General features: G+C 41.1%; 19 protein-coding genes, 1 long non-coding RNA gene and 1 other non-coding gene across 40 annotated transcripts; 10 read left to right on the top strand and 11 right to left on the bottom strand.

Moving 5' to 3' along the window:
- The first annotated feature begins 1,669 nt into the window (after window positions 1–1,669).
- Window positions 1,670–10,314, top strand: LOC140223705 (uncharacterized). 2 transcript variants are annotated; one of them, XM_019058343.2, is made up of 5 exons: window positions 1,670–2,020; window positions 2,848–3,207; window positions 4,614–4,995; window positions 6,008–6,356; window positions 8,012–10,314. In XM_019058343.2, exons 2-5 carry the CDS (start codon window positions 2,996–2,998, stop codon window positions 8,317–8,319), a joined length of 1,251 nt encoding a protein of 416 aa, XP_018913888.2. In that variant the 5' UTR covers window positions 1,670–2,020; window positions 2,848–2,995; the 3' UTR covers window positions 8,320–10,314. The 2 variants fall into 2 exon arrangements, with proteins under 2 accessions (XP_018913888.2, XP_018913889.2); XM_019058344.2 differs by having other exon boundaries at window positions 1,670–1,937.
- Window positions 10,315–10,865: 551 nt separating this feature from the next.
- On the top strand, window positions 10,866–23,437 carry LOC109041856 (uncharacterized). 2 transcript variants are annotated; one of them, XM_019058346.2, is made up of 5 exons: window positions 10,866–11,169; window positions 17,852–18,124; window positions 18,909–19,290; window positions 20,946–21,294; window positions 23,186–23,437. In XM_019058346.2, the coding sequence occupies exons 2-5, from the start codon at window positions 17,913–17,915 to the stop codon at window positions 23,425–23,427; spliced, it is 1,185 nt and encodes a 394-aa protein (XP_018913891.2). In that variant the 5' UTR covers window positions 10,866–11,169; window positions 17,852–17,912; the 3' UTR covers window positions 23,428–23,437. The 2 variants fall into 2 exon arrangements, with proteins under 2 accessions (XP_018913891.2, XP_018913890.2); XM_019058345.2 differs by having other exon boundaries at window positions 10,872–11,169; window positions 17,777–18,124.
- A 761-nt stretch (window positions 23,438–24,198) lies between these two features.
- Window positions 24,199–34,850, bottom strand: LOC109041854 (nucleolar protein 9). Its single transcript, XM_019058339.2, has 6 exons — window positions 34,368–34,850; window positions 33,476–33,705; window positions 31,219–32,034; window positions 29,246–29,431; window positions 25,667–25,810; window positions 24,199–25,169 (listed from the first exon to the last, which is right to left on the bottom strand). Exons 1-6 carry the CDS (start codon window positions 34,543–34,545, stop codon window positions 24,912–24,914), a joined length of 1,812 nt encoding a protein of 603 aa, XP_018913884.2. The 5' UTR covers window positions 34,546–34,850; the 3' UTR covers window positions 24,199–24,911.
- A 1,422-nt stretch (window positions 34,851–36,272) lies between these two features.
- On the bottom strand, window positions 36,273–52,292 carry LOC109041855 (mothers against decapentaplegic homolog 4). Of its 3 annotated transcripts, none has more exons than XM_019058341.2 (13): window positions 52,015–52,292; window positions 51,290–51,420; window positions 50,166–50,270; window positions 48,896–49,070; window positions 47,853–48,044; window positions 46,155–46,283; window positions 44,751–44,840; window positions 44,056–44,238; window positions 43,281–43,518; window positions 42,314–42,482; window positions 41,189–41,327; window positions 39,169–39,299; window positions 36,273–38,362 (listed from the first exon to the last, which is right to left on the bottom strand). In XM_019058341.2, exons 1-13 carry the CDS (start codon window positions 52,034–52,036, stop codon window positions 38,282–38,284), a joined length of 1,785 nt encoding a protein of 594 aa, XP_018913886.1. In that variant the 5' UTR covers window positions 52,037–52,292; the 3' UTR covers window positions 36,273–38,281. The 3 variants fall into 3 exon arrangements, with proteins under 3 accessions (XP_018913886.1, XP_018913885.1, XP_018913887.1); XM_019058340.2 differs by having other exon boundaries at window positions 46,155–46,295; XM_019058342.2 differs by lacking the exon at window positions 46,155–46,283.
- A 38,226-nt stretch (window positions 52,293–90,518) lies between these two features.
- On the top strand, window positions 90,519–119,970 carry LOC109041874 (uncharacterized). The gene is made up of 2 exons (XM_019058375.2): window positions 90,519–90,851; window positions 112,150–119,970. The coding sequence occupies exon 2, from the start codon at window positions 112,150–112,152 to the stop codon at window positions 115,024–115,026; it is 2,877 nt and encodes a 958-aa protein (XP_018913920.2). The 5' UTR covers window positions 90,519–90,851; the 3' UTR covers window positions 115,027–119,970.
- Window positions 119,971–141,123: 21,153 nt separating this feature from the next.
- Window positions 141,124–164,291, bottom strand: LOC109041878 (uncharacterized). Its single transcript, XM_019058381.2, is given in 10 exon segments — window positions 141,124–143,400; window positions 149,577–149,686; window positions 150,228–150,334; window positions 151,555–151,701; window positions 152,605–152,736; window positions 154,666–155,088; window positions 155,842–156,345; window positions 156,348–159,165; window positions 159,168–160,308; window positions 162,776–164,291. Coding segments are annotated over 9 exon segments (5,526 nt in total). The 5' UTR covers window positions 160,278–160,308; window positions 162,776–164,291; the 3' UTR covers window positions 141,124–143,225.
- Window positions 164,292–191,759: 27,468 nt separating this feature from the next.
- Window positions 191,760–204,055, top strand: Mys45A (SDA1 domain containing protein Mys45A). The gene is made up of 10 exons (XM_019058376.2): window positions 191,760–191,943; window positions 193,622–193,825; window positions 195,117–195,455; window positions 197,024–197,432; window positions 198,074–198,384; window positions 199,025–199,159; window positions 200,290–200,690; window positions 201,224–201,308; window positions 202,107–202,262; window positions 203,752–204,055. The coding sequence occupies exons 1-10, from the start codon at window positions 191,875–191,877 to the stop codon at window positions 203,794–203,796; spliced, it is 2,154 nt and encodes a 717-aa protein (XP_018913921.2). The 5' UTR covers window positions 191,760–191,874; the 3' UTR covers window positions 203,797–204,055.
- A 35,915-nt stretch (window positions 204,056–239,970) lies between these two features.
- On the top strand, window positions 239,971–256,497 carry LOC109041816 (uncharacterized). Its single transcript, XM_019058246.2, has 6 exons — window positions 239,971–240,208; window positions 250,606–250,748; window positions 251,318–251,461; window positions 252,027–252,145; window positions 252,955–253,164; window positions 254,741–256,497. Exons 1-6 carry the CDS (start codon window positions 240,170–240,172, stop codon window positions 255,112–255,114), a joined length of 1,029 nt encoding a protein of 342 aa, XP_018913791.1. The 5' UTR covers window positions 239,971–240,169; the 3' UTR covers window positions 255,115–256,497.
- Window positions 256,498–259,474: 2,977 nt separating this feature from the next.
- On the bottom strand, window positions 259,475–280,690 carry LOC109042823 (uncharacterized). Of its 4 annotated transcripts, XM_072296174.1 has the most exons (7): window positions 280,462–280,689; window positions 279,255–279,555; window positions 263,534–263,763; window positions 261,814–262,030; window positions 261,137–261,401; window positions 260,488–260,713; window positions 259,476–260,038 (listed from the first exon to the last, which is right to left on the bottom strand). In XM_072296174.1, exons 2-7 carry the CDS (start codon window positions 279,528–279,530, stop codon window positions 259,708–259,710), a joined length of 1,545 nt encoding a protein of 514 aa, XP_072152275.1. In that variant the 5' UTR covers window positions 279,531–279,555; window positions 280,462–280,689; the 3' UTR covers window positions 259,476–259,707. The 4 variants fall into 4 exon arrangements, with proteins under 4 accessions (XP_072152277.1, XP_072152275.1, XP_072152276.1 ...); XM_072296176.1 differs by lacking the exon at window positions 261,814–262,030 and having other exon boundaries at window positions 259,475–260,038; window positions 261,137–261,342; XM_019058372.2 differs by lacking the exons at window positions 259,476–260,038; window positions 260,488–260,713; window positions 261,137–261,401; window positions 261,814–262,030; window positions 263,534–263,763 and adding an exon at window positions 272,345–273,454 and having other exon boundaries at window positions 280,462–280,690.
- Window positions 264,456–265,923, bottom strand: LOC140223867 (uncharacterized). Its single transcript, XM_072296177.1, has one exon. It carries the CDS (start codon window positions 265,906–265,908, stop codon window positions 264,862–264,864), a length of 1,047 nt encoding a protein of 348 aa, XP_072152278.1. The 5' UTR covers window positions 265,909–265,923; the 3' UTR covers window positions 264,456–264,861.
- Window positions 280,691–285,464: 4,774 nt separating the features above from the next.
- LOC109041879 (glycosaminoglycan xylosylkinase) lies at window positions 285,465–294,065 on the top strand. Its single transcript, XM_019058382.2, has 8 exons — window positions 285,465–285,697; window positions 286,824–287,033; window positions 287,536–287,708; window positions 289,212–289,411; window positions 289,859–290,030; window positions 291,136–291,324; window positions 292,116–292,175; window positions 293,147–294,065. The coding sequence occupies exons 1-8, from the start codon at window positions 285,566–285,568 to the stop codon at window positions 293,352–293,354; spliced, it is 1,344 nt and encodes a 447-aa protein (XP_018913927.2). The 5' UTR covers window positions 285,465–285,565; the 3' UTR covers window positions 293,355–294,065.
- Window positions 294,066–296,556: 2,491 nt separating this feature from the next.
- exd (PBX homeobox extradenticle) lies at window positions 296,557–539,862 on the top strand. 2 transcript variants are annotated; one of them, XM_019058322.2, is made up of 9 exons: window positions 296,557–297,204; window positions 300,800–300,873; window positions 489,186–489,436; window positions 502,021–502,211; window positions 509,821–509,956; window positions 511,999–512,095; window positions 519,825–519,973; window positions 520,493–520,540; window positions 531,156–539,862. In XM_019058322.2, the coding sequence occupies exons 1-9, from the start codon at window positions 297,008–297,010 to the stop codon at window positions 531,306–531,308; spliced, it is 1,296 nt and encodes a 431-aa protein (XP_018913867.1). In that variant the 5' UTR covers window positions 296,557–297,007; the 3' UTR covers window positions 531,309–539,862. The 2 variants fall into 2 exon arrangements, with proteins under 2 accessions (XP_018913867.1, XP_018913868.1); XM_019058323.2 differs by lacking the exon at window positions 531,156–539,862 and adding an exon at window positions 524,302–527,782 and having other exon boundaries at window positions 296,562–297,204.
- A 5,077-nt stretch (window positions 539,863–544,939) lies between these two features.
- On the top strand, window positions 544,940–599,469 carry LOC109041838 (ATP-dependent helicase brm). 7 transcript variants are annotated; one of them, XM_019058287.2, is made up of 17 exons: window positions 544,940–545,140; window positions 546,878–547,176; window positions 572,253–572,408; window positions 574,358–575,705; window positions 576,324–576,659; window positions 577,074–577,408; window positions 577,857–578,099; window positions 579,076–579,242; window positions 579,834–580,022; window positions 580,939–581,269; window positions 582,111–582,341; window positions 582,548–582,841; window positions 583,878–584,110; window positions 591,827–591,953; window positions 592,644–592,806; window positions 593,595–593,768; window positions 594,142–599,469. In XM_019058287.2, the coding sequence occupies exons 2-17, from the start codon at window positions 546,907–546,909 to the stop codon at window positions 594,144–594,146; spliced, it is 4,602 nt and encodes a 1,533-aa protein (XP_018913832.2). In that variant the 5' UTR covers window positions 544,940–545,140; window positions 546,878–546,906; the 3' UTR covers window positions 594,147–599,469. The 7 variants fall into 7 exon arrangements, with proteins under 7 accessions (XP_018913832.2, XP_018913834.2, XP_018913835.2 ...); XM_019058289.2 differs by having other exon boundaries at window positions 593,598–593,768; XM_019058290.2 differs by lacking the exons at window positions 544,940–545,140; window positions 546,878–547,176 and adding an exon at window positions 570,414–570,563.
- On the bottom strand, window positions 549,409–558,466 carry LOC109041842 (inositol monophosphatase 1). 2 transcript variants are annotated; one of them, XM_019058298.2, is made up of 7 exons: window positions 558,225–558,466; window positions 555,354–555,389; window positions 552,998–553,131; window positions 552,209–552,459; window positions 551,371–551,476; window positions 550,592–550,743; window positions 549,409–550,047 (listed from the first exon to the last, which is right to left on the bottom strand). In XM_019058298.2, the coding sequence occupies exons 1-7, from the start codon at window positions 558,291–558,293 to the stop codon at window positions 549,956–549,958; spliced, it is 840 nt and encodes a 279-aa protein (XP_018913843.1). In that variant the 5' UTR covers window positions 558,294–558,466; the 3' UTR covers window positions 549,409–549,955. The 2 variants fall into 2 exon arrangements, with proteins under 2 accessions (XP_018913843.1, XP_018913844.1); XM_019058299.2 differs by lacking the exon at window positions 555,354–555,389 and having other exon boundaries at window positions 558,225–558,464.
- Window positions 599,470–599,600: 131 nt separating the features above from the next.
- iav (transient receptor potential cation channel subfamily V iav) lies at window positions 599,601–617,775 on the top strand. 2 transcript variants are annotated; one of them, XM_019058293.2, is made up of 18 exons: window positions 599,601–601,871; window positions 602,749–603,108; window positions 604,045–604,267; window positions 604,712–604,807; window positions 605,460–605,677; window positions 606,469–606,694; window positions 607,028–607,143; window positions 607,832–608,065; window positions 609,163–609,314; window positions 610,616–610,832; window positions 611,692–611,853; window positions 612,288–612,476; window positions 613,112–613,227; window positions 614,179–614,333; window positions 614,695–614,855; window positions 615,339–615,435; window positions 615,974–616,277; window positions 616,753–617,775. In XM_019058293.2, the coding sequence occupies exons 2-18, from the start codon at window positions 602,827–602,829 to the stop codon at window positions 616,916–616,918; spliced, it is 3,114 nt and encodes a 1,037-aa protein (XP_018913838.2). In that variant the 5' UTR covers window positions 599,601–601,871; window positions 602,749–602,826; the 3' UTR covers window positions 616,919–617,775. The 2 variants fall into 2 exon arrangements, with proteins under 2 accessions (XP_018913838.2, XP_072152282.1); XM_072296181.1 differs by lacking the exon at window positions 599,601–601,871 and having other exon boundaries at window positions 602,364–603,108.
- Window positions 617,776–617,927: 152 nt separating this feature from the next.
- On the bottom strand, window positions 617,928–632,775 carry Scm (Polycomb protein Scm). Of its 2 annotated transcripts, none has more exons than XM_019058295.2 (9): window positions 632,580–632,775; window positions 632,172–632,220; window positions 631,062–631,192; window positions 628,962–629,112; window positions 628,001–628,176; window positions 626,786–627,020; window positions 625,222–625,962; window positions 623,626–623,777; window positions 617,928–622,143 (listed from the first exon to the last, which is right to left on the bottom strand). In XM_019058295.2, exons 2-9 carry the CDS (start codon window positions 632,176–632,178, stop codon window positions 622,015–622,017), a joined length of 1,722 nt encoding a protein of 573 aa, XP_018913840.1. In that variant the 5' UTR covers window positions 632,179–632,220; window positions 632,580–632,775; the 3' UTR covers window positions 617,928–622,014. The 2 variants fall into 2 exon arrangements, with proteins under 2 accessions (XP_018913840.1, XP_018913839.1); XM_019058294.2 differs by having other exon boundaries at window positions 632,465–632,775.
- A 9,024-nt stretch (window positions 632,776–641,799) lies between these two features.
- Window positions 641,800–949,002, bottom strand: Eip74EF (Ecdysone-induced protein E74). Of its 3 annotated transcripts, XM_019058352.2 has the most exons (13): window positions 947,971–949,002; window positions 873,408–873,471; window positions 869,520–869,666; window positions 866,652–866,861; window positions 864,725–864,865; window positions 863,071–863,200; window positions 860,437–860,556; window positions 680,357–680,506; window positions 661,817–661,951; window positions 660,107–660,229; window positions 649,008–649,301; window positions 648,309–648,501; window positions 641,800–647,834 (listed from the first exon to the last, which is right to left on the bottom strand). In XM_019058352.2, exons 3-13 carry the CDS (start codon window positions 869,595–869,597, stop codon window positions 647,726–647,728), a joined length of 1,683 nt encoding a protein of 560 aa, XP_018913897.2. In that variant the 5' UTR covers window positions 869,598–869,666; window positions 873,408–873,471; window positions 947,971–949,002; the 3' UTR covers window positions 641,800–647,725. The 3 variants fall into 3 exon arrangements, with proteins under 3 accessions (XP_018913897.2, XP_018913898.2, XP_072152284.1); XM_019058353.2 differs by lacking the exon at window positions 866,652–866,861; XM_072296183.1 differs by lacking the exons at window positions 860,437–860,556; window positions 863,071–863,200; window positions 864,725–864,865; ... (2 more) ...; window positions 873,408–873,471; window positions 947,971–949,002 and adding an exon at window positions 727,302–728,204.
- On the bottom strand, window positions 835,039–835,110 carry TRNAW-CCA (transfer RNA tryptophan (anticodon CCA)). The gene has a single exon. It is a non-coding gene; the product is annotated as a tRNA-Trp (tRNA).
- Lsm11 (U6 snRNA-associated Sm-like protein LSm11) lies at window positions 873,688–923,454 on the top strand. Its single transcript, XM_019058354.2, has 5 exons — window positions 873,688–873,956; window positions 874,734–874,827; window positions 899,658–899,773; window positions 903,529–903,670; window positions 923,038–923,454. The coding sequence occupies exons 1-5, from the start codon at window positions 873,783–873,785 to the stop codon at window positions 923,208–923,210; spliced, it is 699 nt and encodes a 232-aa protein (XP_018913899.1). The 5' UTR covers window positions 873,688–873,782; the 3' UTR covers window positions 923,211–923,454.
- A 104,100-nt stretch (window positions 949,003–1,053,102) lies between the features above and the next one.
- On the bottom strand, window positions 1,053,103–1,057,791 carry LOC140223868 (uncharacterized). Its single transcript, XR_011899158.1, has 2 exons — window positions 1,055,602–1,057,791; window positions 1,053,103–1,054,984 (listed from the first exon to the last, which is right to left on the bottom strand). It is a non-coding gene; the product is annotated as an uncharacterized lncRNA (long non-coding RNA).
- Window positions 1,057,792–1,081,740: 23,949 nt separating this feature from the next.
- On the bottom strand, window positions 1,081,741–1,092,599 carry LOC109041820 (uncharacterized). Its single transcript, XM_072296186.1, has one exon. The coding sequence runs from the start codon at window positions 1,085,395–1,085,397 to the stop codon at window positions 1,083,373–1,083,375; it is 2,025 nt and encodes a 674-aa protein (XP_072152287.1). The 5' UTR covers window positions 1,085,398–1,092,599; the 3' UTR covers window positions 1,081,741–1,083,372.
- Between the last annotated feature and the right edge of the window lie 60,834 nt (window positions 1,092,600–1,153,433).

A 1,153,433-nucleotide genomic window follows, 5' to 3' on the forward strand; every position in this document is an offset into this window, starting at 1 on the left:
ATACGTGGTTTGGGAGTTTCACCGTCGGTCAGAGGCGTGTTTTGCGATAAATCGATTGATCTGCTATTTGAACCTATGGAAAAGGATCGATAAACAGGGTGTTCGCAACGAACACCTTATAATAATCGATTCTTTACCATAGCCTCAAATGGGGAAACATCGATAATCGATCTTTCACGCCACGCCACTGCCGTCGGTGTGTATTAACAGCTACGATTTTCATCAGCGGCGAATTCGCGCTGGTAAAGTATTTAAAATATTTTTGCGATTAAGCTGATCGTGGGTACTCTCTGTTTTGAACTCGTCCGATTAGAGCGAACGGTAAAAGTCCGGAATTAAAATTTCGGTTCAAGTTTGAAGGTCTGCGACCGCCTGTGAGTTCAGATTTTTTAATCACGCTTGCATTTCATTCGAACGAGCCAGGATGCATTGCATTAGTTTCTAATGTTCTGTGTCTTTATTTTAGAGATTTAATGAAGGATTATTAACGACGGCGTCGTCGTGCGCGAGCTGAGGGGTTGGAAATCGCCAGGACACGCAGCAAAACTTAATATCAGGCCGTTGGTCACAAAGCCTTTAAAAGCGTCGCGTTGTTCCTCAGTGAAAATTACATTTGACGCACTGTTTCATTAATATCAAACTTTATGCTCACCGAATGATTTTAATTTTGTACATATTACATGATAGCAGGGCCAGATTACTGTCATACTAAGGAAGAACGCCGTATGAACCTTCAGCCGCTGCCAAATTTCTTTTGATACACTGAAAAAAAATTCTCGGCGTTTTTACCAAGGTCCGTTGGTAGGTCCTTTACCATCTCACTTTTTTTTACCAATTTTTGGTAATTTTACCAAGACAGACTGGTAAGCTTACCTAAAAACCGGTACTTTTACTGTTTTTTTCAGGTAAGAATACCACTTTTATTGGTAATCAATTCCCGGTAACTTTGCCATTTCATCTCGATAATTCTACCGCACAGTCGATAAAAAATATTGGCGTTTTTACCGGGGTCCAGTAAAATTACCGAGAAATTTCAATAATTTTACCGAGATTTCTTGGTAAAATTACTAATCCCATAAATGGTAATTTTACCAAGAAAAAACTGGGATCAAATAGAACCCTGAATTCTTGGTAATTTTACCCTTTTCTTAGTAAATACACCGAGATTTTTTTTCAGTGTAAAACATGAATTTCGGAGAAAATTTATGAATATGTTTCTTCCAATTTTTCGAATATTTATTCGATAGGATCTAAATTATTTGAAAATTTCAAGAGAAAAATATGCATTTCGAGGCAACTCTCGAATGTTCATACGGCGTTATTCCTTAGCACGGCAGTAAGGTTCGGCAACGACCCTGGGCCAAAAGGGCATTTTACTTCCAAAGGACTCTCTCACTCGACTCAACTCAAGGGTCTAAAAAAATGGCTGCTGGCCAAGGTCTTGATTGATTTAGTCACCGAGTTATGCATTCTGTCACTAAGATTTGGCACGCATGAGTGAAACTCAGGGGTACAAGTTCAATTCTAATCGCCCATGCTAAAAAAGAACACTACTATTCGCATTGACTGATATTTAGACAATGTGATTGTATCAGGCTATTTTGCAACGTCTCTAATTGTTCCAATGTTTTTTGAGTGGGTAGTGGTAGCTACACACATTCCCGAGCAATTATAACTAAGTTGCAGTAATGAGTTTGACGCCCAATCGACGCGAATTATCGAAAGAAAGAAAATCGTGTTTTGGATACTTTACATCAAATTAACGATAGTGGTTAAGAACGGGCACCCGTTATCGACACCTTAAACTTATTTCATCGGTTGATTACTTATTTTATGAATTGTATCGATCTCGGAGTGTTTAAAATGTGCATCAGCAAACACAATAATACACGTTTAAAAAGTGGAATAATGCTTTAAATTCAAGATGCAGTACCAAGGTAAATTTTCCTCGGGTCAAGAAACTGTGAGGAACATTTCGCTACCTTAAAACTTTTTTGATGAGAAACTTTAACATTTTTATGTAAGTAACTCATTAAAAATTGTGCAACTTTGTTAAGTTTTGAAAATAATTGTGAAAGTAGTTTTGCAAGTTTATTTTTTATATATGTCCCCATAGATTTCTTAATGAAAAGGTAGCCACACGGAAAATTACGGAGAGATATTAAGTTAGGCGTAATTATGAAAAGTTCGGTTGTGTTACAGTATTCTTGCATTATGTATCCTTTTGTAAAAGTTTTTTTTTTCTTCCTCCTCAGGGAACTAAGGACAAAATAATTTAAAGGACAATTATTTGAGAGTGTTATCCATTAAAAGTTTAGGAAAGTTGAAGTGCATCTTTCATCAAAAATAATTAAATATTGGTAAAGTGTTGTTAAACTAACTGCTCACTCATGAGCTCACTTTTTCTTACTTATTTCAATAAGTCATTCCGGATTGTACAAGATGGGGCAAAACGCACATGGGACCTCCACCTACATTCTTGACACATTACACCGATTCAAATGCCTGTGCATTACTGCCGTGCTAGGGAAAAACGCCGTATGGGCCTTTAGGTCTTGCCAAATTTCCTTCAATAAATCACGAATTTTGGGAGAAATTTGTAAACTTTTTCCTCCAATTTTTCAGATAACTTTTTTCGGAATCTCACCTAAATTTCCTGAAAATTCCAAAGAAAACTATCCATAGCTTTCTTCCAAAATGAACATTTTATCGAGGGAAATTTTGCAACTTTCGAACTTACATACGGCGTTTTTCCTTAGCACGGCAATATATTTATCATAATTTTTGACATTCATAAAAACACCTCAGAAATTGCTACGATCCTGAATTTTGTTAATTTTTCAATAGGCAGTCATAGTTTCCATGGGAGGGATCGAATATTGACATGATGGAAAAAAAGTTCGTGAATATTTCACAAACCGTGACGTGACAAACTCATTGAAATGACGAGGAAACTTTTAAGGATCCGACGGGTTTCTGCATTGCCCTCCAAGACATGAGTGTGATCGAATGGTTGACGTCCAAAATTCTTCCGGAGGCCGTAAAAGCCGGATCATTTGGCATCGACGTGAGGAGTTTCATCAGCTTTGAAGTCAGTGACCAGAGAGCCATCGATCAGATGTGCTCCGATGTCATTTTTGGTGATGTCGTTTTGGAAACAACCAAAAACAAGCAACTCAAGATCAAAGTCGTCATCAAAACACGCAGGTAAGTTAGGAGGCTTCGAGTAATTTTTACCGAATTCATTTGATTTTATTATTGTAATTAGTTGTATGATATTTTTTAACAAAAATGGATCAGGAGAGGAACAAGTTTTCGATGTTTACCTTGTACTTATTGACCTTGTTGTGCTTTCTGAAAGCAGTCCATGAGGCACATTAATTTTTGTCAGAATGACGGTGATTTATTACGGAGAACTATTTTAACTCTCCAGAGATCAAATTGCATATCCGACGAGATGAAGGAACTCAGTGTGAATCTGATAAACTGCCGCTTGGGGATTCTTCTGCATGAACTTTCTTTTAATCGGTTGTGCAGTTCAAAAGGTATGACAACTTAAGTGCTTTTAACTTTAATTTCCAACTCCTCCACCCTAGTCTCTTGGGTTGACAAGAAATCGGCCCCGTTTTTGGATGTCTTAGGCCAACATATATTACCACCTTCCGTTATTAGCATATGGATTTGAACGCCTTATTTTTTCGATAGTCCTTTGAAACTAGCCGCTCCCAAAAACGATGTAAAAAATAACTGATCACTTTAAGGAATGCTGGACAGTTGAAAAAATTAGAGACAGCGTGTGTTCAAGAAAATATATTGCAACTACGTAGAGACCAATCTCATACGACGTCAAGAGATAAAAAGCTTTCAGTGAGTCTCGTAATAGTTATACAGCTTAAGCATGTTGTTGAAGGCGCTGCGCTGTGCGCGCCGGTAATTCCTCATCGAGCAACTATTTTAACTCTCCGGAGATCAAATTGCATATCCGACAAAATGAAGGAACTCAGTGTGAATCTGACAAACTGCCGCTCGGAGATTTTTTGAGGGCGCCGCGCTACGCCCTGCCGATGAAACGCTGTTCAGTGGCGATTTTGCAATTTGGCAAAAATGTTTTTTTCTCTCTTTGAATCTATTAAAAATATCGATTTTAGATAAGACAAGCTGCCTCGGCAAGAATCGATAGTTTATCATACATTTAAATTGAGAACAAACATTGTTGCCAACTTGCAAAAGATCCCAGTGCCGTTTATGGAAGTTCGATTTGACTTTAAGTGACTGATTGAGGCATTATATGGAAAAAGGGCTCTTATGCTAAAACCATGTTTTGAGAAAAACGCATTTGGAGTTTTTCAAAACGACACAATCCATAGGGAAATTGGTATTTTGCTACCAATTTTGTTTGTAATCGTGACAAGTATCCTCAAAAAGAGAGAAAAGTAAAACTTTAGAAATTTCTATGAATGACAGTTCCGCAATAGAATAAATGTGAGTCTGAAGGTCCATTGGTTAGAAAGAAGATAATCAGACTAGAGTTGAATTTTAATGCTATGCAGATGAGCTGAATTAGTGTCAAAGGTGTGATCCGATACTTAGGTGAATATTTTCTCATTTTTCAGGCGATCACTGGACACTTTGCTAGAGACCAGCAAGATGTTTCACAATGAGGTGTTGTTCTACACAAAAATACTGCCTTTGTTTAAAAAATATGATCGGGACAACTTCCTGTCGACGAATATTTGCGAATACGTGTATGGTCGCGCTACCAATGATCATAAGTTAGCAGAGGATGTGATCATACTTAAACATTTGGCTCAAAAGTGCTTCAAGCTGTCGGAGGATCGATTATACCTGGACCAGAGACATGTTGAGTTGGCATTGGACAGGATTGGCAGGTATCACGGGATATCACTGCTATGCCAAGCGAGCGATCCCCAGGCGTTTGATGAGGTCGCATCTGAAATCCAGTACATTCCTTTCTCTGAAGACGTAGGCAAAGAGGTACTCTGAATTTGATCATTTGCGTCTTTATACATACATTCAACCTGCCTACTATTGAAAGTTCAACACAGCCCGATAACACATTGAAATACGATAGATTGCATGGCTAAGATAGGGTTGTGTCATGTCTATTCTCGTATTGACATAGTTTCAAGAATCGGCCCGCTACTTAAAAGAAGAAAAAAAGATGAGAATCTAAAATGGGGATGAGATTGTGCGTGCTAGAGTATTCACGACAATTATGTCCAAATCATCACTGAAATAAAAAGTCAAAGGTCCCTAGAAACATCCAAATGCCCAAACAAAATAAGGATGTCAAACGCATCATAAATACTCAATGTCTCAACTATGGGGTCATGAGATACCCCAGTGAGTAATCGTGGCTATTTATCAGCAAAAAAATTGCAGTGGATGTTAAAAAAGCATTAACAAAAGGGCAAATAAAAAAAACAGCCACGAAAGGCTCTAGTGAGAAAGTCCATGACAGCGAAGCAGTGGCGATTTTACAAGTTAGCAGCACTACTTTTTCTTTATTTAAATCCATGCAAAGTATCGAATTAGGCGAGAAAAACTGCCTTACCTCGATTATTTTACATAAATTTAAATTGAGAAAAAACAGTATTGCCAATTTTCATGAATCGCCACTACTAAGATGCCAGAAAATCCTTCCCTGGTGCTATCAAATGTTTACTCCTAAATGGACCGCGTTAAACAGAAAGGAACCAAGCCACATCAGCTATTGCCTTTAACAGGGAGATTTCATTTTTTACGAGAGAACGTCCGCGCAGATTCCCTTGAAAATTTTAAGGAATTTGCTTTGTATTGTGGAGAAAATTCACTGAAATTTGCACAAAAATCCGCACAACCATTTTCATGTAAAACATTAAATTGCCCGATTAAATTTTCCAGTAGCTGATGTGGCTTGGTTCCTTTCTGTTTGACGCGGTCCAAATTTAGTCTTGCTTAATTAATCCATGATGAGAATCCTAAAAATGTCTGTAAAAATTTCCAGTTCGGAGTCTCGGCCTTTCTCCGCGGACTCGAGCCTTTGAAGGCGGATGAAAAATATCGTGATAGATTAGCGGGTTTGATCGCGAACTGTGAGGGAGGCCTCCAGTTAATGGCAAGGTATACAACGGACCACTCAGGGCCTCTTTCGGTCATAGCCCACGGGGACCTCACCCGAAATAACATGATGTTCAAATACGGCCCCGACGGGGAGCCAATCGAAGTGGCCTTCTTCGACTTCGGCACGATCAATTATTGCTCGCCGGCGATTGATGTAAGCACTCTCCTGTCTTGCAACGTGTCTGCCGAGATGAGGCGAGATCATTGGGATCATTTTCTCCAGACTTACCATGGTAAACGTCCTTATCGTTGCTTTTAAACATCTACACTGGAAAAAAACACATTGGATCTAGAGTCCAGACTCTTGGAAACATTGAAAAGAGAAAGGACTCTTGATTCAATCAGATTTAAGCTTAAATCAAGAACCAAGCCTCTTAATTTGATTCCCTTTTGATTTAAGCATAAATCTGATTAAATTAAGAGTTCTTTTTCTTGTCGATGTTTTCAAGGGTCTGGACTCTAGATCCAATGTGTTTTTTCTCCAGTCTACCTTTATCATAACAAATTTGACCGCGTTTAGCAGGAAGGAACCAAGCCACATCAGCTATTGCCAAATTCAGTTAGGGAATTTAATTTTTTACGTGAAAACGGTAGCGCGGATTTTTGTGCAAACTTCAGGGAATTTTCTGCATAGTACGAAGCAAATTTTTCAAAATTTTCAAAGGAATTCGCACTAACATTTTCTTGTTGAAATGCCCAGTTAAAGTTGGCAATAGCAGATAGGGCTTGGTTCCTTTCAGCTAAACGCGGTCCAATTATCAAGATCATTTTTGTTGTGTGTCAGTTTGGCGCAATGCGTGAAGTATTCATGCAGTCTTGTAGGCGCTACGCGTTTCACGCCGACCGACCGCTGCTGAACGCACTGTGTTTGACGCAATGCGTGAAGTATTCATGCAGTCTTGTAGGCACTGTGAGTTTCACGCCAACCGCTGCTGACCTCACTGTGTTTGACGCAATGCGTGAAGTATGCATGCAGTCTTGTAGGCGCTAATATGTGTTACATGCTGACCGGCGCGCAGAGGGATTCTCCTTATCATCTCAAGTCCTCGTCATCATTTCTCTCTGCGGCGCACCGTTCCAGGCTAAATTGCGTGTTTGGTTTCTCTCTTAGCTCAACTAATTAAAGGTGCTGTCTCTTGTACCACCGACAGACAACAAAATTAGAAATTACTATACTCTCAGGAGATGAAAGATTTTGTCGCCTTTTCTAGTTTGTAATTTTTTTTCTTGATCCGATTTTTTCATACCTACATGTAAAAATATCGCAAAAGTTGCCGCCTTCTAAATTTGCCGCCATGGGCCGCGCACCCCCTAAATCCGGCCTTGCTAAACTAAATTTAGGTAATAAACGTGGTGATGTGGTGTGTTCAGATCGAAATTGCGCCGAGGACGTCTCAAACTCTAAAAGTTTCCCAAGAAAGCCCCTGGATTCGAATAAAATGAATTAAAATTTATCGTGACGGCAGGATAACTCTTTCAATTCTGAAGAGATTGGGTACTGCTAGCTTGTTTTTTTTTTTTGTTTTTTTTTATTTGTTCGTTTTTTTTTTTTTTAATTGTGCTCGGAAGTACAGATTTAGTAGAATTTTCCATTTTCTCGGGGAAAGTTTAATGCCAAAGTTTCGAGAATGTTCAGGATATCGATTTGTTTCCCTTCCTCAAAGATAGTAGTCCTCAGTGGCGTGGCGTGCTTTGCGATATATCGATGGATCTGCCATTTAAACCTATGGAAAAATATCGATATACAGGGTGTTCGCAACGAACACCTTAATAATCGATTCTTCACCGTACTTTCAAATGGGGAAATATCGATAATCGATCATTCACGCCACGCCACTGGTAGTCCTAAGAATGAAAAAAATTTAATTACCCAATCATTGCTCCGTAGGTGCTGTGACATGCTTGATGGCTGGCCACCCGCGGACCCCCTCGTTCGAGACGGTCGTCCTGGATTTGCGGAGGAACGGTGTTTACGGTTACCATCAATGCGCCCTCTTCGCCCCGACGATGTTCAACTTAATAGAGGGCACCCTGGACCTGACGCCCCCCGAATGGGAACACCTGGACGAGGCCCAGCTGAAGAAGGAGATGCTGGCCCGCACGGCGAATTTCAAAGACCTAGCGGCCCACCCCAAAGCCGTCCAATTAATGGCCGGAGTCGCAAGGCATATGCTCGATAAAGAGTATATTTTTTAAGGTCAGCATTGCTAAAACTCGTCAATCAGCACTCAGGAAGAACTGCAGCAGGACCGATCCGCCGAAAATTCAGATCTCAATGTCAGCCCTATTTTGCGGAGCTGATGAGTTATTTCCCCGCTCTCAACATTCTCAATGTAAGTACCATCGCAGCCTCCTGGCTTTTTTTACGACAATACCGCTATTTGACGGTGGGGGCTCGCGTGTTGCCTATACTGAAATTGAAGGCGAACTGACATGGCGTGAATGTAAAATGTATCCTCGTTTGCTAGAAAGCTATTCTTTGTATGTATTCCGGGTACGGGGCAAGCATGCGATTTCACGATGATACCACAATTCCACTTCAATCTTATTCCTTCTATCTCTGATTTTCTTTTTTCCGTCTCATTTCTGCTTTCTTTTTTCTTTATCTCTTCTTTATCTCCTTCCTCTCTGTTCTCTCTCCTCTCTTTCTTTTTCTCTTCAGCCTCCTCCGCTTCTTCTTAGTTCTCTCTGTTTTCTTTAGCTTTTCTAGTAAAGTGAGGGCCGCGAAAATCTGGTTGCTCGTTAGGGTGGAGCATTTTTTGGCTTTTTTTTTAATTTTGAAAATGGACATAGCACAGTAGTTGCGAAATGGTCTAAAAGTAACGCCCGGATTTTCCTGGATTTTTTCGTCAACGTTTAGGCCTCCCGGATTGACGTTGACGTCAAAATTAGCGGAAAATCCGGGCTTTTTATCAAGCGCTGCAGTAAGCGCGCTGAAATTCAAAACGCCTTCAATTTTTTGAACGCAATATGGACATCCGTTGAGGTTGTATAGTTGTATCAAGGCGCCGTTGTCAGCGCGTCCTAGTGTCCTTGTTACAGACGAATAACATCAGTGCGAAAAAAGCCAAAATGCCTTCAGTTTTCTACATTCCGATGACCAAATTGAGAGATCACGTATCTCCGTTTGCGACGTTGCAGATTACTTGTCAAAATCTATTTTTTCTTCGAATAGGTAACCAGTCAACGTAAAATGTTTCTCCGTGATTTTTCATCTCTGTTAGCAGAGTATCTGGCATACAAATTATGCAGTAACGTTGAACTGCTTACCATCGAATTAATAAAAATGGAGCGGAAATTTTGAAACATCGCAATGTAGATACGTGATACTGTACTCCGATCGTCGATATGTGTTACGAACGTCCGTAAAGCTTGATTAGGCATCCAGGCGATATCCTGTCACCAACGCGTCCGTTAATCAAGCGCTCCAGTCAGCGCGCTGAAATTCAAAACGCCTTCAATTTTTTGAACGCAAAATGGACATCCTTCGAGGTGGTATATACTCGTGAACCTAATTCAGCTTGAATGATATAACTTAACCTCATGATGAAGTGATTCCAACTCGTAATTAAAACATTCGAATCTTATGGATTTTTTTTTATTTAGAAAAGGTAAAAAAATATTATTTTGGTCCAAATAGGAAGGAATCAGTTCAAATCCTCTTGGATATTGAATGGCTTAGATAAAATTTCCAAATATCGGCCCCGTGTTTGTGATGCCGTAAACGATCAAATCGAAAATATAACAATAATATTAAAAAAAAAAAAAAATTACATGCAGATATACGATGTCTAAAATGCGAACCACGTATCTCCACTGTGGCACATCAAAATCTCAGCTCCTATTTTATGTTTTCGAAGAGAAACAAGTCAACAACTGTACATCTTGAGATTACCGCGGAGCATTCTGCAATGGAGAGGAAGTATCAAAGAGGTTTTCAAGAACTTACGTCAACTAGTTCTCCAAATGAAAAAATAAATTATGACAGGAAGTTTGCGAAGTTGCAAACGGAGGTGCGTGGATTCGCACTTTGGCCATCGAATAGACGCTATTAGTGGCACGTCACAAAAAAGCGATATATATCGATTTATTCGCATTGGTAGCACTAAAAGAGCTTACGCAAATGTTATTGTTTCGATCCAATTCGATATAATGGAGAATCCCTTGATGACGTCGCCACTAATAGCGTCTAGAAAGATACACACTGAAAAAAATATGGTAGATTTTACCATACTTTGACTCAGTGATACGAGTATGGTAATAAACACCAGACTCCATAATAGCGTGCACCATATTATGATAAGTAACACCAAATTTCTGGTGAATACTACCATAATTTTGGTTATTTTCACTAAATACCATCACTGTGTAAAAAAACCAAGTAGACTTACAGTAGATGTTCCCATACTTTTTTTTTCAGTGTAATATAAACACGAGGGCTGACGGTGAGTTTCGCCAGACGACGGAGAGTTGGGGGAAGTCTACGACGCACGGCGCAACATAGGCGTGACGCATCCTTTTTCCAACTCTGTCTGGGAGCGTACTCTCGCTCTCATGTTGTTGTGTTTAGGTCGTTGCCACGATGCTATACGACGCGACACTCTTGGTGATGGGGAATCCGCGAGAAGTGAGTGACCCCCTTATCTCAAGGCCGTCCGCATTGGCGTTGCCACGAGCGGGGCTTTGTTCTGGATTTCTCCATACAAACTACAGCGTCGAAGTCGTTTGAAATTACATCTGACAACCCTGCACTCGGTTCGCCAATGTTGCCGGTATAAAGTATGAGTACTCGGCATCTGCTCTCTTCGAAAAACGAGGGGAATTGATCTCAATCAGTGATTCAGTGCCTGCGCGACATTCGGCCGTGGCCGAACTAAATTATTCGCGAACCGTTCGCGATGAAATTTGCAGGTCTAGCAGTGCGTTAACATTTCTTACGAATTGTTCTGGATATTTGTGGTGTTCGGTCAAAATAGTGCTCGTTGTGCGCCACTGCTTTTCCCGCGAACATTCCGAACAACATGGTCGACCCGCAGCAAAGCATGGGTATGCCTCAACCACCGGTGACTTCGTCCTATGAATAATTCGAGTGCGATGTGTGTGGTTCTATTCGCGATCCATTAACAACTACTGGACACTTTTTTTTAGTTCGTGTTTTCTTTTGGCAGCATTTGAAAACAGATTTATGAAAAAGTGATTTTATGTTTGAGTAATGATGTGGGTCACTTGCGACGGAGAAAAAACGATGTTGATGTCTTGATAAGCAAAACTTCAAATGCGGTTTTAATATTACTTGAGTACCTAGAAATCATAAGTTATTGGCCGACTGATTTATGTGTGTATTACGCAAGTTAAAGGCTCAATTAGAAGATAGTGGTACAAAGTAAGTAAAAGGTAAAAAAATAAAGTTGAGAGAAGAACGAGTAGACCCTAGTAAAAATAAAATGCCCTTAGTGCGTTCGGAGTGCACTCCGAGTGCACTCCGAACGCACTAAGTGTGTAGTGTGAGAGTGGGTGCGCTTCGAGTGCACTCGGGGTGCACTCGAGGTGCGTCCTAGGTGCGTCCGTGGTGCCTCTGGAGTGTGTCCGAATCCACCGACGGGTCGAGGATACCTTTCCATTGTATCCGCGCCGGGTTTTTACCTGGCGGCGTGACCCTTGATGATCTACTGGTGGCGAATAATTTGCGAACCAATTTTTTTAATATTTGAAAATTGTCCGTTTATTTCGACGGATTCGGATTCAGCTTGCAATCCTGATGAAAAATATGTATACTTTTGAGTAGATATATTGGTAAGTTCGCGATCCAGAAATAAAAAAAATGCAATGAGAAGCATTTTAGAAGCGCGGAAGAAATTCGCGAGTTTTGTAATTCAATAACTTATAGTTATACTTACTTTTAACTATACATATTTTTCATCAGGATTGCAAGCTGAATCTGAATCCGTCGAAATAAAAGGAAAATTTACAAACGTTAAAAAAATTGGTCCGCAAATTTTGGGCTCCCAATAGACTTGAGGACCGTTGACAGGTAAAGACCCGGCATCGACACAATGAGGAGAATGCCACGGTGAGCCAGGCCTGGATCCAGGAGCTCCTCGCCGAGATTTAGACGTTGATTCTATGTTTGCCCAAAAATGTTCTAATTTTTACGGCGTCTAATTTGACTGCCCAGACTTATACATGTATTTTCGGCTTCGAATGAAATGTAATGGCTCTCTTGTTAAAACTTTTAAATTTCACGCCGAACTCAATGATCGCATCGATAATTACCGAATGCGACTCTTTAGTGAAGCATTTGCGTTGTTTTCGTTTGACGTGGGAACTTTCCCGCTTATCAAGTCACCACAGCATTGATTTTACGATAGAAATGTGCAACATGAGAATCCTCAACATTTTCCGTTTTTTTACGTTACTGTTATTATTTAGTGAAAATCGGTTCAATTGATCGAATCTACTGAAGAAAAAGTTAAATCAATTTCATAACTTATCCAAAAGATGCACCTGTTGGCCGATGGTGCGCTTTATGAAGCACTTAACACGTTAGCCATATATTTTGCATGGGGTGGGGTGATTTCCAAATAATAACGCAGAATTATGTTTCTTTGGAGAAATTTTCCTTCAAGGAGGAGGGGAGTGCAGACTGCAGACCCTCTGGACCAGGCCTCTTTCACGTCACGTCACTAAGCAAAAAAAAATAAAAATGACCCAATCCGAGGGAAGTTTCCTTCGTTGAGAGTACTCTCTCTTCTATTCTCCTCTTATTACGATTGTGCTCACTGCCTCCTCGACGAATGTTGATGAGCTAGGCTAAAATTTTTTCGGATCAACCTCTCACAGCCAATTTTTCGATTTTCAAGGGTAGCACAAGCGGGAACGGTTCTTGTAGACACCCGTGCGGTAATTTAAAAAAAATGGTGAAAATATTATTTTGTGCTACTGGGTAGTGCCTTTGGATTTTACGCTGTCCGAGGAGCGGCGCTGCGCTTTGGACAGGAACGGTGCCCGACCCGCCTTTGTTTATGTAACCATGAGTCGAGCGACCGGCGACGACGTGACGGGGCTGCTGGTGCGAAGGCGCGTCGCGGATCGCGGAGAGGGTTGGGCCAAACACGGCGGCTTTCTCAGTCTCACAGTGTTCGGTTTCGAGGTCCAGGGGAAAACCCTCGCGGCGACGACGCGGCAAGCGCAAGCCGCCTGCCTGAGAAAATCCAACCCTCTGGTCAGTGGCCGGCGACGGCGGCAATTCTACCCTTGACTTGGCGGCTCTGCGGCGGCAGGTCTACCTTTGGTTCGGACCTGAGGCCGCAGCCCTTCTCGGCTCGCCCAGTGTTGAAAAGACCGGAAAAACGGGCGTTTTTGACTCGGGCGAAATTTTGCTCTGCGAGTGAGAAGGCCCATATTCGCACGATGGAATGGGACGTTTTGGCTCACGACAGTTTCAGCGAAGATAGCAGAGTCGAGATAAAAATTCAAACTTATTCGAGCTCATATCGCTTCTTGGTTGAAAAACAATGGTCGGTAGAAGCTTTTAAATTTTATTAAGGAATTTAAGTTATAAAATATAATACCATGAATTTCGAACTTATTGAGAGCAACAGGGGGAACTCTATGATCGTGTATTAAGAAAGGGAGGGCCCTCAAGTCTGGTCTAACATAGCGTTGCGTCGTAGACATATGTAAAGCAACGATTTCCGCCAACTCAGGAAAAATAATCTCGACATTACAGAGCAAAGCACAGCACGAAGAAAACAGCATAAAAGGGCGCGAGCCGCAAAGGGTCGTTTTTTTAGCACCACGCTTCAAAAAAGGGTTGGGAATGGCAACAGCCGTGAGCAAGCTTGAGATAAGGCTGGAAACAAATCAAAGGCGTCTTGAGAGGTTTTCCGATTTAAAGCTACCAAGGAAGGCAACTAGGTATTTAATTTACGGATATATAATTAACTAGATAGTTGTAATTTTTTTAATCCTTCGCACTGTCACGTCGACTTTAGCAATGTTACAGAAAAAGGAAAGCTGGCCACAGAAAGGGAGGAGGAGACCAAATGTCAATTTCGTTGTTTTTAGAAACATTTTAGTGTAAAAATTAAAATTTACACAGCTTAAAAGTTTAGAAAAGTGTTGGAGTTTTTGGTATGACATACATCTTGGCTTCTGTAGTAAAAAATGCCGCGACTCTAGCCGAATGCACCGAAAGTATAGTAAGTTTTTCCAGATGTTTGAATATCTTTACCATTCAGTATCACTGTATGAAAAATCAAGTAGACTCATGATAGAATTGACCGTACTTCTGGTAAAATTTGCCGTAATTTTTTTTTGTACCTCGAAAGGAACGGTCCAAAATCTTGTGAAAAACAGTGTTTCATTATTTTTTAGCAGAAAACTGATCATAATACTGTCTTTGAATTCTTGGGTAGTGTTTTTGAATGAGAGGAGAAAATTTGCAGAAACTGTCAAATAAATTTAGTTGGTCCCTTTTCCCATATAAAATGAAACGCGAGAAGAGATTTACAAAGTCGCGGTTGGAGGTACGTAATTTTTTAACTTAAACCATCGGAATAATTCTTCTCACTAAATCTTGCTCTCAATTTTTCGGATAGCCTCTTTTATTAAAACAGGAAGTTAACAGTAAAAATCAATACACCAAATTCCTGTTCTTTTCATAATATAGGGCACAATTTGGCACTCAACGGTCAATCATCAACATTCTCATACTTGCATAGGTTGGAGTAATCATCAATCGCCCCTTGCGGAAATCGGATGGCTATGTTTGATCAGTTTTGCCATCATTCAGAAAATATGCATGAGGAAGAGAGGATGCCAAATTACTCCATTTTATTGGCAAGTAACAGTCATGCGCAGGAATGGTGACTGGAACTCGAAAGAAAAAGGCAACGACGTTCAGTTTGGAAATGAGCGAAAGTGAAGGGTTGAGTCCCGTCAGCACGGCTGATTGAAAGAAAGAGCAAGTGAATATTTCGCGTCTCCTAGCGGTCCGTGACACCCTCTCACGGCCAAGATTCTATTGTCAGCCCCCGCGCCCTACACCTACATCCATCTCACTTCAACTAACTGTCTCTCCTATACTTACATCTGCAAGAAACATTTGGCAAAATACTGTGCTCTCAAAAATGGATTAATTGAATCATTTTACGGTTTTTCCTTAATTTTAAATAAGTGTTTAAGTACGCCTGCGTGCGTTTTTTTTTTTATTATTTTCTTTGGTATTTGAGTTTTTCAACAATTTGTCCCTTTGATGGATATCTCAAAAACATAAAGGTTTACCGCCCTCATAAGTATAAGATACTTACGATCTATAAACATTATGACCTCCCTCTCTTCCCCGGCCCATTTCAATGAGACAGTTTGCAGTTTGCAGTTTCTCTAGAATGTTGTAAAGTCCTCAAAACCAGTTGAGGCTCTTGTTTCCTTTATCCATTGATATCAAAATCGAGATCAAAAACTTAGTCGATAGACGCATTTTTATGGAGGCATTATAATTTTACATGGGCTTGCATATTGTAATTAGTATCAGAAATTGCATTTTATGGGGTACACTTTCCCATGAAGCAACATTTTTCTAGATCAGTAAGAAATTTCATTTTTTAAAAGAGAAACCACTCTGCAATATCACGAAGAAAAAAGCTCCGAGTGGCTCAATTTTTTTTTCAAAATAAACGACGAAAATTTACAATTTGAGCCCTGAGCGTGGCTTATAAAAACTGTAAATATTCTCTTTTTCTTGTACCTAATATTATACATCAGACTGTCATCACTTACTGGAAAAAAAACACATTGGATCTAGAGTCCAGACTCTTAAAAACATTGACAAGAAAAAGTACTCTTGATTCCATCAGATTTAAGCTTAAATCAAGAACCAAGCCTCTTAATTTGAGCGGATTTCCATTTGATTTAAGCTTAAATCTGATTGAATCAAGAGTCCTTTTTGTTTTCAAGAGTCTGGACTCTAGATCCCATGTGTTTTTTTTTTTTTTTTTTTTTTTTTTTTTTTTTCCAGTGAGCTCCAGTGTTTGATGGAAAATACTGTGGGGTGTCTTTTAGTTGCAAAATATTCGCCATTCTTTAGTCTCGGATGTCACAGCAATGAAGACCCCTCATTTTACTTTTTCCTATTAAATTATATTTTTAAATTTTTTTTTCAATCATTTTGTATTTGCACACACACGCACACAAATTACAATCACGCAAGTGTGCAATTCATGAAGCATTTCTGTACTTTGCCGCACCTACTTTTCCAATGTCTCGTGCAAGTTCTTGCACCACTGATGCAGGTAAATTGGGATCGGAAAACTCGGTCTAATGCAAACATTCCCCTTCTAGGCTCCTGTGGCACGGCTCATACGTATTTGGGAGTATTTGGGAGAAGAAAAATTGACTCACCGACGACCGCGACTGAGTGCGTCAGACACCGACACTGGAAAACATCCCTTTTCCCGCAGCGCCGTTCGGTTCGGTCACTGTGATAGCAGGAGCCAAGGAGCCTATACTGTCGCGCCAAGGAAAAACGCCGTATGAACCTTCAGGCGTCTCAAACTTTCCGTCGGTGAATCATAAATTCTCGGGAAAATTGTTGAATATTTATCTTCCGATTTTTTCTATAATTTTCTTCGCAATTTCACCTACAGTTTTTGAAACTTTCAAGAAAGGATATTCATTGCGTTCCTCAAAATTTAACATTACATCGAAGGAAATTGTTAACACTAGAATATTCATTCGGCGCGAAATATGAATGTTTTAACAAGAGAGCCATTACATTTCATTCGAAGCCGAAAATACATGTATAAGTCTGGGCAGTCAAATTAGACGCCGTAAAAATTAGAACATTTTTGGGCAAACATAGAATCAACGTCTAAATCTCGGCGAGGAGCTCCTGGATCCAGGCCTGGCTCACCGTGGCATTCTCCTCATTGTGTCGATGCCGGGTCTTTACCTGTCAACGGGTCCTCAAGTCTATTGGGAGCCCAAAATTTGCGGACCAATTTTTTTAACGTTTGTAAATTTTCCTTTTATTTCGACGGATTCAGATTCAGCTTGCAATCCTGATGAAAAATATGTATAGTTAAAAGTAAGTATAACTATAAGTTATTGAATTACAAAACTCGCGAATTTCTTCCGCGCTTCTAAAATGCTTCTCATTGCATTTTTTTTATTTCTGGATCGCGAACTTACCAATATATCTACTCAAAAGTATACATATTTTTCATCAGGATTGCAAGCTGAATCCGAATCCGTCGAAATAAACGGACAATTTTCAAATATTAAAAAAATTGGTTCGCAAATTATTCGCCACCAGTAGATCATCAAGGGTCACGCCGCCAGGTAAAAACCCGGCGCGGATACAATGGAAAGGTATCCTCGACCCGTCGGTGGATTCGGACACACTCCAGAGGCACCACGGACGCACCTAGGACGCACCTCGAGTGCACCCCGAGTGCACTCGAAGCGCACCCACTCTCACACTACACACTTAGTGCGTTCGGAGTGCACTCGGAGTGCACTCCGAACGCACTAAGGGCATTTTATTTTTACTAGGGGAGAGCGTCGCTAAATTCGGGTAGGTGTGATTCAAATTCTGTGTTATTTCCTCGGCTGTTGGGGAATTTCACATCCTATCTTTGGTGATGTAAAACAGAAACCGAGAAAAACATTTGACGAAATGTTCCAATCTTGAACTAAGTAAACCGTGCGGACTGTCTTGATACTTTAGGATTGTGCTGAAGTTTTGGCGGGTTTTCGGAATTGAAAAACATACGTACACGAATACTGAAATGAGTGTGCTGGAGTGGTTAACGTCGAAAATTCTACCGGAGGCGGTAAAAACTGGGTCTTTAGGATCGAATGGTATGAAGTTCGTCAGTTTTGAAGTCAGCGACGAAAAAGGCATCGATCACGTGTTATCAGACGTGATTTTTGGTGACATAGTACTAGAATCTGCTGAAAGCAGGCGCTTCAATGTTCCAGTCGTCGTTAAAACACGCAGGTACACATAGAAAAGATTATTAAACTCCATTCACGTTAGCACATAATCGACTTTTCGATTCTTCAGCAACTGAAAATTGGACGTCCATTTCATAATTTTTTTCAGTTAAACTCTTCCAAAGTACAAAAATATGTCCTCGCCGAAATATCCTTTGGCGTGTGCTCAGGAAAAAACGATTTCGGTTTGAGCCCCTTCATGTCCACGTAATACTCTACGCGATACTCCGCAGTCAGTTTAGTTGCGTAGGGTGCCCAACCTGAAGACCTGAACCCATCCCAGGACATATTCAACCATCAGAATAATTTCTCGGCCCCAGTGTAGCGATACGAAACTAAAGGCCCGCTGCAGTCTGACCCCGAAATAATATTAGCATTATCGCCTCTCGCCTATCGATCACTTCGTTTGTGACTCTGAACTTGCTATGGTTGCATAATTTTTTTGTTTCTTCATTCTCGCTTTTGATTGAAAACTTTATTTTTCATTTTTCCATCAATCATATCGATAGCCAAAGTGCAAAAACACGTATCTCCGTTTGCGATGTTGCATACTTCCTATCCTACTTTATTTTTCCTTCGGCAAACTCGTCAACGTAATTTCTTGAAAACTTCTTTGACTTTTTCCTCTACCAGCAGAATATTCTTATAAATTTCAGGCCATAAAATTGGCTTGCCTCCTTCGAAAAACTAAAACAGGGACGGAAATTTTGAGACATCGCGATGGAGATACGTGGTTTCGCACTTTCGCCATCAATATCTATTTAATTTACTCGTGTCATACATTTTAGGCAGTCTATGGATCAATATATGGACGGCAGCAGCCTGTTTCACAACGAGTTATTATTCTACACGGAAATCCTCCCTCTGTTACGGAAATACGACCGAGACAATCTCCTTTCGGCGAGTTTCTGCGAGTTTGTGTACGGCCAGGCGACCAATGATCAAAAGTCGACGGAGGATGTAATCATCCTGAAACATTTGGGACAAAAGGATTTCAGGTTGTCCGAGGACCGACTGTACCTGGACAGGAAACATGTTGAACTCGTCTTGGACAGAATTGGAAAGTTTCACGCGCTGTCGCTACTGTGCCAAGCGGACGATCCGAGAGCATTTGAAGACATCGCGTCCAAAGTAAAAAACATCGTTTATACGGATGAATGTGATAAGCAGGTATTTAGTTGAATTTCACATAAAATACATTAGAATAGCTGTGCAAAGAAACACCGCACAGTGGATCGAGTCAATAAGAGAGGTCGGACATGAAATTTTGACTAAAACTAAAAATTTTGATGCTTATTTCGTCACATTTTAAAATTCAAAGGGAGCTTGTATCTGTAGAAGAAACTTTAACGAGGAAACCGATGGCGCTACTTTTAGAACCTCAAAATTGTATATAAACGAAGTTACATGCCTTTAATGTTTCCAAATTTTGTCCGACACCTCTTGTTGACTCGATCCACCGTGCGCCGGCCATTCAAGGCAATTCATGAACGGTGTGTTCCCGTTCGCCAAAGCTGTGAACTCCAATGTGGCATTTTTATAACACGGTGGCTTATAGAAAAATATTTTTCTCGTGACTTTTGGAAATGGTGAACAACGTCATAATAAATTTATGATGACGTTGTATGACATTTTTTAATTAAAAAATGTGTATAACTTCTGGGCCGCGAGTTCGAATTATTGTGGACAATAAAAGGCGCGCCCGCTCGCACCACATGAACACAGCGCCTTCAACATCGCAGAAATACTTCAAACGCTACACCGTTACACTCACGTTCTGATGTGCACATTGCCTATATTGCGCCTGCTGCAGAGTACACACGTCCGGTGTCCACTTACTATCTAGAGATCGAGCATATTCTGATCCTACTTTTGAGACAAATGGACGTATTTCTGTCAACCGGAACTAAGCGCCAATTTGAGTTCATTTTGAGGAATTTAGAATCTCGGATAGCGCGTTCTGTCAAACGGAACTAAGCGCCATGGAAAAGCATTGCGAGTATAGGAGCGAATGAGCCCGACGCCTGGTTCCGCCGCCAATCTAAGCCCCCCTCTACCTTCCCACCCCGATGGCGCTTAGTCCCGTTTGGCAGAAATACGTCCAAATTATGGATACAGGTATACAGTAGCTAGTTGAAAGATAGCAATTGGCAAAGCCTTAAAAACGACCCAAAAAGGTTAACATTTGGAAGATTAGTGATATGTTTTCAGGTGATAAGTGCATGTGTCAGAAATTCCCTAACTTTTTCCGGTCATCGTAAATTCCTTGGTTTTCCAGACCGCCGACAAACTTGTCAGTCTACCTAAAATTGAAGCATTGGGTGCAGAAAGGGCATATCTTGGTGGCGGTGTCTCAGAATCTCCACTGACGCGAAGTTTCATCCACTATAATTAGAGCAAATATACAGAACTCTTTGTAACTTTTCCTGAATTTTCTTAATGATTTTGCAATGCTGGAACCGAAACATTTCAGAAAATTCACTCGATAGTTTCCTCTCTAAAGTATATAGTAACAGTGGATATTCCAAACCACCGCAATAAAGAAATGTTGTTTCTGCACCCAACGCCTCAATTTCATTTCCATCGATTCTAACATGCGAGACCACACTGAAAAAAAAGTTACGGACAATGTAGACATACGTCAGCGTTCCGGGCTCAGAGGCCGAAAGTTCCGGGTGCTGGAGCCGTAGCTTTGGCTTCTCAGGGTGCTCCGTCCGGAACTTTCGGCCTCTGAGCCCGGAACGCGGAAGTGTATGTCTATATAGCCCGTAAGTACGGCTTCCACGACCGGAGTTTTTTTTCAATGCAGAAACTTCTTTTTCCAGTTCTGGGCGACAGCTTTTCTCCGAGGGGTGGAAGCTTTAGAGGTGGAGCCTGAGTACCAAGATAGACTGACAGACCTGATTGGTCATTGTAAAGAAGGGCGCGATCAAATGGAAAAATACTCGAGCGACCGCTCGGGGCCATTGACGGTCATAGCTCACGGTGATTTCACCCGAAACAACATGATGTTCAAATACGGACCCGACGGGGCACCAATCGAAGTGGCCTTCTTCGACTTCGGCACGATCAAGTACTGCTCGCCGGCGATCGATACGAGCTCATTCTTATTCTGCAATGTCTCCACCGAGATGAGGAGGGATCATTGGGAACATTTTATCCGAACTTATCACGGTAAGCTCCACTAAATTCCTCCCCAAGTAGCGCGCGGGTTTGCAATGAATGGCGATTACATGGTGAAGTACTTGCCCTGGTAAAAATTGGCAGTAGAATCTGTGTTCCAAAATACCATAGACCTACGGCCGGCTGTAAGATTTCCAATAGCTTCTACAGCCGGCTACACAATTTCTTATAGCCTTTTATAGCCGATGGCGATTAAGCAACTCACAGCCAGGCGATAAAGTGTATGCTAATGCTAAGTGTAGTCACGAATTACGGATGCTAGGACTTAGTGAGTTTTTGGACCACTGCTCTCTTTTTGGGCCGTAGTATCTTGATTTATTTTGCGAGGAAAGCTCCGTACTTTTGATGGATGCCTGTCATTCCTAATATATTAGAGCGCCTTCAGTTTCGTATGATACTGTGCAATACCTATGGTGTGAAATAGTTGCTTCAAGCGCCGTGGCACGCTGCGGTGCGGCAGGCGGGCAGCCAGCGCGAAACGCGCATTGGCGCCTACAAACCTAACAGGGATACTTCACGCGTTGCGCAATGCGTGAAGTATCCCTGTTAGGTTTGTAGGCGCCAGTGCGTCGCCGCTCCGCTTTGTGTTAGGCTCTAATATTTAATCTGGCGGAGCCAGCGTTATTCAACTCATGATTTTGAAATGTTTGCACATCCTGTATGGATTATTCTCGTTTTAATTGATGAAAAAAAATATGTATTAAAGGAAAATATAACGTGTGTTTTGTAAATATTAAGGTGTATCCGTATCAAACTTAATGATTTCCAAAGCACACGAATTTCTACACAATTTCTTATGGCCTTTTATAATCGATGGCGAAAAAGCAACAGCCAGGCGCTAAAGCGTAAAGCCCGGCTGCATAATTTTTTATCGCTTCATATAGCCCGGCCGTATGATTTTCTCCGCATTCTACATCCAGCTATATGATTTTCTGTAGCCTTCTTTAGCCGGCTATAAGAATCCTTATGGTATTTTGAAACGCAGCTCTTGTCGCCAATTTTTACCAGGGTGCTATTGGATCGGTGTATTGTGTATGTTGCCTATTTGCTAATTGAAGGGGATCTTCTTTTTGAAATTTATTGCAATAAAATTTAAATAAGTTGCAATTCTTTTGCAATGCTAATTGCCTGCTTTTCTCGTACATGTTGCAGTAGATTAGGCTTAATTCAGTGATACTATGACAAGTAAGTTAAAATGCGACCGAGGAGAGATAAATGATTATTTGAGATGATTTCCGTCAAACTTGCAACACACATCCCATCCAGACATGCATAAGAGCCGCTTTCATAGCGCTCTGCAACACCTAGCCACCAAAGTCCCTTATCCTCCACTAGCCTTTTGGGGAGGTTGCACGACCTATTTCTTGCAAAACCGCCTGTCGCCATTCTTTTACTGGGCATCCCATTCGTCTTCTCTGAGAACCCTTTCAAGCATTCTCTTTATCAGCCTTTCTACTTATATCCCATCCATTCTTTCAAAACGTTCAAAACTCACACTTTAGAAATAGAATACTTCTGTAACCTAAACAAATCAGACTTCTCAAAAATAACCAATCTCATTTGACTGAAGAGTTGTCAAACTTGCGGTTGACATTCCACTGGACGCCAGAGTATTATTACCTAATGCATTTCCGGATTAGAAATTTCTTGAGGGAGGATTTTCGAAAGGGTTCTTCAATGGGTGGAAATTCCGATCTTCAACAGTGATTTTGCTTGGAGGACATTCTAAATTTTTGAAGGCTCAGATGCTAACCAGCTTTTGATTAGCCATGAGTATGTCATTAGTGATAGGTGTCAAGTACCTATGACACTAAAATTGGACTATAGTTTGCAATTCGGAACTGGAAAACTGATTCCAGCTGATAACATATGTGTGTTGTAGATGCTGTACTTCAAATGATGGCTAAGCGGCCCCATGCACCCTCGTTCGAAACGGTTAACCAGGACTTGCGGAGGAGTGGGATCTCCGGCTATCATCAATGCTCGCTATATGTGCCGATGATGGTACATAAAATAAAAGGCATTCCCCAACCATATGAGGCCAACTCGACAGTTCACGTGGAGGCAATAAAACATATGCAAGAAGTTATTAAACATATGCTTGATAGAGATTACATATTTTGAAATCATGGAATGCCTAACTTTTTTTTCTCCCTTTCCCGTTTTTGAGATATTCAAATTTTTCAAAAATAATTTCCAACTGCTAAATGAGCAGAGAAACTGTGCTTACGCATTGTGATATGAAGTTTTATCCGTTCAGTTCGTGAATATTTGGTAACGTGGACAGATCTAGCTGGGCTCCATTTTGCGATGACCCTAATAACACTGACTATTAGAAAACTTTTGAAACTCATAGAAAAAAGTCATTTTTAAAGACTTAATTAAGTAAATCTCATAAAAAGTTCGATTTATTTTAAAGAGACAACCAAAATTGATAAGGATTTCCTAAGACAAACATTTGGACAGTTCTTTTTTTAAAGAATTTCAAACTTTTTTTTTTTTTGGTCAGTGGCAGGAGCTTCTATTTCTAACTTGACCATAGAGGCACCTAGATCTGCACAGAGAAACTAATAGTGCATGCGTGGTTCCTAAAATGAACTAGAAATGGTGGGTCACAGAGGACAACTGGGGGAAAGGGGGAGGTGTTAGAATCCTGAACCGTTGTACCAGAAACACTGTAGAAACAGTTGCATTTGAGTAATTCTATGAATGGGCTCTTTACATTGACTGTCCCTTCTCTCATAACAAGCAAAACCACGTATATCGGAGCCAGTTACAAATACGAAGGTAAAACTTGAGTATTTAAATGTTTAGGAGATGGATAAACAAGGACCGAAAGTACAGTACAGCTCACCAAATGTGACGATGAATGATGTAGAAAAAGTAGAACCAAGCTTTCAATTTAACATTTTTTTATAAATATTTTTGCAATTTATTTTGCATAAATCATTTTTTTTAATTACATTGAATGTGCTGAAACTTTACAACCACAGCTGTCCATAGTTACTTAACTGACACTACGAAGGTATCCCACAAGATAACAAATATCATTGCAATCACGAGTTAATTTGGTCAGTGACTCTTTATTTACCTAAGGTTAATTCAATTTGAATCAAACTTGGATTTGGGACTGTGAGATACAAATAGTGAACGAATGCGAAGCAACATTTTCGAAAACAGTTACTTCTTGAGCCTTAGTGGGTTGTTTTGACTCAAGAATGTAATGTTCAATAGAGAATGACAAATGCACTCCATCTCAAAAGTTTGACTATGTATATTTATTACATAAGCAACTGGCTTAAATGTTTCCAAAATTAACCATACTTGAGGTGTTTGCAGGAAAACGCACAAACATGCAGTATTTTTGAAAATTGAGTTAGGAGTGTTTTTAGCATTCGAGGGAAAGGTCTGTCAGTATTCTAGAGGATTTTGCTAAAAAGTCAATTAGACATAGAGAAACAGCCAACAGAAAAAGTGCACACCCCGAAAACGTGGTTTCCTTTCGAAGGAAATAAAATAAGTGCACTCTTGCAGGGACGTACCCGTAAGACGAGCTGAAAGATAATCACAAATAGATCATAACCTAATGAAAGGCCTCAGAGACAGAATCAGAGGATGTCTTCAAAAAGTTTCTTTTTCTTTGAATCCCTACTTTGAGCTTGAATCCACGCCTCTCGATTTTTTCGGAAAGTCTGCAAACTGACCTTACTTGAGATTATGCTTCCAAATTCTGTTGATTCTAAAACTGACGCATTCAAGATGAGCTCTTCCATTAAACTAATTTTTTGCTTAGTGTCCACAACCTCCCAAAGGGCTTCGAACACCCAGGAACCATACTTAGATGAGGAAAGCGCTGCATAAGAATCCTGGAAAAAGCAAAAGTACATTTTTTAAAGGGACTTTAAGGTAAAAAAATTATTTAAAAAAAAAAAAAAAAAAAAAAAAAAAAAAAAAAAAGGCGTTGTGCATTTCGCTCTCAAGTAAAAATATGAGCTGAAACAAGATCGGAGACAATAATCTTAGTGAATAACTCCTCAAAATTAATAATCAGACCTGACAGTCACCCTTGTCTTTTCTCTTTTGATACCAATCATTGTGTATTGAAAGTAAAAACCACTGATGCTTGGTTCTATTATCTTGTAATACGCTCTAACATCTGAATAAAAGAGAATCCCTGTAGAATAGTGTGGAATAACAATGGCTTTGTTTAAATTCAATGTTTCAAAATCTCCGCTCGTAGTTAACTTGTTTGAAGAAGGACAAGTCAACTTTACAGCTTGGGTTTCATACAAAATATTCTACTAGCAGAGGGGAAAATTAAAGGAAGTCTTCGGATAACATATAATATTTCCCTTGTACTCACTTTTAGTATTTTGAATAGTCTTTCGCGACTTTTAGCTCCCACAGTTGGACTACGTAGAAAAGCTTCAGCGATATGACAGCCCTTGCTATCACAGAACAATGCCAGTAAATCCTTTTGAGTCATTGACAGCATGCTATTGATGATCTGGAACATTTTGGAGTACTCAGATTGAAACTTCAATGAGCAAACTTGATTCTTGACATGGATAAGTCGAAGAATGAAGGTTGTTTCCTTGTGTTCCTCTGGTCACACCTGGACCAAGTTCAGCAGAATAGAACTAAACAACAACGAGTTGGAACCAAGGAGAGGACCCTTAAAATTATATTTTTCCAGAGGAATAGATGCTTGAAATTAAGTTCAATCATATTAATTTTACATTCAAATTACTTTTCCATGAATTTGAATTAATGACAGGAATGGGCATGTGAATTGAGCTCAAAGCTACTCTCAAAGCAATTTTTTTTTTCCAACAGTATTACCTAAGTACTTGAGTTTTTTTCCCCTTCTTAGTTTAGTCCAACTGTGACTGAATTTTGATGATTGAGTATAAATATGACCAAAATTTGTCAATTATATCATATCTGCGACCCAATTTAGACATCTAGCTGTAGTGATTCAATTCAATTTAGTAATTTTTTTGGGGTAACTTCCTTACATTTTTTAAGTTCGTCGTAATATTATATCTGACTCTATAAATCTTTCCTCATTCTCCATCTGTACTTTAAATACGTTCTCAAAGCTCAAAAGTGATACCGCTTTCAACATGATGCTGTTGACAACGTTCAAAACTGAAGTTATCATTTGAAAATGTCAACTTGAACTTTCCCTTTTTATATTTTGGGTAGAGACCCGATCTTTTCTAGATTCGAAATGCCCCGAATTCTCCCAGAAAACTGCCAGATTCTTGCTTTAAATTTACTGCATGCCTCAAATTCTAGCTACGAATCCTAAAATTTTTGCTGAAAATCAAAACTTCTCCCTAAAAATCGCAAAATTCTCGTTGTAAGCTGCCAAATTCTTGTTTGATGCTTACCGCATTTTCTTATTTTTCTCTCATTTAAAACAAAATTATGAAAAATTGACGGATTTTATATACAGCTTCAAAAATTGAGGACCATGCCGGAAGAAGGGCGTATCTCGAGATACGCCCTTTTTTCAACATTCTGCTTTTCTGATTCTACGTCGAATAGTGAGAGTATCCTCCAAGTTTGAGAAAAATCTGTCGATTTGTTACGTGAATAATTGACCTGTAAAGTACACCGAAGATACGCCCTTCTTCCGGCCAACGAACTTTCTCCTCTTATTTACACATTTTGCCTTCCGTGATATGGATTTTTACCTGTTTTCTGGTGAAAGAAGTGTCACTTCCATTTTGTTCTCATTAGAAGGAATAGTTTTAGCCGAATAGAATGATTATTTATTCATTTTTATTTACTGTACATCACAGAACGTGAAATGTGAGAGTTACGATTTATTGCACATATTACATTAGTAATGTTAATGCAGTCCGAAGCTTTAAGTTTCGGAGTTGTTCGGAGTTGCAAGTTTATAAACAAATTCTCGTGACTCTATGTATGTTTGATGTAAGATACACAAGTACGCGATAGTGAAATCTCCCAAATGGCTGCTGTGATGACGCGCCGCAGCGTGGAACTTCCTACATATATCAGCCACCTTACTCGCAGGCGCGAACGTATACTTCTCGAGAATATTACGAAAAATATTGCAGAAACTTTGCAACATCGGACAGATCTTAAGTTTTTTAATCAATAAAAGTGGAAATCTGTCGCATGAACAACTACAGAATATTCAACATGGGTTTTTTTATTGAAAATGATTACCCGACGAAGCGCTTGGGGGGTTGGAGTGGGAAGCGGTCAAGGGGCGTACCTTATCTGAGAGTTAATTAAATTTGGCAACATTATAAGATCAATGAAGCTTAACAGACAAGAGCTTACAGAATTTTCATCAGATACTCTTGAAAAATGACAAGAAAAGTTCTCTATAGGGGCATTTTTTTTTTTTTTTTGAATGATTAAATCGACGCATTTTCCATCCTCATAAAATTGGAGCATTCGGTGATGAAGGTTTGGCCATTGAAAAGTTCATTTTTACGGACAATGTATCAAATTATTAAGCAACACTCGGTTCAAACATATAAGGAATTCCACAGTTTAAAATGACAACCAAAGAAAAGACAATAATTTTAAGAAGAAACCGCTATACCAATAAGGTTCATTTCTGGACGATTGGCAACACAGCATATCCCATACCGTTGGAAGGGGGGGGGGGCAAGATGTAATTGATATTAGACAAACAGAATCCAATGGGTGCAATTCGTAACCAATTGAATGTTCGACCACCTTTGGAGACCCTCCAGACTCAATAAGGAGCAACAGCGGATTATAACAGTTTTCCGACGACAATAACAATGCACTTTTCTCATGTACGTGCAACCGGAAAAGTTCAGTTTTTTCCGCTAATAAACCTCCGATTTTAAAAAACTATAGCTCGTTAGAAAGCTGAAGAAATTCTGCAGAAACCGTTTTCTTTGATTTCCTTTAAATTAATTTTGTCACGAGATACAAAAGAAGGAAATCAACTTAGTAGTGAATTTAGTGTCTTCAGCAATCACAAGTGCGCCCAGAAAAAGCTGGGTTTCTCTGCAACCAGTGACCCGATCTTTAAAAACTTTGGCTCGTTAGAATACTGAAATGTATTAGCAGAAAGTCATTTCCCCGATTTTCTTCTTTTTCATTACTTTATGAGTTATCGAAGAAAAACGATCCTCTTTTTTATCGTACATACAAGGATTCCGAAAGAAGGGCGTATCTCTGGCTTACTTTGTCCAATGATTACAGAGGGCAAATTATTTATTTCTTTTAAACTTTTAATGGATTTCAAAGCTGTAGGATCTAGTTTAAGAGAATTGACTTTGGTTTAACCAACTGCTGCATTTCATTTTTCGGGACACCATTTCAAATCTTCAAATGCGTTTTTCTAACGACGCTGAACCTTGTACATACGCCCTTCTTCCGGCATGGTCCTCAATTGTTCTCAAATAAATAAAAATCAAACAGACGGATCTTCAGATCACGAAGTAAGCTTTTCTCCTTAAAGAAAAAAAATGTAAAATTGCAAACTTGTTGAGAAACTTTACACGAACAACAAATACATTTCGATATGAAATATGTCGGAATACACAACTTTGTGGTGAATCCTGCCAAATTTGCATCCTACTTTGTGCCAACTGCCGAAATTCTTGAAATTCGCACTGAATTTCGAAATTCTCGATTACATATACAAAATCAGTGGAACTCTGTGGTGCCTTTGGGCTCCATCCTGGTGCTTAAAACCAGTTTTTTTTTTTTTAATTTATGCGAATCGTGCGAAAGAATTCTTGGAGCCTCTAATTTTGGGGCCCCTAAAAAAACTTTCTTCCTTGAGATGATCAGATACCCACTTCTGCATTTTATCTTATTTTTCCAATTGTTAGCCAAGAGGAGGTTGGACTGTTTCCTTCCATATGAGGTTTAATTTGAGCTAACCTTACGTCTAGATTTAAAAACGATTCATTACCTGCGCCGGCTTATTAAAGGCAAGCATAGCCTGAAGAATAAGACAACCATGCATGTTTGTAATGAGGGGTTTATCCTCTTCTTTTTCCTCTTGATAAACTTCATACGTCTTCAAGCTGACTAGTAGCGGCACAAACAACATCTGTCGGTCCTTTGGGTCATAGCAATTCAAAATCTTCTGCAAGTTCTGAAAAATCAATTCAAGTTTGAGAAAAGTTCATTGAAACTTGCCATTAGCTGGAAGCCTTGATGATAACTTTACTGTGCATACTCCTTCTGGAAGACATAAAGATATCGATGGCCTAAGTGCGACACCACCAAATCTCCATTTGCAATATTGCAGACTTCCTATGATACTTCATTTTTTCCGTGAAAAACTAGTCAACATAATTTCCTGAAAAATTCCTTGATTTTTCTTTGCTAGCAGAATATTCTATGGTAATTTTAAACCAAATAATTGACTCATTCCATTTCGAAAAAATAAAATAGGAAAGGAAATTTTGAAACACCGCGATGGAGATACATTGTTTTGCACTTTGGCCATTGATATGATGTGACCGAGAGAATTTTTATATGAGTTGTTTCAAGGTATTTATTCTTTGTTTCAGTGAGTCTTTTAGCATTGTGTTACAATAAAAAGTGAAATTAAAGGCGTTTTTTCGAAAAATTTGAACCCATTATAAACTTAAAATCATGTGTTTTTATTGACACTCTGTTTGTTTCATGTACATTTTAGTTTAGAAATCAAGTGTGTATTGCAAGCAGAAGCTTGATTTTTGCAATAGCTCTTTTCCCACGTAATGTTAGGTATTATTAGCAATTTTTAACGTAGACAATGGTGGCTCATTCAAAAACAAAGTACCAGCCGTGCTCGTCAAAACAATGATGAGACATTTCTTATTTCTTCAACTGAGCCAAATACACAAGCACCATTACACAGAAAAAAGAAATTATATTAATTCCTTATAGAGAACTTATCACCTTTTTAATAGGTCTGTGTAGATAGGATAGTCTGTCAAATGACCATAGTCGAGGCAGATAAGTGTAAAATTACATACTTATTTTAATGTTAGAGACAAGGATTTTGACACTATGACATAGCAATTGATGCTTTTTGACAGCGGTGTAGCAAAACTGTAATAGGGAAAATTTACTCTAAATGAGTTTTTTCCCCTTTGAAATGAGTATCCCTATTTTACAGAAACAAGCACAGATACTTATGAAATGATGTCAAAATGTTTGTTTCTAATATGAAAGGAGCTTTATACCTAACTCTTGTTCATTATTTCAAAGTGGCATTAAGTTTTTGGACTGACAGTGGGACGTGTCCCATTTTGATTTCTATTACAGTATCTATGGTTAAAAGTTTCTTAATACTAGCTGTTGGACTCTTTTTTCGCTGCGGGCCTCCAATCTCTAGGACCCATCTGTTTTGGCCCTCAGAGGTTTGAAAAAAAAAATTTTCTAAAAAGTTGGCAAAGAGGGCCACTTGCTGAGGTGGCAAAAGGATACCTCTACCGTCCCGGAGATGCGGCAAAGCCAAGGTTAAAAAAGTGGTCCTCTGGTTGAGAGGTCTGCAATTCTATTCCCGGCGTTTTCATATAATAATTATTCATCCCTGTGATTTCTTCTCATTTTTAGTTTGTTTATCCCAACTGCAGTGAAAACAAAGAAAGTAGCTTACACAGATATGAGGAAGTAAGAGAAAATTGAAACTTAACAAACAAAGGAACAAAAAAAATTACGCCTGAATGTTGAGGTTTGAACTCCAAACCCCTCGACCGCGGTAAAATATTCTAAGCCACCATGTGTAATATTTTGACCTCCTGGGGTCCATTTGCGAAATAAGCATTACAGGGATCCCACAGTATTTTATGAAGAAACTTTGGGCTTTATGCTGCTCAAAATCTAGGTCAGACACTTGTTTATCTCCCCTTACAAGCTAAGAATTATATGTAAGGTTCAACACAGTACCTGTAAAATTTGTCCTTGTTTGACAGTTAACCTTTGTCCTGTTTGACACAAAGATAAGATTACTCCAGAATGGCCGATTTGAAAAATTGAGGCTAAATGAGGTTCCAACTCAGTGAAAATTGACTCGAATTCTGCAGATTCTTGACAGCTATGGAGCAACTTCTGAATGATAAAATTTGTCTTTTTATTCATAGCTAGGGCTGATATCCTATTCATGCAAAATTTTGCAAACATTTGAGTATACAACTTGTGAGGAGCGACAGTGATCATCACTTCAAATAAATGAACTGCAGGCTCATATTCAAACACTGAAGGAATCTCAACAAAGCTCATTTTTTTTTCACTTTCAAATTCTTTCGTGTCATTGGCAAATAATAATTCATTCGTGCTTGACTTCATATAGCTATCCACCAAAGCATTGAGGATACTTTTAAGGGTTGATTTGCTTGCAGACTTATGTAGAGCCAAGAGAAGTATTTGCAGTAATCCAGATGTCAGTTCTTCAAACGGTAAATCTCCCAGTTGAGGCCACATCATCAAGCGTTTGGCAAAATCTTTCAGAATCATTTTATGCTCTACATTGAGGATTGATTCTGATTTCTGATTTGTTGCTTGGCAAGAGGCTTTCAAAGAGCGAGCATCCACTCCGCCGACTAGACTAATGAAAACAGTTCTAAGAACGTGGTTAGCAAACTTATCCCAGACAAAATCCTCCAGATTATTCAACATGAATTTGCTTATTTTCGACACCAAGTTTTGGAAATATTCGTCCCATATTTGCATGTCTGGTTCTTCCTTATCATTTGCATTCTGCACCTGTGACAAAACATGCGATCAAGAGTATGAATAAACTACTTTCACAGAGTAAAATAATTATGGAAGTGAAAAAAAATCTTTCATCAGTAAGAATCTATGGTGTCCCAAAAATCTTGTCACTGGCTCTTGTGCAAGTGAACATATAGAGTCAGCAAAATGTGGGTGGCGCAAGCTTGAAGATAATTTCATTACCTTTTCATCACAATTTTGTTGAGTTCATTTGGTCAAAAATTCACCGAGTTTGCTAATTTTTGGACAACATGTTTGCATTTCGGTGAATTTGGACGTGTTTGCATAGTCCCTGGGAGATTTTCAACTTGATTTTATGGAGGAAGAAAAAAGAAGTAAAAATTTAAGTTTGGATAGGTTGTATAATTAATTGATTTTGCACAGTTCTTATGATTTCTGATCAAAGTTATTTTTTTTTATCTGATGATCCTTTCCTTTATTTTCCCTAAATATTTACATTTTTATGCATAATTCAAGGTGTTGTTTTCACTTGATGTGGACTGTCTTTTAACAATCTTCCTTTGTCTGAGAATATAAAATTTGTTGGGTGGCATTAATTCCATCTTGCACTGAGTAAAAATTTTCTCCTTTCAAATTTCTTAATAGCTCTGGAAAGAGCCAATAACTACAGAGAACCAAGTTTCGCTGCAGGTAACACCTTGCTTTGCCATGATCCTTCGAGAAACGTTCAAAATAAACAGAAACTCATGATCTTGATGCAATATTCAAGATGGTATGAATTCTGGTCGTTTCTCACTGATGTCTTTTAAAAGTTAGTGACACTGTACGATAAAATTGGCTGTCAACATTCTTATTTGACGGAACTTAATGTCAGTCAGCTTTGGTTTTCTTCTGTTTAAAAAAAAGGTGTAAAATTTTCCAAAGGGTTATGCAAACACGCCGCGTAAAAAATCAGTGTCTCTCTGTGAATTTTTGACCAAAGAGCTCGACAAAGACTCAGTAGAAAAGCTAATGAAATGATCTTTAAGCTCTTTCAATTTGCATTCAGCTGCTTTCATTTATTTGCTCATACAAGAGTCAGTGACAAGACTTTGGGACACCTTTTATAGTAATAAGTCAGTGATGTTTTATAATAGAATGGCTCTACCATACAGTGCAGTCATTAGAGACGAAAAGTGGGTTATCTTCAAAAATGCTGGAGAGGGCTTCTTGTGTGTCCATGAGGAATTACTATTAGTGCTGATTGTTTTTAAATAGATGTAATCTTCTGATATTGTTGGACGTAGTATGCTTAATAAACTGATTCATTTAAAAACTCTTTTCATCCTCTAACCCCTCATCGGGTTAAAATTTTTTGAATATTTTATAAAATTTACTGTGAGAATTAGGTTCTGCAAAACCATAGAATCCTGGAAGTACGCTTCCCTGAACTTTGGCTTTCTTGTACATTAAAAGAGAGCTTAAAAGTTACCAATTTACTCCGGCTAGAGGCTGTTCTAAGGAGTGCCTCGAGGACGTGACTTGCAAATTCATCACAGCAAATGGGTCTGAGACTTTCCATAAAGGCTTCTGCAAAGGTCTTAAGGTTTTCAGGTGCAGCATCTGGTAAAAGAGCCTCAATGAGTCTTGATCCAATTTGATTCTTGGAGTATTCAATTTCATGGTCTTTGATTTCTTCCAAAAAATTGTTCACAAAAGCGCCTAGAGAAAAAAAAGTCAATCTTAATTTGACAGATTACCTTGAGCCTGGTCCGAGGGGTTGGACATTAGGACTTATTAAATATCCGTGGAACGCATGGAACGCGCCGGTAGCAGTTCAGGCTGGTTCAACCAGCCTGAACCAACCTCAACCTACCTCGGAAGAGAGGTTCAAGCATTCCACTGGAACACATGGAACGCGCCAGTGGAACGGGATAAAAAAGTGATGCGTTCCGTTGCGATCCACTGTGGTTCGGATAAAAAAAAGCCCAATTTCATCATGGCCAGTATTTTTGTTACAGGCGTTGCACTATGGCTAGATAATAAATCATAAAAGCTTGAAAATGTGAAAAAAAAAGGCAATGTTAAGAACATATGGTTGAGAAGGGTGTCAGCGCTGTGAGTACAAAAAATTTGGCCAAGAAGTTTAATTACATAGTTTTGAAACTACCTATGAGAGAAAGAGAGGTATTGCAGACATCATAATAACAAAAATCTCCAAATAAAAACCATTCTTCTTGATATTGTTATATTCAGGAACAGTTACAAAGTTCTGAACAAGCTCCTTAAGTAATCAACACTAATGCACACGAATGCACTGCATTGTACATTACATGCGTAAAACTCGGTAGTACACAATAAGCACTTACAATAGCTGTACTTACTTTTATCATCCTCTGAATCAAATCCTTTTTTCTGAGCCTCGTACATGCGTAGAAAATATAAATATGTCTCCTCTTCAATGTGATTTCCTCGACCAACAGAGCCCTTGCGATGATACTTCTTCATTTTTGACACAAAACTTCCATGCTTTTTCTTTCGCTTCACTCCTTTCCCGGACATTGTATAGGACAGAGATTAAAATGGATTGAGAAATTAAATAAGAATGCGGGCTCTTCGGAGATAGATGTAGTTTTATGGAATCTAGAAACTGGCAACAAGAAAAAATGTTACATCTTCACTTGAATGCTTGATGTGCTTTCTCAGAGGCTTATTTTAAAATTTCATATTCTCACAAATATATACTTAATGTGTTCCACACCTTCATCACATCACAAAAGTATAACATTCATATATAATTCACTGAATTCACATTATAAAACCAAAGTATACAACATGCTTACAACGTGCAGCAGTCCATAAGCATTATTGAAGGTTATGTTTATGTTATTATTGAGCCTCTGCCATCGCTGTGACGTCACATGGATTGGCGCGCTGTTCAAATTAAAGAACATTTAATTTTAATGAAAAACACAGTATTACGTATGAGCCCGTCTTGGATTACAGTTATTTTCTACATAGAAAACTGTTGAACGTCATCTTCTTAAAATTTCAGTGATTTTTCTCCTCTTTACAAAGCATATCGACGGTGAAACTACCAAACCACGTATCTCGTTTGCGGTGTTTAAAAATCTACGCTCGCATTTTATTTTTTTGAAGTCGACCAAATCAATATCATTCCTTGAAATTTTCACAGAATTTTCTCCGCACGAGGAGGAAAAATCACAGAAATTTTCAAGACTAGACGTTAAGTAGTTTTTCATTTAAAAAATAAAGTATGACAAGAAGTCTGCGACGTCGCAAACCGAGATACGTGGTTTGGTAGTTTCACCGTCGATATGCTGAGGAAACTTTGAGCCAGGATATTGGTTTGGTCTCCTTCCTTTTAAAAAATAAAATAGGTGAGAGCAAAGATTTCAAAACATCGCATACGCAACTCCCATTTTTGCAGTTTCACCGTTGATGATGGTTTCCCTAGTCACTGGGAATGAAGGTGGGCCTGGAATGGATAAAATTAGAAAAACCAAAATAACATACGCCCTCACACTTTTCGAAAGCGTTAAAATGAAGTAAATGTACCAGTTTTCAAGTCGGAACAAATAGGGGCAAAAAAAGGGATTTTTTTCTATCTTTTTAAAAATAAATAAATAAATCAAACGCTGCTTTGTGGCGTATCCCCTACTTTTTGATGCGGCATAGAATAATAGCTATTATTCTATGGATACGGTGGGACAGCCCTATATTTCAACAAGTAGCATTGGTTACATCGGGGTTGCAAAGCTCTAGTTCCGCCTACTTTTTTTTCTCTCTTTTTTTTTTTTAAAAAAAAAAGGTACAAAACCTACATCCTCAAAAAATCCATAGCTAAAATCAACTTCAATTTTTATCATTTTCATACAAAAAGATGGATCTCTGACTTACTATCATGATCACTTGACATACAAAGAGCGGCAGAAATCAACATGTTAATTCTAGCAATAACCATACTGATGTAGATGGTAGATTTTCTGTTAAATCCTAGAAGTCAGTCAAAAATTTTAGATTCCACCCTAGATTTGGCCAAGGATAATTTTTTTAATTTTCATTGTGCAGTACTCTTGGAGATACATCTTTGTATTAATTCTCACTAGCAAGAACTGGTTATTTTCGAAAAAAGTCTGTGCTGAAAAGTTGCCAGCTGTTACAGCCAAAGCTTTCATGTCAGATTTAAAATGCACACTGAGGAGCAATCAAAAATAGTTAAATGGAATAAATAACAGGGATCTGTTGGTAAGAAACTAAAAAACAGGTAAATGGATAACTACTTTATTAAGTACAAAGTACATACAAAATTCCATAAAAAATATTGAGTTTAATAGTCAAAGATGTCTTTAAAACTATTCAAAAATTTTGAGACATCAATGTAGCTTGAGTCAGATTTTTTGAGCTTTGTTCAAGAGCGAGCCTCAAGAGAGGAGTATAACCTCTAAAGGACGATTTTAAAAGGCAACTGCAACTACACAATCCAATACAAATCAACTCATCAAAACATCATTTGAAGGTACAACTGTGCTTGGTTAAAAACTTAAAAATAATATAAAAAAGTAGGTACTTTCAGCAAGGGTACAAAATATGTTTTGTTGTCGCGACTAACTTTCAAGAGGTATGAAAAATTGCACTCTCATTAAAAATTAGATTTCCCAGTAAAATTCCAAGAAACGAATTTCTATTGTGTCCATCAGTGTAGTGTTTGGCAAACAATGCGAATAGAAAATAGATAACTCCGGATGTGGTTGAGGCAATTTAGTGGAAATATTTTCAGCGGTCAGAAAAGTTCTTTTGAAGAATTACAGACAACAATGAACTTCTCTGGTCTGAGTAGGAATTTCCACGCTCTAAAAAAGCCTCTGATGACTAAACGTTGCCTTTATGAAAATAACTCTACCAAAAATAATTTTTTGCAAGAAACATTCTTCGACAAAAAGTAAGACAGGATCTATCAAAAATTACACTTGCTGACATAAACATTTCTTAAAATATTCATTTGACAGGTACAGAATAATTTGTATAATTTGGCAAGAAATAATTTACAGCAAAGATTCAATTAAAACTAGGAACAATGCCCATTTTATGGCCACTGCTATTTTGAACTTGCTGAGACAAACATGCTTAAGAATAAAATATTGGAAACGTATCATTATTAAAAAATGAAAAATGAAGATCAAAAAGGTCATTGTCTGTTGGTAAAAGTAAGTCAAACCACAAAAAAAGATTTAACATAGTTTTAAAACTGAACCTGAGACTGAGAAAAGTTTTAGAGGCTACATTGAATTTACTTCATTGTTACTTACTAGGTTGGTAAGTTCCTCTCAGTGATTCGTTAAAATCTTGGAGCAATAGCTTGCAATGTCAATTAAAGATAGGTACAAGAGTGACACTTTGAGATGCTCAATATTTCAAAATACTTCACCACTCACTCTCACTTAAAGCTAACTTTGACTACGCTACTTGAAATCTTGCTTGATTCCCCTCCAACCTGCTTTTTCAACTATTTTCATATAATTTTAACAATCTTAATATCATAGTACGGACATTGCACTGATTAGAAAATGGTGAAACACACAATTTTAAAAATAGCAAAAGCACAGCTAAAAGAAAATTTCATTATGAAATGAAAATTAAAAAAATTAAAAATTAGAAAAAAGAAAAAACTTGTATAAAGACTGAAAGATGGATAAAATAACGAAACAAGAAATTTCAGATACTAATCATGAGGGCCGTAGTATTCTGCCTTGTAGGAAATTTAGAAAGAATCATGAGATATTTCTAGATTTTGTGCAGATAAAAAAAAAAAAAAAAAAAAAAAACCAAGAAAGGTCAGGAATCTAAATCTTATAGCATAAAGAATAAAATTTACTAGCTTACTTTGTCACTTGAAAATAATACCAAAGCTGGGATTCTGGGATAGAAATTGAAGTAAAAACAAGTCTGTCAGATGTGTTTTCGCTACATACATCTGCACCAAGTTTCTAAACTTAGATTAAATTCTAACTATGAGATGACTCAACTTTTGTCATTATGAGAGTTTGAATATACTAAAACAACCTGAGAAAAAACTTCTTCAAAAGTTACAACAATCAGGAAAACAGAAATAGTCCGAACTGGGTGAATTAACAGGAAAACTACCCACTTCACCGCGACATTAAAGCACAACAATAAACACATTCATCAGACAAGAGACAAAAATGTACACTTAAGTTGACAGGATGAGAATTTGGCCGAGAAAGCTGAATCAAATTTTCAGATAGACAAAAACATATTACTCGCTGGCACGAGGTCCATCAATTGGCATTGTGTGAAGCACCTCATCAAGTAATTGCAATGCCCGGTGCAAGTGAACCTGTGAATAAAAAAGATATTGAATAAAACAAACATTTAATACCTTAAAGGCGTCAGAGACATTTAAAGTAAAGACTTTAATTACCTAAAAAAAAGTTTAATAAGAAGATGATGTGTCAATAAAAAAACTTTAGTAAATCAATAAAAATCTTTGTAAGTGAGAGGTGAGTAATATTACTTGAAAGTATAAAACTATTTGATATCCTTTCTTTCAATATTTAATTATTGTTTTTACAGTTGAATGTAAGCCAACTTTTTATAATTTTAGTATAACTCTTTAAGGAGTCAGCTTTCAGCCTCCATCTTAAATCATTCAGTCTTAAAGTCTTAAATCATTTGGGCAAAATCGTACCCTTTGATGACAGTGTTGTGAATTTAACATCTATGTTGTTGCGCATTTTTAAAGAGGTATTTTTATAAGGTTTTGATACTGACAAAGGTCCTCTCTTAAATGCTGCTGACAATTATCTCTTCTACTACAGTTCCTCCATTAAAATTGTCTGGTACAGACTTACATAGGTCCCTTGGAAATTATGACACTTAAGTTTGTCTTTCTTTCTTCATTTTTCTTTCGATCATCTTTCAAATGCCAATAAAATACATACTGCACACCATTTCTTTTCCTTGTTCCATTCACTGTTCACTTTAAATCATTTTCTTGAATATTGTGCCAGCTTATAACAATCTGCCTAGAGTTTTCTGGTCGATACAAACTGCCTGATAATTTATACATGGCTCATGACTGACATGTATTCTTATCTTTTGAACTATCTACGATATCTTGAAAAGGCAATATATAAAACAAACCTCAATCCAACATGGAGTCTCTTTGATGCTCTGCCGTGGGTAATCAGGGCCCCATCCTTTAACAAAACTTAAACGTAAAATACACAAGCGTCTCAGATCATCAACACCGATGCCAGCAGCTGCACTTAAACCTGCAACAAGATAGACATGCTTAGTTAAAATCTAAAAAAATAATGATACTGGAAACAACAAATTTTAATGCTGGAACAGTTGTTAAGAGTTTGAGCCTCCTAAAATAGGATTACTTCAAAGAGAAAACAAGAACTAAAACTTGAACGACTGGATGTGTAATACATAGTATCCTTTACTTAGAACAGCTGAAGAAAAATGGACGTGTTGAAACTTCAAAAATTGATTGGCAGGAACTTCCTGCGGAGATAAATTAGTTAAATTCCATTCTTTTTTATCTGAAATAAGGCCTTATCTCTAAGACGTTTTCATGGGATTTTTCTCGAGTGCAAATTGCAGGAATGAAACTTCTGGGATTTTCCCCAGTTACCATCTCCTTGGGGCCTGCGACAAGTTTGTGCGGGGAGGTAAATTAGTAAAACTAAAGTGTGTAACCGAGATTAAAGTGAGAGTTGAACATGATTAATAATGAAACAAATTATTCAAGAGATAGAAACATGAACGATCGAGTGAACAACATTATCACACAATTTGCTTTCACTCCTTCTTCATCTCTCGGTTGGTCTTAGATCTCCACAAAGAGTGCAAGGACCATCATGGAATTCATATTGACTAACTCAATATTTTCCCAAACTTCACAAACGCTCACACAAACAAAATCTCACTGCAAATGAGATTCTTCCCTGGAACGAATTCCACGAACACGAAACGTTCCAGAGAGCCTGAGGGATTCTTTTATAAGACTTCTTTAAATAGTTTTCAGTGCCAGGGAAGGGGTATTGAAACTAAAGATCATTAGTTCATACAGGCTCTAGCGCTGCTTTTCCTTGCCTAACCCTCCTGGCGCAGTATGACTAGGTGTCGGACGTCTGCTCAAAACCGGACTTTTCTGAATTTTTTTATTAGGTTTTCAGAGCGCATTGGAAAAGACAAAAAAAAGCCAGAATGAATTCAACCAAAGAGCTTGTAAAATAAATTTCGGCCCGAGTAGAGGCGGCAGCTTGGGAATTTTTCCTTGTTAGGGTTGCGTAAGCCTCCGACTTAAGGGAAAAAAAATTTGAATAAATAAATTTTTTTCAGATTTATTTCAGACTTCTCCTGTTATTTCCTGGAAGATTAAGGGGGAGGACTTTAGGCTAGTCTAACATAGCTTAGAGAGGTTGGAAAGAGGGTTATCTTAGGGGTACTTTACAAGGGAGGGGGGGGGGTCAAAAAGTTAATAAAAATGTCATGTGTAGTGCGTGAACAGTCCCTGAGTATTGAAATAATTTTCAGAGAGAGGATTTCTCAGAGCGTCTAGTTTCTTTTTCATTTTAGGAAATTCTGATTTTTCCAGATTTTTTACTGCTAAATCCTGTTTCCATAATTTTTCCAAATCCTGATTTTTTGCGAAGAAAAATAAACAGACGGATGGCGAATAATTAACGGAAAATAAGCGGACAGCCAACTTTTTTAAAATCCTGAGATTTTCCTCAAATCCTGATGAAATCGGGATTAAATCCTGATTGACCTCAAATCCTGATAGAATCTGGAAAATCCTGATGTGAATCTGGATCCACCCTGTTCCTATTCAACTAACACGCTTCAAGAAAAATTTCTATCCGTGCATACCGGTGGCGAGTCTTTACAGTTGGCAACACCGTACTTCCTCAATTTCAGGTGAGGCAAGCTGCCTCACCTCCACTAAAATTTATATTTTTAATGGATTTAAATGGATAAAAAAACAGTGATGCCAACGTGCAAAATCGCTACTCATGCAGAAACTTAGTGCATAGATCTTTAGTGCAAGCTCAATTAGAACATCTTTATTGGATGGCAGAGGCAGCAATATTTCTACTATTTTGATGGGAGTAGGGCATTAAAAAAACAAAAGAGAAAGATGAGTGCTTACTAATTGCTGGCGCTATGCCTCCCACACTATGGGGTCCAGGAATATGACCGGCCACTGCCGCTGCTTGAGCAGCAGCTGCAGCTTGAGCAGTTGCAGCCTGTTGCTGCATTTGTTTGAAGCATTGTCGCAAATCGAATACCTGAAACAGAAGTTACATTCCATGAAAAATTAGGTCAGATGCATAGTGTGTAATGCGTTCATTTCTTGTGATGTACACATGTTCAATCTATAGTGATCAGTTCATTTTTTATGAAGATCATGCAAATATGTACTTTAAAGTAGAATCCCTTTATACTGGGAGTCAAGACAATGTGAATCCATTTCTGATTGGTACCCGTATTTTAGGCCTCCACAGTATCACGAACGGGAATAAAGATTACCTTTTCGCCGATTGCAACGATTATAATCTAGAATGGAACAAACCGAATGAGAGAAGGAACGGAGAAAGGAATTTGAGAATGAGCCGATTAAAGATTACAAAAAACTATCAATTTGTGTAATCTTTATTCCCCTTTGTGACTCCATGAGGGGGGGTTGTCTTGACTCTCAGTGTAGAGGGACTCTACTTTAACACTTTTTTTACTTAAAAAAAAAGTGAACAGTGAAACTAAGTTGTTAAAGTATAGCTACATCGATTTTTCGGCTTACAAACAGTTTCGTGTAAAAGTCAACCTGCCTTTAACCTGAATTGCGAATTTTTAAAAATTAAAAACTGGTCTGAGAGGAGCTTGGTATTAGACAACCCATACCAAGCTTTTTTCTTGGTTATTTCGGACGAAGTCTGCGACTGCAGAAACTAATGAGGAATCTACTCCAAGGAATCAGGATTTCACCATCCCAACCCCCCCCCCCTCCCCTCCTTTAGAGGATATTAGGGGTTTCTGTCTTTGAAAATGGAGGTTTCCATCACGATTTTGAAAGCAGGTTACAAAATTAACATAAAACGCCTGAGAGAGTATCTTTTAGCAGAGAGCCAAAGACTAAATCTGAAGAAAGAGCAAATGAGAGGACACATCTTGGCACATAATTATAAAGCTGCTCTTAGCACAAAGAAAAAGGCTAAACACTGTGATGATAAGAGGATGAACACTTTTAATTAGTTGCCATCTCTCCTTATATCGATACCTTGATGTGAGCAGAGGGGTAGATTTTATGGACGGCATCACCAGGAGCCCTGCCTGCTTCCCGGTCTAAATAATATGACTGAACAAACACAGAGTGGTCACTTAAACATTTGAGCCAGACATCCCCTTCGCCGCGAATTTCAAGTTCAACTCCTTTTCCGATGTGTAACCTGTAAAAATTCCAATATTATGCATCACTTGTCATTGAGGAAATTCGAGATTCATGAAAATTTGTTTGCAAAATGGAGAAGAGGAGGAAACTGAAATTAAACTTTAAAAATTTACAAAAGAAGTTTCAAATTGTGAGAGGATGAATTTACCTTTCACTTTGATTCCACAAATAAAGTAGCCAATTCCATGAATAAGTTGGTTGAGAATTTTATTAAAAATTTAAAAATACCTTGCAATGTATTCTCTCTGCAAAATGCTGAATGAGAGACACAATTCAATGTATCCGCTGTGATAGTATGGGTACTCATCATTTTATACAACAGTTTGAAGCTCCAATATTTCTGCTTCTCCCTCAATTCTGAATAGAAAATTACTAGACGTTCTTGTGCGAAATTTCCATTACATTTTTGAGACGGAGGGAAAAAATAAATAATAAAAAAAAAATCAAGCAACATTGACGGTTAGTCATCCTTCAACAAAGTAAAACAGGTATTACAAAGACTCAGCAACCACAGAAACTGAAATATATGGTTTTGAAGTTTAGAGGATCAATGTAGAATTAGAGGATAACGATGCACCAATAGAGGAGAATCATAACTTTAAAATGATTTGGTGTGACTGAAATCTTAATGTCTGATTGATAAAAAATTTTACCAATCAAAGACCTGATAGTCATGTAAGTTAAGCCAAGCAGTTTTAAGGCTTGCTTTAATAAAAAGTCGGTTGAGAGTTGTATGCAAATTTTGTTGAGTCCATTTGATAAAAGTTGTTATTCGTTCAAAGCTTGAAACTCTTACCTTGCTTTTTCACTTTGTTCAGTTCGATGTACATTGCTGAGCGCTCCGAGGCAAAATCGATTACTACTTGACGGATCAACATAGCCATCGATAGTTACATTTGGGCATGAGGAAGGAACCTTGAACATTTCCCCTACTTGAGCGTCTAACTCAAAATATGCAACTGAACACCAGTATTCAGGAGCAGGTTGACTAGATAAAAGACCACCAGCACTAACAGCAATATCTGAGTGAGCCCCTGAAAGAATTTAAGTCAGTGATTTGCGTGAAGAAAAAAAAAATCTTAGATAAGTCTAAGAGAAATGAAGCAGCTTAGAAGTTCCAATAGAGATGGAGACTGTATAAATAACACTCATTTATCCTTCTTTTTTAATGTGAGACCACCATATGAGTTTTATACATGCAGCATTGAACAAATGGCTTGTTCATAAAACTGAACGGAAAAAAATTTGGTTTCAGAAGAAGTGATCAAAATCTTAGGCATGTCTTAACTTTTTTCCTCGTTATTTACATACCTAAATCCATAAATGAAAGTATTTTTTCTCCATTTCACACTAATTTTAGGTAAGAAGTCCGTTTTTTGGAGGATTCTGTTTTTCGATAAGTACAGTTTTTCCATATTATTTTTCTCAACCTTAGCACTAAAAAGTACTCAGTGAAACAGTTCAGGCCACATTTTATAGTGATTTTTTTTCCTTGTTACTTTCCAAATTTATGAACACTGTCCTCGGATATTACTTTCCAGTGACCATTATTAAAGACAAATTTGACTTACAAAATGAAGGTTGTACTGAGGCGCTATATGTGAGAGTACTTGAGCCACTCCAGGTTCCCTGTGGAGTGTTGTGTTGTGTTTTAGATTGCTGCAAGTCTGCGTTTTTCTCTGGCAGATGATTTGGACCACTGTTACTTGCTGCTATGCCATTTGTAAGGCCTGGAGCTGGTGGCTGAGTCCTCACTGGAAAAAAAAGTTCTTTAGGGTGGATTTTTGGTGCGACAAAACCGACAACATTTTTTAGGCCTTAACTCGCAATTTTTCTTCAGAAATGATATGTTGCTTGCCACAATTTTGGAATTTTGGATTGAGGCCCTTTGAGGCACAGGTTAAATTTGTTTTTTCTTCTGGGAGGCTTATTTAGAGACTACAAAGAAACTTTTCAGGGGTAGAAAAACTTCAATTTCGCAAAACTCAAGAATAAGATACACCCTAACGCGCTGGTCAAAAAATACCTTTTTTGTGGTTGTTGTAAGGTCCACTTTTTAATGTCCTCCGTTACTTCTTAAACGCAGTCTTGAAATGATCGTCACTCCAGATCAAATTCTGTGAACAAGCTGATTCTCAATTCCTAACTCAAGCTGATGTGATAGAGGGTGGCTCATTTTTTGAGGTTTCAGGAGTTTCGAGAATAAAATGTAGAATGCAAAGCATTAAGTGGTTTGATATAAGTATGAAAGATAAGACAGACTTACAATCTACTTCGGATCCAAAGTAAGATGTAGAGGACTGCGGCTGAGGAGAAACATGCGCAGATTTCGATTGTGTGCTTGAAGAACTAGATCCTGAAAAATGAGATTTGTGGTTAATTTGATGACAATCTATCGATATAAGGCTCCAACAAAATACACAAATTATGAGACTGACAACATTTTGGCTTACAAAAACTTAAAAAGGAAAAATAGTTGCATCAGACAAACTGTTTTAATCATCGGCAGTTCTCAAAACAATTTCTCGACTCGGCAGAAAATTTTGTATTTTTATATTAATTTTATTAGTTGTTTTTCTCGTTGACCAAAACAATCCATCCTTCGAGTTAAAAATGAAATGAGTACTCTACATGCAAAAACATAAACAAGCTAAAGGAAAAAGAATTTGGTACTTTACAGCATAATTTATTTTCCCTGTTGTCTGATTAGCAAAATTTATTACAGCACACCATAGCAAAAATAAAGATCAGGAAGTTGATCCTTTACTTGCTGAAGAACATACATAATTGCTAGCTAAGAGTCGACGGAGTAAGAGGTTTGAGCTTGCCATACCGGGCATTTCGAGAGGAAGAAGGAGGGTCAAGCCAAGTCTTGGGTGTGTAGGCCTTCTTTGGAAAAAAAAAATAATTTTCTTCGGTAAATAGAATTTTTTTTGACCTAGATCCAGTATCTGATTGAACACACTTTGGAGTAACATCAGATAACTTTGATTACATAATTTAACTAATGTTATGTTCCATTCGATAGATGCTCTTACCATTGACCCACATTGTTACCATAAAAAAATTTATCAGTTCCAACAGTGATTGTTGAAAAAATTACTTTGGTTTCGTAAATTGTTCAATTTCAGTTTTCAAAATAATCTAAGCTCAAAAATGAAAAGTGATTTCATTTTACCTCTTGTAGCGATCTGAGTCCAGCCGGATAAAATGAAAGGATCAGCTTAACCATACAACATTAGGAAGTATTTATGATGAAACTTTCCATCAGGGAGAAAATGCATAGGAAAAGCCTTGCATTCTTTTACGGGAGTTTAGAGAAGCAAAAACACCTTCGCAACAACATAGTTGAAGTTAAATTTTCTTAAACTTTGGTTGAAGCTCTCGCATGTTATGATTTCTTTTCATTCTTTTAAAAAACTGAGGCATTTACATTCAGTTATTGACTACAATGGGGATTCACTTACGCAAACATTATAAAATTTAACCTGCTTTTACTCAATTGTTTGATCGTTGTTCCCTATGCCGAAAAAAAATGGTAGCCCAACATTCATGGGTCATTCAAAGTCTTCAGTTTTTTTTGTGTCATTGTGCGTGAAAGAAGGAGTACATCACAATGCTTACTAGAGAGAGTACTAGAGCTTACTAAGAAGTACATCACAATGCTTACTATGAACATGATGAGAAACAGGAGAAGGTAGCCATGTTGTGCGCTGACAAAGATCCATTGAAACAGGATTGGATGGTACTGGTAATGCCGAATTTGGCATAGGGGTAGGCACTTTCGCAGGAGGCTCCGCTAAAATTGGGCCTAAACATTCATTACTTCTACAATCTCATGCAAACAGCATAACACACGGAGGCATATACGAAATGAAAAAGAAAAAGTTGCAACAAGACTACAGTCACATAAAAATAATCATAATTTAATCTCATCTTTCAGAGTTGCTTTTCTTTTTCACGATAACTACAGAAAATGAATGATGGTAAGCTTTAAAGGTATTTGAATGCAATGATGAAAAATAAAAGTGATAATAGTTAATGGTAAATGGTATAAGTATGTATGAAAAATGATAATTATTGACATTATTTCTTTCCTATTGTTTGCCTCACCGTTTAAGTTCCCCAAAATCTGAAAAGGTCAGGCAGTACTAACATCTGTGATAGTGTAACGATAAATATAGGCTCAGACAAAATTTAGCTCATCATTAGAGTTCCTTAAAACATCCTCCTATTTCAGCAATTATACTTTGCTTGAAGAAGCAAACATTTTTTTTCTTATTTTTCAGTTACCTGAAGCATCAAAATGATGATTTTAAATTTTCTTCGAACTCAATCCATAAATTGAAAGAGATAATTTCATGAATGTTACCGTACAAATATATGTACCTAGCAATGATTGAGTATTGAAAAATTTCTAGATCTTTCAGAAAGAGGGGCAAAATAACGAAAACCTTCAGAAAAGCAAAAAGCAAATAATAAACGAGCAGATAAGAAGCGAATTTACGACTCGAGGATGTTTATGACATTATTTATAATGACTAACAGAGTTTTGGAAATGATATGTTCACTCTGACCCTCCAGGATTAGAGGCTATTTTTCAAAAAGGAAAAAATGAAGAAATCAGAGCTAATTTGTACAGACTAACTCAAATTGGTGACAAAGCATCCAAGTGACAAATCTATTTAGCCGATGGCAAGCGTTACTGAGAAAACTGTTGACGGAGTGTCAAATTGTATAAATCAGATGTTGAACACGAGCTATATGAATTCATGAAGACAACCTTTGAGATCGAAGTAACTTGAGTCACTGGTTTGACTTTTTCTTAAGGTCAGGAACCGGTGAGAATCTTCAGAAATCTTGTTCAGTGACCGAAGCAATAGGGCAAAAATTATGATTTGCACTGTTGCCAAGATTGTCAGAGCTGATCAGCATTTATCCCTGTCATTCCAAATGATACATTTTTGCTTTCTCCTATTCCTTTCAAGTAAAAAGCTAAAAAGCCTAGAGGGTCAAATTGAACTGATGTCACTTTCAAAATTCAGTAAAAATCCGTTAATATTTGACCTGCAGAGCTTCACTGGATCCTGTTTTGCAAGAAAGGACCAAAACTTTAAATACATATGAACTGAAATTTGATAGCTCTCAAAAACAGAAATTATCATTAGTCTTTGAACACCCTCTGTAGAAACAAAGATTCTTGCTTTCTCTCCTAAAAATTCAGTTGACTTTCCTAACACATACCACTTTATTGGATAGTCTGTCTCATGCTGCCATCTAAATTGAATCTAGAACTTACAAAATACAAATCTAATCTACAATCAAACTTTAGGCAGCAAAAACTAAAATAAATGCGAAACCTTGTTACCTGGTGGGAGCTGAACTTGTTGCGTGTATGAGGCAGAAGTTGTTGGATGGTGTTTAATTGTGGGAGTATCAGCATCGATATCCATTGAGTTTGATGCAACAGCAACTGTGGCAGGAGGAGTGCTTGAACCTGCACTGTATTCATCTTTAAGTCTCCCTGCATTGCTGCCGTAAAGACTTAACCCTGCTATATCTGATGGAATGAAAACAAAGTTACATTCAATGAAAAATAATGTAGAGAAATAATGGAACACCAATTGTGAAAACATTTAAAGTGCACGTCTCGTAACGATCTAAAATCAGTTGAAGGGGTACAACAAATTCCAGAACATCAACAAATTTCTTGCGATCAAGCAGTTTTGCCTCGCCCGAAGCCTCATTTGATAGGCAGAGTAGGGTCCAACTTTAAAAAAAAACAAGCTTGCTTTTTTTAAATGATGAGCAAAAAAACAATTTACACTTTTGCTCACGTTTAAAAATTGCCTTTTGGCTCTCTATTTACTTTACACTTTCCGCAATCTACCAATCACAAAATTGGGCATTTATTACTTTCTGCTCAGTTAGTTAGAAATTAAGACATGCAGAAAATGTACATTTATAACTTTCAAGACTGAGGTAATCATGGAGTAGATGTGGGTGAAAAAAAGTTCCATAATCTGAGCAATTCGGTATAAGAATTTAGGATTTCATTAAACCAAGGATTGTCAGAGCAGAAGTTTATTTGAGATGCATCAGTAATTCTTAGGAGTGTAAACATTATTAAAATCATGTCACTACGCATAGTAATAAAGAAAACGAAAAAGATCGATTAGGATGAAAAAAGAGGAAGTTATATATATGTATATGTATATTATAAAAGAAAATTGTGAAAGGAATATGATCAAATGGTAAGGAGGAATACATTGAGAAAGACACTCAACACCCCATAATTAGCATTAACCGTTCTAATAATAACGAAGATAGATCTTTGTTCCTCTCTCACGTAAATCCCGCCTTGAAAGGAAAACAGAGGACATTAAATAATTAAATAATAAGCTGTCTTACCAATGCTTGGAGAGACAACGCGTTCATAATGGTAAGGATTGACGCAAACCGAATCACATTTCAGATCAAAGGCGTACTGACAAAATTTTAGGTGCTTTAATTCATTTTTGTGGAGATCTGGCCATCTCCATATCCGAGCATAAATCACGTGAGGAAAGCCTTTCCTCCCAGCCACCTGGAATTACAGATAAGTGTTACTGCATCATTTGAATTTGATCGATAAGATCGCATTCAATTTTCATTAAAAGGGATTTGGGTTTTAGTGATTCTTTAAAAAAAAATCTAACGAAGTTGACTAAATGAAATTATTGGTTGACTAATAAATCATTTTAGCCACTTAAAAATCACTCTTATTCGGTGACCAAACTGCTTCAAAAGACAATTCAAACTAATTACTTATAGTTTAAAAAATTTTAAGTACAAGATGGTTTGCTCGTTTTCTTTTTTGCTCACCTCAATTAGAAGGTTACTCTCCTGTATTTCCCTCAATCCAAAACCGTTTAAATTTTCATAGCCCTCTTACAAATTACAACACAAGCACTTCAGGTTTTCATTTAAAACTATTTCTGTGCAAAGATGAAGTACTTGTGGCTGTTACTGGTCCAATTATTGAGGGGTGCCTGAGGCAGGTGTATTTACCTTCACACCATGATCGGAACTCGTGCCCTCTCCTAAGATCTAACTAATTGCACTTTAGGCTGTTCAGCTCTAGGTTAAGATAGCCATGGCGTGCACCATGACCCAGGTTAGGAATGGAAGATCATGCAAAACAACCCCACACTTACAATCTTTTTTCATACCGCTTGGGACTATATTCAAATTGAATGTACTTTTAAAGGAATAAAAGATTTGAAAACTAATGATTCAAGAAGAAAGTGACCGATCAAATCAAGATTCAACTTTAATGAAAAAGGGGGTTAAACCTATTTCGGAGAATTTGGCTCCAACATTGGGTTAGATCCAGGTAATTCGGCTCTTTACATAAACAAATTGGCACACACTCTATCAGAATTTAATTTAAGTTATAGTCAAAATTATTTCTGTCAGATAGCGCCAGATGCCTTCCTTCATATTGATCTCCACCTCAACGCAATCGCATAAAAGACACAGCGAGATCTGAACCTGAGAAAACTCAGGAGTAGGCTTTGAAAGTCGGCGAGCCGAGCCCAAGTATAATCGGGTGTAGAGTCGAACAGGTTAAAAAAATTGAAATGCCAGAATCTCGGAGAGAGAAAAATTGAAATTAAATATTTAATTTTTTTTTGAGTACCTGGAGCCTTCCATCGAGAGTCCTTTGAATGGTAACGCACTTGCTCGGGTGCAGCCCACTAGTAGTGATGGCAGTGATGAGATTATCCAGTTCATCCCGTTTTTCCTAGTAAGAGATAGAGAATGCAAAATTAACGACAAATGCTTTATGCACAGTACAAATGAAACTTGACACAATGTCCTGCACACAAACCTATCATTCTTAAAAGCAGTGGGATAAAGGAAGTATTAAAGGCGAAACACCCTCACTATCAAGCGGTCTGCTCATGCTTTTTTTTTAAATTTGAATTTATTTGCCGAAACTTGTCAGAGCAACACTAGGAAAAGAGTGCCAAACCGGTTTCACATCTCCCCCTGATTGTACCAACAAATCAACGTTGAAACTCCCAAACCACGTTTCTCAGTTTGCGACATTGCAGAATTCCAGTCGCACTTTATTTTTTTAATGTAAAACTATTCAACGTCAATTTTTTGACACTTCTATGAAACTTCTACGATATTTTTTTCTGTGCGAGGGAAATGCAGTGAAAGCTGCAAGGATTGATATGGATTTGTTCCACTTGAAAGAAATAAAATGGGAGCGAAGATTTTTAAACATTGCAAACGAGATACAAGGTTTGGGAGTTCCACCAACAAAATGTTCTGTCTTTGCACTCATGGTAACTCATAATTAACCCATTAGCCTCATTTGACGAGTATAATTGTCAGCGTGCGCGTGGGACATATATCAATTGACGAGTTAATTCAAAGCATCTATCGGCGTTGCTATGCGATTTTTTTGGCAGTGTTTTTTTCACTTTTCCGATGATGGCATCTCAAGCGTCGGAACGCCGAAAATGGCGCGAATTAACTAGTCAGCTGAGATAATGTCCTAGGCGCCCGCTGACAAGTAAACTGGTCATGTGAGGCAAATGGGTTAAAGAGGCAACAATCAAAGATATCCCTGCTACCAGCATTCAGAAGTAAGTCCGCTTCGGAAAAAAGCCTTTGGCAATAATTCTCTCAGCCTTGAATTTAGTTGATCTTGATATTAGGTGCTATGATGAAGACTATGCCTTGCTACAGCTGACTTGTGGAAGAGAATAACACTTCAACAATAGAACGAACAATAGAAATGAGACGAACCTTCAGTTTCTTCACCAAACTTTCTATAGCTCGTTTTGCAAAACTTTCTGTCTCCCATCCATTGCGGTGACACATCAAACTGTGAACAATACTGAGGCAGGCATCTGCAGATGTTGGTGCGCCGCTAAGAACTGAAAGAAAAATTAAAATTACTGTGCTATTATCAAAATGAAAGGCAGTAAATCGGAAGGGATCTTTCACAACGACCATAGATAAATACAATTGTTGGATACATTGTGTGAATGTGGGCTGTTACAGCTTAATATGTAAATAAAAAAGTAAAGTTTGGAATAAGTTTCGTTGCAACCTAGCTGGACTGACAGAACAGACCATGCACTGAGCTGCCGTAATATTGAAACAATAAAAGTGTAAAAGTTAGGTTCCAGCATGATTCATTCCCTAAACTACTGCAAAAATTCACACTGCCTGGATCGATTCATAAATTGGGGAACGCAAGATCTCCATATGAAGATAAGAATTGAGTACCCTATCCAATTAAAATTGATGTAATAATTGCATAGAGATGAACTCAATTTTCTGATGAAGGAGCTTTGGTTGAGAGGATGATCGATAGAACTCACTCTCCGTTTATCCGGAAAGTTATGGTGCAGGGTGAGTGATGTAAAACTGTGACTCTTCAAACCAATCAGGTTAAAGGAAAATGTGCCGAAACATTAAAAAAATAGTTAAACTTAAGATTACACAAAGATAATAAACACACAAACCTGAAAAACCATCTTTATTCATGATGGCACATTTCAAAATATAAACAAAGTCGTTAAGTTACCCGAGCGTACATTCACACGAATGAGATGCTACTCTATTGCTAGAAACTTCAAAAAAAAATTGACGATTGAGTAAAATATCGAGGAAAATGCGATCCGGGGCTTTATTTATCACTGGAGAGAGGAACAGATGCAAAACTAAAACGAGATTTTGGAAGCCAGGCAATCGGGCAAATTTAGAATTCTGATATAGGAGGCCATCTTGCATGTTTACAAATTGATATTCAGTGTTACCAACCGAGAGCGCGCTTGCGTAGATGCGCTATTAGAAACATGGCTTTTGCATTTGACGCTATTTCCCACATAGGTACTGAACATAATATTTTCTCTCTAATATTTATTGATTACAGATGTGTGTCGCAAAAACGCCTTATTTCTTCGGTATATAAACAAATCATACTTGACCCCACTTTGTTGCACTTTGTAGACATCCAGTAGATGGGGGAAGGGAAGACGAGAGTGGAAGAGGGGGGAGGGGAGAGCGGGGAAGGGATGCAAAATTTCATGATACTTTACAAAATAAAAGTTAAAAAATTTCATAATTACACAAATTTCAAGGAATTATTTGAAACTTCTGAGATGGGCTCAGTGTGCCATTAAATGGACTGCGTTTTGCAATTTGGCACAATAAATTCTGGCCCGGTTTAAAAACAACGTATGTGCCATTAGTTCCCCTATGCACATAAGTGTTTTTTTCAGATGAGCCAGAATTATGCGCCGGAGTTGGGATAGTTGCGCGCTTGATTTCTGCTTTAAACGATGCGAGCATAATAGCGTCTATGCATGTATAAACGTCAATAATTTGAGACAGGTGAAAATCTAAGATTTTTCCCACCAAACCAATTACCTATTTTGAGTCCGAATGGTTGCGCACCTTTTTTCTGCATTTAACGATGCATAAGGCTTCATAAACGACATAATATGATATAGGCGGAAAAATAAGATTTTCCTTCAGTTCCGTTATCGGAATAATCGTTTTGCATAGTTCATATTATTTTGTTTCCATTTCTAACCACTTGTTTAATTATAATCCTCCTGTAAAAACCACCCATTTGCTAAATACAATTCTAGCTGAAGCGCACTTAAGCGCATTCATGACTGCAAAAATGCTAACGGAAATCGAAAAGGCCAGCGCGCATGAAGGCTATTTCAATTGTAATCTTCCGTCGCATTTCTAAGGCGCAATGATACAACTATTTGAACTTCTCCGGAATGTGTGAGATATCACGCCGCATTTGAAGGCGTTTTCAAATCAGCCAAGTTCCGATACCCGGATTATCGTTTTGCATAGTTCATATTCTTTTGTTTTCATTTCTAACCACTTGTTTATTTATAATCCTCCTATAAAAATTACCCATTTGCTATATACAATTCTAGGTGGAGCGCACTTCAGCTATGCATTCACCACTGCAAAACTGTCAAAGGAAATCGACAAGCCCAGCGTGTATGAAGGCAGGCCCGGCACAAGGCGGGGATACTGGGCACCTGGTGCCGGGTCCCGGGCCCTGGAGGGGGCCCGTGTTACCCGTGAAAACCCACTACGAATTCACAATCAACCCTTGTTTCGCAGGAAAAGTTAAAAATTTATCCTAAAAATTACGTAAAAGGTGAATCGATTTTTAGAAACACGCTGGGGCACTGTAGAATTCTTCTTAAATTTTCAAAGAAATATACTTCTTGGAAAATTTCTATCTATTTTCAAGATTTTCAGTACAGAGGGATATTTTTAGTAACTGCGTTTCATTTTCTTCCGTCGTCAGATGCTAAGAGTCTCCAGTCCGGGCATCCTCGACTTCAATGGCTCATGGCTCATCTCCCTTGCCATAGAGAAACGAAGGGGGAGTCCAGGGGGCCTGGCCCTCTTAAAACTGAAAATAGTATCATGAAGTAGTAGTAGTTCCTGCGTATTTGCGTTTATTGCGTTTCCTGCGTATTTGCGTTTATTGCGTTTCCTGCGTATTTGCGTTTTTTGCGTTTCCTGCGTATTTGCGTTTATTGCGTTTCCTGCGTATTTGCGTTTATTGCGTTTCCTGCGTATTTGCGTTTATTGCGTTTCCTGCGTATTTGCGTTTATTGCGTTTCCTGCGTATTTGCGTTTATTGCGTTTCCTGCGTATTTGCGTTTATTGCGTTTCCTGCGTATTTGCGTTTATTGCGTTTCCTGCGTATTTGCGTTTATTGCGTTTCCTGCGTATTTGCGTTTATTGCGTTTCCTGCGTATTTGCGTTTATTGCGTTTCCTGCGTATTTGCGTTTATTGCGTTTCCTGCGTATTTGCGTTTATTGCGTTTCCTGCGTATTTGCGTTTATTGCGTTTCCTGCGTATTTGCGTTTATTGCGTTTCCTGCGTATTTGCGTTTTTTGCGTTTCCTGCGTATTTGCGTTTATTGCGTTTCCTGCGTATTTGCGTTTATTGCGTTTCCTGCGTATTTGCGTTTAGTGCGTTTGGTGAGCATTTTTATACCGATAAATTTTACATTTTTTTTTTTTTTTTAACAAACGTGCTCTCTGCATAGATTTATGGTTTTAAATTGACCCTGTCAATCAGAATTTCTTGATTTTTCAGTATCATGTTTTTGGTGCTAAGACGTCGGTTCATCGAAAAAAAAAAGTGGGAAAAGGATGAATGATTTTAGCACAAAAACAAAGGAGAGATCGGAAAATTTTCGATAATATAGCTTGTAGATTCAAAAAATTTGTGTACTGTCCTTGATACCTATGTGCGTTTATTCGTGGCGAATCATGATTTTCATGCAACTTTTCCGCAATAAATTATTTCAATAAACCCAGATCACGAAGAACAATAGAAAATGTCTTTACTTGAAGTGGCAAACAATATGTTTCATGCTCTGCAAAATTGTAGTGAAAAATCAACTGATTCTGTAGCTGTACAGAAATTTTCACGATTTTTATTTTCAAAATCTTGAAACAATGTATGACACTGACACAGAGAAATTCATGTGAATACAACACCTGTATTTGCGAAGAAAAACAACCCCCCCCCCCCCAAAAAAAAAAAAAAATAAAAATTTTCCAGGTGTTTTGAATGCAACAATTCGCAAGTATTTTGTGCTGAAAGTAGAGAAAAAAAACATAATTATTCCGCAGAAATTGATGGAAAAATTCTTTTAGAAGCTTCAAAATGCGTCCGATTAGTCGTATAAATTCTAAAATTTCTTGGGGGATGCCCCTCGGACCCCCCCCCCCCCCCCGTGCTTGGGGCCCGGACCTTAAAACATGTACCAGGGCCCGAGATGGGATGTGGCGGGCCTGACCATGACCGTGGTTGAATTGGCATTTTTTCATTGTAAAATCTACATTGAAACATATCTGTCACTTTTTTCAAACTACAAAATTGTTAAATGAGCAATTCCACCTTTTCCGTGTAGATACAAGATGTTTTAGTTACAGAGCTAGTAGCTATAACTTGGGGAGAACAAAGCACTAAGAATGAAATTGTGAATAACAGGTAAAGCTTTTACTTTTAAAACTGAAAGTTCCGAGTTTTTTCAATTCAAACAGATTTTTTCTTCTTTTTATTCGTGTGATTTCCTGCGAATTTCTGCGAACCCACACGATCTCCCCCCCCCCCCCCTCCTTCCCCTCGTCCCATTTACCACCGATTCCTTCCGAATTCGTTTCCGATTCTACTGTGCTGCAGCGGCGAAGTTTAGCGCACAACAGCTTGTTTTTCGCGAGTTCAATCCGATGCTGTGCGACGAAATTTCGAAAAATCGCCAAGCAGAGAAATCAGGATTTTTTTTCTTTGGGGGAGGGGGGCAATTTTAGGGGCCAAGTTGGTGCTAAGCCTTCATTTTTTTGGCGCATTTGGCGCCTTGACACCTGTCCCTGGTAAAAATGGCAAGTGCTCAGATCAGTAGCACTTGCCTTTGGAACAGACCTAAGCACTGATGTCAGTGCTGCCGGGCGCTGATCTGCTACCTCAGTGTTAGGTCTGTTCCAAAGGCAAGTGCCTCTGATGTAAGTGGCACTGACCTAAGTGTCTCAGACGTAAGCGGAGTGGAAACTCCCAGAAATACTGTACAGGCAAAAATTTCGTTAATTACCGATCTGCCAGGTACGTTAAGTCACTATTTGACGATCAGGGAGGGCTGCTGTGAGTTTTCAATCCCAAGCAAGTATCACAATCTTCAGGGGACATCGCTCGTTCCCATGCGGTCTCCAATCTAAGTACTAACTACGCCCGACGTAACTTAACTTCGGTGATCGTCCTAGCGATTGAACCACTACACTACCTGCGCGTGTACGTGTTAGGGGCGTAATTTTACCATTTCAGGGCCCCCATTGGGGTAATTTTGCCAGCAAATGATGATTTTGTCTTTGAATGTGAATCCGATACTTAATTTTTCTATTATTCTTTTTTAATCAATCAACATGTAAATGAAGTTTTGTAAGTTACGTTTCTTTGAAAAAAAAATGGATCGCACTAAAATTCAAAATTAAAGCTAATGATGCAAAAAAAATAATGAAAGTTGAAATTATACAAAAAATATAAATTAGCAGATACAAAAATTGAAAGTAAAGGAGTAAAAAAGTTAGAAAAGAATTGAAAATAAAGTAGGAAAATTTTAAAAAAAATTGAGACTGAAACATTTTAAAAACAGTTAAAACTGAAAAAAATTAAAACCAAATTTAAAACTATTTTTTTTTATAAAAAAATAATAATGCTTAAATAAATATATCTAAATACATATTTTAGCGGTGATAATATTTTTATCGATCTCATTTTTTGTTGTGTTTTAATTATTTAAGTGCCATCTTAAACGAAGAGGGTAAAACAAATTATTCAAGAGTGTGGCTACTTAAACTAGTTTTCCTTCCCTCTTAGAAAATCCCACCTTCTACAAAATATGCCTCTCTGAAAGATAAAGTTTGTGGTCCCCGTGTCCCGAGGAAATATTCCCCCACGAAAATGAAATAGGGTGGGGGAAGGGGGAGCCATCTCTACTTTTTGGGAGTGAGTGCGGTTCGATTAAGATTGATGTCAGAGACTTACCCTCTGAACCAAGTCCTGACCTCAGTCCCGCTTACCTCAGAGACATCTCTGCACTTAGGTAAGTCTTTCTCCCGACGTCAGTGCCTCTTACCTCAGTGCTGACTTCTTGGGTAAGTGCTTTAACACTTACGTCAGAGAAAACTGAACTGACCTCAGAGCAAATTGCACTGACCTCAGTGGAAAATTCACTGACCTAACACTTGCCATTTTTACCAGGGGTGAGTTTCGAACACTGACCACAGCTGTGAACAAATTGAGTGAACGTGGCCGAAATGCGGCGAGCAACTATATCACTGCTCTCAAGCCACTCAGATTGCCTATCGAGATATTGAAGGCGAACTTGCACAAACGAGTGGCAGACGACGTGAGTGCTGGCTGTCAGTTGTTCTGGCGTGCTTTAGGAGCCAAAACCGTACTTCGACCTAAGGCCTTTGAGTAGGATATACCCTGACACTTTATGTCAATTTTCTTTGGATTCTTGTTAAGAATATTCGCATGACCATTTGACCTTAGTGCGAAATCGCCAATCTCCGTTTGCGACGTTGTAAACACACTGTCAAACCTAGCATTTTCTTCGGAAAACCTGTCAACGTAATGTCCAAAAAAACTTCATTGATTTTTCGTTTCCGCCAGAGGAATATTCTGTAAAAGTTTCAAGCTAGGTATAAATATGCTTTGTTGCTCTTCGGAGAAAGCAGAAGTGGAAATTTTGGAACATCGCTACGGAGATACGTGGTTTCGCAATTTTTCCATCGATATACTCATTCAATTTTTAAGGGAGGGTGATGAACTTATAGGCGACATCCGATGTAGTTATTAGTTATAGGCTGATTCTGGTTAATGGCTAATGCCGTCTCATGAATGGATGTATTTATGCTAAAAGGAACTAAGTGCATAGGATTTGCATGTAACATAGTTCCTTTTAGCATAAATACGTCCAAATGTGTGTCAGAAGAAAGCAAACATTTTAAAAATGGCTTTCACGACGCATCCACTCTACCGTTGATGCCACACATTTACAATCAAAGGAAAAGTGAGGATGTGTTACGTATATACCAACGCAACGGCATACTCATGCTGCGATTTAATGGCATCGTCTACGATGTAACGATGACGCGTCGCAAAAAGGAAAAAGAGAGAAAATGACAGGAAGTGACGGTCAGCTAAAACATCATATCGATGGCTAAAGTTGGTGGCAGGCGCGTGGTAGTTTGATTCTTGGGCGCGGAAATGTCGGTCCACTCAGAGGGGTTAAAAGTTTGAAAATTTAACCCATCTAAAATGTAATTTTAAGCTATTTTTGCTGGTTAATGCCATCAGATTATGGCACAAAAATCGCAACATTATCGTATCGCTAGGAATTCGACACTACTACTACCTTCTTTCTTTCTTCCTTTCTTTCTTTATTCTTCGTTTCTTTCTGCAAATTGGGGTGAGGGGGGGGGGGGGCGTGCGCTCCGACGTCCCCAGTGGCGTGCGGTCCGGATAAGCAAGGCAAGCACTGCTTGCCCAAAGATTTCTAAAGAAAGAAGAAAATTACACCTATTAAATGTTTTACATTTTAGCAAATATAATTTATAAAATGCGTTCAGTAAGTAAATTGCATTAAAAACAGAAAGAGAGGGAGACAGAAATACGTATAGAGCCACCAAAGTAGGAAAGCAGAAGAGCGGATGGAGGTGGCGCAGCGCGCTGCGCGGCCTGAACACGGGCCAACTCATGCGCTGGAGAATCGCTTGCGACCAGCTGAGCGGAGCGCCACTGCTCGGCGGCGGAATCAAGGCAGGCGGGGCGCGCGGTACGTTCCGAGTCCGAGCCCTTCGCTGCGCGATCGCAGCTCGCTTCTCTTGGCCATCTCTTGGCACGTCGTCACCGCAGCGCGCTGCTTCTGCCTCCGATGCGCTATCTTGTTCCCTCTTTCCGTCGCGGTTGTAATTGCTCCTCCGGAGCAAATGCCATTATATTCTATAAAAGTTCGCTCACTTGGATCTAATTGGTGATGAATTAAACAATTCTCAATCATGTTTTAATGCAGAAAGCCTTTTTTTGGGGGAAATTTAAGTAACTCAAAAAATTCTAAATGCTGTAGAATAAAGACTATAATACCTCAAATAAGTGGCAAAATTAGGAGTTATGAGTAAGGAGCCGTCCTCCAATGCTCAATAACATTCGAAACAAGTTGAGTAAACGAAATCATAAATAAGAGAGAAAAAAATAAAAATACAGTTTTTCAAGACGTTACGTTCCATCAGATTTCATCCGAAAAATAGAGCAAATAGAGTAAAATTTTGAGAATTTTCTAGGGAGGCTAGGGGGAGGGGGAAGGGAAAGAGGCTACGTTAACAACCCCCCCCCCCCCCCCCGGATGGCGAACGCTAGAGCTTGCCTTGTCACTGAACCCACCGCACGCCACTGGACGTCCCCCTGGACCCGCCTATGGTTTAATGAAGAAAGCTATCAATTAAAGCAAAAATGCAGCTCGGAGTATGATCCCTGTGCCACAGAAATGGCCATGTCTCAAACATAGTTTCATTGATTGCGCAATGGATTCTAGGATTGAATTGAGTTATAGGGCTCCGTCACGAGGGAATTATGACGTACCGCTGTTACTTCCGAAGGATTCTTCGGTTGGGCGCGACAATCATCGATTACGTGGGTCGTAAAAATTCGTGTAGATATTTTGATGTCAAAGACGAGGCTTTCGGTTTGCAAAACACCCAGGTCTGAATGACTTGATTGTTGCACTTGCGTAGTTGCAAATTCTTAATGCAATGTTAATGCCCATTCCTCATTCCTCGCTTTGCTAAACAGGATTTGATCAAATATAATGATTTTAAAACCAGATGGAGACACGGATAGTACCAATAAACAACGTATTTTGCTCCGACAAGAATTCACGATTTCCTTTGATCTACAAAATTGGAATGGGAAAATAACACTTTTTAATGATATATTCGTAACGTTAAAATTATTACTATATTCATTATTCTGTTTTCTTTTTATTAAGCCAAAATTAATTTTACGCGAATCAAGTTTCAGAATCGCTGCATCGCTTATACATCGACCGAGTTGCTGAATCGTTGCAATTAAGATACTCATTTACCCTTTAATTGTGGCAAAAACCGAGCAGGGACCGTCAAAAGAAATAACGCGTGGTCCTAGTTTTGCGGCGATTTTAGCGTCGCGCAAGCCAAGGAAGGGAGCTCAGTCGAGTGTCGAGCCATCTTCACAATGTGATGCGCCTTCATTCCAGTTAGCGGCATTGTGCCGATACCCGTGGTCGAGTAGTTATCGCTAATAACTCTCGCATTGAGTTTAGTGAATTGCGAGAAGTATTCATGCTGTCTTGTAGGCGCTAATGTGCGCCTGACGCCGACCGCACTGTTAGGCGCCATGCGTAAAGTATTCCTGCAGTCTTGCAGGCGCTGATATGAGTTTGACATCGACCGCACCGTGTTCGGCGCGAGTATTCGAACTCGCGTTAGGATAATCACGGCATCGAACAATGGGGCTTCAAAGGCCCATGTTGTGTTTCAGCGCCGTATGAGCAGTCCAACGTTGCCTCGTTTCTCCCGATAAAACATTTTTTTCTAAGAAAAGTTATACAAGTTTTCTGTGTTCACTTTTTTAGATTGAATGAACCATTAAACAAGTTAAGAATTTAAGCACTCTAATACACGGTTCTTCAACAGAATTTCATGCAGAACACGATTTGCGCAACGAAAACTGCTGAAATCAACTTGTAGCTAAAGCTATTTACGTTTGTATTGTCCATTGGTTACGGGAACTGAATTCAAAGTGTGTGCAGCTTGAGCTTAGCGTCAAGATTGATGTTGCCATATTTTCATATATTACCAAGACTGTCATGGTGACATTTGGCGTGCAATTTAACCCTTGTAAATTAGTCTTTCTTCCATGAGCGGAAAGGTTGAATTTATCCATAAAAGACGTTATTACCACGGTAAAGAGTTAATATAGGGAGAGGATATTCTCGTTTTTTATTACAAAAATTTTGGGTTTTCAATTTTTACCATCGAATAACCATTTCTGCGATCAAAAATTGCTATGTCAGCAAGAAAAAATCTTCGCAGAATAAAAATTAATCGCGGTACCAAAGTAAAGAGCGTGCAATTATACTTATGAATCACCTTCGAAGTGGGAATTTTAATTTTTTTTCAGATATATTAATGATAAATGCACTCGTTGGACCAGCTTTCTACCGAGGTCAGGAACAATTAATTTTGCTTGCCCTCGATTAAAACACGCTACAACAACGGTTCTCATGCTTAAATTTTCTGTGAATATCTTGAAATACATTCGGGAAAATCGCTGAAAATTTTAATGAGAAATAATGCTTTGTTTGAAAAAAAAAAAAAAAAAAAAAAAAAAAAAAAGACACGAGTTTAGGTATGCAACACCGCAATCGGGGATACATAGGTTTTTTTTGTGTCAAGCCGTGTATTTGACATCATTCAGGGAAGGCGTTGGTGAGATAACTATTCGACTACGGGTGATGCCCAAATTGCCGCTAGCTGAAATTGAAGGCGCATCACACCGCGACAATGACACGACCAAGCTGCGGAGGCTGACGCGGCGCAGAGGGGATAGAGTCAATCAGAGAGGTCGAATATAAACTTTTTTACTAAAACTGCGAATTTTGATGTTGACTTCGTCACATTCTAAATTTTAAGGGGAATTTCTGGAAGAAAATTTCACTAGGAATAGCCAATTAAACCACTTTTAGAATCTCAAAATTTTGTATAAACGAAGTTATGAGCGTTTAAAGTTTCAAAATCGTGTCCGACTTCTCCTATTGACTCGATCCACTGTGTGGTGCTGAAATCGCCGCAAAACTAGGAACAAGCGTCACAATTTTCGACTCACGTTTTCTTCCCGTTCTTATCATAATTTTACAAAAAAAAAATATGTATGTTAATTACAACGATTCAGAATCTCGGACCTGGTTTGATTTTTGTATTTAAAAAAAAACAAAAAACCTGGTTCCTGAAGCCCAGCAATTTTGGAACCCAGCGCCGGTTCCGGTTTTACCTAACCCATGGTCTGGGTTCCACTTCCGGTCCCATTTTCACTTTTTTTTCCCCCCACACTTCAAGTATCCCACAAGGGATAATCCTGCGCTTTACCATCCCTAGAGCCCCATCCCCCTCCGTCCCTAATCAAGCCAGCCGCAGGTAACCGTTGCTTGAGACCAAACTCGGGTCACCTGACCGGGAATCGAACCCGAAACCTCCCGATCATAGAGCAGGCGCTACAACCACTACACCACAGGAGGCCGACGACAAAACTTGAATATTCCAGGCTCCAAGGTTCTGGGTTCTGGTTTCCTACTGACACAAGGTAAGTTTTTATTTATCTAACTATTCATTAATTTTTTGGGGCTATGCGGCAACGCACCACGAATCGTGGGCAGGTTCGGGAATCGAGAGGAGAAACCTTATCAGCAACGCTACCTCTCTTCGGTGATAAAACATAAAAACAGTAAAACACAGACTCTCACATCCAAACAAATCGTAGGCAAACATATTACGGTAATAAATATTTGTTCGATGACACTCGAGAGACAGTCCGACGCGACGGTGACGCGGTCTGAATGGGCCAGGCGCTGATGAATACATGGTTGCCTTTTTTTTGCATTTATAGCGGAGTGCAGCATGACCAAAAAGTGCAGAAACTTATTCTGCCGTGCTAAGGAAAAACACCGTATGAGCATTTAGGCGTTGCCAAATCTCCTTTAATAAATCACGAATTTTCGAGAAAATTTGTAAAAGTTTTTCCTCCAATTTTTTAGATAAGTTTGTTCGCAATTTCACCTAAATTTTTTAAAAATTACAAGGAAAAATATCCAAAGCTTCCTTCAAAAATGAACATTTCATCAAAGGAAATTTGGCAACTCTTGATCGGCAACTCTCAAATCAGTGCGATTTTTCCCTAGTTTTTCCAAAGAGCTGATTTAATTAGGAGGCATCTTCATGGTGTGTAAAATTTAAAAAAAAATATTTTTTGAACCTTCATTTTTCTTGACGCGGTGATTAGTTTTCTACGATACCAGCCATTGCAAATCAACGTCTGTCCTGATAATAATTGGACTTAATTTTGCAATTAAGAACTAAACCCGGGTTTTCCATATCAGCACCTACTTGCGCAGGAAAACGTATGGCACATACATTGTCTTTAATTCGTAATTTTCGTGGCAATGCGCAAAAAATTGTAGTTCTTCATTGCAAATTAGTTCAATTGGACAGAAACGCGTAGAATGTTCTTACCGATATCATAAGACTTTCACTCGGGGCAGTGAAGATTCAACCGGGCTACATTTTGTAATTCGAAACTACAATTTCTGGATTAGTTTAGAAACAAAGTATGTACCATTAGTTTCCTTATGCGCATAGGTAAGTGTTCTTACCAATGAGCCGGTAATCGTAATTCCGAATTGCAAAATGTAGTTTAACTGACATCAGCAGAGAACCAACTATGATTCTTACATGTAAATTGTAATAATTGTGGAGTTAGGTACAAAAACGGCCCCTATAGTATCGCGGTTCCGCAAAACAGAGAATCATCATTTTATTATGGTGCCAGTTTGGTACATTATCAGGTACAGCATTGGGTGAGGTCAAAAAAAAGTTAGCCACACATCCTCAAGTTCAAGTGTGCACGATTGAAATAAAGAAAGTTATTATTGGAAATGAGAAATGACAGAAATACAGTAGGTGTATCCGGGTCATTTCCGCATAGAACGACTGATTTGAGAGGTACATTTTTGCATGTGTTTAAATCCCTGGTGCTTAGGCCGTTTTTGTATAGAATCACTTTTGACCTATGTGGGATGCAAATAAGAATTTCTAAAAAGGGAAGAAAAAACTGATACCTACAGAAGAATACTTTTTTTTTTTTTTTTTTTTTTTTTTTTTTTTTTTTTTTAAGAAAAAGAGAACAATTAGAAAAAAGTTAGGAAAAATTAGAAAAAAATTGAAAATTTTTTCACATAACATAATGACATTATGTATTATCCGAAAAGTCGTTCTCCGCCACAACGGCCCGAGTGGGGTCGGGCCGTTTTTGCACCTAACTCCTCAATTTTTAGCAGAGAGTTTAGAAGGCGCATTTTCGCGCGGACTTTCGACGATAAAGGTTGAGTCCCCTCAGAGCAAAACTATTCGATTGAGGTTAATTCTCTTTTGATGGGAAAGCAATAAGTTCACGTGGGTCTCGCGGGAGGCTGAGCCCTGGAGAAGTCGACAGCTCGTTGGTAGCGCCGAAGACTCAAGAGACGCCTACTCGCTGCTCCCGCGAGGAGAAAACGCCTAAAAGCCAAGTATAGCCGTAGAAAGTATTCAAATAGCCATTATCCCTCATCTGCCCAAGTGTGTGAATGCGCCTCTCTTCAAATATTGTTCGAATGTTCGGATGTTCGATTTGTTTGAAGTTTGATTGCCGTCGTGTTCCGAGTCTTCCTGCCTCTCGCCGCCCTGTTGTCGCGCCTCCCGCAATCCACTCTCCTCTCCGCGGACACCACTCAGGAGCTTTCTACGGGTTGGCAAACGAGTCACGCAGATTCTACTACGTTGACGGCGCGGCAAACAGTGGAAAAATTTTATATCCGACCAATCTGATTGAGGTCGGACACGAAATTTTTGACTAAAATTGCAAATTTTGATGTTTGTTTCGTCATATTTTAAATTTTATGGGGAGGTTCGAGAAGAAAATTACACGAGAGAACCAATGGAACTACTTTTAGAACCTCTAAATTTTGTATATTTCGCAAGCAAATAGTGAAACAGGCATTTCGTCAAATGCCTAGGCATATAGTCAAATATTCTGACTTACAAAAACATTTCAGATTCTTCTCCTAATTACAGGTAGAAAAATTCATCGCGCTTGAAAGAATGAATTCTGTGCAACAATGTGCATCATACAAAAATATTTTGAACGATTTTTAGCTCCTGAACGAACACCTATCTTGAAATCCGCAGCATGTCACAAAATACAACATTTTTAAAATTTTAAAATAAAAATACATTTAAAGCATTTGTAGAGGAAGAAAGAAGAAGAATTCATAGATCTGTTGAGTTATATCTCCCAAAATATTGAAAATTCGTGAATTCTTCGCCATAGTTTACAATATTTCGTAATCCGTCAAAATTTGATTACTTGCCTAGGCATTTGATGAAATGCCTCATTTGACTAATTGCCGGCGACATATATGAGGACTCATCTGTAACAATAGCGGATGTGAAAAATTACCTTTGCGAAACACATTCAAAAAACTGTTTTGGCATCGGGAAAATGTTGAGAAAATACTTGAGATGTGATCCTCGAGATCTGTACATTATGCCAGAGCCAAACATATCAAATTTTTGTGTGAAAAAAAAAAACAGTTTTTTAAGCGTGTTTCGAAAAGGTAATTTTTCACATCCGCTATTGTTACAGATAAGTCCTCATATACGGAGTTATAAGCGTTCAAAGTTTCCAATTAATCCGACCCTTCTTTGACTCGATCCACTGTGCGGCACTGCGAGACGCGCAAGTGCGGCAACCGGGCGGCTAACGACGTCGACGCCACGCGACGGCGACGTACGGACGACGCGAAAGGCCCAAGACGGCGGAAGTAATCGGGCGAATTTTTATTTCGTCATCTCGAGAGCCTCCCGACCTGGGGCAATGTTCTGCGTGCACGCATTATGCCATCACCTAGCCCCTTTTGGACGTATTTATGCGAAAAGGAGATATGTGGAAGTGGAAAGATGGGGTGTGCTCGTTAGTGGTCGGGCCATAAGAATGAATGGGGAATAATTGTGCGCCAGTGACGTCAGCGGCAATGAGTGCGCACTCTAACGACGGGGAGATGGTCGTCGGGGCGCTTTAACTCGTGAGCCCTGTGCACAAGGCTCTCTTGCCATGCCCGCGGCTCATGAGTTAGCATATTTTGCCGTTTAGCTCCTTTTGATTTAATAGAAAATCCCGCTTCTCAATTTTCTCAAAAGGAGCTATATCCACTGACCACATTGTTTCTTATGACCCAACTAACGAGCACACCCCATCTTTCCACTTGCACATATCTCCTTTTAGCATAAATACGTCCATTTCGTCATCTCGAGAGCCTCCCGACCTGGGGCAATGTTCTGCGTGCACGCATTATGCCATCACCTAGCCCCTTTTTTCCTCCGTCCCAAATAGGGCCACTCCTTACGCAGATGTAACAATGCCAGGACTTAGCCGTTGAGTCCATTGCACCGAGTGGACTCGGGGTGTTGGGAGAGGAATTATCCTGTGAATAGGCCTCATTCCACGGTAGGTTCGGTGCGCCCGAGTAGGAAGACTGGTGAAATTCTTAATTGATGAAACTGTGTTCAGCGCACTGCTGAAAACTTACGATCATTAATCAACGGTGGTGTCATCTTTGCTGATGATCGGGTGGTTGTTGCGCAGAATGAGGAGGTGGAGGATGTCAATTATATGATAAATGAATAAATTAAGAGATGTCAGTGGTGCTCAGTGGAAATGTCCACTACATCACTCTCACTGAAAATATATTTCAATCAGATAATCTTTAATTTCGGAACCGAGCCGAAAATGTATTCAAACCGGAGTCTTTTTTTTTATCTCTTAAACGGTGAGCGTAATCTAGAGATCCGGAGTTGAGATCCGGAGTCTGTATTCCTCTGACAATGAGTCTAATCGGTTTTTCACAGTGCGTTATTGAACAACCCACGCGGGTTTCCGATATCTTCTCTGTCACATTGCTTTAATTTTTTGATCATATGAAAATAAAAAAACAAATTAATAGCACTGCCTAAGCTGAGAAGTAGACTAGCAGTTACATTGTGTCGGAGACTTAGACGCTCGCATAAGACTGTAAGCGCTAATTGTAAATTGCTGGCGCGCGTCCGGGGTGAAAGTGAAAGTCTAAAAGTTGATGCAAAAACCTCACTTCCTTCCAACTTGAGCTGCGATTCTAGATCACCCAGCAAATATATGCCATCCATTATAAATTGGGTTCATTCTTGAGAAATTAGGTGCATATGTTATGGTGATCTAGGGTTAAACGGCCAGACTGCAGGAGCGACGTCCATGGGTCAAAATAAGTCTTTTTTGTTGTAGAAAAGTTTTTTTTTTCCAAAAGTGCCCCCCGTCAGCGCTACAAATTCTCTCCCCCCCCCCCAATATCGGAAAGTAAATCCTTTTTCCTGAATGTTGGCAACGGTTGTTCACCAAATCTCATGAAAATATGTACTCCCAGCCTGTACTTTTATGCCCTAAATTCATAAATGATCAAAAAAATCGACATTTCAATTTCAAGAGGGGGTTTGGGGGTGTTTTGGCTCCTGCAGTCTGGCCGTTTAACCCTGGATCACCCTGTATGTACAAACGAACGGATTCTACCTGGTATTTTTGGGAGGAAATCACGCACTACGGAGGACAAGATTTGGATTTTCCCTAGAACCAGGTTTAATCTCCTGGTGCATAAACAGTGGCCATGCATTTGGATTTTTACTATTTTTATTGAAAGGGGTCTTCATAGGTAGCCTATATTGTCATAGGTGGATCTAAGGGGAGCCTAGGGGGCGTGCGCCCCCCCTTTGCCCGAAAAAGGGAGGAAGGAAAAAGGAATAGATAAGAAAGACACGGAGGAAAGAAGAAGAAAAAAGCTTATATTTAGTAGTTATTCGTGACGAAATTGCCTCAAAATGCACATTGGATGTTTTAAAATTTTAAAAAATGTCGGAGGATAGCCTCCTTCCGCCCCCCCTCCCCCGTTCGCAGTGACTGGATCTGCCTTTGTATGTTGCACATGCCTTTTATGAAAAAGTTCTTCAGGTCTGACGGCAAAGAGCTTTTATTCGCAAAATAGATGGACTAAGTTCTGTTGCGATTATGGGCGATTTACTCAGACACGGTTTTCAAAGTTTGAATAAACGAAACAGATTCGAATTATCATTATTTTCCTCTATGATGACGCAACCAAGACCCGATTCCCTCTCCTCCACTATCGCTCTCTCCTCGACATGTTTTCCTTGTACATATTCCCATCTAATTTTCTAGTTCCGACCTCTTTGCCTAAAGGCTTAATTGTTCGGGAATTGAATGTTTTATTGTTGCTCGGCGCTATGCCTCAGACGTGAAATGTACGGAGGAGTAATTTCGGATCTCGTAACAAACGATTAACTTTTCATCGCCCGTGGATTGAGATGAGAGAGCGGCAGGCGCCGGGAGACCGGCCCGTCTCCTGGTCCATCCTCCAGAAGGCGGTCGCGCGGTGCGGCCAGAAGGATAGATAAAAAAGTTGTTACTTTTGACATTGTTTCGAGGCTCACGTCAGCGTCCTTGAGGGGGCGTGGCCGTCCCTGCTTTGCCCCCCATCCCCCCGAACCTAGATCCGGAACGTAAGAGCGTCTTACGCCGGTTCCCACTTTTTGGAATAACCGAGTCAGGCTGCTTCTATAATTATCCCTCCCCCCTCCCCCCCCCCCGCCGAGCGCGGAATCATCTTCTCATTTTCATGCTTCAGAACAGGAATTCCTTCCTCAACTTATTTACGACTTTCCCTGAGAAAAGATGAGCTCGATCCTTGTCAAGGTCAAGATGCCACATCGCTCAGGAAATGAAGAAATGCGTATGTTTATCGAGTCATTATGAATTCACTTGCACATCGGAACTCGTGCATCGACTTGCAAAAGTGCACCTCGACAATAAGTAAACACGACGATCCTAGCTGAGAGTTTTGCTTAAGAGCTAAGATGGGCCAAAATGCCCGATGTGAAAGTCAAGATACGTAATCAGAGGCGTTACTCAAAGCATTCCTTCTATACGAATATATGTGTATAAATGAGAAAAAAACATTAAGAAGTGGCCCGGATACTGTATGTAACAAGGTGGAGAAATGATGCTGGGTCCACACCATTTTGCGGGGTAATTAAAGCCCTGAAGCTCGAAAAATTATAACTTCGGTATAACTTTTCCTATAAATAACTATGAATATAACTTCTTAGTATAATTTTTGGAACTTCTTGGCTTTGATTTCCCCGCGAAATGGTGCGGACCCAGCACCATTTTCCCACCTTGTTACACATATATAAATATATACTCAATCATAATGTTCCTTTTTAACCTAAATTTTACCTACTTCAATGTGTAATCTTTTTTGTGTATGATTTTAGTCCTTTAAATGAATTTTGAACTTTTTCGCTGTGAAATCCTCATTAATATTACAAAGGTCTAAGTTTACCAAAGATCGGACTTACCTCAGTGAAAAATGGAAATTGAAAAACAAAAAAAGGGGGTGAAAAAAATCATACATAGAGTGATCTGGCACCACCCCACGAGGCACCCACATAAACGGTTATAATTTAAATATCACACCCGTTGACAGGTCCGTTCAGAGAATTAAAGGACCTTCTCAAATATGCCTCGAATGCGGGGGGTCTAATGAAGGAATCCTGATGTCTATATGTTTGGGCGAAAGCGCGGCAGGCAAGAGGTCCTGGAATGAGAGAAAATCACGAAAAACTGAAGTTTTTAAAGCCAAGCGACAAAACGAGTACTACGCCCGTGGATCTGTGAAATGTACTTGATTAATCATAGTTCTTTTTCTGTGTTGTCCATTGATTTTTTGGCCAGTGCTGCCATTTCCCGGAACTAATTCCTAATTTCGGAACCATTGCAATTTCTCGGAATCCGCGAAATTTTCGGAATATCAAGGTTCTTTCGAAATTTCCCCGGAATTTCAGGGTTTTCCGTCAGTTTGGCCGATTATTCGATCAAATTTGATGATTTTTGCTCCCATTTGACGCTTCTCAGAACTAAATCCGGTCGTATCTCGGAATTTTTTCCCGGAACTTTTGACGATATCGGATTTTTTCTCGGGACCTTTTACGATATCGGAATTTTTCTCGGAAATTTTGGAGATCGGTATCAGTTCCGAGAACCCCGGAATCTTTGGCAAAATAAAATGGCAGTACTGTTTTTTGCTTTAATAGCGGGGATAAAATCTAGTCAAGACAACTGCTGTCTCCAATTCACGAGCGGTCCTGACCAATCAGAACCGCGAGGGAATGCCGAGTGAGGCTGGCTCGATATTCAGCAGTGCGCGAACGGGTTCGGTCCTCGATTTTGACATCCTTATATTGTGTACCTTCATCTTTTACCGTCATTTTTCTCAGTGTTCATATCTTTATAGAACAGGGATAGGTAGCTGTGTCGCTGTAAAAGCAAGGGTGCAGTCAGGGCCGGATTAAGGGAGTGGCCACATGGGCCGTGGCCCATGGCGGCAAAATTATGGGGCGGCAAATTTTGCAATTTTTTTAAATGCAGGTACAAAAGAATCGGATTCAGAAAAAAATTACAAACAAGAAAAGGTGACAAAATCTCTCATTTCCTGAGAGTTCATTAATTTCTAATTGTATCGTATTTCGGTGATACAAAAGACTGCGCACCTTTAATTAGTTGAGTTAAGAGAGAAACCAAACACGTATAATTTGGCCTGGAGCGGCGCGGCGCAAAAGGAAATGATGACGAGGACTTGAGATGAAAAGGAGAAGCCCTCGACGCGGCGGTCGGCATGTAACACATATTAGCGCCTACGAGACTGCATGAATACTTCACGCATTGCGTCAAATGCAGTACGGTCAACAGCGGTCGGCGCGGCGTGAACCGCACAGTGCCTACAAGACTACATGAATACTTCACGCATTGCGCCAAACATAGTGTGGTCAGCGTGGCATGGCGGCGGAAGTTAAAATTATTAAACCACATTTATGTTTGTTCTTTCTTAATTTTTTAGTTCATTTCTTACAAATGAAAGGCCTTGTCCCCACAAAGATAGGTTTACGGAACTGAACTTCCGCGCGAAGTTCCGTGAACTTTTGCTGGTAGTGTTGACCGGGCTTACGCAAAAACTGTGTCCTTGTCCAACACGAGTGAACGCGTCTTATGCACCCTTCTTCCTCTGGCACGTTCACTTGATGGTTTTTATTGATGTTTCAAAATGAATGAGAAGAGGGCGGCAAAATACAGGCGGCCCCTGGGCGGCAAGTAGGTAAATCCGGCCATGGGTGCAGTCGTATAATTCTATTAGAATCTTTCACAGTTTCAAGTGAATATTACATCTTCTCAAAGAAAATAAGAAAAAATGTATCCTTTACATTTCTTTTTTTTCTTCGTCTTTTATTATTTATTTTTCATTGGATTAAACTCTAGGGGACTTTGGATAGAGACGGAAAATATGCCGAATGGCATTCCAATCATGGGTAAAGGACACAAAATCCCAGAGAAGTTCGCTCAATCTTTTGTTGATCGCCAGGGGATCATAGCCTGGCGCCGCGCCGATACTTTACACACTAATTTTCGCCTCTCAATAGAATCTCAACAGCACCTAGCAATAAAATGCACGTACCATCCTTAGTTCTTTCGACGCTGTTTGTCACAGTATCATTGAAAGTGCTTCCAATTTATTCCAGCTCTTAATTCAACAGTTTCCCACAATTTTTAGAATCTTAAGGGGGGGAATCTTAGGGGGAGGGTCCGTCAAGCGTTACGTAATTATTAAGGAAGGGGCTAGGCTTGCGTTACGAGGCATTACAAGGAGGGAGAGGGAGAGTTAAAAATGCCGTAAAAGAGTGTTACTTAATTTATGAACAGTATTGAACACCTCCCCAAGTTGAACGTGACGTCACCCTCTGGCCGAAGTATCACACAAGCGCCATGCGACGTTTCAAAATTTCCGCCGCCATTTCACGTTTATTCAGAGAAATCGTTCGACGAAGCTGTCCGAAAATGTCACTGAATTTGTTTGTACTGCTGATAAAATTCAACGAAATTTTCAAACAGATTCAACCGACAATTTCTCTGTGAAAACATAAAATGGCGGCGGAAATTTTGAAACGTCGCATGTCGCTTGTGATACTTTAGCTCTCAGAAAGTGACGATAAAGCCTCCCTCTGAAAAACATTGAGCAAGAGTGGGAATTGGATGTTTTTATGCTAAAAGGAACTATGTGCATAGGATTTGCGTGAGACATAGTTCCTTTCAGCATAGATACGTCCAATTGGACTGCATTTTGCAATTTGGACTTATAAAATCTGGCTCATTTGAAGAAACATTTATGTGCATAGGGAAACTAATGGCACATACGTTGTTTTTAATCCGGGCCGGAATTCATAGTTCCTAATTGCAAAATGTAGTCCAATTGTGAAACACCGCAATAGGGATACGTGGTTTCTACGTTAAGCATATGAATATTCTGCCTTTCTTGGCCTCCGCTTTTCGATTCGTTCGACTTGGAAAACGAAAGTGAGGTTACATATGTTGAGTGTGGAGTCGGCACTCCCTACGAATGTGTGGTGTGACCTGCTTGTGCATAAAACGCCACTAATCACCACGGCGGAACAATAACCTCGCAGCTGCCTCTTTTCCGCACAGCACTGCGTCAATTACCTGTCATTTAGCAGAATGGAACTTTCTGCTATTGATTCCCTGCATGGATGCTTTCGTTTTGCCGGACGTCAGCAGGGCTCCCTCATATGCATATTCCCGTGCATCGGCGCTTATAAAATTAGACGCATTCAGCGCAATATACATATCGATTTATCAGCCGCTGGTTTCATTTCGCAACGATCTCACTATTACTTTTGCATGAGCGCATTGGCGGATCCCGCAAATTGGCAACATTGTTTTTCTCCATTTGAACCTATGGAAATGTATCGATTCTTGGAGGGGCCAAGTGCTCTGACAAGAATCGATTGTTCGACATAGATTCAAACGGAGGGAATCCGTTGTTGCTAAATTGCTTGATCCGCCTATGCGTGAGCAAGGAGAGATTAGAAACCCGATTTCCAAATTATTACACTGGAAAGCTATTTTCTGTTAAGAATGGATCTTATTCCTGGTAAAGTCGGTCAGCATATATAAAGAATTTTTTCGAGTGATGTAGCCGCGGATTTTTCTATATGATATCAGCATGAAATTCGGTTTGGTGCTGGGTATCATACTGATATCGAGCTGGTTTTCTTAGTCTACTTGTTATTATACTGATATTATGTCAGGCCGGCATAGTACTATACTGGTTCGGAATGATATCATGCCGACCGACTCTTTCAGCAAACAGTTCGTAAGTATAATACCGATCATAGGTCGCGCAATAATTCCTGGAGATTTTTTGTATTTTGGAGGGTTTAAGCAGGTTACTTTGACCGCAAAAGAAAGTGCCCTTTAAAACAGAAGTTTAATTCCCGAAAGAACGCCGTGACTAACTGATTTTTCGAAGCTTAGATGAGGTGGATCATACTCCCAGCTGAGCGTGGTTTGAATGAGCTTATTTTTCAATGAACTTGCCTGACGTGATTAAATAAGAGTGTCACTGGTGCCGGAGTCGTAACTCGTGAAATGAGAGTGAAAATAGAGGCCCTGTTTATTGCCTCTTCCGATCCGTTGATCTCACTTTATGTATTCCCTCGCACCCGATTTTTTTCATTCCGACTTCTTGTTCTGTCAGCTGGAATATTTCATTCAAGCTACTTGGTCGCGCATCGCGCACCCTTTCATTTTCTTTCTTTCTTTCTTTTTCTCTTTTAGTGTTTTAGAGGGAATAATTCGCCTTCAATCGTCCTATTTTTTCATGCATTTCCAGTACTTTAGCGGATCAGCGATGAAGATTTTGCAAGTTGGTACTATTGTTTTTCCTCCATTTAAATCAATTGAAAATATCGATTTTGGGCTCACTAAGAATCGATTGTTTTACACGTATTTAAATGGAGGACAAACAGTGTTGCCAACTTTCAGGAATCGCCACTGGATATCAGTACGTGTGCCGGTGAAAATTAGGGCGTAATTTAATTTGAGGTATTTCAAGGTATTAGGAGGAAACCGCACATTGGCTCAATGCCTTCCGATGTAAATCGCAATTTGTGTACTATGTAGCTTAGAATTTGTGGTAGGGTCACTGAATTAATGTGAGGAACAGAACTATGTGCATTAAAACATGAGCCCTGAGACCCATAAGAATATGTGTGTAACAGGGCTCACGTCATAATGCACATAGTTTCGTTTGATAGAAATACGTCCATTTAGCGGAGACTTTAACGCAAAAGAAGGAAAATCAGCGCATGGCAGAAACGGAAACACCTATCCTGCCGTGCTAAGGAAGAACGCCGTGTGAACATTCGAGAGTTGCCATATTTCTCTTGATAAAACATGTATTTTTGACAACATTCATGCATATTTTTCCTTGAAGTTTTCAAATATTTTAGATTAAATTGCGTACAAAATTGTCTGAAAATTCTGGAAAATTATACTTGCAAATTTCCCAGTAAATTCGGTTTCAGGGGACGGAGTAATACAAGCACGAAAGAAGCATGGCGGCTCAACACTCAACTTCCTTGAAAAGACCTCAAAGTCATCAATGATGTGAAGAGACAATGAGTTTACGACCAGACAACGGTTGCGGTAAACCACCAATGATTCGTAAATGACAACGCTTTAATGTTCACATAAAAATCGACAGAATCGATACAGCTCTCTTTTGACTACGTATTACAATACTGAAGACAAGCTCATTCGTACACACAGTGGCAAAGCTCAGTATTAAATAAAGAGTCAGATTAGTAACAAGGGTAGCCTTCAAGAGTTTCGCACGTCATGGAGAGTTAAAAGGGATAAGGTAAAGGAGGTAGCTAAGCCACAAGCAGCGGTTTCCTTTTTGTATGGGGTTGTCGGTGAGGGGGAGGTATCGGTTTTTTTTGTCCGTGCCTTTACCGCGGCATGAGTGTATTTTTCGAATATTTCACAGAGTAAGTATTTCATCATTCAGTTGCGGGTCTATCTTTAGTTTCACGTAAAATATTGATTTTCACTCGCTGTTTTGCATGATCATGACCCCCGATTTTGCTAAATTTCAATAGGAAACCAGCATTTGTAGACCTCCATCCACCATCAAGAAGGAAAAACTAAAAAATGTGGCCCAAACTGTACGTAACAAGTTGATAAAGTAGTGCTGGGTCTATCTTACTCTCCGGGGAAAGCAATATTTGGCTATAAAGTTCAACGATTTCAATTCTCTGATGAGTACCAGCACAAGACTGAGGGGAGAGTGTTCAGCTCAGGTAGATGCCTTGTCTTGTCTCAGTCTTGAGCTAATACCCATTAGAGCTCAACATTTTTGCCTCTAATTGATATATAGGAACTTTTTGGCCTTGCTTGCTTTCCCCGCAAAATAGTACTGTGGACCCGCACTACTATAGGTAGGTACCATTGTTATGTCAGTTCAAAATGCTCACTTTGGAGAGATTTTTTTGTGTAAAAATAAAGTCACTTGAAAACTTTTTTCTTTGAATAGATAAAAAAGTTTTATCAAAAATAAATTTTTTTTTTTAAAAAAAAACTGAAGATAATTCTGTCAGATTTCATCGAAATGTCTGTAACCGTTAATTCAGATAAGGTCACCACCGATGCTACTTGAGAGCTAGCACAAAAATGGAGTTGCACCCTGCTCTACGAGTTGCAGTGCTGCCATATCCCGGAATTAATGCCAAATTTCGAAACCATTGCAATTTCTCGGAATCCTCGGCATTACCGGAATATCCAACTACTTTCGAAATTTCCCTGGAATTTCAGGGTTTTTCGTCAGTTTGACCGATTATCGAATTTGATGATTTTTGCTCCCATTTGACGATCTTCAGAACTGAATCCGGTCGTAATTCGGAATTTTTTCTCGGGACTTTTTACGATATCGGAATTTTTCTCGGAACTTTCGGAAATCGGTATTAATTCCGAGAGCCCCGGAATCTTCGGCAAAATAAAATGGCAGCACTGCAGGCTGATTATTGAAATTAATAGACAAAGCTATAGACATAGTAGACATAGGGAGTACGGAGCGATCCTATTGACTGAAGTGAGTGGTTCCTATGGACTAAGGGGGAAAATGATGGTCTAACTAATTGGTAACTAAACGGTCTCTCGTGAGTTGCCGTTAGTTAGTCTATTACTTAGCTCCTTTGTCCATTGCAACCTCCCACATCCACCAATAGGATCGCTTTATTTTCAGCGTGTCTTCTTTGTCTATAGCTTGTCTATTAATTTCAATAATCGGCCCGCTGGTAAAACAAGGATTTTTATTTTAATTTTCAGCCCCGAGGGGGAATCACGCTGACACTGGGGAAGTCGAGGAGCTAGCAGGTCGATTTTTGAATCGTTATCGAATGAGTCTGATCGATAACCCCCTATCTTCACAATGATATACATCGATGAAGGTCATTCGATAACGATCGAACAATCGACCCGCAGGTTGTTTTTCCCGATCAAAGGAGTCGGGTCTTATTAGAAATTAGTCGGAAGACAAACGTATTGCGCAAGCTGGACTCCTCCGGATGAACCATCTCTGATATCCCCGGCTTCGGCCGACTTTCACTTTCCGAACCTGAAATCCCCCCTCCCCCCTTCGGCTCCGGTCTGGCTCTTGTCAAACAACCTCCTTCTTCAATTTCAGATCGCCCGCGCCCAATGACCGACAGCGGACAGCCCTGCCTTGTTCTCTGAAATTCGGCTCGGCCGCGCACTTTTGTCCTGTGCATATGATAAAGTTATTGATATAATTTGATGTATCCGAGACGCCATCAGCCGTGCCGAGGAAAAACGTCCTATGGACCTTCAGGCGTTGCCAAATTTTCTTTTATAAAATGCAAATTTCCTGGTAAAGTCATGAATATTTTCCTCCCAATTTTTCAGATAATTTAGCACCCAACTTTACCTAAATATTCTGAAAATATGATGGAAAAGTATCCATAACTTTCCTAAAAAATAAACATTTTATCAAAGGAAATTTGGCAACTCTCGAATGTTCTTACGGTGTTCTTCCTCAGCACGGCGACCATGCTCACCGACCGAATGGACTCACGTAAACGCGTGCAGTTGGACACTTGCATGCACCGCTCTTGATCTTGTGAACCTGGTTCCCATCGCACAGGTGTACAGAGCTAACCAGAGTTGCGGTTTTCACGGAAAATAAAATCTTGAAATTTAAGTGAAACGTTTCATGGAATTTCGGAAAAACATTAAAGATGTTGAAAAATATTTTTAAGTGCAAAATCAAATGAAAGGGAAATGGTTTTTACTTTTTGGTGTTTTTAGTGCGTGTTTCATATCCAGCCCCTGAAAATATGTTTCATGATATTTGTCATATTTTTCACAACTTTGTGAAATTCCCTGTGTGATTTTCAGATATTAAATGCATAGTAATTTAGAACATATCGATGGTGTAGGTCGGCAATCACATACCTCAGTTTGCGACGTCGCAGACTTTCTGTCATATACTTTATTTTTTAAACGGAAAACTACTCAACGGCAATCTTTTAAAACTGTCGCGATTTTTCTTCTCTGTGCGTAGAAAATTCTGCAAAAACTTCAAGGAATGATGTCAATTTGCTCTCCTAAAAAAATAACACACCGGAGGAGATTTTCAGAACCGCAAACGAGATATGTGATTGCGGACTTACGCCGCGCCGTCGATATTGCCCTGGGTGCAGAATTTCCCGTTCATTTTTATCAGACTTGAGGAGCTTGATATAATGCTACTTTTACCAAGTGTGCGTTGAGTTAAGTGCTGCAATCACACTTGCATCGGTCGGAGCACTTGCACTACCGGTTTTGATGCTCCTCTCGTGCGGTTTGAAGCAATTGAAGCTTACGTTCAGTCAAACTTCCTTGAGTAACCAAATCGCAGCCTGGTGACAAAATCCACCCTCTCTTTGAATAGACACCGCAGAGGTTGATTTTCTTCTAAACGTTCAGTCATTGTTTCGTATACTTAATGGGTCAGTTGTGCTGGTCACAGAATCGTGTTTTGATGCTTGATTCTTGAAGTTCAGGTAAAAATAATAAGATCTGTCCGAACAGCAAATCTTCTCTACGTTCAGTATTGACCGAGATATAGCTCTTTGAAAAGTCGGGTTTTTGACGTCATCCACCGCGGTAGTGACACCCTTGGTTTCTTCCACCTTGCTTTCATAAGTCAGTGTGATGTACATTTTACACTGGTTACTCAACGTAAGACTCGAATGAAAGCAAGGTGGAAGAAACCAATGGTGTCACCACCGCGGTGGATGATGTAATTTTTTTTTTTTGAGAGCTTGCGCACTCTAGGTATAGTTCATTGGCCTTAGTCGTGTAGACAAACAGCCACCGCTAAATGATGGGAAGATTACAACAACAGTAGAAACAGAAGTACAAAGGAGGAAACGAAGGAAGAAACGAAGAGAAACATCCATGCCACTCCACGGTGACAAGATCTGAGACCATCAAATCTTGCCACCGAGGCCGGGATTCGAACCCGGGACATCTAGGTCTGTGATCAGTTGCGCTAACCACTGGACCAACCGATGTCGGCGATGTAATTTTTCAAGGTGTGATATCTCGACTAATATTGAACGTAGAAAGTTGCTGTTTGGACAAATCTCATTATTTTTAGCTGATGTACAAGAATCAAGCATTGAAACACAATTCTAGCACCAGTGCAGCTGACGCATTTGACAAGTAACTCCTTCCAGTGCTCCCATTCCATGTCCGTCAAAAGTTCCGAGATTCTCCTTAGATTTTTTCGAAGGTTCCGGAAAGAGCCGGAAAATGCAAAAGATCCGGAAAATGAAAAATATCCGGGACATTTTGGGAATTTCAAAAGTTCCGGGAAAAATTGGACGTATTTCTATCAAACGAAACTATGTGTAATGAGACAAGAGCCCTGAGACCCATAAGAATATGTGCATAACAGGGCTCACGTCATAATGCAAATAGTTCCGTTTGATAGAAAATACGTCCAATTCAGGAAAACTCAAAAGTTCCGAAATTCGCTCCGGAAACGGGGGCACTGACTCTTCCATTCAGTGATTAAATTTATAACTTGTCTGCTCGTCCATCAGGTACATTAAATTATATCCGCGGGCTGATTTTTCTCTTTTTTAAGCACATCTCCGTCTTGTGCGTGGCAGATAAAGTGCGTGGTCGATGAAGTGCGTTTAGCGTGACAGGCGTAAGTAGCGGGGTCACTGGAATTAAAAATCGGAGGGCATCTCTCTCACACGGAATGGATGGATTTGAAGAGGCGCCTCTGAAATATTCCGCGCTTGCGATGAAAAGTAAAGGTGAAATTATTCACGGATTCACGGAAGCAGCATCATTCATCAGCTCGTGGCATTAATCAAACTCCCATGCTCCCGCCAATGATTTCACCTTCACTCGCGGACTCGCGCGCCTTCGTAGATTTTGTGGATTTCTTCTTGATTAAACTCTGGACCTATGTCCTTTAAATTGATTCCCTTCACTAACTAGATTTTAAGATGGAGATGCCATTCTTTACGCCCATTTTGAATCTTCGCCTCTGGCAATTTATCAGCTTACATTCAATATTTGAGTTTGGCCGTACAAAATCTGCTCCAATAGAGAGGTATAAAACGTCATGCCTTGAAGATTTTAAATGAACTCTCGTGATTGAAAAGGAAGCCCTCCCAAAAATAGATGAATGAAACCAGGGTAAAATTATCACAAATTTGCAAGGGACGTAAGTTAGACGATTAAAAAAAGTTGTTGTTGTTGCACACCAGGGTCAGTGCGGACCCCTTATTTAAAATTTGAAATTCCAGATTAAAAAACAAGGTTCCAAGTTAACCAATCATTAAAGTAAAATTTCATTAACACCTGGGCATACGATTCAGGTAGCTAAGTACAGGACAAACATCAAATTGTAATTTTTCAGTCGTCCAGAGGGTTAAGGTCAGTCAAATTATACGGAAATAATTTTCGGTACCAAGGGAACTTTCCGAGTTTACAATTATTGGATATTTTCAGACCAGCGAGCTGATTATTGAAATTGTATAGACAAAGCGATAGACAAAGAAGACATAGGAGTATAGAGCGATCCTATTGGTTGTAAGCGGGTGGCTCTTATAGACTAAGAGGAGTAAATGGCGGGCTAAACTGTCGGGTCTCTCGTGGGTTGCCCTTATTTAGTCTATTACCTACGTCCTTTGCCCATTGCAACCACCGCTTTAACCAATGGGATCCCTACATATCTCTTTTGTCTTCCTTGTCTACAGCTTTGTCTATACATTTCAATAATCGGCCGCAGAAGAGAATGAATCATGGAGGTGAAAGTGCGTGGTGTGGGAGGAAATGTGCGATTCCGTGGTCGTAATCGGATCCTCTAAAAATTCTGGGAGCAACCTCGCAAATTTTCAGAACTATTCGAAAGCGAATCTGTAGACTGAGACGGAGACTGTTCGTTAATCGATCTACGTGACTGTGTTTCCAAGTGACGAGCATAAGATCACGGTAACGCGTGCAGTTGTTTCAAGTTCTCGTGGTCTCGTTCTGAAGCTGCGCTGCCATAGATGCAGAGACTGGCGTGCTGCCGTGCTAAGGAAGAACGTCGTATGAAACACCGTGCGTTGCCAAATTTCTTTTGGTAGCATACAAATTTTCGGGAAAATTCGTGAAGATTTGCCATCCAATTTCTCAAGGAATTTTCTTCTCGGTGTGATCTGAAGTATCAAAGAATTTCAGGTAGAAATATTCATTATTTGCCTTAAAAATTAATCTTTTAATAGGAGAAATTTGGCAACTCTCGGATGTTCATACGGCGTTTTCCCTTAGCACGGCAGAGTGGCTCGTTGGATGTGCAGAGAAGCCCGCCCTCAACACCAACGATTCACGCTCTGGATTATGTGCGCGGAAAGGGTCATCGGCGGATCCAGACTTTTTGAACAAGGGGTGTTCGGTGGTTCGGCAATCTATCGATGTCTTACCCTTCGTGAATGAAGTGAAAAGATTGAAGAATGGTCGTGGGTATGAAGAACTTCCCGAATTCTTCTCGGAAAAAAATATTTAATCGGAAGAAACGAAGCAACGTTAGAATGCTCATACATACGGCGCGGCGTCGAACACAGGGCGGCCGGCGTTAAACGTGTACCAGCGCCTGCAAGACTCTAGGAATACTTCACGCATTGCGCCAAACCAGTGGTTTGGCGCAAGCTCATTTGAGCGCCTACAAGACTGCATGAATACTTCTCGCATTGCGCTAAACGCACTGCCATCGGTCAGTTAGCGTGAGACGCATATTAGCGCCTACAAGACTGAAGGAATGCTGTGGGACTGCGTGTCATCATGCTTGACTTTCTGATCCAGTTTTTACCATAATTAAAAGGAAAACGCGTACCCTCATTGTAACGATTCAGAAACTCGGATGATATTTAATTTTTTTGGTTAGATTAAAAGAAAATAGAACGAACGAAAATATCGCATCTAAATTTTCGACACTTTTATTTGAGATCATTTAGACGGTAGAAATGACGCAAAGACATTTATGTTCTTCCCCAGCGAGGAACATCATACTACCGTCTTCGCAACATCTACTACCTTTTACCAGGCTGTAAATTTCTGGTCTTTATATTATGATGTCTTGTTTGGATATTTGCGAGCGAATTGACGAACGTAACTCGACCGGTCAAAAAGCTACTTTAATTGTGTTGCATAATGATGCAATTAGTCCATTTTTGGTTTATGATGCTGTCTGAGTAAATGTTGCCATACTGGGTGTCAATTTTCACGTAATTCGACATGAAACAGTCGGAATTCACCATTTGATCTCGTTTTGAAAATCTAACGGCGGGTACCGAAGGTACGAACTAATTGGAAAGAGACCAGAGAGAACAATCTCTTTTATTGAAGCAGCAGAATAATTTCCTGACCGGAAAAGGCTTGAAACCGGGGTGGATGAGCGTTGTCTGGTCTAGATCCTCGATAATGAGCGACAGATGTGGGTATCATTTAGAGAATAAAGAAAGCAGTGACGGTAAGCCTGCGTCGGAGGTAAATCTACGGTCAGTATCGGTTTGATGGCATGAGGAAGTATAGATTACACATACGTATCGATTTGGTCTCCATCAAAAATTGGAGGTGGGAGTGAAGTTAGAGTACCTTAATAGGGAAAGTATGGACACTGAGGGATCCATTTCTGATTGACTCATCAGCCATCTTAGGCCGAGGACTTGCTGCCCAGGACCTAAGCCCATGTGAATGCCAGTTTTAAGCGAGCGTCTTGAATGGATTGTAGATTTGGTTGTATTCGCTTGTGTCATCGTAATCTTCAATGGCGTGGCGTGAATTGCGATATATCGATTGTTATGCCATTTAAACCTATGCTAAAGAATCGATTATTAAGGTGTTCGCTGCGAACACTCTGTTTATCGATCCTTTTCCATAGGTTTAAATGGCATAACAATCGATATATCGCAAAGCACGCCACGCCACTAGTAATATTTATTTAAAGTACACGATTAGACGCATTTAGCCGCAACATCATCAATTTCCTCACTGTCGGTATTTTGAGGATTTGAATGATCAGCATTTTTTTTAAAAAAAAATTCAAAATTCTTGCAAACAATTTGTGACAAAATTTTCTTTATAAGAATTAACTCTACTTCATTTTCTTCTTGCGATTTTTTGAACTTCTGTCCTCTTTCTTACGAACAGCTTGGAATCGAGGAGTTCATTCGAACATCTTGACCTCTTCAAGCCATTCTTTCTCTAATAGGAGGGATGTTGGAGATTTTTATCCCGTCTATATCAGACGTTACTACATTTCTGATTCTGAACAACCAATGAGAGAGCAACTTCCGATTTTAGGTTAGAAAACAACGTTGCTTTTTTGAATAGCATAAAACGACTTGCTTTTGGCACGTTGCAGTTGTTGCACAACAATGTTGCTTCAGGGGCTCCCAAATTTTCCTCGCGAAAATAAGCCCCGCCCCCTGAACACAGAACAACTTCGAACGAAATGCGATTGTTGCTTGTTTTCACAACATGTTGCGAGTGTTGCCTCCGACCATACTTTCTGGTTCTCCCTTTCGCCGAGTGGGAGAATATCCCTGAGCGATTATACAACATTTTACTACTGCATTCGCACTTTTGCACTTTAGCACCTGAGCGGGAAGCGTGGGCGAGGTCCAGCGAATTCTTGTTCCGGTCGAGTGGAGCTTTCGGAGCTTTCGGTCGAGGGTATGCGTGCCACGCCACTGCACGGGCTCGAGGCGGGGGTCAAAAGCGTGGGGGAGGGGGGGGGGGGGCAGCGAGCCAGAGCCGGTAGATCCTCGAAGAACTTGAAATCGAAACCGAAAAGTGAAGTGTGCGCCGAGACCCGGTCTAGACTTGGAGCTCCTCTCGCTGGTACCGGAATCCGCGGCTCATCATCCTCCATATCCCGCGCCGCACAGTGGATTCGTACGCTTTTCAATTGAAGAATTTTCAGGTGTCTGAAGTTTGATGAATTTCGTGTTTAAGTTGGAACTACTGAGGGAACTGAAAACGAGGATACGCTTAATTCATGAATTGAGACATTATTGCACTGGAAAAAAAAAACACATTGGATCTAGAGTCCAGACTCTTGAAAACATTGACAAGAAAAAATACTATTGATTCAATCGGAATTTTGCTTGAATTAAAACAAAATCCGCTTAAATTAAGAGACTTGGTTCTTGATTTAAGCTAGATTCTGATTAAATCAAGAGTACTTTTTCTTGTCGATGTTTTTAAGAGTCTGGACTCTAGGTCCAATGTGTTTTTTCCCCAGTGTGGAGAAGATATGACAAAATGATCTAATCTGCTGAAATTTATGTGTTTAAATGGGCAATTCCGCCAGATGACGTCACTAAGCGGTGCATTTTCTCACTTTTAAATCTACTTTTATACTACTTCCAGTATCAGAAATTTGTTTTAAAAAATACTGTGAAATCAGATCTTTAAGCACTTTCAGATAAAACAATAAAAAAAATTGCATGCAAAGTCTCCATTATCTTACTGTGTTCGACATACAATCTTCATAAGGAACTATGCAGACGTTGCTTCACTCTCCCTTTTCTTCAAGTTCCTTTCATCGATTTTTTTGCCTGAGAAAAATGCCTCTTTCCTACTCCTGCGTTTGAGTCTCCAATTATAACTCGTTATGATTTAACATTCATTGAGAGGTTCATAGCAGGTTTCTTATGTCACATAATTGTTTTTAACAGTTATGTATCTTCTAAACTATAAGCTCTCAAGCCTTCTAAATGTTCATTTCTTGTGACGCTTAGTTCAAGCGTTCTACCGCGCCGATTTTCATGATTATCGCGGCTGGCGCGACCAGAATCTTTCGGTATGTGCTCGAGTACATCGGCGGCGGCGGCGGCTGGACCTTAACTTTTCGGATGGGCGATCCAAAAATTTCAGAGATCCATATGTATTCAAATTTGGATTCCACGCTCGAGATTTTTTCTCCATAAATGATTTTATATCGTAGAAGATATGACATTTCTCAGTCATGCCATTTTATCTGCGTCAAAAAGGGATTAGAAGTCTAATCTAAAACCAGATCAGGAAGGGGCGAGGGTAATGTCCGACAAGCTTTGATTTGCCAGAGGCTGTACACCGGTTCTGATACTAAGTTTATTCTCTATTATGCGTTCACTGCGATGTTCCAATCGTAACATTTGAGGAGGTGACAAGAAGGAAAAAGACGACCAATGCAATAGCAGGATAAGACCGGAGTGACCAGAGTGAAGCCAGGGGAAATCTGCGGCAAGTTTTGAGTTGCTAAAGGGCGTATTAACGGTGACCGGCGTCGGACCATGCTGGCAATCGATAGAGGGATCACGTAACACCGTCTGTGACTCTGACTCTCCTCAGTGGAAATCGTGCGCATTCGTATGACCACCTTGTAATTTGAATTCAAGAGCCAACGATCAAGGTTAGGGCCGCACCGGCCGCAAAGATGGTGAGCATTTGAGCAGGAAACATAAAACACCCATTAAATAAATTACATCGGGGTGTTTTCATTGAGTCAAAGGGATTCGAAGCTTCATGTTTTTAATGGAAAGCTTTCTCTACATCTCATCCTCCCCATCTTCATCACCCCTATCCAGAGACAAGAGACCCTCCACTCGTATCTCGGCTGTTGTGGAAGCTTTTACTTTCGGGACTTCAGCATTAAACTGTTGACTTACCTACATGGTTGATGTTTAACAACGTGTTGGCAGTTTCCTTTCGCAAACAAGCCAAAGTTTGGGAAACTTGTTTGGCTCATGACGTCACCCGAAGCTCATCATCCACCATGTAGGTATAGGTCAACAGTCGAAAAAAGAGTGATGACTGTTGCTCCCCTATAATTGTCCATGAGGAAGTGTTGAATCCCCGAAAGTAAAAACTTCCGCCTGTCGCCATGAAGCTAGTGGAGGGTCTCTTGTCTCTGCTCCTATCGCCTATCCCCCCCCCCTTGCCAAGGGGAGCATGGTCAATGGTTATGTTGTTGAGCATGATATGTGGACCGAGTTTAGCAGAAAGGAGCCAAGTCATACCAGCTATTGGCAAATTCAACTCGGAAATTTTGTTTTTACAAGAGAACGTGTGTGCACAGATTCCTTTGAAAATTTAAAGGAATTTGCTTCGTAGTATGCAGAAAATTCACTGAAATTTGAGCACAAATCCGCACAAACGTTTTCATGTAAAAAATTAAAGCGCCCAAATAAAGTTTGCAGTAACTGGTGTGGTTTGGTTCCTTTCTGCTTGGTCCATTTGAAACACTTTGTCAATTGTTATTCCTACGTTCGTTATTCCTTCTCAGAGATTTTCCTGCTTTTGTCATCGCCAATATCGGGCACAGTAAAGAAGTTTATAAAACATTGCTACGAGTTTCTTTCAGCTGCTGTTGTTATTTAATTGTTGATTGGTAAAATCTGGTTTTTCAGCCATTTGGTCCCCATTGGAGGGTCCTAGTAGTGTGCGTGCAGTTTTTTTTTTTTTCTTTTTCTTCCAGTAGAAGCATAGAATTATCTATTGAGGTGATATTTTAATTTTAAAATTGAAGACCGGTAGAAAAAAGTCAGGTGATGGTGGCCGTCTGATTGTGCTGAAACTAGAGTAAATTGTTTCAGGATTAGATTCCAAAATACCCACTTCAAATCGGTGTTTTGGTGAGGAGTGTCACGAACGTGCTGACAGTAATAAGATGGTCTCTCGACCTAAACCACAGAAGATCGTATTCTATCGTGGCTCGATGTATCGTTTGGTTCAGAAGAATAGAACATTATCTCCAACAAAACTTTTAAAATATAAGTTGGAAAACCCGAAAATGAGAAAATTCCTAACAATTTCACTTTTCATTGCCATATTTTACTCATAAGAATAAAAAATCAATCACAAAATTAAAAAAATCACAAAATACCCGCACTTTTCCCCAAGTTTCAGCACATTTTATAAAACTGCTTTAAAACGCCCAATTACAGTGTTAAAACTTTAATGTTTGCATTTGAAGTAATTTTGAAGTAATCCCTAATTACACCACAGAGCACAGAATAGACCGTATTCGATAGTGGTTCGATGTATCTTTTGGTTCAAAACAATAGAACGTAACCTCTAACAAAAATTTAAGGATATCAAAATAATGGAAAAGCTAAAAAAGAGAAAATTCCTAACAATGACACTTTTCATTGCCATTTGATACCCATAAGAATAAAAAAATCGATCAATCACAAAAAACCCGTTTCCTCCGATTGCTATACTAACTTTTGAGGCTATGTTTATATGTTGAACCAATCGATATCGATACGATCTCACCTGTTTGATGTATCGAACACGATCTGTGTAAGATATGAAGATGGGGAAAAAGATAGAGACCACAAGAATCGTACGCCCATCTTGCTCGATCGACGTTTGATGTATTTCTCACCGTCGAGTGTACCCTTTAATTTTCCTTGTTGACGCCACGGAGAAACGGAAGAAAATTAGCCCCCTCCTTTTTCCCACATCATGCAACTGTCAGGAGAGGTCGCCGGGTCATCCGCGTTCCTCCCACCCCAGCGTAAATTGCTCTTCGGACGCACAGTAGAGAAAAACCGGGGTCGTGGCCGCTAAAACGGGCCAAAATGGGTCACTAAACCTTGTGTTTTTTGTTTAATATTCCACTGAAAAAAAAAAAAATCCGGCCGTGGAGGCCCTATTTACGGGCTATGTAGACGTATCGTCCGCGTTCCGGGCTCAGAGGCGGGACGTTCCAGGCGTAGCACGCGTATCAATCGAAGCCACGGCTCTAGTACCCGGAACTTTCGGTCTCTCAGCTCGGAACAGACGGTATGTCCATGTCGCAGGCAATAAGCAATCGCCGGCAATTTGCAAGCAGTTCACATCTTGTTTCAATAACTCGCAATGATGCGCATTGACATAACAAAAGTTTTGAGGATTATCGTCTTCAAAGCATTATGGAGCGCCTTCATTTTTTGTGATACTCTACGCTTTTTCACTAAGTTAGTTTAGTTGCCTATCCGAACGCAACCCATCTAATGTCACGGAGTTCACAGCACGCTCCTCTGAGAGTGGCTATTTCTACTATGTTTTTACGGCAAGAAAAGTGCTTATTCACATTATAGACAACATTATCAGCACTCTAATCTTATTATTTTGTTTTTGAATTTTATGATTTTCTACATTTACTTACCGCTGGCTTGCAAATTGCCTGCCATTGTTAATTGCCTGCGACATCTAAATAGCTCGTAACTTTTTTCTTAGTGTAATATTCTGATGGTGTCAGGTGAATAAATTGCGCGCGGTGATTTATTGCGTATGTTCGGAGTCAAAATCCCGGACAAGACCGTTTTTAAAAAGTCCAAAAAGTCCAAGAAATGTCAAACGCGCCTCGATGGCGGGAAAATGATGGAGGTGATGTACTACGCCGTGAAATGGCTATCTCCTCTCATTTTCCACTGACGTTTGTTAAAATAAAACGTATTTCAATGTAGAATTGTTACCTTGTTCACTACAGATAACAGGAATGAGAGTCAATGAAGATGTACTTTCAACTTTTCTATCGTTTACATATACGAGGATAAGAAACAGAGGCGTGGCATGAGTTGCGATATATCGATTGTTATGCTGTTTAAACCTACGGTAAAGAATCGATTATCAGGGTGTTCGTTGCGAACACTCTATTTATCGATGCCTTTTCCAAATGGCATAACAATCGATAAATCGCAAAGCACGCCACGCCACTGATAAGGAATGTATCTGAGTATCTGACGGAAGACCTGGAATCTCGTGCTCTCCTAGGATTGTTGTCCGAAAAAATTATTTTTTTAATTAAAGAAAAGTTATTTTATTGAAATGAATGTTTTTCTGATTAAAAGATTTTTCTATTGATTCAAATATTAATCCGTCATAATTTTAGATGCAATTTTGCCATTGATGACAATTTTTTAAATTTCTTTGGATTAAAAAAGACCTTCATTAACATTAAAAAGAAAAAAAAATTGTTTCTTAGTGGTTCTTTTTTCTCGCACCGAACAAAAAATTGTTTTGGCCGAAATAAAGTCCTTTCGATCAAAAACCATAAAAAGAAGGGGAAAAAATAAAAAAAAATAAAAAAAGAAGGTTTCGAACCATTCTTTCTGGTGAAAAATGGCTTAAAATTTCTAACTTGTTGTTTGAGGACGAATTGCCGATTCTCGCTGTTTGAAATATGATCACGTATGCGTGAAAACATGGCACGGCCTTGGGAATCACCTTGACCATTCGTAACGTCCTTGAAGGCAGCTTTTGTGGTATGGCGACCCACTGCGCGACGCGGGATCACAGCGCAAGTTGGACCTAACACTTTCTTCGGCGCGGCGGTTGGCATCGCGTCGCGGATGCGCACAGTGGAACCAGTCTATGGGAGAGGTTGGACAAAATTTGAAAACTTTTAAAGCTTCTAACACCTTTATTACAAAACTTTGAAGTCTTGAGGCTACCTTCAGGCCGATATTGAAATTTTGTGTTTGTCAGGCGGATATAGATGACATAGGTTAAATGGCGTAGCGTGATAGGTCGGCTATGCTTCACCGCTGATTTTTCGTGCCTGTGTCTCGTAGAATAGACGACATGTTGTCGGAAACGCGAAAGGTACCTATGTGGGCTGATTGTTGACATTGATAGACAAAGCGATAGACAAAGAAGGCATAGTGGGTATGGAGCGATCCTATCGGTTGAAATGATCGGTTCCAATTGACAAAGGGAGAAAATTATGGACTAACCATAGAGTCTCTCGTGAGTTGCCGTTGGTTAGTCTATTACCCACAGCTTTTGTCCATTGCAACCACCAATAGAATTCCTCCATATCCCTTTTGTCATCTTGTCTATAGCTTTGCCTATTAATTTCAACAATCAGCCCGCTGGCACGGGTGGTATAGGACACCCTGTATAGTAATTACTGTAACATTTGCTTTTCTTCGAGTCCCCACGGTAACTTACATTTGAATGACACACAAAAACCTACAATTTTGCAAAATTCTTTATCAGACGGTAGGTATGAAATCAATAATATATTCTTATGAGCTAGGGGACGACGTCCCCTGACCGTTTCGCGGTCCAACCCCCTGAGGCGCAACGCGTCTCAGACGTTACGCATATGGCGTTACTCTTATGATCTCATTTATCGTAGTATGATACATGTTTCCGTTTCTGTGATGCATGCGCTTATTTTCCTACCTTTGCGTTAAAGTCTCCGTTGAAAATTAACGGATTTATGATTGCCACGAATCTATCGCTTCCACCAATAGGATTACTCCATATCCTTTTCGACTTCTTTGTCTCTAGCTTTGCCTATCAAGTTCAACAATCAGCCCGCTGGTAAAATTCGCCATAATTTGTCTCCAATGATGCAGTTTTAGTAATATAAATCCAAACTGAAAAAAAAAATCTCGGTGTATTTACTAAGAAAAGGGTAAAATTACCAAGAATTCAGGGTTCTATTTGATCCCAGTTTTTTTTGGTAAAATTACCATTTCTGGAATTGGTAATTTTACCGAGAAATCTTGGTAAAATTATTGAGCTTTCTCGGTAATTTTACTGGACCTTGGTAAAAACGCCAATATTTTTTATCGACTATGGTAGAATTACCGAGATAAAATGGCAAAGTTACCAGGAATTGATTACCAATAAAAGTGGTATTCTTACCTGAAAAAAACAGTAAAAATACCGGTTTTTAGGTAAGCTTACCAGTCTGTCTTGGTAAAATTACCAATAATTGATAAAAAAAGTGAGATGGTAAAAGTACCAACGGACCTCGGTAAAAACGCCGAGAACTTTTTTTCAGTGCAAGTTCGACCTCTTTCGTGCCATTGTGCGACGGCTAGCGGCGACGGCGCTGCTGTGTCCACGGCGAGGGCCAGGACCACGAACCCACTTCGGGTCGGGTCGGCTCGCATCGGGGATCGGGCGTCGCGACGAGGATCGGGCGTCGCGACGCCGCATGGGGCGGCGCGGGAGGGGGCCGAGCTTCTGGGAGGAATTCGGTCCCTCCACCTCTGCCGCAACCCGGCGCCCCGGCCACATGACCATGATCAGACAGAAATCATCTTCACTAAGTTCACTTACCTTCTCTTTCTACAGACCATTACGTGACCGGGAGTCACGAGCAACGGTCCTCGCGGTTCAGTTCGATTTTGTCAGGAGTCGCGCAACCACTTTCTTCGCCGCGACGCCCTCCGTGGCGCAACCGGGTCCCTCGGCCTTTTTCACTTTTCCGACGATGTAATTTCTGGATTCGCTGTGTTCGTGTACATTCGCTCCGTCCTTTCGTTTCTCGCTCTTTTTTTATTTTTTTATCGGAAAAAACAAATTAAAGAATAAATTGTGAACCTTGTGTGTGTACCTGTTTTTGCCATCCTAAAGGAATCAAAGGAGTGTTGACCGAATTCGATCAAGGTTTGTGCGTTGAGTTTTTTTTTATTTCCGTCTTGCTTTTATCGACTATAAATGAAAAAGGGGAAAAAATCGGACCCTTACATAGGCATTGCTACGCAATGTGGGAAGGGGGGCTGTCCGAAGACATTTTTAAAATTTATCTCTATATGCATGCATTTTGGGGCTTTTGTAACGCAAATTTTCCATTCATTTCTGCACATAAATTACGCTAATTTAAGCCCAAAATACCTTCAAATCGATGAATTCAACAGATTTTCTGTTTGTTTTTCCATCCAGAATTTCTGGGGCCAGATGATACTATTTTCTTTTCTTTGCGGGCGTACTCGAGGGGGGGGGGGGGCAGGTCCCTGGACCCCCCCCCCCCCCTCGAGTACGCCCGCATGGACCTTTACAGTAAAAAATGAAAAAAGAAAAAGGAGTATAGACTTTCGGACAAATTACAGTCTTTTATATTTTCAAAATTCTTCACGTTAAGTCTTGTGTGTTTAATAAATGCAGCATCAGCTCGTGTAATACCGGCATTTATAGACACATTATCCTAGATATTATGTAATAAATTGGTGCCTTTAAAAGTCTGAAACCAAATGATGGACAGATGCATATCAGGACGTCCGTAAAGCATTGAAAAACTAACCATAACATTTATATATACGTCTTCCCTTAATCACTTAAAAAAGGAGAGAAATGAAGAGGGGAGGGATAAAAAAAAGAGAGAAAAAAGCGTTTTTTTTAACTTCAGCTTTTCCAACCAACTGCAAAATATATCTCTCAAAAATTTCATTTTAACGATACGTGAGACACCTTTATTCACCAAAAAAAGTATGGCCTTTTTTACTAGAGGTATGGAAATACGATCATGAATCTTCTTGATTTTCAACACCGTAATACTGTAGGGTAAAAATAACCAGGCATCTGATATCATTTACCATGTTTTTGGCGAGGACGATCAGAGTTATAGTATTTGCTACCATTGAGTCTGTTGGTGATAACCATACTCACATCACTGTCGCTGAAACCATATTTTTTTTTAGTGTTCAATGCCGCCCATGTGCACCTATTGGGCTCGCTTTAGTTCCATAAGATTACTTTTGGTGTAGATAGTCTCTGTTTATATAACGGGGAAAACACAAATTTTTGTGTCATACTTAAACTTGCAATGGTCAGTCTGCCACTATGGTTTAAGTATTTTGAAAACTTATCATTCAAAACGCTTTTTATTTAGAAAAAATCACTACTGAAGAATTTCAGAACTGTCCATTATCAGAAACAATAAATTGTAGTTGTGGTTCTGTATGGAATTTCATTTCTGCTTCGATTCGACTGATCCAAAAATCGAATCTGCATATTACAAGTTGTCACATACTGATATTTGATACGTTACGTGAATGATTATGAAATAGAGATAATAGAACATTCCTCACTTTCTCCTTCCCTCCATTAGAACTTTAAACAAAGCCCAAATACTAAAAAGATGCGCTTCATTCCGATGAGCTGATCAAAAGTTAATCACTCTGTGTTGACACAATTAAATTCCACTTACACGCTTAGGCGCAGCGAAGGAATGAACACGTACACATTCCATGTCATAATCCATCGAGGCATTTGATCCGGTTTTCTAAGCAACGATGATTCAAAAAAGTTTTTTATGACACCTCGACCATGCCCCATGCGTGGCGCGGTGAGAAAGTGAGGAAGCTAGGTGAAGAGGTAAACGAGATCTGAATGATAAAACACGATTCATGTTCATTCAATTTGATTGGAACCAGGAGATCATACAACCCATAGTTCTCATCCTTCGAAGACTCCTTCCGTTCATCGTAACCCGCAGTTATAATGATGAAAAATTTAGAGAGAGTAGAGATGTTGATTTACATCATTAGGAATTTTTTACTTATTATTTTGAAAGAAACAAATCCAATCGGATGGCTTTCGATACAAGTGTGATATTTCTTTTTGTCAGATGGGGGGGGGGGGTGTGAAGTTTTACAAAATAAATCTCTCTGATTCTTTTTTAACCTTTCACAATATTTCTGATCTGGAGGCGGGTCCAAGGAGTATTCTCCTCCGACTTTGGAACCCTGTCAAAATTTCACGTTTGAATCTTGAATTTTTTCAAAAATGGTTTAAGTATACCGCCATATTTTTTTCTATTAAAATTGCTAACAAGGCCCGATAAATTTACTCAAAAAGTCCTATATCAACCGGCCCGATAGAGAATAATATCGATTATCGATATTGCTCCTTTTGCAGCTATGGTAAAGAATCGATTATTTAGGCGTTCGTTGCGAATACTCTGCTTATCGATCCTTTTCCATAGGTTTAAATGGCAGATCTATCAAAATATCGCAAAGCACGCCACGCCACTGAACAAAATCAATTTAGCTCAAATTTGTAATTGAAAACCACCTCATAGAGTCGGCTAATGGCTTTTGAGTTTGGTCTCACGAAAACCCTCTTTTTCCTTGATTGGACGGTACATGTAAACTTTTCGATTGCAAATACTGGTAGGAGTATGAATGGATCAATTTTAAAAGTAGTATGACTTTTAAACAAAAGTTGCGCAGGCCTATAAGTAATTGAACAATTTAAAGTGTATGCGGGGATCGCACTGTTATTAAAGTAGCCTTCAAAACTTTTGATCATGATGAAATTTTGGGATTATGATAAAACGATCTTGAACTATTATATATCTTCCAACAAACATCACAAAAATATGCATAGCCAATACAATGGTATGTTTTAAAAGTAAGAAAAAACTGTGGTACAAAGACGTAACGTAATGTCCTTTTAGATTTTATCGATTCTTAAAAAAAAAAGTAACCATAAAATGTTACGCTGACACAAAATCAATCATATTTTTCTAATTTTATGATTTTTTTCCATTTTGCACAACTTTTTTCGATCGCATTCGAACGATGAAATCGTAGCGATCATCTGGCGGAAAAAATAATAATAAGAATGAACAATTCATAGTTTCGAAATGTTTTGATGCTAATACGCAGTGATTTATACAGTAATCAATAAAGTCACTCTCGATGACAACCGTGATTTTTGTCTCGGTGCAGATTCGATCGTCGCTCATCGGCGATCGAAAAAGAGCGAAAGGAAAAAATAAGAAAGCTCTAAAGAGGCTCGTAATTCAGTTCACCAGATTTTGCGTTGAAATTCTCACTCACCGCTTTATACAAGTGAGAGAAGTCGTAATTTATAGGCACGAAGTGGCAGCGTGGCGCGCGACATACCTACGTAAAATATGAAATCCAGTTGCGGATTTTTTGGTGGTCGCATCCTTATACGCGGGCCGTTTGAGGTGGTCGGGACCAGGGGCTCACTTCTTCGGAAGCAGCCTTTTCGTGGCTCCTCAGGCCAGAGGGCTTATCCGGATTTGCTCATGAGCCTCAGAGAGCACTGATTTATACGTAAAACAGGGCTCACGTAGCAATTGAGATACCCCCTTACGTCAGAGAGGCGACGCTATACCCACATAAACAAACCGCCAACATGGTGACACGCTGCCACTTGGTTCCGGAACTCTCCGGCATCTGCATCCGGCACAGTAACCCCAAAAAATGAGAATTTCGTCCATTTTCCATCTTGAAATTTTTCGAGTCGCGTTGAGGCAGGGTTTTTGCAGTGCTGCCATTTCCCGGGATTAATTCCGAATTTCGGAACTTTTCCCGCAATTTTTGGATTCTCTGTCAGTTTGACCGATTTTTTTTACTTATTATCAAATTTGATCAACAATATATCATAAAATTTGACGATCTTTGGAGCTAAATCCGGGCATATTTCGGGAGCTCCTCCGGAGCTTTTGGAAAAAAACGGAATTTTTCTCCGAACTTTGTTAAATCGGATTTGATTCCGGGAACCCCGAAATCTTTGGTTTAATAAATTGGCAGCACTGGGTTTTTGCCTAGAGCAGGGGCATGCAAGTTTGTTGATCATTTTTGTGAGGAAGCACTTACTGCGGGCTGATTCTTGAAATTGATAGACCAAACTATAGACAAAGAAAAGGAAAGGTATATGGATGGATCCTATTGGTGGAAGCGGGTGGTTGCAATGGACAAAGAAGGTAGGTACTATAGACCAACTCAGGGCAACCCAAGAGAGACCCTATAATTAGTCCTTTATTTACCCCCTAGTTCATAAGAACCACCCATTTCAACCAATAGGATCGCATATACTGCCTATGTCTTATTTGTCTATTGTTTTGCCTACTAATGTCAACAATCAGCCCGCAGGATTGAATGATTTGTAAAGTTACCCTCGACTTCTCATATAGAAGAGGACTCGTCGTCTCCTTTGCAAGAGAACGTAATTACAATGTTGCCAAATTTCCCCATGCAAATTGCATTTTTACCGGGCGATTATTGGACTTTCCGAATGGAAAGTTTCAATCTTTTACTTCCGATCTCATGCAACGATCAGGAAAAATTTGGACAAAAATTGCACATCTGTATTCATGTAAAAAAATGAATTTTTGAGTCAACTTTCCAATATTGGAATGGAATCGCGTACCTTCGTCTGGTATTTGACGAACCATGCCAAGGTGTTTCCTGGTGAGTTTAACGAACGGTTAGAAAAATAAACGACAGAAAGGTGATAGAATAGATTGCGTTTAGCGTCTTCGGGATTCGTCCTCTAGAGACACTGAAATTGGGAGGGCATTCCTTTTGAGATATTAGTGTCGTTTAATTTTTATTGGGGGTGTTTGAACGATTTTTTTTTTTTTTTTTTTTTTTTTTTTTTTTTTTAGTCTTCTCTATCAAATTTGCAATAAAAGTGCGAAACGCCACAAACCAAAAATTCGTGCAGTAACACTTATTCACGTATCATCCATTTATAATATTCTCTCTCAACACTTCATTAGCTGTGTTTACGGATAAGTGACGTCGAATTGGACGTATTTCTGTCAAACGGAACTATGTGCATTATGACGTGAGCATCATACGGCGTTCTTCCTTAGCACGGCAGGATAGGTGTTTCCGTTTCTGTCATGCGCTTATTTTCCTACTTTTGCGTTAAGGTCTCCGTTAAATGGACGTATTTCTATCAAACGAAACTATGTGCATTATGACGTGAGCCCTGTCACGCATATATTCTTATGGGTCTCAGGGCTTATGTCTTAATGCACATAGTTCCGCCACCATGGTCGTTCAAGTACATTTCAAAAATGTGTTTATTTTTTTGTTTCTTAATAGCACTTTGTCCTCTATTTGGAGAACCATAGGCAACATGTATTTATTAATTCTATTCTCAGAAATCCTCACATTTTAAGATTATACCGGTTAAGCGCTCATTATTTCACCTCTTCGAAAATTTTGTCATTATACTAGATGAAAGTATTGACCTCGCGGAGGAAGACGCTCGATAGCGGCCTTGACTCATTTAATGTTTTATTGCCCCTGACAGCACGAGTTTGGCCCAGTGTGCTCTCCAACACTAAACTATTCAAACGAGTTTTTTTCTTCTTTTTTCACTCCCAGCTTTCTGCACACGTATTCACACAAATAAAATCCCGAAACACTGAGAGTAAGGTGTTAACTTTACAATCAATTATTCATTCATTTATTCATCAAGTACTCTTCGCTTTCGCAAAACGTGAGGCTTTCATTACCAATTCGCAGTGATTTTATTCTCAATTACAGTTTGCGAGTCTTTCCTTTGATTTGTGCCTGAAATTTTAAAAGTTACAACTTATTTGCTTGAAAAATACTTGCTAACTTGCAAATGGACGTATTTATGCTAAAGGGAACTATGTGCATAGGGTTTGCATGAGACATACTTCCTTTTGGTAAAAATACGTTCAAATGATGCTCCCCAGGAAAATGGATTCTGTACAACCTATTTTTGAGGACACATGGAAAACAGGGAATGATGGTTGAGACATTTTTTGCAAGCTCTTTTGGTTTAATATCATTCACTCATGATGCGCCGCGCAATTTTTTTCGAAATTTCCAAGCTTACGGAAAAAATGAAACAAAAAACAAGCTTTGTTACCTACTCCTTATTTCTCAACACTTTATACATTCTCTTCCATTGTATACTTCTCATATGACCAGTCATGGAAATCATGTTTTATCTGCAACTATGATTTTTACTACAGTAGTACTAAATTACGTACAAGGTAAAATCGCATGAATAAAAGTCTGTCCCCCGCCCCTCCTAAATAAATGAAGTGCCAACAAAAGGTCAAAATCTAAAATCTACAACCATCGTCAATTTCCGATAATATCATCGAAAAACAAGTGAAGTTGATTTAACATTCTGGATGTAAAAAAAAAGTGTGCGAGAACTTATAAAATGCTGACTTACCCGTTACAGCAGTTGTTTTAGCAAAGCCAAGATGTAATACTAACTTCTGTGGCGGTTAATTCAGCATTTTATAATTTCTTGCGCACTTTTTTAACATCCAGAATGTTAAATCAACTTCACTTTTTTTTTCGGTGTGCATTAAATTGGACGAAAAAAAAGACTAATATAGATAAACCGGTGCATTTAAACCGTCGATCGTAACTGCCTTGGGATACGCCTAATTAATGACTTCGCTTTTGAAATGAGTCTTTCCGATTCTTCGTTTAATCACTCTTTTTCCATCACAATTTCATCATTGTGGTCAATTTACAAAAACAATCACTCAAAAGACTTTTTTCATTGAATTTTTCTCTCAATACAAAGTATGAATACCTAGCTGGAAGCAAGCGGTAACTGCTACACACACCGAACCATGGCCAACAAGAAGGACGAGGGGGATGCTTAGCGGGGAATTTCGCGTCGTTCGTTCTTGAGCACCATTCATCGATGATTGTTTTGCGTCGGAGGAGGCACTGTGGGGCGCACACCAAAATAATACAAAACAACGACATAATTGATAAATGTCTAATTCAATCTCAAACCGGCGGTTGAGCGAAGACAATTCGGACCCCCATTAGTGGCGAAGCCAAAACAAATTGATGAGATTATGGGACGTGGATATCACAGCTTGATCACCCTTGACATATCCGTACGACTTCACGCCTAGACGAGACAAGTAATCTGAACCCAATTCAAGGTGCATTTTTATATGAGATCGTCTATTACCAATACTCAATGCTCTCGGGATGAAGTATGCTGATCTACAAGTTGACTAGCCTTGAGGTCTCCACAGGCTACCCAAAGACTCAAAAGAGCTTCACTTGATCAGCGGACCGATTATTGAAACTGATAGATAAAGCGATAGACAAAGACGACAAAAGGGATTTGGAGGGATCCTATTGGTGGAAACGGGTTGTTGCAATGGACAAAGGAGGTAGGTAATCGACTAAGTAACGGCAACCCACGAGAAACCCGACAGTTAGTCTATCATTTTCCCCCTTAGTCGATGAGAACCACCCATTTCAACCAATAGAATTGCTTTATACCCCCTATGTCATCTTTGTCTATCGCTTTGTCTATCAGTTTCAATAATCGCCCCGCTGTTTTTTTGCATGATACACGGTACTTGATGCAATGCTGCCGTGCTAAGGAAGAACGCCGTATGAACATTCGAGAGTCGCCGAATTTCCCTCGATGAAACGTGTAGTTTTGACGCAATTTAAGCATATTTTTCCTCGAAATTTTCAGATATTATGGATTAAATTGCGTAAAAAATTGTCTGGAAATTTTGGGGGGAAATGTTTACAATTTTCCTAGTAAATTCGGTTTTTATCGAAGGAAATTCGGCAACGTCTGAAGGCTCATACGGCGTTTTTCCTTAGCACGGCAGGATATAATCCTTACACTTTCAAGGAATGGAACAGCTTTTAATAAAAATCGAATTAAATAACATATCAACGGTGTAAGTCGGCCATCACATAAATCGGCTTGCGACGTTACAGACTTTCCGTCATACTTTATTTTTTAAACGGAAAACTACTCCACGGCAATTCTTTAAAACTGCCGTGATTTTTCTTCTCTGTGCGAAGAAAATTCTGCAGAATTTTCAAGGAAAGATGTCAATTTGTTCTCCTTTAAAAAAAATAACATAGAGGCGGAGATTTTCAGACATCAATTTGGTTTAATAATGTTAACTTCCTCTCGCAGCGCCGCGCCGTGCTGACCGCACTATGTTTGGCGCAATGCTTGAAGTATTTCTACAGTCTTGTAGGCGCTATGCGTTTCACGCCAACCGCTGTTGACCGCATTATGTTTGACGCAATGCGTGAAGTATTCATGCAGTTTTGTAGGCGCTAATATGTGTTACATGCCGATCGCCGCGCCGAGGGCTTCTCCTTTTCATCTCAAGTCTACGTCATCATTTCTCTCTAAGTCGCGCCGTTCTGGGCCAAATTGCGTGTTTGGTTTCTCTCTTAACTCGACTAATTAAAGGTGCTGTCCCTTGTATTACCGAAAGACGACAAAATTAGAAATTACTGTACTTTCAGGAAATGAAAGATTTTGTCGCCTTTTCTTGTTTGTAATTTTTTTTTTCATACCACTTTTAAAAAAAATGGCAAAATTTGCCATTCATTTTGCATTTTCATGGGCCGTGGCCCATGTGGCCACCTCCTAAATCCGGCCCTGCGGTCTGCGACGTCGCAAGCCGAGTTATGTGATTGCCGACTTACACCGTCGATATTCTTTTCGGAGATTCTCAAATGTAGCAATGGAGAATTTCCACACACAAATTATATTGCTTCATCTTATAGTGCTTAATGAGCTGAGTTTGCAGTCTTATTTCTCATAATGTTTCACTGAAATGGGAAATTGGAGGAAAATAGATTTAAAAGTAAGAATAAGTATGCCACCTTGTGACATGACGTCATCTGGCGGTAATTTTCACCTAAACACATGTATTTCAGCAGATTGGTTCATTTTTCATATATCCTCCAATAATTGTTACTTTAGAAACCAAGAATATATCATCGTGCTGAAGTTTCCTAGAAATTTAATTTTAAACCTGAAACCAAATCTCAGACGCTTGCATACCTGCAAACTTTCCATTCAGTAGATTTTTGAGATTTGATCAATTCGTCAGATATATTCTCTTTGAAATTCGTTGTTGAGGTAAACTGTTTGACATCCTTTATAAGCAAAACCATCCAATCCGATGCTACAATCAACTGCATCATGAATAACGCTACGATTGAAAAATGAATTTGGACATTTTGAGCGTACAATTTTATTCTAAAATCAAAAGATCGAACCCCAACGACTAAGCCACATAATGAGTCGACAGGCACGTAGAGAGTGCCTATGGGTCAGCAGCAATGAAAGTCCATAAGACGACAATAAATTACTTGGCGCGCCGACCGTTTACCGACCGTTGCTCTAGAGGTAGGTCAAGTTTAATAATTGAAGATCCTCTTTTTGGAGGGAGGAGTCAGACCGTTCTCTCGGGCTCCTTTCATTCATTCATGATTCGAAATTATCTGTTGGCACGGAATTTTTACTTCAACGCACCAGTAAATCAAAATCTTGTTAACTATTTGCTCTGGCTGCGTTGTCGAGGTAACTATTTGAGATCCTTTAAAAGCGAGACCATCCGATCCGATGCTTAACAAACGGCGATTTTCGACTGTGTTTGAATAACTCGATGACTTGTGGCATGACGTGACGTGCTGTGCGATGTATCGATTGATGTGCCATTTGGACAGCATTTTACAAAAAGGAACCAAGAGCATTGCAATGTTGCTAAGATTGTGCAACTTCTCTTGTCTTGGAAGAAAAACCGTGTCAACTATGAACATTTTCTATTTCACACGATTGAAACTATAAATTTAAGACCAAAATTACCATGAAAATTTCATATTTTTTCATGATTACAGTAATTTTATTGCAAAGGGTGAAGTCGCACAATCTTAGCAACATGGCAATGCTTCTGGTTCCTTTTTGCAAAATGAAATTTGGCAAAAAGTTTGCAAAACTACATTTTGCAATTTGGAACTATAAATTCTAGCCCGGTCTAAAAACAACTTATGTGCCATTAGTTTCCCTATGCACATAAGTGTTTTTCCAGAAGAGTCAGAATCATAGTTCCAAATTGCAAAATGCAGTCCAAATACGAGAGGAAAATAAATAAAGTTTACAGGGTGACAACAGAGGTCCCATCAAGATTTTACAATGAGATCGAGTCCGAAAAGTTTGAATATAAAAAAGAACAAAATCACGAAGCTTACATTACGACTTGGATGCTGAAGGTCCAGAGGTCAGAACGTGAACATGGGTGCCGCAATGCGTTCGTCGTGTCCACTCAAACGCTTTCGTCCAAGTTCGTGGCAGTGTCACGCTTGATTTAGTGTTGATCAGTGTCAAGAGCGTTCAAAGGCCAATTTGTATACGGCCGGAGCTTTACTGATTTAGTACATGCAGCAAGCGCGTGAAAAGTAATCCTGTAAAACAAAGTATGTAAAAATTCAATGTTTAGAAAACAGATCTTTGGTCGAATGAAATGTTATAAATAAGCTTTGATTTTGTTTTAAAGTTTTTAGTCCAACAGTGGTAAAAAAAAAACCGCTTGGACCAATGCCGTGGTGCATTGACTTAAGAGTGCAGTTTCTCGTCGCCGGATTTAAGGGTCTTGAACTCTTGTTTCAAGCGGATTTTGCATTGATTCAATTCAAAATCCGCTTGAAACAAGAGTCCAGATTCTTTAATCCGGCGACAAGAAACTGCACTCTTGAACCAAGAGGTTTTTTTTACCAGTGAAAACATTTTAATAGGGAATGAAATAAATCAAATAAATGATGTTATGGGCAGAATCTGAGTTCAGTCCAATTTTGTAAATTTATCGTATCGAAATCGTGGTAAATTTATCAGAGTTCACATATAAATAAAACAGATAAACATATAAATTGGACATAATTCGTAGATCAGTCCTAAGTTTCGTCGGGGCTGATCGCGGGGACATGTCCTTTTGCGATATTGCAGACTTCCTGTCATACGTTATTTTTGCTTTGGAAAGGTATCGTTGTAATTCTCTGAAAACTTCCTTGCTTTATTTTCTACGATAGCAGGATATTCTACATAAATTTCAAGCTTTAAAGTTGCTTGTTCCCTCTCGAAAAAATCAAATGAGAGCGGAGAGGGAAAACTGCCGCACTAAAAGAAGAACGCCTTACGAAAATTCGAGAGTTGCCAAATTTCACCGGATAAACCATGTATTTTTGAGGACTGTCATGAATATTTTCCTTTGAAATGTTCAGGCATTTTAATAGATTAAACTGCGAACAAAATTGTCTGAAAAATTGGAAGAATAATAATTACAACTCTTTGAATAATTTCGAATTTTATCGTCGGAGAGACTTTGGCAACGCCAGAAGGTCCATATGACGTTTCTCCTTAGGCAGAAAATACCACAATGCGGTTACGTGGTCTCGCACTTCAGCCATCTATGATTTGGACTACATTTTGCAATTCGGAACTATAAATTCTAGCCTGGTTTAAAAACAACGTATGTGCCATTAGTTTCCCCATGTACATAAGTGTTTTTCCAGAGGAGCCAGAATTTATAGTTCCAAATTCCAAAATGCAGTCCATATGTAACGCTAAATTTCGGCTTTTCTGACTCCTCCCCATCCCTCTTCGTAACGCTTTCATGACGTAGGTCCTTATCCTGTAACATGTACAGACAGAAAGACGTAACGCTCTCTTCCACCGTTAGAACGTTACGTATTTCATGAACGGACCCTTCTACGCAAATCTATAGCAGGGCAAAACCAGTGAATATAAATTCGTTTGCACACTGTTAAACAATAGTACGAATGTCTGCATGAGCTTCGACAATTCCGCGTACAGTGATGCCAGGTCGGTGTAAAAAATTTTGGAGCATCCTTCCACGAGCGCTTAGGATACATTCTTTGCGGGGACATTCGACTAACAAAGATATTATCATGATACCGCCTGCTCCTCTTTCTCGTTGTTCTGTCCCGTTGGTTTCCCGCCGCTGTGTTACAGCACCGCGTGAAGATTAACACTGGTACGTAACAATGTATCAAACACATTCCGCGAGACCGTGGGTAATACTCAGGGTTACCAGGTGGTGCGAGAATCACATACTTAAAACGAGAGCAATTTATGTATAGATATCACATTTGAGGAAATAAAATGTTTACGTGAAACATGATTTTATGTAAAATCCTAACTTAGTTTTGAAGTTGTACATGTGCATGTAAATGGTAGTATTCTGTGCTCAAACTTGCCCCCCCCCCCTCCGTGGTTTTTCCTAAAAACAGCTAAAGTAACGAATTATTCGATATATCGACGGTGAAACTACCAAACCACGTATCTCGGTTTGCGACGTCGCAGACTTCCTGTCATACTTTATTTTTTAAATGAAAAACTACTTAACGTCTAGTCTTGAAAATTTCTGTGATTTTTCCTCTTTGTGCGGAGAAAATTCTATGAAAATTTCAAAGAATGATATTGATTTGGTCGACTTAAAAAAAATAAAATGCGAGCGTAGATTTTTAAACACCGCAAACGAGATACGTGGTTTGGTAGTTTCACCGTCGATATGTACTGTAAAACTTTGAGCAATGTAGGTTAACTCGTTTTGAGCGTTCATCACGTGGTACCGCTACCTGATAGAAAGAAACACCGACAGATTTTGGATAAATCAAAACACATTCCGAGAAAAACTGCGTAGCATCTCACGCGCAGCCCCATTTTCCTCGTAAGATGTAAATACTTGGTTTTTTCACACTTCCGTGTTGTAATAATCTAATTTCCCGGGTATATCCGGGTTCCGGAGTTGCGCGGATCTCCGAATATACGAACCGCGGCAAATCCACGGCCGGCGCAAGTCCGGCGAGAGAGAAATGAGATGCGTCACCAGAGCCACATTGGCAGACGCCTGTCCGCTACTTTCTTGTCAAATGTATTCACGGTCAGCACAGACGGGTACACCGCGAGGCGGAGCAAAACGCGAAGAAGAAGCGCCGCGCCGCGCCGGTGGCACAAGCAGACACATCGCGTCCAGACAAAGTTCTTTGTACCGCGGTGCACGCCCCGATGTTAACATACCGAAGAAGCAAGATTGTGCTTGCAAATCCGTCCTTTCCAACAGCCGTAAACAATTTCCTTTTTGCACCGAAAAAAAAGTGAAGTTGATGTAACATTCTAGATGTAAAAAAAAGTGTGCGAGAACTCACAGAATGCTGAACTACCCGCTACGGCAGTTAGTTTTACATTTTGACAATGCTAAAGTAACTGCCGTGGCAGTTAATTCAGCATTTTGATAGTTCTCGTACGCTTTTTTTACATCCAGAATGTTAAATCAACTTCACTTTTTTTTCAGTGTGGCATTGACGGATGAGTTGTTACGGCATGGCAGTTCACCCCTGTAACGAATGAGCACATGGGCGGATCCGGACACTTCGATCGAGGGGGTGAAAGGAGGGGGGGGGGGGGGGTCCGGGGAGCTTTCTCCAGGATTTTTTCGAGAATTTTAAGAATCTAATTTGCAGTTCGAGTCAATTCGTCATGAATGATTAGACGTATTGGTGCTAAAAAGAACTATGTGTATAGGACTTGCGTGTGACATAGTTCCTTTCAGCATAAACACGTCCAATTAAAAAATCGCTTCTTTTTTCGGGCGAACGGGGGGGAGGGGGGCACACCCCCTGGATTCGTCTGTGTGTAAGGGTTAACTAGTTTCATTAGAATCTTGAAATGCCTTTGTATATAATTACTGGTCGAGGGGACGAAATCCATGGTTTTACCATATGGGCGCACTAAACGCACACCTAGGTTCTAGGGGCTTGCACCAAAACTTTCCCCTTCCCTCTCAATATAAACTTTTTTAATTTTTTCTCGACTGTGGTATTTTTTCATAAATGTCTAATTGAGCTTATAGGAGGACCTCTGCCCTGCTTTTTCTTCGCATTGTGAGCCAAAATTTGTCCCAAATTGCGTTAAAACAAAATTTTTCGAAGGAGACCTCTCGGTGCCGAAAGGGAGGTGCACTCTAGGAGGGCAAACGCCACAGACTGCGCCTGAGAGCTAAAAAATGCTAACTCAGGCCCTGGGTCTTCGCACAGTTTTTTTGCTTCCTTCTTTTTTTGTCAGAAATTCTGTTGATATAATTGAAATTTTGCGCGAATCATGTAATTTTTGAGAAACGAGTTATTCTGAGAGTAATAGAATATATGCATAGATTCTACGCATTTTTTGCAACTTTTGATATCAAAGAGAAAAGAAGAGTAAAAAACAAGTTTTCCTCTTTTCGCGACCGACAGTTTATTTCCCTTGGTGTATTTTGGGTAAAATGGGTATAATATTAATTGAAATCAATGTGTAAATTGAAAAGTCAACTACAAAGTCTACTGTGGGTAGTTGACTTTTCGGCACTGCGTTTAAAGTTTAGACGGCAGGACCTAATGGGTATCCAGTTAAAATTATTATTATATCTACGTCCAATTTTAACATGTTTGAGGGGTACTAATTAAGAAGGAGGAGGCAATTTGGCACCAATGTCACATCTCCAAGCAGAGTTGCCAAATGAAATAGGTCGAAATTACCTGGATGACGCAGTGAATTTTCCCACGGTCTCCGCGCACCACAGTTTCTTGATGAAGGCGCGTTGTGTTGTGGCACTGGAAATGAAGATTATTTGAGCGAAGATACAGTGAGAAAAGAAGACTTATCGCAGCGGAAATGCAGTATTAGATGTGCGGGGTGTGTCCGCTGTCCACAAAGAGATACTTAGATGGTCATTTTAGTCGAGTTCCCCTGCAGAAAGTTGCATATCACCGTTGAGAGTCGGGCAAAATGTATCTCTACTTGTAACTTTGCACTGTTACAGATTTTGTGTTGCAAATGTCTCAAAGGAAATGTAATGAGCATCAATTCCTAAAACGTTTACCAATTTTTCTTCTTCTAGAATCTGTGTTCCAAAATACCATAGACCTACAGCCGGCTGTAAGATTTCCAATAGCTTCTATAGCCGGCAACACAATTTCTTATAGCCTTCTATAGCCGATGGCGATTAAGCAACAACCTGGAGATAAAGTGTATGCTAAACGTTACTAATAACGGAGGCTAGGACTTAGTGAGTTTTTGGACTACCGTTCTCTTTTTGGGCCGTAGTATCTTGATTTATTTTGCGAGGAAAGCTCCGTACTTTTGAAGGATGCCTGCCATTCCTAATAGGTTGGAGCGCCTTCAATTTCGTATGATACTGTGTAATACCTCTGGTGTGAAATAGTTGCTTCAAGCGCCGTGGTACGCTGCGGCGCGGCGCGGCGGGCGGGCAGCCAGCGCGTAACGCGGATTGGCGCCTACAAACCTAACAGGGATACTTCACGCATTGCGCAATGCGTGAAGTATCCCTGTTAGGTTTGTAGGCGCCAGTGCGCCGCCGCTCCGCTTTGTGTTAGGCTCTAATATTTAATCTCGTGGAGTCAGCGTTTTTCAACTCATGACTTTAAAACGTTTGCACACTCTTAATGGATTATTCTCATTTTCATTGATGAAAAAAAATATAAAGTAAAGGAAAATATAATGTGCGTTTTGTAAATATTAATGTGATTCCGTACATACTTAATAAGGATTTACAAAGCACACGAATTTCTACACAATTTCTTATAGCATTTTATAGCCGATGGCGAAAAAGCAACAGCCAGGCGATAAAGTGTAAAGCCCGGCGATAGGAACTATAGCCCGGCTGTATAATTTTTTATCGCTTCGTGTAGCCCAGCCGTATGATTTTTTCCACTTTCTACAGCCAGCTATATGATTTTCTATCGCCTTCTTCAGTTGGCTATAAGAACTCCTATGGTATTTTGAAACGCAGCTCCTACCGCCAATTTTTACTAGGGGGCCTTTCCTAGTTCGACGTATTTACTAAAAAATGGAAGCAATATCTTACAGTTTACATATGTATATACGCTGACATTTTAACTCTGATATCCGCAAGAATTTTACAAGATTTTACACGAAGGTATAGTTTAACATCTATGAAAACTTGCAATTCACTTAGTTCAGGGCTGAAGTTTACGAAGTTGTGGTTTTTATAATTAGACGTGGCTCCCACACAGGTTGGACTCAGGCCTTTGTCTCCACGGAACGTTTCATGGGATTAGTCCTAGGGATAAACCTCACCAGCGAAGTTGGGAAAAATATTGAGTTAGTCAATGCTAATCACAGTGCCAACTAAGAATCATTGTAAAGTCCCAGGAATGACTTAAAAAGAAGGAGAAGAAATTTTGTTGTGTCATATGATCAAAGTAGAGCTCTCAAAAAGGCTGGGGTCACGTGACCCCACGTGACGCCATTTTGAGAGCCCTACTTTGATCGTCTGAAACGGGCTTACCGGGAAAAAAGCCCAGAAGTTTCATTCTCGCGATTCGAACTTGGGCATAATTCCGTGAAACGTCCAGTGGAGACAAGGCGCCATGCAGTCATCCTTCGCGTTCAGATAAATGATGCTTCATGGGTCGCTTTGACGTGCAAACACAGATTATGGATTAAAAACCACCAGCTGTTATCGATAACTTTCTACAAAAGTCCTCGAGCGGGTTCAGAGTGTCCGCATGCAATACATTTCACGAGGAAAACAACCTCGCACATGAAAGTGATGGAGGCTTACCTACTTATATCGTGAACACAATTAATTGGATTGTATTTTGCAAAAAGGAACCACAAGCATTCCAGTGTCGCTAGGATTTTGCAACTTTTTTTACTGTGCAAATAGGAACTGATCATCTAAAAAACTTTTTTCTTCACGCTCTATAAATTATGAATTCGAGACAAACATCAGTTGGTAAATTTAATTTTTGTCATGATTTCTGTAATTTTTTGCAAAGAATTTAAGTTGTTCAATCCTAGCAACATTGGAATGCTGTTGGTTCCTTTTTGCAAAATGCAATCCAATTCATCTTGCCTTTTAGTCAATTTTGACACTTTCACAAATTGTGGACCCAAGAGCCATAATGCTTTCCCAAAATGTAGTGTATTTATTTTTGTTTGCAAATTTTGGTTTCGGGTTTGCACTTCAGGTTTTGCGCTGGAAAATGACCTCATCCTCAAACAATTTTTCTTATTCTTAGAGAATATTTTATCTTTGAAAAAATGCAGTAAAATTGGAAAAAGATGACATTACCCGACCTAACTCAATTTTGATCTTGCTCCTTACATTATGCTTATTGATAGCTGAAGTCGATGAATACCCATTCCGATTGCACGAGTACCCATCTCCACTCCTGTTTATAATTTTTTTTAACGGAAAGAGGCAACCCTCTTTCTTGAAAATTTCTGTGATTTCAGTCCGTTCGCTCAAAAATATTTGCTGCAGAGAATTTCAAGGAGATACATTTATTTTCTATAAAACAATTGAAACTTAATCAGAGATTTTAAAACGTGCCAATGGAAATGCTTTCTTTTCGACTTTAGCCATCAATAGCCCTTCTCATTATTATATAAATCTTTAGCGATCCTTAAAAATGACATGACTTAGTTGTACATGACGTCTAACGAGAGGCCCTTGAGATTTTGGAATAAATGTATATATAACGCTGAGTAAAATGCAGCCATTGACTACATATGTCTTAAAAATTTTCATATTGCCTCGACTAGCCCTATGTTCCATCTCATGACGTAGATGGTTGGCATTCGAAAAAATCAGCATGAACACGAATTTTACAGGCGTTATCCATTGTGAAAGCCCAAGTCGGAATGCCAGCGGCCATTTATCACTTAATGTAGACTAAATACTTTGCGTGCTCAAAACACACCTACCAACAGACACCCATCTGCTCATCAAATCAAAAGAAAGTTGAATTCCTCAAAAATAACGATTTTTAACTTGGATACGGCAACGTTGCGCTAAAGTGTGACTCAAGTTAACGTCACTCGGCTCACAGAGGAGAATCAATGACGTCAGACTGAGCGGAAATATTTGAAAAGCGATGCATGTTCGTCGGGAATTCCGACAATTACCCGCACAAAGCAGCTACCACGCGCGGCACCTTGCATTATTTGTATGTGGGCCACGTCAGGCAGACTGTTTTTGTTTTAATGTTTTTAAATAAGCACTACTATTATGTAAATGTGCGGGCATCTGCAACGAATCGCCGCCTAGTAAGACAATCATTTTCTCAGGAACGGTCTGGTTACAGACTCGCTCCGATCCAGCATACAAATTCATTAACTGGGCGTGCTTAAATCAAAAGGAACTATGTCCATTCTGACTTGAGCCCCGGGATCCATAATGACACTTGCCGGACAGGGCTCATGTCACAGTGGGTGTAGTTCCTTTCGATTCGAATGCGTCAAACTATAGGGCTAGGTGTGCAACGGAAAGGGAAAAGGGAGCATAGTGAAAGTTGAGTGAGGTTACCCTCGTGTGCGAGAACTATTCATTTTTCGCAAAAATCTGGACACTTCGATACATTTTAGATTTTAGCCATTATGAAGAGTGATTTTTTTGAAATAGGTATAAAAGCAGATTTCAAGGTTTTCGGAAACAATTTTTGGAATGAATGTGGGACACAATTTTGTAGTGTTGCCATGTCTGAGAGGACCATCAGCAGAATGGGCTGAGACTTATCTGATTTTGAATTGCATTATTATGTTTTATCCCCAGTAAAAATTGGCAGTAGGATCTGTATTCCATAATACTATATAGACCTACAGCCGGCTGTAAACTTTCCTACAGCTTCCCTGGTAAAAATTGGCAGTAGAATCTGTGTTCCAAAATACTATAGACCTACAGCCAGCTGTAAGATTTTCAATAGCTTCTATAGCCGGCTGCACAATTTCTTATAGCCTTCTATAGCCGATGGCGATTAAGCAACAGCCAGGCGATAAAAAGTATGCTAAATGTTACTAATTACGGATACTAGGACTTAGTGAGTTTTTGGATTACCGCTCTATTTTTGGCCGCAGTATCTTGATTTATTTTGCGCGGAAAGCTCCGTACTTTAGAAGGATGCCTGCCATTCCTAATATGTTGGAGCGCCTTCAATTTCGTATGATACTGTGCAATACCTCTGGTGTGAAATAGTTGCTTCAAGCGCCGTGGCACGCTGCAGCGCGGCGGGCGGGCAGCCTGCGCGGAAAGCGCATTAGCGCCTACAAACCTAACAGGGATACTTCACGCATTGCGCAATGCGTGAAGTATCCCTGTTAGGTTTGTAGGCGCTAGTGCGCGCTTATCGCTGGCAGCACGCCGCTCCGCTCTGGGTTAGGCTCCAATATATCTAATCTCGCGGAGTCAGCGTTTTCAACTCATAATTTTGAAATGTTTGCACATCCTGTATGGATTATTCTCATTTTAATTGATGAAAAATATGTATTAAAGGAAAATATAATGTGTGTTTTGTAAATATTATGGTGGTTCCGTATCAAACTAATGATTTCCAAAGCACACGAATTTCTACACGATTTCTTATAGCCTTTTATAGCCGATGACGATAAAGTGTAAAGCCCAGCGATAGGAACTGTAGCCCGGCTGTATACTTTTTTATCGCTTCGTATAGCCCGGCTATATGATTTGCTCCGCTTTCTACAGCCAGCTATGTGATTTTCTATTGCCTTCTTTAGCCGGCTGTAAGAATTCCTATGGTATTTTGAAACGCAGCTCCTATCGCCAATTTTTACCAGTGTTCTTTAGCCGGCTATACAATTTCTTATAGCCTAATATAGACCGATAAAACATAGCCGGGCGATAAACTGCATGCACAGCCCGGTGATAGGAAATATAGCCCGGCATATGATTTGCTTCGTTTTCTACAGCCAGCTATATGATTTTCTATCGCCCTCTATAACCGGTTATTAGAATCCCTGTGGTATTTTGAAACGCAGCTCCTATTGCCAATTTTTACTAGGGATTATATCTCAATTTCTAACTCGGTACTGAATCAAAATTGTTTCTGTCAAAGCTGAAAAAAGGAAATCAATTAATACCTTCAAGAGGGAGTAATGAAAATTGATTAAAACTGGTCTGCCAGAGTCAAAAATTTCATTTTGGCTATAAAACTAGTATCTAACGCCCTAATATTTTTAAAACCAGCATTTAAAGTTTTACCTCGTCAAGAGGTGATAAAACTGGGACTCTGGGAGGTCAGCTAATGGCCTAGCCTAAACCACTAATCCCCAAAGGTTTATTTTCGGGTATTTCTTCGAATGATAGAGGAGGGTGGAAGGTGGACCCGCGACCTTGGAGAGCAAAATTTTCGGTAGCCCATATGTTATGCAAGATGAGGCGCCTTAAAACTGCTCTCTTGATTTTAACGAGCACGTCTCAGGAAACAATAGACCATTATTTTAATATTTGAGATTGTTCGCATGAGGGTGAATGAAGACATAACACGGCGAGCTCTGTGGATTGGAACGTGACGGTATTTTATACGCGAATCGAACCATCCTGTGTTGCCGCTTAGTGCTGCTGGACCTGGTTGAATAATAAACTGATTTAGTGACGACGACATTCTCGCGACGTCCGATTAATTCATGTATGGATGTTCATTGGTTCCAAAGTAAACAATAAAACGTGACATCCAGTCGTAAATTCAATGTTAAGTATCTATTGTGTCAGTTCATCAAGATTTTGCTATTAATAAATAATAAATCGATTAATATTCGGATCTCCGGGAATGCGAACAATTTCTACTAGGACTCCCATAGGCGTACCTAGGTCATTTTGCTAGGAGATACACCGCCCCCCACTACCGGGGGCTCTGAGAGATCGTCACCTTCCAGGCAAAGTATCACAAGCGCCATGCGACGTTTACAAATTTCCGCCGCCATTTTATTTCTTTACTGAGAAATTGTTGGTTGAATCTGTTTGGAAATTTCACTAAATTTTATCGGCAGCACAAAGAAAATTCAGTGAAATTTTCGGACAGCTTCGTTGAACAATTTCTCTGTAAAAAAATAAAATGGCGGCGGAAATTTTTAAACGTCCCATGGCGCTTGTGATACTTTGCCTGGAAGGTGACGAGATACTGAATATCCCTCAGTCCAGAGAAGAGTCCGGTGCCCCCCCCCCCCCCCACACCAATTTTTTTGCGTTCAATGTCGACTTGGTATAGTTTATTACAACCTCGAGAAAAAAATAAAAATGATTATTCTTCATTGAAAATCAAAGTTTTTAATATACAGATCAAACATAATCCAATGTTGAATTCAATTGTCGACGGAAAGTTTATCTCTGCCCATAGCATGATAAAACTAGTTCATTTACATTAAACGTATAGCCTCGCCGCAGCATGTCAACTTGGGTACGAGATGATGAGCTTTCTTTTTAATGCACTATGTGCGTATTTCAATATAGTATTATATTGATGGTCGTTGCACCCCTACAGTTGTTAGTTAAAACATTGACTTTACTTTGTTGCAGATGAGGCCTTGCCTGGGCGCAAGTGCCCTGCTCCTGCTGTGTACATACCTTGTCGGCACGGATGGCGTGTGCAACCACGGTTCGGACCCACTTCCACCCAAAGACACGGCCGGTAATTACTCCTCTAACGAATCTACCCTCTCTTTGCAGCAAGACACAGTCTCCGCCGGCGACAGTTCGCGGGCATTTGCCGACGCCGTCAGCTTCACGAATCCCCAACTGGAGCAAAACAACGACCTAGAGCTGAGACAGGTTGCCGACCTAGCCACCGCAGCTGACAGCAGCCCTTATCTCACTCCACCGGCAGCTGGAGCGCCCTCGGAGTCTTACGGGCCCCCATCGGGTTCGTCCGGCCCTCCGTCGCAATCATACCTGCCCCCGTCAGACTCTTACGGACCACCGTCTGGTGGACCGGACTCCCATGATCATTCTTCCGGGCCTCATGGTGGCCCAGGAAGCTCCGGTCCTAGTGGACCTCCCTCAGACTCCTATGGCCCTCCTTCAGACTCCTACGGTCCTCCCTCTGATGGACCGCCCTCTGGCTCTTACTTCGGCCCACCGCCTCCTCCATCCTTTGGCTCTTCGTCCTTCGGCCCACCTCCGAAGTCATCTCACGGCCCACCCAAGTTTTTTGGTCCCCCACCTAAGTCTTCTTACGGACCACCTAAATCGTCGTATGGACCACCCCCTAAGCCATCTTATGGACCACCACCAAGGCCAGAATATGGACCACCAAAGCCAGAGTATGGGCCACCAAAGCCAGAGTACGGGCCACCAAAGCCAGAGTACGGGCCACCAAAGCCAGAGTACGGACCACCAAAGCCAGAGTATGGGCCCCCCAAGCCAGAATATGGACCGCCAAAGCCTGAATACGGACCTCCCAAACCTGAGTATGGACCTCCCCCAAAGCCGGAGTATGGGCCTCCTCCGAAACCATTTTTTGGTTCACCACCTAAGCCACACTTTGGACCACCCAAACCATCGTATGGACCACCAAAACCTCAATACGGCCCTCCGCCAAAACCATCTTACGGCCCACCAAAGCCAGAGTATGGACCGCCACCTAAGCCCTCATACGGTCCACCTCCTAAACCATCTTATGGTCCACCTCCTAAGCCATCTTATGGTCCACCGCCTAAGCCATCTTATGGTCCACCACCAAAGCCATCATATGGACCCCCTCCCAAGCCCTCATATGGGCCACCAAAACCTGAATACGGTCCACCACCAAAACCTGAATATGGTCCACCTCCAAGGCCAGAATATGGTCCTCCTCCCAAGCCAGAATATGGTCCGCCGAAGCCAGAATATGGACCCCCGCCAAAACCAGAATACGGGCCTCCCCCAAAACCAGAGTATGGACCACCGAAACCATCCTTTAGTTCTCCTCCTAAGCCATCCTACGGGCCTCCACCAAAACCGTCATATGGGCCACCAAAACCTGAATATGGCCCTCCACCGAAACCGGAATATGGTCCGCCACCAAAACCAGAGTACGGCCCCCCAAAGCCATCCTTTGTAGCTCCTCCAAAACCATCGTACGGAGCACCCCACGGCAGCGGACCTCCAACACCACCACACATTACCTACGATGGCTGGCGACCAATGCCCGGCTCAGCAAGGCCTCAAGCTCAAGATGGATATCACGGTATTGGCGGGCCCATAAACGTTCCAAGCAATAGCTATCTACCTCAACCGGCCTCTGATCTTCCTTCTCCTCATTCTGGGCCCGGCCATGACTTGGCACCCCCTTCAGCTGGTCAACATCCTAGTGATAGCTACGGCGTGCCACCCTCGGGGCAACACCCCAGTGATAGCTATGGCGCCCCACCTGCTGGTCAACATCCCAGTGACAGCTATGGAGCTCCACCCATTGGTCAACAACCGAGTGACAGCTATGGCGTTCCTCCGTCAGGCGGCTCTGGATCAAACTGTTGCGGCGCACCTCCCAACAATTACGCCCCCCAGGGCGATCATGGTCCTCCGGAACAACATCCTGGCGGCATCTCATACGGCGTGCCCTCCGGTAAACAAGTCGAGGGCCCCCACCATCTTCAGCCCAAGGTCCCGGTGAAGTTCCGCGAACCTGTGCCATCAGGTCTCATCGAGGCACAAGCTGGAAAGCAGACCTTCCACGGTCAGTCCTACATCCCACCCGCCGTACCCGAGCTCCCAACTGGCGGTCCCTCAGGTCAATACGGTGCTCCGTCAGGCGGTCAGCACGGTGGTCACCAAGAGCAACATCCCATCCCTCAAGACGTCTTGCAGGGCTTAACGCAACACGGAAGCCAGATAGACATCCAGCCTTCGATCCAAGTCGGGCTCGACTCTTCGGACAACTACCCAGCGGCTCCGAGTGGCGCCTACGGTCCTCCCGGGGGAGACCCTCACGGGTCCCAATACGCAGCATCTCAAGACGCGCTATCTTTCGCGGCACCGGGTCACTTCGGGAGCGGTAACAACTACGTGCCCCGAAACACGGATAACGTCCTCCAGTCCGGGGACTACGACCAGACCAACGCAGCAGACGCAGGTCAGAGTCCACAACCGATACAGTATTCCACGATAAAGCTCGACCAGATGAGCAACGGCGTGGACGGGAATGTCGGATTCTTCCAGCAGAATCCTTTCGCCTACAACGCAGGCAACCAGATGTACCAGGTGCAAGGCCTCGGTGCTGCAGCGCAGGACCAGGTGCTGTCGAGCAGTCTGCTCCAAGACATTCTCAACGCGATCGAGCACCAACAGCTGGCGCCGAGCGAGGCGGCCGCCGCAGGATCCGAAGCCAAGCACAAGTGGGTGGACCTCACCAACTACCAGAGCTCCGCGGCGACAGAGTCAACGCCTAGTTTAAGTACCACTGTCACTGCACAATAATAAGACTGACCAAATTGTCTGCTCTTGAGCCGAGGACTTGTCATACTGTCTGCCTAATCTTCCGGGGGCAACGAGTTTGAACGCCATGAGAGGCGCTCTGTGCTAACGTCCTTTCCCACGGCGAGAGTCCTCCGGTGCCGATTTCTCAGGTTGGCAACACTATTTTTCCTCCATTTATATACCCATCATACATATCGATTTACGTGATGCATGCTGCGCTGCTTTACCAATAATCGATTTTTTACATACATCTGAATGGAGGAAAAACAGTTTGCCAACTTTTAAGGATCGCCACTGAACTACAGCTCACAATTTTCAGCATGGAAAATATGCAACTATTTAACAAATGATTCATGCCTGCTACTGCGTTCCTCTGTACCTTGCTGTTCCAGTTGAAGGACATTGGAATGCAAATGAAGATGAAGTATATCCTTTTGCCCTATCAATTGTATGGGTGACGCAATAAACAACGCTGTGCTGTGTGTGGTGCATACGGACTAAATGTTACAAAAAGGAATCGGGTCACATTTTTGAAAACAGGAAGTTACATATACATATAGTTTCGAACCTACCCAACCGTATATTTTCTCCTGTGAAAAATTCTAATTCGAGAAAAATTTTTTCGCATATGAGAATAGGAACTCCATTTCTAACATTGGGTTTCCTGGAGGAATAAAACTTCAAGCTTCTTTTTCTCAGTTCGAGCTTCATATATAGTTGCCAGATAGTACTGAAAAGTCAGTGCTTTCCCCCATTTACACCCATGGAAAATATCCACACCTAATTGCACAATCTGGCAACTTTGACTCCATATAGCTTGGTTCATTTCTGCGCCTAAAATATACAGCGGAACATCGTATCATGCACCAACTTTGGAACAACTGGATTAATTAACTTTGGCCTGGGAATAATTCTCAATGGTATTAATACGATTCTGTCGGAAATTCAAAAGTCTGTGGAGTGTTTTTCCGAAGCAGGGAATACATAATTCCAATTATTTGATGGATCAATCATAGTTTCTCCTAAGGTCAGACAGTATTACATGTTTTGGTGTCGAACTAAAGCAAGGCAACTTGTAGAATTAAGTTTGTTGTTATTTATAAGTTGAATAGATTTAGGAACTTATAGCCTAAGTTGTAACATAAATTTGGCGAGTTACCTTACCTTATAAGAATTGAAAGTGTAAAGTCACACTTGCCATTTATAACTAGCGAATGTCATCGCAAATATCAGACTCACCGTCTTGTTACATGTTCTGCTCTATTAGAGTCATAGCTCAAAGGGGAGAAATATGCAGATTTTTAAGGTAAAATCGCCGCAAGCATTCCGCTCAATGAGCACGTGATTTCCGGTGGGAAAAAGTACTTCATATGTAAATATTTGTTATTTTATTTATTGGGAACGTGCTACCAACGCTCTTCCGGTATACTAAACTTGGGTTCCGTTTAGATAGGCGAAAGTCGCGTTTGGATGGAGTTCTGTTACTTAAATAAGCAGTAATAGTTTTTGCCCTAACTTTTTTTCCCCATGTGTGACCCGTTAACAGCCACATTTTTCAAAAGCAACCATTTACGGGTAAAGGGACCTCAAGGCATGGAGGCGAACTTTCAAGGGAGTTTCTTGTGTGAAGTTGGATCGAGGAAGGAAATAACTCTTCCTTGCTCGCAACTCAAATTCACGTTGTGCCGCAAAATTTGGGTCAGTAACCTATTTTATTGGGGTACGGCACTACCACAATTAATTAGAATTGTCTGTATCATCCAATAACCCTGTGTCCTTTTTTTTTGTCAATGCCAAAGTATGAGTCTCCAGCATTCTTTTCATATTTTGTCAATTAAGGCGCATCAAGTCGCCTTTTAACTCCGCACAATTCGAGCCCCATATATTGATAATTGAAAGTTTAAGTATAGTCTTGTTTCAAACTTGTGTTATTCCAACTAAAAACTTCAGACCGCCGTAATTTCATTTGTTTTGATTTGTTCGTGCGTGCTTCGTACCAGAATTTTTGTAAAACTTTCGATGCGCACCGAACCGTCTATAATTTTGAGTTTTTAAGGACTGAGGCCCTTCTACTTGCAGATGGTTACTTAAGCAGATTCCATCCGCGTTATGAATCCGTCCTTACGCGACACACGTAAAATAATAAGCGTCCAGCCCACCTACAAACTAGGGGCCTCAAAGAGGCTCATCGATGGAACTGTTGACTGTTGCCTTTTAAAGATCGTCGGGCCGACGATCTTTGAGGGTAACCGATGTGTTCGGGATACATCACAGATCAGATCTTGAAATTTTCAAGGCATTCCGTGCAGAAATGGCTGAGAAATAGAAGAATTAGTGCCAGTTTGAGAGTCCCAGTTTGTACGTGGGCTGGACGCTATAGAATTCAGCCTATTATAGCCTAAAAATAGCCTATATAATTTGCCGAGTACCTACTTTCTTATTGTTCCAATTTTAAAAGACATGACTGGAAGAATTTTAATATATTTCTTGTCCAATTCTAGGAAGCTCCTGCTTAAGATTATCGAGAAAGGCAAGCACCTAAACTTTTTTATTCCTCTTCAGATTTTAATGATCCATTTCACTATTAGTATCTAGTCACAGCATACTAAAAATCAGATTTGGCACTGCAACCTTTTATTTTATTATTCTCATATTTTTGCAACATGTAGTAATTCAGATAAATTATTTTGCCTAATAGTATAAGGAAGTAGTCTTTTTATAATTGTTGTTTTTTTAAGAGAGGGGGGAGGGGGGGTATTGTCGATAAATAGCTTTAGAATATTTCTCCTGATCAGTATGGGCGGTATCTAATTTGCGATTCGGATTTACGCATCTGTCTTGGGGTTTTTTTTTTCCTCACTAGAAAGCCTCATTAGCCATTTAAGGAAAGATTAATTGCTTTGCGAAAGTATTCTACATGATCCAATGCAACAGTAGAGTGGAGGACCTTACGCTACCTTCTCATCTGAGACGAAATACACAGCATTTTTTAGATGTCGGCAGTTTTAAGAATTCCATTCGCTGACGGCGAGTTCGTTGGTTTGGTGCGTGAGAACACTTACACCCATGTCTTTAGAGAGAACGAGGTGTCGAAAGTGTACCGACTGTGATGGGAAGGGGGAGGGGGATTTCAAAATGTGATATCAGCGGAGAGATCACCTTAAAATCAGGGAAAAATTCCTACGAAATAGTTTCGGTCGCGAACTGCGTTCTTTCATGAAATAAATGTTATGCCTGTATAAGACCGACGTCTATTTTGCCTGTTTCAAACTATTCAACGGGTTAAAACTTTGTTTGATATGTTAATGGAAATCTCTTGATATGCGGGCACGGTTTTAGCGATAGGCAAAGTCGCTTATAACCTGAAATTATTAGTATTATCTCTAAAAAAAAAGATTTTATTCATGTTTCGAGTTTTCACGTGCTTCTACACTACCGCTAAAGAAAAGTTTTAGTTAAAAAAGTTTAAACACTTCATTTTTTTAATTCTTCAAAAAAATTCGGATTTTGAAAGAAAAAAAAATGTAACAGGACTTTATGAGACCAGCAAACCTAATGGTCGTAAAAAGAGAAAAACATTGAGTTCCACCGCTGCGTCGTGATTATTTTTCGCTCAAATTATTAAAAAACTCTTCCTTGCCTACCTCTTCCTTTAGAGGCATTCGCAGTAGCACAAAATCTATGTTCCGAGCTTTTCCGTGAAGCCTATAAAACATTTCCAACGAACGGTGAATTTTTTGTCTACGAGCTTGAAGTAAAGCATGAGTAGATGATCTGCTGAGTGACAGACTGTCAGGTTTTTTGCTTTTGCAGGAAAGAAAGCTTGTAAAACAAAAAAAAAAACGTGGAATAAACCTTGTAAGAAATTCACGGAGTGAATCGTAAGGCGATAAAATCAGTATCGACTCGTTCGGGTGCTTTCACTGACTATAACATGTTTTTTTCTCGACTTTTACAGGAGGCGGCACCCATAAAACAATTTAGAGACCTGGAAGTGAGTGTAAAAAAATGAAGATAGTAGTTTTATTTGAATCCGCTGAAATAATAAGATTGACGAGACTAGATCCTTAAAGAATTTATTACACATAAAAAAAGCCGTCGAACTCGTTAACTCATCGCAGAATTTATTAGTTGTTTATTCATAATCACATAGACTGGTGACGTCGTCAGCTTTAAAGCAATCATCTTACCATATTACATATTTTGCAGCTGTAATCGATATTTAGCAATCATGAATGCAATCCCAAGACGGATGCGCCAATCTAAGTAAAACCTACCGAACAGTGGCGTGGCGTGAATTGCGATGTATCGATTGTTATGCCATTTAAACCTATGGTAAAGAATCGATTATTAAGGTGCTCTCTGCAAACACCCTGTTTATCGATCCTGTTCCATAGGTTTAAATGGCATAACAATCGATACATCGCAATTCACGCCAGGCCACTGCTACCGAACCCCGTCAAAAGTATAGGCTTCTCCACTTTCATATTTTGTCATTTCCAATATTTGACTTGGCTATACTTGAGGTTACAAGTTGAAGATAAAAAGCGTTAATCTTCTTATTCTGTTCCGGAATTTTTTCGAGGATTCAATTTTCTCAAATCAAGTTACGATTACTTCGATTAAAAGTGTGTTGTGTGAAGTGTTCCAGTATAACGTTGAATAAAACTTTGTTACGAATCTGAAGTTTGCCTTCTTCATTGATCCCGCCTCGTCCGAATCAGGGATTTCCTTAAAGGTGTTCTTTGGGAATAGGTGTGCATTTGAAATAGAATTTACACCATGATATGTGCTTGCGGTCAATGTATAAGTGTATAAAATACATATCGATGGCTAAAATCGTCGACTCTCTGACATAAAGGCGTGTCTAAATTTCCACGAGAGCCCTGTCTTACGTATAAATCCACGCTTTCCAGGGCTCATACCAGTGGCGTGGAGTGAATTGCGATATATCGATTGTTATGCCATTTAAACATATGGAAAAGGATCGATAAATAGGGTGTTCGCAGCGAACACCTTAATAATCGATTCTTTACCATAGGTTTTAATTGCATAACAATCGATATATCGCAATTCACGCCACGCCACTGGCTCATACGGGAATCGAGATACGCCCTTACGTCAGAGGAGCGACAAACCGTGGCACCACGTACCTCTATTGTTGGGTTTTCTCCAAATTTCCGCTCTTATTTTATTTTTTAGAAAAGGAACAAACCGCCTTTAAAGCTTAAAATCCACGCAGAATACTCTGCTGTCATGGAAGATAAATCAAGGAAGTTTTCAGAGAATTACATCGATAGCTTTCGAAAGAAAAATAAAGTTTTACAGGAGGTCTGCAATGTCGCAAAAGGAGATATCGACGGTGAAACTACCAAACCACGTATCTCGTTTGCGGTGTTTAAAAATCTACGCTCACATTTTATTTTTTTGAAGTCGACCAAATCAATATCATTCCTTGAAATTTTTACAGAATTTTCTCCGCACGAAGAGGAAAAATCACAGAAACTTTCAAGACTGGACGTTAAGTAGTTTTTCATTTAAAAAATAAAGTATGACGGGAAGTCTGCGACGTCGCAAACCGAGATACGTGGTTTGGTAGTTTCACCGTCGATATGTGGTTTCACTCGTCGGCTATCGATATTCTTCATCAGTATAATACATCCATGTTTCATATACATAAGAATTTATTTCATACACACACAAAATATGTGTGAACATTGGGTGAAATCTAATTTTCCACTTTTACATAGTATCTTTAACCCTCTTCCTTCTACTGAATTTTGTGTATGTGTTATTTTTCCGCACAAGGGCACGAAAATTATTCTACATTTTGACCCAATACAAATATATGTTGTACATAGAAGTGGTATGTCATATGATATTTTACTAGTATAATATTCATTTTTATGATACATTTCGATTGAGCTGATTCTTTTGTTTTGGTACGTGCAAAGAGCATGTTCCCTCAGCGATGAAATACTACTAGTTTAGTGACTGCCACCTTTGCACCTGCACGGTAGACCCACTTAAATATTCTTGAAGGAGAAAGTTGTGACGTAAACCTCAAATTTAAATTTGACTCTTCCTCACTCTATACGTCTCTTTTGATCGAATCTCAACCATTCATCTCACCAAAAACTTCGACGTGGTTCGCCTCGTTGGTTTTAAGCACTTTTTCCCATGAAAATCCGAATGTTGATATATGGTTTGACGTTTTATGATTTAAGATCGTCTAAAACGAGAGGAAGTATAGTTTATTTTCATTTCAGAGCCGCTCTTACATTTAATACTTGGAACACAAGGGTTATTGATTGAATTATTCTTCCAAGATTTTGTGATAAATTATTATCTTGTTGAAATTGTTCTATTAATGCTATAAAGCCCCCCCCCCCCCCAAAAAAAAAAAAAAAAAAAAAAAAAAAAAAAAAAAAAAACATGATTTCATTTCCTCGTAATATGACGGTAAAACTGCAAAAATATTCTTCTCGGTTGCGGTGTTTCAAAATCTGGGCCCGGTTGAGAAGGTGATACCGTAACTTGGAATTTTCAAGAAAAGATTTTCATAAAGAGTTGAAGAAAAATCATCGAAGTGTTAAAGAAATATCGTTTAGAAGTTTTGTAGAAAATAAAGTATGACAAGATTTCGATTAATTTCAAAAAGTATAAATTTTAGCAATATCTATTTTTGATTTTCGCTTTTGACAAAGTAAAATGGGAGCGGGGAGTTTGAAACATTGCACCATCGCGTTTTTTTCAGTTTCATCTTCAATTTGAAAAATGTACTTCTTACAAAAAAAAAAAAAAAAAAAAAAAAAAAAAAAAAAAATCCACGATCTCCACGAAACCACGTATCTCTGTGTGCAACATCAGAGACTTCAAGTCATACTTTTTTTGCATTGGAAAACTAGTCAACTTAATTCCTTGAAAACTTCCTTGATTTTTCTTCTTAATCACCAGAATATTCCGTATAAATGTCGAGGTACACGGTTGTCTTGTTTCTCTTCGAAAAAATAAAATGGAATTTTGAAACACCGTGACGAAAATGCGTGGTCTTGCTCTGTAGCCATGGATGTACTTACAAAAAACATGTGACGTGACATCTCCTGAATATATAGTTAGATTATACAATCTTCGTGTAGAGTGCGGGCCATTCACAAAAAACAGCGTGCACTTTACATCCTAATTCATTCATCAAAGCTGATGATTGTATAGTATACATACCTGTTACATATTATGGATGTATTTATACTGAAAGGAACTATGTACATAGGGATTGCATGGAACGTAGTTCCTTTTAGCATAAATACGTTCTCATAAGGTACACGAGGAGCTGCCGCTGCCGACATGCCCGTCCGGTGTATCAGAAGAGATGTTAAAAGATTTACTCCACTTTTGTCTCGGCTTTTGTATGATTAAGTCTGTCGCGTTAATTCGATGTTCCTTTAAACAAACGCTGAAAAATGAAATAAGGCAAGGAGATATAACGGGTGCCATTAGTGCGTGGAGACAGCATGTTTGCTGGTGGTTGAGGTAGAGGGATTTTTGAACTTTTAATGAACAAAATGCGATCTAATAAAGTTTTTGAACTTCGAACATGCACATGAAAAATTCATTTTTTGAACAGAATATTGACAAATTTTGGCAAGTGAGAAACGATTGCGTTTTGATTTTGATACATTTCAAGGTAGGTACAAATCTACTATATAAAATGTTCCGAACTAGTAAGCTTTTCTCCTTCGTATTTTGGTTTTTTTACAGAGGGACATCATTTTAATCATTTGCAAGTGTCTATTTTCAAAATACTGCGGTCGAATTTTACTCGAGATTCTCGAAAATCGTCCTTTTCATGGTGTTTCGTTAAGGATCTACTGAAGCTTCCCTAACTCACAATGTAAACCAAAAGGAGCTACCTATGGAGGGAAGCTGTTTAAGGGACGGATATGAATACAGCCCTTAGAAATGACGGCGCTGGCCGACAGCGGTGCTGAAAATATTGTCGCTCCTCTGACGTATGTACGTAACTCGATTTCCGTTTGAGCCCCAGAAATCATAGAGTTATACGGAGAACAGGGTTCACGTGAAAATTTGGATGCGCCCTTACGTCAGAGGAGCGACGATTTGTGAAGTCGCGCAGCACCACGGAGCACCACTGCGGAAGAGACTCCTACCGGACGGGGAACTTGAACGCGCGGCTAGAAAGAAGAGCGTAGACTTCACGCCGCCGCACAGTGGATCAAATCAATGGGAGAGTTCGGACATGGAATTTTTTCTTATAACTGGAAATTTTGACGTTTATTCTGTCAAATTCTAACTTTTAAGGGGTGTCGGTAGTAGGAAATTCCACGAGGAAACCAATGAAACCACTTTTAGAACCTCAAAGTTTCGTATAAACGGAATTTTGAGCTTATAAAGTTTCCAAATTTTTTCCGACTTCTCCTATTGACTCGATCCTTTGTGCGGCGCCGTAGAACTGGGGCTGGAATACCGGACCGGGAACTAAGAGCGCGAGATGCCGCAACGATTAACACAGTGCAGCCGCGAAAAGTTCTGCGGTCACGCCACCGCACGGCACCGTCTCTCGAAAGTCTGCGCACTTTTATCGCCGCCGCTTGTCGCCGAAAAAATGTAGGACGCCGCGCTTCATCATTCCTTTTTCAATAGCAATCGAGCGTTGACCCTCTCCACTGAAAATTCCGTTATTGATGAATGAATCGACAGTTACCGTCGAAAAAAGTCTCTTCATCGCAAAGTTTCAAAATCTCCAGTCGTGTTTAATTTTTTTTTTTTTTTTTTTTTTTTTTTAAATAGACAATCAACCATAATTTGTTTAGACATTCTATATAAGTATTATTGATGATAAGTAAACAAAAGTGCTCATAAAATTGTTTTTAAAAAAGGGAAAGAAAAAAATCCTCGGTTAATTTTTATGTCAAGAACAAAATTCAGTGGAGACTCACAACGTCGCAATTCCAGTTGTGAGTTCCTTGACTCTGCAATCATCGATCTATTAGTTAAAAAAATAAAAAAAAAAAAAAAAAAAAAACTTTAGTTAATTTACGAGAGTCTTATGTTTCTTCCATTTTTTCATTTCGCATCATAATTTTTTATCAACGTTTTGTTCATATTTACGTGATCTTTATTTTTTCTTCGTATCCTCGTTATCATCGGTCCGCTTGAATTTTTCTCCTCAACTTTTCCGTCCTTTATCTTAAATTTTTTTCTTACCATCTTCGTCGTGGTATCCTCTCTACACTTGTTTTTTTACTTTGATCATTATTTTCATGCTTTCTTGACTCATGCCAAAAGACCATCGCAATTCACAGGTGATATTTAGGGCACTTGAATTTTGTTTACATCCTCGCCAGCAACTAGGAATCGCTAAAATCTTTGTCCTCTTTTAAGAATTTGGGAGAGAGCCGATATTTCTGATCGACTTTTCTTCTAAAAAGTGATGATCTGCATGTAAAAATACTCAGCAACGCCGCTACTGCTTTCCTTATCATGGCGCGCGTGCCGGCAAAAAATTGTCGAAGGTAGGTGAGCCTCTCCGAAAAAAGTGATGTGGGTCTTGGCAAAAACTGCACACTTTTCACCGAGCGACCACAAACAATCCAGCGGCGAATCCGGCTTTCCGAATCCAAGTAAAAGTTCGTTGGGTGTCTAATCGCCGACGAATTTGCCAGAGTCGCGCAAAAAATTGGCGAGGAACCACGCGCGGAGACCATAAAAAAAATCCGTGAATGAGCGAGGCCCCGCCCACTTTGAACTTGGGCGCTCTCTCCAGCAGCGCGCAACGTGTGTCAGTATTTCGATGACATTGATTTCTTTTGTTTGGCACGCATTCGTCGGTGGCACCGGTATCTTTGAAGTCGGCGCTGAATCTATTTGCATGCGCTCTTAACGGCCCGCTCAACGCTATCATCGATCACTGTCATCCTAAGTCAAAACCGCGTATCCTCGATAGAAATCCCCTATGCAGATCCGTCGATTTTGCCCGCTGTGGTAGATCACTTGCTGCCGCTTTTTCGTCCGCATTCTGACGATCTTATCTTTGCAGTTGCCAAATTAGTTCCGTCAGCAAATTATCGGCGTTCTGCGGGCTGACTGTTGGAATTGGTGGACAAAGCTATAGACGAAGAGGACAAAAGGGATATGGAGGGATGCTATCGGTGGAAATGGGTGGTTGTGATGGACAAAGAAGGTAGGTAGTAGACTAACTAACGGCAACCCACGAGAAACCCTACAGTTAGTCGAGCATTTTCTCTCTTATTCTGTAGGAACCAACCATTTCAACCGATAGAGGAGCTCCATACTCCCTATGTCTTCTTTGTCGATACCATTGTCTATCAATTCCAATAATCGCCCCGCTGACAGAACACCAAAGGCAGACTTTAAACAGAAGATTCCCCGGTTTATTCCAGATTATAATCTTTGCAATTGGTAAAAATGTAATCTTTATTCCCGTTTGTGACACTGTGGAGGCCTAAAATACGGGAACAAATCAGAAATGGATTCACATTGTCATAACGCTCAGTATAAAGGGACTCTAAGTACTCCAACCGTAGAAGCTCCTAGCTCAAACCGTTCGGAAAATACGAGACTCGTGGTCCACTTGGCACTCAAGCGAGTGGGCATGAAGCGTCAATTTAGACTCTGTCTTGTAGTTTCGTCGACAGCTCTCCGCGGGGCGCATGATTAAGCGGTAATGGTCGATAATCGGCGCGCGAAAAGTTTCGGGAGTCGGATCTGCGCTCCACGTGGACAAAGACCCGGCGAGGCAGAGCCACGCTGGATCCATCTAATGGGAAAAACAAACAGGCCGGTTTTATGACGGTCAAGTCCACCGACTCATGCTCGGCTCTCCACACGATGAAAGTTGTATCGGAGTCATGTTCGCGACCGCGGCTCGGCTCGCAAGGGTCAGAGGTAAGTGCTCAATAAGGCCGTGACACTCACTTTCTGGTGCTAAGCTTTGTTTATCGTCTATCGAGCCGTGATTGGACGTCCACTCGACGGCATTTTCCCACGGCGACAGATTGAAAGTCTTATGACGCAGGTGGCTCCATATAGACTCCGTTGTGGCCGATTTTTTGTCACAAAAAAATCATGTTGAAAAATGGATTGCATTTTACAAACAGGAACCAAGAGCATTCCAGCGTCGCTACACTGAAAAAAAATCTCGGTGTTTTTACTAAGAAAAAGGGAAAATTACCAAGAATTCAGGGTTCTATTTGATCCCAGTTTTTTCTTGGTAAAATTACCATTTATGGAATTGGTAATTTTACCGAGAAATCTCGGTAAAATTATTGAACTTTCTCTGTAATTTTACTGGACCTTGGTAAAAACGCCAATATTTTTTATCGACTGTGGTAGAATTACCGAGATAAAATGGCAAAGTTACCGGGAATTGATTACCAATAAAAGTGGTATTCTTACCTGAAAAAAACAGTAAAAATACCGGTTTTTAGGTGAGCTTGCCAGTCTGTCTTGGTAAAATTACCAATATTTGGTAAAAAAAAGTGAGATGGTAAAGGTACCAACGGACCGTGGTAAAAACGCCGAGAATTTTTTTTCAGTGTGCATTTTGCAAAAAGGAACCAAGAGCATAACAGCGTCGCTAAGATTGGGCAACTTTTTTTTACCCTCCAAATATAAACTGATAACATAAACAAGTTTTATCTTTACTCCCAATAAACTAGAAATTCAATACGAAAATTACCTTAGTAAATTCAATATCTTGCATGATTCCAGCACTTGTCTTCAACGAATGTAAATTGCACAATCCTTGCTCTTGGTTCCTTTTTGCAAAATGCGATCCAAATGTGTAAGATGAACGTATTGGACCGCATTTAGCATGAAGAAACCAGCGCGATTACAGTGTTATTAAAATGTTGCTTTTCCATAAGTACCTTGAAAATCTCCCAGGATAGCAAATAGCTTTTGCTCCCCCAAAAAATTGTTTAATTTAAAGAAAAACAATTGTGTAAAACCTAATAAGATGGTACATATTTTTTGTAGTTTTAAAAGAGAAAAAGAAGTCGCACGATTTTGAAAACACTGTAATTGCGCTGGTTCCTTTTTGCTAAACGCGATCAAATTAAGAGTCCGTGGTTAATGGATTCTACTTATGGGATGCGTGATATTTCCAAAGTATAAAATTCTCAGTGCAAATTAAAATCATTATTTCCACGTATATTTTTTCGAATTTTTGTAATTTATTCATACGTAGCACCCAAAATTTCCTGTCATAAATATTTGAATTCTATGAGAAGAATCTCTTCATTTTTCAGTTTGTTTTAAGTTTTTAGGCCCCTTGCCTTGAACTCCATGAACGAAGGATTGTCCTTTGCATTACTTATTCAGATATATTTTAAATTTATGGTCGACTAACATTTTTCATTTTTTAAAATAAACAATAATGTTAATCTCCGTGAATTTCCGGGAAATGAAATTATATTCCTCACTGAAAAAAATGGTATGCTGTTTTAGCACCTAGGATTTCAAAAATGTGTCTGGTGATCCTAAGATGCTGCCTTGATTGCCCATGCAATTGAATTTGCATTCGCAGAATGTAAAGTTAACTGCGGGGGCAATAAAGGCAGCATCCTGGGATCACCAGACGCATTATTGACTTCCTAGATGCTAAAACAACATATTATTTTTTCCAGTGACCTCACGTTAAAATTACGTCCTTAATTCGATTGATTCATCCTTCTGTTCAAATGTTGAAACGCGGATTTTACCTGTAGGCAGACGTTGGTTTTTGAAACCTCGACCGGAAGGCTAGTCACTTATTACCATTGAGGAAGGGTCAATTTCATAAATCGAATATGCAAAATGATATCAAGAGTGAAAGGAACATATTGGAAGAAAGTTCCGAGTCGAGTCGCTTTTCCTTGTTCCCTCCACATGAGCAGGTCTTATTTTAAGAAAGATTCAGCAGTCATAAGAATGGAAGAGGACTGTGAACGAGAGGCTGTTCATGAGATTTTGACTGCGAATTTATGATCTTGCCTCGGGCAGTGGGAACTCGTTTCAGCTGACGAGCTCGTGATTAACTTAAAGGTATTTACCAGCTTGGATGATCCGCGTCAAATAAAATAAATTGGAGATTTTACCCTAAACGTCTGGCTAAAAACTGAAAATATTTTTAGAATTTAATATTGGTGCGTTTACAGATTGATCTTGCGGCAAGTTAATAGAACTTTGAATGCGCCAGTGAAAATGAGTAAAAATAATAGGTCAGTAATAATAATTGGCTTCTATATTTAGTCGTCAACATGGATTTCAATTAGGCGCCAGTCATGAGCAGCTCTTGTCTCTTTTATGAAACAATGGAAAAGCTGTCCCGCACTGGTTTAAAACTACGCAGATTATAGAAAGTTTTGGTTCTGAGCAAAGATAGCTATAGGCTATTGAAGTTCGAGCGTTTTATCTAGCCAATACTTTTTTTCACTTATGTCGTAAAAAATAAGAAATAAATCATCATAGATGACCCCTCTCCCTCAATATGGGTTAATTAAATTGAATGTAACACGTTGCCTTTGTTATGAAAAAAAGGAGAAGAAAAGCTCATGCATGGTTGGTATTTCATTTAAATGTCGTGATCGTCTATATTTCCCCATTTGAAACTGCGGTGAAGGGTCGATTATTAAGGTATCCGTTGCAAACGCCCGGTATATCGATCCTTTTCCATAGGTGTAAATGGCAGATCAGTCGATATATCGCAAAACACACCACGCTACTGGTGCCGAATGGTGTCTTAATTTATTTTCTGCCGAAGGCTCATCGCTGGTGCGAAACTTTCGGCAATCTCAGCTCTGATGGAAGGAACTCAACCCAGATAACATGCTGCCGTGCTAAGGAAAAACGCCGTATGAATATTTGAGAGTTGCCAAATTTCCTTCGATAAAACGTTCATTTTTAAGAAAAGTAATGCATATTTTTCTTTGAGTTTTTCAGGACCTTTCGGTGAAATTGCGAACAAAATTGTGTGAAAAATTGGGAGGAAAATAGTCATGAGTTTACCAGGAAATTCCCGTTTTTTCAAAGGAATTTGGCAACGCCTGAAGGTACATACGGCGTTCTTCCTGAGCACGGCAGCACGAGGATTAAGCTGAAATTCAAATCAGTCAAAAGCCGAGGAGCAGACTTCATCCACTTTGTTCAAGAAGCGTATGATAAACGACCGAACCACAGGAAGAAATTACCCAGAACCGGTGGCGACTGGCTCATCATTCTTACTTTTTCGGATAATCTATCAAGAGTAAATAACGAGAAAAGGCCCGAGGGGGGGGGGGGGGGGGAGGGGGGAGGCTCGGGAGCCGGCACACGAATTGCACGAGTGGCTAAATTACAAATAGGAAACGATTACCCGATGACTATTTTAGTCGATCTCTCATCATTCCGCGGGCATAATGATACACCCGTCATGGTGAAACAATAAAAGTTTAGCCGATGCAGAGAAGGCATCGCATCGGATGAAGTGAAATCGGAGTCGGGGCGGCGTGAGGGGGGCGGGGGATGGGGGAAGGGGCTAGTGGATGCTGGTGGTAAATGGTCAAATGGCAAAATGCAAAGATTCCACACGGAAGATATCCGCGGCGAGGAGAAAGTGGAGGTCGTAACCTTCACGAATACATTTACTTATTACAGAATAGGCTTATGCTGTCTGCGTCTGGATCCGACCCGACTGCGCGGCGGCCACCGCCACGGGACCCGAGGAAATAAAGCTCCGCCAAGTTTAGTTCGCCCCTCGTGCCCTCTCCGCAAGCCACCGCCGCACAGTGGATCCAGTCAATGGGAAAGGTCGGACAAAATTTGAAAACTTTAAGCGCTTATAACTCCGTTTATACAAAACTTTGAGGTTCTTAAAGTGGTTCCATTGGTTTCCTTGTAAAATTTGCTCCTTGTAGCACCCCTTGAACTTTAAAATGTGACGAAATAAACATCAAAATTTTTAGTTTTAGTCAGGGAAAGGTCGGACAAAATTTGGAAACTTTAAGCGCTTATAACTCCGTTAATACAAAACTTTGAGGTTCTTAAAGTGGCTCCATTGGTTTTCTTGTAAAATTTGCTCCTTGTAGCACCCCTTGAACTTTAAAATGTGACGAAATAAACATCAAAATTTGTAGTTTTAGTCAAAAATGTCATGTCCGATCTCTCTAATTGACTCGATCCACTGTGCGCCGCAAAGTGGCGACAATAAGTTCAATTCTAGAGATCGGTGGCAGATTTTTTAGAAAATTATAAAAAATTCTACGGGAGTGCTACCGTTCAAAGGAAAAACGCCGTACCTCCATCATAGATTTTTTCATTTTTTCCCTGAAAAAATTTTTTATTGCGGGAAAAACCGACAAGTAATCATCCTACAGAATTCTTGAATACCTTGAGACCTCAAACTAGGAAAATGCAGCGGAATGGATGTCGGTTTTTTTTTCGTAAGAGGACAGAATGTGTGGGAGGAAAATGCAAAATCTTGGATGGAGTTCCGATGCTTTTGCTGTGGACGGCAGACTGGCCCCCCGAACCCCCCTCATACTAAGATGCGCCCCCTAAACCCTCTTAAAGATCCCCAAAAATGGGGGCCCGCCGGCTTGTCCAGCCCTGGAGTCCAAGGAAGGATGTGGGGCATAGGTAGATCAAAGGGAGGGGGCGTGGGAGACGGACCCCGTTCACCTTTTTGTCACATTTTTTTTAAAAAAAATTATGATTTTCTAAAGACCTGAAACCTAGTTCTGAAAATGTTTAAATATTGTACGGTTAATTGGTACGTCACTAATTAAAATAAAATAAGAAAAAAAGGAGGGAAAAAACTTTCTCTCTGGCGATAACTTTAAATTCCAAGACTTTGGCCGGAGCGTCCACTGTGCAGTCTCCTCTTTCTAAAATTCTTTCTCCGTGCATCATGAGCATCCGTCGCGTCGCTGCTGGACCTCGACGTCGTGGCTCGGCTGCGGCGGCGGGCGCTATGTCCACTTCCTCCCCCGGGCCATTTTCTTTCTCTTTCCCTTTGTGACGTCACATTTTACTTTTACATCAAGGAATTCGGAAGGTCACAGCGGCCGGGCAAAGGCGCAGCGGCCCCTCCGACTCCGAGGGCCAATGTCAGTGACAGGTGTCTCGCCGGCCCGGCGTCCATTCGCCACGCACGCGTAACGTCGCGTCGTCGCACACTGGATCGAGTCTATGGGAGAGGTCGGACAAAATTTGGAAACTTCAAACGCTTATAACTCCGTTTATACAAAACTTTGAGGCTCTATAAGTGGTCCCACTGGTTTCCTCGTGAAATTTTCTTCCAGAGGCACCCCTTACAATTTAAAATATGGCAGGATAAACATAAAAAATTGCAGTTTAAGTCAAAAATTTCGTGTCCGACCTCTCTGATTGACTCGATCCACTGTGCGTCGTCGCGTGCAACGTAACGTCGTCTCAACTTGCAGCGTAACCTCTACGTGCATCTCTTAAACATCAAATGAGAGCCTCGTAAATCGGTTCATCATCATACCCGCTTAACATCAGTTTAAGACCAAATAGATCGCGTTAAGCAAAAAGGAACCAATGCGATTACAGTGTTTTCAAAATCGTGCAACGTCTTCTTTTCTTTTAAAAATACCTAATGTACGTACGGTAATCAAATTAACACAATTAACTTTCTTTAAAATTGACAATTTTTTGGTTGGGAAGAAAATACTATTTGCTACTCTGGGAGATTTTTTGATACTTATGAAGAAGCAACATTTTTACAACACTGTAATCACGCTGGTTCCTTTTTGCTAAATGCGATCCAAATACTCCTGTCCAAAATCCACATTTTTTGTTTAAAATTGCTGTTACGCAAAAAGAGAAAACAATGCAAACCAAGTAAATAGATGGAAATGGGATCAACAATTTTCAAAACCCTTTAAATCGTTTAAAATTGCAGCCACACAATTAAGTTAATTAAGGATAATACTCCTGTCCAAAATCCACATTCTTTTTAAATTTACCCTTTTTACGAAAAAAATGCAAACCTAGTAAATAAATGGAAAAGGGATCACAACTTTTCAAAACCTTTTAGAAAATTGCAGCCACACAATTAAGTTAATTAAGGATAACTGGATCGCATTTAGCGAAAAGGAACCAGCGTGATTACGGTGTTTTTAAAATCGTGCAAATTCTTTTTTCTTTAAAAAATACGTAATGTATGTACGGTAGTAAAATTTACACAATTATTTTCCTTTCAAATTGACAATTTTTTGGTGGGATGCGAAAACTATTTGCTATTGTGGGAGATTTTTTAGATAATTATCAAAAAGCAACATTTAACAACAATGTAATTGCGCTGGTTCCTTTTTGCTGAATGCGATCCAACTATCTTAGAGTGATAATTCGCACCTAAAAATGGTACGAAAAATTGCCACCTCGCGTCGATTTTTGAAAACAAACTCTTCGACAGTCGTTAGCGTTACTCTGCCCTTCTACCCTGTGACGTTCTGTACACCTGTAACGCAAACTCAGATCCTCCCTATCCTAGAGAAATCTTTTTATGGACGGCCAGCCCCTTCCCTTGAGATTATAAATAAAAATTGAGATTATGAAAATATATTTCAGAAAATTAATTCATTTTGCCCTTAATTAATTAAAATGAGAATACTGTAGTATGGACTAAATCTTGTTCTTGGAAATAAGAGAGCATTAAGTGTTGCATTTTAAAGGAGAAATGAAATTTTCGGCAAATCAAACTTCAGTCATTTGCCAAACATAAATGATATTTGAAATGGGTAATGTGACTTATGGCAGTAGATTTCCCCATAGATTTTGTTTTTCTCAAAAGGAGGTAGTTCAAATTGACTGATTTGACGTAAACTTTAAACGCTAACATCTCATCAGTGCAGTGAGTATGTTTTAGATATCCTCAGCTTGCTCAACGAGTTTTGCGTGAAACTTTGATGCAGATTGCAGGAACAAGTGTTGTGACATTTTAACTCTTGCTCAGACTGGTGGCTCATTGATTAAGTGCGTAATATTCTCCTCGTGAGCATGTTTCAGTTTCCAGCAACTTTGTACATTTATACATCCTAGCAGCAGACTTTCCACATTTTATTGCATCAGCTTAGCATGTATCGGCGGTAAAATTACGAAAAGATTTCTGCCAAATATACAGTTATGAAATTTCCGCTTAGGCTTAATTATCGTGTAAAAAAAATCAGTATAGTACTTACGAAAATTAAAGATGGAATGAGTTCATTGTTACTTTATCAGGTGTCAATGTTTAAAAAGAAAAAGAAAATAAATTATATTAGAAAAAAATTGGAAAAAATTAAAGTAAATATTAAGGTAGAAAAGATTGAAAATAAAAGAAATTACATTAGAAAAAATTAAAATGAAAAGAAAGTAAATTTAAAAAAATTAAAATATAAAGAAATTAAATAAAAAAATAACAATAAATTAAATTGTTAAAAAATTAAAATAAAAATAAATTAAATTTAAAGAAATTAAAATAAAAATAAATTGAATTAGAACATTAAAGAGACTATTTTTGAAAGAATGAAGAAGAATTACGCGAAATTCGTGCGATGACGATGATAGGCGTGACAGGAAATCAGCAACATAGGTAAATTGAATGTCAGTGGCTACTATATTCCTGATTACATGTAATGATCCCCAGGAAATCTAGCAGCCAGTGCTGAACTTCTGACAGTGCCTACCACGCAGCTGATAAGCGTGTCCAGATGCTGAATCATCACTGACGAGATCTATTACAGGTTATTAGATTTTTTGGACATCATAAGCAATCACAAATCAGGTAACCTTTAATATTTTATTTTGTGCCATCCTATTTTACCCATATTTCGTATTCAGTGTTCGCGAGTAATACAGGGTGATCCAGGGTTAAATAGCCAGACTGCAGGAGCTTGTTCTACGGATCAAAATAAGACTTTTTTGTTGGATAAAGTTGTTGTTTTCCAATAGTGCCCCCAGTGGGAGCTACGGCTCCCCAAAAGTTCGGAAAGTAAATCGTTTTTTCTGAATTTTGGCAGCGGTTGTGAAAAAAATCTCATGAAAATGTGCACCCCCCCCCCCGTACTTTTATGCCCTGAACCCATAAATGATCTAAAAAAATCGAAATCTCAATTTAAAGAGGGGTTTTTTGGTTTTTTCGGCTCCTGCTGTCCGGCCGGTTAACCCTGAATGACCCTGTATAGGATGATACAATTTATTCGTGCCTTGCAGATCGAGGTATCTATGTGATTTTATAGTTTTATCATTGATACGCACATCAGCCACTCAGTGCCCAGAAACTCATTCAGAGGCCACCTGGAGTATTTTCGGCAAATTCCGGGCGAGACCGAGTGCTCTATAGCTTCATGACATAATCAATCCCAAATTATCAACAATCACCGCACTAGTGATTTATTGTCCCAAAACAACAAACCGAAAACAAATCATCATAAATTATAAACATAGTTTGAGAGCTACCCTCTCCCTAATGGCTTGGACCGCATAGGTAAGTAAGTTGTTTGGTCCCGGAACTACTTAGTAGCACGGGAAACACAATGCACGGAGCTACGACAACTACAATCATCAATCATCCACACATCAGCATCGCGTCAGTGGTAACTGTTTTGGGCGCTCCGACGACGTGTTGCGTTATGATTTTGACCAATCAGTCGCTGATTACCGTTAAGACCTCAGCTGATCGCTCTTTTTCGCATTGAATGAGTCGCATGTTTGTACTGCGCAACAAAGCGTAGTTTAAATGTAAATTCACATGAATAGCTTGAATATTGAACTAACGCTATCTTGAACCTCAAATTTCTACTCATCGAATTCTGTACGACTAGGTATTTCTCTGCTAATTTCCTCTTTTTTTTCATGAGACTCGACGGTATTATTTTTAAAAGTTCCTGATTTTATGTTTCACCGATAGAACCACGAGACAATAACTTCGATTTGTTTTGATGACTAAGAAATTAAAGATAAACTCGAGATTGTGGAATGTTTTGATCGCATTCGGCGTTTTTAAATGTAAAAAATTTAATCATGTTCAATACCAGAGCTGGACTGAATAAAATTCTTAAGCCATCAAATGATGGGCGACTTCAGGGAAGAAAAAACTAAATCAGTAACACCATAGCCAAAATTTTGAAAAACCTGTCAGCTCTTTAAAGGAAAAGCACGCAAAAATGTGTTTACTGAAAAGTTTTTACTTTACACCTCGTGTAAAAGTATAAGGAGTCTAACTGTTTGAACTCTCCAACTTTCCGTCAAAACGGTGAAATGCTAGCAAAATCGAAATGTACTAGTTTATTTTGGAATCTATGGTCTAATCATATTACCTTATTGAAATATTGAGCATATAGCTTAGAGAGTTTCGGGGGACTTGCCCCCTCAAAAGGCTGTTGGTCTCCTCTCCCATAGAAAAATTGTAATCGTACGTGTAGTTTCTCAGTCTCAGTAGACCCTCATGAAGTGTAAATTGGCCTTTAGCAGACTTAGCCCCCCTTCTCCCCCGCAAACTTTTCTGGCAACGCTTATGATTGCAATTAGGGTACGAAATTTGAAATTTGCTTACAACATTTACCTGGGTGCACCCTAATCAATTTGATATTTATGCGAAGCCACTGGAAAAAAATATCGCTTGAATCTAGTATCCAGACTCTCAAAAACATTGAAAAGAAAAAATAATCTTGATTCAATCGGATTTTTGCTTGATTCGAGAACCAAGCCTCTTAATTTAAGAGGATTTCTTTTTGATTCAAGCAAAAATCCGATTTAATCGAGAGTATTTTTTCTTGTCATTGTTTTCAAGAGTCTGGACTCTACGTCCGAGTGGCTTTTTTTTCCAGTGAGGAATATTTAGATAAATGTATTACCTTATGTCACCCACCGATCAAGTATTAATTTGTATCGCATCCATCTTGACGTTAGAGCACACTACAAGAGCCAGTTGTGGACAAGATTAACAAGACAAGAGATGGAAATAAATAAAATATCGATCGATAATATATTCGCCTCCGCCTTCTTTTCCCTATCGGTGGTTGAAGTATGGCCCCAGGTCCGTAACGAGATCAGAGGCACGCGCCAGAAAAACGCAGAAGTGAATACTAATTTGAGAGGCAGTCCTGCTGCGGGGATATGATTACCGTGATTGGAGATAATCACTGCCCTCTGCTTAACATGCATTATTACATTATCCTGATCGGAACAAGATGCTGGGGAATTAGCATCCTAGCTCCGGGGATCAACAGTCTTTCACCCTCTGATTCGGTGCGATAGCAATTTTCTGACACAATTGCAAGCTACTCTTACCGCAAATGTGTCGGCATTTCGCACGGTATAAGGTGAGGAATTGAATGGCGTTTTTCGAAAGTTGCCCAAATTCATTTTTGCCGGTTACGAAAAAAGCATGTAACGGCGGAAATCGTTCATCGAAACTTTCGGGCAGTGGTAAAGCGTAAATGATTGATTAATCGATCATTTCCCGCCCATTTGAAGCTATGATAAAAAATTGATTATTACGATGTTCGTTGAGAGCGCATCCAGTTTATCGATCCTTTTCCATGGGTTTAAATGACAGATTTATAGATATATCGCAAAGCACGCCACGCTAATGCTTTCGGGGTATATCTGTCAACCACCAATAAGAAACAAACGTGCGATTTTACTTGTGAAAATACACTGAAAAAAAAAGAATCTTAAATTTGCCACCGAGAAGTATTTTTTTCTTAAATCAAGACTTTTGCTGCTCAATGTAAACTACTTTTTCACTTAACCCAAGCCTTATTTTCCTTATATCAAGACAAATTCAGCTTCAATCAAGATAAATAAAATTCTTGGCGGCAAATTCAAGAATCATCATGCTTGAGCGAAGCTCCTTTTTTTTTCAGTGTATAACATGTGATGTAAAACTTCTCGGTTTGATGTTTCAAGTTGCCGACGGTGGCAGTTTTCAAAGAAGGAAATTCGAATAGGTATTAAGCAGATTTCAATGGCTACAAGCTGAAAACTTTTATTCAAACCATTAAAACCACTTTTCTCCTAGGCAAATGGCACGAAACGCAAAATACGCATTGTGGGTGTGTGGTTAATTTTCCTTACCTTTCGTTGAAGTCTCCGAAGTTGATGATTTTGTCCCTTCAGTTCGGCTCCGCACAGCATGCGCTAATGGTCATTCATCAATCGGACTGCATTTTGTGATAAGGAACTTCTGTTTCTGGCTCATTTTTGAAACAACATCTGAACCATTAGTTTCCCTGTACACTTAGGTGCTTTATGGGATGAGACAGAATCGTATTTCCTTACTGCCAATGTAGTCCAATTGGCTTTCAGTTAATTTTCTGTAATCCTCGGGTTTCAATTTTTTCTCCTCGCGAGATGTTCAGCCAAATGAAAATAAATTATTTACCTCCGCAAAACTAAAGCAACACATTATTTTACCGCCAAAAATAATTGACTAATTCTTCTGGACCTTGAACTCAACTAGGAGCTAGCAATATCAGTACATCTTGAAATAAAAACTGTTATGATCATGAGTTGCTTCTATTAAAAAGTTGCTACTTATTTGATGGCCCCTAAAGACTCTTCTGGACGTTTACTATGGCTAAAGCGAGACCTTACATTGGTGCTTTAACTGCTCTTATAGATGCGGTCCCATAAAATCTGTATATAATCTACTAATATGCCTGTCCCAAACAAACGAAGTATTTAAGAAGAAACCCATCGTAAATCCGTTCCCCCATAATTTAGCATTTTTAATTGGTATAAAATGTCATGTTTCACAGGAAGAAATGAAGAAAAGCTACATGACCATTTACGAGCAAGCACATGCAATATACTGCCGTGCTAAGGAAGAACGCCGTATGAGCCTCCAGGCGTTGCCAAATTTCCTCTGATAAAATACGAAATTATCCTGGGAATTGTAAATATTTCTCTTCCGATTTTCAGATTATTTCGTTCGCAATTCAATCTAAAATATCTGAAAATTTCAAGGAAAAAGTATGCTTAAATTTCGTCAAAAATACATGTTTTATCCGGGAAAATTTGGCTTGGAACTTGATATCCGGAGCCCATTTATGAAAATTGGCAAAAAATTGCTACCTACACTAGTCATCTTAATTTGATGAACCATCTTCTTTTATTTAATATTTAAATCAGGAGTTTCCCTCTGACCGCTATGCTGCCGTGGTAAGGAGGAATGCCGTATGAACATTCGAAAGTTGCCACTTTTCCTATACGACAAAATGTTAATTTTTAAGGAAAATGGTGAATGTTTTTCCTTGAAATTTTCAGACACTTCAGATCATATTACGAACAAAATTATCTGAGAAATTGGCAGAAAAATATTAAAAAACTTTCCCGAAAATTAGTGATTTGTCAGAGGAAATTTGGCAACGCCTGAAGGTTCATACGGCGTTCTTCCTTAGCACGGCAGTATGTAGCCCAACCCCAAAGAGGGCTATCCAGGTTTTAGAGAACCACTTCTCGGCAATGAAAGCTTCTTGCCATGATTCGCAAATCCGAGGACAGGATTTTGATATTGTCATCCACTGGTAACCATAACGCGATTGAAATCGTGATAAATTTTCTCGTATACGGAATATTAGTTTGAGTTTTTCCTTATTTCCTTCTGGAAAATCCCCTGAGTAGATGGAATAATTATCGAGGCTGCCCTTCTCGCTTGTAATTACAGTGATTCAATTGTGCACGTAAAGTAAGTTTTGACAATTTTTCACGGGCGTCAATGCGAGGATTAATTTACCAACTGAGTGAACTTTTGAACCTAAGTTCATGAATAAACCATTCGGGTTTGTTGGCCTGATGCTCTCGCGCAAGGTTGCTACCGATCAGCTTTCGGTGATTTATTTCATCGGGAAACACCATAAATAACATAGAAGGTCACGATTTAAAAAAATAAAATACCCGTATTGAACAATCTAAATTTTGCTCATCTTTTCATGTCCATTTATTTTATGAAAAATCGCAACTGGTTGCGATTTTTCCCTCCTGGGAGTGGTGCTTCGAAGACCTTGGTATGTTCCATTCATGGACCGGGCTGTCCGGCTGTGTACAAAATTCATGGATAGAAGTTCATGTCTTCAAGGCGCCTGAGTTTCCACGGAACGCAACGTGCGCGGCATCTTACTTTCTCTCATTGTGAATATCTACCTCTCAGCACGGATCGTACAGTATGATCCGCCAGATGCAGGAGCGTGTTCCATGGGTCAAAATAAGACTTTTTTTTCTTATTTGGAATTGTTTTCCAACAGTACATTTTAAGAGGGCTACAGTCCCCCAAAGATCTGGGAAATGAATACTTACGAGGGGCGTTCAATAAGTAAGTATCCCCCCTCTCTAAAATCCATTAGAATGGACCACTTTTAAAAAACTTGAGCTCAAAATCTTCCTTAAGATATTTTGAGTTCAACAAAACAAACCGCAACAAAATCGGACTGTGTGCAGCCGAACGCGAGCCGTTTGAACGCGCCAAGGTGCTCAACGCTCCCGCCGAATCCGCGGGGATTTGAAGTTTGCTACAGGAGAAGGGCTTCTCTGCCTAAGCCTCAGTCGTTCATCACTGACGAAAAATCAAAGAAATTTTTGTAGAATAAGGGGTTTACCTCACATCTCCACATAACCATCTCGATCCAAGCAGGTCTGATACTGAGACGAAGAGAACAGCTTCTGGATGCCACGCGCGTGGAAGTCTTTCAGCTGACCGGGGATGAAAGAGTGGACGGGTTGTTTGACCTCTTCCACTGATTCAAAATTAACTCCTCCAAGTTCAGATTTCAGGAACGGGAATAAATGGTGGTCTGGTTTGCCATTTATTATCGTATCTGAAAACTGAACTCGGAGGAGTTAATGTTGAATCAGTGGAAGGGGTCAAATAACCCGTCCACTCTTTCATCCCGGTCAGCTGAAAGACTTCCACGCGCGTGGCATCCAGAAGCTGTTCTCTTGGTCTCAGTATCAGACCTGCTTGGATCGAGATGGTTATGTAGAGAAGTGAGGTAAACCCCTTATTCTACAAAAATTTCTTTGATTTTTCGTCAGTGATGAACGACTGAGGCTTAGGCAGAGAAGCCCTTCTCCTGTAGCAAACTTCAAATCCCCGCGGATTCGGCGGGAGTGTTGAGCACCTTGGCGCGTTCAAACGGCTCGCGTTCGGCCGCACATAGTCCGATTTTGTTGCGGTTTGTTTTGTTGAACTCAAAATATCCTAAGGAAGATTTTGAGCTCAAGTTTTTTTAAAATTGGTCCATTCTAATGGATTTTAGAGAGGGGGGATACTTACTTATTGAACGCCCCTCGTATGTTTGCATTTTGGCAATGGTAACGCACCGAACCTACTGAAAATTCCTAAGCACCCTAACTTAATTCATTGGTAGCATTGGAAAAATCAAAATCTCGGTTAAAATTGGGGGTTTGGGGGCCGCAAAACACCACAGTTTGACGCCAAAAACTAAGTCATTCGACTTTTTAGGTCTAAGACCCCTCTCGGACGGAACCTTCCAAAACCCCATCTTTTAATTGAGACTTCGATTTTTCGAATGCCACCAATAAATTGGGCGTATCGCATGACGTGCTCACCTAATTTTTATGAAATTCGGGGCAAACACTGTTGCCAAAATGCTCGAAAACAATTTATTTCCCAGAACTTTTGGGGGTTGTAGCGGGAAACGGTAGCCCCTCTAAGAAGCACTTTTGAAAGAAATCTCGCTGGAATAAGACTTATTTTGACCCACAGAACACGCTCTTGCAGTCTGGCGGTTTAATCAGGGGCAATTTTGCAAATTGGCATCATTGTTTTTCTTCCATTTAAATCCATTAAAAATATCGATTTTAGGCGAGTTAAGCTGTCTCAAAAAGAATATATTGTTTTGCATACATTTGAATGAAAGAAAATCAGTGTTTCCAAATTTTAAGAAACGCCACTGAGTTTAACCTTGTCCGGTAAAGAGACAGCTTAACAAGGCTGCTCTCCAATGTCCGTCTCGATGTTAAGAATTACCGTCGAGCTAGGAGGAAACTTATTAGGACACGGGAGAACATTTTGGCATCACTTGATAATACAACAACTGCAAGTGGATACATCAAAAACACTTATATGAATTAGTTTTCCTTATTCCGTTTTATTTCATATCATGAGTCAGTATAAAATTAAAAATTGGTCTGATTTTCATAAATAAAAATTAATAGTTTAGTTAACAAAGAACAACAAATCAATTACCTACTTAAAAAGTGTTACTTTTCCGCTATCTTGAATAACATTATGGACGGCACTAGAGAAAATAGCATTATTTACAAGTTTTTGTTTATTTCTTTTACCTCATGTAAATACCACGTATGTATATAAATAACTCTATACAAGCTGAGTTTTATAGTATATAATACTATGACTCCTCTCACATCACGTGGCTGCCTACAATAACGCTTCCTACGGTTGACCATCAAATAAAGAATACTTCTTTTTGGAGGTAAACACGATTCGATAGTTGATCCGCCAATAAATTTTTTAACACTTTTGATTATATTTTTAAACCTCCTTCGAGGCAATTTCAATTTTACGACACTTTGCAAAATTTCAGAGGAATTAATATTTCAAAAACAGAAAGCACTACAGAAAATTACTAGCTGTCCTAAAGATACATTTCCCTTGATTCTTCCTTTTTCTCTATCAAATACGATTAAATTTTAGAGAAAAGTGTATCATTAGGCATATAACCAAGAAAGATGGTAATTTTACGGACTTTATTTTTCAGTGCGATAGCATCGTTCCCGTGGACCCAGCACGTGTCAGCTTTCGATCCGTGGCGTTCTATTTCAGGCAAAATTCAATTCTTTATTTCGAATAACTCTATAATATTTTCACCAAAATTCTTAATCTGAAAAATATCATAGTGACGAAAAACTATTGGCTGATTAAAAAATCGTAAGCCACTGTATGGCAATAGCCAAAGCAACCGTGACTGCTACCATACTGCGGAAATATTACCACAGCTCGGGAGGAATTTTAATTTGTAGAGATCGCAAAGCAGACATATTGCCATTTGGACTATGTTATGAGGAGCTACAATTTTCGGTTCATCCATAAAAACACTTGTATGTAATTATAGTATAGGCAAACTAATGTTACATACCAAAGCGATATGGTTGTTTCTAAACTGGACCAGAAATTGAAGTTCTCAATTTCAAAATGTATACTCCATTCTTTATAGCTGCGGTTGGTCCAGTTCCTCGACATTTAAGTCTCTCATTCAACAAGCTAATAATTTTTACAATTCTTTGATTGCTTTCGGTGTGGCCCAAGATATTTTTCACATGCAAATGAACTACGGTCTTATCTCGTTATAACATTTTCGAAGGGGATTCAGAGCTGGGTCATTGTTTCCGGTAGAACGTTATTTCGAGAAACGCTCCAACGAAAAACGATTCAATCATGTTCTCCCTCAATTGATGATCAACCTAGAGAGAAATTGTTAAAGTAAAGGCTCATGAGCTATTTGGATTTGAAATATTCAGGATATGTGCCCAAATATTGCTGCAAGTTTCGTCGATTTCAGCTTCTAAATTTTGTCTACTAGCTCTGGGTCTTGGCTTACCGACACCTGAACAGACATTCAGCTTTTTTATCGTATTCTTCGAAGATGAAGGGTCCATTGCGTGTTGAAGAATACATTTAGATGGCTGAATTTGCAAAGGAGCCAAAAATTAAATGATACCTTCAAACGCTGTTTCTGCATCCAATAAATACTTGACAAAAAAATTGCACCTCAAGGAAGGAGCTGATTACTGCCGACCTAAGGAAGAACGCCGTATGAACATTCGAGAGTTGCCAAATTTCCTCTGATAAAATATGCATTTTTGGAGAAAGTTATGAATGTTTTTCCTTGAAATTTTCAGATATTTAGATTAAATTACGTACAAAATTGTCCAGAACGTTGGATGAAAAATATTTAAAACTTTCCCGATAAATTCGTAATTTCTCAAAGGAAACTTGGCAACGGCTGGAGGCTCATACGTCGTTCTTCCTTAGCACGGCAGATTAATAAACCACATGAATAAGGTCCCTAAGCTGGAGTCCTCTTTTTGAGTGTAGAATCGATCCTGAACCATCCAACAAGAATCCTGGCACATTCTGAATATGAAATCCGATAGCAGTGAATTAAAATAAGATTGACTATTTTGAGCATAATACAGGCGCAAATCTCTAATTAAGCAAAACTGAACTGACGTTGTTTCATATGACGAGAGCAGTGTGTCCTGGTCAAGTCTCGTTCGCTTTGGGTTGGAACTCGCGGTTTCTTCTCGGGAGTTATCGCCCAGCCGGTCACCGACAACTTCGACTCCACGTCTTCGTCTTTCTTCGGTGTCCACGGTGCGTTCAACCTTAAAACAATGCAACGAAACTATAATAGAAAATAATTAAAAAGTTGCACAAAGCACATAAACGTTAAGGTTGGCAACTGGAAAAATGACATTAGATTCAGACGCGAGACCCTCTACCAGTGTGCAAGGAGCAAACACACGAACAAACAAACAAACAAACAAACACAACAAACAAACAAACAAACAAACATATTCAACTTCTCCTGAAACCTTTCGGCACAGGGCCGGATTTACTTACTTACCACCCATGGGCCGCCTGTATCTTGCCACCCCCTTCTCATTCGTTTTGAAACATCAATCAAAAACCATCAAGTGAACGTGCCGGAGGGGGAGGGGTGCATAAGACGCGTTTACTCGTGTTGGACACATTTTTTGCGAAAGCCTGTCAACACTGACAGCAAAAATTCGGCCTCCTGTGGTGTGGTGGTTGTATGATCGGGAGGTTCTGGGTTCGATTCTCGGCAAGGTGACTCGAGCATGATGGTCTCAAACAACGGTTACCTGGAGCTGGCTTGAGGAATGGAGGGGGGTGGGGCTCTAGGGGTGGTAAAGCGCAGGATTATCCCTCGTGGGATACTTGAAGTGAAAAAAGGGGGAAAAGAAAGAAAAAGTTCACGGAATTTGGCGCGAAAGTTAAGTTCTGTTAACCTATCTCTGTGTGGACAAGGCCTTCCATTTATATGAAATGAATGTAAATATTATGAAAGAACGAACATTAATGTGTGTGGTTTAATAATTTTAACTTCCGCTGCCGCGCCGCCGCCGCACTGACCGCATTGTGTTTGGCGAAACGCGTGAAGTATTCCTAAAGTCTTGTATGCGCTATGCGTTTCATGCCGACCGCTGCTGCACGCACTGTGTTTGACGTAATGCGTGAAGTATTCATGCAGTCTTGTAGGCGCTAATATGTGTTACATGCCGACCGCCACGCCGCGCCGAGGGTTTCTCCTTTTCATCTCAAGTTCTCGTCATCATCGGCATGTATCTGCGCCGCGCCGTTCCAGGCCAAATTCCGTGTTCGATTTCTCTCTTGGTCTTAACTCGACTAATTAAAGGTGCTGTCTATTCCATTACAAAAAGACGACAAAATTAGTGATATACTCTCAGGAATTGAGAGATTTTGTCAACTTTTCTCGTTTGTAATTTGATTTTTCTGAATCCGATTTTTCTTTACACTTACATTTAAGAAATTGCAAAATTTGCCGCCATGGTTCGCCGCCCATGTGGCCACCCCCTAAATCCGGCCCTGTATTCGGCATGCTAAAATCTCAGTGAGACCAATGATTAAATTTGATTGTTTCTTGTTTCATGATAAAAACAAATTTTTAAAGACTAAGACAGTCTGTAAATGACTATGTAAATTTGTTCCATTGTGAGTTTACAAAAAAAGAAACAAACAGACCAAAGTAACTAACTGGCGAAGAATTTCGAATTTAATGTAGGAAATAGCTGAGCAAGTTCGACTAATAATCATGAAATTACAACAATATCACTATTTCTTTTCGCCAACGAAATAGCTATTGCGAGGAATCATTGTCTCGATCATTCATTTGCCAGGATTACGCGTTTATTTAATACAAGACAATTCCTTTTCCTTACATTAAGACAGTGCCGCTATCTTGATAAAATTAATACTTTATGTCATCAGACTTGTTATATGTGAACGTTTAAAATCGCGACAAAAAGTAAAACTTTTTTTTCAGTGCCAGGGTACCTCACTTCCAAACAAGATTGTTCATCTCGTTGTGTATGAATTAGGTAGTGGAATATTGTTTATGCGTTTTAAGTAGTATATTTTGCCTATCCTGCGGTTTGAAGGAGGTTTCTTTCAGCTCTAAATCCCCATGGTTTTGCGATCAAGTTGCTGCTAGCGTGCGTGTAATAGCTTTGTACTTTATGGAAGTCAATTACAGCCCCCCCCCCCCCCCCATTTTTACACTTTTCGATTTCTCTTACACATGCTTAATGAATTGGTGACTTTGGAAAAATTTCAGGTTTCACTAGTTATTTTTTTCTTTTTTCAAATCAAAGTTCTATCATTGACCTCGATTCGCAGTTTAAATGCAGTCCAGGCGCGTTGGTAGCTAAAAATGAGGCTACCTGGAATTTCGGGTACACAGCTATTTTTTTGGCTTACTTTACGTTTTTTGGGTCGCTGAATCCAAATCTGAAGTTTCCTACCGCATATCTGGTGAGCATTTCCCGCCATTTTGAAAAAATGGCCTAAAAAGGCCTTTTTGTTGAGGTTTTTTTTATATAGCGGCTACGCCTGAGAAAAAGTCCTAGATTTAGTTAATGTTTTGAATAGCTGACATGATTTGGAATAAAATGATGTATACATATGCTAGGTTTGCTTGAAAATTGAGGAAGATACAGCGTCGTGAACATCGCGCCCATTCACGTTTTCGCGGTGCACCTGTCAACGCACGATCCGGCTCGCCGCGGTCAGCCAAGTTCCGAAGCGTTCCAAAGTTCCGAGATCCGAGGTTCCTCAATTTTTGAGCAAACCTAGAATATTTATAAACCATTTTATTTCCAAATCATGTCAGCTATTCAAAACATTAACTAAATCTAGGACTTTTTCTCATGCGTAGCCGCTATATCAAAAAACCGCAAAAAAAGGCCTTTTAGGCCATTTTTTCAAAATGGCGGAAAATGCTCACCAGGTACGCGGTAGGAAACTTCAGATTCGGATTCAGCGACCCAAAAAACATAAAGTAAGCCAAAAAAATCGACGTTTACCCAAAATTCCAGGTAGACTTACCAGGCGCCTGGATTATGGGCAAAATGAGAGACGACGTTTCTCCATTTGCGACGTTGCATGACTTCCTTAGAAAGTTTATTTTTCTTTCGAGAAGCTGGTCAACCTTAAAGTTAAATTCTCCATGATTTCTCGTATTCGATAGCAGAAGATTTGGTTCAAAATTTAAAGTCGTAAATTTGGATTGTTTCTCATGGAAGGGATGAATTAAGAACGGAAATTTTGAAACACCGCAATGGAGATACGTGGTTTCGCACTTCAGTCGGACCGATACGGACATCCAACAAGCTTAAATAGTTGCATCAAGTCCCCGTCACCGCCGACCAACGCGTTTGTCGATCGAATCAACTACAGGTATTATGCGTAGGAAGTCAAAACGCCTTCAATTTTTTGAACGCAATACGGACATCCGTCGAGGTTGTATAGTTGTATCAAGGCGCCGTAGCAAGCGCGTCCCATTGTTTATCGTTACAGACGAATATAAGTTGAGAGAGGCCAGTCATAATGCCTTCAATTTTATACATACATATTTTTGGGCAAAATGAGAGACGACGTTTCTCCATTTGCGACGTTGCAGACTTCCTTAGAAAGTTTATTTTTCTTTCGAGAAGCTGGTCAACCTTAAAGTTAAATTCTCCATGATTTCTCGTATTCGATAGCAGAAGATTTGGTTCAAAATTTAAAGTCGTAAATTTGGATTGTTTCTCATGGAAGAGATGAATTAAGAACGGAAATTTTGAAACACCGCAATGGAGATACGTGGTTTCGCACTTCAGTCGGACCGATACGGACATCCAACAAGCTTAAATAGTTGCATCAAGTCCCCGTCACCGCCGACCAACGCGTTTGTCGATCGAATCAACTACAGGTATTATGCGTAGGAAGTCAAAACGCCTTCAATTTTTTGAACGCAATACGGACATCCGTCGAGGTTGTATAGTTGTATCAAGGCGCCGTAGCAAGCGCGTCCCATTGTTTATCGTTACAGACGAATATAAGTTGAGAGAAGCCAGTCATAATGCCTTCAATTTTTGTTGTTCCTCTATCCTGTATATTCTAACTGAAGTGTCATTGCTTTTTTTCAAAGAGTAATCATTTTTCTGAGAAAGTTAAATACGCACTGTAAAAAAATTTTGGAGTGAAATTCCGTGCCGGAGTCTGTGTAGCGCCCAAAAACCCCGAGTGGTATGAAAGGGAAGCGGAAACTATTCTCCTTACTGAGTGACTCAGGTACACTATTACAGTGTTGAATCTACTCTTTTTGCGGTGTGTAATACGCTTTTATGGTGTTAATATTATTTCGCATTAATATCACGCGGGGTTTGCCAGCCCTACATATATGTAGATAAGTCCTAATGCAGTGGTTTTCTTTCAGCCATATTTTAGTGTGTATTTTTTTGAGCAGTTGATAATGGTTTGAGTCGCCAGCCGAAACGTCCAGCGGTTATTTTTGTAATTTTAGCATTCCCCCCCCCCACTATTTTATTATTTTTCTTGTTATATATAGACTTCGGCACCGAATTTCACTCCTCAATTTTTAACGGTATACAACGAACCAACTCCTTGAAGGTAGTTTTCCTTCCTCCCTTACCTCTTGTAAGTAAATATAGCGGACAACATAAAAAATTAAAAGCCCATTGGGCAGCAGTTTTTCAGAGTTCATTTCTGAGCTTCCGTTTTCATCTTCTCAGTTCAGAATCATAATTGGCTCGGAATGATTGCCCGGTCACCTATACGTTTGTAAGCGTTTACAGGGGTAATGTGGTGGCGCACTGGCAGAAATAGAGCAAGTATTCCTCAGCGGCGAGGCGTTAATGATCGATTATCGATATCTCCCCATTTGAAGCTGTGGTAAAGGATCGATTATTGAAGTGTTCGTTGCAAACACCCCCTGTATCGATCCTTTTCCATAGGTTTAATTGGCGGATCAATCGATACATCGCAAAGCACGCCACGCCACTGGTATTCCTGGTTCAAGGTAGGACGGCCTCCTGGAACACGTGCAGTGCAATGCGGTGTGTAATTGAAATGTTTGCTGGAATCTTTGACAGGGTTGCCGAGTTACACACTGTTAAAAACGAAAGTATGAAATTCGGTACTGGAGTCTAAATAGCGCCAAAATACTCCGAGTGATATGAATTTGAAGTGAAATTCACTCCGCAAAAGGAGCAGACTCTGCTTTGTAATAATGTAAGTCACTCCGTGAGGAGCATAGACTCCGCTCCGTACTCTTATCACTCGGGGTTTTGGACGACATATAGGCTCCGGCACAGAATTTCACCCCCAAAATTTTTAACAGTACAGACAATTTCACCCCTCCATATCTCGTTTGCAACAATAATGCAGCTTATCTTAAGTAGCGTCTAAATTTAAAAAAAAAAAAAAAAAAAAAAAAAATGGGGAGTCACTATGGCTTCTTACAATCTTTCTGTGAAACAGTATTTTTGTCTTTATACATAGGAACTACATTAATTCCAATTTCCACATGACCCCCAGAAAGCATAGAGTCGTATGGGGAGCAGGGCTCTCATGGGAATCGAAATTCGTCCTTATGACACAGGAGCGACGAAATTAGGTATTCGTGCAGAACTTGTTATTTTTTGCTAATATATGAGCTTAAATCATCAAAACGTGATTCTGTAACCAGCGCAACTGGGGACACCTATTCGAATTAGTAAAATTTTCGGAGGGGTTTTTCAGGTGCCAGCACCGGTGGAAAAAAATATCTGCAGCCTGATCTGGCGTCACTGAGGGAGGAGGGATATTGAGAGGGATTTTGGCGCCACTCCAGGACGAAGAGAGACAAGGAGCCGCGCTCGAATAGCGACCGTTCTTCAAGATCATAACCGCTCCGTTTGAAAAATCGAGAGTAATTAAGTTATAAATGCTTTGATCCAGCCACGCAGGGTTTCAAAGGCGGTGGGCCTCGTGTTCTGCGTCGCACAGTGGACCGAGTCAATTAGAGCGGTCGGACGTGAAATTTTTGACTAAATTTGCAAATTTTGATGTTTATTTCGTCACATTTCAATTTTGAATGAGTGCTTCTCAAAGAAAATTTCACGAGAAAACCGATGGAACCACTTTTAGAACCTCAAAAGTTTGTATAAACGGATTTATCAGCTTTTAAAGTTTCCACGTCTTGTCCAACCTCTCCAATTGAATTGATCCGCTGTGCGTCGGGTCATTCATGTGAGCACGACAGGAACCCAGAGGCGGGGCCAGGTGGGCAATGATTTTCTTGTTAAAGTTAAAAAAAGGAATTGAAACAGGAATTCAGTCAACGATCTAGAGGAAGTAAATTTTAAGTAGTTGGGGGTCGTATCCTTTTAAATATAATTTCATCTGAGTTTGTATAAAATGAACAGCTTGAGAGATAGCTTTTTTTATGTTTTAAAATAAGATAATAAAAACTTACCCGCCTGGGTTTTGAAACATGGCATTCTTTTCAATTATTTCCTGGACAGCTGGCCAGAGAAGTGCGAGTTGCTCTGCCGATGGTGTGGTTTGCTCTTTGTGTTTCCAACCCTGCACAAGACAGTCTATTTTTCAGTTAACCACTTGTTGAATCTCCTCTTTACTCATTTCTTTTTCGAAAATGGCTGAATCAAACTGTGATCCACACTTTCAGAAGCACTGTCACAAAAATGAATCAAAGTTCGTAGGAACCTTAAACTACTTGTGTGTCAGAAAAATTAGTAAATACATGGACTGTTACTCTTTCTTTCTATTTTCTTTGCCAAGCCGGAACAATAAAATGAAGAGATAAAGTTAGGTATGTGATGTTACAGATCTATTCGAATTGAAACTTTAAAGGTAATGTTGTAAAGTCAACAGATATTGTAAACAAAGCAACAGTAATTTTGATGAATATACTTGCCTTTACTCTTAACTTAATGGAAAAGTTTGTGGTTACAGACAACCTCTATTAACTACACATTTTTCAAGCATCAACATGAGTGATCGAATTTCAAAATATGCATATCCCTTTCTGCTTTATTCAGTCATTTTAGACGTGTTCTCCTCGTATCTAATCATCAGATTGGACTGCGAAGAATTGGCAACTTACTTTTTTATGCATTTGATGATGGTGATGGTGATGATGATGATGGGCATCTAAGTCCGGAAGACATTGGAAAGTTTCATCCCGGTGTTTCTCTATACTCCTATCTCGTTCTGAAATAAAAAACCGTAATTGTTGGATTTAAAAGCACAAAAAGTAAACGGCAACATCGTGAAGTAAAAACTTGTGACCGGGCAATTCAAAGTTCCCGTAACAAATGTACAATAAAAACGTTAATATCTGAGCTAGAAGTTGATTTCAGTAGTTTTCGTTGCGCGAATCATGTTATGAGTGAAATTCTGTTGAAGAATCAAGTATCAGAGGGCCTAAATTCGTAACTTGTTTAATGGTCCATTTAATCTAAAAAAGCGAACATAGAAAACTTTCCTAACTTTTCTCAGAAAACATATTTTACCGGGAGGCAACGTTGGACTGCGCATGCGGCGTCGAAACACAACATGGGCCTTTTAAGCCCCATTGTTCCATGCCGTGATTAGCCTAACGCGAGTTCAAATGATCGCGCCGAACACGGTGCGGTCGGTGTTAAACTCATATTGGCGCCTGCAAGACTGTAGGAATACTTCGCGCATTGCGCCAAGCAGTGCGGTCGGCTTCAAACGCATATTAGCGCCTACAAGACTGCATGAATACTGCTCGCATTGCAACAAATGCAATGCGAGCATTATTTGCGATAACTATTCGACTACTGGTATAGGCACACTGCCGCTAACTGAATTGATGGCGCATCACACTGTGAAGACGACTCGACACTCAACCGCGCTCCCTTCCTTGGCTTGCGCGACGCTAAAAAATCGCCGCACAACTAGGACCACGCGTCATTTCTTTTGACGGTCCCTGCCCGGTTTTTACCATAATGAAAGTGTAAATAAGTATCATAATTGCAACGCTTCGGCACCGTTCAAACAATGCAGCGATTCTGAAACTTGATTCGCGTAAAATTAATTTTGGTTTATAAAAGAAAACAGAACGAACGAAAATATCGCGTCAAAATTTTTTGTGATTTTATTTCAAATCATGCCGGAGATTTTTCGAAAACTTCTATAAAAAAAACTGTGTATAGCTTTTTTTAAAAAATAAAATTGACTAAAAATAAATTATGAGTAGAGATATCAAACGGCGTTCTACCTTAACGCGACAGTTTATGTCTCGATACGGTTTCTAACTATTCATGTTTTTTTTTTTTTTTTTTTTTTTTTTTTTATTTTTTTTTTTAACGAAAATGTTGCAAATTATTTTGATTAACCACTCTCGCTCGTGAAGTTTATGTAAACACTGTGCATAATTGGGTACCTTCGAGTTAAATCCAACTTACTTCCTTTGCTGTTCACCGTCAAGGTCCACTGCTGACTGGACGAGCCGACCGATTTTTGCCTATCCTGGGAATGACTGAAAGCTAATTTCATTTCGACGTCTGTATTCGCCTCTTGATTGCCAGCAACTGTCACAGTCCAACTATTTGCTGAAACGTAACAATTAAACATCGTATTTGAGTACTGGAGCTGAGAGCCTATCGAGTTAAATAATTTATGTATCCATATTGCATTGGAGGTAACGTGACTTGATTGTTTGGTGTTGCTTAAAAGTTTCATACGTGTGCGATATCTTATATAGTCCTCGTTAGAATCTGGCATGCGCGCAGTTCTTCACAGTTACTTTCTAGTGATGAAATTTCTTCGGAAACATTGTATTACAATACCTCTCTTCAACTGTATGAAGGAATAATTAAAAAGAGACTTTAAAATCCACGTTTCTCTCCGTGCGGTAAATCCGCTCTTAGCGGAAACTTTTTTATAGAAGTAATAGTTACCGCCCTCCCCCACCCACAAATCCCCACAAGACGACGTAATGTTCCCCCTCTTTTGGCAAAGGCCACTTTTTCTGATCATTTAAAATTTTGTAGGTGTGTGTTTATCTTTTCATTGTTCTTTTACATCATACTCATCAGAGCAGTGCCCTGAGAATATCATAAAAATTGTTGCTGGTTTTAATCGAGAGGAAATAAAAAAGTGTAGAGAGATAAAAATTCTGAGACGCCGCAATTGAAGTATGTGTTCTTTACACGTGATCCAAAGACGATACAATTTTTACCATTCCACCATTGAGGGCGGCATTGGAGTAAAAATGACTACCTCATTTCATTGTTAAAGTCTACATTATCGAATATTTCTCTGCGTTCAAATAAAATGAGAAAATTGAATTTTAATCAATGAGCGAATTACGGCGAAGTTTAGTTACGTTCAGTTAGGAATGAGGTCCGGCCTATTTTTCTTAATTTTACGGTCAGTTTGGAATCAGGATTTACTTATAATATTTGATATGGAAGACAAAATACAAACTCGAATCTAAAGCCTTAATGACTTACCACTAGAGCTAGAGCTCAAATCTGCTCTATGTCGATGGTTACTCCACCTTTTATCGGCGAGGAATTTAGGACTTTCTGAGCCACAGCTGGAGGAGGTTATCGATTGCTCAGAACACGCCAGCTCTCCGGAACCTAAAAATAATGATTTACTTATTACTCCATTAAAAATTTGATGAAATAAAAATTGCTTCGAAGCATGCTACAAGAATACAACTTACAAATCTGTACTACATAATTTATTCGCTCCAAAGGACTTCTCTCGACGGGAGACGATTGTGCTGGGGTGTAGTTTGTTCCGTCTCTCTTTCTGCCGATTAATTTTCTGTGAGCTATCACCGAGAAAATGCCAAGCAACTTAAATCAGTAAGTATTGGGTGGTGTTTGGAAATAACTGTCCCTGTAGGTCAGTCGACCAGAGTGTCACGCTCCTCTGTGACACTGACAGAACAATTTCGAATAATAGTCATGAGCAAAATGAGACGTCATACAGGATTAAATCAATGGCTGTATGCCGTAGTGTACGGCTTCAGGCGGCCAACTTGGTAGTCAATCTCTATTTTCCTCGAGGAAAACTGACTGGGTATATTCTTGTTTTCCTTTTATAGCTGTTTACAAAGCGTACATGCATAAATGTACAGTAATAATATATTGTAGTATTGTTTTTCTTTTTCAATTTATAGAGGCAAAAATGTGACTGGTTTGACTCGTGGATCAGGTTTTTCGATAGAATGAACTAAATTATTAATTTGTAAATACCTTACTTGATTTTGAACTGCCCACAAATTCAATCTGATGATCTTTCGTTCATTTGAATCAAATGCACAATGAAATCAGAGTCTTTGAATTCAAATAATCGGTTCATTTATTCATTTTTAATTTGTTTTCGTTTTATTTCGAAGAATAGATTAGTATCCTGTGGATGGTATACTGATAATGAAACTTGCAAACACGTGTCGCAAAATATCCGTTAGCTTTAAGTCCAATGCAAGAAAACCGATGGTTTTTATTTGAAAAGAAAGTTATCTCACTTTACTTTTCTAGGAATTGCGCGTAAAAATGTCGATTGAGCTCCTTTCAAAATAAAAAAATGAAGTGAATCCGGAAAATGAGACTCGTATTTTTTTCAGTTTCACCATCTGGAGATGCTCGTTTATTCTTCAAGAGCCATCCATAAATTACGCTACATTTCCAAATGGAATTTCAGATCCTCCTCTTCCCTTATCATGCACCATGATGAGGGACTGAATCTTTCCTACAAATTTATGACACTTTCCTTCATACACCTTATCTCCTCTTAAATTTTTTGACCGAAAATATATATAGTTTGTGTATAAAAACCATGATAAGTCCAAATTTAAAGAAAATTTCTATTTTGGCACCGGCAAGCATTATCCGCTACAATAGAATCCCGAAAGTAAGAAATGTGTCTGGTAAATATAGACACTGGCTTGACTCCCTCTGTGCCTAGTTGAATTTACATCCTGGGATTGTAAACTTAGCTGTCGGAGCAGCCAAACCAGCACGTAGATCCACCCAACTTATTCTTGACATTCCCGATGATAATGCTGCACATTATTGTTTTTGGTAATGACTTCTGTGAGACGTCACGCAATGATCTCAAATCACGCACTCGTTACGCTTGTACACGGAGAAAAAACCTCGTGCGTGGGACCCGAAGTTTAGGTCATATGGATCTCTGAAGTTTTCAGATTGAGCATCTGAACACTTAAAGTCTAGCTGTCGAGGTTCGGATCACACACCTGAAACTTCAGTTCTTACATCTGAAGTACTTCGGTTTTCACATCCGAAAAACTTCGGTTCTCGCATCTGAAGTACTTCAGATGTAAGAACTGAAGTTTCAGATGTCAGACCTGAACTTCGGCAGCTAGACCTTAAGTGTTCAGATGCTCAATCCGAAAACTTCAGAGATCCATATGACCTAAACTTCGGGTCCCACGCACGAAGTTTTTTTTCTCCGTATAGACGCAGCTCATCCCCCCCCCCTCCACCTCCAAAAGTTCGTAGCGTAAAGAATGAACGACTCTTTACGGGATGACTTACGACTCATGATGGATTTTGGCGAGGTGGGAGGCGATAGATCGGCATCGTACCTCGCGTCGGCGGCACTGGGCGCACCGCTGCGAGACCTGCGAGGCTTTCGACCGTTGAGAGCGAGTGAGGGTAACGTCTGTGGATCCACTCGCTGGGGCTGCAAGGGGCTCCGGGAGGCCGCCGAGGACGGCGTCGAATGCGGAGGGCTCGAGATCTCCGGCAGGCTGATCTCGTCCGGCGGCGAGTGATGGTTCCGCCCGGCGGGAGGACCCAGGCCCACCCCCGGGAACTTGACGTTGCCTCGCAAGGACTCGGGGGCCGCGTGGATGTGCACCGTGTATTGTCCCAGCTCATCCTCGGGGGATCGACCGGAGTTTTGAGTTTGCTGGTCCACGAGGTCTGCGGGAGATGCGTTCGGGGTCCGCACGAACACTGGAAAGAAATTCCGTACAATTAACGCGGGAAAAAACTTTGTGCGAAGGACTCGAAGTTGAGGTCTTATGTATGTTTGAGGTTTTCGAATCACCCAACCAAAAACTTGAGGTCCAGCTGCCTAAGTTCGGGTCAAACATCTGAAGTACTCCGGGGTGTACACCGAAGTACTTCAGATGTGTATACCGGTGTATACCGAAGTACTGCAGATGTGTGATCTGAACCCTCGGGTAAATACCGGAGTACCTCAGATGTTTGACCCGAACTTCGGCATGTGGACCTCAACTTTTCGGATGCGCGATCTAAAAACTTCGAAGATCTGCATGACCTCAACTTCAGGTCCCATGCAGGAAGTTTTTTTTCTCCGTGAGTTACTATGAATGGTAATCGCATGCACAATTTCATGCATAATCAAAGTAATAATAAAATGGTAAGCCGAAGATGCGTATTTTTCATTTTTTATTTTTAAACAAGTGTTACCATCTGTGAAGTTAAGTAAATATCGTAAGTCTGAAATAATCAACGTGCAGCCTCTAACATAAACCGAGAAGTATGACGTTGTCATCCTCTTCTTCCCGATTTTTAGGAGAAAGTCTGAGCTTTTTCTCCAAAAGTTGAGGTGATCATGTGATTAATCAATGGTTATTTTGCTTCCATTGAGAATATCATTTATTTTATGCATAAAATACATTTGCTAGTCAAGGATCTCTGACGCAGGAGTAGGAGTTGAAGTTTATTTAGGTACTCACTCACCTTCCTCATGCATCCCGTTCTCGGCGGTAACTTCCTGACTATCCCCGCGCAAGAGATAGAAGTTGATCCACCCTCTCGACAGTGTCAAAAGCTCTTCCTGTTCGTCTGCCTCGAGGGCTGCGCGTCCTTTGTACTTGTCCAGGTCCCTCTTGGCGTCTCCACTCTTGATCTCTCCGTTGACGCGCTCGAAGCGACCCACCATCATACTCGTCCGTTTCCCGATGATCTGCCCGGTGCGCCGCGATACACCCACATTCAAATTCCCCGCTCTTTTAACGTGTTCCGTATTGAGCGTGTGTTCGCTCACGCTCACGGGTCCATGATACGTGTTCCTCCGTCGTTCCATGCTCCGCTCGTAAATGAGCGGCTCCGTCATGACGACGTTGCCGACCGTGTGACGTCGCGACTCGCTCAGAAACGCGTCCTGCGTCAACCGGCAATCCGTCGCTGATCGGCAGATCTTGACGTCGTGAATGTTCCTGGCCTCACTCTTAGTTCCATTCCTCAGATCATTCCCATTCCTAGCCTCACTGCCGTTTCCGTTCCTGGGATCATCCCCATTCTTAACCTCAATCCGGTCCCGCTTCTGAGGTCGTTCCCATTCTTGGCCTCACTCCCGTATCTGCCTTCGCTTCTGGCTCTGAAATCAGTTCCAGAATGACCGTCGTTTCCGACTCTCGTATCGTTCCCGTTTCGGGCATCATTTCTGTTCCTGGGTTTTCTGATATCGTCCCCGTGTCTGAGGTTATTCTTATTCCTGATGTAGTTCAGGTTTAAGTACTCGGAGCTTTCGCGAGGTGTTGCTTCCGCGGAGTCTTCGGTCGACTCTAACGATCCGCTACTTTTCTCCTCCGGGATGGCTTCGAATTTTTGCCGAAATTTAGACCCCAACAGATTACTCGATCGTTTTTGGGAACCCTTCGATGGTAACCGTGAGTTGGATTTGGGAGGTTGGAGTTTTGTCGGGGGCTGGGGATTTCGCGACGGTTCCAACTGTCGCGGACGGCGATGTTCTGCGAAACTAGCTTGCTTGAAATTACTGGAATGATTCAGCAGACTACCGTAACTGTCCCCGTGGGTTTCGGGTTCTACAGTTTTCGACACTTTGTCAAAATTAACTTGCGTTCCCTGATTACAGCGCAGTTTCGTGTCCTGAATCTCTTTTCGCAGACTCTCGTTGATCTTTTGTAGCTTTTCCAGCGTTTCCTCTGACTTTTGAAGCGCGGTTAGCTTCTCCTTGCCACCTGATTCGTTTCCTTTACCGGGAGCTCTATCGCTTTTTTGGCAGTCATAAGTCAGGTCCGTTAGAGTGGCCGAATCCTTCACACCGTCTGTTGTTTGCGCAGAGGTAGAAATCTTTTTAACATTCGACTTGCTGTAATATGTTTGCGTCTCCTCCACAAAAACCATGTGCCCGTTCTCCTGTTCCTTCAATCCTGCGAGTAGAATTTGACAAATCCTTTCGTCTATGTCAGCATCTTGCTTCGCGAGCTTTGAATTGCTTTGGCATACGTTTTGAGCTTTCGTCCGAATGTCCGCGCCATTCGTCACGGTCCGATCGTTCGTATCCCCAGTTTTCTTCATGGTTGTAACGTCCTGCGAGTAGTAGATGCTAGTCTGTGTGTTGCTTGAGCAGAATCCAATCATTATTCGATCATAGTTTTGAACCTTATCCTCCTTTTCCTTAGTACTTTCTTTTTTGTCGGCCACGATTTCAGACGTCTGCACACTTGCACTCACAGTTGCCTTGTTATTGGTTTCTGGCGCGGCCTGCTCAGCAGGGGCACTATTCATAGGTGATGTTTGCGTATGCTTTTGCTTGCCCCTATGCTTACTGCACAACCTGTGGGAGCCTCTTCTACAATAAACCTTCCGACTTGAGTGCTTCCGACGACAAAGGTATCTAATCTGCTTTTCCTTCATGATGAGTCTATTTCGTATGGATTCGGGCATGGTGGTAACAGCAATGTTGGTCTGCTCTCCGGAGAGAGTGACGAAATACGCGTAGCATTTACGCATACGTCGTTTGTGTTTGCATTCGGCGTGTATCTCAGCCACCTCTCCGCGGACAAGCCTGTTATCGTAACGAGTGAACTCGCTGGGGCGACGTTCCGGGACCGGGGAGAGGCGATCTTCCAAACTATCGGCGAAGCTCAGATCACTATCACTCGAATACTCGCTCGAGGTGTTGACGAGCATGGACACTGAGCGTGGCGCAGCACAGTAGCGCGGAACTAAAAATTCGTCCAATCCTTCGTAGTAAGTAGTCGTGGAGATGGAGCTAATCGGCACCTCTCTAAGTTCCAGCTCGTCAACCATATCACTGATCTCGGCCAGTTTTGCGTCTCTCTTCTCGCGTCGACTCTTCCGCCGCTCCGGTCCCCGGGTTTTGGCACTCTTTGAGAATTCGTCGTCGACTCCATCGTCGGCGGGAAATTGCGTGGACATGTCGACTTTCCTACTCGAAAGCTCTCTCTCCGAATCTTGACTGGATCTTTTCAACACCAGCTCGACATCATCGCTTGTCTTCCGGGTCGCATCCGTGTTAACATGATCCGTGCCGCAGAATGTAGGAACTTGATCGGCAGGCGCGTCTAAACTGGTATCTGATTCTCCTACCGTTTCATGAATTATCAACGTTGACTTGTCTATCTTTTCTTTTTCGCCGTCTGATTCCTCTTCGTTTTTCATGTTGCCAGGGCACAACGATTTCCTCCTATCTCTCGGGAATTGATTCGTTCTCGAGTCCTTCTCCAGTCCAACAATGCTGTCGTTTCCGTTTTCATCAACCTGCGTTTTATGGATGTCTGTCGTAGGAGTTACCTCGAACGTCTCTCCTCGGTGTCCATTCACCACAAGCGACTCGGTATCATTCGCTATTCTGACTCTTTGAGATTTTTTAACTTTTTTGATTTCCTCCGAGGAGTCGCTATGACCCGAATCGAGAAAATGAACACTGTAATTATGCATTTCTTTCTTGGAAATATAACCCTTCTCTAGGGGCTCGATCAGGGTTGTCTCCGAGTTGATGACGGTGGGGAACGGCCCGTCGCTCGTCTCGATCGCCGTTTCCTCGATCTGGGTGCTTCCCGTCGTGTTCAGGTCCTCTTGCTCCGGCACGATAGGGGTGAGGAGTATGCACTCCGAGGACAGGACGATCGGAAGAGGCGAGGTCGTTTTCAGTCTTTGGTTCTCGGGTGTGAGCGACGTGACGCTGAGAGTCGAGTCTTGGGTCGATCGAGAGAGATCGCTCACGGTCTGGTCCAGAGTCCCCGAGCTCGAGGTTAACCCGGAGGAGGTCTTCATCTCGATCGTGGTGTCGGGACTCGTGCAACAGCAGGAGTAAGTGTGCGGTGCGTCGCTGAAATCCTGACTACAGCATTTCGGACAGCTGCCGTGGCAACTATCGCACTCCCGAGTCGTGCTCCCGGGGTGTTTTCCGTGCTGCTGATGTTGTCATGATCGATTATTAGGATGTTTTGCGTCCCTGAGCTCTTGCCGTTTTCTAAATTTAAAATGTCCCCGTTACTCAGCCCTGAGTCAGCGTCTGCAGGCATCCTGGCCGGGATGTCATCCATGGCGCTGGAAAGTCTCGCCGTCGCGGATTTCGGTCTCTTCACGTCGCTGCTGGTCTGACTCCTCTGCGAACCCTCGGAGTGCGGTCTTTTCGACCCCATGAACATGTTCAAGGTACACTGCATGTGCGGGCAGTACGTGTCTAGCATCTTCAATATCCGGTCCTCGAACATTTTGTTCGTCGTCCGCTCAGTGGTGGTCTCGACTTCGGAGTCGGGATTCTCTAATCTGTTCTCGCCTTGGGTTGACTCCAAGCGGCTCAACTCGGACTCGATATTCGGCTCGTCCGGAAACCGAAAAGAGTCTCCATCTCGACTGACGTCACTTTCGAAATCCGAGGACCTTTCGATGATCTTTCCTATGTCGAACTGGATCTTGTTCTCCGGGCTACTGCCGGACTGGAAGAGTGGTTTATTGGGTGCCCGACAGATGTCGCTGGTCTTGCGCAGGGTCTCGCCGCCTTTCGAGACTGAAACGATGGAGACCGGGAGTGAGGTCTTGCGCCAGGTCTGCTTGCATTTGGAACAGACTATGTTGTACTTGCAGCTGTAGGAATGTCGTCTCTCGGAGGAGCGGTTGCATCGGCTGCAGCGCATCATCATCTTCTCCGAGATGGTGCCGAGCCGAGTGGATTTTTTGGGGAGCGGGAGGGTGGTGGCGCTGTCTGGTGTGAACACGCTGAAGTCCGTTTGGCAGCCTTGGTCTTTGGTCCCGGGGATACCGAACTCGGTCGGTGATTGAACGGAGCGCTGTCGTTTCAGCGAGTACTTTCGCATCACAGTCTCTGGCATTGAGTAGCGTCTAAATGGAAGCCCCATGTTTGATATTCGGGTTGATTTCGGCTTGTTTTGAGTGCCCATCACGAGGCTAGCGCCGTCCATATATTGGATGCTGCAAACAAGAGAGAAAAGGAAACAATTCGTCAATTCCAAGTTTCATGTTTGTACTAAATAATTGGACTACATTTTGCAATTTGGAACTATAAATTCTAGTCCGGTTTAAAAACTGCGTATGTGCCATTAGTTTCCCTATGCACATAAGTGTTTTTCCACGGGAGCCAGAATTTATAGTTCCAAATTGCAAAATGAAGTCCAATTTTAGATGACAATTCAAAGACGTCAACGTGGCCGCTTATTATGAAGGTAGTGTTAGTTAGATATTTGGACTGCATTTCGCAATTTGGAACTATACATTCTGGCTCAACTTGAAAAACACTTATATGCACAGGGAAACTCATGGCACATCGACGGTGAAACTACCAAACCACGTATCTCGTTTGCGGTGTTTAAAAATTTACGCTCACATTTTATTTTTTGAAGTTGACCAAATCAATATCATTCCTTGAAATTTTCACAGAATTTTCTCTGCGCGAAGAGGAAAAATCACAGAAATTTTCAAGACTGGACGTCAAGTAGTTTTCCATTTAAAAAATAAAGTATGGCAGGAAGTCTGCGACGTCGCAAACCGAGATACGTGGTTTGGTAGTTTCACCGTCGACATGCGTCGTTTCTAAGCCGGGCTAGAATTTATAATTCCAAATTGCAAAATGTAGTCCATTTGAGAAATTTCCGTACACTCCAATTTTATTGAAAGGGCATAGATGGCTAAAACACAAAATTTGTGATAGACAAATTTTCCACCCCCCCCCCCCCCCCAACGAAGATCAGCCTCCTGCAGAAAATATCTCATTAGCCTCTATGCGAGACAGTCCACAGAAGCTCCAAGCAAATATTCCTTTAAAACCGCGTAAAGAAAACGCCCGTTTTTAACTGTATGTAAGAGAGCCAGGAAAATCTTAATGTACGGTTGGTCGTATGAGCAAAATCACGTAAAGTTAATTTCCTGATGATGTCACTTAACAGCTTCATGCAATAATTCCTTCATTTGTACAATTAAATGTACCTGACATATCGATGGCCAAAGTGCAAAACCGCGTATCTTAATTGCGGTGTTTAAAAATGTCAGCCCCTATTTTATTTGTTCGAGGAAAGACAAGCTAACTTCATAGCTTGGAGTTATTACAGAATCGTCCACTAGCAGAGGAGAAAAATCAAGGAATTACGATGATTGGTTCTCCAATGAAACAATGAAGTACGACAGGAAATCTGCGGTGTCGCTAAAAGATGTACGTGGTCTCGCACTTTAGCCATCGATATTGTACACTTGCGTTGTTTGTCATTAATAAAATCAACGAGAACATGACACGGGTAAAAAAAATATTTAGAGACGGACCCAGAATCAAGGCTACAATAATTGTGGTCTTCGGCGATAAATTTTCTGCGCGCTTAAAAAATACTCGCAGTTGTTGAACACAAGCATAGTCTACATACTTGGCATGAAAATTATGGATTTTGATGCATTATGAAAATGCTATAAATCACATAAAATAGCAGGCATTTTCAACCAGTAATGCGAAAAAGAACACGTATAGTTCATTTTCCGCGCGAGAGAAGTGACCGAGCATTTAAATTTACCGGCGTGCGACCATTTCAACGTTGCAGTGGGTGTGAGGTATCATCCAGATTTGAAGGCAAATCGAACGAACACAACTTTATTATTTCAACAGAATACTAGATCATTATATTGCGATTCAACCTAATTGAAAATGCATTGTTTCTATAATTTTTCCCCATTTTACTTTTGCACAAAAAAATATTAAGTTGTGGGTATAAAGTCTCGGAGTGCACGCTTAATTGACGGAGGTCCTCAAAAATGCTGACAAATATCAAATATTGACCAAATTTAACTTTCGTGAAAATTTTTTGAGCATCGGAAAGTTAAATGGATCCCACAAAATCATTTTCTAAATGGGATTGCAACGACGTTTCTACCATGACAGTGATAAACTCCAGAAAAAAAAATTCTATCATGCAGATATATATGAAGTCCTAGCTACGATTGTAGGCTCATTCCTTGTATTACCCAATTTGGCGTTTAATTTAAATAATGGTGGAAATAGATCATTTCACTAATGGTTTCATGCGAGACGCCATGATTCACTCGGTATGTTCTACAGTCAGATTATATTCAAATTAACACCATATCCATATTTCATACAGTTTGGGGGCTTTCTTCTCCACAGTGTGTAAATAATATGACTACTTCTTATGTGCAACGAGACGGAGGGCTTTAGAAAATGATGATGGATTTGAATTTCGTCCATATTTTATTTTATATAAATTACTTTGATTGAAAAATAAAAAATGTTTAATAATATTGACTCAACGTGGCTTTCAACGTCGGAAAGTGTCTCAAATGCGATAGCGACGAGTATTCAATTTTATGTCCTCATTTAAGCTCAAAGTTTGGAATTTCGCCCATAGCCGCTTTCCTGGTTAGTTCTAGTGCAGAAAATTACCATAAAACAGGAAAAGCTCTCCACGAGAGACACGTTATACTGCGCCCTAAAAAAACGCTAATAGGCAACCGCCGCACACAAGTATATACCGTCAAGATATTATGCAAAAAAAAGGAAGAAATCAAGTCGTCCGGATTTTCAGAGGTTCGCACGCAACTGGCTCGTTTTACCCCGGCGACGGTTAAAAACACGCCACTCGATGTTGCCAAATTTCCACAGAGATATTACCTCTCCTATTCACGTTAATGCCAAATCCCTTAATTTTCTCGTCAGTTAAGACACGTCGCGCCTTCAATAGATGCCGACAGCTGGAAAAATGGGAATTTCTATCTTGCGTTGTCGTATCCGCCAGAATGATTTTTAAACTCAACCATGCAACAGCCGATATCCAAGGTCCATTGCAGTTCTGCCTACCCTTCTACGAGCGGTCCCTAGTAGCGCACAACACGCACGCCGCAGTGAACTTTGGAAGTAGGTCAAGAAAGTTCGATGTAAGGGTTCCTAATTTCACCCTTTCTTCCTGATTTGTCTGACAAGTTCCTTATTGCTGTGGTCAGTTCAATCCACGAGCATCATAGTAAAGTAAACATAAACCTGGATTCGCGCACTCGGGGGTGAAGTTTGGCTACGAGGAACATTAAGTTCAGTTGCTGCTGATAAAAATTAATATTGAATAGCGTTGGACGTTATGATAAAAGAGTACTACATTGGTTGACCTGAATTAACAATCAAATCTCTGATATTAGGTCAGTGAAACTTCTGATGTAATATGGACCGCTTTAAGCAGAAAAGAATCAAGCCACATCAGCTATTGCCAAATTTAATTGAGCAATTTAATTTTTTACATAAAAACGGTTGGGCAAATTTTTGTGCAAATCTCAGTGAATTTTATGCATAGTAAGAAGCAAATTCCTAAAATTGACAAAGAATTTCGCTTAGACGTTCTCATGTAAAAAAAAAATAAATTCCCCAGTTTTTGGCGATAACTAATGTGGCTTGGTTCCTTTCTGCTAAACGCAGTCCATATAACTTTGGAAAGGATTTTTTAACTCAACCCTACAAATTATCTCCGGCATATCTATCGAATCGCAGTGATTTGCTGTCATTTTGTAGGGTCAGAAAACTCTCCCTTTCCCCAATAAATTTTTTTAGCCGCAAATAAACGTCCCTCGTGAAAAAGTTTTTAAACGCTGCCACCTCACTTAAAAAAGTTTCTAAGAACCAAAGTTCATTTTTTGACTGTAGCTGTTTTGACCTCTATTCGACATTAGAGGCATTAAGTAATCCGTCATGTAATTTAAGCCTCATTTATGAAACTTATAGATCCTAAAACAAAACATACGCGGGTGCGGTTTGTTAAAATTATTTACCGTAGAAAAGCGGCCAAAAATGGCCTCGATGCATAGACCGGAAGGTCGGTGTTAATTTGGTATCTCATTTGGAAATGGGCGATTTTTTTAAAATCGACATAACTTTTCATCCTGATTCCGGAAACCAAGGTCTGCAAGACCGAAGCTGGGGCGTCCAGCCGAAGGTGGGCTTCGAAGGTGGCAAAAATAAAAAAAATATCTCATCATCCAGCTCATTCCATGCAAAATCTTGCATGGACTAGTACTCGACCAACCCGATTTTTATTAAATTTTAATCATTTGTTTTTTTTATCTAATAGGAGCACACAAGTTGTGTGGTACAACCCAGGGCCGGATTTACCTACTCCGCCCATGGCCGCCTGTATTTTGCCGCCCCCTTCTCATTCGTCTTGAAACATCAATAAAAACCATCAAATGAACTTGTCAGCGGGGGAGGGGTGCGTAAGACGCGTTTACTCGTGTTGAACACATTTTTTGGGAAAGCCCTGTCAACACTACTAGCAAAGTTCACGGAACTTTGCGCAAAGTTAAGTTTCGTAAACCTATCTCTGTGTGGACAAGGCCTTCCCTTCATAAGAAATGAACGAAAAAATTATGAAAGAACAAACATAAATGTGGATTAATGATTTTAACTTCCGCCGCCGCGCCACGCAGACCGCACCGTGTTTGGCGCAATGCGTGAAGTATTCCGACAGTCTTGTAGGCGCTATCCGTTTCACGCCGACCGCTGCTGAACGCACTGTGTTTGATGCAATGCAGTGAAGTATTCGTGCAGTTTTGTAGGCGCTAATATATGTTACATGCCGATCGCCGCACCGAGGGCTTCTCCTTTTCATCTCAAGTCCTCGTCATCATTTCTCTCTAAGTAGCGCCGTTCCAGGCCAAATTGTGTGTTTGGTTTCTCTCTTAACTCGATTAATTAAAGGTGCTGTCTCTTGTATCACTGAAAGACGACAAAATTAGAAATTACTATACTCTCAGGAAATGAGAGCTTTGGTCGCCTTTCCTCGTTTGTATTTTTTTTTTTTCTTTCTGAATCCGATTTTTTTTTTCATACCACTTTTGAAAAAATGGCAAAATTTGCTGCCGTGGGCCGCGAAGTGCAAAGTTTTCTTTCCAGTGCAGTATAGCCACATTTGGAGGTTAAAACCATAGATATTATTGCGAATGTGACAACAGAATTGTCTTTATCCAAAAGAAAAAACTTTATCCAGCAGAAACGTCTTATTTTGACCCATTGAACACGCTCCTGCAGTCTGGTCGTTCAACTTTAGATCACCCTGTATGCCCCGTAACTTTTTTTTTCAGTGCAGTCTGCAGTATAGCCACGTTTGGAGGTGGAAACTGCAATAATATTATTGCGAATTTGACAACAGAATTGTCTATACTCACAAGAGCCGCAAAGCGGCCGGATCGCGGCACTCATAAATTAGGCTGCGCTGACCAGCGGAAGGCGGCCGCGGCATTGGACCTGCCAAGTTCCGCCACGGCACAGGAACAGTCCTGGAAAACTCCATTCGGACGTATTTCTGCCAAACGGAACTGTGTGCATTAAGACATGAGCCCTGAGACCCATAGGAATATATGCATAGCAGGGCTCACGTCATAATGCACATAGATCCGTTCGGCAGAAATACGACCATTTCCCAGACACGCGAGGTCCGAAAAGAATTAAACGCAGATCGATGAGGGCGAAACCGCAAGGGAAAACTGGGAGGAGGAAACGGAACCTCCTGACCCTTTCCCCGACCGTGCGCCGTCAATCCGACCAATTAAGCGCTAATTAATTGCACTTCGCGGAAAGCTCGCGCGAAATCGCTAACGCCAATTTTTGCACTTGCTGCACGTTGCCCGATCGCGTCGGAACTTTCACCGGATTTTCGTTATTTTATACCGAAGACATAAAGACGGGCGCTGGAAGAAGAAAATGAAGCCACCTCTCCTATTGGTTAGAGGACTGAGAAAAACTAACTTTATCTGAGATTCCTGTAAGATTATTCCTCATTGCCAAGCCAAAATAGGTTTATTATAAAAGTCACCATCCTCAGACACCGAGTCCGAAAATAATTAACGCAGATCGATGAGGCGAAACCGCAAGGAAAACTGGAGAGGAAACGAACCTCTGACTTTGACGTGCGCGTCAATCGACAATTAAGCGCTAATTAATTGACTTCGCGAAAGCTCCGCAATCCAAGCCAATTTTGATTCTCACGTCCCATCGCTCAACTTTCAGATTTTCGTTATTTTATACCGGTGCTGGAAGAAGAAAATGAAGCCACCTCTCCTATTGGTTAGAGGACTGAGAAAAAATAACTGTATCTGAGATTCCTGTAAGATTATTCCTCATTGCCAAGCCGGAATAGGTTTATTATAAAAAGTCACCATCCCAACTTTATTTATTTCTTCATTTTAGGCAAATAAAACTAGATTGGAAGGAGAAATGTGGAAAAATTAAGAGGACAAGTTCAAATCAAATTTCGTTTCCCGCGCATGGATTCACAGCAACTTCAATCTGCATCTCTCAAATGTAAAAATAAAAAAATAAAAAAATACGAAACACTCGTAATTCAATAAAATGACGAAAATTTCTTTCTTTGCAGTGACTAACTCGATAACTAACACTTTCGCCCATAATTTTATTGATCAACCTAATTTTCCCCCTTTCAATTCTCTCTTCTGATTGCATTGTTTGCATTTACTAATACTTGATTTTGTGGAGTCGCCAATTCTAGGGAAAAGGATGATGAGAGGATTATGGAGAAATGGTTTTGTGGTAGAGTTTTTTACAGCGAAAAAATGTTTGGCAAATCATGACGCAATCTGGCGGTTAGGGCATGTTCTTTATTTATGAACCGTAGGTATCCTATCTGTGACTCGTTTCCTTCGCAGAACGCTAAAACGCGAGAAACTCTTCGACCCCATTTGACCCTCGCCTCCATACAACCCCTGGGTAGTTGGTATACGAGCCAAATCGGAATTAAAATAAGTTTATTTGTCTATCACAGTTGTGTGAAAATGCCTATGATTTTTACGATAAGGAACTAATTTTTCTGGCACATCCTTGAGAGCGTCAATCTGCACGGGAGAACTGACGGCACATACATTGTTTTTAAAATTAGCTGAAATTAACAGTTTGCAAAATGGAGTACACTTTTGGCTCATTAGAAACAGAATAATATAGGTATGCCGACTGTTTTCGCAATCTCCATGCGGAAAGTTACTATTATGGATAAGCTAGAAAAGTGGTTCTACTCCAGGTAAAATTGCTTATTCTCAGTCCAAGTAAACATTGGTTTTTTTGGCAAGCGGGAAATTTAGGCTCACGAACACAAAAATTGCTTGCTTCGCTCGTGGGTGTTAAATATATACACTTTCAATTCATCCACTCTGTTTTGCGGCAATTTTGATGGGGAAGCAAGGGTTACAGTGATTGATTTCTTTTCTTGCCCTATCCAGCGGTCTATTAGGTTTGGCTTCGAAAACTTTATGGGTCCAACCTAGTATTTTGTCAGAATTGTTATGATTCATTTTCCTGACGTTTGGCGGGCCATCGCGTAGGGCCAAACCTCCATAACCAATCATACTTAACGGACGCTAGGGTTCCCAATCTGGACTGGAGACGTGAAACCTGACTACTAGTCGAAACGTGATTGGTATTGGATCCCAAAAACAGGACTGGAAACTCTCCCTGGGGCGCGCCAGATTTGGGGGGACTCCGTGTTCCCCCTCATAATCTAGACGCAAGCGAGCAGATTCCACCTCCTTATAAACCAAAAAAAAAAAAAATTCCTGACGTCGCGTATTCTCAGGGAGAGGGGGAGGAGGGTCCAGGATTAGATGAAAAGAAAAGAGCCCACAGAGGGAATGTTCTCACAGTAATAAGTAATACTTATTACATTAACGTATTTGTTCAACCTATTTAAAGCAACCTAAGGTGCTGTATTTGGCATCATGGTCTGTTGCATGAGACGGGATCAGTCGACGCTCGTAGTTGAAACAGTACGAATTATTCCATAATTGCAGTCCACTTCATTTGAATTTTGACTACAAAATACCCCCTTTTCCTGTGTGATTGATTCGGCTGCGATAAAACGTACGATCCATGTAATACCTTCGTGGATTTTTCGACAAATGAAATCTCGATATTTTGGGAGACTGGATCCTGGTTCAAGTGAGACGCAATGCACGTAGGAGAGGGATGAAAAGTTTAAGACTGTATGACGGTTTGTAACTGTTTTCTGTATGTTACCGTCCACATCTTATACACATTTACTTTTCTTTTTGCGTGCACTACTTGCGTAATTCCTCACAAGTCCCCTTCCATGCTGTGTAGATACCAACATCGAATCTGCGGGCATACTTTGCGGCATCATTAGGAAGGCAATGTCAAGGTAAAGGAAATCTGTGGCAAGAACCAATCGTTGGCCTTCTGGAGAAATTGAAAATGCCAAATGGCTACCTATTTGCCAGATGAACATTCTGCAATCATATCTTTTACTGTAGATCTGTTCGCGTGTGAAATGAGTTATTATCCCCGAGACTTGGGCATAATTACACGCTAGCTCAGCTAGTTGACCTACTCCGAAAAGAGGTCCGTGGTGTTGGGGTAACGACAATTTCCAAGCCCCTGAGGAAGTCAGGAGGAAGTTAATAGGACCAAATTTAGTATGTAAGAATCTGGATATGGAGAGCGAGGTTAAGAACTCGGTCGCTCCAGAAAATCATGCGAGTAAGTAATTTTAGTAATTTTAGTAAGTAATTTGAAGCGCATTTCCTACCCCTACGTTCGTGCTATGTATCCTACGATCTAGAACTAACGCCGGCATCAAATTGACTATCAATGAAAACAGTTGTAAATCATAATGTTCACTTAATTTTTTTAAATTTGATTTAGTTTAATTATAAATTTAATACTGAAGGATTGTAAATTTCATTCACTACTTACATTTTACACGATCACAGCATAACATGATACTGGAAAGATCATTTTAACTTCGCTGACTTCGATTATTTCATGCGGGTCGAGCGTTGAGACTTCCGTGTATTTCGCCCATCTCATAGGTTGGGCAAATTCCTCCGCGCCATTTCTGAAACAAGCAAGCAAATGCTTTTTCATGATTCGTCAACCGGCTAGCCTGCACTGAAAAAACGAGATTAGGGCTGGGCCCTAGAATTGCTTCACCTCCACCGCCACAGGGGCAGGCCCTGCGCGGGTAAGGCCCAGCCCTACCTGGACAGGGTCTAGTCCAGTACCACATGTACAAATAAGAGGTCCCGTGTGCAGCTTCGTGGGTAAAATTGTTGTGATATGTCATTTTCTTCTTTAGGATGTCTAGAATCAGAATTTCGATGGTGTCAAGTTCAAAAATTGAACCGACGCCCAGAATTCAAGATGGCGTCCAAGATGGCCGCCGCCATGGTGAAAGTTTTAAATTTTGCGGATAGCGTCGAGTCAGATGTCGATTCCTATGTAAAATGACACGAGGAATCCGAATATCACATTTAAAAACACCCCCGACCCAAAGGAGGGCTCCAAATCCAAGATGGCGGCCAAAAATACCACTCAGGGGTACTAATTTGCCTATACGGGTCCAAGTGCATAGTGATGTATCAATTATTAGGTTTTCGGGGTCGTAGAGTCCGAAAATGAGGTCCATTTTTCGCTGCGGCCCTCCAGAGACCCTAAAATCAAATATGGCGCCCAAAATGGCCACCGGTTTTACGGCTGAAACACCAATTTAGCGCAGCTATGATAAGCAATACGTTCAAAATTTAGTTTTGTGGGGCAAGGAGTTCGAATAGGAGATCAAATGTTTATTCCTACAAAAAATTAAGCCTCCGAATCGAAAATGGCTACCGACATGGTTGCCAGTTAGAGGCGCAGGCCGGTAAATGACTATTGATATTAAGGGGATTTGCCAAAGGAGCTAGGGGTTTCGATAAGGGCCGTTTTTTCGGCCCATACCCTGAAATTCTTCAATTTTACGATTTTTTTGCTTCTTGGGAGTCTAAATTTTACGGAATGTGTCATGCTTTTGTCATTTTCGGCCTATTTAGGGGTCTAATGCTGGCCTAAACATGAGTCTGAAGGCTAATTTTTGCGGAAAATTCGGGTTTCTTGGCATTCGACGCGCTGCGCCCGCTGTTTCATAACGATCAAATATCATCGGAGGAGCAAATTTTCCTTCAAGTATGTTCATTAAGGGTGTAAGATATAGTCACTCTGGCCAACTTTCGTCGATGGCAACCCTTGCGCTCATAGTTAAAACGAACTTTTTAGAATTTTCTTGTTTTTCATCATTATTATTAAAATGGCATAAAAAAGGGCTACTCATCTTGAACCAGAAATAGATTCCTTGGCGGAAATTGTACGTAGCCCTCCAAAAAACTTTATGGAATTAAAAGCCCCCCCTCCTCCAAAGAAAAAGCCGGTGTTGCCATATTTTGTTGCCTAAAATCACAGAAAACTATTTGTGATTATTTCAGTATTTGGAGGCTGTTCTTCGTCGAGCTCATTCAGCAAAGTTCAAAACCCTTGATTTTTCATACGTAACGATCACATGACTAGTGAATATGCACATGCATTTATCTATTATTTTTTTGTTCATTGCATGTATTTATCTAAAGAGACTCCCATCGCGGCGCGGCATTGCCACATATCATCGGTAAAAATCGAGAAAATTATTCCGAGTTGGCCCAAGATTTGAGCCATTATTTCGCATTATGCGCATTAGATAAATACGTAGGACTCAAATTACTGTATTCAGGGATGCAAATAGATCATATTTTTTCCAGGTAAAGTTTTTTTTATGATCTTGGGCTTGTAGGCGACCCATTATCTTACGAATTTTTGACGTGATATTTACGCACGAAGATACAACTTTGAAACATTGACCGTGATCTGGGATCCGAATAAAAAGTAAGCCATGTGTCAGAATCACGAGTTCTCAATGCTGATTTTTTACCCACCCTGACAAGCCCTGCCCTCCGTCACTTTTATTGCCTGCGATCGATCAGAATTCTACTTCCCAAAAATAATTGGAAACTCTGGTTTTCCTGGTTCACTCCTGCCTAGCCTCCTTACCGCTTCCGGGTGTCATCCAATGTATAAACGAGCACAATTTTCTCCTTCTATGGTAATCGCTTCTTACCGGGAATTCGAAAAAAAAGAGGAGATCAGGAGGAATACAACGAAACTATCATAATAACGCCTTGAATACAACTATTCGTACTCTGGGGGTGTGCGGGCTGCATACATTCAATAATTAAGGCGCTACGGGTATCTAATGCACTGACGCGACGATGCGACACAGCAATCTTGTAGTAGTTGCTGTAGAGATTGTATGTTCCAAAGGTCTTTCGTCCTCGTTACTCCTCCGTTTCACATTCCTTGCGCAACAGAAACAGAAAATTTCACCGTCGAATCGTAAAGGCACGTTCCTTTTTATTGCTTCTCCGACAAAATAGTCGAAACATTCCCATTATTTTATACATCGACGGGAAATTACGCAAAACATGGATATCGATCACGACGTTTTAGGATCTCTAGTAAGTGCCCTGTTTCCGGCCGCCATTATATATGTAGGTAGCTCCCCGTCCCAAGGATGTTCCAAGCCCTGTGAGGATTTCTTTGCTCAAATAAAAAAGTTGAATACAAAGACAAAATTTTGTGGATAGCATGCTCATTCAATAAAAGACAAATTCCGAGAATTTTGAGATCAGCCAGGTCAATATCTAGAAATAACGCAGACAAGACATGAAAATCATTAACAGATCCCGGGGGTGCGTAGGAGGGACTTATATTTGGACGTATTTCTGTCAAACGGAACTATGTGCATTATGACGTGAGCCCTGTTATGCATATATTCTGATGGGTCTCAGGGCTCATGTCTGAATGCATATAGTTCCGTTTGGTAGAAATACGTCCATTTGATAACTGGACTACATTTTGCAATTTTGAAATGTAAATTGTAGCCCGGTTTAAAAATAACGTATGTGCCATTAGTATCCCTATGCACATAAGTGTTTTTCCAGAAGAGCCAGAATTTATAGTTCCGAATTGCAAAATGCAGTCCAATTATCCATGACGAAATTGAATCCAACTACATATTAGATGCTTCAAAATTCGACAATTTTAAGGGGAGGCCCTTTGGACCCCCCTCCCCCCCCCACCCGCCTGGTGTGGATCCACCTACGATGTAAATTTAAAAAGTCATCGCGTTTGTAGTAATGATAGATTGCAGGGGCTTTTAAGAGCCGCCGATATCCCGAGGGAGGCGGCTTTTGGCTTCGGCAAGTCGATAATTTCTCATATTTGGTCGGTTCCACCCGAAAGTTCCAGTGGTGTGGCGTGAATTGCGATGTATCGATTGATATGTAATTTAAACCTACGGTAAAGAATCGATTATTAAGGTGTTCGCTGCGAGCACCCTGTTTATCGATCCTTTCCCATAAGTTTAAATGGCAGATCATTCGATACATCGCAAAGCACGCCACGCCGCTGGTGGCGTGGAAGGATAATCGGAGCGAATAAATAGTGCAACGAGCGTTGTGCGTGAGCCGCGCTACGCACGTGTCGGCCCGGGAAGTAGGTCTCACGAGAAACCTAATTAAATCGTCGGCCAACAATGGTGAAGCTCGCGCCGAGAGGTGTCACTTTTGAAATATTTCCAACCTCAGAATCGATTGACCTTGCCCGATGGGGGGCAAGTGCGATGCACATTTCACACGTGTCATCGTAAAATCAGAACTCATCGGTGTCATTCCTATACTGAGGGTGCTCTCGCATTGATGGGAGAGTATGGCCACTGAGTCTTGTTTAGACCCTTCAGAACCCCCCCCCCCCCAAAGGCGGCAATTTTTCGGGTGAGAAGGGGTTGTTTCCAACCCTTGACGTTTATCACCTGCTGCACGGCTTCGCCTGTTGGCAGTTTTGTTATTGTAAAGGTTTAGGTTTAATTTGTTAGGTTTTAGAACTTTATAAATACGTCTACTCAAGTGACCTGCGTAAAGTTCGCAGCAATGCAAGTAAATAAACCCTCGTGGATCATATTTGATAGTGGTTCGATGTATCGTTTGGTTCAAAAACAATAGACCAATAGTGAAATAGTTGCTTCAGACGCCGTGGCACGCTGCGGCGCGGCGGGCGGGCAGAGAGCGCAAAACGCGCATTGGCGCCTACAAACCTAACAGGGATACTTCACGCATTGCGCAATGCGTGAAGTATCCCTGTTAGGTTTGTAGGCGCCAGTGCGTCGCCGCTCCGCTTTGTGTTAGGCTCTAATATTCAATCTCAGGGAGTCAGCGTTTTTCAACTCATGATTTTGAAAAGTTTGCACACTCTGTATGGATTATTCTCATTTTAATTGATGAAAAAAAAATACGTTTTAAAGGAAAATATAATGTGTGTTTTGTAAATATTAAGGTAGCTCCGTATCAAACTTAATGATTTCTAAAAGCACACGAATTTCTACACAATTTCTTATAGCCTTTTATAGCCAATGGCGATAAAGTATAAAGCCCGGCGATAGGAACTACAGCCCGACTGTATACTTTTTTATAGCTTAGTATAGCCCGCCTATATGATTTGCTCCGCTTTCTACAGCCAGCTATATGATTTTCAATAGCCTTCCTTAGTCGGCTATAAGAACTCCTATGGTATTTTGAAACGCAGCTCGTATCGCCAATTTTTACCAGGGAAGGCACCCAGAGCGCTTATCAAAAATACCGAGTATAAATCTATAAAAAGAGGTGATGGAACCAGGCCTCAGTAAGCTTCAAGGCTACAATAGGCAAGGAACTTGGATATAATTCATACGGAGAAAGAAATTTGCGGGGGCGGGGAAATGAGCCGATGAAAGTATTATGTAGACTGGACCCCACTAGGAAATGAAGCGGTCCTGAAAGCTATTATTCGGGGATATTTTGGAACTGAGATTCTTTACCGATTAATCTGTCCCGGGTAATCTGAAATCGTATTTTCTAGCCAGAACATAAATCCATAACAAGAGGTGACAGAACTGGGTCTTAGAGTCATATGGGCATAGTTTTCCCCGTCATAAGGCAAGAAAAGTAATTACCCCATGATCTCTGACAATAACATTAAATAAGAAAATTAAAAAAACACAAAAGAATGGAGAATTTGCATGCTTTTTATTGCTTCATCTGAAAGTGCTTAAAGAGCTAATTTCACAGTATTTTTTATAATTTTCTTCTGATATGGGAAATAGTATAAAAATAGATTCAAAAGTGAGAAAATGCACCGCCTAGTGACGTCATCTGGCGGCATTTCCCAGCATTTAAACACACGTATTTCAGCAGATTAGATTATTTTGTCATATCTTCTCCAATAATTGTTCAATTCATGAACCAAGGGTACCCTCGTGTTCAGTTCACTCAGCAGTTTCCACTTTAACACGAAATTCATTACATTTCAGACACCTACAAATTCTCTATTGTGTAGTCGAAAAATAGAATCTCGAATCATGCTATTCATGAGGTTAAAACACGTGAATTAACTTGAAAACAGAGTTATTGTATATCAAAGCGACTTAATTCTCAACATTTTAGAGCGACCTCTCGCAGATTCGCATTTAGTTCAGCTCCTTAAGAGTCTCTTTCTCTGAGTCCATCCCCTAAAAAATTCTAAGTTCTTGAAGTGTTCCAGTTTCAAAGCGAGCGTCATTATTCAAATGTCATAAAGTCAACGAACCATCTTCGTTCCTATACTCGACGGCTCATCAAAAACGGCCGCTGCAACTAGGGACACCCTTTCACCTGATTTACTCGTGAATAAAAGTAAACTACGTTCACTGTCCATGACTGGAGGAGGTGGGTTGCAGGGCTGATAACAGGGATGAGGGAGGGGGTGTAGAGTTTGGAATGGTTTCGCGCACGAATTCAACGGCACACTATTTTGCATTCTTGCCAGTGGTGCCGTCATCGACCAAAAGCTAAGAGATTTCTTCGAGTCTTAGTATCCTACATCCAACAGAATATTTGTAAGAGGTTTTTTCTGATTAAGTTCACAAAACCGCAGCTGATGGAGTCTGGAGCCGATTCAATCAAGTCTTTTGCACTATGTTGAGTAAAGGAGTATGGTTTCGCAGTCCAACTCTGCCAATGGCATTAATTTTATCTCCTAGGGTTTTTGCACGGTTATTTTGTATCATTGAAGATATTTCTTGCACGGATGCAATATTTCCTGCCAGAAAAGAAGTTAGGAGGGAGTGAAAACTTTAAACATATCTAAAGGTGAACAAGACAAAAGCACCGATCTAAGTAGTTCTTGAACAAGAGAAACTCAAATATGGTGAGGGTCCACGTTATAAGACAAAATAATGCATTTTCGGCGAGAAAAATTCTCAAGTCAAGAGATGAAGAAACTTGAAGCCTACTTCCAATAAATTTCCCTTTTTCACTGGGTGCGTGGGATTTTTTTGTCTATTGCATGCAGTGAAAATGGAAAAAGTTTTCTGAAATAAGCTCTATCTAAGTGAAAATTTTGGAAAAATCGAGTTTTTTGTAGCCTCGATATGCTCGGAAAGGTATCTACAAGTGTAAAGAATTGGACTGATTTAACACCGCACCCAGGATACAAGGTTTCCAATTTGTAAAATACGCTGAAGGCAATGAAGCTTACGCAAGGATTTTACCTGATTCCTCGTATCGGTGAAAATTTAGTTACGGTTCTTTGGCCCTTAACTACAGAATTTTCCTCCTATCTTCCCGATAATCTCCCTCACCATTACAAGACTCCGAAACATCGACAATTGCAGAAAGAAGACCGTCTATGTGCGAAAAAGTTGCCAAAAATCGGAAAGATTTATCATACACTTTGAACTAAAAAAGATCTCCTTCTAACGGTATTTTGAGACGAAACTGCGACGCGGTCGTGAGCATAGATCTAAAAGAATTATCGTCAAGACGCGATGAAGCATGGGCTTCCTATATTCTCTCAAACGGGGAGTTAAATTATTTTTACTCTTTTCAGGTATAATTATAGCTACCGTAAAGATTTCCGCTTCGCACACCAAAGGAATAGGTGAATTCTTGTTATGAACTTTCATTCGCCTCGTAAACTTGTCAGATGTCACAAAAATTCTATATTTTACGTCGCAAAGGTATGTCTCATTGTGTGATAATATCGATCGAGACAACATAATATGCCATGTTCAAAATTTACCTCCTAGCTGACACTCAACCAATTTGAAATAAAGCCCGATAGTATTTTCAGATTGCTCCTCATTATTTTTTAAAGTCGTACTCATGTCGTTGACCTCACAGTTGTCCTCCTGAATTTTCACGATTCTTGCATGGATTCATAGATGCCAACGGATTTTTGCAGATTTTTTGACGTTTTTGTGGGCACTTAATCCAGTGCGATTCAACTGCGGTCGCATGATAATAGGCTCAGTTAGTGTCATTAGAGACTCTCTGTGAGGAATGTCACGATTCACTCTTCAAGTTAACGTTGGTATGAAATTAATAATGATACCTATCATATTTATGTTTGTGTATAGGAAATTTAAAATTTTCAAAACACTGCGTGTTCAAAAGTGTACATCATTCAAAAAAATTACCCGGGAAAATCTCTGAAATATTTATCCCGCTTAACCATTTTTCATGCTTAATTGTGGTGTGTATTATTATTTAATTTGATTCCATTGCGGACAGACATCTGTTGCAAAGTGCCTAATTCCTCCCCTCTACGCATCACATTTTTGGCCAATTTATTACACCAGTTCTGAGTTTACGCACGAAATCTGAGTGTTTATCGCGTAACATGCTAACAAGCGTATTTGGGCGCAAACTTGCATGTATGTGTTCAATTAACATAACCGACTACAGTACGCACTAAATAGCGAATATAGTCACCGTTCCTTGTAATCAATCACACTTCCGGTCAGTTTTGAGCGTAAAGGGAAAGAATTTCCAAAAATGTTAGAGTACCTACCTCAGCTAATTCTCCCAATTTTTGGCGTCCCCCCCCCTCCCGTTCTTGGGGTCAGACCTGGGAAATCTTTAACGTCGAATGACTATGATTCCCTCTTCCTCTGGCCTTGGATGGTTTTGTTGGGCTCCACTTCTGGTGAAGCCCTTTTCTCGCTCAATGCTTCTTATCTCATCCTATTCTCTTATCTTTTTCACATTTAATTAACTACTTCTTCCTCTTTCTCTCCGGGTTTTTCGCCGATGGTATGCTAATGCCGTTCCGGCGTCCTTTCCCCCCTTTCTTCCTTCAATGTCTACGTCTCAATTTAACTTCATTATTGTTCTTTCATTATTCTGTAACTTTTTTCCTGTATTAACTTATCACAGTTATTTCGATTTGTATTGTATTAATTATTTTAAATAATAAAGGACAACTTCAAAAAGCAAAAAAAAAAATCCACCTCAGCCTCTCGCCTCGTCGCGATTAAGCACGTTGCAAAATGCACGGGGAAAATGTGTGTTCTCAAGTCGAATTTTCTCAACGACAAAATACGAGGCTAAGTGCAGGAATGGCGCGAGAATGCGCATACAAAAATTTGACTGCGCGGGGGAATAAGAATAGGGGTGAGAGACTCGGATCAGATGTGACATACCTGGAGCGGGTTCTCGGCGGTGGAAAGTAACGGGGACGGACTAGAACTAAACTAAGAACTAAAGGCACTGTATGAAAAGTGTGCTTTTTAAGCCCGACTCGGAGAACTCGAGCACGCCCGCCCTCCTCCGTCCCGATCGATCCGCTGGCATGCAATCTTACTCTCCCAACTCTACTTTTCACAGGTGTTTGACCTAAGCCGTCCCTTATGATTACAACTGTGTACTATCCCACCCCACCCACCCACTCTCCTGCATGCGGCTCTCAGTTCGGCCGGCCCCTGGAATCGCCCACCTATTCATTTACAAATTTCTAAAAAATTTAGGTCCGCTAAGTACCTGAGTAATGATAGCATGTTATCACTGGGTTAGGCTAGCGGTCAATGAACTCAATTTATGGTCTCGCAGCGTCACGGGAAAAATGCGCTGTGTATCTAGCATACCGCGCGGCATACTGCCGTGCACTGAAAAAAAATTCTCGGCGTTTTTACCAAGGTCCGTTGGTGCCTTTACCATCTCACTTTTTTTTACCAATTATTGGTAATTTTACCGAGACAGACTGGTAAGCTTACCTAAAAATCGGTATTTTTACTAGTTATTTCAGGTGAGAATACCGCTTTTATTGGTAATCAATTCCCGATAACTTTGCAATTTTATCTGGGTAATTCTACCACAGTCGATAAAAAATATTGACGCTTTTACCAAGGTCCAGTAAAATTACCGAGAAAGTTCAATAATTTTACCGAGATTTCTCGGTAAAATTACCAATTCCATAAATGGTAATTTTACCAAGAAAAAACTGGGATCAAGTAGAACCCTGAATTCTTGGTAATTTTATCCTTTTCTTAGTAAATACACCGAGATTTTTTTCTCAGTGTGCTAAGGAAAAACGCCGTGCGAACCTTCAGGCGTTGCCAAATTTCCTTTGATAAAACACAAATGTCGTGATAAACTTATGAATATTTTCCTTCCAATTTTTCAGACTATTTTTTGTTCGCAATTTTACCTGAAGGTCCTTAAAATTTCAAGGAAAATTATTCGTAACCCTCAGCAAAAATAAACATTTTATCGAAGGAAATTGGCAACTCTCGAATGTTCACACAGCGTTCTTCCTTAGCGCGGCAGCATAGGTAAGTATCGTGGCCTATGTTACCTGCGTTACGTATCTGACAAATTATATCGCGTGTCCAGTCCAGGTTGCTGTGTCACTCGTATCAAGATCGGTTTAATTGAACCTATACGCATGACACAGCTGCCTGGTTGAGAAATCTAATCGACGGTGAAACTACCAAACCACGTATCTCGGTTTGCGACGTCGCCAGACTTCCTGTCATACTTTATTTTTTAAATGAAAAAAACTACTTAACATCCCGTCTTGAAAATTTCTGTGATTTTTCCTCTTCGTGCGGAGAAAATTCTGTGAAAATTTCAAAGGATATGATATTGATTTTGGTCTACTTCAAAAAAATAAAATTTGAAGCGTAGATTTTTTAAACACCGCAAACGAGATACGTGGTTTGGTAGTTTCACCGTCGTAATGTCGTGGTAAACTTGTGAGTATTTTCCTTCCAATTTTTCCCATGATTTTGTTCGCAATTTTACCTGAAGGTCCTGAAAATTTCGAGGAAAAGTATTGGTGACCCTCCGCAAAAAAAAACATTTTATCGAAGGAAATTGGCAACTCTCGAATGTTCATACAGCGTTCTTCCTTAGTGCGACAGATAGGTAAGTATCGTGGCCTATGTTACCTGCGTTACGTATCTGACAAATTGTATTACGTGTCCAGTCCAGGTCGTTGTGTCACTCGCAGGCCCGCCACAAGGGGGGGGGATACTGGGTCCCTGGTACCGGGGCCCGGGCCCTGGAGGGGCCCGTGACGCAGGTGACAAACCACTACGAATTCATGTGGAACCCTTGTCTCGTAGGGAAAAGTGAAACAATTACCCTAAAAATTCCGCAAAAGGTGAATAAAGTTTCAGAAACACGCTAGGGCACTATAAAATTTTTCTTACTTTTTTAGAGATTTTCAAGATTTTGAGTATATGTAGAATGATATTTTTAGTAACTGTGTTTCATTTTCTTCCGTTGTCGGATGCTAAGAGGCTCCTTTCTGGGCATCCTCGACTTTAATGGCTTAACTCCCTTGCCATAGACGTACGAAAGGGGAGTCCAGGGGGGCCCGGCTCCCCATAGAATTGAAAATTATCATCTGCCCCCTCAAAAAAAATTTATAGATGTTTTGAATGCAACAATTCGAAAGTTTTTGGTGCTGAAAGTAAACAAAAAGGCGTGATTATTCTGCAGAAATTGATGGAAAATCTCCATCATAAGAGCTTCATAATGCGTCCAAATAGATTTAAATTTTCAAAAATTTCCCGGGGGAGGCCCCCCGCCCCCCCATGCTAGGGGCCCGGGCCAGAAAATTGGTACCAGGGCCCGAGATGGGATATGGCGGGCCTGGTCACTCGTATCAAGATCGGTTTAATTGCACCTATACGCATGACACAGCTGCCTGGTTGAGAAATGATAAACCTAATTGTATCGCATACTGTTTGACTTCAAAACTAATCTGTTGTATAAGATGTAATGAAATTTTATTATTTGTATGCAATCCGTGCGACTGCAGCCTTTCAATACCTCTGTTGAAGTTCAATTACAAGAGCAAAAATAACTTTCACGTGAGTTGAGGACCAATTCCGAGGGAAATTATAAAACATAGATGTCAAAACTGAAAGAGAGCGAAGACAATACCGTAAGAAGGGGATATATAATAGCGCTTCAGAGCACAAGGAACAAATTTTAAAACCTATTGATTGGACTTCCAAACTGCAAAAAAAATTTTGAGTAGCTATGTTCAGTTGAAAATGATCGATCATGATACCGAAATTTAAAATTGGAAGCTTGTTCCACAATGTAAACTGGAAAATGCTCTTGGGGTGGCATTCAAAATCTGGTAAGCCCTACGAGTAAGATTGTGCAAAGTAATCCTCATTGTAGAAAAATCGACATGCCTCTGCGTTATGGAGGTTCCACTTGAAAATTTTCTCTAAATTTAAGTATTTTTTTCCTGATAGGAACTGCTAGTCTTAGGGAACTATAAATCATTAAATTAGAGAGACTGTCACACAATCCTAGCGACACCTAATGGAGGAGTGAAATTTGGTACCGGAATCTATGTGGCGCCCAAAAGCCCCGAGTGACATGAACGCGAGGTGAATTTCGCACCATAAAAACGTATGACACTTCCCGGAAAGAGTAGATTCCACTCCGTAATAGTGAAAGTCACTCCGTGCGAAAATTAGATTCCGCTCCGAATTCGTATAGCGTGGAGTTTTTTGGCGCTGTACACTGAGAAAAAAATCTCGGTGTACTTACTAAGAAAAGGGTAAAATTACCAAGAATTCAGGGTTCTATTTGATCCCAGTTTTTTCTTGGTAAAATTACCATTTATGGAATTGGTAATTTTACCGAGTAATCTCGGTAAAATTATTGAACTTTCTCGGTAATTTTACTGGAGCTTGGTAAAAACGCCAATATTTTTTATCGACTGTGGTAGAATTACCGAGATAAAATGGCAACGTTACCGGGAATTGATTACCAATAAAAGTGGTATTCTTACCTGAAAAAAACAGTAAAAATACCGGTTTTTAGGTAAGCTTACCAGTCCGTCTTGGTAAAATTACCAATAATCGGTAAAAAAAAGTGAGATGGTAAAGGTACCAACGGACCTTGGTAAAAATGCCGATAATTTGTTTTCAGTGTATAGACTCCGGCACAGAATTTCTCTTCCGAATTTATATCAGTGCAGCTGGTTTTGAATTTCTACTTAAAATTTGCGGAAATGACCAAACTACTTACGTAAAGTCACTTAAGTTTTTTCAGCGCCCGGGAAACTTTTCAACGAGGAGTCGGAGTGAAGGAAGGGGGAGTTAAACACACGCACAGCAGAGCACGCGGATGACTGGAGTCTGTTTTGGTGCGCCGCGAGTCCCGCGTCCCTGCTCCAGGTCCTCAGAACTATCCTCCGACGTCTGTTTTGTTCCCGGTTTATTTTCAGCGTTTGCGGCCGCATATTTCTCTCCCCTGTTCCTTCTTCCTCGCAGCCACGACCGGCTCACTCCAGAAACTATCCGTTATTAAATTCCCGAGGGAGTAAACTGGGGTTGCCGCCTTCCTTCTCTCCACCCAATAGAAATTAGGAAGCGTTCATGATTTACGTAACGCTCCAAGGAGGGGGGGAGGGGGAGCTGTGACCTTCGGCAACGATGGTACAGACATGAAAAACCGATATTCACCTCCAAAGTGAACTTTTATGTTGGAAATCAGTGACGTTTTCTGACTAAAAGAGCGAAAGCTGAATTGACACTAAGGGATCTATCTAGCTAGGTGTTATACTCCTTGCCATTTGGCCTTCCATTTACGAGGTAGGCAAGAACCGTGCAGCAATCATGTAACGCTCCAAGGAGTGGGGGGGGGGGGGGGGGCTGCGACATTAGAAAACGATGTGAAAGATTTGAAAAACCGATATTCACCTCCAAAGTGAACTTTTATGTTGGAAATCAGTGACGTTTCCTGACTAAAAAAGCGAAAGCTGAATTGACACCATGGGGATCTAGAGGTTACACTCCTTGCCATTTTGCCTTCAATTTACGAGGTAGGCAAGAAAACACACGCCGTGCAGCAATCATACTAAGACTTGAGCTCTTACGTTCTCTACAAATGAATCCTCGCGCTCGCGCCCTTGCGGGGGGAAAAATGTGCAACATTTTTTCAGAAAAATTAGATTTCATTGAGAGAAATATGGCAACATCTGGAGGCTCATACGGCGTTCTTCCTTAGCAAGGCAGCATGGCGCTTACTTCCGTTCGACAGAACGCGCTATCCAGGATTCTAAAATCCTCAAAAGGAATTCAATTTGGCGCTTAGTTTTGTTTAACAGAAATACGTCCAAATATAACAAAAATGTCGACAGTTTTATGAGATCTGGCGACGCGACGGGATGGAAGTCGGAGCTCGGTTAACTGTCCTGTGACTCCTGTGCCATTCGGAGTTATTGACATTGGGACGAGGGCGGAAGCTACGCACAACCGGAACCCCGACCCGGGACGCTGGAACTTGCCACCCAAAACAATGCCCCCTCGTCCTCCGCCTCCAGCCTCCACCTTACTCCCGTTTTAGCACGTTCTCGATGGCATCTGACACACCGACGCCGACGCGACGTGGCAGCCCCATACTTCGGTCCTGGCGTTTCACCCAAGACGCGTGCCAATACTAAAAAAATCTGAAATATCGTCAGAGCCCCGCTCGAGCAGTGAGCAGGTTCACAATGGAGCTTCCAGCTTCACAATGTCGTAACTATACCATACCTGCCGCCACCGCTGGGCGGGGGGCGCAGCGGTGCGAGGGGCGCAAAATTTTGCGAAAAGAAAACGGGAAAAAGAAGAAGAAAAGGAAAGAAGGAAGAGAGGGAGAGAGAGGCAGAAAAGATGAGGAAAGAGGAAAGCAAGGAGAACAAGTACAACAAGGAAAAAAATTTGATCATGCAAACATTTTATGTAAAAGTTTCACATTTTTTCATACTTTTTTGGGACCTAACTTCATGGAAGCGGTCCCGAAATTTTTCCAGAGAGAAAGTCCGATTATACTGTAGTAACGAGTTTGATTCACTCCGAGAACCTGAAACGTCCAGATATGGACAACATTATGCAAACAGGAACGACAGTAATTCCCGGTTCATTTGTAAAACACTTATGTGTGAAAACTTAACTAGTGAGACAACTTTGCACATGCATATAACAATAAAAATAACACCAAACAGGAAGATTCACACTTAGGATTATTCTAATTTCTACGTTCGACATAAACTGGCTAGGGTACCTAGGATGGCACGATTACTTTTTTCAATTATTTCCAACAAAACAGAAGAGATGAGCTCAGCTCGAATGGCTTACGTCTCTTTAGCCGTCTTAAGCCCAATTCACACTATCAAACTTTTCATTCGACATAATTGAACGAAAGGTTGGATGGAAGTTGGATGCAAAAAAATTTGATTCAATTACCAGGGCCGGATTAAGGGGGTGGGGTGGCCACATGGGCCGCGGCCCATGGCGGCACATTTAGGGGGCGGCAAATTTTGCAATTTTTTTAAATGTAGGTATAAAAAAATCGGATTCAGAAAAAAAATTAGACATGAGAAAAGGGGACGAAATCTCTCTTCCCTGAGAGTATAGTAATTTCTAGTTTTGTCGTTTTTTGGTAATACAAGAAATAGCATCATTAATTAGTAGAGTGAAGAGAGGAACTAAACACGCAATTTGGCCTGGAGCTCAACGCAGAGAGGACGACGACCTCAGATGAAAAAGACAAGCCCTCGGCGCGGCGATCGGCATGTAACGCATATTAGCGCCTACAAGACTGCATGAATACTTCACCCATTGCGCCAAACACAGTGCAGTCGGGAGCGGTTGGCATGAAACGTATAGCGCCTACAAGACTGCAGGAATACTTCACGCATTGCGCCAATTACCGTGCGATCAGCGCGGCGCAGCGGCGGAAGTTAAAATTATTAAACCACATTTATGTTTGTTCTTTCATAATTTTTTGGTTCATTTCTTATAAATGGAGGACCTTGTCCACATAGAGATAGGTTTACGGAACTTAACATTCGCGCAAAGTTCCGTGAAATTTTGCTAGTAGTGTTGACAGGGCTTTCGCAAAAAATGTATCCAACACGAGTAGGTAAAAGTGTCTTATGCATCCCTCCCCCTCCGACACGTTCACTTGATGGTTTTTATTGATGTTTCAAAACGAATGAGAAGGGGGCGGCAAAATACAGGCGGCCCATGGGCGGCAAGTAAGTAAATCCGGCCCTGTCAATTACCATTGCAGTGTGATATCGTCATCAGTCTGCGGTTCGCGAAGATCGCCAATTGGATGGAAAGTTGAACGAAAAGTTGAATGTGACGTCACATTCAAGTTTCCGATCAATTTTTCATCGAATTGTCATTTTCTCTCGTCGGTATCACAACTTTTCATTCTACAAGTTGCATCCAAGATTTGGATGAAAAGTTTGATAGTGTGAATTGGGCTTAAGATCCGCACTCCAATCCAGGAGCCTAAACGTCTCCGCATTAGAGTTAGCACGTAGTCTTCCTTAGAATTATCGTGCATCCTGGACATTACGTCGGACATAAATATAACACTTAAATTAAGTAACATAATACTTATTTTTAACATTTAAATAAAACATCACTGGGCCACGTTAACTACGTCGCAAGTGAGTTAGCAAATTTTAAATTTTATCACTTGCTTTAATACTTTCTATGCCGAACTAACCTCTGATATTGGAATTTCGCTCGTAACATCTCCCCCTCAGCCAGTTTTTTTAATATTATGCTTTATAGTTTATAGTTAGTTTATTTGCTTGATATTAGAGGGTGTGTGCATGCAGGCCTACATCTTAGGTATAGCGGTGAACCCAGATTGGCCTTAACATAGATTTATGTAACAAAATTGTACTGTTTAACTTTAGTTTAGAATGGCGACCAAGCAACCAGATCATTTGTCTATATCGCAACTCTATCTATTTCCTTTTGGTCGTAAATGCTATTTTCAGTTTCATTTAGATTCCATGATAAGGCCCAGGTATTTTGCCTTAAAAGCATGAGGAATTGGAGCATTATTCGAAACTAGGTGTGTGTATACCTCAGGGCAAACACCACATTCTCTGATTTTGAGGGCGCCTTAGGATAGGTTAATAAAGCGATCTGATTATATAATATCCCAAAAAACTTCACCCAGAAAAACTAAAGAGCTGACACTTAGGCCAATTACGAGGAACAGAAATGCAGGTTGTAAGTCAGTCATGCCAAACGACCGAGGCTCTGCGTCAATTTCCGCGGACGCCGCTTCCAGTTTTAATCGGTTTCTCATATTCAGTTCCGAGATAAACAATCCGCATTCGAAATTTCGAGCAAGCTTTTTGTCGAGCATTTTAAAAACATGAGAACTCTTCAGCACACGAAAAGTGAATGGATATGAAAAAATATACTCCCCAACCTGATGAAACTCGAAAATCATTGGATAATCTAAAGGGCCCACACGAAGATTTTTCCGTGCAACCATGAGCAGAGGGACACTGATTAAAAACGCGTCGGCATCAAGTAGCGTCAACAGAGATGTTTTCAAAGCTAATGTTGAGTTGAAAATAATATTATCAGTTTCATTATTTGATTCCTCGATTATTACGATTGAGCTTTGACTATCTGAGGCATCGTAGATAAAATCTCTACTTTCCTTAGAGCACTCGTCCAGTAATTCTTCATGAATTGACCAAAAGCTGGTGGTCAGTTTCTCCTCCAGTCCTTTATACTCAGGATGTTGACTAAAATATGTAGTGAGCGAATCGGTATCTGGGGTCTGAATATATAAGTTAGACTGTCTCAATTCCTCAACCGTATCAATGTCTTTGATCCGAACGCGATTGCTCAAGAGTGTGACCATATGACTCTGGTACACTGTCCCAATAATCAATGCTGAAAATGAAAATACCAAGAAGAGGATTTTACCCGTGGAGAGTTTCCCGAGAAGAAGTCGTGGAGGACTCCCACAAAGGAAATAGCCGTAGATGACTAGAAATGCAGAGGTGCTCTCATACGTGCACCTGTTTTGCTCGGTGTATAACTTGCTAAACACGTCCGATTGAAAATACTGGAAAACCCGCTGCATGAATACAAATGCAATTACCGTCAACAGGAATAGGTATAGCCCACAAGGGTGTCGAGAAACTTCTGAAGACGACAAGGCAGGAGGGCAAGAACCCTTGTCGGGGTGCAACGAAGCACAATACACAAGTTTCAACACCCACTGTGCGGTCGAATTTTGAATAACCAGAATCTTTGTAATCCGCCCCACCATTAAATATAATAATGTCTATATCATATTTCTGACCTACTTCGGTATCCAGTGGATGTTCTACTCCTGGCGGCTTCCTGAACATATCAAAAGAGCAGTTTATATCCTGTTGTAGCTGCACCATAGCAACATCCGTGTAGGTTGTCCATACTTCAGTGTTAATCAAGCTCATATGTTCATCCGCGTCATCGTGGCTATATGAATATAGGACAGACTTGCCATGCAAATTTTTCATGGAAAAATCGAAGTAATCTTCTTCTTTGCGACCCTCGTAATGAAGGATCCTCTCTGAATAGGGATCATAGCGGTAGCACACTTCATCCACGCAGATGACAACTCTCAACCCTCTAAAGAATCGCCAAAACGCTTTAAAACTGACTAATATTGCAGCCCTGGTGAACCGCATTAAGTTGATGTTGGTCACGTTCAATACTTCACGATTTGCAGATTTTGGAGATCTACTCGGCCTAGGAAGAACGAAGATCAAATGATTTTCGGAGTTCCAAATCGTGTGATTATAAAGGTGGCGAGTAAAATAAAAAATTTGGTCTGATAAAACTGAGCCTTCCGCCAACTCTGACAATCCAATATGTAAGATAAACGATTTTGATGAAGTTGATGAGTCCGAAGATATTGGAACATCAACAGCATCCTCTTCAATCTTTAAATCGAAGTCTCCGTAAGCATCTGAATATTTCTGCGCGTGTAAAACTCTCCATGGTTCATCATCACTTTGGTTAGAGTAGTAGGTAGGGTTGTCCAAGAATGATCCATGTGGAGTTCTAGCCTCGTTCTTTCCACGCGAAGGTTTCAGAATCAAGTTGAATACGTCACGGACTTCGTTCAAGAAGAAAATCATATTTTTCGGATTGTAATCACGGGTATGTTGGTTTATAAGTTGTCCTGCAGGATTGGTAATGAGGTACGTTGAAATCCTCATTTTGTGCAGATTTCGAAGGAAGGTATCGGCTGAAAGTTCGGGAACCAGGTTAACTACATGGAAAATCTCTTGCTGCGATAAATTTATTGTATGCTGACAGGCTTGAAGAGCCAGGTCGATCATATTCGACCTTGGTCCTTGGTTTTCAGGGATTTTAAGAATTGGAACTAGCTTTCCCAGGCTAAATGTTAATAAAAAAGAACTAACACTGACCGAGATGAAATAATACATGGTAGAATATTTTCAAAATTATGCCTTTAAGAAGAGACGGGATCAGACTGTAAGAAATCTTGGAGGAAGTTAAAGCCCAATAAAATTTCTCCTCGAAGTTTAGTCTCTATCCGTGCAAGAATAACGCATAACTTTGTTTAAACGCGGAGGGACATATAGGTACCTAAAATAAGGTAAAATTAACGATGCGTATTGATCACCGGACTGAAAAATATGGACTACGCACCCGTAATGCAGTATATTGCGTGTTTCTGTCAAGAACCTCCTATTACCCGCACTATGTAACGCTCACACGTAACGCATGCTAGTAAAAGGAAATAGAGAGAAATTCAATCACCATTCTGACAAGGAACGAGTAAAAATGTTTTCGGACATATGGACTAATGAGACTTAAGTTTAAAGGTTCTTCTGAAGCGAGGAAGACAAATAAAAGTCAGTACTTAAATATTATGCTCAGGACGTGTTTATTGTAAGCTTTCATACGTGCATACGACAAGTCTTAAGGTGCGAGGGGAGGGGATTCGATGGTTCTTCACGCCAGTGGCGTGGCGTGCTTTGCTATATTAACCTATGGTAGAGAATCAATTATTAAGGTGTTCGCTGCGAACACCCTGTTTATCGATCCTTTTCCATAGATTTAAACGGCATAACAATGGATACATCGCAAAGCACGCCACGAAATTAAAAATTAATTTTGAAGGAAAACAAATAAACGGATTTTTCCTGTGGATTTCTTGGGAAAATATTGAGAGACCACGGGGATCCGGATTCTACTGGACCACGAGAGGAAGCCGGTTCAACCCATGCCGGCGATGCCGTTCCGCTGCCTCTCCCTTCCTGCGTATTTGCGTTTATTGCGTTTTCTGCGTATTTGTGTTTATTGCGTTTCCTGCGTATTTGCGTTTATTGCGTTTTCTGCGTATTTGCGTTTTTTGCGTTTCCTGCGTATTTGCGTTTATTGCGTTTCCTGCGTATTTGCGTTTTTTGCGTATCCTGCGTATTTGCGTTTATTGCGTTTATTGCGTTTCCTGCGTATTTGCGTTTTTTGCGTTTCCTGCGTATTTGCGTTTTTTGCGTTTCCTGCGTAATTGCGTTTTTTGCGTTTCCTGCGTATTTGCGTTTCCTGCGTATTTGCGTATTTGCGTTTATTGCGTTTCCTGCGTATTTGCGTTTTTGCGTTTCCTGCGTATTTGCGTTTTTTGCGTTTCCTGTGTATTTGTGTTTATTGCGTTTCCTGCGTATTTGCGTTTATTGCGTTTTCTGCGTATTTGCGTTTTTTGCGTTTCCTGCGTATTTGCGTTTATTGCGTTTCCTGCGTATTTGCGTTTTTTGCGTATCCTGCGTATTTGCGTTTATTGCGTTTATTGCGTTTCCTGCGTATTTGCGTTTTTTGCGTTTCCTGCGTAATTGCGTTTTTTGCGTTTCCTGCGTAATTGCGTTTTTTGCGTTTCCTGCGTATTTGCGTTTCCTGCGTATTTGCGTATTTGCGTTTATTGCGTTTCCTGCGTATTTGCGTTTTTGCGTTTCCTGCGTATTTGCGTTTTTTGCGTTTCCTGTGTATTTGCGTTTCCTGCGTAATTGCGTTTTTTGCGTTTCCTGCGTATTTGCGTTTTTGCGTTTCCTGCGTATTTGCGTTTATTGCGTTTTCTGCGTATTTGCGTTTATTGCGTTTCCTGGGTATTTGCGTTTATTGCGTTTCCTGCATATTTGCGTTGATAGCGTTTCCTCCGTCGGCATGTAACACATATTAGCTCCTACAAGACTGCATGAATACTTCACGCATTGCGTCAAAGACAGTGCGGTCGCCGCGGTCGGCAGCAGGCGGCGTGATACGCATAGCGCCTACAAGACTGCATGCATACTTCACGCATTACGTCAAACACAGTGCGTGCAGCAGCGGTCGGCATGAAACGCATAGCGCATACAAGACTGCACGAATACTTCAAACATTGCGCCTAATACAGTGCGGTCAGAGCGGCGCGGCGCGGCGGGGGAAGTTAAAATTATTAAACCACATTTATGTTCGTTCTTTCATAATATTTTCGTTCATTTCATGTAAATGGAAGGCCTTGTCCACACAGAGATAGGTTTACGGAACTTAACTTTCGTACCAAGTTCCGTGAACTTTTGCTAGCAGTGTCGACAGGGCTTTCGCAAAACATGTGTCCAACACGAATAAACGCGTCTTATGCACCCTACGGCACGGCACGTTCACTTGGTGGTTTTTGTTTGTGTTTCAAAACGAATGAGAAGGGGGCGGCAAAATAAAGGCGGGCCATGGGCGGCAAGTAAGTAAATCTGGCCCTGGGCGGAGATTTTCAGACACCGCAAACGAGATACAGGGTGATTCAAAAGTCACGCACCACTGACAATGAAGGGGGTGGCCATTTGAAATTTTTTAGTTGCCCCCCGCCCCCTCCCCCCAAGGGGATCAAAAACTGGAAAGTATCTAAACAGTTTCCTCTCGATACTAGGAAAAACGTCTTAAACCGCAAATCGATATCATAATTAGAACTAAGGTTATGGCGAGTGGTGCGTGACTTTTGAATAACCCTGTATGTGATTGCAGACTCACGCCGTTGATATAGAAGAAGTACATCTTAAAAAAAGAATCAGACCTGAAATCGGAAAAAGAGAGAAAAAAGTCTGGTGTCAACACAGTCGAAGAAATGAGAGAGACCTGTTCAGATCACGTTGTTTGAGTTCATGCTCCATACCATCGCGCCTTCAGTTTTGCAGATGTAACATAGACATCCATCAAGCATGAATAGTTGTATCTCAACGCCGTCATCAAAGCGGATTCTTTCTCACCGTAGTCTTGAAGCAACACAAAATGTGACAAAAATTTCCCCAAAAACGGTTTGGAGCGAATGTAGCTGTGTTATGTGGGGACCGAAAATCGCGAAACATCCAGTGCTTGACTAATCCTATTTTCGAGATACCAGAAATTGGACTGCATTTTGCAATTTGGACCTATTAATTCTGGCTCTTCTGTCTTCTTCTCTCTATAAACTCTGGGAAAACACTTATGTGCATAGGGAAACTAATGGTTCATACATCGTTTTTAAACCGGGATAGAATTTATGGTTCCAAATTGCAAAATGTAGTCCAATTAAACTTTTTAAATGAAAGTTTTCCACGGTTTTTGGTCGATTCTCTCCACTTTTAGTACAAATGCTCATGTGAAACATGATGTTAATTTGTGTGAAAAATATGCAAATTATGGAAGTAACTCCGGGATACACTTTGGACTGTACGTTTTTAGGCGACTTTCGATTAAAATATTTTGATAGCAGATTAAAGGCATCTACTGCACCTCATTTCTGCAGCTTACTTAAGACCGCCTAAATGCCTTATTACGCAGCGTAACGCAAGCTCAACCCCCCCCCCCCCTTAGAAAGTCACGTAATTTACGGACTCTCCCTAATGCTAGGGGTGCTCTGCTGGTTTAGAGAAACTTAAGGAGGAAATATATTTTTAATATAAAGTATTGCTTAAATAGGAAAGCAGAGGTATTATTAAATTCATTAAAGTAGTGTTTAACATTATTTGCAGCTTGCTCAAGGCATGATTCGTATACAACTTGAGAGCACCAGTATTTACACGATTTCTGCGCGGTGTATGTTTTCTTGTCTACCTCGTAAATTGAAGGCGAAATGGCAAGGAGTGTAACCTATCCAGATCTTCTTTGTGTCAATTCACCCCCCGCTGAATTTTTATTCAGAAAACGTCATTCCTTTCTCGATGAATGTTGACTCTATAAAAATGCATATTATAGGTAATTCGGCTTACTGTTAGACTCATTGTCAAACGCTCTTCATGAGCAGTCAAAATAATTATTGTACCTAGTAGGGCATCAGTGAGGGAGGGTGAGGTGTAGTGGGTGTAGTGTAGTACGGGTACGACCTGTGACGTCAGTGCGGTACAAAATCCTTAAATTTTGAGGTTATGTTTGTTTATTTCATTATCTTTCTCTCCTCGCGTTCACGTGGATAATTTTAGTGCACTGTATTTTAACTTTAATTGAATTGTTTGATCTCCGTGTTAATTCATTCAGCGTCATGGCTCAGATGAATTTGCCACAACTACAGAATCTCATTAAAAGAGATCCAGAATCCTACAAAGATGAGGTAACTGATGCCAAATGGCACATGTGTGTATATCATTTTAACATGCATCCTTCACACGCTTTTTAGTCGAAATCGAATTGTTTTTCACTATTTTCACTTATTTTATGCATTATCACCTGATAGTTTTAACTGATCAATGGGGAACTCTATCTCCAGGATTTACTTGTCTCAATTTCTTTGCAAGGATATTGACGGCGTAAGTCCGCAATCACATATCTCGTTTGCGGTGCCTGAAAATCGCTGCCTCTATGTTATTTTTTAAAGGACAACAAATTTACATCGTTCCTCCAAGTTTTTGCAGAATTTTCTTTGCACAGAGAAGAAAAATTGCGGCAGTTTTCAAGAATTGCCGTTGAGTAGTTTTCCGATTAAAAATTGAAGTATGGCAGGAAGTCTGCGACGTCACAAACTGAGTTATGTGACTGCCAACTTGCACCGTTGATATGTAGCATTATATTCCTCAGGCATCTAGCATCAGCCATCGCTCACTCTATCCCTATAGATTTGTGTGTATTCATATTATGACAGAAGATCAATCAAAGCTTCGCAAAATAGCCCTTGTGAGGCTCAAAGTAATGCGCTCTTGATTTTCCTCCATGAACTTAAGGCGTTGAACTCCCTCGTTACAGAGCATGCGACAGTTGTGAGCCCTAGTATTGGTGAGTAGCGATTGCTAATGTCAGAGTTTTAGGCTTTTTGTTTTGTAGCTTGAAAAGTGGAGTCACCCTATGGTAACGTTCTGTAGGTGACTTCATCATGGGCACTAGACAGGGTCTGAAGTGAGTAGAAAAAAACATATTTTTTCTCCTCTAATTCTTACATAGTAAATACTTGTACAGGTTAGTAAACAGGACGCGTGTTGTACGCGTTAGTAAACAGGAAGTTTCAAAATCAACGCCTGAACGAGATATTAACAAGTCTTTTAAGCACAGATCAAATGGTAGTTCCTATAGACAAGTGACGTCCTTTGTATTTTTGTCATTTAAACAATGGTAATAGAAAACACTTATCTTGTTCAGGAGTTGATTTTCAGACTTCCCTGCGGACTGATTGTTGAAATTGATAGAGAAAGCCATAGACGAGGAAGAGAAAGGGGAAATTGAGTGCTTCGATTGGTTGAAACGGGAGGTTGTTATGGACTTAGGAGACAAATGATGGACTAGCTGTAGGGTCTCCTGTAGGTTGCTGTTAGTTAGTATATCACCACCTTTGTCCATTGCAACTACCCGCTTTCACCAATAGGACCCCTCCATTTTTTTATCATATTCTATGTCTGTCGATTTGTCTAGCAATTCGTCTATCAATTCCAATAATCAGCCAACTGTTGTACGATTCCTTTTCCCTGTGGAATTTTAAAGGTAAAACACAAGGAGTCGTGCTTTAATTCACACCTTATCTAGAGGTCCCGTTAGAGTATAATATGAACTGCTGCGTTTTGAACAAACCCAAATTAGCAATTGCAATGCTATCAGAGACTTCCTTGTTATGTTGCAGCACAGGTCAATGCCAATATTCATCTTCAATACTGAAAATTCGTTGACCCTTTCCAGTGCAAATCATGACTGAAAATTGGCAATCATTACTCAATCAAGATTTTTAATGGATGGAAATCTTCTCATTTTGTAGCTGATTTACATCGCACATCATCTTAATTATTTATCTTTCATTTTCATTCCAGTTTCTACTTCAACGGAGGCATTTTCAGTCTCTACTCTCTGTGTTTCTCCTTCGCCCAAGCCAATATAACAAAGGCCTGGATGAGCTGGTTATGTTTATGGCACAAGTAGCACATTGTTACAAAGGTGAACTTTCAACATTTGCTCAAGAAATCATTGATGTTCTGCAAAACCACAACACGGTGCTAGATCCCAATATTCGAATGGCAAGTACTCATTTTCTACTTCATGTTTTCTGTTTGAGGGAGTCAAGTGATAATAATTCAGAATAGCACCATTTTAAGAAAGTTTTTCAGCATATACTTTTTACAAGACCTTTCTTGACTGTTTTATCGGTGCTAAGTAGCACAGAAAATTTACTAAAAAATGTCAAAAACTGATGTTTCCTAGCCTCCATAAAGGCCCAGGTGTCTCAGTGGCAATTTTTGCAAAATGGCAATGTTTTGTTTTGTCCATTTACCCCAATGCATTTCAAACAACTGGTATCCGTCAAGGTGATTCTTACTGATCTTGTTACAAAATCCGTCGATGTGTTGCGCTGTTGCACAGTCTGTGCCTTTGAGAAGCAGTAATTATTGTGATGTACAAGTTAATGCATAATTAACTTGTTTGAATCCATAATTTGAGCAACATTATTTTGTACAGCAGCTTGTAAGTTGTAGTTATGGCATCAAATGTGTGAAGATTCATCGAAAATATGAGTATTGGAAACTACCATAACAGACATCGTTTATTGACTCAATATGTAAGAAAGAGATATTATAATGCTATCTTCTTTCAATCCTCTCAAAACTAGCAACAAGACCAAGGGTCTGAAGTGGCAGATACAGCTGCGAATCACAAGCGCTTGTTGAAAGTGAAACACCAATAGGAAACCAGGATTTCAATCGCTCAACGTTGAGCTATTAAAATCCTCCTTGCCTATTGGTGTTTCTTTTTCAACAAGCGCTTGCAACTTACAAGTGTATCTGAGCCTTTAAAATTCCAGAATAAAAGGGATGAAGTATTATGACGAATGAGTAAGTATGCAAAATTTGAGGAACATCCTGTTGTTGGGGAGAGGCGAGTAGGGCAATAATGTTGTTTTCAGAGATCTCTTAAAACTATATGGCATGCTGAAAACTGTCATCAAAACCAAGTAAATGAGGCCCAAAAAATGTCATGGGTTCCTTTTCTTTTGTTCCGATTGTGAACAATTAGCAAGATTCATATGTTCAAGATATCATTTTTTACTCCTGTTACTATGTTGACTCAAAATATCATATTTAAATAAAGAAGAAAGCTGAACTAGTTTACCCAGATAACTAAAACCTAACTACAGTCATAATAAAATCTGTTTTAAATTGTTTGAGAATATAAATGAACTTCTAGATTTTAAATGTTATATTTAGCAAGCTGCTCCATTTTTCTTTCAAATTCTTTCCAACAAATTATAGGTGAACAAATATGCTCATTTTCTGTTGAGTTTCATCACAGCCAATTTTTTTCTGTTCACAGACTTTTTGCAGAGCCTTGATCTTGCTTCGAAACAAAGGACTACTTACGCCAACTGATCTGTTATCCCTCTTTTTTAGTCTTCTGAGGTGTCAGGATAAATCTTTGCGTAAATTTCTTCAAAATCATATCATCAATGATATTAAAAACATCAATTCTAAGCACAAAGACATGAAACTGAACTCAACACTGCAGACATTCATGTACAGTATGTTAAATGATCATGCAAAAGCTGCCAAAATGTCTGTCAACATCATGATTGAGTTATACAAAAAGAGAATTTGGAATGATGCTAAAACAGTAAACGTTCTTGCCACCGCCTGCTTTTCAAAAGTTACTAAGGTAAAATTGAAAATTGAGAATGCCATTTTTTGTTCTTTTTTCATTTAATCAAATCGCTAAGAGAAAATCTTTTGAAGTTGCCAAAAATCCAACTTTAATTTAAATAGAAAAATCGTACTGACGATTTCGAGGACATCTCAAGATAAATCAGTTAGTTGCGCTGGTCACAGAATCGTGTTTCGATGCTTGATTCTGTAGATCAGCTGTAAATAATACCATCTGTCCAAACAGCAACTCTCTATATTCAATATTAACTGAGATATCATGCTTTGAAAAATTACACCATCCACTGCGGTAGTGACACTCTTGGTTTCCTCCGCCTTGCTTTCGTCTGAGTTTTGCGTGGAGTAACCAGTGCGAATGTGCTTCACACCGACTGATGAAAGCAAGGTGGAAATAACCGAGGGTGTCACTATAGGGGATGACACCGAAACCCCGAATTTTCAAAGGGCCATATCTCAGTCAATAGGAATTGAACATAGAAAGTTGCTGTTCGGACAGATTTTATTATTTTAGCTGATCTACAAGAATCAAGCATCAAAACACGATTCTGTGATCAGCACAACTGACCCATTGACATCTATTTTCCTTTCTGTTTGCATTGGGCCTGCTGCAAACTTTTACCAGAGCGTAAATAAGAGTTGTTTCCCAGAAAACGTCTCAAAAATCACGATGAGCCCATCGGCAAATTCTGAAATGCACTTCTAACTTCACAATCTGCGCAAGAAATTTGCACTTTATTTAGCTTTCCACTCCAAAAACGAATCTACGGTATAGGTGAACATTTTGTTATAGGGGTCGTTCCATTCAACCCTTTCGCAATAGCAACACCCTACATAGCCGACGCTTCCGAGCGCAAATCGCAATCAGGAGCACAAGATCAACCAAAGCAAATCTTTATCAACGGGAAGAAATCGTGAATGTAAACACACTGGGCTAGAATCTCGTCAAGGCACATGTGTTTTGGCGGATTGGCGTCGGTCATGTTGAATATTGAGGAGCATCCTAATGAGCAGGGGTTGGATGGTTTGACTCCTCTAAAAAAATGTTCTCCTGTGCCGTAGTATTGTGTTTGAAGCTAGGAGCTCAAAAAAATGCAAATTGTTTACGTAGATTGTGAAGTCAGGAGTGCATTTCAGAGTTTGCCGATGCGCTCATCATGACTTTTGAGGCATTTGCTGCAAGAAACAAATTTTATTTTTGCTCTAGCAAAAGTTTGCAACAGGCCCATTGTAATTAGAAGTTTCCTTCTTCAGATGTGTACCTAACCAATCATCGTCTAGATCCTGATCTCCCTACCCACTTGAAATTTAGTACTAGAAAATTACGTTTGCATGAAAAGTGCAAGAAACCTCTGCTATTCTGCTAATTTTATCTATGCTCAACATTCTCATCAAATAATTGTTTGTGATATTACCTCGAATGAAGCTATTTTAAACTTTACATCGGATTAAGATAGGGAATGTTGAATTTCATCTTATAATTCAAAAATGCATTAACTTTCTTCTGAAAAATAAAAACTGATGTGATCCCAAATTTAATCAATAATTTTTCTCTTTCGCTTGCAGGTTATGGTTGCTGCTTTAAAATTTTTCCAGAGCTCTGATGATCCAGAACCTACAAAAGACAGTGATGACTCAGACGATGAAATAAATCCCCAAGCCAAGGCTTTAGCAAATAAATTCAACAAGAAAACTAGGAAGAGAAAAAACATGTTGGAAAAGACAAAGAAAGCAGCAGCGAAAGAAAAGAAGAAAAAAGGAGATGCCCCTTCTTTTAATTTTTCAGCTTTAAATCTAATCCATGATCCACAGAGCTTTTCTGAAAAGTTGTTTGCTCAGCTGGAAAAGCGGCATGAAAGATTTGAAGTTCGCTTAATGACGATTGATGTTATTTCAAGGCTCATCGGTTTGCATCAATTGTTTCTGTTCAATTTTTACCCTTATATACAAAGGTTTCTTCAACCTCATCAGAAAGGTAAGTTTTTCATATTTATCAGCCACACTATAATCCTTAACCACAACGCTATACCAGGGCTACTTCAGGAATAACAGGGAGTTGCATGTATCCAAGATAGCCCCTTCGCAAATTTTGCCATTTCTCTCAATTTTGACACTTGAAAGCCACCTAATTTTCTACATCTCCTTTGCAAGGTCATGATTCTGCACACCCAAGTAATTATCCCACTTTTGCTGTCATCTGCATATTGTCACATTGGGCATTTTGTGTACCTCTGCATGATAGAATTTTGATTCTTTAAAATTTTGTGAAAGAAAAAAAAAACCTGTGTTTGAAACTTAATTAGTTGGCTAAGTATCATTCGATATTACTCAAAATATTTTAGTCGGATAAAAAATTAGAAACTGCTCTTTGTTTAAAATTATGCCTGCAATTTCTGATATTTCAAGAATGTTCACTTTTTTTATAGTTTTAACAACAAAGACAAACCCCAAACTGCTACCATAGGGAAAATTTCCCCCTTCCATACTTTTGAATTTCAAATCTTGAAGCTCGTAACGTTTTGTTAAAAGAGCTTACTTCTCAAAGTATCCTTTTTTTATACAATATACTAATCCTCATTTTGTATTCCTTATCTTCCCTGGGTATTCATGTTCCAGAGGTGACCAAACTACTCCAGTATGTTGCTCAGTCTGCTCATGAATTGGTACCACCAGACGTTCTAGAACCTGTTTTGAAGACCATGGTCAATAACTTTGTCACGGAAAGAAATTCAACTGATGCCATGGCCATTGGGTTGAATGCCATTCGGGAGTTATGTGCGCGATGTCCGCTTGTCATGAATGAGGATTTGCTGAAAGATTTAATCGGCTACAGTCGATACAGAGATAAAAGTGTTATGATGGCTGCGCGTGCATTGCTTCATCTATACCGAGCGTCACTTCCAACTATGTTGGCTAAGAAAGATCGGGTAAACTTTTTCCTTCTTGCCTGAAAATGTTCAAAGAACAGATAATCTAATTAATTTTGGAAATCTGCAATAACAGTTTAATCTTTGTAAACAATTTGATAGCTCCATCTAGTGTCAGTAATAAGAAATGGAGTTCCAAAAATTCTGATTTACATTGGAATCAATGAAGTCAACGTGAATTTTGCCCATGATATCTGAAAATACCTGAAATAAAGTTGGGTACCTTTTTAACATCAATATAAACAAAAAAAAAATTTCTGTCCTAAGTTTGAATGTTTCAAGAAATTTAGTTCTCGCTTGTCGCTGTTGGAAGTCCACTAAAATTATTCTTTTGCAGTTTTCATCAGGTATAAAATGGTCTGAGATCATTTTTACTTCAGAAAAATTGCAGCATCAAGAGACAGAAAATTTTGGAGGATGCGGAGTGGTGGACTGTGTTTAGCTCCTTCCATGTGGTCAAAATTTGGTTTGAAAGATATTTTCTCTCAATTTTAATGAAATCACAAGTGAATAACCAAGATATTTCCCCCAAAAATCTTGCAACTGTTGAAGAGTCTACTAATCATGGGATTATTTTTTCTCTTTTAAATATTAACTCTAGCTGTATTCTACCACTCACTTTTTATAATTATTCTTTCAGGGTCGGCCAACTCAAGCATCTATAGAAATCAAAGCTAAGAAGTATGGAGAAATTGAAGCGGTTGACTATGTAGCAGGTGCAGAAGTCCTTCTTGAGGAGCAGAAGAAAGAGTTGGAAAAAGAGAAAGAGAAAGAGGTTTGCAAGTTTATGTTTTTCACTTTTCTTTCAGATTGCAACTTTGAGCTTCAATCGCGATCATTGGTGTAAAAGTATGCACAAGGGAAAGGAAGAACTTTGAATATGACACCATGTGTTGATATAAAATTGCCACCTCGCGACGATTTTTTGTCTTAGATTTTTAAAATATTGGAGCCAAGCGCCTTTTCTTCCTTTTTTGCTGGAACACAAAGTCGAGTTTATTGATCTGAAAATATCCAATTAAAAAATTGAAGCAGAATGGTAATGTCTCCTTATGGCAGGTAATGTCTCCTTTTCTGCATCTTTAAAATCTAAATGCCTGTGACATCGTTGCAACATGTTTTACAGTATCCAGTTCTCAGAAAGTGGATCTGAAATATTCATCTCTTTAATTTGGGAATAGAAAAACAAATGTGGTAAACAAGAAATGAAAATTCAGTTATTTGTGCTAATAGCTTTGAAATAATGTGCACATGTGTTTGAGAGAGTTAGTTGTCCATAGAATCACATCCTGTGTATCTTCAGAATACCCAACTAAAAGAGGAAGATACACTATAAATAGGATCGAAAATTGCTGGTTATAGTTTCATGTACTATTTTGTTCATCCTTATCATTTGAATTAAGATTACATTTTGCAATGAAGAACTACCATTTCTCACTCATCTTTGAATCAACATACATGCCTTTATTTTTACTAAGCAGGTAAATGCTTTTATGGACTAGCTAAAAGAACTAACTCTTTATCGCAAAATGTTGTTCATTTCTTATCATATCAGGGTGTCTACAAGTCCAGAATTTTCGGAAAGTCCGGAAATAGTACTGATTTTTCAATGGCGGTCCAAAAGCACTGAAAAAGTGCGGAAATTTTGCAAGAAAGTCCGGAATTTTTTTCATTTTTGTCGTAATTTGAGCGGGAAATTAAAATTTTCAAATTTCGTCCGTTGAAGGTATTGAAAATGTACTGAATTTTTCTGTTGAGGATGCACTGAATTTGTTGGGTATGTACTGAAAAAGAACTGTAAAACTACTGATTTTTGGTCAGCCTGTTTTAGTAGACACCCTGCAGATATTTTCCTCTTACTATGAAATGTGTCTTTAAGTTTTTAATTTTTTCTTTCTCCATTAGGATGCAGGATCTGACTCTGACTCTGACTGGGTGGATGTCTCTGATTCAGCCTCTGAAGGTGCCGCATCGGACATTGAAGAGGAAGAAGAAGAAGAAGATGAAGAGGGAGGAGATGAAAGTGAAGAAGAGCAGGAAGAAGACGCTGAGAACAAAGAGAAGGAGACTGCCTCAGGATCAAAGTCGGATGCCCAACCTGGGAAGCCTGCCACTCCAGCTAAAGAAAAAGTTGTCAAGTTATCTAAAGAGCAGGTTGCAGAAGAAAAAAGACGGGAAGCAGCCTTGATTAGCTCAACTCGTATTTTAACAGATGAAGACTTTGCCGCAATTGATGCAGCTCAAGCAAGAAAGCACGCAGAAGCTGCCAAAAACTTAAAGAGGAAAGCTGAAGCCCTTTATGACTCGTAAGTTTCAAAGTCTGAATTGTTTTTTACACCAAAAAGGGTATTTATTTTTCCCCTCTCAATTTTGATGTTTCATTCTCTGAATAATTAGAATTTTTGTTCAAAATGAAGGCGCGAGGCAGGGTTATTAGGTCGAAACAATCAGGGTCATTGAATTACTTTCTCAGAAATCCTGGACGAAAATGTAAGGAATGCAGCCGAAGAATTGGGGAAAAATCGTTCCTCTCAACTCTTGTAATCACAGTCCATAACATGATTGTATTTTAAATTTCTTCGAATACTATTTTGCTCTTGTCAATCAGATGTTGACATTGTGATAATGTTATATTTTGAGAATTTCTTGGAGCCAAGTGCAGTACTTACCCTGCTGCATTATTTTGTTTCTGCTCTGTGTCCATTTTTACTTGCAAACCCAGAGAATTAATAGAAATAGTTGAAATTAAAGATTTATAACAATGAAAATTATTAAGGAGTGTAAAGATCTAGTAATATCTTTGCGAATAGCTCTTAACTTTCTCCTCTTTCTGTTATAGCGCTGAGCGTGTGAAACTAGAAGATATAGAAAATATTTACAAGAAGAAACGACATGACAAAGAAGCTAGAATGGAAACAGTTCTGGTAAGCATCACTCTCCCGCCAATATGCACTTTGGAATGTATCAAACGTAGTGCATCCCTTCATGCACATTATTTCAGAGATTTTGAATTTATTGGCATGGAAGCCGTGGAATTCAGAAGCAAGTTAGTTATGGGCCTTCTCCTTCTCAAGTCTTAAAGAGTATCATATCCTTTTTTCTGAGTATTAATTCTAAATGATACAGAATCAAAAACAAAAGTGATGGAATAATCAAGGGAGCATTTTACAAAAAGTACAACTAGATTAACAGTATGTATTTCCTATGTGGAACAGTGATGTAAGGTTTTCAGTCTGAATGAAACCTTTTATTTGTTATTATTTAGGTTATTTTATAGGTAAATTTTTGTTTCTCCTCATTTTCAACATGTTTATTGGCAGTCATTATGACCAGACATGAAAGCTTCTGTTAATGGCTTGGTCACTGCTGCGGACCAGCCAATAAGAAGTGTTTCCCTGGCGCCAGCAGTTACAAACATTGCACTTGTAGAGATGCATTGCCCCAGACCAAAGTGGCATCAGACAAACAAGCATTTTTTTACCATCAATTTTGTATTTTTAGAAGTTTTCTCATTTTATTAACGTTTATGTGTCCGCATTAGCGAAAGCATTTATTAAAAAATCTCTTTCAATCAGTGTGTCAATTTGGTTTTTTATAATATTCTGAAGACACTACAAGTGATTAAGGAATCCACAATGTCTGCTGTCTCCTGATCTGATCTTTCTAAACTTATACTTCCAAGAGTCGCATCATTTAATCTTGCATCATGTTTGAATTTACAGAAAGGAAGAGAAGGTAGAGAAAAATTCGGATGGAAAGACAATCGGAAGAATCCATTTTCAAGTAAAACGAATCGTGAGAAAAAGAAGAATAAGAACTTTATGATGTTGAAGCACAAAGTAGGCCAAAAGATAAAAAGGTCATTCAAAGACAAGCAGGTAAGTTTTTGCTCATCCTTTCCATATTGAAAGAAATACAATATTGCATTTTTCTTAGATGTCAGACATGGACCAAAGACAAGTACCCAATCAGCATAGATTTTTGATCTTAGATTACAAATATGTATGCCATTTTTTCTCTCGTTTGCTGTTGTTTAGTATTTTTCAGTTTTATTTAATGACTCTTACCCCTCTTTTGCTGTTGTTTAGTATTTTACAGTTTTATTTAATGACTCTTACATTTTCATAATTTTCAAAACTGAATCGCTCAAAATTCATAACAAGTTGATAAGAATTCCTCGAATTTTGATTAAATTACAAAGAAATCATGTTGAAGTGAAAGTATTCGTGTTTTTGTAACACAAGGAAATAGGTAGATAACCAAAGCTTAAGAGTGATAGGGATCATTCCTGAGAAATGATTTTTTTTTAGTTTCTTAAGATAAGGTTGATTTGGACAAACCTGATTGCTGGCCACTAAGTAAAAATTGCCTTCAGACGTGGCAGACCTATGAAATTGTATCAGCATCAGAAGTGGAAAAATGAAAAAATAAGATACCATCTCCAGTTTTCAGACAAAGATATGTTGAACATTCGTCCAGAGGTTTCAACTCAGTAGGAAAAGTTCATGAAGCCCTGTTTCATACATGTTGTAGACAGTTAGTTAAATCAGGCACTTTTTCAAATGCCTAGACAGATGGTCTTGCATTGACCGTTTACAAAATTTTCTAAATTTATGACGAAAGAATAACGGGTTCAATATTTTGGGAAAAATCACTCGTATAATTTACAAACTCTCCTTTTTCCTTTTTCCTCAAATGCTTCTCGGACATTTATGTTAAAGTTTTAAAAATTCTTTATCTTATATTATATGACATGCTGCAAATTTTAAGACAAATGTTTGTTCAGGAGCTATAAACCGTTCAATGTACTATCCTATTATGCACATTTTTACAGAGATTTCTATCTCACATGATCGATGAATAGTGTTACCTAAAATTAGCAAAACAATCAGGATTTAAATCTAAGTAAGAATATTCGGCTATTTGCCAAGGCATTTGACAAAATGCTTGATTTGACTATTTGCCTACGACGTACACGTATCGATGGCGAAAGTCAAAAAGTGCTGATTTCAGTTTGCGACATTTTGAGTCCCCGCTTACAATATATTTCTTTGATGGAAAGCTAACCAGCATTTTCTGTAAGTTTTTCTCACTGAGAAGGAGTTACACATAATTGCAAGGAAGCATTTGCATCAGTTTCTATTGCGGAAAACAAAACATCAGTTGGAGGTTTCAATGTGTTGCAATTGAGATACGTCTTTTTCGCATTTAGCCATTGATATTTCACCTACCTTCAAATGTAAGTTTAGGAGAAAGACGGACTTGAACTATTTGAAAATCCAAACGAAAAATTATCACTGTTATTATTCTATTTTGTATTTATTTTTGTTTGAAAGTTGATCTCAATTTCTCATTTTTCATTTTCAGATTGCTTTGAGGGATCATTTGATCAAACTGAAAAAAATGAAATAGAAGTCATACTGCGTGTTTTGTTAGTGCTTGATCACTCGGACTTTTTGTTCACCATGTATTCCTTTGTTCTTACAGTTCATTTGCCAGTAGCCAGAATTTTATTTATTTATTTTTTTTATTTTGGAATTCCAGAGTTTTAAAATGCATTGATCTTAAAAGAAAAATATTATGTACAAATTTGTAAATAGAATTTATTTTGTTAATTTGTAAATATGTAACTTTGTTAACAATAAACAATTTGTTTTACAAACTCAAAAAAGCTTATTTTAAACTCTCAACTAAATTTCCTTGGAGGATGAATCATCTATAGTTCACATGAAAGCACCCATTAGGATAAGGAGGTGAAGCACTTCTGTTGTTGTACTGAATTTTTAATGAGTGAAAATTTTAGGTACTTAGTCTATACTGCCAAAAATTGAAGAAAATTAGTATTGAAATTTAATTAAGTTGTCATTGTAGAGAAAAATACAGAGAACTTTTGGTCCAAAAGACTTATACCAGACTGATACTTATACCACAACAACATTACTAGACCATCTTTCAAAAACTTCTAAAATCAATTATTAAAAGGATGGGTTGATTTTTGTCGATTTTTCATCTGATTGATTCTCTATAAATCTACCTCCCAAGTCTGAAAAAGTTATCTGTTAGTCTATTTTCAAACATCAATTATTTAAAGATAAATGTATATATCGTCAATAAAAACTAAGAAATCTTGGAGAATTCGTTTTCAACGGAACGCTTGGTAACTTCTGTCGGAAAATTCAATTCAAGTGTGAGATTAGGGCTCTCTTTCATTGAGAAAAAAAGTATCCTTTCACAATGAATGACACTTTTTGACTGCAAAATTTACCAGGGAACTCAGCACTTTTTTGTGGATTTCAGGAAATAGAATCAAGTTTTTTCACCTTGAAAATCCAAGCAGCTGACATTTTGGAGGGGTTGTCACTCTTCGACTTGCCAGCATGCCTCCGTCTCTCTCATTATTTGTATTAAAAAAATAATTGGCCTCAGATATATTTTGTAAATCAGCAGAGTTCCTCTTGAAACCATGCGAACAAGACAAGATAAAGCCCTATCTGTAGGTACCATGCAATACGTTGCACTTTGATGCCTCCTTCTGATGACATCAGATTTTAATTATTGACCGACTGTCAGTCGTAGGTACACGGAAAAAAAAGTTGCTGAAGTAACAATCCGGATGTTAAAAATCTGTGCGACAACTCTTGAATGTTGATGTAAATGCTATTGTTGTGTATTCAACTTAGCTAGGATGTTACTTTAACAGCCCGAGTGTCCATAACAACATTCAAGAATTGCCGTACAGATTTTTAACTCCTGGGATGTTACTTCGGTAACTTTTTTTGTGTGTGAGGGTTTCTGTCAAGATTATGTCTTACAAGCAGGGCAGCAGGAGAAACCAAACGTTTATTTTCTTCAGCCCTTCACTTCCAATCAAAGGATAGTTTATCCTTCGTCTGGTAAAGTGTATAAAACAGTATGCTGACAGGACAGAGTCTCCGAAATCTGCAACTCCAGGACAGTCTGCAAACACTTTTTGCTGTTTATGAGACCTCCGCCTGAACACTATGTTCCCCTTATTTGGACTGCATTTTGCATTTTGGACCTATAAATTCTGGCTCATCTGAAAAAAACACTTATGTGCATAGGGAAACTAATGGCACATACGTTGTTTTTAAACCGAGCCGGAATTTATAGTTCAAAATTGCAAAATGTAGTCCATTTTGAGTCCTTCCATCTCTAAGCTTCAAATCCTCTCCATCAACACCCCCCCCCCCCCCCATCGCGTAGATTAATTCAGTTTCATTAATGTACCTATGTGTAATGAGCGAGTAGTGATATTTAAGTTTGATTGAAGACACACATTAGTTAAGTTGGTACCTGCAATGACACCTTTTGGCGGGAAAGAATCTTAAGATTGCATCAGCTGTTTGTATCGCAAAAGAAAAACATTGCCGCACCACTGTTGCCGTCTGATACAGTCTATTTCTTTTCAGAGTTATCTTTGATACAGTGCGAAGAAATCTCTTCTTGTTCAAGTCTGTTTTAAGTAGAACTAATCTTTAGTCTTAAATATTCAGTATTTCAACCAACAGAACAGACATACGGTCAGAATTCGTCGAACAGCAACAGTAAATATTGGCAGTTCAGTTTGGCAGCTGTGCTCAGAATCATATGTTCATTTTCCATTTCTGACAGTTCGTTACATTTGTAAACAAAACTGGTGCAGTACGTGTGATATCCCTCTTGGGGTGTTTTTTTTAAAAATTTTAGTTGATTTCAGTGGTTATAAAATTCAGAATGAATAATTCAATTAGTAACGCGGATAGTCTTAATAAATGTGGCAGTGACGGAGCTAAAATTGAGTGTTTGACAAACAAGGAAAATCTGAATCCGACCATCTCTAACCTTGATGAACCCAACGAGTGTTTCAATCAAACTGGTGTGGAACTCGGAGTGAAATCTTGGAGGAAAGCTCATCTATTATCATCCAAGCAGAACGTAAGTGAGAATTCAAGTTTCACTGATTTAAATATGAATGTTCCCGTCGAACTCCAAGAGTTGAGTTTCCCTGACGACCATCTGAGTGCTCGATCAACAATGTCGCCGCCAGCACACCCGTAGTTTCACAGACTGATCTCCAGGCTCTAACCGCCGGTCTGGAGCATTTATCAATCGATCTTGACTCCTCCGACATCTACCGCGATACCCCAAACCGTACTCAATCGGACAAATGCTTTTTGTTCCTCGGAAACCGGAGCTCTGAAACCACCGACTCTCTCAATCTGGAGGAGAATGCCTCCACGGTCTGTGATAAGCTCATGAGCACATTTTTCTCAAAAAGTAAAACCTCGCCTCTAGACGGAGAGTATTTACTTCGAGAAAAGCCGATTGAAACTTCTAAATTGTTCGAAAGTGTCGAAGTTCCGCTCTCAGACCCTGAAACCCCTGAGTCTCCAGTCAAAGATGAAGCCCCCGAATTTTCAGAGGAATTCGCTAATTCGGTCCTCCCCGCCATTGAATCTTTCGAAAATCCGAGCCTCTGCGAAACCCCCATTTGCCAGCCAGTTACAAAGCAAGTAAATTCAAAATTTGGCGGGAAGCGGAGGATGCTGAAACTACCCCCGTTGCCACTGAGGATTTGAGTATCTGCCGAACCCCTCACTTGCCAGCTAGCTACAAAGCGAGCAAGTTCAAACTTTGGAAGCATCTTTTCTACAAAAACAAAGGCATTGTTCCCCCGTACAGTAGTAGGTTTATAACACCGATCAACAAACCTTGCGCAAGTTTGCCGGAAACCATCCCTCCGAAAGGACCTGTCCACCCCATCGCGAAACTTCAGAAACTCTCGTTTTCCGATCTCAAAACGCCTGAGAGTGATGCAACCCCCAACGCATCGTCTGCCGAATTCGAGACGCCCAAGTCCGCAGCCACCGCGCCCAGTATGGCTATCCCAAGCAGCTCGATCAAACTGCGTAGATATTCCGAAGATTACCGAACCCCTCTTAAGCGTGGTCCCACCCTCTTCGCCACCAAACGCCCGAAGAATTCGTTCAAAATTTGTATCGACGATCCGCACAATGAGGTGCCCGTCTCCACACCAGAGACGCAAGAAAGTTCGTTTTCCTTGAGCGACCTTAGGCGTGAACTCAATCATATCGCTGAAACTCAAGAGAGCGACGCTGTTTCGGTGACGGAAGTACACATCACAGACAGAACCCTGGCTGTGGATGTCAGTCGTACCCCTAAGACCCCCGAGGCAAAAGAGCCCTCTGCGCTCTCGTGGAGCGACCTGAGACAGAGGATGGACCTTGTCGCTGCGCCAAGAAGGCACCTCGTCGTCGCAGAGCCTTATTCGACCCGCGGAAATATTTTCTGAGGAAGCAGGCTAACACAGCTACCCCTCTCAACTCGGAGCAAATGAGAGGAGGCGGGCGCGGAGCACACACTATCGATGAGTCGATCCCGTGTCCCGTCTGGATGCGGCCCTCCACGCTCAAGTTCAAGAAGTCGACCAAAACGCTGCTCGGTGGAGACCACAAAGAGAATATTTTCGTGGCATCGCCCGAGCGTGTTTTTCCGGCCCGCGGTGTGATGAACAAGGCGATTTCCAGGAGGAGACTCAAGGTTCGCGAGCCCAGCCCGTTGTCGACTCGTAGCTACAAGCACCTTCGGGCGTTACGCTTCTGAGTGCCTCACTCAGAATTATTCAACACTAGAGAGAAATCGTACTTTTACCGCCCCTCCCCATAAAATCTCTTATTTAATGCAAGAAGTCTGTAAAAAAAAGTAGCTCGTAGCTACAAGCACCTCGGGCGTTATACTTCTAAGTGCCTTACTCATATTATTCAACACTAGAGAGAAAATCGTAATTTTAATCCCGCCCCTTCACCCTCCTTGCCAAAAAAAAGTTCAATTTCAAAGGAGGCTCTGTTTATAAAAAGTACATTTGGTCGTATTTATGCGGAAAAAAAACTATGTAGGTTACGCTTCCAAGTGCCTCACTCAGAATTATTCACCACTAGAGAGAAAATCGTACTTTTTACCCGCCCTCCTCCCTCCTCCCCATAAAAATCTCTGTATTAATTGCAAAGGAAGTTCTGTAAAAAAAAAGTAGCTCGTAGCTACAAGCACCTTCGGGCGTTATACTTCTAAGTGCCTTACTCATAATTATTCAACACTAGAGAGAAAATCGTAATTTTTAACCCCCGCCCCCTCCACCCCTCCATGCCAAAAAAAATCGATTGTTCAATTTCAAAGGAGGCTCTGTTTAAAAAAAGTACATTTGGTCGTATTTGTGCGAAAAGAAACTATGTAGGTGCAGATAGTTTAAATGAAAAAGAAAGATGTAGCATGCGGAACCTATGTTCGTAGTTCCTTTCGTTTTAATTCATCCGAACATAGTTCCTTTCGGCAAGAATGTGTCCCTCTAGTGAAAGGTATTCCTAGTCTCAGTCGAGACTTGATTTCGTAATCAACCAGTCCCGTAAAACATGCATTTCCCTTATTTCTTGAAGGAAAAAACTTTGTAGGTACTTGTCACGTGATTTATTTTTGCTGCTTTATATAATATGCTACTACTTTTAATATTTTACTTAATTAAATTTACTTGACAATAATTTCAGAGGACATTTCTAAAAGATCCCGAAAATTCGTGCCGTTATTTGCAGTAATGTCGATGACATTTTTTTGATAAATCAGCGAGATACCATCCTCAAATTGGAACACCTCGTCTAGGACCAATCGTGATTTTTAAAAAGCAAAAAATCCTCAGAATGATTAAAAAGTGTCAGTAGGTAGAGCTTAATATTTAATGAGGTTTGCAAAACCTCCTTTGAAATTTTCAACCATTCAAAATCAATTGTGTTATTTAATTCACCGACCTAGTTATGTAAAGATGAAGAATATCAGAAGCATTTTAAACCAGAATGTGAAAATTTAGCGATGCAATTTTTTTTTCTTTTAGAGTATTTTATTTTGTATTTTTCGTGTAATAGTTATGATATTCATAGTTATCATTTATATTCATTTATGAGTCTTCTCAAAATTAGCAACAAGAACGTTGCAGCTTGCAGTATATGCGGAAGGTAACCGCCTTCAAAAGAGTCTGTATGCAATTTTTTATTTTGTGTATGTTTTGTTGCATATCCCAAAAGTTGAAGGATTTCTTCTTAGCGCTCACACGTTCGATGAATAGCGGAACGTGTGATTGTTCTGTGTTCTCTTATCCTAGCTGTGACATGTTTTGTTAACCCTCACAAATTTCAAAATGTATCATATTTTGTCACTAAAAAGGACCCCAGACTCCCACCTTAATTTCAGATAGTGATGGCTACGTCACTACTTTTCGGGACATGAAAACTATACTCCACTGAGTCCAATGTTATGTTTATTTACCAAAATAACGCATTTAATCTGTTCCTCAATTGGTGTCCGTCTAACGGCCACCATCCACATTTTTACTGTAATTATGTAGTAGGAATTTTGAATAATTTGAAGGAAGTCGGTATCTTAATTTTGTAATGATAACTTATTATTTTTGAAGTGTATATGTACCTACGTATTGTAAGTACGTGCATTTTTTTCTTTTTTGTTTTAGTAATCGCATCGCTTACTTGAAGGAAACTACTTACTTACAATTAGTCCATCTAATTATTTATTTGTTATGGATAAGAAATTGAAAAGTATGAATTAATACTATCCATTGATTCATCCTAAATGATCATTATTGTTATCCCTACTGAGAGCTGCAGCCTATGGGATGAGCTCAACTTTTAGACGGTTATAAATTCAAGAAAATTATTTCTTTTCCTAATCATCATATTTGCTTATCTAATTCTAATCCGTGACAAATTTCGCTAAAATCAAACAATAAACATCTTAAATCTAATCGTAAAAATCTTTGCAGCGTTTTTTTTTTTTTTTTTTTTTTTCTCATTTTCGTAAGGAATCTCATTTTGAAACGACATCAATAATGACAATCTAGTGCCGTTAATCCAAGAAAAATTGGCCTTTAATTATAATCATTTGCAACTATTGATTTGAATCAGCCCACACAAAAATTGAATGGAAATCATGATCTGATCTTTAAAAATTCATTATTATAGTAATAATCTGAACATCATTGAAAATAATGTTTGACATATTACTGCGAAGTTCAAGATGCAAAATCAAGATAAAATAATCTAGAATTCATTATTATATAACTTGAACTTCACTTATAATCATCATTAACGTTTTTTCAACCTTTACCCACCCAATTTTTTTAAATTAAATTTGGAACGAAAATTTTTATTTATTCGAAACTACTCCATGAATCAAATTGCTGTCACCGTCTTTTTGTTGTCTCATGCTCCCAGTTTTGAATATTTCTATAAAGTGTAATCTTTTAAAATTAGGTTTTGAATGAGAATACAATTAACCTATGTGATGTGTTGTAACTAGTTAAATCAATTTTAATTCTTTCACGTTCACTTACTTACAATTTGGCTTTAAAAATCTGAGTGAAACAAGGAGGTTGGTTATTGTTTAGCTGATGCATTTATTCTGATTAGGTAGTCTGATATCTTTCCCTTTGTATTCGTTTCAGATTCCGCGTAGGGATTCTATCCTATTTGGAACCATGATATGATTTAAACTCAATTTATTACACCTCGAGTCTAATCCCTTGAATTTTATCGTCCCGAAGATTATTTTTCTTCTAAATTATATAATTTTTTAGCATCGGTAATCAGTATTTCATAAGAAAATGCCTCTCAAAGTTAATCTGAAATATGGTGTTACTAGTTGGTAGGTTATTGAGTTAGAAAGATATTAAGAAAGATATTAGTAAGTACCAGCATGCAGGAAGTCGAAAGTCACTCGTAAAATTGTTTTGAGATTGTGCTTTGAGTGCATTATTTTTATCAATTGTAAGGAACCATAATGAGTGCTTTAATAAATTAAGCAAAAACCCGCACTGAAGCTACCCATGACTCTTTGGAGATTTCTGTTCTTCTGAGTCAGTATACCTCAATCTGTGATTTACTTTTAAGTTGATCTATCTCATCGCGATATCTTCCTTCCTCTGTCCTCTGTACGATAAACTGTTTTCTGTAAATACATATTTATGATTCTTTGATAATCAGCGATGTTACATTATTGTCGTCATCTAAAGTCATGAAACAGAAACCTAGATACCTAGGTAACTTTATTTAAAAAAAAAAAAATAAAATAAAATAAAATAAAAAAAAAAACCGTTGTCTCCCGGACGAAAGAACGTAACTCCATTCCCGAGTTGCAAACTTGGCCTAAAAAATTCAATTTTTTACAAGAATGTACCCTTGCAAATGTTTGTCTAAAATTTGTTGGGATCAGAGGAAAATTTAGTGAAATTTTCAGTCCAAAATGCCTAAAATTCTCCTGGTAAAAACGCAATTTGCGAGGGGGAATTTGGCAAAATTTCAATTTAGTTACGTTCTTTCGTGAGAAAGACGACGAATTGGACGAATTTCTGCCAAACGGAACTATGTGCATTATGACGTGAGCCCTGTTAAGCATATATTCTTATGGGTCTCAGGGCTCATGTCTTCAAGCACATAGTTCCGTTTGGCAGAAATACATCCAAATTATGCTCCTCCTAGATCAAACTGTTTTCGGGCATGGGCCTTCAAAATTCGATTGCACGTTTGAAATATTATGTTGGTTACATTACATAAACTTTGCAAGCGCCCTTTCGACTCATATTTTATTATTCATATGGAAAACGATCGAACTTATTAGTACGCTGTAACATTGTAACTGTACTAGCTTTAACCAGGGTTGCCACGCAGTCAGGAAAAACCGTGAAATGTCAGGGACTTTTAAAAAGTCAGGGAAAATGACGAAATGTCAGGGAAAATTTGTTAAATCACCTTCATTTGCCTTCTGTTGCCTGAAAACTATTTTCTATTATGCCTTCTTAACCATCCGCCACATTTTCAATTGTCAGGGAATTCCACCAAAATGTGGCAGGGAAATCAGGGAATTTCATTTTCTAAATTCTGTGGCAACCCTGTGTAACTTAACATGAAATACAGAGGCGGAGAAAATTCATTAAAAATGAGGCATTCCTCGGTATACTTAAATATTCTAAATTTAGATAAAAATATCACGTTTTATCAAGCAAATTCTGTTTTCTACCTTAACGGAAACCGTTTGCTCAGCGATGAGACTCCACAAGAGAATAATTCGATGTTGGCGAAAAATATGCTGAAAACGTGATCTCGCCCGGGATTGCTGATTAAAATGCGAGAGAACTGGCGAAAAGAGGAAATGAATGAACATCAATTATTTTACCTAATTATTCGTTACATCATCAATCAACAAAAATAGACACGCTGAGGTACTGCACGAGGAAGAGAGAGAGTCGAGCTGAAAGCGCGATGAAAGTGAAAATTATAATGGAAAAATTTGATTAGGCGAAAAAATGATATCTCCGCAATGTTCAGTTATATTGGCGACTGATAACGAATGAATTTTACGAGCTTTCACGCTTTGTGACTCAGAATTTGCAGGGAACTTGTCAGAACTTGTCTGATAGACGACTGAATTCGTCGTCTCCCGCACGAAGGAACGTAACTCCAATTCAAGGTTGCCAAATTGACTCCAACAATTAATTTATTTTACAAAAATGTAAGTGTGCAATTTATATCCAAAATTTGTCTGATTTTTGCATGAAATCGGAAGAAAAATCAGTGAAATTTTCAGTTAGAAATGCCCAATACTTTTCTGGTTAAAATGCAATTTACGAAAGGAAATTTGGCAACATTGAAATGTAGTTACGTTCTTTCGTGCGGAAAACGACGAATTGGTGGGAGGGAAGGGGGAGGCTCAGTTTTTTTTTCAACTTGCACGTTGTAAAAACGCACCTCTACTCAAATTGCCGCCACATGATCATGATTTAAATCAGCTCCATACATCAGGGTAAGTAAAAATCACTAAATACTTACTAAAGCAGTCTCTATGAAATCTAGATTTTTTCCGTCCTAATTTTTGAGGATAGAGCTCTCGCTAAATTGGACGTGATTTTGCAATAAGGAACTGTAAGTTTCGACCCTTCGCCAAGGACCTATCTGCGTAGAAAAACTAATGGCTTATACTTTGTTTCTAAAATCAGGCAAAAATTGTAGTTTCCTATCGCAAGATGTAGTAGGTGGACTACAGATGTTACTTAGTTACGAGCAGAAGAGCCTCAAATAATTATGGATTCCTCGCAACTTTTTTATAATACGAGGTCATGGTGTAGAAGAGGGGTCCGGTCCCAACGGGTGTCCCTCCCCTTCAGAAACCATGAGAGCGTCTTGACTTCTCAATTCCATCTCCTCGAGGTAGATAGATTTGAGAACTTTCTGTGTATATCACGTTTCAAAGTTCAAGTCATAGGATGAAAAGTTCATCCGTTGAAATCTTCAAAAAATTCTAATGACATACCTTCATATTATTTTCAGTTATTCGTACATCATTGTATAGCGCTTTGAATCTGATCTTGGTTTCAAGGAAGTTTCAAAGGAACAATAGTAAGCGCGAATGAATGTATGATCATGAATGTGTTCTGCAATGTGCATCGAAGGATGCAGCAAGAGACTCGATTCCGACTCGAAGTGCCTTTGCGATATATCGATTGATCTGCCATTTGAACCTGTGGGAAAAGATCTATAAACAGGGTGTTCGCAACGAACACGTTAATAATCGATTCTTTACCGCAGCATCAAATGGGGAAATGTCGATAATCGATCGTCACGCCTCGCCATTGGTCATTATAGTTGCTTAGTCGACTCAAACCCAACTTCGGTCCCCCAAAATCAAACAGAGATGTCATCATGGCGGATCTTGAGAGTGATCTTGAAGCGCCTTCATTTTCATGTGATACTCTACGCGCTGTCACGCAGTTAGTTTAGTAGCATTACCAAGCCGAACCCAACTTAGGGCTACAAAGAAATGTAAATGATCCATTCTTCACTTCCAACACGATTTTAGCCCATCGTGCCCTTACCTACTTCACACCCTCTGGCATCAAAAAGTTTTTTCTAAAAACTGCTCGCAGAATTCAAGCATTCTTAACAAAATAGAGCGCTGCTTTCGAGTTTCAAGTTCATAACGAGAGCCCAATGCGTTTGCTGAAATGAAGTGTTTTGTTCAGGTTTTGAACAAAAGTTGCGTGTAAGATGCGAGTAAAATTAGATCCTTCAGTCACCAAAATCCTACAGTTGTGGGTGTACTTAATTGTTTCGTCACTGTTGCCAAATTCACACACGAAAATTAAGAATGGGCAGGATTGGGCAGAACTATCTTGGTTTTTTTGTCCTTTTTTTCTTCTCTCTATCGGGGATAATGAAAACGTTGGAGTTATGTAGTGAGAATAGGGACACTGCACGGATAAATTAAACGGAAAGGAACTTCTTTATTATAGGATATGTGTGCTCTATAGTTCCTTTAGATTTACCTCTTTCGATCGCATGATACTGTCTCTTATTAGCGTAAAAACGGTCATTTGGTCTCCTCAATTTTTGTGCATAAAGATTTCGTACGTACTTTAAAAAAAAAAAAAAAAAGCCGAAAAGCTGAACCTCATCAATATCGGAATTTGTTTTCGGTGATGGTAGTGAGGGAGGAGGGGGGGTTATCTCTCTCAAGGTGGTGTTAATAACTCTCCAAGTAAATTGTATTGATTTATCACTTCTCTGTGGTTTTCTCATAATCTGAATGGTAACCCTGGTAAAAATTGGCAGAAGAATCTGTCCAGAAGAATCCAAAATACCATAGACCTACGGCCGGCTGTAAGATTTCCAATAGCTTCTGTAGCCGGCTACACAATTTCTTATAGCCTTTTATAACCGGTGGCGATTAAGCAACTCACAGCCAGGCGATAAAGTGTATGCTAAACGTCACTAATTACGGATGCTAGGACTTAGTGAGTTTTTGGACCACTGCTCTCTTTTTGGGCCGTAGTATCTTGATTTATTTTGCGAGGAAAGCTCCGTACTTTTGATGGATGCCTGCTATTCCTAATATTTTAGAGCGCCTTCAGTTTCGTATGATACTGTGCAATACCTCTGGTGTGAAATAGTTGCTTCAAGCGCCGTGGCACGCTGCGGTGCGGCAGCCAGCGCGAAACGCGCATTGGCGCCTACAAACCTAACAGGGATACTTCACGCGTTGCGCAATGCGTGAAGTATCCCTGTTAGGTTTGTAGGCGCCAGTGCGTCGCCGCTCCGCTTTGTGTTAGGCTCTAATATTTAATCTGGCGGAGTCAGCGTTATTCAACTCAAGATTTTGAAATGTTTGCACATCCTGTGTGGATTATTCTCGTTTTAATTGATGAAAAAAAATATGTATTAAAGGAAAATATAACGTTTGTTTTGTAAATATTAAGGTGGTTCCGTATCAAACTTAATGATTTCCAAAGCACACGAATTTCTACACAATTTCTTATAGCCTTTTATAATCGATGGCGAAAAAGCAACAGCCAGGCGATAAAGTGTAAAGCTCGGCGATAGGAACTATAGCCCGGCTGCATAATTTTTTATCGCTTCGTATAGCCCGGCCGTATGATTTTCTCCGCATTCTACAGTCAGCTATATGATTTTCTGTAGCCTCCTTTAGCCGGCTATAAGAATTCCTATGGCATTTTGAAACGCAGCTTCTATCGCCAATTTTTACCAGGGAATATCAAGAGCTCTAATGTATGCAAAGCATACGCATAGAAAATACAGTGGGTGGTGGCAAGCGTAGAAATGTACTTTTCTACGTCGCGTCACAGCTAAAGATGAAGCCGCCCTTCTAATTGGTTAATGGTTTCGCGGGCAAACCGAGACCCCTTTGAATTTTAAAAGGTAGCGGGAAAGGTCGTGAGGTTCCCACTTATTTTGGCTCTAAAAACTCGTAACTATTGACTTTTTATGTTTCAATATGTTTTTCTATCAATGTTCGACTGTTAACTGAAAATAATTTGTAAGTTAAAAATATTTATTTCATATAATAACAACTTTTATCTCGACTCGTCCCGTTTTGAAGGTATATAACCATGTTAAATTTCGTTCTGTGCGTCAAAAAAGCAGAAATTGGAGAGTCATGTAACTAATGTTCAATTATATGACTTTCAATGTTAGATTCAGTGGTGATGTAGGTCTTTATACAGGTTCCATCATGAAATGTACTTTTTTTATAACAGCGCGCCAGTCCGTGTACTTTTCTACGTCCCAGCCAATCTTCAAGATGGCTGCCTTGCCACCACCTAGGCTTCTGTATTTTCTGTATGTATGCAGAGGTTACTACGTCCCCTTCCGACTTCCAAGGCACCATTTGGTGTACCAAGGCCAATATCACCCTCAAAAACTTTAAATTTTGGGTGTAAAAATACCGCGATGGTCACGGTCAAGATTTTTTATATCTCGCTTCGCAACCGCGGCAGTATAGCAAATTCTACAGACTCAAGAGGCGACCCCCCCCCCCCCTATCTCCCTGTTCCATCCCCCTCGCCCGCACTGGGTAAACTATCCTCGGCCTTGACGGATGGGCGTTATCCAAACAAGACCCCGGGCGCGAAGCGGGGACCAAAAAATCCACCCAACGTGCGTTGCCAGCTATCCGGATCCGACGAAAATCGTCGGTTGAAAAATTCAGGTTTCCCCGGAAGATTGGCAACCGTGCTGCCGAGTGGGAAATCTTCCAGGGGATGGCGCACGGTGGATCGAGCCAATAAGAGAGCCGAATTACGGAATTTTTGACGAAAACTGCTAATTTTAATGTTTATTTCGGCACATTTTAAATTTCATGGGGTGTTTAGAGCAGAAAATTCACGAGGAAACCACCTTCAGAACTTCATCGTTTTGTATAAACGGAGTTATAAGCGTTTAAAGTTTCCAAATTTTGTCCGACCTCTCCTATTGACTCGATCCACTGTGTGGCGGTGACTCGAAGAATGAAAAAAGGAGGAGAAAGAGTGGCCCTTGACGTCTGTTGGCTTGATTCCGACGCGGTCTCGCGATTCGCCAATTCGGCCACGGCGCGCGGGTTAAATATATATACATACAATATAGAGTATAGGCGGGAGGGGTAGAGGGTGGGGGCGAGAGGGCCGGCAGGAAGTGAAATTTTGAGATTACATTGTGGTCGCTCTGCAAGAGGTCCTTTCCTCGCCAGACGTGGAGTGAGTCAGTCAGGCAGCCCGGCTGACATAAGGGCGTAACTACACGCTGAGATGAGCCCGAGAAAGCATTCAAGTGTGTGGACGACAGGGTTCATTGCAGAGTGTAGTTACGCTCTTTTGTCCGGAGGGCGACGAGTTGGGCTGCCCGGGGGTCGCAGTCACGTTCGCGCCGTTTGCCCACGGCCAGCTTCATGCGACGTTGCCAATTATTTCCTCAATGCTGAACTTTAGTAGTTCAGCAGTAGGCGTTTGTAGTAGGCGTCTACAAGTCCGGAAAGCCCGGAAATAGTTCTGATTTTTCAAAGGGCGATCCGGGAGTACTGAAAAAGTGTGGAAATTTCGCAAAAAGGTCCGGAATTTTTTTAAATTTTTTGTCATTTTTGTCGCAATTTCAAATTTTTGAAAATTTTCTAATTTCGTCAATTGGAGTTACTGAAAAAGTACGGAATTTTTCTGTTGGAGAAGGTACTGAATTTCTCGAGAATGTACTGAAAAAGTACTTATTATTGACCAGCCTGTTTTAGTAGACACTCTGGTTCACCTCAAAGCATGTTGTCCAGGACGGGAGGAAACCCGAGATTCGTCAGGGAATGAAAAAGTTTAGGGAAAATTAGGGAATCTGTTCCAGAAACTGGAAATCCATCCTTCTGCCGCTTACAGCCGTTTCTTGTTCAAATTTTGCTGAAATTCCAAGTACTTATTGATGTTAATATCTGTGTTGTTTCGCCGTAGGCGCCATTATTGATCACTTGAATCTTCAAATCATCAGAATAATAGAGAGGCTTTCATTGACCGGACAATCTAAACATCTGGAACGCGTTTGGAACTAAAAATTCGAATGTTCGCCAAAAAATCTGCATGAAAAAGGAAAAAAATTCAATTTTCACAATGGAATTTTGCAGATTTATAAGGTTTTTCCCTAGATCATCGGGGGAAAATCAGGGCATAAGCATGGTCAAGAATTTTAGACACCACGTCTCAAAGGAAGTTCGATAGCAGTCCCTCTGATTTTTTTTTTTTTTTTTTTTTTGGTAAAGTACTAACTTAACGCACCACGTTGACGGCCCAAGTCAATAAATGCGTCAAACGCCATCAAAAAGTTTATAAATCTCTTATTATATTTCATTTCTCTGAAAAGAACTAACCACAATACCTCCTTGCAATTTTTTTAACAAATAAAACCTAAGAGAAGAAAAAGTTGCAACGTTGTAATCGGGGAGTACCCATTTCCCCACTTCAGCCGTGTATATCATATACTTGTAGGGTTCGATATTTACGCAGTAGCTCTGAGAGAAAGTTACAAATAGTTACAGCTATGAAAAAACTGAACATTTCTTTAATATAGTACTATTTTTCACTTAATTTGTGAATTTGAAAGAGGGATTTTTCCTCGTGAAGTGGCAACATCGCGAGAGGTGGACGTGGCTGTGGATGAACGGGGTGGACCACGGGACCTCCGCGGAGGTTGCTCCCCCGCACGGCCACGCGGTCTCTCCTGCCCCCCCCCCCCCCCCCCCCGCGGGTTGTCGTAAGTGAACAATTCACTCAATGTCCAAAGTGTAGATATGAAACCCACGATCTGAGGACCTGCAGAAATGCTCATCGCTAGTATCACTGACACCTGAGCTACGATACGCCTCGTTATGTGGAATCGCGAAGTTGGATTGCTCTGCCGATGGTGTCAAGTTTTTCAACAGCGTATCTTGGGCGTAGCTTTTCTGAATTCTTAAGGCATGGTGTCTTAATACAAACATAATGTACTTAAAAACAAACAAATAAGGCTTCAGAATTTAAAATGTAAAACAGGCCTTCAGGCTGCATTCCATTAAATGCAGTTCAAACTTTTATATACACCAATAAACAATCTGTTCTTTAAAATAAAAATAAATAAAAAATAAAAAAAAGAGGCATGGTGTTCAGGATCGGAATTCATCAGGCCAGGGAGAATCGGGGACAAATCAGGGAATCTATTCCAGAAATCAGGAATCACCTCTTCTACCCCTGAGAGTTTATGTTATTGCGCCTGAGTCGCCATTATTGACGTCTTGAATGACGTATTTGAATCTGCAAACCATCAAAATAAGCAACAGAGAAGCTTTCATAGCCAGATAATATAAACATCAGGAACCATTTTGGAACTGACAATTCGAAGATGCGCCAAAGAATTGGCTGAAAGATAAAAAAAAAAAACTTTATGCATATTTGGAGCTCTGGAGCATTACACATACAGTTTTTCCCTCAAGAAAATTCCGGGGAAATAGGAGAACGACCCAGTCTCGCGTCAAGGAATAAGCTCCTGAGATCTAGGGAAAAGTCAGGAAATGCATATTCTAAAAAATTTTAGACATAATACTTGAAACCATTCGTTAATTGAAGTGGCGTGGCGTGCTTTCGCGATATATCGATTGATCGGCCATTTAAACCTATGGAGAAGTATCGATAAAGAGGGTGTTCGCAGCGAATACCATTGATAATCGATTATTTACCACTTAGTAGCTTTAGAAGGAATCATGCGCGATTCAGCAGTGGCCCTCCGCGCGCCTTCATTCCCGTGTGACACCTCCCGCATGTCCGCGAAGTTGATTTAGTTGCGTGACCTAATCTAACCTAACTCGAGTCTACTGTGGCAGTTTCACACCTCTGTGACAAGTTTGAATCAAATCGGGATCGTTAATCGAAGTGAATCAATACTGGCAGTAACAAACATCTAGATACCGAACATGTTCTGTTGCATTTTTTATTTAATTTTCGATTTTCTATCTAAAGGGAAAATGTTACGCCTTGCGGCGTAAATCAAGCAATATAACCATAACGACCATGAACCCAGCTTATCGATAGCTAATGTTGAAGAATGCGTATCTCTACTGCAACGTCTGCAGATCTCCATTCCTTTTTTTTTTTTTATTTTTTTTGACGAGGAAACTATCTAAAATATCTTCATAGAAATGTGTCTCTGATTACTATAGCAGTAAAAATCCACTGTGATGTGCTGATTGTGATCCGCTGTGATTCGCAGTAGCTGTCATTTTCAAAAAGCCCCTGCTGCTCTTTTTTATCAGTTTCATACCAAGAAACGGGCGCAGTTTAAAAATCATTTTTTTCGTCTTCTTTCTTCTTTTTTTTGAGAAAAATGACCTCGAATGATAGCCGAGGATAAGAATTTTGAATTTTTAAATGCAGAGTAATGCAACTCTCACGATGACGACACCAACATGAAATTTCTCAACTCTAAATGTCTCCTCCCCCTTAGTACCCATCTGCTGAACTCCTTGAAATTCTGTGTGAATATGCTCAAATTAGAAAGACACAATTTTCTAATAAAATCTGTCAATTGGACAGCTTGGTTTCCTTTTGGAGAATTAAACATGAATGGAGTTTTGCAACGTCGAAATCGAGAGCGCATTTGTCGACTTTATCCATCGATTTGCTATTCGTCCAAAGATGAGAGGAGAGAAACGACTTTGGTTAGAAACCCTCCGTCGTAATTGCAGCTGCAGAAGAAATCTGCGCAACTTACCAGCAGTGCCGCGCCGCGCGCCTTCATTCCCGTGCGACACCTCCCGCGTTGTCGCGAAGTTGATTTAGTTGCGTGACCTAACCTAACCCAACTCGAGTCTTCAGTGGCTGCTCCATGCGTTTGCGCGACGGATTTGAATCGAATCGAGATCATTAATGGAAGTGAATCAATCCCGAAAGTAAACAAACATCTATGTACCGAACTTATTCGGCTACATTACTGATTTCTTTTTCGATTTTCAATTGAGAGCGATAATTTTACGTCTCCAAGCGCAATCCGCTTGAATAAGCCATTTAAATATCCAAATCATCAGAACAATTGATTTGTCTTTGACCAGATGATTGTATAATTATCAAGAATGTTTATGGTGTTGAAAATTTGAATGTGCGCTGAAGAATCAGCTGAAAATTGAAAAAAAAAATCAAAAAAAAATCGATAGTCATATCTTAACTCCAGCGAGTCATATATCGTTTTTCCCAAGACAATTCTAGTAAATGGGTAGAAAACTTCGATTCCTGCTCAGAGAATGAACTCCTAAAAATCAAGGAAAATCAGGAATGAGAATAGTGAAAAATTCTAGACACCCCGGTTCAAAGCCTCTCTTACGATCAACTGGCTCTGAGTATTGCGTTAGGGTAGGGAGGTCACGCAATGATAATGGATATCACCTTTCTGCCGTGCGAAGGAAGAATGCCGTATGAAAATTCGAAAGTTGCCAAATTTCCTACGATAAAATGTTTATTTTTGAGAAAAATTGTGAATATTTTTCCTTGAAATTTTCAGAATCTTTAGATCATATTACGAACAAAATTATCTGAGAAATTGGAAGAAAAATATTCAAAAATTTTCCCGAAAATTAGTGATTTGTCAGAGGAAATTTGGCAACGCCTAAAAGGTTCATACGGCGTTTTCTTAGCACGGCAGCACTATTCTAGCTCACAGGAGCTTCTTATGCCTACCCCGTCGAATGAAGGCAAATCAGTCCCGCAAAGCTTTTATAGGTTTATTCAGTCTTGAAAGACAATATTTTTGCGTCCTCGGTTTAAAATTTAACGCTAAAAATTGACGCAATGTATGTATTGTAGATCGTTGGTATTTAAACATAGAAAATAAAATTGTGACCTCCTTCTGTCTTGTTTCTCTTTCGTTAACTCTAATTGTTTTAACTCTTCTTGAATATTGAAACAAGTTCTTCCGAGATTCCCAGGACAAACCGTTCTCTGACAAAGCGTGGCTAAACAGCAGCAGCATCATCATCAGCTTTGTGAGAGTATGTTCTGAACTTCTCGGAAGAACTTGATTCAACATTCGAGAAAAGTAAAAATTAATAGAGTCAAAGAGAAAAAAAAAGATAGAAGGAGTTTCAAAATGGAAGGAGGCAAAAATATTGTTCTTGACGATTGAATAAACCGATAAAACCTTTACGCGACCAATTCGCCTTCATTTTATTCGGTAGGCACAAGGGGCTCCTTATGCGAGCTGATATAGTGGTATCCATTATCACTGCGCATCCCGCCGTGTGTACATAAGCGTGTTTCACAATTTCAAAGCTTAGTAAAAGTTCTCCGTAAACTGGCGTAGCATCCAAAGTTGTACGTGTTCGGTGTAGGGAAACTGTTACTTAGGCATGTAAATTCAGGAAAAAAAAACGTTGACCAGCCATCAACGAGACTTGCACTTGCAATAACCGCCGTACCACCTGTAACAGATGAATGACTTCCCTCTCCCCTCCCCCCCTCCACGCCCCAGTCTTGGGGTCCTCCCCCCCCCCCGCTCCCGATAATAAGTGTGAGAATGCTCAAGCGAGGGAAAAGTCGGAGGCAACTCAAAACTGGGAGCCACCTGTTGTCTCAGGCCGGCTACTCTAGAGCCTCCCGCACGCCTGGGGGGGTCTTTGTCTGTTCCATCCGACAGCTCCCCTGCCCCCCCCCCCCACTCTCTTATACCATCCTGGCTCTCCAACCAGACTAATACCCCCAGGTAGAGGCCTTGTTTTATGTTTTTTATACTCGGCTTCTCGGTCGCCTAATCTTCCTCCTTTTTTTTCTAATTTGGTGTCTCGTCCTCTACGTGCCATGTTCCTCTGAGCTAAAAATCGTTGGGGTTTGAAGCTTTGATTGATAGTTTTCCTTGATTGAATTTCACGATGGAGCCAGGAGGGCATAGTGCTGTAATTCTCTGTTTCGGGCTCATACTATGACATAATGGATGCCACTGAAACAAAACAGGGATGACTGTGGAAATTGGTCATTTCGATTGCGTGAAACCCGAACTGAGAAAAATTAAATCGTCGTTCTACTTCAAATTTTGAATATTTTTATGAAGTACTATAAAAAAAATAATGTTTCCTGCGAAACCAAAATATTGTATGAAACTGAAATTGGTTTTAATGGTACTGTGTAGAGTTTAAGTTCTTTCTGCAACTGACGACCGTCACCTACACTGCCGTGCTAAGGAAGAACGCCGTGTGAACATTCGAGTGTTGCCTTTCCCTCAATACAACGTTCATTTTTAAAGAAATTAATGCATAATTTTCCTTGAGATTTTCAGAAGCTTTAATTGAAATTGTGAACAAAAATATCCGAAATATTAGAATAAAAATATTCATAAGTTTACCAGGAAATTCGTGTTTTATCAAATGAAATTTGGCAACGCCTGAAGGCCCATACGTCGTTTTTCCTTAGCACGGCAGTACAGGTGCGGCACTGATTCTAAACGAAGGAAAAAAGTGCTCCTAATGGAATTATGATAGAATTTTTATTTTTGAACCAGAGAACTTTTTTTTATCAAACCGAATTCGATTAGTTATTGCCTTCTTACATGCAGGCTCTGACATGCATAAAGTTTGCTTTGTACACACCTAATGAGCTTGACTGCAGGTGGCAAGAGAAAAGGCCATAGGTGCTAGGTAAGACTTGTTTCTGAGCTTTTCTTTCATTTTGAACTTCAATATCCTCTTTTCCTTCGGTTTCAAAATGATGTTACTTTCTTCCTTTCAATTAGACTCGATGAATCGTATTCAACACATCAAACAGGTGAGATTGTATTGATATCGATTGGTTCAAAATGTAAACATCGCCTCAGAAATCAATTAAGTAATCTGAGGGAACAGGTTATTTGTGATGGATTTTTTATTTTTATGAGTACAAAAAGGTCTCGATACACGATCAAATTCCCAAACAAATTACCACACTGAAAAAAAAATCTCGGTGTATTTACTAAGAAAAGGGTAAAATTACCAAGAATTCAGGGTTCTATTTGATCCCAGTTTTTTCTTGGTAAAACTACCATTTACGGAATCTCGGTAAAATTTTTGAACTTTCTCGGTAATTTTACTGAACCTTGTATATTTTTTATCGACTGTGGTAGAATTACCGAGATAAAATGGCAAAGTTACCGGGATATTCTTACCTGAAAAAAAAACAGTAAAAATACCGGTTTTTAGGTAAGCTTGCCAGTCTGTCTTGGTAAAATTACCAATAATGGGGGAAAAAAGTGAGTAGGTAAAGGTACCAACGGACCTTGGTAAAAACGCCGAGAATTTTTTTTCAGTGCAATTTTGACCAAAGAAGACTGTTCTGCCGCGCTGAGGAAAAACGCCGTATGAACCTTCACGCGTTGCCAAATGCATTTTGATAAAACGTAAATTTATTGGGAAACTTGTGCACTTTTTTCTTTCAATTTTTCAGATAATTTTGTTCGTAATTTAATCCAAAATATCTGAAAATTTCGAGGCAAAATAAGTCTAACTTTCCTCCAAAATAAATCATTCAACAGGGGAAATTTAGCTACATGTGAATGTTCATACGGCGTTTTTCTTTAGTACGGCAGTGTTGCATGGTGACCATCAGTCATCAACTGGTCTACTTTGATCAGAATTGGTTCGGAATTTTATCATGTATCCATCGTGCGTTAGAAATTTTCTCATTTTTAGCTTTTCCTGCTTAAATCCTAAAAAAATGTATTGAGGTTATGCACTCTTTTTTTAACCAAACGATACATCGAACCACTATCGAATACGATCTATCGCGAGACTCTCCAGTCCAGAGCCGGGAGTTTCCGTGACGAACACGGCGGCAAGAAAGAGTGCGCGCAGGTGAATGGAGTCGCTGAGCCCGGAGGAGGAAGGTGGCAACTATTAATCGGCCGAAAACGTGGAGCGATGACACGAACAAGCCCCTGATGACATTTTAACTCACCGTCGTCCGAGTCCGAGGGGTCTCCGGTGCGTTGCGATGCGCCGAGGCCGAGCCACCCTACTCGAATTTCGAGGGGGGCGGGGGCGCGCCCGGCGGCCGGCGCGGGGTGGACTGGACCTCCCTCGTGGAGGAGGGCCCCGACTGACCGGGTGGCCCAGCTTTCTCGATTGTCGGAAGGCGCAGCGCGCAGGAGGAAGGAGCTCATTTATTGCGTTTATGCAAATCCGAGGACGCTATCCCCGCGTTTTGGTTCATTAGATCCGAGACAGTCTGGTCCGCGGTCCACAGTCCGCCGCCCCCCCCCCCCTCCTCCCCCGCCCGTCGCTCCGGCTTTAGCTGTGACGTCATTATAATGCAAGCGATCGCAGTAAGCTTGCTACGATTGACAGACTATTATACTGCTGTGCTAAGAAAAAACACCGTATGAGCCTTTAGACGTTGAAGATTTACTTCAATAAAAACCAAATTGCGAACAATTTGCTTCTAAATTTTTAGATAATTTTGCTCGCAACTGGATCTAGAATATCTAAACATTTTAAAGAAAAATATGCGCGAATGTCGTCCAAAATACATATTTTATCAAGGGAAATTTGGCAACTCTCAAATGTTCGTACGGCGTTCTTCCTTAGCACGGCAGTATACGATGACTAAGTGTGAAATCACGTATCGTCCGCTTCCGGCCAAAGTATCACACGCGTCATGCGACGTTTCAAAATTTCGCCATTTTACTTTTTTACAGAGAAATTGTTGGTTGAATCTGTTTGAAAATTTCAGTTGAATTTTATCGGCAGCACAAAGAAAATCAGTAAAATTTTCGGACAGCTTTGGTGAACAATCTCTCAAAAAAAGAAAATGGCGGCGGAAATGTTGATACGTCGCATGGCGTTTGTGATACTTGGGACGGGAAGAGACGGTATCTCCGTTGCGGTGTCTCGAGATTTCCGAACGCATTTTATTTTCTCGAAGAGAGACCAGCTAACTGTGAAGCATGTTCGTACAGAATTTTCTTTTCGCAGAGAAGAAACGTTACGGAAGCTTTCAAGAAACTACGTTGAATAGTTTGCCACAGCAAAAATAAAGTATGACAGGAAGTCTGCAACGTCGCAAACGAAGATACGTAATATCACACTTCGGTCATCGATACTGATTTCTACACAGGTTGATCTTCAGTTGATAGCTCCGGGTTTCCCCGGCTTTTAAAGTGTAATAGTGGCTATAGTTGAAAAAAAAATGTATCTCCATCGCAACGTTTCAAAATCTCCGATTATGTTTTATTTTTTCAAACAGAAACTCTCCAAAATACCTTCGGGAGCGTGTCTAATTTACGTGATGCACTGTCATTTTTAAATCCTTTTTATCTCTCGTAACGCTTCGTAACGCAACCCGGACTCCTCACTGAAAAAAAAAAGTATGGTAACATCTACTATAAGTCTACTTGATTTTTTACACAGTGATACTATTTAGTGAAAATAACCAAAATTATTTGGTGCGACTTACAGTGAAATGATGACGAGGACTTGAGATGAAAAGGAGAAGCCCTCGGCGCGGCGATCGGCATGTAACACATATTAGCGCCTACAAGACTGCACGAATACTTCACGCATTGCATCAAACACGATGCGGCCATTGCGGACAGCGTGAAACGGATAGCGCCTACAAGAATGCATGAATACCTCACGCATTGCGGCAAACACAGTGCGATCAGCGGGAGACGCATAGCGCCTACAAGACTGCGTGAATACTTCACGCATTGCGTCAAACACAGTGCGATCTGCGAGGCGCGGCGGCGGAAGTTAAAATCATTAATCCACATTTATGTTTGTTCTTTCATAATTGTTTTGTTCATTTCTTATGAATGGAAGGCCTTGTCCACACAGAGATGGGTTTACGAAACTTAACTTTCGCGCAAAGTTCCGTGAACTTTTGCTAGTAGTGTTGACAGGGCTTTCCCAAAAAATGTGTTCAACACCAGTAAACGCGTCTTATGCACCCCTCCCCCGCTGGCATGTTCATTTGATGGTTTTCATTGATGTTTCAAAACGAATGAGAAGGGGGCAGCAAAATACTAGCGGCCCATGGGCGGCAAGTAGGTAAATCCGGCCCTGAAGATCGGGAATATAAACTCTTATCGTTTGGCGTGTTATTTTCACTGCTTACACGTCGGAATGAACGTGTTCGCGTTGGAGACACAAAACGGGTTGGTCAAATGGCGTTACCTAACTTTTCGCGACTCACGCTTGCCAGTTTAGAGCTGGAACGCAAACCAGGGTATGTTGTGGCTCTAAACCGGTAGATGTAGCGCGCAAAAAGGTTTGGGTAACGCCAGTTAACCTACCCGTCTTGTCTCTCCGATGCAAATCGTTTTCCCTGTACTCAGCACGTTCGCAGGATCAATATTATGCCAAAATTTTAACAAAAATTGATGTGTAAAATTGTGATAAAAGAGGATAAACACAAGCATAAACCAAAAGGCTGCCCTACAACGCACAGTAGAGTGAGTCAATGGAAAAAGTCTGAACATAAGGTGTAAAATTTAAAAGCTTATACCTTCTTCATTAAAAACCGTAGAGGACTCAAAATGGCCTCATTGATTTCCCCGTATTTCCGACATAAATCACGCCTTGAACCCACAATGGAGAATTTACACACACAAATTGTATTGCTTCATCTGAGAGTGCCTAATGAGCTGAGTTCGTGGTATTTTTCATAATTTTTTTCTGACTTGGAAAATTGGAGGAAAATAGATTTAAAAGTGAAAAAATGTGCCGCCTTATGACGTCATCCGGCGGCATTTTCCATTTAAATACGTGTATTTTAGCAGATAAGGTTATTTTGTCATATTTCCCTCAATAATTGTTCAATTTAGAAACCAAGGATATCCGCGTGCTCAGTTTTCCTGGCAGTATCATTTTAAAGATGAAATTAACAAAATTTCAGACACCTGCAAATTCTCTATTTGACTGCATACATTTCAAAATTTTCTATTTTTATAAACTATTTCAAGTCCGACCTCTCCCAATCGTCGCACGACGCCATGGTCGAGCCCAAAACAAGTCGATTTTTCTCCGACAGTCTGTTCCATATTACTGTACTCTTCCTGAGCACTTGCGTATTTCGTCGGAGTGTCTGAGCCACCCCCTCCCCGTCTCCGAGGGCGGAATCCGAGACGGTAAAGCCAAACTTGGGGAGCGTACGGACCGAGGTTGACTCGGACCCTCCTCCGGATCTCCGGATGGCTACGCTTGCCTGCACGGTAAATCATACGCAAGCGCCAGACTGAAAAAAAAAGAGATGGGAAAAAACTGCGGGAGGATAGGAAAACAGGAGCTGCTAATTGGAGCCGGGATGGGTTAGATCAATGATTTGGTGGGTTCAGCTCCGTCAACCTTAGCGGGGGTCTCGCCGGGACCCGGGATTCGCCGGCGGAGACCACACGCGGCTCCGGGAGGTTCCTTTCGTCAGCTGTCCCGGGCCCATTCTCTTCCGCGGCCCGGTCCATTGTTGACTCCGGAGTCCGGCTCGCCACCTTCTGTGTCCTCGCAGCTCTGCCTCGTCCTCCGCCTCGCGTCAGGTCTCGGGTCTTCGCCTTCGCGTCGCAGGCCGCGGCCGCCAAAGGTAATCAGGTAAAGTCGCCCTTCTTTCCCCCGCTCGCATTTGCATTTTATCACCTCCATCGCATCGCCTCCTGTGTGTGCACTCGTGGCCAATAATTATCGCGTTTTTATTGTCTCAGCACCCCCTTCCCCATCCCTCCCCGTCCGCTGACTCTTCTCCTTCTGCCGTGCTAAGGAAGAACGCCGTACGAACATCCCAGGGTTGCCACAGTCAGGGAATACCGAGAAAATCGGGAAATGTCAGGGAATTTTATAAAGTTAGGGAAAACCGAGAAATGTCAGGAGAAATTAGTTAAATCACCTTCATTCGCTTTTTAGAATGCCTTTGAGGTTCCGAAAAATAAATTTTGCCTGAAAACTATTTTTTAGTATGGATTCTTAACCATCCGTCTCATCTTTAACTGTCAAGGAATTTCACCAAAATTTGTCAGGGAAATCAGGGGAATGTTAGAGAATTTCTTTTTCCAAATTCCGTGGCAACCCTGACATTCGAGAGTTGCCAAATTTCCCTTGATAAAGCATGTTTTTTTGACGACATATAGGTATATTTTTCCTTGAAATTTTCAGATAGCTTTGTTTAAAGTGCGTACCAAAGTGTCTGAAAATTTTTGAAAATAATGTTTGCAATTTTCCCAGTTAATTCGGTTTTTATCGGAGGAAACTTGGCAATGTCTATGAGAGCTCTTACGGCGTTTTTCCTCAGCACGGCAGCTTTGCTCGTGCCATGGAGAAAACGCCGTAAGAACATTTGAGAGTTGCCGGGTCCCCCCGATAAAATGTCCGTTTTTGAGTAGAAATACCAATGTCTTTTCGTGAAATTTTCAGCTTATTCAAAGCATGAATGTAAACAATGAAATTCTCTGAAATCCGAAGAGATTTATTCACAGAGATCCTTATACTTCATCTTTCATCGGAGGAAATTCGGCAACGGTTGAAGGCTCATGTGGCGTTCTTCCTCAGCACGGCAGTTTTCCAGGCCTGTCTTCACAGGAGAGGTCGGCTCTTGTGTTGTGGATGTGTGGACTTGATCCAGCGGCGAGTCTAAACATGTGTCTACATATTTCATTCAAAACATTCTAAGTGTCATCAGGTGCTGCTGGCAGATTGTGCGCTTGTCTCTTTCATTCAACAGAGATCTAATGACCTAAGAGTAGGACCGAAATTTGGAGGGAATTTCCCATTAAATTGTTCATGAAGTGAAGGCATTCAGGTTCTTTTACGCTGATGAGCACTGTGCATAATATTAGCAAAACCTGATTGCGCTTAGAATGTTTCTAATTGCTACTCTTTATTTATCGAATGCTCATTCAAGCACGATGGAGTCTCCTTCTAATTTTGATTACTGCAGGATCTGAAATCCTCGAGCGGAATCGATCGTTTGATTTTAGTGCAAGATCTGATGGTCTAGTGAAGGATAGATAGGGTCAGAAAACAGAACAAAATAACTGATACATTTCGATTGATAAATCCTTGCAAGAAAGTCAATAGGACGCATTTATGCTAAAAGGAACTATGTTACACGCAATCCCTATGCACATAGTTCCTTTTAGCATAAGTAGTCCAATATATACGCACATGCTAGTAACATAGCCACCAGATGCTATTTCGGGAGCTCTCAGCAATTTTTTCATAATCTTTCTTTGAAGATGAGACATTGTAGGGATCTCATCTTCAAAGAAATATCATAAAAAAATTGCTGATAGTTACCCAGTATAATCACTAGCTAAATTCGACAAAGCAGTGTGAGATTTTTTTCGTACAGTCCTAGGCTTGAGAAGGAGCATAATTTTTTTTTACTTTCTCGCTACCCTAGGGTAGAGAAAGTATTGTCATCCTCCAAGGGGGAAAAAAAGTTGAAATTTCATCATTTCTAGACATTTTAAGGTCCCAGGAGTCAAAATAACCATACCTGAAAAAATGTGTGTCCGTCCGTCCGCCGTCCCCCAAATCTGTCTACAGCGATATCTCAGAATCTATCTGTTCGATTTCATTCAAAATTTGCACAGAACACCATATCTATGGTCTCCTTATGCACGTCAAACGATTTTGGGGTACGCTAAAATTTTGGGGGGGGGGGGCTAAGGCTAAAGGTCCAATTTTGGCAAAATCACACGGAAAGCTCGTTTTGAAGGACTGTAAATTTTGAAAAATGCCTTTTTTAAATTTTTAATTGTCTCAAATCATTTCTTATCAATATCATATTTTCATCTCTATATGGGACTACGAAGAAGAGGTACCACCTGCTAGGCGCAATTGGACACGGTTGAAACAATTTGCCTCATCAACTCCAACCCTCTTTGCGACAGGGCTTCCTTCGTGAACCACGGCAGACATCCGACCCTCCTCTTTCAACCGTCGTCCATCCATCAGAGCCGGGCTAAAAATCAAAACGCAGAGAAAGAGAGAGAAATCTCACAATCCTGAGACGTACAAAAGTTAATTGGGAGAAGGTGATGGTTGTATGTACCTCGAGATTAGTCATGGTTCCGTAGTAAAAAGAGGAGGAGAGGAAAACCTTATGAGATTTGTACCAACAATGAACGGATGCTCCCACAATGAACGATGTGTTGAATCGAGTCGGTCGCATGCGACGCAGTCCCGCTGGTAGCTTTTAGAATTCATTTTCAGCTCGAATTTTTTGACACCCAGGGCGTGACCAATTTCATACATTTCGTCCAGGTAGGTAGTCGGTGCACAGAGGCACTTCTCGTTTGCGGCGCGTGTAAATTATTTTGAATTATCGTTACGATTATGAGCCCTTTACTGATACATATTCTTTAGGATACCTACGTGGAGGAGAAAGAAAGTTAGTGGAAATATTAAAAATGATCAGTAATAGAGAATTTGCAGGTGTCTGAAATTTGATGAATTTCGTGTTTAAGTGGAAGTGAGTGAACTGCGAACACGGGATACCCTTGGTTCATGAATTGAACATGGAGAGGATGTGACAGAATGATCTATTCTGCTAAAATACGTGTGTTTAAATGGGAAATGCCGCCAGATGACGTCATTAAGCGGTGCATTTTCTCACTTTTAAATCTATTTTTAAACTGTTTTCCATATCAGAAAAAATTTTTAAAAAAATACTGTGAAATCAGCTCTTTAAGCACTTTCAGATGAAGCAATAAAAAAACATGCGAATTCTCCATTACATAGAGAAACTATGCTGTTTACAACTCATTAGGTACTAGGGGTGCATCATCAATGCATACGCTGATGAAATATCTTATGTCTATAGAGTTCTTGCTAATAATGCTCATGTGAGTGCTCAAAGTAAAAACGCTGGAAAAGAGTGTAACTTTTTTTACATTTTTTTTTTTTGTTTTGTGTTTTTGTGTGTAATTAACTCTCAAAGGAAAGGTAAAAATAAAAATTCAGAGCCTTTAGTCACTTAAAAAGATTCGCGTAGTTTAAATTCACGTCTTAGATTTGAATTCACTCAAAGGAAACATGAGAGAATGCAATCATGTAAATTTTGATGCGTTTCTAAAGTTGCATACTTATGTAGGTCAGGTAACGAGACTTTTGAGGCCAAGTTCATTCATGACTTCATTGATCTCTAAAGTAAATGATACTTGACAATTAAATGGACTGCATTTTGCAATTTTGAACTATAAATTCTGGCTCATCTGAAAAAACACTCATGTGCATAGAGAAATTAATAGTACATACGTTGTTTTTAAACCGGGCTAGAATTTATAGTTCCGAATTGCAAAATATAGTCCAAATGCAACGTGCAATCGTTGAGTGGCTAAAACATTATGAACTTTGCAAACTGCAGTTCTCGAAAAATTGATACAGTTACAGTTAAGAGTAACTAGTGCGAAAATATGATCCGCGGTGAGCTTAATTTTCCCGCATGTTGCAGCGTCATTCACAAGGGCAAGGACAACGTGATTTCCAACTCCTTTAAATCAACACGTTCCTTTTTTCCACTTCGTACCATGCGCGAAATATTGCTGTGAATGATAATTTCATAAGTATGACGATTGAAAAGACCTAGTAAGGAGGCATAAGAAAGCGGGTAGAAGAAAGTAACACTAGATCAACGTTGCTGGAACAATCTTTTTCAATACTAAAAAAAGTCATATCTTGCGTCGAAAACTCGATCCGGAAAAAGTACGTTAACTTCCGGACACCCTGCGAACTTGACTTTTCCGCGCTCAAGCTTAAATGATTTCATGAAGATTTTTGATGAGCGCAACGTGCAGCATATTCCAAGGTGCGCGAGACCGCACTTGAGTAATTTCATCACTACATCGGTTCAAACTCAGGTCCGAGCAATGAGCTGCTCAATGAGCCTCCAGATAAATACTACTTTTTTCCACATTATTTAATAATGTTTCATTATCAGTGTGAAATGACCGACCGCGGGCTCGAAATCCGGATCGAACTGGAATCGACAACCGGATCCTGATCTTTTTCGGTCAAAGGTGGCGTGAACTCTCCGTAACCACTGATAAGGAACTGGATTTGTCTTTAAAAAAATGTGTGACCGCGGCTTGTTCGCTTAGCCGCTTCATCGGTGGAGCTAATCACTTGTTTGTTCGGACGCCGGACGGAAGCGTCCGAATCGAGCAGTGCCTTTTCATGGCTTTTGTCATCTCGCGGTCTTTGAGCTGCGATAAAAGCTCCAGCCACCCGTCCGTCGAGAAAATGAGCTTCGGCCGAGTAAGCTCACGCACTTTCAGGGTATGACAGAACATACGTCAGCTTTTCTCGGTCTAATTTCCCAGGTAGCACTTTCCAACGGAAAAATCGCGATACTTCAAAATTAAATTGCGAATTTTTTGCCGATAAAATCGCTTAGATCATTAATATCTGTGGGATGATAGTGGAAATTGATACACGGAGAAAAAACTTCGTGCTTGGGACCCGAAGTTGAGGTCATATGGATCTCTGAAGTTTTCGGATCACGCATCCGAAAACTTAAGGTCGAGTTGCCGAAGATTGGGTCAGACATCTGAAGTACTTAGGTATGTTTAGGATACTTCAGATTTGTGACCCGAACCCTTCGGTATATATCGATGTACTTCAGATGTCTGACCCGAACTTCGGCAGCTGGACCTCAAGTTTTTAGATACGTGATCCGATAACTTCAGAGATACACATGACCTCAACTTCGGGTCCCACGCACGAAGTTTTTTCCTCCGTGTAAACAAAGCGATAGACACAAAAGACATTGGGAGAATTGAGGGATCTTATTGGTTGAAATGAGTGGTTCCTATGGACTGAGGGAATATTGATGGACTAACTATAGGTTCTCTCGTGGGTTGCCGTAGTTAGTCTATTACCTACTAACATCCGTTGTCCATTACAATCACCTGCTTCCACCGATAGGATCCCTCCATACCCCTTTTGTCTTATTTGTCTATAGCTTTGCCTATCAATTTCAATAATCATCCCGCTGGACGATTTTCTCGCAATTGTATCTCTATAAAATCGCGTTCGATAAAATTGAGGTATTATCTCATTGTATTACGATCGTTCGTTCGATAATATTGCGATAAATTGCCGTCGATCATTGGAAAAAAAACACATTGGATCTAGAGTCCAGACTCTTGAAAACATTGACAAGAAAAAATACTCTTGATTCAATCAGATTTTTGCTTAAATCAAAAGGAAATCCGCTCAAATTAAGAGTCTTGGTTCTTGATTTAAGCAAAAATCCGATTGAATCAAGAGTATTTTTTCTTGTCGACGTTTTTAGGAGTCTGGACTCTAGATCCAATGTGTTTTTTTTCCAGTGATAGAATCGCGATTTTATTGCGAAGTTATGTGATGAAATCGCAATTTTTTATCCAATAATATCGCAATAAATCGACTTCGACTAAATCGCGTTACGTTCTCTGATTAACTCGCAACATATTGCGATCACTGCCAATCGGGATTGACGGTAAGTACAGGAATGTATATGGCGGTCTTCTACCCCACTCTAAAAATGCATTGACTTATCTCGCGTGGACTTTAGAATACTTGGAAAGTGGACACGGTCAATTTTACATATCTACCTGCTGTTTCGACTCCACGGATCAAAGACAACAGGTCCAATCGCTATCAGTTTTTCGGCGTCCACTGACTTCCGGCGGTTATTTTATAATCATCCTAAATCGTGGTTTACTGGGCGATGTAGTCGGACGAAAGGTATCTTACACGGTGGAAATAATGGAAAATAAAATAACTGGACGACATTTTGCATGAGGGAACTATAATTTGGACGTATTTCTATCAAACGGAACTATGTGCATTAAGACATGAGCCCTTAGACCCATAAGAATATGTACATAACAGGGCAGTCCTTTTAAAGAGTACAGCGGTATGATATTTGTGTTATAGGTTCTCATGATATTTCTCTGATATAGAAAAGAAAATAGATCTACTTACTTCAACAATCATGTTTATTATCAAAATTTAAACATTTCGTAACTGGAAAAATAAATCCCCTTATTATATAATTTTTAACTCGTGTTAATCTTTTTCCAGGAAAAAATTCTGTGCGTTAATGAAAAAGAGCTAAAAATGTCAAACATAGTGTCAGACAGCAAGGTGAGCTTCGAATCGATGGAACCCTCTAAACACTAAAAATTTGCGTTGTAGCGTAGCAGATTAATTTTTAAATTAACTGTGAGTTTTGATGTTTTTGGATTAATACAATTTGTTTGGTTTCAACCTGAATAAATCTACTAACAAGTCCGCGAAGTAGATAAGCTAATCCCGCTAACACTGTAACCCCGCCCTCACTTCTTCATTGGAGAATAAAAGAAGTTTCCACCCAATCGTAAAGCTGGGATTTGTTTGCACATTAGTCCTTAAGTGAATGAACCAATCAGTGAGTGGCACAGGCATGGCAATACTTTGCCTATATAGTTACCCTGAGTCCCTGAATGAGGTAGAAGAAGTAGATACGATTACGTTCCGTAAACCTATCTCTTGTGGACGAGGCCTTTCAATTATAAGAAAAGAACGAACAAATTATGAAAGAAAAAACATGAATGTGGTTTAATGATTTTAATTTCCGCCACCGCGCCAACCGCACTGTGTTTGGCGCAATGCGTGAAGTATCCCTACAGTCTTGTAGGCGCTATGCGTTTTCACGCCGACCGCTGCTGACCGCACTGTTTTTGACGCAATGCGTGAAGTATTCATGCAGTCCTGTAGGCGCTATGCGTTTCACGCCGCCCGCTGCTAACCGCACTGTCTTTGACGCAATGCGTGAAGTATTCATGCAGTCTTGTAGGCGCTAATATGTTTCCATGCTGACCGCCGCGCCGAGGGCTTCTCCTTTCCATCTCAAGTCCTCGTCATCATTGCTTTTTGCGCCGCGCCGCTCCAGGCCAAATTGCGTGTTTGGTTTCTCTCTCAACTAGACTATTGAAAGGCGCTGTCTCTTATTTCACCGAAAGACGAACAAATTAGAAATTACTGTACTTTAACTCTCAGGAATGAGAGATTCTTTCGCCTTTTCTCGTTCGTGATTTTTTTCCTGGATCCGATTTTTTTTTTGTTGATACCTACATTTGAAAAAATTACAACATTTGCCGCCCCCTAAATATGCCGCCATGGGCCGCGGCCCATGTGGCCACCGTCTAAATCCGGCCCTGGGTTGAGCCAATAATTGTAGCTCCTAATCGCAAAATGTAGTCCAACTATACTTCTAATGCAGAACAATCATCGAGAGCATAGTCTTCTAATGCAGATATATACACACCAGCACGCTGACTGTTGAAACTGATAGACGAAGCGATAGACAAAGAAGACATAGGGAGGATGGAGCGATCCTATTGGTTGAAATTCGCGGTTCTTATAGACTAAGGGGGTAAATAATGGACTAGATATAGGGTCTCTCGTAAGGTTGCCGTTAGTCTGTTCCTACCTCCTCTGTCCATTGCAACCAGCCGCTTCCCATGATCCCGCTGCCGCTCATAGGATCCCTCCATATCCCTTTTGTCCTCTATGTCTATAGCTTTGTCTATCAATTTCAACAATCAGCTCGCAACTGGATCGACGCGGTTGTAAATCGGGGGAGAGGGACTTCGCTGGAAGTTACCAATGACGGGAAGGATGAAACGAAGAGCGTGGACGCACAGTCAGGGCTCTGAAACGCCGGCTGTTTTGTACGGCTGTATTAAAATAATGATTCATGCCAATGATTTCGGATCGAATAAAAAGTCTAGATTGATTTGAGACAGAGCTAGGGTAAAATCGGATCCACCTTGCCTCCATCTTCCGCGGGACCCGGTGCCCGCAACCTGCCCCCTCGGTCTCGGCGTGCTTCACTTGGACGTATTTCTGCCAAACGGAACTATGTGCATTAAGACATGAGCCCTGTGACCCATGAGCATATATGAATAACAGGGCTCACATCATAATGCACAAAGTTCCGTTTCATTGAAATACGTCCACTTCTAAGTCGAAAATCAGGCGATCGCCGCACATGGGAGCGGCGCGATCCAAATTTAAACCGGAGAACGATAGGTTGGGTGCACGAAAGGAAGTAAAACAGAACTAGGGGGTCACCCCCCCCCCCTGAACACCTCGCGGTCCAACCCCCGAAACACTTCGCGCCCCAAGCGTTGTGTGTTACTCGCGTTACTCTTATCGTCACCTGCCGGCCAAAGCATCACAAGCGCCATGCGAGGTCTAAATATTTCCGCCGCTATTTTATTTTTTTAACAGATAATTATTTTTCGACGAAGCTGTCCGAAAATTTCAATGAATTTTCTTCGTGCTGCCGATAAAATTCAGTGAAATTTTCAAACAGATTCAACCAATAATTTCTCTGCACAAAAATAAAATGGCGGCGGAAATTGAACATCGCATGGCGCTTGTGATACATTGGCCGGAAGGAGACCATAATGATTTTATATAATAGAGTATGATATGATATGAATACTACCATAAAGCGTTGTAAAATATACCGAAGCCGTTGCCTTATCTTACTGTTCTTATGGTACATATGTTGTTCCTAAAGTGGCCCGAAAATTGTAGTCCTTAATTGAAGAAGGCAGTCCATATTATAGTATAGGATTATATGATATGAGTCTGTAAGACTAGGGTTAAATTTTTAAATTTTCTAGTAATTTGACAAATGTGAGCGTTGCCTCCCTCACTTCGATTTTTGCAGGTTCTGAAGTCTAATTTCTTGCTCCAGTCGATTAACTGCAATACTCCCGTCCCAATTCCTCTCGTCGAATGATCGGCAGGGACCCAGATGCTGCCCAGAGAAAAAATAGTTACGGGCTACGTAGACATACCGTCCGTTCCGGGCTCACAGGCCGAAAGTTCAGAGTTCTGGAGTCGTACCTTCGATTGCTCCGGGTGCTACGCCCGGAACTTTCGGCCTCTGAGCCCGGAATGCGGACGGTATGCCTATATAGCCCGCAAGTACGGTTTCTACGGCCGGAGTTTTTTTTTTTTTTTTAGTGAATGCCATCGTGCAGGGTGTCTACAAGTCCGGAATATCCGGTAAATCCGGAAATAGCACTAATTTTTCAAGGGGAGTCCTTAGGTACTGAAAAAGTGCGAAATTTCCGCAAGAGGTCCGGAATTTTCTTCAGTTTTTTGCAATTTTTGTCTCAATTTAGGCGACAAATTCAAACTTTTGATTTTTTTCGAATTTCGTCAAATGAATGTGCTGAAAAAGTACGGAATTTTTCTGTTGAGAGGGCACTGAATTTCCTGGAAATGTACTGAAAAAGTACGGTAAAAGTACTGATTTTTGGCTAGCCTGTTTTAGTAGACACCCTGTCGTGCCATTGTGCGGAGGGCGGTGAGGCGGCGACCCTTACCTATTTTTTTATTAATCCGAAAACCCTTAACGACTGGCGCCGAGCGGCAGACTAACGCACGCCTCCGCCGAGCCAGAGGAAAGGAGCCGAGGATCCTCCGAGTGAAAAAAAAAATAAATATGGAGCAACTCACGGGGAGGAGAGGGTGAAATTGAGGGAAATGAGGTAATTTAGAATGACCCGAACCTCAACCTGCGGGCCCGTTCGGTTTTGTTTCAAAGATTATAGTTTTGATTCGCCGATAGCATCGTCCTGACTCCCGGTCTAACACCCCCCGTCCCTCCGCGACGTTTACGCCCTCCCCGGTAAATAATCGTATCCCCCAGGCCCATCTTGGCAGGTGGTAACTCACAATAAACTTGTCTAAACGCAGCCTAGCGGCGTGGTTATGGTAACTCGGCGCTTCGTCTCGGATTGTCGGTAAGACTATGCTGGATCTTAGACTAGGAAGATTAGAATTCGATCGATGCCGCTCCTTAAAAAGTTCCAACTTCTCTGCCCACGGTATGACTTATTCGACTGTATTTTCCGCAATATCGAGGTGTAAATCCCGTGTTTATCGCTAAATCACGGTATCTATATTTTAAGGAGTGCATCATGAAATCGTCCCTCAGCTCCATATTTAGGCCAGAATTACATCCGAAAGTAGAAAAAAAATGACCAAGTCGCGATGCGCCCTGTAAAATATAGACCTTCAATGCGCAAAAAAGTCGTAGAGTCGAGGAAATTCAGGATCGGACGATGTGCAGCCCTTATCTATACCCCCCCTTTCATTAATATTATAAATTTCATGAAAAATTGCAACCCAAGAGAAATTTCGCTGGAATTTTCGCAGAAAGCCACCGCCAGAAAGTCGAAAGCGGCTCGATGCCGGTTGATCAGAGGTGGATCCAGCAATCTGGCAACACCGGATTTCCTCCATTTAACCCTACGTCAAATAATCGATTCTTGTTAGAGGACTCGGCCCCACAAGTATCGATACATTTCAATGGGTTTAAACGGAAGAAAGACAATGTTGCCATTTCGCCGGATCCGCCAATGCGGTCGATCGGGACCGCGAAGCTCGAGGGGGGCGGCTGTCTCGTCGACCCGATAAGCTGCCACGGACCAATGAAAGCCTCCTCGCCGGAGATGCGCAGATCAGGTGTCAAAGCCAAAGTTTTTTTTTTCTTTTTTACTCGCGAGCATGATTGAGGTTCAAGCCGGGGTGGAGCTCCGCCGCTCGGGGGGGTCCCGAGTCCGCCGGAGCCGGCAGCCGCATTGGGAGACCCCCCTCCCCCCTCCCACCCCTGGGGAGGCCCCCTTTCCCCGCAACCCGCCCGCGCCGCGCCGGCCGCTCGAGTTGGAACAGCCTGTTGATAGTTGATGTTCGACCGGCCTCCAGGGCGCCCCCGATCGCGAGCTGACGGAACGTGTGCGGTTACCGCTATCCTTTTTTTTTCATTTTTAAGGGTTCTTTTCACCCTTCTGGTTGTGGTGTTTTCTATGTGTTTCATTGACGGTTTTTCCAATTGATCTTCGGCGAGAGCGTTTATTTGAAAGGATTTTCTGACTCGATCTTCAGGATGGTCGTGCAATACCTCCAGTATTCACCCCCCAGCGAAGTAAGATTTTCTGTTTTTTTCTTTCTTACCTTTTACGGTGATGGTTTCGTACGGTTCTAGTGAAATTTTTACCGCGAGACCACACTATCGCTGTTATTTCGTGACTGATTGAAAGTCGTTTTTGACCCCGACGTCCGGGGGTTTAGTTACGCGTTTTTATCATTGGATTTTAGTCGATTTGTTTATGTGTGTCCTTAAAATTTTATTCAGAAAAACAATATTTGGAATAAAAATTTGGATACCACTCGCTTGTTGCAATAATTTGGGTTTCATTAAAGGAAACCAGTTTCGCGACTAGGGAGTGCGTTGTGGGTAGATGAAAGGGGTGTGGAATTGGAGGTAGCTTTTCACTCGTATTATTATATTGCGATCTCAATTTTTCCCCTCACAAACCGAATTCGAAAAAAAAATCTTCGTTCTTTTCTCGGTTTTTCTAAGAATACGATAAGCGTGGGAGTCATCGCTGGGAATGAGACAGGTCGCCACAGGGGACCAAGCGACGATATCTGTGTCGCGACGAGATGGAAAGAGGTTAGGAAAACAGTGCATGAAAACACGCTAACTTCGTAAGGTATCCTTGTATTATTGTGGTAGCTTTCAAAAATTAAGAGATAGTACGCATGTTCGTAAAAATTTCGGCCGCATCCGGGTGGCATGTCGCGGCACACAGTAGAAAGAGTCAATGGGAAAACTCAGACTAAAGTTGGAAACTTTTAAGCTTGAATCTTTGTCAATATAGAACGATCAAGTTTAAAAGTGGTGCTACTGTTTTCTCGAAAAATTTCTTCTCAGAAACAGCCCTTAAAATTGGAATTATGACGGAATAATCATCAAAATTCGAAAGTTTAGTCCAAAGTCTCATGTCCAAACTCTCCACTGTGCGGTGTAGGTGAGGGTGGAAGAGAAAGGCCACGAGTAGCCCTCCTCCTCCCTTGTTCCTAAAACTAATGATCACGAGAAAAGCTCAATGGAAGGAAGGAAGGGAAGAAGGAGAGAAAAAAGTGAAGGGCCGAACTTGCTTCTCAGAGAAATTATCAATGAAGAAAAGTTGGTTAAAACGGAGCTTTTTTTCTGAAAGCTCGCCTTACTACGATAGAGGGCGACAGGTTGTTGCTGAGTGTCCCTTACCCAGAAGTATTTGCTCTTCTACCATTTGCTATGTTGCTCCGACGGGTTTTTAGCGAAAATGAGCACGATTTCAGTTTTTCTAAGATTTCGCAAAAAAATTAACAGCCCCTCCAGGGTTACCATGAATGGGTTCGGGCCCCGACTCCAAACCCCTGCGTCCCCCGCCACAAGGGGCGGCAGTTCTCTCTGCAAAATTCCCAACTAATCAAGGTCAATCAAACTGTTTCTCCCGCCGGTTTGCAGGGGCGCTGGTGAACATGCCATCTTAAAAACTCTTGGCTCCTCAAAATATCCTTTTTCGAGAAAAAGATGTCAATAACATTTTCTTCGCGCTGAAATATCGGAGGCTCGAATTGACAGTCCGTTTACACTGAAAAACGAAACTCCAGCACCCGGAACTTCCGGTCTCTGAACCCGAGACGGACGGTATGTCTGTATAGCCGGCCGAAACTTTTTTTAGTGCAGAGAGTTTTTTCCGGTCCATGAAAGGAACAATATTTTCAGAAATACTTGCGGAACATAATTTTTGTCTCAGACTCACTGAGAAGTTGATAAGAGCATTTCCTTCTCAGTAAGCCACAAAAAAATTTTTCCACGAGTATTTTTGAAAAGTGTTTTGTTTTGTTTTTTTTTTTTTTCATTGACTCTAAGTAACTAAACGAGTGAACTGTCAACTCTAGCCTTGCCCCCAATCATAAGTGTCTTCATCAAATTGAGGGTTTCATACGCAGTCCTCTCAGAGGCACTCGAGAGACGATACTCGTGTTTTAGGCCTCTGGAGGTAGATAATAACTCTGCACGTCCCACCGGAGGGAGACAAAACGGTCAGTTTGAAATGGAAATCGAAAACGGAATGTACCGAGAGCGACGAGGGCTCAGCCAGTGGCGTGGCGTGCTTTGCGATGTATCGATTGATCTGCCTTTGAACCAATGGAAAAAATCCATAAGCAGGGTGTTCGCAGTGAACACCTTGAAAATCGATTCTTTACCACAGTTTCAAATGGAGAAATATCGAAAATCGATCATTCACGCCTCGCCTGCGGTGCGGTGGTCCACCTCCCTGAACTTCGTCCGACCTGACAACCTGTTTTTATTTGACAAACAGACGTAATACCAGCAAGCGCGATGACATAATGGTCTCCCTTCCTCCCGAGATGGAGAGCACCTTAGTATTCGAATATCAAGCCATTCCACGTTGATGCCTGGACACGAGGCATTCCGTAGGTACCAGCGCTGACAAAATCCCGATTTAGGTCCATTTTCAGCCGTTTGAAGAATATCGCTTGGAGTGTAAAAAAGTTGTGTCGCCAATGTTGCAAACATAGTTAAATCGACCCTTAAAAATATTGAGTGTTAAAGAGCTTCAAAAAAGCGCAAAAAGTGGTTAAATTAAACGAGCTAGGAAACCTATTTATTTTAAATAAAATGTGTGCAAACTTTGTGTTAAATGAACGTTATAAATTAAATTGGACATTAAAATATTATTAAATTCTGGAAAATCACTCAATTGATGGTATACACAATACAAACTTCAAGATATATGACGTGTGAAACTAAAATTGTATATAAAAGTAGAGGTCTACGGCGCTACGTCTCCGGACCGCTTCCCGGTACAACTTCTAGAATCGCTTCGCGCCTCGGGCGTTACGCGCTGAGTAACGCATAACGCCGCGTTATGCGTTACTCTTATGATTTAATATTAAAGAGTCAGATTTATGTTAAATATTGGTTAAATATGCTATAGTGAATGATAAAAAAATTAAAAAAATTTTAAAAAAAAATGTAAAAATGAAAATTAGCATTTCAATGCCGGTCCTACATTTTCGAGTAACAAACATCAGCCTCTATGAATGTAAAAATTTCTCTCCGTATTTATAAGGGGAAAAAAATAAAATTAAAGGAAACACGCAACGGTCAACGATGTAACATGAAAAAGCGTGATTTCTTGGTTTCACGATGGAGTGAATAATATTTAAAGGATGGGCTTGTTGACATTTGCACGACACACAACATTTTGCACGTTGGCAATACTATTTTCTTCCATTTAAATCCATTAATTATATCGATTTTAGGCGGGCCAATGCCTCACAAAGAATCGATTATTTTACATTCATTTAAATGGAGGAAAAACAGTATTACCAACTTTCAACAATCACCATTGGTTATGAGGACGGGCTCGTTAATTTGGTTGGCCGACCACAGACGACACTGGCACATTGATTTCAATTACAGCTCATTATCCAACACAGATATCAATTAGGACTTAAATTTCGGGATATTAGTCGTACGAAAACGAGTGAAGATTTCCATGCCGCTTCAGGCTAGAAAATACACGAGTGACCTCATACAGCTCGACCATACAGGGAACGGAACGCAACTGGCATTCAACTTTAATGATTGTCATAACTATCGGCACTTTATGGTCAAGCATGAGATAAGCTTTATGGTTATTTGTAAGGATCTTTCTTCATTCTGGTTTTGAGCCACACATCGATCCGTCAACAAGTGGTATAGTGGATGCACCAGGAAAATGTCCAAAGCAGCAGTGGCGGACCCAGGGGGAGGGGGGCATTATGGCATGCTTCCCCCCTCGAGCCAAAAAAGGGGGAAAAGAAGGAAAATAGGGAGAAAGGGAGAAAAAGTGGGAGAAAAAAAGTGCACCTAAAAATTTACTGAAATGTTTCTAGACAAAATTGTATATTTTTTTTGAGTGAATTTAATTTCAAGTCGTCTCCTTCTGAAATTATAGCTCTGAATATTTATAGGGGAAAAAATCATGTTTTTCAAGGATGTAATATTGTCGTACAAGTACCATCGCCAAAAGACAGTTATCTCATAGAGATAAGCTTGGCTATCAAAGGCAGGTAAGAGGGGAAATAACCGTTTCGGCGATTTTGAGAATGAATACAACTAAGTGTTCTAAGACACAGATGAAAAAGTGATAATCGAAACATGAAAATCCTGATAAATTAGCTAATTATTGGATGCATCTCATTTTTTTTTATTCTCGTTTTTAGCAATTTGAATAGCTAAGGAAATTAAATTTATCAGTATCGAATTTTTCAGAAAAATGCTCATCTTCCTCCGTGTGAGTACCGTTACTAATACTAAAATAAATTTTAGTTCCCGATTACGCGGATTACACTTTGCAATAAGGAACCACTATTTCAGGCTCATTTTAGAAACAACATATATGCTATTGACTTCCTGATGTAGATACGCGCTTTTATGAAAAAGCCAAAGATAGTGGTTCCTTATTGCAAAATGTAACCCACACTGGAAAAAAAGTCGCTTGGATCTAGAGTTCAGACTCTTGAAAACAATGACAAGAAAAAATACTCTTGATTCAATCTGCTTTTTGCTTGAATCAAAAGGAAATCCGCTTAAACTAAGAGACTTGGTTCTCGATTCAAGCAAAAATCCGATTGAATCAAGAGTATTTTTTCTTGTCGATGTTTTTACGAGTCTGGACTCTAGATCCAAGCGACTTTTTTCCCAGTGCACATATTCTTTGTAATCGACGACAAATATGTGAGAATCTAGGTTATTGTTTAGTGATTTGAAAGAGTATCTATTTGGGCCCTTGAACTTGTAACTAGAAGCCGGGTCAGGTTCGTTGATCCCGTCTCGGCGACGTAACTAACAAAATGTCTGTCTCCGTATCAGCCTTTCACGCGGAAGTGGATTAATGAGACGCAACAACACTAATTGTGAATGGGCCAAAATAAAATAACTTAAGAAACTAAACAAATAAATCGCATATCGACGCGCCATCATTAGACTTCGAAAATCAAACTGCCCATTGTGACGATGCATTTATTATCACGAGTATAGTCGGACGCAGGCGTAGGATGTGGGACTCATTTGTGTTTCGATTTTGATATCGTCATGTATTGAACATGAATTTTAGAATAAACATTCGTGCGTTCGAGGTATCCTTGTAGTATAAACAAAGAATTGAAGGCACTCTTTCCTTTAATGCTACCCGCTGTCTTAGCACCGCGGATGAAGCGGTGAGTGCCAACAGAGTAAAAACGCCTTTTTTTCCGTGCGTAAGCAACACGGACATCCGTGGAGCCCGAATAGTTGCATCCAGCCGTTTATTATTTGTCGCGTGCAATATTGAGGAGGCTTTACTTACTTTTACTTGTTTCTCATACAAATTCATTTTATTCCAGCGTTACCTATTGTGCCGATGAAGTTAACTTTTACTATTTTTCTTAAGACATCGTCAATTTTTCCAAAAACAAATTGTTTAAATGTGCTACAACGTTCCGGGTCCTCGAAATCACAAAAATTTATAACCTTGGCTCGGTAAACTTTGCTAATATAGTTGTGTCATGAAAACATTTTAGTGAATTGTTATGAGCACTTTTTTTCTTTCGCCTCCCCCCCCCCAACCCCCGTGGATCCGCCACTGCTTACTGTCGGTCCAAGATTTTTTTTCACCTCCTTACTCCGTTAGCGTTACACCACTCACCGTATGTTCACTATATCGAGCGGTAATTTTTCCGTTAACAAATGTGTGTAGAAAATCGACGAGAGGAAAATAGCGGCAATTAATAATCAGTTGGACGTATTTCTATCAAACGGAACTATGTGCATTAAGCCATGAGCCCTGAGACCCATAAGAATACATGCATAACAGGGCTCACGTCATAATGCACAAAGTTCCGTTTGATAGAAATACGTCCAGTTCAATCACCATGGAGGACGATTAGCGGGTTAATGAATGGGACTTGCCGTTGAGCGTTACACCTAGCTGCCGTGATAGCGAAGAGAGCAGTAAGTGCATGCTGGGATGAGCCTCGAAACACATGAAAGCATGTGCTGACCATGGCTCATACAGAAATGCACTTACTGCTGGCTTCGCTATCACGGCAGCTAGCCCCTTGCTTCGTGTCAGGTGAACAGCGCGTCGTTTTCGGGTGGGGGTGGGGGCGTGCGAGGGTGCGCCCGATGGGGTTAAACGGAGCCCCTCGAGTACCAACCTGCGACTTGTTGAACTTCCGGTTTCCGGGATCCATGAAAATTATAATCCGTCGCACACTAATAACGTTCCAGCAGTCCGTGGATCCGGGGAAAACAATACCTTGAAACTTGAAGTTAACGCTCAAAAAATTAAGGATATCGATGGCCAAACTGCAAAACCACGTATCTTCGTTTGCGACGTTACGGACCTCTTGTCACACTTTATTTTCTTTTTTAACTCAACGCAAATTCTTTATAGAATCTCCTCGAATATTCTTCGCTGTGAGCAGAATATTCCATATCAATTGGACGTGTTTCTGCACGGAGAAAAAAACCTCGTGCGTGGGACCCGAAGTTTAGGTCATATGGATCTCTGAAGTTTTCGGATTGAGCATCTAAACACTTTCGGTCTAGCTGTCGAGGTTTGGATCACACATCTGAAACTTCAGTTCTTACATCTGAAGTACTTCAGGTGTGAAGACCGAAGTTTTTCGGATATGAGAACCGAAGTTTTTCGGATGTGAAAACCGAAGTACTTCAGATGTAAGAACTGAAGTTTCAGATGTGTGATCCAAACCTCAGCAGCTAGACCTAAAGTGTTCAGATGCTCAATCCGAAAACTTCAGAGATCCATATGACCTAAACTTCGGGTCCCACGCACGAAGTTTTTTTCTCCGTGTGCCAAACGGAACTATGTGCATTTAGACATGAGTTCTGAGACCCATAAGAATATATGCATGACAAGGCTCACGTCACAATGCACATAGTTCCGTTCGGTAGAAGTACGTCCAATTTAAAGCCATAAAGTTGGTTTGTATTATCTTCGAATAGCTAAAATAGGAACGATAATTTTGAAATACCGCAATTGAAGTACGTGTTTTCGCAAGTTAGCCATCGATTTTGAATTATGACGATTCTCTTCACGATATCTTCTAAAGAATTCGTATTCCTCCTGATGCAACCACTCCCATTCGACATCAAGTTCCACTTTACCTTATAAATGAAGGGTCAATAAAGTATAGCCCTTCGAGGATCAAAGGTAAAAACTATCATAGAACGGAAGGGACCTGTTCCCAACTTTTTCCAGAGAGAAATAAAAAGGACCCATGGAAAAAGGCACAAAAATCAAGACGAGCACCTCGGAAAAGCCTCAAATTCACTCTGAAATGCTTGGAAAAATTGAACAGAATAGGTACCTACTTTTCCGTAAATCATTCCCAAAACATGCAAACCAAAGATACAAACCCGTTCACCAAACTCTTTATGTTTTGTCCTTTTAAGAAATGAAATTGTCCACTGAGCGACGAAGCCAAACTCGCAGCCAAAGGCACTTGTTCGTTACGAAAACGATTTTTAACTTCATTGAAATCTTTCCGTTACTGGAACAACTGTGCAACAGTTAGAGATCGCTCTTTGATAGCTTCACGGTTCGTTGAGCGTAGCAGGTTTTTTAAGGGTGGGAATTTAATTTTTACGATTTTGTATTATCACCTTGCGTGAGGATGCAGGGCGGTTAAAGGCTCACGTGGGCAGAAATTGCCATCCTCCGGGGTCAAATAATCAAAAGCTAATTGAACGACTCAGAAAAAAAGCTGGCAGGAAACCCTCTCCCTCGCACCTGATCCGTTAAAGGACACGAGAATGAAGTGTTGTTGGCGGGCAGCGGGTCGATTATTGAAATTGATAGACAAAGCTATAGACAAAGAAGACAAAAGGGATTTGGAGGGATCCTATTGGTGGAAGCGGGTGGTTGCAATGGACAAAGGACGTGGGTGATAGAGGATAGACTAACTAACGGCAACCCACGAGAGACCCGATAATTAGTCCATCATTTTCTCCCTTAGTCTTTAAGAGTCACCCGTTTCCACCCGTAGGATCGCTTCTTACTCTCTATGTCTTCTTTGTCTATAGCTTTGTCTATCAATTTCAATAATCAGTCCGCTGTGGAGGTTGGAGGTTGGAGGTTGGAGATAATAATTCTCAAGTTAGACTCTTCGAAGTTAGCGCTGTATTCTGCTTGAGAGGGTCTCGATTCCGTCGACATGAATCGACCGATTCACAGGTTTGTCGATCGATTCACGGCGTTGTCAATTCATTCAAGGTATCGTCAATCACTTCACAGATGTGTCGGATCGATTCATGGGTTTGTCGATCTACTCACAGAGTTTGTCGACCAATTCACAGATTTGTCAATCGACTCAAGGGGTTTTGTCGATCGATTCACTGTCTTGTCGAACCATTCATGAATTTTTGATCGATTTACCGAGATGTCGATCAACTCACAGGTTTTATCAATTGATTCACGGATTTTTAATCGATTAGTGGGGTGACAGATCGACTCACAAGTTTGGTAGATAGATTCACGGGTTTGTCGATCGATCCACGGGCTCGTCGATCGACTCACAGGTTTTGTCGATTGATTCTCGGATTTTTGATGGATTTACAGGGTGGTCGACCGACTCACAGGTTTGGTAGATAGACTCACGGGTTTGTCAATCGATTCACGGGTTTGTCGATCGACTCAAGGGGTTTTGTCGATCGATTCACTGTTTTCATCGAACCATTCACGGATTTTTGATCGATTTACGAAGATGTCGATCGACTCACAGGTTTTGTCGATTGATTTACGGATTTTTGATCGATTTACAGAGTGGTCGATTGACTCACAGGTTTGGTAGATAGATTCACGGGTTTGTCGATCGACTCACAGCTGTCGATCGAATCACGTCAATCGGTTCAGGGTTTAATTGTTCGATGGATTCATGTCGTTTAATAATATGTCGGTTCCCGTCGATTGATTCACGTCTTCAATGTTCGATCGATCCATGTCGATCGAATCCATACCCTCCTTCTGCTAGCCGAACGTCAAGATTTAATTCGTAAGTAAATCCGGACGCGAGGAGTGAGGCCTCCGCCTCGCGGAATTTCCAACATAATGGCAGTAAAAATGCAGAGCACCTGAAATTATTTACCGAGTGACTCTTTCATACGGTCGCCGCACCGCGAGAGTTTGAATTAGTAATTGAGCGTATCGCAAAACCGGTCCGCGGCGGAAGATGCTCCGATATGCGACGACCTGTGTGAGTCGCACGTGCAGTGTCGCATCGCGGTCGAATGCTTTGATAAACAATAAAAAGCATGTAAAAAATATGTACTCCAGTACATTGTATCCCGAGTAAATACGGGTAATGATATGGAGATCTTACCGCGATTTCAACTCATGAGACGGCGGGACGGTGTAGCGGTATACGCTCCACGTGAACGATACGGTCGAGGGAAAAAATCATTCGTCGGAAAGAAACACCTCTAAACAAAAGCGAGCATAAATATATGCGATTTGATAGACAATTGCACTGAAAAAAGTATGCCTCGAGCGGCAGTGATGAGTATGGTAATCACCATCAGACTTTGTGGTAACAAATACTGTAACTCTGGCGGTATTCGCAAAAAGTATGGTAAATTCTACCAGAAGCCTGGTTATCCTATCGCTGTGTCAAAAATTAAGTAGACTAATATTAGAATTTACCATACTTCTGGTAAACTTTGCCTTTTTTTCAGTGGAATGTTGTTCATGAGTAGAGAACATCTTCATAATAACATTAGTTTACATTACTAACAGGATAATTTATGTTTGTGTAGTTTTTGCAAAATTTGATGAATGAGGTTTGGAACTAAAATATATTGCGAAATAAAAAAAATATGACAATGTTGAAATCGCACACAGCTTTTTTGGCATTTAAACGCCAAGTTTTTAAAAAAAATTAGGGGTATGAAAAGTATGTAAAATCAAAAGCATGTTTTGTATTCGACATATTTTATACCTAGTATTCTTCATTTTGAGCACAATAATAAACAGTAAACTTGTGTAATGAACCTGAGGAACCACCGACAAATGTCAGTAAAGCACACAGAAAATAAAAAAAAGTGGTACACTCTTTTTTTTAAAGTACCTAATTTTAAAAATTAGAAGACCCCTCCAATAAGGCAAGAACGAACCTGGTGATGAGAGGATATTCCCACCATCCATGGCAGGAGGGGAGGGAGGAAAATGGAGAGTGAGTTTTTTCTCCCCTAATAAGGCTGCATAACTTCACATTATAACACATATACAACTAATGATACGTTTTACTTTATTTGTTTAGGAAACGTTTAGACAACCTAACTAACCTGATGCCTTTAAAAATTAAGCTAAAGCTCCTTCTCATTCCCATAGTTTCAGACTTTGGTGAATTTTAGGCAAAGTTAATACGTGTCCCATGGTGCGATATTTAAAATGTGTTATTTTCATGTTGTTTCAGAGCTCTGATGGAATCAAAACCGGCTCCTATCCGGATAATGAAGAATCCAAATCAAGCATTGTTTATTCAGAAAACATCATCGACAGCACAGTCAAAGATGTCAAACTGTCCCCGAAGCAGGAACAAGAGATGGTCAAATGCAGGTAAAAACCTTCGTATCACTATATTGCTCTTTGCCTTTATTCTAAAATCCATAGGTTCACTTGTCTTGCAAGCTCATGAAATCCCTTCCTTAAGTCGTATTTGCGTCAAAATATTTTCTGCACGATAACCGAGGAACGCTGCGAGTGTTTCGATCTTATACATCTCAATTTTTGCAATAAAAGCTGCCGCCTTTGCTTGAGTTAACAGGGAAAAATTAAAAATCCATTAAAAGAGACGTGATTCTTTTGATGTAGCTATGTGTGCATATAGAAAGGTTTTCCTTCACCATCTCATTATTCTCTTTCCCTTCATTGGCGGATCCAGCAAACATTGGCAACATTGTTTTTCTCCATTTAAACCTATGGAAATGTATCGATTCTTGAAGGGGCCAGGTGGTCCGACGAGAATCGATATTTAACATAGATTTAAATGGAGGAAACCCGGTGTTGCCAAATTGCTGGGTCCGCTTCTGCTTCCCTTGCATTCTTAAAATGTCTTTAAATGTCTTTTAATTCTTAAATGTGTACGAGTATAGGTGTAACTTTGGTTTTTTCCAAACTTTTTACAGGTGGCTGGGCTGTGGAGGGTGGTTCACAAGCCTGGATCAGTTGGGCGCTCACGTGACCAGAGTTCATGCGGGTGCCGGTGAAGGCGGACTCTTCTACTGCGGCTGGGAGGGATGCTCCAGGGCTGAGAGAGGCTTTAACGCCAGGTAATAACGCCAAATCATTCAAAACACCTATACTGCCGTGCTAAGGAAAAACGCCGTATGAAAATTCAAGAGTTGCCAAATTTCCTTCGATAAAATGTTTATTTTCGAGGAACGCTATGGAATATTTTCCCTTGAAATTTTTCAGGAATCTTATGTGATATTGCGAACAAAATTATCTGAAAAATTGGAAGAAAATTATTAACACATTTTACCAAAAATTCGTAATTTACTAAAGGAAATTTGGCAACGCCTGAAGGTTCATACGGCGTTTTTCCTTATCACGGCAGTGTATCCGTCGCAGGCCAATAGTAAAATCAGGCACTTTGTCAGATGCCTATAGGCAAATAGCCAAATATTTTTACTTCGAATGAATTGCTGATTATTTTCCTAATATTCCATAATATCCACTGTGCGACGTGTTTCCAGCAACATTTCATGTATTATCTGCAGCTGAAATCTGATATTCCGATCACACGTTAAAATTTAATTCATTTATGCTACAGAATATCTAATTTCATGCGCATATTGTCGTAAAAATTTAATGCGAAGTATGACATTGTTTCAGGTACAAAATGCTAGTCCACGTGCGAACGCATACCAACGAAAAACCTCATCAGTGTTATCAATGTGATAAAAGTTTCAGTAGAGCAGAAAATCTCAAGATCCACGCGAGATCTCACACAGGTATGTGATCATTAATTGTCAAAAAAAAAGGGGAAAAAAACTAGTTATGCGTTTTTGTCACTCTTACGACGATCTGTAATTCTGTAGTAAAACTAGGGGCCATAAAACTTCACAACGGACAGCAGAATATTCCGTACATATATTTATTTTAGGCCGTAAAGTTGGGGCGTTTTTCTTTGAAAAAATAAAATAGGGGCGGAAATTTGGGAACACCGCGGTGAAACTCACAATTTCTCAAATTGAATAATCCTTTCGAAAAGGGTAATTATATACTGTTAAGCGATTTCTCGTCGTTTCTCGAACACAAGAGCGTAACTTCGTTCCATGGTTGCAATATTGACTCATAGAATTCAATTTTTCATAATAATATGACAGCGCAATTTTGCTGATTTTTGCGTGTAATCAGGAGTTACAAGTAAAATTTCAGTTTGAAATACCCACTAGTTTTTTTTAATAAAAAAATACAATTTTCGAGAGGAAATTTCGCAATACTGAAATGTAGTTACGTTTTTTCGTTTGAAAAATGGACTGGATTTTGCAATTTGGAACTATAAATTCTGGCTCTCCTGGAAAAACACGTGTGTGCACATGGAAACTAGTGGCACATACGTTGTTTTTAAGCCGGGCTAGAATTTATAGTTCCAAATGCAAAATGCAGTCCAAATAGTGTGCTGACGCATGAAGTTGAAGGTTCCAATATTAAAGTTCTGCCTTCTGCGTGTATGTTGTCGTTATTCTATCAACACATTTTAACAATGGCGATCCTCTGGAATTCGCACCTTTTTTTGACCGAATACTTAAATTTACAGGTGAGAGGCCGTACATTTGCCCGGTGCCGGGCTGCGGCAAGGCTTACTCCAATTCAAGCGATCGTTTCAAGCACACGCGCACACATTCGGTGGATAAACCGTACATGTGCAAGGTGGCCGGCTGTCCAAAACGCTACACGGATCCAAGCTCGCTCCGGAAACATGTCAAAACTTACAGGCATTTTCCCAACCAACAGGCTAACCAATCCGGTAAGCTCCTTGATTGTTGTGTAGTTGATAATATGCAGAAGAATTGCCATGCAATGTCTCTACAAATTGTGTTGAGATCTCGACTTTTTCAGGATCACGAAAGCTCCTTTTAAACCCACCTGTTTACCTCATTGAAAGACACAAAAACAGGTCCGAGGTCCCGCAACATCAAAAAAAATAATTATCCTGTCAACAGGTCAATATCAAGTTTCATGAAAGAAGATTTTAAATCGGTAAAATCAAAAGGAAATACTCATTTTAATTTTTTTCCTGTATACACATTTTCAACTTTTTGAGGGAACTTTACTACATACCTTGATATTAACTGGACCACCCGTGGACTTCACTTTCAAACATTTAAATGTTAATAGTATAAAAAACATTATACGTAAAGATCCCAGCATTTTTCAAACTAATAATGTTATCATTTAGAGTTTTTTTTTTATCATATATCAAGTTCGTGCATTCATTTTTACAATATATAGGTAAAGGTATTAGAAATAATCCTCCTTTAACTCATTGGTAATATACATTGACTGAAAATAATATCTCATTAGGTTGTATTGATCTGAATGATCCTTTCCCTCAGAATCCTATGCATCTGTTGGAAAAAAAGCACTACGTGATTGAAAATGAAGATCTAAGGAAAATAGAATTTGTTAGCCGCAATGGTTTATTCTCGATTTCAACCTCCTTCTCACACGCCACTAACCTAAACGCGCATGAAACGCCTTCAAAATTGGGGATACTTCCCAACACCACAAGCACGTTCGAATAGTTGTATCACAGCATAACCCAAGTGTGAGTAACTACGGGATCGTGATAGTCGCTTTATTCCTGAGGTGTTAATTGTCCTCCCTCTCCCCCCTCTTCCTCTCTCCCTCCCCCCCCCTTCTCTCTTGTGTTAACTTTAGCATCGAATCGTACTTGCAGGACCTCCTGTAGAATATAGATTCTTACGTAGATAATTGTCTGAGAACTCCAAGTGGAGGAAAATTGAGAGATTTCTTTTGGCTCGCGAACGAACTCTCTGTGGTAACATGACAAGGGCATCTAATATAGTGGTGAATCGAGGGGGGGGGGGGGGCATGGTGGCATGCCCTCCTCTTTGGGCCAAAAAAGGAGAGAAAGAAGGAAAAAAGGGGAAAGGGGGGGGAAGAGGAGGAGTAAAAAGTGCTCCTTAATCTTTACTGAAATGGTTTCAAGACAGAACTATATTTAACCAAAGTTTATCAAACCAAAGGTTACTTAATACCGCAGAAATAAATACCTAGTCCATGTACTAAAATAAACTTACGCTAAAAGGGATATTATTCGTCAATTTTCAACTTTCAAGTAATGCACAAATTGAATGCTAAAACTGCCTGAAATTCAATATGGGAAGGCCCATTTTTTGACACATTCAGAGGGAGGCCCCGCGGACCCCCTTTTTCTGGAGGGGAGTGTCCTAGACCCCCTCCCCCCACTCGACATCAGCTAATGGCTCCCCTCCGACTCACTTGGGGTTCGCCTCTTATCTTATAACCCCAGCACGTAGAGCAGAACATTCATTAATATCATTTTTCTATGATTTCAGAGACTGAACCTACCGTCACGGAGAAACTAGACTCGGTAATCAAGACTGCCATCACTCCGCTGAACCAAAGGCTTTCCTCCATGGAGATCGAGCCCCGGGCGGAGACCTCCATGAAGAGCGTTCGCCTGGAGGCGCCCACCTCACCAAAGCACGGAGCCCACCCCGAGCCGAACCTCATGTCGACCTGGCCCCGATGTTACCAGTCCTGGTTCCCGATCAACGACGTGGCCAGCGCCCATCCGTGGAGCATAACGCCTCAGTGGAATCAGGCCCACGTCCACTACGAAACGGCCAGGCATAACCAAGCCTTTGATCTCAGTATGCGGAGCAAGCTAGAGGAGCAGGATAAACCCTTAGATCTCACCGTCAAATGACCGGACCCGTGATTTAATTTCTTTTTTTGTCGGCCATTACCTTGTTTGTCTGTCTTTTCTTTGAGAATACCGTCCGTCCACGGTTCGATAAGCGTGAAAGTAACCGGTAGCCCATTTATTTTTTTCTTTTTAGAGATTTAAAAAGTTGGTTTTAAGGCGGCTACCATTTTTGACGTGCACGTCTTATTATCATGGCACTGGTTCGTGTAAATTCGCTGGGATGTCCCAAATCGTTATTAATAAGTTTGACAGTCTCTCTGCGGAATTGCGTCCTACGTTTTGATTCGTTAGACGTGAGAATAACCACTGAGAGACTCTCTGGTAGGAAACTACTGGAAAATATATTTAGGCACAAGGGCATTCTGCTTCTTCTGAACTTTTTAACTTTTTTTTTTCTTTTCACTGGTCGTAGGACGAATTTTTAATAGGTAGATAACACCTTCCATTAAAAAAAATTGCAATCATGAACGGAACCAAGCTGTGTTAAAATACTAATGTTCACGTTGAGGAGAACGTTTTAAAACTCCCACATAGCCATTATTCAGCATACTAGGTATGTTTTTTTTCTTTTTTTTTACATCATGAAAAACCTAATGTTAGTCAGCGCATTTGTGTTTTCCATTAATCATTTTTTCACCAGTGAATATCCATCTGTAATTTCGTCTTATGTTATATCCGTATTTTAAATGAAATGTCCGGTGATTAAACTATTAATGTTTAGAAACTCCTGTTTTCAAATTTGGCAAGTACAAATGGGTATATTCAAGCTAAAGGGAACCAACTGACATTGTGTATGAACGAAGTGACACCAATAATATTAAGAAAAAAAAAAAAAAAAAAAAAAAAAAAAAACCATTTAGTACTCAAGGAGACTTGAAGTTTGCCTCCTGGCCCTTATGGATGATTTGAATTCCCAGCGTACTTTTCTCTGTTTCAAGTCAATGTCACTTAGTTCCTTTCAGTTTCTGGTAACCACTACCCATATATTTGTGATTTTTCGTCCTATTATTCTGGTAATTATTAATGGTTTCCTGCATTTATGCAATATGTAATTGTGCCGTCTCTGTAATGTACATTTCATCATTCACTCCCGATGCCCCCCCCCCCCACCCGCATTGACCAGTGGAATTTTTGCTTTTGAAAACCAAAGATACATTTTATGTTTGATTAGTCAATCAATGAATGAGAGGTTCGTGTGAACATATTTTTACGAAAAACAATGAATGTAGCAATTGCGGTCAAACAATGAAATGCATTGTTGGATTATCTCAGATGGTTGCTCATATTTTCTTGTAGAAAACCACGTGAGCGTACATTTACGCACGAGAACATTACTCATTCTAAAAAAAATTGTTTATTGTTTTTCTTTCATTTATTTATTTTTTTTTTTTAAAAAAAAGGAGTTTACTCATACTTTCTAACTCGATGCGGCAGAGGAAATGTCCCCCTCTCCTTCCTGCACAAGAAGTTTATATTAAGGATCCTATTCGTTCCTCTTTTCTTAGGAAATAAGTTTCTAATACCTCAATTACTTGAATCTTTTTTATACGTACAGTATTTTTTTGCATTTCATGAAAAACAAGGAAAACGTTTCTCAGTATGTTGGAGTTTCTTAGCCAAAATTCAGCATGAAGCTGAAAATCTCAATACAACGTCGTGTAAAACGTTTCTGTTATCACACACACTGTATCCTTCACATCTCTCTGTTTACAAAATTAAATCCCTGTATCCAGGTACATGGAAACGTAAGATGCCTTTGTTAATTTGTGCACTTATACTCTAGAGATAATAAATGCAAAACATAAATGATAGTATCGATAAAGAGTCGGCAATAATGCAAAATTAATTCTATCAAGATTTTACATTAACCCTTTGTTTAACTTTATCTATCATCTACCTAATTTTTTATTACCTGTAAGATATTTCTGAAATCTCATCAATTTTGAGTGTTGTAGTCATTAGTTTTAACTTTTTTATGATAATAAATTTATATTTGTGCTACAGTACAACATACGGATACTTTTTCCATGTTTGAGACCCCACAAAGTTTTGACAGGAATGTTTCCTGCACTCAAAAATGTATTGCCCTTTCTAAATATTCGAACGTGATCCTTTTCTATGATGTAACTTAACTAATGAGCACTGTTCACAAGATACTATCATGTATCGTGAGGCCGTCAACAACAACGGTTAGAGAGAGAAAACCATGGCTAAAAGAAGAATACCGCTTAACTTGACAATTCAGCGCCTTTGCAGCATTTTATAGTACAAAATACGCAAGCTGATAGTTTTGATTTTTCCCAATTCTGCATGGGAGCGCCGAAATGCCTTATTCTTTGATATACAAAAAATTTCAAATCTATTGACAAAATTACAAAAATGACGAAGATTTTTTACAAAATCTTCCCCTGGTAAAAATTAGCGATAGGAGCTGCGTTTCAAAATACCATAGGCGTTCTTATAGCCGACTAAAGAAGGCTATTGAAAATCATATAGCTGGCTGTAGAATGCGGAGCAAATCATATAGCCGGGCTAAACGAAAGCTATAAAAAAGTGTACAGTCGGGCTATAGTTCCTATCGCCGGGCTTTACACTTTATCGCCATTGCGGCTATAAAAGGCTATAAGAAATTGTGTAGAAATTCGTGTGCTTTGGAAATCATTAAGTTTGATACGGAGCTACCTTAATATTTACAGAACACACATTATATTTTCCTTTAAAACTTTTTTTTTTCATCAATTAAAATGAGAATAATCCGTACAGAGTGTGCAAACATTTCAAAATCATGAGTTGAAAAACGCTGACTCCGCAAGATTAAATATTAGAGCCTAACACAAAGCGGAGCGGCGACACACTGGCGCCTACAAACCTAACAGGGATACTTCACGCATTGCGCAATGCGTGAAGTATCCTTGTTAGGTTTGTAGGCGCTAATGCGCTTTCCGCGCTGGCTGCCCGCCCGCCGCGCCGCAGCGTGCCACGGCGTCTGAAGCAACTATTTCACACCAGAAGTATTGCACAGTATCATAAGAAATTGAAGGCGCTCCAACATATTAAGAATGACAGGCATCCTTCAAAAGTACGGAGCTTTCCTCGCAAAATAAATCAAGATACTACGGCACAAAAAGAGAGCGGTAGTCCAAAAACTAACTAAGTCCTAGTATCCGTATTTAGTAACGTTTAGCATAAACTTTATCGTCTGGCTGTTGCTTAGTCGCCATCGGCTATTAAAGGCTAAAAGCAATTGTACAGCCGGCTACAGAAGCTATTGGAAACCTTACAGCCGGCTTTAGGTCTATGGTATTTTGGAACGCACAGATTCTACTGCCAATTTTTACCAGGGTCAGTTTGCAGATAGGCGGTATTCTTGCTCAGCCATTGAAGTGCAAATAAAACAGTTTATATTTTCCCTCAAAAGTAGATATCAAGATTAAGTATTTCGCGTAAATTTATCTCAACCGGCTTTCAGGATTCCTCATATCGGGATAATTAGGGATTTCATAGAGGAATGAGGTGGCTAACATCATAAAGAAGACAAAATGATTTGTCATTTTAGGGAAAGCTTGTCACAGTGCAAACTTCATGAAAAATAAAACTATTTTACTCATTTTTCCCATCTGCTATCGAGCCAATCGTTGACGTGTGTCGTAAGCTTCCACGTAGTGTGGTGACTTAAACCACGTTTTTCAGGTAGTCACATACTTTCAATTATTAACTACCTCATCCGTGATAACCTTCATTTGCACTGAGAGCCCAAATCCGAAGATAATATCTTTTTTTTTATATTTCTTAGTAAAAACTCCTAAGGGAGTGTTCTTAAGGGTCATCCGTAGTTCAGGACGGATGCAATCCCGCATTGGGGCGAAACTGTGAGGGGCTGGGCCTGAGAACCCTCCACTCGTATCTCGACTGTGGTGGAAGCCTTTACTTCCGGTACATCAACATTAAACTGTTGACTTACCCACATGGTTGATGTTTAGCAACGTGTTGGCAGTTTCATTTTGCAACCAAGCCGAAGTTTGGGAAACTTGTTTGGCTCATGACGTCACCCGAAGCTCATCATCCATTATGTCGGTAGGTCATAGGCCGAAAAAAGAGTGATGACTGTTGCTCCCTCATAATTGTCCATAAGGCATTGTTGAATCCCCGAAAGTAAAAGCTTCCACCTGTCGCCAAGAGGCCAGGGGCCTAATTTTGTCGGTCCTTCCACCGTACTTAAATATACTTAGGACGGGTCTGGACTGCACTTAAGTCCGGCTTAGCGCTTCTGATTGGCTGGTGGTGCGGTTTGAACTCATCAATGGATGTTGCACTCCGTGTGAAAAAGCCGACAAAATTCGGCCCCAGTGTAGGGTCTCCTGTCTCTGGTGACCCCCCTCAGACCCTTCTCAGATCCTCCTTGATAAAGTGCCCTTCTGGTCCCCCCTCAAAACGTCCCTGGTTTCGCGCTCGAATTTTGATTATCACAGTCATTCGTTCAATTCAAGTACCTATCACCACTATTGTGTCTCAGATCAACAGTGGACATAGAGCGTCGTCGATTGCGATGAGAAGCGATGAGATGTAAGATGAGCATGGCGACAGTTACTAGGGTCAAACACACGAAGATGATGTCAGAGGCCGTGACGATATTGACGTCCGTGAGGTACTTGTCTTTGAAACCGGGCCGAGGAGTCGCCCGATTACGACCTGAGCATTCTGGGCCTGGAACTCGGTAAGTCGGATCAGGTGCGGCTTGGTGCAGTAGGTGTTCTCGGCCCCCAGGAGGGTGAAGTTGGAGCCACTGATGTTCGTTTCGCTGCAAATCCAGTCCAGGTCCGCGTCGCAGGCCAAAGGGTTGTAACTGATGTCCAAGCGTAAGGTGTACGCCACATTTAAGGCGAAGTCGTCCGCGCGTAATGTGCTCAGGCCCGTTCTCTGCAGACTGAAAAAGTGTGAAGAGGAATGATGATAAATTAGAAGAGAAATCGATCGTTCACTGGCGAATCCAGCAAAATTGGAAACATTTTTTTTTCTCCATTTAAACCTATGAAAATGTATCGATTCTTGAAGGGGCCAGGTAGTCCGACAAGAATCGATTATTTAACATAGATTTAAATGGAGGAAACCCGGTGTTGCCAAATTGCTGGGTCCGCTTCTGTGATCGTTTGAGAGACATTTGAAGCGGTCATTCTCAAAAAGACTTCGAATCGAATCGAGGTCGATTGACTGTAGCTTTTGACAGGCCAGGGTGGGCCTGGTGGTTTCCAGTCATGGTGATGGGTCTTATTGATGGATGAAAGCTGAGTGGCTCCATTCATTTAAAAAACATTTAAATTCGCCAAAAATGCACTGTATAGTAAAGTAAAGAGCAAACGAGAAATTTGGACTCACCTGATAGTCCGCAAGTTTGGGAAACACGCAAAAAACGGTCGTAGTAGTTCAACTAAATCTGGACTGCCATCTAAGCTTAGGATTTTGATATATTTCTTGTCCTGAAGCGTCGCTCTCAGAGAAACTGTTGGTTCAATTTTTTTCGATAGCGCAATATTGTGTAGTCGAAGTACTTCCAACTTGTCAAGGGGCCGGATGAAATCAATATCCTTCAATTTGTAGTGATCTGTGAATGCAAATACACCATAGTTTTTAACGAAAGTGTAGGAATAGATATTACTATTCTGTCTTCACTCGATTTTTTTTTTTATTCGTAATTTTCTGTTTTAATTGTTTTTATAGAAATAATTTGGACTATATTTTACAATCGAGAACTACAATTTCTGGCTCATACATGAAAACACTCAGCCTCTCAGGAAATCTTATTGCACATATGTTGTATCTATAATGAGCTGAAAATTGTAGTTTCTAATTGCAAAAGGAGGGTCCATTTGAACGTTTATAAGTCAAAAGGAACTATGTTAAACCTAAACCCTAGACTCATAGTTCCTGTTAGTATGGATACTTCAAATTGACTTTTAAAAACATGAGATTCCCTTAGGGTAGTTCGCTCTTCTTGAATAAAGCAATTTGCATTTCGCAGGCTTACCTAAATTCAACTCGACTAGAGATCTCAGTTTTTTAAGATCTTGAGCCGTCCTATCGGTGAGATCAGTATTATCATCATTCCGTTTAGCGGAGAGCGTAAGATTCTGTAAGCGCATCAAGGCGGATAAATCATGCGATAATTCAATCGGCAGCTGTGGGCCTTCGTCCCCAATGCACAAAGTTTTGATGTTCGCAAACGATACTCTCCTGAAAACTTTCGAATTTCGCAAATAATTCCCGCATAAATTTAAGTACGATAGCTTCTCCTGCAAATAAAATTTCTCTGGTTGGTCACTGTTCTAATAAAGACAATCGTCGACCCTAAAATTATCCTTTCTGCGGTAAAACTCAACGATATTTCACAGACTCATATTGATGACGTGATCTATTAAGCTAGGATGAATTCGGAAAAATTCGTTTCCATTTAGAATTTTTATATGAGAAAACGGTTAATTATCCTGAGGAAAAAGTAGAATTTATGAACAAATTCTTGGAAGTACTGAGTGAATTCAACTTTGAAAAACTTCGTGTGAAAAAATAAACCTGCAGACTATTTATCACATTGACAGTCGACACTCTTTTGCGCAAAACGCGATGGATATGGTTTTTACCAAACGTCAAAAATCCGAATAAAATCAATATTTTTCTTTATATTTATTAATATTTCTCAAATTTTACCGGAAGGATGATGTCCATTGAAGACGTCGTTTGATAACAAAGATTGTTCGATAGGTCCAAGTGGCTCAGACTTGGAGGTAACCCATGCGGCACCAAAGTGATTTTATTGTCGCTTAATACCAATTTTTCTAAATTCCGAAGATGTTTGAACGCATCAGGACTTAACTTGGTGATCTCGTTGTGATCCAAATAAATCTCTCGAAGTGCTAGATTATACCTGTTCAAAAAATTAATATTATCAGGGAGTTTTAACGATAACTAACTCAAGATTAGTGAAAATCTCCTCATCCAGAAAATTTTGGTGAACTTGCTTAGTTGCTAATCCTTTTAGCTTTCAGACGAGGAGGTGTCCTCAACTATTTATTTATTTATTTTTTAAAATTGTAATGTGTGTTTATGTATGTTTATTCACAACGCTATGAATTTCTTGTCACACTTAGTATTTATGAGAGAAATCCATCAATATAATTTCTTTATATTTTTTGTATTTTTTCTGTGCCTTAAGAGAAATAATACTCAAAAATATTTTTTTTTAAACGTCAATCACTTTTGCGTCATACAAAACATGAGTGGACAGTAGTGCTCGTTGAAAAATATGTGTCATTATTTCAGCAGTTTTCCAAAGTTTCATTTTGTGTCAAATATTTTTCGATGGCGGAAGTAGAAAAAAACACGTATTTCCTACTAACACATTTTTTTGTTGTATTTAAATTTTAAAGTAGATAAAAATTAGTGGAGGTTTACAACATTACAATTTCTTCAGGTATGCATTTTCCGACTTCAGCCGTCGAAAGGTACCTACACAGAGAGATCTATCAGGAAGATGTCTATGATATTTCGGTCAACGGCAGGAAAAATTCTCTACATGAGCTCTTATCTCTTTGAATTATGATTTATTGATACCACCAAGAGTTTATGAGGGGTACCCCTCTTAGTTTTCTTCATTCCGCTATCGACGTGACGTATGAACGGAATGGCACCTATTAGAATTGGGGAATAGCGTGTGCACTTCAGGGGCTATGATACAACTATTGCTACTCTCCCGAGCGAAATTGTGGCTCGCTCATTTGAAGGCGTTTTTTTCTGTGGCCGTGTGTGTTGATTCTCTCACTTCTAATGTTTGAGGTTTTATGCACAGGAAAGTTGTGATGTATCCGGGATACGAATACAGATTTTATCTTCACGCTACTAAGTAATAACATGGGTGCCTTCGGGAACCTTTTTAGCTAAGGGCTTGCCAGGCAATGTGTGAATTATTTAGGTGTTTCATCACGTGGGCTTTAATTAATGATGCTCTTAACTGTATTGTTCGAGTACTACCTCTCAAGATAAAAACGTATTATTTATTGCGTTTTGTGGCTCTTCGCTGAATAAATGCGACGTTTTTTAACGCCGCGCGCCGACAGCCGATGAACCGAACAATGTATATTATTTTTTTTTTTATTTTTTTAATTACACAGATTTATTTATTTCTGACTATTTATTATCATTACTTAAACGTCGTTAAAGAACATTTATCAATTTTATTCAAAATAATTGTATCATTAATGAGTTAATGGATCAGTCTTTTAATTCGTGAAATTGTTTGTCAATAAGTCATTTACGACGCAGACTGAAAAATGGTAAATAAATTGATATCCACCCATTCCCGCTGAAAATACTACAGATCGTCAGCGACTATTGACTTCCGTCTAGTGCCTAGGTCTGCCCGAGAACTTACCTAAAAGTATCAGTTTTTATATCCTTGATTTTATTATGCGAGAAACTAAAGATCTCAGCCCCCGGGATTTGCCGCAGAGCTGGGAACAGTCCAGCATCAATGACCTTTTTCCCCGGTACATGGAAAGGCCCTGTTATGTCCTCCAGCTCACCATTCACCAGTTGCAATTTTTTAGCGTCCCTCGCCATGGTCAGGTATTTTGGATCTAGTTTTTCTGGCCAATGAGAAATCTGAAAAAGTGATATAGTGTATCAAGTGTCTCAAAAGTTCCCTCGTATCTTACTCTATCATCTGATCGGAGTAACGCGTAACACTTAACGCTTAACGCATGACGCTCAACGCCTGAGGCGAGAAGCTCTTCGGGGATTGGACGGGAGGCGTAGTCCTCCAGCACCATGAAAAACAAATTTCGTTTCAGCCTTTTTATAAGGTTACCTTCAGATAGATGGTGTCCTTACAACATCCAAGCAAAAAGTTAGGAAAGGAGGTGAAGGAAACCCAGATCAATATTACGAAGAAAAATTAACTAAATTTTCGTTTGAATTTATTATTTTATTTCATTATCAACTATAATATTATCTTAAAAACGTGAAAGATACATAAGTTAGGCTAAGTGTTCAAATGCGCTTACAAAATATGTCTTGATTAAATTACATTTAAATATTAAAAGGACAAACTTTCGGGTCTTAACTGAAATCAAGCCCAACCGAAGTTCCATTGAAGTGGTGGGTTGCTACATGACACGACCCTTTATTTTTCCTTCAACCCTCTTCATTGCAAGGTTGATACGCGTCTTATCAGGGACGCCAATCGCAACCCACCCCCTTTTTCCCTACTGAAAAAACCATTGAGGTTTCTTCAAGAGCAACTCCCACCGTGTGGGGAAAATTATGAATCAACGTAACAGAGTGGTACCAACCTGGAAGCACCACTGGAAATGGAACAATCAAGAAGGGGGGTGGCAGAAGCTGGAAGGTGGTTGGGCTTGAGAGAAGGGTTCTAACCTCAAGATTTATCAAAGACAATGATGACATGGAATATATGGACTGCATTTTGGAATTTGGAACGATAAATTCTGGCTCTTCTGGAGAAACACTTATGTGCATTGGGAAACTAATGGCACATACGTTGTTTTTTAACCAGGCTAGAATTTATAGTTCCGAATTGCAAAATGTAATCCATATATTCTGTGACTGAGATCTTGTTTCTGCTTGGGTGTACCGAACCTGTCTTTGCTGTATAAGTTTTTTACTTGCTCTTTGTCACCCTAACATCATATCCAACCCAGGAGTCTCAACTATATCAGCTCCTGCAACCATCCCCGACTACTATCTCTTGTCCCTAGCCTGTTCAAGTCGGTGATAGTTGTATATGAATTCCGGCACCATATGCTTCTTATAGAACTCCTCCAGCTTGACGGTCATCTTCTTCCATAGCTCCGGGTCGAAGTCTATCGTCTCGCTAAGGAACCCGCGCGGAGTCCAGAGAATAAAGACCCCCTTCCTCCGCCCGGAGATGCCCAACTCGCCTTGCACTTGATAGTAGTAGAAGTGGTTGCGGTTCAACCGGACCTGATTCTTTTCCTCATCGAGCGTGCAGCAGTATAAGTCGTCCTTTTTAATGACAGCGGTGAGATTGGCGTTGCGGAGGAAGTAAGGGCACTTGATCTCGAGGAGGGTGTCGTTCCCGATGAGTCCGTCGGGGGAGGCGGCCAAAAAGCCCCGCTCCAGGTCTACAATCAGTCCTGAGCGATCAACTTTGACGTTGTGGCGTCGGGCGTAGTCGTCGGCTGCACGGCTCTCCCGTTCGCGACCCCAATCCAGCGCCTTGCGTTTCCAGTTGGTGTTCTGCGAGTTCGAGTACAAGAGGAAGTGGAGCAACTTCTCCGTCGTGCCCGTCCAGTTGTAAACTGCGCCGAAGCCGGACGCTGTGAGCCGAAACTTCCGTTCCTCGTGCCACCTCACCGAATCGTGTCCCTCGATCGTCGCCTCGAAGATCTCCTTCTGCTTTGCCTTGTCCACTTGCAGTTTCGCGACAAATTGCTCTACGACCGAGTCGAATCTGGCTGCCGCTCCTAGCATCGGCAAGAGAGAATGTTTGAACTTGTGGCTGGTCCATAACTTTAGATCCCTCACATTTTCGTCAAAGTTATACTCAGCCAGTGGTGCTATCTCACTCTCTACTGGTATTATTGGTTCAACGAAAGGAGGGTTTATATCTTGGACATGCTTTGAGCCGTCCTCTCGGCTCGAATCTTTTTGATTTGAGCCGTCGAAATCTTTCGTAAGTGACCTCCTCGAAGTTTCTCCTTCTTCAAGACTGCCTTGAACAGCCTCTGAATTCGCCCCGAAACTTTTTCTCTTTAACATAGGCATCAACAGATCGAAATTGTCATCCTTCGATTCAATATTGCTCAGGTCATTTCTAATAGTCTTGGACTCGTCTTCATTAAAGTCTCCCAAATTCGGATCTTCTGGGACTAAGCTTTTAAGTATTCCTGGAAAACTGATTGATGATTTACACACAAGTAAAATGAGGCTGTCGGGTAAATCGATGGCAGATATGAGGAAGTTATTGTAATCACTGCGCCTCGCAATTATAAGCCATACCGGTGGTGATTTTATGCTTGCCTGAGCCTCTGAATCTTGGGTATCCTCAAAAACTGAAGTTTTCAGTGTTTTTAATCGATTGAACTCATCCCACTCCTGGAAAGACAAAAAATCAGGCGTGGAACAGACTCGCTTATCGTGTTTGGTCCAATTATACCCTCCAGCTCACCGTTCACCAGTTTCAATTTTTTGGCGTTCTTCGCCATGGTCAGATATTTTGGATCTATTTAATTAGATATCTGGAAAAATAGAGCTGATAAACGCCAAAGTGTCTCGGAAGTTCCCGCGTATCATACTCTATGATATATAATCATAGGAGTAACGCGTATTGCATAACGTCCGAGACGAGAAATGCTTCAGGGGGCTCGATCGGGAAGCAGTAAGGAGGCATAGCCGTAGCCTCCTAGTATTATAAGGAAGCCAATTTCGTTTAAGTCTTCCTGTGAATTTATCTACAGGTAAAATGTATCCTTACAACTTCCTAGCGATGTTTTAGGAGATGAGTTGAGGGAAACGTAGATCAATCTTACGAGGAAAAAATAACTCGCACATATTCATTTGAATTCATTAATTTATTTCAATATCAACAACAATTCTAACTTGCAAACTAGAAAGACAAATCAGTTAGGCTGAGTTAATTATTGCGTTTTCATAATATATCAATTAAATTACTTTTAAATATTGAAATTACTCCAAGCAAAAAGTTTCGGGCCGTAACTGAAACCAAACCCAAAAAAGCTCTATTGAAGTAGTGTGTTGCTACGACACGACCCTTTCTTTTTCCATCAACCCTCTAAATTGCAAGATTGATACCCGTCTTATCAGAGATGTCAACTACAACCCTTCCCCCGCCCCTTTCTCAACGGAATAAATCAACATTTCTGCAAGAACAATTCCCACCATGTGGAGAAAAATTTGTAAAAATGTAACAGGGTAGTGCCGACCTAGAAGCACCACTAGAAGTGGATCAACCAAAAAAGGGGGAGTGGCAGGAGCTAGAAGGTGGTTGGAAAAGAAGAGTTTTAACCTTCATACTGATCAAAGACAAAAATGACGGGGACAACGTTCTGCTTGGGTGAATCGACCCTGTCTTTGCTGCACAAGATTTGACCCTCTCCTTGTCTCTTTAAAATCATCTATGATTCTGAACTACACGGGTTCGTGAGACCATCCCTACATCCGACTTTTACTGCTGAACTATTCAAATCGTTCGTAGTTGTATACGAACTCCGGCACCATATGCGTCTTATAGAATTCCTCCAGCTTGACGGTCATGTTCTTCCATAGCTCCGGATCAAAGTTTATCGTCTCGGTGAGAAATCCTTGCGGAGTCCAGAGGACGAAGACGCCCTTCTTGCGCCCAGAGATGCCCAACTGCCCTTGCACTTGATAGTAGTAGAAGTGGTTGCGGTTCAACCGGACCTGATTCTTTTCCTTGTCGAGCGTGCAGCAGTATAAGTCTTTCTCTTTGATGATATCGGTGAGACTGGCGTTGCGGAGGAAGTAAGGGCACTTGATCTCGAGGAGGGTGTCGTTCCCGATGAGTCCGTCGGGGGAGGCGCCCAAGAAGCCCCGCTCCAGGTCAACAATCAGTCCTGAACGATCAACTTTGACGTTGTAGCGCCGTGCGTAGTCGTCGGATGCACGGCGCTCATGTTCATGACCCCAGTTCAGCGCCGCCTGTTTCCCGGTGGTGTTTTTCGGGATCGAGTACAGGATCCAGTGGAGCAACCTCTCCGGCGAGCCCGTCCAGTTGTAGACGAAGCCAAAACGGGATGCTGTGAGCCGGAACTTCCGTTCCTCGAACCACCGCTTCGAATTATATTGCTCGATCGTCGCGTCAAAGATCTCTTTCTGCTTAACCTTGTCCACTTGCAGTTTCGCGACAAAATGTTCTACGACCTCGTCGAATCCGGCTGCCGCCCCTAGCATCGGCAAGAGAGAATTTTTGAACTTATCGCTAGTCCTAGACTTGTTTAGATTACTTACATCCTCGTTAAAGTTATATTCAGCCGGCAGTGCTATGTCACACTCTGGTGGTATTATTGGGTCAACGGAAAGAGATTTCTCATCTCGAATATTGTACTTTGAGCCGTCCTCTGGGCTCGTAACCTTTTGGTTTGAGCTATCGAAGTCCTTCGTGAGTGACCTCCTGGAAGTCTCTCCTTCTTCAAGATTGCCTTGAACAGCCTCTGAATTTGCTCCAAATCTTCCTTTCTTTAACAAAGGCATCAAAATATTGTAATTGTCATCCTTCGATTTAATATTGCTAGGGTCATCGCGGATGGTTTTGGACTCGTCCTCATCAACGTCTGCATCATGAGCTTCTGGGACCATCGGATCTTCTTGGACCGTCAGATCTTCTGGGACCAGGTTCATGAGTCTAAGTGGATCTTCCTCCACTAAATAATTCTCTAGTCGCGGAGGGTCTATACCAGAGTTGTGTTCATCCTGATCAAACTGCTTCGTTTGCTTCGCAGGAATCACAGGTTGCTTTTTCGCTGTAATTTTCTTCATATTTTTCATCCATATTTTAGGCAATGATGACTTTGCCTCTTGCTCACTTTTATGGGTTGGTCAATCACTTCAAGATTTGTTAGAGGTGTAAATCTGCTCCTTTTTAATGAAAATTTTTCAAAATGATGAGACTTTCCTTGACGAAGCAACTCTGGAACCTCGCGTGAAATGTTTGGACGGATTATTTGCCTTAAATTATTATCTATATAGTCCATATTACTAAATTTTGACTCGTATTTGGAATGTTTTTGATCTATGAAAGCGCCTTTTTGTAACAGTGGCTCCTCCTCAAAATTTTCCTCAGACGTTTGAAATATCCGCTTTCCATCATTTTTGTATGATTTCTCCTCAAATGTTAACATGTCATACTTCAATGCTCTCTTTTGTAATCCGTTATCTGAGCTTTTAGATTCTCCTGGAAAACTGATCGATGATTTACAAACAAGTAAAATGAGGCAGTCGGGTAAATCGATAGCAGATTTTAGGAAGTAATTGTAATCACTTTGCCTCGCAATTATGAGCCATGCCGGTGGTAATTCTGCACTTGCCTGAGCCTCTGAATCTTGGCTATCTTCAAAAACCGACGTTTTCAGTGTTTTTAATCGATTCAATTCAACCCAGCCCTGGAAAGACAAAAAATCAGGTATGGAATAGACTCATCGTTTTTCGTGTGTACTCAGGTTGTGTCCTCCAGCTCACCTTTCCCCGGTTTTAATTTTTTGGTGTCCTTCGCTATATGGTCAGCTTTTTGAATCTGGTTCATTTGGCAAATTAGATAACTAGAAAACGGAACTAATAAATGCTAAACGATCTCAAAAGTTCCCGCGTATCTTACACTATGACGCATAATTTATAACGTCCAAGGCGAGAAGCGCTTCGGAGGGTTAAACGAGACACGTAGACCGCTCCCTGGTAAAAATTGGCGATACGAGCTGCGTTTCAAAATACCATAGGAGTTCTTAAAGCCGACTAAAGAAGGCTATTGAAAATCATATAGCTGGCTGTAGAAAGCGGACCAAATCATTTAGCCGGGCTATACGAAGCTATAAAAAAGTATACAGTCGGGCTATAGCTCCTATCGCCGGGCTTTACACTTTATCGCCATTGCGGCTATAAAAGGCTATAAGAAATTGTGTAGAAATTCGTGTGCTTTGGAAATCATTTAATTTTGATACGGAACTACCTTAATATTTACAAAAGACACATTATATTTTCCTTTAAAACATTTTTTATTCATCAATTAAAATGAGAATATCTATACAGAGTGTGCAAACATTTCAAAATCATGAGTTGAAAAACGCTGACTCCGCGAGACTAAATATTAGAGCCTAACACAAAGCGGAGCGGCAACGCACTGGCGCCTACAAACCTAACAGGGATACTTCACGCATTGCGCAATGCGTGAAGTATCCCTGTTAGGTTTGAAGGCGCCAATGCGCGTTTCGCGCTCTCTGCTCGCCCGCCGCGCCGCAGCGTGCCACGGCGTCTGAAGCAACTATTTCACACCAGATGTATTGCCAGTATCATAAGAAATTGAAGGCGCTGCAACATATTAAGAATGACAGGCATCCTTCAAAAGTACGGAGCTTTCCTCGCAAAATAAATCAAGATACTACGGCACAAAAAGAGAGCGGTAGTCCAACAACTAACTAAGTCCTAGTATCCGTATTTCGTAACGTTTAGCATATAATTTATCGTCTGGCTGTTGCTTAATCGCCATCGGCTGTAAAAGGCTAAAAGAAATTGTACAGCCGGCTACAGTAGCTATTGGAAATCTTACAGCCGGCTTTAGGTCTATGGTATTTTGGAACACAGATTCTACTGCCAATTTTTACCAGGGTAGTATCATAAAAAACAATTTCATTCTAGCCTTTCTGTGAATTTACCTTCAAATGGATGGTGTCTTTACAATTTCCAAGCGAAGTGTTAGGAAATGAGGGGAGGCAAACCTAGATCAATATTACAACAGAAGAAAAAACTTACTTTTTCATTTAAATTTATTATTTTATTTCAAAATCAACATTATTTAAACTTATAAACTTGAAAGGTACATAAATTTGACTAAGTTTTCAACTGCTCTCAAAAAACATCACAATTTAATGACTTTTAAGCATTAAAATTTTAAAGAGAAAGATTCGAACCTTCATTGAAATCAAGCCCAACCGAAATTCTTTTATCGTAAAGTGGTCGGGTGCCGCGACACGACAATTTATATTTCCTTCGATCCTCTTTTTTGCAAGGTAGATACTCGTCCTGGAAAGGCCGATCGTAATCCCCCCCCCCTCCCGCTCCGCAACTGAACATTCGAGATTTTTCCAAGAGCAACTGTCAACGGGTGTTGCGACTAGGTATCCGACGTAGTGAGTAAAGCTGATCGGAAGGAATTACTGGAAGTGGGACGACCATCATAAAAGGGTAGTTGGGAGAAAGGGTAGGTTGATCAAAGACGATTGGGATAACGTTGCTGCTTGGGTCAATTGACCCTGTCTTTATTGCACAAGTTTTTAACCACTCTTTGTCACTCTACAACCACTGATGATTCTGAACCGTGGAGGCTCGTGGAACCATCTGCTAACAACCGTCTCTTGCTGTTGATCTCTTCAAATTGGTGATAGTTGTATATGAACTCAGGCACTATATGCGTCTTATAGAATTTCTCCAGCTTAACAGTCATGTCCTTCCAAAGCTCCGGGTCGAAGTCTATCGTCTCGCTAAGGAACCCGCGCGGAGTCCAGAGGATGAAGACCCCCTTCTTGCGCCCGGAGATGCCCAACTGGCCTTGCACTTGATAGTAGTGGAAGTGGTTGCGGTTCAACCGTACCTGGTTCTTTTCCTTGTCGAGGGTGCAGCAGTACAGGGCTTGCTCTCTAAGGATGGCCGAGAGATTCGCGTTGCGGAGGAAATAAGGGCACTTGATCTCCAAGAGGGTGTCGTTCCCGATGAGTCCGTCGGGGGAGGCGGCCAAGAAGCCCCGCTCCAGGTCTACGATCAGTCCTGAGCGATCAACTTTGACGTTGTGGCGTCGGGCGTAGTCTTCGGCTGCACGGCGCTCTTGGTCTTGACCCCATTTCAGCGCCTTGCGTTTCACAGTGGTGTTCGCCGGGATCGAGTACAAGATCCAGTGGATGAGTCTTTCCGTCGTGCCCGACCAGTTATAAACTGCGCCAAAGCCGGATGCTGTGAGCCGGAACTTCCGTTCCTCGTGCCACCTCTCCGAATCGCGTCCCTCGATCGTCGCCTCGAAGATCTCCTTCTGCTTTGCCTTGTCCACTTGCAGTTTCGCGACGAATTGCTCTACGGCCTCGTCAAATCCATCTGCCGCTCCTAGCATCGGCAAGATGAGTATTTGAACTTGTCGCTAGTTAAAGACGTGTTTAAATTATTCAAATCTTCGTCAAGGCCGTGTTTAGCCGGTACTACCAGATCACCCTCTTTCGATGAAGATGGGTCAGCGCTAGGCGAATTTCCATCGTCAATACACATGAGGTCATCCTCTAGGCTCGTATCATCCAGGTGTGAGACATACTCGCCACTATTTGAATCGTTATCGAAATCACTCGCAATCGACCTCATTGAAACCTCTCTTTCTTTAAGACTGCCCTCCGGGTTTGCCTCAGAGGTTGTTCCCTCTGACTGAGGCAGTAACGCATCATAATTGTTATTACTAGATTCAATACTGGTGAGGTCATCTTATAGAAGTTTTGGACTTGTCTTCATTGAAGTCTCCAAAATTTTCATCTTCTGGGTCCACGCCCATAAATCCGAGTAGATCTTCCTCCACCAAGTAGTCCATTAGCTGTGATGGGTCCGACTGAGGTTCTGACTTAGGTTCTGACTCAAGTTCTAACTCAGGTTCTGACTCAGGTTCTGACTCAGGTTCTGACTCAGGTTCTGACTCAGGTTCTGTCTGGGGCACCAACATATCGTAATTTTCATCATTAGAATTAATGGTGAGGTCATCTATATAAGTTTTGGACTTGTCCTCATTGGAGTCTCCAAAATTCTCGTCCTCTGAGTCCACGCCCATAGATCCGAGTAGATCTCTCTCTTCCAAGTAGTCCTCTAGCTGTAATGGGTCTGGGGCAGAGTTCTGGTCATCCTGATGAAACTGCTTCCGTCGTATCGCATTTAACATCGATTGCTTTTCCGGCTCGGCTACTCTCCCGTTCTTCATCCATTTTTCCAGCAATGATGGCGTTGCCTTCTGTTCACTTTTTAAGCGTCGTTCAATCAATTCAAGATTCTTCAAAGGTATAAATCTGTTCCTTTTCAATGAGAATTTGTCAAAATGATGAGACTTTTCTTGAGCAGGCAACTCTGAACCTTTATGTAAGATGTCTTGACGTATTATTTGTCTTAATCTTTGTCTAAAAGGGAAATTTTCATCAGACTTGGACTCGTATTTGACATTTTTTTTATCATTGAAAGCTCCTTTCTGTGGCAGTAGCTCCTCTTCAAAAATTTCCTCCGACGGAACTATGTGAAACATTCGGTTTTCATCATTTTTGTATGATTTCTCGTCAAATGCTGGCAAATCATACTTCAATCTTTTCTCTAGTAATCCGTTACCTGGGCTTTTAAATTCTCCTGAAAAATTGATTGATGGTTTACACACAAGTAAAATGAGGCTGTCGGGTAAATCGACGACAGACTTGAGGAAGTAATTGTAATCACTTCGCCTCGCAATTATAAGCCATACCGGTGATGATTTTATGCTTGTCTGAGCCTCTGAATCCTGGCTATTCTCGAAAACTGAAGTTTCCAGCGTTTTTAATTGATTAAACTCAACCCAGTCCTGGAAAGGCAAAAAAATCAGGTATGGAATAGTCTCGTTTTTGCGCATTGATTAGAGAACAGAAAACAATAAATCTGAAAATAGTGAATAAAGAAACAATTGCAAGAGTGAAGCGAGTCTAATACATGACTTTCATCGTTGAAATAAATGAGAGTTTACTTCCCTGGATACTCATTTGTATATAAAAAAATAGTTTTACATACATCGGTACGGAATTATTTGTCTAGGATAATTAAAATAAATGATTATAATTATAAAAATAATTTATTGACAAAAATGCTGGGGAATATGGAACCAAAAGGAAAATTTTCGGTCCAAGCTCCACTTGTATTTTACGTACCTATCAAAATTTTGGGAATTATCCTGATGTTACCATGTACGGAATTTTAATAAATTTTTGTGCGATTAAGTGTGTGAATTTTATGAAGCAGCTCCAACGACCTGAAAAATTCAGGAGACAAAATCAGTATATTTCAATAGTAGATAGGTTCATGTCAAAGAGGGAGATCATATAATTATTAATTCGTCATTACTTCTGCGGCCCGATTAGGCATTGAAACAATGTCGGCCTGACAAGACAAGACATAGCCCTACCTTAAGCATGAAATATATCGCATTTTGATGTCCTATCGGCCTACTTTAACCTTTCGATAATCGGCCTGCTGTGCGAGAGCATCAATTATCAGCACACTCACTTTCGATTATCTCCGAAAAAAGCATAACATTTTGAAACCTAAATTGGTTACACATCGTACGTATCAACTACGCATGGGATCAAAAATGCTCAAAAAGGTATTGAATCACTTTTATTCATTACATTAAAAACTAGCGTACAGGACAAACTCGATCTTGTGAATGATGTCTTCATTGCAGTTATCGATAAGTATCAGTCAAATTTAACTTACCTTTTTCCTAATAATACGAGGCCCACTTTGTCTGGATGGTTATTTAATTAGAGAGATGAGCCGTAAATACACTGTTAGGCTTATATGTCGAAACAATTGAATGAATACATCAAGAAGATACTAGGGTACACAGTGTCACAACCAAAAAAATTAAATCAATGTAATGTTCAAAGGATAAAGAGCATTTTCTGAATCGCGAAAAATGTGGTGGCAGTTTACACACATTATATTAACACACAGTTAAACACACATTATATTTTCCTTTGATACATATTTTTTTTCATCAATTAAAGTGAGAATAATCCATACAGGATGTGCAAACATTTCAAAATCATGAGTTGAATAACGCTGAATCCGCCAGATTAAATATTAGAGCCTAACACAAAGCGGAGCGGCGACGCACTGGCGCCTACAAACCTAACAGGGATACTTCACGCATTGTGCAACGCGTGAAGTATCCCTGTTAGGTTTGTAGGCGCCAATGCGTGTTTCGCGCTGGCTGCCCGCCTGCCATGGCGCTTGAAGCAACTATTTCACACCAGAGGTATTGCACAGTATCATACGAAACTGAAGGCGCTCTAATATATTAGTAATGACAGGCGTCCATCAAAAGTGCGGAGCTTTCCTCGCAAAATAAATCAAGATACTACGGTCCAAAAAGAGAGCAGTATTCCAAAAACTCACTAAGTCCTAGCATCTGTAATTAGTAACGTTTAGCATACACTTTATCGCCTGGCTGTTGCTTAATCGCCATCGGCTATGAAAGGCTATAAGAAATTGTGTAGCTGGCTATAGAAGCTATTGGAAATCTTACAGCCGGCTGTAGGTCTATGGTATTTTGGAACACAGATTCTACTGTCGATTTTTACCAGGGAGAGACTGTAGCTTTATTTTTATCTATTCCTGTGGGTCAATTTTGGTAACCTCTTTTCTTTAATAAAATGGAACAGAACGTAATAAAACAAAATTTTAGGTATCATAAATTTGGTTTGAAATTTAATATAGCTCACTTTGAAAAAACAGGAGTCAAGCTGCATTTCCTTTGGGTTGAGAAGAGTGCTTACTCCTACAAAGGAATTGATAATTTGACCGGGCAAAGTTGATAGTGAAGAGGAAAATTTCGTAATTTAGTACATGGCCTTGATTTAGCAGTTCTAAAATCTCGTTAGTAGATAAAAAAAATAACTCTTTTATATAATTCTTAAAGCAACGAGAATCTAAGTTTCATTAAAGCATCACTGAAAAAAATGATATAACGCGCTATACGAAACTGGTGTGGTAGGTACCCGTTTGAGGTGCTGTACGGAGCTGCCTAGTGGCGGCCACCAATTCGAATGGCGCGCGCCACGAAACTCGTTTGGTACAGCGCTGCGCGGTGCTGCGCCTCGCGGAATGTTTATGAATCTCAATCAGCCAGGCGGAACAAATACTAACATTCTCGGATCTCATTTCATAATGGAGATACGTGATTTTACACTTTGGCTAATAGAATATATGTCACATTTTTGAAGAAAAGATACAGTTTAAGATGCTTAATAGCAGATACTCACCTTCAGGCTTCACAATTTGAAAAATCCAGTAGTAAGATCTGACAGCAGTTGGGTACAAAGAATTTCAATGTAGGTAGATCCATAACGATGATAATTTCTGTGAACTGATTTTTTAGTAAAATGTCCAGTAGACTGACACATTTACTTTAAGAATCAGATTTCAAGAAAGGTAATGGTTTAAAAAAACCTATGTTCATGAGCACGGTGGATATGAAGGATGAATAAGGAAAACATAAGAAACACTGATTTTGAGTAATGCTAACTCTAACTCACAAGAGAAAAGCTGTCAACCTGATGTTTTACACTAGCCATTTAGCAATCATTGATCAAGAACTTTCGAGTAATAGGAAATCACAAAAATCACAGGGTACAGAATAGAAGCTGGTTGTAAGCGATTACTTGGAGCGTTAAAGTAGGTAATGAATATTGATAAGGTAACCATGTAAAATGTTACTCAGGGGCACAAGATGGTGAGTAAGGGTGGTATTTTTCATCATTCAATCTAAAGCCAAGACCGACAGTTTCTATTTACAAATTAACGATTAATAGAGAGAGGAATAAGTATCCTTATTAGCCTTGAAACTGTTTAGCGCAGTCGCTCAGGAAATCCCAAATCATAGAAGAAAAGCGTTTAAAGAATTTCTCCGGTTGAGCACATATTTTGGTGCATTGATGTATCTCTCTGTAGTTCTAAGCACAAAACATTGAATTTTCATGGGTATAAGAGAGTTTTAGATGAAATAGGAAAATTATCAAGTAAATCATGGTACCCAGGCAATCTAGCGTATCATGCATCCATCAACATCTTGCCCTGGTATTTAACATTCTCAGAGGTGGACAAGGGAAAAGCGAAGTAAAATTTCGTTTGAAAAGATTATAAAATGAAAACTTCTAGACAACTAGGAAATGGAAAAAGCACAAAGTAATCTTACTTTGAAAACAAACAATCAAAGAGATTAAGGTCTCGGTCGACATTGTGGGCAAGTGCACTTAGGAGCTAGAGTAGCTTCAAAACTTCACGGCATCACAAAACCAATTAGGTTCGAACATGTTCAAGATAAATATATCCTTGATTGTAATTATATTTAACGAATAAACATGCTAAAAACTACCGATATTATGTATTGTGAGGGATCTGAGTGATATGAACTTGGTAATGGCCGGAACTTCGGTTTGGTACGATCGCGGTTTTCCACACATAAGACACGATGTTAGGAAAAGTAATGTAACAAACTGTTGAATACTAGAGTAAACATGAGATAGGGTGAAATTAGAATTAAATGTTTAAAGTCAAAGAGATACAAGAAAGAATATTGGCATGTTTTGATGACGAAGACACTGATAACAATCCAGACCAACAACAACCTGCCTTACTTACTGTTCATAGCAAAAACATCAATTATTAAAGATAGCAGCACTATCAACCCAAGAAGCGGGAAAATAGAATAATCATTTAAATTAAAGCGGGGACTTTTAAATTGACGCACCCGAAAAAGGGTCCGAAACCTTTGTAGTTGATACCTCAACGCAACGGCCATTTTTGTAACAGCTCGGAATGATTTGCCGTGGATGATGGTGTAAACGAGATGAATCGTGCCGCTTACCAAACTTGTTTGGTGCGCGGCATAAACCAGTACGTGACGTCAGTTTATAACTAAAAAATTCTGGTACGCCGCACTAGATTCTCGTTCTGCGCATCAAACTCTTTTTTCAGTGTGTATTTGACTCGCTTACTCATAACCAAGCATGTAACCTGGCCACTCAATTACATTTCATTGACGACAAACTGTACGGTTATTTATCACTGTTTATCCTTGGAAAGTATGCGATGGAAAAATAAATTTTCGGTCAATGACGAATCAAATATAAACATATTACATCGAAATTCTAAACGAAGAATTAACGTGCAAAAACCATTGGCTCGCTGCTTCACCAAATGGTTCTACTGCAAATTGATACTTAACACTATAATCAGACAAAAACTTCCTCAGCCTCTCATCTGTACATTATTTTTCCCCCGCGAAGAAAACAGTGTAAACCAGGAAAAATCAAAAGTCGAAGGTGCTGAATATAACAAGTCCTTGGCCTGGGAAATCGTCAAGCAAAAGAAGCCAGCGCAGCGCAACTCGTAAGAGTGGCGAGTGCGCCTTCATTATTTTTGTATGCAACAAGGTCAACCACCAAGCATTTATAGTTGCCACCAAATGCGAGCATTCGCTGGGCGAAATGCTTTACTGAGAGCACTATATAACACTTATCTGTTTCCTTTGACGGGGCCTATGAAGCATTGTTGCTTGGAACAATGCAAAAATCAACTTTTGTTCCGCTGGTGAATTGAAAATCCCCGAAATGTTGATAATTGATCCTCGACTCTTCTTTAAAACAAGTTCGTGTAGAGAGAAGTCATAGGAAGCTGAAATAATTCCTGTCTGAGGGCTACTTGATTTAGACCGCATTTAGCAGAAAGGAACCAAGCCACATCAGCTATTGCCAAAATTAACCGGGCAGTTTAATTTTTTACAAGAGAACATTTGTGCGGATTCTTCTGAAAAATTTTAACGATTTTGCTTCGCACTCTGCAGAAAATTAACTGAACTTTGCGCAAAAATCCGCCCTACCGTTTTCATGTAAAAAATTAAATCGTCCGATCAATGGCAATAGCTGATGTGGCTTCGTTCCTGTCTGCTTAACGCGGTCCGTTCAAGATTAGAGAGGCAATATCACTTTGCATCCTTAATCGCGCACGCTCAAAAACGATCACACAAACGCTAGAGCAAAACATGAAGTTGGCGATAGCTGCGTCTCTTTTAGACATTTTCCATATCGACGGTGAAACTACCAAACCACGTATCTCGGTTTGCGACGTCGCAGACTTCCTGTCATACTTTTTTTTTTTAAATGAAAAACTACTTAACATCCAGTCTTGAAAATTTCTGTGATTTTTCCTCTTCGTGCGGAGAAAATTCCGTGAAAATTTCAAGGAATGATATTGATTTGGTCTACTTCAAAAAAATAAAATGTGAGCGTAGATTTTTAAACACCGCAAACGAGATACGTGGTTTGGTAGTTTCACCGTCGATATGTAGGCTTTAGTAACGTGTTTGTATACGTGGCAAAACCAACTGTATTTTTTTGTTGAATAATACCTTAAAATCTGGACCAAACGACAAAACAAAAAATAGGTCGATTTTACTATTCCCAACCAACATTTGTTTAATTGCTTTCCTAGTGCACTTTGCGATGCATCCAACCTCTTACACTAAGTTCAATACTTTCTAATCTTAACGTCCTACGTCCTACGTCCTAACCTAACCTAACCTAACCTAACCTAACGCGATTACTTACTTTCCAGGTCGTGATGTTGGGCTTTACAAGTCCTGTCGAATCAGACTGGCCACTCTCTTGGATTTTGTTCGCTATCTCCACAGCCAGGTCGTAAGCAAAGAGCATGTCTCGGTATGAACCAACGATTTGCCATTCCGGATACGCCCACATCAGTTCGTCTTTTGGGATCATTGTGCAAACGAACGGTGGTAGGTAACAGTCATTCGTCTCATCCCCTCGAGTCGAGATGAATGTTGCAAGAGTCAGAATACATGCGCATTTGGTGCCTATATCCATCGTGGGGATTTTGCCCTGTCACCGTCTGGAAAAAAAATGTCGTCCATTGTTAGCAAAGATCTACAACTGCTTAAGTTAAGCGTTGTAGTAAATGATCCACAAGGATGATAGAAAAATCTACAAACCTGGAGAGAAAATGGCTAGAGGCGACATGGACATCATACCAGCATCGACCAGCACCCGCGTGCTCGTAACCCCCCCCCCCCCCCCCATGCGTTCTCAAAAGGATAACTAGGTGGCTGAGCATCCCTCACATACATATAACAAAGATAGTATATCTTCTAAGTTAGGTCAGCAGGCTGATTGTTGAAATTTATAGACAAAGCGATAGACAAAGAAGACATAGGGAGTATGGAGTGATCCTATTGGTTGAAATGGGTGGTTCTTTATAGACTGAAGGGGTAAATGACGGACTAATTGTTGGGTCCCTCGAGGGTTGGCGTTAACTAGTCTATTACCTACCTTCTATGTCCATTGCAACAACCCGCTACCACCAATAGGATCCCTCCATATCTCTTTTGTCTTCTTTGTCTATAGCTTTGCCTATCAATTTCAACTATCGGCCCGCAGGTAGCAAACCTCTACATTCTAACATACTTCCTCCCTGTGTAAATTAAAAAATACAATACGTGCATGTGAGTGCACAACCATGCAATGCAACGGCGCAACTATGCAACCACATACTAGATTGCGGCAGTCCGAAATTTCCAATATTTCCCTTCTCTCAAAGTTATATTACCAGACGTTTTTGTGCGAAATTTTTGGCGAATATATTCTTGAAAGTGCAAAGATAAATCCAATGCGATCTAAAGCAATAATGATAATCTTTCAGCATTCTTACTGTTCACCACTTATCGAGATATGTGGTACGATATGTGGTATATCGTATTTGCACTATCATTCTAGCAATTTGTATGATAGTGAAAGTTACCTTTTATTTTTTAAAACACATGTCGGCCTAAGTAGTCGGTATCTTTGCTGTGAAAACTCAGATTAAAACGAGGCACATTACAGAATTCAGCTTGTAAACCGTCAAAAAACTAGACCCTGATAACTTTCTATTTCTGATTGTGTCATTTAAATCGTATGGGGCATTCAAAGTAAACGAGCAATCATACTGGGGCATCTGTCCGCTACAGGCAAAATCAAGCCCAAGACTTGATCTTGATTTTGATTAGGATGCTATCAGTTCATATAAGAGTCTAATAGAGAGGGCTCACAATAGAACGAAACATGTGATTCAACCATTGATAATCTTTTTTTTTTCTTTTTTTTTCTAATATTGAAGATTGAATCCATGAGTACGTTACGTGCAGTATTGTTGTGACTTTGTATCAGACACTCAAAGTTCGCCTTTTCATTTCCACGATTTACCTTCAGACACGGGTATAACGGGCGCAGGGATACAAATATTCGTGCTTGATGGATGTCCGTGTTGTATCTACAAAATTGAAGGCGCGCGAAGTCGCAATACTCCGCTCTATGCTGTCGCTGTCAACGAGGTTCCAGTCAGATTTGGAAGAAAAGTTAAACATGGAGGCCCGTTCTCGTCTTTCCTATCTTTGGCTGTAATGCTCACGTAGCCTTTGAAGCACCACTACAAATAAGACAGACGGAAACAAACACAACATGGAAATAGAGCAAGGAAATGAGTGCGTGTGCCTGACGGTGCCGGCGCAGAGATACAACTATTCGTGCTTGGTGGATGTGCGTCTTGCATCTACAAAATTGAAGGCGCGATGGATGAACTCTTAAGGGCAAGAGCATTTCAATGTCGCTAACCTTGCAAACATAAACGATCATCTAAACTAGTTTCACCTCTACTCCCAATAAACTATGAATTCAAGACGAAAATTACCGTCGCAAAGTTTACTTTTTGCAAAGAATGTACCTAAGTTGCACAATCCTAGCAACATTGAAATGCTCTTAGTTCCTTTTTGCAAAATGCGATCCAATTGGTTGTTGCTGCAAAAAAATAGTTTCCCACAACCTGCTATACAATGCTCCAGTGACCATGTAAGTTGGCCCGAGCACTAACTTTTCGGGAAGAAAGCCTTTCCGCTACCTGGTTTCTCACTTAATATCCGCCCGAGTTTCGCATATCTTCCGTTTCTCCTCATCGCAGCTTCCATCAAACCGCAATTGCCCGGAAACTAGGACCGCACATCTTATCTGATAAAATCGTTCGCCCTTTAGACCGATTCTGGGGGGTTAGGCTAGACTAGTCGATGAGTCAACTGTTGATCTAATTTCATTACGTGAACGTAGAAGAAAAACGGGGTAAAAAATCACTAATGTGTGATCAATTTTCAAGGACAATTCTGTAAATTATCTTACGATTTTAAATAAATTAAAACGCGTAATATCCAAAATCTAAGCTCAGATTTGGATTCCTCGTGAAAAATTGATGAGATTTTATGCATGATATGTTAGAATAGCGTGAAGGAAAGAGGTTTAATGACGTAAAAAAACACTAATGTGTGATCAATTTTCAAGGACAATTCTGTAAATTATCTTACGATTTTAAATAGATTAAAACGCGTAATATCCAAAATCTAAACTCAGATTCGGATTCCTCGTGAAAAATTGATGAGATTTTATGTATCATATGCTATCATAGCGTTGAGGAAAGAGGTTTAATGACGTAAAAAAACACTAATGTGTGATCAATTTTCAAGGACAATTCTGTAATTTCTCTTACGATTTTAAATAGAATAACACGCGAAATATCCAAAATCTAAGCTCAGATTCGGATTCCTCGTGAAAAATTGATGAGATTTCATGTATCATATGTTAGAATAGCGTGAAGGAAAAAGGTTTAACGACGCGTATAGATTCTGTCGTACTACCTCTTTGAACTACGCCGCCGCGCGGGTCGCCGAGTAAAACCGAACGGGGAAGCGCCACTAAGCGTTCGGTTTCGTCGCGAGGAATTCCTCACGATAAATTCTTATTCTTCCTCCTCCGCTGACCCACTGAGCACTACCCATGTTGCCACGTTGCATTCATATGCTCGAATCAGTATGTCTACGTTACGTCTCTTTCCTTCACGCTATGCTCGGGTATGATACATGAAATTGTATCGATTTTTAACGAGGAATCCGAATCTGAACTTCGATTTTGGGTATCACGCGTTTTAAGTAAAATTTTTCAACTTCAAAAATCCGAAATGACTGAAGTGGCTTAAAATGCCATCTCGGCTCCTGTTCGATGGATTCTCCTGAAATTCGGTGTCAGGGTATGATACATGAAATTGCATCGATTTTTTACGAGGAATCCGAATCTGAGCTTCGATTTTGGGGATCACGCGTTTTAAATCAAAATCTGTCAAAATTCAAAAAATTCAAAATTCGAAAATCCGAAATGGCTTAAAATGCTATCTCGGCCCCTGTTCGATGGATTTTTCTGAAATTCGGTGTCAAGAGGTAATTTTCGACAGGAAACTCGAATTTTTAGTCCATTTTTTAAAATTCTCAAATTCAAGATGGCGGACGTGGGCTAAAATGCTATCTCGGGTTCTGTTTGTTCGAGTCTTGTGAAACGCGGTATCAAACGGTATTTTTCAACGGAAAACTCGAATTTTTAGTCAACTTTTTGAAATTCTCAACTCCAAAATGTTGGATGTGGCCTAAAATGAGCCCCGGTTCTGGCCTCCGTTTCTGTTCGTTAGAGCTTTGTGAACCGCGGGATCAGGGGTACTTTTCGACGGGAAACTCGAATTTTTAGTCGATTTTTGAAAATTCTCAAATCCAAGATGGCGGACGTGGCCTAAAATGCTATGTCGGCTCCTGTTCGATGGATTTTTTTGAAACTCGGTGTCTGAGGGTATTTTTCGACCGGAAACTCGAATTTTTACTATGTTTAAAAATTCTCAAATCCAAGATGGCGGACGTGGCCTAAAATGCTATGTCGGCTCCTGTTCGATGGATTTATGGCGCCCCCTTACTACATGCCTACTCTTGTATTTCTGTACAGCCGCAAATTTAGGGTCAAGGGGCGCCTGACCGTCTATGGACCAGGTGGAGTTTTTGTCCTGAAAATTTACCTTTAGACGGCAATTCTCTTTATATTTTGTCTATGGTTTTTATGCCCCCCCCCCCTTTCTCGCGGACTCTCTTTTCACTTTTCTTGCCTCCTTTCTCCTTCCATTTCCCCCTTCTTCCTTGATTTCACTGCCCAACCTTGTTTCCTTTTCCTTTTTTCTCCTTGTCCTTTCTTCCCTTTTTTTCCTTTTCCTTTTCCCCCCCTTTTTTCCCTCTCTTCTTCTTTCGTGGCGCCCCCCAAAGGCTGGCGCCCGTGTGCGCCGCACGCCCTGCACACGCCCTAAGTCCGGGCCTGCTTAAGGCCTAGATACACACACGGCGATTGGAAGACGAAAGCCAGATATATCGAGGTATATCGACGTCAATGGATCGAAATCAAGGCTCTCCATTGGCTTCCGTCTTTCAATCGCGGCGATTAATCGCCGTGTGTATCTAGGCCTTCAGAGCTCCACCCACTCTTCGCTATATGCTGCCAATGAGGTGTCATGTCGCTCCCATTCGGAAGAAAACTGGGAATGTCAAAAAACGAGGCCCGATTACTTATTATTAGGCTCCTATCTTTGGCTGTCTTGACACTCGATTTTTTTTCTTCTTCAAATTGATGTCAGATTCTTTTTTCATTGTGGACCTATATCTAAAGCTCGTATGCACAGCTCCACACATCCCTTGAGGCACGTATTTTTAACAAGCCTCGGGTCAATTTGACCCGGTTCGACCATAATAAGGTACGAAATAACAAAATTCATCGGTTCTAGCTTAAGTAATAAAATTAAACCGTACTTGAGAACAATTTTCTTGTAGTGATACCACCATGATTGATTACGGGTGTGACTAGAAGTGGGAGGAGGGGAGCTCTTCGCTTGAAAAAAATTCCTAGCCATGTCTGTGTTATTTGAGGAAAGGTACTGGAATTTATGACCGGATTTACCTACTTGCCGCCCATGGGCCACCTGTATTTTGCCGCCCCCTTCACATTCATTTTGAAACATCAATAAAAACCATCAAGTGAACGTGCCGGAGGGAGAAGGGTGCATAAGACGCGTTCACTCGTGTTGGACACATTTTTTGCGTAAGCCCTGTCAACACCACCAGCAAAAGTTCACGGAACTTCGCGCGAAAGTTCAGTTTCGTAAACCTATCTCTGTGGGAACAAGGCCTTTCATTTGTAAGAAATGAACTAAAAAATTAAGAAAGAACAAACATAAATAACTTCCGCCGCCGTGCCGCGCTGACCACACTGTGTTTGGCGCAATGCATGAAGTATTCATGTAGTCTTGTAGGCACTGTGCGTTTCACGCCGCGCCGACCGCTGTTGACCGTCACTTGACCGTACTGTGTTTTTACGCAATGCGTGAAGTATTCATGCAGTCTCGTAGGCGCTAATATGTGTTACATGCCGACCGCCGCGCGCCGCGGGCTTCGCCTTTTCATCTCAAGTCCTCGTCATCATTTCTCTTTGCGCCGCGCCGCTCCAGGCCAAATTACGTGTTTGTTTTCTCTCTTATAACTCAACTAATTAAAGGTGCGCAGTCTTTTGTATCACCGAAATACGACAAAATTAGAAATTAATGAACTCTCAGGAAATGAGAAATTTTGTCAGCTTTTCTTGTTTGTAATTTTTTTCTGAATCCGATTTTTTTGTACGTGCATTTAAAAAAATTGCAAAATTTGCCGCCCCCTAATTTTGCCGCCGTGGGCCGCGGCCCATGTGGCCACCCCCTTAATCCGGCCCTGCTGGAATCCTGGAATTAAGTTCCACCCTTGATTCCCCCCCCCCTTTCTCACGGTATATCAACCTTTAATTCAAAACGCGCGCCATAAGCACCTAAATCCTCCACTCCTTGCGCGCTCTCTCGGATGTCTACTGAACTAGCTCTGTAAACAATAACATGGAAATGGAGTTATCAATTTTCATTCATGCCGTTCGCATTTTGCCGCATGCCTGTTGTTCTTCAAATTTCTGTAGCTTTTCATTAAAAATTTTGAATAATCATGTCATTTATTCGCATGCGCTTTAACATCAAACTCTGCTTTGTTTTCCTACTTTTAATAATAATGATAAACGTATTACTGCTGTTCGCAATTTTTAGTCAAGAAAGGAAAGTGATGATGCCAGCTTCTCCTGTAAGTACATTTTCTTACGTATTATCTCTGCAAATATGCAATCTTACAGGTACACACTTAATCAAAACCTGACATGAGATTTCTGCTGTACCAATGAATATTCATATCAAGCTCTTCATGCACTTAGTTATCGCAGTGCAACCAATTAAGTAGGTACCATTTAGCTCGTTGTCAGTGTGTCGTCCCTCGTCAAAGCCACGAAGTACAATAGAGTCGCAGTGTACTAAAATACTAGAGCGCTGATGAAGTTAATCCTTGAATGATGCATTTCTAGCCTCCAGTTTGCTGGAAAGTTGGGACTATACGGCTCTTTTTAACACAGTGGCTCGCAGCCTGCGAGCGGTTTTTGGGATTTATTCATTTTAATTGATAATTATTTTTGAAAATTTTGGAGACTGAAGTCATGAAAATTCAATAATGCACAAAACTCTTGGCTCTTATGAAATAAATTTTATACCTGCGTGTTTTGAGTGAAGCTCCTGTTCACGGCATCGACAGTCGCTACACACTGGTCTCATGAGTTCTGGACAAAACAGCCTCAAAAAGTGACTTCATCAGCACTCCAGTTAGCAACTCTATTATACACTATGGTCAAAGGATAGTAGTTCATTATCGTTTATTGTATCGCTTGGCATATTCACACCATCTCGCTCCTTAACTCATTCGCCTTGTTTGACGAGTATACTCGTCAGTGCGCGCCCGGGACATATCTCAGTTGACGAGTTGATTCGCGGCATCTATCGGCGTTGCTATGCGATTTCTTTGGCAGTGTTTTTTCACTTTTCCGATAGATGGCATCTCAAGCGTTGAAATGGCGAATGGCGCGAATTAACTCGTCAGCTGAGATAGTGTCCTAGGCGCCCGCTGACGAGTAAACTCGTCATGTGAGGCGAATGGGTTAAACAGAACTGCAGCAGTGCACACAAATCCAGTATGGATTCATGAATTAAATGTGCCATCAAGAACTGGCAAAGCTCTATTATTGCAATACTGAAAACGGAAAGGGATTCTGAGGTTATAGTTTATTTGTTTGTGTGTCTATATCTAGTATGATCTAGGGTGGTCAAGAATAAAAGCAAATACTTAAATCTACTAATATAGTTTTCTTCTTTGTCTACATTTACAGGCAGACAAGCAGTTGAAAGATTCAAAACATGAGAAAGGCATTGCAAATGATTTTTTTGCCACGAGAATTATAGAAGGATCAAAGGCCATCAGCAAATTTTATAAAGTTCCACTTCTTAATCCGTTAATGAAAAAACACTTGGATACATTGATTAATGACCTTCAAGTTCACATCAACGCATCAGAAAAACTCCTAGCGAGATCAGTTGCGGTGAGTATTTATTTTCTCCTCAGACCCGAGGTAGTTATATTTAGTGGTATTTATCTCTCAAAGAATTGCAGGTACCTTATTTCTAAAGATGCAGTTAAACCACCGTTCTCCCTTTTTCTTTTCTAACGTTACCGACAAAATCTCTGTCTAAATAAAAAGACGTAGGGAAGGTTAGATTTTTTTAGCATCTAGAATGATGATACCAGTCTCAATATGTAAGCACATGTGTTCATTTTCTCTCCGATCTCCAATAGAATGTTGTAAGCATTTGCGCTTTCAACATGTTCTTTAATATCCATTTACATCTTTTTCAATTCATTTAGCAAGGAAGAACCACAAATTGGATATTTTGCATTATGCAGCTCCTTTCTAATTAATGCAGTCCACATAAAACCAAGGACTATTTTCAGGCAAGCTTATCAAAACAGGAAAGTTATCTGTCAAACTTGCTCTCTCTTTTTTTTGTTGTTTTCTCAAGTATTTCTCTTGATTTGCATTTTAGTGGGTTACTTGGCAAGAGCTTGTACCTCGTCAAGGGGAGCCATTACTAGGAAGTGTACTTCACGCCCTCAAAACATTACCAATCTCATCTGTCGACAATGCTTCTAAAGGAACACAGCTGAAACTTATGGTTTCATTTCAATCTAATCTGAAAGCCATCTTTAAACCTAAGTGGTAAACTTTTTTTGTTTTTATGGTTTTAATTACGCACAAAGTTTTTTTTCCGTGTGAAAATAAAATGGTTTCAATAAGTGAACCCTTTCATATAAGTAAGTCTCAAATTGTATGGAAGTCTTTATGCTAAAAAGAACTGTTAAAAGGAATAAAAAAAGAACCATATTCCACGCAAATCCCATACACGCAGGTTCTTTTCATTTATTTTAATTTCACATAGTTCTTTTTAGGATAAACATGTCCAATTTTACAATTTTGTGTACTCTGAAAATATGAAAATAATGCTGGTCTAATGTTGTTAAAAACCTTAACTATTCTCTGTAGTTATTCTGTAGATACAATGTTTGCTTGCTAATTTGGAACTGAATGGATCAAGGCTCTTTTTTCAGTCGATGAGAATTTGAATTACGTATCAATATTTTGATTATAGAGTGCCTAGAGTTCAATCCAAATAAGTTAACACCTAAGAGTGCGATAAAATTTCTGCCATCTTGTTTCTTAAATTTATTTTCAATACTAAACTGAGGGCAGATGATCCTCTGTCATTCTCTAAAAATGAGTAAACTTCTTTGACGTGAACTCTACTGAGAAATTTTTAAATTAATTGGAATTGAGGAGATTTTTGAGTAAGCTCCATAATTGTAAAAATGGACTGTTGACTTATAACTTGAAATCACGCATCAATGCCTTTTACTAATCCACTCATCTACATCCAAACCTTTTCGATTCATAGAGCTTATGGTTCTGTGAGTTTTAAGTACAAAGTTTGCAAACCTGGCTTAGAAGTACTGTGCCCTGTGGTCGCATCATTTCAAGAGATTGACCTGATTCACCTGCAGATTAGGTCCAAAGATTTTGAACCAACAAGAGAAGACAAACACCTGCTTTTTTTAAGTGGAGATTTCTCTAAAGGGACTGGTATCTGCTCTTTGTTATCAAGATTTTCAAATTAAAGGAATCTAACTATTAAATGTGCACTGTATGTAAATTCTTTCTTAATTTTTTTTAAACTCAAAAATGTTTTATAGAGCAGCTCTGATATGGTAGCAAATTTTGAACCTGTATCAAAATAATTTTTGTCACTCTTCCTTTCTCTTGAAACGGGTGAAAATAATATATTGTTTCATAAATTCTTACCACCTTTAGTGTGTATTTAAATATCTTAATTACAGCCTCTGAAATTTTTGGTACCGTTAAATAAATGCATACCGATGAAGCTCTAATGGAGTTAGAGAGCTTTTTGCCTGCTGTGAAGGATACTCACCTAAAGATAAAAAAAAGTGATGAAAGTTTCATCATTCTAATTGATTTTCCTGTAAATTTTGCAGTTATTTTAAGTTCAGTTACTGTCTTGTTTGGAAAAGTAACTCCAGAGGACCGTCAAAGCTCTTGCGTTTGTACTTGTAACCATCCTTTTATGTTAATAATTTGCTAGAATTTTTTTTTCTTGTGAATGCCAAAGCACCTTGTCTGACTTTTTACTAATTCACACTTTTTTACCAGGTACCCACTTAATACGATTATTGAGGGCCCAGTATATGCAGGCAAGGACCGATATTTTGGGGAAGTGGCAGCATTTCATCTATCCCTTCTTCTTGGATTACCTCGTGCACCAATTTCTGTGAGACGACAATTCAATGTTCAATTGGAATTGGCTCCTATTGCATCGCCTGAATTGTTGAAAACTTTTAGCAACAACAATGGTAAATTTAATTCAATAATTTCCTTCTTAAAGATCTAATATGAGAATAAGCCTCTGATGATGGCATTAGTTGCCAACATGCCCAAAGTATTTTAATTCTATTACTTCTGTCATTAAACCTTGATGGTGAAATAGCATTTATATTTATTTTCCGTTCTCACACCCTTTCATCTAGATCATTCATAGATAAATTGTTTGATGCTTCTATTGTTCTAAAATTAGAATTACTTAATTTTCTGTGCAGAGCTAAGTTTTTAAAAGTCCGATTTGATTCAATTTCACCTCTGCACTTCATTCTGAAATGAAAAAAACTGTGGAGATAGGTTTAGTTTTGCAGTAAAGAGCTTGACATTTCTTCTTTTGTTAAGATGCTTTTAATTGTTTTTATTTTAATAAGTGTATCAAAGAATGTTATCTTAAACTCACTAAAATAAAGATTTGATTTCAGATAATGAGACATGCATGTATGGAGTGTGCTACTATTGTCATCCAAATGATCCTGTCTGTACTGAGAATGGAATGCTCGATGGAGCCCTGATATTGTGGCTCCCTGAGTATATGGAAATAAAAAAATACAAACATCCTTGGAGACGAACATATCGCAAGAATGTACTGGCCAAGTAGGTTGTCATTGATTCTGTCAGTTGAACATCATCTAATCAAGCACAGTAATAGTGATTTGAAGGAGTAAGAAACACAAAAAATGCTGATTCTAGGTGCTAACAACACCAATGTCCTTGGTTATGCCTCTTTTGATGCCTCTTTTGAATGGATCACTAAACCATGAATGGATTTTGACTCGTAATTCAATTCCCTGAAGGTAAATGACGTGCAGAACACGATTCGCATATTAAAAACGCGAAAATGTAACTCAGAAACTAAGAAATATGCAGCTCAATAAGCCCAACTGCTCAGCAAATTTAAAAAGCTCCGGTTTCGCTCTGAACCGAATGATGTCATCAGGCATCAATCAGAAGTGCGCTTGGGTTTCTACAACTTTTTGCAAATGTTGTGCTACATACTTCTTGTAGCTGAAAACAAGAGGAAAGTCAAAACTGTATCATCAGAATCAAAGAGTTGAATTTCATTCATGTTATCTGTTGGAAATGAGCAACAATTCCACATCGAAGTACATTTTATTTTAACAAACACCAGTGAAAAATTAGAGGAAATAGCAATTTGGCTGTCGCAGTACTTCCTTCATTTTCCTGTCATTCTGTTGTGTTTGAAATTGCTCTTTGCACTTTTTAAAGGCAGGCTTGTCTAGGATTTTGGCTCCAAAAATACGCAGTGATGCAATGCGTAATCTACTTACCTGGTACTTTCAGAATATTAAATGAGAGACACAATGTTTAGTGACCCATCACTTTCTCCAATTATTTATCTTCTCTCTCAGCTCATAATACTCTTGAATTACCGCAGGGGCACATAATTTTTTTCATCGCAAAGTTGTATGCATGTGAAGCGGCTGTTCCGTTTTCAGCAGTTGTGGAATAAAAGTTGCATCAGTTCATTTGATCGCCATCCTGAAGTAAAACTAACTTGATTTTTCCTGTTTATGTCAGGAACCAAAATTGACGTAACCATCTGTCAAATAAGATTCCGATCTATGCGCGCAAGATGGGTTGCTCCTTGCATGCTTGAAATGCGTTTTTTCCAACTAACATTTAAATATATTACCCTCAAACACTATGTCTTTTTCAAAAACAAATTGTTTGTCAACAGGTGGGAAACTGACAGCGAGTTTTGTGCTAAAGTTAATGTGTCTCAGTTTTATCGGAATCGTCCCTCAGTCCTTCTAGACCTCATCGATACATCAATTTTCGACTTTCTAATCGACAATGGAGATCGGCATCATTTTGAAATGTTTGCTAATACAGAGTCTCCAGTTCTTTTGATTGACAATGGCAAAAGGTAAATGGTATTTCTTGATCATTTAAATACTTTTAATTTTTAGGTTGATGTTTGTAGTCGAGCCATTTTTTATCAACTCAAGACCAAAAAAAACTGTCACCTATTTTTACCAAACTATATAGATTATACCATTAGAGAAAAATATGAAATAAAACAGAATATTTAAAATTTTTTAATGTTTTCCTCAATATTTTTCGGATTTGCTTCGTCAAAGACTACGCTTTAGTACGACGTAGGAAAATACTTTTTACACTATAAATTCATTATTTTAGAAATTTGTCCCTTTTGTCATTTTTATAAAATTCTCTGATTCCAAAGGATCCCATTCAGCAATGTAGTAGGTCTCTTTCCTTGGATGTTCCCACGTTTAATTTCCCGATCCATCTTTCCAGCCTGAGCTAGCCAAACATCAAGGCACCTTTATAATCCTCATTTTCTTTGACGTGACAACTGTCCTCGAGCTCTACGCTTTGCCTTTCTTTGCAGCTTCTGCAACAGACAGCTCCAAAAAACAATATTGTTTTAGTCCCTTGATGACGTAGAAACCCTCTAACACTTCCCTGTGTAACCTGATTGTTCCTTTAAGTGGCCCCTGCAAGGCTTTTGCTAAAAAAACTTCTCTCCAAAGTTTTACTGACGAGCTACCCAGCATTGGACTCATTCCTTTCCTGAATTCTGTCTTTCTCTCTTCTTAATTTTAAAAATGATATGTTGTTGAAGTAATTGCCTGGATTACTTTTGATTTTTTAAATTCATCAGAAGACTAATTTTTTTTTGTTATTTATTTTCAGTTTTGGTAATCCTCACTCGGATCATTTAGATATTCTGGCTCCATTGTATCAATGCTGCAGGTATGTTTCACACTTTCTCTTAAAATTTGACTGTAAAATCCATTGAAATCTATAATTAATCCTGTTGCCTCACATCAAATTTTTAAATGTATACAGGTTGTTTGCCAATGGGCTTGTTGCAAACTTTTGCTAGAGCAAAACTAAGAGTTGTTTCTTATAGATAATGTCCCAAAAATCACATAAGCGCATCGGCAAAGTCTGAAATGCACCCATAACTCCACAAGCTGCGTAAGGAATTAGCGGTTTTTTGAGCTTCCCGCTTAAAAAACGATACGACAGCACAGGTGAACATTTTGTTAGAGGAGTCCCTCCATCATCGGCAATATTCATAATGGCCGATGCCAATCCGCCAAAATACGTGTGATGGGATAAGATAACACCTGACCAGGATAAGACCAGAAAACAATTGGCATGTTTACGTTCATATTTTCCTTGCCCGCCTTGGTTGACCTTGAACTCCATTCGAATTACGCACGGAACTGCGGAAGCGTCGGCCATGATGAATATTGCCGACAATGGAGCGACTCCTCCAACAAGAAATTCACCTGTGCGGTAGTATCGTTTTTGAAGCGGGAAGCTCAGAAAAATGCAAAATTCTTACGCAGATTGTGAAGTTATGAGTGCATTTCAGATTTTGCCGATGCGCTCATCGTGATTTTTGAGGCATTATCTATTGGAGACAACTCCTAGTTTTGCTCTAGCAAAAGTTTCCAACAGGCCCATTGTTTTCCCACATTTGTTACGCATTTCTTCCTATGTGTTAGAGCAAGCACTAAATATGCAGAAGGTATTTTCATATCATCTTATACAAACATAATCATATTTTTTGAAATTACAACAAGGAACCTTTTTAAACTGATGCTGGTAGATAGATGCTCCGTAAAAATATCAGTAATTCGATCCCTTCAGTATGTCTAGAAATGTTCTGTTAAAAAATAGCTGCTATAATAATTCTTTAATTATTTTTCCAGAATCCGATACTCAACATATGAGCGTTTATTAGTTCTGAAAGGTGGAACACTATCCAGATACCTTTCAGAAATGTTGAAAATGGTTTATGACTCAACAATTTTGACTGACTTGCATTTAGAAGCTCTGGAAAGGAGACTCCTGCTCGTTTTTTCAGCGATTGTGTTTTGTATCAAGGAAAAAGGTGAAGAGTTTGTTCTTGTGCGGTAATGTAAAAAATTCCCAATCTTAAGATGGTACTCCCACTCAAACTTTAGTCTCGCAAAAACTCTAGTCACTTGTAACGTGCCTTTTTTTCTTACAACCGCAATTTAGTGTTACAATTATTAGCGTATTTACTTGTGAACTTGTCACTAATGGAATTTTGAAAAACAGAACTGTCAAATTTTGTCCAACTCTAAAATATTTTCTGAAAATTTCCTCAAGCAAAGGAAGCTATAATGAGCCCTGTAGGGCTGTAGAGTAATCAATTGTCCTATCAATTGAATCATGTCTATTCTCTTTTTTACTTTCTGTAGTATCACTCGAGTCCACGCCAAATAAGTTTACGCACCTCTAGTTTGCAACAGAAGATCGTCTGACATTACTTTTACATGTTAATTAAATGGAAGAATCATGATGGTGGATCTTCTGTCACATTCTGAAAGTACGAAAAATTATTCGGATTCTATTTATTTTTCAAGTTTTGCACCCGTGCTCTAGCAAAGGTCAAGAGCATCATAATGAACTTACTTTCTCTGAAAATACTTTAATCTGAACAAAAATTCCAACTAAAAAGGAAACATTTGAAGTTCACATTACCATTGCTTATCAAATTTGTCTAAGAGCTGTGATATTTATTATGCTAGTAGTTAATTTGCAAAGAATCGTTTTTGATTAAGTTTATTTAGTACATTAACCTGTATGAGAATGAATGATGAATGAGTTGTAAGTAATCAGTTGTTGGTCTCCACAATATTTCTAGGAAAAGCATTAGAAAGTATTGGTCAAAAGGCTCAACTGACGGAGAGGGATCCTTCACCATTTAAAAAAAACATTATCCTGGCTGATCGTAAAGATTAACGAGACAAAATCAAGAAAGGGCCCACTGTAAACATTATTTAAGGGGGTTACACATTATTTTAGCTCAAATGGTGAAATGATGATGCTCAATCAGAAAAAAAAGAAGTCTTGGAAATGTTTAAAGTGCAAGTGTGCCTCATTTTCCTTGCAAGGATTCATTCAGTGCTCAGGAAAATCATAATCTAACTGTTACTTAATTCTTAGTATACCTAACTCAATGCCGTGCAAAGGTTTCATTTTGAAAGACTTTGTACCTTACTAGACTAGACTTTGTAAGTACTCGTAACACTCAATTTCTGTGAATTTTTCTAAAAGTTTTATGTTAGATGTATTTTATTTTTTTTATGAAGAGTCATTGTTGAAAAGTGTGCTTTCTGTACTATATTGAGCATACTACTCCTTCATATCAATGTGCATATTTTTTTGTTTTTCTCAAAATCATTTTTGCATGATGAAAGACAAGGTATATGTATTTATTTTTCGTCTCAAAATTGTAAGTCAGAGGAGCACAGGAAATGGTGGTAGTAATTAACCCCCCCCCCCCCCTCACTATCTTCAACTTCACACATTGATTTCTCCCCCCCCCCCTTCCCATCCTCTCAAACTAGTCGATATTGATAAAAAGTTGATGAATAAAACTAGTATCAACTTTTAGTTTTAATTTTACTCTCTAGCTCTCTGTATTTTTCCTGCTGAAAATATTACAAGGATAAAAAACAAACAAACGAGAAAAAAATGAAGCTCAATCAAGAGCTCTTGTGGTTTTTAGTTTGAAAAAGAAAAAAAATTGTTTATAGAGGGAAAACTGTGAAATAATATTTGTGCCATGCAGTTCCTTGTTTCTTTTATCTAGGTATATTGTGTTTTTATGGATTCATTTTTGTTAATGTTTTTGTATATAACTATTTTTATTTTTTAGCAGCTATATGGAAGTTGAACTCATCAATTTATTTTTTTATCCAATAGGTTTTTTTTCCTATTTTTCTCAAAAGTAAAGATCCTTTTTTATGGAAATTAATAGCCTCTTTTTATTACTTCACAGACTCTGCCAAAAATGATTCTCACTCTCGAATCAACAAATATTTTTTCTGATGAAGGTATAAGGAAGGTGGAGCAGATAAACGTTAACGAAAAACAAAACAAAAAATTCCACCTTGGCCATGGCCGATTATTTTATAAAAAATTGTCAGGAAACGTGCCTACTCTTATCATATTAGGTATCTATTCATCACATTAAAACAAGAATAGGTACTACGCAGTTGACAGTTTTTATGCACATTACTGTCAACTCAAATCAGGAGCTTTTAGAAAGTTTATAGGCAAGAAGTAATTTAGGTACGTAGATCTTTGTTAAGAAAATAAAACGCGAGAGTCAATTCGGCAACTTGAAATGCAATTCCGCTATGTATTCTGGTTAAATATCCTCACTAAAATTTCAGCTATAATTTTAAAAATTATTTAATAAAACGTGAGAGCCAATTCAGCAACTTGAAATGCAATTCCGTAATTCTGGTGAAATCCTCACTAAAATTTCATCTATAATTTTAAAAATTATTTAATGCCCCAGAAACAAGGGACACAGCTTTTGAGAAATTTTGAAACACTCGGCGATTTTCGCGCCAATGGTGGTAGGCGGGCTTACATACCGCACTTCAAAAAATCCCCAACAGGTAGCAGCACGGTAATATTTTTACCATTATATTCCGAAACTTTCAAGCATCAGTTTTTTACGCAGGCGCGCGCGCAGCGATGAGCGAATCAAATTGACGATACACGGCAGCCATCCTTTGTCAATTCTTGCCACTTTGATGAATTTTGCCATCCTGAATTTCATGATTTTGGATAGCTACACCGCTCTTAACTTAGAGAACAAAGTTGTCGATGGTTACTGATGTTTTTGCACAAATTCTAACACTGAAGAATATCGTAGATATCGAGAAATTGCTCAGTGTTTCTAGAAGATGGCTTTATCCCCTCTCCTCAGTCTAAAAGCCCACGAAGAGGAGGAGCTTACAACTGGGAGTTTTTTAGCGCGGCGAGTGGGCTGATACGCAGATTTGATTTACGATGTAAACAAAGCCACACTTCTTTGCGGTCCCATAGAGCAACTCTTGCCTGTGACTATCTTGTCAAAATGAAACTTTTCGATACTGCTCTGTCTTTTTCATAGAATACGAATCATATTTTTTTGACGAAAAAGAAGTAGAAAATAAATGGAAGGCGACTCTGTCTCAGGTGTACCGTGCGGCTCGAAAAGCGGTGAAGTAGGTGGCGCTCTCTGTGACGAATATCAGAACTAAGCATGGGAGAGGAAAACGGACGCGCAACCGCCATCTCCTATTGGCTGATTATAAAAATCTCACATCCCTAAATGGCACTTGGGCTCAAGGTTCTACAGTATTCGGACTGGAGAGCAATTCTCAGTAGATTCCCACCTCCCTCATTTGTGCCCCCCCTGCTTGTCAAGTTTTTAACTTTAATATTGTTACTTAACGCCATATTTCATTAGTTTCGTTTTCTCATTTTCGTGCGGTGAACTTGGTTCAGTGATCGTTTTGTTTTCATCGCGGTTTTTCTTGTTACTTTTTTTTCAGTGATGTGATGATCTGCTGATCTTTTCTGTGTTTTAAATGTTAGTTTCGTGTTTCCAATCGGTGTTTCGATCGGTTTTATTAACGCCAGTGGCTGGAGTGAAGGTTAAGCTGAATTTCGTTCGCGGGTGAGGCCCTTGGTTTGTGACCGAAAGAAGTCACATAAACAAAGGGTGAGCAGTGTTTTTATCAAGTTGAGGTTATAATAGCATGGACGAACAGAATCGAATGATGCATCCAGTAAGTGGTCAAGTCGGTATGATGCCCCAACCTTACATGCCTGTCCCAGATCCCAGCCATGGTAATAATCCATCTGCGGAAGAAGGAGGACGGAAACAGGACATTTCTGAAATCCTCACGCAAATCATGAACATAACGGACCAGTCCTTGGATGAAGCGCAAGCAAGGTTAGTTTATAATTCTTTGTTCCTCCTGTTAGCGCTTAGTCTTTCTTCAAACGGTTACCCTGATTTCAAATAGGGACCATGGTATTTTAATCGTCAATCCATTCTAGTTGGAAGGAATAGCGTCAGTCTTATTCTCGGGCGAAGTATGTGGGATGGAACAGCCTTTGTTTGCAAAGTTTAAAGCCTAATACTCGACATCAATGTGGTAGAAGTAAATAGTCTCTTTTATTCAGCAAGAATGATTACCTTCATCACTTACTCTCATTCTTTGGTCCATCTCCGAAGGAGCCACGCTCTTCTATATCTTTTCGTTCACATTGCTGATAGGAAACATGTTGATGGTAAGATAATCCCTTCTTCTTATTTTGATCGTAGCGGAAACAATGGATAGGCTATGCAAAGATAACTTTACCTCATCAAGTCCGTAACTCGTCATGAAATTTCCCTTGAAGCGATTATCATCCGAGTGTTGCTACTTCTAAGAATGTCCCAATAAATTCTCAGTTAATGACACATTAGCCACTTCTCCGTAACCCTTAAAATTAGAACCAGCTTTATTTGCCCTGCTTATTCTCTTAAAAACCCTTCTTATTTTCCTCTACCTGATGATACTTAGTTAAAATCTTCTGTTAAAACCAGTATTTCAAATCATAATCTGTAAAGATATTGTTGTAAAGCTCGAACACCGGGGTATTCTTAAAGCTAGGAAACTTTCGGAATCTTGAACTTTTCTGCGCAGTAGAAGCATATAGTCCAGAGTCCTTTACTTCTTAGTTTCTCCGTAAGAAAGGTTTTCTTCAAAACTGAATTCTGTTCATCTGCTAAAACATTTGTCACTCCTGTCCTCCAAGCATTCTTTATTTTAAACACAGATAAACAAACAAACATCAGATACATATTAAGTTTAGTTAGATATTGATAGTTTTTCTCCATGTCTTCTGAGTCTTTTATCTCACCTAAATATGTTCTATTTTTTTTTATCATACAACTGAGAAAAGTCAGCTTTACCCTGAGCTTAAATGCTGTAATCAAGTCATGGTAATGGAGCTTAAAGTGTGGAAGAGAGCATGAAAGAGATTATTTTTCTCATGAATTATTATACACCTTAAAAATATTGAAGCTCTTCTCTCTTGGAGTTTTAGTTTTAAAGTTGTTTGTCCGCTCTTAACCATTATTTCCCCAAAAGTCAACTTCTACAGTATGGAAATGAAGGAACTTTTGCAACTGTACGCAGATAGTAATTACGACCATAAGGTATCCTCCTCAAATTTGTCACTAATTATTATTTAGATAGGAATGCAGAAATGTAAGTTAATTATACTGTCATGTACGCTGTTCTGAAAATTTTGTAGTGGGTACCATGAAAGATAGATATGAAGCACGAAAAATATAAAATTTGACTCTGAGATGTTATGAGAACTCTCTTTTAACACCGTGCATCTTAAAATTTTTATCTTTCTTTTAGAACAAGTTAAGCATGATGGCAAAAGTTAGTTGGTTGTTTTTCATTTCTAAATTCTGCACCCTAAGGAACAAGTTATCATTTGAATTCAATTGTTCTCATAATTGCATTACATTTTTTGCAACTACTTCTCTAAGTACCCTCTACAATTTTTCTTTTCTTATCTGATTACGCTTGAAATTCTGTCCTTTTGCTTAAAATTCCTTCATGACTACAGGTACCAATAGGTTTAGATCTGCTTATGTTTTTTTTTTCTTATATTTAAAATTCTGAGTGGATATAAATTGGATCATCTTGTTACTTTATAATTTTATATAAATACTTCGAAGAAAAAGCTGAACAAATAAGGGAGATAAAAATAGTAATACCTACTAATTGATAAGTACATGGTGTTTAAGACCAGGAAAAACTAGGATTCACCAGGAATGAAAAATTTCAGGGAATCTGTTTTAAAAACTGGAGATTTCTTCTTGTAGGTATCGCCTAGAAACTATTTCACAGGCATGAAACAGAATATTTTATCAAGTTTTTCATCAATACCATTATAGAGAGGTATTGTGCTCAGGATGTCCATGCTCAAAGGAGTGAGAATAGCTAGTATTTCCTCTGAACCATCATTATTTCAAGCTGTTTGTTAGTTGCTTCAATCCAAGTTCTAATATTCAATCAAGCAAGTAAATTGTAATTTAAAATCTAATTTACACAAAAGCTCCAAAACACTGTACTTGGACATTGAAATACACTATCAAGACAAAGCTGTATTATGTAGCTTTGAATTTAATGAAACAGAAGAGTGATTAGGATTTTATGAATTAAATACACTCTTTGTTTCTAAATGTAGGTTTAATAAAGCGTTTTTATTTTTTGAATCAAGTTTAAAATTCACAAATTGAAGATTCTCCCATTTCGTGCATGCTTTTGAAATTCTAAATTCTGTGAATGCATTATGCTTTGGTTATTTAGTCTCACATCATTCCAATTTCATTCCTGAGTTGTAAGAGTATCTGAGTGTCTCATTTAAATTTTCTTTGATGAAAACCAGTGCAATACCAATAACTGAGACATCCTCTTATTGATTTAGTTGTATTCATATCAAGAAACGTTTTAAAGGTAAAAGCAGGTATTCTATTTAGTACAGATGCATTAAATAAAATACCTAAAGAATAACTTAGTTCTGTAAAAAATTTATTAAATTTTATACATTTAAGTAAATCCTTCACAAAAATAATTTTATTTAAAAATTTATTTTTTGAACTTGTGAAAAAATATTTTGCATGTAATATTTCCGGCCTTGAACCCTTTAAGTAAACCCTCCAGACATTTTCTGTAAAATACCAACCAGTTCCAAGTAAAGTTTCAGAAAAGCAACCTTTCCGATAAAATCTAGATTAAAGTACTGTCTTAAAGTTACATTAATCCAGTTCATATATGATGTGTTCATATGTTCAGATATATTATACATATCTGTTTAGCTTTTTTTCTAACCAACAATTATATTTTTTTAAATATTTTTCGTGCCAAAGGCGTTAAATTCATGACGAGAGATAGGTATTCTGCAGAGAAAATGATTTACCCAGATAGATCACTAGGTACCGAAGCAAGTTAGATCACGAAAAAATGTCACTTCAAAAACGTTAGTTGTCTGAGCGAACTAATAGAACACGCACGGAAACAGGCTTCCTTCAGGAAAACCTGGATTCATGACAGCAACATCATTGATAAATCCTTCAAATAGTTGAATCCTTTGAAATCTTTAGAAATCTTAAAAATCCACGAAAGAAAAACAAACAATTTGGATAGGGGCATTTTTTCTTTTATTTTGGAGGCTCTCCGATTTTAAGGGTAGCTTCAACGCTCCTTCAGGCCTTTCTTATTTTTCGGTCGCTCCCTCTGATTTTAAGGGTAGGTAGCTTAAATGCTCCTTCAAGTCCTCATCTATTTTTCGGTCGAAAATACTTAGGTACCTAATGGGAGTTCCAGGAAAGCTTTAGAACAATATTTTTCTGTAGCCCCAGCATTTTGTCAATTTCCTTACTGACTTATTGAATTTTTCTCTTAAAAATGTTTTGTGATCGGCAGTATCTTTCCTACACGCGATGATATATCTCATTTTTATTCTTTTTTCTTTTTCAGGAAACATACTTTGAATTGTCATAGGATGAAACCATCGTTATTCAGCGTTCTATGTGAAATCAAGGAAAAAACAGGTAAGATTTTATCAACTTTTCTCTTTTTGACGTTTAGATGTGAAGGATTATTTTATATAAAAATATTATTAGAATCGGCTTCTTAACAGCGCGTGATTTGAAAACTACCGCTACAAAACGTATCTCTTATTTTTATTCGCTCTTTTTTTTTTTTTTTTTTGAGATTTTTTTGGAACGGAATAGTTTAATTATTTACAGCTATACTTTTCTACGATTCCCTGTCAGAAATAGTTCAATTTCCTCTTTTTTCAATAAAAATGATTCAGTTTAAGTGTGTTCTATTTAACGGATGAGCAATCCTGAAATCGTTCAGTGGTGGCTTGAAATAAATATCGGGTTAAAACCGGTCAAAAGCAAGAAATTTATAATTTATTTTCTTTGATCTTCTTTTTGTATAAGAGTTTGACTTTTCAAAAAGGAAGACCCATTCACAAGCACTGAGTGCTCCTTTCTTGCACCCTCAACCTCAACTCGAAGAGCTCTCTTGAGCTTGGGCATTGATTTCACTAAAATCCGTCGGTACTATCGTATTTTTCGCGAACATCAAGTGGGTCCTCAGTGAAATGAGTCAAAAATTTCCTTACTGCTGCGCTGCTTCTTCTGCTTTTGTAGCATGAAAATGAAAAATACCTCTTTTATGCAATTGTAATAAAATCGGTCGATGTTCAATTATTTAAACGATTTCTATGCGTCTTTTGGATGGTTGGCACCATCACAAAGAACGGAGGCTTCTTTGAATACAATTTTCCAGGCACGCTGAAAAAGAAAGCTACCGGCAATATAGACATACCGTCCGTTCCGGCCTCAGCGGCCAAAATTACCGGGTGCTAGAGCCGCAGCTCCGATTGCACCATTGGCGGATCCAGCAAACGGCAACACTGTTTTTCTCCATTTAAACCTATGGAAATGTATCGATTCTAGAAGGGGCTAAGTGTCCTGACAAGAATCGATTATTTAACATAGGTTTAAATGGAGGGAATCCGCTGTTGCCAAATTGCTGGTTTGCACCATGTGCCGCGCCCGGAACTTTCGCCCTCTGACCCCGGAACGTCGACGGTGCGTCTATGTAGCTCGTAAGTACGGCTTCTACGGCTGGAGTTTTTTTAGTGCAGACGCTTCTGAGCCCGTTTTCTCAGAACTTCATTTTTATACTCACTGTTCTCTTCGCCATCGCGGGAGAATGGTCATACTCTGACGGTATAGGTACTCTCAGGACCCCGACGTAGGTACCGGAGGAGTATCGGGAGGAGTCGGCGGCATAGTGAGCAGTGGGTGGCCGGGGGAGACGCCACATCGGTCGCGAAAATGGTCCCCCGCTCGGACAATGCGAATCGACAAAAGGCGATCCGCGGCGGCCATTTGGGCGCTGCGCCCTGAATAATTAAGCCGCCTGATTTTCTCCTCTTTTTTCAGCCGAGTTTAATAAGCGCGAGCCGAGTGCATCGCATCCGAGATGCGAAAACCGGATAACGACTCCGGGGGTCATCCCCGGGGTCACACTCGCTTGTCATGTCTGGGATTTGATTCCTCGCTGCTTGTCCCGCGACCCCCCCCCCCACCCTGGCTGGGGGGGGGGGCGTCGTTTCGCACCGATGGATCCACATGACGTCATCGTCGTCCTCCAATGGACCATGCAAGTACGATTTAGCGATCTGATCCATCTTTCTAACCAGAATTTCACGTAAAAAGATTCACACAACGAAATTACTGAAACAACTCCTAACGAAGATATTAACGTTTTTATTTCACATGGTTACGAGGAATTTGAACTGCCCGCTCACAGAAACTCAAAGCTCTACGCGAGTCAAATCGCCACTACAAGGTTTCAGCAGCTCCTAATCGAGCAATGTTCATTTCCACCATGTGTTGTTCAAACCATTAGCAATTTGCTTTAACGAGCCAAAGCGTCAAGATTGAGTTGCAGATTTTTATATCGCAGAGACTGTCATGATAACGTTTAGCGCGCGATGTGAATCACGTGAGCATTGGTTTTCATGAGCGGTGGTTGAATTTACGCATCAAGAATCAATAAATACTCGTAAGGAGTTGATTTCGGTAATTTCGTTGTGGCAACGTGTTCTACGTAATTTTGGCTGAGAACATTATCAGAATGCTGAGTTTCATACCCTGTCTAGTGGTCCATTGTCCAACGTTGGGGCTTGCACTTGACGAAAACAGAGGCGTAGAGAGGCGGCCCAGGGGTGCGAAAACTTCCCGAGTGTTGCCAGGGTCATATGGAAAACCGGGAAATGTCAGGAAATTTTAAAAAGTCGGGGGAAAACCTAGAAATGTTAGGGAAAAACCATTGAGTTACCTTTATTTGCTTGCTTGAATAAGTTTAACGTTTCGAACAACAAATTTTACCCTAAAAATATTTTTAAATACGTTTTTTTAAAAATCTGGCGTTTGTTCAATCGTCAGGTAGCTTCGCCAAATTTTGTCGGGGAATTGAATTTTCTAAATTCTGCGGCAACCCTGGAGACCGGTCGGGTCACGATTGGTCACGTGGGAAAATGGAAAGAGCCCAAAAACGGAGCTTCGAAGTACGACAACTGGCAAAATTGCGTTTATTTTTCAATCCTGGGGTAAAAATCACGTGTTTCGCTTAATATCGCGGTAAAATTACGTGTTTGGCGCAAAATCGCGGCAATTAATGAACCCAGAAATCCAAAAATGAAAAATCGTCATATTTATGAAAGTTCCGAAGGAAAAGGGGCTTTCACAATGAGAGGACGGAGAACTCCCTGCATCCCTGGAGATACCCTTCATTGGTATCTTGGCAACGGTGGAAGCTTTTACTTTTGGGACCCCAACATTTAATTGGTCGTATTTATGCTAAAAGGAACTATGTGCAAAAGGATTGCGTGAGACACAGTTCCTTTTGACATGCCTACGTTCAACTGTTAATCTACCTACCAGCCAGGTGAATGTTGAACAACGTGTCGGGTATTTCGTTTCGCAAACTTACTGAAGTTTACCAAACTTACTTATTTGGCCCATTGCGCCACCCGAAGCTCAGAAAGCACCAGTAGGTAGGTCAATAGCCGATAAAAGGGTGATGATGGATTTTAATAGAGCTTGATAAATGATTCCTGGAGGTATGTAATTTTTCCGCACGGCAGTTCTCGACAAATCTTGGTTGGGACCCAAGTGTTTCATTTCATTCCTGGAATTCACATTTCAAAACGAGATTTCTTTTTTTCCTTGCGAAAATCTGACCTTGTCAAAGTTCAAAATGCGCGCGGCATAAGGAAAAAGAGAGGGGAAAATGAAATAGTAAGAATTTGAGGAAAACCTAAAAAGGGGAAAAAAATTTTTTTTGGAGGAGTAAGGAAAAACTATCAAGTAAGGATTCTAGATGACGAGGCTAGTATGCGTAGTGACGGTGGAAAATGAGTAAATTGAAATAAAAACAGCGGGAAAAGTGGACATTTCTAGGGGTAAAAAACACGAGCTTCCGACTTATTTCAAAGAAAATTGTGAAATCATTTTTTTCTCTTATTTTTGCCGCAAGCGAGGCAAACTTTTCGGCCGATTCATATGAATTAAGACTACCGTAATCAGCTACGGAACTGCGAGATTCAAGACGGCGCACACTGGACCAAGCAGTGGCGTGGCGTGCTTTGCGATACATCGATATTTCCTTATTTGCAGCTATGGTAAAGACATTATTAAGGTGTTCCTGGGACACCTGTTATCGATTCTTTTCATAATTTAAATGGTTGGCCAAGCACGCACGCTACTGGGACCAAGCCAATGCGAGAAGTCAGACAAAATCTGGAAACTTTGAAAGCTTATATTTTCAAAAATATAAACACAAAACAGTTAAAGAGTAGTTCCATTCGTTTTTTTGTAAAATTCCCATTTCAGAAACACCCCTCAAAATTGAATTTGTAACGAAATAACCATCAAATTTTGAAATTTTAGCCAACAATTTCAAGGCCTTCCTCCTCTACCAGTTCGTTCCACTGTGCGGCGATTTTGCCGTCTGGCTTAAAAATTTAATGAAGCTTTGGCACCTTCAGACTCAACGAATATGCGCATACCGTAGGTTATGTTACCCTCCAGCCGCATAACGCAGTTAATAACACCCCCCCCCCCCTTCCCCACAGAAATTGCTCCAAATTTAGCTCCTCAATTAATTTTTCAAGTGCGAAAAAACAGAAAAATGTCGAACCAGTTCGTACCGGGCGGTCGCGATAAATCCTGACGAACGGAACGGAGATGGTTGTGCGAATCGCTTTGTGGCGCTTCAGCGAATTCTTTTTCGGAGAATCTAGGAAATTCGACCGCTAATTCCGCATTAGCCCCGAGAAAACCGGGGCATCCTGCCATCCTGCCGCGATCTTGCCCAACTTCTTTTATGTAACTTGTCGAATCGTCGAGAGATCCGACGTATCACCGCTCCTCGGACGTAAAGGCGTATCTCAAGTTTGACGTGAGCCCCATTTTACATAAGAATCCCTGATCGCTGGGGCTCATGCGGAAATCTAGGTACGCCCTTTCGTCGGAGTAGCGACGACATGGCATGGCGCCGCGCCGTTTGCCGCGACCGGGTCTCTCGGAGGCCTGTCAAGACGGATATTTTCGGTTTCTACATCTTTGAAAAGTTCTTAACCTCAAACGCCCGGGTCCTGTCTTTTCTCTCCGTGGATATTGATGGAGCGTTTCGTTCTTTTAATTTATTCTCCAAGGCAATTGCCAATTCTTTCCTCTGAAACAGCGTCGTGTTGGGTTTCGTATCCGCCCGAAAAAAAGAAAAAAAAATGTTCTTTTAGCTTCTCGGATGTTGGAAATGGGTCTGATGATGTTCTCAGCGCTCCGTTCGAAGCTATGATGCGCTTAAAGAATTAAATTTGGCTCCTAAAAATTCGGCTTGCCGCTAAGGCAGGCACCCCCATCAAATATTAGGGAGAAGACAGAACGCAGTTCATGCTCTCTTGTGCGGGGTTGCGATGGTTAGGTTTGTTTGTCTCTCCTAGAAAAATGGTGGGAATTTTTCTCCAAGAATTTGGTCTCATTTCCCGCTCGCGTTTCTTCCCTGGGAAAATGTTAATATCGTACAAGAAGGGAGCTTTTGAAGCGTGTGTCCGTAGTTCCTCAAGAATTTCCCACCTTCAGACCTCTTCTTATAGTGGCAATGTTTTGGCCACAGGCCGCCCTCGATCTAGAAAATCTGACGGAATTGATAACATATGAATGGCAAGTTTTATTGAATGCACTATTACAGTAAAAACCATACATTGTATTATTTTCGGGTTTCCCCTCCTTCGCTCTTCATGTATATTACATATCGTTACTCTCCCGCCAAAGTATCACAAGCGCCATGCAACGCTTAACAATTTCCGCCGCCATTTTTTTCCCCCCAGAGAAATTGTTCAACGAAGCTGTCCGAAAATTTCACTAAATTTTCTTTGTGCTACTTACCGATAAAATTCAGTGAAATTTCAAACAGATGCAACCAATAATTTCTCTTAAAGAAAATAAAATAGCGGCGGAAATTTTGAAACGTCGCATGGCGCGTGTGAATTTTTGGCCGGAAGGTGACGATATTTTGAGATGATTGTTTTGAAAATATTGAAACTAGATCCAGGTTCGCGACTTCTCATCGAAACGTGTCGTTCAAGTATTTTTGGGCGTATAACTATACATTTTCATCACGCAAGAAAATTCTCAAAATTTTATCCTGATACATTCGCGTAAAATTTTGAAGGGCTGGATCATCCTGCGTTTCTCATACACCATAAAGAGAGGTAGATGTACCCGAAAAAGTTTGCCCTACGAGTGAATTTCTCGGACGAGAGGCATTGAGGAATGCCAGAAGTGTCAACATTTTAATATAACGAAAAAATTACACGAAGTGACCATTGGGTGGGGGAGGGGAAAATTCTGGACAAGGCGCTCAGTTCGGAGCCCGTTATCTATCTAATGGGCCGGTCCAAGTCGATTATTGACCATTAATATTCATAAGGACAACTTTGAAGTCCCATCGTCTCGCTCAGATCGGAATGGACAGCCGAATCAAAGGATCGCGAACGCCGTTGTGTGCCGTGTTGTATGCTCATGTGTCGAGGAAAATGGCCGTATGGAACTCTCAGGAGTTGCCAAATTTCGCTCGATGAAATGATAATTTTTTCAAAAACTTGTGAGTATTTTTAGCTCGGTTTTCCGCTAAAATTATTCGGCAATTATACCTGAAGTCTCTTACATTTTAAGGAAAATTATTCGACAGTATCTTTCGAAAGAAATCTGTGTTTGAAGAAAATTTGGCAAAATTCGACCGCTCATATTGTGTTTTTCCTCAGCTTGACAAAATGACGCACAGTGGATCGAGTCAATTAGAGAGGTCGGACATGAAATTTATGACTAAAACTGCAAATTTTGATACTCATTTCGTCACATTTTAAATTTCAAGAAGTGCTTGAGGAAGAACATTTTACGATGAAACCAATGGAACCACTTTCAGAACCTCAATGTTTTGTACTGACGGAGTTATAAGCGTTTAAAGTTTCCAAATTTTGTCCGACCTCTCCTATCGACTCGATCCATTGTCCGCGGAGGCCTGGTCGTTTTGTGTTTTACCCCCCGTATTAACCACACTTTATTAGTGTTGAAATTTCTCCCGTGAACTGCTCAAGACAAGAGGCTCAAAAAATCTTTCATTAAGTAGAACGTGATTTTAATGGGATTTAAATTACGGATCTTTATACGCATTTTTCCGTTTTCAGGCGAATTTGTGAATATTTTTTCTCCCAATTTTTCAGAAAACTGTATATTTGCAAATTAATCCGAATGGTCAGAAATTTCCTAAATTAAATATTCATTACTTTTCTCTGAAGTCAAAATTTTGTCGGGAGAAATTTGACAGCGTTAGAATGTTCATACGGCGTTTTTCCTTCGTAGTGCAGTGCAGTTTTCTCAGTCAAAATTACCCCTATGGCACGGTCGAGCCCTCTTGGTCAATATTCCCAGAAGGTATTAATAATAGTAACCTTTACTACTTCAAGTTATGAGGTCACAGAAGCTTGAGCGGATGCTTAGACCAGTGGCGTGGCGTGTTTTGCGATAGTATCGACCAATTTGCCATTTAAACCCATGGGAAAGGATCGATAGACAGGGTGTTTCGCAGCGAACAACTTAATAATCGATTCTTAACATAGCTTCAAATGGAGAAATATCGATAATCGATCATGCTCACGCAGCCTCATGGTGATTTCTATGCTCGCGTGAGGATCTTCGCCCGATGCGACGACACACAATGAAGCAAGTCAATCGGAGAACTCGGAAAAATTTGGAAACTTTGAAAGCTTTTAATGGACCACTAGACAAGGTACAAATTTCAGCATTCTGATACATGTTTCGTAGCAAAAATTTCACTTAGAACACGATGCGCACAACAAAAATTACCGAAATTAACTCCTTACGAAGATATTTAATGTTTCTTGAGGCGTGAATTCAAACCACCCGCTCATGAAAACTCAATGCTCTACGTGATTCACATTGCGCGCTAAATGTTATCATGACAGTCTCTGCGATATAAAAATCTGGCAACCTCAATCTTGACGCTTTGGCTCAGCTATAACAAATTGCTTATAGTTTGAAAAATACATGGCGGGAAATGAACATTGCTCGATTGAGAAGCTTGCTGAAACCGTTGTAGTGCGCGATTTGACTCACGTAGAGCTTTGAGTTTCTTGTGAGCGGGCAGTTCAAATTCCTCGTAACCAATGTGAAATAAGAACGTTGATATCTTCGTTAGGAGTTGGTTTCAGTAATTTTCGTTGTGTGAATCGTGTTCTACGTGAAATTCTGGTTAAGATACATGTATCAGATTACTTAAATTCGTACCTTGTCTAGTGGTCCATTCCGTTGATTCGTAAAGTTGATGTTTCATAAATGGCTTCATCGGGTTTCTCTTGAAGTTTTCTTCAATTAACACCCCTTAATGTTTAAAATCTGACAAAATTAACCTATGAATCTGCAGTTTTGGTCGTTAAATTCGTCTCCGACCTCTCTTTGACCACCGTGCGACGCCTCGCAGGCTGGGACGGAGGAATCACGAGAAAAACCGAGGTGACCACAGTTGGAGCAGTCAGTCGGACTCCGAGGATGGAACCCCCCGGGGGATTAGGGGGGGGGGGCTGGTGGGAGCGAGCTTCGAGCGAGCCCGAACGATGAAAAACCAGTTTTTATAAGCTCCGCGTATATCTGTGTATTTGAGGCTGATTAGAATATTTAGTGAGTGGGTTTTGTTGTTCAGGGAGAGGAGTGAAATTGTGATCTCTTCGGTTTTCTTTTTCTTCCCGCATCTTCGCCTTCCTTTTTTTCCAGCGTTCCTTCTCGCTTGTCCGTCGCGCTTCTTCTCCAGTTTCATCCCCCTCCCCCCTCTCCCCCTATTCCCCCCTTTATTTAGATCTTGCTCGAGCAGTCTCTCTCAGGAGCTCTCCTAGCCCCGAGGGTTCCTGTTCAACCATATTTTGTAACCGTGATAATACTGCCGTGCTGAGGAAGAAAGCCGTATGAACCTTTGAGAGTTGCCAAATTTCCATTGATTAATCATGTATTTCTGACAACATTCATACATATTTTTCCTTGAAATTTTCAGATTTTTCAGATTAAATTAGCGTTCGAAATTGTCTGAAAATTTTGGAGAATAATATTCGCAATTTTCCCCAGTGAATTCGGTTTTTATCGGGAGGAAACTTGGCAACGTCTGAAGGCTCATACGGCGTTCTTCCTTAGCACGGCAGAAGAATTGCCGTGGTCTGAAATTTTTCATTCCTTTAGCGCACATCAACAATAAATTTGACTTCTACTAATTTTCCTCGGTTTTTGTTCTTGCTCCACGACCCGTTTTTTACAGGCATTCCTTGATTCAAAATTGTATCTACTGCTCTGATTCTTATGATATTTCGAAAAAGTTTAGGGATTCCAAACTTTTTGAAAACTTCAGAGCTTGACAATGTGGGCACAGAATCGGGAACTAGTTTCCATACGATTTAATAAAATTGATCGTTAGCGCATTGTTTGATGACGGATTATTTAAACTCCTTCGGTACAAATAAAGGAAAGATAAACTGTACTTGAACCAACTAAAGCAGTGCCGCAGCCTCCTAACAGGACAATGCTGAACCCCTGGTTTTCCTTGACGGTTTTTACTTTTTTAAACTTGATTCAAAATGGCGGAAAACGGCTGAAAATTCAGCAAAACGCCCAAAATATTGCTAACGGAGGATATCCGAACCCTTTGAAAGATGTTGTTTTAATTTTTTCAATGTGTCTTTAGGTTTTCTTAATGTTGGTTTTGTCGTATTTGGACCGCGTTAAGTAGAAAAAATCCAAATCTAATCAGCTATTGCCTAATTTAACTGGAAATAAGTTTTTCCAAGAGAACGTGTGTGCGGATTACTTTGAAAATTTTAAAGAATTTGCATCGCCCTACGCAGAAAATTCACCGAAATATGCAAGTAAATGCGCACAACCGTTTTCGTGTAAAAAATTAAATTTCCCATTTAAATTGGCACTAGCCCACGCGGCCATTTGAAAATACCTCTCTTCTGAAAGTGGAAACTTTCGTGCAAAAATTCTGTCAAAACAATTTTCATAAGATCTATGTACCTATAAAATTGTATTTTAAATATCGCCAATTCTTAAAAATACCCTCTAATTATTTTGTTATGATGAATCTGTGAGCTCTGCTCAACGTTGCACTCATGCAGGTCATTTCACCCCATTTCAGACGTCAACGTCGACACGTCATTGCGACCCCCCCCCCTCCCCCGCCCCGCGCGGGCGGCGGAGGATTGCATCCTGGCGTAACGGTGCGTTTTGACGCTGAAATTATTTTCGGGGCCTCATTTTCCCTGTCTCCGTCCACTGAGCCCCCCCCCCCCCCCATTTTTTGACGTCGCGTATAAATTACTGTCGTTTTATCTCCACCCCGTTCCTCTCCTCGCATGCGCCTCGCACACATCGTTGCCAGATAATGCTAAAAATCAGCACTTTGCCATTTTAAAACCATGTAAAATATTCACTTTTAATTGCACAACCTGGCATCCTTGCTTGCACACTATTTTTGTTTCCTTCGGTCAGCCACGCTCGGTCGTCTGCTGCGTTTTTTGCCCTCTCGCCATCTTCTTGTGTCATCTTTTCGTTGATGCTCCTTGCAGTGGCGTGGCGTGCTTTGCGATATATCGATTGTTATGCCATTTAAACTATGGTTAAGAATCGATTATTAAGGTGTTTGCTGCGAACACCCTGTTTATCGATCTGTTTCCATAAATTTAAATGGCGTAAAAATCGATTTATCGCAAAGCACGCCACGCCACTCGCTCCTTGGAAGAATGTCTGTAGTTGCAGAAACATCTTGAAATCCATAGTGTAGCGAAATCGATGTAAGGGTCTTAACGCGATGGACCTTATGATAAAGAAATATGATTCAAGGTCCACATTCCGAATGATTTTTATCATGACGAGGAAGTGACCCGAAATCAGCCCTGAATATAGTTATCAACGCTCTGCCTACGTTCTGTGTTAATGCAATAATTGAATTCGTTTCTAACGAAAGATCCTTTTCATTGAAAACTCATGATCTTTGATCTCTTGTATCCGTTCCAGCTTTTGAGGCTCGGGATATTTTGGCACTTCGGCTGAGTATACGGTTCAACTGTGCAACTCCACACCGTCCTACGCCAGTGCAATGCGGGTTTGCTATGCCTTGCTGCAGTGCATCCTTGCCACGTATCTCGGGGATCTTCTATTCTGAAAGTTGAATAAGTCGTCGGTCTTCAACAAGGGTCTAACTACAATCGGGATGGTGTAGTGTGAATGGAATGAAGTCAAGTTTCAGTAAATCTAATAAGTTGGATTTTGTGCTCAAATACGCCGAAACAACAGACCTTACTTGTGTTCCAGCTCTAGGGTAATATTAGGGGCCGTCTTGGCCGTCCAGCCTGATTTTTAGGAGCCATTCGCATTGTTACAGGGGCCCAAAACAATTTCGCGTATTCCTACCACATTTGATGGCGCATGAAACTCTTCAAGTTATGTGTGACTTTTTTAGGCGTCGAAGCCCCATCTACATTGCTCATGATGTCCGATGAAGTTGGAATTCGGTTCGTTTTTCGTAGATTGAATTTCGGATCATGTAGGGATGCTGTCACTACCCTGCCGTATCATGCCTACGTCACGGTGTTAGGAAATAGGAAACCACCCCAACTCTTCTCTCTCTATGGTCATGCTCAAGGTTCTATTTAAACTCTTAAACTAATTAAACTCCAAAAATCTGAAAGGCCCAGTTACACGATCAAATCGAGCCATCGAACTGAAGCTCTGATTGGTGGGAAAGACCTGAGGTGAGGATGCGACCAATGAGAGGCCCAATTTGATGGCTCAATTTGATCGTGTAACTGGACATTACGAGTAGAGAAACTTCTAGCTTTCCTGGCTCTGTAGAGCTTTCGAAGCACTCTGACAAATAGTCGACCTTTCGGAGGTCGGAGGATCCTGCGGGCTGATTGTTGAAATTGATAGACAAAGCTATAGACAAAGAAGATAAAATGGATGTGGAGGGATCCTATCGGTAGAAGTGAAAGAAAAATGGAGAAGAATCGGTACAAGAATCACCCATTTTAACCACTAGGATCGCTCCATACTCCTTTTGTCTGTTTTGTCTATCGATCTGTCTATCAATTTCAACAAGGAGCCCGCTGGGGGATGTTTCCGCTCGGTGTTGTCGGGACGTTTTGGCATCGGTGGATGGGTTGTGGGGTAAGTGTCGGTTCGGTGGTAATTACTCAATCGCAGATTCGCAGGTCTCAACTGCGGCTAGGCCTCTGCAAACAGCTGATACGGTGCGGATCGTGCCGCCGCAAACTAATGTCCGCGCAGAGCTCCCCCCGCCCCCCTCGCCCCCTTCTGGCCCCTTATCTCCCTTTTCTGCACCCCTCATTCTCTCGCCGTCCCCGCATGCGTTGATCTCCGATTTTTGGCCGTATGAAGATTCTCCGTGTAGCATAGTACCCTTTACAGGAGTTGTATGGCAGTGCTCCCATTCCATATCCATCAAAAGTTCCGGGATTCGGAACTTTGTTGTTTCAATCTCTCCTACTCCATGACCGTCAAAAGTTCCGGAAAATGCAGAAGATACGGAAAATTTCGGGAATTTCATAAGTTCCGGGAAAAATCCAGGAAAATCTTATAAGTTCCAGAATTCGGAACTAGTTCCGGTAAATGGGAGCTCTGGTGTATGGCCACTAAGGAATCTGCCTTCGATTGGCTCAGCCACCCTAAGCTTTATGAGGCGCTTAGGGTGTAAAAAAATGACTGACGTTGAGGTTAGGATTTTGTGTCGTACTCCATCAAGGTCCCCCGCATGATTGTCGCAGTCCGCGGATCGCGAGATCAGACTTTTTTCTCGCCTCTGGCAGCATGGAATCATCCTTTGAGACTGCATAAAAACCAACCCCTGCCCAGAACTTAAAGGAGCCTAGAATCCTCTCATCAGTGGTGATTTTGCTGAGCGGCAAGTCTGTTTTTCGTCCATTTAAAGACATTAAAAATATCGATTTTATGTGTGGCAAGCTGTCTCACCAAGAATCGATTGTTTTACATTTATTTAAATGGAGGAACGACATTGTTGCCAACTTTGAAGAATCGCCTCTGCTGCACTGCACAAGTGCACAGCTCCTCGAGAAGTTCATCAATGAGAGCTCTCATGTCAGAATGCTACTTCGTGCCTGACCGCTGCTCTATCATAAAATCCAGGCGTGGAATTTCGGAGTGCACTCCGTTGCCCGTTCGACCAGTATATCGACGGTGGAACTGCTGAGATGCGTTTCTTGGTTTGCGCCGTTGCAGACTTCCTGCCATACTCTATTTTCCACGCCGAAAACTTCTGAACGTCATTTTTTTGAAAATTTCAGTGATTTTTCCTCTCTTTTTAAAGAATATTCTGTGAAGACTTCAAGCTATAATGTTGGTTCGGTCTCCTCTAAAAAATAATTTGGTAGCGGAGATTTCGAAACACCGCAATCGAGATTTGTGGTACAATCCACGAGGTTGTCGCGTGGTGAGCGTGAGCTGATCATTGATCAGTGCAGTGGGCTAGCGTGAATCGGACGTATTTCTATCAAACGGAACTAAGTACATTATGACGCGAGCCCTGTTATGCACATATACTCATGGGTCTCAGGGCTCATGTCGTAATGCACATAGTCCCGTTTGATAGAAATACGTCCAATTGATATTTACTCATTCGAAATACGGTAAAGAATCGATTATTTTTTATTAATTGCGAACAACTATTATAATGGATACGGATCCTTTTTTCCATCGGTTTAAATGGCTGATTAATCGACTCGTCGCTAAGCACGACACGCGAGTGGATATACCTCAAGCGAGGGTCTCGTTGAAGGAAGAGGGAAGTGAGAGTTGAGGCAGGCGCGACCGTAGTTCGGAAAAACCGAAAATAGAAATCACTTACGGGACGAAATTGAACGGTGGGCAAGGGTGTCAAATAGCCCTCTTAATATGCGCTTTCTACTCACGGACGGGACATTTCTCTTTTCTTGGGCTTCGCATAAGAGTGTGTATTAATTGGAAAAATAAGAAAATATACGGAATTTTCACCAAAATAGTAACCACCCATTCATGAAACTAGCTGCATACTTGCTGTTTTGTGGACACAGCAGAAATGCACTTACATAGCGACGAACAGGGTGGCAAAATTGCATAAAAAATAAAATCTTGAAATTTCACGTGAAATACCTCATGAAATTTCAGAAATTTATGAAAGATATTGAAAAATACCGGCTCCTTTTCATGTTTCGCAAAATATAAAAATTGTGACTTTCTTCATTGTGTGTGTGTTTGAGTGCAGGTTGCTTACTCTAGCCCCTGAAAAATATGAAATCTTTCACACCTTTGTGAAATTTCATGAAATATTTCACTGAAATTTCCAAACTTTCATCTCTTTCTTACGTTACATGCCACCCCGGCGACGTATCTCCGATCTTATTTTTTGGTAAAGTATGATAATATTATTTAGAAATAGACTAAAACTACCATTTTGTTGAAAAAAACGGTGGGAGAGATGTCGACATTTTCGACCGATTCTTACTAATCGTCGAAAGCTCAGGGTTGCTACAGTCAGGGAATACCGGGAAAACTGGGAAATGTCAGCGAAAAATTGTTGATTCGCCTTTATTTGCTCTTTAGAATGGGTTCGACGTGTTGAACATCTAATTTTGCCTGAAAACTATTTCAAATTATGTCTTTTTTAACCATCTGGAATATCTTCAATTTTCAGGGAATTTTACTCAAATGTTGTAAGGAAATGTCAGGAAACTTCATCTTCCAAATTCTGTGGCAGTCCTGTCGATTTGAATGAATTTTTTATTGAATGCTAGAGAAACAGCTCTCAGTGGACATAATTAAATTCAAAATTCTATCAATTGCCTAGGCGTCTGTTGACTATTTCCGTGTGGCATATGCAAACTCGAACATTTTGAGTGCCATCTGACAGGTCGGACCTGGAGTTGTAGGATTCGGAGAAGGCTCGCGTGGGCCGTTAGTGGATCTCTCGTCGAGTCGGCGGTCCCGAAGAAGTTTTTCTACGAATTCACAGACTCCTTTGCGTCTCTGCTTGAACAATCGGGATTCCATGTTTTGACACTGACTGAACTCGTCGCCGTGTTAATAATTGTGGAGGGTCTCGGGCCAGCTACTTCATCTTGTTTGTTATTCGCGGTATTCGTGCGAATAGCAGAAAGAGGAAAAATCCAAATAAACCATCAGGATAGCGTGGGTTATCCCAATTCCGACTTAGCATTCCTGGCCACTGTTTGAGGTTATGTTGTCATAGGTGCGTAGAACGCACGGGATCGCAAAGGGAAGACTTAGAATAATTATTTTTTTAAGCGAGAAAAGTTAATTTTCCGGGCATGCGCCTTTTAGTAGAATTTCTAGGCAAGTTTGATAGAATGAAACAAAGTACGACAGAGTCACGTTTTAAATCAAGGGAAAAATTATGTAGTGTATGCCAACATAGGGAATAGAATATATCGTTGCCAGATACTGTTGAAAAAGCAGCATATTTCTCCATTTAAACTCATCTGAAATACATGTATCTACATTTTATCGCACAATCCGGCAACACTGCCGCAGCTATCACTAACACATTCTCATACAGTTTCTTGAATGGTCAGGAATGGAATTGAATATCCCCTCCGTTACGGCCTCATCTTTGAGAGCTTTGTTAAAGCTTTGGAGTCTTGTTGCAGAGAAAACCAGTGGCAAAATCGTGTTTCTGGCAAAATTTTACGCAAAACCCAGAACTTATAAAATTTATATTATAAATCAAATTAAAAATTAAATTATTATAAATCGCAAATTCTCTACGCATGCAAGAGCTTTATTCCTCGTTTCAAATTAAAACTTCAATTTTCCCATTTTCTCCTTCTCCACCGTGCACTTTCTCGATTTTCGAACCAATGTTGTCTCGGACGTTTGTATAGAGAAACGGAACATGTTTTGAAGTGACCCCACAAGAATAAGAGTGATCAACATGTTTTCTACGGGCCAAAAAGATGATTTTACATTGCGAGGTGTTCATTCTCGTACCGGTAGATCTTTTCAGTATTCAGGCTTGTTTAAGTGTACTGCTAGGCATTAGAACGATTGGACAAGTGTGTCGCGTATGTGAATGATCAAGTGAGAATTTTATCATTGTAATTATTATGCAACTGATCCGCGCGAGGTAGACAGTGGGATATGGAGACAATTTTCGTCATCATTACCTTGATTATTTACTTTTCCCGTGCATTAATGTCGATAGCTGCTCCTTTCATTGGAAATCAGCTTGCACCCATCAAGGTTAATACACGAGAGTGAGTGATGCAGGTTTGTCGACTGTCAGATCTTTGATCTTTGAAAGTGTTTTTGGATCCATCAAACCGCACTCCGATTAGTCTCTGCTTTCTCTGCATCGATACGATTCGGGTAGGTTGAAACAGAACTTCGATTCACTGAAAATATCGATCTTTTTGCTCCAGGTTATGTACACATGGTTATGTTTCGGTTCCTGATAACGAGATTATATATAATCTCGTTATCAGGAACCGAAAACCATCATTTTCCAACAGATTTACCGGTTTAAAAAAACCTGGCAAATCTGATTTTCAACTTGCTAGAGCAATGCCATAACTACAACTCTCGTATGCATGGTTTACATGTCATAAATGGAGCATAACAAGATTTTGACGGTTGACTATAACTAAAGGTTTCGATTTATAAACTTCTACGGATTCACTCGGGTCTTAGGGCGCTATATGGACGCACTGGAAAAAAAAGACATTGATCTAGAGTCCAGACTCTTGTAAACATTGACAAGAACAAATACTCTTGATTCGATCGGATTTTTCCTTGAATCAAAACGAAATCCGCTTAAATTAAGAGGCTTGTTTCTTGATTTAAGCTAGATTCTGATTGAATCATGAGTACTTTTTCTTGTCGATGTTTTTAAGGGTCTGGACTCTTGATCCAATGTGGTTTTTTTTTTTCCAGTGCGTATTTTTGCTAAAAGGAACTATGTTGCACGCAAACCCTATGCACATAGTTCCTTTTAGCATAAATACGCCCATATAGACTTCGGGACCGAGCCTCGCTCCCCGATCTTTACCAGTGCACTCATCGATTGCCTCGGGGGATAATGCGGCAGGCGGGCAACCGCGGTGCAATCGAACACATGGTCCGCGGTGTGAAGTCGGTGTTAAATTTGGATTGAGTTATTTCAGTCTAATGCCTCAAAACTTGGCCGCGTCCCGGGGCGGTGTTGCCGTTCTCACCCCTCGAGACGGGGTCCGGGGGGGAGCGGGGACCCCCCTCTTACCCCGGCAGGCAACGCACGGTACTAGTTAGTTACACACGGCGCACACCATTAATAGCTTGCATCATGTTCGAACCTAACGCCGCACCGCGCCGCGCTGCGCCACCCCGCGCCATGCCGCGTCGCGACGCTCCCCCTTTCCAACCCCCGTCCCCACCCACCCCCTTTTTATCCCCCCTTGGGACCCCTCGAGAACGCTGCGAATTTCCGCCGCGCCGTCTCTAGCCCCCGGCCCCAGGTGTCGGATCAGATACTGCCTTGCTAAGGAAAAACGCCGTGTGAGCATTCAGGCGTTGCCATATTTCCTTAAATGAGAAGGGAATTTTCTAGGAAAATTGCAAATATTTTTCAGACAATTTCGTTTACAATTCGATTTGAGATATCTGAAAATTTCAAGATAAAGAATGCACAAACAACTTCCTTCAAAAACTTATATTTTATTCGGGGAGATTTGGCAACTCTTGAATGTTTATACGGCGTACTTCCCCAGCACGGATAGGACTCAGTACATTTCGTCGTCCCCTTCATGAAAGAACGGAACTAAATTTCCATGTTGCCAAATTTTTCATCGGAAATAGCATATTTACCAGGAAAATCTTGGGGACTCCTCGCTGAAAACACCGATTTTTTTTCTGATCCCGTGCGAAAATCAGAAAAATTTTGGACAAAGATTGCACTGGTATATTTTTGTAAGAAATTGAATTGTTTGAGTCAATTTTGCAACCTTTGCAGACGGAACCATGTGAATTTAGACATGAGCCCTGAGACTCATAAGAATATATGCATAACAGGGCTCACGTCTAATTGCACATAGTTCCGTTTGGCAGAAATGTGTCCAAATGTCTAGTCGTTGACCGTCGAGAATTCGAGAAAATCCGTTTTGTTTTACTGCGCTTTGAAAACCTAATCTTGAATTTAAAGTGTGCGTAAACTCCCATGCGAGGACTGTCGCGCCACCAGTAGTGTCGGCGAGAGTCGCATTCGGCTACAGAATTGGATGCATTTCTATCAAACGGAACCATGTGCATTATGACGTGAGCCTGGTTATGCACATTTTCTTATGGGTCTCAGAGCTCATGTCTTAATGCACATAGTTCCGTTTGACAGAAATACGTCCAATTATTAATTAAATGAGGGGCGACGAGTGCTCCTTCAGTGGAGCATTTGTTTGCTCACTATTAAAATCCAGCTTATCTGTCAAGGAGCAGCGAAATTCTCTTGAGATAAGATAAATTACATCTTCGAATCGCTTTTCCTCGAAGCTGCTCTTCTGCTTCGACTTGCTGACAAACTTATTTCAATTTTTAATTTTTTATATCGGAAGTATTCCTTTCTTCACGTACCGAAATAGCATTAATGCAAATTGAAGGAAAATTGGAAGTTAGGAAGACGGCCACTTTCTTTCTGAACCCACGAAGAGAGTTGTAGAGAGGCCATTCGATTTATTGTTGCATATCAGCGAATCAGAAAAGAGTGTGAAACAAAAACTATGGAATCTCCGTGAAACTCATTCTTGGTAAGTATAACTGCTCGCATGATGGAGGACGTTGGGTAAATGATTCCTGCTTTCCACCCAGAGCATTCGTGATTTCCGAGAGTGATACCACTATTCGGCCACGTGGGAGCTCGGGTTGCCTACACTGAAAACTGAAGGAAATTTGACAATGAGGTTGAATCACAGCTCCCCACGCCACGCTCGGTGAAATATTTCCACTTTCTCCTCTCCCTCGTGCAATCGCAACATCTGAGAGTGATACCACTATTCGGCCACGTGGGAGCTCGGGTTGCCTACACTGAAAACTGAAGGCAAACTGACAATGAGGTAAAATCACAGCTCCGCACGCCCACGCTCGGTGGATTTTTCCTACTTTCTCCCTCGAGTAATCGCAACATTTGAGAGTGATGTCGAAAATGTCAGGGAAAATTTGTTAAATCACCTTCATTTGCCTTCTAGAATGGTTTGAGGTTTCGAACAACAAATTTTGCCTGCTGAAAACTATTTTGAATCATGCCTTCTTAACCAACCGTCACATCTTCCATTGTCAGGGAATTTCACCGAAATATGTCGGGAAATCAGGAAATTTCATTTTCTTAATTCTGCGGCAACCCTGTCGATCGATAACTCCTTACTCCCTATCTAAACTGCGGACTGATAATTGAAATTAATGGACAAAGCTATAGTCAAAGAAGACAAAGAGGGTATGGAGTGATCCTATTGGCTGAAATGTGTGGTTCTTATAGAGTAAAGGAGAAAATGATGGACTAACTGTCCGGTTTCTCGTGGGTTGTCGTTAGTTAGTCTATCACCCACGGCCCTCGTTCATTGCAACCACCAGCTTCCACCAATAGGTTCCCTCTATACCCCTTTTGTCATCTTTGTCTATAGCTTTGTCTATCAATTTCAATAATCGGCCCTCAGTGCCATATATCGATCAAGATGATTCGATAAGGTTTCAACAACTAAGACACCGGTCTAATTAGCCGAGCCGATGAAATTGACCAGCTCGCGCGCGACCGGACAGAGACGAGCCAGACAGGACAGGGAGACAGAGAGGACGCGACGAAGAGGGCACGGAGCGGTAGCCGCGCGTGTATCGCGGGTTATTAGTCATTTTTCCTTTTATTGCTTTTCCCAAAGGCGAAGCGGGGAGTTTTATCGGTTATCGCCGGGAGTTACGGGGATAAAAGCCGCGCGGATGCGGTTTATTAGTTTATAAGCGGCCGATGTCGCGCGTTCATTTGGTTGTCAATGTTCGATGATTGTTTAATGTCTTAACTCGGAGGCCGCCGCCGCTCATAAATCCCCCCGGTGTCAGGTGTCAATCTTGGGCCCGGCCCGGCCGCCGGGCCCCACCGCCACCGCGCTCGCCGGAGTAACCGCGGTCCAGCTGCGTGTCCGCCGTCCGGACCCGTCTCGAGAGCCCTGGCCGCCGTTAAGGCGTCGCACAGTGGGTCCAGTCAACGGGAGAGCGGAAAAAATTTGGAAGCTTTCAACGCTTATAGCTCCGTTTGTAGTACAGGGTTGCCACTGTCAGGGAAAACCGGGAACGTCAGGGAATATCAGATAGTCAGGGAAAACCGGGAAATGTCAGGGAAAATGACGAAAATAGCGAAAATGTCAGGGAAAATTTGTTACTTCTTCTTTATTTGCTTTCTTAATTGGGTCTGAGGTTTCGAACTACAAATTTTGCCTGAAAACTATTTTCAATTATGTTTTCTTAGCCATTCGCCATATCTTCAATTGTCATGGAATTTTACCAAAATGTGTCCGGGAAATCAGGGAATTTCATTTTCCGAATTCCTTGGCAATCCTGGTAGAAGCTTTGAGGTTCTGAAAGGGGTTCCATCAGTGTCCTCGTGAAATTTCCTTCTCCAAGCACCCCTTAAAATTTGAACAGGGTGTCTAGCATCAGGATTTTCCCGATTCCATCAGGATTTAATCCCGATGTCATCATGATTTGAGAAAAAGGCGGTCGTTAAATCAGGATTTGAGAAAAGTCGGCCGTCCGATTGGATTTTTTTATCGAGCTAGTTCTGCTCCCGCATACGCTTATGCAGAAACTTGAATTTTTCTCCGCAAAAAATCAGGATTTGGTAAAATTATAAAATCAGGATTTAGCAGTCATAAATCAGGGAAAATCAGAATTTCCCACAATGAAAAAAACTAGACACCCCGTTGAAATGTGACGAAATAAACATCAAATTGGCGGTTTTAGTCAAAACTCTCATGTCCGGTGCCGGTCTCTCTGATTGACTCGTTCCTCTGTGCGTCGGTCGTTTATGCCTCCGCTTTATGACTCTACCTCTTCTTTTTACGATGCGTCTCTGCCTTTATCAACGTTTTTTTCCTTTCCTCCAGGAATCCATTTAATCACCTGGCTCGTCGTTGCGCGCCTCTCGTCAATTTTTATACTTATCGCCACCGGAATGGCCTTTTTATTCCTCTGCGGATCCTTTATTTGCAACTTGAATTTTTATTAATTTTTTAATCGAGAAACGTGCGTTTTATGTGTCGCTCGCTCAATTTTACTACTTTTGTCTCGTCGTTCTCGGCCTCCTTTCTTTTGTCAGCTCATTTCTGGTAGCGGTTTTTTTTTTCATACCGGGAGAAAAGTTGTGGTCACAACTCGAAAATTGTTTCATCCTACTATGGAGATGTTGCATATGTGAGGAATTTGCGATTTGACTATTCTTATGTAAAAGTTCGCGAGAAACACGATGGTGCCACTGGTTTTCTCTGAAATCAACTCCCAAGCTCAAAGAAAGTTCTCAAGTTGAAACCAAAATGGAGGGGATATCCCACCCTACCCTGAGAGTCCACCTCTACATGAAGTCAAACTCCATGCAAAGATAGGGTGCAAATACATTAGCAGGGTTGCCGTGTTTTCAGTCTTAGAGTCCCCAAATAAAGTGGCAGCCCTGTCAATGTATTTGCTCCCTATCTTCGCGTGGTGAGTTTGTCTTGATGTAGAGGTGGACTTTCAGAATAGCGTGGGATATCCCGTCCATTTCGGCCTCAACTTGAGAGCTTTCTTTGAGCTTGAGAGTTGATTTCAGAGAAAACCAGTGGCACCATCGTGTTTTTCGGGAACTTTTACCTAAAAATCAGTGGTCGAATCGCAAATTCCTCACACACGCAACATCCCCGTCGGACAGATTGCATCATAATTGACGTAACTGCATTTCACGGTACCTGACTTCCTCTATTATTTCGTTTCGTAACAGAGAACAGGCAGGGTACTGGGTTTTTTTCAGATTTTGAAAAAGTATCGTGTCTAAAAATTGCTAATTTTCCTGGTTTTTTTGGTAAAAAAAGCTACTTGGCAACGCTTTTATGGAGTATCATCGAATATCGGACTTGCAGCGCAACGACCGGGGCCGGGACGATCCCCGACCACGTCTGAAAAATGAATGGGTCGATAATGTTGGCAGAACGGATTGAATTTCTATTGTTGTTTCTTGCCACAGTCTGTGATTCCGAGGAGTGGCGTGGCGTGCTTTGCGATATATCGATCGATCTGTCATTTAATCATGCGGATAAGAATCGATGAACAGTTTGTTCGCAACGAACACCTTAATAATCGATTATTTACCACAGCTTTAAATGGAGGAACTATCGATATTCGATCATTCACGCCTCGCCACCGACTCCGAGTCTTCAGACGCCTCAGTTCCTCGCCCTCTATCATCGTTACGTACGCTCCGTAACTATAAAATTATAATTGTCTCCGAATCTTTACAAAATTCCTCCCTTTCTCAGGAGACTTGCGAAATTCAGTGAGTTATAGAAGACAACAACCACTGAAAATCGCATTTTTTTTTAAACCAGATGGTCGCTCCCTGGTTACAGAAGGTACAGAAACTTCTCGGTCGCGTGTAGTAGGGGAACCGCCGTGGAAACGGGAATAATTGGGAGGATCCTAAGATCCCAAAGTTTTCGCTCTTATGAGGGCTGCCACAGTCAGGGAAAACTGGGAAATGTCAGGGAATTCCAAAAAGTCAGGGACAATGACGAACATGTTAGGGAAAATTTGCGAAATCACCTTCATTTGCTTTCTAGAATGGGTTTGAGGTCTCGAACAACAAATTTTGTCTGAAAACTATTTTCAATCATGCCTTTTTAACCATCCGTCACATCTTCAATTGTCAGGGAATTTCGCCAATATGTGTCTGGGAAATCAGGGAAATGTCAGGGAATTCCATTTTCTGAATTCTATGCCAACCCTGGAATAATTGGGAGTATCCTGAGATCCGAAGTTTTCGTTCTTATGGCGTTTTAATTGTATAAACTACTACTCCCATTTTTAGGGGCGTAGGAGTCGACATCGAGGGGGAGGGGGGGGGGTGTTGAAAGAACCCGAAATATAGCGTTACGTATTTTATGAACAGCCCCTAGGAACGTCTCCGAGAACGGGCGCACTCTCCGCCCGCGGGAAACGAGCCGAAGATTCGACGTGAGCGAGTCGCCAGAATGGAGAACGCGGCGTTGTTGGGGGCGTTTGACATTTTGTACACTAACTCCGGCCCGATCGTTAAAGGGGTCACTGTCAAGACGCAAATAAATCAATACCGATGCGATGCCACGACCATTAAATAGTTGGCGTGCCGCGGTTGTGGCATTTCAAAAATGAGCCATCATCCTCTGTTCAGAGAGCATGCAAAGTCATCAGCTCGTGCCTCAGTATTCTCTATGTCTCGCTTCTCGCCCCGGTTTTCTCCTTTTTTTTGCGAAGCGCTTGTTTAAATACACTTTTGGGGGAAAAGCTCATTTTCGTCGTCTCGAAGTACAGTTAAGTACTAGTGCAGGGTGTCTAGCATCAGGAATTTCCTGATTCTATCAGGATTTGAGGTCATTCAGGATATAATTCCGATCTCATCAGGATTTGAGGAAAATTGGTCGTAAAACCAGGATCAGAGAAAAGTCGGAGGTCCGAAATTCCAGAGTTCTACTTTCGCATAAGCTCGTGCAGAAATTTTAATTTTTCTCCGTAAAAAAATCAGGATTTGATCAAGATTTGGAAACATTATGAAATCTGGATCTACTCAATCATTGCGCATTGCGCTCTTGTGTAATTGTTTTCAAAAATCCTTGCAGGAAGCTTGAGAAAAGTCTCTTGAAAACGATGAATAGAATTTAATCTACTAGAAAGTTTTGAAAAAATGACAAAAATGTCTGGCTCTAAGTCAATTTCAAAGTCTCGCACTTAGTTTCCCAAAACTTTTAAACGTATCGCGAAAGGACCCCTGTCTACAGCCCTGCTGGCCAATTAGTCTCATACTTTCATCGATCATTCGGCCCCCACGCCTGGTCTGATCGCCTTAGAGGATCTGGTTTCTCAGTCGCCTTCCCATCGAAGCACTTGCCCAAACGCTAGAAATGGCGAAACCGTCTTGTTGCTTATATTTATCCATTACCTTAGCCGGACGAAGTGATGTTGAATGTCAGCCTGTCACCGATACCAGGTTTAATGACTGACTATGTGTCACTCTTTTCGGATCATGCTCGATGGCTTCCAGTTTTGTTCTCTCCGACAAATTATGGAGCGGATCTCATGTCATAACAGACGATTTTAGTGACGATGCCATACCCATCGCGGGGTACACTCAGGGTGGCATGAAACGTGAGATAGAAATGAAAGATTGGAAATTTCATTAAATTTCCCGAGGCTGTGAAATATAAGCTCGAGTATTCGAGCTTCAGGGAAAATGTCCCTTTCAAGTAATTTATGAAGTACGCGGAAAGTTATGCTAAAACCCCATGACTATTTATAACGCTGTCTTTGTATAATTATTCGCTATTTATACCTTTTTCCGTATGAGGATTTTAATTTTGTTTCCTGTTTCTGTTTCAGGTATGTGTATTCAAATTCAGCTCTTTAGCATCCGCCTTATTTGTTGCACAATGTAAGTTTTGGACATTACATTAATTAATTTTACTCTCGCTGTAATTCACCTGGTTTCACACCCAATTTTGTGTCTTTCGTTCTCAATAATTCGTTGCAAAATTGTTACAAGTGACATTTTAAGGGGGTAGACAGTAAGGACGCAAAAAACATCCTGTCTTCTTTTTCTACTCGCGATGATTTTCACCCCTTCAAACCCTTCATACATTTTTAGCGACCTTTTTTTCAAGCCGGTTTTCATAGCCGGGGTCGGTCGGGAAAAAGGGAGGGAAGGGGAGAATAGCGCGCATCGCCGTATGGCGGGAGTGGTAATTTTGCGGTGAAACCACACCGCAAGACAGCGATGTCGTCCTCCGTAATTTCTTACGGACGACGAAAGTCGAAAGTCAAGCGTTGGGGTTTATCTGCCGTGCGAAAGAAAAACGCCGTATGAGCCTTCAGGCGCTGCCAAATTTCCTCTGGCAAATCACTAATTTTCAGGAAAAGTTTTGAATATTTTTCTTCCAATTTCTCAGATATTTTAGTTTAAAGTTTGATCCAAAGTGTCTGAAAATTTCGAGGAAAAATATTCATAATTTTCCTGAATAATAAACATTTTATCCAAGGAAATTTGGCAACTCTGGAATGTTTATACGACGCTCTTCCTTAGCACGGCAGATCCGGTGTCGCATCTCGCGTCGGCAACGTGGTTCGTGGCCGAGTGGGAACGGCAACGGGCTGTGTAGTGGGCTCCGAAAATCGTCGCCCCTCTGACGTAAGGACGTATCTGGATTTCCTTTTGAACCCTGTTGTCCATATAACTCCGTGCTCTCCAGGGCGCATGTCGGTGTCGAGATACGCGCTTACGTCTGAGGAGCGCCGAAATGTGCACTGCGTCAAATTGAAACAATATGCAGTTAAATGGCACAGAACGTGAACGTAGTCACGCTGGTCGCTGCGTCGCGTCGCCAAGAGAGGCCGCACAGTGAACTCTTGACGGAATTTTCAAATCTCTTCATCTTGGTTTCCCAGACGAACTTCAGCCGTCCCCTTTGTATCTTTCTTTTCTTCCTCAGAAATACCGAATCAGCGAGTTTACGAATCTTATCCATGGTCGGGGTATCTACAAGTCCGGAATTTCCGGAAAGACCGGAAATAGTACCAATTTTTCAAGGGCGGTCCGAAAGTACTGAAAAAATGCGGAAATTCTGGAAGACTCAAATTTTTGAAATTGTTCAAATTTCGTCAATTGGAGGTACTGAAAAAGTACTGAATTTTTCTGTTGAGAAGGTACTGGATTTCTCGGGAATGTACTGAAAAAGTACTGTAAAAGTACTGATTTTTGGCCAGTCTCTTTCAGTAGACACCCTGCCACGGTGTTCAGGACCGAAACCCGGTATTCATTAGGGAATCGGCTCCAGAATCAAGGAATCTTTTCTTCTAGCGGTTAAAGCCAATTCGTTTTCAAATTTTGCAGGAAAAATGGTAATTTTATTGCAGCTCCAACCTAATCGTTGTAACTTTAACTGGCTATGTCGGCAAGATAAGACAAGAAATAGCCCCATCTGCACCGTGTAATTAATCGATTTTCGATTCTTGTCGTGCAGTCATAAGTTTCAACAATCAGGCTGCTAATCTCTTGAATGACATATTTGAATCTAACCTTCAAATCATCAGGATAATGGAGAACCTTTCATTGACCAGATAATATAAACATCAGGAAGAACGCTTTGGGAATTGAAAATTTGAATTTATGCTGGAGAATCCGCCAAAAGATGAAACAAATTCGGCTTCCTTTGGAAGTTTGGAGGGTTTATATATACATCGATTTCCGTAAGAGAATCCTCGCAAAGTGGGAGAAAAGTTTAATTCCTCATCAGGAGCGAGGATTTGAGGCTATCTTGTCCAGACCAGAGGCTTCAGCTGGCCACTGAGGGTTGAGCCTTGCGTTTTATTCGGTTGTAAATGGCGCAAGGAATGAGCTTGCGATTCTCAGCCCTGTTTTATGACTCGTTATCCCTCCGTCCTCCCTTCCCCTTCCCCTCCACCAAGGATTCCTCTTCCTTTCTCCGTGAATACATTCGTAAATCTCCTTGTGTCGGTATTATTCTGTCATCGTAGCAGCGGAAAGGATGATGAGCCTGCAGGAGGCAGCAAGCCTCTTTGATTTTTACATTCGGTACTTAATTTTTTTATATCAGGATCACGGTCCTAAATAGAAAGAACACGGGATGAGGAACTGTCTTTTTTAGCAACAGTTCTGATGCATCATTTTTTTTGCTTCAATTTTTTTTTTTTTATTCATTTATAATCAAGGCAAGCGACAAAGTATACGATACGCACAGCTTCCACGAATTGAAGAATAATTTCTTCCCGAGCGAAAAAGTCGCCAAGTTTCCACGTGGGAATCGTGTGATTTTGTTTAAATTTTCTTTTTTTCTGCAGTTTAGTCAAGCAGAACCGTGAAAAGTCTACGACGAATTTTCAATTGTCATATTACGTAGCTTCAGCTTGTCCGCAGTCAGAACGGATGAAGTTGGAATTATTTTCAGTATTTCGTCACTAGTCTCCAAAGGAAGAAAATCGCATTTATAAAATATTTTTCTGGTACCTTTGTACGCCGTATCAACGTTCGAGAGTTGACAAATTTCCTACGATAAAATGTTTATTTTGAAGGAAAATTGAGAATATTTTTCCTTTATATTCTCAGACACTTCAGATCAAATTAGAAACAAAATTATCTGAGAAATTGGCAGAAAAATACTCAAAAATACACCGAAGTGTTAGTGATTTGCCAGAGGAAATTTGGCAACGCTAAAGGTTCATACGGCGTTGTTCCTTATCACTGCAGTATAAATGGACCGTGTTGAGCAGAAAGGAATCAAGCCACATCAGCTATTGCCAAATTTAACCGGCAATCTAATCTTTTACAAGAGAGCGTTTGTGCGGATTCCATTGAAAATTTTAAGAAATTCTGCTTCGCACTCCGCAGAAAATTCACTGAAATTTGCACTAAAATCCGCACCACAGTTATCATGTAAAAAATCAAACTGACCCATTACATTTGACAATAGCTGATATGGCTCGGTTCCTTTCTGCTTAGCGCGGTTCAAATGACGTTTTTCAAACCCACCAACCCTGGGAGGCGGCGCTATGCGTCCTCTCCCGCTTCCACCAATAGGATCCCTCCATTTTCTCTTTGTGTTCTTTGCCCATCAATTCCAATAGAGCAGCCTTGTTCGGGTGGAAAATTCTCCCCCGAGCATAGCCGGTTTCCGGAGATTCCAGCTGGGAAATCAGGGCGAAAAATCACGGAGCCGGGGGGTGGGCGATAAAGGTCTATTTGGATTTCCTCACGAGCCCCAGAAAGCGTGGAACTATACGTAAAACCGGGCTCACGTAGAAATCGAGATACGCCCTTTCCGCCGAGCGGCGACGAAATAACATCGTGGCTGCATGCGGCTGGGTACACACACCTCAGCTCCAGCTAGGTACACAGATTACTGACGCAAACACTTTCGACTTAAATTGAGGCAACAACTGATCAAAGACAGATTGGCAACTATTGAACCCGTCGCGTCGCCTTGCCGCAAGTTGCTCGCCCTCAACACGGATTATCCCTTCGGGCTTCCGTTCGCGCGACGTATCGTGTCCGACACAGGTCAGCCCCCCCCCCCCCAAAAAAAAAAAAAAACTCCGTCAGTTGAAACTCCTATAAGGAAGTATCAGTGGATTCCTTGAGGCGAATCTTCACGTTCACGGCAAAAATTAAATTGCTGATTTAACAATTCAATTGCTAAAATCCAAAATGTTTGGTAATTTTACAGAACAGACTGGAATTTTCTTAAAAATTGTCAAGAACTATCCATTGTCCTACGAGAATAATCATCCCCTACCGTATGTAATCCTGCAGTGATGAATGATAACTGAAAGAAGGAGAATGCTTCAGCGAGACTGAGGTCGGAGTGGTAGGGCACGGGAAAGCAAATTCCTCGAGCCCTCGCTCATCCTCGGCTGAATCCATCGGTGTTGTATTCCGCTCAACAAACCCCGAATCATCGCCAGCCAGGAGGGAGTGGCTGTTAAATGTAGTGAATAATTGAAAGCTCTAAGATTTTCTTTGATATAAGACGCGAGGAAGAAGAATATCGAAGGATCCTCGTCCGCGCGGGGAGAAGGAGGGAAGGAGTTAATGAATAAAACATCCCCGAGGCTCCGAGGAAACCGGAGGGTTGGTTTTTTTTTTTTGTCGAACCCGAAAAATATGACGGCGCGCTCGTTCCGACTGGAGAAGTCGCGTCCACTCGTTTCTTGTTTCAAATTTAATTTCGCCTCGGTCGAAGTCCCTGTCCTGTCGGAAATCGCCCCGCTCCAAGGCTAGACGATCGGGATTGATTCAATTTTCGCGTCCCCGCAGTTCGGCCGCGCTAAGGAAGAACGCCGTATGAGCCTTCAGACGTTGCCAAGTTTCATTTGATAAAATACGAATTTTCTGGGAAATATGAGAACATTTTTCCTCCGAATTTTCAGAGAATTTTAGCAGCAGTCAGATCTAAACTGTTCGAAAATTTCATGAGAGAATGTTCCCAACCCCCTCAAAATTAAACATTTTTAAGGGGGTAATTTGGCAACTATGGAATGTTCTTACGACGTTCTTCCTTAGCACGGCAGAACTCTAAATTGTCGCTGATTCCGGTCACTCAAGTTCGTAAGTGCGCAATATAAACAACTGACCTGATTTGGTCCCATTATTCGCCGCAACCAGTGACGATTCTTGAAAGTTGGCGACACTGTTTTTCCTCAATTTAAATGTACGTAAAACAATCGATTCAAGGTGAGGCTGCTGGCCTCTCCTAAAATCGAGATATTCAATGGATTCCAATGGAGGAAAAGCAGTTTTGCCAACTTGCAAAATTGCCGCTGCCCGCAACACATCCCGCGAGGACAACTCGATGCATTCTCCAACGAGTTCCAGGTTCCTCCTTCATTTCACGCTAGCGGTGCGCAGAGGCGTGTTTGCACAAAGTTGTCAGGTTGTGAGTGGATATTTTACATTGGTTTATGGAGACAATGGAGATGTTGCATGTGTGAGGAATTTGCGATTTGACTGTTGATTCTCATGTAAAAGTTCGCGAGAAACAGGATGGTGCCACTGGTTTTCTCTGAAATCAACTCCAAGCTCAAAAAAAAAGCTCTCAAGTTGAGGTCAAAATGGAGGGGATATCTCACGCTATCCTGAGAGTCCATTTCTACATCAAGACGAACTCTCCATGTGAAGATAGGGAGCAAATGTATTACCAGGGTTGCCGTGTTTTCAGTCTTAGAGTCCCCAAATAAAGGGGCAGCCCTGTCAATGTATTTGCTCCATATCTTTGCATGGGGAGTTTGTCTTGATGTAGAGGTGGACTCTCAGGATAGCGTGGGATATCCCCTCCATTTTGGCCTCAACTTGAGAGCTTTTTTTGAACTTGAGAGTTGATGTCAGAGAAAACCAGTGGCACCATCGTGTTTCTCGCGAACTTTTACACAAGAATCAATAGTCAAATCGCAAATTCCTCACACATGCAACATCTCCATTGCCGATTTTACCACAATCTGCCAACCGTGTGTTCGCACTACTTAGCGTGGCGCGCGGCGAGTATGCAGTGTAGAATATGAGGAGCCTACTGTTAGAGGTTCGTCATGGGACTTGAATGCATATCAGCAAGCTTGTCAATCAACCTTCGATTTGCAACGGGATTGGTCGGTTTCACAGCCAGCGTGGCTGCGATGCCCTAGCGACGGCCGGTGCCGAGTTGAAAAGAAAATTAGTCTCGTTTACGGCATCGACCACCGATGTACTGATCCTGTGGCCGCGCCACTCTCCTCGTGATATTCGTCTTATATCGATCTGTTTCAATCGCTCCATGCGAAATACGATTATTCTCGGATGCATGAAGCGAATTTCTTGAATTTTCAAGATATTTCATTTTCCTATAAGAAAATACCGTACGATGAAAGTAGTCAACAACTGCTATCATTTGGAGCCCTTTCGAGGAATTGCGTCTCATATGATTTGTACTCATGAATTTGACGGTGATGTGGATTTTTTTGGGAAAACCCCGATTTTTTTGTGTGAAAAAAGCGTCCAAAGCTTTTGGAAAATTCAATTATTCTGACTATGTAAGCGAAATAATCGAATCTTTCTTGCCTTCATCAGAGATTCCAAATTTCATTTTGCTGCTAAACAAAAATTCCATGAAACCTCGACGATTTTTTAGGGATGGAAAATCATCACAAAACAGGAATGGAAAGTGTCCGTAGAATAAGCTCAAGCTTTTGTGAAAAGCCTCGGCAGCCAAAAAAATCGCAAATATCGCAAAATTGCATGAATTTGAGGAAAAAATCGATTCGGCAGATAAATTGGGGTAAAAAATCGATTCGATTTAATCGATTTTTTGGCGAATCGATTGCATACCCACAGGGAACGTAAAAATTCAATCGGGATTTGAAAACTTATGTACAGGGGCCGAATTTTGTCGGTCCCTCCACCGTACTTAAATATACTTAAGACGAGTCTTGACTGCACTTAAGTCCGCCTTAGCGCTTCTGATCGGCCGATGGTGCGGTTTGAGCTCATCGATGGATGTTGCACTCCGTGTTCAAAAGCCGAAAAAAATCGGCGCGGGGAAAGGGGTCCGTTTGAGAAAGTCGGAATTCTCATCATATCAAGTTTACTAATGGCAACATGGGTCATGGTGAGTTGTGCATCTGTGGCGCTCGGTGTGTCTTCCGATTGTGCATTTCCTGCCCGTTTTGTCATTTCGTGTCGCATAAAGGGGACCCGAGGTCATAATTGGCCGAGAAAATCGACAACATCCGTCGCCATGACTCCGGTTCTTCGGGCCTCAATTATTACTCCAGGAAAGCACCTTTTCTACTCCTGTAAAATTAGTCAACTTCAACAGCAACTTCAAGTGTTTTCCGACGCAGTTTGGTCGCAGTCTTAGGAAGTTGCCGCAATTTAAAGGTACATGTGTCAAAAGTTGTGACTAGGAAAATAGGCTCGCTTAGAACTCCTTTAACATATTAAGTTTTCCTTCTTTTTCTGTTTCAGGTATGTCTGAGTTCGTTTTGCTCAATATTAACCTCCTTTGCATCTCGTGAGTAGATCATTATTTGAAGTCTTAATTTTTCTTTTTAACCAATTTTTATAGTTTCGGATGCGCTGTAAAAATTAAAGGCGCAGTTGGAAGGAGACTTTTTGTAACTACGTTTCCTATTGCCCGTTTCGGGTGCTGATGTATCTCTATGAAAAAAAAAATAAACGCAACAGAAACGAAAATCTTCGTTTTCCTAACGAAAGTACGTAACTACATTTAAAGATTGCCGAAGTTCCCCGTGAAACTTGCATTTTCATACCGGAAGAGTCTTAGACATTTCTAATTAAAAATTTCACCGATTTATTTTCAGATCGTCGGAAAAAATCAAGAAAAATATCGGACGGAAATTACCCGGGTACATTGTTGTAAAAAATGGAATTTCTTACTCAATTGAGCCAATTTGGGATGGAATTTCGTTTTTTTTTTCGTCTGAAAAACGACGAATTATCGACGTAGGCGGAGTTTATTGCTTTCGATTGAGCACAATGTTGAACATTATTAAACGAGCAGGGCCGGATTAAGGGATGGCCACATGGGCCGAGGCCCATGGCGGCAAATTTAGGGGGCGGCAAATTTTGCAATTTTTTTAAATGTAGCTATGAAGAAAAATCGGATTCAGAAAAAAAAAACATTACGAACGAGAAAAGGTGACAAAATCTCTCATTTCCTGAGAGTATATCTATCTCTAATTTTGTCGTCCTTCCGTGATACAATAAACAGCACCTTTAATTTGTCGAGTCAAGACTAAAAGAGAAACCGAACATGGAATTTGGCCTGAAACGGCACGGCGCAGAGAGCAACGATGACGAGAACGTGAGATGAAAAGGAGAAACCGTCGGCGCGGCGGTCGGCATGCAATACATTTTAGCGCCTACAAGACTGCATGAATTCTTCACGCATTGCGCCAAAGACAATGCGGTCGCTGCGGTCAGCAGCGGGCGGCGTGAAAGTAGGGGTGTTCAAACGAATTCTTGCCGGAACACTATCGACATCGTCTCTTATTGAAACGCGGCAGTACCGACAGTGGCCATGATATCGACAACACCGCCTTATCGAGTTTGAGAGCTCGCACTCAATACATTGTTGCACCGTGTGTCGGTTTATCAGATTGCCTGGCGCGGCGGCGCGTAAAATAGATGTACAATTGGCAACAGCTTATTTTCGCCAGCTCCGAAAACTCTGATCGCTATCGGTAAGAGCGCTCTTATCGTAACTTTTTCTTAACGGAACTGTTTCGGTGGCTTACCGACAACCGATTGAACAGCCCTACGTGAAAGGCATAGCGCCTACAAGACTGCATGAATACTTCACGCACTGCGTCAAAAACAGTGCGTGCAGCAGCGGTCGGCCCGAAACGCACAGCGCATGTAAGACTGTAGGAATACTTCACGCATTGCGCCAAACACAGTGCGGTGAGCGCCGCGCGGCGGCGGAAGTTAAAATTATTAAATCACATTTATGTTTGTTCTTTCATAATTTTTTTGGTTCATTTTTTATAAATGGAAGGTCTTGTCCACACAGAGATAGGTTTACGGAACTTAACTTTCGCGCCAAGTTCCGTGACTTTTGCTAGTAGTGTTGACAGGGCTTTCGCAAAAAATCTGGCCAACATGAGTAAACGCGTCTTATACATCCCTCCCCCTCCGGCACGTTCACCTGAAGGTTTTCATTGATGTTTCAAAACGAATGAGAAAGGGGCGGCAAAATACAGGCGGCCCATGGGCGGCAAGTAAGTAAATCCGGCCCTGTAAACTAGGGAATTTTATTCGGTCGGCGGCATCGCTGGACTACGCCGAGCGTAAAAGAGAAAAATCCTGGAGTCGAGGAAAACTGTATTCCCCGGTTGCCCGGCCCGGACCCGCCTTGTCATGGCTGTCTGACCGCAGAGATAGCCGTTTCGAGTTCCCGGACAATAGCGGCCGACTTTCTTGAATCGCTTATTAATCTTATACGTGTGCACGATCAAAGTGCAAAATACTGGCGTTTCCGCCCCCTACCCTCTCCCGTCCTACTCGCCAAATGTCTTTACAACCATCACGAGGATCCCAGCAAGGGCTGCGTACAAGTCAGTGATCCGATATGAAATCTCTAGCTGGGAAGAAGAAAAATCCCTAGATTTCGCTGAAAATCCATTTATCCTTAGATTTGCCTCAAATATCCCTAAAAATTCATAGATCTTGAAAATAACCGTAATTTTTATGGTAAAATTATGACGTCATTCGATGCTTTGACTTTCAATAATAAAATCTGATCGGCTCATTTGTATTTTCCGCTCTCTGAAAGCGCGTGAAAATTATTTCGAAAATAAAACCCTTCAGAGTATGTTTCTCGATTAATTATGTTTTTGTTAAAAGTCCATGAAGTGGATGCATTCGTATTGTTTATAAAGCGTAAATAGAAAATCTTAGGAACACCAGCGGGCTTGATTGTCGAAATTGATAGACAAAGAGGAAATAACGAGTATGGAGCGATCCCATTGGTTAATTCGGGTGGTTCTTACAAACTAAGATAAGGTAATGGACTAACGAATGGGTCTCTTGTGGGTTGCCGTTCCTTAGTCTATTGCCTACTTCCTTCGTAACTTCTGCTTCCATCATAGGATGCCTTCATATCCTATTTGCTCTTCTTTGTCTACAGCTTTGTCTATCAATTTCAACAATCAGCCCGCCGATGGCGCTTACTGAAGGGTTTTGAATTTCCACTCTTCGACTCGATCCGACCGCGAAAACTGGTCGAAATACTGCCGTACTAGGGAAAAACGCCGTATGAACATTCGAGAGTTGCCAAATTTCCTTGGATAAAATGTTTATTTGTGAGAAAAATTATGAATATTGTTCCTTGAAATTTTCAGACACTCAAGATCAAATTACAAACAAAATTATCTCAGAAATCGGTAGACAAACATTCCAAAAATTTCCTGAAAATGAGTGCCAGGGGAAAGCCAACGCCTGAAGGCTCATACGGCGTTTTCCCTTAGCACGGCAGAATTGAGGTGAGATCCACCATAGAGTAGCAAATACTCGGGATTGCTCCTTCTTCGGGGCTGCATCTTGAGGGCGGAACGAGCGCGGAGGAGCGAGAAATCAGGTCGGCAACCCGCGCAGCATAATCAATGTTATTACGTCAACTAATGCCCGGTCGCGGGTCCGGTGGGAGCCGGGAGCCCGCCCTAAACGCGCCGTCGCCTCTAATCGGAGTAATCGGACTGCTTAGCAGCCGGCGCACTGCACGGAAAAACAGCAGACTTGCGCGGGGGTAGCATCGGGAGTTAGGCGGTTACAGCACCGGAGCTCCGCCGACCGACCTAATGCCTCCATTGAATTCCACCTCGCAATTGTCAATTCATCCGATCACTTATTCTACCTCTATGCCCCCCCCCCCCCCCAACCACGAGGTTCTTTGTTTACTCTGCTCGCGATTGATTGACGAGAGCGCAAGTGCACGCAAGTGAAGTTCAGCGGCCCCTGGTGGAGGAGCGCCTCTGGCGAGCAGGTGGGGGGGGGGGGGGGGCTTCCCGGACCAGACGACGTAAAATTTTGACACAACAGACGGAAACTTGGGAAAGAAGACAGAAGAAGTCCTCAGACGGATTGAAAATCCCCGATAACTTTAAAAATAATAAACAGGAAAGGGAGGTAAGGAAAAAAGAGAAGAACGAAATGCTAGAGAGAAAAAGGGATATACGTTAAAACAATTCCATAAGTTTTAAAAGTTCAATTGTATCAGTCAAACGGACAGTATTCCGTTTAATTTGCACCACTAGTTTTGTCCAACCGAACTTTCGGTCTACGAGATTAAACTGAAGTATACAGTAGAATTCGGTCTCTCGGACTAAAATATCGCCTTGTCAAACCAAATTGATCCGGCTCGTGCGATGGAACTATTCTAAGTTTTCTTAAGGTTCATCAATACACTAATTTATCAATACAAATCTTCACACCCTCACCTGCAATTTGGCTAAGGCACGCTATAGGTTTTCTTCCCTCCCCCCACATTTTTTCGTTTTTATTTACGTTTAATAACAATAACAATGTTTGTGAATCAAAGATCACATTCAGATTGAGTTGTAGTAACCAATTGGACAAACCCTTTTTAAAAAAATTAGCATTGCCTCCTACTCGCCTAACGCGGAAAAGCACTCATGAAACGAAAGTACGAAACTGAAACTGAGCTCCCCGAAAAAATGGAAAAGCGGTATAATAAATTAACAAACGGACGAACAAACAATTGTCAGACACGCAACGCGAGTAGACGCCGGGCATTCGAAAATGGCCGCACAAAATCAACCCGCAGTGGCCGAGATTGGAAGCGCCAATGCAAGATCGGACCAAAATTCTCCCGAGTCCTCATCGAATAACGTTATTCCGAAGAGCCATTTTCTCATGACGTTCTCTTCGTCCAAAATTTTGTACCCAAGAATAAATAACAACTTGAGTTTTGGTTTCTCACAAGTTCATGGAAGGTTCCTAGAACCTTGTTTTTAGAGTCGGAGGTATCAAAATATCACAAAACTCGCTGTCTGGAAATTTTGAAACTATACACCAAGATACCTACAGGTACCTTGAAACATCAGACAAAATTGTATCTGTTTTCCTTCTGATGGAAATATTCTTTTAAAATTCAAGATGAGGGAAAAGATCTGTTCTGTGTACGGGGGAAGTAACGATCTTCAAATTATCTCCCCCCCCCCCCCCCCCCAAGAAAACCAAGAAAACCAGCAAAGACCCAAAGTATTTCATCCCTACCAAAATAGTCCAATTTGAATGTATAGATGTATTTAGCTCCTTAAGCTAAAGTATCATGGTTTTAGGAGTCTAATTTTTGAAGAATTTGATTCGTCGATAATGCAGCAGTCGTATTATTTTGTTTAGCCATAAAAAATGCATTTCTGTTTGCCTTGGGAATTTTCGCGAAAGGGCGCTAGCATCTGGAATTTGGCGTCAGAATTTCGTCCCCCACGTGACAACCTGGCGAAAGCGAGGCCGCAGCTTGGGGTGAATCGTTGCAGGGTCAGAAAATATATCCGGGGCGCTGCACTCAAATTAATTAAAAACTGTTTTTCAACCAAGCTTTTTCGTCTCTATTTTACGGCGCATAGCCGTGCGTAGGAAGGGGTAAGGGGGTAGGGTAGGGTGTAGGGGTAGGAAGGACTGTAATAGCATTGTGGACGCACATCCGTATTTGTGCGGTGTATAGCCAAGGTCCCTGCGGCAGTCCCTCAACACCGAAAAGATGCGACAGGATCGAAAAATCAACTTTTAATCGATCGTTTTAGTCGCAATGATAAACTTTAAAAGGTCTTACTTTAATTTTTACATCAATTCAAGGACTTGCAATAACAGGGTGTCTACAAGTCCGGAAATACTGATTTTTTAAGGGTGGTCCGGAAGTATTGAAAAAGTGCTGAAATTCCACAAGACGATCCGGAATTTTTCTCATTTTTTTGTCATTTTTGTCCCAATTTGAGCAGGAAATCCGAATTTTTGAAAATTTCCGAACTTCGTCAAATCGAGATACTGAAAAAGTACTGAATTTTTCTGTTGAGGAGGTACTGAAATAATTGGGAATGGACCAAAAAAGTAATGTATAAGCATGCTTGTATATGTATGGTTGTATGCATGGGATTTTCGGCCAGTAGACACCCTGTTAATTGATATTTACCGTTCACCTAACTTGAGGTTTGTTGAGGAACATGGGCTAATGGAGAAACTACGCAATTTTAGAATGCAGTGAGGAAGTGGGGGCGGGGTTGGGTCTCTTGTCGGGGTCAAGTCGGTTGAACGCGGCGCGGCGTTGGTTTAACTCATGTTTTGATTCAACTTGGGAGCTTTCTAATTATGATGCGTTTCCATTCATTAGCCTGTCATTTCGAAGAGCAGGCCGGGATTTTGTGCGCGACATGAAGTCCGCCCGTCAGCGCATAACGCATGCGATCTTGCATCCATCTTCTTGTCCCGTGCGCTTCCCACATCGCGATACGCCTTATAGGATCCGCGCCGGGGAAAACCCCGTATATACATCCACATGTTGCCAATGTATGCTGAATACTGATGCTGATTAGATATTATACTTCCGTGCTAAGGAAGCACGGCGTATGAGCCTTCAGACGTTGCCAAGTTTCCTCCGATAAAAACCGAATTTACTGGGAAAATTCTGAAAATTATTTTCTAAAATTTTCAGACAATTTTGTACGCTGCTTAATCTAAAATATCTGAAAATTTCAAGGAAAAATATGCATGGATGTTGTCACGAGTATATGTTTTACCAAGGAAAATATGGCAATTCTCGAATGTCCATACTGCGTTCTTCCTTAGCATGGCAGTATAATTTGGCGTGTCCCTCACGAAAGAACGTAACTCAACTTCAGTATTGCCAAATTTTCCCTTGCAAATTGTATATCAACCAGGGAAATCTTGGGCATTTCTAACCGAAAATTTCACTGGTTTTCCCTTGGATCCTACGCTAATTCTGACAAATTTTGGATAAAAATTGTACAAGTACATTTCTGTAAGATGGTGAATTATTTGAGTCAATCCGACAACCTTGGAATGGGGTTACGTTCCCTCGTCTGAAAGATGACGAATTGTAGCTCTAGATTTATTTTTGAGGGGGGGGGGGGTACCGAAAATTCTTTCCATCTTAGTATGATAATTCAATGACTCCTCGCAGGGTTCCGAACATTGAGAACACAGTAACGGGCTACATAGACATACCGTCCTTTCCGAGTTCAGAGACCGAAAGTTCCGGGTGCTGGAGCTGTAGCTTCGATTGCTCCGAGTGATGCGCCTAGAACTTTAGACTTGTGAGCCCGGAACTTTCGGCTTCTGAGCTCGGAACGCGCACGATTTTTCTAAATAGCCCGTAAGTACAGCTTCCACGGCTGGATTTTTTTTTCAGTGTAGACTTGATTTGCGTAAAATCCCGTTTTCACCCGGCTGCTTCCTCTCCTTCCTTAAGTCGGGTTCGCCAACCGCGCTACCGTCGGCGGATCCCAGAACCCACCCTTGGGAGAAAGAGCGACACGGCCGGCCGGGGATCGAACCCCGATCCGGTTGATTTATCGGTCGGCGATCGAGGAAACGGAGCGGAGCCGTCCGGCGCTGGCGATATCTATCACCGGGCGCGACGTGCGAAGCGGCGCAAACGAGCGTGCCGAAGAGTGATATCCCGCGTGATATCTTGATCCGGAGGATGCCGGGGCGATGCTGGGAAGTGCAGTTACGGCGTTTGGCCCACCTGCGGTTTCCGAGTCGAAGATCACCCCGACTTTTGATTTATGACGCCCGCGATGAAGATGATCTGGAGCCAAGACTCATCCCCCCCCCTCCTGCCCCCCGCCCCTCGCCTACCCCTTCTCATTTCCGACGGCCCCCGCGGGCGTTAGCTTTCTCGCTCCTCATGACTCAATTCGCGGGTTCGTTTCCCGTCGGGGTGGGTCGCCAACTCGACCAAGAGCCCAATCGCGAGGCGTGAATGATCGATTTTCGATATTTTTCCATTTAAAGCCATGGTGAGAAATCGATTATTTGGGTGCTCGTTGCGAACACCCTCACTATCGATCTTTTTTCATAGGTTTTAACGGCTGATCAATCGATTTATCGCATAGCACGTCACCTCGCCGGAGGAGCCGTGAGCGTCTCGTCCTGAAGAGGATTAAGTCCGCGCCGTCCAGGACCGGGAATAACCGGGAAAATCTGACATTCATCCGAGAGTGAAAAATTTTAGAGGGAAAATCAGGGAATCCGTGCCAGAAACTGGGAATCTTTTCCTTTACTGCTTGGAGCCATTTCGTGTTCAAATTTTGTGGAAATTTTAGATACGGATTGTTGTTAGATTCATCCTCATGCACCTGAATCGCTATTGTAAGACCCAGAGATTTCAAAATGTTCATAGTGCTGCAGTCTTGAGTACATTTTAACCCCTCGCATTTTTACCTTCCACGCCGTCAAAAATTGCGAAAAAATTGATCTACTTTTTGCAGCTTGATATAGAGCATTAGAGGTTGTCTATGAGTCAATTATTAATGGTGTCACTGCTGCGCCCTGGTGATTCAAACAGAACTTGAAATGAGGGGCTGGGAGGACAAGGCGGACAAGTGCAGTTTTTGAAAAAAGTTGAGAAATTTATGATTTCGAGCAAAACTAGTCTTAATGCATATTGTGTGAAAAATTCTGGACATTGGACGTTTTCGCATGAGCCGATTCAAATGAGATTCACAGTAGCACGACTTCAGCAACACCCGCGATGGCGTTTGCCGGGTCTTGAATTTCCACTCACCGCATAGTGACTTTTCGTGTCGCGGTGTTGCCGATCTTCGTGTGATACCCTTTCGTTAAAATGGTGATTTTGAAGCGGAAGATGCTCAGCGAGGCAACGCGGTGGCACCAAGTGGACATTTAATAGAAGCTAAACCATAGGAGAGGATCGTAGCTCATGTGATTTCGCACTATCGCGGAATCTGAGTCATCGCGCGCCGCGTCGCGTTCCTCCCGGCTCTTTTACGGCGCTTTTATGGTTTTATGGTTTGTTATTGGCGTTTTATCGGTGTCGATCCCGAAAGTGAATTTTAATCAGCGCTCGGACGGCACCGTACAGTTGTCCAAACTCCCGCCCGCGCTTAACGAGCGTTTATCGGTCCTGCGATGCCGCCCTGTCGATTTTTTTCGAAAATGATGCCCTCGTTCGTCAAAAACTGTAAGTTTTCGGGCGAAAGTTAAGTACAAATTGGACCGAATTTATGAGAAAGGAACCAATCTATATTAAGTTGAAACTGAGAAAAAGAGGTTTGAGGTTTTATTCCTGCATAAGACAGAATGTAGAAAATAAACTTTAACTACTCTCTTCCCAAAAAACTAATCTTTTGTTTTCAAATTTCAGTTCTTGGCAGGAGAAAATGTACGACTATGGGATCTCAGAAAAATCCTAATCTCAATTTTTTCGAAAATGTGGGTTGGTTTCTTTCTGATAAACTCGGTCCAATTAGGGTATATAGGAGGTGTTTAAGGGTGTATTAGGGGACATTAATGGTTGAGCTCAACCTTAATCAGCGTAACTGCATGCACCTCACGTTACTCACTTCCGCTCATGCTACATCTTTTTAACAGGCTAAAATTTGTCCCTCCCCCTCCTTCCTTCCTTCCGGCCTCCAAAGTCAGGGAATTTTATGTTCGAAACCTCGAAAAGGCACGGAAAAGTCGGGAAATTTTAAAACGGAGGAAAATTAGTGACCCCGATGGAAAATTGAAAATTTTTGCCGTGAGCCGGCGCCGATGCCGAAGTGGTTACGGTCGACCGACACTTCCGTTTTCGCGCGAATCAGCGCGTCATTTTTCATTAATTTATTTCCACTTTTTTTTTCCTCCTTTCCCGCGGAGGGCAGACCCCTGGCCGCCCCCGCATCTCGTCGGCTCCGTTTTAATCGCTCAATCATCGCGGATCTTTTGTCATCGGCGCTAATCTGTTGGGCAGGAAGCGTCGTCGGGGCTCCTCTGCCCGCTCGGTATCCTGCCGTCCTAAGCAAGAACGCCGTAACAACATTCGAGAGTTGCCAAATTTCCTTTCATAAAATCTTTATTATTGAGGAAAATTAAGGGTATTCTTCCTTGAAATTTTTAGATGTTTTAGATGAAATTACAAAAAAAATTATCTGAGAGATCGATAGAGAAATATTCAAAAATTTTCCTGAAAATTAGTGATTTGCCATGGGAAATTTGGCAACGCCTGAAGGCTCATACGTCGTTCTTCCTTAGCACGGCGGTATTGTTGCCTCCTTCGCCCGGCTCAATTAAAGTCGTTCGTCCACGTTTAATTTGACGTCTGAATGCCGTGTCCGCATTGTTCCCGTTCGGTTTTCGGTCGCTCGAGAAAATTACGCCTCCATGAGCCCGTGCCTCGTGCCCCAGGGTCGATTTTTTTTCGGGAAGGGGGGGGGGAGGGCTGTCAAGGTTTTTATTTTCCGAATTATTTAGGGCGCCATTTCAGCTATTTCTACTAGAGGGGGACTAAAGTTCAAAAAATGCCATTGAATGCAATTAAATCGGTAAAAATTGTGGTTGTGGGTTTTTTCCCCACCCGAAACGCAGAGGATCGCAACGGAACACAATAAAACGCTTTTTAGGTTCAGTTACACGATCAAAATGAGCCATCAAACTGAAGTTCTGATAGGTGGAAAAAGACCTGAGGTGAGGATGCGCGACCAATGAGAGGCCCAATTTGATGGCTCAATTTGATCGTGTAACTGGACCTTTTCCCCCCATTCCGGTCCACCGGCGCGGTCCAGCAGTTCACCAACTTTACGTCGGGAAAGCCTGTTTTTCAAATATTTAAGGCGAATGGAACGGACAGTAAATCAGTAAAATTGAAATTCTCTTACAATTTAATTAGCAAAAACCCCACCGCCCGTAGTAAACTACAATCGAGTTTAAATGTACCTAAAAATGATGATCAGGGGAGAGGCATGCGTCCGTAAAAAATTCGAGGAAAGTGTCCGATGCTAAGAATTGAGTACCTTTCATGATGTTCTTTGTTCTCCAGGGTCGGATATGAAGTTGATATTCGCCTAAATGAATTTTCATTTTATGTCGCTATTTTTATTCCTATAAGAATTTTGACATTACGCGATGCATTTCAGGAGTTTAAAAAAAATGGTAGAACAGAGATTCGTGTAAATCGTTGAAGTTATTCCTAAATTCACCGTTGAAATTCTACAAACCTATAGTCAGTCATACTTTTAAAAATTCACAGTCCCCATTTTGAGTGTTCTCTCCGCAATATGTTCGCAGCACGCAACGGCATTTCGCAGTTCAGCGGCTCTTCGTGTTTAATCGCCATCCTAAAAATATTAACCGGTAAAAAAAAAGAGTTTCACTCGAGCTTTTTACGACGCAGACTTTGAAGTGCGTCATCGCCGAACGAGCTTTTACGTAACCAAGGTCAAAATGTGGGCCAAGCAGCGCTCGGCCGGCTTTTCAGCGACTCCGGGCGCCGACAGATGGTTTCCAGAAAGTGCACCGGCCCCGAAAATTGGGTCGCGAATTTTGCGAACCGGTGTCGCCGTGCCGGCTTGGAACCAGATATTACCACCGGTACCTGCTCCCGCCATCCTCCGAATTAGCGGGGACATAAATGAACGCATTCGTCGCCAAATCGCTTGCCGTGTTGCGAAACTGACCAAAAACAATTCGACAACTTGTTTTAATAAGTGGAGCTTTTTAAAAAAATCCGTTGAAATTATCACAGCGATATCTATCCTCGTTTTTCCTAGCAGGTTAATCCTTGCAGAACGAAAGAATTAAATATTGATTTTGAACATTTTGTGACTACTCAATTTTTTTGAAAATGCCCCTCAGAGGTTGCCTTTGTTAAGCGCTGGCCTCCAGTTCCTCGACGGAGTTTGTAAATCTATGTTTCGTTTCGTAGGCAAAGCATTTTACAAAACGACGTTCATTTCGATTGATTCCTCTCTCTCTTTTATAAAGCTTTTAATCTACCCACGGTCAACATTTTTTGAGTCCACCATGATCTCTTAATAATAAAACAAATATATCGTGGTATACCTTTTAAATTAATGAAAATTGGAGGTAAAAATTATCGACTCTAGCCAAAACTATGATACGACACTCCTTTGGTCACAACCATGTCAGTTTACAGTATAGAATTCGCAATGGCAGCGGTCAACGACTCATTTTCCTTGTTTTCTTTTCCTTTCCCGTTTGACTTTTGGTTGTCGGTTGGAAATGAAGTTGTATTATTCCGAAACGTACTGCTTTCATATAGTTTTGTGGTGTTGCAGCCTTCCTATCGGTTTTTTTATTCTTTCTTTTTTTAAAATTTGCCATGTTTATCGGTGACGTCCCCGTCCAAACTCCTAAGTGATGGAGAGCGGCTCTCGAATGCCGCGGAAAATTGCCGCTGGTAGCGCCACTCGCCACGTCGCGGGGCGACAGTGGCGGGCGGACCGACTTTCGAAATTTTGTCGCGGAGAAAAAGGTCCCGCAAAAGTAAATAAGAAGAGGCAAGATTAATGGAGCGATTTTGACGTTAATATGATTTATAGCCGCCGCTTTTGTCGCAATCAGACGAGTCATAAATTTCCGGAATTTTGGACCCGGATTAGTGCCAAGGATTAATTAGGATTAGATTCCGGTCGAATTATTCATTCCGAGACCACAGGAACAGTCTCGGACCGCGCTCCTCGCGTCAAGTGCCCCCCCCCCCCCCTCCCTCGCGATTTGCAGGAGGGCGGGGAGACCCCCAGAAATCCCATCACTACCTATAACAGCACATTCTCTTGAGCACCGGGAAAAAGAAGAGGAATTTGATTTTGTAGGATAAGCATGATAAGCTGAGGAGATTTTAACACATTACCGCACTGACAGGGAAAAACGTGATGCTCTGACTCAAAGGTTGAATCTTATCCATATGAGAGCGCCGAGAAAATGCAAGAAAAAGAGGGAAAACACGGAATATTGAGGAAATACTATGTCGGTATGTGAGCAACATGTCTTAGGTTTTTTTCCTTTTCCTCCGTCTCCTTGCTTCTTCTTTAAAAAAAAAAAAAAAAAAAAAAAAAAAAAAAAAAAAAAAAAAAAAAAAAAAAAACTGGTCATGACCCACGACCAATTTATCAGGATTTTAGACGTTTGATCAGAGTACGATAGGAGGATGATTCTCGCAAATTCCAAAAGAAATTCCTCTCTGCTTTGCTTTCTTTCAAACAAGGCGCAATGTTGATATGACTGGTTTGCCGAAGGCTATCCAATTTTCTCTCTGATGGTACCCTCCCTTCCCCCCGTCATATTTGATCCGCAATGGTTCAAACCAAACAAATAAAATATCGAACTCTCGTCATACATCTGTTAATTCATAACAAGTTTGTAATTGACAAGTCATTACTCAATTAATGGCTCATTGATCTTAAAAAATTTCGATTACAAGAAATAGGTGCGAATACGAGCAAGTTACTTGTCGGTTTACAATTATTGAACCATGGAAACTGCGGCACATAACTATGAATTAGCCATGTAATCAGCACACTCCTCTCCCACTTGCGTCCATTCTCATTGAGGACTTTCGATTTTTTGGGATCCAAATGTAAGAGCCATGGAGTGATAGGTTGACCCCTCGCTGGATGCCCCCCCCCCCCCTACACGATGGACGTCGACAAGGTCCCCGGCTCCCTGCAAAAAGACCACTTCCCAACTTCCACGGGAGTCGAGAGTTCCCGTCGCGGTCTCGGCAAGGAACGCGGGAGTCCCCGGAGCGGAAAATTGATGGCCGCTCATTCCGGAGTCCCGGTCGCATCACGTCACGTCGTCGTGCTGCGCCGAAGCCGAAACGCATCGGCGCGCCGCGCAGGCGCAGGACTAGTTTGCATATTAGCGCGCTGCGCAGCCGCGGTCTCCAATCAGAGCATCCTCGAGAATGTTGCAGCTCTCGACGCACTCACATACGCACGCCCGCGCGCGCGGGAACGATCCAGAAACAGAGCTTCCCAACGCGACAGCTAGCAGGTTGCTAGATTGAACGCAGTCGGTCGTTCTTCGGACGGAGAGACGTATAGCCCTATTTCATTGGTGAAAAATTAACTCCATTCAATTTTTTTCAGGATGATAGAACAATGCTACATCCACTCTATTCCGCGGGAAAAATTTAAAATTGTGACCCACATTCTCTACATGTTTTCCCCTTCCTTTCAATTCAATATGACGTGCAAAATCTGTGCATTTTGCATGCTGCATGTAATTAGGAGAGAAATCGGTGGAGTGTTGAAGTTCGAAAAGCCCAACAGAGTCTCAGTCAAAATATAATTGAGGAGTGGAAATTTTGCAACTTTGAAATGAAGTTACTTTCTTTCGTCTAAAAAATGACGAATTTTCACGTCCTCGTCATACGCACAGACAGGATGGCTGTACCCTTGACGTTTCAATTATTAGGACATCCTCGGTAAAAAGGCCTACAAAGCCTTTAGTGCTGCTAAGATTGTGCATTATAGCTCTTCATGTATTACTGACCTAATGTGTAAAAGCTTCGGTATTAATTTTTTCTGAATGAGCTCTGCACCTCCCCTCACTTTCACGTAATATACATGATTTATCTGTAAATTGGTAAGGAAAATTGCTCAATCTTAACCGCCTTGAAAGTCTCCAATTCCCTTACTACCGAGGATGTCCTCATGTATTGTCGATTTTCGTGTGTATATCACCGGTTTTCCTCGAGTGTTTCCCAGGATCTGGCAAGGTTGGGAGTGATGAGCGCGGTATTTGCTTACCGGCCGGCGAGTGACGAGATAACGTGAACCAAAGATTACAACACTAGTCATTTACCCCGGGCGGGGGAACGAGGAGGGGGGATTAAGGGGCAGGGGCACAGGAGGAGGGGGAGGAGAGGAGCACTCGTTAACCTTCACGGACGGCAGTCGGGGGTCGCGGCCGGCTAGTCGATGCCCCGTGCGTAGGTGCCGGCTCTGGGCCCCTGAGAGCCTCCTTTTTCCGCCTTGCCCTCCGCCCCGTGTTGCCGGCTGAGATCCTTCAGTACTTATGACCGAAAATTAAGACGTTCCTCCCACGGATTGGCCAAGTATGCGATGGGAATCCGATCCCCCCATTTCCCTCTCATCCCAATCATCCCTCTTTTTGGGAAGGGGGGGGGGGTGATCAGATTTTAAAAACAGGAAAGTACCTTTTGGAGGTATTTTTATTGATTCCAATCGCTGGTGCTTTTACCTGACTTGTTCCCAGTTGCATCAGTGCTCAAGACTTGGCGCGGGTCTTTTCCATGAAAGGATAGAAAGAAAGAGGGGAGGGTAAAACCGGGAAGAGAGAGAATCTTTCTTGCGACTTTCATGAAAAAAAAAGAAAGAAAAAAAAGGAGATCATTTACTCACCTATTCTGCCCCCCCCCCTTTTCTCCCCGTTTGACGTCCATGCCTGTGGCTTTCGTTGCTTGCCAATCATGTAACTTCAGAAACTTTCGTTCGCACTTGGTCCGATTGTTCCGGAAGTGATCAGCTTCTTGACAGATCAGGAGCCAAAAAGCCTTTATTTTAAAGCTTTTTGATCGGTGTCAATTTTTAACTAGTCGTTATCTAGTTTTCTTCTCTTGGGTCTTCGTAGTCCTCTGAAAAGAGGAGGATTTCTAGTCTGAAAAATGAAGTTTTTGTTCCATGATTTTTCCGAAAGCGTCGTCGGTTTTGATACCATCATTTAAAGAGGAACCACCGTTTCGATGGACTCGGAAGAATGTTTATTTTTCTCCGTGTGAAATTTTGTTACGGTCACATAAGTGGACCGCGTTTAGCAGAATGGAACCAAGCCACATCAGTTATTGCCAAATTCAACTGGGTAATTTAATGAGTTACAAGAGAACGTTTATGCAAATTCCTCTGAAACTTTTAAGGAATCTGCCTCGTACCATGTAGAAATTTTACCGAAGTATGCACAAAAAACCGCACAACCGTTTTCATGTAAAACAATAAATTGTCAGATTAAATATGGCAATCGCTGATGTGGCTTGGTTCATTTTGGCTTAACGCGGTCCGTATGTTGCGGTGCTCTGATTCTCATCTTGTCGAGAGGTCGAGTCGGCAAGCGAGGCTTTCGAGCGACGATGCGGGAGCGTTGCAACGCGGGCTCGGTCCGGTCGGGAAGGCGGTGGATTTTCCCGTCGAGGCGGCAAGGGAGCGGGCGAGCGAGGCTCAGTCTGTAAGCCTTGCATCTCATTATAATCATATCTAGGAGAAGGATCGGTCGAGTGAAGCCGACGCTGCTCGCCGGCCGGTCGTCGGATGCTGGGGATGCGCTGCGCATGCGTCGGGCCCGGACCTGAACCTGGACCGCGCATGCGCATTCCCTCGCGGCCGCGGGACGGCGCGCAGGCGCAGGTCGGAGCCCGAGTCCGCTCTCGATCCTGTCTCCCGGCTCCGAGGATCACCGCACCGCGCGGTCGCCGATGTCCACCTCGTTCCAACGCCGCTTCGCACTGCCGGTTCTTCGGCCCCACCCCCTCTTTTTGGACCCTCGGGGAGCATGACATTTTGGTCCAGTCGTTATCGATGTCAGCGTGGGACACCTTCGTCCGCTCTCAAAATCTAGAGCACCTTTGTCGAACGACAGGGAAAATAATGAAAATGTCAGGTAAATACTGATTAGGACCTTTATTTGTTTTCTAAAGTGGGTTTGACGTTTCCAACAACAAATTTTGCCCTTAAAATGTTCCGAATTATAACTTTTTGAGCATCTGGTATATCTCCAATTGTCAGGGAATTCCACAAACATGTGTCGGGGAAATCATAGAAATGTCAGGGAATTGCATTTTCTAGATTTGTGGCAACGTAAATTGAAGCGAATTTTCTGGTTTCGGCAACGGCGCGCTAGTGTCGCCAGAGGACCCCTGCCGCCCAATTCCGCGGGTGACACGACGGTGGTTTTTCTCTGGCAGCCACGGTCGCGCTCAATGCAAATCCGGATGGCGATTTCACGGAACGAATGGAAAATAGGAGCCGAGTGTGTATTAATTTTAACTGCCAGCCGTCAATGACACGCCGCCCTAACCTACGTCATTCCGCACAAGAGGTTTATACTCACATCGACTATTGCCTAATCCAAAAATGAACCCAACTTTTTGAGGTCACTCGGAAAATTATCACTCCACTATTTTTTTTCAATCGTCGAATGAAGGGAGTCGTTGGTGGTCAAAATTGGGGCGACGCTGGAAGTCTGTAGCGCCAACGATTTTTCGTGAAGAAAGGTCTATGTTTAACGAAAATAACTGGCTAGCCGGTCATCGAATTTCTTCAGGTAAACTCGCTGCTTCTAACGTGGGTCTGAAAGCCAAAAGCAGACGTTTTTTCATGATTTATTAGTAGTTTTTTGACTTGAGCGGAAGCTTCAGTCTCAGGCTGCAAGGCGGAGAAATGTCATCCTTATCGGAGCTGTTGATAAACCTTAAAAGTTAGCTTCTTAGTGATAGTAGGAACACATTTTTACACTATCTAGTTCACACATTCATGTTTTGACCACCTGAAAGCTCGTTTTGGTCAACTGTGCACCGCTGCCATTAGAACCTCGAACAAACTTGAGTATTTTACATAGAATGAGGCGACTCAGTCAAGCAACGGTCGTTAGATTGAACTTTCAGGCATCGACGTTTTTGCCAGGTAATGAGACTCGTTAAAGCGAGCTTTTAACTGATAACGATGGGTTTCTTGTATGTGCACAACCCGCCTAATTAGCTTCTTTCACTGAGTTACTGACCTGTGCGTGCCCACGGGTTGATTGAAAACTGGACGGAGCATTCAAGTGTATGTCCCTACGGTGAATCCGAACAAAATACAACGAGTGCCCAGTGCCACATTTCCTTCACTCTAATCTCATTAAAATATTTCACAGGAGTCTGAAATACATACGAAACCACTCGCGAAGTGTAAGTATTTTTTCCTATCCCAGCTCTGACAAAGATTTGCAAAACCTCAGCTGGGGAAGGGGGGTCTGAAACCCTCCTTGGAAAAAAAAAAGTCGCTTGGATCTAGAGTCTAAACTCTTAAAAACATTGATAAGAAAAAATACTCTTGATTCAATCGGATTTTTTCTTGAATCAAAAGGAAACCAAATCAAGAGACTTGGCTCTCGGTTTAAGCAAAAATCCATTTGAATCAAGAGTATTTTTTCTTGTCAATGTTTTCAAGAGTCTGGACTCTAGATCCAAGCGACTTCTTTTTCCAGTGCCGTATTCTCCGTCCCATACCTACTTGGAGAAGCTTTTTCTTGGATATGCTGATAAGTGATCTCTTTTGCCAGTGTGATTTTCACTCTGTTAGGCTTCTTATAAAATTCATGAGAAATCATTGAATCAATGTTTCAGTTTCAGCGACTCTACTTACTTCTTTATTCTCTCCGTTTTGTTTATAATCCATGAAAATAAAATATCGTGTGAGAAGTAACATTCACCGACCTTTTATCGACCAAAATAATCAAATCATGTAATGGCCGAATGCCCAGACTACCTGTATAAAATAGACGTTAAAAAATAGGTGGAAAGGTGCGCATAAATTAACGGGGGAAAAACAAAGCGAAAATAGGGAAATGTTAACCCCTCTGCGTCATATCCCAAGGGCAGAAGCCGCGTGCCCTAGCATTACTATGAATGAAGGGAAAGCTCATGATGTGTATACATTTATATGTGAAAGAAGGAAAAAAAACTTGTCCTCACCGGTAAAGCATTTTAAATCCGCATTCAAATTCAAATTACTCATATTAACCCGAACGAAAGACCGAACGGGTGGCTGAATAAATAAATAAATTATTCAAAAGCATGCAAGTATCGCCCTGGAATAGAGAGAGAAAGAAAGAGCAAAAAATGCGATCGAGCCGCCACAAGCACTAATGCCGCGTTGAATGCTGAATATTCCGAATTTTTCAATTCAATAGTATTAAATGTAACGATTTGAAACATTTCCGATCCAAATGGCAATGCTGATGACGGAGAGGTGTGGCAAAATCTGTGGACCAGGTACGGTGGGAGTGCCGTCCGATGAAAAAGAAACTAATTACAAGTCCATACGAAGGAAATGAAATGAAGGATCCAAATAAGGAAAGGGATGACTTATTCTCTACAACAAACCTAGCAAAAAAACAACAACTTTAAAATTGTTTGAACATACGTTCAAATTTATACGAGTTCGGATTTTCTGAAAATTCCCATTTTTCGGAAGGATGAAAATCCCGGGGAAGTAGAAGAAAATTTAAGTTTCTCCATGGGAATGAGCTTCTGAAAAACAGGGAAAATCCGTGAAAAATCACAGCATAGTAAACTATCGTAGACACAATGGCCCAGAACAGTTTGCATCCCTGCCGACCAGTTCCGTAACAGGGTGTCTACAAGTCCGGAAATAGTACTGATTTTTTAAGGGCAGTCTGGAAGTACTGAAAAAGTGCGGAAATTCCGTTAGAAAGTCCGTAATTTTTTCATTTTTCTGTCATTTTTGTCGCAATTTGAGGGAGAAACTCAAACTTTTGAAATTTTTCGAATTTCGTTAATTGGAGGTACTGAAAAAGCACTGAATTTTTCTGTTGAGGAGGTAATGAATTTCTTGGGAACGTACTGATAAAGTACTATGAAAGTACTGATTTTTGGCTAACCTGTTTTAGTAGACACCCTGCGTAAGTGCAGTCTCGTTAGTGGACACGAAACAGAACTTAGCGGCGAACAGATTCAACCTGTCGGTCGGTCCATTAAGACCGGCTCCATAACCAACGAATCCGAACTATACGCCATGTCCGGCGACAACCAATTAACACCCGACATTACACATTGCACGGAGCCGAAACGGCGGAATTTCTTTGCGCCGCTACCGAGCAGCGAGCGGGTGGCGAAAAGCGGGATGCCAGGGCGGTGCAGGATTGCAGGGTGCATCGCTCGGGCAGCGGGCAGCGTGATGCACTCGCGTGGATTTGTCGCCTCGATTCGAATTTATGGCCCGGCTTCATTTGCGCTAATTCACCAGGCATTCCTCGCCGGGAATCCTAGCTTCCTCCTGCGTTGCCCAATCCCTAGTGGCGATGCCTCGAAAGTTGGTAACGTTGGTTTGCTTCCATTTAAATCCAGCAAAAAAATAGTTTTCCAGGGTGTCTACAGTCCAGAATATCCGGAAATAGTACTGATTTTTTAAAGGCGGTCCGGAAGTACTGAAAAAGTGCTGAAATTCCGCAAAAAGGTCCGGATTTGTTTAATTTTTTGTTATTTTTGTCGCAATTTCAAATTTTTGAAATTTTTCTAATTTTGTCTAATGGAGGTACTGGAAAAATACAGAATTTTTCTGTCGGAGAAGGTACTGAATTTTCTGAGGATGTGCTAAAAAAAGGGATAGGTAAGTAAAAAGCAAGAATTTTTAAGAAACGCCGATTACAGGCATTATTGGGAAAGTAAGGATAAAGCAAGGAATTCGAATGACAGGGTACTAGTAGACACCCTGCTCTCCAAGAATCGATCGTTTTCTATACATTTAAATGTAGGGAAAAAATGGGTCGTCAAGTTACAAGTGTCGCTACTGCCATGTCCTGGGTGTATCCAACGAAGGGTGTCTACCGTCAGTAAAAACCGGAAGAACCGAAAAATATCAGGAAATCCCGAGTGCGTCAAGAATTTTTCAACCACACGCAGTTAGCACATGCAAAAGTGGAACTTTTGGTTCAATCTGTCGGATATTTTGTAAAATCAAGCAAGTGTCACTATCCCCTCCATCTTGAAAGTTTCTGAATCCACCTTTACTCCGTGTTCTTCCAGACAGTGATGCATTGACCCTCCTCTTCATGCGGGTACTTTTTTACTTGAGGATTCAATCTGCAGATTGTTGGACGTGGCTCCCATGACTGTCTCGCTTGGTTTGAATTGAATCAAAGACAAATGCGCCGGACGCGAGAGAGACAAAGGGAAAAACCACGCTACGAGGAGGCGAGCATGCGGCTAGCACGACGGGGACGGGGATAGCGTGCGTCCAGAAAGTTGGCGGAAGTTCACTTTTTTAAAGCGGGGCGGTAGGGGCGTTACGTTTCCACTCAGCGCCGCGATAACTCCCGTAATCATTTCATTTGTTGTTCCATGTCCTGCCTCAACAAACCCCTCCCCTCTCGCACGCCACCACGAGTCGTCTCATGCCTTTGCCCGGTCGCAACCTCCGATCAGATCGGGGGTGATTTTTTTGAGTAGCGTTGTCTTGTAATCAGGGTTGTCAGTCAGGGAAAACTGGGAAATGTCTAGAAATTTTAAAACGGTAGGGAAAATGACGAAAAAGTTAGAGAAAGGGTCTTAACTCACCTCTATTTGCTTTCTAGAAAGGGTTTAATGTTCCGAACAACCATTTTTTCCCGAAAGATATTTCTACTCATTTCTTTTTCACCATCTTGCATATCTTTAATTGTCAGGGGATTCCAAAATGTTTTAGGAAAATCGGGGAAATGTCAGAGTTTCATTTTCTACATTCCGTGGCGAACCTGTATAATTTAGGGTGTCTACTAGTCGGAAATAGTACTGATTTCTCAAGGGCGGTCCGGAAGTACTGAAAAAGTGCGGAAATTCGCAAGAAGGCCCGGCATTTTTTCCTTCGTACCACACGTGTTTTTCATTAAAGCCTGGAAAGTATGCCCTGTGCGTTGATTCTTTTAGTAGTATTTGCCTGGAAGACCGCGATTGTGTAGTCAGTTAATCTTCAAGCCACCAATGAAATTGCGTGTCTACGTCATTTTTGTCGCAATTCGAGCGAAAATTTTGAATTTTTGAAATGTTTCGAATTTCGTCAAATGGAGGTACCGAAAAAGTACTGAATTTTTCTGTTGAGATATTGAATTTCTCGGGCATATACTGAAAAAGCAATGTGAAATATGCTGATTTTTGGCCAGCCTGTTTTAGCAGCCACTCTGTTATGGAGCTCTATCAAAACCATCCGTTAATTGTAGCCACAGAAGATATCTGCGAGATTTTGCAGTGACGCGCCTTCATTTCCGTGCGACACCTCCCGCATTACCGCGGAGTTGATTTAGTTGCGTGACCCAACCTAACCCAACTCGAGTCTTCAGTGGCAGCTCCACGCCTTTGCGACGGATTTGAATAGGAGCGGGATCATTAATTGAAATGAATCAATACCAGAAGTCAACGAACATTTAGATACCGAAATATTCTACTGCATTCCTGATCTCGTTTTCGATTTTCAATTCTGAGTGAGAAGTTTACCTCTTCAAGACAATGTTCTTTTTTTCTAATTTTAGTATATTTTCCGAAAGAAATATTTAAACAGTAAACAAATCAAAACACCTTCTTGGCAGAGATGCGTCCGCGATCACTACAGCAGTAAAAATAACTTTCATTTTCAAATTGCAAGCTGCAATCATTGTCATTTTCAAACAGCCTCAACCATTTTTCTTCGATTTTCGCACAAAATTAACAGGCGCTTTTATTGCTTAGGCATTGCAATGTAACGATATCCGAGGACAATTTCTTGACAGAAGGAATTTTATAATGTATTTCTATGTATCCGTATGTTAAGTTATGGCTTTTTCTCAATAAGTTTTTTTAACAATGTTCGTTCTGCTTCTTTGTTTCAGGTTCGTTACCAATTTAACTCATTCAATTTAACCCTAGTTGACGTGTGATTCAGGTAATAGTCTTACTCTCAATTTTGAAAAGTACAATCTCTATCATCGCACAATCAGCAGTCGTGGGCTCATCTCATTTCGATCATGGAAACGGAGCTTTACTGGAACGTTTTAGGAAGACAAAAGCGGGCATCTCTAACAGAGGCGGATCCAGCAACTTGGCAACACCGGATTTCCTTATTAAATCTATGTTAAATAATCGATTCTTCTCGGAGCACCTAATACTTCCAAGAATCTATACATAGGTCATCGATACATTTCCAAAGGTTTAAATGGAGAAAAGAAAATGTTGCCAATTTCCTGGATCCGCCAATGTCTCTAAAAGCGAATTTTCGCGTGAATCCGATCGATTCGTCTGGGGCCCGATGAACTTAATGAATTCGGTTTCAACGGTGGTGGGGTGACAGATCCATCCATCAGCACCCGGACCAATCACAATGCTTTCCGCCAGATTCACCAAGTCCTTGTTATTTTACTGGGTATAGGTTGGATTCCATCGGTGAGCACTAACCATCCGAATGGTGAACCCCGAAAACGAGAACAGGGTTCACGAGTAAGCACGGACTTACTCAATCGGATTCCGACGGTATATCCGAATCAACGGGAAAATACGCCCTATGTTAAGCAGCAAATGTAAGAAAGAAGATAGAGGAAGGCTGCGCATGCGCAAGTGACGCTGATGCGATCCCAGAATATGGGAAATGCTGGCAGGAGCCCCGAGCCAAGCAGTGGCGCGCACCCCTCTCCCCCGCCATCCGTATTGCCGCGCTGAGGAAAAACGGCGTATGAACATCCAAGTGTTTCTAAATTTCCTCGGATAAAATATGCATGTTAAGGAGGGATTATGCTTGTTTTTCTTTAGAACTTTCAGATTTTTTAGATCAAATTACGAACCGAATTGTTGGAAAAATTTGTGGAAAATTTTCGCAGTTTTCTCAGTAAATTCGTTCTTCATCGAAGGGAATACGGCAGCGTATGAAGGCTCATACGGCGTTCTTCCTTAGCACGGCAGCGTAGTACGCAAGCGGAGTAGTGCGGCGGCGCACAGTGGACCGAATCAATTAGAGAGGTCGGACGTAAACTTTTTTACTAAAACTGCAAATTTTGATGTTGACCTCGTCACATTTTAAATTTTAAGGGGTGCTACTGGAAGAAAATTTCACGAGAAAACCAGTTACACCACTTTTAGAATCCCACAATTCTGTACAAACGGAGTTACAAGCGTTTAAAGTTTCCAAATTTTGTCCGACTTCTCCTGTTGACTCGACCCACTGTGCGGCGGCGGGCACTAAAACCACGTTACGGCCATAAACAAGGATCCGCGGGCACGACTGACGACTGTGCCCGACGCGGCTGCGACGAGATGGCCGTGCAATGGTGTAAGCATCGACTCGTCGCAATTTCTTACAAATTAGTTTTCTGGCCCGCCCGCCCCCCCCCCCCTTCCTCGACGGCGACCCCGTCCCGGCCACGGCCGCCGCGGATCCCGCGGAAGATGATTTCAAAACTCATTAGAATCTTCTCTGATGACCGCTCCACCCGAGTCCCGGGATCCTCGGGATACTCGGGATGGGGATGTGAAGGCACCCGGGATGTTGCCGCCCTTCCATCAGACGTTGCGTCTCACCGCTCGTGAGCACGTGTCGTATAGGTGCACCGGGAATAAAACACATTGGATCGAGAGTCTAGACTCTTGAAAACATTGACAAGAAAAAGGACTCTCGATTCAATCAGATTTAAGCTTAAATCAAAAAGAAATCCGCTCAAATTAAGAGGCTTGGTTCTTGATGTAAGCTTAAATCTACAATTGAATCAAGAGTATTTTTTCTTGTCGATGTTTTGAGTCTGGACTGAAGATCCAATGTGTTTCCCCCCCCCCCAGTGTGTAGATGCTGTTAATGGTGATGTCACCGTAGCCAGGGTGTCTACAAGTCCGGAATTTCCGGAAAGTCCGGAAATGGTGCTGATGTTTTAAGGGCGGTCCGGAAGTACTGAAAAAGTGCGGAAATTCCGCAAGAAGGTTCGAATTTTTGTCATTTTTGTCGCAATTTGAGCGAGAAATTCAAATTTTTGAAATTTTTTGAATTTCGTCAAATAAAGGTACTGAAGAAGTTTTGAATTTCTCTGTTGAGGAAGCACGGAATTTCTTGGGAATGTATAGAAAAAGCACCGTATAAGCACTGATTTTTGGCCTGCCTGTTTCAGTAAACACCCTGGTAGCGATTCTCCATGATATAGAATTGGATCCAAACAACAACAACAACAACGACAACGACATAACCCCTTTCAATGCTTTCAACGAGAATAATTCGATATGTACACTGACAAATGAAACTCCGGCCGTGGAAGCCGTACTTACGGGCTGTATAGACATACCGTCCGCGTTCCGGGCTCAAAGGCCGAAATTTCCGGGCTCAAAAGCCGGAAGTTCCGGGTGCTGGAACCGTGATTTCGACTATTCTGGGTGCTACACCTGGAACTTTCGGCCTCTGAGCCGCCCGGAACGTTGGCGGTATGTTCATACAGCTCGTAAGTGTACGGCTTCCACGGCCGGAGTTTTTTTCGAGGCTCAGTGCTGTTTCCTGACCTTCGAGTGGAGTCGCGACTCTTGAAAATTGGCAACGCTGTTTTCCCGACATTTAAATCATACAAATATCGATCTTTCGTGAGGCAGCCTACCTCACCTAAAATCTATTGTTTTACATACATTCAAATGGACGTTACCCGGTGCTGCCAACAGGAGAATCGCCTCTGGGGCGGTGAGCGTGGCAACCCGGCCCGAAGACCGTAAATCCGAAAATCAAAATTCCTCTCCGAGGTGACTTGAGCGTGGAGTATTCCCGAAGGCCCTTTGGACTTTAATTGCTTTTTGTTTCCTCTCCCCCCTCTCCCCGCCTTCGCTTTTCCTAATTTATTTTTAATCGTCAGATCTCGGCCGGTGTTGATCGCTAACTCGACACCCGAGGTTTGGTTCGCGTCTGTACCAGCCTGTAATCTATGCCCGGATTCAATTTGGACGCCGTTTCGGCATTTTCTAGGTGAGTTATCGACGCGGAATCCAATTGTGGCTCCTCCGTTTTTGGCGAATTGATTCTGTGTTGCCGGTCGAAGATGTTTACTGCCGTGTTGAGGAAAAACGCCGTATGAACATCCGAGAGTTGCCTTTCCTTCGATCAAATGTTTATAATCGAGGAAAGTTATTCATATTTTTTCCTTGAAATTTTCAGGAATTTTAGGTGAAATTGCGAATCAAATTTACTACAAAATCGGAAGAAAAATGTTCATTAGCTTACCAAGTAATTCTTGTTTTGTCACAGAAAAGTTGGTAGCGCCTGAAGGCATACGACGTTTTTCAATCAAACGGGCTTTTTAGTAAAGTTTTTTAAATATACCGATGTTTGCCTATGCTCCCACTATAGATTCACGGCAAAGAGAAGTGAGAAAACCCGTTTCTCAAGGACTTTGGAGGATTTAGTCAATCCCGGAGTAAATTCAAACATTCCCTACATAAGAAATACTCCATCGGTAAAATTCGAAAGCTTGCAACTTAGTTTTCGGGATTTTCAAAAACCTCGCCATTGTCTTTCGGATTTTCAAAAACCTCGCCATTGTCTTTCGGATTTTCATTCTACCCTTTCTGTCTGTTGAATTTCCAGAACTCGAGTTGTGCTATTTCCGCATATTTGTACCATGTAGAAAGGGAGAAGTTCCACTGAATACGCGTGTGTACATTGGAGAAGCCTGCGTTGTTGTCATATTTCCGACAGAAATACAGTTTCTGAGCGATTAATATTGACCTGTCCGGAATTGATAATCGTCGAAGTAGGTATTCGTGGGGTATGATTCTCTCTTGTAAGTTTTGATGCAGGGATAAGTCATGAGATGGAGTTGTGCTGATATCATGCAGCCTCCCCGTTACACACTTGAATTGAGCCATATTTTGCCGTAAGGGACTACGATTTCTGCTGGCTGATTGTTGAAATTGGTAGACTAAGCTATAGACAAAGTACATATAAGGAGTATGGAGCGATCCTATTGGTTGAAATGCGTGATTCTTATATATTAAGGAAGAAAATGATGGACTGATTAATGGGTCTCTCGTGGGTTACCGTTATAGTTAGTCTATTACCTACTTCCTTTGTCCATTGCAACCACCTGCCACCACCAATAGGATGCCCTCACATCCCTCTTGTCTTCTTTGTCTATAGCTTTGTCTATATATTTCAACAAGCAACCCGTTGGCTTATTCGTATAAACACACAGGCTCTACGTAGAGAAACGAGTGACTCGTTCGTCGTTTCTACAATGAGACAGAAATTGTCGCAAATGTGGTCCAATTCGTCGCTTGGTGGACGAAGGGGTGTAACTACACATTGAGATGAGCCCGGCAAAACATTGAGTTAAATGGACGACAGGGCTCATCGCGAAACGCAGTTACGCCTTTATGTGAGGAGGGTGACGATGTGACACCCCGGGGATGCTTCAAGTTCACATTCAGCAGGGCTTTTATCGCTTTTAAGGTGACTCTAGTCTGCAACTTGACAACGGAGATTCGACTGAAAGCATCCGAGAGGACAATGTTCCTGGAGTAGAAAGGTTGGCTGCTGGAAATTCCGTCTTTTTTCCTCCCCCGCCGGGGTCTGGCCTTTTAAGTCTCCTCCCCTTCGCCCCGTCTCCCTCTCCGCCCCCGCCCCGCCGCGCGCCTCGGTCCGCGCGACACAATGCAGCTCCTGCCCGGGCAGCTTTTGTCCTGCGATTTAATCTCCGACGACTCCACTCCGCTCTCAAAAGGTTTAACGGAATTATGAAAAGTGAAAAAGGCAATCGGGTGGATTTGTTTTTTCGCCCCCCGGACACCCCCTCGGACCCGCCACCCCGACTCGCCGAGTCGGCCGCTCGCTCGGAATGTTGGCGTTTTTGAAAGGACGTCACAGTTGTCAGTGCGGTCATTCTACTCGCAATGAAAAAAAACGGTGCGTATTTTGAGGCAAGAAAAACGGCGAGGGTACTTCTTGTTTGCGTAAAGTTAGACGTAGAACTTCCATCCTTCTTAACAGAAGCAAATACCTAGAACAGAATAAAAAGCAAATTGTAATTAAAACCATGAGTTAATGAAAAAAATGAGAAAATGAAAAACAAGTAATTCCTTCTTTCGTCGTGGAAATTATGAAATTTGATGGGTTTTTTCCAGCGACTTTTTCCCTCGCAAGGTCTGTTAGAAGTTCAAAACTCAATTTTAAGTGATGAAGCAATTATTCCAAAGTTTCGGAAATTGAATTTTTGGCTCGATTGGTCAGACTGTAGCATGCATTTATGTATAATTTTTTTTTTTTTTTTTTTTTTTACCAAATGTAACAATTTTGCTTTATTTCTCCTCCGCGACAACAGAAGTTTACCAAAAATTCCACGAAACAAATTTATGTTTCTTTGAGACATTCAATGACAAATATTCGTCAATGCCAAGAAACCCTCTCGAAGTCTTTACATGTCAATATCTCTGCATGAAACTAGACATTTTCTCTTCGAAAAGTTAGGTGGTCAGCACAATTCGGCTTCCCCGGAAAATATCAATCACCAACCCAGCGTTAACACCAGGCTGCCATTAGCTTTGATTAAATGCACTCGAGCTTAGAAGTCGAGAGGCTGTGTCCGTCCGCTGACCGTTGACCGAGTGAGGGGGGGGGGGGGGGGGGGTCCGATTTGCCAGAACAGAGAATCGCACTCTGCCAGCCGTCAAAGCTCTGCGCGGCCCGTCAAAGTCCTCAAGAAGACGGCGAGAGGAAGGCCTAACCGAGCCGAAAGGGAATCCAAGTCCGGAGGGTAGCTCCGAATGAAGCCCAAGTTCCAAACTGTATGTTGAAAACAACGATAAATCGGATCACGTTAAGGGAACCAAACCACATCAGCTATCGCCAAATTTAATCTGGCAATTCCATTTTTTACATGATTCAACGACGTTTTCTGATTGGTTAATGAAAGGACCAATGAGAATGCAAAATGACACGGACGTACACACAAAAAGGCCTTATTTTTTTTTTTACTGTAGTCAGAAACGGTTGTGCAGATTTTTGTGCAAATGTCAATGAATTTTCCGCGCACACCGAAGCAAATGCCTTAAAATTTTTACAGGAATCCGCATAAACGTTCTATTGTGAAGAATTAAATTGCTCCAAACTTAAATTAGTAAAAACTAATGTGGCTTGGTTCCTTTCTGCTAAACGCGGTTCAATTCAGGGTTGCCACAGTCAGGGAATACCGAGAAATGTTGGGGAATTTGAAAAAGTCAGGGGAAACCAGGAAATGTCGGGAGTAATGACGAAAATGTCAGAGAAAATGTTTTATATCACCTTTTTTTGCTTTCTAGAATGGGTTAGAGGTTTCAGACAACAAATTTCGCGTACACTTGATAACCCCATTCTCCCTTCCTTTCTTCAGGTGAAAAAACAACAAAAAAACATTTTACGAAAGCGCACATGGTGTGTTCAAATTATTGTTGCGATCTTCATTCAATCATTTCAACTCTCAGCTATTTGCCTTTGCTATTATGTGCCTCATCGATTCGCTAGTATTTGAAATATGTATTTTATTCGCTTTGAAAGGATCAATTTTTGATGTTTTTCTCTCTTGCCTCCCTACCTTGCCTCTCACCTTGGAGTTTTGCTCTTCATTCCGTTTTTATTATATTTATTTTAATTTTCCCCCAACTCTAGCCGGTTTAATGTGGCATATCAAAAACAGCCGTAACCTTCCGAACAATGGGACGTGAAGCCGATTATGAAGGGTCAGCGATGAAAAAGATGAAATCGAATCCATATCCATAATTCCACTGTCGAAAAATGTTTCGCTCAGCGCGCCGAGAGTGAGGATTGGAGGGGGCGGGCAGTACCTGGGTAGTACCTGTCAGACCCCCCGCCTGCCTCTAGCATGGTTGCCTAATAGATCCTGAAGACCCTTTACTTACTTCTGCTTAATTCTACTGAGCAAGTGCTTGTGTTTATGTGTTCAGCACAACTTGAATGAAAGCTGGTACTTCCCAGTTTCGAGCAGCCAAGAAATCGAAGGCGCGCAATGCATGCCGGCATTGCTGTGAATACATTGGAGTAAATTCCCAGTGCAATTTTCCCAAATATTATCATTGTTTGTCTTGCTAAAATTTTGTCGATTCAAGTTTTAAAGCCTCGGGATGTTTCTGAAAGTAGTAAAACTTAAAAAGGAAGAAGGAAAATGTAAATATACTAAAAGCAGATCAGATGGTGGAACATTGCCCGTTTAAATATATTCCAAACGAACTTGGATAGCTATACCACGAGAAATTACGTTTCATGAAGGTCTTTCTGAATGTGTTCTCAATGAACTAATCAGGCGCAAACCTACAAATATTGCTTAAATTTTTGGCAATGTGTGTGCTCATCTAACTTCTGGCATTGATAAGAGAAAAAATTATTTCTGTAGTTTTAAATTGAAGAAAACTTAAAAAATAATTAGCCTCTTCAAAGGTGGACTAAAAAGTTTTTTATAAAATATCAGGGTCCAAGTAAGCAGAAGATGTTGGCTTCTTTGAAAGGAGAAAAACAAACGCCTTTTTGCACAAGATGCAAAGGATCTAGTGAAGTCTTTTTTTCAGCCTGTTACGATTTTGACTTGAGTTTCAGTTATCTATAAAGCCATTAAATTACCTTTGAGTCCTCTCCTCTAGTTCAATACGATCAAAAAAATTATTGTGAGTCACAGTTTTCCCATTTATTAGGTTTTTTTAAATTGATTTTTAATGCACATAATTTGTTTTGTTTAAATATGCGAATATCAGTCTTCAAGATCCTTCTCTTCTTGTTAGTTTCGAGCCCTGATAAATCTCCTGATCTCTTCTCCTCTCTTACTAATGATTACTATATATATTTTATAAATATTATAATATAATTTTCGAAGTGACAACGGTGCATCTTTAGTTTTGAAGGCTCAGACTTGCTCCTCTTTCCTTCGGTCTGTGCTTCGTTTCTTCATAAATTTTATCTCGATTCATTTCTTTGTTGCATTTTTACTTGACCCTTCTAACCACCTCTTCCCTCTCCTAACCGCACCAGCTTCACTTGAACCGAGCTTCATTCATTGACCCCTCTCTCCGTAGCTTCGTATTCCTCAACCACTCCCTAATGTGTAGCATTCTTGTATTTTTTTGGTTCGTGGCATTTGATAAGAAGCAGTGCTCCCATTCCCCGAAACTAGTATCGAATTTCGGAGCTTTTGGGATATTTCTGAATTTTCCCGGAACTTTTAAAATTTCCGAAATGTTCCGGATCTTTTGAAAATATCTAAAAAGGAACTTTTGAGATTTTTCTGAATTTTTTCCGGAACTTTTGAAAATATCTAAAATGAAACTTTTGATATTTTTCTGAATTTTCCCTCAAACTTTTAAAATTCCCAATATGTTCAGGATCCTTTGCACTTTCCGGAACTTTTGAAAGTATCCAAAAAGGATCCCGGAACTTCTGACGGACATGGAGTGGGAGCAGGTAAAAAGTGTTGTCAGGATTACTGTCGGCTGAGGAGTCGGGAAAGGGTCGTTTCAGAAAATTAAATAGTAGCAGGCAAGTTCGAAGAAAGTTTAACCAACAAAGCTCGATGGATCAGATAACTCCCCGAGGATTGAGGATTTAATGCAGTAAGATTTCTTTTTTTTTTTACGTTCGTCTGATGAAAAATCCCTTCTCATCCAAAACAGAGCATTCTTTTCTCGATAAAACTCGGAAGATCACAGATTTTCGTGAGTGGATTGAGGGATTGTCAAGTCAGGTAGCACAATAAACCGTCCGATTGGATTGTTATTTACCGCCCGGGGCGCGAAGCCATCAAATTTCGCCAACAAGCAAGGAACCCCGGCGCCCCGAGACTGCAACCCGCGCGGCAGGGTCATAAAAATAACGACGCGACGCGCCAGCAACAAGTGGCACACAAAAGCATGGCGGCCTGCATACCCGGCGCGGCGCAGTTAAACCCGGCCCCCGCTCTAATAGATATCTGATAATTAAAAATCATTAGCCGGAAAACTGCGTAGCCGTAACACCGGTGCCCCCCGCGCCCGTAATTACAGGCGCCCGTGTCGCCCGGTCATTTTGTGGTCCCTGCCGAATTGTGATTATTTTCCGTCGTCTGATAACGATAACGACAACGGCCCGAGCGGCTCGGAGTGCCAACTTTGCGAATGGCCCGTCCCGCCCTCGAAGGGGCATCAATCCCTTCCCCCCCACGGGCAATAACCGTTCCGCGGTCCCGTAGCTGACGAATCCTGGCGTAACGTAACTTTAATTTGCGTGTTGATAATTCGCGCTCCCGCACCCGTGTCATCGCGCTCATTTTCGGTGGTTGATGAGCAACGGATTCGGCGTGGCATTTTCTGCCGTGATAGGCAAGAGAGCAATAAGTGTCAAATTTTCGAAATCGAGTTTTCCCCAAAATTCGCCCACTCTCTTTTAGGTGGAATCACTGAAATTACTAAAACAGCAAAATTCATCTTCATTGTATCAGAATGAGACATACGAAAGAGCCATTTGTGCGCAAAAAATGACGTGGTTTTAGGCAAGACAGCATTAAGTGACAATAATCCTCCAGAGAGCCAATAAAAACAGTGCTTTCAAGTAAAGTGCCGTCCTCTTCTGCCAATTGCTAACCTGAAAATGTGTTTGTTGTGTGTAAAAAACGCAGCCACGGAAGCATGCAGAAGATAACGCTTACGGCTATCATGCCTACTAATAACCTAGCGTGAAAATGAAAAATACCCTTTTTATGTAATTGAAATAAAATCAGTCGATTTTCAATCATCACAACGATTTCTGGGAGTCTTCCGGATACAATACGACAAACAACAGGCAAAGAACGGAGGCTTCTTTCAAAAAAATTTCCCGCTCAGACGTTTCTGAGCCCGTTTTCTCAGAACTGTATTTTTGCACTTATTGCTCTCTTCAGTATCACGGCAGTTTTTAGGATCTAATTTTTACTATCGGTGCTTCTTTCAATAAAATTTCCCGCTCAGACGCTTCTGAGCCCGTTTTCTCAAAACTTCAATTTTGCACTTACTGCTCTCTTCACTATCACGGCAGTTTTTAGGATCTAATTTTTACCATAGGTCGAGCCATGACGTCATCATCAGGAGAAGGAGCCGTCCCTAAATCACGCAGCCTGGCGCTACAAGATACTCGGACGTGAAGGCACGTAACAGTGAAGGAGTCCGCCAGACCCCGAGTGTGTTAAAAGGAGCGAATTTTGAGATGAAGTAGGGTTGCTTGACGGGCATGGATGCCCCTGACAAGAGTGCGAACCGAGGTCTACACAAAATATGCATTAATTGGGATCCTCGACGGACCCCAAGGGCCCAAGGGTGAGCCCCTTTTCGAACCGCCAAGCGATACCACTCGCCCTGACTTCGCTTTTCTCCTCTTAAGCCTCCTCCCTCCTGTCCATCAATGAACCGCAAGCGAAATAAACCAAGAGACATTTCGACCACATTTTGCAATAAGGAACCACTATTTCTGGCTCATTCTAGAAAAAAACGTATGTGCCATTGGTTTCCCTAAGCAGAAAGGTGCATATGGAAGAGCCAGAGAAAGTGGTTCCTTATTGCAAAATGTAATCTATTTCATCGTATGTGTTTTTGTTTGTAACTATCCGTTTCCCGGCTCAATTTACACGGGCCTAGAGAAATTGCAAATCTCTCAAAACACCCGAAAACTTTGAGGAATTACAACGATGGTGGAAGTATTTGGAGCTTTTCGAGGGAATATAGTCAAACATTTTACACCTATATTTTTCCTCGGAATTTTCGTATTATTTAGATCAAATTAGGGTCGAAATTCTCTGAACAATCGGAAGAAAGCTGTTTTTAAAATTTCCGAAAATTTGTGATTTTTCAAAGGAAATTTGGCTACACCTAAAGGCTCCTACGGCGCACAGTGGATCGAGTCAATCGGAGAGGTTGGACATTAAATTCTTGACTGAAACTGCAAATTTTGATGTTTAATTCGTCATATTTGAATTTTTTGGGGTGATTTAAGTAGCAATTTTCACGTGGGAACCATTTTTAAAACCTCAAATTATTGATTTAACGGAGTTATGAGCTTTTAAAGTTTCCAAAGTCCGACCTATTCCATCGATCCGATCCACTGTGCGGCGCTTTTCCTCAGCACGGCAGTATAGTTGGAAGGAAAAAAATTTCTACCCTTGCCGATTGTTAATAATAACGGGAATCGGAGTTAGAGAAACATGTGGGCCAAGTAATAACGGACCATGCTCGAGGAAACCCGAGTGCGGAGGGGGAGGGGGGGGGGGGGCTTTGAAAAATGCAGTCTCGGGGTGATATAGTGCGTGCAGGATCGCGAGAATAAATACAGGGGCCAAAAAGAAGGAGGAATAAAGTTTGCTAAGCTGCTCACGCGTTTTGGAAATGAAGGAACCCGCTACGTGCTCTCCCGGTGTATTACTCCTCGCCACTGTTGCCAAACCTCCCCGTCACATCTCGTTCCCATGCGTCGGATGGAGCTAGCATCGCACGATCTGGCATCAGAGCACGAAGGAGCCGTGCAGTATTGTATTTTGCCGCTTGTCGTTCAGTTTTCCCGGGGAAATTCAGGGTTTTTTTCCGTCCGCATCGGCGACACTGCCTCTAAGCGATGTCTGTATCGTCTCGCAATGGGATTCGGATAAATTGCATGCGCGGAGGGGGTGGAATTGGTATTCGGTCCCTGTCTTTGATCCCTACCCCCTTTCAACGATTCATACTCCCCCCCCCCCACACCTTGGCCGCGCTCCGTCGCTCTTAAATCCTCGAGTAGAACTCCGCTTGCGCTTGGAAAATCGCGGACCATCGTCTATCATCGATATTTCTCCATTTGAAGCTATGTAAAGAATCGATTATTAAGGTGTTCAGTTGTTCACTGCGAACACCGTGATTATCGATCCTTTCTCATAGGGTTAAAGGACACCCTGGTCAGGGAATTTTGAAAAGGCAGGGAAAACGGGAAATGTCAGGGAGAATGACAAAAATGTAGGCGAAAAATTGCTAAATTACCTTCATTTGCTTTCTAGAATTCGTTAGAGGTTTCGAACAACAAATTTTGCCTGAAAACTATTTTCAATTATGCCCTCTTAGGCATCCGTCACATCTGCAATTGTCAGGAATTCCACCAGTATGTGTCAGGGAAATCAGGGGAATGTCAGGGAATTTAATTTTCTAAATTCTGTGGCAACCCTGTTCAAATTTTCTAGAATGGGAATAGAAGTCATAAGGCCTCTGACGAGCACTTGACCCATATACGACTGTTACCGCGGCAGAAATCAGTGATTTAAGACGACTTTTACTTCGTTCGGCTGCGCGTATCATCGACGCGCGCGTTCGGTTGCGCGCAGATAACGCACGGCAACGTGCATTTTTGATGGTTGCAACTCGCGTCATTCCTTGCTTTATTTATGACTTTTGAAATCGCATGCCGAAGTTTAGCATACGGAGTTCGCCGCGACATTTCCACGTTGTATCCCCGCGCTCAGGTGGTCGATGCAGGGCTCCGCACGGCTTAAAAGCACCGGGCTATTTTCCCAGTCCTTGATGTTGTCTTTGCCTCTCTGAAGCGTGATTGGCATATTCGCACGATGTTTCCCCCCTTATCAACATTTTTCTCACAATGTCGCCACATCCGCTGATTTTAAAAAAAAAAGAGAAAAAAAATGTCTTACGAAGCGTTGACCTAGGCCCCCCCCCGCGCCGCTTTTCACCTTTTAAATGTTACCTTGATAATATTTTATTAACCTGTATTTTTTCTTAATTTGAGAAAAAAAATACATAACATCTAAGAAAAGGGGCCCACTGCTTTTGCGGGCACGCTCCTTCGCTCCACTAACGGTTTGACAAGAACTATCATGAAGACTTTCTAAGCAAGCAAAGGTTCAGATTTTAATATCCTCACGAGTTACATTACTTCTACCTCCGCGATGAGAAAAATGTTCGGTTTTTTTTCCTTTCCTTTTCATGTATCCACAAATGCTGCCATAGCTTTCAACCAACAAGAAAGAACACCAATAAATGTCAATCAGGTTGGGTTCACACTATTTTGCGGGAAAAAGAAAGTTCAAAAATTGTGAGCTGTATAATGATTTTCCGAACAAGAGTGTGTGGGTGGGAGGGGGGGGGGGGTTGTTCAGCTCAGGTAGATACTTTGGAATATTAATTTGTTCAGCTCAGGTAGATACTTTGGAATATTAAGCTGGGGTCTCGCCGAGAGATCTGTTTTGGGGCTTAAGCAACCATAACCAATTTATGTGAGTGAGGATGCCAAGTTGTGTAAAAAAATAAAATTTTGCGCGGAATCGTTAAGCGGGGTATTTTGCGCGGAAATGTCAAAAGTGGAGATTTTGTTGGGGAACGGGGAGCTTTTTTGTTTAGAATCTTACAAGCTATTGAGCCGATGGCTGTCGGGCCGAAAGGCTTTGCGTTTGAGTTGTCCGAAACTGGGCGCAGCGGGGTCCACGGTGCGGTGTCGGGACGGCGTCCGCGGAGCACCAATAAAATGGCATGAAATACGGGCGGGAGATCGGCGCGGCGTCTTTGGTCGCGCCCCGCGAGGCAGGCGTCAGTTTTTCCGCCGCGTTCGACCGCGCATTCGTCGCATAATTTTGCGCATTACCGTAATTAGCAGCCCTGTTTGCTCGCGCATATTTACCGCGCACTCACTCACACACACGTAGCAACATGCTCACATCTCCGGACGCAACTTGTACAGGGTGTCTCTCAAGTTCTTATCACCTTTCACCAGAGAAAAGAGATCATCCTCTGCTATCTTGGCAATGGTGGAAGCTTTTACTTTCGGGACTCCAACATTCAACTGTTGACCTACCTAATAGGTAGGCACAAGAGGGTAGGTCGCAAGGAGCTACCCAACTTTTCTTGCCTTCCCCTTATGTCGGTCCAGGGGCAGGCGCAGGCGGAGAAAGGTGTCCATAGGTATAGTGTATTTTGTTTTGTCTTTCTCTGCGAACGTGGATGTGTCCAAACGCACGGTTTGAACAAAACCCCGCTTTCAAATACAAGAAAAGTTTCAATTCAATTTTTCGCTTTGTTCTAACAGCCTTCTATCTTTCTCTGTTTCAGGTCAGTACTTACGTCCCCGTTTCATGTGCTCGTCATTGGGTAAGCCGACTTTAAAGCCTTATTCACAGCTTCCTTAAATCGATGCTATCTTTTGCCGTGGGGTAAGGCAATTCGAAATCGTTTCCCTTCTCAGAACCATTAAAAGTTGGACTTTTCCAGCGATTCTTTCTATCTTTAGAGTTCTTTCAGGGAATCCTCAGATGGAATCCTGCCGCTCTATCAGAACGTGTTTGTTTAGAATTGATCGCGCGCTAGTTGCCAAGCGATTATCGCATCTTTTGTTTTTTTTTTCCCCTCCATACTTTTTCAATGGCAACTTTATGATGGAATGGTGTAAAATCAGTCTCAAAGGGCCCCATGTCCACAGGTAGTGCACCAAGGGATCCGAACAACACCCACGCACCCCCGGGTGAAGGCACAGTCATACTTGCGGGTTACAAGCGCTTCATGAAAGTGAAACACCAATAGGCAAGGAGGATTTCGATATATCAACTTCGAACGATCGAAATCCTGGTTTCCTATCGGTGTTTCACTTTCAACAAGCGCTTCTAACTCGCAGGTGTGTCTGCCGCTCAAGGGAGGGCCGACGGAAGGTGGAATCGAATACGACGTCAGGGACCTCGGCGCGGTACCGTCAAATTCGCCCGCGGAGGCGCACGTCGGCGGAGGAAAGGGTGGGTGTAGCGGGGGGGGGGGGGGGGGGGCAAAGACGCGCGGAAGGCGGAACCGGAGTGCAACAAAAGGACTTAACTTAATGAACCGGGCTCGAATTCGCAAGGAAGGGAGGCGGCGGGCGGGGCGAGGGGGGTCGGAGCTTCATATTTACTTCCATCACGTAATTAAAAGATAAGGACTGCACAGTGGAGAGCCGAGCTCGCGGGAGCCGGGGGCTGCACCGACTCCCAATTCCCCGTGGGTCCCCGGCCCCGGCTCCGGCTCCGTCTCCTGCCCCGTCTCGAGCTCTTCTCTTCCGTCTTGTAAATTATTCAACGCGCACCTTACCCTATCCCCCGCTCGGGGACGCCCCACCGGAGGCGGAGGGGTAGGTGGAGGCGGAGGCTCGCTTGTTGTCAGAGTGTGCCCCCAGCCCCGACTCCCGCAAGTTCTACAGCTGGTTCATGAACACGGGAATAAATAAAATGGAGATGTTGCATGTGTGAGGGATTTGCGATTTGACCATTGATTCTTATGTAAAAGTTCGCGAGAAACACGATGGTGCCACTGGTTTTCTCTGAAATCAACTCCCAAGCTCAAAAAAAGTTCTCAAGTTGAAGCCAAAATGGAGGGGATATCCCACCCTATCCTGAGAGTCCACCTCCACATCTAGACAAACTCTCCATGCAAAGATAGGGAGCAAATACATTGACAGGGCTGCCACTCAATTTGGGGACTCCAAAATTGAAAACACGGCAACCCTGCTAATGTATTTGCTCCCTATCTTTGCATGGAGAGTTTGTTTTGATGTAGAGGTGGACTCTCAGGATAGCGTGGGATATTCCCTCTATTTTGGCCTCACTTTTAGAGATTTTTTTCAGCTTGGGAGGTGATTTCAGAGAAAACCAGTGGCACCATCGTGTGTCTCGCAAACTTTTACATAAGAATCAATGGTCAAATCGCAAATCCCTCACACATGCAACATCTCCATTGCTGATTTAACAATTTTGTAGTCAGAGAGTGTCCGGCATGTTTCAATGTAGAATTTACAATTGTAAAATGCTAACTTAACCACCTCCGTGGTTAAACTAGCTTTCCATTATTGTAAAATGTACATTTAAAATACGCAGCCGGACAACAATATCTGGATCTCCGGATAAGTATTTTGTTTTTGTCGAGAAAATTCTAGATAAGAGGGAAAAACGTTGATTTCTCATCTGGGAATGAGCTCCTGAAATTAGGGACAATCAGGAAAAAATCAGTGGACAAGCACAATCTAGAATTCATGGATTTCCCGGCGGTTTTGGAAGGGGGGGGGTGTCTTATTGGATGACGAGTTGCGAAAAATTATTGTAACCTCGGAAAAGTCAGGGAATTCTGCCGTGAAATCCCCAGATATTTTTGATGGAAGTGCGAATCAAATCGTCCAAAAATGTTCAAAGAAATGTTCGCAGTGAATTCGTTTTTTTACCGAAGGAAATATGACTACGTCTAATTGCTCTTACGGCGTTCTTCCTTGGCACGACAGCATAGCTTTCGAAGCTTACAACACAAGCGGAGAGATGTCTGAGCAACCGGTGCCGGAGCCTGGAACGTCTCCCGAGTTGCAACCCCCCATCGCCATTCCTTTATTCCTTCGGGATGGAGCCGTCATTGCGCCATCGTCGAAAACGCGAAAGTCCCGGTCGGGTTTTCTGGAATAGGCGGTGGTATCTGGCAGCCTGGCGACTCGTTACTCGACTCGGCTCAGCGTTTCCTCGACAAGCCCGATCCCGAGCCCGCGCCGCCGAGGAGGACGAGGAACAGAGCGACGAACCGGGCGAGCTCTGTATCGGAGTCGAAAATCAAGATTTATCTCCGCGCTGAGACTACATCCCCATCCCCCACCCCCCTCCCCTATCGCCGTCATAACGGGGTATCTGTTCTGGAAGGTGCACCGTACCCCCTTCCATTGTTGCACTTTCCTCTATCGCCGCGAATCGGCATTTCCAAGGTGTACCGGTCCCTGATGTCCCTGATTATCCCCGATTTTGGAAGGGTATCCCCGAAAGTCCCCAATTTTCTTGTTCAGATCCCCAAATATCGACAAAAATCGTCCGAAACACCGGCATTTTCATATTTTCTCGCCAGCTGCGGCGGCGCGATATAACCAGGAATAAAAAAAAACTGAAATGTTGCTTGGTTTTTCGTTTGTTTTCATCGGTCCAATATGACTTGTAAAATTAGTCGTGTAAATTACGCCTTGTAACGCTCTAACTAACTAGCTCCCTTTCTCTTACTATTTCGGGATATAAAGTCCCCGGCTTTCTTGATAATACACCCCTAAAAGTCCCCAATTTCGGTTGTTCATAACTGGTAGACACCCTGATTTCGGCCTCTTAAAATTGAGTACCCTTACACGGAGTATGGCCATTCAAGGTGTCGGTTTTTCGTTGGTCATGAAAAAAGGCTGATGGGATGCGCTTACGATTGTGAGTATACTATCAAGATGACGACTCCACGCAACCGTTGAATTCCGTTTCAAAGAAATTAATTTCCAAAAATGGGCCAGATAATGTAGTTATTTCCTCATTGAAGAATGAAGTCCGATTTTACCTGTCTCGATGGACATGTTGAATTCGAATTTCTTCGTATATATTGTTCTTGATTTTAAATCGCGAATCGGTTGTGCTTCGTGTCAACTCCGAACAGGATCGTTAGTTTCCCACCAATCCGGATTTTTTATCGACGAATCTTTGTCAAAATGACTGAGATCGGCCTCAAAAAGCTAACAAGCATCATCCCACCCCCTTCCAATCCGAAGATGTATCAGATATGATGATTTTTCGGCATCGGTGTCAGGAGGATTGCCTATATTCCGGGCGCGGCATGACACAACATCGCTGCACCGCACCAGGCACCACGCACCGTCACCGAACCGCAGCAGAGCACGCCGAGTCACTCTGTTATCTTGACACCCTCTTGGAAGTTGTGAACAAGCGAGGCTCATCCCCCGCGCTCCACCCCTGCCACTGCGCGGCCGTATACATATTTAGATCGGAGGTTTGTTTACGTTCCGGCGCGCTTGGAGCCCCGGTGTCGTTAAGTTGTCACCAGGCAAGTTTTTTCCTCCCCTCCGCGCCAGGCTCCCCGTTTTTTCCTTCTTTTTTCGGGATAAACGGGTGTCGAAAGTGCGGGGTGGGATGGTGCTGGTGGTTATCATAAATAGCATCTCAAGGGGTTTACAGAGGGGCGCGAGTCTGTTCTAAAGATATCTCATGATCTTAATGATGAGATTCCGGCTGCCTCATAGACAGCTTGCCGCGTTGCCGATTTGGAATCGATTTCCCACCGGTACAAATCAGTGGCATGGCGTGCTTTGCGATACATCGATTGCTCAGCCGTTTGAACCTATGGAAAAATATCTTTATACAGGGTGTTCTCAACGAACACCTTAATAATCGATTATTCACAATAGTTTCAAATAGGGAAATTTCGATAATCGATCATTCAAGCCTCGCCACTGGTACAAATCGGTCCATCGGCGTTTAGTCCATGGTGTCTAGGACCGGAAAAACCAGAGATCATCAGGGAATGAAAAATTAATAATCAGTGAAATTCTTGGATGCTTATTACACAGTTATTCTTATATCGGCGCTTTTCCGCATGCAGACAGCTGCATAGTTTGCTTTTTCTTGCTTCTTTTGAAGGTAGAATTAAACCTCGTGTTACGTAGAAAAGATGGCAACTGCGCAAGAAGAAGGCAAGTAGGAAAATTTATGTTATATACACGTTCTGCGTCACCGCAGAGTATGCGACACCAATTCCCATAGAGCAGGTATCTATAGGTCTGCACCTGTCCTGCGTTTGACTATTTATCTATCATTATTTTGTTTTTTGGATACTCGAAGTTTCTTTAGATCGAAAGTGTGTAGGGACACGCTCGTTCACAATACTGTCGGTTGGTAATTTTGCCAAAAATCAACCACAAAAATCGTATCGCACCATCTCGTTTTTAGCCCTCAGCCCCCTTTCAAAAAAACCCTTCACGTTTAGTTGTTGCGAAAATTATCTCGAATGATTTATTTGCTGTGGTGAGTTGTAACACATCAGAGCTGTGCATCGAATGGAGTGTAAATCGTCTTAGGATGGATCTTCCATTACACGTGTCAGTCCGAAAAATTCCGGAATTCTCCGGAGATTTGAATATTAAACATTACACATGCTCTTGGTCTGATGCCGGTACAATCCTCGATGACACTCTCATCGCTTTTGATATGCGCTCGAAATCCCCAGCGGGTCGATTGTTGAATCGTTATCGATTGAACTCGATCGATAAATCCCTATCTTAGCAATGCTTTTTATCGATCAAGGTCATTCGATAACGATTCAACAATCGACCCGCTGGATGAGGAAACGTTCAGCGGGGCAATCTGGCCGAAGCCGCGTGAGATTGCTGAACGATAACAGTGGCGTGGCGTGAATTGCGATTTATCGATTGTTATGCCATTTAAACCTATGGTAAAGAATCGATTATTAAGGTGTTCGCTGCGAACACCCTGTTTATCGATCCTTTTCCATAGGTTTAAATGGCATAACAATCGATATATCGCAATTCACGCCACGCCACTGAAGGATAAGTATGATCGGAGATCAAAGCGTCGTCGCGCGCGTCAACGTTGTTACGGCCTAATGGAATCCATGAATTCTTAACCAACCCGGTTGGGGCTCAAATCGAAGCTGTGCACAATGGATCAAGTCGATGGGAGAAATCGGACAAGATGAGTGAACTCCAGGCGAATTTTCGCGAAACCGTTGGAATTTTGACAGATCCAATCCGGACCAACAATTTTCAACCAAATCCTGAAGAAAACTAGCTAAATCCCATTTAAAGTTCGGAATTTTGACAGATCCAATCCGGACCAATAATTTTCAACCAAATCCTGAAGAAAACTAGCTAAATCCCATTTAAAGTTCCTAAAAAAGCGCCAATTGGCCAACGCAACACGACTTTTTCTACGATGTAAAATATCGTGCAAAGAAGCAAAAATATGTGCACTTTTTACATTTTTATTCGTCACAATCCCCTCTCCCTGGTTTTTGCATGCTCAGTTGTTGTTTTTGTCGCACAGAATACCGCCATTTTGGAAAAATTGGTTTTTTTCAGAGGTTTTTGGTGAAACAGTTCACTCATCTATTTTTTGATTACCTCTGGAGGTGGGTCGAAAAATTTTGGATTCGGTTCAGACACCGTTTTTAATTATTTGGTTGAAAAGTCAACCAAATCCACTCGCGAAAATTCGCCTTTAATAAGCTTCCTATTCAGACGATACGAAACGTTGAGGTTTCAAAAGTGGTTCCATCGTCGGTTTTTCTATAGTATTACAAAATGTCTAGGATCAGGATTTTCCGGATTCTATCAGGATTTAATCCCGATTTCATCAGGATTTGAAGGTAAATCGGTCGTAAAATTGGGATTTGAGAAAAGTCGGCCGTCCGCTTATTTTCCGTTAATTATCCGCTATCCGTCCGTTTTTTTTTCCCCCGAAAAAAGTCAGGATTTGATCAGGATTTGGAAAAAATATGAAATCAGGATGTACACTGAAAAAAATGATATAACGCGCTATACGAAACTGGTGTGGTAGGTACCCGTTTGAGGTGCTGTACGGAGCTGCCTAGTGGCGGCCACCAATTCGAATGGCGCGCGCCACGAAACTCGTTTGGTACAGCGCTGCGCGGTGCTGCGCCTCGCGGAATGTTTATGAATCTCGATCAGCCACTCAGCCAGGCGGAACAAATACTAACATTCTCGGATCTCATTTCATAATGGAGATACGTGATTTTACACTTTGGCTAATAGAATATATGTCACATTTTTGAAGAAAAGATACAGTTTAAGATGCTTAATAGCAGATACTCACCTTCAGGCTTCACAATTTGAAAAATCCAGTAGTAAGATCTGACAGCAGTTGGGTACAAAGAATTTCAATGTAGGTAGATCCATAACGATGATAATTTCTGTGAACTGATTTTTTAGTAAAATGTCCAGTAGACTGACACATTTACTTTAAGAATCAGATTTCAAGAAAGGTAATGGTTTAAAAAAACCTATGTTCATGAGCACGGTGGATATGAAGGATGAATAAGGAAAACATAAGAAACACTGATTTTGAGTAATGCTAACTCTAACTCACAAGAGAAAAGCTGTCAACCTGATGTTTTACACTAGCCATTTAGCAATCATTGATCAAGAACTTTCGAGTAATAGGAAATCACAAAAATCACAGGGTACAGAATAGAAGCTGGTTGTAAGCGATTACTTGGAGCGTTAAAGTAGGTAATGAATATTGATAAGGTAACCATGTAAAATGTTACTCAGGGGCACAAGATGGTGAGTAAGGGTGGTATTTTTCATCATTCAATCTAAAGCCAAGACCGACAGTTTCTATTTACAAATTAACGATTAATAGAGAGAGGAATAAGTATCCTTATTAGCCTTGAAACTGTTTAGCGCAGTCGCTCAGGAAATCCCAAATCATAGAAGAAAAGCGTTTAAAGAATTTCTCCGGTTGAGCACATATTTTGGTGCATTGATGTATCTCTCTGTAGTTCTAAGCACAAAACATTGAATTTTCATGGGTATAAGAGAGTTTTAGATGAAATAGGAAAATTATCAAGTAAATCATGGTACCCAGGCAATCTAGCGTATCATGCATCCATCAACATCTTGCCCTGGTATTTAACATTCTCAGAGGTGGACAAGGGAAAAGCGAAGTAAAATTTCGTTTGAAAAGATTATAAAATGAAAACTTCTAGACAACTAGGAAATGGAAAAAGCACAAAGTAATCTTACTTTGAAAACAAACAATCAAAGAGATTAAGGTCTCGGTCGACATTGTGGGCAAGTGCACTTAGGAGCTAGAGTAGCTTCAAAACTTCACGGCATCACAAAACCAATTAGGTTCGAACATGTTCAAGATAAATATATCCTTGATTGTAATTATATTTAACGAATAAACATGCTAAAAACTACCGATATTATGTATTGTGAGGGATCTGAGTGATAAGAACTTGGTAATGGCCGGAACTTCGGTTTGGTACGATCGCGGTTTTCCACACATAAGACACGATGTTAGGAAAAGTAATGTAACAAACTGTTGAATACTAGAGTAAACATGAGATAGGGTGAAATTAGAATTAAATGTTTAAAGTCAAAGAGATACAAGAAAGAATATTGGCATGTTTTGATGACGAAGACACTGATAACAATCCAGACCAACAACAACCTGCCTTACTTACTGTTCATAGCAAAAACATCAATTATTAAAGATAGCAGCACTATCAACCCAAGAAGCGGGAAAATAGAATAATCATTTAAATTAAAGCGGGGACTTTTAAATTGACGCACCCGAAAAAGGGTCCGAAACCTTTGTAGTTGATACCTCAACGCAACGGCCATTTTTGTAACAGCTCGGAATGATTTGCCGTGGATGATGGTGTAAACGAGATGAATCGTGCCGCTTACCAAACTTGTTTGGTGCGCGGCATAAACCAGTACGTGACGTCAGTTTATAACTAAAAAATTCTGGTACGCCGCACTAGATTCTCGTTCTGCACATCAAACTCTTTTTTCAGTGTAGCGGTCAAAAATCAGGATTTTATCAGGATTTCCCAAAATGAATAGAACTAGCCACCCTGTATTATCTGTCAAAAAATCATCCTTTGAATTTGAAAATTTGACACAATAAACATGAAAATTTGCAGTTTTAGTGAAACAACTCATGTCCAACATCTCCCATCGCCTCGATCCGTTGTTCGATGTGGGGAGAGGGGGCTTGAGATCACGTACCGGCCCCCCGCCCCCGCGCCCCAACAGACTGACCGGCAGGGGGTCCGCGGTAAGTTGTTAAGTCGCCTCGAAAACGTATTAAATTCCTCGTCTGCCCTGGAAACTTCGCATGTTTTTTCCCGTTCGAATCGACAAACTCAGCTCATCGTTACGTGATCACTCGTTTGAACTAATTACCCCCGAGACCGCGCGTCGTTTAATATGTTCGCTATGTATCGGTAATTTATACTCGTGTGTATACAGGGTGTTTATCGAGTCTCATATTCGCATCTCCCGTGTACTGCCTAAGGAAGAATGCCGTATGAGCCGTCAGGCGTTGCCGGATTTCCTCCATTAAAATACGAATTTTCAAGGAGACTGTTGGATATTTGTCTTCAAATTTGTGAGACAATATTTTACACTTTAATCTTAAGTATCTCAAAATTTCAAGGAAAACTATGCACAACTTACTTGTAAAAATGTAAAATGCATTTTTTATCTGAGGAAATTTGGCAACTCTTCAATGTACAATAATTGACATTCTTTCTTAGCATGAAAAAGTAGGGTAAATCCGCGACCCTGACACGCGTTAACTAAAAGAATTAAGCGATGTTTATTTTCTTTTTCCAACAAGTGAGATCGCTATAGAAATTTTACCGTTTACTCGGAACTTTCCCTCCCCCAGAGCTTCGCCCGTAGAAATCTCAGAAAGTAAGGTCGGCTGCTCGATGATTTTTTGAGTTTGGAAGTTAGAATCGATTTTTCCCCATTTGAAGCTGTGGTAAATAATCGATTATTTAACTGTTCGTTGCGAACACCCTGTAAATCGATACTTTCCATAGGTTCGAATGACGGATCAATCGATACATCGCAAAGCGTACCACGCCACTGACGACGAGATCTTCATCAAGCATCTTGGGCGGGTTTTCGTTCGTGAAAATTGTACCCTCACACGCGCGGATGCATAGGTATGAAGTAAATGCGGGCGATTTACCCATTTAATCCGCTACCCGTCACTCCATTGATCAGCCCCTGGTGTTTGGCGGGGAGGGGGGGGGGAAGCTCCACAGCGGTTTCAGCTCCCCGGTTCCGTCCAGACTTATAATCATAACCTCGTTACTCTGTATTGTGATTTAAATGCGTTTTCTCATACCTTCGCGAGTTTCATTTCTGTATTTTTCCCTCCCTTTCACCCCCGTTTCCCTTCCTACCCCCACCCCCCTTACTCTGCCGTCACCTCCTCGTATTTCAATTAATTTGTTTTGTTTCCTACGGTTCGGGCCCGGCGTAAGCTTCATGCCTCTCCGCGAGGGACTTGTTACGCTCGTAGGGGGATGAACGTTGCCCAGTCTTTTTCACAACGCGACAAATGCGTATGATCATTTCGCGACGATTCGTCCAACTTCCACTCGGGATGGACAGAACCCTCACGAATCCCCGTTAACTCCAGGGTTGCAACAGTCAGGGAATACCGGAAAATGTCAGGGAATTTTAAAAAGGCAGGGAAATGTCGAGGAAAATGACAAACACGTCAGGGAAAAATTGTTAAGTTACCTTTATTTACTTTCTTGAATAGGTTTGACGTTTCAAACAACAAATGCCTGAAAACTAATTCCAATTATATCCTCCTAACCATCTGGAATATCTTTAATTACTTAATACTGTCAGGGAGTTTCACCAAAATAAGTTGGGGAAAACCTGGAAATGTCAGGGAAAATGACGAAAATTTCTGGGGAAAAGTGTCAAGTCATCTTCATTTGCTTTCTCGAGCGGGTTTGACGTTTCGAAAAACAAATTTTGCCTAAAAACAATTTCTAACTATGTCTTTTTAACAATCTGGTATTGTGCTCTGGTAAGTTCAACTTTAAATCTGGTATTCGTTCAATTGTCAGGAAAATTCACCAAAATATGTCTGGGAATGGTCAGGGAATTTCAATCTCTAAATTCTGTGGCAACCCTGTAACTCATATGCATGCAGCGTAAGGTTCGTCCTTCCGGTGCTTCGAGTTTTTCCCCGTGTGAGAGCCAATGTTGCCGGCTCAGTCGGCAATAAAGCCTAGTTTTTCCTGGAACGAATGCTTCGTGTAGGTGCCTCATGCCGACTCGACAACCTCTTCGGAGGCGCGAGTGCATGGTGCAGTCGCGGGCTGGCGAAGAATAAACCCGGAAACGCGGACAGCGTAGCGGAGCAACACCCCGGAACGCCGCGCCGTGGAGGGTATGCTCCCCGGCCGATACCCGCGCCGTAGAAGGTATGCTTTCCGGCCGACACGGGTGTCGAGCTGTAGGTGTGAGTCGCAGCCTGCAGAGGGCCGCAGCCGGGGCGATCTACTTTGCACTTTGCAGGGGCCGTTGAAAGCTCGCCCTCCGCCGAGTTGGTTTCAAAGTTTTCCGAGCTTGAGTTGAGCATTCTGCTTTCAGCTTTTATCACCTTCCGTTCCATATTCATGAAGTGCTCTCGTTCGAGGAAATATTTTCGATATCACGCATTCGAGAGGCAAATCCCAAGTAAAAGGGAGATTCTCGGGGGAAGAGGGAATTCTAGTTATGGCCAAAGTCAAATATTTAAACAAGAAAGATCTAAACACTGATCATTGAAAAATAATGGAGTGATTCATGCGGACCAACATTATTTACGCCTAACTAATCTTCAGATAATAAAGGCTTTAATCATACAATTTAACAATTCCTTAATGAACCACCACTGTAAGCAGTACATGTCAGAAATGTGGGGAGGAGGGGTATCGATAAGGACTGTTGTTGGACTCTCACCGTCGCTGAATTTCCTCAAATCCAACATTATTTGCTCAATTTAAACGGTTTTTTTTTTACGGAATGCACCATGATTTGGTTATTTTCGGTCTCTTTTCGAGTCTAGCACTGGCCTTAACATAGGTATGAGAGCCGATATTTGCGAAAAATTCTGATTCTTTTGACATTTGACCGCAAACCTGCATCTCTCGCTAAAATCAGCCTTCAGGTTCACATACAGGCCAGTATTATAGACCCGTAAAGGGACCTATAATGACTAAATCATGATACACTTCGTAAAATACGGACCTTAAATGTACAAAATATTGCAGAGTCGAGAAAATTCAGGGTGGGCTCAAAGACGACTTATCGATGCGCCTCCTTCCGTCCAAAGTTTAGAATTCAGTTCATTTCGTTTAAAAAAAGTTCCTTAAGAAAAGGGGAAGCTTTGTTCTTAGGGCGGAGAATGTCACACTGAAAAAAAGTTTCGGGATAGATCAACATAACCCGTTCCGGGTTCAGAGGCCGAATGGTCCGGGTGCTGGAGCCGTAACTTCAACTACTCCGGGTACTCTACCCGGAACTTTCGGCTTCTGAGCCCGGAACGCGGACAGTATGTCTACGTAGCCCGTGAGTACAGCTTCCACGGCCAGGGTTTTATTTATAATGCAGGGAAAACAAAAAATCAGGAATGCGAAACCCAGTCTGCCCACTTAACTGCAGCTCGTTTGATATTCATCGTATGCAACTTGCATAGCCCCGCGGGGGAGAAGAAATAAAGGACCGGGCCTCGGAGTGGAAAGGTGAAGCTCGGAGCGAGACATCTCGGCCCCTGGTGACTCAGCAGCCGGCATTCCTAATTGAGATGTAAAACGCTTGAGATTGCTTTTGACCACTCCGAGTGACTTGCAGAAATGCCCCTCTCGCATCTTTCATCGCGCCATCGCCTCCTCCGGCTCGCTCCTCGCCGCCTTCCAAATGCAAACCAGAAATTTCGACTAGGTACGTGCCTGGATCACGGATTACTTCAAAATCCCGTGTTGCCATATTTGTTTGAGTATCAGGCCTGGGAGAGAAAATCTATCGAATCTAACAAAGGAATGCAAATAACAGGGTTGACACGGTCAGGGAAAGCCGAGTAATGTCAGGGAATTTTAAACAGTTAGGGAACACCTGGAAATGTCAGGGAAATTAACGGAAGTTCCTGGGTAAAATCCGTCGAAGCTACGGCTCTAGCACCCGGAACTTTCAGCCTCAGAGCCCGGAACGGACGGTACGCCTATGCTGCCGTACTAAGGAAAAATGCCGTATGAGCATTCCAATGTTGCCAAATTGCCTTTCGGGATTTTTTTTTTTTTTTTTTTTTTTTTTTTTTTTTTTTTTTTTTAAGAACTTTGTGAATAATATTGCTTTGAAATTTTCTGCCATTTTCGATCAAATTATGAACGAAACCCTCCGCAAAATTCGCAGAAAAATATTTACAAATTTTCCCGAAAATTCGTGCTTTATCGAGGGAGATTTAGCAACGCTTGGAGGCTCATACGACGTTTTTCCTCAGCACGGCAGTATGTAGCCCGTAACTTTTTTTCCAGTGGTCCTCTCTGCACCAGTTAGCAATGGCGCGCGCACGATGAAGGACCGGATCGGTGTGTCGAGGAGATGCGAGCTTGTGTGAGTGTCGAGGTGGTGGGGGGGGGGGGGGGGGGGGCAAGAATTCATGCGTCTGTCAAATGGCCCGATGAACCCGGTGCCGAGTCAGTGACTCGGCTCGCGAGTCGCTGTGTCCAAATTGGACGTATTTCTGGCAAACGGAACTAAGTGCATTATGACGTGAGCCCTGCTGTGTACATATTCTTATGAGTCTCAGGGCTCATGTCTTAATGCACATAGTTCCGTTTGCCAGCGATACGTCCGAATTATTATGGATGCCTCATCCAAATACCCGCGACCGCGGGCCATTGCTTTCACCACCGCGCGGCGCACAGCCGGCCAAGTGCTCTCGTCCCCCGCCGTTGTCGCTCCGCCGGGAAATCCTCCCCTTTTCGGCCTTTTCCCCCGTTGGAATATCGAAGAAGGAGCATGGTGGTCAGGCTATATCGACAACGCGGCTTCTATTGCCGTCCTCCGCGCGTGCCGCGAAAACCAGACGCGATTACTGCGCCCGCGAGGACCGACCCAAGTCGAAGGCAGAGGCGGATCCTCCGGGTTGGCCATCCTGACTTTCCTCCCCTGAACCTGTGCTGAATAATCGATTCTGGTCGGAGCCGCTGGCTCCGCCTCTGAGAATCGATACATTTCCTTAAGTTGAAGTAGAGCACCTGTATGGGGAGAATACGGACAGGGTTGCCTCAGTCAGGGCATTGGAAAACCGGAAAATGTCAGGGAATTTTAAAAGATCAGAGGAAACCTAAAAACGTCAGGGGAATCGACGAAAATGTCAGGGAAAAATTGATGAGCACCTCAATTTGTTTTGTAGAATGGGTTTGACGTTTCACACAACGAATTTTGCCGAAAAACTATTTCTAATTATGTCTTTTTGACCATCTGGCATGTATTCAATTGTCAGGGAAATGTCAGGGAATTTCATTTTCTAGATTCGGTAGATTTGGAAACCTGCAACGTCGCAAACGGCGATACCTGGGTTCGCACTTCGGCCGTCGATATCTTATCCAAAATCCGGCAATCCGTCGTAAAATTGGAAGTGTTTCGGTGATGTAAAGCAAGATTTTGGTGATGGGGCCAAATTACCGGATCTCGAGAAGCGGTCGGTGTTGCGGAAACTTTTTTATTTCTATTTTCACCACGAGAAGAAGAGAAAGAAAAAATCTTCTCCCTCCTCGTCCTCCCTTACAAAATCCTCCATATCATCTAATCCGCTTTCAAGACACATTTTTGCTGCTCGCTCGGACGAGTTTTTTATTTTACATTTGCGAAATCTCCGAGGGCTCGTCTCCTTGGGGGAACTGACCACCCGAACGGGGGGTGTTTTAGGGGTGCGTCCGCGCACTCTCGACGCGTAATGACGGAATCAAAAGCCGTAAAAGAAGTAGGTGAGCGACAAGTTGAGCGCGGCCCGAAATGGATTCGAGAGCAATAAAACAGTCATAAACCGGGCAGTAAATGTGTCCGGCTCAGTGAACTTGGAGTAATTTCACGTAATTTCTCCCACCGCACCGCCGCCCCCCCTCCCCCCGCTCCGCCGTCCGCCCCGCGCCAACGCGCACTTGAATAATGAGATCGGGCTCCGTGTCCACGTCCCCGCTTCCCGGTGCCTTATTGTTTCTTTTTTTCTCTTTTTTTCTGTTTTTATTTTTATTTTTTTTTTTCGCCTCTTTTATTCTCCCGTTTCCGCCCCGCGGATGTTTCGTATGTATCTCACTCGTTTTCGCCGAAAGCACCCGGGGTAGAACATACACGTGATAGTATGGACATGTCGTCACCTTCCGGCTCAAGTATCACAAGCGCCATGCGACGTTTCAAAATTTCCGCCGCCTTTTTATTTTTGACAGAGAAATTGTTGCAGGTTGAATCTGTGCGAAAACGCTGAATTTCATCGGCAGCACAAGAAAATTTGGAAAAAAGTTCGGACATCTTCGTTGAACAATTGCTCGGTACAAAAATATAATGGCGACGGAAATTTTGAAACGTCGCATGGCGCTTGTGATAATTCGGCCGGAAAGTGACGATTTCTGTACCTTTGGAGGGTAGGTCGTGACGCTGCACTATGGTCCGAATAGCCGGTTTAAGCGGCAATAAATCGAAAAAGTGAAGTATGGAAAAAGTTAGATTTTAAGAGGTAGATCGATAGTACTTACTGTAGAGAAGACTCCTGTAAAATTTCACTTCGATTAAAGCACTAATAAAGATGTGACAAGCCTGGGAAGTGCGGCGCGCGGAGCACTTTATGAGTGCGATTCCAGTTACCGAGCGGCAGTGCTGTGTTTAAGGGCTTGTTTTCGTCGTTTCACCGTACCTGAAAGTGTTTGGGCACTTGATTCACAAAATACAAGATAAGTTTAAGATGTTTCATGCTGAAACTGTTCTTTTTCATCATATCTAATGTTCTAGATGAACCCTTAGACATAGTCACTTTTTTCAATAAAATCGCAAAAGTAGGACCCAAAAAATATCCTTTGCACCTCTGAGCACCTCGTAATTTTACTCGGAAGTTATTGTCATGACTCTATACTACCTTTTAGTCTGAGTGGCAGATCAATCACTCACAATCGCCTCAAGTTATTTCTCATGAAAAATGACGTTTTCGCGTTTCTTATCACTTACTACAATTAGCTATCATATGCCATTGACGATGACTTTTATCATGTTCCATTGTCATATTCTAGCAAATCGAATGCATTAGAGCCTAAATCTGCCAGGCAGAATAATACGAGTTGATGGGTTGATCGGGACCAATTGAAACTTTGTGCTCAAGAACAGCAAAGAATCGCCTCGGGAGGCTACTTTGAGGCCCCGTAAAAGTTTTTTTTTTGACGTTTTAAGTGTTTCAAACATATAATCTATCAGTTTAGATATATGTTAGCATAAGTTTAGCTTGGCAGACGAAAACAAGTCTAAACGGTTGATCGGTGGGACTTGAAAGTAAGGCTCCCGAGCAATGAAATTGTCTTAGGAAGCCACTTTGAGGTCCCGTAAACGTTTTTTTTTTTACGTTTACCCATGTTTCAAACAAATAATCTATCAAAATGGATATATTTAAGCTTAAGTTTCGCTTGGCAGACGAAAACAAGTTCAAACGGCTGATCGGTGGGACTTGAAAGTAGGCCTCTGGAGCCATGAAACGCAGAAGTATTATCCTGAGCTGTCTTTTTCAAGTTCCCTTGATAGTATTGTTTGACGAGGCTCTACTTTTAGCTTCTTATAGTCCATCCAATGTAAAATTAATTTTTAAACTTATAAAAAAAAAAAAAAATTCTACCGAGAATCGAACCCGGGACATCAAGAAGATAAGCGAGACGCGATGCCAACTGCTCCACCACATCGGCTTAAATTTCTAGTCTCAATTTAAGGTTTCTGAACAAATTATTACCTCAGTTATATAAAGTATAAAAATGTTAAAAATGGATTTTTCCTGAAGAATATTAGCATTTTTGCACTTAGCGACCCTAAAAACCCCTGAAAACTCATGTTACGAGGTTTAAACATACGTATCTGATTTCATGCCGCTTAAACTGGCTATTCGGACCATAGTGCGCTGTCGAGTGCTGTAACTCGCAGTCATCTGTTGTAAAGATTTGAAGGACTCTTCGTTATGATGAAGATTAAACGTATAGTCCAGAAAGAATGAACGAAAACATCGTAATTTAGTCAACGTAGGAAATTTTATTTCATTTGAATTGTTTCTGATAATCAATCGTCAAATCCCTGAAGCAAAAATGTAAGTCCTTTCTTGTGCTGCGAGACATCGTGTACTGTGCTCGTAATTCCTCCGCTCAAAATCCATATTTCTGAGAACCCAACAACCGTGGGTTGATCATCCTATCTAAATATGTTTTCTCATTCCTCCGATTATGGTAATACACGCGTAAAACTTCGCAAAGGTGGGTTAACTTTTGACGGAAGCTCCTCCCCCTGGATCGTTCTAATTCGGGCACTTTCCTTTCCGACCGACTGCGTCCGATCAAACCGTCTCGAGTCGCTCCCGTCGGATCCAGCCCGACTTCCCAGAAATCCACTTTTAGACGCATCCGACCCCCGCGTCGGCGTGCTTTGCGATATATCGATTGATCTGCCATTTGAACCTATGGAAAAGAATCGACAAACAGGGTGTTCGTAACAAACACCTTAATAATCGATTCTGTATTATAGCTTCAATTGAGGAAATATCGATAATCGATTGTTCTGGATCAGAGTGCTGCAAACCGCTTTGCCCCCTCCCACTCACCCTCCCCCCACCCACCGAGGGTTTTTCCTGGAAAGCTCGATTCGTAAACACCTCCGGTTTATTATTTCAGTGCCTTGCTCAGTTGCTCGCAACTGCCGCCGATTGGAAACGCGCTACCATGAATAGGGCGCTCGTCAAGCAGCTGTCATCTTCCGGGGGAGAAAAGTTTGATCGTGCAAGCTGAACGGTCGCTGTTTCGTGTCGATTGAACGTTCGGTGAATCCACAAGTATTTTACAACCCAGCGGGCAGACTTTTGAAATCGATACACAAAGCGATAGACAAACAAGACATGGGGAGTATGGAGAGGTCCTATTGGCTGAGAGGCCGTAAGTTACGGGTGTTGGAGCCGTTGCCTCGATTGCTCCGGATGCTACTCCCGGAACGCGGACGGTATGTCTATATGGCCCGTTAGTACGGCTTCCCCGGCCGGAGTTTTTATTTCATTGTATTTGCTAGGCACTTTCCGGGCAGTGGCGTGGCGTTCTTTGCGATGTATCAATTGATCTGTGCTTTAAACCTATGGTATAGGATCGATAAACAGGATGCTCGCAACGAACACCTCAATAATCGATTCTTTACCATGGTCTCGAATGGGGAAATATCGATAATCGATCATTCACGCCTCGCCACTGTTTCCGGGTGCAAATTAAAAATAAAATCATGCACCGAGCTAGGTCGATGTCAGTCATACCCTGCGAGCGGTGTTCACGCCGACACAGGCAGGATCGGTGAGTGTATCTCCCCGAGGGGAGATAGGAAACATAGCCGAATCTGCAGAGGCAGGGGTGCGGTGCCAAATAGGCTAAGAAGAGCGGGAGTATGACGGGGGAGGGGAGGGGGCTGAGGATGATCTCCTTCATTTTACTTATGAATAATTCATGGGAGGAACTTTTAAACTATTCCTTGTTACCTCCTACGCGTAGCGCTGGCCGAGCGTAATTGCCAGGTGCCGCCGGTGCACCGCCTCGATCCCGCCGTGCGTTCCGCCTAAATTAGGCGGTTTCCTCGGAATCTGGTGACGGAGCACGGGCCCAGAAGTAAATCGCTCCGCCACTATATCTTACTCGGAATTCGAATCGCCCGCGTCCGGCCGCGTATCCCGATCGGATTCGCATTTTATACGATCGCTCAGTCGCAGGTTTGGCGATAACCTCTCATTTTCCGTCGGGAAGAGTGCAAATGACCATAAGGATGTAGGGAAGTTGGGATTGTTGCTTTCGGCAATCTCTAAGAAAGTGCATCCTAAAGTAACAACAGCTACACCGAAATAAAGTCACGGGCAATATAGACATACCGTCCGCTCCGGGTTCAGAGGCAGAAAATTCCGGGTGCTGGAGCCGCAGCTTGATTGCTCCGGATGCTGCGCCCGGAACTTTCGGCCCCTGAGCCCGGAACGCGTAACTCTTATGAAGCCTATAAGTTGTTGAACACCATAACAAAAAACTGATTTTTTGTTTTATTTGTTTGTTTCAGGTCAGTAATCCACCAGATAGTTCCGTAAGTCAATTGGTTCAATACATGGGTGGGTAAGTAATTCGGAGTGAAAAAGAAGAATTTCACAAATACACGCACTAACCATAATCAGCGTAACTACATCAGACGTAGCCTAATTTCCTTTATTGTTTTCGTCTGTCAACAGCTACACTGCCGTGCTAAGGAAAAACGCCGTATGAACCTTCAGGCGTTGCCAAATTTCCTTGATAAAACAAGAATTTCTCGGTAAATTTATGAATATTTTCCCTCCTATTTTTCAGGTTATTTTATTCGCAATTTCACCCAAAGTTCCTTAAAATGTCAAGGGAAAACATTCATAACTTCCCTCAAAAATAAACATTTTATCGAAGGAAATTTGGCAACTCTCGAATGTTCTCACGGCATTCTTCCCTAGCCCGGCGGTACAGTCTGGCTTAAAATTTGAGTATGTTTTCGAGTCCAGGAAAAATTCACAAAAAGTCCCAAGGCAGTTGATAGCTCTCTGTTTGTGTAGAAAAATTAAAGGTGGGGGAAATTACGCATCGTAAAGTGCAGTTACGCTGATTCCAGCTAAATTCATCGGAAAAGTCTCCGAATTTCCCGGAACGAGGAACAAACTACGTGTTTTTGACACCGCGCTGGCTTTCTCGGATGGCTTTCCAGCTTAACGTACACAGCATGAACGGAGATGGCAGTACAGCGAGTTGATGGGCAAGAGCGTTCGGCGTTCGGGGCTGCAGCTTAAAGTTGGGAAGGGGGATTTGTCGTCTCAGCAAGCATCACCTGAGCCCGGTGTATCAGCACGTCGCATCGACCGTTTTCCACCGTCAACCTTTTCCGCATACCACTCCTTCGTACCACGCCTCCCCCCTTATTTACATTTTACATGCTGCGGTAAAAGACACTCCTCGCACTGTTAAAAATCGAGGAGTGAAATTCGGTTTCGTAGTCCGAAAACCTCGAGTGATATGAATGCGAAGTTAAATTAGCACCATAAAAGCGTAAGACACTACGCATCAAGAGTAGGCTCTCCTCCGTAATAGTGTAAGTCATTCCGTAAGGAGAGTGGATTCCGCCCCGCATTCATGTCACTCGGGGTTTTAGGGCGCTATTTTGACTCCGTCACAGAATTTCACGCAAAAATGTTCAACAGTGTGTCTGAATTGAATAGAATGATGCATTTTTGCGGGCTGTGTAACTTCTTTGAGGCCAGTCCACAGAAAAAAAGAGGTAGGGGCTTAAGTCCCTTCTGTTGAATGCTATGGATATTTCCAATTAATTATAGTAGTACCCCCAATAAATTAGGTGACTAACCTAAGTGTCGCGGTAATACTAAAATTAATTGGAAAGGTCCATACCATCCGACAAATTGGGGGTAGTACCAAAATTTTAGGGGATAACCAATAACCCTTTTTTCCGTGCAGGGGTGCAGAATGTTCAAGATCTGGCGAGATATATCTCTCTGATGAACGATCAACAATGCAACACGCGGTATACACTCCGGCGGTAGCCGCGCTGAATTTTTGTTATAATTATTTCGACCGCGCTGTGTAATAGTGCGTAGGGAAACTGCGTATTGCTGGCGAGAGCGTGCACTGATAAACTTTCTGCACCTCTGTTTCCGTGTCGAGCATAGGGTTATGCTCGAGCCTAGGGTTATGCTCGAGCCTAGGGTTATGCCGTTCACCCGAAGGTGAAAACATTTTTCAGAATTTCCTCGCGCAAGTTCTCGTAGAGACTGGCTAAGCTAAAGTTATGTAAATTAGCCTAACAAAATTTAGACGGCCCCGCCTCAGAATGCACCGAAGTCGTCGAGTAAGAAAATGTAAAGCCGTGCAACTTGCATGCAGTCTAAGGAGAAGTCCCACCAGAGGTGTTTTGCGGAGTTTCCACACTGTATATAAAATGTTCAACTACCCTCGAGGTGAGTCGTACTGCCGTGCTAAGGAAAAGCGCCGTATGAACCTCCAGGCGTTGCCAAATTTTCTTTGATAAAATACGAATTCCCTGGTAAACTTATGAATATTTTTCTGCCAATTTTTCAGAAAATTTTGTTAGTATTTTGATCTAAAGTTCCTGAAAATTTCAAGAAAAAACATTCATAACCTTCCTCAATAATAAACATTTTATTGAAAGAAATTTGGCAACTCTCGAATGCTCATACGGCGTTCTTCCTTAGCACAGCAGCGTAACTGACTAGCTTCCACCCGTTTGGCAACCTCGTTGTCTCACTCACGAGGCGTCTCGGAAAAGCTTTTGTTTTTCTTAGCTCGAGTTTCCCCGCAACGCATTAAGTTACACTTAAGGCCCGGCCCGATCTTAGTTTCAAACTTCAATTCCGGCTCGTTCTCTACCGCACTGCAGTACAGCGTAGACACGCTGAAGGTGTAGGAGAGGGGCGAGAGGAGAAAAGCGAGGAAAAGGGGAAAAAACGAACGGAGGAAAGAGAGGATTACGGGGCTGCGGGGGAATCAAAACAACATCGACTCCCCTTCCCTCCACGTTGCCCCGAGCATAGTTTTCGAATTTAATGTTTTGGAAAACAAAATTGTTACCTTGAAGCTCTCGTCGGAGGCTGCCAGGTCGGCGTCGGGGTGGGTTTTTTTGTCCCCTCTTCATTACCGCGAAACTGGGACGAAACACGATTTATTTTTTCCATCCCGCCGAGCCCCTCAACTTTTCGCGAAAAGTCGCGCGCCTTCGGAGGCATACCGATGGTAACACGTGGTTAAACAGTCACCTTTTAGGAGCTTTACTTTGAACGTTCGTCCGTCCAGTCCGTTCGTTTACCAAGATTTGAATTAGTCTGGAAAACTAACTACTCTACACGTTGTCAAGCATCCACCTAGTAGGTAGGGCAAGAGTTGAACGTTGAAGTCTCGAAAATAAAAGCTTCCACCTAGGCCTGCCATATCCCATCTCGGGTCTTGGAACCAGTTTTAAGATCCGGACCCCATGACTGCCCCCCCCCCCCCCCAACCAGTAAAATAATTTATAATATCGTTGAAATTATTAAGGTTAGAAAGAACCTACAAATGTCAGGGGAAATGACGAAAGTGTCAGGAAAAACTGTCAAGTCACCTTTGTTACCTCTCTAGAATGTGTTCGACGTTTCGAACATCAAACTTTGCCTGTAAACTTTGCCTTTTTAAGCATTGGCATTTATCCTCAATCGGCAGGAAATTTTACCAACATGTGAAAGAGAAATCAGGGTAATTTTCAGGGAATTTCATTCTCTGGATTCCGTGGCAACCCTGAAGGAATGATAAAATGAAGAATCCTCAACACCGTAGTCGAAAAGTAAAGGAGATCCGGCCGTTGGAACTCGCTCAGTTTCGGAACGGTCGCCAGAAACGCCTCCATCCCCCATCCCCGCTCCCCTCATTCCCCATCCCCGCGAAGGAGCGAAGCGCGACCGGGGACGGGGCCGTATTTCGCCGATTACTTACGGCGCGGGTCTCGCGGGCCCCGGCGAGTCGCGAGGCGGGCGAACGTAAATTACAATTCCAGATGCCGGATTTGCATAAGGAGGAATCTGCAAGTGCGCGCGGCCGGGCCGGGGCGTCGCGTCGGGGGTCATTTGAAATGCTAAGCGGCCGGCGCGGCGGCGGTGGTTCCGACTCCGACTGCGACTGCGACTGTGGCAAAGCACCAAGAAAACTCGACGAGCGACGACGACGCAGTCAAAGGAGTCCACGCCGAGACGGACATTTGAATGCGGGCACGACGACCGCCTATCCTATCGTTATCCCTCCGAAACAATGCCGCCGGTGGGGGATAATGGGGGGCGAAAGGGCGGGGGGCGACGGCGACGCTGACGCCGCCGCGGGACTCAGCTCGTCCTTGATTCGTCGCCGCACGACCTTGTTAGGACGCGCGGCGCGCGATAATAAGAAGGGATCCGGCGGGGATTTTTGCATTGAATTTGATTCTCATTTGCGTAGGCGTAGGGTGTCGTTTTGGGGTAGGTGGAAGGCAGGGACGCATCCCCATTTTAGCGCCCCTTTTAATGGGTCAATCGCGCTGGTCACAGAATCATGTTTTGATTCTTGATTCTTGGATTAGTTAAAAATATTAAGATTTGTCTAAGAAGCAGTTTTCCACATCAATATTCACCACGGAGAAAAAAACTGCGTGCTTGGGACCCGAAGTTGAGGTCTTATGGATCTCTGAAATTTTCAGATCACGAATCCGAAAACTTGAGGTCCAGTTGCCGAAGGTCGGGTCAGACATCTGAAGTACTGTACCGAAGGGTTCGGATCACACATCTGAAGTACTCCGGTATATACCGAAGTACCTCGATTATCTGGCCCGAACTTCGGCAGCTGGACCTCAAGTTTTCGGATGCGGGATCCGAAAACTTCAGAGTTCCACATGACGATATGTGCGAGATTTCGCATTTGAACCGGACTTTTCAAAGGGTTACAAGTCGGTTAACATCGGACGTAGGAAGTTGCTGATCGGACATATCTTAATATTTTTAGCTGATCTACAAGAATCAAGCATCAAAACAGATTCCGTGATCAGCGCAACTGACCTATAGGTGTTATCACAGGGGTGTCTGAGGCACAACTCCCCTCTCCCTTCTCCTCAACCGACCAGAGGGGTTTTGAATGCCTGGGCACTCACGTTTTAGAACTTTTAAAAAGTGTGCGCCCCTCAGAATTTTGCGTCCCGGAATGAATTCATATTCATAAATTAATCGTGTGCGCACTTTTCCTCCTATCGATCGGACAAAATTGCGAAGCATCATTCCGAGCCTGATTTCGGTTTAAATCAGTCCACACACCGGAGGTATTCCTCCCCAAAAGGGGGGGGGGGTGAAAGGGGGGAAGCCGAAGATTCGCATCGCGAGTGAGCGGACCCCCGAGGGATTGGCTTACAAGCGATAATGTATGATGGTCCCCGAGCCGCGGCTACTGATACCCAGTCACGTTTTCTGTTTCCCATTAGCGCCCTACCTCCCCCCCCCCCCCCCCACCCCACCTCTTGACCCCACTATTCGCTGGATCCCGGGATTCCTGCCAATCTGGCCGGAGCTATTGGCTTCTGACCGGAGTTGGAGTTGCGAATGCCGATTAGAGCATTTTTACACCGCCATTTTGTATGCATTGACCGGAGCGACGGATCTTGGAAGGAATATTCGCCGGAATAATTGGCACGGCTCGGGAGTATTATTGTTCGACATACTCACGCTCCTTTGGAGACAAAGCCTAACAATTGCTCCGAGTGTATCGTGATTTCTCTCCGTTCGAGATTAAACGAGGTTTTCCTTTAAGGACCCGTCCCCTGCGGCTGCGTAAGGTTGGGGTGATCTTCCCGCCCGTCTCTGCCTGCCAGGTGGCCGATTAATAAGATTGATAGACTAAACCATAGATAAAAGAAGATCAAGGAAAACGTAACGAACGTATTGGCTGAAGCGGCTGGTTACATCGCATAAAGGAGGGATGTAAGAGACAAACTAACGGCAACCTACGAAAGACCCCTGTTAGTCCATCACTTTTCCCCTTTGTCCATAACGGACACCCGTTTCAGCCAGTAGAAATGCAGCGTTTTGCCTTATTCTTTTCTGTCTATACCTGTGTCTAACCATCTCAATAAGAAGTCCACAGTTTCTTTTGTGCAGCCTGGCTTCTCTTCATCTCTTGATGCGGATTCATCCTCTAACTATTTCACGTACGCTCTGGGTACCTGTTACACGAAGAAAAAAACTTCGTGCATGGGACCCGAAGTTGATGTCTTATGGATCTCTGAAGTTTTCGGAGCACGCATCCGAAAATTTAAGATCCAACTGCCGAAGTTCGGGTCAGGCATCTGAAGCTCTCGGTATGTATGTACCGGAGTACTTCAGATGTGTGACCCGAACCCTTCGGTATATATCGAAGTACTTCAGAAGTCTGACCCGAACTTCGGCAGTTGGACCTCAAGTTTTCGGATGTGTGATCCAAAAACTTCCGAGATCCATATGACCTCAACTTCGGGTCCCATGCACGAAGTTTTTTTCTCCGTGTAAATGTTAACTGGAGGTAAGACTAAGTTCCACAGTGTCCCACCAAAACAAAAATTTCACCTGGAACAATTTTTGGGCCACCTGAAAGCTTTTGAGTTTAGTGTCACTGCGGAAGTGAGGAAAAAATCGCCGCCGAGGAGAAGATGGCGAAAAAAACGTTCAAACGGGGCCATCTTGATGGGAGGATGCCGCGCAGTGCGGCGCTGTGGTGGCAGCGAACGCCACGCCACGCCGCGCAGCGCCAACAATTCATCATTCCGGCCGGGCGAAACATGTGCTCGAACTGTTCTGAATCGTTAGCAGGCTGTCAAATATATTACGTATTTAAGCACCGGGTCCTGGGTGCCGGGATGCTGGATGGGACGGCGCATCCTTACGGAGCCATTACGCGGCACGCACGCACGCTATCGGGCCCATTACGGAATTTTCGGAGCACGCACGGACGCACGCCCTTCTCGCGCCTCCGTCGCCGTTCACACGCCGTCGCGCCCGCCACCCCGTTCCATTTATCTGCCCTCCCGGTGAAAACGCCGCACCGTTTAGTGCAAACTAGAGGTCTTCCACCGAATTTTAAGCGAATTTTTCACATAGAGTACATGGAGTCGTAATGTAAGTGGGAGAGCTGCCGCCTCTTTTAAGTATTTTCCAGGTCTCGAATTCCGAAACTCCTGGGTGACGCCGCACAGTAGATCGAGTCAATCGGAGAAGTCGGACATAACATTTTTGACTAAAACTGCAAATTTTGATGTTTATTTCGTCACATTTTAAGTATCACAGGGTGCTTTTAGAAGATAATTTCTCAAAGAAATCAATGGAACCACTTTTAGAACCTCTAAGTTTCGTATGCACGGAGTTTTAAGTTTTAAAGTTTTGAGGTTCTGAAAGTGGTTCCATCAGTTTCCTCGTAAAATTATCCTGTATTAGCACTCGTTGAAATTTAAAATGTGACAAATTATTCATCAAAATTCGCAGTTTTAGCAAAAAATTTCATGTCCGACCCCTTTGATTGACCAGATCCACTGTGCGGCCAACCAATGAATAAGTGGTAGTGAATTTGGGATCGGATCGGCCACTCGCTTTGATAGGTCAAGTGTCCGCGACCAGGGTCGGGGGAGAGGCGGGGGGCCGTGGAGAGGGTGCTCCCAACAAGAGGCGAAGGAGCGTCGAGCGTGGACCTCGCGAAGAACAAGAGCAAGACGCGGAGATTAGCGCTAAATGAAGTAATTACCAATTAAAATTCATCGCCCGAAACTCGGCGGCCGAAACAAGACGCGGCTCTCGATCATGCGCGCCCTCCGTTGCCGCCTCGGTTCGGAAACTCCGAGTTTTCTCCATCGGGATCGTCCAGAGTACATATCGATGGCTAAAATACGAAATCGCGTACCTGCATTGCTATGTTTCAAATTTTTATTTTTTTCAAAGGTAAACAAACCAATTTTACAGCTTGAATTTTTTTTGGAATATTCTACTAACAGAGAAGAAAAACCCAGGAAGTTAGAGTACGTATCGATGACCAAAATTTGAAATCGCGTATCTGTATTGCGATGTTTCAAATTTTTATTTTTTTCGAAGGGAAACAAACCAATTTTACAGCTTGAATTTTTTTTTTGAATATTCTGCTAGCAGAGAAGAAAAACCCAGGAAGTTTCCAAGAAAATAAAGTCACTAGTTTTCTGAAGAAAAAATAAAGTACGGCAGGAAGGCTGCAGCTTCGCAAACGAAGGTACGTGATTTCGCACCGAGGCATCGACTGATAATAGGGCGCATTGCCTCATCTTTCTGATTGGTTCATCACGAGTTCTACGCCTTTCAGGGGGCATTTTAAAGGTGCCGTAGGGTGTATCCTGAGCCGAACAATTTGGAAATAGTCTCGAGTTTATCAAAGGGGGATCAAGACACCTCGAATCGAGGGATCCAGGGGGCTTTCTCCGAAAATTGTCGAAATTTTAAAGCATCTAATATGCAGTTTAAGTCAATTTTGACTGAAAAAGTACTGTTTAAGCACTGATTTTTTGCTTGCTAGTTTTATTAGACACAATGGGCGTGGCGCTTACGGCTGGCGCGCGAGAAGGTAAGCGAAGGCCATCGGATGAAGGTCGAGATGATCCACCAAAGAAGTTCGATTGGGTTTCTTTTTACTGATTGCTAAGCCGCCTTTGGTCGCCAACCTACGCTCCTTAAGTGCTAGACCTCTCAGATATATCCGATAAAGAGCAAGTTTTATTATCAGGGTAAAAATGAATGATTCACACGGGAAGAGTATGATTCCTGGCAAAAATACCCCTCAAGATTTGATCAAAATGTATTTCAGAGGTGGGAACGAAAAAATCCCTATTGTTTTAAACAATTTCCCAGATGTAGCAACGACCGTTCTTTTCGCGAAAGTATTCGATCGTTCCCCTGAAGCGATCGTTCCCCTGAAACGATCGTTCTTGATTGATTGTTTTCATCTTTAGTATGCATAATCGGAAATGAAAGCATCCCCCTATTTTACAACTTCCAGGATCAATTGGACTGCATTTTGCAATTTGGAACCATAAAGTCTGGCCCGGTTTAAAAAGAACGTATGTGCCATTAGTTTCCCTATGCACGTAAGTGTTTTTTCAGATAAGCCAGAATTTATAGTTCCAAATTGCAAAGTGCATTCCAATTATTGTAGGTGCCGTTTCTTCCCCAAATGAATTCGTCACATCTTTTCCCTGCTCAAGTTGGCAAGTTAAATGTCGCGCTGCGCCGCCTTGCCTTCCGCCGACCCTTTCTTTGTTCTGCAATATGACTTATGATGTTGCATATTAATTTAGTCTAGTACCGTGCCTCCCTTAAGCCCCCCTGCCCCCTCCCCTCCGCCTCCCGAGCGTTGTAACTCGCAAGAATCGCGTGTCCCGTGCAGGCGCTTCCGTGTTGCTTATCTTGTACCCTTGTTCCGATGAGAATCGGTCCGCCTCGCATTTTTTCCGACGAAGGGTAAACTGCTCGACTCGGGAAGAAAGCGCGAGGACTTTCAAATTCGACACCGGGCGTACCGTTCGTTTGCTCAAGGAAAGTTCGAGGGAACAGGAGTGGGTGTTCCCACTCAAAACTCCCTTTTCATACTACATTTAAAAAAAACTCCGAGCGTGGAAGACTATATAGACAAGCTCTATAGACATGCAGGCTATATGGACATACTGTCCGCGTTCCGGGCTCAGAGACCGAAAGTTTCTTGTGTATCACTCGGAGCAGTTGAAGGTACGGCTCCAGCACCCGGAACGGGCGATGTGTTTAGGTATAATTTTATAGCCTGTAACTTTTTTTTCAGTGTGGCTGACTGAGGCATGGATTTGAGGATAACTAATCGTTCAAGTCTCAATAATTTGAAGAGGTTTAATATGTTTAAGGGGGACTGCTTTTCCGCACATTTGCATTTTGGGTCTCGCAAAAAAATATTGAACACGTGTTTCGGCGTTTTTCGATATTCGTATACGTTCGGAAGATGGTCTCTTCTTTCGGCACATCCTTTGAATATCTCTCGAACGTATTCGAATATCGGAAAACGCCGAAACATGTGTTAAAAATTTCTTAGGGAGACTTCCTTTCCGCACATTTGCATTTTGGGTTTAGCAGAAAAATATTGAACACGTGTTTTAGCGTTTTTTCGATATTCGAATATATTCGAAAGATGTTCAAGATGGAACCCTCGCGTGCTACCCCTGGAGAGAACTGCGGAACGTCATGGACGGCGGGGTGGGGCGGCGGGCGGGTGAAATTAGCTCCTGGAGGAGTCGAAGTCGAAGGGCGTGTTTAAGGATGACGCGACGGGACGCGGGGTCGACGACGGTGGACACTTAATTTCCGGGACTCGGCAGCGGCAGCGGCAGCGGCAGCGGCGAAAACTCAAGGCTCGAGGAGCCCCGCGACGATGACGCCATGAATCATCCCCGCTCGTCCCTGCGTCCCTGGGACCCCGGGTCAGTCCGATACGATCCGGCCGGGATCCCATGATCCCTCCGCCAATCTCGCCGCACATGCGGTTCCCAGGCCCATTTAGAGCTCCTATTTACTGCATTGATAGCGATTAGAGCATTAAGTCCGAAAATGAAGTTTTGAGAAAACGGGCTCGGAAGCTTCTGACCGGGAAATTTTATCGAAATATTATTATTCATTTTATTGAATTTGATAAAGTCAGGGTTGCCACCGTCAGGGAAAACCGGGAAATGTCAGGGAATTTTAAAAATGAAGGGAAAACCGAGATATGTCAGGGAATTTTCAAAAGCCAGGGATAACCGGGAAATGTCAGGGAATTTTAAAAAGCCAGGGAAAACCGGGAAATGTCAGGGAATTTTAAAAAGCCAGGGAAAACCGGAAATTGTCAGGGAAAATGATGAAAATGTCCGGGAAAATTTGTTAAATCACCTTCATTTGCTTTCCAGAATGGGTTTGAGATTTTGAACAAGGAATTTTGCCTGAAAACTATTTTCAATTACGCTTCCTTGACCATCCGTCAGATCTTCAATGGGCCTGTTGCATGCAAGAGATACAGCCGCGCGAATAGACTTTTCAGAGGTTTAATGACACGAAAATTACGATGGTCACATTAAAAAAGTCTGAAATACACTCCTTACTGCGCAATTTGTGCTGTTAGGAACGCGCTTTTTCAAATTTCCCGCGCCTGGGGGCAGTTTTCTAATCACCGGAAACGAGCAAACGGCGGGCTCGGTGATTTCCGGAAGATGCCGAGTCGTTGCTGTTGTTGTTATTTATTCCTTCAGTTTGTTTACAAACCCAACGTGATCTCCTACAGTGGTCCATATACGCTTTATGCGGTAACCAAATCGATCAACTTTTAAATATCCAACGCAATCCTTCTACATTTCATTTCACGATGTCACGAGCTCCGATTTTTAGGTTATGTTGTCAGTTTTAGTTGACCGGAAATAGCCGCGAGTTGCCGTTAATTATTTCCGTTAGAAAACTGCCCCCAGACGCGGGAAATTTGAAAAAGCGCGTTCCTAACAACACAAATTGCGCAGTAAGGAGTGTATTTCAGACTTTTTTAATGTGACCATCGTAATTTTTGTGTCATTTAACCTCTAAAAAGTCTATTCGCACGGCTGTATCTCTTGCATGCAACAGGCCCATTGTCAGGGAATTTCACCAAAATGTGTCAGGGAAATGTCAGGGAATTTTATTTCCTAAATTCTGTGGCAACTCTGAAAGTCAGGGAGAACCTGGAATTATCAGGGCAAATGATGAAGACGTCAGGGAAAAATTTTCAAGTCAACTTTATTTGCTCCCTAGACTAGGCTTGACGTGAAGAACCATAGATTTTCCGTGAAAACCATTTTAAATTATGTATTTTTAACTATCTGACACATCTTAAACTCTCAGCGAATTTTACCGAAATGCAATAAGGAAATCAGGGAAATGGCAGGGAATTTCATTTCCTTTATTCCGTGGCAACCCTGTATATAGACTCTGCCATCGAATTTTACTCATCGATTTTGAACAGTGTAAGAGATCGCGGACAGTGAATAACGTTTGGAAGTCTGGAGGACCACCGTTGGTTCTTGGTCAGCGTGGAGGGAATTTTGACCCACGCGGCGGCGGTCTAGTCCCGGGCGCGGCCCGGGAGTCCTGCGGGACGCCGTGGTCTTTACCTTTATAATGTGGCCGCTATTCCACCTGTCAAACTTATCACTCCTTCGGGACTCGCCAGTGGCCGCCGGCCGGGAAGGGGTATTTATTTCCCTACCCCCACGGCCCGTGGCGCTGCTCTTTACGGGTTTTCGTCCGGTTTTTCCCGCGTCCCGGTTTTTCTTATCTACCGCCAAGAGGTCCGGCACTCCCAGCTCATGTAACGGCGAGAACGCAATTGTTACAGAATTGATTTCAACGGGGGCTCGAGGAAACTACCAGACCAGGAACATCCATTTTTCATAAATAATAATTAAGAATTTTTTTTATAAATTTTATCTTAATTTTAAAATTTAAAAAAAAGTGTTAAATATATGAAAGAGATAATTAAGTAAGAAAGAGATTGACATGTATGTAATTTAGAATTCAGAGTAATTTACAATAAGAAGTACCAATACTATCAGCTAATTAAGTGCTATTAGTTGCGGCTAAAATTAAAGTTGTTTAAATTCTAGTACTTAAGAGTGAGTTGTAACGACCGATATAGCTGAAGTGCGAAACCGCATATCTCCATCGCGGTGTTTCATAATTTGTGCAAAACCTACCCCTTTTCTCCCTCCTTCAACCCTTTAAAGGAGTTTTTCAGCCATTCCCAGTCCCTCTCTATGATACGTCATGAATAGACGGTTCTTATGATCTATGTGATCATAATCTAACGCCTCGTTGAAAACTCTCAAGATTACCATTGCACCCTCTCCGCTGAACACGACGGATTGATCGAAACAAACGAGGATATGGCGAGCATGCGTTTAGAGTCACCACGTCACACGCAACGTTTACGCACACGTCAAGTTATTTCTACACGTAGCGTGGATTTAGTGAAAAATCACCGAGCGGATCTTGCAGTGTCGAATGGGCGGAGCGCCGCACTCGACTCTTGAATGGAAATAGAGTTAACTCGCGTAGGAATACGACTGAGTATGCGATGAGTTGCGGTGTCCGCGGATGAAAAATGGACTTAAGGCGGTGTCGGGATTTTCAGCGGGACCCAGGCCTGGTCCCTCTCGCTAGGAGCGTATCAATTAATAAATCACACGCAGACCCGCGGCGACCGACTACGTCCGGTCAGTCGCCTCTTTGGTGCATCGTTGCATTGGTGCATCGGTGCATCCACCAGAAGCTCACTGAGGCCCTCCTCCTCCACGGGGTTGCCGCTGTATTGTCTTTTCCCGGGCCGGACACCCTTCACTTGCCTCTTAGTAACAGGTGGAAGCTTTTTATGCAGGATGTCCACAAGTCCGGAAATAGTACTGATTTTTAAGGGCGGTCTTGAATTACTGAAGAAGTGCGGAAATTCCGCAAGAATTTTTTAATTTTTTTTGTCATTTTTGTCACAATTTGAGTGAGAAATTTCAATTAATGGCATTTTTCATATTTCGTCAATTTTAGGGACTAAATAAGTACTGAATTTTCTAGCTGAGGAGGTACTGAATTTTCTCGCTGAGGAGGTACTGAATTTTCTCGCTGAGGAGGTACTGAATTTCTCGGAAATGCACCTACTGAAATAGTACCGTAAAAGTACTGCTTTTTGGCCAGGCTGTTTCAGTAGACACCCTGTTATGTTTATGTCGTCACATTTTAAATTTTAAGGGGTGCATTCAGAAGAAAATTTCACAAGGAAACCAATGAAATCACTTTCAAAACTTCAAAGTTTGTATGAACGGACTTATGAGCTTTTAAAGTTTCCTAATTTTTCCCGACCTCCCCCATTGACTCGATCCATTGTGTACTGTCCATGGCGGATCCGCGACTGTTCGCCCGTTTTTGTATCGTAGCTCCTGCGTAGTTCTGAAACGGTCTCCGGGTCCTCTCGATATTTCGAGCGATATTCGACAACGCGGTTCTGGCGATCCAACGTTTCGGAGTCCGTCTCCGAGAGAGAGAGCTGTCGGCGCGTTATATATCGCTTCTCGCGCCTCCCCGTTCCGCGATCGGCCACCTGTGACTAACTAGGCAAAGAGTTGGATCGCGCCCCCGACGCCGGCGACAGTGCAAATTAATTCCCTCTGAAGAAGGAACAGGACCTGCGGTTACGCCTTCCGTAAGCTCCGCAAAGCATTCGGACGAAAGGGCGTATCTCTATCTCCACTCGAGCCTCAGGAAGCATGGATTCGTATGGAAAACAGGGCTCGCGCAGGAATTAAGATACGCCCTCACGCTGGAGGAGCGACGAAAATTCCAGGTTAACCGTGCTAATTGACTGCTCCTTTTCCGTAACTATGTGTCAGTAGAGACGCGCAGAGTTGCCACGGATACGAAATAGGGGAAAAGAGAAGAAAGCGGTTAAAGGGTGAAATTTCAGATAGTCATAGAATTAGCGAAACCGTGGTTTACGTCTCTCGTAATCAGAAAATGAAAATATGGTAAGTTCAGCGGGAAAACTTACACAGCTGTTAATAATGTTTCAATTTTTTGTTGGAATTTTCGAGTATTAAGGTTTTCGCAACTTTTTGATGCATATTTCAAATTTGAAAAGAAAAGAAAAAGAAGAAAACCTTTTTTAAAAATACGCGGGAACCTCTTTTGCAATCCTAAAAATGGGCTAAACCCGTAAAAGTTACATTTTTGGCGTATATTTATCTTGCATTTAGTATCACTGAAAAAAAAAAAGTTCGGTAAATCCGAACTAGTTAGGATCATATGGAACCAGGTTTTGTTCGGTACACACAACCAAATTATTCGATCTGTTCAACCGAATTGTTCGGTGTGTGCGACCGAACCATAATAAATTCTTACAGTTCGGTTCAGTGGACCGAACAGTTCGGCTGAGCAGACCGAATAATTCGGTCGTGTGTACTGAACAAAATCGTGGTTCCATATGATCCTAACTAGTTCGGATTTACCGAACTTTTTTTATCAGTGTAGTAGTTGTAATGTTCTGGTGCTGGGCCAGTGTACGTAGGTGGTGTACCGTGGTGGTACCGAATATGGGTATGATGAATGAACGAAAAGACAACTACAGGTATCGTGGGTACAAACTATGTATAAGTCGATAGGCGTACAGTGAGGTGACAACAAATCTAACTGCTATGTGACTATGTCAGGAGGTCGCGATCCCGGCGCGGCGTGGTGGCCCTAGCGATGCCAAAATCAGAGTGTGGGTCTACTGTCTCCTGGTTGCTGTTCAAGGGGATGATCATCATGAAGGGAAAGCCGGGAAAGAAACAGGTAGGGAATCATCCGTGCCAGGCGGTACCGGGCTAACGGGAGTTCCGAGGTCGCGGAATCGCGGACAAGGGAGGTGCCTGGCGCGGGGTTGAGAGGATGAAAAGGAGAGACAGGCGCCAGGCTGGTATAGATAGATATAGGCATGTTGGGGCACACAACACTCCTCCCTCCATGTGAGAAAAAAAAAAAAAAATTAAAATTTTGAAGAAATTTTAAATTTTTTTTTTTTTTTTTTTTTTTTTTTTTTAAAGGAAATTCGATAATTGAAAAATGAAGAGGTAGTATAGAATACATGAATGATGGAGGTAATTTAGAGAATATTAAAGAAAGTAGAATGTAGATATAGACGTAAGGAGATAGTTTGGAGAAAACAGAAGAAATGTAATGTATGTTGAATTGAAATGAAGACGAATTAATGTGAGTGAGAAACGCAGGTTGAAGATCGCTGATTACTTTTTCGAATGTAATTGGGGTTTTCATTTTTATGTTCGTTCTTAGCTGGGTGATGATTTTTTACGTTGAAATTTGCCGAGTGAAATTTAGGGAATGAGTGCAATTTTGTGAGCAGTTTAAAGGGTAGGTTGGAGAGCATGTTTAAAAGTTTCTTAAAAACAGTGTTGTCAGAGATTTTAACAGAATCTTGGAGAAAATGAAGGATCAGAAGTAAGTGCAGTAGTGTGGTGATGAAAACGGACTCGCTTAGAAAAAGAGCTGAGAAAATGAATATGGCTGGATCTAATTTAATTTTGATGTTAGAACATGAATTACACTTTGATTTATCGAGAGAATGTTCGCTTGTGGTTTTATTGGATTTAAGATTGTTAGGAGAGGAAACTATGGGCGTTTTAGTTAACACTTCATCTTTAATTTTACCAGTGTGTTGCGGTTTTGGGAGCGACTTTTTTGTCGATTTTTGTGATGGATGTGAATTAGGCGATTTATTTTTTGAAGTCCTTCCTCGGTTTTCAGAGCGATTATTTTTAGCCTCGGAACTAACATAATTTTTGGAGTTAGACTGTATTTTGTTTTGAAATTGTTTGGATTGATGATTGGGGACAGAATTGCTCTGAAAATTTTTGATTAAATTGTATGGTTGAAAATACAAATTTGGACTGTAGTTCTTGTTACTTTTATCTTTAAAGCGTTGATTTTCAGATTTTTGAAGGTTATTCGGATGGTGATTAAATCGAACGTTGATATCAGATTTTGGGATAAAATTACAATAAGAAAAATATAACGAGCTTGAGTTTTGCTGATTACCGAATTTTGAAGGGGAACGATAACTTGGGTGCTGTTGAATATCATGATGTATGCGACTTGAACGCGAGTTAGTATTTTTGCTTTTTGAATGTTTTATCTTTAAATTTGGGAAAAATGTAGTTAATAAATTTCGATTGTCAAGAACGTATGTTTTAGAGTCTGAAGTAACAGGATGAACGTTAGAAGAGTTGAAAGTGTCACTATTTGATGAATGGCTAATAGAAGATTTTGAAGCAGAAGAGGAAATTTCAGAGTACACAGGTTTGAGAAAATTTTGATTTTCATGAACATAATTTGAGCTAGAATCTAAATGTAATGACCTTGAGTTGTTCATAGAAGATTTAAGATCAGGATTTAACAATGGCTTGGTGAGTTCAAAGGTAGAATCTGTAGGTCTAAGGTTAAAGTTGGGACACATGGAAGTAGTGCTTGAATCGATCGAAGGATCAGGCGAAGAAGTAGTATTTTCAGATAAGTTCAGAGTATTGGAAAGATTATCAATACTATGCTTATCGATACTATGATTATCTATGCTATGCCTAGTAGTACTAAATGTACGTTTGCGAGAATCTTCGGACAATGAAGTTTGATGCAACGTTTGCTTAAAACTAAGAGTTTTGATTTGATTAGAATTATTTTGATTTCGATTTTCCTTAAGATTAACATTAAAATTATTAGAAGGGAGTTTTTGACCTTCTTTAGATGTGAGATCCGATTCAGGAGGATCTGAAGTAAAACTAGACTTAACATTACAGTCAGAATTTGAATGCGATTCGGAGTACGGCCTAATATCATGAGGATTTGAAGGAGAGTTTGACTTAAAACTAGAGTTAAAATTTGACTGTGAATGAGGATTCGGCTTGAAATCGTTAGAATTTGAAGCAGATTTTGACTTAAAACTAGAGTGAGAATTTGAATATGAATTCGAAGAAGTATCATGATGATTTGAGAGAGATTTGGACTTAAAACTAGAGTAAGAATTTGAATGAAGCGAATCAGAATTCGAAGAAATATCATGAGGATTTGAGAGAGATTTGGACTTAAAACTAGAGTAAGAATTTGAATGAAGCGAATCAGAATTCGGCTCGATATGATGAGGATTTGAAGGAGATGTTGACTTAAAACTAGAGTAAGAATATGAATGCGAATGAGCATTTGGCTTGAAATCATTAGGATTTGAAGCAGATTTTGACTTAAAACTAGAGTTAGAATTTGAATGTGAATCAGAGTTCGGCGACTGATCATGAGGATTTGAAGGCGAATTTGACTTAAAACTAGATTGAGAATTTGAGTGCGAGTTCAAAGACCTCAAATTATTAGAATTTAAAATCTTTTTTGACTTAAGACTAGGTTCAATATCTGTATCAGAATTTGATCCAAAGTTTGAAGGAGAATTTGAATTAATACTATCAAAATTCGTATGAGAATTTGAATCAGGGTTTGAATAACGACTTGACTTAAAACTAGAATGAAAATTTGAATTTGAGGAAGTGATCGACTTAAAAGTAGTTTTAAAATTTGAATCAGGATTTAATCGATGATCTGGAGTTTCGAAAGAAAAAGAATCAGGATTTGATGTAAAATTTGATTCAGGAACAAAAATAGAAGTACAGTTGGAAATGGAATTTGAAAGTTGATCGAGATTTGAATCATATTTGTAGCTTGATAAAAATCCTACATTCCTATTTGGATATGCGAATTTTGAGTTAGAAATTGAAGATGTTTTCTTTTGCTTCTGCTTGTTCAGAGTCTCCATAAAAGTTTCTAAATTTTCAAATGAGTCTTCTGGAATTTTATTTTTAATAACTGGAGGTAACTTTTCACTTATGACTAGAAAGAAGCATACTGCAGCTTGCTCGGAAAGGGCGTTTTTGACGAAATTAAATACACAAATTAAGAAATCATATTCGTTTTCAGTAAGTTTTGAAATTCTGGGAGAAACCATTTCTATTAATCTTCGACAATATTGAGGTTCATCCGTGGAGAATGCACAAGGAGGTTTAGCATCAGAGATAGTGTCTACATTCAGACTTACCCAAATTTTACAATTTAAATGATTATGTTCTGTAGTTTGACACTGCGGACAGTACTTACCAAAATTTTCCCGTAACTTAGACTTTAAATCACTCTGAAAGTTGTAAATTAAAGCATGCTTGAGAGTTTCCCAAGAATTGATGGAATTTGCGTTTAATTTATGGCTAAGATTTGAAGCTAATTTTGGAATTAAAATTTGAGAGACTACTTGCTCTCGAAGCAAAGGCTTGGTAAAATAAATGATAGTTTCACATGATTCAACGAATTCGCCATAATTGTGTCTGTCACCACCGGAAAACGAGGGAAGAATAACACTTAGAAAATGCGATGGGTTTTCTAAATTACACATGTTGCACAAAATTTCGATGAGCTTTGAAACGTTGAACTTTGGGCGGTGTGGTCTTGGCCGTAGTGTATCCAGAAAATGTTTAGTTTCGATAAACTTCGCGACGATGCAGTCCTGATGGAAGTATGTCCAGAAAATAGGCGAAGTGCTCGGATGTCCGTCTTCTCATCCTCTTTTCGACTGCCAGACGACTGCCAGAATGGTTGGGAGAGTTCTTTTTCAAGGGAGTAGTTCTTTTACCGACTGCGCCACTGTAATGTTCTGGTGCTGGGCCAGTGTACGTAGGTGGTGTACCGTGGTGGTACCGAATATGGGTATGATGAATGAACGAAAAGACAACTACAGGTATCGTGGGTACAAACTATGTATAAGTCGATAGGCGTACAGTGAGGTGACAACAAATCTAACTGCTATGTGACTATGTCAGGAGGTCGCGATCCCGGCGCGGCGTGGTGGCCCTAGCGATGCCAAAATCAGAGTGTGGGTCTACTGTCTCCTGGTTGCTGTTCAAGGGGATGATCATCATGAAGGGAAAGCCGGGAAAGAAACAGGTAGGGAATCATCCGTGCCAGGCGGTACCGGGCTAACGGGAGTTCCGAGGTCGCGGAATCGCGGACAAGGGAGGTGCCTGGCGCGGGGTTGAGAGGATGAAAAGGAGAGACAGGCGCCAGGCTGGTATAGATAGATATAGGCATGTTGGGGCACACAACATAGTAGTAGAGGGGTCCTAACCCCCGCGGTTTCTGAACGAACCTATTCTGCAAGATTTCAGACCACAGAAAAATGCTCTGAACGTTCACAAAAATGTTCAGCACCACCAGAATCAAAGGTATCCTTTGCGAGACGGCGAGGGGCCGCGGAAAAATTTCGCAGCGTTACACGATCACCGATGTAAAAATGTGATAATGGTGGTATGTGAGGGGGAAACACGCGGGCGAAGAGAGCATTAAGCTGCCGCCTCGGCGCGCGAATTTTTCTCTCTTATCACCCGCTCCTGGTGTACTCGGGGACCTTTCTCCTAAGGCTGGCACCCCCGGTGACTGAGTCAACGCGGGAAGATGAAATGTGTGTCATTACCATTTTATGATAGTCATTCGTTGCTGCTGCGTCATGCGTTCCCCGTGATCCCCCCATTGGTTCTGCAAAGAAGACATCATCGCACATCGATGCAGTTCGAGGTTGCCCCTCACCGCGCCGAAATGGGCATTTTAGTCAAGAACTGAAGGGCTCGGCCGCTCCGCGACCGGACCACTTCGAGAATTGGACCACGTTTTGCATTAAAGAACCACTATTTCTGGCTCTTCCATAAAATCACGTATTTGCATGGGAAATCAATGGCCTATATGTTATTTCTAAAATGAGCCCGAAATTGTGGTTCCTAATTGCAAAATGTAATCCAATTGTGTCCCTGCCAGCCCCATTTGCAAGTATTTTTCCTTTGATTTTTCCGAGGATTTTGTTCGTACGATGTAAAATATCTGAAAACAAGGGAAAAAATTCAGAACTTTCCACCAAAAAATATTTTTTCCTTGAGGAAATTTGGCATTATTCAAATGCTCCTACGACTTTTTTCCTTAGCACGGTAGACTTGTACCCTATCAGAAGCTCGCGTAGGCCGTGGACTAATCCCAGATTTCGCCTTCAAAATAGAGCGTATGCAACCTAGCCTACCGCGGAGTTCAAATAGTTGCATGTTAGGTCCGAACCCAACTTCGTGGTTGGGCTCGATGCCTCATAGTGCCTCCATTGCTCTGCCATTTGTATCGTTTAAAATCTAAGTTCAGATGACCGCCGCACAGTGGATCGAGTCAATTAGAAAGGTCGCACATGAAATCTTTAACTTAAACTGAAAATTTTGATGTTTATTTTGTCACATTTTAGATTTCAAGAGGTGTTTCTAGAAGAAAATTTCTCGAGGAAACCAATGGAACCACTTTCAGAACCACGACGTTTTGTATAAACAGAGTTATAAGCTTTTAAAGTTTCCAAATTTTATCCGACCTCTCCCATTGAATCGATCCACTGTGTGCCGTCCTGGAATTTGAAAAAAAATTGACCGGATTCATCATTTTCTCATGGGTTTCACCAACCCTTCCAACAACTTCCCGATAAATTTTACACCTCTCTGCGTACCGGGCATCTTTTTACCGCAGCCGCTAGAAGTTTCATCGCTCATGTTTTGTCGGATTCAACCCGTTATGCGGGTAGACAGCACTCCGAGCTCTTCCATTCGGAATTCTGCCGTGCTAAGGAAGAACGCCGTATGAACATTCGAGAGTTGCCAAATTTCCTCTCTGGAAATAGTTATTTTTGAAGAAAATTATGAATATTTTTCCTCGAAATTTTCAGGAACATTAGGTGAAAATGCCAATAAAAGTATCTGAACAATTGGAGGAAAAATGTCTACAAATTTGTCCGAAAATTCGAGGTTTACCAACAGAAATTTGGCAACGCCTGAAGGCTCATACGGCGTTCTTCCTTAACACGGTAGAATTCCTCACGTGCGTTGGCATCCGAGTTTTCCGAGCCCCGCATCGTGTTCCGAGCAGACACGACGAAAGTTTCGAGAAAGAGGAGAAGGAACCCGCCGAAGAAGGAGGTGAAGTGCGGGCGCACAGTGGAGCGCGTCAATAAAAAAGCTTGGGTATGGTTTGGAAACTCAAGAAGCTTGCATATCGAAGGTGTATAAGTCCGACACCACGTACCTTGTTTGCGGTGTTTGAAAAGATCCGCTCTTTTTTTATTTTTTTAAATGAGAAAGCTTCATTCCTTGAAGTTCTCGCAGAATTTTCTTTGTTCAGGAAAGAAAAATCACGCCAGTTTTTAGGGATTGCAATTGAGTAGTTTTCCATTTAAAAAATAAAGTAGGTATGACAGGAAGTCTGCCACGTCGCAAACCGAATGAGAATCGAAATTTCCAATTTTAGGCAGAAGTTTCATCTTTTTGTTTTGGAAAAAAAAATAAAAAAAATAAAGAAGTTTCTTGTCCGGCCTCTCCGAGTTAAGTGTGGTTTAGTGACTCATTGCTACGAAACAACGAGGTTTGAAATCAGCTCTATTGTTTTCCTCGTAAAAGTTTCTCGTCCAAAGCATCCCTTACAATTTTTCAACGTGGTGAAATTAGCATCGAAATTTCCAGTTTTAGGCAGAAGATTTATCTTTTTGCTTTCAAAAAAAAAAAAAAAAAAATTCATGTTCGGTCTCTCCGCGTGGTTGGCTTCACTGTGCGGCGCTAACACGACCCCGCGGAGTAAGGGGGAGGGGGGAGGGTACACGAGAGCAAAGCCAAGACTATACTATTTCGCGAGCACCTCGCGCCGAATTGATCCGTTGTATGTTACTCCTATATTATTTTCTCTCCCTTAATTCCGCCATTCGCGCTCGCGTCGCCCGCGCGGCCACGCGCCGCCCCGCCGCCGCCCGCACGCGCGCGCCAGAGATGGTGCTAACTTTTCTTTTCTTATTGACTCTGCAAGTCGCCACGATGTTTCGCCTCGTTGCCTCGTCGCGCGTCGCCCACCAACGGAAAACGAGCACGTCAAAGGTCGAGTCCATCCATATCCTTTACCATACACATCTAGGGAGGGATATTGGTGGCCAATGTGCGAATCCACGTATCTCCTCTAGGAGGGTGTCTACCGGTCCCCAGTGTCCCTCATTATCCCCGATTTTGGAAGGGTGTCCCTGATATCCCTAGAACCCCCCAATTTTCTGGTTCAGGTCCCCCAAAAATGACAAAAGTCGTCCTAAACGTCGGCATTTTTAAATTTTTCCGCCAGCCGCGGCGGCGCGGTGTAACCAGCAATAGAAAAACTGAAGTCTTGCTTGATTTTTCGTACGTTTTCATCGGTCCAACAAGCCTCGTAAAATTATTCGTACCAAGTACGCCTTTAACCTACCTCTAGCTCCCTTTCTCTCACTGTTTCGTGAAAAAAAGTCCCCGATTCTTTTGAAAAAATACCTCTAAAAGTCCCGTAAAGCCCCCAATTTTGGTTTTTCATAACTGGTAGACAACCTTTCTTGCGACGTCGTGGACTTCCTACCATACTTTATTTTTTAAAATTAAATAGAAAATCAGTATTTCCAATTTTATTTTTCTCAGGTGAGAACAATTTCCAAAAACTTCAGGAAACTAAATTAAAATACCTTAAAATAGTTACGATAACGTTTCTTGATAACTTTTTCCATGAAAATCCTGAATTTTTGTCTAATTCCCTGAAGCCTCTCCCAAAGCACGCACTTCAGTATTCTATGAAATTCCACCATTCGTGAAATATTCAGCGATAACCTTTCATTTCACAGCCGATGAAGTTCAATTGACTCTCAGTCACTTTCCGGTTTTTAAATCCACACTTGAAAAAAAAAAGTAGCTTGGATCTAGAGTCCAGACTCTTAAAAACATCGACAAGAAAAAATACTCTTGTTTCAATCGGATTTTTGCTTAAATCGAGAACCAAGTCTCTTAGTTCAAGCGGATTTCCTTTTGATTCGAGCAAAAAGAATATTGAATCAAGAGTATTTTTTCTTGTCATTGTTTTCAAGAGTCTGGAATCTAGATCCAAGCTACTTTTTTTTCCAGTGCATTCTGGCAACCCCTGTAGCGCTCACTTCTCTCAGCCGAGACTTTGTTTTGGTTTCGCTCAATTTTAAGCCCCTTCTCGTCTCTCTTTCTAATGTATTATATTTTCCGCCTGGATTTGGGATATATCGATTGCCACCCGTCCCGAGTCCCAAGCTCGTGGCGTCAGCGTGCAGAGTCAAGCGTTAAATCGCTCGCGAGAGACTTGTTTTTGATACCCTTTTGGAAATGTATTCTCTCAATATCTTCGAAGAGGGATTCTATTTAAACGAAACAACAGAATGAAGCGACATTATAACGTATCTCAATTAACAAACTCGGAAAATTTATAAAGACGGAAATTTCGAAGTGTGTAGACCTCAAACCCCCCTCTCCTCCCTCCTCCCCCTCCCCCACACACCGTACACTCCCTGAGGACTCTCTAAAAATTTGTTCAGTTGGGATTTGGTTAAATCACTTTCTCACAAGTCTAACAGATCGTATTCAATAGTGGTTCGATGTATCGTTTGGTTCAAAACAATATGACATAACCGCAAACAAAAACTCGAGGATTTTAAGTCGGAAAAGCTGAAAATGAGAAAATTCCCAAGAACATCAATTTCCATTGCCATTTTACACTTAAAGGAATCAAAAACCTATCGCAAGAAACCCGTTCCCTCAGATTACTCAATTGACTTTTGAGGCTATGTTCACATGTTGAACCAATCGATTTCGGTACAATCTCACCTGTTTGATTTATCGAATACGATCCATATACAGGAAGTGTCGGAATTTTTCCGTGAAAAGTCTACTATCCTGCGGGCCGATTATTAAAATGGATATAGACAAAGCTATAGACAAAGAAGACGAAAGGGATACGGAGGGATCCTGTTGGTGGAAGTGGGTGGTTGCAATGAGCAAAGGATGTAGGTAATAGACTAACTAATGGCAACCCGCGTGATACCCGTGAGATAGTTAGTCAATCATTTTGCTCCCTTCGTCCATAGAAGCCAACCATTTCAACCAGTAGGATCGCTTCATACTCTTTACGCCTTCTTTGTCTATCGTTTATCTATTAATTTCAGGAATCAGCCCACTGAACCTCATGCCGAAAGCGTTGCTTGAAATTATAAGAATGGCCCGTATTATGGAGTGCAAGACAGTTTATGGCAAGGTCACGGCGAGGTAGACGAGATTGATGGTGGCGCGCGCGAAGTTGATGAAAAAGCCATGAGAATAAAATAAAACATGCTGATTACCGCAGTTCATAGAGACATAATTGTTTTGAGTGTCAGCGGTGTAACGCTCGTCGAGATGGGGGTCAGAAGGCTGCGCAGCGTCCAAATCACCCCCGATAACCGGGAACCCGCCCTTATTCCCTGGGATTTTCCTGGAGGATCCGACATCCACGAGCCAGAGGGCGCGCTTTATGGAGCATTTGTTGAACTCGTAAAAACTACCCCTGGCGCCTGCTCTCTCGCTTCCGTTGACTTTCCGCCCACTCGTTTTATGACTCTTGCCGAGTGACTTTCACTCTTTAATTGAGTCGAATGTGTCGCGGCTAAATTTTTCCGCCCCTGGCTTCTTCTCGCGCTACGATCATCCCGCAAATTGTCGTTTCGGCTAATCTCAGCTCGGTCTCGTTCGTCAACCCTTTCTCCCTCGCCGAGGGCAGGATTTCTTTCTGGTGTAGTGAAGCGCTCTTTTCGCCTGTATTTTTCAATCCTTGACGGCGGAGCGGCGCTCACTCATTAATTGAATCGGCTTCTGTTAGATAGGCATAAGTACGAAAACTCATGAGCCCTATGATGTTCAGCGTGATCAAGGGGAGCCAGGGCTTATAATTTCTTGGACTTCAGCCGTCTAACAGAAAACTGAAAATAAGTCATGGGCTGTATAGACATAATAAATAACAATTAATTTCATTTCATTTTCTCATTTTTTTCAAAATTTTTTTAAAAATTTGTTTTAGTTTTTGATCACCATAAAAAAATGAATTTCTGACATCAGCTCTCTCTCGCTCGAAATATATAGGAAGCTATTCCGCAAAGTTCCCTTATGATGCTAACGCCTTAGCGTGGCAGGCTCAAAAAATCCAAGTCAAATTTATGAACTGGAATACGGCCACGTGAACTTAAACACTCTTGCCGAACCACCTCCACCCGAAAATAAAGTATGTTGAGTCGTAAAGCCAGTAATAAACAAGGAGCAGGACTTGTTACCCAATTCCGTATTTTAAAACTTTCGAGTCGTTCTTGAAAAATGACAACTCAACGTTTTTGTTCTTGACTTTAAATCCTGTTTGCAAAACACCAAGACCCACTTAACTTCAAGTCGCGATAAAATACTGCAAAATAAACTTTCAGAGCGTAAAGTAGATTTTTAGTGGTTCGCTCGCGAGCGCCGAAGTTCAGTAAAAAATTCGATGTTCGTATCTGGAATCCCCAGAGAATCATTTAGTTTTTCTCAAGAAAATTCCGGAAAAGTGGGAGAAAACTTCGGTTGCGCATCCGGGAATGACCTCCTGAAAATCAGGGAATGAGCATAGTGAAGAATTCTAGACACTATGCCTCAAACCCACCCTCCTCTAAGGACCGTGCATCCACTAACGGTCGACCTGACATTAATCATGAAAATAGTTCCGTCGAACATAGATACCTCCATTTTCCAATTTCCTCCGCACAGGGTTGCCGCCGTCAGGGAATACCGGGAAATGTCAGGGAATTTTAAAAAGTCAAGGAAAATGACGACAATGTCGGGGAAAGTCGTCCAAATCACCTTCATTTGCTTTCTCTAGTGGGTGTGGCGTTTTTAACTATGTCTCTTCAAAAATCTGGCATTCGTTCAATTGTCAGGAATTCTCATCAAAATATGTCCGGGGAAATCAGGGAAGTGTCAGGGAATTTTAAAAAGTCAGGAAAAACTCGGAAATGTCAGGGAAAAATCGTCAAATCACCCTCATTTGCTTTCTCGAACGAGTTTGACGTTTCTATTTATGTCGTTTGAAAAATCTGGCATTTTTTCAATCGTCAGGGAATTTCACCAAAATATGCCAGGGGAAATCAGGGAAATGTCAGAGAATTTTAAAAAGTTGGAGAAAACCCGGAAATGTCAGGAAAAAATCGTCAAATCGCCTTCATTTCCTTTCTCGAGTAGGTTTGACGTTTTTAACTATGTCATTTGAAAAATCTGGCATTTGTTCAGCCCGTATCAGACGATCAAAGTAGAGGCTTCAAAGAGACTCATCGATTGCCCGGACTTAAACCGCTGGCCAATGAAAGGGCCAGGAAAGGCATCGATGAACCTCTTTGAAGCCTCTACTTTGATCGTCTGATACGGGCTTAAAATCGTCAGAGAATCTCGCCAAAATGTGCCAGGGGAAATCAGGAAAACGTAAGGGACTTTAATTTTTCAAATTCTATGGCAACCCTGCTCAGGTTTCAACTCCTTTTCGGCAACGATGCTCAACTGGAAGGAGCCTGGGCCCGAAATTGGATCGGCTGGAAAAGCTCAATCCGGCGGCGGGGACCGGTGTTGCCAGACTTCGCGCTTTTCTCCGTGGAATCGGTGAAAATCCCCCCGTTTTCCCGCCAAAACCGCCGCCACCGGGCGGACCCGAGGAAGGCGAGAAGAGCTCGGAATTAGAATCGGAACAGGGATGGAGCTCGTTGGTGCGCGAGGGGGTAAAGGAGCACGAAGGGATGGAGCACGGCGTCGGGGGACGCAAGGGGGGAGGGATATTGCATTACTGTTTGAGCCGCGTCGCCGTCGCGGCTGGCCCCAAGGGATATCGTTAACAATACCGCGAATATCTTGCCGGGCGTTGTGGTTCCCTCCGCGCTCCCCGTTATCTGCAGTAATTAAAACCAAGAAAGAAACCTGGAATTTGACACACGAGTTTGTAGCAATCACCGAAGTTCACTCCGACTTTCTGAGTGCGCCGAAGTTTTTGAAAAAGAAAAGAAGAAGAAGGAAAAGAGGGTTTCACGTCCGATAATTGGATCGCGTCAAGGGTCGTCTCTAAATTACCTAACGCACTTTTTCGGCATTTTTAGCCTCCCCCCCCCCCCTTCCCCCTTGCAACGCTTTTGTGTCGTAGGTTTCTATCTTTTAACAAGTTTATATTATGAACCCATTGCTTATTGCATTAGTAACTCGAGTTTCTCTTGGTTTGTTTCAGGTTCGTAAATGTTTACAGTCACTAATTTAAACCAACGTGCAGTTATTGTAAGTCATTTTTATCATTTTAATTATTAGAACAGCCCGTGGAGCATTTAGCCTAGCGCAACCTGGACCGCTGATTCCCACTGCTATGCTGGCCTCCACCCCCCCCCCTCCCCCAACCTCTGCCGTGCGAAAATCGCCGAAGTAAAATCGCCTTATGAGAATTCGGACATAATTTCCTCTCAGGATAGAATCATATTTGAAGAAAGTTATGAATATTTTTCCTTGAAATTTTCAAACTTTTTAGATCAATTTATGAACGAAATCTTTTGAAAATCGGAAGAGAAAAATTCAAACGTTTTCCTGAAAATTCATGATTTATCGAAGGAAATTTGGCAACGCCTGAAGTCTCATATGACGTTTTTCCTCGGCACAGCAGTCCCCAGAAAGTTACGTATCTTATGAGCGGCCCTTGAAAGAAAAATTTTTAACGATCATAAATTGCCTCTTTTATGCCAAATTCCAGTAGATCTTCGATCGATAAAATCAAGGGATCTTGGTCATTTTTGTCAGATAAAACCTGGTTAATCGGGCATTTCCTTTTCTGAAATTCTCACAGGGTCCCAGGGAAAATGTCAGGGAAAAATTTATAAGCATCTTTGTGTGTTTTTTTTAGAATGGGTTTGACGTTTCAACCAACAAATTTTGCCCGAAAACTATTTCTAATTATGTCTCCTTGACCATCTGACATATCTTCAATTAATAGTCAGGGAATTGAGAAATCAAGGGAATTTTACTTTCTAGATTTGGTAGCAACCCTGTAATCTCATACTCCAGGTTCAGCCCGGTTCAAAAGTGTGAACCCTTCCAAACTACCACCCACGTCCCGTCGTCGTGATGTGTGAGGGGGCGTCGGGTCGCTTGGAGAAAGGCTCTCGGGCGTCGTCAGAGGAACGCGGAACCGAATCGGAACGGGACGACGTCGGAATGGGAATGGGACCGGGCCCTCGGGTCGGTTGACTAACAATCACCCCGATCCGATTTCATGCACGGCAGGTTTTATTCGCTGCCCGCGGCTCCCCGATTTGTCACCGGCTCCGACCCCCCGTCGTTGCCCCGCGACCTCGAAAATCACGATTTTTCCGCGTCGATTGTGAGAAAGCTCCCAGCGATATAGCCCTGAGAAACCTAGACCAGCGATGCTAACAGTACGGAAAAGTTGCTCTAGGCGATGAAGAGGCGAGAATAATTCGTGCGCGATTCTGAAGTGGACTGAATTTTGCAATACGGAACCACTATTTCTGACTCATTTAAGAAAAGACGTATGTGCCAATGGTTTCCCTATACAGATACGTGCTTTTAAGGAAGTGCCGCGGACAGTGGCTCCATATTGCAAAATTTAATTCAATCATTGCCTAGCGCTCCAAATGAAGGCGCATCAAGTCGATGGCGTTGCTCGAATTTTCTATCTATCTTAGGCTAAAGGCGGATCCAGACACCTCGAACAAGGGGAGGGGGAGGTTCCCGAGGGAAGGGTGGGGGGATCCTCCAAGAAAATTCACCAAATATTTAAGCATCCATCATGTAGTTTGAGTCAATTTCGTCATGAATATAATTACCAACTGTAAAAGTTCTCTCTTTCCCTACTTCCTTTTTTTCGGGCGAACTGTGGGGAGGGGGGGGGGCGCCTATGTTTTTAAATCCATTTTTTTACCATTTTCCATATCAGAAAAAAATTGTAAAAATACTGCGAAATCAGCTCATCAAGCACTCTCAGATAAAGCGGCAAAAAGATTTGCGTGCAAATTCTCCATTTGCACACGCCTTGTTCCGCCTAATTTTGTATTCGGATCGAAAATTTCGAAGGAAACTCGGAGAATCTGTTCGTTTCGGTTTCCGCGACAACTCCGCACAAAATGCACCGGGGAATCCATCTCGCCTCCCATTCTGCCGTGCCATGGAAGAACGCCGCATGAAAATTTGAACGTTGCCAAATTTCCTTCGATAAAATGTTCTTTTTTTTGGAACGTTACGAATATTTTTCCTTGAAATTTTCAGGACTTGTCGATGATATTGCGAGCAGAATTATCTGAAAAATTGGAGGGAAAATGTTCTTAAGTATACCAGGAAATTCGTATTTTATCGAAGGAAATTTGGCAACGCCTGAAGGTTTTTACGGCGTTCTTCCTTAGTACGGAGCGTTCGAGGTCGATCCGGGAGCATCGCTCCAACGCCGTCGGTCACACTGGCTGAGTTTTCCGTCAAGTACCTCCCCCTCCCTCCCTCGGGAGCTCCCCCCCCCCATCCGACGGCGGAATCGCTCCTAGGCCGGGTGACTATTAATCCGGTCGGCGGCGGCGGAATTGCTCAAGTTGGGAGCCTCCTCGGAGACGCATTCCCGGCACCCGCGGTAATTCTTTCTGATGAGCTGCAAACTTGGAGAGTGAAATTTTTATATCTTTGATAAAAGTTCACCGTCCCGCTCCGCTCGCCCGGCCAACTTTTCCGCGTCTGGTTTTTTTTTATTATTCTTCTTTTCGCGGGCGCGGGCGGGCGGCCTCCGCGGTTAATTAATTCCGCCCGCGCGCTTTTCCCTCCGAATAACGTCGGAGCGTAAATTTTTCCCGGCTCCGCGTCGGGGATGAACTTCGCCGAACGGAGGATGTTGCGATAATCGATTGATATTCGATTAATCGTACCGATTTGTGGTCAATTCCTTAGACTACATTTCCAGGGTGTCTAGCATCAGGAAAAACCGGAAAATATCAGGAATATTGTCCTATCAGGAAAATACCAGGAAAATTGGAAAAATCGGGCGTTTTATCAGAAATTTTTCTCACGCAAATCTCCTCAGCGGAGAAAGTCTTAATGCCTATTGCCTACCGTGCCAGGAGTCGAGATAAATTAGGAAAATATCAGGAATTTTCTAAATGAAAAAATTAGGAATTTTTTATAACCTATCAGGAAAATATCAGGATTCTTCAGAATTAAAAAATACCAGACACCCTGATTTCGCAATGAGGAACCTATTTCTAGCTCATTTTGGAAACAACATAAAGGGTTATCCAAAAGTCACGCACCACTGGCCATAACTTTAGTTGTAATTATGATATTAATTTGCGGTTTAAGACGTTTTTCCTCATATCGAGAGGGGAACTTGTTCAGGTACTTTCCAGTTTTTGATCCCTTCGGGGAGAGGAGGAGGGGGCAACTCAAAAATTTCAAATGGCCACCCCTCCCCCCCGCATGGCCAGTGGTGCGTGACTTTTGAATAACCCTGTTTATGCCATTCGATTCCCTATGCAGAAAGGTGATTTAACGGAAGAGCCGGAATAGTGGTTCCTTATTGCAAAATATATTACACTCCGGCCGCACAGTGGATCGAGTCTGCCAGAGAGGTCGGACCTGAAATTTTTGACCAAAACTGCAAATTTTGATGTTTAATTCATCACATTTTAAATTTTAAGGGGTGCTTTTAACAGAAAATTTTACGAGAAAACCAATGGAACCACTTTTAGAACCTGGAAATTTTGTGTAAATGGAGTTATGAGCTTTTAAAGTATCCAAATTTTGTTCTACCTCTCCAACTGACTAGATCCACTGTGGGGCGTGCGATTTTCTGAGCAGGCCTTCCGAGCAACCATGATTTAGGGTCACTCAATTTACGCTTTTAATGTCGATTGCGGAATGACGTCATCGCTTCAACGGACGCATCGTCGCGACGACGTGACGTCTGGAGGATGGATCGAGACGGCGCGGCGCGTCGCGGTCGCAGGAAGGGAAGAAAGTGAACGGGGCCGATGAATGAGGAGGCAATAGTGACAAATTACAGGAGACAAAAATGCAAATAAGTGCCGTTGACAGGAGCACCGGAAAGGAGGAAAGTTGTGAGTTCAGTGGGCCAAGTTTAACCAGGAGTCTTCGGCAGGGGCCGTTCGTATGCGAGGGGAGGGGCGTTAAAGCTCAGCTGCGCTTTTTGCGCCGCGTCGTCAGATTGACCCTAAATTAACCTGATCGGGAAGAGGGTGTTCTCGACGGTCGAACTTTAACGCATTGAAAAAATAAACGCCGGTCGTGGATGCCGTACTTACGGGCTGTATAGACGTACCGTCCGCGTTCCGGGCTCAGAGGCCGAAATTTTCGGGTGTAGCACCCGGAGCAATCGAAGCTACGGCTCTAGCACCCGGAACTTTCGGCCTCAGAGCCCGAAACGGACGGTATGTCTACAGAGCTCGTAATTTTTTTTCAGTGCGGTTAAATCGGTCCTATTTTAAGGGTATGGGAAACTGTGAATCGTTGTGAATTTTATTAGGTGAGGGAAATCGAGGAAAAATCAGGGAATTCGAAAAATCTTAAAACTTGAAGACGGGAGAAGCATCAAACTAAATCTTATGGTTTTTTTGTTTGTTGAGTTACACTCTGAGTAGTCGTCTTCTACTTTTAACCAGGGCATAAGCCCTAATGAGTCCTGCTTGTCCTGTCATTATCGTATCAGGCACGTATAGAGAAAATAAATCGGATTAATAAAATAGATAAAAACGATAAAATGAATCTAATTTCTGCTAGCCCCTCATCCATCATTCTTCTTACGTGTTCGGACCATTTCTTTCCTCCGAATAGTGAATAGAGAAATACTTTTCAGAAAGGAATCGCTATTTTAGCTGTAATTGAATAATTGATACCTGAAGAAGAAAAGGTTCTCATGTTTTTATCACTTGCATTTTGCAGTGAAATTAATTTCAGAAATGTTTCGTAATCCGCACTTCGTGTGCAAAACTTATATCTTCTTACTATGGCAGCTTCCAGAAAAAGTTTTCAGGCAAACGCAGAGGTCCCGAAAAATTGGCCGATTCTCCGAGTAATATCGGGCAACGATGTCTTTGCTCCTGCGCTCCGAGATGACAGCCACCCCCCCCCCCTCCCTGCGCAGCACCCACTTTTGACTTATGTTTGACAGCCTTGTCAATTTTCTTGAAGTCGCCCCCCCCCTCCCCTTCCTCCCCCTATCCGTCTTCTCCTGTACCGCTTATTGTCAACTCGGTTTATTGCTCCTACTCGTCACCTGTGTTTTGCTCTTTCCGCCAGCCTCGAGTCCACTCTTCACGAAAGAACTTAACTGCAGTTCAGTGTTGCACAAATTTTTCTTTGCAAATTGCATTCTCATTAAGAGACGCTTGGCAATTTCCAACTGAAAATTTCACTGATTTTCCCTCTGTTTTCATGCAAAAATCAGAAATATTTTAGACAAAAATTGCGTCGGTACATTCTTGTCAAAAATTGTGTTCTTTGACTCAATTTTGCAACCTTAGAATGGAACTACATTCCTTCCTCTGGGAGACGACGTACTCAGTACTTGGTCGTGCAAGGAATAACACCGCATGAGCCCTTCAATGTTGCAAAATTTCCTGTGATAAAATACCAATTTCAAGGCAAATTTTTCAATATTTTTCTCCCAATTTTTAGAGAATCTTCTTCGTAACGTAACTCAAAGTATCTGTAAATTTCCAAGAAAATAATCCATAAAGACATAATTGTTCTACTAGCAACCTACAGCGGAGCAATGCGAGTGCACGCCTCACGCCATCGCGCCTTCAATTTTGCAGACGCAAAACGGGCATCCATCAAGCACAAATAGTTGTATCTCTGCGCCGTCATCAAAGCGCATCCTTTTCCTTACTCTATCTCCATATTGTGTTTGCTTCCGGTTGTCTTATTGTAGTGGTGCTTCAAGGGTTACGTGAATAACACAGCCAAAGACAGGAGAGATGTAATCCGGCCTAGGTTTTTTAACTTTTCTCCCGTATCCGAGCGACAACTCAACGGCTGCACAAAGTGGAGCATTGCGAGTGCACGCCATCGCGCCTTCAATATTGCAGACGCAACGCGGACATCCATCAAGCACGAATAGTTGTATCTCTGCGCCGTCATCAACGCACGTCCTTTCCCTCGCTCTATTTTCTTTTTCTGCGGTTCGCATGAAGTGTTAGAGTCGCACATTTCAAACAAGACCCGAAATCAGCTTGTTTAGTTGGAAATACGCTTATTTGTAACGTTATTTTTAAGAATACTTGATGAAACGCAGATCGCTGTAAGATTTTGACACACGTTTAAAAAGTATTCCAAGGGTCCGATTGTACATTTGTGCGTGTGCTCGTTCGATTTAGTTTGTGCTGAAGCCCTGATGCGATGGTCGCTATGTGGTCGTTCGTATTTATGCTGAAAAGAACTTAATAAAATGAATAAAGTCCAAAGGAACTATTTTTCACCAAAATTTAATACACATGCCTCTTTTTTTATTTATTTCATTTTGACACAGTTCCTCTCAGCATAAATACGTGTTTGTGTCACCAGTGCAGCCTGTCTAACACAATAGCGACGCTTCATCATCTCTGGACGCTGCGAGTCCATTCCAAATTCGCAACCGCCGCCGAAAACATGAAAAGTACCCGAATGGGCGAGTCGCAGAATTAATTCCATGGCGCCGTCGAAGCGTTGCCAAGTTCCCTGGAAAAATTCGATTGGACCTCGCATATCCCGGAGCGCGCCGGCGACGGAGCAACCTCGGCGGTCAAATTTCCCAAAAATGATCTCGATTATTTGTTCTGGTCGTTTTTACCGCGCCGACGGAGCTCGGCTCATCAGTCGGGAAATTGATGAAGTAATTAAAACTAAATGAAGCAGAAATTGCGGCGAAGGGCCCCGGGGGACAGGGGGGAGGCGGGGGTGCATTTTGGTGGGGCGGCGCTCGATCGAGGTCTTTAATCGGATTACTCGCCGTTCGGCGTGCAATTAATCGAATCTTGAGCCATTGTTGCCGCTTCTTCCTGTCGTAAAAAATCGAGTATGCGGTGCTGTTGATTGGTCGTGGCTCGACAGTGTCAGCGTTTTCGTGGGTTCAGCTCCCCCCTCCCCCCCCCCCCCCCTATTTCCGTTTCATATGTTTTATCTGTCAATTCAATTGGTCTTCAAAGAAATTAGGAAGTTACTGTCGTCTTTTACGTACCAATCACGGAGTGATAATTGGATTGCATTTTGCGAAAAGGAACCACTAGCATTGCAATGTTGCTAAGATTGTGCAACTTCTTTTGTCTTGGAGGAAAACCCCGATTATCCATTAATAGTTTCTATTGTACTCGCTAAAAACTGTAAATTTAAGACAAAAATTACCATCAAAATTTCATAGTTTTTCACGATTTCCGCAATTTTATTGCAAAAGATGAAGTTGCACAATCTTAGCATCATTGCAATGCTAGTGGTTCCTTTTGCAAAATGCAATCAAATTGTTGTTCAATCCCACCCCACCCGAAACTTCAATTTTTGATTAATACATGTATGTTAAAAATGACCATGTGGAATACCAATTATTTTATCGAATGTTTTTGCATGAATGCAAGAGATTTTCTCGAATGAAAACTCAAGTTTACCAGCTGTAATTTTTTGATAAATACCCGGCCACAACTGAATACTTTTAAAGAAAAACTTTACTCTAGAAAAGAATGAAGAAGAACCATTACTTCTTTACTTTTAGCGTCTGTGGCGAGCCTGAAGGATTTGAGCCCTAGAACTGCAGCCCCCGCTCGGCATAAAGGGCCATAGTTATAGGCAATCCTCTTAAGTATACATTTACTACCTCTTTTTAAAATACATTTTTTACAGGCGCTAGCTCATTATTACATTTACCATACAAAATTCACAATTTGGCAACAAAACTACCAAAAAGAGGATTTTTTTTTACCAGGAAAAAAATGTTAGTAACAAAATAGAATATAAAATAAAACTCAGCGAATGAAACAACACGGATCTTCTCACAACCTACTAAAATATAATAACACATAAGTCACATAAGTACATGTAAAATGTTTCAAGTCGTAGGCTAGGTAATGCAAAGCTTCTCAGCGTTCCTTATGATAACATTTTAGTCGCCAAGCACAACAAGTCAGTCCATCTCCAAATATATTTGTGTCGATCACGGTACATGAGATGAGAAGTTTAAGAAACCTCTGATTTTGAATCGTCTCAGTTGGAATACGTCGTTTCTCTGACCTAAGGGCGTATCTCGATCTCGGCATGAACCCTGGAAAGCACGGAGTTATACGGACGCCAGGGGTCATCCGGTAAATTGCGGTTGCCCTTCGTTTGCTCGTGCGCGCGCGGCGCTAGGATTTTTACGCCGAGTTAATTGCGAGTAAAAGGGTCTGTTTTGACATTACGAATAACAGGTCCCCGCGGGGATGGCGGGATATTAAGAGGGACCCCAGGTGACGCTACCGGGACTCAACCCTTTCCATCACTCATTGCCCTCGGATAAAATAGCAGCCGAGCATAACCTCTCTCGTTAATGCTATCCCCCCCCCTCCTCAACAGCGGGGTCTCTCTCCGTCACTCATCCGAGTTGAGCTTTTCACCCCCCCCCCCCCCGACTCCTCAACTTTCAGGGAAGAGAATTAAGGGCTCCCGGATCTCTTAACCCTTTGGGCAGCTAATAAAATGAAGGGCGTGTGGTTTTCTCCGTCTCGAATTGTTCGTATTCACGTTTTCAGGGTATGGTAATGATGAGTGAAACCTGAACGTTTTGAGTATATTTTGCATTGAGGGACTACAATTTTTGGTTCATTGGAAAAAAAGTTGCTCGAATCTTGAGTCTAGACGCTTAATAATATTGACAAGAAAAAGTACTCTTGATTCAATCATATTTCCCTTGAATCGAAGAGCCGAGCCTCTTGATCTAAGCGGATTTCCTTTTGATTCAAGCAAAACGTCCGATTGAGTCAAGAGTATTTGTTTTCACTGTTCATGTTTTTAAGAGTATGGACTAAAGATCCAAGCGACTTTTTTTTTTTTCAATGCTCATTACCTATGCAGGGACTGCCAGTCAGAGAATACCGGGAAATCTAAGAAGTCACGGAAAACCTGGAAATGTCAGGGAAAAATTGACAAGCACCTTCATTTGTTTTCTAGAATCGAACAACGAATTTTGCCCCAAAACTATTTCTAATTATATCTTTCTGACCATCTGACCTATTTTCAATTGTCAGAAAATTTCACCAAAATGTATCAGGGAAATGTCAGGGAATTTCGTTTTCTAGATTGGAAGGCAATCCTCTTTGGTACCTTCCTGTTCACAATTGAATGGGTTTTTCCAACTTAAAAAGTCGGATTGAGCCTTTATTCCTGTGGACTGGAAAGAAAAGTAGCTTGGATCTAGAGTCCAAACTCTTGAAAACAATGACAAGAAAAATACTCTTGATTCAATCGGATTTTAGCTTGAATCAAAACGAAATTCGCTTGAATTAAGAGGCTTGCTTCTTGATTTAAGCTAAAATCCGATTGAATAAAGAGTATTTTTTCTTGTCCATGTTTTTAAGAGTCTGGACTCTAGATCCAATGAGTTTTTTTTCCAGTGTGAGAATCCATTTTAATGAGGCCAAGGTGCGGTTACCTTGCCGATGGTCTTCACTTTTGCCGGGGAATATCCATCCGATGGTATGAACTTTGACATTTGTTACCATCGGAGTGATACGCACAGCCTGAAAAGTCTTGAGCTTAAAGTTTGACGGCAAAGAAACGCATGCTGCGAGTTTGATGGATCGTCGAGGCTCGGAGACGGATCAGTGGCGAAGCGTTACTCATCGGCTATCGATACATCGATATTTTCCCGTTGAAGCCGACTGAAAAGAATCGATTAGTAAGGTAAACCCTCATAATCGATCCTTTTCAATAGGTTTAAATGACAGATAAATCGATCCATCGTAAAGACCGGATGAATCGGCGGGATCGCATCAGTGCATCTCCGATCACTTTTGACGTCTGCTTGAAGCTTCAGACTCGACCCACTTCCAGAATCCACCCCGTTGTCAGGGTCATAACATCGTTCCACGCATCATCTCAATGGAGAATTCGTTCGGAAAAATCGTATTGTTTCATCTGAGAGTGCCCACTAAGTTAAGTTCCCAGTGTTTACCTTCAGTTTTTTCCGACGTGGAAATAGTATCTTGAAGTGGAATTAAAAACGAGGGTGCGATCCGCCTTATGACATCATCAAGCGGCATTTTCAATTGAATCATGCGTATTTTGGCAGATTCGGTCATTTTGTCTTGCCTAATCCAATAATTATTATTTCATTCAGAAATATAATAAAGAATTCCCTCGTCTCGTGCTTAGTTTTGTCGGAAGTTTCCACTTAAATATCAAATTTTCGACCCGCGCACTCTCCATACAACGAATTCGGAAAAAGGAACCAAGAGCATTGGAATATTGCTAAGATTGTGCAACTTCGTCCATTGCAAAATAAATATTAAAATTCTGAAAAAGTATGAAATTACATGGTAATTTTTTTCCTAAATCCACAGTTTCTAGCGAGAAAAATAGAAACGGTTTATTGATAATCAAGTTCTTCTTCCGAGACGAAAAAAACTGCACAGTCTTAGTAACATTCCAATCTCTTGGTTCCTTTTTGCAAAATGCAACCCAAGTAATCAGGGAAAAGTCAGGGGAAGTCCGGGCATTCGGAGATGAAGAAATTATGGCAACCCGGACATTGTAAATGGATATTGTTCACGTAGAGCGGCATCATTGTAGCTGTAGAAGCTTGTGTCTAGAAGGGTAAGGGGGCGGGGGTGGCAAAATGTAAGTTGTGCTTTTCTCAGGAGATTCCGCATCCGTACCCCGAACTCCGCGCGCCGCGCCGCCCGCTCGCGGAGGGTTGAAGGGATGAAGGCTGATCCGTCCCGTTTTCCCCGCTCCTTTTTCTCCCCGCGCAGCCGCCACGTTGCAACATTTCATCCGCGGTAATACTTTTGAGAATGAGGATAAGGCCTCACACTCAGCTGTGGCGCGAGGTGAGAATGTTGAGGAATCGATGATCGATATTTCCCCATACGAACACTGGAAAAAAAACACATTGGATCTAGAGTCCAGACTCTTAAAAACATCGACAAGAAAAAATACTCTTGATTCAATCGGATTTTTGCTTAAATCAAGAACCAAGCCTCTTAATTCAAGCGGAATTCCTTTTGATTTAAGCTTAAATCTGATTGATTCAAGAGTATTTTGTCTTGTCAATGTTTTCAAGAGTCCGGACTCTAGATCCAATGTGTTTTTTTTTTTTTCCAGTGAAGAATCGATTACTAAGGTGTTCTTGCTTCCTGAACCTACCTTTCGTCTCCACCAGCCTTGTCGGAGGAGCCGCCTCTCTGGCTCCGACCTATAAGTATTCATCTCTTCAATGCGGGCTGATTGTTGAAATTGATAGACTAAGCTATAGACAAAGAAGACAAAAAGGATATGGAAGGATTCTATTGGTGGAAGGAGGTGGAGGTAGGTAATGACTGTACTAACGGCAACTCACGAGAGACCCTGTAGTTAGTCCATCATTTACCCCCGTAGTCTATTAGGACCACCCGCTTCCACCAATAGGATCGCCCCACACTCCCTATGTCTTCTTCGTCAATAATTTTGTCTATCAAATTCAACAATAAGCTCGCAATTCCCATCAGAGAGACGTTTTAGATCCGTGAACCGGTCGACACGTGGACCGAGTTCATCAGAAAGAAACCAACCTACATCAAGTTGAAACGTAGAAAAAGAGGTTTGAAGTTTTATTCATGCATAACACTCAAATGCAGAGAATAAACTTGAACCCCTTTTTTCACAAACTAATTCCTTTTTTTCGACTTCCAGATTTTGGCGGGTGAAATTAAACGATTAGTGGATTTAAAATACATTCCGAACTCAATTTTTCCGAAAATGTGGGTTGGTTCCTTTTTGATCAACTCGAACCGTATACGATTGCAATGTGTGGAGTCTACTGCTATGTCTCTTTCATGGTAGAACACGAATTCTCGTCGTAAACTTTGGCAACCCCTTCGAGTCTCTGTTTGAACATCGCCGACGTTTTATCTCCCCCTTCCCCGTCACCCCCGCGCAACCCTTAGCTGCATCTCTCCGACGTATTGAGAGTGAAGCCCTGTACCGCGCCAGCGGAAATTCCGCGTTCTAGTTTATGCCCGCTCTGGATCTTCCCCGGAAAACCTCCCGCAGTTGCAGCTATTCTGCCGGGAGTTTTTCTAGTCCGAGAGAGGGTATCTCCGAGTTTTCTTAGCAGAGACCAAAAAAGGGAAAATTCATGCTCCGTTTCACAATTTGAAATCGTTTCTACCCGAGGACACAGTGCATTCAGGAGACCGAACTTCCATTCCTTCACTGATAAACAAATCTCGATGTATTTACAAGAGTAAAATTACCAAGAATTCAGGGTTCTATTTGATCCCAGTTTTTTCTTGGTAAAATTACCATTTATTGAATTGGTAATTTTACCGAGAAATCTCGGTAAAATTATTGACTTTCTCGGTAATTTTACTGGACACCGGTAAAACACCAATATTTTTTATCGACTTTGGTAAAATTACCTAAATACAATGGCAAAGTTACCGGGAATTGATTACCAATAAAAGTGGTATTCTTATCTAAGAAAAACAGTAAAAATACCGGTTTTTAGGTATAAGCCTACCAGTCTATCTTGGTAAAATTACCAATAATTGGTAAAAAAAAGTGAGATGGTAAAGGTACCAACGGACCTTCGTAAAAACGCCGAGAATTTTTTTTCAGTGTTCCACGGTGCGAAGGGTCTCTTTAATTCTGAGAGATTTTGTGAACTCTTAAGACTGCGCGAGAATTCAGAGAACCATTCGGAAAAAGCAACCTTTAGAGGAAAGCGGTTGTTAAACAAATAATCACTCAAAGAAATTTTTAAGTGTTCATCTGTAGTCACAGTAATTATTGTGTCGGCATTAAAATTTGAGCATACTTACTGGGAGAAGAATTTCCTCGAGGAGATTAAAATGAAACTGTAATCAAAACAAAACTTGGAAAAATGTAAATTAAAATAAGGAGAACATCCACCTTCGCGAGAATGCCAGGCCATTCTATGAGGAAACGACGCACCGAAAAAAAAAATTGAAGTTGATTTAACATTCTGGATGTAAAAAGAGTGTGCGAGAACTTATAAACTGTTGAATTACCCGCCACAACAGTTAGTTTTACATCTTGGCATTGCTAAAGTAACTGCTGTAGCGGGTAATTCAGCATTTTATAAGTTCTCGCACACTTTTTTTACATCCAGAATGTTAAATCTACTTCACTTTTTTTTCGGTGCGTATTTCGCCTTGCGCTTTTCTGTCCGGCACAACTTAAACAACAACGTGTCACACGGTTAATGAGGTGTGTTTATGGTAACTATATTGCTGATCACATGATATGTTCCCAAAAAAATCAGTTGATGATTTCTGTTCGTATTAACCATTCATCCTCGTTACGTCTATCAGTCTCGTGATAAGAACTGTCAGAAATCTAGCACCGGCTAGGCTAGGATTCCTGGGAATCGTATTATGTTATTAGAAATCTAGTAACGCCTCATATCCTTTCATCCGTACGACTTGCAGCTAGGTTTTACTTCATCGGACGTAAGTACGTGTAGACTTCTCCCTCGTTCAAGCAGTACGTAACGTCGAATTTCGGACTTTTGGACCCCACGCTTTTGTGTCTCTATCCTTGTGTCTCTATGTCTCTATCCGTCAACGCGTTGAAACATAATAGCGTAACGCACATTGCGACCCCCTCTCATACCTTTCCCTTACACCCCAAAGCGTTACGTACTCCATGAACGGCCCCGAACGAGGTTTTGGGGAGAGATGTTCGTCGTCGTAGGTTCGCGCTCAGTGGCGTGTCGTGCTTTGCGATATATCGATTGATCTGCCATTTAAACCTATGGAAAAGAATCGATAAACAGAGTGTCCGCAATGAACACCTGAATAATCGATTCTTTACCTTAGCTTCAAATGGGGGAAAATCGATTATCGATCAAACTCACTCGATAACGATTCAACAATCGAGCCGCAGTTGGGGAAGGACGTGAACCTTGCCGCCGTGGACTGCGCGGCTTATTGTCGGAAGTAAGCAAAAGATCGGAGGGAGACGAGAGATGGCGAGGGGGGGGGGCTGGGAAAAAGTCGACAAGTGTATTAATTTATTGAGAGCCGGCAAGACGTGCTGAGCTTTGGTATTGCCCCGTTAACGAGACCAACGGACCACGTACTGCACCCCTGTTGCCGCACTCTTTGTCGAATAAACCTCGCGCTCTCTCTTCGCGTCTTATTTGGGGTTGAACCATTCAAGGCAGGGTATGGATTCGATCGGAAAATAAACATGTAAATCGATCAACTTGAACCGATCGACAAAGCCGCGAGTAGATCGACAAACCTGTGAATCGATTGACAAATCGTAGAATTGATCGACATAGCCGCGAGTCGATCGACAAGCCCGTGAATCGATTGAAAAATCGTTGAATTGATCGACAAAGCCGTAAGTCGATTTCCAAACCCGTGAATCGATTGACAAATCGGAGAATTGATCGACAAAGCTGTGAGTCTATCGACAAACCCGTGACAACATGACCCGACGTGATCGAATCACGTACTTCTTTTTCGATCGATTCATGTAGATCGAACCGACAACGGTTTATTTAATCTTTAAAACAACTTTTATTCCCGATTAAAATCTTTAAAAAAAACATGGTGCGCTGGAACAAAATGATATTTATCAGGTCCTCGAATGATGAAGGCAAAAATGGGTTCCGCAAATTGGCATCACCGAGATGCCCTATTGTAACGGAGTTTATCGAGTCAAATTCGATTGCGCCCGTTTCGGCCACGATATTTATCGAACTCCGATTCTATCGAAGCTCAGCGCCGTTCAATCTGTCGCCCATAATCCGTTGCATTGTGCCGCAATATGCTTTAGATCGTTTTACGAGTCGAGCATTTTCTAGGCGCGAGCACCCGCCCTCCACAGCAGTGACCGGAATGTGGATGAGATTGTATAAAATCCCTGTGTGGGTCTAGTATGTTTTCTTCGACTCCAATTTTCGGAGCCGTCTCGTCTTACAGAAGTAGCAGTTTATCCCTTTAAGTTTTATCCAGCAGGATAACGACTCCTCGATTAATCGGAGGGAACCAGATGAATTCGTGTTTTGCTTCGTTATTCAGAGTGTCTACCGTCAGTGTAAACCGGAAAATGTCAGAAAATTCGATGTCATCAGTAAATTTTTAAGGAAAATCGGTGATGGATTGAGGAATTTCTAGTGCTTCAAGCGTTTTTCATATACATGAGTCAAATCATTGAATATTTTGATTTGTCCAATTAAATGAGTGCCGGCTTATTCAAGCAAAAAGTCTAGACATTTCAGATCAGATATCAGGAAACATCAGGAAAATGCAAAATGAAATTTAAGTAGACCTGTTATTCTTTGCTTCGCCAAAGTACACGAATTCCTGTTTTTTATACGCAGGCCTGTCTTGCGGCACATATTTACAATGATAAGAAGTTTCATGGTTCATTCCCCATCGACACCCGATCGGTTCCGACACCCGGTTTCATCGACAGTTCTCGTGTTGATAAGTCTTTAATTGATTTATGATCGATCAATGACTAAATTTCAATAAATTATCACAATTAACTCATGAAGAATTCGTACATGAGGTTTTGTTAGTATGCCTTTTGGTTTGAACCAAGAGTTCGATGATATATCGAATTACGTAGTCACTAAATCAGTCTATTCTTTCAAAAGATCTGAAAATCCAGCCACGGATGACTTCGGCTGATTCCGTATAGCGATAGTCGTGAGCGGGTCCGTCTTCAGGAGCGAAAGGTATCCGATCTCTATCCTTAAACAAAGTTTAACAGAGCCCATCCGCTCACGTTGGAGGAAGGAGGAGGAAAGGCGAAACAGAAAAATTGTTGCGAGCGCGGCAATAATTAAATGTTGAGAGAAATGATGGTGCTCGGATGTCAAGGTTCCGCGAAGCCATCAACTAAATTGAAATCTGGTCGTGTGAGGGGATTCTAGCGGCAGGGCGCCGAGCGTGACCAAGAATCAAGTCATCCTTCGCCCCCGAGGGGGACGACGCTGCCGGATTTTTCCCATTAGGTTTTTTTTTATTTTTTTATTTTTTTATTTTTTTTTTTTTTTTTCCGTTTCCTACTATTCCTCCCAAGTCCAAGGAACGGGTTAAAGTCGGAATCTCAAGTCCCTCCTTGGAAATTTCGCGACCTGAAATCCCCTCGAAATTGTCCCAACCGGTCTTAAAATATCACGGAAATGAAAGAGGTGGGGGTTGTTGGATGATATGGACATTTGTAACTAATTGTGGTCGTGCCCCAATAAATTAGGTTACTACCCGAATGTTGCGGTACTATCGCAATTAGTTGGAATTGCAGTGATGAAAATATTTGTGTTCTTGTGTTACTTTTGGTTAATAACCCCAAAACATAATTTTTTGACCCCATCTTCCCCCTTGTGTTGCACCTGTAACGCAGCCCTACAACCTCCCCCCCCCCCTTTGAATTACGCAACGCTGGCCTGGACCCCCCCCCCCCCCATTTTCGGAAAGATTCATTCGGAAAGGGCAGGACTTTCAATTTTATGCACGTTTCTTTCAAAGTTTTCTCTTTTTCCCCGGCTCGGATTGACCCCCCTCCCCTCCTAGTAGTCAGGGTGTCTAGCATCAGGATTTTCCCAATTCTATCAGGATTTGAGATCAATCAGGATTCAATCCCGATTTCATCAGGATTTGAGGAAAAATCCGTCGTAAAATCAGGATTCGAGGAAAGTCCGCCGTCCGATAGGATTTTTTTATCGAGCTATTTTTGTGAAGTCACATTCGCTTAATTTTTCTCTGCAAAAAATCAGGAGTGGATCAGGATTCGGAAAAATTATGAAATCAGGATCTAGCAAAATTATGAAATCAGGATTTAGCTGTCAAAAATCAGAATCCCATCAGGATTGACCGAAAAAACTAGACATCCTGGTAATGCTCCTTCAACCACCCCCCCCCCCTGAGTGCGTTACGTAATACTTGAACTATGCTCGCATAAAACCGATTTTTTACTGTCGAGGAACTATCCTTCCGAGCAAAGGATGGCGTCCGATAATCCGGATTGGAAAACGCTATCTGGCAGCGGTAGAAGCAGAGGAGGAGCGTTAAGACAAAGAGAGCTCCAAGAGCGAGGACGGGACCGCGGCCGGCGGTGGCGGTGGCGCATTTTTACGGCTCCCCGGACACTCGTCACGACTCACCTTATCACTATCCTTTCTAATTTTCCCCGGCCCGGCCGCACCCCCCCCCCCCCCCACCGCCGGGCGCGTCGCGGTGCTTTCCGCGGCTCTTGAGCAACGGCCGGTGACTTTTGACCCCCCGTGAATCCGTCTCCGGATCCCTGAGTGAGTCGGGGATCTTTGAGTTATTGGTTCCATTTTTTTTAACACCCCCCCCCCCTACCCTCCCTGCCCGCAATCCGCGTTGGCGTCCTTCGCCCGCGGCTCCGATGACCGGTCGCTCCGCTTCGTCCTCGCGTTGAGCCCGGTCCGAACCGGAGCCAAATAGCGCGAATTCGTCGCTTGGCTGACAAAAGGGCGTATCGACACATTGAGATGAGCTCGGGAAAACATTGAATTAAATGGACGACAGGGCTTATTGCGAAATGCAGTTAAAAAGCCAGGTAAAACCTGGAATTGTCAGGGAAAATCAGTCAAATCACCTTTATTTAGGATTTCGAGTGGGTTCTCCATTTCGAACAACAAATGCCTGAAAGATATGTTAAAGAATTATTTTTTTTTCTTTCTTTCACGGCAAATGAGGAATCAAAGCGTTCGGGATCTTCGGTGACAATTGCACTGATCAGTACTTGAAAGGATCAGGAATTGACTTCGTAAATCTGAAACTCCCATGAGTAACGTATTTAGCGTAACGTAATGAGTGTATCGAAAGTAAAATGTATTCGCCCGTCTCAGAGGTACATTAACAAGAACACCACTTATCGTTCGTATCTCCTCGTGGTGAGTCACTTGCGTCTCTGCTCTATTCGGCGGAGACAAGCCCAGACCTTTTCTGCCGTGCTAAGGAAGAACGCCGTATAAGCCTCCGAGAGTTGCCAATTTTCTCCGAATAAATATGCATTTTTGAAGAGAGTGAAACGTACCTTTCCTTGAAATTTACAGATATTTTAGATCTAATTCCCAACAAAATTATCTGAAAAATTGTTCAAAATTTTCTTAGTAAATTCTGTTTTTATTGAAGGAGATATGACAACGCCTGAATGCTCATATGGCGTTTTCCCTTAGCACGGTAGTATTTCCCTCACACCATCGCGCATCGAGGTAACAGTCCCCGCAAAAAGCAATAAAACATCGGTATGTAAAGCTCGGCGATTCGGATATGCCAAATCGTGGGAAGCGCCGTGTTTTCTTGGAGGTTAAGCGTTATATCCGCGCTAAGATTGGTAACGCGGGGCCGAGAGTGTGCGACTGGAGAGGAAGAAAAGTAAAGTGGATCTATTCACAACTCGCGGGAATCCCTTTGAAAGCGAGGAGGGAAGTGACAGGGATCCGGGCCCGGGAGCACTCGAGGTCCTTTCACAAAGGGACCCTCGAGGTGAAAGGAAAAACGCTTCGGCGGATCCCTGTGTGCGGACGAACGCACTTTGACTCGTTTAAGTGCACCTCGTGTGTTCCCCCGGCTCCCGTAAGTGCATCCCTCCCGTCCCTAAAAGCCCTAAAAGTCGGAGTCCGGAGTGACGCAGGAGTTTTGAATCTTCCAATTTTATCAGTTTTTTTTTTTTTTTTGGGGGGGGCGTGGGTGTGTGTGTGTGTGTCGCAACAGGTGGTTTTAAAATTTCCAAGGAAACGCCCAGATCTGGAGAAACATTTTGCCCAATAACAAAACTGCACAAGACACCTGCAAGGAAGAGCTTAGCTGAGTTCGGAATTTTAGTTGGGTTCGGCCATCTATGGAGAAATCTTGTCAGTTATATTTGGCGAATTTCAGGAACATGCCACCAATTGACTTTCTTATAAAATGTAGTTACTCTCCTATGTCAGCCAAGTGACGATTTATCTACTTACGCATTTCTTTCCTTCTCTTTCTGAAAAAAATTCTTCATAACTAACAGAGGATTATTTTTTTCTTTTGTTCCAGGTTGGTAAAAATTTGCTCTTTAGTCATAGTCACTCTGTGAATTTCTCGTTATTTCCTCGGTAAGTTACATTTTCATCATGTGTGAACATGTAGTCATGGAAGCATTATTTCCTTTCTTCTCAGATCCTGTCGACACTTACATCGCTATACTTGAATGGTTTAGGATTTACAGGTGCATCAATTTGTAGGATAGCGTTTTTTTTGCACTTAGTTTTCTTATTTCTTCATCAGTCGACTCTTCTCCGAAAATATAGAGTATTTATACGGGATAGTACGAATATGTCAAAGAATGGAGCTTTTAGGGCCCACAAAGGCAGCTAGCCTTCTAACCCAAAAAACACTAGAAAAATGCCTTTGCCAATCTTCAGATTTCAATACCAAACCAAGACTATCAAGAATCCCTTTACGGCTGAAAGTGCGATTCGAATACTGCCGTGCTAACGAAGAACGCTGTATTCACATTCGAGAGTTGCCAGATTTCCTCCGATGAAATATTTATTGTCAGGGAAAATTATCAATATTTTTATCATTTATCAATATTTTATCATTATATTTTATTTTGAAAATTAGTGATTTGTCAAAGGTAACTTGGCAACGCATGAAGGCTCATACGGCGTTTTTTCTTAGCACGGCAGAACATCAGAGAGGGGCAGGACGGATCGACCCGCACGTGTGTTAAAAAAAATAATGACGGCAGAGTTTGCGGTGGCGGGAAAGAGGGTCTGCTTTTCTTCAAGAAGCAAGCGCGGGTAACTGCAACATAGATGACAGTTCGCATGCCCCTTGCCAATTATTCACCCCTCTAAATTGAGGAAATTCGTGATTTCACCCCTCCCATCCGGCAATATCGTGCGGGAAAAGCGAGGACGGTCGGAAAACGGCTCTAACTCACGGTTGGACTTGATTTATGGGGAGCGACGTGGGGTTAGTGTTTACATGCTCCCACTAATATTTTTAACTCTTGTGCATTATTTATTATTTTATTATTTTCTCCAGATTTCGCTCCTGCGCGATCGATTCTTCTTAGCCGAACCCCGAAGTAATTTCGCTTCAATTAGTCTACCCCTTTAAGTGGCTCCTTCGTCACGTCAAGTCGGCCGTTTTTTATACTTCCTGACAGTAAATTATGGCTCGGTTTTTTGGGATGATAACCTTTATCATAATTTTTCTTTACGTCCGCCAATACTCTTACTCATTTCTTCCTTCCTGCTACCCTCTTGCGCATCCTGCCGATGGACTTGTCATGTTAAGGAATTTTTGTGACGGTTTCGCGGTGACGTGGCATTAATATGAAACTTAGAATGAGTCCCTACCCCCAAAACAACCCCCAGAAAGAGGTGATCTCGGATACACATTCTCAAAGACGAGTTGGGATCTGTCCCTCTCTTCTCGTCTTCCTTCCTTTACGGAAAAAAGTAAACTTAACAATTGAAAGAGTCACTGCCTTGGAGGTGAAAATAATTTGTTCAAAAACAAGGAGGACAGATCATACAATTGACGCAATTTATATTTTTGCCGTTCATTTAATGTTTACCACGATTCCTTGAATTCTCTTGAGGAGTTGCTTTCCACATTGCCCGTTATGTCAGTAATTTTCTGCGTTCGATTTCGAAGAGAAAACTTGTGACAGCGTGCGTCAGCTCGAATCGTCGCTCCTCTGGCACAAGGGCGTATCGTGATTTCTGCATGAGCCTCAAAAAGCATGGATTTACATGCGAAACAGGGCTCACGTGGAGATCGAGGTACACCCTAACGTCAGAGGAACGACCGTGTATCGGGGTGTAGCGCCCCATAGCTGATGTCTTATTGGACGTATTTCTGGCGAATGAAACTATGTCCATTAAGACATGAGCCCTGAGACCCTTAAAATATATGCTTACTAGGGCTCACGCCATAATGCACATAGCTCCGTTCGACAGGAATACGTCCTATTATCCATCGGAAGACCCTGATTTCGGGAAGTTTTTGCCCGAGCAGATCGACCGACCCGGGGCACGATCCGTCACTCGATTCGTCGAAACTTAATTTTCACGTGAGCCCTGCTCCTCATATAACTCTACGCTTTCCAGAGCTCACGTGGATATAGATATACGCCCTCTCGCCAGACGAAGGATTTCGGTGTCGTCAGCGTTTTCCACGGGGGAGGTTCGCCGTGCCCAGAGTCCGGGCGTGCGGGTCCCCTAACGAGCCCAATTCTCGGGGGTGGCGAGGGTGAGTGTGAGAGGAGGCTCCGTCACGGCACGTAGTACGTCACAGCCCTCGGAGCTGCGGCCGTGACGTGCCGTGACGTCGACCCGGCCGAGTTGACAGAGAGAGTCCCAATTACCGGTGACGTCGTCGCGCTAGCTAGCATCTCTCCCGCACTGCCGTGATAGCGAAAATAGCAGTAAGTGTATGGTTAGATGCACCTCGAGACACATGAAAGAATGTGCCAGCGGTGGCTCATACAGAAATCCACTTACTGCTCTCTTTGCTATCCAGGCAGCGCAGGTCGGAATACTGGTCCTCGCACGGATTCCTGGCGGAAAAATAGAAACTAGGATTAATCTGCACTGGGGGAAAAAAAAAAAACACAATGGATCTAGAGTCCTGACTCTTGAAAACATTGACAAGAAAAAATACTCTTGATTCAATCGGATTTTTGCTTGAATCAAAACGAAATCAGCTTACATTAAGAGGCCTGGTTCTTGATTTAAGCTTGATTCTGATTGAATCAAGAGTACTTTTTCTTGTCGATGTTTTCAAGAGTCTGGACTCTAGATCCAATGTGTTTTTTTTTCCAGTGTGATCGTTGGGTTTATCGTTATGCCGATGTCAGGGTGTCCACCGCACGAAAAAGTACGGATTTTCTGACATACGAGGGGGGGACCCAAAAAAAACCGGAATTTCGCTGTAACTTGGCAACAATGGAAAATATTCGGGTTCCACCGCTAGGAGGTGTAACTAGGAGCTATGAAGAGTCACTAGGCCAAATTTCAACATTGTAGCACATTTTCTTTCCATTTTGGCGAGACTTGGCTTCAGGGGTGTTTGGCGACTTCGTAGTTTTTTAAGATAGGTGATTTTCATAGGCTGTGTGCGGCTAAACTCTGTCAATTTTTGAAGTGAATGTTGCAGAGAACATGATTTACCTATAACATAAGTGAACAAATGTTTTTCTTCGTTTTAAAGTGTGATTTATTGTTCGAACGTAGGCTGAACGCCAAGCGGTCGTCACCGGCTAGAGCGCAAAATAGGGGATCAATTCGGCAACAACGCGTTTTATGCCAAAATTTTTCACAGCAATGTTCTGAATATTACTGTATTACATCCGAGTTATATCTGCTAGTAGACGAAAAGATATGTAACCATGTTCATTCACAAAAACGCGATTTATTTCATGTTTTCAGCGGTTCTAGCCAATGGCGATAGCGGTTTAGAGCCATACAGGGGTTTCGGGCGATACAGACCGTTTTGAAACTGAAAAACCGTAATTACACTGAACTTTTTGATAGGGCTTGTCCTTTGGAAGCAGCCTTTTAAAAGGTTAACAGAGGAAACCGTATTTTTATCGAGTAAGAGAGAAAAATTTGAGCTCTAAGTGTTGTTACTGAAATTGACTCATCTTCAAAAACTACGAAGTCGCCAAACACCCCTGAAGCCAAGTCTCGCCAAAATGGAAAGAAAATGTGCTACGATGTTGAAATTTGGCCGAGTGACTCTTCATAGCTCCTAGTTACACCTCCTAGCGGTGGAACCCGAATATTTTCCATTGTTGCCAAGTTACAGCGAAATTCCGGTTTTTTTTGGGTCCCCCCCTCGTAGCAAAGATTTTGAAAGGTCGCTGCGGAAGTACAGGAAAAATGCAGGTGTGCGGGATTTTCATGGTGAACTCTGAAGAATAGCCTTGAGTTTATGCGATTTCTGAACACGATCCACTTCAGCAAGTTCTCTCTCTCTCTTTCTCTTAGGAAACTATCGACGTTAAATGTTGAAATTTTCTGTTTGCGTGTTCGTAAAAAAAAAGTCTGGCCTTCGGAGAGTTCAAAATACATGTTTGGTGAGGAAAAAGCAAGGAAAAGGTAATGATAAAGCAAGACTTTTTAATGATGACGTGCCACTAGACCCTTTAGGTTAGTTCTTTTCGCAGTGCTTGTAGTCCCAGACCTGGAAATGCTAGTATCTCTTCTGTATCGTCTCAGGGTCCAAAAGGTTGAGGAGGAGACTGTATCTGAACTCTGATATTGCAAGTTTTAACCTAAAAGTCTCGCCATACCGTTTTTAACGATATTTTCACTCCGTTTTCCACTGCCTCTCCGTACTTAGTTTGAAAGCTTCTCGGATTCGCCTTCGTGCTTCCAGCAACTACATACCGACGGTGAAATTACCGTAATACCTATCTCGATTTGCGACGTCGTAAATACCCTGTCATACTTTCCTTTCTAGATGGAAAACTACTCAACGTCAATTCTTGAAAACTTCCATGATTGTTTTGCTCAGTGTGATGAAAAATCTGTGAAAAGTTCAAGGAATGATATTGGTATATTCTCGTCCACAAAAATAAAATTAGAGCGGAGATTTTTAAACGCCGCAAACGTGATACGTGGTTTGGTAGTTTCATCATCGGTACGTTTTACATGTAGATGTAAGTATACCGTTTCCATCGAATGTGATGTGCTCTTTTCCATCTTTCCGCACATCAGTGCCAAAATTCAGTGTTTCAACTGAGCGGATGCCTCTACGCTTCGGCAGCTAAAAGGCGTAACATTTTGAGGCGAGACCTGTCGTGCAATTATATCAATGTTTTCCAGGATTCGTTTTCTTTTTCCTATTCTGTTCCGTTGAAGGTCGTGGTTCGTGTTTTCAAATTCAACTCACTGGATGTGGCAATGTTTTCTGACAGCCGCGTGTGTTCGGTCGTTCGCGGAAAGGGTGGGTGACGGAGGCGGTGGTTGGCTTGCGGGGGTAAAAGAAGTACTCAGACTGATTGCGGTCTGCTCAGTATCGTCGGATCATCCCTCGATTCTTGAATTATTTCTGCCAGAAGCAACACTTGTCGCCCTCAATTTTCCCGCTTTTCTCACCCGGAATATTTTTCAGCCTCGTGGATTTATGGTTCCGTAGGATGCAGTGTCGCGGTTCTCCACTCCCCCCAGTCTCTCTCCCCTTTTTTTCGTAAAACTTACACTGGAAAAAAAAAATCACATTGGATCAGTCCAGACTCTTGAAAACATTGACAAGAAAATGGACCCTTGATTCAATCAGATTTAAGCTTAAATCAAAAGGAAATCCGCTCAAATTAAGAGGCTTGGTTCTTGATTTAAGCTTAAATCTGGTTGACTCTAGAGTATTTTTTCTTGTCGATGTTTTTAGGAGTGTGGAGTTGTGGACTCTCCAATGTGTTTTTTTTCCAGTGTAGCTCTCTGGAAATACTTCATGGTTTAAGATTTTGCATTTATGTGAGACATACTGAAATGGTAGTTCAGCCTATGAATTAGAATCAGGCACGTAGCCAGGGGGCACGGAAGGAACCCCGGACCCCCCCTTATTCTGAAAGGGGCAGACCCCCCTCACCTGGTCCACCCCCCCCAAACAGAATCCTGGGTAAGTGCTTGATCAGGATGGATTTACAGCACAGTTACAATAAGAGAAATACAGGTGTTTTATTTTTTTTATTTCTTATTTCGTGTTGGGGGGGGGGGGGCGCTCATGTAAAGCAAATTGGAACTAGATATCAGATCCCAGTAGCTTTTTGGTGAAATTTTTATACAGAATGTAAAGTTATTCTTGTATTTATGGTTTTAGTGACGATTGCTGAAGTCTGAAAACTTTCAGGTTGTCAAAAAAAGAAGCACGGAGAAAATTTGCTTTTTCGGTGAAAAAAAAGGAAAGGAAAACCTACAGAAGCCAAGGATGTTTTCCCGAGACGTATACGGAGTTGTCTCACGTATCTCTAAAGTTACACCGGTGGAAATGAGAGGCTTTCCCTGTTACCGTGATTTTTCTCTGAATTTGAAAGTTCTGTGTACACCAAACTAGTGGTAAAACTTGGTGCTCCCGTGTCTCTGATCCTCTATCACAAAATCACTGCAGTGGGGAAGGGAGTTGGGGGGTAGGGGGGTTTTTCCTTCAAACCAGGCGCCAAGAATCAATGAAGGATTTTCGGATTTAGTCTCGCAGCTCGCAGCACCCCCCCCCCCCCCCCGCAACCGGCTCTTCTCGCACTCCAGCAACCACAGGCACGCAGCTCTTCGCAGCTGCCTCGCATCAAGGCATCGCAGCAGCATCGCAGGGCAGCGCAGGCTACAGCCTGGCTCGCAGGCACCGGCATCGGATTTAGTCTCGCAGCTCGCAGCACCCCCCCCCCCCCCTCTTCAGTCCGTATGCCCGTCCCCGCTGTGTTTTCTTTTTATCTGTTAATTCATTCGTGGAACGGGGCGATTTTACGAGTGCATTTAACGATGTCACCCGGCTCAAAAAATCGCTCTTTCAACGAGATCATTTCCAGTTCTCCATCCAGACATCCTTCCCTCCCCCTCTCATCCGTACTTTTCATGTCTAAGATGGGACGAAGAGGACGCCTAGGCGTAGTACACCAGCGATTGTTGAATCGTTATCGAACCTCGATCGATGTTCTAAAAATCGATATTTTTTCGATATTTTACCGAAATGCTGAATGCTATCTATCGATCAAGTGCATTCGATAACGATTCAACTATAATCGACCCTCATCCTAGAATAGGAAGGTGTCATCTACCTTGCCAAGTCGAACGCTTTTCAAGTTCAGTTCCATGCCGACCGACGAATCAACCAGCATTGGGGTAAAATTTTAGGTGCCACGTCTGGGTAGAGTCCTCATTTTTAAGGGTCATTGCCGATGTTTTATTTGCGTTCGGCCTACCCGCCAGTGGGTCGATTATTAATATTGATAGACAAAGCTATAGACAAAGAAGACAAAAGAGATATGGAGGGATCCCATTGATGAAAGCGGATGGTCGCAATGGACAAAGGAGGTAGGTAATGGACCAAGTAACGGCAACCCACGAGGGACCCGATAATTAGTCCATCATCTTCTCCTTAGTCTAGAGGAACCGCCCATTTCAACCAATAGGATAGTTCCATAATCCCTACGTCTTCTTTGTCTATCGCCTATAATCAGCCCGCAGTGGGTTTTCTGCTCGACTCCGACGGAACAGAACATGCCATTCGACTGTTATCTAGACGCTAGTGTGCCACGTCACAGAATAGCGATATATGTCGAGTTTTTGGACTGGTAGCATTGAAAGAGGTTATACCAAGGTTATTGTGGATCCACACTGGTAAAAAAAGCCTCTTGGTTCAAGAGTGCAGTTTCTTGTCGCCGGATTTAAGAGTCTTGAACTATTGTTTCAAGCAGATTTTGCATTGATTCAATTCACGTTTGAATCGAATCAATGCCAAATCCGCTTGAAACAAGAGTTCAAGACTCTTAAATCCGGCGACAAGAAACTGCACTCTTAAGTCAATGCACCGCGGCATTGGTCCAAGAGGTTTTTTTTTTACCAGTGCAATTCGATATAATGGAGAATCCCTGTGATGACGTCGCCACTAACAGCGTCTGTTCTTGCGATGAGGCTTCGGGTGTGGAAGATGTTCGATCCGGCAGCCATGGTATGGACAAGATAGGTGCTCCTTGGTCGGAGAGTCCTCTGGAGTGGCGACTGCGACCGGGCGAGAGGAGAATGAAGCGAAGGCTCTTTTTTATGAATGGAGCATCGAGGCCGGAGCGCACTTGGGTTTTGTGGATAATAAAACTGGATATAAAGCATAATATTAGGTTGTAAACGTCCGTGAAATAGATCGTAAAGCGAAGCTGTTAAAAAGCACTTGGCTCCTTGTTTAACGATCCTGCTTTATGAACTCTTCAACATCAAATCAAAGGTTCGAATCGCCAATCAAACCCTCCGTTTTATTATTTTTATTATTTTTATAAACTTTTCTCGTTTTATGACGCCCGGTCCGTTTTGTTTAAATTATTTTCTTCTCCTTTGTGCCGCGCGCCTTTCGCCTCTCCTGTAGGCGCGAGGTTTTTTTCCCCTTTATTATTATTTCGTTTTATCTTCCAGTCGTTTATTTTTTTTTTTAGCACTTGTCTTTGGGTTTGTCTGTTAATTTAATCGGTTTTATTCGGGTGATCAGTACGCACGCAGCAAGTCCCCGTGCTTTCGGACGCCTCGACTCCAGTCGTTTCTTTTTATATCTTATTTTATTCATTTCTTCCTATTTTTGGTCAGCGTCTTTTTTATCGTTCGCCGTGTCCGATATTGCAAATACGATTGTCGTTAAATGTATTTTTCAATCTCCTGGTTTTGGAAACATTATCATCGAACTTTCTCTCCAATACAAGGCTGTATTTAGTCTCTTTTTTTGTATTCTCAAAATTTTTTTCATCATTTTATTAATTAATTTTTTCCGCAATAATTATTTAAAAATTCAGCAATCATACGTATTTTAGCAATTAAAGGGAAAAAAAAACAAAAATCGTTGTAATAAATCTTCTTCCCATCACTCGCTCTGACACTCGGCCGAACGCGATTAATTAAATTAAAGACATTGCTCATTCTATCAGCGTGTCTTCTAAATAAGTCTTCGATTCTCTTCCCCTCCCCCTCACCCTCAGAATCCGGTAAACGCAAGGTTTTGTTTGCTCTGGGGTATTAGCCCCCCCCCCCCCCCCCCCCCCGCGGGACGACGCGACGCCAGTGCAAATTCGTCGGCTTCTTCCGTCCCCGCGTGCCGCCCCCCCCCCCTCGCCTCCTCCCCCGACGAATTTATTTATTTTCGCATTTTATTAAATTCCAAGTAAATGCACGAATTTGAAACGTAAGTCCTCGGGAGAGCCTCGCTTCCGAGTTTTGCGAACGTCAGTGCTGCCATCGTATTTGCATATAATAATCCGTGTTTCTTTGTTCATTCCTGCCAACTGTCGCACAACCCCCCACCCCCGTCGCCCCTCCCGGTTTATGCTAATGCTAATGCGGTCGGAGCTTCGATTCGTTCGTCATTTTGCGAGCGTTCGGTTCGCGCGACGTTGCGTTGTCGTCTCGGGCAGCTCGACCGACAGCGGTATCAGGGTTGCCACGGTCAGGGAAAACCGGGAAATGTCAGGGAATTTTTAAAAGTCAGGGGAAACCTGGAAATGTAAAGGAGAGTGTCAGGGAAAAATTATTAAGTCACCTTTAATCGCTTTCTGGAATAAGCCTGACGTTTCGGAAAACTATTTCAAATTATGTATTTTTAATCATTGGCATAAATTCAATTGTCAGGGAATTTTACCAAGATATGTCAGGGAAACTCATGTTTTAAATTCCGTGGCAACTCTGGCTGGGTTGCCACCGTCAGGGAAAACTGGGAAATGTCAGGGAATTTTACAAAGTCAGTGAAAACCTGGAAATGTCAGGGAAAAATTGTAAGTTTACCTTCAACAGCTTTTTACGATGGATTTAACGTTTAGACCAACAAATGCCTGAAAACTATTTGAAACTATGTCATTTTGTCATACAGTACATTTCATCTGTCAGGGAATTTTACACAAATGTATTAGGAAAATCAGGGATATGTCAGGGAATTTTCATTTCTAAATATTGTGGCATTCCTGGTATCGTAAATCACCACTTCTTTAAAAATTCGAATTTTTTAGTAAATTTTGCAATTTTGGGAAGGAACTCCGTCCCTTCATCTATGAAAGTACGAATTTTCCCGCCGAGACTAGTTCCACCGCGTCTTCTTCTGCGAGGTCCGCCGCCGTTCGCGTGGGAGCATGTGCATTTGTGCGATAAGGACAAGAGATAAATTGAAGAAAAACAATGCGAGACGCCGAACGAAAGCAGACAAGGAAGGAACGAGACGAAGAAGACAAGAACCCGGGAACGGAACGAAGGGACCGACACGGGTCGGAGGAGGAGGGGGAGGTGGCGGTGGGATTGACCCGGAAATCCCTGACAGCCCGGGGGCGGGGAAGAGAGGGGGGGGCGAATGAATGAGCCGTGGGGGAGGGAGGGGAGAGAATGCGAGATTAAAGGGTTTGATTTATTTGAGCTCGGTCGCTGCAGGTTACAGAGAAGCATCCCTGTGAAATCCGACTTCAATTTCTTTACTTGCAGTCGCTGCCGCCAGCGGGGTTGCCGCGGCCGAAAGGGGATGATCTCGCGATGTAATATTACTGCAAAGCACGTGTCAAATAGCACTGTGCTTTGGTTTCCAATGAGTACCTATCGGGTATCCTAAGTCAATAGTGACAACTTCATGCGTAGGAGAACTTTGGGCGCATACGTTCTTATATGAAATGAGCTAGGACTAGTTCTTAATTGAACCTATTATTTTCCAAATCACTTAAGCGCCGAAATTGCGAATTGGAGAGAAACCGGCAAAAAAAAACAGTTTTATTCGATTTTTTGACAAGCTTCGAATTCCAAAAAGTGTTCGTCCTTTTAAAAGGTCATTTTGAAATTTGATATGCGATTGTATATATGTATCAAAGAAAGCAAAGAAAAATCTGGTCCCGTTGTATGTGCTTATTTAAGGCTTTAAATCAACCCCTAGGATTTTATTAACGATCAGAATTCCATTCAGGAAACTTTGAATGCTGAAAATTTTCAAAATTAACGTAGCCATGAAAAATTATGATTAAAATCATTTTGAGATATTCCTCTTGGGAAATAATGAGCGTAAAACAAACATCGAAGAAACGGTTAGCCTGGGTCGAAAAGAAAAGATTCAACAGTGGATGCAGTTAGAACTGTTTGCGGCAGAGGACCGGTCTATTGACCGATCAGGAAAAATCTAATTCGATCGCCTCGCCTTCAATCAGAAAGCTAGGCCACCTAGCATTGCAGCCATGCACGAATACTTAACGGGGTAATAAGGTAACTACCTTATTACCCCGTTAAGTGTTCGCCCCCAGAAATCAAGGACCGAATATTATTGGCTACCGCGCCGGGGGTATTATTCCTAAAACTACTGTAATATCATGTTGTCATGCTCTGTATTCATCCGATTATTATTTAAAATTGGGGAGTTTTGCTGCAATAGTCGGATGATTGTGACAAAAACACTATTTTTTCAATATAGAAATAAGTAACAATTTAATAATTGTAAATACTAAAAGCTTTTCTAAGCATAGCTTCTAACCATGCATGTTTTCTCAAAATTCCGTAGCCCGGCGCGGCGGAGCTTTAAATTTTTTAAAAAAAATTCACGCCATTAGAATTGAGTTAACTTGGCTTGTTTTCATATTACTTGAATCATTCGGTAGCAAAACAAGCTCTGGAGGAAATTGCACCGGGGATTTCCCTCCGAGATTCGCGTTAACAGTATGCCCGCTCCAAAGTTTCGGCATTTCAGGGTCCAGGATAGGATTTCTAAAATTGAGAATGAGATAAGCGCTGTCTCAAATTTATTCTTTTATGCCAGCCCCATAAAGACAGCCGGGAACTTAGAAATTGTGTGAATTTAAGAACTTGACAGAAAAGACTACACGAATTCGTTTCATCGCATGATAAGTTTCCGAGTCGGGATTCACTGTTTGCCGAGCCGAATGTTTTTCTCTCCATCGACGAGAAGTTGAGTAATTCGGCAAGGACGGAGCGGAGCGCCGCGTCGCCGCCGGCGGGAAAGTGGGAAACGATCAAAATCGAATTATTCGCCGTCCGATCGGGTTGCTCGGGACGATTTTTCCTCTATTTCCCGGCCGTTTTTCCCCGAGAGTTGCGTAAAAGTTAGGCCGGCGGAGTGAATGAGCGCGCTCGCCCGGCGGAGAGTGTGAAGGGTAGCTCGGCGCGCCCCCACCCTCGGCCGCCCCTCGCAGCGCCACCCCCGCCCCCTCCGCGCCCGGCCCGGCGGTATTGATCACACAAGGCGGGCGCGGGCTAACAACTGAGGGTAGCTAGCTGCTTGCGAGCGACGCGTTTTTACCGACGGACGCCGTGCCGGATCTCTGCAGTGCTACCAACCCATTTCCCCCTTTTTAATCTTTTATCGGCGCGCCGCGCCGCGACGCCCGCTCCACCCGACGCTCCAATCCCCGAGCTTCGCCGCCCGAGCACGACCTGGCACCTGATGACCAAAACCCTGGCTTTGATTTCTCGTCCCGCGGCTCATGCCTAAAATATAATATGAATAAAATCGATCAGCCGAAACAAACTCGGGAAATAAACTACATACGCTTATGTGAAGGCTGGGGTAAGAAAAAAATGGGAAAAAAAAACGGATCAAAATATATAAAGATTGAGTCGTATTTTGTTCGGAGGCAAGACTCGCAACATGTCGGGAAAACAAGCAACAATCGCATTTTTTTCGAAGCTGTTTTATTGTGGGGGCGGGGCTTATTTTCGCGCGCAAAATTTGGGAGCCCCTACAGCAACATTGTTGTAGATTGTACAACAACTGCAACGTGCTCAGAGGCAAGTCGTTTTTATGTTGTTGCCCAATGCCAAGACAACGCTGTTTTCTAACCTAAAATTGCAATTCGCTTTTTCATTGGTTGTTCCGAATCACTCAAAAGAAACAAGAAAAATAACAGAAACAATTGCCAATTTGTTGTTTCGAACAAAATACGACTTGGAGCGACATGGGTAAAAATGTGGTTCAACTCGCAACACCATGTATGAATTGGCCATACTTCATTCGTTCATTCTTATTTAATTTCAAAATCCCCTTTTTCAATTTGCCTTCTACGTCAAAATCGACGAAATTTTACTATTTTGCCCAAAAATAGTATAAATAGTATGATGCGAAGCTAATTTAAAGTTCCTACTGATAACCTTCTGATTACTTAGCCCATTTTTTTCTTCATTTCTGTTTCAGGTCAGTACCTAATTTATTTAGTTGCACAGTTGCTTGACAAGTTGTCTCAAGTTGGTAAGTAAATCATCTGCATAGTCAGAGACTTTCCTCCTCAAATCTCATATTTGTTCTAGCTCTAAAAAAATGCATTTATTGCAAAAATATGCTCATGTTTTAAGTCTTTTCTCGCCACGGCTTCAGTTACGGCTATAGTTTTAAATTGAGAAACAACCGTACATAATTAGATGAGAGTAACATGGGCCATCTTTCCTGAGTATTTATCATAACTATCTCAGTGTGTTCTTTTCAATTTTTTACCTATTAATGGAACTTCAGGAATGTTTCTAATCATAATCGCACGATCTAACTTAAGACTTTTTAACTTGTCCATTTGGACACTATACCGAGTACTTTGGATCAAGAAGTTCCTTTATTTACTGTTGAAGTAATCAACTTGATCAAAACAAAGATTTCGCATCACATTCGACCAAGTCGTCTCGAGTCGACTCGAGGTTTTCCACGGTTTTAGTAGTAATTTTGCTCGCGCAATTTTTAAGCGTGAACGTGGAAAAATCCCGAGAAAATTCGAGGAAACTCCCCATTTTTGGCACCACGTGGAAGGCGGGATAGTCTAGCGGTTAACAAGGACAGTTTTAAAAAGCAGGGCACGCGATAAAATCCCAAAAAGAGAGCAGGGGAAAGTCTCAACGAAGAAGGCTGGAAAAAGGAAGGAATTTCCAAATTTAGCTGGAAACGGTGAAGGGAAAAATTGTACTCGGCGAAGAGGAGGCGAGCTGGGAAAAGGCGGAGGGAGTTTACATGGGTACGTGCCGGAGGCGGAGGACTGGGCAGCGCCCAAGTAGGCGATAAAACATGTGTACGCCTGGCCGAAGGGGCAGTAAAAACCATATGTTAGTCAGGGGTGGTTTAGCAGCAGAGCGGGAGCGGCCCGGATGAATTAGTCCGCAGCGAGGCAGCGCCTGAAAAAGTGGCCAGAGGTGAAAAGACAGCGCTCAGATTAAAAACGGACTGGCGACCACTTGCTATGACCGTGGTTTTCCCGCAGCCCGCGGTTGCCTTTTCGCCGTTTTCTCGCCGTCGAGATAATGAGGAAACAATAGTCAAGAGTCACTAATCATGTAGCTAATGTCGTTTGAACTTCCAAGTTTGGTGCATCTTGCACTGAGAACGTTCATATGGTTAACAATTTCCAAAACCTTGAGGAAGCAGGGTGTCTCTGTCTAGCGACCGGGAAAAGTCAGGGAATTTTTATTGTGTCAGGGAAATCAAGGAAAACTTCAGGGAATCCGCAAAAATTCGGCATGTCAGGAGATTTGATTTTGCAAGCCATTTTTGTGTCAGGGAAACATCAGGGAAATCGAAAAACACGAAATTTTCGGAAAATGTTTCGCGAATTTTACTCTCGCAGGATTTCCTCCTAAATATCTACCAGAATTTCTGCTGATGTCTTTTAAATTTTAAAATGGGGCAAACATATCTCGCATAAGTTGAGACACCATATATTATGCTGTATTTATCACATTATATTCCCAAAAAATGAACGAATTCTTACTTACATCCAATCAGTTCAACCGTGTCAAAAAATTAGGAATATTTTCCCTTTTTGTCAGGGAAGTATTTTTCCGTGTGTCTGGGAATTTTAAATTTCCCCCCGGTTTTTTAGCCGTTTTTGTCAGGGAAATCAGGGAAATGTCGGGGAATTTTTTTTTTCTGAAAAATTGCTTGACACCCTGAAGAGGCGTTTCCCGGCGATGGTTATCCTGAGCTGCGGCCTCGCCAACAACCCAACCAGCGTCGCCCGGCGCACGATTTGGTAACAAAGGCCGTCGCAGGTGATATTTATGGAGGTCATACGTTCACCCCCAAACGCCTTGTCTGTCCCTCCTCTGTCATACTCATTCCTTCGTCCCCGGCGCTCGTCCCTCCGCCGTCATACGTCGCCCCCCCTCCCCACCCCCGTTCCCCCTTCCACCCCGCCCTTGGTCCAATCTTCGCCCCAATCGTTTTAATTTGTTTTCAGTGATAAATGAAAATAATTACACTGAACGCGGAACGCTTTAATCGCAATTTAATACAGAAGATTGACGACTCCAACGAATATCATGCTTGTTTACGTTTTGAATCGAACAGACGATTTCTAACCTTAACAGGTTTATTTATGTTGCTTTCGAACGTTTTCAAGAAAGAGAGGACACTATAAATCATACCGGGAGTATTTACATTGTCAAACGAGCCCGAAATTTCACATTTTAATTGATTTTCACGAGCTGACGCGATTGAGGCTGTTGTACCGACGCCACTTTTTCGAAACTAAATAAATGTAACGGACAATGTGGCAGTTAGTGTTGAGGGCGAATTAGTTTGACCCGAAGGTGAATTTGTCTTACCACAGCGCTAATTTTACAGCTAGTGCTGTTTTCCAATTCTGGTTCGCGCTCTAGTAAAGTCAAGTCAGCGTATGAAGCGAATTGATTGGTGCTTCAGTACAATAAATTAGTTCTGAAGCCTAATTTTGATTCTACTTGGCGAGAACTTACCAAATTAGTTCGAGTATTTACCCGCGTCAGCAGCGCTTTTTCTTTCGGGGTTGTCGGATAACCCGACCGGATTTCCGGACTTTTCCGGACCTGCCGCCGTCGTTTTGTAACGCCACCGGATTCTACGCACCTGGTACGTTTCGTGCCTTGAACCCTGCTGGGTTCGGAGTTGACTTTTTATTATTTTTATTATTTGTGATTTAAAATCTCTCGAAAAAAATGTTTTTTGGAGGGGCTGTGAATACATGATATCATAATGATCTAATGCGCACATGAGTCTTGATGAACAGAGGAACAGATTATACTATACAACAACTAAAATAAGCTTAAATTGTATGAATTTGTAAGTGATAGGTAAATAAAGCATTCATTTTTATACATTTAAGGCTTACACTATTTGTTTTAATGACGTCTATACAATTCGTACAGTAAAACTATCTTGGGGGAAACCCGATGGATAAAACCAAGATTTGTGGGCATAGAGTTGGGAGAAAAGTTACGAAAATCTTGACTGCTGCAATAATTATTACAGTTGATAACAACAAAATATAACAAGGAAAATGAGATAATGACGCAAGTAGAGAGTCAGTAGCACCATTTTAATCATGACTAGTGCTGTTCGCAGTGATTGTATAAGTAACTCTAGTTATCGAGCCTCCCCCACCCTCCTTCCTAGTCTCATGTATTCTCAGTTTTTACTTGATTTGTATGTGAAATCTATTCTAGTTAAATTTTCTAGGAAATTTCAAACCTTCTAATGATACTAATAAAATAGAAGTGCAACTCTCAAGTTTTCTCCTTCCCTAAGAGTAACACTCCAGAAGACTGCTGCAAAATCTGAATTCGGTACCACATCCGTAGTTTGTTTGTCCTATTAAAATCACATTTGCAGTTTACTCAGACTATGATCATCAATTTCCGGCATCAATTTTACGTTACTCTGCTTACGAGTACCTCAAACTCAGGAAAAACCTTTTTTCCGAGGTATTGGGAAGGTACACAGGTCTCCAACACTGTCAAAAATTGCAGAGTGAAATTCTGTTTCACTGCCGGAGCTTATATAGCGTCCAAAAACCACGAGTAATAAGAGAAGAGAAATCAGCACCATAAGAGCGCATCACATTCCGTAAAAAGAATAGATTCTACTCTTTAATAGCGTAAGTTACACCGTAAGGAGAATAGATTTTGCCCTGCGGTCATATCACTCAAGGTTTTTGGGCGCTCTACAGAACCCGGCACAGAATTTCACTCTTCGATTTTAACAGTAGAGGTAAAACTTGATACTCATACTCATACTCGAGGTATTTCAGCACCTTTTGGAGCTGTCGTTAGTTATGAAATGATGACAATGCAGGGGCACAAATTATTAAATTATACTCCCTGCAGATTTTAAAAATAGCTGAAAAATCTTATAACTCGACTGGTCACCGGAACCAAGCGGAGGTTTTCCTCCCATTACTCAAGCGGGAACCCTGGCGAAATGTCCGTGCACCTGGGAGCGTTAATTGTTGTCCAGGGCTTACGGGGGTGCACGGCAGCGGGGAGAGGGGAGGGAAGGGGGCTCCAAAGAGTCGTCGATTCACGGGGCGCGTCAGGGCGGAGGGCGAAGGGGGGCGCTTACAGTGGGCGTGTCTTTCGACGATTGATTTTTCGCAGACACTACCCTTCACAATAACGATAAAAACAATACTTCCATTTCTTGCCTCACTCCGGAGCCGTGAGTAACTGTTTTTCGAAGCCGAGGATGGGCCGCGTTCTTTAACACGGGACAAGAGAGTAGAATTATAGACTAGTACTCTCCTTAAATTACACGCTGGAAAAAAAAACACATTGGATCTAGAGTCCAGACTCTCAAAAACATCGACAAGAAAAAATACTCTTGATTCAATCGGATTTTTGCTTAAATCAAGAACCAAGCCTCTTAGTTCGAGCGGATTTCCTTTTGATCCAAGCAAAAATCTGATTGAATCAAGAGTATTTTTTCTTGTCAATGTTTTCAAGAGTCTGGACTCTAGATCCAATGTGGTTTTTTTTCCAGTGCAAGGTGGCAAGTGCTCAAAAAGTCATCGGTAACCTAGACCAATTCATGAAGAATTATGCCCAACCTTGAATTTTCGGGGAAAAGTCAGGAAAGTTTGCCGCGGTACCCTGAAATTCTTTCCCCCGGCTGAAACGTTTCCTTTATTTTCTACAGGGGTCACACACTCTATATCGACGAAAATTAGGATTCCTCCCTTCGAATTATCGACTCCTGGATTTTTTCGATCTCTGAAGACCGCGCGCTAAAAATATTTCGTGGAAACGTTCCATTGAAAATCTTTGCCTCAAAAGTAGTTGAGAAGTAAGGGAATTTTGATGCTCAAAAACCTTGAAAAGGCATGTGAAAGTCAAAGAATTTTGAAATCCAAGAAAACTTGTCACTCTGAATATAGTAATATTAAATGTACGGTTGATTGTACTTTAATTCGATTGACTCTTCATTCTTCTTCTTAATAGGTGGAAAAAAAAATGGATTATTCGAAATAGTTTATTTGACCGTTCTGTTCGTATGATTATCGTTTGATCCAAAGTCATGTTGTATGCTTTGATAGGCTTTTACGTCTACATAGAATTTAAATTCGTCAGTTCAATGATCTACCCACAGAAACCCGTGCTCGCTGCTGATTGGTGCCGAATGACATCGTTCGGTTCGGCGCAAAACTGGGGCGTTGTAAATTTGTGGGAAAGTTGCGCTTTTTGAACTGCATAAATGTCGGTTTTTGAGTTACGTGTTTGAGTTTTTAATGCGCGCGTAGTGTCCTACGTGGCTCTTACCTTTGGAAAATTTTAGTCGCAAGTCAAAATTCGTTCATGATTTTGTCTCCTGCCGGCCAAAGTATCACAAGCGCCATGCGACGTTTCAAAATTTCCGCCGCCATTTTATCATTTCACAGAGAAATTTTTCAACGAAGGTGTCCAACAATTTTTTCCGAAATTTTTTTAAAAATTCGTCCTTAAATTCGTGATTTACCGAAGGAAATTTGGCAGCATCCAAAGGCCCATACGACGTTTTTCCCTAGTAGAACAGAACTCGTTACATCCGACTCTTTGCCTCGTCGATCACGTCACCACCGTCATCCCTCGACTTTCGATTTCCGGCGGGCGTCCCGCTTCATGAATGGGGTCGCGGGACAGGCGAAAGGGGAGGGAAACGCTGGCGTTTTATGGCTCCGTACTCGAGCATTTAACGTCGCCTCTCTGACGTAAGGACGTATCTCCATTTCTACATGAGCCTTGAAAAGCATGGAGTTATAAGGGAAAGAGGGCTCAAGTTGAAATATAGATACGCCCTTACGTCAGAGGAGCAACGTTAAGAGCTTTCGAGGACCCGAGCCTCGCGGTCAACCCCCGATTCGTCGCTCCTCAGACGTAGGGGCGTTTCTTAATTTCCTCCTTGAGCTTTTTCCCCCGTATAACTCCATGTATCCCAGGGCTCAAGTGCGAAAATGGAGATACGCCCTTTCGTCAGTGGATGGAGGCGGAGGTGACTCAAATAACGATGTGTTTCCTCGACCATCTCGCGGTATGGCCTGTCTCGTCTTCCGAGTTCCGCCATCGGAGTTCTTCCGCCCGTCCGAACATCGCGTGGAAACCATCGGCGAATCCAGCAAAGTGGCAACTTTCTTTTTCTCCATTAAACCTATGGAAATGTATCGATTCTTGGAGGGGCCAGGTGCTTCGACTTGAATAGATTTTTAACATGGGTTTCAATGAAGGAACCCCGGTGTTGCCAAATTGCTGGATCCGTTTCTGGTGGAAACTCCCAGTAGTTTTGTTTTTCCTCTTTTACGTCCCTTGATGAACGCCGCGCAACTGGATGACAAGTACACTGTTTGAAATCCAGTGGACTGTTTGTTGACATTGATAGTCAAAGCTATAAACAGAGGAGACAAAGGGAAAACGGAGTGATCCTATTAGTGAAAGTGAGGGGTTGAAATAGAGAAGGAGGTAATCAGCTAACGGCAACCCACGGAAGATCCTATAGTCAGTCCTTCATAACCCCTTAGTCTATGAAGACTGTGTCAACCGATAGGATAGCTTCATTTTTCCTTTATCTTATATGTCTATTGCTTTGTCTATCCACTTCAATAATCTCCCCGCTGGAGTGAAACTTGGTGCCGGAGTCTATTGAGCGCCCAAAAACCCCCGTGTGATATGAGTGCGGAGTGAAATTAACACCGTAAAACCGCATGGCACTCCGCAAAAAGAGTAGATCCCGCTCCGGAGCGTAAGTCATCCCCCAAGGAGAATAGATTCAGCCTCCCCTTCATATCACTTGAGATTTTTGGGCGCTACATGGGCTCCGGTACTGAATTTCACTCCACGATTCTTAGCATTCTTAACAATTCTGAATTTTGTTCCGAATTTTTGAATTGTTTTCTTCCAGCCGAGGAATTGCATTTTTTTTTTTAATTTTTTGGGGATTTCGCGCCCCCGTAAATCGAAATCCCGGAGAACGATCGAAACAAGTTTTGGATGAGGTTCCCGGAACATACCGGGCCTGGGACCCGAAAATTTCGGGAACGGGGCCGGAGGGATCTCGACCCCGAGCGAGATGCTCGAGTGACCGTGAAAAGGCGCACGGGAGGCAAAGGACCTTGACACCCTCCCCCCCCCGCCCCCCCGGCCCCTCGCAGTCACCCCGCCGCCATAGCGCGGACAAAATTGATAGCAGCTTATTATTTATGCCGGCGCGGGGATCGTGTGCAGATGCGCGCGGGTATTTTTTACAGCTCCCCCGCCTCTGCCCCCCGCCTTTTCGCCCTCCGCAGACATGTCTAGAAGTCCTTAGCACCTCCCCCCCCCCCCGGGCCCCCTTCCTTTGAGTAGACGCGCAGTCACTAACCCGGCCTAACTCTTACTTTCGCCCCTCGAATGTTGGTCACTGGGCTAATCAGTGCAGGGTTGATTTGTAGCATAGCGCGAGCACCCGCAGAGAGAGTATGGCCATCCCAATCTTTTTAATACAGGAAAATTGTGTCGCTTTTTGGTTGGTCCACGAGTTCTAGGCTATCATGATGCCTTTAGGGATGCACGTAAACAAACGCTCCTATTGGTCGATAGGCTTCGAAAATGTATGCTAACCTAACTACTTCAGATGTACCCTACCAACTCTCTTTTTCAGGATCAACCCAGTTTACAGTATTCTTCGAATTATCTCGTTAGTGTGACCTTAAATTAGTCCTAAAATTTTTTTTATCAGGTTATCAAATCTTTATCCCGATATTTCATGATTATTTCATTAATTTCTTCAAGAGGAAAGTTAACGATTGCGCGGAGTCAGTCGCCAAATGACGCTAAATATCGAGCACACCTCTGTCACTCTCCATGTACGAACTGGAAAATCAGAATCATCGGGTTCGATGAAAGTAGTTTTTTGTAGGGTCAATCGTGTGACGGAGAAGGGGAGAAGTGGGGGGGGGGTGACTCGGTCGCGAAGTCGGGGCGGCGCCGCGGGGGGCGTCATTACACCCCCAGCAGGCCCCAGCGTGCGCCCCGGGGGGCTCGCCGTCCGCCCAGCCAGTCGCAGAAGTCCCCGTCCCCATTTGTTTCGTTCGCCTTTTTCCGTTTTGCTCTTTCCCCGCCTGAGCCGCCCCCCCCCCCCCGGTACCTCCTCCTTCTCCCCGCGAAGCCTCGAGAAGTTCGCCCCGAAAGCTCCAGGTCCGACGTCGGAATAAGCTACCGTTCGGTTAATTATTCCGCTTCATTATTAGCGCTATCTCACTCGGCATGGAAACGTAATTCAAGTTTTTCCATTTTCCCGCGCTTCGCGGACTCCGCGATTCATCGAGGACCCTCCTCGCCTTTATTTTAGGTGCACGGGCCGTTTAATCGGTGCTTTCTACTTTTCTCACAAGTTTCGTGAGCGTGAATCCTGAGACTGGAAACTTGAAATAAAATGACTTTTTACCCTGTATCAAATCGAGCAAGTCAGGTGCATTAGCATGGTCGAGTTCTACTTCGAGTTGAATTAAAACCAAAAATAGGCCAAATTGAAAAGGAGGAATGAGATCATATTTTGGAAAGAAAACGAATAAGGGGTAGTTTTGGCTCAACCAATAATTTCTCCCGTCAAAAGTGCAGAGGCGAGAAAAAAATATTTGAATTCGAAAATAGGCATTGCATTTCATCTCTAACAGTGAATTTTTAAAGATATTAAACTTTTCCTCTCAGCTCGATCTATGTAGATGCTATCTTGTTATTATTTCGTACTGATGGGGAACGCAGGTCTTTGTTCAAACCATGCAGATCAAAGCTTGTCGACGTATTAAGAAGTTCTACAACCCTGTTAACTACAGTTCGGGCCACATTTTCAGTGTTTATTCTTGTATTGTTTTGCTAATTAAGGTGGATCTAGCATGTAATTAACTCTTTGGGGAAGGGGTATCTCCCCCCTCCCACCCCACACGTATTTTTGACCCATGCACGCACAAAAAATTGAACCGATCAAAACTTCCTCCTCGCCCACTTCCAAGACCAAATGAGACTCAAATAATGTCGCAGAAAAGTGGCACATCAAGAAAAATTCGAATAAATTTGCAGCTCGAAGAAAATAATTCAAACCATGACGAAACGATTCAGGCGATCCCGGGTTTCCCTCGAAGTCGAATCGATGGCAATTAAGTTAAAAAGAGCGTATTTTATGATTATTCACGAAGCACAGACTCGGCGGTCGCCTTTGGGCGGGGGTGTCGAAAGGAAAGAAGTGGGATAAAATGCCAATAAGTTGGTTTTAAGAATAAAATATAGTTAATTTCCTGAAACGCTGGGTGTAGAACCGACTCCTCGGCGCGGAACGTTGCTGGGAGGGCGGTAGCGCGCGGCCACGAATTGCGAGCGGCGACATCCTCGTTGTTGGCAGATCGACCGGTAGATTTTCGGGGTTTCCCATCGCAAACTTTTATGATGCAAATTTTGATCCGCAGGATGTATTCTCAGCTAACTCAAAAGCTGCGCAAGCCGGTACGTCTTGGAATCATTTTAGGCGTAGGATGACCTGGGAAACAAGACAAAGAAAATTCAAATTCTGGGTTTATTCAATTGAAAAGTTCAGTTTTTTTAACATTATCAAGCTCAAATTTTTTTTAGAAAGGATTGTGTGGCAGTGAAGTTAGACCAAAAATGTAAAAGGCAGCGGTGTCATTTTTAAGTCATCAGCTGGCAGAACCTTGGAAGAGTGCTTGTCTTACACCTATGTGACGAATGAGTCAAAGAGAGGTATTTTATGCAATCAATCGGAGGGGAAATACAGGGAATTTGAAAGTCAAAATGAAGTAGAAACCCCACTGGAAAAAAGTCGCTTGGATCTAGATTCCAGACTCAAAAAAAATTTGACAAGAAAAAATACTCTTGATTCAATCGGACTTTTTTCTTGAATCAAAAGGAAATCCGCCTGAATCAAGAGGCTCGGCTCTTCGATTCAATGAAAAGTCTGAATGAATCAAGAGTATTTTTTTCTTGTAAATATTATTAAGAGTCTGGACTTAAGATCCAAGCGAATTTTTTTTCCAGTGCCTGCTGTCCATGGGATCGCGAAGCTCCGGATTCCAGTCCAACGTGGCAAACTCAGACGCCTTCCCAAGTCGAAAAACTTCTGCTCGGCGAAATTCCCTTTCCCTTCCTCAACTTCCTCCGTGCATCCCGGTCTTCTTTTTTCCCCTTATTTTATCTCGCTTACTTTATTTTGTTCTTATTTATGAATTTAACTTGAGGAGCGTTTTCGCGTTTTCTGCAGGAACCGAGGCGACTTTTTCTTTTTCCACTCGCTCCCGGTCTCGGCGGTGCGGATTCGCTTGGAAGCCGCCCAATTTCCCAGCATCCGAACTCGCGCTCACGAGGGAAACGCGAGGAAAATTCGGCAGCGCGGTTCGTGCGCTTTTCCGAATCGCGAGCGGCGGGATTAGTTTTTATTCGAGGGAAACCTCCGCACCGCCTCCGAGTCGTCTTCGTTTTGAATGCAAGAACAAAAAGGACTCGGTGTTTCTATCTTCCAGAGCGTTGCTTTTTTCCGCTTCGGGGAAAGAGAGGAGTCTTGACTTTCGTGAAACCGAGCCGGGGTTTTTTTTTCAACTTTTTCAGCCGATGCTATTCGGGTTTAGTCGACGGAAAATGTGTGTCCTCGGTTCGGGAGAATGAATTCCCGAGTTGGTACATCGACCTTCTGAAATTGAAGTAATCGCGCGGCTGTTGGAATCGCATGGATGTAGATATGTTCCGTCTCCATTGCTGAATCTTTTTGTAGAGTCTCCGTATGTTCACAACCGGCGAACGGACCACTAGACCATCAAGTTTGAACTAGAGGATAATTTACATGCATTCTTTTCTAAATCTTACGTAGAAATCGATTCACATAGCGAGAAGTTCGAAAATCGATGAAAACGTGTCATTCGAAAACCGCTACTGTCCATTTTTTCAGTCTTGAGATTTTTTGAGTTGATAATACTTTTCAGAGTGACATACAACCATGAAAGTGGTGTTAGTAATCGATTTAGGGTGCTCTTAATCCCATAAAGAGTATTTGCATCACTTTTATGATGGTTTCAACTCTTGAAAAGTATTATGAACATTTAAAATAAAACTGAAAGCTGGATAAATGGACATGGGCGGTTTTCGCACGGCTCGATTCAATTTTTCAACAAAATATTAATTGGTATTATTGGTACACTGATCAGATGGTACTTGGATTTATAATCGAAGTCGTTTGTATAGTTGTCTTTTGACCATTGTCTATTGTAAATCCTTTTATCTTGTGTTTTGATTACCAGACTTCACGCCATGCAATTCGTTTTCCTAGTGAGATTTGGAAGAACGAAACGAATTGCGCTGAGCTTTAGTCATTTCTTTTAGGTCCGCGCGCCCTCAATATGTTGAATATGCAACCTGGACATCCGTAGAACACGAATAGTTGCATCCAGGCGCCGTCAACATAGCAGTCATCGATCCAGGTCCGCGCGCCTTCAATATGTTGGTTATACAACCCGGACATCCGTAGAACACGAATAGTTGCATCCAGGCGCCGTCAACATAGCTGCGTCTATGTAGAATGAAATTAACCTTACACCTTCGGGTCGATGTTTGAATCATTTCCCCATGGCACTAATCGTCAAATCCCTATCTTCACATTCGATTTATCAATCAAGGCCATTCGATAACGATTTTTCGAACGAGGCGCTGCACCAGGCTCGCAGGTAGTAGTACCGCATTTCGGAATATTGTCACTGCAGCCATTCGTGGAAAGCGGAAAATGCTGAAACGGCCGAAACGTGCGAAGACAGGAGTGAGGAATATAAATATAAAAAAAGGCTTTTGGAATGTCCGCAGATGGTCGGAGATGAAAAGTTAAGGCACCACCCACCCCGCCTCCGCGCTTGTATTGCGATGCACTTACCCACCCTATTTCAGTCGCATGCCCGCTGGTACCGTACGACCGTACGCTTGGAAGCTGCCCCGTGACTTATTCATTCGAGCTGGTCCTGCACACCGCACAGAGGGCCCCATATAGTTTAAAACTCATTGCTGGAATAATTGTGCACTTGTGAGACAAAGAAGGATTCGAAAGAGAAGCAGAAGAAAGAATAGAGAAAGAAAAAGAAGAGTGAAAATAACAAGTTCAAGAGAAATGAGAATTCCTCTTTCCACGCATTGTTCCCCCTCACCTTATCCTTCACTCCTTTTGATTCCTTCCGGGGGTCCAAGGAGGGGGGGGGGGTGGCTCCCTCTGAAAATTTTCGAAAGCTTATGTCAACTGTAACATGCAGTTTGAGTCAATTTCGTCATGAACGATTACCGAACATGATCGCCCTTCCTTCTTTTCCTCCGCGTTCTTTCTTCCTTTCTCCGCTTTTGCTTTGCCCTTGGATCCGCCCAAAATAAGGAACGCCCCCCAAAATAAGGAACGCCCCCCAAAATAAGGAACGCCCCCCAAAAAAAGGTGGAAGAAAAGAGGAGAAAGGAAGGAAGAAAGAAAGAGCGTAGGAAAGAGGAAGGAAGGGCGCTTATTTATTCATGACGGAATTGCCTTTAAGTGCGTATTAGATGCTTTTAAATTTCGAAAATTTTCCGAGAGGAGTCCCCGGACTCCCTCCTCCACCAACCCCCCCCCCCCCCCCCTCTTCGTTCGAAGTGTCTTGATCCGCTTATGCGACTATCCTGGGTACAAGAAAAGCTTCGCCAGAAGAGCAACTTGGATTTTTCGGGCGGGCACCACCGTGCGGCGCGGCGGGGCGCGTCGCGACGCGATTTTTAATGAAAATCTACGCGGGCGCGAAAGCCGACAATTTATCGCAATCTGTCTGCTCATCGCATCATTGTCACGTTGTCGCAGCGCTCCGCTGGCAAATGAGCCATGAGCCGTAGTCGCTCTCAGTTGCACCGACGACACCCCCCCTCCCGTCCCCTCTGCCTCTCCCCCTTTTTTTCTTTTCCCGTTTTCCCTAAAAGACCGTTCAATCGCCCAGAACCTATTTACATACCCCCGCACCCCCGCCCTCCCACTTCTCGCTCGGGCCACGTCTCACCTTTCGCGCCTCCCCCCCCCCCTCTTCCGTGCCCCCAGTGCACCCGCATTCTCATCATTCTCCTCGCGGAATGTGGAGCGAAAGCCTGTTCGAATGAATAAATTCCGTGTTTTTATGCGTGTATCCGCTTTTTCAGCCACCTCCCCCCTCCCCGCTCCGATGTGGCGTCATTTTAAGTTTTTTCCCCGCTGAATTTTCACCGTGATCGCGTGAGTCGCTGACTGAAATGGCTTGGACGCTTTTTTCGTTCCAGGCCTTTTTTTTCTTCCTTTTGCGTATGCTGCCGTCCTAAGGAAAAACGACGTATGAACCCTCAGGCGTTGCCAAATTTCCTTAGATGAAACACGAATTTCCCAGTAAACTGAATAATGTTTTTCGTTTAATTTTTTAGATAATTTTATTCTAACTTTCACCTAAAGCTCCTGAAAATTTCAAAGAAAAATGTCCATAACTTTTCTAGAAAATGAACATTTTATCCAAGGAAATTCGGCAACTCTCGAATGGTCATACGGCGTTCTTCCCTAGCGCGGCAGTATGGTGCTCGAGTGGAATATGAGGTATGAACTTTAATGGATAAAACGTGACTCCTCTGACGTAAGGGCGTATCTCTATTTCCACATGGACCCCGGAAAGCATAGATTTATACGGGGCTCAAGGCTCACGTGGACATTGAGATACGCCCATTGCTCATACGTCAGGGGTGCGACGAAAACAGGTCGTACATTGACAAAAAAGAACATTGGCTTTTACCAGATTCTGATCATAGATAAATAACTTTAGGAAATCCATCTACGAATACTGTACTTAGTATACCTATCTCCGTCGGTGTAAATCATGGCCCTGGGTACGTTTACCAATCGCGTTGTAAGCAAGGACTGTCGGAAAACTACTGCAGGCTACTACCTTACTTAGGGATTAATGTATAAACGGGAATTCAGTTACCCTTCGACACCCTTTTTTATCCCTGTTCTCTTCCTATCTTCTCACAACCGGTTCAGAGTCGATATCGTCTTTTCTCAAGCAAACAAACATACGTATACGTAACTCCTCTTTGAGGTTGCTGAATCAACGCAAGCAATGCAATTTTTCACAGGAATGTAACCGAACAATTCGTACAAGATATTCCTGAGTTTTGTGTGTGATCAGAGGAAAAATTACCGGAATTTTCAGTCAGAAAGGTCAAACAGTTTACAAGCGATTGTGCAACTCTCATTTGGAAATTTTGCCAATTTGATTAATTGGACGTATTTCTATCAAACGGAACTATGTGTATTTAGACGCGAGCCCTGTTGTGCATATATTCTTATGGGTCTCAGGGCGCATCTCTTAATGCACATAGTTCCGTTTGATAGGAATACGTCCAATTGTAGGTGTGAGCCGTTCTTATAATTCGGATTTTTCGACCTGCTCGTAACGCTCTTGTTATGTGTATCCCTATACTGCATCACGTGAAGACATGATGGCGTGACGTTCTCCACCACTTCCCCCACTTCCCAAAAGGACTTAATTTATGAATACATAGATTCTTTTATTTGGGTAATGAAGATGGTGTGCAAATTGTCTCTGTGTGCAAATTACTCAGGATCGAAATCGAAGAGCCTCGGTGAATGCGAAAATTGTGACAACAGTTCTTTCAAAATCACTCAAGACCCCAGTCTTTGGGTTTTCTCAAAGAAGATACCATTCATGACAATAGTCCCATCTTCATCGGAACAAAGAGGATCTCCTTCGGGCAGTGCCTCGCGGAAAATCGCTGAAATGAACTTGTTCGACTCCATCCGAGTTTGCAAAGTCACCCTACCTTGTTTTACGATTCCGCCGCACCACCTCGCCATAAAGCACGGGATTCGGTCCTCCTCACCGCCGAAGATGGCCGGCGCAGCGCAGCGCGGCGGTCGCCGTACACCATAAACGAGACACGAAGGCAGGTTGGCAGGACGCTGCAATTCTATGCGGATATAAGTTACGATCGGCTCTCAGCGCAGCCGCCAAGTTGCTCGGGCTTCCCAGCGCACCCTCCCGGAAAATGCCCGAGTTTCCGTCGACTTGGCAACGTCTATGTCCATTGTTGCAGTCATCGAAGCGGAGTCGTGTGCAATTAGCGTGTAAGCGGAGCGTAAGACGCCTCCGTTGCCAAATTCTGTCCGACTAAAATGGTCGATCGAATAAAGTTAAATCGAAGTATCCACCACGCATGTGGTATATTTTGATCACGTAGCATGGTGTCAATGATCATGGTGTCAACAAACAGTTTTTCTAAGTTTTTGCTGACACCATGATCACTTATAGATAAAAAATTCCGACTCCTATGAAAGATGATCACGGTGTCAACGATCACGGTGTCGACGATCACGGTGTCGACGATCACGGTGTCGACGATCACGGTGTCGACGATCACGGTGTCGACGATCACGGTGTCGACGATCACGGTGTCGACGGTCACGGTGTCAACGGTCACGGCGTCAACGAAACTTAAAACTTCCCTCTATAACATCTTTCAAATTTCAAGTCTTTTTTTCTCGTGTTATTTACTCTAACCTAAACCTAACCTTACCCAACTTTACCTTACAAGACCTAGACGCACTTTCACAGAACTTAATTTTCCTGGACTCAATATAGATTTTTTCGCATTGGTAGCATTGAAAGAAGTTATACCAATGTTATTGTTTGGACCCAGTTCGATATAATGGAGAATCTCGATGATGACGTCACCACTAATAGTGTCCATAGGTCTTCTGGAAAACTTCGAGGTTTGAAGCAAAATTGTTTCACTCTTTGCATATGTCGGCAACGTTGGGGCGCAGGTAAGCACCGATGCTCCGGAGTATCATATCAGTTTGCGGGTTGGGAACTTGTGCTTCATTCAGAACTCACGCAGACCAGTTGCGGACTCCGGGCTATATCTACGTGCGCCTCATTGTAAAACGTAGTTCGCTCCAGGCGCTCGCATGATTATTTTAGCGCTGAGAATTTTCACTTGAGACGCTCGCCAGCAGACTAACATTGTGTCAATTTTCCAGGAGGAGAGTCAGGAGCTCGTGGGAAGAAGGAGCCATGTCTATTCGTCTATTCCCAAAACGAACAGTTCTCTTAAATCCAAGGGGAGGAAATAATGGAACTGTTAATTAGACACGCATGTAAGGAAGAGGGGGTGTCGCACAGTGGATCGAGTCAATGGGGGAGGTCGGACATAATTTGGAAACTTTAAAAACTAATAACTCCATTTATACAAAACATTGAGGTATTAAATGAGGTTTCATTGGTTCCCTCGTAAAATTTTCCCCTAGTTACACCCTATCAGCGGGTCGATTGTTGAATCGTTATCGAATGACCTTGATCGATATATAGCATTGTGAAGATAGGGAGTTATCGATCAGAATCATTCGATAACGATTCAACAATCGCCCCGCAGGGCTCATGTCACAATGGATATAGTTCCTTTCGATTTAAATGCGTCCCAGTGGCGAATCGTTAATGATCGATCATCGATTTTCTCCGTGTGAAGCCGTCGTAAAGAATCGATTAATAAAGGTTCGTTGCGAACACCCTGTTTATCGATCCTCTCCACAGGTTTAAACGGCAGATCAATTGAAATATCGCAAGCCACGCTACTGATACGTTCAACCATTGCTTAATGCCCAACTTCAATGTGCAAAGGTTTAAATCCCACCTAGGGCTTAGGTGTTTAATGATTAAGACGCGCAATGTATGAAGTATCCTGCAGACTTGTAAGGCGTTACTACATGCGTTGCGCGCGTACTGCTGTGCGCGCAATGCATGAAGTATCCTGCGGAGTAAGGCGCTACTACGTGAATTTGGTGCGCCACTTTACTTATGGTGTTCACACTGCCTACCATAGAGAAAAAAAGGAGGGATTTGCATCTTGAGGATTGTTTACTGCGTGACGTATAGGCTGGTAAAATCTGGCCGGCAAAGTCCAGAATTTGAAGTATGAAAAACGGAACAGAACGTTCGATTTTTTTGCTTCAATCAACTCATGATATAATTTCTGACATTCAATATAGAATGACTTTTTTCCATAAACTACACAAGCTCCAAGAAAATCGATGATGAAATTCGTTCGTACCGACCGACGTCATCGAAAGAATCCCGAGATGCAAACACCTCCTTTTTTCCTCAATGACTGCCTACCGACGATTTCAAAATCAACGCGATGAAGGGATACCCGTTCATGACTTGATAAGCTCATCATTCGATGCACCCAAAAAATACGAGCGCACACACGCAAACGGGATCATTGCCCCAAACCCTTTCACACTAATTGCAATTTCCCGAAGCCTTTGAACCTATCTCTGCCGTTCCAAGGAAAAACGCCGTATGAACATTCGAGAGTTGCCAAATTTCCTTCAATAAAATAATTATTTTTGAAGAAAGTCACGAATATTTTTCCTTGAAACTTTCAGGGACTTTAGGGGAAATTGCGAACAAAACTATCTGAAAATTTGGAGGAAACATAATCACAAGTTTTCATGAAAATTCGTGTTTTATCAAAGAAAATTTGGCAACGTCCGAGGGTTCATACGGCGTTTTTCCTTAGCACGGTAGATCTGCTCCGACGCCGAATCGGTCCCGGAGAGAGGAGGCGTTCGAAGTCAAATTTGATTACAAGGCTGCGGCATGCGGTAAAACGGGGGCGCTTAAGGGGTGAAAATAATACAACCGACGGAGGAAGAAGGGCGCGGTGGGGCGGGGGAAGTTGTATCAAAGAAACAGAGCAGGATGGTAAAGGGCGCGAGAGGGAGGATGAGAAGGGGGAGGGGGACGTACCGAGCACTCATTATTCAATTAAATTCATTCCGCCGAGATGTTTGAAACAAGCGCCGTGCTCAGAGTTGGCACATTCGTTCCTGTTCCGTTTTCGAGCGCATTTTATCCGCCGCCCCTCCCGGACCCCGCCAGTGCCCCGAGGCCCCGTCCCGAGCCCCGCTCTCCCCCCCCCCCCCCCGCGCCGACGAGTTGCCTCGGAATTTATTCATTACGTCACTCGGTTGAGCGCCTTCTCCGCGGCCTCCCCTCGCGTTTTTCAAACTTTGATAAGAGCAGCCATTTTAGCGGGGCTGCTCGCTTTCGGATCTTTCGCCCCTCGGCTCCGCCGACCTCAGGTGTGGATTGGCATCCCGGTCCAGATTTCAATCCCGGGGATGAGACGGGGATAGGGGGGGGGGGAGGAAGGGTAGATGGCAGCCACCTCCTTTCTCCGACGCGACGTCGGGAGCGATCGGGGGCGGAGGCCGTCCACCATCGAACTTTCGGGGACCAACGGACACAATAGACCCGCCTCACAGTGGATAGATTCAATAGGAGAGGTCACCCTCACCCTATAAAAATATGCATGAATGTTGTCAAAAGTTCATGTTTTTTCAAGGGAAGTTTGGCAACTCTCAAATGTTCGTACGGATTTCTTCTTTAGCATAGCAGGATAGCTGTCCTATCTCACGCCGTATACAGCTCTGCCGTGCCAAGGAAGAACGCCTTACGAACATTCACGAGTTGCCAAATTTTCACCGATAAAATGTTTATTTTTGAGGAAAATTGTTGATATTTTTCCTTAAAAGTTTCAGACTTTTTAGATCAAATTGCAAGGAAAAGAGCCTGAGAAATCGGAATAAAAATATTCATCAATTTTCTTGAAAATTAGTGATTTGTCAAAGGAAATTTGGCCACGCCCGAAGGCTCATACTGCGTTTTTCCTTAGGACGGAAGAGCTGCTCTGTGATTCTGTCAATGCTCTAAAACCGCAAGCAATGATGTACTTTTTTCTGATTTTATTTGCCTTTCGTGGAAGATGGATGTGTAACTTCACCGAAAGTGTCGGGAAAAATAGAACGTGGAAATCCGTCGCGAACGTATATACGAATGGAATGGGGGAGGGGGGGTAGGGCGCGGGAACTTGAAAGTCAAGCGTTCGGAGATGATGTGCCGGTTGAGCTTTGAAGTGGCGCAAAGAAGTGTCGTGCTCGCGGCTTCGGATCGGGTGTGCGAGTGTATTCAAGCGAACCGATTGAAGAGGGCACTCGGGCATTGCGCATATCGTCGATGCACACGGCCGCCTCACCGCTGTTGTCGCACTCGGGAAACATTTTTTCAGCCGCCAAAGAGCATGAAAAAATTGTTTACTCTTCTCCGGAATCGAGTTTTTCTTACCGCACGTAAATAGAGGATTGAGAGCTGAGCGTAGCGTTGCCACGACGGTAAGGAAGAAAGTCAGCGCCGCGCGCCTTCATAATTTCGAATATGCAACCTTGACATCCATAGTGCACGAATAGTTGCATCCAGGCGCCGTTAGCATCGCTGCGTCCATGCGTAGCGCAATGAACCTTACTCTTCAGGGTTGCCTTAGTCAGGGAATACCGGGAAATGTCAGGGATTTGTATAGTGCACAGTTTATAAAATTCAGCCAACAGGAATTTACGATCAGAGGTCAGCCGTAGATCCAGCAAATCTACACTTGCGGGTCCTCCATCTTTTTGATAAATATCGACCTTGCGATATTATTTGTTTTAAAAAAACATTTTGTTTCACGAATGCCATCTTACTCGTCCTGTTTTTAATCCCTTAACCAATGTTCTTATTATTTCCTGTTTTTTTGTTGCAGGTAACATAAAATTCTTCGATGAACCATATTTTTCCAACCTACAAACGTAAGTGTGAACCTAACATATGTACAGTCGCGCCATCAACGTACTGCTGCAATAAAAAACTCTCTTCTTGAAATTGAACGGAATGTCTCCTGGTTCCCAAGCACCACAGATTTCAATAAACTGTGATTATACGGCAAAAATATTGCTATGTGCTATGTCGTCTATCTACTGGTTGAAGGAACACTTTTTTTTGAAATTTATTGTAATCCAATTGAAATTAATTGCAATTTTTAATTGCATTGCTTACTGCCTATCTTTCTGACACATGGAGCTTACTTTGTTGATTGTTTAAAATCGACATTCATTGACAAAATGATTTAAAAATATCGCTATTTTATGATAAAAAATTGCAATTTTATTACAATAAATCGCATTTTTCTCTCAATATTTTTGTTACTCCGTGCTTCTTGGGCTGGGGGCTTTTCCCCGATACTTTAATCAGGGTATTTTTACGAATTCTTACACCACTTATCAAGTTTTTTTTTGTTTTTTTGTTTTTTTTTTTTTTTAAATTTTTTTTTAAAGGAAAGGAAAGGAAAGTCGAAAGAATAAAAGTGACTGCACTTCCGCGCGTCAAGCGAAGCCAACAACGGCGCACTGGGCCTCGCATTTTCCCGAGCGGAATGCGACGGCGAATGCAGAATTGTTCTCGCTGAAAGCTCTCGCTGTCCCCCCCCCCCCCTCACCACCACCCCCCCCCCCCTCCGAGTGAGCGTCTCAGCATAGAAATCCTCTTTTCGTTTAATAAAAATTGTGTCTGGACTCGCCGGGTCAATTGTAATTTAGTGAGGGCGACGCCGAGCGGGGCGGTGCGGGGATGACTTGACGGGAAGTCTCGGGAAATACGCAGAAATATCTTGAGCATGGGTCCCTCGCGAGGCCCGGCACGGTGAGGTGACGAGGGGGAGGGGGGTCGAAGCGAGGGGTGGGGGGGGGGTTAGGAGCGAGGGGTTGATAGCAAAGTCTGGGGGAGACCGAGAACGAGGAAAAACTTAGTGAGGAAAACGAAAAGGCAGAATGGTTGATGTAAGATGGTGTGCGGCGTTGAGCCCCTAGAGCCCACCGTTGCCGTGCGGGATTTTAGTGTATTTTCTTTGTATTTTCCGAAGGAAATACGCAATTTTGTTTTCTTTTTCCTTTTTTCCTCTTTTGAATGCATGTTGGGCGAGATGGTTTCCAAATTTCCGAGGAAACACCGTCTAGGTCCTTTTATAACGTTGTATTCATAAATGAAACAGCTCATCCAAAATTTTTGGACTTTTCCAGAGACTTTTTGTGTATTTTCCAGAGGAAATGCACAATTTTATTTTCTTTTATGTTTTTTCCTCTTTTGAGTGCGTGTTGGACGAGATGGTTTCCAAATTTCTGAGGATACACCTAGATCCTTTCAGAACGTTATACTCACGAATAAAAGAGCTCATCCAAAATGTTTGAGGGATCATTGAAAATTTTTGAGTCCTTGTGTCTCACAAAATATCGTCACCTTCCAGGCAAAGTATCACAAGCGCCATGCGACGTTTAAAAATTTCCGCCGCCATTTTATTTTTTTACTGAGAAATTGTTGGTTGAATCTGTTCGAAAATTTCACTAAATTTTATCGGCAGCACAAAGAAAATTCGGTGTAATTTTCGGACAGGTTCGTTGAACAATTTCCCCGTAAAAAAATATAATGACGGCGGAAATTTTTAAACGTCGCATGGCGCTTGTGATACTTTGCCTGGAAGGTGACGATATCCTATTTTCCAAATTTCTATGGAAAAATTTTATTCTTTTTCCATAGAACCTTTTGGAAAATGGAAATTTTGCCAGCGTGATGACGACTTCGTTTCGGGACCCCTTTTTCGGATTTCGGGGCGGAACGTGGCGACGTAGGGCTCGCGTTCCTAGTCCCCGACGCGCGAGAACGAGGGTCGGGGGAATTCAGGAGAGATATCAGCTTTTGCCAGACTTCGCTACTGTAATGAGTTTCTGAGCGTTCTCACCGCCGCCCCCCCCCCTCCCCTCCCCGCCCCGCCCCGCCTCTCGCGCCCCCGCGACCGGCGCGCCCCTCCCCGAACCCACCCCCTCCCTCGGCCGCGGCGTCACGCGACTCTTGCACCGCGCCGACGTTGGCGAGGAACGAGCTTCTTTTTCGGTCTTTTCGTCCTCGCGTCCAACGTCGTTACGTTCAACGTCGGGGCAGTGACCGTTTAAACGGTGCCCATCCCAGTGACGTCACTCACGTCAACGGACGTGAACCTGCTAGAAAACCATACTGAATAAAAAAGTTACGGGTTATATGCATATACCGTCCGTTCCGGGCTCAGAGGCCGAAAGTTCCGGGTGCTAGGGCCGTAGCTGTGATTGCTCCGGGTGCTAGGGCCGACTGAGCCTAGCCTTAGTGATTGCTCCGGGTGGCCTACGATTGCCCGGCGGAACTCTCGGCCTCTGACCTCGGAACGCGGACGGTATGTCTACATAGCCCGTAAGTACGGCTTCCATATGGCCGGAGAACGATGAATAATTTTCGCAACCTTTTTGACACCTTTTCGGTGTATTTAGTTGTAACGGAAGGACCAGCCGAAAGAATCATGTGCGACACCCGTTTCTCTCTCTTAAAGAACGTTTACGGATAGTGGCGAAGCGTGAATGATCGATTATCGATATTTCTCCATCTGAAGCCATGGTAGAGAATCGATTATTAAGGTGGTCGTTGCTAAAACCGTGTTATCGATCCTTTTCCATAGGTTTACATGGCAGATCAATCGATATATCGCAAAGCACGCCTCGCCACTGTTTACGGATCGGGATTTGTGAGGCCTCGAGCACCCGACGTGATGGAAAACGTGGTAGTGCGTGAAGACGAACTCCCAGGGGCCGGAGGGAGAGGGTTGCAAGATCAACTCTGCCGTCCTAAGGACAAACGCCGTATAAGCATTCCAGAGTTGCCAAATTTCCTCCTCAAAATGTCTATTTTTGAAGAGACATATGTATATTTTCTCTTGAAATTTTCTAAAAATTTAGGTTTGATCATGAATTAAATTCTCCGAAAAATTCGAAGAAAAATATTGGGAAATTTCCCCGGAAAACTCTATTTTTTCGAAGGGAATTTGGCAACGTCTGAAGGCTGATACGGCGTTCTTTCTAACGCGGAGGATTGAGCCTGGGAACGAGAAAGGAGTTGAATTGAACAGCTGTGTATCGATATTTCAATCGTAAGGATGGCGGGAGGGAGGGGGAGAGGAGCCTCGCGCATTTCCGCGCCCTTCCCGTTTATTCGTCCTGATCCCAATTTCATCCCCGTTCGCCCCGTGGATGCAGTTTATCTTCCGGGAAACGTTCGTCTTGAATTCCAACCCGCGACTCGGATCACCTCGCTGCGTTCCCGAGATGAAAGCCCCCGAGACGGTGCACACCGGGGTAACAACCCAACTTCGGAGGACAAAAGCCCGTTTCACCGGAGAAAGATAGCAGTCGTTTTTAAAATTTTAAGTACTCTTGATATGTTAATTAGATAAATAAAAGAAAAACAATGGAGAATTTGCATGCAAATCAGGCTGTCTACGAGTCCGGAATTTCCGGAAAAGTCCGGAAATAGTACCGATTTCTTTTAAGGGCGGTCGGAAGTACTGAAAAAGTGCGGAAATTCCGCTAAAAGTCCGGATTTTTTTTCATTTTTTGTCTTTTTTCGCAACTTGAGTGAGAAATTCAAATTTTTGAAATTTTTTGAATTTCATCAATTGAAGGTACTGAAAAAGTACTAAATTTTTCTGTTGAGAAGGTACTGAATTTTTTGGGAACATACTGTAAAAGTACTGATTTTTGGCCAGCCTGTTTTAGTAGACACTCTGATTGGAAAAATAAAAGGAAAACAATGGAGAATTTTCTTGCACATTTTTTATTGCTTCGTCTGAAAGTTCTTAAAGAGCTGATCCCACAGTATTTTTTATAATCTTTTTCTGATATGGGAAATAGTATAAAAATAGATTTAAATATGAGAAAACGCACCGCCTAGTGACTTTACTCGCATATTCTTCTTTGATCTCAACTCAATTCACTTAATTTTTCAACCGAGAAATATCAATGAAGAACAGTACTTTCTTAAACTTACTTATTACTCCTTTCGACGGGTTTACGCGAAGAACTTGTACCTTAAATCAGACCGTATAATATTTCCGTTTTGAACGTTCCTTATGTGACCATCTATCAAATAATATCTCCTCAAATTCATGCAGAATATTGTCTTCAGGGTAAAGAAACATTCACACTGATTTTTAGAATGTGAGAAAATCCGGAAAAATACTTGAATGGTTTCCTCCTATAATTTTTCCAATCTATGCGAACATTTCTCCAATTCTCAATCGGCAAGAAAATGACGCTTCTCGTTTTCTCCTCCAATTAACTACTCAATGCGTGAAAAGTGTCTTCGAAATAAATCTCCGTGTATCCGATTGTCTAAAAATGTCCCTGACCGGTACAAACATCGACCCACAGTGCGCTGTGTTAAGTGTGGTAGTTGCTCACGCACCGCTCGCGTAACACACTTTCAAGTTCCCATCGCTGATAAGTAAGTTTTGCTGATTTATTGTGTCGAACCGTGTCCGCGGCCCAGGTTCAAATAATGATGTGCTGAAAAAACGAAAACACGAAGCAATTGCTCACTCCCGATTTTCACCACTCAACAGCACCGAACAACCCGCATTTTTCAGAAAAAATCGTCCGTTTGAAAAATAAAGGATCCTTTCGACGACTCACTAGTCACTAGTAGGTGACGATCCGGAATCGTCTCACAATTTCTTATAGTAATTACAACCAAACGAATTATTTATGTCCCCGAGAAGGTGATTTTGATCGCGGATGCTGTTCGAGTAAGAATATTTGTGATTGCGTTTAGGTGAGATTCGGAACTTCAGTTTGTACATAAAAGTATCGTATATCGTATAGTTGAAGTCAGCGGTTTTTTTTTTTTTTTTTTTTTTTTTTTGGTTTTTTTTTTGGTTTTTTTTTGGTTTTTTTTACGTTTATTCAAAGGTCAGGGAAAGTCAGAGAGTTAGAAACTTTTGGAGTTAGGGAAAAAAACTCAGAGAAAAGTGAGAGAATTTGAAGATGAAGACATTATGGAAACCCTGATATTTGAACCGAGGTTTTTTTCCAGGGTTGCCACAGTCAGGGAAAACCGGGATATACCAGGGAATTTTAAGAAGTCAGGGAAAACCGGGAAATGTCGGGGAAAATGACGAAAATGTCAGGGAAAATTTGTTAAATCACCTCCATTCGTTTTCTAGAATGGGTTTGAGATTTCGAACAAGACATTTTGCCTGAAAACTATTTTAAATTATGCCTTCTTACCCATCCGCCATATCTACAATTGTCAGGGAATTTCACCAAAATGTGTCAGAGAAATCAGGGAATTTCATTTTCTCAATTCCGTGGCAACCCTGCTTTTCTTCCGTGGTGAAGTTCGAACACCCCTCCCCTGAACAGCGGCGAGCCCTGAAACACGGGAAGATGCACGGTCCAAGTCGGCATCAACTTGAAGAGTGCAACGACTCCGAAACGCGCCGCGGTCTAATCGTCGGGGAGGGGCCCGGGGTTGGCTGCCGGGAGGGGGAGGGGGGGAGGGCGCGCGCGGCGCTCTGTAATTGCGCGATGACGAATGGCGACTGGGTCAGACGGATACGATGTAACGATGTAAACAAGCTTCCTGCGAATGAATAAATGCATTTAAATGAACGGGAGGCCCGCCACGTCGCCCTGCGCCGCGCCACACCGCGCCGCAACCCGCCACGCAGCGTGCGCATTGCCTACCCGCCGCGGCGCAACGCCAAGTCGAGGATGCAAAAGGAACCGGGCCCGAAGTCAGTGCTTGACATTTTATCGATTCACAAGTACTCTGCGTACGTCGCCGCATTGCCGGATCGTCCTCGAATTGCGGGATTAACGTTGACCACTCGCCACGCCGAGCGATTGACCAAGTTCCCGTCTAAAGCCCTGGATAGACGATCGAATTCCCGAACCAATTCCGATCAAAGTAGCATCAAAGTGTCGGGAGTCATCAGTCTTAAAATCATTAACTTGCTTCATTTTAAAATGAAAACTTGGCAGAAATGTTTCCTGTGGCAGGAAATGATGAATGGTGGCACTACGTTCTGATCTTACTTTGAGCAAAAAAGTGCGGCCCGTCAAAATTTGATGGTAGATGGTGACCACCAGTCATCAGCATGTCTACTTTGATCGGAATGGGCCTGTTGCAAACTTTTGCTAGAGCAAAAATAAGAGTTGTTTCTTGTAGATAATGCCTCAAAAATCACGATGAGCGCATCGGCAAAGTCTGAAATGCACTCATAACTTCACAGTCTGCGTAAGAAATTTGCGGTTTTTTGAGCTTCCCGCTTCAAAAACGATACTACGACACAGGTGAACATTTTGTAAGAGGAGTCGCTCCATCGTCGGCAATAATCATCATGGCCGACGCCAATCCGCCGAAACACGTTTGATGGGACGAGATATAACACCTGAACTGGATTAGACCGGATAACAATCGGTGTGTTGACGTTCATATTTTCCACGCCCGAATTGATTGACCTTGAACTCTCCTCGAATCACGCACGGAACTGCGAGCAAGCGTCGGCCATGATGAATATCGCCGACGATGGAGCGACTCCTCTAACAAAATGTTCACCTGTGCCGTAGTATCGTTTTTGAAGCGGGAAGCTTAAAAAAACGCAAATTTCTTACGCAGATTGTGAAGTTATGAGTGCATTTCAGACTTTGCCGATGCGCTCATCGTGATTTTTGAGGCATTATCTACAAGAAACAACTCTTATTTTTGCTCTAGCAAAAGTTTGCAACAGGCCCATTGGTTCGGAATTTGATCGTTTATACAGGGCTTTAGCCAAGAGAGCCGTAAATTTTGAGAAAATGGGCTCGCTAGCGTCTGAGCAAACGTGTTCTTGAAAGGAGCCTCCGTTCTTCGTTAAAATGCCACCGATTCGGATGATTAAAATTATTTCAATTTCATAATTTATTTTCATAATAGGCTAGTATCAGGCAAGACAGCCGTAAGTGTCGTCCGCATGTTTTCGTGGTTGCGTTTTGGACACACAACAAACACATTTCCAGGTTCGGAATTGGCCGGAAAGGGCGGTTTTTTATTTGAAAGCACTGTTTTCATCCGCTCCGCTCTCTGGAGGAATATGCTGCTGACGGCTGTTTTGCCTGGAACGATCAATCAATAATTTGAGTCATTTCGCAATTGATATACGTATCGGTAAAATTAGACAACGCAGGTTTTTCGGCTACAACCCTATCATTCCACTCCACCGCCGCCACTGTCGGTGTTTTTCTACCCCTCACCGCTCGCTAGTCCTACCCCTTTCCCCGCCATTCGCCATCCCTCTCTCTGAGTCCACGTGGCGCGGCATGAGGCATCCCTTCCCCTCTTTTCAATAATCCACTGTAGATACCATTATCCCTTCATTAAAATCATTAGCAAGTACCGATTCTGAGTGTCGTCGATGTTTTACGACCCAACACCCAAGCTACACTGCCCTATGGAATCATTACTTCTCGTCAGTAGTTTTTCAAGGTGACGAGTTCTTGAGAGGTCCGCAAAAATCTGCAAAAGTCCCCCCCCCCCCCAAAAAAAAAATTTCCCCCTATCCTGAAAATTTTGGAATTTTTTCTGCGAAACCTTGTAAATTTTTTTTTTCTAGTCCCAAAATGTCAATGTTTTCTATCGTTTTCGCAGTTTGACACTTTCTGTGGACGAAAAACTTCAGCCCTTAGGTTTTTTTCGATGCCCAGAGAATGTTTCCCAACACTTCTATTTGAAGAGCATTTTCGTAAGACATTTGGGAATAAAAACGGCAGTAATGAAGCATCGTTTAGTGTGCTAACAATCCGTTGGTAAACGAAAGACTCATTCTTGAATTTTCCTGCGCTAGCGGGCAACATGGGTAGGAACCGCAGCGAAGCCCTCCGGAATGAAGGCTTAAGGCTCTAACCCGGGAACGAAGGAGGGGGAGGGGCTTTTAAAGGGGGATGATGAATCTGGATGGACCGCGGGTGGACGAGAAGGTACGTGACGAGGGCATTTGGGGATTTCCAAGGGTCATCCCTGCGTTTTAAAGCGAGCTGTGGGAGTCGTTTGAAGCCGCACGACTTCCTCGCCGCGACTTAGGGCTTCATCTCTGAGCCCCAACCCACCCCTGGCCGCGCTTCGATTGATGGGGTAAGGAATAAGAGCACAACTGTATCATGAGAGTGACTCTGGCCACTATCGTAACGTTCATACTCGCTGTAGTACATGGAAATTCAATCAAACCTTCCCTAGGTACCAGTTTTTTTTTTTTTTTTTTTTTTTTTTTTTTTTTTTTAGTTTTTTCAAAATTTTCATCCCTCGATCATGGTGTCGAGGACCGGGAATGACCTAGAAAATCCGGAATTTATCTGGGAATAAAAATTTCAAGAAAAATCAGGGAAGATATTTTAGAAACTGGGTACCTTTTCTTCTAACGCTTGGAAATTATTTTGTTTTTAAATTCTGCGGAAATCTCAAGTACCTATTGTTATTAAGGTTTCTGTTATTGCACCTAAACCAACAGTACTAATGGTCACAGCCCGTAAGCGCAAATGCCCGAGGTCAAGAACCCGAAAGCGCGAATGGGATAGCCCATGAGCGCAAAATTTTAAAGCCCAAAAGCGCAAACGGATGAAATCGAGATTAGTTGCGATCTATCGACACGAAGTCAGAGTGTAACACTTTAATTCAAGAAGAATGAAAAAAAGACAGTAGTCTGGAAAATAGGCGATTCTGCCAGATTCTGTAGAGTCAGCGAAAAACAAGGGACTTTGATCCTCCCTTCCCGTTTTTGGTGTTTATGTTGATACGAACCTTGGGATATGCGACAGTGGCGTGGCGTGCTTTACGATGTATCGATTGACCGGCCTTTAAACCTATGGAAAAGAATCGATTCACAGGGTGTTCGTAGCAAACACCTTAATAATCGATTAATTAACTTATATTAGCTTCAAATGGGGAAATATCGATAGACCGTTAAGCATGCCACGCCACTGATATGCGATGGAACGGTTATCGGAAGCATGGAGCTGGAGGGATGAGCAGTGATCTAGGCCTGCGGCATAACGGCGGAGTGGTTACAAGGGATTAAGCACCAAGCTCGGGAGCCCGCAAAAAGTCACCAAGATTAATGAATCCCCGAGAAGGGATGCGAATCCGAAACGCGAATTGTTTCCATCGCGAATGAGCACGAGCACGGACCAATAGTTCTCCCCCTCCCCCCCTTTCCCGCTCACCGCGGGGCACCGCGCCGAAAAATAAATGTTTGTTTTTCGGCGAATCGATCGCCCTCAAATTTAATACCCTCCGGTGGAGTGCGAGGGGCGATTTTAGGCGGCTTTGAAATAGGGTTTTCACCAGAGGACGCGGGTCGTCCTGTCTCTCCCGTCGGCGTTTTTCCGTGGAAAATTGAAAAGTTTCCACGGGAATTCGTTCCGTCCAGTTTCTCTCTCCTCTACCTATACAGGAAGCGTTCATAAATTGCGTAACACTCTTTTTCGGCTTTTTTGACCCCCGCTTTTGTGAAGTAAGTCCTCTAATATACGTGAAAACAGCGTTGGGTAATTTTTGAACGAGCCCATAAAAACAGGCCAACGATCAGGGGTGCAAGTTATTCCAGGCCTTAAAGAGGCCCCGGGAAAACTGAGAAATGTCGGGGAATTTTAGAAAGTCAGGGAAAACCTGGAAATGTCAGGAAAAAGGCGAAAGTGTCAAAGAAAATTTTTTTTTTTACTTTAATTATTTTTCTAGAATGGATTTGACGTTTAGTACAACAAATTTTGCCATTTTTTGGAAACTATTTCGAATTATGTCTTTTTGGTCATATGAATATAATTTCAGGGTGTCTATAAGTCCGAATAGTCCGGAAATAGCACTGTTTTTTTAAGAGCGGTCCGGAAGTACCGAAAAAGTGCGAAAATTCCATTGGAAGGTCCGGAATGTTTCAATTTTTGTCGCAGACAAAAATGAAACATTCCAGACCGAAAGAGAGAAATTCAAAATTTTAAAATTTTTCGAATTTAGTCCATTGGGGGCACTGAAAAAGTACTGACTTTTCCCGTTGAGGAGGTACTGAATTTCTCGGGAATGAACTGAAAAAGTACTGTAAAAGTACTGATTTTTGGCCAGCCTGTTCTAGTAGACATCCTGAACTTCAACTCTCGGGAATTTTATTCAAAAGCGTTAGGGAATTTCATTTTCTAAATTTTGTGGCAAGCGTGTTAAAACACAGGTTGTTCCTCATGCCGCAAGGCGTATCTTCAAGAACAGGCCGTTGGTCGTTGGAGCTCCTACCCGAGCGTCTTAACTGTCCAATTCAAATAAGTAGGGCAGCCCAAGTTCAATCCAAGGTCTGACGTTGACGTAGATCCGCGCGCAGCGTCTGGCCGTCACCGGTGACGATGACGTCCCGACGCGTGACGGCCCATCGTCGAACTCGCGGGGCCACGGGGGCCACGGAGCGGGGGTCGGGGAACCCACTTTTACACGGGATGAACGGCCGAGGGTGCCAGCAGCGTTGCCGCGTCGCTACCTATCCCGCAAATCCCTCCTACCGGCTAATGTGAATGTCTCGCATTTCACCTCGAAATCTAGAAAAGGAGGAAGGTGTTGTACCTGTGCGGATGCTAGGACCGTAAGATGTACATATTACACATTCGCAGCGAAAAAATTTGAATACCGAATGATGCCCCTGATGAAAAAAAAATCACAATCTGAACCATATTCCCGGCTGATTTTGGCGATTGTTGTAAGAGAAGTTACGCCTGACAGAGATATGGTTGATCCATTCACACTTTCGGCTGACTTAATCGTATCCCTGGGCCCTGGCTGTTCCAACTACTTTCATGACAGGCTCCAAAATCAGGCAGAGGTATAGTTGGGCTATAGTCGGAAGACCCACGCACTGGGAAGAAGAAAAAAAAAAATCTGGTAGATCATAATATGACACAGTGATCCAAGTATATGGTAATAAACACCAAACCCTATAATAGCATTTACCATTTCATGGTAAGAATCACCCCTAGAGATAGTAAGAATCAGTTCTAGTGAATACTGCTTAAATTCTGGTCATTTTTACTAATTTGTCTCACTGTGTAAAAAATCAAGGAGACTGATAGTAAATGTTACCGCACGTTTTCATTAGTGTGCTTCGTTTTTGTAGTGGAAAAGTGGGCGCATGGTGCTGCTTACCATTTGACATCGAGGGAGGCTCGGAGGGGTTGCGATGGCGGGCGGGGTTTGGGGGGCGGGCGTGGCCGGCCGGGAGCGGGGGCGGTGGGGTAGGGGTGATAGATTTATAATGTGTCTGCGAAGGTATGTAAACAGATTTCCCGTCGCGGCTCTAACCTCCTGCCCCATATTCCTTGCCCCGGACGATTTATGTCGTCGATAAGTCAGCGCCTTTGTTTCCGGCTCGTCACCCTCCGAGACGGGGGCCGGTGCGCGGTACCGGTGAATAGTGAACGGTGAGTGGTGTCTGTCGGGCAGCGCTGCTTCGAAAGCCGTGTGGACTTGCGCTCTGCCGCGATAGCGAAGAGAGCAGTAAGTGTCAAATTTTCGAAACCGAGTTCCCTTCAAAATTCGTCTAATCTCTTACAGATGAAATCACTGAACTATTATAGCTAAAACAGCAAAATTTTATCTTGATTGTATGAAAATGACATATATGAGAAAGCCGTAAGTGCGCAAAAAATGACGTAGTTTCAGGCAAGACAGCAGTAAGTGACATTATTCCCCCAGAGAACCAACGAAATAAATACATGCATACACTCTCCTCATAAATACATGTTTTATACGCGGAAATTTGGCGCCTCTCGAATGCCCGCACGACCAGGTGTCTATTAGTCCAGAAATAGTACTGATTTCTTAAGGGCGTTCTAGAAGTACTGAAAAAGTGCGGAAATTCTGCAAGAAGGTCTGGTATTTTAGTCATTTTTGTCGTAATTTGAGCAAAAAATTTGAATTTTTGAAATTTTTCGAATTTCGTCAATGATTAGAGGTACTGAAAAAGTACTGAATTTTTCTGTTGAGGAGGTACGCAATTTCTTGGGATTGTACCGAAAAAGTGCTGTAAAAGTACTGATTTTTGGTCGGCCTGTTTCAGTAGACACCCTGTACGGCGTTTTTCCTTAGCATGGCGGAATTAGTGAGGAGGCGCCGCGCCGGCCGGGATACCGCTCAGCGCGACGAGTAATCAATGATCAATGGGGCGATTGAATTGGCGGGTCGTCAACGGCTACCGGTCGATTAAAATTCTGCCGGGCGATCGTGGCTCATGCGACGACGGACGAGGATGAGGCCCTCCGACGGGCCCGAATAATATTTCGTATAATGAGGGTACGGAGTCATTTCGTGGCCGTAATACGCGCGATAAAACAAGGCGAGGAGCCGTATAAATTAATCGGATCGTATTTTAGACGCAATTTAAAAGGCATCAAACGCTCGGAGGGACGTTGCGCGGAGCCAATAAAAACACAATAAAACTCGGGCCGCGTTCTTGGCCGTGTTTTGATTGACTCGTAACATTAGCCGTGTTTTACGACGCTTCTCCCATTATTTTACATGGGAATATGCACGCTTCGGATGCGTATCTGGAATCCTGCATCCAGATCCGTCTCCTGTCATTCAAAGTCCGAGGTTGTCCTCCTCCGATTTTATGCTCCCGCCGCCGCCCCCGCTCCTTAGCGCCGCACAGTAGAGTCCCTTTATACTGAGAGTCAAGACAATGTGAATCCATTTCTGATTGGTTCCCGTATTTTAGGCCTCCACGGTGTCACAAACGGGAATAAAGATTACATTTTTACCGATTGCAAAGATTATAATCTGGGATGGACCGAGGAATTACGGGTTCGACAAGGAACAAACGGAACGAGAGAAGGAACGGAGAAAGGAATTTGAGAATGGGTCGATCAAAGGTTACGAAAAACGTTCAATTTGTGTACTCTTTATTCCCGTTTGTGTACTATATAAAGGGACTATAGCACAGTGGATTGAGTCGATGGGAGAGGTCGGATATGATTTAACGACTTTTAAAACGTATATCTTTATTATTCTGAAATGTTGAGGTTTTAATAGTAGTTTCATCGGTTTTCTTGTAAAATTTTCTATAAAAACCACTCCTTAAAATTAAAATCGTGACGAGATTAACGTAAAATTTTGAATTTTTGTCAACAATTTCATATCAGACTTCTTCTAGACTCGGTCCACTGTGCGCGGCGTTTTACCATCGTGCTAAGGAAAAACACCGTGTGGACCTTCAGATGTTGCCAAATTCTTTTCGGTTAAAAACGAATCGAACGGGAAATCCGTGAATATTTTCCCTCCGAATCTGCAGAAAATTTTATCTGCGCTCAGATCCAAATTATCTGAAAATTTCAAGAGAAAATATTCTTATCTCTCCAAAAAAATGAAAATTTCGTAGGAGGGAATTTTCCAACACCCGGATTTTCACAGGGCGTGAAATTCATGACTATCGAATTGCGACTTAGGGCTTGAGGAATTTTTTTAGCAAATTGTTTGCGTTTTGAAAACGTGAAGATTATCTTTAGAAAGGGTCAAGAAGTCGAAGGATCCTCATCATCCTCAAATTATTTAAAAAGTTCTGTTGAAAAGGTCTACCAGCGTCAGCATCTCGGGTTATGAAAACTCTGAAGGAAAGTACTGCCGTGCTAAGGAAGAACGCCGTATGGTCATTTGAGAGTTGCAAAATCTCCTGGGATAAAAAGTTCATTTTTAAGGAAAGTTATGAATATTTTTCCTTGAAATTTTCAGGAACTGTAGTTGAAGTTGCGAAGAAAATTATCTGAAAAATTGGGAAGGATATTTTCATGAGTTTACCAGGAAATTCGTGTTTTATCAAATTAAACTTGGCAACGCCTGCAGGTTCATACGGCGTTTTTCCTTAGCACGGTAGAGTGCCAGTGCATGCAGTCGTCCCGAGCAGGGTGCAAGCCGCAGGAAGATGCGCTGCGCTGCTACGAAGTCGGCACTCTTGTTTATGAATGATCGGTCCCAGCGTGTTTATTGTTTTCAGGGGCCCGCCGGGGGAGGGGGAAGGGAGGGGGGGCACTTGAACTACTCGAATCGTTGAAATCCAGCTGGCTCTTTGCGGTTCCTTGGTCGCTCTTCGGGTTGATTTATGTCTCAATTGTAAACAGTCGGAGGCAAAATCGAGACCGAGTCCAAGCTCAAGTTTTCCGCTTCGGGGCGCCGTTAGTGCACTCGAATTTGGGTTCGGAACAATGCGGGGTCCTCGAGCAACCCCCCCCCCCCCCCTCCCCTCGTCTAGTCTGAATCGACTTTGGGAATCATTGACGAGTCCACGGATGCTGTAAAACTTAAATATTTAAGGTGTTTTGGTTGTTCCAAGGAAAATCGGGCGGAATTCTAGGGGCAGCGGAAGGGTCAGAAAAACGGGGGGATCATGTCTTAAAATAGAAGGATCAAATAATAATGAGAACAATAATGAAGCCGCTAATAATGAGACTAATCTAGGGTGTCTACAAGTCTTAAAAGTCCCGAAAATTTATATGACCGCACTGGAAAAAAAACCACATTGGATCTAGAGTTCAGACTCTTAAAAACATCGACAAGAAAAAATACTCTTGATTCAGTTCAAGTTCCGGGATTGGAATTTTTTTTGTTCCAATTTCTCTCACTCCATGACCGTCAAAAGTTCCGGGATCCTTTTTAAATTTTTTTAAAAGTTCCGGAAAATGCAAATGATCCGGAACATTTCGCGAATCTCAAAAGTCCCGGGAAAAATTCAGGAAAACCTCAAAAGTTCCGAAATTCGGAACTAGTCCCGGGAAATGGGAGCACAGCAGCGGTGCATCCCCTACCTATAACCCTCAGCTCCTGCATCCGTCCGCAGGGATGGACGGACGGGGTTCGAAGGAGTGGGGGAGGGGGGTTTACGTTCGGTCCAGCTAAGAGCTGCTTAATTAATCCGAACAATAGCGCGTTTACTCGCCGTTTACCGCCATGAATGTGTGAGAGGGGCCCTTGCGCGGGCTCCCGACAGCTTAACAAGTGCGCCCCCTCCCCGCCCTTTGAATATTTCACGGTCAAATTATATTTAATTATTATGAGAGTGCGGGCATTATCTTGGCACTCGGACGTCGGCCAAGTGGGCCGGGCTTTGAGCTCGTACGGATCGTCGTGTTCCCGCGCGCATCTCCTTTGATTCATCGTCCCCTCCCCACCCCCGCCCCCAAACCGAGCTTTTCCTCCCTCCCCCCACCCTTTCCCCGTCTCGGAATCTCCTTCTTTTCCCCTCGGTTCGGGTTCAGGGAAATGCCATGCCCAACTCTCGAATTGCCAGCCCTGCACGGGACCGCTCGAGTATTACGTAACGCGCTTTTTCCGAATTTTTACCCCCTTCGTCCTCCCCTTGTAACGCACCCATAACGCAGTCCTACACCCCCCCCCCCAAATTTTCAAAAAATCAAGAAAACGCTGAGAAGACAGCTTGAAAACAAATTCGGGGTTTTTTTAAGGACATTTCGCTGAAATACGACGGGGAGAGATAAACAAAGGCGTTCAAGTATTACGTAACGCATTTTTCCGAATTTTTTTCGAAGGGGGGGGGGGATTTTAAATCTCTTGCACATTTTTTCCAAAGTTGCCCCCCCCCCCCCATTTTTCGGAAATGGTGTTTGGTTTACGGAAGGAAGCTTAAATAACTGCGTCACTCAAAAAAACGTGACAAAAACCGCAAACCTCTGATTTTCTCTCCCACGAGTTGAATTTACGTATTCTAGTTTTTTCTCCTCCCCAAAGTAAAGCTTCCCGCCAAAATCCAAATTCCTCTCCCCCTTTTTTTTCATGTATGTATTTTTTTTTTTTTTTTTTTTTTTTTTTTTCATAGCTGACATGTCAACACAATAATTCGTATATGTATACTAGGTTTACAAATGGGCAAAGGGCGTTTAGAATCAGTAACACTCCGTGTCTCTAACTATTTCAAGTTCGAAGAACAATCCTTATTTTCGTGTGCCTCTTATATCACAATTTAGTGTACGTATTCGTCTTGTTTAAAGTCTTATCTCATTTATATAGTTCGAAGAAGGACGCATGTATTCACTTCATAATGCATCCCGTTTATAGCTTGTAGATATCCAATTTTTCGGGGGAGTCTTACAAAGTGAGCGAGTGGAACAATGATTTATGAAGTCAGTGCACAGACCTACGAAAACTCGAAGCTAAACGTAGCGTGATGGCAAGGGAAGAAACAACACAGAACACTAAGCATTCCATGAGGCGGTTAAATTATGAATTAAGACTTCTAGACTCGGTAATATGATTAAATTATGAATGATGTATACATTTTTAATGTTCAAGTAACTGTGTGGGTGGAACAAAAAAAAAAAAAAGCGAAACCCCGGCTGCTGCGCTGAAGCGGATTGCGGAGTTGCCGCTTTTATAATCGCTCAACCATTTATTGAAACTTTGAAGTGACCTCACGTCTCACGCAAACAAGGTGTTTGAACTTAAATTAAAGATATTTTCAATTTGAGAAAAGAGGAATTGTTTAAAATGAATCTTCACTCCCGCTCAGAGGCGTCGGAGATGGGACACTTCATCCTTGTGAGGAATGAAAATTGACGAAATTTTGTTATTAGAAACTACAATTTCCGTCTCGGTATAGAATTACCGTATTTACCATTAGTTTCCCCAAATCCCCATGCACATAAGTGTTCTAACGGACGAACCAGCGTTTGGAGCACATTTTGCAATTCGGAACTATAATTTCTGGCTCAGCGTATGTACTCTTCATTTCTCTATGTGCACGAGTGTTTTTACGGATGAGCCAGGACTTGTAGTTCCGAATTGCAAAATGGAGTCCAATTGTAGTTCCCAATCGTAAAATGTAGTGCAAGTGTCCCGTGCTTTTGGCTTTGACAAGACGGCTCCTGGTAAAATTTTGAGACAGGAAAATAGAAATAAAGACACCGTTTTCCGAAACGGAAATAACGAAGACAGTCCGTAACGCGTAACGTACGTAGAACGCGTAGCCGGAAATTAGATGCCTACAGGTAGCTTCGATATTCCATCTTACCTCCACTAGAAAAAAAACACATTGGATTTAGAGTTCAGACTCTTAAAAACACCGACAAGAAAAAATACTCTTGATTCAATCGGATTTTTGCTCAAGTCAAGAACCAAGCCTCTTAATTTGAGCGGATCTCCTTTTGATTTAAGCAAAAATCTGATTGAATCAATTGTATTTTCTCTTGTCAATGTTTTCAAGAGTCTGGACTCTAGATCCAATGTGTTTTTTTTTTTTTTTTTCCAGTGTCAGGGATTATTTCCTGTCGCGCTCATGAATACTGTCATACTAATAATAAGTAAAAACACCGTACCAGAATGCGAATGTTGCCAAATTTCTACTCGGGAAATATTTATTCTTAAAGAAAGTTTTGAATATTTATCCTTGAAATTTGTAGACTGTCCAGATCAAATTACGGAAGAAATCCTTCGAAAAATCGGAAGAAAAATGTCCTTAAATTTTCCTGAAATTTCGTCATTTATATAAGTAAATTCAGCAGCGCCTGGTGGCTCACAGTGGCGCGGCGTGCTTTGCGATCTATCGCAATATCCCCATTTGAAGATGTGGTAAATAATCGATTATTAAGGTGTTCGCTGCGAAGACCCTGTTTATCGACTCTTCTCAATACTTTTAAATGGCGGATCAGTCGATTTATCACAAATCACGTCACGCCACCGATGGCTCATACGGCGTTCTTCTTCAGCACGGCGGAATACCGAACCTCTCTGATTCGTGCTAACTATAAGTGTTCTTTTAGAGTACACGTTGCAATTGTTGCCCTCTCGACCCGGCAACAGTGACAGCCGGCGCGATATTTTATAAACGCAAAAAACCCACTCGCGGAGCCGGAGAAAATACTCTCACTTTAATTATAATGTTCTCTTAATTGTGAGAGGAAGAAAACTTGAAGGGGTTGGGAGCAGGAGGCAGAGCTTACAGAAGGTGATCGCTGACTGCAAGTCCCCCCCCCCCTCCTCCCACTCCTCTACTCCTGTGGAGCTGTCGCGACCCCCGCCCCCTTCAGCGACTGTTTTAGCTTCATTGGCGCATGAATAATTCAAAACGTAATTCTATGCACAAGTAACGTAAAGAGTCGGCGGGGGAGGGAGGGGGGCTCGGGGGAAATATTGCACTTGCCGCCCTGTACCCCGGCCCCCGGTTTCCCTCCCCGAGGCGCAAAGCTATTGGCGCTCCGCAAGCCGTTGATTTGAGAAAGCATCGCTTTTTTCAGCCGGGCGTAACGCCGCGCTGTTCGCTCGCCGTAGTTCTTGGCGGAGTGCTCGTTTTAGGTATCCGTTGAAATGCAATTTTTTACGTCGGAAGCATCGGCGCCGGTTCTCCTCGTCAAAGTCGAAATTGCCGGCATGTTTAAATCCACGCTAAAATAAGGGCGGAAACTTCAGCAGGAGGGAAATCTATTCTCGTTAAGTTGGATGTGAGTCACGGAAGTTAAGGTGACTCGCCACGTGGTCGAATTGGCGTGTTCGATACATTGCATCAATTACGTCAAAAATCTCGGCAGATTTTCAATTTTTAGCCCAAAAGAGGCCTTAATGAAGCTCATTTTGATACAGAAATCGATCATTGTATCGAATATGAGGTTTTTTTTTTTCCAAACAGGATTCTGCTTTCATTTTTGTAGATTTTGCCAATTTTTTGGTGTGCATCTTCAGTCTCATGCGTCGGGGCTGTCGTCCTTTTTTGGCTAAAAATTTAAAATCTGACGAGATTTTGTACATAATTGATGCGATTCATCACATGCCAGCTCGACGAATCACTTACAGGAATTTTATTTCTCTCCGAGACTCACGCCACGCCACCGGGCAGCACTGCCGTGCTAAAGAAAAGCGCCGTATGAGCCTTCAGACGTTGCCAAATTTCCTTTGATAAAACACGAATTTTCAAGCGAACTTATGAATACTTTCCTCCCAATTTTTAGAATAATTTTGTTCGCAATTTCACCTGAAGTTCCTGAAAATTTCAAGGAAAAGTATTTATAACTTGCCTCAAAAATAAACATTTTATCGGAGGAAATTTGGTAACTCTCGAATGTTCATACGGCGTTCTTCCTTAGCACGGCAGAGCATACATAGCGCTATTCTGCGCATCCAAAAGAAACGACGGGAAAGTGAAAGAAAGCCGGTGATGGCGACGGAATCCGAGAGAAGCGGGATAGCGCGGAAGGCAGAGGCGGGACGCTGAACGTAGAATCTATTCCAAACAAACAATCGTAATTAATGTTTTTCACAGAGTGGAGAACCCATTAAAGGGGTGGAGGGTGGAGGGTTGAAAATACAAACGTGGCGACCGGAGAGACGGAACGGGCCCGGATTTGGGCCGGCAGCGCTCTCGATGTTGCCAGCGTCGCATCGGGCGGATTCCCGGGAAATTCGAGGGAACGGGAAAATTTCGGCGACGCACCGCGGAAATCGGGATCATAAACTGCCCGGTACGTTTGGATGCTCCTGGAGAATCCAAGGAAAAAACATAAGTCATCAATTTGGGGAACTCATCAGTGGCTTCCATGTCAATGTTCTACCTAGGTGTGCTAATGGAGAATTTGCAAGTGTCTGAAATTTTGTAAATTCTATGTTTAAAATGAAACTGTCAAGAAAACTGAGCAAGAGGATATCCTTATTGGTTTCTGAATGGAACAATTATTGGAAGAAATATGACAGAATAACCTAATTTGCCGGGGTTTAAATGGAAAATGTCGTCAGATGACGTCATAAGGCGGTATATTTTCTCACTTTTAAATCTATTTTGCTCCGATGTTCCACTTCAGAAAAATTATTATGAAAAATACTGCGAACTCAGTTCATTAAGCACTCTCAGATGAAGCAATAAAATTTGTGTATGCAAATTCACCATTGTTTGCGGCCAAATTGTGGAAGTGCCTTAAAAATTGTGGAAGGTGAGTTTTTTTTTACCCTCAATTTTTAGCCTCCTCTCTCCCCAATCTTGACGCTTTTAACTCGGCTATAGCAAATTGTTAACGCTGTGAACAATGAAGGGTGAGAAAGGAACAATGCTCGATTGAGGAGCCTGCCAAAACCGTTGTAAGGTGCGATTCGCCTCACGTAGAGTATTTCGTTTCCTGTGACCGGGCAATTCAACTGTCTTGTAGCCAATGTAAAATAAAAACGTTAAAGTTTTTTTTTTTTTTTTTAAGGTTTTAATTATATTAATAATTCTATAGTTTTTTTGCAATCAGTTTACTTTCATTTACAGGCATTTGTTTTTTATGATACCCAGTTTGTTTATATTATGTGGCTTAATCACGGGAAAAAGTTTCAAGGATATATCCGCTAAGGGCGTGGGCAACGGGGTCCTAACATCCTACTACCAGAGTATTTTCCCAAAAACCGTTAGTAGAAAAATCTTAGCACACAAATAAGAGCTTTGTAGAGAATGTAAGGATTGACGCACTGTATCCCGGCGGAACTTGATCACGTTGATGCACCCTGGAAGTTCCACGGGGGAATTGAAAAGTAGGCAAGGGCAAGGGCAAGGTGTCGGCGGGTGGGGGTGGGGCAAGAGAAGCTACCCTCGAGAAGGATGCCAATTAATCTCCATTTAGCCGGGCCCGGGCCGGTCGGGGATGCCAGGGAGCCGGGACCCCCAAGGTTAAGCCGATCCTCCCGCGGAAACGCTCGATGCTCGGCGACCATTTGTCATTTTTACTCGGGCCCAAGCCCGGGGTCTTCGCCCGCGCTCGCGTCCCCGTCCCGCGTCACCCGCCAGGAAAAATTACCCCGCGAGGAAAACACTTTCATTCATGCGTACGCACGCCGCCCCGTGTCAGGTATTCCGCTCCCACCCGAATCAGTGCTGCCACTCACTCAAATGGCATTTGATCAAATTTGATCAAATAATTTGTCAAACTGACGAAAACCCCTGAAATTCCGAAAGAAGTTGGATATTCGGGAAATTCCGAAGATTCCGAGAAATTGGCTCCGAAATTTGAAATCAATTCCAAGAATGGCAGCACTATTTTACCGAAGATTCCGAGGTTCTCGGAATCAATACCGATTTCCAAAAGCTCCGGGAAAAATTCAGATATTGTCAAAAGTTCCGGGGAAAAATTCCGAAATACGACCGGATTTAGTTCTGAGGATTGTCAAATTCGAGCAAAAATCATCAAATTTGATCAAATAATTTGTCAAACTGACGAAAACCCCTGGAATTCCGAAAGAAGCTGGATATTCGGGAAATTTCGAAGATTCCGAGAAATTGCAATGGCCCCGAAATTTGAAATCAATTCCAAGAATGGCAGCACTATTTTACCGAAGATTCCGGGGTTCTCGGAATCAATACCGATTTCCAAAAGTTTCGGGAAAAATTTAGATATCGTCAAAAGTTCCGGAAAAAAATTCCGTAATACGACCGGATTTCGTTCTGAGGATCGTCAAATTCGAGAAAAAAAATCATCAAATTTGATCAAATAATTTGTCAAACTAACAAAAACCCCTGAAATTCCAAAAGAAGCTGGATATTCGGGAAATTTCGAAGATTCCGAGAAATTGCAATGGCTCCGAATTTTGGAATCAATTCCAAGAAATGGCAGCACTGGCCTGAATCACTGCCCGATTCCTTCCATTTCGGCTGGAATAATGCCGCCATTGTAGCGTTGTCGCAATTTGAACAAGAAATTGAAATTTTTCGAATTTCGTCAATCGAAGGTACTGAAAAAGTACTGAAGTTTGTTGTTGAGGAGGTCCTAAATTTCTTGGAAGTGTACTGAAAAAGCACTGTGAAAGTACTGATTTTTGGCCGGCCTGTTTTAGTAGACACCCTGATAGCGTCGAAATTTCAGGTCGGGCGAATTTATCTTTTTCCTCGGTGCGTTCGATTGAACTACCGTGAAGTGGGATTACTCATCGGTAACGGCCGTAACGCGTAACGCATAATAACGCGTAACGCCGGCGGAAACGCGGCGAACGGGACGGATCGGATTCGGAAGGGGCGGTCCCCGGAGGCGCGAACGCCGAACGTAGTACAGCATTAATTACACGGTGTGAAGGACGGACGCAGACACACTCGTGCCCGGGCCCGGCGAAAGGGATCCTAGGAGCGGGCGAGGGGGGGGGGGGGGGCTGGGTCCGGGTCCCTCTGTCCCTGCGTGTAATTTGGTGCGCCTTGATTTATGTCTTGACGCCTCGACACCACTTGTTACTCGCTGCCCGCCGCCATTGCAACAGCGTTGCCGACGACCGCTGAATGATCGATTATCGATACCTCGCCGTTTGAAGATATGGTAAAGAATCGATTACTAAGGTGTTCGCTGCGAACGCCCTGATAATCGATCTTTTTTCATAGCTTTGAGTGGCGTATCAATCGATATATCGCAGAGCACGTGACCGACGCGACGCCCGTCGATGATGCCACTCCGGGATCGGGGTGAGTGTCCAAGAAGGGGTCGCAAGTTCTTACCGAGTTGGAGAGAACTCGGGAGATTAAAGGCAGAGAATTTGGGCGCGAACCCTTGAAATGTTGTCACCCAGCCGAAATATCACATTTTGTTAAAAAATATTACAGACTTCCCGCGTAAACTTTTCCTGGGACAGTTTGGAAGTGAAAAACGTGAAAAAATCAGAGGAAAGTTGGGGTATTCGCAGTGTTCAAAATCGGCGAGAAGACAATTTCAGGGTTGCCGCAGTCAGGGAAAACCTGGAAAAGTTAGGGAAAATTACGAAAAGACACCTTTATTTGGTTTCTCAAATGTGTTTGACTTTTCGAACAAAAAATTTCACCTAAAACCTATTTTTACTTTGTCTTTTTGACCATCTTACGTAACTTGCATTGTCAGGGAATTCACCAAAATGTGTCAGGGGAATCAGGGAAATGTCAAGGAGATACATTTTTTAAATTCTGCGGCTACCCCAAATGTTGTCTTCCAGCCAAAATATTACATTTTTTTAAATTTATACCGACATCCCCCGTAAAATTTTTTTTGGACTGTTTGAAAGTGAAAACCGTGATTAAATCAGGGAAAAGTCGGGGAATTTTGCATTCAAAATCCCCGAAAAGACAATTTATTATTTCCTCATTTCCGTGTTTCATTTGCATGATTTTTAAATTAACGAGACGTGTGTTTTATCTGTTTCAGTTTTGAGTTTACGGAACACACAAGAGGAAGAGCCTCCAGATCCTCAGTTGATGAGGTTAGACAATATGCTGATAGCAGAGGGGGTGGCAGGTCCGGAGAAAGGGGGTGGCGCCAGCGCTGCCGCGAGTGCCTCGGCGGCCGCTTCGGGCGGCCCCGGTCAGCCCGACAACGCCATAGAACATTCGGATTACCGCGCCAAACTAGCTCAGATTCGACAAATTTACCACCAAGAACTTGAAAAATATGAACAGGTACGTCCTCATTTTCATTCACCTTTTCTTCCTCATCTTTTCATCAGGTTCTCAGGCGTCTAACCAGAGACAAGAGAAGCTCCAATGGCTTCATGGCGACAGGTGAAAACTTATACTTTCGGAGATGCAACACTTCCTCATGGAAAATTACAAGGAGCGACAGTCATGAATCTTTTTTCGGCTGCTGACCTACCTATTAGGTGGATGATGAGCTCCGAGTGACGTAATGAGCCGAACAAGTTTGCCGAACTTCGGTATGTTCGCAAAACGACATACCCAACACGTTGTTCAGCATCCACCTTGTAGGTAAGTGTGGTCACTTACCTACAAAATCACTGAAGAATATGAACAGGTAATAGGTAGGCGCGATCTACCAGTGACGCGCCTTCATTTCTGTGCGACACCTCCCGCATTACCGCGAAGTTGATTTAGTTGCGTGACCCAAGCTAACCTAACTCAAGTCTTCCGAGGCAGTCCCACGCCTCTGCGGCACACTGGAATTGGATCGGCATTATTTAACGAAGCTTCATCCTAGCACAAGGCTTAACAACAGTCACCAGTTACCTGGTACAGTCAACAGTTGAATTTTGGAGTCTTGAAAATAAAAGCTTCCATGACTCTCAAGATACTATATAATGGCTGTTTTTTTGTTTCTGCGTTTAACCTATTTTTCAACTCCAAGGATCAGAAAGTTTTTTAGTTCCTGAAATGAATGACTGGAATGATAACTGAGAATATTGTATTGAGAAGGGCATTTTTAGTGGGCAATTCAGCTCTCGCGGCGAGGACAGTGTAGAAAACACTGCTTCAACCGTAAATGCCCTCTTGCCTTCGGTACCTAACTGCTGTGCTTTTATTAAATAAGAAATAAAAATAAAAAACATGAATAGAGATTTGCAACGTCGAAATCGAGGTTGTGCATTATTCGACTGCAGCCATCGATTTGCTGTTCGCACACAGTGCACAGTTAACCAAAGAGAAAAAGAGCGAAACCTGAAACTCTCCGTCAGTTGCAGCTTCCTAGGAAATCAGCGCGATCTACCAGTGACGCGCCTTCATTTCCGCGCGACACCTCCCGCACTACCGCTGAGTTGATTTAGTTGCGTGACCCAAGCAAACCTAACTCGAGTCTTCCGTGGCAGTCCCACGCCTTTGCGGCAGACTGGATTGGCATTATTGATTAAATCTTCATCCTAGCATAAGGCTTGACGTGAAAAAACAAATTTTAAGTCAACTTTTTATTCATGACTATTTGTCTGCGGGCATTAGATTTTTGGCTAGAGAAAATATGATTCAGCAGGGCGATCTCTAAACAATTCTTAAACAATTTTTGTTATCAAAAATATAACTTGCTTCCCTGCTTTTGCTGAGCACTACCCGTTTGTGAGGTGGTATTTTCATAAGTCCCGAGTACTTGAAAGTTATCTTTGAAAGCCGAAGTGGTAGGGAACTCGGAGGAATCGTGAGTGCGGTGAAGAATATTCTAATGAGCCGAAAAGCCGAAGAGGTGTATAACACGTCGGACGAGAGGCTCGTGTGTGTTATGCGGTCCTCGTCTCGGATGCTGGCAAGTGGGAAGATAAAAACTGCTCATAGAGAGACACATTAATAGTTATGATTACGTTTGCTCCCACCCACCCCGCCCTCCCCCGAGGAACCTGGCAAGGAGCCGTCAATCACCCACTTGAGTGGATATCATCGTGGAATCACTATAATCCTGAGTCCAGTGCTCGCCAACCGCTTAGCTCAACCTGTTATTTCGTCTTTACCGCTTAATTCCGTGCTATTTATTTTCTAATTGACTTCCTTCCACCCCTCCTCTCTCCCAAAACACTCCCCTCCCTTCCGCGCTCGTATCGGAATCATCTAGGTTTACGTTGCTGCCATGTTGGATGGGCTCTGTAGCAATACAACCCTCAATCACACAGAAGCTGAAGTTTTTTTTCTGTGGGCGAGGGGAGGACGGAGGTTTTACACTATTGAAGCACGTATTTATTTTTTCTTATCTTACATAGCTCACCTATTAATCTCTTTTTTTTCTTTGTATTTTATATTTTTCTCCGAAATTCAAAATACGTGTTTCCCCGCCAATTATTATTTTAACTCTCCCCCACCCCCTTAAATCCTTGCGTAAACACGTTTACTTCCCATTTTGCATTCGATGCTTATTCCTTTAACTGCACCATATTTTATCCCGAAAATGCCTATTTATGTCTCAATGAAACTGAATTTGTGACGATTTCGGAACATTTATTTGGTAAGATGTCCTACTGTTCGCCTGATGCAAAATGTCAAAGTCGCAACGTTGCAAATCAGGGCATGTAATTCCATCGTTGCACCATCGAAATGTAAGCAAGTAGTGGCGTGGTTGAGGCGTTAATTGACGAGTGCTAGGTAACGTTGCCAATTTTTCTTTTATCGCAGTATTTTATTTTCTCAACAACAATTCACAATCGGACAAATCTTGGTCAAATTTTCCCCTCCCCAAATGATGCTGCCGATACTGGATTAGTTAAATAAAATAATTTCAGCAGTTCTCTGATAAAAATGAGACACCCATGCGACTTTGCCCATCAATATTAAGAGAAGTCATTGGCGACGCGTGATATTCGACTATCGATATTATCCACTTTGAAGCTATGGGAAACAATCGATTATTACGGTATTCGTTGTGAACGCCCTGACTACAGATCTTTTTTCATTGCTTTATATGGCAGATCGATCGATATATCGCAGAGCACGCCACGCCACTGAACCTAACTTCAAAATTTTCGAGTTGTCCATGCTCTCCCTATATAGGTACTCTATAGGCCTGGATACACGCTCAAATTTCCGTCAATTTCCGATCAAAATGATGACAAAAATGGCGGTCAAATTTTTGCAGGCTGCAAAAATTTGATGGTAGATGGTGCGCACCAGTCACCATTTGATCGGAAATTGATGGTTTGAGCGTGTATCCAGGCCTTTACGCGCTCCATTTAATTTCGATGTGCAACACTTAACAATCGCAGCGATGTCCCGTTTTGAGCGGCTGATTTTGATGGTGGAAACGGGGCTTTTGAGTGCCCGACGAGGCAACGGTCGGCGGGAGCGGGCCACGATCACTACCTGCCCGTTTAATCGGCCCCGATGCGGAGTCGTAGCGTGGCTCCGCTTATTATTGTTGTTATTATTATTGATGATTATTATTACTCCTTGGAACTGTGTTTATTCCTCACATCCCAGTTGCTCACGAGCAATTATTCCCTGATTTTTTCCTTGCTCGTCTCCTGCCCGCCGCTTGATTTATTGCGCGCACCCGAGCATCGTTTGTTCCTACAAGCTCTCCTCGGCACTAGCCACCTAAGTTTGACTGTCTCTTGATTGAAACACCTCTTGAATATGAGTATGTAGCTTGAATCTGTGGCTTACGCTTGCATAGTCATCGGAGAGAGACATTAGAGAATTTGCAGATGTCTGAAACTTGATGAATTTCGTGTTTAAGTGGAAACTACTAAGTGAACTGAACACAAGGATACCCTTGGTTTATGAATTAGAGAATTTGCAGATGTCTGAAACTTGATGAATTTCGTGTTTAAGTGGAAACTACTAAGTGAACTGAACACAAGGATACCCTTGGTTTATGAATTGAACAATTATTGGAGGAGATATGACCAAATGTCAGATATGTCAGAATCTAATCTGCTAAGATACGTGTGTTTAAATGGGAAATGTTGCCAGATGACATCACTTGGCGGTGCATTTTCTCACTTTTAAATCTATTTTTATAATATCTCCCATATCAGAAAAAAACTAGAAAAAATACTGTGAAATCAACTCTTTAAGCACTTTCAGACGAAACAATGAAAAATATGCGTGCAAATTCTCCATTCCCTAGGGTTAAGGCTTCCAAAATAACCAGCAAACACAAATTTTTACCAAATGCTTCAGTCTTGGGAAGCGCAATCGTACACAGCAAAGAAGTTTCGGCCGTGAAAGCCGCACTTACGGTTCATGTAGACATGCACGTAAACGCTGCTTCCATACGCTCATTTCAAGCGGTCGCTGGAGGCCTAAAGGTATTATCAATACATCAATGGCCAACGTGCGAAACCACGTATCTTCATTGCGGTATTTCAAAATTCCCGCTCCTATTTTATGGCCTCGAAAATAAAGAAGCCAACTTGGCCGTGTTTTCCTCCAAAGAAACGAAAGGAAGGAGCGGTAGTTTCTTCTTTCCAGCGATGCAAAATGTAAAAATGCCATCGATATTCTGTCTCTGGGCCCGGGTAAAGGACCCGACCGTTGCCGGGCCTTTGACCCATTAATCCCCCGATCAGGAGGTTATGATGACGGGCGAGTGAAAGGAGAATCTTGGCTGGAGCGTTTTGTCGTTCAAGGCCGGTAATTAGAAAATAAGTCCAGTTCTAATCCCCACTCCCCAGGGCGGGATCCCTGCTGGTTCATTCAGCCACTGAAACATGCCTCCTCCGTCTTCGCCCTTCCCTCAAGATTTCTCCCCGAGTTTCCCTCCACGGCCCCCGCTGGCGCTGGCGCTTTCGTCGACCTTCAACCCTCGGCGCACAGGGATCGAGTCAGTCAGCGAGGTCGGACATGAAATTTTTGACTAAAACTGCAAATTTTTATGTTTAATTCGTCACATTTTAAATTGTGAGCGATGTTTCTAGAAGAAAATTTCTTGCGAAAACCAATGCAGGGTGTATATAAGTTCGGAAAGTCCGGAAAAAGTATTGATTTTTCAATGGCGGTCCGGAAGTACTGAAAAAGTGCGGGAATTTTGCAAGAAAGTCCGGATTCTTTTTATTTTTGTCACAATTCGAGCGGGAAATTCAAATTTTTGACATTTTTTGAATTTCGTCAGTTGAAGGTATTGGAAAAGTACTGAATTTTTCTGTTAAGAAGGTATTGAATTTCTTGGGTATGTACTTAAAAAGTACTGTAAAAGCACTGATTTTTGCCCAGCCTGTTTTAGTAGACACCCTGCAATGGAACCATTTTTAAAATCTCAAAGTTTTGATTTATCGGAGTTATAAGCTCTTTAAGTATCCGAATTTTGTCCGATCTCTTTCACTGACCAGATCCACTGTGCGGCGTTGCCTCGCTTGAAAGAATAGACTTATTACAGAAGTTACGCCATCATCTAGAACCAGCACCGCAAAGCCGAACGGACTGACAGTCGTATCGATCAACACGGTTAAAGATTTTTAATTTTCTGTTCCCAAATTGGTGATCAATGAAGTCAATGGACTCCCGGATCGACTCAAATGCATAGTGTCTAGACAGGGAAAATCCGGGATTCGTCAGGGAATGAATAATTTCAGGTGAAATCAGGGAATCTGTTCCATAAACCGCGGGAATATCCTCTTCTACCGCTTAGGGATAATTTATATTAACATAATCAATTACATTTCACTGCACGCCTGTTGGTACCATTTTGCAGGGTTGCCACAATCAGGGAATACCGGGAAATGTCAGGGATTTTTAAAAAGTCAGGGAAAACCGGGAAAATGACAAAAATGTCAGGGAAAATTTGTTAGATCACCTTCATTTGCTTTCTAGAATGGGTTTGAGATTTCGAACAACAAATTTTGCCTGGAAACTATTTTCAATTATGCCTTCGTAACCATCCATCACATCTTCAATTTATTGTCTGGGAAATCAGGGAAATGTCAGGGAATTTCATCTTCTATATTCTGTGGCAACCCCGTTACGAAGATCAGATCAGTGCCAATGAGTAGAATACCAGACTTATCACCTTTTATCCGTCTATTTCCATCCATATAGTTTGACATCGAATGTCTTTTAAGTCGGGATTACTTGATATAATTTCACCAATGCCCGAGTGATTTGCAAAAATATTATCGCCCAAACGGCAACCGTGCCCCTCTTTTTCATAATTTAACGATATTATCTGCGGGTCGCTTTTTAAAGAACTCCCTCCCTCGCTGCGAGATGATGGTGTCACAGGGGGTAGCGCTGGCCCAGAAGATTATTCTTATCTGAAAATGCCGAAGTAAGGTAAAGAATATCTTATCGCTCTCGATAGTAATTAAATTTCCACCGTTCAAGCTTGGCGTTTCTCCCTCCCCCCCCCCCCCCTCCCTCCCCTCCGACGGCGCGGCGGCAGCTTATCCGCGGGAGTAAATTAATCCGTTATTTTAAATTGATAGTGATTAAAAAGTTAGTCGCCTGGTAATGGGACCCTGGCTGAGCGCGGCGAGTGGTAACAGCTTCGCTGGTAACTTATCCCTTATCTCAGGGCTTCTCTCCGTCTTGGATTTTCGGGTCGGGGTGGGAGGGGGGGGGTGAAATTTCGATTTACTCGAGCTTTCCCCCTCTCTTTGCTTCCCTTACTTTGACTGTCTCCCTGTCGACGCAATTGCAGCCAAATCGATTGATGATAGGCTTATTTCAAAATATCCTGCGCTCACTTTGATGAAAGAAACTCGGTATTTAGCTGTGGCTGAGTCCCTCGTAACTTTCATCGCGGTAACTTCTTAGGAATTTTAGCCGATTTTATCTAGCAACTCGAAACGCAACTTTAATTTGAAATTCTGTGTATTGTTGGCTCAGGCTAAATATTGCCCAAAATTCCCGATAAGCCGTGGTCAATTTTTCTTTTCTCTTGGCTGTTGAATGTTACTCGGCACTCTGATCCGACGCACAGTGGATCGAGTCAATTAGAGCGGTCGGAAATGAAATTTTTTACCGGAACTGCTGATGTTTATTTCGTCTTATTTTAACCTCAGCAGCTGGACCATAAGTGTTCGGACACTCAATCCGAAAACTTCAGAGATCCATATGACCTAAACTTCGGGTCCCACGCACGAAGTTTTTTTCTCCGTGTGGAGTGTCGTGTGCTTTTGTAGTGCTAATTAGAGTCCCCTTATACTGAGAGTCAAGACAACACCCCTCATGGAGTCACAAGCGGGAATAAAGATTACAGAAATTGAACGTTTTTCGTAATCTTTGATTGGCCCATTCTTAAATTCCTTTCTCCGTTCCTTCTTTCATTCCGTTTGTTCCTTGTCGAACCCGAAATTCCTCGGTCCATTCCAGAATAAAATCTTTGCAGTTGGTGAAAATGTAATCTTGATTCCCGTTTGTGACACTGTGAAGGCCTAAAATACGGGAACCAATCAGAAATGGATTCGCATTGTCTTGACTCTCAGTTTAAAGGGACTCTAGTGCTAATTCCACTTCGCAGTTGGCTTTCATATTTTTTGGGCGATATGCAGACTCCGGCCCCGAATCTCATTCCACGATTTCTAATACTGTAGTGGTTTACACGCAGTAATTTCAGGCCCCGTGGCGAGGGGGTACCGCTGATAGACGGATGTGTGTCGCTCGTGCTGTGACCGAACGTGCGAATTGCACTGAACACGGCGGAGCGTCTCCGGACGAGTGCGCCACCGCTTCGGCATGGCGCGGCCCGGGATTTATGACTCGCGCGCGAGATTATCTGCTCCTATTTCAATTTATGACCGCACCTCATCTCGGCCGGCTCCACTCCTCGAGTCCTTGCCCGGGTATCTGCCGCAGCGCCATCTCGCGGACTCCGGGCTCAGCTGACCGCGGCCCGGAATTAGGTTTCTACAAGTCACCAGAGGCGGATCCAGCAATCTGGCAACACCGAATTCCTTCTTTAAACCTATGCAAAATAACCGATTCTTGTCGAAGCACTTGTCCCCTCCATGAATCGATACATTTCCATAGCTTTAAATGGAGGAAATCGAGTGTTGCCAAATGTTGGATCCGCCTTTGCAAGTCACGGATCTTGGTAGGTATCCTCCCGTCACCAGAGACGTGTGCTATATTTGTCCACAATGTTTCTAATTTTTCCCCAATATCCGAGGAAAAACCCATGAAATTTTTAATTAGAAATGCTCAAGACAGGGTTGCCACGGTCAGGGAAAACCGCGAAATGTCAGGGACTTTTAAAAAGTCAGGGAAAATGCCGAAAGTGTCAGGGGAAAATTGTAAATTTACCTCTATAAGCCTCTTAGAATGTATTTGACGTTTAGAACAACCAATTTTGCCCAAAAAAATGTGTGTAAACGGGAAAAGCCGCCGGATGACGTCACTAGGCTGTGCAAAGGTGCATTTTCTCACTTTAAAGTCTATTTTCTTTATCTAAAAAATTATAAAAAATACTGTGAAAGCGGCTCTTTAAGCACTTTCAGATGAATCAATAAAAGCTGTGCATCCAAATTCTCCAATGTGTTTTATTGCACATTTCATGTATCAAGGGATTCTACTCATATGTGTCGGGGAAATCCGGGATTTGTCAGGGAATTTCATTTTCTAAATATTGTGGCATTCCTGTCGAGATTCTTCCGGTGAAAATGCAATTTACAAGTGGAAATTTGGCAGCATTGACATGTAGTTGCGTTCTTTCGTGACGGAGACGACGAATCGTCGACCAATGTTGAGCGACGATGCACGACTATCAGGAACCGCACCTGCCGGGATGTCACCATTGACGTATAATACAATCTAGACCGCGCATTACGAAATTCAAGCGAGACGATAGGCAACCCAGCAACACACATTAAGTGTACCGGCGAGACAATGGTGGAATTCGCGGAAATGCCAGTCTTGCCAGTGCCGTTGCCTGATACGGGTACACTTAGCTCGTATATCCGGCGGTATCAACTAGGCTGAAGGCGCGTCTTTACCCCCCTAGCTGTCTCACCTTCCCCGCCTAAAGTCGGGCCCAATGCGCGGTCTAGATTGTATTATACGTCAATGGATGTCACTTCCAACGTCAACTGTTGCCCGTCCCAGGACTCGGCCGCACAGTGGATCGAGTCAATAGGAGAGGCCGGACAAAATTTGGAAACTTTAAACGCTTATAACTCCGTTTAAACGAAATTTTGCGGTCTTAAAAGTGCTTCCATTGGTTTTCTCGTGAAATTTTCTCCCCCAAAAATCCCTTGAAATGTAAATTGTGACGAAATAAACATCGAAATTAGCGGTTTTAGTCAAAAATTTCATGTCTGACCTTTCTGATTGACTCGATCCACTCTGCGTCGGCCGTTCGCACCGAGTCGACATTTTTGTACGAAAATTGGCCTTTTGCCACGATTCCTTCTCACCCGTTCGGAAACTCAACGAGTAAGATTCCAGGATCTTTCGCCCGATAAGCGCCGCCGCACACTAGATCGAGTCAATAGGAGAGGTCGGACAAAATTTTGAAACTTTAAACGCGTATAACTCCGTTTATACGAAACTTTTAGGTTCTATAAGTGGTTTCATTGTTTTTTTCGTGAAATTCTCCTCTATTGGCACCCCTTCAAGTTTAAAATGTGACGAATTTAACAGAAAAATTTCCAGTTTGAATCAAAAATTTCATGTCCGACCTCTCTAATTGACTCGATCCACTGTGCGCCGGCAGCTTCAAACTTCGTCGCTTCTCTGAAGGATGTACCTCCACTTCCGCGTGAGTCATGTTTTACATGTAAATCCATGATTTCTGTGGCTCATGCCGAACTCGAGATACGCTCTTACGTCAAAGGAACTACGACTTGTCCGTAAGTTAGTTCTCCCCTCTCAGTGCAATAATTCGCTGAAATCTTGCGCAGAATCCGGTCGTAGTTGTGTGCACAGAATCAGAAAAACTTAATCAGGAAGATCAACCTTGTCGTCTGCGGGCGATCAGAACAGGCTGTTTGAATACTACTCCGATCGCATCCTAGTTATCCAACCACCTGGTTTTCTCTGAAATCACCTCCCAAGCTCAAAAAAAGCTCTCAAGTTGAGGCCAAAATGGAGGAGATATCCCACGCTATCCCGAGAGTCCACCTCTACATCAAGACAAACTCTCCATGCAAAGATAGGGAGCAAATGCATTAGCAGGGTTGCCGTGTTTTCAGTTTTAGAGTCCCCAAATAAAGTGGCAGCCCTGTCAATGTATTTGCTCCATATCATCGCATGGAGAGTTTGTCTTGATGTAGAGGTGGACTCTCAGGATAGCGTGGGATATCTCCTTCATTTTGGCCTCATCTTGAGAGCTTTTTTTGAGCTTGGGAGTTGATTTCAGAAAAAACCAGTGGCCCCATCGTGTTTCTCGCGAACTTTTACGTAAGGATAAATAGTCAAATCGCAAATTCCTCACACACGCAACATCTCCACTGTCAGCGAATTTCATAAAAATGTGTCACGATATTGTCAGGGAATTTCATTCTCCAAATTCTGTAGCAACCGTGAATTGGAACGCGGATTCATGCACGGGAAGCACCACCGAAATGTCGAGAAGGGCAAGTTTCCTGCTATCCCGAAAGTACTCATCCTTTTCGTGTATTTTCCTACTTTTTTTCTTCGATTTTAGCCGTAAGGTCATCAAGAATGCAAGAGAAAGTAAGAAGCAGCAGAGCGTTTGTGGGGGGTCTTCAAATGTAATAAAGAGAGGTTGCTTTCTCAGCGTGACCAGTGACCACCAAGCGTGCATTTGACCACTCGAGGTCCACCACTCTGTATACCCTCCCTTAACTTGTCTTCTATAGCCCTTTGGCCAGGCGCAGCTTTCTAATCTCTCTAATCCGCAGGAACAAGAGGACATTAGGTCAAGAGGACACTCTTTTCACTTCCAGATATCTCAGATTAACCCATGGTTTCGATCGATTTAACCGAAAAGTTGGTCAATTTGGTGAACCAAGTCCTTTTGATTGAACTGACCGGAAAAAAGTAACTCAAAGCAACCATGAACACGAAAATGTTCAGCTGTCTATCGAGTTCTTGTTGCAACAGGATATTTTTCGCCCAAAAAAGAAAAAGAAGAAGAAGAAAAGAGAATTCTTGAAGTTTTCAAATTTTCCGGGGAAACTAAATCAAACCAATGATTTTCACCATCTTAGCAGCATTACAAGGCATGAAGATGCATATTTGAGCCGCGTTTAACAGAAAGGAACCAAGGCACATCAGCTTTTGCCAAGTTTTATCGGGCAATTAAATTTTTAACATGAAAACGGTTGTGCGGATTTTCGAGCAAATTTTACTGAATTTTCCCCATTGTACGAAGCAAATTCCTTAAAATTTTCAAAGGAATCCGCTTAAACGTTCTCGCGTAAAAAATTAAACTGCCCAGTTAAATTTAGCCATAGCTGATGTGGCTTGGTTCCTTTCTGTTAAGCGCGGTCAACTTTATAAACTTTTTCAATGGGAACGGGCGAATCTCCGTCCAATATCGTTTTGAAGGAAAAATATTACAGATTGGACAAAAAACTAGTAAATAATGAATAAATCACATCTAACTATATCCATTTGAGTAAACTACCCCTTTTTAAACACGCCCCAAAAGCCGTATAGGTAAGCATGTGAAAATTGAAGACACTACTACACTAAAGTAAATACGCTGAGGCGAAATGGTGGCGAAACAAAAACGACAAGCAAGGGGTGTATGGGGAGGGGGGCTGGGGGAGGGCGATCGACTGGGAAGATGAAAGCACACAAGGTGGATGAGCAAAAGGGGGAAAGCAAACAAGTATTCCGACTGTTGGGGTAATTACATCGTTTATCAGGGGCAGACCGTGAGCCATTTCACGGAGCGAGAGTTTATGGGGGTGATAAGATTGCCAAGAAAGCTTCGGCGTGGGACACACGGACACACGCTCACCAGCGCACAAACGAACGCCAGCGTCTGATGAGCACTGTCTACCGCGCAGTCCCGATCAGGTATACACAACCGTCAGAGATGCCAAACTTTCATTTCAGGCAAGTGCACGAAATGATCCCGGTTCTCATTAGCGTGGCTGGGAAGAAATTTTTCTGTGTTTGGGGATCACAACTTTTTTGGGAGCAGGGTGTCTACAAGTCCGAAATTTCTGGAAAGTCCGGAAACAGTACTGATTTTTTAAGGGCGATCCGGAAGCACTGAAAAAGTGCGAAAAATCCGCAAAATGGTCCGGAATTTTTTCTTTTTTGTCGCAATTTGAGGGGGAAATTCAAATTTTTGAAATTTTTCGAAATTCGTCAGTTGGAGGTACCGATAAAGTACTGAGTTTGTCTGTCGAGAAGGTACTTAATTTCTTGGGGATGCACTGAAAAAGTACTGTAAAAGTACTGATTTTTGGTTAGCGTGTTTTAGTAGACACTTTGAGGAGGGGCCACCAGCCTTCTGGGGTGAAGCCTCCTCCTTCAGGCAAGTTGGGAAAGCAGTTGACTTGGTAGCTCAGCCGTGTCATTAACCGTGTGCGCCTGCATTTTATTTGCTATGCAACATTAACATCCCACCCGTCAAAATAGTGGTATCCACTTTCTTTACAGGGTGTCCCAAAAGTCCGTACCCCCCCCCCCCCCCCCCCCCGGTAACCTTTAAACGGTTAGAGATACAAAAACGAAACTTTTGGGAAAACGGACTTTTTGGACACCCTGTATACTAGCGCAGTGTGCGTCCGTGAATCAGTACAAACGCACCAGGTCAAGTTATTAGCATTCTCTCATATTTTCCCTCATTCATCCTGATGAAGCGCCTTCCAGCATTGGAATAGAATGTTTCACTTTTTGTTGTTTAATTTTTATCAGAAACATACCATAATTATTGGTATCATTGGTCTGATTTTTTGTTTGGTTTTGATGTGTTGCAGGCCTGTAACGAATTCACGACGCACGTAATGAACTTACTGAGAGAACAATCACGGACGAGGCCGATCACGCCCAAAGAAATAGAACGGATGGTGCAGATAATCCATAAAAAATTCTCATCGATACAAATGCAGCTCAAACAGAGTACCTGTGAGGCTGTTATGATTCTCCGATCAAGGTTCCTCGACGCAAGGTAAGATACACTCCATACCCAATCAAAGTTCCTAGCCAGAAATGTGTCATGAAGGAGAGGGGGGGGGGGGGGGAGTCTACAGGCAATAATATCTCGTGTGGGTAGAGGGGGCACCTTCCCAGCCAGAAATGTTTCATGGACGAGGGGGGGGGGGGGCGAGTCCACAGGCCATAATTTCTTGGGGGGCCATAATTTCTTGACCTTTTCTCTCCTCCTTTGAAGGAATGCGAATGAGGCTAAATTGGCCAATTTTAGGTTGATCACCCTATCACTTAGTTACATGACAGCAGGAATATCCATTGAAGAAAAAACAAACTTGTTAGTGATTATGTTCCCAAAATAAAGAAAAAATTAGGTTTGATTTTAGGTTGACTTTTTTGAGGTAAAGGTCAGTTTTTTAATCAGAATTTTTTTTTTTTTTTATACATATTGATGACGCCGTCACATTTCTTTTAATTAAGAAAAAATCCGTTTAAATGGACAATGAATTCTTTACCTCTTTTTTTTCTGTAAGTAAATCGAAAATAATTTTGTCTCAACTTAAAAATACGTTTTCTCCGTGAATATTCAGATCGTGAGTCGTCATTCCTCGCGTTATGCTAAACTCAATTCCTTCAACAAATATTTGAGTGAAGCTTTTGAATCGTCGAGAACTTTTTGCTTCTCGGCAAAAAGAAAGAAGAAAAAAAGCTCGGAAGTTGTGACCAGCCGCGAGATGGGGGGGGCGCAGAAACGTAGTTGGAAAAGTGTTGAAAAGCTCGATTTGCATAGAGATAGAAACCGTCAACGAGCGCCATAATTTATACGTGCGGATGCGTCCGTACGCTCTGCTTTGTCGCCCGCTCGCGCCGCCCGAGCCCTGCTCCCGTTTTCATTCGCGGTTGCCATCCGTGTTCAAAACATTGTAAAACAAAAAACAAAAACAAAAAAACGATGAAGACAAAAAAAACAATAAATATTAAAAAAAAAAAAAAAAAAAAAAAAAAAAAAAAAAAAAAAAATCATAAAAATCATAAAAACAAAAAAAAAAACAAAAAAAAACAAAAAAAACAATAGAAACTAAAATACTAGAAAACAAAAGAAAACAAAGAAAGCATAAAAAAAGAAAAAACAAACAAAAAAAACCAAAAACAAATAAACAAAAAAAAGGAAGTATGCCGAAAAACCTGCGTATAGATACGTTGCTAGAAGTTCGTTTCATACGCTATTTTAAATTTTAGCTGAGTGTGGCGTCATTTGAAAGGGGTAGTGAGGGGCAATCACTTTATTTTGCATTTTAAAAGTTGATCTTGCCTTGGGGGTGAAATTTTAAACAAACATCCTAGGAAATTAGAAGTCCCTCCCTTCCACAAATGTTGCTTTCACCCAAAATCTAGCTGAATTATCGTCTCTGTCATTTTAATTTTTTTTCTTTTTTCTTTTTTTAACTACCTCATTGATTTCAATTCGGGTATCAAAGTTATTTCGAACCATTAGTTTCAATAATATTATTCTGTTACAAAAACGAACATTTTCCTCCAGTACTCCTAGGGTCAAAATCGGCTTCCTTTTCACACACTGACCAGGTAATATTCCCTCCAGTAAAATTTCATGATCTGAAGAAGCTCTCCGCGGTTTACAACCTCCTCTCGGTTATTCGAGTTTACATGTAGTAAAATTACCCGCAAATCGGACAACTTGGTTGTTTGAGCTGCCATGCCAACTTGTCGCAAGTTTGAGCTGTACAACGTACCCTCCTCGCCCCTCGCGCCATTCCTAACTCTCTCCGTTCCTGTCTCTCAGTCTGTGCTTCTTTCGCTATTTTTATTTTATATATTTCGTAGGTTTTATCACACCCTGTTTCCTCTCCTGTCAGCTTCCTCACCAGTTTTTGCTCTCCGTTTTCTCTCGTGCGCCTTGTCTCCTTCTCGCCGCGGACTTAAATTTTCCCCTCCCCTCGCGAATACGATCCCACCGTGTTTCCTTCCAAAGAAACAAAAGGAAGGAGCGGTAGTTTCTTCTCTCCAGCGATGCTAAATGTAAAAATTAACACCGATCGTTCCTTGGAGCTGGATACTTTTGGAGACATCGACGACCAAAGTGCGAAACCACTTATCTTCATTGCGGTGTTCCCAAATTCCCACTCCTGTTTTATTTTCTTGAAGAAACAAGCAAACTTTATAGCCTGCAGTTTATGTACCGAACATTCTGCTGACAGGGGAGAAAAATCAAAGAAATTTTCAAAACATTACAATGACTACTTTTCAAAAGAATAAATATATTATGATAGGAAGTCTGTAACATCGCAAGCGGAGATACGTGGTCTTGTACTTAGGCCTTCGATATTCCTAGATTTTTTAATTTTTTTTTCTTGTTAACTCCATTGCAATTCGTAGTATGGAAAACCAGGGGTCGGCAATTGTCCTGAGAGGATAATAGAACGGGGGGAATTCAAATGGATTGTCCTTGCTTGAGGACAAAGCGAGATTGTGGATCACATTTGCCTCTAAACTTACCAGTTTCCTGTCTCCTTTCTTCAGAATCTGGATCGATACCTTAAATAAAAGTTTATCCTGCTTGTAAAAGTCACCAAAAATGATATTTTTTACGACTAGGTATAAATTCATACAGCCGGGTTTATTACGTCATCGCGCAACGGTGGTGCTGTACAGTCCTCGTGGTAACCTACACCCCCCTCCTTCTACCCCCCCCCCCCCATCACCCGCCCCTCTGAAGATGAACCCGCCGCACGCGACGAAGGGAACCTGTACGACTATCATTTATCATAATACAAAAAATGAAAAATATTGTTTCCCAAGAAAGCAATTATCGAGATGATAGCGAGTTTGCTTATTCATTTTACCCGCTCTGCGGAGCATCATTCCGCGAGGCTCGGATCTCGGGAGACGGCTCGCGCCCTTCTTTTCGTCGTCAAAAAAAAAATTATTTTTTTCTGGGGAAAACACGCCCTAATTCGGGAAACAAGAGTCGATGTGTTAGGATGAGAAGTTACAGGTATGATTTTATCGTGTCAACATTTCCGCAGTACATCTTTCTCGCAGGAAGTAATCCCGTTTAATTGTTTTTCTTTTCGTCCCTAATTTACGGATTATTATTTCTATTTGTCGTATATTTCTGCTTTTCCTTTGTGACAACCGCGAAATATCTTATTATCACCCCGCCGTGAAGGAAAGTAAACAAATAACGCACCAGGTAGAACCAATAAACACCCTGACGAACAGTTAAACGCTGGACCAGGGCTGCACACATTAAATGAAAAATATGAAAGATCTGACATTCCCGTCAGACATTTCATGAAATTTCTCTAAGTTGTGAAAATAATGAAATATATTTTCAGGGGCTGAGAATGCAACACGCACTAAAAAACAAGAAAAAGCAAAAGCCTCTTGCCCTCCATTTACTTTCACGTTGAATTTTGAATAATATTTTTCAATTTCTTTTATTCTTCCTGAAATTTCAAGACTTTTTTCTTGAAAAATTGCAACCCTGTGCTGAGCAGGCGATGGATTTCGGAGACCGTCAGTACCTCCTTTTGCAAAGAATGCTAAGGAAAATACCAGTATTAATCACTAGGATTACGATTAGTTTTAGAAAGCACTCCCAGATATAAGCAGCCCACTTCGTCGCTCTTAATTCCGTCGAATGTGCCCCTTACCCCCCCCCCCCCCCTCCTCATTTTGATAATCGCGGCGAGGATAAACGCACCGTACCCACTTCTTTTTCGACACTCGATACGGGTTTTATCAGCTCCTAGCGCGTCGCGTCTCGACTTCCAGCCTTGCTCGCGCGTGCAGGGTGTTGCATATCGAGACCATTGAAGGGACCCGGCAGCTCCCGACGCTACGGTTGGCGAGAAAAACGAAATTTCTCGGAAACATGGAAGCAACGTTGCCGTGTCGGGCAGAGTGAGTTGACGCATCAGCTCGTCGTTTCACTCATGAAAAACGTAACTACATTTCATCGTTGCCAAATTTCCCCTCGCAAATTTCATATCAATCCGGAGAACCCTGGGCATACCTATCTAAAAATGTCTTCGACTTTTCCTCAAATTTCATGCGAAAATCAGAAAAATGTTGTATTAAAAGTGGACGGGTACAGTTGAGGAAAATAAATTATTTGTTTGAGTCAATTTGGCAACCTTGGAATGGAGTTACGTTCTTTCGACTGGGAAATTTCAGGGAATTTTAAGCAGTCAGGGGAAACCGGGACTTTTAGGGAAAATGACGAAAATGTCAGGGGAAACTAAACATAAGTAAAAAATTATTTGCCAGAAACATCGTCATTTCTGCTGCAGAGGGAGCAAAATACTTGAAGTAAAGTGGAGCGGGCAGGGGGAGGGGATAATACAGGGGTAAGGGGCAAGGGGGGCCCTTACCCCTGTAAGGGAGATATAAGCTGGGTCAATGTTTATCAATCGTAAAGAAAGAAAAATAATATCCCACATATGACCTCATCATATTTGCCTTACAAGAAGAAGCACTTGAGAGGAAGTGTTTGGATTGCGGGGGAGGGGGTAAAAAAGGGGAAAAGGGGGGGAGGACATTAAAATTGGTAAAATGTAAAAAAGAAGAAAAATCCCCAACAGAGAATACCATCATGACCGCGGTGTGGAGGGAAGAGAACGAAGTAAAGTCAGTAAGATGCGCTAACGGTCATGATAGTATGAATAACCCCCCCCCCCCCCCCCCCGAAAAACCATTTGGGGCTTCGTGAAAGATGTGGAAAATACTGCAGGAATAGCTGAACCAATTTGTTAAATCATCTTCATTTGCTTTCCAGAATGGGTCTGAGGTTTTGAACAAGAAATTTTGCCTGAAAACTATTTTCAATTATGCCTTATTAACCATCCGTCACGTCTTCAGTTGTCAGGGAATGCCACCAAAATGTGTCAGGAAATTCAGGGAAATGTCAGGGAATTTCATTTTCTAAATACTGTGGCAACCCTGACTTTTTTCAGAACGTATTCCAGCTTTTACATGACGAAATACTTCGCAGAACATATCGGAACTTTGTGAAAGTTCTGTGGCGTCCCAATCTTCGGAAAGGCTTTTTCACTTCACGGGCACTTTCACGGAGAAAAGTTTTACTTTTTTTTATCACGATTTAAAAAGCTTGGAATATGTTAAGAATGCAGTAAAATCTTATGAAGTCTTAAGGAACAGTGCCGCCTATCTACAAACTGATGGTTTTGCAGGACAAAAAAGGAACCTCGCCATTTTTGTAATTTTTTGGTGAGGTTTGCAATTTTATTAAACATAATAGCATCTTTACAGCGCTCCCATTCAGAATTGGAAAAAACTATAAGCAGCAGCTCGCAAATTTAATATTAAGGAATGCGACGAAGTCTTTGTGTGTTATTCCTATCGGCTCAATTTTCCATTATGATGTGTCTTTCCGCCATTTTGAGTTTCTCGAGCGAATAGCCTCGAGGTAAAATCTAAGTTACTTATTTTTTATGATGACCGATTTTATGGCATCGTTGCCCTCCCCCCAAAAAAGCCAATCTAAATCATCGTCTCACAGGTGGCCCTAAGACTTACAGTGATAGGATTACTGAAAATCCGATTAGCTTAAATCGCCGAAATTGGCGCTTACGGTTTATCTGTTGAGAGTCTATGAAATGCGTGGTGGATCCCAGCAGAGTCTCCCTTGTTTTAATCGCATAAGGTAGTTTATGACTGGCCGAGACAAGTGCCTCGTTATTTTATGTGCCTGTAAAAAAAAACTGGCATGGGTCTGTGTTGCTGTGAACCGTAATTATCCACAGAAATCGGCCATTATGATCGTCCCGTGATAAAAGCCAATTTTTTATGACGTGAACAACAGTGTGCATTTTGCAAGGAGAATTTGTCCTTAAGTCCCATTGGTTTAGTTTTTTTACGAGCCGGCATGCAACAAGTGAAGTTTCGTGAGAAAAACGAATTTTTAACGTTCATTAGTGATGCAACACTATCGAGATGACGGACTATTCTAGAGTTCTATGTTCCCTTCCGATTGAAGCATTCCCATTCTTCTACTGTTGAAATAGTCAAAGAAATTCTTTCCGTATATTTTTTTATTTTTTTTTTTTTTTTTTATATCTCCCAACCGAACTCTTGGCGCTAGATTTGTTCTTTCTTTCATTTCAAATCATTAAAGAAATGACCTTAAATTAAAGGAAGCCACAATTTATTCCCTTTTCCTTTCCCCAATTGAACTGTTGGCGTTGATTTTCTTAATTTTTTTTTTCAAATTATCAAAAAATTAACATTAAACTGAAGGGACCCACAATGTATATACTTTCTCCCCTTTCAGTAATGAAACCCCTAGTTTTTCCCCTCCTTCCCTCCTGCAACTTGCACCCTTCCCTGCCCGATCGTATACCAAAACCCAACGCCCGACCGGGAAACAAAAGGGATAAGCTAATAGTCGAATGAATGACAATGGCGCGATTTACAATTCAAAAAACCATCAAACAATTAAAACTTGGGCCGCCGGGGCCGTTTAGCGGGTAGTATTTGACGCGTCGTCGTCATTCGGGCGCAGAACTTTTCCCCGCCCCCCACCCCCGCGACGGAGCTCAGAGCTTTCCATCCCCCCCCCCACCCGATCCTCCATTAAAAGTTGGATTTTTACGAGGACCCGATTCGAGGAGACTGCGTCCTAATCCGTTTAAAGCAAGCCCCAACTCGGTTGCCGTTACCGGTGAAATCTTTAAATCAATTAATCAATCCATCCGTTGAGGTTAACCCTTGATGCGCCACCTCTTTTTCTCCTGCCATCTCTTCATTTCCCGCGTCACCTTGTATGCCTTTCTCCCAATGCCCAATGCAATGCCGAAGGCCAAAGTGCGAGATCACGTGTCTCCGTAATTTTCGCACCTAATTTATTTGTTGAAGCAAAACAAGTTAACTGCATAGTTTGGAAATACTAAGTATTTTACTAATTGTGATAGTGAAGAAAAATCAAGACCAGTTTTCTAAACAAACAAAAAAAAAAAAGAACGGAGGTACGTTGTCTTGTACTCTGCCCATCGATATTCATATTATTTGTAATTGGACAAAAACCCGGGCAGGGTGGATATTTTTCAGGAAATATACAGTCTTGATATTGCAAAGCCTTTTGGAAATTGAACGTATTTCTATCAAACGGAACCATGTGCATTAAGACATGAGCCCTGAGACCTATAAGAATATATGCATAAGAGGGCTCGCGTCATAATGCACATAGTTCCGTTTGACAGAAATACGTCCAATTATACTCCTAAGTTATTGTACATATCGACGGTAAAACTACTAGACCACGTATCTTGGTTTGCGACGTTGCAGACTTCCCTGTCATACTTTACTTTTTAAAAGGAAAACTACTCAATGTCAATCCCCGAAAACTCACCTGGTTTTTCTTTTGGCAATGAAGAGTGATAATTTTAGGAATTGTCTCATTTTCAGCTTTCCCAACTTGAATCCAAAACTTTGTGTTTGTATGTTCTATTGTTTTGAACCAAACGATACATCGAACCACTATTGCATACGATCCATTTGCAGCCGCTGACTGCTGGGCGTCATTCTTATTTCACCATCGCGCAGTTTTTTCTTTGAGAATCTAAAAATTTCATTTTGTTGTGTTACAGACGGAAACGGCGGAACTTTAGCAAGCAGGCCTCAGAAATCTTGAACGAATATTTCTACTCTCATCTGAGCAATCCCTATCCGTCGGAAGAGGCGAAAGAAGAATTAGCTAGGAAATGTAGTATAACCGTGTCACAGGTAAGTTGTCCTTGATCTTCTCTTCTTCAGAAAAATTGAGACGCCTATCCGGGCAGAAGTGTCACATTAAAATTATAGGGAAGTGAAACTAGTATAGTCGAAGTATCAAAAAGTCTACCTTAAATCCTTTTCAATTTACCGCTTATCCCCTCACTAAGCAAACATAATATGTGATTATTGTTCAACTAGTGATTTTGATTTGTAGGAGGTGCATTCTTGAAGCAAATAATTCAATGAAAATAGTTCGGAGAGGAAGGGAGAGAGAGAAGAAAAAAAGTGAATGGAAAACTCAAGAATGTTATATGGATCGCATTTAGCAAAAAGGAACTAGCGTGATTCCAGTGTTGTAAAAATGTTGCTCCTTCATAATTATTCAAAAAATCTTCCAGAATAGCAAATGGTTTTTTTCTTCCCGCCAAAAAATTGATAACTTTAATGAAAAACAATTGCGTAAATTCGTATTCTGCACATATATTGAGTATTTTTTAAAAGAAAGGAAGAGTTGCACGATTCTGAAAGCACTGTAATCGCACTGGTTCCTTTTTGCTAAATGCGATCTATATTATATGGATCGCATTTTACAAAATAGAACCAGCGCGATCATAGTGTCGTAAAAATGTTGCCTCTCCACAATTATCCAAAAAAGCTCCAAGAATATGAAATTGTTTTGGCTTCCCACCAAAAAATAGTTAATTTTAAAGGAAAATAATCGTGTATAAATTTTAATACTACGCAAATATTAAGTTTTTTCAAAAGAAAAGGAGGAGTTGCACGATTTTGAAAGCACTGCAATCGCGCTTGTTCCCTTTTGCTGTACGCTATCCATATTTCAAGCGCGCAAGAGCGACAAAAGCTCAAATCATGAAAACGTGAACAATTGGAGCGGTTAATCGACCACACCTCATAAGGTAGAGAGCGGAGAGGGGATATTTTTAATTAACAGAAGACAATAATTAGTAACGGTGGGGTTGGGGGCGTGGCGGGGGAGGCTACCTCGAGCGCACGATGATAACGACGAGGAAAATAAAATAAATATAAATGTAATATTACAATTTGGGAAGGACGTGTTGCAGTTATTAGTTTAGTTTACATTCCCGCCCCCCGCGGGTTCCCTCCCCGCGAATTTAATTGTTAATAAATGCTCGCTCTAGCGGAGCTTTGGTTATTAAATTATGGTGCGCTGAGAATAACAAGTGTCGACTCTCGAAAATAGCAGCCCAACCCACCCCCACCCCCTCCCACCCCACTTTTCCAGGCCGCGGGTGTTTCATTTTGAGCTCATCGTGTTGCACCACTCGTGCAGCACTCCCTGCTCTGCTTTTTGTTTGTCTGCATTTCTGCGATTACTTTTTACTTTACATCTTGTCCATCTCCTCAAGTTACTTTCCTTTCTCGCTCTCAGGAAGTCTACAAGTCCGGAAATAGTACTGATTCTTTAAGGTCGGTCCGGAACAGTGTTCGAAACTCACTTGTGAGTTTCAGGTACTATGTGGCGCAACGAGTTCGATTTTAAGGGGCCGGATTGACTTTTTGCCCATATATCACGGTGAATTTAGTGAAAAGTTAGACTCAAGATGTTTTTGTTACAGAACTGGTAGCTGTACCTTGGGGGAAATTTCGAAAAATCAGCAAAGAGAAAAATTAAGAATGGGGGGGAGGGAAATTTTTAGGGGCCACGTTGGCGCAGAGCTTTCATTTTTTTAGGCGCCATGACCGATTTCTTAGGTGCTCTAGGCGCGTTGGCGCCTGTGAGTTTCGAACACTGGCCCAGAAGTACCGAAAAAGTGCGGAAATTCCGCAAGTAGGTGCGGAATTTTTTATTGTTTTTGTCATTTTTGTCGCAATTTGAGCGGGGAATTCTCATTTTTAAAAATTTTCCAATTTCGTCAATCGGAGGTACTAAAAAAGTACTGAATTCTCCCACTGAGGAGGTGCTGAATTTCTCGGGAATGTGCTGAAAAAGTACTGTAAAACTCTGTCCAATTGATCGTGAGCTTTTCAAATCAGTGCTCTTAATTTTCCTCTTCTGTTTCATTGCACAGGTGTCAAATTGGTTCGGAAATAAACGAATTAGGTACAAGAAAAATATAGGCAAAGCGCAAGAGGAGGCCAACCTATACGCCGCCAAGAAAGCTGCCGGTAAGTTGATAAAACGTTTTCTCTTTTCTCCTCCTCGCCTCTTGTAAATTTGAAATCCTCAATATGAGAGCTTGAGTTGCGTTGAGGGCCTTTTCCGGCCCCACCTGCATTTTGCTAAATGTTCCATGTATTCGAAGCACTAGTCTCAAGTAGACTCTATACCATATATTTTACCGAACAGAGCCCGCACAAAGGTGTAGCAGCGCCTTTAATAAAAAATGACATGTAACAATTGTCATTAATTTTTTTATGTTCTTTTAAAAAATGTACACAGTTTTAGATTAAATTATGTTTCACGTGTGAAATTGTAAAAAAAAACCTTAAATATGGGCCAAAAATGCAACAATGTACCCTAAGGCCCCTTAAAATTCATTAGAGGCCTCTCGAAGGATCAGAAATGGAGAGTACTCCAAAAATGTCCCGAATTAAGGATCAAAAAGGGCTCCAGCTTTGAAAACTTTTGGAGAAAAGGGGTTCCTAAAAATTGGGAGGCCAAGAACTTTCCTCACCCTTGGTGTTCATGAAGTCTACCGGCCAGAATCACGTATCCAATAGCAACGTTGGCTTGGGTCTGGCAGAACCCACTGCATGGTTAACACTACCAGACACATCGTGCTGGCCAACAGACTTATTAGACGAAAAAAATGTTCAGGGTCTCAGTAGGTATAACCTTTTTTTATTCCTCTTAGTCTTCTCGTTTCCAGAGGCGGTTCCAGCAATTTGGCAACACCGGAGTCCCACCATTTAAACCTATGTTAAATAATCGATTCTTGTCGGAGCACCTGGCCCCACCAAGAGGGTTGCCACAGTCAGGAAAAACCGGGAAATGTCAAGGAATTTTAAAAAGTCAGGGAAACCGGACAATGTCGGAAAAAATTGTTAAATCTCCTTTATTTGCACTCTATAATGGGTTTGAGGTTTCGAACCACAAATTTTGCCTGAAAACTATTTTCAATTACTTAGGTCTTCTTAACCATTTGCCATATCTTCTGTCAGGGAATTTCACCAAAGTGTGTCAGAGAAATCAGGAAAATGTCAGGGAATTTCATTTTCCAAATTCTGAGGCAACCCTGCTCCAGGATTCGATACATTTCTATAGGGTTAAACGGAGAGAAAATAATGTTGCCAATTTGGTGGATCCGCCAATGCAGTCGCTCCGAGCATCTTCTGCGAGGAGTCTCCTCTTCGAATCACCTCCTTGTTTTTCCGCTTCACCCCCGAGGAGTCGCAATTATTTCCGCCGTTTTCAATCATGGCAGCCGTCCGGGCGCGTGCATCGGCTGCGGCGGTTTTAATTGGCCCGGAATTTATGGATCTGTTCCAGCGCAAAAATCGGCCGTGATTTACGGCCGCGCGAGGTTGCCCAATTTCGCCCGAGCGGCCGCCCGACGAATGCAAAGCAGGCGGATTCCGTTCTCCAAGCGGCGATCCTGCCGCTCAGCGCGGTGCAACTATCGCGGTTTTTGTCTAATTAAACTCGCGAACGAAATTTGCCGCGCAACGAACTCATCGGCCCCTGATTAGATCGTTAGTTCCACGGCTGGCACGGCGCATTTACGGTATCCCGGTCCTGAAATTCATCCGCCGAGAGTCTGAAGGCGCTTTCGAACGGTTTGATAAGCTTCACGGACGTCCGTGTTTGTTTTGTTTCTTCCTCCGGGTGTTTTTAGTCTGAAAAACTTAAGCTCCAAGTTCAGGGTGTCTACAAGTCCGGAAATAGTACTGATTTTTTAAGGACAGTCCGGAAGCACTGAAAAAGTGCGGAATTCCGCCAGAAGGTCCGGAATTTTTCATTTTTGTCGCAATTTGAGAGAGAAATTCAAATTGTCGAAATTTCTCGAATTTCGTCATATGGAGGGACTGAAAAAGTACCGAATTTTTCCGTTGAGGAGGTACTAAATTTCTCGGGAATGTACTGAAAAAGTACTGTAAAAGTACTGCTTTTTGGCCAGTCAGTTTTAGTAGACACCCTGCCCTGAAGTTTGAGTCCCCTCAATTATTTGTGTATGTTGTGATGTTATTTCAAATCGGAGTAAAGATTACACCGGTGGCACATCCTTTCATTGTTGTAGAGCGTGAGAAGGAGAAACAGTCTGCTTTACACAGAGACAAAGAGAACCTCCAATGGCCTCCTGGCGACAGGTGGAAACTTATACTTCGGGGAATTCATCATTCCGTAAGGAAAATTATCAGGGATCAACTGTCATCAACCTTTTTTCGGCTGTTGATCTACCTATGGGTGGATGACGAGCTCCATGATTTGCTGCTTGTACACAGTGCACAGTTAACCAAAGAGAAGAGTAGAGAAACTTGAAACCCACCGTTAATTGCAGCTTCCTCAGAAATCCGCGCGATCTACCAGTGACGCGCCTTCATTTCCGCGCGACACCTCCCGCGTTACCGCGAAGTTGATTTAGTTGCGTGACCCAAACTAACCTAACTCAAGTCTTCCGTGGCAGTTCCACGCCTTTGCGATACACGTGAATCGGATCGGCATTATTTATTAAAGCGAATCAATCTGATTCCGTTTTCGATTAGTCTCTTTGTCTCTGACTTTACTTCTCTGCATTTCCCTATGCTCTCTATTTGTCTCAGTCAGTTTATTTGCCATCGTTTTTCCCCTCATGAAACCTCAAAATCGCTGAATATGCCATCTTCGCAAATGTTGGACAACTCGGTATAATCCTAAAGAATTTTTCATACGCAGTATACTATTGTAGGTTCAGAGGAAAATTGAGGCACACGACCTCTCTAACTATATCTTTTTACCCCTTATTATGTCAAACACCCCGCCGAAATCGGCTACTCCTCATAGACCATGAAAATTTCGTTTGTGTATTTGCATGTCGCTTTTCATAATTCCCAAGTTTTTCTCATCTTATCTCCGTGCCCTTAATGCCCCTCCTTCATCCCCTCCAAACCCCGCCTCCGTCGACCTTTCTACAAAGTTCGCTTCTGCGGGCCGCGGCGGGTTTTAATTGTGTTGCATGCAATTTACTCAAGGAGCAAATCAATTTCCACGACGGTGGTGCCAATTGGACGTATTTCTGCCAACGGAACCATCTGCATTAAGACATGAGCCCCGAGACCCCTAAGAATGAATGCATATCAAGGCTCACGTCATAATGCACATAGTTCCGTTCGGCAGAAATCCGTCCAATTTGCGGGACGAAGCCGCGTCTCCGAAGTGCGACCAAAACCTCGACGCATTATTGTGAAAATAGGCGAGCGTGTTTGCTTTTCGTGCTGTTCGTTTTCGAGTTTGCCTCTGGTATTGCCGGCCGAAAATTACTTTTAATCCTCCCCCCCCCCCCCCTCCGTTCTGTTCTAGCACTGGGTTGCGACTTGCAATCTGAGAAAAAATAATCAGAAAGTCGGAGGATCGAATGAGTGACCCGGAGCAAAACTAGAGAAGCCAAGGAGTTCTTTTAAACACGGTTACCTTAACTGGAAAATAATGCTAAATTCTAGAAAATTTGGGAAAGTTCTCCCGGCATTTCTGCGCTATTCCGGGTGGTTCTCGGTGGCGTGGCGTGATTTACGATGCATCAATTGAACTGTCATTCGAACATATAGAAAAGGATCGATTAAGTAATCGATTCTTTACCACAGCTTCAAATGGAGAAATATCGATGGTCGATCATTCACGCCTCGCCACTGGTGGTACTGAACTAACCACGGACAAAGCATATACTATCGACCATCCTAAAACCAACAGGCGCTTGTAATGTATGTGCGTGTGAATTGTATGTTCAGTGAATTTTACATGTTTCCCGGAAACATTTATGGAGACATTCATGTTCGATCGAACGCTAGTTTTAACGATTACGATATCCGTTCCTAGCTCGTAAGTTGCTTCCCGCCTTTGCTGAAAACTCGCTCACCGTAATAGTAAGTGAGCTTAAGAGCTTTCCGCTCAAATATTCTCTTCAGCTTTAGATTTATTGCTGGATCTGATGATCCTCCTCCCTCCTTTCTTCCCAAAGTGTTTTTTGAAAAATAATTATCTCCCATGCCCAGAGGCATCCTCCAAGAAGGATAATTTTGCGATCAGCAAATAAACGAACGTTTGAACAAGAGGAATTTCTCTGTTGCCAACGGCATGCAAACAGTTTCGTCCCGAAATCCTTCTTCCAGGACCCTAGCAAAGAAATTGGCATCCCAACTCTTATCTCTCAGGAAAATTATCGAAATGCCAGTGGAGGGTCTCTTGTCTGTGCCCCTTACCAACAAATTCAGAGATGGAGGTTTAGGAAGAGGAAACCTCCATTTTTAAGAGCTACTTGGAGGCCTTTACAATTTTTTTCCCTTTTTTTTCCATACTCAAAAATTGTTTTCAATCTTCGATTTTCCTTGTTCGGAAGGTGTCGTGTGCCGTGATCCGAGGTGTCCCTTACCAACAGATTCAGAAACGAAGGTTTAGGAAGAGGAAACCTCAATTTTTAAGAGCTACACAGAGGTCTTAACAATTTTTTTTATATATCCTCAAAAATTGTTTTCAATCCTTGATTTTCCTTTTTGGGAAGATATCATTTGCTATGCTCCGAGGTTGAATTTTGCCCAAACCTTGGAACGGCTAGAGTCCCTTTATAGAGATAGTTAAGACAAAGATTACATTTTCACCGATTGCAAAGATTATAATCTGGAATGGACCAGGGAATGAAGTACGGGTTCGGCAAGGAACAAACGGAATGAGAGAGGGAACGGAGAAAGGAATTTGAGAATGGGCCGATCAAAGATTACAAAAAACGTTCAATTTCTGTAATCTTTATTCCCGTTTGCGACTTCATGAGGGGGTGTTGTCTTGACTCTCAGTATAAAGGGACTCTAGGTAGACGTGGCTGCGGGGAACGGCGAGAAGGGAGGACAGCGAACGATGCTCGGAGCCCGAGATGCTCATTTGGACGAGATGCCCGTCTTCCCGGCGGCCGGAGGCGAGATAATCGCGTTTGATTTGATGTATGTCGCTCTATGATTTCCTGGATCCCCGGGTCCGGTCGTCGCAGCGGGCGAGCGGAGGATTGACTTTTGTCAACGCGCTCATCGGCCCGCGTCTCGGGTTACCGGAGCCCGCTTGCGTCACTCCCAGGGATGTTCCCCGGGGGAGGGTCGCGCGGCTCGGGAGAGTGACGAGGCGGGGGGGGGGGGGGGTCCGGACCGCGCCGAGCCGCGCCGCGCCGGGGGCAGTCGAAATGAAGTTAATATATCACACTGGTGTAGCTTTGTATTTGACAGCTTCAATGGGTTTTCTTTGCCGCTCTGATCCTTTTCTGGAATTTGCGTCCTCCCCCTCTCCGCCCGCCGCCTCCTCCCCCGACGAATCCCCCGGTCGCTCTTCCCCCAATTTTTTCTCCCTTTTCCTCTATTTTCTGTCTTTTTTTTTCCCCTCTCCACCCTCTCACCGCTTTTTGTCGCTCCGAAATCGACGACTCCGCGGCGTCCTCCCTCGTCCCCCCGCCCCGCCCTCGGGGGTGAGTCTGAACACGCTCAAGTGGCAGGGGCACAAGTGCACGAGCACCATTACCTTTTTATTCGCTTTCCGGGGGTGAATCTAAAAAAGGGTAGGTCTCCCGATTTTTTTCCCCCTACCCTTCGATAAGATTTTACACTGTTCCGATTTTCTAAATTTTTGTCTGGAGATAGATTTGAGTCACTCGACTGTTTCTCTAGTCTTTTTTCTCACGTTGAAGGCGATTTCAACCGCACAGCACACGATATGAAGTTTTTATCAAGTAAAACTCGGAGGTATTTTCCCCGCAGAAATAACTTTTAAAGGAACCCATGAAATTGAACTTAGAGCTTCAGAACTCTAGCTCAGAATGTACAAGCTACATAACCGATCTTTTTTCATAGGTTTGAGTGGCATATCAATCGGTACATCGCAAATCACGCCACGCTATGTGATAAGGTTTCAATTTTAACCGCTCGCACAGTAAGACCCCGGATGAACATTACTTAAAAGGGAGGAGAATTAAGGTTGTGGGACGCCTTGGACTCCCTGTCCAGGGGAGGGTGCCCCGCTCTTCATGAACCACATGACCTGGAGCGCTTCCGGGAGGGCCCCGAGACTTGAACGGGAAACGGGGGCGCGAGGTGGCGGAGTCGAAAGCATTCGACACACTTTTAGCGGGAAATAAATGGACTGAGTTAAGCAGAAAGGAACCAACCCACATTTTGGAAAAAATTGAGTTATGAGTGGTTTTGAACTCAACCACTGCTCTACTATCTATCGCCAAAAATTCAAAGTTTTTGTTGGAGCAAATTTTGCAGAAATTGAACTTGAAGTTTATATTTTACATTGAGTCTTATGCAAGAGCCAAACTTTTAACCTCTTTTTCTCGGTTCGATCCCGATGTGGCTTGGTTCCTTTCTGTTTAACTCCGTCCAAATAAGTCAATACGAGTTTGACGTTTTCTAACTCGTTTCGGCCTCCATGGCCAGCCAAGGCCGGCTCTCGCCAGTCATGCTTATAATCGCCACCCCGTTGTCCTACCCCTCTCGCCCTGTCAATCACTCTCGCCTCCACCAGTCTCCTCGTACCCCTAATTGAGTCCTATGCCCCCCCCCCCACCCGATCCCAGCCTGGTCCTGGCTTCCATTCAATTTCCAACTCGCCCACTCGCACGTATCCCCTGACGACGGTCGAGCAGTCCAGTCTTCGCGAGGAATTTTACATTCGGACTGGATTTTGCACCAAGGTCCAGTTACACGGTCAAATTGAGCCATCAAACTGAAGCTCCGATTGGTGGAAAAAGACCTGAGGTGAGGATGCGACCAATGAGAGGCCCAATTTGATGGTTCAGTTTGATCGTGTAACCAGGCCAATAAGGAACTACTGTTTCGTCCTCATCAGCCTGTGTCACACTATCAAAATACTCCATCAAAATGTCAAGGTCAAGTGCTGTGATTGGTCCAAGTCATCGAATAAGCCAATCACAACACCTGACCTTGATATTTTGATGGCTAGTTTTGATAGTGTGACACAGGCAATCGATGAAGACCTCTATCTGAATGAGGAAAAGCAATGGTGCATACGTTGTCCCCGAAAAGATCTGAAAATAGTAGTTCTTCAATGCAAAATAGCAAATAGGGAGCAGAGATTCAAAATTAAATTTCTTTTACTATTTCATGAGTTCTATTAAAATCCAAGCAACTCTCAAGGACAGAGTCGATAACTTTCAAAGAATACACAAGAATTCGACGTGGAACTCAAAAGTTCGACTTCTGATACTTACTTTATCCAATGTTCCAATTTTACCTTTTACAATGTCTTAGCGTTTCGTGATCACCTGAGTCAATTTTAAGAGCTTATATACGATTTCATAAAATTTGGTATCTCCATGATACCCCTGACTAGTTTTCGGTTCGAGGAACAGGGAACACCCGAGGGTAACTCTAACCCTGCAAGGGTTGGGTAAGTATCAGCAGATGAGGCCATGATTCAAGTGGCATTGTGTCCATCATCTCTCGAATGCTGCGTGTAATAAGATCATTTTAATCACGCAAAAGGTATAAACTCTGAATTCGTAAGGATATTATGTGCGGAAGTTATTCACGTAGTAACTGTTCGTATTTCCGTTCCTCTTCTAACAGTCTAGAAGTGTCCAATCACGGTTATACCATCACTCTAAGAAGGTGATAGTTTCAGCTGGATAAATTATATCCTTCAATTTCATTGTTCATTTGCTGTGTTTATTCTAAATCTTGGGTTTTTTTCTTTTTTTTTCAGGAGCCTCCCCGTACAGCATGGGTCCAGCCTCGCAAGGAACGCCCACCCCAATGATGTCTCCTGCTCCTCCTAGTGTCCCCCAAGACTCAATGGGTTACAATCTGAACATGAATGGAGGTGACTACAGCTCGACCATGTCTGGATCCCAGGTAATTATTTAAGTCGTAGTTCAATGTAGTTCTGCTCTGATTTGCCCCTCAACTTTCATGAAGCTGTAAGAATATCTTCTCGAGGGACGAGTTCCTGATAGTAAAAATCAGAGAAACAGAGGAAATAACAACGAAACGCTAATGAATTGAAAGGTCAGGGATTTGATCTTCATTTTCTTCGTAGTTTACCCTGAAGAAGACTCATATTTGGACCACACTGTGCAGTTAGAAACCACAATTTCTAGCTCATTTGTACAAACATTAATGTGCATAGGAAAACTTATGGTACGTACGTTATGTTTCTAAACTGAGCCTTAAATTCCAGTCCCCAATTGCCTAATGTAGTATATTTATTGTTTTAGCATAACATGCTTTAAGTTCAAAATCATAAGGTCTGTAGACCGGAAAAAAATTGTCAAGTGTGAATATTTCAAACTCTTTATCTCCTGATCTTGCCTACTGCCTTTTAAAGAAATTGGTTTGAATCTTATCTTATTTTAATGTTTTTGTATTTTTCAGCAACCTTACTCTGATGGTAGCATGGGATATGATTCGCTGGGACATCAGGTGAGAGACGATGATAGTCCATGATCACTGTAAATAGATGCCTAATTGTGCATGAAGCATAGATCAGTGTTATTTATTTCTATGTTCACTGTCAAAGGGTCATAAAGCAAACTTAAACCGAATGTTTTAGTTTACCTTGCTGCAGCAGTCTAAATTTAGTATATTTCTTTTTTATGTAGAAAATACCAAAATTCAGAGAGGAATGAAAGAAACAAACCATCAAACTAGCGTTGTTTGCACCTTTTTTTGAGAGGACATGAGCAACAAGGAAGAATACTGGATGATAATAACCAATTCAAATTTGCTAAAGAATAAAGGAAGGTTCGAAGGTCTTGTTTTGAGAAGTGAAGAATTTTGAGTAGTATCCAGAAATTGCGCAATTCATATGAGTTCTTTTAAGTGGTGCCATAACTTGCAATATATTTTTTCCTGTTTTGCTCCAATACTTCTAAAACAAAATTTCACTCCTCTTTTGGCGTGTAGCTCATCATAGCCTCTGATGAGTTTCTCTATCGATGGCTCAAGTGATGAACACTAGAGTATCTGTGTGTGGAGAGTATTGTCATCTCAATCCTATAACTGCAGAGAAAGTGTGTCGCTCTCTGTTTGAATGTCGATAGAGTTTCAGACATGATTAGCATTTGCCAGTTTTCAGCCTTTAAAATGAGCGCTGAACAAACTTTGATGGATATTTTTACTGAGAATAATTACACTTTATCCGCACGCATCATTATTTTCCCTCCAAATAATTCAAAATACTATTGATCGGGTATATTTACATTGGGCCACAAGAGCCTCCTGAAAATCTTAAGATGAACCAATCAGAGTGCGACACAGACATGGCAATACTTTTCCCATCCATGCACTCTAATAAGCACCTACATGCATCATGATACTGCAAACTTTCTGTTCACATTTGACGTTTTTCTCGAATAACTAGCAGTCGAGCAATGAAACCATTGAGATTGGAGAAGAATGAGATTTTAAAACTTGCAATGCAGAATTTCAACTTGAGTCATCAGTCAAATGATTCAGTGGCTCCTTTGTTTGGCAATCAGTGTCATGATATTGAGGTTTTGAAGAGGAAAACATTGTTTCAAGCTCTTATTGATCTCTTCAAAAAAGCTGATCCATGCCAGCACAGATTCATTTCTAGGATTTAAGATATGGGTGTCCTAATCCATTTTTTCATCTTTACTTTGTGTTCAGAAGTTCACCAATATTGTAAAAGCTTTTTTTTTATTGATTTATTTTAATCTCAAAATTTTGCTAACTGATCAGTGGTTTTATGCAGTTCAATTATATGGAGCTCTAGAATGTGGTTGGAAATGTTTCTTCTCATTGCTTTGCTTCTTTGCCCAACTATTTCCTTTTTGTTTCTGTTAATGAACCTTATTTTCTTTTCCGTTTTTGCCCTTTTTTCACTTTTTGATCTTATCATAGCTTTAATTATCGAAAGCTAGACTACCCTCTTTCCTTTGCAAGTATTTTTAATTAGCTCTCAAGTTCAAATGAAAATTTGTATCCTAAAATAAAATAAGACAGGGATGACGAGACAGAATAGCTCTCATTATTCTAATGGAAATTAATTTCAATACGATTAAATGTATTTTATTTATATATGCTCTTAGATGACGACTCCTCGGTTGCTTCATTTTATGAGGATATAATGTGATGAACATTCAATGTTGTATTTTTGGATGGCCAGGAAAATCTGGTTTAGTGATATGTTTCTACACGTACATCTCATTTACCAGGATCGAGCTCTAAAGTCATCCCAAGTCACCAAATTTTCTCGTTTAATTGCTTTTTTACTTTTTCTTTCATCTAATTTTGACCTGATTTTTCTCTTGTTTTTGTTTTTAATTTTATTCTTTGGTTTATCTTTTATCATAAAATTCCTGCATGTTCATCCTGTCACCACCTCGTGTTGTTCGGAATAGTTGCCCATTAGCTTAAAGATCTACCACTAAGACTTTACTTTCAGCACCACTCCTGAACATTCTTTGCGGTTATAAAGGGTTTCATTGATGAAAACATTTTATCTCCCTGAGTAATATTTTTCTTCCCCACACATCATGATTTAATGATGTCCTTGATTGGTCAAGACTACCACAATTTTCAATGGCTTTTCCCAACACTTCAGAATTCTTTTCAACCCCCCCCCCCCACTCCCTCCCCTCCCCACTCGCGTAGAATTTTTGCTTCTTAAAATGAGTTCAAGTTCTTAAACAAAAAATGTATTTTTTCAATGAAGAATGTACATTTGACCCTAAAAATACCACAAGTTATTCGTTGTTGGGTTGATTTAAGAGGCCTATCTGCCCCTACCCTAAAAAAGCAAGAAAATGTAAGGTTAATACAGAATATACGAACTTCTCAGGTTTTATTTTGAGCGTAGTATTGCTCCTTGTTTTACCTCTGATTTGCAACTGATCAGGTTGCCGCCTGCATTGTCTCTCTGTCCAGCCATACATTGTATTATCAGATGTAAAATCCTATAGCCAATAAGGTTCTACAAATTCAAGCTCACTAGTTAGCAAGAAATGTGTCGGAAGAAAGTTTCCCCTGCTCCAGTGAGTGATTTTTCTTGTTAGTGGAAAAAAAATTCCCAAGTTACTAGATTGTGAACACAAGTCTAGCAACGTGGAATTGTCTTTTTTTCAAATGTAGAGTAAAGCTGACAATACCTGTGTGAAACCTTAAAAGACTCAAAATTTAAAAGGCTCAGCACTATTAATGATTGTACAAAATCAATTTTAGGCTTGTAACCAATAGTTCAGTAATATCAGTGACACTCAGTGACAGTGTGTTCATGCTCGGGCTGGGTGTGTGACTTGATCCTCCACTTTCCCCCTTTTTATTAATCTCTTGTAGTCAGTAGTCTAATCGGTTTTTTAGTCCTCTCTTTTTCTCAAGTAACAATTGAATAGGATTGGTATTGGTTTCTTTTTCTTTTTTATGGAAGTAAGCAACTATTTTAGTGTCTTAATCATGTAAACGATCTGAAATTGCTTTGATAGAATACCTCTTTGGATTTGATGATTGTTTGAGGCCAAAAACCAAATCAATGACTCTTTCAGATTGCTCTGTTTTGAGTCAAAAGAAAAAAAATTTAAACTTCATTCAGATAGGCGGATTCAAAATAATAATTATTTGGCATTTGGCGAAAAGGAGTTACTTTTCGACAAAGCAGTGAGTTTTTGCCCATTGTAAGCACTTACTTACAGATAACACATAATTTTACATGGATAGATAACATTAGATGCATCTTCAAGACAAATTAATATATTTCAATCTGACGTCCAATTTGTGAATGATTTCTGTTATTCCAATATGTACTAGAATGAGTCCACTAATTTTGATTCAATCAGAGATGCCTTTTGAACCTATCGAAGAGATCCTTCAATTGAATTCTTTTGAAAAGTATTAAGTCAGTATTTGAAGCACACTTCTATGAAAACTCCTCCTTTAGCAAGTTTTTGTGATGCCAATAAATTGATCACGGTTTAGAATCACGGAACAATTAAGTTTTTTGAATCTGCTCTTCACTTAAATGTAACTGTCACAACTTAAGAAGGAGATAATAGCTCAAACATGGAAAAGACACTTAATGCATATTACTTCCACCCGCTCTCTCTTGTTCTTTTGCTCACAACTTCTCTCTCACCTCTCTTCTCTGAATCTGTCTGTTGGGATCTGGGTTTTGGATGTTGATGACTGATGGCTGATGGATCTCGCTCTGTGATTGGTTGTTCAAGGTTCGCGACTGTGACGATGACGACGATGATGACGTAGACGATGATGATGATTGAAAACGATGATTGATGATCGTGGCGGGCGCAGCGCCAGGGAGCGAGATCCGATCACTGGCCCTCCATTGTCATCATCCCCAGCTCACCTGACAGATCATCATTCCGATTCTGAAACTGATCCACCTGAAAATTCGTATGATTGTTATTTCATCATGTTTGTAACTACCTTTAAGATTATTTTCTATTCATTTTGTTATTGTTATTTTTCATTTGTAACTAAGTCTGAATTTAGAGTATGCAATCATTTGGATATTTTCTCTCTCTCACTCAAAAGTCATGTGAAATATTCATACACAGAAAAAAAAAGCAAATTTGTTATGTGGCATAAAAGTTGTTCCTCGTACAAACTCCTTTTCTCCTTACTGCTATCAGGTTCAGAGACTGGATCTGCAAGCGCAGTTTTCTTGTTCTATCACAGGCATTAGATTTCTGGAGTATCATCAGAGAAAAATTTTAAAACATTTTAGCTCTAGCAGACTTTAAGGACTTCTTTCATGAGCTACATAAATCAGATTTTCTTCGTATATTTGCTGAAAGTATCTACACCCAGGCTTGTGTGCATATTCCCAAACATTTAAAAATATTCCAGAGTCATTAAATTATTTTTTAATTGTTAACGAAGGAGCAGCTCTCCTCATTTATTTTGTTATATTAGACTCCAATTTTTATTTTTTTTCATATTAGTGGAGAAGACTTAGATCAAGCCACTGTAATTTTCATGAAATAATTCTGAAATTGAAGGTTCTCCCAATCTGACCTCTGCTCTGTAAATGAAAACCATGACTCTGGGGTTTCTCAAATGGATGATGGGTACTTTTTTATTTTTTCAATTAAGTGTTGATTACACCTACTCTTTCTCATCCAGCAGGAATTAAACGAGAGCATTGCTTTCGAAATTTTACTTCCTAGAATACGAGAGAAAATATTAAATTTTGAATGAATAATATTGCTATCAAAGTTTTAATCTTTCACACCGTTTGTGATAAATTTGTATACCATTACTTTGTACACTAGTGTTAAATTTTTCTCTAAGCCTTCTTATAAATTAAGCAAGAACTATCTTACAGATGAAAGATCATAGCAATTATGTTGTTGTAATTATCTAATTTTCTCTTATTCTGTCAATTTTTTCTCAGCTTTTCATTTGTTTTTTCGTGAATGATTTTGTTTTCAATGGACCTATTTAGTTCCAACGGATTTTCAAATGCACAAAGGCCAATTCTTTTTTTTAAAAAAATAGATTTGAACTTTTCTGCCACTTGTGACGATTTTAGAGCAATCAAGCTCTGATGATCCAGTCGCTTTCTTAAAGCTACTAGCTTAGAATTTCCATTATCTTTGACATTTCAAAAGAAAAGTTTGTGTTTTAACATCCAAGTAAAGATGCTAACAAGAAACATTATATTTTCCGCGGAGATTTTAATTATTTAGTTAAAAAAAGAGTTTTTATTCTTTTTGTCTCCATGAATTTTCCCATCTTTAATCTCACTGTCATCTTTAAGAGATCAGTAGCTTTTTTTTTCCTCCACACTTGATCTTTTTTCCTCCAGCTGATACTTTCTGTGGCTTTTTTACTTAAGTTAACTTGTATACGTGCATAGTGATCCTTATTAGTTATTAAGTGTTAGATAACTTTTATATTCTCTTAAATGAAAACAATGTAATTATAATTTATTGTAATTGATTTAAAAATTTGTCCTATTGAAAAAAAAAATCTTTTTTGATGTATTTTTTATTCATGAGCAAAAAGGTTTTGCAACTGAGCGATACGATTTAAGAGTGCTTTATAAATTAAGTGTTTATTTTAGGTTAAGGTCAATTCATCCTTTCTAGCTTGAATTCTCTGTTTCTCGTGCTTTGATCGATGAAGAACAAAGCAAAAAAGCCAAATTTCCACTTCACTAAAATAGACCAGCTTCACATGCATTTGCCTGTAAACGCCTCGTTTTGTATTTTCTGTGCTTGGAAGGATGATAAATGGTTCAGTATTGCCTCCTATGTTACAAAAATAATGTAGGAAAAGAAATTCCTCTTTTTATAGAGTCCTTAGATTTAAGATGCATCACCAAATATCCTACCCAAAATAAGGTTTTAAGTACTGAGGTAAGGTTTTAAGTTCATTTATTACTGCCTGTAATACTGTATACCATAAATTTAATTTTTAATCGAGGACCTCCTTTTTTCTCTTCCTTTATTTTTTCAATCTACAGTTAAAAAATTATGTTTTTACCTCTACAATTTGAAGAAAAAGATTTATATGATTAATTGTATACCATTTAATGCAACTACTAATTGAGTCTCAGAATCATCTTTATTTTATATGCTGCTATACATAGCAAAATATGTTGATAAATGTTATCAATTTTAGCAAAATAAGCTTTCAATATGTCATGAGCAGGGTCACATCACAAATATATCAGAGTAAATTTTTTTGACCTCATAGGATGTGTGGAAAGTATTTGAAACAATGAAATTAAATAAGTTACATTTTGCAATGAGCAATCCCCATAACCTTGGAAGAGTTTTGAATCACCGTGAACTGATTTATTGCATAAAATATTATTTGGGTTTTTAATAATAATCAAAAACTGAAGGAAAAACTAAACTGTAACATGCTATGCTTCCATTTTTGCAGCTGCATAAGAAACACATTTTTCATCCAAATCAACCCATTCCCTCTTTAACTGCTCTCTGTCTCTTATGTTTTGAATTTTCTTATCTCCTTCATTACACATTTGCAGTTTCTTTTGAGCGTATGCAAGGAAAGGGAAAAATACTATCTTAGCACTCAAATTATCGAGCAATATACTGATTGCATTGGTTACGCATTTAGACAAAATCTCATATTCGCGAGAAGTGAAAAAGAGTATTGCAAATTGAAAACAGGGTGAATATTATACTACTTTTATTTTATTTTTAAGTCGCGTGTGCTCTGACTTTATTGTTAACTGTGATTTAACACGCCATTTTTCTAACTCGCAGCTCCTGTCGTGACAACGGGGATTAATAAGAGCATGTGCAATCCATGTCCCAAAACTGGAATCCGATGTCAGTACTTCTTGCACCGAACTCTATGATGAGAGTTGAAGCATTTCAATTCAGCCTTGACAAATTCCAGTGGAAGCTTAATCATTGAAGGCCTTCCTAAGTATTTTGAAAGTAGAAACAAATTATTACCCCCCTCTAAACCTCGATGATTTCTTAAATTTTCTCGTCTCACAGGACTCACTCTAAAATTGAGCTCTAATGACTAATGAGAGACACACAAATCAGAGGGCTTTCTATTCATGGTGGGGAGTTGCTTGTTAGAAGTACAACATGTATACGCATAGTAATTTACGCTAGTAATTTAAGAAATTTTATTTATAGCTATTGTATTTGTAAATACTGGAATTCTTTCTAGGAATAAAATTAACTCTATCATTGATTTTGATGTTACTTTTTTACTTTCCATGATAATTTCTCTGCTTCAAACAATTTTGTTAGTCATCAGTCTCAAATCAGAGGTCATTCAGAGATCCATTTCATTTCTCGGAAGGGGGCCCATAAAATTTTTTGCATGAATTCTCCTGAGAGAGTCCCCCACTTTTCTATACATCGTTCTCTGCCAAGATTCAGATCTGTGCTAGCTTTGCTGCATTGCTGAATGAAAGAGAAAACGCATGTTTCACTAATCGGTTCAAAGTGAAACAAATTTCTCTTTTTAATCCACTCACTATTTCACCGCAATATTTTCTTCGTCAAGTCCCATTCTGTTCCCACTAAAATGTTTTTGAACAATCTCAGAGGAACTTCAGTAGGTACCAAAGTTAATGCCGATCTGCTGGTTGAATTTTTTAGTGTACCAGTCACATCTTAATGTCACTAAATGTTATTTCCTAATATAAGGAAATCTTTCCCCTCTAAACCACTTCTGCATAACTCATCCGAAACAAGTTTTCCCCCAGTTTTCCTCAGAAAATGTCACTTATGGCTGAATTTTCTTGTAAATTAACAGGGATTGTTAAATAATCTCTCACCTGCAAACCAATTGCATGTATTTTTGCACTCCAAAGTTTCTCCACATGATATTTTTCCAACAAATATGTACCTTTCTTTCACATGAAAGCATCCAATTTGCATTCCTTGCTATGGTATGGTGCAATGCTGTTTAAGCATTACATAAAGTACAGGGCATTTTGGTAAATTTATTTACTCCCTCCCCTGGCCTTTGTAAGGTGACAAGATATCCTTTCATTTTGAATCACGTAAGACTGATCTGAACCCCCTTCCCCCTCTAATTTCTCAACAAATAACGGAAGAAGCATGAGAAACAGCTGAAAAACACATATTTTTGTTGGTAAATAATATGTTTGTTTTTTTTTTTGTTTTTTTTTTTTTTTTTTCAAGTGGGTGACCAATGTAAGATTGGACTCTCCACCCCCCTCATCTGCTCGTGAACTCTAGCATAGCAAGTTTTGACTCCTCTAAATGGCCTATGTAATACTTAAACGCCCCTTAATAGGATTCATGGATATTCGCTCAGAAGGAAAGATTAAGTTCATTACATAGTATACTAACTTTATCATGAATAGTTTCATTATCAGCTGTACCGTAGCAGAAAGCTCTAAAACTCAGTTGCAACAAGAGAGAAAACTAAAGGGGAAGGACTTCCTGAACAGTAATGTTCTAACGTATAGGTTAAAGAGCAATGGTTTAAAGTTCCTTGAAATTCAAAGAACTAATTTTAAAAACTTAAACAGGGGTTTGACTGAAGTAAAATAAAATAAAATGAAACAAATAATTTCATTTTATAATTCATCTTATTTTATTTTATTCATCTCAATCGATTTTTCGTATGATTGGTGGTTATTTAAGTTTTTAATTTAGTTCTTTTACTCTCGTAGGTCGTTGACCAACAATATAAATGTTTTCTGCTCATCGTTCCTGTGGGCGGTCATATAATTTGTATTTTTCCTTTTATATTTCCCGTCCCATCTCCTGGGAGACATAGAAATCCTCCACGCATGAAAATTGTGCTTGAAAAACTTATCTATGTAATGAAATTTAAATGTTACTGCCAGGTCAAAGTTTCCAAGAATTTTTGTTACTACGTAATGGAAGGGAAATGATTCTTAGTGTATGTGCTTACGTATTCTAGTATGCATTACTTTCTTAAATGGTTGGAAATTATATTGAAGTCTTCTGATAAAATAATACATCCAAATTATATTTATATTTCTTCAATGCTCAAAATGGAAAGTAATTCCCTCCATAAAACCGGGCTCCACACTAAGCAGCATTCTCTAAACTTAACATGGTAGATTTTATGTATCTCCCAAATTTCATGTTGATTCGAGCTGAGCGACTTGACTCAGCATTTGCTGCACCAGCTGAAAGTCAGTATTTGCGGCATAAGTCCAGTAGATTCCACCTGCAAAGCTGAGCATACCGTTAAGTTTCCTAATTTGAATGAGTAACTTGACATTTGGCAAGTAGTGCTGATTTTCTTGCCACTTGCCTTTGAATTTTTGTTGCTTGGCTTGCTTTTTGGCCAATGCCGCGTATCGAATAGGTTGTCCCAAGGCAACTATCGCAGGTGTAAGTTTACATAGATGGTAGTCTCATTGTTGAAGTTCATCTGAAATACTGTATTAAAGGGAAATTCCTGTTAAATTTCAGCACTCTAAATGACAATAAATAGTATTTTTGCACTCAAAGGTCAACATTATCTTGCCCTAAAAACGTGTTGTTCAGCATACAAAGCTCAAACTTGCCAACATTATGATTCATGAGCCTCTCAGTATAATGTGTAATGAGCTGTAAAAAATGACAGGTGCCATACTCAACTCATCAAAAATTTTGCTTGTGTTTGCAGTGTTGAATCAGGAACAGTTTGTTTAAGAGGGGTTCGAAATCAGTTAAAATTTTCTTAGAGTAGTTGGATTACATTCTGCAACAAGGAACCACTATTACTGGCTCTTCCTTAAAAGCACCCTCCTCCGTAGGGAATCTAATGGCATATATGTTGTTTCTAAAGTAAGCTAGAAATAGTGGTACCTTATTGCAAAATGTAGTCCTGTTGATCCTCATGAGTTCTTTTTCTCGCAGATGAAAGTTGTCGTTTTGTAAAACTCATACCATAGGTGACGTCATTGCTTACTTACAATGGGAGGGCAGATCGATGACTTAAGTGCGAAAGCGCGTATCTCTGTTTGCTACATTGCAGACTTCCTGTCGAACTTTATTTTTCCTTTGAATAACTAGTCAACTTAATTTCTTTTTAATATCTCCTCGTGATCCTTTTCCTCCCAGGAGACTCTTCTGTAAAAATTTCAAGCTATTAAGTTGGCGTGCTCCTCTTCAAAATAATAAAATAGGAGCAGACAATTTGAAACACCACAATCGAGGTATGTGGTTTCGCACTTTGGCCATCAAGATGAATTTAGAACTGACTCTTCAATTTTTTTTCTTTAAAATGGTTTCCATATTTTCTGAATAACGTGATCGCTTCTTAAGTTGCTCACTCCCATGCTTCCGGTTGACTCTGTGTTTAGTGCACCGAAAAAGTCATTAAAGTTTTCACCGTAATAAATGGACTGCATTTTGCAATTTGGAGCTATAAATTCTAACTCATCTGAAAGAACACTTATGTGCATAGGGAAACTAATGGCACATACGATGTTTTTAAACCGGGCTAGAATTTATAGTTCCAAGTTGCAAAATGCAGTCCAAATTAACTTAGATAAGAATCTTCTTTTAATTCCCTCATTTGATGAAAGTGACTCAATGAAAATAATGTGGTTGCTCATATTTTTCAGGGGACTGTTACTCCTAAGACGTCCAGTTCACCTCCCCTCCGAGGTGGCGACTCGTGGAATCCTCCACGTGAACAGATTCCTGACTTCCAGCCGTTGCATCCGGATGATAGTGGAGACTCGAGTGATTTGGAAATCAAGAGACCTAAAATCTAGGATTAAAATGGTTAAACCCTCTTTCCTCATGCTATATATACGCTCGTTCACGATGGTTTATTCTGCACAGTTTTAACAGATTGTTTTGATTGCTTCAGAAATAGTTCTTGGTACTATCTTTACTTTGTCAAAGTTCACACTCCGCATAATCCATAAAGTAAAAGTAATTTACTTTTAAGTTTGCAATTTTCTATGTTATAGTTGACTTTTAAAATTATTTCTTTTGTACCTAGCCGCGAGGATTTGGAACTGATTTACGAATCAATCATCAATCTCCATGAATATCTCCATACATCTGACACATTATTTCAAAAGCTTGTTCCTCTACCCCACTAAAATTTAAAATAATCAATTTTCTATCAAATTAATTTCTCTCAAGGATTGTCTCATTTATCTGCAAAATGAAACGGACACACCCTCCTCAAGATGTCAAAATCAACTTTAAGAGTAGATTTGTGCTCTCTTGAGAAATCTCTATAAAAAGAAAAACGAAAAAATATAAATGAATGAAACAAAAACATTGTTTTCTCATGTCGCTGGTTACTGCATGAGCTTTACCTCAATTTTTCAGTAACTTGTTTTTCTAAGTTAGTGGGCAGACAGTATGCACCAAAATGTTTTATCAAAGGCTAATTTGAACGCTTGTTCTGAATTTTTAACTGCCTTATGAATGACGTATTGGAAACTGTAAAGAATAAGCCAGCGCTGAATTAAAGCTTGTGTTAAGGAGCCACTATGGTTTCATCTGTGGTTTTATTGATTTTATTTCTTTTCGAAGTAGAACCCTCTCTCGTTCATTATTCTCCTATGAAATGAGTTCAGTTGCTTTTTCTATCTTTACTATTGAGTTTTCAATACACTGTTATTTTTTCTTTTTATTTGTTAATGTTTCTGTTGCACAATTAAAAGGCACTTAATTTGGTATGAGGCTGTAGTAAAGAAAACCAAAAACTAATTTGAACTTTTGTTGTTTTTTGGCCTCATTCCTTATTAAGTTGATTTTTAATTGTTGAATTTTGAGCTGAATAAGTTTTTTGTCATTTCCTTAGTACGGTTTTCATTTTTCGCTTTTTAGTGGAAAGTTGATTTATTTGTAATTTTCACTTTTAAAAGGAAGTCTTACAATACAACAGAATCTTTTTAATAGTTTTTACTTTATAAATTCATTCAATAACTTTGTTTCACAGAAATTCTTTCCTTTGACCATAGTGCTTGACTAAAATTTTAGAATCTATTGAGGGTGAATCCTTCTCCAATACTGTACAATGGTTAACCTAGTATACGTAAACTTTTTGTCTTAAATGTTTTTATTCATAGTTCTAGAAATGATTTATTTTTGTTTTTTTGCTGTAACTTGAAGAATGGGAGAACCTTGCACTCTCTGCCTGTCATGAATTCATTAGTCTATCAAAAGTAGGTACCTATTGAGGAAACTGTGTTGAGACAGTGCAACACACTTCTCATCAACATCAGTTCAAAATAACTTTTCTCTTTTAAGTGTCTTCACTATGGACTACTAGACAAGTTACAAATTTAAACGTAATGATTTGTGTGTTTTAATCAAAAGTTCACATAGAACATGATCTGTGCAACAATTTATGGAAAGTAACTCTTATAACCAAGATGTTTACGTTTTTTGATGCCTAAATTCAAACTTCCCGTCCCTATAAAAAACCATAATCTACTTGAGTTGAATCGCACACTAGACTTTACTACAACAGTCCCTGCTGTTTGAAAATATAACAATCTCAATCTCGGCACTTTGGCTTAGCAGTAGCAGGTTGTTTACACTTTGAACAACACAGGGTGCAGAAGGAACACCGCTCGATCAAAAAGCCTGTGAAAATAATTTAAACGCTTGATTTGATTCAGGCAGACTCTTCAGGTTTATCTTGTAATCTGGAACTTCAAATTTTTCATGACTAGTGGTACATAAAAATGCTAATATCTTGGTTAGGAGTGAATATCAGAATTCGTTTGCAAGGCATTATGCCTTAAAGAAAATTTTCTGGAAAAAACATATACGAGAATGCATAAAAGCTTACAAGTATTTTCTAAAAGACTAAATCCATGAGCTTTCTATGTCTAAAAATAAATTATCTCGCTGAGAAAAAAAATTGAACACATATTTTGTACTCCATAGTCCGTCAACTTAGTTTTCAGCCAGATCTCAGGTTTAGTCTGAGAGCACACGCGCATGACAGTCATTGATCAGTGTAAAGTTCCTAATTCCATTTATGACAAAAATGCAACATCAGTTGTTTTGTATTTCTGAAAGCATCTTTTCATATATTCTTTATTGAGTGTCTTGTCTTTTTTCCATTGTTATTTTCAGTCAACGTATTCTCTAAAAACTGGACCTGCCAAAAACGGGTACTTTAACAAAACCTACACAAGCAGAATTGATAAATATAATTTATTTAAGCTCCTGCTCTGACAGATTGCTTTAATGGTTCAGCCTTTCTTGTGTCATCTTGAAAATGTGTCATTCTTTCGTTCTCTTAAAAAATTACTTGTTTGTAATAGCTTTTTCTGCAAAAGAAGGGAGAGAAATCTTTGACTGAAAAATTTTCATCTTTGTTTGTACTTTCACTAATTTGAGCTTTCATAAAATGCAATCAATGCTTAGAGCTTGTCTCTGAAGTCAACCCCAGTATACGTATGAAATACACATCATAAGTAATGTTTGATTAATATTAATATTTTATTTTATTTCTTTTGTCAGATTTTAGAAGTTAGGTCACCTGAGTATCTTTATTCGTCTGTGATTTTACCCAAAAGATCTAAACAGCCCTCTTTAACATTGTCCACTCTTGAGAAAGTGAAACAAGAGCTGTGAGGTTCAAAAATTGTCTTTCAGCACAGTCTAATAAAAAGAAAGCATGCATCTTTCTTGATCCCTGTAAGTATGATTTGTAACCATCAGCCAAGGTTAGTTGGTTGAGCAGTAAATGTAAAAATTTCCCGTGGGTTGGTCAGAAAAAACAGAAAGGTGAAACAAAATTGGAAAAAACAGCAACGGAAAGTAGAGGAAGAAAAAGAAGGAAGATGGAAGGAGAGAGAGAGAGAGAGAGAGTGATGAACGGATGCTTTTGACACATTGATTAGAGGGAATTCCTGTATTAGATGGCAAAGAGGAATTTTTTCTTCTCTCTCTCTTTTTTTGAACATTTATCAAGCTAAACAGCTTAAACTGATTGAGTTATTTAAAGTTAGTCCGTTTCGATTGCAGATTCTGCCAAAGGGACCAGGAGGCTCCGGCCTTCCAAGAGTACAGAAAATGAACGTCTTTAATTTTTATTTCAATGTACCAAGAGTCAATTTTGCTCTCTGATAGCATCTTTCTTCGGCTGCTGCAAGTGTAAGCAAGCATGAAAAACACTAAAAATTTCTCTGAAAGTTGTTAATTATTGTAAGCAATGAAGGAAGAATTTCCTGTGTGTATTATCCAATTTCAAATAGGTTACCTACTTGCTCTCTCATCTAATCAAAATGTATTTTTGACCTGTGCCTGCCCTTAATATGTACTTACAGTCCCAAGTCATTTCAGAAAAGAGATTTAAACATATTAAAATGAATGAGTACTTCTTGAGTAATATATTTTTCATAGGTCTTCCTACCTGCTAGACTTTTTCCATTTTAGTATGCATTTACATATTGCAGATTTTAATGACCCTTTTGTAGGTCTTCAACCTGACTTATACGGATCTGGCTCTATAACCTGCTCAATCCGAAGGGGTTTTTTTCCCACAAATTGGTAGGTAATAATTGTAGTGTACAACATTTACGAGATAATATTGTAGGATGCAAACACAGCAGGGCAGGCTTCCTGGCCTCTATTTTCAAACACCAGCTCCGAAGTTACTATTCATCCTCCTAGCATTTTTATAATTTCATAGATGTTTCAATCAATCATCTCATCCATCCGTAATTTTTAATGCCTCCCGATTTCTGTAGAACATTTTATTGCTTTTATCAGAGGTTTTGCTGCAACCTTTTTAGTAAAGTTGAATCCTGGGTTTCATTTTTACTATTCTGTCAGCATATTTTTATTTTTTTTTTTTACTCTATCGAAGTACTACTCTTTTTTCTCTCCTCTCAACCCCACCTTATTTATAATTCACCTTGAATCACCTCAAAGTAAATTTTCTTGTCTAGCTCGTTTAACGATCTGTTGAATTTTGGGAATCTGAACGCTTGCTGTCCAAAAGAAAATTGTCACTGAAAGTTGTCCAGTAAAGTTGATTAATTATAAATAAGATGCGATTATTTTGACTGCAATGTATTGAGGCAGTGTTAAATGCGAGTTTGTGTAACAAATATTACATTTGTGTAGCATAGTGAAAGACACATCCACGTATCCTCAAAGGAGTGCAATTATCAAGGGTCTGAATTTCAAGTGAAAAACTAGTGCAATGCATTAATTTGTTGACTTGTGCATCTGATTAAATGCAAAACTTAGGTCCGTCAGGAATTTATTTTCAAACTTATTTTGTTTATATATTTTAATATTCAGTTGGAAGTAAATTTTTGACCCTGGCTTCAAAATATCTTAGAAAACAAATGCATCCTCTTCCTTTGTATTTTGGTTTATCCTCTTTTACCATCTCTATTTTCACCTTGAGAGTCGTTATATCCTTTGAATCAGTTTAGAATTACGCTTATATAAAAGTGAAATACAATAACGTTAACTTTCACAGCTCTCTTCATAGTAAGAATACCTACCTTTATTCATCCTTGAAAATCATTTAAGTTGTATGCATAACTAGATTAGTAAACTATCCCAAGTGATACTCAAAGTTATACCAGGATTTCCTTTTGAAATCCACAAGTAACTAAGAACTTATCAATGTATACGATTTTTTATTTGCCCTTTTAAAAGTTTAACAAAAATTGACTAGTTTCTTATTATCTTAGTGATTAGTGTTATTGCTGTAAAGTTAAAATGAAAGTATCATCCTTTATCTTTTAAGTTATATTTTGTAGAGTTTTTGTTCACTTTGTCTCTTCATACCAGTCTTTTTTCCTTAGGCCTTGTCTCGATGGCATACCTGTTGAGGGAATTTGGTGCAACTGTTGTGCGTTTGTTGCACCAACCGAAGTTCCCTGTCTCGACGCACACGTATGTATTCCTGAATCTTTTAGGCGGGAATATTTGAACAGCATTAATTTTTTTAGGTTAAACGATGTCAACTGAGGTAATTGAACTGATATTTATCAACGGGAAGTGAATACTTTGCTATTTTTCAACCAAGTATAACAAAAAACAATAACATAACACTGATAAGGATAAAAAGATATTATATTCGATAAAATTGTATTTTCCTGCTGTAGTGATATGCTACTAACTAAAATATAAAATTGATACTGAAATTTATACAAATATTTCTAAATAATAACCGCTCAGAAATAAAACACCTGTAGTAAACTCCTGCTTCACGTGTAATCAGCGTTTATCAATTCAGAACACGAAAGTAAACACCTGTTCAAGTTTCCAGGTTTCTGACCTTGAAAGTTTCACTCATAAATGACACATTTTTGCAACACATCCTTCCTTCAACAGTTTCACAAAGTACCCCCAACAATTGCGCCGTCGAGACAAGGCCTTATGTTTGTTAAGTTCTTTAGTGAATCTATATCGGAAGTAAATGAACATCAATACAGGGTGATACTAAAGTCCTGCGCCACCTATACTGCCGTGCGAAGGAAAAACGCCATGTGAACATCCGAGAGTTGTAAAATTTCCTCCGATAAAATATTTATTTTTACAGGAAATTATGAATTTTTTTCCTTGAAATTTTCAGGAACTTTAGAGGAAATTGCAAACAAAATTATTTGACAAATTGGAGGGAAAATATTCATTTGTTTCCGAAGAAATTTGTATCTGATCAAAAGAAATTTGGCAATGTCTGAAGGTTCATACAGCATTCTTCCCTAGCACGACAGCATAACTCCCAGGTTTCTTGTCCCTCTCAGGGTGGTCCCTTTAAAATTCTGGGGGTCCCCAAAAGTTGTTCCATTTGACTTAGGAGCGCTCACAAAATTTCAAGTCTCAATCTCAATTTGTTCGAAAGGTACAGGGATGATGACAGGTGCTACTTTCATGACAGAAACTCATCATCAGATTCTATTGAAATTTTCTGTGAATTTCTCTCGCTTATTAAAAAATAAATCATGCAAAATTACAAGGAAAATTTTGATTACTTAGTTCTCCTTGAAGAAAATAAAACATTGTCCTAGTGTATTAAATATTGCAATTGATGTACACTTATTCTGCATTAAACCATCGATTTTGCACAAATTTTGCCAAAATACTACGTATTTTTGCTTTTAAATTTCAGTAATTGTACTAACATTCTCTCTGTTCGATTTCACTGATGTAGGTAATGCAGCAGGTATTTCTTATAAAAATAATTTTGGCTTGAGCTCCAGGCTCTCGAAAGAGACTTTCCTGAAACAGGTAGCTGAAAGCTTTTCCTGAATGTAATTATCCTGCTTGATCCTCACAATCTAAAGGAGAACTAGTATTTTAGCAGAGTTCAAAACCTCAATATTCATTAACTTCTAGTATAGACTCACTACTTCAATGATTTCTATAAAAATATTTCTAAAAACATCTCTACTCTCTACAGTCATTGTTTTGTTCTATGATAGGCAGGTACGTATGACAAAAGCATAATTGCCATACGTCTACAAGTGCATATTTCATCTTATTGTCATGAATTATTAGATCATCTGAAAGATGATCAAATTTCAAGCTTTTCTTTTAATCATTTTCTCGCTTTGAGATGAAGAAGTATGATATTCCATTTTGAAATGAAGTCGGGTCTCCAAATTTTCATTTCATGTTTTTGTGGCTCGTAAGTTTTTCCCTCGTACTATTTCCTTGCTCTTTTTAAAAGTTGACAGAAATTTTAATACCTACCCTAATTCTGTCGCCTCTGCCTAGATAAATTTTTAGTCAGCATTTTAGTATGTAACAGTTTCATTCAAACAGAGATCTTCTTTTGAAACTGTACTTATCCTATTCACCTTTCATGAAGCACTGAGAGTAAATCTCCGAAACTTTGGCTGATCTGAGAATAGGGGAGAATCTCTAATAAGTATAAATTTTGTTAACTTTCAATTCTCATCTCTACTGTTGATTGAGCTTTGAATTTAATATCTCGGCTTCATGGTGAGACGGTTTGTGATGACTTAATGTCCTTTAAGTCACCTCAAACCCAAGAGCAGAACTTTGCACCATTCTTCACTTCAGAGGGGAAGGCAACGTCAGTGTTAAGTGCATTTTATTTCAGCGCTTAGGCAAAACTAGGCGCGTGTTAAATATTTGTCATTTTGGTTTTTGTACCTGCAACTGTTTTGCCTGAATGACTCATGCAGGTACAAAAACGTTGTCGCCCTTTAAGATGATGCTCAGTGTGAAGTCAGTGTGAAGTCAGACAAGAACAAGAACAAACAAGGCTAAAAGAACTTATGATTCGTCAAAAGAGAAAAGGAGGGATACTTAAATATTTTTCTCTTCACTACATGAAAGTGTCACAGAAGGCAATAATTAGTATCCAAATAAATTACCTTTTGTCTGTGATGCTTTCTTATGGTTTATGTGATCTGCCGTCCATCTCATCACTTCATCAGGTAGAGTCTGGCACCAAAAACTGCTGAGAGTACCTAAGCTCAATCAACAGTAATTCTACTTTTTTTTCTTCTTTTTTATGTTGCTTTATTTCTTTATCAGCATTTTCAACTTCTATCTAATGCATCTCTATGTAAATAAATGGGTGTACATATAATTATTTTGTGCAAAAAAAGAAAGAAAAAATTGATGGTTGGGTCAATTTTATTTTCAATGATTGTCCTGACAAGACTTACCTACCGATTGATGTATTACAGAAACAATCGAATTTTCACTAATTTATCATGATTCATTACTTTTTCTTCATAAAAATTAATAGATTTTTACAAGAAACTTGCAAAACTGGGCCATGTTAAGAATGTGTTCTTTTAATTTATACATCAATGTTATATTAAATAAGCACAGAGTTTGTAGATTCATATAAATGAATACATTGGCTTATAACCATCTATAGTTGTTGAATGAACATCAATAATTAAAAAATTAAAGGTTAGTACATCCTATTTTTTTGCCTAAAAGCAAGGCATCTTTCACTTTCATCTTTTTACGAGATCTCGTACTAGACTTTGAAATGTAAAAATCATTTCTATATTTTATCATGTAGGTAGGTATGCAGACAAAGACGTCTTAGATACCAAAATACTTAGGTATTGTATTCCTTGTTAGCTCTTGTTTTGTAATTCTCATTTAAAATGAAATTGCCCATCTGCCATGTAAGTATTTGTCGGCTTTCGGCGTCAGTCATGATTATTTGATGAGTGCAAAGGGTGCACTTATCTATTGTAAAAACTGTAAAGTTTTTAGGTGATTATTTTATATTTTAAAATAAGTGCAAATAAAAACTAATGCAGCAATGCATGTTTTAAGTATACGCAAATTTTGATTGTATTTTGAAAATATAAATACTGATTAATAAAATGCCAGTTTTTTTTTCTCATCATTCTTGCACCAATAAAATATGTATATCTCCCCTTATTCTCTCTCTTTTTCTGTGGATTAATCGAAACACCTATTTTTTGGCGTAGTAGGAACCAAAAACATTTGAATCAAATCAACAATTAAATACATTTTAAAAATACGTTTCAATTTTTATAAACAGTCCAGAGCCCTTATTTGCTGATAGGAAGCATCAGTACCCCGCTTTTGGAAGTGATTTAATTTTTCTAATTTGAAATTTTGGACAAGCAAAATTTTCAATCAATTCAGGTAAACCTTTCATTTGCCTATTGTGCATTTTTCTTCAACAAAAGAGGGAGAAAAACAGTATCGTGGAGTTTGTCATACCATCAGTAGGAAAAGATGGTTATATCCTACTTAGGCCTGTAAAATTCTGCCCAGACAAAAACTTAGGTACCTTCAACCCACATAAGGAAAAGTACTCCTGTCTTTAAACAAATTCAAATTTCACAAACTGATTGTGGGTAGAAATTCTAATTTCTTTGCCCTGAGTTAGTTCATTTTAGCACATGTTCCTGAGGCTAACACACTTCATTGACCTCCATTCTTAAGGAAGGTAGATAGTTTGTAATATGTAGAGGAATTACAACTTATTTCAATCAAATAATACAATTGATAAATTTAACAATTATAGACATAGGCGGTTCTAGACCTTCATTCTTGGGGGTGCCCAGAGGTGGAAAATGTTGGACACCGGCTCCAAAGGGGACGGTCGCTCAGGGGAGGCCTAAGTTTCGGCCCTCAAGTTTTATCCCTTCCCTACCCTCCTTTCTCTTTTGCTCTCCTTCCTCTCCACTTAAATACCTGTAAATTCAATTTAGAAAATTTTTAGCAAAACTTTCCATCAAAACTACAATCTTACCATAAAAAAACAGTGGAATCTTTGTAAAACACGGCTATCAATTTTAATTCTGTTTAAAACATTTTCAATTAATTCCTGGGATTTTTTCTCAGAGTGAGCGAATACAGAATCTTTAAAAGCAGTAATTTCACAGTTCCAATAACCGTACTTAATTTTTGATTTGGGAGTGCCTGGCATCCACTGGCACCCCCATAGAACCACCTATGCTTTATATTGAAGTAGCGTCCCCGCTTGGTTTTTCGGTTTTCCTGTGCTGCTACTGCAGTTTCGACAGTTAAGGCCGTAGTTTAAGGGCGCTAAAGCCAGGATTGTATTTCGCAAATGGATAATTTTTGCAGAATAATTAAAAATCGTGAAGCAGGAGAAATTTAACAAAATATTGAAAGGAACTCAAATCAACAATATAATGCAAAACAATTTGGAAAATTTTGTCATGTAACACAGCAGATTCGGAAACGCCTTCAATTGAGGCGTGATACCTCACGCGTTCCGGAGAGTTCAAATAGTTGTATCCCTGCGCCTTAGCAAGGCGATGGAAGCGTAATATTGAAGTAGCGTCCCCGCTTGGTTATTTCGGTTTTCCTGTGCCGCTTCTGCAGTTTCGACCGTTAAGGCTGTAGTTTAAGGGCGCTAAAGCCAGGATTATATTTCGCAAATGGATAATCTTGCAGAATAATTAAAAATCAAGAAGCTGGAGTAATTTAACTAAATATTAAAAGGAACTCAAATCAACAATACAATGCAAAACAATTTGGAAAATCTCGTCATGTAACACAGCAGATTCGGAAACGCCTTCAATTGAGGCGTGAAACCTCACGCGTTCCGGGGAGTTCAAATAGTTGTATCCCTGCGCCTTAGCAAGGCGATGGAAGCGTAATATTGAAGTAGCGTCCCCGCTTGGTTATTTCGGTTTTCCTGTGCCGCTACTGCAGTTTCGACCGTTAAGGCCGTAGTTTAAGGGCGCTAAAGCCGGGATTATATTTCGCAAATGGATATTCTTGCAGAATAATTAAAAATCAAGAAGCAGGAGAAATTTAACAAAATATTGAAAGGAACTCAAATCAACAATATAATGCAAAACAATTTGGAAAATTTCGTCATGTAACACAGCAGATTCGGAAACGCCTTCAATTGAGGCGTGATACCTCACGCGTTCCGGAGAGTTCAAATAGTTGTATCCCTGCGCCTTAGCAAGGCGATGGAAGCGTAATATTGAAGTAGCGTCCCCGCCCAAGTAGCAGTGATCGCGATAAATTGCGATTTAATTGGAGAATGTATCGCGATTTTATCGACGTCGCGATTTATTGCAATATTATCGGGAGAAAAATCGCGATAAATTGCAACAAAATCGCGATATTATCGAACGCGATTTTATAGAGATAAAATTGCAATAAATTGCAATTTTTCATTAACGCATGAATGACGCATATGAAAGATGTTTCTATTCCTCCGCCGCCGCCGTTTTTACCGAGATCCGTTGGTAACTTAACCATCTCATTTTTTTTTATCAATTATTAGTATAATGTTACAAAGACAGACTGGTAAGCTTACCTGAAAACCGGTATTTTTACTGATTTTTTCAGGTAAGAATACCACTTTTATTGGTAATCAATCCCCGGTAACTTTACCATTTTATCTCGGTAATTCTACCACAGTCGATAAAAACTATTGGCGTTTTTCCCAAGGTCCATCGGTAACTTTGCCATCTCACTATTATTGGTAATTTTACAGAGACAGAATGATGAGATTACCAATAGAACCTTATTTTACCAACCGTATTTCAAGGTATGAAATAAAATACAGAGGAGGGAAAATTAAAAAAAAAAAAAAAAAAAAAAAAAAAAAAAAAAAAAAAAAATCCAATGAAAAATCGGTGTCAGTCAACGCAAAGACATAAGTTGTGAGGTTGCGAAGCGCCGATCCATGTATAAGAGGCTTCAATTCGCACACGCAAGTCATATAGCGGTCATAGCATAGTGACAATGTGCTGGCCTTCCACCGTAGCGATTGGGGTTCGAATCCCCGCGGAGGCTCCGGGGATTTTACGCTCGTCTTCGTCAAAGGACCTGACGGCTGAACCTAACGGCAATCGGCTGACAACTTTAATCCCTCTTTTTTTGGCGATTTTATCAATCGCTAGGATCATCAACATCTGAGCGATCATCCTCGATCTTATCGCGATAAAATCGCAATTTTTTCGGGCCGATAAAATCGCAATAAAATCGCGAAAAGATCGAGGATAATCGCTCAAATGTTGATGATCCTAGCGATTTTATCGCCGATAAAATCGAGGATAATCGCGACTTTATCGGCGATAAAATCGCGATTTTTCCGTTGAAAAATGCTACTTGGGCGCTTGGTTATTTCGGTTTTCCTGTGCCGCTACTGCAGTTTCGACCGTTAAGGCCGTAGTTTAAGGGCGCTAAAGCCGGGATTATATTTCGCAAATGGATATTCTTGCAGAATAATTAAAAATCAAGAAGCAGGAGTTTAACAAAATGTTAAAAGGAACTCAAATCAACAATATAATGCAAAACAATTTGGAAAATCTCGTCATGTGTAACACAGCAGATTCGGAAACGCCTTCAATTGAGGCGTGATACCTTACGCGTTCCGAAGAGTTCAAATAGTTGTATCCCTGCGCCTTAGCAAGGCGATGGAAGCTTAATATTATTTATAGAAGCCCCTCCAATCAGCCAGGTAACATATCATCCCTTATTTTCATTCAAAGGACTCATCGGAGCCCTGGTACCTCTGATAGGTCTAACTTAGAATCCTTAAAGCATCGAGGCAGTGATTTTTTCCAAAACGTTGCAGCCTTAAGTAGGCAACTCAATATTCGATTGAAATTTTTAAAAACCTTGGCTGCCAACTTTAATCGATAACAGGTTTACAAAGAAATTCATTGTTATTTTGTCACTGCCTCTTATGCATGGTTTATTAATGTTTCCTAAACACGATTTACATCACAGGGATACGTTTTTTGGAGTTCCTTTGATCCTCATCAGGACCGGATTTAGGGGGTGGCCACATGGGACGCGGCCCATGGCGGCAAAAGGGGGCGGCAAATTTTGCAATTCTTTTAAAATGCGATATGAAAAAAAAAAAATCGAATTCAGAGGAAAAATCACAAACGAGAAAAGGCGACAAAATCTCTCATTTCCTGAGAGCATAGTAATGCCTCATTTTGTCGTCTTTCGGAGGGACAGCACCATTAACTGTAAGAGAGAAACCAAACACGCATTTGGCCTGGAACGGCTCGGCGCAGGGCGCAATGATGACGAGGACTTGAGATGGAAAGGAGAAGCCCCCGGCGCGGCGGTCGGCATGAAACATATTAGCGCCTACAAGACTGCATGAATACTTCACGCATTGCGCCAAAGACAGTGCGGTCGACGTGAAACGCATAGCGCCTACAAGACTGTAAGAATACTTCACGCATTGCGCCAAAGACAGTGCGGTCAGCGTCAGCGCGGCGGCGCGACGCTGCTGCGGAGGAAGTTGAAATTATTGAACCACATTTATGTTTGCTCTACCATATTTTGTCGTTCATTTCTTATAAATGGAAGGCCTTGTCCACCCAGAGATGCGTTTACGGAACTTAACTCTCGCGCAAAGTTCCGTGAACTTTTGCGAGTAGTGTTGACAGGGCTTTGCAAAAAATGTGTCCAACACGAGTAAACGCGTCATATTAGGGCGGACCAAATGAAAAACTGTTGTTCAGTCCCTTTTGCGCCTCATTCAGGAGTCATACCCCTTCCTGGTTAGCTCTCTCTCCTTTAAAATGACTTGACAGCTAAGTATAGCTTTGTTCACCTATGCAATTTTAAATGTTTCGAAGGCTTGAGCGGAGAGAGGGGGGGTGGTTATGCAAATATGCGAAATAAAATTTCATAATATAATGAAATTTCATAGAATTTCAGTTTGCTGACGAGCGGTATTAGGTAAATTTTCAACATTGTCTGCATAGTCATGCATACTTGCAATTTTCCATGTTTCTTTTTTGCCAAAATTTCATCGTTTATATACGTTTCATTGTGCACTGAGTCTATTGCAGTAAAATCTCCATGAAATTTTATTTCTTAAAGTTTCATGAAATTTTGAATCTGGCGGACTCATCAATGCGACCGTGTGACACGTGTGCACGTGCGACATAACTGCATAAAACCGGCAACCCTGTAGGGAATAGAAAGAATCAAATCAATATGGCGTCTATTATGAAGTATTGTTGTGAAATGTGAAATGTGTATGCGTTGATCGGCCGTTAGACCGCAAGTTTTGTTATCGTAATTTGAAAAATAAATGTGATTTCCGTTCTCTGGTGCACTATATCCCAGATGCCTAACTTATCTCAACTTTCTGCTTCATCTATCGCAGGTAAGACACTTTGTATTGCCATCTGATGATAACAGATTCCCCAGGATCACGGTGCTTATCTCATCACCGGCAATGTTTACTTCTTTCTGCGTCTAGTCAACTTCTCATATCTCTTATCACTTAACTAATCCGATTATAATCATGCAGACCGCAGTATCCTTCATCTCCTAAGCGAGCGAAATAACTTTTCTAGCATAACATGCACATCTTCGTTTGACCTTTAAGTAATTTTCAATCGCATTTCCGCATTCATTTCCAGACCCACATGTTGGCACTTTTTTGGTCGAAATTTTATCGAAGGCAATCATACATGTGGAGAAAGCAGAGGGCCTCCATCTCTTCACTTAATTCTCAATCAGTCGTCTGAATTGGTTGTCTTTGAAAAAATACCTCAATGTTGTATTGAATATATCGTAACACCACCTGTCAACGCTACTGCTCATTACTTGCACTAATTACTAGGCTTACCCTGAATCAAAGCTGTCAGCATATTTTTCCTTATCTGCAACTGTTAGCAGTTTTTGTCAAAGAAATTTGTTCCAAGTATTTGCCTCATAGGAACCAATTTTCACCCCTAGTAACGCTAAGTCGTTCCCAGTCTGCAAGTGGAGATATAGTCCACGCCAGGTCTAAGAAATGATTATCCGATAATATTTTGGTTAGGTAATCAGCAATGTCCGATCAATTTTTAATGGGATGAATAATTTGACGACTGATCTATAATTCTGAGGACTAAGTGTCCAGTCATGAGTTGCCACACCAATTCCAGTAATTGCCGAATTATTCGCGCCCAACTCTGGTCCATGCTAAATAAGTTAACATTTGTTTAAATATCACTTACAAAGCCGCCACCTTGATTCTTCTACTTAATACCCTTTGATTAATTCAGTGGCTTTGCCATTCTTACCGTATTGGACCTAAGTATCGATTTTTGATGGTTGATACCACAATAATAGAATGTAACCTTAAGTCTGATTTGTGGGTGAATTTTCTTGCGTTTGTTCACAACAATTTTTTGCCAACAAATCACTGAAGGTGACGTCAGCCAAGTTAGCACTTTTTTACATTCTGCTCGCAAGGTATCGCGATGGAATTGTCCAATAGCGATCAAGGATTGACCGCAGACTGATCCTGAGCGTAGTTAGTCCTCGATCCCTACTAGACAACTGCATCACAGTTGCTTCCAAATGAAATGTAAATAAGTGCCAACTTAGCTGACAACACTTCTAATGAAGTAATGCTGATTACACACACTTAGATCCATTCCACCAGCCTGGCAAGCATACAAGATTATATTTATGTTTACACCGGAGCCATCGAACAGCAGTGTGCATGGAATTATGCAGCTACTAAATCAGTCTGATGGCTACTTACGTCTTTCTTGAGCTTTCAACCTTGATTTTCAGATGATGCCCGAATAAGTCTATGTTAGTCTGAAAAAGGCTGATCCTCTGGCGCACCCTGGAAGTACGCCATAGTCAGTGGGCCAATATTCTATGCACACTTTTAAAAACTATGTAAAAGGGGGCCATAAACTTCTAATTTTAACAAGCCTACGGTCCATTCTTATCCCATCAGCGAAGCCCTGATAAGCTTCGGGTCGATCAGATCCTGATTCTCAGAGGTTGATTACCGATGAAATTATCTCTATGACACTGATGAGGTTAATCTCTGCGGCAATTTGTATTAAAATCTTAGGTAATTTTGAATATTCAATGTCATCTTTCTTTTTTCTAGAGAAACAGTAAGGAAGTTAGCATACAGAGATGGCGAGTCCCTCGCCTCAGAATTCGCCCATGCCTCCGCCGCAAGCCCCATCTCCTTTGGGCCCTCCTCAACAGGTCCTGTCGCCCATGTCTTCTCCTGCAGGAATGGCTCCTCCGCAAGCAATACCACCTTCACACCCTCATAGTCCAACAAACTATTCGCAAGGTCTGTCTCCGGGGACAATCCCCCCTCACATGAGCCCAACAGGTGTTCCTCAGCATGCTATGGCTCAAGCCTCTCAGCCCCCATTTCAGCCAAATGCTTTGCAGGTAAGTTGCATTTTTTATCTTCCATCATGTACGAGTTCAAAATCGTAGTCACAACATTGTAGCAATGCTATTTATGAGACAGGGCATTGTGACAATGTTGTAACGCAATTTTTACACACTATTTGCTGAGGGGGACTTTTCCAACATTTTTGCCACTCCTTAAATATGCTCTTAAAACTACCCTTTGCCAGCTGTTTGAGCTTTGCCTCCAGAGCTCTTATCACCGCAGTCTTTGCAGAATCAAAATTCCATCTTTGAAGTGATTTTTGACTTGAGAGTAGGTATAGAAAATAGTTATTACAAGTCAGCAGCCTGATTGTTGAAATTTTGTGTTTGTCAGGTGGAAATGGATGACATAGGTTAAATGGCGAAGTGTGATTGGTTGGCTATGTCTTATCATTGCTTTGTCATGCTTTGTGGGGTGGAATGGACGACAAACTTAAGGCACCCCTTGAGTATCCGACAGTATTCATCCGAGAAAGCATGACATAGCAATGATAAGACATAGCCGACCAATCGTGCTTCGCCATTTAACCGATGTCATCCATTTCCACCCAACAAACACAAAACTTCAACAATCAGGCTGCAGATTTGGACAGATGAATGAGGTACCATTTTCAAGTTTTTCTTGGCCGGTAACTCTATGACACCATGCTGGGGCGTCAAAACAGTGTTTGGAAGTGGGAGGCAACAACCACTGAGGCTGCAAAGTGCAAACATTTGTACTTATGGTTCAGATGATTGCTCAATAGTGTAGAAACCATACCAACCAATATGTGAAATGTTGTAGCACATTCCGCTCTGTATGAAAAGCATCTGTCACATAGCTACACGCATCGCCAGCATTGATGATCTCAGGGTTCTACTACAGGGAAAACTCAGAGAATTTGATATCGACTCCGAAATTTTCGTTTTTTCAAATGGAAAGTTTATCTATCTGAACATTATGCTTTGAGCCATCATCATGAACAGTCTATATATTTTTTTTTTTTTTCAATAACTACATTTTTTTAAAAAAAATTTATGGCTGCAGCAAAATCTCAGGAACACTTTGAAGAGAAATCTTTCCCTCTAAGGGGAGTCTTCCCGCAGCTTTGAAATGAATAACCGTTTATTGCCTTAACTTTTAAACGAGTAGCAATAAGGTAATCAGTCTTTCTATTTCTGTTTCTGATATTTCTCAGTTTCAAGAAATTCAATGAAAAAGTTAAATGCCTCTACATTTCATCGGTGACTTGTAATCTTGGAGGTAACTTATTGAAATGATATTCTTCCTCTTGTTAATTCCTCAGAATACTTGTCGGAAAATGATGAAAGTATCCATCCTGTTATATTTTCTTGTTCCTTCTCTGGTACCATTCATATCAGAAATCTACCTGAATGAGCATTAAGAAACGCCTTTGAGAAATTTGAAAAGTATCTTAAAAAGTTATCTCTAAACTTATACATCTGCAGTACTTCTGAAATGGTTGGACTCGAAGTTTAGATATGTATAAATCGCTATTAAACGAAACTAAACACAAGAAAATAGGAAACTGGGACCAGAAGAAAACAGAATGCCTGGAACATTATGTGGTGGTTTCAACCCTCTCCTCGATCAGGAAAGAAAAGTAAAAAAGTTTAAAGATGAAAAAACTCCCCAATGGGGGTCTGAGGGGTTTTCTGATTTTTATATTTTTGTTTCCCGGCGGAGGAGGGAGTTGAAACTACCTTAAACGTCCCAGGCATTCAATTTGTTTTTAGCCCTAGTCTCCTATTTCTTGTGTTTTGTTTCGTTATATTATTCGGGCTTTTTTCGTTTATCGCTCTTTTTGCAAATAAGTAAATGAGGATGCAAAATTATGCCCCAGCAACTTAGCAGTTTGCTCTGAAGGAATTCTTTACCCAGAAGAAATGGACATGCATCTTGTTCCTCTCTGCAATTTCTTCATCTCTACAAAAATTCCCAGAGAAACACCATCTATGTCTGTATTTTGATGTATTTCTGAGTTTCCTTTTGAATGCATCCAAGATCAGTCGTCAATCTTAAACTCTTAATGGTTTTCGCTCAAGAGATATTACTTTTTTAAGTATCTTTGATAAAAGTATTTCATCTACTCCTTTTTCATTTTCTGGATCTAATCTAGTCAGAATTCTTATGCATCTTTTTTTGTCTTTTTCACTGGCTAATCTAAAATAAAACAAAAAGAAAAATGAAAAAAGAGAGGAAGGAGGAGGAATAAAACTTTAATATATTGGAAAATTTCTGAAAAGTATTTATTAGGTTATGGATTTTGTTAAAATGGTTACGGCTGAAGCTTCAGAATCTGTTAAAATGACTAAAATACATTCATAAAATCAAGTGCTTATTTTTGTTAACACAATTTATACTTAAAATATATTATATCAATTATTAATGCCGAATAAAAAAATCACAAATAACTTTCAAGTATTTTAAAAACGATTCGAGGAACTGTGAAGAAGTGTTAAAACTTTAAACGTTTGAACATTTTACGATTTCACTTTAAAAGTGGCCTCTTTTTTCTTTACCTCTACATACTGAAAATCTCATCGATTCAAATCTTTTTCCCAGAAAATACCTCACTGGAGCCATACCGACTAAGAGTGGACCTAACTCTTGTCGATTTTAAAGAATTGATTAATCACGTACGGTGTGTTCACTTTACTTACATACTTCAAGATGTTTTCAACAAGATTAATAATAATAAAAATCTATACATAAATAAATCAACAAACATTAAAATAACTTTAAAAAACGGTTAATGAGGAACCTCTTTGCTTAAAAATCTTTAAGGAGCTTAGCAAGATTTTGCGCCAGAACGTTGGTGCCCGCTGCAAGAACTCTGGCTGTCATCAAATCGAATTTATCTCCTGGAACATTATACCATATTTATTAGATGCTGTCTCTAATCACATTCATGGGAGAGTTAAAATTAAGTTTCAAGTATTTACTAACAATAAGCCAGTAAAGATAAGAGAGGGATTGATCTGTCATTCGCTATTTTGCTCACAATCAGTTTTGTGCTGAAGAAAATGATTAAGTACAGGAATATCTCTCTTTAATGGCTTGTGAAGGAATAATAAACCACTCTATGAATGATACGTCGCGAAACTGAATTATTGGAATAAGAGGGAGCGTTCTAAAGATGTAAGCAAATAAAACTCTTTAAAGCAATGGATGGAACATCAGGCTACATAAAGTCATATCTTGTGTAGAGGTCCATCACTTCGATAAACTCATTGCAGTTAGTTGAACGAATTAATTTAAATCAATAGTATAAAAATTAGCTCGGTTAAATAAGATTTTTGTAACAGTGAATTGGGTAAGAGGACAGATTTTGTCAAAAGAGACGGGCAGAAGTTAACCTGCGTGAACAGGTTGCATTACTTTCACGAAAGTTGTGTAAATTCTTACCGTTGGTGGAAATTACAGTGCCTCCTGCTTCTCTGAGAATGAGAACTCCGGCTGCAATATCCCAGCTGTTCAAGTAGTTGGCATAATATGCGTCCAAACCTCCCATTGCTACGTAGCACAGAGTTAAAGCTGAGCTCCCAACTGTCCTAACCCTGAAAAAAATTCAACAACTTTAGATGAACTTATTCTGTTATCGAGATGTGAGAAGAAAGCTGATGGGGTACTTAAAAGCCTAGATTTTAACTTAAAATGTCGACAGACGGAAAACTTGAGCGATTTAGGGGATATGTTCTGTAGCGAAAAGTGAGGGAAATTAGAAAGTCACAGCTTCGAATTATTTGGAAAAGCATTGATTTTTATTATTTTTATATTTTTCCTGGAACCGTAAGACGAGTTCTCGACAAAATTGGGACTGCATTAGTAACACTTAATAGAAATTATTGAAACTTCATAATTTTATGATAATACATCTCAGAAAATTACCACTCTCATTTGCTTTGATTTTTTCTTCTTGAATTTTGTAGTGATTAATTAAAATTTTAAAGTAAACTATCAACTGAAAAAGTAAGAACGTGTGCCTTCTTTCATCTCTGGAAAGAAAGAATTGAGCCCTTAGAATTTTGAACTTGCATAGAGTACAATTTATTTGTAATTTAAAAAACCGTCTCAGCTCTACAGTAGATTAACTTTCTTTTTACAGAAGAAAGAAGCTAACTGCTTGAGATTTGTAATTTTAAGTGACTCTCTTGAATATCCATGATGTTTAAACACTGACTTACCCATGAGCGACAGATACACAGGCATCAAAAGATTTCATCATCTGATTGTGCCTTGATGGATGTCGACCGTGTGATAATTCCAAAGCTAGCAATGACTTAGATAAATCTGTAATGAAAGAGAAAATAAGAAATTTTATTTTGGCTACCTCTCCTTATTTAGAATTCAAATCAGGATTCTCGTAAGTCATTGAATGACTCGATTTAACATGAATGATAGTCATTTTTTTCAAAAATCAAAAGGAGGAAAAAAGGAAACAAGAATTTTCCACCAAAAAAAAAAAAAATTGCAACAATTTGAGAAGAATTTAACTTCTGAAGCTCAGCAGATCCTCTTTTTACTGTTCATGTTAAGAGTTAACGTGATGAAAGACTCTCCCTCTCTCCTTAAAATTTTGAACTAGGTAAATTGAAACTTTGCTCTAAAACCTGTTTGCTTTGTTTGAAAAGCACAGTGATCTGAGACGACTTTCTTTTCTAAAATTTTACTTCGTAAATGAGGGAACAGGTTGAAAATAATTTGTATTATGAAAAATGTAAAGTGGTTTCGTAGAGTAGTATTTCTTATTTGAAATATTCTACATATTTCAGCAAACACAATAATCACTATGTAAATATTATATTCAATATTTGACCAAATTAAAAATACAAGATATTGTCGAAACCTAAAAAGCTCCGTATTTTTCGTTTCACTATAAAATCATTGAACTTGCAGACGCCTGCAAATTCTCCGTAGGTGATTATCTTAGGCTTCAACGAGGTCTTAACGTTCCGTACGTATAACAAAATTCAGGGAGTTCTATCTGCGATTTTGTGTGGAAGATATTTAGAGTGTAATTACCTTCAGTTTTTGAAGCCCTAATAGGTTGCCCATTCAAGAATGCTCCCTGGCCCTTCTTAGCTGTGAACATTTGGTTCATAATAGGATTGTAGACGATGCCAATGACGAGTTCTTTGTTGATGGTTAAGGCCACTGAAATACAGCTCTGAGGATATCCATGCATGAAATTTGTTGTGCCGTCGATCGGGTCAATGATCCAGGTTGGATCAGATGTTAGCTCCGCTCCTGATTGACTTTCCTCAGCTATAATTCTGAATTAGAAATGAAAGTATAAAAATTCTGTGCTCAGAAAAGATAAGAAATGTTTGTACTTGACAAAAAACTTATCTTGAAAGAAAACTGAAGAAAAACAAATCTAATTCTTGTAGTACCCATACATTTGGTTTATTTTTGTTCTTTTGATAATGAAATGTTCTGGCGCTCTCCTTAAATTGGTTATCTTCACAATTTTACTCCCACCATTTTCTTTTCGTTTTCCTCTTAGTTTCAAGTGGTATATTTTATGATTATTTAACCGATAGGGAGGGGGGGGGGGGAGAGCGGGCAGTACACTAAAAAACTGGACTTCATATGCTTTCATGATGGGATAAACAAACAATTAGTGCTCAGAAATTGTCTTCATTAAAATCTGATATTGATGATTATTGACAGTATTTTATGCAGTTTTTCGGGGAAAAAAGCTAGACCCATTATGCAATGATCAAGGGGTGTATTAGCAATCGGTAATATGGCACATTCTTGATAAAAATCTGATAATCTCAATGATTGTGACTGTGCTGAAATACTTACTTGTGTTCAGGGAATTCCCTCAGCAATTGTTGAATTAGGTTGTCTTCTACCTTTTTATCGAATTCTGTTACAAAATCCCAATCTACGGCTTTTGTTAAAGTTTCTTTCTTCTTTGAAAATCCATCAATCATTATCTGTAAAATAAAATAATAATAGAAAAAAAAAATAAAATATGAATAAATGAAAGAAATAAAAAAAATACCCAAAGTAATAAAACAGATAAAAGAAAGCAAAGCAAAAACAAAAACAAAGAAACAATATTATATATCATTTTGAAAATACACTAAAACACATGTATGATTCCAAACAGGGAACTTTCTGACTTATTGTTAGCATAGTAGGTGAGATGAATTTCTCATTTCCTTCTTATAAAATCGAATAAGTTTTTCTAAGAGCCTAATCATGACCCACTGGGCGATGTATCTCGAAAGAGAAGCAGGTTTCAGCAGCTGTTGCCAAATTTCATCGGAAATGTATTTTTTACTGAAGAATTGTCGCACCGAATCTTTCGAAAAATTCAGGGAATTTTCTCTTCGACATCGAGCAAACTCCCTGAACTTTTCAAGTGAATCGGTAGGACTGTTCTCCTGTAAAAAATAACTGTTCAATGAAATATGGCAACAGCTGCGTGAATAGCTAACAATAATTTGGTTTTTCTTCTGAAAAAGTATTGCCGGTAAAATTATTAATTAAAAGCATAGCTGATCATAAGGTCGTTCTCGGTTTTATCAACATAGATTCCACCTACATACGGGCGTTGATGGAAGAGGGAGGGGGGTTAATGAAGAGTGTGTGCAGCATTCGTCTCAATTTTCGTCAAAAATAAGTATCGTGAATGGTTCAACTGGACGTATCTATACTAAAAGGAACTATGTTGCACGCGAAACCTATGCACATAGTTCCTTTTAGCATAAATACGTCCAACTGTTGCGCAAGCAGTGGATATGAAGGAGGCAGGGTGCTACTCGGCACTAAAGGAAAAATTAACTTTGAAAATATTTTGCGACGAAAACAGGCTTTAAAAAATGGGCCTTTGAATTACACTTGTTCGTCATACCTTGCGAGTTCTAAAAACAGGAAAAAAAAATTACGAAGAAGGCGAGGAAAAGCAGTAAAAAATTTGTTTACGTGCCGCAACACTCACTACAAAATGGAATCGTCGGCAGCCAAAAGAATAGTTTAACTCTAAAATTGCGTAGCGTCGTTTTTAACGGAGGTGTTACGAATCTTCCTTTGTTCTCACTCCGTTTTTCAAGCTAACGTCAAAAATGTGTATCTTCATTGCAGCGTTTGAAAAGTTCTAATTATGTTTCATTTTTCCAGCGGAAAATTAACCGAACTATCATCTTGAAATTTTCTGGGAATTTTTCAATAAAGCATAGAAAATCCACAGAAAATTTTAAGGAAAACCGTCTGCTCTCTTTCTCTACAGTAAAATTTGAGCGGAGATTCCCAACACTGCACTCGGAAATACTTCGGCATTTGTCGACTTTAGCCACCGAATCGTGGAGATCTTAATAACGCGTCAGCCGGATAAAAAAAGGCGATAAAGGCACTAGACTCCTAGCTCATTTTAATCCAATGGAAATTCGTTCACCCATGGCACGTATCTAACACTGTTAGTCATCCCTCTACTTGTATTTGTTCGCTACGCGTTAATCACACTAAATTTTCTGGTCATTATTAGATAAGTTTACCTTTATTTGCTTGTTCAGATTTCATAACAGTTACGATATCCACGCAAGCAACCAAAGAAGGTTATTTTGGGATCCCAGCAACAAGCCTCTACCGTTCTTTTTTCACTTATGTCCCGAGTCCCGAAAACTTTTTTCTCTGCGTCAGGAAAATTCCGCAGAAATTTGAAGCAGTGAAGTTGGCTCACTTTAAGAAATTAAAATGAAGATTTCCAAAGAATTCCAGCAAGATCGAGAACTTGAAAACACTGGAATAATGAAGACGCGCTTTTTCCGCAGGAAAAAGCAGTGTTACTTTATTCCAACGTTTCAAAATTTTCGTTGAATTTTGCAATTCTTCAGAAAATTTACGCCCCAGGTTCCGAACTATGCGTGGTTTATCTCAAGGAGCGTGAAAAAAAGTCACCGAATATCTTACTCATATTTCCTATAAGCTGTGTGGTCGAAAAATAGAATTTCAGCAAAAATTCTGAAGCATTGCAATCAAATTACTCAACTTTGACTTTCAGCGACTTAATGCATCACGCAGACAAGCCCGAAGAGTGCCGTGATGTCCCGAAAGGCAAGAAAGAAACGAATCTTTTCAACCGGCGAAGAATAAACTTTCTTGATTTGCGTGCTTATTTACCAAAGTGCGGAATAATTTTAAATACTTCTCTAGCCTTGTAAAACTCCCAGCTTTCATCCGTCAAATGAATCTGAAATCATGTCCATGACCAAAGGCACGTGAATTCTCCATGTTCGTATTTATTTGATCTTTTCTTCTAATATATTTTCCATTGAAACTGCTGTATGTATGAGTGTCCACGGGGAATGGGATATTCGTCACAAACGCTTAAAATTGATGTTTTGATACCACAATAGAGAAGTCTTGGATGAACATGTTGGGACAAAAGGACGGTCCAAAAAAAGCGGATCAAACTTGAATCATGGCGGCGGTTTGAAGATCGTAGTTCAAAACGCATAGTTATGGGTGAAAGCGTTTAACAATTCTAGTCAGTCACGTCTCTGAGCACAAAGCAATACTGCAACTACTATAATTATTTTATGACTAATTTTTGGTTACAATTGTGCATATTACAGGCGCAAAAATGAAGGAAACAGTTTGCCACTTTTTTTCAGGATATTAGACAGATTTTTTGGTAGAAATGTCCAAGTCCATTTTTTTTAACCCAACTCGACAAAAATCACTCTGCAGAAAATTTTACCTCCATGTACTGTAGATTCCTTCCCCGTAGACAGTCACATTTACTCAAAGTCACGTTTAAGTTTTACATCTGAAGCTGTTTTTAAACCGCTCCTTTTCCTTGACTCGTATCCGTAACGCAATCGCAGAACCCATTTTCTTTAACTAACGTAAAAATCTGTCGTGAGAATGTCATTTTCTATCCAATACAACTCGCAATTTTTAATTTAAATTCGTATCGCGGTTTCATCAAGTTTGAAACCCCGAAAAGACCACAGGAAAAATTATTTTACTCAAAAATGCCATGGAAAACTGAGAAATGCTGCATGAGTATTTCAGGTAAAAGAATTGACATGTTTTCTCTTTCGGAATTCGTTTCTATCCTTTCAAGTTTCACGACCGCTCGAAAGAATCAAATCAGGAAAGCATAATGATGGAGAAATTTCCTTAATGCATGTCAGTATCATCAGAAAAACTATTGATCGAAACATCAAAGACATTTTTGTCAAGAAAAATTTGGAAAAGTCAGAATAATTTTCTCCGGAGGCCCGAATTTTAGCCCCTGATAACACAGCCGCGAAAAATCTTGAACGCTAACGTGAGACAGAAGGGAAAACATCACGGACTTCAAGGACTATATATCGACCGTATCGAAGTTTTGAGAAAACAGATGTGATCGTGAATTTCTCTGAGCACTCTTATCTACGTCTTTCAATTTTATTAAGGTGCAACATATTGTTTCTGAAAAGGGTTAGAAATCTGCTTTAGAATGCTGAGTATTTTTGAGGAACACGGTATTAGGAATTGCACAATTACAGCGCACGTTTACTAATAAAAGGCCTTCTCGTAGTCAAGGACATCGTCACTTACCGGCCAAATTATCACAAGCGCTATGCGACGTTTAAAACTTTCCGCCGCCATTTTATTTTTTTTACAGAGAAATTGTTTGACGAAGCTCTCCAAAAACTTCACTAAATTTTCCTTGTGCTGCCGATAAAATTCAGTGAAATTTTCAGACATTCAACTAACAATTTCTCCGTAAAAAAATAAAATGGCGGTGGAAATTTGTAAACGTCGCATGGCGCTTGTGATACTTTGGCCGAAATGTGACGATATCGTTTGTATTCTCTATTAGGAGCAAGCAGCTCGAGGAAGATATTTTTATCTGCGATCCTGATCCTACGTGGAAGATTTCGAAAATTGAAAGCTCATCATTGAACCTCGCGTATTTATTCCATTACCAAAATTTCGAAGCTTAATTTCATTAAAACTGAATTTTCGCACCATGTGCACTCCTCTCTGAGCCCATCTTCTCGAGTAGGTACGAAAATGTTTCCGATATCGATTGAATTGTCGACGTTGGATGTTATCCCCGAGCAATTGAGTCATCGGTGTGGTTTTAGAATAAACACAGTTGCACACACAATGAAAAGGTTGAGCGATGAGCCATCAATTTTTGAACTATTTTGCAGGCGCATCAAAGATGAGCAGAAAAAATGTAAAATTAGCGGCCTTCTGTAGGGGCTTCTCACCACAACGCTATATTGGCGGCAATCGATTTTCACCTTTTTCACCCCAGCACCCCCTGTTTTATTCTGACGGGGTAACACCTAAGATTTTTCAATCGAGAATTAAATGCATTTCTAGGGCAGATCTAAAACCAAATTGGGAAATGACATTTCGGAATCCCGGAATGAAATTTCATAAGATTTCTCTTGCAGAGGATGTTGCATACAATTGCAAGGGGTTAAGAGTATGCAACCCCTAAAAGTCCACTCTAACCCAGGAGTTCAACTCGTGCGAATATATTTTATGTTTTTATATTTTTTTCTACTTTTATTTTCTTAGGTTTCAATTGAGTTAGTTACTAAGTTAAAACTTTCCATGCGTCTAATATTTTTTCAAATTTTTATTCAATAATTATTTTTTTTTTCAAAATTTTAATCGAGCCAGTAATTAGTTGAAACTCTCTGCACGTTTCATGTCATTCACAGGCGATAAAAATGGTCGCAATAAATTAAATAATATTTCACGAGACCCCGTCTCAAGCTTTCATTTCAGGATTTCCATTTTTACAAGATTTTACAAAAATGTTCATCTCTGGTGAGGGATGAAACAAAGTGAAAACTTTCCATGCGTTTCACTTTTTTTAATTTAACAATTATTTTTTTCAAAATTTAATTAAATTTAAAAATGGTCGCAAAAAATTGAATAGTATTTCACCTGAGGATTTACATTTTCATTAGATTTTTTAAAATTTTGCATCTCGGGCGAGAGCCGACGACGGTGAAGATGAGGAAGTGGAAAAAATTTCGCTGCGAAAAGTGACGGAATGTTGAGAACCTACCTCGGCTGATTTCTTGACGATGGACAGGGATTTGTTGTAGTAATTGTTCACTTCGTTGACGGACGGCATCTTGAAGGAGGGATACGCGAGTCTGGGAACGAAGGGATACGCAAGTCTGGGAAAGAAGGGATACGCAAGTCTGAGAAAGAAGGACGGATCACGATAGAAATTTCACGAATTTGATGTTGCCGGCTAAAAATCGACGAGAGGACTGAGCCGAAGACGCAGCGCGGGGCAATTGAAATAGGTGAAGCGCGGAGGTGAATCCCCCTCCTCTCCTAGCCGGCCAGCGAACGGAATTTTTCCATTTTCCATCTTCCATCACCCCGCCCTCCCCTCGCCCCTCACGTTGCGGTATGCACCCGTGATGCAGATGAGTATCTTATCTCTTATCAATTTCGTCCACCGTTCCTATGACGTGTTTGTGGGATTCCGTCGGTCACCTTTTACCTGTCGCCTTGTTATTGTTTACAAAGAATTTGATTCATCCTCCTGTCACAGTCGCAAGTCACACACTCTTTCGCGGGCTGTTTGTTGGAATTGAAATTGATAGACAGAGCTATAGACAAAGAAGACAATAGGAATATGGAGGGATCCTGTCGGAGGAAGCGGGTGGTTGCAATGGACAAAGGAGGTAGGTAATAGACTAACTAACGGCAACCCACGAGAGACACCAGCCGCCTTAGTCTATAAGAGCCACCCATTTCAACCAATAGGATTGATTCATACTCCCTCAGTCTTCTTTGTCCATAGCTTAATGTATCAATTTTCAATTGGAAATTGGTAGAAAAAGCTATAGACAAAGAGGACAAGGGACGGAGGGATCATATTGGTGGAAGCGGGTGGTTGCAATGGACGAAGAAGGTAGGCAATAGACTAACTAACGGTAGCCCACGACGGACCCTATAGTTAGTCCATTCTTTTTTTTTTCTTCGTCTGTAGGAACTACCATGTCAACCAATAGGATCGCTTCATTCTCCCTATGTCTTCTTTGTCTATCGTTTTGTCTGTCAATTTCAACAATCAGCCCGCAGTGCCTTTTTTCTTCGTTTCACGGTTACACCATCTCTCCGCTTCTTTTAAAGAGAGGGCTGTTTGTGCCTAGGTTTTTGATACCTCGAGTGGTATCCATAGGTCTTCATAGTTAGGAGCAAACTTCCTTTAACCATTTTGATCACAATCAAACTGCACAGCATCAGCTTCGAGAACCGCGTTTGCTGTTGAGGTCTCAAATTTTGTTGGTTTGGTGTGAATTATTAAATTGTGAGTTTTTCAGACCTAGGCCCCTTTCCCACTGGTTACAATCTTATATTGAGAAAGAAGCAATTGGTTTCCATCGACTTAAGTTACTTTTTCTGGGGATGTTTAAATCCCCTACTCTGAGGAGTCATGATTTTTTATTATTTTAGTCTGATTGGATTTGAAACAAAATTACTGAACATGTTTTACCTGATCTAGGCATACGCAATCGGAAGTTTGAAATGCATCGATAAATGCATAGGTGCCTGTTCTTTTATTTTCTCTCTGTCTCTTCCTGATGCTTCCCTCTTTTAAGTCGGTCCTCTTTTTAGGTAGGAGAAATATGGACGAACTAAAGAGGTCTTTTTTACCCTTAAAAATTAATTAGTAATGCATGTGTGGAATTTATTGCTCTAAAAAATGCAGTTATTTTTGCGTTAACAGTTGAAAATTGTTATTCGGCTCTGCCATCGTTTTCAAATTGAAATCTAAAAATTGTGCATCCATTTTTGATGAAAATTTTCACTCCGATAAACGTGTCAACGTTTAGGCTTGATATAAAAAAATACGCCGCAAATATTTGCGTTCTATTATTCGCATTATGCTTCGTCGAGGTCGTAGATAAATCGAGAAAGTAAATCACTTTTTGACGGCGAACATTTTGGATGCGTCAGAGACTTTTTGCGTGATGTTTGCAGAAATGTTGTCTTTTCCTCTCACGATTTCTACTTCTTTAGCCCGGTTCAACGCTACAAGTCCCAATCGCGTTTCGTTGGATGCGTCAAATTCATTGAAACCACGAATCTCGTCCGACAAAGGGAGCCAAATTACTAAAAAGTTTTCGGATCTCTAAAAGATTTTTTGTATCTCACACGGTGATTAAAGTTCTACTTCGTGTTTTTCGCATGCGATCCAATGCGTTGCTGATTTCCTCGTGTTGAAAAAAGCACGGTTTCCATCATAGCTGAAAAAATTGAACGGTTATTCCGCCTCACTTTTTTAACTTGTGTTTGCCCCGAGCAGTGACGTCAGTTAGAAAAAGGCGGGGAGCTGGCACTCCCTCCCTATTCTTTCATAGAATTGATTTCAAAAGATGGAAAAGATCGGATCTGCAAGTAAAAAGTTCCTCCCCCCGCCCCCTCCCAATGTCGAAGGTTCTGCTCGAATGACGCCACTGGCAGTCAAACCTTTTAATTTTCACGCTTTTTCATTTTATTTTTTTTAGATTATTCCGAACATGAACAAATCTTCGCATTAAAATACTAAAATTTTTGCGAATGAGTCACTTTTTTTGACGCACATTTCCTGCCTCCGCTTTTCGCATTTGAGCTCAGACACGCTCAGGTTCGAAAATCCGTGCAAGGATCCACGAGAGAAGCGGATTTTTGTGACATTTTTTTGAAATTTTATTTACAGACTGTCACAGGGTTGCCACAGTCAGGGAATATCGGGAAATGGCAGAGAATTTTTAAACATCAGGGAAAAACCTGGAAGTGTCAGGGAATAATCGTAATCGTTCAGTCACCTTTATTCGCTCTCTGGAATGGGCTTGACTTTCGAGTTTGCCTGAAAACTACTTCTAATTATTTCTTTTTAATCATCCGGCATATCTTCATTTGTCAGGGAATTTCATCAAAATGTGTCGGAAAATCAAGAAATTTCATTTTTCGAAACTCTGTGGCAACCCTGTACGTCAATATCATCCCTCTCTGTCGATCGGAAATAAATCTCGGCGAGCGTGTACTTAACGCGGAATGTGGTAGAGAATCTTTTCTTATGACAATGACTTTCTGTTGCTGATTTGATCGGCGTTTCAGCATGTCGATTGACAGGAATTACAATTCAGGAAGGTGTGTCGATGCCTATTTCCAAATGATAGCGCGCGTAACGTGCCATATATGAACTGCATTTTGCAATTTGGACCTATAAATGCTGGCTCATCTGAATAAACACTTACGTGCATAGGGAAACTAATGGCACATACGTTGTTTTTAAACCGGCCCGGAATTTATAGTTCCTAATTGCAAAATGTAGTCCATATGTAATTGCCCTTGCCTGAACGGTCAGTAAAATCTTCCAAAAATCTTCTTCCTAGAGATTGCGTATCGTCACCTTTCGGCCAAAGTATCACAAGCACCATGCGACGTTTTTTCCGCCGTCATTTTGTTTTTTTACCGAGAAATTGGTCAACGAAGCCGTCCGAAAATTTCACTGAATTTTCCTTTGTTCTGCCGAAAAAATGCAGTGAAATTTTCAAACAGATTCAACCACTCGGTAAAAAAATAAAATTGTCAAAAAAATGTTCAATAAAATTGTCATTGGTGCAACTGACATTCAGTAATTATTTTTAGTAATTTAAACTTTCGTAAGTGAGAACCGTGCCTCCAACTCAGCTTTTAATCTCGTCGGCTCATATTATTTCATCGCAATGCTGGAGAGAGTTTTTCTCTTTTTTCAAATCGAAATGTTTCACCTGAAATAGTTCACCACTCAAAAACCAGCGAAGCCTCAGCGAAGCGAGGCGAGGCAAAAAGTCGGGGAGGAGAAATGCCGTTTTAAGAGAAAAGAACGTATAAAGTTCGTGTGTTGCCAAATTTCTTTCGGTAAAATACGAATTTTCCGGAAAACTTGTGAGACTTTTTCGTCCGATTTTCCAGAGGATTTTCCGAGCCATGTAATCTCAAGTTTCAAGTAGAAATGCGCATTGCTTGTCTCAAAAATTAACATTTTAGATGGGAAAATGTGGCAACTCTCGGATGTTGATACGGCGTTTTTCCTTAGCAAGGCGGAGAAGCCTCTCGTAGTTTTTCTCGTCATCAAAATGAAAGTGATGCATTTTATTTTGATTTTGAAGGTCGTTCTAAGCGTCATACAATGATGCGGAGGCTGGGTTTGGGGAAAACTTTGCGCAAGCCCTGCCGCAAATGAAGGTCTAAAGCCGTGGTACAAATAGTAACGTAGCGTTTCTCCCTCTTTTGTATGTGTATGACCATTCGCGGGAAAAGGACCTCACACGTAGGTCAAATCTCCAGTGGGACGATTTTTGTCGGATTTAGTCGAAAAATCGAATCTTGAGATGGCAACGAAAATTCTCTCAATATACGTCCTGTGGAAAAATTTGATAACGATTTCTACCCATGATGTTGGTTTAGCCGGAAAATGCGAAGACAGCGTTGCCATAGTCAGGGGAAACCGGGGAATTTCAGGGAATTTTAAAAAGTCAAGGAATAAGACGAAAATATTAGAGAAAATATCAAGTCACCTTTATTTGCTTTTTAGAATGGGTTTGACGTTTCAAACATCAAATTTTACCGGAGAACTATTTCCAATCATCTTTTTTTTATCCATCTGGCATTTATTCAATTGGCAGGTTTTACCAAAATGTGTCAGGGAAATCAGGGAAATGTCAGGGAATTTAATTTTTTAAATTCTGTGGCAACCCTGTAGAAGTAGCCCTAGTAATTTTAGAAACAAGCTCACCCTTTCAGAGTTTTTGAAGACCAAGATCTCCTTTTCCGTGGTCGGTTACCTATCGATGGCGAAACCATCAAACCACGGATCTCTATAACAGTGTTTGAAAATTTCCGCTTATTTTTTATTTTTTAAAGAGAACATTCCTCGATTTTTCGCCTTACATTTTTATAATGAATATGTCGAAAGATCGAAGTGAAGTCAAATGAAATTTTTGGCGAAAAGAAGCACTTACTAGGCCTTTTCTTCCTCCTTCTTTTAAAGAAAAGTGAAATATGCAACGTCGCTAAACGAGATACGCGTGGTTTGGCTCTTTTATCATCGTGTATATTTCAGACAGATAGCGAGGGGCATCCCCTTCATTGTTGCCTCAACTTTGAGGGCTTATCTGGAGCTTTGGAGTTCGTTTTAGTGAAAACCAGCGGCACCATTGTGTTTTTCACGCAATTTTACGCAAGGAAAGTTCTAAAATCGCGAATCCCCCTTACACGCAAGAGCTCCGTTGCAAGCGACTCTGACATGTACTGTCGTGCTAAGGAAGATCGCCGTATGAACATTCGAGAGGTGGCAAATTTCTTCGGATAAAACATGTATTTCTTAGGAAAGTTATACACATTTTTCCGTGAAATTTTCAGATGTTTTAGATCAAATTGCGACCAAAATTATCTGAAAAATTTGACAAAAGAATATTAACAATTTTTCCAGTAAATTCGGTTTTTATTAAAGGAGATCTGACAACGTCTAAGGCTCATACGGCGTTTTTCCCCAGCACGGCAGTGTAGTATAGTCCCCGCGAATGCTGCTCGGTTCTGTTTAATTGAGCACTTGCGATCTTCACCTATTTTCAATCGTGTGCTGCTCAATGAATGTTACCTACACTGCCGTGCTAAGGAAAAACGCCGTATGAACCTTCAGGCGTTGCCGAATTTCCTTCGGTAATTCACAAAATTTCAGGAAAAGTTGTAAATATTTGTCCTCTAATATTTCAGGAAATTTTGTTCGCAATTTCACCTAAAGATTCTGAAAATTTAAAGGAAAAATATTCATACATTTCCTCAAAAATACACATTTTATCGGAGGAAATTTGGCAACCCTCGAATGTTCATACGGAATTTTTCCTTAGCACGGCAGTACAGACTGATTTAGTGGCTAGCATTCGATATCTCGCCTTCAAATTGTACCGCCCTTCAAAAGCGTGGTGAAGCGATCTATATCATAATAGTCCATTTGTTTCTGGGTGGAACCATCGATTGTACCAAATATCGAACAATCAGCCACTAAATTAGTTTACAGCAGAATATCGCCAATACCTAAGTCTTTTCGAAACTTCCTCTCGGTGAAAAGAACTGGGCGCGTGGGCTCCGAACAATGGCGTGGCGTGCTTTGCGATGTATCGATTGTTCTGCCATTTAAACCTATGGTAAAGAATCGATTATTAAGGTGTTCGCTGCGAACACCCTGATTATCGATCCTTTTCCATAGGTTTAAATGGCATAACAATCGATATATCGCAAAGCACGCCACGCCACTGGATCCGAAGTCCATGCTACATAAATTTCTGAAGTTTTTGGCTCGTGCATCCGAAAACTTTAGGTCCAGCCGCTATAATTCGGGTTGCACTTTTAAAGTATTGCAGTCATTTTTTTTTTATGCTTGATTCTTGTAGATTAGCTTAGAACAATAAGATCCGTTCAATCAGCAACTTTTTACACTAACTGAGGCATCGCGACTCGAAAAACTCGCTTTTTGACGTCATTCACCGCGGTAGTGACACCCTTAGTTTCTTCTATATTGGATTCATCAATTAGCAATGCGCACATATGTACTGGTTGCTCGACTTAAAACACGGACTAAACCTAGGTGGAAGAAACCAAGGGTGTACCGTGGTTAATGACGTCAAAGATCGAGTTTTTTAAAGCGCTGATATCTCCATTAATATTAAACGTAGAGAATTTCTGTTTGGGCAAATCTTAGTATTTTTAGCTTATCCACAAGAATCAAGCATCAAAACGCGACTTTTTGACCAGCGCAACTGACCTATTGAGCCCTCTAAAAAAGCTAAAAATTAGCCCTTTTTGGATATAATTTTGCGTTGTAGAGCTTCTCCCTCGATGACTCATAAGAGGATCTCTCCTGCGGGCTGATTATTGAAAGTGATAGACAAAGCAATAGACAGAGAGGACAAAAGGGATATGGAGGGATCCTATTGGTGGAAGCAGGTGATTGCGATGGACATAGGAGGTAGGCATCAGACTATTTAACGGCAACCCACGATAAACCCTTCAGTCAGTCCATCATTTACCCTTCGAAAAAAAAAATGTACAGATTATGTAGAATCTACATAAAATAGAGTAGACGTACCGTCCGCCTCGGGCTCCAAGACCGAAAGTTCCGGCTGCTGGAGCCGTAGCTTCGATCGCTCCGGTTGCTACGCCCGGAACTTTCGGCCTCTGAGCCCGGAACGCGGACGGTATGTCTATGTAACCCGTAAGTACGGCTTCCACGGCCGTAATTTTTTTTCAGTGCCTCCTTAGTCTGTATAAGAATCGCCCATTTCAACCAATAGGATCGCTCCATACTTCCCATATCTTCTTCAGGGTTGCCACGGTCAGGGAAAACCGAGAAATGCCAGGGAATTTTAAAAAGTCAGGGAAAACCTGAAAATGTCAGAGAAAATGTCGAAATCGTCAGGAAAAATTGTTGAGTTACTATTATTTGCTTTCCAGAATGGAATTTGACGTTTCAAACAATACATTTTGCCTGAATAATGTTTCTAATTTTATGCCTTTTTGACCACCTGGCATATCTTCAATTGTCAGGGAAATCAGGAAAATGTCAGGCAGGGTGGCATGAAACGTAAGAAAGAAATGAAAGATCGGAAATTTCAGTGAAATTTCACGAGGCTGTGAAATATTTCATATTTTTCAGGGGCTAGAGCATGCAACCCGCACTGAAACACACAAAATTGGAAAAAAAGTCACAATTTTTACATTCTGCGAAACTTGAAAAGGGACCGGTGTTTTTCAAGCTCTTTCTAAATTCTAAAATTTCACGAAATATTTCACGTGAAATTTCAAAATTTAATTTTTCATGAAATTTTGCCACCCTGATGTCAGGGAATTTCATTTTCTAGATTCTGTTTCAACCCTGCTTCTTCGTCTATCACTTTGTCTATCCATTTCAAGAATCAGCCCGTAGGTCTCGCAGCGCTACGACGCAATGGATTCCTTTCTCCCGTTTACGGCCTCGTCAGTGATCACTCCCCAATGCGACACACCCGATGTTCACTACGTGTCGAAAATTCGCGCGGAGTAAAAAAATTTGATAAGCGCAACGAGATGATCTATTTGCTCGGAGGCTTCGTTGACAAACTTGATCTAATCGCTCTGTACCTCTCCACGATATTACTCGGCCGCCTGATATAATCTCGTGTCAACAGAATCATGCTCCTTGCGTGCTCTCGCTTCCATTCGTTGAGCCAGGTTTTGGAGTTTTTTCAACCGTCTGCCTTTCGTCGTTCCGTACGCTCGCACACGGCCGGCATTTTATCGATAGCCAAATTTTCCGTTGTCTTTTTTTTTTTTTTTTTTTTTTTTTCACGGGCTTAATGCAGGTGATCCCGGACCCGGCCTCCTGGTTCCTTTTCTTCCTCCTCCTCTTCTTTTTCTTCTCGTTTCCCAGTCCCGACGAACGGAGTTCCGGTGTTTGCTTTCAGCCGGGCATCATGGAAAAGTCTGCGTGTGCACCCCCAAAACGTGATCTCGTACGCATTCGTCAGAGAGATCAAGGCCGAGTTGCCAACTGGGATTTGGTCCAGTGGCTTGGCGTGAATAGCGATGTCTCGATTGTTATGCCATTTAAACCTATGGTAAAGAATCGATTATTAAGGTGTTCGCTGCGAACACCCTGTTTATCGATCCTTTTCCATTGGTTTAAATGGCATCACGATCGATATATCGCGATTCACGCCACGCCACTGATCTGGTCTCATAGTTTTTGACCCCCCAGATTCCAGTTTATCCTTCGTCGGTTAGACCTTATTTTGCAAAAAGGAACTACAATTTCAGGCTCATACATAATAGCACCTGCCCGCATAGGAAAACTATGCAAGTATGCTTTTTTTAGAATGAGCCACAAATGGACTGTATTCTGCAACAAGGAACTACAAATTCTGGCTCATTCGTAAAAACACCTATCTGCATGGGAAAGCTAATGGCACATACGTTGTTCCGATTATGAGCCAGAAAATATAGTTCCTAATTGCAAAATGCAGTCCAAATTATAGTCCCCGATTGCAAAGTGTAGTCCAGTTGTCAGTGGCAAATATGTACTTTATGGCCAGGATTGCGATAATCAGTCGGAACTTGAAGTAGGTAATCAGAAAACAGTCTAAATAATGTAAGGGCTCAGGTTTTTTTTCCCCTGGCTAATACTTGTCATGTCCTAAATTCATAAGCTGGTAGCATGTAGGTCATTAAGATTAGCCCGGCCAGTGGGCTGATTGTTGAAATCGATAGACAAAGCTATAGACAAGGAAGACAAAAGGGATATGGAGGAATCCTATTGGTTGAAGTAGGTAGTTGCAATGGACACAGGAGGTAGGTAAAGGTAGTTCTAGTCGTTCTGTTGTCGAAGAGAGCCTACGAGAGCGCGAAGCGCCCTCTGAGGGTTGGGCCACGTAGCGGCCATGGGGCATAGCCCCCTAGTAATTATATAGTTATTTGTCTCTCCTGAAAAATTAGATTGGATGGACGCGTGCGGTTTTAGGAATTGGCCATTCATGTAGCCAGAAAGGCCCTATCTATTGTGGAATTTCCCGTTGGCGAAGCCGTGAGTAAGGTCAATACTCGAGCAGTGCACGTATTGGCACTAGCTGATTGCGGAAGGGCGGATGCGTGCAACGATACGATACGCGAGCCCGATACCTCTTCCGCTGCGCCTACCTTTAACCCTAAAGTATTGTGAACCTTTTCTCGTCGAGTGGCCAATCTATCGATAACTGCAGCGTTTCGCTCTTCCTCCCGGCTTTCATGCAGGCACTTTCACATTTCGAACGGTCAGAGGTTGAGGGGCATTATTGCAACGCTGCGTTGCGGTATTTGTAATAGTTATCTCTTTATCAATTGATTTTCGCACTCTACATAATGTCGCACCCCTAGGTTGGATACCGGAGGTTGCCAACAACGGAACAATTTCCCGATTTTTATTTTTTGATTTATTTTCATGTTTAAATCTAGGGGTGCAAATTGTTCCAGGCCTCCGCAAATTCTTGTCACGCGTTGTGTTTTCGCTAAAAGGTCAACACAACGCGCTGATCGAAATTGTGTTTACTTTTTGTTAACTTTAGAATGTGTGCCAAAGTCGCATTATTCGAAAAGAGTTGAAAGTATGTCAACTAAAAAATATGTTCAAAAAAATAAAAAAGAATTAAAAGAAAATTATTAGTCTCTATAATTTTTAAGGCAAATCCGCATTTTACTCGCAACGGCGCGGTCAAGAAGAATTTCTACCCTCGTATAAATCAAGCCGATGAGCCCCTATTTTCTCAGATTATACGAGACAGACAGATATGCTGCAAAAGTTCTTTCGAAAGGGATACGAAAGTTGTGAAAATCCATCGGCCAATGGAAGGATTGCAGAAAAATCACGATTGCATCTTGATTTTCTCGAGAGGCAGGCAATTAACAAAAGGATTAAGCTTTTTCGTGCCTTTTGAGTGACTCTTGGCCAATTGTTACACAGGTGTTTTTCGCGCGCAATAGTTAACGTGCTTTAACAAATAAACACCCTGGATACACACATGGACCTTGTATCGCCCGTCACCCGATGTCAATCATCCTATGCTAGATTGTCGATCAAAGGAGAGATATCTCTTTTCTTTCTCATTGAAATTCTCTCGTTTCGTAAACAACTTAACGTATTTTGGATCACGCACATCGAGCAGCATTATTTTCTCGTAGGTCAACGCTAGTGGACAACCTAGTTGAAGAGCCGCTATTCTGCCGTGCTAAGGTAGAACGCCGCATGAACATTCGAGAGTTGCCAAATTTCATTCGATAAAATGTTTATTTTTGAGGAAAGTTGTGAATATTTTCCCTTGAATTTTTCAGACGTTTTAGATCAAATTACGAACAAAATTATCTGAGAAATTGGTTGACATACCTTAAAAAATTTTCCTGAAAATGAGTGATTTGCCGGGGGAAATTTGGCAACGCCTGATGGCTCATACGGCGTTTTGCCTTAGCACGGCAGTATTGACCCGCCCATTGGCCGTAGACACGAGTATCGGGCCTGATCGAAACCAATTAATAGTGGTGATTCACCCCTAGCTTGGAAACCGGAGTTTCCAATCACGAAACAATTTTGATTTTTTATTTATTTTAATGTTTAAATCAAGTATTTTGGCCAAACTTGGCAACGTCCGAACACCCGAGGGCGTGATTAAACTTATTCGACCTCGCATGTTTAAACTGATTCCCTCGTATTCGTTAACAGCTCGTGGTCTGTTAATATCTGCCGAAAAAAATTGAGACAAAGTTGCCAGACGATAACTAATTGTTATTCCAACTAATATAGGTTCAACTTTTACACCTGCTCGTCCGTAAAGTTGAACTTTAAGGGAAAGTTGGTCCCAATGCAAGCATTGCAAGTACTTACGAGGACACCAATAATCGCATTCCAGTTAGTGGGGACAGAAGCGGATCCAGCGATTTGGAAACACCGGCTTTCCTCGCAATATTTGTCGCAATTTGAGCGGGAAATTTAATTTTTTTAAATTTTTCGAATTTTGTCAATTGGAGGTACTGAAAAAGTACTGAATATTTCTATTGAGGCTGTACTGAATTTCTTGGGAATATACTGAAAAAGTACCGGAAAAGTATACTGATATTTGGCCAGCTTGTTTTAGTAGACACCCTGGTTGCAGACTCCCTGTCATACTTTATCTTTTCTTTGAAGAACTAATCATCGTAACCTCTTGAGAACTGCCTTCGCTATCAGCCGAATACTCTGCGTTTTCCAACCATAAAGTTGCCTTGTTTCCCTTCGGAAAAGTAAAACAGGAACGGACATTTTGAGACACCGCGATGAAGGTACGTGGTTTTGCACTTTGACCATGGATCGTGACTCCTGATCTGCCGTGCTAAGGAAGAACGTCGTATGAACCATCAGGTGTTGCCAAATTTTCTTTGATAAAACACGAATTTCCTGGCAAACTTATGAATATTTCCCGTCCAATTTTCCAGGTAATTTTGTTCGCAATTTCACCCAAAGATTCTGAAAATTTAAAGGAAAAATATGCATAAATTTCCTCAAAAATAAACATTTTATCGGAAGAAATTTGGCAACTCTCGAATGTTCATACGGCGTTCTTCCTTAGCACGGCAGTAATAATGTCCTCTCTTCGTCCGTGTCCCGCAACCCGCAACACCACCGCGTCCGGTTCATCTCCGCTTCTCCCTGTGATCTTGGTAAACAGGAGGAGCAACTTGTGGATGCTATACATATAACATTTCTGTTTATTTATCATTCTTTTTGCGTGTTCGCGTCTGTACCAGTTCGTTTATTCCGGCGATGTTTGGAAGGAAGACGGCAGTTGTCAGCCCGTACTGTATCGCGATGGAATGTCGAGTGTGTGCCGTTTAACCTTTTGGAAGTCTTCTGTATTCGCGCGATAACATCGAAAAAACACATGAACCCCAGTCGATGATGGAATCAGAAACAAAGCTTGTATCTCGGTTTGCGACAATGCAGACAGGGTTGCCACAGTCAGGGAAAACCGGGAAATGTCAGGGAATTTTAATAAGTCAGGCGAAACCGGGAAATGTCAGGGAAAATTACGAAAATGTCGAGGAAAATTTTTTATATCACCTTCTTGCTTTCTAGGATGGGTTTGAGGTTTCGAACAACATTTGTATGAAAACTATTTTCAATTATGCCTTCTTAATCATCCGTCACATCTTCAATTGTCAGGGAATTCCACCAAAATGTGTCTGGGAAATGTCACGAATTTCATTTTCTAAATTCTGTGGCAATTCTGTGCAGATTCCCTGTCTCTTTTATTTTTTTAAAAAACTTCCGATCATCGGCACCGCGCGGAATCTCGTGCGATTTTACGCGATTTATATTGCCACCCCAAGAGGGGATTTTCCCCCTTTAGTATCATGCAACTCCATTTTTTGCAGGTTCCATTGCTTTTTAGTCAATATCCTCGTAAAATATTCAGGGGTGCCATTTAAGCCAAGTCTGAGGAGGGGCAAATATTGTCATGAATTAGAGAAATTTTCTCTGAGGGGGATCTTCAATTATGCCCTAAAATGTATAAATTTTTACCAATGAGGGTGATCCTTTAAATCGTCACCTTTCTAATCTAAGGGGAGGTTGTTGCTCTCCTAAAACGATGCCCCTGAAAAAAGTAAAATATGAGTGGAAATTTTGAAACACTGCAATCCGATACAATGTCTTTAGTTTTACTGTGGATGTTCGTTTCAAGGGAGCATGTAAATTTTGGGATAAGCTCTCCAAGTGCCGATATAATTTCATTTTTTCATTGAAACCAGTCCTTTTCATCCTTCAAATATTTTTTGGCTTCTCTTTTGGGATTAATCATTCACATGCAGCTCACTTTGGTTTTCATATTCTCATATTAATAAAGTATTAATTTTACAAGGAATATCGATTGATATAGTCCTCTATCATGAGTTTATGACTATTTTCGTTTTGGTTTTATGCAAAAGAAAGTCCCATTGAGGGGCTTAAAGGACCAGGCGCATTAATGCAGTTTTTGAAAAAATCAAGGTATGAATGATACACTTAAAAATAGTCTAAACATATATTCAGTGAAAAATTCAGTACTAAAATTAATTTGTTCAACATCAAAAAGTAAGCTTGAGCATTCTTTCTACCATGCATAAGGCTCCCTCTAATTTTAAAACCATAAATAAGTATTTTGGGAAATTGCAAAAACTGCACTTATGCGGCTTATCCGCAAGGAACCTCAATTTTTCCTCTTTTGTTTTTTTTTTTTTTTTTTTTTTTTTTTTTTTTTTTTTTTTTACACTAATTATGTACATGTCAACAATGTTTAAGTTGTAAGGGAGTTCTGACAGGGCTGAAGAATACTACCTATCACATAATATATTGATTTTTTTCCTCGACGAATTAGTCTCATCAAGTTACAAGAATTTTATTTCTTATTTAGTCTATGAATGGACACCCAAATTGTATTCTAAAAATTGTTTCGTGTGACTGTGCATATTTTTCTCTGAGGCATTATTGACCTGTCTAACTAAGCTTTTTTTTTTTTTTTCATTTTTCTAGTCTGGACCCCTGCCGCAAGAAAATTTAAACGCATTGCAACGTGCCATTGACTCAATGGAGGAAAAAGGTCTTCAAGGGGACCCAAGATACTCGCAACTCTTGGCATTAAGAGCACGTCAAAGTGGTATTAGCTCAGACCCTCGCCCTCCTGGATCGGTAAGCACCAAATAACTTTTATGTTTGGTGATAGAGTGGGACACATTATTATAAGAAAACTGTACCATTTTGAGAAGAAGCCGAATATTGAAATGTAACAAGGTGGAAAAATGGTGATGGGTCCACACCATTTCGCGGGGAAATCAAAGCCAAGAAGCTCCAAAAATTAAAATTTGAGTAAAAAATAAGAATAGAATAAGTAGACATGGTTTCTACGACGAAGAGACCAGGATTCATCAGGGAATGAACAATTTCAGGGAAAAATCCGGGATTCTGTTCCTAAAACCGGGAATCTCCTCTTCTACCGCTTGGAGACCATTCAAAGGTTTATGTTATTACACCTGAGCCGCTATTTTTGACCTCTTGAATCTTCCAATTGTCAGGGTGATAGAGAAGCTTTCATTGACCGAATGATGAATCCATCAAAAACGCTTGCGGAAATGAAAACTCTAATTTGTGCCTAAGAATCGGCAGAAAGTTGAAAAGAAATCGATATTCTTTTCTGGAACTTAGGAGAATTTTATACTTTTTCTCCAATAAATTCCTGGAGCAGTAGAGGAAAACTTTTGATTTCTCATCAGAGAATTAGCTCCTGAAAATCAGAAGAAAATCAAGGAATAAGCATGGTTAACAATTCTGGACACCTTGAACTAGCCCAGAATGCAGAACATGAGCAATTTGCACAACACGGGAAAAAAAAATTGCTGATTCAACAATTCAATTGCTAAAAACAGTGAGTGCAATGTTTCAACGCAGATTTTACAACAAAAAAATGCTACTTTAACCACATTGTAAACTAATTTAATCACGTGGGTGGTTAAAGTAGCATTTTTTTGTTGTAAAATCTGCGTTGAAACATAGCCCTCACTGTTTTTAGCAATTGAATTGTTGAATCAGCAATTTTTTTTTTCCGTGTATGTAATGCAATAATTTTTTGCCTTTGCAAGTAATTGATTAGAAGCTCTCAAATCACACATTTCATGCACCAAAAATATGATAACGATTTCCCTCAACGAAACCTCAGTTGAATGGAAAGATAGTCAACTCTGAAGAGAATATAAGTTTTTCTAAATTTTCAATTCTCAATGCTCACACCTGTGTTTCAAGTTGTGACAAAAATAAAGGGAATTATAAAGCTGCTAATTGAATTAGTATCATGAAAAGAATCTGCAAGGCAGTTAGAGTTTCGTCGCCAGGCATCTATATGGTTTGTGCTAAAAACTCCATCTGAATGTATATCTGCACTTGACTGTTGGGAATTTGTGTTTGTCTTGCATGAGATGGTCTCAAAATTTGCAAAGAAATGCCTCGGTCCGGAAGTAACATTTTGCTGACCAATAAAACTACATAAAAAATTTAAAATAAATTATGAAGCAGGTATTACTAGCATATGACTTATTTCCTGTGTTATTTTTTGGTCTTCTACACACAAAAGATTGGGCACAAAGTGAAGTTATTTCAGCTCTTTTGTGCAGATGTTGCAAAATAGGCTTTTCTAGTGGGCGAGGTTAACCAGCTAAAACAAATACAATGTGACATACCGAATCTGCGAATAAGCCCCGGCATTCATACATTTACTCATAGGTTTATATTAAAGTATCTTATTAAATTAAAACGTAATCAGATATTGCATCACAATATGTTTTTGTATTTTATTCTATCTTGACTATTTCGATCAAAGGCAACCCACTCATAGTGTGATTAAAGATTTTTCGTGAAAAATAATACATGAACTCAATTGCTGTAGGTATAGTCATGGAAAAAGGAAGTTCACAAAAAACCTTCAGAATTAGCATGTTATTTTCAAGCTGTAGAAATTTGTTTCTTGTATGATGCGAGAAATACCTCGAAAATTACTCGCAAAATAACTGTACTATAATTTGTGAAAATGAGTGCATTTTTTTTGCCCATCATTTGTCTGAGTAAATATCTTCATGTTTGTTCTTTAGGGATTTCCAATTGGACCCGAAAGTCCAGCTTCCAGCCGCCAGCTTCTGAGTCAGTACCAGTTACAGCAACTCCGATTTCAAATCATGGCTTACAGACTTTTGGCCCGGAACCAACCTCTAACACAACACCTAACCATGGCAGTTCAGGGCAAACGACCGGACAGTCTTCAAGCAGGATTACCAGCTGCCACTCCATTGTCAGACTCAAGCTTCAGTCAACCGCCACGCTCTGGAGAGCTTTCAGAGTCTCCAGAAGTCAACCCTGGGATGATTCAACAAGTCAGGCCCTCAGTTCCCTTGAGTCAACCTTCTAGTCAGTCCTCTGCACCAGGCCAACCAGCTCCAACGCCAGGGATGCAGCAAGGTCCTGGAATACCTCTTGCTCATCGTTTCCCTACAGCAGGTGTCAATTCGCCTGCTAGTGGACCTTTATCACAAGTGCCACGAATGTCAGGACCTCCAGGACCTGGGCCACAACAAATAAATAATCAGCAGCAACTGAATCAACCGCAGCAGGCTCAGTCAAAGCAGAATCGAGTGACTGCAGTGCCCAGACCCCAAGGGCTTGATCCCCTGATCATTTTACAGGAGCGAGAGAATCGTATTGCTGCTAAAATGGCTCATCGCATGAATGAACTGAAAAACCTGCCCACGACCATGTCTGAAGACCTTCGGCTCAAGGCTGAAATAGAGCTGAGAGCACTCAGAGTTTTAAATTTTCAAAGGCAGCTGAGAAACGAAGTGATTGCCTGCACTCGTAAAGACTCAACTTTAGAAACTGCTGTAAGTATGAAAGCTTACAAACGTACTAAGAGGCAAGGCTTAAAAGAGGCTCGAGCAACAGAAAAGCTTGAGAAACAGCAGAAAATGGAAGCCGAAAGGAAAAGACGACAGAAGCACCAAGAATACCTGAACACCATCTTACAGCACTGCAAAGATTTCAAAGAATATCACCGTAACAATCAGGCAAGAATCGGGCGACTAAACAAAGCTATTTTGACGTATCATGCCAATGCTGAAAGAGAACAGAAGAAAGAACAAGAGAGGATTGAGAAAGAGCGTATGCGTCGGCTGATGGCTGAAGATGAGGAAGGATATCGGAAACTTATTGACCAGAAAAAGGATAAGAGGTTGGCTTTTCTTCTCTCTCAGACAGATGAATATATTTGTAATTTGACTGAAATGGTGAAACAGCATAAGACGGAACAAAAACGCAAACAGCAAGAGGAAGAAAAAAAGAAAAAGAAGAAAAAAAAGAAAAAGTCTAAGGCTGATGACGGAGATGATGGCTCTCAGTCAGAAATGTGTATAAAAGTTGTGGAAACAGGAACTGGACGAATGCTCAGAGGTATGTTCCCAACATAAAATTGTATTTGCAAAATCCCCATTTAATGAAACTACATCAGTGTCTTTCTGGTGCCTGTGTACCTTCAGGAGGCTTATGCCATAAAGCCATTTTGACTGGATGAAACGCTGCAGGCTTGATATTTTAGATGGCTTAGATAGGATCTTGTCCAGTTAAGTTCAATCCGAATGTTAAAAGTGTTGAAATAACCCCTCTGATATCGGCTCGTGAACAGACTTAAATCATCTCAGTACTTTATGACACCTCAATTATTCTCATCATTATTTTTCTCAAAGTATTAGAAGTGATTTATTTCTTGTGTAAAAATGTTGGTTTTACATACAAATGAGAGAGAAATTTAAAAAAAAAGAAGAAAATACGTAGACTATCAATAAAATTTCCTGTCATGTAGATTTTACTTAAATATTTCAAGAGTTATTTATCTTCCATGGTCGAATTGTCCTATTTCATAGTTCTCTGCAAGTTTCCTATTAAATTCAAGCACTCGCAATGCACTTTTGTTCCAATGAAAAATGTTGGTAATGTATCAAAATTTTTAGAGGTCAATATTGCATGATTAAGTTTTACCATTCAATAATGTCTGTCATTGATTTTTTTCAGGAGAAGACGCTCCTTCTGCAAATCAGTTATCCAGCTGGCTAGAGGCGCACCCTGGCTGGGAAGTGCTGAAAGAGTCCGAAGACGAGGAAGAAGATTCCAGTGATGAAGATGAGGATGACTTGGATGAAGAAGATAATGAAAACGAAGAAGAGAAAATTGCTAAAAAGAAAGAAGATCCAGGGGCTGTAATAAAAAAAGCTAAAGCAGAAGATGACGAATATAAAAACACAGCTGAAGAGCACACGTACTACAGCATTGCGCACACAATCCATGAGATCGTCACAGAACAAGCATCAATTATGGTCAATGGCCAGCTGAAAGAATACCAAATAAAAGGTATTTCCCTCTATTTTTATAAATTACATCTATTTCTTAGGGAGGTTTTTTTTTTTCTGTATCCGCTTTTTGGATGGCTCTAAGTGTGTTTTTATCATCATGAGATATCATTGGTTTAGGGCATCCAAGCACATGCTGGGCTCATGGTTAGATACGGCATCCTCTCTGCGTTTCCAATCCTTATTTTTACAGGTGCCCCTGAGGCTTAGTTCGTACATTGGTAGATTCTATATTTATCATAGAAATCTGCCCCTAGAATCTCATAAAATTATGTTCCCTTAAATGAAGGTTTCGTTGCAACAGCGCATGGATTTATTGCTCTGTATTTTTTCAAAAACCTACCTCATCATCTTTTTTTTTTGATTATTAAAAGATATGAGCTCATCTTTTTATTTTTTGGGTATTTTCTTGCAGGTCTTGAGTGGCTTGTCTCTCTCTACAACAATAACCTCAACGGTATTCTTGCGGATGAAATGGGTCTTGGGAAAACCATACAGACCATCGCTCTAATTACGTATTTGATGGAGAAGAAAAAGCTGAATGGACCATATTTGATCATTGTTCCTCTATCAACTCTTTCTAATTGGGTCTTGGAGTTTGAAAAATGGTCGCCATCGGTTTTTGTCATCGCTTACAAAGGCTCTCCAGGAGTTCGTCGTACCCTTCAGGCTCAAATGCGCTCGAACAAGTTTAATGTGCTTTTAACAACTTATGAGTATGTCATCAAGGATAAATCAATATTGGCCAAGGTGAGTTCTTCGTAAAGGTAATTTATTTAGGAAGAAATAAGTCCATCTTTAATATTTTCAAATCCTATGTATCACATTTCAAAATGTTTCAATTGAATAGAAGCATTGTGATTAATCATCTGAAGTGAAGGCTGTTTAAACCAGTTTAATTTTATTTCTCCTTTTTTTTTTTCTTTTTTTGTAACTTTCTTATTTTTCTTTCTCCTTCGTGAATCAGACGTCTCCATGACTATGAATTGAGCAGCTTAATGAAAATAGAATATTTTAATGCTGGATGGTTGATTCTTTGGGATTTTAAACATACACTAAGCTTTCAATTTTTATTGTTTTCCTGCCGTTGGTAATGCTCTATTTAATTTTTTTAAATTTGAGTTCATTTTTGAGATAAATTCACAGACTTTAATCTTATTTTACCCCATGTAGCTTATTGATATCCATCGTCTTACAGATACATTGGAAATACATGATAATTGATGAAGGTCATCGGATGAAAAACCACCACTGCAAACTCACCCAGATTCTCAACACTCACTATAACGTTCCTCATCGACTTTTGCTGACTGGAACTCCCCTACAAAATAAGTTACCAGAGCTCTGGGCGCTCCTAAATTTTCTCTTGCCATCAATCTTTAAATCGGTTTCGACCTTTGAGCAATGGTTCAATGCTCCTTTTGCTACCACCGGAGAAAAGGTTTGAGTTTTTACGTTTTAACTTTACAACTCTAATGTTTTCTTTGCCTTGCGTGTCTCTCAACACTCTAGAAGTACGATGTAAAGGGGACCACAGAAACCTCTGTTTAAATCTTCCCTTGTGATTTTATAATGATTGAGTTACAGATCAAATGGGTCACTTAATTATGAACGAATTTTGGCATGCAAATACATTTCTCTGTTGGTAAATGATGCATAGAACTTCATACGCACATTAAAAACGCGGTAACGTGACTCAGGAACCGAGAAATACACAGTTCAAAAAGCGCAACTTTTCTGCAAATTCAAAACTCTCTGGGGTCCGCCGAATCGAATGATGTCATCCAACACCATTCAGAATCAGTCAGAATCAAGTGTCTTTCTACTCCTTGTACGTGAAAATTGCAGGAAAGTAGAAACTACATCCTCAGAATCAAGAAATTTAATCCTATTCGTTTTATCTGCAGTAAACGAGCAACAATTCTGCATTGAAGTACGTTTTAATTTAATGAACATTAGTGGATAATGAGAGGATGTAGGGATGACTGCCGCAGTACTTCATTGCCATCATTTTTTTGCCATTCCGGCGTGTTTGAAATTCCTTTGAGTCCTCGGATTTTTTAAAAGCGAGCTTGTTCGGGATTTTGGCTTCAGAAATATGCAATAAATTACTGTGTAATCTGCGCTCCTGGTACCGTCAGAATGTTAAGTAAAAACCACAAGATTTAGTGACCTGTTATACACTGAACAAAAAGTTGGTTATGAATTAAAAAACTGTTTCAAATGATATATATTTTTAAAACCCTCGAGAAACATAGTTTGTCTCTTTTAATGAGTTTTAGAGATATTCATTTGGGTTTGTAATCAACTTAATTATATCCTAGAGGACTTGAAAAATCCCAGTACGTAAATAGGTTGTACTTGTTAATGTTCCATAAAAGTCACCAGTATATATTCATGAGCTGGTCTTGTTTCAGGTTGAGCTGAATGAAGAAGAAACGATTCTTATAATTCGGCGTTTGCATAAAGTTCTACGACCATTCCTTCTCAGACGCCTGAAGAAGGAAGTCGAATCACAGTTACCTGATAAGGTTGAATATATCGTCAAGTGCGATATGTCCGGTCTACAGCGCGTTTTGTACAGGTATGTTTGCTGACTGCAGATCACCTCATCAATTTTGAAACTGTAATTCTGAAAAAATTAATTTGAATTATTTCATTTGTTGCGTCCAGTTAGAAAGAGTAAATGGGTGTTTAAATGAGATTATGGGGTAGTGAGTAAGTGGAAAATTTTTTGGTAACACTGAAGATGGTGCGTAGGTGAGTAAATGTAAATGAAGAAATGTATTAAAATTGGACTTCATTTTGCAATTTTGAGCTGAAACTTCTGGGTCGTCTGTAAAAACACTCATGTGCATAGGGAAACTAATGGTACATACGATGTTTCCAAACTGAGCCAGAAATCGTAGTTCCTAATTGCAAAATGGAGTCCAACTATGCCCTCATCTTTACTGAACAGAAGCTTGTAAGGTACCATGATTTATCTCTGCTTGCTTTAACTTGCAGAAATTTGGAGGGGGGGGGGGGTCATCACTGCAGTGGTTTGTTCACGTAAAAAAAACCTTGCAACTTCTCACAAAGTTGCTGAACAGTCTCCAAGTTTTTTCGTCTCTTGTCATTTTCCAGGGTAATTTGCTTGATTCTGATTTTTTTCTTCTTTCAATTCTCTTCACAGACATATGCAGAGCAAAGGAGTTCTTCTAACTGATGGTTCAGAGAAAGGTAAACAAGGAAAAGGTGGTGCCAAAGCACTCATGAACACAATCGTTCAATTGCGTAAACTGTGTAATCATCCATTCATGTTTCAAAACATTGAGGAAAAATACTGTGAGCATATCGGTGGAACCGGCAATGTTGTTACCACGTAAGGAGATTTTTTGTTGTTTTTTCCCCGTACGATTCCTTTTATCCAAAAATTTATGAATATAAATACTGCAATGAATATTACAATCATTAAGTGAGTGTCACTCCTTCTTTTTTCATAATTCGTTTTTTGAGGTCTTTTTTTTGCTCTCATCTTGACTACTCCTCTTTCTGTACAACATAATTGAACCTGTTTTGGTCAAAGCCGAGGAGTGAGGAAAGAAAATGTAAAAAATGACACCTTTGTGTACAGCCTGAAGCAGTATTAAATTACTCAACTGCGCAAAAACAGTCTTAAAAAGAAAATTTGATAGGGAAATGATGTTACTTGTATCGTTTTTACAAAAGTTTCCATCTTTGCTCAAGAATCAAATGTTTTGATGATCATTTTGGTGCAAGGAAAAAATCTGCAAGATTGAAGTACTCTTTGTCCTTCTCTAAACAGGGTTGCGACAGTTAGGGAATACCAGGAAATGTCAGGGAAAATGATGAAAGTGTCAGAGAAAAATCGTCAAGTCACCTTTATTTGCTTTCTAGACTGGGTTTAACGTTTCGCTTAGCCATTTTGCTTGAAAACTTTTTCAAATTATGTCTTTTTAACATCTGGTATATCTTTAATTGTCAGGAAATTTCACTGAAATGTGTCAGGGAAGTCATAGGAATGTCGGGGAATTTCATTCCCTAAATTATGTGACAACCCTGTCTAAATTTCTCAATCAAATTTCTCAATTTTTTCTTCAATTTTTTCTCAATCAAAGATTCATAATCTAGTCGTGCTTCAGTAAACACTACTGTGGTTTCTCTTAAATTTTATTTACCTAAAACAGTACGTTTTGAACTCAACCCTCCTCAGATTTACAATGAAAAGCTATCGCACTATGAAACCCATTATAATAAAACACTTGGAACTATTCCAGGCCTGATCTCTGGCGAGTTTCCGGAAAGTTTGAACTGCTGGATAGAATTCTCCCTAAACTGAAAGCAACGAATCATCGCGTGCTCCTCTTCTGTCAGATGACTCAATTGATGACCATCATGGAGGATTATTTCAATCTCCAAGGCTTTTCGTACCTTCGTTTAGATGGAACAACCAAAGCTGAAGATCGAGGAGACTTGCTGAAAAAATTCAACAGCCCAGACAGTGATTACTTTCTTTTCCTTCTCAGTACTCGAGCTGGAGGTTTGGGATTGAATCTCCAATCCGCAGACACGGTCATCATTTTTGATTCAGACTGGAATCCCCATCAGGTTTGTTTCATCAAATCGGTCTCAGTTTTTTTCATTTTTGTTACTTGTATTATTCATATATAGCACAGTATCTTTATCTTTTTTTATGCGTAGAATGAATTTTGATAGCCAACGCGCAAAACCATGACTCTCCATTGGAATGTTTCAGAATTTCCGCTCCTATTTTATTTTTTTGCAGACAAACAAGCCAACTTTATAGCTTGAAATGTATACAGAATAGTATGCAACCAGAGAAGCAAAATCAAGGAAGTTTTCAAGAAATTACGTTGATGAGTGTTTTGAAGAAAAATCGAAATCTGACAGGAAGCTTACAACGTCACAAAGAGATGGTTTTGCACTTTGGCCATCAATATGGCTGATTTTTAGGATTAGATTGTTGCACCTCATTTTTTGTTATTGGGAGTAACTCAGTGGGGATCAGATTTTCTTACTTTACCAAGTTTTTTAGAAATTTAAAGGTGAACGGATCTCTAAGCATCACTGAGCAATAATAATGATTTTATTATCTGATCATCTTTGTATTTTTCATAGATTCAGCATTCGGGTATTCTCTGAAATTCTATTTGATTAATGTCTCCTCTGTCTCTGTGTTTCTGGATTTACCTTTTACTATCCTATAAAAATGTATTCATTTTTCTTCAGTGCTGTCAAACAGCAAAGTGGACCAATTCATTTGACAAATGCATTTCAAAAGCCGCTTCATTACTAAAAACCTAATGGGGATAGAGATGCTCTAGAGCAACTGTGGAACCTCGGCATGCTTATTCTGTGGTCCTGTAGGAGTGGGTTCCTTGCATTTTTAACTTTTATTGTGTTAATTAATATGTACCACTGTATCCAGGACTTGCAAGCTCAAGACCGAGCCCATCGAATCGGACAAAAAAATGAAGTACGAGTATTGCGTTTGATGACAGTCAACTCAGTGGAGGAACGAATACTGGCAGCTGCTCGTTATAAATTGAACATGGATGAGAAGGTCATTCAAGCAGGAATGTTTGACCAAAAATCTACTGGATCCGAGCGGCAACAGTTTCTGCAAAGTATTTTGCACCAAGATGATGCTGAGGATGAGGTAAGTCTGCATCTTCAGAATTATAACTTCTCCACCTAGAAAAAGCCACAAACATCCAATCGGCAATGTTAACTATTTCCAAATATTTTTCAACCTGTTTTCCTTTTTAGCTAATTCCCTTGCCAAATTGGTCTCTCTCTTTTTTTTGGATCGGTCTTTTTATTCGGTGTAATGTTTATTTCATGCTTTTAACTACTCTTTTTCAGGAGGAAAATGAAGTTCCTGATGATGAAGTAGTGAACCAAATGATTGCACGGAGCGAAGCAGAGTTTGAGATTTTCCAGCAAATGGACAAGGAACGTCGACGTGAGGAAGCCAGGCAAGGCAAATCTCGACTAGTCGACGAATCAGAATTACCCGAGTGGCTAGTTAAGGATGATGATGAAGTTGAAGCATGGACGTCGTACGATTTGGGAGAAACGCAGATTATGGGTCGAGGTTCAAGACAACGGAAAGAAGTTGACTACTCGGACAGCTTGACTGAGAAAGAATGGCTGAAGGTAGGAATGCTTGAAAAATACTCAGTTAACAACTGAACAATATCAGAAATAAGACATTAACATAAGTAAACAATCCTTGAAAGGAATTTTAAGAAACAATGTTTCAATATTCTCTTAGAGCAGATGGATTTTGTTAAAAGTGCTTGAGTGGTAAGATTATTTCGGCCTGGTAACGTCCAATTCTATTCTATTTAAAATTTTTAAAAACTATCTATTGATTGCTAAAGGGCAAAACCACGTATTTTCATTGCGGTGTTTCAAAATGTTTGCTACTGTTTTTTTTCTCAAGGAGAAACAAGCCATTTTTGTAGCATGAAATTTTCTCAAAATAATTTGCCAACTGAGAAGAAAAATCAAGGAAGTTTTCAAGAAATTGAGGCACTGGATACGTAAAGGGCACTTCTTGATTACAGTGTTTCAGAATCTCTGTTGCGAATTAATCCCTTGGAGAAGAATGCAATGGGTGATTTTTCCAGAATTCTTTCTATAGAAAATTTTGGAATCATAAGGAATATTCAGTAAAATTTTTAGTGAAATGGATGCATTCACTTTCCTTACAATGAATGAAATATGAGAGGAGACTCTGAAACACTGCAACCGAGAAGTGCCCTTTTCACATCCAGTGCTTCAATAACGTTGACTTGTTTTCCAAGGAAACTTTAAAATACGACAGGAAGTCTGCAATGTCACAAACGGAGGTACATGATTGCGCACTATAGCCCTCGATTTTTTTCATCAAACTTTAAAAGATAGCTTAACAAAATTGTAAGGTGATTTCTCGTAAAATGAATTAAATAGTGTTCAGCAGAGTAAGGCTATCTAAATTGTTGCATCAGCTGGATTTTCGGATGATTTTTGCTACAATTAACGGCCCATTAGCACATGCAATAACTTTATGTGTCACAAAAGTCCTCAAAAAAGGTAGCACATAGAAAAGATGTGATTGCTAACTGTTTTACTTCTTCACAAAAGTCCTCAGAAAAGGTAGCACATAGAAAAGATGTGATTGCTAACTGTTTTATTTACTCTTTGACAGGCTATTGATGAAGGCATTGAGGATTATGATGAAGACGAAGAGGAAGAAGGAAGTAGGTCATCGAAGAAATCACGCCGAAGGCGGAAACGAGAGGAAGAGGATGAAGAAGAAACTTCCTCCAAGAAAAAGAAAAGCTCTTATGCTGGTGGACCGAGCACATCTGGCAAAGACAGTTCTCGTCTTAAGAAACAATGTCGGAAGTTAATGAATACCGTCATCAAGTATACAGACAGGTTAGTACCTATGAATTGTTTTTTCTCGAATCTTTTATTCTTTTTAAGAATTGCAAAGCATTACACTTATCAAGTACAGAAATATCTTGATAAACTAGCATCCATTCCATGTCCATCTCATGGGTTCGACCCGGAAGTGTTGCTGTCTGGCCACCTCGAACTCACAAGGCAAACTAACGGTGTTTGACTACAAAATTTTGCCTAAAAATATTCTTAACTCTGACTTTAGAGTTCTATGGAAGGGCTCTTAGAAGTTTACCTTCTTTATGAGCGTTTTATTGGTGTCGTGGGAAAACATGTGTGAAAACATATTGGCTTAGGACGAGTTAAGACTGGCAGATTTTGCCAACCTGAATAAAGTGGATCATTTTTTTACTTTACTTTTTTAAGTAATTGCCTGCCGTTTTGTTTTTCAATTCATTTTCTCGCAGGCCAGAAAATTTATAAGAAACATGCAGCGCTTGCCCAGCATAATTGGTTTTTTATGGGTTACTCAGCTCAGCTAAATCTCCCGATCGATGCTGGTCTAAGTGAGCAGGATAGTACCAAATTTTTTGCCTTGACGCGTGCATTCCCTCTGCTGCTTTTTAGTCGTGCGGCGAAGCCGTATAGACTCTAGGTTTCGCCGGAGGCTAAAAAGTGTCCACACTTTTAGGCTAAGTCCAAGAGGAGAATTTTCGAGGAACCAAGTAACATATGAGGTATTGATATCGGTGCATTTTGGCCCAATGGAGATGTTACATGTGCGAGGAATTTGCAATTTGACTGTTGATTCTTGTATAAAAGTTCGCGAGGAACACAATGGTGCCACTGGTTTTCTCTGAAATCATCTTCCATGCTCAAAAAAACCTCTCAAGTTGAGGCCAAAATGGAGGGGATATCCCACCCTACCCTGAGAGTCCACGTCTACATGAAGACAAACTCTCCATGCAAAGATAGGGAGCAAATACATTAGCAGGGTTGCCGTGTATTCAGTTTTGGAGTCCCCAGATAAATTGGTAGCCCTGTCAAAGTATTAGCTCCCTATCTTTGCATGGAGAATAGGTCTTGATCTAGGCTTTGACTCTCAGGGTAGGGTGGGATATTCCCTCCATTTTGGCCTCAACTTGAGTGCTTTTTTTTGAGCTTGGGAGATGATTTCAGAGAAAACCAGTGGCACCATCGTGTTTCTCGTGACTTTTTACACAAGATTCAACAGTCAAATCGCAAATTCCTCACACATGCAACATCTCCATTATGCCAAATGGAATTTCTGATCATTTAGCCATGGTTTGGTAGCGTTTAGCAATCAACTGTGACCATAATGTAAAGAACCCACACAGGTGCCTTTCGGCGGAATGTCGCCCTATGGCATTCTTTATCATCAAGTCACCGTTGAACATTCGCTGTTCAATAGCGTTCAGCAACCAAGTATAGCCAAAATTTTCAGAACTCATACCTCAGATGTTCAAAGAGTGTTAACATGTGTCGCCAAATGGAATTTCTGATCATTTAGCTATGGTTTGGTAGCGTTTAGCAATCAACTGTGACCATAATGTAAAGAACCCACACAGGTGCCTTTCGGCGGAATGTCGCCCTATGGCATTCTTTATCATCAAGTCACTGTTGAACATTTACTGTTAAGTAGCGTTTAGCAACCAAGTATAGCCAAAATTTCCAGAACTCATACCTCAGATGTTCAAAGAGTGTTAACATGTGTCGCCAAATGGAATTTCTGATCATTTAGCCATGGTTTGGTAGCGTTTAGCAATCAACTGTGACCATAATGTAAAGAACCCACACAGGTGCCTTTCGGCGGAATGTCGCCCTATGGCATTCTTTATCATCAAGTCACTGTTGAACATTTACTGTTAAGTAGCGTTTAGCAACCAAGTATAGCCAAAATTTCCAGAACTCATACCTCAGATGTTCAAAGAGTGTTAACATGTGTCGCCAAATGGAATTTCTGATCATTTAGCCATGGTTTGGTAGCGTTTAGCAATCAACTGTGACCATAATGTAAAGAACCCACACAGGTGCCTTTCGGCGGAATGTCGCCCTATGGCATTCTTTATCATCAAGTCACTGTTGAACATTTACTGTTAAGTAGCGTTTAGCAACCAAGTATAGCCAAAATTTCCAGAACTCATACCTCAGATGTTCAAAGAGTGTTAACATGTGTCGCCAAATGGAATTTCTGATCATTTAGCCATGGTTTGGTAGCTTTTAGCAATCAACTGTGACCATAATGTAAAGAACCCACACAGGTGCCTTTCGGCGGAATGTCGCCCTATGGCATTCTTTATCATCGAGTCACAGTTTAATAGCGTAAATAAGCAACCAATGGTGGCCAAAATGTCAAGACTCCAAACTGGTGCTTTTTGGCTGAATTTCGCCCAATAGGATCTTTGATGATTTATCAGTAATGGTTGATGTTTATGTTGATTAATTATTACTGTCTGAAAGTGAATCCTGTGGGAGAATATTATAGGGTTGGTTCAAACAAGTTTTAGAATTTTTTTCCTTAGCGCTAATGGACCCTAAGGGACAACTTCAATTCATCGAACTAAAAGTTTTCAATTTTTAAACCATTTTTTAACTGTCGGAACTCACTTGACCACATTATATTCATGATGAATTTAAAGAATATCGCTGTCAAAAGTTGAGTTCTCCTTCAATTTAGCACTTTTTGTCATTACCTTAAAGACCATACGGAAAGTGCTAAATCTACGGAAAACTCAACTTTTCACAGCGATATTCTTCAAATTTATCATGAATATAATGTGGTCTAGTGAGTTCTGACATTTAAAAATGGGTATGAACATTTAAGGCTTTATTTTCCTTGAATTTAAGTGGTTTTTCAGGGTCTACGGTAAGAAAAAAAGTCTAAAACACGTTAAAAGTTACTTGAACCTACCCTATAATGTTGAGCTATGACTTCAACTTTCATGAACCCTTACTTGTGCCTTTCAGCTTGATTTCGCTAAATGGAATTATTTATGATTGAAGTCGTGGTTGAGTTTACTATGCTGATAAAATATCATTGGAAAATTTAGGTTTCACCATCATAGTCTTCTACGAGGGCTGTCCCAAAAGAAACCGGACTTTTGTCATAGAAGGCGAACAGAGCGTCGTAATGAAGTTTTCTTGGGCTTGTTTGAAAGCTGATAAGCTACTGAAGATGCTTGTTTTTACAGAATGCAAACATTGGTCTTGGTAAGGAAACTACACGCTTTGGAATAAAGGAAAGTCAAACTCGAGTTTGGATTTTTGTCTTTATTTCAAGAAAAATTTAGATACAACTTAAAAAAAAAAAACCAGGTTTTAAGTTAAAAACTTCGTTGCTCTCTTATTCAAATGCTTAAAAATAAGGAAATCAACATTTTAAGCAGCTTACCAAGTCATCACCTATCCCCTTCAAAATATTCGCCAGCTTTGTCGATGCATTTTTGCCACCGTTTCTTCAATCGGGAGAAACACTGTTGAAAATCCGCAGGTTTGAATGATCGCAATTCCTTCAAGGTGAAACCGTCAACCGAGAATATTACAATGGTGTTCTGAGACGATTACGCGAATATGTCCGCAGAAAAAGGCCCGAGCTTTGGAGAGAGAATTCCTGGTTTCTGCATCACGATAACGCACCTGCCCAAGCATCCCTCCAAATTCGCGAATTTTGTGCAAAGAATGCCATGAGTGTCCTCCCTCATCCCCTCTATTCACCTGACCTGGCTCCGTGTGATTTTTTCTTCACGACTTAAATCTACCTTGAAAGGTCGACGTTTTCAAACCATTCCGGAAATTCAAGAGAACACCTTGAAGGAATTGCGATCATTCAAACCTGAGGATTTCCAACAGTGTTTCTCCCAATTGAAGAAACGGTGGCAAAAATGCATCGACAAAGCTGGCGAGTATTTTGAAGGGGATAGGTGATGACTTGGTAAGCTGCTTAAAATGTTGATTTCCTTATTTTTAAGCATTTGAATAAGATTGCAACGAAGTTTTTAACTTAAAACCTGGGTTTTTTTTAAAGTTGTATCTAAATTTTTCTTGAAATAAAGACAAAAATCGCAACTCGAGTTTGACTTTCCTTTATTCCAAAGCGTGTAGTTTCCTTACCAAGACCAATGTTTGCATTCTGTAAAAACAAGCATCTTCAGTAGCTTATCAGCTTTCAAACAAGCCCAAGAAAACTTCATTACGACGCTCGGTTCGCCTTCTATGACAAAAGTCCGGTTTCTTTTGGGACAGCCCTCGTAAAAATAACCATCAGCATTACTGCACCAACCAAAATCTAGCCCAAAAAAAAAAAATAGTTCGGCTGAAAAAGTGGGAGAAGTTGGGATGTGCAGTCTCAAAATAAAAATACCTAGCTGTGATTGGACATAGCTTTGCTTTCATTGAGACTTTCAAATTTTATGAATAAAAAACAGTACGCATTTAGCAAAAACAGTTAGTTTTGTCCTTACCTGTAGACCATACAAAAAGAGCTAAATTGAAGGAGAACTTAGCTTTTGACAGCGATGCTCTTCAAATTTTTCATATACCTGTACAATGTGTTCTAGTGAGTTTGGATGGTAAAAAATGGTCAGGAACATTTAAAGCTTTATTTTCCATGAATGTAAGTTGTCGTTCAGGATAGATTCTGACGACTAGATCCTTACTAGAGTAAGGAAAGAAAGTCTAAAATTGTTAAAAGTCACAGAAAAACGCGAAAAAAGAAAAAAGTCGGAAAAGGAAGTCAAATTTACATAACAATTAAATTAACATAAAAATTTCGTAAAAAGTATTGGAAATTACGAACAAATGTATTTACGTAAAAACTGTATTAAAAAGAAAGTTAATTTTAATTAAGAAAAATAATCTTGGTAAATCAATTTCTCACGTAAATTTGACTCAAAATTCATTTAAAAAACAGGGCCGGATTTACCTACTTGCCGCCCATGGGCCGGATTTACCTACTTGCTGCCTATGGGCCACCTGTATTTTGCCGCCCCCTTCTCATTCGTTTCGAAACATCAATAAAAAACAACTTAATCGGCCCGAAACAGTAACAGAGAAACAACTTAAAACGGGACTAAGGACGCAAATAATAAAAAGAAACACATAAAATATAATAAGAAACCCGGGACGTTTCGCAGGGATCACACCCGCATTTTCAACCGGCAAAACAAGAAAAATTAAAAGAAAGGACACTATGCCCCTCACTACTAGCAAAAGTTCGCACGGAACTTTGCGTGAAAGTTAAGTTCCGTAAACCTATCTACATATGTGTGAACAAGGCCTTCCATTTGTAAGAAATGAAGGTAAAAATTATGCAAGAACAAACATAAATGTGGTTTAATAATTTTAACTTCCGCCGCCGCGCCGCGCTGACCGCACTGTGTTTGGCGCAATGCGTGAAGTATTCCTACAGTCTTGTAGGCGCTATGCGTTTCACGCCGACCGCCGCACAGTGGATTGAGTCAATTAGAGGGGTCGGACATGAAATTTTTGACAAGAACTGCAAATGTTGATGTTTATTTCGTCACATTTTAAAGTTCAAGGGGTGATACTGGAAGAAAATATCACGAGAAAACCAGTGGAACAGCTTGCAGAACATTAGATTCTTGTATAAACGGAGTTATGAGCGTTTTAAGTTCCCAAATTTTTTCCGACCTCTCTCATTGACTCGATTCACCGTGCGCCGCGCTGAGGGCTTCTCCTTTCTATCTCAAGTCCTCATCATCACTGCTGCACCGCTCCATGCCAAATTGCGTGTTTAGTTTCTCTCTTAACTCGACTAATTAAAGGTGCTGTCTCTTGTGTCACCGAAAGACGCTTTCTCGTTTGTAATTTTTTTTTTCTGAATCCGATTTTTTTTAAACCTACATTTTAAAAAAATGCAAAATTTGCCGCCCCCTGCGTTAAGAAATGAGAGAGAGATGCTGTACTCGATTATCTAATGCATCTGACGAGTTTTTCAATTCAAAAAGGAACGTATTACACTCCACAAATAAATCACGTTTGAAGCGCAAACCGGAAAAAAACACGATTTGTCAAAAGTATTCATTAAGTATTGCACTTTCCACAGAAGCATGTTGCACAAAAATGTCACTGTAACGACTTCCGGATATGGTTGCGACCAACTTAAGGCTCAAAATTTTGATTTGTTTGCTCCCTAAAAAAAATGGTCCATCTCTGTAACTGTGCTCACCGAAACTGACGATCCCACGACACGACGACGACGACAGCCTGTGACCCTGGGGTCACAGGCTGTCGTGGTCCCGGAGACATTTTTCAGGGTTGAAATCCTTCCTCTTATTTAATTGTTTTTTAAATAAACTTAGGCTAGGACACTATCCCTAAATAACAAACAGACCAATTTGGCTCCAATGCCTCGAGCTCTGCACGTGTAAACTTGAGTTTTTTGTTTTTATTACTCTCGCTTTTTATTACTTTCGTCGGTCTGCTCAGGGCCGAAGGGGGCCCTCCCTCCCCCCTTCCTCCTCTTACAGTCACGCTCCGGCGTGGCTGCAGCCGTTGCGCCGCGTCATTTTTGTGGGAACATTGATCAGCGTTTCGAGCCTTAAGGCTCAGTTCGGGTGCGATATTCTATCGTCTACGCGCCCAACCCCCCCCCCCCCCCTCCCCCTCCCCTCCCAAAGACGCTCCGCGCCACCAGACTATCGATATTTTAGACCAAAATATTGTATCGATATTTCAACGTTGATATATCGTCCGTATCCATACATTTATCTCCAGAAATATCGAATCGATTTTTCTTTCTTTCTCCTGCTGAGTTGTGTATTTTACACCTCGGAAAATCGGAAATTATGGTCAATTTTTCATAGTTCGAATTTCGGATTTCGCTGGCCAGGTTGTACAGACCTACGTCACAGGGTAAACAAACCTCAAGATGCAAATACCTCCTTTTTTTCTCTATGTAGGTATAGGACTTTTCGCGTGGCTGCTCGACGGTTTGTTAATCTGTGGAGGTTAAGCTACATTCACGCGTCGCAAGCAACCTGGCGCGTCTGCTTCTTGCTACTGCGAGCGCGCCTTCATTTCCTCCTGCACGCAACAAGGACAACCGCGATGATAAAGAATTCCATTCGGCGAAATCGAGCCGAGAGCAGGCACCACGAGTATATACTATGGGTTATTTTAGTGATGGGTGGGATTTTATTTAAAATTCCTATGAATCCTAGGTATAGTATTTACTTTAGTAAACAATTATCATTTATTCCATCACTTCTTCGGATTATTTATTTTTAATCAATCTATATTCATGTGAAGTGTAGCTCATCTGCATTTTTCTTTCCCTGGAACCTAAATGTATATTATGAGTTTGAATCCATCAGAAACTAAGTCAGTCAAAATCAAATTTAACTACATACGAAGTGAAAACGATTTGAATTTCGCAAAAGTTCCCAAATTACTAGGTAAGGCTTTTATCAGCTCATCATCTGATCCAATAATTTTAATTGTGGCATTTCATTCGGCATGTCGCCGCACGACTTCTATGATACTCAAAGTCTCACATATATAATTTGAAAGGGGGGGTCTGGGGGGGCGGCGCCCCCTCAGCAGGTAGCTTTTGCTACTTGTTCACAGTATAAATTAGCAGTCACTAGTTTGGTGGACCTCACTATGTAACTTAAGTCAATCCTTTTCAAAATCATAAATCTCTCATTATTAATTTCGAGTTTTCATTAGCAGTCGGAAATTTTTTTAACTTGTTTTTTTCTTTGTTTCCAGAGACCAGCGAACGTTGAGTGAGCCTTTTATGAAACTGCCCTCACGCAAAGAGTTACCAGATTATTATGAGGTCATAAAAAAACCCATCGACATTAAGAAAATTATGTCCAGGATCGAAGAGGGGAAAGTAAGTGTTATGTATTTCTTAAAAAGTATGCTATTAGTTTCCTCCGTTGATGTTGAATAATGAGATGAATAAATGTTATTTTATTATACGTCCCACTAAATTTTTACAATGCCTAATAAAAGGATTACCATGATATACAGTAAACTACGCACTATAATATTATTTCCAAGATATGTAAGCTAAATATAAGGTATTGGACTATTATTTCAACTATATTTGATTTTCTTTTATAACCTCTGGAAGTTGTAGACAAAAAGAGGCTGAAAAGTTTTTGTCACTTGGGACATTTCAAAAATAAGTAGTTCCATTCTGGTTACAATAGGTCAGTTGCGCTGGTCATAGAATTGTGTTTTGATGCTTGACTCTTGCAGATTAGCTAAAAATAATCAGATCCGTCCTATCAACAACTTTCCATGTTACAACTTGTACATATGAAAGCAACAGAGATTCTGTAAATTATACCATAACAGCTGTGTGTCAAAACACCGTAGTCAGCATGGACGAGACTAACTGGTAAATTGGTAGGATTTAAAATCACAAAGAATGTATCGAAAGAAATCAATCACTCAATTTGAATTTCTAATATGTCCTTCAAATTGTTTGATTCTCCTCATGTGACTTCCTCCTCGAAATAGAATTCAGTTGAATTTGTTAATTATTTCATTGAATTTATGGATGATTCTTTTTCAGTATGGTGGTTTAGATGATCTCGAGAGGGACTTCATGCAATCCTGTAAGAACGCTCAAATGTACAACGAAGAAGGGTCTTTAATTTATGAAGATTCAATTGTTCTCCAGTCTGTTTTTTGCAATGCTCGTATTCGTATGGAAGAAGAGAGCAGGGACAATAATGGTAAAAATAATATTGTAGAACTTAGATTTAATGAATTTCTAGGCCCATAAATGTGTTAGTCAGTCACTAATGTAACCCTTTCGCATTCAAATATACATGTCAGCGATATCCCAGGACGGTTATGTATAGACAAGTTAACTCGAGCAGCCGCTACGCGATTGTTTTTCTTGTGCTTGTTCGATTGCCCAAAAAAATAGATCCCTGGATATTTTTCTAAAAATCATGCAAGAGTATTCTGTTGCCCTCCAAGTTTTTTGGACTGCAGGGTGCATTGAGTAAAAAAATGCCAGTACACAAGTGGGTCAACCAGTGATCAAATCTGAGTTTTTCGGCCCTCAGGTTTATTTTCACTAAGAGTTTGAATGGTCTTTATCATCACTCATTTTCTCTTCTTACCCTTTAAAAGCAAGGATAGAAAATTATTAGCTTCAAGCAGTGTTTCAAAGTTATATATTGAAGGCCGAAACGCGACATGACATATCTCTGTTCTCAATGTTTCAGACTTCCTTTCGTTCTTTATTGTTTCTTTGGAAAATTAGTTATGGTAATTTCTTGGAAACTTTCTTGACCTTTCTTCTCCATTAGCAGAATATTCTATTAAAATTTCAAGCTTTAAAGTTGGCTTTTTTCTCTTCGAAAAAACACAATAGGAGCGGTCATTTTGAAACACCGCAATGAATAAGGTACATGATTTCGAACTATAGCCATAGATATTTTTGATGGTGTTTTCTTGGAGGAGCTATCCGTATTTTACGAAAACTTTATCTGTGTGAATTTTTTCTATTCAGAAGACGATGAAGGCTCCGTGTCAGATGCAGATTCAACAACAGTGAGGGTAAAATTAAAATTAAAGACTCCGTCAAGATCGTCAGCGAGGAGTAGTGAATCCAAATCGTCTCGCCGGAAACGCACCAGTAAAAAGTACATCAGTGATGATGATGATGACGATGATGACTCCAATGGTAAGCTTTTCATCCATCAATAATTATCGCTAGTATAATAGACTCAAAACATGGCTTTGAAAATTTTCAACTTCCGTCCAAATTGTTTCCCTGGCATAGTCTTGAGATTGTCTTAAGCTCTAGACAGTCTACTTTCATGAGATATGGTTTTCATGTGCTTTTCCACATATGCTGCTGCCGAAAATTCAAGAAGATGGAAATTTGAGCTATGATGGAACTCCTTCGAAGTTCATTCTTTTTGGACTCAAATGCCCGTAAATCAAAAGTGGTTTGAATGCTTGTTAAATATTGATTTTCTTGTGTATTCTCAATTTCTATTTTAGCATACCTGTACCAGTGGAATAATTTATTTTATGGATTATCTTTGTTCCAGATTAAACTTTTGAAGTTGACTCGCCCTTCAAAAAAATTTACGTTGTCATCATAAAAATGAACTGATAGTGCTAAACATTTTTAATTTGAACTGGAATTACATAGTACTTTTTGAACCATCATTAAAAAAACTATTTTTTTTTGTCCAAAAATTGTGTTAGTTCTATATGTAATGCTTTTGAGTATTTTTGTCGGGCGTTTCTATCTCATAAATTGATTAATTGTAAGTTTTTTTGTTTGTTTGTTCATTCGTTAGTTTGTTTGTTAGTGTTTTCTTTCATCTTTTTTTTCCTCCTTTCTTTCTTTCTTTCTTTCTTTCAACAATTTGTCCAGTCATTGTTTTATCTCATATTCTGTGAGACTGATGTAACTTGTAATCTAATCATGGTTGAATTCAGTGATAGTAATCACTAATTCACGTTCTATTTTTCATACCAAAGTTGTGCAAATTTCTAGAAATGTATTGAAACTTTTGGTGACAATTTAAATTTATTGAATCATATTTTTCAGTCAATTTCAACTGATTTGAGTACCATGAATTTTATTCATAAATTATAATTTCATTCTGGATCAATTTCACTAATTTAGCAAGAAGAAAAACATCGTAATACCTCTTCACAGATATTGTTCAAACGTAGTCAAATGTGTATGGCCACGTGTATTTGATATGTTTTCTAAGTAAAGGAAACAAATAATAATTGATTATAATAATTTGTTGTTAATAACAATTGAGGATAATGTGTCCTTCTGGACACATATCCTCTCAATCAGTACAATTATGGAAAAAACAAGGTGACTGCTTTTAATTGAAATTTTTATGTTATTAATGACTTACAGAAAGTTAAGAAACTAGACAAAACTAACTGAATCCATTTTCACAATTTTTTCTCAGAATAGAAAAGTATATCATTATGGGAGATGCATCTCACTTGTACATTCTACTAGTACATTGCACTTTTCTCTCAATGTATTGAGCTTTAATATCGCATTTATCAACGTCTGAGAAGGTGAGCATTTATGAAATTTACATTTTTCAAGATGAAGCACTTTTTGTTTCGCCAGTCTTTCGGAAAAAATAATGTTAATTATTATTTCTACTTTTGTGTAGTTCTGACTCGACAGCCTTGATATTACAGAGGCAGTGCCAACCCTTAAACATTTATAAAATTAGATCTTGGTTGAAATTTTTAACGCTATGACTACCATCCTGGTCTTTTTTGTAAGCTACGCTGGGCCATATTTGGATATTAATTTCTCGTCATATTTCTCATGAGACCAGCTCTTGCTGTCTGTGATCTCATAAAGTAGTCATGATCAGCATTACCCTGAAAGTTACCCCTGTCACTGAAAGCATTTTTGACCTTTCGACCTCAGTTCCATGAAATCAGCACTGATGCTTAGAAGTTCGGAATTTTGGATCTCTTAAGTTAAGTTTTCAAAAGAGGTGGAACTAAATTAATTGTAAAAAAGCCAGCAATTATATTTCTTCATCAATATTCCAGTGAAAATTTTGAAAATTTAGTGCATCTGTGTGGTATGTAATCCTATGCATAAAGTTGCTCCTCTAACGTAAGAGCGTACCTCAATAATGCTGTTTTTAACAAAAAATTAGTCTTATCAAAAACTCTAACTTTCAAATTACCTAATTTTAACAAAAAGGACAAATTTTTTTCAAGAGCGTAACTGCTCCCATCTTCAGCGGGTGACAACTGAGGGGCTCTGCGTCTCAGCGTCTCTGTCCTAGTTCTGGAATCTGACCGGGGGTGCGCTGCAAACGCCTCAGTTGTCACCTGCTGAAGATGAAAGCAGTTAGGCTTCCGAAACAAATTTGTCCTTTTTATTTTGTTAAAATCAGGTAATTTGAAAGTTTGAGTTTATGATACAACTCACTTTTTGTTAATTTACATTTTCTAAGTTTATAATCTCGTGTTAATAGTCAAATGCTGTTTTTCCTCAATGGTCCTTAAAGATTCCTCAGTTTCAAGTCTCCCTCAATACTTGTGTATTCTAGCGATAGACATGCTGTTTCAATACACTGCCTGGTGTTTGGTAATCAGGCATTCAAATCAAATAAGTGATAACAGGACCAATTTTTGCAATTAAAAATTACAAATTCAGGCTCATCCGTACAAACACTTCTTTGCACAGGGAAACTAATGGTGCATACGTTGTTTCTAAAATGAGCTAGAATTTTTAGTTCTTAATTTCAAAATGTAGTTCAACTGTAACTTAGACACCACGATTTTTTTCCTTACGTAAGGGTTGTTTCAAAAGTTTCTTAGTAGGCATTTATTCCTCCCGTTTAATAATCTGTATTTGAGTAGATCATACCTCCGCTAGGTGCACATTCACCACCATTGTGGGTTCCATTTTTACAGTACGAAGCACTGAGGTCAGAAGTTGAGAGAAAATCAGATTTCAGTTCAAAACTTTTTAGTTTGTAGTACATTAGAATTAATTTGAATTTAAATGTTTATCAACTGTTTTTATTTTCTATAGTCTATTGTTGGTTAGAAAATTAAGAGTGTGTGTTGAATTTCCCCTCATTGTCCCCTTTTAAAATTTTCTCCTCTAGTTATTTGCTCTTTGGCTTGTTAAGTTAGTTATGTATGAGTGACGTAATTATAATGGTTAATCTCTCCAAAATCGTTTGAGCATAAAAAACCTGAGAGTTAACCATTACTTCTATATTATACACAGTATGAGCAAATTCTATTCCTGCATAACAGTCGATAGGTTTTAGACCTTTGAATATCAACAAATCATATGGACGTATTTCTATCACACAGAACTATGTGCATTATGACGTGAGCCCTGTTACGCTTGTATCCTTATGGGTCTCAGGGCTCATGTCTGAATGCTTATAGTTCCGTTTGACAGAAATACGTCCATATGTAGCAAGGAAACCTAGACCCAGGCTTTGAACATGTACTCTTAAGCAGATCTTATACAGATATAATGGCCAAGTTGTCTCTGTACATACTGTCTAATCTATTTTCTTTAGAAGCACATCTCTTATCTTATCAGTTAAGCTTCACAGCTCATTACAAACATTCTATCATTAATGTTTTATAACTTTAAGGTTTTTTTTCTCATGAGAAATGAATTTCAATGTTTCAATCCTTAAAAATTCAAATTCACTACAAACTAATCTTTAGATATAAAGTCTTGCAAATATGCCCAAATTTCAGTCAGACTTTAATGATTCAAAGAAAAAAATTAATATATCGAGTATTCCAGTGCACTGATGTCAGAAATATGGATCAAAATGCAAAATATAAAATTAGCAATTTGTCCACACTTTCGATTAAAGTTGGATCCTGGACGATGTAGGTACTACCCTAGTTATTACGTCATAACAGCTCTGCTTCCTTTGACGAAGTCACTATTGGTTCCTAACACAGATAATCTGTCCTCCTTGCTCTCGCTTGACCCTTTTGTACTGTTATCTCACTCTTAGCTTCGGAAGTCGTCAAATAAGCGGTTTTTCTCAAACAATTTCACAGATAGGAACTTCTTTCGCAGCTTTAGGACTTATGTAGAAGTGTTCCATCAGTTTTCGCTTTTAAAATGGTTCCATTTAAAAGTTTCAAAGACCATAAAGTACATAGAGGCGTAATGTAAGTGGGAGAGCTGGCGCCACTTTTAAGCATTTTCCAGGTCCCAAATTTCGCGACTCCTGTGTGACGCCGTGTCACTTTTTCGATACATAATCGATTGTTTTCGATACACAGGTACCCGGCCATTCGATGTAAACAAAGAAGATAGGAATTATCACGTATTCCACACTGCCATTTTGGATCGAACATGTATGGAAAAAGTGACCGAAGCTCGGCGCACACCGGGCTCGGAACTTGTCAAGGAGAACATGGCACCAGCTCTCCCACTTACATTACGACTCTATGTACTCTATGTAAAAGGCCCATATTGACAGCTGTAGGAGTTTTCAAAGTTAGTTAACATGAGCTGTTGTTATGCATATCAGTTTTACAAGTCAAGCAACTCTATGTTTGGACAAATGGAGCAACATTATATTGACTCAGAGCTCAAGCAGTTGTAATAAAGCTCAGACAAAAGCAGCTTTTTGGAGTTCATTGTTGTTTCCAAGACCACACCAACAGCCACTGACAAAAATTTGTTTCAACATGCCAGCTCCTATGACTTCTCTTAAATGAGATTAACCTAATATCCTACAGTACAATTATTCTCATCCATAATATTGGAATTCGGAGATCCGTATAATCATTCTCAGATGCCTTCTTTTGCCTTACATATAGTCTGCATTTTTCTTCTAATGGAGCGTTATTTTTTTTATCCTAAGTAAGGACAATATGTTGTTATCATCTCAAATGGTTGTGTAACCTCGTCTCTAATTTCAAAATTACTTTTTTATTTTTTATCCTCTCAATTGTGTTAATCTTAAGAATTTCTTGTGGTTGTTATTTGTGATTCAAGTGCATTATTTGTGTTTATCTATAAAATACAGAGGGGTTATTCTCCCTCTAAAGTTAAAAGGATATACTTTCTATTACTCTATTTCAGTTTTTTACATTATAGTCCATCTAATTCATCAAAGTTTCAACGCTGTTATCCATTAAATTTCAGCAGAAAACTTTACATAACTTCCTGAATCATTGAAGAGGTCCGTGAGTTTTGTAGAATCTCAGTTGCACTGTTGGTAGTTGGCACTGTAGTACCTCGATTATCCAATGAATTGTGGTGCAAGTCTGTGCCGGATACCAAAAATGCTATACAATCAAAATTGCATGAAACACATTCACCACATAAAATATGTGTGCAATAGACAAAGAAATAAGAAAAAAATGAAGAAAAAATAAAAAAACCTCATTGTTCTGTGGGATAAGTGACAAGCAGATGATTGAGGTATTACTGTACTTCTCCATACAATTCGGTAGTTCTGCAATGTACCTGGTCTGTTTTGTTAAGTAAATTAATTTGTAGTCAAATGGATTTTATTTCTTCTATGTCAAACTAGCAGCCTTTCTTAATTTTAGGGAGTCTTTCTCAATGAAATGGAGGCTTGCTTTTTTTCCACTTTTTTGTCCATTCTTATGCACAGCAAAGGAGCCATACATTTACATGAAAGAAGCACTTTTTTTTTTAAATTGTTAAGTTTTAAGCCGTAACAATTCTTTTTTAATGCCTCTGGACAGGTTTTTTAAAGTTTAAGGGTTGATTCAACTTTTTCTCAATTTGACGTAATTTGCTTTGCTAGCCTGTTTTCTTATGAATACACAAATCTTCATACCTTACATGTATTTCAATATTTTGTTGAACTGTTTATCATTAAAAATCTATGTTTTTTGAAGTGCGGATATCTTTACCTTCTCCATTTTTCCAAATGCTAGCTAAGAGTCCAAGGAAATTTTATGTAATTTTGAAGTGTTCATTCCATTTGTCTAATTATTCAAGTTTTAATGATCTTATTTACTCTCTCGCAAGATAATTTTAATAAAAGTAGCTGCTCTGAATGAATGCACATAAGTATGTGTAACACTCAGAAAAGTATGGAGAAATGAAGAAAAGTGAGCCATCCTGTGAAATGCACCCACCTCTTGTGCGTGCAATCCCATTATCCAAAACAAAAGAACCCGCCACACAAGTGGGAGCTTATAGGCTCTCCGTACATTTGGATTCGACTTTAAGATGGTATAAAAACGATCATCTGCCCTAAGCCAAAAAACAGATGATTTGCTTCATTATAAGCCGAGATATTTGCAACTTAACACATATTACTGTGGATCTTCAAATTTTGCACAATGCGTTTTGGGTATGATCGATATTTCAAATTATAAGCAGTAAGTGGATTATGTTGGAAAAATCAAAATTTCAATCTGTAAATTATTCATTAATGAATGTTCATGCTGAAAATCATCCCCCTAAATCTTAAAATAAAGTCAAAAGTACTGTTTCCATTTTACAGCGGATTTCAATCTATCGTTATCGATGATTAATTGGAAACAGCACTCTCTTTAGGACTTTGGAAGATGATATTCAGCACGAACATTCTTTAATGATCCATCCACAAACTGGAATTCCGATTTTCCTAAAGTAACTCACCGACAGTTGATAAAACGGAATACATCGACCGTACTCAGCGTACAATTTGCAAAAGCTGAAGATCCACTTTAAGAAGGGAGTGTGGAGAAAAGATGGCAGGGCAGAGGAGGATTAGGTATGCGCTACATCGCATTTTATCTCAAGATAAGGAAGCAGACAAGTTTACCGCGCTGGTAAAATCTGAAATGGCATTGAGATGTTGAAACAGATTCAACAGATCGGGCAAGTGGAGGGAAAAGTCGCAGTGTTTGGTACGAGCAGAGTTTCCAAGCATGCACTAAAGCAGATGAGATTGTGAAAAAACTGGGAGGTTAAACGCGAAATTCTTCTGCTGCGCATTAGCATGCGATGAGGAAGTAATGCGCTTGTTCAGTATCAAATATCTCGCCTTCTACCCAACCAAATCACCTAATTTATTGGCTCTGACTTAATGATAAACTTTATAATGATTGCTTAAAGTTTTGTCAAAATGTACAGAGAGCTAGCAAGGCCTCTTTTGTTCGCAGGGTTCTCCCTGTACTATATGCAAAGACGTATTAATTTTTTTCCAAAAATGAGCAGCTTTCTTCCTCTTCTCTTTTTGCTTCTTATACATAAATATTTTTAATAAAAGGAAGAAAAAATGTTTCACTCGCTGTAAAAAAACTTTCAAACACTGTCTCTAATTAGCTGGCATATCACTAGGTATTTAGTTACAGAAATGTTGAAAATTCGTAAGAACTTTTTATTTTCTGTTCACCTTTTTCATTTTGAAGACGAAAATTTTCCATGCAATCTGACTTACATAACGGAAAATCTTAATCATTAAAAAGCACTCAAGAGAAGGGGAATTAAATTTTACCCTCCTCACCAAAGGCAGGCGCAAAAGCATAATAAACACAACAAGCTCTAAACATGTGAGGATTAGATACTTTAATATAATTAACAACTCATGTCTGACTGGAGAAGGAGATTGCAGGAAACTATTTATTGATTCCTCCCAAGCCAGTAACTGGTACCAATGTCTCCACCTGAACCTCTCTCTCTCTCTCTCTCTAATGTCCTCTCAAGGCACAATCCATACCCACGCATTGTTGCTATTTTGGCTTAAGTGTCTTTGTTTCATGACTCCTCATATAATTGACTCTCCATGTTCCTAATTTTACCTTTATTTACTTTTGCACTAACTTGTTGAGTTTTTTGTACATGCCTCTGGCTTTGCAAAGGGTCTGCTATTTTCATTACTCAGCCTTTGTTTATCTGCAATGCTATTTGTATCTCCCGCATTTTCATCAGCAGTTAAATTGAAGTTACTCTTTTTTTAAAGATTCAATTCGACAATTTTTCCTGCCTGTCACGTATTTCCTTCAAATTTTAAGCTCTGAAATCAGAACATGAGCGTTTCTTTTGTCTTCAACGATTAGTTGGATCATACTTCCAGTTAAGTGATTGTGTTGATGTGCCAGTTAAGTTATTTGTTTACCTTTTGGTAGTTGGAACTTGTGTGTATGGCAGTACATAATGTGTCATTAAATTCCAACAAATTAGTCAGTTAGCTAGATGGATTTACAACATGTTTAATCGAAACTTCCATGACTAGAAAATAGTAGGTATCATGCATCGTGATTGATTTTTGGGCCACTGTAAGAAATACTGCAATTATGACTGCAGGTAAGTAACTGTAAGAAACCATAAAGATTTTTCAAAAAAGAGCTTGATTAGGTAGCTCTCTCAATTTTATGAATGGTTTTAATGTCTTTGCTGCTCTTCAATAAAATGAAGTTTTATTTTGCCCATACTTAGTTTTGTGAAGGGGTCAATAAAAATTTTATTTGAACTTGACCTACTTAAAGAAATAGTATTCCTAAAGTAATGATGAATCTCTCATCACACCTGATAAAATTTTTCACATTTTTCTTCTCAAATTTTTTTCTAAAGATATTGAACTTCGAATTTCTAGTTATCTGTCGTACTTTATTTGAAAGTTTGAAGCATTGCCCATGCAAAATAATTCTTACTGTAGGAAATATTACTGATGTTATCAATTAGGGTCCCTAATAATCCATACTGACTAAGACAATATGTCAAAATTGTAAAGCAATCAGGAGGATATGAAAAAATACTATCAAATTCATTGGATTGATGCCTGATATTTAAATTCCAAGAAAAAAAAGCGAAGCTTACACTAACTCGTAAAATTTCCCTAATAGTGGTTGCTTTCTCAGGTTAAAACTTAACACCCCAATGAACACAGATAGATTTTACTTTCCAATAATCAAACAGAAATGTTGAGACGCCCTTTGATTTTTCTTTGACCCGAGACTTCTTGAAATTGCCTAAAGTACAGGGGTTTAAACGCCTTTAAGCAACTCTCAAGGTGGTTTCAATTTCGAGGTACGTTTTAAAATCTCGGTTTTGAACCATCATTAAAAATATCTTGCTATCATTGTTCTTTAGCTGCCACATTTAGAAGGAGATTCATTTTCTTTCAATAATTTCTCATTTAATTTTAAAATCTAATGTATTAAATTTTGTATCTTCGTTTCAGTGAAAAATATCTAAATATGCCTAATCTGTGTGAAGATTGTGTCCATCTCCACAAATCCAATGAAACGAGGCACTGGTGATGGGTGGGATTCTGTGCGGAGGCGCACGCTCTTCCGTTCAAACTGGCTCGATCTTGGACCGTGTCATTTCACAAGCATCGAACGAAGATGATTGTCTACTGTATCGACTTGCCAACTATAAAAATGGTGGTGAGCTCATTGATGCATACAACATTGGAGGCCAAGTCGAGGTTGAGAAGCTTATCAAAGAGCAGTTTGGAGTTCTCATGTACAATGATGGCAAAGGACAGATCATCAAAAGAGCAGAGTATTTACGTTGGAAGTTCAGAGATCAGCAACAGGTGAATTTTTCTCCTGTCTAATATCTACCGCTCTTCACAATTTGGGGCCACATTGTTTTCAGTTAATTATTTCTGTGCTATCCTAAACTTAAAATTCAACCTGTTAGTATATTAGATGTTAGACAATATTCTTTCTTTTGGGACAAAGGTGTCATGAGGTGTACTTTTTGACAATTATATTTGAGAGGAAAAATCGCAGGATGAAATGAAAAATTTTCTCTCAAAGAAATATGTATTTTACTCTTTAAAAGATTTCCAGAACTTCTAAACTGCAGCTTTTTTCTAACAGAAACTGAGATTCTATCCCTCGCTAAATGAACCATCTCATCACCTTTCATAGTTGTTGGAAGGCTATTACCTGTATTAGTTTCAGTAGGTATCAAGTGAATACACAAATTTTTGTTTGCTCCTTTCCCTATCAGCCAGTGTCCCTCTCCCAATTTATTTTCATTAATTCCATTTTTTATTGAACAAGATAACTACTCAGTAAATATTTCTGCAATAAGTTCCATCACCAATTGATGCGTGGGTGTGCTGCTAATTTTTATTTTTATAGAGGAAAGTAATGGATGATTTCTGTTCTGTTTTTTATTTTTTTGTTTTAGAAAAATCTAAAATCATAGAGAATATTCTGTAAAAATTTCGACGAAATGAGTGCATTTGATTGGAGTAAAATGTCGGCAAAAATTCTGAGACACTGTAACAGAGAAATGGCTATCGTGTCTCTTGTTAAATTTGATGAGGAATCCATCAAAATGCGTCTGTAAATGTTCAGAATTGAGATTAACAAAATTTTGTTCCCATGAACTTCACATCTAATCTCCAGAATGCTTAAATCTTATACATGTGTATATTTTAGGAGAGCGGAAAATGATTTCTTAGTCCATGATACTTTATTTTCATGCGTCATCATGATAGTATTTTTTTTTTTTCTAGGTAACTCTACCTATTGAAGCATCTCTGAGTCCTCATGATCCCCTCGCCAAATGGGAGGACCATGAAGCTTGCTGGCAAATGCAGTACAGAGGCTCCTTGGGTGAAACCTTATTACACGTCTTGATAATCTGTGACACAAAAACCAACACTCGCCTGGCCCGCACATTGCTTAAGTGCTTCCCTCGATTGGCTCAAGATATTGTAGAAGGAGAAGAGTATCTTGGTAAGAGTTGTAATTATTATTTAAACAATTCTCATAGATCCATGAATGGACAGTATCACTCCAAAAAAAGAAAAAATAAAGAATGCTACAAGTGTTGGCAGCTCCTTCTTTTCTAGTACTGTCTGAGTCTTCAAAGGAGTGTGGTTGTCAGCTTGTATCCATGGTAAAAGTTTTCCATCATTTAGAGTCTCTCGCATATCTTTCAAGATCAGGGAAATAAGTGAAATAACATTTTTTTGGCAAAACTATAATTCTCATGACAAGAATTAAGAATCTATCCGCTGCTGGAAGTAGAGATTAAACTTGCCGTTTTATGTATCATCAACAAATATAAGCGTAAAAATACTTTTGCACAGCATAGAGAATCCATTATGGGGTTGTCTCATCAGTTTTAAAAATTATAATCAACTAATCATCGATTTAACTCAAATTTTTCTTCTTCAGGTGCCAGTGCTCTTCATCTTGCTATTGCATACAATAATAACGAATTAGTCCAGGATTTGGTAGAAGCAGGAGCAAATGTCAATCAAAGAGCAATAGGTGAATAAATGAATCATCTAATACCTGAAAAACTTTGATGAGCACTCATTCCCATGAATCCAGTGTTGCTTCCTATGCATACATTCATGACCAAGCCCTAAAGCCTAGCTCTCAACTCAATGTTGTGAATTTTCTAGCATTTTTTATTCTCAAGTCAAAAATTGACCAACGTCCTTTCTCAACAACTTTTTTAATGTTTAATTTTTTCTTATTCCTATGTGAAAAAAACTCAGTAAAAATGTCCAACTGTAAAATTGGTTAACTTCTCTTTTAAACAACATGAAAAGAGCATAGAAAATTTGAAATGATTTTGATGTGCATTTTAGAGTTTACATTATTTTTTGTAGACGACAAGCAAACCCATCGGTTAAGTACCAAAGTCACAGGAACTAACTAGGTATTTGAGGAGTTCCACTGTTATTCCTTAATAACAAAATATTTTAAAATAATAAGTTTGTTAATATCAGATTTGGCTGAGTTAACCACTTTCAACATCATCTTTACTTCTTCCAACATTGTTTACTATCTTCTGATCTCACATTGACATTATTCTCACTAGAAACCTCTTCTGAGTTAGCTCAGAAGGTATACATTTTTTCTTGAATTAGATCCAAATCATTGTCTTACATTCTGAATTTTCCTGATTTTGCAGGTAGCTTTTTCCTGCCCAAAGATCAGCAAAGACCGAGACCTGCTAAACACACAGATTACGAAGGTTTGGCTTACCTCGGAGAATTTCCTCTTTCGTGGGCAGCCTGTTGCGCCAATGAATCAGTTTACAATCTACTTCTGGATTCAGGAGCCCATCCAGACATGCAGGACACTTTTGGGAATATGATTCTGCACATGGTTGTCGTTTGTGACAAGTTGGTAAGAATTAAAACTTGTGTCAATTAAATTTTTCATCTTATTTTATCTTTAAAGAAAAAGAAGAAGAAATACATTTGACTGCAACTGTGTCATGGGTATTAGTCCTCATAGTTGATAATTGTGTTTCCGGTAGGAACTGTGAAAAGAGGAAAGTACAAGTAGGCATTTTGGCAATAATTTGACCCCAAGACACAAAAAATCACGAAGCTCTTCCCTTAAAGTGCAAGAACTGCAAAATTTAACTTTAGAGTACATGTAAAAATTCCAGAAGGCCCCCTTTTCCAAATACTTACTTGTTTTCAGAAGAAAGTACTCTTTTTGGTACTGGAGTCATCCAATATGGCCTTTTACATCACGTATAATGTGGAGAACATATTATTTCCCCATATTATTTTTATTATTATTGTATTCTATGTACATTTTTATATGCTCTCCTTGTTTTGAAGTGAAAGCAAGAGATAATGTGATCAGGGAAAGCTAACCGCATCACAAAGTTAACAGAGGCCCATGCAGGAAACAATATTTCTTTATTCTTACAGATGTCGGAAGGCATTTTCCATCAAAAATTTAATCTTGATAATTTTAACAATCTCCTTTGCTCTATATTGCACTTCTGAACAGTTTTCACGTAGAAGACAATAAGCTTACTCGCAGATTCAGGCACCAATTCTGATGTCTTTTCCTATCTCTAAGTTCAGTTTCTCTCAATGGCAAGATAAAAAAGGGACTGTAACAAATCGTCATCCCTCTTCCAGAGAGAAGGATACATAATTATTATTTTTTGTCTCCAGGACATGTTTGGTTATGCTTTGAGACATCCAAAACTGCCAGCCAGTAATGGTATTACCAACACAGCTGGTCTCACGCCTCTCACATTAGCCTGCAAGTTGGGCCGTGCAGAAGTTTTTCGTGAAATGTTAGAACTGAGCGCAAGGGAATTTTGGAGGTATAGCAACATAACATGCTCAGCGTACCCTTTAAATGCTCTGGATACCCTGTTACCTGATGGACGAACTAGTGAGTATTATGTATACTTCTTTCATTTTTCTCTTCACAAAGGAAAATGTAGGGAGATATGAATACCAGAATGGCCCTTATTTCATGATTATTCAAAATTTTATTGGAACGAATGTGCAATTTTTAACTTTTTGGTGTATGATGAAGAGAAAAAATAAGTTTTAGCAATGTCATATCACCCCTTAATAGTTATACTGTTGGAGCAAACTGCAAATTGTATTTTCGTACGACTAAGCCAAAGTTTCGGCATTAAGTTGGTGACTGAAACTTTTGAAATTCGACTTTTAAATACACTTTAATTTATTTTGCTCCTATCCTCTATTATTATTCTAGACTGGAATTCTGCTCTGTTCATCATTCTTAATGGTACCAAAGAAGAACATCTAGACATGTTAGATGGTGGAATCATTCAACGATTACTGGAGGAAAAGTGGAAAACGTTTGCAAGAGTAAGTTTAGTTTACTATTTTCTGATAGCAGTAGTATTAAAAGCACATTGGTAATATTGAAAAATCATTTGCTCAAGCTTCAAAGTAATGAAATTAGTATGCATGGGAAAATATTTTCTAATAAAGCTCATGACTTTTAACAGTTTTTCCTTTTACTTTAAATCTTATTAAAGTGAATGAGCTCTTTTATCAGACTGTGATAGAAGCTCCAGGATAGATAATCTGCAGATATATTACAACTTATCTCTTTTCCTGGTATCAGTTGTTGTTGTTATTTACTCGTTATTTTTTATTGGAGAAATCTTCATTTTTTTGGTGAGCTCAGCAAAAAGTATCTAAAATCTGAATAATTATTTGCTCCTTTGTCAATGGCTAGCTTACTCAGAAAAGAACAGAAAATTGAACTTCAAATAATGTGCAAAATTGATGCGTAAGCAGGCAATGGAAACATTTTCCCTCATTAGGTTCCCATTAAAGAAAAGTTAAGGAGCCCAATAATTTTCAAAAATGTTTGTAGAAATGAGCATTATTCAAAATTTGTATTTCTGGCACTGTGAGTAATACTTTTTGCACTGTAGATGACACCTTAGCTATCTTGGTAAAATCAATTACTTTAAAAATTAATATTAGGTTTTTAGTCAGGAGTTTCGGTGCAAGGTTAGCAACATTTGCTCATTGACTGTTTCAGCGCCAGTTTTTAAAGCGGCTGGCAATTTTGTTTCTCCACCTTCTCATGCTAAGTATGGCCGTATACCTGAGACCAGTGGACAGGGAGCAGCCTCTTATAGGAGGAGATGACTGGTCAGATATTGCGCGATACGGTTTTGAAGTTGGCACTATCATGGGCGTTTTATCGTATCTAGTTGTACAACAAGGTGGGGAGATTAAGAATCAAGGTCTTGGAAGTTTTTTGAAGCAATTGGTAAGAAGCATTCTTATTTTTTTTTGTTTTTGGTCGCTGTATCTGAATCAGCAGCCTCAAACAGGGATAGAATGATGTTGTGTCAGCTAAGTGCCGGATAGGAAAAGAAAAAACATTGTTATTTGTGAGTGGAAAATCTTACATTTTATCAAACCAATATCAAAATTTTTCAGTGTTTCGGGGCAAGCGTCAGTGCCAGATGTTGAAAGTGCGCCACAATACCTGTTCATAGATGATATTAACTAATAATCTCAAGGCAAGTTTATTTTGTCTATGAATTTACGTAATTCCTTACTCTTGACCTTAATGACAAAGCAAAGACACCAAAAGCTTTGATAGTTAAGGTTCTCTTAAAATTTACTCATGTTTTTTTATTGAGCATTTGACTACCACGCTGCTATTCTTTCTCTGTCGAAGATTGTTAACTCAGATTCAGTGCTCAAAAAGAAAACAATAAAATAACATTAAAATTTACACTAATACTAAACTTAATACTAAATGTAAGTTATCACTTCATACTAAATTTTATACTAAATTTTCCTTTATATTACATTTTCTTTCGCAATTATAGGCTTACTCTTCATCAAACATGTTTTACTACCTGAAACATTCTCAGAATGTTTTCTAACCACTGGCTCATAGAGGCTTAGAACGATTCATCGAAGATTTGTTTTCCAATCTTATAATTTTCAATGAGAGTCTACCCCCCCCCCCCTCCAACTTCCGATATTTATCCTCCAGAAATGCAATTATTGCGATTTAGGCTGAGTTTAATAGAAATGCATAAAGTTACATTTTAGACGGCAATTAGTTGTTAGTTTATTTTAAATTTAAACAGTCATGCATGCATTTACTCCTGTTGAGAACTTCAAGTCAAGTAAAAAGTATTTCAAACGTGAAACTAGCCTTGAAACTTTTTCCTTAACATCAAATCTCATAAAACTTCAAACCTCTTTTCTCCATTCAAACTTGATGCGGGGTGCACTTTGATTAAACTTGGTCCATTTGTTTCCTCCAAACGAAAGTAGCATTATCACCACTGATCAGGTACATATGACAATTTTCTGATCTTATTGTATGTTTTATTTGTTTTACAGATGGCAGAACCAGCCAAAGCAATATTCCTTGTTTCAAATCTTCTAATTCTGGCTTGCATCCCTTTTCGGATGGCAGGGGACTCGCAAACAGAAGAGGCTATTTTAATTTTAGCCGTTCCTGGGTCATGGTTTCTACTAATGTTTTTTGCTGGGTTCGTAAATTTCTACCTCTTTCAGATAAATTCTCTATCGGTCCAATAAAAAAATTGTTGAAAATTGAAAAGTTGAACATCGGTTCATGACATAAATGTCTACGGGAGAAAAAAGATTATGAATTTTTACCAACAGCCATTTTTGTCAGTGTTTGCATGTATAATTTGATGAATGATTTGAGGTCAGGTCATTATTACAGATTATAACCAGAAAAATTTTTAGAGGTAAGTAATCTATTTTACAACATACGCAAGTGAATATATAAGGAAGATAATAATTGAGAAGCTTTCCAGAAAAAGGGCACATAGCAAAAAATCACGTTTGAGAAAAATGTATTCAAAGTTTCCATCCTTATTCTATGGCCACTGACGGTGACTTAAGTTCGAAATTGGGAGTCCAAGCTGCGATGTGAGTTATCATCGGTGACCGAAAAGTAATGATGGGAACTTAAGATGCTCTTTTCTCATACGTGATTTATTGCTGTGTGCCTTTTTTCCAGAAAGCTCCTCAATTAATTTTTATTGATTGGAAAAATTTGAATAAAGTGATTAAAATTTTCTTTTCCGGAATTTTCTTCACGTCAAAATGTTGGAGAGAAACATGCTACCACAAAAAAAAAAAATTAAAATAAATGTCTCAGCTGCAGTGCTAGATTCTAACAGTAAAATCGATGTTAAAAAAGCTGATCTTCTCGTAGGACATGTGTTCTCGAACGCAAACACTCATGGATGTGATTATTGGATGTCTTCTTTCTTTGAAAACAAATATATCTTTTAATCATGCATTGATTATCTAAAATATAAAATAACATTACAATTTCGTGAATATTTTATGGTGTTTATTAGTTAATTTTACGTCAAAGCCAAGCTTTCTATTTGTAAATATCTAATTTGGTCTATGGCACACTACACTTAACTTCTTAAATACAGTGTTTTTGTTTTTTTCATATATAATGGCAGCATATGTCCATCATTTTATAAAATTTGAATGCAGCATTAATTTTTGAATTAGTTGTACGTAAGCTAGTCCTTGAACTCCCCAGTGAGTTCCTTGAGTCCTTTCTGAGCTCTCCAGAGTAACAGTAATTCGATTTTACCCCCACACCTTTTTATTAATGTATCATTTTTACTATCTAACTTTTTAATCTTGCCCAGAAGTAACAGCTGAAGCATAAAAGTGTGCAAATCATACTGAGATTATGAATATTAAGATTTGTTAGATTCCTTGTAAGTTAAAACATGGAAGAAACAAGCTAATATCGGTGTTCATGAGTTTCATTTTATTTCTTCATATTTTTTAGGGCTGTGCGGCTGACTGGTCCCTTTGTTACAATGATCTACAGTATGATTACTGGTGATATGTTTACGTTTGGAATTATCTACTCAATTCTTTTGTTTGGGTTCTCTCAGTCATTCTATTTCTTGTACAAAGGCTCGCCAAATGTGAAGCAAACTTTATTTCACTCTTATCCAACAACTTGGATGGCTCTCTTCCAAATTACTTTGGGTGACTATAATGTGAGTCTCAATGATGTCTATTTTTGTACTTTTGTGGAGTTAAATTGATAATTAGAATTTGAAATTGTAGTGTATATTCTGACCATCAATGATTTTCTCAGATTTGAAGGCTTATATTTCAAAGAATTTTGACTATTCCTGACCGAATTTTTTGTGGCATGTAGCGCACAATCTAGACTGCTGTTTGAAAAATGAAAGTAAAAATTGGAGTCATAGATTTTGGAAAGTGGGAGCACAAAGTGAGAGTCAAATCATGTCCATCTTTTATAACTCGAATAGGTTTGAGGCAATCAAGCTGAAATTTTATGGCATGTAAGTCTTAGAAAAGACTCGGTCGGTATTGATTTGGAGCGCAATCAGCCCAACCGATTAAAAATAGCAAGTTTTGAAAGTTTGGGCGTGATCGGGGGAAGGGGGTTGTCTGAGTCATTCATTGAAAAACGGACACTACCTCTCAAATAATACACTCACTTTCTGCAAATTGGGATGTGATGAAAAATTGAAAGTTATTTATTTCACTACAAGAAATGTCAATAAAAGAAGCCCTCACTATGATTGGACATATTTATGCTAAAAAAAACTATGTTGCAAGCAAAGTCTATATGTATATAGTTTCTTCTGGCATAAATAAGTTCATTTAGTAGAAAGACCAGGCTATGTATGCAACACTAGCGTGCTTTATCAATAATTTACCATGTAACCATAGCTAATCACAACCTGTGTTACCTGGTTGCAACTTTTTTCTCTAGAATTTTCTGTGGCAAGTCAGGATATCTCTCTCTCTCTCTCTCTAACGTGAACATATTTGGTTTTTATTTTCTGTGCAATTGTGTTGTATTGATTTTTCTTAATTTTTCAGTATCCAGAGTTGGCTTTCACCGTGTATCCAACTCTGAGCAAGATAGTTTTCACTAGTTTCATGGTTCTGGTGCCGATCTTGCTGCTGAACATGTTGATCGCTATGATGGGTAACACCTACGCTCATGTCATAGAACGCAGTGAAAAGGAATGGATGAAGCAAGTAATTACAACTTATTCTTATCTCTTAGTATTGCTTCACTTTTAAGATTCAAGTACTCCAAGAAACTTAAATATGGGGATAGCCAGAGTATTACTTGCGGGAAGGAACAAGGCCTCTATTCTATTTTCTGAGAAGCTTGGAGAGGTCTCTTGAAAATATTTCTGAAACAAATTATCCGTTTCTGATGCATTTAAAGTTCGACCCAATGCTATGCAAGTTCTGCACAGTTGCGATTCTATCAAGTCAGCAACGTTGGGTTTAATCCACTTAAATGCAAATAAAACAGTTAATGTATGTCAAGTAGAGCTGTGCGATTTGGGATTTTTGAATTCGATTATAACTAACGAAATTAATTGCGATTACAGATTTATAGTGAAATAGAAGCCTTCCTAGAACTTTCTTCTCTTCTCCTGCAGTGTTTGAAATTTTTTCAGTGGGCGAAAATTGTCGTTGCTCTGGAGCGAGCTGTTCCCGCAGCAGATGCGCATAACTATTTGCAAGAGTACAGCATAAAACTAGGGCCTGGCGATGATCCATCAACGGAACAAAGAGGTGTCATGGTAATCAAAAGTAAGAGCAAAACACGTGCCAAGCAAAGAAAAGGAGCTGTATCCAACTGGAAGGTGTGTAATTTGCTGTTGTACTGGGTGATTGGCAATGGATTATATTAATAGAAATTTAATTGATCTGCACTCGAAATGATGAAAAATTAAATACAAGAAAAAAACGAAGTTCAGTACATTTACTCTGCTTCGTAAATCTTTGAATCTGCACACAGTTTTCTCTGGTGGCACAAATGTTTTGCAACTTGGTCAGCAAAACAGATTTCCTTAAATCTTTGTAATCTTTAATATTTCATTTTTAATTCAGCAAAATCCTGGCAGAAATTTCATATTTAGGCAGAAATTATTCAAGCTCAATTATACCATCTAAGTGAAAATTTTCATCTTTGTTACAAATGAATTCTTTTTAAACTCTAGTCACCAACATCTTCCCTAAAAAATTACCCATGAGTTTAAATTGGTATCAACATACTCTCCATGGATATTAATCCAGAAAGAAAAAGATAGTTTTGTAATGTTCCAGGGGTATATTTTTTCTTTTCATCAAAAATGTTCTCCTCCTCCCTCCATAATCTTTGTAATACTTCTTCCTGTTTACTTCCTCTTCGCCCAACTCTTCTCACTCAGCTTGTTGTTTATATTTATGTGACCTTAAATTGTTAACTCACTTCGATTAAATTTTTATCTTATCACAGCGAGTTGGTAAAGTCACCATCAATGAATTACGGAAGCGAGGAATGACAGGTGAACAGCTGAATCGAATCATGTGGGGACGAGCTTCCATATCGACACCAGTTCGACAGCCTGCCATGTAAGTATAGTACCTGAGAGTTACATGATACACTTTGTCGTAGTTCATGCAGTGAGTGACTTAGATTGTCCGCGAATTTTTGCATTGCCTTGAGCTCCAGCATCCGTTCCATTACCAGTAACCGATTACATATTCAAGACATTATGATAGTGGAATTCCCAAACTTTGTATCTCGGTTTGCGACATTGCAGGTGTCAATGGTGTCATTCTTTATTTTTTCAGAGGAAAATTACTCAATGTTGTCTCTCTAAAACTTTCGTGATTTCTTTTTTTAGTATGAAGTATATTCCGTGATAATTTCAAGGAATGATGTAGATTTGCTCTCAATAAAAAAGTGAAGTATGAGAGAAGATTTTAAAATACCGCAATCAAGATACGTTGTTTAATTTTGCCATCGATTAGCTTCGTATCTAGGAGAATCCATCTTTGTCTTTGAGGCTCCCTGCAGTAAGGTTTCTGAAAATATGATGTTTCCGTAGCCATAAGAATGGCTAAAAGTGAAATACTGTCGTTAAAAGAGGAAAACAGATTGAAATGTTCAAAATCTTAATTGATTAGAGACATTCTTCAGAATATAGTCTTCATTAATTTCTGAAACTTTATCATGAAGAGCATGAGCGGTTGCAACTTAAGGCTGTCTCTAATGTTTCTAATGAGTTCCCTAAAATGGATGAACTCCACCTTTTTACCATTATTATTATCTAAATGGCACCGCTTGGCTAGTACGGACAAAGTATCATTCTTGCCCAACTCTGAAGGACCTTCATAGATCATCATCATCCCTGTCCCTCAATAGGACATGGATGTTGACAAGGGAAAGAACAGGAGGAGAGTGAGTGTAGCTGTTGAGCATCTGTTTGTTTATTTTTAAAGATTGCTCCCTCCATTCACCCTCTAAAAATAATAGGATTTTTAGGGATAAAAAATATTGGATTTTTTGTTCATCCTTAGGGCTCTATTACTTGAAGATAGTGAAGAAGAAAATGCTGCAAACAATACTGGCCCATTTGGTGGAGCGCTGACAGCTGCCTTGGACGTAATGGCCTTCACCCACGACATAGACTTAAATATTGGTCAAACGCCGGTCACCGTTCCTGGCCTTGGTGGTAAGATCAGCTTCCATTTTTTATTTGATTTCATATCATTTTTAGGCATAACAACTTCTTAACGTATTCATACAATGCTGATTTGGGGGATCGCTCAAAACTATAGTTCTGTAGGAGTGATTAAGGTGCATTCTGATGTTTCGCCAAGCTGCTCAATGAGCAATCATCAATGCTAGCTTTGTGCGGCGACTTAGGCAAACAATTACATGCTCGTAACAAAACTCATTGAACGCCAGCTAGACGGGCTGGTCAAGCGCACTTTTATCCTGGAAACAATGCTAACATGATATCTGGGTTTCATAGTCAGTCTTTAGAATATAATATTTTTCTCATTAATGAGAGTGGTTTTGCATGTTTTTAGGTGTTTCCGTTCGCACTGGTGGAGCTGAAGGTCTTCCTCCAGAACAACCATTCCATGACCCATTCCGGCAGCTGGTGATTGAAGCAGAAAATCCTCATATTGATGAATCCGAATTAGCAGCTCTTGCAAATGCTGCTGCAATGTCCGTTGTTGCGCCTGATGTGAGTAAGGTCCTCAAGTGATAGAATCTGTTTTTCAAGGATCTTTCTATAAATTACAGTATATATTTTTTCAGATGAAAAAATTAAAAACTAAGAAGTGGCCCGAACTGTATGTAACAAGGTGAAGAAATGGTGCTGGGTCCACTCCATTTCGGGGGGAAACAAAGCCAAGAAATACCAAAAATTAAAATTAGAGTCAAAAATAAATTTTTAGAACTCTAATGCGCACCAGTACGAAACTGAGGGGGGAGAGTGTTCAGCTCAGGCAGTTTGCATTGGAATATTAAGTTGGAGTCACGCCGAGAGATCTATACCAGTTTGAGCCTTACTAGACCTCATCAGCAGATCACACTCGGCAGTGAGACCAACTAAACAAGCCGCAAAATCCAAGATGGCATTAAAACGCGGTCATGGATATGACCCAAGGCATGACACAAAAGTGTGATCCTCCTTTATTTTTAAATTTTTTTTTGAATTTTTCAGGATATTCCGACTCCTGTGGTTACACCTGAGCCTGTATCTGCATTACCTCGATTGCCCTCTCTTCACCTAGAACCAAGTGACAGCGATGGACTTGGAGGTTAGTATGCCTACAGAGAATTTCAGAAGGTGCATACAAATTAACCTAAAATTCTTGTCTCATGCTTTTACCCAAAATTGAAAAATTTAATAATTTTAATTTCTTTTTTTCCTTTTTTAAAATAGTTCGACGGTGTAAGTCGGCAATCACATAACTCATTTGCGGTGTCTGAAAATCTCCGCCTCTTTGTTATTTTTCTAAAAGAGAACAAATCGACATCATTCCTTGAAGTTTATGCAGAATTTCCTTCGCCCAGAGAAGAAAAATGACGGAAGTTTCAAAGAATGGCAATTCTTTGAGTTTTCAATTGAGTAGTTTTCCGTTTAAAAAATAAAGTATGAAAGGAAGTCTGCGACGTCACAAACCGAGTTATGTGATTGCCGACTTACACCATCGAATTGTAACTCTTGTTCCACCATTAGTTTTATGCATTTGTAGAGAGGAAGAGAAAAAATAAATGCATTTTTTAAAACAAAATTAATGATTGAAAGTTATTTAAAGCCATTTTAACATCAAATTATTACTTCATGTTTTTCAGATGGACCTCTTCTTGGAAGAGGTAGTCGTGTGCGCAGAGTTCGTTCTGCACATCTGAAGCAGCAAAAAGCATCTTCTACGAATGGGAATGGCTATTCAGACAGACAAAGACTTTTTTCATCTAAGAATGAAGACTCAAGTTCAAATACTTCATTAGATTTCGACCTGACAAATCCTCCTTCTCAACTGAGGCTCACTCCACCTCCTAGACCGGTAACAGCTGAAATTGTGGCTGTAAATCCAAAGAAATACATAGGTGGAAACAGTCAAGAGAGGTTAAGACCAAAAACAGCTAAAGTCAACAGGTGTGTATGTACCAGATTTCTACTTTAACTTAAAATTTTACAACCACCATTTTTGAGTATTTTTATGTAATTTCACGATACACTTTTTTTAATATAGAATTTGTCTGTGTGCTGGATTTTTTTAAAACAAAGTTAAAGATACTTATTCTCATCACACCCCTCTATTCATTGAAAATCCTTGAATTCAATACCTTGCCGTTCCTGCGCTGCTCCCATAACCAGCTTCTCTCTCTTGGGACCCATTTTCTATGTTCTTCTACCCATTTTCGCACGATGTAAGCCACATCTTCTGCATCTTGACTATTACGACCTGATCATAGGCAAGGCATAGAATGTAAAGGGTCCGTCCACCAGGGAGTGGAACGCCCATCCCGGCTCACTTCCTTCCATTAATTATTCTATATCTTTCATTTGTCTTTTTATAAAAGTGAAAAAAAGAAGTTTTTAATGGACATTAGCTCATTTTTAATTTCAGGGTTGCGCCAACCCCCGATGTTCCTGTGCGTCGAGGGATTTCTGCTAATGGTATCCCAGAATCACTGCCGTCTCCACCTGATCCACTAGAGCCATGGAGCACTCGTAATATCGTCAATATGAATGCAATTCTTGCATGGCAGCAAAGTGATCAGGATAGTTTGTAATTAAATTTTTATAAGAATATGAGGACTTATCTGTAACAAGAACGGATGTCAAGTTTTCACATTGTGAGAAAATAGCATTTGAAGTTTTCGAAGCTTTGCACTTTGCCGCCCGTAGAACCGAGAGGATTTTCATAAAGATTTTCATGAAGAGCAACCCTTCCTGTAAAAAACACACGTTTTGCTATCTATGTAAGTGAAAAATCGAAGGAGTAACAGCGATTCGAAAAAAATGTGACATCCGCTGTTTTTACTGAAAATGTTTTTTTACGCATGAAACAAAGTCTTCAGGATGGTTAAGGCTGGTGAAACGATTGAAATGAACCAAAAGTAAGTCAATGCTGAGTCATTTAATACAATTGAACGAAAAACTAGACCGTTTGTAACTTCTAGAACAAAAATAAGGAACAAATTATAAAATCAGTTAAAAAATCAATAATTCTGGCGAGACTGTCCCGATACATATAATTTGAGTGTCAGCTATGGCCCATGGTCGGTGCGCGGGCAGTTATCGCAAGTGGATTCGAATCTCTGCCATGTCCTGCCGCGCCGGCGGGAGAGAACAGTGGATTCTCAGATCCGCTGTTTTTAGAAATAACATGGTTTTCAGTTCCCATCTCGCCGAAAAATTGTCCTAGAAGTCTGAAACTTTGCACAGGCATTCTTAAGGGTTCCAGCATTTGAAAAAAGCGTTTGCCCTAAAAATGGCGGATGTCAGCGACCGCTGTTGTTACATATAAGTCCTCATATGTTAATTTATTTACCCACTTATTCCAACACTCCTCGTTCACTTTTCAATGTTTAAAATTATTATTTTTATTTGCTCTTTTTTATCCAAATAAATGAAGGTAGTCAAACAATTTTGAGTTACAAATTTTTTCAGTTATCCCTAAAAATTATGAGGCGTCTTAATGCAACTCATTACCGATTACATCTCATTCAGTGTGGAAATGTCTACAATGTAAACTCAAAAAAAACCCCAATGAACAAGGTCAATAAAAAACGGCAAATATGTACCAATTTCACGATTTATTCAAATCCATTCTCATGTAGGTATACTGTAGTTGCTGCTGTAGAAAGCAAAGTCTACGTAACAACAATAATTTTACATAAGACATTATACAAGGAGAAGGTTAATGCCACTAAGAAATATACATCTTTAGCATTGTTAATGCCTTGATTTCGAAGTATACCACGCTTCCTTGATTTCACAGTAATCCATGCTTCATAAAACGAACAGAAAACATTATCAAAATCAACCTCCATGCAATTAAAATTTGTATGATAACTGTTCAGAAAAGTTACGCAGCACAACTACCATTACCTCTGTTGGCAATAGGGTAGGCAGAATGTTAACAGTGGCTCCATATTGTTACTCATGCACATGTTGCTAACAGAGTATCTGCTTTAACTTTTAATCAATTCGTCCCCCCAAGTTTTTAAAGTTTCTCTTAACTTGAGAAAAATTTCAAGTATAACACATGAAATCAGCATGCAGTTCAACAATGCAAAAGTTGCCATTTTCTTGGTGCCACAACCTTCATTTCAAAATACAATCAGTAACAATAAATTAACCATCAACATCTGAAAACTGAAGACTCCTTGCGAATAAACTTTAATTACATGTTTACAATCGAATCAAAAATAAAATTATAAGTTTTGATAACAATCTTATCACAATGCTTATCAGTTGAAAGAATTTCATGACTTAAAAGAACAACAACAGCTTACAAACTAAAATCAATGAAAGCATACTCTTAAGTGCATTTTGACACGATTGAAAAATACAACCAGCAGTCAAAAACCAGTTCGTGACCCTTACAGAGGTATTCACATAGATACATATATTCAGAGGCAAACTGCTTCTTTAAAGAAATGAGTGATCAAAAAATTTATAGTTAAAATGGTTTAAATTTGCGAACACACTGGGTGAAATTTCAGGATCAAATAAGATATGTTCTCTCATCATATCATATTAAAGTTTTTTTGCTTTTTTTCTCATCATATTTGTTGGTGTCACATTTAAACCTGTTCCAACAACTGAAAATTTCGAATTTACCTGGAAAGGAGAACCCATAATTGAATTAATGCAACCAGTGGTAACATAAATCAATATTACTTTAATCATATCATAAATTATTTGTTGCGCCTCAAAAAGTCCTGTTTCCATTTATTAGTAATGTACAATACTCTCAATTAAAGTTTCTACGGTTCAAAATTAAGTGCTAAGTGCATTTTCGTAAAAGTACATGGACCCAATCCATAGAAACAGTTAAGGTTCAGATTTAATAGATACTATTTTCTTTCCAGCCTGCTGTCTGCAAATTAAATGATTCATTTTTGCAGATTTCTTTGATTCATCCATTTTTGACTCCGACTGGTTGAAAAATTCTTCAAACATTAGGAAACATTCATTGGGTGAACATTCATTCATTCTAAATGTTCACCGATTCAAAAATTGTATCACATCAGATTGTGAAAATTTGCTGACTATTTGTTGTTTTCAACTTTCACTTGGTGCTCAAGAAAATGCTGTTGTAGCCAAACTTAGTGTTCATTCATTTAAATCATGTTAAGCTGCCACTCAGCATACTTATCTCATTCTACGTATTTTCAAATGCACAAGAAGCTTATGAGATACTTAATCAAAATGGTTGAGGAGCCATGAATCAGTTAAGAATTGAAGTTAAGATCTTACAAGGTAATTATCTTACTTAATCATAAAAATATGGTTTGGATCTTTCCACTACTTGAATATTTTTTCTTTACATCAAATTTCTACTGCGACAAGACGAGAACAATGATTCACAAGTTTCACATGTTTGTTTGAGAATGGATCTATTGGATGTAAGAGAACTCAATCAGACTGTACTTTCATAGATAAACATTAAAATACACTGAATGATTAATGAAACACATAAAATATGAGATGAATCAGCCTCACAATAAATTATCGTTCATTTAGATGTTTAAAAAAAATTAGCCAAAAGTCAAGAAAACATAATGATAATAAAATTGAAATTACAGAACTGAGATATGCTTTTCAAATACAGTGTTGGAAATTAACACTCCTTAATAAAACTAGAGTTATTTAATGGAGATCATTTACAAACCATTTTAGTAACACTTAAATGTAGATGTAAGTGTATTCGGTCTTCATAGAAAAAAATTGATAATAATACACATTTCTCAAACTTCATCATTCAAAATTTTATTTTTAGAGACAGAGATAAGACTTGGTCAGATAGAACACCAATGCAATAATAATAAAATAATAATATCTATAAAGATTTTTTGAAGAGAAAACTCGATTTTATGACTGAGTTAGCTTTACGAGATCGACATTTTCAAAAGAAAATGATTTGTTAAAATTTTTCAACTCCATATGTTTGCGTTTTAGAAGAGAATGTTAACCATCAAGTAATCAGCTCAACGGGTGATTTTTCTCCACTCTATAAAGCATTGCTTGCTGTCCCATTTTAACAAAACAGAGAAAAAACATTCAAATCTTGAGAAGAAAATTAAAGTCTTTAGGATATGTACACAAATATATAGGACAAAAAGATCAATTATTTTCTTACTGATCTACTTTCAGTGAGAAAATTTAAGGGAAAATTTTGAACAAGAAATAATCAAAAGAAACAATGAGAAAAGTAAAATAATAATGAATAAATTAGGTACATTTGGACAAAATGGAACAACTTAATTTGTGGGATAAAACATGGCCAGCACCCCCAGCAGTGCACACTACTTCGACATTTTTTCCGTTCATAAGTCGTTTCAGATTGAAAGGAATGGAGGATAGGTATGGGAGCCATACTATACTATTAAGCATATTTTCGTTAATGATCGGTTAAGCCAAAAAGATTTCGTATTTTACTTTGACGCAATCATAATTTTTCGGAACAACTTTGGGACAAATAGAAAGTGGAATTCTTGGAAACGTTGGAGCCAAAATATATTTCTACGAAAAGTAGGGTTCAGAAATGACCTGATGAAGATGATGGTATCCAACCAGCATCAATTTCGAAAGTCTAACTTCAAATATTTACCAACCTGATTATGATCCAATTATGATCTCACCACCATTGTCGCGGCATTTTGGCTCAACCGATCATCAAGGAAAACACACTTCTATACTATTAATAAACAGATAAATCAATAACAAATGAACAAAAAAGTCGAGGGTCTATAACTGACCTCGAAGAAAAAATTTTAAAATACAAATCAAATATAAATACAACATTTTCCAAAGTACAGCTCTTGGATACTGGAACTAGATGAATTAGGAATAGAAAACATCTATTAACCAAACATTATCATCTCACCCACCCAACAATGGCCAAAAATAACATGGCAAAATGTTATCGCAACGTTTTCGTAAAAACCTGTGGCAACCACATGCTGAGTGGGGATGTAACCTTCCAAAAAGATGAACATATAATTATATTGGCAAAACTTAATTTTCATGACTAGTAAGTAAACATCTTATTAGACACTAAGTTTAGGATAAAAAATTACTCTTGCTACTTGTTTTACTCATCAACTTCCTGCATTCAAATATTTCATGGGTGCTCATTAGTTTCTGTGAGGAAAGAATGTTTCATTTCAATACATCGGCAAACGTATTAGAAACAGTAGGTCCGGTTTTATAAAGAACTCTTGAGGATTTGTTACAGGAATGTGGCCTCGGATAAAGGTTTTCATGAATAACTTTTAAAATGGAGATTCATCACAGGTTGTGGTATTGTGGTAGGAATACCTTCTTCTCAAAATTTTAAGAGGTGGTCAAACTCAGGGAAGGAAGGTGCCAACTTCAAAAATGTTCATGTTCATCAGTGTTTTGAAAAACTTCTGTAGAGATCTTGAAAAAAGATCTACCTCACGAGAAAGAAAAAATAATTCTTTGACTGAATGCACAGGTACCTATGTCTAAATTGGCGAGAATATGCCAAAATACAAAATATTCTTGAAATCAAACTGAGTTGATGACTTTTGAGCACTTGATGAAATATAAGAAAAACTGAAGATTAGTGAAAGAAAGGGATATCTGCTGAGGAAATTAGACAGAGAGATAAGAGTAAAACCACGGAAAAATTTCAATGGCGGCGGCCTTTACAGAGTTTTGTAACGATGTTACAAATCTTCAATGTTGGTCCAAGTTTTAGTCCCATATATTTCATCATCATGTCCGAGTTAAGGAGCATGAAAGCTTTTCCATCGATTTCCTGAAAGATAGAAAAAAGGATGGTCAATCAACGCGAGAATCACTAATACAAAATACTTATTCGCAAATTGAATTGGGGATTATGAAAACTAACGAACTCTATTTTTCTTTCTTCTTTTCGTTTTTTCTCCCTTTGATTTTTAATTTTTTGCAAAAAAGAACTTTTTAGTTGTGGATGCATGCTCATGTCTAAAGTAGAAAATGCGTGTCTGAGATAGTGACGTTGCAAAACGCTGCTCATGATTGCTATTTTAAAGAAAAACTGACTATCAGTTTCTCTTAAAAATTGTTTGTAAATTTCAGTTACTAATTGTAAAAAAATCATACAAAATTGTGGGGAAACATCTATTACTTTTCCTTGAAGGAAATAAAATATAATCAACAATTTTCCAACATTGCAACTGAGTTTTCAACATAGTATTCCGTTTTTTTGCTTTTAGCCATAAATGTACTAGGTGTCATAAAGTATCAAAATGAGTAATGCTGAAATAGTGATTGCCCAAAGTGGTTGAAAATATCAAAAAAAGGTTGTAACCCCCAAAAAACCAACGAATGAATAGCAATTATAGATGATTTATTTTTGGCTCACTAATGATTTTATCATACTGAACGGTTACCAATTACTAGGTCAATCAATAGACGACTATTGACTTCAGAGGGCCATTCCCTGTCTAGGATCTTTTTGGCTGTTGCAGAGTTTGATGAGTTCTCTGTACTCTTGAACATTGCCTTAAACCTATCATTGACTTGCCCCTCACCCGCCACTTTTCGTGGCATACACTAAGAATCAAAGTTCTCAGAAAAAATGACAAGAGAAAGCTCTTTTTGCTGATTCAAATGTCTTAAAATGAAAAATTATTCTCAGCGACAACTTTTCTCCTGATGGATTTCTCATTTTCTGAAGGATACTTCTTTCCAGTAAGATGGTAAAATATGTAATGTTGGGTCAAGCTGCATTCAAAAAGATAATAAGTTTTTTAATTTGAACAATCCAAACATATTACATCTTCCTTCAAATCTTGGAAAGCCTTGTGTGGCCTTTTAGCCTCATGTTACCGTAGTCCCAAAACGGTAATCCAAATACAGGAATTGTAATTGGATTTCTAAGAAGTAAGATAACAAAAAAATTGGCAAAAAAGTTCATTTATTTCACACAGGACGCTGTCTGCTTATTGTTAGAGACCAAAAACAAATCAAAGAGCACTGGCATACGGCGCAGTAGTGCTGTACATGCTGAAAGCAAACATCAGACAGACGCAAGGCAGGCACTGTTCTGAGGGAACTTTTATGGAATCTGTAGCGGAGTATGGAACCTACATTTATTTAAGGAAGGACATTGATTAATCATTTAGATGCATAAAATAATGGGGAGGAAAGAGAATAGTGAGATTCTGCCTTCAAAGTTCTTAAGGCAGAGGTAGGAAAAATAAAAAAACCAGTCCATCCCACAATTCAAGGTAAGAAAGATATACTGCACACTTACATGTCTTCTGAAAATATCTGCATGTATTCCTAACAATGGATCTGTTGTAGTTATGAATTGAATCACATCTTCAATACTCCACACACTAGGATCAACAGCGAGCTTGGTAGGTGTTTCTGATTGTGTTGTTGACGATGCTGCCTCTAATTCAGCTGGACAAAACATTGAATGTAACATTTAAATCATTAAAATTTGAAAATAAGTCGCCTGAACTTAACACTCGATTATAGAAATAAAACAAATTAAATAGGCAAGTGCATGCAGTTTTCCTGAAGTTAGTGTAGCTTAACATGCTGGATCATTGATGGGGACTCTCAGCCCTATGGAACCGAAAGTAACTAAAAGGATACGAAGCAATCTGGGAAACAAGGTAATAAACTGTAAATTAATGAATGAAATCGAGAAAATCGGAAAATTAAGGAACTTAAACTCAAAAATTATATTATCATGAACGCCTACGCTTCGGGGGACTCCCTGATCCCTTCCTCAAGGTTAAAACTCCATGGAGTTCTATAACAGATCAGCGTTTACATGAATTTAATTTTCGAGTTTGAGTTTCTTAATTTTCCAATTTTTAGGGGCCTTTGAGGTCCCTGAATGAATCCTTCGTGACAGGATTTTTCCAGGGAAAGTTTGCAGAAAAGTCTCCCATCTCGAGTCTACATCGTGTTTGGGTCAGATAAACTTGAAAACTGATTACCCAGGATGCTACGGAGTCTACCTGAGCCTTCGTCAGCAATGGGCCTGTTGCAAACTTTTGCTAGAGCAAAAATGAGAGTTGTTCGTTATAGATAATGACCCAAAATTCACGATGAGCGCATTGGCAAACTATGAAATGCACTCCTAACTTCACAATCTGCGTAAGAAATTTGCGTTTATTTAAACTTTCCGCTTCAAAAAGGATACTACAGCACAGGTGAAAATTTCGTTAGAGGAGTCGTTCCATTCAATCTCTGCTCAACATGGCCTACGCTTCCGCGCAGAAGTTGAGGAGAGCACAAGGTCAATCAAGGCAGATATGTATCAACGCCAGAAAATGTGAATATTAACACACCAATTGTCATCAGGTGGTAAGAATCATCGCCCCATCACATGTATTTTGGCGGATTGGCGATGGCTATGTTGAATATTGCGTAGTATCCTTGGGAGCAGGGGTTGGATGGAATGGCTCCTCTGATGAAATGTTCACTTGTGCCTTACGATCGTTTTTGAAGCAGGAAGCTCGAAAAAGCGCAATTTTTTTTGTTGCAAATTGTAAAGTAAGGAGTACGTTTCAGACTTTGCCGATGCGCTCATCGTGATTTTTAAGACATTTTCTATGAGTAGCACCTCTTATTTTTGCTCTAGCAAAAGTTTGCAACAAGCCAATTTTTCCAACCATCAATGCGTTTCAAGATAAGGTCGCATTTACAGGAGAAATTACTTTTCGCATGACCCTCGTGCTTATTATTTGTTGTGCATTTATTTGCCATGAATTGTAGATTATTTCAATAAATGGTGATTAAGGGAATGTAAGGAAAAAGAAGGAAAAGAAAGAAGGGAATGTAAATGTGAAAGAGGCACATTGAATATAAGATGTTGGAAGAGTTGAATTACCTGGAGGCGATTTGCAGGTCTTCTTGGCGGGAGGAGGAGAGAACTCTAAGGGCGAGGATGGAGTGGTCGTTTCGGCTGAGCATCGTCTTTTGTTGTTGTTGCTTTCATGACTTAAATCATTTTTAACATTCAAATTTCTGTTACTTGTATCATATCCACTACTACTGCTGTTGCTCTCTCGGCGCATTTTATTGCTCGAAACTTTCGCTTCACCGCAACTACTCTCGCTTGTTTCCCCGACTTCACTATTCTCACTGTTTTCACTCCCTTCACTGACCTCCCCACTATTAACAGCCGCGGCTTCAGAGGACTTCTGAGTTGTTGATGTGTCCGGCTCAGTGATGGTAACCTGAGATGCTTTGGGCACTGGAATCGTCGTCACAGGGTTCTGCTTATAACGGTGAATTGATTTATCACCGGGTGGCTGCAATGGATGCCCACTCTCAGAGCACCAATTGATGGGAAAGAGATCACGAGAATCATACCGACACCAGTAGTCAAAAGCACCTCTCCAACCGTCAAAAGTCACATGAATCATGTCATCTTTCACAGCGCCAATTGTGGCAACACAAATGAGTTGAGGGTTTTTCTTGTCAACAGCTTCTAGCTTCATTCCGACTTCAAACAAGTTGCGTTTGGGTGTAGGTGGTTCTGCTTTGAAGGCCTCCTCAGGCGCCAGTTTTGCTGTTTTGACTGTTTTAAACAAAAATACAGGCCAGGAGGAGGCATTCATTCGGAATCCTGTCGGCAAAAAGAAAAAGGGAATACTCATTAGAAAGCTATAGGATTTCGTTTATAAAGCTCCTTAATGTTAGCAAGACATTTTAAATGCAGTACAATGTTGATAATGTTTACCCAGCATTTTTTATCAACAATGAACAGCTTAACAAAAAACCGCTCCGGGTCAGATGGCAAACACCAGAGCATGACCTTCCTGTTCAAAATTTTACCTTGAACAAAGTGGATTTATTAAAAAGTTCCAAATTCAAATGAGATTGAAAAATTAGCATTTTCTATATTTGTTCAGTCAAATTTCTTGTTCTCTAAAAAGACTGAATTCTATTCCAATTGAATCTGTCTCAGTATTTGTTCAGTGTGCTGAAAAAGTAGTTCCATTGGACTGAAGTTTACAATTTGGAACTACAATTTCTGGCTCCGTTCAAAAACATCATATGTACCCCTGTGGACATTTTTCTTTCTACAGATGGGACAGAAATTGTAGTTCCTAATTGCATAATGTACTCCAATTGTAATGAGAACTTTAAATGCTACTTTCTCTTTTACAAATAGCTTTGAACACCTAAAAACGTTGAACAAGTTCTGCACAAACTTTTGAGAAACACTTCATTCGTTCACTGTCAGTGGATCCATGAAAGGGTTCTGCGTTGATGCACAACATGCCATTTAACCGACCACTTTCATACCGCCTTTTCATAGGAACATCATCGATAAAATTCTTTGTAACAATTTATATTTTAATGAGACAATGCAATATCAGAAATAAATTTCAGTGCTCCACGCTTTTTGAAATAAAAAAAAAAACCCTATTTCTTCTTTTTTATACCTAAGGGTGGTTGAAGCATTCCTCCTGAGCTCTCGCAATGACCGATCGGGTGAATTTCATTTGAATCGACAAGACGCCAAAAATCATTTTTGTCATCTGATCCATCTAGTCTCAATCTTAAGCGTGAGCCCAAAGTAGTTATTACAGATGCGATGCAAGTTGAGGTCACATTGCGTGGATCTGTAGCTTCCAGTTTCATTCCGATTCCAAACATGTTCTCTGGTGGATTTAAGTGCTGAAAGTTAAAAAAGACAAACTAACAATCAAAAGATCCATTCAAATAACATAAATATATAGACCAGTTTGAGCAGAAAAAGGTCAACTCTTTTTCTAAGAAAAAATTACACCAACCGTGACCATTCCAAGTAACAAGATGTAATAATAGAATTTTGAAAGATATCTTAAAACTTTCAAGAAGGAACTCGAAAATATATTTCTGAGTGTCATCCCTATCAATTGTGCAATCCAAAAAACACCATCTCCAAAATTCCACCACATTCTGAAATTGACACAACAGAACAATTAGGAGCATTGCTGTGATAATAGTAATAATAATACATTTGCAGATAAAATTGGTGGAGTGTAACAGCTTAAAATTTTGCTCAAAATAACTTGACGGCGACTACTTTTTACAGAAAACAACTGACGAATGGACCAATGGAACAGGAGCTTATTGGATGGTGAAGCTCAACTTGAAACTCATTTCTGCATACACCTATGGAGAAAAGATTTGTACGGATTAAATAATTTTTTCATAATATGATAGGTAATTCTGACTGTATACTTGGATCTTGATCAAGGCACGCATAGTATAGCAACGCAAACCTGAGAAGGAGTGCAGACTTTTTATTCAAACAGACTGGGGTAAGGGGTAAAGAGTTACTCTCCGTTCCAACTCTGCCTCTCTTTGGGAACCTATTTAAGTCGGAACTTCTTACCTCCAGTTTGTCTTGTTACTCAGTTCCAACAATTCCAGTGATGATGCTTAAGGCATCGATCAACGTCTGAATCCGGTAGGAGGCGTCTTATTGTTGCAAGGCACGCTTGACTGCTTTCTTAGTACGCCAGCACAAAGGATTAAGTTGATACTGCCTTTTTTCAATTTTTCACACTAGGAATACATACGATTTCCCTGATTGCTGGCAAAACCTATTTGAAAAAATTGTACCATCGACAAGAATTCTCCGGAAAGTTATTTCAAAAAAAGATACTCACTTGCTTGAAGCATTTTTTAGGAGCAGGCATACTGTGGGTTTCTTGAAGGTAAGATGACCAATTGAAAACTTTGGGTATATTGGCTGATGATGCTGCTGATTTATAACCAGAGGATGGATAGTTGGGAGATGGACTTGAGGATGTAGAAGATTCCACTTTAGATACATCATTACACTCTGTGAACGAAATGATGGATAAATATGCAACATAATTCTTTAAAATATTTATGGTTGTCATTCTGACCATGGCTAGCATATAGAGGTAGATGATTTTAGGGAGAAACTGAACGCATGTGGTTTAAGGGATTTAAATAAAACTTCGATATAACGAATTTCTGAGGACTGGCGAAAAAATTTGGTAAATCGAAAACCGCGGAAAACCCAATTTTAGGCCACAAATTTTTTTGAAATGTTCGGTTCTTTCCAGTTTCATGTAACCCTTCCCCCCCCCCTCTTAAACTATGACGATATTTTACGGAAAATCGGCAACGCAGATCCCCAAGGAGCCATTTTTTCAAAGATGAATATTCCAGTCCACAGTTTTGCATTCCAGCTCTATAGGTAAGATGCATTGGCAATCAGACTGCTTGCAATTTAAGCCTTACATCAAAATGAATCTAGGAAGATACGTTTGTAGAGCCAGCTTCAGATTACTTTTCCTCTTTTCCTGCATGCGCAGGATAACGAACTACGAACAACAAAAGTGGAAAAGTAATCTGAAAGGGGTTCTAGCTATAAGTCAGGAGATCTCTACCACAATTTGATATCGAGACATCAAAGGAAAAATTCCTTTTATCTGTTGCTAGAAATGTAATTTAAAACTTATTGACTCTTTGACGATATATGTATGTGCACAAATATGTACTGGGCTTAAACAAATCAGGTCAATTTTTTTTGACACGATAAAAAATTTGATTCGGTACAATTTAATTCTTTGTGCCTTGGTTATGCATATCACTTACCATTGAATTTGAATTTCTCGTCATTCTTGGTGTCTTTCTTTTGATGTTTTGTCAGACAGACTGAAGTGCAAAAACTTTTAGAGGGTGTGCTAGGGGACTCTAAACGAACTGGAGTACCAAGAATCACATTACCGCACTGCATACAGGCAGCCTGAAAAGAAAAATGATGGGTTTTGTCATCTAGAAAACTAAAATTTCAACAATTTGTTGAAGAGCATATTTCAGCAAATCAAGTACACTACACATTATTCAAACTAAAAAGGCAGGGAATTTGTTTCAAAGATGAACATTTCAGATGATTCAGAGGTGAATACATATAGATATGTGACGAGATAAATTTTCATAGCCTGAATAGTATATACAGGAAACACAAAATAAGTACAGGCTCAAGCCTAAAACAAGTTTAAAACATTTTTTTGGGACGTTTTGCGGCTAAATAGCTCCCATCTTCAGCCAAATTTAACAAAAAAAAAAAAAAAAAGAAGAGGAAAATAAAGCTTAAACAATCGTAACAGGTCCGCTACAGGGCACAGCCTGGACTCATATGTATAGCTATACATACGTGGTCTGTCCGGAAAGTATCAGGACTTTTTGATTATCTCGGAATGTAATGCATATAATGAGCTGAAACTTGGGTTGGACTTTGCCCATGTCCTCTCCAATGCAGCCACACAATCGGGCTTTCACACCTTTAATTAGTCGATTGCAATCAACTGATCAAAGTGTGTGTGTCAAGTGCTATCGTCGCGTTTTTTATTTTTCGTGAAATGACCGAGCGTGAAGATCAGAGAATTTGTATTAAATTTTGCTTTAATCTAGAAAAAACTGCCAAGGAGGCCATGGAAATGATTCGGAAAGCTTTAGGCACTGATTCTATGAGCAAGAGCAATATTTATGAGTGGTATAGTCGCTTTAAATCGGGTCGTGAAACAGTCGCTAGAGATCCGCGGTCCGGGAGACCTTCGTCGACGAATTCTCCCGATAATGTGGAAAAAGTTCGGGAAGCTATTGCCCAAGACAGTCGGTTAACCATGCGGGAACTGGAAAAGCAGCTAAATATCCCGAAGACCGTCGTTGCGGAAATTTTAACTGAAAAACTCGGGCTCCGTAGAGTGGCAGCGAAATTTGTGCCAACGCTCCGGCTCATTCCTCCTGTCTTGTGCAACAGTTTTTGGCATAGCACGGTATCCCTCTGGTTCCACATCCTCCATACAGTCCAGACATAGCTCCTTGCGACTTTTGGCTGTTCCCAAAGCTGAAATCTCCAATGAAAGGGACTCGATTTGACTCCATCAATGACACAAAAGAGAATACGACGAGAGCGCTGAAGGACATCCCAAAGGAGTGCTTTTTGGACTGTTTTGAACTGCTCAAAAATCGCTGGAACAAGTGCATTGTGTCTTACGGAGAGTACTTCAAAGGAGATTAGAGCCACAATGTCATGGGTAAGCTCGATTTCTCAAAATCTAAAAAGTCCTGATACTTTCTGGACAGACCACGTATGGCTTTCTTGCGAAACAAAATGATCTAACCATGCTGAATGTTGTCATTCTTTTCAGTTGGATTTGAAACATTTCACATGATAGAAACTTATTATCTATCTCAACCATTATTTCGTAGATACATCTTTTTTTATCTTTTCCGTAAGATCTTCCACGCTTACTTACATGCAACGATATCACTGGCGAGGTTTGAGTGTATAGATCGCATTCGATACAGCAAACAGGTGAGATTGTATCGATATCGATTAGTTCAAAACAAAAACATAGCCTCAAAAGTCAATTTAGAAATCGGAGGGAACAGGTCTTTTGAAACAGATGTTTTGATGTTTTATTCTTTTGAGTACCAAATGCCGATACAAAGTGAAATTGTTAGGAATTTCTTCATTTTCAGCTTTTCCAACTTAAATCCTGATAGATTAGCTTGAGGTTATGTTCTATTGTTTTGAACCAATCGATACATCAAACCATTATCGAAAACGGTCTATTTCAGAAAAAATTTTCCGATCATAAGGCCAATGTTTCAAGACCCTATCTTGCCCTCAACAAAGAAAATAAAGAATTAGAACTAAAATTGGTGAAATAAGATAATATAATTTACCCTGCGAAATTCAGATAAGCATACTGCAGAACAAAATTCCTTTTTGCCGTTTTGTGTTGGAAAGAGAAATAGGAGTGGTTGTTTTGCTTCTCTGCACCATGTGCACACTGATTTGATTTTAGGAGGTCGACCTAGAATGAAAATAAAAAACATTAGTTGCACTGAATGTAAGGCAAGAATTGTGAGAATTTGAGAAATGAGTTGAGAAATGAGTTTCTTCAATTCTTCTTCACCATCTGCGGCGAGTTTAGCAACACACCTACAGAATATGCAACGCGTCAAAACAGCAAGCCATTAAGTACTCTTCTGAGCAGTGGCGTGGCGTGTTTTGCGATCTATCGATATTTCCCCATTTGAAGCTACGGTAAATAATCGATTATTAAGGTGTTCGCTGCGAACACCCTGTTTATCGATACTTTTCCATAGGTTTAAATGGCCGATCAATCGATATATCGCAAATCACGCCACGCCACTACTTCTGAGCTCAATGCTTGACAATCTTGCAGTAAGTTTAGCCAAGGCACCTTAGCAGCCTCCTATGGTGTAGATGTCATACCGCTGACTGTAAATAAAGAAGCTCCAGGCTACTTTCCCCGCCAGGTAACCCGAGTATGCTGGTCTTAAATAATGGTTGCCTGGCGCTGGTTGTTAGTAGGGACTGAGAGGGGATGGGACTTCAGCTGGAGGCGCAGGATCATCCCCTCGGGGGTATTTGAAAAGTAAAAAAAAAATATTATTCGAATGGTTGCTTGTCTCTGTTGATAAGCTACCAAATATTGAAATCATGCGCGGTACATTCCTATTTTTTTCAATAGAAACAAAATGATATCTCCTCTTTAACCTAACTAACAAAAAGTGAAAATATTTCAGTTCACGGCAATTTTATCATTAAAGAGTTTCTGTGTCTTATTTGGCTCAAATTTTATCAGATGCAACATGGCCATTAGAAAAATAACATTATTCTTTCAGTATTACCGACACTAATAAGTGAAATTTCATGAGATCTACCTCTGTGCCTTTCTAATGGCTTGCTGCATATTGTAAAACATGAGACTACACTAGACTGGGATTATCTATTCTTACTTGGAATTTTTAATACCAAAATCGTACCTCTCATTTTCTTCTTGTGATCTCTTTGATGAAAGTCCAGGATACCAACCTGAAAACAAAATGAAAAAATAAGGTTTTTTCACAGACTTAGTATGGTTACAAATTTTCGGAATACATAACACAATTTTGCATGATCGCAAAGGACAGCTGAGTTTAGAAACAATATAGAAGTTATCGATGGGCGAGAGACAATGATAGATAAATTTTAGTAATGCATTGCACCATCCATGAGTTGAGATAAGGCTATCAATAAAGCAGTTGACACGAATATTACCAAAGGAAAAATCACTTACTCAGCTAAATCAGTTGATAAGCGGAGAAATTATGCAATGACTGCAGATGTTTGGCAAAATTGATCCGTTGACCCAGGCCTGGAAACAGCGGTACACCAAAGGCATTGGAACTTACCCAAACGGTACTCAAGAAACACTGGAGAGCGATGATTTTTCACATAAAAGAAAATGAAACTGATTACATCTGTAGGAAATTCGACACTTCACTTCATCACTTTGTCGGAACAGATAAAAATGTGGGACGCAATTTCTTGAACGGAGAAAATGTAAACAAACTAATCAACAACGCACACGTCCGCCATATTGGCATGAAGCAGGGCCGACAACTGTTTTTCGTTTATTTTTTCTCGCTCGGAAACGACCAGCCTGGAGTGAATGACAAAAATTCAAAATTAAAGCGGGAAATTCAAAAATGCAGGGGAATTGTGTTCGACTTCTCACTTACTGAAATTACTATGAATGATTAAAAACTCTTTTCTTCAGAACAAATAATTTTTTCTTACTTCATTTATTTGTAAAATTATAAAATACTTAACAATTAATACTGTTTGCTTGATTCATCAATGGAATGCTAATGTTAAGAAAACTTTGCAAATAAAAAGTACTTATTTGAAAAACTTAGATACTGGTTTGACAAGTTATAAAATTAATAAGTCGAAGAATCTATTTCTTGCAAAGAGCGGTGACTTCTCTGGTCAACTGTAAAAATAGAGTTGTCGGAAGGTTTTGCTGTAAAAATGAAAGCACCATCCAATCAGAGTAAAAAAACTTCTTGCTGACAAATTGGTAAAAATTTGGGTCTTTGATAGAGGGCAAACATGACGCAAATAGCATTATTCTGTTTTTGGCATCTGAAACAAGTGGTAGAAACAAGTAGTAGAAGACATATACATGAAAAACACACCAAAAGTCTTAGGAATTTTCCTCAGTTTCAATATCTTGGTTTAAAAATAGCATTTTTGAAGCTTCTCTGCGTTCGATGATGATAAAGCGTCCAATGTGGCATCAGTTGGCGTTCTGAAATTATTGGCTTCTTCATAAAACCCTACTTTTGGTAGAGTTATTTGTAGGATTTAAAAATGAGGTAGGTATCATGCTCCCTTGGCCTTGCAGAAATGTGAGATAAGTACGATATTATTTGATTAAATGAAAATTGTACATGAGTTACATGGTAAATTGTGCATTTAAGTATATTTTCTGCTACCTATTTCGTGAAGCAAAACGTCGAGGGAAAAACTATGATTAGTTAAATTTTTTTTTAGTGAAAAATATAATACATACTTGATGCAGATCCTGCGCAGCTAACGACAGTGAGGTATGAGACAAATCTCCACGCCAAATTGAAGCCATTGACAATTAACAAGAGAAGGTACCAAAACCATAGAACTGCAAATATTTTTTCATTGACGACATTCAGTGTCATAACACATAAAAAATCATGGTTCTGAATTCCACCAGATGGTCCATATCTTTGAAGAGTGCATTTTGTTAACTTCGGGAACAAAGTTTCAGCTGGGTTTTTGCCATTTGAGAGAAGGGAGTTGAGTCCAATGCTTTCAAAATGAGGGCCCAACGAAAACCTTAGTAGCTGGAAAACAAATCTTCATTTAGAAAAAAAAAAGAAAGTGCCTCGATCATGCTGACGGCGTAGTAGAAAAAAAATTGACAATCACCTACATGCGGCTTTCCATGTGTTGCACGTTGCATTGAGGCAACGCATTGCGACTGTATTGTCAGCGCAACGAGATAACTGCCATCTTTTCTGGGTGGTTTTACGATAACTGGAATAGTTTTGTCGCCGTGACAGATAACACATTTTTCGGTCATAATTCGAGTAGAAATGACAATCGCTCGAATTTTTTCGCATTTATCGTCAATGGGTTACGTATTATAACGCTTTCTAATGATTTATTGCTCTACTTCTCAAATAATATTATGTAAATTCCGAAAATGCGCTATCTGTCACGCGGTAAAAAGTCCACGTAACAGATAGCACATTTTCGGCCATTTATACATTAAAATTGAAAAGTAGAGCGATAAATCTTTGAAAAGCGTTATAGCATGTAACCCTGTGTAGATTAATGAAAAAAAATCGAGTGATTAATTGCTACTAAAAATATGACCGAAAAATATGTTGTTTGTTACGGCGACAAAACTATTCCAGTTATCGTGAAACCATCCGAATGCAGAATAAGATAAGCTCCATGTCTGTATCAGAGAGCAGGGCCGGATTAAGGGAGTGGCCACATGGGCCGCTGCCCATGGCGGCAAAAGGGGGCGGCAAATTTTGCAATTTTCTCAAATGTAGGTTTAAAAAAAAATCGGATTCAGAAAAGAAAATTATCAATGAGAAAAGGGGACAACATCTCTCTTTCCTGAGAGTATAGAAATTTCTAATTTTTTCGTTTTCCGGTGATACAAAAAACAGCATATTTAATTAGTCGAGTCAAGAGAGGAACTAAACCCGCAATTTGGCCTGGAGCTTAGCGCAGAGAGGAATGATGACGAGGACTTGAAATGAATAAGACAAGCCCTCGACGCGGCGCGGCAGTCGGCATGTAACACATATTAGCGCCTACAAGACTCCATGAATACTTCACGCATTGCGCCAAACACCGTGCGATCAGCGCGGCGCAGCGGCGGAAGTTAAAATTATTATACCACATTTATGTTTGTTCTTTCATATTTTTTTGGTTCATTCCTTATATATGGAGGACCTTGTCCACATAGTGACAGTTTTACGGAACTTAACTTTCGCGCAAAGTTCCGTGAAATTTTACTGGTAGTGTTGACAGGGCTTTCGCAAAAAATGTATCCAACATGAGTAGGTAAACGCGTCTTATGCACCCCTACCCCTCCGGCACGTTCACTTGATGGTTTTTATTGATGTTTCAAAACGAATGAGAAGGGGGTGGCAAAATACTGGCGGCCCATGGGCGGCATGTAGGTAAACCCGGCCATGTCAGAGAGGTAGGCGATTTGCAATGCAATGAAAAACCGCAACTTACTTCAATTTTATTTCAATCAATTTCAATAAGAGAAGCCCCTTCAATTAGGAGATAGGCAACATACACGACACTCCGGTAAGGTAGCATGGTAGCAATAATTTTACTAGGTACTTAATTACAATTCGTTGCAATCTGTGATGCTTGTTACTTGGCCCCTGAAGTTGATATTATGGGTCTGGGATACACTAGTAAAAACATTGTTTTCTGTCTTTAAGGGTGCTCACGACAAATATTTGGATGCATCTTTGATAAGAATTGTTATAATAATACATTGCTGCATTCATGCCTTACCTCAACACCGTAAGCTAAAAAGTAGCCACCCAACAGGTAATGGGTCATCATGATAACTCCAACTAGATTTAAAAAAGTGAACATTTCGCAGAGAATGAAACCAGAAAGCCAGACTTGATGAGTATTGATTCGTTGCACAATGTACTTCGCCAAAATGCGAAGTTTCTGTTGGTCGTTTATGTTGGTTGTGAGACCTCGCAACAGACCACCTTCCCAAGTCTCCCAACCGATGTAAGGTAATCGGAACAAAACTGCTTGTAGCAGCAACATTAGGGGGACCCATTGATAGTAAAAGTGCAATCTTGTCTCAGACTTGTCGGGAATCTCGGAGTGTGGTGGTAAATTTGAAGATTGATGAGAGCTCTCTGAAATAGAAAAAAGCAGCTTTGAACAATTTGCATAACTTGAGAGAAAACCACGCTAGCGCCATAATTGCGTCCAAAAAAAAATGAGCCTCCCCCCTCAAAACTCTCCCTTACTTTTCAAACCCACGCAAAGCTTGTCATTCTTATAGGGGGGGGGGGGGGGGGCACGGTGATCAGGGGAAAGGGGCAAGCAAAAGTTGTGACCGCATCGCTAATTTTCGTTTCGTTATTTTTTCACGAGAGAACATAAGATTAAATTGATATCTATCTCCGGATAATTTTTCTGAGGATGTATTTATAAATTTCAAGATACAGAGGGGAAATTCAAACTCCTAAATTTTAGACATCTGTTTGAACATCCTGAGTGAGAGCGGAAGTTAAGAAGGCGAAGGGCTGTCTGTAAAGAATTACGTTACGCGATTTTCCTGATTTTTTTACACCCACCCACCCCTGTAGGCCGATCGTATTGCTGGTCCAGACACTCCCCAAAATAATTAACATTTGCGTCGAAGCTCCCCTTTTCACAGAAGAAAAGAAAAGTTAAGTTCGCATGGCCTAATTAAATTGACAAGGGTATTAAATGAAATTCAAATAAAATTGGAAAACTGAATACTTAAAGCACTTAATTGGCTGATCTAGGGGGGAAGCACATTTGAAAAAAGAGATGCAGCTCATTACCCATCAGCAGCGCGAGACAGTGTTGCCAATAACTCCACCTTCGTAGGGGCTGAATCGGAACCGAATGTTTAAGTAGCAAGGTAGAACGAAAATATTGAAATTATTTTGTAATTTAATGGAATAAAATTCCACATTTTATACCTACATGAAATTACAATATTTTTACATCATTTGGTCTGTATGCTATTTTTTCTGTATTTCCTTCATGCTAAAATAAACTACCGGTAAAGTGACTACAGTATATTTAATGCAAATTGAAAATATTGAAAAAAGCTCGCTTAAGCGACCAACCTGTGCTTTTGATGATGGTGTAAGTAGAAGTGACAAAGCAATAATTATTCATCACTTTCACGGGCAAATTGCTATTTTTGTCATTTACGCACTGAATGGGTTCTCCAAAATACTGTTGATTACAGGCAATTCCAAACAAAACCAACAACAGGGCAACAGTAAGCCGATAGTGTAAAGATGACACCCAGGTATCGATTTTAACATCTCCATGGGACCAGATGAATTTGAAATGGTCAATATCCTTCACGAAAGAGATCATGTCTCATACAAACATTGAATGTTATTGATTGAAGCAAAAACGGTTTAAGGAGAAAATCTTAAGGATTAAAATTGTAAAAAATGAAAAAACATAAAAAAAAATTAATTTTAGGTTATAGTTCCGATGTGTAATATGAGCACTGAGAAAAAACTAACCTGATACAAGTTAGTCAAAAATTGGAGAGTAAGCAAGGAAACCATTAATTTTTAGATGTTGTCAAATCTGTGAAAAAAATATATGAAATGCACTTTTAATCGATAAATTGAGGAGTCGTCGGTTAATCCAAACATTGAACATATGATCTATGAACACATAATTTATTTCACTTTAAAACTCCAAACCACTTGCCTACTAATTTTAAACTAAACAATAAAACAATTTGTAAGTGAAATTGGAAACCGAGAGTCACTTTTAAAATATTAAAAAATAAATAATAAAGACATCGCCCTCGACAGCCTTTTCTCGTAGGTAAACAAACCAAAAATCAGGAGTCACAGTAATCAAACTGATTGCTACAAGAACAACTAGGCATTTACAACTGAGCTAAGAGGAGAGGAGGGCAAGGGAGTAGTGGAAAAATTAGAAATGGAAATCAATTTCCTGCAAACGTCATTGATTATTCAATTTGAAAAGGCTTTTGGCTCAACACTGCCGTGCTAAGGAAAAACGCCGTATGAACCTTAAGACGCTGCCAGATTTCCTTTAATAAAAACTGAATTTATCGGACGAATATTGAGGTTTTTTTTTTCCTGGAATATTTCAGAAAATTTTGCTCGCAATTCAATCTAAAAGATCTGAAAATTTCAAGGAAAAATATGCATAACATTCCTCAAAAATTCATGTTTTACCTAGACAAAGGCAACTCCCGAATTTTCATGCGGCGTTCTTCCTTAGCCCGGCTGAACAGGCATTGCCCCCGCAGCTGATTGCGAGTGATACACTGCTCCACTAGCCCAAACAGAGTTTTGTCACGCACTGATTTCTGATTCCTCTCGGTGACACATGAGAATCTGACTAAGCATTATTTCATACTGACGACTATGAATTTTGTCATCGGGATTTAAGGAGGGAAAACAAAAACGCCGGGAATAAGTTCGGGAGTAAATGGGGGGGGGGGGGCGGGAAAGGAGGAGTGTCGAATCAGCAGATGAGCTCACTGATATGATAACGTACCGAAAGTAGCCTTCGGCAGCATATCAGCGCAGGCGTGCGCAGGAATCGGACAGGGTGTGCCATGGGCGCCACAGCGTACCCACAAATTTTGGGCAAAGCGATTTAGTCGGCCTGTCACTCTCCCGTGCTAAGGAAAAACACCGTATGAACATTCGAGAGTTGCCAAATTTTCTTCGATAAAATGTTCAATTTTGAGGTTAGTTATGGATATTTTTCCTTGAAATTTCCAGGAAATTTAGATAAAATTGGCAACAAAATTATCTGAAAAATAGGAGGAGAAATCCTCTTAGATTTACCGGAAAATTCTTGTTTTATCAACGGAAATTTGGCAACGCCTGAAGGTTCATACGGCGTTTTTCCTTGTAGCACGGCGGCATGGATGCAAATACATTTTTCGAGTGAAGAACCATTCGTTTTTACAATGAGATTCTCCAAGCCAACGAATAATGAATCTGAACTTCTAAGGTAGGTATTTGTTCACCGTATTTGTGTACGATCTCGAGTTCAGACTTTCTGAGACGCTGATTTTTCAAAATTTTGAAGAAATAATTTTTTAGACGATGAAAAAAAAACTTTAGCACTTTTCTGGCTAAGTTTTCAGCGAAAAAAGTACCCTATGTAAATCATCGATGAAACTGCAAAAATGCGGATTTCGGTTGTGGTGTTTCAAAATCTCCGCTCCTATTTAATTTTTAGGAGGATATTGACTCAACACCATGGATTAAAATGTCAAATGAAACTTTCCAACGTTGTAATGTAATTCAACCCCTCCGGATCTCACACCTGGATTTGTTGGAGCTACAAGTCAAACATCCCCCCTCTCTCCTTCCTTTTCTTGTAGCTTGAGGCTCTACTGCCGTGCTAAGGAAGAACGCCCTATGAGCCTTCAGACGTCGTCAAATTTCCTTGGATTGTAGAGAAATTTATAGGGACATTTGCAGGGCTGGATTCGCCTACTTGCCGGTCATGGGTCGCCTATATTTTGCCGCCCCCCTCTCATTCGTTTTGAAACTCGATAAAACCATATGAACGTGCCAGCGGGAAAGGGGTGCATAAGTCACATTTACTCGTGTTGACCACATTTTTTGGGTAAACCCTGTCAACACTACTAGCAAAGGTTTACGAAACTTTGCGCGAAAGATAAGTTCCGTGAACATACCTCTGTATGGACAAGGCCATCCATTCATAAAAAATGAACGAAAAAATAATGAAAGAACAAACATAAATGTGGTTTAATGATAATTTTAACTTCCGCCGCCGCGCCGCGCAGACCGCACAGTGTTGGACGCAATGCGTGAAGTATTTACGCAGTCTTGCGGGCGCTATTCGTTTCAAGCTGACCGCACTGTGTTTGGCGCTATGCGTGAAATATTCATTGAATTCAGAGCGAAAATTTTGAAACACCGCAATGGAGATACGTGGTTTCGCACTTCAGTCGGTGCGATACGGACATCCGTCAAGTATAAACAAATGCATCAAGTCCCCGTCACCGCCGACCAACGATCGAATCAACTACAGCTATTACGCGTAGGAAGTCAAAACGCCTTCAAATTTTTGAACGCAATACGGACATCCGTCGAGGTAGTTTAGTTGTATCAAGGCGCCGTAGCAAGCGCGACCCATTGTTTATCGTTACAGACAAATATAAGTTGAGAGAGGCGAGTCATAATGCCTTCAATTTTATACAGACATATTTTTGGGCAAAATGAGAGACGACGTTTCTCCATTTGCGACGTTGCAGACTTCCTTAGCAATTTTATTATTCTTTCGAGAAGCTGGTCAACATAAAACTTAATTTCTCCATGATTTTTCGTATCCGAAGGCAGAAGATTTGGTTCAAAATTTAAAGTCGTAAATTTGGAGTGTTTCTCATGAATGATAAGAGCGGAAATTTTGAAACACCGCAATGGAGATACGTGGTTTCGCACTTCAGTCGGTGCGATACGGACATCCATCAAGTTTAGACAAATGCATCAAGTCCCCGTCACCGCCGACCAACGTCGATCGAATCAACTACAGCTATTACGCGTAGGAAGTCAAAACGCCTTCAAATTCTTGAACGCAATACGGACATCCGTCGAGGTAGTTTAGTTGTATCAAGGCGCCGTAGCAAGCGCGTCCCATTGTTTATCGTTACAGACGAATATAAGTTGAGAGAGGCGAGTCATAATGCCTTCAATTTAATACAGACATATTTTTGGGCAAAATGAGAGACGACGTTTCTCCATTTGCGACGTTGCAGACTTCCTTAGAAATTTTATTATTCTTTCGAGAAGCTGGTCAACATAAAACTTAATTTCTCCATGATTTTTCGTATCCGAAGGCAGAAGATTTGGTTCAAAATTTAAAGTCGTAAATTTGGAGTGTTTTTCATGTAAGAGCGGAAATTTTGAAACACCGCAATGGAGATACGTGGTTTCGCACTTCAGTCGGTGCGATACGGACATCCATCAAGTTTAGACAAATGCATCAAGTCCCCGTCACCGCCGACCAATGATCGAATCAACTACAGCTATTACGCGTAGGAAGTCAAAACGCCTTCAAATTCTTGAACGCAATACGGACATCCGTCGAGGTAGTTTAGTTGTATCAAGGCGCCGTAGCAAGCGCGTCCCATTATTTATCATTACAGACAAATATAAGTTGAGAGAGGCGAGTCATAATGCCTTCAATTTTATACAGACATATTTTTGGGCAAAATGAGAGACGACGTTTCTCCATTTGCGACGTTGCAGACTTCCTTAGCAATTTTATTATTCTTTCGAGAAGCTGGTCAACATTAAACTTAAATTCTCCATGATTTTTTGTATCCGAAGGCAGGAGATTTGGTTCAAAATTTAAAGTTGTAAATTTGGATTGTTTCTAAATTTACGATTAATTATATCCAAATATTTCCTTTATTTTTTTGAGAAATTGGTAAAATATTGATATTTTGCTTGTCAGAAAACTGCATGATTTTGATCTGCAAGGAATGGTATGACTCTATATTGGCGTATTTGAAAATTTTAAGAAATACCTGTCGGTGCAAATTTATTCTATGTTCTTTTTTTCTCCCCATGAGGATAGAGGAAGTATTGTTTTAAATGACGTTCGAACACTGCACTTCAGGTTTGAAAAACTCTTGTCATGTAATATTTCATTTTCATTGGATTTCTTCACCAAAAAGTATGAATATGTGTATATAACATTACGCAACTACTTCATAAAATACATATTCAACAGATTATGTTAAAGGTGGAGGAAGTTAAAAAGCAGAAGAAATTTGTATACTTTTGTGTCAATATTCATCTTTAATTTACACAAAATTCCAACAAATCTTAAAAGTTACAATTTTTTTATTTTTTTTTTAAATTTTCAGCTTTTTTTAAAAGAAACAATAAAATATTTAACATTATATACTTAAATACAAAGAAAATACAGTTTTGTAATCAAAGACATAATTTTAGAGCTAATTAAAATGTACAGGGTTGTGAATAATCTTTTTTCTTTTTATTCGTTTACTTTTTACACGCTATCTACAATATTCTTGGCGAATATAAATTAATTTTTACCTACTTTTTTTGGTAAAAATTCAGTTATTTTCCTTTCACAACGATGATCTTAAATGCATTTTTTAGTTGCTTTAATTATAAAGTTAATAATGTTTCAATCTTAAATTACAAAATAAATAAATAAATAAAATCAATAAATAAATAAATAGATAAAAATAGGTTCCAAAAGTCTGAGAGTAAGGACGGGACTTGTCAATTTAAGTACCAGTTGTCTTCTGCCTTCGATAAAGTAGCTGAAGGCAAGCAAGTAAAAGGCAACTGGTAAGATTTTAACACCGGGATCTTAAACAATTTAGTGTTTCATGATAAGTTTCACCCTTCTCGGAGCTACAGCTGAAAATACAAAAGTTGCATGCCATAGGTAAAGACCTGTTTCAAAAATTAGAAATCAATCAGTTATTATTTTTACATAACACAGAGATACTTTTCAAAAAGGTAATCATCTTTTTGAACATATTTACAAGGATTAGGTAACTACAGTTAATGACTTTTCATTTTTTGTGCCGCGATTTTGAGGGCAAAAAGCAAGAAAGGGAAGAAATATAAAGAGGAAAAAATTTCGGTTGGTCTCTAAAATGTTCCTAGTGCAATTCAAAATGAATGTCTTACAATTTGTATTCATAATTTTTTCTCTTACACTAAAGCCGTTCTACTAATGGTTCAATATCTGCGATAAATTATGATGTGATTTTGTGAGGCTGTAGGTCAATAGTTGAAGTAAAGTTGGATCATGAGAATACGACTCTGGAATTGATTGTAAGAATTGAGAGAAAAAGCTGAGAAGGTTGAAATGTGGCTGCATTAGGAACACTGTAAATCGATCAGAGAAAAAATGAAAACTTAAAAATAAAACTATACACCCAGGGTAGATATATTACAAGCAAGTTTTTCATGTAGTTACTCATTTCATATTGCACAAAGTCCACAGTTTCAGAGGAAGGTACTGTGAAATAGATGAAGCATCTTATTTATGGTTTCCAAAGTAAGACTGCAATATTATTTTTAACAGTGAAGACATTCAGGAGTTTTCTGCGTTAAAAATTTGCTACGCATTTTTCTATCCTCGCTTTTCCTTGAAAAAATTAATAGTTATATAGGATCGGATAAGGATTTTTCTTGAAAAATCTTGAGAGTAAATTCTTGAAAATTGAACACAAAAGATAAATATCATTTTAAAAAATCCCTGATGCTACTTTCAAAATAGCAAAGAACACAAGAGTTTCAATAAAAAATTTGACGATTTTTCAAAGGAAAAGATAGCAGAAGGAAAATAGTACGATGTTATGGAACAGGTAGCCTTAAAAAGTCAGCTCTTCGAAACTTAAACAGTTGGATTTTAAGAAGTCATGCCGAACCTAGAGAATCTGCATTTTTCCATCCTATACCTTATGGATGATTCCCCTTTTCTCCAACACAGTGGTTCACAATGGCATTCTCCACTTCTATTTAAATGAGTATTTTAGAATTATGTACAGTTCAGTTTAGAGAGACACTTATTAACATCTAACAATCATTGGATGTACATTCAAATTTTAAGATGAATTCTTTCAGGCCAACCTGGGGCTGGGTATAATTTAAAGAAAACTGTCAAGCTTGACTAATCAAGGTCATGCTTCATTCCTTGTGTTTCCTGTACAGAGATGACTTGTTTTAGAGAAGGCATTCAAGTAATCAGAGACAGGAGAGGGATATAAAATGCATTGGGAAGAGGTACATACCAGATTGGGGAAACAATACCAGGAGGAACCTCTTTGATGATTTTGATTTTCTCAGTGAATGCTGCATAAATGCACAGTATCATGATTTTGAATCAAGTGAACATAGTCGTCCATTACAATTAGATCATTAAAATTTTCAATTTCAAGAGCAGAAAAAAAGACAAAATGATGGGAGAAGTAATGAGAGAACGGATAGGGGAAGCTTCACATGATATTTGATGTACAGATAAAACTGAGCAATAGGTAGGGAAAGGAAAATTAAAGGAGATACGGGAGCTGAAGAGCGAATGAGTTGATGGAAATGATTCGAGGATAAGTTGAAAGAATGGAAAGAGAAAATAAGGGGGAAAATATTAAAATTTTCCGATAAAACATTACAGAGATAAATTAAAAGACAGAACCCAATATAAAAAGTATTCAGCAATGCTCACAAGGAATAGACATCTAATTACGGCAGTGTAATGCTGGTTATTTTTTTCCTTTTTTGAATTTTTAAAGAGAGGATACACACCAAATAATAATTTTGTTAAGTTAGGTACAGATTTCTACATTTTTACAAAAGTGAATTTGCTTTTTTTTACTTTAGGTGTCCTTGTGAAATACATATTAGTTCATTTTAAGGTGAAACTGGAACTTCCATTGGTTGCCAAGGCAAGCTTACAGTTGAATGCTAGAAAGGGAAAATGTGACGTTGCTAACTACAAAATTCATTTTACTTCCACCAGGGATAGCTCAACTTACAATAAAATCCACTGATTATGGATTTTCAAAATGGAAGATCAAGAGTCTCACATAATTAGGATCTGTTCATTTAGATTTTTAGTGGTACTGCCTCCCTCCTAGATAGGAACTGTTTATGCTTGCCTCAAAATAGCTTCACTCATCAAGAGTAAATTTTTATAGTGCAGGTACAATAAGTATCTTACAAAGTCAACATTCTCAATAAAATTTGGACAACTCTGAAACATAGGTAACTTCAGGATTTGAATACTTTACAAAAATAGATTTATTTTAACCTACAACCTTTATGGATCCTTAGAAGTAACCTGTAAAAAAATCTGTACAACATACATAGGTGATACTGAGATAAGAGACAGGTGCACTTACCTACATATCAATCACGCTGACAATTTTTCGGATTGAGGATATAATTTAAAGGTCTCATAGTACAATCTTGGTCTCATGGTGCTCACTATTTTAGGACTACATCAAAGGAGAAAGCATTGTTTTAATACAGCTGATTTGGAATATTGAATGGTGACAATACTGATTAAATATGGACTGATGATTGTCATTTATGTTATTTTTGATAATTCAATAAATCAGAGATCTATTGTGCTCTTATACCAGTACCATTACTTACCAGAAACTTTAAAGAGACTGAGAGATGTAAAAATCCAAAACAATTTTTTTTTTTAGACAAAAAAATGGGGTAGATTTTCAATTGGACATTGATGAATTTCAATTATAATACTGAAACCTGTTACAGTACTGGTACAGCAGTAAACCTGCAAGCCAAACCTACCTATCCATTGTATTCATCAATAAAGTTCTACTAAAGGTTGGAAGAGAATATGCGGTAGTTCTTAAGTTAAGGTCAATGATTCCACTCTGATCCCAAAAAATTTCAGGGTGATTTTAAAACTGAGCTTAATGTCAGGAGATGGGTTCTGAGCGAGCAAAAGGACTCAATTTTTTGCATTCAGAATAACAAATTATACTTTATGTTTCAATAATGATTGATAGTACGTACATGGAAAACCAATGGTTTCTTAAAACTGATTAACTCAAAAACTTTTCAGAGAATGAGGAGAAAAGACACATTTTTTAAGATATTACACTATCAGGAATATTTTAGAAATAACTACAGTAGGTATGTTTGAGATTACCAAATAATAAACATTTTTAGTTACCATGCCAGGAAGAATAATTAACAGCAAAATTAAAGTTGCGACGATTCACGATACAGAGTCACATGAGTTTAAGAGGTTAAGTTCTTTTCAAATTTATTAATTACTCTTGAAGATATTTAAAAGAGTTTGGATCTCTACAGGACTGTTTTTTTTTCTTGAATTATTGGTATAGAAAGTGATGCGTAAATAGGTAGCTTTACTAGTCAATACTGTAAAACAGGCAATTGTTGAATGATACAGGTATGTTTAAAGATGACACAATTATTTAAAAAAAAAAAAAAAAAAAAAAATCCTGTCTTTTCGACTACTTCAATTTTCTGAAAATTTCACTTTGCCAAGATTCACAACACTAACTTTGTTCAAATAGTACAGGTGTAATTTGTACCCATGCGCTATTCATTTTCCATTAATTTTTTGAAAAACGCACGAAATAGAAAAATAGAAAGACACTTTGAGGGAGGGGAGTCTAAATTGACAAAAGAACTAATTAGGTACTTCTAATTAAACAAATAATTCGAAAGGAGTTTCGTTTGTTTCTGTTTTTGACAAACGCCTCATAGAGAAAACATTGAGACAAAATAAACTATACAAAGGGATTAACAACTTATTCCTGTGAACGAAATAGGAAACATTTTTAAAATGACAACATTAAATACAAGTTTTTTCCTAAATGGTACACGAAAGTAAGATATCATTTTGTACTTGGAAACTTTAACACCATTACATGATATCCAAATTAAAGGTATAAAAAAAACTAGATTACCGCATGTTTTGATGAGAAGCGGACTAAAATTCAAAATACCTAGAGTGAGAAAGTATCTTTCATGAATATTCATCATGAACTTTACTTTGTTACTAACATTAAACTTTTTTGACATGGTAGTTTGCAACAAATATAAAACTAAAAATATATACATTTAACAATTAGACTGAGATATATATAAGTTTGTAACAAAGTATTCAATTAAATTTTTAATTAATTTAATTTAAAATTATCAAGATATTGTAAAAAAAGAATAAAAAAATAATCAGGTCACAGAATTGTAATGTATAAAATTACACAAACAGTTTTTTAAAAAAACTTTTATTACTTCCTTTATTCACCCCATTTGATTACTTTTTGATAGGAATAAAAAAATCAGAGAACGAGAATTGGGAGCAAGTACGAATGCAGCCATAAAAAATAAAATTCTCACTTCTGACATACGACAACTTACATTGTGAAAAAATAAAAAAGTCAGATCTGCTATAAAAATTTTCTTGAGCTTTGTAAAATCAATCAACGGTCCTTGCCGACAAATTTGCTCTTATAAAATAAACTTTCTTTTTAAAATTGTGCCTTAAACAGAGAGGTAGGAGGGTTTTAAACAATGCGGACTCAAAGTCAAAGTTAGGTCCCTTGAAATCAAAGTTTAGGAAAAGTTAAAAACTCCACGATATCTTAATTATAAAAAAGTATCAAAATATGTTTCACACCTAAATGTGAGAAAAAAAGCATTACAGAATGATTTTTGGATGTTTTTGTATACATTGAGCAAAAATTTAAGAACAAAAATCAGAGAGGTGCAAGACATGAAAGGCAATTAAATTTTTCACAACGCAAGTGAATTAGTTTGCCTGAGTCGAGGAACACGTTATTCATCCCTGCCATTGTCCTTAGAATTCGGCAAAATATTTCTGGCAAGGTAATCATATAACGGATTATTGCTGTTGGACTTTGAACATAAAACTAGTTCAAAGAACTAATTTGCTCTGATTAACTTGAGCAGAAGCAGTGGTCAGCAGTGATAAATTAAAACAGTTGACAAAATTTTACCTTTTCAGAATTTTCTGAAAACTTTGTATTTAATACAAAAAGAGGTGTTGATGAACTGGGGCAAATAGAAAGAAGAGGCATTTGCCATTTTTACCAACTTGAATTAAAAAAAATAAATAAATAAAGTAAAATAATATACTCAATTCCAGTTTTTAAAACTTTAAAAATCAAGAATATTAGTTTAAGTAGATAATAAAACTAAACTCCCGAGCAATCGATCTCTATGATGTCTTTTGGGACATCGACGAATTGGTATACTAACCTCTGACCATCCACCTTGGCTAAAATACCTCTTTGATAATAATACCTGTTAACAAACAAAGAAAAAGAATACAGATTAGCTGAGGTTTGCGTACATTTAAAATACAATGGTTGAGAGTAAATGCAAAGAGAATTTCTGAAAACGAACTTCAACTTCAATACCAATCCTGAGGTAAAATAGGGTGACAAGCCTCTGATTACCCAGCAGGAGCATTTCGGCCACATTACAATGAGGGCTTTTGGCAGCTTCTCTGATTTGACTATTGAAACCAGTAAAAAAAATTGACTTCAACAAGTGTATCATGCAGGACAGCCTTCCGTATATTTAACACAGTTTCGAATCGAATCGAATTACCTCATTCATTACTGTAAAGAAGTAGAATCACTTGAATTTCTTGAAATTTCAGTCCTTGTAAGGACATGAGATGAAAGTTTTACTCGATTTCAAGAACATTTACGAACGTTCCAAGACTTCACTTACTACTCAAGTCAAAAGGAAAGATAGAAATTTAATAATTACCTTAGAGCACGTCCCATAGTTTCATAATTCATGTCAGGCTTGTTTTTGTGCAAGCCCCAGAGTCTTGAGACGGCTTTAGAATCTACCAGCTTGAACACACCTTTTTCCCTATTGGTCCATTTGATATAACGCGGACAATATTCTCTATCTTGCAATAACTTTAAAAGGAATTCCCATAGATAAGTGGTTGAGCCTGAAAAAGAAAACATTATGTTTTAAATACCCTGAAAAGAAATTCAATGGTAGTACACTTGATAATAAAATAATTAGATCCGTTAGGTTTCATGGGTTTGAATATGGATTTTATTTGCTATAGACACTTCACAGATCTGGCTTGACCATGTCTAAGCATTTTTTTACGTTGGTGAGGTATATAAAGTAGTTTTATTAATATAAAATGCTTACTTAACGTCCAATTGAAAGGAGTTTTATTTACGGATGAGTAATTTAGGAAATTGGGGTATGAGCCTTCACGCGTTTCCAAATTTCAAGATAGGCAATATGCAGCGCAATAAAATTGCAACTTACTTCAATTTCATTACAATAAGTTTCAATAAATGAAGCCCCTTCAAATATGAGCTGGGCAACATACACAACACTCAGCTGAATTGCAATATTTTTACTTTATGTATAATTGCTACTTATTGCAATCTATGCTACTTGGGGTATAGAGAATGAAATGAATGAATGGGGTGTTACCTTCTCGACTCTTCCGCTTGGCGCCGGTTCCGGGGGTGGCGTCGGACTTGGGCCTCTTCATCTTCTTCTTGATGCGGTACTGGAAGCCCATTTCTAACAAGTACAGATCATCGTGCGAGCTGGAGGTGGCCGCTTGGATCACAGACGTGGGTATGGAAGAGGCGCCCCCTCGCCCGGAGGAGGGCCCCGACGGAACGGTGAACTGCCCCGAGTTGGACGACGCGTAGCTGCTGTTGTAGCTCTGCACTTGGTAGTTGTTCGGCGGTGGCATGAAACCCCCATAACTGTCTGGTACTGAAACAAACAACGTAATCACCATTATTACCTTCTTCACTTTCTGTAAGATGCAACACTGCCGTGCTAAGGAAGAACGCCGTATGAACACTCGAGAGTTGCCAATTTCCCCTTGTTAAAACATGTATTTTTGACAACATTCATGCGTATTTTTCAGAGGAAAAATATCACACTCGAGTGCAGTTTCGATGTCAGTATCGAATGCGATGGATTGGACATTTCCGTGAAATATTTCATGAAATTTCACCAACTTTTGAAACGTTCTTTCAGGGGCCGGTTATTTAACACGAACTCCCCCAAAGCAAAATCCACGTGCCTTTCGTTTCATTTTGGATTCAATTTCGACAGATATTTTTCGATAACTTTCATATTTTTCTGGAATTTCGTGAAATTCAAGATTTTGTTTTGAATGAAAATTACAACCCTGGATTTCATGATATTCAAGACTTTATTTTTCATGAAAATTGCAACCTTGCAACAGACGCGTACTCGCAGTTGGGCGGATTCAATTGAAATCAGCTTACAGTGGCGTCGCGGGGGGGGGGGGGGGGGGTGTAACGTCAAGAGGATCTGAAGCCCCTATTGTTTCGAAAGATAACTATTAATTCTCGGATAAAAGTGACAAAAATCCCCTGATTGCACTCAATTCCCTGGAGAATAATATGGTAGGGAAGTACACATACACTGCCGACGTTACAGGGAGCCTGGGCTCGATGAGCATAACTCACACACAAGTTCAAGTTTTACAGTGGTTAAAAATAGCTCGGAAACATTCAAAGCGCGCGAGACCTCGTCGCGGATGGTAAAGAGCTCAAATAAAAGAGCAATTTGACATTTAGAAAAGCGAAATTGACAGTCTCTCAGCGGCAGCACCGTTGCCAGCCCTTTGGCAAGCGAAGAGCCTCAGCCTCGGCTACCGAATCTCTGTCGGTGGAGTTCGCAAAAGAGAAGGAAGATAGAGAGATGGAGGGGGGGGGGGGGGGGAGACGATCGCGTGGGACTAACATCGACAAGAGGAGGAGGTGAAGAATTTTCAAGATCCGCCAATTTTTCGTTGCAGACGAAAGAACGCGTGTAAAGCCTTGATAAAGGTTACATAGGATGAAGACGAGCACGTTATTTTTTTAATTTTTTTTTTTTTATTCTGAAGAATGGAGGGGGGCACGCAGGAGGGGGTTGGAAGAGGGGGCACTAGAGATAGCGCGTCTTGTTCACTGCGCATCCACAACCTGCCTCAAGGAGTGCGTCACCGTGCCGGTTCGTGCGCTGAAAATAGTCAGCTTAGGATTCGCGCGAATCGGTTCGTCGGCAATTTGGCAACGTTGGTTGCCACGGTTGCCAAGATGATCGTGGCATCCTGGTCGATGCGATGTCTGGGATTTCAAGTCAAGCGCGTCGGTATTCGCGTTCAAACCGGCAACGCTGCTGCGGGCTCCACGCGGAAACATAAGTTTCGTCTGGATGATTCCAGACAGAAGTATGCGGGTCGACGGACCATGATCGTGCTGGCAGGAACCGCGGAAAAGAGCTAACGAGGAGGACTAAGGCGTCGACTTGGAAGTAGATAAGGCGGGGAGGAAAACTGAAGCTACTGTATCAAAAAAGGGCAATTTTTTTTTAAAACGTCATTTCGGAGAACACGACTGAGCGGATTATCCGAGGACGCAAAGAGGGCCATGATGACTTTTCTGTTATTCAAGCCGGAGGGAAAGAATTTCGAATCAGCTGGATTGGGGCGAAAATAATTTGAAATTTTGAGTTACTGACCGGTAAGCTTGACCTCAGCAACTTCATAGAAAATGGGGAACGTGTCCTCAGGAAGAGAACAGAGTCACGAAGTCGTCGGAATTCCGGTATGGTTATCAGTTCTTGAACTGATCAGCGCGAGAGGTATATTACTCCTTCAATTCAGAGGTTATGCAATGAGGGCTACGTAGAGGTTGATATAATTGTATCAAGCGTTCTACTCGCAGTATGAGTAAGTTTCAAGAGAGAGTAGGTGCATTTGACTGAATATCGTCGCCCCTCTGACGGAAGGGCGTATCTCAATGTGCACGTGAGTCCCGATTTCCATATAAATCCATGCTTTCGAGGGTTCAAGCGGGAATCGAAGTGCGCCCTAACGTCAATGGAGCGACGAAGTGTGAACGAGAGAGTAACGCAAGCTGTAGCCGGTTTCCAATGAGGAATCGAACCACATTGTATTCATTAGAATAATTAAAAAGAAAAGAAGAAAACACGCGATTTGTTTCAAATGATGGGTTACGTGCATTTTCATTTCAACTCTCGTTTTGACTTGAGGGCTGACTGGCTCCTTGTTAAGAAGTTAAATTTTGACGAGTTGACATCGGCGAGGAGGAGTTTCGGCGAGGCATGGCTGATCGGTTATCAATAGTTCCCCATTTTAAGCTGTAGTAAAGAATCGATTATAAGGATGTTTGTTGCGAAATTGCGTTTATCAATCCTTCCCCATAGGTTTAAATGAGAGTGAGATCGATACATCGCAAAGCACGCTACGCCACTGTTGACATGAGTTGGTCGCGCCGGGACGACCATTGACTTCCTGCTTGAATAAGGTGCCCGCGAACTTAAGCCCTTGCGTCTCCCCCACAGTCTAAAATTATTCGGAGGCGAGGGGGCGCTGGGGTGCCTCGGGCGCAGACACAGCGAATTCCCGTGGATAGGTCATGGATGCCTCGACTAACCCGCCTTCCAAAAGCAGACCACCGCAAAATTAACGACCCAGTCGTCGCACAGTAGGCAAAAATCCGCGTCCGGGGGCCGAGCTAGAAGGTTCAGGAAAAGAGGGAAAGCCTACAGAACTGTTTTTGGATCCACTAGTAAGAAACAATGAGCTGGTGTTCCGACCCTTCGGCAAGGAATTCTCTTAGTGGGATACTTAAAGGGTTTCGCACAGAGCGCCAACGCGGCTCGGAATCGTCAACATTCGATTTCATGAAATTTTAATTTTTCTTCGGCACGCGTGCAGCCGAAAACAAAACCAACCGAAAACTTCAGACTCTACCGAGATGTAATCTGATCGTTGAGTTCATGAGACCATACCAGACAAATAAAGGGAACCATATTCTGGCGACGAAAATAGTCGTTTTTTCGCAACTCCTGAATTAGACTGCAGGCTGCACAGAAAACGATAACGAGATTTCCAATTCTAGGAGCAAACGTGAAAATTCAGAGATACTTCGTGACTGGACAGATTGACACCCTACGTCGGAAATTTCGGATTGATGAGATTTGAATTCACCATCCGCAAAGATAAAAAAAAAAATCTTTCCTCCTTCGGTTTATGAGATAAAAAACTTCAGATATTTGGCTATCCCGAGCGTCCAACTTGAAAACTGAGCGGCCAGGGTGCGAAATGCGAAATGATATTAACCGAGGTAATTTAAGAAAAAAAAGGAAGAGAAAAAAAGCGATGAGCTGGAACTTGTTAGAAACAAACAAGTCAAAATTCTGAGATGAAGGAAAGCGAAGATGGGCGAAGAGTGAAGGGCTGCATAGGACGGAGGGGTGGCGGGAGACGTACGGACGGACGGACAAGGAGGAACGTAGAGAGGGAGAGGAGGATCCGCCGTCAAGCAGCCTTGAAGACGGTCATCGGCACACGAGTTCGCCTGTCGGCCGACAGAGGGCGCGTCGTGCGCGCCTCTGAAGTTCAATATCGCCGCGCGCCGCAGCGGCACATTATTCACGCTGGAGATATTAGTGGGGAGGGGGAACCCGGAAAATTGACTGCGAAAAGCATTGCGCTTGCCGAGAATAAGGGCTTTAGGTTCTGGAATCAATGCGCTAGGCTTGTCTTACGACTTGTGCATGGTTTTTAGAATTCTCGACCATGCTCGTTCCCTGGATCTCATTCCCGGAGGAGAAACCGAAATTTTCCTCCCACTTCCCGAGGATTATCTTGGGGAGAAATATAGAATTTCTTTCATCTATCAACCAATTTTTAGGCGCACATTTAAATTAATTCCAGAAGCGTTCCTGACGTTAGTATTATCTGGTCAATGAAAGCTGCTCCATTACTATGATGATTTGGAGACCCAAATAATTATATCATTCAAGAGGTCCGTGGTTTTTCCGAATAGAGTGGTTCAATCCAACAGAATGCCCGTGGCACAGGGAATTTACCTAGGTTTGAAAAGTTTCCCCCGGATATCGAATAGAAATTTTTAAAGAGCTTCTAATGAAGCTCCCAATTTACGAGTTTCTTGAAAGTTTCCTTGTAAGTGTTCGTATTTGATGGCAACCACGAGGAATGATTAGGAAACCCTACAACTCTTAACATGGTACATTCTATGCGAACTACTCGGGTCGAATTTTTCGATTGCATTTAGAGACGAGGTAAAATCGTAACCCCCGATGAGGCTTTCCCAGGTTTAATTTCTGATTTTTCTCCACAGACGAAAAGAAAGAGACCGAAAAAGAGGATACCCGTCTCGAGTTCAATTATAACCCTGAGACGGGCGAGATTCTCGAGTGAATAATCTCGTTTCCATCGATGAGACGAAACAGAGGCAGGTTGATGGAGATGGCGGGAAATAAACAACGAAAGAAGGCGAGGCAAGAGAGAGTGAGAGGGGGAGGATACTAGATGGAACAAGTGAGGAACAGCTTCGTGCAAAGATATGCAAATATCTCGGAGCTTGAGGAGAATGTCAAGGAATAGCTTTGGTGGGTAATCCAACTTGGATGTTGGGAGGGAAGGGGGGGGGGAAGCCGGAAATGGCGCACAAGTGAGACTCCCCCCCCCCCCACACCGGCGCTGCAGCCCTTGCCCTCCCGGTGGATCACTGACCTAGGATGTTGGGTTTTTTTATTTCGAATTTTCTCGGCTCCCGCTCTTTACAGCTTTGATTTATAAAATTAATTCTTTCTCTCTTTCGAAGAGCGCGGCCGCCCGGCTAAAAATAAGATGCTCGAGCAACGCCGGGCGGCGTAATAAGCGGCGGCGCGAAATATTTTCGTGGGCAGACGATCCGCGAAAAAGAAATATCGCCGCGAGTCGCGGGCACCCGTTTCCCCCTCGGATCAGCCTCCTCTGATAAATCGTTCATAATTTCAATACTGCTGTGCCAAGGAAAAACGCCGTAAGAGCCGTAAGAGCCGTAAGACGTTGCCAGATTTCCTTCGCTGAAAACCGAGTTTACAGGAAAAATTTGTGATCCCCCCCCGCCCCGAATTATTCAGCTAATTTGTTCGCATTTTGATCTAACAAATCTGAAAATTCCACGGAAAAATATGCATGACTTCCCTCAAAAATACATGTTTTAAACGGAACAATTTGGCAACTCTCGATGTTCATACGGCGTTTTTCCTTGGCGCAACGGAATGGTTCAGCAATGTCATATTTAAGCACTGACAAAGGGATGAAAGCGAAAATAACCGAGGCTTCCGATTACTCACACACAGGGTTTTACTTTTGCTAGCTTTCTTCTTCCGTCTATCCAAGTGCATGAGGGACCAATTTTTCCTTTCTTCTCAGAAATGGATGATATGCGAAAATTTTTAATAAGACATGTGCATAATTTTAAGGCCTTTTCCCCGTTTTTATTTTAATTTTACAATATCACTGGAGCTGAAGTAGAAAGGCAACCACAATGCCAAACATACCAAAGTTCCAAGTACGCATGACTACAATAAAAAAATATACTCGACGTGCATTCCTTCAGCTTCTCCTCATTAGCTAACAGTCAAATTGTTACGTGCGCTGACCATGATGACGAATTTCTTATTAGAGCAAAGTATCGAAAATGATATACTTTACTTCAGGCTGAAAGCCACATTAAAGAGGAAGATAAAAAAGAGGCACCTGACGCAAAACAATTTTGAGGGTACCAATTAATCCAGTCACTTCATTTTTCATTTTACTGTTACTCAGAAGTATCATGAAAAAGAATAAGCGATAGGCAGAAAAGAGAGTAAATTATGCACAGGGTTATCGTAAGAAAATTCTTAATTAATGCATAAAAAAAAAAAAAAAAAGATGGGTCGAGTGCAAGGTCTAAAAGGAAAAAAGAACGAAATAGCCGATGCGACGAGGATGTAAATTGAAAAGGGCTGTGAATTCAGAGCAGAAATAAAAGATTTGGACGATGCCTCCAAGAGAACCAAAATACGAGCCCTGGGGGGTGGGGGGGGGGGGGGTGGAGCGCGCTTAGGAGAAAAAGCGATGCGATTGGCTGTGGCGTCGAAAAGCTCCGCTAGACAGGGCTGGAGCTACCTGAGCCCAAATATGGGAGCAGATCGGCTCGACGAAATGAGCTAGAAATGACACTCGGTAATGTCAAGTCTCGTTCCAAGAAACCGGCGAGCAAGAGGCGATGACATTCAAAATTTGGAAACGTAACGATGGATTAAGCGAACGGGCAGGAGCGTGTAACCGCACTCGGCGATGAGCCCTGGGTCACACAGGAGTAGGCGGTGGCCAGGGCTCGTGCTGAGACTGGGATGTACCCCGCTGTCCGAAATTGAACGCGACGGTGCCCCGGGAGGAGACGGGAGGGGGCCACTATATTTAAATTCGAATATTTGGCAGGAGCTCAAAAGGAAGCCCCAAGCCGGGAGGCTGCTTCAAGTGGGATCGTTAGAGTAATGTCATAGTTGTTAGGGGAGGTCAGGACTCGGGATTCTCCGCGCTGCATGCGCCGACGGCAGCGCTCCCAACGGACGCGCCATAAATCAATCCGTCCTACACCGTATCAAGATAACCGGGGAGTTATGCAACCGTGCTGCACGCAAAGGTCAACTTTTATTTTCGACCGGGGTGCTGCGTGTTTCATGACACTGGAAATGTAGCTTTGAAAATGGGCCTGTTCTCCAGAGCCGAAAGTTCGCGACGTAGATGGAGAGGTTTATAGCGATAGAGTGATCATTCAATCTTTAGGACGTATTCTGCACTGATTATTGGGGGGTATTATCCAAATTACATTAAAATAAAAGAAGAAGGGGAGGAAATAAGGTGGGGTCATAGTGTGTTCGAGGACCGCAGCCTAAAAACACCGCATTTAGAATAAAAAATCCCGAGTTAGAAAAAGAGATCTGCGAGGAATAATTGAACTTATACAGAATCTGATTCCCTATAGGATAGAATGAGCGGATGGTAGAAGATAATTATGACAGGGCTGCCACAGAATTTAGACTGAAATTTCCCTGACACATTTTGGTGAAATTCTATGATAATTGAAGATATGGTAAATGGTTAAGAACACACGATTGAAATAGTTTTCAGGCAAAATTCTTAGTTCGAAACCTCAACCCCATTTAAGAGAGCAAATAAAGGTGATTGAACAAAATTTCCCTAACGTTTACGACATTTTAGTTTTTTTCCCTGACCTTCCCCGGTGTTCCCTGACTACGGCAACCCTGTTATAAACCTTGAAAAGTAGGGAGAACGAAGATGTAAAAATACTGCCGCGTCTTCGAATGCGCCGGAGCGGATGGAATCCCGAAAAAACCACCCTCTCTTCTCCCCGATACAGGAAAACTCGGTGAAAAATTAATATTTTCCTGCTCCGCCCTGGGCAGCCGTTGGAAGGCGCTCGAGCTGAAAGCCCGAATGGGTGGGATAGGTCTGGGACGCGGGCGCTCGAGACAGCGCCAAGTCGGCCGTTCTGCAAAGCAGTAATAACTGAGTCACGATTGGTTAAAAAGCATGAGGCTTCCAATGATGGCGCGGCGAGACCGGACAAAACCACGCTGTCGGCTCTCTGGAAAAATCCAACATTACTCTCACTACCCTGGACCCGAACAGAGATTTCACCATGCTAGTTTTCCAATGATCAGGGTGTCTACTAAAACAGACTGGCAAAAAATCAGCACTTCAACAGTACTGTTTCAGTACATTCCCAAGAAATTCAGTACCTCCTCAACAGAAAAATTCAGTACTTTTTCGATACCTTCACCTGACGAAATTCGAATAATTTCAAAAATTTGAATTTCCCGCTGAAATTGCGACAAAAATGAAAAAAAAAATTCCGGACTTCCTTGTAAAATTCCGGGTCTTCAAAATCGCGCATCACAAAAAGGATATGGAGGGATCCTATTGGTGGAAGCGGGTGGTTGCAATGGACAAAAGACACATGTAATAGACAAACTAACGGGAACCCACGAGAGACCCGATGGTTAGTCTATCATTTACCCCCTTAGTCTACAAGGACCACCCCTTTCAACCAACAGGATCGCTCCATACTCCCTAAGTCTTCTTTGTCTATCGCGTTGTCTATAAATTTCAACAATCAGCCCGCTGGAGTCGGAGCGACAACCGTTCGACACGAGTAGAACCGCGATCGATCAATTTAATGGATTCGAAGGTTACGTCCGACAACGGGGCATAAGACCGGGCATGTGAAGCTGTTCAACTTAGTGTTTAGTAATGTTAAGCGCCAAGGTCAAAATGTTAGACTCCATCTTTTGTTATTTCCTGGTCATTGCCTTACGACGAGCGCTCCCGCGGGCCCGGCACCCCCCACCGCCCCCCATCCCCTCCGTGGGGAGGCCGTGGGGGGGGGGGGGGGGGGGGCACAACTAGACTACCGCCGCCGCCGCCGCATCGCAACGCCGTTTCCAAGTTAACACTTTCCAGTTTCAAGGTCTCATTCCTCTCCGCTCCACCTCAGCGCCCCGTTACACTGAGTTTCCTGAATCAATTAAACCGTCCTCCGCTCCCCCCCCCCCCCCCGGGGGGGGTCTTCACATCCTTCAGACTTCCAGGGGCACACCCCCTGACAGCTCTGCGGTTACACCCTCCCTGTTGCTTAGCGCCGTTTCAATAGGAGGAGGCGCAAAGCCGGTTGCAGTTTCCTGCACTCGTCTTCCAAGATTCTTGGAATTGCACCATCACAGAAAAGCGAACTTTGAGAATTCAGAGCTACTGTTTCCGCGCTGAGAATGAGTATGATGAGTATATTGATCGACCTCTAACAAAAAGGGGAGGAAATTCCCTCTTCAGACAGGTATTAAATGGACGTATTTCTGTCATACGGAACTATATTCATTAAGACAAGAGCCCTGAGACCAATAAGCATGTATGCATAACAGGTCTCACGGCACATAGTTCCGTTTGACAGAAACACATCCGAATGAGAAATAAGACAAATCTGATGAAAACATTGTGCAAGAGGGAACTGCTGTTTCTGGCTCATTTTAGAAACAACGTATGTGCCACTCCTTTTTATATGCATATAGGCGCTTTTGATAATAAGGCATAGAAGTAGTTCACAATTGCGAAATACAGTCCACTTATCGACAATATAGATCGGACGTCTGTTAAAACTTAAAATCGACTGATTGGACGAGCGCTTGGATTTTTCTTAGAGATCATACGGCGCCTGAAAGTCTGACAACTGTTACCAGACATGGCTGCGGCACCGACTGGAGTTACGTGAAAAAAAGACGGGGAAAAGTAATACTGCGCAAAAATCGGCACATGCGATAGTAACCAGAGCGGTGCAATGAATTCTTAATCTTGACCTTGGCATGAAATCGCCGATGATCAAATAACCCATATCTCAAGGGAGACTTTTACGTTACTGATAATCAACGGTTCGGGTTCAATTTTTTTCGCTCCGACGCGACTATCCTATCTTTCAAGCTGAGCCTTTTTATTTTAATATAATCTCAGCATTTTTTGTCGACCGGAAAACGGCGGCTTCGCTTTTTTTTTTTTTTTTTTTTTTTTTTTTTTTTTTACCAAGAGATAAGATTCGCGTGAATAAACGACTAAAGAAGAAAAAAGACTCGCTGCTTTTGACCCGCTAGCTCCTTGCTCACGTGGATTTTTTCGACTCTTCGTTCACTATGCGAGATGATCCGCATTACTGCCGTGCTAGGGAAAAACGCCGTATGAGCCGTCAGGCGTTGCCAAAATTCCTTTGACAAAACACTAATTTTCAAGAAAATTTGTGGATATTTTTCTTCCAATTTTACAGATAATTTTGTTCGTAATTTGATCTGTAAAGTCTGAAAATTTCAAGGAAAATTACAGATGATTTTCCTCAAAAATAAACATTTCATCGGAGGAAATTTGGCAACTCTCGAACGTTCATACGGCGTTTTTGCTTAGCACGGCAGATTACCTTTTCCGATGTTCTGGTACGCATAGGATAGAACAGGAAGCACCAATCATTTCATTAAATACAAAAAAACAGGATCTAGCTCGCCAATACTATTCGAAAATATCGACGGAAGATACTTGATTTCTGGAGACGGAAGCTCGGCAATCGTGGAAAATATTTTGTTTCTTTAAAAAAGAAAATTCTTCGCATTTAGCCCGCAGCTACCTCAGATTATTTCAAGTAAGCGCCGCAAGATCGTTTCAGTGAGCTTTGGACGAACGAAAAACTCCTTCAAACGGGAGGATAGGCAATCCGAACTACTCCAAATCTCGCTTGCTGGCGCACTGGATTAAGTTACTCGAGTAGTCACTAAGTTTTCTGCCAGAAATATTGGGAACATACTTTGGTATTTTTTTATACAGTTTTATCACGAATTTTATCGACACAAAATCTATCAATATATCGATCGACAAAGTGCAAAACCACGCACCTCCGTTTGCGGTGTTGCAGACTTCCTGTCATGATTCGCCCCATAGGATGGTTAAATTAGCATTTTATATGGTAAAATCTGCATTGAAACAGGTATGACACTTTAAACTAAAAAAATGGTTAAATCAGCAATTAAATATTTTTCGTGATGGCTCTTTCTCGCAACACCGCCATGGAGATACGTGGTTTCGCACTTTGGCTATGGATATGATACAAATTAAAAAGTTAAAGAAAAAAGATACTCACATGGTGGCCTGGTATTGCAGAGAGGGTGAGTGCGGGAGGGTGTGGGCGTGTGCCACGTGTGTTGCTGGTAGTAAGGAGATAAAAAGTGAGCAGGGTAGTCGGGTGAGCTTCGATTGCAAGAACCTGAAAACCAAATGTTTTTTTCATTAAATTTTGGCTCGGCGCGATTGAATCATATGAAATATGACAACAATGGACTAGTCTGGTCAGCGGTCACTCGGGCTCTCGGCTGATTCGAGGATCGATGAATTAGAATTGAACAGCTCATTTGAAGAAAGCCGTTAATTCCGAGGGATTCCGTGCAGCCTCGGCCCTTGTTGAATGAGCCGTTTAATTAAGACTGCAATTAATTCCGCGCTGAAATTCAACAAGTCTGGAGACAAACTTTGGTCTCGAGATTCCGGTGCACTTAACTGAGGCAGGGTTGTCAAACTTGAGAAAATCCAAACACTTTCAGCAAACAGTGAGAGGAATAGGATTTACGTACAACTTGGCGACATCAGTCGTTAAAAGAACAATTCGAGACTGTGGCTTATTAGTATTGATTTGAGGACGGAAAAGTTGACTACTTTGTTTCGGATAAGTTTTCCTCCTTCGTCTGATTGCGCAGATCACTGAAAAATAAGTATGGGAACATCTACTGTAAGTCTATACTAGATTTTTTACACAGTGATACTATTTAGTGAAAGTAACTAGAATTATAGTATAATTCACCAGAACTCTGGTGATACTTAATATTATATGGTAAATGCTACCATAGAGTCTGATGTTTATTATGACATACTTAAATCACTGTGTCAGAGTAAGGTAAAATCTACTATATTTTTTTTCAGTATACTTGATATGCAATCCACGCATGCACATGAAAAGAGCAAACTTATCTGAAAGACGGTCTAGGAACATGAGCTTGTAAAAAAAAAATCCTCTTACTAAGTCCTGCGCTTAAATTTGAAATTCTGAAGATGATACTGCATGCATTAAATTATCTGATCACATTTACGTACTTTTTCTCGATCAAAGGTCCTGTAGCTGAACGATAAATTTTACGGCTGCCGAAATTCTGTCTCGCAATCAAGTTGACGCATTACAGAAAATTCAACGATGTCTGGTCCGGTTAATACGAAAGGCGAGATAAAAGAAAAAGATATTCGTTTGGGTGAGGGCTTATCAAATCGACTTCAATTCGTCAAGACACTTGAGATAGGGGATTTTTGAAACAAGCGAAAAATTCACGAAATGCTGTCTGGATGAAAGCCATTGTACTGGGAGAAATTCAAGGTTACAGCGTCGGCAATTCTTGAAGGTTGAAAGATTTTCGTTGCGTTCCTTCATATATATTATAACTTATTATAATTTAATCGATTTGGATAACGCAGTTCACGGTAGTGACGCATGGGTTGTAGAGAACATGAACGAGGGGCTTAAAATTTCACATCAGTAAGCTACGAGTCAATAATTACTCAAAATAAAGAGAAAATTGTACGTAACTCACTTGCACAATATTATTTAAACCGCTTAGAACCGCGGTTTAAACAATTTTGTACAATTGAGGTACTTACGATTTTCTCTCTACTTCAACCATTGCTTGTACAGATGTAACCACCTGATTTTTCAACGAGACAATAATTCCTTCTTCGCTGTTGAGCTTAGCTGCCTTGAAAATTTACCAAAAAAAGAGAAATGAAGATTTGAAAAGCGAGTTGTATTAACCTTGCAATTGATGATGAGATTGTGAGGAGGAAGGGGGTTGAAGCCTAGCACGGAGTTCATCATTGCTTGTGTGACCACTACTGCTGCTGTCCACATCAGACACTCCTGAGTCGGCAGGGCTTGGTGGAAGAGATCCTGTGAACAGACGAGAAAAACAAAATTAATAAACACAATAAGTGACAGTGGTCGCTAATTTTTGAAAGGAAATCCTCCATAAGGCCGCACATATAGACAAAATAGGTTCGTTGCCCTAAATGTCCCAAAAGTTCCGAGAAAAAAAACCGCTCTTAAATTCAAACAACTTTTCTTTGTAAACAAATACTTTCAGGGTATTTCTAAAATGTCGAAGGGCTTCAAAGCGATCAAAGGGATCCACACGATCTGCGTCGGATTTTCAACAAAACTGTCTTCAAAACGTCAGTTTCGTTGAGAAAAATGTATCTCCACCATCTTCTTTGAAACCATACTGAAAAAAAAGTATGGTAACTTTAACCATGAGTTTACTTGATTTTTTACACAGTGATGCTATTTGGTGAAAATAACCAGAATTATAGCGGTATTAACCAGAACTCTAGTTATTCTTACCATAATATGGTAAATGCTACCATAGAGTCTGGTGTTTATTACGATATCGCATCTTTGTGTCAGAGTATGGTAAAATCTACCATACTTTTTTTTTCAGTGAGAGCATCTGATCGGCTTTGGCCATGGTTTTAGTTTATTTTTTTTTTTTACCGATGGACTGCGGGTTTCCGATCTGATAAAGGATTCACCTCAATAAACTCCTTACCTAGCTAAACCGAGCGTCGTTATGAAAAAAGACCCTATCCCGCGAACACGGAGGAGGATAAGGCTAGTCTCATTACCAACTCAAAACAAGTCTACTTGAGCTGAATAGTCGTGCCAATATTATGAAAATAAAACAAATACAGAAAGGAAACGCGACTTGCCCAACAGGTTTCGAGGTGGAAGAAAGAGGAGCGATAAAAAAGAGGTAGTGTACACGAGACTATTAATCAGTATGCTGTAGGCTCCTAGACCCTTAGCATGAATAAAGGGTTGTAGGGAAGACGCAACCCTTCCGAGTGCCACTCGTTGGCCAGGAAGGATGGAACTCGTGCAGGTTGAAAAAAAGAGGAGGGAAAAAATCTAACGTGGTGGTGCGCGCGTGTAATGAGGCTTTTGTTCTTCGGAGGTGCTCGGGCGATTATTTAACCAAATTATGTCGAGTCGTTTAATTTCGAAATAATGAGTGGCTTAGTTTGTTTTCGTTTTGAGTTATTGAGCGCGGGTCGAGTCTCGTGGCCTCAACCGGCTGATTGTTTCAAACTTTTTTTCTCTGGCCTAATTATCTCCTCATCACAATTCCTTCCGTGATTCATTGACTCGAAAAAAATTGTTCGGCCGGAGCTTCGAGACTGAAGAGTATGTACCAAACCTTTTTCATCCTTAGGACCTGGATGCGTTGAAGTTCAAGAACCTAGTTACTGTTGGCCTCAAATGGTTGAGAGCATTGAATAGTAGACACGTAGCCACTAAACGTACAGGTTCGACCTAATTTATGGGGTTTCGAGAGTGTAGAAAATTTTGATACTTCAAAAATCCCAAAACTTATAATTTTCTGAACAGCTCGGAGACGTTTGAAAAAAACGCCATTTTAACTTAAAATTCGGGTAATGACAGTGTTGTTACGAATTTTTTTGGTTAATAAACCTGAAGACTTTGATTCAGAGTTCCTTAAATGTGTTCAAAACCATTGCGGTGCTTTACAATCGTAGTACAGCTCTTACTCAATGGCATGCTTTTGTACCATATTTTTCAAATTCCAGGAACTTCCAGGCGTTTGAGATTTTAAATCTTAAAGTAAGACATTAGGTCGTTTCCGGACGAAGAAACGTAACTCCTTTCCAAGGTTGCAAAATTTGCTTGAACAGTTCAATTTTTTACAAGAGTATAACTGTGAAATCTATATCTTAAAGTCTGATTTTCTCATGAGATCAGCAGAAAAATCAGTAAAATTTGCAATTAAATAAAAATGTTGAGGATTCTCCTTGTACAAATTCAAACTGCTGGAGGAAATTTGCCAACATTGAAATGTAGTTACGTTCTTTCCAGGGGGAAATCGATTATCGATATTTCCCCATTTGAATCCGTGGCAAAGAATCGATTATTAAGGTGGTCGCTGCGAACACCCTGTTAATCGATCATTTTCCACAGGTTTAAATGACAGAACAATCGATATATCGTCACCTTCCAGGCAAAGTATCACAAGCGCCATGCGACGTTTAAAAGTTCCCACCGCTATTTTATTTTTTTACAGAGAAATAGTTGGTTGTAGTTGTCCGAAAATTTCACTGAATTTTTTTTGTGCTGCCCATAAAATTCAATGAAATTTTCGAACAGATTCAACCAATAATTTCTATGTAAAAAAATAAAACGGCGGCGAAAATTTTTAAACGTCGCATGGCGCTTGTGATACTTTGCCTGGAAGGTGACGATATCGCAAAGCACGCCAGCCGCTGCTGGAAAAGACGACTTTTCCCACAAGAAGACCTCACAACCGGACGATTCCAACGGTTTATCGTGGCATAAGCTAAGTTGCGGCGTAATGATAATGACCTAATAAAGACAAAATATTTGCGGGACGTCAAGAGTAACTCATCCTCGCGGCGAAAACCTATTTACCAAGACCCTTCCGGCCGCGAACGGAGGACCGGCAAGTGAGAAATCCTCCGCCCGGACACACTTTACTACCGGCCATCACGCATGACAAAGCCCAAAGGTGTCCGGGCAAGGTCTAGAATTACACGGCATTTTTCATCGACTACTGCCCGGGCTGGCTCGTATTTCAGGACCCGAAAAGTCGCAGATTTACGATAAGAGCCCGTCGCGAAACTAGGCGCCACGCTGTCGAACTGCGCCCCGAAACTAAAGGATTATCACCATCACCTTCCGGCCAAAGTATCACGAAAGCCGTGCGACGTTTAAGAATTTCCGCCGCCATTTTATTTTTTTACAGAGAAACTACTCAACGAAGCTGTCCGAAAATTTCACTGAATTTTCTTTGTGCTGCCGATAAAATTCAATGAAATTTTCAAACTGATTCAACCAACAATTTTTTTTACAAAAAATAAAATTAAATGGCAGCGAAAAACGAGCGATTCTCCTATCTAAGAGTGCTGAATTGATTGCGTTCGCAGTATTTCTCATGAATTTTTTTCCGATGTGGAAAATTGTATAGAAATAGATTCAAAAGAGAGAAAATCTTTCTCTTTGTAACGTCATTAGGCGGCATTTCCCGTTTAATCGTTAGGTTCCCGCTAATCGTTCATTTCAAAGACTGAGGACATTCTCGTGCTCAGTTTGCTCAGTTTACACAGTTGTTTCTCCTCAAACATGAAATTTGAAAAATTGTGGACACCTGCAAATTTTTTATTGCTTCATCTGATAGTACTTAAAGAGCAGATTTCACAGTATTTTTAATAATTTTTTTCCGTGATATGGGAAATAGTGTAGGAATAGATTTAAAAGTGAGGAAATGGACCGCCTGGTGACGTCATCTGGTGGCATTTCCCATTTAAACACATGTATTTCAGCAGATTAGATAATTTTGTCATATGTTCTCCAGTAATCGTTCAATTCATGAACCAAGGGTATCATCGTGTTCAGTTCACTAAGTAGTTTCCACTTAAACATGAAATTCATTAAATTTCAGACACCTGCAAATTTTCCGTCGCTACAATCCAACGTCAGTGGTAATTTGGACTAATTTTCGGGGAGTCAGGCAACGGTGCGGTGCTGCAAGTGCCGGCTTCAAAGGCATAATTAGGTTATGTTTGTACTGCGGACGATCTTTGCTTGGGTTATTATGCTAATGCCCATTGTCGCTGCGAATCGCTACCAGTTGAGGCGGTGGCCGCGGCATTATCCTGCCTTTATCCCGCAAAGGCTTGTAAATCGCCTCTTGGTCCCCTCCTCGTCCTCGTCCTCGGGCCTTTCCGCTCCATTGACGTCACCGAGACGGACTTTCCAATTAATCAGCGGCCCCGCGGATGTCCGTTGCTTTGACGGATGCCGAAATCTAATGACCTCCGCCACTGGTCACTTCGAAAATGTCCGGGAATCTTTTTCCCACCGGGTCAAGGTCATTAGCCATCCCGGAATAAAAGTCCACCACAAAAAAAGTTACGGGCTGCACAGACATACCGTCCGTTCTGGGCTCTGAGGCCGAAAGTTCCGGGTACTGGAGCCGTAGCTTAGATTGCTCCGGGTACTGAGCCCGGAACGCGGACGGTATGTCTTGGGTGCGTCCATGATTACGGCTTCCACGGCCGGTGTTTTTTTCAGTGTGCCAGAATAAAAGTTCATTTTCGGAAGTAATGTCTTTTCACAAGTGAGGGGGTTAGAGGACGAGGCGCATAAGTGCACTTCGAGAAAAATTTGAGAAATTAATTATTTCGAATAAAACTAGGTTTAAAGTGAACTCTGTGCGAAATCACCCACTAAGATCTAATTTTTAAGCGTATGAAAGTGAGTTTGAACTGTCTTTTCGCAAAAATGACTCCATGGAGTTTTTAAAATTTACAGATTTTTTTTATTTAAAAAAAAAAAAAAAAAAATCATTTGTTCCGCTTGTTTTTTCATTAATTTGAAGGGGTTGCTCGAAAGTCACAGCATCTTCTTTGGTTTGTGATTTTTATCCGCCCTTCCGCTAGAATCAAAGTTTCAGAATAACCAGGAGGCTATGGAAAGTTTAAGTATTGCAAGCTTAAGAAACTACTGCTTTCAATAATTTTGCTTGATACTATTCAAGCGGTAACAGACTAACGCTGCTTTTCAGGTTCTTAATAGCTGCGTTCTTTCCTTTTATCGATCAAATTTTATCGTACAATGAAATGTTTCAATGTCATGACCACGCTATTCGTTGCTTACACAATCAAAGGGCAGAAAACTCTGACCTTGTCGGTGAGAATAAGAATACGGTGGAAAAATCAAGTATCAAAACTTTAAATTATTAGTTCTTCATTGTAACTAATTAGCAAAGGGGAAAGGAGTTCACTTCCTGCGGAATCTATTTAAAGTTGTATTCGTAGAAGCAACTCTTTTGATGATAACGTCTAATAAATGAGGGAAAAAATCATAAAATTTACGGTGGAAACGCACTGCCGTCAGATCTGCCGAACAAAAAAGAGTAGAACTGACACAAAGCTGGAGTACACGCTCTCCATGATAAACATAATGCGTGTACTACTAACTACCAATTTAGAAGCTAACATAACAGAACTGCGAATCTCAGCAGAGGAATTGACAATTTTCCTTCAGCACCCACGCTTTCAGAGCTGCTCCCTCAACTTTTTTTAGTGATGCGCAAAAAAGCTGTTGAGGCTTTGAAATTTCGAGAATTTAAAATTCCTAGAAATCTGCGAGCATAAGTCTAAAAATCTAATCACAAAATAAAAATTACAAAAATATCACACTGGAAAAAAAGCACTTGCATCTAGAGTCCAGACTCTAAAAAAATTTGACAAGAAAAAATTCAATTGAATCTAGTGTATTTTTTCTCGTAAAAATTTTTTAGAGTCTAGACTTTGGGTCCAGGAGACTTTTTTTTCCCAGTGACATATAAAATTAGAAATTGTAATTTCGTAGTACTGGTTAGAGATTTTTTTTTTAATCATCCGTATGAACACACGCTCCCCATGAGGAAATCCAAATTTTCCTCAGAGATGGCAAATTTCCTTGAAATTCTTGAGCAACGAATAACATTCGTGCGGTTTCGACCCTCTCGAGACAACCGTTGTTTATACTGAGTCCGCCGTGCTAAGGAAGAACGCCGCATAAACATTCGAGAGTTGCCAAATTTCCTTCAATCAAAAGTTTACTTTTGAGGAAATTTATGAATATTTTTTCTTGAAATTATCAGGAACTTTGGGTGAAATTGCAAACAACATTATTTGAAAACTTCGAAGAAAAATATTTACAAGTTTACCAGGAAATTCGTGTTTTAGACATGGAAATTTGGCAACGCCTCAAGGTTCATACGGCGTTTTTCCTTAGCACGGCAGTACAAGTATATGTACAGTAATGACCACCACTTCCCAAGACTAGACGGAGCCCATAATTCTGCTGGGTGACTCCCAAGGTTGGCGGAGATATTGCGAGCTTACCGCTGAAGGAAAACAGAGCGTAGGTTATGACAGGAGCGGGCAAAGTGAAACCCTACACCGTCGGAGGGATTAAAAAACAAACATTGGCGGGGGTTCGGGACGGCGGGCAGGGCGCGAGGACCGGACGAATGGATTATGTCAATAAATCAAAGGAACTGATAATCATTAAAAGGGATAATCTTTCGCGTAACGGGACGGCCCGGCGAGGCTATTACGAGGGTTGTCGTGAATCTGGTTACGTCGCTGGGCAGTGGTCATCACCCTTTTAGCAGTGAAAGGTACTAGTTTGAGTTTTGAGCTACAGTGATGGATGATTCGTGTTGACATGGGAATCCTACTCGCCGGCCCTGCCCTCCCTGCGCCCCGCTCAACGACGCCGCGCCAGGGACACAGGGTGGCTTCAAACCAACCTCGCGACTGAAACCTTCTCGAACTGGAGATAGCCATGCTTATCCTTAAAAGAACTGCAAAGGATAAGCCCATATTTGCTACTCCATTACACGATTGAATTCTCGGAAATTTATTGAAATTTCGTGCCCGATCGTGAAAAAATATTCCTTATCCTTACCAGATCCGCAAAGGACGAGCCCATGTATGGTACTGAAATATACGATGGAATCTTCGGAAATTTATTGAATTTTCGCGCCCGATCGTGTAAAAATATTTCTTATCCTTACCAGAACCGCAAAGGATGATCCCATGTGTGCTACTATACAATGTACGATGGAATCTTCTGAAATTCTTTGAAATTCCGTGCCTGATCGTATGAAAATATTCGGAACACTGGGAAAAAGAAGTCTCTTGGATCTTGAGTTAAGATTCTTGAAAAATTTGACAAGAAAAAATACTCTGGACTCAGATGGACTTCCGCTTGAATCCAAAGTAAATCCGCTTAAATTAAGAGGCTTCGCTCTCAATTCAAGCAAAAATCAGATTGAGTCAAGAGTATTTTTCTTGTCAAATTTTTCAAGAGTCTGCACTCTGGATCTGAGCGACTTTGTCTCCCAGTGAAAATATGATACAAAAACTCGAAAACAACTTCCATTAAATATTCTTATACAAATTCTCTTAATGCAATTTTTCGGACTATTCGATCAAAAACTACGGATGGACACCTCGTCAAATTTCTGTGAGGGGTAAAAAAAAGAACCATCTCAACTAATGCAATACGCGCTTAGTTCCTTTCGATGCATTTCGAACCACCCTGTCCAGGGTCCGCGCGTACGAAAACAACCGTTGGGTGCATTTACGTAATTATGTATGGTATTAGTTGGGTAGAGAGATGAGCGATGTGTAAATGCATGCATATGCATGCACTTGGCAGTGCTTAGCATCTGAACGAAACAGCAACGGGCTTCGATGCACCTCCACTTCCTGTTTTCGCGTCCAATCAACAGGACAAACCAGCTCCGAGTCATTATTCCCATTGTTCGAACCACTCATATTGCAAGGATGAACGCGCCCGATTTAATTTCGGTGTCCACAAGAAACTCCTCCCCCCTCCCCGTTCTTTCTCTTCCCAACACTTAGTTTCTTTCCTGATGCGGTTTTGAGCGCAATGTACAACCCCTCGAAGAATATGGGTCAGCGAGGACGATTAACTAAGTTTGTTTGCTCTGATTTGGGCGTATTTATGCTAAAAGGAACTAAGTTGCACGCAATCCCTATGCACATATTTCCTTTTAGCATTAATACGTCCATTTAAAGAAAACAGAAAAATCGTCGTTTCCAGGTCAATCAAACGAAACTTCGTAAATTCTGGACGCTGAAGGATCAGATTACTCGACGGCCCAAATCGTCGTAAAATTAATTAAATCCGTACAGAGATGGTAATCCAATCGAAAATAATCAATACGTAAAAAAATAGAAAATTGCAGTTAGAAGCTAACGTTGGGCTCCCTTTTCAACACCACTGCAGAAAAAGGGGGAACGCGAATTATTGCTTTCGAAGGGAACGAGAGGAAATCCTGGATTAAAGTGATAACAAAACAAGTGAAAAAAATGTACCAAAAAAAAGGGCAGAGAAATATATGTTACATCAATGAAAGGGGTGAGCGATTACCCCGTTTCTCCGGATTTAACAGCTCCAGTTCCAGTTTCGCGATACGCCGTTACGGTGCGCGCGCGCTTTGACATAAGTGAGACCTTTAATGGGCGTAAGTGTCATTTATTGAGGCCGAAGTTAGCGACCGTAAACAAAGGCCGCGGACGGTAATCGATAAAAAAGCGACACCGTTTTCGTATCACTCGATCAAAATTGGGGCAAAAACGCGGACTTGCGGGGACAGCTGCAGGCGAACAATGGGCAGGTTTCCGAAAATCTGGAAAGCGAAAGGGTTCCGGAGCGGGACATGCGCCCATTAAAAAGGGTTGCGCGATTGCACAATGGGGATGGCCCTCCGCACCGCAAATGAACCCTTTCTTCAATTAGTTTTTGCTTCCAGGCAAGGAGCCTCATCTCCGCCACTTGTATCCCCCGTGATCAACACGCGCTCCGAGGCTCCGGGGCAAAAAACAATGAAACAATAAACGAGTACCTACAGGACCCGAAGACGCGTGGCCCGCTCAATTACCCGCACGTACACGTACGCACGCGAAAATCGCGATTTCGGCGCCGCAAAGGGTAGAAAATCCGCGATTTTTGAAAAAGGTAACTGTCACTACCGTTCCAACTTGATTTTTGCCGCGGAAACTATCACTGGTAAAAGAAACCTCTTGGACCAATGCCGCATTGCATTGACTTAAGAGTGCAGTTTCTTGTCGCCGGATTTAAGAGTCTTGAACTCTTGTTTCAAGCGGATTTTGCATTGAAACAAGAGTCCAGACTCTTAAATCCGGCGACAAGAAACTGCACTCTTGAACCAAGAGGTTTTTTTTACCAGTGATACATCTAAGCTGTGCAATGATGTTGTTTTGAAATTGGAGTAGAGATAATTTCCACGAATATTAATATTTCTGTCTTTCTCTCTCTTTTTTTAGAGGAGTTTTAGTCTCGATGAATGATTCTTTCTTCGGTTTTTAACATTAATTTGATTTAATAGGTATATGAAGAAGAGTGCGGCAGTGACAAATAAACTGTTGAAAAATAAGTTTCCTACTTCAGTTAATGGTGTGGTTTCCAAATTGTTTCCTTTTTTACGGAAACATTATTTTTTTTAAAACCACATACCTATTAATAAGAAAATGAAAATATGACTAGATGATAGACTAGATGGTACATAGGCCACGGTCATAGATTCATGGGAAATCGTTTCTTAAAGTCACTCAGTCCAAAATTTGCAAGCTAATTAGACATTTGCCGTTCAATCCCGAGTTCTCTCGGATTTTTTTTTTTTTTTTTTTTTTTTAAATTCCAGGTTGTGCCCTTCTAAAAACGAGCTCAATGTTATCGATTAGTTTTCTTTGACAAATCTAGAAGGCGAAATGAAATGATGTATCACAGTGACAAAGATGATAGAAAAGAAGGAATTTGGCTTGGGGAATGGTTTCCGAAAAAATTCCCGAAAACAATCCGAAAAAAAAACTAAACGACGATACGATGACACGATACGATGAATGATATTACGGAACCAGGAGAGGATGGCAAGCGGCCGCACTTAACGCGACCCTCGGGCGCACCCACAGGCAACACGCGCCAACACGAGGGGGAAAGGGTTGGGATGCGGCAGGGATTGAGGCGTGGGTGGAACCGGTGTTTGATGAAATCACTCCAGAGATCCGGAGCCGGAGGCTGCGGCAGTGCGGCCCGAGGTGGCACCCTCCGCAATTCACGCAACAGCAGCTGACGCAAGAGCTCGCAAATATTTACAACTCTTTGAGCACATGCGACCCCTCGAGACGCGAACCCTTTTTGGGTGGAAACACTTTGGTTTCGGCCCGAAACTGCACTCGGGATTGCGTGAGGCGAACAATGCGGCACCTGGCCGGGGTGCCAAGGGTGCGCCGCCGCGACCCTTTTATGCAAGGAATTACTTAATCACAATGGGCTCTTGCTCAATACCGGCCGAGGGATGCGCGGAGCCGGTGCGGTTTTGGCCCCGAAACTGCCGTTTTCGCCCCGAAACCCGGATTTGAGAAAGGGGCGTCGTTGCGCTTTTGTCGCGCCCAACCCCTTCGGATCTTCTACCCCTTCGCGCGCCGACTTTCGGCGTTTTGCGTGAAAACCAATTAAACCCTTGGCAAGCTCGCCAACTCCAGCTGTGCGAGAGGTGGTTCCTCTTCGCCTTTGCACAAAAGGGGTTAAGGAAGGTTGCTTTTGGGGTGTTAACATAACTCTCCGTGTTTATTTGTCCGTTTGATCGACTGAAAACGTTGCAGTTTAGTGTCTACCCCGCGCGCTTGCAGGTATTGTCGCTTCTGGCGGAGGAACCGCCGTGACCGAAACGTCCGTTGTGGAGCTTTGGCCTATTTTCCTTTTCTTCTTTCCTTTTTGTAAAATATGATACGTAGCGAATAGTATCAGTTGTTGATATGCACTGTAACGGAATCGACAAATACTAGAGTTTTTTTTTTTTTTTTTTTTTTTTTTTGCAAAACGGCCAAGTAAAAGCGTACGAGCTATGCAAATTCAAATATTCGGAGAGCAGGATTCTTGATGGTTTTTCGAAAATAAAATCAAAGGCGTAAGGGATATTTCAAGAAGCGCCGAAATTATTTTTTTAAAGGGATTTTTAGGGACATATGAAGAAAAACCTGAAAATAGAAGATCATTTTCAAATATTTTCAATATCTATTTTTTGTAAATGAGGGGGCAAATGTATGATTAGTCATTTTGAAAGTATCTGCAGAAAAGAGGAAAAGAGTGGATCTCTAGAGAGGTCGAACGAGATAAGGTGAAATATGAGGACTTCGAGGTGCCTAGATTTGGCGATTTCTCATGATTAAAGGATACCCACAAGGAATTGAAGGCTTTTTCAAGACGCCACAAACGAGGTGATACGAGGATGTTGATCTCGGTAAAAGTTGCGTGAAAGGCAAAGTTAAAAGATGGATACGGGTTTCACGCCAGCGAGAAGGAGTCGGGAAGGGTGCGACTCTCAACGGAAACAAAACGTCATTACCGCGGCGACAAAACGACAAAACGACCGGGCGAGGGCCGAAAACCATTAAGGCAAGCGGCGGGCCCGACCGGAGATCCGCAAATCCCCGCTTATGAAATTATGATAATCCCGTTCGCGTTCGGTTTAATACAAAGGGAGCGAGGCGCGGCGTAAGAAACAAACTCGGCCGGGAACAAAGGGCTAAGATAATAAGGGAAGCGGAAAAAAGGCGTCGGAGAACAAGTTCCGATGGCTAATCGATCCCACGACCTCGAGATGAGCTGACCACTGTCCACGACGGAGCCGAGCGCGAAGGGGTTGCCGCGTCTCACGACCCGGGCTCGACGCGGGGTCAGCGCTGTCCACTCGGCGGCGTCCAGTTCCCTGATTTGAATTCCGGGCCGGGGCCCTCGGATCCCGGAATTCAGGGAGAAGCTCAAACGGCGGAAATCTACGCCTAATTAAGGAAGCCCGCTTCACACCTTCGGCCGCTCACGCCTCTTGTGTGCTTCCTTCCGTTATGTCTGTATGCACCGAGCACCGAGCATCCAGCCAGCGAAACTTGCATATGCTCCCGGCCGTGGAGCCTGGCCGGAGGAAGTACTGCAACGGTCACCGGAAAGCCTCGGCTTCCTACACTCGGAAAAGTTACGGATTTATTAGGACATGCAGTATGTTACTCCCATGCGCGAGTGTGGGTGTTCAGTGGAAAATCGCGCAAATATTGACCGCGGTTATCGCCGAGAGAATAGAGAAAGAAAAAAATAAGAGAGAAGAAAAACATAAAAAGAAAGAGAAGAGAAAAAAGAAAAAACAAAAGAAAAAGAGAAAAAACAAAAAACAAAAGAAAAAGAGTAGTAATGGTAAAAAAAGAGAAAACAAAAGAAAAAAAACAAAATGAAAAAAATAAAATAAAGAAAGAAAGAAAATAAAATAGTAGTAGTAGTAAAATAATTTTATTTTAAAGCGGTGCTTTAAAGCAATTGAAAAAGAAAGAAAGAAAAAAGTTTAAAAAAAGAAAGAAAGAAATTTTTTTTTAAAAAACAGAAAGTAGTAGTACACTGAAAAAAAAGTAGTTAGCGTTGAGAACTAATTTGGTAAGTTCTCGCCAAGTAGAATCAACATTAGGCATCAGAACTAATTTATTGTACTGACAGCACAATCAATTCGCTTCATACGCTGATTCATTTACTAGAGCGCGAACCAGAATTGGACAACAGCATAGCTGTAAAATTAGCGCTGTGGTAGACAAATTCACCTTCGGGTCAGAACTAATTCGCCTCACGCTAACTGCCACATTGTCCGTTACATTTATTTAGTTTCAAAAAAAGTGGCGTCGGTACAAACAGCCTCAATCGCGTCAGCACGTGAAAATTCAATCAAAATGTGAAATTTCGGGCTGTTTGACAATGTAAATACTCCCGGTATGATTTATAGTGTTCCTCTCTTTCTTGAAAACGTTTCGAAAGCAACATAAATAAACTTGTTAAGTTCGGCTGTCTGTTCGATTTCAAAACGTAAAACAAGCATGATATTCGTGAGTCGTCAATCTTCTGTATTAAATTGCGCTTAAAGCGTTCCGCGTTAGGTTATTATTTTACGACGAAAACCTGTGACCATACTGCTTACTTCTATAAGTTCGTGTTCTCCCGTAATTTCAAAGAATATCTCAAGTGTTCGGGCGAGATATGTATCTCAGTGTGACCATTCGTTCCGTTTCATGTGTGAGTGTCCATGGTGTGTCTCTCTAAAAGGATTATTTCTGTCTACTTGCACGTACCTATGGGATATTCTATTCCTCTGTCGTTCATTCTGGCAACCGGTCAGTTATTTTTACCTCTCATCTTTTAGAATCTTCTGTTTCCTGAAATTATTGTCCAGTTATCATTCGCTAAGCGTTTTCTCCTCTCTCAGTTGTTTTTGAGGTTAGGTTGACCAAACCCTACCGAATGAGACTTAGAGTAGCGGAATTAGTTTCCAGCACTAATAGTGGTTAGTGTACAGAAACCAAAAATCATGTGTGTCCAAATCACACCATGGCCTGTTTGCATGCAAGCGTTACAGCCGTGCGAATATAGACTTTCATAGGGTTAAATGACACGAAAATTACGATGGTCACATTAAAAAAGTCAGAAAAAACTCCTTACTGCGCAATTTGTTTGTTTAAGAACGCGCTTTTTCAAATTTCCCGGCGTGTCTGGTGGGCAGATTTCTAACGGAAACAAGTAACGCAACTCGCGGCAATTTCCGGTCAACTAAACTGCCAAAACATAACCTGAAAATCGGGAGATCGTGATGTCGTTGAGTAAAAGACATTAGAAGGATTGCGTTGGATATTAAAAAGATGATTCAATTTAGTTACTGCGTATACGCGTATTTAGACCACTAAGAGAGATCACGTTGGGTTTGTAAAATAAACTGAAGGAAAAAAGAACAACAACACACAACGACTCGGCATCTTCCGGCAAATCACCGAGCCCGCCGCTTTGCTCGTTTCCGCGTGATTAGAAAACTGCCCCCAGACGGCGGGAAATTTGAAAAAAAGCGGTTCCTTACTAACCGCAAATTGCGCAGTAAGGAGTGCATTTCAGACTTTTTTAATGAGCCATCGTTATTTTCGTGTCATTTAACCTCTAAAAAGTCTATTCGCACGGCTGTATCTCTTGCATGCAACAGGCCCATTTGAGTTAGTGTATAGAAACCATTTTTAGTCATCTGACGCTAACTCATTTTTTTCAGTGTAGTAGTAAAATAATTTATTTTAAAGCGGTGCTTTAGCATCTAAGGCCATTTACACCTCTAAAGAAGGCAGTAACAGTAATAAATTTACATAAAAAAATGTAAAAAAAAGAAAGAAAAAAAATGTGAAACAAAGAAAGAAAGAAAAAAAATTAGAAAACAAATGAAAGAATAAAAATAAAAAATAAATAAAAGGAGGCAACGGGGAAGACCGTAACACGGTTCGGTATTACGCCCGTTGAAGAACGTTTACGGTGCTATCCCTGCGTTTGAGTCACCAAAGATGCCCACCATAAAAATAGAAAGCGTACGTCAGTCATGAGTATCTGCTAAGGCTGGCGTATTTGTAAAGATTTCTGACTCGGTAAGACAAAAAAAAGATCTATGATAAAGATTGATAATCATTGAATTGATTTGGAAACTTCTGACACTTTGCTTTTTCGTTAAGTGTGCTAAAATTGATTCAAATGAAAAGAAAAGGGGGGAAAATATGTGGAAAATTGCGCGATTATAAACCGTCATTTATCTAAAAAAGGAAAAGGGCAGCGAGGGAGACGGTAGCGCGATTCAGGATAACACCCATTGGAGAACGTTTACTTTCCTATCCCTGCGTTCAAGTCACCGGCGACTTTCACAGAAATGACGGGGTGTATTGCGATTTCCAGATAAACTTTCTCGTCATTTTCTTTCGGAGCGTTCAGATTTAAGATACTTTACATAAATTCCTTCAGTAAGTAATTAATAAAAAGCAGGATAGATGACCGTTGGAGACTGCATGAGGGGGGAAAATCCCCTTCGTGCTCCAACGACTTACAAGAGATGTTGCGCTGGGAGTAACCGATTTCGAGGCAGCATGGGGTACATTAGGGGACCGTTTGACGGGTTTGCCAGAAAAAAAAGCTCCTGAAGGATATCTGGAAACTCCTCTAAGCTTTGAGAGTGAGTCGCGGGGAATAGAGAGAAAATAGAAGTACAGCTGAACCGATGCGTGGACCGTTACAACTGATTAATGCCGACTTGGAGCTGAGGAAAGAATCAACTTGAACAACTTTTAAGTCCGCAGCGTCCGAAACCGAAGTTAGAATCACTTAGGACCAGAAATTAGCAAATCAAATGAGAGGCGAGAAAAAAAATCCCAGATGCGACTCGTTAAATCGTTTTCCAACGGAGTTTCCTAATCCCGGATCGTCCCCGGCTCGAGTCCAGAATCCCGAACTTGCTCCAGCACTGCCGCCAGACTTAAATTTTAATTATGCTCACAGAGCTGAACGGGGGAAAAATTGCTTACCTCTTTCAACCAGATCCATCTCTTCGGGGAAGATGGGGAGGATGCAAAGAAGTTTCTATTCAGGATCTTTCAAAATTCAGTCCACCTCTTTATAAATACATCATAAAAATCTGTCCGTTGAGAGGGTAGTATTGAAAACTTCATTGATTTTTCTTCTCAGAGTTGCCCCGGGATTTAGGGAATGAAATTCCCCGACATTTCCTTGATTTCTCAGTCAAATTTTGGTAAAATTCCTGACAATATTGAGGATATGCCAGATTCAAAAACACAAAAAATTTGTTGCTCGAAACGTCAAACCCACTCGTGAAAGCAAATAGAGGGGACTTGACGATTTTCCCCTGACATTTTTGTCACTTTCCTTGAAATTTTCAGGTTTTCTCTGACTCTTTAAAATTCCCCGACATTTCCCAGTTTTCCCGGTTTTTCCTGACTGCAGCAGTCCTGTCTTCTTTACTAGTCTTACTCTATCCAATATAAATTTCAAGGTACACAGTTGACTTGCTCTTCTCGGCAAAAAATATACTAGGAGTAGAAATTCTGAAAGAACGCAATGGAGATACGTGGTTTCGTACTTAGACCATCTACTTAGTAAACTCACGAAGGGAAAAACGGAGGTTTTGGCGGCGATCCGGCACCGGTGTCCGGAGAAGGGATGTCCATGACGCGGTGCCGGTGGGAAGGCACAGTCCGAATCCTCGTGGATCTGACCGGAAGACGGGATTATACAATAGAGGAGGAGGAAGAGGCTGCGAGATGCGGGATGCGGCCCAGGGCGGGAGAGGAGAGCAGATTCGCCAGAGGACGCGAGAGGGCGGACAAACCTGTTTCGATTCCTCGAATTGGCGGACCGGTTGCCGGTTCCTCTCCGTGGAATGGGAGGCTGGCACCGGGCGAGCCGCCGTGGTCCATTGTCGCGCTCGCCTTATTAATTCCCGTCTTGTGTGCCTTGTGTCTTCGCCAACCCGAGCCCCGTCCGTTGGGCCGGAGTCTGCGAGCCCTGGACCGTTTCTGGAAACCAGAAGCTCCCGCAAAAGGAACGGGAAGCGTGTCGCTTCCTTCGGGGAAAATCCCAGCGCGGATAGACTCTCCGACCAACGCTCCCGACACACGCTTCTGCCGCAAAATCAACCTTACGATTGGATTACGTTTTGCGATACGGAACCACTTTTCTGGCCCATTTTAGAAACAACGTACCCATTGGTATACCCTACCCTATACCCTAGCAGATACGTGCTTTCAACGGAGATCCAGAGATAGGGGTTCCTTATTACGAAATTTAATCACATTCTCCCGAGTTTTCTCAACCTCAGCTTCTGCACCGTAATGGAGAATTTACATGGAATTTTTTTTTCGCTTCACCTAAGAGAGTTTAAACAGCTGATTTCGCAGTATTTTTTATAAATTTTTTGTCTACTGTGTGAAATAGCATAAAAATGGACTTAAAATTGAGCAAATGCACCTTCTAGTGACGTCATCTGGCGGCATTTCTCATTTAAATACGTGTATTTCAGCAGATTAGGTCAATTTTTCATAGCTCCTCCAATAATTTCTCAGTTTATGAACCGAGGGTGTCCTCGTGTCCAGTTCACTCGGTGATTTCCCCTGAATCAAGAACTCGGTCAAATTTCAGACACCTTCAAATTCTCCATTCGTTAAAAAAGTATCATGAAGATTGCCACGGAAAAGAAAAATGTCTTTGCTTGCATTGTTGACAATTTTTAACAGCAAAAAATATGAGCTTGAAATTGCAGAGATCCTCTCATCTTGACCAGGAGATCGGAACCCGGGCCGTGCCGTAAAAAATTAACCACTTCGAATATTCGAAAAGAGAGCGGGTAATAAAACTAAAGAGGTTCTCATCGAAAATTCCTGGCTGGACAGTGGATCATCCATATCTTCACGGATTATTCAAATCCACACGGCAGGTCTGCGACCGGCGGTAAATCACGATCAAGCTTTCAGCGCTTGGGAGGAAGGGTTGGATTTTAGGCGTGCCGAATCTGGATCCGCGGGGTTGCCGCATCGCGCGAAAGACTTTGAATTGGAACCCGAAAATGCGTGTATTTCGCGAGGATTCGGCAACACCGAGCGGGACATCGGAGCATCCTTTTCAACGGGACTTCGGGTCCCGGTCCGCGGTCAGGCTCGTGGTCAATGCTGTCCCTGTCGGCCCTTCGCCGGACTCTTTTTGTCCCTTTGTGATGTAAAATTCACCTGAGACCTGTCGCGCTGTTTTTCGCCGAAATCTCGTCTCTCGGGATGCTGGGAAGTTCCGAATCGAGGCGGACCGAGGTGAGGTAGCGAAATACACGGATTTGAGTTCAGAAATTCCTCACTTCAAAAGACTTTTCTGACCCGAAATGTATAAATAAATCATAATTATAATCGTAAATGCAAGTAACTGGACTAAGTATTCTAGTTTTAAGTAATATTTTGGAATAATACAAAAAAAATATAGAAAAATTTGAAGGATAAAAATTCTGTTGAAATGCTTCGAGAATGCGAGAAAATGCTTTGTGGTTTTTATAAGGGTGTTTACAAACTTTAGAGATGAATTTCTGACTTATTCTCTACTTATTGTCTTTTGACGAGATATAATACAAGAATAAGCGAATCGCATCATCTTATTGTTGGAGAATCATTTTTGCATTTTTACAGAGGAGGTGTGGACCATTGGTCGCTTCTTATTTTTTTCAAAAACTTTCCTGCTCGTTATTATCTTTCTACCTTCACGGAGTAATTTTTTCAAATTTTCCTCGACCTGAAGGCAAGTTTCCGGACTTTTCCTGTGCTTCAGGAGAGGTAATTCAAATTACCCGTGCCTGCATACAGCGCCCTTGAACACGGATAAAATTTAGGAACTTTTGGGACATTTGAGCAAAATTTAAGGAGACAGTTCCGTCGAAAGCTTCATCTCATCGTCGCTCAGAGCGTATCTCAATCTCCACGTGAGCCTTAATCTCCGTCATTGGCGGATCAAGAAAATTGGCAACGTTGTCTTTTCTCCATTTAAACCTATGGAAATGTATCGATTCTTGGAGGGGCCAGGTGCCCCGACAAGATTCGATTATTTAGCATAGGTTTAAATGAAGGAAATCCGGTGTTGCCAAATTGCTGGATCCGCCTCTGTTCTCCGTCTAACTCTATACTTTCCACGGCTCATTTGGAAATATAGATACGCCCTTACATCAGAGAAGCGATGGCATGACACATCAGAGAACTGTCCTTGCAGAATTTCCAATTTGAGGAGCATGCGGAAAACTGCTCGCGCTAACGGTTGAAGAGGGCAAAAATGTAAAGGTCTCACCAGTATTAGATGCATTGTAAGTAAGTAGCGCTACGTGATGCTGAGAAAGAATGCCATGTAGGAGAGCTTTGTGTTCCGATGGCTCCCGTTTGATGTAGACGGGACCAGGCGGAGGAGGTGATCGAGGCACAAGAGGCACCGACGTGTCCACTGCAACAAAAATAAATCAGTTTCTGTTAGGAAATTCGTCACTTCAAATGGAAAAACCGTAAAGTATGAGAAAAAATAACACAAAATAAATCAAATCGAAGAGGAGGCATCGTAATGATAAACTTGTCATTACTCTTTTATCAAATTCATAGAATTTGATCAAAATTTTATCAAATTTAAAACATTTGATCAAAATTTTATCAATTAAATATTTGATCAAATTTATCAATTAAAAATTCGAGTGTCTCGATATCTATTTGTTGAAAGAAGATGTTTCGTCGTTTCCAGGCAAAAAAACGTAACCGCATTTTCCCGGAGCAAAACTAAAAATTGTAATTTGCCGAGAGACCTTTCCGACTGGTAATTTCGTTGATTCTTCTGCTGATTACTCGCGAAAATTACCTCAATTCCAAATTGCGCGCTTATATTTTGGTAAAAAAATTGAGTTGTTGAAGTCAACTTTACATCCTCGTATGTAATAGTTACGTGCTTCCGTTCTGAACGCAGACTGGGAATCGATCCCAGAAATATTGCTTTTCAAGAGGAGGTCTCGTTCGTTTAAAAAATCAATTTTACTTAAATCAATTATAAAATTTAAATAAAAAATCAATTGCTTTTCAATATGATGGACTGAGGATTGACGTCTTGAGAAAACGAATCCACGGACTCAAAGTAAGAACAAGCCTTTGAAGTGTTCTTTCAAAACGCGGCAAGATTTGACTGGACGTGTTCGTGCTAAAAGGAACTATGTTGCACGCAATCCCTATGCACATATGTCCTTTTAGCATTGGTACGTTCAATTGGACCCTCGGAGCCCGAACGGTCCCCTGCTAATACCCGCGAAATACTTGACCCTTGAAGTTCAAGCCTAACCTCTACTTTTATCGTTGCTTTTTCGAACTGGACACTACCTCTCCCTCTTCGCGCCGCGTCGCTCAACGGTCATTTTCCAACGTAATGAATATTTATCGAAAGGGACTCCGATTCTCCATGTTTCCTATTTTCCTTCTTCCGATCCCTTCGAGAGAGACATCCTCATCGTGTAAAATAGAGATAAATTATTTATTCGATGTATTTACGGCTGGAATCCGAAACGTTTCGACAGAGACAGCTGTCATTGAGATTTCTTATCCTCTTATGAAATCTGTATGGCCGTCTTTGGACTTAGTTTTTCGGGATTGTATTCGCCAGAGAGGGGCAAAGTTTTTTGAGAAACGAGGGATAGTGCGTTTAAAGCAATGGAGGTCAATACGAGGAAACCGTTTGGACTTGGAGGCGTATTTCTGGACCTCGACAAAATGAAATTTTCTTTCGGTAAAATCGCATTTATTTAGGTAATTTTGATTTTTCCTCGGGGCGCCTTCACCCTGAACTCATCGCAATAGAGTGTCTACTAAAACAGGCGGCCAAAAATCATTACTTTAACAGTGCTTTTTCAGTACATTTCCAAGAAATTCAGTACCCCCTCACCAGAAAAATTCACTACTCTTTCAGTACCTTCAATTGACGAAATTCGAAAAATTTAAAAAATTGGAATTTCTCGCTCAAATTGTGACGAAAATTCCGGACCTTCTTGCGGAATTTCCGCATTTTTTCATACTTCCGGACCGCCCTTGAAAAATCAGAACTATGTCCAGAAATTGCGGACTTTTTCAATACTTCCGGACCGTCCTTAAAAAATCAGTTCTATTTCCGGACTTGTAGACACTCTGCGCAACTTTCCACGCGGAAGGGCGGCGAATTTCCCGCGGCTTGGCAACGGAGCATTTTGGGCATGGAAGCGTTTCCGAAGAAATTAGAAAGCTGGATGGTACCGCTAACCGGAAAGCGACCGCAGGCTCTTTCTAATGTCGGGCCCCGAAACCCGGAACACGGATGTCAAACGGCGGGAAAATTCAGCATTTTTCGATTGATCCGGGTCCGAACCGTCCGGGAATCCCGCACATCCTGGCAACACCGATCCGGAACCCGGCGACGGCGGAACCTTCGGCGAAATCTAAGTTGAACGCCCGCGAGAAGGAAGTCGCCTCGGGAAAACGCGGCGGATGATTTAGGCCGCGGAAATTTGCATTTTTGATAAAAATTGAAGCGCGTGTTTTCAGTTTTCAATTGACAATGAGTTCTGCAAGGATTAATGACCTTCCTTACGTCGTGCGCCGATATCTCGGGCTATTTTTACCGGGTTTAAGCTCCACGACACGTAGCTGCAACTTCGAGCGACGAGTTTTCCAGCATATTACGATTGGATCGATTGGAGCATGGTGCAAACGTAGACAAAGAGTTAACTCAACACAAAAGTTTAGTTAATACGGGAAGTAAAACACAAAACAGCCCAAGCCTTCGTTTGATTCTAAAGTTTCCCAGTCCCTCCATTGATTTCTAAAATATTTTCACCGCAAACTGTAATAAAATCAACAAAAAATTGGGGTTGGTTTGTGTTTCACTTCCTATATCAACCACAAGTAACACAATAACACAAATATATTGAGAGGATTTACCGAGAGTAAGAAACAATTATTGATGGGAACCTCGAAAAGTTGTGTATGCTCTTTAAGTGTTAAAACTCTATTGAGTACTTGTGATTACCTCCGGAACTTTTCGAAATTTTTGGAGCATTCTCCATAGAATTCGATTTTTACTGTCGAATTTGCAACCATTAGACGGATATCTAGAAAAAAATTGAACTACTCCTCTATGGGATCCAAGTACGTCGGAAGAAGAAAATTAATTTTCCGCATCCGGATGCTCATCATGACCACCAAAATGGACTACGTTTCGCGGCATATTTTAGGAACAACGTAACTTCCCTTACTCACCCTACGCAGATCGATCTTTTATGGATGAGCTAGAAACAGATCCTTGAATCGAAAAATTCAGTCTACGATGAGCATACTCTAACCGTATAGGAATTAGTAGTTGATGGTTGCATTTCTGCTTAAGTGATGCTTGTACTAAACACAGCGACAGCTTACTTCCTTCCCTGCCTAAAAGCTTACACTGTACCTTCTCCGATAAATTTTACGAAACGCGAGCATTTGAATGGCTAGAACTTTACCCTGGAGCTTTGCTACGCTCGGAGAGATCCGATCGGAGCACTTTCGCATCGCCCGAGGAGCATGGTATTGTAAGCGGAGCGATTATCATTAATCGGTCAATTAAAATCGACGCCCATCCTTGCCACCGATCGCCGGCAAACGAGACACGACGAGTGGTAAGTCGGGGCTTTGCAGGGCGATTTGACGACGCGCGCCGGTCGGTGTGCGTGTGAGAGTGAAATGAATCCGAAACGAGTCAAGGCGCACGACATAACGGAGGCAGGTCGAGAACGAGTAACAAGATCAAGACCAGCTCCTCTCGTCTACAAGCTCTGCACATGGAACGACCGTGCGTCCGGCTGAAAGGGGGGGGGGGTTACAGAAAAAGAGAGTGAAACACTTTCTATCTCATTTCAGCAGTTTTCTAACTGGATTTCAGCTTTACTCTCGTTTATAGGTGGCACTCGTCATGTCAGAGACGGGAAAATTTCAGACGTCATTCATACCTTACAAGAATAACTGCGTGTTCCGTCTGCGTTAATAATATATATAATAATAATATATATAATAATATATATAATAAAGAACATAACCTAACAGTATAAGTGCGGAACCACGTACTCCATTGCGATGTTTCGAAATCTCCGTTCCTGTTGTATTTTTTCGAAGAATAACAAGCCAAATTCACAGCTTGAAATTTACTTAGAATGTATTCTGTTAACAGAAGGGTGGACATGGAAGTTTTAAAGAGAATACGGTCATTAATTTCCCGAAGAAAAAATAAAGTTCGTTAAAAAGTCTGCGACGTCGCAAACGGAGATACGTGGTTTCACACTTTGGCCATCGATACATTCGATTTGAGCCGTATTGGACCATCAACATCTATTGAAAAATACCTTACAGTTGACCGGCATGGCAAAAAGGTGCACTCGAAATCTTGATCTACGAAAAACATTTGAAACATGGAGGACAATTAGGAGAAATCTGGAAGCTCATGAGGAAGTCCTCCGAGTTTCAAGCGCAATTTTTGACAAATTCGGGAAATTTTTACAATTTAAGTGACTTGCCGGCTCTTATTATGGGAATCGAAAAACCTCAAAAATGAGAGTGTTTCCGCACCTGATTTGCGCCAACGCCTGTGCGGAAATGGAGTGCTTGATAATATAAAAATTCAAAATCATTCGATGAAAAGAGCAAGAATTGGATTCGGAACCACTGTGCGAAGGTGGGTTTTTCGGCGGGTAATTAGTGCGAGATCGGCGGGGCCGCGGTCGTTTCCCTTAAAAAAGCGACGTTGCATTTGTGGAGAAATGATGAGATATTCCAGCGAGATTGGCCGTGAAATGACGGATATTCTCGTTTGATCTGTCAGCGTCGTGGGTAAGTAGGCCGCGAGAGAGGCAGTCCCCGAGTAAAAGTAAATCTGTACGTCACCGCACGTCACCGACGTCCGAGCTTCATTCATCCGACTGCTTCTGGCGCGCCGTTGCCAAATCGTCCTCCAAAAATTCTCCAGTCCAGTTCATTGACATTGAAATTCAACGACCGATGACTTTCTTCAGGAGCGTATATTTCGACCATGAGCTTCTTCCAGAGTAATCTGCCTTGTTAAGGAGGAACACCGTATGAACCTTCGTGCCTTGCCGATTCGTTTCGAATTTTCAGGAAAACCTGTGAAAATTTTCCTTCCAATTTTCTAGCGAATGTGATCTGAAGTATCAGGGAATTTCAAGTTGAAATATTCTTTATATGTTTCAAAAATTACTATTTTAAGATAAATTCTCAGATAAAAATTGCGAGCAAATTCTCCGCTAGAAACTGCAATTTCTAGCCCGTCCTTATAAACACTCATGTGCGTAGGGAAACTATAATGGTAGATACGTCGTCGTTGTACTGAACCATGTATTGTAGTTCCTCATTGCAAAATGTAGTCCATTGAACTGTGGCTTCTGTTTTGGTGGTCGGTTCTTCGGGCTCTTTTCTCCTGTGCCGTGATAGCGAAAAGAGTGCATGTTGGGATGAACCTCGAGACCCATAAAAGTATGTGCTGGCCGTGGCTCATACAGAAATGCACTTAGTGCTCTCTTGGCTATGACGGCAGCGTGGCGCTTCTACTTTCCCCGCGGCCGGTGCGCGGTGCCTCGGCCAGCTGATCGTTTTCGATCTCGTTGCGGGTGCGGGGCTGCGGGATGCTCGCCACCAGTCACCACTCGCCACTCGCGCTCCCAATTTATGTTATTTATGCGAGTGCCGATCGCTGCACTCTACGCATGTTCCAAGTTCCACGAGGAGGCCACGTTGCCGCACTTTCACTGAAAAAAAATTCTCGGCGTTTTTACCAAGGTCCGTTGGTACCTTTACCATCTCACTTTTTTTTTACCAATTATTGGTAATTTTACCAAGACAGACTAGTGAGCTTACCTAAAAACCGGTATTTTTACTGTTTTTTTCAGGTAAGAATACCATTGGTAATCAATTCCCGGTAACTTTGCCATTTTTTCTTGGTAATTCTACCACAGTCGATAAAAAATATTGGCGTTTTTACCAAAGTCCAGTAAAATTACCGAGAAAGTTCAATAATTTTACCCGAGATTTCTCAGTAAAATTACCAATTCCATAAATGGTAATTTTACCAAGAAAAAACTGGGATCAAATAGAACCCTGAATTCCTCGTAATTTTACCCTTTTCTTAGTAAATACACCGAGATTTTTTTTCAGTGTTCAACGAAAAATGATCGATCATCGCGGGGTTGACACGGAATTTAGAAAATGAAATTTCCTGACATTTCCGTCATTTCCCAGACACATTTTGGTGAAATTCCCTGATAGTTGAAGATATGACAGGTGGTTAAGAAGACATAACTTAACTTAGTTTTCGGGCAGAATTTGTTGTTCAAAACCTCAGACCCGTTTCGGAAAACAAATAAAGGTGATTTAAAAAATTCTCCCTGACATTTTCCGGGTTTTCCTGACTGAGGCTAACTCTGTCATCAGCGTGTTCGCAACCAACACCTTAATGATCGATTCGTAACCGTAGACTCTGAAGAAAAAAATTGATAATTCACACTTTTCCTCTTGTTTCTCATCATTCTAATGAAGATCCCTCAGACGGAAGGGCGTTACTCGGGAGAAAACAGTGAAGTGACGATGGCACTTACAAAATTTTAAAATTTGATTTCATCCGGGAGTTCTGAGAGTCAATGGAGATGTGAAAACGACAAGATATGCTCTACATCAAACGTGAGCAAACCTGACGCCGACTTCTCATCGCGAGTGAATAGTACTATGATTACAGGTTAGAGAGGGGGCTCGCATCAGGACGGAAAATAGGTAATACGGTGGAATCGGGCGGTAAAGGGGGAGAGGGAGGGAGCAATCCACTCCAAATACGTCAAAAAACGCCGAAGACATCATTATTGACAGCGCTTTACTATGATTGAAGTTCCGATTGCCGCAATTACGAGCGAACCGTGCATCACTCGGAATTTTGTCGATAATTTCCTCATTCGACGAATCACAAGCTTTTCCCGAAATCATAATCCATACCGCCGTCAAACGTCCCAGACGGTAAAAAGTTTGAATTTCACACATTCCTCGTGCAATAACTAGGTACGGGGAAAAATTAGCGGTAATAATAACGCGGCAAAAAACTAAGCGACCCGGAAAAAGCTGAATATCGCTTAAGTGCTCGCTAACTGCGCGCGATTGACGGGTGATGGGGCACCGGAACTGAGAAGTAAAATTTCGGTCGATTTCCGTTCGATCGAAATGTCATCACTGGAAAAGCTGACACGCTCATGCCACTATTCTGCCGTGCTAAGGAAGAACGCCGTATGAACATTCGAGAGTTGCCAAATCGCCCCGGATAAAACATGTATTTTTGAGAGAGGATATGCGTTTTATCCCTGAAATTTTCAGACATTTCAGACAAAATTGCGAACAAAATCGTCTGGAAAAATTGAAGAAAAACATTCACAATGTTTCCAGCAAATTAGGTTTTATTGAAGGAAATGTGGCAACGTCTGAAGGTTCATACGGCGTTTTTCCTTAGCAGTATTGCGACACGGATCACAATATTGACGAGACCACACAATACTCTCGACTTCCGCGGAGCCCGGGGTCCCCGATTAAGAACAACCTATATACGCGGGGATCCGCCGGGACTTGAGTCCTTTTTCGGTGCAATCGGTGGGGCCCGTGTATTTCCGTGTCGAAGAGATTCAAGGTCGGCCCCGGTGTTCCGATTCCAGCTCCACGATTTAATTAGAGGGGACCTGGACGCGAAATGAGGTGATGAGTCCCGGAGGTGAAAAGGGAGCAGGGTGCCGGCGCGGGGGAGGGAGGGGGGGATACAAATCTGTTACAGGAAGTGCCGCCTGAACACAACACACTTACAACAAATAGAGGTTAGTTTCCAGGACGAGATGGACAACCGGAAACGGTCACTCGAATCACCTATATCCGGAATATACGACTCTTCAACGCGGCGTTGCCACGGTTCGGTTGGCGTCAATTCGGACGATTCAGCGAGCGCAGCATACGCCATTCTGATTACCACTTTCTGTGAGGATCAATAGGAGCTTAGAGGACAAGGTGCATAAGTGCTGTACTTGATATTTCGAGAAATACGTGTTTGGAGATTCGAAAATTACGTTCAAACTGACTTTTTGATGCTCAAAAGTTGTAATTGGGGAGCGAATCTTCCACAGAATATGCATTAAGACTAGTTTTACTTGAAATTATTAATATTACAATTTTTCAAAAACTGCATTCATGCGCCTTGTCCCCCAAGCCTCTCAATAGGAATCGCAAAATAACGAAACTATTCTTAAAAGTGATGAGTGATGAATGTCGGGATGAGAACTTTAGTAGGCGAGTTTTTGCAACTCAAGTTAGGATTATTAAAATACTGCTCGAATCTTCGATCGTAAGTCATCTGAGAAGCGCTATGTGTATTATGACTTGAGCCCTGTTCTACACATATTGTTATGTGTCTCAGGGCTCATGTCTTAATGCTAGTTTCGTTGGATAGAAATACGTCCAATTGACCCCTGAGAGTAATTTTGACACGGCAGGGAATGTTGTGGTCAAAATATACCGTTTTCTGGAACAGCGGCAACGTTTCCGGGAGCATCCCCGACTAGGCACCATTCATCACCGGACTCAAAGAACCGAGCCGGGTCCAGGGGCCGGCGAATCTGTGCCCTTCCTTCATGCACTGATTCTTGTCCGAGTTCCTCCTCGCGTCGCTTCTGCGCATGCGTGCACGCATCCCGGTCCACGGATGACAGTTGCGTTAATTGCGCCGACGAGCCGGGGAGGCGGGGCCAGCCGATTTGGGCTCCAGATTTATGGAACAACGTCGGATGTTGCGTTTGACTTTACAAGCTGTCTGGGCCTCTTGGAGTTGCCGGGTCATCAACGCGGCACCGATCAAGTCGCAGTTGCAGTGGACGGAAACACGGGAAACAATAGATTTCATCGCCACTTAATTTTATTATTCGGAAAGGTAAAACAATTTTATCAGGAAGGATCGGTAGATATGTATGTATATATTATATATGGTCTTCTGATGGCTTCACTAAAAAAAAAAAAAAAAAAAAAAAAAAAAAAAAAAAAAAAAAAAAACCGGCCATAGAAACCGTACTTACAGGCTGGGTAGACATATTAACCGCGTTCCGGGGTCAGAGGCCGGAAGTTCCGTAGCAATCGAGGCTACGGCTCCAGTACCCGTACCTTCCGGCCTCTGAGCCTGGAACGGACGGTACGTCGATATAGCCCGTAAGTTTTTTCCAGTGTAAAAATAAGTTTAAAAGGCGATGTAAAATGTAAAAAAAGGCAAAATTTTCTAGCTTTTAAAGGTGCGGCGAAATCCCTCGACTTTCCCTCGGCTTCCCATAACATTTCGAGAGCTTTCCATCCTGCATAAAGCTGATTCCAGGAAAATTCCCTTCCTTTGAGAGCTTTCCCCGAGGTTTCCGGTGGTTGTGGCAACCCCGATGGTCGAAATTGAAACTAATTGATGCTCGCGTCGATCACGGGGCGGCGGCGTCGCGACGCTGAGGCGGTCGGCGTTGGGCGCTGCCGGTTTCGGATCAGGATTAGCTGGTGCAGCGGCGGCGGCGGCGGCTGCGGCATTGCCCTAGTTTTCACTCGCTTTCCTTCTCGGTTGCGGCTCGACGCTGGATCTCGAGTTACTCTTCGATAATTATCGCCGCCGCCGCGGCCGCTGTGCGACGCCGCGCGGCGCGGGAGCCAGTAGAAAGTGACGCTCGGGGCCGCGACGCGACGCGCGGGCGTCGACCTCGCTCGCACCTGGGCCTCGCTTCGTTCGCCGACCCCCAGCCTTTTCCTCCTTTTCGAAAGCCCACTCTCCGGAGATTTAGACGCTGCTTAAGAGACGTCAGCGGGCTGATTGTTGAAATTGATGGACAAAGCTGTAGATAAGGAGACAATAGGATACAGCGGGATCCTCTCCGGAGATTTAAACGCTGCGACGCCTTTAAGAGACCAGGGTGTCGACCAGTTACGAAAAACCAAAATTAGGGACTTTCGAGGACTTTAAGGGGAGTTCTTTCAAGAAAATCGGGGACTTTTTTCCCCCGAAATAGTGAGATAAAGGGAGCTAGCCAGAGCGTTAAAAGGCGCAGTTTATAGGACTGATTTTACAAGTCATGTTGAATCGATGAAAACATACGAAAAACCAAGCAACACTTCAGTTTTTTATTCTTGGTTATACCGCGCCGCCACGGCTGGTGGAAAAATTTGAAAATGCCGGGGTTTAGGACGATTTTTGTCATTTTTGGGGGACCTGAACAAGAAAATTGGGGACTTTCGGGGATATCGGGGACACCCTTTCGAAATCGGGGATACTTAATCGGGGACATTGGAGACTTTTGGGGACCGGTAGACTCCCTGGAGACACCTCCTACGGGCTGATTATTGAAATTGATAGATTGAAGTACGAAAAACGGACGAGTCGGTAATTTTGAGGTTAAACCATGGAGCTCTCAGGGCCCCGGAGAGCAGCTAAGTTATGAACTCTAATTCTACAGACTGATTCATTAATACAAATGTTACGACCCGCTGCCTGTAAAGTACGTATTAGACTTTTTGTTAGTTTGGCATAAATGTACTCATTTTCTCGGAGAGCAGCTCCTTCATAACATCCTGGGCCGTTTTGCTTTAAAATTAGAGTCGACAGATCGGGAGCAGAGAGGCAAGAGGAGAAAAAAGCCAACTTTACGACTTAAAATGTTTACGCTGCTGACGAAAAGGAAAAAATTAAGTACGGCAGGAAATCTGGAGTATCGCGAGCGGAGATACGTGGCTCCGCACTTGGGGCATCGGTACAACACCTTGGCGGCGAGCGATCCCCGGTTTAATCGGAGTGCAATGACTGGGACGGCGGCGGCTTGGAAGTCGGTCATCAGGAGAAAACACTAATTCACTAAAATAAAAGGGAAGGGCCCTCCTCGTCCTCGGCGGGAAATTGCCGGCGATAAAAGCGCGCGCGAAATGAAAGGAAATGCAACAAGAAAACAAGAGCGGTTCCAGCGAATGGGAACGGAGCCGCGAAGGGGGGCGGGGGGGGGGGGGGGGCGCCGTAAACCCGCGATTCATCGTGCCAGCAGCGCGACGCTAAACGGATGATGAAAGCTACGCGCCGCTTGTGGCGGTTGTCAATTAAGCGCTCTGATTTGAGAACGAGAGTCGATGGGCTCCCGCTCCCCGGGTTGCCAGATTCCCGGGTGCCCCGTCTCTTCATCGTGCGCCGCGGAGGCGTCTGAGGCGAAATTTGGCAAGCCTGGTTGTCGCTTTCAGTCTGCCGATAGCGCCACCGCCGCCCGAATCTGCATTTCGCGGTGACTCGGAAATGTAATAGCTCTGTGCATTTCTCTCTGTTCAATGTAAAATCAAAAGAGTAACGCATAACGCATTTGCAGAGGACTGCAAAAGAACTCCTTTGAAGCCTCCAATATGAACCGAGAGAAGGGCCTCGAGGGTCGTATTCTCACCCAGACTTCGTGGCCTCTCTGGACGAATTATGCCCAGAGCCAGAGATCCTTTATTGGTACCTTGGCAATGGTGGAAGCTTTTACTTTTGGGACTCCAACATTCAACTCTTGACTTACCTACAAGGTGGATGTTGAACAACGTATTGGGTATTTCGTTCTGCAAACATCCGAAATTTGGCAAACTTGACTCATTACGACACCCGAAGCTCATCATCCACCTAGTAGGCAGATCAGACAATAACGAAGGATTAAATCCCTGAAAGTTTCCACCTGTTGCCAAGAGATCGGTGAAATTGATAGACAAAGCTATGGACAAAAAAGACAAAAGGGATATGGAGGGGTCCTATTGGTGGAAGTGGGTGGCAGTAATCTACAAAGGTAGTGGGTAATAGACTAACTAACGGCAACCCACAAGAGATCCTTTCAGTAGTCCATAATTTTCTCCCTTAGTCTACAGGAACCATCCATTTCAACCAATAGGATCGCTTCCTACGCCTTATGTCTTCTATGACTATAGCTTCGTCCATCAATTTCAACAACCCGCTCGCAGTGAAGGGGTCCCTGTCTCTGGATGAATCATAAGCCTTATCTATCGCCGCGGAGGGAGGCAGGACACTGATCCTGGAGTCGTCGTCCTGTCTGCATCGGCAGAGAGCCGAGTTTCATTTTCTCGTTGATTTTCCAGCGCTGAGTATCCAGGTCACGGCGAGAGCCGGGAGGACCGGGACGGCGTCGGCGCAGGCGCAGAGGCGCCGAGTGAGGCAATCACAACAGCGCACGGCTGCGCCTGCGCGGTGCACTGTTGAGCCTGTAGCCTACTTTCTCTTCCGCAGGAAACTCACCACTCACTCGCCGATTCCAGATGCACTCGCCCCCGCCACGGTTTCCCGCCAAATCCAATTACGCCACGCTCCGCAACGCGCGCCCCGGGAGCGGCGCGAGGGGCGCCCACTCGCTCGAGGAAAACCGTGCGAGAAATAAACGCGACAAGAGGTTCTCCGTGGTCGATCGACCGTTTCCACGGCAGGCACCGCGGGAAAAGCCAGGGTGGGTAACCGCATGTTCGACGATACATGCTGCCATCTAGTTCGTAAGACTTCATTTCAGGGTTGCCTCAGAATTTGGAAAATGAAATTCTTTGACATTTCCCTGATTTCCCTGACACGTTTTGGTGAAATTCCCTGACAATAGAACAAATGTCAAATTTTTAAAAAGAGATAGTTAGTTTTTAGGAAAAATTTGTTGTTCAAACTGTCAAACCCTCTCGAGAAAGCAATTGAAGGTGATTTAACAATTTTCCTGGGAAACTTACGTGATTATCTCTGAAATTTCCAGGTTTTCCCTGACGTTTTCCGGTATTCCCTGACTGTAGCAACCTTGTAATCTTGTACAGGGTTCACGGTGCTTTTTCGTGACCAAAATCAAGGATTGATGTTGGACGATGTCGAGAAATTCCCCAAGGATTGTCAAAGGCTATTCAAAAGAATTTTAAACTGCTCACAAAAATGTAAAAAAATCGTCGGTTCGTATTCAAGATTCGGTCTTCTGTATCATATTCGATCGCAGAACTTCGCCTACGGTGGCGAGTGATTTGAGGATCAAAATAATTTCAACCGTTCAGTGACGTAGTAGCATCTCAATGCATGGCTGACCCAATGATTCATACTCAGTTCAATTCCCGATCACCCCGACAGCTGCCCCCAGTTTGAAACCCGGTTTCCAATGCCGGACACTATTCATACACAAATGAGGGTGACAGTGAAAGGGGAAGGGGGGAAGGGGGTCAGGGGGCGAGGGCAAGGGGTCGCGCCCTGTGATTGGTGCCCGCGGACGTAACTGGTTCGCAGACCCGTCCGGTGACCCGCCGAGGGTTGACCAATCCGGGACAGGGACACTCTCGCACGGGTGTGTGCGTGTGCCAGCGAAAATGTGAGTGTGTGTGAGTCGAGAGCCGGACTTCCGAAGTTCGGACTTACGCTCTGATATTAACCCAATTCCGTTCGGAAATGAGCTCGCCGATTTATTTTTGGACCAGTGTCAATCGGGTGCTTGTTCTTGGACGGTGCGCCATGTTTTCGGTTCATTCATTCGCACGACGGGGCTGCGAAATCGCGGTGGAAATTCGCTGTTTTCAAGTGGACGCCCATCACAGCGAGACCTGGGTAGACTTCTGCGGGCTGATTATTGAAATTTATAGACAAAGCGGTAGATAAAGAAGACATAGGGAGTATGGAGCAATTAATGATCAGATTAAGCTAATGCTCAGAATTAAATGCTCAGTTAGAAATGGGCATTTGGCAATGCAACTGACATTGTCATCCGTGCTCTTATTACTCCATGCACTTGAACCACGTTTGTTGTTAGCGTCGGAAAATGATAACTGTGTTAAATGTGAACTACTGGATGAGTGTATGCTATTGAGCACAAAACTTCCGAGGTGGGAAAAAAAAAAAAAAAAAAAAGATGCTTTAATAATTGAAAACCTAGGTTTACTTGAGCGTGAGCGAGGAGTTTTTAAGTCGGTTTTCAGGATCTACATAACATTTCAAGGTGGGAAAAGAAAAAAAATAAAAAGACTGCTTTTGTAATTGAGACCTGTATTTGACTGTCGAGACGTAGAGCGAGGAATTTGCTTAAGTCGGTTTTCAGGATCTACTTAGTCATTTTCATTGGGGATAAGATGAGCCAAATGAAAATGCGAGAGCGTCTCGTTCCCTGCGGTTAATTTAGGTTACTTCTGCTCTCACGGCTCAAGATTTTTGGCGAAAGTCTGGCAACGACGCAAGTCCGCTCACCAGTTTTGAAAAGCTTCCTGTCCAACAAAAACAACTCCACTCTCGACTTGAGGGCTTGGACACCGGCCCCACCCCTCCGCCTCTAGAATAAAATATACTCGGAGAAAAATTTAACAAGTGAACGTCCCTCTTCTTGTGCCAAATTCGCTCGAATGTTTGGTTTCAGTTTTGAAATCTCGCTTGGATTACATCGGCACTTAAGGGGAAGCAGAGACCAGAGAACTGAAAGTAAAAAATAGTGTATTTCCTTCGGAAAATACATTAAAAGGGAGGGGAAAAAACCCGTCAGGTGTAAGAGCACCGTCGCACTTTGTGCGAATAAAAAGTGAAAAGAAACCACAGTAAGTAAGATTGAAAGTCATTTGATATGCCCTTCGTTTTCGGGTATTCTAAGCACACACTTTGTATGCATTTTGAGAATTTCGAATCTTGAATCATCTACCATTTTTTATCATAAGTTCACTGTTTAAACTGTTATCTTTAGAAATGTCTCGATGTCTGTTACATAATTTTTAAGACCTCTACAGGTTCCAAATCCGATTTCAAAACAACGTCCGCGAGAACAATAAAGCAAGGAGGAGCGGCTAAGCATCCGCCATCTGGCGTCAGGGTGGCAAAAGAGACCACGAGATGACATCCAGATTCGTCGACAGTCACTGGACGTCACGTCCGGTTACAGCGTTGCCAGACGAAGGGTCGGATGAAATTCCCACTTTTTTCCAGCCCGGCTCGATGCAGTTATTTCAAGGGACAACATGCAACACCGCGCGGTCCTCCTGACCGTAAACCTCGGGTCCAGGTTCGCGGAAACCGATCCCTGTTCAGATGGTTTTGGCGAGTCCCTCCATCCGTCCTCCTCATCCGCCAAAACCTTTAGGACCTGTTTTTTTTCTTCTTTTTTTGCCGAAACTGACAGGTCTGGTGTTTCCGTGATACCCCAGGTCGCCCAATATTAAAAAAGAAGGGCCTCTTCAGTAGTATGCATTGGTTGCAACTTTAGAGGTAGGGTTGGTGATTTTATTGACCAAATCGATCGATCGAATCGATTTTCAGGAAGAGAATTCGATTTCATCGATTTAAATCTTGACAAAACATCGATTTTAAAAATTGCGATTTACGAAGGCTCAAAATTCGCACTCTTTAAGGGAAACAAATCGAATGAAAATTTCCGGGAAGTTTGCAAATATTAGGTCCAAAAATCAGCTCATGCGTCGATTCACACATTCGGGTACCGAAAATAGGAATTTTCGACTTCGGGGAAAAAATCGGTTTACACGATGAATCAAACCCAATAAAACCGATGCGCTTGAATCGATTTTTCGAGAGAATCGATTGGAAACCCTCGACACTATTCAGAGCGAAAAGGCATGGATGCATTTATCAAGACCCGAAGACAATATTTCCGCCTTCACGTATCAGTGTTCGATGACGTATCATCCGAGTCTGACTTTCCTTGAAACCGGGGCACCGCACGCACCGAGAGCGGAAAAACAAACGCGGATTACGCTGCTACACTCGATAATCTCGAAAAAGGAAGTCGAGCAAATACAAGAATGACCGCACACGTGGGGCCGATAAATCGATCGATAATCATCAGATGGCTAATCATAACGCGACGAGCATGCTCGATCATCATCGCTGTCGCCGCGCCCCGGCGCACAGTGGATCGAATCAATAGGAGAGGCCGGACAAAATTTGGAAACTTTCAACGCTTATAACTCCGTCTATACAAAACTTTGAGGTTCTAAAAGTGCTTCCATTGGTTTTCTCGTGAGATTCTCTTCCAGAAGCACCCCTTAAAATTTAAAATGTGACGAAATAAATATCAAAATTCGCAGTTTTAGTCAAAATTTCATGTCCGACCTCTCTGGTTGACTTGATCCATTGTGCGCCCCGGCGTACGGGAAGTGTTGAACACCGAAATTCACCGAGATAATAATGAATTTAGTAGGTCGTGAACACAGCGATCAGAAAATATGGAACACAAACTTGTAAAGCTACAGGGCCCCGTGGAAATTGAATTTTGAAATAGGTATGAGAATTAATGGTTAGATTGGAACTATCTTATTGCTAGGAACAGGTCGTCACCTTCCGGCCAAAGTATCACAAGCGCCATGCGACGTTTCAAAATTTCCGCCGCTCATTGATTTTTTTTACAGAGAAATCGTTCAACGAAGCTGTCCGAGAATTTCACTCAATTTTCTTAGTGCTGCCTATAAAGTCAGTGAAATTTTCGAATAATTTCGACCAACAATTTCTCTGTAAAATCATAAAATGACGGCGGAAATTTTGAAACGTCGCATGGCGCTTGTGATACTTTGGCCGGAAGGTGACGAGGTGGAGATTTATGGCTTTCGCGGCATTTCCGGGGATTTTCGAACAACCGACGAGTCCAGTGATGTCAATAATTTTAAGAGGAGCTTTTACGGAATTAAAAGCGATAAAATGAACGCTGATTTGACAACACTGGGCGTCAGCTGCGCGCGCAGGACACGTGCGACACGCGCTGCTCGAGCCGAGGTCCAATCTAACCTAGAAATGATAATCGACTCGCGATTCCGATTCCGAATCACACGCGGAATTTCGTAAGAATCGACGACTGATGGCCAGCGGAGGGGGGTGGGGGGTTGAACGGGGGGAGGGGGGGGGGGGGCGATACTCCGCACCACGCGTTGTCGCGCCAACTGGGTCGGAAGCTTGCCGTCGGCCTTGCGCGCCGCCGCGCGCGACTACCGAACTCGGAGAGCTCCACACGCAAATAAGAGTAAATTCGACGAACGGACTGATTTGGTGGCTACGTTTTTCGATATATCGCGATAAAATAATCGAGATCTGATCGGCCCGTTTCAATTTAGATGTTCGCCAAAGCGCGGTAAAGTTAAGACGGTCGATCGAAGGGCTGAATTTTTTGGGATTGAGTGTTGTTTTTGTTTACAATTGAACCAGCGAATATATCGATCTATGGAATGACGTAGTCTTTAAATTAGTCCATTAATGACGTCATTATTCTGGGCGAATTTACTGTTAAACCAGGAAATGAGCGCGCGACTTCTATCCAAAATTTGCTGATTTAAGAAAATCAGTGGAATTTATGACGGGCCCCTTGATAGCTGTATAGAACACTGAAAAAAGCTACGGGCTGTATATACATACCGTCCGTTCTGGAATCAAAGCAGGCCGAAGGTTCCGGATGCTGAAGCCGTAGCTACGATTGCTCCGGGTGCTACGCCCGGAACTTTCGGCCTCTGAGCTCAGAACTTTCGGCCTCTAAGCCCGGAACTTTCGGCCTCTAAGCCCGGAACTTTCGGCCTCCGAGCCCGGAACGCGGACGGTACGTCTATATAACCCGTCAGTACGGTTTCCACGGCCGGAGTTTTTTTTCCAGTGAAGTGTGTTGAATCATCGGTGAGGTTTTCGGTGCAACCTGGCAGCGGTGGTGAGTTTTTTCGGTGGCCGGTCGGCGCGTTTGCGTTTCCGTTTCCGAGGCGAAAGAGAAACGTCCGAGTCGGAGCTTCTTCGAAATCTCTTCAAGTCCGGTCTATTTTGGACGGCGAGATTAATTCATGGCACGGTCTCGTATATTATTGTTTCCCCGGGCCCCGGAGCGCCGCGCCGCGCGTTATCACCGTCACCGCTGCTCCGCGCCCCCTTTATTTTTCCGTCCCCGGTGAACCGCTCCAAGTTCCGGCTCCACACGAATTATTTAGTGGGCTTATTCCCCGGGAGTGCAAACTTACCGCTGACCCCGTTCCTGCTGGTCATGGGTCACTTCACCCACCTCATCCTCCGGTGACGGACAAATCGTCATTTCCCAGACCAAGGGACGCAACTGTAATCCGAGGTTCCAAAACTGACCCTAAAATTCAATTGTTTACAGAAACAGGCATGCTACCGCGATTACTATCAAATTTTTCTTAGATTTTCTAAATAAAAAAAAAAAATTTAAATTTTTGAACTTTTTTTATTTTTAAAAATTTTTGTCTATTTTTTCCTAATTTTTTTCAAAAAAATATTTCCAATTTTCAAAAATTTGTCTATATTCTCTATTTTATATTTCTTTTTTACTTCAGATGAATACGACACAAGTGGTAATCTTGCGCTTTCAGCTAGAGCATCATTCCCCCTCAGTCCAGCTTAACTAGCTTTATTTACAGCCAGCCTGAGGCAACCGATTTGCCCGATTGAATTCCGTGTAGTTTTGCCGCTCCTTGAAAGCGCAGTAAACTTAAAATTCCCAATCAGGAGGTCGATTTTTTTTAGAGATTGAGCTTATGTTTTTCTTCACAATCGAACCATTCGAATAAATCGATCTATCGAATGACGTAGTCATTGAATCAGTCCATCGAAATCCCTAAAACCGCGGATCAACGCTAAAAAATCGTGTCAACGTCCGCGCTGAACCCCGAGTGCTGAGACAGTTCCAACGAGATCAGGGGTGAAAAGAGAGCGTGATTAGAACCCGCGAGTTGAGCTTCCGAGCCGGGCTGGGGGAGAGGTGGGGCAGAAATGAGAGGGTGCCTAATGAGATGCTTGAGAACTATGTTATGTAGTGGCGGCGACCTTGAGAAACTGGGACACACGGCTGGCACTTTCCTCTGCGGTGCCTGAGATGTTTGCCGCTCATAATCTTGGACTTCAAATCTGCCGTGCTAAGGAAAAACGCCGTATGAGCCTTCAGGCGTTGCCAAATTTCCCCTAGCAAATCACGATTTTTCAGGAAAATTTGTAAATATTTTTCTTCCAATTTCTCAGATAATTTGGTTTGTAATTAGATCTAAAACTTCTGAACATTTCAAGGAAAAATATTCATAATTTTTCTCATAAATAAACATTTTATCAAAGGAAATTTGGCAACTCTCGAATGCTCATACGGCGTTTTTCCTAAGCACAGCAGAAATGCTCGGTGCTCGACTAGCCTTCCGCGCGGCTTCCGAGCTCCGCGCAAAAACAGCCCGGGAAAAAAGGCCCCAGATTTGAGAGAAAGTGAAACGAAACGAAACTGTGATGAGGAAAAGAGACGACCTTTTTTATCGAGCGACTTTTGAGTTTTTCACAAACGTGCAACTTGATTGTTCGAGAACTTGAAAGCGTAAAAAACTCATCTTCACTGCTCGGCAAACCACACATCACAAAGGTCCCATTTATACAGGGTTATCCATAAGTCCGGGACTTCCCTTATAACTACTGAACAAAAAATGCTAGAGATTCGAAATTTGGGGAATGTTCCTGGGTTAAAGGGAACTATTTTTTGGCATACCCAAAATTTCGCGGAGCGCCCACTGGGGGGGGGGGGGGTGTCTCTCTCGAAATGTTTCTCAAACTGTCCATTGATGTTATCGCTCCTAACTATAATTTTAGCGCTCTTGATAACTAGGTCGCGTTTTCCTTTCACTAAACGATTCAACTTTTCCCGGCGACGAATTATTTGCCGGTATTAACATCAGAGAATCTGTCCACTCCTCTTTTCTTCGCGGTCGGGTAAATCTAGCCGAGTTTTTAGCCAGTGGGGCGTGAATGATCGATTGTCGATATTTCCCCATTTGAAGCTATGGTAAAGAATCGATTATTGAAGGTGTTCGTTGCGAGCACCCTGTTTATCGATCCTTGTCCATAGCATAAAAGGCGGATCAATCGATATATCGCAAAGCACGCCACGTTTTTAGTAAACTGTCGCCACCTTGCAGGGAAAGCGCTGAATATTTGGTCTGGAAAACCAGCAGTAACGCTACTCACTGCGAATACTTTTCCTTCGACCAAGTAGACCGATACGTCACTATTTCGTTTACACTTTAAGTCGCTCCTCCAGCGTAGGTGCGAATCTCAATTTCAACATGAGCCCTGTTTTGCACATAAATCCATGCTTTCTGGGGCTCATGCGGAAGCGAGAAACGTTCTAAGTAACGTCCGTGGAGCGACGTTGGAGATTGAGCAGAAAAAACCCGTTATAAAAGTGAACAACTCGAGTTTTTTGTTCATGATTTGGCATCGATGCGCAACCGTTCCCCGTGCGATTTTTCCGAGCGACAAAATAATGAACAGCACCACTCGCGCTTCTATTTAAATTCCAACCTTGAGCTTGCCCGATCACCGTCATACCGAGAAAAGGCTTTTTTTTCAGGCGAGAACAAAAGCATGCACACAGCTCGCGGTTCGGAATTTGAAAGAAACAAGGTCCGGGATTCTATTCGGGTGCGTTCGATTCCAGATATTAAAAATTTGCGCTTGAAAAAATTGCGATGCAAAGTGCGGATTCGGAACTGAAATGTAACGAGTGGATATGAGGAGAATGAACCAGGAAATATGGGCGAGAAATCGTGGAAAACTTATGAATAAAACCGTCAACATGTATTTTTGGAACAGCCATTTCCATCTATCTAGGAAGTTGAACACTTCTAGAATAAAAATATCATGCTTAAATTGTAGCGATTTTCTTCATATATATTTGTTCAGCGATGATAGGTCATAAAGAACAAATATTTCTTCAATTACAGAAGGAATAAGTTTAAATCATAACAATTTCGACCATCGCATTCATTGGTTGTGGAACGAACTATATTATTTTGGGTGTTTGGATAAAACACCTCGTCCTCCCCCGACACAGCTCATGGAGATAAAGTTGTCATCCCACATGGAGTCTGAGGGATTGGTTCGGTCACGTTTCCACCCGCATACCGCATCCAAAAATTATAATAGTCACTCCGAGGTGGAACTCCCGATTCGTATCTACCCTTTGGAGCCGTGAAAACAGTCGGAGAACTTCCTACTGCACGGGATGCTTTCGAAATTCTAATACAGACGTCACGGGTGGGGTAATGGGGTTACGGAATGCAGGTATAGAATTAACTCGAAGACTTCTTTTTTTCCAGCCGGATCCGACGCGACAGCCCCTTCCACCCCTGTTTATTGAGGAGATATAACCCACTTTCGGGGATGAGAATAAATAAGCAGGGGTGATACTGAGACAGGTAGACGGAGAGGCTGAGGGCTCGCCCCTTGCGGCCAGCGCCGTTGTCAAGTGAACACATTTTGGCCCAAAGGAGGTATGCGCATACTATTAGAAAGTTCCTTTTCATTTGGTATATTTGTACATGATTCTATATAGTAAAAATTCGTCGGAGTTACATACTGGAAATCTTAAATCCGAGGTGACGTAAACGTGCGGTGAAAAGTTACTGCGCGAAGAACAACGGAAAAATTAATAAAAGTTGGTCGTTGGTAACAAAAAATAGGAACCACAAGAATGTTTTAGAAAAACTACGATTCCAAAATCTTGAAGAGCAGCCGCGTACTAAGTAATTAATGTAGACACATGGTGGAAAGATGAGAAGAATAAGTTTCTTCAAAAAATTGTCAGCTATGTTTCTCTACTCGACCAACTTATCAAATGCCGGCCACCGACTGGACTACATTTTGCGATTCGGAACTACAATTTCTGGCTAAGTTTAGAAACAGCGTATGTGTGCCATTAGTTTCCCTATGTACATGAGTGTTTTTACGGATGAGCTAGAAATTGCAGTCCCTAATTGCAAAACGAAGTCCAACCGACGAAGTGTGGATGGATTCTACGTTTGCAAGAGAAGGACCGGATGGTCTATCCCACCATGAATTCAGATATCACTCTTCAGACACCGTTTTCAGCGATTTTCTAGGTTATTTCACGCCGCATAAACTTTCATTATCACGAATGTAAAGAGTAGATTAAAGAACTTTCATCACACACAAGGTAAGTTTTTTATTCTGTGAGGGATTCGAGGCATACCATGAGGGACTCGTGAATGAAGTCTTGTCTCAAGTGGCAACCTCGGTCCGGGTGGGATTTCGACTACCTGCACCAGGAGCGTCTGGACTAGCCTTATTGACCTAGTTTCAAGGGACGGGAATGCTCGGTGCACGCTGCACTCCCTTAGCTCAGGTGCTCGTCCCACCCTCCCCCGCCACCCACCCTTCCACCACTCCCTCGACATTGCCGCGCTGAGGCTCAACCCCGAGGTCCTCCGGAAGAACCATTCGGGACGAGCGAGTTTACCGTCGACTATGTGGCTACTTTTCCGGACAGCTGATTATATTCGTCAGTCCGTTCATATAACGGATATCCGGTGTTCCGAATCCGGATCGCTTTTTTCCCCCTTTTTTGTGGCCCAATTTTATCGGATCCACGGAGGCCGTTTTGGGGTGTTTTCAATAGAATTTGGAATCCGCCGGGTACGCGTCACTGACGTCACGGGAACAACTGTCGATTGTTTCCGCGGACGATTCCACGAGTGAGGATTATACCAGCAAGTGGTGTAGGTTTAAAAAGAGTGCGACGACCGAAAGAGAATCTCGCGGATGCTTCATTCTAAACTAACGGACTTCAAATAGGAGCGAAATTGAACATCAAACGGCGGGCTGACTGAAAGTAACCAAACTTGGATAAATTGTATGACACGCGGAGAAAAAAACTTCGTGCGTGGGATCCCGAAGTTGAGGTCATATGGATCTCTGAAGTTTTCGGATCACGTACCTAAAGGCATGAGGTCCATCTGCTGAAGTTCTGGTCAGAAATCTGAAGTGCTTCTATATATACCGAAGGGTTCGGGTCACATATCTGAAGTACTCAGGTACATACCGAAGTGCCTCGATGTCTGACCCGCACTTCGGCAGCTGGACCTCGAGTTTTTAGATACGTGATCCGAAAACTTCAGAGATCCACTCAACTTCGCACGAAGTTTTTTTCTCCGTGCATTTTCGCTTGTCTCAGCCTAATCTCGCAGCGTTTTGGTCCGTTCTCTAATGAAATGAATTCTACAGGAGTGATGCGGAGGACCAGAAAATTGCGAACAAAATTATCTGAAAAATCGGAAGAAAAATATTCACAAATATTTACAATTTTTCCCGAGAATTCGTGATTTACCAGAGGAAATTTGGCAACGCTTAAAGGTTCATACGGCGTTCTTCCTTAGCACGGGAGTGTGGGTGAGGCGATGCGTGATATGGAACAGGTACCACGCCGCTGTCGGTAACGATGCCCATTTTTCCGGTGAGAAATCGGGACTGCGTTTCGTAAGGGAAGCTCCCGGGACCGGGACAATGACTGGATGGAGCAACGCGCGTGGGAGAGCCGCGGCAGCAACGGAACGTAACGAGAAGTACCGACGACGTGCCGCAACGCCCGACGCGCCTCCGTCTCGCGACGAAAAGCGGGCCAGGTTTTCCTGGTCCCGCTCCTCGCGCTCCGGACGGAGTCAAATCGACGGAAAACAACCGGGTGTGACTCGCACCAGAAAGCAAGGAGGCAGTCTTTCACGCGGTCTGAAAATCTCGACACACGATCCAAATGACAGGAAATGTACGGAAGTCATCAGTCTTAAAGATCTTTACTTCTTATTATTTTCAAGTGAAAACTTGGTAGGAATGTTCTTTGCGGCATAAAAATGATGAATGGTGGCGATTCTTTTTGCATGGTGAACAACAGTCATCAAATGGTCGATTTTGACTGGAATTGGTTCGATTTTTGATCGTCCATCGAGGCTTACAAAAGAGGTTTCGAAGTAGGTTGACGTGTCCTCCAGCTCTCTCACCGACAACAGTAAGCTAGAGTCATCGACTACCCATATTGGATTCCAAATTTGATGATACGAAAACGGATGGAGACAAAATATCAATTAGAATTTATCAAGAGAAGACGATTTTTCTTATCCTGGGCGTATTTTTTGCCAGGAAACAAGGAAAAGTACGTGGCAGGAAAAAGCGCCTTCAATTTACTAGATAGTCAAAAAACCACACTGGTGTACGAATAGTTATCTACCCCGCCCCTTCCACCGCGACAATCGCACTTGAACGTATGCAGCCACGAGCGCTGCCGTGCTGAGGAAAAACGCCGTACACACATTCGAATGTTGCCAGATTTACTCTTAGAAAATACATACTTATAGAGAATTTAGAAATATTTTCTCTTGAAATTTTCAGACCGTTTAGCTCAAATTACGGACGAGTTCCTCCGAAAAATCGGAAAAGGAGTGTTCAAAAATTTTCCTAAAAATTCGTGATTTGTTGAAGGAACTTTGTCAACGCCTGGTGGCTCATACGACGTTTTTCCTCAGCGGGGCAGTTGCAGCTTTTTCCGGTTCATGACCCGACCCTTTCAAGACACATCCGACAACGAGGGCTGCGGTGGAGCTCGCGTCCTGTCGAAGAGCAGTCCGACGCCCGGAGCCCAAGGTCCAAAACACGAAATAATTAATCTACCTGTCGTCTTCACCGCTTTTCGGCTAACGGAAAATGACTTCTCGAGTTCCTGTACCGCCCCCTCCCCCGCTCCAATTCCCCCCTCCCCCGCTCCGTCCGCCGCCATCGATTAATCATCGCCCGTATTTTCTCGAGACGAAATTTCCCTTTTCCAAAGCCCGATCCGGTTCGGAAAAAATTAGGCCTGGTGCGGTCGTGCTTATCGATGAATCGATTCATCCGTCCTTAAAACCTACAGAAAAGTATCGAATATCAGGGTGTTCGCAACGAACGCCTCGATAGTCGATTCTTTATCATGGCTTCTAATGGGAAAAAATCGATGGCGAACGATTCACGATTTACTGTTGAAAATAATTTGGGATTCGTTAGACGAGACGGCTCCGGGAGGTGGGAAAAAGTTAGGTCCACGCCCAAACGACGACCAGGACGCGAGGAAGCGTGGAATTTCTGCGGATTTTCTTGGGAATTATAAGACAAAATAGGCAATTCATTTGATCTCTTGTGAAATTGCGATGGATAGGAAAGATTTCGTTGTCAAAAATGTATAAGATCTAAAAGTTGGCTTGAGGGTTCAGCAATTTGCGGTTTCCAAAGCGAAAGAACGCGATTCCATTCGAGGTTGTAACTTTGACTAAAATAATGAAATTTTTTACTGGAGTAGGACAGCGCAATTTCGCTCAAAATTTTGAAAATTCTTAGTTTGACACCGGGGAAAAATCGGTGAAATTTATGGTTGGATATGCTCGACAGATTTTCCATTAAAAATATAAATTAGGATTGAAAATCTTGCGACGTTGAGATGTAATTACGTTCTTTCCTCTGGTAAACGACACATTCCCTTTTACGCAAGAATAGCCAAAAAAACTCCCTTAAAGAAATCCCGTGAAATTCTTACTTACGAAGGTCAACAGAGTGCGAGATGGAAAAGTTCTTACCTGCAACAGACAAAAAAGAAACACATATTAGAATAATTTCATTTATTTTGCTCGAATTTCAGTGCTGAAAGTAGTGAGCTTACCGTTAATTGGAAACTCGAATTTTTAAAATACTGAACAAACGCATTGGTCTGGTATTGATTCTGTTAAATATACGAAACCTTCGGATCTGGTCGTTTGCTCCTCAGAGACGATGGGAGATTTTGAAAATGTGACGAATATTAGAAAATCCGATAATCCAGAGGGGTCTTTCAGATTGTAAGGCACCGCCTTTAAAATAAACGTACATTCCCATTACAACTACCGCTATGACTGATTCTAATCCTGCTACTACTCCTACTCCTACTACTCTCTGCTACTGCTACTGCCACTACTTATTTTTATTTTATTTTTTTTAATTTTTTTGAAAGGATAGCATTCCTCTGAAACCAGTTTCGCTCCACACGAGTGGCTGTCGAATCGGGGTTTCTTTTCGTTAGACTTTTGAGCAGGCGCAGCCACGGACGGGGAAAACGTTTTCGGCGCGCGGTGCAGGCGTTACGGCGGCGGCGCGCGGGCCGGTGCGGTGGTTACGTAACGCGGTACGGATCAGGTTGAGCAGCGGCGGTGGGCATCCAGCCCGCAGCGCATCGTCGCCAGATCGCCCTCCAACACAGCCCACCATGCCGTCCACAGGGAGATTCGGGTCGTTGTTCACAATTTGGCAGCGTGGCCCGGGCGCTAGCCGCCACCCGCACTCGGACGCCGCGCCGGATTAGTGTGTCAGTGGGCCAGGAGAAAGTGTAGCCCCCGTTGCCGCGCCGGCCCCCAGCGCCCCCCCCCCCCCGAATTTCCCTTTTAATCACGCCTCCGCGTTTCCACCGACTCGGTTTTTCTGCTCGACGACTCTGACAAATTCTATCATCTCATGACGCTGAAAATCCGACTCTGATAGTCATAGCCAATTTCTCAGCGCCCCCCCCCCCCCCCCCCAACCGAAATTTTTTTTTGAGGCTTCAAAATCTTGAGAGTTGAATCTCTCGTTCGAAAATGACCCATCTCGGATACATGCAATTTTTAGGAGACAATAAAAACGGTGTGGCAGCTAGAAAAAGTAGGATTCCTACCCAAGGGAAACAAATGTACATCGTAAAAAAACTCGAGTTGGGTTGTTTTCGAGCAAATAGATTTAGTAATTAATTACAAAGCGTTCTTTTTTTCTTCTTTTTCTTTATTTGTAAGAAGAAGAAGAAGAGAGAAGAGAAGAAAAAGAGAAGAGAAGAAAAATAGAAGAAGAAGAGGAAGAAGGAGAAGAAGAAGAAGAGAGAGGAGGAGGAGGTTACAGTGCTCTTCAATCTCTCACAGTGGTCATTCCTTGTATGACTGAATACGTCAGGGAAAAAGAAAAAAAAACCCAGCAGTTCAATGTTTGGGGCTCCATGGACAGAATCTAGGCTAATCTGTGCTTCACTTCCGTTGCGAAAAAATCAAGTTGTCCGTGGCTCTGAGAAGAGCTAACCCACACACTGACACACGTCTTTCGGTGACCGCGCGCGGACACGGCACGCGTCAGCATAAATTGAGGTTGATTACAAACACAGCATTAGGTCAGCACCTCGCTCGTCCAATGAGGTTCGCTTTGTGACACCAATAAAACAACCCGACTGATAAATATTCGCTTCCGTCGTATCGGACATTAATGCGCATGCGAACGCCCGCTGGAGATTCTTTAAAGTTGGCAACACCGTTTTTACTCCATTTAAATGTATGTAAAACAGTCGATTCTTGGTGAGCACCTAAAATCGATATTTTTAATTGATTTAAATGCAGGAAAAACTGTGTTGCCAACTTGCAAAATCGCCACTGCGCACGCTGTCATGTTCACGTCGAGGTGGGGGCAAAAATTAAGAGATTTCAATCAAAAAGTCGTTTTGCTGGTGCCTATTCGGTAGATCGTAGGTCTAACATGGCTTAAAAATAAAATGTAGAATACAATATGAAATTCCGCAACTTCAACATTGAAAAGCTCAGCTGATAATAATAGGCCACGTGACTTATATCAAAGCAGCGTACAACCTTGAGGTTTTATCTTTTCTTTTTTCCCCGAGAACTTAGTTAATGAATCTTTTTCTTTGAAGCAGCGATTTCTACGGATGAAAATATTGCGTTCCTGAAGTCCGAACATTCATACTACGAGATGAGGGTAAAAGGACGGAGCCTTGTGATCCAGCCTGACAGCGAAGACTGGACAAGTAAAAATGAGTCGAGCCGAAATGTTGGCCGAAATTCCCTTGACAATCGGCTGCGGTGATTTCGACACCGGTTACACATACGTTTGACGCAAGACGCGGAACGTCGAGATTTTGACATAGCCGCGCGGCAAAAGCTCCCAAGAGATTTGCCAAATTGCACCCAATTATGCCATTAAAACAGTAACGAGATGTGATTCGCATCAAAAATTACAGTGTTCAGCCACTGAGGTAAAAATAAAATTTCAAGTTTCATACAGTTTCTGAACATTTTACGTAATGGAGCCGTGAACATATCTTGTAATGACGTGCACTAAATTTCTTGCGTTCCACCGATTATTTCCGTCTTTTCCATAGAAAAAATCTGACATTGAGTCAGATACTAAAATATGTTACTTTTACGAACAATCTTGTCAATATTACAAAAAACTAACAGTAATCAATTTAATGTACCTATACTAAGAATCTTTCGAACATAGTTAAATGTAAGCTTGTATTTTGGCGAAAGTTTTCTTCAGACGTTCACGCGGGAGTTACCATTTGAGTTCCTCAAGGAAAAAGCAGGAACACAAAACGTCGCTTGGCTGACATAAGGGCGTAACTACACATTGAGATGAGCCCGGAAAAGCATTGAGATGTATGGAGGATAGGGTTCATTGCAAAATGTAGTTACGCCCTTATGTCAGGAAGGCGACGAAAGGTCCACCGAATATTCAACGGAATGGTAACAGAGGTGTGTACAAGAGTTTGCAAATACAGCAGTATATCAAAAAAGTCAGTTGACATTCGAGAGGAACGCAGAAAAGGAGAATTACGAGAAAAAATGCGTGAGAACCGGAGGTACACTCTAGCTGTGGAGATGGAAGTTCACAGGAATAAAGAAGAAGAAAACCGAAGTTTTCGAATGGAAAATTTTCCGGAGGCAAGGGGCACTGAATAAAGGCAGAGCACGCTCGGCGCGGGAAATCGGGAAGAGGAAAAGGCTCAAGGGGGAAACAAAGACCGGGGGGGAGGGGCGCGCAAAGGGGCGGCCTGAGCCGAGGGAGACAACAAAAACAGGGTTGTGGGGGGACGCAAGGCGCGGCGATCGATCCAAAATTCGGCCCCGAAATGGGCTCCACGGCCCTGGCGCATGGCGGAGGCTGTTGACCCGCGCCGCGGCGGGCATCGGCCCCGGGCCCCCGATCGAAATGAAAACCGCGCGCGCGAGAAGAAAGTCCACTTTCATCGCGCATCTCACCGGCGGCGCGGCGGCGGCCGGTCAGAGGAGCTTGGAAATGGAAAGTTGTTCCAAGAAACTCGAACTCGCTCCGCTGCGGCGCGGCCGCGGCGTCCGCCAAAAGTCCGGTCACTTTCCTCGGTCTCGGAATCCCTCGCTCCTGAATCCCCCCCCCCCCCCCCCGGGCCGGGCTTGGACCCCGTTCAAAAACCACATCGTTTTCGCACCGCCACCGCTATTTTTAAATAGTTTTTCGATCGCTTCCCCCCCCCCCCCCGGGCCGCGGGCGAGCTCCTCGTTGAAAGTTCTTGCCCATAAGTCATTTCGCCGAGTGGAAACGGAAGTGACTCCGGATTCTGTGACAAACCCTCGTTATTTTTAGGCCGCCGCTGCCGTCTCGTTCAAGCGCGAAACTGAAACTAACGAGGCTCCCGTGCGCGGAAAAAAGTTCCGTCCGTATCGAACGCCCATCTTCATCCCTTTCGAATGTTGAAAATTGAAGCGTGAAATTCGGTGCTGGAGTCAGGGTTGCCAGAGAATTTAGAAAATGAAATTCCTGACATTTCCTGGCCATTTGGAAATCCCTACATTGAACTTGGATTGCGGATGTGAAGATATAGCACAGTTTTGGAAAATCTGTTGTCAGAAACTCAACCCATTCTGAAAGCAAATGAGGTGATTATCAATTTCCTGCATTTTCGTCATTTTCCTGCCTTATCGAAGTCCAGTAGATTTCCGTTCTCCGTGGATCCTACACTTAGCTCCATAATGAGAGAGTAGATTCCACTCCGTAATAAAGTTACTCCATAAAAAGAGTAGATTCCGCTCCGTGATGAAGTTACTCCATCAGATGAGTGGATTCCGCTCCGCGTTCAAGTCTTTCGGGGTTCGGGGCGCAGAATAGACGCCGGTACAAATTTCACTCCGAAATTTTTAACAGTGAGGCACATTCTGGGAAATAAGCATGTGGAATTTCAGCACCAATCCACTGAGGGCTCATCTCGTGTCTGTCATACGTAACCAGAGTGGGCGGCACCGATGGGTTGGTTTGATTGGACCGAGCTTATCAGAAAGGAAAAAAACCCACATTTTCGAAAAAATTGAGTTGAGAATGTTTTCGAGTTTCATTCCCTCCTGCTAAAAACTCAAAGTCTACAAACAAAAATTTTGGTGCGAAAAGAGGGATTAACGTTATTTTTAACATTGAGCCTTATGTATAGATAAAACTTCATCCTCTTTGAGTTTCAACTTTATGTGGGTTGGTTCCTTGCTGATGGACTCGGTCTAATTATCACTCGAGGGTACCGTACCATTCGTGCCAGAAAACCCATTTCAAACCTTTTTGGATGAAAAGCGGCGGAGCCAAAAAGGGCCGAAGATTCCGTTTCCTCGCCCTTGAAACGTCAGAGCTCGCGAAACAACGGTAAAGACGGAACAAAGCCGTTGTCCGGCGCTGTTTACACTCGAGCGTTGACTTCGCGAACCCTTTGAGCCCCGGGTCAGGTCCCGTTCGGTCATAAACCGCTTTTTCTTCCCGGCCAGTTATTTACGGCCCGTTTTGTGGGCCCGTCAAAGCGTGACGCTCCTCGGAACGGAAAAATGCGAACGGGGGGAAAGGGTTGGGCATTGGGACGCAAAACTAGCGTAACACGCGTAACGCAACGGCAGAAAGGGTTTCGACAAGAAATATGGGGCCCCGGATGAAAGGGAAGCCAGGGAGAAAGTCGGAGGAACCCGCGAAAAATGCACTCTGAATAAATGAGCCCAGGTAGGCCGAAGACAATCAGAGTGCGCTGAGAATGCATTTTCCGCTCCCGGAGCCAAACCGAGTGAAAACGCTATCTTTTGTCTCGGTGGCCTTCCTCCGCTGATAAACGGGTCACTTCTGCGCATTGTCCCGCGACTATTGTGTCAAAGCGGGCTATCCCACTTTCCCTGATTCCGGGAAAACGGAGCCTAATTAACAACCTTTGGGATCCTTTTACCTTCTCTTGTTCTGTCGCGCCTCGGAACAGTATGACGCATCTCTGGGTGACACTCTTACTTTCGCGCAAATCGAATCGCAGGAGTCGAGACTCATCTGTCTTCGAATGAATTTTTGGGAGCCTTGAAAAGCGCACCACGGAGGTGGGCCTGCTGATTGGTCAACAATAAAAAAAAAAAAAACCTAGTTCACACGGTGCACAAAACAAGCAAAGGTCCATTCACCATTACAAAAACACAACTGTCCTTGTGGGGGCAGGACAGGTCTAAGGGCTGCTACTATTTTAATCATTATGTAAGGGCGAGGGATGCGAGGATACGACCCGTCAGAGGTAATTCGGCAAAAGTATCACAGTCGGTGGAAAGACTTTCATTACTTGATGGGGGTTTTCCATCATCAATCTTAATGACACGGATAAATACAGTATTCTTTTTTAACCCGGATTGAATTCAAAAATAAAAAATAAACGATTCGGTAACTGTAAATTACAAACTTCGCAGTTAGGAATAAATTATCAAAACAGGAGTAGGAGAAAGTTGTGCTCCGCAATTCGGCGTAATTTATACGGCATAACGATTAAAAATGGAAGGAAAATTCGTTCCAAATATCTGTTTAATGATAGAACAACTTTCCGTCATTTTTTTTCTTCTCGCTCAATGTTGCAGAATATATGATTTCCTTAAACACACAAGTTGCCCTGTTCCAAAGACATTCCAGCAGATGTGCAACTGTATTATTAGCGAATAAATTAGGTGATACTAAAAAGGAGAGAAGAAGCAAAATGGAAAAGGGAAAGAAAGAAAGGAAAACCACACACTTGCGGAAAGTGCAGCAAAACAGAGGAAAAAGACACTGATATAATAATCAAACGAGTCGATATATTTAGAAAAGTGATGAATACATTGTTAATTCATCATCGGTGACCCTCCTTTCCTCTTCTCGGCATTTATATGCAACACCACGCAAAAAAAATAAATAAATATATAGATACAGACAAGAAAGAAACAACGAAATTAAAGGCTATTTCGAAGTAATTAAAAGAAACTAATACGTAAGTTGGTTTCCTTGTGGGCCCATTAAAATGCAAGTGGCAAGAAATTGTATCTAGGTGCATCTCAAAAACAACTGACATGCAGTAAAATAAAAAATCCTTCCCATCATTCGGCAGGCGCACTAGAAGTAATCTTCAAAGGTGTTCACTTGTTGAACTCAGAGCCGTTTTCCTTAAGACATCGTTGATCTCCTAGAGCTTACAACATTACGCCGTAATAAGGCGGTAAAAAATTGCTCGGTTCACAGTATTTGGCGGGGAAAACGAGGCCAAGAAGTTCAAACATTTCAATTAGAGTAAAAAATTTTGAGCTTTAAGTGTTTTTTCCTTGATCTTGTTTTCTTAGTGTTAGTGTTTCTTTCTTATTTAAGAGGCAAGTTAATTACTTAACGAAGTAAAAAATATTCCCTGCATAAATTTTAGCCGTTCGTCAGCGTTGGCGTTGCGTTACGGTTGCATAGTATTTGGTCTCCAAAAACCGATGATTCTGGTTCGAATTATCCTCACTAAAAATAAGCACGTGGTACTTTTTTTTGTGCTCGATTAAATAATTTTTGAATTAAGCATTCGTTGCTGGGCGAGGACCGAGTGGACTTAGGCGTATTATTTACGGAAACTTGGTGACCTCCGGGTGTTGACAGCGAGTGCGCCCGGTGTACCGCGGGTCAGTCACCTTTGCGCCGACATTTCGGGCCGGCGAATTTCTTCTCGGATCGGCAGGCGAACTAGATCGCAGAGCCGCTTCGCCGCGAGCTTTAATAAAAGTAGAAAACCCGTCGCTGGCCTGCACCGCGCGGAATTCGCCGTGCCGATGCCAAAAATCGGCTTTCTTGGCCGTCCACCGTCCGCTCCTCCAAGTTCAATAACTCCTGCGAACTTGCATTTCACCCGGGTCCATCAGAAGCTGAGCTCCGGCCAAACTTAGCGCCAAAGTTCGAGTTTGACTGCGCTGTAAAGTTCACGACTACGCCGCAACGTACGAGTCACGTCCAGCGGGACGAGGATTTTTCCTATTTTTGAAAATTTACCCACAATGCCCCGGGAGAATGCCTCCTTAAATGGATAGTATTGAATAGAAGGGCATAGAGAGAAAAAGGGGTGATCGCATTTCGGGCTTCTGGGATATTGTTGAAGACGTAGGTTGGTAGGATAGTTTTAGGTATCGTCGAATTTCTTGGGAATAGTGTTGTTGGTGGAAAATTTTATGCTATATAAAGTAGTTAAAATTATATTTTGAGTTGATCTAAGCAAAAAAAAAAAAAAAAGCGCTCGAAGGTTCATACGGCGTTCTTCTTTGGCGAGGCAGTACAGAATAAAAGACGAGGAAAAATAACTTCGGGAGGGATATCGCACAGTGGATCGAGTCAATCAAAAAGGTTGGACATTAACATTTTCGACTGGAATTGAAAATTTTCATGTTTATTTCGCCACATCTCAAATTTTAAGGGGTACTACTAGAGGAAAATTTTACGAGGAAACCAATGGAATCACTTTCAGACCGTCAGATTTGTGTAAAAACTTGAGTTATAAGCTTTAAAGGAATCTAAAGTTTGTCCGAACTCTCCGCTTGACTCGATCCACTGTGTATGGCTTGGACTTGCATAGCAATCGTTCGCCTTGGCTCACTTGCAGCGGTCGGCCCTGAGGATCGGCGCGCGCAGCGCCGCACAGTAGAACGAGTCTTCGGAATAAGTCGGACATGACATTTTTCACAAAAATTGTAAAATTTTACAGTTATCTCGTCACAATTTTAATTAATAGGGGTGCTTCTCACAGTAAATTTTACGAGAAAACCAATGAGACTACTTTCAAAGCATCAATATTTCATATCAATGAAGATATTCCCTTTGAAAGTTTTTAAATGGACTGCATTTTGCAATTTGGAACTATAAATTCTGGCTCATCTGAAAAAACTCTTATGTGCATAGAGAAACTAATGGCACATACGTTGTTTTTAAACCGAGACAGAATTTATAGTTCCAAATTGCAAAATGCAGTCCAAATCATGTCCGACCTCTGCCACTGACTGGATCCACCGTGCGTCGGGTCGCATCGCTCGACGATGATTGAGCGGGTGCATTGCACCGGCGCGGTGCTCGGCTGAGCCCTTTGAAGCGGCTGAGGTGAAATTACAATGGGTAATTAATGGGGAAAAACACGGCGAACCTACATAAGCCGGGAGCGTCGCGACGCCCGTCGACGTCGCGGCGCGCGGCAGATGGGAAAGTGGTAACCATGGCGACGGACACCCGAGTGTCCTTGAACCGAAGAATGCGGAAACTACACCGAGTGAAGCACTGTCGATACGCTCCTCACTCCACTCTCGTTTCCCTTTCGCGCACGCCGAGCGCGTCAGCGAAAATTTTCCGCGCGAGCCCCCCCCCCCCCCCCCGGCGGGGGGCTCCACGCGCACGCTCCGAGGGGCCGGAAGCGTCGCGACGCCCGGGAGGCCCCACCTGCGGGGGAGGTGGAAAAACGCGGCGCGGCAACGCTAGGAGACTGCACTTGTTGGCGCTTCAAAAACGACGCTTTTCCGGGTTGCTTCCAACGGGAGATGTGTCGTTTTTCCCCGTAAATCTCTTCAGTATACCGACCAATGGAAAAGAGCCTCTTGGATGCAGAGTCCAGACTCTTGAAAAATTTGACCAGAAAAAATACTCATGATTCAATCGGATTTTTGCTTGAATCCCTGATTAAATTGGGAGATTTTTCTCTCGATTCAAGGAAAAAATCCGATTGATCGATAATATTTTAAACACTGGAAAAAAAAAAACACATTGGATCTAGAGTCCAGACTCTTAAAAACATCGACAAGAAATAAAACTCTTTATTCGATCAGATTTAAGCTTAATTCAAGAACCAAGCCTCTTAATTTGAGCGGATTTCCTTTTGATTTAAGCTTAAATCTGATTGAATCCAGAGTCCTTTTTCTTGTCAATGTTTTCAAGAGTCTGGACTCTAGATCCAATATGTTTTTTTCCCCAGTGAATTGTCAAATTACTGATGAGTCTGGACTTCGCATTCAAGAGACTATTATTCCCAGTGATGGCTAAAGTGCGAAACCAAGTATCACAATTAAAAGTCCTGCAGTACGGAGCGAATTTTTCCGCCAACCGGTTCGCATCTAAGAGAAAAGCGACTTAAACATCTCTCACTTTGAAAAACAGGAAAAGAGCCGAATAACACGGAACCGCTGCTCGAAGCAACCCCAGAGTAGATTCCCGGGCGCCGATTATTTCAGGAGAGCACGCAGACAAGGACGATGCCGAATTAGGATTAAATGTAGAAAATATACACCTGCTTATCCTGTCGTGCTAAGGAAAAACTCCGTATGAACATTCGAGAGTTGCCAAATTTCCTTCCGATGAAATGTTTATTTTTGAAGAAAGTTATCAATATTTTTCCATGAAATTTTTATATTTGCATCAAATTAGGTACCATCGAAATTCTCTGAAAAGTCGGAAGAAAAATGTTCATAAATATTCCCTAAAATTCGCGATTTATCGAAGGAAATTTGGCAACGCCTAAAGGCTCGTACGGTGTTTTTCCTTAGCATGGTAGTATACGGCAAGGCGAGATGAAAAGAGAACCAAGTCATCAATTTGAGAATCGAAACGAGGAGGAAAAATCTTACGGAATGATCGACTATCGATATTTCCCCATTTGAAGCTGTAATAAAGGATCGATTAATGAGGTGTTCGTTGCGAACACCTTTCTATCGACCCTTTTCCTGTAGATTTAAAAGGCCGATCAATCGATATATCGGATAGCACGCCACGCCACTGTTGAAAACCGACTGTGAAAGTTGAGAATAAAACTGCGAGGTCAAGACGCTATCAGTCCCATACTTACGCCAATAGGACTGGGATTCGACGAATTCCATTCCCAAGTCGTAGCCTCTTCAAACGTACTGAATTCGCGTGCTTAAACGAAGCGACGTTATATTGCCGTGCAAATTAATTGGACGAAGACGCGCATTGAACTGCTTACGCGATGCTCTAGTGATAACAGACGAGGAAAAGAGTCTGTTCGATCAGAAACGAGCACAGATGCTAAATTTTGATTGCCTCCTCAGAAAATGACTGCGCTACATCATGAAAACGGCGCTGAGTGTTCAATAATATTGAAAGGTATCCTGAGAGGCTGTTGCGTGCGAGTGTTTTTTTTTTTTTTTTTTTTTTTTTTTTTTTTTTTTTTTTTTTTTTTTTTTTTTAACGGCAAAGGCTGCAGCACTTACGTGCTTCATTAAAAACCATTCAAAAATAACAAATTGGCCTGCACGAGTAATGTAAATGAGGAAAATTTAAAATACGTAGAGGGGAAAATTAAAACAAACACATATAACTACATAAATTCAGAATTTTTGAGACATTTTCAAGGGCCTCGTTAAACAACATAATCTTGAGTACGTGTGATAAAAAAATTTTTCAAGCTCCTTCCTCTTACGGTTACCGAGTTCTAAAAGCAATGTGCACTCTCCATTACACGTGAAAAGCTTGCAGATGATTTAAAAATCACTCGGTACTGTTCATCGTTAGGTCTCAAGTTAACAGTCCGTATACAAGGAATACGAGCTAGAAATGCATTGGTCAGGCTGCTAGTCAAGCAAAATATTATTTGCGCTTCGCTCTGTTCAATATGCAAAGCTCAATTAACAAGATCCACTCAAAAATCGAAGACAAAAATTGCCGTCAGAGGAAAAAAAGATTTCGCAGAATGTCCAACTGACTAACGCCTCACAATGGATCGAGTCGATACCAGAGGTCGGACAAAATTTGGAAACTTTAAAAGCTTATAACTCCGTGTATACAAAATTTTGAGGCTCTAAAATTGGCTCCATTGGTTTCCTCGTGAAATTTTCTGCTAGAGACACCATTGAAAATTTGAAATGTGACGAAATAAACATCATAATTTGCAGTTTTAGTGAAAAATTTTCTGTCAGACCTCTCTGATTGACTCGATCCACCGTGCGCCTATGCAATCCGCTCGACGCATTTTCAGGAATTCGTCACGGGATGAGAGGAGAGGTACACAGAATTCGCGAGTTAAAAATAGCCGCTGCACATAAACAAACGAAAGAATGAGCATGTAAAGCAAGGAGGAGGCGGGTATTGGAGTTGCCATCTCCTCCAGGATTTTTGCAACTTTTGAAAGTTGATAATGAGAAACTCGGAAGCATTCTTCGAACACACCGAGATAAACAAAGAAACGTCTGTAGAGATGAATTGGGGGCGTCGATTACGTCGAATGCAGATACTGCAAGGCGTTCAACTTACGAATACATTCTCACTTTAAAATACGTCACGAGTCTCAGTATTCCGTAGTATTTGCAAACTCGACACCTGAATGCTACGAGCTTAAAAGCCGGACACACTTGACTTCCAAGTCCTCACGAGGGCATTAAAAAAAGTAAAAATGTAGGTGTAAAGAAACACCAACTTTTTATGAAAATACTCTAAGTACAGCAAATTAACGTTAATATCACCGCTCTTCAAAAGTTCAATTAATTTTTCTTTGACACCTCTTGCCCCCCCCCCCTCCTCACCGTTTCGATCATAAAAAAACGACAATTGAAAACGAAGGGCTTGGATATATAAATTTAATTTAGGTTATTGTTTTCTCGTGCAAATATGGGGTGCCGATGGTTCCCACTATCCGAGAGGACCTCAGTTTTATTTTTTGGACAACTTCCGGTTTCGATGCTAGTTTTTCAGTAATCGATCTCGAAGTCTTAAGTCTTAACATGGCTACAATACTTACAAAATGCGGAAACTTCTATGGGAAGCTGTTGAAATTATCTAGGTGCAAGCGTTAAATATAGGGTGCAGACACTTATTTCTTCTCTCTTACGTCTTTCAGAAGCATATTTTTCCCTATCTTCCCTCATATTTCTACATTTTCCACGACGGGGAATCACGGGAGATTGTCGAGAATAAGAGGGAAAGTGGCAACAGGATCGCGACACGGCAACGCGGCCGGCGCCGAAGACCAGGAAAGTGAAACGGCGGAGAAAAAAAGGAAGAGGAGCAGGCGAACTCGAGAAATTATTCGAGATTAAAGGAGGGAAAACCAAAGCAGGTGGGGAAGGCGGACGGGGAAAAGAAGGAAAAATAAAACATAACAGCACAAGGGCCTGACGAATAAATAGTATGAAAATTTGAGAGGTGATACAGCAGGTTATGTGAATGTAAATCGATATGGCGAGGAGGGCGGGACGGCATCGCGGAGCGCGGCGCGGCGGGGGGGGGCCGAGGGGGGGTCAGGGGGGTCCGACCGTGAACCTTCCGATGTACTGAATCAAGGCCACATTTGCAGCGGACTGCGGCGCGTCCCGGCGTCGGGGGGCGTCGGGGGGCAAGGGGGACGCCCGTTCGCTTTCGTTTGGCTCTCAACGCCACGACCGACCGACGCTGCACGCCAGGCCCAACAACCCGCGACGCCACTTGACTCATACATAAAAAGGTGTATCTTTCCCTTCTCGAGACAACGACGCGGTAAATATTTTCAAAACTCCCTCTTACAAAGCTTCACGCGCCGTTTCAATAATAATGTAGGTATCCTTCATTGAATACTCGCAGATCATACACGGGACACAATAAAATTTGTTTGGACGGGATTGAATTTTCCGTTTTAGTCCAGGAAATATGAGGAAAACTCGACGAAAATTGACGAAAGTTTAAAAAAGGTTGCATGTTCAAGCCTTAAAGGTACGGGAAGGGGGGCGGGGGACTTGTGTGCCTTTTCGGATGACGCCACTGGACTGGAGAGGGGTACAGCGAGCCACGCCCTTTTCCAGTGCCCATCCTCCGCAAAAAAAGGGAAACACGCAAAAATGGGGACAAAAAATAGGTAAGCGCATTCGTGATTTGTCGGACTGGCAAATTTACCTCCTAATAAACAGCGTTGCCGCATTTACGGAGAAATTCGTCCAGTTCGTGTTTCTGCAAATTAAGCAAAGGTTTCTTCGAGGAGATTTTGCAAACACGGAAATGCTGCACGGGAAAAAGAGATGCTATTATAGAGCTGAGGTCCTGATTCAATTGCAACAAGTGAGACGCCCCCTAGGGTCCTGTTTTGGACTTGCAAAAAGATGACGAACCGCAGCGCAGAAAAAGAAATCCGAGAGGGAGATTTAAAACGTGGGACTCAATATATTCGCAAGTTCTTTTTTCTACTTGTTCATTTGTGATGCATTTTAGGATCTAGGAATATGTAATAATCGCGGAGACCGCAGGTTGACGCACCTCTCAAAAACTCAACAAATCATCAGAAGGAATATCGGGGCTTGGATGACCCAGTGGCCGGGACGAAACCTCGGTTCTGCCAACTCATTTCCGCACACAAGGGATGAAAAGAACCCCTGGCTTTCCCCCAGAACAACACAAAAATGCTTAGGCCGGACAGAGGACAGAGGGAGAGGAGAAAATAGCGGAAAGGTCCTTCAAACAACGAGGCCTCGACTCAGAAAGTGTCACTTTTTCCCCCATTCAGCATTTCGAATGTTTCCTTTTCCAGACCTTTTTCTTTTTTTAAAATGAAATGTTTGTCTTCTTCCAGGCATTGTGTCCCTCCCGGGCCGAACACTCACCACTGCTCCAGTTTCGGACATCGAAAAGAACCGCGAGGATGGTTCACCGTGTTCGATCGAGGGCTCATCCGAGTGTGGATAGACACATCAAAACCTAGTTTTGGTCAAGGTCCTTCCTGGTGCAGTACAAAGGACCTTTTTTTCGGATGCTCCCGGTTTCGATGTGTTGATTTACGACAGAAAGCGGATGATGGATGCGCTGTTTTTTTATTTTATGTTTTTTATTTGTTCCTGTTTCGCGAATTCGGGCGGCGGATTTTTGAGAGCGGGGCGCTGGGGATTCACAAAGAGCCATTTCCGCGTTTCGAACTCGTTACGCGGCCGTTTCATCGAAAATAATTAAAGCGGGCTCTTTGGGTAAAGTCGGGCGGCCGCGGCAGTGTCTTACTTTCGATCCTCGGCCGGCGTAAAAAGTGACCTACTCAGTGACAATGTCCGGACAATTTCTCCGCTTCGTTTTCGGACCCGCTCGACGTCTTCCGTCCGAAAACTCGGTTGCTCTTGAGGATCCTCGTGTATTACAACCGGTTCTGCCGAATTTGACTTGAATTTTTTCTTCCGCTTGTAAGATCATGCGGGCCTACAGCGCTCAAACGCGTTTTTTACCGGTAAAAATAGAGACAAATAAAGCCAAATGATAGATAGAATTATGACCAGTTTTGGATAATTATTAATTGTTTGAAGATTTAAAAATTAGGAGCTTTTAAGCATAGGGAGTGATAATGTATTGGACTATCATAGTTTCTATCGTAATAAAATTCGGACAATCGTTATTTTTCTCTGGAGTACAGAATCTTCCAAGCGCCCACATTTTTCTCATCAGTTTTCCGCAAAATTTCCCACCAATCTAAAAAAGTGGCGTTTTTCTTTGATTTCCGACTTTTGACCCCTCAAAATGTCCCCCCCTTCCAAATTTTCGGCACCCCTGATTTTTCTTTGGTGTATGGGCAAAACAGACGTTTGACGTTACAAACGGTGGACATACGGTGATCAGTTTAGCGAGAAAAAAGACAATTCGACCGAGGGCATAGCCCAATTTTTTTTAATCATTGCTGGGAGCCCGCGGTCAAACATGCGTGTGGCCGATAATAGAATAGAAGAGAGGAAAAAAGATAAAGGAAAAAAAAAACGCGTAACACAAGAGGCCGCAGGGTCACCGTCACCGGTCATGAATATTATACAAATTAGGCACACGAATAGGGGAGGGGAGTTCTTGTGATAAACACTACTTTTTGCGTTCGTCACTGTCGCGACATCCCCTCAGCCTCTAAAAAAAAGTTTTGCATAAGAGGGACATCTGTTGGGGAGGAAGGTAAACGAGCCTATTATTCGCCGATTTACCGGGCATCCAAGAATATAATGTTTTCTGTTTTCCCCCATTAATCATTTTTTGCCCTAAAACGCGGAAAAAGCTGCGGCGTTTCATTTTGCGCTACTCGTCTGACCTCTGACATGCGTTTTGGAAGGGGCTGGCAAACTGAAGTACTTCGAGGGAAAACTTGGCACGAGTTATTACATAGGATAAAATGGATTGCATTTTGCAAAAAGGAACCACTAGCATTGCAATGATGCTAAGGTTGTGCAACTTCACCTTTTGCAATAAAATTGCGGAAATCGTGAAAAACTATGAAATTTAGATGGTAATTTTTGTCTTAAATTTACAGTTTTTAGCGAGTAAAATAGAAACTATTAATGGATAATCGGGTTTTCCTCCAAGACAAAAGAAGTTGCACAATCTTAGCAACATTGCAATGCTAGTGGTTCCTTTTTGCAAAATGCAATCCAAATATGCTCCTGAATTTTGAAGGTTCGCATCCTTGCATACACGAACCAAGATTTCATCAAAATCACTATACGTAACACTCAAATTCAAATGTCATGCGCAACTAGTTACAGTTACACTGTTAGAATTTTGGATTGAAATTCTGTGCCAAAACCCTGAGTGATACCTATGAATGTTTGGCGGAACCTATTTTTCTCATGGAGTGACTTGCACTATTACGGAGTGGAATCCACTCTTTTTGCGGAGTGTCATAGGTTTTAAGGCGCTAATTTCACTTCGCATTCATATCACACGGGGTTTTCAGGCGCTCTTTAGACTCCGGCACCAAATTTCACTCCTAGATTTTTAACAGTGTAGAATGTCTCTACCGAGGTAGGTTAAATTCTTCGACTGATTCGTGCATTTTACGTGACCCATTAGAAATCGGGAATAATCTCTTATGTGCACCGAGAGTTCTTTATTTTCCCTCTCTAAAAGAAATTGAGAAGAAAGGGAGGAGGGTTCAAGAATTTGGCCCACTTAACGCTCCAAATTCTAAATGCCGGGTGTCCGAGTCTTTCAGGGCTCTCCGTAAATCAGCCACGACCAAAAAGAGGAACAATCGTGCCGTAATGTTTTGACAATCGGACAATGCTGTAAAAAATAATGTCAGCAGTCGAAAAGGAAGAAACAAAGCACCAACTACCCTTCAGAAGTTTCTTCTTTTGTTTCTGATTGGTCTCGACACTTTCACTAAGGCACACTGATTTGCCCTATATCCAGCGACTGGGCTGCCGGAGTGAATGCGGTGCTTTGTTCGGATTGGGGTGAAATTCGGGATTTTCATGACTATTTAGCAACGGTGTACCGCGATCCGCCCCAATTTCTCCCGAGACTGATTGCGTTTTACTAATGAGTGAGATGGACACAATTGCTTTCAACGGTGCGTTAGGAGAGGAAAGATAGGCCGACAGCGAACGGCAAAAACGGCACAAAATCGAAAAGTCTCGATCAATCTAGTTCAGGGATTGTCATTCCGACTTTTTGATTCCTCGCGGCTTGAACTTAATGCAGGTGGAAGAAATAAGGGAACAGTGTGGAACGCACTCTCGATAGACTTTCCACGAAGGCATATTTTATTTCACGGAGATTAATAGGCAATAATCAAATATTTGAGTACCAGAATATTTTCCCCAGAGCTTACTTTCAATAAGTATTTTTTTCTTATGTCAAAGCCAATGACTGCTGTTCACCTCGTAAAATGTGACTCATATCACGAAACTAAGGCCTTGAACCTCTGAGGGGTTTTGCTTTCGCTAGAGATGCGTAGAATTTCCTCTTCCATGTTTACTTGACTGAAGACTTCGTGGTACAGATGTATTTCGGTAGTACAACAGATCATCTTCAAGCGTGGAAATCTTCATCGATTAAGGGGAATTATTAGGACGTTCGAATTTCCGTCTTCCCCGATTGGACTGCTTGTTTCGTGGCCCAAAAACCCGGCCTCTTTTTTCCCATGCCTCTTGGTCTCTGTCGGTCATTCCCTGTCACGAAGCCAAATTTCCCTTCGGACGTGGGCGAACGTGACACATCATGAACTCAAAATTTTGCCTATACCCGTTCACCTTCAATTAAAAGAGGAGGAAGGGAGGGGGGGGGGTGTTCCCGAAATATCCAAAAAACAAAGGAACTTTCGTAATTTTTCGATCTGAAGTTGTCTTCTGGCAGGTCTCCAAACAAAAGGAAAGGTAGATACCATAAAATACAATGACAACAATTAATAAAGTCAGACCATTGGCGACGTTCTTTCCTTCGAGTCCCGGCAGATTTTGATCCTCATACCTAGCTTATTTGAAACAGCATTTTAAAATTTCATAAACTCTCATTCTTTCTCTGGTCGGTGATAATTATACTCGATGACATCACATTTTCAGATTATTATTAGGCCCAAAAAATAGAAAAGAGAGGGAAAATATTCACAGATGTAGACATAGGTAATAAAATATTTGTAATAGCATTTATGCGAATTTTATGTCACGCGGCCACTTTAAATGCAAGGGGTAAATCTAGTCAGTCATTTACATGACAGAAACAATTAGACGTATTTACTTACACTAAAAGAAACTATGTCACACGCAATCCCTATGCACATAGTTCTTTTTAGCATAAATACGTCCAATTATGATCCCGTTGCTCTCTACATATCTATCGACAAGATGATTTTAATACACCATTTCATTTTATGGAGTCCCTAATCGATGACGAGATTGGACAGCGAGTGACATTACACCGCTGAATGCATAAAGGGCGTAAGTGGGGCTCGAAATGGACTCCATCTATTTATGTAAAGTCGCGAGACGCGGCACGAAAGCCGCGAAGAAAGTAAGCTCCCAGCCGAGCTATAAGCTTCACTTTTATAAACATCATTTTACTCGAGGCCGGGTAATTCCGCGGCAAGAAATTTCCCTTCGGAGCATGTAGGTAACTGCATCTGCTTTCTCTGCAGCAAAACCGACTCCCGGAGCAGGGGGCCCTGCAAAGAGATCCATGTAATTTACCATTATTTTCTGATTAATGGTTTTCGAGTTGTCCCTGCGCGGACTCGCGCGCCTCCGCCGAATGGAACTTGCTCAACCACCGCAAAGTCTCTTGCCGAGGAGGAAGGAACATTTCCTTTCTTTTCCCTCTCGATTGTGGTCAAGTCTTGACCTAATTCAAAGCCCTGCTTCCAACTCCATGCATTAGTCAAAATATTCCTCAAGTTCACTGAAAAAAAAAAAACTCTCGGCGTTTTTACCAAGGTCCGTTGGTACCTTTACCATCTCACTTTTTTTTTACCAATTGTTGGTAATTTTACCAAGACGGACGGGTAAGCTTACCTAAAAACCGGTATTTTTACTGTTTTTTTCAGATAAGAAAACCATTTTTATTGGTAATCAATTCCCGGTAACTTTGCTATTTGATCTCGGTAACTCTACCACAGTTGATAAAAAATATTGGCGTTTTTACCGGGAATCAGTAAAATTACCGAGAAAGTCAATAATTTTACCGGGATTTCTCGGTAAAATTACCAATTCCATAAACGGTAATTTTATCAAGAAAAAACTGGGATCAAATAGAACCCTGAATTCTTGGTAATTTTACCATTTTCTTAGTAAATACAAAGAGATGTTTTTTTTCAGTGCATGCATTAGTAAAAATATTCCTCAAGTTCCTTCGCGAAGGCGACTTGATCTAGGCAGATATTTTCGAATTTACCGCAAAGAATGAATCTCTCTTACAAGAGGAAAAGATGCTTACTCATGTCGGGCAGAAACTCTCTTGATTCGAGAGCTAATCTCTCGTCGAGGCATGAGAATTGGTACGCTTGGAGGCCAACTTCCGATAGAGAGAACTTGCGCGGTTCTAAGGGAGGAAAATCGTTTTTTCACGGGATAACAAAGAATTTCCGCCGATGCCAAAGCCCCGAAGGGCCTCATTTACGATAGGATTTCGACGAGATCATTACTTCAGCCGGCGAGAAACACCGTGCAAAAAAGGGAGAAGGGGGAAGTTATTCGACATGGCAGGGAATTTCGAAACAGAAGGAAAGGGCAAAACACTGCAGATACCCGGAGAAAGGTAATCTCTGGATGTCAAGAGTTATTATTTCGGTATCGAAGAGAAAGGCCAGGAAGAAAAGGGTCGGTGAGGGATGGATCGGAGGGGTCGGGGGAGTGTATAAAATCCGCAAAAACGCCCGATTTCGGAATCTAGGTAACATAACAGTAAAAAGATTGGATTATCAGAAAAAAAGGAAGAAATCTACCCTTCTTCACGCGAAACGGAAAAAAAAGGATCTCGAGTCGGGGTTGATTAGTATCACCCCGTACGTGTACATGAGGAAAAAAAAGGGAGGAAGAAGAATGAAGGTCAACTGGATCATAAGACACGGGGTGAGAGGCGGAGGGCACCCTGCTTCGGAACCAGAGGGTGAGCGGGCTCCTTGGGCCAGGGTGGGAAGGGGGGGGAGGCATTTCTTTTTTACCTGTTCCTCCACAAAGGCCAGAGACTTTCTCCGGGGCCTAGCAGCCACGGTGACCTACTTTCCCACGAACCTCCCTTCTGGTCCTGAATCGACAATCACAGTAAACTAGCTGAAGAAGCATTACGGGGCACAAACAAACTGCATCTGGCCTCACTTTTGTTTTTTCGGTCCTCGGGTTGGAAGGTGACAATTGAGGCCTGACCTATATAGGATCCTATCCTCTTTGCATCATCTACATGTAACTGTTTTTCGGTGTTTAATAAAAGCTGTTAGATCAGTGCCCCGGAGGCTACTTGGGAACGCCTCGTCTCTCTCGTTTGAAAGGAAGTTAACACCTCGCTTCTCTCGCTTCCATCTCGTACTTTTCGTTTGTTTGGGGGTCTGTTCGGAGTTTACCGAATGGGTTGAAATGAAACCATTATTACTGGAAAAACTATGCCGGTGGCTCCGAGTCTCACCTGAATCGGACGTATTCCTGCCAAACGGAACTATGTGCATGAAGACATGAGCCCTGAGGCCCATAAGAATATAAGCATAACAGGGCTCACGTCATAATGCACATAGTTCTGTTTGGAAGAAATACGTCCAATTGGGTGCCTTTTCGGGGTACTGACTGCGTCGTCGTTCACCAAGTATCAATACGTTCCTAGGGTTAGGTGAGGAGTGCAACTGAGCATCCTATGCGGTCCAGGATAAAGCTGCTTTGCTAAGGAAAAACGCCGTATGAACCTTGAGGCGTTGCCAAATTTATTTTGGTAAATCAATAATTTATGGGAAAATTTGTAAACATTTTTATTCCAATTTTCGGATAATTTTGTTCGCAATTTCATATTAAGCTCCTGAACATTTCGAGGAAAATTATTCAGATCCTCAAAAACAAACATTTTAATGACGGAAATTTGGAAACTCTCGAATGCTCATACGGCGTTATTCCTTGGCACAGCAGAAAGGTCCTGCAGAAGTGCAAGAATGTCAAAATAACTTCCTCCGAAATGACCTTAAGAGTCTAGCGCTTCGGTTCAGAATAGATTGAGGGTGCAATACTTCAGGGATCCCTCAGAAAAGTGTTCCTCGTTAGTTTCAGGCATTCAATTGGAATCTTGAGATACTAGCCATATGCAGTAAAACTCGTCTCGGAATAATTTTAAAAAATAGTGAGCATTAACGCCCATTTTCCGTTTTGACAGAGACCGATTATTTTTTGCAAAATTTTAGGACCTCCGATTGATTTTTCTCGAAATAGTGATACTGTACTCTTTTATCCGTGATACCCTTCAGTTCTTTAAAAAAAAAAAAAAAAAAAAAAAAAAAAAAATTGTATTTATAAAAGAATCATTTTCGAAGAGGGAAAGCGTGCGATTAGAAAATAAATTGTTTAGCTCTAAGTAAGGGTTAGTGTTTTACTGTAGCAACAACGTGATGGCGGAAACTTAAACATTTTTGTGTCTGGAAGAAAGAAAAATTCGAAAGGGAACGGTAAGTCGCAAGATGGTCAGTGAAGACTTGGTTCAATTGATCACGCGCTAAAACCGGCTGAAAAGCCATAAAACATCGGCATGCGTATATTCGTGATTTTTCAGGGAAACACTCGGCTGCACTGAATATTTAGTTGCTGAAAATAATGAAGGCTTTACATGCACCATTAAATAACAAGGGAAACAACATGCATGTTCGTGCACTCAAACTTTCATCCGTGTGTCTCCATGGTCTGCCCTTGGAGACTGACTGGAGCCCCCAAAAGGTCGAATAAAAGTTCTTTTCCGACAACGGCCATGCGGGTACGCATGTACTTAATGTATTACAAAAAGAAAAAAATCAAGCATAAGTAAGTGATAAGTTAAAAAAAAAGAAAAGAAAAATCGACTTAAATCTCCATGAGAATCAGTTTATAGGTTTAAAAGTTAGAGATGGAATCATGTGACTCACAGTATCTTTTCATCAAAGATTTCTTGTAAGCTTTGCAGTTTGGTCCTTGTCCATTGTCGGAGAATTCCTCGGAGTCGTCCGTAGAATAATCAACTTTGTTGCACTTTGAATTTGATGTACTAAGGTCTAATGGCAAATTATCCTCACTTTTGTTAAGGGGGTAGTCCCACTTATCATCGGCACTAATTTCACAAATAGGTTCGAGTTTCATTTTGAGCGACACGTCCGAATCTTTTGAGATCGTTTTGGATTCCATTGCGAATTCGAGAACAAAATATACAACTTTAAAAAAGAGTAAAAGTAACAATATTCGAATCAACTATCTAAATCACTGCACATCCATTTGGGGGTAATCCAACACAAAACCAACTTCGCGCAAATCAACTATTTGATAACTTTCGCGACAGTGCATTTGTTATTATTTTGTTTGCAAGAATCAAAACAAAGATCTTTGAATTTCATAATTACAACTAAAAACACGGGGGAGAGATCAGAGAGATATTGTTCCGGTAATCGGAGGCAAACCGTAAGAATCGGCGAAGAACACACTTAATCACAAAAGTAATCCATGGTGTTGTCAACTTGGAAAAACGGCGAAATTCCTTGGGGAAGAGCACTTGCGTCTAACCTCGAACGAGGAAAATCACAAAGGCGGCACGAGGGCGAGAAAATCTGCGAAGTAATCTGGAAAAACGAGAGCTACACGTTGGGAAACCAATGAAAAGCGGTGGTCACTAAAGGATCCGAGAGCCTTTGAAAACTGCGCGAATTCGAAATCACCGGCAAATAAACAAAATGCAACACGTCGAGTCCGCCGATGAGAAGACAGCACTGCGTCCCGCCGAGCACTTGATATCTTCGCCAACGATCGCTCACTGACTGAACAACGCTGGCCCAGTGACACATCGCCTTACTTCGGTTAAACTCGGGTGTTCCCGCGCTCGCGTCTTCCTTTCCCGACCGCCGCGTTTCGTTCCCGCCTCAACCCGACCATCATTCCATCACAAACCCGCAGTTCCTCTTGCACTTTTACTATCTCCATCTAGTAACTTGCTCGCCAATGTTTTCACTTTTCAAATTTTTCCCCCCTTGCGCTAGAAATCTCCGGCATTTTAATCGCTCCGCGCGCCGCGCCGCCCGGCGCCTCGCGGCTCTATGCCGTTGACCAAGTCAACTTCACTTTCGTCCTCGCTTTGCACCGGCCTCCTTTGGCCTTTACCACATTATTATCGTCTAAATATATACCAATAATAATGTAAACCAACTAAGGTGCCTTACGGAAGATAAACTCGGCATTTGAATAATGCGCGGAGCGTAAAACAATGCAGCAATATTCGAAGTTAGGTTCGAACCCAACATACAACTATTTGAACTCCGCGGTGGGCCGGGTTGCATACGCTCAATTTTGCAGGCGAAATGTGAGATCTGCCCGCGGCTCTTGCGGTAGAGCACAGATGCAATTAGTGTTTAAGTGGACAATTTATATTTCTGTTTTATTTTTTGGGTATATTAACATGCTTGGCTGGTCATGTAATTGATTTAAAAAGTCTAACGTTTTTTTATATTTATCCATTTAAGTTTGTACAACAAACTCTACTTACTGATAATAAGTATACTTTTAATTCAGCATGGACTAAGGATTGCTGGAATTACACCTCATGCTCTCTTCCTTCACGTAATTGGCTTCATTTAAATTACGGAAAAGAAAAGTACGGTAGTGAATCTTAATCCATCAATTGATTCACAGTTTTCATCTGAATTTCACATTCGGATTGCAAGTTTGCATTTGCTGTTCAATGTTATCAGTTTACGGATCAGGTGATTTTACAGTTTCAGGAGATCATGAAAACTAAAACTCTAATTATCGTGGGTGCGATTAACTATTTTAGGTTCAAAAAAGAAAAATACGTTTAACGTTCCTTGGCGCCGTCCACAATGCAGGAGAGAAATCCTGAATTTAGTCGTAGACCTTCATATACTAACAATACTGTTTTATTTTACAGCGTAGATCTAGCCCTACTGCATTAGGTATACCTACACTGTAATTTCCATCGAAAACAAAAACCAGGAGTTCTAAATTTACGAATTGTAACTCACGTGTCATTCCGAGCACATATATCAGTGATACGTACGTAACGTATTGTAATTATTCAGATGACATGCTGATTTTGGAAGTTTAAAATTTTACCTGCAACAAAAAAAGACACGTCCACATAAGTCTAAATTTTATACAGTTAGGTAGTAATCATTGTTAAGGAACGAAGCTCACGCGCCAATCAGTGAAAATTCGTCATTTTAGCTCCCAACATGTCAATACCGACAACAATCTGTTCGTGAAATTTGGTGATTTATCGATTTGCAATCGACTCAGACTTCGCTTAATTATGCGTCGCAATTTTCAGATTTTTTCCTCGGATTGATGTAAATCAAGCACTTATCATGGAGACAATTAAACGTAGTCATTGGGCGTATTTAGCGGGCAACGAAGACAGACTTTGCGGGCATTAAATTGAGTAATTTGAGACTGATCAGACAGCAATAAAGCATGCCTCACTCCGTTGCAAATTTCCTAATTGCCGATCTCGGGCATCAATCTCTCATTTTCAGCATCTGTGATAATGCCAAATCGGCCGGCCCTACGAGGAAAAGTTTTAATACAGTTCCAATGACTTCAATTTATTGCATGGCCTGCTCACTGTAGCGGTCTGAAAATGCCTGAATTCAGATGAGCACAACAATGCACCGGAAAAATGCATACCTTGTATTTCATAAAAGATGAAAGCACCCACCAAAAATTTTAAGTTTCCCTTTCACCCTGCATAAATATCAAAGTCCTTGAACAATATTTACTTCCGATTGATGAAAGTATTTACCTTTAGAAATACATTTTTTATTTTTATTTCTGAATGATTGATGCTGCTTTTCATCTCTAATGTAATGACACAGTAGTTAGCATTTGAAAATCATTTTCAAAGGAAAGCTAGGTATTAAAATGGAGTATAATCCTGCAAAAAGGTGCACACACTAAAAATTGGTGCAATATTTTAGCACGAAGTTCGGATTTTTGTACCTAAAGGAGAAATCATGGCAATATTTCGTTTCTTTGTTTTATTTCCTTAAACGAGGTGATTATAAGTTTTTGAACGGAGCATCGGTCGAGCTCGCCAGGTATAAGTTTGCCACAATTCAGCTCAAATATTTTTGGCAGGGCGTTACGCAAGCCACAACCTCCACCATAGATTGTGATTGTCTGCTCTAAGGCTCACACAGTAGACATGAAACGCGAAGAAAAGATGTCCGTACAAAATCATTTTTAACTCCATCTGACGACCGAGCATAACCTGCCGGAATTCAACATGAGGGAAATTAAAAGCATGTTTAACCAGCGGAACGGTTTCTTGTCTTAGAATCCGCTCACACAGATCACGTTGCACGAAATGAAGATTCAGAACTACTCCTATGTAACTTCACTGTTGAAATTCCTCATCACGAATACTAATCCGTCATCCTCCCGTATCGGATTTTGTAATAGCGCAGACACTTCAACCCGAGGCGCAATTTACAGTTTTCCTCCTGGAAAAAACGTATACAACACAAAACAAAAAAAGCAGTTATCGCCTACAATGTTTTTTTTTATTGTCTGAGTTGAGCATGATTCGATTTTGAAACACACGCATACTGAGTGTGTTTAAAACGATGGAAGTGCAAGGGAGAGAAATTCACACGACCAAATTTTCGATTTCGTGAACCGAATTTTACTTTCAGCCAGTTACCAGAATGTTGGTAACTCAGCTTCGCACGTTCGTTACTTTGACTCTGGCAAATGAAATTTTCGATAGTTGCAATGGCAAAACCGTAGGTACACTTGTACACCGTTAAATAATCTGAACACACCTGTGCATTTTTTTAGATCGATATCCAGTGGTCTCCATCTGCGATCCACTGGAGATCTTATACAGGGAATACTTAATGTGTTTTGAGCGTTTATTATTAATGAGCCCATCGTGTTCGCATATTAAGTGGTTGATGAACTCTTAAAAATGCGGTAAATGAGAGCTAAATGAATTGAACAATAATTCAAGGAATTCGTCGCAGTGGACAAATTAAAGCGAATTGGTCAACTTTAAAACCCGGAACAGACAGAGGTCCAAGACAGACATGCAAGGACTCATTTGTCTGCTGATAACTATCTTATCAGTTTGTATAACTGTCGCCTCGGTAAACAACTTATCAGACTTTTACGATTTTGCAATATATGATTTATGAATGTTCTAAGTGACTCAAAGCTGTCATTTCGAGCGAAAATTGTCCTCGCAAAAAATAATTAAAAATATATCATCTCAGTATGATGACTTTAGAATCATCTTTACGAGTGGAGATTAGGGCCTTAAATGCAGTTAAATGATCGAATTATGATTAGAAACATGTCTGCGTATCAGTTTTCGGTCAGACATTATTCCACAGATAATTAGGTGCATGCACAAGTCCTCACCAAAAGTAAGAACGCCTTTCCTCCACGGGGATTTCTATATTTGTTCTATTCGACCATGAAGACAACCTAACCTAACACGAGGGTATGTTTTTTAACTGTGTGCTACCCCACTACGGTAACTTGAGTCGCAGTACCACAATTAATTGGAAATGCTCATACAATCCAAAAAATTTGGAAAGCACCACAATTTTAGGGGATAACCCCTGACACTCTTTTTCCGTGTGATATTTTTTTTTTATAGAAAGGCAATTTGGCAATGTTCCTACGACGGCATGGTATTGCTGGTGTCTCTATTTTTCCTAGAAAACTCACAAAATCACGGAAAATCCGCACTAGCGAGGTTCGGATTTCGAATTTTCTAGCGGCGAGATTATTGCGGCGTCTATATTCGCGCGAATCAACGCGAACTGGGTGCCTGTATCAACAATGCGGGAGGGTTGTCGGCTGTCAACGAATTCCCGATTTCAGCAGGCATTTACATAGTCGGTGCGATGATTTTTTTCCGACACTCGACAGCTACGCGAGGAGTGGCGGTTGGACGCGCGGCGCGCGGCGGCGGCAGGTGGCGGTGACATCCGTCGCGCGGTCTGGACGGTGACAACCTCGCCAAGGTCAGCCAGGTCTTCAGCCCGCGCCGCGCGGAAAGCGGGAAGCCCAGGGCACGGGGGCGTCCTCGGGTCCTGGTGTGAGTGACCAGTTTCGCGGGTAATTTGCACGGATTGCCGCGCGTTTTCCTGGACCCGAAGAGGCCTCCGACTCCACCGAGGTGCCCGTGGGCGGCATGTGGGGCGGCAGGGCAGGGCCGGCCGTGCCCCCGTCCACCAGGAAATGATGCGAAGAATGAAGAAAGAAACAGCCTCCTCTCAGGCGTTTTTCGCGCCAGATTGGTAGATTGTAAAAATCCAGTTCGATGAATGCGTATTATATTGTGAGCCCGATCCTCGTTTTCGGGGCTCACCGCACGGATGGTTGGTGCCCGTCGGGGTAACTGTTGGGATCCAAACTGTATCCCGCAGAACACTGAAAAGACCCCCTCATAATCAGTCACTAGGTGGGCGTTGCGTTGGGAAAAAGATGCGATGATGATTGATACCATTATTCCAACTCCTAAGAGCCCCTTTTGCCTACCCCGTTAGTTGAAGGCGAATTGGTCCCGCTCAGCTCCTCTCGCTGTCAGTCAGCTGGAGAGCGTTGCGATGGAATGATGATGCAATCAAACGGATACCACTATTCTAACTCCTGGGAGCCCTTTTTACCTACTCCGTTAAATGAAGGCGAACAGGACGGTCATACGGTCAAAGGCCAGCCTCGCACACAATCAGTGTTGACTGAAGAGCGTGGCTGGAGCTTCACTTTCATTTCGCGGAGTTCTATTTCTTATCCAATGAAGAATGAAGATATTTATTCAGGCAAAAGCATTTTTAGTCCAGAAGTCACTCTTCCTTGCCAAAACGGGTTCGGATGTCAACTGTGCGTTTCCTACAACGCTTATCTTCCAGCCTACAAGTTAGAATTAAAATCTAGGGCAGCTTGATGACATTTTCGCAAACGCTCTCCAAGTGAAATTCACAAGCTAATCACGTGTAGGCGCGTTGGCAATAGTTGTGCGTGTGTACGTATCATAGTGGTAGAGGAAAGGGGGAGGGATATCGAGTGATCCATGGTGGACCTTTCACACCGACGCGAAGCAACGGCATGTCGACGTCAGACATGGAACTTTAACTCCAGGTACACAAAGGGAGGAGACCCAAATTAACTCTAACACAGGCCAGGGCCGGATTTACCTAATTGCCGCCCATGGGCCGCCTGTATTTTGCCGCCCCCTTCTCATTCGTTTTATAACATCAATGTTTTGTTATCAACATTTGTTTTGAAACATCAATAAAAACCATCAAGTGAACGTGCTAGCGGGAGAAGGATGCAGAAGACGCGTTAACTTGTGTTGGACACATTTTTTGGGAAAACCCTGTCAACACTACTAGCAAAAGTTAATTTCCGTAAACCTATCTCTGGGTGGACAAGGCCTTCCATTCATAAGAAATGAACAAAAATATTATGAAAGAATAAACATAAATGTGGAGTAATGATTTTAACTTCCGCCGCCGCGCCGCGCAAACCGCACCGTGTTTGGCGCAATGCGCGAAGTATTCACGCAGTCTTGTAGGCGCTATGCGTTTCACGCTGATCGCGCTGTGTTTGCCGCAATGCGTGAAGTATTCATGCATTCTTGTAGGCGCTATCCGTTTCACGCTGACCGCAATGACCGCACTGTGTTTGATGCAATGCGTGAAGTATTCGTGCAGTCTTGTAGGCACTAATGTATGTTACATGCCGATCGCCGATGCCGATTTATTGGAGGCATTCAGCAATGATTTGTTGCTTTTACAGTTTACAAAGACTAATATGAGCTTTACAGGCTAAATTTTTGTCCTAAACCCTATCGGATTTTCCTTGCTTGGCCACCTTTTTGATTAAGAGGTACGAATCCTCTTTTCTGGTAAAAAAGACAACCTCGTCGTTATTTTACTATGAATACCTAGTCTCAGCTCCCATTTCCATGGGCGGTAAGGGTGTTTTCTAGCCTCGCCTTTCTGTAACTGTAAATGTACCCCGTAGTGTAGTGCGAATAATCAAAAACATTTTTTCGTGGGAATTACGAAAACTTCTAAAAAATGAACATCATTTTACGCTTTTTAATATTAAAATAAATATTCACATAATCGCGTTCTCAATTATAAATGCACTGAAAAAAGTCTCTTGGATCAGTTGTCCAAACTCTTCAAAAATTTGACAAGGAAAAATATTATCGACTCAATCGGATTTTTGTTTGAATCGAGATCCTAGACCCCAATTTTAAGCAAATTTCAATTTGATTCGAGCAAAAATACGATTGAATCAAGAGTATTTCCTCTTGGCAAATTTTTTAAGAGTCTGCAGGACTCATTTGCAGGTAAAGATAGAAGACACAACTATGATGAGTGGATTTCATGGTTCTGAAAATCTTTTCACTCTCTGTTTCTCGGCTTGAATCTCTACGGAAATACGGGATTCCAGGGCGGGAAGTAGGAATTTTGTTCACTTCGTATTCCGCCGTGCCAAGGAAGAACGCCGTATGAACATTCAAGAGTTGCCAAATTTCCTTCAATAAACTGTTTATTTTCGAGGAAAGTCAAGAATATTTTTTCTTGAAAGTTTCAGGAACTTTAGGTGAAATTGCAAACAACATTATCTGAAAAATTGGAAGAAAAAAATTCATAAGTTTACCAGGAAAATCGTGTGCTGTAAACGGAAATTTGGCAACGCCTGAAGGTTCATACGGCGTTTTTCGTTAGCGCGGCAGTATTGGCGGAGGGTTCGCACGGCGAATTGGCAACGGACGAGCGCGCGTCGGACGAAGGCGGTGTCCTAGTTTTTTTTACAACTGGGCCATATTAAAATGTCTATTCATTTGTTTCTCGAGCGTTCATTCGCGGCTACTCCGCTGCAGCCTTGCCAAGTCGGGCGAGTAAACAGCCCAACTCCCGGCTGGACCGCGGATTCGCACGCACGGTTTGGCGGGCCCGCTGAGTTTATTCATTATTCACCGCGCTGGCTGCCACGCGCGACGTGCGGTGCGGCCCGCGCGGCGCAGCCCCCGACCCTCCCTCCGAGCCGACGCGGGTAAATAAAGCGTTTTAATTTTGAGGGCCCAAGAGCCCCGCCGTCTCACTAGCGACTCGTTTGCTCAAATCGTTGCTCCTTTGGCGTAGGGGCGTATCTCTATATCTCTATTTACGCATGAGCCATGGAAAACATTCAGTTAGATGGACAACAGGCCTCGAAATACGCTCTTACACGGAGAAAAAAACTTCGTGCGTGGGACCCGAAGTTTAGGTCATATGGATCTCTGAAGTTTTCGGATTGAGCATCTGAACACTTTAGGTCCAGCTGCTGAGGTTGGGATCACACGTCTGAAACTTCAGTTCTTACATCTGAAGTACTTCGGTTCTCACATCCGAACAACTTCGGTTCTCACATCCGAAAAACTTCGGTTCTCACATCCGAAAAACTTCGGTTCTCAAATCTGAAGTACTTCAGATGTAAGAACTGGAGTTTTAGATGTGTGATCCAAACCTCAACAGCTAGACCTAAAGTGTTCAGATGCTCAATCCGAAAACTTCAGAGATCCATAATTATGACCTAAACTTCTGGTCCCACGCACGAGGTTTTCCCTCCGTGTACATCAGAGGAGCGACGAAAGATTACTTAATTATGAGTTTTTTTTTCAGATACTTTGTAAAAACTCTAATGCACAAGAGGAAGGTACATGGTAAACTAACAACTTAATCTAGGGATTACACGGAGGTGCAGATGAGTGTATATAGAGTTTCAGATCAAATTTTGAAGAAAAATGTCTCATAAATGAAAACGAAAGCACGGCGGAAAAAATTCCATAATCGCGCGGCTGCGGACATTTTCAAATTGCACTTTTGTCCCTACTTTAGAGATATTTTACTTAATCGTTTGATCCCATATTCTGCAGATCCATAGCTATTTTTTACTTGACTTTTTGTAGTTGAATGGTGAGCACGCAGCGCCTCTAATCAGGTATGTAGGATCTTGTTTGTGGCAAGGGAGGCTTAGTCGGCCAGGTAAGGGGGGGGGGGGGGGCTTGGGCGAGCCATTTCCCTCTCGTCTTCGGGGGTGGTAGAAGGCTGTAGGGGCTTCAGCACCCTCAACTCCTCTCGGCAACGTGCCAACTATTGATGATATTCTATGAGTCCGGTGTCAAGTCGTTAGCGAGTGCAAATCCCTGAGTGGGCATCACCTCCTGTATTTTCTCCGGGCCGGGTGTCAATCTCAAACTCAACGAGGGTATGAGGAGTCGGCGCCGGAGTTGGCCGAGCGGGCGACTTTCAACAGGAAATCTCGCTTCTCCTAATTGAATTAGCATGACTTTCTTCAGCCGGGCAGTCGATGCCCGGTCACGGTAAATCATGGACGTCACTCGGGTGCATAAACAACCTCGGAAACCTCTCCGTCCGTCACCGCGTCGTCGACTTCCAGCGGCGGAGCCCGCAAATCCTGATCGAAAGGGCCATAAACTAAACGGCCGGTTTCTCGCCGTCGTCGCCGCTGCTGCCGCCGGCCGGATTTAGGTCACAAAGGGCCCCCGATGGCGAGCGAGCCGGCGTTGGCGGCTGCGCTGACCGAACGAAAACAAGACCACTCGGTAATGGAGACTCGTAATCAGAACAAGAACGGCCGGCAGAAAGTGAAGTTTTTGATGAGAGTGAAGCCGATCCCCTGCGCTCCCTCCCTTCCGGCGCTACGTGACGTGTGCGGCTAGAAAATGAAACCCGGCGCTTGCCTAGGCGTTGCCAGTTTACGGCCTTCCGCCATTACGGACGGGGTAAATATTAATCAGAGACAGTAGACCCTCCACTGGCCTATTGGCGACAGGTGGAAGCTTTTACTTTCGGGGATTCAACACTTCCTTATATGGACAATTAAAAGGGAGCAACAGCCATCACTCTTTTTTTCGGCTGTTGACCCACCCACATGGTGAATGATGAGCTCCGGGCGATGTCATGAGCCAAACAAGTTTCCCAAACTTCGGTTCGCCTGCAAAACGAAACTGCCAACAACCATCAACGAAGTAGGTAGGTGAACAGGTAAATGTTCAAGTCCCGAAAGTAAAAGCTTCCACCATTGTCAAGATACTAGTGGAGGGCCTCTTGTCTCTGATATTAATAGTCTTACTGACAAGAGATCTCAAACGACTCTTTTTGAATCGGACCGAGTATTTTCCGAATCACGTAAGCGCCAATCTCTGTTTTGGTGGTAGAGGGGTTGATTTTTCTTTGTGGTTTTCTTTCTCTCTGGTATGATCAATCATGCCTGGTTTCAAAATAGCCCTCTAAAAGAACATGCTTTTTCTGGAATTCGAAGATTGTCAATAAAGCGAATAAAAAAAGTTTAACAATAAAACAAGTCTCTACCGTCAGAATTTTTAGGGTGTTGAGGCACCCTAGCACCTCTGGACAGACCGCCCATGGTCAGCACACGAGAAAAATGAAAAAGAAAGAAAAAAGCAATATGTCTAGCCTCTGGTAGAAAAGTAAAAGTGGAAATGCAGCTTGAGTTTCCATCATTATATTTCCCTCTGAAATTAGTTTTTGTCTTACCCCCCTATAATTTTCAAAACCAGCCTCCGATTTCAGACTAAGATTACGTTGGGTCAAATCCACCCCGTTGAAGCTGAAATTCGCCTAAAATTGGAGACATAAGTGATGGTCATAAGTGTGACCTAAAATGGTCATGACCTAATGACCTAAAATGACCTAAAATGACCTAAATGGGACCACCCACACCCACTTAGATGACACTTCTCGGGTCGACGACCTCCACAACACACGCTCACTCAATCGCTGACTCGGACAAAGTTGGTCCATTCTGTCACTCAGTCTGGCAACCGTCCACTTCCATGCTCTCATCAAGCTCTTAGCCGAGGGCTTTCGCGAGGAAAATTGCCATGCAAGTCCAGTAGTTAGCTTATCTATCTATCTCGATCAACCTGTTATTCGCGGCGCGGCGCAGGGCTTTAAGTGGTGTGTAGGCACCGGAGGGGAGGGGCCGCGGTAGCACTTTTACTATCGGCGGACTGCTGGACTGACTGGTGCGCGCCTCTGCTCGAGAAGAAACTCCTGAGTCCGGCTCCGAGCTAAGGCCAGATGAGACCACTTTTCCCGCGCGCGTTTAGCTTTCATTTTTTATTCGTTAATTAGCATTCGTTCCTGCTGCCCTTTTTCTGCGTCGACGGTTACCGCTCTGCACTTCTTCGGCGGCCGAGCCCTTGCGACCAGGATGCTCGCGGCGCCCGCTGTCCGCTCTCCTAGTTTCCTCCCAGAATTCAGGTCAACTCTGCCGTGCTAAGGTTCCTGCACGGACCCCAAAGTACATCTCCTTCTAAAAAGACTTCGTATGACCATCAGAATGATCCCTGATTGCGGCAATTTCCAATCAAAAAGTGCAGGGTTTTTTGTGTACTCCGCCAACTAAGAGTGATTTTGACGTTAGGCCATGGAGCTCTTGGGCCGAAATCACATGCTACTTTTGGCCGCCAAATATGAGAGTCAATAGTTATCGCTCAACGGCTGAAATTTCGTGAATTCGAGTTATATTTGTCCAGATTTGTATATCAAATCCATTTGAACAATTCAGACAAACTGATAACTGCTGAGTTCCGATCCTCATCATTTGTGAAGCACGTACTTGACTTAGTTTGTGCCTAAATTCACTCAGTTTTCCGGAAGAACGCTCATCTATGGACATACTCGGTGATATGATAGTGGAATCTCAAGATTGACAGCGACATTGTTTTACCGCGTTCTCCGTTCTCCGTATTAGAGGATTGGCCACCCTTATGAGCTTTAAGAGCTCCATATTTCGAAATACTCTCCCTAGATAGATACTCTGTAGAGGACTAGGAAGATTTTATGCTGAGTTCCCCCCGTGGGTCCCCACTCCCCCCCCCCCATTTCAGTTTAATGCGCGCGTGCCTCGTATCTTTGTTTTCCTCATTGTGTTGCGTCCAGTTATCTCATTTTCACCTTATCTCTAAACGGAAACATACTCCTATGACAAAGCTTTTCTAACACATTTTCTCGTTTTTAGGTCGCCTCGACGCGACAGTAAGTAGCAGGATTTCAGTCTTGCCCACGCACGCCATATTTTCCGTGATCTTGAGACGAACAAAATTATGCATACAATAGATTTTAGGGGAGACTGAGGGTGTCAAAAGCGTCATCATTTATCGTGGTCCTCCCACTGGCGGATACGGCAAATTGGCAACATAGTTTTCTCTCCATTCAAACCCATGACACAACCCACCACTGTAGATCAATAGCCAAAAAAAGAGTGATGATTGTTGCTCCCTTATAATTGTCCATGTCCATGAGGAAGTGTTGAATCCCCGAAAGTAAAAGTTTCCACCTGTCGCCAAGAGGCAAATGGAGGGTCTCTTGTCTCTGTCTTAAACTCTGAGGAATAATCAAAGAAGGAAGGAAAAATTTTCTCGGAGACTTGAAAGGTTTCCCTGACGAAATGTCCATATCTTAAGATGCTACGGGAACCTTCGCTGCAGATTACCTGTTTGTTAACAAGACCGCTCTAATCCGAGTCGAGATTCTCGAAGATGTTTTTAGGGGTGTAATTCAATTACAAGCGCCGCACAGTGGATCGAGTCACACGGAGAAGTCGGACAATATGTGGAGACTTTACACGCTCATAACTCCGTTTATACAAAACTTTGAAGTTCTAAAAGTGAGACCATTGGTTTCCTTGTGAAATTTTCTTCAAGAATCACCCCTTAAAGTTTAAAATGTGACAAGATGAACTTAAAAATTTGCAGTTTCAGTAAAAAAATTCATGTCCGAGCTGTCTAATTGACTCGATCCACTGTGCGCCGCGCCGCAAGAAGTGATGCTTCTAGGGATTCGCAAAAATCGTTGACTCAGAAGTTGACTAGACCGCGACCGTTGCGTTTTTGAGCGTATTTTCGTTGATGATCGGTCGAACTTAAGCGCCCACATTTTTGCGCATTTGTATGATTTGCACGATATTCTATATCGTTGAATAAGTTGTATTGCACTGAGTGCATTGGACAATTATTGAACGTATTTATGCTGAATGGAACCATGTGGAAGTGGAGAGATGGGGTGTGCTCGTTAGTGGTCGGGCCATAAGAATGAATGGGAAATATAAAGCGCCAGTGACGTCAGCGACAACGATGAGAGGCACGACGATCAACGACGCGGTCCACAAGGCTCTTGTCACATGCCCACGGCTCACGAGCTAGCGCTCAGTTCCTTTTCATTTAATGTCAAATCCCGCTTTTCCATTTTCTCAAAAGGAACTAAATCCACTTTTGCATTGTTTCTTACCCGGCTTCCAGGAGCACACACCATCTTTCCTTGCACATAGTTCCTTCTAGCATAAATACGTCCAATTGCCGCGCTTTTTAGAACCTAGTCCAGGAGTTGAATCGTTTCCTTCAGGATTTGATTAGGAATCAGATACTCGATTCTGATTGGTCCAATTTCAACTTTGATCCAGCAGTCATGCGTCTTAAGAAGTAACCGAATCCAGTCGCGAAAATTCGCTTATTGTCTCCGATTGTGTAGAGTACCTATATTGAGAGAGTATGGCCACTGGGGTTACCACCTCTGATTGGCCCAGCCATCTTAGGCTGAATGGAGCCCTTAGGACCCAAAAAAGGCGGACGCCATAAATTAATGTAATGCAAAATGACTCAAAATGTAGTTTTCTTTGCTTATCGTAACGAGAAATTTACCCAAATGCACTATTGTGACATCTTTACATATTTTTAAGGCTAATCGTGTGCAATTTTTGAGAAAAATTATCGTAGATGTAGTAAGGTTGGCAGCAAGTGCGGTTGGTGATAACCGTCAAAAGTTGGCAATGACCCCCCTCCCATCCACAAAAACCAAAACAAAGCACCGCCATTTTTGGGTCCTAAGTCTCTCCATGGGGCCCAGTGGCCATACTCTCTCAATAGAGGTACTCTACGATTGTGAATGAGACCAACGGCAACGTTTTGCGAGCGATTAGAGCCACGCACGCTGACGATAGCACAAGGAAATCGCAGCCGAGCGACACGTCACTGGAACCCGGAACCGATCGGAAAAACGCAGCGTTGACATGCAGCGCAGCGATCGGTCACTGGCACAGAGTTACGATGACAATAGAGTCGCCGATACCTCAGGCGCTCACATGGTTATCGCCCAGCACAGAGAGATGATCTGTCTCTGCATCGATACTCGTAGCCGGAAAAGCGCCTCCTCAAAGTTGCCAGATTATGCAATTTAATGTGGCTATATTACATGGGCTTGAATGCTGAATGCGGATTTTTCAGCAATATCTAGCAAAAATGCGTCTCCTCGATCTGTTTCCGCCTCCTCAAGCCGGAAGACTTGCGATAGACCTCAAATCTAAAAATTCGTCATCTCATGTGAAGTTCCGCTGTAGGGACAGTTAAGATATCTCGGGCTCTGATGTCGCATGTAGTCGCAAAGATTAAACAGTTCTTAACGTTTTTCGTAATCTTCCATTAACTCACTACTGATTTCCTCTCTCAAATGTCCTGGTTTCCTATACGTAAGAACATGACTGGATTAACATCATGATTATTTTAGGGATTTTAGTCTGAAATAAGCGAACTTGTGAAAAAATACGCTTTTATCATCGAGTGGAAAGAAATAAATGTCTGAGCACATTTTGAAACTTTGGAATGGTAATACATAAATAGGTTCCTTTGTTTGATAAAATACGACTTTTTCTCTCTTTTTTTTTTTCCGGGCCCATCATTATTTCCCTGGTCTATTCCAGTTTAAATTCTTGTAATTGGAAAAAATTTAATCTTTCTGACCACTTGTGGTCTATGCAAGCCTATGAGCGAGGCAGAAGCATGACTTAATCAAACATGGATTCCGAGGGAACTGTTCATAAGAAACAACAAAAGGTAGGCTCATTGGTAGTCCATTTGAAATTTTACTTCTTCCCAAGATTCTGAGTAAAGTTTTGCCATTGCCATGACACACACACACACTTATGTAAATCCACACCACACAATGAGGATGTTATGCCCTTATAAATAACGTATCTCATGAAGTAGATAAACATGTCTGCATGAGTCAATACAGCTATCAAAATTTTTGTTTCGGAAATGAATGAATTAAATCGTTTCGGACTAGCGTAATTTAGAACAAACATGAATGCTCGAAAATTCGCACGACAGAAAATGGGGTTTCATTTGCCCTAGATCATTTAAAATCACGTGTATTCAAATGGTCACTACTGCAATTTCGCCTCTGGTTTTCCTTAAAAATGTTTCGGGTTTTTGAGATTACATTAATTTTATTCGCATTGGATTGTCCTAAAATTTAAATTTACAAAATATCTGCGAGACCTTATTTTCAGGCTTTCAAAAAATTCACATTGGGAAATATTCTCGTTAGTGTTTTTTTACGGAACCGTTTCTGAGCGCTTTGGAACAGACTATTTAATAGTTCCTATTACTTCTCATACAGCGCTTCTAGAATTCTTTGCGTAGAACGGATTGGGCGATAAGAGGTTGTTTCATGGTTTCAGATTACTCTATCTCAAACCAAGAACTTCAAAACTCATCATTATTTTTTATCATCTCCTTCCATACATCCAATAAAGAAAATCCATGGCCGATAATGACGTAGCCAATCACTGTTAAATAGGGTCTGGAGACAAAACTTTATGCTCATCGGAAGGGGAGGGGGGGTGAAGGTTGAAAATTCGGGGTAGTCTCGAGACCCTCCCTTCAGTCAGATCTTTGTATTCTATTCAAGTGAGTTAGAATACCGTATTTTGGGACAGAGCGAAAGTAGGAGATTTTTTAAATATGTGCCTGGGCTTTTTCCATAAAAAGTAAAAGCGGCGATACTCAGAAAAATTGCGATGGATTTTGCAGTTATTCGAAACCCCAAAGGCCTCAAGTGTTCACTCGCGAACGATTTGCAACGTCGGTATTTTTACCTCAACCCATTTGGTGGAGCCCAGATCCTATACTGCCGTGCTAGTGAAAAACGCCGTATGAACCTTCAGGCATCGCCAAATTTCCTTTGATAACACACGAATTTCCTGGTAAACTTATAAATATTTGTTCCCCGAAATTTCAGATAATTTTATTCGTAGTTTCTCCTGAACTTCTTGAATGCATCAAGGAAACACATTAATATTTTTCTCAAAAATGAACATTTTATGGTAGGAAATTTGGCAACTCTCGAGTGTTCATACGGCGTTTCTCCTTAGCACGGCAGTGCTGCATCAACGTCAATCGCATATTTTCGGCTCAGCGACTTTTGAGAAATCGTAAAAGCTCCAGACCTGGCCCGACCTTGAAGCTCTTCCCCCTTTCTGCACTCTAGGGTATTGTTGTATGCTGCCGTACTAAGGAAAAACGCCGTATGAACATTCGAGAGTTGTCAAATTTCCGCCGATAAAATGTTTCTTTTGTGAAGAAAGTTATCAATAGTTTTCCTTGAAATTTTTACAATATTTGGACCAAATTACAAACAAAATTCCCTGAAAAAGTCTCTGAAAAACGTTTATAAATATTTTTATAAAAACTCGTGATTTATCAAAGGAAATTTGGCAACGCCTAAAGGCTTATACGGCGTTTTTCCTTAGCACGGGAGTATGGAACACAACCGCGCGAGTTTTACAGGCTGCATTGACCCTGTTGGATAGAGAGATTAAAAAAGAGGGTTTAATAAGATAATTAGCAGTTGCTGAAACGTAATTGCAGGCGGCGCGGTTATTGGAGAAAGTGCCCGCGGCAGAGGGACTCGCGCGTCCGGCCGGAGACAGGAGGGGGCGACACAGTGAGAGTGTAAAAGGGCATTGATTCAGATCGATGAAATCAATTACACAGCGTAATTTAATAAAATATGACGGCGGCTCAAAATGGACCCGGGGAAAGAGAGAAGGCTCATTTAAATACTCCTAACATACTGCAGACTCGCCGAGTTTCTAGAGCATCCAGGAGTGCGATTTGACACGGCGAAATTAATTGTAAATTAGAAACGTTTCGCTGCAGCCCGCGGCCGGCGCGCGGATGGCGCATGCAGAAAAAGTGCAATTAGAAACCTGTCGGCCGCGGTAAGAGCAGGAAACTCCGGGCACTTTTCGTGCGTTTTATGGAAAGTCTCCGTTTCGAGGCCCGCTACTCGTTTCAAAGTTTCCATACGGATCCACTCATCAACTTTTTAAGGTCCACCCATCCTGCCGTGCTAATAGTCCAGTACCAATAGGAGTCTATGAATGCAAAAAAGAGGTCAGAAGAGGTTAAAGCTGATTCTTATGTATTTTTGGTCGCTGAATCCGAATTTGATGCTTCTCACCAAATCAGCCTTGTGCGTTTTCCGGAGAAGCCGGAAAACTGCCGAAAATCACGCTATTTATTCCCGGAAAGGCGCATAAAAACGTGATTTTCGGCAGTTTTCCGGTTTTTCCGGAACACGCACAAGGCGGATTTGGTGGGAAGCATCAAATTCGGATTCAGCGACCAAAAATACAGAAGAATCAACTTTAACCTCTTCTGACATATTTCTTGCATTCATAACCCCCTTTTTAGATCTATAGGTACTGGACTAAAAAGAAAAACGCCGTATGAACCCTCGGGGGTTGCTAAATTCCCATTTCTGAAACACAAATTTCCTGGTAAACTTATAAATATTTTTCTTCCAATTTTTCAGATAATGTTGCTTGCAATTTCACCTAAAGCTTCTGAAAATGTCAAGAAAAACAAATTCATAACTTTCCTAAAAACGAAACATTTTATTGAAGAAAATTTGACAACTCGAATTTTCATACGGCGTGCTTCCTTAGCACGGTAGCATAGCAGTAGTGGTAAGCAAACATCGAGATGTCGGACACATTTTGCTGAAATGCTGGTTTTATTTTGAATGTTAGGCAAAAAACGGAACTATCACGCCCAAACGCAACTTTTTGACCGGATCTGTGAAAAGGGATCTTAGCCTCCGGGAAGAAATGTTTCTTATCTTAACTTTTCGCAAAAACTTATAAACCGCGTTTTTTAACAACCTAAGAATTGTTGTCTTGGAACCTTGAGGGGTGTCGCAATAAATCCGGGGGTCAGCGATTGGGGGGGGATTTTGAGCCCCCCGATAAATAGGGGAAAATGAAACTTACACTCGGCACGGTAATTGGAGGCCGTAGCGAGGGCAAATGAGTGGGGGATGATAGGTGTGCCTGTGCAGGACGTCATATTTCCCACCATTTTTGAGCTTGGAAGGTCAGATTTGCGTCAGAATTTTATTCCTCCATCTCAAATTTTGGATCTTTGGCGGAGAAGGTCTCTTCACATGTATCCTGTCACATTTCAGCTATTCATTCCTAAAAATCTGTTATGTAAAACCTGAATTAAAGCTGAGAGGCTCTGACCGCAAGGATCAACCGTTCGATTTGACCAGTCGAATGCAAAATTTTGCGCTCGGATACACTCAACTTTATTTTGAGGTGGACAAAATAGATTTTTGATTGCGTATAGAAATTGGAGTCAAGGCCCTGAACTGTTTGAGATCGAACCGTGACCTCTCCGCAGAAATGGCATATCTCAACTACCCCTAGCAATTTCACACCCACCGCTTGACCTTCCTGAAATTACGGCTCTTCTTTTCCTCCTCAACAGTAAATTGCTCTTCTCCGGCTTTTCAGCGTGTCTTCCTCGTTCAGACGAGCTGGAGACACTGAAGCAAGTCTGTGGGCTGATTATTGAAATTGATAGACAAAGAAGACATCGAGAGTATGGAGCGATCCTATTGGTTGAAATGTGTGGTTCCCATAGACTAAGGGAGAAAATGATGGACTAACTATCGGGTCTACCGTGGGTTGTTGTTCGTCAGTCTACACGGAGAAAAAAAACTTCGCGTGGGGGACCCGAGGTTGAGGTCATATGGATCTCTGAAATTTGCGGATCACGTATCTAAAAACTTGAGGTCCAGCTGCCGAAGTTCGGGTCAGACATCTTAAGCACCTCGATACATACCGAAGGGTTCGGGTCACACATCTGAAGCACTCCGGTACATACCGAAGTGCCTCGATGCCTGACTCGAACTTCGGCAGATCGACCTCAAGTTTTTAGATACGTGATCCGAAAACTTCAGAGATCCGTAGGGCCTCAACTTCGGGTCCCACGCACGAGGTTTTTTTCTCCGTGTATAACCTACCTCTTTTATCCATTACAACCACCCGCTTCCACCAATAGGATCCCTTTGCATTACTGTTGCCTTCTTCGTCCATCGCTTCGTCTACCAATTTCAACAATCAGCCCGCTGTTGTTTGAGGCCAAAGAGGGTCCTTAGCCCCCTTAATTGTACCTTTTTTTACTTTTGGCGGGAAGACATAAAATATTATCAGGGACGTACACAAAATAATGTAAATTTACCGTCACAGATCCTCCTTCCTTCCCTCCTAAAGAATTCATTGCGACGAAGGATTTCATTCACTGCACAAAGGTAGGGTACGAAAATGAAAATGAAATTACTGATTATGTTGTGAGTTGTGTTTGAGAGAGTTCTGTTAAATTGAAGCATGAGATTTGAATCTGCGCCTGGCGCAACTGACCTACTGCGGTAGCGTCTCCAGGCCCGTTTCCTGTTATCCCGCTTTTGCGAGCACGAGTGAATTCGCGCTCCAAGCTCATTTGTCCTAATCAGCCCGAAGCTCGTTGCTGACCGGACCGGTTAAATTATTTTTCAATTGCCTCCGCTCGTTTGTGCGCGCTGTTTTAGTTTTCGGAACCGACCGAATTCCGGCGGAATTCATTATCCTCTCGTTTCGATTCCACTGGCTTGTGCTCAAAATTCTATTACGATTCCTTTGTTCTGCCTCGCTTTTCGTTGTCGTTTTTAACACCGAAAAAAATGGATTGCTGGTTTAACAATTCAATTTTTAGAAAATATATTCGACGTGTTTCAAATGTACACTTTACAATGGTGGCAAGCTAATTTAACTACCGGGGTGCCTAAATTAGCACTTTTTTATTGTACATTGAAACATGTCGGACACTCTTTTTATCTACAAAATGTTTAAATCAGCCACAACACGTGACACTCGTCATGCACTGAGTTAAAAACCCAAAAATAATTCAATCAATAAATCTTTGATTGAATCTGATTCCTGATGTTCTCTCTTTTTGAACTATGATTATCTTTTTTTACATTTTCTTTGCCATTTTGCTGCTTCGGTTTATGATAACAATTCAAGGATACATACCGAACTTTGACACCAGTGATAATATCATAGTATATGGGAGTTATTACCTGAAACAGACAAGAAAATTCGTACATTACAATATTGCATTGAAACGTCTTCAACTAAGTACTAGGATTGAGTGATTAGGTAGATTTTATGTATGATATTCTGCGTAGTCCCAAAAGGCAATTAAAAAGGTTCCTCTACTCTATTCCTCTTTTTTGGGTATTTTTTCTGATAATTCAACATATACACACATACAACCTCATTCATACATACATAACCGACTACTGATTAAAATACAATGCAAGCACTTGAAGCACGCACTGCGCCAAGTTTTTCCCGAAGTATGACAAAAATACTGGACCTCGTTTAATTTTTCAGATACGGCGATGGCAGTGCATGAACCACGCATCTAACATCCAATATTTCATCAAGAGTCCTCCAAATTTCCCTACTTGATCGGGTAAAATATGAGTTTCCCAGAATCTTCCTGTTTTCCAGGTTTTCCAGGGCGGTAGCGCAGCGCCCCGTGATTATGATTAATTGGGCGTATTTCTGCCAAACGGAACTATGTGCATTAAGGCATGAGCCCTGAGACTCATAAGGATATATGCTTAACAGGGTTCACGTCATAATGCACATAGTTCCGCTTGGCAGAAATACGTTCAATTAGCATGATTTATCGAGGGATCATTTTCCGAAGAACGCAGCACAATGAATTTGGGCCACAAGTTGGTCGTGAACGTGACAATCAAAATTGCTAAACGAAAGTGTTTTACGCAACAATAAACCATGGAATGCGACTGATGAATGATCGAATTATGCTATTCGCACAGGTTCGCATACGCTATGATCTACTTACGGGAGGCATAATCGTCATTTGCAAAATTGGACGCATTTCTGCCAAACAGAACTATGTGCATTAAGACATGAGCCCTGAGACTCATAAGAATATGTGCATAACAGGGCTCACGTCATAATGCACATAGTTCCGTTTGATAGAAATACGTTCAATTATACCCAGAGACAGAGATCCTTTATTGCTACCTTGGCAATGGTGGAAGCTTTTACTTTTGGGACTCCAACATTCAACCCTTGACTTACCTGCAGGGTGGATGTTGAACAACGTATTGGATAGAAATAAATTTAATTGTTATTCATCCGAGTATATATGAAAACTATGCTCTCCTGATACCGCGCGTAGACATCTCGTTTCTTTACCACCAAAAATAGTAATGAGGAGTCGTTCAAAAGTTTTGTAATTTAAAGTTTAAAAAAAGGCGAAGAAACCAAAATATACGGAATTTTTTGAAAATCCGGTGATCGAGTTGGCGCTGGTAGACATAATTAATTAGGCCTAATGCTAATCTATTGCCGAATGCGGCACTTGACGGGCGATTAGAGAAAATTATGAATTTTATGGAACGGTCTACTTTGTGAGTTATATTTAGTTAGTAATTTTTCGCTTATTACACTTGCTGATTACGATTACGTGAATTCCATGTTTATTGAAAAGTTTTACTCTTGAAAAGTTATTCAGCTCAAATCCCAGAAAACTACCCAAGCGCAGTTACCTGCGATGGAATGAAGAATTCGCAAGTGTCAAAAAATCTATCAATTTTTTCTGCTGAGTGAAAAATACAAAGCACGCTCAGCGTGTGGGTTTTCTCGATTTTAAAAAATGAACAAGAGATGAGGAAAATAAAACATAATTATATCGATCTGATGGAGCACACGCATTTAAGTGGAAAACTCAACTTGATGCCGTCACTGGTAGGGAATTTTTTACCGTATATTTTCCTTTGCCTTTTCAAATCTCAGAAAAATTATTTGCAATACCTCACGTTATGTTTTCCTTGAGCCTCCATATGAAACTCTATGCTCTTTTTGCACGATTTCATTTCACGATCATTTTAAAAAAAGTGGAGCTCGTGTCAGACTTATTTCAGACTGCGGTGTGTAGAGTAAAATCCCGCCCCCCTTAGATAGTCGAGAATTCCAAATGTTGGAAACCGATGCCCAATAAATTTCAGGGCATATGCAACACAAAGAGGTGATCGAAAACGCAGAGTAATCGCAAAAACCACCCGAGGTCCCATCAAACTTACAGCCACTCGAGTGATTTTAATCATCCTGTAGATACGCAATTTCCGTGTTTATCGTTGCACTGGGCATCAACGTCATTCCTCAAAGTTTTCAACGAACTTTCTTCTCACATGGATAGAAAATCACAGTAGTTTAGTAGTTTCCCTTTGAAAATATAAAGTATGGCGGGAAGTCTGCAAAGTCTCAAACCGAGACACGTGGTTTGGAAGTTTCACCGTCGATATATGGACGCATTTCTGTCAAACGGAACTATGTGCATTAAGACATGAGCCCCGAGACCCGTAATAATGTATGCACAACAGGGCTCACGTCATAATGCACACAGTTCCGTTTAACAGAAATACGTCCATATCATGGTAATTTATCAACCATATTCATAACGAACTTTTTCTGTCGAGTTATTCTTGCTGGCAGCTGCCAGTAGTTGAAAATCTTCTGAAACTGATTCACGCTACTTTCTTCGGATCTTTCATCGGTGTGACGCCGATATCGGCATAAAGGCTCCGCGCTGACATGCAACGGCTTCTCACTTGGCAAATGCAAATTGAAGCAGTTTCAGCCAGTGTCCGGAGGTGATCCCAGGGAAGATTCGTGGGTATAAATAATCAACTGTCAACGGTCGCGTTTCGATTGAAAATTAGAGAAAGCCACTGTTGGACGAGTAAAATCGCCAACCCACGCCGCTTTGGAACAGATCTGTGACCGAGCATAGATGTTTTAATCAATGAGTTGTCTTGTTTGCAATCTATAGCCTTCGTTTATTCAAATGCAGCTCCAAGTATTACAAAGTTTCCTTGCTGCTGCGTTTCAAACGAGTGAATCCGTGGTAGAAAACGGGTAAGAGACGTTTCTACATTTCATAAGACATTCTTGGAGTTGGACGCCGTTTCAATTCATAGTTTGTCCGAGAAAGCTTTTAAACTTCCATCCAAAATGTGAGGATCGCCCTCGGATTTTCTTTCGCAAATCAATTTTGAACTGTCCATTTCTGGGCACTTTGCAGATTGAACAAGGTGAAGAAGCAGAACTATCGACATCATACAGAGGGTTTACGGGGAAAACGAAGTGTTAGGGGTTATCCCTTAAAATTGTGATACTAGCTCCAATTTTTTGGATGATATGGGCATTTCCAATCGATTTTGGTAGTACCGCATACCGCAACTCAAGTTGGGGTAGTACCGCAACATCGGAGCTAGTTACCCAATTTCTTGGGTTACTACTACATTAGTTTAGGACACTACCACAATTAATTGGAAATGTCCAAGTTGGTTCCTAACTCCAACCTCTTCCTTTTCCGTATTGGTTCATGTAATCAGCGATGTTACACATCGCTACGATGCGGCAACGTTTGCATTTAAGCAACTATTTTTTGAAGTGAAAAACATTTTACCGTGACGCAGAATGATAACGGTAAAACATTTTCAACTGGACGCATTTATGCTAAAAGGAACTATGTCACACGCAAACCCTGCACATAGTTCCTTTTTGCATAAATACGTCCAATTACCGTGCAGTCATCGCTGAGAACGTCAAAGCTCTCGTCGATTTCGGCGAACTTACCGCGCGGCTGTACGCAGTATGTGCACGCTCAACACTCCAATCAATTAGTATGGACCGGACCGTAATGTTTTTTTTTTCTCTCTCTCTCCCCCCCCCCCCCCTTACTCTCTCAGTGCGAATGCGAATTCCCGAGAATATCCGTGAAGCATCTCAACGTCCGGTAAGTCAGGGAAGTGACAACGATCGGAGCCGCCGATCAAAACAGCGAGACGCTCCTCTCCCCCCCCCCCCCCCTCCTTCCGGAGCTCTCATGATGTCATAACTCGGGGGGATTCGAGGGCATCATGTTAAGAACATTTGTGTAACTCAGAAATTGGGTCGTGCGGGACGGGGGGGGGGGGGGGGGGCTCAAAAATGAGGAACAGCGCGGAGACGCGGAGACCGGGCGGATGCCAGATTTGGCGTCCTGATTGGCCGTTTCTCAACCGGCGATCTCGCGAAGTGAAAGTCTCCGCGTTAGCGTTAGCAACTATGCCAAGGTTAGGGGCACCGCGCCCCCCCCCCCCTCCCCTCGCGGCGCCGCCCTCCCCGGGGGGCGCTCCGCTCGTCGTAATCGGGACATTACCTGCTCGAGCTTGGAAAGCTCGTTTATTGCTCCGCGCTGCAGCCACTCGGATGCTGTCAGGTCCCATTCTAACCTGGACGACGCCCCCCCCCCCCCTCCGCCCCCCGCCGCCCCTCACACCTGACCTGCCTTATACCCGGAGTCGTTACTCGCTACATCGCAATCTACCTACATACTTTATCTGCGTCTCTTGATTGATCGATTTAATTGTTGTTTTTCGAGCGAAGGTCGTTGCTCGTTGCTCGTTGCAGTCAGCCCTCTCCCACCTCGGCGCGGCGTTCCTCTCTCCCTCAGCGTTCCTTGTTCGCCGCCGAGTCGCGTCGTCGGATATTTCCTCCGCGCGCACTTTGCGAAGGCGTTTGCGACACGCTCACTTTGTGTCGTATCCACCGCATCCACCGAGCGGGGCTAACCTAGATCCGCCCGCGAGGAAAAGGAAAAGAGGAGAAGGAGCTCATCACGATCCTGTAACGCGCAGTTGCTCGAGTCTTGCTCAAACACCGGCCGCGCCAACCCCCGCTACTCGCCGGAATAGCCAATACACGCTTTGTCCTTTTCCAACAGTCCACAGTGCATACTACATACTAAACTAGGGGACTCCGCCCCTGGCCGCTACGCGGCCCAACCCCCGGGGCGCCTTCAATTGGCGCTTCGCGGCCAACGAAATCGTCGAAATCGCCCGGACGAAAAAATTGAAATTGCCTAAGTTGGACTTTGAACTCCCTTCCCTCACCCCAGCCCATCGACCGTCTTACCCTCTTTCCTCACCCCGTCCATTTATTAGAATAGAGAGGATATGTGAAGAAATTCTGGTGGGAGCTGCAATGATTCGTACCTATACATAAGCGGATCCGAGGGGAGCGTAGGGGGAGTACGAACTGAAGGAGTAAAAAAAAGGGAAGAAAGAAAGATAGAAAGGAAGAAACGGAGGAGAGAGGAAGAAGGACGCCTACATTTGGTATTTATTCATGAAAAAATTGACCCTAACTGCATATTAAATGCTATAAAATTTTGAAACTTTTCTGGGGAAGCCCTCCGGACCCTCCTTTCGATAGGAGAGAACTTCCAGAATAAGTGATCTGAATCCGGTTTGAAGTAGCTTTGATTCGAGTTTCGAGTTCGTGGTTAAAAAATTGGGTTCGAGTCACTCAGTTGAAGTGGATTTGCGTGTATTTTACACGGTGAAAATCTCCAATCGTCCTCGCGACCCGCAGTCTGTCATAAGATCAAAATTTGGTCTATTTTTTTACCACTCCGGCACAAAAAAGTTGATTGTAATCGACCGAAAACCACGTGCTCGGAATAGAGTTACGCAAGCAGGCGTCGTAAGTTCTCCGCTGACGCAATACTGCCAATCTGCCGAGTATAAGATGTTCCTGGTGCTCGATTGTCTCTGGGATCAAATGTGAGGAATTTCCTTCAGAATTGGCAGCCGCAAATTGATGGCTATTGACGTGAGCCGTGCAATTGTGCCCGTACATCGCATGCAACGAAAACAAAAGTACAATAACCTTGCGGGCGACAGAAGTTGTGAGTGCAAACGGAAATCGTGATTGAAAAGGTCACCCGAGGCGAACTGGAACAGACTGACAAGACCCGGCACAGACAATGCAAAAACGGTCGTTGGTCAGATCGGATCGCCGAGTGGCGACTCCTCCAATCCAACGTGTCTTGACTCCTTTCAGGACCAAGTTAAGTCGCCAAAAAAAGTGCACTTGATTTACCCAGCTCTTCTTACTTTGTCGACGATCCCCTTCGATCTTTGAGCACTTTGAGCCCCTGTTCGGGGAACGATAACAGAATTGGTATCCAGCCCTAGGGACGTTATTTTAACTAAATTTCAATGAGATAAAGGAAAAACTTCGAAAAAATATCCTTAAATGGTCAAACATCTCCCAAAAGTGAAAGTGACCAAAATTTTCCCATCAGAAGGTCAGCTTTAATGTGGTGGGGGATTGGGGGGACTATTGACCTCCTGTCTTCCTTGCGAGATGCCCTTCTTTGTCTTTGAGGGGTCCTACGAAAAAGCTCGACGGTCGTTTTTTCACGAGATTTCCTTAAAATAGTGTAAAATTTGTGAAATATCTGAAATTTTAAATTTTATAGTTCTAAAATAGTTCTAAAGAAATTTTAAAATGACAATATCCCCCTTAAAAGTAGATTTCCTCTTTCTTGTGATCGACCATGTAAAGTTTCACTGGTCTCAATGGTTGTATACTCTTTGTTGGATTGAGGATTATGCCATGCCGGCTCCAACAAGAAGAGTTATTTTCTTATTTCCCTCATGCTTTCTTCCTTTTCCTTCCTAATTCAATAAATGACCTCCGATGTCGAGACACCTCTTAAAAATAAACTTATTAAACCACTTCTACATTATGAATCAATTAGATTACTAGTTGATAGATATGCAGTTATTTTCCGGATTGTGTTTAATAGTCGAAGAATCCGGATGTTGAGCATTTTAAATGCTCAGTGACAGTAGTTAGGGTGCACTGGCGAACCACCAAAGATGAAAAGCCTGTCGAACGGGAGATTATAACAATGCTTGCTTTAATCTTATGTGCTGAATTTGCAAACGGTTTTGGGCCAAGATAGTTGTGCGAACTGGAGACTATATTATAAAAACCACCGCTGTCACTGTTGTCAAACGTTCTGGGAAGATAAACGCAGGGTTGTCAATTTGTTGCATTTCTTGTCCAGTGGACTGAGAAGTAGGTATGATATTTCTAGTTTTCATCCGGGAGAAAAGTCGTTTTACACACAAAAAGAGGAAAAGCTTAGGATTCTCAAGCTCATTTGTTTAAATTGTCTGCTTTTCGATGGACCTTATCTTAACTCATCGTTAAAAACATATCCCTTGGAGGAGGCACCTTTCACGTTTTTTATTTTTTCTGGTGCTCTTAAAGAAGTAAAAATGAAAAAAAAATAAACCTTTTTTCTAGGTTTTGAGAAGTTGGAAAATACTAAATTCGTTTTCATGAACACGGAGAAACCCGAGTTGACTTCACGATGGACTGAATGCTAAATAAAGCAAGTTGGAAAAGTACGCGCGGACACACATGTTTTTTCCTGATCGAATATCTTTTTGCTTGATTTGTAAAAAAAATTTGATTGTACAAAAACAGATTTGAGTAGTAACTGAATCGGTTCCTGTTAGACAGGTGTAAGTCCAAAAACTCATAAGCCATAGCGTCCTACACGCAGTGGCGTGGCGGGAATTGCGATATATAGATTGTTATGCCATTTAAAGCTATGGAAAAGGATCGATAAACACGGTGTTCGCAGTGAACACCTAAATAATCGATTCTTTGCCGTAGGTTTAAACGGCATAACGATCGATATATCGCAATTCACGCCACGCCAATGACGAAGAGCCAGGGCTCATGAGTATTTGAGGTTACACCCGTTTCTCTTATTACTGTAACCGGCAACCCTGATGTTACTCGACCCTAGAAATGGTTTACTGCTCACTGGTCAAGTCTGGCAACACGTCGCGAAAATCGAAAGGATTTAAGGGACTCGTTGCGCAGCGTTCGCGCACTTGAGCCCATTGTCCGCGAAACGTGAATGACTTCGAATGTTGTCAAACATGGGATTAGGTTATTTTCACGCTTAAGCTCACCTATTCTCTTTCTTCTCCTTCTTCTTCTTTATTCTGCAGTGCGAATCCACTGAGGCGAAACGGCTCGAAACTCCGTCAAGGGTCGCCGCCCGTAGCGTCTAGTCTTGTCATCTTCCTCTTCCCTGTTATGATGTAATAATATTTACCCCCGCCCCTTTCGAGTTTGACCCCTCTCAACTCGCCCAAAGCACTGACCATGCTGACGTGCTAAGGTAGAACGCCGTATGACCATCCGAGAGTTGCCAAATTGTATCGGATAGAACTATAATTTTTGAGGAAACTTATGCATATTTTTCCTTGAAATTTTTAAATTGCAGTTTGAAATTTTGGGGGGATAATATTCTCAATTTTCCATGTCAAATTCGCTTTTTCATTGAAGGGACCTCTGAAGGTTCATACGGCGTTCTTCCTTACCACGGCAACATTCCTGGACCATCGTAATTCTAGATCCACCAAAAATTGCCATAGCTTTGCTAGTCCTGCATCCCCATCTTTCCTGTCCTTAGTGAGACGTTTTCACGTTTTCATCGTGAGTCATTTTTGGTTAATTTTTTTCAGTCATTCGTGCAAAACAGTTTTGCATATCTTCAGCTATGTAATCCAACATAATTTTTTAAAATTTTGAGCATTGAGTCATGAGTTGTGCAACGTTTTATAACAGGCAGAGTAATGCAATTCAGCTTCTTGATAACGCCATTCTTATGTGAGTCCATAACTATACACAAGTTTTTATCAAAACAAATTTTTTTTTTTATACCTCAAGTACAATTTTTTCATGATCTCCTGCATTGATTTACCCTTTTTTTCTTTTCAACTTCAGTCTCTAGGGACAGCGGGCCGATTATTGAAAAGTATAGACAAAGCCATAGACAAAGAAAACAAAAGAGATTTTGAGGAATCCTATTGGTGGAAGCGGGTGGTTGCGATGGACTAAAAAGGTAGGTAATAGACTAACTAACGGCAACCCACCAGAGACTCGACTGTTAGTCTATCATTTTCACGCTTTGTCTATAGGAACCACCCATTTCAACAAATAGGATCTCTCTTGTCTATAGCTTTGTCATGGGCGTAGCTAGGGGGGTCCTGGGGGAATCCTGCCCCCCCCCCAGAAATCTCAGGGCCCCTGCTAGAAAAATGGGATCCTCCATTCCTCAACCCCCCCCCCCCTCGCTCTCTTCACCACGAGAGGTGGTCCCATGGCCTCCCCTAGAAAAATTTCCTAGCTACGCCCCTGAGCTTTGTCCATCAATTTCAATAATCAGTCCGCAGGCGAGAGGGTTCTCTCTAATTACTCCTTAACGCGGTCCATTTTTGCAAAACCCCCTGTGTGCAGCTTCCTCAGCGCTATCAAATTTGGTAATAAACGTTAACATCAGAACGGACATACCGCAACAAGGTAAAATGCTGATACGTGTTTCTAGTAGCAAGTCATGGGATGCATCCTGTCGGGTTGGATAATTTCACGGCGGTTTCTTCCCCGGTGAAGCAACGATCATCCGCCGCCATGGATGTTTTTCTCTTGGCATTTGCGAGGCGGCACGACTGCAGCTTCCGAAACAACACGAGAGCCTGAGAGCCGGGCGCTTCGTGAAACGGGAACTTCGTGCGTGCGCTCGACGAGGTTTTTGCAATAAGTGAGTTTTTATTTGTCCGATCTTCCCCGCCTCCGCCGCGGACGACCTTCGGGAGTTTCTTGCGACCCAGATAAGGGTCGCGACCCCAGGATTGCGGCCCTCTTTCCATGACGCTGCAGAACGGCGGCCCCTGGACGCTCCCATCGCACAAGAGCCGAGAAGCTCAATCCTCCAGGAAAAAACCAGACGGAGATCGGGGGGGGGGGGGGGGTGTTCTGTCGTGCTAAGGAAAAACGCCGTATGAGCCTTCAAGCGTTACCAAATTTCCTTTAATAAATCACGAATTTTTGGGAAAATTTTTGAATGTTTTTCCTCCAATTTTTCAGATCATTGTGTTTGCAATTTCACCTAAATTTCCTGAAAATTCCAAGGAAATTCCGAAGATACCATATGTGGACCAGGTTTCCAAGACCGATGAGAACCCTGTGGACAGAGAATGCACAGCATACAGCGCGAATATAGCAATATAAGCCGCGATTCGGAGCCCCCCTACTTCTTAGTTTGGATTAGTTAGGTTCTCAATTTTGTTTGCAAGTGTGTATGGCTGGACACTACTTTTGTTTTTCTTTTTGACCTATTCCTGATCGCACTTCAGTAGGAGCCAGATAAATCAGTGTGGCTGTCCTCCTGATTCCAGCCTTGAATTTTTTCTTTCACCGTTTTCAAAGAAAAATCACGTGAAAGTAGACTGCTAATTTTGACATTTCTTTTCACGCAGTTCGTTTTGCGTTAGCTAGAAAAAAAAGACCCGAGGATCCTTTTTCAGATTTTTTACTGAGGTGACACATACAACAGATAGTATGTTCAAGAGGTGCACCTATGGAGTGTTGCCGAGGAAGAAGAACAAGAGGTTAATTTCAATGACGCATATTCCACTGAAAATCTTCCTCAGTCACAAAAATAAACTACCGACTGCCTTTGATTCAATTTCCCTTTTTTCCGGAGGAAAAGTAATTGAAAGCGCTGTGAAAACGGATGATCCGACCTAACTTTTTTGCGCTATGAAACAGCGTGCGCGGGGACATTTGATAAAATCCAAAATTTTCCATTTATGGTCGATATTCCAGTGAAAAATAAGGAAAATGAAATTTTGACACGTTCTTTGCGACATTCAAGTGATGAGCTCATGAGAATAATGCGAAATCATTCTCAGCACCTTCAAATTTCGTCTTTTGGAGCGCGAATTTGCCCCTCACGTTTAACTTCATTTTAATTCAAGTTACTGATGACACCGAGCCCTTCTTCCTCGATATGCTTCACCCCTACCACCTATCCAAAATTTGAAAAAAGATTTCCCAAGGTAAGAATTTAAGAAAGTCAAAATGACTTTTTGATGCTTAAAAAATTGGAATTTGGGAACGAATTGTCACGATGCATTTAGACTTGTTTTACTTGAAATTATTAGTATCTCAATTTTTTAAAAAAATGCACTAATGCGCCTTGTCCTCCAAGCCCCTCAATTTGCCCCTCTCGTTGGAGGTGACCGGGGCCGCATTCCGTGACATCCAGATTTCCAGCCGGGCCGCTCCACTGGGTGTCGACTCTCGAGTAACGTCGAGCCGAACGGAGCGGCACGACCAGGGATCGGACGGGGGCGCGGCGCGAGCGGGCCGCGCGGGTCCCTTTCACAGCATTTTCTTCCAAGGTCGGACACACCGCTCCACACAACGGCTCTCTTGAGAAACCACCTCGTGTCAGGTGAGTCCCGCACACGGGTCACACAGTCGCACTCACACACGGAGACACCGGTGGGCGGGGGAGGGGGCTCATTCCGGCCCGACCGACTCCGCGTCGTCACGTATTCCCGGGCGTCGAAGGACGACGACGGCATTTGCCGATGACGAAACCGTCATTTTTGCCGCGCTTCAGATCAACATTTTTAGCCTCATTACCCGCTGCAGCGCGGAGCCCGCGGGAAATCTGCTGCAACTCGCGCGGCGCCTACATTGTGGCGGCCCGCAGACGCGTACGAAAGCTCGCTTCGCCGAGAGGAATGATCTACGGCCGGCGGTCGGCGCTTCTGCCCGCTCGGGGTGGAAATAGGGCGAGGCTCCGAGCCCTCATTACGGTCCGCTCTCCGTCACGCATTGCGGAATAGCGCCTTCCGATCGCTGACCTATTCCATCCTCGCCTCTCGCGTGGGTATCGAGCCGGCTACCCCATAAGGAAACCGATTTCAACAGAGAGGAGACACATCCCCGGTAAAAGTGAATCAGCCTGACGTCAGGCTATGTTTCATAAACTACCCTGAGTCAGACTGATTCAGACTTATGCAGGGCCGGATTAAGGGGGTGGCCACATGGGCCGCGGCCCATGGCGGCAAATCTGGAGGGCGGCAAATTTTGCAATTTTTTTAAATGTAGGTATAAAGAAATATCGGATTTAGAAAAAAAAAATTACTAACGAGAAAATGCGACAAAATCTCTCATTTCCTGAGAGTGTAGTAATTTTTAATTTTGTCGTCTTTCAGTGATACAAGTGACAGCACCTTTAATTAGTCGAGTTAAAAAAGAAACCAAACACGCAATTTGGCCTGGAACGGCGCGGCGCAGAGAGCAATGATGACGAGGACTTGAGATGAAAAGGAAAAGCCATCGGCGCGGCGATCGGCATGTAACACATATCAGCGCTTACGAGACTGCTCGAATACTTCACGCATTGCATCAAACACAGTGCGGTCAGCGTGAAACGGATAGCGCCTACAAGAATGCATTAATACTTCACGCATTGCGCCAAACAGTGCGGTCAGCGTGAAACGCATGGCGCCTACAAGACTGCGTGAATACTTCACGCATTGCGCCAAACTATGCTATTTCTGTGCTCTTCAATGGATTTTGTGCAGCATCATAAGTCCATCGTGTGATTTTCTCCTTTTTTTCGTTTAAAGAACTGCAAAGTGTTGCAACTACCAACTTGTTTTCATTTGTAAAGAAAAAGAGTAAATGAAGAATTGAAATAAGAGTATAAAGACAAGTGGTGCACTCTGTGGAAGCAGATGGGAATGATTTATTTTCAAGGGACTCTAAAAGTAGTTTCCAGTTCAATTACTTCTATTTTTTATTATCTATTGAGATGTCAAATCCAATCAAGATTAATTCATTCGAATTCGCTTTATGTGTTAGTGTCGATTATTTTATGGACATCCGACTCTCTTTGTGGGACTTTCAGTAATGTCTTGAGAGCGAGTGAGTAGCGCTGCAGTAGTTCCTCAGCAAATCCAAAAAAGATTTATCGCTCGGCGTCGGCCAGGCAATCGTAGAAAACAATTTTATATGATCCTACTAAAAGTCAGTATATTTAATCTAGGTTCGATTCATTCCACCAATTGGGAGCTCTCATGGTGAATCGTTGATTTTTTGTGTCCTAAAGCTAGGGAGCCACTGATAAGTATTTCATTCTAATATCTAAACTTGTTGCGTAGGGTGGATTTACACACGCACTTCAACGGTGGTGATTGGTGACCCAGCTACGAGACCACTTGAAGGACCACATTACTGCAATTCTCGCCTGCAGAATTCTCATACATGAAAGATTGAAAGTATACTGATAAAATATTGCTGGCTGGAGTCCAACAAATGGGTGTTCTCGACTTCTTAAGATACTCCTCTCGTAATCTCGAGCTTTCGTTTTATCGTATACAGTGGCGTGGCGTGCTTTGCGATATATCGATTGATCTGCCATTTAAATTTATGGTATAGGATCGATTATCAAGGTGTTCGCTACGAACACCTTGATAATCGATTCTTCACTACAGCTTCAAATGGAGAAATATCGATAATCGATCCTTCAAGCCACGCCACTGATCGTATAGAGCCTCTCCGGTAGAAGTGAATCTTACACCATCGCTTTAAAAACAGCATAAATCTTAATGCTCCATAAACTTTAGGAGTAAAATCTCTAATGCTTATACGATTAATGATACATTTTTTGAGATGACCTGAAAAACAATTTATGTAATGTATATATACCTACAAACTCATGACTATGATTGTGACTTCTTCTTAGAAAAGTCATGGTGTAGTGCCGTATTGGGGGGTTGGGCCATGTATCGGCCAGGGGGCTTTCTAGTTACTTATACATTTTCGTAAGAAAAGAAAGGTAAAATAGGATGGATTTCCTTCTAAGAAAAACCTCAAAACGTTTGAAAATCTAAGTGCACATATACTTTTTTACCTAAGATTGATTGCCTATTGCGCTTAAAAATATTAATTTTTACGTTATTACTGACAGAAGTATGACCTCTTTATGCCAAAGTATAACAGAAGTTCATGTAATTTATTACTATCCCATCCATTCGGAAAAACTACATTACTGTCAATCCGACTCTCTCTGAACCGATTACATCTGTTCGAAATGTTTGTCGTAGAATGAGCCAGAGGAAGTCTGAGGATGGAAGTAGAAAAACTACAACTGGCAGAATCTGGAATTAATTTTCTGGTAATTCAAAATAGGTGGAAAAAAATATTGTGTAAGTATGACACAAAAAAATCAATTGATCGTCTATCGCACGGCTTGCGCACGTGACGGATTAATGAAAAAACCGATAACGGAATGAAAGTTCCTGAATCCTATTCTCTTGCCATTCCTCGACGAGTTTTCCGTTTTCCCGACAATCCGTCACGCAAACATTGAAACATATTTTTTGGTTCATTTTTTTCTCGACCTACGCCCATTCATTTAAATTCTTCACGTGAAAGAAAAGGTTTTTCATCTGTGAATTTCCTATTAAATTTTTTGCCTTTCCTTTTTCAATTTCTAAGAATATGTACTCCAGCTATCTTCCGAGTCAAAAAATTGAAAAATAGGAAAAATTTTAATGCTGATATATTCTGGAATAACAGTGCGTGCCGAAGGAATTTTTATCCTGATTATTATTTGAAGTTCTCGAGTGCGTATAGTAGAAAAGATCACGATAAGGCGAACACAACGGAGTCATAACTAATGCGGGTGACGATTTCCGTGACTAAAATCTGAAGTTTGACTTGAAGCACATTCGTGCGTCGAGGGACAGACGAGGGCTTTTTCTCGTTCCAGGGCAATCTCAAATGTTATTCGGGTGCCTTTTAAGATTGGCATTGAAGTTGGTTCAAATGAAGTTCTCGAAAGAAGTTAAAGGTGACAACTTCTACTTTTTACCATCGTCAACTTGTATAGTTTAGTTAAGGGTTATATCGTATGAACGCATGATGAAGGAATCGTTTGATGTTCAAAGTTGGATCTCCTACGGTGTTTGCCCGAAAATGGATGTATGAACAAATAAACCCACAAAGACACCATTGTACTAACAATTTATGATATTCAATCAAACTACAAACTGCGAGAAAAAGACAAGCTTGCCACCCCCATTCCGAACGGCCGAACCCTAAAGCGGAAAGGAGGGTTCACTTACAGCCGGCGTAAGACGACTCGTCGGTTCCCAGATGAAGAAACGTATCTCCACATAAAGGTTCCCAAATCTATTCGCACAATTACTTTCGCCTCACGCAAATAACGGAGCGACTTCTTTTTAAAATTTTACTGATTTTCTCCAGCATTTATGGGGGAAATTTTTGAAATTTTCAATAATCAGTGCCCGATTGTTTCTTGGTAAAAATACAACTTCCAAGTGGAATATTCGTCAACGTTGAACTATAGTGACGTTCTTTCGACTGGGAAACGAAAAGTTCTCTTTTTTACGAGTGCTCCGTGACCTGCATGCCACCGAGACGACGATGCCATAACGCACAGGAAATCCCCGAATTTCTGCCTGATCTCCACGGGGTCCCGGAATGATGCGACAGAAGCGGCAGCCGGGCCCGCTGGGCAGTTGCCGCGCAGCATCTCATTTCCCGCGCGCGCGAGTTCCCCGTGGAAACGGACGGTTTCGGGCGCAGACGGCGACGTCTCCATCACCGCGTCGTGGCCACGTCCCCGTTTTCCGACCAGACTTCCGGCCTCAACGTTTTCCCTCTTGCTCTCCGTGCGTCGTGCCGCTTCCAGGACGGTTCTCACAGAGCCCGGACCGAGACCCCTCCAGGTTTACACGATCCCGTCGCCGCATCGGGGGTTTTTCATTAATATTTCATTCGCGGCCGAGGGAACGTATCCGGTCGGATACTGAGCGGGGAGCCGGCTCAGGGAACCGGGATTTACGGCCGTGGAATTACGTAACAGGAATTGAATATGAGGAGCGACTTATCACGGCCGTCGACAATGAAAGGGAAGAAAGTTCTGCGATTGCTCCTGGGGCTGATTATTGAAATTAATGGACGAAGTTACTGACGAAGGAAACGCAGGGAAAATGGAGGGATCCCGTTTGTTGAAAAGGGAGATTAAGATAGACTTACGGGGCTGATGATGGTTAGTTAGTTAGTCTATTAGTTGGACTTCCATTTGTTAGTTAGACTCCTTTTTCCATCGCAACCATACGCTTTTATCAATAGGATCGTTCCAGTTTCGCTTTGTAGTTTTGGTTCAACCCTTTGTCTATCAATTCCAAAATTCGGGAGATCGATACAGGAAAATAGAAACATCCAATTACTTATTAGGTAGATTTTTTTTTTTTTTTGAGGAGGTAAAATTCCCTACCAATTTTTCCACGTGTAATGCATTTTCCTAGAGGTGGAATCAACTTAAAAAGTTTTCAGAATAAGGATTACAAGAGGAAAAATAATCGGTAAGGCAATGTTACTTCCTCAACAGGGCCGGATTTACCAACTTGCCGCCCATGGGCCGCCTGCATTTTGCCGCCCCCTTATCATTCGTTTTGAAACATCAATAAAAACCATTAAGTGAACGTGCCAAAGGGAGAGGGGTGCATTAGACGCGTTCATTCTTGTTGGACACATTATTTGCGAAAACCCTGTCAACACTACTAGCAAAAGTTCACAAAACTTTGCGCAAAAGTTAAATTCCGTATACCTATCTCTGCGTGGACGAGGCCTTCCATCTATATGAAATGAACGAAAAAATCATGAAAGAACAAACATAAATGTGATTTAATAATTTTAACTTCCGCCGCTGCGCCGCGCTGACAGCAATGGGTTTGGCGCAATTCGTAAAGTACTTCCTGCGGTCTAGTAGACGCTTTGCGTTTCACGCCGACCGCTGTTGACCGCACTGTGTTTGGCGCAATGCGTGAAGTATTCATGCAGTCTTGTAGGCGCTATGCGGTTCACGCCGCCCGCTGCTGGCCGCAGCGACCGCACTGTCTTTGACGCAATGCGTGAAGTATTCATGCAGTCTTGTAGGCGCTAATATGTGTTACATGCCGACCGCCACTTTCGAGGGCTACTCCTTTTCATCTAAAGTCCTCGTCATCATTGCTCTCTGCGCCGCGCTGTTTCAGATCAAATTCCGTGTTCGGTTTCTCTCTTAGTCTTAAATGGACTAATGAAAGGTGCTGTCTATTGTATCACAGAAAGACGACAAAATTAGAAATATACTCTCAGGAAATGAGAGATTTTGTCACCTTCTCTTGTTTGTAATTTTTTTCTGAATCCGATTTTTTTAATACCTATATTTAAAAAAATTGCAGAATTTGCCGCCATGGGCCGCGGCCCATGTGGCCATCCCCTAGATCCGGCCCTGTTCCTCAACGCTCTTGTGACGTAGGTCCGTCCTATCCTTCCATACGTAAAAAGAAAAGTGCGTAACGCTCTTCTCGACCCTCACCTTTTGAAGAAAAAGAAAAAGAAAATAGAAAAGTCCAGACTTCGGTTTTTATCGCTTTCAGGATAGGACCCTACGTGCAAGTACTGTCCCTCGAGCTTATACCTCAACGAGCGTGAAGGGTAACGGTGAACACTCGGGTACTCCAGTCCGAGTTGAGATAACGACGGAATTATTTTCGATAAGTTTATGCCTCCTTAGGCCTGCCGCGCTTGTAGCTTTTGTTGAAAAACCATGAAATGGGGGGGGGGGGCAGCGTGCCGAGCCCGTCCCGAGACCGAGCCAATTAAAATTGTATGCATGTATGCAACTACGGGCTCCTTCCTCTTCTCCCCTCCCCCTTCCCCTCGGCCCCCGACCCCCCGCCCCCCACGCTACACCGAGCTCACACTCTCAGCAGACGAGGGACAGTTTCATAGACTCGTTGAGGCCAAGTGCAATAAATACATGAGAGTGAATTCGCCCGCGTTGCCACCGTGCACCAGGAACCGGTCCATTGTCAGCGCAGATAAACCGATTTAGCGACTAAGTCATTCGATATATTTCGATAGAATAGTTGAAATCCAATTGGTACGTTTGAATTTCGATTAGTTAAGCCGCGCTTTGAAAGCGCGGTAAGATTAAAGCAGGTTATCAGAGGGTTGAGTATTTTTAGATTGAGGTTATGGTTTTGTTTACGATTGAACCAGCGAATCCATCGATCTATCGAATGACGTAGGTACTAAATCAGTATGTTATTCTCATCGGAGGAAAATTGGCTTTTACTCTATTTCAGGAGGGCGGGACCGTAAGTTAGTTCCATCAGCCTATCGGGCACGCTCATGAGTTGGGTTGTTCACTTCACATTTTTCCGTTGGAGAGCTTTAGATTATTTTCATAGAGAATGACTTTTGACAGGAGGGAGAAAGAAAAGGAGAAGGAAGTAAAAATATAAGAATTAGGAGGGGGAAGGAAGAAAGGAATAGAAGAGGAAGAGAAGGAAGAAGAGGAGTAAGGTACGAGAGAGTTATGAATTTCTTTAAATGTCAGCCTTCTCAATATTTGAACTGAAGCAATACCCATGCTCAAATGTATGTATAGTATGGTGGCGAAGCGTTGAATCAATCATAATGAAGGTTCCGCGAGAGGAAAGTACCGCAAGTTCAAATGACGGTGAGTAGTGGAATGGTTACCTTTTTCTACTCTCCTCTGTGTGTGTCGAAAAAAGATATACAATTTAATGAATCGTAAACCAATCAGTAGATGAGAATTTAGAAAGGGAGAAAGAGGAGAACGCTAGAAAAGTAGAAATGGAGAAAAAAGAAGGGGTCCAAAGGAGAAAAAATGAGTATCACCCTACAATATACTTGGATTAGCTGTTAAAAACAGGGTTTAAAGGAGACGGAATTTTGTGAAAGTTTACCCCCTCTCCGCTTAAAGAGCTGACAAGAGACAAAAGCATTTCCTCCGAGGGATTTTCAAATGAAATGCGGGGGGTTTCCGCGACGGCGCGACAACGATGCATCATCGCGTCTTGCTCTTCCTACAGCACAGGTGGGTTAGATTGTATAATAGTGGCCGGAGGGAGCGCGATGGGGGAGGGTGAGGGGGGCACGATTGTCTGGCCAGCTTGAAAGAGCACAGAACTCTTTCAAGGTTGGTTGAATAGACGAGATTTCACTTACGACCACTACGTTTTCCATCTTCGTGCGCTGCTGTGCTTGTGTACGTACTCCGCACTGTAAGCATACGTGCAGAACGAGGGAGGGGCAGGAGGGTGGAGGGGTCCGGGGTACGGGTGCCCCGCGCGCGGATGGAGGTGCCTAGGAGCCACTCGGATGGTGGGCAAATGTGCTCAACACTTATTGGGTTTGGGTCAAAATCGCAGGAAATACATTCCATAACTTGGCGAGGGCCGCCATCGGCCCTGCTCGAAAAATGGCAGTTTCTTAACTCTGTAGGTACTATAACGCAAACAGATGAATTCTGTCCGTGAGTCTCCTATTTGCACATATTTCTATGAAACGGAACTATGTGCATTATGACGTGAGCCCTGTTTTGTACATATGCTTATGGGTCTCAGGGCTGATCTCTTAATGCACATAGTACCGCCTGGCAAAATTACGTCCATTTGTCAAAAAGTGTAACCCAATTACTGGAAAGGATCATATAGAAGGACCTACTGGCATTCAGGATCTGAGCTATTAACGTCGTCAGAATTTGAAATTCCTGGTCATACTGATAAATCAGATTTAAATTAAGGGAGGCGAAAAGTTGCAGTATTTACACCACTACGTGCATCATAGATATACATTTCATGCAATTAAATCACAAATATTAACACTCTCCTTCACAAACGATGCAGTATTGTTTCCCAAGTGTAGTTTGGAGAACTTCCGTAAGAAAATGATTAACGTTTCACTGAATGACAACCGCCGCCAAGGAGTAAAAACTCCGGCAGATTTTTGACGGATGTCACATTTTATCCGTCATTTTGAAGCCATCCGCCGGTAGCGTTTTCCCCCAATCAAGTAACTTTTCAAAGCCACCGTAAAATGAACTTGAGGGAATGAAAAAAATTAATTGAAAGGTAAAAAATATCCGATCCCGCTCGATGTTGTAATCAGTTCTTCGCTACGTGCAATTTCCACACTGGTTAGCGTCATGCACGCGTGCAGTTTTTGCGTGTTTTACGATGGAGGAATTGAAATAATTCAAGTTGAATCTTGATACGCATTCAAACAGTTTTGAATCGTGTTGATTTTTCATTTTTATTAGACGTATTTCCTATGGTTGGAATCACTATAGAAGAATGAATTTTATCGATTGAATCCATTTTAACATTCATTCCTTGATTTCGGTAAGTTGACTTTTAATCTTGTCAATTTTTGTTCAGGTGCTTTGGGTTTATTGATCACTCAAAAGCATTTTTCAGCCATTTGCGATGATATCACATTCGGAGCGAATGAACCAAAATTGGGAGAATTTTCCTCATGGGTTTCCAGGAACATTTTTCACACGTTCGAGCTGAGCTAGATATGTATACTCGGGAAAACGTGCGTAGAAAAATGTGCATTTTCTAGATTGAACATTTTGAACGTTTAAACTGCTTTGTGTCCTCTCGTTGTAATAGGAAAAGGGAATAAAGTGTGAATTTTTTGTTATATGAAGCCAGCTTTCATGGGATGAGAGAAAAACGCACGATGTCTGCAAAATTTAATGTCAAATGGCAATATGAGGGAGTGACTGTACTCTTTTTTTTTAAATTAGAAAAAGAAAGCGGATGTTACTGGGTACTCGCCAAATTCTTCTTTCCCGGTTTCCCTGCTTTTGATACCTACTTGAAAAAATTTGTCTCGCTGAACTTGCAAAATGCTAATATAGGCCTATTTGAAAAAAAAAATCGACCGCAGACTTACATTTTTTCCTTTCAGAAAAGATAAAAAACTGAGCGATATTTCATTTCCGGGAATTTTACGTCATCTCATACCAAACTAAAAAAAAATTAGAAAAATTGTTGAAAAGAGCCTACATTATGAACTTTTATTTTCCAAGTGCAATATTATTTTTTTTCGTTTTGCTTTTTTATTGCCTCTTTTTTCATTTTTTACCGATTTTAGAGCAAAAGTTAATTTGTGCCTGCCTATTCTCACACCGTATCTTGCGCATATACATGTTTTTTTTTTTTTTTTTTTAAACTTTCTGTACCATCGTTCTTTGAAGCTTTTTTCCCCCTCTCGTTCCTGTGCTTCCACGATTACTTTTTATTCATTTATTTATTTTTGCATTCGAAGTTTTATTGAAATTTCACTTCATCTAGAAATCTTTGGAAAGCTGAAATCTGTGCTTTGTGACACAGTATATTTCGCCACATTTCAGCGAGAAACCATTTTTGTTAGAATTTGGCATGATACTTTTGAGGATACTTCATTATCGAGACTTTTTGACGCTGTTCATTTGATCCCAGCTTCAAATGAAGAAAAAAACAACTTTAGCTAATTTTGAGTCTTAAACACGACGGATATGGTTGCTGCGGTGAATATATGTTCCTCATAGCCAACCCGTAGGAGTTGATCAGCCAAGACCGGCACGAGAGGTCTGAAAGCCAATTGGTCTTCCAGGTCGCGCCGCGCCAACCTCCTCACATCCTGTGCAGATCCTTTTGCCTGCGGACACTAAATCCTACCCGCGTTGAAGTTTTCGCAACCAGAATGGCAAATGGTTGCCAAATGGTTGCCGTTTAAGTTTTAGCGACGTCTCTTCTCCCATGAATGAATGAATAGGAGCGAAATATTGCAACCGAAGATTGTGTATGTTGCAAACTTATGCTGTAGTTAAAAGGAGCTGCTGAATATTTCGCACAGAAATAGGCTCAAAAATCACGACGAACAAATCGAGAAAGTATTCATTCACGTCCTGCGTGAGAGATTTACACTTTTGCAAGCTTCCCGCTTTGAAAAGTACGATAAAAGTCACCCAGATTTCACAACTCCATGCAAAATCAAAATGGCCGCCGTCAATCGTCGCGGTTTTTTCCAATTAAGAACGAACAACTTAGCAAATGCTTTTCACCTAACGCCATCACTTTATTGATTTCCGCGTAACTTCAATGATTCGAAGTGCTTTGTTGTTTGTTCTTCTTTAAGAAAACGTGTCACACGAGGGCGGCCATATTTAGTCTTGCGTGGTTGTGAAACCGGGATGACGCATCTTCATCAAATTAGAACCTCGCTGTAGCATACTTTTAGAATCGAGACGCCTAAAACAACCCGCAAACTTCTAATGCAAATTGTTAAGTTTCGAAGGCAGTTCTGAAAGATGCGTTCAAAGTGATTTTTAAATGCATTCTTGTGATAAGAATGAAAAAATTCAGACCTAAATGATGCGCTTACAGTAATTTTAATAAGTTCTGATGAGTAAAAAATTAGAGTCATCCCGTCCGTAGGGCCCTAAGCCACTAACTTATTTCACCCAAAAAGCATTAAGAAATAAGAACAAGTATTACTAGTTTCCTCGTATCCAAAGATTAAATTGTCGATCCGTAGGTACCTCAACGAAAGGCGCTGAAAATGGTAATCACACTGACTTCGAGTGAACGGGAAATCGGAGGGCGTGTAACTAGGAATGATGAGGCAAAATATTCGATCGCGACGGAGGGGGGGGGGGGGCAGAAAAGCGGGCAAACTGGTTCACGAAAAAATGTTCAATATTAGTTTGGGAAATGCAGGAAATCCTGCTGTAACCGATGCGGGAGGTTTAGTTAGAGAACGTAGCAGTTGTCACAAGCCGAGCCAGAATATACATATAGCTGTCACTTGGAGCGTAAAGGTAGCGTCCACCCGGGAAAATTTTCGCTGTTCCGCAAGGGTACAAGGTTTTTCATTGTTACATAGAGATGAGACGAAAGCAAGTTCACCCTGTAAGTTACAATTTGCCGACGGGATAAAGGGTTCATCACTGGTAGTAGTTTCTGAGCAGATAGATAGTCAGTCATTAGCACCTTCGTTTGCCAACATCCAACAACCAACAGTTTTGCCGTGCACCGCTACAGACCGCATGTTCTTTTCTTACAGGCTACCCTGAAAGCTCCACATTTGAGTTTTCCTTTTAAGAGCCAACAAATATCAAAGTCTCCACGGTTGAAGCTTGACGAACCGCTCAGTGGCGTGGCGTGAATTGCGATATATCGATTGTTATGCCATTTAAACATGTGGAGAAGGATCGATAAACAGGGTATTCGCAGCAAACACCTTAATAATCGATTCTTTACCATAGGTTTAAATGGCATAACAATCGATACATCGCAATGCACGCCACGCCACTGGAACCGCTGGAAGATCCGGCAACCTGAGTCCTTGAGCCGGTCATTATGTCGGAGATGGTCGCACTCTCGAGCTATTCTGACCTCACCCTTTCTTCACTTCCTGTCTTTGTTGTGGATCTCTCTCAGGAGTTTTTACCTCTTCTCTCCGAGTTTTTTTTTTCTTCTTTTTTATCTCTTTTATTTCAATCCATCAGTACTAACAAACTAGCTGTCTATTTTGAATAGTCGGGAACTTGCTGAATGCCCATTGTGGGCGCTGATCAGGAGCCACAGCTGCAGGCGGGTGTAGGAGCACCCATTGACTTCGGGGGGGGGGGGGGGGGCTTGAATCATTTCGTTGATAAGAGTAACCACATGACGTTTACACTAAGAAAAAAGTTTGGTCATACGGACCTTAAGTGCATTGTCGCATTTAGAGTACCTGTATACGGGAGAGTATTGCCATTTCAATCCTTTTACTACAGAAAAAGTGTGCAGCTCTCTGATTGGTCGGCTATCATGGAGCCCCAAAGTTGGCCCAAAGTAAACAAACAAACTCCAGCCCCTCCGCTCCTGGTTTGGCCCAATGTAAACAAACAAGATGGCGACAAAGTTCTAGACTTGATTTTGGGTGTGATAGAAATGTTTTTATATTTGAGCTCGGATCGAACTTTGATAAATATTTTTGCCGTGAATTTAGGAATTAAGTGAAGAAGTTTTGGGTTTTCTTTTTGAAAATTTCTTTTTGGAATTTTTAGGATATTTTTGGAAACGGAAACTAACGGACTTTTTTAATGTTTCCCCCTTCCCTATCTTTTGAGTATCTTGGTCCTCCCCGCCCTTCCATCAACCCCTCTAGTGCCTTACGGAAACCACAACCGCTCATTTACTGGAAACCCGGTTTTCATCCTGAAAGTTTAACTCGTCGTAATGGGATGTAAAACGGTCGATGAAGTGTTCATCCTGTTCGTAGGAGTTTGAGGTTTTGTGCTCCAACTTCATAGGCTTCTTGTAGGACGCAGAGGTGAGTCCCGCTTAACCTTAGCCTGATGGATCCAGGGGCAGAGCAAAATTTTTTACCGAGTTCCTGGAGCGGGTTATATAATCCGGTGGCGGGCACGCTGCGGAAACCGCACGATTATATGAGTTATTCAGACTCCTTTTTTTGCCCAGCCGCGGGGACTGCGGAAACCCATTGGCCACTCCAGCGGTAGTGGTGGAGAGCTGTTTTCAGCGCCATCAGAAATCACCGTAGTGTGCTGCCGTGCTAAGGAAAAACGCCGTATGAACCTTCAGGCGTTGCCAAATTTCCATTGGTAAATCGGGAAAATTTGTAAATATTTTTCTTCCCATTTTTCGGATAATTTTGTTCACAATTTTACCTAAAGTTCTTGACGATTTCCCGGAAAAATATTCCTAACTTTCCTCGAAAATAAACATTTTATCGAAGGAAATTTGGCAACTTTCGGATGTTCATACGGCGTTTTTCCTTAGCACGGCAGTGTGGCGACAATCGACGTGTGGAGCCCCGCGCTCGAAGCATGGCGATGCCACATTTTTCGAAACACGCACGAAACGAAAAACGAAAAAAATAATTGGGGATATTTTTTCAGGGTTTAAAAAAATCATCGAATCCTCAGTTATAATTTCCATGAGGCCATAACACTTCAATATGAAAAAAAACCCCGATGTACAGGTTTCGTCGGCCAAAGTGCGAAACCACGTATCTCCGCTTGGTACGTCGTAGACTTCCCGCCACGCTTTATTTTTTCTCTGGAAAATCAGTCAATGTAATTTCTTAAAAACTTCTCTGGTTTTTCTTCTCTATAGGTAGGCAGTAGATTCTGCATGAATTTCGAGCAATTGAGTTGGCTTCTTTTCCTTCGAGAAAATAAAGAAAGTGGAAATTTTCAACCATCGAAATGAAGATACGCGGTTTTTCACTTTGGCCATCGATATGAAAAAGATAACCTCATCATATGATGTTGATTGCTTCGCAAATCAATAATCAATTTTGATAGCAGGTCATAATATTTTCGTCCCCCTCCTCTATCCGAAAGTAAAATGCCTGGGAGGCAAGGATACTTCCACTTTTTGAGCAGGTCAATTATTTTCCCTCTTGCCTCTCCTAAATGACGCCTCCACACTAATCGTATCCAGTTGAACCGAATCACCTTCTAACGTCATCACCGAGACCATGACGTCGGAGATACTCGTCAGTGCACGCACGCAGAGCATGCAAGAGGCTCTGTGTTTTTTAATTTTTCCCAAGCGACGACGAGAGATATTTTTCAAACTTCACCATCCATATTCACCGGTTTAATTCGGTGGCTAGGGGTTGACACTTCTAAATGGATGCAGAGTATTATTTACGTAAACGGTAAAAGGTAGAGGGGGAAAATATCCCCGGACCATTATCGAAGTGTCACTAACGGCAAGCGCGTGAGCGTGCCTCCAATGAAAGTGGAACGTTTGCGGATAGGGACACGCCCCTTACAGAACAAAGCGCCCGGTCGACGTCACTTATACTGCAATTATTGCGAAAAAAAGGTAAGTATAGGTAAAAGAGGATGAAAGTGGAGAAGTGTTGAAAATGCATATTCGCTTTAAAATCGGCGGGAGGACAGGAGTTTAAAGTACTAAACAAAGTGCTTTTGTCAAAATGTAAAAAATGAAAAACATAACATTTATTTCACTTTTATAAGAAGTTTTCTTAAAAATCTGGACGCAGGACTGACGAGAAATCAGTGAAGTCTCCGCCTGATTTTTAAAATGTTTTTTTATCAAAAGCCCGAGAAGATTTTGACGTCAAATTTTGACAGTTTACTCAAATTTGTAAATTAATGACGAAAAGCTCACAAGTTTTTAATATTTCGGAAAACATAACTGATCGAATCTGGGAACTCTTATAGTTTCTTCCTCTTCAAACGTTTCTCATACATACAGATATTTAAATGTTAAATTTTTACGAAGTCTGCATTTTGTGACATGCTGAAAATTTCAAGATAAATGTTCGTTCAGGAGCTAAAATTTGTCGAGAATAAAATTGTACGATGCATATTTTTACAGAGAGTACTTTATTGCGGAGCAATTAATTATTTCGTCTAAAATTGAGTTCTCGCATTTGTGAGGAATTTGCAATTTCACAATTGATTCTTGTGTAAAAGTTCGCGAGAAACACGATGGTGCCACTGGTTTTCTCTGAAATCAACTCCCAGGCTCAAAAAAAGCTCTCAAGTTGAGGCCAAAATGGAGGGAATATCCCACGCTATCCTGAGAGTCCACCTCTACATAAAGACAAACTCTAGAAAGATAGGGAGCAAATACATTGACAGGGCTGCCACTTTATATGGGGACTCAAAAACTGAAAACACGGTATCACTGCTAATGTATTTGCTCCCTATCTTTGCATGGAGAGTTTGTTTCGATGTAGAGGTGGACTCTCAGGGTAGGGTGGGATGTCCCCTCCATTTTGGCTTCAAATTGAGAGCTTTTTTTGAGCTTGATAGTTGATTTCAGAGAAAACCGGTGGCACCATCGTGTTTCTCGCGAACTTTTACATAAGAATTCATAGTCAAATCGCAAATTCCTCACACTTACAACATCTCCATTAGGAGAATCAGAATTCCGATCTACGTAAGGCATGCCTCATTTTATTATTTTCCTGCGACATTAATGCTCCGCGACAGGGCGGTCCGAACCGAATTTCGTGAAAATTTTAAACGACGACGCTGCTCGTGATCCCACAGAGCAATAAAACGGGACCGGAAATCGTGGAATATCGGAATGCAGATACGTGTTTTCCGGCTCAAGTCATGGAAATGAATAAAGAGGAGTGAGATGCGAGGCCAAGGCGGGAAGGGATTGGGTACTCCGCCGCGGGCCGCGGCTTGCGTCTTCGCGTTTCGCCCACCACCGGTGATGATCCAGCGAGCCAGCGATGAAGCAACAAGTGGCCATAACCACACTAATTTGGATTTTATTTCACCTCCTGACTCACCTCCTTCCTGCCCGGCTGCTTTTTTCATCTTGGCACCCCCTCCCTCGCAGCCCCCTCGCAGCCCCCTCGCAGCCCCCGCGGTGAGCTCGAGTCTCCGTCTCATACCTTTGTTTTCCACTTATCCTAACTAGCTTCATCTTCCCTCTTTTGCCCTCGAGTTTCCGGGTAGCTACCTTCGGCTCTCGCGTCTTTCATTTTCGTGTCAGCGCCCGAGCTATTGTTGCTCGGTATTTGAATCTCTAAACGCTGCGCCACCTCACAAGCCTATCTTACCAGCTTCACTGTAAGCTCATCGCTCGCTCCATTCTGCCGTGCTAAGGAAGAACGCCGTATTAGCCTTCAGCCGTCGTCATATTTCCCTCGATAAAAACTGAATTTACCGGGGAAATTTGGAATATTTTTCTTCAATTTTTCCACACGATTTATTTCGCAATTTAAACTATTTCTGAAAATTCCAAGGAAAAATATGCTTAACTTTGCTCTAAAATACGCACGCTTTATCTGGGGAGATTTGGCAACTCTTAAATGTTCATACGGCGTTCTTCCTTAGCATGGCAGCATTTGGTTCTTACGCGTTTTATGAACCGGCTATCTTCTAAAATGACTGACAATTAGATAATTAGCTCAAAAAGTATAGAGTAAATAACATTCAAATTAGAAACTTGCCTTAAGTTAATTTTTTTAATTTTCTTAATATGATTTGATATAATACAATTTTTTTGCTAACATCCCTTAGAGGCTCTGTCAATTGCCAAAAAAAATTAAATTATTCAAAATTAAAGGCTTGAGGGATCAATGAGTATCCAAGGATGTTGAGAACAGTATGCCTCCATCGGATAAGCGAGAGTTGAAGATCTGTCAGGGTTTTAACAACAGCCTCTTAAAAACCGTAAGCTCACTCAAAATTAAAACATTTCCAAAATAATTAAACTCAACGAAAATCTTAATTCAAAGAATGCTACAACAAACTACAGTCGCAATTTTAGTGCAACTCTAGAATATCCAGAGAAAATCACGCGTTAGAGACTGACTGAGATGACGCACACAACTATTTCCGTGGAGACTCAAACGAAAGGTAAGAAAAGTAAGCGACTCCGCTTGACGCATAGCTCGTTTCTCGCAAACAGCAAAAATGGTTGTACAAAGCAAACGCAAAAAGCAAGAGTAACTCACATGAAAGAGTCACATGCGCAAGATTCAAGAAGGTCAGCTGAAGTATTTACCTGTAACAGAAAAAAGAGGAAAACATAAAATGAATTCTTCGGATAAAGGCTTTACTTTTATTCTGCTTCAAAATTCAGCAGGGATTTTTCGTCAGTATGACCATTCAGCGTGCGGTGACATCCCCCATCTCTAATTCTACGTAGTGATTATTGAATTTTATAGACAAAGCAATAGATAAATGGGACAAAGGGAACATCAAACGATTCTAATGGCTAAAATAGATGGTTGATATAGTCAAAGGGGGAAAATGATGGACTAACTATAAAGTCCCTCATTGATTGCCGGCAGTTAATCTATTACTTATTCCTTGGTGCATTGCAACCACCCGCTTCCACTAGCAGCAGGCTGATTATTGCAATTGATAGATAAAGCGATAGACAAAGAAGACATACGGAGTATGGAGTGACCCTATTGGTTGAAATGGGTGATTCCGTACACTGAAGGAGAGAATGATGGACTAACTGTTGAGTCCCTCGTGAGTTGCCATTAGTTACACTGGGGGGAAAAAAAAAAAAAAAAAAAAAAAAAAAAAAAAAAAAAAAAAACATTGGATCTAGAGTCCGGCAGACTCTTGGAAAGATTGCCAAGAAAAAGTACTCTTGATTCAATCGGATTTTTGCTTGAATCAAAGTGAAATCCGCTTAAATTAAGAGGCTTGGTTCTTGATCTAAGCTGGATTCTGATTGAATCAAGGGTACTTTTTCTTGTCGATGTTTTTAAGAGTCTGGACTCCAGATCCTATGTGTTTTTTACCCCAGTGTAGTCTATTACCTACCTTTTTTGTAAGTATATTGCAACCACCCGATTCCACCAACAGGATCCCTCCATACCTGTTTTGTCTACTTTGTCTATAACTTCATCTATATCAATTTCAATAATCGGCCCACAGGATCGCGCTACATTTTCACCGTGTCCTTTGTCTATAGCTTTGTCTATCAATTCTAATGATCGGTCGGCAGGATCGCAACATTGTCGCTGTGTCTTCTTCGTCTATGGCCTTGTCTATAGATTTCAATGATGAGTCCGTTGGGTCCCGGGCCTCGCGCGGAAGTGTGGTCGAGGAGGAGGTTTCGTGCGCCCACAAGCCCGATCCCGAAATCTACTCTCATAGCGGTTTGATTCCGCCGTGAAACGCCCACCTCCTCTCGAGCCGTGACACCTGCCTTTTATGATATTTTGATCGCCCGCTTCCTATTCCTTGTCCCGTCGCCCGTCTCAATTCCTTCCGACACCTGACTCGAACTTGGCTCCCCCTTCCGCGTCTTTCTTGTCGCTTCGTTACCCCCCCCCCCCCCCCCCATTCCTCAGTCCCTCAGTCCACTTAAACCCTTAATATTAGAGGGATTTCGTTAAAAACTCCCGCTTGGCCGCTCGCTGTTTTTTCCAACTTAACAGGACCTAATTTTGTAACGCATGCTCCTCTTCTCGAATGATATAGCGATGGCTAAAGAACGAAATCATGTTACTCCATTACGGTTTACAGGCAAATCCAGACACTTCGAACACCGAGCCGATTATTGAAACTTATAGACAAAGCTATAGACAAAGACGACAAAAGGGATTTGGAGGGATCCTATTGGTGGAAGCGGGTGGTGGCAATGGATATAGGAGGTAGGTAATGGACTAACTAACGGCACACCACGAGAAACCTGACAGATAGTCCATCATTTTCTTCCTTAGTCTATGAGAACCAACCATGTCAACCAATAGGATCGCTCTATTCTCCCTATGTCTTCTTTGTTTATAGCTTTGTCTATCAGTTTCAATAATCGGCCCGCAGGGGGGGGGGGGGGAGCTCTGAGCCGAGGGGCTTCTCCGAGGAATTTTCCTTCCAAAAACCTTCTTCGACAGATCTGCTATGCGCGCTGCTCAATTTAACATTTATTTTATCATGATTTGCAGCGCTGCAGAGTTCTCATTGGACCATATTTTTAATATAAAAAGAAGTCATCACGATTCACGATTATTTTTTCAATTTTTGTGATTTTCTTGCAGATAGATCAGTATTCCGTAAAAAGTTCGAGAAACGAAATTGGCTTGTCTGTGTGAATTAAAAATAATGGAAGCACAAATTCAAAAATATGCTTTTTTGTGGATGGTATTGGTTAAATCAAACTTTTGACTTGACTATTGAAGCCGTGGCGTTCTCCTTTTCATATAAATGTATAATGAAAAAAGCAACTTTGATTCGTCATAATTATTGCTCCATTTGAACTCTAGTATTTTGCACGCGTTTCAAATAACCCGATTGAGGTTTGAAAATGTAAGAGAGAGAACATATAGGTGTATCGGAATAATCTGCAAACTAGTTTTTCCTCCGATTCATGAGTTTATGTAAGACCAGGAAGTCTGCACTGAAGATATTATTGGAATAATTTTTCATATTTTCTCGGTCAACCGATCGGAAAAGTGGTGGTGACTTTCAAACAGGTTCTCGAAGTTCCAATACCAGATTGAGGGGTAATTTAATTTTTATAAATTGTGTGCACTTTCGAAAAAACGCGCAAGTTGAAACTAATAAATTGAAGATTTCCGAAAAGCATATCCATATGGTAAGCTGGTTAAAGCATTTACCATTCAAGAATTGGTATACGCATACTGTCTTGCTAAGGGAGAACACTGTATGAGCCATCAGAGGTTGCCACATTCCCTTTGGAAAATCACGAATTTTCAGGAAAATTTGCGACAATCTCACTTTCAATTTTCCTGAGTGTTTCGCTTGTAATTTGATTTGAAAAGCTGGAAAATTTCAAGGAAAAATATTTATAATTTTTTCAAAAATACACATTTTCTGATAGGTACTTTGGCAACGTCTGAAGGCTCATATTCCGCTTTTCCTTAGCACGACACAGTACAACTAGAAACGCCTTCCTAGCTGGTACCTCTCTAGTCGAGCCTGCGCTTGTTTTTCAGAATTTTATAGCGTTACAAGTGTTGTCAGCTGGTGGTGAAATGTCGTTGTTTTTTTTCTACCCATTGAAAAAAGGCGGAGCGATTGCATGTAAGGCGGCAACCCCGAACCTATGCATGAGAGGAAATGAGTAATTTACGACAAAGAAAATCGGCGCAAAAATCAAGATGGACGGAGCGGAAACGGGCATGCTCAGACATCGGAGCGGAAGACGATGAATGAATGAGGCGCATGAAAAAGGAATAATTAAATACGCGAGGGCGTTATCCAAAGTTAATCAGAGCGACGTTGCCCAGTCTCATATAAATGAGTTTTACCGTCATGTTTCATACGGAGAGATCGAGAATTTTTCTAAAATTGGCAACTCTTGGTTTATGTAAATACACGCAGTATTGCCCAACCGTCAGGAAAAGCTTAGATAGATTATAACCAGCATGATTGTTGAAATTGATAGACCAAGCGATGGACGAAGAAGACATAAGGAGTATGGAGCGATCCTATTAGTTAATTTGGGTGGTTTTTATAGACTAAGGGGGTAAACTATGGACTAAATAAAGGGCCTCTCTCTCGTGAGTTGCCGTTAGTTAGTCTATTACCTACTTCTTTGTCCATTGAAACCAAACGCTTCCACCAATAGGATCTATCTATATCCTTTTTGTCCTCTTATCTATGGATTTGTCTATCAATTTCAACAATCAAGCTGGTTATAATGTACCGTTGACTCTAAACGACAAGAAACTGATTATTCGTCGGAAATTTTCTTCAGTTCCCAAAAAATATAAATACTACGCGCAAAACAAAATAACATACTGGGGACCGAAAGATGGACTTCAAGTTTTCGGATACACAATCCGAAAACATGAAGTCCAGCTGCCGAAGTTCGGATCCCACATTTGAAGTTCGGTTGTTTCCATAGAAGTTTCAATCGATCTTCATGTGTGATTCGAACTTCGGCAGTTGATCCTCAAATTTCCGACGTACGAGCTAAAATAATTCAGAGATCTACATGACCCGAACTTCGGGTCTCACGCACGAAGTTTTTGTCTCTCTGCAATAGAATCCCATTTCACCATAGCTCAAAAAGAGTTTATTCGCTAACGTTGGCGCACTGATGGAATAATCCTTTTAGCCACGAATGTAGTGATTAGAGTGCACAATTAAAGACATTAAAATATGCCGCTTTTTGGGGTTTACACTCGTGAACAGCACTTAAAACTCGTGACAGCATTTAAAATGAAGATGTGACAACATTGGCGTGAATAAAGCGGAAGTATAGTCTCCGGAATCTTCGCGGTGGAAATCAAGTTTATACAACGGACATCCCGTAAAACGGAGGTTGACTGGATGCGCTGATAGGGAGTGTTTCGGTAAACAGGTGAGGTAATTGAGCAAAACAAAAACCCGGAGGATGAATGCATATGCATAATAAAAATGCTGAAAAGTGATCAGGAGCCATTGAAACATAGCGTGACTCACCTTTCCGCTTTTTTGACAGCCCCTGAGCCCCTCTCCCTGCTGGTTTGATCATTTGAAATAAGGCCGCAGAAAGCACTCGTATCCTAGAATATGTTCAATTCAATTGGGGAGGTTGCAGCAATCAAATGCTTTAATTTTGCAACTTGGTGAGGCTAGGTAGGCTGGTGAGATTATCCTGTGCATGCTTATGATATTTTTACTCAAGCTTCAGTGGAATTTACAATCAAACTATTCGCCGGAATTTTCAGAATGAGGTTCACTTTTATTTTTGCGGGGATTTAAGTGACCCCGGCCACTATATCGACCCCCTGAACTATGAAAATATCTGATACAAAGCCCTTAAAAAAGGTGTATTTTAACAGATTTAGTTATTTTGTCCTATCTCTTCCAATAATTAATTGTCCAATTTAGAAACCGAGGATATTTTTATGCTCAGCTCTCTTCGTAGTTTCATTTTGACTAAGAAATTCAACCAAATGAGACCCCTGAAAATTCTGTGAAGCAGGCAAAAAGGTGACTCCGCCACAGTCATAGTCCAGCCAACACGAACAAGAACATGAAAAGCTGCGCTTTGAAAGAGGGCGTGACTGACGGAGGGTAGGTTAAGATCCGAGGAGCATAGTAAGGACACAGAAGGTGCAATAGCTTTCATGTTATCAGTGTTGTTTGGAAATCGTGCGGCCGGGCGTGCAGTGGCGAGGCGTGAATGATCGATTATCGATAGTTTCCCATTTAAAGCTAGAGTAAAGGATCGATTATTAAGGTGTTCGTGGCGAACACCCTGTTCATCGATCTTTTTCCATACGTTTAAATGGCAGATCGATCGATACATCGCAAAGCACGCCACCGAGGCCGTGAAGTCGGAGAGGGTTAATGGCGTGGCCGCGGCGACGTCGGCGGCGCCGCACAGTGGATCGAGTCAGTTAGAGAGGTCGAACACGAAATTTTTGACTGAAACTGCGAATTTTTACGTTTATTTCGTCACATTTTAAATTTCAAGAGGTGATTCTAATAGGAAATTTCGCGAGGAAACCAATGGAACCACTTTTAGGACCTCAAAATTGCGTGTAAAAGGAGTTGTGAGCGTTTAAAGTTTCCAAATTTTGTCCGACCTCTCCTATTGACTCGAGCCACTGTGCAACGGTCGGGTCGTGAGCGGCGGGTTAATGACTGCGGCGGCGTGGATGGAACTTGAGCGAGCGGAATCGGTAAAAGGTAAGTGTGAAGAAAGGAAGAAAAAAACGACCATCATCCGTGATGCAATAGTGTTGAAGGTTCCACCGATAATAAAAACGACTACTTTCCGGCGTTGCCGCGGTGGAGCCGCTCGAACTGACCTATATACCCTCGCCGGAATTGCGCTGGTCCTTCGTTGCAGAATGCATATGCCGGGAAATTGTAAATCATGTATGGCTACCTGAATTTCCTTTAAAAAAATAACGAAGTGTACCACCCTCAAGTCACCTTCCGGCCAAAGTATACTCTCATAAGAGTATACCTCCTACCAAAGTATACCTCCATGCATAGCGCGACTCACGTCTTAATGCACATAGTTCCGTTTGACAAAAATACGTTCATTACGTTCAATAAAGCGGCCTGTAGCTCTCCTTTTCTGCAGGTCTTTCTCCCCGTGAGATCACCCAGGTTCTCGATTATGCTTATTTTTTCTCTGAGCATATTTTTCTTTCAGAATAGAAACACAAGCAGTGAACTCCAACACAATGTGTTGATAAGGCGCGTCATTAACTCGCACATATCAACCCCTTTAGTTTTCATTTACAGAGATTTCAAAAAAGGCAAGCAGCACAACAAGAGAATTCACGATCCAACACTGCAAGGTCAGCGACGCACCTTCACGAGACCGTGTATTGTGAATCTAGAAAGCTATTCGAACAAATTTAAGTTTTTTGATCTGCCTCAAGCAAAATCTTTTCAGATTCTTGAAGAAAAGTGCTACGGAAAAATTTAAGCGAAGAAAGGAAAAATTCTGTCGAACTCCTAGAAGATAAAGTCGATTTAAAGGTATTTTGGGGCTAAAATACCCAAATCACCGGTATTATAAATCCCGTTATATTGTTTTTATATTGTGTTTATAAATCCCGTTTTCATGCAAAGAAGCTCAACCATGTCCATGCTTTATTCATTCATGAATTGAAAGTAAGCAATCCACATCCCGAAAATCTACCGATTTGCCGTAAAAAATCGCAGAAACTTGATATACCAGGTCGATGTACCCACTCTTTGAATTTACCAATCAATTTAGTGAGTGCACGTATGTGAAAGTCAAAATGCTATAGTCATTTTGGGTGCATTCATTTTTCATGAAACAATTGTAAGTAATTTCAATCCCGAAAAACCATAAATTTTCCGTATAAAATTAAAAAAATCAAAATATGTCGACTCCCTGCCGTGAAAATTAAATTCTACGTGTGAAAATACTTATGTATCGATATGCTGAACAGAATGCCCGCCTCTCCTCGTAATTTACAAACCGTTCCTATACTCATCTCAAAATTTTTCTCAGAGCTTTGTGTTATTATCAGCTTCCATTTAAACCCCGGTTTGATGGCCGAATCGGCTGCCCAAAAAGCAAGCCATTTTTGAAGGGCTCTATGAGAAATTCGTGATATTATCAGCTCTCAGGAAATCACCCCATGGGTAAAATTGCTGGTATAAATTTTCGAGTGCTTAAAATAATCGTATTCAAGAAACTAAGGCATTAAACTATGGAGTCAATTTCGTTTTAATAATATAACGGGATTTACTTGTCTTCAGGTCAAAACTCATACAAGAAAGCCCCTTGCAAGAGGCTAATTTTTTGTAATGTCACTCAATTTTTTCTCCTTTTTATAATTGAATTGCTTGTCACATTCTGAGGTCAATCATATTAAATTGTAATTTATACATTTCTTTTTTTCCCCCTTCATTTTATTTTTTGTTTGGAGAAGTTTTGTTGATTTCTTCGGATTTCGAATACTGTAACTTCTCTTCTATTTGGCCGATTTTTATGAATGAGACCTCTTTTAACTCGTGTTTTAACGGAGAGGAAGGAAAAAATTGCTAAAAACTCGCGAAACAATTTTTTTTGAAAATTGGACGAATCCTAGCGTGACGGTGAAATGGTTAATGAAGCGTAAGTAATTGGGCGAGGGGCTGAGGATCCCGGCCTCGCTTGGCGACCGTCATTAGCTATTGTTCGTCGAGACGCCGACGCAGTGATCAGGAGCGTGGGGAAGAGAGGGGTAAGTGGATTCCTGTATGAGCCACGTTTAGCTAATGGTCTAATGAGTCTCGAGGCTCATCACAGATTGCACTTACACAGATTGCACTATCATGAGTGGCGGTAGCCACCACCGGGCAAGTAACCTATCCTCCAACAATTGGCAACACAGCACAGCCCGGTCGAGGCAATGACACCATAGTTACACGAACTTGGCTTATTTGGGTTTTTCAGAGCACGGGTACCAACTTTTGAAAAGTATAACCGAGGTTACAGATCTGTCAAAGCAACGTTTTGAACAAAACGGAGGAGTTAGATTCTCATTCCGAGAGTGCCGACCTGCTCAGCCATCCTCGAATCAATTCGCTTGATTCTGCTTATATATGCATATTTTAAATCAGCGCGCCCCATTCTTAGGCTTTTTTTAAAAAAACCAAGTAACGTAGACTCTTGGTATTCACTGCACATAAACTAGCGACCCCCAGAATGAGAAACAACTTTAAATCATAATTATTGATGGATAAATAAACTTTTTACACGCTTTGGAAAATCTCAAAAGTTCGCGGTAGTCACTTTTCGGTAAGGAACTAAGGGACTCGGTTATTGTATCGAGCAGGGTTCGAAACGATCGCAAAGGCGGTATACTACGTATACGCGCCAATAGTTATCAAGGTATTCAACGTGTATGAGAAAAGAAAAGAGAAGTCAGAAAGCCTCTCGATCCCCGTTCTCCGATACATTTACAATCCCAAATTGGACGTATTTCTGTCAAACAGACCTATGTGCATCATGACGTGAGCCCCGTTATGCATGTATTCTTATGGGTATCAGGGCTCATGTCTTAATGCACGTAGTTCCGTTTGATAGAAATACGTCCAATTATTCTTCATGCGCAGCAAAATGGCAAAATTGTTTTTCCTCCATTTAAACCTACGGAAATGTATCGATTCTTATATGAGGCGGTGCTCCGACTAGAATCGATTATTAAACATAGGTTTAAATGGAGGAAACGCGGTGTTGCCAAATTGCTGGATCTATCTCTGTTCATACGTCCGACGTCCGCCCTTGTTGTTCGTCTCGGCGGAGTAAGCTATTCTTTTGGGGAGAGTTCTATTCGCTTTCATAGCTAGAGGACATGTCAAAGAAGCGAGAGTAAGAAACGGCTTTCCCCGCGAGGTAAATAAATTCAGAGCGAAGGAAGAGGAATAGAAATTCGCGGACCAGGATGGCGCCATTTAAGGCGAGACCGGTGCAACTACTGGCTGATTGTGAGTCGCCGACAGGTTGGGTGCTGCGCGTAAACTAACCTTATTCTCACAAAACTGATGAGCCCTGTATTCCTGCATTACCGATACGTCACAGGGCTCGCGGGTTGACGAGGCTTCGACGAGTTTGTCGCTTGTGGCTCGGCTCCAAATTGTTGGATTAATAGGAGAAAAAGATCGGTTTGTTTTCCTGTCGGGAGCTCGGATCAAATGCTGACTCCTCGATTGTCCGAATCTTTAATGAAACGAAAATGACAGCCACACCCACCGGTGGAGATTTACGGGGTCCAATTGGACCTGTTTATGCTAAAAGGAACTATGTGCGTAGGGTTGGCGTGAGACATAGTTCCTTTTAGCAAAAATACGTCCAATTAAAATACGGCAAATGGCGGCCGAACGGAAACCGGAGGAGGAAAGGGTTACACACTCCTCGTCTTCGCCGAAACAACATTCTTCGCGAGGAAAATTGTAGGAAGCGCTTTTCCTTCCTCTGACTGAATTCAACTCTCATGACAGAGTATTATACTGCCGTGCTGAGGAAGAACGCCGTATGAACATTTCAGAGTTGCCACATTTCCTACGATAAAATGTTTATTTTTGAAGAAATCTACGGATATTTTTCCTGGAAATTTTCAGGAAATTTAGGTAAAATTGCGAACAAAATTATCTGAAAAATTGGAGGAAAAACGTTTGCAAATTTTCCCGAAAATGTGTGATTTATTTATGGAAATTTGGCAACGCCTGAAGGCTCATAGGGCGCTTTTCCTTAGAACGGCAGTATACTGAGGCCTTCGGTTGAGCTTAGAGTGCCTTTACAGGGAGAGTATAGACACCAGGTTACATAGCACTCTTAGAATAAAAAAAATGTACGGAAAGTGGCATCTTATCCTATTCTTTCAAGTGATTTGATCGCTTTCGGGAGAATTTGCGCAAAAAATTATATTGCTTCATCTGAGAGTGCTTAATGAGTTCGACTCGCGGTATTTTTTGTAATACTTTTTCTGTCACGAGAAATCGTATAGGAAAATGTATTTAAAAGTGAGGACTGTACAGCCTTTTGACGTCATCAGTGGCATTTCCCATTGAAACACATCACATGAGGGCGTTTGGTGATCTCTCTTAATAGGTCTCCATTTTACAATTAGGAACTGTAATATTTGGCTCATTCGTAAGAATATTTATGTCGTCACGTAACGCTCTGATCTTTACCCCCACCCTACTCTTTGTAATGCCACGAAACGCTGGAAAAGACCCCTCCCCCTCCTTTTGAACATTGCATTATGTAGGGGTGGCCCCTAATAAAATTTTGAAAATGCGCGATTTGGAGTTTGCGCTCAGGTGAGGCATGGCAAATTCTAGAGTCCCTTTATACTAAGAGTTGGGACAATGTGAATCCATTTCTGATTGGTTCCCGTATTTTAGGCCTCTACAGTGTTACAAACGGGAATAAAGATTATATTTTCACCAATTGCAAAGATTATAATGTAGAATGGACCGGGGAATAACGGGTTTGGCAAGGAATAAACGGAATGAGAGAAGGAACAGAGAAAGGAATTTGAGAATGGGCCGATCAAAGATTACGAAAAACTTTCAATTTGTGTGATCTTTATTCCCGTTTGTGACTCCAAGAGGGGGGGGGGGGATTGTCTTAACGCTCACAGTATAAAGGGACTCTAGCCAATTCTCGGTAGCTTAACACATATTTCTGAGTATGCCGTAGGAAAAGTATGAGAGTTTCAAGCAGGAACGGATCATAGTTTCCCCAGATACGCGATAAGACGTCGAAAAACGAGAGATGTCGGCTCCCTATACGTGCTGTTTGAATTTTGTGTTGTCAGTTGATGAACTCCTCATTTGGCAGATGCTGTTTTGCCGCGCTGGTCTTGGACGTTCTCACGGCTTCCACTTGAGGATCGGAAGGGCGTGGTCACGAATGACAGCGGGCGCGGGGGCAGTCGACTTCCCATCGGATGTTGAACTTGACGAGGCGAGAAATGAACCTCGAAATGACTAAAAACTATAGCTAAACTTAGCTATAAAACAATGATGAATTTGCATACACTGTTTTCGACCGCGAAACAAAACTGGAATGGTCCGCCCGCGTCTTCCTCCCCGATCGACCCTCTGCAACCTCCACGTCTTCTTGTACTTAATGGCAAGTGTCTGAAAGTTGATATCGATCTTCAAATAATTAACAGAGGAGATCACAAATAGACATCCTTCATTGAAAATTTGATTATACTTGGGGAGATACAATCAAAGCTTTTGGTCAGAAGATGCAAATGCATGTCGATGGCTAAAACACGAAACCACGTTTTTTCATCACAGTGTTTCAAAATCTCTGCTCCTATTTGATTTCCTCGAAGAGAGATAAGGCAACTATATTGGAAGGTTCTAAGCGGTAAGGTTGGCAGCAAGCACGGTTGGTGATAACCGTCGAAAGTTGGCAATGACCCCCTCCCCTCCCATCCTCAAAAACCAATAAGAAGCGCCGCCATTTTTGGGTCCTAAGCCCCTCCATGGAACCCAGTGGCCACACTCTACCGAAAAAGAGTGATTACGTGTCAATCTGCCCCGCGATTCTAATTTTGCTCCACGCACCCCAATACGGTGTGTTCCACGGGGCAATAATCTGCGGGGCTTTGCTGTGTTACCAAAAAGAGTGATGACTGTTGCTCCATATGATTGTCCAAGGAAGTGTTGAATCCCTGAAAGTAAGAGCTTCCAGCCGTCGTCAAGAGGCCAGTGGAGGGATTTTTGTCTCAGGTATGGAGGAGCCGGGATGGCAACAGCGGCGGGTATGTAGGTCTGGGGTGTGCACAACAAGCACCGATCAACGGCCAACGATCAACGATCAACGGCCAACGAGCAGGCGCAGGCGCGACCATTGCATAACCGCGCAAGAAGCCTCGCCGCTCTGCCACCACTGCCGCAGCCGTCGTGTTTCGTGTTCTCCTTGGAAGCACACGACTTGCCGCAACCGACGCGACGGCGACGGCATCTCGCTCTCGCCATCCTCACCCGACCCACCGACTCCCCAAGACCGACCCGTCACGTACCTACCCTCTGCTCCACCAACGCGCTCCCATCGGAAACCTCCCGGTAGAATCCAGCTCTTGCCATATCCATCCATCTGCGATGCTTATCTTGCCCAGCGGGCTAATTATTGAAATTGATAGACAAAGCGATAGACAAAGAAGACAGAGAGTAAGGAGCAATCCTGTTGGTTGAAACGGGTGGCTCTTATAGACTAAGGGAGAAAATGATGGACTAACTGACGGGTCTGTCGTGGGTTGCAGTTAGTTAATCTCTTACCTACCTCCATTGACCATTGCAACCACCCGCTTTCACCAATAGGACCCCTCCATATCCCTTTTGTCCTCTTTGTCTATAGCTATATCTATCAATTTCAATAATCGGGCCGTCTTGCCTACAAGGGATAGAGCACCTATATGGGGGAGTGCGGATACGTCTGTACATTACGTTCGTTATCGGTCAAAATCTCCATGCTCTGAAAAACTAATCGTAAAGCACGCGCGAGCTAGACACGAACCTCAGTTTCCAGTTCTCAAGTGTTGAGGGGATCATTTTTTGAGAACGGAAACATGGCGATAGTTATGACACTGTCAGCTAGCTGAAAAAATTAGTTTTTGAATGATGGTTTCAATCTAAAGAAGGAGAGCGTTTAGCACAATGTGATGATTGACCTTATTTGCGTGTTCCCAATAAACGCAATAGATCAACCTGAAGTTCACAAGTGGAACTGGGAGCGAAGGGAATGTTGCGAGTCTCATCAGCGAGCGTTGAATATCACCCAGTTGGTCAATCCAACGTGAAAAATATTATGACAGCCTAAGCAATTGAAGCAGCCGGTGCAATCACGTAAAAGTCGGATTTCGAAAAAAAATTGAAAATAATTGTAGGTGTAAATTTTGAAGCGTAATTTAAATGTCGGCGGTACAACAGACTGTAGCAGTAAACTTGACTGGCTTTTACTGCAACAAATTAAGCGTAAACCAACAAGTAGAGCAGAAAATTGTCTTCAATGGTGACTTGCTTTACTGCCGTGCTCAGGAAAAATGCCGTCAGAGCCTTCAGGCGTTTCCAAATTTCCTTTGATGAATCACAAATTTTCGGGAATGCTCATGAATATTTTTCCTCCGATTTCTCGGAGGATTTCGTTCGAAATTTGATCTAATATCTTCAGGTTATGTTCCATTGTTTTGAACCAAACGATAGGTACGTCAAACGACTATCGAATACGGTCTATTGTCTGCGATTTATACAAACGGAAACGCGAAGTTTTTGTTTTCAAGTTAGAGACATCGCCTTCCGAGATAATCTGTTTTCATGGTTCAAAGTTTTGGATCGGGGAAACTTAGTTTTAAAGCTTGCTTAGCGCTAGCTCAGCGCCTCTGCCGGAAAGACTACAAAGATATTTGCGGGGAGCCCGTCAATTTCCCCACTGTTTCCGTCGGGCCTCAACTCATTAAGGTCCTCTCGCGGTGCACCTGAGGCGGAAAAATCAAAAAAATTTCATTCCAGCGACTTCCTGTGTAGCCGCCACGACGTCGCGGCATTTCCATTTGCATCCACTTATCCCACTCATCCACCGCGGACGGACGCTGATCCACCACCCCCACCACCCGATCCATCCAAAGCGAACAAGGAGTAAACAAGTCCGTTGCCAAATTCGTTCTCAAATCGCTCTAAATCTCGGGAAAACCGTGTCTCGAGCACCTATACACGGGAGCGTGTTGCCATCTCGATCCTTTTGCTACACACAAAGAGTGTGCCATTCTCTGATTGGTCGGCGAGTTTAGAGTCCCTTTATACCCAGAGTTAAGACAACTCGATTATCAGCTGACTGGCAGCCGGCCTTGGCTGGCCATGGAGGCCGAAACGAGTGCACCCAAACGAACGATATTGAGGGATAAGGATCAGGAATCCTGCGATGTCTGTCACACAGAAACAACAACATCAACAAATTGATCAATTAAAAAGAAAATGAGATTGGTTTGTGAATAATTTCTTAATCTATTTTCATTTTAGACCGATGGAAATAACAATTTACTCTTGATAAACCACAATTAGGTAATATTTTCATTATTCTTGTTCACATTCGAGGTACCGCCATCTTGGTGCACTCGTTTCGGCCTCCATGAGCGAGAACCAATCAGAATTGGATTTTTTTTTAGGCCACTTTCAGCTCAACCAAAAGTGAGTTGTCTTAACTCTGGGTATAAAGGGACTCTAGGCGAGTTGTAGATTTTCATGGTAGCACCTCTGCTTCCCGTTCGGCCCAGTGTAAACAATCAAGATGGCGATGGTGTCTCAGACGTGAGAAAAATTGTATCACGTTTAACTTTTGAGTTGAGCTCTGGTCAAACTTTTGTGGAAATTTTTACCGAAAAGTACGTGGTATGATTATTTCTCATACAATATTATTCTCCTCATACTTTCCGCTCCACGCTATTTTTCAATTGGGGAGCTTAAAAATCCTACATTTCTTCCGCAGATTGTGAGGTTAGGAGTGTCTTTCAGACTTTTCCGATGAGCTCATCTGGATTTTTGAGTCATCGTCTATGAGAAACGATTCTTCTTTTTGCTCTAGCACAGGCCCATTTATCAAAAATTGGGAGAATCTCGTAAATTTTTGTAAGTTGGTTTCTTCGCAGCCCTAGTCACTTGGAGTAATTTTAATACCGCGGGGGGAGGGAGGGGGAAGGGGACGCTGACAATAACATTAACAAAGGAGAGATAAGAAGAGATAGTTATATTTAGAGTACCTATATAGGGAGAGTATGGACAACTCGAAATATGTAGCTCTTAGGGCCCAAAAGGGTAGGTAACCTTTGAAAACGAAAAATGTCTCTGTCAATCTGTAGACTCCAAGATCAAACGAAAATGGACAAGAAAATTCATAAGTAAGCATTTTTCCGCAAAAATGAGTAAGTTTATGCAAAAACCAAGTCAAATACGTGCTTCATCAACGACAGATCCCAACAATTGTGATCATAAATCAATCTGGATAATTTGAATCAACTTTTTCGAGGTATAAGAGCTCCATCACCTGACACTGGAAAAAAAAAAAAAAAAACACATTGGATCTAGAGTCCAGACTCTTGAAAAAATTGACAAGTAAAAGGACTCTTGATTCAATTAGATTTAAGCTTAAATAAAAAAGAAATCCGCTCAAATTAAGAGGCTTGGTTCTTGATCTAAGCTTAAATCTGATTGAATCAAGAGTACTTTTTCTTGTCGATGTTTTTAAGAGTCTGAACTCTAGATCCGATGTGTTTTTTTTTTCCCCAGTAAACCTCAAAATTTTCGACATGTCCATACTCTCCCTATATATAGGTACTATAGTTTGATTAGGAATTGTGGAATTATCCGGGGAGCCTGGCAAGGGAGGCGAGTATGCAACCGAGGACTCCCAAGACTCTTGCAAAATCACGATGGCGTCCCCCCTCGTCCCCCCTCGTCCCCCGCGCCCCCCGCCACGCCACCCGCGGACAACGAGTCGGCTGCCGCTCTCAGGTTTACCTTGAGCAGGTCGAAGCTCCGAAGTCCTATCCGCGCGCCGAATCCCCACCTACGGCAACAACATGACTACACTCACTTGACATCTCCAGCCGCTCTCCTCCCCACCACCCCCTTTCCGACCACCCCCCCCCCCCCACCGGACCCTCACCAACCGCGTTGCCAAACGCGATTTTGCAACGCGACGCTCACCACCGCACCGGTGCCATCGCCGCCCCACCGTTCCTTGTTGCCTGGTGGAACCCCACAACAAATATGTCAAGTCTGAAAATTCCCTCTTCCTCGATCACAAAGGAATCTTTTTACGGCAAAATTCAAGGATTGTTTTCTCTCTCTTTTTTTTTTTCATTTTAATATTTTTTGGGTGGGATGGTTATTTAGGTACAGTGGTGTGGCCAGCAATTTTTATTGGGAAGGGGGTCTGCCCGGAAAAATTTCTCGTTTGGAGGTCCATGAAATATAAAAAATTCCCAAAAATGACGACAAATTAGGAGTATTCAAAATTTTGGTCATGAGGATGTGGGAAGGGGGAGGCTAGATGGATCAACATTTTGAGAACGCCGCAACAAGGGGCTGCAATTAAGACTGCAACTAGGCTGGAAACAATCGTGTGCGAAAGATGATCAAAGGGAGTTGTTCAAAATAAGTTACTCTTCGATTCTTTTGGAGAGGAATCGTAAGGATGATTTTTGCCCCCATTTTCCCTTCTTCATAACGTGCAGGACATATTAAACAAGGGTGAAATTAGGAATTTTTATCGGGGGTGGGTGAATGAGTACACAGACGCACAGTTTACCCTCATCCTTGACCATAATCCCTCCTACGAGAAGTGAGAATATTTCATTTTCTTTGTGCTCGGAATTTGTGACGAATACTACGGAATTCAGGGGTGTTATGGTCCCCTTAGTTCAAGCGCAAAGGTATGTTCTCGGTAGTTCAATAGCAGTTTACAGGGTGCAATTCAGTCAACGTTACACGATTCAGTTAAATCGATAAGATATTAATGAATTTAGATGTTCGGGGTCATTTCGTAAGAACACGAGAAGTGTCAAATATTATGGATGAGCCTATACTAAAAAGTTCATCGAAAATAATAATAAAAAACACTATGATTACCACTTATCTACTGAGTTTACACTATAATTAGACTACGCTGCGCTGTATGCTATGTCTTCATAACTAAAGAACTCAACGTAGAAAGAGCGTATCGTCTATGCAGACTTAACGCGGATACGTGGTTTACGTCCGCGCGAATGCAATTTTCCTTGTTTTGCCTCATCGGTGATTTTTTCTCTACGGAGGATTACGTAAACAGTCAAACTCTTCGAACTCACCTTTGAGGAAAGTCTTTTTCGATGGAAATGTCAGATTCAGATGGACAGTTAAGGAAGAGAGGGGAAATACTTTTTTGGTGATTCTCATTTCTTCAAGAGAGTTGCCAATTCTCTCGATAAAGTTAGTTCATAGTAACCTAATTAAAAAAAAGCAGTGACAATCTATACAATATGAGCAATATGCATTAGTTGGTACTTTGATGATGATACGTGCGATCATAGGCGGTTCTAGACCTCCATTCTTGGGGGTGCCCAGAGGTGGAAAACCGGCCCCAAAGAGGACGGTCGCTTAGGGGAGGCCTAAGTTTCGTCCCTCAAGTTTTATCCCTTCCCTACCCTCCTTTCTCTTTTTCTCTCCTTCCTCTCCACTTAAAAACCTGTAAATTCAATTTAGAAAATTTTTAGCAAAACTTTCCATCAAAACTACAATCTTACCATAAAAAAACAGTGCAATCTTTGTAAACTACGGCTATCAATTTTAATTCTGTTCAAAACATTTTCAAATAATTGCTGGGATTTTTTCTCAGTGTGAGCGAATACAGAATCTTTAAAAACGGTAATTTCACGGTTCCGATAACCGTACTTAATTTTTGCTTAAGGGTGCCTGGCACCCACTGGCACCCCCGTAGAACCGCCTATGCGTGCGATAAGATGGAGCCGATAACAATAGAACAGTTCTAATAATTCGACTAAAATTTGGATGGATTCAATCAGGGTCAACTTAACTATATTAGATATTGCCCAATATATTTCGGTATTTGATTTTTTTAAACAAAATACTGATCAACACTCTGACTGAAATTTTATGATTATGACATCCTCAGGATAGGGACGGTTGACTATTGACTAAGCGTTCCTCTTAAAATAATAAAACATGAGAGAAAATTAGACAACGCAAAAGGCAGTTAATTAAGCTGAATCTGGGTAATCCGTTTTAGTAGAATTCCTGATCATTTCCGAGAGATATAATACAAAATGGGCGGTTTTTTGCATTTGGAGGGCAACACTGAAATTAATAGACCACGTGATACACGTGATTTTACATCATGATTGGCTCATCAGTCTCAGTTGCTTTTATTCGTCATTAAATTTATGTTTTACCAGTGTCCAGTGCTCGGATTGTCTCTTCCGTTGTATATTATATTCTTTTGTAGGAAGACAAATGGGTCACTAAACCTTGTGTTTCTTATGTAATATTCTGAAAGTACCGAGTCAGTAGATTTCGTGGTGTAGTGTGTATTTTTGGAGCCAAAATCACGGACAAGCCCGCTTTTAAAAAATCTGAAGATTCGAGGGAATTTCAAACGCGCCGGAATGACGGCATGTAACACACATTAGCGCCCACAAGACTGCATGAATACTTAACGCATTGCGTCAGAGACAGTGCGGTTGCTGCGGTCAGCAGCGGGCGTCGTGAAACGCATAGCGCCTACAAGACTGCATGAATACTTCGCGCATTGCGTCAAAGACAGTTAAACCTATTAAACCACATTTATGTTTGTTCTTTCATAATTTTTTCGTTCGATTCATATAAACGAGAGGCCTTGTCCAAACAGAGATAGGTTTACGGAACTTAACTTTCGCGCCGAGTTCCGTGAACTTTTGCTAATAGTGTTGACAGGGCTTTCGCAAAAAAATGTGTCCAACACGAGTAAACGCGTCTTATGCAACCCTCTCCCTCCGGTACGTTCACTTGATGGTTTTTATTGATTTTTCAAAACGAATGGGAAGGGAACGAAAACTGTTAATTTTAAAGGAAAATACTTGTGTATGTTTTAATACTGTACATATATTTAGTATTTTTAAAAGGGAAGGAGAAGCTGCACGATTTTGGAAACACTGGTTCCTTTTTGCCAGACGTGAGCCATTTGACCCAGCGCCTCGTATCTGAAATTCGGAGATTAAACAAAAAGCATCCCCTAATAAGGGATTATAATCCCACTTAAAATAATTTCGTGCTGTGTGGAAGTGGTTCCTCGGAGGCCCGAGAGATAATCGTCGGAGAGTTTTCTTGATTAACGCGTAGGCCCAGGATCGCTCCAAATTAGTGATTTGTCTTCTGATGTCACCGAGAGCGCGAAATGGGGGCAAAAGTGGGCGGGGAGAAGGAAGCGGAAAAAGGGACGATAAGGAACGAGGAAGGGGAGGCGCAGAAAAAAAAATGGCAGGCAACTTACTAGCAGTCAGCTGTGTATAAACTTAAAGTTCCCCGAGAAAATAGGCCGAAAATACAATTAAGCCAACGACTCGGGGGCCCGCGGCTGGGGAACGAGAGAAAGGGAGGGGATGAACCAGAAAGGAGGGGTCCGCAGTTCGCAGCGTCGAATAAAATAAAGCGAGTGAAAGTGGTCGTGGATTGCGGGCAGTGCCGCCATTGCCGGGAAATCCTCACGCACCTCACCCTTATATTAAGGGTGGCGCTGGGGCGATTTGGCAAGCGCGGGGGCGCGAGGGGGCACGCGTTGGGTCGCGGAAGGGTGAGCAGAAGCCATTTCGCAGACGGGGATTCGCGGAAAAGCGGAAAGTATGTCACGCGAGGGGCGCGCAGGAGGGGGGAGGTGGAGTCGGGGTGAAAAGTTGCGAGGGTGAAGTCGGAGGGGAGGGGCCGGGGCGAGACAGCCTTGGGTAGGCAGGGAAATCCTTTTTCCCCGGCTACGATACAACTCACCCTGCCTACTGTTATCTAGGTCGTGCGGATCGCGAATCGGCGCCTGGCGTCGCGACGCCGCGCGGCGCCTTCTTGCCTCGGCGAGGGAATCCGCGCCTCCGGAAAATGTAACATCATCCCTCGAGCCGCCATGTCCTAGAAATGGAACACTCAGGGAAAACCAACTTTAGAGCCTAGATATAGCCTAGATATTGGGGCCCTCACGAAAGTAGTTGGATATTCTTTATTCTTCAATTAAAATACGTGTGTGCGGTAAATTCATTTCTTGGCAGAGGGATTCAAATGGGGTGATTGTATTTCACTCCAATCATCTCAGACAAACCGGGTTCATAAGCGTTTTGTTTTTAGGCGCGCAGCCGATACGGAGAAATTTTAATTGGATTTAAACCCGCCTCCAGAATTTAGTATACATCTATCATGTTGGAATTTGGATGTAAGAACTGCCAGCATTACTTACGATTATCAGTGTTCTTTTCTTTATGAAGATTGAGACATAACTATGATCTTACCTGCAACAGAAATAAGAGGCATACGCCATAAGAAAATAAAGCGGGATAAAATAACACAAGATACTAAAGATATATGAGAAGATATAAGAACTGTAATAAAAATCCAAGATTCAAAACTATAGCACGACAACTTGTCTTTTTTTAAAGATTCTCAGTGAGGTCGCCATTCCAAATATTTTTCCGGATTTCAAATTGTAACGGGATTCTTTGCAATCATACGATCTTACGGTGCTAATTTAACATCGCGATCATATCACTCGTAGTTTTCGGGCGCTGTATACCTAGACTCCGCCACCAAATTTCACTCCTCAATTTTTGACAGTGTAGCTCCCCCCCCCCCCTCCCCCAACTTCCACGGCAGTTGAGAGGGCTTACGAATGAAGGGTATGGATTCGATCGAAAAGTGAAACCGTAAACCAATCTACATGATTCGATCAACAATTATTTAAAAAAAAAAAACCCAATGTCGATTCGATCGACATGAATCGATTGAAGAACAAAAACGTGAACCGATCGACGTGATTCCATCGACACCGATTCGATCGACAGAATTCGATCGGCTCTCAAGTTTGTCGATCGATTCAAGGGTTCGTCGATCGACTCGCAAATTTGTCGATGAAATCGCGTCGATCGGTTCATGTTTTGGTTTTTCGATCGATTCACCGATTCGCACTGGAAAAAAAAACACATTGGATCTAGAGTCTAGACTCTTGAAAACATCGACAAGTAAATATTCTTTATTCAATCGGATTTGTGCTTAAAATCAAGAACCAAGCCGCTTAATTTGAGCGGATTTACTTTTGATTAAAGCTAAAATCTGATTGAATCAAGGGTGTTTTTTCTTGTCAATGTTTTCAAGAGTCTCGACTCTACATCCAATGTGTTTTTTTTCTAGTGCGATACCGGTTTTTGGAAATCATCTGTGGACCGATTCACGTTTTCATTTTTCGATGGACTCATGTCGATCGAATCCATACCATCCTTAGAAATTGAATGATCCAGTTTCATTCTACACTTGAAGCCGGTGGATTTGAAGCACAGCTTCGCAACGACGGCCGGGGCGGCGCTTGGCTTGGCGCTTGGGCTGGTGTCAAGGTAAAACGCGCGCGACTCGCTCGCCCCGCTCCGTGGCTCCGTCCTCCTTCCAGTTCCGTTCCGTTTCCGGTCTGCCCAATTTAACGACAAGGATACCGTTCCGTTTATCACTGCCTTTTATACCTCCTTATGATTCATCCGCTGTCACCGTCCCATGAAAAAAAGCTCACTTTCGATGACGCGCGCGCCGCCGTTGACCGTGAGACCCGCGCTCAGCGCCATCTCACGGCAACGACCGGAACTTAGCCTTGCACACACGACAAAAACATTGTGAATTTGACAGCACTCGTTAGTGCTGCCGTTTCCCGGAATTACTTCCAAAATTTGGAACTTTCGAACTTAGGAACTTTTCTCGGAATCTTCTGAATCCCCAGAAGTTTCAGCTATTTTCGAAATGTCCTCGAATTTGCGGTTTTTCGCCAGTTTGACTGGCGAAAATCAAATTTAGGGACTTTCCGATCAAATTCGACGATCTTCGGAACTAAATTCGGGTGTATTTCGGAATTTTGGCAAATCAGAATATGTTCCCGGAAATCGGAATTATTTCGGAATCTTCGACAAAATAAAATGGCAGCACTGGTACTCGTGATTTTGTCGAAGTGCGTTAAAATTCAGTACAAAACTGGACTTCTTATTATAGGGGAAAACAGCTCATTAGAGTGCACGATACTTCTCTCTCTCCCTCTTGCAAGACGTATTTATGCTGAAATGAACCAATGATTGAACCAAACTCTTATGCTAAGTGAGTCGCAGGTTATCGCTGAGAATGAGGGCAGAACCCTCGGAACGTGTTCAATTTTAATGAAATAAATAGTGCAAGTGAGTCCTATACATTATTATTTTTTACATATTAAACTTTTGCTGACTTCATAAGCGTTTCTTCATAGTTTCTTTGTTTATTTTAGAAAAGAGGGACATATGTTTCAATTTCTTCTGCATTGACGAAAGTGAAAACTAATGCAGGGAAAATTATCCGGGAGGGGTTTGCATTCGTTAGAAGAAAGACGCAATGATCCAAAAATTACAGGAAATAATTGGTGAAAAATACCTCAAAAAGGTCCGACCTATTATCTTACTTTGCATGACGGCACGGAATCAATGCGTAGCATGGATCGCTATTGAGAACATAAAGGATCGAGAAAACAAAACATATTTTGATTTCAATTGGAGTTTTTGGAGGATGATTGCAAACGTGCAGCGTTCTGCATGACGCGGAAAAAACCAGATTTAAATTTGTTAAAACCGAAAAAAGCCGCAAGAGGATCCTGACTTCCAAAAGAGCTCAATTTGACGCGAGAAAGGTTCCTCTTTGTGATCGGCGTAAAATATATTAGTTAATAATAGTGCCCCTCCAGGTGAAAAATCTAAAAGCTCCGAACTAGTTTCATCCAGTTTCAGTCGATCGAGCTGTGCACGGCTGCGCTTGTTTTTTGCCCAAATTTTTGCAGACGAACCTGGATTTTTCGCAATTTCCTCGCTTCGTTTCCCAGAAAAAGCGAAAATTTAATGGAGTCGTTCGTCGGCGGTGGAGGGGCAAAACGGATCGTTTTGACGCATGAATGACGAGATGAATCCGCTGAGAGCCTAATCGTCGCTTGGCTCACATAAGGGCGTAACCACACATTGAGATGAGCCCGGAAAAGCATTGAAACGTATGGAAGACAGGGTTCATTGCGTGGGACAGTTACGCCCTTTTGTCAGGTAGGCAACGTAATGATGAGCGCACGCCTCTGTCTAGGTGCGGGCGGAGAGGGGGAGGCAAAGAGAAAGATACTCCGAGGCAGACACTGAAAAAACTCCATCGAACGGTTAAAATCAACCGTAGGATTTGATTGCATACTTTTAAAAGCATTTTAAGTTTAAAACGATGTGACGCACACAGCATTTAACATTTCGGCCCAGCCGAGGATACGAAATGTCATGTTTTCCGTCTTTTTCGCTCTGCTCACGTAAAGCGGATGATATCGACTCTCATTTCAACTCCCCGTAATATTTCCGGCCCCAGATCTTCTCTATTCCAAATGGATGAGCAGCCATAACGGTTTATAATTAACTATCGAGGTACAGTCAAAGTTTTCCCTGTATAACAGAGCACGGATTTAAAAAGTAAAATAACTAAGTATGGTGGCGTTCTCAACCGCTGCTTTGCAGACCTCATTCGGTTGTTACAGAAAATTCTAAAAACTTATTATCTCACTTTCCTCGTGTATTGTGTATGCTTCAGCGTTATAAAAGATGTCATAGTGTCTAGTGTGCGGTCATCTGAGCATCTTTTTTGATCCCTCGACTTCGTTATTCTCTATGCTTGTTTAAAGAGACAAAATTGTTTCGAAGGAGCAATATTTTCAAGTGTTGAGCGAGGACAAACTATGGTGATAAGATCCATTCGTATCGTTTAAACCGTGTTTTTCAGATCGGACCAGCCTCTAAGCCGTGGCGCGTTTTACACACTCAAAATAGGGAGTCAATGTGAGCGATACACGCAGAGGTCCAATATTTTTCGTTTCATAGGTTTTTGAGGAGGATTTTGAAGGAAAACTATGTACCTGGAAACTTGTGGGACTGTGATCGTGTTTTGAATATTTTACAGATGATTCGTTTTCAGACTATAGATAAGGTGTTTTTCGGCACGAAGATTCCTTCATGATTCAACCACAGTGTGAAATATTCGATTTTCCTCAAATAGTCCAACCAAAGGTTTAAAAATGAAATACATCGATCGTATTCAGATTGTATCGTGCAATAGCTAAAGATCAGCACAAAAACATGAACTTTTTTTTCAGTGCACACTGCAAAAAAAGTCTCTCGGATCCGAAGTCCAGACCCCTAAAAAAGTTTGACAAGAAAAAATACTCTGGAATCAATCGAATTTTTGCTTGAATCAAGAACCAAGTCTCTCAATTTCAGCGGATTTCCTCTTACCTCAAGCAAAAATCCAATCAAATCGAGAGTATTTTTCTCTGTCAGATTTTTCAAGAGTCTGGACTCTGGATCCGAGAGACTTTTTTCTCCAGTGCAATGCTGCCGTGCTAAGGAAGAACGCCGTATGAGCCTCCAGACGTTGCCAAGTTTCTTCCGATAAAAACCGAATTTACCGGGAAAATTGCGAATATTATTTTCCAAAATTTCCAGCCAATTTCGCACACAATTTAATCTTAAATATCTGAAATTTCAAGGGATATGCATGAATGTTGCCAAAAATACATGTCTTATCAAGGGAAATTTAGCAACTCTCGAATGTTCATGCGATCTTCCTTAGCACGGCAGGATGGTCTAGAGGAATAACACAGGTTGGCTGAGAGGTAGATTGGACGTGGATTTCCATGAGCTCGACGGCGACGCTGCGTTCGCGTTCGGGTAACGGGCAGTCAGGCACGGATTCCTCTCTCAGGAGCGAAATGTGAAGGTCTCCGTCGCGTCGCGGCGATGCGATGGTGCAACAGCCAGAGAAAACGCTCGAGCGACGAGCCATGCGATGGTCGGAAAGGTCCTGGGTTCAACACCCGTGACTGGCCCTCAATTTGTCACCGACTTGTCGCTTCGCTCGTCGCCGGATAGACACATCCATACCTACACTAGTTCCTCCGGGCGCTTGCGCAATGCATGCACGCTCCTTTTCAAATGCTCTGTCCTCTACTTTTCGCTCTTTCGAACCATCTCCCAAAGCCAGGGACGAGAGACCCTCCACTGGCCTCTTGCCTCTTGGCATCGGGTGGAAGCTTTTACTCTCAGGGATTCAACCTCGTGGACAATGGAGGTGTTGCATGTGTGAGGAATTTGCGGTTTGACTGTTGTTCCGTGTGTAAAAGTTCGCGGGAAACACGATGGTGCCACTGATTTTCTCTGGAATCAACTCCCAAGCTCAAAAAAAGCTGTCAAGTTGAGACCAAAATTCTAAGGGAACGACATGAACGAAAAAATTATGAAAGAACAAACATAAATGTGGTTTAATAAGTTTAACTTCCGCCGCCGCGCCGCGCCGCGCTGACCGCACTGTGTTTGGCGCAATGCGTGAAGTATTCATGCAGTTTTGTAGGCGTTATGCGTTTCTCGCCGACCGCTGCTGCACGCACCGTGTTTGACGCAGTGCGTGAAGTATTCATACGGTCTTGTAGGCGCTATGCGTTTCACACCGCCTGCTGCTGACCGCAGCGACCGCACTGTCTTTGACGCAATGCGTGAAGTATTCATGTGGTCTTGTAGGCGCTAATATGTGTTACATGCCGTGCCGCGCCGGGGTTTCTCCTTTTCATCTCAAGTTCTCGTTATCATTGCTCTCTGCGCCGCGCCGTTCCAGGCCAAATTCCGTGAAAGTAGAGCCGAGAGGGTTCCTAAAGGGAGATGATTCAGTTTCAGAATTGTTTCAAGACATAACGGTTGAAAGGATGCGGTGGCTTGTTGAATAGTTGCATTCTACCGACGGTATATTAGTAAAAAATTACAGGCAACAACATGTTGGCAAATCATGAGAACCTTCGACCCGCCAAATTTTGCAATGCACTCCGCGATACCGCGCTAAAAATATCCCTGTCATGGTGTTGAGTTAATTTGAGAGAAGAAGAAAAAAAAAAGAAAGAATAGTTCCATTAAGTACAATAAGTGCACATCCGCCAGAATAAAAACATCATAGCTCGATAGTGCGGATAAATAAAAACAAATACGACTGTAAAAAGGAAAAAGTAGTGGGTGAAAGTCGAGAAAAACTGGAGTGCCAACGTGAAACTGGATGGTGTTTTTTGTTTGCTTTTAGAGATTTTGTCATTCGTATCTAGTGCGAACGTTCAAAGCTCCGCTTCGACACATCGATTTTTAACGGGGTCTGTCAAACGAGGAAAAAATGGCGGGCAAGGACTCGGCTGGAGAACGGAAGAAGTAAACTTTTGCAAATTCATAAATTCGCCGCGGCTTGGTGCGGATTCGGGGAAACGAAAATTGGATTGGATGTCGACGGATTAAACTTGATTATACTTCCGACCCTAGATGTTCCCGCTTTCCAGGACGGGATGAGGAGGGTCCTTATAGGCTCTTCCGAGAGGAGTCCGCTCTCATCCTCTTTTCTCATTCTCGCTTTTCCTCACTTCCTCCTTTCTCCGCGCGCCATGCCCTTATTATTCCTTACATTTTTTTCATTCGCAGCCATATCTCGGCCTCTCCAGACCAGAGTTTTTGATTTCTCCAGAATTCTGAGAATTTCCCTTCGCGATCAAAACAAGGGTCGAAGTCAGGCACTAATGGGCTATTGGCGGATCCACAAATTGGCAACATTGGTTTTTTCCATTTAAACCCATGGAAATGTATCGATTCTTGGAGGGGCCAGATGCTCCGAGACGAATCGATTTAATGTATAGGTTTAAATGGAGAAAATCCGTTGTTGCCAAATTGCTGGATCCGCCTGTGCTGATTGCTAACATCTCTAGACTCTCCCGGAGTTGCGAGAAAAATCTGTAATGCTTGCTAAGTTTTGGCAGTTCAAGACCTCATCGATATCGACTAGAATAGGGAAAACGTCATGAATGAATAGCATGCACACGGTGCAAAAACTTCGATCAAGTATTTCGAAGCATGCAACCTTGCTGGAATTTTTCAAATTTTTGATTTTTTTCCCGAATTTAACATGAAAAAACCAGGAAAACTCTTTCAAAAACATCTATTGTTAAACATCAAACAATATCACAATGTTTTACTGAGTTTTCCCTCGAACGATACAAATAAGTGGGGTGTATGACTCAACAAGATTGCGACCGAACTTGTTTTTTTCCAGCTTCTGGGATTCACAGATGAACTGGGTGCTGCGAATTTTTTTGTTTACACACATTTTTCGTCGTGAGAACTTGGAGGAAAAACGATGAAAGTTTGAAGGTACTTTGACAGGAGGCTCCTTCAAGCGACTTGAGGTCACGAGGACGCTGCATGTGAGGACATGTCACCGCCCCTCTGGCGTAACGGCGTGTCTCAATTTCCTCATGAGCCCTGGGTTACATTCAAACCTATGCTTCCTGGGGCTCATGCGAAGATCGAGTTACGGTAGGGGAGAGACGATATCCCGGGTTTGTTTGCCCCATCCAAGAATAGAAATACGTGCAGGTTAGAGTCATGTAAAAAATATTGAAAAATCAAGTTCCTCGGGCAGACATAGGAAAAAAGAAAATTACAAAGAAATAAAAAAAAATACAACGATTGACGTAAGTTGGTTGTTCCGAAAAGAAAAAATTAAAGCGGGTAAAATTTTGAAACGTTACAGGCCTGATTATTAACACGAGCCATAGCCACCTTTCTATCTACTTGGAGTTTCTCGTGCAAAGTATTTCAAATGCTTAAAATTTTAGAATCCTCCTCAGTTGGCTGCCATTTTGAAGGTATTCGAAAATGTGCATAATCCAAATTCTGGGCGCTTTAGGACAGGATTGTCTATTTCAGCCCGAATTTATGTCAGCGTATTAGGCAGGCTCCGGTGTGATCTAGTCTGGGCTCAAACTTGAATGGACTGGATGTAAAAACGGAATTACTAATTTTGTACTTAAACGGATGCTAATGCTTTTTATGAGCTCGAAACAACTGATCGCACGTATGTCTTCTCGACGCATCTTTTCTTCATTTCGCAGTGAGTATTTTGACCTAGATTCCGCAGGTTTATTTTAATGGTGGTTTCGAGAAGGACCACTTGGTTCAAGCAGGAGTTGAAAAAATTCAATAAATTTGTTTTAAGAGATTCCGGCTTCCGGTCAAACGACCCGGGACTCGGCAGAGAATAATGTGACATTCTCTTGCTCTGCCCCGCTCAATCGATGTTTCGTCGACTCCTGGGGGAAAAAAGTTTGCCGTGGATAAAGGATAATCCAAATCGTGGGCGAAATAACGACAGAACGTGCCTAAATCATTATTTAAAATATCTTACTTTATACATACCTCCGTGTAAATTTGCAAAAGTAAAGTACAGGGAAAAGGTAAAAAAGTGAAAAAAGGAGAGAAATGGGGTAGGGAGGGTAAAGGGATAGGAGGGGTAGAACCAGGTAGGGGGAAGGGACTTCGGGGGGTGGAGCGAAAAGGGGTAAAGGGGGGGGAAGGAATAGGGAAAGCAAGAGGAAAAAAGGAAAGGGGGGAAGTGAAAAGGGGGGGGTAAAAAAGTGAGGGGTGAGGGGGGGGTGCTCAGCAAAGCATAGTCCTGGAGGATGGTCAACATATAGAAAGTTGCGAACAATACAAGTACCTGGGGGTGAACCTGACTTCGGATGGGAAGCTGGATCAGGCCATTCGGGACCGTAATCTTCTAGGAAGGAAAGCCATCGCCATGCTTAATGGGATCCTTTGGGACCAAAGGATTTCCAAAGACAACAAGAAGAGGATTTATAACTCGGTTGTCAAGCCTATTATCACCTATGGCAGTGAAGTGTGGCAGTTGAAGAAGCGGACCCAAGAAATGCTCAAGGCGACCGAGATGGATTTCTGGCGAAGATCGGCTGGAATCTCGAGGAGAGAACGTGTCAGGAATGAACGTGTCCGAGAGATAATGGGCGTTGAGGGGACGATTGTGCACGATATCATGACCAAGCAATTGGTATGGTATGGGCATGTGCAGAGAATGGCTGATACCAGGTTGCCGAAGAAGGTGTTGGAGTGGGTCCCCCCAGGTAGGCGACGGAGAGGGCGTCCAGCCAAACGGTGGGTAGAGGGCATCCGTGAAGAGATGGAGAGATGCCAGCTTCCGGAGGATCTCTACCATGACAGATTCCTGTGGAGAATAGGCGTCGCAGAGCGCCCTAGTGCGCCGTAAAAGCGGCTCATACATACATACATATTCTAAAAATCAGATTCACGGGTGGAATTTTCATCCTCTACTTTTCAAATTTGAAACGATTGTAAGAAAAATTAACAGTGTAAATGTATCCGGGAAAAATGTTTTCTCCAAAAAATAAAGTAAGCAATGAAATGAGCCCCGCTGTAATATTCAAATGGAAAGGAGAGATCGTTTGAGTGCAACGTTTGAATGTGTAATTCGATAACTTTTGATTCGAAGGGATTTGTGTTAACTGAAGGAGCGCTGAGGCGCGCTTTACGTCATCAATCCGTTGCGCTGAATCCAAGACCAGAGAGAGTGGGTAACCGATCATCTGAATCCTTTTGAGGATCGAGCCTAAGGAGGGTTACCTATACTGCCATGCTAAGGAAAAACGCCGTATGAGCCTTTAGACGTTGCCAAATTTCCTTATACAAATCAAGACTTTCCAGGAAAATTTGTTAATATTTTTCCTCCGATTTTTCAGTGGATGTCGTTCGTAATTTGATCTGAAAAGTCTGAAACTTTGACGGAGAAATATTCATAACTTTCCCCAAAAATAAATATTTTCTAAGAGGGAATTTGGCAACATTCGGATGCTCATACGGCGTTTTTCTTCAGCACGTTAGTATGAAGTTCCGAGTCGATGGGCGGAAGATGGATTCCCAGGAAGCTACTTCCACCTTCCCGCCAAACGAGATGCACCGACGGCTACTCCAGATCTTCGTCCACAACCGGGCTTAGGCCTCGGTCAAAGGTTAACCTCAAATAATGCCTCAGTTAATTGGCAACGGCCACGAAGGCGGCTTTGCTACGAAAATTTGTGTACGGCGGCTACACCTTGAGGCGCAGCGATCTGAAAGGGTTGGGCATGGCGGAGAAGGGGTTGGGCTGGGGTCCCGGATCGTAACCTCTCTCACGGCGCGGTCGCCAAGGTGTGAAGTAGGACACAGGCCTTTGGGAGCCGGTCTAGAAGATCGTGGTAGCCGGTTTAATGCCGCGCGCCGCGTTTTTTGGCCCTGAATTTAGTGGAGCTCTTGAGGGATGCAGGACCTGAACGCGTCAGGGATTTGCGATCTAAGTACTTTTTCTTACGTAAACTTTCGTGAATAACACAACGTCACCATTGGTTTCCTCGAAAACTAACTCCCAAGCTCAAAAAAGGTTCTCAAAGTCGAGGCCCCCTCCATTCGTCATTAATCAGAGGTTTGATAATTTCTAAAATAAAATTGATACATTTTATCTCGCATCCATTGAATAATAGGAGATACCAATTGGTTTTAAATGATACGTTCAGTGCGTATTGACGAGGGAGAGGTACTTACACGGGTTTAGATAGAATAAATAGGTAATAAATTCACTTTATGCCTGATTTTCACTTCCAATCCTTCAATTCTGAGCTATACTTTAACCGCAATTATTGAATAGATACTTCCATGCAAAACGTTAAGATTTCTCTGATGAAATTTTCGTTTCGTTTTTGCTTTTGTGAACCCAACCACGTTCTTCAAAGCTTTTCAAGTGGGTCGGAGGATATTTTATTTCCTTTCTTTCTTTATTTCTTTCTTTTCTCAATAAGCAGACGTTAATTTAATGTAGTGTTACATAGTTGTGTATGAATACATTTGCATCCTTGGGTCAAGCAAATTATAATCGCGTTGCCATTTCCAAGTGTCGGTCGAAGTTCATTGCCTTATATTTAAATGCTGTGTATCAAGACAAGAGCACTACATTCATTCGGGATGTACTCGATCGACTGAGATTATCCCTCATATTCTTCGGGCAACACCGAACCAAACCCCATCCAAAACAAATGAGTTGATCAAATAAACCCCAAACGAATAACTCCACCGCTGCTACGCCGCGGTTCAAGGGTGGAAGGGTGATGGCCCGTTCCAGGATAATTTACTGTGAGGGTGGAAGGGGTAGGGGTGGGGATGGGGGTGCTACGAGCCCCCTCCGACTTACGGCCACGTTGCGTTTGTTTATACTTGACATACCAGTAACCCACCTCAAGTTGCGTCGATCGCCGAGGAGTATAAACTAGGAACTCTGAAAACTAGACACACTGCTCGACGAGAGAACCCACTGACTCCTTACACTGAACTCAACTCGAGGTTGCGTTTTCATATTATATTATAATTTGGACGGCGTTAAACAGAAAGGAACCAAGCCACATCGGGATTGAACCGAGAAAAAGAGGTTTTAAGTGTGGCTCCTACATAACACTAAATGTAAAAGATAAACTTCAAGTTCAATTTCTGCAAAATTTGCTCCAACAAAAACTTTGAATTTTCGGCGATAGATAGTACAGCAGTGGTTGAGTTCAAAACGACTCATGACTCAATTTTTTCCAAAATGTGGGTTGGTCCCTTTCTGCTTAACTCAGTCCATTTAGTGACCACGCAGACCGTCTACGGTTTCTTTAACATAAAACAGGAGAAAAGACTCTTCTTGGCCTAAAATCAATTTTAAAGCCATATGACTTTGAACAGAGGTACACAAAAATTTGAGCTTTGTATTTTGAATGAGGGCAGGGATGGAAAGTGAGATTTCGAAAAGCTCGAATAGAATTAAAATTTGAAATTTATTAATTTTTTTCGGAATTATGAATTGAACTTTCGGAAGTCCAGAAGCGTTTCAGATGGTCTTCCTGTTGATGCGGCAGTATTATGCTATCCTACTGAGGTGATTTAAAGGAAGGAGGGCACAAAGGGGAGTTTAGAGAGAAATTTAATCTCTAAACCAAACGAAAACATTTGCAACGCGCACATGCTTAAGGCTTCGGGTGAAAAAGTCAAGATCGAGAATCACTATTATTAGGCGTTTCTTAACCTCGTAAATGTATCCCAAAAAGTTTCAAAAATTTCATGAAACTTCGTGAAATTGTCCATCTCTGAATGAGGGTGGTTCCATTTATCTATTGAGTAGTTCAAAAAGTAAAGAAATTCCCTGTAAGCCTAAAAAGACTTCAATGGGGCCTTCATTGAAAAATGAATGAATTGATTTGAAGGATTCGACATAGGCCCTAGTTTGACTACCCTTGTTCAGTTCGAACAGTCTCCTAACTTCAACTCATCCACCTGACCTTGATCCAACCTCGGGTCTGTAATAGTCAAAATGGACGTATTTCTGCCAAACGGAACTAAGTGCATTATAACGTGAGCCCTGTTATGCCTATATTCTTATGGGTCTCAGGGCTCACGTCATAATGCGCATAGTTCCGTTTGATAGAAATGCGTTCAAATCATCCCTCGCACCGTTAGTCTGCCTCCAGACACATTTATTTTCTCAAGTGAATGGTTGAAAGGGAACCTGTCTTGAGAGCCCCACCAGTTCTTGAACCCTAAGATGTGCCAACAATCTATCGTTTCCGCGGCTCATGGGTTCTTCTTGGATTAGGACATTTTATACCTTGACTGTCCAATTGAAGTAACCCTTGCATTGATGACCCACCAAAACGTTGTTGTAAACCAGGGGGAATCCCTAATTTTTCTTGTATAAATCAATGTAAAAAAAAAAATACGGATTTGAGTGAAAATTTGACAACGCTTTTTCAATGACGAATGAATTCTGTCTGTTACCTAGACTCATTTATAACCTTACATTAAAGATACGTAGACTTGGAAAGAGTTGGTTGCACTCAAAGGAGAGAATTGAAGGCTAAGCGCTGGGGCGTAAAAAAATTGAACCGAGGTCTATGTAAAATACATGTTGGGGAAATACACATTGAAGAACTGACAATGAATCTGATCGTCTTTATGATTTCAAGTTTTCTGATTATTTGAAACAAGGAAGAACCGGGATCCAAAAAGTGGGAAATTAAAACGGAAATGTACAATAATTGATTCAAAAGGAGCGCTTTGAGGGAAAATCACCGGTTCCGTAAAATGTTGAAAATGTTCAGGGTTCTGAGTCAGAAAATTGAAAAGACGCTGACATAATCACTTACGCAATCAGCTTGCTCGTAAGGAATATAGCATCGTATTATGATCTTACCTGTAACAAAGAAAAAAAAGCAGGTACGTTAGAAATCGTGTCATTCCTAATAAAATGATTGCCGAGAGATTCATACAATCCATCACCCAGTTTCACAGTAAGAAAAAGTAACCAACATTTTGCATTAACAAGGAAAGTAGAGCCAGCGTAACCTTAACGAGCAGTAAGTATTTTTGGTTAGTTTTTATTTTGGTTGAAACTTTCTGACCTCCTTAACAATCAGGTGTGAACCGCCAGGATTGAACTTCGATGAAAGCTCAATGCGCTAATGCACAAGCCACTCGCAAATCGCAACTTCTGGGTGCCATTCCGAGAAACAAGAGTACATTAGTTCAGCAGGACACTTTCTTTATCCCCAGAATCCTCAGATCAACCAACGAAGTGTACCAAAAAGTTGATAGATTAACCAGTATCTTTTGGTTGACCTGACCGAAAATAACTCGAAATAACCCAAAATAGTCATAAACCCGGATATTTTTAACAGTGTATAAACCTCCCCGAAATAAGTTACTCGTTAACGCTTGAGGAGACTTTATTTTTCAATGAGGAATGCGGTAAGCTTTGCGGACGTCTGAAACTTACGTGGCGTGATAAGCGGAGCCGAATATGGATTCTCATGAGACAAATGGACTGTTAAGGATGGTATCCGAATATTCTAAAGCCTTGAAAGTTCATCAGCACCGCGAAGCTGCCACCGTCACCTCGCCATAGTTAAAAAACAGGTTCTCATTATTTTCATCGAGTTTAAAGTATTGACTCATTTCCCCGAATTCGTTTGATGGACTTGAAATATTTCCTAAGGTCTTCACGACTGCTGACTCGCTTTGATCTCGTCCTGTGCTTAAAATTAGTCGAGTTTTGTCCGGTCGGTTTGAGGCTGTCCAAAAAGTACGTAACACGATTTTTCTGATTTGTTTCCACCCACTCGCTCCATCCGGTGTTTTCAAATTTCCGCTTGCAGTTTATTTTACCAAAAGAGAATGAACCAACATTGTTACTTGAGATTTTCATGAAACATTCTTCAGACAGAGAAAATAAATCAGGGAAGTTTTCAAGAATTAACATTCTTTGCTCTTGCTCCTTACATTCTTTTCATCTTCTACACTTACGATTACTAATAGTCTTCAAGGCAAATAATAGGGGACTGGGGGAGAGCGAGAAAGGAAATATGAATTTCTTCAATTGCCTCGGTGATTTCCAGCTGCAGGTGAATGTCAAAGGTATCGTTGGGTCGTGAAAGAATGGTCAAAAAACTACCTTGGCAAATTCCGCCTTATCATGACCTCTAGCTCACATTTAGGAGTTTAATCTCCGAGAACTTCTGGAATGTGAATCTCAGGTACTTTAATACGGACATCATTTTTCCTTTTTCATTATTAATTTTTCAAAAGTAATCGAGAAGCGACTTGCTCTGTGCATTTTTTTTGAATGAGTCGCCTGATCCTGTTAGAGGCGTTTCACGGAAACTTGTTCGTTACCGCTTATACCACCAGAATAATCTTCATAAATGCCTCGCCGATATTTTTTGTGTACTTATATTTTTATGACTGATCAACGGGAATATACGAGCGTGTGTATACATCAGAAAATGAATACACGCATAAAAAATATTGCATTTTGTAAAGGCTTTGACGTACATAGGATAGTCAGACACGGAAAAAATCGGGCGTTTTTCATGGGTTTTAATATTTTTTTGCTGTTAAGCAATGTATCAATGACAGATTTTGAGCTGGATGAAAATGTAGAGAACACCTCACCGATTATATGCATCATCATCTATTCGCTCCCTATCAGCTAAGGATTCAGTCAACTTCGATAAAAACTATATTTTTAAATTTTTGTTTTTTAGAACTGTCAAATGCACTTCCATCTAGCTGACTTGAACGTCGGAAACCATTACCATGCCACGAGGCCGTATTTTAATTTAGAAATGTCTCGTTAGACTTTGAAAAAGATACTTCAAAATAGAAGAGGATTTAGTGCACTGCATGACGATCTGGAATGACATTTATCATTTGGCTTGTTTTACATGTTAAAGCAGGAAACTTGATTCTTCTATGCTCTATACGTCGAAAGCATTTTCGAGGAAATTGGATCAGAACTTCATGGGGAATGATTTTGACCTTTATACGGTTGTCTGGCTTTGATGACTAAGTAATCACTCAAAAAAGGGGGAAATCGGCATAGAAACTATTTGTAGGCAAGCTATAAAAGTGAATATATAGATATAATGAAAATTTGAGTGTCATATGATTGATTTAGACACTGTGAATTTGAAAGTAATTCATAGGGCGTCGCAGCCGATTTTGTCAATACCCTTTTCTGCCTTTTTCTAAAAGAACTTTCATTGGCGTGTGTTTGGAATAGAATTTTCATTAAAAATCTATGGATTAGCAGGCGATTTTGACTTGTTTTCAAGTTTTATCATTTCGAGAATCGCTCAAAAGAAAAAGTAAAATAGTGCTGAGCGAGTTGGGGAAAAAAATTGTTACAAGAAACTAGGGGGCTCTGTCCCCTGACCGCTACGTGGCCCAATACCTGGGGCGTTGCGCGCACCTGCAGAGCAGAGGAACGAGAAATAGTATTTCCTGTCTGTATAAAGCATATTTGAGGGCCTTGGAGGACAAGGTATATACGTGCAGTTTTTGAAAAAAATGAGATATTCATTGTTTTCAAGCAAAACTAGTCTTAATGCATATTCTGTGAAAAATTCGCTCCCAAATTCCAATTTTTTACGTAATTTCGAAACTTCAAACACGTATTTCTCGAATTTTCAAAAACTGCACGTATGCACCTTGTCCTCCAAGCCTCTCATGGGGAGTATATATAACGGGAATTTTTCCATGAACTTTTATTAATAATATTTGCGGATGAAAACGAGTGTCCTGAGTAGGCTGACATTTAAAGAAAGCGCCATAATGATGCATGTCATGCTAATTAAGCATACTTTTTAAGCAAATTCTATGTTTACTCGTTTAACGCCGACTCTTCCGTACAGGTGTTATGTGTGCGCTTGTTGTTTCGTAGACAATTTTTCCGAGGTTTTTTCATTTTTTCTGGCTACGGTTGGGGGAGGGGGAGGAGCCCCATATAAATTATGAGCCTCCCTCCAAAGAAGGCTCGGTCGTTTTCCTGTTTTCCGCGCTGGGGGCAACCTCGTGCCATGTCACGCAAAAAGCAGGTACAACATGGGCACGAAGTATTGAACTTTTGCGGGGCAGTAAAGAGAGAATGACGCAATTTTCTGGGAGGATGAGGAGCATTTTGAAAGGAAGGGATTCCGTAAATCCGAATCTTTGCATGACGCGCGCTTTTGAAACGGCCCCACGGATCGCATTCTTTTTTTCTTTTCATGACTTGACGCAATCGCTTTCAGTTTTCCGTACTGCAATTTTTTCATTTTTTGCCTCTGCGGATCGAACCGCGTATTTCCACCCGAGAAGTCGACTGAAACCGCCGTGCTCCAGAATAACGCCTTATGAGCCTCCAAATATTGCCAAATTTCTCTGGATAAAAATTATTGCTTTCGAGAAAAGTTACAGATGATTCTGTGAAATTAACTGGATTGAAATGTGAAAGAAATCTGATGCAAAATTCGACGGCAACGCTTCGGAAAATTCGTATTTACTCGGAGGAAAGTTGGTAACGGAAGAATGCTCATACGACGTTTTCCCTGGCATTCACAGTGGCGTGGCGTGGCGTGAATGATCTATTATCGATATATCGCCATTTGAAGCTATGGTAAATAATCGATTACTAAGGTGTTCGCTGCGAAAACCCTGATAATCGATCTTTTTTCATAGGTTTGAGTGGCGTATCAATCGATATATCGGAAAGCACGCCACGCTACCGCCAGTCAACGTCGCACAGTGGGTCGAATCAATTAGAGAGGTCGGACATGAAAGTTTTAACTAAAACTGTGAATTTTGGTGTTCATGTCGTCACATTTTAAATTTTAAGGGGTGCTTCAATGAAAAAAATTTCCCGAGGAAACTAATGGAACCATTTTCAGAGCCTCAAACTTTTGTATAAACGGAGTTATAAGCGTTTGAAATGTCCAAATTTTGTCCGACCTCTCTTGTTGACTCGATCCACTGTGCGCCGGGAAACTAGCAATAAACGGGAACTGTCTCAAAAGGGTACGCGCCCTCAACGACTTGGATGCGGGGCACGTATTTTCGCGCGAAGAGTTCACGATGGCTCGGCGATTCGGCCGAGGCAAAACGGGAATTGGCTTCATTTCCAGTCTCTAAACCGCTGGAAACAACCGAGGAATTGTTTTAAATTGGGGTAGGCAGGGAGAACGACGAGGACGGGCGGGTAGGAGGCAGTGGCGTGGCGTGAATTGCGATGTATCGATTGTTGTGCCATTTAAACCTATGGTAAAGAATCGATTATTAAGGGTTCGCTGCGAACACCCTGTTTATCGATCATTTTCCATAGGTTTAAATGGCATAACAATCGATATATCGCAATTCTCGCCGCGCCACTGGTAGGAGGGGTTGTGCCAATCTCCCGAGAGCGATACCGTTGCTTAAAGTTAGCAGAGCACTCGTGATGAAATAACGAGCGGCCCGGAACTCCGAGGGGATGTAAGGGGGGGAGGGGGAGGACGCGAAGGGGGTCTGTTAAAATGAAGCGATCCACAACTTTCGGCTAATAGGGCAAGGAAGAAAAATACGGGAAACGGTTTCAGGCACGGAAAAGCGGGGAGACCCTGGATGGGCGGGGCGGGGGGAGGGGAGGGGTTGAGGGATGAGCCGGAGAAAGCGCGCGGGATCGATTCCGAAAGGGAAATTGGAGTCGGGTTGGAGCGGGAAAAAAGAGGAGTTATAATAGGTCAGTGTCCCTCCGGAAAGTGTGCGGCCTTGGCATTTCACCCCCCCCCTCCCCGGGCCGTTGGCCCCAGCTTTGGCATGCCGATCCTCGCACCGCGCCGCACGGTGTCCCGTTCGACCCCGCGATTGGGCCACATTTTCCGATTAGGAACTACATTTCCTGGCTCAGTCCGTAAAAACGCATATGTACATAGGGAAACTGACGGTGCGTATGTTGTTTCTGGACTGAACGGGAAATTGTAGCTCCCTATTGCAAAATGCACTATAATTGCACGACACTCACTCGAGCGTCCTGTCGAGCGTTCATGAATTCAACCTCCCCCCCCCCCCCAAATAAATTCCAATAATTTTGCTGATCGTTATATTATTTTCTGTAAGTTTCCGTCAAGTTTCAATTTTCATTTATTTTCCTGGTTTAAAGTGTTTTTTGATAATCAGGTTTTAGATAAATTAATAAGTCGATAATTCGCATTATAATGTCTCAAATTTCAGCGAGAGCCCCTCATAAAATACATAATGCTTCCGAATGCACCATTCATTGCCCTATGCCCATGAGTGTTTTTACGGATGAGGCAAGAATTGAAGTTCCTAATTGCAAAATCAAGTGCAGATATGCTACGTCTTCTACGGAGATCGGAGTACACGTAGGATCTAGATGAGGATAGCAACATTGGTTTTGTCATCAACAGCCAATGTCTCTTGAATTTGAACTTCTTTTGACCAATTAGGGCGGATTTTTGTTTCAACTGGTTGCTTACTGGTTTTTCTCAGGCGCGGAGTGGACGGTTCTCTCGCAAAATCTTCTTCACAAGTCAAGTGAAGACTCAATTTCGAGATATGTCGGTCCCTTGTGCGCCGCGGCGTTAGCGTTACCATGGGAACGGTAAACACTCTGTCCCTTCCTCTGCATACGGCCGGATTAACCCGGGCCTCGGCAAGTCAACGTTCTGTCACAGGGACTTTCGATCCGTCCCTGCCCCCCCTCCCCCCACCGCCGTGCTACCCTCTGCCCGGGCACCTTCCGTACCTTGCCCCCGCAACGTGAGTGCCCTGTAGTATGCTGGATTTTGACGCTTTAATCAATCTCCTATTAAGTTCAAGAGCAAATGTTGAACTCTCGCCTGCGGCCGGCGCATTCAGCGATAATCAAAGCTCGAATTTGGAGGAAAAGGGGTAAACAATTTTCGACGGCCACACGTCATTCATCATCAAGGCTCCCCTTCTCCTCCCCTCCCTTGCATTCCTCAAACGAGCTTGTGTGTGCTTAGTAACCCTATAGTTTCCATGGAACCTGTGAGCGGGATTTTAAGGCTATAGCCGCTTTTTATTGACCAGGGCACATATCGAATTAGGCTACCCGCGATGATAAAATTATGCTTTCTCTCAAGTGGTCACAAGGACTGAGAGTCCTATCATAAGTTTTCTACAAAGCAAAGTTCCATGCTGAGAAGTGTAAAAAAAAACCCCTGTTGGCTGGGTAGAATACCGAATTACAAAAAAATGGTTTGGAGGCATGAAGCGCTTCGGGGGGTTGGACCGCAAAGCGGTCAGGGAGCGTACCTCTTAGTCTCCAAAAAATTAGTCCAAGATTCTCGGGGAAAAGTCCACCCTACTGCTTTGTCCGAACTTACATGCTTAGAAATGGATATGGAGAACTTCAATCGAGCCTATTAAATCCATTGGAAATCGTTAAAAACGGAGAGTGATATTATTCTTTAAAGGGGTAGGATCAAGGGGAGCATGGAAAGTTCATCCACAACGATTTCTTTATGTATTCGACGAAAGAAGTCACCTCAACTTTAGCGGCAGTGAATGGTCGGAGAGATGCGATTGAAAATGGATCTAAGCCGCAAATTCTAGACATTGATTAGAAAGCAATTATGATGCATTTCCGAAAAAAATTATGTGCTGCACAAGGCAGCGTGCTCATTGGTTTATCAATAGTTTCATACGGGTTTTTTCATTCTCATGGTCGATAAATTTTACAAGTGAGCCTGCAAACATTTTAAAATGATCTCATTGAGGAAACATCATACTCCTTGAAAAATCGAACGTTTTGAACTTAAGGTAAAAAAATATGATTAAGTTGTGGAAACAACGGTGTTTGTGGTGACGAGAGACCCATTTTTACATCGTCATGCGTGAATTTTCTATCGAATATTTTGCTCATCGGTGACAGGTGGCTTAAATTGAAAATATCATCTTCGAAGGACACTCACGATGGACCCAGAGAGATCAGGGACGTGGTTGAAATGGGGGAGCTTTCCTGTGACACTGAGCCAGCTATCTATTTCCACCTTGAAAGGGTGATTCGCAGGTCATCCTTTAAGCTCCACCTATCCCACACAGAGTTTACTAACACATGCTCCTTACTTGTGCCTTAAAGGATGTGTCTCCGAAATTCTGCATGCTTGCAGCGCTGCCGTGTTAAATCAGAATATTTCGGATATAGAATAGAAATAGACTAGATATAGAAATATCAGCTGGACGGGGGGGGGGGGGGATTTGCCCTTCTGGACCCAGATGATAATAATGGTAGAAGTATAAAAATATAGGTGAATAGAGTGACAAACAAAAGTATTGGTATCTCTGTGAAATTCATTCTGATTGCGAGTAAATATTCCTGCTCCCTTCCTTGAGCAATCATGACCGTAAAGAGCGATACCACTATTCGGCCACGTAGGAGCTCGGGTTGCCTACACTGAAATCTGAAGGCAAACTGACGGTGAGGTGAACGGTGACGGTGACGGCTCACCGCTCTGCATAACATGAACTATCGCTGCTTTCTTCCGCGAGCATTCGAGCCACTTTCTGCACTTGTTCAAACTTCGTATCACTTTGTGATTTCCACAAGTTTCGGACATTCCTAATCTTTTCTGAAAGGAAACAAAGTCGCAGACATTCGACAAAGGAGGAAACTGAGAGCAGAGCTCTCAAATCCAAACCCGCCAAAAATTAACGCTTTAAATTTAGGAAGGAGAATAATACGATACACTCTTTGAGCAAGTAAATTTTATCTCACTATAATAAATAAAGCTAAGGGCTTTCTTATATGTACGGTGCTATCTTCTTTCCGGTTGGTCGGCGAATAAACCAATCAGAAAACGTTATTCGATAATCGCGAGAATTTTAAAATCTGAGGAGTCGGGATGGACGGAAAAACCTGATAAAACGGGCGATCAATTGGAATGTCCGGGATAAAAGTGTGGAATTTTAAGAAAAGGGGTATAATCAGAAAGAAACGTGATAGTTTATCGATAAAACAGGATAAATAGGGATGAAACAGGATGGATTGGGAAAAAACAAAATGTAAAAACGTTAGTCGAGTGAAACTTAGAATCCAACATCCTCTGTCAACACTGACGAGCATCCCTCGGGCGTCCCAATTGCAAATTTAGATTTGAGGATTCCAAGGGGCTGGAATGGTAAATTGAAGAATTGGGGAGAGGAGGGAGCGGCAGGGATGAAAATCAAATGACAGGTATCGACGAGAGTAATCCTCAAGACTTGGGAGAGAAAATTCGCGAAGCGGAATATCTCGGGGCAAGAACCGGGACAGGATCCCCGGGCGGGAGGGGGAGGGGGGAGGGGGGAGGGGAGCGCTGAAATTGAAAGTACGGGGACATAGCGCGCGCGCTTTGCGCGCCATGGAGTGGGTTACGTTCGGTGAACGCTCCCGCGGGAGGAAGGGACGGGGGGGGGGAGGGAAAAGGGAGGAGGGAGGAAGGTTAAGTTCCCGACTGAGGAGATAGGACACGTGACTTTGAGTTCGGCGAGGCACGCGAGCGAGCGACGCGGGAAGCTGCTCAAATGCCCGCGCCTCGGCCGTGACGTAACGGCGTAACTGCTCGTTGCGGTGAGCTCTGTCGTCCGTTTGAGTCTGCGTTTTTCGGGGCTCACGTGGGGATGGAGGCACGCCTTAAAGGCGGAGGAGCCACGACATGCCCGCGCCGCTACACGCGCCTCCGAAACTTGGATCCCCGGTTGCCACGAGAGCTTTGAAAGCTCCGTCTCAGTGAGAGAGGAAAAAAGCGGAGATTCGCTGTCGTTCCTAAGTTACGTAACGTTAGGTTTTCGACTTCCCCTCAGCCCTCGACCACCTGTACGGTCGATAACGTTTTGCCGAAACCTCCACCTAAAAAATTGCGTAACTCTGAGTCCCTCCTCGCCGTTTCACAAATTTCGACGGATCTCGTGAAATTTACGCAGGGTCGCTATTTTATGAGACAAAGCTGCAGTCGATACAGCAGAGAAAACGAAACATTATTCGTGCTACGAGACTTATACAGCGCCGATAAATAACGATGCATGGATTTTTTTTTTGTTTTTTTTCAATAGTTAATCGGAAAAACCACTCAGGATTGTTACGTAACGCTTTCGTCAGTAGCCCCCCACCTATACTTGTGACGAAAAAAGGTAAACTATTGGGTAAAGTATACGTGGTCAGATTTTAGACGATTTGGCACCGCTTGTACTTGCTGCCAAGCAACAGGTAAAAGTTGCTTTATTTTACATGGGTTTTCATGAGAACTACGGAACATTCACCGAGAGTTGGCATCCTTCTCAGTTGAACTCATAGCGTTGTTTCTCTCGTTAGAGCTTTAAACGCAACGATATTTTTCATTCAGCTTAAACGAAAGTGAAAACAATGAGAAGTGATTGGCATTCCTAGCCACCCCTGAAACCCCTCGGTTTGTGGAACCAATTTTCCCAAATTGCGTTCGTCTAAGGCATATTCGGCTGAAGGTGTCGGAAGTAAAGCTAAAAAGATTCATTTAAGTGTAAAAGACTTATTACTTTGAATTTCTAACTTTGAGAAAACTTTCTGATACTCTAAAAATTAGACCGATATTTTGCACTACAGTTTTAGACCCTTACAGGCTGTGTGGTTGTTGCTTTCACAAAGAAACTGCTATTGATAAATTATTTCAGCTTATTAATACTACAAAAATAAGTCCGATATTTTGTAATACATTCTTAGAGCCTTACAGGCTGTGTGGTTGTTGCCTTACCGAAAAAGGTTTAATGGACCACTAGACAAGGTACGAATTTAAGCAATCTGATACATGTTTCTTAACCAGAATTTCACGTAAAACACGATTCGCGCAACGAAAATTACTGAAACTAACTCCTAACGAGGATATTATTGTTTTTATATCATATTGGTTACGAGGAATTTGAACTGCCCGCTCTCAAGAAACTCAAAGCTCTACGTGAGTCAAATCGCTCACTACAACGGTTTCAGAAAGCTTCTCAATCGAGGAATGTTCATTTTCCACCATGTGTTGTTCAAACTATAGGTAAGCAATTTGCTATAGCTGAGCCAAAACGTCAAGATTGAGGTTGCCAGATTTTTATACAGCAGAGACTGTCATAATAACATTCAGCGCGCGATGTGAATCACGTAGAGAATTGAGTTTTCATGAGCGGGTGGTTTGAATTCACGTATCAAGAATCGTTAAATATCTTTGGAAGGAGTTGAACTCGGTAATTTTCGTTGTGCGCGTCGTATTCTACGTGAAATTTTAGTTACGAATCATGTATCAGAATGCTGAAATTCGTACCTTGTCTAGTGGTCCAGTGTCAAATTCTTTTAAATTGACGTATGACATTATAGTTGGAAATTAACAGTTGAAATTTTTGTAAAATCAAAGAATAGTCTTTTCTAAACTCATTCTGCAATATTACGCCTGATCAGGAAGGCATCTCATCATTATTACAATTAACTTTAAAAAACACTGAGTGCCCATGATCTAATTCCAGAAGGTGCATTTCTAAATCAAGCCTGACTGTACCAAATAGCCCAAAAATATCGTCGGGTCGTTTATTCGAAACTTCGATACATGTAGGTGTATAAAATTTGCTGTGTGAGCGGCACCAAAATTCAGACGAGACGGCGGTATCTAACATGGACGTATTTATGCTAAAAGGAACTCTATGCATAGAGTTTGCGTGTTACATAGTTCCTTTTAGCATAAATACTTCCATATTTATCTGCCACGCGCGGAAGTTCGGGCACTAAACTTAATGTGTCGCGCATTCAGAGCCGGCTTTTCGCAGAATGTTGAAAAGAGGTCATTAATTTTACGAGGAAAAACACGAAAAAAGGGGAATTCGGCTTTTGCACTGAAAGGCCTGACGTCCTTTTTTTTGTTTTCCACTCCGATTTCATGCTCCGGGCGTACGGCAGAATTTTTCCAAAGAGTGTCTAGAGAAAGAGGAATCCTTTTTTTCTTTCCTTTTTTGAAAGAGAAAAGAGAGAGAAAAAATCCGGCGACCCAGAGGGAGCGTCCTTTCGCGGCACGCTCTAATTAGCCCAACTCCGCATTAGAATCCAGTTTGCACGACTTTTCCGCTAATCTCTGACGCAAAAGAATTCGCTCACGCCGCATCAAAAGTTTCGCTCAGGAAAAACAGTCGTATGAGGCCGCGGCACCAGTGGCGTGGCGTGAATTGCGATGTATCGATTGTTATGCCACTTAAACCTATGGTAAAGAATCGATTATAAAGGTGTTCGCTGCGAACACCCTATTTATCGATCCTTTTCCATAGGTTTAAATGGCATAACAATCGATATATCGTAATTCACGCCACGCCACTGCGCGGCACCTCTTCGATGAAATTTTTTTCACGACCCAAAATAGCACCTGGGTAAAGAGCGGAAGCTCCAGTCAGGACCGCGTACATATTCTTTGTTCATTCCAGCTGCGGTGTGACAAGTGGAAATTTCTGACGAGGCCCTCTCCCCCTCTCCCTTGCTTTCTTTGTGATGAGAAATAACGGGAAGGGGAAAAGCTGGTTTTATGAGGAAAAATCATATTTTCCTTGCTTTTGCTTTGGGGGACCGGTGTTTTCGCGATTTCTTGCACGGGAAAATTCCTAAGAAATATTCTATTTTTTAGCGAGCCAACTGGCAAAAAAGGGTTTGTTGTTGAGGGCCGAACTGCTCTGATGAAAAGAATGAAATTTGCAGACTAGCATTGCTTCCTCGTGATCTGACTTCCCCGTGATCACCAACGAATGGTCGTTCAACACGACAGGAAAATTTACGCATGACAATCGAGCAAGGGCTATAACCTCTTTTTGCGTGCACGCACTTTTCCCTGTCTAGGTGGAGAAATGGGTGCTTTATGTTCATTACCTGGACCAATCGAATGCGCGCGTGAAATTGCCATAGCCAGAAATCCATCGCCCGAGTTGACCTTTAATTCTTCCCAAGTTGCGAAAGTGATCGTTAAAATGTTACAATCTCTGATATTAATTTAAATAAAAAAAGGTAAGTAGGTAACTATAGAAAAATGATTATTTACAGAGGTGAATAAAAATTTAATAGTTACAACATTGAAAATGCCATTGAGAATCAAAATGAAGAGGAAACCTAGCCTTGCAACTTGAGAAATGTTCGAGTTATAAGTTTTTCTACCTTTTTTTGTGAAAACGTGTAGAGGCTCTCGTAACGAAAGTTATATGGTATCTCTACCAACTTATACTTTCAATTGGATTATATTTTGCAATAAGGAACCACTAAGTCTGGCTCTTTCATAAAAGCACGTTTCTGTATGGGGAAACCAATGGCATATGTGTTGTTTCTAAAATGAGCCGGAAATAGTGGTTCCTTGTTGCAAAATGTAATCCAATTTAAGGGGCGAAGGTGACGAATCAAGAGATCCTAATATTCCCATTGGACGTATTTCTATCAAACGGAACTATGTGCATTTTGAAGTGAGCCCTGTTATGCATGTATTCTTATGGGTATCAGGGCTCATGTCTTAATGCCCATGGTTCCGTTTGATAGAATTTCGTCCAATTGGAGGTTAGTAATTTTAACTCTTAAAAATTCACGCTTTTCAGCGCGTCTAAGTTCTATAATTGTATAGCCAATATCACATCGCAATTCAAGTGAGGATACATCCCTTCCGTTCGACCACATCTACCGGGGGTAAGATATATTCCAACAGGTTGAAAATAGACATGTTTACTGTTTACGGGGAGAACATCGGCAGAACCTCCAACTAGCGCACGCCTGGTTGAGTTTACCACCCTTTGAATGTTGATTCGCCCCGAAAAAAGTCACCCATTCGGTAATAAAGTATCGCATTCCGAGATTTATGGTGTCACGGGCGGGCGTGACTCGCGGACGCGAAGTGGCGCTGCGCCGGATATGTCTGAATTAAAAACCACTTAACACGCGTTTTAACATCCCCTGGTCTGGATTCTTTCATCGCGTTGAGGTGTTTATTATTTTTGCCGAGCGATCTTTGTTCAGAAAGCTAACGAGTTAGAGAAGGGAGGGTAAAAATGAATGGTAGAGGATGAAATGAGCGTCATGGACTTGGAACGGAGGAAAAGTGGGTCGGAAGTTTTATCCTTCTCGGATGAACAGTGTAAAAAACAAAATTGTATAGTTGTTCTATTTTTTGTGTACTGAATATTTTTTGCGAAAATCACATTTTTGGCGAGGGCAAATTACGCTTCTACAAGTATATCCTCTGCATTGAGCGATTAGGAAAAAACTCTAAAGTGGTTATGGAGTTAAATGAAACTTTGGGTGGTTTTTGCGAGTTCTCTCCGCTCCCATTGAGCTTTTCCAGTATAACGTAAGCGTCCCTATCCGACGTATGTCATCACTTTGTTTAACATTCCCGCATTTTAGATGGGGCCGGTTCGCTCGAAAGTTATCCAAGAATGATGTACAAGCATTCCGTTCAACTTTGAAGCAAATGTCGGAAAGAATCTTACTCCGTGCGGTCCCAATAATTAAAAAAAATGAGATTAGCTGACAAATGTTTTAGAAATAACTCCAATGTGGCTTGATAATCGCATCTCCTTAATTTTATAACTAAGAAAATTTGACTCTTCAAAATCAAGCTGAAGGTTACATTTCAAATACGGTCGAAGTTACATGCAGGGGCGGATCTAGCAATTTGGCAACAACGGATTCCTTCCATTTAAACCTATGTTAAATAATCGATTCTTGTCGGAGCACCTGGCCCCTCCAAGAATCGATACATTTCCATAGGTTTAAATGGATAAAAACAGTGTTGCCAATTTGCTAGATCCACCAATGATTACATGAATTGTATTTCTACAGGAAAAAAGGAAGCGACTTTCTTTCGTCGCATAAGGTTGGCAACAAACAAATGGTCTCTTTGGCACGGGAATAATGTTGCGTTGAGGTTTGCCTACCGCTTGGACCCCTGTTAATCCTATAATGTTTTAATTACAACACGTGGTGTCCCATAAATCCAGTCTGGTGACAAGACTCATTATCCCTTCTCGTGTGGTCCACACGGTTGCCAGCGGCATTTCATGCAAATTTGCTTTTCACCTATCACTTTAAATGTATGTAAAACAATCGATTCTATGCGAGGTGGCCCGCTTAACCTAAAATCGATGTTTCTAATTAATTTAAACGAATAAGAAAAAAATGAATTGCAAACTGCCGAAGATTGCGACTGATGGTTGCGCAGGCTACTGCTTTCACGCCTGCCTCATTGCGTATGCATCGTACGACCGCATGCCAATTTTTTTTTTTTTTTTTTTTTTTTTTTTTTTTTTTTTTTTATATTGTATTTTCTATATTAAGCCGATTAACGTTCCGACAAACTCATTCACAGTTTATAAAATAAATTGTTGCCTCAGTATTTAAACTAGCAAACTTGAACACTATTTACCCCCTCAAAAAAAAAAAGTCACAAAAAGAAAAAAACAGGGAGTTCCATAATTCCTGTTCATTTAGATACTTGTATCGTACAACGTTACTTGGTTGCTTAGTACCTTTGTTTACACTTAATTGAATTTATTTAGATTTATGCAAGATATATGTGTAGTTCTTTTGGTAGTTACTTTGTTTTTAAATACAATTTGTCTAAGTAAAAAAATGTTGCCTCTGCGGCAACATCGCAGCGGCTGCATCGGAGAGTGCAACAACTCACGATTAGCAGGCCTAATAGTTGAGAGGGTCTTTGTTTTGAAAGTAAATTGACACTTTTGTTTTTTATTTGACTCGGTTTCGGGGGCTCTTTTTATCACCGTCCCGGCGCGGCGTCCCGCTGCAGGTTTCCGGTGGCCACGGGCACCCATTAACCTCCCCTAACCCTTCGAGGTTAGGTTTGGTTAGTGTCACGGCGGGGTTGTGTGTCGCGTGGTGATAGTCATACGATAATGCGACTCGAAAGTTTGCCAGCCGTGATTAATGGGCATTGACGCCAATTGTCGCGTGAAAATCTATCGTTTTCTGCCGTGCTCGGTAAAAACAGCGTATAAGCATTCGACTGTCGCCAAATTTCCTCTCAGAAAATACTGATTTTGGAAGAAAGTTATGAATGTTCTTCCTTGCGATTTTCAGACTTTTTGGATAAAATTACGAGCAAAATTCTCTGAAAAATCGGAGGAGAAATATTCAAAAATTTTCCCAAGAATCGTGATTCGTCAATAGAAATTTGGCATCGCCTGGTGGCTCATACGGCGTTCTTCCTTAGTACGGCAGTTTTCCTCTCTCTCTCCACAGCATGAGTGGAATATCGCGGGAATTTGACAAAAGGTCGTTAGTCATTTCGTATGCAGGGTTTATTTACCTCGAACATCCTCCAATATCCTATCCGGGGCTGGTTACTGTTTCGGATTGTTTATCACGACGCGCAGAGAAGGACCATATACTAGGACTCCCTTCTGGGATAAAGAGAAAGTTCCTCAGTATTTTATTTAAAGTCATATTTACTATTGGAGTAGAGAACTTCCGCTGGAAACATGCGGGCTTTCATACGGCAAATTAGGCCTGAGTGCTTCGCCAGAAAACGTGTTTTTTTTTTTTTTTTTTTTTTTTTTTTTTTTTTTTTTTTTACGTGCCTACTCATTGTGGCAGTCGATACATGAAAATGTTAAAAGACGTGAAATGTTATAATCTTCTCGACGTTATTGACAAAACATGTACCTAGTTAATGCCAGAGAGAAATTAAAATTGCTTTAAGAACAGCTAAGACTCTTTGAAAAATCTTTTGAAAAAGAAAATATTTCTGATTTCACGTTCACAATAATTATCATGGTTATTCTTTTTGAAGAGGATGAGGAAAGGAAGAGAAGAAGGCAAAAGCATGACTCAGATACCAATAGGGATAAGAGGAAAGGAGAAAAATAAAATATAAAGGACGGGGGGAGAGGAAGAGTGGGAGCTGGAGCGAGGAACGAGGAATAGGAGAGAGAAGGACGGAATAAACATAGGCATGAAATAGAATTCGGTGAGGAAAGAGAAATAGGAGAGAGAAAGACGGAATAAACATAGGCATGAAATAGAATTCGATGAGGAAAGAGGGCAGATGTGCATCACTCGGAAAGATGCTGGATTATCTTTCATCAGGAGTCCATTCGCGGGTTGCCAGTGGGTAAACATTGTCGGATGAAACCGAGGCAATGCCTTGGAAGTTGAAGCGTCGCGTCGCAGCGCGGGCGAAGGTGGCGCAGCCGGCGCTTCGCTGGGAGTTGCATCAGCGTCGGGGCAGGTTGAATGGACTGATTTGAAGGATTAAAAAACTAGACGTGCAGATAACAGCAACAGCCAACAGGTCGTGAACGACCCATATTACACTGATTGTGAGTCACTACGCTCATTCAATTCGTCTTCGCCTCTCCGCCCACTCCACCTATGCTCCCGTCCTAAGGAAAAACGCCGCATGAGCCCTCAGACGTTGCCATATTTCCTTCAATAAAAACCTAATTAACCAGGAAAGTTGTGAATATATTCCTTCAGTCTTTTCAGAAAATTTTGTTCGCAGTTTTTTCGAAAACGTCTAAAAATGTCGAGGAAAAATAATAATAATTTTATACAAAACTACATGTTGTATCCGTGGAAATTTGGCAACTCTCGAATGTTCATACGGCGTTCTTCCTCAGCACGGCAGTATGGCACTCGCTCCAAGAGCTCCAGACCTCTTGCTCAGGCTCTGTCAGAAAGGAAATTACCCATGAGCCACGCGTTTATGAGACTCCACTCCGGCAACAAATTGGACGTATTGAAATGAAAAGGAACTATGTCCATGCTGACATGAGCCCTATCCAGCATGTATTCTTAGGGATCTCAGGGCTCACGTCAGAGTGGATATAGTTCCTTTTAATTGAAAGTGTCCAATTCACTATCAACAGTGCCTCCAAAAACAAAAAAGTGGTCAGTCGTTTCAGTATTGACTAAAATATGCGATTTTAGAGCAGAGCCATCGTAAAGTTTCGCGAGGGACCAATCGCTCACTTTTTGTTTAGTCTAAACTCGAGTCATACACATAATGACGATGAAAGCAACAGCGGAGTCACATTTGCTCCACGTGGGGATGATGGGGGTAAATCTCAGCAACCATCATTCATTCCACATGAAAACTCTTCTTTGAGGAGCTGATTGCTTATTTCTCTTTACTCTCTACATTTTACCCTAAGGAATGAGACTGCTTGTACTAATGGATGCTGATTGGCTCAAATCTTAACATATACCAACCCCATCACTAACAACATCCCGCAAATTTTGTATGATGTCCAGCGGGCTGATTGTTGAAATTGATAGACAAAGCGATAGACATAGAAAACATAAGGAGTACTGAGCGATCCTACTGGTTGAAATGGGTGGTTCTTAAAGACTTAGGGATGGACTTAGTATCGGGTCTCTCGTGAGTTGCCGTTAGTTAGTCTATTACATAGGTCCTTTGTCCATTGCAACCACCCGCTTCCGCCGATAGGAACCCTCCATATCCTCTTTGTCTATTGCACAGCTTTGTCTACCGATTTCAACAATCAGCCCGCTGGAATTGTTAAAATTAGATAACGTCGGTGGCATTTAATAGACATGTTTGTTAGTCTATCGCCTACGTATTTTGTCCATTGCAACCACCCGCTTCCACCAATAGGAACCCTCCATATCCTCGTTGTCCTCTTTGTCTATTGCTTTGTCTACCGATTTTAACAATCAGCCCGCTGGAATTGTTAAAATTAGATAACGGCGGTGGCATTTAATAGTCATGTTTGTTAGTCTATCGCCTACGTATTTTGTCCATTGCAACCACCCGCTTCAACCAATAGGAACCCTCCATATCCTCTTTGTCTCTCTTTGTCTATCGCTGTGTCCACCGATTTCAACAATCAGCCCGCTGGAATTATTGAAATTAACGAAATTAGATAACGGCGGTGGCATTTAATAGTTTCATGGTAGATAGCAGCACTGTTGCAGCGCAGCGCAGCTTGGAGGAGCCCCCGGGAGGGAGGGGGGAGGGGGGCTGAGGTGGTGCGGCGCGAACCCGCAGAGACCACGGATTTGCTCAGCTGCTGTCCTCGTCCTAAAACTTCTCCACAAACTTTCACTGTTCTGTGGGCGTGCAGCGGCGTCGGGCGTCGCGGCGCCCGTGAGCTCCGGCGCGGACCGCGCGGGCGCCTCCCGCGGCTCACCAGCTCCGCGCGGGCGCCGCCGGCCCGGCCCGCTCAGCGCCGTCGACCGCCGAAAAGCGGTCAAGGAACACCGGAATAGACCGCTCGACTGCAGGAAATACTCAAGATATTGTTCGGCCGTTGGAAGTTGGATGTGGTTGCCGTCGTCGTTGCGTCATCCGTCCCAGCGTTGCCGCTTCCTCCTCCCCACTAGCCAAATTGTCCTCATAATCACCATTGTTTACATCCGAGTCTTGTGGGAATAATGCCGATTTTGCAGCATATTCTGGCAACTATGCCCCCGACTCACGCATTTTGCCGTGTGACCGATGCCATGAGGGCAGTAACGCCCAATTTTCGGAACCTCCTAAATTCGACTAGTTTTCAACTAGGGGTACGCCCCCTGACCGCTTCGCGATCCACCCCCCCCTCCCCCGAACGCTTCGCGACTTGGACGTTATGCGTTATTCGTATTGTTTCGTATCATAGAGATATATTGACTGATTTGAATACAGAAAAATTCGTTTTATTTGTGAAAAAAATGAGAGTTACGAGAAAGCACTAACTGCTGGACAAGACAGCTTGTAATGTAGAAAACGACAACCAAGAAAACACTCCCTGTACCTCGTATTATTCCTCTGAGGACATCAGTTCCAGAACAGTCTCCAAGAGTAATAAACAATTGCGTTCATGGCGAGATTCCCCGTGGAATTCCGCCCACTGCGCCGTCTGTGTCGAGACAAACCAAACAGCGAAATCAAACATATTTTGACGATTAAATAAGGACAGAGGTTAAACTGGAATGATGTCCGAGGGCTCACTTTTTCGAGACTTTCTGTTGCATTTGCGTATTTTAGATGAATTTCGATTGTATTTTGGGGGGAAATTCAGTCATGAAAAAAACGTATTGTGATGTTAATAATAAATGGATAATTAGAACAAAACATAAATAAAATCAGATTTTAAGCACAGGGAAACTTTTTTAACGTTGAATATGCATTCTCCACTCGCTTTCTTGTTATGAAAAGCTAAGATTGAGAGAATTACAGGCCGCTTTAATCCGAAACACTCCTATTCCTATGATCGTCCTATTCCTATTTCCTCAAAAATCGTCTTGGAAATTGTACCTAACTCCCCATGAGAAATGTTTGGGCACAGCCCTCCCCCCCCCTCACTTCCGTAGAAAATGAACAATTAACAGAACATAGAGCAATTTTTTTTTTAAAATTTTTTGTTCAACATGGTGGCGGCGCGTGCGCGGTGGCACACGACACGCGCAGCGCTCGGTATTTTCGTACTACCTCCATGTAATTATCCTCTGGCTGGTCAGCTCCGCCGCGGGCCGTCGCACGGTGGATCGAGTCAATAGGAGAGGTCGGACAAAAGTTGGAAACTTTAAACGCTTGTAACTCCGTTTATACGAAACTTTGAGGTTCTGAAAGTGGCTCCATTTGTTTCCTTGTGAAATTTTCTTCTACAGCCACCCTCCAACAGTTAAAACGCAAGAAAATAAACACCAAAATTTGCAGTTTTAGCACACGATTTCATGTCCGACCTCTCTAATTGGCTCGATCCACTGTCGCGCCTCCACGACCTGGGTTTGACATCCAACTCCAATTTGGAGTCTCCAACAACACCCTCGACCGCTCATCCAGCGAACTGCAACATTGTTTTTCTCCCTATAAACCTATGGAAATGTATCGATTATTGGAGGGGCCAGGTGCTCCGGCAAGAATCGATTATTTTACATGGGATTAAATGGAGGGAATTCGGTGTTGCCAAATTGCTGAATCCGCCTCTGGATAACAGACCAGTAGACTGCAGCGAGTTTCAGTTTTCGCGGGTATAGACTGAGTATGGTTACGAGAGTTAAGACAAGAGAGAGTTCCTCCTTTATAGAGAGAGTTAAGACAAGTCGGCTTGCGGATGTCACTGTGTCATGTGATGAGCAGTGTGCAGTGCAAACTGGATTTAGTTTGACAAACAGGCTCGAAAAACCACTCGACAGATATCAATCATGCTTATACCAGAGGAACCATTGCTCCCGAGGAGTAGCTCTCAACGATACTTGCGTGGTCCTCAGTACTTTTTTTGACAGCTCTCGTTCATTGGAACTTTTCTACTTTCTGCTTCGATAAAACGGATAAAAAATATATGAGTCATCCTCCCCTAGTCCCATTTGACAGCGATTCTGTCTTATTGGGTAGAAACGACACTTTGCCTCAAATCCCGTTGGATCAAACCATGACATCAGGGGTCTCTGAAAGATATTGTATCCGTCCCTGAAATGTTTATGCGTCCAGCCCACTTACAAACTAGAGGCTTCGAAGAGGTTCATCGATGTCTTTCCTGGCCCTCTCATTGGCCAGCGGTTTTAGTCGGGGCAATCGATGAGTCTCTTTGAAGCCTCTAGTTTATAAGTGGGCTGGACGCTTTAGGTCTCTGAATTTTATCCGCCTTCAATGGTAACGCTGTAATGTCGAGATTGCAGCAAGCGAGAGGTGTAAGAGAGGGCAGGTGCTTAGAGAAGGATTTGAACATCCTTAATGAATGCAAGTCAGGGTGTAATTAAAACGCTCTGAGAGTGGCGCCTCCAGGACTCAAGAGCTCAAGCAGCGTTATTGCAATCACCACTGCGCATGCGCGCGCGTGGGTGCCTGATTGGTTTAGAACAGTGCAATCGTGTCATACTCAAGGTGCATGCCATCGAATTTCAATAAAATCGGAGATTGAGTTTTATGAGTTTGGCACACGTTCATAAAAAAAAAAACCACAAAAAAAATCTGATCTCTGATTATTCTTGGGATTCAGTTCATATAAATCTGGTCTAGTGTTGACGAAATCTGTTGAATTATCGTAGCTTTGCTTACCAGCTAAAGGCTAAGAATGATGAAACAAGGCGAAATGTTCATTACCTGCAACAAAGAAAAAGAGAAAAGCCTGTTAGTTTTTAACTTTTAAAACAGAAAATAGGAAGATTTTCGTCAGCTAATACCAATTGGATTGCATTTTGCAAAAAGGAACCACTAGCATTGCAATGATGCTAAGATTGTGCAACTTCATCCTTTGCAATAAAATTGCGGAAATTGTGAAAAACTATGAAATTTAGATGGTAATTTTTGTCTTAAATTTACAGTTTTTAGCGAATAAAATATAAATTATTAAGGGATAATCGGGTTTTTCCTCCAAGACAAAAGAAGTTGCACAATCTTAGCAACAATGCAATGCTAGTGGTTCCTTTTTGCAAAATACAATCCAATTGGGGTTGTAAAGCCACTCGAATTGATGTTTTACACCAACTCGTTGGTTCTGCAATCCTACTGCCACCATTGTGAAATACCGGCAACCACAGGAGTGTTCCCCATTTCCCTCCGTCTTCTCCCTTTCCTATACCTTTTTCGTCCACGAAGGGAGCAATGCCAACATGGCCTCACCGATGGATCTGCCATTGGGACAATCTTCAGGAGCTACGCTCATGGCTAGCACAGATGGATCATCCCAGGGTAGCTTTTCCTAATTGTTAGGATTTCCCGGTCTTCCTCAAGTTCATGGACAGGGTGGGTGAAGGTCCCGGTCCAGCGGAGTGGACGTCGGGGGAGCGCGACGGCGGCGGTGCCCAAGACGTTCTCAGCGTCGGCGACGTCATGTGAGCCGGGAGCCGGGTCTGGGCAACGTTGACGCAACGCAGCGGGAATGCCGTCTGGGCGGCGAATTGAGGTCATCGCCGACCCCGGCCCCGCTCGATGACTCCACAGTTCCCGCGCCGCGCCAAACTGGAACGATGAATGGCGAACGTGGAAAACGAGGATCGGAAACAGGGAGCGCGGGAGGGGGGAGGGGGAGGGGGCGGGGCGGGAACAGTGACGAAACATAGGATGTAAGACGTTGGTAATTCTCTATATGGAGTCCTGTCGTGCCGACGGCCGGGCCCCCTCCCCCCCCCCTCCTTCTTGCCGATTGGTAACGCTCCCAGCCACCGCAAAGTTCAAAGCGCGCCCCGGTGAGTGGGCAAGCCGAGGATCGCTTACTTCACAGTACTCTGATTCAGATGTTCGCTGCAGGGTTGCACCAAGAGTACCCTCTTGAGCACCTATATGGCCCGAATATGGCCATTGAAGGTTCCACTAGAGTATCTTAGTGGGGAGAGTATGACCACTTCGGTTTCCACTTCTGATTGGCTCAGCCATCTTAGGCTAGAGTCCTTTTATACTGAGAGTCAAGACAATTTGAATCCATTTCTGATTGGTTCCCGTATTTTAGGCCTCCACAGTGTCACAAACGGGAATAAAGATTACATTTTCACCAATTGCAAAGATTATAATCTGGAATGGACCAGGGAATTACGGGTTCGGCAAGGAACAAACGGAATGAGAGGAGGAACGGAGAAAGGCATTTGAGAATGGGCCGATCAAAGATCACAAAAAACGTTCAATTTCTGTAATCTTTATTCCCGTTTGTGACATCCATGAGCCCAATTGTCTTGACTCTCAGTATAAAGGGACTCTATCTTAGGCTGAGTGAAGCCTTTAGGACCCAAAAATGGCGGACGTTGTAAGTGAATGTAATACAAAATGAATCAAAGTGTAGTATTCTTTGCTTATCGCAATTTACCTAAACGCACCATTCCGACTTATTTACATAGTTTTACGGCTAAGTTAAAAAGTTATTGAATACAGTTAAAAAAGTAATTGAATACGGAAAAAAAGTAATTGCCGGTAATCAAAAAGGTATTGATTACAGTTAAAAAGTAAATGAGTGTAGAAAAAAGACGCAACAGGGTGCAAAGAGGAAAGCTCTAAGTCTGCGGTATGAGAAAGGAAGACTCAATATTTTCGGCACCAGCATTTCGTGACGGTCTTAATTTTAAAAATTGCTTCATATTTCGGGGAGCGGGAAATAGCATTCAGCCGGGTCTGAACTCAGGAGAGACCGTGAAGGAGAAACTGAAAAAGTGTGATGGTAGAAATATAATCAATCATTACGTTTGACTCGTTTCCATTTTAAATATAGCATTTAATGAATATGTTAATGAGACTATCCTGTCCCGGTGCGCTGTTGTTAACGAGTTGCCGAAAAAAGGGGACAAAAAATTAATTTGGGGGAGGAATCGAGAAGTGGGGGAAACAAACTAAAGAGAGTGATACACGTTTCGAAAACAGGAGCTGTCTACTAGATTTTTTATGAGGGAAATATTTACTGCGTTTCCTGATTTTAGAATATTCACCAACCGCGTCTATTAAAAACGATCTCCGTGGCTAAATATCGAATTAATAATATGTATAATGTCTGATAGCATGGACGAAATCTATTTAAGTTGCGAACCCATTTTAAAGTTCAATCCTCACGAATTGCTACCAGTGACGTGGCGGTTTGTGCGTCAGTGTAATTGTCAAAATCTAGAGACGACAAACCCACTAAAATTATCCAGCGAACAATTTCGTGGTATAATTTTTTTGTGGGAAAACAACCTTTATGCCGGTAATAGTCATGAGTGGATCTACTCATCACTTAACTTTTTAGTCCCGGAATTTTATTTTCGCTCCAAAATTGATTTCAATTGCGAATGTTGGAGTTTGAAACCATTTAGAATCATTTCAGACCCAGACCAAAATTGTAATCGCTCTTCATCAGTGGCGATTTTGCAAGTTGGCAACAATATTCTTCCTCCATTTGAATCCCAGGGCCGGATTAAGGGGGTGGCCACATGGGCCGCGGCCCATGACGGCAAATCTATAGGGGGCGGCAAATTTTGAAATTTTTTTTTTTAAGGCGTAGGTATAAAAAAAATCGGATTTAGAAAAAAAAAATTAAAAACGAGAAAAGTCGACAAAATCTCTGATTTTCTAAGAGTATAGTAATTTCTACTTTTGTCGTCTTTCGGTGATACAAGAGACAGCACCTTTAATCAGTCGAGTTAAGAGAGAAACCAAACACGCAATTTGGCCTGGAACGGCGCGACTTAGAGAGAAACGATGACGAGGACTTGAGATTAAAAGGAGAAGCCCTCGGCGCGGCGATCGGCATGTAACACATATTAGCCCCTACATGACCGCACAAATACTTCACGCGTTGCGGCAAACACAGTGCGATCAGCGTGAAAGGCAGAGCGCCTACAAGACTGCGTGAATACTTCACGCATTGCGTCAAACACGGTGCGGTCTGTGCGGCGCGGCGACGGAAGTCAAAATCATTAATTTACATTTATGTTTGTTCTTTCATAATTTTTTCGTTCATTTCCTATGAAAGGAAGGTCTTGTCCACATAGAGATAGGTTTACGAGACTTAAATTTTGCGCAAAGTTCCGTGAACTTTTGCTAGTAGTGTTGACTGGGCTTTCCCAAAAAATATGTTCAACGCAAGTAAACGCGTCTTATGCACCCCTCCCCCGCTGGCTCGTTCATTTGACGGTTTTTATTGATGTTTCTAAACGAATGAGAAGGGGGCAGCAAAATACAGGCGGCCCACGGGCAGCAAGTAGGTTTATCCGGCCATGTTGAATCCATTAAAAATATCGATTTTAGGTGAAGCGAGCCGTCTCACCCAGAATCGATTATTTTATATACATTTAAACGGAGGAAAAACAATGTTGCCGAGTTTCAAGAATCACCACTGCTCTTCATGCCCCGCAAAGTGAAAAGAAGGAGGGAGCTATGTAACGACATAGGCCTTCTCTTCTCTATGCCTCTTTCAATTTGACAATGGAGAAGACGGCCAAATCTGCAAGCTCACTCGTCGAGATGTCAGGGTACTCAACGGCAGCCATCAATTCAGCAGCACCGACACCGACATCGACCGACTCTGAGTATGGACTTCTGTCGTTGCGTCAGGCAGTGATTTTGGAGAGACGTCTCCGAGCGTCTGTCTAAAAAGGAGTTCAGATCCAGAGACGTATGCTGACGTGCTAAGGAAGAAAGCCGTATGGACCTTCAGGCGTTGCCAAATTTACTTTGATAAATCACGAATTCGCGAGAAAATTTGTCAATATTTTTCTTCCAACTTGTCATAAAATTGTGTTCGCAATTTCACCCTAAATTTCTGAAAATTTCACGGAAAAATATTCATAGCTTTCCGCAAAAATAAACATTTTATCGAAGGAAATTTGGCAACTCTCGAATGTTCATACGGCGTTTTTCCTTAGCACGGCAGTATGACTACCTCAAGATACGTTCGCTTCACCTGGTATGGCAGTTGGCAATACACCTAGGAATATATACGGATGGTGCTCGCGCTCAAAAGTCTCGATGGGGGTCTGTCCAATAACTCGATACTCCCCCCTCCCCATTACTATAAAATCCCACCTATGAATGCCATTTTTTCAATATTTGGAAAAATTATGGAGGGGATAGTGAATGTTGAAAATAAAGAGAGTCTTTTAGGTAAGATTAGTATAAATATACAAAAAACACAAAAAAAAAAAAAAAAAAAAAAAAAAAAAAAAAATGACTCTTCAACGAGCAGACGTCGATCAAATACGCTTGAGTAACACCGAGTCTCTCTCGTTTCTCACAGAGAGCTGGAAGAAATTCAATTGAGCAAGTGAAAAAGAACAACCGAAAAGTAGTTTTGTATCATATTCATGAGCGACTCTTAATTATCGGGAAGCTCCACTTTATGAATGATCAAAAAAGAGGGTGATGAAATTCGAATGACGCGGAAACGAAGTGATCGGCGAAAATGCCTTCAAATGAATGGTATGCAAAACGCACTACCGTAGTGCACGAATAGTTACAGACTTGGTTTTTATTGCTCTCCATGATACCGGTTGCCTCCGTACGCCATTTTGCAAGTACTCAAAGTCTGCCGGTGATTTAAAGGGAAGAAATACTATTATTGAGAATTTTTACAAATAGGTCAGAGCGAGCAATGGAAGGAACATTCAAAAATACAATAATGATGAAAAAAGAAAATGGGAAGGAGATGAAGGAAAAAAGTATTATAAAAACTATTCACTCGGTCGACAGCTTATCAGACCTCCTTATTTCAAAATAAAGCATCCATGAGGTGAAATTCACTTTCTAATGGGGGAAAAAACGGTGTGGATAGGCAAAAATTTGACCGAAATAAATACAATTATTTCCGGATTTCTCATTCCCTTTTTTATTGAAAACAAGAGAGGAACCGGATTAAAATGTTGATTCATATGGATAGGTTGAAGCTTAGGGTTTTTATGACGAGTGAAGGTTTTGCGGAATAGGCTTACTATGCTATTCTGGGTATACTGCACTGAAAGCAGAGTCTCCTATACCGCAAAATGATTGACCCCGACGTGATTTGAACACGCAACCTTCTGATCTGGAGTCAGACGCGCTACCGTTGCGCCACGGAGTCGGATGAACGATGTAAACGGAAGTGAGCAAGTTCTACTGATAGTCATTTAATGTACAATCACATTTTATAAGTGTAGTAATGGTAAATCAACCCTCTCACTGAAATATTAATCACGCACAAATATAAATAAAAGAAACCACAGTAAAAAAATCATTTACGAAAATGTTATTTTAGATAAATATCTACAGCATCTGTCATGACACACCTGTTTCGTAGTTTCATAGTATAGAGCAGAACCACATGGAGGCAAACTTAGCCATGTCGTGGGGAGAGAGGTATACTAAGGAGTTTCCGGCAGGGGCGGACTGGCACTTAAAAAGTGACCGAGAATCAAAGCTCAGATTGGCCCTTTTTTTTTTTCTTTTTTTTTTTTTAAGTGAATAGAGCTACTAGCCCAAAATCACCCCACATATCGACCGATCGATCGGGATTTTTCCCGTTTCCCGGTGTGCCCGTATCCTTGCCCGCGGTGCCCGCCCCTGGTTTCCGGCCAAAACACCGGAACTTTCAGCAATTTTTCCAGAATCGTCAAAATGGACAGGCTCGTCGCTGCAGAAAGGAACGGAAAACATCCCGTGTATCCAGATTCGCGCGATGCAGTCGAGCGCGCGCGGCGCGACGTCTGCGATGCGCGAAACCCGTGCGCCCCCCCCCCCCCCCCCACCCGGAGGAGTGACCTTGGAGCGAGTGGCCCGTTGAAGCCCAGGAAGGGAAAGTGAACCGCGACCTACATCCCATAACTCGACAACACGCCCGCCGCGCCGCGCCGCGCCGACCGGCCCGCCGCGATTACCTCACACCTCGCGTCCGCCGCCCCGGCCGCGTCAAGCTTCAGCTTCTCACGAGCGCAAGTTGCGAGTTCCCCACCGCGACGAGCGCTCCCACATGCTCAACAGTCATCGCTGTATCGCCAATACTCCGACGTGTATGAATACCTGATATGTTGAGCCGATCGACATAGCTCCTGGACTGAACTAACCCTGCAGGCTGATTTTTGAAATTTATAGACAAAGCTATAGACAAAGAAGACAAAATGGATATGGAGGGATGCAATTGGTGGGAGCGGGTGGTTACAATGGACAAAGGCAGTAGGTAATAGACTAGCTAACGGCAATTCACGAGAAGCCGACAGTTAGTCCATAATTTTCTCCCTTAGTCTGTAGGACGACACATTTCAACCATTAGGATCGCTCCATACTCCCTATGTCCTTTTTGTCTATTGCTTTGTCTATTAATTTCAATAATCAGCCCGCAGATATGTTAAGCCGATCGACATAGCCCCTAGACTGAACTAACCCTGCGGGCTGATTTTTAAAATTGATGGACAAAGCGATCGACAAAGAAGACATAGGGCATGTGTACCGATCCGAATGGTTGAAATGGGTGGTGAAAGAGGGGAAATATTGGACTAACTATAGGGTCTCTGCGTGGGTTGCCGTTAGTTAGTTTTTACTTACCTCCTTTGTCCATTGCAACCACCCGCTTCCGCCGATAGGATCCCTCCATATTCGTTTTGTCTTCTATGTCTATAGCTTTGTCTGTCAATGTCATGGAGTACATAGAGTCGTAATGTAAATGGGAGAGCTGGCGCCATGTTCTGCTCGACGAGTTCCGAGCCCGGTGTGCGCCGAGCTTCGGTCACTTTTTCGATACATGTTCGATCCAAAATGACGATGCAGAATATCTAGTAATTTTATCGAAAGGCGTGTGTCGAAAACAATCGATTATGTATCGGAAAAATGACCCGGCGTCCCACAGGAGTCTTGGAATTCGGGACCTGGAAACTACTTCAAAGTGGCGCCAGCTCTTCCCATTTACATTGCGACGTAGTGTACTCTATGATCAATTTCAACAATTAGCCCTCGGCATGAACCTGAAATTGGCATTTAGATCGGAGACAAAGAGACCCTCCACTGCCATCTTGGCTGGTGAGAGCCTTTACTTTCGGGACTCCGACATTCAACTGAGGACTTATCTATCATCATTAGATCACATCCGTCAGTCAGCCCAGCTTTAGCATCCCGCAAAATCCGAGACGATGCGGCCGCTAAGCTTGGCTCACTGACGAGTGCGTGCCCTATAACATCATTTATGGACATCAAAACTCTCTGTCAGTTCTGGTTGAGCATCAAGTCTCAATCTGCAAACAATCTTATTCACACACGGCACCCGGGCACCCCATGCTCCTTCAATCTGAAGGAATGCAATTAGCCGTGAGTCGAGATTGCCGCGAGTGTCCTGGGGGTCAACCTGTTCACGGATGACGGCTCTTTGTTTACTTCACCGGTCACAGAACCAACCGCGCGCGGAAACTGTAAACTATCATCGCAGCCTTACAAGAGATGACCTTCAGCTCCGCAGAGTACTGACCCCTCGTTCTTCGTTCAATCCCAAACAAAGAGAGTTGCGACATAATTTCAGTCGTTCCGTAAATATTGAAACTAGGTAATTCTGAGGGAGACGATAAGTGAAGGGATGACACAAATTTATTCGAAAATGAAAGGTAATGCTCCGGTGTAATTATACGCTCACTCATTCTTTGACCACCTTAGAGAATTCAGTCATCCTGGTTGACGAGAAAATCGGTGTTCTGCCTCTTGCAATATTCCGTTTTCCGGACTTTACGCCCGTTTGCCAAAGACCGATTCATTCATGGACAGCCTATCGCGAGTTTTTCGATCATCTGTAGAACGATCACATCCACAACAAATTGACTGATGCTCAGCGGGAGCTCCGATGGCGCTCAGCGGGACAAGATTTAAGGGAATATCGGACATGATATTTTTGTCAAAATCCACAAATTATACGTGTCACGATTCAAATTTCAAACGGTATTCTACAGAGAAATGTATGAGAGAGTCGATGGAATCACGTTTGAACATCTAAATTCCGTATTATCGAGGTTGTTCACTGGAAAAAAAACACATTGGATCTAGAGTCCAGACTCTTGAAAATATCGACAAGAAAAAATACTCTTGATTCAATCGGATTTTTGCTGGAATCAAAACGAAATCCGCTTAAATTAAGAGGCTTGGTTCTTGATTTAAGCTAGATTCTGATTGAATCAAGAGTACTTTTTCTTGTCGATGTTTGTAAGAGTCTGGACTCTAGATCCAATGTGTTTTTTTTCCAGTGTTAGCTTTTAACTCTATCCGACCACTTCCGCTGACGTCTGACGTCCTCCATTGGACGTATTTCCGTCAGACGGAACTACGTGCATTATGACATGAGCCCTGTTATGTATATGTTCTTATGGGTCTCAGGGCTCATGTCTTAGTGCACATAGTTCCTTTTGGCAGAAATACGTCTCTCATTGTGCGACGTACGGCGGACGTCGCGTCGCGTCACGCGTGGCGCGTCCCGCAGCGGCAAGCAGTCGGGGGCCGGGGGGGGGGGAGGACCTCGGTACTCGTGACGTTTTCCTCAAACCTTGTGCGTGTCACTCACACCGGCATCGCATCGCGGCGCACAGTGGATCGAGACAATTGGAGAGGTCGGACATGAATTCGTTAACTAAAACCGCAATTTTTAAGTTCAATTCGTCGCATTTTTAATTTTGAGGGGTGCATCTGAAAGAAAATTCCACGAGAAAACCGATGGAACCACTTTTAAAACCTCAAAGTTTCGTATGGTCGTAGTTATGAGCGATTAAAGTTTCTTAATTCTGTCCGTCATCTCCTATTGACTAAAACCATTGTGCGGCGGGCGGTGTTTCGACATAGCGGCCGCCGCAGAGAATGACCCGCCGCGCCGCGCCGTCACGCGCCACGTCACGCCCGCGTCTTCCGATGTACGCGGAAAAAAAGCTCCAGGATTTGACACCAACCGGGTTAAGGGCGACGCGCTGGGATTGAACTTGCCTGTCTGGACGCGCTATTATCGAATCCCTCGACCTGGGGACATTCAGAGTCCCTTCGTATCAAGAGTTACATGGAATCAATCTCTAATTTGACGTATTTCTATCAAACGGAACTATGTGCATTAAGACATGAGCCCTGAGACCCATAAGAATATGTGCATAACAGGGTTCACGTCATAATGCACATAGTTCCGTTTGATAGAATTACGTCCAATTGTCTTCCGTTGGAACGTTTTACTAGGGGTCCGCCCCTGGGCGCTCTGCGGCCCGACCCCTGGAGATTTGTGCCACTGCCAGCCTGATGAGAACCATTGAGAAAGTTTAAAGAGATGCAATTCAGAAAAAAACCACAATGGGATGCTCGTGAGAAGTGGATCGAAAATTTCTGCTGTGCTAAGGAAGAACACCGTTTGAGCTTTCAGACGTTGCCAAACTTCTTGTGACAAATCACGAATTTGCGGGAAAACTTGGAAATATTTTTCCTCCTTTTTCACAGAATTTAGTTTGTAATTTGAACTGAAATTACTGAAAATTTCAAGGAAAAATATTTTTTACTTTCTTCAAAAAGAAATATTTTCTAAGAGGAAATTTGGCAATATTCGAATGTTCATACAGCGTTTTTCCGTAGCACGGCAGAATCGGACTACATTTTCCGATAAGGAACTAATATTTTAGGCTCTCGTCGTATCCAAGTTGAGGAATAAGTGCTGTTCCAGTACTCCTCTCGATCAAAAAATGAATTAAAGTAACACAATTTTCTGTTTAAAATTCTTTCTGCCATTTTCCCTTCACCCCCTTTGGAATTAGAATCATCCGAGGATATCACGTAATCCCCTCTAGGCTCCTGACTGATCAGTGAACAAAAACCTACCAACAAAATAACGCGGTAAAACCAACCGAAGTGCCTCACCGAAAGATAAACTCTGCATTTGAACAATGCGCGGAGTGTAAAACAATGCAGGAATCTTCGAAGTTAGGTTCAAACCCAACATGCAACTATTTTAACTCTGCGGTGGGCCAGGTTGCATACGCTCGTTTTAGCGGGCGAAATCTGTGATCTGCTCACGGCTTACTCGATTGGGTACAGATGCAATTAGTGTTTTTCACTGTGACGTCTATTTCGTTTAACTATTTGAGCGCTCCTATCGCACAAATTACTAACGCGATTTTAACAAACTGAGATGCTTATCGAAAGACGAACTTGGCTTATGAATAATTCTCTGATTGTGAGCGAAGTGCAATGGAAAAATACATGAAGTTGTGGTTGGACAAAATATTTAGCTATTTTAACTTCGCTGCGGGCCGAATTGCATACGTTCGAGGAAAACACTTATCGCACTTTTGAGTTGCACCTAATCGCGAGGGCCGTTCATCGCAAGCGTGAGCGGGTCGCGATCAGTTATCAAATCGCCCGCGAAACCGAGCGTATGCAATCCGGCCCACCGCGGAGTTCGAATAGTTGCATGTTGGGTCCGAACCCAACTTCGTACATTCTTCCATTGTCTTTTGCGTTGTTTTGAGTTGAAAGAAGTTCCGTTATCTAAGATGTTAAAATAAGGGCTCATTTTCAGATTTAATAGAAATGCTAACTGTAAACATTTGTAGTTCATTCGCCTGTGCTACAAACTGATGAAAATGCACGTGACATAATAATTAAAGCAAATGCAAATTTGCGGTTCAAATATGGAATTTAAATGAACTGTATGACAGCAATTGAGGATCTTCCTTTGTCTGTGGACGTGTTGAATCAGCAATTGCTTTCATTTATTTGACATATTTTTAAAAAAAATGAAGTATAGCCATTTTTCGCAACTTTTATTGGGAAGATTCAGTATCTCGCAGAAATGCAGCGTGATGGTGAAACTAATATCCATTTACTATCCTGTGTTCCGCCTTGTTAACGCGACTAAAAATGATGCATCTTATATGAGCCCCAACGCAGAATTTGCATGCACACTTTTTATTGGTTTGTCTAAGAGTGCTTATAAAGCTGTTTAGCAGTGTTTTTCATCATATTTGTCTAATATTAAGTATAGTATAAAAATAGTTTTAAAGTGAAAAAACGCACCGCCGAGTGACGTCAACTGGCAGCAATTCCTGTTTAAACGCATGTACTGTAGCTGAATAGATCATGTTGTCATATCTCCTTCAATAATTATTCAATTATTCATGAACCGAAATTTCAGATGCCTGCATATTCTCAATTTTTTCAAAAATTGCCCTGGCAGTGACAGAGTAGACACAAGAGGTAATGGTAAAAACAGCAAAAGGAGAGGTAACCAATCAGCTTCTTAAAAATACTGCGCTCAAAATCTGGTGATTGCAACTTTTCCATTGAGAGTTTGTACAGCGAATGAAACAGACGGCTCGCGCATCATGTCATGGGTTAGCGCGTGCAAGGTGATGTGACGGCCTACCTTCCGGGCGATGCCATTAACCCATGCGAAAGTCCTTGGTAGAGTCGTCGCTCCTCTGACGTTAGAGCGTACCTCAATTCCCACGTGAGTCCTGTCCTCCGTTTAACTCTATGCTCTCCAGGGTTCATGTTCAAATAGAGATGCGCACTTACGTCAGAGGAACGACCAAGTATGAGCTGGCCATGGTGCATCGACGGCATCATGACCTGCACGTAGTAAACGCATATGGCATTCGGTGTCGACTGGAAATGCAGTTGTTGGTACGTTCGAAGAAATGAAGCAAAGGTTATTGTGGAAACAATCCCAGGGTGAAAACAACAGGAAACGTTGAGTTTCCAGGTTAAAGCCCACATCTCTCTCTAGTCTCTAGTCAAGCTTCGGGCGGAATACGCCAGCTAGTCTGATTGGTTCATTAGTTTTACGCTTTTCGTGGGACTCCTGAAGACAGTGTTCCCATTTCCCGGAACTTTTGAAAATCCCGAAATAATCCGGATCTTTTGCATTTTCCGGGAGTGGGAGAAACTGGAACAAAAAAGCACCGAGACCCGGAACTTTTGACGGGCATAGAATGGGAGCACTGCCTGTAGACCAATGTAAAGAAGCGCGATCAGATAGAATAAGTTTTATCGTGGGGGGGGGGGGGGGGGTTGGGTTCATCGTTGAATTCAAATACAGCTATATTTTTAATGCAATGAAAATTACATTCCACATATAGAGGGTTCGATTTTCTCAAGACCATGGCTAATTAACCAGGGTGCCCTCAATTTCTGAAAATATTTTGTTCTCCTCTCCCAAGCGCGATCCGATTCATTTGGCAAGACGCAAATTGACAACCCGCTCTGATTCCTTCGCTTACCTGTAGGGGGGAGGGGGGCATAGGTTAATGATTCTAGGCGTCAAACTAGTTTCGGGCCCGTTACAACAGTGTTTGGCAACACGAAATCAACATAACTCACAGGACGCATAATCTGCGTCTTGGGCTAACTGCAGCCATTTATGAACATCTGGGCACCTCGACTTGTCTGCCTTCTGCGCCGCGCTGCGTTTCATAATTCCGCTCTTCAACTGCACCTCTGGGCAGTGGCAGTCCCACCTGTGGTTGTGGAAACTCTCCAGCTTCACCGCAAGCCCAAGAGACCCGAGTAGAAGTGCTGTGGCAAAATCGACCGCCGATAAGATAATCCGGCAGTTGATGTGGAAAATCTCCCCCCCCCCCACCCTATCACTGGGAAACATTTCCAAGACTACCCATCTGAATCCTAATTCCGAAAAAGTCGTGACGTGTCACGTGACTGTAAATAATTTCTTCAAAGGACTTCCTCTTACTGGTTTTCCTGTTAATGTAATGGAGAATTTGCACGCAATTTTTTTATTGCTTCATCTGAAAGTGCCTAATGAGCTGAGTTCGCAATATTTTTCATAATTTTTTTCTGACATGGGAAATTGGAGAAAAATTGATTTAAAAGTGAGAAAATGTGCCGCCTTGTGACGTCATCTGGCGGCATTTCCCATTTAAACACATGTATTCTAGCAGAATCGGTTATTTTGTCATATCTCCTCTAATAATTGCTCAATTTATGAATCAAGGGTATCTTCGTGTTCAGTTCACTCAAAGGATTCCACTTAAACAGGAAATTCATCAAATTTCAGACCCTTGCAAATTCTCCATTGGATTAACGGTTAAGGTAATCAGACGGTGGGATTATTAATAAAATTTCTGTTTTCTGCTGGCAGATTATCTGGTGCCGATGAAGGACATTGAGATAACCTGGGTATACTGCCGATGTCCGAGTTTTCCTTTTCGTGTCATGTCATGTAAATATCGGAGTGCCAGCGATCTTTCTTTTAGGAGTCACAGAAAAGCTGACATGACATGACTCAAACTCCCGATGACCCTATAGGTAAATGCACCTTGTTTGTGAGGACTTTCCCGGACAAGAGAAAAGTCATTCTCTGGGCGTGCGTTATTCATACAGCAGTAAAACTAGTGCTAAATCTAATAAAACAACGATGGTTCGAAAGCGGAACTTATAGGGAGCAGGAAAAATCTAAAATTCAAATCCGCAAAAGGCACCTTGACTCAGCCTTCCGTTAGGTGTAAAAAACTGAAAAAAACTGGAAGATCCGAAAACGTTCAGAAAAAATCTACAACACTAGAAAAAAGGAACTTGCAGCTTCGAATTTCGTGTTTCGTGTCTTTTTTTTTAATTCGGCAAAAAGAAGGCGTTGTTCATCTGTCATAGGTTTTCTGACAGTTTTTCCGCTTTCTTCTGTGAACGCGCGAGAGAATTCCTTTCCTCAAGGTGAAAAGGTTGTGCAACGAGTTCTTCTTGCTTTTTTTCGCGTAAGTCTTACAAATATGAATCAAGTATTAGAAAAAAGCAACCCATAATGTTGGGGCTTAGTCCCTACTTTTCCTTTATTGGATGGAAAGCTACCAAGAGCGCGCGGGCCTGGTTTCAGCTCCGTTTTTGAAAAAAATGCTCTGGCGTCACCCTTTAGATTTGAAAAATTGTGAGAATTTTACTTCCTTTTCATAATAACTGAATCTTGCCAAACGCTCAAAATTGTGAGAATTTTACTTCCTTTTCATAATAACTGAATCTTGCCAAACGCTCATGAATTTTTCAGTTTAATTACTGTAAAATGCCGGGAATTGAACATAATTTTACAAAATGAGCCTGAAATTTTAGTGAAATAGGACATTGCCGGCAGGATAGAAGAAAAGGCTGTAATTCGGTGAGATGATATAAAAGTACCAGGAGGAAAACGCAACAAAAGCAAAGAGTCAACCAGATGCAGGTCATAAAAATATTATTTACAACAAAGTCGTAAACGCAGGTTAATGGCAAACTGCAAACGGAGTGGAACACCCAGGTTGCACTCTTCAGCATGCCTCGGGGTGCTTTTATCGTCGATTAGTGTGAAAGCTTAGTCGCTGAAATATGCATAAAAACTGTCGCAACATAGTAGAGCGAGTATTTTCCAAATAGAGTAGAACATAGGTGTTGAAATGTTCTGTATATTTTGAGAAAATCTGAGAACATGTTCTCATCCAATCGTCTTTTGGTTAGTTTTTTTATTTATTAATTTATTTTTTTTATGCGAAATTGTTCGCCGATTAGAATCAGGGAGCGTTATACTCGTCCTCTCTGGATTTTGAATTTCCTTTGGTGTTATCTTATTGGTGAACGAAAAAACCCACTTTTTCATACAGTCATGCCAAGGAAAAACGCCTAATGAACATTCGAGATTTGTCAAATTTCCTTCGATAAAATGTTCATTTTTAAGGAATGCTATGCGCATATTTTACCTTGAAATTTTCAGAAACTTTAGGTGAAATTGCAAACAAAATTACATGGAACGTTTGAAGAAAAATATTTACATATTTTTCCGAGAATTCGTGATTCACCAAAGGAAATTTGGCAATGCCTAGGAGTTCATACGGCGTTCTTCCTTAGCACGGCAGTGTAGATGCATGTATAGGAATAAATTTTAGGGACATGCTTACAAACCCTCGAAAGATCTAGGTAGATCTAGTTGAGTTCATCACTGGCCGGCATATGGAAACTTTGTAGCAAATATACATTTCCAATAGAGTAATTTGGACCCAGACAAAAATGGGGAAAAGCTCGGCTCTCCGAAATCAACGCAAAAAAGCAGAGTCGATAAAAAGTTGAAAATATCACTCCGTCCACAGAGAGGAGGGAACTTTCGTAAAAAAATAAAATTGATGTGTAATGCACGAAATGAGCGGGTTAAAAGCGTCACCAGACGAAGTAAATGGTAAGATGTTATCAAACGATATGTCATCGGATAGCTAAAACGTCATAACACCCTCGATTCCGAAAATTAGGACATTTTTTTTGCTCCCTCGGAGTTTTTCCCCTGAATTTCAAGATGACAGGATGGGCTCGTCATGACGCTATCATGGATGAGTGCATCCTTTATATAGCCAATATTTTTTTTTTTTTATTAAAGCTATTTTTTAGTTGTGGTACATTCCATTTTTTTTGTTTTTTTCTTTGTTTTGACGAAAGAGCATTTAAAGTTTAGACATCAGCGCTGAGCTTTCAGATCCATTTTCGTCCATATTCTCAGAAAAATCATATTATTCATACGAAAAAATTACCGAGGAGCATCAGGAGCAAGCTCATCGAAAGATTCCGATTTCAAGAGTCTTTTTGGGTCCAAGAATAATTTACAGGAAATCCTCGCAACTATCGCTGCTTGAGTACGTTTCTCCTGTCGTTAATGAAAAAAAGGACACCTCAGGCCAGGGAAGTCTCCAGGAGTTTCTTGACTTACACTGCCGTGCTAAGGAAGAACTCCTTATGAACATTCGAGAGTTGCCAAATTTCCTTCGATAAAATGTTTATTTTTGAAGAAAATTATGTCTATTTTCCCTTAAAATTTTCAGACACTTCAGACCAAATTACGAACAAAATTATCTGAGAAATTGGCGTAAGAATATTCAAAAATTTTCCTGAAAATTAGTGGTTTGCCAGAGGAAATTTGGCAACGCCTGAGGGCGCATACGGCGTTCTTCCTTAGCACGGCAGTACAGTGAAAGACCCTCTCAACGAAACTCCCGGGTTCATAGATCTTCGGAGTATCTGGTCTCTATCGTCCTACCGCGCAACGCCTGCCGCTGCCGGTGTCTCAACAAAGTGGTGCTGCCGAGCCTCAATGTAAATCTTACTTCATCAGTTGGGCAACCTGGCCTTCAGTCAAACCTGCATCTGCGTGCATCTTCGATGTTTGTTAATGCGGGGAAAATATACGAATCTCTGATCGAAAATAGAGTACCTATATAGACAGAGAATGACCATTCCTACCTGTTCAACACGGGAAAACTGTGCCGTTTTTTGATTGGTCCACGAGTTTAAGGCTATCGTGATGCCTTAACGGTCGTGAATAAACAAACGCTCCTATTGGTCGTTGAGCTGTAAAAATGCATGCCAACCTTCTCACGAGAGATTACTCCAGATGTACCGCTACAGACCGTATCTTTCAGGATCAACCCAATTTATGGTATTCTTCGAGTTACCATGTTAGTATGACCTATTTTAGTCGTAAGTTCTGTTTCATAGGTGTTTAGACTCTTTATCAGATAAATCGTGAATTTTTTCAATAGCTCCCTCCAAAAAGAACTCAACGGTTGCGTAGAATCGCCATCTTGTTTTCTTACGGCAATAAGCGCACCATATCAGCCTGTTTTTTGCGACCGACTAAAATCCGGCGCACAAATGCCAATAACTTGTAAATATGGATACTCTAATCGAAAATATTTACCAATATACAAGCTGAATGGATTTCAAGAGACTCAGATAGGCACACTGCATGCACGAGGCCTCGAAGCCTATCAATTTTTTCCCGCCTTCCCCTTACTGGAAATTTAGCAACACTTCTGTCACGTCCGTAGACATTATAGTGTTTGAGGTTTTCCACAGGTTAAGAATAAAACGTTCAGAAAATATTAATTATACAGGTGCGCACCTATGCGTGCAGGACTGCCGCTCCAGGTTTCTGGAAAACACTAAGGTAGCTTTTGTTCGTTATTTTTTTATTCTCTCATCCCTTTTTCAGTTATTTATTGGAATTTTGTTTTAGCTAAGATCTCGGTATTTTGTATTTCCGAATAGACGTTATGTCTCACAAACACAACGCAATATGCACGCGATACTTTTTCCTTTGAAGTGTGCCTTCTTTCGGTTGCAGACATCAAGCACCTCGAATTAATGAAATTTCGGATTTACTCGTTCATATTTCAGTATTTACTCATTGAAAAAAAGGGGCCTTAGTGCTGAGGAACTCAAAACTTTGTTTTTGATACGCGAGGTTGTGTCTCGCGAACATTCGGATGGAAAAATACCCTAAGAAATCGGTTCTAACCAGAGCCATAACGTTCAAGTTCTCTGTAATGTAATGAAACTGAACATGATTCGATCTTCTTGATGGCAGCTAGAGATCTGGATTTTGGTTCTTCACACTGAAAAAAAAACTTACGGTCTATGAAGACATACCGTCCGTTCCGGGCTCAGAGACCGCAACTTCCGGGTGCTGGAACCGGAGCCTCGATAACTCCGGGTGCTACGCCCAGAACTTTCGGCCTCTGAGCCCGGAACTTTCGGCCTCTGAGCCCGGAACGCGGACGGTACGTCTATATAAGCCTGTAAGTACGGTTTCCACGGCCGGAGTTTTATTTTCAGGGCAGGGTCCGGAACTCATGAAGTTAACGCGAGTTTTACCGGTGGAATGGGCCTTGCGCAATGCGCATGGAGTCAAGTTTGTGGCTTCATTTGTACCTAGGAGCGAGGCATGTACATACGAGTGTTTGCGGGAAAGAATCGAGTGGACGCCATGGCGTGCAGGGAGGAGCGGTGGAAGGAACTCTTATCTGTCGCAATCTCTTTGTTCCAACTTTCAATCGGCGTCGCCGGTGATTCTCAACAATTTGCGTCCATTTACATAGACAGCCATGCCATGCCATGGGAATCCGATACTGAACTAGACGCCAACCTGCACCAACACCGGCCAGCTCGCGGGAAGAGCTATGCTTCTCATAGGAAACGCAGATACTTCGAGAATGTCTCATCAGGTTTCGCCGTGATGCCGGTTTCCTTCCAATTAGCACTTTTAACTTCGTGGAGCATAGAATAATTGGACCGAGTTAAGCAGAAAGGAACCAACCCACATTTTGGAAAAAATTGAGTTATGAGTGGTTTTGAACTCAACCACTGCTCTACTATCTATCGCCATAAATTCAAAGTTTTTGTTGGAGCAAATTTTGTAGAAATTGAACTTGAAGTTTATCTTTTACATTGAGTCTTATGCAGGAGTCAAACTTTAAACCTCTTTTTCTCGGTTCGATCCCGATGTGGCTTGGTTCCTTTCTGTTTAACTCCGTCCAATTAGAAGAAAAAAGTCAGCAGATTTTCCCGGAGCAATCGAAGCTACGCCTCCAGCAGCCGGAATTTTCGGCCTTTGAGCCCGGAACGGACGGTATGTCTATATAGCCCGTTATTACGGCTCCCACGGCCGGAGTTTTTTTTTTCACTGCGTGGTGCATTTTTCCCATTAGAGAGAAGAGGGCCATCAAAGAAAAGAGCCCCTCTAGAAATGTTAAAAAATAAGACCAAAGGCGCAGTTCCAGATGGGAACAGGACGGATGCCTTGACCTTCCGGTCGCACAGGGCAAACGACCATCTAAGGACCGCACTCGGATCCACGCGAAGGAACAAGAATACGTATAGTCTTTTGCTCTCTTGCGCAAGAGGAAAGAGACAGACGTTCAAGGAAGGTTAGTTTTCTGGCTATTCACGACCACGGGTCAACGAAACCGAGCGGGCGCTGAAACTGATTTTGAGCCACGCGCTCATCACTCACACGGCCGACTACCCAGACTCTCGTGCTAAGAAAGAACGTCGTATAAGCCTTTAGACGTTGCCAAGTTCCCTCTGTTAAAATACGAATTTTTACGGAAATCTGTGAATGTGTCTCCTTCAATTTTTCAGAGAATTTCAATTACAATCGGATCTAAATTATCTGAAAGTTGCGAGAGAAAAAACTCACAACTCTTTTTAAAAATGAGCGTTTTATTGAAGGAAATTTGGCAACTCTCGAATGTTCATATGGCGTTTTTACTGACGGCAGAGATAAACACACAGGAGGAATGATGACAATCCGTGCTAACTCCGTCAAAACCGGCCGTCGAAGGTTACTTATGTTTATTTTTATTTGTCCTGTCAAGTGTGCCTATTGAACTTTCGGAAAGGTTTTTTTAATACTTGACTAGAATGAATCAGGCAGCTAGTTTTTTTTAATTTTTTTTTTCAAAGGCAGGATGTGTTGCGTCAGATTATTTGCCTACACACTACCGTAAAGAGGTCTTTGAATTGAACTCTGCAGAGTGTTTCGACATTAACATCATTCCGGGAAACAACACTTTTTACACAGAGTTTTGAGGCTGAAAATAACTGAAACATGAAATGATAAAGATCAGATGTCGGGGTGCTACTTTCACTGTATCGATTAAAAATACTATCATAAAAGGCTATATTGCGACACAACAGTCTTTCTACAATTTCCTCTCAGAAATTTCAGTCAATTTGTAGCAGTTTTATGACACATTTATAAAATCACGAGAATTCAACGGATTTCTAAGGGTTTGAAATGGATTTGGATGATTTTTGAGGGAGCGCAATTTATTACTTAAATTCTGCATTCTACATTATGCTGTCAAAATGAGGCATGATTTAGACCGATGGTGTGCGAAACTGTAATTGGGCCGTCTTATATTCTGCCGTGCTACGATAAAACGCCGTAAGAACATTCGAGAGTTGCCAAATTTCTTAGCATTAACCGTGTATTTTTGAAGAAAATTATGCTTATTTTTCCTTGAAATTTTAAGGTTTTCCGGGAAAAAGTGTAAACAAAATTGTCTGAAAATAAATCGATGAAAAATATTCACAATTTTCCAAGTAAATTCGTTTTATCTTGAAGGAAATGTGACAACGTCTGAAGGCTCTTACGGCGTTCTTCCTCAGCAGGGTAGTATTGTTTCAGCATTAACAGCCTTTCAGTGAGGAAAGTATCGAAATTCTGGTCGGGGAATCGTGATGGCGTTTCGCAAGGGCTCTCAGTGTCAAAACCGCAATTAGAGCGCAGCTGAGGCGAACACTTGCACCTCGGGACATCGTAACCTTGCGCACTTGGCCAAAACGGCTGGCGAATTAAAAATATTTACAAAATAAATCACCAAAGTTGCGCAAAATCCTCTCGAGCCGGGAAAACGGGTTCGAGAGCCGCCCGCTTCGTGCAACATCGAGGATGTGAACGTAAAAGCTCGCTTCTCGTGCGCTTGCGCGTCGAGTTTCTGATTGGCTCTTGTCGCCAAGAATAAGAATTTCAACTCCTAACCGAGACTTATGCTGCCGAGCTAAGGAAGAACGCCGTATGAACATTCGAGAGTTGCCAAATTTCCTTCAATAAAATGTTTATTTTTGCGGAAAGATGTGAATATTTTTTCCTGAAATTTTCAGGGACTTCAGGTGAAATCGCGAACAAAATTATCTGAAAAATTGGAAGGAAAATATTTATAAGTTTACCAGAAAATTCTTGTTTTATCATAAGATATTTGGCAACGCCTGATGGTTCATACGGCGTTCTTCCTTAGCACGGCAGTATATGCTGCCGAGCTAAGGAAGAACGCCGTATGAACTTTCAAGAGTTGCCACATTTCCTCGGATAAGACATGTATTTTTGACGAAATTTACGAATGTTTTTCCTTACAATTTTCAGATATTTCAGATTAAATTGCGAACAAAATAGTCTGAAAAATTGGAGGATAATAATTTACAATTCCCCCAATAAATTCGTATTTTATCAGAGGAAATTTGGCAACGCCTGAAGGTTCATACGGCGTTTTCCCTTAGCACGGCAGTGTGGACCGGGACCTGACACCGATGGTGTCATTGTCGCCCTCTGTCGAGATTGCGGTGTTTTCAAATTTCAAAATTTCGAGAGGAAATTGACGAACATTTTTTCGTAAAATGTTCTAAGGATGATTTTAGTGACAAATTTCAGGAATTCAATACGATGGACTCATTTTCATTAAAAACCAGTTGGTCAGATATTTGTATTTTCACTGTTCTAGTTTTAGGATAGCTTAATTTTCATGTCAATTTGAGCATCAAGAGAGGAAAGTTATGCAGCGAAGGGACTGTATCATACACTTTCATTACGTTTTTCTGGCGATAAAAATTGGGTTTTAGAGGGAGAAATGCACTTTACGATGGATATTACAGCATTAAGTGACACTTCTGATGAAAGTCCAACTTTTAAAAAGAGCTTTTTCTCGTGAAAAATTGTGGTAATGAAAAGCATCCGTAATACAGTTGAATTAAGATTTCATCCTTCAAACGTTTCTTTAAACCTAGGATTTAAAATAGAGATCTCTAGACAGGAATACCATCTGAAAATAAAAATTGGGCCCAAACCGCTTTCACCCTTTATTCAAAAACTTCGAAATTTCCTTTCTGTTAATTGTACACATACATACCATTTTCCACTTATTCGTAGCAGTTCAAGAGAAATTTCAAAGAATTTAATTTCCAACGAGTGAGACTACAGTTTCAATGAGTTCTCGCAAAATGCTGAAAAAGCGGAGATCCGTATCGTTGGTTTCGACCCTAGAACTGCCGCGCTAAGGAGAAACGCCGTATGAGCATTCGAGAGTTGCTAAATTTCCTTCGATAAACTGTTTATTTTTGAGGAAAGTCAGAAAGAAATTTTTCCGAGAAATTTTCAGATATTTTGGATTAAATTCCGAGCAAAAATATCTGAAGATTTCGAAGAAAAAAATTCAAAATTTTCCCGATTAATTCGGCTTTTGTCAAAGGAAATCTAGCAACGTCTAAAGGTCCATACGGCGTTTTTCCATTGCTCAGCAGAGTCGCCTTAAGCAGTCGACCTGATGTTGAAACCTGTTGTGTGAGCGCACCTTCACGAGTCGTGCGAAGTCGTCGAAGCGGTGGACATGGCATGGGTTTGTTCGACCGAGAGTAAAGCCAGAAACCAGTTCACTCCCCCTTACTGCCCCCCCTCCCCCCCTCCCCCCATAGAACAATCAGTACAACGGAGAGCACATGGGAGCTCGGGCATCGCTCCTTAGCGAAAGTTGAAAGTGCGCTTTCGATTTCAAAGGAGCGAGTTTGCGGTGTGCGAGTCGGCGACAACTTAATATGGCCTAATTAGTAAGGCGCTTCGTTTGCTCCTGTTCTGACGACGCACGGTGGATTGAGTCGATAGGAGGGGTCGGACAAAATTTGGAAACTTTAAAACGCTTATAACCCCATTCATACGAAGCTTTGAGGTTTTAAAAAAGTTTTCAAGGGTTTCCTCGTGAAATTTTCTTCTAAAAGCACCCCTTAGCATTTGAAATGTGGCGAAATAAACATCAAAATTTGCAGTTTCAGTCAAAAATGTCATGTGCGACCTCTCTGATTGACGCGATCCACTGTGCGACGGTAGTCGGTAGCTCTGGGGCCGGATCGTTGGATTTTAATCGGATCCTGAATGAATGCGGATGGCCCAAACTGCCGTGCTAAGGAAGAACGCCGTAGGAACCTTCAAGCGTTGTCAAATTCCCTTCGATAAGAAACGAATTTTCTGGTAAACTCATCAATATTTTTCTTCCAATTTTTCAGATAGTGTTGCTTACAATTCCGCCGAAAAGTCTTGACGATTGCGAGGGAAAATATTTATGGATTTCCTCGAAAATGATCATTTTATCGAAGGGAACTTGACAACCCTCGAAAGTTCATACGGCGTTCTTCCTTAGCACGGTAGCAAAGTTTGATGTACCTCGTTAGCTTGATGTTCCAGGTTCATTGACTGCCGTTGAAAATCCGATTTTTGGAACGTTGATACCTTGTAGGTCTTATCCACTCTCGCCTCGCCAAATATATTCAACTTGAGCGAAACTTATTATGATATTTCGTAAAATTTAAGAGAGTTTCGGAAAGTCCTTTCACGTTAAAACAAAATTCATTAATTTGCCCATTTTTACTTACTCGCTCTCCTTGCGGGTAAAGAAAATATCACCCCTTCCTCCAACTTGAAATTTTATCATTCCTGGGCATTTTAAGGTGTTTGGGATAAAAGAAATCCATACCTACTTGATAAAAGTGTGTGTGCGTCCGTCTCGCGTCCCTGACCTCAACCCCTCTCCCCAAAAATTTCTTACGTTTGCACCTAGTATTCATCAAAGTCTCCCACGCCCTCTTTCACTTTCCGTTGAATATTAGTTATTAGTATTATAAAAATAAATCTCACTCATCTTGGAGCTGTTTGTCGATGCCCCGCAATCTTGGAATCATCAAGGCAAATACCAGGTGACCTGCAAAGTCTATCTCATGCATTTTTTCTATGGTAGCCACCGATCCGTAATTACTACGATTCCAAGTTTCAAATAGGATGAATTCAAAAGAGGGACGCGGTAAAACGGGATAAGCAAGGAGGATATGAAAAATAAGAATATAATTTCGATAGAAACAACAGAACGGTAAGGTTACACGGAGGGGAAGTAGCTAGGAAGCAGCACTCCTTCTCTTGATTGAAAGATACTATAGAGCCGAGACGCCGAGAGAAGCAGGATTGACCCAGGCACTGACGACGTAAAAAGCGCCTTCAAATATGACTACAGCAACTCTCGCTACTTACTCATGGAGGCATCTCTCGCATCGTGCTCGTGTCGTCGTGTGCGGCGCGGCGGCGCGCATGCTTATTTGCACGATCATTAATCATTATAGATCAAGACTAATAACCGCGGGTCAACGAAATTACATTCAGCATAGTATTTTTTCCCCTCTATTTTGATTTCAGGATGGGTTGAATTTCTGCACGAATCAACGAGCATGACAAAAGAACGGAATAGAATATGAAGAAAATAAAAATACCAGTTACGAACTTACCGATAAATAGTCTTACGGAAAAAACTCAATTTTAGAGATAGTTGAATATGGAGTCTCACCTGTAACAAGCAAATAATGAAGATATTAGCGACTCAGCTACATAAAGAAGAAGGTAATCCCAGATACCCAAAATACATGAAACAGTAAAGTAAATGAAAAGAGGGTCACTTCACACAATTTTTGGGCGTGTTAAAACTTTCATCCACACTGAGAACCATTACTTAGACTGTTCAGCTGAAATTGATTGGAGGAATATGTCTTAACTGCGAATGATTTCATCCTAGGAATCCCAATTAATTGTTTCTCTATTGATGTGTCGGAAATAACGGTTCAGGAAACCTATGAGTTAGGTTTTAATAGCATTTCGTTTTCTGGTAGCAGATTCCCTGTCATCGTGATCAAAAATTGAAGTAACCTGCAACCTGAACACTTGAGATTTCCTTGATGTAAGTCGGGTAAATATCGAAATGACGACAATACTTTTTGCGTCCAAGTCAAGCTACGAGACTAATCCTGTTGGATCAACGACCTAATTTTTTCATATGCGTTCTTCCCCAAAATCTTTGACCATTAGACCCAACACTTGCACCCGAGTAAACAATCTTAAGTTACTCTTTTTTCCGAGAGTGAACCTAATCATTTTTAAGATTCATCTTTTTTTTTTTTTTTTTTTTTTTTTTTTTTTTTTTTTTTGGCTATGACAAAAAGTTAACCAATACCGCCGATTTCCAAATAGACGATGGATACGGGAGGGAAGGGGAGGAGCACCTGGGTCTCCGGGCGTTGCATCGCGAGCAAGTTCACCGCGCGATCAAGGTCCAAGAGGCAGAGCATCGTCTTCTGAGTAGGTCACCGGCGTAAAGGGAAACGCAACCATCAGCATCAGCAACAACCGCCGGTCGCCGGTTTAGTTGCCGCGATTGAAAAAAAAACAAATGAAAGTAGAATGGAGGGCCCAACGCGCCACCTCGTGTTGCCGCACCGCTGGGAACTCGACGAATTTGTCCTGAACTGCTCATACGAAAACACTCGGTTTACACGGGACATTTGGCAATTCTCGTCTACAGCGACCGGCTACCGAGAATTGCTTTATTGAGAGTGAAAATACTCTACAATAATACACTTTACACCCCCCCCCCCCTCCCCCCGGTATCCACGGATCATCACGCGCCGCAGACCACTTGTTACAGGATGATCCGCTCTGCGTACACGTGCTCTGGTGTCTGATTGAGGGATTTATTTTATTTTTTTCTCGATACTTTAGCTCGACTGTGACGTTTTGAGTGCGATCTAGACGGAAGCTCTTTTGGTCAGTTGTTAGGAGGCGATGAACTATGTTTGGAGGGAGGAGGTTTCTTAGTAGGTATAGTAAAAAAAGCTAAGCCGATTTTTTTGCGCACGGTGCTATCTTTTTCCTAATTGGACGTAATTCTATCAAACGGAACTATGTGCATTATGACATGAACCCTGTCAAGAACCATACATTCTTATGGGTTTCAGGGGTCATGTCTTAATGCACATAGTTCCGTTTGATAGAAATACGTCCAATTGGTCGATCAAGTAGCCAATTAGAAAACGTCATTGCTTTGGCGCAACCTTGACTTTCTGATAACTTTGATAAATTATCGTGGTTTCCGGATGAATCGGGATATATCGCGGTGCAGGAAGTTTCCTCAAAAAAGAAAAAGGAAAAGGAAAAAAAAAGGAACCCAGAATTTTCTATAATTTTATGTTTTGTGGATTGAGGAGAAGGATGCAATTTTCAAAATCCTTCACACTGTTTAACATTTTAAAGTGAAATTCTGTGCCGGAGCCCAGCACTCAAATATTCCGAGGGATATGAATGAGAAGTGAAATGAAGATATGAATGAATCACGAAATCTATTTCCTTACGGTGTAAAATCTACTCTTTTTTCGGAGTATCATACACTTTTATCATGGGCGGATCCAAGGGGGGGGGGCGTGTAGGGGGTGCACCCCCTCCTCCGTTTGCCCGAAAACAAGAGGGAGGAAAGTGGAAGACAGGAGTACAGGACGCATGTATTCGGATTTTTCATGACGAAATTGACTAAAACTGCTTGTTAAATGCTTTCAAATCTCGAAAATTTTCTGCGAGAAGCTTCCCGGACCACCTTACGCCCCCCCCCCCCCCCCCCGTTCGAAGTGTGCGGAATTGTGGATCCACCTGGTACCAATTTCATTCCGCAAACATATCACTTTGGGTTTTTGGGCGCTGTATGATAGTTTATGGCGCTGAATTACAATCCTCGATTTTTAAAAGTGCACCCTGAATACGCCGTGACCTTAAAAAATCGTGTGGATTTCAGGAAATCGGACAACCGGAGACAGTGCTCGACTCACTACTCAGGTACGGTTTGCAAAATGACAGTAGACCTGGCGTGATGACATGTGGTCGGTGAGGCTGTAACCCTGGTCAACATGCAAGACCACGCGGTCATAGAAACGAGAGTAACTAGCCCGGAGAAGGAGAGAGTGTCTCAGTAACTCGGGATTGAAAGTGAATTCTAGCTTTGCAACTTTGCTTCAGCCTCCAGGATGAGTTATAGTCCGGCAGACCGGTCAGTGGTCACCTACGGAAGAGGATGGAGACAGGGGCGATCTCCGTTAAAGCGACTCAGCGAGGAAAGTAAAAGAAATATCGAAGGCAAAGAAATTGGAATGGGAACATTCAACATCGCTGGGAATATGCTATCGGAACTGGTTTGAGGATATGCCTGCGATAAGGAAGGTGGTGAATAATAGAAATTCAATTATGATTCTTGTATTCTATGAGAAGTCTGATGCTTCAAGTCTTCTTTTGTTTTGATTTTCTCACTTTTTGTCATCTTTGATAAAGAAATTTACTAATTTTCAATGGCGTAAGATTATACAAGGTAGAATAATTTTATTTATTTCTTAATTTTATTTTGGGTCTAATTCATCCTCTATAACTGGGGAATTGTGGAAACTTGTTTTTGCAGCTAAACCGTTTTTGGGGTGATTCTAGAATGAACCACCCGATGGGATGAGAAATTTAGCGTGGTAAAACGATGAAACTCTTGTTAAACTAAAATAAAGATTTATTTGTGTGATTAGTTAAGTCAAATTTAATATTGTCTGGTTGCATTTTTTTCTTTTATGTGTTGTTAATTTTTATAGAGAAATTCTCCATCATTTGTCAAGATATTCTGAAATTTTGTTAACAGAACGTGCGTTAAATTGTTTGAATTTTTTTAAGCAGAGTAAGACTTTCCTGGGATAGAAATGTCTCATTTTTGCTTTGAATTTAAGATTTTTCATGAATATGAATTCTAAAATCGGTTAAAAGGGTGTGTAATATAATCATATTTTTAAATTTCAATCAGTAAAGTTGGTTTTCATTTTAATCCCAACTTTCCAAAAGTAACAAAAGCTATTTTAAACTACTAAGAGACGAGAGAGGCAGTTTCCTATTGGAATAGAAACTGCATGCCGACTATTCCCTACTTAACTTCCGAGAAAGCAGAACTTGATTAAAGAAATTTTACACGTGAGATGTTTTTTTGAAAAAAAAACCGGTAAATTTTTAGTCTATACCATAGCATTAAATTTGAAAAGTAACGATTATTAGACCGTTCATGAAAATCGATTGGGTAAAACGATCAACTTTACTTAAAGAACTGTTTCTAACTAATCGGCTTGCTCGTTTGAATTGCCTTCAGACTCGACTAGTACAGATATGTATACAAAATTGCGTCCTGCGTGAATGAAGGCGCCTTCAACAAGCAACTTGGTCCTCACTCTTGATGTGGATATCAACGACACGAAACATGATCGGCGCGACGCACAGTTTGCCTTCATCACCTCCGATACAACTGTAAATGCGTATAGAATATTGCAGAACTCTGATTTGAAGGCGCTTGCGGATCGAATTATTTCCTGTGAGGAATTCGTTTATTTTTCACTCTCAACTACCTTCGAACAGCCTACATATTCCCTTTTGCAAGAAATGTTTTCAATTTAAGACAAACCTTGACGATATCAAGTTTGTTTGAGACCTTAGACAATGTGCCCTAAAAACGCGAGAGAACAGCGAGCCCTGTTCAAAGTAATTTTCAGAACTTTTCACAGGTGGCTTCATACTTCATGAGAGCGAGCTTTCATCGCAACGCATGAGTAATTGTCTCCCTATTTTTTAAAACAATTATGAATCTCTTAACCTCAGTTTTGAAAATTCTGTTTGTCAGTCTGTCTTATTTATAGTAAGAAATCTATTCACATGGCTGGAATCACAAGTTCAAACTTTAATGCTGTTTGATTCTGAGACATTAAAAAGGTAGTTTGGTCGTTTTCGGTTTTGGTTCATTGCGGAAATTAATGATAAGTCTGTTTATGAGCATGTAGTCCAGTCAATCTATCTATTTTCTGGGAAAATCAATATGTAGAAGGTTTCTTTGCGGAAACATGTCAAAATCGGCCACCAGAACTCATATCAAAAGTTTATCGGAATCGGTTGTCCGCTAAGGCCGTTATCTAGAAAAATGGGAGAGGGGGAATACGCTGCCGGCGACCGGTTTTTCGCTCATATCTAAAAAACAACCAATCCTACGGAAAAATGTCATGTACCTTATGGTAAGAGCACAACACTTCCTATTAGAAATATACTATATGTATTGATTAATTATTGACTTACTGTTGATGAGATATTGCAGTAGTTCTCCGCGGCTGGGAAAGTCAAATTTTGCTTGAAATCGCGCTTTTCCCACGAAATCTTTAATTATCTTAAAAGGACACATTTATGCTAAAAGAAACGATAAGCATAGGGATTGCGTGTAACATAGTTCCTTTTAGCATAAATACGTCCATATAAACATAGACCTAGCTGTATTTGAGATATATATGGTCTGGGTCTCATCGCTGCAATTATATTGTGTGAAATTACTTGCGATTTTCTCCTCCATGAGCTTCCATCACATTTTTTTCGTTCGCGATCATATCACTTAAAAATATAGTTAGGGGTTTCGGAAGTTTTTCGTCAGTGCCAAATGATTTCCTCTTTGATTGTTGACTCTGTCATACGCACGATCTTCAGTCGCTTATCTCCTCGTTTATCGCACTATTTTGCATACCAGCTTTCTCGCGAAAACTTTTCTTTCCATTAGATTTAATCTAGTCTTTGTTATTAAGATGCATTTGCCGAATATTTCAAGTAAATTTGACTTCAATGTCTTCTCTGAAGTATTTATGCTGGCTGTAGGCAATTCTTCCAATGAAAACTGATAATTGCTACAGGTATAGGTACGTTAAACCCATCTCTAATTCTTCATTCAAATTTACATTATCCGTTTCAGTTTTCCGCAAATCAGAATGAAATCCATGATGAAACTTATCAGTGCATTCTGAATAGTGCGTTGCTGCGTGAGGAACCAGATCAGAACTATTTTCAACTCGTGTCTGTACCTATTTTTAGCCTAATCCTCCTCAATATTGTCAATTTTTTTAAGAAATGTGGTTTTACATTCTTAGGTGAGGACTTATTTACTTGTTTGCGCAAATCTGCCCTCATTTCCTGTTCAAACTTTTACGTGCAAATTTTTAATGGCAAAATAAACTCTGTCTCTTTGCGTCAAAATGTTCCTCCGATATAAGTCTCTTTTTCAAGGGAGAAAATTTACTCGCATTAGCTTCTGCTTCTTATTTTCATTTAATGTTCAATATTATTATTTATCTTTATTCAAATATTTTGTCTGCATTCTACATGAACCGTTTCATCAATTTTATCCAGCCATTCTTCAAATGTATCTCTCTTCTGTCACTACAGTTTCTTTCAAATCTAATGCTGGATCATAGTTTCTAATCTTGCCAAAAAGTGCGGCTCCCGGTCGACGCAAAACGCATATTAGCTTCTACAAGACTGCCGGAATACTTCACGCATTGCGCGAAACGTAGGGACGCTATTAGTGGCGACGTCATCATAGGGATTCTCCATTATATCGAATTGGATCCAAACAATAACATTGGCATAACCTCTTTCAATGCTACCAATGCGAAAAAATCGATAAATATCGCTTTTCTGTGACGTTGCACTAATAGCGTCTAGTGCGGTCGCCGGTCTCGGTGCGAATCGCACAGCGCCTACAAGACTACATGAATACTTCACGCATTGCGCCAAAAACAGTGCGGTCGCCGGTCGGTGCGAATCGCATAGCGCCTACAAGAGTGGATGAATACTTCACGCATTGCGCCAAACACAGTGCGGTCGCTGGTCGCCGTAAAACGCAAACGCAAACGAAAACCGTATGGTACAGAATGGAGATAATCCATATCTCACAAACTGGAAGTCACAAATTAATAAATGTACAGTGTTTCTAATAGGAAATGTTGTTCTCTTGGTAAAAGATCCATGAAATTTTTCCGCAGGATTGATTGTCTTTGAGATATGATCGAGAAACCGGTTACCGGGGGCAAGTTTCGGCCCCCGTCCCCATTTTTGAAGATGGTAGCCTTAGCGGACAGCCGATTCCGGTAAACTTTTGATATGTGGTTTCATCTGAAATAGGGCTTACGATTATAGAATTACAGAAAATGTACGTACCTGATCTGAGTCCTGGTTCAGTTTTGATGGCTCGATTAGGGACAGGGAATGTTGATGATTCATTATTGTTACTACTACTACTACTACTACTTCCAACCGTCGGAGGTGAGGATAATTTTTCTGTAAATAAGCACGAGAGGCACATTTAAGAGGTTGTTCATTTTGTATCTAAAAATATTTTTCAATTAAATGAAATTTCGGCACGTTACTGCAGAAACCCGAATAATGGAGTATCTTTTCATCAAAAGAAAGTTGCTTTTCACCATTTCCTAGAAGTCCAAATGGATCACTAGACAAGGTACGAATTTGAGCATTCTGATACATGATTCTTAACCAGAATTTCACGTAAAACACGATTCGTGAAACGAATATTACTGAAACAAACTCCTAACGAAGATAATAACGTTTTTATTTCACATTGATTAGGGAGAATTTGAACTGCCGGCTCATAAGAAACTCAAACCTCTACGTGAGTCAAATCGCGCACTACAACGGTTTCAGCAAGCTTGTCGATCGAGCAATGTTCATTTCCCACCATGTGCTGTTCAAACCATAAGCAATCTGCTATAGCTGAGCCGAAGCGTCAGGATTGAGGTTGCCAGATTTTTATATCGCAGATACTGTCATGATAACGTTCAGCGCGCGATGTAAATCACGTAGAGCATTGAGTTTTTACGAGCGGGTGGTCTGAATTCACGCATCAAGACTCATTAAATATCTTCGTAAGGAGTTAATATCGGTGATTTTCGTTGTGCGCACCGTATTTTACATGAAATTTTGATGAAGAATCATGAATGAGAGGGCTGAAATGCGCACCTTGTCTAGTGGTCCATTCTGGATTTATCTTCTAAAAATGTGTCTTTGATAGTTGACCTACTTTCAGTAGGATAATATGAAACATTCCAACTATAGACATTGTTTTGAGTCGTTATTTTTCAAAGAGAATAAGCAAACAAATCTATGAAATATATTTTTGAAGTTACAATGCACTCCTTTGATTCCTCAATTGAACGTATTTCTGCCAAACGGAACTATGTGCATTATGACATGAGCCCTGAGCCCCATAAGAATATTTACATAACAGGGCTCACGTCATAATGCATATAGTTCCGTTTGACAGAAATGCGTCCAATTATATGACCCATAATCAATATCATTGAACAACGCTCCAATTCGTGTTCAGATATGACTCGATCAATCGACGAATTTGTCACATTGTTTTGAAGAGGGTCATCTTATTCCATAATTTGCTCTTTCAATAGGCGAATTTTCACGACTGAATGCGGTCGAGTTTTCTGACCTACTGCTAATCTCCACTACAACCAAACGATAATTGCTGTGGATGTGGTGCGCCTACAGCATTTGATTATCACTCTGACAGCAATGATGACCACATCAAAAATTCCCGACCCACTTCCTGAGGTGGTTCCAAAAGTAGGTGGATGCTAACGTTGGCCAAAATTCATCAAGCAACTGACTTTTGTTCTTGACTTCAGTAGAGTGTTTTTCTCCTTTGGTTCGCAACCCTGCCGATCTAGTTAAAAAAGTCGACCAAATCCACACGCGAAAATTCGCCTCATGTCATCATGTTGCTTTTGAGTGGGAATAATCGTGATGCAACAGAGTGAACTGTTTTTCAGTGGTGTGGCGTGCTTTGTAATGTATCGATTCATCGGCCATTTAAACATATGGAAAAAGATCGATAAATGGGGTGTTCGCAAGGAACACCGTAACAATCGATTCTTTACCACAGCTTCAAATGGAGAAATATCGATAATCGATCATTGGCACTTCGCCACTGCTGTCTTTGATTTTGCATTATCAATGTCCATTAGCACATTATGTCTAACGGTATTTAAAGGTATACCTACTGAGAAATTTCGTCTTGCAATCAGATAAACATATTTGTTTATAATATTTCAAAAACTAATTATCCTACTGTATTTGAAACTTATACAGAGGAAAGAAGGATACCAGTTAATTATGAGACATTTGAGGAACCTAACTTACACAAGAGTTGGTATTTTAATGTACAAAGTCCACATCTGACATTGAATATTATTTGATTCACTTTAACCTGTGCCATTTCTGGGAATAATAAAAATGTATAATCTGTAGCAGTTAGCATTACGGTACATTCAATCTTCAGCACATAATGTAAATCAAGAATTGTTAAGACCAGTTTTTTGCATTGAAACTCATTCGATTTTGTTTAGGTCAGAGAGTTTAAATTTCCTTCAAGTGGCTTGATAGGCAACAATACATACGCGTGTGCGTTTCATCTACCTCTTGCGGCGGTCTCTGATGATCGCGAGCAACTTTCATTGAGCATTCATTGGAGTTTTCAGTGGTCTTTCTTTGGCCTGACTGGTTGCACATGAGGAGAATAGAATATAGTATATTCTATAATCTACTCCTAGAGTATAGAAACAAAACTCCTCATAAGTTAATACTTTAGCCGAGCGCTTTGCAGTGCTTGACAAATTAATGAAATCTCATTTATATGTGATTTCCTCAAATTTTCGCAAAATAGGAAAAGGAAAGAGATGAACTCCTTCAATTTTCTACTTCAGACTTTCCTAATATATATTCTGGTTTCCATGTTTCCTCCGGCTCACGATTCGACATACGTACCTGCTAATAGTGGATTTGCTGCTGCTATGTTAAACTTTCGACTTGATACGGAATTTCGTTGCAGCTCTTGCAGGTAGGCTGAAACTTGATTTTTGTTGTTTGAGCTAACGACACTGTTGTTATTTTCTTCCTGCAAAAGGTCAAAACACACGACTTGTGACAAAAGCAATATTTAAATTCGACAGTCTTCTATTTTGACAGGCGACATTTAAATTTTAAAGATTCAAACGACATCCTTAAATTATCGGATTTAGGTGATTGGTAAGCACCAAACTCCTTGTTAGGTAAAATAAAGTGTACATACGAAATGTACCCCGAAAGTATCAGCGCTGATGCCATAACTTGAAACGAATGAGAATGCAGTCATGACGAGTTGAAGCTGTGCTATTCTCTCGGGAGAGAAAACCATTCCCTCGACAAAAAAAAGTATTTTTTCAAGAGAGAAAACTACTCTCTCGGGGGGACAACTATTCTCTCCGAAGAAAAAACTTTTTTCTCGGAAGACAAAACTATTCCCTTCGAGGAAGAAACTTTTATCCCTCAAACTCTCAATGTTTTTCGTCACTTGGAATGTATTTCTTGATTCACTCATTCTATTTGGACTGCATTAATGCTTTTAGAAACTGCAACATCTGACTCATGCATAAAACACCTATCTTCCATCGAAACTAATAGCACGTATGTTGTTTCTAAAATAAGCCAGAAATTGTAGTTTCTGATTGGAAAATTTAGTCCATTTATTTAGCGTCGTCTTCCTGATTTCTTCAAATGGTCAAAATATCGATGGCGAAACTCCAAAACCACGTATCTTGATTTGCAACGTTGCAGACCTCTTGCCACACTCTATTATCGTAATGAAATATTACGCAACAATTGATTCTTTAAAACTTTCGTGACTTTCCTTCTGTATGCGAAGAAAATACTGCGAAAGCTTAATAGAATCATGTTGATTCACCTTCTATCAAAAACAATAAAGAGGCGCGGAGATTTTGAAACACCGCAAACAAGATACGTGGTTTGGGTGTTCCACCGCCGCACAGTGGATCGAGTAAATTAAAGCGATCGGACATATAATTTTTGACTAAAATTGCAAATTTTGATGTTTATTTCATCACTTTTTATATTTTCAGAGGTGCTTTTTTTAAGCAAATTTTACGAGGAAACGAATAAAACCCCTTTAAGAACCTCAAAGTCTGTATGGACGGAGTTATGAGCGATTAAAATTTCCAAATTTTGTCTGACCTCTCCTATTGACTTGGTCCACTGTGCGTCAATATGGAGCTGAAATACCTCCCATAGTATTTAATTTACAAAATCAACTAAAAATGGGACTAAGACAGCAAAATAAAACATAGAATAAAAAAAAAATGGGACGTTTGACAATACAGCGGTGAGGTTCAGAATAAGTTTGTGTTCTTGTTAATTTGTCTTTTTGTATTTCCGGTTGAAAATACAGGTGTGAGAACTGCGAAACGTCCCGATTTTTATTTTATGTTTTATTTTGCGGCGTCAGTCCTATTTTAAGTTGAGTTTGTATTATCGTTTCGGGCCGGTCAATTTGATTTTCAGTATTGAATATGCAAAGAAATTTGACGGCAGGAATCCAAAAATATTATTCTACTTTCTTTCCTTGTCTGACACATTGTGAACTTACTTTAACATCATTACTAAAATCGAAAAAATTATCAAGTTCTAGTTGTTTGAAGATATCCTCTTCAACTGGGTCCTCTTCCAGCTCAGGAACAAGGCCAGAGAGGTCCGTGCTGGATAGCTCGCCCAGGTTCCCTCCATTTTCCTGGAAAATTAAGAACAGAAACAAATGAGAATCACTCGACAATACTAAGGCTTTTCAAAATTACCATGAAAACAGGTTAGATTAATTTTTTCTGGTTCATACTGCCTATAGTAAAACTTATCTTGAGGTAATTGTTCTCCAGCTAGAAAGTTTATTTTCAATGCATTACGTGCAGTCGTGCAAACCTTTCCTGCGCGAGGGCAAAATATTTAAAATTGTTTTCCTCGAAACGATAATAATTTAAATTAGCATTTCTTTAAATATTGAGTGCACTCTTCTATCTTAAGGCTCAGAAAGATCATGAATAATTTTCATGATTTTTTTTTTTTTTTTTTTTTTTTTTTTTTTTTTTTAAATTCCAAGGGTCCTAAAAATGAAACATGAAAGTCGATTTTGGGATTTTGCTTGTAAACAGTTGTGTTCAACTAATAGCTGACCAGTTTTAAGAATCATCAGCTTCATTGATTTCATTGATCAGCACCATTGAATCATTTCCAATTTTTAGAAACAACGTATACTTTGTAACATTTTTTCCTTAAAAGAGGAACAAAGAAATCAACCCAGACTGAACAAGAATGCTTTACAATATTTCAGCATAAACCTTTCAATTTTTTTCAAAGAAGTTCACAGAGTGCCATGTATTTATTATAGTAAGATTCAACCAAGTAGATTTTTTTCAAAGGCATCTTGAAATTTTGATCGAAACTTAATTTTTTTGCAAATTAATGACAACTAAGCTGTACATTGGCCGAGAGTGAAGAAGATTAAAATAAGAACCTATAGTAAATCAATTAACTTGAAAAAATCAATTCACCTAGATTCTATCCGTTACATGCATGCTCTTTGTTTCTCGAAATCCAAAACCTAGAATTTAGACCTGTTTGTGCGACTTTTCTGGAAGACAAAATTCTCCCACATAGGTGTTTTTAGTGCATGCAATCATTCCACCGTTCAACCATTGACTACTGTGTTAATCTTAAAAGCATTTATAATTGTTTTAGTTGTCATTTAGATGGCTGAATGAAGGACATCATGCAGCAGCTTGTGCAATTTAAGAGGCCGCTATTTACTCGCAAGCCGAAAGCTCATCATATTAACGTTTTGCATTGTAGTCTAATGCCGGGAATTCCACCAACAGCAAACACCCCTCTAAGACGAAAACTGTAATGATAAAAAAGATGCGTTCAGTAGACGGGTTTTCTATTGAAGTAAACGGGAAAACCCGGAAGGAGAAGAAGGAGAGAAAAATGAAGAAAGAACCGGTAGATGTGCCTTGTGCCATGCTTATTAAACATGGTTTTCCCTCGAATTCGGAATTTTGAAAAAGCGTCGCAATTTTTTAATGTTTACTGAATTGTGCGGCCAGTCGTGGGGGAAAAAAGCAGCCGAAAAATGTGCGCATGTCTCAGTCTTCCGTCGTCTACTGATAATAACCAAAGGTGAAAAACTCTGACATGAAAGCACAACTGGTTTGTTTCAAGGTTTTGTTTTCAGTCACATGATGCTCATAATTTTTTCTTCACCAATTGTTTAGTTACTTTTGAATACATTACAAGGTGCTGAAGTAATTTCAATTGAGATTTCTTGTAATTCATTGGATCTGCGCCAACGAGAAATCGTCAATCAAAACACAAAGTAATCTATCATTCCAAAAGAAATGCTCATTGGGGATGGTTAATATTCTACTTCTCAAGCGTGAACTTAACATTATCGGCAATTCCGCCCAAAAGACTTGGACTAGGGCAACGCGTCAAAGGCGGTCAGTTTTTATTTCGCATTTACTTACTAGAAAGTTAATGGATTTTTGATAGGGCCAGAACTCGGCCAGAACTGCCTGTCTCGCTTCTTCCATAAGCTCCATCAATTGGGGACAGTTTTTAGTGGCCGAAAAGCACCCGAGTTGATTTATTGCGGCGAGTGCGTCGTTATAAGTTTCGATTTCATCTTGCCCATCCTCATCTGCCGTTGGCATTGTTGTATCAGGATCGGCCTTTGGCTTGAGAGGAAAATCAAATAATGCATTTTACTGTTAATTTTCTCTCCATCAAACGAAAGTTTTTGACGGGCCAATTTGTAGAGCCCATATCGATGACGTCATGATAACGTGCTATTTTTCTTTAAATTTTCATTTCATCGATCATTCCCTGTAGGAGTAAAGTCTACTAAAGTTTGAAATTATTACACTACAAAACGTCATCTACGGCTTTGGGCGTGTTTGAAATTTTGCAACCATCTTGGAGGACACGAACAAAAGAGCAAAAAAACTCTCATCATGATTTATTGATCTCCAGTTATTTTAAGAGGAGGGCTTTTAGGCTTTTAAAAGCCATTTCAATAATAATGGTCGTGAAATAATAAACACCATTTTTCTCTAGGAGAGCCTCGCCGTGCGTTCATTTTACGTCTACTTTCATTTTCATCAAGATCCTACTAAAAAATAAATAAAGAAAAAGAATAATCGTAGGTATATAAATTATAAACTCTGGCCAAAGTCTAGTCCTGGTAATATGTATCCACCGCAGTTATGAAGAATGAAATGAAAATTCGCAGTATAGCAAACAATAAAATTAAAACTTTTTCTCATTTATTTTTTAATAGATGTATACCTTAAATTAATATTAAATTAATGTTTATCTGTGTAGGGGTAAAGGATCGGTCGTCTGTTTCATCATTCAATAGGGAGCTCGTATCTTTTTTTGTCGACCTTTTATACAAAAAGGAAAAACACGGATCCACCCCTGTTGTACAATGCACAAGTAGAGACTTACCAATTCCTGCTTTGTACTAAACTATTACTAACCATTATGTTTAAATTAAGTTTTTATGGAGATACATTTTTCTTCCATTCCAACCTCTTTTATCTGCTTTGGATAATGAAAGCATTGTAGGCCTACCGAGTATATTGCATGGTTGCATGGTCACTGCTCTACAAATATATAATCAATTTTTCTTCCTTTTTTTTTTTACTTTTAAAGTATTTATCTTACAGATTTTCCGTCTGAGAGAGGTTTGACTGTATTATAGAACCGAAATATACTTTTGAATAGCACGAGCTAGTTAAAATAAAAATGGCGATGTATGAGACTTACGTAGGTACTCTATTGTTATCGTGTTATTTTCTATTATTATAATCATTGAGTCTTATATTATTTGATATATTATTTTCCGATAGCCAATCACCATTCAATGAGGTGTAAGAAGAAGACACACTGCTTCCACTGGACGGTGGTTGGCTATCGCCGTATTAACATCCTCGTCTGCCACAGTTTTTTACTATGTGTGACATTGTCGAACGTACAAAAAACTTAAATTGTTCTCAGAATGAAGTCAAATACCTCAGGGAAGGAATTGGAATACTGTAAAGCAATCATTCCAATTTTAAGGTATTGGAAAGATAATGTATAATAGTTTCGATGTAGCTACTGCCCCGTAACTTTTAAATAATTAAAAATGGGAGGAGAATCTGAGAAAATGCAAATTATAGTTAAGAACATACTGAATGAGACTGGTTGAACGGTGAATTTTTGCATCGGAGAAAAACAGAATTTGGAAGAGATAACAAATTGAAAATGTAAGCACATTTATACAACGCTTGATTTTATAAATATAGATGTGTAGACGGGGAAATTTGAAAAAGCAGCTTACCTTTCATTGTATCAAAATTTGAAGAAAAAAAGAAAGAAAATTTATATTTACAAATTTTACAGGTAAAGATTCAGTAGATCATACAATACAACAAATTTTATTAGAGCAACGGAATCTTCTGATAAAATAATACGTGGCCAAATAAATGTTATAAAAGATTTTTATTGATTATTGTACCACTTAAAAGTAACTCTCATTGCAAAATGCATTTAACAAATTTATAAAAAGGACGAAAACCCGTATGGATTGTTGTAGAATTAAACCACATTACTTTCTGTCAAACGCTTTTTGTGCACCGTCAAAACGCCTTCAACTTAATGCGATGCGATTTGCAGTACACAACGTAAAACTCCTTCAATTTCATTCGATACGATTTACGATACTTCATCCTTACTTTCCGCACAAAGCATGATCGCAGTCGTGGGCATCCTGGTGTACTAAAATATTTGGGACTTCTAAAATATTTCAGCTTGCATCGAAGCTTAAAAATTAGAGAGTTAAAATATTTTCGGTTTATTCTCACGCTCGTGCAAGAAAAATGCAGAATAGAGGAAAACTGAGAGAAAGGTAAACATTATCCGATTGTCTGAAGCTTGTATGATCAGAGGTGAAAAAGATGAATGGTTTTTTCCGGATCACGAGAAAAAGGCCTTGCAAAATTTGAGACAGACTTTCCTGATGTGAAACCTATCTGTAATTGAAATTGAAAAAAAGAAAGAAGCCTTAGCTCTTTACAGGTAGATTGAGTATTTATCGGCTAGATATGGAAAATTCTCCTTGGTAGCTTCTATTCTGCATTCTTAAGAGCATGTGATAAAAATCGCTCCACCATTAAAAATAATAAAAAAAAAATAATCAATATTTGATTCCATGAATTCGTCAGAAAATTCATTTTAGTATCAAAAGAAAGGAGCTTTACGCGAGTGAGGAAGGGATATGTATCATGAATGGATAGGAAGCTAGTAACTAATTAACTAATTAATCCACGCATGAGACAGTGATGACTCACCAGACAAACGGAGAGGTCGACCATTTTCTCATCATTGTCAGCACACCACAGGAGGTCATCTTCAATCGCAAAGGGCATCGCAGAGTTTGACCCCGGGGGGCCTGGCTTCAAGAATGCCAGCGTCACACTCTAACTTTTCGTAAAGTTCTGAAAACAAACGGATATAAAATCGATGAGCTCATCGTTGGCAACGGACACGTGATTTTGCATAGTAAACAGTAGTCATTGGATTTCAATTTTCGCAGACAGGTAATGTTCATCCTGCTGTTGTAGTCTACAGTGCCGCAGCGAGGGTGGTGGTGGGGTCAGTGGCGTGGCGTGCTTTATGCGATATATCGATTGTTATGCCATTTAAACCTATGGTAAAGAATCGATTATTAAGGTGTTCGCTGCGGACACCCTGTTTATCGATCCTTCTCCATAGGTTTAAATGGCATAACAATCGATATATCGCAGAAAGCACGCCACGCCACTGGTGGTGGGGTGTCTAAGGGTCTAGACTCCGTGACTGGAAAATTTCCCCGCAGAATACGTCATTCTTTCGTAATTTTTCCCCTTCGATCCTTCTTTCCCCGAAAAATCAGTAACCAATGAAACAGTAAGTAACATCTGTCTGGTGTATTATTATATAAGGGCAACACTACTCTATGTAGTTGTAGGGTAATAATAAATATCCTCACTTACTTGAAGAAAATTTCATTGAAGACAACCTCAATTAAAAAGTGGATCGCATCTGCAAAATGTTATACGTGTTGTTAATTGAGCCGTAATTATTATTTTTCTCGTTGTTCATACTGATCATGCCATGACTGCAGTTTCAGTCTCAAGGATTTTCCAGCTAGGAAGAAAATTCAAAACTGTTTACGCATAGCAGAAAGAAGGGGATTTTCGCCTACGAAAGCCAAATCATGGATATCGTCACATCAAAGCTCAATAAAAATTGGAAACTGATTTTTTTTCTATGATTATCTTTTAATTCAGTCGAAAGCCTGACATTTTGTTTTTCTCTGAACACATCATAGGTAATTGCTAAAAACTACGGTATATCGAAGATACTGAAGCTCTCAACTTTTATAACAATCAGCAAACATCTCAAACGATCGACAAAATCGAGTATGGCATCAATGCAAGCCAGGAATTAGGCTTTCTGCTTGAACTTGACCCATAAACATAAAACCGGCTGGGGAGGCAGATGGAGAGGGAGAGGGGGATAATTTGAATCACACCCGAATTGGAAAAGTGCAGCGTTAATTAACAATAATGTCCACTAACTGCAATTTTAACGCTCTGCTACGTAATCCGGAAAGCCAAGCGTGCTGACTGCATGCTTTCAATGCACTCAAAATAGACGTTAAAACAAATAAAACGGTGCGAGATTGAAGCGCTGCTGCCAAAGCTCAAATAAAAATGTCGGTGTATTTTTTGTGCAGTTTTTCCGATCACAATTTCCTTGCGGAGGTGCAGGAAATTTGCTTACTTTGTTATTTTATTTGCTGGGATGAATTTGAATTGATACCAATGGATCATTTTCGATAGTAGTTCGATGTATCGTTTGGTTCAAAACAATAGTACGTACCATAAAACAAAAATTTTTGGATTTAAATTGGAAAAGCTGAAAATGAAAATATTCCGAAAAATTTCACTTTTGATTGATATTTGGTACTCGAAAGAACAAAAAATCAATTACCTAAGACACGTTCTCTCAGATTACTCAGTTGACTTTTGAGACCATGTTCACATGTTGAACCAATCTATATCGATACAATCTCACCTGTTTGATTTATTGAATACGATCTATAAAAAAGTATCAAGAATCATTCACTGAAAAAAAAGTATGGTAATATCTACTATAAGTCACCTTGGTTGTTTATACAGTGATCTTATTTAGTGAAGACAACTAGAATTATAGTAGTACTCACTAGAACTCGGTCAATTCCAACGATAATATGGTAAATGCTACCATAAAGTCTAGTGTTTACTACCATACTCGGATCTCTGTGTCAGAGTATGGTAAAATATACCATATATTATTTCAGTGTTACCCTGTCAAAAGGTATCACCCGCGGATGTTGGGAGTGCAACACAACTGGCAATAAATTATCATTTCTGATGACAGATTTTGCAGCAATGAGCTTTATTTTTGAGACCTTCTGCGCTTATCAACAAGTCCAAAATTACTCGACTTCGAGCACTCAAACATTTTTGCGAGGTGGCAATACTTCCATCATCCCCGGTTTTTTTCCATAGAAGTATGCAGAATATAGGGATTTGTCATGAAGATCTGACAACATGGACGCTCTGTTTGATTGAGTTGCTATGTTTGATCGGCAAAGCGGAGGGGGAGGAGATAGAGTGAAAAATCATGCATCTTGAGAGTATCAATCGGACGTATTTCTGTCAAACGGAACTATATGCATTAAGACATGAGCCCCAGGACCCATAAAAATATATGCATAACAGGGCTCACGTAATGATGCACATAGTTCCGTTTGGCAGAAATGCGTCCAATTTTCAATAAAAATAAACAATCTACGAGAGACGATATACCTCAGTTTTATCTCCGAGTGCCAATTACTATCAAGGATGCGACCTAGAAGAAATGACGAGCCCAGTTCTTTTCATTTTTTCAAAATCAAGTCGAAGACGATTACGTGTCGGGTTATTTGCGCGCTGTCGGAAGTAGGTAATACTTGGATGCGCAGTCGGATCTGAGTGTTTGCGGCACGAAAGGAATTTTTTTTGCAAGGTTGAAGATTGAAATGAAGCCGAGGAGGGGAGCTAATAAAGATAGAATGCTCAGAGAATAAACTATTATCTCCTCTCATTATCAACCATTTCTTTTAAAGTTTCTAGTTTAACTCAACGTATACTTGAACTAAAATTAAGAAACAAGCACAAGTGGACGTGTTTCTACCAAACGGAACCGGCGGCAAGTGGGAAACACCGAAAAAAAAATATGGTAGATTTTATCATACTCTGACACAGTAATACGAGTATAGTAATATACACCAGACTCTATGGTAGTGTTTACTTTATTATGGTAAATATCACCCAAGTTCTAGTAAGTACTACCATAATTCTGGTTATTTTCACAAAATAGTATCACTATAAAAAATCAAGTAGACTTAAAGCATTTAAGCACGCCCACTTTTACATTGTTCCTTATGCAGCTTTCTAGAGCACACCCCATATTTCCCGCCCGTCTCTACTCCCGTTTAGCGAAATGACGTCCAAATAAAAGCGTCAAGCTTTTTTTTTTTTTTCTTCCCACAATCTTCAAGTAGAGTCCCTTTATACCCAGAGTTACGACAACTCGATTATCAGCTGACTGGCAGCCGTCCTTGGCTGGCCATGGAAGCCGAAACGAGTGCACCCTAACGAACGATATTGAGGGATAAGGATCAGGAATCCTGCGATGTCTGTCACACAAAAACAACAACATCAACAAAGTGATCAATTAAAAAGAAAATGAGATTGGTTTGTGAATAATTTCTTAATCTATTTTCATTTTGGACCTATGGAAATAACAATTTACTCTTGATAAACCACAATTAGGTAATATTTTCATTATTCTTGTTCACATTCGAGGTACCGCCATCTTGGTGCACTAGTTTCGGCCTCCATGAGCGAGAACCAATCAGAATTGGATTTTTTTTTAGGCCACTTTCAGCCCAATCCTGGCCCAACCAAAAGTGAGTTGTCGTAACTCTGGGTATAAAGGGACTCTATCTTCAAGTAGCTTCATGGCTATCTCGCACTTTTTTCACCGTGTCCTCTCTCATGGAGAATCTCAAATCCCCCCGTCCCGATTCTCAAAATGTTGTCTTACGCCCTTCAGTCTTTTTCCTATCGACCGAAAAAACAGCAGAATTTTGCACTGGTGCATACCTGGAAATATCACGGTATTTCTGGAACTTGAGCCACCTCATGAACGATATTTTGATCACACCGCCTGAAACAAAGAAAAGAAAAAATTAGAACAAATTTGAACGTAAAAAAAAATGAAGCCATGAAAAAGTAATCCACAAAGCAGAGAGAACGAAAGGACACGAAAGGATTGGAAGAAATATTTTGACTTGAAGACCCTATTGCGTCATCGCTTCACGACGCGTCGTTTTGAAAATCGCGCCAGTAGCCTCCTCAACACACATCGGAGCCGGTGAGCCAAATTTGGAGGTTATGTTATTGTTATTGTGATACTGGAAGTAGCGTGAATTCGTAGTGCTTTCATTTGTGGTTTAATAGTTTTAATGTTTACGTGAAATGTCGGGAAGGAAAAATGAAGAGGATAAAACAGATTTCACTTCGCCGAAATTCAATGCGCTTACAGCTCTATATTCGCGAAATGTGCGGCTGCCAAACCCGAGAGCTCCCGCTTTGGATAATATGTCAAGATTTTTACCTTCAACCTCAGGGGTCATGATAAGGCCACCGCCTGTAAGTAAAATCTGTTTTGTCCCTAGAATGTCTCAAAATATATACCTAAGGTGTAAGTTTCCTCAGACCATGCAATGTTTGATTTTACGCTTGTGCTGGTATGTTTTCATCAGTCAGACAAAGTTCTCGGGCTTTCATTTCGTCTCAGTTGTTTGAAGCACAGTTTATTCTTTAAAATGCCTTTGTCACACTTGCATTCTGCTTGACACTCATAGGGCAAATGGACAGTCGTCAGTTTCCCAATGCTGACAGTGCAGTTTGCGCAATTGCGCACTCCCTCAGTATGTACATTTGGAATGTAGGTGTGATAGCAGTTAAACAGTTTCTTTGCATGACAGTCCAGCTGTATCACATGGCGATCCTCATATAATTAGCAAATTTGGCTAGGTATATGAACAAGACTGAATTTTCTGTGAGAAAAGACATTTTCTTTTTTTCTTGTATATCATCAGATTCTGAAGTTTCACTGAAATAGCTTCGATGATTTGGGCTAACATTGAACTGGAATACCTCTCTACTTGACATGAAGATCAGGGATTAATTGAAGCTTAGTATGCTCTAAGTCTCTATTACGTATGAGGGATATGCTTGAATTAAATGGGAACCAAATTTTACATGACACTAACATAGCTAAACCCTAAATGTAGACAGAAGAATCTCCAGAATTCAAACACCTGATTGGACGCAAAGGGGATAAATCATAATATGTTTCATCTGCAAACAGAGGTACATGAGGAAGAGCTGCAATTGATCAGTTCTACATTTTCTTGATTTCAGGTGAAGAAAAAAACTGAAGCTCCGCCAGAGAATCCTGAAAATGCTCCATCCACTAGCTCAGCGTTACCTGCCAGGAGGTTCCTTCCGCATCAAAGTAAGACCTCTCTTTGCGTTTCATAACTTGGCCCAATAAATTAAACTGTGGCAAAGTATGAGTTACAGGGTTGAAGGCTGCCTCTGTTTTGGCGTTATTTTTACTTAGTTTTCAGAAGTTTCTATGAAGTAGGCCTTTACGGCCCATCCACGACCAATAAATGCCTTTAAAGCAAGTTACATTTGAGTCAAGGGGTTGCGAATAATGTTTAGGCTACAACAAAGTGAAAACAAAAGTAGTAGTTGGAGTTACAAACCATGTAGTACCCTTTTACTTTAAAACAAAAAAATGGTAGTCTGTAATTCGCTGGTGGTTTCTGCAAAGTTTTTTTTTTTTTTTTTAGGCCATATTTTTTTTTCTTGTTATGATAAAACTAAAAAACGAAGATCTTTTTATTTAAATGCTTAAGTTGATAGGGCCCATTTCAGACAGCTTTGTCTCTTTCGTTGTATATGCGTCGAATGCGGCGTAGGGAATTCTCTACCCGCGCATCCAGCGAAATAGAATGAGCAAACTCCATAAGCGGAGGGCCGCGCCGTAGAGTGGCGTGACCTGGCGGTTGGTAGACACACCGATAGTTGAGTGTCTCCACGGAAGAGAGCGCTACAGTCGCGCAGTTGCTGCGGCCCGGCTGATTCTTGGTGGGCAATAATCAGCTCACAATCAGGAGGTGCAATCATGAGTCAGGTGAGGAGAAGGAGGCTGGTGCTGGCCAAGCGAGGTGCAGGAAGGTCAAGTGAACGTCCTCGACTTGCGATGCTGTTCCTCTTCCGGGCCTTTCTGTTTCACTCACTCCAGCCCCCCCCCCCCCCCCCTTCAGCCCCCCGCACCCGCTCCGGTCCGGTTCTCGTACTTTTTCCGCATAAAAATCTGATAGAATTTAAGATTAATTCCCGTTTAGGTGCCCGTGCCGATTTTTTTGCGTCATTAATTATTTTTTTCTTTTTTTTTCTTTGCTTGCGAATGATGGTGGTTTTCTACGACTGCCCTGTCTCTCTCTGTAAATGCGCCAGTAGATGAGTTGGGCCCTCCCTGCCTTCCCGCCCTTGCTCAGGAGGTAGTTTTTCTGTTTTCGGAGAAAGTGCAAATCATACAGAGCACGAATACAGGCAGATTTCGTCGTGTATTTTTTGATGATATGATCTACCTAGTGGTAAGAAATTGTGTAAGCAAGTAAAGTTGGTCAAGTTTTTTCTCTCTTTACTTTTTTCCAGTGGGGAACCAATATTTCAGGCCCTCTTATCCAAGTGAAGCGGGATAAATATTATTCTGCTCTTTTTCTCCATCAAAAAATTAATTGAAATAACACGATTTTCCGCTTCAAATTCATTTCGCCAGTTTCCATTACCTACCCCCGTTGGAAATGGAATCATCTGAAAATATCCTGTACTACTTCATCTAGGTACCTCAGTTAACCGAGAAAAAGCATTGCAAACAAAATCACGCGATATAACCAATTGAGATGCCTTTTTGAAGTATGAACTGGGTATTTTAATAATGCGCGGAGCGTAAAACAATAGAAGGATATACTAAGTTGGGTTTGAACCCAACATGCAACTATTTTAACTCTGCGGTGGGCCGGGTTGCATACCCTCGATTTAGCGGGCCAAATCTGAGATCCGCGCACGGCTTTCACGATAAGGTGCGGATGCAATTGGACTGCATTTTGTAATTTGGACCTATAAATTCTGGCTCTTCCGGCAAAACACTTATGTGTATAGGGAAACTAATGGTACATACGTTGTTTTTAAACCGGGCTAGAATTTATAGTTCCAAATTGCAAAATGTAGTCCAATTAATGCTTCCCTCGAGCGTGACGTCTATTCTACCGTGCTAAGGAAAAACGCCGTATGAACCTTCAGGCGTTGCCAAATTTCCAATTGTGAAACACGAATTTCCTGGTAAACTTATGAATCTATTTCTTGTAATTTTTCAGATATTATCGTTTGCAAGTTCACCATAAGTTCCTGAAAATTTAAAGGAAAAATATTCTTAAATTTTCTCAAAAATACACATTATATTGAAGGAAATTTGGCAACTCTCGAATGTTCATACGTCGTTCTTCCTTAGCACGGCAGTATTTTGGTGGACTATTTTTCGCTTCTGTCGCACAAATTAGTGACGTAATACTAACAAACTGGGATACTTTCCGAGAGACGAACTCGGATTTTTTGAATAATGCACTGATAGTGAGCGCAGAACCGTGAAAGAATAAACGGAGTTTAGTTTGGACACGACGTGGAGTTATTTTGCTCAAGGAAAACACTGATCGCACCTCTACCCTATCGCGGAAGCCGTACATGGCAAGCCGCAAGCGCGCGCAGGCCGTGAGTATATCTCAAGTCGCCCGTAAAACCGAGCGTATGCAACCCGGCCCACCGCAGAGTTAATATAGTTGCATGTTGGGTTCGAACCCAACCTCGCATATTCATCCATTGTTCTTCGCGTTGTTTTGAAGTTGGAAGAGCTTTCCGTCATCTATGAACTGAGAAAAGGCTTAGGTTTATCGAAATGCTAACGATAAACATTTTTTCTACATTATCATTTATATCTACATAACTGATATTAACTAATAAAATGTGAATATCAGATTGCGACGTCGCAAATCTCCGCTCATGATGTACCTGTTCAAAAGAAATGTGACAGTCAGCTTATTTAAAGTTTTCAATGTATTCCTCTCTTATTTATAGCTATTGATCAAGTTCTTTCAATTCTCATCTTCGGTAGGTTTTTGATTCATTAATTTTTTTTTAAATATATCTATAAAAAATCCATCATCCGATGTTTTAAATGTTGCAATGAAGGGACAAATTTTTCGAATTTAGTTATCGATGTATCTTTTTTCTATAAAAAGTCCCGGAAGTAAATTACTCCTCGTTATTCTCAATTCTCCTGTACCAGAGAGAGAGAGGGCAGTCTTGTCACACGTTGGCCATCTCACCAGCAAACGACAGCAAAACCAATGAATTCGGAACGTTTAAGGCAACCTTGGCCTTCTGCCAAGTGGCGCACCGAACTGAACATCGCGGTAATGGTCGGTGCTTCCTTGTTTGACTAATCTACTGAATTTTAAGTTGGTTTTTTCTCGAGAATGCATCTGCAAATGTTACCTCGTAGCAACCTTGCCAATTTCGCGAATAGTTCTGAAAATTCAGCAGGAAAAACTGGCGCGGCAATTTAAAATAACTGAAGTTTTCTCACAAATATTAACGGAGCGCAGCATTTGCCCACGGGGTTTGGAAATGTTCTGAAAATGTTGGAATGTTTAGAAATGTTCTGAATTACGATTTTTCAACGGTGAAATTAACGTTTTACACCGTTGGCATGACCTGCCTACATTTTTTTTGCAACTTCCAAGTAAAAAAAAAAGTTGCTGAAAGTTGACTGATTTCTTAAGTTTTATTAACGTTAAGCTTGCAGAGGTAGCTAAAAAGGGAAGAGAGGAAACTAGTTGTGTATACTGCCGTACTAAGGAAGAACGCCGTATGAACTTTCAGGCATTGCCAAATTTCCTCTAGTAAAGCACTAATTTTCAGGTAAAGTTTTGAATATTTTTCTGGCAATTTCTTAGATAATTTTGTTTGTAATTTCGCCGAAAGTTCCTGACAATTTCAAGGAAAAATATTCATAGCTTTCCCTAAAAGTAAACATTTTATCGAAGAAAATTTGGCAACTCTCGAATGTTCATACGGCGTTCTTCCTTAGCACGGCAGTAGAGCTGATCGCTACGTACTTTTTTTTCACTGGTATACATTCGGATGCCCAGAGATGAAACGTAGTTTAATCATGAGAGGTTTTGTTGTCGTATACAGCAATCGGAATTTTGAGTCTTGTGAAATCGAATTTCTTTTGCTTACTGGTTTTCTTCTTCGTGTGGAGGATATCCGATTTTTTATCCTCCTCAGTTGATTGTGCGACGGAGATTAGTTTGCGTGGAAGAAACGTCAACATGACGCGGAGGCTTGGCGGGGAAAGTTCGCATCAGGAAATTTACGATACGAGAGCAGGCGGCAAAACAAAACTTAATGGAAGGAATTAAATAAAATAAAGAAATAAAACCGAGCCAGACGTGGCAAGAGCAATGACCCAAGCGCAATCTCCAAGCGATTAGAGCTCTGCTGTTGCCAGCCTTGTTCATCCTTGCGCCCGAAACATCGTACAAACAAAACGGCTATGTTTTCTAAAGTCAAATAAGTATTAACAGGGTTCCCACAGCCCACAGTTAGGGAATGCCGGGAAACCTGGGAACCTTCAGGGAATTTTAGAAAGTCAGGGCAAACCGGGAAATGTCGGGAAAAATGACGAAAATGTCTGGAAAAATTGTCAAGGCACCTTTAATTGCTTTCTAGAATGGGTTTGACGTATCAGACGACAAATTTTGTCTGAAAATTCTTTATAATTATGTCTTTTTAGCCATCCGGCTTATCCTCAATCGTCAGGGAATTCCACCAAAATTTTTTAGGGGAATCAGGGAATTTCATTTTCAAAATTCTGTGGCAACTCTGTATTGAGTGCAAAAATTACTGTGATCATCGACTAACTTTCGGTTTCTACCGACTGAGTACGGGACTTAAAATTAAAATCATCCTCCTTCAAAACCAAAAAAAAGCTTCATCGAGTTGAGTCTCGTCTTCATTAACTTGCTCAAATACCAAGACAGAAACAGGGGTGTAAGGGATTTTTAAAGTTCCTCGCTGATGAAAATCAGCGCGATTCTTGCTTGCAACTCTTTTAAGTTTTTTGATCACGTGAATTTTCCGACTGGGTGTCACCACTGAGCGAAGCGGTTATGGAATTGAAGATAAACTATGCGGAAGTGATTCATCGAAAGGGAAAACGCTGAAAATTTGACCGTGACGCGTTGGTTAAATTCTCTGCGGAACTATGGTCCTTGAGATCGATAACATCACCTCGCAAGTTCGCTTTCCATACATTAGGATTGTTGCAGAGGCTCATTGTTATTCATGGTTTTAATATTTTTTAATATGTATCATTGTTTCAACGGGAGAGAGGAAAAATCTTTTTTTTTTCGTGGTCGTGTAACCTGCACTGCCGTGCTAAGGAAAAACGCCGTATGAACATTCGAGAGTTGCCAAATTTCCTTCGATAAAGTGTTCAATTTTGAGGAAAGTTATGAATATTTTTCCTTGAAATTTTCAGGAACTCTAGGTGAAATTGCGAGCAAACTTATCTGAAAAATTTAGAGACAAATATTCATAAGTTTACCAAGGGATTCTGGTTTTATCTAAGGAAATTTAGCAACGCTTGAAGATTCATACGGCGTTTTTCCTTGGCACGGCAGTACAGCCTTGGAGCATAACTCAAGGCACTAGAATTTCCTCCTCTTTATCTGGTTTGAAAGGCCGAAACATATGAGCTTTATCATCGGCGGAGTACCTCTTCGTCTTCAATAAATTACAGTTTCTAATTTGTTCTTCTTCTTCAAGCTTCTCATTAATCCGAGATCCTAGGGTTCGCTAGGAATTACCAAGCACACTTTTCCGTGAAGCAGTTTGAAATCAACTAACGAGTGAACCCCGGGCATCTCTCGGGAATCATCCCGCGGAACTCGGAGCGATAACTATTCGAACACGGACGTCGTGATCTTGCATATCCGTTATTTTGAAGGCGATTTGTGCGCGTACGCTAGCTATCGCTAGGCTCACCTAGACTATGGCCGGTTTTGCGTCGCGGTTCTGCTGGCTCCGTTTTCTGTTCCGTATCATCAGATACCACTTATCCGAAACTTACAAATTCTCCCTTCTCAAATATATTTAAAATTTAGAAAATGTATGCACCGCTCGGGACGTCATCTGGCGACATTTCCCATTATTTTAAACACGTGTATTTTAGCAGATTAGATTACTTTTCCATTTCCTCTCCTATACTCGTTCAGTTTAGGATCCAATGGTATCCTCGTGCTCTTTTTACTCAGTAGTTTCCACTTAAGCACGAAATTCATCAAATTTCCGTCACTTAAAAATTCTCCATTCAGTCAAATGCCGCCAACTACGTCAATTTTGTGGACCCGCAAATGGAATCACCTCGATGAACTTAGGATGTTTCCCCTTCGCCGCCTGGAACCGCCGAGCACATCTACGCTGCCGTGTGCTCAGGGAAAACGCCGCATGAACATTCGAAAGTTGCCAAACTTCCTTCGATAAAATGTTCATTTTCGCGGAAAAGCATGAAAATTTTTCTGAGAAATTTCCAAAAAAATTAGGTAAAAGTGCGAACAAAATTACCCCAAAAATTGGGAGAACAGTATCCCACTCTCGAAAAGTATCCCAGGTTGTTAGTATTACGTTACTAATTTGTGCGACAGAAGCGACAAATAGTTGACCAAAATACTGCCGTGCTAAGGAAGAACGCTGTATGAACATTCGAGAGTTGCCAGATTCCCTTCAATGAAGTGTTCATTTTTGAGAAAATTTAAGAATATTTTTCCTTTGAAATTTTCAGGAACTTCATGTGAAATTGCAAACGATAATATCTGAAAAATTGGGAGAAAAACGTTTAAAAATTTCCCCGAAAATTTGTGTTTTACTAACGGAAATTTGGCAATGTCTGAAGGCACATACGGCGTTTTTCCTTAGGACGGCAGTACGACATTCCAACGCAGTCCCGGCTGTTTCCTTCCTTCCGATCTCTCCGCACGAACAGGGCTCCGCCTCGGTCGACCCGGGCCCAGGACCTGTCCGTTACGAAACAGAAGTCGATGCCTTGTCGGTCATCATGTTGCGTTCGCGCTGTTTTCGCCGTTGTTGTTGTTGTTGTTCTGGTCCGGGCCGTTTTGTCGATCCCCGCCGCAATACCGCGATGACGATGATGCTGGCGGTTACGTTCGGTTCCGATCGGCGAGTGAAAGTTCCCGCGTCCGCCGGAGAGGGGGGGGGGGCGACTGCGTCTTCGGGTTCCTATTCGGGGCCCGAACAACTTTCACTGTGAGCGCCGATCTTGAGTTGTCGTGCCACCCCCCCTTCTTCCTCGCAGGAACGAGTATCCGATTGCTGTTACTTCATCTTCTGCGGTGCCGGTTTCACCATGGAAAAATTCGCATCGGAGAAATGCGAGCATTTTCTGTCGTTTATCGAATGTGCGTTAGAGTACCGATACTGCCGTGCTGAGGAAAAACGCCGTATGAACCTCCAGGCGTTGCCAAATTTCCCTTGATAAAACACGAAACTTATGAATATTTTCTTTCCAATTTTTCAGATGATTTTGCTCGCAATTTCACCTAAAGATCCTGAAAATTTCAAGGAAAAATATTCATAACTTTCCTAAAAAATGAACATTTTATTGAGGGAAATTTGGCAAGTCTCGAATGTTCATACGGCGTTCTTCCTTAGCACGGCAGTATTAGAGGAGAGTACGGACGGGCCGATTTTTGAAATTGATAGACAAAGCTATAGACAGAGAATACAAAAGAGATATGGAGGGATCTTATCGGTGGAAGTGAGTGGTTGCAATAGACAAAGCAGATAAGTAATAGACCCTCTAACGGCAACTCACGAGAGACCTTGTATACTTAGTTATTAGTTATAGCGATAGTTAGTCCATCGTTTTCTCCTTTAGTCTACGAGAACCACCCCAATTTTCCAATATGATTGCTCCATGCTCCCAATGCTTTCTTTGTCCATCGCTTTGTCTTTCAATGTCAACAATCAGCCCAGTGTTTGGTTCAAATTGAGCATGTTCCATACTGACCGAAGTTCCTCAGTCCGGAGAATCGAACTTTTAAACTTATAAACGTGAAGGTCGGCAGATGAAGAAATGGATAAGGGATACATCAAAAGCAACAAAGATGGATTTCTAGAGGAGATCGGATCCGTTACGGTATAGTGCGTCGGATCAGGGGAGTCGAAAATGACATCGCATTCGACGTCATGATCAAACAGTTTGTTCGGTACGGTCATGTAAACAGGATGACGGAAGGAGGACTGCCAAAAAATTTGGGGAGACGAGGTGGACGTCGTGTGAAAGGATGGGGTTTTAAAATGAAATGAGAGCCAACCCTTTGAAGGGATGGTAATGGGCAGGGCACTGTGGCTTTCAGGCGTCACAGAGCGCCGAAGAGCGTTGTGAAAGTGGCTCATGCATGTATAAATAGAACTTCAAGCTGACTTTTTTCGTGAAGCAGTTTTCGGCCTTTGGCACCAATTTTAGGGTGGCCGCTTCTCAATCCTGCATCCCTTCTTTCAAGCTGATAAACTGAGATTTGGAGTTCACCTGCTTGTAAACCGTTCAACATTCCAGTAACTTACTCGGTTCGTTTAGCAGCCGAGCTCGGTTATCGAGACTATGACTTTATTTCTGGAGCTGAAATCGTCTCCACGCTTTATTTTGCACAGTTGCCAATGCTCCCGGGCTGAGGAATAACGCCGTATGAGCCTTCAGGCGTTGCCAAATTCCCTTTGATGAAACGCGAATTTTCAGGGAAATTCTTGCATTTTCCCCCTAATTTTTTCCAGGGAATCTTATCCGCGATGGAGGTGTTGCATGTGTGAGGGATTTGCGACTTGACTATTGATTCTCATGTAAAAGCTCGCGAGAAACACGATGGTGCCACTGGTTTTCTCTGAAATCAACTCCCAAGCTCAAAAAAAAAAACTCTCAAATGGAGGGGATATCCCACGCTATCCTGAGAGTCCACCTCTACATCAAGACAAACTCTCCATGCAAAGATAGGGAGTAAATACATTGACAGGGTTGCCGTGATTTCAATCTTAGTGTCTCCAAATAAAGGGGCAGCCCTGTCAATGTATTTGCTCCCTATCTTTGCGTGGAGAGTTTATCTTGGTGTAGAGGTGGACTCTCAGGATAGCGTGAGATATCCCCTTCTTTTGGGCCTCAACTTGAGAGCTTTTTTTGAGCTTGGGAATTGATTTCAGAGAAAACCAGTGGCGCCATCGTGTTTCTCGCGAACTTTTACATGAGATTAAATCGTCAAATCGCAAATCCCTCACACATGCAACATCTCCATTTAGTCTGTGTCTCAAAATTTCAAAGGAAATTCATGAATTTTCTCAAAAATAGCACAGGGGGAAATTTGACAACATCCGTATGTTCATATCGCGTTTTTCCTTAGCGCGGCGGACTAAGAAATCGGAGCTGCCCTGCCAAATTGGCAACGCTGCATTCCCGCGACTTACAAAGTTTACAAAACCACCAGCTCAAAACAAAACGTGCGCCCTCTCCAAGTGACTTCGGCCACTATAGGATGGACTACTCGCAGTGGCGTGGCGTGCTTTGCGATATATCGCTGTTCTGCCATTTAAACCTATGGTAAAGAATCGATTACCAAGGTGTTCGCTGCGAACACCCTGATTATCGATCCTTTTCCATAGGTTTAAATGACATAACAATCGATACAACGCAAAGCACGCCACGCCACTGATTACTCGACGCAGATTTCTTTTAAAGTCGACGTTTATTGCGCTGTTGCGCGTGTGTTCTGAACCGTGCATCATACAGTGGTCCAAAGAACAAGGACAAATATATTTTAGAGAGGTTATATCTTAAGCACTCCAGTTTCTTGAAAAGGGGCTTTTCCAGTGTAACACCGTCATGAAACAAGTATTTTCCAAGCAGAAACTTTTACGAAACTTTGAAAATTTCATTTTTATCGACATAGCCAATAACCTTTTTCTTCATTATCATTTCCCTTTTGGGATGAGATGCACATCGCGTCACCCTCCGGCCAAAGTATCACAAGCGCCATTCGACGTTTAAAAATTTCCGCCGTCATTTTATTTCTTTACAAATAAATTGTTGGTTACATCTGTTTGAAAATTTCAGTGATTTTTTTTTTTCGTGCTGCCGAAAAAATTCAGTGAAATTTTCTAACAGATTCAAACAACAATTTACTTGTATAGAAAATAAAATAGCGGCAGAAACTTTGAAACGTCGCATGGCGCATGCGATACTTTGCCCGGAGGGTGACGAGTAGTTGATTAAGTGATCAGAGTGTATAGTCTAATCGCAGTCAACAACTCTTCCACCGCATTTCCTTGATAATGGACGAATACGGTGAAATATTCTACATCATAACGGTTTTACTCACATTTTTGTAAACGTAATTTTGCCATGAATAATTTTCTCCGGTTTAAAGCTAATGTTCAACCTGCTGTACCGATAGATATCTTCAGATCTTAAAAAATGTTCAAGAAAGGATAGGTGGGTCCTAACTATTTCGTATTTTTGAGAATGTTCCCTAATTTGTTCGGGGTTTTCCCCGACGTTTTATCTCCGGAGAGCAACTTTCAGTTTTTCGAAAAAAAAAATCTCAATGGGAGATCCTGCGCGGCCTGGCCAGGAAATGGCACAATTTGTGTCGACTGTGCGTCACAAAAGCGCGTCATAATTCAGGCAACTAATGCCCGCTGTCTCCAGGCCGAAAACAATGTCTGGCCGGGGCTTGAACTCAGCACCCTGGCCGCTGCGTTCGTTGACCGGCTGTTTGGCAACCGTTCAAATCAAATTTCATCCTGAGTCATTCGTGGTCCGGATTTTCAAAATTGAGCCCCGCAGACTTGTTGCCATTGTGAGTGGGCTGAATATTTTCCCGTCTCCTTTTCTCTGCAACTGCCTCTCCATTTTTCTAACGCCAAAGTATGCCCTCCTCGTATCGCATTTAATGGAAAGTTGAAGCACTATTGTTTACTTATGCAGTAATGAGAGGGGGGGGGGGGTATGAGAATCGGTGAGAACATATTGCGGAAGGAAGAAGTCATGGTTCAGGGTAAAAATTAAAATTGAAGGGGGGGGGAGGGGAGAAAAACTGCAATCAAAAACTTTTCAAAATTGGCGGGCGGGAGAGAGGGTTCTTTTCAGCGCTAACAACACCACTAAATGCGCCTATCAAACTCCTTCAGTCGGGGTGTCTAGCGACCGGGGAAACCAGGAAAATGTCAAGGAAAGCAGGGAAAGCAGGGAAAACGTCAGAGAACCTGCCAAAATTCGACATGTCAGGGAATTTGATTTTGCAAGCGAATTTAGTGTCAGGGAAACGTCAGGGAAATCAAAAAATACGGATTTTCCGGAAAATGTTTCGCGAATTTTATTCCTGCGGAAATTTCTACCAGAATTTCTGCTACTGTCTTTTACATTTTTAAAAAGGGGGCAAAAGTATCTCGCGCAAGTTTAGGCGTCACATGTTTTGCTCTATCTATTACATTACATCCCTAAAACATGAAAAAAGTTCTTTCCTACATCTAATCAGTTCAACTGTGTTGAAAAATTAGGAAAATTTTCCCTTTTAATCAGGGAAATATTTTTTTCCGTCTGTCAGGGAATTTTAAATTTTTTCCCAGTTTTTTGCCGTTTTCGTTAGGGAAATCAGGGAAATGACAGGGCATTTTTTTTTGAAAATTGCTAGGCTCCCTGGGGGGTTCTTTTCAGCGCAAATGACACCACAAAATGCACCTATCAAACTCCTTCGGGGATATTTTCATGGATGTGAATTTTTCAACCTTTCCATACTGCACCTATGCGAGGCTGTCAGCAAGTAAGCACTGTATACGCTAATTTTTATCTTCTAACGAGTTGGCCACTGATGGAGGAAAAATACCGCTGGAAAAATACCAGTGGCGAGGCGTGAATGATCGATTATCGATATATCTCCATTTGAAGCTATGCTGAAGAATCGATTATTAAGGTGTTTGTTGCGAACGCCCTGTCATCGATACTTTTCCATAGGTTTAAATGGCAGATCAATCGATATATCGTAAAGCACGTCACGCTACTGAAAAATACCCAGTCTTGAATAAATAGGACATCGCTTCGGGGGGATTATTTCCTGCCTTTCAATTTTCTACTGACTCATTCCGCGATGCCAAAGAAGAGCCGGCATTGTTTATGAAAGAGCAAGTTATATTTTCACGAAAACGTAACGCTATACGTCGCTGAGTTCATGGATTAGACCGGCGGGGTCAACCGCGCGGTCAACGACTCACGGAAAAAATGGGTCAGATCATGCCTGACCTTAGAAAAACTACCTGATTTATTTTTGCTTGATAATGTAGGTTATCAGCCTCTCGACCGTTATGATACCAGGTAGAATGCCTCGAGCCTTTTCTCTTTTTTTCACGCAACGTTTCCCATACCTATTCTGTTCCCTGTACTGCCTTCTTGGAATTGAAAAAACTTTCTGCAGTAGAAAATAATCTATCTCTAGAAAAACTTATGCGTAGAGTACTGCCCTGCCAAGGGAAAACACCGTATGAACCTTCAGGTTTTGCCAAATTTCCTTAGATAAAACACGAATTTCCTGGTAAACTTGTGAAAATTTTCCCTCCAATTTTTCAGATAATTTTGTGCGCGATTTCACCTGAAATTCCTGAAAATTTCAAGGGAATATGTTTATAACGTTCCGCAAAAATGAACATTTTATCGAAGGAAATTTGGCAACTCTCAAATGTTTATACGGCGCTCTTCTTTAGCACGGCAGAGAAGCTTTCAACAGCGCTCCACGGCGCTTTGCTACTTAAAACCACCACATTCCTCTGTCCTCCCTCAGCCCCTCAAGGGCAACTCTTCATTTTATGTTAGACCCTCCATCGCTACTCTTTCATTGGGCGTCCTCTTCATCTCCTTTCAAGAGGAGCCCACAAAAAAATGCTAAAGTCAGTGTAGAACAGTAATTTTTCTTATTTTCTATATCAACTATTCAATTAAGAGTTTAGAATGAAACATCGTAAGGGACACTAAATGATGAAGGAGGGACTTGAAAGAAAGGAGAAGAAAAAAAACCAGTAAAGTCACATTTTACCAGTCGTTTCGGTGCGTTGATCAGACCCTTGAATTTCCCATCTCCGACTCAGTTGAGAGACAACGTATATACCAATAGTTTCCCTATGAACATAAGTGCTTTTACCAACGAGTCTGAAATTGTAGTTCCGGATTGTGAAAGGTGTCCAATTTATGCAAGTGGAAGGGGATCGCGTACTCAAGTTCCGAAACTTTCCAACTTCTACGGGAAATAACCGAACCCTACGCCATGCCAGCGGGCTGATTTTTGAAATTGATAGACAAAGCTATGGACAAAGAAGGCAATAGGGATATGGAGGGATCCTATTTGTGAAAGCGGGTGGTTACAATAAACATAGGAGGTAGTTAATAGACTAACTAACGGCAACCCAGGAAAGACCCTATAATTAGTCGATTATTTACCCCCTTAGTCTATAAGAACCACCCATTTCAACCAATAGGATCATAGAAAAAAAGTCACGGTCTTTATAGACATACCGTCCGTTCCGGGCTCAGAGGCTGGAAGTTCCGAGTGCTGGCGTCGTAGCTGAGATTGGTCCGGGCGCTACGCCCGGAACTGTCGGTTTCTGAGCCCGGAACCGGACGGTATGTCCTTATAGCCCGGAAGCACGGCTTCCACGGCCGGAGTTTTTTTTCCCAGTGATCGCTTCATACTATGCCTTCTTTGTCTATCGCTTCGTCTATCAATTTCAAGAATCAGCGCGGAGGACGTTGCGCTGCCGAAAAGTCGGAACGATCAAGAGGAAATGGGTGGCCGATAAGCCGACTAAGCAAATCAAGTAATGGGTCTTTTGTGGCCGCTTCTATTAGGATCATTAATAGCTTCGTTAGACGACTCCGAACAATGAAAATTAACTCCAGAGCATACGTCCTCCTCGCTAGCAGACGGAGAAAGAGAGAGAGGCACGCATCCGAAAGGAAGGAGAAAGAAAGAGAGGCGGCGCGGTGCGGTGCGGCGGCGGGCGGGGGGGGGGGGGGGGGCAAAATCGCATAGACCGCCGACGTTCTGTTGTGGTGTATTATAAATATTTTGGGTCGTTGACCCCCGAGGTGAACGGCCTTAAGGTTAACTCATGATTACGAGCCGACTGAAGTTTATGGACGGTATATCGGATGAGTTGGACGCGGATAGCCTCATGTTTGATTCGTCGTCGGGTCGGATGAGGCCGGTTCCATCGTTCGATGCCTCGTCAATGTCGCCTATCCCGTCCCACTTGCATTTCCAGTCCGGATCCAGACCCTCCGGACCCCCCCCCCCCCCCTTTTCCCGGTGAATGCCGCAGGATGAAATGCAAAATCGCGTATGCCCCACGGCGGGATTTTGAAATCTCTGCTCCTAGTTTATTTTTTCGAAGAGAAACGTAGCTTCCACGGAATTTTCTACTGACAGAGATGAAAAATCCAGGAAGTTTTCAGGAAATTAAGTTGACTATCTTACTGTATCAAAAAAGATAAATCAAAAAAATATAGGCCGTTTTTTTGTATGTACTAGAATCCCTTTATATTGAGATTAAAGACGAAACGAATCCATTTCTGATTGGTTCCCGTATTTTAGGCTTCCCTCGCAAACGGGAAATAAAGGTTAAACAATCAAAAAACTTCATTTAAAAACCCCAGGAAACTTAGATTCTGAACAATAATGTATTTTTTTCATTTTCTTCGGAAAATACACTAAAATCAGGATAAAACGACAAAAATCAGCATGAATCTTGATAAAATGGGATAAATTGGAATGTAATGGGATGATTCGAGGTGAATCGGGGTTGGTAAGTATAAGGGGATAGATAGGGATGAAATGGGATGTACCGACATTAAACTGTATGAAATGGAGGAATTTTAAGAAAAGGGGTGTAAAAAATGTCAGTTTGTGTGAAAAATGAAGTATGATAGGACGTCCGCCTCGTTGCACTTTTGTAAAATGTGCATTTGAAACTTGTCGGACATATTTTTTTAACAATTTAATTGTTAAATCAGCAATTCATTTTTCCGTGAGTATCATGAAGCCATGCAGCTACGTGGCTTAAGTCATGGATGCAGGCAAGTCGGCGCTCGGCGTCGCGCCGCACAGTGGCTCGAATCGATCGGAGAGATCGGAAATTAATTTTTTCACAATAACGGCAAATTTTGATGTTCATTTCGTCACATTTTAAATTGTAAGGGGTGTAACTGGAAGGAAATTTGAGAAGGAATCCAATGGGACCACTTTTATAATCTCAAATCGCTGTATTAACGGAGTTATGAGCGTTCAAAGTTTCCAAATTTTGTCCGACCTCTCCCACTGACTCGATCCACTGTGCGTCGCGGCGAGCAGGAAACGCCCGCGCGTCGCGTCGCGTCGCGGCGCCCATCACGAAATTTCTCCGAATCCCCGACTCGAGCGGGCGGGCGAGGAAATCACTTCTTTACGGGCTCGCAGATACTCTATCCGCGATTAAATTCCGGCTCTATTAATAGGAAGTGAAAAAGCGACAGTGATAGAGAGGTAATCGGGCTATTAACTTCAAATAACCCCGCATCGGTTTACATACAGATATTACCGAGGGTAAACAAACCGCCAGGAGACGTTCACCTCGCGTCGCCGGCCGCGGACGCGTCGACGCACGCTGCGTCGCCGCGTCGTAGTTGCCAGATTTGGCCGATGATTAGTAGTATTCCCTCAAGATTCAATGTGAAAAATGCTGATTTTCAGCACAATTTGGCAATCGTGGCGTTGCCCCGCGCGGACCGCTTGCGGAAATCACGGGGTTTTTGCAAAAATTCCGGGACCTCACCTCGGCCCAAGTCAGGGTTGCCACAGTCAGGGAAAACTGGGAAATGTCAGGGAATTTTAAAAAGTCAAGGAAAACGACGAAAATGTCAGGGAAAATGTGTTAAATCACCTTCATTTGCTCTCTAGAATGGGTTTGAGGTTTCGACCAACAAATTTTGCCTGAAAACTATTTGAAATTATGACTTCTCAACCGTCCGTCACATCTTCAATTGTCAGAGAATTTCACCAAAATGTGTCAGGGAATGTGTTCGGGAAATGTTCCGGGATTCCTTTTAGACAGTTCCGGAAAATGCATAAATTCCGGAATTCGGTACGAATTCCAGGAAGTTGGAGCACTGGAAAACACGGAAATTAAATCCTCGCATTCCGGCTAGCCAGTGCACGCCGCATGGTTTCCGAAATAGGCTGTCTCTAATCTCTGAAAATTAATCATTACAAAGTAAGACTATTAATCGCCGAGAAGTAATTAGAGTAGGTCTTCCATGCGAGCAATTAACTTAATGTGTGCAAGCTCTGAATCAAAGAAAATGGCGCCCAAGTTTCCAGGTCCACTCCGTGAGGCTGCAACAATCCAGCGCTGCTCTGCGTATCACAGCATTGTTTTCTCCCAACTATTTTTAGAAGACTCCGGAATTTTATCATCGGTGCACTATCGGCGCATAACAAGTTGGTTACGAGGAAAAAACCCCGTGCTTTGCGATGAATCGATTGGTCTGCCATTTAAACCTATGAAAAAGGATCGACGGACTGGGTGTCCGCGACGACAGCTTAATGATCGATTCTTTACCATAGTTTCAAATGGGGAACTCTCGATAATCATTCACGCCTCGCCACCGGAGAACTTTGTAGTCAAATTGAAGCACATCATTGCGTCGTTCAACGGAAGATGTCGTTTGTTGGTAAGCCTTTTTCAATCCCGGGAAGAGAGGAACTGATCGCATTAAAGCCTAAATTCTATGTTTGGGCTCCTGGTACTTTCATATGACTAATTTTTTATGCGTGTCAATCGAGAGTACTTAATGAGTGGATAGTTGCCTTCTTTCAACACTGAGACACATCAATTATTTCAAATAACAGTTTGGCAGTAGGATTTCTAGTAAAAAACATTCCAAGCAAATCACTATTTCTCTCTTTCTATGAGTGATGTTTGTCCGTGAACATAAACAGCAAAGAAAGTTTCAAAGGCTGAATTGATTTAGGACTCTTATTTAACAGAGTCCAGTTCATTGAACTCTCGATTGTCTGCTTCTCTATCATTCATTCGCATAATTTTGTGAATACGTAACTTAAGATTCGATGAGTTCAGTATATTTGATTATCATTCTCTTTCTTTTTCAATCATGAGACTTAAATATTTTTTTGAGATTTGCAAAACTCTGAAAAATCCGGGAATTCTGCCGAGAAGCCTTTAAATTATCTCCGCTGCCCGAAAATACCGCCCCCACGAACGTAAAATAGAACTCCATCTCAAAAGTTCTCGAACTCTGAACTTTTTTCAATTTCTAGAGACTTTGCGTTAAAAAATGTTTGTGGAGTGCATTTTCATGATAATCTATGCCCGAAAAAAACCTTGGAAAGTCAAGGAATTTCATTGATAAGAACTCTGAAAAGTTTTGGAAAACTTGAATATTGAAACTTAAGAAAACGTGCCACCTTGTTCGACTAAAATCGACCTTCTGGAACTGTTGCCCTCCCGGACTGCGGTCCCTTTCCCTACGGACGGTTACATTTCGTCACCTTCCGGCCATAGTATCACAAGCGCCATGCGACGTTTAACAATTTCCGCCGCCATTTTATTTTTTTCACGGAGGAATTTTCCAACGAAGCTGTCCGCAAATTTCACCGAACTTTCTTTGTGCTGCCAATAAAATTCAGCGAAACTTTCAAACAGATCCGATCAGCAATTTCTCTGTAAAAAAAAAAAAAAAAAAAAAAAAAAAAATGGCGGCGGAAATTTTTCAAACGTCGCAAGGCGCTTGTGACTTTGGCCGGGTGGTTACGATTGTCTATCTATCTATTATTGGTTGACGATCGATTGTGATAATGTCCATCTACGAAGCGACTTTCGGACTTCACTGGGGGGGGGGGGGGGAAACACATTGGATCTAGAGTCCAGACTCTTGAAACCATCGACAAGAAAAAGTACTCTTGATTCAATCAGATTTAAGCTTAAATCATAAGGAAATCCGCTCAGATTAAGAGGCTTGGTTCTTGATTTAAGCAAAAATCCGATTGAATCGACAGTATTTTTTCTTGTCAATGTTTTTCAGAGTCTGGACTCTAGATCCAATGTGTCTTTTTTTCCTGTGTTTCCCTCGAAATTCTACGTGGGAACTTTGCCTGAAACCCGAGGCCGGTGGCAAATTACTGCGAAAGCGGCAATTTATCGGTCGGTGCGATGGCACGCCGTTTCGTCCGCACGCGTTCCGCCGAGCGGGGGCTGGGGCCCCCTCGCGCGTGGGGGGGGGGGGTGAGGGGGGAGTCTCACCTTTGCTCGCGCAATCGATAGATTTGCAAATGAGCCGGCCTGTCCAAATTGTCCCCGGCGACAATTGAGTCTGGATCGGGCCCGCCGCTGCGCCGCGCCGCGCCGCGCTCGGGGGGCATTGACCGGGCCCCGGGGGGGCTTCGAACTTTCTCAAAAGCTCTTATCATCCGACTCGCACCTCGCTCCAAGCAAAGGTTCCTTATCGGACGCAGCGCCCATTGGCGGATCCCGCGCAATCGCTCGCTCCGCATTATCGGTCTCTTTTCCTCAACGTCCGGCAACCTTCCCCACTTCCGAGGATGCCAAATCGAGCTAAATACAATTTTATGGCCTGGTTACACGCTCAAACCGTCAAATTCCGATCAAAATGATGACCAAGATGGCGGTCGAGAGTTATCTAGATTGATGAGTAAAATTAACTAAAACAGCGTGTTGATTGAAATAAGCATGAAATAAGCACGGTTGTGTGGAAATCAGATGAAGGATGAGCCCCACAGTTCCATCATCTACCATCAAATTTTTGCAGGCCGCAGAAATTTGATGGTAGATGGTGCGCACCGCAGTCACCGTTTGATCGGAAATTGATGGGACTTTGAGCGTGTAACCAGCACATAAGGCCTTGAGTCCCCTAATGTGGACCGCGTTTAGCAACTACTGCCAATTAAAATTGAGGAGCTTTTCAGAAAAAGGGCACGTAGCAAAAAACAAGCAGGAAGCTCCAACGCATTGGCGTCGGAGAGCGGCTCTGGGGGCAGTAGTTGTAGTCAAGAATGAGGGCCTAGACACATTTTGTCATTGATGTACAATCCGACAACTGTCGATTCATGTTTTGTAACTTAGCAGATTTACGTAGCCGGTGTATAAATGTGTATTGGGCTTTGATATGGCGAATACATGGCATTATCACTTGTTGTATACTTTTAATTTTGAAAGCTCTTTGGAGGTCCGCTTCCTAAAAAATCTCTGGTTGATAAGTCGTTTAGCGAGGCTGCAAAAAATTTGCATTTTTATATCTGAAAGTGTAGGTATTGGTTTTTTGTATAATTGTTTTTTTGGATTGCTGGAAAAGTAACGCATACTTCTATAATTTAGGACTGAGTCAGGGAAATATAAGGTTCGTTAAATAGTAAATATTCCTAGTACCGTGTGACACTATTGTTAACGAAAAGTTTTTGCAACTTGTCAAAGAGGTTGTTGAATGATCTTCGAATAACTTTTGATGAGCTAGAGGTAATGGTTCTATCTGCAGCTCGTGGACTTCTGTACGATATTGTCCAGAATCATCTAAATTTTCAAAAAGTGTCCGCTTGTTCGATACCCAATTTGCTCATTCATGCATACAAGGAGAAGCGCATGAAAGCTTTAGCAGACATTTTGGAGATGAATCAAGAATTAGATGAAGAATTTATGACTTAAATCACGGCACCTTAATCACGGGATGACCTTAATTACGGCAACTATTTATTGTCCATGAGATGCAGATGGTTCCATTTCCCTAGCTCATCAAAAGGTATTCGAAGATCAATTTCATCAGCCACCCGTACGAACCACGTTTCTAGTGACCCGTACTTGCTTCGCACGTATGAAACATACAATCAGAGAAAACAGAATTCATCTTACAATAATCAATAATCAGTAGGACATGAATCGTTGCGATGTATAATACGACATTATAATGCGGCATTACTATTGTAATTCATTTTAATGTTTAGGGGCATTATAAATCATTATTGCCACGTCGGAATGAAATGTTGTAGACTGAATTGAAAAGCATGTTGGCAAAATTTATTATAAAAATAGTATAACATGTAGGTACATAACATAAAGGTAATACAAATTAAATGATTAGAGCGTGTATATTTCATTACATTATAGGTATATTACAATCATTTTTGTCATTGTTGGAAATTTTGATAGTTTGAATTTTGATAGTTGATAGTTGATAGTTTGAGAGTTGAAAATTTGGTTATTTTATTTAGTTAAGGTGATTCGATAGACGCCATATTTTGTGTCAGAATGGCATGCGACATATCCCATCAATTGGTTCCATTTTTTCATTTACTCATCATTTTTCTCCAATTTTAAGTTTCGCAATTCTGTTTTCAGGAGACTAAAGCACTCACTTATCAATTTGTATATTTATATTGAGTTAAGGGTAGAGACGTATTCCTCACCGGAATTGAGGAATGGAGGTGTTACAGTAAGTCCGGCATTAGGTTCCATTTCGACATCAGCGACGATCAACGCTACGATACTGGAAGCCAGTCTTCCGATATTAAATCCCTAGCGGGGAAGAAAAAAAATGCCTAGATTTCGCTAAAAATCCCTAAATCCCCAGATTTGCTCAAATATACTTAAAAAATCCCTAGATTTTGCAAAAAGCGCCATTTTTTTATGAAGAATCATGATGTCATTCGATGTAGCGATTTGCAATATTTAAATCTGATTGGCTCGTTTGAATTTTGGCGCTCTCTGAAAGCAGTGCTAATCCAGACCAATAAAATGAAAGAATATTAGTTGATTTCTTATTATTAACAGGTTGAATGCAGTTGAATGTCAAGTACATCGAAGGACGCAATCGTTTTAATTTCCGGCTTATTTGCGGGGAAAATAGTGTTGCCAAAAAGGCCTACAAAATATAGATGAAAAAATGTTTTCGATTGTCGAAGCTAGAATTGAGGTTAAAAAGTTGATTTTTGGTAACTTTACCTCATCAAAAAAAAATCCCTAGATTTCCTGAAAAATCCCTAAATCCCTGGAAATTCCGGAAAATCCCTAAATCTAGGAATAAACTCTTAGACATCGGATGGCTGTTGGAAGCATTAGAGTCAACATTTGAAACGCTGCTGCAGAATTTGCCGGGAGTATAATCGAGTGTTGAAAGTCAGTAGAATTGAACAATGTAATAATTGCTTTCCGAAATAAGCGTTATAATAAAAAAACAACGAATCTGAACTGTTAATACTGGAACACACCTTCTGTAAATGTACCTTGCGAGAGATAAGTAAAAAAATAGATGTACTGGAGGAGAAGTGCTTCTCCACAGAGTTTGAAGAAGGAAAAAAAATGCCCAAATTTACTTACTTCAGCATTTTCGGCAAAATCACTGCAATTTCCGAACCTTTTTCTGGCCAGGGGCCAAAATTAAATGATTATGAAGGGCCACTTAGATGTTGTAGATAAAAATAGGACTGTTGAAAAATTCGCCGTTTTCAATAAATATGTACCCGGAATGGAAGACATCTAGGGGAAAATTGTTACGATTTTCCGATGCAAATATTTTCCTACAATCTATTTTCCTGCGTTTTGGGATTATACGTACTAAGCAGGCTAAGGGCCCGTTCGCCAAAACTAATCGGAACTGTATGAATGAATTGCTCCTTTTAAAAATCAAAACAATATCGAATTGCGATATATTACACAGTTAAGATAGGGCTATGTCCTGTCGTAAGCGGCGACATAAAGTCGATATCATTTCAATAATCGCCCCAATGGCCACGATAGTTGTTAGACGTTTACGGTTTCCCTGGTAACCTTTGTTTGCTATCAGCTGATATCGAGTAAATGACTAGGAAGCTCCAACTCAGTGGTTAAAGCTTCCTTAACCGCGAAAACTTTAAAATTCAAATTTTCAAATTTTGAACGTAAAGTACATTTTTTCCATCACGAGATAAAAGCACAAACAAGTTTTGAATTGTTGACTGTATCACCATGATTCCAAAAATACAATACACAACATAGCATTGACTAACAATAAAACAGTATGCAATAAAATAAAGTCATGACAAGGAACATAGCCGAAAATGGCGCCGATTCCCATCAACCAACGCGCGGTCTCTACAATGTAACATGCTGCATTGATACTCCCCAGCTGGGACCGTCCGGAATAGCAGCTCTAGTGCAAGCACCAGAGCCGCTAATACGTTTGAGAGAAATGCATTTGAAGTTTTGATCATTACTCTGACTTTCGCTCGAAATCGGGAGTGCAAGCTGCGATAAAAGGTACAATCAGTGGCCAGAAATTAATGATGGAAACTTAAAATGCATTTTTCTCAAACGCTATTTTTTGCTGTGTGCCCTTTTTCGGAAAGCTCCTGGATTGGGCAGTTCAATTTGTTACGTACAATTTTCTGGATTCTTTTCAAAATTTCAAGGAATTGCTTTGTACTTTACAGAAAATCCGCACAACTGTTTTCACGTAAAAAATTAAATTGCCCATTGAAATTTGGCAATAGTTTATGTGGTTTGGTTCCTTTCTGCTTAACGTCCAAATGACGTCGGGGTCCTGTGGGTCCCGCCCTGTGGGGAGGGGCAGTTAAAGGGTCCTTGAACTGCTTTGGGGCCTTTAGGTGTGAGCCTTCACCTGAACCTTCTGAGTTAAAGGAAAAGCGGGACCGCCTAACGCTTCCTGATGTGTAACTGACATTGGGGGGGGGGAGGGGGGGAGGGTCGCGAGAGTTGATGAATCGGGGGAGAAATCGGATCAAAAATTATAAAATTTTTGTTTGAGGTTATTGTCTATTGTTTTGAACCAGATGATACATCGAACCACTATTGAATACGATCTATTTTATCGTGTGTCCGGCCATGTTACTTTTTTTAAATTTCAGCCTCCCCCTTTGAAACGGCAGGTCCCCCCCTTGCGAAAAGAAGGGAAAACTATCGAGGATATACCGTGCTGACCGGGAAATTTTACCGACCTGTTTGTGATCAAGGTATGCTGTTCCGAGAACAACTGAACAAACCCGTGACAGCATAGACAGCTGAAGTATGCCGATTTTATGGCTCAGCGGAAAAGTTAAAAACTAACGGGGAAAGTTTTGGGAAAAACACAAAAGCTGCGCTTGCTATTCATGCACATGCCATGCATGTTTCCTCTAGGCTTAATTATCATCAATTTTAAATTTTCCGTCACCTAATAAATCGGTGACTACCTGTCGTGGTAGATTTGCGCAGTTTCTCCTACATTAAGAGGTGTAGGCGGACGTTTTGTTCATATTGTCTCGTGATAATTCTCGATTCGCGTTACTCTATATCCCCTCCCCCTCGGGGGTGGGGGGGGGGGGCTGGCCAGGAAAGTAATTAGAGGGGTCTGAGAGAGAGGTGAAGGACTGCTTTCTTGGATGACTACATGAATCTAGATCCGCCCCATCCCCCTATAAGCAGGGTTGCTTAGGTGAAATGAAAAATACGAAAGATTGGACATTTCCGTGAAATATTTCATAAAATTTCTCAAAGCTCTAGAAAATATGCAAAATATGAAACATACTTTGAGGGTCCAGGTATGCATCATGCACTAACAAAAAACAATAAAAAAACAAAAACCTTTTGCCTTTCATTTAATTTCCCATTCGATTTTGAATTATATTTTTCAAAACCTTCTATATACTCCTGAAATTTCATGAGATATTTTATATGAAATTTCAAGGTTTTATTTTACATGAACTATGGCAACCCTGCGCAAAAGTTGGATTCGGCAGCCATTCCCATCAGAGGCGTGGCGTGAATTGCGATGAATCGATTGTTCTGCCATTTAAACCTATGGTAAAGAATCGATTATTAAGGTGTTCGCTGCGAACACCCTGTTTATCGATCATTTTCCATAGGTTTAAATGGAATAACAATCGATTTATCGCAAAGCACGCCACGCCACTGATTCCCATGACTTGACCGCATCAAGGCATAGAGCCACACGCCTGTACGGATTTTAAAGTCGGAACGTTCAAGAAATAAGTATTTGAGTTTAATTTGTCAACGTTACTGGGAGCTCACACCTATGTTACCGAGTCTCGGTGTCCGATTAATTATGAATCGCTAAGTGTTCTTCATTTGGCTCGCACGCACGCGCGAACGCACACGCGCAGCTATCTCGACGGGAAGCAGGGCCTGCTCATGGGGTGGGTGACACCTATTGACGCCTTCGAGTTGCATCAGTATTTCCAGCCGGAGATCGTCCGACTTATAGCGGATGTAACCACTCATGAGTCAAGGAACTGTCTGATTCTGCACTTTGAAGTGACGAATTCTCAGAACCGATCAACGCTAATCAACAGACTCATTGTGCAGGAAATTTGGACGTACTTCTGTCAAACGGAACTAAGTGCCAATTTGAGTTCCTTTTGAGGAATTTAGAATGCCAGATAGCGCGTTCTGTTAAACGGAACTAAGCGCCATGGAAAAGCATTGCGAGTATAGGACGGAATGAGCCCGACGCCCGGTTCCGCCGCCAATCCAAGCCCCCCTCTACCCTCCCTCCGCCCCCTATGACGCTTAGTTCCGTTTGACAGAAATACGTCCATTTAACTACCTGGAAAACCAAGAAATGTTAGGGGATTTTTTGGTGTCAGGGAAATTAGGGAAAACGTCAGGGAATCTGCAAAAATTCGGCGTGTCAGGGAAATTTATTTTGCAAGCGATTTTCATGTCAAGAAAACGTCAGCGAAATCGATAAACACGATTTTTTTTGTTGAAAATTGATGATGAATCGCAAGTATTAGAAAAATAGAATCGATGCTAAAATTTCTACCAGAACTTCCCCTGATGTCTTTTAAATTTTAAAAATTAGGCAAATTTATCTCGTATGAGTTTAGGCATTATATATTTTGCTATATTTATTACATTATACCCCTAAAACTTATGATTCAAAGAAGAAGAAAAGAAGAGAAGAAACTTTTGGAGCTATACGTTTTAAAGAGTGCATATTTTCAGGGCAAATAACTCGACCTAGACGTGTACCTTTTTTCGCACACCGAGAAAATTGTGTTTACTTTTGGTCTTATTTCTGTGTGTTCATTTTTGTTGCAGTGCCTATCATCGTTCCCAGGAAGCCTCTAAGAAACGTACTCACGCGCATGGAGGAATGTACGGAAGGTCCACTTTCATTTATAAGGGACTGTATGAAAAGAAAGATTCGAGTGAAGGTATGCTTTGCTCTTCCATAAGAATATTTAAATATTATCATCTTTTGGTCTGCAATGATTAATATTTAAAGTTACGCTGTACATGCTGTTCGTTCACAAACAGGGTGTTTCTGAGAGGAAAGCCTAAGTAACTGCATTATGAGTTGATGGATTTATATATGTTTTAATATTAGCAAAAAAAGATGTCTTCTCTGGCTCCCAACTGTCTCCAAAGCTGTTAGAGAAACGGAAAACAATACAGTGAAATGGGCGTCTCACCCCCTCCTCCCCTTAAAAATGATTCCTGTCCATTGGTTTGCCTAACTTTTGACAGCTTTGTCTATTGCTTTGTCTATTTCTTTGTCTATTGCTTTGTCTTTTGCTTTGTCTATTGCTTTGTCTATCGACTTCAATAATGAGCCAGCTGGCATGATTCATGCTCGATTGCTCGTCCCCTTTCGGCGATGCGGCAGGATTCTACATTTATCGGCTCAATGATTCCTGTCCATAGGTTTGCCTATCTTTTGACTGCTTTGTCTATTGATTTGTTCATCGTTTTGTCTATTACTTTGTCTATAGCTTTTTCTTTTGGTTTTTCTATTGCTTTGTCTATCGATTTCAATAATAAGCCCGCGGGCATGATTCGTGCTCGATTGCTCGTCCCCTTTCGGCGATGCGGCAGGATTCTACATTTATCGGCTCAATGATTCCTGTCCATAGGTTTGCCTATCTTTCGACAGCTTTGTCTATTGCTTTGTCCATTGCTTTGTCCATTGCTTTGTCTATTGCTTTCTCTATTGCTTTGTCTATTGCTTTGTCTATCGATTTCAATAATAGGTTTGCCTATCTTTTGATAGCTTTGTCTATTGCTTTGTCCATTGCTTTGTCTTTTGCTTTGTCTATTGCTTTGTCTATCGATTTCAATAATGAGCCCGCCGCGGCATGATTCATGCTCGATTGCTCGTCCCCTTTCGGCGACGCGGCAGGATTCTACATTTATCGGCTCAATGATTCCTGTCCATAGGATTGCCTATCTTTTGACAGCTTTGTCTATTGCTTCGTCCATTGCTTTGTCTATTGCTTTGTCTTTTGCTTTCTCTATTGCTTTGTCTTTTGCTTTCTCTATTGCTTTTTCTATTGATTTGTCCATCGATTTCAATAATGAGCCCGCCGGCATGATTCATGATCGATTGCTCGACCCCTTCAGGCGATGCGGGAGGATTCTACATTTATCGGCTCCTCTCTTTCGCGGACGTCTTTTGATTTGAAAGTAAAAAGAGGGGAGCTCCACCTGCGAGCGTGATTTCGGCGGGCTCTCTCCCGCGGTGGCCGGGGACCCGGGGTGCAGTGACCCGAGGAACGACAGCGAGCGAAGTGGCAGTGCCGGCGGCGGCGGCGCAGGAACCGAAGCCGAGTTCATGATCCTCGCGTTTGCACTTCCGGTGAAGTGCCATTCGCCATTCGCCATTCACCATTCGCCATTCGCCATTCGCCATTCGCACTCGCCGCTGGCCGTCGACGGTGCTCCAGCATCCGCGGAGAAAGATCTGGACCGGCCGCGGCCCCTGTCCCGGCCGCCCCCCCCCCTCCGCCACTCGGCGCAGCGGCCCTCCGCAGATTCCGCGCCTATTTTCTCTTTTATGTAATACCCCCGTTCACCAGTTGCGTTCGCCGCCAAGTTGCGTAATAATCCCCTTTTTACCGCCGACGTCCAGAGGATAGCTCGCATCCCCGGCCCTTCCTCGATTTCCCGCAGAATCGCCTTCAAAAAGATGAATATGCCACCCTATTACAGTGTGTCTTATGCACAAGTCCGGAAATAGCACCGATTTTTCAAAGGCGGTCCGGAGCAACTGAAAAAGTTTTTCTTTTTTTTTTTTTTTTTTTTTTTTTACTACTTCAAATAGCCCACAAGGGTTAATCCCACGCTTTAAGTCCCATCCCCCCTCCATCCCTACTGAACCAGTCCCTGGCAACCATTGTTCGAGACCATCAAACTCGGGTCGCCTGGCCGGGAATCGAACCCGGGACCTCCCGATCATAGAGCAAGCGCTACAACCATTACACCATAGGAGGCCGACAAAGTGCGGAAATTCCGTAAGAAAGCGCGGAATTTTTTCCATGTTTGCCGCAATTTGCGCGAAAAATTCAAATTTTTGAAATTTTTAGAATTTCGTCAGGTGGGAGTACTGACAAAGAATTGGATTTTCTCGCTGAGAAGGCACTGAATTTCTCTATAGTGTACGAAAAAAGTACTGTGAAAGTACTGATTTTTGGCCAGCGTGTTTTAGTAGACACCCTGTGTAACAACCGTCCTAGGGTCCGATTATCTGCCATTCCCTTACTGTTCAGAATGGACCAATAGACAAAGTCCGCCAACGACGACAACATCGGCTAGGAATCACCAATTAACCATTCCCGTGAGCAGTGGAGCGAGAAGATCGCAGCAGAGATGCAGCTCAGTGCCGATTCTGCCGTGTGCACGTCACTCGCAGAGAATATTGAAAAACGCGAGATCCCCAAGGTAAACCACGGGTTGCAGACCACTCGGAAGTTGGCTACTCGCAATGAGCAGCAGGGCCGGATTTACTTACTTGCCGCCAATGGGCCGCCTGTATTTTGCCGCCCCCTTCTCAATCGTTTTGAAACATCAATAAAAACCATCAAGTGAACGTGCCGGAGGGGGAGGGGTGCGTAAGACGCGTTTACTCGTGTTGGACACATTTTTTGCGAAAGCCCTGTCAACACTATTACCAAAAGTTCACGGAACTTGGCGCAAAAGTTAAGTTCCGTAAACCTATCTCTGTGGGGACAAGGCCTTCCATTTATATGAAATGAACGAAAAAACTATGAAAGAACAAACATATTTGGTTTAACAATTTTAACTTCCGACGCCGCGCCGCGCTGACCGCACTGTATGTTTGGCGCAATGCGTGAAGTATTCTTGCAGTCTTGTATGCGGTTTGCGTTTCACGCCGACCGCTGCTGCACGCACCGTGTTTGACGCAATGCGTGAAGTATTCATGCAGTCTTGTAGGCGCCATGCGTTTCTCGCCGCCCGCTGCTCACCGCAGCGACCGCACTGCGTCTTTGACGCAATGCGTGAAGTATTCATGCAGTCTTGTAGGCGCTAATGTGTGTCACATGCCGACCGCCGCGCGCCGCGCCCAGGGTCTCTCCTTTTCATCTCAAGTTCTCGTCATCATTGCTCTCTGCGCCGCGCCGTTCCAGGCCAAATTCCGTGTTCGGTTTCTCTCTTAGTCTTAACTCGACTAATTAAAGGTGCTGTCTAGTGTATCACGGAAAGACGACAAAATTAGAGGTATACTCTCAGGAAATGAGAGATTTTGTCACCTTCTCTCGCCTGTAATTTTTGATCCCCCTCAATCCGGCCCTGAAGAGCAGATGAACGGATGGATTGGTGGTCGGATTCTTCACGCTCTAGCGAGTCGATTATTGAAATTGATAGACAAAGCTTTAGACAAAGAAGACGAAAGGAGTATGGAGGGATCTTATTAGTGGAAGCGTGTGGTTATAATGGACTAATGAGTTAGGTATTAGACTAACGGCAACCCACAAGAGATTTTATGCTCGCGCAAGTATTTTCAAATTGTCTTTAAATAGCATTCACTCTCTTTGTCAGTGTAATCGGCAAAAGCATCTGTGGAAGTCTTTCCAAATCGTTTAATGTTGCCGTGAATTTGGATTATGGAAAAGAATCTTAGATAGAGGGATCTGGTTTTCGTGTTGAATGATTGGTTTGTTTTCTTCAACAGGTGTTCAATCGAAATCACACAGGGATCCGTGGTTACTGTGAAGCTTTCATCGCTGCTTTTGACAAGCATCTGAATTTGGCATTGGTCGATGTGCAAGAATGTTGGACCCGGAAAAAGCGACGGAAAACAACAGCTCTCGCAGGTAAAACCCGCGCCCGCTAATTTTATGTAATTTTCCGTTTTCCAGTTTTTCCTGGCATAATTTATGGTGCGTTTTTCAATTGCAGTAAGTTGCACATCTTAAATTACTTGAACATGGCTAATATTTTAACCCTCCAAGTTACGCATTGCATCAGGGATCCTTTTATTAATGGCTACTGCATTTCAAAAACATAGCGGCCGTCTAATGGAGGTTAGAAGTGTTTCGCCGTCATAAAATTTTACCTTGAAGATGCATTCCTGGTAAAGTCAACTAGCATAATATTTTGATGCACTGGGAAAAAAAACACATTGGATCTAGAGTCCAGACTCTTGAAAACATCGACAAGAAAAAGCACTCTTGATTCAATCAGATTTAAGCTTAAATCAAGAACCAAGCCTCTTAATTTAAGCGGATTTCGTTTTGATTCAAGCAAAAATCCGATTGAATCAAGAGTATTTTTTCTTGTCAATGTTTTCAAGAGTCTGGACTCTAGATCCAATGTGTTTTTTTCCAGTGTGTGATTTGACCGATCCTCCCATATGATATGAGTATGGTATCAGTATGATATCAGGAAGATTTCTACATATCAGTATGATGACAGTATTTCATGCTGGTATCAGGTATTATACTATGTTAGGATTTTATGGAGAGGGGGAAAGAGAGACTAGCTGGTTTGCTATACATCGGATGACTACGTCAGTGGTGAAGGCTGAATGATCGATTATCGATATTTCCCCATTTGAATCTAAGGCAAAGAATCGATTATTAAGGTGTTCGTTGCAAACACTCTGTTCATCGATCCTTTTCCATAGATTTAAATGGCAGATCAATCGATATATCGCGGAACACGCCACGCCACTGTTAGTTGCACTACATGTAGACAAACCAGAGAGACGTGAAGCAAGCTCAGAGGTAAAACGTAGCTTTTTCCATATCTCTAAAACGGAATCGTTTTCCCAACATACTGATATCATGATGGTATCATACTGAAACCATGCTGATATCATGATGGTTTTCGCTACCATCTGATACGTGAAATCATACTGATTCATCATTCGTAACAAGCTGCACTGGAAAAAAAATACATTGGATCTAGAGTCCAGACTCTTGAAAACATTGACAAGAAAAAATACTCTTGATTCAATCGGATTTTTGTTTGAATCAAAAAGAAATCCGCTTAAATTAAGAGGCTTGGTTCTTGATTGAAGCTAGATTCTGATTGAATCAAGCCTAATTTTTCTTGTCGATGTTTTTAAGAGTCTTGACTCTAGATCCAATGTGTTTTCTTTCCCCCCAGTGTGGTCGACTTTATCAGGGTAGCTTCTGAAGCCTGTTTTCTTGCACAAAATATTTTTTTCTCGACTCCGAGTTTTCCGCAAGAGATAACGTACCTCCAACTGAGTTCAAAACTACTCCTAACTCATTTTGTCACCGAAATGCGGCTCGATTCCTCTCTGACTGAACTTCTTCGTTCAGGGAAGTAATGTTCTCGTTTTAAAATGCTCTTGGTCGCCTGGGAACGTGGCAACAAGTATCAGAGCGGACGCCGAGCGCAACAGGCCCCCTTCTCGGGGCACGAGGGGACAGCGGAGGGGCGGAGGCTCCAGCTGATGCAGTGACAGACCTGTGGCTCGCTGCACTTTCACTGCAGTTATTGCTGGAAGCCGCCGAGCGAGGGCGCCACCGTCGCCGGCGGAGTTCCCGGGGAGTCACGGATTCGCGAGCCGTAGCCACTTCCTGGGTCGATGCACGACCTTGCCGTCTCCTTTCTTCGCTCTCGCTCCGGCCATCCACCATCTCCCCCCCCCCCCCCCTTGCCGACGCCGCCCCCCCCCCCCCATAAATAAGCGCTCTTTCGCCCGCTCTCCGTGCCCGCAGCATCATCGTGTTTCCTAACGCAGGAGCGCATTATCGATCAGGAAAAAGAAATCTAACATTTTGGGATGGGGATTTTTTCGAATAAATCGATTTGATTTTCGGTGAATAATCGGACGGGCGATTTCTCCTGAAACCGATTTCTTTTCGAAATCGATTTTAAAACACTTGGATTGCATTTTGCAAAACGGAACCACTAGCATTGCAATGATGCTAAGATTGTGCAACTTCATCTTTTGCAATAAATTTGCGGAAATCGTGAAAATCTATGAAATTTAGATGGTAATTTTTATCTGAAATTTACAGTCTTTAGCGAGTAAAAGAGAAACTATTCATGGATCATCGGGGTTTTCCTCTAAGACAAAAGAAGTTGCACAATCTTAGCAACATTGCAATGCTAGTGGTTCCTTTTTGCAAAATGCAATCCACTTAAGAAATCAAGTTTGGCGCCAAAAACATAGCTACTACCAAACCTGAACTTGATAATATGAAACTCGGGTTTCTCAGTTTTTTTTCAATGATTCGATTTCGGCTCGAACACTCGATTTCGATTTATAATCGACCTCGAAACATTTATTCGATTTCATCGATTTTTCGGCGCAAAAAATCGATTTTTCAAAAAACCGATTGAAAATGTACTTCATTTAAATCTGTAGGTTTCACTCGGGAGATTATCTTTGTGACGTCTTGCGAAAAATCTTCGGCACGGAAGATGACTTGTCATCTTTGCAACGAGACCAAAGCTCATGCTTCCCCTCCACCCTTTCTGAGAGGAAGGGAGGGCAACGATAGGGAACCACGGACCTACCTCAATATTTACTAGATTAATACTCAAGCATCACATCATGCATCCGACGCTTGGAAGGTTGCGTCGCGATGCGCAGATGCGCCTATTATGCACACTTTCTCCGTTCACTATTGCTGATGACGTCAGTTTGCATCATCGATGCCACCAAGTTCGCAATCAGCGCTGACTTCACAATAGGGAAGTGCCCATCGTGCTTGGACGTATGCTATTTCTTGACATGAAAGCATTGCGAATTTATATGACCATTGGAGTGTCTTTTTGGTTAGAGATTATGAGAGAGAGAGATTTGTAGATACCGTTCGTCTCCAAAAAGGTCATGTCTATCTATTTTTCTATCAAACGCTCGGGTCTTTTTGACCGAATGAAGAGAGAGAAGAATTTCTGTTTCTTCCACTCTTCTCTTTTTCTTCTCTTTTCTAATTTTCTCTCTCCTCTTCTTCTCTTTTTTCTTAGTATTCTGATTCAGATAACGAGGACTCGGCCGTGGCTTCGTCCTCTCCTCTTTCCTCTCCTTCTATAACCATTTTTCTCCCTCCTCCTCCTCTCCGTTTTCTTCCTCTTTTCTTTTCCCTCTTCTTTTCACTTATTTTTCTTCTTCTCGCGATGATTAATTTTTGTTCCTCTTTTTCTCATTTCCTCTCTCTTTACCTATTTTCTCTCGTTGTTTTTTTCTTTTTACTTCGTATTACTATTATTTTCCTCCTCTTTTACTGCTTCTTGCTTCCTTTTTCTATCATTTCTTTTTTCCTGCTCTCAACTCTGTTTGTACTTTTTACATGATTATTTCCTTTTTCTTTCTCTCATTATTACCATTTTTCCTATTTTCCGACTTATGATTCCTCTCAATCTTATTAATACCAGGAGCCCTACAATGTAAGTGTTTCAGCATATGGTCAAAAATTCACTTTCGGGCGAGTAATTTAACCGCGTGGCTGCGCGCACAAGTTTCAGGCGGATTTCAGTCGGCCGGAATGTGAGAGAACCGGATGAGAAAACCGGATACTTGGGAGATTGAGAAAAACGCATTAGCAAATCGGACGTCACTATTATTGCTCAACTCTTAGAACAGTCGCTCATCCTGTGAGAAGAGGATTTTATACGGGCTCGGGCACTGCGAGCGAAGAATTTGCTTCCGGAACCGGTTGTGGCCGAGCCGCCCTAACGCGATGTCATTTGCGCGCTTGCATCGACGCGGAGCCGGGTTACTAATGATCGTGTAGGGGTTGCCAAAGTTTCCTGACGCGACCACTCGAGTGGGGTGGGTTAGTTCTATGGAATAATACAGAGAGTTGCAACACATCCTAAATATTCGGAGAAATGAGTCCGAAGAGGATGCACACAGATTTTCGAAACCGGTTTCTATATGGTGAGCGGTGGATTCGGCATCCAGCGGTTCCTGCAAAACCAAGCTGATAATCGGACGTACTTCTGTTAAATGGAACTAAGCGCCAAATTGAGTTCCTTTTGAGGATTTTAGAATCCTTGATAGCGCGCTCTGTCAAACGGAACTAAGCGCCATGGAAAAGCATAAGGACGGAACGAGCATTGCGTTCTCAACACCCGCCAATCCAAGCCCCCCTCCCCTTCTCCCCCGATGGCGCTTAGTTCCGTTTGATAGAAATACGTCCAATTAATTCCGGGAATTGCAATTTTTTCGCACAGCAATCGCTCGTATATCGGAACTGGGTCTCACCTCATCTCTGACGAGATGCGTGGTTTGATAGATTCTCCGTCGGTTTTTTTGGTGTCAAACTTGACTCAAAAATCAACATGATTCATTCTTTTATTTTGTGCGATTTGTGAACATTTCCCGGTAAATGTGACGGATAATTAATGATCCTTCTCACTGCATGAAATGAATCTTCTCAGTGAGTTCTTAGCAGCGCGTCGGCAAACATTCATTCAGTCCGCACTCTCAAAATGTGAGAAGGACTTGCAACTCGTCCGCTTCCGCGTGATCTACATCCAGTGCAGTGGCGTGGCATGCTTTGCGATATATCGATTGATTTGCCATCTAAACCTGTGGAAAAGGATCGATTATCCGAGTGTGCGCAACGAACACCTTAATAATCGATTCTTTACCAAAGCTTCAAATGGGGAAATATCGATATATATCGAAGCACGCCACGCCGCTGATCCCGTGCAGTCTCATTTTCTCTTTATTTCTTTACTTCGTGGCAATCTCTGCAATAAACGACGAAAACGGGATGGACCAGTTAAGTGTCGGAAGACAGCGTTCGAGAATCGTGGGAAGACCATCAGAATCAGGGGCAATCAAAATTATTCGGTCGTGGGCTCGAGGCAATCAAACATGTGCTCGATGGGTCGCCATGTTGCGTATTTCAAAATCACGCTAAATTTTAGAGTCCCTTTTACTGAGAGTCAGACCAACACCCTCATGAGTCACAACGGAATAAGATTACGAAATTGAACGTTTTTCGTAATCTTGATCGGACTCATTTCTTAAATTCCTTTCTCAGTTCCTGCTTTCATTCCGTTTGTTCATTGTCGAACCCGAAATTCTCGTCATTACAGATTATAGTCTTTGCAATGGTCGAAAATGTAATCTTTATTCCGTTTGTGACACTGTGAGGCCTAAATCCGGTTAACCATCAGAATGGATTCGCATGTCTTGACTCTCAGTATCAAGGACTCTAGTAAATTTAAGCGTTTTTCATGCTTTATCTACATTGAAATCCTTTTTCTCTCTCCGTACTCATCCATTTGCCACCTCTTGCCCTAAATCCGTCGGTTTTTTCAGCGTTCATGCAAATTTCAGTAAAGTCGGATGAATGTTTTTTTTGTTCTGCGTAAGATCCGTCCCAAGCCACTTCATAGCGTACGCAAGAAACCATCTTTTTTGCAGAGATTCGTGATCAGGCGATTTGGCTAGATTCTTACTTCTCAGCGTTTCCCGAATGAGAAAAAATACTGCGCTAACTTTTTACTCCTCAATGTAAACTTATCATGAGATGTTAGATTTTTCGTCTTATATACTCCGGCGTCTAGTTGTTGTAGCAGGGCAACATTTTTGGTCTTTCACTCGGAATTTTTTTTGAACTGAAATTACGCCTAAATATTATTATTTTCGGTGCATAATTTTTTTAATTATTTACTTATTATAAAGGAGACATTACGTTTTTAGCGTATTCGTGAACTGGGTAATCTGGTTATAATCATGAACGGCAGCAATGTTGCAGCAACTTTAATGTAACATTAACTTTTTCAGTCTTTTGTGCAGTAAAGTTACTTACATCAACGACAGGAAATGTCAGAGGTCAAGGGAGCATGAAAGTATTTCCGCTCTTACCTGTAACAGACGAAAGAAGTGACGCATTAGAAAGAATTCAAATTTGAAAAAGATTGGAAGGATTATTTATGAAACGAACATTGTAATTTTACAGCAACTTTAAAACAGTTCGTCGCAAACGTCTCAAAATTACCACTTTGAGTTGTGCTTTTTACCAAGAAACTGTTGGGCATTTGTAACTGATAATTTCTTTTATTTCCTGATCTTACTTCAACAGAATCGTAGACAGGAATTGCCCAGTCATATTGTAAAAAAGAATCAAGTTGTTGAAGTCAATTTTGAAACCTTGGGCGATTCCTTCATCTGGGCTTTGGAATATGTCAAAATGCAGGAAACCTGTCGTTGGTTCAGGGCCAGCATCGTACTGAATCAGTAATTTTAAAAATTTTAAATTTCCCTTTTTTCTCTAAAAGTATTCTATTTTTTGAAGAGTTTGAATCCCTCGATGTGACATTCTTTTTTGACGGCGCGGATATTGTGGGGAACGAAAAATCTGGATCGTTCACTGTGGGGATGAACGGCACAAAGGGGGGGGGGGGGGTCAGAGGGAGGAAGCCGCAAGTGGGAAGTTTTGCATTGAATTTTCTCTTTCGGCCGAGCAGCTTTCATCCATCCGTCCAACGGTAACGGGCCACTTTCACTTTCTAGATTTTGCCGCCATTAAAAGTGGCAAATGAAAACGTGTAACGAGTAATCTCTGCCAAGTTGAGTGTGCAAAGCCGCCGCGATGCGGCGCGCGGTGGATCGAGTCAATCGGAGTGGTTGGACAAAATTTGGAAACTGCAAACGCTTATAACTCCGTTTATACAAAAATTTGAGGCGCTGAAAGTAGTTTCATTGCTTTCCTCTGAACATTTTCTTCCAAAAGCACCTCTTTAAATTTAAAATGGGATAAAATAAACATCAAAATTTTCAGTTATATTCGCAAATTTCATGTCCGACCTCTCTTATTGACTCGTTCCACTGTGCGGCGCCTACCCTCGACGCCAAATCGCATTTTAAACCCGAATAAATGGACTGCATTTGGCAATTTGGAACTATAAATTCTGGCCCGGTTTAAAAACAACGTGTGTGCCATTAGTTTCCCCATGCACGTAAGTATTTTAGTAGCAGTAAGCAAGTAAGATATTCTGGAAATTTTTTCATTTTTTTTGTCATTTTTGTCGCAATTTAAGCGAGAAATTACAAATTTTGAAATTTTTCGAATTTCGTTAAATGGAGGTACTGGAAAAGTACTGTAAATTTTAGTAAGTAATTTTAAGTAAGTAAATTTTTCTGTTGAGGAATGTATAAGCACTGATTTTTGGCCAGCCTGTTTTATTGGATACCCTGCATTCCTTCGCGGTAAAATCCGAAATTTCTTCGAGAAATCTGTCAACGTCGCAACCATAAATTGCGTAACGACGACGATCGGTGAGCTGCGCGTCTGCGCGGTGCGCGCCATAAGCAGTTGATTGCTCTGGATATGCGCGCATGTCGCAGCTCCGCGCACTCCGCGCACTCCGCGTCCTCCGCCAAATTAATACCGCATCACTCAAACGCCATAATTACTCGCAGCGTTGCGAAACGGCCCACAAATCCGGGATTTCTCCGTCCTCGTTCGGCCGCTTTTCTCGTGGGAAGCGGCACCTCCGCAATGGCTCATTACCGCATCGCCGCGCCGCACTACCGCATCGTTGCCGCGTGCCGCATAACGCATGTCGCATGCCGCGCGAACTTGCTTGACGTAACGGACGCGATTGAACCCAGCAGGAACGGAGTGGGGACGAAGGGGTTACGGAGGTGCTTGCCCTCTGATTCAGTCATATGGACGTATTTCTACACTGGAAAAAAAAACACATTGGATCTAGAGTCCAGGCTCTTAAAAACATCGACAAGAAAAAATACTCTTGATTCGATCAGATTTAAGCTTAAATCAAGAACCAAGCCTCTCTTTTTCTTGTCAATGTTTTCAAGAGTCTGGACTCAAGATCCAATGTGTTTTTTTTTCCAGTGTACCAAAAGGAACGATGTGCATTAAGACATGAGCCCTGAAACCCATGAGAACATATGCATAACAAGGCTCACGTCATAATGCACGTAGTCCCGTCTGGCAGAAATACGTCCATATGCATTGGCGGATCCAGAAAATTGGCAACATTATCTTCTCTCCATTTATAGCAATGGAAATATATCGATTCTTAGAGGGGCCAGGTGCTCCGCCAAGAATCGATTATTTAGCATAGTTTAAATGAAGGAAATCCGGTGTTGCCAAATTGCTGGATCCGCCTTTGTGACGTCTACTACTTCTTTACCAAAAGCTTTTGACAAACGATAACTTTAAATGCTGTTCTTAGGAATCTTGGGGCTTAAGCGCTCAATACCGAGTGAAAAATTCGACTCTGGTGGGGCATTCTTGAACTTGAAATTGAACCCTTTGTTCGATTTTAATTCAACAGGAGCTCCAAGTTTCTTTCAGATTTAAATTAGGGATTGAATCGTAGTAACGAAAGGAGACAGCATGAATTGTATGTTTCTAACGAGGTGGTAAAATGGTGCTGGATCCACACCACTTAGTACAGTTCGGGCCATTTCTTAGTGTTTTTTTTTTTTTTTTCTTTTCTTTTTCTCGTTGTATGTTTCTGGTTTTGCTTCTTTTCTTTAGAAAGAAACTTTCAATCTTTTTAAATCCTTCAAATACACTATTCAAAGAATTTTAGTTTTGAAATAGAACGTGCGTAAACGTAGCAGCTTTTGGAAATGCGACACACCGCTTTTAAGCTCCGAGTCGAAGGGAAAGGAGGGCTTAGGTTCGTTCCAATCGTCGGTAAATCGTAGTCTATTTATTTTGAATGAAAACAATTAGAACTTTCAGAAAGTAAGGAATATGATAGGAAGCACTGATTATCATGGCTTTGAGTTCAAACAGACGTTTTTTCTTCTTGAATGTATGGCACCAGCCAGTAAACTCCCGAGAATGTCTTTCTTGGGTTTGGTTCGGAAAGGCAACTAAACTAACTCTCTGGCAAAGCTGAGAGTATGACGGGGATCGGGAGGCGCTACAGACCGCGAGTTCGTGCTTTTGAAGTTCTTTATCAATGAAACTTGGCCTATGTTGGTTTGTGCGAATCAATGCACTTTGACAAGTTCAAACGCATGCCTGTTGCGAATTTTCGGCAATTGCTGCGTGCGACATGGACAAATTTTTTGAAGAAAATTTCAGTTTACGCAATACGCATCTTGAGGTCGCGGCAAACTCCGGAAGTCAATACACAGCTAATAAAAAAGCGGAATCCGTCAGGTGGTAAACAAATATTGGTACTCGGATCACGCTGTCAATGCCTGCGGCCAGCCATCTCCACTCACCACTCGATCCGCGAAAAGTGGGGGATCATTTTCTGCTCGTTGTCGGAAGAAAACGTTGCCGCCAAATCGTACGGTTTTCATTAGATCAATCCCACTGGAAAGTCGGCATTAGATATGATCAGAAATAGAATTCCAAGAAATTGGAAACAATTTTCGTGCAAATCTCCTATATTCAGATAATAATTAAACCTTTTATCCATGCTCCCTACCCTAGTTTTTCCCTCTCTCTTCGTCCCGGCATTTTTTCCCTACGAATAAGGAACGGAGGCCGGCGAATTTCATCCGAATAACTAGACAGCTTTCAGGGAATCTAAAGGAGAACTTTCGCGAGTGGATTTGGTCGGAGTTTTTAACTTACTGCCAACCTCTATTACAACAAAACGAAATTCCCTCCGGGCGACGACGGTGCGCTTACACCATTTGGTTTTTATGGTGGCAGCAATGACACACCACATCCAAAATTCTCAACCCACCTCCCGAGGAGGGTTGAAAAGGGGGTGGATGCAAACGTTCGTCATTATCCATTAAACAGCTGAGTTTAGTTCTTGACTGCATCAGAGCATTTTTCTCCGTTGGTTTGCAACCCTGCCGAGCTGGTTGAAGAAAAGCGAATTTTATTTAGTGTTCCGAACCTCTTTGGGAAGTTCTGTCCCGGTTTGTCTCATCAATCACCAACACCATTGGACACCGCTGTTACCAGATTCGACCAATCAGATCCGTTGGTTTTTCGATAGGTCGAACATGTTTCAGAACCACCTCCCGTGGTGGTACCAAAATCACGCATCAACGTTGCGATTCGTTGGTCACCGAATCGGAAGTTCCAAACTCAAATTGAATGGCAGCTCGGAGGTTCGGGCAACAAAGTAGCACCGAGCCTCTGAATAAAATTCGCGTAAAGTCGACCAAATCCATTCGCAAAAATTCGCCTGAAAAACAGGCGGCAAGCGGCAACGCGAAGGAAACCGAGAACACGCAACTTCCGGGTTCCCTGGAACAGAGTCGGGTGTAAGGTAGGGAGCATATTGGAAACATGACCTTGACCCGCAAAGAGGCGGTGCATAGCGGCTGTGTTTACACACTCACATACAGGAGCCCCCCGCCGTTCTGGAGATGGAGGGGGGCGCCGCCCCCCCCCCCCCCGGCTGCGGCTGCCCCCTCCTACTACGTTTGTATTTACGCGAGGAATTGCTGACCTTCGCGCTGTGTTGCCTTTTCCTCGCCGAATCCCCATCCTCCTTCGCTGGGCGTAGATTGTGTTGTTCATTCGCTCGACTTACTTCCTACTCCTATGGAAAATTCTTCAAATCGCTCGTATGGATCTCGCCTTTTCGCGTTCAAGTTTGCCTTGAATCGGCTTCGCGGCTCCACTCAAATGAGTCTTACAGCGGCCAAGCGTAAATCATCGGCTATCGATATCGCGTGCTTTGCGATAAATCGATCGATGTCCCATTGAAACCTATCAAAAAGGATCGATAAGCAGAGCGTTCGCAACGAGCACCCTAATAATCGATTCTTTACCATAGCTTCAAATGGGAATATCGATAATCGTATCGATAAATAGGACGTTCTCCACGAACACCTTAATAATCGATTCTTTACCATAGCTTCAAATGGGAATATCGATAATCGTATCGATAAACAGGACGTTCTCAACGAAAATCTTAATAATCGATTCTTTACCATAGCTTCTAATGGGGGATATCGATGATCGTATCGATAGACAGGGCGTGCTCAACATAAACCTCAATAATCGATTCTTTGCCATAGCTTCAAATGGGGAATATCGATAAGCAATCATTGATCGAAAAAAGAGTTTTTTCGTTGAGACTGTACGCAGTAAAGAATCGCTCATTCGTTGCAAACACTCCGATGATCGAGCCGTTTACAGAAGTTTAAGTGGCAGATCAATCGATACATCGCAAAAGCTTGCCAAAGCTTGGAGAGCCACGCTAAGCGGTGTCGACCTTAAGGTTCATTAGTATGAAAGCTAATTTAAAATATACTTAATTATTTTCCAACGTCATTTTTTTCGCCGTGTGTTAATAAACTCCATATAATCTTAATCGTAATGAGGTTTTCAAATAAATTATCGATAGGTGGACCAAGTTTATTAGTGCTTTGCGATGCATCATTTGATCTGTCATTTACTCCTTTGGAAAAGGATCTATAAACAGGCAGGGTGTTCGCAGCGAACACCTTAATAATCGATTCTTCTCCATAGTTTCAAATGGTGAAATATCGATAATCGATCATTAGCCACTGTGACCGTGGTCACCAGTCTAAAAGTCCGTGTTGCAACTGGAAAGTTCGGACCTCCAGCTACTTAAAGCTCTGTGCCCATATTATTTTCTCTCTTCAAATCTTGCGCCTCTTGCATTTATTGCAATATGCCCCTTTGGGTTGTCCGCTTGCTTACTCCTACGTCACGTAATTTCATTTCTTTACACTTACTTCTCTGAAAATAAAAAATAGACAGACCAAGAGAATTACGTCATGTCTAGATTGTTTTGGTTTTTCCACCGTGCTCTGTTCTTTATTAACTATTTCAGTTTTGTACATCAAGCTGTCACAGCTTCCCCTCTAATCTTACGGAGAAGTATTGTTAAAACAAAATTTTTCTCTCTCTCCTTGTCGGAAATTATTTGCATAGAATAGTGAACATTGTGAGCACCCAGAGGTCATCACTCATATTAAGTGCCTCTCATTGTCAGCTGATCCAATAAAAAGAAACTTCAAAGTGTTGAAGGATCTTATATTTTACATTATTACGTCAAAAGTTTTCCTTTCATTTAGATAAAATAGGAATAAGATGAAAAGCAAGATTTATATGAAGCTACCGTAGGAATTAAGGAAAAGTTTTGCGCAGCTTGTCCCATTTTTTACCCTTCTCCTTTTTCCTCGCTCCTTGTTAGCACCGCAATTACATCCTGAAGTCAGACAAATTCGATTCACTTATTTTTGTGTTCTGGAGTCATACTCCTTCTGTGGTAAGAGGAGCGTAATTTATGACCGTCCCCGAAAAAGGGGGAAAAAATAGAAAATAAACAAAGAAAAAAAGCATCCATATCACAACCAGACAAAAAAGTCTCATAGGTTGAAGATGAATCAAAGAACTTCGCGAAATTCACGCCTCTTATCTTGTTGGCGTGAGCTTTCCTGATCTCACCTCTGTCAGATGGCCATCCAGTCTTGGCCATAAATTATGAACAGAAGCAATTATAATTAAACTATTCTGTTCATGCGCTTATTAAAATCCTGTATATTACGCTCTATTATCATTATCTCTAGGTTAGCATCGGCCAGTTGCCGCCATGACGTGCCCTCAGTCCGCGAACGTTGCTGCAGCTTTGTCACAAAGTCACTTTATTAATCGTTTTATCATAATTATTCTTACTCCTCTTCCTCTTCTTCGTCCTGCTTTGTTCGGCAGTCGGTTAAAATTTATATCCAGTAATCTTGAGCGTATTCAAAAGAAAAAGAAAATAGAATTTAAAAAGAAAAAATTGTAATATAAATAATAAAAAAAATAATAAGTCTGTCGCACATATCTTGTTAATTTTTACGTTCTTCAGTCATTATTTTCTTATAATTTAGTTTTGTCGTTTATGTGGGAAGTATGCCAGTAAGCAATTCCTCACTTTTTATTGAAGTGTAACAATTGTTATCTTTTGTCTCAGTATCTGGTGGAAAGTGAAGTCAGGGGATTTGCGTCTTACGAAAACTATGTGAATTGATGCATTGCTACACTTAAGAGGAAGTCATCGATCAGTAACAAACATGACTAACTCAACATTGAAAGTGCAAAGGGTGTCACTTGGTTACACACTGACCTCCCTTCATTCTTTTAAAAATTTCGTAGTCATATTTGCTACTCATCGATGGCTGACGTGGAGAAATGTGTAACTCAAATCTTGACGTTGCACGAATGGCGATTTTGTAAGATGGCAACACTGTTTTCCGTCCCTATGAATGTATGTAAAACAATCGATTCTTGGAACTATCGAAACCTAAAATCGATATTTTTAATGGATTTAAACGGAGGAAAACAGTGTTGCCAACTTAAAATTACCACTACTCTCAGGTATTATTTGTTTATTTTCTATAGGGATGAAAGGAGGGAAGAAAAGAAACCTAATCGACACGAAATTGTCTGTGTATCTCCATCTCTCCTATTGATCATACTCACGAAAAAGTTCAAAGAGAGAGCTCGTGCTCAGTTTTCTTTTAAAAAAATAAACTATAATGGGGGATTCTTAAACATTGCAATTTTCGACTGTAGCCACACATGAATCAAGTAGTAATATTCTGATTATTCTGCACCTCCTATACTTTTGATTCTTTTGCAGTTCCGCGAATAGAGTCACAACATTTCTAAACTTTTCCCACGCCGACAACCCATCTATCTGGTCGAAACCCTCCCGATACTTCAAAGGCGTAGGTTAGAAATCCTTCAACGCTGTATCAGTACTTGCCAACTATTACAATGTTATTAGAAAACTGATAGGAAAAAGAGGAAACCCAAGGAAATGCGTGGCAACATGGTGCGTCTCAATGTTGTCCCGATTACTTGTTAATAATGTTATTGAAGTTAGTATAGGTCAAGTTCCATGGTCAAAACCACGGCCAGCCGCCCGGGCCCTCGGTGCGCCTCCTCCGGTCATGTTTATCATTCTATAAATACCCGAGGGGGGCGCCCCCTGGCCGCTACGCAGCTCCAACTTCGGGAAAAGCCAAGACCCTCCTGGGGTCTTCGCACCATTTTTCATGCTCCCCTTAATATTGCTGGCGAGATCCGTTATGCTTGTTACTTAAGTAATGTATCGATAAGGAATGTAAAGGTTCATCGACTTAAGAGTATCCGTTTTGAAATAATTCCAAAATATCTGCACGTAACTCGTATCAGACTCATTTGCCCTTTTTTAACTCAATAGGCTCACAGTGGATCGAGTCACTTAGATAGGTTGGACATGAAATTGTTGACTAGAACCACAAATTTTGAGGTTTATTTCTTCACATTTTCAATTTTATGGGGGGTTTCTAGAATTTTTTGTTGTGTTGTCTAGAAGTGGCTGTGTTTTTCACAGAATATGCATTAAGATTAGTTTCAATTGAAATCATTAATATCTCAATTTTTTCAAAAACCGCACACGTGCGCCATGTCCTCGAAGGCCCTCATTTGTAAAGGAGGATAACAGCCACAAAACTGAGTGCCTCGTTGCATTAACTAAGGAATAACGCCATGGACGTATTCCTGTCTTGAGGTTTATTTCTTCACATTTTCAATTTTAAGGGGTGTTTCTAGAATTTTTTGTTGTGTTGTCTAAAAGTGGCTTTGTTTTTCACAGAATATGCATTAAGATTAGTTTCAATTGAAATCATTAATATCTCAATTTTTCCAAAAACCGCACACGTGCGCCATGTCCTCGAGGGCCCTCATTCGTAAAGGAGGATAACAGCCACAAAACTGAGCGCTTCGTTGCATTAACTAAGGAATAACGCCATGGACGTGTTCCTCAGTGGCGTGGCGTGGATGATCGATTATCGATATTTTTCCATTTGAAGCTATGGTAAAGAATCGATTATTAAGGTGTTTGAAGCGAACACCCTGTCTATCGATCCTTTTCCATAGGTTTAAAGGATAGATCTATCGATATATTGCAAAGCACGCCACGCCACTGGTGTTCCTGTCTGGAAATTGCCTATTCGACAATACTTTATAGCATTCGTTGGATAAATTTTAAATTTCTTCTCCTTAATGTTTAATTTCCTTAGTGTCACCCTGTAAAAATGGATTTTATCCTCTGTGTTGACTAAATCTAGCTGAAATGAGTTCGGCTGATTTTAGCTTATTTCCTCGAATCACTCGGTTGCATGCCCACAAATCCGAAACCTCGCGTTTGAAAAACGACAAAGCGAGCAATTCTCGGAATTTGCAAGGAAACTCTTGCGTTATTTACGGCGCGCGACTGCAAGGCAAGTGTCATTTTGGCGCCGCCGACATTTTTACGTTAGCTGCTCTCGTCTTTTTCCGTGCGCTCTGTGCCAATTCCTCGTTTCCCGGACAAAGAAACGTAACTGCATTTCAATGTTGCCAAATTTTTCCTCAAAAATTGCATTTTATGTTAAGAAACGTATATATTTTTATCGGAATTTTCACTGATTTTTCTCATGACCTCATGCAAAAATCAGACAAATTTTGGACTAAAATTGCAAAGGTACATTTCCGTAAAAATTTGCATCGTTTGCGTCAATTTTGGAACCTTGGAATGGAATTACGTTCCTTCGTGCGGGAAATGACGAATTTGGTGATGCAAATTTTTGCACTATGCATCGTCAAAACAAGGTGTCGGCTGCTTGTAACGGTCTGAATTTGGAGGTCCACCGCTTCGGCGGTGATGGCTCTAGATTGGACGTATTTCTGCTAAACGGAACTATGTGCATTATGACGTGAGCCCTATTATGTACATATTCTTATGGGTCTCAGGGCTCATGTCTTGATGCACATAGTTCCGTTTGACAGAAATACGTCCGATTGAAGGTCGGGAAGTCTTAAGCTGGGTCTTTGTTCGGGTCTTAAAATAGGGAGCGGGGAATCATGCTCATAACAGTACTTCGAGGAAAATTTGCTCATACGTAAATGATTGTGGAGCAACTACAGCTATGCAACTGAATATGGCTTCGGTCTGAAATTACATTTTATTTTGAGAAAACGATATCTTCTAAAGGAGAAGACATGTTGTTTTTTCTCCATAAAGATCATGTCGCTTTTTTATCGAAAGGACCTGTGTTCTCTCATCGGCTTCACTTGTTTTGGCACATCATCGGGCCCAACGCAAACAAGCAATACTAGAATTTTCGACGTACCCTCAAGATTCTGATGGAAGCTTTAAATTTACAAAATGAAATTAATCAGTGAGTGCCACTGATTCTCAGCGCCCAATCCTCTTCTTACAAAGGTTCTCTAGCCTATAAGGTTTCAGATCACTAACCTAAACATTATTGTGGCATTACTCTAACTTGAGCTACGGTACTACCGTAATTAATCGGAAATGCCCATATCATCCGACGAGTGGGGGGGGGGGGATACCACAATTTCTAGGGAATAACCCCTAACACTTTTGTTTCGTGCTGATTCCTTTGAATCCCTTGGAAGTAACACTGATTTTTTCTCACCGAGGGCGTTAGACGATACTGGAGTACCTGTATAGCGAGAGAATGGACAAATGTGAAACTCCGAAAATCCATCAGGCCTTCACCGATGCTTCTGCGAATAAAGTTAGGGCCCAGAAATGCAGCCAACCTATGAATTTCAATTACCCAGAACGATTTACTAATACTATTGATAAGAACCGTCGTTTATAAAGCACGTATTTGACTCGGTTTTTGCATAAATTTACTCGTTTTTGCGGAAGAACTCTCATTTCTGTACATTCTTAGCCATCTTGGTTAGAATTGGAATCTGCAAACTGGCAGTGAAATTTTGTGTGTCAGAAGTTAGTTAGAAGGATGGCTGCACTTTTGGGCCCTAAGACCTCCATGAAGCGATCTGTCCATACTCTCGCTATACAGGTACTCTAGACGATACAAAAAAGCCGAAATTTGAACCTGGTTGCCTGATGCGACGCGGATTTTGGCGAATGGTGGCTGGAGCCCGATTTTGTGGGATAGCTCGGAGCAGGGGGCGATGTGGCTTGGCGCTTTGTTTACTCTGGTTGAGATGATGCAGCTTCGTCGACGAACAAGTTTACGCTCGGCCCAAGGTTGGCGTGCGTCAGTCACAGCGCGCGCGGCGGCCATGTTCGCCCACGCTTGCCGACATGCCGCCGTTAATCCACCAAAAGCAGATTAGGCAAATCGTCGTCCGATTCCGTTCGCCGCTCGCCACAATTTGTTCGAGTGCCAAATTTTTGCCGCAGATTCCGAAACCTAGCATGTTCTGTTTTGCCCACACTGAGGAAATAAGCTACCTAACGGGATGGCGTGGCCCTCAGTCATGGGAAACTTGATATAAACGGAGATCGTTTGCGGGGATAGGTTAAAAGAAACCGAAAAAGTCGGGAAGCTGAAAATACTACTCAAAAATCAGAGGATAATTGGACGGAGTTAAACAGAAAGGAACCAAGCAACATCGGGATCGAACCGAGAAAAGGAGGCTTAAAGTTTAGCTCCTGCATAAGACTCAATGTAAAAGTTAATCTTCAAGTTCAATTTCTGCAAAATTTGCTCCAACAAAAACTTTGAATTTTTGGCGATAGATAGTAGAGAAGTGGTTGAGTTCAAAACCACTCATAACTCAATTTTTTCCAAAATGTGGGTTGGTTCCTTTCTGCTTAACTCAGTCCAATTGAAGCAAATTCAACGGAGAGGCTCCAAGTCTCGACGTCAAGTTGGAATCGAGAGAAATAGGTATGAAGTTCCCAATAGGAGAGATGTGCTTTTTTTCTACTAGCTTCTCCAAGCGTGAAGAGAGATGTCTTTTTTTGTGATTTTTTTGATGTTTGATTTTTTTCCATTTTAATTTTGGTGGAAGAAAAACATGCACGCCTAGTTACGCTCAAAACTATCATTTAGTACCATAACTCCAAGTAACCCCCCCCCCCCTTTCTCAAAATATGACTTGGTTTCTTCTGCTGAATTCTGGCGCGATAGTGATGAATAATTTCATGGTGAATTAAGAAGTATCATTTTTTAAAGATGATTTTACCGCAGTCAACCATATCCCTTTTGCTCTTCCCCAGTTCTTTCAAATCACGACGATAATCGGATTATCAGAACGCATAGGAACCTAGGAATTGAATCGTTGCATATGCTTATTACGTTGTCTCTATTCTTAAGACACGAGCGAGTCACGTGGTTCTTTCTTTACCCAGCAACCGCGAGTATCAAGAAGTGTTCCCAGCATGTCTCTTAATCCGGCTATAATGTAGTAGGAAAAATTTCCAACTAAAATCGATGAAGTGGCAACCTTAAAGTGTTGCCGGCAAGGTAACGGAGGACTCCAGAAAAGTAAGAGTTACGACTTCGGAACGCATGTAGGTAGGTCGAGTAAGTCGCAGTAAACTGCAGAGACGTGCGTTGTCAAATTATCTAGACCATACTTTAAGTCCATTCTAAAGTAAAGGTGAGCTTTAAGTAAAGAATAACATTTTTCTCATCTTGTCCCTCTCCTTTACGCTTGTGGCGCACACCCAGGCCCATTTCCATCCCTAATATCTGTGTTTTCAACATAAAATAGCTACAAAAAGTTACTGAAAATATTTTTCACTCCAAAAAATCACGCAATTTTTCGAATTTGGAGCGTTTCGCGTCTTGGTAACGCTTCTGAGAAACACCCTGTACAACCAGGCTGTAGACACTTCACTTCAGCGCTTTAAGTAAAATTCGAATGCTCCCCTGTCAGTCGTTACAGTCGTTAGTTCTAAGTATTTTTGGTAGTATCCTGGTTTTTCTAAAGCATCTGAATACTAATGACAATTTTTTCGGTACTAAGTTACACTAGGCCTTGTAAACCTTATTTTTATATGAAGTGTCGGTACACTTACGAAAAGAGCATATCGCTACGTTGAAAATTGATCATTGACTCTTACCTGAAACAGAAAACCAAAAAAATTAAAAGTTAAAATTTGTTTTTTTTTTTTAAAAAAAAATTAAGATTACGATTTCAAACAGGAAATGCATTTCAATCAAAAAGGAGATCTCCAGCTACGCCCCTACCAAGTTGTGATTTTTCAAACATGAGTATTGCACTGAAGACTTAAGAACCAATGCTATTAAGATCGAAAAAGCACTAGATAACGAGATTTTAGTGCGCGAGTTTTTCCTAATTTAGTAGCGCTGGTTCTTCCTTATAATATCCATCCTATTGCGGGACGAAATAAAGGTGTTGGAAAATGGAAATTGGAAGTATGCTCCCAATAATTTTCCTTTTTTGTTTACCTTGGTATAAAACATCGGTATAAACCTGATTTAATATTTTAACGTGTTTTTGTGCATTCATAACTTAATCACATGACGTTCTTTATGTTTCAGGTCTAACATTGGTCGAAAATCGACACCCGCACATGCGAATCCCACGTATTCGGATCATATCGTCGACCTCCAAAGTCGAGACTTGTCAAAGGTACGTGCCCCAATTGCTCATGAGAGGCGAGCAAGTGGTCATGGTAGCAGCTCAAAACTATTCGCCTCCCCCATCGTCCTGACAGTGGAAAATCGTTCTTGTGATTTTCGAATTGTTTTAAAAGTGTTGTTCACGCTAATTAACGTAACATTTATGCGGGTACTTTTGTCGTTTTGTATATAGCTTACTAAGATACCGTACCGTTTTGTTGAATGTTATTATTTTTACCGTAGTAGAGTAAGTTCAAGTTATGGGAAGTTACTCGTAACATTCATTCTTTTTTGTACAGTAAATTGTTTCTACAGATAAACTTAAAATGAAAATGATATGTCTTTTCTTTGCATTCTGTCCAGCCCTGGCGCACAGTGGATCGGGCTAATAGGAGAAGTGGGACAAAATTGGGCAACTTTAAAAGCTTATTCTATTATTAAAAATATGAAGCAAGAAAGTTGAATAGTGGCTTTATTGGTGTTTTCGTGACATTTTCGTTCAGAAACACCCCTTGAAATTGAATTTATGGAGAAATAAACAACAAAATTTGAAATTTTATCCAAAAATTGAATGTATGACCTCTTCTTTTAGCTCGTTCCGTGTTGCGATCCAATCCGACGAACATGAAAACATGTTTCGTGATTTTGGAAAAATAGTTTTAACCAGTGAATCCAATATCACAGAAAGGGCACTATTGCAGGGCGGTCAATTTGTCCGAAGAAACATGTAACTGATCAAGTTAAAGCAAGTCGAGAGTTTGAAATAGCTAGCATTTGAACGTCATAAATATTGCCCTTTCTGCAATATTCGATGTTTTAAGGGGAAGATGACCATATAAAATGATGACTTCAAGCTATAAAACTTATCTAGCCTTCTATTTTTAAATCAACATGAACATGATGCATTAGTATTCTAAATTTACACTTTTTAAAAATTCTACGAACATTTTTGCTTTATTATGGTTGGAAAGTCAAAACAATTTAAAAAAATGAACGCACTTTCAGAAAAGCTTCCTTTTTAAAGAAAATGCGGATTTATTTCAACTTCAGTTTTATATACTCATCTGTTCGTTTTCACCTTTAAAGGAGGAAAATTCACTCTGAACTGAAGTAGTAGAAGCCATTATTCCAGTAACCACTGAAAACAAACTAAAAAAAAAAAAATATCATGACAAAACCTCTTATAATTAGATTTCCCTGGTTATAAATTTCCATGTTTCCTCCTCTCCGAAAATTAATTTTCCTTAATAAACACCCACCCAGAGTTCCAAAACAGGTTCCTTCGTATTAGGTAGATGACGTATATTCAAAGAAGGTTAAGAAATTGGCGCGTTGGAGACTTAACAGTTTGATGAATGCTCAAAGAGAGCTAACCAAAATTTTGGAGGAGTCACCGCGCAAAAATAACTTGGTCCAGTTTTTAAATCTCGAAATCTGCGGCTCAAAAAACTAATTTTAGAAGCCTTCATTACTGTCTGACGACGACGAAAACCAGTTTTAGAGCGGACCGGAGCAGGTGCGTATGATTAGCTCTTGTCTCAGTGCTAGACGTTCATCTCAAGAGAGTAAATGCCGCTTTTGTGACGGTTGGTTGTGCAATGACACGAGTAAGGTCATATACGCGTACACCTTAGTTCTATAAAGGTTGCTTATTGAAGGTTGAGCTTCGTTAATTAGTCTCAAAATAACCGAGATTCTTAACTCAAATGAAATTCTGTATTTTGGTGGCGGCGGCAGAGAGGGGGGGGGGGGATGTCTAGGGATCTCTGTACCCCTCTCTTCTCACGACTGGAAGATTTTCCCAATAAATGCCATTCCTCGAGATATTAGAATCTTTTATCTAAAAACCGCATCCCGTTAAGAAATTTTTCACCGCAGAGCCATCAAACAGCAGCATTTTCTGAATGATGCGACGAAAACCTGCAATGTGTGTATGAGTAGTTTAATACGCTTTTGATCGTTTATTCGTTAGAGAAAGACCGCATTCGACAGTGGTTCGATGTATTGTTCGGTTCAAAACAATTGAACATAACCTTAAACAAAAATTCTAGGATTTCAGTTGGAAAAGCTAAAAATGAGAAAATTTTAAGAAGTACACTTTTCATTGGCATTTGGTGCTTGAAAGAATAAAAAATCCATCACGAAAGACCCGTTCCCTCAGATTTCTAAATTGACTTTTCAGGCTATGTTTTCATGTTGAATCAAACGATATCGATACAATCTCACCTGTTTGATGTATCGAATACGATCTGCTGAGAAGAAGCGGCATATTGTATTCGTGCCCTCGATCTTCACAGCAATAATTTATCATCTGCAGCCTACACAGCTTATCACATCCCGGTAAGTAAACGTTCGTGAAGACATTGATATTTCTGTATCTCATCTGGTGTTTTTAGCCGAGTGGTCAGTTCGGAATAATTTTTTGCGCCATTACCCGCTTCAAACACTTCCTTATCTGTATGACAACAATGATTCAAAGTTCTGCGGAGTTAGCGCTGTAAATTTTTTACCCCGTCGAAGTCCGCTGACCACTTCCGCCTCCTAATCGCCCGTTTTTGCATTAGTTTTCCTCTATATTCATGTTCATCATGTTAAAAAAAAATCTGGGAGATTTTCTAGATAATTATGAAAAGGCAACATTTGTACAACACTGTAACCGCGCTGGTTCCTTTTTGCTGAATGCGATCCAAAAAGGAATCTTTCCTTTCTGCGTGGACTCGGATGAAAGCTGTTTCGCGAGGAGACGCACAGTGGAATCAGTCAATTAGAGAGGCAGGACATTAAAATGTTGACTATAAAACTGCCAGTTTTGATGCTTATTTCGTCACATTTCAAATTTAAATGGGTGCTTCTTGTATGAAATTTCACGAGGAAACCAACGGAACTACTTTCAGGACCTCAAAGTTTCGGAGTTATCAGCGTTTAAAGTTTCCAAATTTCGCCCAACGTCTCTGATTGTCTCGCTCCGCCGTGCGACGTGACATCATCGAGACCGATGCAGTGGTCGAAAAACGTCGCGTCGCGTTCGGAATCACCAAAGCGGATCGGCGCGGCGTGGCGCGGCGCTGAAAATGATTGGGATAAAATCGTGTTTTTTACTTTCTCGTCGGCTGAGAATCGAGAGTGAAAGTAGACAATATGACTTTCACTGGAGCCTGACTCCGAGTCGGAGCGGTAGTATCCGTGCCCGACGCGACCGCGGCCCCAGCGGCCTCCAAGCTTCGCGGCTCCCGCTCCCAATTCGCCAACTTTCGGCCACCGCACTCGCAAAAAATCACTCGCCGAGCACTCAAAATCAACCGTGATAGCCGAGAGAGCAGTAACAGGGTGTCTACTGTACCTACACTGAAAAAAAAAAGTAGCTTGGATCAAGCATGATAATTCTTGAATTTGCCGCCAAGAATTTTCTTTATCTTGCTTTAAGTTAGTTAGTTATTATAATTTTAAGACGCTGACTTTTTCTTGATTCAAGAAAAATAATGCTTGGGTTAAGCAAAAAAGTAGCTTATATTAACCAGCAAAATTCTTGATTTAAAAAGAAATACTTCTTGGCGGCAAATTTAAGATTCTTTTTTTTCCATTGTACAAAAAGAGCACGGATCTCGGAAGGTCGGTACCAGTGGCGTGGCGTTCTTTGCGATATATCGATTGTTATGCCATTTAAACCTATGGAAAAGGATCGATAAACAGGGTGTTCGCAGCGAAAGCCTTAATAATCGATTCTTTACCATAGGTTTAAATGGCATAACAATTGATAAATCGCAGTTTACGCCACGCTACTGGTCGGTACGGATTTCCCGTTATAAGACACGGAAATTCAAGATTTTCGTGATGTACACTGGGGAAAAAAAACACATTGGATCTAGAGGCCAGACTCTTGAAAACATTGACAAGAAAAACTAGTCTTGATTCAATCGGATTTTTGCTTGATTCAAAACGAAACCTTCTTAAATGAAGAGGCTCGGTTCTTGATTTAAGCTAGATTCTGATTGAATCAAGAGTACTTTTTCTTGTCGATGTTTTTAAGAGTCTGGACTCTAGATCTAATCTGTTTTTTCTTCCAGTGTACTCTTAAAAGTAGCTTTAGTGGTATGTCAATATGGTATGCTTTTACAAGTCTCTTTGTTTCCACTCAAGTGGTATGCTGCCGGGCCAAGGAAAAACGCCGTATGAGCCTTCAGGCGTCGCCAAGTTTCCTCCGATAAAAACCGAATTTACTGGAAAAATTGTGAATATTATTTTCCAAAATTTTCAGACTTTTTGTACGCACTTTTAATCTAAAATATTTGAAAATTTCAAGAAAACATATTCACGATGTTGTCAAAAATACACGTTTTATCAAGGGAAGTTTGGCAACTCTCGAATGTGCATACGGCGTTCTTCCTTAGCACGGCAGTATGCGATTTCTATTTATTAAGTTCCAGGTTCGATTCCTTGTGTTTTTTGGTTTATTCTTTTGTGATTCCATCGTTCCACTTTCCAAATCCGATTTTAGTTAAAAATGCGTGTGAGGTGAGGCAAAAGTAAAGCAAAGGTAAGGAAAAAGCAAGGTTTTTTAAGAATCGCGCCAAAGAATGAATTTTCGAGAAAATAAGGGAAAGGCAAGGAAAAGGCACTGAGTAAGTAAGGAATTTGAATGACAGGGTATACCTTCTCCGTCGCTGAATGGTATATCGTTTTACGTTATCGGTTTTCATAATCAACCCGGTGCAAGATAGAAGGACTATAATGCATTTTATGAGATGATTTTTCTTTTCCGTGCAGCTCGCACTAAAATTTCGCGCTGCTCAAAAAAGCTCTGCAGTCTCTCCTCGAGTCTTGATGAAGTCACTTGTTATACAAAACAGCCGAAAAATATTAAACAACACATTGCGTCGGATCGAGTGTTTCGACAGCTCAGGTACTCCGGCTCAAAAATGAACGCCGTCAGCACATTCGCGACTCATCTGATGGAAGCTGAAGCAGCAATGAAGTAGATCGTTTCAGATCAGTGTTTCACAATCGAGTTTTCAATCATTGTCATCAAAGGTACAAAAGACATGATGGTTGAGATAAAAGCGAAATAAACTCGAATTTAAATACGATTTGGTAGAATTTCGAGCAAATATGCCGAATGAAACGCAAAATCGTTCACGAAGAACGAAAGGAATTCTCGATATAGTCCATGAGACGGAAAATAATGATATTGCCGATTTAACAATTTTGTGGTCAAAAAGAGATTTTGTGGTTCAAAGTAGATTTTACAAAAAAAATGCTAATTAAACCAGGGCCGGATTAAGGGGGTGGCCAACTGGCCACATGGGCCGCGGCCCATGGCGGCAAATCTAAAGGGCGGCAAAAATTTGCAATTTTTTCAAGTGTAGGTATAAAAAAAAATCGGGTTTATAAAAACAAAATTACAAAGGAGAAGAGGCGACAAAATCTCTCATTTCCTGAGAGTACAGTAATTTCTAATGTTGTCGTCTCTTACTGATACAAAAGACAGCACCCTCAATAACTCGAGTTACGAGAGAAACCAAGCACGCAATTTGGCCTAGAACGGCGCGACTTAGAGAGAAATGATAACGAGGATTTGAGATGAAAAGGAGAAGCCCTCGGCGCGGCAATCGGCATTCAGCACATATTAGCGCCTACAAGACTGCACGAATACTTCACGCATTACATCAAACACAGTGCGGTCAGCGTGAAACGGATAGCGCCTACAAGAATGCATGAATACTTCACACATTGCACCAAATACAGTGCGGTCAGCGTGAAACGCATAGCGCCTACAAGACTGCGTGAATACTTCACGCATTACGTCCAACACAGTGCGGTCTGCGCGGCGCGGCGGCGGAAGTTAAAATCATTGAACCACTTTTATGTTTGTTCTTTCATAATTTTTTCGTTCATTTCTTATGAATGGAAAGGCTTGTCCAGTGTCCAGTGTCCACACAGAGACAGGTTTACGGAACTTAACTTTCGCGCAAAGTTTCGTGAACTTTTGCTAGCAGTGTTGACAGGGCTTTTCCAAAAAATGTGTTCAACACGAGTAAATGCGTCTTATGCACCCCTCCCCCGCTGGCACGTTCATTTGATTGTTTTTATCGAGTTTCAAAACGAATGCGAAGGGGGCGGCAAAATATAGGCGGCCCATGGGCGGCAAGTGGGTGAATTCGGCCCTGAATTAAACCATCCCCGTGGTTTAATTAGCTTTCCAATATTGTAAAATGTACTTTTGAAACTTGTCGAATATATTTTTTAACAATTTAATTGGTAAATCAGCAATCCATTTTTTCCGCGAGGCTCAAAACGACTGTGAGATATTTCTTAAGTAAAGCTAACAAGAGCCTTATGTTCAACGAATATCCGTTGCTGTTTTTGGCGATAAATTCAAGGAAATAATGAATTGCCTAGCAGTAGGTAGGTAAATTACGAAAATAGAATTGATCCGATAGTTTTGTCTGGCATAAGGAACTAACATTAATAACGTTACGCAAAAAACGATGCAAGTTTTTGAGCGTACGAAATTAAACATGTGACATTATTGAATTTTTCTGTTGGAGTAAAGCAAGAAGAGGCTCGGAAAACAATTCCGGAAGGAAATCCGAAAAAATTAACTCACTGAAACGAGAGAATACAAACATAACAGCTCATTAGCATTCCACCCGACCTTGATTTTCTTTGCATATTCCCGGCCGTTTTTTAAGCGAACGTTGAGCGATTTAAGCGGGGAGTATTGCAATCAATACAACAAACATTGAACTTATCAGTTGATATGTTGTCAAGGTCTTGGGCTTTTCATTGTGATGTTGCGCAATGAGGTTAGATAGTTCGCTCCGATGCAGCTTTTCGAACAGTTCTTGTCGAGAATAAAGTCTTCCGTTCTATTCTAAGCCTAGGCAGCCAATATGCACTTTTTCGGAGAGAGAAAGCCAGAATACATGAAAAACTCCAATAGGAGGGTGTTGAAGAAGCAATTCTTTATCAGTTTTTTCTCATTGATAATCCTATGAAAAGATTATATTTACATACCTAGAATCCTACCCATAGAACACTTAACACTTCCAGAACACATAACTTCATCTTTATTGTCCCAAGTTTGAGGAAATCTAGTTGCGTGAAATGTAGGTATCAAAAGCTTTCAATCTATAATAATTGAACGTCTTTGCAAATCCACTCTTTTTCATAAGTACGTGAATACATCCATTCGATGATTGGATGCTTGGTTACAGTAAGTTTATGCCTTCATCAAAAATGAAAGTGTTTTTCAGCAAGTTTTCCATCAAATCTAATGATCTCACTCAGTAGTTGAAACGCAAGCTGCTAAACTTCTGATCGTCCTCGTCCTCTTGCAGGCTTTTTCGCAGTATCATTGATCGGAGGACTTTTTCAATTCACGATTAGGTAATCGATTAATCGAATGCCTTTTGATTGTCTTTATAACTCTATGGTTCAAATTTTGATGAAGTGTTCAATAAATTGTTTACTACCGAATAGGTCAAAAATTAAGAACTGCCAAATTCCCAGATAAAATTCTATAAAATCAGCACGAAACCTCCAAAAATTCTTCTCCAGGCCCGAAAGTGCTGATTCCCAATTGAAAAACAGGATTTATGGCAAATGTACGGGCCGAAATTAGCCAAATTATCATTGAAAACGTTTCCAGCACTACTGATGTGTTTTTCAAATTCAGCAGGAATGCTGATTTACACCCGGAATAAACCTGACGGTTGTCATAGATTTTTATAAGTATTTTGAAAATTTACCGTTTCAAAAAATGCACATCACTCGATTAATTTTGAGTAGATTCGATTATCAATCGATTAATGAATGTTCAATTATCTAAAAATTCGATTTATCGATTAAAAAAGAGGAAAGAAACCCAGCATTACAGCTCCATGACTGCCATCCAGTATTCTTCAGGTACGAGTGCACCTCCCTGAGCGTTCCGTGCAGTTTGCATGCGATCAAGATCGCGAGGGAGAAATATGAAGAAAGCATAAAATGTCCTGGAATGCTGCAGCAACGGGTGCGGACGATGGAGGAGGGGGGGCAGAGGACACGCACGTTGCTGCGTCCGCGAACGTAATGCGGTAATGTCACGGTGAGGTGAGATCACGTCGAAGACGTCGCGACGCGAAGCTGAGCATCAGGTTGCCCAACTGTGCCACGTCAACAAAGGCCAGAGACAGAGAGAGACCCCTGATTGGTATCTTGGCAATAGTGGAAGCTTTTACTTTCGGGGCTCCAACATTCAAATGTTGACGTACCTACCAGGTGGGTGTTCAAGAAAGTGTTGAGTATTTCATTTGGCAATCAAACCGAAGTTTAACTTGGTCACATCGGTTAAATTTACAAGTTCAGGGTCCTCCCTGTGTGCCTCATCAGAAGAGCTTCTGAGGAAGACGTGGCGGGACCCTCAAATTCATTCGGATTCACTGGGGTCGATCGCTCAGGGACAAAAGCTTTTTTCCAAGCCTCTTTGTTTGTAGAGCGAACTTGCATTTTTTGAATGCCGGGCTCTGTCCCCCACGTTTAGGCGTTAGACTTTCAAACACGGATGGGCCAATTTTGGATTTATTGGTGTCGATTTCGGTTAAAAGTTTCTGTACTTCCTGTTTCCGATGGAATAATTGCAAAATGTTGACGTAAACCCCAAATTGTATGGTATGGGCTTCCATTTCGCCACCCAAGGGTGAGTGGGGGGGAGGGGGCTCCGGAACCATGAAATTCGCATTCCTTGGGGTCGATTCCCTATTAGTCCCTTGTTCCTGGACTTAGTCCACCCTGAAATAACCGAGAAAAACTGTCTATAGATGGCTGTAGATTCCTATCAAAATAATATAAAGGAATAGAAGCCACAAAACTCAAAAAAAAAAAAAAAAAAAAAAAAAACCGAGAAAAAGGCCTGGGCCACCCTGTATTTATTAAGTATTATCTGCAAAGTTTACCGTATTATAAATGTGCAGACTTGAATTAAGTCTTGAAAATTACTGGAAACCAGAGCGTACTCATATCGGTCAACCAACTGACTGGCTGCTGCTCAAAAACATGAATTGAAGAGATCAAACGGTTAATAGATGTCGAGCTCATTTTCCAGAGGAGAAAGCATTTTCCGACACTATAATTGATGAAAATGTTTACACATTGTAACCGACTTTATATTACATCATGCATTTAAATCAAGCAGCCTTGCGAATCTCAGCTGATAACAAATTACATCATTAGTTCATGGTCATCGCATTTGGAGAAAAATCCGACTTTCGAAATATCATTAATATAAGAGTGGAATTACGAATAACACTTGATAATTTTGCAAGGTTCATGCTTTCAATATTTTGTTTTCTGCGAGTGGCACGTGATTCAATGTTCTTTAGGGGGGTGGGGGCGGGGGGGGGGGGAGGATCATCGATTTATTTACTGAACTTTTTGCAAATTCATCAACGAGCTCCTGTTCGTAAGTTTGGTCTCTGGAGGTCCTCGGAAATCAGTGAAAATTACGTATGGTAGCATTGATGAAAGCAAGGTGGATGGAACCAAGGGCACCACCACCCCGCTGGATGACGTCATGAACCGAATTTTTTAAAGCGCGATATCTCAATTAGTGTTGGATGCTGGAAGTTGCTGTAAATACGGATCTTATTATTGATCGCCAATCTACAAGACTCAAGTATCAAAACACGATTTTGTGGCAAGCGCAACTGACCCGTCGTCCAAAATTTTCTGGGAAAGACATCTCGAAATCCCCCTTTGAGGTGTAAAAACCCACACTCCCTTTAGAAAGTAGGGCAGTTAGGTCTTGTTCAGAAAAATTCTCTTGAGAGCATGAGACGTTCACCTATTATAGTGCTCCCATCCCATGTCCGTCAAAACTTCCAGGATTTGGAACTTTTATGTTCCAATTTCTCCCACTTCACGACCGTCAAAAGTCCCGGGATTTTAGATGTTTTTGAAGGTTCCTGAAAGTTCCAGAAAATGCAAAATATCCAGAACATTTCGGGAATTTCAAAAGTTCCGAAAATCGGTACTAGTTCCGGGAAATGGGGGCACTGCGTTCACCTCTCTCTGAATTTTCCACTAATATGGAAAAATGGAGTTGCCGAAGGGGCTCGAACTTGGACAGAGCTCTGAGAGCGAGCACGTGGATCACGTCACCATAGCATAGCAGCGCGGCGTCGGTCATCGTCGCGGAGTGCGGCGTGACGTCGAGACGTGGAGGTCAGCCGGTTGAGTTTTCAGCGCGCTTCCTCTATCCTCTCCTGCTAATAATTTCCCTCCGCTTTTCGGCGCGCACTCGCGACTGGAACCAACATTCTCCTCATTCCTTCAACTTCTTCCGCCTTCGTTTGATGACCCGGCGCTGATGCCAGGTTCCCCAAGACTTTCTCGCTTCAAAACCCTCGAGATTGCCGTCCAGCGGGAAAGAAATAGAGTCCGCGGTAGCTAAAAATTGAGTCACTCATACCGGAGTTTGGTGGAGTGTCCTTTAACAATTTTGGGGTAAGCGTCACAAAATTTCCTACTCTGACGGTGCCATGGCTGAAAGGGTAAGAAGGTACAGGAAGTACGGACCTGAAGTATCCCCCAAAAACCGTTATTTACAGACGCGATTTATGGATACTCGACTCTAATGTAGCCGTACAAATTTTTCAAGTTTATGAACTATTTCGATGACCAAAGTGTGAAACCACGTATTTCAGTTTGCGACGTCCCAGACTTCCAGGCCTATTATTTTTTCTTCGGAAAAATAGACAACTTAATGTCTTGAAAACTTCCTTGATTTTCCCTCTCTATTAGGTGCATTTTCTCAAGAAATGTCAAGTTACGTAGTTGACCCGTTTCTCCCCGAAAAATGATCGGAAAACCCATAGGGAAAAGACTACTTGGACGACCGTCTAAAGAATGGGCACGAAGCTGGCTCTCTTCTCCTGAGGATAATCGAATATTTTATTGCTGTTTTTTATTGATTTGACGAATCATCTGTTTTTAACGATTTTTAGATATTATGAATTTTTTGCGAGTTGATGTGCTCGATACTAGATACCCTGACAAACAGAGCTATGCCCTAGTCGTTCGTAGAAGAAGAAGAAGAAGAAGAAGTAGAAGAAGAAGAAGAAGAGGGAGAAGACGAGGAAGAAGAAGATAATGAGGAGGGGAGGAGGAAGAAGAAGAAGAAGAAAAAGAAGAGGAAGAAGGAGAAGAAGAAAAAGAAGAAGAAAAAGAAGAAGCAAAAGAAGAGGAAGAAGAAGAAGAAGAGGAAGAAGACGATAATGAGGAGGAGGAAGAGGAAGAAGAAGAAGAAGAAGAAGAAGAAGAGGAAGAAGGAGAAGAAGAAAAAGAAGAAGAAAAAGAAGAAGAAAAAGAAGAAGAAAAAGAAGAAGAAAAAGAAGAGGAAGTAGAAGAAGAGGAAGAAGAAGAAGAGGAAGAAGATGATAGATTTTGAGGCACCGCAATGAAGATATGTGCGTTCGCTTTTTCCAGCCATGGATTGGTCACAAGTCCCGAATTTTAACCTGGCAAATCGACGGATGTGATGTCGCGTCTCAAATGGATACATGACTCCAACGGCCTCGTCGTCCGGTCGATTTTCGAGGAGGAACAAGTCAACGTGTTGAAGGCGTCGCGGGCGTCGGTTTGGCAACGGGCGGGCGTCGCGGCGCTGCTCGACGGGGGCCGGGACGCGCATCGCATCCGGAAATGGAAGCGCGGATCCGAGGTCTAAGAGATTAGAATCTCGATGCAGCCGGGATGGATGCCGCGCCGCGGCGCGGGGAAAGGAGCCGAGGAAAGTAAATTGCATGGAAAGTGTTGAGCAATTAGGGAATGACATAAGCTGCATTTATTAGCCCGCGCGTTATTAGACACGCCGCGGCCGCGCCGATGCGAACATTCTGCTCCTGCGGCCTCCTCCGCGCCTTCGGCCCGTCCTCAAATCGCTCCTGTCAATCGTCCCCTCCGCACCTTTGTTTGCCGAGAAAAATGTTCCCGGTTAAGTGCTCGCTCAGTGAAAGGTGCATCCATGATATGCATAACCGTTCGATTAATGACTCGTCACCTCTCGGCTGCTCTAGAGTACCTTTATAGACAGAGTATGGCCATTTCTGTTCCAGTTTTTCATTGGTCGCGAGCGAATAGGCTGACACGATGCTCTTAGGGCCGTAAATAAACAAACAAGATGGCCGTTATCAGCAAGCAAGATTGAGGTTATGCACATCTTACATCCTCCTGTGATAAAGGTGAAAGGCGATTTAACAATGTTTTCATGTATTTTTCGTGTGCTATTCGTAGATATGCTAGTTTAAATTGTTACTGCCGCATAATTGAGATTTTTGTGAAATTTAGCTTCTTATCGATGTTAAGGTGAGCCGCCATTTTGTTTGTTTATTTACGGCCCTAAGAGCATCATGAAGCCTAAAAACTCGTTGACCAATCAAAAAGCGGAACAGTTTTCCTGTAGTAAAAAGATACGAATGGCCATACTCTGTCTATAAAGGTACTCTAGCTCCGACAGCCGTGTTTTGCAATAGACTGATTCGGTGACTACGTCATTCGATAAATCGATAAATGCGTTGGTTCGATTGTAAATAAACACATAACCTCCATAGACTGATTTAGTGGCTACGTCATTCGATATATCGAATCCTTGCTTCAAAAGTACAAAAACACAGAACCTTGTTTCCGATTCGCGGACCTTTGAGCCATGGTGGTATAGAATGCGTACAAGTGTTTCTTACAATCGAAAGTTCTCGTGTTTAGTGAGTCTTTAATTGATTTATGACCGACCAGTGACTAAATTTTAATATATCAACACAATTAACTCATGAAGACTTCGCACATGAAGTTTATCTTGGTTTGAACCAAGAGTTCGATATTATATCGAATGACGCACTCACTAAATCAGTCTATCTCAAGGGAAACCCTCTGGTTGGCTGTCTACATTTACCGCGTTTTCTGGAATCGCGAATCTGGGGGCTTGCAGTTAAGTTGACAAACCGAATTGTTCGCATGAAACACCGGCCGTTTGGTGGATATTACCGAGCTTGTTTTGCTTCTACTAGCTGTCCTATCAGTTGTCCTAGAGTTTAATGTGACCCTGATCTCCCCTGCTCTCGATCCCTGGGAACGATAACGATGCTAAGCACACGAACTGAAATGACTTCCTTTTACGCGAAGGTAGTCGCGACGCACACTGGATCGAGTCAGTAGGATATTTCGGACAAAATTTGGAAACTTCGAAAGCTTATATTTTCGAAAATATTGAACAAATGCGTTGGTTCCGTTGGTTTTTTCGTGAAGTTTTCTTTCAGGAACACCTCGTGACATTGAATTTGTGACGAAATAAACATCAAATTTTAAAATTTTAGCCCAAAATTTCATGTCCGACCTTTTCTGCTAGCCCGTTCCACTGCGCGACGCGACGACATTGCAATAAAAACGCCTCGCGATGACCGAGCCAATCGCTGCCGTGGTAATTGAATTGCGAGCCGGTGAAATTCGGGGTTACGTGCGCGACGTCACGAATCGAATTTCGGGAGCAGAGTTGACATACTAACGCCTAAGACTCGCCTCGTATCACCATATCAATGGGGAAAGTGGTAATCTATCTATTCTGGTAGCACGTACTACGGGGTAAGGGTGAAGACAACACTTCATAGAGATTGATACGAATTGATTCGATGAAAAAAAAAGTCAGCCTTGTGTGACGAATCGTTGATTTTTCGAGCATCATCGTCTCATAATGGATAAGTCTCTTAGAAGATACTCGAGAAAACAAAAAAGTAAAATAAGTAACCGGAAATAATTTCAAAAATAATTGTCAAAAATAATTTCAAAAATCATATTTTTTTTTTTTTAAATAGAAGGGATGTGAAAGTAACTGTTGTAACTTCGTTACGCGAAAGGGTATTTTTCCTCCCAATACTTGAGTCATTATATACAAATACATGTTCATAAAAAGTTCATCAGATAATTTGAGACTTTTTATTTATACACAGCTGATAAATTTACAAAATCACGCATCCTCAATTTGCGATGTCACATTTCACGTTTTTGAGGAATGACCCATCACGGTTATTCTAGAAGTCTTTGGTGACCATTCTCCTTCAAGAAAATGCAAATTTCACTTGAAAATGTCTCTTGATATCTACTGCTTTTTTTACTGTATTTTATTGCAAAGAAGTAAAAGCAAACATGTTGATACGCTGCACACTAGTTATGAACTTTGGTAGTTTTACCGTCAACTGCTTTGTATTATATTCTTTATCGAAGAGGGTGCAAGGTTTTTGCACCATTAACTAAATGCGTAACTTAGAGTCCCAAATTTTACGAAAACTATCTTTCTAGTATTTAATTTTCAAAAATGCATGACCGCAACTGAGGAACGTGAACATCGAGTACAATTGGAATCGGGTTTCGCTATTAGCAGAAACGCCTTAAGCCGCAATGTGGAAGCAAACAAATAACAAAATACATGAGTAGGTATAGAACGAGACTAGCTTTGAACCCGTCTAGCCGTCAAGTTGCTCCTGTCAAAAGTTCAAAGCCGAAAAGAATAGTTTGAACGTGAAACTTCGATAGATCGATGTATTCGATAGTTCAATCATTACATTTACATTTGAACAAAGGGTTCGATATTACATCGACTGACGTAGCCACTAAATTTGTCCACTGCGAATAAAAACATCACCTCAATCTCAAAAAATTCAACCCTCCGATTTGCTGTTTTAATTTTACCGCAAAAGCGTGGCAGAACTAATCAAAATCTACACGGGCCGATTATATTTCGATTATTCTATCGCGATGTACGAGACTCGTGGCCACTGAATCAGCCAATTCTGCCGTGCTAAGGAAGAACGCCGTATGAACATTCGAGAATTGCCAAATTTCCTTTGATAAAACGTGTATTTTTGACGCAATTTAAGCATATTTTCCCTTGACATTTTCAGATGTTTTTGGTGAAATTGCGCATAAAATGGTCTGAAAATTTTGGGGGAATATATTTACAATTTTCCCAGTAATTCCAGGTTATATCGAAGGAAATTTGGCTACGCTTGAAGGTTTTTACGGCGTTTTTCCTTGGCACGGCAGAATTGGGCTCCTTATCACGACGACGGACGGAGGAGGCAACGCATCGAATCGCCTGGCAATGGCGTTGAGCTATGAAGGAATTACCGATATGGACACGCGACAAAAAAACTGGAATGGATGGGAAAAATATTAGGAGGGAATAATGATGGAGGGAATCCTCCAAGGTGAAGGTGAGACCTAGGCATTGGAGGAGGCCATTCCGAGCGCCGCCGCGCCGCGCTGCGCCAGGTAAACAGAACCGTTTACAGGCGGGGGGAGGGGAGCGGCAGCCGCTGATTATCCAATGATTTAATTAGTGTGCACACATGCACACGCACAGGTGAAAACTGCAATCCCACGGCTTGCGCACCTAACTTTATGCTTTACCCCAGTTGGATTCATAAATTTCAGTTTTGCAGACTACACGAAGAAAAAAACTTCGTGCGTGAGACCCGAAGTTCAGGTCGTATGGATCTCTGAAGTTTTCGGATTAAGCATCTGAACACTTTAGGTCCAGTTGCTGAGGTTTGGATCACACACCTGAAACTTCAGTTCTTACATCTGAAGTACTTCAGATGTGAGAACCGAAGTTTTTCGGATGTGAAAACCGAAGTACTTCAGATGAAAGAACTGAAGTTTCAGATGTGTGATCCAAACCTCAGCAGCTGGACCTAAAGTGTTCAGGTGCTCAATCCGAAAACTTCAGAGATGCATATGACCTAAACTTCGGGTCCCACGCACGAAGTTTTTTTCTTTGTGTAGCACATTTGAACGTATCGAATCGCGTCAAGGGACTGGGAACCCGGCAAAAGAGATCCGAAGTTGGGAAAGTTGTGGATTCTATCGACACGAATCGACCGAAAAATAACAACGTGATATCGATCGACACCCATTCGATTGACAAACGATTGAAAAGCCGGTGTCAATTCGGTCGAGAACTAAAAACGTGAACCGATTGACGTGGTCGATCGACAATAGTCGATGAAGTCACGCGTTTGTTGGACAGTTCATGGATATTTCGATCGATGCACGGTTTCTCGACGAATTTACGGATTTGTCGACCGACTACGAGGTTTATCGATCGCATCACGCCCATCGATTCGCGTTCTTATTTTTCGATCGAATCAATCGAATCAACATCGGTTTTTAATCATTTTTCGATCGAATCGGTCTCAATCGGTTTACATCGATCGATTTAAGTTGCTATTTTTCGATCGATTCATGTCGATCGAATCCATACACTCTTTGAAGTTGCACACCGTCGCGTACGACTCAATGTTACAAGGGCGGAGTTCAATGACTATTACGTGCTTAAACTATTTTTCTCGACTCCAAATTGTTGAGAGGAGAAAATTCACGTCTAGTTACATTAAAAACTATCTCTAACTCATTCCTTTTTCGGGATACAACTTGTTGCGTCTCTGTAACACTTGCCTGTGGAATTCACTAAAGAGTGTCATGAAAAGGTTAAATTTTAAAATTCATACAGTGTTGTTACACGTACTTTTAGTTATTATATGTTCACAGATTTTTTAATTTATTCTACAAGTTTCTGATTCATTGTATGAACCTACAATTTACGTGGTACTTTTTAGTATAGATGTCGCATGGAGTTAGATAGCCCGCAATTTTTATTTTGCCCATAGCCTTTATCTCTAATTTCTGAATTCACTGCAAAATACCAAAATTCGCATTGGTCAGTTAGTGGATCGTTCTCACGCTAGATCATCTCGAGGGTAACTCTCGACCTCTTGTACCCCCCCCCCCCTCCCCCCCGCTTTAATTTGTATTCCTCCAATAAAACATCCACTACAAGCTGTTAAATGTTCGCTAAGTGTTGTATATTGGATGGAAGAGAATCAGTGAAAATCCAGAAGAACAATGCTCATTACAAGTCGACGGTGAAACTACCAGACCACGTATCTCGTTTGCGGTGTTTAAAAATCTCAACTCACATTTTAATTTTTTGAAGGAGACCAAATCAATATCATTCCTTACAATTTTCACAGATTTTTCTCCGCACAAAGAGGAAAAATCACGGAAGTTTTCACGAACTGACGTTGAGTAATTTTCTATTTAAAAAATAAAGTATGACAGGAAGTCTGCGACGTCGCAAACCGAGATACGTGGTTCGGTAGTTTCACCGCCGAAGTGGTTTCTTTTCAAAATAATAAAATGTCAAAAAAGACGCAAATCGATGTTCGAGTTTTCCAGTTATTTTCATCGCAGACCCACATTTTGAGCCACCCTCGGAAGAGTCGACCTTTTGAGATAGGTCACGTCAAGTTGTGCGCTCGGAACGGAGCCGAAAGTAGCGACTAAATTCGACTGAGCGAACACTGCAACCGAACGAAAGAGACAAAAGCACACAGGTCCACGCAGCGCAGAGACGCGGAGCGGCGCGGCGTCGCGACGCTTCGGGAACGCCGCGGGGGTCGTGAGGCGGGGGACGGGGGGGATGAGGAGGAGGGCGCCGCGCGTCGCGATAAACGAGTAGCCAGTATTTTGGCCATGAATGGCAAGGCCTAAGCCATGGTCACCGACAAGAACATGCTTGCATTGGCAAATCCAGACCTTGCTTGACACTCAGGCAAGGCCATTAACATATTACTAATGCGCCGGCTCATACTCACACGATTGTTGCCATCGAGAACGAACAGACCGATCACTAACCTAGGCTCAACCGCGCTGTCTCGATCTCGTATGAGTGAGCGAGATTTTATAGTCGATCCTTGGATATCCATCCATGTGTGCATTGAGTTAAAGTCCGATTTCAAAGTAAACTACGTACAGTCAGTGCAAAATATGTGGATCGCATTTAGCAAAAAGGAACCAGCCCGATTACAGTGTTTTCAAAATCGTGCAAATTCTTCTTTTATTATAAAAATACTCAAGATATATGTTCGGTATTACAATTCGCACAATTATACCTTTAAATTAACAATTTTTTGGTGGCAAGCAAAGAATATTTGTTATTCTGAGAGATTTTTGAGATAACTATGAAGAAGCAACATTTTTAACAACAACACTGTAATCGCGCTGATTCCTTTTTGCTAAATGTGATCCATATTTGAAAACACTTTTTTCACTGAGACTGCAGTAGATTTGTATAAATAACAAAATATACAGGGATTCACTTGCACAAAATCAATTATTTCCTTGGACGCGTTTCGGGGGCTCTACCCTCATCCTCAGCGTTTGCAACATATAATTATTATCTTCCGTACTTGTTTACAGTATTTTATTTTTATTTTTTGTTTGTAAAAAGGATTTCATAGGTGTAAGGTGGATAGAAAAAGTCCGAAAAGGGATAGAGAGCGATGCTCTACCGTTCACCATCATCATTACTCGCGAGCTAACCTAAAGTTGTACTCCAATGTACAAGTCGACAACTGAGCGCATTTATGAAGGGACTGAAAACAAATGCATTAAATCAAAATGAACCACGCAACAACGTTGGCTGTATGAAACAAGCAAATCCTATGCATGAGAAGCCTTTTGATTTTTGTTTTTTGTACATTATTATTTTTAGCATAAATATGTCCATGTGTAAGACAGATCACGTGAAAACTCGGACGAGGTACAGATTGGTTTAAATCGCCAGTCACAAAGGCTGAGAAGTTTTGATGGATCATCATGTGCAATTACTGTACAATCCTCAAAAATGTTTAGAACACGAAAAAAGACTCCAGAGTACCTATGAAAAGGTCTTTTCAACGATTTTCTTCTCGAATTTCAATTCGAGATCCCAAGAATTCCTGTTGTATCAATGGGATTTTGACTCTCCTAACAAGATTCCCGGGGACAACAGGAATTCCGGCTGTCTCCAATAGACGTACAGAAATGTCTTAGATAGATTCAGATAGATTTGTTTGTGATAACCGGAATTTCTGTTGTCTTTATAGAATTTTGATTGTTGTGATAGGATTCCCACGGGGACAACGGAAATTCCGGCTGCCTCAACTCTCAAATAGAAATCCGATGAGGAGATGGTTAACAGGAACATCTTTTTTCGTGAAGGATCGTCCTCGCTTAATTCATGTGGAGTGAGCCTTTCAAATTATGCAGTTCACTTAATTTGAAGTTTATTTAACTACACATAATAGCATTTCCGATGTGGGCCTACAAATTTATATATTTATATTTATATATTTATATTTTTTATTTATTATAAGGGGCCAGAATTTATTTTCCCTGGATAATGATTGAGCCGAATTACATCGATACGTTAACACACTGATTAATATACACCGATTAGCACACACTGATTAACTTCTTGTACTGAAAGTATAATTAAAGCATCTAGCTTCAATCATAATCAATTTGAGTCAATATAAAATACATGCAAAACGCACAATAAATTTTTTATTTTCATCTTCTTTCTCTTGTTCCGCACCTACACAGTGCAAAAGGGGATCGCCTTTTCGATATCGTAATATTTGAAGGAGATCCCATCCCTTTGAAACGCACCATAACGCAGGCTCAGAGTGTCTGTTCGTATCTACGATATTTTACGTGATGCTTGAATGGTCTTGGGCACCCGACGATTTTGAACTTTTTCAATCGAACCGCGTTAACTAGAAAGGAACCAACCCACATGGACTTTTGCCACATTTAATTGGACAATTTAATCTATAACAAGAGTACGGTTGTGCGGATTCTTATGTGCAACTTTCGGTGAAATTTCTGCATAATACAGAGCATATTCCTTCAAATTTTTAGAGAAATCCGCACTTAAAAAAACGCACACGCGCACTTAAGATCCGCACTTGTGAAAAATTAACTTGCCCAGTCAAATTTGGCAATACCTGATGTGGCTCGGTTCTTTTCTGCTTAACGCGGTCCAATTGGATGTTTGTTGGTGTTTTTACGATTGAGCCAGAAGTTGTAGTTCCTAATTGCAAAATGTAGTCCAATTGATACTCATATCAAATTTTTTGACAATGTAGCAGTTGTCTCGCGTGTAAACGACTCCTTCTGAATGAGATTGAGGCTCCTGAATTTCGAATCACTCGGTTTATTTTTCTCCACTCGTTTGAAGAGGCAATTACCTCTACGAGTCGATTAAGAAGGCATAAAAGTTCATTCACAAATCTGATAATCCGGCTCGTTCACGCTAATCGTCAATTGCTCGACTCACACTTGTTTCGGCGAAGGGGAGAGGAAATTAGGTCATTCTCGAGTACGAAATGGGCCGGACGTATATGAGGCCAAGTTTACAGATTTATCTGGAAGTCACTATCAAGGCAAAACCGCGATTTCTTTCCATTTTAATGCTTGGAAAAATTTCAGATTTAGACGTCACCGTTTCCTAGCGTAACATCCAGAATACTGCGTTGAAAAACGACACAAATAAAGAAAGAGTCAACGTGGTGCCCAAATAATTTAAATGTTTGGCACCTTTGTGGATTACATTTTGCAATAAGGAACCATTATCTCTGACTCTTCTATAAAAGCACCTTTCTGCATAGGGAAAACAGTGGCATATATGCTGCTTCTAAAACGAGCCAGAAATGGTGGTTCCTTAATGCAAAATGTGATCAAAGTGTTATATGGACAATCCCCCTTCCCTTCTCGAAGTTGAGTTTTAGCGGAAAACGAAAAAAAGAATTGGGTAGGTACTAATAATAGCTTGCAAGTTGTTTAGGAATTTTTATTCGACGCACAGAGGGAAAAATTACTCCAGTTCAGATTGTATACCAAACTATTTGGTCATGAAAATCGAACTTCAGTCAAGTAGCTTAATTATCTGTCAGGCAAAGTAAGACTTTAAGTTTTGTTTTGCCTGGTCCATGTAACTAAAGCTTTTTAAAGTTCTTCTATCCCCGATTTTTCCGAAATTAATTTTGGAGTTATAATGAGTTATACAATGATGACGCAATATCTTCGGATTTAACTGAAACTTTTTGCGAATGTGTGTGTTTATGACATGCTTCCAATGTCATCAAAGTTTTACCATGAGCTTCCTCTGAGACCGACATCGCTTCAAAAACTGGAGCAGATAAACCCGAATAGTTCACTTTTCGCACTCAAAAGAGCCACCGGGTTTACATTGTAGGTGTAGGAACGAATTTTAAATATCGAGGGAGACTGACAGCCGTCGTTTTATCAGAGGAATAAATCGTTGTGGCAGCCGCATGACGTCACTTTTGATGATTCAAATGAACCACGTTTTACCGTCATGTCAGTGTACAATCAATCACTCACGGAAGTCACCGATGACCACTAAAACAGCGAAGGTTGCAGCATTTTGACAAGTTACTAAATGATGCGTGTGTGACAGATAAAAATGTTGGGTAACTGCCTCATTGATTGCATGATCCTAGCCTTTACTTAAAACAACATTTGATTTAATTTTTTTGAAACTCTCTCATTGAAAATAATAATATCCATAATTACAAAAACGAACCTATCCTCAGAATACAAAGCCTTAAAATATAGAAAATCTTATAGAAAGCCAACAAAAAATCGAGGGCACGCTGCAGCGCTGTGGCCTTTTTAACCACAGGTCGGTCCTGAACCGAGGAGTTTTTACGGATCAATGCCCCCCTCCCCCCTCCCCGAGGGAGATTTAAAAGAGCACCTACGCACTTGCGGAAAGGCTCGTCTTAAAGTATAATATTAGAAAATAACGAAGAATTGATTTCATGAATTAAAATTTGGCCTTCCTCTTAGAAAGAAAAAAAAATTCTACGACAAATGTTGTCTGTACATCGAAGAAAAACATTTTCAGTGAAAATATGTATAGAGATAGGTATAAAATACATAAATTGATGAGTTTTTGAAAACAAATTGAAAAGTGAAATCATAATACACTCAAAAATACAACTCTCACGATAGAATACTTCGGAAATAGCTGTAAGATTTCTGTTCGCTTATCATTTTTTTCAGAGAATATCTTCATCGATGTTTTCTTCAATATATATACAGTAAAATAAATTTAGCAGCAATTAACTAGCTCGGTGAATACAAGATGGTTTATTACTTTTCACTTTCAAGGAAAGAAAAACTATTGGCGAATATTTCTTTTGTCTAAAATCTGAATTCTGACACTACAATATTTGAGTTTTTGCAGAAGCTGGCAGTCTCATTGGTGCTCTTTTTAACTTGTAAATTGTATGCAGAATTTGTCATTCCGAAAAAGCGGCTCCAGCTATATTTCAGAATTATATTGGCTCTCCCCATAAAATTTCTCACGTGCTAGGGCTGACTCAAAGTCGTTCCAACGTTTGCATTTGAATTGACTCGGGATTTTCCCCTTTTTTCAAAGGTCGTTTCGCTTCAAGTCAGGTCAAGTTAATTTCAGTTGAAATAAGTTTATGAATATTGATTTGAGAAAGTCAACACAATTTTTTACTAGCTTGATTTCTCGAGGAAGTACTATTTTTTTCATCGTTTTGTTCTTTTTCTTAAAATTATTGGAAACGCCTAACTTTAGCCCCCTGAAATTCTTACCCGGATCCAAAGAGGCTCGTCCTCAGTTTTTGCACGTGTGGATTCGTATCTGTTACATTTTAGAGGTTAATTCTGAAAATAAAGAATCTTCTACTTTGAGCCAACAATGCAATGGGCAATTAAAGTGCGTTTCCAAATTTACGATTGTGCTAAATCTACCGATGATACGTTATTTCTGTGAGTCGTTCCCGAAGTCTTCATGCGAAGAATCTATTCGTGGACAACATTCTCACGAATAACATGAGATTTAACGAATAATAGTCACCCGTTAATAAATGATTAGGGAGAATTGAAAGGCATTCTTTAAGTGGATTATTATGCAATTGTTATGTACAGCTGATTTTCGTTTGTGTGTTTACCATTGCATCAGCATTCAAATCAATTCAAATCACGTGAGTAAATAGAGAAATATTTGCGCAAAAAAACACTAGTGAGGAAAAGAATGGGGGGAGGAAAGAACCGAGACTCGAATTCGATTGAAAAAATGAAAACAAAGTGTCTGACGATATTTTGTAATTTGTTTTTTTTTTTAAGCATAATTATTTGATCTTATTTGCTTGCAGTTTCAAGTTTTAAGGCCCGACCTCTCTGTGCATGAGGGCACGCGTAGACAGACAGTGCATTTATTTTTGGAATTAAATATTTCGCAAAGGGAAAACTCATCAAGTAACTCAAGCAGTGGCGAGGCATGAATGATCGACTATCAATATTTCCTTATTTGAAGCTATGGTAAAGACTCGATAATTAAGGAGAACACCGTGTTTGTCGATCCTTTTCCACAGGATAAATGACAGATCAATCGACATATCGAAAATCACGCCACCCCACTGAACTCAAGTTCTCTTGATGACTTATTTTTTTCTCTTATCATTCCTGACATTTCTAGTCTTCGATCCCTCTGTCATTACAATCGAGGTATCGGTAAACTTTATTTATATTACAGGAAAATCCTTTCTCCCGAGAGTCGGAACTGAATATATTAGCATGTTTCCACGGTTCAACTCTGAAATCTTAAGTGCTATTGTCCAAGACGTGAAAAAAGGAAGTTGATAAAAAATTAATCCTCAAGAGCCTTCAGTTTACTTCATGCTCACTTGTACCTTGGAAGGGGTCTATTCATTAAGATTCATCTTTAAAGTTTCGGAGTGTAAAGTGTCTCCAAAGCCCCTGCTCCCTATCCGTCTAACTGCACGAACTCATCGGGGCGTAGACAGAAATTTTATTCTAAATGCCCTTGCGCGCATTAATTAAATAAAATTAAAAACCCGAGTTGACTTCAATATCCTCATAATGAATTCTAGACTTCATTTCCCTCAAACTCTTGAGACTTTTAAAGAGTGGGGTAAAGAAAGGGAAATCGTTTTTTACAAGAGGAGCTATTAGGCTGTATTTTAAAATAGTAAATGAATAAAGTATTCCTTTCGGAGGTGGAGCGCAGGAAAGCAGAGATAAAGAAAAAATAGAGATGAATTCTAAGTACCACAGATTTGCAAAATCAACAGTATACGAGTTTATTTTGAACACTAATAATTTCTCTGATGGTATGATTTCATATCGGATTTCATGGGTAGATGCAATAGCAAAGATTTTCTGAAGGATACCTTCTGGCCACTTGAGAAGGAAAAAGAGGGTTCAATGGCTGAATTTCAGCACAAATAAGGGAGTTGACTTAATTTTAACTTCGTTCGGTGGCAAAGCAAATTTAGAGTCTTCGGCAGGAATTATGAAATAAGAATAATCTTGTAAATTGTATCAATCAACGAATAATCTTCAGCCCAAATGACGGATCGTTTCACGTCTGAGGTACTACTACCATAATGTAAACAAAAGGAGATAGCTCATTTTAAAATCGAAAAGAAAAATAGTTTATTTCCTGTAGAAAATACACTGAAAAGAGGAGAGGAGGGGGCTTAAATTCCGAAACTCTAAAACCCAAAATTAAAAAAAAAAGAGATAAGTGTTGCACTGAACACGGTCAAACGCAAGGAAAGTAAAAATAAGACAAATGTTGTATCTTGCTCGACTAAAAATTTATAGAATTTCGTTGCTTTATGGTTAGAAACAGGTACCTATCGTGTGTTATTAGACATTCGAATCATTTAAAATAAGCGCAAAATTCAATAAGCTCTACACCTGCAGCTCTGTAAGACCCTCTCCGGTAACTTTGAGATGCTTGGCGCTGCGGGTAAAGTGATAACGAGAGGGCATAAAGGGATTTACCCCCTTTCGAAGATGAATAGAATCTGATAAAAATAGAAAAGAACAACAATACCAATAAAAATTTACGAATGTACAAGAAAAAAATTGAATGCTGATAAGGGTTACAGCATCTGAAAGTGAACGACTCACCATTGGTTAGGCATTAATGTAATCCAAAGTAATCCAAATGTATGAGATGGTTAATCCAGAATATGGTAAAAGTTGAAGCACCACACCACTTAGTTTTCTTTACAAGTATTTTTGTCAGATCGATCACCAAACACCTCACGTGAGATAAGTTAAATAATATAAAGACACTTGGAGAATTCGAGTACTTTTTAAATGCTTTAAAAACTAATGGTAACTATACGAGACGGTAAAATTCGTCAAAAACGAAGCGGGATCGTTTCACAGGGGATTCCTCCGTGGCGCAGGTTCAGGGCGCGGAAGATCGGAATAAATGCACGTTAAAATGAATAAGGCACTTGTTAAAATTCAGCTCGAAGACGCAGTAAGTATCCAAACGCGACGAGTATATCCAAAGGCACCTGTTTTTGAGCCGGTGATCACAAAGTACGATTTGATTCGCGGACTCGAAACGACGAAGCACCGAAAAGGCAGGGGGCTTAAGATTATTGGTAACTTGGGGCGGCGGAAAAATGATTCCGGCGAGATTTTCCGCGAAACGGAACACAACTCACGGACGAGGGAAGACGAACGCGAAAAAAATCGAACGGCACTCGCGAATTAGGCAGTGGGAAGGAATTATCACAGAACAAAATAATTTTTAGAAAAGGGCAATCACACTTTCTTTTAAAAAAATTGGTAACTAAAGGGTTTAAGGGGCGAAAACCACACAGGTAAGGTGGGGGTGGAGAATTTTCAATTTTCGTGAAGAGAAAACCGAAGAAAAAATTAAATCACTGAAACACAACACAGACACTACGTATCAGGTGAGGTTTGAAGTCAAGGGGAGGCGATGAGGGTGCATGGCAGTCGGCTCGAGGGGTGGATCGGAAGGGGTTGAACGGAGCGCGGACCGGGACCACGAAAATGTGACAACAGGCGGAACTTCGAGTGCGAAATGGTGAGGGTTTCGGCCGGGACAGAGCGTCTCCGACATGACAGAGCGACTTTCACTCGATGAGAGGAGCAAGTGGCGATGCCGACTGAGGACGCGCCGCGACCGAGCGCCCGAGCGCCCGCCCGCCGCCGCCCCGCCCGGCAACGCCGCCTCCCGCCACCGGGCGCCGCGACGCCCGCCGACCACGACCGACGACGCCCGGCCGCTCGAGCCAGCGCCGCGACGCCCCCCGCCCCCCGCGCCCGCCCCGGCCAAGGGACGTTACCTTGTCCCGGGTCAAAATCGCCCAACATTGCAGTCGGGTAATTCGTCGCTAGTTCTTTCAGCTCAATCAGAAAATTTGAATTTCCTCCTCCCTATTTTCTTTTTCCTTCTTTCCTTCCTCAACTGCTTCTTCCCTTAATTCTCTCCCTGTTACTCTGTCCGGGGTCAAAATCGCCCAAAATTGCAATCAGCTAATACGTCGCTAGTTATTTCAGCTCAATCAGAAAATTTGAATTTTCTCCCCCTTCCTCCTTCCTCTTTTCTTTCTCCTTCTTCTCTCCCTCTTCCTTCCACCTCCTCCCGTTCTTTGTATCCTATCGCTGACTCATTTCTTCATCTAGGAAGATGAAGAGAGATCTAAAAGAGAGAGGACTCTCTTCTCTTCTCCTTCCCATCCTCTTTCCATCTTCTCCTTCATTATCCTCTTTTCTCTCTATTTTATCTGATTTTCCCTTTCCTGCTCCTTCTGCTTTTCTTTTTTCCCTTCTTCCACCTTAAATTTCGACCATGACGATGCAATCTCCCAGCAATCAGGGTTGAACCCTTTAGAAATTGCCTCCCCTTCCTTCTCTTTTCTTCTTCTTTTCATTTCTCTATTACCTCTCCTCCCTCTTTTCTGCATACTTCTTCTGCCTCTATCTCCTGTTCCTTATTTTTCATTGCTGCCTCTATCTCCTGTTCCTTATTTTTCATTGCTGCTTCTCCTTTCTCCCGCGCCTTTTCTTCTCAGAGGCGGATTAATACATTTCGAACGAAGGGGATGGAAGGAGGTCCACGGGGCTTCCCTTAGAAAATTTTTGAAATTTTGAAGCATCAGTGATCAATTTGAGTCAATTTCGTCGGGAATGATTGCCAAATATGAGCATCCTTCCTTCATCTTCTTCCGTCTCTATCCTCCTTTTTATTTCCTCCTTTTTTCGGTCAAATGCGCCCCCTACAGTCTCCCTTGTATCCGTCCATGATCATTGGGGTTGCAGGTAACGTATTAGGAACACGGAGCGGAAATTTTGTTTGTGGTGCAGCTACCTGCATTCAATTGTCCTTCATTCGAGAGGGTAGGCAATATGCGCTCTCAAGAGTTTGAATAGTGGTATGTTGCTCCGGAGGGGATACTACTTGGAATATTAAATATTTTCTCTCAACCTATGATAGGAAAGCGACCCTCCCTTGCATGGCCGAATTTACCTACTTGCCGCCCATGGGCCGCCTATATTTTGCCGCCCTCTTCTCATTCATTTTGAAACATCAATAAAAACCATCAAGTGAACGTGCCGGAGGGAGATGGGTGCATAAGACGCGTTCACTCATGTTGGACCCATTTTTTGCGTAAGCCCTGTCAACACTACTAGCAAAAGTTCACGGAACTGCGCGCGAAAGCTCAGTTCCGTAAACATATCTCTGTGGGGACAAGGCCTTTCATTTGGACGTATTTCTATCAAACGGAACTATGTGCATTAAGACATGAGCCCTGAGACCCATAAGAATAGGTGCATATCAGGGCTCACGTCATTATGCACATAGTTCCGTTTGATAGAAATCCGTCCATTTGTAAGAAATGAACTAAAAAATTAAGGAAGAACAAACATAAATATGGTTTAATAATTTTAACTTCCGCCGCCACGCCGGCCGTGCCGCGCTGACCACACTGTGATTGGCGCAATGCGTGAAGTATTCATGTAGTCTTGTAGGTACTGTGCGTTTCACGCCGCGCCGACCGACCGCTGTTGACCGTACTGTGTTTGACGCAATGCGTGAAGTATTCATGCAGTCTCGTAGGCGCTAATATGTGTTACATGCCGACCGCCGTGTCGAGGGCTTCTCCTTTTCATCTCAAGTCCTCGTCATCATTTCTCTTTGCACCGCGCCACTCCAGGCCAAATTACGTGTTTGATTTCTCTCTTAACTCAACTAATTAAAGGTGTGCAGTCTTTTGTATCACCGAAATACGACAAAATTAGAAATTAATAAACTCTCAGGGAATGAGAGATTTTGTCACCTTTTCTTGTTTGTAATTTTTTTCTGAGTCCGATTTTTTTGTACCTGCATTTAAAAAAATTGCAAAATTTGCCGCCCCCTAATTTTGCCGCCTTGGGCCGCGGCCCATGTGGCCACCCCCTTAATCCGGCCGCACTCCCTTGAGATGTACAAATAAAAGCGGCGTAGCGAATAAGGACTGAAGAAGGATTGGCTACTTCAGATTTTGAAATAGAGTATCAAGAACTCGGAACTCGTGGCCGTCAGCCACAAAGAATTCAACTAACGTGTTTTAAACTGTCCATCCCTAAACGAAAGGAATTTGTAGATTTGAATGAGAACCAAGGTGTTGATTGAAAATTTATTAACTACTGAGGCACCTTTCGAAAGGAATCCACATTGAGATGCCCATTTTAAAGCACGGTCCATTGCACTGACAATGAGTGTTTTCGCCTTCATTGGGATGTTTAGGCCAACTTGGATCCCAGGCGTTAAAATAGATGCATTCCTAGAAATCGACGCATGTGCCTCATATCAGAAAAAAAACCACCAACGACCGTTCGAAAAACTAACGACCAATAATTTATCCTTCGTAGTTCTAAAATAGCTGCGGCATACCACTGAGAATCCAAATTTACGAAATGAAGCATTTGAATAGGCAGGTTTTTTCGTGACAGTACAGTATGTGCGGAAGAAAAATGCAAAGTGTTGATTGAAATTACGGGGGTTTTGCCGTAGACGGCAGCAGACAAGCAGTGGCGTGGCGTGCTTTGCGATATATCGATCGATACGCCACTCAAACCTATGAAAAAAGATCGATTATTAGGGTGTTCGCAGCGAACACCTTAGTAATCGGTTCTTTACTATAGCTTCAAATGGCGAGATATCGATAATCGATCATTCACGCCACGCCACTCAGATGCACCCTTGCACGTTGATGTGCTCCATGTTTTTGCGAGTCGATTTCAACATTGATTCAATGTTTAGTCCTTGAATGTTTTACAGTCAAAAGTTTCATCCAAAAGTTCCGAGATGCTGTGCTGTGCCCGCTTTACAGTTGAAGTTACAAGAAAAAGTACAATTCATATTCTTCCTTTGGCCACCTCTTTGTGATGACTACTAATAACTGACTTGTGCCATTGAAGCGCTTTTCACGTATCGATGCAAAATTCTCGGTTGCATAATAATTTATGCTCGTAATCTCTCTGGGTGTTCACACATATCTCCCACTTAGAAGACGATGGCTGAAATCGGTATTGCCACGCTAGAGAGAAAATTCAGTGAAATTTCTGTAACACGGAATTTTATCATCCACGGAAAACTGAGGGATTGTGCCACCGTAATAGTCGAACTTACTTAAATCTGCTGAATTTTAAGAAACTCGGATTCTTGAATGAATTGAATCAAGTCATACGGAGGAATAACATAACCAATTCAACTTGAAAAATTCTTCTTAATTAAGTTTAAGTTTATGTATTGGCAAAATATCGAAAATGGACCATTAGACAAGGTCTTAACGGTAAAACTTCAGGTCAAGTAAAACATTTGTATCTTGTTTGGGAGTTTATTTCGAGACCGCACATCGTGTGATTAGTTTTTCTCGTGAAATTTTTAATAGAGCACGTGACGCGCAGTGATTTAAACTTTATCTTGTCTATGGACTTAAGTCGCCAATTTTTCACCTCAATTTACGCGTCTGGAACTGATTATATGTCTGAATAATAGCAAAGTATAGCTCTAATAAAAATGATAATAATAAACTCATTTTCTTTGGCCTGTGGCCCGTCAGTAATACTTATACCGGAAGTGTTCCCTCTTCCGAGTTGAAAAAAAAAATAAATAAATAAATAAACCTCATTTTAGCCATACGAAATCTATATCTGACTGAATTGTGATATAGGACCAAGCGGATCGCATTTAGCAAAAAGGAACCAGCACGGTTACAGTGTTTTCAAAATCGTGCAAATTCTTCTTTCCTTTTAAAAATAATGTATGGAAATTATTAAAATTCACACAATTATTTTCCTTTGAATTAATAATTTTTTGTTGGGAAGCAAAAAATAATTGCTATTCTGAGAGATTTTTTTAGATAATTATGAAGAAGCAACATTTTTACAACACTATAATAGTGCAGGATCCTTTTTGCTAAATGCGATCGAAGTTATAAAAATCCCTCAGATTAGTGAAGTTATTTATCGACCCAAATTATTTCACTTTTTCTAGGTATTTCAAGATATTTGGGGCGAAACACTGCTTTGATTTTGAGAATCTCGGTGGAAAGAGTTCGTTGCGTGGGCCTGTAGGCACGCCAAATTATTCTCAATCAAGAGTATCGGAAGCAAAAGCGGTGTTTTACCCTAAACATCTTTAAATGCCTGGGAAAAGTGCTATGTAAAATATTGGAAAAAGAGTATGCAGCTATAGAGTAAAGTTACTCTCAGCTTTGCTAAAGTTAGCGTATTTTACAAAGGTATATGCAGGGCCACATGAAGGGGGTGGCCACATGGGCCGCGGCCCATGGCGGCAAATAGGGAGCGGCAAATTTTGCAATTTTTTTAAATGTAGCTATAAAGAAAATTCAGATTCAGACAAAAAAATTACGAACGAGAAAAGGTGACAAAATCTCTCATTTCCTGAGAGTATTTCTCTAATTTTGTCGTCCTTCTGTGATACAATAGACAGCACCTTTAATTAGTCGAGTTAAGACTAAGAGAGAAACCGAACACGGAATTTGGCCTGGAACGGCGCGGCGCAGAGAGCAATGATGACGACGTGAGATGAAAAGGAGAAACCCTCGGCTCGGCGTGGCGGTCGGCATGTAACACATATTAGCGCCTACAAGACTTCATAAATACTTCACGCATTGCGCCAAAGACAGTGCGGTCGCTGCGGTCAGCAGCGGGCGGCGTGAAACGCATAGCGCCTACAAGACTGCATGAATACTTTACGCATTGCGCTAAACACGATGCGTGCAGCAGCAGCGGTCGGCCCGAAACGCATAGCGCATGTAAGACTGTAGGAATACTCCACGCATTGCGCCAAATACAGTGCGGTCAGCGCGGCGCGGCGGCGGAAGTTAAAATTATTAAACCACATTTATGTTTGTTCTTTCATAATTTTTTGGTTCATTTCTTATAAATGGAGGGCCTTGTCCATGCAGAGATAGGTTTACGGAACTTAACTTTCGCGCCAAGTTCCGTGAACTTTTGCTAGTACTGTTAACAGGGCTTTCGCAAGAAATGTGACCAACATGAGTAAACGCGTCTTACACGCGATTTATGATTTATTTACGCGTGATTTATCTTACACATTCGATAAATCGCCTGATTATATAGCGTTACGCAGCTCAGCCCCTGATTTTCCCTCCCCCTGTAATGCAGGCTCAGAACCGTCTTACCCTAGAGCGTTACGGGTTTTATAAACGGTTCCTTATGCACTGTTGGAAATTTTTGAGTGAAATTCTGAGGCAGAGCCACTATAGCACCCAAAAACCCCGATAGATATATGGATTCGGAGCGAAATTTATTTTCCCACTAAGCGGAATCTTGCTCTTTATGCGGAGTTTCTCACGCTTTTACGGTGCTTCGCATTTATATCACTCGGTGTATTTGGGGCCTATATAAACTCATTTCACTCCTCGATTTTGAACACTATAATACCACCGTGCCAAGAAAGAACGCCGTATATGCCTTCAGGCGTTGCCAAATTTCCTTTGAGGAAATATGAATTTTCAGGGAAATCTGAGAATATTTTTCCTCCGATTTTTCAAAGAATTTTATTCATCGCCAGATCTAAAGTATCTGAAAATTTTAATAGAAAATTTTCATAACTTTCCTCAGAATTAAACATTTTACCGGAGGCAATTTGGCAACTCTCGGATGTTCATACGGCGTTTTTCCTCAGCCTGGCATTAAAAGAGCTTCTCTTGACGAGGTGAGTAGGATGCGGTTGAATTCGTGCACATGCTGGCGTCGGGGTAGAAAACAAACGAATCGCCGCTTTTGCATCGGCGATAAAATGCGTCTCGAGAGCTAACCTTGCAAGTTGCAGTTTCATCGCTAACAACTCCGCTAATGCAAGTGCACTTGAAACTGCGATTTTTTCGCCGTTTATCTGGACTGCATTCAAACTCGAGAGCTGAGCTTGCCTCGCCTCGCCTCGCCTCTGGGTGGGTGCTGGAAGCCGTTCCATTGCCCACTGAGACCACCCTCTGCAGGGCCTGCTTCCATTAAATATGGGTGCCTAAAGAAACTGCATGTCTCCGTTCGCGAGATAGATGGATAGATAGATATAGATGGATGGCTGGATGGATAGATAGATAGATAGTCAGTTAGTTAGTCAGTTATTTTATTTATAGACCTTCAGCACCCTAGGCTATTAACGTCTTTACGAAGACTTTGAAAGATGGGTGTGTATACACAAATTTAGATTATTAGATTTAGGGAGGCAAAGTGTTTCAGAAGTTTGGTTGTGTCATTCGGTTTATCGCATGTTCGTGGGTTTGTATTCCTTTTGACTGTTGGTGAGTAAATCTGTGATCGGAGTTTTCTGAGGGAAGATCAGTCCATAATCACGTGTTTGACGGTGAGAGGCGATAAATTGCAGAAGATGTATGGATAGATAGATATAGTTGGATGGATAGATAGATGGATGGATGGATAGATAGATAGATGGATGGATAGATAGATGGATGGATGGATGGATGGATGGATGGATGGATGGATGGATGGATGGATGGATGGATGGATGGATGGATGGATGGATAGATAGATACATTTTTCTTATTTTACCTTCCCAAAGTTACAGTTACCAGTTCTGCAACTCAAACATCATGCGCCTAACTCGCCATTAAATGCGTCGTGATATATAGGCAATAAGTCAATTTGGCCCCTAAAAAATCGTCAATGGCCCTTAAAAATCGATGAGCCGCATGGCTCCTGAAACTCAAAAGTAAGTTTTGAACACTGAATCAAGAAAGGGGTTTACAAAGATGGGATTTAACATATTTGAAGGATTCAACATTTTTAACGAAGTAGCTCTGTTCTTAGCATGGATTTTCAAGCGTGACGCAGCTCTCTAAGTTTGAATTAAATGATCAAAACTCATCGGCGACGCGAAGTGATCTCGCCGGCTCACGGAGCGCGACCGGCCTTCCTGGCAGGTTATTTGGATTCGCGCGACAAGTGTTTACTTTCCAACGCAAAACCACTCGCTCAACGCTCAGGTTCACCAATCAAACGAAACATAAATATTTAAGAACAGCTCCGCGAAACTTCGTCTCCATGGCCATTCAGCGTCACCTTACATCTCTCGTCTGCCATTCCCAAAAAAAATCAAAATATTTGTTCATAATCATTCAAGATGCGAACCGGTGCACTAAAAAAATTCTCGACTAAAATACTGCCGTGCTAAGGTAAAACGCCGTATGAGCATTCAAATGTTGCCAAATTTCCTCTAAAAAATATGTATGCATGAGGAAAATAAAGAGCGTTTTTTCTTGAAATTTTTGGACTCGTTAGATCAAATTAAGAACTAAATTCCCTGAAAACCCGGAAGAAAAATGTCCGTTAATATTTCCGAAAATTCGTGATTTGTCAAATGGAAACTTGGCAACGCCTGGAGGTTCATGCGGCGTTTTTCCTTGCCACGGCAGAATACTGACCGTTATGTGAGTAAAAAGCAGTGGCGTGACATGATTTGCGATAAATCGATCGATGTTCCACATAAACCAATGGAAAAGGATCGATCAACTGGGTGTTCGCAACGAACACCTTAATAATCGATTCGTTATCGTAACTTCAAACGAGGAACTATCGATAATCGAGCATTCTCGCATTGCCACTGGTAAAAAGAGCCTAAGAAAGTCTGAAAGATTTGACATGACTCTCACGAGCTTACGTGAAACTTTTCAAAGCTTGGGATTTTCAAAACGAAACTGGGACTGCAAAGCTGAAATTTTACTGGTCTTCGTGAATGCCAAACACGCCATTAAATCACAGAAAATTCAAATGCTTCAAAAACAGTAACGAGTCCCATGTTTGGTCCGTTTGTTGTCCCAAATTTTACCTCGGTCAAATTTAGATCAGTCAAAATCGAGCTAAGCCAAGCTCCAATCGAAGGAACCGTTTTTGTCGGAAAGCACGACATTAAATGGAACCTTGAATAAATAAATATGATAGTGGGAGGGGGGGTAGGCAAATGCACTTCCGCAAGCAGCGTGGACAAGATCGGCGCTGGCAGCCAACCAGCCACCGTCAACCAGCCCGGATCAAGGTTCCAGTTCCGATCAGCTGCACTGTTCGGACTGGTGCGCGGGGAGGGTGCCAAACTGTGCCAGTTTATGAGGATTTTTTGTATTACGATCCTTGGATTGGGACTGGTTTCCGTGCTCGATCTGGCAACCCCGTGCCTTGAGTGACTCTCACTCTCACTCTCGAAGCAAATCTTTCGAGCGTGTCTTGCCGGCTCTCGGGGGAAACTCCTGGTTTTTCGACGCGGATTCATCAGTCTTATGCAGAACCGACGCACAGTGGATCAGAAAGGTCGAAAATTGAATTTTTGACTAAAACTGCAAATTCTGATGTTTATTTCGCCATTTTTTAAATTTTAAGGGGTGGTCGTGGAGGAAAATTTCACGAGGAAACCAATGGAACCACTTTTAGAACCTCAAAGCTTTGTATAAACGGAGGTATAAGCTTTTAAAGTTTCCAAATTTTGTCCGACGTCTACTGTCGACTCGATCCACCGTGCGACGTAATTTGGATTATTCCTACTAGGGTTCAGGTTCACACCAGGTTGGGTTTCTTTTTCTTTCTCTATTTCTCTTTTTAAGACATTGTTCAGTCTCAACTTCAAAATGAGCATCTCAATCTTTATCAATTAATCAATACATCATTTGGATTGCAGTCTGCAAGAAGGAGCCAGGAGCATTGCAATGTTGCTAAAATTGTGCATCTTCTTTTGTCTTGGAGGAAAAACCTGATTATACATTAACAGTTCCTATTTTACTCGCGAAAAACCGTAGATTTAAGACAAAAATTATCATGTAAATTTCATATTCTTTCATGGTTTCAGTAATTTTATTGCAAAGGATGAAGTTGCACAATCTCAGCACCATTGCAATGCTTCTGGTTCCTTTTTGCAAAATGCAACCCATTTCAACGAATGAGCTTCGAATTTCATTTGGACTGCATTTTGCAATCAGGAACTACAACTTCTGGCTCAGTCCAGGAACAACTTGTACGCCATTACTTTCTCCATGCACGTAAGTGTTTTTATAGATGAGCTAGAAATTGTAGTTCCCAATTGCAAAATGTAGTCCATTCGATCGTGCGTGATAGATCTCTTCTCGGCCGATTCTGCGGAAATTCAAAAAGCGGTGTGGGAATTGGCAACAGAACGAGATATTTGCTTTCTGAATATCTTGCCGCGACAAGGTTGGAATTTAAGCTCCGCGCACACTGACGCAACTCGGAGGCGTCATGCTGCGAGCTTCAGGTGTTGTTTCTAATTAAAGCTGAGCTAAAGTTCAGTCATTTTACAGAAGAAAATTTATTTCTCGCGAGGATCACCCTTTTTGTTCTGGCCGATGATCACGATCGCATCATGCACTGAAGAGAGGTGATAATCACTGAGGTTGCGCACACAATTAGAGCAATATGGATCGATCAACTGGGTGTTCGCAACGAACACCTTAATAATCGATTCGTTATCGTAACTTCAAACGAGGAACTATCGATAATCGAGCATTCTCGCATTGCCACTGGTAAAAAGAGCCTAAGAAAGTCTGAAAGATTTGACATGACTCTCACGAGCTTACGTGAAACTTTTCAAAGCTTGGGATTTTCAAAACGAAACTGGGACTGCAAAGCTGAAATTTTACTGGTCTTCGTGAATGCCAAACACGCCATTAAATCACAGAAAATTCAAATGCTTCAAAAACAGTAACGAGTCCCATGTTTGGTCCGTTTGTTGTCCCAAATTTTACCTCGGTCAAATTTAGATCAGTCAAAATCGAGCTAAGCCAAGCTCCAATCGAAGGAACCGTTTTTGTCGGAAAGCACGACATTAAATGGAACCTTGAATAAATAAATATGATAGTGGGAGGGGGGGTAGGCAAATGCACTTCCGCAAGCAGCGTGGACAAGATCGGCGCTGGCAGCCAACCAGCCACCGTCAACCAGCCCGGATCAAGGTTCCAGTTCCGATCAGCTGCACTGTTCGGACTGGTGCGCGGGGAGGGTGCCAAACTGTGCCAGTTTATGAGGATTTTTTGTATTACGATCCTTGGATTGGGACTGGTTTCCGTGCTCGATCTGGCAACCCCGTGCCTTGAGTGACTCTCACTCTCACTCTCGAAGCAAATCTTTCGAGCGTGTCTTGCCGGCTCTCGGGGGAAACTCCTGGTTTTTCGACGCGGATTCATCAGTCTTATGCAGAACCGACGCACAGTGGATCAGAAAGGTCGAAAATTGAATTTTTGACTAAAACTGCAAATTCTGATGTTTATTTCGCCATTTTTTAAATTTTAAGGGGTGGTCGTGGAGGAAAATTTCACGAGGAAACCAATGGAACCACTTTTAGAACCTCAAAGCTTTGTATAAACGGAGGTATAAGCTTTTAAAGTTTCCAAATTTTGTCCGACGTCTACTGTCGACTCGATCCACCGTGCGACGTAATTTGGATTATTCCTACTAGGGTTCAGGTTCACACCAGGTTGGGTTTCTTTTTCTTTCTCTATTTCTCTTTTTAAGACATTGTTCAGTCTCAACTTCAAAATGAGCATCTCAATCTTTATCAATTAATCAATACATCATTTGGATTGCAGTCTGCAAGAAGGAGCCAGGAGCATTGCAATGTTGCTAAAATTGTGCATCTTCTTTTGTCTTGGAGGAAAAACCTGATTATACATTAACAGTTCCTATTTTACTCGCGAAAAACCGTAGATTTAAGACAAAAATTATCATGTAAATTTCATATTCTTTCATGGTTTCAGTAATTTTATTGCAAAGGATGAAGTTGCACAATCTCAGCACCATTGCAATGCTTCTGGTTCCTTTTTGCAAAATGCAACCCATTTCAACGAATGAGCTTCGAATTTCATTTGGACTGCATTTTGCAATCAGGAACTACAACTTCTGGCTCAGTCCAGGAACAACTTGTACGCCATTACTTTCTCCATGCACGTAAGTGTTTTTATAGATGAGCTAGAAATTGTAGTTCCCAATTGCAAAATGTAGTCCATTCGATCGTGCGTGATAGATCTCTTCTCGGCCGATTCTGCGGAAATTCAAAAAGCGGTGTGGGAATTGGCAACAGAACGAGATATTTGCTTTCTGAATATCTTGCCGCGACAAGGTTGGAATTTAAGCTCCGCGCACACTGACGCAACTCGGAGGCGTCATGCTGCGAGCTTCAGGTGTTGTTTCTAATTAAAGCTGAGCTAAAGTTCAGTCATTTTACAGAAGAAAATTTATTTCTCGCGAGGATCACCCTTTTTGTTCTGGCCGATGATCACGATCGCATCATGCACTGAAGAGAGGTGATAATCACTGAGGTTGCGCACACAATTAGAGCAATATGCGAATTGGAAACTACAATTTCTGATTCAGTATAGATACAACGTATGTACCATTAGTTACCCTTTGCACATAAGTGTTTCCTCGGATGAGCTAGAAATGTAGTTCCTAATTGCAAAATGCACTAAACTTGGTGCCACGCTAACCCTAACCCAACACACATGGTCCCAACGTGGCAAAGTTGAGAGATCTTCAGTTGTACGCGTCGTACAAAAGTCCAATAAGTTACTGACCATTCTAAAGCCAAGAATCCACCAAGTTAACATATCGTCAACTTCCGGCCAAAGTATCACAAGCGCTATGCGACGTTTAAAAATGTCCGCCACCATTTCATTTTTTTACAGAGAAATTTTTGGTTGAATCTGTTTGAAATTTTCACCGAATTTTATCGGCAGCACAAAGAAAATTCAGGGAAATTTTCGGACAGATTCGGTGAACATTTTCTCAGTAAAAAAAATAAAACGGCAGCGGCAATTCTTAAACGTCGCATGGCGTTGGTGATACTTTCGCCGTAAGGTGACGATATTTTCATGTTAAAGAGTTCCAAAAATTGATTTCTTTATAACGGGGGACTCGTGGCGATGAGATTTTCGAAATTCGTCAATTATTTGCAGGATTTCGCGTTCCGATTTTGGGCACTGAGCCTCGCGGATGCGCTCATAGAGCGTCGACTGATAATTGGCAAAGAGATAGGCTCAAATCTCAGTTTTGGGCAGAGCAGATTCACAAACGATAAGTAGGTCAAGTTGAGAGCCGAGTCCCTCTCCCCGCCCCCCTCTCCCCCTCCCCCTCAGCCGACAATGCGATGTGCTCAGTGTTGCGGGGCCCGAATTCGGACCTCCGGGCGCCCAAAATGAAATTTACTCACCGAGGGCAGTGGCGCGGAGAGATGTGCCGCAGAGGGCAGGTCGTTTCGCGGCACCGTAGCATCTCTCATTGTTTTTTTTTCTTCTTCTTTTTTATTTTTTTTTCTCTTTTTTCTACAGCAGAAGAAAGCACGAGGCATTGGGATTTTGGGCCGATGAACGTATGCTCGAAGCAACGTTTTAGATCGATTTGCCCTCGTAAAGAATTAATTACATTTGAGTCTTATCACCACCGGGGGAAAAAATCAGCTTCAACCGAGGAGAGGAAAATGTATCGCTAGAACACGATCACTCCTGTCTCTTAAGCGAGTAAATCATGACGAATTAGTTTCGCTTCTTCTCTCTTTCGAGTTTTTGCGAATCTTTTAATTTCTATCTACGTTCTATCTTAATTTTGTCATCGGTTCTTTTTTCGAATCTGACCCACGCACTCAAACGAAAGGCCAGAATTCGGGGCCTAACCTCATAAGATAGCGGAAACGCTGGCGCTAATCTGTTTGCGCCTTCATTTCAATGACCATGCAATTCTAGGTACGCAGGAGTCGAAATAGTTGCACTGCGCCTTGTGTCCTCATTGAGAGGTTTTGATCGTTTGTATTGAAGATTTACCTATTCTGTGACAATGAAAGATGAATGACAGGCTGATGAATGAACCTCATTTTATTTAATGTCAATTATTGTAGAATACGGATTTGCAAGCAGCGACATGCAATGTGAGCGGCTTGGGAGCAGTAATAGTTGCTTGCACCATTTCGGCCACATTCATTTGGTTCTATCATAGTTGTAGCGGTTTAATACTCCACTCACGTTATTTCCACTCGTTCCGATCAGCGGGCTGATTGCTGAAATTGATAGACAAAGTTATAGACGAAGAAGACGAGAGGGATCTTATCGGTGAAAGCGAGTGGTTGCAATGGACAAAAGAGGTAGGTAATAGACTAACCAACGGCAATCCACGAGAGGCTTTATAGTATTTTCTCCCCTAGTCTATAGAAGCCACTCATTTCAACCAATAAAATGCTCCATACTCCCTACTTCTTCTTTTTTATCGTTTAGTCTATCAATTTCAATAATCAGCCCGCAGTTTGCCGTCGATATCTCGTTAGGAAATGTGGGCGGCTCTGGAGCAATAAGTTGCTTGCAGAAGTTTTGTGCTTTGTGCAGGAGCCAGGAGCTAGGAGCAGGAGCCAGGAGCCGGAGCAGGAGCCAGGAGCCGGAGCAGGAGCCAGGAGCCGGAGCAGGAGCCAGGAACGAGGAACCAGGAGCAGGAGCCAAGAGCAGGAGTAGAGGTAGAACTAGAAGCAGGGGCCAGAAGCAGGAGCAGGAGCCAAGAGCAGGAGTAGAGGTAGAACCAGGAGCAGGGGCCAGAAGCAGGAACAGGAAGAGCAGGAAGAAGTAGCACTTACAGGACAATACAGTACAGCACAGTAGAAGTCCGAAAAATTGAATAATACAGACGTACCTCGTTAAGATGTTTCTCGAAATAACGTTTATTTGGAAAAAACTTTCATTTTTACAACTATTGATAGGTCATCCATCGATATGACGCTCTTCGATTCTGGGGTTTCCGAAAACAACGTCCCTTTTATAATTATTTACCCTCCGAAAATGTTACGACGAGGTACGACTGCAGAAGCAACGCAAGAAACGAGGGAGTCCCTAGAGTCCCTTTATACCCAGAGTTACGACATCTCAATTCTGGTCGGACTGAAAGTGGCTTAAAAAAAAAACCAATTCTGATTGATTCTCGCTCATGGAGTCTCAAAAGAGTGCGCCAAAATGGCGGTGGCTCGAATGTGAACAAAAATAATGAAAATATTACCTAATTGTGATTTATCAAGAGTGATTTGTTGCTTTCATCGCACCAATATGAAAGTAGATCAAGAAATTATCCACTAATCAATCGAATTTTATTTTATTGCAATTTCTTTGGTTAAGTTTTGATCAGTTTTGTTGATGTTGTTGTTATAGGATGACAGACAACGCAGGATTCCTTATCCTTATCCCTCAATATCGTTCGTCTGGGTGCACACTTTTGTGACACCATGGCCAGCCCAGGCCAGCTGATAATCGAGATGGCTTAACTCTGGGTATAAACTATAAAGGGACTCTAGGGAGTCCCAAGCGAGTTGGTAGTTTTTGATTGAGTCCCTTTCTACTGAGAGTCAAGACAATGTGAATCCATTTCTGATTGGTTCCCGTATTTTAGGCCTTCACAGTGTCACAAACGGGAATAGAGATTACATTTTCACCGATTGCAAAGATTATAATCTGAAATGGACCAGGAAATTACGGGTTCGGCAAGGAACAAACGGAATGAGAGAAGGAACGGAGAAAGGAATTTGAGAATGGGCCGATCAAAGATTACAAAAAACGTTCAATTTCTGTAATCTTTATTCCCGTTTGTGACTCCATGAGGGGGTGTTGTCTTGACTCTCAGTATAAAGGGACTCTAGTTTTTGAGAGCCTTGCGATTGGGCTGATTCCGCAGGGATCCCCACGCGGCTCAGCATTCCCACTCTCTCTGCAGAGGTTCTCTACACGAGCGCGAGCGTGCATTCAAGGCAGTTCCCTCCCCGGGCGGCTACCTCTAAGATTTACCAGTTGAGATGCAGGCAGGTATGTCGGGCGGTGCGAGCAGCGATTTCGTCTGGTGCGACCCGAGCGGCGAGCGCTTTGCACGACTCGAGCTGGACGCTTTTGGAAGGTGGCACGATGCTCGGGCGATCCGTGCGCGCGGCCCGGCGTTTATGGCTCCCAGATGAGCCGGCTCCACTTTCACTGCGAGCTCCAGCGCGCGCCATCCCGCGTTTTTCGTGCTCTTGTAAAAAGACGCTGGCGTTCCGCTGCAGAGCCCTGATTACACGAAACACACATTTAGAACGGAGCCGAGTGTCCGCGCGCACCTTACCGTTGCTCGGAGACTCAATTTCTGCGTTCGGATACTAAATTACAGCCTCGTTTCCGGGTTCACTCAGTTGAACCTCCCCGCATCGGAGATCGAGACTATTGTAAAATTGGCAAAATGCCGTCGTGTAATCAGGATGGAGTTTTGTGTGAGGAAGACAACAAAGAAGGGGTTGCGATTTGGGCCGAAATCGGCCCCTCCACGGAATCGGGAATTATTTGATTTTTGACGGTTGACGATGCACATGTAACAATATCGAGAAATAATCGAGTTTTGCCAGTACTCACATTTTTGGGCTGCGGAAACAGGGACCTTCATATGTCTCCGGAGCCCAAAATAGCTGAAAATTCGCGTTTTTCGCGGTTTTACCTCAGATTTCGACCTGGGCATGGATGAGCTGGGGACGGTTGATCATATTCTAGTATGTTACGTGCTTAGGTGTCCCTGACATCATATTCGAAGCTCATGACCCATCTTTTTTGGGCCCAGGTCGAAATCTGAGGTAGAACCGCGGAAAACGCGAATTTTCAGCTATTATTTGGGCTCCGGAGACATATTTAGGTCCCTGTTTCGCAGCCCAAGTATGTGAGTAGCGGAAAAGCTTGCTTATTTCTGTTACATATGCATCGTCAACCGTCGAATATCAACAAATTTTCCGACTCCGTGAAGGGGCCGATTTCGGCCCAAATCGCAACGACTCCTTTTCCATCCAGATATTTTCTCACAAAATTGGATCCCTCAAATTTTCATCAAATTTCAGAGGCATCCAATCAATAAATGGAGGTATTTCTACCAAACAGAACTATGAACCGGTGGGAAAGATGATGAGGTGTGCTCGTTATAGTCGAAAGCCGTAAAAATGAATGGGAATTATGAAGCGCCAGTGATGTCAGCGGCGACGAAGCCGTCTCTGTTGTCGCTCTTGCTTGGCTTTAACTCATGAGCCCTGTCCTCAACGCTCTTTTGCCATTCCCACGGCTCATGAGTGCCACATTCATTTGCCACATAGTTCCGTTTGACAAAATGTAAAATCCCGCTTTTCCATTTCTTCATAGGGACTACGCCCACTTTATCATTGTTTATAATGCAGTTTCCCCGTATGGGGGACTGATGTCACAGGTTTAGCAATCCTGCGGACCCCAGCTGGTAATCCCTGCCTCATGGGGTAGTGGAGATGGTCACCGGCTTCAAGGCGTATGAACCACCCATTGGAAGGGCAGACAGGGCTCTCAGCTGTAGTGGAAGCAACCTGTCTAGGAGAGGAAACTCCGAAATCAAACCCCGGTCCTCCAGGTTGGGGGTTGAGTCATCGGGCTAACTCCCCGATACTCGGAAAAAGGAATACTGTTAAAAGACCCAATAACAATTGCCTCGGTACAAATGGAAATAAACGGATTTATCGGAAAAAATTACGTAAACGGATGATGGTTTTTGGAACATGGAACGTACAAGGAATTTCTACGAAAATGACGGAAGTGGTATCGGAGATAGGGAGTCGCGGATTTGATGTCACGGTATTAACAGAAACGAAGAAGAAAGGACAAGGCTCTGTAAGTGTAAAGGAATACGATTTGTTTTATAGTGGCGTGGAAAAAGATCAGCGAGCTCAACAGGGTGTTGCAATTCTTATTCGCAAGAGCCTACGGAAGTGCATCACTACATGGGAAGCTGTTAACCCCCGAATGATAAAGATGAATATGACAGTGTTTGGCCATAAAATCACCATTTTGGGAGTGTATGGAGTCAACGATGATTCCACTGTCGCAGTGAAGGACCAATTTTTCGAAGAATTGAACGAGGAAATTGGTAAGATTGGATCCAGGAGGGAAATCATTGTGTTGGGAGATCTCAATGGTAGAATAGGACGTCAAATTAAAAGTAAGATCGTCGGCCCTTTCGGAGAGGCGGCACTAAATGATAACGGAGCCCGTATCATTGACGTATGTGAGCAAAGGGACATGAAGGTGCTCAATGGGTTCTACCAACACAAGGATATCCATAAATTTACTTGGGTTCAGTCTACTCGCGGATTGAAATCAATCATTGATTATGTGGTTGTCAGACAAGACACGGGAATGAAGATTCAGCAAGTTAGAGTGTGGAGAGGTCTTTCCTGCGGCAGTGATCATTATTTCCTCGGGGCGAAAATAGCTTTCCCAGTGAAAGGGAGCCAGGAGACCAGGCAAGCACAGGAAGAAGTTCACCAACAAAAAGATCGTGTCAAGCTTGTAAACTATAACATTGACAGCTTGCAGCATCCAAGTGTAAGGGCTTTATATGGAAAGCGCTTGGATGAGAAGTTGGGCGAATCAAGGGACGGTGATACCGAACAGCAGTATCAGTTCCTGAAGGATTGCATTCACTCGGCAGCAATGGAAGCTCTTGGTGTCGCTGATGATAGGAAAGTTAGCGAAAAACCTTACTGGTGGGACGAAGAAATTGAGAAGGAGATTCAGGAGAAACGGAAAAAATATCATCAGTTCCTTTCCTCTAAAAAAACAGAAGACAAAGAGGCGTATAAAAAAGCTCAGACGCAGGTACGAAGGCTCATAACCAAGAAAAAGAACGAATCTTGGGAGAGGAGCTGTAACAAAATAGACACGTACATAGGAGGAAGGAAAAGCACTGAGAGCTGGAAGTTGCTGAAAGGGCTGCGAAGGGACATGAAGCGTGACTTAATATCTCCGATATCCATTGATAAACTGGAGGGGTATTTTAAAAATTTACTGACAGAAAGGCGACCTGAATTTCAAGATGGAGGCGTAAGCTTGGAGTATACTAACGATAATCATAACTTGGAGATCCATATGGAGGACGTGGTAAAGGCCGTACGAGAGCTGAAGAACGATAAAGCTCCAGGTCCGGGAAATATCCCTGCTGAGTTGATCAAGTGTGGAACCTGCAAGCTGTTTCAACGGTTGAGATACCTGATGCAAGATTGCTTGGACGGTGGAAAGGTACCGACAGAATGGAAAGAGTCTTGGGTGTCACCTATATACAAGAAGAAGGGTAGAAAAGATGAGTGTGATAACTATAGAGGACTGTCGGTTGCAGGTACCCTGAGCAAAGTGTATGGAAAAATCTTGAAAGCAAAAATTGAAGAGGAGTGGAAAGAACATGAAGCGGAAGAGCAAGCAGGTTTCAGAGCCGGTCGGTCAACGATTGATCACTTATTTACCATCATCCACGTCATAGAGAAAAAGAAGGGAGTTGGCCAGGAATTACATCTAGTGTTTGTGGATCTCCAGAAAGCTTACGATAGTGTGCCATTGATGAAACTTTGGGAAGCCTTGAACAAAAGGGGTTTTAGTGGGGGACTAATTAGTGCTATTAAGGAATTTTATGGTGGGGCTTTCTCTAGGGTTAAATCGCATGGGGAGTTATCGTTGGGGTTTTTAATTACTAAAGGACTGAAACAAGGGTGTTGTTTGTCGCCAACCTTATTTAAAGTGTACCTGGAAGAAGTTTTAAAGGAATGGAAAAGATGCTGTTCGGGAATGGGCGTCCCGCTACGTGAAGATGGCACCCTTTATACTCTGTGCTTTGCTGATGATCAGGTGGTAATAGCTCAGGACGAAGAAGATGCGAATTACATGACGCGGAAGCTAGTGGAAGTATACCGAAAGTGGGGAATGGAAGTAAATGTGGTTAAGACGGAGAAGTTGGTTATCGGTGGTGATCAGCAAAGCATTGAACTGGAGGATGGCCGGAAGATCCTGGACTGTGAAGAGTATAAATATCTCGGAGTTTGGTTAACTAAGGACGGAAATTTGGATCGGGCCATTAAAGATCGGAATGTGCAAGGCAGGAAAGCTATCGCGATGCTAAATGGGGTTCTCTGGGACCAGAGTATCTCCAAGGAGACCAAAAGGAAAATTTACAACGTCATCGTGAAGAGTATCGTAACTTACGGGAGTGAGGTCTGGCAACTTAAGAAAAGAACTGAAGACATGCTTAGGGCAACCGAGATGGACTTTTGGCGAAGGTCTGCTGGGATATCGAGAAGAGAGCGTATCCGCAATGAAAGGGTACGCGAGATAATGGGTGTGGAAAAGGACATCGTGCACGATATCAGGTCCAAGCAGTTGGTCTGGTATGGACATGTGCGAAGGATGGCAGATGATCGGTTGCCCAAGCAGGTCTTCGATTGGGTTCCTCCCGGAAGGCGACGGCGTGGACGTCCTGTGAAAGGTTGGCGACAAGGGGTGGAGGAGGAGATCAGAAGGTGCCAATTGCCTGATGATCTCTGGGAGGATAGGGGGCAATGGCGATTGGGCGTCGCAGAGCGCGAGGCGGCGCTATAATCGCGACTTTATGTATGTATAATGCAGTTTTCTAGACGCACCCCATTTTTTCCACTCGTCAATTCAGTTCCGTTTAGCAGAAATACGTCCAAATCGACCATCGACTGTTTTCAAACAAAGTCAGCTGTGGTTGCTTCCATTGTTCTTGGGGAAATCTCCACTTCTAGTCAATCTATTAGGAAGCCTCCAAGAGTGGGGACCATTTTAGGCTAAGGCGTTGGGAACACTTGTTTCCTTAAATTCTGTGCGCGGTAAGTCAAAAGCCCCAGGTGAACACAATCTCCATCTTATGCAGGGACGTAATTTTGTTTTTGGCTAAATCAAATGTTTTAAGCTCTCTGGTTTCATTTCATTCATCGATTCTGGAGACTTTTCAAAATAAGCGATTCAATGTAAGTAAATGTTTTTTCACTTATTATTACTTGCATTGGAAAAAAAGTCTCTTGGATCTAGCGTCCAGCCTCTTAAGAACATTGACAAGAAAAAATACTCTTAATTCAATCGGACTTTTTGCTTGAATCAGTTGGAAATCCGCCTAAATAAAGAGGCTCGGCTCTTGGATTCAAAGAAAAATTGGATTGAATCAAGAGTATTTTTTTATTAAGAGTCTGGATACTCTAGAGCCAAGCAACAATTTTTTTCCAGAGTGCCGCATTCGCTAGAAAGCTGACGTTGAACTCCACGACTTCCGCTCAGTGGCGAAGCGGGAATCATGGACAATCGAGATTTTCCCCATTTGAAGCTATGTCGAAGGATCGATTATCTAGGCGTTGGTCGCGAACATCCTAATAATCGATCCTTCACCGTAGGTTTAAACGGCAGATTGATCGATTCATCGCAAAGCACGCTTCCGCGAGGAGCGAGACACCGGCGTCAAGGAGCTGGAACCGGTCGCGGTCACGACGGTGACAGGAAAAGCCCGCGGAAAAATCGGCGACGAATTTCGCGAGGAGGAAATAATTTTCCAGCGAGGAGTCCGCGGCCGCATCGTCGCTTCCCCGGGGAGCTCGACCGCGATCTCGCGGAGGAAAGTGCGCGGGCGAGCGGCGGTGGGGGCGGCGGAGACCGGGAGGGGGGGGGGGGTGCTCGATTTGCAAACAGCGCGAACGTAGAAAGTGGTGAATCAGCATTCTGATCGTTGCATTACTTTTCCTTTCACCCGCTCTGAGCCGAAACTGGAAATCGGACCAGGCCCGGCGGTGCCGGCTCAAGGCCGCTTTTAGGTGATTCTCATTTCTCCGACGGAGGAACTTACTGCCGTCCGACAGTGGCGTGGCGTGAATTGCGATATATCGATTGTATGCCATTTAAACCTATGGTAAAGAATCGATTATTGAGGTGTTCGCTGCGGACACCCTGTTAATCGATCCTTTTCCATAGGTTTAAATGGTATAACAATCGATATATCGTAAAGCACGCCACGCCACTGCCGTCCGAGGTGAAAACGCCGTATATTATCAAGGGAGAGGTATAAACTAGAGTACCTTTATAGACAGAGTATGCCCATTCGTATCCTTTTACTACAGGAAAACTGTTCCGCTTTTTGATTGGTCAACGAGTTTTTAGGCTTCACGATGCTCTTAGGGCCGTAAATAAACAAACAAGATGGCGGCTCACCTTAACATCGATAAGAAGCTAAATTTCACAAAAATCTCAATTATGCGGCAGTAAAAATTTAAACTAGCATATCTACAAATAGCACACGAAAAATACATGAAAACATTGTTAAATCGCCTTTCACCTTTATCACAGGAGGATGTAAGATGTGCATAACCTCAATCTTGCTTGCTGATAACAGCCATCTTGTTTGTTTATGTACGGCCCTAAAAACATAGTGTCAGCCTATTTTCACGCGACCAATGAAAAACCGGAACAGAAATGGCCATACTCTGTCTATAAAGGTACTCTAGTATAAACGTAGCCACAGAAAAGTGTTCAATTTAAGAAATCGGCAGCAACATTTTGTGTCAATATGGAGAGTAACAACTCAACCTTTCGGTTCCATTCACCCTTTTTCTTGGTTGACAACCTCCCAATCCATAAAAACTAGACAAGGACGACAAGGATCAGCTAATTTCTTAGTTGACAATATAGTGCGCTAGCCATTCGCAAGTTAAACCCGATGAATGAATGGGAAACGTAAGTACATCGGGCCAGCAGGATATTTTCTTAATCCTGAGATGTCCCGGAGTGACCTAAAGTTTCGGTTGTATCAGAAAAATATGTATTGCTTCAGTTTAGTTGAGGGTATAATTCGTCAATTTTTCATCACTGGATCAGTTTCTCAGAGAATTTTTCAGGAACTACCAATCCCCACTTATTTCGATCGTTCAAGAGCAGTCAAAACTGTTGTCTCGGTCCAAATATAGAGGTTTGGAACGGGTCCACCACTTGTGCGAGCACGTTTCAAGTCCGACCGTAATCTAGGATCCAGAGGTTCCACAGGAGCAAGCTCTGGAGATTATGCTTTCTCTTGTGTGGGAGTTGTAAGTTCCTTTCCTCGCAAAGCTTGAGCCATTCACTTCATAGTGGATTGAAATCCTATTCCAGCCACCCGGGTCCCTTCACGTGAGAATAAGAGACAAAGCTCCACTAGCGGTCCGTAACAACAAGAGTCACAAAAAATTCAAGATATAAAAATAAAGACTAAAAATGGTAATACGTAAATTCCTTCGTAAACTTACGAGTGTTTTCCTTCCGATTTTTAAGATAATTTTGCTCCCAATCTCACCTGAAGTTCCTGAGTATTTCGAGTAAAAATATTCATAACTTTCCTCAAAAATAATAAATATATTAGCGGAAGACATTTTGCAACTCTCGAATGTTCATACGGCGCGGCGTTCTTCCTTAGCACGGCAGGAACGTTTTCAAGAGGTTAAAAGGTACTTACCTTCCCTGATTGAATCGAAAGACCTCACTCCATTGTTATCTGGGAACAAGAGAGCATAATAATGTAAGAAGAGGACACAACAGAAGGCTTAAAATTAGCAACATATTTGTCCCATCTTTTCAATTATTATTGTTCAAATCTAGTGGATTTTATAAATTATCACCAAAAATACTTGTAAAGGGCCTGCATGCCTACAAGCATTTAGACTATAGGTCGGTATGATGTGCGAGAAACTACGGATATATGGATTCTTTTGCCAGTCCGAAGTCTTTTTAGAGTTTTTAGATGATAGAGATCGTGCTAAAATCTCTCAGTTCAATCCCCATTATCTTCACTTTCGCAAAACCCCAGGAAAAATTTCACGTGAGAAAATTTGTGGTAGAGGTATGAAATGAATATATATTGATCAGGTTTTTTCATAAGTCCATTTCTTCACGTTTTTATCGAAAGATGTCACAGTTAAGGAACTTCTCCCGAGGGATGGGGAACTTCTCCCTTCCTCTGGGAAGGATGTCTCCCGCAACTATTGTACGGGAACGTTTTAAACTTGTCTGGCATGGAAATTGTGAGTCACAAATAAGTGCAGCTAACTCAAGCAACGGACTCCAAAACAGAAATGCACAATGAGCCCAAGAAATGAAAACATCGAACGGCATTGATAGAAGCAAAACATTGATGTGCACTTTATCTTAAACATGACGGCACGGTAGTGAAAACAAACAAACACAGAAGCTAGAATGTCATTGAGGGTTGAAAGAACAATCAAAATGAGCTTATTACGCGATCAAGCAGAGTGTAATCGACGGAATGATAGTGTGGACATTCATGCCAATTTATCTCAGTCCATTATTACTGATTTTAGTGAGCAATAAAGCAACGCTTGTAAAGAGATACACCTTTTTATTTCATTCAATTTCATTTTATTCGAAAAGTAATTATTTTTATCATATTGATGTAATTACGAAAATCATATTTAAATCTCTCAAAGTATTTACAAAAGTAGATATCTGCCAATAATCATCTGCGATATATCGATTGATCTGCTATTTAAATTTATGGAAAAGATCGATAAACAGGGTGTTCCCAACGAACACCTAGTTAGCAATCGATTCTTCAACAAAGCTTCAAATGAGGTAATATCGATAATCGATCATTCACGCTTCGTCTGTAGAGTAAAGTGGGTAAGGAAAAGTAAAGAGAAGGGGGAGCTGAATGGAAAGCGGCAGGAGGAGGAGAGGAGATAGAACAAGAAGGAGAGGAAGAAGAAAATGTGAAAGGAGTAGAAGAGGAGGAATATGAAAAGAAGGAGAGGAAGGAACTAGTAAAGAAAATAACCATAAATTGAGTAGCAGCAGGAACAGGAGAAAGAAGAGGAGAGGAAAGAGAAGGCAGAAGAGTGCAAAATGCATGTAAAATTTCTATAGAACATTTTCTCTTGTTTACATATTGTAGTAGGAAGGGTAAAATCACTGGCAACACGTTTAAACAACACCAAATATTCTGATACCACTATTCAAACTCTAAAGAGCGCATATTGCCTACCCTCTCGAATGAAGGGTCATTGAATGCAGAAAGCTGCACCGCAAACCAAATTTCCGCCTCGTGTTCCTAGTACGTTACCCGTCTTCCGGTCAACTGGGACTGTTATTAATATTCAGACTAGAATCGATGATCGATACCTGACGCGACGCGACCTGCTGCTCCATAACAGTATCCGGATCCGACCTGATGTTATATTCGTCAAAAATTAATATATCTGGCTCACGATTGGCCTCCTCCATGCTGTAATGGACCAAGCGAATAAATATTTAGCGAATAGATCATAATAAATGGCGAATAAATAGAAAATATATAATCAGAGAATAAATGTTTATTCACTCGGGTCCATCCCTATAGGTCGATAGGTTGAAACGATCCGCGACACGATCCAGTCAGCGTCCACCAAGAACCACCACCTGCCACCCTTTTCCCTTCATTGCCACTTTCCTCTGCACTACGCCATTATGCCGACTAGAATCAATGACCAATAACTGACGCGACTTGCTGCTCCACAACTGTATCCGGATCCTACTTGATGTTATATTCGTCGAAAATCAATTATATATCTGGCTCACAATTATTGGCAATGGGCGTCCTCTGTAGCATGGACCAAGAGAATACATATTTGGAGAGTAGATAGGTAATAAATAGAGAATAGATACAAAATAAATAAATAATTAGAGAATAAATGTTTATTCACGTGGGTGCTTGCCAACAGGTCGAGAGGTTGAGAGGATTCGCGACACGGTCCAATCAGCGTCCGCCATAAACCACCATCTACCACTCAGAACCACGATCTGTCGCCAGTTTACCTGCCACTCTCTTCTGCTCTCCTAATCCAGGCTTGTGACCGCGACCGCTAAAAATCACTGTGATTTTGAGTAGCAGTCAATCACTGTGATTGGCGAGGAACACCTGTTATTCTGCACTTGTTTTGGCAGTTTACGCCATAATTTAAACGCTAATAGTAAAAAAGTGAGCTACCAAAACTGTGGTTTCAAAGGGCGATAACAATTAATGAATGAGCTTGCATAAGGTTAATCATTGCCTACAGTTGGATACAATGCGATTGCAATAACGTACCAATAAAGCCACCTGCTACTTTTAACATATCGTGATTCCACGAACGGCTGGAATTGGCGGTATTTTTAAGTTATCCTGTGAAAAATCATTCATGGCGCAACTCGCGCCTCCAGCAAGCCGATTGTTGAAATTGATAGACAAAGCTAGACAAAAAGGACATAAAAGGGATATGTGACATCCTATTGATGGAAGCGGGTGGTTGCAATGGAAAAAGGAGGTAGGTGATGGACTAACTAACGGCAACCCCCGCAACCCGCATGAGAGACCCTATAGTTAGTCCATCATTTACCCCACAAGTCTACAAGAACCATATTTCAACCAATAGGATCGCTGCATTATCCGTATGTATTCTTTGCCTATCGCTTTGTCTATCAATTTCAACAATCGGCCCGCAGGACCCGTGCCCGGGACTGAAGTCCCGCTTTTCCTCCCTCTTGGCGGCCCCGACTAACTAAATGCTCGTGGCGCACTCAGTCTCAATTTTTTCGGTATAATTGGATTACATTTTGCAATAAGGAGCGTCTATCTCTGGGTCTTTTGCTTAAGCACCTTTCTGCAAACAGAAACTAATGGCATATATTTTGTTTCTAAAATGAGCCAGAAACTGATCGCAAATTAATTGGTTCAATTTATCCCCAGCTTTTTTTTGTCCTCTCTTTTTTCCTGTTTTTCTTTAAAAAAATAAGAAAAAGAAGCACAAAGGTGACAATAAACTGATCGAAAATCATGCGAAACTGACCTCTCTCATGATCAATGATTTAGGTTACTCCCATCCACTTCATTCTCCTAGAAAGTATACGATGGATTGGCGTGGCGTGCTTTGCGATACATCGATTGATCTGCCATTTAAATCTGGGGAAAATGATCGATATACAGGGTGTTCGCAACGAACACCTTAATAATCGATGCTTTACCATGGCTTCAAATGGGGAAAAATCGAGAATCGATCATTCACGCCTCGCCACTGAAAGAAAACGTTTACTGCAGCAGATTTGGTTGTATTTCTGCCGAACGGAACTAGAAGAAGGGAACGGTGGGGAAAAAGGGGTGTGCTCGTTAGTCGAGGGCCGTTAGAATGATCAATGGGAATTATAAAGCACCAGTGACGTCAGCGACGACGACCGAGCTCGGTTACGATGAGATCAGTGGTGGGCCTGGGGCTCCTTAACTCATGAGCCCTGTCCACAACACGTTTGTCACATGCCTACGGCTCATGAGCGCCGCATTCAGTTTGCACATAGTGTCGTTTGACAGAATGTAAAATCCTGCTTTTCCATTTCTCTAAAGGGAATCACGCCCACTTTTACATTGTTTCTTATGCAGCTTCCTAGAGCACACACTATCTTTCCCACTCGTGCACAGTTATCCCTTCGGCAGAAAGGAGGATTTGCATGCAAATTTTTTATTGCTTCATCTGGAAGTGCTCAAAAAACTGATTTCACAGCATTTTTTGTAAATTTGTTTTGATATGAGAAATATTATAAAGATAGATTTAAAAGTTAGTAAATGCACCGCCTAGTGACGTCATCCGGCGGCATTTCCCATTTAAACACACGTGTTTTAGCGGATTAGATAATTTTCTCATATCTTCTCAAATAATTGTTCAATTCATGAACCAAGGGTATCCTCGTGTTCAGTTCACTCAGTAGTTCCCACTTGAACACGAAATTCATCAAATTTAAGACACCTGCAAATTCTCCAATACGTCCATTTTTAAGATGCATCGACGTCATGTAATGGTGCAAGGAAGGCGATTGACCGAATAGAACGTCGGGGATACACTGAAAAAAAAAAAATATAGGTGTATTTACTAAGAAAATGGTAAAATTACCAAGAATTCAGGGTTCTATTTGATCCCAGTTTTTTCTTGGCAAAATTACCATTTATGGAATTGGTAATTTTACCGAGAAATCTCGGTAAAATTACTGACTTTCTCGGTAATTCCACTGGACCTCGGTAATAACGCCAATATTTTTTATCGACTGTGGTAGAATTACCGAGATAAAATGGCAAAGTTACCGGGAATTGATTACCAATAAAAGGGGTACACTGAAAAAAAACTGCTAAAATCAACACATGAAATAGTGAAAAAAGGTGACAACTCATCAAAATAGATTAAGAACACCGGGTTGATTTAACTAATTTGGTGATTTGTCACCGTATTTTAGCAATTTTTTTTTTCAGTGTAGTCTTACCTGAGGAAAACAGTAAAAATACGGGTTTTTAAGTAAGCTTACCAGTCTGTCTTGGTAAAATTAACAATAATTGGTAAAAAAAAGTGAGATGGTAAAGGTACCAACGGACCTCGGTAAAAACGCCGAGAATTTTTTTTCAGTGTAAGTACAGTACGAGAGGAGATTCAGTAGGCGCAGCGGTCGCGGCCCTCGGCGGGAGGGGGGGGGGGGGGGGGGTCCGATGCGATTACGGATGCAGGCAAATCAAGTTTACGGTTGTATCATCAACGTAACGCAGGGGCGACCAGACTGGGCGCGCTGAGCATGCGAATCGGATGCGAGGCGGGCGGGTTGCGCGAGCCGGAGTCGCAACGACGCACAGTGGATCGCGTCAATCGGAGAGGTCGCATAAAATTTGGAAACTTCAAACGCTCATAACTCCGTTTATATAAAAATTTGAGGTTTTTAAAATGGTTTCATTGGTTTCCTCGTAAAATTTTCTTCTCGAACCACCCCTTGAAATTTAAAATGTGATGAAATAAACATCAAAATTCGCAGTTACAGTGAACAATTTCATGTCCGACCCCTCCAATCGACTCGGTCCACTGTGCGACGCCGGCGAGCAGCGCGGCGTAAAACAGCGGAGACCGTTAGTTGCCAGTGACGAGCAATTAATCGCCGATCCCAAGGCGGGCCCGGGCGACTCCGGCGGAGAGCCGACAATGCGGCGGGGCCCTCGTGAGAGCCCGCTCTGAGAACCCATCGCTGATTAGTTAATTCAGTGTGGCAACTTTCCTTTTCAGGAGAAAGTTTCGTATCTGTTCCTCTTACTTTCTTAAGTCACATGATTCGCCGATCGCGACCGCGGACGCCGCGCTGCTGGCTGTCGGATGAAAAAACCCCGCCGCCGCCGCCCGGGAAAACGACCGCGGACGCTCCGAGTTTTTCCCTTTTTCCTTTTTTTACGCGGGACAGGAGCAGCGGGCCGATTATTTAAATTTATAGACAAAGCTGTAGACAAAGCAGACATAAGGAGTGTCGAGCGATCCTATTGGTTGAAATGGGTGGTTCTTATAGACCAAGCGGGTAAATGATGGACTAACTATCGGGTCTCTCGTGGGTTTCCGTTAGTTAGTCGATTACCTACGTCCTTTGTCCATTGCAACCACCCGCTTCCACCAATAGGAGCTCTCCATATCCTTTATGTTTTCTTTGTCTATTGCTTAGTCTATCAGTTTCAATAATCAGCCCGCAGGGGACAGACAACGGAATGGGAAAACAGCTGGATATTAGCGTCCCTCACTTTTACCAAGGTCCGTTGGTACCTTTACCATCTCACTTTTTTCACCAATTATTGGTAATTTTACCAAGACAGACTGGTAAGCTTACTTAAAAACAGGTATTTTTCCTGTTTTTTTTTTTTTTTTTTTTTTTTTTTTTTTTTCAGGTAAGAATACCTCTTTGATTGGTAATCGATTCCCGGTAACTTTGCCATTTTATCTTGGTAATTTTACCACAGTTGATAAAAAATATTGGCGTTTTCACCGAGGTCCAGTACAATTACCGAGAAAGTCAATAATTTTACCGAGATTTCTCGATAGAATTACCAATTCCATAAATGGTAATTTTACCAAGAAAAAACTGGGATCAAATAGAGCCCTGAATTCTTGGTAATTTTACCCTTTTCTTAGTAAATACACCGAGATTTTTTTTCCAGTGCAATGAGTGAGTAAAACATTGCAGCTCGCAAGTCTTTCAGCGAGCTGATTGTTGAAATTGGTAGACAAAGTGATAGACAAAAAAGACAAGAAGGATTCGAAGGGATCCTATCGGTGGAAGCGGGTGGTTGCAATGGACTAACTAACGGCAACCCACGAGAGGCCCTACATCCAGTCCCTCATTTTCACCTTTAGTCTATAGGAACCACCCATTCCAACCAATAGGGTCACTCCATACTCCCTTCTATGCCCTTCTATTCTATGTGTATAGCTTTGTCTATCAATTGCAACAATCAGCTAGCTGGACTAATCGTCCCTGCGGGCTGATTATTGAAATTGATAGACAAAACGGTAGGTGAAGAAAGCATAGGGAGTATGGAACGATCTTATTGGTTGAAATAAGTGGTTCCTGCACGTAGACTATAAGGGAGAAAATGATGGACTAACTATAGGGTCTCTGGTGCTCTGGTGGGTTGACGTTAGTTAGTCTATTACCTATCTCCTTTGTCCGTTGCAATCACCCGCTTCGGTGGGACGAAGTCCAGAACCGCGGAGACAAATAAAGAATCGACCCCACGGAATCCGAATTACATGGTCTCGGAACCCCTTCAGCCCCCCTTGGAAATCAGAAGGGGGGGGGGGTCCTCACTTCGAAACCCTTTTACACCCGGAGAAGTCGGAGCTATGGCTTCAATACCCATTACTCGAAGCCTTTGAGCTCGCAAACGCCGGTAGTGCTATACATATAGTCGGTAACTACAGCCTCCACACCAGCAGTTTTTTTCACCAGTGATACTTTTTCCAAGTCTCCCTGTTTGGCCGTCCAATTCCAGTTCAACTTTAAATGTTTTAGGAATCTGCCGCAGTTGCATTTCAACGCCGCCGTGACATAATGTCATAGCCATTTTAAAAAATGTCAGTAATATAGTTTTGAAAATAAATCCCCGTTTGTAATCGATTTCGTCATGCGATTTGGCAATATTTAGAGAGCAAAGGGCATCGTGTAATGGAACATGCTCATGCAAAAGCTACTTTCCTCTCATCTCGCCCAAGATCCGCGCAGCCGCACTAGCCCACTGCGAGCTTTGAACCAGGCTCTGAAACGCCACATGGTTTCCGAATTTTGCTCATATTTAAAGCGAAAGTTCGCTGTGATGGTGCCTCGGCGAGGAATTGTCCAATGTCGTAAGTGTAACAAAGGAAAGGATTCTTCATCGCAAACTAAATCGAAGGAATATTTTTGATTTACATGAAAGACGGAAAAAGAATAAAAAGAGAACTCATGAACTCACAGTCCTGAGCGTAGCTAGGTTATTTTGCTGGTAGGTACTGGCCCTCCCATCACCGGGGGGTTAAATAATTGAACTTACTTTTAGCACCAAATGAAGAACAAAAATATTAGTCCAAGAAGCCAAAAGGGGATAATGGACCACTAGACAAGGTACGAATTTACGCATTCTGATCATGATACATGTATCTTAACCAGAATTTCACGTAGAACACGATTCGCGCAACGAAAATTGCTGATACCAACTCTTAACGAAGCTATTAACATTTTTATTTCACATTGGTTACGAGGAATTTGAACTGCCCGCTCACAAGAAACTCAAAGCTCTACGTGAGTCAAATCGCGCACTACAACGGTTTCAGCGATCTCCTCAATCGAGCAATGTTCATTTCCCACCATGTGTTGTTCAAGCTATAAGCAATTTGCTATAGCTGAGCCAAAGCGTCAAGACTGAGGTTGCCAGATTTTTATATCGCTGAGACGTTTATGATAACGTTACGCGCGCAATATGAATCACGTAGAGCATTGAGTTTTCATGAGCGGGTGGTTTCAATTCACGCATCAAGAATCATTAAATATCTTCGTAAGGAGTTAATTACGGTAATTTTCGTTGCGCGAATCGTGTTAAGCGTGAAATTTTGGTTAAGAAACATGTATCGGAATGCTTAAATTCGTACCTTGTCTAGTGGTCTATTATACCATCGCATTGCTGGTATTTTTTGCCTGCAACAATGTGCCTAAGCAATTTTTCTTATTTTTTTAATAGACAATGTTGATTACACCAGTAGGAATCGAATGTGAAAAGGTAAAATGATTTTAAGATCCTTTTTGCACGCGATGATAGGCCACCAATGCTGCAAGTTTTGTTCGCACCCCCAAAAGTACCGGCGGGTTCGATCCATTTGAAAATACCAAGTGATTAAGCAAATCGTATTTTTGTTTTCGCCGGCTCGTTATTTTCAATGCTCGAATTTACTTCAGAAATCGATTTGCAAACCCTGTTTCGTCGCTCCCCTGACGTAAGGGCGTATCTCGATTTTCATGTGAGCCCTGATTTAAATTTAAATCGACGCTTCTAAGGGCTCATATGGTAATTGAGATACGCCCTTACATCACACGGTGAATCGAGGCAATTAGAGAGGTCGGACATGAACTTTTTGACTGAAACTGCAAATTTTGTTGCTTATTTAAATGATGTCACATTTTAAATTTTAAGGGGGACTCCTATACCTAGGAAAATTTCACGAGGAAACCAATGGAACCGCTTTCAGAACCTCAAAATTTTGTATAAACGGAGTTCCAAGCGTTTTTGAAGTTTCCAAAATCCGTCCGACCTCTCTTATTGACTCGATCCACTGACCACTGTGCGCCACGTTAAATATGGGCATCGGCAATAAACTTCAAGAGAATTTGAGTAAAAGTTGTACGACCATTTGCAGCGTGCGTTGAAGTCAAAGATATTCTGATAAATGAGACGCTTGGGGGCAAAAACACATTGTAAGTTTCAGTGCTGCATAAATTATAGAAATCTCTTCTAATTAACCCATTAGTACAATCGGTAAGGGAAAGATAATAGACCTCTGTGCCACTCTCTTACCCATTGTGTCCACGAGCAATATCCATTTCCCTATTATTGGTGCGAACTTTCAATGAACCCGCTTTGGCACACCTGATGTCATATGACGTACTTAATAAATATACCAATACCCATTTTAGTTTTATGTATAAAAGATATCCGCATACAAATATAATAATTTGTCTAACTGGACAAGGTATACGAATTATAAACATTCTGATCCAAAATCTTCAAAATTTCATGAAGAGTACGTTTTTGCTACGAAAATTTCAGAAAATTAAAACCTGACCAAGATATTTACGTTTTTATTGAATAATAATCAGAACCGGAGTCTCCATGAATCAAATGGCGCACTTCAATGGTTTTGGTAGGATTCCTCATTCAGCAGTGTTCCTTCCCCACTCCGTGTCGAAGTAAAGTGTAAACAACATGCAACAGCAAAGCCGGAACGCTAATACTGAGAATTTTATTTTTTCATACCGCAGATATGTCGTCACCTTCCAGGCAAAGTATCACAAGCGCCATGCGACGTTTAAAAATTTCCGCCGCCATTTTATTTTTTTACAGAGAAATTGTTCAACGAGGCTGTCCGAAAATTTCACTGAATTTTCTTTGTGCTGCCGATAAAATTTAGTGAAATTTCCAAACAGATTCAACCAAAAGTTTCTCAGTAAAGAAATAAAATGGCGGCGGAATTTTTTAAACGTCGCATGGCGCTTGTGATACTTTGCCTGGAAGGTGACGATGTACTGCTACAGTAACATTTTATGTGCGATTAAGCTCAAGTAGATTTTCAATCAGTTTGTGCAAGTAGATTTTGGTTTCCTCTTATACGAGCGAGAGGTTTGGAGTAATGTATCGAAAAATCTTGGTTGGGAGTTAATGTCGATAATATTCTTTGCACAAATCGTGTTGTAAACGCTAGTAACACCCAAAATTGGACCACATTTTGCAATTTATCAGAAACTATAGTTTTTGGCTCAGTTCAAAGACAACGAATGTACCCCTAGTTTCCGTATGCACATAAGTGTTTTTACAGATGAGCCAAAAGTAGTAGTTCCAAGTAACAACATATTGTCCAATTTACCTTTTGGCAGTACTCAAATTTTTGGGTGCACTTTGGTACTTGGGCTGCTCCTCGCAGCCATGTCACACTTTCTGCAGACCCTTTATGTCTGGCCCATTGCCGGCGCTTGTTAGTCTTGGGGACGAATTAATTCAAATCCTCATAAAAGCAGAGCCATAAAGCAAATTACGGATTGAAATGTTGACAAGATGTTTTCGAGAATATTAGGGAGTGTAGCATCAAAAACGGAAAATAATATTCTTGATACAGGACCGGTTTTTTCGATTTGCCGAACGATTTGAGATTCCATCACAATTACTGCTTCTCAGAGACACCATTTGCACAGTAGCGCAACGTCAGAGTCTCATTCCTGGATCACTTAAATTCCCTTTCAGAGCCCTGTTCCTTGGGTGCAAATCAATAAATTTGCATTTTACATGCATTAGAAAATTAGTCGAGTGTCAATAGTTGCTTTATTCGAAATGCAAGTAAAGTAATCGAAAAGCGACTTGAATGCAGGAAAACCAGCATTTGTAGGCGATGCGAACGCTCGCACATTGCAGACTCGTCCTAGAACGGGGAAGAGAAGGGGGGAGGGATCGCAATTAGGAGCAATGCAAATAAAAACGGTCGAGATAAATTGAAAGTAAAAGTAAAAGATTCGCTTTCACTGGCTCCCACCCTCGCGGTACGGCAGGAGAGGGGAGGGGAGAGGTCGGCCGTGCCATTTCACTTTCAGGCTTCGAAATTGGTTTCGCCTCACTGCGCCTGCGCGGCTCCTTACAAGGTTGCCCGACAGTCCGGGTCGGGAAGTCGCTCTGCGTTGGAAATTTTGAATTAAAGGAGCGGAATGGCAACGCCGCCTGATGCTGCTCGACTCCGTTCGCGGCGAGCGAGACGCGCTTGCATCACGACGCGCGAAGCGTCAGCCTTTCCCGATGCCCGGGCTGCACCGCGAATTCTGTCGCGTTTGAATTTGGGGCCAGAATTTCACCGACATCCTCTCTTGTCAAAAATGCATTCAATTTTTACTGAGAAAATAATCGATTTCAATATAGACGTAGTTAACTAACAATGACGCTGTTAGAAATATCGGTAAAAATTCGGTACATAAATTCATGCAGCTTACCTTGGGCAAACTTTCGCGAGCGGATTTCGACTAAGTTTTAGTGTATTTTCCGAAGGAAATACACTATTGCATTCTCCCCTGATGTCAGACCTGGACCAAAGACCATGTAATGAGCATCGATCATGGGTCGTAGATTACGAATATGCATGCCGTTTGAATTCATGTTTATATATATATATATATATATATATATCTGTTTATTTATGTATGTATTTCCGACTTATCGTGGTTTTTCCGATTTTTGCTTGGTTATATTTCCCTCATTTTAAAAAATTTCCGGGTGAAACTTTTTGCGATGTAAAGTAGAGGAACAGGACTACCATTCTGCGAAAAAAAAACGGAGATCGAAGTATTACATTTCGAATGGTGGGGGCGAGAAGTGGGGGGAGGTTCAATTTTGTGGGCGCGATAACTCGCGCAAATTAAAAGCTTTCCCCCCGAAATTTTTACAGAAGGAAGATCTTACATAGTTCTAGGCTGGTATTGAATTTGAGCGAAATCGGTCGAGCCGTTTAAAAATGGCGAGCTTTGAAAGTTTTAGGCGGGGGGTGTGCGGCAAAAGAGGAGGGAAGCCGCACAGTGGGTCACGACCTGAACATTGGTGGACAAGACGGCAATGTTGTCGCACAGTGGGTCACGAACTGAAAGTTGGTGGTCAAGACGGCAATGTTGTCGCACAGTGGGTCAAGAACTGAAAATTGGTGGACAAGACGGCAATGTTGTCGCACAGTGGGTCAAGAACTGAAAATTGGTGGACAAGACGGCAATGTTGTCGCACAGTGGGTCAAGAACTGAAAATTGGTGGATAAGACGGCAATGTTGTCGCACAGTGGGTCAAGAACTGAAAATTGGTGGATAAGACGGCAATGTTGTCGTACAATGGGTCACGAACTGATGAACTGATAATTGGTGGACACGATGGCTATATTGTCGCACAGTGGGTTACAGACTGATAATAGGTGGACAAGACGGCAATGTTGTCGCACAGTGGGTTATGGAGATTCATCCATCGTCATTCAAGCTTGCCACAGCGTTTGTTGACATTTTTTCATATTAGACATTACATGAGGATTGTTGTTGCAATCTGGCGACATGAAGTCCTTATTCGAATAATCAATGCCTTCAACAGTGTAAACGTAAATCCAACCTCCAAACATTGATAACTTCCCGCCCCCGCCCCTCCCTTCGGAAAATACACTCTTCCCGCGGTGGACGCGCGGGTCACTTAAAAGACAGAACAACTGAGGCCGGACACTCAAACTTAAAAACGCGCGCGAAGCGCGCGTCCTGGGGGGGCTTGGGGGGGCGAAGCCCCCCCAAAAACCGGCGCGGAGCGAAGCGAAGCGCCGGTTTTTTCATTCTTCAGCAGAGGAATAAACAAAACAAAAAAACGCCTTAAAACTTTCTCTAAGTGTTCCTTAGATTATCACTAGTGCGTAAGTGCGATCTTTCACGTCGGTATGTTCTTCAGTATTCTGTTTGGGAAATACAACATCAGAGAGAAGTAGGCAACATATAGATTGCAACGTAATCTACAGAAAAGACAGTTAATAAAAAAAAGAAAAAAAGTTAAATACATAAATTTTAAGTGCAATCTAATTTTTTTTCTTTTTTTCTTAAACTCTCGGGAGCTTCTTTAAAATTTATTTAACTTACTGCCAACCTCTGTTACAACAAAACAAAATTCCCTCAGAGAGACGGTGCGCCTACAACATTTAGTTTTCATGCTGGCAGCATTGACGACCGCATCCAAAACTCTCGACTGCAGCAGCTATTTCTCCGTTGGTTTTGCAACCCTGCGATTCTGGTTGAAGAAGTCGACCAAAGCCACCAGTGAAAATTCGCATCTTGTCCTCAGAAAACCCAAGTGATGTTAATCCGGAGCGAAGCTTAGTCTTTTTGCGGTGTGTGCGCAGCTTCTAGGAGGCAGATTTCAATCTTTTTACGTATTTTTCAGGTTTTCTGGACGTGAAGTAAGCTCGGAGTCTGGAGTGAAATTTTACTCCAATGTTTCTGACGGCGGCGGCGATACTTAACAATATGCCTATACTATCGAAGAGGGATCTCAGGGACCGTGGCCAACGTATATGGGGGACAGATGGAATAAGAGGAGGAACACAACTACTCGAATAGGTACCCATAGGTCATTGCATGTGGAGGACATTTTCGCCATAAAAAAGCTCAATGGATAGTGGACTAAAGCGTCATCTTGCAGCGCCTTCATTTCTTAAGATACTCCACGCCTCGTCACGCAGTTAGTTTAGTTGCCTATCTGACACAAACCCAACTAAGGTCACCGATTTTACTACATACTCACACGTGTGTGCCAGCTCCAAATCGCTAAAGAATCGCCCCCTGAAATCCCAATGGTTAACCCGGAGACACCCTGTATATGATGGAAAATAATGCATGTCTAAAAGAGTTTAAATGAATGATATTTATTTTCCTTGGAGACGAGTCGGTGCCTAGTCGAGAATTGAGGCGCAGATGGGATTCCGCACAGAGGAGCAAGTCAATAGAAGAGTTTGGACCTAAATTTTGAAACTTAAATTGCAAATTTTGATGTTGATTACTTCAAATTTTAAATTTGATGTGGCGTCTCTTACATAATATATGACGAGAAATCCGATGAAACCACTTTTAAAACATCTACATTTCATATTGATGATGATACACGCCTTAAAGTTTTTAAATCATGTCCCCATGGCTGCTGTCTGAAAGAAGAACGCCGTATCATCATTCGAAAGTTGGCAAATTTCTCCGGATAAAACATGTATTCTTAAGGAAAGTCAGGAATTTCCTCCCCTGAACTTTTCAGATATTTTAGATTAAACTGCACAAAATTGTCTGAAAATTGAAAGAATAATAATGGCAACTTCCTTAATAAATTCATATTTTGTCGAAAGGTATTTGGCGACGCCTGAAGGTTCATACGGCGTTTTTCCTCAGCACGGAAGATGTGATATCTCTCATTGACTCGATCCATCGTGCTTCTTGCTGGACAGTGGATCGAGTCAATTAAAGAGGTCGGACATGAAATTTTTGACTAAAACTGAAAATTTTGATGTTCATTTCGTCAAATTTTAAATTTCAAGGGAAACCAGTAGGGGGAGATTTCACGAGAAAACCAATGGAACCACTTTTAGAGCCTCACAATTTTGTATAAACGGAGTTAAAAGCGCTTGAAGTTTCCAAACTTTGTCCGACCTCTCCCATTCTGCCGTGCTAAGGAAGAACGCCGTATGAACATTCGAGAAATGCCAAATTTTCTTCGGTAAAATATTTATTTTTGAGAAAAGTTATGTATGTTACTCCATGGAATTTTCAGGTACTTTAGGTGAAATTACGAACAAAATTAGGTGAAAAATGGGAAGGAAAAGATTCACAAGTTTACCAGAAAATTCGTGCTTTATCAAAGGAAACTTGGCAACGCCTAAAGGGTCATACGACGTTTTTCCTTAGTGCGGCAGCATTGACTCGATCCACTGTGCGCCGGGGACGGGATACTTGTTGAGAAGGCGCGGAAAAGCGGCGATAAATTAAAAGCTGTCGAATGGGGTTTCCACGGCGGCTGGTGGGTATAAAAGTGCCGAAATTCGTGGTAAAGTTCATGACCCGTCGCGCCTGGGTCGATGCCAGTCGAGGCGGGAAAATGAGCCGTTCCCCGTTTGGAATGGAGGATGGTCGTGTGTTTTCTCGCCCGAAGCGGGGGCAGGGTCCGGACGCGTCGCCGTGGAAAACTCACGTGCTCCGATCCGATCGCTTCCGCCATCGGCGGCCGCCGTTCGTTCAACCCTTTACCATCGACGCCATCGTCTCGCATCTGGAAACTTCTTCCTGCTTTCTCCACTCTCCAACTGCGGCCCGATTATTGAAATTGATAGACAAAGAAGACATAGGGAGTATGGAACTATCCTATTGGTTGAAATGGTGGCTTCTCATAGACTAAGGGAGAAAATGATGGACTAACTATCGGGTCCCTCGTGGGTTGCCGTTACTTAGTCTATTACCTGCCCCCTTTGTCCATTGTAACCACTCACTTCCACCAATAGGATCCCTCCAAATCCCTTTGATCCTCTTTGTCTACAGCTTTGTCTACCAATTTCAATAATCGGCCCGCTGGAGTACCCTCGTAGGGAGAGTACGGCCACTGAGTCTAACGGAGATCCTTAGAATAAAAGGAAATGGCGCACTGAGGAACGAGCTCATAGAAGAGGTCGGGCAAGGAATTAATGGCTAAAATTTCAAATTTTGATCACAGGGAAAAAAAAACACATTTTAATTTGAGCGGATTTTCTTTTGATTTTAGCAAAAATCTGATTGAACCAAGAGTATTTTTCCTGTCGATGTTTTCAAGAGTTTGGACTCTAGATCCAATGTGTTTTTTTTTTCCAGTGATATTAATATTGTCACATATTCAATTTTAATTGGTGTTCCAAAGAGGAAATTTTATGAAAACCCCAATGAAACTGTTGTTGACTTTTCTCTTGTTAACTTTTTCGTCTCATATTTTCAAAAATATACACTTTCAAATATTCCAGATTTTGTCCGACTTTTCCTATTGAATCGGTCCAGTGTGTGGCGGTGCACGGGGAAAAAGGGTCCTCTTTTGGTGATTCGTATCCCTTGGATTTTGAGTTTAGTCCAACGATCTTTTGGGAACTTGAAATAAAGACCCAGGTGGTGCTTTAGGCCAACTTTCAAATAATTAAAGGCATTTTTTCAAAATCAAATTAAGCCCTCCGTGTGAATTTGATAAGCATCACTTTTTGTCCCTAGCCTCCCCCCCCCCCCCCCCCAATTTTGAAGCACCCCAAAACCACTTGACGTGCATATAGATCCCATAGATATGGTTATCCATGCAAATTTTAAATGAAATTAAACGGATAGATCTTGAGATATGGCCGTACACAGAATTGGTGGACGCCAGACGGACCGACACGCATTTTTTGAAGTATGCTTACTTTGACTCCAAGCACCATACAACGCCCAGAAATGATGGAATTTCAACTTTTTTTTCTTTCTTCTTGGACGATGGCAATACTTCCTCAGCTCACGAGGAGAGTGAGACGGTAAAAAGTCTCTTAGATCCAGAGTACAGACTCTTGAAAAAGACAAGAAAAGATTATCTTGATTCAGTCGGGGTTTCGCTTGAATCGAGAGACAATCCTCTTAATTTAATGTGACTCTAATCGAAATTTTGGAATTTTTTGGTCGTACATTCCCCGCAAAATAGCGTGGACCCAGCGCTATCTAACCACGTCTTAATTCAAGCGTATTTACTTTAGATTCGAGCAGAAATCCGATTGAATCACACGGAAAAAAGTGAATTGCTGATTTTTAACAAATACATTGGGGAAAAATATGTCTGACATGTTGCAAATGTACATTTCACAATAGCAGAAAGGTAACTTAACCACGGGAGTGGGTACAAGTACCCTGGTAAAAATTGGCAGTAGAATGTGTGTTCAAAAATTCTATAGACCTAAAGCCGGCTGTAAGATTTCCAATAGCTTCTGTAGCCGGCTGTACAATTTCTTATAGCCTTTTATAGCCGATGGCGATTAAGCAACAGCCAGACGATAAAGTTTATGCTAAACCTTACTAATTACGGATACTAGGACTTAGTTAGTTTTTGGACTCCCGCTCTCTTTTTGTGCCGTAGTATCTTGATTTATTTTGCGAGGAAAGCTCCGTACTTTTGAAGGATGACTGTCATTCTTAATTTTTTGGAGCGCCTTCAATTTCTTATGATACTGTGCAATACCTCTGGTATGAAATAGTTGCTTCAGACGCCGCCGTGGCACGCTGCGGCGCGGCGGGTAGGCAGAGAGCTCGAAACGCGCATTGGCGCCTACAAACCTAACAGGAATACTTCACACATTGCGCAATGCGTGAAGTATCCCTGTTAGGTTTGTAGGCGCCAGTGCGTCGCCGCTCCGCTTTGTGTTAGGCTCTAATATTTAACCTAGCGGAGTCAGCGTTTTTCAATTTTCCGTGCAATAATATTTATTCTTGTCCAAACATTTTAAGAGCCTGGACTCCTGCTAGAGACTCATCTTAGGTCCCGCTTTTCTGCCTTTGTGACGAATTTATGTCCCTTGCTTATTCATTTTCTTAACTTTTTCCCCGCAATTCTACGACCGGGTGATCTTCGAGACCTTCATGGTTGAGTCTCAGCTCCAATCAAGTTTTCCTGACGTTGCAGGCGCTGATCTTCCAACAGATCGCGCATAAATGTCTGGTCTGTCTACGCGATGTTCTGTTCATCCGATTGTGAGGCCTGAGATCATTTCCTAGTTTCACTTTAATCATTAGAATAAAAATCTCAGGTGCATGCCGTCCTCCTCCCCCGCTCCCCGCTCCTCCCTTTCCGCGGTTGATTCAATGCTTTTCTTGACTATTAATTCTGTCGAGGATGCGCTTGCAATTAGCTGTTCTGGTTCAGCGCCGTAATTAATAAATCATGGCGCAGTCTCAAGAGCTGAGGTTATCGATGCCCGATCATCCGCGAGTACAATTACAATTTTTTATACGAAGAAATGAAGATGTAGTTGCAGAAGCGGATCCAGAAATTTGGCAACACCGGGATTCTTGTCAGAGCAACCATCAAAAATCGATACTTTTCCATGGGGTTTTAATTGAGAAAAACAATGTTGACAATTTGCCGGATCCGCCAATATGCAGTTGAGAAAACGCGAGTAGCTAATGAATCAAAAATCGACGCCTGCACGCGGAAAAAAAGTATTCTTATCTACCATTGCAACGTTGTAAATATTTACTCCATTTTTATATATTGAATATTTTTTTTTTTAAAAAAAAAAGCTACACACAGTTTTTGTAGAAGTTACCGAGAAATTCCCGGAATGATTTGAAATAAAATCACGAACAATTTCGACGCGATATTTCCGTTCGTTCTGTTCTCTTTTTACCAAACCAAAATTAATTTTACGCGAATCAAGTTTCAGAATCGCTGCATCGTTTAAACATCGTCCGAGTTGCTGAATCTTTGCAATTAAGATACTTATTTATCCTTTAATTGTGGCAAAAATCGGGTAGGGACCGTCAAAAGAAATGACGCGTGGTTCTACTTTTGCGACAATTTTAGCAGCGCGCAAGCCAGGGAAGGGAGCGTGGTCGAGTGTCGACTGTCGAGTTGTCTTCACAGTGTGATGCACCTTCAATCCAGTTAGCGGCGATGTGCCTACTGCCTATACCCGTGGTCGAGTAGTTATCGCAAATAACTATCGCATTGCATTTGGTGCAATGCGAGAAGTATCCATGCAGTCTTGTAGGTGCTCATGCGCTTGACGCCGACCGCACTGTTTGGCGCAATACGTGAAGTATTCCTACAGTCTTGCAGGCGCTGATATGAGTTTGACAACGACCGCACCGTGTTCGGCGCGTTAGGATAATCGCGGCATCGAAAAATGGGGCTTAAAAGGTCCATGTTGTGTTTCGACGCCGTATGAGCAGTCCAACGTTGCCGTTTCTCCCAATAAAACATTTTTTTCTGAGAAAAGTTAGATGGGTTTTCTGTGTTCGCTTTTTGAGATTGAATGGACCATTATACAAGTTAAGAATTTAAGTACTCTGATACATGATTTTTCCACAGAATTCCATGCAGAACACGATTCTAGCAACGAACGGTTACGGTAGAGTACCTATATTGAGAGAGTATGGCCACTGAGGTTACCACCTCTGATTGGCTCAGCCATATTAGGCTAAATGGAGCCCTTAGGGCCCAAAAATGGCGGACGCCATAAATTAATGTAATGCAAAATGACTCAAAATGTAGTTTTCTTTGCTTATCGTAACGAGAAATTTACTCAAATGTACTATTGCGACATCTTTACATATTTTTAAGGCTAATCGTGTGCAATTTTTGAGAAAAATTATCTTAGATGTAGTAAGGTTGGCAGCAAGTGCGGTTGGTGATAACCGTCAAAAGTTGGCAATGACCCCCCTCCCATCCACAAAAACCAAAACAAAGCTCCGTCATTTTTGGGTCCTAAGCCTCTCCATGGGGCCCAGTGGCCATACTCTCTCAATATAGGTACTCTAGGTTACGGGACACTACGTTACCCGAAGCTCATCATCCACCTAGTAGGTTGGTCAAAAGCCGGAAAAGGGTGACTGATGCTCCCTTAGTTTTAATTGTCAATAAGGAAGTGTTGAATCTGCGAAAGTGATATTTTCCACCTGTCGTTACGAGGCCAGTGGAGGGTTTCTCTTTGCTTCTGGATATGAGATTCGTCCAGTTTTCCTATCGGTGGATTTTCGGTCGTCCAATTAACGGCGAAGTGATGTGACGGAAGAGTGATGAAAAGAGTCAGCGGGAAAAACAGGTCACCGGTTCACCAGGACGAGATCAGTGAACATTGAAGGCAGCAGGAGGCAGTGGTGCTGAAAAATTTGATGACCGACACCGACCGACCGGTTTCTAATCCTCGAGTCTCGGATTCGGGGGGGGGGGGGTCGATCGGGAATTTTCACTCCGCCGATGCGATGGTCGGCTCCTCCCAGCCGCAGATCGGATTTGGGTCAATGTCTCCCGTTTTCCAGGGTTCCGCGAAAATCGCGCGAAAAAAGATGCCACGGCCGCCTCGGCTGCTGATTCCGCTGCCCCAGACCGGAGGCATCCCCCGAAAGTGACACTTTTCACGGGAATTCGTCGGGATCCACTGTGGGTGGCTCCCATCCAGCGGCGGAACCAGCAGTTTGGCAACACCGGATTCCCTCCATTTAAACCTATGTTAAATAATCGATTCTTGTCAGAGCACCTGGCCCCTCCAAGAATCGATAGATTTTCATAGGTTTAAACGGGGAAAAACAACGTTGCCAATTTGCTGGATACCTTGGAGCCCAATCGGAATCGGTAATCCAGGATTGCGCGAAAGGTTTACCCTTATATTAGTTAACATAATAATTTTTAGAAAAACCAAAACTATCATGATTGAATGAAAGATAATGTCAATAAAAAGAAGAGACATAAATATATTTTGTTTACTAGACGAGAAATCTTCAGTATTTGCTCTTTTAGTAATAATAGTAACAACTAGAATTTTAATTTATATTAAAACTCTCCTTATGCGCAATCCTCATATGTTTTCTTAAGAAAACATATGAGGATTGCGCGAAAACGGCACAAGGATTGTGCGAATTTAAAATGAAGTCAATTTAAGGTAGAAGTTTGGCAAGACAGGAAACGGTGGAAACAGTGAAACAGCGAATTTAAAATGAATTTCATTTAAGGTAGAAGTTCGGCAAAACAGGAAACAGTCAGAGAATAAACACATTTTTATATTCACGCTAGTTTAGGTTACTTTGTTGACAAGTCATCGATGTCTTACCTTCTGATGATAAATGAAGTGAAACGATTGAATAATGATCGTGGGTATAAAGAACTTTCCCAACTTTTCTCGGAAAAAATGTTTAATCGGGAGAAAAGAGGCAACGTTGGAATGCTCATACGGCCTCGAAACATAACGTAGGCCTTTTAAGCTCTATAATTCGATGTCGCGATTATTCAAACGCGAGTTCAAATAATGGCACCAGACACAGTGCGGCCGGCATTAAACGTAGATTAGCGCCTGCAAGACTAAAGGAATACTTCACGCATCGCGCCAAATAGTGCGGTCGCCGCGACACGTATATTAGCGCCTACAAGACTGCATGAATACTTCTCGCATTGCACCAATCGCAGTGCAGTCGGTCAGTTGGCGTGAAACGTGTACACGACCGTAGGAATGCAGCTGTTGGACTGCGTGTCATCATTCATGACTTATTTCTGCCCCAATTTTTACCATGATTAAAGGAAAAATATGTGTCCTTATTGTAACGATTCAGAAACTCCGAATTATATTATGGAATCTCCTGGGCCTCCATGGGACCATTTTGACAGGGCATACTACCGATAATTCTAAGAGATAACGTAACTACTATGATCAAACGGCCTAGTTTTAAAGTTCTTTTTAGAATCCAATGTCTAATTTTTCAAATCTGATGTGTAAGTTCAGATGTAGTCAACGAACGTTTGAATCAGCTTGCCGCTGCAGATATTGATAAAATATCCCAAACCGCAGATACTTATATTGCATAGAAAAAGAATGGAAAACAAATATAAAAAAATAATAATAAAAAAAAAAAATCCGCCGTTTAGACATCCGTGATTTCACTCAGAAGAGATACACGCACTGTTTCTAATTTCGTTTAAACAACGATGCCTACACCGATGACCCTGATGTCGTGTTGTTTACCGTGTAAGTTGATCATGATCACGCAGTCAAATCTTCATTAGAAATCGTGATATTTCACTCCCCGGATTCTCCCAGGCTCCTTGTTAAAACGGCTGACAACCTGTTTTTCGGGTACAGCAAACGCCTTGATTAAACGCGTTTCGAAAGAGGAGTCTCTTCGACTGAACAACCTCATGGATTTGTAGTATGCGAGCATGCCCAGCCTATGAATGAACATCACTGATATGTATGTCGTATTAAATACAAAAATTGTTCGATTAAACTTATCTGTAAAGGAATATAGACCATCGTGTTCAATAATAATTATTATCGCAATGATATATTTATATTCCATGTGGGCTATTTTGCTATTTATTTTTAATCGGTTTATTGGATTTGAGGTTTCAGGCTTTGCGTAAACGGAAGCATGATTGCCACCCGGCTCGAGCAAGCCAGAATTGGACGTATTTCTATGAAACAGACCTATGTGGAGGTGAGAAATATGGGGTGTGCTCGTGAGTTTTCTGGCCGTAAAAGTGAATGAGAACGGACCACTTGATAAGGTACGAATTTCAGCATTCTGATACATGTTTCTTAATCGAAATTTTACGTAAAACACGATGCACACAACGAAAATTACCGAAATTAACTCCTGACGAAGATATTTAATGATTCTTGATGCGTCAATTCAAACCACCCGCTCATGAAAACTCAATGCTCTACGTGATTCATATCGCGCGCTAAACGTTTATCATGACAGTCTCTGCAATATAAAAATCTGGCAACCTCAATCTTGACGCTTTGGCTCAGTTATAGCAAATTGCTAATAGTTTGAACAACACATGGTGGGAAATGAGCATTGCTCGATTGAGAAGCTTGCTGAAACCGTTGTAGTGGGCGATTTGACTCACGTAGAGCTTTGAGTTCCTTGTGAGCGGGCAGTTCAAATTCCTTGTAACCAATGTGAAATAAGAACGTTAATATCTTCGTTAGGAGTTGGTTTCAGTGATTTTCGTTGTGAGGGATCGTTTTTTACGTGAAATTCTGGTTAAGCAACATGTATCAGATGGCTTAAATTCGTACCTTGTCTAGTGGTCCATAATAAAGCGCCAGTGACGTCAACGGAGATGGATGCGGCTCCTCTCTCGTGGCTCTCGTACCTCCTCGGCTTTAACTCATGAGCCCTGTTCACAACGCTCTCTTGCCATGCCCGCGGCTCATGAATTCCGCATTCAGATGGCACATAGGTCTGTTTGATAGAATGTAATATCCCGCTTTTCCAATTCTTCAAAAGGAACCACGCTCACTTTTACATTGTTTCTAATGCAGCTTTCTAGAGCACACCGCATATTTCTCACCTGCACATAGGTCTGTTTGATAGAAATACGTCCAATTCAGACATCGATCACAAGCGCTATGAAGCGCTAGTAGTATAGAAATGAGGATATGCCATCACTTGACCTTTGACATTTAAGGCGACACCAGAGGGAATCGGTGTGACATCACTAGCGACTGGTTAATTGTTGCGGGTTGCCTACCTATCGTTACCAGTGTTGTAAAATTGTGCAGAAAAATGTTGATTATTACCAGTGTTGTAAAATTGTGCAGAAAAATCGGAATTAATTTACGGTGAGGGGTGGGGTATGGTGCATGATTTTCCAACCATGGTGTGACGTCACTAGCGACTGTTGCGGGTTGCCTACCTATCACCCACGTTGTCAGTCTGTGCAGAAAAATCCGAATTATTTCGCGATGAAGGATGGGTGATGAATGTTTTAGTGGATGATCTGTCAACAATGTTTTATGTTGCGAGGTGTTGTAAAATTGTACAGAATAATCTGAATTATTGTAGGATGAGGGGTGGGGTATGGTGCATGATTTTCCAACCATGGTGTGACGTCACTAGCGACTGGTTAATTGTTGCGGGTTGCCTACCTATCGTTACCACTGTTGTAAAATTGTGCAGAAAAATCGGAATTAATTTACGGTGTTGATTGGGTGATGGGTGTTTTAGCGGATGATATGTCAACAATGTTTTCATGCTATGACGTCACTATCGTTGTGAAATTGAGCGGGAAAATTTGAATTAATTACGGGTGATGGGTATTTTAGTGTATAAAATGGCAGCCGTCTTTTCATGCTGTGACGACACCAACCAACCAACGTTGAGAAATTGAGCGGGAAAATTTGAATTAATGACGGGTGTTGCTACGGTTATAGTATATGATATGGTAACAATGTTTTCATGTTGCGAGGACACCAGTGTTGTAAAATTGAGCGGGAAAATATGATTTAACCCGGAGTCGGGTATTGATTAGTGTACGGTGTATGGCATCCGTGTTTACTGTTGCGGGTTGCCTAAACGTGAAGGGGCTACCATTAGCTTTTTTAAACCACAACCGTTTAATCCTTATGGGCTACCTACCTACCCACCCGAGCGAAGCATGATATGTTAGAGTCAACAATTTGCCTGTGAATTAGGCGGGAAATTTGAAGGAGCAGACGTTGCAAAAAATCTGCAAAAACCTATCTTCACAGGGTTTTTCATGTGCCATGAGTCCTTTACCGTGACGATATCTGCTCTATTAGCAATCATACACAGTACAACCATTCGGGTAAATACGTTTGACCAATGACCTGCATCATTTTACGTGACGTCATGCGAAGCATCCATTATGTGTCGTCACCCCACCCAGCTAGCGACCTTACCCGCTCTACTAGGAATTATACACAGGAGGAGGACCGAGGTTCTCCCATAAATTCGTAGCGGGTTGCCTATCCATCCGGGGGAATACGATTGAGTGTCATCACTCTAAGCATCCATTCTATGACGTCACCCTGTTGTATACCACAGTATCAACGTTGTATGATCGTAAAAAACTTATACCACGCTATACGTGAGATGATAGAAAATTCGGGTTTAAGTATCGATAGCGGAGACTAGAGGGGCTAATGAGTCGAACTCTAGGTGCGACAAGTATAATGCTCTCATCGCGGAGATGTGGATTCGAAGTTGACAATTATTTTGAATACCGCGGTGATGTGCGTATGTCTGCGGTTCGATTGTTGATTCGTTATCGAAAGACCTTGTTCGATAAAAAGCATTGTCGAGATAGGGATTCATCGATCGAGTTCTGTCGATAACGATTCAACAATCGACCCGGTCGCGCGACAACGCGAGCTCGAATTCAAGGCCACCCAGTTCTCGCTACTCATTTGAGTGTCATTCGGAAACCACTCATGTTGCACACAAACTAGTCATTCACTTAGTTCCTTTCACCATACATATAACTGATGAAAAATCACGAATGACTCTGGAAAGTATCATTACTTATACGGGGTTTTCGCGGTAACTCTCATTCGATAATCTCCAAATATCCGTTCCCAGCGATGCCATCCTTCGACAAGTTTCAACTTGTCTCGATCAACTTCTCTATAATATATTTCTGATTCCCACGGCTTGGCAATAGCCGAGGACCCGCGGTCCCGCTCATTTAAACGCGTGGTGCTGGTGCGGGTGTGAAAGCCATCAATAATTTTCGATTATTTAAACGGTGATGTTTCTAGTCAGTTGTCAACCATCATCCTCATCTAAATTTATAGGAAAAAAATCGATATGATCCGTTTTGAATTTGGAAAATGAGTCATTTGTCCTTTCTTTTTGAGACAAGTGAAACACTGATGGGGTATGAAGCACGACGGGATGTGCAAATTCTCGTTCCTTGATTGCTCCCGCCCGGGGAACACCAGTAGACAAATGATGTTACAGTATCATGAGCCTTGGCTGCATTGGCTAGAGGAATCGATGGAGCTCGGATGAGGGGAGAAAAAAAAAACAAGAAGAGATTCGTTTATCACATACAGCAGATTTATTGATATAAAAAGGAACATGAGTATTGTATATTTGGCACACACACTTTCATACTGTGCTATGAACCGTCGAGATCATGATGGGACAAATTGAAGCCTTGCTTTATACGCATCACTTTCCTAACGATTAAATGACGACACTGGTTTTTCAATTCGCAAAGAGCATAGGGGAAAACCATCATCGGAAAAGTCTTAACATCAAACGAGCCAGGGTCTAAAGCGCTCACAAAATTTGAAATTGAAGCGTTGTCCAAATACTGACATTTTCTTAATACTAAATCACAAGTTTCGGAAAAAAGTTTTTGAAATTTTTGCTGATTGTCAACAGCTTTGTCCACTACTGCGCTAATCGATGGAGCGAGTTTCTTCAATTCTTTCCACGCCTTCTCTTGAAACGCTATTTCTCTCGGACACTTACGATGAGATGAATTTTTCTGACCGAGTACAAGACTTTTCCGTCCCAGAATCCTACCAAACTTCAAAAATCTTGATACGGTCCCGAGATAGCGCGTCTCCCCAAAGTCGCTGTCCCCCTCAAAATACGCATCGATGTCCTTGTCCCAGCGTGTAAGCTCTCTCCACTCGCTCGGCTTAAGGGCGACCATGTTTTGAACTGTAGCGTAATTGTAAAATTTGATGATCGGAGTAAACTGTTCATTACAACTGTAACCGATCACTATCTGCTGTTCACCGTTCGGGGTCAGGAAAAAAGACGAGTTTCCCATCGTTTTCGATACGATAGGGCCTCTGCACACACCACGACCGGGTTTTATCGGAGACATGCTCGAAATTTGATAACAAATCACTTCGAGCGAGCCGAGCTGACAGCAAAAGCGGACCACACCAACGAAAAAACGAACAGAAAATGGTCGCTGGTGTGTAACAATCCACGGTAAGAAGGCATCGTGATCCAGGAGGAGGAGGAAGAGAAGGAGGAGGAGGAGTGGGGTCTGCAACACGCATTTAAAACGTATCAGATCGACTATCCACTCAAATGAAGGCGCCCTCGTCCCGAGTCGCTGACATTCAAAGCCTCAGTGTCAAGGTATGATAATGGAGTATCCCATTTGAACCTATGATAAAGAATCGATTATGCACATGGTGCTCGTTACGATCGATATTTTTCAAAGGTTTAAACGTCATAGCAATCGATACATCGCAAAGCATGCCAGGACACTGGAAACCGTATGTATGTATAACCCGCTTTCACGGTGCACTAAGGCGCTCTGCGACGCCCACTCTCCACAGCAATCTGTCATGGAAGAGATCCTCAGGGAGCTGGCATCTCTCCATCTCATACCCTCTACCCGCCGTTTGGCTGCACGCCCTCTCTGTCACCTACCTGTCAATCGATACATCGCAAAGCCCTCCACACACTACTGCAAAGTCCATAGCCGTCTTCATCCCGCAAACAGTACCATGCAGCAACACCAGATTGCCTATTCGTTCAAATCAAGGCGGTATCATCCCGAGGATAGCCCCGGGCAAGGCTTTCACGTTATAAAACCACACTTTTCAGTCCGGGAGAGGGTACCCAACGAGCTAGCTATCACCTCTATTTCGTCCATTCCATACCCTCAAATATGGCGTCACTAGTGAGGTGAGGTGTAATAATCGACTATCGATTATTGAGGTGTTCGATCTCGTGTCATATCAATCGATACATCGCAAAGGGAACCAACGCAAACGGCAACAGATTGCCTATGAAGCTGTGATAAAGAATCGATTATTGGGGTGTTCGATCTCGTGTCATTTCCATCGATACATCGCAAAGGGAGCCAGCGCAAACGGTATCAGATTGCCTATGAAGCTTTGATAAAGAATCGATTATTGCGGTGTTCGATCTCGTGTCATATCAATCGATACATCGCAAAGGGAACCAACGCAAAACGGAATCAGATTGCCTATGAAGCTGTGATAAAGAATCGATTATTGCGGTGTTCGATCTCGTGTCATATCAGTCGATACATCGCAAAGGGAACCAGTCTCATAACGCAATCGGCATCAGATTGCCTATGAAGCTGTGATAAAGAATCGATTATTGCGGTGTTCGATCCCGTGTCATAGGCTTGAATATCATATCAATCGATACATCGCAAAGGGAACCAGACTTCTAACGCAATCGGTATCAGATTGCCTATTCACTCAAATGAAGGCTGTCTCGTCTCGAGGACACGCCGTAACAGTTTGATCCAATCTCCCGTAGCAGGGGGATTCCCCTCTCCCTATCCTCTCGGTGGAAGGGTTCGCACATGGTCCACGAAAGCAGACATACAAATGGGTGAAAATCGAAGCAAAATCGATCGACTTCGAGCGGGTGAGATGTCATATTCTGCGCATTCAAATCGAAGAAAAGTGATGGAAATCGTTACTGATCGAACAACCGATTCGTGATGAGACAACACAAACAACGAGAAAGGAGCAGGCGCTCAAGCATATGATGGTGAAAATTGGTCGTAGTCGATGCCAATCGAAGCTATATCGATAGGAATCGGTGAAAAATCTATGAGCCTCTCCACTAATCGGAGGCAAGAGAGCGAAGTTCTTCGCTTAAAATTCACAATCAAGGTTGGTTCCCAGCATTCACCATCATCTCATCATCTACCTTCGCGTCGTCAGAACTCAATGAGCATTAGTGAAAATCGATACCGCCCACACAAGAAATCGATACCACCCACACAAGCAATCGATTGAATTCGATCCTGGTAAGCTGCTACCAAGAATCGATTTCCATCCTTCTCACCTCTCGCTGCGAGATCCGTGCATGGTTCACGAAGACAGCATCGAGATAAATGCATGAGTATCACCGTAAATCTAGTCCTAATCGATTGAAATCGATAGAAAATCGATAAAACGCTCCCGCAATTCGGGGTGAGAGAGCTATATTATTCGCATGCAAATCGAGTTTATTCGATGAAAAATAATGTGAATCAATACCGATCGAGCAAACATCTATCATGTTCATCGTTAAGACCGGGGTGATCGCACGATTGAACGTTCGATTCTATCGATAGGAGCCGATCAGATGGGGTCAGATCATTCGATTCGCTGATCCGATCACGAAGCGCCCGATCACCCGTCTTTCCCCTTCGTCTTGAGCGAAGCTCAAGCGAATGATCTGACCCCATCTGATCGGCTCCTATCGATAGAATCGAACGTTCAATCGTGCGATCACCCCGGTCTTAACGATGAACATGATAGATGTTTGCTCGATCGGTATTGATTCACATTATTTTTCATCGAATAAACTCGATTTGCATGCGAATAATATAGCTCTCTCACCCCGAATTGCGGGAGCGTTTTATCGATTTTCTATCGATTTCAATCGATTAGGACTAGATTTACGGTGATACTCATGCATTTATCTCGATGCTGTCTTCGTGAACCATGCACGGATCTCGCAGCGAGAGGTGAGAAGGATGGAAATCGATTCTTGGTAGCAGCTTACCAGGATCGAATTCAATCGATTGCTTGTGTGGGTGGTATCGATTTCTTGTGTGGGCGGTATCGATTTTCACTAATGCTCATTGAGTTCTGACGACGCGAAGGTAGATGATGAGATGATGGTGAATGCTGGGAACCAACCTTGATTGTGAATTTTAAGCGAAGAACTTCGCTCTCTTGCCTCCGATTAGTGGAGAGGCTCATAGATTTTTCACCGATTCCTATCGATATAGCTTCGATTGGCATCGACTACGACCAATTTTCACCATCATATGCTTGAGCGCCTGCTCCTTTCTCGTTGTTTGTGTTGTCTCATCACGAATCGGTTGTTCGATCAGTAACGATTTCCATCACTTTTCTTCGATTTGAATGCGCAGAATATGACATCTCACCCGCTCGAAGTCGATCGATTTTGCTTCGATTTTCACCCATTTGTATGTCTGCTTTCGTGGACCATGTGCGAACCCTTCCACCGAGAGGATAGGGAGAGGGGAATCCCCCTGCTACGGGAGATTGGATCAAACTGTTACGGCGTGTCCTCGAGACGAGACAGCCTTCATTTGAGTGAATAGGCAATCTGATACCGATTGCGTTAGAAGTCTGGTTCCCTTTGCGATGTATCGATTGATATGATATTCAAGCCTATGACACGGGATCGAACACCGCAATAATCGATTCTTTATCACAGCTTCATAGGCAATCTGATGCCGATTGCGTTATGAGACTGGTTCCCTTTGCGATGTATCGACTGATATGACACGAGATCGAACACCGCAATAATCGATTCTTTATCACAGCTTCATAGGCAATCTGATTCCGTTTTGCGTTGGTTCCCTTTGCGATGTATCGATTGATATGACACGAGATCGAACACCGCAATAATCGATTCTTTATCAAAGCTTCATAGGCAATCTGATACCGTTTGCGCTGGCTCCCTTTGCGATGTATCGATGGAAATGACACGAGATCGAACACCCCAATAATCGATTCTTTATCACAGCTTCATAGGCAATCTGTTGCCGTTTGCGTTGGTTCCCTTTGCGATGTATCGATTGATATGACACGAGATCGAACACCTCAATAATCGATAGTCGATTATTACACCTCACCTCACTAGTGACGCCATATTTGAGGGTATGGAATGGACGAAATAGAGGTGATAGCTAGCTCGTTGGGTACCCTCTCCCGGACTGAAAAGTGTGGTTTTATAACGTGAAAGCCTTGCCCGGGGCTATCCTCGGGATGATACCGCCTTGATTTGAACGAATAGGCAATCTGGTGTTGCTGCATGGTACTGTTTGCGGGATGAAGACGGCTATGGACTTTGCAGTAGTGTGTGGAGGGCTTTGCGATGTATCGATTGACAGGTAGGTGACAGAGAGGGCGTGCAGCCAAACGGCGGGTAGAGGGTATGAGATGGAGAGATGCCAGCTCCCTGAGGATCTCTTCCATGACAGATTGCTGTGGAGAGTGGGCGTCGCAGAGCGCCTTAGTGCACCGTGAAAGCGGGTTATACATACATACGGTTTCCAGTGTCCTGGCATGCTTTGCGATGTATCGATTGCTATGACGTTTAAACCTTTGAAAAATATCGATCGTAACGAGCACCATGTGCATAATCGATTCTTTATCATAGGTTCAAATGGGATACTCCATTATCATACCTTGACACTGAGGCTTTGAATGTCAGCGACTCGGGACGAGGGCGCCTTCATTTGAGTGGATAGTCGATCTGATACGTTTTAAATGCGTGTTGCAGACCCCACTCCTCCTCCTCCTTCTCTTCCTCCTCCTCCTGGATCACGATGCCTTCTTACCGTGGATTGTTACACACCAGCGACCATTTTCTGTTCGTTTTTTCGTTGGTGTGGTCCGCTTTTGCTGTCAGCTCGGCTCGCTCGAAGTGATTTGTTATCAAATTTCGAGCATGTCTCCGATAAAACCCGGTCGTGGTGTGTGCAGAGGCCCTATCGTATCGAAAACGATGGGAAACTCGTCTTTTTTCCTGACCCCGAACGGTGAACAGCAGATAGTGATCGGTTACAGTTGTAATGAACAGTTTACTCCGATCATCAAATTTTACAATTACGCTACAGTTCAAAACATGGTCGCCCTTAAGCCGAGCGAGTGGAGAGAGCTTACACGCTGGGACAAGGACATCGATGCGTATTTTGAGGGGGACAGCGACTTTGGGGAGACGCGCTATCTCGGGACCGTATCAAGATTTTTGAAGTTTGGTAGGATTCTGGGACGGAAAAGTCTTGTACTCGGTCAGAAAAATTCATCTCATCGTAAGTGTCCGAGAGAAATAGCGTTTCAAGAGAAGGCGTGGAAAGAATTGAAGAAACTCGCTCCATCGATTAGCGCAGTAGTGGACAAAGCTGTTGACAATCAGCAAAAATTTCAAAAACTTTTTTCCGAAACTTGTGATTTAGTATTAAGAAAATGTCAGTATTTGGACAACGCTTCAATTTCAAATTTTGTGAGCGCTTTAGACCCTGGCTCGTTTGATGTTAAGACTTTTCCGATGATGGTTTTCCCCTATGCTCTTTGCGAATTGAAAAACCAGTGTCGTCATTTAATCGTTAGGAAAGTGATGCGTATAAAGCAAGGCTTCAATTTGTCCCATCATGATCTCGACGGTTCATAGCACAGTATGAAAGTGTGTGTGCCAAATATACAATACTCATGTTCCTTTTTATATCAATAAATCTGCTGTATGTGATAAACGAATCTCTTCTTGTTTTTTTTTCTCCCCCTCATCCGAGCTCCATCGATTCCTCTAGCCAATGCAGCCAAGGCTCATGATACTGTAACATCATTTGTCTACTGGTGTTCCCCGGGCGGGAGCAATCAAGGAACGAGAATTTGCACATCCCGTCGTGCTTCATACCCCATCAGTGTTTCACTTGTCTCAAAAAGAAAGGACAAATGACTCATTTTCCAAATTCAAAACGGATCATATCGATTTTTTTCCTATAAATTTAGATGAGGATGATGGTTGACAACTGACTAGAAACATCACCGTTTAAATAATCGAAAATTATTGATGGCTTTCACACCCGCACCAGCACCACGCGTTTAAATGAGCGGGACCGCGGGTCCTCGGCTATTGCCAAGCCGTGGGAATCAGAAATATATTATAGAGAAGTTGATCGAGACAAGTTGAAACTTGTCGAAGGATGGCATCGCTGGGAACGGATATTTGGAGATTATCGAATGAGAGTTACCGCGAAAACCCCGTATAAGTAATGATACTTTCCAGAGTCATTCGTGATTTTTCATCAGTTATATGTATGGTGAAAGGAACTAAGTGAATGACTAGTTTGTGTGCAACATGAGTGGTTTCCGAATGACACTCAAATGAGTAGCGAGAACTGGGTGGCCTTGAATTCGAGCTCGCGTTGTCGCGCGACCGGGTCGATTGTTGAATCGTTATCGACAGAACTCGATCGATGAATCCCTATCTCGACAATGCTTTTTATCGAACAAGGTCTTTCGATAACGAATCAACAATCGAACCGCAGACATACGCACATCACCGCGGTATTCAAAATAATTGTCAACTTCGAATCCACATCTCCGCGATTAGAGCATTATACTTGTCGCACCTAGAGTTCGACTCATTAGCCCCTCTAGTCTCCGCTATCGATACTTAAACCCGAATTTTCTATCATCTCACGTATAGCGTGGTATAAGTTTTTTACGATCATACAACGTTGATACTGTGGTATACAACAGGGTGACGTCATAGAATGGATGCTTAGAGTGATGACACTCAATCGTATTCCCCCGGATGGATAGGCAACCCGCTACGAATTTATGGGAGAACCTCGGTCCTCCTCCTGTGTATAATTCCTAGTAGAGCGGGTAAGGTCGCTAGCTGGGTGGGGTGACGACACATAATGGATGCTTCGCATGACGTCACGTAAAATGATGCAGGTCATTGGTCAAACGTATTTACCCGAATGGTTGTACTGTGTATGATTGCTAATAGAGCAGATATCGTCACGGTAAAGGACTCATGGCACATGAAAAACCCTGTGAAGATAGGTTTTTGCAGATTTTTTGCAACGTCTGCTCCTTCAAATTTCCCGCCTAATTCACAGGCAAATTGTTGACTCTAACATATCATGCTTCGCTCGGGTGGGTAGGTAGGTAGCCCATAAGGATTAAACGGTTGTGGTTTAAAAAAGCTAATGGTAGCCCCTTCACGTTTAGGCAACCCGCAACAGTAAACACGGATGCCATACACCGTACACTAATCAATACCCGACTCCGGGTTAAATCATATTTTCCCGCTCAATTTTACAACACTGGTGTCCTCGCAACATGAAAACATTGTTACCATATCATATACTATAACCGTAGCAACACCCGTCATTAATTCAAATTTTCCCGCTCAATTTCTCAACGTTGGTTGGTTGGTGTCGTCACAGCATGAAAAGACGGCTGTCATTTTATACACTAAAATACCCATCACCCGTAATTAATTCAAATTTTCCCGCTCAATTTCACAACGATAGTGACGTCATAGCATGAAAACATTGTTGACATATCATCCGCTAAAACACCCATCACCCAATCAACACCGTAAATTAATTCCGATTTTTCTGCACAATTTTACAACAGTGGTAACGATAGGTAGGCAACCCGCAACAATTAACCAGTCGCTAGTGACGTCACACCATGGTTGGAAAATCATGCACCATACCCCACCCCTCATCCTACAATAATTCAGATTATTCTGTACAATTTTACAACACCTCGCAACATAAAACATTGTTGACAGATCATCCACTAAAACATTCATCACCCATCCTTCATCGCGAAATAATTCGGATTTTTCTGCACAGACTGACAACGTGGGTGATAGGTAGGCAACCCGCAACAGTCGCTAGTGACGTCACACCATGGTTGGAAAATCATGCACCATACCCCACCCCTCACCGTAAATTAATTCCGATTTTTCTGCACAATTTTACAACACTGGTAATAATCGACATTTTTCTGCACAATTTTACAACACTGGTAACGATAGGTAGGCAACCCGCAACAATTAACCAGTCGCTAGTGATGTCACACCGATTCCCTCTGGTGTCGCCTTAAATGTCAAAGGTCAAGTGATGGCATATCCTCATTTCTATACTACTAGCGCTGACAGGCGGATCGAACTTTGATGGATATTTGGACGTAATTCTATCAAACGGAACCATGTGTATTATGACGTGAGCCCTGTTTTGCACATATTCTTATGGGTCTCAGGGCTCATGTTTTAATGCACATAGTTCCGTTTGATAGAAATACGTTCATTTGTGCGAAAAATTAACCTTCACGTATGATTATCGTTCATTCCTCAGCCGATAAGACGTGTTTCTCTGAGTCAGGTTTGATTATATTGGTCCGACTTTGGAGCTCCACGATAACCCAAAACTGATGAACCAATCAGAGAGCAGCACAGAGCTGACAATATTCTCCCGTATACAGATACTCTGAGCAAAACGAATCAAGATTCAAACGGGCCAATTGAATTTCGATTATTTGATCGCGATGTATCGAATGACGTAGCCAGTAAATCAGTCCGTCCCATCGATGCGCCGCGCCGCAGGGTGCCACGGTGACGCACACGCGGGGACGGGGTTACGCCACATTGGATCCGCATTGGCGATACAGCGTGCACCTTTCATGATTTCACTCGACCCCTGCCCCTCCCCGCCCGCCGACCCTTGCCGGCCTTGCCGTCAAGTTCAGTTTTCGTGATTAGGTCAAGAGCGAGATTCCAAAATTACCCGCTAGGCCGACGCGCGGCACCGCACCGAACCGCCCGGAGCGGGGTCCCCCGGGAGGGGGCCCGGTCTTACATTGAACTTGAAACTTTTATGTCTAACCTCACCGCGAAAAAGTCCGCCCGGCAACCGCGGCTCAGTTGAGCGGTCTCCATCGGCAGATCCAGAGAATTGGCAACATGGTTTTTTCCCATTTAAACCAATGGAAATGTATCGATTCTTGGAGGGACCAGGTGTACCGTCTAGAATCGATTATTCAACATAGGTTTAAATGGAAAAAATCCGGTGTTGCCAAATTGCTGGAGCCGCCTCTGGCGGTCTTGCGGGTTTCGTGGCCTGTTTCATACTCTAGATAAGCTGTCATTCCTAAGGAAAACTGCCGTTTGAACATTCGATAGTTGCCAAATTTCTCCGAATTAATCAGGTATTTTTTAAAGGAAAGTTACTCATATTTTTCCTTGAAATTTTCAGGCATTTTACATCAAATTGCGAACAAAATTGTCTGAAACATTTGAAGCAAAACATTAAAAAATTTCCGGTAAATTCGGTTGTTATTGAGGGCAATCTGGCAACGCCTAGAGGCTCATATGCCGTTTTTTCTAAGCACGGCAGATCAGTGCCACGTGACAAAGAATCATTATATATTTATTTTCATTGGTAGCATGAAAGAGGATGCGTCATTGTTATTTAGTGATTTTATAATTTTAAAAACATTTTCAAAATGTTCAAAAAGAGTTGAAAGACAAAAAAATGCTTTAAGTTGGATTTCAATCATTTTAGGAACATTCCTTGTTTTATAAAAATATTTTTGAAGTGAATATAAAAATATTTCTTAAGCAAACAAATATCGATAGTTCACATCCATGCTTAAATTCTTTTTGCACTTTATTCTCAAACGACTTTTGAAATTAAAAGTACCTTCAAACCAGACCGAGTAAATCTCTCAACGACTGAATCAATAATTCAGCTTTGGTCACCGTGAAAACTGCAAATGCCATCTGAGCAATTATGTTTGAAGATCGCTGCAACGAAGTAACAAAAATGATTCAGCCGCTGGAACCACCTCAGAAGCCTTATATGGACAACTTCGTCTTTTTATTTCAGCACTGCGATGATTCTGCCCTATCCCCCTTTTGTCTCCCATTGTTTGTTTGCCATAATCTTCTTCCCTAACATTTCCTCACTTTGGTCAAGATCGGGTGGCCTTCTTTTTCAGGAATTACTTCATGATCTAAGTTTCTAAATTCTTCTGATTATGCTTTCTGACAGAGCAAGACCAGTGTGCTTCGCATCTTAGCATTGAAATCTCAATGAATTAGTGGCGTGGCGTACTTTGCGATACATTGATTGATCAGCCTTTTAAACCTCTGGAAACGGATTAATAGAGGTGTTGCGACGAACAATTTAATAATAGATTTTTTACCATAGCTTCAAATGGGGGAAATATCGACAATTGATCATTCGCGCCTCGCTACTGCAATGAATAACCGTCCACGAAAAAAAGAACTCAGCAGTCTACAAACATACACACTTGACTTATCTGAGAGGATATGGAGGAGTCTTTTACGTACATTTTTGGGCAAAAAACACTGAAAAATGGTTGATGATGCGTGAATTGTTAAGAATGCGCAAACATGCGGTTTGAGCTCAGCTATTCAGAAAACATGATTTCGAGAAATAGCGGTTTGAAATCTGTTCTTTCTTCTTGTTCCCTGCAGGTCACGAAAGTATCGCATTTCGCTGCTTAATGCCCTCTCATTTATCACAGAAATGGTCTAAACTGCTTGCAATTGATGTTTTAAGACACCAGAGATAGCACTTAGTCAAAGTCAGGACATCTGATTTTTCGACTAGACACAATGAAAATAGCTTTGCTAAAAATTTTGCCTTTTTAGGCTGAGGTCATTCGACCAATCATTGATTCATATATTTAAATATTCTCCCTTTTTTTAAAAAAAAAATTTGGAGTTAAGATCGCATTGAAGAGTGTTTTACTTTTGACCTGACATTCAAGGTTTGTTTTCACTTGTATTTCTTAAAAGAGGCATTTATGTATTAACCATCCGTACGAGAAAGGCAGATATAGAGCTCTCAACTGTGGCGAAAGCAGCCTGTCTTGAAGGTGCTGCCACAAAACCAAACCCTGGTCCTTCAGGCTGGGGGTTGGAGCATTAGGGTAACTCCGTAACTCCGATCCATGCACCACCCCGTTTCTTTGCGTTTGAGGACAATAGTAAACTGATTTAGTGGCTACGTCATTCGATATATTACTATAAATTAATCGAATTCTAATTGACTTGTCTAAATTTCGATTAGTTTTGCCGCGTTTCTTTGAAAGAGTGGTAAAATTGAAACATCCAATCAGAGGGTTGAATTTTTTGAGATTGAGGTGATATTCATAGGCGGTTCTACGGGGGTGCCAGTGGGTGCCGGGCACCCCCAAGCAAAAATTAAGTGCGGTTACCGGAACCGTGAAAGAGGCCTTCTTCTTCCTTCACCTCTATTTATTGCTTTTTTAACCAGTATAGAATTTAATATAAAAAGGACCAAATTATACTGCTTTTAAAGATTCTGCATTCGCTCACACTGACAAGGGGAGTCTACGAAGTGACATCCTGGGATTGGGTTCATTCTGCTTGTACATGAAGAAGAAACAAATCTAAGGTTGACGTATTTTTTTTTAGCCGCCACCTCCCAACCGTTCTCGAGATATCGATTTTTAAAGTTACGATTTTTGCACCTTTCCGCGCGGAGTTCCGGCGAGTCAACTGAGCGCCGGCAAGCTGCACGAAGCGCGTTTCATATGAGCGCTGCAGACCGGCCGTTCTTAACAATAGCTCCGTGGCCGAGTGGTAGAGTGTTCGCCTACCGTTCCATGGATCGCGGGTTCGAATCCCGCTTTGAGCCGTAGCTTATAGGGTACGCCGCAATGCATTCACAAAAGTTTTCTTTATTTTTATCACACACCAAGGGGTCCGCCCCCTGGCCGCTACGCGGCCCAACCCCCGGGGCGAAAAGGCGCGCTTCGCGGCGAGCGAAATCATCGAAATCGACCGTTGATGGTTGCAAATTCAGAGTAAGGAAAAAGTCAGTAAGAATATAGTGTGGTGGGAAATTTTTATTTGAAACATCATTTTATCATTCAATTAAAATTATTTACCCAGTAACCGTCAACGGTCGGTTTCGATGATTTCGCTTGCCGCGAAGCGCGCCTTTTCGCCCCGGGGGTTGGGCCGCGCAGCGGCCAGGGGGCGGACCCCTTGGTGTGTGATAAAAATAAAGAAAACTTTTAACGCATTGCGGCGTACCATAAGAGCTGCGGCACGAAGTGAGATTCGATCCCGCGATCAATGGAACGGTAGGCGAACACTCTACCACTCGGCCACGGTACTACTGATAATAATGGCCGGTCTGCAGCGCTGATAGGAAACGCGCTTCGTGCAGCTTGCCGGCGCTCAGTTGACTCGCCGGAACTCCGCGCGGAAACGTGCAAAAATTGTAACTTTAAAAATCGATATCTCGAGAACGGTTGGGAGGTGGCGGCTAAAAAAAAATACGTCAACCTTAGATTTGTCTCTTCTTCATGTACAAGCAAAATGAACCCAATCCCAGGATGTCACTTCGTAGACTCCCCTTGTGAGTAAAAATCCCAGCAATTAATTGAAAATGTTTTAAACAGAATTAATATTGATAGCCGTGTTTTACAAAGATTCTACTGTTTTTTATGGTAAGATTATAGTTTTGATGGGAAATTTTGCTAAAAATTTTCTACATTGAATTTATAGGTATTTAAGTAGAAAGGAAGGAGAGAAAAAGAGAAAGGATGGTAGGAAAGGGATAAAACTTGAGGGCCGAAACTTAGGCCTCCCCTGAGCGACCTTCCCCTTCGGGACCGGTCTCCGACATTTTTCACCTCTAGGCACCCCCAAACATGAGGGTCTAGAACCGCCTATGGTGATATTTTTGTTCATAATTGAACCAGCGAATATATCAATCTATCGAATAACGTTATCACTAAATCAGTCCACGGTGCTGAAGCTGGAGCCAGTAGGAAATGAGGATGCCATGCTTGGTGTCGGAGCTCGTGACGTCACTAGGCGGCAGCGGTTGATGCAGGCCTGATCCACGCTGGAACTTGGAAGAATGCTCATCGATTTTGCCTTGGCATTTGTCGGGGCTCAAGACCAGACAAAGTCTGGACGCTCAGGCCAAGTTTTGCAAAAAATCATCCTTGTCTCCGTGCATTTTACCATGGTTATGCCAATTATCTTGCCCCACTCGACAACCACAGGTGGCAGTTGCCTTGCGCCGCGACGCTCAATCTGTAGCCTTGCTGCCGCGCTGTGCAAGAATTTCTACGGAATCGATCAGTCAAATCGATCGGCTGGTCAATGGGCCTGTTGCATGCAAGAGATACAGCCGCGCGAATAGACTTTTTAGAGGTTAAATGACACGAAAATTACGATGCTCACATTAAAAAAGTCTGAAATACACTCCTTATTGCGCAATTTGCGTTGTCAGGAACGCGCTTTTTCAAATTTCCCGCGTCTGGGGGCAGTTTTCTAATCACCGGAAACGAGCAAACGGCAGGCTCGGTGATTTCCGGAAGATGTCGAGTCGTTGTTGTTGTTGTTGTTGTTGTTATTTTTTCCTTCAGTTTGTTCACAAACCCAACGTGATCTCTTATAGTGGTCCATATACACTTTATGCAGTAACCAAATCGATCAACTTTTAAATATCCAACGCAATCCTTCTACATTTCATTTCACGATATCACGAGCTCCGATTTCTAGGTTATGTTGTCAGTTTTAGTTGACCGGAAATAGCCGCGAGTTGCCGTTAATTGTTTCCGTTGGAAAACTGCCCTCAGACGCGGGAAATTTGAAAAAGCGCGTTCCTGACAACGCAAATTGCGCAATAAGGAGTGTATTTCAGACTTTTTTAATGTGAGCATCGTAATTTTCGTGTCATTTAACCACTAAAAAGTCTATTTGCACGGCTGTATCTCTTGGCTGCAACAGGCCCATTGAAAAAGAAGCTCGATTCTCACGTATACTATGCAGCCCTTTTGACAGAGAAGTTTCATTCGGTATATAGACGCCCCCCCCCCTCCCCATGATCTAAAATCCAGCAGAGTACCCTGTGGATTCTTGAGGCTTTGCCTCAATGCCTCAAGAATCGGCAGAAGTAGAAGAGTCCGAAACTGCGGTTGTGAGCCATTGAGCAGCAATGATTCAATGGCGCCCTCTGATTGGCAGGGAGTATCTGCTAAGTTTCCGACTCTAGGTGGCGCGTAATTCGAATTGCACTCGGAGGGAGCGCGAGAGTTTCAGAACGGCGGCCCCTGTTGGGATTTTCGCGCGAAGGGGAAAAAATTGAGCAACCTCAAATCACGTTCATTGCTCATTTCTTCTGTTTCGGTTGCTTTATGAATTAAGTTGGTTTTTCTTTGATACATCAAATCTTTAACTGCTTATTTATTATTTCAATTATTTCATGTATTTTCGCTTTTTTGTTTTTGCTGTATTTATCAATTTATCATTAAGTAACAGCCGCTACGCGGTCCAATCCCTCGCGCCCTTTAAAGTCCGCTTCGCAGACTCCTCTCCGGTTGAAACGGAGAGGGCTCATCTAGAGACCATAGGACTAATTTTTATATAGATATCCTTTTTGACCCTCGGATGCTCAAATGGGGTAAAATTCAACCGCAGTGCCGTGGCGTGAATTGCGATGTATCGATTGTTATGCCATTTAAACCTATGAAAAAGGATCGATAAACAGGGTGTTCGCAGCGAACACCTCAACAATCGATTCTTTACCATAGGTTTAAATGGCGTAACAATCGATACATCGCAATTCACGCCACGCCACTGCCCTTGGTTTCTTAGAAACACGTGGCTCGCGGGTTGTAAAAGATCGGCAGTATGCGAGCTTCAGGTCAGGGTGTCCCTGGGAATTTGCAAGTTGTTGGAATCAACTTCGAGATACGTGTTTTGAGTTTTACGTTTTTAGGGTACTTCCAGATTTGTTTCCACCCGCATATTTTGATAGCAGATAAACGGAATCTACTGCACCCTATTTCTGCAGCTAACTCATAACCGCCAAAAATCGAGATACCTGGTTGCAGGCTCTTATCGTCGACGTTTTGATGCACTTAACTTGATTCTCGATCGATTTTACCATCATCAATGGTGCTCACAATCAGTTGGCTTCGTTGGCGGATCCAGCGAATTGTCAACACCATATTCCCTCCATTTAAATCCATGGAAATGTATCGATTCTTGGAGGGGCGAGACCGCCATGCGCTCCGACAAGAATCGATTATTTAACATAGGTTTAAACGGAGGGAATCCGGTGTTGCAAATTCGCTGGATCCGCCTGCGGTTGGCTGCAATGTTTAAGAACAACAGAAGCATTTCCCTTTAAATTATAACTCAACTCCGAGCCTTACCTCCTTCCCATTGTTACACGCCGAAACAAAGACCCCCCCCCCTCATTTCTCCCCCGCGCGCCCATTCCCCGCAAGTACGTTAGATTAATTTTTAAAACCCCCAAAATATGGGTATCATCGAAAGGAAAAAAGCCCAAGCATGAAAACTGGACTTGGAAGCTTTGATGATTCATGTCATTCGATGTCCTTAAGGACTGCGTTGCCAGATGAGAACGGAAACTCCCACATTTTCTCCATACTTAAAGGCAAATAAGCACTGGATGAGGCCAACCCGGCACTAATCAGCGACGAAGGTTAGACACATCTAGCTATCTGCTTGCGATGACCTTACTGCGGTACTTAATATGCTTTCGCCCATCAATATCTCGACATCAGTCAGGGCTCGAATGCCCCGCGGCTTTACTAGTCGCGAACTTACTCCCCCCTCCCCAACTCCCCTCGTCACTCTTATGGCCGTGGCTGGGGGCAAAGCGGCTTTTTCATTTTCTTCTTCTTCCTCTTCATTTCGCGACCTCCCGTCTCGTCTCCTCGATACATAAACTTTGAGAAAAAAGTAAATCGTGGAGGGTCAAGAGCGATCGAAGGTAAGATGCGAGGTGATTCTTTTTGAGCAAATAACTCTGTTTATGGAGATTATGTGCTCAAGCACCGCGACCACACATTTCGCCTCCTCCGCTTTGCTGGTACTCCACGGAGAAGTGATAAGAGACTTGTGATTTTGATTTGAGATCTCTCGCCAATCGGACGTATTTCTGCCAAACGGAACTATGTGCATTAAGACATGAGCCCTGAGACCCATGAGAGTATATGCATCAAAGGGCTCACGTCATAATGCACATAGTTCCGTTTGACAGAAATACGTCCAATTGATCTTAGGAGTGGAACGTTTTCCACCAAACGAGCAAAACAAAAATGCAACAGGGGAAAAACTTCGGGATTCATCCATTAACCGCGCTCACTTGATAAAACAACACAAATACCATGGATCAGAGGATGGACTTTTTTGAGACTCAGGAATGTCAAAAGGGTAGTTGAGTTATTGTTTTTAAGCATCCCCAATAACTAACTACAATTATAAAAATGCATTTAAAAAAATCACGATACGAATATTTTGCATTGTGCAAGAATTTACTGATATAAAAAGTAATTTACCATGATGCTTTTTATGCCTGTATTTCACTCAATACTTAAAATGCATTAGGATTTTCACAAATTGAAGAAGACCTATGACAAAATTATGTGTGCATAATCGCATTGATCTGGGTTAAATGGATAACTTCATCATAATTTTTCTTTAGAACAAAGAAGAAATCACTGATGTTTGACGGAAATAATCATCTTATTTTGGATGTAATGTAGCATTGAAAAGAGTGTGTTATCCTGAGGACGTTTTTTGGGGTTGATTTTGAATTTATAAGTATTTGAATTGATTAATAAGTATGAAAAACGGATGATACGAAAACATCGAAGGAGCAAGGCAAAAAAATAAAAAAGAGACTTTTCCAAATCTTACTTTGATGAAGATAATCAAAAGGATGCGAAATGACCAAGATCCTGCACTGTTTTGAGTTTAGGGTGCAGTTAAGTTCTTTTGCGCCTTTTAAGCCTTTATGAGATTGGGGGAATCATTTCTCTCGGCCTTCACAAATAGTCGTAAGATTCACTTTCTTCACTGTATTTCTATAGACAAGTTTTTTTCTTCATTTTTTTTCTTAAAGAAGAAAAGGAAGAAGAAAGAGAGGCTGGGGAGGAGGATGAGGGAGGGTACACTGTTAGCAACAAATAAAATGTTAATCACATTTATTCCCAATTAATCGAATATTATCAATGTCACTATCTCAAGTTAATCCAAACTGACATAATCAGATTAGGAGTTGATATAATTTTAGGCCGAGGTGGAGAGTAAAAGAGGCAATGTCACAATAATGAAAACTGAAGATTCAAAAGGGTTCTGTGGTCCAAGCGAAAGGGTCAACAGAGTGATAAATCGGCCACATTAAAATTCGGCGGAACAACTCCTCAAGTTGAAGTTGCGAACACACGTAAGTACACATGCATATCGACGGTGAAACTACCAAACCACGTATCTCGGTTTGCGACGTCGCAGACTTCCTGTCATAATTTATTTTTTAAATGAAAAACTACTTAACGTCCAGTCTTGAAAATTTCTGTGATTTTTCCTCTTCATGCGGAGAAAATTCTGTGAAAATTTCAAGGAATGATATTGATTTGGTCTACTTCAAAAAAATAAAATGCGAGCGTAGATTTTTAAACACCGCAAACGAGATACGTGGTTTGGTAGTTTCACCGTCGATATCAGGCCTGGCAATTGCTTTTGCGGGCGATTTTACGATTCAGTTACGGCGCGAGGAATTATACAGGGTTATTCAAAAGTTACGCACCACTGGCCATAACTTTAGTTCTAATTATGATATCGATTTGCGGTTTGTGGCGTCCTTCCTCATATCGAGGGGGAAACTTTTTGAGGTACTTTTCAGTTCTTCACCCACCCAGGGGGAGGGGGGGCGGGGGAAAACTCAAAAATTTCAAATGGCAACCCCCATCATGTGATACATCGTTAGAAAGAACATGAAAAAAGAAAATTTTTGGCGCAAACCGGAAGTCGATCTGACCCCCCTGTCAAAAGTTAGGGGGGTCCAAAGGTTATTTAGGGGGTCCGTACCTTCATTTTTTAGAGTAGCTTCGGCGGCTCTTGGACATACCGTTTCTCTTTTCAAAGAGTCCTCGAATACTCCAAATCTGATACCGAAGTCTTCATATTGCCCCCGGGCCACCACAGCCCCCCCGTAGGGGGGGATGGGCCTGTTACAATGAAACATTGCATTAAAATGCGAAAAGTCACAGAAGAGCTTCAAACTTAGCATCAAATCCGAGTGGAACTTCTTGCCGATGTTAACGCAAACGCAGCCTGCGACTTTAAAGTGAGTTTTCAAAACTCTTAGCCCCCTGCCCCCCTCATTTTTGGTTGCAGAGCGGGTAAAAACCGGGAAATTGACTACAAATAATGCCCGAAACTAATGTCCTACTTGAGGAGGACCCTTGAAACGTTGCGATCAGTCGGAGCATTGGGATACAAGGACTGCCACCCCCTTAAAGTACGGAAACATCCAAAACACCCCCGCTGCCCCCCTCATTTTTCGTTGCGGAGCGGGTAAAAACCGGGAAAATCGCCAGAAATGATGCCCGAAACCACTGCAGAACTTGACGAGAACCCTTGAAACGTTGCGCTCAGTCGGAGAACTGCAACACAGGAACTGCCGCCCACTTTAAGGACGGAAACATCCATAAAACCCACGCTGCCCCCCTCTTTTTTCGTTGCAGAGCTGGTAAGAACCGGTCCATCATTTCTGGCGATTTTCCCGGTTTTTACCCGCACTGCAACGAAAAATGAGGGGGGCAGCGGGGGTGTTTTGGATTTTTCCGCACTTCAAGGGGGTGGCAGTCCTTGTATTTCAATGCTCCGACTGATCGCAACGTTTCAAGGGTCCTCCTCAAGTTGGACATTAGTTTTGGGCATTATTTGTAGTCAATTTCCCGGTTTTTACCCGCTCTGCAACCAAAAATGAGGGGGGCAGGGGGCTAAGAGTTTTGAAAACTCACTTTAAAGTCGCAGGCTGCGTTTGCGTTAACATCGGCAAGAAGTTCCACTCGGATTTGATGCTAAGTTTGAAGCTCTTCTGTGACTTTTCGCATTTTAATGCAATGTTTCATTGTAACAGGCCCATCCCCCCCTACGGGGGGGCTGTGGTGGCCCGGGGGCAATATGAAGACTTCGGTATCAGATTTGGAGTATTCGAGGACTCTTTGAAAAGAGAAACGGTATGTCCAAGAGCCGCCGAAGCTACTCTAAAAAATGAAGGTACGGACCCCCTAAATAACCTTTGGACCCCCCTAACTTTTGACAGGGGGGTCAGATCGACTTCCGGTTTGCGCCAAAAATTTTCTTTTTTCATGTTCTTTCTAACGATGTATCACATGATGGGGGTTGCCATTTGAAATTTTTGAGTTGCCCCCCGCCCCCCCTCCCCCTGGGGGGGTGAAGAACTGAAAAGTACCTCAAAAAGTTTCCCCCTCGATATGAGGAAGGACGCCACAAACCGCAAATCGATATCATAATTAGAGCTAAAGTTATGGCCCGTGGTGCGTAACTTTTGAATAACCCTGTATACTTGATGACATCACGGAGACCTTGATGGGTGTCATGTGTACACTGGGGGACCTTGGGACAGAAACCAAGGTACGTGTCTCCAGAAGGGGACAGGGGCGCATAATTTGTCGAATCTACGGGCGCATACTCTTATTCATACTCCGATCTCCATTTTTGGTAACTTTCGGCTTGGTATGGTTTGGGTTCTCGAAAGTTAAGTTTTTGACAGAATTTTATAAAAGTTGAAGGTAGGGTTTCATTTACCCAAATCATGCGGAGGAATTTTGGAAATTTGAAAGACCTGTCTTCATCTCAGTGTTTAAGTTACGAAAAATGACGAAATAATTATATTATAATATGGAGCATTTAAAACTTTGGGGTGCGATTATTTCTGAAGTAAGTTATTAGCATGTATCCAAAATATACTGGTGGTAAAACATTATATCAATCTTCTACCCCACCCTTAAATTGCTATTTTCTTAAATTCGTATGAAATGAATACAAAGTACAAAACAACTTAACAGTACCGTGCCGCAATTAAATTAATCGAGAGAAAACTCAAAGCACAATTCAAATTTATATATAATTATGGTCTTGGAGTTAACTTATAATTTATGGATGTGGATTCTGCTGTCGTATTTTACATTTTGACAGAATCTTGAAGAGAACGCTTTGTGATAAAACAAAAATAATTAGGAGAAGCTATTAGTGTTGTCCATTTCCAAATTTTGAATGCAGAGTAAAATCTTGATCGTGGTAATAATAGTAGTTTATTGAGTTAAACCATTATATTTCTTTTATTGAGATTGATTCCTGCAGTAATCAGCTTAAATTTTCCCCCGTTTTGATGTACCTACAAGACATTTGGACGTATTTATGGTAAAAGGAACTATATTACACGCAAACCCTCAGCACATAGTTCCTTTTTGCATAAATACGTCCATTTATATGGTAGCCGTAATCACGGTTTCAACAGCTCTTACATCAATTTAAGCTCTCCGAGCCCCTAAATTTGTATTTTTCGTCGCAGTTCGTTCAACCGTTCTACTGGGCCGATTTCCATGATATGTTTGGCTGTTGGCAGGGTATAGTCTATAGAAGAACCCGTTCTAGGTATTCAGAGTTTCAGAGTATGACCCAGGTTTTAGTACAAAATTTGATAGTTGTAATAAAATGATTGGTTACACTTGCCAAACTATTTTTTGCGGAAAATTTATTTTGACCGTTCGCGGCCCACCTGTTGAGCTGGGTGAAATAGACATTAAAAAAACAGCGGAGTGAAGGTCAGAACAGCCACCGATAAGTACTATGTCAAGTTCGCTCTATACAATGGACACTTCCTGAACAGGCAAGTAGACCGATAGGGGGTCTCTTTGACTCACTCGAGAATTCGCAGTATCGCGGTTGGAGCAGGCATGACGGTTCCCTACCTGTCCTTACCGAATAAGTGCTCACACCCTAGGAGAAAGATATACAAATACAAAGATATACAAAGATATACCAATTACAATTGGTCTCATTGAAGGTCACCGTGCTGTATATGCATTGGTGGATCTAGCAAATTGGCAACATTGTCTTTCCTTCATTTAAAGCTATAAAAATGTATCGATTCTTGGAGGGGTCAAGTGCTCCAAGCAGAATCGATTATTTAACATAGGTTTAAATGGATTGCGGTACTCCAGGATTGCGCGAAAGGTCTAAGAAAATATATGAGGATTGCGCGAAAAAGGCACAAGGATTGCGCGAATAGACACCTCAATATCTGCTACAGGAATGCGCAAATTTAAAATGAAGTTAATTTAAGGTAGAAGTTTGGCAAATCAGGAGACAGTTGGAAAATAATCGCATTTTTATGTTGACACTACTTTAGGTTAGTTTGTTGACAAGTCATCAATGTCTTACCTTCTGATTATAATTGAAGTGAAAAAATTGAACAATTGTCGTGGGTATAAAGGACTTTCCTAACTTCACTCTGAAAAAATATGATCGGAGAAAGGAGGCAACGTTGGAATGTCCATACGAAGTCGAAACAACATAGGCCTAGTTCTATAATTCGATGTCGCGATTACTCTAACGTGAGTTCGAATAATCGCGCCAAACACAGTGCGGCTGGCCGCTGGCGTCAAACGTGTATTAGTGCCTGCAAGACTTCAGGAATACTTCACGCATTGCGCCAAACAGTGCAGTCGGCGCACGGCACGGCCCATATTAGCGCCTACAAGACTGCATGAATACTTCTCGCATTGCGCAAAACGCAGTGCAGTCGATCAGTTGGCGTGACACGTATATCAAGATTGTAGAAATGCTGTAAGACTGTGTGTCATTATTCTTGAGTTTCTGCTCCAGTTTTACCATAACTAAAGGGAACATATGTATCCTCATTGTAACGATTCAGAAACTCGGATGATATTTATTTATTTATTTTTTTATTTTTGTTACATTAAAAGAAACGAAACACATACACATACATTACATACATACATACATTTGTTACATTGAAAGAACGAAAATATCGCGTCGAAATTTTCGATATTTTTATTTGATATCATTAACGCAAAATTCGCGGACACTTTTTTGAAAAACTGTGTGTAGTTTCTTAAAAACATTTATTAAAACTAAAACATGAAAGTGGTGCATAACGTTGCAATCAGAGAAAAATATACGCTTTCTTTCGGGTGCACCCGTCGGGTTTTGAATCAATTCATCTCTTAAAAAACTTGAACATTGTTGCTCTACGATTTTTAACGTCTAGTTTTTTTTAGTGGTTGGCAGCCGAATATCAGCCACAGGAACCTAGTTCACTTTTTAAATGCGTATGAAAGCTCTTTCGGCCATTCGTGCTGCAAGGGCTATCCATCGAAAAGAGGCATGCCCGTAAGTAAGGAGAGAATGAACAGTCCTCCGCGATATAGCTATCTACGACAAACCAACAAGGTTGCCAGATTAACGATTATCCTCTTTGAATATTAAATATTCTTGCAAAGATGTGAGTTTTTTTCAGTACCAGAAAAATTCGCGCAATCCTATGCATCTCCGAAAAGTTAAAAATGGGGGCATTCGCGTAATCCTATCGCAGCCCTCCGAAGGGCCATTCTTAATTAAGCCAATGGGTGAGGGGATCTTCTTGGAGTTGAAAGGGCTGACAAATTATTCGAGTGTTTATCATGAATGTATAGTATTTGTCTCTACGCTCTAAATGAATGAATTCTGATTGTGATTTTTCTATTGGATTAATTATTATTCTGAATTCCGTGTGTCTGAAAGTATGTTTGGATTCATCCCGAATTACACACACCGTCTGTATAATATTTTATGCAAACGCTTACAATAACCGCCACCATTTTTTAAAACCTTTACGTTATTTTTCACTGAAAGGCGGAACCCCTCTTGTCTTGAAGTTTAAAAATCCTGATTTACAGAGTTAGGTAAAAATGTTTGGTTTGTGTATCTACAAGTGGTGAGCGAGGCGATTACCTCAGTCGAATCTTCGAAATGCATACCCTTGTATCCGGTGCAATGACATAACACCATTCAAAAATCAATGAATTGATCCGTCAAAATAGGCAGATTCATCCACAGAGCCCACAAAGTGTGATTCGGAGAGACCTCTAAAATGCGAGAAGGCCAACGCCGCAAAAAAACGACCCGGCAAAAAGTGTACTAGGACAAAGATAGACATAATGATCGCGAAAAAAAAGAATAAATCATAAACCGCGCTCAATTTATAATTGAATTAGAGTTCCTCGAAACGCATAGCATCCGTGCTTGGATAGGCGATTACAAACTAGGAATCATTATAGGTATAATACGTCCAGTGCGCAGCGCATGAGTTCGTGCCACAAAGTAAATTTATTCGAGGAAGAGAGAGAAAAATGCAAAAAAGTGGCAGGAGGAAAATAGAGGGGAAGAATGATGATTTAATACTGAAAAAACGTACCGGAAGGACTGATTCAACGTCCAGTTTCGAGAGGCAGAAGTTCTTTCTCCCTCTACATTTGGTTGCCGAATAATCTAATCGGTAAATATTTACCTTGAAAAATAAATAAATAATCCGAAGATTTTAACTGATAGAGAAAAAAATCTTCGGATCGTTCAGTTTAGTTGTAATACTGGAATGGTGTATCTATAGTAAAGTATATTATAGAATGATGTGACCAAGGGGTTGTTTTAATTTACTAATGTGTTAATATTTTGTTTGTTTTGGTCAATATTTGTTTCCCCTCCGATTTGATTGTAGTTTTGTTCCGGCCCTTGTCAGATGACTTTGGTTGAAATACAATGAACGAAATGGAAGTATATTTTGGCCTGGCCTGGCTCTTTTCCAGAAATCTACTTGGTCCCTCCCAAATGATGAGGGGGATTTTGCATTATTAGTGGGTGAAATATCTCTAATCTTTAAAATTGTGATTTGATCAATTTTCTGCGAGAACATCTCTAAATTGCTCCTGAGGCGACTCAACTCGTCGCAATTTTTTTGGGGAGGCCCTAGGCCCCAATTTGAAGCTAAGAAAATCCCCTAATCTCTCCTTTAAAGCTCGGGGAGTCCCACAGATCTCCCTTGATAAGGTGCCTTTCTGCTCCCCCACAAAAAGTTCTAAGTTCCGCCCACGAGGATGAAATCATTTTGAGAATATAACAGAAAATACACACACGGTTGGGTTAAGATTATCCATACCGACTAGCCCAAGCAACTTTCGATGAATAAATTGCCCATTTCATTGTTCGATATGTTTCAAATGTACATTTTACGATAGTGAAAAGCTAATTTAACCACAGCGGTAGTTGAATTCGCTTTTTTTTTTAACTACAACAATGTTAAGACAGCAATTTCATTTTTTCCCGCGTTGGACTACCCGTTCCTGCTACAAATTTTTTTTTGAAAAATTCCAATCCCTAATTAATTGGCCGTTTAGATTGGAGGTATCCGGTATCCAAAGTTTCGTTCTATGAAATGAACTTTTTCACGCTTTTACTGCGTTGACCGCTCGAATCCCGAGTGAACAAAGGCAGGGGTGAGGGGCAGTCACTTCCATTTCCATCACCATTACCATTACCATTACCATCACCATCACCATCACCATTACCATAAATGTCAGTTAGCATCAGTATCAATTACCAATATTTTCCCATTTGCAGCCATGGTAAAATATCGATTATTAAGGTGTTCGTTGCGAACACCCTATCTATCGATCCTTTTCCATAGGTTTAAATGGCAGATCAATCGGTATATCGCAAAGCACGCCACGCTACTGGTTAGCATCCTCTCTGTGGATGCGATGGCCCTGCCGCAGAGGCTCCATTTTCTGCAGGGTCCTTTTGAATCTCGGTGCCTTTTTTGGTGAGAGCGCGCTCTGGGTAGTCGCGGCGGAAACAAAAGCCACTTATAATTGGACATAATAATCTGAATTTGGATAAGCAGCCGTAACCGGCCGGGGGGGGGGGGGGGGGGGGGGGGGGGGGCGGTGGGTGGCGCGGCGAGATGCGAGGATCGAGAGTCGAGATTCGAACCAAGGTTGGCTTCGGCTTTGTAAGTAGGCCAAACCTTCACCTTGCCACTACTTAATACCACATGGACGCGGTAACATTGTCGCCGACACACACACCCATACGCCGCCGCCGCACCACCGCGCCGCGCGTAACCACTCGACTTACGCGACCGCCGCCGCCCCCTCCCATCCGGGTCCCGTCGTTGCCGACTTGGAAGCCGCGGTGCAAATCGAGAGTTCGCGGGCAAATTTTCTACTGCTTCAAAATTCTATCATACAGATCTATGTGTGAACTATTCAGGTGCCTGGAATTCGATGCATTTCGTAGTTAAATGGAGGCTATTGTGTGAACTGAACGATAAGATACCCTTGGTTCATGAATTGAACAATTATTCGAGGAGATATACGGCAAAATGAACTGTAATCTGCTACAATGCATGTTATTAATTGGGAAATGCCCCCAGATGACGTCGCCTGGCAGTACATTTTCTTCTTTTTTAAATCTAGTTTCATACTGCTTCCAATATCAGAAAAAAATTGGACTGCATTTTGCAATTTGGAACTATAAATTCTGACTCTTCCGAAAAACACTCATAAGCATAGGGAAACTAATGGCACATACGTTTTTGAACCGGGCTAGAATTTGTAGTTATAAATTGCAAAATGTAGTCCAATTATAAAAATACTGAAAAATCAGCTTTATAAGCAACACGGAAAAACTGAAATTGCTGATTTAACAATCAAGTCAAAAAATAATGTCCGACTTGTGCCAGTGTGGATTTAACAATAAAAAAATGATTATTTAACCATCCTTCTGGTTAAATTAACTTTCCAATATTGTAAACTGTACATTTGAAACATGTCGGACATAGTTTTTAACAATGTAATTGGTAATTCAGCAATCCGTTTTTTCTGTAAAAATTGTATAATATACTGCGTAATCAGCTCTTTAGCGATATCATTTAGACGTATTTCTATCAAACAGAATTATGTGCAGGTGGAAAAGATGGGGTGTGCTAATTCGTGCTCGGGCCGTGAGAATGAATGGGAAAGAGCCTCCCAAAATTTGGCCCCTTTTTAGGTATTCGATTCGACCATCGGACCAAGGTTTAAATGGAAGCTTATAGTAACAGAAAACTCAGGAAAAAATTTCAAGATGAGTATAGGAACCGTTTTCGAGTTACGGGGGGGCAAAGGGGTCGCAATCTGGCCTAATTTTTTGCTGTTTTCTTGTAGAATTGATGTATCGGCGGGGTTCTTATCGTTGTTTACGCATGTGTAGCACATGGATTCCTACGTGTTTTTACACACAGAATCGATTTTTAAGGTTGCCGAATCGATATATTGATCAATTAAATCGATTTTGAACGATTTTTTAAGGAAAATCGATGCTATTTCAGGATCGAAATTGTTTATTTTCGATTCATGAATGAATAAATGCACCTGAAATGACTGAAGCACATGTAACCCTATGTATTTTGACACGGAGAATTGATTTTTAACATTGACGAGTCGATTTATCTACAGTTTGTATCGAATTTTTGCGACTTTTTACGGAAAATCGATGACTTAGCGGAATTAAAATCGGGTTTGCTCCATCCGAGATCGGAGATATGTACCCAACATGATTGGAGCACATCGACTCTTACGTATTTTTATACGTGGAATCGATATATAACCTCGATAAGTCGATATATCGATCAATTGTATTGAATTGATGCGATTTTTTGCGGAAAATCGATGGTTTATCGGGATTGAGATCGGTGTCTCTCCGTCCAAGATCGGAGAAATGTACCCTTCATGATTGGAGCACATCAATTCTTACGTAATTCTGCACGTAGAATCAATTTTAAACGTCGACGCGTCGATATATCGATCTGACATACACAACTCTTGCGATTTTTTACGGATATTCGATGGTTCTTTTGGATTGGCATTGGAAAAATCTAACAGACATGACTGGAGCACATCGATTCGTTTGTGATTATTCTCGCAAAATCAATTTTTGAAGTCCACGAGTCGATTTATTGACTGGTCATATTGACTTCATGTGATTGGAACCAAATCCATTGACACCAGAGTGAATGAGTGAATGAATGACTTCACTAAAAATGATTTCAGGAGATACATACAAGCATCTACCTTTTTATGGAACAGTATGAGAATTCCGGATCAGCATATTTGAAGGAAGATGAACTGTCCCTCGAGTTGGCCGAGTATGACCGAACTCGATAAATCGACTCGTCAACCTTAAAAATGATTCTACGTGTAAAAGTACGTGGACACGGCGTGCTCCGACCATGTTAGGTGCATATCTCCACCCTCGGACTGTAAGTAGGTAACCAATTTCGTTCCTGATCAAAAAATCGATTTTCCATAAAAATCATAAGAAGTCAATATGACCAGTCAATAAATCGACTCGTGGACTTCAAAAATTGATTTTGCGAGAATAATCACAAACGAATCGATGTGCTCCAGTCATGTCTGTTAGATTTTTCCAATGCCAATCCAAAAGAACCATCGAATATCCGTAAAAAATCGCAAGAGTTGTGTATGTCAGATCGATATATCGACGCGTCGACGTTTAAAATTGATTCTACGTGCAGAATTACGTAAGAATTGATGTGCTCCAATCATGAAGGGTACATTTCTCCGATCTTGGACGGAGAGACACCGATCTCAATCCCGATAAACCATCGATTTTCCGCAAAAAATCGCATCAATTCAATACAATTGATCGATATATCGACTTATCGAGGTTATATATCGATTCCACGTATAAAAATACGTAAGAGTCGATGTGCTCCAATCATGTTGGGTACATATCTCCGATCTCGGATGGAGCAAACCCGATTTTAATTCCGCTAAGTCATCGATTTTCCGTAAAAAGTCGCAAAAATTCGATACAAACTGTAGATAAATCGACTCGTCAATGTTAAAAATCAATTCTCCGTGTCAAAATACATAGGGTTACATGTGCTTCAGTCATTTCAGGTGCATTTATTCATTCATGAATCGAAAATAAACAATTTCGATCCTGAAATAGCATCGATTTTCCTTAAAAAATCGTTCAAAATCGATTTAATTGATCAATATATCGATTCGGCAACCTTAAAAATAGATTCTGTGTGTAAAAACACGTAGGAATCCATGTGCTACACATGCGTAAACAACGATAAGAACCCCGCCGATACATCAATTCTACAAGAAAACAGCAAAAAATTAGGCCAGATTGCGACCCCTTTGCCCCCCCGTAACTCGAAAACGGTTCCTATACTCATTTTGAAATTTTTTCCTGAGTTTTCTGTTACTATAAGCTTCCATTTAAACCTTGGTCCGATGGTCGAATCGAATACCTAAAAAGGGGCCAAAATCAGCCTCTTTTTTGGGAGGCTCTTTAAAGCTCCGGTGACGAAGCTGCCGCTCCAATTGCTCTTCGTCGACTTTAACTCATGAGCTCTGTGCATAACGCTCTTGACACATGCCCACGGCTCATGAGTTTTTGCATTTAGTTGGCACACAGTTCCATTTGCCGAATTAGAAAAGCGGGACTTTACTTTCTACCAAACGGAACTATGTGCACACTCCATAGTTCCAGGCTCAGCCCTGCCCCCCCTCCCCCTGGTAAGGTACCGTGAGGCTGTTAGAAACGCCCCTCACCTCTTAAGTGCCTTATGTAATTTATGGATGGCCCCTAGAGAGGCTTTTTTCACACGTTGATACCGTGAAAAGGACTCATAAACAGATAGTGACCGAAATCCAAGCAAAAAATTGCTCGCATAATATCTGACGTGTTTCACAGGGTCACGGCATAACCTACTTTTTATCGAAATCCCTCTACTCAGGCGGATCAGAAGTAAGGTGTAATGAGGAAATGCTAACTTCACCGACTTTTGTACGTAACAGGGGGGGGGGGGTGTCTTCTCTTGACTATTTTGGGAAATTGACTCCTCCTGGATGAATCTTGCGCCTATCTTAACGTAATTTTGGGCCGTAGGTAAAGTTAGGGTGCAACTATACTAATATTTCTCATATAACATATCAAATTGTCTCCTATTTCCTATCGCATTATGCAATGAGGCGAGGAAATGTCCCGGTTCTGTGGCTATTTCCTATCATCCTGATTTTTTTGTGGCGCCGGTGATATTCTGTAAAATGCCACCCGGACCCTGAGGAGCTACTTCTATGACCATCAATCAAACCCGTTTTAAAAGCACAATTGGCTGCATTTCTTTCAAACGGAACCACGTGCATTATGACATGAGCCCTGTTATGCTTATATTCTTATGGGTCTCAGGGCTCATTTTTTAATGCACATAGTTCCGTTCGGCAAAAATACGTCCAATTATGCTATGGGTAATACATTCAGTATGAGGACGATTGCATCGACTGAATTAGGTCTTTGAGAGGGCACCACTTCAACAGCGTAGCCTCTCAATCGTTTTATCTGCAAGAACCTCGTTAGGTTATATTTCACTTTATTATCGTTTCAACAGAGTTTTCTCATCTTGATGGATGCGTAGGGAAGCGGCGCGGCGCACAGTGGACTGAGTCCGTATGAGAGGTTGGAAAAAATTTGAAAACTTTAATAGCTTATAACTCCGTTTACACGGAAATGGGACGTCCCAAAAGTCGTCATTCCCCTCACGGAAGAACGTATCTACATTCCAATGTTGCTAAATTTCCCCTCCGCAATTTGTAGTCTTACCAGGAGAATGTTAGGAATTTCTAATTGAAATTTTCACAGATTTTTCTTCGTATCTCATGTCAAAATCAGAAAAAATTTGAACGAAAATTCAACAGGTATATTCTTGAAAGAAATTGAATTATTTGACTCAATTTTATAACCTCGGGATAGAGTTATGTTACTTCGTGCAGGGAACGACGAAGTGGTTTCATTGGTTTTCTTGTGAAATTTCCTTCAAGAAGCACTCCTCAAAATATAAAATGTGACGAAATAAACATGAAAATTTGCAGTTTTAGTTGAAAATTTCCTCTCTGATTGACTCGACCCACTGTGCGGCGGAAGCAGTGTAGGAAAGATTCGCGACTTTGCAGAAAGCCCGGTCGGGCACGGTGGGCCAACGTGGTGCAAGCGACGCGGAGTCGCGGGACCCTCCGCGGGTCCTAAGTAGGTCTCGGTGAGGGCCGAAATTTGACATTGACATTGTTCGCTCTTATCACACGCCTAGTCACTCTCCGATTGACCCAGTCTCTCCATTTATCACCATCTCTGTCTTGGCTGTCTCTCTTTTTACTTCCAGAAAGAAACGCCGCGCCGCCGCGCTGGCGGATTCTGCCAGGCGCACATGGTTTCGCCGCTAATGTAGCGCTGAGCATGGGATAATCACGAAAAGGGGCGTTCGAGCATTACGTAATGCACATTCTCAATTCATCCTCACCCTTGTAACGCTTCCGTATGCAATCTGAATTACGTATCGAAGGAGGAGGGGGAAGTCGCGGGGACCTCTTTCCCCCCTCCCCCACGGAAAAAAATTAGGTAGCATTTACCATATCCTCGTTGATAAACGGCGCAACTTTGGGAGAGTATGGTAACTTTCATCAAAATTACCGCGAAATTTACAGGATTTTTCCTTATTGTGATAATTTTCATGGCAGTTACCATACTGTCTGGTTGTGCCGTTTTTTAACCAGAGTATGGTATTTGCTAGCCAAATTTTTTTTTCCGTGCCCTCATTAGCTCCTCGACGAGATGTGGCCCGAAAGTATTTGTCTCAAAGATTTCAACGATTTTTTTTAGCGTTGTGTCGTTGCTGTTTTTTAAACGTGGTAAGCGTTTGCGATTTTGGAGGCAAAGACAGTCAAAAAATCAGAATCTCATAAGGGCGCTGCCATACTATTGAATTTTGAGAATTTTGATCCTGCAGCGTTAAGCTAAAGATGGTGAAGGCCAGCATATCAGTGACACAAAAGAGTGAAACAGGAAAAACTTACGTCTCGTTTGCATAACTAGTTACAGTGAGACGTTGTTATGTTTCCATCATTTTCATCGCCAGCGCAGGTTCCGAGTCAAAAATTGATGCAAATTTTGCACTTTTTGTTAGTTAGGTCGGGATATTCTCGGATTTTGCACTTCTTTTTTTATTAATTCATTTTTTCACCGGAAGAAAAATTTACTCCTTCCCATAACCTACATTTTATTTTGAGCAATTCACCTAAAAATACGGACTACTGGTCCCCAGTAAAGTGGGAAACTTTTTGCAAAATGGAAGTACTAATTCTGGTTCTTTTTAGAAACAATTAGATGGTTTCTCTGTTCAAACGCCCCGATATCGAATTACAATGATACGCCACTGCAAAGAATACAAAAGTACAAAAGAAAATATATCGTATGAGATCCGCGATTTTTAGATAGGTCTGCATCTACCGCAAAGTTTTGGTAGTATTATCGTGAAAATTAGCCTTGTTGTCCGCTGTGTAATTTGTTGTATTATTGAATACGAACCTTAACCTCAATACGTGAGGAATAGGTAAAAAGAGAAGGTTGCATGCTGCCATGCTAAGGAAGAACGCCGTATGAGCCTTCAGACGTTGCCGCATTACGTGAAAATTTGCAAATATTTTTCTGACAATTTGTCAGAGAATTTTGTTTGTAATCTGATCCAAATAATCCGAGAAGTACATGGAAACATATTCATAACTTTCTTCAAAGCAAGTATTTTCTGAGAGGAAATTTGGGATGCTTCGAATGCTCACAGGCGTTTTTCCTTAGCACAGGAGCATAAGCCACCACTGGAAGGTGGTGAAAGGGTTTTTGACGCTCTTAAACACGCGATTGAATAGCCACACTGAAAAGCCAAATCATGACGATTTAAGGTCGGTACAGAACTAGGACGTTTGTTCCTTGTAACCAGCTTCAAAGGTATAAGCCTCGCCCCATGTCAAAAACTTAAAACAAAAATCCTAAGGCCTTCAGGCTCGCGGGACCTCGAAATCGCGAAGGCCGGCAACTTCCCTCAAAAGTCCAGCATTATACCTTAACGCAGTGGATGATAATAATCTGTCTGCAAAATTTTCGACTCCAAGTTCATAGAAAAAAATTAACTGCACAGTCATTAAGTAAAGGTCAGAAAGTAGGATTGAATTATACCGGGGAGTATAAAGCAAAGCCGTGCAGTAGCTAAGTTCCAGACTGCTCGGTCAAGGTTACGGGTGTCGGTACCGAAGCAGTGCGCGGTGTCTCGCCTTCATACATAAAGAGCTAAATCACCAGCCAACTCCAGGTGAGGCTTGATCATGAATGTGATCAACTTCCCTGTCCTCCCCAGCACTTAGCACACGGTTGCAAAACTACAGTCAAAATCTCACCCATTTCCACATCCTTCAATACCACCTACCCACACCTTCCAGCGCAGAAAGAGGTTAGGAACCGGTGGTAAATGACAAAATACATGGCATCTTATGGGACTCCTGGTCCGTAATGAGAGAATTCGCCGGGTGATGAAGGTTGAAAAAATATCGTGCACAACGTCATGTCCAGACAGTTATGCTGGTATGGACATGTGCAAAGAATGTCGGAGGAGAGGTTGCCCAAACAATTTTTGGATTGGGTACCACTTGGGAATAGGCGACGGGGACGTCCCGTAAAGGGTTGGCGGCAGGGCGTTGACGAAGAGATGTTGCGGTGTCAGTTGCCCGATAACCTCTGGAAAGACGGGCATATGTGGCGTTTGGGTGTCGTAGAACGCCAGAGTGCGTTGTAAGGGGACTTCATATATCTTATGGGACTACTGAAATGAGTGAGAGTTCGAAATGAAAATTGCGTGCAAAAATTTCACCACGACTTTAATTTCAAGCGTGCACTTGAAATTGAAGGACTCAAAAGCATTAAAATTGCGTAAAAGAAAAACGAAACTTCACTTAACCGGAAGCTGGCACGGGTGAGAGAGCCTGACTTTAATTATGATTTGGAAGCGTGGTTTACTTAAATTTCCCGCGATACTTTCATTTAAGACAAGCAATTACTAAAATGAACACTTATCTTTACACAGAACGAGTATTTCCAAAAAATTACTCGCATCTTAACATTGGAAGAATAGCCGTTATTTTTACCGAGGATACCTGAGCTCCCAGCTTTTTTTTTGGCGGTAAATGGCATGGGCATGTGGTATTGCATCCTTCCAATAACATCAAATGAAGAGAGGAAATTTAAAACCTGGTAAACGCTATCAGATGTTGCTAAGGTCGTGTGAGGAGACTCTCAGGAGAACCTGCTACATGGAAAATTTATCGAGAAATTGTCTCTAAATTTTGGTCTAATTTTTATAACAACAATCACTATTCTCAGATCACTGGAATCGTGTGAAACCGTCGCCCTTCTGACTGAAAGCTGTATCTCATTTTCCATGTGAGGTCTGCCTTACCAATGGCGGATCTAGCAAATTGGCAATATTGTTTTCTCCATTTAAACCTATGTAAATTTATCGATTCTTGGAGGGGTCAGGTGCTCGGACTAGAATCGATTATTTAACATGGGTTTAAATGGGGGAAATTCGATGTTGCCAAATTGCTTGATACGCCTCTGTAACTTTGCAAAATAATCCACGCCCTCTGAGGCTCATGCGGTAATCCAGATTCGCGTTGAGAGATGAGAAGATAAAATACATCGGAAATTTCGAGTTTTTGTTCTCTTTTAAAAAATAAAGCATGAGCGGTGACTTGCATCGCAGCAATCGAAAATACACATTTTTCAAGTTTAGCCATCGATATAAGTCTCTTCCTTAGTCTATCTTCCGTAAAGATGAAATTTCAGTTATGGTCGTTTGGCACAAATTTCAATTTTTCGTCACGATTCGGCAAACGCGACCTCTCAAGGATTCCTGACCGAATGCACGACATCTATCATGAATTATTTTTGGCGATAGAACGAAGAAGGAGGTAATTATTGTTGAAATTCAGACACTTCGTGATAAGAAGTGGTAGGCATTCCTTTGGCACAGCTGAGAAATTACACATTGTGCATGGATGTGCACACGCACCAGACAGTATATTCTCCCAGTTATTTTCTCCCTGAAAAAACCACGGCTTTATTACGTTGAATTTCTTTGTTAAAATTGGTAAGTGAATGCTTTAGTCTCCTGACAACAGAATTGCGATCTCAAAATTGGAGCAAAATGACGAGTAGCTGAAAAAATGGAACCAATTGATGCGATATATCGCATGCCGTTCTGACACGAAATATGGCGTCCGTCGAATCACCTTTAAAGAATAAATTGTGGAAACCAGCACGTCCCGAAGCGCTTGTGGTGAAATCCGTGACCATACTTGGGTTTGGGTCGGACGGGCAACTAAACTAACTGTGCGACAAAGCGTAGAGTATCTCGGAAAAATGAAGGCGCTCGAAGCCGCGATCATGCTTGATAGGCCACTGTCAATCGGACTCTTATCATACTGATGTGTATTACTGGGATTAATGGTAAGAACACAAGCTGTGATACATGTGCCATTTCTAACCACAAAACAAAGGGGACATTGAAAAAAATTGATGATCAAAGGGGTAGATATTTTAATGGAACTTTCAACAAAAACTTTTCAGGATAAGTAACAAAGCGATTGAAAAAAAGGTCAACTTGAAAGATACGTAAGTACCGCATTAATTTCAAGCATGGCGCTACCGGGGCATTTCATTGTTGACAATAAGTTTAAGCTTATGAGCATCGCAAAGCATCGGTTAAAAGTCACGAGGAAGAGCTTACAATTTTTCGCAGTTTTTTAGATGGATTTTGATCGGTGAGACAGGCAAAGCCTTTATTATAAGCTCTTATCTATGAGCGTTCCTTCAAAGATGGTAAATGTAATTCGGAAAATGTACAGAAGCACCGACTCTGTGATCTGGAACCGGCATGAAGTTACGGAAAATTTTGAAACGCGTTTGGGTGTTAAAACAAGATTGCATTCTTAATCCTCAACTTTCTGCATTAGTTATTCATGACATCGGCGACAAAATGATGGGTGGTATTAAAATCGAAGGCGAATAATGCTTTTAGTGTATGCGAAATTATTAGCGTATGCAGATGGCCTTGTATCATTTGCACAAAATGCTGCAGATCAAAGCAAGCTGCAGTGCATGAATAATTATTGAGATGAATATTTGTTAGCGGTAGAATATAAAGGTGAACTCATCAAAGTCCAAAGTCACGGTTTTCAAAAAGGAAGGAAAACATACAACGAATAAAAAAATAGTGGTTTAAAAATGAGAAAGTAGAATTTCTTAATGAATATCTACTTTTCTTTTTGAAGGACCTTTTGAGGAAAAGTTGCAACTACAACAACGACAAAGAAATAGTTGAGATTAAGAATGAATGATCACGAATGATATGATAGCCGACAGATAAATGCAGTCATCACTAGATCATTGTTCTTATTAAAGTAGTCTTGATGTTTTGTTTGATTTAAAGCATTAACCCCCAATTTTTAGCGACCTTTAATCGATCCAATCTGCGATCCATCATGAAGTCTCTTCCCCGCACCCTCCAAATTACTAGAAAGAATTCACCAACAGCCTGCTAACACTCAAATTCGGACTGAGATTAGCAGGAAAGAATCGAGCTAAAAGTTAAAATAGAGTAAAAGATGATTCAGTTTCATCTGCCATGCCATGAGGCTCATTTGAAAAATGAGTTGGACTGCATTTTGCAGTAAGGAACTAAAATTTCTAACTCATGAATAAAAACACCTATCTACATAGGGAAACAAATGGCTCGTAAACTGTATCTATAATGAGCTAGAAATTGTAGTTCCTAGAGTACATGATCCTTATCTTCGGAGTTTATTGGTAGGAAAAAGAAAGGTAAAGAGCTCAAAATTACAAACGACTTAACAATTTACTTTTCCTCTTCTTTTGACAATCGATTAGGGTCACGTCATCCAGTTCCTGTCCGATCAAATCAAAGACGTGGAAATATTCGTTACACGGTTAAAAAATTCTGAGTGAAGTTCTGTGCCGGAGTCTATATAGCTCCCAAAATTCACCAGCGATATGATTACAGGCAAGAATCTATTCTCCTTACGGAATGACTTACACTTTTACGGAGCGGAATCTACTTTTTTGCACGCTTTTATGATGCTAATTTCACGTCGAATTCGTATCACTCGGGGGTTTTTGGGCGCTGTATAGACTCCGCCACTGAATTTTACTCCGCGATTTTTAACAGTGTACGTAATGGGAAGGAGGGGGGGGGGGGGTGCTGAGGTGTCAAGGGTGTCTGGATTCTCCGTGATCAAAAACTCGGTTACTCGTGAAAAATGTTGGGCCCTTTTGACTGGTCGAATCTCTATGAGAAAATTATTGACCCCCGGATTTAGTTGCTAGCTCCGTCAGAGCCCGCAATGATCGGGCGTCTTGGAAGCGGTGTATATGTTTATAATATGACGTAAGCTGAAGCGTACAAGCATAAGCATATTGCCCGGCACATGAAAAACAATAACAAGAATCAGTGACCTTGCCGCAGCCGAAGTTGCCAGATCCTCCGAAAAGCGAGCGATTTTTTTTCATCGTTCGGTAAAATCAGGAGGTTTTCCAGGGAAATCTGGCAGTGGGAAGGAGGCTCACCCTGAAACCGCGCGCTTGTGCGGCCGAGCCGAGTCAACTCGCGCGAGGCAAGGTTACCACCACAATTCGCAATTCGCAACTCGCAATTCGCACTCGCACTCAACACTCGCTCGCCACTGCGTTCCGCCCGATAGACCCTTTCCTCTAGCCTCCCTTATTAAGAGCGCGGAAAAGACCTTAGGGTCCTCAGGGACCCAAGCTTCCATTTAGGGGGGGGGGGGCGAGCTTAATTTGCAATAAATACAAAATGTAATCAGCCAGCGGGCCGATTATTGAAATTGATAGACAAAGCTATAGACAAAGACGACAAAAGGGATTTGGAGGGATCCTATTGGTGGAAGTGGGTAGTGGCAATGGACATGGGAGGTAGGTAATGGACTAACTAACGGCAACCCACGAGAAACCTGACAGTTAGTCCATGATTTTCTTCCTTAGTCTATAAGATCCAATCATGTCAACCAATAGGATCGCTCTATACTCCCTATGTCCTCTTTGTCTATAGCTTTGTCTATCAGTTTCAATAATCGGCCCGCAGGAGAAACATATCAGATTTTGTGACTTGGACCCAAATTTGTCCTGATCGAAACGAAACCTTGAAAATGGGAAACTAAGACCAAAAACAATTAGAATGTGGGACGTTTCGGGGTGCCTATTCTATGCCTGTGCCTCATCCTCTATGCTGCTGTGCTAAGGAAGAACACCGCATGAACCTTCATGCGTTGCCAAATTTCCTTCAATATAACCTTAATTTACTGAGAAAATACTGAATTTTTTTCTTCAATTTTTTCAGACGATTTTGTTCCCAATTTCGTATAAAATTTCTGAAAATTTTCGAGAAAAAACACGCATAATAGTTCTCAAAAATTCATGTTTTATCCCGGTTAATTTGGCAACTCTCGAATGCGGCGTTCCCTTTCAGCACGGCAGTATGCCTATGCCTCTTTTATGCCTCTGTGATAACCTCTTTTTATTGCTATCACAAATGGGGGTCTAAGGGATTTTTTGATTTTCATATTTTTATATTTTGTTCCTTAGTCAAGGAGGGGGTTTAAACCACCCCGAAACGTCTGAGGCATCCTGTTTGATTTTAGCCTGTGTTTCTCAATTTCATGTGTTCTGTTTCGTGAAATTATTCGGGCTATTTTTTTGTATAATTTTTGTCCGGATCTTCCTACCTTCCAAACATGCATGGTAAGGACCTTGAAAAAGTGGGAATCGCCAGGTTTTATCGAAGGATTCTGCACGAAATTGGTCTCAAATTTCGAAATAGGTTTTAAGAACGGTAGAAATTAAAAAAAATGTGTACATCTTTTAAGAGAAAAATAAGAACTCTGCTAAGAGTGACTGCTGAGAATGGATACGAGAGTTCTGCTGGTTTGTCCTGAAGCTTCACGTGGGGTATTTTGTTTTGCGGCACGGGTTCTGTAAAGCAAGGGAGGCGGCGGCGATTTCTCAAGTCGGCAACACTGTTGTTCCACCATTTAAATTCATTAAAAATATCGATCGTGGGTGAGGCACTAAGCTGCCTCATCAAGAATCGATTGTTTTACATACATTTAAATGCAGGAAAAACAGCGTTGCCAATTTGCAAGAATTTCCACTGAGGGGAGGGGGAGAATTAAAAAACCGGGAAAAGAAAGTGAATTTACTCCTATAAAAATGTGTTAATGCCATGAATCGACCAATTTTTCTCAATATTGTTCATGCACACGCGGAATAAAGCCCAGCAAGTGGTGTATTTTTTAGAAAAAAAATGGTAGAGGAGTAAAATTTTACACTAGAGCATTTACTCCTGCATAACAGAAGCCGACAGGAGCTGACTATAATGAGAAAAACTTTCTCGAGATGGATCTCTGGGCGTTCGCTCCTCAGAGACTGCAACTCAAAGCGCCTTCAATCAGCCGTGATACAATTTACGTACCCGGTAATCAATATTATTCTCCCGTTTGATACTTTCGAATTAGTCTACGAGATTCTTTTGTCCACCCGTCACTCTTCAAAACCTCAAGTACAGCAAGTATGATAGTGGTATTGACTCACCCTCTTGTGTGAAAGTTGGAGGCACATGGTTTTTTCTCACTATTCTGGAGAGCGAGGGAACTAATGAAAACTGAAAAAACCAAAAGAAAATGCATCTCTCAGTAAATAATTTCGATTACATCTGTAACTCACAATATGGTTTCAAAATGATTAGGAGGCACTCGTATCCGTTGCTTGATTTTACCGACAACGAAACTGCAGAATAAACAAAAAATTGGAATAGATTTTGTAAAACAATGAAAACGATCAGTGCCTGATATATTTCTTGTGCTGATTTGGTGGTCTACTACTAGACAAACAAGGAGCACAGGACTAGGTAGTGTCGGGTTCGCTCTTCCTGCGCAAAATTCATTAATTTTGACATTACAGGAGCAAAAGAATTTGGATTTTAAATGCTGGAAACATCATTACTCTCACCGTCAGGCTTTTAGTTTCAATGCACCACCATATCAGTCTGATGCACATTCTGATGGCCAAAGTGTGAAACCACGTATTTCCACTGCGGGGTATCAAAATGTCAATTACTGCTTTATTTCTCGAGGAAAATTAAGTCAGCTAAAGTGTGAAACCACACATCTCCATTGCGGTGTTTCAAAATGTCCGCTACTACTTCATTTTTTCGAGGAAAAAAAAGGCAGCTGTAGGTATTCGAAGGAAAACAAGTCAGTTATATGGCTTGAAATTCAAGTAGAATATTCCACGAACACAGAGGAAAAATCAAGATAGTTCTTAGGAAATTATGCTAACTAGTTTTACAAAATAAAAAGTAAGAATGATAGAAAGCCTGCAACTTCGCAAACGGAGATACGTGGCCAAGGCGATTTTTGAAAATTGGCAACACTGTTTTTCCTCAATTTAAGTACATTCAAAACAATCGAATCTTGGTGAGATAGCTTGCTTCGCCTAAAATCGATAATTTTAATGGATTTAAACGGAAGGAAAACAGCGTTGCCAACTTGCAAAATCGCCGTATTCTGCCGTGCTAAGGAAGAACGCCGTATGAGCTTTCAGACGTTGCCGAATTTCCTCCGATAAAAACCGAATTTACTGGGAAAATTGTAAATATTTTCCCCCAAAATGTTTAGACAATTTTGCACGGAATTTAATTTAAAATATCTGAAAACTTCAAGGAAAAATATGTTTAAATTGCGTCAAAAATAAACGTTTTATCATGGGAAATTTGGCAACCCTTGAATGTCCATACGGCGTTCTTCCTTAGCACGGCAGTATTGCACTTTGGCCATGGATTTGAGTGGAGATGAGTTCTTCAGTACCCACATTGTATCTAGTTGGCAGAGTTTGATGACATTTTCGATTTCAGACTAATCGTAAGAGAGGAGCGTTGTGTTGCTCCGCCAGCCCGAAACATTCCGTGCATTGCATTGTGGACCGGTGAAGTGATGAAGCCAAGAGTGTGCGCCTGCGCCTGTGCATGCTCCCGTGTTAAGGAAAAACGCCGTATGAGCCTTCAGGCGTTGCCAAATTTTTTTTGGCAAATTACTAATTTTCAAGAAAATTTTTGAATATTTTCCCACTAATTTCTCAGATAATTTTGTTTGTAATTTGATCTAAAGTGTCCGAAAATTTCGAGGAAAAATATTCCTAATTTTCCTCAAAAATAAACTTGTTATCGAACGAAATTTGGCACCTCCCGAATGTTCATACGGCGTTCTTCCTTAGCACTGCAACATGGGATTCTGAAACATTGAAGCCTCAATGCTTCTCCATTTCAACGTCGACAGACGTCCGGAATCCGTTAAAAATGTGCTATGCGTTATGCGTTATGCGCATTTCCTGATCGTTAAGATACGTTGTTGAATCTGGTGAAAAAGTTTGGTATTACGCAGGCTTCATCTACGATGATAAATGAAGTGAGAACATTGAACAATGGTCGCGAGTATAAAGAATTTTCCCAAATTTTCTCGGAGAAATTATTGGAGAAACGAGGCAACGTTGGAATGCTTTCACAGCGTCGAAACACAACATGGGCCTTTGAAAAACAATAAATTAATCGATGCCGCAATTATTTTAACGCGAGTTCGAATAATTGCGCCAAACACAGTGCGGCCGGCGCGACGATAAACGTATATTAGCGCCTGCAAGACTTTCGGAATACCTCACGCATTGCGCCAAACAGCGCGGTCGGCGTGAGGCCCGTATTAGCGCCTACAAGACTGCATGAATACTTCTCGCATTGCATCAAACGCAGTGCAGGCGGTCAGTTGGCGCGAAACGTACATAATTAGCACCTACAAGACTGTAAGAATGCTGTGAGACTGCGTGTCATCATTCTTGACTTTCTGCTCCAGTTTTACCACAACTAAAGGGAGCATATGTATCCTCATTGTAACGATTCAGAAACTCGGATGATATTCAATTTTTATTTATTTTTTTTGGTTACTTTAAAATAAAATAGAATGAACGAAAATATCGCGTCGAAATTTTCGATACTTATTTGAGAGCATGCAGGTAAATTCGCGGAATATTTTCAGAAAAACTGTGTGTAACTTTTTATAAACATTCACTAAAAATAAAACATGAAAGTGGTGCATAACGTTGCAATCAGAGATAAATATACGCTTCCTTTCAGGAGCACTCGTCGGGTTTTGAATCCATTCATCCCTTAAACAATTTGAACAGGGTTGCTCTACGATTTTTCATGTGTAGTTTCTTTCAGTGGTTGGCGGTCGCGTTGCGGCCCTCGGCCCTCAGTTCGCTTTTTAAATGTTTACGAGAGCTCTCCGGGCCATTCGTGCTGCGAGGGCTATCCGTCGAAGAGAGATAATACCGTAAGTGAGAATGGGATGAGCAGTCTTCCGCAATGCCGTTATCCACCACAAACCACCAAGGTTGACAGATTAAGACTTTCTCGTTGAACATTGAATATTCGCCCAAACATTCGAATTTTCAGTACCAGACAAATTCGCACAATCCTGTGCATCTCCAAAAAGGTAAAAAGGGGACATTCGCGCAATCCTATACCGCTGCCTCTTGATTTAGGAGATATTGAATGGATAAATTTAACTTCCTGGACGGCCCTCGCACATTCATAGTGATGCCTCAAAACGTCCGCGAGTGTTCTATTTGCCAAAAAATATGGACACATAACTTTTCCTCCCATTGAAATTTTGAAATTATGTATCATGGTAGCAATAGGAAAAAAAAAACATGCATTCTTTCCCATGTTGTACGTACAGGGACCGAGCATGCCTGTTACAATGAGCCTCGTAGATAAGGCATTCTTACACTGCAAAAAGTGTCCTGATGGATCAATAGGAATTCCGGTTGGATGTGCCGCGACAGGAATCTCTCGCTGCAGTGAAAACGTTACTTTGAAGTAATAGAAATACTGTTTCAAGCAAAGCTCTCTATTGCTTTTCTATTGCTTCCAAGAAAGATTCCTGTCGTGGCACATTTTACACGAGTCCCTGTTGCTCTGACGCGAAAATCCTCGTATAGTGCAGATATCTCATCATAAAATAGACTCGTCAGGTTTTGACATAAAAAGAATTAGAAAATTACAGAACATCAAAGCGCCATGACCGTTGATTGTTTTCAGGTAGGGGCGCACCTAGGAGGAAATTCTCCGAGGGACGCGGTAGGGGGGGCGGAGATTGGACGCCAATGAGACTCGCAAAGCGCGGACACAGACTCTTGAATTGGTGAGGTCCTCCTCTGCAGAGGCGTGGCTTGAAATCATCGATCATCGTTATTTTCCCATTTGAAGCTAAGGTGAAGAATCGATTACTAAGGTAACCCCTGATATAATCGATCCTTTCCTACGGGTTTAAGAGGTAGATTAATCGATGCATCGCAAAGCGCGACACGCTGATTCTCTATTGAGCCTGAAGGGAAAGGGGGTACCGTTATGCAGGCGGCGAGCGGCGATTCTGTGACGCCGCCGCGCCGCACATTGGTTCCAGAGGCCGATCTAGGCGGCATTAATTCGAAAAAATGACTTTTTGAATAAATGGAAAATAACACTACTGCTCGACACTACATACTCTGGAGAGTATTTCGGCCAAATATCATAATGATTGGATGAATAATAACGAAATGATAAGCTTCTAAAGGCGAGCGCGCAGACCCGTCTTTCCGCGGTTCTATCTGTTTCCTCACTTATCACAGTAAAGTGGTGTTTCTAATTGAGCTGCATAGCCAATGCAGGCCAAGAAACACCGTTTTGCGGCTGGAATCCGAAAATTTAAGTTCATTTCAAGGATTATCATGATTCATTCATATCTTTAGATTAAGTCTAAAGCTCTAGATAAACCCTTGGACATAGCGGAATTTTACGCTAACTTCTAAACTAAAATTGACTTTAAATTCGTTATCAGCGACCCAAAAAACACTTATAAACATATATGGCACGCCAATAAAGGTGGTATTCTAATTAATGCCGCCCAGATCGGGCTCTGGAACCAATGTGCGCCGTGGAGCGCTCGAACTTGGAATCGTGGTCGCCTGCACTGCCGTGGTGCCGTGATGGAGAAGAGAGCAGTAAGTCAATTTCTGTATGAGCCATGGTTAGCACATGCTTTCATGTATCTCGAGGTCCATCCCAGCATGAACTTACTGCTCTCTTCGCTACATAGAGTACATAGAGTCGTAATGCAAGTGGGAGAGCTGGCGCCACTTTTAAACATTTTTAGGTCCCGGATTTCGAGATTTCTGTGCGGCGCCGGGTCTCTTTTTCGATACATAATCGATTGTTTGCGATACACGGGGGCCCGGCTATATTCCACACCGCCATTTTGGATCGAATATGTATCGAAAAAGTGACCCCGCACACCGGGCTCGGAACTCGTCGAGCGGAACATGGCGCCAGCTCTCCCACTTACATTACGACTCTATGTCCTCTATGCTTCGCTATCACGGCAGTGCAGTGTGGACAAATACGGCGAAGAGTGGTGCATAAGTTCTGTGCAGGAAAAGAGCAAGGGAGGTGGAAAGAGGGAAAAGGAATAAAGGGAGGGAGGGGGAGAGAGAGGGGGGGATAGAGAGAGAGTAGGATATACAAATTATTTTTACCATACGCATGCATCAACAAGTTAATTATTTTTTTAAGCTATTCATTGCGGTTATTCGAATTGTAGTGCTATTTTGGCACATTAGATAAAATGACGCGTGATGATCAGATATTGATACCGCATGATGGAGAGGTGTATTATGGGGTTAACAATAAGATTTCCGCAAATTATTTCCAAAAGTGTTTCCAAAAGTGCCTTTACCTTTGGAGCTATGGCTTCCGAGGAAATATAGTATTCAAAAAAATCCTTCTATCGAGTGAAATTTTAACTTGTAATTTTCAATTATTTTAATATAGGCATGATGGAAATGGCAAATAATCTGGCTGGGACGTTCCATTCTGTCTATCCGTCAACCACGTCCTGGCTACGTTTATACGATGAAACTTATTGAACGCAGAAAGTCGCGGTTTGGACGATGGAGGGGTCTCGTTTTATAGCTAATCTACAAGAAGCAAGTATCAAAACACGATTCTGTGACCAGCGCAACTGACCCACTATGGGAATCTGAAGATTTGGAAACGACATTTTTTTGGTGTTTTTCATGTTAGGTTAACTGCCCTTTTGGGCCCAGGAGCACCATATCTCGACACGTTCTTACTCTCTTCGTGTACTCAGGTACTTTAATTTCGCCCACCTACGTCACGGGATAAACAAGTCGCAAAGTGCGAGCACCTTCTTTTTTCCCTTTAAGGAGGCAGGCCTGGCAGGCTACTATACCGCCGTGCTAAGGAAGAACGACGTATGAGCCTCTAGACGTTGCCATATCTCCTTCAATAAATAATGAATTTACCGGGATTTTGTTAACATTTTCCTTCAATATTTTAAGACAATTTTGCCCGCAATATAATCCAAAATATCTGAAAATTTCAAGGAAAAATAAGCATGACTCTCCTGAAAAATACATGTTTTATTCGGAGAAATTTGGCAACTCTCGAATGTTCATACGTCGTTCTTCCTTAGCACGGGAGTATGGTAGGCTCGGAGCAGTGGACTGGAGCGGCGGCGCACAGTGGATCGAGTCAATTAGAGAGGTCGGACATGAAATTTTTTCACTAAAACTGCAGATTTTTATGTTTACTTTGTCACATTGTTAACTGAAAGGGATTTTTTTTTGAACAAAATTTCACGAGGAAACCAATGGTTCTACTTTTGGAGCCTCAAAGTTTTGCATAAAGCGTTTAAAGTTTCCGAATTTTGTCCGAGCTCTCCCAGCGACTCGATCCACTGTGCGGCGGGGCGGCGCGTTGGCTGGCTGCGGCCGCGACCGGCGAAAGTGTCCAAGAAAGTTGAATCTTATTTAGCACTCGGCTCAAGGTAGTGGCGGCTCAAAGTTTCATCATTTACGGGCGAATGAAAGTGAAATTCCAGCGCGGCTTACGCAACTAACCGAGTTATAACTCAATTTAACATAATACTATAATGTAACTTGCCAGCCACGGCTCGTTGTCATCCTCGACGCAGAAAGACGCACATCTCCGACGCCTGGTGCAACGCATTTCCTAGCCGAGCTCCAGTCTCTCGCGCTCTCCTCCGGCCCCGCTGAGCCGATGCACTCGATGCAGTAACATTTAATGCGCTTCTTGTACTCCTCTCACAATGGACCACTAGACAAGGTACGAATTTCAGCAATCTGATACAAGTTTCTAAAGCAGAATGGACCACTAGACAAGGTACGAATTTCAGCATTCTGATACATGTTTCTCAATCGAAATTTCACGAAGACGAAGATATTTAATGATTCTTGATGCGTGAATTCAAACCACCCGCTCATGAAAACTCAATGCTCTACGTGATTCACATCGCGCGCTAAATGTTTATCATGACAGTCTCTGCGATGTAAAAATCTTCAACTTCAATCTTGACACTTTGGCTCAGCTATAGCAAATTACCAATAGTTTGAACAACACATGGTGGAAAATGAGCATTGCTCGATTGAGAAGCTTGCTGAAACCGTTGTAGTGCGCGATTTGACTCACTTAGAGCTTTGAGTTTCTTGTGAGCGGGCAGTTCAAATTCCTCGTAATCAGTGCAAAATAAAAACGTTAATATCTTCGTTAGAAGTTGATTTCGGTAATTTTCGTAGTGTGAATCGTGTTCTACGTGAAATTCTGGTTAAGAAACATGTATTAGATTGCTTAAATTCGTACCTTGTCTAGTGGTCCATTGTATGTAGAACACGATTCGCACAACGAAAATTACCGAACCCAACCCCTAACTGCGATATTAACGTTTTTATTTCACATTGGTTACGAGGAATTTGAACTGCCCGCTCACAAGAAACTCAAAGCTCTACGTGAATCAAATCGCGCAATACGACGGTTTCAGCAAGCTTCTCAATCGAGCAATGTTCATTTCCCACCATGTGTTGTTTAAACTATAAGCAATTTGCTATAGCTGAGCCAAAGCGTCAAGATTGAGGTTGCCAGATTTTTATAGCGCAGAGACTGCATGATAACGTTTTAGTGCGCGATGTGAATCACGCAGACCATTGAGTTTTCATGAGCGGGTGGTTTGAATTCACACATCAGGAATCATTAAATATCTTCGTAAGAAGTTGATTTCGGTAATTTTTGTTGTGCGCATCGTGTTCTACGTGAAATTTTAGTTACACAACATGTGTCAGAATGCTGAAATTCGTACCTAGTCTAGTGGTCCATTGGATTGAATTTTGCGAAAAGGAAACCAAGAGCATTCCAATGTTGCGCGGATTGTTCCATTTTTTTTTTTACCTCGCAGTTATAAACTGATCATCCAACCAAGTTTATCTTACTCCCGATAAACTATAATTGCAAGAAATTTACCCGGTAAATTTGATTTTTTGCAGGATTTTAGTAATTTTATTGCAAGGAATCCAAGTTACGCAATCTTAGCAACATTGGATTGCTCTTGGTTCCTTTTTGCAAAATGCAATCCAATTGGACTACATTTTGCAATTAGGAACTATAAATTCCGGCCTGGTTTAAAAACAACGTATTTGCTATTATTTTCCCTATGCACATAAGTGTTTTTTCAGATGAGCCAGAATTTATAGGTCCAAATTGCAAAATGCAATCCAATTATTAAACGTCTCCGTGCCAATGACTTGATGAACAGTATCGGATTTGCCGTTACGCTAAAAAGCGAGGATCAAAGTGCAAAACTACGGATCTTTATTGCGGTTTTCCAACATTTCCACCCGTGTTTTATTTTTTTTTTTTGGAAAAAGACAAGCAGATTAAATAGATTGAAATTTACAAAATTATCTGTTAACCGAGGAGAAAAATCGAAGAAATTTCCAAAAAATTACGTTGACTATACTTATCTAGAGAAAAAATAAATTATAACAGTAAGTATGCAGTTCGCAAACAGAGATACGTGGTTTCACACTTAGGCTATTGCCAAATTCGGCGCAAATTCGGCGCAAATTCGGCGCAAAATTTGTGAGAAATCTAAAACTCTTTTATAATTTGTCGAATCTTATGTCATTTCTTACTTCTGCTAACTTTTTTTTCTTCAGTTCCGAACTTTCGGTTCTTCAAACCGAACTTTTGGTTCCTCAAACCGAACTTTCGGTTCGTGTAACCGAACTTGTGCGGTAAAGTGAACTGACAAACTAAGTTAGGTCGTATATGACGAACGCTCGGTTACACGAACCGAAAGTTCAGTTACACCACCCGAATATTTTGGATGATAAGGAACACCGAACGTTTGGTTCACATGACCGAATTTTTTTTCCTGTGACGTCAGAGAGGCGACGAATAGTTTATAAAAATAATTAACTTCAAAACGTTTTGATATGGCCTCCATCACCATCTTAGTCTACTATGTTTTTGTGTGCGCACATGAACGATGTAAAAATTCGAACAACGCGTCGGAGAAAGGAATAGTTCTAGGAGGCGACCGGAGTTTGTATACTTTATAGAAATGCTCTCTCGATTCATTTTATCACGATTTATCTCATGATAGTGAATGAGAAGTCATGCGGGCAAAGAGCAAAACGATAGCTTTGTGCAGGTCTAAGAAGAACCAGGAATCAGGCGAGGAAATAACGCGCGGCCGGGAAAGTGAAAGTTCAAAAGTTTAGCAGCTTAAATAATGTGTTCAATTACAATGGCAGTAAATTGTAATTAGCCCTGGGAGAGAGAAAGAGAGAAGCGAAGATCGCGCTACGAGTCGGCTCCAGTCCTTCGCAGACGATTTTATAATAGCCCGACCTAAGCTCCAAGCTCTGCCGACTTTATGACACCCGCTGCCGGTTTTAGCACCTTCATCAGCATTTTCCCACGGATTTCTGTGTCTTTAAAGGAAATTTGGCAACATTCAGTGCTAGCTCGGACTCAAATCGGCTGAAAAATTATGCTACGATCCCCGCTCGAAGCTTTGAGGGATTACCGAGCGCATCGATAACCTGAAGTGAAAGAATTTCTTGAAGAGTGTGGCAGGTGCTATTTGTTGATAATACAACTCTCTGGCATATCTGAAAAACCTAAAAAATAACATTTATTTTGGTATTTTTCTGTGAGAAGTTTCTGATTGAAATAACAGTCAACTTATTTTACAGGACCAGAGGACCGTATGAATGGTGCATCCTCAAATCCCAAACGAGTTGGGTGTAATTCACATTAAAAAACCGATTGCACGCCTTTTAATGACGCTGGTTGTTTATGGAGCCTGCCATCAAATAACAGACGATTAAACCAAAGTTCTTTCCCGCAAAACGTTTGATCCTCTTTTGTTGAACGTAGTTAAACTAGACTGCAGATTAATTTCTGTGTGATAATGAACGTTATTTAAGTTTTGATGTAACATTCATTTCAATATTGCCGAGACTGCAAGGATACTGATTGTGAAACAATATTAAAGTAATGCCTGATACTTTGCTGACCTGAAAAGCATCGCTTATTCTTTTGTGGTGAAAGAAGTCTAGGCGAGTTATGCCTAATAGGTATAAGTATGTATAAATAAATTAAAACGAAATAAAAACCACACAAATCCTGTGTTCATTTTTTTTTTAAATTTAATTTATTTGTACCTTCGTATCTTGTTTCCAATAAAAGCCACATTTTTATCAATCAAACCGTCGCTTTAATAAAGATTCGAATTTAATATTACCACCGACACATCTCCCGGTGTTAAACTTTTTTTCGTGGACGCTCTAACTATTCTGCTGTGCTAAGGAGGAACGCCTTATGAACACTCGAGAGTTGCCAAATTTCCCTCGATAAAATATGAATTTTTGCCGACATTCATGCATATTTGTCCTTGAAATTTTCAGATATTTTAGATTAAATTGCTTACAAGATTGACTGAAAATTTTGGAAAATAATATTCGCATTTTCTCCAGTAAATTTAGTTTTTATCGTAGGAGACCTGGCAACGTCTGAAGGCTCATACGGCGTTCTTCCTTAGCACCACAGTATTCTTGAGCGTTATATTGACTCCAGGCTATCCGGCAAGTGGGACCCGTTGTTTTCCGCTGGAGCGGGGGCTAATTTTGGCGGCAACCCAATAATTCCAAAAAGCAAGGCGATCTCGTGGAGGGGCTACGGGGTCCGAGGGGGTCCCGTGGGACGACCGAGGGGGGGGGGGCGATGAGGTGACAGTCGTATAATTATTCGACAATGAGGAAGCTAGGAGCCAGTGCGTCTCCTTTTCCAGTTCTCCCATTTTCTGTCTCTCTCGAAGGTTCCCAGATCCTGATAAAAATAGTCACGAACTTTCGTTTTAACACAATTTGTATTTTGCCAGATTAGTCGGAATTAATAGCCGCGGAATTGGTAGTCGGCGGCTGTCTTGCTTTCCACAAAGGGATTTACCTCTGAGAGAGTAGAAAGGGGAGGGGGAGGGATTCGCCGGCGATTTTCGCTTTGGTGGGTACACTGTTAAAAATGATTGATTTTATTTGGCTCTACTAAGGTGGTGGCTAGAAAATATCCCAACAAGTTTCCTTGAGTGAATGTTACTCTTCCTTGGAGTGCACTCTACCCGGATAGGACATGAAATTCGTGATGTCCTCCCTTTCGCGAGAGGGGCCGAATACGTTCCCAATGAGAGTGAAATTCGCTCCTCGAAAAATGGCCGGGATGTATTCACTTAGTTTATTCATACCTGCAGCGGCTCACTACTCCACTCACGTTGTTTCTCACTCGTTGCGATTAGTTCGCCTTCAATACATCCATAGACAATTTGAGCGGCTTAGAGGCAGTAACAGTTGCTCGTCGCATTTTGGCCACAATCAGTCGGTTTGATAATAGCTGCAGCAGTTTACTAATCCACTCACGTTGTTTCTCACGCGTTCCGATTAGTTCGCCTTCAATATCTCGGTAGGCAATTTGAGCGGCTTGGGTCCAGTGGTTTCTTCCACAGCTTTAGGCTTTAGGCATACATCGGTTTATCTGCCATTGAAACCTATAGAGAAGAATCTATAAACAGGATGTTCGTAACGAACACCCTAATAATCGATTCATTAGTTTAGCGTCAAGTGGGGAGATATCGATAATCGACCATTCACACCTCGCCACTGTTTTACAGGGTTAGGGAGCAGAAAATATTATTTTATGGTCCAAGGGGTCAGACAGCTCCATCCGTGCTTCTTCAAAGTGACACTGAGAATAGTCGTTCAGTTGCAGGGACTGATTTCTGGTTTACATTGAACACCGGACTTTTTCCAAATTTCGGTAAGCTCAAGGTTCAACCAAAATGCAGTTTTGGGAACAGGCAACCGCGATTACCTGAACCGAAAAAGTCAACCGTGCTTTCTACCTATGCTCATGATTTAACTCCTTTTTATTGACAATGAGAGTAGACGTGGATCCATACATTTCGAGCAAAGGGAAGCGGAAGGGCAGAGGCGATTCCAGCAAGTTGGCATCACTGTTTTTTCTCCATTTAATTCAGTTGAATATATCGATTCTAGGCGAGACAGGCTGCCGAATCTACATTCGACTTTTTAACATACATTTCAATGGAGAAAAGACAGTGTTGCCATCTTACAAGAATTGCTACTGTGGAAGGGGGGTCCTGCGAGCTGATAGTTGAAATTGGTAGACAAAGCTATAGACAAGGATGACAAAAAGGATATGAAGGGATCCTATTGGTTGAAGCGGGCGGCTCCTATGGACAAAGGAGGCAGGCACTAGACTAACTAACGGCAACCCACGAGAGACCCAATAGTTAGTCCATGATTTTCTCTCTAAGTCTATAGGAACCACCCGTTACAACCAATAGGATCGCTTCATGCTCCTTATGCCTTCTTCCTCTATCGCTTTGTCTATCAATTTCAACAATCAGCCCCCAGGGGTATCCCCCTCGGAAAATTTTCGAAATTCTAAAGCATTGATAGACACTAGACAGTTTGTGTATAAATTTCATCATGACAAAGCACCGACTGTAAGCGCCCTGCCTTCTTATTTCCTTCGTTCCTTTCTTTTTCCTCCAATGTTTTCGGGCAGACGGAGGGGACGTCCGCCGTGTTAAGGAAGAACGCCGTATGTTAATTCGAGAGTTGCCAAAATTCCTTCGATAAAATGTTTATTTTTGAAGAAAGCTATGGATATTTTTCCTTGGAATTTTCAGGATATTTAGGTGAAATTGCGAACATAATTTTCTGAAAGATTGGAAGAAAAACACTGAAAAAAATGATATGTTGTTTTACAGCACCCGGGACGTCAAAAATGTATCTGGTGATCCCAAGATGCTGCCTTCACTGCCCCTGCTGTTAATTTTACATCCTGTGAATGCAAGTTTAACTGCGTGGGCAATCAAGGCAGCATCTTAGGATCACCGGACACATTTTCAACATCACAGGTGCTAAAACAGCATGCCATTTTTTTCAGCGAACGTTAACAAATTTTCCCCAACATTCGTGATTTACCAAAGGAAATTTTGCAACGCCTGAAGGTTCGTACGGCGTTTTCCCTTAGCACGGCAGAGTTCACTCCCCCTTCCCCCCTCCCCCACGGATCCGCATATGCCTGAAAGAGGTTAAGCCTAATTTGGATTTTTCTAAAAGACGGATCGTTATTTCGACGGTGCCGGGACACGAGAGAGGAATTTTGTGGGAGCTGGCCGGGAGGAAGATGATGGTTGGGAGCCCGCTAACATCCTGAATGGCAATATTTCACCGGGCCCAAGGGGCGGAGCGGGGCGGGGGCGGCCACATCCGCCGACGATGATATTAATATACTTAATAATAAACTGAAAACGAGAGAAAACTGATGAATGCTGGATTTGTGAGCAATTGTCTGATAACGGAGGAAGGCGGAGGACCGGCGGGGTGCGGAGTGCAGGGGGGGGGGGGGGGCGAGGCAGCCCGACGGGCGAGCCCCGAAAAGCACGGCAGAACGTTGACCCCGTGTCTACATACTTCCAGTCCAAGTCCACCAATAACCTAGGCGACAAAACGTTGCAATCTCCGCCCCCCCCCCCCTCCGCGGAGGTCCGGGCGTGCACCATGCTCTAAGTCGCATACCTAAGTACTTACATAGCCCCGCGTGCTTTCAAGTCGACGAGAAACCTACACGAGCGTCATCACTGGAAAAAAAATATGGTCACGTCTACTATAAGTCTACTTGAGTTTTTACTCAGAAATACTGTTTAGTGAAAAACCCAGAGTTGTAACACTGTTTACGAGAAACCTAGTGATACTTACCAAAATATGGTAAATGCCACCATATGTCCTGGTGTTTATTACCATACTCGGATCATTGTGTCAGAGTATGGTAAAATCTACCATATTTTTCTTCAGTGCATCATTAGAGGTTGTATTTAGGCAGAACAATTGGAAAACGATTTGTACGCCGCAAGAAAATTGTCAAATTAGCCATTTTATGAAATTCCTGGGCAGATCATCGAATTTTGACTGTTTTTGAAGTGCGGTATGTTTTTGACATAGGAATGTTAAGCTTTTAACGTTTCTGTGGTAAAAATTCGTAAAATCTACAAACCGTCATGGTATATCCCTCTTTAAATGATAATCATATGTTTCAACTGTAAGAGTTCGATCAATTCTAAATCTTATGACATTTGGTGAAGTTTTATGTAACTCTTAGTTCAAGGGCTGGAGATTCTAGCAGATACCATTGTATGATGCACACGTTTATAGTGCATTATTTCTAACTTCCAGTAAATAATTATTCACTCTAAAATTAGTGAAATAATTAAAACTTCGATTTAAGTAAGATTATTTCACTATCTGCCTATGACAAAATGCCTGATTTGATTATTTGCCTGCGACATACGCTTTTATGAAAGTTTATGAAGTTTTAAGAGTTTAAATTTTAGCCCCACTCTCTCCCCCAAAGATATAACAGCGACTCCTTGACTCTCACCACCGGGCGAATTTTTGCGGGTGGAGTGGGTCAACCTATTTGAATTTCAACTAGGTCGGCAGGGTAGCAATCGAAATGAGAAAAACGCTCTGCTGAAGATGGAATTGGATGTATTTCTGTCAAACGGAACTATGGGCATTAAGAAATGAGCCCTGAGACCCATAAGAATATGTGCGTAACAGGGCTCACGTCATTATGCATATAGTTCCGTTTGATAGAAATACGTCCAATTGAATTCAGTTGCTTGATGGATATTGGCCAACGTTTCCATCCATTTATTTCTCGGCCCTCCTCGGGTGGTGGGTCGGTCATTTTGGCGACATGAAAACCAAATTTTGTATGCACACTGTTGCCCAAAGGAATTTCCTTTCGTTGCAACAGAGGTTGCAAGCAGTGCGTCCAAAACCTGTTCAAAGTTACTCGCGGGAATTCGTCTTTTATTTGAGCAACCTATCAAAAAAGCGTATTCTTTACCACATGTCAAGTCGAAAAATTTACAGAGGTTGTCTGAGGTTCTTTCAGTACAGGATTCAAGCGTTTTTGCATTGTGTTAGATTGTTATAGGCACGATGATAAGGGAGAGATAGAGTTACGCCAAGTAGATGCATAAACTACAGTTTGATTTACCCAGATGCGTTTTGGCCCATAGGGCCATCTACTTGGCGTAACTTTATCTCTCCCTTATCAAGTTTAATAGATGCAATATGCGCTCGTTCAAAACCTGTTATAGGCACCTTTAAAACATCACCTTCGCCCTATAGCTGAGTGAAAGATGAATTGCGGGTGGATCAAAATAAACTACAAAAACCCTCAAAAACATTTTCAGGCAAAAAATCCGGTCGAGGAAATTGACGTGTTACATCTTATTAACCAAAAAAATTCCCTTTCACCCCTCCAAGAAGGTTGATAAAACTAAGTAAGTAACTATGAGATGGCAAAAAGCTCTCTTAAATTCTCAGGGTCCATCAAGGCCTCATATGTCCAAAAACTTACTCTATATGGTTTAAAAAAAAGAAACAAAAAATAATCCCTTAACAATAAGAAAATTTAAAAAAAAAACAAAAACAAAAACCGATTATGTGGTTCACAGATATGTACATAAATCCTTCGAATGAACTTGAAATCACAAAATCGGTCGAGAAAATTTAAATGAATTTTCTCCTTCAATTATGAGTTCCGCAACAAGCACGACTCGCTTGAAGCTTTCCATACACGAGCCGCAAGAAACTAATTTCTTCTTTCTTACCTACTGATTGTGAGGAGAGCGGGAGCATTTACTTTTTCCTTCATTTATACAGGATGCAACAAGCATGACTCTTGCGTTTGCAGAAACCCTTTCATTAAGGAGATCGCGAGAGCCTTTACCGCGTTCATTTCCAAAAGGGATTACTCCAGAATTTCATGCATTTTAATAATTTAAACGATTCATCTGTTCTTCTCTTCTCTCCTTCTGTCCATTGACAGAGATACACAATTTTTCCGACTCACTGACGCGACCGGCTCGATGCTCTCAGTGAAACGGTGCCTTTTTATCCCTGACGCCAGTTTCAGTTTTACCAGTGGACCCATTTTACCACATAGGTACATTTCAGACTCTTTCGATTAACTTCGCTGCATCTAAATCATGGTTGCTTTTACTGTAAGCTTACCATATGATTTGGATGGAGAGAAGGCTAAAAGTTTTCGTTTACTTTTCCTTTTTTTCATTTTCACGAAATGGGTCCCATTTGACAAGAGGAGTTACTTAAAAAAATTGAATTAAGTTTCGACATAAGAAAACTCACACCCATGCTGTGATGTAAGTGTTATTCTGATTTTTTTTTTTTTTTTTTTTTTTTTTTTTTTTTTTTTTTTTTTTTTTTTTTTTTATACCTTAGAGGTAATCCACACTTGTTTACGCATCGAGCCGGTCGCGTCAGTGAGTCGGAAAAATTGTGTATCTCTGTCAATGGACAGAAGGAGAGAAGAGAAGAACAGATGAATCGTTTAAATTATTAAAATGCATGAAATTCTGGAGTAATCCCTTTTGGAAATGAACGCGGTAAAGGCTCTCGCGATCTCCTTAATGAAAGGGTTTCTGCAAACGCAAGAGTCATGCTTGTTGCATCCTGTATAAATGAAGGAAAAAGTAAATGCTCCCGCTCTCCTCACAATCAGTAGGTAAGAAAGAAGAAATTAGTTTCTTGCGGCTCGTGTATGGAAAGCTTCAAGCGAGTCGTGCTTGTTGCGGAACTCATAATTGAAGGAGAAAATTCATTTAAATTTTCTCGACCGATTTTGTGATTTCAAGTTCATTCGAAGGATTTATGTACATATCTGTGAACCACATAATCGGTTTTTGTTTTTGTTTTTTTTTTAAATTTTCTTATTGTTAAGGGATTATTTTTTGTTTCTTTTTTTTAAACCATATAGAGTAAGTTTTTGGACATATGAGGCCTTGATGGACCCTGAGAATTTAAGAGAGCTTTTTGCCATCTCATAGTTACTTACTTAGTTTTATCAACCTTCTTGGAGGGGTGAAAGGGAATTTTTTTGGTTAATAAGATGTAACACGTCAATTTCCTCGACCGGATTTTTTGCCTGAAAATGTTTTTGAGGGTTTTTGTAGTTTATATCAGCTCGTTTTTGAATGGAGAAAGGTGTGGCCATAAAATATTAAGTAGGTACTATTGGCTATTTGAAAATCCTGAATGAATGGAAAGTAAACAACATCTGCTAAAGCACTAACACATTCAGCGGAAATTTTAATAGCACCCACTGACTTTGTGATCAGTCTGGAAATAGGTAGTTGAAAGTAGTGGGGCTACCTAAGGTAGTCAAATGTATCAGTACCTATTGGAAAGGCTCACAGGAAAAGGGTGACAGGGGAGGGGGAGGGGTTAAATAGCTATCGAGTTGTCATTTACCTGCGTGAGAAAATTAATGGAAAAAGAGTATAACTTATTGTCATAGGCATTACACTGTAAGCTTATTCCAAGTGATAAAATAATTTTGCTCATTTGTTTCAACTACGCACATCATCCCTCTTAAGCGCACCTATGTTTGTATTAATGCTAGCAGCAAGTTTTTCGATACTGAATTTCATCACTCAGCAACCTATCAGATGATAATGGAAATTCATGAGAGCGTTGCCTTATAAATCATAGGTACTCTATATGGAATGATGAATTATTCATGAAACAACCAGTGAATGAAGTAGTAGAGCACAAATTTTACCAAAATGAGTCTATTTGGTGTGGCATGACTTTAAACCAGCTAGGTATTTTCATGACTTTTGGGATTATTATTCTTTAGAGCATCCAAACATCCAAACTTTGTTCCTACAGACTCTAGGTACACCATACTCTAAGGAGCATTGTAAAAGAAAAATTGTCGATGATTGCAATGAAATGAGAAATATTTTCATTTCCCCTGAATACTTAATTTCTCATTGAAAATTTGGCAACAGGCATACTTATCGCATAAGATGATCTTCCTAACTTGAGGGTGCCAGCAGCCTGATTGTTGAAAGTTTGTGTTTGAAAGGTAGACACAGATGACATTGGTTAAAAGGTGGAGCGTTATTGATCAAATATGTCTTATCGCTGCTTTATCGTGCCTTTGTCTGGTGGAATGGACAACATACTGGCAGAAACTTAAGAGATGCCTTTAGCTTGTCTAGGGTTCCACCCATCAGAGGCACGACAAAACAGCGACAAGACATAGCGCCGACCAATCACGTACCGCCTTTTGACCTATGTCATCTATGTCTACCCGAGAAACACACAATTTCGACAATCAGGCTGCAGGTTCTGACAATGAATACCTATTAAGAGAATTTCTCACTGACCTTATTAAGTATCGGCCATTGCAAAAAAATACCTGCGCATGCAATGAAATAGCTTGTCTTTCTCTTGGATTAATTTCGAATAATATCGCTTCACCATAAAATTTGTCAAATCATATACTTTCCCACATAGGTAGTGCCTTAAGTTATTTTAAAAAATGCAATAGCCACGAAGAAAGTATTTGGTCGTAATACAGGCATTTTAAGGATAAAATATTGCAAAATTTACCTCTTAGTTTCCTTGAGTTTTTAAGGTTCACTGACAGACATCAACCGAAACGGCAATCTCTTGATAAGAGCATTTAGTTAATATATGGAAGGTGATATGCGAGCTTTCCATTTCTTCTCATAAATGATACCAATTGATCTAATCACATTCAGCCTTGGACGATTAGCGGTGCAGAAACTAGGTAGGTCAATACTGAACTCCGAACACCTGATATTTTACGTGCACTGTTTCACTGGAGTAATTACATGCTGGGAGCTGAGCTTAGAAAGCACTCGCTAGGTCAAAATGGAATAATACTTCAGTATAACACATCTAGCAATAAGTATAAATAGCAATAAGTGGGTGCAAACATAACCTTATGACTCTTGATGTAAACAAACACTCAATACGTGAATGACACAGAGGCTCCCTCTAGCAAACTGGTCCTCATTTAAAACAGAGAACTGAGATTAAATATCCATTAACAGGGTGGAGATTATCCCCTCACATAAGCAGCAAGAAAGAGGGGCGGCGATTTAAACAAAGCTTTCCATTCCGATTTAGGTGGGTATATCCTCTCACTTACTGGGGCTGATGCGATCAGGCAAGGCTCATACACAAAGTAAGGATCATGAAGACATACTTCTTGCTGGATAAAAAGATAATTGTTAATATTGTATTCAGCCTTGATTGACACAATCGCACTTATTCCAATGGAACTAGGTAGGAACTGGCACCTACGTATGTTACTACTGTAGTCCTCTTAACAGATAAGCAATTTATTCTGTTACGCTTTTGTACGGAGGAAGAATGGACGCACCCATTTCACACGGTAATCGATGCAAGAAAATGAAGCCTTCATTGTGTTTTCATCATCAACTTATGAAATTATGAGAATAATACGAGTACATACCTTTCATTAAAGACCTTGTTACTAAAGTTGGGCAAAATGATGTTTCTAACAACTCCTGACGCAAAATCAAAGAGACTCAGAAGAAACCAATTTGAGCAAATGCTCACAGTCAAAGACCTTTGATTATGTGACATTCAGTTGACCTATGATTGAACTGTTCCGAAAAGGGATGGAATTGTGCCTCACATACTCAGATACGCAAGCCGCGCGTAACAAGAACGGTAGAAGAGATAGGAGGATTCCAAGATAAATCATGAAGGAAACATGTTCTTAATGTAAATAACATACACTTCAGAGAAGCATAATCACTCCAGAGCACATAGGTTGATGGCAAGATATAGAGCGAATAAATTTTGGTCGAAGTTCAGTTACAGTCGCATGTGAAGACCGAGGCTCATATTCCAGTAATTTTTAGACTTTAGTAGTGAGAATACATTCTGTGATGTAAATGCTGCTTCCTTTGGAGAGTTTGGCACAATTTCGGTGTAATTTCTTTGACCGGAATTACCGGAATTACGTCTATCGCTTCGGTTTTCGGTCAGGTACTTACTGACATAAACATGACGACATAACCTCACTTAAAATTTTGTCACATCATAAAATAAAGATATCACTTGAACATTTTAAGAGAAATTAAGGTATATCGGGCTCCAGTAGAACACGTGAGACGTAATAATAAGAGTACATACATATAGTAGTTAGCATCTACGAAGAATTAAACTCTTATCCAAATTAGGTAAATCTATTCACAATTCACAACTAGTTAAAGTAAAGAGGTTGGTAACGACCGACCAGAAATCGTTTGAGATTTTTAAGAAACCAATGAAGTAGTGTATCGGGATAAAAGTGGGCGTAATAATATAAGTGTGTAATATTAGTTAGGATCTAAAATGAATTGAACTTTTAAATTAAATCTGTTCATTATTCACAAATAAATACAGTAGATGGAGGTTGATAACGACGACCACGACGACAGGAATTTCGTTCCGAAACTCGGACGAACCTGAACAGAATGAACCAATGGCGTTGAACCATTATATTACTGGTTTTTTTCTAAATTCAAAAATTATAGCTAAAATTTTGAAGGATGTAAGCGGATGCTGGATTATCCGTGAGATAAAGCGCTTTTTTATGTGGCAAAATGAAATCCTCACATCTTCACGGAGTGCCCTTTATATAGGCTCCATTACGATCTGCGGCCAGGTAAGCGAGAAATCTGTTGTTAAAGATGGTCATGACGGGCAGTTTAGTCGTATTTTCCGTAATTTCTCTTTTAGAACACCAGGAATGTTAAAAAACTGTAAAAACCCGTGGACACGGTAACATGGCGATTCTTTAGGTACCCACTTTTATGGGTCTAAGGTTTACCGTTATTGCGGAGTTTGAGTGACTTTCTCGGGACCGTGGATTCTTGAAATTCAAATTTCCCGGCAAAGTGAAAAGTAAAATTTTCCTTGTTTTGGGTCATTAAGTGCTTATAACTTTTTGAAAACTCAATGGATCTTAATGAAACTCTTACACTTTGTAGTCCTAATTGAGATGCGTCCGTAGACACCAAGATCGTAGGAATCCGTGCCGTCGTTTGGGCTGCAGTCGAATGGCAATCGAATCAATTTTCAAGTTAAGGGAGTTGCCTGTGACTAAGAGTGTCGGCCACCCGTTTGTTATCGGGACTTTAGTAGGACGTCATTTTCCTCGACCGGGGGTGGCTACCGCCACTCTTGATTTTACCATATATTCTTCCTCGATTTTCATAAGTTTACATAATTGCACACGACGATAGATCTAAATAATACAAATGAAGCAAACCGTTTTCTCATTTGTCCTGATCACATATTCTCTCCGCGCGTTTACTGAGTTTAGGAGTTTTAGTTTAAATGTTCTGTTGGCTCCGAAGGATTGAATTTCAACGAGGAGAGTAAATTTTGACTCGGCCATGTTAATGCGAACCCATGGAGGCTTATAACATTCTAATCGGTCCACATGGGGATTTCATCATTGGAACCAATAGGATAGATCGAGACGAACAGGAACCCATGAGGCACTGATGTTGCAACACGAAGGGTACATGCCATTCGAGTTCAACCTTTTTTCGAAGTAGAAAAGTACAGGTTAAGGCATCTTAATTAACACAAGAGAGATACACTCACGAAGCGGTTTGCTAAGGCTAAAACAAGAAGAAGAAAATGAGCATGCAATTGTTTACGGCAAGAATCAGAGGAAACTTGAGATTTTACATAATCTTTTCATTTTTTTATGTTCCAACTGAAATTGGGCTTCAATTGGCCTGAAGCGTTAGCTGACCGGTCGGGTTCCCTCTGAATTTTAGGGACCGTCCCTACATTCTGTATCGCCCTTTTCCGGAATTTTTGACCCCCCTCCTCCTTACTTGTAATGCTTTTGTGACGTAGGTACCTATCCTTTAATACATAAAAATACAATGGCGTAACGATCTCCTCGACCCCCCCTTCCCTCCCCTGGGGCGTTACGTAATTCAGGGACGGCTCCTCAGCTCCATTATACCCATTTTTAAAGGCATTTCTATCCTCAATACTGCCGTACTAAGGAAAAACGCCGTATGAGCCTCAAGACGTTGCCATATTTCCTTCAATAAATAACGAATTTACCGGGAAAATTGTTAACATTTTTATTCAAAAATGTTAGACAATTTTGCTCGCAATTTAATCTAAAATATCCGAATATTTCAAGGAAAAACAAGCAATACTTTCCTCAAAAATAAATGTTTTATTCGGAGAAATTTGGCAACTCTCGAATGTTCATACGGCGTTTTTCCTTAGCACGGCAGAATTGGATTAAAGACCTCAAGTAACTTTTAAAAAAATATATTTCTGTATTATTTTATCGTTGAATCAGGTTCGACGATAAATGGATTGTACTTCGCAAAAAGGAACCACGAGTATTGCAATGTTGCCAAGATTGTGCAACTTCTTTTGTCTTGGAAAAAAACCTGATTATCCATTGACAGTTTCTATTTACTCGCTAAAAACTGTGAATCTGAGACAAAAATCACCATGTAAATTTCATATTTTTTTCATAATTTCAGTTATTATACTGCAAAGGATGAATTTGCACAACCTTAGCATCATTGCAATGCCTCTGATCCCTTTTTGCAAAATGCAATCCAAATAAAGCCAGGCAAGGGTCATCTTTCGAAGGTACCTCAAAAATATAACGGGGAAAAGAGATGCTTACAAGAGGGAAAGATTATCCAATTTGCTGACATGAACACTAAACATCACAGTTAACCGACGGGTCTTACGACCGCCGCGCGGAGGGACAGGGGTGGGGGTGGGGCGGAGGCCGAAAAGTCCAGTTGGGGGAGGAAGTGCACCGCCGGGCGTTCGGGCCGGGAAACGGTTTCACGACAGATCGGTCATTGCCTTTGCCGGGTTCAAGATCCGTCAGGGGTGCGTGGGGGAGTAAAACGATAGGAAAACTGGTGCAACTGAGCAGGAAGGTTGAATGAAATAGCGTATGCGAGGTCGACTGAGGCTACAATTCTACGACCGGCCGAAGCCGTGGCGACCGGAGAATCACGAGCATATCCGAGCAGCGACGCACAATGGGCGGAAATGCCAATAGATTGGAACAGAGTCCCTTTTTAGAGAGAGCTAAGACAACGCGGCGCATGCATGTCACGAACGGGAATAAAGATTACACAAATCCGACATTTTTGGAATCTTTGATCAACTAGAGTCCCTTTATACTGAGAGTCAAGCCAATGTGAATCCATTTCTGATTGGTTCCCGTATTTTGGGCCTTCACAGTGTCACAAACGGGAATAAAGATTACATTTTCACCGATTGCAAAGATTATGATCTGGGAGGGCGTAGCCCGATTCCGTCCCGAAATTTCTGTTTTTTTTTTTTTTTTTTTTTTTTTTTTTTTTTTTTTTTTTTTTTTTTTTTTTTTTAAAGAATTACGAAAAGAACAATTTTAACGATTCTCCAGTAGAATTCAACAGTAGGTGGAACTTCAGGCTACACTATCAAAAAAAAGTTCGGTCGTACCCTAGTAAAAGTGAGTCAGCCTGACGTCGGGCTAATTCACCTTTACTAAGGTTATGTATGCACCAATGTTCGGTGTTCCATAACATCCCAACTAATCATTCGGTTTGTCAAACCGGACTTTCGGTTCGTGCAACCGAACGGTGAAGTAGGATCCCTCTATATCCCTTTTGTCTTCTTTGTCTATAGCTTTGTCTATCAATATCAAACATTCGCCTGCAGGAAAGGAACAGATTAAGGAGCGACTATAAACAGGTACGACCGCAAGAGCCAGAGGTGGGGCACGCGGTAAGGTCCACTGTGCGGAGCTGAGGGCGGGTGCACGGGCCGTTGGCGGCGCGGCGGTGACTCGCCGGGAACGCAACGCAACGCAAGCTCGGCGCAAGTTGCAACGGTGCGGCGAGCCTGTGCAGCTTTTGAACTTGGGCTGGAAAGTCAGCGAACTTTCTTAGCGGCGAATCTTATTGTGGTCGGCATCGACGTTGGCAGCGATGCTCGGGTTCATGCTCGTTTCGCGGAATGATGCAACGTCGCACGTCGGTCGTCGACTTGTCAGTCATCGCTCTACGTACCCCCCCCCCCCCCCCCCCCGCCTTGCGCCACGCCACCGCAGCTAAGAGTACGCACCGGCCGTGCGCACGCCTACCGACTCCCTTAAAAATACCGAAAGCCCATGGACCGGGTGCAATTCACTGAAAAAAATCTCGGTGTATTTACTAAGAAAAGGGTAAAATTACCGAGAATTGAGGGTTCTGTTTGATCCCAGTTTTTTCTTGGTAAAATTACCATTTACCATTTACCGAGAAATCTCGGTAAAATTATTGAACTTTCTCGGTAATTTTACTGGACCGTGGTAAAAACGCCAATATTTGTTATCGACTGTGGTAGAATTACCGAGATAAAATGGCAAAGTTAACAGGAATTGATTACCAATGAAAGTGGTATTCTTACCTGAAAAAAACAGTAAAAATACCGGTTTTTAGGTAAACTTACCAGTATGTCTTGGTAAAATTGCCAATAATTGGTAAAAAAGTGAGATGGTAAAGGTACCAACAGACCTTGGTAAAAACGCCGAGAATTTTTTTTCAGTGAAGGTGTATCCTCAGCTTTTGCGTAGTGCATTCATGGTGCGATTAGAGTCTCTTTATACTCAGAGTTAAGACAACGCGAATCCATTTCTGATTGGTTCCTGTGTTTTAGGCCTCCATATAGAGTCACAAACGGGAATAAAGATTACACTTTCACCAATTGCAAATATTATAATCTGGAACGGAATGGGGAATCACGGGTTCGGCAAGGAACAAACGGAATGAGAGGAGGAAGGGGGAAAGGAATTTGAGAATGGGCCGATCAAAGATTACGAGAAACTTTCAATTCGTGCAATCTTTATTCCCGTTTGTGACTCCATGAGGGGGTGGGGGGTGGCTTAATTCTCAGTGTAAAGGGACTCTAGGTACGATCGACGGCGTCAAATTCTAGCCATTGGGAGGTTTCTCGGCATCACTGGAGAAATTGGGGATGGTGAGAAAAAACGACGGGAAAGGCTCACAGAGATTGTTTCATACTTTTTGCAATTCTGTTTTGTCCCTGCAAAATATAGGCAGCTTTATTTTAGCACTTATAACTTCCATATGTATGCAACTTTGTCGGTTTTTCAAATCTCTAAACGTTGAAAACAATAATGAAGTCAGGTCCGAAGATAGCCCCAAAAATAATGAAAGAGTAAAGTTATGAGCCCTACCCTTCACACTGAAAGAAAATTACACCAAATGATTGCGGTGGACGCACGGGTTGTGAAGAGTTTTTTTAGCCAACTTGCGTTGAAAATCAGCGTGAAGCTGAAAATCTCAATACAGAGGGAAAAAGCTCATATAAGCTTAATTTTCCCACAAAGAGATACGCTGTTTGGTGCAATACTAGCTTTTTTATCGTGCTCTCGTGAGCTTTTTCCCTCTGTATTGATATTTTCAGATTTATGCTGATTTTTAACGCATGTTGGCGAAAAAAAATTATATGAAAAATTGAAAGCGATAACATTGCTTGTCGAACTTTCCCGTAAAATTAGTTTCGAAGAGCCGAATGTAAGAAAAAGTACAGCATTGCAATTACTGTTTTCTGTAATAAACGAACTCGTCTCAAAAAAATCGTAAAATTGAAATCAGCAAAAATCATACAATCTTTCATAATTGAGAGGTTAAACAAATCCCGCGACGAGAGGCTCTTAAACTAATAAGGAAGGAGCAAGACTGCAGGGATTAATAGTTGCGTACGAAGGAGGTTGGAAGGGAGGAAATCACCATTTCAAGGAGGATGATTGACACGATAGGACGTATTTCTGTCACACGGAACTATGTGCATTATGACGTGAGCCCCGTTATGCATGTATTCTTATGGGTCTCAGGGCTCATGTCTTAATGCACATAGTTCCTTTGACAGAAACACGTTCAATAGATAAATAGCGACATGATGGATTGCAGAAAAGGGACCTGATCGATAATCGCTGTCGGAATAGGCCGAGGGAGTAGGCCTAGAAGAAAAAAATCGCCAAGAACTAAAAAGCTAATCCTCGGAGAAAAAGTCATTCACCTCCCTGTTAATATTGGCGGGAAAGGTTAGTAACCGGAGCGGACCCGAGTCAACAGCTGCTTGTGCTGCGCTGCCGCTTCGAGTGGACGTCTCATCGATTGGTGGTGCCGTTCATGAAAAACCTCCATTTCCACCCTCTTCTACCTTGCCCTCTTTCCAGAGAACGTAGTGGTATTCAGTGCTGCAATTTTATTTCCCCGAAGATTCCGTCGTTTTCGGAATGAATTTCCCAAATCCCAGGAAAATTTCCGATTTTTTTTTATAAGTTCCGCGGAAAAATTCCGAGGTGCGCCCGGATTTGGATTGCATTTTGCAAAAAGGAACCACTAGCATTGCAATGTTGCTAAGATTGTGCAACTTCTTTTGTCTTGGAGGAAAAACCCGATTATTCATTAATAGTTTCTATTTTACTCGCTAAAAACTGTAAATTTAAGACAAAAATTACCATCTAAATTTCATAGTTTTTCACGATTTCCGCAATTTTATTGCAAAAGATGAAGTTGCACAATCTTAGCATCATTGCAATGCTAGTGGTTCCTTTTTGCAAAATGCAATCCATTTAGTTTCAATGATCGTCAAATTTAATCAGAGCCTTGATCAAATAATTGGTCCGACCGACGGAAAACCCCGAATTTCGAGAAAATGCCCGAAATGTGGAAAATAGCTAAAAATCCCGGAAAAAGTCGCAATTACAGTGGATATCGAATATAACGACCCATAGGGCATAACCACGCAATTTGACCGGTCCCGGCTAAACTCCATTTTGACCAATGTATTTGCGTGTTGTCTAGAACGACATATCGCACATAGCGACATATCGGCCATAGCAACGGACTTTCCTCGAAATTTCGGGCTGTGGTATTAACTGCAACGCCTGGAGCATCGCCCAGCGAGGCAATGCACTTCAAATGCTATCTCTATTTAAGACTCGGTAGTCCATGTAAATCAAGAGAAGAAAATTAGTTGGATTTTATGTAGCACGTTTAAATGACAATGTTCATGACTATGTTCCATTCAGTGTGAGCAGAAACTCCATCTTAGTAAAAAGTCCTTTGCATTTTTGACTTTTGTCTCGTGATGAGGCATCTGCCTTAGTGCATCTGCACAAACAAACAAGAAAGATGAGAACTTCTTAGCTCCGCCCGTTTGAATAATAGCGCCAAACACAGTGCGTTCGGCTTGAAATGCGTATTAGCGCCTACAAGACCATGCGAATACTTCACGCATTGCGTCAAACACAGTAGGGTCGGCTCGGTCCTCCTGAAACGCATATTTAGCGCCTACAAGGCTGTAGTGATACTTCACGCATTACGCCAAACACAGTGCGATCGGTGTGAAACGCATATTAGCACCTACAAGACTGTATGCGTAGTTTACGCATTGCACCTACACCAAGGTGCGCGCTTCGTCGTTGAACATTCGTACTTTATCGTATTTGAGATACATGGTTTCGCATCAGTTCGCCCATCAATATGGTTTTCAATAATGGTTTCCATACAAACAAAACAATGGATCAGGAGTCCGTCTCCACAGACGAGCAACGTTCGTCGACTCAGATCGATAAAGATTTTGTAATTTCCACGGAAAATTGTAATACTTTTTCAGTAGGTGTTCTAAACAATAAGTTGCAAACGATTCGGTTCATACATGTTTTGTTAAAAGATGACCTGCAGTTGCTTCATCATTCGGTACTCTGTTCTTCTGGCACTGACGGATTAGAATTTTATGTATAGCTTTCACACGAAGCTCGAAAGCACGGGTTTTCAACCCCAGACTTTAAACCGCCGTAGCGTCGCACAGTGGATCGAGTCAATCAGAGAGGTCGGACACGACAATTTTGACTTAAACTGCAATTTTTTATGTTTATCCTGCCATATTTTAAATTGTAAGGGGTGTTTCTGGAAGAAAATTTTACGAGGAAACCAGTGGGACCACTTATAGAGCCTCAAAGTTTCTATATATAAACGAAGTTATGAGCGTTTGAAGTTTCCAAATTTTGTCCGACCTCTCCCGCAGACTCGATCCAGTGTGCGTCGGTTTGGTGTGAACTTTTTTGTTCCAAAACGTTTGTAGAACTCTCATCTGTGTTCCGGTTGAAACATTTAATCCTAACCATATTTTTCATTCATTTATTTCGCGGTACATTTTTATAATGCACTATAACTACACCGGTGGTTGGGATCATTGTCCAGAATCGCATTATTCGTGCCGATATCTTGAGAGAGAAGTGGAGGACACGAAGAAAAAAGAATGCGGAAGAGCTACACGAGTGAAGCAAGGCATTTCTCCTTAAAGCGTCCAGCCCACCTACAAACTAGGGGCCTCAAAGAGGCTCATCGATGGAACTGTTGACTGTTGCCTTTCAAAGATCGTCGGGCCGTGTTCGGGATACATCACAGATCAGATCTTGAAATTTTCAAGGCATTCCGTGCAGAAATGGCTGAGAAATAGAAGAATTAGTGCCAGTTTGAGAGCCCCAGTTTGTACGTGCGGGCTGGACGCTTAATAAAATCAATCAAGTAAAACTCTGGTCAACAATCAACGAAGTACCACTACATCAACATCACTGCAATCAGCGCACATCGCAATTTTCCGCCCACTTTCCCCTCCTCTCACCCTCACTCTACTAAATCTCCAAGATAAAACTGCAAAGCGTGAGCAGACCCCTTAAGGAGACGGATTTTTTCATCTTACTCCCTCACGCTGCCACAGGAAGTTTGACTTACGTTGAGTTGAGAGTATTTTCATGAGGAAGTATGATCATCTCTGGTATAGCCCTTTATTTTGCCAAGAGTTTGTGGCTGTACGAGGTGATTGCAATAATCCGAACAGTTTATTTTTAAGTTTAGTAGCTTTGATGTCCAAGCTTTCATCCTACATTTAGATGCTGCTGAACACCGAGTAGTGACAAATTTATAACTATAAAAGGTTTTTCCCATCAACTGTAGACTTATTTTAGGAAGGACAAGGCGCATAAGAACAGTTTTTGAAAAAAAAAAATTGAGGTATCCGTGAATTCAACAAAAAGTAGTCTTAAAATATGTTCTGTGACATATTTACTGCTGAAACCAATTTTTTAAGCAGCGAAGTGAGTTTGCACTTTCTTTCCGCCACAAGGCTCTGTGCACCTAATTTTGGAACTTCAAAGGCGTATTTCTCGAAATAGCAAAAACTGCACCAGTATTCCTTGTCCTCCAAGCCCTCATGTGGAATCAACAAACGCACCCTCCCATTGGTTTTTCTTTTTACTTGCAAACATTTCGCGGTTTCCGTGCCCTCCCTTCAGTATACTGTAGTATACTGTATACTGTTCCGTCAGTATACTGTATTCAGTATGCATTTTTGCATCAGCGAAACTGAGAGTAGTAATTATTTGTGCGGGGGCAAGCACAAATAAGCACTTCATCAAGAGGATCTTGAGAGGGAGGGTTACAGAAAAGCATCTTATCGGTGAGGATTTGCCGAGACACTCAATCAGCTCAGAGCAGAGGGGATCCCAGACCCCCCTCCGAGAGAATGTTAAAAACCAAGATGCCAGAAGCAATTTGAGCTCCTCTTGTCAAAAAAGTTATTGTTTAAAAAAAAAAAAAAAATTGACAGAAATATCACGCGATGGTCTCTCAAAGTGCCTGTACTCACGTGAAGAGGCCCAGGCTAACTTTTGGGGGCAGCCCCCCTCCCCACCACCCACCTCTTTTCCTTACTACTTGAACCTATGCTTATTTTCTGAACTAGAGTGTCTCTGAGGATTTACACTCTCTTTTGTTCAAAGTGTATCTTTTTTTCTCCCTAAATTTTCGATTTTCTAAATAACTACTATAATCGTTTCTTTAAGATTTGCTTCACTTATAAATGAGTCTGGTCTTGTCTGAAATAAAATTTCTGATATACATTAAAAATAGGTCCTGTTTGATTCTTTTAGTTCTGAAAGCACATGGTAATCCAAAAACTGATGATTGCAGAGTCGCCTGTAGGATACACATCACCTAAAATCTTATTTTATTTTGTTTTACTCCCTTCGAAAAGTAACCACGAGCTTTTAACAAAGAAACAAAAGAGGATTGGTAATCTCTGAAGTTTATGCTATTGACTGGATTGGACTGACTGCCATTGACCACTGCCAGTTCTGCTTGGTTTTATTATGAATGTCCGCCCATAGTTCCTCATAGACCTAAAAGTTTTTTAGACGTTGCTGTTTAATGAGGCAAGAGTCCAAATAGCTAGCGACAAAATACCTATTGGACTATTTTTTAGTGTGTGCGATCAAGGAAAATAAAACAAAAAATGAAATGTTGGTCAGTGTGTTGGTTTGGAACAAGCTTTGACCTTGGAGGAGCTGTCTGTTTCGGAACTTTATGACGCTAACTAGTTCAAACCACCGAGTGTAGTTGTTTCAATTTGAGATTTATTGATATGAATGAATGAGTCAGTTCAACGTAATCATTCGTGAATTGCGTGAGTTGAGAGTGTAGGTAGGTTTTATTACACATCTAGGCATTACTTGGGATGAGGAGAGGGAGGAGTATGGAAGGTTAGACTTCATACTTGAGCCAAGCACTAACTTAATGTAATAGTTATGTAGACTTAAAGCATAACTCCTGGGTGACACGATTTTTGGGAGGATCCAAATTCTAGAAGCGTATTTCGCTAAACTAACTACGAATAAAATGTTTCTGCGTGTATGGTAGAAATACGCAGTTTGTGAAAACTTCAATCATATTTTTTAGGTCCCACGTACACTCAAAATTGGAGGGTCAGACTTCGGATTCTAATCAATCTAATAAATAGTTTTCTTTAGGAATTAAATAACCTGTGCGTGCATGATTGTATCAAATAAGATCAAGTATTCTCCTTTATTTCTCATTTCTTTCTCGTCTCTTTTATCTCCATCGGAGCGTCTTTTCGAAATCAACCCCGATAAAACTTTAATGTCAAAAAAAGAAATATAGAAAGGAAAAAAATCGATGTTTGAGGTTAAAAAGTAATTTGAGATCGGAGAGTGCCTAGATGCTTCATGAATTGAATGAATGAAAACATGAGCCGAATTAATAAGTGGCCAGGGGGTCGTCTCCCCACGAAATCTACTTGGCCCCTCCCGAAAAGTATGAAGGGTTCTGCTATAATAAATTTGCGTTAAAAATGTTTCATCTTTAAAAAATTCGATCAATTCGTTACCAAGAACAGTTCAAAATTGTTCTTGATACGATTCAATTCATCAAAAATTTGATAACCGCGAACTCCCTTTTGAGGATAGGGAAATCCCCCGAGCTCTCTTTTGGACCTGAGAACGCCCACAAATCCCCTTAAAGGGGTTTTTTTTTTAGTGTCATCTAGACCCCCTTTGATGAGGTGTCCTTCTGCCCCTCTCCCCCAAAAAAGTTCATAGTTCCGCCCATGCTTTCAAAGTAAGACTGCTGTCGGACTTAAATTATGAGAAGTTGGAGAGGAGAAAAGAACTAGTTATGAGTTTCGTTTAAATTACCTCTGCAAACGGAAAGGAGCCAGTTGAAAGGGCAATTTTGGGGAAAGGGCAAAGTTGGAAATAAATGTTTTGCTAAGACGACGTGAAAAAATCCCTTTGTGAATGATAGAATGTAACTGTCTGCGTCCTTTGGTCCTCCTGGCGAATGGCTCTCCCCTCGATTATGCCACTTCAGAGCACAGAAATGGACGTATTTCTGCCAAACGGAACTGTCCACATTATGGCGTAAGCCCTGTTATGCATATATGTAATGGGTCTCAGGGCTCATGTCTTAACGCACATAGTTCCGTTTGGCAGAAATACGTCCAAATTTGCGAATGTGTCTATAACGCGATGGAGGACAGATAAATGCCAACAAGCGTGTTTTATTTATAATCATCTGCCATTGATGCCGCTTCGTGCGGAAAAATAAGTATCAGCATGCTTTTAACGCAGAAACAAAGCATCTAACGCATGTTTGCCGAGGGATTCAAGATCCATCATCAAGAAAGTGTTTTCTTGTATTGAGCTTCACTTTATATATATATTTGAGGGGGGTGGTGGTTAAACGTGACTTATTTTCATACGTAGAATTTCAACTTTGGAACCTGAACTTCATTCTTCGCACCATTTTTCTTCACAGTTTTTTCACACTCTAATACAATGGTTTCGTAAAATTCGTGATAAAATGCATATAAATATACCTTACTTTTTCCAGCCTAGAGGATTTGATGCCCCATTTTTGCAGAACGTTAAAAGTACGTAAAGATGACTCATTGCTAGAGTTTTAATATTTTTGGAAGGTTATAAAAGAAAGGTTGAATCATGAAAAAAATCACGAAAGTTACTGCAGAGGAAAATTTCCAATTTCCAAATTACACCAAGCACTCACTTCATTATTCGCTTTGCATGCACTCAGTGTGTGAATGTAAATAAATGTAAAAGTTCATTTGGCAAAATTCACGCTCATTTTCTCCTAATACTAGTTACACTTCTTTGCCAGAAAGCACCATGTATATCTATTGAATGTAACTTGAAGGGAGAGTACTATTTCGGCACGGGCCCCTTGGTTGATACGCGGCCCAACCTCCAGAGGGCACAATCTACGAGGATGACTAAACTAAAAAATAAGCACTAAACGGCTTTTCTGCGTCGTAGCCACTGTGGCACACTCTTTCATCCATGCTTAGTGCTAAAAAGATGACCATTTACTGCACGCAGAAATATCGTAAAGATAGCATCCTCTACAATACTGCCGTACTAAGGAAGAACGCCGTACGAGCCCTCAGAAGTTGCCAAATTTCCTCCGATAAAAACCGAATTTACCGGGAATATTGCGAATATTATTTTCCAAAATTTTCAGACAATTTTGTACGCAATTGAATCTAAAAAATCTGAAAATTTCAAGGAAACTTATGCATGAACATGGTCAAAAATACACGTTTTATCAAGGGAAATTTGGCAACTCTCGAATGTTCATACGGCGTTCTTCCTTAGGACGGTAGAATATGAGATTCCAAAGAGTGGTCCGCGGGCCAACAGAGAGAGGGAGAGGGAGAGGGAGAGGGAGAGGGAGAGGGAGAGGGGGAGGGGGAGGGAGAGGGGGAGGGGGAGGGAGAGGGGGGAGGGAGAGAGAGGAGGGGGGGCAAAAACTTGATAAAATATTGAGAGAATTTCTTCTGAGCTTCAACAGAGGGACGAGCATCAAAATTGTCCTTTGGATACGGAGAGGAAGCTTCTAAGCTAACAGTTTGAAATTACCTAAAATAATCCAAAAATTTCAAAAATATATCCTCACACTGATAAAGCGTCCATGATAACACGACAAAACATGCAGATATTCTATGAAACATAATTATGGCATTGAAAATGTCGTAATATGAAATCTCAGCTTTTACAAAAAAGATCCCACACTCAGAAAAGAGCACAAGTTTCCGGGGTGAATAATTTGACAACCGCGTTATTACAATATACCAAAGTCTTTGGTAGAGATAAGAACACTGTCAATCGCATAAATTCAGAGTCTTATTTCTTTTCTATAGTACCTAACGTCAAACACCAGACGGGAAAAAGAGTTCACAGTAATATTTGAAAGCGCTCCTCGTCAATCGTCATTGCTGTGATCGCCTTAAAACGCCTTCAAATAGACTGCCATGCAATTGAGCCTACGTAACTTGGTAGAGTGAATCCAGCCGGGCGTTTTAATACTGAAATGGTTGCTTTGATACTGAGAACGCCTCGACGTAACGTGACGTGACGATCCAAAAATGGACTACATTTTGCAATTTGGACCTATAAATTCTGATTCATCCGAAAAAACACTTATGTGCATAGGGAAAGTAATGGCACATACGTTGTTTTTAAACCGGGCTAGAATTTATAGTTCCTAATTGCAAAATGTAGTTCAAATAGTGTATGGGATGGGTTGACTGGCACCGTTATCAACAAGATCTCCGTCATAAAGTAAATTGCGTACGTGCTCTACGTTATTCCGGCAAATTTGGATAAATTGCTGAACCATTAGAGAAATTTTCACATGAAATTGCAAATTCAAATTATTATATTCCCTCTAAAACAGCACTTTGGAAAATCTTCCTCTTTCTCCTGAGAATAATTACCTCATTCCGTAACCTCAACCGCGCAATTCTGCCGTGCAAAGGAAGAACGACATTCGAGAGTTGCCAAATTTCCTTCTTTATAGTTTTGCGGCGACTTTATCCTCGGGCGACAATAATTCACAGGCGGATTCAGCGATTTGGCCACACCGGATTTCCTCCATTTAAACCTATGTTGAATAATCGACTCTCGTCGGGGCACCTCGCCCCTACAAGAATCGATACATTTCCATGAATTTAAATGGAGAAAAAACAATGTTGCCAATTCGCTGGATCCGCTAGCGCCGGAGGGCACGTAGCTCGGTCAAGTTGACTTCGCCGTATGACGCGCCTTCAATCCGGATAGCTACTATATGCTTACATCCATGATTGAATAGTTATCTCGTTACGCCTGCCGTGTTGAATTCAAATATCGACGGCCGCGGCGGCACGCGAAAAAAAGTGTATTTATCTCCTACTGCAACGTTGCAGACCTCTACTAATGTTTTTTTTTTATTAATCAATATTTTTTTAAATACTACACAGTTTTTCTGAAAAGGTTTCAGCAACTTTCCGAAATTAGTCCTTATAAAATCACAGAAAATTTATACCCGATATTTTTGTTCATTCAGTTTTTTCTCTGGTTAAAACCAAAATTAATTAAAAACGATTCGAGTCTTTCTGAATCGATTTAATGAGGAAACATATTTGTCCTTAAATTGTGGTCAAAACGGGGCAAGAGAGTCAAGAATAATGACGCGACGCGCCTTCAATCCAGCTAGCGGCAATATGCTTACACCCGTGGTCGAATAGTTACCTCGTTACGCTTGCTGTGCATGAATTCAAATATGAATGACTGCACGCGGAAAAAAGCGCTAGTATCTCTGATTGCAAACGTCAGTACCTCTACTCGTGATTTATTTTTATTCAATTTCTTTTAAAGAGCTACATACAGTTCTTCCGATAAGTCTCGGGGAATTTCCCGAATGGTATTTAAATAAAATCACAGGCGACTTCGACGCGATATTTTCGTTCATTCTATTTTGTTTATTTTCTATTAACCCCCCCCCCCCCCCCCGAAAAAAAAACTCAATCCGAGTTCCTGACTCGTTGGAATTTGAGAAATTATTTTTCCTTAAATTATATGTTAAAAAACTTGGCAGATAGTCCAGAAAATGACGCGTAGTCCTAGTTTTTTGGCGATATTATCATCGCACCCTCAGGGTCGGTAACGAGGTCGAGTTTTCTACGTAGGGCGCCCCTTCAATCCAGCTAGCGGCAACATGCGTGCAGCCGTGGTCGAATAGCTATCTCGTTGCGCCTACCGTGAATGAGTTTAACTGTCTACTGTGAATGGGCTGAACGCGAAAGGAGGCGTATTAATCCCCGATTGCAGCGTTGACACCTTTACTCATGTTTTATTTTCATTCAATGTTTTCTTTACAAAGATACATACTGTTCTAAATGTTTTCTCCGGATGACCAGCCGGAGTTTTTTTCCCAAGAATATTTTGACGCTTTGGAAATTGTTTTAATTTCTAACCGAGAAATTTAAAAACGCGCCATTAAGATAAGAAAACATACGACTGGTCGAGAAAGGACCTTTAATCCATGCCTTTTTGCATTTTTCCTCGACATGAAGACAGACGAATATTTGCATAGCCAGCAAGAAAGAGGCGCAGGTGAGGTTCGGAAATTCGTGTTTTTAGAATCGAGAGGGAAATTTTTTTGTCTTATTTCGGTTCTTAAGCTACCTTCCGACTTTTTCCGGCCATAATCTCCGATTGACAGATAAAATGTATCCCCTGGGAGACTTACAGGGTTATCCAAAAGTCACCTACCGCCCCTGTAACTTTTTTCCTAATTGAGATAGAAGTTTGAAACTTTGGGAATGTTCCTCGGTTCAAGGTAGCAACTTATTGATCTCCCCAAAATTTTGGAGGGCGGCCCCCCAAAATTTTGGGGGGCCGCCCCCACCAACCTCCCCCCCCTTCACAATTTCTGAGCAACTCGCACATGAAATGGACTGCAATAAGTAAATGATGTCGAAACTGTTCTGACTAATACTGTTAAAAATGTTTATAGGAACGAGAATAAGTAACTCATTGCCAAATTACAATTTTTTAAAACCATACATTGTATAGGCATTGGAAGTGAGCCAGTTTTTAAATTTTAACTCGAAGTATTTTCTTACTCACTGGAAAAAATAGTCGCTTGGATCTAGAGTCCAAACTCTTGAAAACAATGACAAGAAGAAATACCCTTGATCCAATCGGATTTTTGCTTAGATCAAAAAGAAATAATGGGAAATCAAGGTTCGCTTAAATCAAGAGGATTGGTTCTCGATTGAAGCAAAAATCCGATTGAATCATGAGTATTTTTTCTTGTCATTGTTTTCAAGAGTCCGAACTCTAGATCCAAGTGACTTTTTTTCCAGTGTTCGATGCACTTGCTTCCATTTGCTTTTAAAGTATGAGGAACAAATAGTTTTTTCATTTCTGCAATAACAAACTTTTTATGTCTGTCACTTAAATTCTTGTGTTTGCTTTCAATAAACTTTACCCCGTTATATTCTGCAAATAAAGCATTGCATAGATCCGCGTGCAATCGTAAAGATCGAGCTTCTCTCGAAGGTATAAATCGCCGACTAAATGCCCGGTTTCTTGACCCATGGCATGCCCACCACTTGGAGAAGTCATTGTTTTAAATGGTTTTTTGATTCCGTATCGTGTCCATATTCCTTAGAATAGGTCAAAAATGAGATAAAATGTCATCGCTGAAAGAGTCTTATCAGAGCGACGCGACGAGCTGCAGTGCGACGCGCCGAATTTCTCATCTCCCAACTCGCACCCACGCTCACTAAAACCTCTCTAGCGCTTAAACCTGCAGCTATCTGCAAACTCTTTTTTCACCATTCACTCTTCAGACTATTACCTATGAGCCTATATAAGTCTCAGAGTGGAGCTCAGTGGAGCTTTTTTTTAAATGAAATCTAAAACAAACAAAACTCGAAATTTTCTCCACCTCGGTTCAAGTGTCAATATTGGCACGAATAAGAGATTTTTATGAGCATGTTAATATAGGATTTTGTAGCTTAGACTACGCACTTACAGAGTATAATGTCGGTTTTTGAAAAAAAAATCTTGCTATTGACTTATAGGCGATGACCACTTTAGCACCAAAAGTAGCTATTTTCTTCGATACCCGACAAGGGTCTGTTTGAAAATCATTGAGGGAGGAATAAATAAAATTGATACTACAACTTGATAGTCTGTAGCATAAGCTACAAAATCATCCAGATACTTTTGCTTTCTGGGTTGAAAAAAAATTTGTCCACCTCCTGAATTTTTTCCGCCCACCCGCCAGTGTGCGGCGCGGGGCGGCGGCGGCGGCGGCAGCGGCAGCAGACTTGGAGACTTAGCTTCAAATTCCTTAAATATTTTCGCAGAGGGTTCATCAGTGTCTGACACTAAATCTTCAAACGTGTGGTATATCGGAGATGTATCCATTCTCTGTAGTGAGTGCAAAAAAAAACAAGCGGGAAAGCTCTAATACGTGGGTATTAGAGAAGCGCTCAGCGGTGAGCGCAATTTTAATGAGTCCCAGATTTAATTTACTACCTATTAACTGAGTATGTTAAAATTTGCAATAATTAAAACATCTAAAATTGTGCTTCCTCCCCCCCCCCCCGAAAAAAAAATCCAAGATCCATAAGAAAAATAATGATCCATTACTTAAGTACTGAAATATTAATACATAAAAAATCCTCGATTTCTCATAAAAACAGAGAAAACTATTACGGCTCCAAAAAAATAACTTTTCTAGATCATTTGAAGAAAATGTATCAAAGATGAACGTATCACTTAACGAGGCCAAATTAATTGTTTTAATGATGCCCTGATTGGACACGTAAAAAATATTATAGGTAAATAAATGAACGAAATATAAATATTAATAGGTAAATGATGAGACAATAAACGAAATCAATCAACTGCAACTGATTGTGAGTACTGAAGGTAACTTTTCGCGAATCAAAGGCACCATGTGTCCGCTAGGTTGCAGCACACTACGCTAAAACCTTCTAATGACTCATGATCAGACACAACCTTTCCTATGTTTATTGTTTATGCTCTATGATACTCTGTCTTCGTGATAACAGGGTTTCATACAATACAATAATCTAATACGTAATTACGTAAATAGAGAAAGAGAATTCTTACAATACCAGAATTATAACCAGGGTAAACGGAAATTACATTCATTATTTCCTCCTCATATTATGTTGAGCCTTAGTGAAAAATCTTTCCCACTTTCCTTCCGCAGTTTTCCTTCTGACAGCAAATTGTTAATCATGTTCTCCTGACATCCTTGCTTTCATTTAGTAGATTCGGAATTTCTCATAAATTTTAGGAATTTAAATGCGTTTACAGAAATTTCTGGCCAACCAAAGGCAGAAGTTGCCTCTACGCCTTAATTTATAAAGGTAACTTACGTTCTGTGTAATTAATACACCATGCTGGCCCAAATATCTGAAACCCTCTACTGTGATAACATTCGAATCAGTCACTGTTACAGGGACAGTAATATCTTCAATGTAATCTGTAGGGATATTGTAGGTATAGGTATATCGTAACAAGTCAACAGTGAAACTAGCAGACCATGTATCTCGTTTGCGGTGCTTAAAAATCTCCGCTCCCATTTTATTCTTTTGACAGAGAACAAATCATTTTTCCTCCTTGATTTTCACAGAGTTTTCTTTGCACAGAGAAGAAAAATTGCAGAAGTTTTTATAAATTGATGTTGGTTGGTTTTCCGTGTAAAGAAGAAAGTATGAAAGGAAGTCTACAACGTCGCAAACCGAGATACGGGGTCTGGTAATTCCACTGTCCAACTGTATTTTACAGAAATTACATTGTGAGTATGGAGCTGATCACTAGAATTACTATGCATAGATATGTACCTAGGATAAGGGTGGTTGCAACAGTATTTGTCATGAATGGTCCATGACACCTGCAGAAAAGATCGGTGGTTCCTGAATGATGATAAGCAGGACTCGTAGGTTTCGTTGAAACGCATGATTCTCATATGTATCTGTAGAGGTATAGAGTTTTGGCCTGCTGAGGAGTTGAGTAAATTAGGAGCCATTGCTCATAAGCTGATAAAGTTAGGAGGAAACACGATGAAACTGTAGAACTTTTGATACTTTGAGAATGTAAACAAAGACTCAACCTCAAAAATCTTTCACAATAATATTGTGTACTCAATTTCCAAAAACTCTATGGTTCATGAATTTTTTAATCAAAGGTAAGTAAAAGTTCTCCAACTGGATGAGAGATGGCCGTAGTGATCATTCGACGAAATTCTCTCTGAGCCATTTTACCTATTCATGGAATCAAGTAAATGTAGGTCCCCGTTTATTAGACGATGCGACGCATGAAAAAATGTCAGGCGAAAGCAGTATCTTTTGTTATTGTAAGTCATAAAATCAGGTTGTAGGTAAGAAAACTTCCTCACACATGGAGGTGATGTAACTTTCAACCTCATCTCCTACATAGTCTGGTGGAACACTTATTATCGTCTTACGGTAAGTAATGGAGAAACTTTGTTTTATCGTCTCAAAGCGAGTCCTTAAGGAAGGTTATTTACCTTCTTTACTGAAAAGTAGACAACAGGCCAGTTGAAATTTTGCTCTCATTGAGCGTTCAAATGCCTGTGTTAGGTCTGCGGAGATAACACATAAGGTGTCTTGCAATGAATCTGACGGAACCAAATTCACCAGAGAGTGAATGAGTAAATGAGTCATGAAACCTAGAATTTTTAGTACAAATAAGAGGCTAACACATACCTTTGTTATGGAGCAATGTGAGAGGTAGAATGTAGCGGTTTCAGAGTAGAGTGTTATAAGGAAGATTTATGAAACTGTCGGTGCCGCAAAAAATCTTAGACTTTGAAAGTACACAATTTTCTGCTACTTCAGATATCTCAGATTTTTTGACACCTAGTTAAACTCAATAATTAGAAGTTGTGAACTGACAGGGATGTGATGACGACATCGCTTTGAGAATAACAGATATTCTATGATCAAGGATACACTCGAGCGGTCCTTTTCATAATTTGCAGCAATGAGGTGGTGACAATTACGAAGGTACAAATCCCTGCGCTTGAGCTGCGCAAAATGCTCCAGTCGTTTATCTATGCTATTCAGCATAAAAATGCAAACCGTGTTGTAATTGGTGCTTGAGAACAACTGTGGTACACTAGTATAATGAAGCGGATTCGGTGTTGATCTTTCGAACTGTGCAGACGTGTTTTGTAGAGCGCTCGTGAGACGGTAAAGCTTTTGGTTCGGCTCGCGGCCCGGGCATCGCGGCGCGCAGCGACCGCGAGATAACGTAAACAAAGTGCGGTTACGGCCGAAACTTCTATGTCGCTGTTGCCACACAAGTGTAAACATGGTGTGTATTGTTTTTGGAGAGACGATCAGTTCATCGGCTGTCAAAAATGCTACATCAGAGGAAAACTTGACTTCCTGAAATCGAGTCCAGCAAGAGTGAAAAATATGACGGATAAAAATCCGTTTGAGAAGAGTTCGCTCCTTTCAAGATCGCCCCAGGGGACAACCACGAGGACGAATACCGATGATAAAACAGATGATATAGCCACACCAGTATCAGTGGAAACATCGAATCAGACTCACCCTGAAATTTCAGTCAAGGAAATATTGGAAAAGGCTGAGGTGGTGATCAAAGAGGGTATTTCCATCACTCACAATGATACGAAAGCCATAAATCAGGTGCAAGGCCTTAAAAGCACGATTGAAGGACTTGTTAACATCGTTAAAAAAGAGGAAGAAAAAAAAGAAGAACAAAAAAAAATAATTGATGACCTTCAAAATAGATTGCTCGCGCTTGAAAAAAAGGAGCAAAGACATTCTGAAACTCGGAGAGAAATCCCCCAGCCTCAAGCAACCTACTCAGGGAAGTACGCAATTCTTAGCAATGATGGAGAAAACAACGAGGATGATCCAATGGACGATGAAGACCCAGAAGATCAAATCGTGGAAGAAGAAACTGACTGGATACTTTGCAAGCAGAAGAGGAAGAGAAACGAAGGAAGTGACTCATCCCCACAAACAACTCAGGCTAAGAAAGGAAGGAAAGCGGATACAGCGCGGTCCGGAAGCAGAGGAGGTGCCGAGAAAGTCGCCACATCTAGTAAAAACACCAATGGTTCGTTCAATAGCTCTAATGATAAAGATAAAAACAAAGGTACTAAAAATACTGAAAATAAAAAGGAAAATGAGGTGAGCAAGAAGCTAGTTCCTCCTCCATTTAAGGTTACCCAATTAAAATCAATCAGCGAGGTTAAAAAATTTGTTGAAAACATCGATTCTGATAAGTATAAATTAACAGCATTAGTTGGCAACGTCTGGAAAATTAATACTGCAGACCACGAAACTTATAGATTAGTTAGAGAAAACCTTGAAAAACATAATGCTAAATGGTACACATTTTCAGACAAACATCTTCGTCCAAAGGTTTTTGTAGCTAAGGGGATGCATTCTACCACTGATCTAGATGAAATTACAGAGGATCTTACATCCAAAGGTTTTAATATTGTTAAAGTTGTTAATTTGCTAAGCAAAAAAGACGAAAATGGGAAGAGAAAAGGTCTTCCATTACATCAAATCATATTCGATAACAAAGATGATACTAAGAAAATCTTTGAAATTAAATTTATAGCACATCAGAAAGTAGAAATCAAAAATGTTAAGCACAATCCGGCAAGGATTCCTCAGTGCCACCGTTGCCAGGGGTTTTTGCATACTCAAGCATTTTGTCATAAAGATCCTAAGTGTGTTAAATGTAGTGGACCTCATTTGAGTTTCTTATGCGCTGAGAAGAAAGTGGATAGTCCAAAATGTGTGAACTGTGGTCAAAAACACACAGCAAATTATTCCGGTTGCGAGATCGCTAAGTTTTTCAAAGAACGTAGGCTGGCAGATTTAAACAAGAAAAAACAAAAAAATAGTGGTAAAGAAAATTCAGGAAATAAATTAAGTCAGAGACCAGTCAGCAAAAATGTATCTTTTGCTAGAATGGCTAGCGATGGTAAATCCAACGATAAAGAAAATTCCGAGAGTCTGATGGAGAAAATACTTAATTTCTTAAATGAACAAGCAACTATTAATGCTCAAATTCTTTCTAGGCTTGATGCTCTAGAGGGAATACTTCTTGGCAACGATGGCACATAGGGTGCCTCATAGCAGAAGGCCAGGACCTCCTTCGAATAGTTTCAAAAGAATTCCTGGTAGTCACTTTGACAGGGATAAAATCCCCACTTACGTTGAGTCCAATTTAAATTGTATTGAAACAATTAAATTTGATAAGATTAGAATTGTAGCATGGAATGCTAACGGACTGACGGCAGAGAGGAAACTAAAATTATCAAATTACATAGATTTTTACCAAATTGATGTGGTGTTGTTGTCAGAGACTCACTTTTCCGACACTAGTCACTTTAAGAAGCGTGAATTTAATGTCCACTGGGTTAATCACCCTTCTGATAATGCTCGCGGGGGAGTCGCTATCATGGTCAGAAAAGAATTTCAATACTTTATATGCAATGAAACTAAATCTGAAGCGATTCAATCGATAGCAGTTACTATGAAAACAGAAGTAGGGGATATAACAATTGCTTCCATTTATTGTCCTCCTGGACCTAAGATTAAACATAATGATTTTTCGGAATTCCTAAAAACTCTGGGGAACAGATTCATTGCTGGCGGGGACTGGAATGCTAAACATATAAGATGGGGTTCTAGAACCACCCTAACAAGAGGAAGAGCGTTGAATTCTGCAGTAAGAAGCATTAATGGAGACTATGTCTCTTTTGGGAGTCCCACACATTGGCCGACTGACCCAACAAAAAAACCAGATGTAATAGATTTTTTTGTAGTTAAAAATATTGCTATGAACTCAATAGATTGTGGTGAAACCGATATAACTAAGGAATTAGACTCTGATCACTCTCCCATTAATATGGACATGTATAATTCAGCTATTTTAAAAGAGGTAACCACTTCAATAACAAATAAAAAAACGGATTGGAAAGCATTTAGAGAAGAACTAAATTCAATTGTTACGTTAAAAAATCCTATAGATACACAACAGCAAATTGAAGACGAAGTCGCACTTATCACTGAGCAGATCATTACAGCAGCAAAAAGAAATACTCCAATTGTTAGACGAACGAAATTAGCCCCTAAAGTTCCTCATGAACTTCTGGAAATAATTAGCGAGGCCAGGAAGGTTAGGAAATTATGGATGAAAGAAAGAACTAATGCACTAAAAAATAAATTAAATAGACTAAATAGAGAGGTCTCAAAAATGAGCTGGTTTTTTTAAAAATAAAGAAACTGAAAATTTTCTGAAACACTTAACACCTACGGCCCCTACTGATTATTCCCTCTGGAAGGCGACAAAGTACCTTAAAAATCAGATTTTTTATTCACCGCCCATATTAGATAAACATAATGTTAAAGTAAAAGACGATGAAGGGAAAGCTAAAGTTTTCGCTGATCATTTGGAAAGTATATTCACTCCTAGGAAAAGTCTTAAGGACGAATGCGATCTTGCTGACAAATTGCTAGAAATAGAAGAGCGAGACAATTTGGAAGTTCCTAAAATTACAAAAAAAGAATTATTTGATCTAATTAAATATAAAGTTAAATTAAAAAAAGCCCCGGGCGCTGATGGGATCACTGGTGGGATTCTAAAACAGCTCCCAATGAGAGTGATTGCCAAACTAGCCGAAATTTTTAATGCAATTATTAAAATAGGATATGTGCCAGAATCCTGGAAGACTGCGGAAGTAATTGTTATCCCGAAACCAAATAAACCCATGGAAAAGGTAGATTCCTACAGGCCGATTTCATTATTGTCAGTGGTAAGTAAACTATTTGAAAGGGCTTACTTAAAAAGACTATTGCCAATTTTAGAAGAAAGAAAGATAATACCAAATCACCAATTCGGTTTCAGGGCGTCACATTCTACCATAGAACAAGTGCACAGAGTTGTGAGTCTTATAGAGAGAACATTGGAAAATAAAGAAGTATGTTCGATGATTTTTTTAGATATTTCAGCAGCTTTTGATAAAGTCTGGCATCTGGGTCTTCTCTTCAAAATACGAATTTTTTTACCATTTAATCATTATAAGCTAATCAAATCTTACCTGGAGAACAGAAAATTTAGAGTTAGATTTAATAATTGTTATTCAACATATAGAAGAATAAAGGCAGGAGTACCGCAAGGATCATGCCTGGGCCCATATTTATACAATATCTTCACTAGCGACATCCCAAAACCGAAGAGGGGCTTTATCGGCACTTTTGCAGATGATACTGCCTTAGCAGAAAGAGACAAAGACATATTTATCTCTAATCATAGATTACAAAAAGCTATCGATGAAATGGTTGAGTGGGTTTCTGACAATGGCGCCACGCTCAACGCATGTAAATCTGCTCATACTGTTTTTACAAATAGGAAAATACCACAATTACCAGTTCTCATAGAAGATGAACAAGTTCCTTACGTTACAAGCGCTAGATATTTAGGAGTTTATTTAGACTCTAGACTTACTTTTAAAGATCACATCAGAATCAAGGTGAAAGAATTAAATAAAAAGTATAAAAAAATGTATTGGTTGTTAGGCAAAAGATCAAAATTGTCAAAGAAAAACAAAATTTTGCTGTATAATCAAATATTAAAACCTATATGGCAGTATGCTTCACAACTATGGGGTTGTGCAAGCAAATCTAATATAAATAAGGTAGAAAGATTCCAGTCGAAGGTTCTACGAGAAATTATTGGAGTACCATGGTTCGTAAGGAACGAAGACATAAGGAGAGAATTAGAGGTACCCACGGTTAGACAAGTAATTGCTGAGACAACGAAGAGATATGAATGTCGTATTGAAAAGCATATCAATGTAGAGGCTTTAAACCTTTTAGATAGTACAATACCTGTGAAAAGGTTAAAAAGGTGGGAGACCTTTGAACTCCCATCAAGATTTAAGTAGTCTGTAAGGTATGAGTGAGAGTGTGAATGGAGTGTGAATGAGGGTGAAAGGAAGAATGCAAAACCATTAAACTAAAAACCTTTATGTTATAATACATTTAAGAAAGAAGGCAGAGAATTTACAATTCCTGTTCTTTTAGATAATCATAGTATTATCTAACGTTAACATATAAAATTAATGCAGTTTGTTAAGTTTTAGTTTTAAGCCACGTAGATAGATACAAGAAACACTTGTAGTAGTTACGATATATTTAAATAAAATTTCTTTTAAAAAAAAAAAATAAAAAAAAAAAAAAAAAAAAAAAAAGTATAATGAAGCATTTTGCATGTATCGCAAATGGCAGATCTCCTACCTGACATACTTTAATTAACCCAAAAACACTAAAACAGTCTCTGAGGTAGCATGATAATTGGTCAAATAATTTCACAGCATTATACTTCAGAAACTTTCACAAACTTCACGAGGTGGGCAGAACGAGTCTGAAGACAAGACACGACATACGTTGAATAATTCCAAAATATTATGCTTCAAATTTCAGACAATTTCACAACACAATCTTAAACGAGGCGGATGGATTATGGAATTAATTATGGATGGAGGGAGATGGACGAAATATGAAAACACAAAGGAGTAAGCGAGACGCGAGAAGCAAATACGGGAGAGTAGTGTCATCTGAATCTGAATCGCGGCTATGTACCTACAGAAAATGAACATTGATCTTATTAAGCCAGAAGAGGGCCAAAGACGCCAAAACTCATGAACCAATCAGAGAAGGGCAAAAGGATGGCAATACTCTCCAGTACCTAGGTCAAAGACACATAACCTAGATGTAGGCGAATTCTACTAAGGTCTCCGAATAAGGTTATCACCGGTGCAAAAGTTTTCGGAAAACAGAACGCGAATCTTGAACTTTCAGAAGTAATTATAGGATAACTATAAATCGCATAGCAAAGAGAGTTTTAGGACTGTTATTTATTTCTTACGCTAATTTGCATTTAATCGTATTCACAGAGGCATAATGAGGTAATCAAAAAAAAAAAAAAAAGTAAAAATGGCGTTTCTTGCATCGATGAGTTGGTGCGCTATTTGATCGCTTGAGCGCACTAGTATACTAGAGCTCTAGTGGCAGGTCGAAATCAAAAAGCGCCGCCTATCGGCTGAGCGCTTAAAAGTTAGAGTATCTGATTTTTATTTATTATGCGGGCGAGAATGGATATTTTGGAGATTTAAAGCATATGGGCAGATCCTCGGTGAGACTTCGAATTTTTACTGTGACACCCATACTCCTCAAAAGAATTGAGTCTCTAATTCATCTCGCAGTGAGGAAGGTATTTTCTGAAATTTCAAGATAAATTCCAGATTCAATTTTTTGCGGAATTTGCGAATGAAGTTTTCAGAAAGTTTCTGATATTTAGAGATTAAATCGAAATTCACTAAATCTTGGAACTCTTCCATAAATTCTGAAGTTAATTCTTGATGTTTAGAAATCGAATCCCACTCATTCCTTTGAGCGAGTCCATGGTTCCGGATGAAGTCTAAAGACAATTTGCGATCTCGAAGAATATGTTTGAAATTAAGAAGATGACTGTACAAATCCAAGAATTTTTCATCCAAATTTTCCGAATTTTTGGAGAGTGCATCCCAATCGATTAAATGACTAATTTGGTTGATGAATTGAGGTGATATCTCGGAAAATGTTGCTTCTTCCTCCAAATTTGTCACGATAATGTGATCAGCAAAAACTTCTGACCATTTGATATATTTTTCGAAGATTTTCAAACTCATTTTTTTTTTTGCTTCACTTCTGAAATAAAAAGAGAAAAGGAGGAAATTCTCAAGTTTTTATATTTTTTTCTCGCCTCCGAAGTACACGCCTCCTTCCAAAAATCATAATTTTCAAAATATTCTCCTCCTTTCAGTTATTCACATCCTTGACGTATCACTAGTTGTCTACTTTGCATTTTGAAGGAAAATTATACGACTCCAATGACAATTTACGTTTGAAGTTTTTCTTTATCTTCAATTTACGTTTGAAGATTTTCTTCATCTTCAATTTCGCAGGAAAATTTTGTAAGAAGCTCTTCGTGAACTTTGCTGAGTTGAAGTCGGTGATCTTCGAAGTAACAATATCCGTAGCTGATAGTTGTTATACCATTATTTTCGACCATTCTTTTATCATCGTATGACGATAGTGTTTTTTTCTTTGTTTTGACGGTGTAAAGAACATGTTTTTTACTGATTATCGAACATTGATCGTGAGAGAAATCCTTTCGTTGAAACAGGCAGTCCAAATAATCTGAAACCGTTATTTCTTTCTGGAGGGTAGACGTCTTCACACCTTTTCCTCGTTTCTTCTCCGAATTCACTGTCGTTACCGAGTACATTTTTGGACGCAGTGAGACTACGAATTTGATCGGATCTCCATTGAATTCTTCCGTGAAAACTCCAGGAATTTTTTTGTTTCTATCTGAGTGTAGTGAATGATCTTTTGGAAAATCACTTGTGTCAAATTGATCCATATTTTCGCTCATAAATTTGTACAAATCACCCTTGGCTTCCACAAGTAAGCTGTCCGTATCTTGGAGAATTAATTGGAGCGAGTCTTTAAAATTGGGAAGTAAAAATTCATAGTAAAATTCGTAAATTTTACATTTGGATACATCCAGAATGCATTGAGCAATTTGTACTGGACTGCTATGTTTGATATATTTTTTCAGTCGATGGACAGCGGCTAAATTATCATCATAAATCACAGATCTTTTGAAGAAATTATCGCAAACTAATTTCTGATATTGCTCAGGATCAGTGCAAAGCGTCAGATCCAAACGATTCCTCGTATTCATCAAACAACGACCGTATATGCTGTTGCAACAAAATTTGAAAATAGTCTTTTCAAAATCGTTCTTGGCTGCTTGTCGGAGAGCAATAGTTTTATCAATGTAAGGCTCTAATATTCTGGCTTGCCTGAATGAAATTCCACGATGAATTTTTTCAAGAATTAATCCATGTTTCAGAGCTAATTTTAGCATCCGGTAATGAATGACATATTTTTTTTTATCATATAAGGTGCATAATAATTTAGGATGTTTTGAAAACGAATTGGGTGGAATCATGTATTCTGGACAAAAAGGAAATTGTTGATGAGCGTGATGAATTTTCCGACAGTAATTTAGATCCACTTCGAGCACAAAACCGACATCTCCAAAAACATCGATTTTCGAAAGATCAAAATCGTCGATTTCCTGCTGTGTCATCCAACGGAAATCACCCGCCGGCAAAGGTTGTTTTAATGCCCACGAGTACAGAGAAACCGCATCGAATAAAGCTAAAAAAATTTCATCTTTCACATTTTCTTCTCCGACATATTTATTCGAAGCTTTACTAAATTTTTTCACGGAGTTGGTGATGCCACCTCTGCAACCTTTCAAGAAAAAGTGGACCATATCGATTTCAGTCAACAATTCGATTTTAACTTTAGTTGAAAATAACATACTGTCCCACGCGTAGTGGGGGAGAGTTAAGTAGTGGCATGGATCAATTTTATACTCTGAAAAAAGCTTATTCCGGAACGCTAAAAAGCAATCCGTGAGTAGGAGTGTGTCCAAAAGTAAATACTTGTCGCTGAAAGTTCCCATATCAGTGCATCCGGCGGCTTTATAAAAATTCAAAGCGTGTAAGTAACGTTCCTCCGAAATGTTTTCTTTGGTGAGATTGTTGTAAAAAGCAGATCTCTCTGAAAAAGGTAAATCATATTTGCTTGAGTCCGTAACCCAATCGTACGGAAAACTTTGTTTTCGTTTGACAAACTCGAAGAGATGTTCTGGAAAATGTTTCCTGGTGTGCACAAGTTCTGCATCATTCATCATCTGAGATAGTTTATCCAAAGATGTTTGCAAAAATTTATACGTATCTATAAATTGATATTGAAATGAGCCGACTTGAACCGTCAGAGCTATACACTTCTCTTCTGTCGTAGGTATTATTTTTACACGCCTTCGTCTATTTTTAGAGGTACCTCTGATAACAGGTTGAATGTCATAATTCATCATATTGTGCGAGTAAACGCGTACAATTTTCGGTCGCGAAAGTAGAATGTTACATGTTGAATGTGCGACACCGATTACTTCGCCTGTATAATGATTATGATGAATTACTTTCGTGTCACAAAGCGCGAAGTTTCCCTCACAAATGCAACAACTCTTGGCCACCGCACATAAACGGTAACGTTCGCTTGTTGTTAAATGATACGGCTCAAAAACGTCATAAACAAGTTCAGTATACTCGACTTCCTCTCCGATTCGATCCAAAAGATTTTCGATCGCATTTTCCCTCTGTAAAGAATTGGTTTTCTCTCCTCATAAATAGAGACGGGATATAAACACCAAGACGTAACCTGATGTTCTTGAATGTACGTTGTAATATCGCTGATTTTTTTTTGAATAGGTGTAAGACTACACTCTAAATCCAAAAATAAACATACAGGCAATAATTCCTTAGCTTTGTAATTTTTGAATTCAACCCATTTATTTGCAGATGTTGGAAGAATATTTCTACCTATCGCATTGTTTCGACAAAGCTCAATGTGTTTGTTAAGGACAGACTCTGACCAAAAGTGACTTAAACATCGTTTACAGAAAAACATTTTGTCCCCGCGATTTTGTTTTGAAATTTTTGATTGAACTAATTTTCTTAAGTTGTTAATTTCGTAGTAAAAATTCCCTTCTTTAGACCGGATTAAGAGCAAGTCTTTGTGAATTTTCTTAACCGTATCACTAGCTTTAACAGGAAATATTTTTCCGTTTTGATCGCACGTAAAAATGTTAACACTGATTTGTGAATTTTTTCTTTCAAAACGCTTCACATCGCCAATAAAAATGCTTTTACTTATCATTCCATCCCAATTAAAATTTTGTTCATCCAACCCGTTAAGAATTGCGGTTTGGAAGGAAAAATCTGAGTTGCAATTTGTTAAGGTGATAGCATCCCCTCGTTTTCTTATCGCAACAGGAATTGTAGTGACCCCAGTGTGAGAAATTATTTGAATACCTGAGCAAGAATTTGAGTGTGATTTTAATTCAGCGTTCCTTTTAAATCCTAAAAAACATTTTTTACAAAAATCGTAAGCTCTCTTTTTTGTGAAATAACACATCATTTTTGAAAAATCTTTGATCAACATGAAATGATTGGAAACAAACAATAAATCTCTATGTCGGTCCAACTCTTGTTTTGCTATACGCATAGGATGTATTATTTCTTTCTCAGAATCAAAAGTGTAAATGTTGACAGAAATATTATTTTTGTTTTCAAAATCACTCAAGTTATCCAAAAGCATTGGAGAATCTGGCCAATCATACATTTTAATGATTTCCAGAGTGTAAGATTTTAAAAAATCAGGTCTTTTCACGTGCGGAGCTAAAATCGCGTATCGAAAACAATTATTATCCTTACTTTTGAAATTTAATACATAACGACATTTTTTTATTTTATCCAGATCACAGTAACCCGAACCTCCCATTGGTTGATATTTAATTAAGTACCTATAAAAAAGCTTTATTGCAATCCTTTAAAACCCATTGAGAACGATGAGTAAAAAACTCCGTCTCTTCGTGTAAAATATCTCGCATCATATTTCTGTAAACATCTTCTACATCAATTTGATTCATTAAGTTATATGTTTTACTCATATGACTTTTGGCCATCTCATCTTCCGTAACAAGATGAAAATAATAACATTCAAGTTCAAGATACGTCTTGAAACTAAAAGAGGGATAGCGTACGAATGTTGACTCCAAAAACCGTATTATTTCACTCGAAGCTTTCGTTAAAAACCCGCCTATATCGGTGACCGAATTTTCCAAAATAATTATGTTGAATCAAACGCTGTTTGTACTAGTTTTATCATTTTTGAATCGAATATTTTTGTTTAACACAGTGAAAATTGCTCCAATCGTGATTTACGTAATATTTGAGCCAATGTTGAATCTTCTCCGCTTCAGTGAATGGTTTCTGCAATCCCCAATTGATAAAGAATTGATCTGGAAAAATAAAAGCTTCGTACACCAATTTGTACCGCCAGGAGATTTTTCTCGAGCTTGTGTTTTCAAATCCGCCGGCTTATGTGATAGTAAGTCAAAATTGTTGGGCAAATAGTCCAATGCAGTGTTCAATCCACTGGGTAGTCTATCAGAATCCTTAGGGATTTTTCCTGTGAAGTGAATCGTTTTATCGAAAGGTAGTATTTTACGGCTTAAATGAAGTGGAGATTTACATTTCCTGCGTGATTTACGAGACGACGACACTGTAAAAGAATTTTTTTTTTTTTTTTTTTTTTTTTTTTTTTTTTTTTTTTAATTATTAATATGTCTCACATAATTTTAATAAAAAACAATAATCTCGAAGAACACATATTAAATGTGCTTAGGAACACGCATTTTCCACATATGTTTCATCTTCTAGAAAATGCAGCAATTGTGGTTGATCAAATTGAAAATGTAGAGTGGAGGATTTTGAAATTGAAAATTTTGAAGTTCAAAATGATGAATTTCAAAACGATCAATTTCCAAATGAAGAGATTCCATTTGAATTTAATCAAGCACATCAAAATGATGAAATTCCTCTAAACGAGTTTATTGAATTAGATAATTTCATCCACGCGTTAGAATATAATGAAGTTCAACTATTAGGTGTAGAAATCCAAAACCCGCAAATATCTAGTACTGATGGGGACCTCGGGGAGCACGCTACGTTTTTAGATATACGAGGTGAGTAGATATGGATTGCATTTTGCAAAAAGGAACCACAGCATTGCAATGTTGCTAAGATTGTGCAACTTCTTTTGTCTTGGAGGAAAAACCCGATTATCCATTAATAGTTTCTATTTTACTCGCTAAAAACTGTAAATTTAAGACAAAAATTACCATCTAAATTTCATAGTTTTTCACGATTTCCGTAATTTTATTGCAAAAGATGAAGTTGCACAATCTTAGCATCATTGCAATGCTAGTGGTTCCTTTTTGCAAAATGCAATCCATATGATTTGGGGGTTCGAGGGGCGCATTGTGCATTTTACATGAAAAAATTCAGGAGGATTGCAAGAGTGGACGTAACTATTTGCATTGCAACTCACAATGTAAGCGTTTGAGAAAAGGCGTAACGTTCATAGTTATGAGATGCACCCACTGCAGCATTAATAATATGCGCTGAAGATTAAATTACAGGTAATTATAGATTCAGCGAGTGATCACTAACGCGATCCTGCCATGTTGTCAACTCGAATCGCAGCGGTGATAGGCAAGTGCGTTACCACTTAGTCATTCAACGCTCATATTGGATGCTACTGAAATCACGTTATTTGATGGAGCTAAACTAATTCGTCCGTTGTTGGTGATATTCACGCTCTGATCTATTCACTCAGAGTGCGGCGAGAATTTCACGCTGGATTTTTTTTTCGTACCAGCTATTCACTCAGAGTAAATCATTGATTTTTAACAGAGTGAGCTTTGACTTCACCGGCAAAAACCATGACACTAAAATTGTATATCTTTCTGCCAAAAGGAACTACTCACTCTTCCTCAGCATTAATACATTTACCTGATAGGAACTCAACGAATATTTGAAAGGAATACTTTTCCCCCAGTCGCAACATGCTATACAGAGGCTACTTTTGCAACTCAGCAGCACAGCTTATTACTATCCACTTAAATTAATGTGAAACAATCGATTATGCCTCACCTAAATTTCCTTTTTCTTCTTATTTTTTTCTACTATTAGTTTACTGGCTCAAATCCCAGTGGGGGCCTACAGCCAAAAATTTGATATTTTTCACAGATTTAAATTGCCAATTTGGAAGAATTGCCTCCAATGGTATAAGGCTTTGCGGTAAGAGCATTCAAAAGTCGCCAAATTTTCCCTCTAAAATATATATTTTTGACAAAACGTATGAATATTTTCCATTATAAATTTCACAGATTCTGTGGACAATTGCGAGTATATTATCTTTGGTGAAAATTTTAGAGAAAAAATTAACAAGTTTTCCAGAGAATTCACCTTCATCAAAAATAAATTTGCCAACTTCCGAATATTCATGTAAACTTCATTCCACAGCGAGGAAATATGACCGTATATTTTACACCGTTATTTTTTTTTTTTTTTCTGGAATAAGTTTGCTGAATAAATTAAATCAACACGCTGAGGTTTTTTTTATATTTATTTAGTAGTTCGTCTACTCGTTCTCTATTTTATTATTGTTTCACGCATTAACAACGTTTATTGTTTTTCCATTTTTCTCAATTTAATTTTTCCATTTTTTTTTTTTTTTTTTTTTTTTTTCATAATTGAATTTTGTGTGATATGACTGAAAAAATACTTGCAGCAATGTGCGGGAAGGCCGCTTTTTCCATTGGAAATGCTTCGAGTCGATTAATCGTTATTGAACAACCTCAATCGTTAGACACCACGCAACATGCTATTTTAGCTGTAATAATGTTAGGTTTCTTTAGTTTTTTGTAGCATTGATAAGTTTCTTTAGTTTTTTCATTGCTTGAAGAATCAGTTAATACATGTTGTTTTAAAAGGTTAACTTCCTTCTGTTTGATTTTTTATCTTAATAATCTTTTTTTTCAAAAAGCTATTATTTTTAGCACGGTATGTCAACTGCACCTCACGATGGGTAACATCGCTGCCCAATGTTCGGGATTCTAATGGCGCTAATCGAACTGCGACCTGATAACTCCGCAACCCCATATCCCCTCGCTTTTGCAATAATCTCATAAGTCAGTTTCAAAAATTACGGATGTACTATCTTTTTACATGAAGAGGTTGCCTTACCCCACCACATGCGCTATGGCTCGCTTAAAATCCAACTGACCAGATTACACATATGGGAGAAAGACATACAATTTTAGTGTCGTCATGACAGGTTTTGCATGGTTTAAACAGGAGATTAAGCTTAAAAGGATGGTGAAAGTGCAGAAGTGCGTATCTCGGAAAACACGATTTTTCAGGAGAGTAAAAAAAATTGTCCACAATCCTCCTTATTGTCAGTTGAAGGGTAATAATTCTTGAGGATAGCAAGAATAAGATGCTTTTTCAGACTTCATCAATATTTTGAATAATTTCTCGCGCTGTTAGAAAATACGGCCGAAATGCCGAGATTCGCGTTTTCGGCACTAAAAATTGACACTTTATCACGAGATACGCATTTCTGCAATTAGTGTTTTAAACCTATTGTTGGCGGATTTGTCAAAACTGTCAAAAATCGAGATACGCACTTCTGCACTTTCACCATCGAAAAGTGAATAATCAATGCTTTTAACGTTGACCAGCAGTGTTGAAAGTTCGGATCAATGATTACCCAATTTGAGATGCCCTATTCAGCTATCTATACTATAAGCTCCGAGACCTCCTAATTTTGCGTAACTGGTAACGCTTAGTTCCAGCGATCTACCAGGCCGATTTTCATTATTTTTGCGGCTAGGTAGAGCGGTGGCCGAGTCGTCTAAGACGTCAAGACTTCAGTAGCGTCCACTTGGATCAAGGTGGACGCAAGGTGTTCATGCCCCGACTTTTATTGAATTTACTTGCTACCTGATTATCATTTTTCGTTGTTTTACTGCAATATTTCATGAAGGAGCTGTCATTCCAAAACGTTTCCTCTTGACTTCAAAAAAAATTTTTCTCTTTATTCATCAAAACCAAAAATTATTTCATTCTATAAAGTATACCTCATATTGTAATTTTTGAGGGGAAAAATGAAACTAACACTGATAGGAGGTAAAAATAGGGCCGCGAAGCGACCCATTGATGGCGCGGAGCGCCTTCGGGAGGTTGGGCTGCGTAGCGGCCAGGGGGTGAACCCCCATGTTGAGAATCATTCAATCTGTATTTTTGATGATGTTATTAATTTACCTCAGGCAGCAATTTAAGAGATTTACTCTATGGGTAGGCATTCAAATATAGACTGCTTTTTTCTTGCACAAACTTATAGCAAAATAAAAAAACAGTTAATAAGGGACAACGCTAATCTAATTTGTCTTTTTCAAATCGATGATATGAATTTAAGAGATGCATATAATGATTGTGCCAGTACAGATTTAACTTTTGAAAGTTTTAAAAAACTTTGTAAAGAATGCTGGATAAAACCATTTGGATTTTTGTCTATAAATAAAGACTGCTCAGTGAACACAGGTAAGTATCGAAAAGGCTTAGATTCGTTTATCAGTTTATAGAGAAATATGGAAGTAAAAGAAGAAATAATTAAAGCAGCCGATTCAATACGTAAAAATATAGACTTTTAAAGAAAGATTGGATAGTGAAGGAAAATGAATCCAAAAAATATTTTGAGCCTTTAGTGAAACCACTGCAAACATTGGTGGATTTGACTAAAACTTCAGATCACAACTCTGAAAAACCAATTATTTCAAAAGTCAACAAAAAGGAAGAGGTAAAATTACTAGAACATTTTAACAAATATCATGAAGGAGAAAGTCATAATCAAAAATTAAGTACCCCGAAGGATTCTGTTAAGAAATATTTAAGTTGGTCTAACGATGGTGAGGATAATTTGCAAAATAGCATTTCACAAAACTGGAGAAAGTATTCTGAACACATTGGACCAGTTTCCAATGAGTTTTTAACAAAATTATGGAGGGATAAAGATGGTAAGTTCGATACTAAGTTTGGAGTTCGCATTGATGTTAATAAAAATACTTGGCGTATAGGGAACATTGAAATTGATTTTGATAAAAATGATGATATTCATATAAAAGATCATATTTTCAAAGGGACTCCAGGATTGTTCGAATTATTATTCAAAAAGCTACCAAACCCACATATTTACACTAAAGAAGACTTGAATTTGTATAAAGAAATTTTACTTGCATCAAACGCACATTTACAAAAGTATGATAAGATAAACCAATCGCTAGTAGTTCAGGTTTAAAATATCGGAGTATAATCCAAAAGATCTTTTCCACAACAGGATCTGGCTTCCTACCAGCCACTAATAAAAAAGTAGATTATATACGCTGGAATGATATAAATGAGTTAGTTGAGCGATTATTTCTCCTGAGAACAGCACAAAAAGCAGGACATTCAGGCGTTGAAATTGAGATAAACTCTACAGAACAAGAGCTTAAAGAGGAAGGTGTGATTGAATGATGAGTGATTCTATAGATAAATTCGGTCAAGCGCTACATGCAAAAGTCACTCATGAGCACAAGCAAACACTCCGGAAAGAAATGCAAGTAGAGAGGATAGGTTTTAAAAACTTTCCTTCGCCTAAAAAAAAAAAAAAAAAAAAAAAAAAATGAAAAAGGGGACACTGAGGGTACATGAGCATACGCCCTCAGTGTCCCCATTTTTTCCCTACTGAGGTGTGATCAAAAAGTTCCCGGACTGGTGCCGCCTTGGGCTGAAAAATGGTCCAAACGAGCTAAACTTAGGCTCGTTTGAAAGCTTATACTCTCACGAGTACACTCCTTTTTAGTTTTTGAAAAAATATCAATTGGTTTTTGCACAGTGTCAATTTTACGGAGACATGTTTGCGTCGCATGGCGATTTTTTTAATTCAAAAAAATAAATTTTGAAAAGGGCTGAAAAATGGTCCAAACGAGCTAAACTTAGGCTCGTTTGAAAGCTTATACTCTCACGAGTACACTCCTTTCTAGTTTTTGAAAAAATATTTATTAGTTTTTGCACAGCGTTAATTTTAGGGAAACGTGTTTGCGCCGTGCGGCGATTTTGTCTGCGAACGAGAAATGACCAACATCCTTTTCCAACTTTGAGGTGGCTGATAAGACAGGTGCATCCAGCGATCACGCTGATATGAGTCTATCCTACCTCTGGTGTACTTGCACAAGATAAACCACTATTTTTTACCTGAAATGTGTCACTTGGAACGCATCAAGATGCAATTTTTCGAAAAAAAAACGAAAAACTCGAAAAATTGCATCTTGATGCGTTCCAAGTGACACATTTCAGGTAAAAAATAGTGGTTTATCTTGTGCAAGTACACCAGAGGTAGGATAGGCTCATATCAGCGTGATCGCTGGATGCACCTGTCTTATCAGCCACCTCAAAGTTGGAAAAGGATGTTGGTCATTTCTCGTTCGCAGACAAAATCGCCGCACGGCGCAAACACGTCTCCGTAAAATTGACGCTGTGCGAAAACTAATAAATATTTTTTCAAAAACTAAAAAGGAGTGTACTCGTGAGAGTATAAGCTTTCAAACGAGCCTAAGTTTAGCTCGTTTGGACCATTTTTCAGCCCAGGGCGGCACCAATCCGGGAACTTTTTGATCACGCACCTCGTAGATGATAGGAGCACTGTAATTTTAGAATTGGGAAATAATAATAATGTAGTTAGTAGCTCTGGTGATTAAGAAAATGAATTCATTATTTTTTTTAAAAAAAAAATCACTTCGTTGAACTAATGTGGAAGAATAAATCACAATTATTTCTAACAATTATTAAAATGTTGCATACTCACTTTATTCTTGTTCGATCAAAAGGTATGTGTACACTTTTTTATTTTTTTAGTTGAAAAAATCTTTACTCACTTAACACTTTTTCGCACTGTTAGATTCAATAAAATTGAATGAATACTCCCGTGAAAAGTTACTTGTTTTATAGGAGTTTGTAGGTGTTAAAATAATAAGTAGGAGTAGTTATTTTTAGTAAAATTGATGACGGATTGCGTGGGAAATTATATTATTTGAATAAGTAAATTTAAGGATTTTTCGGATCCTACAATGCAAGTGTAGGCGTAAAAAACAAGAAGAGAAGAGTGTGATGCATCTTGTTACGAAATAATTGTTTACCTTTTCGTTGAATAAATGTAAGCTATAAAATTAATCCTTATGCGTAGGATGATATATAATTTATCCCTCTCAGTTATTCCGACCGGAAGTGTAGGAAGTATTTTCTTATGAAATACTTACTTTGTTTTCCTATTTCTATGAAATAATCATTTATGCGCATCAATTAAAATATAAAAGAGCGTTTGTGTCAAATTTCCGGAAAAATATAAATTATAGTAATTTTTTTTCTTCAATTTTATTCTAATGTATAATCATTCCTTTTTTTAGAAAATGCGTTTAATACAAAAGAATGTGAGGGTAAGATTAGTTTTGAGAAGGGATTTGGTTGTAAAAGTATTTTGGCAATAATTTGTACAATTGAAAGAGTGTTGTGTAAGGATTCAGCGTCTGAGAAGGAAGCGGTCTTTGAAGAAACTGAGAAAATTACTGAATTAAATGTAAGTAGAATAAATTTTGTGTTTTTACAATCACTAACAAAGAAAAAGTAATACATTGTTTTTTATTAACGCGAGAACGTGGCAACATTGAATTCGCAAGCATCTTCACTCATAAGGACATTCTTACGCAAGATCGTGAACTTGACCATGACATTCATACACCTCTGCAATTTCAGCTCGCGGTGCATGAGCGGTGTGATTTCTCGGTGTAATATGCAAATGTGTAGTTCCGACCCACTCAATATTACGTTCGCGCTAATACATTTCTAACGCTGCAATGAGTATTGCAGGTTGTTCAGCAAAACTTCGCCTCCTCATGCAGACTGTCAGAGTCTCAGATATTCGAATGTGTATGGGGAGTTGAAAAACATGTGGTGGATTGTTAACTACTGAGGGGCATTTTGGTGCCCTTACCCAGGGATACCCTTTTGATGTTTATTTCATCACATTTTAAAGAGCCGTATGCAAAAACGAAATTTTTCGCCCCCCCACTAAAACTTATTCAAACTTCGGCTATCAGTTACTAATACTGGAGCGCTTCTTTCCCCAAATTTTCAGACCCCCAAAAAATTTTGGGGGGGCGCTAGGGGGGGGTGGAAGTCAAAACCTGTGAACCTCGATATCTTTCGAACGAAACAAGATATTGAGGCCCGGTTTGGACGAAAAATCGTCTTAAATTGCATACTTTAAGATTCTAAAGGTCAAAATCCCAAAATTAAATTTTTAAATTATCTTATGTGCTTTTTTTCAGTTTTTGAGGAGGAAAAACAATTTCTTTTAAACAGATTAAACTGAAATTTCACATTTTTTGATTTGAACCAAAATCAGTTTTTTAAATTGCTCGTCTTTTTCCGCATCCAACGAGTGGTCGTATAACCTGGGGAACCGAACGGTTCCGGAGTTATGATCGATTGAAGTTTCCGCTCAACGCGCGCCGACCGATTTTCGCGCGCAAAAAAGTCGGATTTGACTGTTATTAAATCAGATTGAATATAAAACTGAGCAAAATGCATTATTAGGGACTCTTGAGGGTCGCTGAGTTCAAAAATTACAGATACTTCCAAAAAATTCACGGTTTTAAAATTACAGCACCGTAGCGCTATTTTAGAGGCCCACTGAGCGCCGACCGGCCGCTCAGTGGTCCTGTACGGAGCTGTAATTTTGAAAACGTGAATTTTTTGGAAGTATCTGTAATTTCTGAACTCAGCGACCCTCAAGAGTCCCTAATAATGCATTTTGCTCAGTTTTCATATTCAATCTGATTTAATAACAGTCAAATCCGACTTTTTTGCGCGCGAAAATCGGTCGGCGCGCGTTGAGCGGAAACTTCAATCGATCATAACTCCGGAACCGTTCGGTTCCCCAGGTTATACGACCACTCGTTGGATGCGGAAAAAGACGAGCAATTTAAAAAACTGATTTTGGTTCAAATCAAAAAATGTGAAATTTCAGTTTAATCTGTTTAAAAGAAATTGTTTTTCCTCCTCAAAAACTGAAAAAAAGCACATAAGATAATTTAAAAATTTAATTTTGGGATTTTGACCTTTAGAATCTTAAAGTATGCAATTTAAGACGATTTTTCGTCCAAACCGGGCCTCAATATCTTGTTTCATTCGAAAGATATCGAGGTTCACAGATTTTGACTTCCACCCCCCCTAGCGCCCCCCCAAAATTTTTTGGGGGTCTGAAAATTTGGGGAAAGAAGCGCTCCAGTATTAGTAACTGATAGCCGAAGTTTGAATAAGTTTTAGTGGGGGGGCGAAAAATGTCGTTTTTGCATACGGCTCTTTTAAGGGGTGTTAATCAAAGACAATTTTACGAGGAAACCAATGGAGCCACTTCCGGAACCTCAAAATTCTATATAAATGGAGTTATAAGCTTTTAAAGTTTCCAAATTTTGTCCGACCTTTCCTATTGATTCGATCCACTGTGCGCCACGCCGCGCCGGGTTGGAAATTATTTCGGAGAGGAATCATTAGAATGTAATTCTGCTGAAATCGGAAAAATGTTCTCGTTGCGGTTCCAGATGCTAAGCACAACAGCGACCCGAGGCTAGATGATGCATCGATAAACAATAAACAACTGCTAACTAGGTCCATCGTGTGTAAACATGGTGTCTCGTGCTGTTCATCACTCAATGTTTTCTCGGGTGTCAGAAATGTCTTGCTCTTGATCTTGATGGAGAAGTGCGTATAGCAGTATCAGTTTTCCTCCCTTTGTCCATCGTCTGACGTAAGGGCGTATCGAAATTTCCACATGAGCCCCAGAAAGCATAGAGGTATATGGAAGACGAGGCTCACGTGGAAATTGAGATACGCCCTTACGTCATTTCAGAGGAGCGACGATTTGTCAAGCAATCTCAAAATTGCCATGCAAAATAACTGATCCTTTGCTCGTCTTTGCTAGCGACCCAGAACTATTCCCAGTGAATATATCAATGGAAATGTTGCTTGTGTGAGGGATTTGCGATTTGACCATTGATTCTTATGATAAAGTTCGCAAGAAACACGATGATGCCACCGGTTTTCTCTGAAATCATATCCCAAGCTCAAAAAAAGCTCTCAAAGTGAGTCAAAATGGAGGGGATATCCCACCCTACCCTGAGAGTCCACCTCTACCTCAAAACAAACTCTCCATACATAGATAGGGAGCAAATACATTAGCAGGGTTGCCACTTTATTTGGGGACTCAAAAACTGAAAACACGGCATCACTGCTAATGTATTTGCTCCCTATCTTTGCATGGAGAGTTTCTTTTGATGTAGAGCTGGACTCTCAGGGTAGGGTGGGATATCCCCTCCATTTTGGCCTCACTTTGAGAGCTTTTTTTGAGCTTGGGAGATGATTTCAGAGAAAACCAGTGGCACCATCGTGTTTCTCGCGAACTTTTACATAAGAAACAACAGTCAAATCGCAAATCCCTCGCACATGCAACATCTCTATTGAAATTTCATTTCTTCATAGGTACTTAAATACTCCTCCAATGAATCGGCCCTTCTAAAAAATACCTAAGCGCTAACAATGGAAATACGAGGAAAGCAGTAAAAACTGATTGAGCGATCCGCTTTAAATTTTAGATTTTATAGTATTGTGATCAATTGATGAATAGCTGTAATATTTTAGCGGTCTGGAATTCAGAATGGGTTATTCAAAACTGTTTTCACTGGTTTTCTCGTATATTCTAAGTACAGGCGCTTAAGTTTTTTGTGAACGACCGAATCAGCTGGAAGTTAATGGTCAAACTTTTTTCATCTGCTTTGATTAAGGGCATCAATTGATGCATCAAAACTTGTTAGTCAATACTGCTATCGAAAGAACGTTTTCCCATGACTTCTTCGACACCCGCCAAAAAATAGAGAGAAATAAATGTATAAAATAAAAAATTGAGTGGTTTTCTAAATTTGAAAGTCAGAGGTCAAATTTTTCTCAAATATTTTTAAAAAGGAACCAAACTAAATATAATTGAAAAAAAAAAAACTATAAAAAAGTGATACATAAGACATTTTGGCAAGACCTTTGACTCCTCTCTTTCCTCTTAAGAAACACTCGTTAGACAACATCTTAAACCTCTTTTTTTAAATATATGAGACAAGCCTGACCTTTTTTTTATTATTTTCTTTAAATAAAAGAATAATCTCCCCGTTTAAAGGAAGACTCTTTCGTAGGGCTTGACCCCTCTCCTTTTCTTGGAAGAAACCGCAGGGCAAGTTCAGATATCCTTTCCATCATTATACTTGAACGGCCCTTAATACAAATAACAACCATGATTAAAGAAATTCAAATTCTTCCAAATTTTATCAAGTCTCCTTTGGGCGTAAAGATAAATGGAACACTACGGTCTTTGTAGTAGTTTTGTGGTGCGTAACTTTCTAAAATATATTACGGAATTAAGTCCTCATCCGATATAAAATAAATTCATATGATTATGAATGAAAACACAGACATACATAAATACGCATAAACAAAATTGTATTCACATTGAATGTACAAAATTCAAAACAAAGTATAAATTATAATGTAATGTATAGGTAATGTACTTATACACTTGATTTGTAAGGCATAAATGTACTTGGTTTTCATTGTGTACTATGAATGTACATTTACAGAGTATAATTTGCAAAAATTGATGCAATATGACGATATGGAGCGTCATAAATTAAAAACCCGCCCGTATGGGGGACTGTACTCAGTACTGTCACAGGTTTAGCAAGCCTGCGGACCCCAGCTGGTAGCCCCTGCCTTAAAGGGGGGTGGAGATGGTCACCGGCTTCATGGCGTATGAACCACTCATCAGAGGGGCAGACAGGGCTCATAGCTGTGGTGAAAGCAGCCTGTCTAGGAGACGGTACTCCAAAATCAAACCCTGGTCCTCCAGGTTGGGGGTTGGGGCATCGGGCTAACTCCCCGATACCCGTAAAAAACTTAATGTTAAAAAGCCTAATAAAGATAGCCTCGGTGATAATGGAAAACAACGGATTTTGCGACACAAACTACGGAAAAGGACAATGGTTTTTGGGACATGGAATGTACAGGGCATTTCTAATAAATTGACAGAGGTTGTATCGGAGGTAAAAAAGTATAATGTAGATGTCGCCGTGTTAACAGAGACGAAAAAGAAAGGCACAGGATCAGAAAACTTAGGATGTTATGATCTGTTCTATAGTGGTGTCAGTAAAGATCAACGCGCACAGCAAGGAGTCGCCATACTTATCCGGAAAAGTTTGCGTCCGTCTATAACTACTTGGGAAGCAGTAGACCAGCGGATCATCAGAATGCATCTTACACTGCATGGTCACAAGGTGGCCCTGTTAGGAGTATATGGTGTGAATGATGATGCTCCCGTCAATCTAAAGGATCAGTTCTTTGAGCAACTCAACGACGAGGTTCTGAGGGTTGGAAGGGCAAGGGAGGTCATTATCATGGGAGATTTGAATGGTAGAACCGGACGAAGGAATGGTTCTAAAGTTGTTGGACCTTTCGGTGAAGAGGCGATGAATGACAACGGTGCACGCATCATTGATATGTGTGAACAAAACGAGTTGAAAATACTGAACGGATTCTACCAACATCGAGATATCCATAAGTACACGTGGGTTCAGCAAACTCGGGGGCTGAAGTCAATCATCGACTACGCGGTCACCAGGCAAACGAGTACCATGAAGGTTCAACAAGTAAGAGTTTGCCGGGGGTTCTCCTGTGGTAGTGATCACCATTTTCTCAAGGCGGAGATTGCATTTCCGGTTAAGTATGGGCTGCAGAGGAATACCTTGCAACATCAGAAGTGCCAGCCACAAGGAACGAAGATCGAACAAGTGCACTACAACATCGATAGCTTACAGCATGAAAGCGTGAAAGCGCTCTACAGGAAGCGGCTGGATGAGAAACTGGGAGTAGAAACTTTCGATACTGCAGAAGAGTTGTACCAGTTCATCAAAAGTTGCATACATTCAGCTGCGAAGGAAGCCCTGGGTATGTGTAATGAGAGCAAGGATGTACAGAAACCCTACTGGTGGGACAAAGAGGTAGAGGAGGTAATTGAAGAAAAGCGTAGGAAGTACCATGACTATCTGGCTTCTAGGACTGCAGACACCCGCGGCGCGTATAGGAAAGCCCAGGCGAGGGTTCGTCTTTTAATCACCAGGAAGAAAAACGAGTCTTGGGAGACCAACTGCTCAAGGATTGACACATACCTGGGGGGAAGGAAGAGTGCTGAGAGCTGGAAGCTGATCAAAGGCCTAAGAAGGGACATGAAACGGGACATTATATCTCCGATAACAATCTCACAGCTTGACGAACATTTTAATAAATTATTGACGGAAGGACGACCAGAGTTTCAAACGGGGAATGCTGAAAATATAGTCGAGGATCACTCAATGGAAATTCGAGTTGAGGAGGTGGTCAAAGCAATCAGGGAATTGATGAATGGAAGAGCTCCTGGGCCAGGAAACATTCCAGCCGAGTTAATTAAATGTGGGACTGGCAAGTTGGTTAACCATCTCAGGGATTTGCTGCAGAAGTGCATTGACGGTGATGACATCCCGAAAGAATGGAAAGAGGCCTGGATAACAGCGTCGCATAAAAAAGGAAGGAAGGATGACTGTGGGAACTACAGAGGGTTAGCGGTGACAGGAACGATAAGTAAAATTTATGGAAAAGTGTTGAAAGCGAAGATCGAAGAGGAGTGGACCCCGTTCGAGGCGGAGGAGCAAGCAGGTTTTAGGGCTGGTCGGTCTACCGCTGATCATCTGTTCTGTGTTACCCAGTTAACCGAAAAGAAGAGAATTGTTGGCCAGGAGCTTCATTTAGTGTTTTTGGATATTGAAAAGGCTTATGATAGTATTCCTCTTGTGAAACTCTGGGAAGTCCTAGAAGAAACTGGTTTTAGTAAAGGACTTATTGGGGCAGTCAAGCAGTTTTATCGGGGGGCTTTTGCTAGAATTAAGTGCCAAGGAAGGCTTTCAGACGGTTTTTTTGTCACCAAGGGGCTTAAGCAGGGATGTTGTCTGTCACCGACGCTGTTTAAGATATATCTAGAGCACGTTCTGAAGGAATGGAAAAGAAAGTGTGCCGGCATGGGCGTCCCTCTAAATGACCAAGAAACACTGTTCACGCTATGCTTTGCTGACGACCAGGTAGTCATAAGTCAAGATCACGATGACGCGGAGTATATGACCCGGAAGTTGGTGGAGGAGTACCGCAAATGGGGCCTCGAGGTTAGTGTCCGTAAGACAAAAAAGATGTCAGTCGGAGGTGCTCAGCAAAGCATAGTCCTGGAGGATGGTCAACATATAGAAAGTTGCGAACAATACAAGTACCTGGGGGTGAACCTGACTTCGGATGGGAAGCTGGATCAGGCCATTCGGGACCGTAATCTTCTAGGAAGGAAAGCCATCGCCATGCTTAATGGGATCCTTTGGGACCAAAGGATTTCCAAAGACAACAAGAAGAGGATTTATAACTCGGTTGTCAAGCCTATTATCACCTATGGCAGTGAAGTGTGGCAGTTGAAGAAGCGGACCCAAGAAATGCTCAAGGCGACCGAGATGGATTTCTGGCGAAGATCGGCTGGAATCTCGAGGAGAGAACGTGTCAGGAATGAACGTGTCCGAGAGATAATGGGCGTTGAGGGGACGATTGTGCACGATATCATGACCAAGCAATTGGTATGGTATGGGCATGTGCAGAGAATGGCTGATACCAGGTTGCCGAAGAAGGTGTTGGAGTGGGTCCCCCCAGGTAGGCGACGGAGAGGGCGTCCAGCCAAACGGTGGGTAGAGGGCATCCGTGAAGAGATGGAGAGATGCCAGCTTCCGGAGGATCTCTACCATGACAGATTCCTGTGGAGAATAGGCGTCGCAGAGCGCCCTAGCGCGCCGTAAAAGCGGCTTGTACATACATACATAAATTAAAAACTAGTCTTGTTTTCTTCCACCTCGAGGGGGAAAAAAAAGTTCTATTTCGAAACTATATACACTGAAAAAAATGGTCTAGTAATGGTAACAAGAGAGCCCTTGTTAAGCCATTCCGGTAATGGAAACAAGGATCCTAGTCTGCATAACAGTTCTGTTTGTAACCCTTTCAAATCCACATTATTACCACAACAAGGTCTGCCTTGTTACAGTTACTAGAATAATTTCACTGGGAAAAAAATGAAATCTTAAAATAAAATTTTGTGCACTCTTGGAAATTATTCTTTTGATCCAAGCGGATTTGGCATTGAACCAAGAGACTTGACACTTGAGTTAAGAAAACGGACTCTTGGATTAAGATGCCAGCACCCGGGCTCTAAATGCAAAAAATTTTGAGGGCACGATAAGTAACTGATTCCGCACAAAACTTTGTTGGAGAAAAAGTAATTCTGTATTCACACATCATTCATTATTTAGTGGTTTATTCTGTACATACAAGTATTACACAGGTTAATTAAAGACAAGAGACTTATAAATTCATACCAAATTAATCATTTTTAAATTTTACACATTATTATTTATAAATTAATTATACATTATTATTAAATTAATTATTATTTAATTATTATTATCATTATTCATAAATTATTATACAGCAAAGAGGATGACACTGCAAAAGAAGTGGCCACCACAGCATAATTCTTATTTGAACGCACTCATTTATTCGAAATACTTTCTAGATATTTAAAAGGACAAAATACGTGGGCTGAAAAATAACTTTAAGGATGAAACTTAGAAAGTTCTAGTTTCGAAAAGGTTTAAGTGCTCTGAATGAAATAGTAAGGACGAAGAACGAGCTGCATAACTACTAGTCGCTCCCAGAAGCCTTTGTAGGGATATTTCGACCCTACCGTTTATCAGCCGCGATAACTCATCAGTCGGTAGAGCGCTCGGCTGGGAATCCACCCAAGTAGCCATTTCCGACCAAAATGTTGCAACAAACTTGAAACTTTGTTGAAACTTAGTTTCAACTAAGTTTCAACTTTCTTGCCACCTAGTTGCAACAAGTTGCAACTTCCAAACAACAAAGTGGATGCTTTAATCAAAAAAGTTTCAACAAGTTGGAACTTTCAGACGGAAAATTTGGAACATCATGGAACTTAGTTGCAAAAAGTTGGAACTGTTTGGGGAAACTTTTACCCCTTCCTTCCCTCCTCTTTTTCAGGAGCCTGATGAACCTGGGAGGGAAACTCTTATCTTTGTACTGAATCACCTGAAACTTGAGATGAAAATATTCAGAGGGCTCTATGCTTGAGGAAAAGTTCCCCTAAACCTTACTCAATAAATTGACAGTAAAATTTTGACAATTGGTGACATTTGCTTTAAAAGGGAAAAATAGAATGAAATTACACACAAATATATACTTTATAACTTCCTTCAAAGGACCTTCTTCACTGACATTTTGCAGTCATGTCAAAAAATATGCACCTCCCCATACTGGTTAAAAAAACATACTGTTAAAAAATTATTTTACATTTTTTAGTTGCTTAATGAACGGGGGATTTTTATTGAATGTTTTGGTTTTATAACATTACTTATTAAAATGTTTAAACCATCAAAAATTTGTTAACTTTAATGTAAGGATTTTAAGAAAGCTACCTATTAAACATATAACTGTACAGCCAGGAAGTAACTGGGATAACTGAGATTTAAACTGAGATGACTTTTTTCCAAAACCAAAGAATTTCTCCTTAAAAAAAAATGTCAGATGTAACAAAGAAAGTGCAATTTTATATACCATTTGCAGAAGGCTTGATTAATTTATAGTCAAATTAAGTGCTTGCGCAGGAAAATGGGAGAAAATTCATGACAGAATAGGTTACATCGAAGAGGGCAATTGTACATTAAAAGTGCCAGGGTTTGCAATCTAGCAGCATTGCAAGCCTCTCACTTTCTTTGACCGAATCACAAAATACAAATTTCAATCCGAATTTAATTGTGTATGCTAAAATAAATATGCTAATACTCACCAATCAACTTTTGGTGGTTCGAAGAAAGCGCACGATTTGTTGTAGGTAACTTTCAACTGCGAATAAAGATCAACAACATTTGACTGCTTTATGATTTAATCAATCGGTCATATGTTGTTAAAATTTTTATGCAAACAGTTGTCGGACATTAAGTGGAGTCTTTCCGTGCTGCCTCTCAGCATCCTCATTTTATTTTTGCTCAGAGCGGTGAGTGCAATAAACCACAACTGATTTCACCTTTATACTGCTGCCAATTAACTAAAGAGTAGAATTGGCGTGTGTACACAAACATTTTCCTAAATTTCCCGTGCTTTTCCCAGTATTATCTTCATTCCTAACTAGAACTGAGGAAAGAATGTTCGATGCCTTCAGGTTAATATGGTATTGGTCTCTTCTGTTTGTTCTGCAATTCCATTTCGTTAAGACTATCTTGCTTTGATTTATACCTATTGGCTGATCATATAAACGACAGTGACAAAAGCTCTATCTTCTCAATTCAACCACCAGTCAACAGAGGATCCATCGATCCGTTAATCTCAAATCCTTTTTTAATCATTATCTAAAAGTAAATTTCATATGAATTGAAGACTAGGTAGATCAGTTGATATTTGACAAAATTGATTACAGTAAAAAACTGCAGAATGAGCAGGCTTGATTTAAGAGGATTCTTCTGTGCATACACATTAACGAGAAACATGTATTCACCTTACTGAGCTACATTCAGACCACTCGATAGTGTAAGCTAAGAGTTAGTTACCACACTGAGAGACTTTGCGCAGGTAACTAGCTTAAATTGGGATTCAATATGGTGAATATGCTCCTACGCACATGTGGAGCTCGCTCACCAGATGTTGCGGCGAAAGTCAGGAAATGTTTGTATCATCACTCATCAATGTAATGGCCCCATCTCATTGCATGTAAGCAATAATATGTAGAGTGGTGCTGGTTGGAAGTTGATCAAACATCTACGTTAGTCTCAACATTTGATGAGGGAACTCTATTGAATCATACGTGGACTCGTGTTACGAGCTTGCATCAAGATATACTTTTGAATGAAACATTTGGGAAACTTCAATCAATTGCAAAAAACTGGTGATCAATTTATTTTTGTTGAACTCGGCCCAAATGATCGATTGAATTTGAGTGATCTTTGAGTCGATACATACATGCTAGCATTTCTAACCTCATTTCATCTCAGCCGTCGAATATGCAGGATGGATAAGACATTTTGGGCAAAGCAGAGAAAAAGGAAAATAAAGTCCACACATACCACAAAAGAAAAGAAGTCTAAAAGTATTGTGGGCAGTTCTCAAAATGAACAATGGCATTCTGCTTTCACCTGCATGAGCACACACTTAGACATCACACACTTTGACGCAAAGTATTTTAATGAGTAAACTCGTTGGAACTGGAGAGGAATCTGTTATCATACGCAGTGCATACAAACGATTCTTTGACAGATCTGGACTAGTTACGTGCTAGGTGGAGGATCTAATGTTCCTTGAAAGAAAACAGTTGAAACTCTCCTGAGAATGAGAAATTGATCAAGTCCATAATTTACCACAGTATGACATCACACACTAAAACCGCACTTTTGACAAGGAGACGTGTGAATTACTCGTGAGTCGTGAAGGAGCTTGGTGTAAAATTTAAATAAATTAAAAACTGATCATGCATACAAGTTCACATGTTCACGTAACAAGTAATGACGGTTATGATGGAGAGTGGAGAGTGGATGATGCCGCATGCGCGCGCATGCCTCCCCTCCTGCGGCGCGGTAATCATCAACGGTAAAACAGCAGCAACTTAGTTGCAAGAATGTTGAAACTTTTGAAGGGTACCGAAGGAATATCGAAGGGCTTACTAAACAGTCAGAAAAATGTAATAGAAGCACCAACGTAGGTTTTCACTCATTTGCTCATCGTATGATACAAAGATTGGAACTCTCCTAAAAATGAACTGCAAGATGTTGCAATATTGATGCAACTTTATTCCAACTTTCTTCCCACAATGTTACAACTAAGTTGGAACAAAATTTTTGCCAAAAGGTTGCGACTTTCTTACGATGTTTTTCCAACATGTTGGAACCGTGGCTACTTGGGCAGGCGCCGCGCGCCGTGGGTTCGAATCTCCACTGGATCGTTCGATATTTTACGCTGCAACATCTCTCAATTGGTAAGTCAAATTGTCTAATAATTAATATGGTATGAAAGTATATTCTAATGAACCTATGTAATACTTGTATGAACTGAATAAATCAATAAAAAGTTAATGATGTGTGAATACAGAAAACTTGTACACTTCACAAGTAGAGTGCGCCACTGACCAATTTTTAAGTAATTTTCAAGTAACAAGGCAGTCTAGTAATGGTAACAAGGTAATCTGGTAACGGTAACAAGGATTCTAGTAACGGTAATGAGGGTTCTGGTAATGGTAATTAGGGACTCTTGTTTCGATAGCAAGGATCTCTTGTTAGGATAACAACCAACTCTTGTAACAGTTACTAGGTACTCTGGTGGATCAAATAGGACAAGGTAGTCTTGTTAGGGGTACTAGATTCCTTGTTCCCATCCCCAAACATTTTTTTCAGTGTACCGCAATTCGTCAAAAAATATCGTTTAAATCGAATTGAAGAGAATCGAAATTTCAAATAAAAATAAGGTTTCTAATCAAAAACATAGCTAAACTTTGTTGAGTTTGGCCGAAAGAGAGAGCATTGGTTCTTTCATTTTAAGTTCTGCCAGCGTCTCATTCACAGGTTTCAGCGGAAAAATCCATTTTAAATGGTGCCAAAGGGCGATTTTGTGATGAAATTATGATATTTGGGTTTAGACCTCGATTTCGTACAAAAAAACTCGATTTTACGCTGAAATCGTGCGTTTACGAGAAAAATACCACTGAATTCAAGTTGTAGAGGATGAAATTTTACACTAGGAAGACGTCTTTGTAAAATATACAAATCAAATTGAACTAGAAAAACTCACCTCGGTATTTATTTTTTTGGTCCTCGGAATTTCCGAGGTCTTACAAAGTAGCGGTTTAAAAGACTCATTCTTCACGAAAATAAGTCGAAAGAGGGTATAAATGAACTTTAGGCAAGTGTTGAAGATGCCAATGTCATCAGAACTTCCTCAGTTTCAAAAAAAGTTCCAACTGTTTTGCACAATCCTCCAAAAAGTGTACGGCTCGAGAAGCAGGATCGTGCTATAATAATAAGGGAGAAGTACGGTTTGACCGGGAAAAATTGCGTAACGAACTTTCCCTATGTAATCGTCATCAGTAGGTCCCCCTGAACAACTTCCTTAAAGTTAAAAATGGTCCGACCTCGGAACACCCCTCAAAGTACTTAAAATTGAAAATGGCGGCCGTAATATGGGGGTCCGGGAAATCGGTATTTTAAAAGCTCAGTCTGTCTCATGTGAAGTATCATTTCCTATGTAAATTTGGTCGTAGATTTTATAAACTCTACAAGGCCCCCCTGGTCAAAGGGGACGCTCCAAGTCAAAGATGGCAGCCAAATGTGAAAGGCAGGAGGTTGCATTTTTTTAAATATTCGCCGAAGGAACAATATAGACAAGGAAAATAGAGACACTTCATTTCCTTGTTCCGTCGGTGAGTATCTAAAAAAATGCAACCTCCTGCCTTTCACATTTGGCTGCCATCTTTGATTTGGAGCGCCCCCTTTGACCAGGGGGGCCTTGTAGAGTTTATGAAATCTACGACCAAATTTACATAGGAAATGATACTTCACATGAGACAGACTGAGCTTTTTAAAATACCGATTTCCCGGACCCCCATATTACGGCCGCCATTTTCAATTTTAAGTACTTTGAGGGGTGTTCCGAGGTCGGACCATTTTTAACTTTAAGGAAGTTGTTCAGGGGGACCTACTGATGACGATTACATAGGGAAAGTTCGTTACGCAATTTTTCCCGGTCAAACCGTACTTCTCCCTTATTATTATAGCACGATCCTGCTTCTCGAGCCGTAGGGGAGACCGGGGCACAGTGACCTGGGATTTTTCCTTTTGCTTTCTCTGCTCTTCCTGAAGAGGTTTCTGAAGATCTGCTATGAGGGGATGATAAGTGTATATCAGTACCTTAAAACCCCTGGAAGTTTCAAAGATCTGCACCCATTGGAAAAATTGTGAAAAATCCAAGAAAGTTGAAAAAAATGTTGGCCACTGTACCCCAAGGCTGGGGCACAGTGCTCACGGGACTAGGGCACAGTGACCATTTCTCTTGTGAGTGGCCTTAGGAACCCTCTCTACCCAAACAGGAAAGGAAGTTCGAACTTTCTTATCGTGGAAGGGAATTAGGATTCATCTCCTACTCAGAGGAGGGTATTAACGAAATCGGGGGGGGGGGGGGGGGGGTAAATTTTTGGAGGGCAACAATTTGCCAAAATTCACCAAATAAGTCAGTATTTTGGTTAAAGAAGTGATTTAAAGAAAACGAAGGGGGGGATCTTCATCCCATGCTCCCCGACGAGTTAGGTTAGGTTGGGGGGGGGGGGGTGCCTCCCCCCTCTCTGCCCCTGAGGAAAGAAATCAGTGTGCCCCGGTAGGAGTTTTCATGAACATAACCTTATAACGTGATGATTCTGAAATAGTGGTAAACTTTTCAGTACAGGGTAATACACCCAAAGACATGTGCATTCGAAAATAGCAAGTAGATTTTCCTTGATTCATAATGTTAACGCCAAAAGAAATCAGAAATTAAATATTTAAAATGTGCAAAAACTTCCCTCAAAATAAATGACCTATTATCATGTAATTTCCGTTGTCAACAAACTGAAGATGCACAGCATAGAAATGAAGTACCTATAGAGAGCTAACACCATACACAAACAAATGTTTCCCCGAGACAACCATAGGAGCGCTAGCGTCGCTTTGTTCACTGTGCCCCGGTGGCCACTGTGCCCCGGTCTCCCCTAGACTTTTTGGAGGATTGTGCAAAACAGTTGGAACTTTTTTTGAAACTGAGGAAGTTCTGATGACATTGGCATCTTCAACACTTGCCTAAAGTTCATTTATACCCTCTTTCGACTTATTTTCGTGAAGAATGAGTCTTTTAAACCGCTACTTTGTAAGACCTCGGAAATTCCGAGGACCAAAAAAATAAATACCGAGGTGAGTTTTTCTAGTTCAATTTGATTTGAATATTTTACAAAGACGTCTTCCTAGTGTAAAATTTCATCCTCTACAACTTGAATTCAGTGGTATTTTTCTCGTAAACGCACGATTTCAGCGTAAAATCGAGTTTTTTTGTACGAAATCGAGGTCTAAACCCAAATATCATAATTTCATCACAAAATCGCCCTTTGGCACCATTTAAAATGGTTGAAATCGGCCCAAATTTTGGCAAACATGTTTTTTTACCAAACGTCATCGATTGCCGCCTGGGGAGCGGAACATTTTAGACTTTCATTTTTTTCGACGCACCCTAAGCTATTCCTCGTCATTTACAAATCTGAGTGTTACGTCAAAAATTTTGAAATCGATGCAGCTCGAACACAAAATGGTGTATTAAAACGGAAGAAAATTTTTGCCTATACACATGCGTATAGGGCCCGCGCAGCGGGCCTGAGGGCGCGAGGCGTCCTCCCGGGGGTTGGGCCTTGTAGCGGTCAGGGGGCAGGCCCCCTAGTTATATGATACTCAAACCAGAGTTACCTGCGGAGTAAAATTTTATCTTCTACGAATTTTGTCAAGCAACATTTGGCGCGAAACTCAATATTTTGGGCGTAAAATGGAAATTTAGGAGAAAAAAACGAGCAAATTTTGGGAATTTTTCAGTTTTTGGGGAATTTTGGGGTACAATTTTCGCAGCTTTTTGGTGACTTTTACACATTCGGATTCAACTTATTTTTCTACGTTTTTTTATGTATAAGAACCTTTTCTTGCAATTATGTTCGGGTCAAACCAAATCTCGCCCCGACTACTAGTATTAGAAGTCTAAAAGCATGCTTTTAGACTTCTAAAACTAGGAGAACACACAGACCAATTTCACAAGCTTCTACCAGATTTTGGTCAGGTAGAACTAGAGGGGAATGCTACCAGGGGTGTCTCATTTGCAGACGCGATGAGCAGGGGCGGATTGGCAGGCGGGAATACCGGGAAAAATCCCGGTGGGCCGGTTGGTATTTTGGGCCGCTCTACATTCTTTCTTTCTTTCTTTCTTTCTTAAAACTTCACCTTCCCCCTCAACCCTTTTGTATTTTCACTGACGTAACCTTGATTTCCATGTGAACACACAGAGGTGTAAATGGCCGTAGATGCTAAAGCACCGCTTTAAAATAAACTTATCTACTACTACTACTACTACTACTACTACTACTACTACTACTACTACTACTACTACTACTACTACTACTACTACTACTATTACTACTACTACTACTACTACTACTACTACTACTACTACTACTACTACTACTACTACTACTGCTACTACTGCTACTACTGCTTTTTCTGTGGAGTGTCCCCCCGACCCCCATTTGGTTTGTGAGCCAGTTGGCTGTACATTTCCCGGTGACTTTTTCGTCCCAGTCCGCCCCTGGCGATGAGCACCGCCTTGTTATCATCATCCGGTGATAATAATTAAACGGATTTGATAAATCAATTACTATTAACTATTGAGTCACTGCGCAAAAAACTTGACGAGATAAGCATGAGGCAGGAAAAATACGAGCAGGCGATGCTCGTCCGGGTTATCGGTACTACTTCCCGCAATTAATGTGTACTTCGAGAGAGAGAATTTTAAACGTAGCGTGGAACGCTAATGACTTAACTCCGGCCAAATTACTTGCTTTTAGCGAGACTATGACCCACCTCAGAGTTGACGTTGCTCTCTTATCCGAAACCCATTTTGCCAGAGAATCACGGGGGTATGTGAAGGGTTATCGCTTCTATAACGCCCGCCATCCGCCCAACAAAGCGCGAAGGGGGGGGGGGGGAGGGCTCCGAATCCCTAGCTGTCAGAGAATACATCAAGCACTCTGACTTTCTTATTATTAAAGAGGAGCGATTTCAAACGGTCATTATCATGGGTGGCGGTAGCCACCTCCAGACAAAGTCTAAACTCGACAACACTGGAAAGCCTCCAAACGAAAAAGGTGGCAGCCAACCATAGACACACGTAACTCCCTTATTCTGAAAACTGATTCGACTCTAGATCGACTGCAGCCCAAACGACGGCACGGATTCCCACGATCTTGGTGTCTACTGACGCACCTAAATTGGGCCTACAAGGTGGGAAAGTTTCATCAAGATCCATTGAGTTTTCAAAAAGTTATAAGCACTTAAAGGCCCAAAATGACAAATATTTTTTGTAACATGGGCCGTTTAGTAGCGGGAAACCGACACGATCACCTTTCACAACAGATTTCTTGCTTAAACGGCCACAGATTCTAATGGAACCTACAAAGGATCATGCTTGAAGATATAAGGATTTTATTTCTACCACATTTAAAGTCGGGAAATCAATTAATCCTCAGTTGAATGAAGGAACGGAAATGTTCGAGCAAGGAGAACTAGCTGTACGTAACCCGCGAAAAAAGACAAAATTCAACTTTCAGACGTTAAAAACGATTGGATTTCGGCCGTTCCTCCGACGGCAACGAGAACCATCCATTTGTTGCCACAGACACTGGTAATGCTAAAAGAAATCGATTGGACAGAGCTCTCCCGAGTGAGTGAGCTCAAAAAGTAACAAGCAGTGAGCTCCAACACAATGTGTTGATAAGGCGCGTCATTAACTCGCACATATCAACCCCTTTAGTTTCCATTTACAGAGATTTCAAAATAGGCAAGTAGCACAACAAGAGAATTCATACGATCCAACACTTCAACGACGCACTTTGACGAGACCGTGTATTGTGAATGTAGAAAGCTATTCGAACGAATTTAAGTTTTTCGATCTGCCTCAAGGAAAATCTTATCAGATTCTTGAAGAAAAGTGCTACGGAATAATTTAAGCGAAGAAAAGAAAAATTCTGTCGAACTCCTAGAAGATAAAGTCGATTTTAAGGTATTTTGGGGCTAAAATATCCAAATCATCGGTAGTATAAATCCCGTTATATTATTTAAAAGAAATTGACTCGATATAAATGCAATTGCATTAAATATGTCTTGATTTTGTTATTTTAAACGTCTTTCCATGCAAAGAAGCTCAACCATGTCCATACTTTAATCATTCATGAATTGAAAGTAAGCAATCTACGTCCCGAAAATCTACTGATTTGCCGTAAATAATCGCAGAAACTTGATGTACCAGGTCGATGCACCCACTCGTTGAATTTACGAATCAATTTCGTGAGTGCACATATGTAAAAGTCAATATGCTATAGTCATTTTGGGTGCATTTATTTTTCATGAACAATAATATGTAAGTAATTTCAATCCCGAAAAATTCTGAGGTCAATTATATTTAATTGTAATTTATAAATTTCTTTTTTTCCTTTCATTTTATTTTTTGTATGGAGAAATCGAGGTTTCGTTGATATTTCGGATTTCGAATACTTCAACTTCTCTTCTATTCGGCCGATTTTTATGAATGAGGCCTCTTTTTATTCGTGTTTTAACGGAGAGTAAGGAAAACATTTCTAAATACACGCGAAACAATTTTTTTTGAAAATTGGATGAATCCTAGCGTGACGGTGAAATGGTTAATCAAGCGTAAGTAATGGGATGAGGGACTGAGGGTCCCGACCGCACCGGGCGACCGTCAGCTATTGTTCAACTGGAGACGCCGCGCCGACGCAGTGATCAGGAGCGTGGGGAAGAGAGGGCTAAGTGGATTCCTGTATGAGCCACGTTTAGCAAATGGTCTAATGAGTCTCGAGGCTCATCACAGATTGCACTTAGGTACGGCTGCCCTGGCTATCAGAGCAGTGGTACCAAATTTTGAAAAACATAACAGGGGTGTGGAGATCTGTCAAAGCAACGTTTTGAACAAAAAGGAGGAGTGATATTCTCATTCGAAGAGTGCCGAACTGGTCAGTCATCCTCAAATCAGTTCGTTTGCTTCTGCTTATATATGCATATTTTCAATCGGCGCTGAGCATTCTTAGGTTTTTTTTAAAAAACTTAAGTAACGTAGACTCTTGGTATTCATTGCACATAAACTAGAAAGCCCCAGAATGAGAAAAAACTTTAAATCATAATTATTGACGGATAAGTAAACTTTTTACACGCATTGAGAGAACATCCATGGTTAACATTAATTAATAAGTATGTGAGTTTTTTCTGTAAATCAATTGTTTAGTGCCTTAGGATCATGTTAAAAGCTGTAACGGTGCACATTGTTACTTATTAATTCAGAACACACTCCGGCAGTCCAACGCTCAAACCATGGATGTTCTCTCAATGCGTGTAAATCATTCTTAACTCTTCAACAAACATCTCAATATCATTCAGAACGTTCCCACGTTTTATAAACTTATGTTATTTTAAAATCCTGTGTTTTTTAAATGTAGCACTATACAGAAAAATGTATCCATAAAGTCTGCATGGTAACCGAAGAAGGATCCTACGTCTACTTTCCTTGCCTCCAGCTAAAACATACCGGTCTCCTCATCTCATCAGTATTGTCAAAGGTAAGTGTTTTTCATCATCAATGATTGATACTATCATTTTGGTGTCTTCAGTGAAGCATTAAAGGGTGAAATATTAAGAAATAACAACTGACTCGCTACATCCAGGTTTGAGCGTTGGACTGCCGGACTGTGTTCTGAACTAGTAAGTAGCAAAGTATACCTTTACAGGTTTTAACATGATCCTAAGGCACTAAACAATTGATTTACAAAATAAACTTACCTTCAAATAGTGACAAAAAAGTAAAAACTCATGAAAATGGCTAAATATTGAGCTAATGTCCATGTCTGTTATCACTAAACAGATGTAAACAATCGCCCATCGACTACAGTCTTCCTTAAAAATAGGGTTAATCCCGTCGGTTCTTATTTATCTAATGGAGGTTTTAACCATTTAAACGTACGAGGAATCCATTTCTGATTTCCATTTTGATCAAAAAATTATCGATTGACTCGATATTTGCATTTGAAAAGCGGCTGCCATTTCCTTACGGGAAAATACATTGTTAGTGATGAAGAAACCAGGTCTGTCATATCATTTCACGTCACAAGTATGGCGGACCCGTTACCGCAAGAAAACTACCGTTTTGAATGGGTCGTTTCCAAAAACAGCTTTTTTTTAGTTTGAGAGGTCATTTCAAGGTTTTTTAGTAGCGCCATCGTTCTTTTCGTGAAACTTGCCATGAGAATCAGGCATCAATTTGCAAATCCCCGCACCTTGCAACAGGCCCATTGAGCGTTTCCTATCGGCCCCTCTGCAATTATGAGATTGGTCCAAAGATCCTTTAGGCACTTAAATTAGTGACTCAGATGGTGCTTTTGAGCTAACTTTCAAAGAATTAAAGGCATTTTTTCAAAATCTACAGTCCATGAGCTCTCCGTGTGACCGAAGTGCTCTCTTCGCTATGTGACGCGTAACCCTTCCATTCTTACATAGTTTAGTCCAAAGACCTCGTACGAACTTAGATTAATGAACCAGGTGGTGCTCTTATGCCAACTTTCGAAGAATTAAAGGCATTTTTTTTAAAAATTTACAGTCCTTAAAAATGAGCTTTCCGTGTGATTTTGCTATGGACAATTTAGCGTAGCCTCCCCCCCCCAAATTTTAGCGTACCCCAAAATCTTTTGACGTGAATAAGGAGACCATAGATATGGTGTTCTGTGCAAATTTTGAATGAAATCGAACAGATAGATTCTGAGATATCGCTGTACACAGATTTGGGGGACGTTGGACGGACGGACACACATTTTTTCAAGTATGGTTATTTTGACTCCTGGGACCTTAAAACGTCTAGAAATGATGAAGTTTCAACTTTTTTTTCTTTTTTTTTCTTGAAAGATGACAATACTTTCTCTCTACCCTAGGGGAGCGAGAAAGTAAAAATGAAGGTCATTTTTGGACTCACTGGCTCAAAACACATCAGAATAGTTTAATTTTGTACCTGAGAAAAATTTTACCCACATTCTGCGGGGGTCTACAGTCGCAAAAACACCAAAAATGACCATTATCCGGAAAATTGAAGGGTGATGGACTTAAACGGGGGTCATATTCGGATTCAGCGCCTGAAAATACATAGGAATCACCTGATCACGACCGGGAGACATTTTTAAAAAAAAAAAATTATACATGTTCTTTATCGTCATAATAGGAAGAAAAAAAATCTTTAGTCTTGAAAGCGTCAGAAATCACATTGAAAGTCAAGTTTATTGGTCAGGATTTTAGTATTTTGTTAAACTAAAATGTAGAATGAAATCAGCGACCCAAAAATCATTGGTTCCAGCAACTTTTAAAACGGTGCATTACATTTGCAAATGAATTCCGTTAAATTCAGTCTGTGCACCATTGTGGCGCCGAGCAGTCGTGATCGGCTCCTCGCCGCGCAAAAATGGTTCTACACCTAGAAATGTTTCTCCATCCCGCTCAATAGATGTATCGAAAGCAGTTGTGGCGCGGCAATATCATTCTCCACACTAGTCCGCACCGAGCATTCGCGATATCGAACGTTTGGCGGAGGGAAGGATTTTTGGCGCGTATACGTAGTATACCGCCTTTGCGATCGTTTCGAACCCTGCTCGATACAATAACCGAGTCCCTTAGTTCCTTACCGAAAAAGTGACTACCGCGAACTTCTGAGATCTTCCAAAGCGTGTAAAAAGTTTATTTATCCGTCAATAATTATGATTTAAAGTTGTTTCTCATTCGGGGGCTCTCTAGTTTATGTGCAGTGAATACCAAGAGTCTACGTTACTTGGTCTTTTTTAGAAAAAGCCTAAGAATGCGACGCGCTGATTTAAAATATGCATATATAAGCAGAAGCAGACGGACTGATTCGAGGATTGCACTCTCTGAATGAGAATTTTACTCCTTCGTTTCGTTTAAAACGTTGCATAGACAGATGTCTACACCCGTGTTTAGCTTTTCAAAATTTGGTATCCCTGCTCTGATAGTGCAATCTGTGTAAGTGCAATCTGTGATGAGCCTCGAGACTCATTAGACCATTTGCTAAACGTGGTTCATATAGGAAGCTACTTCCACTTAAAAAAACGCTTTCCAGCCACAGTGGAAACGAAAGGTAGATTTCGAGTAATCGTTTCTATGAAAAGAATTGCGCCTAATGAGCCTGACAGGTCGGAAAATCGTCCCCCTTGAACTTGAGATTTTCCGGATATGGAGTGGTTTTAGAGGGTAGGTGAATATAGGTCGTTTTGAAGGCCACGACGAGACGAGTTTTTTGACGTATCAACGACCAAGATCGGACGAGTTTGAAAAATCATCCCCCTTTGGACTTGAGATTTTCAGGATAAGGGGTGGTTTTAGAGGGTAGGTGAATATAGGTTGTTTTAAAGGCCACGACGAGACGAGTTTTTTGAAGTATCAACAACCAAGATCGGACGAGTTTGAAAAATCATCCCCCTTTGGACTTGAGATTTTCAAGATAAGGGGTGGTTTTAGAGGGTAGGTGAATATAGGTTGTTTTAAAGGCCACGACGAGACGAGTTTTTTGACGTATCAACAACCAAGATCGGACGAGTTTGAAAAATCATCCCCCTTTGGACTTGAGATTTTCAGGATAAGGGGTGGTTTTAGAGGTTATAGGTGAATATAGGTTGTTTAAAGGCCACGACGAGACGAGTTTTTTGACGTATCAACGACCAAGATCGGACGAGTTTGAAAAATCATCCCCCTTTGGACTTGAGATTTTCCGGATAAGGGGTGGTTTTAGAGGGTAGATGAATATAAGTTGTTTTGAAAGCCACGACGAGACGAGTTTTTCGACGTATCACCGACTAGGATCGGACGAGTTTGAAAAATTATCCCCCTTTGGACTTGAGATTTTCAGGATAAGGGGTGGTTTTAGAGGGTAGGTGAATATAGGTTGTTTTAAAGGCCACGACGAGACGAGTTTTTTGACGTATCACCGACTAAGATCGGACGAGTTTGAAAAATCATCCCCCTTTCGACTTGAGATTTTCAGGATAAGGGGTGGTTTTAGAGGGTAGATGAATATAAGTTGTTTTGAAAGCCACAACGAGACGAGTTTTTTGACGTATCACCGACTAAGATCGGACGAGTTTGAAAAATTATCCCCCTTTGGACTTGAGATTTTCAGGATAAGGGGTGGTTTTAGAGGGTAGGTGAATAAAGGTTGTTTTAAAGGCCACGACGAGACGAGTTTTTTGACGTATCACCGACTAAGATCGGACGAGTTTGAAAAATCATCCCCCTATGGACTTGAGATTTTCAGGATAAGGGGTGGTTTTAGAGGGTAGATGAATATAGGTTGTTTTGAAGGCCACGACGAGACGAGTTTTTTGACGTATCGCCGACTAAGATCGGACGAGTTTGAAAAATCATCCCCCTTTGGACTTGAGATTTTCCGGATAAGGGGTGGACCGATTTTCACGAAAAAGGAAACTTGATCTAGACCTCATAGCAGTGAAGAACCATGCTTAGTTTCGTTTTGATTGTACGGATAGTTCCGGAAAAAAACGGTCGCAAAGGTTCGTTAGATCCCAGTTTTATATATATATATATATATATATATATATATATATATATATATTATATATATATATATATATATATATATATATATATATATATATATATATATGGTGTCCGGAGATTAACGTACTTAACTTTCAGGATAGCTTTTTCGGCTCAAAATAAGACTTTTTTTTTCCTATACACATTTGCCCGAAAACGCTTCATACGTGAGCTATGCGCTTCCAAAGTTGCCATTTTTTTTCGTTCAAATTAATATAGCTCCTCGTCATTTTTTCATAGGTGGCTGAAACTTTGTTTAGGGGGGGTATTTTTTAGCGCTCTATTCATTTTTTGTGTTTTCAAGGACGTACGTCTTCGAAAAATGACGTCACAAGCGTTCCCGAATTTGAAAATTGCGATAACTTTTTTGGTAGATGATATTTCGAAAAACGGATTACGGCACGTGAAAGAGCGTAAAAAATCAAAGGGTCGGGATACTGCACAAAATTTTCCAGAAACGCGTTATTTCGACGCAAAAGAACTTTGAAAAATTTTAAGATTTTCGAAGCTCCTTGCTGTGTAGGCAATTTTTACTACAAGGATTGAAAATTGCCTACAGAGCAAGGGGCTTCGAAAACCTCGAAGTTATTGAGACGGCTCTTGACCTTTCCCTCACATTTTTTCCAGGCTTGGGACTGGCCCGAGCATCATCCTACGAAAATCGCGGTTAGGCGGCGATATTTTTGGTATCAAATATCCACCGAAAAATCATACTTGGAGGCTTATCGAAGCATGGTTTCAAAGTGTGGTAGTTTCGTAGCATAAGTTTAACAAGTCATGCTTAATAATTACTTGTGAATGCTCGGGGCGGTTTAAAAGGTTTTTTTTGTTTTTTTTTTGGTTTTTTATTGGGTTTTTTTGGTTTTGTTTTTTGCATAACAAATGGACGATATCAACAGTAAAATTGAATGAAACAGTTCAATCACAGGTTTTGTTCAAAATGGGAGCCGTTTACAGCAACGCATGCGTTGTATCTTTTCAAGAGAGACGTTGTCGTCGCTTTTCTCGAGTATTTCGTCGAGCCTTATCGAAAACATGGTTTCAAAGTGTGGTAGTTTCTTAGCATAAGTTTAACAAGTCATGCCTTAATAATTACTTGTGAATGCTCGGGGCTGCTCAACGCCGCTCCTCTCAATGCAGAGATTCGTGATATCTGCTCGACACTTATTCATCGAATTTCTTATTTCATGTTCAATGGCAGATCTTGTAAGTACTTTGGATGCTGTGAAAGGTTCGGAGATTAAACTAAATTCATTTACTTATGTTCATGCTTGCCAATGTGTGTACTGTCGCTTGAAATGATTGCACGGTAGCGCGAGAATAGCTAAGAAGCGGATTTTTTCGTATTAAAAAAAAGAAACAACAAAGAACAGAAAACAAACCAAAAAAATGCGAATAAGTTACCTCCAGTGAGGGGGGAGGGGGTGTTCTGCATTAGTAAAAGAACTGCCTCGTACAAAATTTCAGGCCAATTGATCAACTTTCAGAGGTCGCATCAGCCGAATTTTTTGACATCAATAAGAATGTTGATCCCAAAATATATAATCAACTGTTATCTATTGTCGATGCTTCAAAAGAGATTTTCGCATCTAAAAATTTTGAACTAAAAAAGGCTAAGATTGAACCAGCAGTGATCGAACTGTCAAATGACACTCCGATACACGAACCGCCCTTTAACTTATCATCTTTGGAAAGACAACATTTGTCAGAGATAATCGATGACTTCAAGAAGGTAGGAATAGTAGAAGACAGTAAATCGCCTTTTGCTGCACCCGCTTTCTTAGTTAGGAAAGATAATTCAAAAAAGCTTTCAGAACTATCTGCATCAGAGAAGAGATTAGTAGTGAACTATAGAAAGTTAAACCAGAAAATAATCAAAGATAGGTTCCCTTTACCAAGAGTAGATAATTTATTAAATGAGTTGAGGAAGAACACTTTCTTTTCTGAGTTCGATTTTTTACAAGGTTTCTACCAACAAGAGTTAAGTTTAAAATCACGCCCATATTCTGCTTTTACCACCCCCACAGGCCTTTACCAATTTTGTCGTCAACCTATGGGAATATGCAACGGATCATCTAGTTTTTCTAGAGCTCTACATAAAATTTTTGCAGACCTTCTATGGCATGGTGTCGTTATTTACATCGATAACTTATATATTTATTCTACCACAGTAGAAGAACATATAAGACTCTTGAAAATTGTGTTGGAAAGACTATCAAGACACCTCTTGCGAGTGAAAACGGCGAAATGTCGTCTTTTTTATTCACATTTAGATGTTTTAGGTTTTCATGTCTCCGACTCTGATATTTCACCTTCCTCTAAGAATTTAAACCCGATCTTGAATGCAAAACCTCCATCAACAATGAAAGAATTGCGTTCATTTTTAGGTTCATGCAATTTTTATCGGCATTTCATTTTCAATTTTGCATCACTCTGTATACCATTATCCGAAATTCTCAAGTCGGACACTTTTCATTGGAATGCAGAAGCAGATAAAGCATTTAATCTGATCAAAGAGAAATTTGTCTCACCACCTGTATTAGCCAATTTTGACGAAAATTTAGAAACAATATTGATTGTTGATAGCTCGAATCTTGCAACAGGCGCAATATTAGCCCAGCGTAATGCATCTGATAAGAGGCTGCATCCGGTCGGCTATTTTTCAAAAGTTCTCCCTCCCCTCAAATCTTGGAGTGCCTCGGAACTCGAACTACGAGGTATCGTAGAAAGCGTTTCACATTTTCGTGAATTTCTATACGGTAGACACTTTGTCATTTATAGCGACCACAAGGCTTTAGAGTCATACAAATCTTTTAAACCATCCACGGCTCGTCTTAATAAGTTGATTTCTCAATTAATTGATTACGACTTCACAATTGCCTATATGAAATGTGACTCACCCGCAATACGCGCTGTAGATCATCTATCTCGTTTCCCTGTTACTCAGTTGAACTGTTTACTCACATCTGATAATTCAGAATTGATACAATTCCAGAAAAATGACGTTGAGATCGGACCCCTCTATACGGCTTTAACAGACCCAGATGCCGACATCGAAAAACAAATTAGACGAAAATCACGTAGATTTATATTAATGAATGATGTTTTGTACTTACCTATAAACACTTCGCAAGGAAAATCTTTTGCAATTTATGTACCTGAATGCTTGCGTGGAAAAGTGATTAATTCTGCACACGATAATCTTTTCGATGGAGGAGGCCACCTTTCTTTTAAAAAATCGTATGATAAAATAAAAAATAAATATTTTTGGCCGAATATGCGAAGAGATCTTGTATCACATATTCAAAAATGTTTATCTTGCGCTACAAATAAGCCGCGTATTTCGAAATACGGCGAACTACATCCTATTGCCCCACCACTAACTGGCCGCCCATTTACTCATATCATTTTAGATTTTAAAGGACCTCTCCCCACTTCAAATGGTTTTACTCATGTTTTAGTTGCAATGGACACATTGACGCGCTTCGCAGTTACGTGCGCCGCGAAATCTACTGATGCCAATACTGTTGCTACCTTTTTATTAACTAAATTAATTCCATTGCATGGTTTTGTACACAAAATCAGCTCAGATAGAGGAACACACTTTAACAACCAGTTAATGGACTCCCTATGCAAGTCTTTGCAAATAGAGAGACAGCATTCTGCTGCTTATCATCCTCAATCACAAGGATTAGTAGAACGGTTTAACCAAACTTTTATGTCCATTCTTAGACATTATCTAAATGATTCACGTAAAAACTGGCCTACTTTGTTGCCATGGATTACTTTCACTTATAATTCTTCGGTAAATGAATCTCTTAATTTTTCACCATTTTATTTGCTGTATGGTTATAATCCGAACACTTAATCCCTTTCCGCAATTTTACCCCCTCTAACTCAAGATAAATCCCTTCTGGAAAATATTGAATTCTTAATAGATTTACGCAAAACCATTCCTACTATTCTAGCTGACAGTCAAAACAGAGACAAGACACGTCATGATGCATCCATTACGAAAATTTCATTTAAACCTGGAGACCAAGTTATGGTAACTCTAACAAAGAGAAATTCTAAGTTAGATCCCCTATACAAGGGACCATTTAAGATTATATCGAAAGAATCTGATGTGAACTACTTAGTGGAAATGCCCATTAGAGGCATCCTTTCAAATGAATTAATTCACATTTCGCGATTAAAACCTTATCCAGCAAGATCTTACGGAAACCAATGATTAATTTCGTATGCGCTGCATTCAGCAAACTTATCGATCCGATTTCTACGAAATCACAATCATATTCATTTCCTTTTCCGTCAAATTAAATTTTTGTTTCGTGTTTCTGAATTCTGCTAACATTAGTTGCGTTCCAAAAATTTAATCCTATTTGCGAAGCTTCATTCATTATTCAATAACTATGTTTTCTGATAATCTATGATTTAATCTCATTTATTACCTTGCTGCACTTAACCACATGCATCATATCTGATCCTTTTTCTTTTTCTATTGTTGTTATAGATTTCTTGGATCACCCTGTATCATGTTCACTTTGTGCACTTATTGTTATCACTCCAATCTATTCACGGCCGGACGATGACATTGATGACAACACCCACCTTGCATTCTTTCAACGCACTGCCATGATACATCTGATTAATATTGTTATCTCTATCAAATATGGATACAGTATCTTCTTTTCTTTTGTACAGTCTTCATGACACCAGCCTACCCATGATGTTCTGATTGTTAGCTCCCTTTTCTTTTTTTTTCTCTCGCCCTCATATCTTTCTTTCTTTATTACTTTTTTTTTCTCTCTCTCTCGGATCTGCTATCCTGCGTCTCCTGGAGACATTGCGCGGTCGCAATTTTTTTCCACCCGGGGGGATGTCGCGTGTTACGCAACACCTCTTCAAAATTCACCCGAGACAGAATATTTCTTCTATCCCTTTCTCTCCCATTTCTTCTGTCTCTCTCTTAGTTTCTACAAGTCAAGCATTTTCAGGCCTTAAGCCAATGCTTGAATACAATCAGACGCATGATCACATTTCTTTAATATTTTTTTTATCAATGCACAGGATGGCTGATACAATGAAGCCTAAATCTTACCGTTATAGCTCGTCTTCTAGGATGAGAAGGACACTTCGGTTTTACCCATCATAGCGCGACTTCATGTCAATTTTCATTCGCTCAACCGCAAGTCGGATTTATATGTCAGTTCTAGATCAATTTCTAATATCCGTCATATCCTTGTATTTTCATCCAAGGCCGTGAATAAAATTCTGTGTGATTTTACGACTTTCTCTTTTTCGTTAAAATCCTGCTCTCCCACAATTTTCGAGCGCGTCAAGGGTTGTTAGATGTTTCAGTCCGTCTAAAATTCAACCAACCCGAAGTGCGCGACAGGTTACTTTTAAAAAAATCAGATCCACAGGAAGTACATCTACACCTCTAGAGTGCCTGATTTCTGAAATTTTGAAGCTAAAAACTGAGGAATAAAGTGAAAAATATACAAGAAAAAATTTCATGGATTGTGAAATTTTTTCAGAGGTATTTTTGACATTTTATTTTTGAGCTTTTTAGCCTCAAAATTTAATTATATTCTCTTGAGATATAGATCTATTTCCTGAAGATCTGATGTTTTGTAAAAGAAATAAAAACCCCGAATAAATTTCATTATCAGTCAGAACTGCCGCTAGGAACGCGCTGCGTGACACCGCGCGTGGGCCGCTTGCGTCAGTGCTACAAAGCCGCTCCGGATGCCGCGAGTAGCGGCGCTTGGACTCCGAGTTCGACGAGGGGTATCCACATTCAAACGGGTGAATATCTCTAGCTACACTGCCGCTCCTGTATGTGGATAAGCGATTCCGCTTTGGCACCGTCCACCGCTAGAATCGGCGATGGAGCTCGATCTTGCTAACTGGGATTGTACCATTAAATTACAAAGCTTCAAAATTTCTGTTGGTTTTAAAGCGCGGCGAATCAAGAAATCAGCGAGCATTGAGGTTCAAATAAAGTTCTTCTTACGCTGATTTGTCAACACTGTATGAACAACTCGAATAGTGGGATAAGCAGTTTTCTTTGGTACTGGAATTTATTTTCCTCAGGGAAACCACAACATTTAGGAGGTATATTTTACCAGATAATACCAATTCCTGGTTCACAAAATTATACAACATTGCCCACCCCCCACAGATTGTAAGTAAACACGTCTGAATATTCAGTGACGCGTTGGAGCGGAGGGCCCGACCGAGTGAGAGACGGATGGGGGGGCGTAGGGGAGAACTAACCTACATTAATATTAAGTGCAACGATGGACACTGTGCACCGTGTGTGCAGCTTCGCGTTGTCAGCAGTGCCCCCCTCGATGGGGGACGGGGGGAGGGGGGTAGCGGCTCCTTCGTTCCGCTGCACTTTCGAGCGGCGCCGCCGTTTCTCAACAGCCTCGCGCGCCGGAGTTGGAGGGAAATTCAAGGTTGGAGCGGCGATTAATGGAGGCTAATGAAACATGCAAAGTCATAGCATTTATCATTTTGTCAGAGACCGATAATGCTTGCATGGGATTTGTAGAGCCGCAAGCCGGCAGCGACTGATTGTGAGTTAGCCTCCTTAATGTTCCGCACGGGAAATGGCTCGAGCGCGCACATTCGTCCGCTCGCCAATCTGTGATAAAAAGCCCTGCCGGGATGCTCGGACTTGGAAACAACGTTACGAGAAAATTCGGACTTCTTAACCCCTTTCGAGCCTCCGACATGGTAACGAATTGATTGGAGCCTTGTCCTATACTTGAGGGGTCCAGTTTTCCTATAGCCTCAATATTTCGCAAGATGCTTCACATAGATTTTGCGTCGGTAGAAACAGCAGCACGAGCCTTCTACGACAATAAGAGAATTTTACCTAAAGTTTCGAACCTCCTGGGGAAGTTCTTTCCCGGTTTGTCTCATCAATCACCAGCACCTGTGGACAACGTTCAGACCAACGTTTCAACGTTGTTACTAGATTCGAGCAATCAGATCCGTTGGTTTTCGATAGGTCGAACCTCCTCTAGAACCCCCTCGCGAGGTGGTACCAAAATCACGCACCAACGTTGCGATATGAAGGGCCGTTTGTAACTAAAGATACGAATGTTGGCAATACATAAGAAATGATGTAACGTATGAAATATTCAAAATATATATGAAATTTTGAAATATATATACGAAACTGTCGCAATTTATAAGAAATGTGTCAATATTTAGGAAATCGACTCCAAACTACCTATATGGCAAAAATCGTGCAATATATAAGAAATGTGTCAATATATAAGAAATCGACTTCGCAGTATATATGGCGAAATTCGTGCGATATACAGGGTAATCCATAAGTCCTTTCCATCCCCTCTAAATTTTTACCTAATTGAGGCAAAGATTTGAAGCTTGGGGGATATTCTTAGGTCAAAGGGAGCTACTTTCTGGCCCCCTAAAATTTTCCGAGGAATCCTTGGGGGGGGGGGAGGGGGGATGGAAACCAATTATTTTTTCAATTGAGAAGACCCCTTTTGTTGTACCTTGTTCGAAAGAGCATCAAAAAAGGAAACTTTTCGGGTGAACCAGAAGTCAATATCTCAAACCGTTTCAAAATGGCGTTCGGTTAAAATTCAAGATGGCCGAAAATTGACACCGATTGTTTGTCAATGGATTTGCGCGAAAATCGGTATCTACGGGTATATTGATAGGAGAAAAATGAATTTGAAGTTAGATTTTCTAAAAAAACAACAAATTTCCAAAATGGCCGAAAATTCAGAAACTTGGGAGTTAGGGGTATTTTGGCATGAGATTAAAAAATTTGAAGTTAGATTTCTAAAGAAAAAAATTCCAAAAAGGCCGATTTTTTTTTTTTTTTTTTTTTTTTTTTTTTAGAAATCTAACTTCAAATTCGTTTTACTCCTGACAAAACACCCGTAGATAGGTACCGATTTTCGAGCAAATCCATTGACAAACAATCGGTGTCAATTTTCGGCCATCTTGAATTTTAACCGAACGCCATTTTGAAACGGTTTGAGATATTGACTTCTGGTTCACCCGAAAAGTTTCCTTTTTTGATGCTCTTTCGAACAAGGTACAAAAAAAAGGGTCTTCTCAATTGAAAAAATAATTGGTTTTCATCCCCCCTCCCCCCTAAGGGTTCCCCGGAAAATTTTAGGGGGCCAGAAAGTAGCTCCCTTTAACCTAAGAACATCCCCCAGGTTTCAAATCTTTGCCTTAATTAGGTAAAAATTTGGAGGGGATGGAAAGGACTTATGGATTACCCTGTATATCGCACGAATTTCGCCATATATATTGTGAAGTTGATTTCTTATATATTGCACGATTTTCGCCACATATTTTGGAGTCGATTTCCTAAATATTGACATATTTCTTGTATATTGCGACAATTTTGTATATATATTTCAAAATTTCATATATATCTTGAATATTTCATATATTACACCATTTCTTATATATTGCCAACATTTGTATCTTTAGTTACAAACGGCCCTTCATAGTTGCGATTTGTTCGTCGCCGAATCGGAAGTTCCGAACTCAGATAGAATGGCAGCAGTGGCGTGGCGTGAATTGCGATGTATCGATTGTTATTCGATTTAAACCTATGGTAAAGAATCGATTATGAAGGTGTTCGCTGCGAACACCCTGTTTATCGATCCATTTTCATGGTTTTATATGGCATAACAATCGATGTATCGCAATTCACGCCACGCCACTGAATGGCAGCTCGGAGGTTCGGGCACAAAAGTACCCGCCCAACACGGAAATATTTTAAAAATATTGCTGAAATATTGTCAAAAACATTTTAACAATATTTTAACAATATCGAAATAATATTGCTGCAATAGTTTGTTGTCCGCCCCCCTGACAATATTGCATCAATATTGTCAAGGTAATATTGATAATATATTTTAAAAATATTTACTTGCGATGAGGTTATCATATTCCATATCCGTGTGCGCGCACTCTAGGAGACGTCTTTGGTACTAATTTTCTTTCTAATGTACACATGCGTCCAGGTTGAGGGTCGTAGAGTTGTTACTGACCTTAAAATCCGCGCCGTCCTAGTCGGGATTAGAACCCACGCCTCGGGGTGGAGTTGATATCCGAAGTCCAGTACTTTACCACCAGACCAGCCAGGCTTGATGTAGAAGGGCCCGTAAATTCAATCTCTTAACTATCGCAGGCCTCTGAGTCCGTAATATGTTTGTTTATTGACGGATTCTCATAATATTTTACCAGAATTTATTATTTATTATTTATTTATTATTTTTTATTTCATCCTGTAATTTGTGTTTCAAATTCTTTATTAATTGTACTCAACATATTCCTATTCATGTATTACAAATTTTCGTTTTTTTTAACTCTCTCTCATTTTTTTCTTTACCAAATTACTGTTTTTTATAATTGCGTCTTTTTCCAGTTTTAATTATTTGAGCTTTTTCCTAGTTTGAATTTATGTCGATGTATTTATGTTATGTTATTTATTTTTTCCCTTCTTTTTGTCTTTTCTTCCCCCCCCCCTTTCTTTTTTCTAGCGATTGATTTTAGTAAGTTCCGCAAAATAATTGGTAAACAGAGCAAAACCATACGCTAATTTGGCAAACATTTTGAAAATCTAGCAAAAATTTTAGCCATAATAGCATAAACTAGTAATGTTAATTTCGCAAAAGTATAGTTTGCCATTTTCGCACAATAAAATTACCACTTTTGCAAATTGTTTTGTCGTTCTCGCCACGAGGGTGGGCATTTTAGCAAAAAAAGCAAATCCCTGCTAAAAATGTTCCATGTGGATTCACGTGGAAATGACCCGATTTCCATGTGATTTCATGGAAATCGTCTGACTTCCATGTCCTTCGACATGGAAATCATAACGTTTCCATGAAACTCACATGGAAACCAAGTCATTTCCATCAAGCCGTCATGGAAATGAAAACATTTCCTTGTGAGCTCGACATGGAAATCATAACGTTTCCATGCAACTCACACGGAAACCAAGTCATTTCCATGAAGTCTTCATGGAAATGAAAATATTTCCTTGTGAGCTCGACATGGAACTCATAACACTTCCATGCAACTCACACGGAAACCAAGTCATTTCCATCAAGCCTTCATGGAATTGAAAATCCCCTTTTCAGTTCGGCATGGAAATAAAAATTGCGGCTTTAAACATGAATTTCGCGGATTTAAAATCTTTCAATTTTTGGGCAATTCTAAACTGGACATACGCTCCGACATGCGCAACATGCGAAAATTACACATCGGAGCGTGAGTGTCGCGTTTGAAGCATAACTACGATGTTGAAGGCGCTCCGCAAGGTGCGCGCCAAGGAATTATACTCGGTATACGGTTCAAACCAGAGATGCAATATTTTATATGTAACTTCATAAAATGAAATTTCGTGAATTCCAATCATTTTTGAAAACTTCTGTGCTATGGGCTCATTATGACATGAAAAGGAAAAATCTTAAGTTTTGGAAGGGGGGGGGGAAATGAAGGGAAAAAGGAAAAAACCGAAAGAAGAGCTGTACGATCATTGTTGCGGGTTGCATTAGCAGTCAAATTTTTTCTTCTCAGGCGTATGTTTAGAAAGGAGGTGAAGAAGATCCCCATATCAGGGTGATCGAAAAAAGTCTCAATTTTGGTCATCACTTAAGTACTTTTTCATCAGAAGGTAGTGTTTAGCATGTTATGTTTTTATCTTCAGTTATTAAATCCTCTAAATTTTTTTGTAAAGAATTTGAAAAGAATTGCTGGAACCAATTTTTTTTAATGATATGATTTCGATCTCAGCCCCTGAAAATCAAGTACCTGAAATTTTATGAAGCTCAATAATTAAAGAAATGTGCCAAAATGTATGATGGATAAAAGCTTAGTATGTACTTACATCTACACTCAAGTGAAAGCAATAATAAGCACAATAATCTTAAAAAGTACATGGTGTACTCAAAGCTCCTTGATGAAAATTAGGGCCACCCTTTCAGACATACTTTGTGGGCAGGCCATCTATGACAGCCATGGGAACTTGTTTGACGGGTATATGTCAGTATGTAATTGATATCAGCGCTTAGACCTTCTTGGACTTGTAGGATTTTCTATATCATAGCAGCGTAGTTTTTCAAAGTTCGCATGTTAGCGGTTCCAAACCCACATGTATCTTCCACTAGGCATGTGTAAAGAGAATCTTTCAGCTAAATATGCATCATGCAAAGTAATAATGGATGACATCTGTCATGCAGACATACTCAATAAAATAGAAAATGAACAAACAACACTCACCAACTCGCTCAAATCTGTAATCCCCTGGGTCAGAAAAATCCACTTGAAGACAATAAATCCAAATCTCCGATTAGAACTGGTGCAGGTACGAAGGAACTTTTGAAAACACGATGAGTGCATTGTAAAAATATCTAAAGCACTCTTTAACGTAAGAGAAAAATTAGCACCATGATTTAATAGCTGATCAATACAGAACACCACTCTCAGAAAAGCACTGACACAACACAATTTTTCAGTTTAGTTTTAGAGGAGAAAGCATTTTTCAAAAGATGCGACATCATAGATCCACAGCTTAAATAATTTCACGATTTACTACGATCATTGATGATATTAAGGTAGCCATCGATTCTCTACCCGACATTCCTTCCACACATGACAGGAAACATCTACAGGCATAGAGCAAATGGCACTGAGCAGCAATGTACATCTGATAAGGCAAGCTCTTGGAAGTGTCGATCTGCAAAAATACAAAGCGGGAGACAGATCATCAAATTGATCTACCTATGGTTAATGGCCGTCCTTGGAGACAGACAATAAACTACGTAACAATATATCAACCACCTTTTGATAACAGAACGAATTTAAAATGAGAGCAAGACCCTTCCTTATGGAGGGAGGGCCAAGAAACATTTAAAAACGGAACATTTTACTACTTACAGGTCTGAGCTACTGAATATAATACATTCCACCAGTCAATAAAATTTTAAATTTTGAATGCTGATCATTTGATGGATAACCTGATTGCCAGTGTACATTGAGTTGAAACCAGTTGAAACATCTGATACGTAGAGCGGTTCATTCTTATAGAAGCTTTCGTAAGTAGTTCCAGATAGGTACTTTAAAATTAGACACCGGTCAAATGTAGTACAAGAGAGGAAATGGGTGCAACAAAACTTTAATTGTCCTTGATTCTTTTGTGAAAGGTGTGAAAGTGAAAAATTATTCATTAAATTACTTACTTGAGGTGATGTGAGAGATAAATATAACCTAACTTTTGTGAAGATGTTCCTAGTTCCTGGAATAATCGTTCCTTGCCGATACTTCCAGGGTTGTATTTATTATCTAAATAATTATCAGGCAAATGTTTTCAAAAGGATTAAAATACAAAAACTGGCTTTCTCTAATCATTATAGCGGCTGATTTTCACTCATTTTCATACGCAACCTCGATAAAAAGGCAAAAGGCGGAACCGCGGAATGGTTCCTCGTCCAACTGTTCGATGTCCAACTCGCACTCGGAACTCCGGAGTCCGGACCATTGTTCAATTCAATCCACCCAGCCAGCCAAGCCATGCCATGCCGTGAATTTAAAAATGAAAACTTAATTTGATCTACTTTTCATGATTCTTAACGAAGAATCGATCGTATTATCGGCGTCTACTTGACTATACTCAGTTTCATCGAACACAGGTAAATTATCTCTCTTTCACTTCTTGATGACGGACACACCTAAGTATGAGCCTGTCACCTTGTACTTACATTACACATTTGTCATGTCAAGCTATACTGATCAAGTAACTCGAGTTTAATTTTCTTAGCCGATTTACGATTCAGTCGATATTTTCTAACGAGCGAGGTAATCGTGAATTCTATTCTCTTGGTTTGCGAATGCATTTACTACCATGTGCTATTCCTAACCGTAGTTACGAAGTTGATCGAAGAGTCTACGTCTAATAAATCTATCCACTCCTTCCGTGGGAAGGGAGATAATCTTTCATCTATTTAGCATTGAAGGGAAAGACCAGAATCAAGATGGTGGATCTTATGTTGCACTCTCTAAGTGCAAATCTTATTATCCGCGGACTTCATCACAAGTAGAAACTTCCCAACTCTTGCAGGCGAGTGCTGAAGGTAGTCTGTTGGAACATCCTCATACTGCCTGCATTTTCCTTGTGTCTTCAAAAGAATCAAGGACAATTAAAGTTTTGTTGCACCCATTTCCTCTCTTGTACTACATTTGACCGGTGTCTAATTTTAAAGTACCTATCTGGAACTACTTACGAAAGCTTCTATGAGAATGAACCGCTCTACGTATCAGATGTTTCAACTCAATGTATACTGGCAATCAGGTTATCCATCAAATGATCAGCATTCAAAATTTAAAATTTTATTGACTGGTGGAATGTATTTTATTCAGTGGCTCAGACCTGTAAGTAGTAAAATGTTCCGTTTTTAAATGTTTCTTGGCCCTCCCTCCATAAGGAAGGGTCTTGCTCTCATTTTAAATTCGTTCTGTTATCAAAAGGTGGTGGATATATTGTTACGTAGTTTATTGTCTGTCTCCAAGGACGGCCATTAACCATAGGTAGATCAATTTGATGATCTGTCTCCCGCTTTGTATTTTTGCAGATCGACACTTCCAAGAGCTTGCCTTATCAGATGTACATTGCTGCTCAGTGCCATTTGCTCTATGCCTGTAGATGTTTCCTGTCATGTGTGGAAGGAACGTCGGGTAGAGAATCGATGGCTACCTTAATATCATCAATGATCGTAGTAAATCGTGAAATTATTTAAGCTGTGGATCTATGATGTCGCATCTTTTGAAAAATGCTTTCTCCTCTAAAACTAAACTGAAAAATCGTGTTGTGTCAGTGCTTTTCTGAGAGTGGTGTTCTGTATTGATCAGCTATTAAATCATGGTGCTAATTTTTCTCTTACGTTGAAGAGTGCTTTAGATATTTTTACAATGCACTCATCGTGTTTTCAAAAGTTCCTTCGTACCTGCACCAGTTCTAATCGGAAATTTGGATTTATTGTCTTCAAGTGGATTTTTCTGACCCAGGGGATTACAGATTTGAGCGAGTTGGTGAGTGTTGTTTGTTCATTTTCTATTTTACTGAGCATGTCTGCATGGTCCAAATATCATGTGCTCCCATTGGGACGCTTGTCTCCTTTGTCTTGATTCTAAGATTTATTTAATTTCCGTGAGCAATTTGGATGGTACTGAAACCTTCTTGTGATCATTTTTCATGCAAATGGTTTTGTTTCCATGAAAAATTGTCACGGAAATGATTTCGTTTCCATGAAAAATTTTCACGGAAATGATTTCGTTTCCATGAAAAATTTTCATGGAAATAAGCCACATGGAAATCAGCCACACGGAAATCAGCCACATGGAAATATTTCCTGTTCCATTTTTCCGTGTCATTTTTTCATGGAAATCAACTTCATGGAAATCATCCACACGGAACATTTTTAGCAGGGATTGCAGAAATCGCAAACCATTTTTTGCCATTTTAGCAATTAATTTTTAAATATTACAAAAATATTTATAAAATATTTTTTACACAATATTAAACAAATATTTTTAAACTAATATTTCTAAAATAATTTTAAAATATTTTGTAAATATATTTTACAAACTGTTTTAAAAGTAATTACATAAATATATTTTGTAAATATATTTAAAACATTTTTATAAATATATTGTTACAATATTGTCATGAAATATTTTAGCAATATTGTCAACATATTTCTGCAGTGTATTTAAGGAAATATTTACATGACAATATTGTTTCAATATTGACAATATTGCTGCAATATTGCTGTAATATTTCGTGTTGGGCGGGTAACACCAAACCTCTCAATAAAATTCGCTTAATGAGAAGCATAAGTTCTAGTCATTGCGGGCATTTATGTGCAATTTTACGTGAGCTGTGCGGGGCGACCAACAAGCGGATCCTCCATGCACAAGGATAAGGTAGCAATCAGGTCTTTTTCAGGAACCTTGTCGTCCCTGCTGTACTGGAAGGCGCATGAACTTCAACTTTTATCTGGACTGCCTTTTGCAATTGAATGTTAGAAGGGCGTAAGTAAAAAACTCATGGGCTCTAGCGTCCTGCGTAATCAACAAGAGCCAGGGCTCATGAGTTTTTATATTCACCCCGTCTTACTTATTTGCAGCTTATACTTGACTTTTGAAATCCACGTATCCCGACCAAAAACTGAAGCTGGGAGTTTTTCATCGGATGGCCAGCGTCACAACCACTTCGAAATAAACACTCGTGACGTCCAGTAGCGTGGCATGCTTTGCGATATATCGACTGATCTGCCATTTAAACCTATGGAAAAGGATCGATAAACAGGTTCACAACAAACATCTTAATAATCGATTATTTTCCACAGCTTCAAATGGGGAAATATCGATGGATCGAAAAGCACGCCACGCCACTGGTAACGTCACTGTTTTTCACCGTTGCCGTGCCGATTCACGCAACCTCAACATTCGGTAAAATATCCCTACGTTCGGATTTGATAATATAATGAAAATTTTACAGTTCACGGAGCTCATGGTGCTGATCTAGCCTCGGACGGACACGTTTGCATGAAAAATTGGAATGGAACTTTGCATTGAACACTCCGTTGGATATAAACAAAGAAAATGAATGCAAACTTCAAAGCGGACTCGCATTGTTGGAACTCTGAAGATCTGAATAGCGGTCGAAGAATTTACAGCAGTGGAAGATGAAAATTACGATGTGGAATTAGAATTACTCCGGGGTCAGGGGGAGGAGTGGGGGTTGGGGACACCAGAGACCAGAACCAGGGCCAAGACCGAAGACCGGGATACGGCCCGGGATAGGGAGTGAATGATGGACAAAGCACGACGCCTGCTTGGACGCGTGTGTTTCTATACCTATTAAATCGCAATTGTGGAGATGCAGTCAAGGTAATAGACCCCGAGGTAAGACGCAACCTTGATCCGGGTCATGATGCAATTGCAGTCACGTCGTCCTCCCATCTGCACACTGCACCCCTGCACAGCACTGTCATACACGGCCGTGCCGAAGAAAAACGCCGTATGAGCCTTCAGACGTTGCCAAGTTTCCTCCGATAAAAACCGAATTTACTGGGAAAGTTACGAATATTATCTTCCAAAACTTTCAGACAATTTTTTACGCAATTTAATCTAAAATATCCGAAAATGTCGAGGAAAAACATGCATGAATGTTGTCAAAAATATATGTTTTATGAAATGAAATTTGGCAACCCTCGAATGTCCATACGGCGTTCTTCCTTAGCACAGTCACAAGGCACAGCTAATGGTAAATACTTACAGCTACGTGTGACTCTGATCTAGTATCCTCCGCCATGCAGTCTGTCGTACTCGGGCCAACACAGATCCCCCCAATTATTTTGGTCCCAGCCACATATTGTATGGGTTTACATCATACTACTACCGACGTGTTGTGGAGAAACGCCGTATGAGTATTCGAATGTTGCCAGATCTGCTGTGCTAAGGATGAGCGCCATATGAGTCTTCAGACTTTGCCAAAGTTCCGTTGATAAACTAAAAATTTTCGAGGAAATCTGTGGATATTTTTCTGTCGATCTCTCAGAGACTTTTATTTTTAAAGGCTCTATAAATTGACTGAATATTTTTTAAAAAAAAAATATTCATACCCCTCCTCAAAAATTAGTATTTTATCGGAGGAAATTTGGCAGCTCTCGAATGTTCAAATAGTGTTTTTCTTAGCGGAAATTTTTTCAGGTGAAGGGTGGATCTGGGATCAAGGATCTGTGCAAATTTCTCATCGAAATTTTCAGATGTAAAATTTTGAGTAAAAAACTCTAAAAAAATCAAAGAAAAATGTTCATGAGAGACCCGGGGACTTTGTATTTTATCAGAAAAACTGTTGCTACTTTTTAATGGCAATACAACAATTATTCTAGTTAGCAAAGCACATTAGAGATGGTATTCATGGTGTTATTATTCCTTTAACCAGCACTCAAGCTCTGATCCTTTGCATCCACGACTCAGGCTAAAATTTTGAGAGGCAACCGAAAATCATTAGGACTTAATATCTGCTTGAGAGTCATGATCACTCAAATAAGTAACATGCAAACTGATGTTAATTTCAATGAGTTATCAAATTAAGGACATTTCAAGCAGTGCCCTGAAATTCTGGCATTCAGTTATGATCAAAAAGGACCTCTCACAAGAAAAGAAAAATGGGCCGATAACGAACACATTTCTAAAAATTTCAGTCTACAGAGCTGTTTTGAATAAAACTGCTCCTAATTTTTCTGCAAGAAAACAGATGATACGTAAAATTTTGCCGTCAACCCTTAAAATTCAAGTCAAAAACTAAATCGAAAAATAAAACAAGTCACTTCAGTTATTTACTTAAATTGTGTAAGGAAGGAACATTAATATTTTATCTCTCTAACAGATTTTCTGCGTTGTTTATAAAGGTCTAAAAATACTTTCGCAATCAACTTAAAAAAAAGAAGAGGAAGAAAAAGAAAAAAAAGTTCCTCCACTTTATACGTTATCTGCGCAGTAATGCGATCCTTCGTCTGTCTTTCGATGCCTCTAGGTACTCACAATCAGATTATCATTTAAAATTTTTGCGTCGCTAATTTTACGTTCATCAGATGCATCAGGCAGAGCTTGCGAAGAGGGAGCGAAAGCAAAATAAGTAAATCGACGCACGATTTTATGAAGAGGAAAAATAAATAATGTGGAACAGAGTTGACACGAAAGATTTCGCAACAAGTCTTACTATCGCACTAACTCGACGGTCAAGGCTAAACAGACTGCACTCTCCTAGAATGGAGGTTCCGCGTTTGCCATTTATTTCCACTGAAAAAGATTAAATAAAATTCATACCCGAGAAAATTCTCTACAACAAAAAGGATATGATAACCGGCTCGGGAGAATGTATGGTGAATGTGGAAGTAAGAAAACAAAGTGTGACGTTGAAGATTTCTCGTCAGATCTCACTTTTTCAACGGGAAATTAATTATAGTAGTTCCTTGCTTGTTTATTCATTTTGCCTAATTTCATGTAAACGATTCTGGAAGAGTGTGAAGCAATGAAATTTATTTGTTTTTCTATGAGGAACAGAGATTTTGAAGCTTCTCGTTGAAATTAGATTTTATTGACTCTCACCATTGATATGATTTCACTAATTGTGATTTTGCTGTTCTTGAATTTGCATTTGTAGCGTTTTGCCGGCAGCAAACTTTTCCCGCCCCAAATTCAAACTCCGACCGGTTGTGGCCCCGACTACCCCAGCCCGTACCCTGGCGGAGGCGGTCGGAACTACAACCAGTCTAAGTCGTCTCTCAGCGTCCCTTTCTGCTCTTGCGCGTCGCGTGTTCGCTCAGTGTTAAAAATATGAGTATCTTTCTAGAAAACCACCCTTTTGGGTGGCAACTTAGTGTTTCCCATTTAAGATGTGAGTTGTGGTGACCGGCAGGCCACGAAAGCCAGCCCAACTTCACTTTTTCTTGTTTTTTCAGTCTTCCCTGTGGTGTGAAACATCGCTAGGCGATGTTCCACCCTTATGGGTATCCCCTTTCTTTTTCGTGTTGAGAGTCTCGTTCCAGCTCACATTGTTGCAGGGAAGTAAATTATTCATTGATCTATTGTTATATTTGACCCTTGAAAATCCTTAAATTATGGTAACCTTTATTATTAATGCTACGCATTTAAACAATTCATAATGCGAAAAACTGTCAAAATATTTCAGTCAAGAAAGTGCTCTAGATTTCGTCGCATTAACATATTATTCCTCGTAAATGAGGGTCAAGGCTCAAAATGGGATAAAGAAGGAGCGTTAAATGTTGAATTCAAAAGTTGAAATACTTAAGTGTCAGAAACTTCGTTTATCTTGTCTATTCCCCCCTTTTTAATGCAGTGTTGAAGATTAACAAGATACTGTGCATGATAAATGTACATACCCACTTTCAGAACGTGCACTACTAGAAGCAATATTACAAAGGTGCAACAATTGCAACAACTTCCATCATATCATCATATCTTATTAACTATGCCAGCCTCCTGTCCTGCGCCATTAATCATGTAAGCCATAAAAACATTCAAATACATGTCAATAACATTTCTGAACGATCTTTCAACCGTGTCCATCGGCGCGCCGCAGAGTTGCAACGGGCTTTTCTGCAACGTGCAACGGTGATATTGCTAATTCTCGGCGCCGACATGAGCCGTCATAAGGAACCATTTGAGAAAATTGAATCTCGTAAAAAGAATCGAATTTCGATTCTCTGAATTAATTACAGGAAAAAAATCGACGCATTAATAATTCGACTTGATCAGTTTCGAGTCGAACAATGTCATCAACGGTGGTGCACCGTCACTGTGGTATGGATAGCGCTTACACTGACACCCGCTCAGGAGACGATCGACGCCAAAGGGGACGAACCCGTGGGGGGGGGGGGGGGCACTTCAAATAGATGCTGGTTCCCCCAAGGTCTCGTAGCCACTCCATGACGTCACCAGATGTCTTTTGTTTCGATACCGTCGTGTCATGTGTGTGTAGCGGTCACGACATCGATCCCCTATTGATCGATTGGAACCTTGGAAATGCATGGAAACCCTGGAAAATTCGCATCAACGGCTCGCATTGCGAGAAGTCAGACTCTGAATTTATCAAGTCAAATTATTTTTGCCTATATTTCCTCCAAAAATGATTGTAAAAGAAGAAAAAACCGTAAAAATTAACTTCCACCGTTTGAACGCTTGACTGACTGTTGAACTCTAATTGATGTTTTTTAGAATATTCAGGCAACTACTGCACTGGAAAAAAAAACACATTGGATCTAGAGTCCAGACTCTTAAAAACATCGACAAGAAAAATACTCTTGATTCAATCAGATTTAAGCCTAAATCAAGAACCAAGCCTCGAAGATCTGAGCGGATTTCCTTTTGATTTAAGCTTAAATATGATTGAATCAAGAGTCCATTTTCTTGTCAATGTTTTCAAGAGTTTGGACTCTAGATCCAAATGTGTTTTTTTTCCAGTGTGGGAAAAAATGTCTCTTGGATCCATAGTCTAGACTCTTGAAAAATTTCACAAGAAAAAATACGCTCGATTCAATTGGATTTTTACTTGCATGGATCTTAGTTTAAGCAAATTTCCTTTTGATTCAAGCAAAAATCCAATTGAATCAAAAGAGTTATTTCTTGCCGAACGTTTTAATGGTCTTGACTCAGGATCCAAGAGACTTTTTTCCATCGATCAGTAACGCAATAATCTACTTTCGCCTTTCATTTCTTACTATAGAGACGTAGCCAATGGAGAAGGAGGCATAGAGGTTCTAAGAGGAAGTCTCTTGGGTTTGGGAATCCTGCTTGCTCTAAGAAAACATCGATACAGAATCTCACTACTAAAGGCATTATAAATTGTATTCACTTAATGAGACCTGTGAGGGGTACGTTGAGATTATAATATTTACCTAGAATTCTGCGCAGAAATAGATGGACGTGTGTATTTGCATATTATGTCATTTTTCTTTTCTTTTCGGTGTGATATATTCAATCCGTGATGCATTTTAAAGTCTAAGGGTGAAGCAAATAAATTTTATCTTCCCTTTCATTTGAGCTACACAATCCAACGTCCGCTTGCGGTAAATCACCTGTCAACCTGTCGTGACATAAATATACCAACCCACCACAGGTAATTACACTCATTGGTGCTAGCACAGGAATGAATACATTATGCATCAGAATAAATCTCACGTGAGTCAGATCTGATTGTGAGTGTCAACCAGTGATGACTCAAGTCTGCGCAGACTACCAATCAGAAGAGAGGATTCGCGACATGCCACGACAGAGCTGCCCAGTAATTACTACAATCCCCTATGTACATCACATACAAAGTTCTGAAATCACACAACTTGAATACTTGAAATGAATCGGTTCGGATCTCTAATAACCAATAATTGGACCGCGCTAAGAAGGAAGAAACTAAACCACATCGCTTACATCAGCTATCGTCAAATTTAATTGGGCAATGAAATTTTTCTTCGAAAACGCTTGTGCGATTTTTTTGCAAATTGCAATGAATTTTCTGCGTAGTGCGAAGCAAATTCCTTAATATGTTCAAGGGAATCCACACAAACGTTCTCTTGTACAAAAAGTATTGCCTAGCATGGCCGGATTCACCTACTTGCCGCCCATGGGCCGCCTGTATTTTACCGCCCCCTTCTCATTCGTTTTGAAACTAGATAAAAACCATCAAAAACTAACCTACTAGCAAAAGTTCGCGGAACTTTGCGCGAAACCTATTTCTGTGTGGACAAGGCCTTCCATTCATAAGAAATGGACGAAAAAATTATGAAAGAGCAAACATAAATATAGATCAATGATTTTAACTTCCGCCGCCGCGCCGCGCAGACCGCACCGTATTGGGTGCAATGCGTGAAGTATCCCGACAGCTTGTAGGCGCTATGCGTTTCACGCTGACCGCACTGTGTTTGGCGCAATGCGTGAAGTATTCATGCATTTTTGTAGGCGCTATCCGTCTCACGCTGACCGCAATGACCGCACTGTGTTTGATGCAATGCGTGAAGTATTCGTGCAGCCTTGTAAGCGCTAATATATGTTACATGCCGATCGCCGCGCCGAGGGCTTCTCCTTTTCATCTCAAGTCCTCGTTATCATTTCTCTCTAAGTAGCGCCGTTCCAGGCCAAATTGCGTGTTTGGTCTCTTTCTTAACTCGACTTATTGAAGGTGCTGTCTCTTGTATCACTAAGAGACGACAAAATTAAAAATTAATTTACTCTCAGAAAATGAGAGATTTTGTCGCCTTTTCTCGTTTGTAATTTTGTTTTTATAAATCCGATTATTTTTATACCCACACTTTAAAAAATTGCAAATTTTTGCCGCCCCTTAGATTTGCCGCCATGGGCCACGGCCCATTTGGCCATCCCCTTAATCCCGCCCTGTTGCCTTGTTCATTTTGGCAATAGTTGATGCGATTTGGTTCCTTTCTGCTAGACGCGATCCAATTTAGAGTGCGTAACGTGCATTTTTGTATCCATTCTTGCAAAATTCCCTTAAAGCCCTCTTCATTTGAACGTGTTTATGCTAAAAGGTACTATGTTGCGCGTAAACCCTATGAACATGTAGTTCTTTTCAGCACAAATACGTTCGTTTCATTCTTAAAATTTAAAGAATAGAAATTGAATTCACTCCCGTTTCTAACCTTATGCTCTTCTTTTTAATTATTTTTCATGTTTAAGAAGGAGAGATCCCATCTCCCACCGGGCAGGCATTCATTTCTAAAGTCGTTCAAACGCGGGTTCTTTGGTGGAATCTTCCCGGGAAGGATCTACCTCCTGATATCCGACAGCCGTGAAAAAAGCCCAATTTTTAATTACGCAATAATGATGGAGTAGGAACGCAAATAGCAATTATAAAATCTCAGATTTTACGGATGAAAAAGAGCAGACTGTCACGCGAGAGAAAGATCCGTTCATCGAGTGTAATCGCTGTGAACATGACTAAAAGACCCGAGTCAGAGACATCATAATAACAGGAAATAAAAGAGACGGAAGCTTTTCGATTGATCTTTCCCTCTTCGCAGGTTCCGGGCCTTGCACGCGCTCGAGTGAGCGTGTACATTCTCCGAGGGGTCGCCAATTTGGGGGTGAAAATGGCGATCCCCACGGTAAGATTTAATAGAGCTTTCCGCGAATTGCAACACTGTTAAGCTCATCCGATTCATTTGTCGTGATTGAAAGCGAGTTCGAGTGAATTTTGAGAGGAATAAAGATTCAAAAGCCGGTTCCAAGTGAACCGCGAATCAAGAGGGGGGATGCGGGTCGCGGGGATGGTGGGTGGGGGGTTGAGAAGAGGAGGCGTTATTAAAATATGTACAACAAGAGGTGCTCTTGTGGGAGATATTGTCGCTGTCGCTCGCCGCGCATAGCTTTCAGAACACGATTTTATTGCCGCGATAGAGAGTTTTCTATGTTGAGCATTTGAGGACTTTGAAGCACCGCGGGTTATAATTTCAAGAGTCTTCAGAGTCGGCCGCAAATAGGTCCGAAATATATCCGCTCCTCCCCCGACTTTGTACAAAGTGCATTTCTGATGATTCCCGCCCCCCGGACTTTAGATCCAAACCATATGATCTACAAAGGGTGTCCCGAAAGCATAGAGTACATAGAGTCGTATTGTAAAAATAAATGGGAGAGCTGGCGCCATGCATGTTCTGCTCGACGAGTTCCGAGCCCGGTGTGTGCCGAGCTTTGGTCACTTTTTCGATACATGTTCGATTCAGAATGGCGGTGTGGAATAAATGGTAGTTCCTGTCTTTTTTGTTTACATCAGTTGGTCGGGTACTCGTGTATCGAAAAGAATCGATCATGTATTGTGTCTGATCGGATAAACAAATGAAATGGATGAATCGACAGAGCCTGCTCCGAACTTATGCGACTCTACTCGTATTGATGACGGATGTGGGAACATTGCATGAATTTTGCCCCTTGGAATTTCTCGAAATTTTCCGTGGATGGTCCCATGCGGCCATACTTACTACAAAATGTGTCTGATCGGATGAACAAATGAAATGGATGAAACGACGTAGCCTGCTCCGAATTTACGCGACTCTACTCGTATTGATGACGGATGTGGCAACATTGCAGGAATTATTCCCCTTGGAATTTCTCGAAATTTTCCGAGGATGGTCCCGGGCGGCCATACATACTATAAAATGTGTCATAATGGATGAACAAATGAATTGGTTGCAACGACATAGCCTGCTCCGAATTTACGCGACTCTACTCGTATTGAGTATGGAGATGGCAACATTGCATGAATTTTTCCCCTTGGAATTTCTCGAAAATTTCCGAGGATGGTCCTTGGCGGCTATACTTACTATAAAATATGTCTGATCGGATGAACAAATGAAATGGATGTAAAATGAGAGGGTCTGGTGCGAATTTACGCGACTCGATTCGCATCAATGATCAATCAATCAATCAATGAATCTATCAGTGGTTAATCAAGTAGGTAGAGAAACTGATGAAGCATCAACTCCACCGTCCCTTCGCCCCTCACCCCTCACCCCTCCCGTCCCCCTCTAGGTCGCCGTAACCTCCCCGCTCACCGATCCCTTCCACTCTCATCTCACTCCTTCCCCCTGCCCTCCCCCTCGGCTCCCCCTCCCCTTCCCCCTCGTCTCCCCCTCCCCTTCCCCCCCCGTCCCCCTCCCCTTCCCCCCCTTCCCCGTCCCCTTCCCCGTCCCCCTCACTTCCCCTATCCCTCCCCTTCCCTTTTCCTCCCCCAAACCCCCCCCTCAACCGCCCCTCTAGCTTACCTTCCCCCCTCCCCTCCCTCCTTTCTTTCCCTCCCCCTCCCTAACGCTCCCCCGCCCTTCCCGCATCCCTAATTCATTATGCACCTCTCCCTGTCCATCATCTGACCGCGACGGGCCTCTCCTCGGGCTATCCTATCTGCTAATCGGCTTCAAAAGATAACTTCTGCGATTCACAAAAACGGAGGACTCCAAAAGGGTTTAATAAACCGTGAAAATCGATCCCGGAACGAACTCCGCTGTTTTAAGATGGTTCCGGATCTTTTAGAATGCTACCTGTTCCGAAAACATCAGACATCAACTTTGTAGGTAACTATGTGGCTCACTTCAGTTAAGTCTTCTCTTCCTTTGTTATTTCAGGTTAGGCGCAAGAAATAGCGCGAAAACCCCCGCGTCAAAATTCAGAGTAATGAAACGCACAACTTGGCTTTGCAAATTTTACAGTAGTTTTGCTTCAATTTGAAAAAAAAGTCTTTTTTTAAATTAAAAATTAATGATTTATTCAATTTGAGCCCATGTTGCGTGTGGAAACTTCAATGTTACCATACTAAAAGGACAAACTTGTTTTGGTGAAGGGAAAAGTATTTTATATTAGTGCAGTTGCACTCACTGAGAAGGTGAATTTAAGCAAAAACATAGCGCCCGGCAACCATTGGTCAATGCCGGCAATAGAGCTGGCATTGTTGAATTGAAGATAGCGCGGGACGTTTAAACTGTGTGTGAGAATAACAATGCTACATTGTGACGATCGGCATTTCTCCTGTTGATGCAGCGTTCTTTTGTTCAACAAATTGGACATTGTAGTTATGCCATTTGGCCGTGTGTCTCTCACAATGCAGCCTTTTTGCGATAACAGCTTTTCTATTTACACGCATCATAAGCCGTACCTACAACCATGCTTGACATTGTTATCCTCATCAATCATTTCTCTCCGTGTGGAATGACCCTGCTACCACTTATCAGTTTAGATCAGTTGAAGCCATCAACTGACCCGATCTCAATTGATGTCTACTGATGCTCCGCGCCAAAACACCGTTGACGAACTGATACAGATACACCGTCAACTGATCATTTTTACCAGGGCAGTTGTAGTTGCATAACGAGGGTCGGACTAGCCAGGCCCGCTAGTCCGCTATAGCGGACTAAAAATTCAGTCTCGAGTAATTTTTTACGAGCCAGTCCGACCTTGCTCATAACTGACTAATTTGGCAGTTGTGAGGCATGGATACCGACAGGATAAGACTAAAATTTATGAAGGTAAATGCACATTAAGCTGTTTAGCAAAAGTACTTTAAAATGCCCTGCTAAAAAATTTTCATGGAATTCGATGGTATTCCGTGCTGTTTCTCATGGAATCCCATGGTGAAGACACGGAACTCCATGGAGACTCCATGAAGACTCCATGGAGGAGCAGTTAGCAGACCCAGCAGTTAGAAGTATCAACAGATCTGAAATGATACTTGGTATCAGTTGATACCATGTATCAACTGATACGACATAAATTAAAAACGCATTGTATGCTTGTGTAATATTACATATTTTTTCAGTTTCTCACATTTTCCTCACGAATTGACGACCAGAGAGCGCTACTGGGAATTACCGTTCTCGTATTTCTGACACGAGGCTGAGCAGGCAGCGCTCATTTCCAAACGGTCTCCCATCTAAGTACTAACTACGCTCGGCGTTGCTCAACTTTGGTGATCGTCCGAGAGACAGAGCCACTACTCCATCCGCGCATGATGCGATCAACATTGACGTATTTTTGCCATTTCAGAGCCTCCACTAGAATCATTTTGACAGAAAGTGATGCTTTTGTGTTGAATTTTAATCTACACTTAATTTTTTCATTTTATTTTTTAATCACTTAAAATTTAAGTGAAGTTTCACATGTTATGTTTCCTTAAAAATGAGACTAAGAAAAACAAAATGCAAAACCAAAAATTATAATTAAAGATGTATAAAAAAAAAGATAAAATGATGAAAAATCAATAATCAACTCATAAGAAATTGAAAATAATCATGTAAAAATTTGAAAACAAATAATTAAATCTCTATTGCGGGAGGGCTAAAACATTTTCATTTAAAATTTATATGAATTTATTGTGAAAAAACTTATTGATATCACGTTAAATTTTATGTGTTTTCGTTACATTCTTTTTATGTAATTTTTAAGTGTAAATTATGGGAAAAAATATTTTCGAGTGGTGATAGCGTTGAAGAAATTAATATGTCTTCATATAAATTTTCAGTAAAGAAAAAAAATGATCGAGATAATTTTTATGTGTTTTTCCACGTTCTTTTCGCGTAATGATAAATATTATGTTTAAAAAAAGTCTCAAGTTGTCGCCGGTAAAAAAATCATTTACTTAAATTCATTTAAATTTTATATGAAAAATGTTTAGTCTCGCGTGTTCGATAAGAACCTAAATCAAAATTGATCAAAAATCAATAAGATGGGTGAGGTTGCAACTCAGAATAAAATAAGGAAAAAAAGCTGATTCTAGCTGCAGTAGCATAGAAGAGCGAGACTAATCAAATTGTATATCATCATAGTTGCAACACTCGACCCGAAAAAACTAAGGACATTGGGGTCAGATGCCGCAACATGGCAGTCTGACTAAACTTCAAAAAAAGAGACGCGAATTTTCCTCCCCCAGACTAAGACGAATAAGAACTCAAAATAAGTGCCAGAAATCGCAACAAGGCTATCTGGACTTTAGCTCTCTTCTTAGCAGCTCAATACAAAAAATCGGCTATAGTTGACCGCAACGTGGTTCACCTGTTAACACTCGCGAGCATTCAAAAAAGGGGGGTTTTAGTCGCACTTGAGGTGATCCCTTATAGGTTCAAGACCTTAGGCGCAACAAGCCTTTTTAGCCTTGTCTTAAGGGTCTCTCGAAGATTCATGACTCATCAAAAGATCACACCGAGTAGTTGGCTCATAGATTCAAAACCATAAGGCTCAACATGCCTTTTTAGCTTTGGCTTGAGGACTCCAAGGTTGATCACAAAAAATCTGACGAAACGCGGAGCACGTGCTCAGGCAACAGTGTCCGATCCGGGCCTCTCTTCAAAAGAGGTGACAAAAGCTAGATAGACGCAACTTGTCTGTAATCCAGCTATCGCCGGGTTGGGAATCTCGCTCCACGTAACTCGTCCCAGAGACACTGATTAGGAGGAATCAGTGGCCGGGCAACCAAAAACTAAAGCTCGCCAATTCTCGCGAATAAAATGAACAACTTAGTGCTAACAATACAATACACAATAAATCAAGGGCTACTTAGTCAAAAATGCTAACAATCTATCTGGCAAGTAGCAAGGTCCAGGAAAGAGGACTTCATTTGAGCAAAATCAATGAGGAAAAAGATACAAAATTATTAGCTCTCAGGCCGGTGATCTCAACGCGATCTATCGGCTGAAAGCTAAACTACTTGCTCTCAATTTCAGCTGCAACGCTATAATCGAAAATATAGCCAATACGGAACATCGCGAAATCACGTATTTTTTCTTTTTTAAATTTGTTGCATGAATTTGAAGTGAAATTCATGTAAACACTTGATTTACCAAGATTATTTTTTTTCAGTTTTACGTTATTTTTTACGAAAGTAAATATTTTTGTAATTTCCAATATTTTTTACGTAATTTTACCAGGCGTGAGAAAAAAATTGATAAAAAGAGATGTACAATTGATCCCATGGTTAACGCCCTAAGGACATTTTTACGTGAAAAAGACAGAAATGTAAGTATACAAATTTACGTTTTTTTAAACGTGAAAGCGTTCTATTCTAAGAGACGTCAACCATGAGACAAATATTACATGTTTTGTATTAATATTTACGACTTTTTAAGTAAAAAAAAGGTTAAAGTTTATCGTTTTTTTTGTTGGGGAAGAAAATTCTAACTAGGGATGGTATCAAGCAAATATGGTATCTAGTAATATGAGATCAGTTACGATAGGAGCCGCTCAAAAATTACACATTATACCCCCTTCCACATGTGGGATTCTCTTAATCAAAATCACAACAAATTAAAGTAGGTAGGCATCGCATAGAATTTTTGGTATAAAATCCATGCTCCCGTGCCGACAAACCCATGAAACTGGTGTGAAGGACCGATTTTTTTGTAATAGCAAGCAGCGCTGGGTACCCACCTACGTATTTCACTGTCCTAAAACTCCTTCTTTCTTTAGCAAGTGACATAATCTTTGAACGGCCGTAGAATTTTAAATTATTAGCATTATTCGAGATTTTAAAACCCTAAAATAATGCATTCACCTACTGTAGAAAAAAAATTGAATGGAAAAGGAATTAAAATAATATAAATATCTCTGTTGATGTAGTGGCCCCGAAGTCTAGATGCCTTGATGAAGTGGCCTAGTGGGCCTTGTTAACCATGCCAACCAGATCGTCCCGTTAAAATGCATACGTAGCCTCATTGACTAAGTTTAGGTGAGTCCAGGGTTCGATTAGGGATAATTCAAGATAAGAGATAGCACCACCAGTCACCACTGAGAATTTCACTTTCCTTCAACGATTACTGAAATAATATTGTTCAAATTACAAAAAGCAGATCCACAAGATATAGATTATTTTTTGCTTGATTTTTTGAGTCAAAAATAATGGCAATTAGAATTACAAGCGCAGAGGAAGTACGGCTGAAACTTTCAGCCCATAGCCGCGGCAGCCGAGCGCGCAACCGAATCCCTTATGTTCTACAGGGTTATTCAAAAGTTACGCACCACTGGCCATAACTTGAGTTCTAATTGGACGTATTTCTACCAAACAGACCTACGTGGAGGTGAGAAATATGGGGTGTGCTCTAGAAATCTGTATAAGAAACAATGTAAAAGTGGGCGTGGTTCCTTTTGAAGAATTGGAAAAGCGGGATATTGCATTCTATCAAACAGACCTATGTGCCAACTGAATGCGGGATTCATGAGCCGCGGGCATGGCAAAAGAGCGTTGTGGACAGGGCTCATGAGTTAAAGCGCCCAGACGAAGATCGCGCTCCTCGCTCCCCAGCTCGATCATTGCCGCTGACGTCACTGGCGCTTTATTATTCTCATTCACTCCTACGCAAAGAGAACTAACGTCGAGCATACCCCATATTTCTCACTTACACATAGGTCTGTTTGGTAGAAATACGTCCAATTATGATATCGATTTGCGGTTTGTGGCGTCCCTCCTCATATCGAGGGGGAAACTTTTTCAGGTACTTTACAGTTCTTCACCCCTCAAAAGGGCAACTCAAAAATTTCAAATGGCAACCCCCATCATGTGATACATCGTTAGAAAGAGCATGAAAAAAGAAAATTTTCGGCGAAAACCGGAAGCCGATCTGACCCCCCTATCAAAAGTTAGGGGGGTCCAAAGGTTATTTAGGGGGTCCGTACCTTCATTTTTTAGAGTAGCTTCGGCGGCTCTTGGACATACCGTTTCTCTTTTCAAAGAGTCCTCGAATACGCCAAGTCTGATACCGAAGTCTTCATATTGCCCCCGGGCTACCACAGCCCCCCCCCCCGTAGGGGGAGGGGGGGCTGTTACAATGAAACATTGCATTAAAATGCGAAAAGTCACGAAAGAGCTTCAAACTTAGCATCAAATCCGAGTGGAACTTCTTGCCAATGTTAACGTAAACGCAGCCTGCGACTTTAAAGTGAGTTTTCAAAACTCTCAGCCCCCTGCCCCCCTCATTTTTGATTGCAGAGCGGGTAAAAACCGGGAAATTCACAACAAATAATGCCCGAAACTAATGTCCAACTTGAGGAGGACCCTTGAAACGTTGCGATCAGTCGGAGCATTGAAATACAGGGACTGCCACCCCCTTAAAGTACGGAAACATCCAAAACACCCCCACTGCCCCCCTCATTTTTCATTAAGTAGCTGGTAAGAACCGGGAAATTCGACAGAAATGTTGCCCGAAACTATACTGTCCAACTTGACGCGGACCCTTGAAACGTTGCGCCCAGTCGGAGAACTGCAACACAGGAACTGCCGCCCACTTTAAGGACGGAAACATCCATAAAACCCCCGCTGCCCCCCTCTTTCTTCGTTGCGGGGCTGGTAAGAACCGGGGCATCATTTCTGGCGACTTTCCCTTCAAACGAAATTACTTCAACGAAATTACTTCAAACTAATTTAAAGGGGGATTTCGGACCCCCAAATACGTCAATTCAAAGGTCATTCAATTTTCCCGCGAAAAAAGCCTATTTCCCCCAGATTTGCCCCCATATTAGTTCAGCAAGGTCTAAATCAGTTCAACATTACGTTGGCAAGTCCCCGAATTTCGGGAAAAGTTAAAAAAAAATTTAAATGGTCAAATTTAATCACCGTAAATTTCGTTTTTTTAACTTTTCCAGAAATTTGGGGACTTGCCAACGTAATGTTGAACTGATTTAGACCTTGCTGAACTAATGTGGGGGTAAATCTGGGGGAAATAGGCTTATTTCGCTGGAAAATTGAATGACCTTTGAATTGACGTATTTGGGGGTCCGAAACCCCCCTTTAAATTAGTTTGAAGTAATTTCTGTGATTTTTACTTAAAAGTGCTTACAATTTGGTAAAGTTTCCCGTTTTATTTTTTTCATTACGATAATTTGAACCGGAGTTATGATTTTTTGAAAATAGGTCAAATTTGACCTTTGACCTATCATAACTCGGTCAAAAAATAAGATATTGGTCTGCGTTTTGCGCCAAAATGCTTGGTTTTTTATGCTCTTTCGAATGAGGTATCGCAAGATAGGGGTTGCTATTTGAAAAAAAAAGTTGGGGTCCGCAGCCCCTCCCCACGGGGGGGCCCGAAAAATTTGGGGGGCCCCAAAAGTAGCTAACATTGATCGATGAACATACCCAAAGTTTCGTTTCAAAATATTGATTAGGTAAAATTTTAGAGGGGGTGAAAGGGACTCTTGGGACACCCTGTATATCTATTGAGTATAGTCTGGTATCAGTACAACCTCTACTGATACCAATTGACACTCATCAAATATCTGTAGACTTTCAACTGGTATCAGTTGGTATCAGTGTAACCTCTACTGGTGCCAACTGTTACTCATCAAATATCTATAGACTTTCAACTGGTATCAGTTGGTAACAGTCGATATCACTTAAAATCAGTTCATATCAGTTCATTTTCTCTACTAATTTTAACTGATCTCAACCGATCATTTTTACCAGGGTGTAGGATGGTTATTTTCCAAGATTTACTAGTGTATAATTCAATATCAGCCAATTTTTCTGTGTTTGCTTTAGAACGGTTCTGTGTTGTTATCTATCGACGAGAGCAATTTCTGCTTGTGTATAAGGTGGAGAAATGGTGCTGGGTCCACACTATTTCGTGGGGAACACAAAGCCAAGAAGTTCAAAAAATTAAATTTAGAGTCAAAAATAATTTGTTGAACTCTCATGCGCACCAGTACGAAACTGAGGAGGGAGAGTGTTCAGCTCAGGCAGTTTGCATTGGAATATTTTTAATTATCTTTATTATTTATTATTATTTTTATTATTATTTTAATTATTTTATATATATTATTGTGTTTAATGTTCAATGTTGACTCGATAGAACTTGTGTTTGTGAAAACCAGCTGAAGACTTGATGAATCACAATCTTAACCAAAGGGCTTTGAAAGAAGATGCTTTTGAGTGAGGGTATGGTTTGTAATTTTTGATAAGTTACCTGAGAGAAAGGGATATTCCTTTGCTATAAATCACATGTGGACAATATAAATGAAATAATGAAGCACAGGGTTTCATAATTGATACGTATTTGAGACGCTGACGCTTAGATAAGGGCTACACTATCAACTTTTCTCCGGAGAATAAATCACGCATTTCCGAGAAATTTCACAGAGAATTCATGATGGAATACATGTATGAAAAAATAAGTACTGAGGAGAAAAGAAAGGTTCAATCACCGAGAAATTCACTTCCATTCAATCGCATGAATGTTAAGCATCTGTGGTGTGGGTTTAGCCTTGTTCTCAAAGACGATTAGGATCCATTGAACGTTTGAACTATGACAAAAAGGGCTATATCACATAAAGAAACACAAAAACCACTAAGAAATCGAATTATTAACTTTGAAACAATTAATTAAAAGGATTACTGGTCTGGCACTGCATAGTGCACTGATAAACAAACAAACAAATACAATGAATGAATGGCCGAGGCCGCCTTCTCACCACTCACCAGTCACCATCTCACGAATGCATACTCTAGCGGATGAAAAATTAACTCATGGCCCGGGAATTTATGAAAGTAGCCGCTAAAGTTTAATTTGACGCACTTTTCCATGATTATTATTCCAAATAAATTCCTAATCTGTTCTTCAATTGACGTTGAACGACATTCTCTCACCTGGAAGCCATTTTTTTTTTTTTGACGACGGATTTTCGAGTCGAGGAGATTCTCGAGTTGAGTAGATTTTCGAGTCGAGGAGTTTTTTTCTCGAGTCGAGTGAGTTTCGAGTCGAGGCCGTTTGGAGGTTCCTCGAGTCGAGGAAATCTCGAGTCGAGGAAATCTCGAGTCGAGGAAGTTTTGAGTAACGTCTTAAAATTCCGGCCTTAGTCTACGAGTGTGTGCAAAGCAACACCGACTCAAGAATACTTTCTTAGGACCGTAAAAACATTCTCTCTCGTTAATGAAAAGAAACGCCGAGTCGTGATGTTATTGTGCATCTTCTCTTAAGAGCTCAGAATATGTTGCGAGTGTTGTGTTTTTATTTCGAAAAAACAAAGTTCTGCAATTTCACTCAGTCTAAAGAGTCCTTGAGTAATTTTTGTAAGCATTTTTTTATTATTTGTGTTTATTCATCGAGATTATGCACTTTTTCTCCATCTCGAGTATTTTTACTCCAAGAATTTCAGAAGAAGTACACTGAAATTTCTAAAAACAATTACACAATAATACACAAGTCCATTTGTTTTAACTGTGTGTGAACGTAGCGTTCTTAAGTATATTTCCAGCTGTCACGAAAGCTCAAGAAAACCTAATTCGGACGCATTGTGGGCTAGTTATGACCAAAATCCGGTTTCTAATCTAACAGACCTCGTAAAACAAAAACATTAGATAAATTTACATGCCATGAAAGTATAAGAAAAAAACACGAGTGGGCTCATTGCGATTCGGAACTCGAACTATACTATCGTTGAGCAGTTTTTAGACCCCTACGCCACCGATAATCTTTTTAAGAGGTAAAGATGAACTTCTGCTACTTCAGCAAGTCAAATCGCGGAAGGAGATACATGGATTGTCTTTTTCCGCCACCCGATGGGATGACGTCCCAGTCAAATGCGTTTTTGAAGAAATGATCGATCGCCATCATCGCTTCATGTCCACACATCTATTCATGTGCAAATGAAGGCACGCTCCGGCAACAAGGTTCTGTGACGAAATCAATTCATGTGCAAATAATGGCACGCTCCGGCAACAAGGTTCTGTGACGAAATCATTTTTGCCTCCAGAGTCTCCAAAATGTGTACATCTTAGTGATCAAATGCCGAATCACTGAGAAAAATGGCTCGCGGAGCAAGCCGAATGTCACTCGCGTAGCGAGTGATTGGGGGTCCATGAGGCGCAGCCCCTTGGCTGGCCGTTATGGACGCGCAAAGTGCGTCCAGAACGGCTAGTAGAGTACATAGAGTCGTAATGTAAATGGGAGAGCTGGCGCCATGTTCTGCTCGACGAGTTCCGAGCCCGGTGTGCGCCGAGTTCGGGTCACTTTTTCGAAACATGTTAGATCCAAAATGGCGGTGAGAAATACGTGGTGATTCCTATCTTCTTTGTTTACATCGGATGGCCGGGTACCCGTGTATCGCAAACAATCGATTATGTATCGAAAAAGTGACCTGGCGTCACACAGGAGTCTCGGAATTCGGGACCTGGAAAATGCTTAAAAGTGGCGCCAGCTAACCCACATACATTACGACTCTATGTACTCTATGCATACACCCCGACGTTTTTCAAAAAAAAAAATAGATAAATAAATAAATAAATAAATAAATACCTATAAGGTATGATGACCTGAACACGTTCATTTGATCCATCGCTTTAAAGGAGTATGATATCAAATCGGCCCAACTTCTCTGAAATGTACCCATCTCTGATCAATAACTTTGTCGAGACCTTCCATCCCTGAGGAGACACTGATCATTACTTGGCCCTTAGTATATGTCCTTGTTTGGATGCCAAAGAGGTCCTTATGAGAACTGGAATGAATTTCTTTTCTTTAAAGAGATAAAAAACAAAAAAAACCGTCATATAGTTGAAAAAAAATTCGAAGAAAAAAAAAGGAATGGGCCGGCCGGCCGTACATAAAAGTGGTAGATAGTAGGGTGATTATCGTCTCTCTTGCATATACATGAACAAGTATCATCGTCAAAAAGAGGATCAGTCCTTCTTGAAAACGTCATTGAAAGATAGACTGAAAGATATTCACACATGAGTGAACAACTTAACAGCTTTCAAGCCATGCCATGTTCCTTGTTTGTTTCTGATAGAACGCCTTACAAACTACTGAACCTTGGCGTATTATTGCGAATATTATGTGCCTCCTAATAAGTCCTACTTAAAATGCTTCTCTCTTAACAACTTCATGGATGTTGGCAAGACCCATGCCAAAATGTTGGGGTATACCAATGTATCCATTTTTCCCCGCTTTTGTTGTACGTGCCGGCCGGCCCATTCCTTTTTTTTTTCTTCGAATTTTTTTCAATTATATGACGGTTTTTTGTTTTTTATTTCTTTAAAGAAAAAAAATTCAATACAGTTCTCAGGTCTCGACAAAGTTATTGATCAGAGATGGGTACATTTCAGAGATGGGGATTCATACTAAACACTACTAATTTGGTAATTTTAATAGTGGCGTTTTTTCCTCTCAGTGCGTGAATGGTCACAAATCCGAGAGCTCCTGGCTGGAAATAACCTCTCTCTCTAGGGAGAGGGAGGGAGGGAGAGGGGAAGAGAAAGGGAGAGGGAGAGGGATATATGGTTGTAGGGGGTTTGAAGGGGGAGGGAAGGGGGGAAGTGTTCGCACGGACGGGTTTACCGATTGCTGGCAGTGTTTTCTTGACGTTCGTGAAGCTTCTGACCACAACTCGCCGACGACAACTCGAGTGCATTCCCCGTCGTCAAACCTTCCCGTTTTCTTAAGTGGATTTTCCTCCAGAATTTCAAATCTCAATCCGCAATGTACGCCACAACGTTGCCTCTCCTTCTCTTGGGATTCGTCCTCGCTTTAAAAACCTCTGTAGCAACCAATCAGGTAAGGATCCGATTTCGATTCTTATTTCAAAATTATTGAAAAGTAACGAGACTGGACCGAGTTTATCGGATAGGAACCAACCCATATTTTCGAACAAATGGAGTTAAGAATGTTTTTGTGATCCAC

Source organism: Bemisia tabaci, chromosome 2 (genome assembly GCF_918797505.1).
Source record: "Bemisia tabaci chromosome 2, PGI_BMITA_v3".
In the NCBI taxonomy this organism is placed as follows: domain Eukaryota; kingdom Metazoa; phylum Arthropoda; class Insecta; order Hemiptera; family Aleyrodidae; genus Bemisia; species Bemisia tabaci.

What these genes read in the sequence shown, in the direction of transcription:
- LOC140223705 (XM_019058343.2), top strand. Translation starts at nt 2,996, where the DNA reads ATGAGTGTGATCGAATGGTTGACGTCCAAAATTCTTCCGGAGGCCGTA. An exon ending in GTCGTCATCAAAACACGCAG is followed by an intron (nt 3,208 to 4,613) that starts GTAAGTTAGGAG and finishes CTCATTTTTCAG; the next exon opens with GCGATCACTGGACACTTTGC. An exon ending in TTTTCTCCAGACTTACCATG is followed by an intron (nt 6,357 to 8,011) that starts GTAAACGTCCTT and finishes ATTGCTCCGTAG; the next exon opens with GTGCTGTGACATGCTTGATG.
- LOC109041856 (XM_019058346.2), top strand. Translation starts at nt 17,913, where the DNA reads ATGAGTGTGCTGGAGTGGTTAACGTCGAAAATTCTACCGGAGGCGGTA. An exon ending in GTCGTCGTTAAAACACGCAG is followed by an intron (nt 18,125 to 18,908) that starts GTACACATAGAA and finishes CATACATTTTAG; the next exon opens with GCAGTCTATGGATCAATATA. An exon ending in TTTTATCCGAACTTATCACG is followed by an intron (nt 21,295 to 23,185) that starts GTAAGCTCCACT and finishes TGTGTGTTGTAG; the next exon opens with ATGCTGTACTTCAAATGATG.
- LOC109041854 (XM_019058339.2), bottom strand. Translation starts at nt 34,545, where the DNA reads ATGTCCGGGAAAGGAGTGAAGCGAAAGAAAAAGCATGGAAGTTTTGTG. An exon ending in TGATTCAGAGGATGATAAAA is followed by an intron (nt 33,706 to 34,367) that starts GTAAGTACAGCT and finishes TTTTTTCTCTAG; the next exon opens with GCGCTTTTGTGAACAATTTT. An exon ending in GACTATTCAAAATACTAAAA is followed by an intron (nt 25,170 to 25,666) that starts GTGAGTACAAGG and finishes TGCTTTTTCCAG; the next exon opens with GATTCTTATGCAGCGCTTTC.
- LOC109041855 (XM_019058340.2), bottom strand. Translation starts at nt 52,036, where the DNA reads ATGAATAAAGATGGTTTTTCAG. An exon ending in CTTTGGATCCGAAGTAGATT is followed by an intron (nt 44,239 to 44,750) that starts GTAAGTCTGTCT and finishes TTTTTTTTCCAG; the next exon opens with TGAGGACTCAGCCACCAGCT. An exon ending in AGACTCCATGTTGGATTGAG is followed by an intron (nt 38,363 to 39,168) that starts GTTTGTTTTATA and finishes TTTTATTCACAG; the next exon opens with GTTCACTTGCACCGGGCATT.
- LOC109041874 (XM_019058375.2), top strand. Translation starts at nt 112,150, where the DNA reads ATGAGGCCTTGCCTGGGCGCAAGTGCCCTGCTCCTGCTGTGTACATAC.
- Mys45A (XM_019058376.2), top strand. Translation starts at nt 191,875, where the DNA reads ATGGCTCAGATGAATTTGCCACAACTACAGAATCTCATTAAAAGAGAT. An exon ending in TGTTGGCTAAGAAAGATCGG is followed by an intron (nt 198,385 to 199,024) that starts GTAAACTTTTTC and finishes TTATTCTTTCAG; the next exon opens with GGTCGGCCAACTCAAGCATC. An exon ending in GGTCATTCAAAGACAAGCAG is followed by an intron (nt 202,263 to 203,751) that starts GTAAGTTTTTGC and finishes TTTCATTTTCAG; the next exon opens with ATTGCTTTGAGGGATCATTT.
- LOC109041816 (XM_019058246.2), top strand. Translation starts at nt 240,170, where the DNA reads ATGGTCGTGCAATACCTCCAGTATTCACCCCCCAGCGAA. An exon ending in GAGAGAGGCTTTAACGCCAG is followed by an intron (nt 251,462 to 252,026) that starts GTAATAACGCCA and finishes ACATTGTTTCAG; the next exon opens with GTACAAAATGCTAGTCCACG. An exon ending in CCACGCGAGATCTCACACAG is followed by an intron (nt 252,146 to 252,954) that starts GTATGTGATCAT and finishes TTAAATTTACAG; the next exon opens with GTGAGAGGCCGTACATTTGC.
- LOC140223867 (XM_072296177.1), bottom strand. Translation starts at nt 265,908, where the DNA reads ATGCCTATGTTAAAGAGAAAAAGTTTCGGGGCGAATTCAGAGGCTGTT.
- LOC109042823 (XM_072296174.1), bottom strand. Translation starts at nt 279,530, where the DNA reads ATGGATATAGGCACCAAATGCGCATGTATTCTGACTCTTGCAACATTC. An exon ending in ATAAAAACTGATACTTTTAG is followed by an intron (nt 262,031 to 263,533) that starts GTAAGTTCTCGG and finishes TTTTTTGAACAG; the next exon opens with GTATAATCTAGCACTTCGAG. An exon ending in CAATGGACATCATCCTTCCG is followed by an intron (nt 261,402 to 261,813) that starts GTAAAATTTGAG and finishes TTTTATTTGCAG; the next exon opens with GAGAAGCTATCGTACTTAAA.
- LOC109041879 (XM_019058382.2), top strand. Translation starts at nt 285,566, where the DNA reads ATGTCATTTATTCGCATGCGCTTTAACATCAAACTCTGCTTTGTTTTC. An exon ending in TCCTAGCGAGATCAGTTGCG is followed by an intron (nt 287,034 to 287,535) that starts GTGAGTATTTAT and finishes TTTGCATTTTAG; the next exon opens with TGGGTTACTTGGCAAGAGCT. An exon ending in CGCAAGAATGTACTGGCCAA is followed by an intron (nt 290,031 to 291,135) that starts GTAGGTTGTCAT and finishes GTTTGTCAACAG; the next exon opens with GTGGGAAACTGACAGCGAGT.
- exd (XM_019058322.2), top strand. Translation starts at nt 297,008, where the DNA reads ATGGACGAACAGAATCGAATGATGCATCCAGTAAGTGGTCAAGTCGGT. An exon ending in TTGGATGAAGCGCAAGCAAG is followed by an intron (nt 297,205 to 300,799) that starts GTTAGTTTATAA and finishes TTTCTTTTTCAG; the next exon opens with GAAACATACTTTGAATTGTC. An exon ending in CGACCATGTCTGGATCCCAG is followed by an intron (nt 519,974 to 520,492) that starts GTAATTATTTAA and finishes TGTATTTTTCAG; the next exon opens with CAACCTTACTCTGATGGTAG.
- LOC109041838 (XM_019058287.2), top strand. Translation starts at nt 546,907, where the DNA reads ATGGCGAGTCCCTCGCCTCAGAATTCGCCCATGCCTCCGCCGCAAGCC. An exon ending in GAAAGAATACCAAATAAAAG is followed by an intron (nt 576,660 to 577,073) that starts GTATTTCCCTCT and finishes ATTTTCTTGCAG; the next exon opens with GTCTTGAGTGGCTTGTCTCT. An exon ending in TTGCTACCACCGGAGAAAAG is followed by an intron (nt 578,100 to 579,075) that starts GTTTGAGTTTTT and finishes GTCTTGTTTCAG; the next exon opens with GTTGAGCTGAATGAAGAAGA.
- LOC109041842 (XM_019058298.2), bottom strand. Translation starts at nt 558,293, where the DNA reads ATGCCGTCCGTCAACGAAGTGAACAATTACTACAACAAATCCCTGTCC. An exon ending in TAGGGCTTCAAAAACTGAAG is followed by an intron (nt 551,477 to 552,208) that starts GTAATTACACTC and finishes CTTTCATTACAG; the next exon opens with ATTTATCTAAGTCATTGCTA. An exon ending in CACTGTAATTTCCACCAACG is followed by an intron (nt 550,048 to 550,591) that starts GTAAGAATTTAC and finishes ATAATGTTCCAG; the next exon opens with GAGATAAATTCGATTTGATG.
- iav (XM_019058293.2), top strand. Translation starts at nt 602,827, where the DNA reads ATGGGTGGGATTCTGTGCGGAGGCGCACGCTCTTCCGTTCAAACTGGC. An exon ending in CACCGTTCCTGGCCTTGGTG is followed by an intron (nt 614,334 to 614,694) that starts GTAAGATCAGCT and finishes GCATGTTTTTAG; the next exon opens with GTGTTTCCGTTCGCACTGGT. An exon ending in AAAACAGCTAAAGTCAACAG is followed by an intron (nt 616,278 to 616,752) that starts GTGTGTATGTAC and finishes TTTTAATTTCAG; the next exon opens with GGTTGCGCCAACCCCCGATG.
- Scm (XM_019058295.2), bottom strand. An exon ending in AATGCTTCAACCACCCTTAG is followed by an intron (nt 625,963 to 626,785) that starts GTATAAAAAAGA and finishes TTTTGCCGACAG; the next exon opens with GATTCCGAATGAATGCCTCC. An exon ending in CAGATATTTTCAGAAGACAT is followed by an intron (nt 622,144 to 623,625) that starts GTAAGTGTGCAG and finishes TCTATCTTTCAG; the next exon opens with GAAATCGATGGAAAAGCTTT.
- Eip74EF (XM_019058352.2), bottom strand. Translation starts at nt 869,597, where the DNA reads ATGCCCTTTGCGATTGAAGATGACCTCCTGTGGTGTGCTGACAATGAT. An exon ending in TTACAATGCATCTAATACTG is followed by an intron (nt 661,952 to 680,356) that starts GTGAGACCTTTA and finishes GTCTGTTCACAG; the next exon opens with GATCTCTTCCACCAAGCCCT. An exon ending in CAAGCGGAAGAGTCGAGAAG is followed by an intron (nt 648,502 to 649,007) that starts GTAACACCCCAT and finishes TTTCTTTTTCAG; the next exon opens with GCTCAACCACTTATCTATGG.
- Lsm11 (XM_019058354.2), top strand. Translation starts at nt 873,783, where the DNA reads ATGTCGGGAAGGAAAAATGAAGAGGATAAAACAGATTTCACTTCGCCG. An exon ending in GAGGTTCCTTCCGCATCAAA is followed by an intron (nt 874,828 to 899,657) that starts GTAAGACCTCTC and finishes TTTTTGTTGCAG; the next exon opens with TGCCTATCATCGTTCCCAGG. An exon ending in AAAGAAAGATTCGAGTGAAG is followed by an intron (nt 899,774 to 903,528) that starts GTATGCTTTGCT and finishes TTTCTTCAACAG; the next exon opens with GTGTTCAATCGAAATCACAC.
- LOC109041820 (XM_072296186.1), bottom strand. Translation starts at nt 1,085,397, where the DNA reads ATGATGAATTATGACATTCAACCTGTTATCAGAGGTACCTCTAAAAAT.